The following is a 1,036,487-nucleotide window of genomic DNA, read 5'->3' on the forward strand; positions in this document are numbered from 1 at the left end:
ATTGTGATCAATCATGTTATTTTGCAATACACTTGTATTTCTTTTTTCTTTAAGCCAACAACTAGACCTCTCATTCTTTTTTTTGGGTTTATTTATTGTTATAATTTTTTTTTATTCTTTTAATTCACAGAAAAGTTGAGAGAAATTTTCAAACTAGTACAAATTGTTACACTATTTGGCAGTTGGCACAACTATTTGGAAAACGCTACAAAATTGCCCATAGAATGAGAGGATTATGAAATTAAAATACCCCCCACCCACACTGGTGAGAATTATTTACACACATTTTACATACATAATTAATTATTTACCCTGGATGAGGAGACCATCTTTTTTTTCTAATCTCTCTTCAACACAAGTCGTATAGTTTACACAGCTCAGAAATTTTGTGGAAATCATCCTAATGCCTATGTTTATGTGACTTTCAAAACTGGATAAGATATCAAGTTATCTACATATACACACATATTATATAGACATTTATTGAGTGAAATAAGCCAATGCTAATTTCTTCTTTGTCAATCATATTTTGATGATCTGTGTGACACAACAACCACATAGCTGTAAACAGACAGGACCATTGACAAAAGAAAGAAGAAGAGGGCAGGACCAGAGCCTACGTAAATTTCTTTTGCTAACAAACGTTACACATATACAACAGAGGGAAAGAGAGGTGTGATTTAATATCTTTTAGTTGCAGAAAATCAGAAATGGAAAAAGCTTATCCTTTTGAGACAAACAAACAACATGTGAAATTGCAGTGCAAGTGGTCAAACATACATAGTGGGAGACTTGGGACCCCAAGAGAAAACTCAAAACCAAAGCAAAGTCTTTCTTTTTCTACCAACAGATAGGGCTTAAGGGTTTAGAGCCAATAAACATGTTCTTGGTCCTTAGGTTGCGTTTGAGAGAGCGATTTTGACAAATTCGTGTGTTTTAAGGTGAACCTTTTCATCTTTTAAGGTATTATTCTTAATAGCAAATCCCAAATATTAAACAAGAACATACCAAAAGAAATGTTTTAGGATAAGTACTGATAAAAGATTCTTAATTTTACATCCCAATCAGAATTGCATTTCAGATTGCACTCCTGAAATGGGACTTCAAGAAGTTTTGATGGTTTGAGGCATTTCCTCTTGTGCAGCTCAGATATGAATATGATCAAACCATTATATAGAACTTTTTTTTAGAAAAAAAACTTACAGTAAACGAGCTGGGGACTCTAGCTATAATGTCCTTGACCTTCTTTTGAGTGCACCAGTTTGATTCCATGCCTCCCCACCACGCACAAGTTGCCCACGTCCTGCAATACCAATGCAAAGAGGTGTTTTCAGCAAACTGTTTCTCACCTGAACCGATACAATGCTCCTCAATTGAGTTTGAAAATTCCTTACGTATACGAGAGTTAACAGAGTCCTCTCTCTGCCATCCCAGATTCGCAACACTTTTAAGATGTTTGATAATAGGCTGTGGTTGCATCCGCTGTTTGAGGGTAATAAGACTGATTCACCGCATTCCAATCTCCTGTTGCAGAATATGCCTGGTTTGCAGCATTCCAATCAGCTGTCCCGGGAGCCCCTGGTACAGAACCTTGCATCACACCTTGTTGATTGTATACAACAGTTTGAGGATGGTATTGCGGCATGTAACCAACAGCTTGAGCATGTGGTTGCGTTGTGTATTCAGCAGCTTGAGCATGTGGTTGTAGAGCATACCCAGCTGCCGGTTGCTGAGAATACCCGGTTGATGCCGCATGGTGTTGCTGAGTGTACCCGGCTGTGGCAGCACGGGGTTGCTGAAAGTACTCGGTTGCTGTAGCATGGGGTTGCTGAGGGTACCCATTTACTGTAACATGAGGTTGCTGGGCGTACCCAATTTCATGGGGGTTTTGAACATATCCAGTTCCACCAGCATAGAGTTGAGTAGTATGCCCCATAGCTGCATAATATTGCTGCTGCGGATAACTCATTGTTCCAGCATACGATTGAGTACTTTCTTCCACATTCCCAGCCTGTATATGCTTGGTATAGTTACCCGCTACACTTTGAGGTTGGTGTGTGAAAGCAATTGCTCCAGCAGCTGGTTGTGAAGCTTCACCATGTGCCGGTGTAGGATAGCCAGCTGTCTCAGTATGAGATTGAGAAGCACTAACTGCCTGCATATCTGGTTGCATGGACACTGTAGTATTTGAAACTGTAGATGCTTCTGGGTGGTAGTAGGTCCTAGCCGGGATTTCATGCTGCTGACTAGCTTCCCCTTCCTTTTGTGATGGTGAAGTATAGAACTCACTTCTATACACACTCCCATTAGCTGTAGGTGCAGAAGGATGCTCATTCCCAGATAACGTCGACGGGTGATATTTATTATCAGAATAAGGTGACGCAAACTGGTCCTTCTCTGATGGTGTTGCCGGAATATATTCACTTTCTGACGCCAAGCAATCTGAAGCAGTTCCGTATCTGTCATAGCAAATAAACCCAAGACCTATGGTTACACATTCACATATAGGTAACTGCAAAACCAGAAAATAGGAACAATGTAAACATCTGCAGAGTGGAGGTCCTGGAGTCTAGCAGAGTTCTCAGATTCACATATAGCTATGGTTTTAAACGTCTGATGGCTACAAATATCAGTTCTTTAGTGAGTTATGATCGACATATTTGGCATAAGATAAAAGTTCAAGTTGGAACTGAAATAGGGTAATAAATCAACAAAGTAATTGGCTAAAGGAATACCAAAACCCCCTACAACCATAGTTACCTCCGAATATTAGATAAAATGGTAAGGTATTTAAGTTGAGGGTCCTGTATAGATGACCGCGGAGGGTCTGACCGAGGAGGGTCTGACCGAGGAGGATCTGACTGAGGAGGGTCTCCGAGCAACCGTTGCTGCCGAGCTTCTGTAGGATAATAAGGCTGATTCAAATTTGACAGACTATCTCTAGGTGGGGTTGTGTAGTCGTCTTGTCTGGAGTAACTATGTTGGAGCAGAGATGTGCGGGGAGCAGACTGATGGGCCATAAGAGAGCCAGGTCGTGGTTCTGCATGACGAGCAGACAGAGGATCTAAAACAGATGAAGCATTTCTAAGTTGTGTAGCAGCTATGAACCTTTCCTCAAAAGATAGAGTCCTTGGTGCTGGAGCTCTAGAAGCCAATCTCTGAGGTAACAGATCGATCTCTGGAGCAGTAAATGGACGGAACAATGATAACAAAGACATAACCTGCAATCCATGGAACAATTATCATTACTAAAAAGTCAAGCAGGTAAGCATGGAACTTAAAAAAACCTGTGCTGTAAAAAAAAGCAAGAAAAAGTGTATTACTTGGTGAGGAGCAAGTTCTTGATTAAATTTGGGCCCCTTGTAATTTTCATAGATAGCAGACTTGAAAGCGTTTTCTGGCAAGGGATAACAGTTCATGAGGATTCTAAATCCAACCTGCCAAAATCAAGTAAAAGAGAAAAAGAACAATCTTAGACACATTCAGATGATGATTTATCTAAACGAAAGCATATGTGTGTGTGTGTTCACAGGAGGCTTACCTGAGCAGGATATTGCATGTCAAAAGCTTCAGGTTCAATATCCAACCTGCCACCAGTAGTAGCTTCATAGACACCATACAAAAGTCTCTTCTCAAAGTCATAAAGGAAAAGCTTCATCCCTGGTTTGATACTCTCAACAACGTCTCTTCTTCCTCTTGGAACGCCGAAAACACGGTAACGGTAGCAATCATTTTTCGTCCTCGCATTACACATAAAGATATAACCAGGTAGCAGCTGCTCATGATGAACCTGAGGTCTCCTTTGTATCACTTTCTCTAATCCAGTGGGTGAGTTCCCATAAGCAGCCAAAAGGTTTCTGTTATACATAGCAGAAGCAGAGTTTTGGGAAGCAGCAACATATGCATTATTAGCATTCGTTTGTTCACCATCAGATAACTCCATCTCCGTCTCCATCGCTTCGGCCATCTCTTTAAACTGTAAACAAGTACGCGAATATGTCACTGGAATTACAAAAACAAATGTGGGATCAAGAAATAGTAATAAATACGTCACACGATCTGGGTTTTGAGAATCAAACGGAAAAAAAAAATCAAAGAGAGAGATGAAAATGACAAAAAGTGACTTACCGGAATTTGAAACCCTAGGACTGAAATTGAGAAATCAGGAAGATTGAATAAGAGAGGTAATATCAGATCAGGTCATAATTAGGTGTTGATTTTTGTATTTAAGATTAGGATCAACGTGCGAATCTGAATTGATAGAAGAAGTTGGATTCTGTTCTCTATATAAGTATGTTTTTGGTTCATGAAGGTGTCGCGGAGAAGATGACTTTCACAGAGAATCACGTGACAGACGTGTAAGGCTAAATATTTAAATGGGCCAATAACTATCTATTGGGCCTTTATTAAGACCCAAATCTTTAAACAAAACTAATTTACCCATCGTAAAAATAACAACAATTACAGAGAGTTGGAACTTTCTGACACAAGCCGAGACCAGACCAGAGAGTTGGTGTCTTTGATTTGAGAGTTGTGAAATCGATCTCTAGTCTTTGAGTTGATTTAGAGATCAGCTTTTCAGAACATAAAAGCCCTGTAGTTGCCTCTTCCGGAGATCAATCTCTATTTGTGAATTTCAGGTTCGTCGAATTGTGATACGGATGATACTAGGGTTTCTTAGAATTGGTTTGTCTCCTTAGTTTAAGGTTCGTCCAATTCCTGGGTTTCTTCTAGCTCGTGCCAAGATAGGAACCTAGGGTTTGTTCTGTGCTTTCTTCGATTACTGAATCTCATTAGCTTTCTTGATTTTTAATCTTTAAGTTCTATGTTTTGAGTGGAGGTCATCTTTTTTTCTTCTGTAGAATGTCTTCAAGGGAGAGGATAGGTTCAAAGCATCATAGCAGAGTGAGCCAAGGCATGTCAACTAGTGGGTCATCATTATCAAGGCACCATGAGACCATCTCTTCGGCTTCGGATCCGCGTCATCTTCGAGACCAACGGATCTCTCTTCCCGATATTCTAGAGAACAAGATTGCAGCTCAAGCTGCTGAGATAGACCGGCTCTCAAGTGACAACCGGAAACTAGCTTCAAGCTACGTAGCTCTCAAGGAAGACTTAACCGTGGCTGACCGTGAAGTCCAGGGGCTAAGAGCTCACATCAGAAAGACGGAAACAGACACCGAGATTCAGATCCGGGCGACTCTTGAGAAAATAGCTAAAATGGAGGGTATGATCAAGAACAGAGAGAATATAAGGAGGGAGGTGCAATTAGCTCACATTGAAGCTCATCGGTTGGCCAGAGAACGCGAAGAGCTTGCTTCACAGGTGAAGTTGGTGGTAAAGGAGTTGAAGAAGGTTTGTCTTGAGGCAGAGGGTTTAGAGGCGTCGAGCCAAGAGCTTGAGCGGTTGAAAGAGGAGCACCAGAGATTACGGTAAAAAGAAGAGTCTTTTACATGTCAAGTAACTGTTAACTATTGATCACCAGTTGTTTTAACCATTTGGTTTTTATGTAACAGGAAAGATTTTGAGGAAGAGAAGAGTGGGAACGTAGAGAAACTTGAGCAATTGAAAGAGATGGAGAGGAAAATAATCGGAGCTGTTAAAACGATTGAGAAGCTGCGAAGTGAAATCGCAACCGCAAGGAGCAAAGACGTCTGAGAATTGAATGTGTTTTAGATTTGAGACCAAAGAGGCCGAGGCTGGGGCTCCTCTATTTAGGAAGGGATTACAAGAACCACAATTGTGTTCTCATCTTTCCTAATATATATATATATATATATATATATGAGCTTTCCTTTTTTTCAAATCAACCTGTTCCTTTCTGAGAAAATGAGTTAGAGAAGTGTTCAAATGGTCGATCACAACATCTGCTGAGAATATTCTACCACAGAAACAAACAAGTGTACTCTTAAGCATTCATTACACAAATCCCCAATACTTAAGAAGAGGTCAAGCGACTAGATCGACCTCATCGCGTTGAGGGTAAACCACATCAAGCCTCATCATACTCTTGTACTGATCAGGTACCGGTGCACCACCTTGAACACACATCTCCACAACCGCAGGAGCCTTGCCGTAGAACCTCGTCAAGCTATTATCAAGAACAGAACCATCAGTAGGATCCCTAACATGCCACACATAGTTTGGACCAACCACATCATCAATAGTAGCTTCTTGCCACGCATGCATTCCGTCTCGCATCTGATGCTTTGTCGCTTTACACATCCTCACTTTGTGTCCCTTTGGACCAACCTGAATCTCTGGACAATACCCACAAGTCCACACTTTGTATCTCTCCATCAGTTTCCTGACCCCCAAAACCATTTCAAACCATGACTCCATCGTCTCAATGCTTAATTCCTTCAAGCTCTTCTTCTCCTCAACCTTGCAACGATCATCTTCTTGTAAAAGCTCAACAGTAGAAGTAACTGCAGTCTCTATATTTCCATCACTGACTTTCTCAAAATCTACAATCCGTCCTTCGATGCTGTACACAGGTTTCGATCTTCGCTTTGATGGGAACTTCTCAAGGTCTACACCAGCCTGTATACATAGCTCGAGAACCGCAGAGATCTTAGGGACGGTAAATCTCTCGTCGTGTATAACTCTCGGTTTGACAGCACGGTCATAAAGGTGAAAACTTTTTGGGAACAAGACAACATCGCTCACTCTTCCTCTTTTCCAGACATGAGTCGCACTTCTTGAACCACTACCAGGACCTGTACAAGTCCTGATTTCATGACCTTCCTTGCCAATATGAACCTCAGAGCAGCATCTGAACAAAAACAACACAAGTTCTCAAATATATAAGCAAATCAAAAGAGAGAAGGGAGAGGAATAGTAATGTAACCTGCAGCGATGAACAGGAACATGGTGAATGATTTTAGAGAGGCCGGAGAGCAAAGAGTTGCGGCATCGGTGAACAGAATGAGCCACGTGGACAAGTTCCGGAACAAGTAAACCGTTATCCGGCGGATCTTCCAGAACTCGACATGGTTGTAGTTTTCTCAGTTGCTTCTCTTCTTTCGCGCGACGAATCAACTCTTTCATCGGAGTCGGATACGGCTTCCTCTCTGATTTATCCTTCCGTGGCTTGGGTACGTCGGCGTAGAGAGGATCGTCATCATCAACAACGACAACTGGAACGTCGTGATTGGTGGTTAGAGATTTAACGGGAGTTGAATAATGAGATTTTCTGATTACGGAGACTGAGATTTGCATTAGCTTTCTTCTCTGCATTTTTGCTCCCAAATGCACATAAGGTGTTCGATAGAATTCCCCAATGGTGAAAAATTGGGTTTTCTCAGTTTTTTTTTTTTTTTTTTCACATGCCTTGTCACGTGGCTCCCACGTGTACCTTGCTGTTACTTTTGGTTGAGACTCCCGCTTGCCCTCTACTCTGCTTCTTCTTCTCGCAAATCAGATTTTGTCTCTCCGAAGCTTTGAAAAAACCCTAGAGAACAAGAAAGCGAAAAGAATCGTTTGCTATGGAGCCTTCTTTCAAGGATGATGAAGAGGGCGCACAACTCTACAGAGATGTTACACGTCACTTCCGTGAAGGAAACTACATCAAGGCATTGGAGATCATTGACGATTTGATTTTAGTCCATGGGGAAGATAAAGACGCATGGCATCTTCGTCTCAAAGAAGGTCACGTATTCTTGGGACTAGCGCAAAAAGCAGAGAGCCCTGACGTGAAAGTCGCATTCTTGTTAGGTTCTGTAGAGTGTCTTTCGGAAGATGATGGGTTATCACCACTTTGTGCGAATTCACTCCACATGTTGGGCAAAAAGCTTGGGTCAGTATTGTATCTCAAGAAGGCTGTGGAGAAAGCAAAACATGGTTTAACTCTTACTTGGGCAGAGAACCCAGCTGAACATGGTCCACTGAGTTTGGAAGATCAAAAAGTACTCGACGAAAAGAATAATGGATTGTTGGAAGTAATCAGAGATGCAGAGTCTCGTATCGCTTCTTCCAAGACTCTTGTTGGTTCTACTATGAAAAACTCTGAACAAAGAGTTTGGGAGTCAAAGAAGAGTCCAGACCCGCGTGAGGATACATTTAAAAGATTGAGGTTATACTGGGTGGGATTGGATGTTAGGATCAAAAGGGACTTTTTGAAAGTAAGCGTTGCAAAGCTTACAAATTTTGTTGTGGGATTAGGATATTACAAAGCGGAGGGACGAGATGCTTTGGAGCAAGTTCTCGCTTCTGCAAAGAAAGACAGAAAATGGTCATTCTGGATATGCCGCACTTTGTGTTCCAAGAAGTTCTCCAGTGCTGAAGAATGTAAGAATCATCTTGAACAACAACACGCTGTAGATTTTAAACTTTCTTCAGAAAAGGATATGGTCAAGAGGATTGGAAAAGACTGGGCTCGTAAGATATCTGTTGGAAGTTGGGAACCAGTAGACGCAGTAGCTGCCGTTGAAATGATCAATAACCGGCTCGCAGATGTGAAAGCTTTTGCATCTAAGAATGGATGGTCCAAAGAATGGCCTATAGCTGTGGATGAAGAGCGGAGTAAGTTACTCAAGGAAATCAAATTGCTCCTTGTCTCGTTTTGCGACAAGAAAATTCTCTCCGGTAGCCTTCGTGACTGGATGATGCGTTTTCCGGTTAAGCATCTAGTGAAACTTGAAGTTTCCCAACAGAGTATTGTTGATTTGCGTTTAGTAGAAACACCTCAGAGTATCTGTTTTCTAGAAAGTCATGAGCTCAGTCAAATCCTAGACTTCCTAAACAACATCAAGTGTGAAAGGAATGATGGTACAGATGCAATTTGCAGAGCAGTGGACAGTTTCCTGGGTCGTACTCGAGTTAAAGAAAAGATCGATTTCGACCCTGGGTTTTCATATCTGCTACTGGATAAAAGACTACTGAAAAGCAATACTGATCCTGCTCCATTCGATGATGAAGGGACTATCAGTGTTTTTGATCCCAGTGCTCACTACGCCAAGGCACCAGCTCATGGAGATGATATCATATCCTGGTTAACTGACTACAACTCAGTAGACAAGACCTTTCCCAGACCTATCAGAGAACACAATCTTGATATCTGGTTGGCTGTTCTGAAAGCTGTTCAGTTCACATGTAAGACTTTGGGAACCAAATATGCAAAGAAAGTGCAGGTCTTAGATTATGATGCAGCTCTTACTATCATCAAGAACATGTGTATAAGTGAAGATAAAAGGAGAAGGAATCTTCAGGAAGATCAATGGAACAGATATGCATCGCTTCTATGCGATAGGTGTGAAGAGGAATTCCCCGGAAATTCTACAAAATTATTCTTGTGTGCAGTACGAGATGTTCTCGAAGGAGCACTGCGTCCAACATTTGATTTTCCCGATTTAGAAGATGGCATGAATCTTATACGTGATCGTAAAAGTCTCAGCGATGATAGAGTGTTGAAATCAATAGACCTTCTGAAATCAGTGGTCACCCACAAGGTTCATTCTTAATTATAATATTCATCAACGTTAGAACTTGAAATTTCCCATCTAATAGTTTGTACATGACTTGCAGGTTTTACTAATCGATTCGAAGATTTTACTGATTGATAATTCAAGGATTAGTTTGCTGAATAACCTCACCAGGCTTTCTATTTTTGACAACCGCACTTATATGCTTCAACTGCTGAAACCTTTCTTGCTGGTTGGTTTGACACATTTGATATACAGAGAGCTTTCATTTTCTGTCTGATTTGGCCTTAAAATTGTTGTTCATATCTTATTATGTCTCTTCTCAACTAGAGTGAAATTGTAACTATGGAATCCAAAGCGAAGTCAGATGCAGCAGAAGCAGAACTTTTACTCGAGGAGGAGAAGAAGCCACAATCAGTGAAGAAGAATAGAAGCAATAAGGTCTTTAAAGTTCTAAACTCGATCTCTTTTGCTTTTCTGATTTTTCTGTTAATTGGTTGTAAGGGTGAGTGGTCTTCATGGTGCAACAGAAAACATCAACGAGCAAGTCTAGACCACGTGATAAGACCGTTGAACAGTAAGTACCTTAGGAGTCATTTTTGGCATGCTATAAACTGTTTTTGAATTTTTTTTCTGAGCCAAGCGTCTTCTTACATGTAGTAAACCTTCTGTCAACCTTGAACATGAGAGTACATCTTCATCACTAAAAACGGTGGCAGAAGATTCTATGGAACCAGAAGATGCTCTAGCAAATGAAATTCAAGAGGGAGAGCATCACCAGCTAGAAGAGAATTATTCTGTGCAAAATAATGATGACCCTGGTTAGTAAAAAGCTTCTCAATTGACCAATAATTTAAATAATTTTGTTTGGGATTCATAATTTTCTTTTGTTCGCCATCTTCAAGATTTGCAAAACCCTGGAGAAGATTCATTGTTGGAACATTTGGAGCCAGCAGCTGCAGAAGCTACAACCAGATACAATTCAGCTTTTGACGTGACGCTGAAGGTAAGGCAATTACCAACCAGGAAACCAACACAAGATTCAATACCTAAACTCTCATCTTCTGATTCAGCACGTTCCATATCTCTTTACTTCCTTATTTTCTTTGATAAATACACAAAAACATACTGTATCGCAGGCCCTCTTGAACATTAAGATTTTCAAAGAAGATTTGATGCGCAATAGGCAACCATTTCATGACCACCTGGAAGAACAAGTTCCTTCCGCGCTACAAAAATTCTTTGACGCTGTTGTGTCAGAGGTGATAAAAAATGATGAGGGAATCTACAGTTCCTTGTTGAGCAACTTACTTGCTTACCTAGAAGAGGTTCATTCCATGGTTCGTACGGAGACGATAAGCTTCTTTGCATGGTATAGTTCTTATTTGCTTCAATAAGATCAACTGTTATCTTAAAGTTATTCTATTTTCTGTCTTTTCAGTCAAGTAAAGCTGCTGAGGTACTTGTAGCCATATTTGAGTTTTGGCATGGCTGGAAAAATCAAGAAAGAGAAAGCTTGGTAACTCGCCTTTTCACGTTGGAGGAAAATGAAAGAATGAGTTGCACCAGATGCAGAAGGAAGTCAAATTATCCAGAGCAACGTTCTTATGGCATTGTTATGGCTGCAGATTCAATCAGGGATCTGAAGGTATGTTTCATTTGTTTTCCTCTTTGTCCTACAGAACTGGTACTTCCCCTTAATAGCATCTATAACGTCGTTCTTTGCTTATAAATATGCAGTGTTCTCTTGGGAATATGGAGTTTGTGGATATCATTAAGGTGATCCGCATGGAATTTAAAATGTTCTGTGACCTTAAAACAGGGGGATGTGGAAAGACAAACTTTGTTCATCACATTATAAGTAAACGCCCACCTATCTTCATAATCGGTAAGTTGGACCACCATGATTTCTATCTTATTTACTCATTTCATTGATTACGCTTTTTATATAGCAATATTGGTGTTTTGTGGGTTTGCAACACTAGTTTTGGAATGGGAGAAGAGCGAAACTGAGAAAGAAGTATTTGAAACAACAAAGGCTTTGGAGTGGGAAATAGACATCAGCAGGCTATATGAAGGCGTAGAACCAAACACCAACTACCGGCTTGTGTCAATGGTAAAATCTGAAACAAGGTCACAAATATTTGTCCTATCGTTCTTCATTATGTCTCTGTTACAGTCTCAACGTATGTGACGCAGGTTGGTTGTGGTGAAGAAGAAGAAGAGCACATTTGCATAGTTTATGAAAAGAACCGGTGGGTCAAACTCAGACGCACTGCTTTTGAAGGAGAGGTAAAAGACGAAACTGCTTGTCTTGCTTGAGTTGAATAATGAATTTAGATAGGCGAGAGAGAGGTGATGGAAATGTGTGCGGTGAAATGACATATAGGTTGTTGGTAACTGGAAGAATGTGGTCAGATACTGTGGAGAAAGGAAGGTACGGCCAGAGATTCTGTTTTATGAAGCTGTCTCATGGATTGCCTAACAATTGACAGTATTGTATCAATGTGGAGAGGTCCAGCATTGATGTATAAAACAATGACATGTTCCAAGTAAAAAAAAAAAAGTTGTGTTCATTTGTTTATCTACATAGAGTCCTTATCATGTACACAACAAGAACGACAAGAGCATTTCGCATAATGGTTCATCTTCCAAAAAGGAAGAGGCTGAGCTCAACATCTTAAAACGAGTAACGAACGACTTCCTGAAACGACACCGGTTAACATCAATCGAAAGAACCACTTAACCGGCTCGGTTATCTTTCTGGTCATTTTAATTGCTCTAAAACCCAAAAACACTCCGAACCGATTAGAGTCTCTCTCTCTCTCTCTCTCTCTACAGTCTTTTTTTTTTAATTTATTAAAGTATTAAACTAATTAATTAATTTGACCGTCATTGTTACTAGACACGTGTCAGTATCTCGTGCTAATTGATTTGTGAGTTACTACTATGATTAACTTCAACATCAACGTCTCCTCTAAAAAATTTCGAACTTTTTTCTTGTGTCGTCGTCGTCGTCTCTACAAATTATTGATTTTTCAAGTCTAAACATTTTCACGACATTTTTGTTCATCATCAACATGAAGACAGTTGTACATTTTAACCCAAATTCTAAAGGACTCACTCAGCTTCTGGGTCATGTTTTTTTTTATTTCTTACTTCGTGGAAATCCCAAACGAATGATGCACAAGGTGTTCGACACAATTCCCCCAATGCCCAAAAATGGGGTTCTCTGTTTGCTTTTATGAAGCCTTTTTGTGTCGTCACGTGGCTCTCACGTGATAAAGAGCCAGCCTCTTCGAGAACCTTGCGGTTTTATATACGGTTGTTCTTGTTCCCGCCTCTACTCTCTCTCTCTCTCTCTCTCTCTCTCACAAATATCTCTGAATCGTTAAAGAAGAGAAAGAAAGAAAACTTGGGAGACCAAGAAAACGCAAAAAAAAAAAAAAAGAAAAAAAAACTTGAAGAATCGTGTTACTATGGAGTCTTCTTTCATGAAGGATGCTAAGGTGGCAAGACTCTACAAAGATGCTGGAGGTCTCATCGCTCATGGAAACCACATCAAGGCCTTGGAGATACTTGAAGATGTGCTTTCACTCCATTGGCAAGCCAATGACGCATGGCGTCTTCATCTCGAACAAGGTAAGATATTCATAGAACTAGCGGAGAAAGCAGAGGATAATGACACGGAAATCGCATACTTGTTGGGTTGTGTAGCATGCCATTCGCAAAATTCAGACATCAGGATCGTGTGCACAGTTTCTCAACTTCTTGGCCAAAGATCTTGGGTCAGTGATGTATTACAAGAAATGCGTTGTCAAAGCAAGAGAGGCTTTATCTCAACCTATCCCAGACAACCTGAGTTCAGTTACTTCTCTGAGATTCCAAAATTTAGTAATCGTAAACCGGGAAGAACTGGAGCGTTTAATCTCTGCTGTTGAGTTAAAGATCGCTGCTTCCAAGACTTCTCCTTTAACTCCTGAGACAAAAGTTCGGGAATCAAAGATAAGTACAGAGCCTTCTGAGGATAAGTAAAAGGGGTGGAGGTCGTATTGGCTGGGATTGGATGTTAAGATCAAAAGAGACTTTCTGAAAGTAAACATTGCAAAGCTTTCAAGTTTTGTCGAGGGAGTACATAAAAAAAAGGGACTAGGTGCTTTCAAGCAAATTATCGCTTCTGCCAGGAAAGACTGTAAATGGACTTTCTGGATGTGTAGAGCTTTATGTTCCAAGAAGTTCTCTAGTGCTGAAGACTGTAAGAATCATTTTGAACAAGAACATGCTGCTGATTTTAAACTGTCTTCAGAAAACGCTATGGTCAAGAGGATAGGAAAGGACTGGACTCGTAAGATATCAGCTGGAAGTTGGAAACCAGTGGATGCACTAGCTGCAGTTGAAATGATCAAGAATCATCCCGAAGATGTGAAAGCGTTTGCATCTAAATCGAAGAGTGGATGGTCTGAAGAATGGCCTTTAGCTGCGGATGAAGAGCGCGGTAAGTTACTCAAGGAAATCAAATTGCTCCTTGTGTCGCTTTGTGAACAGAAAGTTCTCTCATGTAGCATTCGAGACTGGTTGATGCTTTTTCCAGCTACATATCTTAGAAAACTTGAAGTTTCAGGACCGGATTTTGACTATTCTCACCTAGCTGAAACACCTCAGAGTATCTGTTTTCTGGAATGTCATGAACTCAATCAAATCCTAGACTTTCTAAAAACCATCAAGCGTAAAAGGAATGATGGTACAGATGTGGTTTGCAGAGCAGTCGACAGTGTTTTAAGTCGTAGTCGAGTCAAAGAAAATATCGACTTTGACTCTGAGTTTTCGTATCTTCTTCTGGATAGAAGGCTGCTAAAAAGGAATGATGCTCCATTTGATGATGAAGGAACATTCAACGTTTATAATCCAAGTGTTTACTACGCCAAGGCACATGCTCATGGAGATGATATCAAATAAGGTTAACTGACTACAATCCAGTGGATAAGACCTTTCCCAAACCTATCAAGGAACACAATTTTAGTATCTGGCTGGTTGTTTTGAAAGCTGTTCAGTTCACATGTCGGATTCTGGGAACCAAATATGCAAAGGACGGGCAGACCTTTAAATATAATGCAGCTTGTCGAGAACATCTGTATGAGTGAAGATGAAAGGAGAAGACATCTGCCGGAAGATCAGTGGAGATTATATGCATCTCTTCTATGAGATCGTTGTGAAGAGGGAGTTCCTGAAAATTCCCTCCTTACAAAATTATTGTTGTGTGCAGTACGAGATGTCCTGGAAGGAGCATCGCATCCGATGTTTGATTCCCCTGATATAGAAGATTGCTTGAATCTTATACGTGAGCGTAAAAGTCTTAGTGACAACAAAGTGTTGAAGTCCATAGGCCTTCTCAAATCAGTGGTCTACCAAAAGGTTTATCCATGATTTTAATATTCATGAACAACACATTAACATAAATTGTCCATCTAAAAGTATCTTCATGACCTGCAGGTTCTTCTAAAGGAATAAAAAATTCTGCTGATTGATAATGCAAGGATTAGTTTGCTAAACAGCCTCGAAAGGCTTTCTGCTTTTGGCAACCGCACTTATATCCTTCAACTGCTGAAACCTTTCTTGCTGGTTGGTTGAAACTTCGGTTATATACAGAGATATTTCATTATCCGTCTAGTTTTGGCTTTGAATTGTTTCTTATATGTTATTATGTCTCTTCTCATCTAGAATGAAATCGTGAATATGGATCACAAAACCAAGTCAGATGCAGCAGAAGCAGATCTTTTAATCGAGGAGGTGAAGAAGACCCCACAATCAAAAAAGAAAAATAATAAAAGCAAAAAGGTCATTGAAGTTCCAAACTCTCTATTTTCTTTCTGATTTGACCTTTAAATTGTTTCTAATATCTTATTATTTCTCTACTCAACTAGAATGAAATTATAAACATGGAATCCAAAGCAAAAACAGATGCAGCAGAAGCAGATCTTTTACTCGAAGAGGAGAAGAAGCCACAATCAAAGAAGAAAAATAAGGTCTCTGAAGTTCTAAACTCTCTATTTGCTTCTCTGACTTTTTGGTTAATCAGTTGTAAGGATGAGTGGTCTTCATGGTGCAACAGAAAAATTCAACGAGCAAGTCTAGACCGCGTGATAAGACTGTTGAACAGTAAGTACCTTAGTAGTCATTTTCCGCATGCTTTAAATTGTTTTTTGGGTTCCCTCTGAGCAAAGCATCTTCTTACATGTAGCAGTAAACCTTCTGTCAACCTTGAACCGGAAGGTACATCTTCATCACTAAAAACGATGGAAGAAGATTTTATGGAACCAGGAGATGCTCTAGCAAATGAAAATCAAGAGGAAGAGTTTCACCAACTAGACCCTGGTTATTAAAAAGCTTCTCAAATGACCAATAATTTAAATAATTTTGTTTGGGATTCATAATTCTTATTTCTTTTGTTCGCCATCTTCAAGATTTGCAAAACCTTGGAGAAAATTCACTGTTGGAACATTTTGAGCCAGCAGCTGCAGAAGCTACAACCAGATACAATTCAGCTTTTGACGTGACGCTGAAGGTAAAGCAATTAACAACCACGCAACCAACACAAGATCCAATACCTAAACTCTCATCTTCTGGTTCAGCACGTTCCATATCTCTTTGCTTCCTTATCGCAGGCCCTCTTGAACATTAAGATTTTCAAAGAAGATTTGATGCGCAATAGGCAACCATTTCATGACCACCTGGAAGAACAAGTTCCTCCTGCGCTACAAAAATTCTTTGACGCTTTTGTGTCAGAGGTGATAAAAAATGATGAGGGAATCTACAGTTGCCTGTTTAGCGGCTTACTTGCTTACCTAGAAGAGGTTCATTACATGGTACGTGCGGAGAAGATAAGCTTCTTAGCATGGTATTGTTATTATTTGTTTCAATAACTTTAACTGTTCTTTTAAAGTTATTCTATTTTTACTCTTATCAGTCAAGTAAAGCTGCTGAGGTACTTGTAGCCATCCTTGAGTTTTGGCATTGCTGGAAAAATCCAGAAAGAGAAAGCTTGGTAACTCGCCTTTTCACGTTGGAGGAAAATGAAAAAATGAGTTGTACCAGATGCAGAAGGAAGTCAAATTATCCAGAGCAAAGTTCTTATGGCATTGTTATGGCTGCAGAGTCAGTCAGAGACCTGAAGGTATGTTTCATTTGTTTTCCTCTTTGTCCTACAGAACTGGTACTTTCCCCTTAATAGCTTCTATAACGTCGTTCTTTGCTTATAAATATGCAGTGTTCTCTTGGGAATATGGAGTTTGTGGATATCATTAAGGTGATCCGCATGGAATTTAAATTGTTCTGTGACCTTAAAGCAGGAGGATGTGGAAAGACAAACTTTGTTCATCACATTATAAGTAAATGCCCACCTATCTTCATAATCGGTAAGTTGGACCACCATGATTTCTATCTTATTTACTCATTTCATTTATTACGCTTTTTATATAGCAATATTGGTGTTTTGTGGGTTTGCAACACTAGTTTTGGAATGGGAGAAGAGCGAAACTGAGAAAGAAGTATTTGAAACAACAAAGGCTTTGGAGTGGGAAATAGACATCAGCAGGCTATATGAAGGCGTAGAACCAAACACTAAGAACCGGCTTGTGTCTATGGTAAAATCTGAAACAAGGTCAGATATATTTGTCCTATCGTTCTTCATTATGTCTCTGTTACAGTCTCAACGTATGTGACGCAGGTTGGTTGTGGTGAAGAAGAAGAAGAGCACATTTGCATAGTCTATGAAAAGAACCGGTGGGTCAAACTCAGACGCACTGCTTTTGAAGGAGAGGTAAAAGACGAGACTGGTAGTCTTGCTTGAGTTGAATAATGAATTTAGATAGGCGAGAGACGTGATGGAGATATGTGTGGTGAAAATGACATATAGGTTGTTGGTAACTGGAAGAGTGTGGCTAAATACTGTGGAGAAAGGAAGGTCCGGCCAGATATTCTGTTTTATGAAGCTGTCCCATCAATAATGGCCTAACAAGTGTGTAACAAATTTAGAAAACCAAACATTGATGTATCCCAAAATCATCAGAAGTTGTTGTATAGTACAGTACTCTCTTTTTTTCAGAATAAGTAAACCGGCTTCCTTTATCCGGTTTACACATTGTAATTTATATGGTTTACTTCTGTATAAATACCAAAACCTTGTCACACATTTTCCAATTAATGAGAAGAAACCATTATTTACTTGTTTCTCTAATCTTTTGTCTTTGGAACCTATAATGTACCCAACTAGCAACACGACACGAGAGTCTTCCGCACAATTGGTTCAGCAACCAAACAAACCAAAAGACGCATCAACCAACCAGAGTCATTGTGTACAGACACGTGTCAATCTGTCGTGCTTCTTCACTTGTCTTTTTTTTTTTTTTTTTGCTTACAAAATATAGAAGAAGCTCTTGTGTCGTCGTCGTCGTCGTCGTCTACGAATTGTTGATCGTTTCAAGTCCAAATATTGTCACGAAATTTATTCTTCTATCATCAACATGAAGAGCATTCGCCATATTCAAAGAGCTACACAGCTTTTGGGTTTTCTTTTTTTCTTACTTTTTTACCGAAAAAATCGCAAACGAATAATGCACACAAGGTGTTCGACAGAAATCCTCAATGTAGAGCCTTGTGGCGTCACGTGCCTCTCACGAGCCAGCGGTTATTATAGTTCCCGCCTCTCTCTCTCTCTCTAGCGTCTCACAAATCTCTCTGAATCTAATCACGTTGGAGTGGAGTGGAGACCAAGAAAACAAACACAAGATTCTTGAGAAATCGTTACTATGGAGTCTTCTTCTTCTTTCAAGGATTTTGATGAGACCGCAAAACTCTACGACGATGCTACAAATCTCGTCGATAATGGAAACCACGTCAAGGCCTTGGAGATACTTGAAGATTTGATTTTTGTCCATAAGCAAGCCGAGGACTCAAGTACTCTTCATAACGATCAAGGTTATATACTCTTAGCACTAGCGAAAAGAGAAGAGAACCCTCACTTGAAGTTCGCATATAGGTTGGGTTCCGTGGAATGCTTTGAAAACGCTGGGATATCACCACTCTGAGCAAAGCGAGAGAAGGTTTACAGTTGACTAACTCAAGCTACTCGGATATGAAAGAAAGGGACGGCAAGGTCAAAGAAATTATGACTTTAATCGATATAGCAGAGTGCATCATCGCTCAGTCGAAGACTTCTTCTACAAAGAAGTGCGAGCTAATAACTGATTTGGAGTCAAAGAAGAGTCTAGAGCCGCCGCTTAAGGATGAGTATAAAGGACTGAGGTCGTATTGGTTACGTTTGGATGTTAAGATCAAAAGGGACTTTATGAAAGTAAGCATTGCAAATCTCTTACGTTTTGTCGAGGGAGTAGAACATTACAAAGCGGAGGGACGAGATGCTTTGGACCAAGTTCTCGCTTCTGCAAGGGAAGACGGTAAATGGACTTTCTGGATGTGTAGAACTAAATGTTTGAAGAAGTTCTCTAGTGCTGAAGAATGTAAGAATCATTTTGAACAACAACATGCTGCAGATTTTAAAATTTCATCAGAAAAAGGTAAGGTCAGGAGGATAGGAAAAGATTGGGCTCGTAAGATATCTGTTGGAAGTTGGGAACCAGTAGACGCAGTAGCTGCCGTTGAAACGATCAAGAACCGGCTCGCAGATGTGAAAGCGTTTGCATCTAAGAACGGATGGTCCAAAGAATGGCCTAAAGCTGTGGATGAAGAGCGGAGTAAGTTACTTAAGGAAATCAAATCGCTCCTTGTCTCGTTTTGTGACCTTAAAATTCTCTCATGTAGCATCCGAGACTGGGTGATGCGTTATCCACTTAAGCATCTTGGAAAACTTGAAGTTTCTGAACAGAATCTTGTCGATTATCACCTAGTGGAAACACCTCAGAGTATATGTTTTCTAGAATGCCATGAACTCAATCAAATCCTAGGCTTTCTTAAAACCATCAAGTGTGAAAGGGATGATGGTACAGATCTGGTTTGCAGAGCAGTGGACAGCGTCTTGGCTCGTACTCAAGTTAAAGAAAAGATCGACTTTGATCCTCAGTATTCGTATCTGCTTCTGGATAGAAGACTGCTGAAAAGCAACAACACTCCATTTGATGATGAAGTGGCAATCAATGTTTTTGATCCCAATGTTCACTACTCCAAGGCACCTGCTCATGGAGATGATATCATATCCTGGTTAACTGACTACAATTCAGTGGATAAGACCTTTCCCAGACCTATCAGGGAACACAATTTTGGTATCTGGGTGGCTGTTCTGAAAGCTGTTCAGTTCACATGTAGGACTCTGGGAACCAAATATGCAAAGAAAACGCAGTTCTTGATTTTTGATGCAGCTCTTAATGTTGTTGAGAAATTTTGTACGCTTGAAGATGAAAGGAGAAGAAATCTGCCGGAAGACCAGTGGAGCTTATATTCATCTCTTGTATGTGATTTTTGTGAAAAGGAAGTTCCTGAAGATTCCCTCCCTACAAAATTGTTGTTCTTGTGTGCAATACGAGATGTCCTGGAAGGAGCATTGCATCCGACGTTTGATTCCCCTGATATAGAAGATTGCTTGAATCTTATACGTGAGCGTAAAACTCTCAGTGACAATAAAGTGTTGAAGTCCGTAGGCCTTCTCAAATCAGTGGTCACCCAAAAGGTTCATCCATGGTTTTAAACTTTTAATATTCATGAACAACATAATAACAGAAAATTGTCCATCTAAAAGTATCTACATGACTTGCAGATTCTTCTAATGGATTCAAAATTTTTGCTGATTGATAATTCAAGGATTAGATTGCTAAACAGCCTCACAAGGCTTTCTGCTTTTGACAACCGCACTTATATCCTTCAACTCCTAAAACCTTTCTTGCTGGTTGGTTTGAAACTTCGGTTATATTAAGAGAGATTTCATTAGCCGTCTAGTTTTGCCTTTGAATTGTTTCTTATATGTTATTATGTCTCTTCTCATCTAGAATGAAATCGTGAATATGGAATACAAAGCCAAGTCAGATGCAGCAGAAGCAGATCTTTTAATCAAGGAGGAGAAGAAGACGCCACAATCAAAAAAGACAAATAATAAAAGCAAAAAGGTCTTTGAAGTTCCAAACTCTCTATTTTCTATCTGATTTGACCTTTAAATTGTTTCTAATATCTTATTATTTCTCTACTCAACTAGGATGAAATTGAAAACATGGAATCCAAAGCAAAAACAGATGCAGCAGAAGCAGATCTTTTACTCGAAGAGGAGAAGAAGCCACAATCAAAGAAGAAAAATAAGGTCTCTGAAGTTCTAAACTCTCTATTTGCTTCTCTGACTTTTTGGTTAATCAGTTGTAAGGATGAATGGTCTTCATGGTGCAACAGAAAAATTCAACGAGCAAGTCTAGACCGCGTGATAAGACTGTTGAACAGTAAGTACCTTAGTAGTCATTTTCCGCATGCTTTAAATTGTTTTTTGGGTTCCCTCTGAGCAAAGCATCTTCTTACATGTAGCAGTAAACCTTCTGTCAACCTTGAACCGGAAGGTACATCTTCATCACTAAAAACGATGGAAGAAGATTCACAAAACCTTGGAGAAGATTCAGAGCCAGCAGCTGCAGAAGCTACAACCAGATACAATTCAGCTTTTGACGTGACGCTAAAGGTAAAGCAATTACCAACCAGGCAACCAACACAAGATTCAATACCTAAACTCCCATCTTCTGATTCAGCTCGTTCCATACCTCTTTACTTCCTTATTTTCTTTGATAAGTACACAAAAACATACTGTATCGCAGGCCCTCTTGAACATTAAGATTTTCAAAGAAGATTTGATGCGCAATAGGCAACCATTTCATGACCACCTGGAAGAACAAGTTCCTTCCGCGCTACAAAAATTCTTTGACGCTGTTGTGTCAGAGGTGATAAAAAATGATGAGGGAATCTACAGTTCCTTGTTGAGCGACTTACTTGCTTACCTAGAAGAGGTTCATTCCATGGTTCGTACGGAGACGATAAGCTTCTTTGCATGGTATAGTTCTTATTTGTTTCAATAAGATCAACTGTTATCTTAAAGTTATTCTATTTTCTGTCTTTTCAGTCAAGTAAAGCTGCTGAGGTACTTGTAGCCATATTTGAGTTTTGGCATGGCTGGAAAAATCAAGAAAGAGAAAGCTTGGTAACTCGCCTTTTCACGTTGGAGGAAAATGAAAGAATGAGTTGCACCAGATGCAGAAGGAAGTCAAATTATCCAGAGCAACGTTCTTATGGCATTGTTATGGCTGCAGATTCAATCAGGGATCTGAAGGTATGTTTCATTTGTTTTCCTCTTTGTCCTACAGAACTGGTACTTCCCCTTAATAGCATCTATAACGTCGTTCTTTGCTTATAAATATGCAGTGTTCTCTTGGGAATATGGAGTTTGTGGATATCATTAAGGTGATCCGCATGGAATTTAAAATGTTCTGTGACCTTAAAACAGGGGGATGTGGAAAGACAAACTTTGTTCATCACATTATAAGTAAACGCCCACCTATCTTCATAATCGGTAAGTTGGACCACCATGATTTCTATCTTATTTACTCATTTCATTGATTACGCTTTTTATATAGCAATATTGGTGTTTTGTGGGTTTGCAACACTAGTTTTGGAATGGGAGAAGAGCGAAACTGAGAAAGAAGTATTTGAAACAACAAAGGCTTTGGAGTGGGAAATAGACATCAGCAGGCTATATGAAGGCGTAGAACCAAACACCAACTACCGGCTTGTGTCAATGGTAAAATCTGAAACAAGGTCACAAATATTTGTCCTATCGTTCTTCATTATGTCTCTGTTACAGTCTCAACGTATGTGACGCAGGTTGGTTGTGGTGAAGAAGAAGAAGAGCACATTTGCATAGTTTATGAAAAGAACCGGTGGGTCAAACTCAGACGCACTGCTTTTGAAGGAGAGGTAAAAGACGAAACTGCTTGTCTTGCTTGAGTTGAATAATGAATTTAGATAGGCGAGAGAGAGGTGATGGAGATATGTGTGGTGAAAATGACATATAGGTTGTTGGTAACTGGAAGAATGTGGTCAGATACTGTGGAGAAAGGAAGGTCCGGCCAGAGATTCTGTTTTATGAAGCTGTCCCATCAATGGCCTAACAAGTGTGCATCAAATTTAGAAAACCAAAATCATCAGAAGTTGTTGTATACTCTCTTTAACTTGAGAATACGATTCTTTCTTTGTCTTCGGAAACTATGAATTTTTTTCGTCTTCCTTATCAAAATGTACCCAACAAGCAACGGCACAAACCAAAAGACGCATCAACCAAACACATGTATATAGACACGTGTCAATCTCTCGTTCTTCTTGACTTGTCATTTTTTTTTTTTTCTTACAAAATATAGAAGAAGCTCTTTTTTTGTTTTTTGTTTTTGGTAAACAAAATATAGAAGAAGCTCTTGTGTCGTCGTCCTCTACGAATTGTTGATCATCAACATGAAGACCATTCGCCATATAGGCATTAACGCAAATTCAAAGAGCTACACAGCTTTTGGGTTTATATTTTTTTCTTACATTTTTCCCGAAAAAATCGCAAACGAATAATGCACACAAGGTGTTCGACAGAAATCCTCAAGGTCAAATTGGGTTTCTTTGTTTTTTTTTTTAATGAAGCCTTGCGGTTTATAAACGGTTATTATAGTTCCCGCCTCTCTCTCTCTCTCGAGCCTCTCACAAATCTATCTGAATCATATAATCACGTTGGAGTGGAGACCAAGAAACACACAAGAATCTTGAGATATCGTTACTAATGGAGTCTTCTTCTTCTTCTTCTTCTTCTTTCAAGGTTCTTGATGAGATGGCAAAACTCTACGAAGAAGCTAAAAATCTCGTCGCTAATGGAAACCACATCAAGGCGTTGGAGATATTTGAAGATTTGATTTTTGTCCATAAGCAAGCCAAGGACTCAATTACTCTTCATCACGATCAAGGTCACTTATTCGTAGCACTAGCGAAAAGAGCAGAGAACCCTAACTTGACGTTCGCATATAGGTTGGGTTCCGTGGAATGCTTTGAAAACGCTGGAATGTCACCACTCTCTGCATGTTCTCTCTACCTTTTAGCCCAACAGCTTGGGTCAGTGATGTATGCCAAGAAATGCGTAAGCAAAGCGAGAGAAGGTATAAAATTTTGTAGCAACTCGGATTTGAAAGAAATGGAGGGCAAGGATAAAGGAATGATGACTTTAATCGGTAAAGCAGCGTTCATCATCGCTGAGTCCAAGACTTCTTCTACAAACAAGTGCGAGCTAATAACTGATTTGGAGTCAAAGAAGAGTCCAGAGCCGCCGCTTAAGGATGAGTATAAAGGACTGAGGTCGTATTGGTTAGGTTTGGATGTTAAGATCAAAAGGGACTTTATGAAAGTAAGCATTGCAAATCTTTTAAGTTTTGTCGAGGGAGTAGAACATTACAAAGCGGAGGGACGAGATGCTTTGGAGCAAGTTCTCGCTTCTGCAAGGGAAGACGGTAAATGGACTTTCTGGATGTGTAGAACTAAATGTTTGAAGAAGTTCTCTAGTGCTGAAGAATGTAAGAATCATCTTGAACAAGAACATGCTGCTGATTTTAAAATTTCTTCAGAAAAGGATACGGTCAAGAGGATTGGAAAAGACTGGGCTCGTAAGATATCTGTTGGAAGTTGGGAACCAGTAGACGCAGTAGCTGCCGTTGAAATGATCAAGAACCGGCTCGCAGATGTGAAAGCGTTTGCATCTAAGAATGGATGGTCCAAAGAATGGCCTATAGCTGTGGATGAAGAGCGGAGTAAGTTACTTAAGGAAATCAAATCGCTCCTTGTCTCGTTTTGTGACCTTAAAATTCTCTCATGTAGCATCCGAGACTGGGTGATGCGTTATCCACTTAAGCATCTTGGAAAACTTGAAGTGTCTGAACAGAATCTTGTCGATTATCACCTAGTGGAAACACCTCAGAGTATATGTTTTCTAGAATGCCATGAACTCAATCAAATCCTAGGCTTTCTTAAAACCATCAAGTGTGAAAGGGATGATGGTACAGATCTGGTTTGCAGAGCAGTGGACAGCGTCTTGGCTCGTACTCAAGTTAAAGAAAAGATCGACTTTGATCCTCAGTATTCATATCTGCTTTTGGATAGAAGACTGCTGAAAAGCAACAACACTCCATTTGATGATGAAGTGGCAATCAATGTTTTTGATCCCAATGTTCACTACTCCAAGGCACCTGCTCATGGAGATGATATCATATCCTGGTTAACTGACTACAATTCAGTGGATAAGACCTTTCCCAGACCTATCAGGGAACACAATTTTGGTATCTGGGTGGCTGTTCTGAAAGCTGTTCAGTTCACATGTAGGACTCTGGGGACCAAATATGCAAAGAAAGTGCAGTTCTTGATTTTTGATGCAGCTCTTAATGTTGTTGAGAAAATTTGTACGCGTGAAGATGAAAGGAGAAGGAATCTGCCGGAAGACCAGTGGAGCTTATATTCATCTCTTGTATGTGATTGTTGTGAAGAAAGAGTTCCTGAAGATTCCCTCCCTACAAAATTGTTGTTCTTGTGTGCAGTACGAGATGTCCTGGAAGGAGCATTGCATCCGACGTTTGATTCCCCTGATATCGAAGATTGCTTGAATCTTATACGTGAGCGTAAAACTCTCAGTGACAATCAAGTGTTGAAGTCCAGAGGCCTTCTCAAATCAGTGGTCACCCAAAAGGTTCTAACATGGTTTTACCCTTTTAATATTCATTAACAACATAATAACATTAAATTGTCCATCTAAAAGTATCTACATGACTTGCAGATTCTTCTAATGGAATCAAAAATTTTGCTGATTGATAATTCAAGGATTAGATTGCTAAACAACCTCACAAGGCTTTCTGCTTTTGACAACCGCACTTATATCCTTCAACTCCTGAAACCTTTCTTGCTGGTTGGTTTAAAACTTCGGTTATATTCAGAGAGATTTCATTATCCGTCTAGTTTTTCCTTTGAATTGATTCTTATACGTTGTTTTGTCTCTTCTAATCTAGAATGAAATTGTGAATATGGAGTCCAAAGCCAAGGCAGATGCAGCAGAAGCAGATCTTTTAATCGAGGTGGAGAAGAAGAAGCCACAACCAAAGAAGATGAATAATAAAAGCAAAAAGGTCTTTGAAGTTCTAAATTTCTTATATATCTGTTAACCTATTAGTAATATCGGTTTAAAGTCTGAAGTCTGAACAAGTCAATAACGTGTTCCTATCTTCTAGGGATATCATATCTTCTATTTAGATTTCGTTTCCTTACTTGTAGGATTCCATTTCTCTGGTTTGTGTATAATAACCTGTTTACTATTCAATTCAAGAAAATTATTCTCCACAAATTGGTTGTAAGATTGATTGATCTTCTTGGTGCGACAGAAAACTTCAACTAGAATGCCTAGTCCCCTTAAGAAGACTGTTGAACGGTAAGTACCTTTAGAGTCATTTTCACATGTTAATAAATTGTTTTCGGGTTTTCTCTGAGCAAAACGTGTTCTTACATGTACAGTAAAACTTCTCTCAATCTTGAACCGGAGAGTACATCTGCGTCACTAAGAACGATTGAAGAAGATTGTATTGAACCAGAAAAGGGTCAATTGGAAATTTCATCCGAAACTGAAATTCAAGTGGAAGTTACTAGAGAAGACCCTGGTTGTTAAAAGCTTTTCAATTGACCAATAGTTAGAATTCTTTTGTTCTGAGATGCACATAATTCTTATTTCTTTCATTTGCCATTTTCAAGATATGCACAACAGGCCGGGAGAAGAAGATTCACAGTCAGCGCCTGGAGAAACTGCAGCTAGATATAATTCAGTTCATGACATGACACTGAAGGTAAAGCAGTTACCAACCCATCACAAGATTTAGTAACTAAACTATCATCTTCTGAATTCCAATATCTGTTTGCTTCCTTAATGTTTTTAATAAGTTCATAAAAACTTGTGTTTTTGCAGGCCCTCTTGAACATTAAGGTTCTCAAAGAAGATTTGATGAACCAACCATTGCACGACCACCTGGAAGAACAAGTTCCTCTTTCACTACGAAATTTATTTGCTGCTTTTGTTTCAGAAGAAATCAAACATGAGGGAGTCTACAGTTGCCTCTTGAGCGACTTACTTGCTTCCCAAGAAGAAGTTATTTCTATGGTTCGTGTGGAGATACGCTTCTAAGCTTTATATATAAAATGTCTGCCAATAAGCTTAATTGTTGTTCTGAAGGTATTCAAATTTTTACTAATTTGCAGTCGAGTGATGCTGCTAAGGTAGTTGTAGCCATCCTTGATTTTTGGCGTTGCTGGAAACATCCAGAAAGAGAAAGCTTGGTAACTCGCCTTTTTACGGTGCCGGATAATAAAAGAATGAGCTGTAGAAAATGCAGAAGGACTACAAATTATCCAGAGCAAAGCTCTTATGGCATAACAATGCCTGCTGATACAATCAGAGAACTGAAGGTACGATTTTATTTATTATCCCTTTATCTTTTAACAGAAACTGCAGGTGCTTACCCTTATAAAGCTGTTCTGTGCTTAAAATGCAGTGTGCTTTTGGGAATATTAAGTTTGTGGATATCCTAAAGGTGATACGCATGGGATATAAAATGGTATGTGACAGTGAAACAGGAGGTTGCGGAAAGACGAACTATGTTCATCACATTATAAGTAGATGCCCGCCTATCTTCACAATCGGTAAGGTTTGACCCCATGATTGTGATCTGTTGTGCTCATTTCGTATATTATGCTTATCATAAAGCTACCACAACATCAGTGTTGGAATGGGAGAAGAGTGCAACTGAAAACGAGATATCTGAAACAACGAAGGCTCTGGACTGGGAGATAATATCAGCAGGCTGTACGAAGAAGGCTTAGAACCAAACACTAACTACCGGCTTGTGTCAATGGTAAAAACATCTGAAACAGGTTCATATATTTGTGATATTGTTCTTCTGTATTTCTTTGTAAAAGTGTCAGAATATCTGGGATGTGATGCAGGTTGGTTGCAGTGGAGTAGGAGAACACATATGCTTGGCTTATGAAAAGAACCGGTGGGTCAACCTCAGACGTGAGTGTTTAGCAGGAGAGGTAAGACGAAACAGTTACCCTTTGTCTTCTTTGAGTTGGATACTGATGAATTTGAGGTAGACATGATTGATATGTGTGGGTGGTGGTGTCATAGGATGTTGGTGACTGGAAGGATATGGTCAAATTCTGCGGAGAGAGGAAGGTTCAGCCAGAGATTCTGTTTTATGAAGCTGCCTGATTGACGACCTAACAAGTGACAGTATTGTATCAATGTGGTGAAGTCCAGCATTGATGTATAAACAGTGACTTGTTACAAACTTACAATTCAAAAGTTGTGTTTTCACGGCTTGGGTTCCCTTGGAAACTGCATTTGTTCATCTACAGTGTCCTTCTATATACCAGCTCAATGCAAACAAAAACAAAATATGTTTCCGCTACCAAAAAGACACTTTTGTATCTTTACTTTCAGCACGAAAGGCTACTCCTTCTTCCATGTTTTTTTGGCCTTTTATTGGCATTGTTGTTGTCTTCTCTCGAAGAAGTAGCTTTGCCACATTTTCTAGCATCTCATGATTGTGGCTCTTGTACCTCTTACAACAGCACACAATGCTTTGAATAACTTTTGGTTACGAAACTTCGGAATTAAAATTGTTTCATGTCACACCATATACTAAATTCCAGGCTTTCCAGCGAAAATCACTGAAAACCTTGTATCATCATACTCAATGAGACCCATGGAATCAGTGCTATTTGTAGAATTCAACTGCTTCATTATATAATAAGGTCTTGCGACTGATCAAAAATTAAGAAAAATAATATTTTATATCCAAAAAGAGAAGCGTTCAAAAAAACCTCCCAAAAGAGTACAACATGGAATAGCTACAAATAGCCAGCAAAAGAAGGATGAGTGTAATCCAAGGCTGTTATACATTGATAGCGAGAACCAAAACTCCTTGAATATAACCCAAAAACCCAAAAGAAAGAAAAAAAATAAGAAAGAACAACAAAAAAAACCTGCAATATTTTCTCTGGGGATTTTGATAATACATTACAACAAAACTGGTGAAGCAACAACAACCTGGGTAAAAGTTTGTGGTCAACAAAGTTTTTCATCTCTCCAAAAAATTTCTTCACTGCAAAATGAGTTTTGTCAGGGTAAATCTAACACCCCCGATTTACAGAACTCTAGGGTGTGTGGATGATATATTATGTAATAAAATATATTTATATGTAACCTTTTGTTATCTTTAGGCCTCCATTTTTTTCTTCGTTTACCGTTTTTACCTCTGCTTGTGTTTGCTCATTGGTTAGTTCTCCTTCAAGAACAGATCAGTGCCATTAGGAGGTTCTTCTCGGTTTTCAGAAACGGAAGAGATGCTAAAGCTGTTGTAGTTATCAATGCTACTGGTTCGTGGCTTGCCTGGTCTTGACCGTATGTTGCTTCCCATTGGAAATGGTTCCTGTGGTATATAACAACAAAGGGAGATAATATGAATCTCTATTCATTAACTACGACTCTCTCTATCTACAACTGCGCATAACCAGATCTAATGAATATAATGAAATCACATCTGAATACTGGCAACCAAATGGAGACCGAATACGAGCCGCAAGCAAGGAAATGAATATGATGGATTAGAATGATATAAGGGGAACCAAACCAGACGAAATTTTATCATTGAAGCTTTAATGATTTACCTGATCACCAGCATTTGGACCATCGGTGTGGAAGAGAATAGGCCGGCATCGTTTGTCTTCGTTCATTAAGCTTGAATTCTGGAAATGGGCAATAAGAGCTGTTTTCCCTTGGATACGAGCATACGTAAGCGTTGCCACCTTTTCGCTATTGAACTTTTCCCACTTTTTGCCATTAAATGCCTGTGGTTGTTGTTTTTGAAGCCTTTAACCAATGCTCTCCCAAAAGAATAAAAGCGATAAGGAAAAGCAGCAATACAAGACTGTACCTTATAAAATGGGACAATCTTTTCAGGTTCAATAAGGTTGATGAAAGCATATCCCACGTTGCATTTGTTCTGAAATGAGAGAGCGAGATTAGATATTCTTATATACCAAAAGCTCAGGTCTGCTAAATAAGACTTTCTTATATAAAATGGTAGGACGCCTGCTTGCCTTAAAGTCAATTGGCAAATAAAGGAAATCATATGTTCCTTTACAGTGCTCGTCAATGGCAGATAGAAGCATCTTAGAAGTATACCTAAACCATAGCAGGATTTTTTATTAAAAAAGAATCGGATGAAAACAGATTACATCTTAATCAAAGACAATCAAAATTCACTTACTTATTAGGAATGTTTTTAATCATCAACGTTGTCCTCCTGTCGTCCCCATGTAATATACGGTCAACGTCAAGCTCATACAGTTTCTTATCCGCATTACTAGAGCTAGATTCGCTTCTACGGTGAGAGAGATTCCTGTATCGTTCATTTGGCGAGTCAAAGGACCCTGGCATGGAACCCATTGGACTCCTTCCAGGAAAGAGATGAGACAACTGTTGAGGAGATCGCAGTACAGCATTTTGGGAATTTATATCCATGCGACTCCCACCAACATGGGAGAAAGTCTTATGAGAACCAATTTCCATTGGATGTGAGGGTGAAGATCCAGGAAGCCCCATGCTACCATGAGAACCTATGTGAAAGCCAGATGATTCTAGAGATTCACCTACATAGGCTTGTCGTCTGTCCCAGAAAGGCGAGTTTAATACCGGCGCAGATCCAATGTGGTGGTGCACAGGGGAAGATGCCATATTCACCATTATCGGAGGTGCTCTAGAGAATACAGTAACAGGTGGGCGCTGAGTAGGAATGCTGTTGATGTGAGATGGCGAGTTAGGCCACATCATGCTACTTGACGGATTATGTTGCTGAGGGTTAGAGTTGCTCCATAAATTAGGGTTAGGGCGGCGGGAGCTTTGATGCATGGGAGATCCTATGCCTACAGTCAAAAGATCAGATCAGAACAGCTAAATGTGAGGAAAGAAAATATATTGTATGGCAGTTAAAAAAAAATTCATCACAATCTTCCATATCAAATTTAATAGTATTCAGTAATTGTACAACTCTGTTGATATACACAATTAAGTTTCATCCCCTTTTCCTATTCAAAATCCCCGCCTGATCTGGTTAGATTACTGAAATTAAGAACTTGATGCTTATACTATTTTCCCCAGAATGACGAGTTTTACACCAAGAATGTCTAACGGTGCCTAAAGGTAGCATCGCTGTAGCTTTTCACAGTCTACTAAAATTGTAAGGACCATTTCAAGATTGTGCTCTGATAGTGTGCTACAGTAAGCTTATCAAAACCGTAGCAATTTAAAGATAGAGAACTTACCCCCTCCATTAAAGCCATCCACTCCACGAACATTGTGTATCATAAAGCCTTCATTTGCTTTTGAGCCATCACTGACCATTTCAGAAAATGCAGAGGACTTATATGGACTACCATTTGCAAAGTTGTCGACATACTCTGAAAAGGAATGAGGATGAAGATTTGGCATGCTTTGGATCCCCATATTTGAATTATCAAAAGTGTGGCCATGCTCCTGAAGTCCGACAGGCTTGCTGGCTGAGATGGCGTTTGCCGAAGGTGGGAATCCAATAGGAATGCTGACACTTCGATGACGTTCAATAAAGGAATTCACAGGTGATCCGACAGAATTGTGAATAACACGGATAGATCCACCATCAATGGAGGTTGAAGGAATCATTCCTGGGAAATGTCTCCCTGAAACAGAGATATGTAAGTGCAGTGATTTGTGTCCCAAGATGACATGATTGAAGAAAAAAAATTATTAATCGTGAATGCAGGCATACCTATGTGTCCCGATGATGTAGTACTATAAGACATTTTAGGTAGACACCCTTCAGCATCATGTGACTTGTATCTGAACAAAAAGAAAAAGAAAATCAATCCTACAAGCTTATACAGTTGGCGTCCATGTAAAGACTTAACAGGAAATCATGTGTTCAAATCAGTTTGATCAGCATATGTATCAGTTCACGGCCCACAAAGGAAGATAAAACAGGAAATAAAAACCAATCACCACCTTGTACCCTCTGGACAGGTTGGCACAAGTTGAAGCTGCTTCCCAGCAACCTCAAGTCCATTTAGTCCACTAAGAGCCGCTTCTGCAGCTCGAACATCAAAGAACTCTAAGTATATCTGTGGGTTATCATGCATGGTTCTACGAATCTGCAAACAACAGATATAGCATAAGTATCAATCCCAAAAAGTAAATACAGGGAGAAACCCAGTATATCAACCTCTTTGATTTCTCCATATGATTTGACCAGTCGATTGAGCTCTTGATTCGAAATAGAAGAATCGAGATTATTAACCAGCAAGGCTCCTTTACTTGTATGGTTTTCTGAAGGATTTTCCTGATAACAAGAAAAATTGTAAGCACACATCAACACAAGTCACAAGTGCAATCCACATAGCAAAGATAATATCTTCCTTCAGAACAGTGAATAACACCTTAGAGATAGAATAACGAATGTCAAGTTTTGTCCCTCTTAACGGCTTATTATGGAGTGTTCTTGCCGCATTCTGAGCAGCCCTTATATCATAGTACGATACCATGATAAAGCCACGATTCTTGCCAGCTGTATGAAGAGGCTGGATGTCTCCAAATTGCTGAAGAAGTAAATTTATCCTCAGTACAAAGTAAGAAATTCCAATACTTCGAGAAACCATACATTTCGTAAGTAAAGAATCCATGGGAACCAAAAACGCTGCTAAAAAAAGGTACCTGAAAAAGGGCCTTCAGCTCACACTCTTCGACATTACTACTGATATTTCCGACCAAAAGAGTTCTGGATGGAATTTCCACTCGACGATGTTCGCCAACAGAATTATTGCCACCTCTCTCCCCATTTCTGTGACTCACAGAAGAAAAAATATCTCCCTCCAGTTCCATGCCACCAACACTGCTGAAGAGGTCAAATTCATCCAAATCATCTCCAGCATTGGCACGAGATTTACGCCCAACCTCACCCATCACTTCCGCGAAAAGATCATCTTCATCTGGGAGAAGATTTCCAATAGTTTGTGCCTCAATTTCTTCTAAAGATTCAGAAGGTTCTTCCTCACGGTGGCTAACAACTGTGTTTGCAGACATAGGGGATAGCATATCACTTCCCTGTAGCCGCACTGCAAAAACCAGCAAGTTTGGCAACACGCTCAATTAGTTAAAGTACAATACACAAGTAACAAACTTTCATCATCACATACTTATTTAACAAACCATGTTGGTTACCATAGAGGTTTGTAGATTTAGGAAGCTGATTAAAAAATTGAGCACGATAAATTAAAAAAATCATAAAGGTGAACCAGAAGCTTACGTTTTCTACTAAACAAGTCAGACATTGAGCTTGAAAATAAACTGCTTTCCCACTGACTACCATTTGTAGTGGTTTTTGCGTTAGGGATAAGAGAAGGGTGCGACCCAGAAAAACTAGATTGTGGCTTCAGCTGGTAACTTTCATTAGCCCAGGAACTCTTTGGCAGGTTTGAAAGTCTATCACGACCACCTTGGTTTTCAGGCATCAGGTCTGATTTCATAAACCCAAATTGCCTCTGCCGAACAAAACAACAAGTAACAGTTAAGAAAAACAGTTGAAGACATCATACATAAACACTAGTGGCAGATAGATAATGTCATATGAGACAAATATGGTACCAGCAATTCTAGAGCTACACAGTCTAAACCCCCAAAAAAAAAAAAACAATATAACCAAGAGTTACCTCTGAAGTAATATGAATATCTTCACGAAAGTGAGAAGGTGATGAAACACCTCTCTGTTCCATTATATCAGACGGCATCTTCCAAAAAATTAACTAACTAAAAACCGAAATCAAAATCTTTTTGAACTTTTTAAAAATTTCGTCAACGAACCATTTCACTTCCCCTGAAAAAAAAGGTGAACAAAAAAAGTGTTAATTTAAAAGCCAGAACAAAATGCACTTCTCAATTGCGAAGAAGATCTAGCAAGAATGACAAACAGATGAGCTCAATTACTCACGCAAAAAAAAAAAACAAAAAGGATCAAAGAACTTCACAAATAGAGAAAACAGAAGACTTCTAAATTACAAATTCAAGCCAACTGATACCCAAAAAAAAAAACCCAAGGATAAAACAAAGTTAGCAAGTAGAAGCAAATATATATCATACTCTGTGCAAATTAAGATCGCTGCATTTGAAAGCTCATTGAAAGGTAAAAAGAAAAAAATATAAGGAAGAGACGATTAGGTTATTAAGAAGCAATATAAGACTACAATTCGCCTAATTCCGGATCCCTTGCGCAGCTCATTATAATCAAACAGCGAACCAACTCTTACCTAATTCACAAATTCGGCACGGAATTATTAAAAACCAATTTCAATTATATAAAAAAAAAATTCTTATCAAAAAAAAAAAAAAAAAAACCCTAATCACCACCAGCTACCAAAATTCAACTTAAACCACCAAAAAAAAAAAAAAAGTTACCTAATCACAAACAAACACAATTATGCTTTCTTCCCCTCCCCCTCAAAACAAATTCAAACAGTGCTGATGGAATTAATGGATCTCGTAAACCTTACCTCCTCCTCCTTCCAGAGAGTATCACACGATCCTTGAAGAAGAAGAAAAAAAAACACACACACAGCGATGTAGACAGAGAGATGAAAGAGGAAGAGAATAATTCGTCTTCTCTCTTTTATCTTCCTCCTTTCCTTTTTGTTTCCTTCTATCCAATCGCATCCATCAGAGAATATTTAATTCCTCAAAAAATAAAAATAATACTATATAAAAATAAAAAAAAGTGAATCGGCGTTTTCAATTTTTTTCTTTTTTTTTTCTCCTCTTCTCTCACGACGCGTTTGTTTTACAACGAATAATTCGTGCGACCGGCGATGATTTAAGCTTTTCCGACGATACTCTTCCCGCCGACGCGTGACTCCGGCCCTCTCTGAAAGAGAGAGAAACGGAGAGGGAGAGAGAGAGAGAGATTTTTTTTTTTTTTTTTTTTTTTGCGGTTAGTTGGTTTAGGGGAAAAAAAAGAATGAGTGGGATGGGAAAAAAAAAACAAAAGAGGAAACCAAAAAAAAAATATACTAGATGGGAGGGAGAGAGAGAGAAGGACTCTGCTACGTTTGTATGTACCATGGGTCTAGTTAGTGGTATGGTAATGAGCTCGAATCTGGACCGTTAGATTATCATTACAAAACCTCAATACTTTTTATTTGCTTTTTTTTTTTAATTAAATAATTAACGGACTCACACACGAGAGTCTCGAGTCTCGACGACAGCAAGTTTGAAGAGTCCGGCTAATAATAAATAATAACCCAAAGGAGCCGGCTATTACACATTGGATCATTCACTTACACCATCTTGAATCTTGATAATACTATTATACGAACGAAAAAAATTTGTTTTAATGTTATTGATATAAATTAACAATATGCTATTATTTAGTTGAAAGACTTTTTGGTTTATGTTTTAGTTTCGTACATACATGAATTTAAATGCAATACACAAGTACCATAAATATACTATTATTAGAGTTTAAATGTTAGTATATGTACGTGTTTTAAAGCTTTCTACTCTTTGTTAAAAGAAATAGTATTAATGGAATAGCTAGTATTATAAGTCTATGATTTCGCCATTGTTTGAGATATAAATATATAAGCTACTGAGAAATGAATCTTTATCTGGTCATTGTAATCTTTGAAGATAATGTTTGGTTGGTCGGCTCGAGATTATATCATAAAACGCTATTTTCGTTCGTTAACGAGTTTCTAATTAACACACGCTCTTTTATCATTCTTGTTTTGTTTTTATTCTTGCTTTGTTGTTTTCCTACTTCTCAAGTCAAGTCTCGCTTTAATATTTCTTACAACTTTGTAGTACAGTTCATTTCCCAATGAATGTCATAACCAAAAAAAAAAAAAAAAAAACTTATAAATCCCTAAAAATAATCAGCATCTAGTAAAAGACTTCGAGTGAAGTTTATTGGTTAGATGGTTAATCTCACCATGTTATCAATTTACCATGACTAGGTTCGAACTACCAAATGGAAATAACAAAAGATGATGTAGATATTAAAAACCAGTAACCACTAGACTAGAAAAAGATAGGTATCCAACATTATTTAGTGTCTTGTCTGACGATAAAATACAAATTAGAAAGGAAAAAAAACAAAAAAAGAAGAAGGAATCAATCAAAATGCAAGTCACGTAGCTTATCGGCCGTGAAATGTGTGGCCGAAGGTGAGTGTCGTGTACGATATCTCGTCTGTGAATGTATTTACAAAATACTGCACTTCTAATCTATGATTATGAATTAATTTTATGAGACTCTTACTATTTATGTATATATATAAATAAAAGTTTAGCTTAAAGATTCATCAAGTGTTTTTGTATTGGGATCTCCGTCGGACATTTCAATCTTTTGATTTCTTTGAATACAAAATAGTATACCCTTTTTTATTGGTTGGTTGAAACAAAAACCATTTTGAAATTATCAAATACTAATTAAATAGAGTTTATGAATATTTTCCCCCAACACATAGATATGTTTTCATGAGCAAACGTGTCATATATGTCTCCCTGCAGTGAAGGTTTTATCTCACCAGTTCAAGTCGGTTTAATGCGGTTTAAAATGATTGGTTAAGTTTGTAGGACTAAACTGTGCTATAATAATTAGCCTTTTGTTAGTAGAGAGTGTCACGCTGAACTCAAATTGTGCTAACAAAAAGAATCGAAGGTCGAAACTGAATTGAAATATACTAGATATTATATACTAACAAATGCTTAAATGTTAAAACCCAATTGTGTCAAAATTAAACAAAATAGGAAGAATATATCCAACTAGTTGCAGCATTCATATTTTAAACTTCAAAGTGTTTTTGGCGATATGACATTACATAACTGGTGGTCTAGTGGCAGATCATGTTCATTATAAAAAACATTGTAATCCTAATTTGATCTTTAGTTGAGAATATATTAACCAAATTTTGATCATGTCAATAAAATGTATAGATTCCGCTTTGTAGATTGAATAGTGTGACATTTAACTAATTATCTTAAACATAGGTTTAATTTTGTAGTTATGAGATTGGAGAGATTAAAACGAATTGCGTAGCATATGATTCTCTTAAACATACATTAATTTTGTAGTATTGAGAGATTGGAAAGATTAAGATTGTAGAGTCTGTAGACTCAAAACTTATTAAGGTACAAGTGGTCTGATAGTTTTAAAACCTAAAAAATTTTAAATATTGACAACGAACAACATAAGTTACAAGTGGTCCGATTCTTTTTTTTTTTAGTTCTTAAAATATGTTAGAATTATAAAAGAAAATTTCTATTCTGGTATTTGCCGGCCAAGCCAAGCCAAAGCGAAGGCTGAGTGAGCGGCTGACCAAAATACTAAAGCCGAGCGAGTGGAGTGAGTGGCGTGAGAGAGAGGGTCACTGTCCACTATTTTAAATGCTGGCCGCTGCGTGAAGGATTAGAAAAGCATTTATTCTTAAAGATGCTATTCTCCAAACCTATCCACGTGTCAATTTTTCATTAGTTTCCACATCAAAAGCTGACCAACAAATCCCAGGGGTGGGCTGTGATCATCTGCGTACTTCCTCATCTAACACCTCTGTGCACCCTTTCTCGTACGACCCCGTTGGTTACATCCAAATTACGCGTGCAACACTCACGGTAAAGAAGACGTTAAAACCGAACCTAACCGGTGTAGAACCGTCATCCAGTTTTGCTAATCAACGAGCGAAATTTGATTATACATAAATTAGTAGCATTTAACAATTAATAATAAGACTTTTTGTTAAGTATAGACTTAGTAGAGTGTCACGCTGGTCTCACATGCCTACATCCTTGGAAGTTTCAAACCAGTGCGGCTCTTTAATTAATTAATTTATGATACTTAAGTTAACATCTAAAGATATTCAAAACTTGAGGTGAGATCATTGGCAAGAAGAATCATTTCTTTTGTGAAATGCTAACTCTCTGCTATATATATAATTTATTTTGTAATTCTTTCAAATTCATACAATGCTTTCTAATTCACCCTAACTTTGTTTTCAGAAATACACACACACAAAATATATTGGAAATTTTTGCTACACTGGTGATTTAACGTGCATGGAAGATCAAAGCTAATACTTTTTTGTTCTTTTGGTTCAAACGATCTAAACCAATACTATATATGAAAAATAAATAGTAGTATAAGGCTATAGACTTCACGTGCTAAATCTTGAAGAACACGATTGGACAGAACAGCAAGACAGCATCAATAAGCCAATAACCAATGGGAATTATGGAACATCATATAATTTTATTTTTTTAAAAATAGATATCATTGGATAATTAAAACTAAATAAATATTATTAATCATTTTTAAATTATTTGGTTGTTAATATGGTCCACGCAGTCTCTTCTCCAGATCTCGTTATCTATAAAGATCCCGTTATTATTTCGTGTTAGTATTTTCTAATTTCTGTCAGCAATTTACATCCATCTGTGTATCTAAAACGTTTATATTAATTCTAAATACATCTTTAATTTGAGGCACCAAAATCTAAAGAAATGCTGCAATAAAACTAGTGTTGTTTTACTTTTTTTACACATCAGCCTCAACATTAAAGTTGGTATTAACACTTTAAAAAAAATTAGCAGCCTATCAAATAATTAATACAGGGCAGTAGCCTACCGAAGTTGGGTTTGAAATGTTTTGTTAATGAGAAGTGTTAATGGATAGTATGATTGGTCAAAACCCAAATAAAGAAGTGTGTTGAGTTAGTTATAATAACTTCTATTTTGTTGTATAACACATATGCAAATTTTGGAATGAGATATGCGGCTCATCAAGTAAAATTATAGCTATAAATTTTTTTTCTAAAGATATGGTAATTAAAAGAGTTGTTAGGCATAATCTGGATCCTCTCAAGATAATTTGTTGAATCAATGTAAATTTCTTGAATAAAGAAAATATAAATTTGAAGTAAAAGTAAAATTTTCTAGAGAGGGGAGTTGTTTTCTTTGGACAACATAATCATTTTTATTATAACAGATTTTATCTTTAAACTTATTTGGTTGTTTATATAATCATTATCCCAGTTATTATATTATCAATATGATATTTACACAAAGAAAATCATATTTTTTTCAAAAATCTCTATACAAAACAAATAACTCAAACCAACATAATATATATATATATATATATATATATATATATATAGAACTTACATTGCTAACAAGTTTATCAACCACGACATGCATATAGTTCTGTATTTTGTCCTTAGCAAAACCATGATTACATTCATCTGTTCCCAAAAAGTAATCTCTTGTCTTCCATAACAGGAAGACATGAATCCCACAGTCTCAAGATATCTTCAATTTTGTGATGTAGAACATCAAGAATTCTCTTTATCGTGTTAACGAAAGTTCCAAGCTGCAATCAACAAGAGATAGTGATGCTCATCACAAGATTCGAGTAACAAGTCACGAAAACTTGTTCTAAACATGATTGGTGTTTGGCTTTTACTTGAGTTGGAACAGAATACAGAACCAATGGGAATTATGGAACATCATATAATTTTATTTTTATATAATAGTTATCATTGGATAATTAAAACTAAATAATGTTATAATGATTTTTGAATTATTTGCTTGTTAATATGGTCCACACAGTCTCTTCTCCAGATCCCCTTATCTATAAAGATTACAGTCGGTCTATATGTTCTAGTATTAATCTATTAATTAATTACTTAATACCTTTGAATAAATTATTATTTCGTGATAGTACTTGACTATTTTTTCTAATTTATAATTTACATTGGTATGTGAATCTAAAAAGTGTATATTAACTCTATGTACATATCTAATTTACGGCGCCAAAATCCAAAAAAATGCATTGCCTTAACTATTGTTTTTCATTTTGACTTTTTATAATGATAATTGATAACAAGTACTGACCGTTTAAATTAAAGCTGACTTTTATAAAGTCAAATATATAAGGTTTACTAACCACTTTATCTATATTTGTTGAAAATGAATCTACGGGCTTGTGCACGTTTTTGGTATTATATTTGTAGTTTTAAGATGACTGCATAAGTTTATCTAGTTTAACTGTTTAACTAAGATCAGAATCAGTTAATCAATGAAAGCTGTTAAAAAAAAATTTTCATCTACAATAAAACCTCTATAAATTAATAAGGTCGGAACCACGAAATTTTATTAATTTATAGAAGTTATTAATTTATCGATAAAATAATAAAATATTAATTTATGAATATATTTTTTCATTTTCATATTTTTGAACAGTTTTTTATTAAAAATAAGATATTTTTGTTATAATTCACACTTTTATTAAATTCTCTTAATTTATAATTTTGGCTATCGTAATATGATGGATGTCAATAGTTTACTTGATTATCCATGTGAAAATGATAAATGTTTAGAAGTTTAATGTTTAGAATAAATCGCTGTTTACTATCCTTTATGATGAACTCCAAGAAGATATTGCGGTATCCTTAGAACCAATGATTTGTAAGGAAACAACTATCGCGTCTAGTATGATCCACAATTTTTTGATGCAATGAGAAAGATTATAGATGAGATCAAACAAGAACGCAAATTCAAGAATAAGCAAACAACAATAGAGTCATATTTCATTAAATTTTCTTAGATATATATATATATATATATATATTTAGTTTATATCATTATTAATTTATAATATTTATGGGACCATATTTTTACATAGGATTTCAAAAAAAAGTATTATCTTATTATTTTATCGAATTGTGTCATTTTTTACATCGATCCAACTCGGGATCAGAAAATTTTATTAATTTATAGTGAATATTAATTTAAAGAATATTAATTAATAGAGATTCTATCGGTAGTATAAAACTGATTGATATACGATAGTATAATAACTTTATTTAATTTGAACAATATTGTATACTTTCTTTTTTTTGGTCGGAACAATATTGTATACTTTTTTTTTTTTTTGGTCGGACAATATTGTATACTTTCTAATTCTAACTTCCAATTAGTTCTAAACCATCTTTCCAAAAAATAAGTATCCCAAATTAAATTCGTTGATATAATAATTGAGAGGGGTTAACTAGCCATAAGGCCAGACATTACATGGGTCTGGGCCTTTAGGCCCGATTATTCTCGGATTAAACTGGACTTGCTTTACCAAAAAAAAAAAACCCCCCAAATTTCACCCACTCGTTTCGTTGCTAGTCGTCATCTCTACTTTGCTTGAGATTCAATCGAAAACTGAAATTTGCACGCCTCCGCTCCTCGCCGTCGCCACATCGGAATATTCCATTAGCACTACCGAGAAATCATCTCATCAGATCAAAAAGTATTGAACTCGTTGAGCTGATTTTTTCTTTTTTATTTGCGTGCGTTTGCGTTTTTTTTTTTTTGTTATGAACCCCTCAATTTACATATTGCGTGGTGTTTTGGTGGATTTGTTCAGCAGGGTTTTAACTAGGATTGTGTGAATTCATGGGGAAAAAGGAAAGCGAGATGTCTGCAATGGAGATCGACGATCCGAACTCCGGAAGCTCTGACCAGATCCTTCCTAAGTTCTCGATCAATGGTTAGTTTTTGTTTTTCCAATCAATGCAAAATATACCCAAATGCTTCTTTTGAGGTTTAAAAATTTAGGGGGGTGATGGCAATATACATGATTAAGTATCTGCATGTTTGGGAATTTTGCTTAGGGGAATCTCGAATTTGGCCACTCTTTTAATTCCTTCAAACGTAATTTTTACGAGGGCATGGCTGTGTAAATTTTATATCAAACCATATAAGTCTTCTAGGTTTTTGAATCTTTGCCACATTGCATTTGGCTTTTCAGTTCTGCAGCTGATGAAATCTTCTCAAGCGCAGCATGGTTTGCGTCATGGTGACTATGCTCGCTATCGGTATTAATTTGGAACCCTAATCTCATTGGTCTACTTGCAATTTTCATCGATTTTGGTCATTTTTCTGTAATCTGGGTTATTTTGTTGTGTAGGAGGTATTGCTCAGCACGGTTGAGGAGGTTATACAAGTCCTTGAAATTCACTCATGGCCGTGGTAAATACACTCGACGAGCCATACTTGAATCAACTGTCACTGATGTTAGGTATTTATCTTGCTCTCATTCTTATTTTTCCCAAGCTAAAGATTTTGTTGGCTCAGTGTTATTTTTTATTGCGTTTAGCTGAACAGTATAGGAAGAATGTGAAGGCTCAGTTGTTACTTACACTAGAAATGAATTAAGTTATTTTGCCATGCTCTTAATGTTATGTCTTTATTTGAAATAGGTTCCTTCATGTGGTTTTCTATATGGCGGAAAGAGCATGGAGCCATGCAATGGAAAAAAGACAGCTACCAGATGGGCCTAATGCGCGGCAGCGGATATATTTGATTGGTAGGCTGAGGAAGGCAGTCAAATGGGCTTCTCTTTTCTCAAGTTTGTGTTCCATTAAGACTGATTCCAGGACATCTCTGGAAGCTGAGGTAGTTCCGTGACCCCAGGTGTTGCGGTATTCATAATTTACATATAACATATCTACTGCTTTAGGAAAGATGAGCATACCTCAGTTTTAGGCTTTTAGCTTAGTTGTTTCATGTAAAACAAAACATTTGTTTACTCTATAAATGCTTGACATGAGTCGTCATACTTTATCTTACTGTTTTATAGGCATATGCATCCTATATGAAAGGTACCCTGTTGTTTGAGCAAGATCAAAATTGGGAAACTGGGTTGGCATGTTTCAAAAACGCCAGGTTTGTCTTTTGTCAATATCGTCATTTTGCAATTTAGTAGATATTGTTTCTGAATTTCCTGTTGCAGAGCTGTTTATGAGGAACTTGGTAAATATGGAGATCTAGAGAACCAAGTTCTTTGCCGGGAACGGGTTGAGGAGCTTGAGCCTAGTATTCGATACTGCCTACACAAAATTGGCAAGTCAAACTTGCAGACATCTGAACTTCTTCAAATTGGTGAGATGGAAGGCCCTGCATTGGATCTTTTCAAAGCAAAAATAGAGGTATGTATATTATAATACGATCATAAATATCATTTTTCTGTAAGCGTCCACCAAGAGTTTTGTGATGAATATTTTCTCAGCTCCCTCACACATTTGGTCTAGAAATATAATGTAATACTCATTGTTACGTAGGCTGCTATGGAAGAGGCCAGATCTCAACAAGCTGCATCTCTTACAGAGTTTAATTGGCTTGGCTACAGATTTCCAGTTTCGAACCCAAAATCTCGGGTTTCTATTCTAAAAGGTTCGGCTAACTTTTTCCTTATCCACTCTTTTTGAATTACTTAATTATGCTGAAAAAATTGTGTCTAATAGCATAGTCCTAGCTATGGGAAAAGTTTGGTTTACCTTTACAATGGTGTTACTGTTATGTGTTACCCTGAGGTATTCTTTATTCCTTGTTCAGCCCAGGAACTTGAGAAGGAGCTACAGGGTCCGACAGCAGAATCCCTCCCTGCAGAGAAAAAGCTAACCATTTTTGATAAATTATTCACTGCATATAATGATGCCAGGAACACCATACGCAGTGACTTGGTGAGTGAATTTACAAGACATCTTCTGATTTATTGATTGGGTTCACAGAAAATGAACACCTTTTAAAAGATTTTTGAAAGTGTAGACAAGTTTGTTAACCCCAAAGAGTAAGAGCGTCTGTTTTTTTTGTTGCATTACTGTTTCTGTGATTGATTTTACTGAGGAGAATACTATTTTTTAGGTAAGTGCAGGAAATGCTGAATCTGTTAAAGATGACCTAAATGGTTTGGACAAAGCTGTTGGAGCTGTGCTAGGACAAAGAACCATTGAACGGAACCAGCTGTTGGTTAAAACAGCAAAGAGTAAACTGAACAGGAAACGTGATGATAAAAGTGAAAAGGTTACTAGGCCGGAAGAGCTTGTTCGATTATACGACCTTCTATTACAGGTAACCAATGTTCACGTCTTTATTTCTTCAGAAGCAGATTTTGTTTGTTATACCAGCGGGAGACGTCACCTTTGTTTCTTTTTCTCAGAATGTCGCTGATCTTTCTGATCTCATTAGCTCTGGAAGAGACAGGAAACCTGAAGAGATTGCCTTTGAAGAAGAGTGTCAGCGCAAAAGCTTGGCGTACCGTGCTGAAAGGTTTAATGCTGTTACATTATTGTATTATTTAGAGGGGTTGCTATTGAGTTGTGGACTTCCTTTACAATTCACATGATTTTAGCATTGTTGGTAAGAGTTGGGCTCCTTAGTAAAATTTATTCATTAAATTAGGAATCTGTTTCCTGGTTAGTCACCCTATTTTCCTACTTTTTGGTCCATATACTCACGTGGTTCTTTCCGTAAATGTACTGATATGATTTATGTTTTCATTGCCCTTGACTGAATTTACTAATGATATATTCCCAAATCTCTATCAGGTGCTTCTACTTGGCGAAGTCTTATAGTCTAGCAGGAAAGAGGGCTGAAGCATTCGCCCTGTATTGTCGTGCTCGATCTCTTGCTGAAGATGCCCTGAACAAGTTTCAAAGCGTAGCTAAGAAAGATGAGGTATCGAGCTCATTATTTGTTGGTCACTTCATACATGGATTCCATAGTCATATTTGAATAGCAGTGTAGTATGTTACCTCATGTCGACTGAATATCGTGAATATTCTTTTCACTGAACAAATATGAATTTTGACTAAAATTTTCAAATAATGCTACTCAGGGAACAATCCAGGAACTGAAGACACTGATCAAAGAATGCAGAGCTAACAGTTGCATAGAGCATGCGACCGGGATTATGGAAGAAGAGAGGGCTCCAGAGAATCTATCAAGGAGAGTTTCAACTATATCACTAGACGATTCAGCTGCAAAGGTACAATCTCACTATCCTGTTTTCTTGAGTATAAAAATTAACCCCTCACCTTATTTCTATGCCTAGTTTATTGCTTCTACCATAGAAATTTACTCTTGGTGTCCGAAACTTGTCGATGTGATTAGCGAAGTAATTTCTGATGATATATGCTTTGTTCTGCACATCCTCCTCCTGAGCGATTTTAACCTAAAATTATCATGACAAGTCTTCCATTGTGGGTTCCGGATTTTGAGGTTTTATGTAGTCTTGCAAAGTCTCTAATCATATTACTTGTAGTCTAATGGTTTTTAATTTCCCCTAACCAGGTGGATAAATACTTGTTGGACAACCTGGATGTGTATGAATCTGCAGTTGGAGATGGAAACACGAAAAGCACCGCAAAGATAGAACGATTCCCACCGGCATTCCAATCTATACCGCGAAATCCAATTGTTCTAGACCTTGCGGACGGCTGCATCGTCTTCCCAGATATTGAAAACAGGATGAAGAAGAAAAGCATATACAGCCGTTTCTTTAGATTTACTACTTAAAAGAATCTCTGATTCAGTCTCCCACCTTATTTTACCCAGACTCTGAGCCCACCTGTTGCTCTTAAGCTTCCGAAACAAAAATGCATGAGATTTTTTGTTTTGTCGAATTTTTCAGAGAATTACAGTCTAGACGTTTTTGTTCTTTCTTTCTTTTTTAGCGTCACTTGAAAATTTTGGAAATACAGACAATTTTACGTTTTTTATTTCCAATACTATTAGTTACAAAGTTGAGCATTGTGGGAAAGATAGGAAAAGGCCGCGGTCTAAACACTTTTACTCATGAAAGGATGTCACATTCTTAAAACATTCGATAAGGATGTTTTTGTCTAATAACTAAAATGTAATTTGTTAGTGGTTGGGAAACTAATATACTAGTATTTTTTTTTTGTTAAGTTTCTCACACGTTTAGGAACTTGTCATCAAATTGATTAAAGTCAACCACTACTACTACTAGTAGTTTGGATTTTCATATTCCTATAAATTAATGAGTTAGTAAAATAAATATATAGATTACTCTCTCTGTGTTCAATTAATTGGACTGACGAATCTATGAATGCCTTAATTAATCGATATCCCTACCATGCCTAATCACTCGATCAATTTGAAATTAAGTGTTTTTTTTTTACCTTATCGTAGAAGAAAAATTAACATAAAAAAAAAAAAAAAACATCCCGTATATCAAAAAGTATCATCTTCTTATGTTTGTGGATTTTTTTCTCTTAAATTATTGAAGAAAAGGTAATTATTCCGTCAGAGAGAGAGAGAGAGAGAGAGACAGAGAGTGGTGGGGGTTAAGCTTAATTTAATGGGTGATTTGGGCTTAATAAAGCTTTTCCTTAATTTTTTTGGATTGTTTAAATTAATTATATATATATATATATTTTTCATTAAAAAAGAAAAAGAAAAATGACAGCCATGGGAAGGTTTTCAAGGTTTGCACACGATCACGATCAACCACATGAACAAGGACAAAGAGGTTGACGAGATTTCCCTTCTTTTTTTATTTTTTTGTTTGGTTGGGTCTCTCGATCGCACGATCTTTCCCACAATTTCCGCACATTTTCCCATTTCTCTCAACCAACCCTGAAATCCCCAAAACCAGCAAAATAAGCTTTTCTGATTTCCCCCAACACATAAAAGAAAGACACAAAACATTTTACGTTTTTTTTTTCTTTTTTTTTTTTTTTTATTATTAAAGAGAAAACGCACACAGAGACCGTGTAATTAGCTCTATCCACGTCTCCAGTAATCGGAATTAAAATTTCCAACAACAACGACGAACAAGAAGAAGAAGAATACGGAGGAGGAGGAAGAGCTTCGTCGTCGTTCTGTGTCTCTTGAGGAAAATATGCATTTCTCAAAGCTCGATGATTCTCCCATGTTTCGCCAACAGGTTTGCGTTTTCCATCATCCGTCTCTCTGGTTTCCTCCTAGCTTCTTCCTCAGATTCCCCATTGCTCTCTACGCTGCCCTGCATTCTCTGATCATATAAGATTTTTTTTTTTTTCAAATTGGGGCCTGTCTGTCTTTTCAGATACATTTCAATGATTCATTGATTGTGAAGCTACTCTTTTTTTTCTTTTTTTTTTGAATGCATTGTTGGTTTTGTCTCTATAATGTCAAAATTTTATGAGTTGACTTCTCAAACTAATAATAAATCCTGAATTCGAATTTTGTTATTACTGTTCATCTTATCATTCCTCCCGATGCACCAAATGTTTACTGATTAAAAGTCTTTCTTTTGTTTGTGAAAACAGATGCAATCTATGGAAGAGAGTGCTGAGTTGCTGCGAATGCGATGCTTAAAGTTCTATAAAGGTTGCAGAAAATACACGTACGTGCAAGCTCATCTCTATTGACAACCATTGATGATAAGAGCCTTAAAACTTAATCATTTTATCCAAATTCTGTATTTTTGATCTTTCTTTTATTTAGGGAGGGGCTTGGAGAAGGGTATGATGCAGATATTGGCTTTGTTAATGCTCTTGAATCTTTCGGAGGAGGTCATAATGATCCCATCTGTGTTGCCTTTGGAGGTATGCTTTTACTCTTCCCTCTATTTCGCAATTTTATCTGAGAATTCTGCATCATTTCCCTTTTGTTCCTCTTTCTTTGGACTCGTTTCTCAAGATAATTTATGTTCTTTGCTCAGGTCCCGTTATGACTAAATTCACCATTGCTCTACGAGAAATCGGGACATACAAGGAAGTTCTTCGTTCCCAGGTACTGAAGTGATACTACCCATTCTTAATTTATCGCTGTATGTTGATATCATGATAGTGAAGTGATGCATAGCTTAACTACATGATATCTTCTCAACACTTTTCAGGTAGAACACATGCTGAATGATCGGTTGCTTCAATTTGTGAATGGTGATGTCCACGAAGTTAAGGTATATTCCTCCTATTTTTTCACCACATGAAAATATTGAGTTCAGTATTTTCTCTGCATTGCTTTGACTTATATCCATCTTTTATTACTCTCATGCAGGAAGCTCGTAAACGGTTTGACAAAGCTACCATTATATATGACCAGGTGCGTTGAATGACTTCAGAATATGTCAATTGATGGGTATAATTATGGTTTCCCGGCTTGTTACCGTAAACATTCTGCATGTTTGGAAAACTATATCTTTAATTATGTGCATCCACATGAACAGGCGCGAGAGAAATATCTTTCATTAAGGAAGAGTACGCGATTGGATGTGGCTGCCACAATTGAGGAGGTATGTTAGAAAAATTATTATTTTTTTGAAGTCTTGTTTCAGAAAATATTCACTTTTCTTAAGCAAAAACTAACTTGATAGAGAGACATTTCAGGACCTACATAGTGCAAGAACGACGTTCGAGCAAGCCCGATTTCATCTGGTAATCGCTTTATATTCAAGATGCTACAAATATTTTACAAGATGTTCTCTCATATAACCGTACATAATGATTTCTTACTTCTTCCTGGCCAGGTTAGTGCACTCTCTAATGCGGAGGCTAAAAAGAGATTTGAATTTTTGGAAGCAGTAAGCGGGACTATGGATGCTCATCTCCGTTTCTTCAAACAGGCAAGCTTTTTCCTTAAAAATAATTTTCAGAAGCAAGACGACAAATAACTCTTTTTCCTTGGAGTCAATCAGCTTGGTTTTACAAGGAAAACTATCATACAATGGGCTCTATTCCTGTTTTCTGATATGAAGCACTCAATTCGATTTCTCACGAATGATTCCTTCTTTCAGGGTTATGAGCTACTACATCAAATGGAGCCTTTTATTAATCAGGTCTGGTATTCCTTGCAACATGTTTCTTTTGTCTTGTTTTTTTTAAAGATTTCTCTGTAGCGAATCCTTTTTTATCCAAGCAATAGTACAAGGTATATATATTTGTGTGTTTAATTGAAATTTTATGGCAGGTGTTGGCTTATGCACATCAGTCTAGAGAATGTGCAAACTATGAGATGGCATCCCTTACTGAAAGGATGCAGGAGTACCAAAGGCAAGTTGATCGTGAAACTAGAAACTCAAATGGTTCTCCAACAGGGGATGGCATGAGACATAACTCAAGAAACTCACAGAAAGTCATAGAGGCCGTCATGCAATCTGCTGCAAAAGGAAAGGTAAGAATATATCTTTTGTACTGATGGCTTACTCCTGCTCTCACATCTTTATACTGTTTTGTTTTATATTAATCTGTTGATATTACTGTCCTTCAGGTTCAGACTATCAGACAAGGGTATTTGTCAAAACGTTCCTCAAACTTGAGAGGTGACTGGAAAAGAAGATTCTTTATCCTTGATAGCCGTGGGATGCTATATTATTACCGCAAGCCATGGAATTGGTCTTCAGTAAGTTGCAAAACCAAAACAATTGTGTTTTTAATCCTTCCTTCAGAAGACATATAGATAACATTTGTGATGTACCATATCTCTACTGAATCTTTGAAGCTCTATGTATCAGGGAAATGGTAGTCGCTCTGTTGTTCATAGGAATATTACTTCAGAAAACAGTCCTGGGCTGCTAAGTCGGTGGCTGTCTTCTCATTATCACGGCGGTGTGCATGATGAAAAACCAGTTGCACGTCACACCGTTAATCTGCTGACCTCAACGATCAAAGTTGATGCAGACCAGACCGATCTAAGATTCTGCTTTCGAATAATTTCACCAACAAAAGTTTATACATTGCAGGTATATTTGCAAGTAAAATGATCTTCAGTTGTTTTTTCTCCTATTGTAACTTAATGAAACTCCTATCAGGATTCCGGACAATTTTTTCATTTGGTGTTCTTTTCGTTATTGATGTAGGCAGAGAATGCGCAGGATCAGATGGACTGGATCGAAAAAATAACTGGAGTAATTGCTTCTTTGTTGAGTTTCCAGACACCTGAAAGAGCAATCATGGTTAGATCTTATATGGTATTACTGCTGATTATTTTTTTGTCTGGCCCATTTTAATTGTTGACTAACATATCATTTACCTGAAACTCAACCAGCGTCTTTCTACTGTGGATGGAGGTGATACCTTCTCTGCAAGTGATTCTGGTTCTTTAGCAGATCCATATGATATCGAACAAGCAGAAAGTGGAGAATCCACAGTGGAAAATCCCATGACTGGAGGAAATCGTTCGAGGTTTTCGGGGTGCTTGCAGCAACATGATATGGTAAAGACTGAAAAGCCAATTGATGTCTTGACAAGAGTCTTAGGGAATGAGAAATGTGCAGACTGTGGTGCTCCTGAACCTGATTGGGCATCTTTGAACCTTGGTGTCCTTATTTGTATTGAGTGTTCTGGTATCCATCGTAACCTTGGTGTTCACATTTCAAAGGTTTGCCATCAAACCTATGCGTCCAGCAAATATTTTTTTCATTCTTTTCACAAAGATGAACGCGTGAAGTAGCATGTTTCCATTTTTAAGTAGCTCTATAAATTTAGTATAAATTAATCAATCCTGTCGTGCAGGTCAGATCGCTCACTCTTGATGTTAAAGTATGGGAACCATCAGTCTTGACACTATTCCAATCGTTAGGTAACGTGTATGTAAACTCAGTTTGGGAAGAGCAGTTGAACTCGGAGAGTAGATCTTCCAGTGCTAGTAGGTCTTCGGGGTAAGTGACTTGAAATTACTTGTGATTAGGAGAAGAACGAAACTCTGTCTTACATGTATTTACAGTCTAAAATCTATTTATCAGCACTCCCAAGTCAGAACGACCTAGAAAGTTGGTTGTAAGGAAGCCTGGTTTCAATGACCCCATTTCTGTGAAAGAGTTGTTCATCCACGCTAAGGTATATGTTACTCTGTTAGTTAATAAGCAAAGCTTTTGAAGGTATCATGTCCATTCATTTCTAATATGATGACTAATTACAGTACTCAGAGAGGATTTTTGTCCGCAAAGCAATAGATAGTCAGCATTTCCAGGCACCTTTCCAAGAGTTATGGGAGAATGTCCGTGCCAACGACAAGAAATCAGTTTACAGGCACATTGTCTGCTCTGAAGCAGATGTGAATGCTCTGCGTGGACAAGCATCGTACACTGTGTCTATGCCCTTAGCAAAGATGATGCAACTGGAAGCTAAGGAGGAAACCCTTGAAGCCAAATTCAAGAGCATTGAAAAGGAATTTCAAGAGAATCCAGAGGGATATTCTCAGTCAAGTAGGACCGGGGAGAGTATGGTCAGAGAAGAAACTTCAAATGACTGTTCTTTGCTTCACCTTGCTTGTCTTTCTGCGGATATCGGTATGGTGGAACTATTGCTTCAGTATGGCGCAAAAATAAATGCAATAGATTCAAAAGGTCGGACTCCACTTCATCATTGTATCATCAGCAGGAGATATGCAATTGCAAGGTTGCTACTTATGAGGTAAACTCCAGATACTACATCTTGAGATTTCTTAGTACAGGTCTTATCAACCATAGATTTGAATTAGAAGTCTGATACGATGACTCAATTGCAGGGGAGGAGATCCAAATGCTGTGGATAAAGAGAATAACATACCGGTCAAATATGCTTCTGAAACAGACCTCAATGATAACGAACTGATTGCTTTATTAACAGACTCCAAAAGATGATATTTTACTGATGAATCGAATTTGACCATTTCATTTGCTTATCACAGTGCAAGCAGAATGGTATAGCACTAGAAGAGTGTTGCTCGACTGAAGTCTTTTCGCGTTTTTCCGCCTTTAGTTGGTTTCATATTCTTTTTTTGCCCATATAATCGGCGATTTGTTCATGAAGAGCGTAGAGAATACATGTAGATTTTGGTTTTTTTGATTGTTAGGTTGATATACTTGTTTATACTCTGGTGTACATAAGGTCTTTTATGGGGTCGTATGTTCTGTAAGATGAAAACCTCTGTTTTGGTTTCACTATGAGATCTTTTTTTTTTTTTTAATGAAAGACAAAGACACCAATTGTGTTCTTTTGTTCAGCTTTATGTTGTCAGACAGAACCTGTGGTTTTTCCCATTGGAGAACTTGCTTTGAATAACAAGACAGATTTTCTGATTCATCAATATGTCAAATCAAATCCTCAAATCCCTTTTTTTTTGACATCTGCATTATCATCTTTTGAAACTGATGGAACAAATAACTTTATATAATTTGATCAATAACATTCAGTACATAAATCTATTACAAAACTGAAATGCAGATTGACTGACGCTAGATATGAATGATCAGGAGGACTGAGTTACCACAACACTGCCATCTCTGTTTCTTAAACTGGGTAATTTCTAGCCTACAAAAATCGAGGCAATTGCAGAATCAACAGCTCAGATGCGTCTCCCATTCATCGTCAATCCCTGAATGTAGTTATCGTGATGGAAATTGCTGCCAAGTAAATCAATGGAATCCAACATGTCTAGCTGAAGGCAAATCCGTTCTGACGTAAATGAATTGGTCCAGAAGAGTTTATGAGCAAACACAAGCTATACCAGGAACAGCAATTGCATATTCTTAACGCTAATAAATAAACAATGACATATCAGAAAAACTGAGACCGAGTAGAGAGCGTCAAAAGTGGGAGGATGAAGCTTTTAGATTACAGGTCAGGTTAGGATCAATGTTACCGTTTGCCACGATTGCAAACCGTCAGCAATTTGCAGGCAGGCAAAGTAATTGGCCGTAAACCAAACTCGAGTCAGCAGACTCCTTTTTAGCCACAAAGAAAAGAAGGAAGCTTATTTGCTTTCGGCTTTCTGTCGTAAATCTATGGAGCGGCATCAGCTTCCATTCTTTGGTTTGAGGAAATGCAACTTTCATTGATTAACTCAATAACAGTCGAAGAATCAGGAATATAATTGAGTCGAACCATGTTCTCCATAACCTTCTGAGCTGCATCCATTTCTCCCACTTTAGCAAAACCAGAGAGTAAAGCCCGACATGTTGAAATACTTAGCTTACACCCATCATCAACAGCGTTCTTAGCAAACATTTGATCCACAAGCACAAGTGCTTTCGTCGTCATCCCTTCTTTCAGGAAAGCATTGATGATGACACTATACATTATGTTGTCTGGTTCAATTCCCGCAGCAATCACGTCATCAAATACAGAAAACATTTCAGATCTTCTACCCATTTTATCATACCCGTTTAGAAGAGATGTGTAAGTTATAACAGTAGGTTTCAGATTAGCTTTCTGCATGCGGTGAAAGAGCTCCTTGGCAGCTTCCAAGTTTCCTTCCTTACATAGATAATCAATCAAAATGTTATATGTTACATCATTGGATTTGCCAAACCTATCAAACGACCCATTCATTAGACGATTTGTCACTTCTGTTCTTAATTCTGGTTTTCCAAACTTAAAAACCCAACTGATCAAAGCATTGAAAGGGGCGGTACTGAAAGCACAAGCCATCTCGTTTGTCTCAAAGATGCTTACAGCTCTTTCCACATCGTTCAATCTGCAACACCCATCCACGAGTGTTGTGTACACAAAACTATCAGGAACTAAGCCCTTTAGTTTCATCTCATCAACTAACCGAAAAGCCTCAGCTAGATCCCCAGATTTGCAATATCCATCTATAATTGTGCAGTAAGTCACTGTGTTCGGGGGAAAACCTTTACCAGACATTTCATCAAGCAGTTCCTTAGCTTTTTCAATTTCACCAGATCTGCAGAAGCCACCGAGCAACATGTTGTATATGATAACATTAGGAGTCAGACCTTCTTGAACCATCTCATCAAAAATACTAGAAGCCTTTTGCATATTTCCCAACTTAGAAAATCCATCAATGAGAGTACCATAAGAGAATACATCAGGTGCAATACCCTTTCCACGCATTTCGTGGAGAATCTCCTCGGCATAATTTACTTTTCCATTTTTAACAAGACCATTCATAAGAACAGTGTATGTTTTAGCATCCCCCAGGATCCCTTGTTCAACCATAGATCTGAATGCTGAACATGCCTCTATTACTTTCCCCTTTTTGCAATACTCATTGATCAAACCCGTGCAAAGAACCTTATTTGGAATTACGCCACATTCCAGCATCTCTTTCACATACTTATCTGCAGATGAAAACTCCCCTGCCTCTATATATCCACTGATAAATGCCCCATAGGTAAAAGCATCTGGCTTTAATCCGTTCTCGACCATTTCAACCAGAAAAGACCTTGCTTCATCCATTCTTCTAGCCTTTGAAAGACCAATGATAAGGGAATTGTAGCAAAAAGTGTCTGGTGTGATTCCTTGCTCTTTCATTTCTTTTAACACCCTCACTGCATCTCCAAACCTACTGTTCTGGAGAAAAGTTTTGATCAATGTAGTATATATAACCACATTGGGTCTGCAACCACTAGCACCCATTTCCTTCACAATGTTATAAGCTCCATCGAGATCACCAGAAGAACACATGCCTTTCACCACTGTACCATAAGTATATGGAGATATGACAATGTTCCTCTTTTTCATTTCAACAAGTAAATCATAACCCTTAAGAACATTCTTTACTCGAAAGTATCCGTCGATCAAACTAGCATAAGCCCGAACACCTGGTGTCACTCCAGATGCAATCATCCCATCAAATAGAGCCTTTGCCTTCTCCATCGCCCCTTCCTTAGACATCACACAGATAAAAAAATCATACATCTTAGGATCGATGTTAATTCCAAGTGAAACCATCTCATGAACCAGTCCGTTTGCGGCATCTGCACCTCTGCCCTTTAGTAAACCACCAATCAGTGTACTATACGAAACATTATCAGGATACACACCAACACTATCCATCTCTACCAGCAACGATTTAGCATCTTCTAGACGCTGCCGCTTACACAACCCATCTACAAGTATATTGTACGATTGCTTCCATACCACCAATCCTTTGCAAACCATCACCTTCTTCAGCTCGAGAGCTTCATCAAAATCTCCCTTTTGACACAACACTTCCAACAGATGGTTACATCGTGCCGAACTAGGAACCAATCCCAAATCCATAGTGCTACGAATCACAAACACAGCTTCATCAAACAACATTTTCTCAATGTACACATCAATCAAGATCCCAAATACAGCTCCGTCATCACTCTTTCCCGCAAACTCTCTCGAACACCTCACAATCGAGCTCAAAACCTCAGATACAGGCCATTTCCTCTCAATCATATGGTTCACAACACTATGAGCTTTCTCAAAACTACCGAAACTACACAGAAACAAAGCGAGAAACGAAAACGAATCCAATTTATGCTCCCCAACTTTTTGAGAATCGACCCAATTGAAGAAACTGAAAAGCTTAGCGGGATCATCGACGCGTCTGGATCGTAAAACGGAGAGAACCACGTCTGGGTTGATCTCGGTGGAAAGATTCGAAGATACAAGAGTGTCAAGCCAGTTCACCTCGTTGAGTATTCCCGCTATTTCAGCTGATGCGTCGGAGATTTTCTCAATGTTAACGGAAAACGATCGGAAAAGTAAACAGTTCGCTCTTAGCACCAAACATCTTCTCCTGAGCAACGTTGATCCCATGATTTCCGGTATCGGAGATTCAACAACCTCGTCGGAGAAGAGGATTTAATCAACAAAATAAAATAAGACTTTCAAAACAAAAACAAAATAACCATTATTCTAAAGGCCCATTATTGTTTGGGCTTTTGAGCCCAAACACTTACGTACTCCTTGCATTTTTCAGATGGTTTCTACACAAGCTAGTAAGGGCAAATTAAAAAAAAAATAGAATTAGTAGATTTGTATGAATTACACGTGATTTACGAGTTTTAAAGATAATTTTATGTTATTTTGTAATCTAGAAAGTGGTATGGTATGTTATAGTATAGTGTATTCATAGAGGTTGAATTTAAATACTATATTTATAATATGGAGAGAGGGGGTTATGTATGGCCTTATGGGAGAAGATATGATGAAGATACTATATTTATAATATGGAGAGAGGGGGTTATGTATGGCCTTATGGGAGAAGATATGATGAAGATCCTCACTAAAGTTGAATTTCAAATGGTGCATGAATGTGTTTACCCACAATCCATAGTGTGTGAAATGCATGGTTTGACCAAATTTTCTTTCCTGTTTTGTTTTGACATGAGATATCTTTTTTGAGAAAAGTCGACGGACGGGTATGGGGGGTAGTAAACATTAACTAACACTAATAAGTAATAATTAAAAAAATCACTTGTTTAAAATTATAAAACGTGTTTTAGTTAGTTCCAAAACATGTGGGTGTATACATTCACATGTAGTCTAATAATATTTCTTTGTATCAAAATACTTGAGGGTTAAGTTAAATCATGAAAATTTAGTTATTGATATTTTTGAACTATAAATAAAGTCACCTAATAAACCTCGGAAAAAAAATCAAGTGTCTAAAAATTTCCAAGCCTAAGATTTTAAGATAGCTTTTCGAAATCACTAGTTGCACAAAAAGAAAAATATTAATGATCCAATAAGCATCCCTGAAATAGTCTCTTTAACCATTATGACTCTAGACTTAATACGATTGGATGTTAGATTTTTATACCATCGACGAAACTTCCCAAGTTGTAGATCTTAATTATGATAACATCATTTGTATGATCTACTTTGGATGCAAATCCAAGTTAAAAAAATACTAAGCATAGTGACTAAATGTTATCATCATAAGAATAAAATAGTCTATAGGGTAAAGATACATTTTATTAATTATTAAATGTTGCTATTTAGAATTGTTACACTGTTCCAAGTTGATTAATCTTTGAACAGAAAAATAATAATAATAATAAATAATTGGTGTTGGAAGCAAGGAAGCAGTGAGTAAAGAAAACAAGTTAATCAAGCTGACGACTAAATATCATCTTAGACGCTTTCATCGTCATTAGATACAATTAATTATTAGTATTGTTTATGACCCATCGACCCAAGTTGGCTCCAAAAACTAGTGCATTCTATTTTTTAAAACCATTATGTTTTTTTTTCCTATAAATTAATCTCTTTTTTTTTTTTGTGTTGTTCTATGATGGTCAAAGAAAAAAGTTAAAAAAGTATTTGATTTTCATAAAGTGATGTTTAGTCAGAAATAGTATTTTTTCATTGAGATAGGGAAGTTTTCCAAATTCTATTAGCAAACAACTATGTTTTGCGAAAAAGATAATTTACCTTGTCTAACCAAAAGAATTACTAATATCAACTCATAAACCTACTTTTAACTAAAACAATTTTAAATCAAAGAGATCGTGTATTTGTATTTCTTAATTCTTTTAACTCAAAAGTTCAAGTTCCTATACGGACGATTTTTATAAATAAAATGGCATAAGCCGACAACATTGAAGCACTGTCGGTGGGGGAGAGTCTGTATTTAAGATTGAAACAGATAATTATGAAATTTTATTTTATTTTTGGCCGTATTTTTCTTCATAATTTGACCCGATCAACTTATATGAAAACTATTGTTAATTAGACGAACCAAATCACGAGGACAGGAGGCTTGACACGTCACACGTGGGCAAAATTTTGTATAAAATCCGACTAAATGAAACCAAAAAAACAATTACTCATAACTAATCAAATTGCTAATTTTATAATCAGAAGAGAAAATAATACTAAGATTGATGATTAGCCGTTGGAAAATGTATACATATTGGGGGATAAAAGACGGTCCATAATGTCTACCACACAAACGTATTCCATGCAAGTCTTGACAACTTGCCACAAGCTTTTAATTATTTTAATCAAAACGTTAAATGATTATGGCTTATAATACATAATCAAAAGTATGTTATCTCTAATTGACTTGAAAGTGGTGGAGGCTATCTTCTAACTCTATGGTGGAACCATGCGATTATAATTATTTATTTAATCTATCCTGTGATTTTAGATAAAATTGACGTACATGGGCGGCTACAGTTGTGTGTGTAATGGTATTAATGGGTTCTGTTTGTTTTTATTTGGATTTTATTTTGGTTTCCGAGTTTTTTTTTTTTTTTTATTATATTGAAATAGTGTGATTAATTCTAAGTTCTAATCACACTATTCCAATATAAATAATAAAAAAAATTTTGATTAATTTGTGATTTCATCTTTGTTTTCACTTTTTTTTTTTTTTAAATGAGAACTATTTTATAGGTTATATACCTAAATATTCCCATTTTTAGCAAAAAAAAAGAATTATTACAAGTGTGGAAAATAAGTGATCAAATCGATTTGATGTTTTTTTTAGCCATATCTCAAGCTCTTCGAATAGTAAATTTAATAAGACGTAACTACATATGTTGTCAAAATAAATCAAATATCATAATTCGACTTGATATAATTCGATTCATTAAATCTAATGGCATTACTTTTGGATTTAACTGAATTACTATTAGTCTATTAGAATGAAATAAAAACAAATTGGAATTGGTTGGAAACGATAATACATGTGATTAAAGAAGCAGGTAGGTAGGCTGCTTTATATGGCTGGACCGTTTTAAAAGTTCGTCTTCTGTTTTTTTTTTTTTATTAATATTATTATTTTCCAGCTTTAAGATATGAAAAATAAAGTCTAATATTCTCTAGGTTTCAAAATATATGATGTTTTAGCTAAAGTACGCAGATTAAAGTTTTTATTTTTAACAAGTTTAACTAATCAGAAACAATACTACATAATAAAAAAATATTAAACTAATTTAAAAGTTGTATAAAAACTTAAAAAATTATCTAAAACATCTTGTAATTTGAAACAGAATGAGTAAAAAATAACAACATATAGAAATGACGTCAGCATCTGTAGTCTATCCTAACCCGTTTCTTCACCTAAACGACTGTCACGCAACGTGCGTGAGACTAGACGTAACCGAACTCCATTGGAACTAACCCTTTTTTTTCTTCTAATAAAACCAAAAAAGAAAAAACGAGTAATTCGTTCTGGCTTTTACCTGCGAGACCCACGCGCGTTGGAAAGGGAGACTGCTATTTACGTGGCGCGTGTCAAATCGTTTCCTGGATAACCGTCTAGTCACTCAAGCGTTACCCTTTTAGCAATTTGACCCGGACGGAATCAACTTGTTTGAATGGAATGGCTCGAGTCCGCCAATCAGATTCCACGAGCCATCTTTTTTTTTTTTGGGTTGTGTAAACTGACCACCACTGACTGAGTCCCTCCCTCTCTTATTACTATATGTAATCAAAACCTCTTTTGTAAACCCGATTGAATAATTCCGCTTGGAATCCGTCACGGTCGCGTGTGTCTCACTCCCTTGATATGTAGAAGTGCGATTATGACGTGGCATGTTGGGATAAAGACCCAAAGACCAGAATATATTTATCTATATCTATAAGTATTAAAAAAAAATTATTTTCTTCACTAATTATAAAACAAATGATTTTGAAATTTAAGTTTCACTGTACACTTTTGTTAATATGACATGATGTAGCGAAATAATTTTTTTATCACCTTTCGAATTAAAACCAAAACTACGTTTTTCAGATTTTGGTTTTTAATTATTGTAATGGAAAGTAGGGTTTGGTCTGTAGGTTAGGGTTCAAAGAGGGAAGAGATTAGGAGAAAGGAAGCATGAAGGCATGACCCATTTCTTGTATTAGTGCTCCTTAATTTGGTGACACGTGTAGGTCCCACGTGTAATCACTTCACATTATTATTTTATTTATTTAGTTTTTTTTTCAATAAGTAAAAAACAAAACTTAGTCCATCATTTCAATAGTAGTTCTTTTTTCTTTTCTTGTTGCAAATTGTTTAAGCTCGCTCTCACAATCTTTTACTATGTAATTCAACTCCACTCTAATTTTTATTGTTATTGTATTAAAAATCCCTTTTACCCGGAAACAATCTATCATGGGTTGGTAATGACACACATTAACACAGTGTTAGAGAATGATTCCTTTTTCTTTTCTTACCAACAGAAAAAAAACAAATCTACAGTAAAGTGTTAGGTGATCTTATATCATATAAGTATATCACATAGGAAATAATACTCAAATTATGTCTTATAATTTCGATAATGGACGAATGTGGTTATAAATAGTTATGGATACCAAACAAGATTTCTTAACTAGAAAGAAAAAAAAAATAATAATATTGGAGCACATTTTGCTCGTTTTCCATCAACCCTATTTCTCCAAAAATTTGTTCACATCATGGACCGATCATCAAGAATATAGAACATATATACTATATGTATATGGCTATATATATAGATAGATATCAGCCCTATCTAGCTATAATTATAATGAAAAATTGACAATAAAGGGGACATTCACGTGTGTGAGCATGTACTACTCTACAGTCTACACACATGTCGACAGTTATTATATACGTTGATAATATCAATAATATTTGTTACTAAAATATAAAATGAAATTTAAATACTAGTAATATTTTGTTATACTTATCTTTTTAAAAACAATACTGTAGTATTTTGATAGTGTACTATTTAAGTCTATTCTCTGTTCCTTTGCCAATCTAAGGGCAATTCCAATGGGAAGATATATTTTTGGGCCTCTTAAGATTGTTTATTAATAGATTAAGAATTTTGTGATTATTAATTAAAAATTTTCCCCTAATGATAGGTTCTTATTTTGAGTCTTTTTTTTTTTTTTTGAAAAATAAAAATTTAAATTAGAATATGAAATTAATGCATTTGAGATATATGTTTATAAAATTATTGCATTTCATAAAATTTTAAACATAGGAAACATTAAAACATAATAAAAGATAAATAAAATTCATAAAAAGAGAAAATGCTTAATGGTATTCTCCAAATTTTGCCCAAATATTCTCAACCAAATCATCTTGTAACTGTTTATGTTTATCTCGATCACGAACACGCAAACGAATGTTCATCATAGTGGAGACACATGAAGGCCTGGTTGTTGGTATGCCGAAGTCCACTTCTGAAGTTCGGTTGGACTCCATGTGTGTGAATTCGGATTGATCAAACAGAGTGTATCCATTTCGTTCGTTTTCTACGATCATATTGTGCAGTATGATACATGCTATCATTATATTTCCAATTTTATTCTTATCCCAAAGAAGAGCCGGATTTTTGACTATGGCAAATCGAGCCTGCAAAACTCCAAAAGCACGCTCGACATCTTTACGTGCAAGCAAAGAAACAGTCTTTTGGAGTTTGCGGTAGTGGAATAGATTGGATAAAAGTAGACCATTTTGGATAAATACCATCTATGAGATAGTAAGCCATCTTGTACTGGTGTCCGTTGACATTGTATTTAACTTTTGGAGCTCGACCGTTTAAAATATCATCAAAAACAGGAGAACGATCAAGAATATTTATATCGTTTAATGTACCTGGAGGTCCGAAAAAAGCATGCCAGATCCAGAGATCTTGTGATGCTACAGCTTCTAAAACGATTGTCGGCTTGCCAGAACCACGTGTATATTGACATTTCCATGCGGTTGGACAATTCTTCCACTCCCAATGCATACAATCAATGCTTCCTATCATCCCCGGAAATCCGCGGAACTCTCCAATATCGAGTAGACGTTGAAGATCTTCTGGTGTTGGTCTTCGTAAGTACTCACCTCCAAAACAATTTATGATGGCATCAACAAAATGATCCAAGTATGAGAACGATGTGGTTTCAGCAAGTCGAAGGTATTCGTCACAAGCATCAGCTGTCGTACCATATGCCATCATACGAATTGTTGCTGTACACTTTTGTAGTGTTGATAGCCCCAACCTTCCTGTAGCATCTCTTCGTTGTTGAAAGAATGGAATTTCCGTTCCTAGTCTTTCAACGATACGCATGAACAAGAGCTTGTTCATTCGAAATCTGCGTCGAAACATTCTAGGAGGGTATGTTGGATCTTCACTGAAATAATCGTTCCACAAGTGGGCATGGCCGACTTCACGATTTCTTTCAATAAAAGTTCGCTTCTTCTTTGGTTTGGGTGGTGGTTGATGTTGAACAGATGGAGTGAGAAGAGATTGCCAAACTTGATTGGAAATTTGGTCACAAACTTGATTTAAGGTTTCATCAATGGTGTCATCAAAATTATTGTGTGAAGAAGATGCCATTGTTGATGAATGGTGAAAGAAAAGCTAGAGAGTGTTTGATATTTGGTGAGTGTTTGATATTTTTTGAGTGTTTGATTTTTTTGGTGAATTGGTAGTGTTTGATAGATCACGAACACTCTTTGTTATATAGACTTCTACAAGCAACAAGTTGTGGTGTGAAATCGAATTAAATTTGTGGAGAAGGAAGAAAAAAACAAAAAATGGACTTGTACAAACTTGTGGTGTATGACACAAAAAAAACAAACAATTGGTACTATATTATAATGAAAGATTCGACATCTTGTGGTGTACTATAGAGCTGTTTGATCACGGGAGACACTTGTGAGGTGTTGTTTCATCACGGGAAACGCTTGTGTGGTGGTTGAAGCTCACAGGATATGCTTGTGCCCTTTTGGTTGAACATGACGTGAACCTCTAGTGTGGTCAAGATCAACAGTCACCATCCTTGTAACCAAGAATCCTGAAATAATGTACACAACACCAAACAATTAGTTCTTGTAACCAAAAAACACAAGTACAATTAATAAGGAACATTGACAACACTAAACAAGTAATTCCATCCGATTATATACTCCCATTTAGTTGTAACCAAACTAAAACCAAATACATTAATTCAAACCGATTACATAGTAGAACAAACAAAAACAAAGTACATTAAGTGAATCCAAATAAGGATTCAAGCCAATTACAACCACAACCAAACAAAAACCGAATACATTAAGTGAATCCAAATAAGGAACAAACTAAAACCGATTACAATAAAACAACCACCAACCTAGTACATAAAACAACCACTAACCTAGTACATAAAACCGATTCAAACTGATGACAACATTTCATCAATTAGTTTGTCTTTTAAAGCCTTTTCCGATTCACTAAGTGAATCTTTGTTTGCAATAAGATTTTCAAGCATCATATGCTTGCTATGCTTCTCTTTCATAGCAAACTCCATCTCTTTCAAAGCAAAGTCTTTCTGCTTCATCTCATACATCTTCCCAACCTCTTGCATCTGAAACTCCAACAAAGCTTTAGGATCCCCCTCTACATTCGCTTGAGTGTTGATGTGTTTCTTACCCTTTCCTCTCAACAACTTCGCAACCTTAATACCAGTAAGACGTTGCATAGGTCCATCCTCGAGATCAATGGGAGCTTCGGAGGCAGAACCATCCTCACGTGTCCTTTTATTTCCATGATCTTTAGGAGATGTGGAATCACACCACTTTTGGTCATATCGAAGCTCTAGCCATGCATGCTCCACGGTGAATTTGACCTTGTGATCATTAAAAAAAATCTGGTATGCTAGCTTCAGAACATCATCTTCATTATGCCCACTAGATTTCTCCCTTGTAGCAGCTTCATAGCAGCCAACGAACTTGCACACAGTGTCGTTGATCTTACGCCCCCACTGCTTACAATGATTATCCAACCTCTTTGGTCGACCAACAGCATTCGGACATTTGCCTACATAATCTGCTATCCTTCCCCAAAAGGCTCCACGTCTCTGCTAGTTTGATGTTATCGGGTCCTTGCTTGTGTTTAACCAAGCAGAGACAAACATCACATCATCTGCTGGTAACCAAGCATGCCTTGCTCGTCGGTTACCAACAGGTGATGGAGCTGCAGGTGGGACGTCAGTACATTGACTCTCATTAGGAGAGTCAATGTGGTTGCTGGAATCATGTTGACTTTGTAGGAAATCGTAGAAGCTAGCAGAGAAATGATATGGATTCAAGGAGTCCTCTGAACCCATAGTTGCTGCTTCGTGTGTGTGTTAGAAGGAGAAGGAACGATTGTTGTGGTTTTGTTTTTTGTGTTTGGTGTTTATGTTTTGTGTTTTGTGTTTTGTGTTTTACTTATCAATTACCCCTTTTATTTACAATCTGATTTTAGTAGTTTACTTTTTAAACTAGTGTGTTAAAGTTTTCAATTTAAGTCTACCCGTTGCCACAACAACCACAACAACCAACAAACCCTAAACCATCACACAATAAGTCTGATGTCGACCACCCTAGACCCTAACCAAGTACTAATGGTATTTATCACAACCAACAAACAACAAGCATCCATCATGACTGACTCGACACTTAACTACACTCAAACCAAATAAATGAATAATACCAATAATAAAAAAAAAGAGAAAAGATCATATGAATACTAAACCTAATCCCTCCTAACCGGTAATAAACAGAGTTCAAAATTCTAACCTTGTGTTATGCTTGAGAACACTAAAAGATGATCAATGAAACTAAAACTGATTGTTAAAAGCATCATCAAAAACCTTAAATAACAAAAAAGACAAGTAAACATCAATGTGTCATCAAGAATGAAGTGTTATAGGAATAGAGTTAAAAAGAGAAATCAACTACAAGAGTAACGTGATTACCCTGGCAATAGCCTAGCGGGAGCAAGAGATGCAGCCAATGTTTGGTATACTCTATAAATGTTTGGTATCTAATTAAGATGCAGCAAAGCAGAGACCATAGATTGGCATGTGATGAACGAGCTACAACCAAACCGAAAACTAAGCCAAGATACAGTTTTCACATCAGAAGTCAACAACAAACCAAACTCTACTCTGCTAGAAATCACACTACCACGTAGATAAGAGATATAGGGCAAGAGACCAGTTAGTTACCTGATGTTTCTCTCTTCAAACCCTCCCACACATTAATCCTTGTACCTCGACTGTCTGCATCAAAGAGACAAAGGTATTTAATTTCACTTATATAGAAAGACAGAAAAAATGGGTTAAGAGAAAGAACACTACCTGAAGATGTAGGGCAGAGAAGAAAACGATCCATCAGAACCATCACCGACCAGAAAGCATCTTCCAAGAGATAAGAATCAAATGAACCAAAGTAAAAATTCAGAAACAAACAAATGATAACAACCAACCCTAATCCTAAATTTAAGAACAAAATCGATTAAACCTAATCCCTCCTAACTATTCGCGAATTCAACCTACTAAACAGAGAATTCAACTTACCCTTGCTTCCAATTGCTGCAATCTCATCGAATAAACCCTAATCCCTCCTCCGATTCGCCTCCGAGCTTATATCCCTTTCGCTTCCCCTTTCTTCTCCACAATCGCCCCTGATTCCGTAGCTGTAAGATATCCAGATCCTTCCTTTTATCAAGAATGGACTTCGATCGAGAGATAATCACCGAGAGAGAGAGAGAGATCGAGAGAGTCAGAGATCGAGAGAGAAAAAGTTTCTCTCGACAAATGTTTTTTTTTTGGGTCGAAGAAACAAATGCTTTTTTTGGTTCTTCTATTTTTTTTTCACCCAACAAACACTCGACACGTACGAGCTCTTAAAACATAATCGAGTATGTTATATTAGAACCTCTCTTACTTTTTTTTGTTATTTCTGATTTTTTTTTCCTTCTTCCTTAAAACCTGCCTTAGAACCCCCCATTGGGGTTAAACTAAGTATTTAATACTATTGTACTATTAGTAGCCCTGAGATCTATTATCCGAGATCCGAGATCCACTCCTATCCGCTTCAAAAAACTGGATATCCGGGTGGGTGGATCCGGATCCAGATAATATAAAATTTTATAACCGGATATCCGGATCCGTATATATAGACATATAAATATATTAATGTTGGGCTTTTATACTTATATATATTATGTTGGGCCTGTTAGTAAAGCCCACATACTAAAAACTATAAATTGAAGAAACAAAATAAGAGTCCAATTGATATATTAATGTTTTTTAGATATTAGGGTTTCACGCCTTCACCCTCACCTCGCCGATCTGTATTTTTTTCTTCTTCTTCTTCTCTTTTTTGCCATTAACAACCACTTCTTCATCTTCCGATGACCAATTTTGGCGATGCAAATGACGAAAACGTAAGTCATGAAGAACTGTCTGACGATGCTTTTGCTGTGAAGAATGAAAGAGACAAAGAAATTCTTTTTCCCTCGGATCCGGATATCCGTCGAATTTTCTGGTTTTAAACGGATCTCCAAAAACCGGATATCTGAGTAGACGGATCCGGATACAGATATCAAAACTACAAATCCGACCGGATACGGATCGGAGCCGGATACACTCAATTTTGCCGGATATCCGGCTCCGTCTCAGGGCTAACTATTAGTTTCAATTATAGCTATATCACTATGAATATGTCCGAATAATGGTCTAATATAATTTATATTATCCGAGATATATGAAAATTATTATTAACAAACGATCGAGCTGTAGAGAAGAGAAATGCTTTTACAAAAAAAGCCTATGTCTACTTTATGTTATGTGTGTTTCTGATTATTAAAATTGCAAAAGGGTACACAGTAGGCCTGGACACTAATACTCGTTACCCGTATTCGACCCATTATTCGGCTCGTACACGTCCCAAAAAAGGGTACCTGAAGCTTTAGGGTCGAGTAAAGGGTATTATAATTATATTACCCGTGAGTAAGGGACGAGTATAGGGTATTAGTTTAGTTTTCAATACCCGTCTCGTTATTCATTCCTTTACCCGTTTTGTTACCCGACCCGTAAATACCCTTTAATATTTTATATCATTATTCTTTATTATTAATTTATAAATATATTATAGAGTTAAAGTTAAAGCCTAGGTTCAACTTAGTCCAACTGAAATAATGATATATGACGCCCAATTGAATTAATATTTTATTTTTATTTTTAAAGTTTGTAATTTTCTAATTTTTGGACATATATGTTGCATACATTTATGAATTTTTTTTTTTTGGATTTTGGTATACGAAATTATTATTGCGATTATTGACAATTTTTTTTATCGGATATTCATTTTCCGGAGAAGGGTAAAGGGTCAATATTTAAAGGGTCAACTATTTTTTTCCGGGTATCCGTTTTTACGGGTAACCATTATTTAAGGGTCGAATACGAGTAATTTTTTTATTACCCGTTAGAATTAGGTCGGATAAAGGGTACGAGAAAATTCAAAGGTACTAGTCTCATGTCCAGTCATACTACACAATATAGAAAATGTTCGTAGGCTTTGAGAATACCAAAATTTAAATTAATTATTTAAATGGTGATGGGTAAATTAATTAGGGTAAAGAAAAGCAGATGATTATACAATTTTTTAAAAAGGGTATTTTATTGTATTTTGATTATAGTATTTGGTATGTCTCGTAAAGATTGATATTTAGAAGTTTTACACTTTTAAAAAAAACAATGATTAATAAGTTTAAATAAATCTTTTTCTTTGACTAAAGAGACATTATTTACTTTTAAATTAATAACAATTTAAAATTTTAAATATTTTCAATAATTACTTTTTAAAATTTACAAAACATTAATATAATAAAAAAATATTCCAAAACTTCCATCTTTACAAGAGGGAGTATATGTTAAATTAAACGGACAAAGATTCCTACAAAGGGGTTTGCTTTTTAGACCACATACAAATGCTACACAGTACTCTATGGGTCCCACACCCCTTAGCAAGTGCGTTACCAACACGTGATTTCCTCCCTCTCCTCTCCTATCTACTACTAGTACTTACTTACTATTATCTCTCTCGTATCGTATTGTATCGTTTCCCTCTAGTTCATCATATCTCGCGTGTGACGTGTTAATGTTGAACACAGTCTTCTTCTTCTTCTTTGGCAATCTTTTATCCAAAGGATTGTTTTCTTTTCTTTTCCCAAACGTTTTTATGATTCATGCCATGCGTTTGTAATTTTGTATATTCGTTTGTTAAGTGATGTTAAATTGTCTTGTTTGAGATCGGTTATTCTTTTCGTTTATCGATTTTAAAGATATTGGTTTGGTTATAAATAATAAGTAATTTGACTGACAATGTCAATAATAGGTTATTTTTGGATTGTACCTGCTACCTAGCTAATAGTATTCTTGTCTATATTAATTGTGAGTGTTAGGAAAAAAAATTGTGATGGTTACAGATTTCTATGAACTTATCAGAAGAAATTCAGCTCATATTTAAATTTAACTAATTTTTTTTAGTTCCATGTAATAAATTTAATATTGTAGATTTTTCTCCTATTAAAAATATACTACATAAATATTTTTAGTATGAAATTTACAGTTCAATACTTCAATTCACACAACTCTAATGTGACAGTAGTTGGACTAATCTTTTTTTCTTTAGAAAAACTAATTACACTGTAATCTTATTTTGCCAGCTGTGTGAGTGGTTACAATCAAAAACAACGCATCTATATATAAAAACCAGATAATTTTGTTTTCCTTTAAACGCTTCCACATAGGCAGCATATATTTATGACGGGGATGTACGGAATCTAGTCTCTGAATCACTACTAATTAATTTAAATCTCGTTTGCCAGCTGTATATCAGTGGTAATCCAAGATAATTTGGAACTTAATTTTAGATAATCGACTACTTAGAGTTTTCCAATTTTGTTAGTCCATCAAAATATTACATTTTTTAATACTTCCGGTTTTACAATATTCGACAATATTTTCTTTCCTTTTTTTTGTTTACGAGTAATTTGATATTATCTGAGTTGTAAACTGAATTAAGAGGAAATTAAAAGAAAAAAAAAAAAAACAATAATGAAACGTCTTTGTTTTTCCATAAAAAGGAAAACAGGGTAAAATTAAATACGAGAGATTCACGAGACGAAAATTCCCAAAAAAAGAGCGCACGTTAGCCTAAAAAAGACTGTGGAAAGTGACAATGGAAATATCTTTACATTTGCTAGAATACGCCGCTTTTTTTTTTTTTTTTTTTTTTGGTTCCGAGAAGAGTCTTGCCTGTTCACAGCACGACAAAGCCATTTCCCAATAAAAACACAACACCTTTCCCATTGACGCTCTTTCACAAACACCGTTATCTTCTTTATCCAACCAAAACCCGACGCTTGTTCTTAGACGTGTTGACGCCGTTAGTCCCATCTTATAAAGTAAAGCAGCAGCAGCCTTTATTACTTCCTGCTAATCTATCAATAATTACTATCCTCTCTAGACATTTTAATTTACTTTTCTCACCCCTAATTTCTCTAAACCACATCATGGGTTAATAATTTTCAACTCACGGTAAATAAATAATACTACCGCTAGATAGAAGAACCTTAGGTTTCTTATTTATAATAATCCAAATTCACTTTTCTTGTTTTTGGTCAACAATTTAAAGATGACTAAAATTGCTATATTTCTGGGGATATACGACTTGGAAATGTATGCAAAAAATGGGTCTTTTCTTCAAATTTTATCTTCTTAATATTTTTTTTTATATAGAAAAAAATTAAATATTAGAAAAGGATATGACAATATATTTTTAGGAAAAAAAGGCTTTTAAATTAAAAAAAATGTGAAAATAATAAGTCGAGGAAAGAAAGAAAGAAAATAATTTCGTCACTTGTCTTTCGCTTTGTGAGGTCGCGCAGACCCTGGTCCCCCGGAAATGGTTACAACCGGTTATAGCCGGTGCGAAAAAAGGAATGGTAACCGGTAAATGCCGGTCATTGGTATGGGTTAGAGAAGTTCACCCCGCGGTTGAAATGATTGAAGCCGAGTTTTGACTACTACTACTCTCTTGGTTTAGCCCTTTGGTCGCCTCGTACCCAGAAAAACAAAAGATAGGAAAGACCAAAGAAAAAAAAAAAAAAGATATAGAGATAGAGAGAGATAAAGAGAGAGAGAGAGAAAAAAAAACCTCTGAGAGACCACAGAAGAAGAAGAAGAGGAAATTGCTTGCCGTCGATGTTTCGAGCTTCTGCGACTCCGGTGTAAAGCCACAAGCGAGGAGAAAAGAGGAAAGCGAGAGAGAGAGAGAGAGCTTGGAGTCTGAATCGGAGACAATTTTGAGGTGAAATTTGGTGGTTTTCTCGTTTGATTTTAGGGTTTATATTATCTGATAGTTGTATCGAGTAATGTAAAGGAGCTAAAAACAGTGGTGATTGTGTTTGTCAGAGAGATAAGAGACCAAAGAAAGGAATCAAGTGGAGTTACCGAGGCGAGCTTTGAGCTTTTTTTTTTTCTGAGGTGGATTTGGTGGATATCGTCTGCTTTGAGTCTTATTTGGTATCAGATGAAACAGATCTGAAGGTATGGCGAGTTCGGAGGTTTCAATGAAAGGTAATCGTGGAGGAGAGAACTTTTCCTCCTCCGCTTTTACTGACCCAAAGGAGTCTAGAAATGTCTCCGTCCCCGGCGAGGGGCAAAACTGTCATTCTACCCGATCTGAGCGTGCTGGTATGTCTCCGTTTCCCAGTTTTTTTTTTTTCCCTCTTTTTGGTTTTTGCTTGGTTTTGGTTACAGACTGAGTTGATCTAACTAACCTTTTCTTAAATTTTCTTCATAGTCGACCCTGAAGCTGCTCTTTACAGAGAGCTATGGCACGCTTGTGCTGGTCCGCTTGTGACGGTTCCTAGACAAGATGACCGAGTCTTCTATTTCCCTCAAGGACATATCGAGCAGGTAAAGATTTTCATCTCTTGAGCTTTTACTATTTTAGGCTAAATCTTTGAGTTTACCCTTCTTTGATTCCTATCTGTATCTGTTGAGATATTTTTCTAATGATATTTGTCGGTTTCCATTGTGGATGCGGGGGTTAGGTGGAGGCATCGACGAACCAGGCAGCAGAACAGCAGATGCCTCTCTATGATCTTCCGTCAAAGCTTCTTTGTCGAGTTATTAATGTAGATTTAAAGGTAAGCTTTTTTTTTTTTTTTTTTTTTTTTTTTACTTCATTGGAAAAAGTTTGTTTATGAGTCTTGAATTGTCTGCTAACAAGAGTTTTTTTGTATATGATTTTACAGGCAGAGGCAGATACAGATGAAGTTTATGCGCAGATTACTCTTCTTCCTGAGGCTAACGTAAGTTGTGTTTTCTGATTTTATTGGTTTCAGGGTTGTTGGATGTTCTTATTCTTCAAGATACTGAAATGTATTTTTTGTTCTTTTCAACACAGCAAGACGAGAATGCAATTGAGAAGGAAGCGCCTCCTCCTCCACCCCCTAGGTTCCAGGTCCACTCGTTCTGCAAAACCTTGACGGCATCTGACACTAGTACGCACGGTGGATTTTCTGTTCTTAGGCGCCATGCGGATGAATGTCTCCCACCTCTGGTTGGTGTTTCATTTGCTTCTTCTTGTATACATTCGTTCGCTTATGTTTTCTTGAATTGTTCTACGTTTGCCTTCGATTCATTTTTTTGTTACTTCTTTCAGGATATGTCTCGACAACCACCAACTCAAGAGTTAGTTGCTAAGGATTTGCATGCAAATGAGTGGCGATTCAGGCATATATTCCGAGGTATAGGAATTTGTATGAGTAGCATATTATCACTTTTTTTGTTTTACTTTATGTTCCTCAAACTTATGTGGTTGTTGATGTCTCCGATAATGACCAGGTCAACCACGGAGGCATTTGCTTCAAAGTGGATGGAGTGTGTTTGTTAGCTCCAAAAGGCTAGTTGCAGGCGATGCGTTTATATTTCTAAGGTTTGTGGATTTCTTAGTTTCTTATTTTCTTGAGCTGTATCTGTTTTTTTCTATAATTTGAAATATCTGATTCTTCTACAGGGGAGAGAATGGAGAATTAAGAGTGGGTGTAAGGCGTGCGATGCGACAACAGGGAAATGTGCCATCTTCGGTTATATCTAGCCATAGCATGCATCTTGGAGTACTGGCTACCGCATGGCATGCCATTTCAACTGGGACTATGTTTACAGTCTACTACAAACCAAGGTTTGTCTTGGTATTAGCTCACAAAACAGCATTCAGTTTTGAGCTCTTTGCTGTTTGTGTCTCTATTTGTCTGATGCTTGGCAGTAAATTACTCTACTAAATGTTCCCACACTGTTGTTTTGTTTGATACAGGACGAGCCCATCTGAGTTTATTGTTCCGTTTGATCAGTATATGGAGTCTGTGAAGAATAACTACTCCATAGGCATGAGATTTAAAATGAGATTTGAAGGCGAAGAGGCTCCTGAGCAGAGGTAAAAACTCTCTTCTGCTTTTTAGATATTTTAGCTCTCAGCCTTTTTCCTTGCTGAATTATGAACCTAACATGTTTTATTGATTTATATTAGGTTTACGGGCACAATCGTTGGGACTGAAGACTCTGACCCCACTAGGTGGCCAAAATCAAAGTGGAGATCCCTCAAGGTATGACCTAGTTCCTAGAGAGGATTAAGACTATTGTTGAATAGAATGGATACTGATTGTTTAATTGTCATTCAGGTGAGATGGGATGAGACTTCTAGTATTCCTCGACCTGATAGAGTATCTCCGTGGAAAATAGAGCCAGCTCTTGCTCCTCCTGCTTTGAGTCCTGTTCCAATGCCTAGGCCTAAGAGGCCCAGATCTAACATAGCACCCTCATCTCCTGACTCTTCGATTCTTACTAGAGAAGGTAATGTTCCCTTCTTCCACTGTAGTAGTTCATATAGTAGTGTGTCTTAATATTATATTGAACTTGTCAGTTAACAATACAGGCACAGCTAAAGCGAACATGGACCCTTTACCAGCAAGCGGACTTTCAAGGGTCTTGCAAGGTCAAGAATACTCGACCTTGAGGACGAAACATACTGAGAGTGTAGAGTGTGATGCTCCTGAGAATTCTGTTGTGTGGCAATCCTCAGCGGATGATGATAAGGTTGACGTGGTTTCTGGTTCTAGAAGATATGGATCTGAAAACTGGATGTCCTCAGCCAGGCATGAACATACTTACACAGATTTGCTTTCCGGCTTTGGGACTACTAACATAGATCCACCCCATGGTCAGCGGATACCTTTTTATGACCATTCATCGTCACCTTCTATGCCTGCAAAGAAAATATCAAGTGATCCAGAGGGCAAGTTTGATTATCTTGCTAACCAGTGGCAGATGATGCACTCTGGTCTTTCTCTGAAGTTACATGAATCTCCCAAGGTACCTTCCGCAAGTGATACCTCTTTCCAAGGGCGAGGCAATGGTAAATACAGCGAATATCCGGTGCTTAATGGTCTATCGACCGAAAATACTGGTGGTAACTGGCCGATACGTCCACGTGCTTTGAATTATTTTGAGGAAGTGGTTCAGGCTCAGGCACAAGCTCAGGCTAGGGAGCAAGTAACGAAACAATCTATGACGATACAAGAGGAGACAGCGAAGTCAAGAGATGGGAACTGCAGGCTTTTTGGCATTCCTCTGAACAACAACATGAATGGGACAGATTCTTCCTTGTATCAGAGAAACAATTTGAATGATGCTGCGGGGCTTACCCAGATAGCATCACCAAAGGTTCAAGATCTTTCTGATCAGTCAAAAGGGTCAAAATCGACAAACGAACATCGCGAACAGGGAAGACCATTCCAGACTAATTATCCTCATCCAAAGGATGCTCATGCAAAAACCAGCTCAAGTAGGAGTTGCACGAAGGTACTTTTTACTATTATTAACCACAAAGAATATTTGGTGTTTGAAACTTCGAATACTTTGTTGACTAACACATGACACATTGGTTTATAGGTTCACAAGCAGGGAATCGCACTAGGCCGTTCAGTGGATCTTTCAAAGTTCCAAAACTATGAGGAAACAATCGCTGAGCTGGACAGGCTGTTTGAGTTCAATGGAGAGTTGATGGCTCCTAAGAAAGATTGGTTGATAGTTTACACAGATGATGAGAATGATATGATGCTGGTTGGAGACGATCCTTGGCAGTAAGTTATTGCAGTTTTTCCACCTACACTACCTTAATTTAGATCTATGTTAATGTGTGTTTTAAAACACTGACATAATGATGTTTCAAAGGGAGTTTTGTTGCATGGTTCGCAAAATCTTCATATACACTAAAGAGGAAGTGAGGAAGATGAACCCAGGGACTCTAAGCTGTAGGAGCGAGGAAGAAGCAGTCGTTGGGGAAGGATCAGATGCAAAGGACGCCAAGTCTGCATCAAATCCTTCATTGTCCAGCGCCGGGAACTCTTAAACAGAAAAAACCAGCCAGCCCTTTTGCTACAAGCCGAGGTATGAAAAAGCTATAGAAATAATGATAGACACGACCAAGTTTATTTCCTTACATACAACTTATGTTTGCTTTTTTTTTTTTTTGTAAAATCAGGAGGGTCATTTTGGTGGAGACTGGAGAGCAAAATGGGATGATGGGTTTATAAGATATGATATTAAAAATGCAATTTTTGAAGTATTTTGTTGGCCACTTAGATTATTAGCATCTCCCACCACCCCCTATTATATCTAATAATAATCTATATATATATATTATAAAGTAAACATAAAAAGGTTACAGGTATTATATAGTAGAATATGAAAGGCTCTTTTATTAAGTAGAAATGTGGTGTGGAGTTGTGTAGATGGAGGCTGCTATCGGTTCTTGTTTTATGTATTTTTTTTCTTCTTTCATCCAAAGATCTTTTTAAGTCTTCTATTGTTTATATATATTAAATCCAATGTACATAAGTTTTTTATGCTCTGCCTTTTTTAGAATAGTAGTCGTTTTAACGGTTTTAATGTCTAGTTAGCATTTTGTAGCATTTCGTATTCGACATGATTATATGCACGAAATTGTGAGACGTCTAGCAATCTGTTCCATTTCGAAACCTTACAGTTTAGCTTTTGTGATGTTTGTTCCATTCCATGTACAGTCTAAATAGTTAAGCACTCAATGAGCAAACTACGAAACCTCTTTTAAACAGTGAAAAAATTGTGGAAATGGACAGGGCTTTTTTTTGGCTTATATCTATGACCTCAAAGTCCATAAACTAAGCCATTAGAATCAGGAAAATTACACAAAAGCAAACTTGCATTTAGCTAAGACTCATTCGAGTTAAACCATATAAGGAACCCGCAGTCAACAATAGCACACTACCGCCTTAAGCCAGCCGACAATCTCAATCGTCACATAAAACCCCGAATAGTCGAATACGGTATCTTTATCTTGCTGAGTTGAAAGAAAAAAAAAAGAAAAAACCTTCAGTGTTGTTAAAACTGTTGCCCATTATTTTACAAACGATAAATAAAAAGTAAAAAACTGCAGAGTTCAATAAGTGTTTGTTGTCTCCTTCTCTTGCAATTTGTAAGTCTACCATGGATCCACATAAGCATATGGTGTGATGGTCTGAAGACTCTGAACCGATGACACATCAAATGAAAGCAGACAATGTTACAATAATTAAATTTACCAAAAAAAAATTCCAAATAAAACAATAAGATAAACTAACACTGTTAGACCCCACCACTTGGGTGGGCACACTATATGAGGGAATAAACACGCAACTCCATAGGAAGTTTCTTGAAGCCTAAAATATTACGCAGCTTCTCGATCTTTTTTATTTTTTTTTTAAAAACCATTTTTACATAACACAATCAATAATACTACTACTACTATTCTTTCTTTCTTTCGTTACTTTCAGGGGACACTTTGTTCTACTTAACAATTTTTTTTTTTTTAAAAGAAATCAATGAATTCTCCACCGGTGGACGCCATGACGACCGGAGAATCATTATCTCAGAGATCTATTCCGACGCCGTTTCTGACAAAAACATATAACCTTGTAGAAGATAGTTCAATCAACGACGTAATCTCATGGAACGAAGATGGTTCCTCTTTCATCGTATGGAATCCTACAGATTTCGCTAAAGATTTGCTTCCTAAACACTTCAAACACAACAATTTCTCAAGCTTCGTTCGTCAGCTCAACACTTACGTACGTTTTCTCATCTTCCATCGATTTCTTCTTTTATTCCATCGTTCTGTTTTATAATCTGTCTTTTTGTTTTGTTTCCTCAACAGGGGTTCAAAAAAGTAGTACCGGATCGATGGGAGTTTTCAAACGATTACTTCAAGAGAGGAGAGAAACGTCTTCTCCGTGAGATCCAACGTCGGAAAATAACAACGTCTCATCAAGCAGCAGCAGCTGTTACTACTCCTCCTTCCTCTTCGGAACAGAGACTCCAAACGACTCTTGTTGTGTCACCGTCCAACTCAGGGGAAGATCGTAACAATAATAACACACAGGTGATGTCGTCTTCTCCTCCGTCGTCTTGGTATGTTCAGACAACGACGGGGAACAATGGTGCAGGCTTATCAGTTGAGTTATTAGAAGAGAACGAGAAGCTTCGGAATCAGAACATTCAGCTTAACCGTGAGCTTACTCAGATGAAATCTGTTTGCGATAATATCTTTACTCTCATGTCTAGTTACGTCGGATCTCACCCTGATCGGAGTTATTCTCCGGGAGGGGGAGGTAGCAGTAGTCATCAACCGGTTGAGTTTTTACCGGCCAAGAAGCGGTTTTGTGATGTTGACGGTGAAGAAGAAGAAGAAGAAGCGAGTCCGAGACTGTTTGGTGTTCCGATAGGACTGAAACGTACGAGAAGTGAAGGACTTCATCAGGTGAAGACGGTTTCCACGACGACGGCGCCGGTTGGGGAGAAGAAGTCCGAGGAGGAGCCGCCGTGGTTGAGATATTATAATTATAATCGAACCAATCAGAGAGTTTGTAATTAAAAAAAAAAAAAAAAAGAAGCCAACGGTTGAGATTTGGTGTGTAGATATGTGCCGCGAAGTTGAGGATTAAAGCTTTTTTTTTTTGTTAAGACAAATCAGAGAAGCTCGTGTCCCATCTGTGTGTTTCAAGAAGTTTCATCAATCTTGACATCTTCTTTAACACTTTGTGTTTTACTATTTTTATTTAAATGAATAATTTTTTTTTTCTTTCTTGAAAAATAGTTAGGCTGTTTCTAGGCTTTCCTTTTTTGACATTTTCTTAAAATTCTTCTCATCTTTTTGTGTTTTTGTTTTTATAAGAAAATGAAAAAGACGTAAGAGATTAAATTATTAATGATGAAAATTGAAATTTGTAATGAAGCATCTGGAATCTCTCTCGTTTGGTGGGCGCGATTCAGGGAACGTGTTGTGGACCTAGCTTCCTCGATTATGATTATCACAAAGTAGATTTTCCAATTTTCTCATAATTGACTTAATGATTTATTATTATTACACGTTAAAATCTTGGTTTCTCAAAAATGATAAGAGTTCAATAGGTTAATATATAAACAATATTAGCTACATGTATCATAATATGTTTGATTGAATGTGTTATTGGGGATTTTATAGATTTTCTGTATCGTACTAGATTACAGATTGACTTAATGACTTGTTACACATTAAAATCTTGGTTTCTCAAAAATGTCAAGAGTTCAATTGGTTAGTATAAACAATATTACCAACATTATCATAATATGTTTGATTGAATGTGTTATTGGGGATTTTATAGATAGAGAAGGTTACGTGAAATTTTTTGCTCACTCAAATGATTTCGTTGAGATTTCACCGTCACTTGCAATGTGAAAATCGAAACGCATAACTTGCAAGGAAAGTGAGACATCAGCATCTAAACATTTTGAGTTTTTCGTCTTTTTTACCAATAACTACTTTTCAAAGAAAAAAAAATATTAGTATCTTGAAAAGTTATGAACACGATTGTGAGTTTGTAGAGAGGGTCCTTAGAAAACTCTCAAAGCAATACTATTTTCTAGAGTAAGAACCAGAACCAAGGAACTCACCGGAGTGAGGAGCATTAGCAGAAGCAAAGCCATGGTAAGGGTCAAAAGTTTAAACTTGATTTAATACTACTATTATAGACTCATTTATATGTAACATATCTGCAATTTTGTCCATCAATTGACTCTTGATCGTATAATTTGTCAATGTTGAGTTGTTGACAATAACTTATGTGTGATGTGTCTATGCATTTTGTTCACATACAACAACAACACATTTAAATTATAGTGAATTGTCTTCTTTCCCCAAATAATGTTGTCTCTAGTTTGCTACATTAGCCACACAAAAAAAAAAAAAAAAGAACACCAAACTAACATAGGCTCTGAATGAAAAAAAAATAGATTTCCTAAAATTTAAGAAAACAATATTTTGAAGGATTTGAGCAATTACTTCGTAAAATCTAAAAACCATATTTTGTAGGTTTTTCAGCGTGAGTTTTTTTTCTAATATATATATATATATATATATTTTAATTTACTTAAATTCCAAAACAAACTAAGGCCTTGAATGGTGATGATGATAATAATTTTGCAATAATGTGTTTTCTATATGTAATAAATGTATGTTTTTTTGCATCATTGTATTTTTTTATCATTTAATAAAAATTCATAATCATTATTTTACTATTTAAAAATAAATATTATACATAAAAACTAAAAACTAATCAAATTACCTTTTAAGATTTTGCAAAAACTAAAATCTACACCAAAAATAAAAAAAAACTAAAATAATCAAAAACCAAAAGCTAACTAAAATCTAAAAAGCACCTATTCATGGCCATAGTTTAAACTGTAGATAACCGGTTAACTAACCGGTTAAAGTTATAAAATAAAGTGAATTTGGTTTATGACACTGGTTAGACCCTAAACCCATTCATTGACTTGTTTGGTCACTCTCTTCTCTCTCTCCGCCGCGCTCTCTTCTCTCTGGATCGAGCAAAATCGGAACCTATTCGATTGTTTTCATCTTCTTCGTCAAGGTTTGTGTTTGATTTCAACGTATACTGATTCAAAGACCTAACTTTTTTCCCCTTCGATTAGATTAGGAAAGGAATCAAATTTTTGTTTAACCTAAGCTGTGGAATATATATATGAAAAAATCGTTAACTTTTTTTTTTGTTTGTTTGTGGTGGTGAATTTAGGATCTTATGAATCTCTATTCTCTTATGTAGCAGGCCAAAGTATGGAGCTTTCTGATGTAAACAACGGCAAGAGCACAAGACCAAAGCAGCCTCCAAAACGTTTCATCAAGAACCAAATCCCTGAATCAATCCTCAACGATGCGTCTCTCAACGCTGCTATCTCAATCCTACCTTCAATTTACCAGTTTGAGGTACACAAGTGCGTTTGGCGGATCAAATCGTTGAAAGCTAAACGCATAGCTCTGCAGCTTCCTGAGGGTCTTCTTATGTACGCACTCACACTCTCTGACATCTTCACATCTTTTGCTGGAGCTTCTCACTGTTTTGTACTCGGTGATGTCACTTATGGAGCTTGCTGTGTTGATGATTTCTCTGCGGTTGCTCTTGGTGCTGACTTGCTTATTCACTATGGACATAGTTGTCTTGTCCCTATTGACTCTACCAAAATCCCTTGCCTTTATGTTTTTGTCGATATACAGATCGATGTTAAATGCTTGTTGAACACCATCCATCTCAATCTCTCGAATGATGCCAAGAACATCATTCTTGCAGGCACGATTCAGTTTACTTCGGCTATTAGAGCTGTGAAGCCTGATTTAGAGAAGCTAGGTTTCAATGTTTTGATCCCTCAGTCAAAGCCTTTATCAGCTGGTGAAGTCCTTGGCTGTACAGCTCCAAAGATTAAGATGGTTGAGGGTTGTGAAGACCAAGTACTTGTGTTTGTAGCTGACGGGAGGTTCCATCTTGAAGCAATGATGATAGCCAATCCAAATATCAAGGCGTTTAGGTACGATCCATATCTTGGAAAGCTGTTTTTAGAGGAGTATGATCATAAGGGAATGAGGGCGACGAGAAGGAGAGCAATTGCAAGGGCCATGGATGCAAAAACTTGGGGGATTGTGTTGGGGACATTGGGAAGGCAAGGGAATCCTAAGATTCTTGAGATGTTAGAGAAGAAAATGAAGGAGAATGGGATAGATAGCACAGTTGTTTTAATGTCAGAACTTAGCCCTACAAGAGTAGCACTATTTGAAGATTCGGTGGATGCTTGGGTTCAAATAGCATGCCCAAGGCTTTCTATTGATTGGGGTGAGGCCTTTCTTAAACCGCTTCTAACAACTTATGAAGCTGAGATTGCTCTAGGATACCTCAGCGGTTGGTGGAAGAAGGATACTTCGAGCAGAGGAGATTCTTTGGCTGGCTGTTGCAAAGAGAAGAACGAAACAAGTTGTGCGTGTAGTAGTAATGAGTACGTGGAAAATGATAAGAAAGAGGATGATGATGGGGCACTCGATGGAGACTATCCAATGGATTATTACGCACAAGAAGGTGGAGAATGGAACTCTTCATATCTCAAGAAGTCATCTCGTCCCATTCGAAGAAACCCTTTACCTTCTTCTATAGTTTCCCACAGAGTAGCTGATATAACCCAAGTCGGCGAATGTGTTGTTGATTATTAGCTTGGGGAAGTCTTGAAGTGAAACTGTCGACTCTGTATGAGTTGTTGACAGAAGTTGAAGAGTGAAGACTCATATGCAGTTTTTCTATACAAGCCGTGAGGATTAAAGGGCTGTTTGTAGAGAGGCTACAACACTTGTTTCTCTCGTTTACTGAGATTTTGTCTGCTCACTTTTTGTTTTGATAAAACAAAATGGTGATAGAAGTGAAAAATATAGGCCCTGCAGTAAAAAATACTGATGATGTTTATTGCAGATCTGATTAGGTTGAAGTTTTGGTTTAGCCTTGTTTTGATCCGGCCTCATGTTTTTTATTATTATAATTCTACATAAATGAACTCCAGAATCTGATTTTCTACAACATTAAAACAACTACAACAAAAATCCTAAACTATAATTACAGACAAACCAATCACCTACTGTATAACAGATTAAAAACTTGTGCTCCACCATTTAATCTTTTTCTGTTCTAAACTTATGATATACTTCCTCTCTATTAGAATAGATGATTTTTTGAGATTTTCACATAAATTAAGAAAATATTTAATGTTTAGCAATAAATACATTATTATTCATAATAACATATTTTTATAATTATTAACCAATAGTAATTCATCAAAGTTTTAAATTCTCAATCAATGATTCTTGAAATTTGTAATTTTCTAGTAATAATTGATAAAAATATACAGAAAATCATCTATTGTGATACAAGAAAAAAATTCTAAAAAAACCATGTATTGTGATACATAGGGAGTATTTTTTTTTTGGTAAGAAAACTTTTTAGCTGTTATACCCACACAAAAAAAAAACACTTTAATTGTAATGCATAAAAGAGCTGATTGGTAAAAGCTAGTTATATCATAATAAGCCACTCTTTGTGATTTTCTGTTCATCATAATGGAATCTTCATTATAAATCATTAAATCTATATATGTACACATTTGAGATGAAATAGCCGAAGTACATATATTTTTACACAGCTTGAAACTACACCGACTAATTAATAGTTTAATACCATCATCAGTAATTTGAAACTTCATAAATTCCACAAACAGATTATTTCACTTTTATAAGGATTCAACTTCAAATATAGAGATCAACCACTTATTTCTTTTAATTAGATTTAATTTTTGAAAACACAATAGAGTTAATTATTCTTGCAGTTTGAGCTGACTATATTAATGTGAATGAATTTATGAGTTTAATCGATTTACACTGAATATCAAAATGGAGAAATATATATGGTTGGTTGTATACTTGTAGTACACTGACAAAAAAGAAAGAAAGAAAGATATGGTCGCACACTAGTGTTTTTGGACCTTACGTCAAAGTAGAAGAAGGGATAAGAAATTAGGGTCGCACACCACTTGGGCGTCATTTATTTATTTGTTTCGTTGAAAAATCATATGTCCCAATTCCACCACTTCACTGTCTCCTGCCCCTCTTTCTTTGCAATCTAATATACCTGTTATCTTTTTCTTCCCCTTCTTTTTTATATGCCAAACAACGTTAATACACTGTAGGTTATCTTTGTAATAAGTGGTTATTTGTGTATTCTAATTCATATGTCCCAATACCACCATAATTCTTTGTGTATAAAAAGTAAGTCAAACAAATTTACTCTATTCTACAAATTTATAGGCTTGACAAAGAAATCAACAATAAAATTATTTTTTAAAATTTGCTTTCAGTACTTGACATATGTCACTTCTGAAATTGAAATTGACACCTGTCTATCAAAAAAAACTTTAATCCTCATTTTTGGCTTACTACATCATTGCAATAACCAATTTGGCTTCGACATTTAAGGAAGCTCTAACTGATTGCCACGTAGTACATGTATAACTCACCTATCTTCTTTTTCTTCCCTTTTTTTTCTCATGCTAAACAAGGTCAATGGATTGTGTGTTATATTTGTAATAAGTGGTTATTGTGTATGTAAAAAAAATCAAACAAATTTATCCTCTTCTATAAATTTATCGACTTCTTCCCCAAAATAATAACGTCAAAAGAATCTACAAAAAAGTTTCCTTTTAAGACTTGCTTTCAGATTTTGACACGTGACACTTTGGAGTTGACATTTGTATATGAATGAAAAAAACTTTAATCATCATTTTTTGCTTACTGCATTATTGCAATAACCAATTTTCACAAATAGGCAAAAACCAGATTCCAAACATGGGTCATACTCGTACATGAAGCCCACATTTATACATGTTCATTTTTATTTTAATTTAAAACCATATATTTTCCTCTATTTTAAACCTAAAATGTCAAACAATTAAAATACATCACCTTAAATTTGGTGTATTCCTAATTCTATTAAAGAGGCATTAATTCCATTCGATACAATGCTATAAATTGGAAACGCAAAATGTTTCCTTATATGAAAATATTTTATTAAAACCAGTATCTAATATAATTGTTTGGAACAAAAACTGAAGCCCTTCCTCATATCCTGCAGAAATTTTCAACTCATTCAAAATATATAGGCTCTCCAGTTATGCTCTTACAAAACATGAATAAAAAAGAAGGACTTTGCAATGAACCAAATTAGTTGTCACATGTTTGGGTGCTAGAGTCATTGAAGCAAATATCTTAATTGGTACAACAGTTGGAAACAAGGTTGTCATCGCAAGGATAATACTCTCTCCACCCAATTCTAAGTGGTTGTTCAAATTAAAAAGACGTCAGTTCCCCCTTCGTTTGACCTATGCAATGACTATTAATAAAAACCAAAGAAAAAGCTTAGAAAAAGTTGGTTTATATATTTTCCAAAACCATATTTCAGGCATGGACAATTTTATGTCGCGTTATCTAGAATAACATCAAAAGCAAGTTTGAAGGTTCTGAACATGGTGAACATAGACGAGGAGAGATATTCAGTTACACAGAAGTATTCAACTATGTCACAAAGTCTATGTAAAAGAAGGTAATCTCTCAATTAAATATTAAATAGGATCGATCATAATCTCTACAACTTACTTGCATACAAAAAAAAAAAACTCTACAACTTACTAACAACGATAAGAAGACGTTAATTCCCCTTGTGTTAGAGCTACACAATATAATGAGTATTAATAAAAGCCAAGGAATAATCTTAGAAAAAGTTGGTTATATATTTCCCAAAACCAGATTTCAGTCATGGACAATTGTATGTCGCATTATCTAGAGTAACATCAGAAGCAGGTTTGAAGGTTCTGAACATGGTGAACATGGACGAGGAGAGACATACAGTTACACAGAAATATTCAACAATGTCACCAAGTTTACGTTAAAGAAGGTATTCTCTCAATTTAATATTAAATAGGAGCAGATCATAAACTCTATAACTTACTTGCATACAAAAGAACAAAAACCCTACATACTTGGTTATATATGAGATTACAAATTCAGAATAACTTGGCTATATATGAGATTACAAATTCAGAATAACTTGGACCAATTCATACATATGCGAGAGACGACTTATAGTAAGAAAGGGCTCTCTCTTCATTCATTTTTAAATTAATAAATCAGTATCTAATCAATATTGTAATAATCTGTAGGTAAAATATCCCCATATAAACAATGCTGGATGTAATTTCCGATATCATTAACTGAATGTTGAGAGGTTTGTGTCTCCCCAGACGTAGCAGTGAACTGGGTAAATAATATTTATCCGTCTTTGCTGCTTTAATTAGATAGAATTAGAGAGAACTCAGATAAGTTCACAAGAACCAAATAAAACATTTTACCAAAAACATACACGAGACTCTACATTTAAAAGAATACAACTACTTTTAAAATTGGTAACCAAGAAAAACCCCAAATGGGACAACTAAAGCATGAATTATTTTATAATTTTGACGTAACACTTTGACTATTTACAATCAAACTACGTAACTTACTTAGCTTTTATAGAAAATTGTTTAGATTACAAAATGATAAAAGAATAATGACCAATAAATATATACAAATATGTAACAATTCATAAGTCTGACGGCTACAAGAATAATCACACAACAACAATGAAATACAAAAAATAATGACAATTAAATGGAAAAAATTTGCAAAGCAATACCAACATATGTCCGAATATATACATAGCAATTCCAACACCATCAACAAACAATCACTCAAACCCCCAAAAACACCATCATTTTTAAAAAAAAGTTCTGTAATATAAGTAAGCTCTATACAATGTAGTATGAAATAAGCTTAACAGCAACACAATCACACAACCAACTCATTCTCAAAATTAAAAGATCACATGAATACGAAATCAACATCAGCTACAAAATCTCATATTCTCCAACAAGTAGATACTAGAATCAAATAATACAAAAATAAACTAATTACCATTTATGGTAAACAAAAAAAATATGTATATAGAAATAACCTGGTGTAACGCACGAGACTATTCCTAGTAATAAATAATGCAAACTTCATTTATTCATTTCATTGTATATATAAAGAAATGTACATTAAAAAATGAATACCATAATTAATTTTTTTTGTTGTGACATAAATTAATTTTTCTTGATCCAAATGTTTAATATTGTATAGAGAGGCCAAACTTGCCAAATAGTATACATAAAAAGAAAGAACATACTGACTACTGTAGCATGAATTTTCACTACAAGAAAACACGCGTTTTGCGAGGACGACTTGCGACGGAATACAGCTCTCGCAAATTTGTGGTGGATTTGCGAAGACAGTACGAGAAAAGAAAATTCCATAGCACATCCCTCGCAAAATTGCGAGGAAGCCAGTCGTCGCAATTCCGCTGCTCATTTGCGAGGCATTTACGACAAATTCGCAGGAAAGGTCACCCTCCTCTCAAATCAATCGCAATATTGCGACGCATTTGTGAAAATAGTATCCATAGCAAGATTGCTATGGACGTGCGAGTGAATTGCGATAGCCATAGCAAATCCATTGCAAAATTAGGAATTTTTTTTTTTTGATAAATATTACAAAACTTAATATAATTATTCTGAAATATATTTCAATATGTTCATAAGGTGAATTATTCTGAAATTCATTACTAATATATTACTATTAATGATTAAAAAGATGATTGGAAAGAAGATGATGAGACCTTGGACCTTATAATATACTTGAAAGTTAATTTTACTAACTTTTAAAATTATTTTGATGGTTTTTATAAATTAAATATACTAGGTTTGCGACATATTTGCAACAGATTTGCTAGATATATAGCAAATGCGTCGCAAATCCATCGCAAAACATTAATCGTCGCTATTCCCTCGCAAATGAAAACTTCAAACCCTAACCCCTAAACCCTAAACCCTAAAGACTAATAACATTACTATTAATGATTAAAAAGATGAATCCAACACTTATAATCATAGATAGGGCAGTGCAACACAAAATTGTTGGAGAATTATAAAATTTTGGAATATTTGTCTAAATGTAATGAACATGTATATGATATAGTGTAAAAGATAGTTAATGATTGGAGGAATATGCAAAATTGGACAATTTTGGAAGTTTGATGATAGAGAAGAGTATGATGAGCTTATAGGACCTTATAATATACTTGCAAGTTCATTTGACTAATTTTTTTAAATTATTTTGATGGTTTTTGTAAATTAGGTATTCAAGGATTGCGACAAATTTGCGAGTAATCCGCTAGATGCATAGCAAATGCGTCGCAAATCCATTGCAAAAAAACTTAAACCATAGCAATTCCCTCGCAAATGACAACATTAAACCCTTGATCCTGAACCCCTTATAACTAATTACAATACTTTTAATGATTAAAAAGGTGAATCCAAGATTTATAATCAAAGATATGACACAAATGTCATTTTCAAAACCTAAACCCTAAATTAGTCGCAAATCCATCGCAAATTGCTCAAATAGTAGCAATTCCCTCGCAAATGACACTTCAAAACCTAAACCCAAAAGACTTTACGAGGGATTTGCTACGGTCTCTCGTAATTCTCTCGCAAAGTCTAGAAATATTAATTATATATTTTAATATGGTTGCTAGGGATTTGCGAGGGACCATAGCTAATCCCTAGCAATATTTGCGTGGGATTTGCGACGCAGTATTTTTCTATATAAGTAAAAAACCTAGTTTGAGGGAAGCTCAAACCTCGACTAATCCGCAGCCAAAAAAACCCTAGTTCCCTAATCCTTCTCTTCTCTGATTTCCTCTTTCTTCTCCGATCTCTTCTGTCTTTTCCGGTGAGTCTCTTCTCCGGTTAACCCTTCTCGAACCCTTCTCCTCCTCTCCTCATCTCCTCTTCTATCTTCTTCTCAAACCCTTCTCGAACCCTTCTCCTCCTCTTCTCGAAGGTCCGATAAGTCTCCTCCTCTCCTATTCTATCTCTTTGTTTGGGGTTTTGATTTGGGGTTTAGGGTTTCGATTCGATTTTAGGGTTTCGAATTTGGGGATTCAATTGGAGGTTTAGGGTTATGATTCGATTTGGGTTTTAATTCGATTTTAGGGTTTCGAATTTGGGGATTCAATTGGGGATTTAGGGTTATGATTCGATTTGAGGTTTAATTCGATTTTAGGGTTTCGACTTTGGGGATTCAATTTGGGGTTTAGGGATTCAATTTAGGGTTTCGAATTTAGGTTCTAATGATTTTGGGGGTTTTGATTGAATTTGATTTGGGGGGGTTAATTCTAACCAGATTTTTGTTCTGCTTTCAGATGTCGACTAATGAGCAACACGGTTCTGTAAACCAAAACGTTTACAGAAGATTCATCTCTTATCAAGGTTTAACTCCTCCCGTCACTACTCGAAGGACAACTTCTGCTTCTGCTCATCCCCAAAGGTTACCTTCTCCCGCTTCTTCTCAAGGTACATCACCGGCGATGCAGGATAATCTACATGGAAGCTCTCCGGCGATGTCTAATGATCCTCCTCAGCAATCAACTTCTCGTATGTCTCCACAACATTCATTTTTTATTTTGGAAGAGTTACTTGCAAGTCCCGGACGTGCTTTCTTACCAAAACTAGATCCTAAGCGTCCTCCGGGTACCCTCTGGTAATTATCTTCTCCTGTCTAATTTTTTTTTTTGTTGTTTCATAGTACCTCATTCGATTTATCCTTTGCTTTGTAGGTTTGACCAGGACCCTTATGTGGCTGCTACTGTCCTGGCCATTTTTGAAAGAGATTTCAAGCATGCTCATGCCAATTGGACCCAAACACCAGGTCCGGTTGTAAATCGGTGCTTTGAAACTTTTGCGGTAAGTCTACTTTGTGTTTTATGTGTTTTAAATATAGTTTTTGTGTTTTAATTACTAATGCATGTGATGTTTGTTGAAGCAAACATGTAACTGGGACCCGTCCATCAACGAAAGAGTCAGAACTGAGTTTGAAACCAAGTTGAAGACTCGGATGAGTGATCAAGTGTCTCGGTGGAAGGGTAAGTGGAAGCGAAAAGGTGATGAAGCAATGCCGCGGTGGCTTGATCCTACAGTATGGGAAGGCTTGGTCAAGTTTTGGCTTGAACCAAAGTCAGAAGCAAAGAGTATCAACAGTCGTAATGCTCGTTACAGTGATCCTGATGGCCCCGGAATACACAAACACCGATCTGGTCAGACATCTTTTAAAGCCCGAGCACGAAAGCATGTAAGTATTTTTCTTAAAGTTATTTAGTTAAGACTTGTTTATTCACTGTTTATGAGCATTGATCACTGTCTAACTCTTGTGTTAGTCTGAGAAGACCAGTGATCCACTACCTGATTTCCTGCTTGCCCTAGAAGAGACTCATAGGAAACCTGATGGGTCTTTCGTTGATGGAATGTCTGAGAAAGTCTACCATCAAGTGTCATCGAGGATAGCTGAAGCTGAATCTTTGCTACTCTCTAGGGATAATGTGGAGAGCAGTGCTTCCGGCGGGTTATCTCTTACCGCAAAGAACCAAATATATGCTGAGGTAATTGTTGGTGTGTTTATATGTTGCTTACTTTTTGCAAGTTTCTCTTCTTGCAAGTTCATTGTTTATGTTGGTGTGTTATAGTTTCTCTTTTTATCAATGTCTAAATGTCTAACGGTTGTTTATGTTGGTGTGTCTCTCTTATGTTGGCAGGTTGCTCCAAAGAAAAAGAACCGGATATATGGGGTTGGGAACTTGCAAGCAGAAGCATCATCAACTCACATTAGACAACCGCCTCCTCCTACTGAAGATACAAATGATCTAGCTGGAAAGCTTGCTGCTGCCGAAGCTACCCTCGTAAGTCAGGCGACTCAGTTGGAGAAGATGCATAGTTATGATGCTTACTTTGATTATCTTGCAGAGAAAGATCCAGAGTTTGCTGCAAGGTTTCGCCGAGAGGATCCAGCTGCCGGAAACACAACCACCGATGAGGCAACTGGCGGAGAAGCTACCTGCGGCCAAGCAACCTGACTCCCTCTCTTTCTCTTAATGTGTAATGTGTAATGTGTACTGTTTAGCTTAGAACACTTGATCTCCCTTCTAATGTTTAATGTTTAATTTGTAATGAACACTTGATCTCCCTTGTAATGTGTAATGTTTAATTTGCATAACTTATAAAGTTTAATTCTAATTGCAGGTTTAATCTTAATTACAAATTTAATTCAAATTGCCGGTTAGATCCTAATTAAGCTAACTGGCAATTAAAATTTTAATTTTTTTTATACCATTATTATTATTTGCGACGGAAAAAATAATTGCAAAAGCATCGCAAATTTGCGAGAGAGTTACTAGATACCACATTTGCGAGGAAATTGCTTTTTAAATATGTCCTCACAATTTGCGATTAGTATGCGAGAGAATATTTTCCCTCGCAAAAGTTGCGAGAGATTTGCGACACTGGCCGATTTGCGAAAAGCGACGCTTTTGTCGTTTTGCGAGGGATTCGCTACATATTCTTCCATCGCAAAATGCGTGTTTTTTTGTAGTGTTTTAACAATGCCACCTTTCTTAATATTTGAAATATCGTCAAGCAACTATTGCTTCTTCAGAGATTCACATGCAAAAAGATAAGAGTGCGTCCCTAGAATTATAGTTTTGCCTAATATGGTCGAGGCTCAAATTCGAACACCATTTGACATTTTCTATGCTCTATCTAAAATTTGGTTCAGTTCAATATTATAAATTTTATGATCCTATATTGCCATCCGTACGTGTGTTCCAAGTCAAATCACATGTTAGTGATTTACTCATAGTTTTGACTCCAAATATGTCCACGATATAATATAAAAAGTTTGTATTTGCTTTATAAATGTTCTAACGACACGAAGAAACATTTCCTTAATACTGTTTTGAGTTAGGCTAAAAGCTAGAATATGTTACTATGTCAGCACCAATCAAATCATCAACGTGTTAGATTCCATGCAGACAAAATTTTTAGTTGTGGTTTATGTCGTCAACTAGAATCTATGTGTGCACTTGGTTATTATGTTATCATTATATTCATAAATTTAGTCAAAAATTATTGAAATCTATGTGCAGTTGGTTATTATGTTATCAATTTGATCAGCCTCAAAAAGAATACTGGAATTTATTATTTTATATAAAAAACTACTGGTATAGAGATATATACGATATGATTGTTACAGAACAAACACACTAAAATATGTCTCTATTCAACGATAATAGTTACAAGATTTATTGACAAAAATGGCTACAGAAACAAGCATATACATAAAATTAAGGTGGCATTGTGTTTGGGCCACGTATTGGATTTGAGCATCTAAATATATGATGAGAAACGAAACTCTCCATGTGGATTCTATGACTAGAAACTAGAAAGTGTCCAATTAGATTCTTTGTCTTTATAAAGCAGATTCTTTTCTTTTTGAATTGTATTGTTGTTTTATCAAATTATCTCTTCAGTTCTTGTTAAATTATTTGGAATATCTACAAATCAATTCATAAGCCAATAATATCTACAAATCAATTCATAAGCCAATCATCACAGTATCTGGTTTTCATTTTGCATCGACACGCAGGCGTATTCTTTTCTCCATTTGGTCGATCGAATATTCTGATTGTAATGGGTACGAAAATTATTTACTGTTTTTATTATAAAAAAAAAACAAAACAAAACGTGAAGATAATTTTGAATTTCTGTCTTGATGTTTGTATTTATATTTTTTTTAAAATTAGTTGATAAATAAATCTTATGTTGACAGCCAAATGCATTTACAAAAATTATTTCTTCTTGTGTTGAAATTATTATCCTTGTTTAAAATAGATTTTTTTCTTAAATAGTTAAACAATTATGGTAAGAAGAAATTGTAGCTTAACCAATTATAAGAATGTAAGTACAATATGGTTAGAAATTACACGTAAGATATTTTACAATGTCTAATGATGATGACAATGTCAAATAGTAAAATAATAGAGCTTATATGGAAAACTATCTATCTAAATTAATCTAGTAGATATACACACAAAATCCCCTTTTATCTTCCTATTTGTGCCAAGTCTCGAGATTCTTTTGTTAGCCTATAAAAAGCTGTCACATATTGGTTCATTCTCAAGAAACCATCATCATCACAAACACAAACACATTGGAAGCAAAAGAGAAAATGTCAAGAGAAATAGAACCACTAGTAGTGGGAAGAGTTATAGGAGATGTTCTAGAAATGTTCAATCCAAGCGTGACAATGAGAGTCACTTTCAGTTCCAACACAATCGTCTCTAACGGTCACGAGCTCGCGCCTTCTCTTCTCCAATCTAAGCCTCGCGTTGAGGTCGGTGGCCAAGATCTACGTTCATTCTTCACCTTAGTACGTAATCATCTTTCTTCTAAAACTAAAGTATCTATGTTAATTGTACTTACGTAGTCCTCTATTCTAACGTTAATCTTTTGCTTTTCTTTTTCACTCGAAAGATCATGATAGACCCCGATGCCCCTAGTCCTACTAATCCTTATATGCGTGAATATCTTCATTGGTAGGTCGGTTAGATATATAGCATATTTCTTTTCGTATATAACAACGTACAATGTATAATATTTACTTTAATGTTCATCAAATTCAGGATGGTGACAGACATTCCCGGGACAACTGATGCTTCCTTCGGTAAGAATAAATCACATCATAACACATGCATGTACATAGACTTTTGATTCACATCAACATCTTTGGTCAAAAACTCAAAATACATCCTCAAGCAAACACATTTTTGGACTAAGAGAGGACAAGTAATGATGTATGTATGTTGATGAATGGTTTGATTGATTTGCAGGGAGAGAGATAGTGAGATTCGAATCACCTAAACCGGTGGCGGGAATACACAGATACGTCTTTGTGCTGTTCAAACAGAGCGGAAGGCAAACAGTGAAGGCAGCACCGGAAACAAGAGAGTGCTTCAACACAAATGCGTTCTCTTCTTACTTTGGTCTTTCTCTACCTGTTGCTGCTGTTTACTTCAACGCCCAACGTGAAACTGCTCCTCGACGACGTTCTTCTTATTAATCCACTAATACAATATAAATATACCCTATATTCAATAAAGTTCAATATACCTACAAAGATTATGGATGGTTGTTGACAAACAAAAAAAAAAAGTTATGGATGGTCAGTTAGAATAAATCTAACCACTTCCAATATTGTTCAAAACTATCCAATTTATTTCAGGTTTCGTTGTTGTTTACTTAACAAGATTATTAAAAGAGTGCCTGTTATTCAACAAAATGTTTCTGTAAGAAACAGTATTATATTCTCTATTTGATCAAAACAAAACAATATCATCGTTCCAAACAACACATAATTTTCCAGCTTTTCAGCTCTCATGATAAAAATCTCTGTGTGTAGCTAGTAACAGTATGCACCACTTTTTGAATCGAAAATCTTCGTTAAATTTTTCTCTTAGCAAAAAATAGTATGCACCACTTTGGATCGAACACCTCTTCTTGCTGCTGTAAGCTGTTCTTCTTCCTTCCCTTTACTTGGCTTTCCAAAGCCTTGAGCTTCTTACTTACAGGACTCAACGTAAGAAGCTGGCGATGTTGCCCTCGATCGGGTTTACAGCTGGCGAAGTGGCAGTGTCTGGTTCTGCGTCATGGCTTTCATTTTCTTCAGAGCTGAAAACAGGTCAAATGATGGTTGTTGACCTGGAGGACTTGGGAGGACTTGGGAGGCAGTTCAGGTATGCGCAACATCTTCTTCACTTGAGGACGCTTAATCACTGTCATTGATCACCCCACATAAACGCCATTTTAGTAAAAAGTCTGACAAATGTCCAAGATTTCAACATTGTTATTTAAGTTAGCAGTAACGGTACCTCAACGGTTATCAAGAATGTCAGTCCTGTTATAACCGGCAAGATGTATAAGCTGTCGGGAGTTGTTAGATCGGTAAACCACAATGCCCCTCCTGTTTGGAATGCTCTGCCATATTTAGAATCTAGGAAAAAAATTAACTCATTTGAGACAAACAACGTAGCCCAACAAGCATCTTCAAGATTAAAAGGTCTTACAGCAAGAAAAAAGCAGAGGAACAGAGGTCCCTGAATAAGCATCCCTTTCATTGGAGTGACACCATATCTGTAAACTATAAAAAACAAACACTGTATGGTTAGTTGGACATATTAACAAACAAAAAACTCAAAATGTCAGGACACTACACCAACTCAACAGCCTGCAGAAAAGACGAGCTATAATATCACATATAGCGCACTTGCTTCCCAACTATGATCAACGAGGGGTAATTTTAACATACACTCCAAAATTTTAATAACTAGTCCAGAATTCTTGATTATCACTCCAAAGAGATGTTTAAATTTTAAAGCAGCTTACTCTTTAAAAAAATTCTTCATCTTTTTATTACCTTCTGCCATCGTAACGGAGTCCATGCCCTGAACGCAAATAAGGGGGAAAGATATTGAGATTTTTTTTTGTAGATAAAGAAATCAAGTGCAAAAGCTATTGGTAGAGTAGCAAAAAAGATGTTTGGCTGTAATAACAACAAAGTTAACATACCTTGTTTTGCATTTCCTCCTGGATGGACTCCAACCGTGGCTTCATCAGCTGCATATAATAGAATAGACTACTGAAGGATGCAGTATACGGCACAAATATAGAGAACCAAGTTTAAAGGCCAAAAAATATAAGTTAAAGTTCATTGACTTATGCTTTCCTTTTATATGTCAAAATTTGTTTCAGAACCTGAGTATGTAAACACACAAGCAAGACAAAAAATGTAATGGTTGAAAGAACTTACAGCTTCTGTTGCCTTCTCTACAAAAGCACATCTCCCATTAGGAACTTACAGCTTCTGTTGCCATTCATAGAATTCGTTCAGCCATTCGATCAGAATAAAAGGGTTCAGGATCCTACATTCGCTCTCCACATCTTACCAGTACAATCGGTTTCCCCGATGCCTATTGACACCCAATTAAGAGTAAGCGATCAACATAAAACGTTAATTAAGTAACTTTCTATGACATAGTTGATCAAAGAAGAATAACACAAACCTCGACACTCAAAGCTGTACCACCACCTCTTGACTCACCATATAGCGGGACGAGAAAGTCAACAATTTTCATTATGATAGGAAACAAGAAAAATACACACGATTTTGCTCTCTCCAGTCATGCTAAACTCATCAAGATCTCATCAAGGGCAAGAGAGTGGCCATATATAAGCACTCCATCCGCAAGAACCTAAACATATATTTTAATTTCGATTAGGCACATGGTATTATGGACAAAAATAAAATGAAAAGGATAGAACAGACCACCTACCTGCTTTCCAATGTTGAGAGGTATGACATCACCCACCACAATGTGTCATAGATTGAAATATCCACTCGTCTTCCACCTCTTGTCACCTGCAGCAATCAACACAGGTGTAGTGTAACTAAGGAGGGAACAAGAAAAAGATTATTGAGGGAGGAAAAATTACATTGGTGCAAATCTATACCTCTAGATGTATGTTTCTCTTTTCATCACTCAAGTTTTGAAAATGGAGATGCTGTTTGTAGTCACTGACAGCTGCAGAAGAGACAAAAAGCATCAGAACAACACAAAGAGTCATTATCAAAATTTCACATATTAAGTGTAACAAGTTAACATTACTTGTGACAAGAATCACTGGAAACGCAATGCTTCCTCCATCATACCAACCTTCTTGGATACCCTGTCGATATTAGTTTGATCTACAAGCAGCTTCCTTGGCCTTTGAGTTTGATCTTCAAGCAGCCTCCTCCAGTCCACTAGTCAACTGAACAAACACTCTGAAATTGTAATTTCAAAAAGCTAGACACAAACATGAACTGTATAAATAGGCACCTCTGAGCAAGAAACGTTATGATTGGTAATCCTTTAAGAATTATAAAAAGCTGTTGAAACTGATAAGTTGGGACCAATGTAAAAATGGTAAAAAGATTCATGTACCTGACCACCGCAACAGTTTTCCGTGTGACAAAGACTTCTCCTGCAGCTTTCTGGTAGCTATTTGGAGCATATATAGCTGCAACATAGAACAGAGGAAAGATCAAAGTTAGAATTGATACAAATACCACTTTGTACGAATAGCTGTTTTGATAGGCTCGGCTCGCACCTGAGTTACTGCTTCATCAACTTCAGCAAATTTAATGAGAGGTTCTCCACTTAGAGGATCTAAATGCGTGTAATGATTAGAAGATCCAATCCACTTTACCTGCACTATAAATACAACACGGAAGAAAAGTTCATCCGCAACTTAAGTAAGAAGCTTTTAAGTACCAAATACATAATTCAATCTCAGAAGTAAACACACACACCAAAGCTTTGTATTTCAGCAGGATGAGCACCAGATAGCTCCTTGGCATCTACGTTAGCAAAAGGTATGAAATGACTCAATCTGCAAAAACAAAAATACAAAAATTAAGTCAAATGAAGACACTCTTTTAAATGGATCACATTCAGACATCAATTTGGTAATCAGAATGGAAACTTAGATAGATTTTGTGTTACCTTAGTAAGGCGAGCATATGAGCTGGTCTTTGGCAAGATATCTCCATAGTACCTTCTGTATAAAAACATGAACATAAGTTTCGTATCTTCATATGTATAACAAACTGAGAAATAATAACTCAACAAGAAGAAATTGATAGAGAATTCACCAAGGCCCAAGCAAACCATATGATACCTCTCTGGAGATTTGAAAGGGTTATGGAGGCTGAGGGCACTGGGAGAAGCTGTCCACATATATAAAGGCTGCAACATAGAAAAGAGGAAAAATAAAAGTTAGAATTTGAGACGGATACAAATTGGCAGTACGAAGTAGAACGGTTTTGGTAGGCTAGTACCTGAGTTCCTGTTTCATCCACTTTAATATTGAAAGATTCTCTCCATTTCAGAGGATCCGAAAGCATGATATGCTGGAAGATCCAATCCACTTTCCCTGCACTATAAACATAACACAGGAAAGTAAAAAATCTCAGATACCAAACACAATAGCACCTTAGTAAGAAGCTTACCAAATTACAAAATTCAATCCGAGAAGTAAAGACACACAAACCAAAGCTCTGTAGTATTTGAGCAGGATGAGCACCAGATAGCTCCTCCTCGGCATCTAGCTAGGGTAAATAGCCAAAAAAGGTATGGAATGGTTCAATCTGCAAAAAAAAACAAAACACAAAAAGTTAAGTCAAAGGTTGAATTCTGAGAGTAGAGAGAAGGTGATAAGATACATAACATAAAAGAGTATAAAGTGGGTAATATATAAAAATGAGTAACAAGAGAACCAGTTTGATGTTGTTACTGTAAGGTGAAGTTCATCTTTTGTTTCGGTTCTGAATCTTCTTCGTCAAATCTTCAAACCCTAGCATATCACCGATCTGCACACAAAAAGAAATATAGAATTAGAAAAGCTTCGTCAATTTTTTATATATTTCTTTTAAAGTTCTGACATAAAGGGAAGGGAGAACTGTAACATAAACATACATACCTTCAAAATCAGTTTGATGATGTTACTGTATGAAAGCCGGCGACCGTGTTCTACCAGATATTAGAAAACTACCCAACTGAGATCAAAACGAAAAGACGCACATAAGCAAAATTGGAAGCCAAACCGTGGAGGAGAGAGAGGCGCAGAAATGCTGGTAGTCCGGTGAGTACAAGGAAGTGTAGCTCAGACACTTCTCCTCCGCCCATCAATTTGACTAGCTCATCATGTACAATCTGCAACATATCAATGATCAGTACTATTGAAACCAAAAATAATAAGAGCGAAACAGCTATAAAAACCCATTATGCATGTAAAAATATGGCGAACGACTAAGGACTAAGGAGATGAAACAGAAACAAAAAAAAAATACCTTCGCCAACTGCTGATCTAGTCCCATCAGTCAAAGCCATCACTGAATGATAAAAGCATCATCCAAAACCTGAAATGATAAAAACGACAAGTATATATTAACATGTAATGAGAAGAAAAAGAAGACCATAGAACCAAAGTGAATATTCAGAGACAAATAAAAGAGATAAGTTTAGAGCAAAGGAACCCATGAGAACGCTTGAGGAAGATCAGTCAAAGCCATCACTGGTTGATAAAAGCATCCAAAACCTGAAATAACAAACACGAAAAGTAAAGAGAACCAAAGTGAAAATTAAGAAGTGAACATGTAACTTTGTTCCAACAATATCAGAAACTAAACCTTGTAGAGTCGTATACATCATACATAGACAATTCCATCTCTAGCGTCAACCTTAGTAAGTAGCATCACAAAGCATCATAGAGACAGTACTTATCCCATTCCTTCAATTCTTCCTGAAAAAAAAAAAAACACAAGCACATAGTAAGTTACCTTATTAAAAACCCTAAAAACCATCCATATTCAATGTTTGAAAAAGGATGAATCAAAGCCATACAATTATCATAGCATCTTCTACAAAGATTAAATCAACGAGAATTAAATAACAATGTAAATTCAATTTTAGAAAGACAAAAGTGAAAGTATCAGAAGCTATAACGAAAGCAGAGTAAACGACATTCAGAAAACAAAAAGAGAGAGCAAAACAGCGATCAATCATAGATAGCACCATCCACCACCACAATCTACAAAAACAACAGAAGGACAAGTAATTAAAATTAAGATTTAGAAATCAAACCGTAGGAGGAGGGAGCGAGCGATGATGATCGGATCATAAATTGGCTTCCAAAAAACCTGCATAAGACGAAGAAGAAGAAGAAACCTAATTAATCAGATTAAGAAGAAGAAGAATAAAGAAACAAAAAATACCTTCTAACAATTGGGAGGCTCACCTGTTAGCAAAACCGCCAAGAGAATCCTAATTTGAGCTCAAGGGCAATAAAAAAGAGAAAGAGAAGGAAAAAAAATCAAACCTTGGCCTTTGAGCTCAAGGGCAAGCGGCCTCCTCAACCGAACAAACATCTTGGCTCTTAACTTGGCTCCTTCCGTAATGCAACTTTCATGGCCACCTACCAAACTCCATATCTTCGATTTCAACCAGCTCCATATCTCTCGCCTCGCTACTCAACACAGGACATCACAAAGAAAGAGAAATATGAGAACTGCAAACAAGAAGAAGAAGAAGAAGGAGGATGAAAAGAGAGGAAGTGAGATCAGAGAGTACCAAATGTAATTGTATCCGAAGAGGTCTTTTCAAGGGACTCGTTGTCTAACAAGAATGTGGGAATACAAGAATGACATCTAACGCACCCATTCTGCAAAGGTATTGGCATCATGCTCCTCATGGCCTAAAGAACCTGGCATGCTTTTGCTGCAGGTAAAATACCTATAAACCAAAACAATTAGAAGGTTAATGTTCATTCATGTTCAAGCACTAGGAAAAGTGTAAAATTTATTCCTCTAACCTGCTGTGAAATTATGATTCTAGAAGCATAGGCAATAATAGCTTACCCGACATCTGAGTAAATCCCGAGCTTAAGGCCCTTGCTGTGAACATAATCCGTAGGTGCTTTTTATACCAGAAGGGAAAGTTGACTTCTTCGGCACCAGACTTCCCTGGAAAACAGAGTTGAGGAATATAACATCAAGTAAAACTACAGAACAAGAAATGAAACCAGGAATCACAAACAAGTGTTTGATACCTTATTGTCATGAGCACTTTCAGCCCACCAATCATCTGAAGAACAAAATCGAGATTTCAGTACTGTGAGTAACAATATAACTCATAAATCAGATAGAAATGTTATATCATATTACCTTGGCGTCATCAAACTTATGCCATGTCTGAGGAGCTGAATTGGAAGCCAAACAGTGTAGGAGAGAGAGAGAAGCTGAATTGCTGGTCACCCGGTGAATGCAGCTCCGAGTATATGGAAGTGTAGCTCAGATACTTCTCCTCCACCCATCAATTTGACTAGCTCAATCTGCATCAAATCCATGATAGGCAACACGTTCGTACTATTCAAACCAAAATGATAGAGTGAAACAACTATAAAAACCATTAGGCTTATGAAAAAATATGTGGAAGGACTAAGGAGATGAAACAGAAACAAAAGATACCTTGGTCAATTGCTGATCTGGTCTGACTCGACGAATGACTCCCATCCCAACGGCTTGGTTACTACCAGACTGAACAAACCTTCTTACATATTAGCAAAACCGCCAAGAGAATCCTACATTGAGCTCAAGTATTAAAAAACAAAAAAAAAAGAGAAAAAAAATCGAACCTTGGCCTTTGAGTTTGGTCTGCAAGCAGCATCCTCGAGTCCACCAGTCAACAGAACAAACATCTTGGCTTTTCACTTGGCTCCTTCTGTAATGTATCTTCCATGGCCAACAGTCATCGATTTCAACTACCTCCATATCTCTCGTCTCAAAGAAGACAAATAACCAAAAACAAAAAACTTAGAAAACCACTCAATTGAGATCAAAACGGAAAAAGGAACATAAGCAAAATTGGAAGCCAAACCATGGAGAGAGAGGACCTGAAATGCTGGTAGCCCGGTGAATGCAGCTCTGAGTACAAGAAAATGTAGCTCAGATACTTTCTCATCCACCCACCAATTTCAGTAGCTCATCAAGTACAATCTGCAGCATATCAAAGAAAAGCCACACTTCAGTACTATTCAAACCAAAATGATAGAGTGAAACAACTATAGAACCATTATGCTAAGGACTAAGGAATAAGGAGACGAAACAGAAACAAAAAAATACCTTGACCAACTGCTGATCTGGTCTGACTCCACGAATGACTCCCCATCCCAACGGATTGGTCACTAATAGAACTGAAGAAACCTTCTAACATCTGGGAGACTCATTTATTAGTAAAACCACCAAGAGAATCCCAAAACTGAGCTCAAGGGTAGAAAAAGCAGAGAAAAAAACTGAACATACATCTGAGCTCTTCACTTGGCTCCTTGTGTAATGTACCTTCCATAGCCAACAGTCTTCGATTTCAATCAGCCCCATATCTCTGGCCTCGCTACTCGACACAGAACATCACAAAGAAAGAGAGAAATATGAGAATTGCAAACAAAGAGCCAACTGAGAGTAGAGAGTACCAAGTCTAATTGTAAACAAAGAAACATGAGAAGGAGGATGAAAAGAGAGAAAGTGAGAGTACCAAATGTAATTGTATCCGAAGAGGTCTTTTCAAGGGACTCGTTGTCTTTTGCTTCCTCTTTAGATCAGAGAGTACCAAATACTTCTCCTCCGCCCAGCAATCTCACTAGCTCATCAAGAGTACAATCTGCAACAAAGCCATGATAAGTCACAGTTCAGTCAAGGCTCATCATGTACTACCAAAGCTAATTCGCTAATGCGTAAAATAAACAAAAAACAAAAAAAAAAAACAGAGAATGAAGAAGGGAACCTTGGCCATTGAGTTTGGCTCTCTGCAAGCAGCATCCTTCCTCCAGTCAAGTGAACAAACATTTGGGATCTTATTCACTTGGCTCCTTGTGTATCGTCAATGGCCAAAATGCACCTACCAAAAAGAGACAAGGTGTAAAAAGAGAGTACATTAGCACTTGTTTGAATGAAGATTCAGAGAAGCAGACCTTGGCAACAATCATGTGTACAAGTTATGAGCACTTTTTTGAGTCCTTACGGCGTAGCAAAGTGCACGGAAGCCACCAAAACTCTGTAGGAAAAAAAAAAGAGACAAACAAGAAATTAAATGACAAGGAGAGTGACTAAATTAGACAATAACACAAGGAGAGTGATGTCTCAGCTACTCAACAACACATAAAACCACAAATTGGGAAGACAAAACCGTGGAGTAGAGAAGATGAATTGCTGCTGGTACCGTTACACAGCTGCGTGCAAAGATGAATGCACAGTGCTCTCTTTCTCTCTCTATTTACGCCTTCACGGACCTGAGAAATTTTAATTGCCCTGAGACTGAGAAAGGCAAAATAAATAAACATAAAAAAAACTCTTCAAAATATAATAATATTTTTCTAAATTATTAATTAAAAAAACAGAAGGGCTGAAAAATTCACCTGGGCATGTCTTGTTTGATGGGCTGAAGTTATTGTTATTGAGCCTTTGTAGGCCTGCTGAACACACACACGAACAAACATGATCAATCACCTTCGTGTCTCTAATCGCCTGAATAAAACGAATCTCTCCGATGATGATCCCTCTCAATTTATCGCCTCCCTAAATTTAGTTTTAAAATCTCAAAATAAAACGTGTAATATCAAGAAGAAGGATCGAACCTTGGCCTTTTTTAGTTTGCTCTCTGCAAACAGCAGCCTCAAGTCCACCAGTCAACTGAACAAACATCTCGGCTCTTCACCAGTCAACAGTCTTCCATTTCACCCAAATCCAAAGCTCCATTACAATGATTACCTAGCCAAGTAAAATTGTATTATTTCAAACAGAGATGGAACCAATACAATTAGGAAGTGACTATTATTCAATGTGAAGAAATAATTAACATGCGTACTACCTTGGTTTGTTAATTACCGATTTGTAGGGGAAAAATGTCATTTAAACCATGAACTTTCAAATTGTGGCCATTTAAACCATGAACTTTGTTGTAGGCCATTTAAAACATCAACTTTCGTTGATTAACTCTTTTAAACATTAAGTTTTGTTGACCAAGCCAAAAAAACATGATGTTAAATCCGATAACCGAACAACTAACAGACATTACTCTACCATTGACACTCTCCGTTAGTGACAAAACGACATCGTTTTGATAAAAAATTTAGTTTGAGAAAAATACCATTTAAACCATAAACTTTTAAACTGAGGCCATTTAAACCATAAACTTTCAAATTTAGGTCATTTAAACCATGAACTTTGTTTTAAGCCATTTAAAACATCAACTTTCAATGAATGAGACTTTTTAGACATTAAGTTTCGTTGACTAATCTAAACACGATATGACATTAATTATGCTAACAAAATACGTGATATATTTATTAGGATGTCACATTGGAGTTTGAAAGATTGATCACCTTATTTTTATTTCACAGAATTAATCAATCTATTTAAGATTCTAGGTTTTCGATGCGTTATTTTACCTCATCTTTGTTGTGCTTTTGTTTGTGACCCTTATGATGTTTTTGTGCTCGTGATCTTGATCCTTGTATTCGCCCTTGTGATCGACTGAAGTAAGACATGTTAGCAAACTTAATAGTTTGACTTGATGTCTAAAAAATCTTGTCAATGAAAGTTGATGTTTTAAATGGCCTACAACAAAGTTCATAGTTTAAATGGCCTATATTTGAAAATTCATGGTTTATAAGGCCTCAATTTAAAAAATCATGGTTTAAATAACATTTTTCTCGAACTAAAATTTTCATCAAAACGATGTCGTTTTGTCACTAACGGAGAGTGTTAACGAACATCTGTTAGTTACCTGGTTATCGGATTTAACGATATGTATTTTTTGGCTTGGTCAACAAAACTTAATGTTTAAAAGAACTAGTCAACAAAAGTTGATGTTTTAAATGGCCTACAACAAAGTCCATGGTTTAAATGACCACAATTTGAAAGTTCATGATTTAAATGTCATTTTTCCCATTATAATGGCCCCCATTGGTTGAAGTAGTGGCATCTCCAGCGGGAAATTAAATGGTCTAACCATTGTTACCTGCATCACACAGATCTATGGATAAAAAAAAGGCACAAAACAGAGTTATCACCAAATACAAACATATAGAACGAATGTGTTACCTTAGGTACGGTGAGCATATGAGCTGCCTTTGTCGAGATATATCTCCATCTCCTTACAAGAGGTATCTGTACAAAAAAACATGACCTTCGTTCTATATAGAACAAACCAGTGGAGATTTGAAAGGGTTATGGAGACCAAATGCATGGGGGCCGTGGGAGAAGAAGCTTTCCACCAATATAAATGGCTACAACATAGAACAGAGTAGTTAGAATTGAGAGTAATACAACTTTGCAGTAACAATAAAGATTTTCTGATAGGCTAGTCGTACCTGAGAGTTCCATGTTTCATCCACTTGAGCAACTTTAACATTGAAGGGGTTCTCTCCAATCAGAGATCCAAAAGCGTGTTATGATTGGAAGATCCAACCAAATCCACTTTCCCGGCTGCACTTTAAACCTAACACACAAGAAAGTAAAAAAGCTCAGAAACCAAATACAAGAGAAACTTTAGTAATAGTAAGCTTACCAAATTACATATTCCAACAAGTAAAGACACACACCAAACAAGAGAGCTCTGTCGTACTTCAGGAGGAGCAGGATGAGCACCAGAGAGCTAGCTCGTCGGCATCTAGGGTAGCAAAAGGTATGGGATGGTTCAATCTGCGAGAAACAAAACACAAGAAAATTAAGTCAACGGTTGGATTCTGATGAGAGTAGAGACAAGATAATACGATACATAACATAAAAAGAGTATAAGGTGGATAATCGTAAAACAGAACATAAAAGAGAACAAATTTGATGTTGTTACTGTTAAGGGGGAAGTAGTGTTGTTTCTGAATCTTCTTCGTCAACTCTTCAAACCCTAGCGTAGCGACCGTGTTCTGAATCTACTTCGTCGCTTCAAAAGAAAGAAAAAATAACCAATCAACAGAGATCAAAAACGAAAAAGAAGAAGAAGCAAAAACAAACCATGGAGGAGGAGGAGGAGGACAGAGAGAGAGGAGTTGAATTGGTGGGTGAGGAATTAGCAAGAACATGGTAGCAGACACACAATCTCTCCTCCTTAGTTCTGGCGGCTTCATACATACATACACGTCTCGATGATGGCTTCGCAATCTTCTTTAAAAAAACCTTAAAAACAAAAATCAGACAAGTATTAGAATTGAAAAGAAGAAGAAGAAGGATGGAAAAAGAGAGATCAGAGAGTACCAAACAAGAAGAAGAAGAAGGGGCTCGTCGTCGTTGTCGTCATTGCTAATTCCTCTTTAGAAATTGGCCCGTTCGTGCTTTGGATTGAAACATCTCCCTCCCGCTGTTAGACAAAGACAAGACCTAGCAACAACAACATGTGTAAAATTAGATGTTAGAATTTTAGAAATCCATTCATCTCAAAGATGAAAGAAACTAAGGCAGAGAGAGAGAGAGTAGGGAAGCTCAGAGACCAAACACAAGAGCAACTTTAGTAACAAGCTTACCAAATTACAAAATTCAAAGTCTGAGAAAGTGAGAAGTAAAGACACACACAAGACCAGAGAGCTCTGTAGCCATAGCAGTTAGGATATCTTCACCAATCACCAATCCAAGAGCGTGTTAGATCTAAATCCACTTTCCCTGCAATATAAACATAACACACATGAAAGTAAAAAAAAAAGAAGCTCAGAGACCAAACACAAGAGCAACTTTAGTAATAATAAGCATACCAAATTACAAAATTCAAAGTCTGACAAGTAAAGACACACACACCAGAGAGCTCTATAGTGCTTTAGGAGGAGCAGGATGAGCACCAGAGAGCTGGCTCGTCGGCATCTAGGGTAGCAAAAGGAAGTGGGATGGTTCAATCTGCAAAAAAAAAAAACCAAAACACAAAATTAAATTAAGTTAATATGGTTGGATTCTGATCATATATAGCACGAACATCCACCACCACCACAATCTACTAGAACAAGATAAAGACAAGTAATAACAATTAAGATTTAGAAATCAACCCGTAGGAGGGGGAGGGGGAGGGGAAGCGATGATGAGCCATCAGTGATTGATAAAGGCACCATCCAAAACCTGAAATAAAAAAATACGACAAATAAAACATTAAGTAGTAACATGTAAATCATAGAGAAGCAAAGTGAAAATTAAGAAGTGAACATGTAACTTTGTTTCAACAATATTAGAAACTAAACCTTCAAGAGTCGCGCGTATACATCAAACATAGACAATTCCATCTATAGCATCACAAAGCATCAAAGAGACAGTACCGATCCCATTCCTGAAAAACACACAAAGTAAGTTACCTGATAAAAAAACCATCCATAATTCAAAGGATCAATCAAAGCCATACAATTATCATAGCATCCTCCACAAATATTAAATCAACTTGAAGTAAATAACAATGTAAATTCAATTTTAGAAACCTAAAAGTGAAAGTATCAGAAGCTATAACGAAAGCAGAGCAAACGAGTTTCAGAAAACAAAAAGAGAGATCAACCATAGATAGCACCAATGCACCACCACACTCTACAAAAACAACAGAAGAAAAAGTAATTAAAATTAAGATATAGAAACCAAACCGTAGGAGGAGGGAGCGAGCGAGTGAGCGATGATGATCGATCGGGTCATAAGTGTAGCTCATATACTTTCTCCTCCACCCATCAGTTTCAGTAGCTCATCAAGTACAATCTGCAACATATCCATGGTAAGCCACACTTCATACTAGTCAAACCAAAACGAGAGAGTGAAACAGTTATAGAAAACATTATGCTAATGAAACAATATGGGGAAGGACTAAGGAGACGAAACAGAAACAAAAAAAAAATACCTTGACCAGTTGCTGATCTGGTCTGACTCCACGAATGACTCCCATCCCAACGGCTTGGTCACTAACAGACTGAGCATAACCTTCTAACACCTGGGAGACTCGCCTGTTAGCAAAACCTCCAAGTGAATCCAAATTTGAGCTCAAGGGTAAAAAAAACAGAGGAAAAAAAAAATCGAACCTTGGCCTTTGAGTTTGCTCTGCAAGCAGCAGCCTCGAGTCCACCAGTCAACTGGACAAACATCTCGGCTCTTGACTTGGCTCCTTGTCTATCTTCCATTGCCAACAGTCTTCGATTTCACCCAACTCCATAGCTTTATTACAATGCTTACATAGCCAAGTAAACATTGTATTACTTCAAACAGATGGAACCAATACAATTAGGAAGAGACTATATTCAATGTGAATTAATAATTAACAACGTACCTTGCTGTCCACTACGTACCTGAGAATTGCTGTTTTCACCCACTTTAATATTGAAAGGGTTCTCTCCATTGAGAGGATCCAAAAGCGTGTAATGATTGAGAGGATCCAATCCAATTTTCCCTGCACTATAAACATACCAAAGGAAAGTTAAAAAGCTCAGAGACCAAACAAAAGAGAAACTTTAGCAACAAGCTTAAACATAACAAAGGACAGTAAAAAAAGCTCAGAGACCAAACACAAGAGCAACTTTAGTAATAATAAAATTCAAAGTCTGAGAAGGTAAAGACACACACAAGACCAGAGAGCTCTGTAGCCATAGCAGTTAGGATATCTTCACCAATCACCAATCCAAGAGCGTGTTAGATCCAAATCCACTTTCCCTGCACTATAAAAACATAACACACATGAAAGTCTGAAAATTATCATAGCATCCTCCAAAAATATAAAATCAACTTGAAGTAAATAACAATGTAAATTCAATTTTAGAAACCCAAAAGTGAAAGTATCAGAAGCTATAAAAAAAAAAAGAGAGAGAGCAAAACAGAGATCAACCATAGATAGCACCAATGCACCACCACAATCTACAAAAACAACAGAAGGAAAAGTAATTAAAATTAAGATATAGAAACCAAACCGTAGGAGGAGGGAGCGAGCGAGCGAGCGATGATGATCGATCGGGTCATAAATTTTTTCTTCCAAAAAAAACTGCAAAAGACGAAGAAGAAGCAACTTAATTATTCAGAGACGCATTGATTAAGAAGAGAGCGAAGAGTAAAAACATGAAATTGATCAGAGAGAGAGAGAGATACAGAGACCAAACCCTAGGGCTAGAAGAAGAAGAAGAGCGATAAGATTTAGAAATCAAACCCTAGGAGGGAGCGATGATGATAGGATCATAATAAATTTGCTTCCAACAAAACCAAAACCTGCAAGACGAAGAAGAAGAAACTTACTTAATCAGATTAAGAAGAAGAAGAATTAACAGAGTGAAGAAGAGTAAGGATATTGAGGGAGACAGAGAGACCCAACCCTAGAAGAAGAAGAAGAAGAAGAAGAAGAAGAAGAAGAAGAAGAATTCACGAACGAGATGAGATGATCGGCTTTCAAACAACCAAAATCAGAGAGACGCGCATCGCATCGGTTTTACACCACAGACACCAGCCGCCCGTATATACACTGAAGATGAAGAAGGTCTATGATGTTTTAGTGTAGTATTATTATTTATAGATATAAAAAAAAAAAAAAAAAAAAGTATATGACGGTGAGGATTTTTTGATCTTCGGCTTTTCCTTTTCTCTGTTTGAACCGTTAGATTTATCTTTAGTTATTTCCCTTTCCTATTTCCCTATTGATTCATCCCAAAATAAAATTTTTTTGATTATGCTGACTGTACAATATTGTTGTCGTTCAAAGAAAAGCTAATTTGATCATTTTGAAAATAGCATGAAAGAGTATTTAAAATAAAAACATGGAAAATGAAATATTTTTGAAAATGACCATTTTAAAAAAGGTACGGAAAAAGAGTCCCATTTTCTTTTTCTATATTTCCTTTTCCCTAATTTCTTTTTTCACTATTATTTTAAGTATTCTTTTCTATTTCCTTTTGCTTCTTCTTCTCGGCCGATGATCGTCACCATTAAATTGTGTTGGGCCGAACTGTGGGCTTTTTGATCTTACCCAAATTTAGGTTCTGAAATTAAGGGAAGGAAGAACTGTACCTTCAAAATCAGTTTGATGCCGATGGAACAATGTCCAGAAGGTTTGACATAAGGTGTAAGGCCATTTGGTATTCGAGATAAGTTAAAAAGGACTAGAATTATGTCTAAAATGTCCATGTGATTAATATATAGCTAGAGTTTCTTGTTTTAGTCTTCCATAATAGTTTCGAAACTTGTTTTATTTATTCTTCTTCTGATCGACATGAATACGGAATACCATAGAACAAAAGAAGTATATTATTACTAATTCTTAGCAAATGCTAATTTCAACAACATTTTGGCATTGTTTATTTCATGGTGCAACTTAGCGAACCGGGCATGGAGTGACTTTCTTACCGCATCTGAGATCCGGCCCCGGACTGACATCTTTACCGGACCCGCGAAGGGGCTGGCGCAACTATTCTCGACGCTATAACCCTCAGCCGAAATGGCACAGACTTCAGCGTTGTTTCCGTGAAACAAGCATTCGATCAAACTGGTACAATGCACCATCTCTTGGAGTTCTTGGACAGTACATTCCACATCTGTAGTGTACTTCGTTGGTTGGCAGTCCGCAAGGGTTCAGAACTGGCTTTTCGTCAGGTGTGAGAGGAAGAGCTTCGTGGACAGCGCTTGGTTCAGACTCACGGCGATAGTTGTATCCACGAGGCGTCGAGGGCTTGTGTTGATCGTACTGGCGTAGACCGAGAGAGTTTCAACGCACAGGGATTGGTACGTTGTGGATTTGCAAGAGGATTGAACGAAGCTTAGTGCTTTTGCAGAAGTTCCGGCCGGGCTGACTTTGGCAGCTGTGAGCTCCCAAGAGAAAAGGTAGGAGATGGAGAAGAGTAGAAAGAGAGCTTGGTATTGTTTTGCCATTGCTGTTTTTTTTGAGGTTGAGTGAATTAAGTATGAATAGGGAATAGTTGGGGTTCAGATATTTATAGTACTGGCTACCTTTTTGGAGTGCACTACTACTTAATTGGCACTAATCACCATGATTATTTTGGTTATTTGGTTCATATTAAAATCACGTATCTTCCACTCACTTTCGTTCCAAACCTAAGTCGTTTAATATAGTAATTACAATCACGTAACCAGATCCGATCGGATCGTTACACACATATAATATATATATATATATATATATATATATATATTTATATATGTTGACAGCCCATTGCAGAAAAGTTTATATGTCCTACCAAAAAATAATATATAAAATGACTTGAAATTTGTATATAGGAATGTGCGGTTGACTGAGTGACAAAACATTATAGTTTCGTTTTGGGAGATGCGAAAAATGAAAAGTAACCAGATCTCAATTAATTCATCCGATCCAATGAAAGAAAAAAATGTATCCTATACTAATTGTGTTCTATATAGAAGAAAGAGGCAACCTAGTTTTCGTCTTGGTAGTGACGTACAAGACCAGTCTGACGAATTCCTCCACCCTGTGTGCATATTTGGCTACTTAGCGCGGGTCCTTGGCTTTTTCAACAAGAAAACAATTTGTTCACAGAAGAAAAGTTGGAATAATAGCTTTACGAAAGGTTCAAACTTTTGTACGCTAAGAGGAATTAAGAACTAACTAGTGTATACTAAAGATACTTCATATTCGTGTATTGTACTAAAACAGCTTAGAATGTTAACAATTTTGACAAAAATGTGTCCAAAGATGAAAATATTTGTCAAATGAGTAAAGAACATTAATTGTTGTTATTAGTAAACATGATTATCCAACCCAAAAGTTTTGGGGCAAAATCAATTGGCAATGAATGGAGGGATCCATGTACTATTTATATTGGCCCACAAATCTTATTTCTCTTATGTGGGATATTGTCTAATAGTTGTTTTCGTTGATCCTTTTATCCCGGATGTATCAAGATTAGCAAGTCTTATATATTAACTAAAATTCAGAAAGGTTGGTTTTGATAAATAACGCTAGAAAATATATTGAGAAAATGGTAAGCTTTAATTTTGTCTTCGTGATGTGTTAAATATGTCACATACGTACCAAAACTCTTTGACAGAATACTATTACTACGTGCGATATGTCAATGGACTTGTACGATCTTCATGAACAGAAGAAACCAGTATATTAAAACATAAGCAAGAGTGCAAGCCATTTTCCATTTTTCTTTTTTGGTAATTTATCTTCAATAATATAGATGTTCACATATGTAAGACCAAATTGGTATTCCAGAGGTAATTTTAGATTATGTTAAAACCTCGATGTGTTTTATAGCTAAGGTTTCTTGTTTTCTTTCTTTTTCGTTTGGAAAGAGTTTTTTTTTTTTTTTTTTTTTTAATTGTTATTCGGATGAACTGATACTACATGAATACCATACAACAAAAGAAGTCTATTATTACTAATTCCTAGCAAAGGCTTTGAACAACATTTTGGCATTGTTTATTTCATGGTGCAACTTAGCGAACCGGGCATGGAGTGACTTTCTTACAGCATCTGAGATCCGGCCCCGAACTGACATCTTTACCGGACCAGCGTACGGGCTGGAGCAAGTGTTCTCGACGCTATGACTCTCAGCCGAAATGGCACATACTTCAGCATTGTTTACGTGAAACAAGCATTCGGTCCAACTGGTACAATGCACCACCTCTTGGATGTTTAATAAAATATTTTTCAATTAGAAAATAGCATTATTTCAGTTTATTAAAACTTCTTTAGAGAAGTCTCCATGTTCTTTTTCTCTACTTCAAGATTTTATTTACAAAGTCTGATTTTCTTGTCATGATCAAAACGCAAGCAGCATGATCTTTTATTGTTTCCTTAAAATCATGTGGATAAACATAAGAAATTCGTTTGACAAAAAAAAAATATATATATATACATAAGAAATTCTAAAGAGCCAATTAATAGAAGCTTTGAAATCAGAGAAACAAGAAATATTTTATTCACATATATGAACATATATATATGTGTATTATTTATGTATAGTTGGTAAGAGTAGATGACAGTGTATAGTAGTACTACGTCAAAGTAATTTAATAAATTCGCAGCTAAATAATAATAAAATGCATCGTATTATAATATACACATTAGTTAACAACCGTAACCACAAAAAACATCACATAAGTTCCAAGAAAATTTCGGATTGAGTTTTCTATCCTGACTGTGAAATACATTAATTAATTGTGTGAACAATGATAATTATTATTAATTAAATCTTAAGCATCCAAAAAAGAAGGGCAAGAAACTCCATACGTGTGTTTTATTATATATAGTTAGTTAGTTGAGATAAACTTGGTTACCACTTTTGTGTTGTTTTTATTTTTTTTTTTCTTTTTTCTTTTCCATTTTCCATTTCTCGACCCCTAAGAGTCTAGCTAATTACTTTCACGATTTTCAAATATACAATAACAAAATTTTATTTGATGGAACGTTTTGAAAACCATATATGATTATGGGTGGTCGTAAACCATGTTGTGATGAGGTTGGATTAAGAAAGGGACCTTGGACAGTGGAAGAAGATGGGAAGCTAGTTGATTTCTTAAGGATACGTGGCAGCGGTGGTGGATGGTGCTGGAGGGACGTGCCGAAACTGGCGGGACTAAGACGGTGCGGTAAAAGCTGCCGTCTCCGGTGGACTAATTATCTCCGGCCAGATCTCAAGAGAGGTCTTTTTAGTGAAGAAGAGATCCAACTCATCATTGATCTTCATGCTCGTCTTGGCAACAGGTTTGATGTTATTTTATTTTCAACTTTAGATATATATGTGATTTTTTACTTGTAATATGAAATATTCTAATGCCGTTATGTATATAAAATGGTTATAGATGGTCGAAGATTGCAGTAGAGTTACCGGGAAGAACAGACAACGATATTAAAAACTATTGGAACACTCATATAAAGAGGAAGCTTATAAGAATGGGTATTGACCCAAACACACATCGTCGGTTTGACCAACAAAAAGTCAACGAGGAGGAGAAGGTGTTAAAGGTCAACAGTCCAAAGCCTCCGAGTCAGCCAGAGGTAGTAGTACCTGTGGTTTTGCAGAATGACACGTCAGCTGGAAATCTAAACGAGTTGGCTGACGTGGACGGTGATGATCAGCCTTGGAGCTTTTTAATGGAAAATGACGGTGGTGGCGCCGGAGAGCTTACGATGCTATTGTCCGGCAACATTACGTCATCATGTTCTTCTTCGTCATCGTTGTGGTTGAAGTATGGAGATTTGGGGTACGAAGATTTAGAACTTGGTTGTTTCGATGATTAGTGAGATTAAAGTATGTTTTATTAGGCCGTAGGTTGATTAATCCACATAAGGTTCGTTGACATCATTCTATAACCATAGATTCACGTAGTTTGAACCAATATAACGAATAAAACAATAGTAATTTCCAAATTCCTTAATCAACTACTATATTACGTGCTTTGCACTTTTCATGTCACTCATAGTTATTGATAGCCTCCACTGATTTCATCTGGAACTAACAGATAAATTTTAGAGCTTACGTTGGAAATATAATAAAACAGAGTACAGGTTACACATATTGTATACAGATTCAAGATTTTTTTATATTTAATTTAAAAAAAATCTTGTAATTCAATATGTGTATCATGTAATTACATAAATTAATATATCATATTCAAATCTCTGTAGCTCTTTTGCTTCCTAGCTATGCTATGCTTCCAAGTTATTATTACTTTAGGAACCAATCAGCGCTTCTTCAAGTTAGATATGATGATCCATACATGTTAGTCATCATGTTTCGGGTCGATGGGCTGATTGGTTCGAAGCTTCTGTTGATTCCTTAGCGTTCTTTAAAACAAGATCGTAGTTGATCGAAGCGAGTTGTGAGAGGTTCTGATAACACAATACCATTGTTCAAAGATTTAAGCATTTCTTAAGGGATAAATATTTCAAAACAAATAAATCTTGGGGATTAACTAACTGACCTTGAACGAAAAATTGCTGAAGGAATACTTCACAGCAAGGTTTGGTCCATTTCCAAATTCTGCTAAGCTACTACACTCATCACCCTGTTTTACAACATAAACGTTTTTTTTTTTAATTCTGTGAGCATTCAGATGATAACTCTAAAAACGAATGTGAGAGGAAAAAAAAGCTAAGAGAAAGAGTGAAAAAAAGCCATACATCTTCGTCCTGTGTGTTGAAGGAACTACTGCTGCATGTGTCTGTAAGGTCATCAAAATCACTACCTCCATGAACGTTTTCATCTTCCGGGTTCCATATATACCGGCTCATGAAGTAACTAGTGTCTTGTGGTTCAGCTGCTGGCACAAACATAGCCTGTAACAATAGATAAGTTAATGTTAGTAAGAGATTTGATTTTGTAAAGGAACTTAATTTAGGTTCTAAATATGGAAAGAACCTTTTGGCGGGCAAGCGTGTCCCAGTTAATATCTTTGAAAAAATGATGTTGTTTCACCTGTAAGGAGATATTCAGAGACCCGAGGACTTGAGAAAAGTTAGCTAGTAGGGTTGAATTATTAGAGCTTTACCTCTCCAGCTCCCGTTGCACCTAGCCTTTGAACAGGATTTTCAGTTAACAGCCTAAAAGAAGACATAAGTAGATAAGGTTACCACAATCAAAGATGTTCTGTTTTCACTTTGATATCAATCAAAGGCGTGTAGAAGAATAAAAATGACAAAATTACAGAAAACATGGGAAAGAGATGAAGTTTCTGAGATATATATCCAAAAAGTGTGTGATCTTACTTGTTGATTAGATCATGTGCTTCATAAGATATCTCCTCTGGCACATTGGGCCATGGTATATCTCTGTTGATTATATTTTCAAAAATTTGCTGCAAACCCATATATGAAAAGATAAAGTAAAGGCCTTAACATGATGTCTACTTCTGATATCTAATAAATTCACCTTGAAAATCTACCTGTGGGGTTTCTGCATTGAAAGGAGGTATACCCACGAGAAGCTCAAAAAGAATAACACCGACTGACCACCAATCAGCAGTTTTACCTGTAATGAGTAGTGATGATAAGTCTATGTACAAAAAAGATGATGGCATATAATGAAAGGAAAATGAAATACTAACCATGACCCATTCCAAGAAGTATTTCAGGTGCAAGATAATCAGGAGTTCCAACAACTGCATGTTTCTTACGACTATCTTTTCCTTGTGAATGTTGACCTTTTGTTCCATCTTCTGCAAAAAATCCACTGTTTCCCAGTGATGCATCACCTGACAAGTCATCTGTGCTGTTGATAAGTCCAACCTTGGAAAGCCCGAAATCTGTCAACTGTAATTACATGGGTATATTTTGTGAGACGAGTCACGAGTGGTCTCGATGTCAATTTCATAATGCATAACACAATATTGACCTTGATGTGACCGTCCTGATTGATCAACAAATTGTCTGGCTTTAGGTCTCTGTGAATGATATTTACAGAATGCAAATACTCTAGAGCAAGAACCTGAAAAAGTATTTGATTGAATTCAGTTTCTATCATGTGGAGAGTTAACTCTTAATCCGGACATTCACACAATTGAGCCAATCTTGAGAAGTTACAAAAGGCCTTACAACTTCTGCAATATAAATGCGGGCCATGTCTTCATCCAAGCAGCCAAGATTTCTCAACAAGGAGAAGAGATCTCCACCATTCAAGTACTCCATAACCAAATAAAGATTCTCCCGGCATGTGAAAGAATAGAAAAACCGAACCTGCACAGCTAAAAGAAGCATTAGAGAAAGCACCACAGTTTTCACAAATATAATCATGAGGGCAGCTATACATTGCTTGTATTACATACCACGAATGGGTTACGAACTGATATAAGGATGTTACGCTCAGCTAGGATACTCTCAACAGCATTCTTACGGATCATATCAGCCTTCTTTAAAACCTGTACGATGGTTTTGACAACATTGAGTTATGCTAAGAACAAATTTCTAGAGCCAAACTGAAATAGTATTATGTTTGTAACATCAACCTTTATGGCAAACAAATCACCGGTGGCTCTCTTTTTGGCAAGAAATACTCTTCCAAATGCACCACGGCTAATTGGTTTTATAATTTCAAAATCTTCTATTGATGTTCGATCTTTAGCACGTGGATTAAGTGGACTTGCCCGTAAGCTTCGCACTGTATCCTCATCTGCTGAGCTTTCTTCATCCACCACGGCATTAGACGAGTCTACTTTTTCATCATCTATCAATCCACAAAGTTCAATGTACTTTTCCCTGGATTTGAGAAACAATAAACCAGCATGAATGAAGTTGCAGTTATGAGCCAAAAGCAGTATAAGTGAGAATGATTACTGTAGTAGCTTCTCTATGCGTCTTCCAAACGTTTCTACCACGAGGGCGTCTGCCTTCCTATCCTGAATGACGTACTTTAGCTCATCCAACTGCTCAATCATGAAATCCAATGAACTGTATCCACATACATTCACATTTGCCACGGAGCGAGCAATCTCTAGCAACTTGTTTATCTGTCAACAAAGCAGAATATAAAAGTTAGGGAGAAGTTGAATAGTCAGCTGAAATAAAGAAATAAAGAAAGAAATAAATGAGATTTTCTGCATAAATTTATAGGGGAAAGATGAATAGAATGTAAACATTTACCTGCTGATAATTCTCAAGCTCTGATATTGTTTTTCGACCACTTAGTAGTAAATCGACTTGGCTTGTCCTCGGTGTTGCTGGTGATGGTGGTGTCAAGCTTCCTGCTGACGAGTCCTTTGTTCCATTGGCCATAGAAGCTTCATTCAAGACAGTCAGGTCATCCAAAGAAAATGTATTCTCTGAACGAGGAACGCAATGAAGCATATCAACTGAACATCTCTGAGTTATTTCATCCAGATCTTCATGTCTAATGGATGTTGATAATTTCGCACTGTCGGCAACTGCTCTTGGAGTTATGCTGTTCTTTGGCGTCCATGACTCCAATATTTTCTCAAGACTTTCAGCTACTCTTTCAAGTCTTAAGTTTACATTAATTCCCTTCAAGTCACATCTATCAGCGATTGTGCATATTCGAGAGTGCTCTTCTACATGTACGACTGGTATTTCAACTTCACAGATACGACAAATCATGGAATTATCGTATGTCACACATTGATGGTCCGCCCAGAAACCCCACAAAGCACTTCTGTCTGCAGATGCAGGCTGGCCTGACGGGCTATGCAAGTTTTCAGCGTTTTCATCACCATAAACTTTTGGTTGGATTTTGCTCTCCCCCTTAGCCTTGGGAGTGTTATTAGCACTACGATTTTTCTCAGCAGCTGATGGAAGCTTCTTCCAAGATGACATCCGGATACTTGAAGCTGAATCAGTACTCCTAGCAGTATTTACTTCCACCCCATCAGCTCCGCTGCTAGAGTTCTGATCAAGATTATCTTCTTTGCCAGCTAGAGTTTGCTTTTCATTAATCTTTTGGATTTCTTTCTCTCGAAGAAGGTCTTGTTGTCGCGAGATTTCTACCATCTGTTCTGGATAAACACCGAGATCACTTAGCTGATGCATTCCCAGAATGTGTTCTTCAACGTAACCACTCTCTTTACGAAATTGGACAAGCCTATTGCAACGAGTAAGGATAAAAAGAAGACGGTTATGAGCCTGTTTAAGACCTCCCATTGGTAGCTCCTGACGTTTATCATCTAGCTTCTGAACAATACCTTCACATTTAAGCCAAAACTCACTAGCTGGCATGGTTGCACATTGCCGAGCCTCAACTAACAGATCCTCTAACCCAACTCTTAACTCTTTGTTAGATTCTGGTGTGCTCTCTAGAGTGGTCACTAAGTAGCCAGCAAAAACTCCTAAATCAGCATCAACATCTTCCTTTTGTTTATCAAACTTTGTTCTGATCGCCGCCATTACCTCCTTAAAAAAAAAAACCATTCCAGAAGTGGCATTAATAAAACGAAGCTGAAGAACTCAAACTCATTAAAACTACAAAAGGAATCAGTAAATACTAACCTCCATGTGACCAACAGCTCGCGATCTCCAAACGGGAAAAGGTCGGACACCTTTAGAATTGAGTTCGTGAGAGAAGCTCTTGATGTCATGAGGTTTCTTCTTCCTTCCACTCGTCACACGCAATATGGCTTGGAAACGTGGAGACTGTGTTTCTTTAGCAAGACCTACATGAGAACTCTGCAATTGAGATAAGAACAACAAAAACAGAATTAGCAATGTGAAATTCTCAAGAAACTGAAAACCACATACAAAGAAGACACTCACCTCTAAGCCTGGATTGGGATTTGCAGGTACCCGTTGAGATTTTGATTGGCTCCACTGAACTTTTTTCCCTAAGAGACATAACAACAAACACCTCATGATCATTACGAATCATCATCATCGGAGTTGGATTTTGAAAATTTCATAAATCCTAAAAAATCGAATCAACGAGAAAACAAACCTTGATCGGGTTGATGAGGAGGAATCGGCCATCTGGCACGAGCATCAGCGCGAGCATCAACAATTCCAACCTTAGGTTTCTCCTTGGTGACGACGACGACGACGTCCTTATCATCTTGACCCGAGGAAAACCTTAGAGGAGACGGCGCCGGAGACGATTTCGTTCTGATATGATTCAAACCTAAGGAAGAAGGAGCAAGAATCTCCGGCGAATCGTGACTCGTAGAACCTGATTCCGGCGTAACCTTCTCCTCCGCCGCCGGTTCATTCTCCGGATGACGGGAAGGAATCGCAGGGATCTTATTCAGTTGTTTCGCGTTGGTGGAGGTCGGTTGTGGATCCTGATCGTTCTCACGCGACGGTTCCGTCGTAGACATCGGCGACGTTTGTTAATGATAGGAAATTACCTCAGAGAATTAATTGAAATTTCCATATTTGACACTCCTTTTTTTTTTTTTTTTTTTCCTCTGTTTGATTGTTTTCCTGATTTTATCAAATCAGAACGTTTACACAGAAGCGGTTGCAAGAGAGAGAGAGAAAGGACATAGAAGGAAACAACAAGACTTGAGGTTTTCGCGGGAACTGGGGGGGACTCAGTTTTTCATCATCAGTGATAATTTCTGACTTTTTTTTTTCTTTTCTTTGGATTAAAATTTGGATATAATTTTAGTTAATTCTTTAGGACACCTAAATAAATAAAGAATGATGTATATATATTGTATAGTTTTCTACAGACTATAAAATATTCATGTGGAGGGTGTCCAAAATGAAACTACGTGCTTCCAACAAAATGCATGTCTTCCCCATTTCCTAGAAACAACTCCAAATCCTTTTTTGCTAAATTTATATAATTAAGAAGTTAATGATGTTTTCTTCTTAGTTGACCCAAAAAAAAGAGGGTAAATTATATGCAGTAGACATGAGATGAGTTTTTTATTCACTTTAGGTCAAAGTGAAAAGTACTTTTCATGTATCAGTTATCTCCATAATTTTTGACAACTAAACCCTTGAAACAAACAAATCAAATGAAGTCTTTAGTTAAGTCAGTTAGGATTATTCCCATTTTTGCGACTAAATGGAATAAAATCCTTTTGCTACAGTAAAAAAAAGTTAAATATAAAATAAATAAAATTAGTCGCATAGTACGATGTGTCAACGGACTAATGTACGATGTGTTTTGCTAGTATTGTGTTTTGATGTACGGTTCTTTGCAACTGTGTACGTACACAAGTCACTAATATTGTGTACGTACATATACAATGTTATTGGAAATGTTATTATACTGTTGATTATAAATAACATTCAAAATTATAATTATTCAGAAATAGTACAAACATTCTAAACATTCAGAATTATAAATAAACATTCAAAAAAAACATATATGATGTTTAAGGTTCCATTTTTTCTTTTTGAGTTCCTAAGCTCTCCCCTTCATGCTCCATCACATGATTTATATGGAAACGTCCAGCAAATTCAGAAGGGGAGTGGTGATGATGTGGCGTGGAGGAGGAGGGGAAGCTCTGTTGGTGGTGAGGTGTTGCTCCTTCCTCAGATTTTGTCCTTAATCCAAGGTAAGTGGTTGATGCTAGGCTTATCTAGGATTTTGGGATGATTGGGGTGGATTTTTCATGGGTAAGATGGATTGAGAAGAATCCATGGGTTGTTTTTATGGTTGTTGTTATTGTGAATACGTTGGGTATGTGCTTAATCGTTGGGGAAAAAGTATTGGTCGTGGAGTTAGATTTTGGTGGCCGAGAGGTGCTTAAAATCGACTATGGGTCGTGTTTCAGGTGTTATGTCGACCGACACCACTACCAACATACGAACAATGTAAATTACTGGTCCAGGATGGCTACTTCGAGGCTGGGCTGAAATTTAATGGGGAGCTTCGTGGTGCTACAAGCTCCATATCCAACGGTGAGTTTTTGAAAGGAACAGTTGGTTTTTGATTTAATCAAATGTTTGTATTGTGGTCTGACATAGACGGTTTTGTGGTAAGGTTGGGGTGTCGAGCAACACCAAGATGGTGTCGGTTGACACTAGCATGTTGTTGTGTGTTTGGGTCCTAGGAGGACAGCTTGAGTAAGGTTTGGATGAGGCGAGATCGACATAAGTGATGCCGTGGGCGAAGGTGTCAACCGACACTAGGAGAGTGTCGTTCAAAACCATGAGTATTGGTTCACAAGTGGTGCGATTGGTGACGTTCGACACTAGGTGGAGGTGCCTTTCGACACTAAAGAAGTTGATAGCGAATTGGAGTATTCGTGGGGAAGTGTTGTCCGTGGCTGGACGGAATCAAATATTCCAGCCCACCTCTATTTTTGCTCGGTCGCTAGGGATGGTTGGTTGTGCGACTCAGTAAATAGATGAGGTGAGGTTGGTGTATTTGTGGGAGTTTTTTTTAAGGAGTGATATCTACGCGGGTTGTCTCGTATGAATTATGGAGTTCTGATGAGATCGTTTCCCGTGGATCCTATATGAGGATTGGGAATCTGGGTGCGGTCATTTCAATCGTTAATATGGTTTTTAAGCAATTTCAATGTACGTACACGAGTACTTTATAAAATCCAGAAAGCTTGTAAATCGTTAATACGGTTTTTAACCAACAAAAATGAATTAAAAATCATGATTATGTTTAGCAAGAATTTGGATAATTTTTCATAGTGTACATTTTCTATTAGATTCTTAGAAATAACATAAAACTAACAGAAATATATTTTCTTTTCTTTTTTACCTTTTCTCTTTATAAAATTTTATGATTATCTTTTTTATTGTGCATTATAATTCTTTTTTTTAATTATACTATATTTTACACTTTAATTTAATATATTTTTTTTTAATTTTGAATCATGTTCTTAAAAATAGTTTCATATTAATATAACCACGTATGTACATGTACGTACACAATATTAATTTATTAGTGTACGTCTGTACTCAGTAATGTTATTTTGTTTAATGTACGTAATAGTTTGGTGTACGTCCATTATGTTCTTTTGTTTAATGTGTACGTCCATAAGTCTGTTTTTAATAGAGGATAAAATTGTATTTTTGCACTCTTCTTCAACATTGGTATCTTCTGCAACCCTAATATTGCAGCCATTATTCACAGCTCCTCTTGAACCTTGTTTTTTTCTTTACAGATTAATGTAATTTACACCTAAACCTTGTAGATCTAACATATAGTAGCATATTTTAAATTAAAAAAAAAAACAAAAATTTTGAGTTTTTGAAGTGTTTGGAAAATCCAATGAAGCAAATCAGAATCATTCTTCTTTTCTTCTACTCGTCGGACTTCTACACAGTAAATCAAAATATTTATCCTCCTCTTTTTCTTCTTCTTCTTGCTGGAGTGCTAAACACAATTTTGTTTCACCGGAATTTATTACTCTCAGTTTCCAGTTTTTTATGTGAAGGAAGAAGAACCAAATACTTAAGATTATTTTCAATTATATTTTTATTTTTTAATTAACCAAACAGGACACGTTTGAATAATGATACCAAATTATAATTGTCTAGTTACAGGATATTTTTGTCCCTTTTTTTAGGGTGGCTATTCTGTGAAAAATGAGATTGACTTTATCAATTCATAAGAGAAAATATTTTTTTGGTGTGATTTGTGAAAATTTCATTAAAAAAAAAACACGGTGCTTAAGATATTTTTAGTTATCTTCTAGAAAATAAAAAATTGGTTTTTAATTACAGAACGTTTGTATATAAATTTTAAGAGTTAAATAATCATATAATAAATTTGTATTTTAATTCAATTATTAAAAAGATAAATAGGTTTTTCAATTAATTAGACCAAGAATAATACAGAAGCTCCCTAAAGTTATTGGGCTGAATAAAGCCCATATAACATTTTAGGTTTTTTCTTCGACGTCTCTTTTATATTGGGATTAGGTCAAAACAGTAGAAGGGCTTAAGTTTTGGATAATGTGTTTCGGAACCATCCATTAGTTCATTTACTTGTTAAAAACTAATAAGTATTTTAGTAGTCTTAGAACATGTGATTGTGCTCAATATTGCTCTCTAATCTGTCACTGCAAGTGTTTCTTCACATTGTCGTCTAAGACTCTTTTTAACTATTGATGTTGTGTAACAGGAACCAATGCATGGGACAGATTCGAACTTAGGGTTCACGAACGAGTGATTGATATCTGATCAGCTCTCCTGATGTGGTCAAGCAAATCACTTCCATCACCCATGTTTTGTAGCTTAATTAGTTCTTGTGTTTTCTTAGTCGAGGAGATTTTGCCTTATTGAGTTTTTACATTAGTTCTCCTGATGTGTTTACAGCTATCAAGATGAGACCATAATTACGTTCTCTACTCTCAGTTTAAAATCCTCTTTGATGCTAATATACTAGATGCAAACAACTCTGTTTTCGCTTTACATAAAAGTAAACAAAATATGTTGTGGCCCTTTAGTCTCACTTGCACAAATACAACTTAAACATAAGAGTAAACATTTTGTTGTTGTTGTTGTGGTTCATTGAGTATTGTGTTATTTTCAGTAGATTTTTGATTTCTATATGATTAATTGGTATTTTTTGTTTGCTTGGAGTCTCTTGGCACTTTTTGTTGTCATAGTGAGAACCCCTAGTGAGAAACTGAATTCAAAAAATAACGTAAGATTGGTTTGGTGTGGCTGACGTGGGGAAGAACGAGGACCCGCGTGCCATCTTTTACCAGGTTGTAAATCCCACCGAAAAGATTCTCTTGTCGACGTAATAATTCACACGTTTCACGGTCAAAAATCTCTCTCAAACACCCGGGTTATCTTCAATATCCGCCTCATCTATTCATCTAACCGAACCGGTTAGCCCTAACAAAACCAATTTACACGTCGAATAAAGAATGTTCCTAACCAAAATATCACGCCATTAATGAAATAAAATATAACACTAGCATTCAATTGCTAGCCTAATAATAGTAAGCTTAGTAAATAATCAAATCAAGGCATGGAAATAACCAAACCAGAATTTCGTTAAATGTCAAATTTACCCATATAAGGCCCACCAGTTTCTGACCGTTCTTAGCTTTTTTTTGTTGTTGTCAATCTCATCGTTATACGCAAGAGTTTGTCTTCTTCTTTTTCGCCTTTAATGAATTTGTCAAAAGAAAAAAATTAAAAAGCTTCATTCATATATTCTCGTAAGTCCATCATTCTTCATCACTACCAATCCAAAAGAGCTTTTTATTATTACACTGTCAAAGCTTAAAAACTCGTGACCTGATTCGTTGAGTTCACAAACAAAACCATGAGTTGGTTCCATAGACTCGATCTCATCGACCCGTACACGTGTTCACCACTCACCACCATTGTTGAACCTTCCTCATTGTTTTTAGGGTTTCCTTCCTTCGTAGACGACGATGTTGAGGATCTACTCCATTTCTCATCCCCTAGTCCACTCGATCTATTCGAGACAGTGACGGATCTGGTTCAGATTGAGAAGTCTCCGTCTTCTTGCAAGTACAAGGTGATTCGTCGGAGGCTAGAGCCAGAGTATCCTCTCAAGTATCTTTGTGATCGTGTTTCTGATCTGGAATCAAAGTTTGATACGTTGGTTAGTCCTAAGAGCCGTGACTGTGATAGGAAGTATACATTGACCAAAGAGATTAAGGGAAGTGGTGAGAAGAAGTATAAATGGGAAGCGGAGATTCAAGGACCACCGGGGAGGAAGTACAAGGTGGAGGCGGAGATGGATGGGGAGAAGGAGAGCAAGTATAAGTGGGAAGCTGAGTTTAAAGGTCCTGGAGAGAGGAAGTATAAATGGACGACTGAGGTTAAAGGAGGGAAGAAGGATGAAGAAAGTTTAAAGCTTGTTGCTTTGAAGAAGGAGAAGGCTAAGGCGAAAGCCAAAGCCGTTGCTGCTGCTGCTGAAGCGGAGAAGGAGAAGGAGAAGAAGAAGAAGAAGAAGAAAAGTTACAATTGGACGACGGAGGTGAAGAGTGAGAGGGAGAATGGAGAGGTTTCGCATACTTACATCATCAAGGCTTCTACTGGATGCGATAAAAAGAAGCATGAGGAGAAGAAGGAGAAGAAGAGCAAGAAGAAGGAGAAAACTCGTGTTGTAGCCATCGAAGAAGACGAGGAAGAAGAAGAAGATGAGTCGCAAGAACATGGAGCTATCGTCCTCAGGAAGGTAAATTGAATATAGTTTTTTTTACTCTGCTTTAGTCATTGTCATGAAGTTGGTTTGGAACAGTAGTTCTATTTTGATGGTGATAGGTATGACTTTTGAACTGAGGTTGAGTTTTGTGTTTCAAAAGTAGAAACCTTTATGTAGTTTGAGTGGTGGTAATAAGCTCAGCAAAACAGAGTGATTATAAAGAGTTTTATACATAGACATAAGACTTAGTGAGACATATCTTAGGATGTGATTTTTAACGGAAGCTTGATGTACTTACTACGTTGTTTCTATTAATGTTTGTGGTTTTAAAGGCGTTTTCGAGAAGAAATGGAGCTGTTAGGGCTAAGAAGGGGAAGAACAAGGAAATGCCACCTGACTATGCGGCTGCGATGATCCAGAGGGCCTTCAGAGCTTATTTGATTCGTCGTTCAAAATCATTGCGTGCTCTTCGTGATCTAGCTATTGCAAAGACTAAACTGAAGGAGCTAAGAGCTTCATTCCACAACTTCAGCTACCGTCGCTTGATTGCTTGTGATGCTGAGGAGCGCCAGAAATTCTCAGAAAAAATCATTGTACTCCTCCTCACTGTTGATGCCATAGAGGTATGTGTCATAGTCTCCATCTGGTTAATTACACTCTTAAAAAACATCTATTCCAGCTCTCCAATGGGATAAATTGTGAGCCCTTACGGTAAAGAAAATGCCTTTGGTTTTGCAAATCATATGATACATAGAAATAGATTAAGCTAAATAGGTTTCAAGGCACTGAGTGTTAAGAACAAAACTTGTGTTTGTTTGGTATCAGGGAGTTGATGTAATGGTTCGAGGAGCAAAGAGATCCATGGTGGATGAGCTAGAAGCAATGTTGGATGTGGTAGATCCGCAACCACAGGGCGGGAAATCATTGTCGATGAGAAGAAGGACATTCGATATGCCAGACAGTTTGATCCGCAAAGAAATCGCAGACGGAGTGACTCAGATCGTCCAGATGCTTGAAACAGAAGAAGAGTGATGGAACTGTGTGTTTGTGACTTGGGGGCTGTTTTGTTGTGTCTGTGACTGGGAATAATTTAACTAGCCTCTTTAGTTTGCTTACTGTTCTGAATGTTTTCTAATTATGCAGACAAAAATAATAATGAGAGTGGCTGGAATAAGAGAGTAGTGTCTCTTATCAGTGTCATGATGACACTGTCATCTCTCAAATCTTGTCTATTGTGTCTTCTTAGTGTGTTTGTGTTTATCAGGTTATGTAATCCTTTTGTGTTCCCAAACTGGTACTCTGTTTTGTCAATTTGCTTATGTGTTGGTTTTGCTTATGTCTACTGTTTACTAGATACTATAACAAGAAAAAAAAAATGGCTTGCCAAGCAATGAAGCCCACAAATGGCTGGTTTGGAAGAGCCATTTGTGCAGAGTCACAAGATCATGATTACAATCTCCTCCAAGAATGTGAAGAACCTCCAAAAAGGTTTTAGTTCTTTTCGTTTTGGTTTTGATATCTAACCTTTCTGATGCCAAAAGACTATATTGTGACAACTCTGTTTTAGCTTACATAAGTGAACAAAAAAGTAACCCGTTGTCTCTCACTTTCACAAAAACTCTCTAGTCTCTCTTCATAGATTATGTATGTGAGAGTGCTCTTCTACATTTATTACTTGTGAGCCTCTCTGAAGCCTCCCATTGGTAGCTCATGACGTTTATCATCTAGCTTCCGAACAATACCTTCACATTTTGCAATATTGTCAAGTCTCAAAGTAACAGATCCTCCAAATCTGGCATCGACATGACAACTAACTCTGTTCTGTATTAGTTATTGGGCCGTATATAGATTGGGCCCAATAAGTCCATAAAAATTAGGGTTTTTTTTTTTCATATGCCATAAAACGTCTCTTAGGTTAAACTTTCGGGTCCTTCCTTCCTTGCAGCAAAAAAAGCAGCAATACGCCGTCGAGCTTCGTTCGTCTCCTTAGGTTTCTTCACTTACTCCAAATTTGAATTTTTACATGTTTACCTGAGTATCTCGGTTAATGTGATCCATCGGTTTCGTATGTCTGTGATTGTACAGAAGAAGCTGAGCTGAAAATATGGCTTACCAAGCAATGAAGCCAACTAAGGCTGGTTTGGAAGAACCACTTGAGCAAATTCACAAGATCAGGATCACACTCTCCTCCAAGAATGTTAAGAACTTAGAAAAAGGTATCTTTGATCTCAGTAGTCTAAATCATTTCGATTTTAGCAATTCAGTTTTGAGCTCTCTCAGAAACCATATATCATTTTGAGGGTAGCATATAGAAGATGTAAGATTCAGTGTATTGGAACCATTCCAAAATAGGTCTTTGATTTGCTTCAGTGATGATTTGAATCGATTGAAAGTTGGAATTTTTGAATTTTGATGATTTTGGATCAGATACTGAATCATTGTTTTATGTTATGTTGCTGCAAATGATATGTAGTGTGCACTGATTTGGTTCGTGGAGCTAAGGACAAGAGACTGAGAGTTAAGGGACCAGTGAGAATGCCCACCAAGGTTCTTAAAATCACTACCCGAAAAGCTCCTTGTGGTGAAGGTATAATAATTATGCTCACCTCATCTTTTATGTCTTGAGAATCACTAGAAGAGCTTGAGTTTTGGATTTCTTGTTTTCGGAACCATCCCTTAGTTCATCATTTGCTTGATTAAACTAAGGATTTAGTCTTAGAACATGTGATTGTGCTCAATATTGTACTCTACTCTGTCACTACAAGTGTCTCTTCACATTGGCTGAGACACCTTTTAACTATCAGTTGTTGTGTAACAGGAACCAATACATGGGATAGATTTGAGCTTAGGGTTCACAAGCGTGTGATTGATCTCTTCAGCTCTCCTGATGTTGTCAAGCAGATCACTTCCATCACTATTGAACCTGGTGTTGAGGTTGAGGTCACCATCGCCGACTCGTAGATCAACCCTACTTCTTGTTTTTTGCTTTCTCTTTTGGAATTCTCTTTAAGAAACACCCTTCTTTCCTCGGTTCGTAACTACACATGCGTCTCTCCTGTTGAGTTGGATAAAGGAATGTTTTGTTGTAGTGAAACCTAAGTTCTTGTTTTCAATTGAATAGATTTTGAAGATTGATATTATAATTACCTTGTCTACTCTCAATTTAAGATCTTTCGACCTTTCTGATTTTATGAAGACTTCATTAGGTTGCCAACTTTTACTTGATCTATTGTCTTACGAGGAAGATTAGAATTACAGAAGCGCTAGTTTTTGAAAAGTAGTAGAACATAACAATTTTATCGTTTAACAAAATACAACTCATTCATTGCTAAAATATAGTTAAAATAAGACACAATATGTTTTCAGAGTACATTTGTCAACAGTCTAGTGATGATCCTTTGTCTCACTTTCATGAATCATCTCTTCAGCATCCTCAAACCTCTGATCATTGATTTGGAGCTGCAGGGTGAATGCAAAAAGTCAATGAAACCAGCTAATCTTTTTATAAACAAATAAAAGGAAGAATTGTTTTTTTTTTATTACCTCAAGCATAGGCTGAGCAAGACCTTCATCTCCATTGGAATGACCAATTACACTTGTCGGACTCTGAGATATTTGCCATTCTGCATCTTCATCTGCAGATAAACATCACATTTTCTTTCATACCATTGAAAGATGTATACATTAACACACTCTTAAATTCAATCTCGTTTTATGAAATCATTACCTCCTCCACGAACATCCATCTGATCAGCACTGAACACCCAATTATGCACTTCTTCTTCTTCTTCTTCTGAAAAAATATAATGAAACAATACAGTAAATGGCTACGTAACCCAAAAAAAAAATTGCATTATAAATGATAGTTAGTAAAGCTGTATTCTTGTGTTGTTTACCTTCAACAGGTTCAGGATTCAGCTCGGCACACTCGCAGAATACATCAAACATCGTCTCCACTTTCAACACACAAAGACAAAAGGATATATCAGCTTAACATCCAAGACTGTTATATAGTGATTCAAATAGCTCTAAACAAAATAAACTCACACTGGGTAGAGTCAGAAGGAACAAGCCTCATCTCTCTGATCTTTGATAAGTCCAAAACCTCAGTGGATTCTGTATCAGAGTCATCATCATCCTCATCTTCTTCAACTTCAATCTTCAATAATAAAACCATAAACTTAGATCCATTTAACAATTCTTCTCAAATTCCAACAAGAAGCACTCACAACATATCACACAAGCACTAAAAATCATCGAAAGCTCCTTTTGTTTTTTCCCCTAAGAACTAATCACAATGAATAAGAACAACATAGTTCCCCTTATTTAGCTAGCAAGTCTAAAATCAATACCTGAGCATATATACAAGGAGATGAGTAAGCCTCAGGATCTCTAGAAACAGCGTGAAGCGATATCGATAAGAAATCAACAGCATAACCTTTAGCCATGTCTACATCGCTCAGCCAAATTAATTTCCTGCAAACCAAAAATAATAAATTTCCAAATTAAGCTACCAAGCACTTATATATCTCCGATCGAGAAGGGAGTAGAGATTTTTGAGTAAATAAATTATTCACCTGGAAGTGATGTAGAGAGTACCGGGAGACTCAACGGGACGGTTTCCGAGAGCGACGGCGACGGAAGGCTGAACGTGCATAAGTTCCTCGCCGTTAGATTCGTCAAGTACCGGCTTTCCGGAGCCATCTCCGGACCTAAGTGCGAACTCTCTTAGACCAGCCACCATGTTTTCCGATCACGAAGAAAACAGTTGTTTACTTCGTCAGGGTTTTTCTTTTAGAGGAGAATCAATTTTGTTCTCTGTTTAGTGAGTGTGATGATGAAGAAGATCATTAATGGGCTTTTAAAAAAATGGGAATCGGTATAAAGGCCCATTAGTAAATGGGTTACAGATTAAGTCCTAACACTAAGGTTTTTTTTGAGTGGTCCAATTTCACAAAAATAAATGTTTTTTGAAAAAGTAAATCTCACATATTGTTCGTTTTTCTTTTCACTAAAGGTCGTTTTGATGTCTGATTGGTTAATGAAATATTTTTTTTGTGTATTTTTGTATGCAACTATGTATAGTGAAAATATGTCATTTTAGAGAGTAATGAGGTGTGGGGATGATGGATAAGGAAGAGATGGGGGTGGTCATGGGGGATATAGTATATATAGGGGAAGGTAATGGGTCATATGCAGATCGTGACAATGCATACGTTAATGAACGGATCATTGTCAACAACGACTCTTCTCTTCAAATTGTTATGTACTAAGTACTAACTCTAACATAATTCATAACGTAGATGTCGATTGATACAAATATAAAAACAATTCGTGCCTCTAATTAGCTTTGTGTACAAGCCTAGTTGAATTCCATGACTTATCAAATGTAGACTGATGATAATTAATTTGGATGTCGTCATGTGTACAAGTGATTTTTTTTTTTTTTAGCTTTAAAAACTGATGGACTTAATTAGTAGGTCATATATCTAAATTTTCGATTCCAATCCGACACTCAAATTGTATTTGCGAATGTTATTTTATTTTTAAAGTTTGTATTGATGAAATTAACTATAAGAAAAATAAATACGATAAAAAACAAAAAAAAGTTTTGGCATGGTTGTTGGTTTTTTTTTAATAATGTTAACAAAGAAAATTAGACTACGCCTCAATAATATATATGCGTCTACATCTATTTTGACAATATTGTACAAGACAGCTAAATACATACGCTTACTTTAATCAATTAATATTCTCCGTTTCATATTATAATTAGTTTCAGATGCCATCTTCGTAAGCATGCATGTGCATCTTTGAATAGTTTATTTGCTAAACATCCAGAATCTGAAGAATAACAATGCGTGCACATATGCCCAAGAAAGAACAAAAAAAAAAAGATCCAAAATCAGAAATAAATTTAAAACAAAACAACATTTCATATTTACACTTACAAGTTACAAACAAAAAAAGTCATTCACTTGAAGAAATCACTTTTCTCACCACATAAAACACTCCAATTAATACCAATCAAAACTTTCTTAATTACTTATACATGATAACTAATCTTCTTACTACTTTCACTCGTCTGAACCATCACAGAGGTGATCTTTGCTCTAAAGTATTCAGCAATATATATATATATATATTATATATATATTATATATATAAGTTTTGATCGTTTGAATTTAAGCTTCTATAATGGCTTCTCCTCGTGGAACCCTAACCCTAAACACATGTTCCTCTCCAGTGCACTTATCAACCTTCACTACCCACCGACTCTTCCTCGCATGGTCACGATGATGATCGTTCATCATCACCATCTTCTGATTGTCGTTGACCCTCGTCACAAGCAACCCTTCTCCTATAGGCAAAAACTGCGTCTTCCTCCCATCGCTAAACCTCCATGAGCCTCTCGAAAACGCGTTATAACCAACCACAACCGCCACACCACTACCACCGCCGGTTCTTGCGTTTTCTTCATGGTGATTAAGGATCTTTGTAACGATCTCTTGGTGGTTCTCTAGGTTACAATCGACGAGGACGAAATCGGCTTCTCCAAAATGATCATTGATTAAAGTGTCGTCGTTAGACTCTCCGACTACGAATTGTATCTGATGAATCTCTGATGGTTCCAACATTTTCTTGGATATGATTAGCTCTTCGATGCCACGTAAAACGCAAACAACTTGACCGCGTGTTTGGTTAGCTGCTGCGATTAGGGCAACGAGTATGTCGGCATTTGCTGCTCCGGCGCAAGCCACGGCTATCTTTCTAGCACTATTTCCGGCAGCTAGAGCTGATATGAATTCGGCAACATTCGGTTCTTTTGTCCTTTGATCCTGAAAATTCAGATAGAGATATGTCAAAATGTGACATTATCAAGAAAAAAAACTAGATTGTCATTAAATTTGGTTAAGACATTGAGACATGTAATTTTTACGAACATATAAAAAGAAATAAACTCTTACCGTTTTCAATGTACTAAGATAGGCTTTAGTAGCATTCTCAGCAGACCAAAAAGCCATTTTTCTTTTAAAATAATTTGAGGGACTTATAGAAGGAATATAGGATTTCTCTCAGTACTCTCTTGCTTAGAAAGTTTTGAAGTTGTTAATGATGGTTTTGGTTTTAGGGGTGAAGGTTCTTTATTTATATATTGGGAGATTTGTGGATGGGACAAGATTCAAACAGGCTGGTCCAGTATCAATGAATAGTTTCTTATTGATTTAAAGAGACGACGGAGAAATTTAATAAATAGTGGTCAAGTTGTAATAGTATTCAACATACGTTAATACAATTTGGTATATATTTTAAAAGCGGGTTGTCTCATTGTCGAGAGACCTTAGCTATTGTCACTGTTAATGTTCCTTTTCCTTATGAACTTTAAATTGAATTAGACTATGTTCAAGGGTTCTTCTTAGTGGCATTTAATAATTAATGTCCACTTTGGAAATGTGCATCCCAATTCTTAATCACAAATTCACAACTAAAAATATATTTATGTTGGCAAAACATACGTGTAGCTTAACAAGGTAATAATATTTTTAATGATTTCGAAATGTTTGTTGTCAAATATGTTTCAAACATGCATTAGTGTATGGCGATGAGTGTTCTTCTAGGTAGGTAAATAGTATATATAAACACGTACGTGTTTACTTGTAAAAAATGGTGACTTTTATATACAAACATAAATACAATGTAAAAACAATCACGCTTCAAAGTTAGTCAATATATAATCTGGATGTTGGAACATGTATACATGCATACTTACTACTTAGGAGTTAGGACAAAAAAAATTAAAGCTTATATATAACTTATATTGATACCTATAGATAATAGTCAGAGTTTCAACTACATATATGAAATACCCTATTATGATTAATTAGTTTAAACTAATAATAAAGAAAAATAATTAAATATTGCATTATAAGGGAAAAATGAGCTGTAATGTCAAGTGCAGCAGGGGCAATGGAGATCTCAATGAGATTAAAAATAGAAAATATAAGTTAATATAAAATGGTGCAACGAAGAAGTGAATTGAGATTGATACACATCTTAGGGACATAGAGAACATGGGTCCATGTTTGCTCTGACAACAAGCTTACAGTTTTTCTTACAAGATTAGATTCTCGATTTCACAAAATTAATTAGTTATAAACGTACGGTTTAGATGAATCATCAGAATGGATAGTATATACATTACGGTCTTTGATTGTACAATCTAGTGACCGTCCTATCTCGTACGGGTTTCCATGAAGCTTCATATACACTTAAACTAATTGTGCATTAATCATTGTGCTAACCAAGACTCAAAAATTTATAATGTTAAGCGTATGTTGAAACATATCCATTCTATAATATCATATACTTTAAATCGCTATATATCTTCATTTATATAGGATCTGATTCTGAAATAGATGTGTTTTGGTGAACTGTCCGACTAATTCATATATCTTGTTATTTGTTTTATGTGAATTAATTCATTTTTTTAAAGAAACCAGGAATCAAATTCTATGATTAATTAAAGTAGATGCAGTTACCAAAAGAAAAAATTGTGAAGGATGCGTTGAATCCAAAGGCACAAAGAGCCACAGTGTCCCATGCTGATAGATATGATTCAGAAAAAAAATGTTTTGAATTTGTTTTGGGTTTATTGAGACATGTTCTTCCAATTGATGAAGATATATCAGTGCACGATGTTTTTTCCACTTGAACTAGTTTCATGCATCTGTCACTATTATTGTTTTTAAAACCCTATCAAGATAAGGGGAGGGGATATTGAAGGTTAATTTGGCCAGACGGGACTGGTCCAACGGTCCGAAAAGATTTTGATATGGTTAAGTTTTAATTTAGTATGAGATATTGTGGTCCAGTTAAGGTGCAACTCCAAACAGTTTCTATTGGTTCATTTAAAATTGTAGATCATGAATAAAAATACAAAGAGATATATATCAATGTATCAATTTTTTACAGATTCTAAGAATAAGAAAATTGTATCAAATGTTTTTTTTTAAAAAAATAAAATAGGAAAATCCACGAACTTGCTAAAGTCTAATAGGATCCAAAACGGATAGGTCTTCGACTTTTTCTTTTTTTTTTTTCAAATTTCGTAAAAGAAATGATGGTGAATTGGTGATCATGTAATATCTCGAACGTGTAAAGCAATTTGTCTTGGTCTGACGTTCAAAATGCCTTGGAAATATTAAGATCGTAAAATATCATAAATAGCATAAAACTTTAAAATGCATATACGTATCATGAGAGTTTGATGCATGCACTACACAAACATTATAAGACGTAGCTAGACTCTCAATAGTCTTTATCGTCGCGACATATTTCAGAAAAGTCTTAAAAGATATATTGGTAACGAATTAAAAAATCGCGATAAAAATGGATGTATTCAATGATTTATGGTCGACGAAATAATAAAAATCCAAATTAAAATATAAAAAATAAAGCGAACGTGGGATTGGGATAATGTTGAGGAGGAGACAACGATACAAAGAACAGTGAGTGGCTACAGATTCTGCTTCGACCATTCCAGGAGACATCAGCTTTTAATATAGTGTTTTTTTTTATATATAAATAATATCATATGTATTAATTTTTTCCTTTCTTTTTTGTCGCATATTTTTTCCTTTTATTTATTTGTTTCTTTGAATGTAAAAAATTTAAATAATAGAAAATACCAAAAAAATAAAATGCTTATTATAGCAACTAAGGTAAGTTGGGCCACAAAACAAATTATAACCCCAACTTTATAATTGTAAGCCCGTCAGACAACTTTGGTGAGAGTCTTATAATTAAATATAATAAATGAACAGAGAAAGTTACCCTAATTTCTGGGCCGACAAGCTTCCTTCTCTATTATATGGATGTAGCTCTTCTTGTTGTTCCTCAGATTTAGAATGGATATAGGTTTTGTTGATCTCTGGTGTTTGTTGAGAATTGAAGTTGATATTTTACTGTTAAGGTTCCATTTCCTTTTTTATCAGTTTGATCTTAAAACACCTATCTGAGCTAGTATGATCTGATCTGATCCAAGCTTATGTTCACAAAAGGGTTGGTTTGATCGTTTTGTATTAGCTTGTTTTGGATCAATTTAGTGTTATTAGGAACTGATATTGGATAGACTAGGCCCTCACATTTGCATATTTGAATTCAATGAATCAAGAAAAATCTCAGTTGTTATTTTTTTTTGTAAATGGTGATCTAAGTTTGTGATCATTTTTAGTATGTAGAGTACGAAGAATCTGAGTCTTTCTTGCTTTCTGTCAATCTTTTTTTTAGATCATCAGGATGTCTCCAACTTCAAGCTTATTTATCTGCTCAACGGCTTCTTGTTCATTTTAACTTTGGGTCATCTTTGTTATGAATATAGCAAGGAATTGTAAGATAGGCGTTTTTTCTTTTATAGCTCTGTGAGTAACATGTGCTTATAAGCAGCACTACCTTGACTGTAGTGAAAGTTTAGAACTATTCTATGCTCGTATATGTAGTATAATGAAGGTTCTGTGACTATTTTCTTGCTCAGTTTCAATTGGAACGGTTATGTGAGTTTTCTATGTAGCTGATCATAGAATTACAGTGGCTGACAAGAAAAATGATAGGAAATTAGTTGTTCTCATCTATATATTAAAACTTAATGGGTTTTTTTTTTTTTTTCCTTATATTTTTCTTGTTTCAAATGCAGTGTAGTAGCAGCATCATCAAAATACAACATAAGCAACTGCGAAGATTTTGTATGGGTTATAACCAAAGACGACCTTTTGGAATTCTTTCCTGAGCAAGCTGAATTCTTCAATAAGATGATCATTAGCTGAGTCACTCTCACCAGAATATTACTATTTTAATCCTTTCTGGGATCAAGAGCAGGAAGAAGAGGCAAGACAACCATGGTTAAGGATCCACTAGTGGGAGGAGAAAAATTAATAACAAGTTAGTGAGGGTCTTGAGATTTAAAATAATATTAATTAAAACTTAAAGACATCATCAAAGTAAAACTAATGTGGATGCTCAATGGTAGTTGACTTGTATTATCGTCTTTTGAAAAATATAGCACAACGTCTCCAAATCAGAGTCGTATGCTTTTCACCACGCTTCCAAACGTCTCATATTGGGAATCACGTTGGAATGTTGTGCTCTATACAGTAGACGCGCCTCTCCTTCCGCCAATTCTTATGTATAGCGCTCCGCTTCTGGTTCCGGGGCGAGAAACGCATATTCACCCGCGATACCATGCTCCCTAGACAAAAATAAACCAACCATACTTTTTATTTAGCTTTGCTTTAAACGGTACCACACACAACTTTTAATAGAAATTCACAACAAATAGGCAAAGCTTCTCTATACCCATCTTTTTAATTATTTTCAAACGATCAAGGAACCTTCTTAGACATTGTTTTGGTACTAATAGAGAATTACAATTATTCTATTAAAAACAAGAATGGGTCTTAAGATTATTTGAACCTCACTGATAAAGTTAGAGAGAGCTAAACGGAAAACAAAAGCTACCGCAAAGCAAAATCAAACAAAAACACACAGGAGACATAACACTCCCATCCTGATATAACAATCGATGGAGTCTGGTTCTAGTAAAATCAAGGGAGGATCTTACGGCGACGAAGAGGTGTTTCGCGTTTAACATAAATCTTCTCCACTTCGTTGAGGGGTCGGCTTGATCCATCTGGAAGACTCATAAACTTCCAGCCACCTCCGGATCCACGTTTGCCCTTAGCACCCAATTTCTCAACTGTGATGTTCCATCCTTCTGATGAACGCCTCCTACTGTACTTGTGGCACTTCACTTCTCCTCTCCACTGGTTTAGAGACAAAAACGAAATATGTGTACGTTTTGTTATCACCAAGGAGAAATAACTAAAGAACATCTAACAACTCAATAAAAACTTAGGCAGGATAGCTGATAATACATATCAAACAGATGGTGTGGATCTATCAAACCAATAATCTCGTAATCAATCCACAAACAAGCAGCATTATCATTATTACTTTCAATCTCCCTAACGCAGTTTCCCGAGAAAGTTTAGCTCTGCCTTTCAATGCTAATCTCACAAACTACCCAATTTAGAGTAGAGGGTTCCAAACTTGCATCTAGTCTTAAGCTTTCACTCTAAATTGCAAACAGGTCAATAGACCAAATGTAGTATTGGTTTACTAAGTCAATGCATACTCAAGTGGGCAAAAGAAGGAACTTACTTTCATTTTGTTGAACTCAAACCTTCGGACAAATTCTTCGTAAAGCATGTCATCCTCTTTCTTCGAGATCTCATAATGGACTTCATCCATATCTTTGATTGTACCATCCCATCCTTCTGGCATGACCTTGAAGTCGGGCTTGTAATTAAGCGAGGCCACATGAAATTCCCGGTCATGTGAAATGAAGAATCTGCATGAGTTACAAAGGGTTTGCGTCATGATATTTCACTAACAATGCTACTGGCAACACAAACTACAATAACAATAATCAAATATATGGAGAAAACGGCAAAACAGAAAAATTATTTGGCCATAGAGAAGACAAAATAAAGTGAGCACATTTCAATTCATGTAAAACTGAAGTAGCATTATACCAAATTATGAACAGAAAAAATAGTTTCCATGTGAAGTAACTTACTCAGGATACTCATCAAGCAAACGCTCAACAGAATCATCCAAGGGACGACCAAGCTTCTTCTCCTCTTCCTCTTCATCTTCTTTAAGAAAAAGAATGGCGTGAACACGCTGCCTCATAATCCTATAATCCTTAGCAAGCCTCTCAACGGTATAAACCTCAGGATTCTCTTTGTGCAATCTATACATCTCAGTCTTCTCAGAGTCTTTAAGATACGACCCTCTAGCTCCAGGCTCTTTCACTTGCTTCAACAACACACTGATCTCCATCATTCTCTGTTTAATCCCATCAACAAAAGCCCTGCCTTGCTTATTATCTTGATCAATCTCTTTAATCATATCATCATACTCATTCATTTCATTAACCAAAGCTACTTCCTTTGGACCTAACTTGCTCATTACATCTCCCGAATCAGAAGCCGTGCTATCAGAAGAAGGATTCGCCGCGTTGTTGTTCTTCTGACGACCAACTGAGACACCATCAAAATGCTCCTTGGTTAAACCAGTAGACCACATAGATTTATTGTCCCAGTCAAGATCATCAGATCCTGTACCACCAAATGACCCTCCCGTTGCAATATCCCAACCGTTATCATCACCTCCAACTCCATCAGATCCTGATTTTGCAGAGAATGCTCGGTTCACAGCACATTGAATGAGCTTTGATGAAGCAGAAGCGTTTTCAATCAGAAACCCAGATGCTCTCGTGCTAGGGTTAAGTGAAACCGAGGAGAAACGAGAAACAAGCCTACTCAGGTTATACATTCTCTAGTGATTCTCAAAACCCAACGTTTGAATCGCACAGAGAACGCTGAAACAAAAGCAAGAGAGAAGATCTCGTAACTAAACACACATAAAACAACTAGAATCACACACAAACAAAAAGTTCGAGTTTTGATTATCTGAAGATACAACAGAGTGAGATTTGTTATTACCCAAGGAAGATGAGAAAGTGGGAACTCCGATTAATCGGAATAAATGGCGTGAAGAGTGTCACGATGAAGACCCAACGGAGGCCAATAGTAGCGACTGCGACAAAGGAAAGGGAAGGGTTTTGAGAATTAACGAAGAGTTTGTTTTTATGATTTAGCCCCCTGTATTGTCCTGGTTATTATAAATTTTACCCAATTGTTTTCTTTTTAATTTTTGCTCCGTTCTTCAAGTCTATTGAACTTTTCATTTGTTACAATTTAAACCCTGAAAACGATTTAGTGTTTGCGTACGTGAAATCTAATTGATAATGGACTTTTACAATTGCACAAGATCTTAACATAGACAGATAGGAGTTTGAGTTTAGTCTTAATTTTTGTCCTACAGTTTTAAATTTTTTGGTTTGTTAATGAGTCTAATGATGACGATCTTGTACGAATATGAACCATATCACAAAAGTTTCAAGTAAATAATATTAATCCCAATGACCTCAACAATAAGAACATCGTTTAATCGATGATTTGGACATAATTAGATCTAAACCGATCACAAAGAAGAAAACCAAAAAAAAACTCTAGAAATTAGAAAACACACAAAATAATAAGAAGAAAAAAGAGCTCACACAACTAAAACAAACCTCTCTAAACAAGCAAAGAAAAAGCTGAATCCCTTCATTCCTTTCTACACAAGAAATCTTTCTGACTTTGAACCGAGAGAATTGCTCAACCACTATGAGATTGGCTCCTAGTATCGCCTGAATCATCATCACCACCATCTTCATCATCCTCATCTTCTTCTTTGTTAGGACCCGTGTTCATATTACCGTAACCATGATAGGGAGTTGTGAAATTGTTCATAGCTGAATTGTCGTTGTGGAAAGAAGAAGGCATTTGAGCCATTGGTCTCACTATACCACCACTACCGTAGGGTTGTTGTTTCGGCTCCTCTACTGTGGCCATCACTGGAGGAGTTGAATTCACGGTTGTAATGGTGAAAGTAGGAGGCTGCTGTTGCGGTTGTTGTGGACCTTGTGGTGGAGCATAAGCCTCTATAATACGAGGTTTCTTCTTCTGATTTTGTTGTTCTTGATGCATCACAATGAAACTTCCCATTACCACCTGTCACAAATTATAAAAGACCTTTAGTGAATCTCTGCAAAACAAAAACCAACTCTGAATCTGTATATATATATATAATCAAACATATGTCGTCACCTGAACAGGACCGGCTGCTATAAGCATACCAGCGAGGCCACCGCCCACGATTTTGCCATTTGGTCCGGCTAAAGAAATGCTCATCCCACCGGACCTACCTTTTGTTCCTCCGTTTTCAGTAGGCATAAAGGAACCCGACAGCGACAGTATCTCAAATCGACCCTAAGAAAATACAAAAAAAATGACTCAAGAAACGCCAAGAAACCCATTAAGAACCTCATAAGCGAAATTAAGTTTGGTTACCTCATATGTAAGAGTGCCACCTGAAGAAGTAGGCTGACGAAGAGTGACATTAGAGATGGAACCAGTTGCAGAGAGAATGCAGATAGCTCGAGATCCTTGTTGCGAATACGGCATAATCTTCATTGTTATATCCTGATATAAACCAAAATAAAAATTAAAAAAAAAACACTCAATACAAAGACTGATTATGACAATAATCCAATATATCAAAGCTTCAGTTAGAAGAACAGGGATGAATTTTATTACCTCACCGGCATTGACAGTAAACTGATGGGTCATAAAATTTGCACCCACATAGAATGAGAGCCCAGTTGGAGTAGGAGCAACTACTGCATTTAAACAATCAGGTAATTTAATTCAAATCCTAATCCTCAAGCAATCAACTCAATCAGTGTACCCAAAAAGCGGCAACTTTAATCCACCAGAGGTAGAAGAAACAAAACAGATTAAACAAGATAAATGAGAAATCTGCTGAACAACTTAAACACACTTATCTTCTAAGATAGAAGGAAGAGACAGAGATTATACTGTCTTTTTTTGCTTTTTTTTTTTTTTAAATCAACTTTATATTTCTGTATTTGTTTGGTCAGCATCAACAGATTCGCTTTCTCTGTCTCTAACTGGTCTGATAAGTACTAAGCTTCTTCAGACAATATCCAGTTAAGTTGGTCCCACTTCCCAACATCTCAAAATCCACACTCATCAAATTATCACTCACTCACTCACTCAACAGATAACCCAAGACCCAGATCGGATCAGATCAGATCAGAACAGATCTTATATATAACTCACTGAGACCAATGCAAACAGTACAAAAGATTTGGACTTTTTTACCTGGGGTTACATACTGAGATTTCTTGACGAACTCAACAGGCTGATGCTGCTGCTGAGCTCTGCCTTGTTTCCAGTTAGAGTGATGATAATCTCCAGACAATGGAATCGAAGATGAGATTGGAGTTGGAGACAGAGTTGGTCTTGAAAACCTAGGGTTCAGACTTCCATCTGGTGCGTACTTCCTCGGTCTCCCTCTCTTCTTCTTCGTTGGATCTGATCCGGTCGACGCCGCTGCTGAGCCAGGAGTCACGGTGGCTGAAGCAGGATCCGGAGTCGGAACTGGAGCCGGAGTTGGTTGAGGAGATACCACCGTCGTGGGACTCACGAATTGGAGAAAGCTAGGGTTTTGTTGTTGGAACTCTGTTCTTGAAACCAAAGCTTCATCTCCCTTAACTGTAACGACCCCACTTGGACTTATTCCACCTTTCTCTTCCATTTATTTTTTCTTATTAAACCCACAAAATTCTCCTAATTTTTCCTCTGCTCCTCAAATTCACCAAACTCTGATTCTTGAGAAGAAAATAAAAAAAAAAAGCTTTTTTTAGAAGATGAAGAAGCAAAGGTTTCTTTTTTTTTTTTTCTTCTATGTATTAACCAAGAACTATATGAAGAAGAAAAAAAAGATATAACAAGTTGGATTAGAGACAAGAAGAGATGAAATAGCTCAAAAGAATCAAAGATCAAAGAAGAGAAATTTGATTTTACAGTTTTTTAGATTTGCTTTTTTTGCCCCCAAACAATTCTGCAGCTGAAGCACAACACTGTAGCAGAGAAATGCCAAAGCTTTTTTCAATGGAGATTAAAACCTCAAAAAAAAAATCCCCAAAAATTTTACATGCAAATATCCCCAAACAAAAAAAAAATCACAAAGAAAAGAAGATAATTTTTCTCTCTTAGACGAATGAATTTTAGGGTTTTTGCAAAAGGGAACCTAAATAAATAAAATGGAAAATTTGGAAAGAAAATATGATAATATATAGTAGTAATAAAAAAATATCATTTAAGACAGTTGTATTATCTAATACGAATATTAAGGATTTAATTAGTTTAAAAATCGATATAATAATTACTAAAATCAAAGTATTGATTTTGGTTTAGGGAAAGATCCACGTCCGTCTTGGAAATTTAATATTTCTAATTAAATAATTGGAAACACGAAGAAAAAATAAAGTAAAATTTCGAAAAGAAAAGGAAATTTAATTAAAATAAAATAAAGAATACCAAACTTCTGACAATCTCCTTTGTCTTTTTTTTCTTCCAGTTAAATCACTTTTGAAGTAAGGTTGACCAAATAAAATTGCTTTGAATACCTTACTTAGACCAATTTAATCTTTCTAGATTAGCTAAGATTTAGATTTTATTTCTCATCCAAGTTTTTGTATACAAAATCGACTTAAAAGTATTTCTTTAGTTTTAGTACAGATCATCATCATCATAAGGAGATCACCAAACTTTTAAAGAGATGTTAGGACAAAATTTGACATTGTTATTTTTGTAGCAAGTACATTGGTCGGTCAAAGTCAAACTAATCTTTCTGCAACACAATCAGTGCACACACACACTTGGATCTGACTGATGATGAGTTTGACAAATTTACAATTGATCCAAGAATCCCTATGAGACCCTCTCTCTAAATCAGCAGGTTCTTTGCAATTTCAAGAATCTGTTTTTTTTTTGCTCAATTTTTGTCAGCCATGGCGTGATTGAGGAGTAGTAATAGATTTTGCTGACAGAGGCGAATCAGTTCGAGGGGTTTGAGGCGATGAGACAAATCTCTTGTTAGTTGATACTTTAAGACCCTTTTTAGCGCTTTGAGGCTTCGTAACACTTGCTTTATCTTGCTCTGATGTCATTTGACCCTGAAGTTTCTTCAGATCCTACAAATCCAACAAGCATTGTTCTTGGTGATTTTTGGAACAATACATATAAGATTGAATGAAAAAGATCGTTTTCAGGTAAAACTAATACCCTCTTTCTACGGCGTTCTTGTTCTTTCTCTTCTCTGAGTTCTGTATAATCTTCTAGCATCAAAAGTAGGCGATTCTGAATGAAGAAATTTAGATTAAATGGATCAATTGAAAGTATGTAAATAAAAAAAAAATAAGTAGAGAGGTAAGAAGATAAGTCCATACACCATCAAAGAGAAACTCAGTTTCTTTCTCTGATTCCCATATTGTAATCTTGGAAGCTAATGCTTCAACCATAGCTAAGAAGATTGAAAGAGTTTTTCTAGTTAGATATAAGCATTCACACAAAGATAACAACAATGTGTTGGGATCATTTACTATATAGAAACCTGGAAGTTTATTAACAAGTGCACGAGCTTTCTCTGCGCGTTTGAGTATTATATGAGATCCTTTTCCAGCATTGTATCGGTTTCCATCCTACACAAGAATCATACTTAAGTAGCCACAAGATGGAACAATTGAATCCTTTAATGATCAAAGATGAGACTATAACCTGATTATATTCTTCAAGCCAGTTCTCTTCCTCACAAGCATTCAACCATTTCTCAGCTTTTTCAACAATCTCTTTTCTGCTTAGAGCTTCCTCTTTCACTTTTCCAGCTCGATACTCGATCTGTTCTAGTATATACTCAGGGTTCACATCTCCTGATTCAATGGCTTTGATTACATTCTCAACCGCTATATCTTCTTCTTCAAGAACAATGTGTGTTCTTCTGCATATATCTTCAAGCTCTGACCTCTTCTTTAGAACAAGTTCTTTCATTTTGCTCCACTTCAACTCCTCCAACCGACACAGCTCATCTTTAACCTTTTAAACATTTAAGCTAATCCATCGGCGGAAAACAAATCTCATATAAAAGAATTGATTCATAGTTGTAGTGAAAGGTTACCTCCTGAAGCAAATCTATAGAAAGACTATTAGGTTTGGTTATTTCAGAAACGGTAGCAGCTATATTGCATGAAACATTCATGAACTTTTGTTGCTCTTCTGCTGGTGTATCCATTAAATTCCAAAACTCAAGCATCGTCATCACAAGATCTTGAAGCTGCAAAATCAATAAAAGAGCTTATAAGAAACAAAGAAAAGAGTTAAAGTAATATGTTAAAATAATTAGTTTAAAACATTGAACTGACTTCTTGCATTCTCTGTATCTTTGTCTCATGCCACTGTTTTACTAATGAAGCTAACTTGTTAAGTGTTTCATTACTTATACTTCTTGACCCTTCAGATTCTACTAAACTTGGGTGAACCTTGGTGACAGTTTCTCGGAAATTCAAACCGAGAACAGAACAAAGCGATTCGAGAGTTCTTAAATGATCTTGAATCTGTTTCACCCGGTTTCTCTGTGCCAAAAAAGCAAATAAAATATTAGTAGTTAATTACATTTGATAAATGAAATCAAAATTATGGTAATATGTGGATACCTTCAGTTCTTGAAGTGTGTAAAGCTCTCTATGTAACTCTTCAAGCTTCCTAAGAGATAAATCAGATTCATCTACCGAAAGATCAGATGAGAAAGTCTCATCAGAATCACCATTAATCTCATATCTAACACATCTTATATCTTCAATAACTTGAATAAACTGAATCTTCCTCTCTGATTTTCTCTTTTCCATATCTTCAAGTTTCTGAAGAATCTTTACCATCTCCTCTTTCAAGCTTCTCCCACTTTGATCAGAATGTTGTCTTCCAAGAACCGGTGGCTCTTCCATAACAGAACATATAGCAACAACTCTTGCTTCTGAATCAGCAATCTCTTGTCTTATCCGAACCCTATCTTCTTTAACCTTTTCGATTTTCTTACCATACACTTTTCTGCATTCGTCTTCGATCTCAATCAAAATCTTCTCTCTTTCTGCTGTAGTTTCTCCAACCTCTTCCCATATAATCTACATCAGAATCAAAAACAGAAACTCATCCAATTTGAAAACGGTTTCTTTGTAATAATGATTAAGTAAACCCTTTTCCTTGGAATTGAAGCAATCACAAACCTCAAGTTCTTGTAGAAGAGATGCACAAGCTGATTCGATATGAGTTTTGGACATTATTATCTCCAAACTCTGCAAATACATTTAACAACATTCGTTATCTTATTCAATCCTATGAAGATAGTCTTTTTTTCTCCTCAATAGATAATTTCTTTTTAATTTCTCCGGTTAAGCCCTCAAAACGATAACAAATTACATTCATTTTTTTTCAGAACACAAATGAATTTGAACATGTTATGTCAAGAATCAATGTAAATGTCTGAAACCAGAAACCATAATTTCTTTTGAATTTTCATGGACAAGAGATGAGACTTTTTACCTGGATTGAAGGACACAGGCCGTTTCTTTTTCCTAGAAAATATTTAGGATAGAAATCAGAAAAAAAAACATCCAAGTCAAAAAAAAAAAAATTAAAGGTAAGTCGTTAAAGATAAAAGAAAAAACAAAGAAAATTACAGGCAGAGAGAGAGACTGCTGTTAAAGGACCGTTGAGCGAACGCTTTTTCGTATATTTATTTTCTCCCCCCTAATCTTTTGATTTGTGTAATTTTCACCCCTAAAATCAACTTTTCATCTTTTTTTGCAGAAGCATATACATATCTTCTTTAATTAATAATAGGAATATCCAGAATGAAAACCCAAATTAATATACTGGTCAAATATATCTTATTATTTAAGTACTTATGATTATTGAAATCACATTAAAAAAAAAAAGTATTAGCCTAGATGATAAGCTTTTAAAAAACTTCCAGTTACCAAGAAATTACCATAACTTAGTTCATAAATTAATTAATAACATGTTCTATTTTTTTTTTTGGTAAACTAAAATGTTTTATTTATGATTTAAAAATAGAGTAACTAAAATTTTTGTCAAAACCAAGAAGTGAAGGATGTTTTTAAAATTCTTTTTTTGTAAGATTGTGTATATTTCTATTAGTAATCATTGCTTTGTTTATAATTTTTTTTTTTTTTTTGTCAAAGAAACACAAAAGCTTTAGATGAAAACACTGGTGTTATGGTAAGAAGAAAAATAAAAGTTGGGTCTATTTGGTGATTTTCCAAAACTAAAGAACCAAATCAAAAATAGGTTAAAAATGTGAGCTGTAATTACACAAAGGCAAATATCGATACTGCGCCAACTGAATTAGAACCGTTACCTTAATCTCTCTTCTCCATAGAAAAAATTAGAGCTTTCATCTCTCATCTCATCTCTCTCTCTCTCTCTCTCTCCTTCGCTCTAATTTTCCTAGAGATTCGAGGAGGAAGGAGAGAGGGAGAAGAACAACAAAATCGCATTGATTTATGCGAAACTCTCCTACTCGATTCCTTCTTCGGAGAATCGGAATTTGAGTATGGTTCCTGAATCAACAAGATTTAGTTTATCTGGAGAAGATTTCGAATTCGATATTGATTTCGAATTCGATGCACCTCGGTTCTACGATTTCTCTAGATCTGAGCTTTATTCCGAAACCGAAGAAATCGAAACTTGGTTTCAGTACTCTGGAAACTATCCTCCTTCACGTATGACACACGCAAAGACTTGCTTTTGTGTTTTTTTTTTTTTTTTAATTATGTTTTCTCTTCAATTGTATTGAATCTTTTTTTATGTTTTGTCTCAGCTTTTAGCCCAAAGTTCAATTGGAAATTTGAACCACTTGAGCAAGTTACAAGCATCGTCGCAGAATCTAAGCCTGTCGAGGTCACAATCGAATCTTTGGATACCGCCTGTCTGAATCGCAATGAGAAATTCAACGGTAATGTTTCTGAAATCTTGGTTTAGACACAAATATAATGATGCGTCAATGCAGTTTTTGAGACCCTTAATTTGTTTATTTTGTTGTTGTTGTTGTTGTCAGGGTTCATATATTACAACCAAACAGTTAAAGATGTCTCCAAGAAAAAAGGTTCCAAATCTAAAACCAAATCAAGTATCTCTACTTTAACAAGACCTACGGCTTCTTTGCTTGCAAGGCAGAACAAACCATTAGACATTTACTCTGTTCAGCTTCTGACTAGGTAAATACCAATGAGGAAGACCATTGTGTGGATTTGATTTTTACTTGCCTTCAATATAACTGTTTTTTTTTTCTATGTTTTAGATGTCAGAGGTCATTAGCCAAGTTTGGTGATAACGTATCTCCGAATTTAGTCTCTAAGTTACAAAACCAAGACACCAAAAAGCAAAAACCGGAAGCTAAGGTGTGTAATAGGTTCACGTCTTATAGGAGTTTGAATCTTTGTGCTGATAGGTTCCATGAGTGATTGTAAACACTTTTGTCTCTTTCTAGGTGGCTCATGTTGGCAGAAGATCCAAACTCACTATTCCAAGGGAGCCGAATCTCAGAACTGCAGAAAGATCTGAAAGACACAGGTAAAAGGACTCTGAGTTCACAAAGTTTGTTTGCCTTTTGCAAACATGTTTTAAAGTGATCCTTATAGGCTTTTTCTCTGGAGAATTTCAGGTCTAAGGTTAGCTCAGAAACCGAGAAGAAGAATGCGAAATCAAGTTCTAAAAGACAAACTAGGAACAAAAGTGTACTTATTCTCTTTTGTGTTCATTCATTACCAAATAGCTTTAGTTTCTTCATTACCACATAGTTTATGTTTAGGATTCCTTGCAGATAAACCTGCAGGAACCTTCTTTAACATCTTTGCCCACAACTAAAACGCCACGGTGCCTAGATCTTCAGGTATAATGTATTTACAACTAGAAAGTTCATTTATCGTTCCTCATCAATTAACAGAATTTTTCTGCGTTAGGCATTTCGTTTATGAACATCACTGAGAGCAAAAGAACGCTCTTCAAATGTAAGTCATAAATCCAACATAAGCAACAACTTGAAAAATCTTTGTTCTCATTGTTGAATGTTGATTGATTCTATGTGTTCACATTTACTTAAATGATGACTCATATTGCAGGCTAAAACTGATGCCATACAAGAGAATGATGCTACCAAGTCCAGAACGTTAGTGAAATTACTTTGAAACTCCATGAATAAACCTTTCCTAAAACGTTCTCACACACACACACACTTTCTACAGGCTTAAGCGCACTGATTCCTCAAAAAGTAGGATAGCCAAAGAAAACCACAGCAGAAAGATAAATTCCCCTCTAGACCCAAAGGTAATTCAACTTTCTTCCAAAAACTTATGGAATTGTCCCTTTGTAAATATATTAACAAGTCCAACATCTTCCTTTTCTTGACAGAGATCAAGCAAAGAAGAACCCGGTGAGGCAATCCACTTAGAATATGGAAACCAGAGCTCCTGCAGGACAGATAGTAACAGGTAACTAAAAGCTAATCCTACTTTAATCTTTTTAAAGCTCCTATAGTTCAAAACAAAACAGGCCATGATAGATATCAGACAGACAGACACCATTGATGATATAATTTGAACAGGAGCCTGGATTTATGCCGGAAATTCGATTCACAGGTTGTTGCAAGAAACCTGATCACTGCATAATCTTCAGCTTGAAGATGTTCTTATCATGTTTATACATGTAATACACATACACGCATTGCTATGTCTATATATATGTAAACGTGTATACTTGTTTAAATATATGCATAGAGAAAGAGATTTTCTATTTTTGTTGTTGTGGGGACAATACTTATATAAGCTTTTAAATCAGAAGACCAAAGACTTTAACGAACTCGTGAACATGTTCTTGGGAGAAAACAAACATTAACTTCACATATCCTTTTCTTTCACATAACCTTTGTTCTTGTCTTAAATGCTTCCCATACCTTCTTTTCCCTTACCCAAAATACCCCTTGTACTACCCTAAATTCACTGTAAAAAAGCCATTCCCCCTTCCAATCAGCAATACTAACTTACTTAGGACACAAGAAACTAAACAAAGCCCTAGAATGTTTTTCAAGCTGAAATCTTATATGCTACTGTTGGAGATAACTTCACGGAACTGAACAAACCATTGTGATGCCTCCGCCTCACGGTTCCTAACTTCGCTCTCATGCTGCGGCGTTTTGGTTGATGGATCAAGAGAGGGCAGCTTCTTTGCCACTTGCAGAGATGGAAGAAGAGAGAGCAGGACCCTAGAGACTTCAAGCATTGTTGGTCTCTCTAAAGGGTTTCGCTTTGTGCATAAGAGAGCCAGCTGAAATGTCTTCCTGATATGTCCTAAGTCCATACAAGTCACAGTAACCTCTGGATCAACCGCTTCCATCACAGTATTATCATCAGCCTTTGACAATATCTGCAACAAAAGAAACACAATTTTTTAACTCTCTAATGCTTCAAAGATCATATATCAGTGTTTCTTCAGAGTGTTTCTTGATTCATATTACCAGTTGGTGCAAGTTGGCCTCATTATCCACTGCTTTCTTCCCGGTAAGAAGCTCAAGAAGAACAATCCCGAAGCTATAGATATCAGATTTCTCGTTGAGACGCGAAGTACGAGCATACTCTGGGTCTATGTAACCAATTGTTCCCAAAACATAAGTTGACGCATGAGTTTTGCTAGCTGGTATGCTTTTAGCAATCCCAAAATCCGATAAATGTGCTTCGAAATTCTCATCAAGAAGTATGTTCGATGACTTGATATCACGGTGAATGATCCGCGGAGTACAATCATGGTGAAGATAGGCGAGTCCTTGTGCAGCTCCAACCGCTATCTTCAACCTCGTCTCCCAATCAAGCTTCACTTTCTTCAAGGATCCTACTGCAAGGAAAAATGTTTCTTTCTTAGATGTTATCTGCAAAATCATTCATTCACAAAATGAACCACAAAGGTTTTAGAAACTAACCATGAAGAAGGTCCCAAAGAGAACCATTTTCCATGTAGTCATAGAAAAGAAGGTTGCCAACAGGAGACAAGGCGTATCCATGCAAGCTGACAATGTTTCTGTGCCTGATGTTCCCTATGGTCTCGAGTTCTGTCTCAAATTCCCGCAAGCTATGCGGATACTGATTGTAGATTCGCTTAATGGCAATAGGTCGGGAAGTTTTCAATGCGCATTTGTATACTGTGCTAGAAGCACCGTATCCAATTATAAACTTTTCACTAAGATTCTCGGTTGCTCTCATTATATCATCAAATGAGTGAATTGCCATGTCCATGTGCAGAATCACTAGCTTCGTTGAGCCTGAGAAACGAATCGAAGTGGTATTAACAACTAATAAACAGAAGTCATATTAAGAAAAACTGTGTAAGCCCACATCATTACCTTCAGGTTGTTTTAAGGGACCATTTAGGATCTTCTTCTGCTGCTTTGATTTGTAAATTGCAATGAAAACCATACATATGAGAGTGATAACGCCAAGAACAATGCAAACCACAGCACCTCTTGAAAATGCTGAAAATAAAGTCAAGTAAGCCCAAAAAAACAAGAATACGCATCTACTACTGAAGACAATGCTTAAAGGATAAATCTAGTAGATACCTCGGGATTTTGGTAAAGGACAGCAAATAGATCCAACCCAGTTTCCGCAAAGATATGGATTTCCGACAAAGCTAAACGAAGGAATTGAATCAGGTTTACATTGGAAGGTTATGAGTCATGATCATAATGATAGAATACTGAGAGTAGCTTCATACCTGGCTGGAGCAAAACATGAGAAGTTTTTCATTGGTGGGATTGTCCCGGACAGATTATTGAAGGAGAGATTCCTAAAACGTTTAGAAGAAGTTAGAACAAAATGTTGGATTCAAAACGTTTGGATTCACAAATGTCTGATCACAAGTGAATGTCTCTAGCAAAAGAACTTACAGATTGACAAGAGTAAAGCAGTTCGTAAGCTGATCTGGAATTTTCCCATGAAGCTTGTTGTTGTTCAATATTCTGCACATAAACATAATGATCCATACTTCTATTTTGTATATAATGCAAAGGATAAGATCATATGATTAACTTACAAAGAGTTTAGATTCTGTAATTGGCCAAGTTCAGAGGGAATAACTCCGGAGAGCAGATTAAGTGATACATCACTGCAAGAAAAACAACAAGCCAAGTCAGTAAAAGAGATATGTTTGATCATTGATGTAACCAAAAGAAGCAACTTTGACCCTTACATCATTTGAATGCTTCGAAGGTTCCCAAACTCTGCAGGCAATTGTCCACTTAGATGGTTTCTGCTAAGATTTCTGTTCAATAAAGCAAAAAAATCAAAGTTCACAAACAATTTACCCCGAAAACATTAAAAATTTACAACTTAGAGTTAAAAACTTACAATATGAGAAGGTGTTCAAGATCACCAAGGGTTAATGGTATAGACCCTGAGAAGTTATTGCCAGACAGATCTCTGGAAACCAGAAACATATGATGAGTTTGGGGCAAATCTAAACAACACATAAACAGAGGATGTAACAGAGTTGAGAAGACATACAGTTTGTCAAGATTGATTATATGTCCAAGCTCGGTTGGTATTTTCCCCTTGAAATTGTTTGACGAAAGATTTCTGTATTGGCAAGATTAAATGATCACTAAAATGTTAAGAGGAATGCAATGTTACTGCATTATATTGGATGTAAAGCTCACAGATAAGTTAAGCTCCCCAGATTGCGAAAGGTCAGTGGTATAGATCCATTCAAGAAGTTCCCATGAACATTACTGAAAGCAAACAAAGCAGAATTTAGGTTTGAGAATAAGATAGAGGAAAAGCATAGTTTCAGAAGATTATCTCATAGCTTACAATTGATTTAAGGCTGCACATGAACTAATGTTGGATGGTATGGGCCCTTCCAAACGGTTATTGGCAAGATTTCTTTCATGTTGAACAATGGAGCATTTAAAAAAAGGTTAAAATGTAACGTCTCAGCAAATAATGTGAAACAACTTAAGACTAAAGAGCAAAAACAAATAAACTCACAGCTCAAACAATTTCTCTAGCTTCCCAAGCTCAGGTGGGATAGTTCCCACCAGTTTGTTGTCGTTTAGTTGCCTGTGAAATCGTAATAAGGAAACCGAAACATAAGTATAGGTAATGCAAAAGCTATGTAAACAAACTTGAAGTTGTAAAAAGCTTACAAATAGCTGAGACGTGACATATTTCCAAGCTCAGATGGGATTGGACCAGTTAGCTTATTTCCATGGAGATACCTAATCGAATATGAAGAGGGTATTTATGAAAATACAAAGAGCTGAACATATGGAGCCTACAATATATGGAACAAAGGAGACTCACAACTTTCCGGTAAATGAGAGATTGCCAAGAATCGGTGGGATAGGACCAACGAGCTCATTGTCACTCAAATCCCTGTGAATATAACAGAATTCACAAAGTCAGATGAGCCTAATTCGATATATAATTTGACGTTGCTTTTCTGAGTGAATTGAACTTACAAAACAGCAAGAGCCTGCATTAGACCAATAACTTCTGGAATTCTACCCGTCAGTCTGTTTCCTTGAAGTGACCTAGAAGAAAGATAATACACAATGTTAGTAACCGCATGTTTACGTTCATCAATCATACTAAAGTTGAAGAGTCTCAATACTCACAGAGTGGCGACTTGGAGAAAGCCAATATTGTAAGGAATCTCTCCGGTTATCTGATTATAAGATATGTCCCTGTTGTATCAGAAGAGATGAGTCCACAATACAGTTAAATGTTGGAAAACTGAAGTTTTGTTAAAAAGACACATACAGGATTTGAAAGCTTGTGCAATTTCCAATGCTCTCTGGGATAGTTCCAGTTAGATTATTGCCTCTCACATCACTAGAAACAACAAAACACAAAGTTAAGAAAACTCAGACTTGCAGGAAACAAAGAATGACCAGGAGCTACACGGAACTCAAAAGATGGCAGAGAGTCGGATCAACTTACAAATACCACAAACCGGTTAGCTGACACATATCAGAAGACAACGTTCCAGTCAACATATTCCCACGTAAACCACTGAAGAAAGAGTGCATTAGAGAAGAAGGGGAAACACTTCTTTTATGGTGTAAAGAGGTTTGGAGAAAATGAGCTTACAGGTACTGCAGAACTTCATTCCAGTAAAGCAATCTCGATATCTCACCCGTTAGATGATTGCCTGCAAGATCACTGCAACAACATGATTACAAATTAATAATGACAACGAGTAAAATCAACTTCCAAATATTGATTAATGAGTAACATGATGTAACTACAGAACTCACAGTATCTTAAGGTTTGGAATCTGAGTTAAGGTTGCTGGTACTGGGCCTGTAAGCTGATTGTTCTTTAGGTTCCTGATATATAAAATTTGTTTAAAAAATGATACAATAAAGTAATGGAACTTGTAATTTTAGAAACAAAAAACGAAAAGTTAACAGTATAACACATACAGGGTATCAAGCTGCTTGAGTTTAGAGATTGAGAAGGGTATGTCTCCATATAACAGATTATCAGTCAAATCCCTGTATAAAAAGAGTATATTGAAGTCAAATCTATGACTTGAATTATTGAAAACTCTAGACACATGTTTGGAAAGGCTTACAGGTGAACAAGAGAAACACAGTTTCCAATCTCATCTGGAATTTGACCAGCCAATTTATTTCCTACCAAGTCTCTGCAAATTGGAGAACCTTTAGAAACACAATTTTAAACACTTCTCAAACATGCAAATTCCACAGAGAAAGAAAAAAAAAAACATTTACATTGATTTCAAATTCCTTAGATCTCCAATAGCTGGAGATATCTCCCCTCCAAGATTCAGATTGGACAGATTCCTTCACAAAAGCAAAGAACGGAAATTTACAAGACCTGAGAAGTGAGACAATCCGACAAAGAAAAGACTTTTATTGAACTCAAATAAGATTCTTACAGAGAGACAACGGAGAAGGTAACGTTGTCACAGAAGACACCTCGCCAAGAACAGAAGTCAGTGTTGTGAACATCGTCCCAATCCAAAAGCATATTCACCAAGTTACTGAAGGAGCCTTTTATCGCCATCAGAGCTTTCCCTGTAGATTTTTAGAACGTTTGAAATGAGAAACATCAGTCAACTATATAGAAACCATTAGATAAACCCCAACTGGGGGATTTCTTTAAATTTCATATCTTTCTCTCCAGGACACAAACTAGGGACTAAAGCTTCGATTTTTTCTCTATAGGACACAAATTAGAGACTAAAGCTTCGATTTTTTTCCTCGGGAAGAAACAGAGAAAGCTTGGAAAAAATACAAACTTTCCAGTGTCCTGGAACAGGCATTCTAATCATGATCAAATTTCTTGGAAAATGGATAAAAAATATTGGGTTTTTATATGCATTAGATGAAGCACAAGCCAGAGCTAAGTATTGGGTAGTGTAGAAAAAAGTTTTCGACTTTAACTCTCTTTCTCGGGGAAACCAAATGTTTAATAGAAGCCCAAAGATTTGAGTTTCGATCTCTTCTAACCAAAAACGATTTTGGATTCGAAATTTCAGGGAAAAAATTAGAAAATCAAACAAGGGGTTTAAAGGGTAAAGCGCCTAAACCCTAATTTTTGAAACAAAAATCAAATTTTTAACAAAGCAAGAGGAGTTAGAAAGAAACCTTCATTGTTCATAGAAGAAGCAACACCAAGAAGCATAGAAACCACAACTGCTAAACATAAAACCACTCGCTGCATCTTCATCTCCTTCCTTTTTGTTCTTCTTTCCTTTTGGGGTAATAAGCCAAAAAGCTGGTTCAAGTTTTTTTTTGATTCAAACCAACAAAGCAGAGGACAACAAAACACAAAAGAACGAAAGTTCAGGCTTGTTCTGCCATTGTTGTAGAGAGAGAAAGGGGAACTAAGACAAGCGATTAGCGTGAACTGCAAGAAATGCAGAGCCAGCCAGAGATGAGATGTTAAAGAAGAGAAGAGAGAGAGAGAAAAAAAAAGAGATATGGAGAGTGAGATAATGTACTACAGTCCTATATAACTAGAGAGCTGAGCAACATGAAAGAGAATACTAAGACCACGACAAATCTGTCAGTGTGAGAGAGTATGTATGTATGTACACATGTATATATCTCTATCAATTTATGCTTAAGACTCTTTTATCGAACGTTAACTTTGATGTTAATGTCACGTTAAAAACATTAAACCACTTCAAAATTAGTACTAAGATCTCTCTCACTCACACTGTCACACACACGGAATATGCATTAACGTTTTGTAATTAACGGAGATGTAACGGCGTTAAGAATTTATAGACTAGCTGATTGACGGCGACAAGACCCGCCGTCTGTTGTAGACGCCATTTTCCAATGCTGGGGGAAACATAACACTGTGGATTAATCCCGTTAGCACGGTAGATATTTGAATCGAGCGGTGGATAATTCGCGCGCACGGTTAATAGGGTGAGACGCGATGTACAGAAACTGAACTATGCTTTTCTTGTGAAAGTTAGTTAATGCTGTGACAGTGATCGGGGAAACCGGTTGGACCGGTTTAGTTTTGTGGTTTTCCTTTTTTCGACCGTTCCTTTTTTTTAGGGAATAGGATTAAGTTTTTTTCACTATCTCTTATAAGAGACCATGTCACATGTTGGTTTTTTTGGATTTGATTTCACAATTAAAGTTGTACCATTGAGACGTAAAAATTTGGTGGAATTGTACCTCGCGATAATTACAAATAAAGAGTCATATTGGTCTAAAGATAACTCTAATCGTTCGACTAGGCTAATATTGATTGTCTCATAAGTAGAACAATTTATGATTAATGTTGTGTTATATGGAAATGTATTTGAGAATCTATATAGTTGTCTTAAGATTAAATTGGTCCGACCGTATCTTTTTCTTTTGCATTGGTTTGGATCTTGAAGGCACCACAGCCCCTTTACTTGTACAGTTGTACTATACGGCTAAACCCCTCTATCGGTCAAACTTGGTGTTTTTTTTACCTAAGATGTTCACCACTAATAATATTGATGTTTTGGGATAATTTTTTATCTTGATGTTTTCTAAACTTCAAAAAGTAATCATTGAAAATATTTAAAATTTTGAATTATTATTGGTTTAAAATTAAATAGTATATTTTTAGTCAAAGAAAAAAATATAATTATTATTTTCTTAAAATGTGTAAAATTTTCTAAACATCAATCTTTACAAGATAAAGAGAGTAATAAGTAATCATGATTCTAGTTTTAGTCGTTCTAATAAATGTTGGAGGAATTTTTGTGTCCACGAGAACAAAAGTTAGTAATAAATGAATGAATAAGTATAACCAACCAAAAACTAATAAGTAAAAGAGTGGTGTAGTAGTAGGTTCAGCTATAAGCGTCTCTAGTGTTCTATAGACTGTAAAGATGCATGGGTTAAGCTATGGCCTATATGAGAATCATGACCACACTTTTACTGAACATTAGACATGTGTTGCATCTTAATCAGTAGGATTCATACTAATCTTTTTATATAGTTACGGTTTTGCATTTGATTACTTATGTAATTTACTTACCCAATTGATATATGATTTTTTTGTTGTTGTTGTTGTTGTTGAGCTGTAAAACAATAAAGGTCGTAGGGCTTCCAGCTATATGTATACAAATGCAACATACCTCTAGATCGTGGGCATACCTTGTTGATGTTATAAACATTTTAGGCAATTAGTTTTCTACTTTTTTACAAATAAGGTAAAATTGGTTCACGTTCCACTTTAGAAAAGAAAGCAACATATTACAACTTTTTTTTTTATATAAAGAAAATTGTGATATCGAAAAACTTTAAAACTAGTGTTACCTCTTGTTTTTATTCGAAACGAAATAATACCAAAACGAAATAATGAGAAATAAAAGACTGTTAAGAGAGATCTATAAACAGAAGCCTACGAGGGAGGAGCCAATTAGAGAAGAGAATAGTGGGCAGATGGCAAGATGTGAGACGCCAATACCAATGTATGCTTCATTAGTAAAAAGCTGAGACAAAAAAGCTGAGACGATGGTTGTAGCAGTAAGTAGTAACTGATTTGGTCTTTCGCTTTGTAATCCCTAGGGAAACTTACGATTCGATCCCAGCCGTTCAAACTAAAAGCACTGTTCGTTCCAGGTTTCCCAATCTAGTCTTCTGTTTACATTACTATTTTCATTAAAAAAATTGGTTTGAAATTTTGTAAGTTTTCTTTTTTTAGTTTGGTTAGGTTTTGAACTACGGACCATTTGTTTCCTTAATGATAGGAAGTTGTACGATTTGGGAATGTTTGATCATTAATGCGTAGTTGGTTTTTGTTTTGTCTGGTTTCAAATTTGACTTTCTTGTATAATTCTTACCAACTATATACTACATGTTAAATACATACCCAAATCTTACAACTTTGTCTTTATCAAGTCCACACAACAGCAAACCTTGCAAATTGCTTTGTTCCTCCTACCTCATTAAACCATATAAGTCAGGCCCAAGATAGTTATAACAAACAAAGCCGTTACAATGTGAATATTGTGTTTGATGGGCCATTGGACTCTTAATTCCATTCTCCACAAAAGTTGAACCCTCAGTCCCTCGATTAGAACAATTGGGCTACATGACCATATTTATACTGAGGTTTCCTTTAGAGGACATCCCATGATCCAAAATGCATACATTACATTTTTTCCTTAAACCAAATCGGACAACATCAAATTGGCGCAATACACATTTTGCATGCAAAAACTTTATGCTATCAGCCAATTATAGGATTTCCGATTAATCTTAGAGGTAAACTAGTCCGACCGGAAAAAAACTAGTCAGACCAGATTTTCAATTGAGAGACTGAGGGTTCAACTTAATGCAAAGATAGAAGGGTTCAACCCCAAATACATACAATTATAATCAGTCTCGGTGTTGATTGGCTGATAGGAACACATTCGTTTGATTTCATAAACAGTGAACTAAAAACCACTACCCGCGTTTCTTTATATGTTGGTGTACTTTTAAACTATGGAAATCTACTACAACTTTTAGTACAAAAACTTATGAGCTTTGTTACTCTGCTGCTCTCAGTGCTTTTTGCCACTGTCCTTGGTACAATACTAATCATTAAAGGTCTTGTAACTTTATCCACCAAGTTAATCCACTTTTTGGTTGTTAAGCACTCTTTTCAACTTAATATTTATATGATTACATTATTAGTCCAGACATAATAAAATAGTAACTATACTAACGCATTAAAGATTGCTTATGTCTTAGGTTTAACTTTATTTTTTTTTGGTGCAACATGCTTTAAAGTTTTAAACAAGCCATTGATATTATTGATGATTGAATAGATTCGTTCCGGTAAGAGTCGTGACTCGTGTGGTGTGTGTCAGCTGATTATCTCCACCAAGGCCGCCGCGTTTGGTAACCCACGCGCTTTTCATTACTTCAAAATAAAATTAAATAATTAATGATGATCATTGATCAAATTAAGGGCTCACCGCAATTACATACACCCACACTTTCATCGTTTATTAATATTTTTATCGGTAGTTTGTTCATTTTTTGTCAACTTATCATAAAAATTGTGTTTCCACGCGAGTTCATCGTTAATACGTTTTTTTTTGTGTGGTTTTTGTTAATTATAATTATATCCTACTTACGAGTCTATTTAGTTACAATTGAGAACTAAATAGATGTGTATTTTGTTTTTGTTTACCTTATTACTATTTGATCGCTCTCAGTTGAACTAAATAATTAGTCTCCCGTACATTATGATGCTATTCTGACTTTAGTACTAGTATTAGACTAAATATTTAGTTCTACCGTACATTATACATGGAACGGCTATAGGTTCATGAATCATAATGACGTTCCGATTTAACGAAAACTGCACATTGTTCGAAGTCAAAGGCATCGAACCCGAATCATGCGAGACATGATCACTATATTTTCCATATTTTAAAAACGTCGACTCGAAAGCTCGTCCGGTTCGGGGTAAATTAATTGTAACTTTGCTTTTGAGTTGGATCCATGTATTTTGACGATACTATTTTAATTCGTTTTTTTACCAGCTAAACGACGTTATTGGTTTATTGAGTATCATATTTTAGTGTTTAATCAAAATGTATTAATTTGTGCAAGTATTTAATCAAATTACCATTTGAATGAAACCATTTTTCAAACAGTTTTTCGATTAAAAGATCATCAAACTATTCATTCATTGTACGGAATAATACTTTTCAATAAATAACCGTTAACTAAGAAAAAGTTAGGTGATAATGCTCTTTGCTATTTTATAAACAAAGGACAGTGAGTGACCTAGTGTGCATTATATAACGTTACATTATTATTTTTCATTATTAAGTTCTCTTTTCTATAGTTTTCTTAATTATCACTTTCGTGAAAGCTTGACCGACAAATCTAAAATAAACTAGTATTAGACTTTGACCCATAAAATAAACGCTTGTTCTAATTAGTTACTAATAATTATTTGAAGTTAATGTTATTAGATAAATAAATAAAAACCAAACAAACAGTCAATATGCTTTTCAATAGAGATGGTCCAGTATGGAACCAAATAAAAGTAAAGAGTCTATCAACTTTTAGTTCGCTACGTTCTTGGGTTTTATAGTAAAATTTGATAAAACCACCAACCACTCGAACCAAAATCAGTTGCCATTATATCCGGTTTTAGTTCCGGGTTAGTTATATATATGCCATTAAAATCTAAAGTAAACTAGTACAAAGAAATCAAATTAGTGTCATCAGCAAAAACAAAATCTGTCGGCAAAACCTTGGAGTAATTGACACGTCAAGCGGCATGACTCGTGGGTTAAAGAGGCATGGCCACAAATGCTCACATGGCTTTGATGGCCCTGATGAGTTAATTCTCTCAACATCAAACCCAGTTCACTCTACTCTGTCAACTACACGTAAACGTCACCGTTTCGGCGCATTCCCCGCCTTTGTAGCCCCTTTGCATTTCTGACCTTTTAATTTTGCCACTTGTTTCATATGCACGATCTTCGTATTTCCATTTTTCATAGGTTTTATTTATTTATTGTTAAATAATTCGAAAGTTGTAACGTCTATATATATATTTGTACAAGTTCTAATTACCAATTCAATTATATACTCCAAATCCGGTGATTATTTTAAGCAAACTATATATTTTTTAAGTTCAGATTTTATTATTTTTTTCTCAGATATTGGATGGAAAACGTGATTGAAAGCCAAATAATAGTCTTCCTTTATCTCATAAAGATTGTTGATGTTTTGGAATATTTTTTGTCCCATAAAAATTGATGTTTTGTAAACTTCAAGAATTAATCATTGAAAATATTTAAAAGTTTGAATTATTATTGGTTTAAAATTAAATAATATTCTATCTATCTCACATAATTTGATGTTTTAGAGAATAATCGTTGTCTTTCAAAGATTGATGTTCTGAATAATTTCTGAATATTTTTAATAAATTTTTGTTTTAATAATTACTGATGTTGTAGAATATACGGAATAAGAAAGCGAGAAAATGAAAAAATATCAGAAAAATAAATCATAGGAAATCATAAATAAAATAAAAAAATTATCAAAAAACAAAATTAATTATATATTCCTTTGTCTCAATGTGTGTAAAATCTTACAGAATGACACAAATTCTGAAACCAAAAAAAAAAAGAAATAAAAATCTATGATAATAGTTTCTGCTTCTACAAGGACACGTTGTCAATTACACTAAGTTCCAAGTGTTCACTACTCACCGGCTGCTGTGGTCTTCCTTTGTCGGTTGCCGGCACAGACGGTCAATGACATAGGCACGTGTCCGTTTCTTTCAGCTCCGTAATGTCTCCGACGCCTTTGATAACATTAAACAATTTCAATGTACTAATCAGGACCCCTATCTTGGTAATCTTTCCGTATTGTTCCCAAAGTTTTAATTTATTCTATTTACACCCAATATACCAATGAAATTTAACTTATTTATTTATGTCCCTCTCCTGTCTAGAACGTACTAAACTTTTTTTTTTTTGGTTATGACATTTATTATGTTAGGATTGTTGAAGATGCAACAATTTATAGGTAGTTTCGGAAATCTAGAAAAGTTTGGGGACAAAACCGTGAACTTTCATTTAGTTAGCTGGGAGAAAAAAAAGCAAATTAAAATATAGTTTCCAATTTCATTACAAAACAAACAAAGGAAAAAGAAACAGAATCTCCCCGTTTCTCGAGCACTCCTCTTAAGTTCTCCCTCTCTCTCTCACAGAGTTAAGCTTTACGTCTTTAACGAGAACCACACAACAAGGCAAACTAACCCAAACGCTTATTTTTCTTTCTTTTTCCTCCCTCCGGAGATTTTAGCTCCGTCGTCGTAACGGACCCAAAATTACCGGCGACGGAATCGAATCTCTCATCTTCAGCATAAACTATGCTACCTGTCTCAAATCCATCCAGTCCTGAACGTCTCCTCAAAAAAACAAGAACCCCAGACACCACCACCGCCATTGATCGTAAAAGCTCCTTCAACTCGCTTAACTCTGCCGGAAACCGCTCTACCTACATCGCCGCTTCTCGTAGCCACTGTACATGGCTTATCCTCTCTCTTCTCTCTCTCCAACTCATCCTCTTCCTCACTCTCCGATCCATCCCTTTCCCTCACCGTCACATCCCTCTTAACTTCCCTTCACCCGCCGCCGTCTCCGTCTCCGTCTCCGCCATCACCACCACTACCACTACCACCACGGTTATCTCTACCTCCTCCTCCGATCCCCCTCTCTCCTCCACGTCCTCAGACTCACGATGCGATTCAGGTCGAGTCTTCGTCTACGACATGCCAAAGATCTTCAACCAAGTGATCCTACAACAGTGCGATAACCTCAACCCGTGGAGCTCTCGCTGCGACGCCCTCTCCAACGACGGTTTCGGTAAAGAAGCGACGTCGTTGCGCAACGTGATCCCTGAAGATTTGGTTCAATCTTGGTTCTGGACTGACCAGTTCGTAACCGAAATCATCTTCCATAACCGGATTTTAAACCACCGGTGTCGGACTCTGGATCCGGAATCAGCTACGGCCTTTTACATCCCGTTCTACGCTGGACTCGCGGTCGGTCAATATCTATGGTCAAACTACGCAGCGGCTGATCGTGACCGTCATTGTAAGATGATGACACAGTGGGTCAAAGATCAACCTTATTGGAATAGATCCAACGGTTGGGATCATTTCATTACCATGGGACGCATCACATGGGATTTTCGCAGGTCTAAAGACGAAGATTGGGGATCTAACTGTATCTACACCCCCGGTATGCGTAACATCACGCGCCTCCTTATCGAGCGTAACTCTTGGGATCATTTTGACGTCGGTGTGCCGTACCCTACCGGATTCCACCCTAGAACGGACTCCGACGTCGTGAGATGGCAGGATTTCGTACGTAACCGCCGTCGTGAGACGTTGTTCTGTTTCGCCGGAGCTCCACGCGCCGGGATTCAGAACGATTTCAGGGGATTGCTTCTTCGTCACTGCGAGGAATCGCGCGGGGCTTGCCGGACGGTGGATTGTACCGTCGGGAAATGCTCGAACGGCTCGTCGGCGATCTTGGAGACGTTTCTCGGGTCAGATTTTTGTCTCCAGCCTCGAGGCGACAGCTTCACGCGCCGGTCGATTTTTGACTGTATGTTAGCCGGTTCGATTCCGGTTTTCTTTTGGAGACGGACCGCGTACATGCAGTACCAGTGGTTTTTACCGGATAAACCGGATAGTTATTCGGTTTTTATAGACCGGAACGAGGTTAAAAACGGTACGACGTCTATAAAGGAAGTGTTGGAACGGTACAGTAAAGAAGATGTGAGGAAGATGAGAGAAAGAGTGATCCATTTGATACCGAACTTAGTGTACGCGAAGTCTCCGAATGGTTTAGAGAGTTTCAAAGATGCTTTTGATGTTGCTATAGATGGAGTTTTTAGAAGATTCAAGGAGCAAGAAAATTGGTACAAATGGTGATGAAGATGATGATGATGATTATTTATTTTTTATTATTAATAAGGAATTTTCAGATTTTAGTAGAGCTTCAGTAAAAGTTATGATTATACTGTAAATTTAAGATTTTTGTTTGAGAAGATGAAATAAGTTGGTTAGTTGAACTTTTTGTTTATTACAAAAACACTTGATGGAGTAGTCAAGGAAGTGGTTCTAATCTTGGGCATTCGGATTTTCGGTTTGGATTGGATTGGATTTTTCGGATTTCAGATTTTTCGGATTGGGGTATATAAAATCCGTTTAGAATCCGGTTGTTTATCGGATCGGATTTGTTCGGTTTCGGATCGGTTTTCAATTTTTTTTTTAAATCTGAATTTGAAAACCAAAACCTTTATATATGTCATTTGGAAAGTAAAATCAATAAATCGGAATAGTTCAGATGGTTATAGAGTGTGTTCTTTAACCTCAAGGTCACCGGTTTGATTCTTCCTTCTGGTGATTTGACTTTAAATTTTTTATAAGCGATCCATTTATAGTTAATGGGCTTCTAACAGGCCCGAAAATAACACTAATTAAATTTAAATATATAGAAAAACTAAATATGTATTCGGTTTAGCGGATAACCGATTAGATTTCGGTTCAGATCGGTTTATATCCGAAATCCGAATCACGATCAAGACAGAAACCGATCGGTTTTTACACAGTATCCAAATCCGATCAAAATCGGTTTTTTCAAATCGGTTTGAATCGGTTTAATTAGATTCGATTTATTTGTCCAGGGCTAAGTGGTTCTATGGGTTTGTAGAGTTCTCATTTTTATATATTCTCTTTTGGAGGCATGTCAGTATAGTTTAATATTTTAATCTCGTTCGATGCAGATAGTTCATGACTTCATGTTTCTGTAATGTTTGGGTTACTTAGTTAGGTGGGAATTTAAAAAAAGGACCAGAGGTCCACATCTTCGCACGTAAAAGGGTTTAGTTCCATTAAAATAAGTTGTACGATGATAGAAACTGAGGAGGTAGGTAGAATTTGATTTTGGGGTTTAGGTTTGATACTTTGATGTTGAAGCTTTGTATATGGATTGAGAAATATGTTAATGTCCAAGAAATCCAATATCAGTAAACGAGAACAGAAGCTGGGTCTGCTTTTCTAGTTTATTTGATTGTGTTTGTCTGTCTTCTTGCCAATGTAAAATACTAAATACGACACCATAAACTTTAACAACAACAACAAAAAGAATACGACATTATAACTAATGGGGTTTACTTAGTTTTTTTATTTACTTAAATCTAAATGAAAATGTGTTTGGTAAAACATATTTTCCCCCTTTATATTTGACTTTTTTTTTTTTTTTTTGGCAAACAACCCCCTTTATATTTGACTTAAACATGTTTTTAATATAGTTTTGATGGTTGGGTCTTATGATACAAAGATTAAAGATCATATATGAAAGTCTTTTGCAGGTAAATGTAACTGTGTAATCAAGTTTGTGTACAAATGATTCTTCCAAAATTATAATCCTTTTAAGAATTGATTGGAGTTATTTGTGCTTCATATCCATATTGGTTAACATCAATGACAAGCTGTATAGGTTGTGCTAGCTTCTTTTATGTTCATAATATCTTAGGCGAAAAGAAATGTTTATTTTATAACCATCATATATGAAACTTATATATATAGATTGAGTTGTTAAGTAACAGGAGTTGTGAGACTGAGATGAATCATGAAAATTATAAACACACGCGTTTTACCATGTACTATCGAGACAATATTTTCATTGAGATATATATAATACCAAGAATGTCTCAGCATAGACAAATAACTTTTTTCCTTACTTAACTTAGAACTAATATAAGCCGAAATTGATCTCTACAAAACAAACAGAACGATGTAAGAATTATTACAGTAAAACAAAAATTATTACAGTATTACATGTGCCGCCTCCAGTTGACGAAGCTCGTCTCGAGTATCTCTCTATAAGTATATCTAACGAGGTTGAGAAAACAGAGTTTCAGATTTCACAATTTGAAAGACTGAGCCAAGTGGTGACAAATTCGAGTGTTAGTAGTGTCTTCACACAAAATTGAACATTCTGCAAAAATCATGTTCGTTCTTTTTAGTGAAAATTATTAATAAGTTTGTATGAGTGGTTTCCTTTTCCTAATTGATAATTTTAAGTATTTCCTTTTCTTGCGTCCAATCATATAAATGGAAAAACTTAACCTTTCCTTCTGTTTTTCTTTTATAAAAATAAATTTCCTTTCCTTGAAAAACTTAACGGTCATAACTCATAACCTTTCCCTTACAATCACAATAATCATCTCTTCTTAGTTAATATAAGTTGTACGAAGATAGAAACTGAGGTGGTAGGTAGGAGAAGTAGTAGAATTTGATTTTGTGGGTTAGGTTTAGTATTCGTGTAATACTCGTGTGACTTTGATGATTGTAGATATATATTGAGAAATATGTTAATTCCCAAGAAATCCAATATCCGTAACGAGAAAAGAAGCTAAATCAGTTTAAACTTTATATGGTTTCGTTAGTTGTGGCTATTATGTTTTTATTATTATTATTTGGATACCAAATGTAAAGAACAAGTCTACACCAAAATTGGTTACAATGAACGGGATATAAGTTCACCCAAATAACATGGCCTTAGAAAATCGGAGAGTTGGTGTATAATATATATAATCTATGCTTCGGAAGTAATACAATATCACTTTTTTACTTAGATGGAATAAAGTTCATTCATAACTCAAATGTAATAGTAATAATGAAGAAAAGAGTCCACCTACTCAAACTCAACTCTCACTTTTTCAGTAAAGATATTTTGCTTGTTGGTTAAGTAGCTCAATATGCTCCGTTTGTGGATTGTAGTGTGCCAAGTGTAACTGTTTAAGTAAGCAGGTAACATTAGTCATCTTCTATATAACAACTTCTCAAGTTCTCTTTTTAACTCTCATCGCCCCATCTCTCTCTTTCTCAAGAAGACAACAAATGGACTTCTTCTCTCTTTCACTCATCTTCCTTCTCCTTGTCCTCTGCTTCAATAACCCCGTTCTCTCCCTAACTGATGATCAGCCATTGATCTCTTCTCTCAAACTTCATGAAAAAGAGAGCTGCCCTTACACTGTGATTGTCACCACAAGCTGTTTATCTCCTGATTGGTCTAAGGATCAGATCACTATCGCTTTAAGTGACGCCAACGGTAACCAGGTTTGGTACAAATTACGACAAACTTTGGGATTTTTTTCTTTTCCTTTTTGTGGATCGAAATCTTTTTTTTTGTTTGTGCTTTGTATTAATTTGAAACTTTATTCCATCTAAGTTTGATATGTTGGAATCATGTAAGAACTGTATTAATTAAATCGGTTAAACCAAAGCTATTCAAACCAAAATGCAACTTCATTTGATTTGTTGTTTTTTTGCTTTTAGTTGTAGACGAAAAGACAAATTAAAATATGAACTAAACCAATAATGTTAACTCTTATATATCTAAGAGTTATATACTTGGAAACTATGAGCTCTCTAGTATAATAATAGTTTGTGTTAATATTGCTACTAGGTGGTCGCACCGAGGCTAAACGAACCGTTAAGTGGAGGACGAGGAGGTTTCGAGAAATGTTCGTCGGACACATTCCAAATCAAAGGTGAATGTCTCAACACTATCTGCTCCGTCTACATCTACCGTTCCGGTCTCGACGGCTGGATCCCTGAAACCGTCGAGATATTCAAGGAAGGTTCCAAATCCGTGAAATTCGATTTCAATGAAAACGTCCCTGAGAACATTTGGTCCGGCAACAACAACTGCAACAACACCAGTTTGTCACCTTCTTCGCCGTATATCCCGCCGTTGTCCCCTACCGTCCCACCGCCTTCTTTTCCTCCGGAACCACCTTTTATCCCGCCACCGCCACCACGGCCATCTGCTGCCTTTGGACGTAGAGGTGGTGCGTGTTTGGTTGTTGCGTTCGCTGCGATTGCGTTTGCCTTTGCGGCAGTGGTTGTTTGAGTTATTAGTGAACCTATAATAAGTACATGGTGTAAGACCTTTGTAGTTGGATATTGTGGAAACATTAATTAGTTAATGTATGAGTTAGAGACTCTAACTTAAGAGTTGTGAAGTATCCAACATGAACTCTCCATCAATGTTTTGTATGTGATATATTATGAATTCCTTGTTGAATATGAGATTTAATCTACTTAACACATATACCACGAAAATACAATTTCATCAAGAACATCTCCATAAGTGAGAGAGATTCTATAATATAAAAAACAAAAACAAAAAAATTTTCAAAAAGTAAGAAAGAAAGTGGAGAATTTGAGAGATTCATAAGAATTCCATAAAACACTTGTTTCTTATCTATCATTTTAATTGGGGAGATTCAATTTTATTTGTGTTTGAAAAACGAAAACTTAAAGGGATAATTCATTGATAGAGAGATGCTCTAACGACATATCTCTACCAATTTAATGAGTAAACACTATTGAATATCTAAATTTTCTAAAGTAAAGCTTTAGAGTTAAAAAAAACTTACTGTAAATTGTTGATTCGAGTTTATAGAAATTCGAGTATAACAATGAAGAGTCATCATTTTCTCATTTTTGTAGTGGTATTTATTTGTATATATGATCACATTCAGTATTTTTTTTTTCCGTGTGGATGGTAGAATAGTGTTACAAGACAAAAATATGAAATACAGAAATAGTAAAAATTATCTATCAGTTTGCAAGTTTGGTTTTCAAATGTAAAATTATTTTATCAAAGCTTAAATTCGTATCTTGACTAAAAGACATACATACGTGTCTCACTCTAAAACACAAAACAGTAATTAGTTAATTACATTTTCTACTCTTACCATAATGACATAGACATGAGATGTGTGGCCTGTAGCTTGGGCAGCGTTGCAATTTAATTCGGTTCTTATACCGAAATCCAATTTGATCTGGTCTATTCCGGTTCAACTCGAACTGGTTCGATACTTTTATCTTTTATCTCTCAATCACTGTTTCGATTTCTCTTTCGTTCGTATCTGCGAAGCAAATTTCTGGGAAGCACGAAAATGGCGTCGGTACGACTCTTCTTCACTCTCCTCTGCTTCGTCTTCCTTATATCTATCTCTGTTTCCGAATCAAACGAATTAGAGCCTCACGTCGCTGAATCTTTCAATGTCAGCCTCATCCAGGTTCGTTCTCTTTCCCCGTTTTGAACTCTCCTCCGGATATTTTTTTTTTCTCGTCTTCTTGTGCACGATTTTTCTCGAGAAACTTATGATTCTCAACTGTATCGTTGTAAATTTCCATCGATGATGCAGAGATTGGGGAATACTTGTTCGTACACGGTGATCATCTCCACGAGCTGTTCGTCGACTAGGTACACGCGCGATCAGATAAGCGTCGCTTTCGGCGATGGATATGGGAACCAGGTTAGGTTTCTTCCCGCTTCAGAACATTTGATTTTGAAATTGGTATGACTTTTGATTTTTAGGGTTCCAATTTGAATGTTTCTTCCCAGAAGCTAAGTTAGTTTAGTACAATTTGTTGATCTGATTCTTTGTAATTGAGCTTAGTTATAGTAGACTTTTTCAGATTTCGAGCTCATCTTTGGTTTCATTAGATTTTTTCTAGTATGGTCAGGTTAGTTCTTGATGGCTAGTTTAGCTACCTGATATGCAGAACATTATCACTGGTATGGAAGACACCTAGCAACCAAAATTTGTCAAATTCTTCTATTGCTCTGGCTTATCTGGAGTACAAGCTTCGTGTTTTACACACAGGGCTACAAAAATATCGATGCCAAATTGATCGTTTATGTGGAGTTTTAGAGATGAAAGTGTCAATGGATTGGTTTTGGTTGTAATTTAACTTTAATTTCTTATTGTATCTGTCACTAATATAGACCGTAAAGATGAATGGTCAGTTTTTAGCTTTGGTTTCGATGAAATTCATAGCTGGAGTTTTGTTTTCTTGTATCAGATATATGCACCAAGGCTTGACGATCCATCTACAAAAACGTTTGAGCAATGTTCATCAGATACATTTGAGATAAACGGACCATGCACATACCAGATATGCTATGTGTATCTCTACAGGTCAGGTCCAGATGGTTGGATTCCAGAGAGTGTAAAGATATATAGCCATGGCTCCAAAGCGGTCACCTTCTCATATAACACGCACGTACCTGAGAGTGTATGGTATGGTTTCAACTACTGCAACAGCGCCTCGGATTCTAATGTCTTAGCCATTGGTCTCAGAAGGATCGTTATCATACTCATAGGGTTTATTGTCGCCGGTACAACATTGCTCTTGTAAGCTGTTGTTATGGTCTCGGTTTTTTTACTGTCGGGTTTTTGTATGAACATAATTTAGGACTTGTGAAGAATAAATAAATGTGTACCGTTCTTGGGTCTCACTCAGATCATGTATTAACCATAAAAAGCTACGATGAAATTTCCTACTCCTAAATTACAGAGTGTGTGTATCCCATTAGAAATTTGTGGCAACCCATCCATCAAACTCTATGTATGAGATTCCGTTTTAAACCAAATGTTATTGTGAATAAACAACATTTGTTTTTGGGTCACAAAATTAGCAACTTTCCATTTTTATCGGAAAGTGATAATTATATAAAAAGAAAGAAGATATTTTGAGTCTTTTGTGACCTAGTTGACATGTGGACAAAAAACCGACACGCATTCTCGTTCTATAATATAAAAACGGCAAAAGCAAAAATAAAACTCATCAACGGACCAGATTGCACGGTTAAAAGGCGCTAACTAGGGTTTTGGAATTGGAACAAAGGAGCCTCCAAAATCTAAAACCTATATAAAGTAGCGTAAACCCTAAATATTTGTCCTCCTCTTCGTCTCTCTGCCTGCTTCCGTGTTTTAAATCGCCTCAATCTCTATAAAAGCAGGAGAGATTCGATTCGATTCTCAAATATTCTTCAACCTCCCCCAAATTAAACCTAAATGCCTTCACTAATGTTATCCGACAAGAAAGAGGAGAAGAAGATGAAGAAGAAGATAGCCTTGGAAACCCCAGAGCTTGACTCTAAGAAGGGGAAGAAGGAGGCGAAGCTGAAGTTTTCCTCTTCGGATGAAGAAGACTCGGAGAAGAAGAAGAGTAAGAGGAAGGAGAAGAAGCGTAAGGCTGCGGAGGATGATGAGGAAGAAGGGAAGAGCGATTCGAGCTCTGAGAAGAAGAAGAAGAAGAAGAGCAGCAAGAAGGTTAAGTTGGGTATTGAAGATGTTGAAGTTGATAACCCTAACGCTGTTTCCAAGTTTAGGATCTCGGCTCCGTTGAGGGAGATGCTTAAGAAGAATGGTATTGAAGCTCTTTTCCCTATTCAAGCTACAACGTTTGATATGGTTCTCGATGGTGCTGATTTAGTTGGACGGGCTCGTACTGGTCAGGTAAATTGGTTACTGTTTATTTTTTGAATTTTGTGGTTTTAATGCTTTGTTGTTCTATGTAATTACTCAAGTTCCGTGCTTTGGATATGTGGAAGGTTTGGTAATTAATATTTGCTTAAATTGCTATATACTTTGAGACCTGGGGTACTCTGATATTGTAAATGTATTGTCTGTTTGGAGTGAGATTTTTAAAGTTAGGGGCTTTTTTGTTGATCACATATGGTGTGTGATGCAGGGTAAAACACTGGCCTTTGTGTTGCCTATATTGGAATCATTGATCAATGGACCTGCGAAGAGCAAAAAGAAGAATGGGTATGGCAGGCCACCAAGTGTTTTGGTCCTTTTACCCACCAGAGAATTGGCCAAGCAGGTAAATATTTTTAGCTTGTTGTTACGGTTTTTGTTGCATATTCGTTTTTTTGGCTCTCTAGGTTTTACTGATGTTATCGTTTTCTTTGTTAGGTGAATGCTGACTTTGAAACATACGGATTAGCACTTGGGTTAACTTCTTGCTGTGTCTATGGAGGTGAAGGTTATTCTGCCCAGCAGAATAGTTTAAGGAAAGGTGTTGACATTGTGGTTGGAACCCCTGGTCGTGTTAAGGTACGTCTCTCTCTCTCTCTCTTGGTTGCCCCTGGATTCAAATCATCGTTGATCTGTTGACCTTGTAGTTGACATTCATTGCAGGATTTTATTAATAACGAAAAAATTGATCTGAGCTATCTACAATTCCGTGTGCTTGATGAAGCTGATGAAATGTTGAGGATGGGGTTTGTTGAGGATGTTGAATTTATATTAGGTATGGAATGTGGTTTCTGTTTTTCTTTATATAAAGCTTTTTCATAGTATCTTATATCTTCTTTCAATAACTTCAGGGAAAGTGGAAGATGCTACTAAAGTCCAGACTCTTCTCTTCAGTGCTACTCTGCCACAATGGGTTCAAAATGTGCGTCCCTTTCAAATATTTCCCCTTGCTATTTTTCACTGGTTAAGATTAATATATATTGCTTCTCTGTTCGTATTCTCTCTATTTGTGGCTGAGACCTTTCTTGTTACTACCAGATCTCTCTCAAGTTTCTTAAAAAAGACCTGAAGACTATTGATCTTGTTGGTAATGATAAAATGAAGGCCAGTAATAGTGTACGACACATTGCTATTCCCTGTAATAAGGCAGCTATGCCTCGGTTGATTCCTGATATTATCAGTTGCTATAGCAGGTATCCTTTAGCTCTTCAACTATGTTACTGCTTTTTCATAACATTTGTTCGTCTCGAGTGAAAGTGCTCAAGACTCAACCAATTTTGTTGTCACAATCTAGTGGAGGCCAAACCATTATTTTCGCTGAGAAAAAAGAGGAAGCGAACGAGCTTTCTGGTTTGTTGGCTGGGTCAAGAACTTTGCATGGAGACATACAGCAATCACAACGCGAGGTATATTATTAAATTTTATTTCAAGCTTTCTTGCATATGTGAATTTAAGTGTGGAGAATATGATCTTTCTCCGGTTGAATTGCTTAAACACAGGAGTATCAGCTTGCTAACTATGAGTCCTGTGATTATAGGTTACTCTTGCTGGATTTAGGAAGGGCAAGTTTTCGACATTGGTGGCTACTAACGTTGCTGCTCGTGGTCTAGATATCAATGATGTGCAGTTAATTATACAGGTTAGTGGCAGCCCACGCGTACTAATCATTCTGGGTTAATGCCTTGTTGGTGTTCTAATGTCATACCTTTTGTTTAAATGTGTTGCAGTGTGAGCCTCCACGTGAGGTTGAATCATATATTCATCGTTCAGGCCGAACAGGAAGAGCTGGTAAAAAGCATAGACATTATTTGGACGACTCTTATCATATATGTGCAGTTCCTAGTTATTATAATCTTTATTTTCTTTCTGTTGCAGGCAACACTGGAGTTGCAGTTACACTTTACGAATCTAGAAAGTCAAGTATATCCAGAATCGAAAGAGAAGCAGGTATAAAATTTGAGTACTTGTCTGCACCTCAGCCTAATGATATTGCCAGAGCTGGTGGTATGGATGCTGCTGAGAAAATTAAACAAGTTTGCGACAGGTATGCTTACAGTTGCACCTCCATGTTCTATAAAATCTACTAAATAACTGGGAAATGGTATATTTATCTACGAATGTATTTAAATGCAGTGTGGTTCCTGCATTCTTGGAAGCTGCGAAGAAATTATTAGAAAATTCTGGTTTATCAGCTGAAGTACTCCTCGCAAAAGCTCTTGCAAAAACAGCGGTAAGTCTCTTGGAAAAATTTCCTTTAAATTTTTTTATTTTCTCTATCAAAACAAGTACTTAGTTTCTGATCACTACAGGGCTTCACTGAGATTAAGAAAAGGTCACTTCTTACATCAATGGAGAACCATGTAACACTACATCTTGAAGCAGGAAGACCAATACAGTCGCCGTCGTAAGTTCCTCTTTTCTCCCTATACTCAGCTTTTGTAGTAGTCTTGGTTAACATCAAAAGCAAGTACTAAAATGATTTATTGCAACAGATATGTTTATGGAATGCTAAGAAGAGTTTTACCAGAAGACAAGGTGGAGCGTATTGAAGGGTTGAGTCTAACAGCGGATAAAAGCGGAGCAGTGTTTGACATTGTGCAATCGGATCTAGACTTATTCCTTGCAGCTGGGCAAAAGAATCCTGGAAGTATGAGCTTGGAAGTGGTTAAGGAGATGCCTAAACTTCAGGAGAGAGAACCATTGCCACAAAGAAGATTTGGTCGCGGCGGTAGCCGGTTCGGCAATGGTGGTGGAAGGTTCGGCAGTGGTGGCGGTGGAAGCCGGTTCGGCGGTGGTGGCGGCAGAGGAGGAAGAGGTGGCGGCAGAGGAGGAGGTAGGTGGTAGAGGCCAGAAATATTGAAGACTCAAACCCTACGTCGTCCCCTTTTGATAAAAAGAGAAAAGAAAAACTAAACTCTCCTCTTATAATATCTTTATTCTCTCTTCTTCCCTGATGACTTCTTCTACATTATAGGTGTTTTTGAATGTTTTTCCCCTTGTTTTTTTTTGGCTGTGAACAAACTTAAGAAGGAGGCTCTCTTGTATCCTCTTATCAATTTTGTGTAATTTGGGTGATAATGATGATTAATTATTACTTCATACCTCGCAATATATTCATATTGCTAACATTTTCGTGTAGCTACTAATTACTGTAAAAGAAAAAAAAAAGCGATTCACTAGTGAAATGTATGGTGTTAATCAACTCAATAATTGTCAAAACGTAAAATTAGTTTTGGCCTTCTCAACAAGTCACCAGCAACTTCTAGATGATCATCATATATGGAAAAAGATGTGCTAGCGACTTGTAAACCAAGACGGGTCTCTCGTTTTAATGCATATATAAAAAGAGAGAAAATCAAAGAGCGTTGTCAAAAAAAAAAAAAAAAAAAAGAAAAGAGAGAAAATCGAAGAGCACTTCTGTTACTACTGTCATTGTCATTATGTTGTGTGGTTTTAATCTTTTCTTTCTCCACTTGCCTCAGCTAACCATTGTTGATTCTTTTTTTTCTCTTTTTGGTGGTTCTTTGAATGCAAAGAGATACTAGTATTCATTTTTTATTTTTCAAAAGAGAGATACTACAACTATTCATTAAAAATAAAAGGCAAGATCTTCAATTTTAAAACAATTTATCCCACGAATTAGTAGTCTCTATTATATATAGACTAGCATGTTCGAGTTCCTAACATACAAAGTACAAAAACACACATTAAAATCAAAAAAGACCGAACCTTCTCAAAAAAAAAGAAGAAAAAAAATGTCGGAACAAACACCAATCTCTGATCCTTACGCTTATCTTAACATGGTAAAGAATCCAGATGGTTCAATCACTCGCCTCCCCAGCAACCGCCCATGCACCGCAGCCACACCTGATCCTTCCCCTCAAAACCCCGCCGTTTCAAAAGATCTTCCCGTGAACCACTCAAAGTCGACGTGGCTCCGTCTCTACGTCCCCACCTCCGCCGTAACCGACGGCGTTGTTTCGTCTCAGAAGCTCCCCGTCGTTGTGTATTACCACGGCGGAGGATTCGTCATGTGCAGCGTAGACTTTCTATGCTTCCACGAATTCTGCTCCGAGATGGCGCGTGATCTCAACGCCATCGTCGTTTCTCCTTCTTACCGTTTAGCTCCGGAGCACAGATTACCGGCGGCGTACGAAGACGGTACCGAGGCGCTGGAGTGGATCAAAAAATCCGACGACGAGTGGATCAAATCACACGCCGATCTCTCAAACGTGTTTCTCATGGGAACAAGCGCCGGTGGGAACTTGGCCTACAACGTCGGGTTAAGATCCGCCGATTCCGTCTCCGATCTGAGTCCGTTACAGATCCGTGGACTGATCCTGCACCACCCGTTCTTCGGCGCGAAAGAGCGGTGCGGGTCTGAGATCAGGCTCGAGAACGACCAAATCTGCCCTCCCGTAGTCACCGACGTAATGTGGGATCTGTCTCTTCCCGTCGGCGTTGATCGGGATCACGAGTATTCGAATCCGACGGTGGGAGATGGATCTGAGAATCTGGAGAAAATCGGACGGTTGGGATGGAAAGTGATGGTGATTGGAGGAGAACTAGATCCGATGGTAGATTGGCAGAGAGATGTGGCGAAGCTGATGAAGAAGAAGAGAGTTGAAGTGGTGGAGCAATTTAACGGCGACGATGGTCACGGTGCTGAGATCATGGATCCTTCTAAGCGTAAAGCTCTGTTTGTTTCCATCGGAAGTTTCGTTTCCTCCTCCTCTGCTCCGTAACCGTTTCTTTACTTTTTTTCCTTTTTTAATTTCCATAGAATATAATAGTAAGTAATATCAAAGGCCCAATTGATGATTACCTTACAAATTAGTAAAACAAAGAGCCCAATATATGTAAGCCCATAAAATTTTATGTACCCATACTAAAAAAGATTATCACTAAAAAATCGAGTTCTACCAGTCACACTTCAACAACTTTCCTAATTTCTCAAAATCCTTAATTAAAAACAAAAATATATCAAAAACTTAACTAAATAATAAAAAAGTCACAATCAAATTTTTTTTTTTTAAAGTAAGATTACAAATTTACAAAAACAACCAACATAAATGTTTAGGTTCCCTGTTTAGGTTCCCCAGCAGCCCCATAAAACGTCTGTCAGTTTGTCGGCCAAGGCATATAAATGCTGAAGACTGTGTTTGTTTCGCACCACTGTCAGCCAAAACGTAGCACGTGAAGGTTACTTACATTGGTTAAAGTCAGCCCTCGCCACAAACCAAGGCCCAATGATGGCCCATCACATGCAATTGCATCTTTATGTACACTTAATTTATTTTATTTAAATTGATTGAAAATTGTAATTAGTTTTGGACTTTTAGTTACTTCTTTAGATACTTTTTTCTACTTGTTGGTTGTTCATGGAACTGTTCATTGATAACACTAGATGATGGCGCAGTACTATAAAAGAGCACGTTTATAGTCAAGTTATACTAAAAAGGTTTATAATTGCTTCATTTTAATATTTTATTCAATAAACTGTTCATGATAACACTAGCTACATGTACTCACATTATAAGAAGACAACACAAACACATTTATCGAGCTTTAATGGGGATATATGGCGGAATGAACAACTACTGTTCATGTGGAGTCACTACAGAAAATTATTTAGATGGGCCATACTTTTTGTTTTATATACATTGTGTTTCTCTTTGTCTTTACCCTTTAATACAAAACCAGCACCCGGTCATATACAATGCATTAGAAATGTTCTTAGCAAAAAAAAGAAATGCATTAGAAATGTGTACTACTATGCGAGGATATAACTTATTAAGAACTTCAAATGTTATATAATGAAAGATGATTAAAGTGGTGTATAACTAATCTAACGATAACTTAGCTGAGATGGTTAGAGCTTAAAGGCACGTTTAATGTTAATAACTACGTGAAGTTATGTTGTTTTATTTCTGAACTACTAAAATGTACATTTTAAATAAATTGATCAAATCAGTTGATATAAGGATGAAAATTTTGATATTTGAAAATATAATTTGATAACACAAAGGAACATAACATAACATAAAGGGGTCTGTAGTCATGTTAACTCATATAGGGCCACTGCCTTCGTGCCGCGGGTATATGCAACATAAATGTATAAGATTGTTTCTCAGCTCTCTAGCTCTCTTGTCACGGTCTTAGACATGCCTTTTATTGCTGTAACGATATCTCCCACTTATTGTCAATGACTGTCAGAATCTTATCTTCAAAGACGATAAGACCTAGCTAAAAATATCTATGGTTTGATGTATCAGCATAGCTACCAATGTGCAACTCTTGTCTCCAATATGATGTTTGAATTTGAAACTTTTGTAGAGCATGTTAATTGTGTTTACGTGATTTTTGCAATGAGTGACAATAAAAACCATTTATATTAGGAGAACGGCCACATAAACTCGAAAATAGAAAGTTGTGTACGTATTTGGATTGGAGAGAAGACCTGACAAACGTGGGCTTTTTCTGATATTCCGTCTGGTGGTGTTTTCCCGGCCTCAACATCAGGTTTACATGAATTTAGTTTATTTGTCCTGCAGAATTCTTGATGATGGTATATGTACAAGATTCGGTGTTCAATATATTACCATTTAATTGCATTAATGTTGTGGTTCCAATGGAAATTAAGAAACGATGTTGATAGGGTTTTTAATGGGGTTGGTTAATGTTGAGCTGTAGAGTCTCATCTTTTGTATCTGATGTGTGATCCTATGTCCGAATATAACAAATTTTACTTGAAAAAATTTCATTAAAGAGTCTTTCGATATTTAAAGCATATATATGCATGAATGTGGATAGCTTTTTGAACAAAATTGGAATTGTATTTGACTGATTGTAAGGCTCGTATATATGTCTGGTTTTTGTTAATTACTTTGTTTTCCGGTCCGGTTGATCAAACGACTTATTTAAATAAAATGATTCACGTTGACACAAAATAATCAAAAGCCTTTAATTTGTTTTCTAATTAAGCTCTCTCGCTCTCTTCTAACTTTGTTCGACAAGTTTGTTGCTGAAAAATTTATTTTGTTTTTGGTTTAAATGACACTGTTGCTGACAACTTGTTTGTTCTTAAGCCGGTCTGAGAACTCTTGAAGAGTGTTTTTGTCAGATCTGTACTGCTTCTGCGTGAATTCAAGAAACATGGACCATGTAAAGTTAGGGTACACTCTTTGACCGAAGGCTTCTAGTAGCTTCTTTGGTGGCTCCACCACTTTGTCCTTTTGTGGACATAAGAAAAATGCTATCGACTTCCTTTCCCTCTCGCTGTTTACCACAGCCCGGTGCAGACAACTTTTGTATATTCCATTCGTCAACGCCTGTATATATATATACATAAACAAACTTGAAATTAAAAACAAACAATAACTGTCAATATTAGTTATTACAAAGTTTCTTGTATCACGGAAAAGCATTTTATACGTATAATAACTCGATCTGTTTCTACCGTCGATACCTTTCTACATTATATCTTCTATGTGTGTATGTTATGTTTATATACATGTCACGCTCCAATCATCCTATCTATTGCGACCCACATCTCAAACACTAAAGATGACAAAGATGATGGTGATCTTGCATGTAAGTTAAAAATCAAGTATGTCCAATGATGTTTCAGCAGAAATATCCCCAAACCAAATGCATTAAAGTGATATATAAATCACTTCTCCATATGTTCTACTACATAATATCTAATAAAGGTGATATAGGTAGGATTTCTTTTATATATTCAAACACATGAAAATGCGCAAATATATAACCCTCCCACCATCCCACGGCAACCGACGTATTAAACACTAAATATGTGTTTTTTTTTGTCTTTAGTCGCATGGTACATATACCACTCTCATCATCATGAAACTTTTCTGGATATATCAAACAAGCTTAGCTAGCTATGATGAATCTAATTAAATAATTTTTCATAAAAGTTAAATGCTTAAGGTGATCTAGATAAGTTGTCAGTATACCCTACCATATTGTCATATAGAACAAGATATTACAGTATATAATATTTTTTTTTTTTGGTTTGTGACAAATTTGTATATACATGTTCCCTATGTAAGAAAAAAGTTAGTTTTACCATGAAGGTGTCGCCGATGTTAACGACGAATGATCTAGGCTTTGGAGCGATGGATCTCCATTGATTCTCCACGAAAACCTGAAGACCACCAACTTGGTCCTGATCAAGTATGGTTAGAGAGGTCGGGTCGTTGTGAGGACCTGTCCCTAATGTTAGATTTGGCTGCTTGCAGGGCGGATAATAATTCAGCCTGAGTATTGAATCGTTATCTTCGTAAAACTCTTTGAAATAGCGTCTGTCGATCCCTAGACTAATTCCAAGAAACTCCATGATCTTTAACGAGAGAGTGTTCATCACCTCTGCGTATTCTTGAAATGCAGTTCTGCATGGCATAATCCCAATAGTTTTTGTTGTCTATTATTATTTGGATCAATTAATCATACATATGTACTATACATGAATACTCGTGGAATCTCATTAATGTATTAACTATTATACACTGAAAACAAAAATCACTGTCACTTACTTTGATTTGTGCCTTTCGACATCACTATATTTTTGTCATTTTTAAATAATTACTTTATATCCAATACTATAATTTAACCTACACTCCACCTATACTCCATCTATCTCATTATAATATCAGTTTTTTTCCAATAATGCATACTAAAAAGTAACAACCTAATAAGAACTATTAAAATTTCTATAGCCGTTATTAATATTTTATATAATTTCTATATGTAATTAATAAGCAAACGTAAAAATGATAGAACTGGAGAATCTCTTAAAAATCTGAATTGAAATTAATTCAAAACAAAATTTATTATAATATAGTATGATACTACGTACTCCCTCTGTTTCAGTGCAAATAATTGATAAAACTTCTAATTTTATCCCTTAACAATATTTTTTTAAAGAAACAAAAAAATTTTAATTTTTAATATATTGAATTTGTGTTAAAGAACTTTGAACCACACTTATAATGAAAGGACCAATATATATATTTTACTCATTAGTCAATATGATTAGTCTATTATTGTTAAGAAAGGAAGGGAATATTACCCAAACTCTTCGTTTAAGTCACCCATTGACCTAGAGATGTAATCTTTAACAGTTTCGGTGCCATTTTTGAGCTTCTCCTCGGCGGAGAACCTAAACGAGAGCGTTTCTTTCCAAGGAAGCTCTGAGTAGAATCTTCCAAAAAAGCTATCGGCATAACCGGAGATCTCACCCCACTCCCTCTTCACCTTCTGTTTCTCGGAAGCCGGCAAGTTGAAAAACATGTCCATACACTTGTAGGCACGTGACAAAATCCCCTCGTGAACCCCATGGTTTGTGACGATGAAGAACCCGTGCATCTTTGCAGCTTCGGACACGAGCCTAGAAGCTCGAGACGCCAAGATCTGGTTGTCTTGGCCGGAGAGGAAACTAGAGATGTCGATGATAGGGACTTGGAGCTCTTTGACGTCGGTGGAGGGTTGCTTTTTGTCGGGCCATATGAATTCTATTGGTATGTTGTTTGGTTGCTGATTTATGACCTTTGCATCGAAACCTATATGAGGAAGATTTGAGATGGATTTCATATAGCTGGTTGCTTATATAATTTTTGGTGGAATTAAATTGGAAATGTTGGTAATAACTATTACATTTTGAAGGCTTTCTCTTGACTCTTGAGTCGTCTTATTATATAAGTTGAGAAGACATTTATAGGTTTATAGGAGTGGGGATGGAGAGCGAAGTTAAGATGGAATTTAGAGAAGATATTTTGTGTTATGCCCTTTTAGTTTTGTTTATTTAAAAAGTTATTTACAACATTAACTCCTAAAAAGTTTCTAAAACTAATATTACTCCAGATTTTGTTTCCTAAATATTTTAAATTTCATTCCAACTAAAAATAATGCAATCAATTTGGAAATAAAAACTATCAAATATTTAACCACACATTCTGTTGTGTTTTGAATCTGAATCCTTCGCAAACAAAGAAAACAACAATTTGATTCTCATTTCGTTTTCCAAAACCTGTGAGTTTTGATTCTTAATGTAAGCAAAACTTCGATTGATATTTATTTAAATATTATAATTAACATATATATAAACTTAATAAAAAAATAATTATTACGAATATGTAAAATTAAAAAAAAAATATTATATAATGTGGTTATATAGTAGATGAGTTATAAAGAGGACATATTAAAATTAATAAAATTTTATTAAATTTGTGTTAACACAGGTTAAATCCTCATTTAATTATTTATCAACACTTAGAATATTATAATATTTGACATAAAATCAAGCTGATTTAACTAAGATTGTGTTAAATAATTAAATCATTAGGAAAAATGTGACGTAATCATAACGTATAAATTACTTATTATGTATTTATTTCCCTTATTTTTTTGTTATAATAATTAAAAATCAAAATAGAATCTCTAACACTAAACAAAATAAAAATATAACAAGCAAATGGTCATGATGTATTGCAGATTAAAAAACAATATAAATATTTAGCCGCACAACAACCGGAAAATTTAGTTATTCTTATATTTACAAAACTTATAATATTTAACAAATAAATACAACCTAAAATCTAAATTATAATAAAAATTATATGTTTGCGATGGACTGCGGGTTAAAGTCTAGTATTATATAAGATATGTGACATGTATTATTTCTATTATCTATACAAAAGTGAAAAACTAATCAAATAAATAATACTTTTTGTAATCAAAATATGTAACATGATTTTTATGCTTGTCAGTTTATCGTCATAGTGTTACTATTGATATTCAAACCAATATAATAATTCCTTGTTGGTTGACGAATTAAAAAAGTAAATGAACTGTCTCGATCGAGCATTTCTAGCTAATTGCTTCGTTCGCACTATACGTTCATTTTGATTTAACTAAGCTCCATATTTGGATTGGATTCATGTATGTTTTAGTTTAAATTAACGAAAAATTAATATTTTATTTTGAATCCAATGAACTCCAAATTTCAAATCAAATTTTTCTCTTTCAAGGATCCAAAAAAACAAAAATCTTAAACAAGAAAAAACCTCTTTTACCTCCTAGTATCTTTTTTTCTTTATCTCTCAGTTTTTTGTTGTATAAAATCTCTAAATAATTATTTACACTATACAATTTTGAAATTTAAAATTTTCACATGAACTATACACTTCGCCCCTTTTGAAATTAATAAGACACAAATTACAAAAACATATATCATTAAACACAAACTTTTGTATATGAAATCTACTACACAATATTTCAACTCTACCCACTCGATTTTTTTTTTTTTTAAAACAAGAACTTATATCCGATTAAAAGTATTTCAACATATATCTTTATTAACTTTATTTTCTTACAAAATTGTTCTGGTTATATATTTATGCGTACAATTCCTGTATGGTCTCAAGCATCTCATTCTGAGCAGTAATTACCTGTCTGTCACAAAGGAGGAAAATGTCATATGCATCAAGATATTTTTAAGAAAATAAGGTAAAACTTATATTAAAAATCACATGTTACCTTCTTCATTGTTTAAATCTCACATTTCATTCCCTTCACAGACTCCACCATTTCCTTATGGGAAGCAATAGTCTGTCATAAAAGTAACATGTCACATAACATACTGTTAAGAATGTTTAAGAAATAGAAAAAAAGAAACTTATATTAAGAATTAACATGTCATCTTGAGGGTTTAGTGAATCTTTTGTGCGTTGACTCAAGCCAACTCCATTCTCAAAAGACTTACATATTGAATTAGAGAAAACTGAACGAAAACAAAAAAATACATGCGATACGCGAAATTTGAGAAATGAAATTATGTAAACAAAAACAAAAAATGGGCTTTATCATCTTATGGGCCTACTTAATATTTGGGTCCAGTATAACAGAAGTTGTAATTGTAATTTTGAAGCACTTGTTTTTTTTTTTTTTTTTAACAATTACGTTGTTGTCTCATAAAAACAATTTCCCTGGAAAGGGGGATCATTACTGCCGTCTGCCGTTTATGTCTCCAGAACTTAAGTGTAAGTCATGTATCTTTCAAAGACCTAATACTACTATTAACTCCATACATTGGAACGTTTTATGGAATTCTACCAATGTCGATCTAACCAAGTTCTTAAAACTTGTAACGATTCTCCAACGTATAGCAATTTCACTATCTTTAATATTAAGTTTGAGTTAAAACAATGCCAAATGCTTTTAATTGTTTTAAGGTATTACCTATGGCGTTCTAACCAAATCTTGAAATAAATTAAATTCCTCGGTACTGATTTGGAAGAAACAGCTTGTGTGCACAACAATTAAGACACAGACTCAAAGAGGAGACATTTACATGAAATATATTCAATTTTGCAAGAGTTATGTTTCATTATTAGAATATGGACCTACTCTTTGATCCGAAAAAAAAAAAAGGACCTACTCCTTATATAGAAGCTACTCTGTTGATTTAGCACATTAATGTTGCCACTCTGCAATACGGAAAAAATATATGATACAATAACATTAATTCCTCTTTGAACTTTTCTTTCTACTCTGCAAATTATGATGTTCTTACGATTCGCTCACTCGGCATTTAATTGTAAATACGGTATCGCAAACAATCATTGCATGTGTTTTCAAAACCAAACAATCAGAATTCCAAACTAGTAATTCACCGTTGGATTTTTATAAGATAAGAAAATAACAAATATATAAATTGATGTGATTTGAATTGGTGATTACCACTAGGAAGGAATCTTGGCGAAAACATATCTAAAATGGTCCATATATAGAAGTTGTGGTCCCTTTTTTTTTTATAGATGATAGCAATATTGCAGGATGTTGCAATGATGCATGTTTATAGCTAGAGACTGGAAAAATCCAGGAACGTAAACTGAGATCTTACCTAATTAGTATGAGACTGGAGAGACAACTGATCTCATTGGCTCTTTCCTCCTCTTCTTCGTCTTGTTTGCTTTAAGCACAATCTTTTGAAAAAAATTCAGTCCTTTTCTCTGTTCTTTTGTTTTTAGTTTTGTTTTAATTACAAGGACAACTCTAACGTGGGACGTACAATGACCATACCTAGCTATTAAAAAAAAATTCATGTGATTCGTATTGGCTACATTCACTTAAATAATACCATGTTATGGTCCAGTCTACTCTCCCTTTATTAATATTCATTGTACACAATGTATCATTCTTTAGTAGTACATGCGCACTACATATATGGGCTGTTTTTGTTTTTACTTTCACTGCTAGCTGAAGTTATTTTACTGTTTATACATACAATCTAAGGACGAATAAATATATATATATATATATATATATATGTATCAATCAGTATGAATAGAACTGTCGCAAATTAAAATAGATACGAGTGATGACCAAACAACGGTCATTTGGGTCAATGTGAATAAGTAGTAGTAGCTAGTCGTACTATATAGTGATACCATCTAAGTACTGATTTTTTTCACATCACATTTATTGATGGATAAGATCATATTGTACTTGTTTAATGATCACTGGGTATTAAATTATGAGAAATCAAGTCAAAATGAATTTAAGGATAAAATTTGAAAGGGAGGAGGAAGAAGACGTCATGGTTTGAAACATAAGGGTCACGATTGAAGATCCCCTCGCTGTTTGTTTGGTAACACCGCCATGGAGTTTGTGTACGAATCTTATTGTAGTTTGAGCTTTTTAATAAATTAATGTTCGTGGATTCTTTTATAAAACAGTGGTGGTGTAGTTGCGAGAGTCTGACATTGTTTTGTGTAAGTTGTAACTAAACATATGCATATTATTATTTTCTTTTTACAGGATTAAGAAACTATATATAAACTCCGAAATATGCAAGTTATTGTAGAATATGGTCCATTTCTTTTTTTCTTTTTTATAATTGCTACTTGTGAGTGATATAGACTAACAGCCTGCAAGTAATGAACTAACAGCGAAAGATATATTTATGATCGGTAAGACTGCTAACAAAAATACAAACAAAACTGTGTCACTGTCGTTGTCGAAATAAAAACGAACACACATTTTGAAAATTTAAGTATAACGCGGTTCAAGCTGCATGTAATTATATATTGCACTACTCGTGTCATGGTGGAGCTAGAGATGTAATTTATAGTCTTCCAACAAAATATATACATCATGTGATACCGACGGAATACTAAACATTTACGTATATTTCAAAGACGCCAAAACCTGCAGGGCCCCTACTTGCCTTTTATAACTAAAAACATTTTTCTTATTTTCATTAGAAATAGCCTTTTCTTCATCTTCCTTTCTTTATTTTTTATTTTTCAAAATTTTAATTGATTTTTCATTTGACAAATCTCTCCTAATTAAAACTCTACGAAAATATAGTTGACGAAAAAAAAAAGCCTATGAAAAATATTACGTATTTATTTATACGGTCATGGATCCACTTTCTCTCAGCTATATTTTTTTCTTTATTCTTATAAAACCAATTCCTCCACACTTATTCATATTTTTCTACTTCTTCCTCCTCAAGTCACACACAAAACCAATTCAACAACTCTCAGAGACTCTCATTCTTAAAACGGTAAAAAAAAAAAACAAGAAATGGGAAGAGACTGGTCCTGGCTCGGCGGAGGGAAGAAGAAATCCTCAAGCAAGTCAAAGAAAGAAGAAATCAAAACGCCACCACCGCCGCCACCATCGTCGTCTCTCGCCGAGAATACTGGAACGGCGGCTGGTTGTATGAGTGCTGTATTCAACATTTTCGATCTTCAACATTTACAGTTTCCTATTAACCACCACCATCTTCATCTTCCTAAAGGTACCAACCATCTTCTTCTTCTTCTTCTTCTTTTTTTTCCTCATTACTTCTTCTTCAATCTCTTTTACATTACATTATCCGATTCTCTGTTATTATAAATCAAATTCAGGTGTAGATGCGCCAAGAAACAGCTTTGAATCAACGGAAGAGGAGACTACATCTTCATCAACCAGAAAAGATGGAAATCTAAATATCTCTGTAAGTGAATAATAAAAAATTTAACTATCCAACTCTGTTTTTCATAAAAATTATAATAAGTCTTGGGTTACTAAAAAGTTTCTTGCTTTTGACCATAAACTTAATTTTGATAGATGGGTATCAAAATCAAGACCAAACCACAAGCAAGATCATCTCTTACAGCTACTGAATCTTATTCTCCGAGCATAAAGACACCAACTTTGGTTGCTAGACTCATGGGTCTTGATCTTGTTCCTGACAATTACAGATCATCTCCTACTCCATCTTCTTCATCTTCTTCTAACTTAATCGATCTCAAGACACCAACAAGATCTTCTTACACCAAGAAACACAGACATTACTCTCTCCAGAGAAACTCTGTAGACGGAGGCACACGTTCTCTTCCGGAGACACCGAGGATTTCACTCGGGAGAAGATCCGTTGACGTCAACTGTTCCTACGAACACCAACGTTCTTCATTTCATCACAGAGACAACAACAACAACAACGCGTTGTCTGGTATTAACAATGTCAAGCTCACGAGGGTCAAAGAGATGAAGATACACGAAGACAAAGAGAATCGGAGTCCACGTGAGTACGCTAGACAGATAGTGATGCAGTTGAAGGAGAACGTGAGCCGACGGAGAAGAATGGGAACTGATATTACCAACAAAGAACAACAATCAAGAGAAGAGACTCATGACTCCAAGAAAGCATCATCTAAGATCACAATCATCACTCATGATTCATCCCCGAGAGTGGGACTAACGGAGATCCCCAAAACCAAACAAACCTCACTTCAGAAAAATAATGTCGCTTCCAAGAATCTGGAAACAACAACAGTGAAGGTTCAGGACAAGAACAGGCTACCAACAGTGCAAGAAGAGCTAAAAGGAACAGAGCAAGAAAAACAGAGGAAGTCTACAAAGAAATGCAAGAAACCAGAGAATTTCAAGTCGAGATTAGTGAAGCCGCCACAGACAATGCAAGAAGAGCCGTTTGTTCGACCACCAGCAACAACAAGTAACAACAACAATGGTCTTCTTCTCATTCAAGGAGACAAATCTTCCAACAAAAAAACACCTTTATCCATTAATCATCTCATCAACTTCACTAGTGTTCCAACCATCAAGAAGAAAGATTCATCACCTCATCACAAATCGGTATTAAACACATACTCTCTCTTCGAAATTAAAACGCTTCCCTTATCCAAAGTTTAAGTATTTATTCTTTTCTTTTTTTTTTTTGGCAGTCAAACGTAAAGGTCAGAGAAACACAAACACCAAGAAACAGAGCATCGTCAACAGAGTTGCCTAGTTTTGCGAGCCAATCACAACCCCACATTGCACCAACCGCCGGCGGCGAGTTAGAGTACATAACAAGAACACTAAGAAGAACAGGGATCGACAGAGACACACCAATCTCATACGCTAAATGGTTCTCTCCTTCACACCCACTTGATCCATCAATCTTCTACTTCCTCGAACATTTCGCTGTTACATCAACCAGACCTAGCAGAAGCAGCTCACCGGAAAACCTCGCTCTCCGATGCAACAGAAAGCTACTCTTCCACTTAGCCGACGAGATCCTCGCCGATATCTTAAAACCACACATCAACCTGAAACCTTGGCTGTGTCGTTACTCTACTCAATCTCAGAGGAATCTGAAAGGTTCAGAGCTCATCGACGAGTTATCTCGGAGAATCGAGCGGTTCCCTTTAGCAAAGTGTTTGGTTTTAGAAGACATCGACGCTCTAGTCGCCGGAGACTTCCCGGAGACCGAGTCGGCGTTTGAAGAGGACGGCGAAGGAATCGTCACGGAGATCGAGAGAGGAATCTTTGAAACACTCGTGACCGAAACGACGGCGGATTACTTTACCACGTGGATGACCAAAACGGCGCCGCTGAAGCGTAACGATGATGTCAGTGGCACGTGGGGAGTTCACGTGACGAGATACTCTTCAAATGTGGGGTCCCACCACGACTCGTTCTCAAGGAGATTGAGACTTCCACGTGGATAAAAGAAGTATTCCACATGGCAGACATTTACTGGTTCTTCTTTGTATAGATCTCTTTTTTTTTTTTTAAGACTATTTACTTATATTAATTTTCAAATACTTTTGTAGCCGTTATATAAATAAATAAAATTAAATTAAACTTTATATATTCTTTTTTGAAAAAGTGGAGAGTGGTGTGGACCGTAATGGAGCTTTTTGGTAGAGATAGATGTGTCAATCTCACAGATGTTTTTGTCCCCCGTCTATTCCAACATCCCATGGGTTTTGCATATGCTATGTAGACTAAAGAATAGTATTCATATTCATGAGCCTTTTCATTTTTAATATCTTTTTTGAATGATCATTTGATGTTGTTGTTGGCAGGCTGTTTATGGTTTCTTTGTAACGACTATTTTAAGATAAAGATGTGTCAATACAAGTGTTTTTTTATATTTCACCCACTTGATGACACTGAATCAACAGTCAAAACTGAATTATGGGGGTCTATTGGATATATTTTGAAATCACATAGTTGTATATCTAGGTTTGAATACAATACACACAAACTAGAGAAGCATACACTATTTTAGGGGTCATAGGATAAGAGAAGAAAAATAATTTTGGGCCTAAGACATTTTGTTTGTTTGAATTTTTGTTTTTTGCCATATTAGCCTTACTCTACATATGTTGTCTTTGTGTGAATTTTCAACTTTTTTTTGTTTACAGTTCGCACGAATTTTGGATTATATCTTAGAATTGTTTAGTGTTTAAATAAAGACCATAATGGTTTGATTACCAGATAATATATTTTATTTTGTGAATCGTGAATGCATATTCATATGTCGGTGTGGTGCAGAGTCTTCTTCATCGGAGTACTTTATAAGTAAAGGTGTTTGTGAAGAGTGTGACGAGTGTTATGCTCTCATGTGTATTTGTCATACGACCAAACAAGGCAACAAAATTAACTATTTTGGACAATAGCATCCAAGCTTTGAGAAAAAAAATATATATATTATGCAATGATTCCATACACTTTAATTTCTTAAATCTATATGAAACTGTCATACATAAACATAATATAGTTTTTCAGAATACCAAATACGTTACGTACCTTCTCTGACGATGTGACACACATCACACATTTTTGCAGAAAGAATTATTCACTCCAAATGGAATATGACACTATAGTTATGGGGATGTGACAGACATGTTTCAATTTTTCTAAAATTAATTGAACACACATGACACTTATATAGTTATTGAACCACCTTGAAAAATATTAAATCAGCGATAAGGCGATAAGCCTAATTGTACGTACTCTAATGATCAACTGATTGATTATGATATCTGATGTGACGAATGATGATCTATTATTAACTGCTTTATAATGTATGTCATAATTTCCCTGGCATACATAATTCATACATGTTTAATTGCTAGTCTATTAGTGTGGACTGTCATTTTTTTCTCAACCTCATGTTTTCTTAATATGCTAAACGTATCGAAACAATCGTAAAACCAAGATTGTGAAGTTATATTAAAAAGAATACTATACAAACACAACAAATTTTCAAAAGCATTTGACGATTATGACGTTGACGATGGGTACAAAAAAACGTACGTAAATTTCAAGAGGAATCTTATTTATGTATCTTTGTTCTTATTATCATGTCATGAGAGTTTGTGCATCTCAGAGAGGTTAAATAATTCTGACGATTGTCCAAAATAATTATAGTAACGGAGTGTAAGAGAAGAATATAAGAAAAAGAAAAAGAAGAGAAAAGTAATTAAAAAGGTGAAGGGAACCTTGTAAAGTAGTAAAAAGACAATACGAAAGATAGATTTTGCATGGACCCGAGACATTTACGTGAAGATTAAAGCTACATCTGTCGTAATGAAGACACCATTCATGCAATTTAGAATCCATATAATACTTAGTTTGTTGAAATTATATTGCATGACAAGGAAACTACTGTTTTGTTTTGTGTTTGGATACGGACTTACGGTAGCCGAGATTGTAAATTAAATCTACTTGTATTGGACATACAAACTTAATCATTATAGAATTCATTTGACAGTAACAAACTCACACTATCAACATAAATTTCAGCATTGAGAATCTCATCAATTACCTCTCAAATTATATTGAAACGTTTTCTCATTTATTACTTTTGACGAAGTTCTGAATATCTTATATATAAGAATAAAATCTAATTCACAGCATACATATAGTTCCAGCACACAACAGATATAACTAATTAAATTTTTGATATAAAAAGATTGTTATTTACAGCCAACAAAATCAAGACATATGACTCAACTTATAACAAGCTGGGATAAGTTTTCCAAAAAAAAAAAAAACAGGCTGGTATATATATCCAAAATTCACATTTATAATCTAGTATAAAAATAAGCTGTGGATCGAGTATCGTCAGATTTCCACAGTTAAATGTCTGTTGTATGCGTGTGTATAGACGTTATCATATGATCATATTATATTTGTCGTAGCTTAGGTGTCCAACTAATCTGTCGACCGTTGAGCGGGAGATTCAAAAATAAGCAGCCAAAATTATAAGATCAGAGCCAAAGTCACATGGGTGATGATTTTTTTTATGTATGATCTTCTTTTACTAACCGTTCTTGATAGGGTTGACCAACATCTATATTAATTGATGTTCATATTAATTAGTTCATCTCTTTGCATCTTTTCTTGCGAATATTAATTGATTACCCAGTTTGTTGGAATTTAAATGTTATGTTGGTAAATCTGTGAACATATTCGAGATATACTTATTAAATAACATAAAATACTATACCGTTGGATTATTTTATATTTAGCATATATGTTTTCGAGAATGTGTATATGCATTGTGTAAATTTGAAGTGTCCTAGAGTACTCTTTCCGGGTACGGTGTTTTCGGATAATGTTAAATTAATAAACGAAATCAAGAAAACGTGAAGAAATGTTTTCCTAAGGAGAAATGTTATCCACAGTATATGAGTTTGAAGAATGGTTGTCCAAAAAAAAAAAAAAAATGAGTTTGAAGAATCAGAAATTGAGATTTTGAAAGCTGATTATTTTTAAGTCCTACACATGTTTCAATATGAAATGTATAATGTGGGTATAACTAGAAGAGAAAAAACATTCTTCCTTTATTCGAACACAACCACATACCCAATGATAAAATTTGGCTAAAAAACTGAAGTTACGTTATGTAGGGCGTAGCAAAACTAGTATTCCAATTCTATTAATTTTACCGTTACAATGGATTTGTGGAAAAATATTGACATGAATTTACTATAACTTGTTCATGAAAATGGACTATTTCTTACTGGCATTTTTTAAATAATTACTATATATTAAAAACTTTTTTTCAGATATTAAAACCTTTTTTTTTTGAACAACTAATCCCTCCTATTAAAACTTAAGAGTTTCGTTTTATTTATGTTTAAATGAAAGGTTCTGTATATATATAGTGGCATATTTGTTGTAATGAAGATCTTTGATTAGGAAGGAAAAGTATTTAATTAATAAACATCTAAAAAAGTATAGATATAGTAGTACTATGTCTAGGATTCAATTAATAAAATTTACTACTGGAAAAAAATGCTAAATTTAAAGTACTTACAGTTAACCTTTTGATAATATTTTCCGATTACAAAAGTTAGATTTTACGTTTCTCTTAGATATTTTTATATCCTTTCGTATTATTAGGAAGGGAAATTGCAGTTAGGCGACCCTTTTGAGAAAAGAGAATAATTTACCTTTGTTCCTCCAATTTACACTTTTCTTTTTCTGGTAATAAAAAAGATTAAGTGTTCAGTGCCTATTACACATTGGGTTTATATATATATATATAATAGTCCAAGAGAAAACTGAAAAGGATTTACAGAAGATCAGGAAAAAGTGTAAAGTTAGAAAGCATACTATGTTAAGTCCTAGAACGACTATAAAAACGAATCAGTCATATGCAAATGCATGGCTCCTCTAACCTATGTACGGTACGAGAATGTAATTTTTAAACACTTCGATATATCCTCCTCATATACACTAATACAAAAGTATAACAATGAAATAATTAATACATGTAATTAATTTCGTAATCGATAAATTTTTCTTTTTGTCTTGAAGGTAAATTTACCGTTCTTGAGAAGAAAAATTAAAGAACTACATACATATCGTCAGAGCTGTGGAATACGATAATCCCAAACCTACGGTTGCAATAATATGTTCTCCACATACATATATATATATATATATATATATTAATATATATCTAATTATAATTAAAGAGCATCTAATGAATAAAGTATTCTTACAGAATTCAACGGTCGAAGTTAGTGGATTTCAAAATTCAAATACAGCAGAATAAGTAGCTAACCGTGACCTGATGCATTTATCTTCTATACATGTAAGAGTATTAATATAATGAAATGAAGTAATATAACCCTATGTAATATACTACTAATATGCATGTCTATGTTTATCAGATCCCCAAAACGAGTTAGCTGAAACAAAGACGGGTGGCCGGGTGGGTGGTCAGTGAGTGGTTGGCTGTGTATCAGATCCGGCCAGAAAATAGTATTAATTTAATCCATTAGATACTTATTGGGCCGCTTGGAGCCCAAACTTGATGAACAAGAAAGCTTTAAAGTTGAGACAATGAGCAGTAAAAGTAGTTTAGAAAAGAATGGCATAATTCAGCCTTTTTCATTGTTTAGTTGACAAAAGTTAACAAAAAAAGTGTCTCACCTATGTTAACAAGTACGAATAGTTGAGCTGTTAATAAAAACCTTCGGCCTAATAGAATTAGTTTTGGTCTTTTGGATCTTGGATGATGACCAGAGACATTCCAAGTACGTATATGAGCTTCGAGTAATAATATCATACCTCACAATTAGCTGAAGGATTTTTTGAATGTAGATACATACTACTCTCTTTAATTATATGTAAGGACTAGAATTACAACAACTATGCTAAAGAGAGATGTTATCCCAAATCATTACGGGCACAATTTATTGAATGATTTTGCAAATTTCATGATAAATAAATAAACATAAAAATATAATGTTACTAGCAGTTTCTATCTGGCAAACCGATGAACAAATCTGTTTGAACATCCAAATTCAGATCTATAACTCTGTATTTCTCTTGGTGTTCATTCGATCCTCTCCATGTATCTACAACATTCTGTTCATAAACATAGATTGCAATTTCATCAACCACAAAATATATAATTTTATGATTTTTATCAGTAGGAAAAAGGATAAAATGACATCTAGATTATATGCGTACTGTTTTTTTTTAAATTCCAATTGTAAACGAACCAAGTGAAAAAAAAAAACTTACTTTGAAATCGGTAAAACTAATGATCTAAATTTCATAAGAAAAAACTACAACTTGAACTAGATCCAAATTTTAACTAACAAACCCATGTAATCTTGATCTATTTTTTTTTCTGGACAAATATATGCTTCATTCCATTAAAATAGAACACAACATACAACAAAGAGATCAAAGTTTAAGGAACTATCAATCATAATTTAAACTATCAATCAGTAAACCCAATAAGAAGTCTTTTGAACTAGTATCCGTATATATATATATATATATATATATATATATATATATATATATTTCTAATTATGTGAGTATAAAGGTATATATAAAATATGTAAAATAGAAAGAAAGATGGATCACCTTTTGATGTAATTTGACGTTCTCTTCTAACAATTGTTTCTCCTGAAATATTAAAACCGACAGTCTCTCGCCATTTTATACAAAGCTAATTAAACATATACATGTATACCATGCATATACTAGATGTTAAACTTTAAAAAAGTATATCATACCTTTGCTTTTAGATTCTCCACCTGCTCCTTGAACAACTGAGCCTACATAAAACATTTTTACAACCTTTTCTCAGTACCATGATAACAACACTAATATATAAAATACACACATGTCTTGGTCAATGTTATCGTATATTAATTGTCACTTAATCGTTCAAAAATTCGTTTTTAGGTTCTTATCTCTTTGAACAAAAAAAAAAAAAAAAAAGAAGGTTCTTATCTAAATGAGTACTATACATAACTAGATGATTGAGATGGATATTATAATTATTGTCATCACGTATATTGCATATTTACCTTATATCATCTTAGTAATATATAGTGATGTAGTATATACCTTTCTTGCTCGCACCTTGCCCAGACTTTTTTGGAGTTGACTATCGATTTCCTGAAGGTCTTCTAGAGAACAAGAAGCAATTCCTTGTCCCAACAGCTTCCTATTAATAATAAATTTTGGTCAAAAAGTTTAAGTTTGTATAATTAAGGGTTTAGATAAAACACAAATTTAAACGGAAATTTTTTAAGAGAATAATAGTCTTTTTTTTTTTGGACGAAAAATAGTCAAGATTTATAATAGCAACAAAAAGAAAAGAAAAACAAAGTCTATAAGACATGATATATACCGTTTTTGAAACTCAAGGAGGTCAATCTTTGTTATCATGTGGCTTGCTTCTTGCTTTAATTGCTACATTTCGCCCACAATTGAAATGATATGACGCAAAAGAGAAGTAAAATAGATCAATACGTAATCTTTGTATATATTGCCATTATAAACTGCTGAACAGTCTATGTGACCATCGATTCTAATAGACTTTAATTTGAACAGATTATATAAAACCGCATCATTTATTTTGTAGTGTGTAGTTTTGATCTCTAGGACTTGGTTTAGTAGGGAATGAGAAGTCAACGAATCAACAGCTTGGTTTAAGTATGATATTACTTTTACCAAGTAAAAAAACAAATAGTTTGGTGACAAACCTGTAAGTAAATTTCTGAGTCGTGATTGCTGGTTTCATGATCTTTTGTGTACTTGCGGTAGCGTTCGATCGTCTTCTTCATACTGATCAAACATATAGACATACATCTCTTTTCAGATTCGAATACATGTACTTATCTTCGTAATTTCTTTGTTGAATCTCTAACTAAAATTATTATATTAAAATAAGAGGTACATTTTACAGCGACAAGATATGAAAAGTTTACATGATTGAATAAAATTTACAAGTTACTTGACTTAAATAGTCCGAAAATGTACTACAATATCTTTTAGCTGTTGGTTAATATCTCTATAGGTAACTATTTAAACCCATGCCCTATGAATTAACATAGCTTTTTCTCCGTTTGTTTTTGTTTTGGCAAATTCATTTGCCTAACATCAAATAATTGAATCTAGTACCATTAATCCAATTGCAAAACCAACGATATATACAATTAGTACATAAATAATTATAGCTACGCCGATCCAACATTGACTATAGCACCAGCTTAAAGATGTAAATGTGTTAAACATTAAGTGGGATGCGTTTTATGATCTTAGATTGGCTTCTTTTTTTTGATAAAAATAGATTACTGTATATAATTGATTAGTAAGGCATATATATATATATATATAGACAGGGTTCTATGTATGCAGTGCACACCTGAATCAACGAAGAAACAGCAAATATAATTACTATTGGCTACAAAAGTAGTGCCCAAATAAAGACATAGCGAAAACCAAAAACGATAGTACACAACATAACTAGGGGCACGAAAAAGTAAAAAAAATTTTAAAATCTTATCTCCAAATAAATTGGTAAAAATATGTGCAACTTGGTACGGATCACACTAAATAATCATCTAAATGATAGTATAATTAAGTCCTATTTAGAGCTAGTTCCGATGTTGTTTTCTGTTAATACTTTTAAGAATTTGGAAACCCTAGACACACATATATCAACATATAACTCTCACTATTTAGTTTGGATGGAAAGTTCAGGTATATCAGAGTTTGTCTAGATTTTTAACCAATTAATTATGAAGTAATACTATATTATAGAATTGAAATTATACTAATAGGGGGAAGAGAAGAAAGAAATCTTTAGGATTAAGACAAGGATCGAATCTCTCAAGTACCAAAATCTAAGAGGGTTGCTTTAGTCAATTATGATTCAGAAAAAAAAATCAGACCAGACACAAACACATGACCTAAAAGCCTAATTAATCTCCAAAAAAAAAAAAAGAATAAAAAGAATCAAGAAGAAATTGGAGAAGACATACTCAGAGCTAGAGAATTCATAAAGCCTTCCTCTCTGAGAGAAGATGATGAGGGAGACTTGAGCATCACAGAGCACTGAGAGCTCATAAGCTTTCTTCAACAAACCATTTCTTCTTTTTGAGAAAGTCACTTGTCTACTCGTCGCGTTTTCTATTTTCTTCATCTCTATCTTTCCCCTCACCATTTTTTCTTCTTTTTTGACCTTTTTCTGCCACAAGATCTGTAAAGATTGATACCCTAAATCAGCCGGTGACCGGTCAACATAACCAGAGTCATAAAAGAGAAATTAATAGAGAGAGATCTCACCAGAAAGGGGAGAGTAATTAAATGTCGGCAGAGAAAATTGAAGAAGAGATAAGCTCGTTTGTGAAGAGAGGGTTCAAGTTTTAAATCATGAACTTCTTAATTAATTAGGAAAATATCATTGCGAGAGATTTTTGGACGGATTACACAAAGAAGAGACTTTGGGTTGAGAGGAGAAGAAAGAGCTGAACTTCTACAAAAATGGAAAGAGAAAAAGGTATTTGGTTTTTTTGTCAGGAACCCTAGAATGATCTGTGAGAGAAGGAAGGGGCAAGTTTTTATTTCTTTTCTTTTTGTCATGGGTCACACAATAAAATGATGCCATTCTCCTTTTTTTAATTTTTGTTCTTGATAATAATAAAAATTTCTGTATAGAATATTTCTAATTTGTGTCCATATCTGCTCCTCGCCACACACATAAGGATAATTAGATGCCAAAACAAGAAACAGGATATTTCTTATTTTTATTTCATTTATGTCTGAACTCCAAATTGGAGTATATTAATTGATATGTTTGTCAGCAAAAATGAAATGATATTAACCATTTTTAACTTATAAACTTTATTCATTACTTCTGTCCCGTTATACTACATTTGTAAACAATTTTCCTCCAAACTACTGTAGTTCTTTTTAGCTAATCGTTTAATGTTGTTGATAAAAATAAAAAAACTTTATTCATTACCTCACAATGTTTACAAGAAGATATAATTAGGAAAAAAAAACGAAGTTACACGAAACTGCTTAGTGACTGTTTTTTTCTAACATATAGTTAATTAAGAAATCTGTTTTTTTTTTTGGTTAATCGTCTTCAAAGTATAACCTATATGGTTCATCATTATCAATTTATCATTGTCATTGTGAGGAATGTTTGCTATGGAACTATGGAACGGTTATGAGAAGATCATCTGTTCTTTCGAAATTCTTTTTATAACCACAGTATGGGGACACCAAAATCTCGATAGAACTGAGATTGACCCCCGGAGATTATGAGTCCTAGACTCCTAGTTTAGGATATTGTCTTAATTAGATATTATTGAATGCATTATGTTTCTTGTTTATCTATATGTACCAAATTTCAACAAAAGATTGTGACTACATTACTAGTATAAAAGTAATTGAAGGAAATCGTTACACTACATTAGTTAAAAGGGTCTTTTTATTCGATATTTCGCCCTCAAGCTACTAAACATAAATATGAACATTAATATTCGGCGCTCAGAACGACGGGAGAAAAGAGCAAATAATTGTACTGGTGAACCGATTATAGTTTTTTTTTTTGTTGGGACAACTGGTGAACCGATTATAGTATTTCAACTTTTTGATAAATAATTGAGAAAAGGATAATCGTGGCAGGTTCAAAATGTTGCATTTTAATAATGGCCGTACGAGATATAACTTAAAAAAATATAAAAAGATATTAAGCATTAGGAAAGGATTACGAATAAACATATTCTTTGCCCTGTTTTGGCAAAATGAACTAGGAAAGAAATAAATACAAATTTTGGAAAGTCTCCACAAAAATAGGAATTTTGGGAGAGAGAAAGAGCGATGGAGTATGGACTATGTAAGCAATATGAATAAACTAATTCTTTGGGTTTGAACTTCTAACAATGTCGTCATTACAAGAGAAATGTATACTTATATGGTTAGTGGAAATTAATTAAAATTTTAAAATAGAGTATATTTGAAAATTTTAGTGATCATTGAACAAAAATGTAGAGAATTATTAATAACAAACCCATTTATCGACAAAGCTCATAGCGAAAATATGTTGCTGGTCTAGTTTTCTATCATACATATTTTTTTTCTTTTTCAAAAATATGTTGTAAGCATTAAAGCATATAAAACCAATGTTTCTAAATTTTAGATCGACATTGATCATGACAACTTATGTTAAAACTGCGTGGGAAGACATGCCAGCCGGAAAACAATAAAAAAGAAGGAAATATGGTTTTAAGCATCATGATGAAGCTGGAAGGTTTTGCTGTTATCATCATCATGCTGATACTAATTTGGATCATGGCCATTAAGAGCAAAATCTTTTAGGGATTTTTCCAGGTATACAGAGGCAACACAAGTTGAAGTTGTAAGAATGCAAATAGTTTGGATATATTCCTATGAACTTCAAATTTGAAATTCTTGACCACGGTATGAGACTCAGACTGTATTGAGACTAGTAGTATTTCCTACTCCTAGTAGTGAACATAGTCATTAACAGAGAAGAAACAAAGTAATATATTGGAGGAACTGGAGAGTCTGATACGTGTCAATATCTTAATGTATTGATGGTTTTTTTTTTGTCAAACAACTTGCGATTCATTACTCAAAACAGATAAGGTTTCTACAAGCATTGTTTAAGCTACAAGATAGAAGGGCATTCCCCAATGCCAAAACAACAATAAGATAAAGCAGAGATAGAAATAATCGACAAAGGATTCTTGAGAGCTTTGAGCCAATTTCTTAGGAGAACTTGGTACATATGAGGTCAAGATTGCCGACAGGCTCTTCCATGAACAAAGCAGTGGATGAGGAGATAGCCACAATCATGAGACAATTTGGCGTTTTAGAAGGTGTCAAAGCTTGGCTTCTTACCGGTTGGAATACACGGATGAGGAGCTTGACGATAGGTCGAGAGTGGTTGGAAGTTCTCTGGAGCTTGCAGGTAGATGCAAGAGTTGCCACATGATGAAGACTGGCCTTGGGCGGAACAAAGCCGTAACCAAATAGGCCACTAATCAGGATCCATATGTCAGCCATCATCCAGCAAAAGGGTTCAATAGACCAAGCCAGACGAGATACAAATGCCATGATTCTTACAAAAATTGAAGCGAAGCCAAAGCAACAATGATGAATTACTCCTCAAATGGATTCCATAGAGTGTGTAATCTTGATCACACATTGGCTAAAATATGGCTTCAACACATGGAACAAAGGATCATATGTGGACTTACAAGGATTTAGATATGGAGCAGCAGTTGAGTGGAGGGTATTCCCGAGGTTAATAGATTGGACATGACAATGCTTGGTGATCACATGGCATGGAGAAAGGGGATTGTGGAAGTATCGGTAACCACCATTTCCTTTGGTGTGACTAGAGACTAAAACCGGAGGTCCCGAAAGCATTGAGCTTTGATGAACAAAATTCTTCGTGGACTTAAACCGGACCAGGATTTGCAGTTGATAGTAATTAACCCAAGACAGGGGTATCGATAAAAGATGCAATTTATGTCGAACATTATTACATCCATCTCTAAAGAAACTTGAAATCGGGTTTAGTCGAAGTTCAAAAAATTTGTACCTAGGTTTATAGGTTGAGGGCTTTGCGTTTGAAAAGCTTAACGGGCCGATAGCTGAGATAAGGCCCACCCGAGTAAACCCTAGTTTCACAAACGGAGACCAGGGAGAAAGATGAAAGCGGCGGCTGACCGTACAAGGCAGAGAACTTTGCGGGGCAGGGAGCTCCTCCGTGGAGTGACAGATCGAAAGGAACAACCGGTGGTCGTGGTTTGATTCAGGGTTTGAATCTAGGTCCATTGGGGAAAACCCTAGATTCATAACCGCTTGCCAAAGTGAGGACTGAAGAAGATGTCTACCCGAGCCTGTCAGAGAGATTTGCGGTGCAAGAATCATCTCATGTGCTTGAGGGATCATCGAAACTAGACAGTGGCCGTGAATTGAATCAATTTGGAAAACTAGGTTCACTGGAGAAAACCTTAGTATCTCAATCAAATGCCAAGGTGAGGAAGGGTTGTAGTGGAGTTTCTCCGGTGAAAGACAGATCAGCGGGAGCTTATATTGGTTAGGTTTTGGGTCGGAGGCAGAGGCGAAAGAAGTCAGAAAAGAATTAAGCAAAAATAAAAATTGGGAAAAAAACTTGCAAAAGAGAGCACTAAAATGAATATATCGAAGACAATAAAAAGAGATGAGTCAGTGGAATCCTGACGCCAGCGAGCAGCAGCTCCACCGACGTTGGAAGGCTTGGTTAAATTGAGCTCTTTGGAAATCGTGTGTGGGAAAGTTTTTGTTCCTTTTGTTTTTTTTATGTGCATGAATTTTTTAAAATTGCAAATCATGTATTGATGGTTATGATTTAAGAAAATAACACTTTTGTGTGCTCTGTTTCTATTTTTTTTTGGGTGGTCAAAATCCATATTCTTTTTTCTATTAGTAATGGAGAAAACAGTATCGAAAAAGTGGAAAGCCAAAAAGGAAACAGTATTGAAATTGGCATCGACATCATCGTACAATACATGTCAGTGGCTTTCTCACGTGTCTTGTATTGATTCGTTTCACTTGCTCCATTAATACTATTCCCAACAGAATTATAATTTCGTTGAGCGATAAGTCATACTTTAGTACTGACTAACTCTACACATCTTGAAATTTCGTTTCGAAATATATTGTAAATTATTCGCTGTTCTATTATTTTTTATAAGAAATCTGAAATTTTTCATTAGCTTTTAATATGTAAGTGAGACGCTCAACAAGACAACAAGTTGTATAGTATTTAAATTAACGTTTTTTTTTTCCATTATCTTACTAAAGTTGCTATGAAATTTAAATTCCTCTTCAATCCGAACAAAGCATCACAAAAAAATTGCTTGTATCATTAAGCATACTTCTTTATCGTCGTTGATAATGTTACTTGATTTCTTTGTATTATATAAATATGTATGATCTCTTTCAAGTTTCAACATTTTTATAACCTCTTTGTAAACAATTTCTTCTAAGCCGTAACAAAAAAAAAAACATTCAGCCCATTTAGATAAAAGATTGTAAAACCCATTTAGATTAAAAGCATTGTGACAAAGGCCCAAAAGATCTTTCTAAGAGAGTTTCCCCAACTAAACGTAACCCTTCTGTTTAAGTTTAACGTTTACGCTTCAAACTAATTAAACTGCTGATCGGAGACATTCACTGATTCACCAGTTCATGTTCGTCTCAGTTTACATCTGGTACGTCCTTGGAACTATTAATAGAATTTCTGCGCTAAAGAAACAAGATAGATCAAAACAATCATAATCGAAATTGGAGTTTCAACTTCATAAAAAAATCAATGGTTTAGATCCTTGATGAATGTGCAAAACAAATGCTATAATTATAAACATACAATTGCGAGAGCCACGAGTTTTAGACTAGAGAGAACAACCATCTGTGTATGTTTTCTATGATCTTCTGGAAATTTCTGTGATTACGTACGTTACATTTACCGGGAAGAACAAGAAATGCAAAGTGTTTTAATATGTAAAGCATAAAAACAAAATGAAAACTTACTCTGATAGATTCATCAATCTCTGTTTCGGATTTGTTTGTTTAAGCGGAAGCAGTGACAGGGCAACTCTCCTTTGGCAAGTGACATAGCCAATAGCCAAAAGAACAATGCAAAAAAAAAGAGAGGCAAATCGACAGAGTCGCCTGCCAATAGAAAGATGCCCTATTACTTCTCCGCTTATTGTAATAACTTCTCCTTCTCCATCTTGTGTTTTGCGATTGAGAGAAGGTTGGTTGGGTTATTTATGGACTCATGGCTCAGTTTATATATATATATACAAGTTTTGATAATAAAGGTGACTTTTTGACATTTGAGTGATTTTGAGAAAAAAGAAGAAGATGCTTTAATGGGGTTATTCCCATGGATATCCATCTCCATTTTTCTTTCTTTTTCAAGTGTTGCCTTTTGATGATGATGCTTCTCTTATTCTCTCATTATTTTGCTTCATAATGAAGCCATTCAAGGATGTGTTTTCTTTTTTAAACCCACCCAGGTTCAAAAGCATGTATGTCTCTACTAATGAAGCATTTTACTTTGCATATGTATTATACGCACACATTCATGTTTTCATATGCGGCGAGCACTAGAATGGTTTTTTTCCATGAAAAAGCAACGAATCTAGGCCTTTTAATTGTCTCAATATAATTAAAATGTAGACTGCTTATGGAAGTGGAAGAAACAAATCAAAGATGTTTTTTTTACCCACCCAAGTTCAAAGGCATGTCTCTACTAACGAAGCATTTTACTTTCCTTTCATATGTCTATCTACTCATGAGTGCTAAAATGATATTTTCATAACGAAAAATAAAAGAATCTAGATAAGCTTTTTTCTTTTCTTTTTTGTCTCAAGATAATTAAAATGTAGACTGGTGATTACGGAAGTGGAAGAATTGGAATAAAAACTTGTAAAATGGCATATCCTGTATGAAGGGGTTATACCATGAATATCCAGAAGATGAAAACGGATCGTTTTGATGAGAATTTGATCTCTTGGTTTATGCTTTTATGAAGGGCCATAGTTGTGACTTTGTGAGGGTCATATTCATTACAAAATTATCCAATTTTTGAGTAGCTTGTTGACAAATCTCTTTCTTACTACCAGTTTTTGCAGGTTGTGGAGTGATTTGCTTTTGTCCCACAAAATGGTTAAAGTTTTCGCTCTACTTTATGAGGCATCATTAGGCTTAGGATTTTATTTATTTTACATTCTAATAATCCTCATAACTTACTCAAGAGAGCGCAATCAGGAGCTGATAGCATCTTGCCACGAATTGACTGATTTTTATATCAAAATCCAAATACTATTTATTTGTTCTAAAAAAAATCTCAAAAATCTATGAAAAAAACACATAAAACTTATTCAAGCCCACAAAGCTATAAGCGACATCAAACCAGCACCAACAACAAGAGATAAGCTACAAAATAATTGTATCTTCAAACTACTCTGAACTTTGTGGTTCATGAAAAGTGGAGCTACCAAATCAACAAGGGCCATGTAAATCAAGATTCCAGCAGCTGCAGCGTTAAGGAAACCAGAAACTTTTAGGGCCATTGGGCTATTCTCATTGTAAATCTCTGACACTCCAATACCAATTCCGATCCCTACTGGTGCCGTGAGTGAGAAGAACAACAACATAACCCAAATTTTCTTTGCTTCAAACTTTGCCTGCACACACAGAAATATGTAAGTTTTATCTCCTCAACTGATATAATCATATGAAAGTAAGAAATAATGATTGTAAGATTACCTCAGAGATGCAACCACCAAGACCAAAACCTTCAAACAATTGATGGAAGGTAATTGCAGCTATGAGAGGCTTTATTGTGCTTACACTTGGAGATACTCCCAGAGATACTCCTATTATCACTGAGTGAACCACAATACCTAATTCCAATATCTATCACCATAAGAAAAAACAGAGTCAATACTATTTTTTAAAACATATTCAAGAATTTAATTAACAGAAGAAAAAAAAACAAAAGGTTTGGATTTTGGAAATTGGGTTTTTGTGTGTTTTCACTTACTTGAGTTACAATCTTTTTCCTAATATCAGTGTGATCATCTTGGGGAACAAGAAGAGAGCCATGGGAATGTCCTTGTGAGGCATGAGTATGAGCAGAGGCAGCATGAGAATGTTCCTCCGTATCTCCTCCTGTACTCACCGGCAAAGTCTTACCCTCCATCTCCAACCGAGATCTGTTGAAATAACCTGAAGCAAAGGACTCAATCAACATTGTCAAGATCGAAGCAGACATAGCCACAAGCCCCGTCATCGGAAAATCACCCCACGGTGGCTCTTCTCCAAGGCACGGACTAGTGAGACTCTCGGTAGCATCGGGAAGAATGTGGACAAAACCAGTGGCTAGGATTACTCCCGCGGCGAATGCTTTTACATACATGAAGAAATCGCTCTCTGACTTGAGGCCATAAATAGGTAAACAGACTCCAATTACTCCGGCAAATAGGATGGAGAAAAAGGCTACGATCTTGAAATTACGAACTGATGCTTTTGCCGCAGCAGAGTCACCACCTTTGGATCCGCCACATTCGCTTTCTTCCTCTGCCGCTGAGACTAGAAGAGGTAGAATAAACAAGTAGAGAAGGAAAGCAGAAATTAGGGTTTTTTGGAATATACCCATCGTTGGCTTTTGGATAAAAGTTAGGGTTTGTTTTTTTCTTTGTTTCTTCCTCGGTGGCTTTGATTTATGAGTTTGTAACAGTGAACAACTCACGTTGCTTATATACAAGAGATTCTCGTTTACACAGGGTTTTGGAGATATTGAATTTTCGTTTGATAGGTTTAAAGCGTTTGACCCTCAAGATATGTAATTTGTGTAATTCTCTGGCAATAATGTCGACATGCACAGTAATAATATTTTTTTTACTTCTAATTTTGATAATGATGTTGTAAATGAGAAGCAGTGGTTTTTGGAGATGACGACATAATTAGTCTAGATGTGTAGTTTATTAGTTTCTGCAAACTAAAATTATTTGCAAAACGTAGACAAAAAGGAGAACAAAAATAATTTTGGGTAATTCCGTATTTAATGCAAATATAAAAAATTTGACTATTGACTATTGAGAAAGATAATTTTTTATGACACGCAAATTTCTATGTTTGTAACGGAGTTTGACGAATGAGGCAACGTTGAGATATTAATTACTATATAGTTGAGATACTAATACATATATAGATTGTGTGATAGATCTGTATACCTTAAGTTGGGATGTCAAATTCGTTAGTTTTCGAATTATAGTCATATTCTATAAACTTACACAGAAGTGTCTCATCTGTATTTCACACACACACACAAAAAAAGTATGTTTCCCTTCAGAGTTCAGACTTCAGCCACCGATAAATCAAGCAAATAGCACAATGACATGGTTCAATCATTGGGCATGCATTTGCCAGACACCATCAACTCTAAGTATAATTAATTGTATGTGGTCAAAAGTTATTGTTTTAAGGACTTCAACTATGCGATTCACAAATCCCAGTTTATCCAGAGATGGAATGCGCATGTTGAATCTTAAAAGCTTGGAAACATGTTCAAGTTCGGGGTTTACGCCATAACTAAGTACGGTCCACATCACAAGTAAGTGAAACTATGGCTTAGGGGGCTGGAAAGGTAATCGAAGTTCAGCTGATGGATTGGGAATGGGCATTTTGTGCATGGATTTGAGAAACTTTTCATCGAGTTTTTGTTTAAACCCTTTGCTTTCAAATATGTACATAGAGCTCGTACACAACTTATTTTATCAAACGGAGCTCTCTTCTTGTTAATTTGTGCTACTCTTCCGTTCTTGGCCAATTAGAGAATTATCATTTTAACATTCGTACAGAATAAATCAAAATCATATCCTTTGTTTGATTCGAGATTTCTTAGGCGTAAAATTCACATATCACAGTTTATCAAATAATCAAAGATACTCTTTTGAAATTACGGTAGTCCAAAGTCGTTTGCCTTTTTCTAACTTGGCGTTTCGTTATACTTTTTTTTTTTTTGAATGAAACTTGGCGTTTCGTTATTGCATTAATTTCAGCAACTAAGTTTTATCTTATACTATCATTTTTTTCATCGCAAAGCGTGAAACATATCCATAGTCCATACTACTTACTTTGTATACCTAAAACAAATACTCTGTTTTGGCTCTGTTTCTTTGAAAACTCTGTATTTATTATGGAATCCTTTAGTATATGTACATAACTACATATTTTACATAGGAAAAAGTATGCTTAAAACAAAATTAAAAGAGAAAAAAAAAAAAAAAAAAACCTTTTTGTTCTTTGGTATATGTCTTACAATTTTCTGGAGAAGTAATAAGGTGCGATTTTGAGGACAAGACCGGGAAAGACATCATCCGGATCATGGATATGAGGGTTTCGCTCCACTATAAACGGGTCGCCGCATTTATCTCCGATGGTGTGAAGCGTCTCACCTTCTCCGACGACGTAAATCTCCTCGCAAGGTTTCGCTGAGAACTGAGACCCTCTGATCGAGTTAGAAGCGTTGTTCTCACGAACAGATAACAGAAGTATTAAAGACAGCAACACAACAGCAGAACACCAAGCGCTCATGTCTGAAGAACCTGTTCTTGAACCTCTCATCATGCCTTTTAATTTCTATATTAAAGACAAAGTATAAAACGCTTCGAGTTTTCCTCTCTTTCGATAAGGAATAGGAAATTGAGTTATATTTTTTTGACATGCGTTTGAGTTGTTTTATATTGGTAAGAGAAGTGAGGGTAGTTTTGTCCTTTTGTCTAGGGGTGTTGTGTTGTGTTGGTTGGGTTAGAGACTTGGTCTCCTGTGGTGCAGGTCAACGGTTGTGACTCACTAAAGCCTAAGGGAGATGTTAGCACTTTCTTTTAACCTATTCCTCCAAGTCATATCATCCTTATCACTGATTTAAATAATATATATACTTATATATTAATAATGGATTGTTATGTCATTGTATAAAATTAAATGTATCTCATTAAAAACCTATATAGGTGGCTTTTTAAAACTAAACAGCTTGACATGTAGCCTATAGCAATTTTCTAAAATACTAAAAAAAAAAGTTAAGCTACGAAAATTGAAAAAGTAGATTGGAAATTTAGATAATATATAGGGAATAACATTTTATATGCCAAAAAATTTAGCAAAAAAAGGGAGAAAGAAAAAATATACTCCTTCTTTATCATAATAGATGTTGTTTAGAATTTTTACATGAATTAAAAAAACATTTAATGTTTAGCAATAAGTGTAATATTTATTTATAATAAAATATTTTATAATTATTAAGTAATAATATTTCATTAAACTTTTAAATTCTCATTTAATGGTTCTTGAAATTTACAATTTCTTAACATTAATTGATAAAAGTATACAAAAAATCATTTTTTGTGATATAAGAAAAAATAATAGAAAATCATTTTTTATGATATAAAGGAAGTAGAATATTAAAAACTATATATAAAATCTTAACAAGTGTAACAAAATTAATGGTATAGTCGCAGAGATGACAAGGTGACATGTAATGAATTTTTTTAGATTCGAGTAATTTTAAGAATATCTCTGAACTTCTCTTTTAGTAAAAGTTAAGTTATTGAAAATGTTTATTTGTTTATTTTAGATATTTAATAGTTGACCAATCAATTTAATTATAATATCTCTACACCAAATCTATAATTTCAATTAAAGTACCACAAATATAAAAATAAGATACTTCATACTTTTCAGAGTAATGAAGAATGTGGTTAAAAGAAACGTAGCCTTGGAGAGTAGCTAGCCAGCCGCCATTTAAAGACACGTAAGTTACTATAGTTACACAAAAGCCAACGCTCCAAATACGTTTTATTATTGGGTAAAAAGCTAAAAAATACATCATCTATTTTTTATTTAGACATTTAATATCTGGTCTTTTTTTGTTAGAAAAATAATATCTAAATTAATAAAAACGTGTCATTTAATACCTCAAAAATTAAATGTTGTCATTTTCCTACTTACGATTTCTTAATAAACAATAAAGTACAGTTTTTTTTTTTTTGTCAACCATTGGACCACAACTGGCCGGTCCAGTAGCCAAATTCCTACATTCGTAGGAGCCGGGACTCGATCCCGGGTGTGATGGTGCCTTCTACAAATGGACTTACCTTCTGCCACTGCACTAAGGTCACTTCACAATAAAGTACAGTTTTACCCCGATTCATTTCTATTATTTATTAATTTATAAATAACATTAATCTTGTTAAGACATTTAATTCTTGAGACAACTGGAAAATGAACAACATTAAATTTTTGAGGTATTAAATTACACAGTTTTATTATCCAAATAAAAATATATGAGATATTTTTTTGCTTTTTCCTTTTTATTATTACTTAACTATTAACCTTAGATATTATGTACGATTTCTTATAATTCTCAATTACAAAATACTCTAATTCGTTATAAAAAGTGGTTCACCAGTATTATCATTTTTTTTGTTTCTTTTGTCAACGTGTTGTCGATCGATTCTATTATTCTTATGTTTTGGATAAAAAAATTTGTACCAGTTGTCATCATATCGGTTGTCCTGTCGTGAATATACCATACCATAACCTGGTGAAGCAGTCATAAGTCGTAACATTTGATGAAAGTCGATGATTTGATATAACGGATTAAATTGTTCAACTAGCTTTTTTTATTTTACTTAGTACATGAAATCTAAATTTTATTATGAATCATTGAAGATAGGTACTGAGCAAACCAAGTAAACTACAATACGTTTTGATAAGTTTGAAGACAGATGCATCCCTCCTCTCCCATAGCATCTAACTGAATTTTCCATACAGAGATAAATGCGTAGCAAAGTCTTTTATTCCTATTACTGATCCTATTTCAGCAATAACGTAAGAAGTACGTTTAAAAACCTTACAAAAACAAAAGTGAAAAAGAAACATCTACCCAAATTTATACATAGCAGATGGTGGGTACTGACACATGTAATCAAATAACTCGATGAAATGTATTTTAAAGGATATGATCATTTTAAATTTAGCATTCCAAAACTGTGTGAAAGCACATCACTATATTTTTAATTTAAAACTAAAATTTTATCTTTGAATGCGTTTCCTTTTTGAATTAGATACTCGATTAGTATACATCGTATTGATGTACATTTTGATTAGGGAATATGGTGTTAGTGAAGGTAATATATATGGCTGAGATTAGACAAATTTGACGACGAAAAATAATGGGAATCTTTATTGTTAATGGCGTGCGGAAGATGAGTAAACACGAAATGAGGATCAACGGTTAGAATGAAATTTGACAAAGTCAGATCGGTCCACATTCTATAAAAGCAGTCCCAATTCTATAGGTTTATATATTTTCCACAACGGCCGAAAGTCTTACCTGTTATTATAAGCATCCATTAAGTGTTTCATATGCACATATTTGCGCACGAAAGGTTTATAAAACTATCAATTATCGAATATATGACTTTTTAGAAAATTAAGTTAATAATGTCCAACCATCGCAATGATTCCATCATATTGGCTTTCATTACTATACAAATTGGTGTTTTGTTTAGCAGGGGAAAATCTGAATGATACAATACAAATTATACAAACACATACAAGTCAATAATTTATTTTGGTTATCTGCCAATTTCGGGAAAAAGTCCATGCGTCTATGTGGGCTGGAGACTAAATTTGTTTCCTCCCAAAGAAAAACTCGAATACTAGCGTCCGAAGTTTTCCTCATTCAGATCTCAGAAGTCAATCAACAACCAAGTGAGCTACCTACTCTTAATAAGAGAGAGAGAGAGAGAGAGAGAGAGAGAGAGAGAGAGAGAGAGAGAGAGAGTCAATTTCTTGGTTAACATGAGAAACAAGATTTAGATATCAAAGGAGAATAATCAATATGATTGATATAGTTTTACACATGTTTCTTGTCTTTTGCGTCTTTGTAACTTATATCTTAGTGTTTTCTTTTTAAAACATAACTTGGTGCTTATATGTTAAGTGGATGCTGGATAGTGGAGACACTTAAAAACATGTCTTCCATGACCAAAATAGATGGGCCTTGTTGGCAAAAAACAGATGGGCCTTCTGTCCAAGTCCTCCGTTGGTGTGTCAAGATGATTGTGGCCCAAACGCAAAGTTTATAACAATATTTAAGGAAATTAAACTATTCAAAAATTGTGATATCTTTAATTCACAGCTATGTCAGCAAATACTTGATTTTCTATCACTGTTTTTGCAAATCTCTATCTTTGCTATTCCAGGTCCAGTATAGTACAATAAAAACAAACGGGCTAAAAGAAGGATTATACTTTGCTATACTTGTAGTATAATCATCCTTCTTTTAGCCCGTTTGTTTTTGTTGTATTATGATGAACACATTGGTGTTATAACTAGCCACATATCTGTCGTACTACTACCACACAATCAAAAGTGACGATAAGATTTATGCTTTCTTCGATCAAATTGATGATTCAAGCAACAAAAAAAAAAAAAAAAAAAAGACATCATAAACAATAAACGAGTGTTAATAGTAGTAGACTAGTAGTGAGTGAGAGCCATGGCTTCAACGAAAATAAACGCATTAACAACAATCTACAAATCCCCAAGAAGATACATTAACCACAAATCCCAAAACCAAATCAAACTTGTGATTTCGAATTCACTAAAACCAAAACCCAACACAACACAGCTCCCTAATAATCTCTACAGTGTCAGCTTCAAAACCGTTGGAACAGGTAAGCTTGGCATCTCCAGATATCCCGATTTCGAATACTCTCCTCAAGGCGGCTCTGGCACCGGAACTGCTCAAAAGATCGACGAAAACAGAGCATCGAACTCTGGATTGTTGTCTGTTTGTTTCAATGTGGCTACTCTCTATATCCCTCCTCTCACTAGCCAAACCACGAAGTTTCTCGGCTTTCCATTGCCACCGTTTCTAAAAATTGATATCTCACCGGAGGTTTTCCAAGGAACTATCGAACCTGAAACCGGAAAGGTAACAAATTTCGTAAAATCCTCTGTTTTTTATATAAATCCTCTGTTTTCATTTTTTGAACTTTTTGTTTGATTCGTTTGATATGAAAGGTGGAACTGGAGTTTACGGCGAAGTTCTTTTTCACGGCGGGAGGAGGGATATACAGAGCACCAGCGTTGGTGGTGAAAACGGTGTTGACGACAGAGGAGTCAAGAGGAGAGAGGAAGAGTGGGAGAGGGGAGAGAATGGATAAAGAAGGGAAGTGTAGACTCGTAGGCGTGGCTAAAGTTGAGACCGTCGACGATTGGTTTATGAACACGTTCCTATCTCTTCCGGAGGAGTGTCTCGCCGATCTACAAGCTGTTATTTCAGTCTCTGATTCTTGATCTTGATCTTGATGATAAGCTATAATTTGTTTTGAGTTTTGAAGTTAAAAAGGTTGTTTTTTTTTTGTTACAAACTTGTATTAGTATGTTTTTATTGTTTTTTCATAGAGAGTCTTGGATGATTGTGGAAGAATTGAATACAATTAAAATTGTAATGGTTGCGTGACACCCCTAGGCATAGAAAAGAAAAGGAGAAATGATGGGCTTGAGAGCATGGAAAAAAAACAAATTACAGCTTGAAGAAGTGAATGCGATTGACACATATCTTAACACTTGTTCGTTTGTGGAAATGTGATCTACCAAAAATATATATTATCTTTGTGATTTATCTGACCGACCTTGTATTTGATGATACTACTTTTGTTTGAAAATTTGATTGATTACTGTACTGTACATGACTTGTCATGAAAAGTTCGATATGACTTATTCCAGAAAACAATTAGTGTTTTTTTTTTTTTTTTTAAGTTAGTTAGTTATAAACAAAAAGTTATATTTGAGATTATTTTGTCCCTTTTTCATACTGTAGAAAAGCAACATTATTATTGTAATTTTTTTGGGTTTCTTCTTCTTGCAAAATTATTTGCCTTCAGGGTTTCAACTTGGTTGCCGTGTTTTACGCACATAAAATTGGTTGAACAATAAAAAAAGAACTCGTGTAAATTTTAGTTAAAGAAAAGATATGAGTTTGGGAAAATGGAATAAAATCTTCCTCGTACTCAGAAATCAACAAAACTCTCTGTCCAAACACTAATTACCACGTGCAACCATAATAATATCATTGCGTTGATCTTCTTTTACTACGTTTCAAGAAAATATTTCCTTCTCTTGTAGCTGTAGGATTGTAGTAATCAATAAGTACTACAATGATAATAATGGTTTTTGTATGTGTGTGTACTGTTTCGTATCAGTCGATGCTTTAAAAAGATACACTTGACTGGTGTAGTTTTTAAGGACAGTTTAACTAGTACATTAGTAATAATAACTAGTACAAGAAAAACAAAAACAAAGGCAGTTCATCGATTGGAAATTTCCTCCCAAAATTTTGGGGACCAGTTCTCACATTCACACGCGCAAGACTTGAAACGTGAGGCTGGTGAAATCATCGTGTTGTCAATGTATTCGCCCAACGCACGTATTTTTATTTGGTTTCACGTTAAACTAGAGTTATTTGATTCGTTTTTCTTCTTATTTAGAATCTAAAGTCTAAACCCAAGCCAAAGACTAATTCCTCTTGAAAGTTAAAAAAAACACTTTTGTCAACTAAAGAAAGTAACAGAAGTTATTGAAGTCAAGACTAATTATTCCTAAGACTTCTTGAAGATTAGTTTACTAGTGATGATGAATGACTTAGATAAAAATTTAGATTCAAATTAACTGAATGCAAAGTGATTTTGGTGGATAATGACATTTATAAATAATGGCGAGAAACTTGACTTGGTCGGCTAGTTTTTCTGCAATATGTCACATATGAGAAAAGCATATATGCTTAGTGTGTGAATGATGATGATGATGATGGTGTGACAACAATATCATCTAATGTTCATCAAAACTTAGTTGTACATTAGTGATTTGATGATTTTGATTATCTGGATGGATACGATATTACCATTCATATTACAGTAGATATATATAGCTCACAGCTAAAAATGTTGGTGTGACGGACCCATATAGATGAATAAAATAAAATATCTGGAAAAAAAAAAAAAGTCTACTCAAATAAATAAAGAAGTAAAAAGAAGACAAGAAAAGAAACACACACAAGTGACGGGAAGAAGAAATAGAGGGTGAATCGACGTCTGTGAGGCACTGCTCTTCACACGCGTCTCTCTCTCTCTTTCGCCACGCGCTTCTCTTCTTCCTCTTTCACGCCTCACTCCTCTCTCTCACGGGTTCTCTCTCTCTCTCACGGGTTCTCTCTCTCTTGTTCTCTCTATGAAGCATCCACCTGTCTCCGCGATTTGATGGACAAGAAGAAACTGCCACACCGAAACCTATTCAATTTACTCCGATCATCCCACCGACTTACTCACTCACTCCTCTAGATAACAATTAAAGTTTTAAGCTTTTCTTTATTCCTCCTCTCTTTCGTTTTCACTTCTTCTTCTTCTTCTTCTCTGTCTCTCTCTTCTTTTGTCCCGCTTTTTGGGGTAAATCGGATGGCGCGAAATCAGCGATGGGTTCTGCTTATTGTTGTGGTCTCGTTGTCTCTTGTTTCAGCACTTGAAGCTAGTGATGGAGATTCTGATCCTCTTTACAAGTAATAAAGTCTCCTTCTTTGTCTTGGATCGATTTTGTTTCCAATTCAGAACTCTCCCCTGCTTTCATATCTGATATATGTCGTTGGAGATGTAAAGATACAGTCTTTTATATCTTAATTAGTTTTCTGTTATCGCTAACCGGACGAAGCTATTTACATTCATTGATTGCTGCATTGATACAGTCTAGGGAATTTAATTACTGTCAGAGTCGACCGTTAATTCATTGATTGCATAACTTGGCAGCTAGGATGATTCTCATTGTTGTCTAAAACTCTGGGTTTTATTACTAAATTTTGTTCCTTTTAGGATGCAAGTACATGTTTTTTCTTTTTCATTGTTAAGGTTATGGATGAGTTTCACAGGTTTTGGTTGGAAATTAGAGCCACAAACAATGGAGTGATTAGGAGAAGGAGGTGGTGGGGAAGGGCTCAACTATGAGCTTACAAACTAAAACTATCAACTCTGTTGGTTGACTTTTCCAAGTCTTTTTTTCTTTTCAAAGTCTTGTGGGTGAGAGTTGGGACACGTTAGAGATGAGATCTTTGTGTGCTTCCACAAGCCCTTTCATTTTAACTGTCGGGTCATTTGCTTTTGTTGGAAAGATTATAAAGCCAAGATACTAGAAAGTGACTTGTGCGCTGCAAGTGGTTTTAACGAGTTTGGTGTTTTTTTTTTGTTTTTTTTGTTTTTTTTAACTTAGTGGAAGCTTGTCTTTCTCCCTGTCTCTCTTGTTTGCTTTCTAGGCCATCTTCTAAGTTAGGAGGATGGTATCGTCTAAGTTCACTCTGTTTGCTGATAACCTTGGTTAAAGTTTGGTTGTTAGTTTGCTCTCTCTGTTGGGATCAAAGATGCTGCTTTATCCTTGTGGCTATTACTCAGTTTAAAGAACAAACCTGTGTTCATATGCTGATTGGTTTGGTTTACAGGTCATGTGTTGAGCAATGCCAGAAAACAGGATGTGTGGGGGATACTTGCTTCCAGAACTGTAAATTCTCAGCTGATGGAAAAGTCATTGACGGTCCATGGTACATGCAAGAGCCACTTTACCTGAGATGGAAACAATGGGATTGCCAAAGTGATTGTCAGTACGAATGCATGATGACAAGAGAAGAAGAAAGAAGAAGAAATGGGGAGAGACCTACCAAGTATTTCGGTAAATGGCCACTCAAACATGTCTATGGAATTCAGGTAACTCGTCTTCTTTTGCAATTCTGTATATTTCAGCAACCCTTCAGCAGCTGATATATCTATGTATATATCTTCAGGAACCTGTCTCTGTTGCATTCTCTGCTCTAGACCTTGCGATGCAATTCCAAGGATGGGTCTCATATTTCATCCTCGTTTACTATAAACTGCCTCTCCAGCCAAATCGAAAAACGTACTACGAGTACAACGGATTGATGCATATCTATGCCATCATCGTAATGAATTCACTCTTCTGGAGTGGTATTTGTCATAGCAGGTAACTAACAAACATATCCAATTTCTATACACAAGATTTTCAATCAAGGAATCCTCTCTTTATTTATATCTTTGAATTATTTCTATATATAGAGATGTTGAGCTGACAGAGAGGCTAGATTACTCTTCAGCTACTGTATTAGCCGCATTTACTCTTATTCTAGCAACACTCCGGTCTTTCAGTATTCACGATCAATCTGTCAAAATCATGGTTACTGCACCTATTCTCGCTGTTGCAGCTACTCATATTCTCTACCTCAATTTCTACAACCTCGACGAAGGTATGATCTTTTCTTAGGGATATATAGTTTACATTATGAAATGCATCTCTGATCTCTCTCACTTGCTCTATAATGTTAACAGGGCTTCACAGGAAAGTTATATTCGGGATTGGAGGAATAGAGATAGTAGTGTGGGGAATATGGGCTGCTTTAACGTCACATCCATCAAAGTGGAAGCTAAGATCTTTCTTAGTGTTGAGCATACTCACAATGTGTTTTAGAATGCTAGATTTCCCACCATACAAAGGCTACATAGATGCTCACGCTCTTTGGCGCGCCGCAGGGATCCCTCTCTCTTACCTTTGGTGGAGTTTTGTCTGCGATGACGCTGTTTTCAGAACCACCGTGCATCTCAAGAAATCCAAGTGAATGGATTAAAAAAAAAAGTCTTTTTTTTGTTATGTTTTATTTTTTCCGGCGAGTTTCTCCGGTGTCCAGAAGTTGTTTTAGGGTGTGTTTTCGCAGAAGAAGCTAGCAATGCTTTTGGTTCTTCTGTGGTGAATTTGCTTTCGCTTTTTCAGGTCTTCCTCTCTATATTTTCTTGTTTTCTTTTTTTGTTTTTTTGTGTTTTGTTTTTGCTCTCTAGGCTCGTCGGCCGGAGAGTTTTTACCGTCGAGAGAGGAATCGACCTTTAGGATCACCAGTTTCATTTTCCCGCTCTTTGACTCACAAAAATCCTTTCCAATTTTCTCATTGTAAAAAAAAAAAAGAACATGTTTTATTATATTTTTATCTGTTTCTTTTTTTTTTTTTTTTTTTTTTCCTCATATACTTATGGATAGACTTACGATTAGTTCAAATGTTTAATATATGTATTGTGTATATAAACTATATAACTAGGGACCAATTAGTTCAAAGTCGGTCTTGATTTTAGAGGTTCCAAAACTAAGCTTCAATGCAACAACGTAGACGTTGTAATCACCGATTATCATCATCATATATATATGCCTGGTTTGAACTACGCTTTAGGGTCAATAATGCAACAACATATATGTGTTATAATCACCGATTAGCATGTCTCAACTACGCTTAGAGGTCAATGTAAGTATGTAACAACATAGACGTTGTAGACATGTAATCACAGATTATCATATGCCTAGTTTGTTCACCTATTAAAAAAAAAAAAAGATAATGGATGAAAAATTTGGGATGTGCCTGTTATTTGGAAAGTGCATTTTTTCCTCTTTTTGATAATTTTTTTATTCTACTTTTGTCTTTCAAAAAAAAGTAATTGAAAAATGCTATATATGTAATTATTATTATATAAAATTGAGGATTTGCTGTCAAACAAATTTTTCCTTGGATAAGTGATAAGCGATGATAAAGAAAACAGGATTACTATTGGTCGCACAGATTTTCAATTAATCTTGTTATCATGTAGAAACCACTAATTTTGCTTGTGGTTATTTTATAATATTTTGTAAATCTTAGTTGTCAAAAATTAGCTGTGCATTTTAACATTTTAGGGATATTTTCATAGCATAAATGGGATTACTTTTTTTTTCTTTATAAAGTGGACCTGCCTGTAATAAAACCGGTAATATTCAAAAGGGAACAAAAAGTTTCTCATTTTTATTTTCTCTTTTTGAAACAATAAAATGTTGAATAGAATAATACAGGTCATACACAGCTAAGCTATTGCACCTAAGAGTATAGTGTCATATATAAGAACATAGTGAGACAAGAAAATCTACTCCTCAAGCAAGAAAAATCTCAGGTCAGTGTAGAAGAAGAAAAATAGCACTAGAACAAAAGATTTCTTAATGCAGTGTTTATTCTTTAGATCCTTAATTTGATGATGCTAACGATTTTTTATATGATTATAATACAGTGATATCTGCGGATAAGGACTTGGGGACGAAGCTCTATCGTCCGATCCAGTGGAGCTTTTTGCTTCACGTGACCTCAACGTCGTGTGTTAACAGTCCAAGCTCTTAGCGTTAAAATGAACGGTAAATCTAAACTATATATGTGACCAATGAATTAACAACCTTATTGCTTAGTCTTGTTTCCACTAATGAGAATTTTATGTTGTGTCTTGATACAATAACCCAAATCTACATATATATAGGAGAAACCAATTCAGCTAATGGTTCGAATGAAAACGGGATGATAGCATCAACCATCAATTCAGATGGTGGCAATTCTCATGGGCGGGCTCCAAAGAAGGTTAAGCTCAGATGGAAAGATGAGCTTCAACAAAAATTTCTTGAAGCCATTGACCACATCGGTCTTCGCAGTAAGTATCAAAAGTTCTCTTTACCTACTACAACGACAAATAAAAAATCTAGCATCAGTTTATTAGAATTGAAGTCTATCGTTAATATCTATTTGGTTATTTGCTGGGTTAATTATTAAGTTAGGGCTAGGTGTTCATCGTGTTCGTGTACATTTAAATAAATATCTTATTTGCAAAAGGTATTAGTTTTCAAATGTTTTTAGGTTGTATGTTTTATTACACATTGAGATGCCATAGATTTAAAGGGAATGTTGTATTATAATTTTAAAGCCATGATATGTCGACGTATATATATATATATATATATATTCTTTTAGGTCTTGATTGTTTATAGTTTTTAGAACTGTGGATTTTGGATTTAGCTTCTCAAAACTCATATTTTTTACACAATCAAAAATTTTGTCAAAATAGATTCTCTAAAAAATAGGGAATCTGTTTTTTGGAATTTTCACCAATTTTCATTAAAAATCCAAAAACTAAATATTTGTGTTTTTCATTTTTTTCAAATGGAGATTAATACAATTTTTTTTCTATTTAGTTTTTCTTCTTTTTCTTTTTACAAAATCTAAAAACTAAAAACCAAAATCTAAAAATCATAAACTATAATCTAATAAAACTCACTTAAAAACCATTAAACATTCATGGCTTTAGTTTGCTTTTTTTTTTTTTTTTTGGTTATATAGGGCTGACGTATAACTCAATAAATTTTTAGACTGAGTTATTCGTCGGTTCTTGATTTTAACTTATCCAGTAAATGAAAAAATACAATGAAATGCGTCAGCCCTAACTTGCAAAAGTTTTTTTTTTTAAATATCAATGATTTTGCAAATAAAGAACCAGTACTTTGAAGAGAATGATATATTATAACCGCTCAGCCAAATTAAAATATAGTAACGACATATTATTAATGTCGATATATATATATATATACATATTTGTAATTTTAGGGCTGACGATGTATTACCGGATAAGTAAATCCATGATCTATTTTTAGTTGCTTATTCATATGAAAAAATTATGGTAACATTATTATAGTTATCAAGTGTTGTTATAAGTTTTGATCTTTTGATTCATTTTAAGGTAGATTAAATACGTTAAGCTATTATAAGAACTTAAGAAGTTTCAGGTCGTTCTGTCGAGCATGCTTCATAATTTATTTTACTTTTCATATGTCAAATTATTGGGACATATATATTTAATACCCAAACTAATGATCTATCTTTTGCTTATTGGTGATTGATATCATTATGTAGAGGCTATGCCCAAGACGATCCAAGAATTCATGAACGTGAAAGGCATAACAAGAACTCACATTGCCAGCCATTTGCAGGTTCGAACCTCTATAACATTGCTTAAAGTCATAATCATATATAAGCCAGTTAATCATATTTCAAAGAACATAATCAATGCTATTTGTTGGACGTAATATCCTATATCAACATAAAAGATATGACTAATGTTGGAGTTGTTTACGTTGTACAGAAGTACAGAAGACACTTGAAAAAGATTAAGCAAAAGACCAAGAGAGCCGAAATCGCAAAAAGAATAAATAGGGAACTCACCAGGTCTGCATCATCCGGCTTACTTACCCTACAAGGCTCCTACAAATGCACACAACTGAGCATGGAAAATCTGTTCAAATCCCAGCTCGGCCATAGTGGTGGTCAGTCGAGCCTTATTCTGAACAAGAGTGCCTCTAGAAACTACATGATGCAACAAACAAGATCCAACTTGTTGCCTGTGGGAGGAGGTCGCGTGTTGCCTTTGAACAACGAAATGAGAAGCTTTTCGGCAACACCTCAAGTGTCTCGAGTTCCTGGGCTTGGACAATATGGTACACCAAATGGTTCTTTGGGTATGCAAAGCAACTACACTGGGATGAATGTAGATGCAAATGGAAATCTACTTGGAGCTGATGGAGCCGGCCGAGTTGATGGTAATGCTTATGGCTCTCCTGGTGCCATGAACTTGGATGTCAATAACAATCCGATTCTTCCTTCTAAATTTGGAAAGTCTTTATCCAACGGTGGTCAGACGCAGAGCAATTTGCTTGCACAAATGGGTGCTTGGGCTTCTAGAAGCACCTTGGGGACATCTCAAGCTCCTCGAATTGGGCAATATGGTACAAGAAATGATGTTTACAACGCTGGGATCAATACAAATGAATGTATAGATTTGACTGGACTTGGTGGAGCAAGATCTAATGGCACTCCTGGTGAAAATGTGGGCACAATGAACAATAACATGACGAACCATGGAAGTTCAACTTCGAGGCTTTCTTCCCCATTTTCATCCTTTTTTGCCAGCGAGGATCGGCTACAAAGAAATTTGAATGCGCAACTGGATGGTCTGATACCTATACTAGAGAGTATGAGCGTGAACAATGATGACATTGGCAATACAGTTAACTCCCAGTTTGATCAGAATCAGGTAGAGTAACTTATAACCGTATTAACTAATTTAACCTTCTTTAATATTATTTTACATAAATGAAGCTAATGTTGTGATTTATATGTGATGGTTTGAGTAGCATAAAGGTCAAGTGAGTGCTGGAAACTCTGGATTGTCCAATGATGTTTCTGAAGGAAGTGCAACTAGCAATTCGAAATTTGATCACGTAAGTGCATGATTTTATATTTTTTAAAATTGTATATATACGTATACATATGAGTGTGTGTGTGTGATTCATATGTGATGATTTGAGCAGCATCAAGAGCAAGTGGGTGTTGAAGATTCTGAATCGTCCAACGATGCTCTTCTTGAGAATATAATTAATAATTGGAGTAATTTCGATAATGTAAGTCAATTTTTATATTACTCTATTTAATTTATGTTTCTTTTGTTATAGTATTTTAGTGGTATATATATGTTTGATTCATATGTGATTATTTGACCAGTATCAAGGTCAAGTGAGTGCTGGAAATCATGAACTGTCCAACACTGCTCTTCTTCAGAAGTTTACAAGCTGGAGCTTTAATAACGTAAGTCATGTTTATATTCCTTTTATCTACTGGCATGAATATGTGATTATTTGACTAGCATTATGGTGATCAAGTGAGTGCTGAAAATTCTAAATTGAACGATATTTTTCTTGAAAAGTATGTGATTAATTGTAGCTTTGATAACGTAAGCCATGATTATATTACTTTCTTTTAGTAGCATATATAAGCCGTTTATATGAGATGATGTATGCCGCATCAAGGTCAAGTTGAAAGCAATGCACTTAATAATTGGAGTTTAGTAACATATAAGCCATGTCTATATTACTTATTATTAGTGGTATTTATATATGTGATTATTTGACCAGCATCAAGATCAAGTGGGTGCTGGAAATCCTGAACTGTTCAACAATGTTCTTCTGGAAGGGAATGCCATTAATAATTACGTAAGTCATAATTAATTATAAAACTTTTTTATTCTTTCTAATGGCATAAATATGTGATTTATATGTGTGATTATTTAAGCAGCATCAAGGTCAAGTGAGTGCTGGAAATCCTAATTTGCCCAATGGTATTGCTCTTGGAGAGAATGTGATTAATAATAACTGGAGCTATGATAACGTAAGCCATGTTTATACTAATACATACTTTCTCTTTACGTAGCATATCTATTATATATATAGTGTGATCTATATATGATGATTTGAATAGCATCAGGGTCAAGTGAGTGCTGGAAATTTTGGACTGTCCAACGATATTCTTCTTGAAGGAAATGCAATTAACAATTGGAGCTTTAATAACGTAAGTCATATTTATATATTTTACTCTTAGTATCATATACTATATATATATATATATATATATATATGAATGATATATATGTGATGATTTGCGCTTGCAGTATCAAAGTCAAGTGAATGTTGGAAATTATGAATTGGCCAATGGTGTTTTTCAAAATGCATTTGGTGATGGGAGCTTTGATACTGTAAGTCATGTAAATATAACTTTTAAAATTAATTTTTATATAGTTATATATGTAGTGATATATGTGATGATTTAATTAAGCAGCCTCAAGGTCAAATGAATGCTGGATATCCTGAATTCGCCAACAATGTTCTTTTTGAAAGGAGCAATTGGAACGTAAGTCATGTTTATTTTTAACCTTTCTTTTTAGTAGCATATGTAACTGTGTACATTGTATTTCTATTTGGAGAGAAAACTTATGAATCATATATACATAATCTATGATTTAGTTGAATGACACCCCTACTGAGGAAACATTCAACTCTGTCGATGCTAATTCGAAAATGTTCATTCCTAATCCCGGCATGAACACAATAACCCAGGTAACTATACATATATCTTATTATTTTTACCTTACAATGACATGACAAACCATTGATATTTAAACAATTATTGCATCCATAGGAGGAACAAAGTAGGAATGAACAAGCATTGAGCTATCTTGCTCTTAATTCGGAGATGTATCTTCCTACTCCAAATATGATCGCTATCAATCAGGTAGCTATGAATATATTTTTTCCTTGAATCACTTTCATGCAAATTATTTTAACGTGACAAATAATTTGATATTTGAACATTAATTGCATAGGAACAAGGTAGCGATGAATCAACATTGAACTCTATCGCTGCTAGTTCGGAGATGCGTATTCCTAGTCATACTCCCGACATGAGCACTCTCAATCTGGTAACTATAAATATCTTTTATTTTGAATTATTTTCATGTGAAATGGCATGACAAATAATTGATATTTAAACATTAAATTGCATAGGAAAAAGGAGTTGTTTTGGCGGAAGTTCCATTGCCACCAATCGATCAGCTGGTAAAATGCTTTAAACCTTTTGAACCCCATTTTGTTTCAATTTAAATTTTGGTTATAGTTCTTTTCGAATTTTGTTGAATTCTACACTATGTACACTTTGAAGGGGGAAAAAAGCTAATTATATACCAATACCTTATTCTCATTTTTATATCAATATTAGGCATATATATAAGGAGTATGTTTATACTTATAGTTTAGGAATGTCACGTGTGAACTACATTCGAACTTCTCATATCAAATTAACTGACTGGTTTGTTTATGTTTTCTAATATAGGATTGGACTACCGAAGGAGACTGCATGAACTTTATGATCGATATTGATGACTTGTTCTAAAAGAGGCCCTCTCTATTTCGCTTTCAATGAAAGTATCTGATTAATATCTGATAACTTGGTTATGTCGTTCTTTAAGACTATATTTAAATTTCGGATATTGTTTTGGTTTAAGACTATTTAAATTTGGGATATTGTTCTGGTTTGAGATTATATTTAAGTTTTGGATATTTGTTTTGGTTTTGACATTATATTTATATTTTGGATATTTTTTTTAATCGTCATATTAATTTGGATGCTGTTTTCTGAAGTTAATAGATTATATATATTCAGTAGTTGTAGTTGTAGATCTATGCTTAGAATTTAGAACAGTATAATTTATAATTTGTGAAAGTATTCAAATGGAATTTTAGTTTATATATAGCTTATACTTTGATACGTGTAAAGAAGTTCGTCTCTTCACATTTTAAACACAAGCTTCTAATGCAGGAGTCTAGCTAATAGCCTCAAAACTCTTTTTTTTTTTTTTTTGGGAAAATCGCCTCAAAACTTTTAATACTCTTTTTGTTTTTATTTTAATTCGTCTCCATTTTTGTAATCCATTTTAATACTAAAGCCGATTGTTTTAGTCTGTAATTTTTTAGGATTCATTTTGTAAAATCATCTCTAGGCTTTGTTCTGTCGTTTGGAACCGTTTGTGTACTCTTAAATTTGTTGGTATACGAAAAAAAATGTTTGCCAAAAACCATTCAGACTTCAGAAATAAAGCAACGAAATTAGAAATATATATGAGCGAATATTATTTTTCCCTACATCAGGTTTACAACGACTGCTTGGAAGTTTATGGTTTGTCTCTATATATATATATATTCTTGAACTGCTATGGATCTTTTCGCATCTGAACAGTCATTGTTACACCACCACTACCGACTACGCTACAGTGACTACTTATTACTCTACTATATATGGGTGTGGCAATTCATAAGCTCATTATTGTTCAACACTTGTTTTAATGTTCAACACTTGTTTAAATGTATGCGATTCCATATTACCAATAATAAGGATGAGTTTAACGAAAATCATGTAGATACAGAAAACATATATATATATACACGATAATGATAAACATCAGTGTTCGTTGAAGCTCTCTTGATATAAAGCATAAGCAACATACGACAACAAAATTAGATAATGTAACCGAAAAGACTAATCACAACTAGACACACAAAAAAACGAGAGTCACATATGTTACAAGAAATCTGGGAGCAAAATATTTAATATGTAAAGTATAGTGTATCTATATATGTATCTTAATTGAATTTATGATTTGGTTGAACCGGTTTAACTGTTTGTGCCGTGGCCGCAGAAGTAGAATGGGAATCAAAGGTTTCCCATCTCGTAGTTATGATCACCGAAGGACTTGATGAGGAGGCTATCGGTTTCCTTGGCACTTGCTCATCAAATGTCAGCAAACCCTGTTTCTTGTATTGCGGTTGTGTTTGTGGTTTTGGCTGCATTTGCGGTTGCGGTTGTGTCGAGTTTTTGATCTTCAACAAGTCGAGTACCTCAACATACTTCTGTAATCTTTCCTCCTTCCAACATTTTCAAATCCAATCATTAGAAAACAGTGTTTTCAAAACACATTAGACTATATATATTTATAGAATGGTTCCGAAAATATTAATAAGAGTTATGTCATTCCATAGAATTTCTAAGTTTGATTAGTAACACGAAATCATTATTAACTACAAAGAAAAGATCTTAAAGTTAAAGTACCTGTATCTTCTTCTTCAATTTAAAGTCTCCATCTCCTGAGATAGAATCGAGTTTAACCAGTTGATTCATCAACATGTCCATCAAATTCTCCAGATTCTTCTCTTCAACGTTTCCTCCTTTACCAATCACTGTATCAAACGCCGACAGCTAAAATCCAAAAATAAAATAAAATAAAATCAAAAACAAATAGTATATTATAAACTTCAATTTACGAGACCAAACAAGAAAGTGTTAATTAATTGATCGGAGAATTAGGAATTTATAAAAAAATCGTTGTTATACTTGGCCGGCGAGTTTTTGGACTTGGAAGGTAATGTCGGAGAATGCTCTAGTAGATTTGTCATGGAGTGAGATTTTCCTCAACTCGAGGAGACGTTTCTCCTGAGAAATCGGATCATCTTTGAGAACAAGTTTGGAACGATCTTTAACACCGGAAAGATCAAGAAACATCTTTGGATCTCTTTCTTTGTCTTTGTATATGATCTTCATGTCTTGATGATGCACTCCTGTCGCACCAGACAATTTCTTCTTTAACTCCCCTAACCATTTATAATCGAACAAGAACAACAAAAAAAAACAATCAAATTCAGAAGAAGAAAAAAACAGAGCATATGAGATAGTAATAAATTGTATAATTTGTTACCAAAACTAGATTGAGAGTTGATACTGATCTCGTGGTGAACCGACCCGTATTTGACCCGAACCCGAATAACACGTGACACGTTGGAGCTTTGATCCGTTCGTTTCTGTACAACCATTCCTCCAGGTCGGAGCTCTAAATCACCGTCGCCGGAAGTCTTCCCCGTTGTTCCAATTTGAATTTTCATCATTTTTTAAAAAGTTTTTTTGGGGTGGTTTAATCTTCTGATCAAAAATAGTGAAAAAGAGAAGAGAGAAATGATGAGATGAACTTGACGTCTGAACACGATCAAGAAGAAGAATAAAGAAACGTCTCTCAACTAAACAAATATACATTTGTTTTTTAATAAATTAATATTTCCGTTTCTACACAGAACCCGTGTACGAAGTAGAACATAGAAGAAGTAGAAAAGATCAAAGAATCATTAAAAACAAAAAAAAAAAAAGAAGAAAGAGTGACAGCTAATGTCATTGTTGTTATGTCTCATTATCAGTCAGTCATAACAGAGACACATAATTATATAAAAATATTTACTACTATGTTGTATCCCCCCCCCCCCCCCCCCCCCCCACAATATTTATTTCTCATGATAAATAATGACGATATTTATATCCCCTACATTTATCATCTCTGATCTCTGTTCTGTTATTATAAGTCTTGTTCTACATTTATAAGTTACAAGTAATCTATTGAATACAGGAACTTGCGTTACACGTCATCGCTTTTAACCCGACAAAATACTCTGCAAACTGTAATTAATCTCTCTCTTGCGCAGATCCAAATTGTCTCGAATTACCGTCGGTGTGGTGTGTCTTCTTGCTAAATTTTGGACCTGATAACATACAGACCACACGAAAGCTTTCTTTAATCCTTTCTTGAAACAAGTTAGTGGTTTAGACAGACAGAGACACGGTTGGGTTTTGACATCAAAAGACTGTCCCAGAACAGAGCTTTCCACTGTTGGAGAACAGAGTTTTTTTTGTAAACTATTTATTTCTGGTATTTTATTAATGGGTCTAATAATGGGTACAGAGTTTAATAAATGGGCCTAATAATGGGTATAGAGTTTAATAAATGGGCCTGTTGCAAATTGGAAAGCTAGGGCTTATGTTTTTTTTTTTTTTATCTAATTCAAGTTACAATATTTTGTTCTGTTTCGCAAGATTCTTTATCTTCTGTTCTGTAGGTGAAGTACTCGCAAGAACCTAATCTAGGGCTTATGCTTTTAGTTTGGTAAGGTGTGTGATTGACAAAAGCCTAATTTAGATTTTTGGGCTAAGATTATGGTTGGTGAAACCACTTAACAATCTTGATATATGGGTCTTAACTCCGAAAAAATACTCTGCCATCTTTAGTCAAAGAAAAAATTATATTTAAACTCAATAATCATTCTTTGTTAAAATATATAAAAACTTTTAAACATTAATATTTTTTATTTTTTATGAGAGAGAGGGAGTATTATTGTGTTGGTGGAATTGTCAAAGTGAGTAATATTGGGGTCAATAAGTAATCATGCAAAACAAAAGGGGATATTTGTCGTAGCCCACTCATTTACAGCTGCAATCATTGGTACAGTTATTTACCCAAAAATAATAAAAATAAAACAAATTAGTACTCCCTCGTCAATCAACTTCAATCTACACGCGTCGCACACGATCAGCACTCTCAATCGGACGATCCAAAAATACAGTTAACTTTATCGGTATAGGGTCACGATTACGCCACGCTATCAGAACGTCTAAAGCTTAACCAATCGATCAAACGATACTTGTTTCGATGAATCCGACACGTGTCGGTATTGACTAAAGGGTAATAAAAAGCACTTGCGAGAAACCCACAAGGCGATGGTCACCGGCTCGTCCGGTCAGATTTAGTTCATTACGATTTCAACTAGGTTTATTAACAACATTAGGCGCGTCAAGTGCATTGTTCCTCCAGCTCTCTCCAGGATTTTTTTTTTCCATTTATATTCTAACTTAAAAGAAAAAAAAAGGATTTATTTATCGTAGCTTTTTAATCTTTATATATATATTACAAAGCTTAAAACTTTTTTTTTTTGTTTTCTCTATTTTACTTTATTAATTCTCTTCCTCGTCTTTGGTTTCGATTCAGTTGGGGTTTTTTTGTTTCTGCTAGTTGTGGTTTCAGCTTTTGTTCTATGTTGATCGAAGCTTCACTTCACAGTTCTTGGTATGTTGGTCTCTTCTGTGGTCTTCTGAATTATTATAATTTTTTATTTTTCCTTTTGTAATTTATATAGTTTTATGTTGCTTTTAAAGTATCCAATTTCAAGATTTTTAAGGGATGAAATCTATTATTTTTGTTGTGGGATTTGGTTAGTTTCTCGGTTAATTATGTAAAGTAACGAACTTTAGAAAAAAAAAAATTAGGGTTTTGATTTTGGGGGTTACAGATGTCAGTTCAATGTTAGAGGAGTACCAGATTCGAGTTTAGGTTTCGATAGAAGACAATGTTATTGATCTGATTTATATAAGTGGTGAAATATGTATTTTTGTTTGTCCTTGTAGGTATCCGCAGTAAAAAGGTGGGACATTTGTTGTCGCATTGGGGAAGAAGAAACACTTGGCTTTTGAGACCCTACCTTTAATGGCTTCTTCAGCCTCTGGGATTTTCTTTCAAGGAGATGATGAATCCCAAAGTTTCATCAACTCTCACTTGACTTCCTCCTATGGGAATTCGTCTAACTCTGTACTTGGATGTGGTGGACCTACTGGTGGCTATCACAATCTCAGTATGGTTTCTGGGGATATTCACAATCCGGTTATGATGAGTGTTTCTACCCCTGGTCCAAGCGCTGGAGCTAGTTCCATGGTGACTGATGCTAATTCAGGGCTTTCTGGAGGTGGTCCTCATTTGCAGCGTAGTGCTAGCATCAATAACGAGTCCTATATGCGTTTGCCTGCGTCTCCAATGTCCTTCTCTTCAAACAATATCAGCATCTCTGGGTCATCAGTTGTTGATGGGTCTACTGTGGTACAAAGACATGATCCAAGTGTTCAGCTTGGTGGCTCCAGTGCTACATCGCTGCCTACATCACAAACTAATCAAATCCCGCTTTCGATGGCTCGGCGTGCTTCTGAATCCTTCTTTCAAGACCCAAACAACTTGAGCCAAGCACGGAAAAAGCCTAGGTTGGATTCAAAGCAGGATGATGCTCTGCAGCAGCAGATTTTGCGTCAATGGCTTCAGAGACAGGATATGTTGCAGCAGCAGCAACAACAACAACAACAAGGCCAAAACCCGCAGTTCCAACTTTTGCTTCAGCAACAAAAGCTGAGGCAACAGCAACAATATCTCCAGTCCCTTCCACCATTGCAACGGGTTCAGCTGCAGCAACAGCAACAAGTGCAGCAACAACAACAGTTGCAGCAGCAGCATCAACAGCAGCAGCAACAGTTGCAGCAAGGAATGCAACTGCAGTTAACCAATGGGCCAAGATCTTATGAAAATAGCGTCTGCGCTCGAAGATTGATGCAGTACTTATATCATCAGCGACAAAGGCCTTCTGTGAGTGTGCTCATAATCTTCAGAATTATTTGTTTTATGTGTATTCTAGAAAAAAAGCTCTTGACAGATACCAGTCGTGTCATTACTGATTTTGTAGGAGAGCAGTATTGTTTATTGGAGGAAATTTGTCACGGAGTATTTTTCTCCTCGCGCAAAGAAAAGATGGTGTCTTTCTCATTATGATAATGTGGGGCATAGCGCACTTGGCGTTTCTCCTCAGGCAGCCACGGTTTGTCTCCTCTCTTTCTCTTGATCATTTGAGCTTATCATATGCTTGTCTTACGGTGGAGTTGCACATAGGTTACTTATTCCTGTTGTTTGTATATTTGCTATTTGTAGGATGAATGGCAGTGTGATCTTTGTGGTTCTAAATCAGGAAGAGGATTTGGTAAGTTCTAGTTTACCCTGATGAAGAAGATGAAAAAATCAAAAATGTTTATGGTAGCAAAACATCTTCTCTTAGTAAGTTTTTTCTTATGAATTATGCAGAAGCAACTTTTGATGTCCTGCCAAGGCTTAACGAAATCAAATTTGCAAGTGGTGTCCTTGACGAGCTTCTTTATCTGGGCGTACCATCTGAACGCAGATATGGTTCTGGAATTATGGTGTTAGAGTACGGGAAAGCAGTTCAGGAGAGTGTGTATGAACAGATCCGTGTTGTTCGCGAAGGCCATCTTCGGATTATATTCTCCCAAGAGCTGAAGGTTTAAAGAGCTTTTGTTTTCTAAGTACGTTCAATCATTTATGTATTAGAGTGGTTTAGTTTATCATTTTGCTTTTTTTCCAGATTCTCTCATGGGAGTTCTGTACTCGCCGACATGAAGAGCTACTTCCTCGTCGCCTAGTAGCTCCACAGGTAACATTAATGATTCGTACAACCTTTGTAGCTTTGAAATACCTGGTCCTGAGACTTTGGAATGTCTGTTTCCTTGGGTCGTGCAGGTGAACCAGCTACTTCAGGTTGCAGAGAAATGTCAGAGCACAATTGATCAAAGTGGATCAGATGGGATTCATCAGCAGGATTTGCAAGCGAATAGCAATATGTGAGTCGATGAGTCTTGTCAATTTTAACCTTTCTTTCATCTCTATTTCTTTCAGTCAGTTCAATTTCACTATTTCTTGCATTTTCTTGAGTAATGAGGTAAAAAAAATCTTCTTGCACTGACGCAAAGAAGATAAAAGCTAATTTCGCTTGATAGTACAATATTATATGCTGATGCTAAGTCTTTTGTTCCAGGGTCATGGCTGCTGGACGTCAACTAGCAAAAAGCTTGGAGTCACATTCACTCAATGACTTAGGCTTCTCCAAACGATATGTTCGGTGTTTGCAGGTATCTCTATGCTTACTTTCTTAAGTCAGTAATTTCCTAATTTCTCTACACTTTCTCATTGCTTGTCTCCTTTTTTTATGTTTAACTCTTTGTCTTCTTTTTTTAACAGATTTCTGAGGTTGTCAGCAGCATGAAAGATATGATTGACTTCTGCCGTGACCAAAAAGTGGGTCCAATCGGTAAGTTGATACAGAAACCTTAGAGTTTCCCTGAGATTCATCAAAACGCATTTGTGTTCTATTTCTTTGTGCTTATAGAAAGCTTGCTGCCTTTTTACATCTGCAGAGGCTTTGAAGAGCTATCCATATCGAATGAAGGCTGGTAAATCGCAGATGCAGGAGATGGAGCAACTAGCAACTGCTGCTCGAGGACTTCCACCTGATAGGAACAGTCTCAACAAACTGATGGCCTTACGAAATTCCGGGATTAACATACCGATGAACAGTATGACCGGTCAAGGTGCTCTTCCTGGCTCTGCACAAGCCGCTGCCTTTGCGCTTACCAATTACCAGACCATGCTCATGAAACAAAACCATCTGAATTCAGACCAAAACAACACCACGATCCAACAAGAGCCATCAAGAAACCGGAGTGCATCCCCGAGCTATCAAGGAACTAGTCCTTTGTTGCCTGGTTTTGTGCATAGCCCATCTATAAGCGGTGTTTCTTCCCATCTGTCTCCTCAGCGGCAAATGCCAAGCTCCAGTTATAATAATAGCTCAACCCAGCAATACCACCAACAACCACCTTCCTGTAGTAGTGGTAACCAAACATTGGAACAACAAATGATTCACCAAATATGGCAACAGATGGCAAACAGCAATGGAGGCTCCGGTCAACAACAACAACAGCAGTCACTATCTGGTCAGAACATGATGAATTGCAATGCCAACATGGGAAGAAACAGAACAGATTATGTTCCTACAGTGGAAACACCAAGCACCTCCAACAGATTCAGAGGTATTAAGGGGTTAGAGCAGGGCCAAAACCAGGACGGTATGGTCACTAATACATCTCTCAACTTTGCGAATAACGGGTTCTTTAGCAATGAGGTTGATGAAAACATGGGATATTCTTGGAAGGCATGAGAGGTCTTTTGAGATTTGATAGTTAGTTGCGATGTTGTCTTTGTAAAGAACTGAGTTAAAGACTAACTTTCTTAGGTATATGAATCTCATGAGGGGGTTTCATTGTTAACGTGTCTACGGTGTTGTTGTTCTTTCTTCTTCTTAGATTAAGCTTCTCTTTTCGTAAGAGGTTTTTCTGGAAAGTGTTACTAATTCTGGAAAAGAAGACTGTTATTTAAGAATTCATCGCTTTATCAATCAATATGTGCTTTTTTCGTCTATATGAGCTTTTTATTTAAAAGCTGATAGGTACAATTACAAACCAAGCTAAACACTGATGTCTTTAGTTTAACACTTTGGATCTCTGATTACGATTACATCAATATATTCAAACCTCCAAATCAGCTGAAAGGTTCAGTATTTATTACTGGCTGGGTAAGGTCAATTCCATTTTACAGATGCTGTAAACTCTAGCTATATGTAGTAGCATAGAGCCATAGACTATAGAGAGCAATAAAGAGACTCGATAACGAAATTTGAAAAGTAAACATTAAGTATATTATATGACTCGAACCCATTAAAGTGTTGGCGCGAATCTGTTTGAAGTAGTCTAAGCATCTCTGTGTTTGAATAATTAGACGTGCTCAGTCACAGTCAAAGACCGATTGTTACGGTCAAGTTTGTTGCACTTCTTCCACTTTCCAATGTCCGTAGTTGTAGGAGCAGAGTCTCCACGTTTTTCATCTTTCTGTTATGTATAAGGCTATTTAAAGCCTAGTAGAACTAATGAATAAACACAGTTCTCGCATCCAAGTCTGAAAGAGCATTTGATCATTACAAATTGGTATCAGAGCTCTGTTGGACTTTTGAGAACCTAAAAGAAACCGCAGTTTCTAGAGAGAGAAAACACAGAGAGAAACAAAGATGAGTGATGATAAGATGAAGCTGCCACAGTTCGACGGGCACTGGGACCATTGGAGTGAAGTCATGGAGAATTTCCTCAGAGCGAAAGGATTGTGGAGCTCGATCGAGATCGGGCTCGAGGAACCGGTAATCACAAACCATTGATAGGGTAACGATTGAGCAGATACGGGACATGAGGTCCTCCAAAATCATTTGGGAGTCCATGAAGAAGAAGTTCGGAGGAAACGAACGAGTGAAGAAGTCTCTACTGCAGAAACTGAGAAGAGACTTTGAGATATTGGAGATGATGGAGTCAGAAAAGGTGGAAGAGTACTTCAAGCGTGTTCTTGCAATCACCAACCAGATGAGAAGCAATGGAGAAGACTTACCTGAATCAAAGGTGGTGGAGAAGGTCCTTCGCACTCTCAGTGAAAAGTTCATGTACATGGTCGTATCCATAGAGGAGTCTAAGGACATTGAGACCATCACGTTAGATGAACTACAAAGCTCGTTGGTGGTGCATGAGCAGAAATTCAAAAGATCAGATCAAGATGACACCCAAGCATTGAAGGTGACATATGGAAGAGGAGCGGGGACCAGAGGAAGAGGCAGAGGACGTGGCAGGGGCAGAATGCCTCTAGATAAAAGCATTATCGAATGCTACAAGTGTCACAAGCTCGGACATTTCAAACATGAATGTCCCAGGTGGAATGAAGAAGCCAACTATGCCAACTTTGAGGAGAAAGAGGAGATGTTGCTGATGGCTTACATCGAAGAAACACCTCAAGTTAAGTTGCAAGATGCAGAAAAGCTTCTCATGACACACACGGAGAAGGAAGGAGACTTGAGAAAGAGAGCATGGTTCCTTGAGTCTGGTTGCTCAAATCACATGAGTGGTGATCAAAGTCTGTTTTCATCGATGAATGAAGACTTCAAGCATTCTGTCAAGCTGGGGAATGACAAACGCATGGAGGTAGTTGGGAAGGGAAGCGTCAAGCTGATCCTGAATGATGCTGCATACACTATAAGTGATGTGTACTATGTACCAGAACTTAGAAACAATCTACTAAGCCTCGGTCAACTTCAAGAGAAGGGTCTAACCATCATCATACGGAGGGGAGAATGCAAAATCTATCATGATGAAAGAGGCTTAATAGCAGAAAGCAAGATGAGCAGAAACAGAATGTTCATGATCCTGGATCAAGGCAATGGAGCAAACCAACAACACTGCCTACAAGCCACATCAGAGGAGATGGGGAAGCTGTGGCACGAACGTTATGGACACCTAAGCCATCACGGAATGAAGACACTGCAGAGCAATAACATGGTACGTGGTTTACCAAGTTTTGAAATGCAAACATTCACCTGTTCAGATTGCCTGGTGGGAAAACAGTCAAGAAACCCTATCCCAAAGACAAGCACGTGGAGAGCTAAAGGAGTGTTGGAGTTGATACACTCAGACATATGTGGTCCAATAAGCCCGATGTCATCTAGTGGAAAGAGATATATCTTGTGCTTCATAGATGACTACAGCAGGAAGGCATGGGTGTACTTCTTAAAGGAGCTGAAGCATTCGTTCAGTTCAAAGTGTTTAAACAAAAAGTGGAGACAGAAACCGGTAGGAGCATCAAATGCTTAAGAACTTACCGGGGAGGGGAATACACATCACATGAGTTCACCGATTACTGCAAGAAGGAAGGAATCAGAAGGCAACTCACAACCGCTTATACCCCACAGCAAAACGGCGTTGCAGAGAGGAAGAACCGGACAGTAATGAACATGGTCAGGTCCATGATGACGTCTCACAAGGTACCAAAAATCCTCTGGGCTGAAGCAGTGAATTGGACTTTCTATGTCCTAAACAGATGTCCCACTCATGCTGTAAAGGCTGTAACACCACAAGAAGCTTGGAGTGGTGTGAAACCGAGTGTAGGACATTTCCGTGTGTGGGGATGTGTATCTCACATGCATGTTTCTGATGAGAAACGAGGCAAACTAAATGATAAGAGCATCGCCTGCACCCTACTTGGTGTCTCAGAGGAATCAAAGGGATACCGACTGTATGTTCCAAACACAAAGAAGGTCGTTGTCAGCAGAGATGTAGTGTTTGAAGAGTCAAAGCACTGGAACTGGGAAGGAGACAACAACCACATCGATGCAGAGCTAACCTGGAATGATGACGACATGATATGGGAAGAAAGTGGTGATGAAAATGACGAAGAGGGGTCAGAGAATGCAACACAAGAGCCTGCTGCAGATCCGGAAGAAGTTCAAAACGATCAACCTGTCCAAGCTAGGGAGGGACGTGTATCCAGACCGCCACGTTATCTCGATGATTATGTTACGGGAGACGAAGTCGAAGATGAGGAGCTGATAAACATGGTTGTGGTGAATTCAACTGATCCGACAACCTTTGAAGAAGCAGAGAAAAGTCAGAAATGGAGAGAAGCTATGAATGCAGAGATAGACTCCATTGAGAAGAACAAGACGTGGGAGCTCTCACAACTACCAAAAGGTGTGAAGAGTATTGGAGTTAAATGGCTTTACAAAACCAAACTAAACGAGCAAGGAGAGGTGAGCAAGTACAAGGCTCGTTTAGTGGCAAAGGGCTATTCTCAGGAACACGGGATTGATTACACAGAGGTGTATGCTCCGGTTGCTAGAATGGACACTATCAGAACCATCATCTCCACAGCTGCTCAGAGAGGTTGGAAAATTTTTCAGTTAGATGTAAAATCAGCCTTCTTACATGGTGTTCTAGAAGAAGAGGTCTATGTGCAGCAGCCAAAAGGATATGAAGTAGAAGGTGAAGAGGACAAGGTTTACAAGCTTCACAAAGCCTTGTATGGGTTAAAACAGGCACCTAGAGCCTGGTTTAGCCGAGTTGAAGAATACTTCTCAAATGAGGGATTCGAGAAGTCTCCAAATGAAGAAACCCTGTTCCGCAAGATCAACAAACACGGTAACATTCTGATTGTTAGTGTTTATGTCGATGACTTAATCTATACTGGTGATAATAAAGTCATGATGAAGGAGTTTAAGTTATCTATGTAGGAGGAGTTCAACATGTCTGATCTTAGGAAGATGAGATACTTCTTGGGAATTGAGGTGTTCCAAACTCCACAAGGGATTCACATCTCACAAGCTAAGTATGCTTTGGAAGTCCTAAGACGCTTTGAAATGGAGAATAGCAGAGCTGTACGCAGTCCAATAGTGCCAGGAAGCAAATTCGACATGGATAAAGCTGGTGAACGAGTTGATGAAACTCTCTACAAGCAGATCATCGGAAGTCTGATGTATCTCAACACAACGAGACCAGACCTGCAGTTTGCAGTAAGCTTGCTAAGCCGCTACATGTCTGAACCTACGACTCTGCATTTACAAGGAGCTAAGAGGGTCTTGAGGTACGTAAGAGGAACTGTGAATTTTGGGATTTGGTACAAAGGAGGAGGAGCAGGAGAGTTATCAGTTTACACTGATAGTGACTTTGCGGGAGATATCAACAGTAGAAAGAGCACCTCTGGGTATGCATTTTTGATGGACAACGCAGCAGTGGCATGGTTGTCCAAGAAGCAGCCGATCGTAACTCTTTCTACTACAGAAGCAGAGTATGTTGCAGCATCCGTGTGTGCCAGTCAAGTCATATGGTTCAAGAGAATCTTGGAAGAATTGGGTCATGAAGCTGAGGAGAGCACTGCAATTATGTGCGATAACACATCAACAATCAAGCTCTCGAAAAACCCTGTTTTTCATGGGAGGTGTAAACACATTGGAGTAAGGTTTCACTTCCTACGAGACTTAGTTAAGGATGGTGTGATACATTTGGTGCATTGCGGATCACAGGAGCAGGTTGCAGACATTTTTACCAAGCCGTTGAACCAGGAGACATTTGAAAGGTTGAGGAGCAAGCTTGGAGTCTGTTCAGTCACGGATAAGCTAAGCTAAGTTTCACTGAGCTTAGTTTAGGGAGGGTTTGTTGGCGCGAGTCTGTTTGAAGTAGTCTAAGCATCTCTGTGTTTGAATAATTAGACGTGCTCAGTCACAGTCAAAGACCGATTGTTACGGTCAAGTTTGTTGCACTTCTTCCACTTTCCAATGTCCGTAGTTGTAGGAGCAGAGTCTCCACGTTTTTCATCTTTCTGTTATGTATAAGGCTATTTAAAGCCTAGTAGAACTAATGAATAAACACAGTTCTCGCATCCAAGTCTGAAAGAGCATTTGATCATTACAGTAGTTAGATGATATATATTGTTCTCAATAAATAAGTAAATGACTTTTTCTGCATACTACTAAACAGAACACTGATCTTTGGAGCCGTAGAGGATTACAAGCTTTATGATTTAAGTATGCGTAAGCATTGAGCAAGGCAAAACTTTGTTACTTTTATCTCCGAGCATAAGCGGTATATCATTCATCGTAGGTAACACTTGGCCACTGTCCCTAAACATCAGCTTCTGTTTTCAAGTCGAATGATAACATTATTATAGGCTGGATATATGTAGTCTGCTAATTCTGACTCTGAAATAGTGAAATTGTGATGAAATATCTCTATGCATTTTTAAAAAAATATAGTATGCAAGGTTTAATTAAAAATTATACAAAAAAAAAAAAAAAAAACTTGAAAAACATATACTTTTCATTTTCCATATACCAACCATCCTACTAAATCCACCCCACAATATAGAAGAGACTCAAGCTAATTAATCAACTCTTTGTATAGATACTATAGTTATTTCTATAAGATAACTGAGTACATGTATAAATGCACTCAGCGTGAATTTAATTTATGAAAAAAAAATACAAACTAAAAATGGAACAGTTATGATATTCATTAATTTAGTTTTTTTTCGCATGTTAATCTTATGAACCAACCAGACCATGTGGCCAAACGTCTCCGCGCATCTTTATCTAATTAATATCTCAAGTCTCAAAATATATACACTCGTAACATTATATAAATATTCATATATTGCTGTGAGGTCCTAATTAAATCATATAGATAGAACTACATCAGATATACATATAGAAACAAACTTATCTATGGCATCGTTAAAGTATTTGGCAGCCGTTCTCAGTGTCCTTTTTCTAGCCATGGCTGCTATACTGATGGTTCAAGCCCAAGAATGTGGCAACGATCTAGGAAATGTGCAGGTGTGTGCCGCCATGGTGCTGCCGGGTTCAGGCAGACCGAATTCAGAATGTTGCGCCGCACTTCAATCAACTAACAGAGATTGTCTATGCAACGCTCTCCGCGCAGCCACCTCTCTTCCTGCGCTTTGTAACCTTCCTCCAGTGGATTGCGGTACTGATTTATTCACTTTTAACCGATAAGTTTGGAAAATTTGGTTCGTTCCAAGATGAGCATGAACAGAACAAATCTCATACATAGTTGAGTTTGGATACGCGCGGTAGCTTTGTACCAACATCTATACGATTTTATAAAATGATACAATAAAAAATTGTTGGGCTAAAAAAATTAGCCACATTTTAAAAAGTAGATTAAGTAGGATTGAACCTCATATATCAACTCTAGGCTGACTCTAGCTAACTCGACTAGTGTTCTTTTATGATGTATAGTAGGACTCGTATTTCATAACTCTTTCTGAGTTTTTCTTTTTTTTTCTTCTTTTGGTTTGTGTTGTGCAGGTATAAGTGCTTAGTTTAGCTACGAATCAATTCTCTGAAATGATCGAGGGAAATGGGAAAAATAAAGAATAATGAGAAATATTCTATTTTTATGTCTTTTTTTCTCGCTTCTGCCTTTTTTTTCTTTCGATACTTGTAATAAAGTTCTGATAAGTTTTGCTTGGAAATTTATGTACTAGTGTAATAAGGCTTTGCTAATTATGAGGATAAAACTTTCCTGTACGAAAATAAATGCTTTTAATCATGTACGAAAGTCTAGTTATCGGAAATAAATACTCCTAGATTAGTTGTAGGTTGTTTAATATATGCATGGAAAAATCATGCAAGTTGTTTTGTTGGTCAAGCTAAAAAGTGGAGTATGTGTGTTTAAGAAGCTAGAAAGTCTACAAATACCTGACCCCTAGTTGCTGATTGCTGAATAAGACTTGAGGATAGTATATTTATTGGGGGCTTCTAGTCTAGACGATCGTTATCATGTACATCACAGCTATTTGTATTTTCGAATATTCCCTATTATTTGCCTTTTCATATAGACTTACTGAGTTACTTCTAAACTGCATCCTCATAATGAGTAGAAAATAAACGACAACGAATAATAAGTGACTTGGAAGGAATTATAAAGCTTTCAAATTGGGTTAAAAATTTATGGGTAACATATCTTTAGTGTTGCAATAAAGAGTATTAACCCTTTCATTGTTATGGAAACTGTTAAAATTAGTTATTGAAGTACAAGACTTCGGATTATATGCCACCACAATAAACAACATATGTAACATTATGTGGTCTGGATACAAGATAAACCACCTATCCAGTATCATCCACACAACAACAACAACAACAACAACAAAAAATCTGATTTAAAAAAAAAATATATTCCCTACACAAATTGTAAAGTTTTGCAGTCATTGGAACAAAGAAAGAAAAAAAGCTGCAGTATGCAGAAGTCGCAGACACTTGACTCCAGTGAAAGTATGGGCTTCAAAGAATGACACGTCCTCCCAATTATTCTCTCTTTTATTTTTACAAAATGAAAATTTTATTTTCCATTTTCTCAACATACATAATTCAAATATCTAATATTCATCAGTCATCACTTCACAATTTCACATCCCATTTCACATTACACACATACTAAAAAAGAAAAGAGAAAAAAGAACACATAAAAGTGACGTATGTTATATAATAAATGGGTTTGAAACCGAAACACAAAGAACAGATGTGGTACGGTTGGTAGGAGTAGTCAGGCCCATTGACTTTAACCGACGCTTTTTTTTTTTTTACTTATTAAATAAAGTCAAGCTTTAAGCCTTTCAAAAAATACGCGTGTAACTAACGTGTTACATGTTGGCGCGTGGATGCGTACTCTGTAATCTGTCTGAATGTGTAATATATATAAGCCGTTTAAGCTCTCTCTCCATAACCAAAACGTTTTCTGTTTTCTTTTTTCTTTTTTCTTTGTAACTTAATAAAATAAATAAATAAATAAAGTCTCAGCAACTACATGATATGAAATGAAGAGTGTAGTAGATTAACCGGCTCAGATAAACACTCTCCGGCGAGTTTTCGACGATGAACGATGGGCTTTTTCGGGAGACTTTTCGGGGGGAGTAAAAAAAAGTCTGATAAATCAGATAATAAACGGAGGTGGAGCTTCACCACCACCAGATCTTCTAATTCAAGCAAGAAAGCTCCGTCCAAGTCATCTGTGGTGGTTGAGGAGAATGGTTTGGATGCCGACAAACATGCCATAGCCGTTGCGGCTGCGACTGCTGCTGTGGCCGAAGCTGCTCTTACTGCTGCTCATGCGGCTGCGGAAGTCGTCAGACTCACTAGCGGAAACGGCGGCGGGAGAAACGGTGGCGGTGGAGGAAACTCGTCGGTGTTTCAAATCGGAAGAAGTAACCGTCGGTGGGCTCAGGAGAATCTCGCGGCTATGAAGATTCAATCGTCTTTTCGTGGTTATCTGGTTAGTTTACTCATTTTCTTGAAACTTGAAAACTCTCTCTGTTCTTCCTCAGTTAGTCAGTTAATCTTTTAATCTATTAAGGAAACTTTACTAAAATTCTTTAACGTAGTGTGAACTAGCTGTCTGAAAATTCGGGTTTTTTGTTTCGTTTAATCATTCCCAAAATTCAAAATTTTGAAAAATGGAAACAATGGGTAAAATTTGTATTTTCTTGTGTGGGGTTATGGTCCGAAAGAAACTGACTATAGAAGAAGAAGAAGAAGAAGACAAACAAATGTGAATCAAAGAAGTTTCGTTGAAACTTGTTACATTCTGCCGACACTATTTTTAGTGGTTATGAATTACAGAGTACTTATAAAAAATATATATTTCTTCTTCTTCTGTTTTATTTCTTTAGCCACTCAAGAAAATTTGATGAAAGATCTGATAAGATTTTTTTAGATGAACTTAGATTATTGTTGGTGTGAATCATTTGGTTTTTTTAGTTGTGTGATGGGCCAAGTTCTTTTTTTTTTTTTTCTTTCTTTCCACGTTATTTTCTGCTTTTTTTTTTGAGTTCTGAACTTTATGGAAATAAATAAGACTAATTAGTATTTTACAGATGGGTTCTTTTTTTTTTTTCTCTCTTTTTCATTAGGAAACAGAAACTTTAAAGTTGAAATCTTTAGCCAAAAACTTTTGCAAGTTGCCTGTTTTATCTTCACTTTTAGCTAATAAAGTTTCATTTTTTAACCATGTTTTTTCCAACTCTTTTTCAAGTTCTTATGGATGAATTAATTGTTTATTAGTAATAAAAAGGTTCAAAACACGGAATTTGGAGATCTAGTATGTGTGTTAAATTATGTTATTTCCAAGATCTAGTATGTGTGTTCTCACATCTTGACCAATGTGAAAAGAAGAACTCGTGTGTGTGTGTATTTGGCCTTGCGACATAATACTTACGAGAATGGTGGGCTCTGTGATTACTATATCTAGTTTTTGGTACCAAGTGGAAGTGGTTGGGAAACTAAAAGCAAGATAGAATAATTTCACAAACCACTAATCCCTTTAGCGGTGTTCAAAATTAACGATGATTGTGTCTTTAACAAATGATTAAACTCGTCTTGTCCTTGTTATCATTCCCTTTCAAGCAAACTCAACTTCGATTATTTGTGGTGGAGCCAATTTTTACTTCAAGTTTATGTTATATGAAGTCAATATTTATATTTATATCAAAAAATTATAAACTTTATACATTGGCGTCGGAAGTACATGCAAACGAGTGAAACTTGGGTCTTGTTGCATTTATTGTCTGCTTTGAAGTTTTTTTTTTTGGTTCTATTTTGGCTAATGTGTTACACATTTCAGGCGAGGAGGGCATTAAGAGCACTAAAGGCATTAGTGAAGCTTCAAGCATTAGTGAGAGGACACATAGTGAGAAAACAAACCGCAGATATGCTTAGAAGGATGCAGACTCTGGTTCGTCTCCAATCTCAAGCTCGTGCTCGAGCCTCTCGTTCTTCTCACTCCTCTGTCTCTTTCCACTCTTCAACCGCTCTATTGTTCCCATCTTCCTCTTCTTCTCCACGTTCTCTCCACACTCGCTGCGTTTCAAACGCTGAAGTCATCTCTATGGACCACCGTGGTGGCTCTAAGCGGTTAGATTGGCAAGCCGAGGAAGTCCAAGACGAAGACAAGATCCTAGAAGTGGATACTTGGAAGCCTCAATTTCATCCCAAACCGCTACGTTCAGAGAGAAACAATGAGTCTCCGAGGAAAAGACAACAATCTTTGTTGGGTCCAAGAAGTACAGAGAACAGTCCTCAAGTTGGGTCTAGTGGATCAAGACGAAGAACTCCATTTACGCCGACATCAAGAAGCGAGTATTCTTGGGGATGTAATAACTATTACTACTCGGGTTATCACCCGAATTACATGGCTAACACAGAGTCTTATAAAGCTAAAGTCCGGTCACAGAGCGCGCCGAAACAGAGATCTGAGGTCTCTAATGATACCAGTGGCTACAAGAGATCTGTTCAGGGACAGTATTACTACTACACGGCGGTTGCAGAAGAGAGTACGGATGTTGGAAGCCCCGGTTACTACGGAGGAGGACTTTCTGATCGATTGAATCGTAACCAAAGCGCGAAATCGAGGATGCATTCTTCGTTTCTTGTTTAGATTATGATTCTCTTTTCTTTACTTTTTTTGTTCCTTTTTTTTTGTGGTTTGAGTTTGGTAATTTTTCAGGAGCTAAAAGGTGTTAACACTGGGGGATGTGTAAATTGTTTTTAACAAGTTTCGATTGCTTGCAAAAGAAGGAACATAGCTCTGTTCTCTCTTACCTTTGTTGATTAGTGCTCAATCACAGATTAATCAAACTGCTTATATCCAACTTATACCGGTTTAAACTGTGTCAAAAACGGAATGTTGAAATGACTAAAATGATTAGATTATTTAGATATTAGAAAAACTGAAACTAAACAAAACCTAACTGATGTAACTATTTTTCCAAGACAACAACAATGAGTTTAATACATCTTTGTTTAGGATATAACCAAACCCTCCTCAGTCAGATTTAAACACATAATTCGTGAGTGGTACGACATCGTTCTGAATCCACTGAGCCTTGAAAGATTTTAGTGCCTTCACTGAATGCTAGAAAAAAGCATATAAATTAATCAAATTTGATAGTTTAGATGATATAAGAATATATATACAAAGAGGAAAGGTTTAGTAGTAAGTTACAAGTTGCAATCGGTGTTAGGGTCGATGGTGAAACCCAAAACAACACCGCAGAAACCAGATAACGTAGAAATGGCGGTGGCGTTAGAGTTATAGACATTGATGAGTTCCATGAAGCAATTACAGAGCCACTTTCTCTTATCCGACGAATCAGAGTAGGTCCCGATCACCGTCATCGCATCGCAGCAGCTCGACCCTGGTATCGGATCCGGGTAACCGTAGTTTACAAACTTCGTGCACGACGAGACCAGCGTTCCCACCGCCGCACAATCCGCAGCGTTTTGCACCGTCGCTGAACATGTAGCCGACAATAGTAATAAGAAGAGAGACATCACCGGATAGAATGATTTCATCATATATATCTTTATAAGAGAATGATGAATCTTTATTTGACCAAAACTAGCTAGCTAGCTAGAACGTTTTTGCTTGTTATACAAGCTATGGTTTATAGACAAGACAGGAAAAAAATGAGCGTTTCTGTGTGTGTGTTTGGAGTTGGTTTCCAACAGAGGTTGTGTGATATTTCGGATTATATGTTCACATCTAAAAACAAGTCATTTCATGCGAATGATGATTCATGGTGCACAATAGTGTGGATTGATTGACGTGCACGTTAGCATTTCTTAACCAATGTTAGTAGTGAAGTCGTGCAAAGTAAAAGGTGAATAAGCTCATAGAGATAATTAAGAGAGTCACTCTCAATGAAAAAAAAAAAAATATGTTGGAAAATTTAACACTATAATACAAACACATTGTATTCTCCACATGATATGGAATACCCCATATATAAATAAGTTGATTGCGCTTTCTTTCCTCCGCACTAGTACCTTGGATAATGGATTCCAACGAGTCTCATACCATCTCGTCGATTAGGATCAAAATAGACAACTGATACCATGTCAGGAAAGATGACCATCTTATTGACGAAAACGATCTCACCAGTTCCAGTGGGGCTATTTACTATTGTAACCTTGGACCATTCTTGTTTCTTAACATCCTCCATAACCCAAATTTCCACGCCGGCCTCCCTGTTGTAAAGCGATCGGATTCGGTTCAAGGTTAAAAAAGTCAAAAAGTCAAAAGCGATCGGATTCGGTTCGGTTTTTAAACCAAACACAAACACAAACCAGTTCGGTTTAACTAAAATCCCTAATTTGCCGTACCAATCTGAATCTCGTACGTTCCATTAGTGATGTCGTGAAAAAAAAAAAACTTGGGCCGTTCTAAAACCCCTTTATCATCGTCGTCAATTTTTCGCCGTAGCTGTCTCATCTCACCGCCACCGTATTCTTCTTCCATTTCCAGGTTTCACTATTTCTTCAGATTCTCTCTGTTCAAGATTGGTTTTGTTCCTCTGCTGCTATTGATCGTTACTCTGTTTGTGGTTTTTTAAATGCTTGATTCTACCATATGGTTAGCTTAGATTTGGATATTGTATGTTTAAGTCTCTGATTTGATTGGTGCTGCTATTGAAATCTCTCTGCTTTCAAATCTGCTCTGTTTCTTTCATATGTGACAGTTCAATCTATAGTATGACTCTTCTAAGGATCTTGTTAGTAAGATCGAGGATGACAAAAAGCTTTGCTCTTTGATCTAAAAATCACATATTTATTAATTCGTCTGTGACCAAAATTACAGCTTTTCACCAATTTAGTAATTTGTCCTTTTTACTACTTGCAGGATCTTGTTTAGATTCTGAAAATGGCTTTCAGGCGAACCTTATCTATAAGGTCCACACTTTTCGCTCGTCGGAATCAACCAGTTTATCATATTGTCCCTCGTGTAAATGATCATGAAGGGGAATCATTTTGTCAAGAAACATCTCAAAGAAGTTACCATAGCTTTCTTCACCAAAGATCCGTTAACAACAGCTTTGATTTCTCCAAAATCCCGGGAAGAGGAGGAGGAAGCTTACATTTGCCTCTGGCTCCTGCTTCTGGTTTTGCTTTCTATCGTTACATGTCAAGTGCACAAGGTGTCGGTTCGGAAAATATTGGCGTCATGTCCGATATCGCAGAAGTCATAAGCGAATCAACATTGCAAGATGCTCCAGCTCAGGCTGCCGCTGCAGTCAGTGAAGTTACACTTGCAGCTGCTGACTCTTTCTTCCCTATTGCGGCCCTTCAGCATTGCATTGATATGGTGCATTCATTCACTGGCTTTGAGTGGTAAGGAACTTGATTTTTTTTTTTTCTTTCTGTTTTTGAGTCGTATTTCACTTTGATTAATCTGCCTGGAGTTGATCTTAATTACATCACACGTTAGCTAAATACTCCTGGATATATATGAGTTAAATTCTGGACATAGCATATGTTTAAGATATTACCATTTCCTCATATCCTAACAGGTGGGCGTCCATTGTTGTGGCAACCATATTGATCCGGTCATCAACAGTTCCTCTCTTGATCAAACAAATGAAAGACACGACAAAGTTGGCGGTATGTGTCTCCCTTTTTCCTCTTTTTTTCACTTTGCAGACCATTTAGGATAGTGCCTATATAAAGTCATTTCAAATATGGAGATTGTCTGTATTTAGAGAATTAGACATGCTTTTTCGATTTTGAAATTATTAAACATTACATGTGGAATATGGACTCTCAATAGAATAGGAAATGAGATTCACATCACTGTAGTCAATGACACAAGTCTCCAATAAATCATAAAGGAAGTACTTGTAAATTTCATGCGGATCTTCTACTTTTCAACCATTACATTTTCGTCTTGCTTCTGTGTTTACGTACTCATGTTCTGAAACAAAATTTAAGTTATAAAAGAAAAGCATAAATAAGTCGATGAACTTTAACTTATATTTTCTGGCATTTATACTTGGTTCTCTATATTTCTGCCGTTTGCTGCATCCATCAGTAGTGTATTCTATGATCCTATGCAGCTGATGAAGCCACGGTTGGAGTCCATCCGGGAGGAAATGCAAAACAAGGTATGTTAACTTTTCCATTACAGCCATACATCATGCGATTCCTCCTCACTTTTGCTACTCTGCCAATAGCTTTTGTACTGACTATATGTCCACTCAGCTTTAGCCCCGAATTTCCTTATCTACATCTTTCTTTAATTTTTCTCTATATTTTCCGTTCAGGGCATGGACGCCGTTACGATGGCAGAAGGTCAAAAGAAGATGAAGAATTTGTTTAAAGAGTAAGCTGCTTTTAGATTTAAACTTCTTTTGACCAGAAATCAATTTGAAACATCTCTTTTGGAGTGTTGGACTTCTTTTGGTCTGCTAATCAAGAATTCTAGACTAATTATTAAGATTTGGAGTTCATGTCAAAATTACCCCTCGTTGATCATAGTTGGGAAGCAAGTGCGCTATCCTATGTCATATTATAGCTCGTCTGCTGCTGGCTATTGAGTTGGTGTAGTCTCCTGACATTTTGAGCTATTTTGGTTGATATGTCCAAATAACCATACAGTGTTTGTTTATAATTTACAGATATGGTGTCACTCCATTCACTCCAATGAAAGGGATGCTTATTCAGGGACCTCTGTTCATCTGCTTTTTTCTTGCTGTAAGACCTTTTAATCTTTAAGATGCTTGTTGGGATATGTTGTTTGTCATGAGGCTTTTTGTCTCAAAATGAGTTAAATTTGTTTCCCCAGATTCGAAATATGGCAGAGAAGGTACCTTCATTCCAAACAGGAGGGGCATTATGGTTTACCGATCTAACAACTCCCGACAGCTTATACATCTTGCCGGTTATAACAGGATTGACATTCTTGATAACCGTTGAGGTACCGTTTCTGCTAACTTAAATAACAATGTTGACATCTTCAACATTTGTCAGACTTACAAACTTAAGCTTGAATTGTTGTCACCTCCCAGTGTAATGCACAAGAAGGCATGGAAGGGAATCCGATGGCTGGCACAATAAAAAATGTTTTCCGGGGGTTCGCTCTCCTCACGGTGCCCATGACAATGAGTTTTCCGCAGGTTATTATTATTACCGGTAATAACAACCCCAAAGACTTTGTGATATGGATTTTCTAATGTCTCTGCGAAAATTTATTTGCAGGCTATATTTTGTTACTGGATTACATCCAACATCTTCTCCCTCATGTATGGACTTGGTGAGTGAGTGTGTGTAATCAAGATTCCTAACTAATTGCAGCATATTCTTTGGTTTGAAACAATAACAAGGAATGGTTTATGTGGTGATTAATGACAGTGATTAAGCGTCCTCAAGTGAAGAAGATGTTACGCATACCAGAACTGCCTCCAACTCCTCCAGGTCAACAACCTTCATTTGACCTGTTTTCAGCTCTCAAGAAAATGAAAGCCATGACGCAGGACCATTCACAGAACCAGACACTACCAGCTTCGCCAGTAAACCCGAGGGCCTCTTCAACATCGTTGAGTCCTGTTAGTAAGAGGCTCAAGGCTTTGGAGAGCCAAGTCAAGGGAAGGAAGAAGAACAGCAGCAAGAAGAGGTGATCGATCCAAAGTGGTGCATACTATTTTTGTTAGACGGGCAAAGGAAAACTTAATAAAGCTTTTGACTCAAAAGTGAACTAGTTACTACCTTACACAGATTTTTCTCATTATTGATGGAGGCAGCTACTAGTGAAATTATATGTTTTCTTTGATTATTTTATGGAACGATATTGTAAGTTTGTTTTGACCGGTTAGAGAATAGAATACTGTTTTTATAGAAACATTTTAAATAACATACACTCTTTTATATTGTTAAGTAACAAAACCTGAACAAAATTGGATATATTTGAACATATAGGGAGTGGTTTGATTTAGTCTGATAAACCATCCATAATCTTTGTAGGTTTATTGAGCTTTATTGTTTATAAGGTAGAGGTTATATTATATAAGTGGATTAATAAAAGAAGGACGTCGTCGAGGAGCAGTTTCACGTTGGGCGTTGAAGTAAACAGTATAGAAAGACGACCAAAGTAAGAAGAGAACGCATTTTTGTGTTGAAACACTCTTGTTTCCGGCGCTGCCATCACCGTTTGCCTCCCACACTGTTTGAACAGCACGAAGACGGATCTGTGTATTCCCGCCACCAGTTTAGGCGTTTCGTATCTCACTATCTCTTTGTCTGCAAACAGTCAAATCATTCATCTTATACTCATCAACATACGTACATAAGGATCTGCTTGAGGATGTGTTTTGACCAAATTAAGAGGTTGGAGGTGAATCAAAAGTCTATTATTGTACTGTACATGTGTGATTTATTCTTACCAAAGGAATTAAGCATCAGTTGTCCTAAATTTGATGAATGCTATATCTAACCGACGTACCAATGAAGATATTCACGGATATAAGGCTCATGATCTTTCGAGTTAATAAGAAAACAAAAAGATTAACGTTAGAAGAGAGGACTAGGTAAGTACTTAACATAGATACTAAAAAGTGTATGAGAAAGTGCTTAACATAGATACTAAAGTTTTCCTTTTAATGTGTATGTGTTTGTGTTTGTTGTGATTGATGATGATGGTTTTTTTTAGAATGAACCGATATGTGATAGTTTTTTTTTTTTTTTTTTCAAAAGTACCAATTTTAGATTTACTTTCCAAATACCATTAAACTGAGTTTTTTTTCCAAAAACCACAAAATTAAAATAAAGTTTTAATATTAAAAATTAAATCTTAAATCCTAAATCTAAACCATACCCCCTACAAACTATACACTAAATCTAAAATTGTCAATCCAAACTAAGAAAAATAAATTTTACATCCTTAAAATTCCTTTTTTTGTGTTCGTGGTACTTTTGAAAAAAACTTTTGTGGTACTTTTAGAAGAAAAAAAAACTTAAAATATGGTATTTTGAGGAATTAATCTTTTTATATAGGTTAACAAAAGATGAAAGTGAAGTTATTATTATTAATTCTTTTTTTTTTTTATCTTACCGTTGTGATCTGATCGATTTCCTTTTGTTTCCAAGAAACAGGAAAAATTAATCCGAAAAAAGGAAGGAAATAAATATGCAAAGACGAAGGAAAAGGAAAAAAAACAAGTTTTCCTATTTCTCTTTGGTGTAAAGTGTAAACCCTAAAAATCTTATAAATACTCTCTCTTCACTCGTCTCTTTTGTTGGAAAAATAAAAAAAATCATCTTTTCTTCTTTGTTGCTCTCTCTGCGACTGAGAGCGAAGCAGCTCTGCGAATTGTCTTGGTGGGAAAAGATCGCCGCCGGTGGTGTCTCGGGACTGTGATGAAGAAGCCGATGGATGGAGATCCCATTGTTCGATTCCAACATAATTAAGTAAGTTTCTCTCTCTCTCTCTCTCCCTCTCTCTGCCTTTTCCTTCATCTCTGATTAATGGATTCTGACTTGAGTATTACACTAGTTAGGTCTTAATTGTCTTGGCCGGAGAAGCAAAATCAGCGGAATCCGAGAGCGATGGAGGATAGGAATAGGATCAAAGCAAAGACGACGAGCCCTTCTTCGTGGTCTCTTCTTCTTTGGTACTCTCTGATCTCGCTTTCTTCTCTTTCCATCCTTCTTCTTCTTCTTCTTGTTTGTTATTCTCTTACTTCTCTGTCTTTTTTTTTGTTTCTAGGGTTTTTTTTAGACAAGATTGCAAAACCATGATCGAGACGTGTATGTATGTCTGAAGCCAGAACTAAGGGGGGAGATTGCAAAACCATCATCGAGATTGCTTTTTTTCTAGGGTTCTTGCTTCCTCCTCATTCCTCAACCACCAATTCATCAATTCCTCTTCTCTCCTCCACGGTTTGGCTTCCAGTTTTGCTTCTTTCTTTCGTTTGATCTCTGTTGAATTGCTTCTCTAATTAAGATTTGTTTTTTTTTTTTTTGAAGCTAAGCGACGAAGTAGATTCAGAACACGGTCGTCGGCGTTCCTACCGTAACAGCATCCGTCGATCTGTTTTTGAAGGTATCTTTGTTACAGTTTTCATTCCCTTACATATAACAATTGATGAAGCTAAAATTGCTGTTGTGTCTTCACTTCTCAGATTTTGAGTGTTGTAATTTGGTAAGCTTCTTACTTTCCTGTGTTTTGGTTTCTTTTTGCAGATTGAACCATTCCATACCTTTTTCTACCCTAGATGCCGAGGAGCTCTCTGGTTCTCATCCTGCTCAAGTACTACGGAGCTTTGGTGTGTGTGTGTCTCTCTTTACTTCTCAGATTTTATGGTAAGCTTCTTACCAAAGTTTCTGTTGTGTTTGGTCTCTGAGCTTTTTTTACTTTCCTGTGTTAATGTTTATAGTGCAGGTAAAGTGGATTGGATCTTCCACGCTTTTTGGATCCTCTGATTGGAGAGAACCTTTCGTATGTTGTCATGTTTTATACAGATACCTTTTTGTATGGAGATATCTCGACAAAGGCTGCGCATATGCTCGCCTTACTTAAGGTAACACATTCTTCCTATATGTTTGTATTTGGTGCCAACTCTGTCATGTGCTTTGTTTTGAAATCACAGATTTGTGTTTGATGCAGGTAACGATTGTTACACCATTTAGTTTTCCGCTGGAGATTCCACATTGGGTGTCTGCTACTCTGTATTTCCTTCCTCAATCCTCACCCACCAATTCAACTCATCTCTCTCTCTCTTCTCCTCCCCCACGGTTTGTCTTCCCAATTTTTGCTTATCTTTTTCTTTTTCTTTTTTTTTTTGATCTCTGATGATTGGTTTTATTCTTTTTCTTTCGAAGCGACGAAGTAAATTCAGAACACGGTCGCTATGCTAGGGTTTGGAGAATTGTCGAAGAAGATTCAGAACAAACACTAAGAAGAACTACTTCCCCCGTACAGTAATAACATTAAACTGGTTCCCTTTTATGTTCTGTTTTACTATTATCCACCCTTGTACACTCCTTTTTTTTTTTGTTATGTATCTTATCAGAATCCAACCATATTGACTTAAATTTTTTTGTGTTTTGGTTTTTTGCAGATTTTTTATCCCATTACCTTTTGGTACCCTAAATGCCGACGAGCCAGCTCTCTTGTGCTCATCCTGCTCCTCATGAAGCACTACAGAGCTCTCTGGTGTGTGTGTCTTTACTTGTCAGACTTTGAATTTTGTAATTTGGTAAGCTTATTATTACTAAAGTTGCTCTTGTGTTTGGTCTCTGAGCTTGTTTTTACTTTCATGTGTATTATGTTTATAGTGCAGGGAAAGTGGATTTGGATCTAACACGCTCTTGGATTGGTGATTGGTGAAGATATCCTAACTGCTATGGCTACAGAGATCTCTGGTCTTGTGTGTGTCTTTACTTCTCAGACTTTGAATTTTGTAATTTGGTAAGCTTGTTACTAATGTTGCTCTTGTGTTTGGTCTCTGAGCATTTTTACTTTCCTTTGTTATGTTTAAGCTTGTTACTAAAGTTTCTCTTTTGTTTGGTCTCTGAGCTTCTTAACTTTCCTTTGGTATGTTTATAGTGCAGGGAAAATTGGATTGTATCCTCTCAATCATAACACGCTTTTGGATCCTCTCAACGGAGAGAACCCTTTCAATATTAAAGTGGGTGAAAACAGCAATTCTCAGGTACGTAGTGGACAACAAGGTACGGTATCTTCACATTGAATATAGTCTCTTCCTAATTGTATTGGTTCCATCTGTTTGAAGTAATACAATGTTTACTTGGCTATGTAAGAATTGTAATGGAGCTATGGAGTTGGGTGAAATCGAAGACTGTTGGCAATGGAAGATAGACAAGGAGCCAAGTGAGGAGCCGAGATGTTTGTTCAGTTGACTGGTGGACTCGAGGCTGCTGCTTGCAGAGCAAACTCAAAGGCCAAGGTTCGATTTTGTTTTTCTTGATTTGTCCTTTGTTACTCTCTTTTATGTTTTGTTTTAATATGTTATCCACCTTAATTATACTCTTTTTTTCTTTTTATTTGTTTGTTATGTATCGTATCACCTTGACATAATTTTTTCTGTGTTTTGTTTTGTTTTTGCAGATTGAACCCTAGATGCCGACGAGCTAGCTTTCTGGTGCTCCTCCTGAAGTACGACAGAGCTCTCTGGTTTGGTGTGTGTCTTTACGCGTCAGACTTTGAATTTTGTAATTTGGTAAGCTTACTATTACTAAAGTTTATCTTGTATTTGGTATCTGAGCTTTTTTTTTTTTTTTTTTTTTTACTTTCCTGTGTGTTAGGTTTATAATAGTGCAGCCGGGAAAGTGGATTTGGATCTTCCAATCATAACACGCTTTTGGATCCTCTGATTGGAGAGAACCCCTTCAATGTTAAAGTTGATTAAGTGGATGAAACATAGAACTCTCTGGTACTACTAGCCTATCAAAAAACCTTTATTGCTACTGCGAAGTTGTTTTACTTTCAATTCTAACTTCTCTGTTCTATGTTGCAGCCATTTATATTGGTGGACAGCTTCTTCTCCCACGGCCCCCATGCATTTGGTCTCCATAACACTTTCAAGTCTCCAATGGTTTGTTCTTATTCTGTTTATTATTTTCTCAGTTTTGTTCTATATTCGAATAACTAAAGTTATGGTCTATGTTTTTGTTCTTACAGGTACCTCTTGTATGGAGATATATCTCGATAAAGGCAGATCATATGCTCGCCTTACCTAAGGTAACACATTCTTCCTAGATGTCTGTATTTGGTGACAACTCTGTTTTGTGCCTTGTTTTGAAACCATAGATTTGTGTGTGATGCAGGTAAAAATTGTTAGACCATTTAATTTCCCACTGGAGATGCCACTACTTCAACTGATGGGGGGCCATTATAATATACACATGGGTAATTAACAAACCTTTTCTTAGAGTGGACAGCAAGGTATTAATTATTCTTCACATTGAATAATAGTCTCTTCCTAATTGTATTGTTTCCATCTCTGTTTGAGATAATACAATGTTACTTGGCTAGGTAAGCATTGTAATGGAGCTATGGAGTTGGGTGAAATGGAAGACTGTTGGCAAGGGAAGATACACAAGGAGCCAAGTGAAGAGCCGAGATGTTTGTTCAGTTGACTGGTGGAATTGAGGAGGCTGCTTACTTGCAGACCAAAGTCAAACCCAAAGGCCAAGGTTTGATTTTTTTTTCTCTCTTTCTCTATTTTTTGTTCCTTAGTGTTGTTGTTTCATCTAATGCAAGGCTTCTAATGGTCTTCTTTGTTTTTCTCCCTCAGGTTGGTGATAACCCATTGTAGACATCAATCCAAGTAAGTAAACTACTCAATTGGTCAAGGTATATTTGGTTTCTGTTTCATCTCCTTTTTCCTTCCACATATTGTTTCATTAGAATAATGGTTTTGATAGCTGTTTCACGCTATCATTTTGGTTTCAATAGTACTGAAGTGTGGCTCATTATGGATTTGTTGCAGATTGTACATGATGAGCTACTGAAATTGATGGGTGGAGGAGAAAGTATCTGAGCTACCAGCATTTCAGCTTCTCTCTCTCCACGGTTTTGCCCATGTTGAGTTATTATGTTCTCAGTTTGTTGAGTTATTATTTCTCAGTTTGTTTGTTCTCAGACAAATCCCTTTTGTATGGAGATATCTCGACAAAGACCAGCTTTAAAGTCATATGCTCTCAATGGAGAACTCAGGTACTAGCCTACCATAACCTTTATTGCTACTGCGAAGTTGTATCCGTCTCAATTCTAACTTTTATTTTCCTATGTTGGCCATTTATATTTGTGGACAACTTCTCCAAGTGCCCCCATGCATGGTTCTCCATAACCCTTTCAAATCTCCACAGAGGTATCATATGGTTTGTTCTTGTTGGGTTAATACTTTCTCAGTTTCTTTCTGTATACGAAGATACTAAATTTATGGTCATGTTTTTCTTTTTACAGATACCTCTTGGATGAAGATATCTCGACGAATGCAGCTCATATGCTCGCTTAACCTAAGGTTACACATTCTTCCTAGATGTTTGTATTTGGTGACAACTCTGTTTTGTGCTTTGTTTTGAAATCATAGATTTGTGTTTGATGCAGGTAAGGATTATTACACCATTTAATTTTGTGTTCCGTAGATGCCAAGGAGGGTGCTCATCCTGCTGAAGTTCAGAGCTTTGGTGCGTGTGTTTACTTCTTACTTAAGTTGCTGAGGTGGAGTCTCTGTGCTTTACTTTCCTGTTATGTTTATAGTGCAGGTAAAGTGATTGGATCTTTCTAATCAGAGCACGCTTTTAGATCCTCTAAATGGAGAACCTCTCATTCAAGTTGATGAAACAGTAACTCAGGTGCAAGCCTATCAAAACAGTTATTCGTACAAAGTTGTATTCGTCTCAATTCTAACTTTTATTTTTCCTCTGTTCTATGTTGCAGCCATATATGCTCTAAATAGCTCCAGCAAGCCGCAGGAGAAGTCTTTGTCACACGGAAATTTTTAGAGAACTGTTGCGGTGGTCAGGTACTGAATCTGTTCACCATTTTTACATTGGTTCCAACTTATCAGTTTCAACAGCTTTTTATTATTCTGAAAGGATTATCAACCATAACGTTTTATGCTCAGAGGTGCCTATTTATTCACTTCATGTCTGTGCCTAGCTCTCCGAAATTCGAACTTCAGAGTGTTTGCTCAGTTGACTAGTGTACTCTAGGAGGCTGCTTGTAGATCAAACTCAAAGGCCAAGGTTCGATTGTTTTTTCTCTTTGTATTTTTTTCCCCCCTTAAGCTCAAATTAGGATTCTCTTGGCGGTTTTGCTAACATGTGAGTCTTGCAGTTGTTAGAAGGTTTGTTCAGTCTCTAAGTGACCATGCCGTTGGTATGGGAGTCATTCGTGGATTCAGACCAGATCAGTAGTTGGTGAAGGTATTTTTGTGTGTGTGTTGTTGTTTCATATGCGAATGCTTGGTTTCTAAGGTCGTCACTGTTTTCTCTGGCTGGTGAATATTTTGGAACTACTCCTAAACAGCTTGTCATAATGTTGTCAAAGGATGGATCACAACAAGCAGAAAGTGGGTAAGTTTGCACTCATGAGATGTGCTTATATATGTCTGGTTATTTTTATCTCTTGTCTCTAGTTAACTTTGTTGGTATTCTTGTTTATTTGTTGCATTAGCCTCTTGGCAGTTTTGCTAACAGGTGAGTCTTTCCAGGTATTATAAGGTTTGTTTAAATATGTTAGTCTCCTAGACGTTGGGATGGGAGTCATTCGTGGAGTCGGACCAAATCAGCAGTTGGTCAAGGTAATTTTGTTTCTGTTTCATCCCCTTAGTCCTTAGTCCTTCCCCATATTTTTTCATTAGCGTAATGGTTTTGTTTTACTCTATCATTTTAATTTTAATAGTACTGAAGTGTGGCTAATCATGGCTATGTTGCAGATTCTACATGATGAGCTAGTGAAATTTATGGGTGGAGGGGAAGTATATGTGCTATAGTTTACTTAATCAGGTCCTACAGTAATATTGTTGGCTGGGCTCCAAGGAGTTTGAAAGATAGCTTGTTACCTAAAAAAGTACCAGGTATGCTTTTTCAAAATACAGTGGAGATGTTTATGGGATATTTGTTACTCTCTATCAAATTACACTTGACATTTATGATATCTACATGCTTATTTCTGGAGATGTATCCCGACCTGCTGCCATCAATCAACTTGTCATTTTAGCTGAATAGGTATTGACATTTTTACTTTTGGAGCATCTGTGCATTCGTAGAAATGGCTTAAGAGAACCTGTGTGTGAACATATGATGATATTCGTTTCTGTAAATCAATACTCCCTTATGCCCTCTTTGTTTCAGGTTTGTGCCGGTTTATACAGCAGGGACTGATGTAAAACCTGCAGATCTAGCCAATAAGCAAGGTCTAAAAGAAGCTCAAAAGAATAATGTCTATGTAGTTATCATGGGTACTGCAGCGAGCCTTCAAGGTAATCTTTCGTCTTTGAGAGTCATTGTATCATAAATCTATTGCAGCTTTAGTCATGAAATTGGCTCTTTTGTGACAGATAAAAAAGGCATGATGAACGATTTAAAAGACGTGAAGAAATTTTTGTATCCCACAGCAGTGCTACTACTTGTTGATGCCATGACTGGACAAGAAGCTCCAGGTATGCCCTTTGTATTGTACTTGGCCTTACAGTAACAACATCAAACTGGTTACTCTTTATGTTAATATATCAACCAGAATCCAACTCTCAGAATCCAACCAGTGACTTAATATTTTGTGTTTTGGTTTATGCAGATTGAACCATTCAATGCATTTTTGCTACCCTAGATGCCGAGGAAGAGCTATCTGGTGCTCATCCTGCTGAAGTACAGAGCTTTGGTGGTGTGTCTTTACTTCTCAGATTGAATTTTGTATTTGGCTCTGAACTTTTTTACTTTCATGTGCAGGGAAACTGGATTGGATCTTCTAAACGTAACACGCTTTTGGATTCTCTGATTGGCAGGAGCAGTAACCAAGATTCCCAAGTAAGTGACCTTTTGGTTCCATAATACAATCTTGAGATTTCCATGTCTTAGCATCCTAACAGGTTTTTATTTTGTTTCTTCAAGTCAGTATCCCCAGTTTCTAAACTGACTTGAAGGCTATAACAGGCAGTCCTGAGTCACAGATCTAAAGGCCGAAGCTCTCTTCCTCTGGCTTGTAGTACTGAAACTCTTGAGACAAAGAGTTTTGAGCAAAAAGCATTGTAACTCCCAAGCCAAAGCGCCTCTTCATCTGATAAACCTTCCCTTCCTAATAAGTCAAACCACTTAGATATTCTCTGGTAATTATACAGTTTAACATCATATCGAGTATATTAACACTTCTTAAACTGAGTAAGGATAAAGCAGCATCTATGATCCCAACAGAGAGAGTACACGAACAACAAAACTTTAACCAAGGTAATCAACAAACTAAGTGAACTTAGACGATACCATCCTCCTAATTTCTCGAACTACGCCATTGCCAATATAGTTAGCACTACCCTAACAAGCCCATAAGACATTCTTTCAACTACTTAGGCAACATCAACTGGTGTAGCTCAATCGTAGTAAGACTGCCCTGATACTAAATTCTGAGATTTTTTTTTTTTTTTTTTTTTTTTTTTTTTTTTTTTTTTTTAATTTTCTGGTAATTACAATTGACCATATAAACAGCCTGGCCTATAAACAAACTAGTAGAGAGTATGATCTTCAGAACAACTTGTGTGGAAATTGGAATAATCCCAGTTAGTTAATCTTCACTTCTGCTAAACAAATGAGTAGTATGTTTTTCATCACAATATATAATCCCTCTTATGATGCAAAGGTTGAGCTCTCCTTGAAATTGGTCAGTTAAATTAACCGCCTAATTCCAGTTATTTGTTGTAATTTACCTGTATTATCCATTGTGACGCATAACATAACTTGTAATTTATTCCAACTTTCCAAGCATCAATAGCCAAGAGACTGACGGTTACAATAGAATCTTTAAAGGGTCAGATACACTTATGCTGTTATATTCTAGTATAAAACCAACATTATGATGTTATATTCTAGCCTATATATATATAGGAGGTCCCTTGAGTAGTCCCCCGAACAGCTCTCCCGGATCTTAGTAAATCTCAATCTCCACTGCTACGAGCGATTCATCAACCTGTAGAGAACCTCTAGAAGTGAATCTTGATGCTAGTGTTGGACACTAATGAAGTCTGGAGGGTGACCGTACCTCTACTGAACATGTCCTGCATGTTCAAGGACAGATTTATACTAATCTCCCTCTCCCCTAGTTAGTAGCCATAGTAGGTCCAAGAGAAGCTGGGAAGAATCCTCTCTAAATGAGTAGCTTAAATCTTGTCCATTCCCTCAGTTTCAATAGCAGCGTGCTGCACAGCCTCTGCCAAAGAACATCAAAATGCTGTAGACAACGACATGAGTTGAATGGAGAAAAATGAGTAGTTTCTTAAAATGCAAACATGGATTGGCTACATGAAAAAGAAGATATATATAAGAAGAAGGACCAAGTATACGAGAGAAGGAAGCTTGTATTATACCTATCCCAAGATCTGGATGTATTAAGGCGATGTTCATCTTTGAAGCTTCTTTCTTTATTTCCACGTTTGTTTTTTTGTTTTGCGGGGGTTTCATGTCCGGGTTATTTGATCTCGAACCGATTAAAATAATAATAAATTTGGGTAAAGATAAAGCCCACAGTTCAGGCCCAACACAATTAAATTGTCACAATCATCGGCCAAGAAGAAGGAAATAGAAAATAATCTAAAAATAATAATAGAAAAAATGAAAAATAGGAAAAGGAAAATAGCTAAAGATGAATCTGAACGGTTGAAATAGAGAAAAGGAAATAGGATAGATCAAATCCTGACCGTTAATATAACTTTTTTCCTCTATAAATAATACTTCACTAAATACATCATATACACCTTTCATCTTCGTCGCTAGTTACAGTGGAGCGTTGTTACGGGCGGCTGGTGTCTGTGGTGTAAAACCGATGCGATGCGCGTCTCTCTGATTTTGGTTGTTTGAAAGCCGATCATCTCATCTCGTTCGTGAATTCTTCTTCTTCTTCTTCTTCTTCTTCTTCTTCTTCTTCTTCTTCTAGGGTTGGGTCTCTCTGTCTCCCTCAATATCCTTACTCTTCTTCACTCTGTTAATTCTTCTTCTTCTTAATCTGATTAAGTAAGTTTCTTCTTCTTCGTCTTGCAGGTTTTGGTTTTGTTGGAAGCAAATTTATTATGATCCTATCATCATCGCTCCCTCCTAGGGTTTGATTTCTAAATCTTATCGCTCTTCTTCTTCTTCTAGCCCTAGGGTTTGGTCTCTGTATCTCTCTCTCTCTCTGATCAATTTCATGTTTTTACTCTTCGCTCTCTTCTTAATCAATGCGTCTCTGAATAATTAAGTTGCTTCTTCTTCGTCTTTTGCAGTTTTTTTTGGAAGAAAAAATTTATGACCCGATCGATCATCATCGCTCGCTCGCTCGCTCCCTCCTCCTACGGTTTGGTTTCTATATCTTAATTTTAATTACTTTTCCTTCTGTTGTTTTTGTAGATTGTGGTGGTGCATTGGTGCTATCTATGGTTGATCTCTGTTTTGCTCTCTCTCTTTTTTTTTTTATAGCTTCTGATACTTTCACTTTTGGGTTTCTAAAATTGAATTTACATTGTTATTTACTTCAAGTTGATTTTATATTTTTGGAGGATGCTATGATAATTTTCAGACTTTCATGTGTGTTATGTTTTTATAGTGCAGGGAAAGTGGATTTGGATCTAACACGCTCTTGGATTGGTGATTGGTGAAGATATCCTAACTGCTATGGCTACAGAGCTCTCTGGTCTTGTGTGTGTCTTTACCTTCTCAGACTTTGAATTTTATTATTACTAAAGTTGCTCTTGTGTTTGGTCTCTGAGCTTTTTTTACTGTCCTTTGTTATGTTTAAGCTTGTTGCTAAAGTTTCTCTTTTGTTTGGTCTCTGAGCTTTTTAACTTTCCTTTGGTATGTTTATAGTGCAGGGAAAATTGGATTGGATCCTCTCAATCATTACACGCTTTTGGATCCTCTCAATGGAGAGAACCCTTTCAATATTAAAGTGGGTGAAAACAGCAATTCTCAGGTACGTAGTGGACAGCAAGGTACGTTGTTAATTATTAATTCACATTGAATATAGTCTCTTCCTAATTGTATTGGTTCCATCTGTTTGAAGTAATACAATGTTTACTTGGCTATGTAAGCATTGTAATAAAGCTATGGAGTTGGGTGAAATCGAAGACTGTTGGCAATGGAAGATAGACAAGGAGCCAAGTCAAGAGCCGAGATGTTTGTCCAGTTGACTGGTGGACTCGAGGCTGCTGCTTGCAGAGCAAACTCAAAGGCCAAGGTTCGATTTTTTTTTTCCTCTGTTTTTTTTACCCTTGAGCTCAAATTTGGATTCACTTGGAGGTTTTGCTAACAGGCGAGTCTCCCAGGTGTTAGAAGGTTATGCTCAGTCTGTTAGTGACCAAGCCGTTGGGATGGGAGTCATTCGTGGAGTCAGACCAGATCAGCAACTGGTCAAGGTATTTTTTTTTTGTTTCTGTTTCGTCTCCTTAGTCCTTCCCCATATTGTTTCATTAGCATAATGTTTTCTATAACTGTTTCACTCTCTCGTTTTGGTTTGACTAGTATGAAGTGTGGCTTACCATGGATATGTTGCAGATTGTACTTGATGAGCTACTGAAACTGATGGGTGGAGGAGAAAGTATATGAGCTACACTTATGACCCGATCGATCATCATCGCTCACTCGCTCGCTCCCTCCCTCCTCCTACGGTTTGGTTTCTATATCTTAATTTTAATTACTTTTTCTTCTGTTGTTTTTGTAGAGTGTGGTGGTGCATTGGTGCTATCTATGGTTGATCTCTCTTTTTGTTTTCTGAAACTCGTTTGCTCTGCTTTCGTTATAGCTTCTGATACTTTCACTTTTAGGTTTCTAAAATTGAATTTACATTGTTATTTACTTCAAGTTGATTTAATATTTGTGGAGGATGCTATGATAATTGTATGGCTTTGATTGATCCTTTGAATTATGGATGGTTTTTTTATCAGGTAACTTACTTTGTGTGTTTTTCAGGAATGGGATCGGTACTGTCTCTTTGATGCTTTGTGATGCTATAGATGGAATTGTCTATGTTTGATGTATACGCGCGACTCTTGAAGGTTTAGTTTCTAATATTGTTGAAACAAAGTTACATGTTCACTTCTTAATTTTCACTTTGCTTCTCTATGATTTACATGTTACTACTTAATGTTTTATTTGTCGTATTTTTTTATTTCAGGTTTTGGATGGTGCCTTTATCAATCACTGATGGCTCATCATCGCTTCCCCTCCCCCTCCCCCTCCTACGGGTTGATTTCTAAATCTTAATTGTTATTACTTGTCTTTATCTTGTTCTAGTAGATTGTGGTGGTGGTGGATGTTCGTGCTATATATGATCAGAATCCAACCATATTAACTTAATTTAATTTTGTGTTTTGGTTTTTTTTTTTTGCAGATTGAACCATCCCACTTCCTTTTGCTACCCTAGATGCCGACGAGCCAGCTCTCTGGTGCTCATCCTGCTCCTCCTAAAGCACTATAGAGCTCTCTGGTGTGTGTGTCTTTACTTGTCAGACTTTGAATTTTGTAATTTGGTATGCTTATTATTACTAAAGTTGCTCTTGTGTTTGGTCTCTGAGCTTCTTTTTTTTTTACTTTCATGTGTGTTATGTTTATATTGCAGGGAAAGTGGATTTAGATCTAACACGCTCTTGGATTGGTGATTGGTGAAGATATCCTAACTGCTATGGCTACAGAGCTCTCTGGTCTTGTGTGTGTCTTTACCTTCTCAGACTTTGAATTTTATTATTACTAAAGTTGCTCTTGTGTTTGGTCTCTGAGCTTTTTTTACTGTCCTTTGTTATGTTTAAGCTTGTTGCTAAAGTTTCTCTTTTGTTTGGTCTCTGAGCTTTTTAACTTTCCTTTGGTATGTTTATAGTGCAGGGAAAATTGGATTGGATCCTCTCAATGGAGAGACCTTTCAATAATAAAGTAGGTGAAAACAACAATTCTCAGGTACGTAGTGGACAGCAAGGTACGGTATTAATTATTCTTCACACTGAATATAGTCTCTTCCTAATTGTATTGGTTCCATCTGTTTGAAGTAATACGATGTTTACTTGGCTAGGTAAGCATTGTAATGGAGCAAATGATGTGACCGCTCCATTATTTTAAATTTGCTTTTGTTCCTTTTTTTGTTTTGATCTCTGTTGGCTGGTTTTGTAAGATCTTTCTTTGGGTTATTTTGTCTTCTTTGTGATGTTCTGTGTTCAGTGAGCTATGGAGTTGGGTGGAATCGAAGACTTTTAGCAATGGAAGATACACAAGGAGCCAAGTGAAGAGCCGAGATGTTTGTTCAGTTGACTGGTGGACCTTCAAATTAGTATTCTTTTGGCGGTTTTGCTAACAGGCGAGTCTCCCAGGTGTTAGAAGGTATGCTCAGTCTATTAGTGACCAAGCCGTTGGGATGGGAGTCATTCCTGGAGTCTAACCAGATCAGCAACTGGTCAAGGTATTTTTTTTTTTATGTTTATGTTTCGTCTCCTTAGTCCTTCCCCATATTGTTTCATCAGCAGAATGTTTTTTATAACTGTTTCACTCTCTCATTTTGGTTTGAATAGTACTGAAGTGTGGCTTACCATGGATATGTTGCAGATTTTGGAGGAGAAAGTATATGGCTACACATCCTTGTACTCTGAGCTGCATTCACCGGGCTACCAGCATTTCAGCTTTCCCTCTCTATGGTTTGGCTTATGTTCCTTATTTCGTTTTGATCTCGGTTGAGTGGTTTTCTAACTTTTTTTTGTTTTGGTTGTTTTCTTTTTCTGTGATGCTCTGTGTTGAGTAGCGAGACGAGAGGTATGGAGCTGGTTGAAATCGAAGATTGTTGGCCATGGAAGATACATTACAGAAGGAGCCAAGTGAAGTGCCGAGATGTTTGTTCAGTTTACTGGTGGACTCGAGTAGGCTGCTTGCAGAGAAAACTCAAAGATAAAGGTTCGATGTTTTTCTCTGTTTTTTTTTTTACCCTTGAGCTCAAATTAGGATTCTCTTGGCGGTTTTGCTAACATGTGAGCAGGCTTGTTCAGTCTGTTAGTGACCAAGCCGTTGGGATGGGAGTCATTCGTGGAGGTGGAATCATACCAGATCAGCATTTCGTGAAGGTATTTTTTTGTTTATGTTTCATCTCCTTTGTCATTCCCCATATTGTTTCATTACCATAATGGTTTTTATAGCTGCTTCACTCTTATAATTTTGGTTTCAATAGCACTGAAGTGTGGCTTATCATTGATATGTTGCAGATTGTACTTGATGAGCTAGTGAAGATGATACGCGGAGGAGAAGTATCTGAGCCTACACTTCCTTGTACTCAGAGCTGCATTCACCGGGGTACCAGCAATTCAGCTCCTCTCTCTCCTCCACGGTTTGGCTTCCAATTTTGCTTAAGTTCCTTTCTTCGTTTTGATCTCAGTTGAGTGGTTTTTTAAGATTCTTCTTTGGGTTATTTTGTCTTCATTGTCATGTTCTGTGTTCAGTACCGAGACAAGAGCTATGGAGTTCGGTTAAATCGAAGACTGTTTGCAATGGAAGATGCACAAGGAGCCAAGTGAAGAGCCGAGATCTCTGTTCAGTTGGCCGGTGGACTCGAGGCTACTGCTTAAATTAGGATTCTCTTGGCGGTTAGTCTCCCAGGTGTTAGAAGGTGTTAGTGACCAAGCCGTTGGGATGGGAGTCATTCGTGGAGTCAAGACCAGATCAGCAGTTGGTCAAGGTATATTTGGTTTCTGTTTCATCTTTGTCCTTCCACATATTGTTTCATTAGCATAATGGTTTTGATAGCTGTTTCACGCTATCATTTTGGTTTCAATAGTATTGAAGTGTGGCTTATCATGGATTTGTTGCAGATTGTACTTGATGAGCTAGTCAAACTGATTAGCGGAGGACAAGTATCCAAGCTACACTTCCTTGTACTCAGAGCTGCATTCACCGGGATACCAGAAATTCAGCTCCTCACTCTCCTACACGGTTTGGCTTCCAATTTTGCTTATGTTCTTTTTTTCGTTTTAATCTCAGTTGGGTGGTTTTCTAAGTTTTTATTTTGTCTTTGTGATTTTCTGTGTTGAGTAGCGAGACGAGAGCTATGGATTTGGGTGAGATCGAACTGTTGTTGGCCATGGAAGATACACTTCAGAAGGAGCCAAGTGAAGAGCCGAGATGTTTCTCCAGTTGACTGGTGGAATCGAGGAGGCTGCTTACAGAGCAAACTCAAAGGCCAAGGTTCTATTTTGTTTTCTCTGTTATATATTATCCACATATACTGTACCCTCAGAATCCAACCATTGACTAATTTTAATGTGTTTGTTTTTTTGCATATTGAACCACTCCATACCTTTTGCTACCCTAGATGCCGAGAATCTATCTGGTGCTCATCCTGCTCAAGTACTACAGCGCAAGACCATTTATTGTTATTTTTCCTGCGCTGCTTAGGTTTTCCCTGCTCACTTTCTCATTAGGCGTGTTTTTTTTTTTTTCTCATCACAAAGGTTTCTTTCGGATGCTTGCCATGATCTCCCTTTGATGGCTGCTGCGGTAGTGTTTTTAGCACTTGGGATAAAGAAACAGAGGTTTGTAGTGAAAACAGTTTAATTAGAATCTGGCTCTTTCCACTTTGACAAGTGTAACGTCAACTGCAATTTAACCTTGGTCTGACATAATTTTTCCTATTTGGAAACTAGTATCGACAGGGTATCAAAGAAGGTTGGTATGATGGAGGTAGCATTGCAATTCCAGTGAGTCTATAGCATGACTGGAGAGAGCAAAATCGTGTGTTTTTCTTTCCTATCATAATAAAAATTGTTGAGTTGACTTTCAAGAGGTGGTGGTGCTGCTTTGAGTTTCAAGGAGGTTTGTGTTCTTCTTCTTTGAACAATTATGTCATAGAAAGTTACTTAGTTAACGTTTGATGTTGATCGTTTACTCTTAATTGGGTGTCAATAGGTATCGGGGAAACCGATTAAACTGGTAAGATGTGGGGAGCGAATGGAGGATCTTGAACCCTTTTATCCTGATCGAATGTGGCTGAACGAATTCTATGAATGGCAACAGAAGCTGTAAGTTCCGAATGGGAGATGTGCTTTTGTAGAGAAAGCAACAGAAGCTGTAAGTTCTTTCAACCATTACATTTTTTGTCTTGCTTGTGTGTTTACATACGCAGGTTCTGAAACAAATTTTGACAGACAAAAGGAAAGCATAAGTCTATGCACTTATATTTTCTGGCATTTATACTTGGTTCTCTTTTTGCTGCTGTATGCTGATGAAGCCACGGTTGGAGTCCATCCGGGAGGAAATGCAAAACAAGGTATGTTAACTTTGTTATTACAGCCAAACAATCATGGGTTTCCTCCTCACTTTTGCTAAATTGCCAATAGCTTTTGCACTGGATTTCTTTATCTACATTTTTTTTAAATATAAAAATTCTCAATATTTTTCCCCCTTTTTTGCGTTCAAGGCATGGACTCTGTTAAATTTAAACATTTCTTAGGAGTGTAACACTTCTTTTGGTTTGATAATCAAGAATTCTAGACTAGTTATTAAAATTTGGAGTTTTTTTTAAATTACCCCTTGTTTATCATAGTTGGGAAGCAAGTGCGCTATATGTGATATTATAGCTCATCTGCTCTGCAGGCTGTTGAGTTGGTGTAGTCTCCTGACATTTTGAGTTATTTTGGTTGATATGTCCAAATAACCATATGGTATCACTGTTCGTTTATAATTTACATATATTCTATCACTCCATTCACTCCAATGAAAGGGATGCTCATTCAGAGACCTTTGTTCATCTGCATTTTTTCTTGCTGTAAGTCCTTTTAATCTCTAAGATGCTTGTTGGGCTATGTTGTTTCCCCAGATTCGAAATATGGCAGAGAATGTACCTTCATTCCAAACAGGAGGAGCATTATGGTTTACCGATCGAACAACTCCCGACAGCTTATACATCTTGATCTTAACGGTTATAACAGGATTGACATTCTTGATAACCGTTGAGGTACCGTTTCTGCTAACTTAAATAATAATGTTGACATCTTCGAAAATTGTCAGACTTACTAACTTAAGCTTGAGAATTGTTATTTCCCAGTGTAATGCACAAAAAGGAATGGAAGGGAATCCGATGGCTGGCACAATAATAAAAAAAATGTTTTCCGGGGGTTTGCTCACCTTACGGTGCCCATGACAATGAGTTTGAAGTTATTTAGGGTTTGTTCTTAATAGTGTGGATTTAGTAGCTATGTGACATATTTAACATATCATGAAGTTATTTTTAAATGCAACAAACCAACCTTTTTGAATATTTTTCAACAAGTAAGACTTTTTTTTATTCAATCGGAAACTTTTTTGTTTGTGGGATGTTTTCCCACTCCTTTTTCTCCAACATGCTCTGATCAAGTCCACACTATTTATTGAAAATAAGCATATAATCTTATATTCTCTATATATTAATAGAGAAACACTCCAAAAAAAGAGCACGTTTACAAAACTCATGTACATTTTTTAATAAATATATTTATTTTTTATTATTATTTACAGAAATATACCACTGAAATATTATAAGCCAATGTTTTTTTATTAATTTTTAAAAATGAAAGATTTAATCAACTATTAAATCTGAAAATATATTTAATTATCATTTTCATAATCTATTTACTTATTAAAAGTAATTACATTTCACAAAAAAAAAATTATTCATTTATTTACCATTTTTATCATTTTTCTTATTGCATTTTTAAATTTAAGATTAATTTAAATGAAATCAATTAGTTTAAAATATTGTTTTATCTATTTAATGGTATAGTGATATAGAAAATAATGTAAAACATAAAATATGTGAATTTGATTTTTAGAAACACAAAAGGACATCAAAACTTTCTACACCACCTTGAAATTATTTTTCAAATTCAAATATTTCACGGGTAAAACGTATTTATAAACGCAGATTTAAATAAACGAAAAAAACTTTACTTACATTTTTTGTTTTAAACAGATAAATCTTAAATCTTAAATTTTAAATAATAATTTTACTCATAATATTTTATTTAAATCAATTTATTTTACACCTAGTGCGGATTGATACCTAGTTATAATTTATAAAGGAAGAGGTGATTCTTTAATTCCACGATTGCCTAAAAACGTAGAACATTAAATAAGGGGATGATATCAAATATTATATGACCCTTACGCGGAGAAGAAGGTATGGCGGTGCTTTTGACCAAGTAATTTATGGATCACGTTCACATGCCCGTTATTATTGTTGTGTTTGTTTGCATTTTATTATCCCTTATTTGTGGTATTTTTACAAAATTTTGAATTTTTCGTAGTGATCAACCATCCATCCTCTTTCCTCAATTATTTTTCTTCATCTTACTATTGGACCAAAGCTTTTAATTATATACACGACAGTAAAGGACCCATCCAAAACAATATGATTAGTTTCCAACTTTTCAAGAAGATATTTGAGTGAAAAAACAAAAATATACATATATATATAAAACCACAGAGGCCAACTACACTCTGAATGATCCGTACCGCAGTGGAAACAACAGTCACGTCATGTCGGTAAGCCACTACTTTCCATTCTAGGTTACTTTTATTTACTATAACCTAATTTTGATTTACTACCTTAAGTTAAGATTCATTTGAACATTAATCAGAAAGACATTTGCCAATTTGATTGGATAGAGATATTAATGACCGAATCTGATGTTCGATTTGACAATGATATAAGAGATGTCCAAATCTAATTATATCCTTGTATTATATTGCGGCTTGATTGGTGCAATTTCTTTCTCGCTCTTTCTGGTTTCTTTCTTGTTTCAAATAAAACGACAAATGCTTATCTCTCTACTCGTATCCGATTATGTTTTATATATAAATTATGCATTGATATTTGATATTTCACGTTATGATCTGGACCGACGTCGAGTGTGGACCCTCTCCTGATTTTTATATGAGCCAACAAAAGAATAACAAACACACCAATTAATATTAATCAATCCCTGCCTATATTGAAATCAGGTTTTCGAATCAAATTTTTGTTTCCATGTCTTTCTTGTTTTTTTGGCTTTGAGCAAATTCATACTTCATAGTATAGTAATAGTAATCAAACCAAGCATATGAAAGAAAACTAAACATAATCTATCATTAATATGTACCGTTTCAGTTGTGTTTCTATTGTAATCAAAACTATTTAGGCATAACATTATTTTGGTTTCGTTCAGATTCTATTTAGTTTCATTATTTAGGGATAACATTATTTTGGTCTCGTTCAGATTCTATTTTAGTTTCAAACTCATTTAAAGATTAGTTTGGTTTCAAATTTGATTTAATTAATTAACTAAAATGAACATATCCCTGGATACTAAATTTCACCCAAAAAAAAATATATATATCCCTGGATACTAAAAGTCTAATCCACTATTAATCTTATGTTTGCCGACCTCTCTAATCCACTATTTTCTTTTTCCGTTTCCACTGATTTTCAATATCCCACCGTGTTGTAAGTAACATGAATAAAGTGTAAATTTTCAATATTCCACCGTGTCCGTGTGTAAGTAAACATGAATAAAGTGAAAAGTTTTAATATTGCACCGCATGTTACCACTAGTAGCATTAAACCCTTAAACAAAAATTGTACCGACTATAAATATTCAACTCCAACTCTTTCATCTCCACACACTCAATTATCTCTCCAACACTAAATAAACATATTGTACCCACTCTCTCTCTCTCTCTCTCACACACACAAAAGAATCAGCAATGGCGAAACAATATCTCTTTCTAATCCTCACAATCTCCTACCTCCTCTCGCTGGAGCTCACCGCGGCCACAACAGCCTCATCAGCCGGAGCTTCCAAAAAGGCCATAAACTTCATCCAGTCCTCTTGCAAAACCACAACATACCCAGCCTTATGCGTCCAATCACTCTCCGTCTACGCAAACGACATCCAAACAAGCCCTAAACGTTTAGCCGAGACCGCTATAGCCGTGACATTGAGCCGAGCTCAATCCACGAAGCTCTTTGTCTCGCGTCTGACACGTATGAAGGGCCTTAAGAAGCGCGAGGTCGAAGCCGTCCATGATTGCGTCGAGGAGATCAACGATACCGTTGACCGTCTGACCAAGTCGGTCCAAGAACTGAAGCTGTGTGGTAGTGCCAAAAATCAAGAACAGTTTGCGTACCACATGAGTAATGCTCAGACTTGGACTAGTGCGGCTCTGACCGACGAGAACACTTGCTCCGATGGGTTCTCGGGTCGGGTTATGGATGGTCGGATCAAGAACTCGGTTCGGGCTAGAATCGTGAACGTGGGCCACGAAACCAGCAACGCCTTGTCCTTGATTAATGCTTTTGCTAAAACTTACTAATTTTAAAAACTATAGTTTAAGAAATATTGTGTACTGTAAAATATATGTTGAGATAATGTAATGTCTTGCTACTAGTATGTCACGTGATATATTTTTCCGATTTTGCTAGTTTCTTTTTGTGTTGTATGTGGTTTATAATAGTATTCGTGTGTGTATTTTGAGCTTTTTGTATCCTGAAAAAAAAAAGGCTAATTAATTATATAATTTGGACAAGTTGGCACATATATATTTGACAATTCTCTCTTTCACAACCGTTTAGTTTCATTGTGGCAAGTTGGGCACACATTTTTATGGTTTGCATCAACCTTTATTTCAAAGAGAGAGAAGAAAAAGAGTACAATTGTAGATATCAGCAACGAAATTTCTACATTGCTATTTGAAAACGGTGACAAGAAAACAGTATCATTTGAATCATGGTGGTCTTGGCTTTAGAATATCCTTGGTTTCAAATGTATTGTGCATGGACCATGTGGTTGTTTGGTCTTCGATTTAGTTCATGTGACAAGTTTTGCAAGATTTTTTTTTTTGCCAAAAATATGTGTTCATTGACAAGATTGATCAGATTATTTGGCGAAAAAACTTAATATCTTGTATTTAAGTAAATATAATAGAAAGGACAATATTGTTTTGAAATAATATTTTATTTTCTAGCCTGAAAAAAAGAAGTGGATTTGATAATTTGATGTTAGATATTCGTCGTTTCAACCACGTGTGATGTCTCATGTGATGATAAAACATTTTCAAAAACAGCGTGCTGCACATATTTTAATCTCGTCATTGCTTGGCTTTGTCCATTGATTTTTCTTTTGTTTTTATGAAGGCTTCCATTATTTTTGTTAGGTTATGGCTTTAATTTTCTTGTCTCTACCAATCAATCGTACATACGATAAACACACATTACATACATACACGTTCGGCAGCCTCTCGTATGTGATATGATATTACTCGAGCTAACTCTCTCCACAAACGGCTTTTGGGCCTCTAAGCCCATTTTTATATCTGTTCTCACTTCTCAGCATTATTGATATATTCATCTTTTTTTTTTTCCAGCAATAGCCAAGAGCCAAGATATATAGTATATCTGAATAATAATGGTGAAGATAGACGACAGTGTACGCAAAATCTACAAATCATGTCTTTACAAGACCTCTTAACATTTACGGGGATAAATGAGTCTCATTACTCTTCTGTTATTGAACCAACCACTAAAATGACCAAACTAACAAGACATTTTTTTTTTTCTTTTATACAGAAAATGAGACATGCACAACTTAATTTCCTTTCACAATACAACTTGACACTTCACATCGTGTACGTCTGTATTTGATATCAAGATTAGGATAAATATGAATATTTGGGGGGCAGACGCAATGTTTTTTGCCAAATTGGAAATCTTGAAGATGACCGTAGGCCACATGCAGCTGCATTGATTACAAGGAGGACGATAACTTTAAATGTTTTTTGGCTTTCGGTTTCCACGGTCGACATATTTTAAATTTCAGTTAACAATATTTTAGTGATAATAAATTTAATATATATTTTTTCCCTTTTCAAAACAAACTACAACATTTTCTAGCAGAAGATGATATTTTAGCATGGAATTTATTTTGTGTTCCATATTTGCGACCAAAAGTTGTAAGAAACATATTTCACATATAATTAACATTGTAAACATGATAAAAATCCATATGTATATATACATGAGACAATCGTTCAAATAAAATCCATCATTTATTATGTAATCAATAACAGTAATTGTTATTCATGATCACAATCAGTAATCGTTGTTGTTTGATCGTTATCACAAGCAACTGTTAAACGAATAGGACCCTAGCTAGTAGCCGACTCTCCATTTGCATATGAAAAAGATCAAAAACTTCCACTGGAATGGTCTATTAACCAATCAGATATATCATTCTAAATGTAGTTAATACCTAATTAAACAAATGATTATGTTTGTCTTAAATCCACAAATTCCTTACCCTACATCCAGTGTCTTTTCCGTGTTGCTTTCATATGTTAGATTTTTTTTTTGTTTTCTTCCCCCTTTTTTTTGGTGTGTAAAATATCTTCATTATGCAAATCCCATATTGCAACTTGCCTATTATATCTGATCTTAAAGTTTATTTTTTAAAAAGAAAAATCAGATAATTTCTCTCTATATATATATGTAACCCCCATCACATGAAAATATATACTACAAACCTATAGTCATCATCATCACTAAAGCTCATAATACACATAACAAAATGGGTGAAACTTATAGATTCAATCGTCATCACTTCCTCACATCTCTTCTTATAATCACAGCCATGCTCAAATCAGTCCATACAATAACAACAAACACCGAGTTCGTAAAATCATCATGCACTTTCACAACCTACCCAAGACTCTGTTTCACTTCACTCTCAACTCAAGCCAGTCTCATCCAAACAAGCCCCAAGCTCATGGCTCACGCGGCTCTCAACATCACATTAGCCTCGGCTAAAGCCACTTCAGCAATGATGGTACGTCTCTCGAGTAGTCGGCTCAAGCCGAGAGAAGCAGCGGCCATGAGAGACTGCGTCGAGGAGTTAGCTGACACGTTAGATGAGCTTAGGAAATCGATTGGTGAGATGTGTCGGCTAAGTAGCTCGAACTATGAGGTCTACATGAGCGATATGCAGACTTGGGTAAGTGCGGCTTTGACAGATGAGAACACATGTACGGAGGGATTTGATAGAGATGAGATGAACGGAAAGACTAAGGTTTTGGTGAGAGGGAAGATTTTGGTTGTTGCTCATTTAACGAGTAATGCCTTGGCTTTGATTAATCACTTTGCTTCTATTCACGGCTAAAGAGAGTTGTGATAGTTATTTTTAGTTTGCTTTTATTAATTTTCTTATGATTTTCTGTGTATAAGATGTAGTGATAATGTACTGTATGCATGTTCGTCATTAAGATTCCAGAATCAATATGTAACAAAAAAAAAGTATTTCATAATATTTGATTATAAAAATATTTTCCAAGAAAACATTTATTTTATTTTTCGTACCTAATAATTATGCATGCATCTATCATTTTCTCACTTTAAAAAACTTTCCAAAAAAAAAATCTCTTCAATAATAATGAATCGAAACTAATTCAATTTCAATAAATATCTTCAATTAATATTCTTTAAAGTTTGCATTCTGTTCACTTTAATTAATTTTATTCAAAAATAATATTAATATATATGCTTGATGTGATAATTTTTTTAAAAAAGATAAGTCACGTGAAGAAAAGCTGTCTTTTCTACCACTTTTGTTTGAGTAATGGCGGACAAAACAGCTTACAGTTGATAGATTTCACACATGGTATCTATCTTAATACTGTTTTTTTTAAGGATTACATATATATATATGAGGAAAAAATAAATGTAATTCAGTATTCTACTACATAACATTTACATTATGTAAAATAAGAACAAGAAGAAAAAAAACTAAAGTTGTTGATTCTGGTTAAGCATTCTCAATAATCCCGGTTTAGTACAATTTAATAAAGATCGTCCAGACTGAACCATTATAGCAAACAAAGCACGAGCCTCTCTCAACTTCTTCTCTTCACACAAAATATAAATCAACCAAGTGTGGCTTATCGGACGGGGCCAGAAATCAAGAGCAGCCATGTCTTTAACCACCTTAACCGCTTCCATGGTCAATCTATAGTAACAGAGACACTGAAGCAGCTTATCAAAAGAGTGTTCATTTGGATTAATCCCTTGCTTCTGCATTTCTAACATCAGAGCCAAAGCATCAAGAGGTCTTTTACTTTCACAGAGACCCTTAAGCAGAGTGCTGTACATAACTTGATCCGGCTCGCAATCTGACACCTCATACAAATCTATAGCAGATTCCATCTCCCCTGCTTCGATATGATATTTCATCAGAATAGTGTAAGTAACCTGATTTGGAACAATGCCTCCCTTTTGCATTGATTCTAGATGGTTATAAGCTTCGTCCAGCCTCCCAGCAGCGCAATATCCAGTCATAATGACGTTGTGGAGGTATAGATTGGGGACTATAGACTTTTTCACTTTCCCAATCACTTCCATTGCAAAGCTTTTTGATCCGTAGTTGCACAAAGAAGAGGAGACTGATACTAATGACTTTGTGTGAAGAAGACGTCGAAGAAGCTTCTCTTTCCCTGGCTCAACACTAACCTGCCTCTTCTTCTTTCGTGCCATAGCTCTCCATAAACCGCTAAGCAGTGTGATGTACGCGACATGATCGTGTTTAATCTCGTTTTCTCCCATCAAACCAAACAATGTAAAAGAAAACTTAAAATCTCCCTTCTTGAGGAAATGACCGATGAGCGAAGTATACAGCACCGCGTTTGGAGATAAACCGTCTTCAAGCATCTTATCGAGATACTGACATCCTTTCTCCATCATACCCATCTTCACAAACCCGCTGATCAATACCGTGTAGGTAAAAGAGCTAGGCCTAACGAAATGTTTCACGACTTCTTCAACTAACTCATTTGCTTCATTGATTCTTGCGTTTCTAGCATAAGCATTGATCATAATCATGTAAGCAATCTCATCAGGTTGAATCCCAGACTCAAGCATCTTGGCAAACGTCTCTTCCGCTTCAACAACTCTTCCCTGTCTGCCAAGAGAACCAATAATTGAGCTGTAAATAGCTACGGTAGGTCTCAGCCCAACCGCTTCCATTACATCTATAACAGCAAATGCAGCGTCTCTGTCATTATTCTTGCATAACTCATTCACCACTATCAAATACGTATCAAGATCCGGGACAAAGTCCAGTTTTTGAATAAGATTGACTAAAGAACCAAAATCCTCGATGACACCTTCCTGAAATAGACATTTGATCACTGAATTGTATGAGAATGGCAAGGGTGTGCATCCCAGGTTGACCATTTTTTCGATACGAGATAAAGCAGCGGTATATTTTCTTTGCGAACACAAAGCAGTTGTGACAACAGCAAGTCCCACAGCAGCAAGATTCACATCTTTTCTAGCAATCTTCTCAAGCAAAGACTCAATCTTTCCCTCAGTGTTTCCAGGACCATCAATAACTGGTGGATCAATCCCACATCCGTTATCAAAAATTGCTTGTAAGATAACCATAGCATACTTAAGCTCGTGGCATTTTGGAAGCATCTTCAAGAGAACAAAGTAAGTAATATGGTCCGGGACAATCCCGTTTTCTAACATCCTCATCAACAAGTCAACAGCTTTATCCAATCCTCCCTTTTTGTAAAACCCATATATAAGATTTGTATAACAATGCACGTTTCGGGATATATCTTCAACACCCTGGTTGTTCTCAAAGAGCTTCAATGCATAATCAACATTACCTTCCTTGCAGTAGCTACCAATCATTATATGGTATGTGAAAACATTCAACTGCACACCTTTTTTAATCATTTGACTAAACAGTAGCCTCCCTTTATCAAGCATACCCAACTTCATGAACCCATGAATCAAAGTGTTGAAAATACAAGGATCAACCTCACAACTTTTCTCAACCATCCGCAAGTAAAGCTGCATTGCCATTGTCATATTGTTGTCCTTGCAATATTCTTTCATCAACCAAGTGTACATGACCTTATCCACAACGTAACCATCAGCTTCCATATGATCAAACAAAGCCTCTGCTTCAGCAGCACATCCTCTTTTACAAAACCCGTAAAAGAGAGACTTATATAGATTCATAGGCAGAGGCATTCTCGTCATCTCACAGAGAGTATCCAACATCCCAACTGCTTCATCCAAGTGTCCTTGATCGCACAAACCCTTAAACAATCTCTTACAACACCAAAGCCATAAACCACTGCCTCCCTTTTTCACTTGTTCAAAGCAATGAAACCCCTCGAGAAATCGATCTTGATTACAAAGCTCATCAATTACTAAACTAGAAGCGTCTCTACTAGGAACATAACCAGAAGCTATACTGCTATCTAAATGAGCTCTAGCTTCATCGAACCTCCTTAACTTAACTAGACAAAACACCATTGAATCTAAAACCGACGAATCAGGAACCATACCATTTCCAATTACACGATCGTTGTAGAAAGTTTCAGCCAATCCAGGCTGACCCATCTCCGTCAGCTTCCTTATCAATGCGCCACAGCAACACGAATCGAGTTCTATTCCATTGTTGCCCGCGAAATCAACAACTAAAGCCGCCTCTGAAATAGAAGAAGAACCATCGATAACACGGCGAATCACTTCCCGAGCAGAGTCTACAAGACCTCTCCGACCAAGTTTGACTATCAAAGACAAACATCGAGACCGGTGGTCACCATAAGCGGCGGAGACGGCGGCTACTGAAGGGGAGGGAGATGGTTCAGAGGGAAGAGCACAAGAAGTAGCTTTTCTTGATTTCACTAAACGATAACATAAAGCCTTGGCCTTTAACATCATCTACAAACCACAACCCCAAATCTCAGGGCTTCTCAATTGAAAGCCTCTTCAGGTTCTTCGATTTCACGATTTCCCCAGTAGCAGAATCGAGATAAAGCATCGTACTTTACAACAAACAGATACTAAAACAAGTAAAGATTTTGAAGACAGTTAACGCCGACAAATAGAAGTGCTGATTGAAGTAGAACTAGTACGACGATGAGTGGCAAAGCGCGGGGTTTGTTACAAAATCCTCACAAAACCCTTGTCGTCGCCGTGTCGTCTCAGTCCAATTCGCGTGTGTTTGGTTTAAGTGTATGAACCGGTAAATTTGGTCGAATCAGATTTATAAATCTAAACCAGAATTTGCTGACGCAAAATTAAACCGATGGTTAAACTGTTGCTATAACTTAGCCCAACCCATGAAACATTAGTAGGCCCAACTACAATATATTTTCAAATATTCTTTGTTTTTTAACAGCTTTCATTCATTGACTAAACCTCATGAAAGATGTTTATAAGACAAGAAGGAACATAGAAGTAAGAGATAAAAGTTTGATTATTCATGGGTTCTCTCACTAATCGACCTGCAGCGTTGTTATTGCATCTTCTTGTCCAAACAAATTTTGCCTTTGTGAACTTTTGCTTCCAATGAATGACTTCTCTTGTCCAGTTATGAGCCGTGAAGTTGAGTACTTCTTCCCATGCCAATCTATTAACTAGCTGATTATCTCCTTCAAAGATGACTTGTGTATAGCCTCGGATCCACATCTGGTGCATTGTTGCAACAAGGCTTTGTAGTTCCGCTTCCAAGACTGTTGAACATTTTCAAATATTCTTTTCTTTTTATCAACGTTAATAATTTACAATTCTTCCTATATCATCGACCATAACACATTTACAAAAATATGAACTCAAGTTATATAACTCTGCCACACCAATATTATAAACTACACTAGTAGACTACTTAATTCTTGTATAATACTGTATATAAACAAATTGTATGATTTTCTTTTAAAGATACCTGATAAATGACATGAACATGAAATACAATCATTCTTGTCCTTTATTTGTTCTAATTTCGTAGTCATATGATTAATACATCTATAGTTCTCATTATTATTTACCATATGAGGTGACTTTAGAAACAATATTAAATAAGAGAATTATAAGAAAATGAAGGATTTCTCCCTTCATAATTTAGCATTAGGTGGGAACGTTGACAATTTGTGGAGGAAACGTGTTCACAAAGTGCAAATATATTTAGCACTAAAAAAGACATGATTATTTGTTTCATGTAATTATTTACACTTGAGCTTATTTTTCAAATAATTATATTACTTACGTCCATTGTGCACGGGTGATTTTTAATACTTTAATTTTTGTTTCTATTCTCTTGTACTTAAAGACATAAGCTTTGATTGGTTTGAAGCTCACAAATAAAAGAAGAACATATCACCGTTACAAAAATGTTGCAATTGTTTCCTTTGTAATTATGCTAGTTTATGCATGTCAATAATATGATTATTGAAGAAAAAAGAATAAGTAATATCATGCCAACATTGCATTAAAAAAAAAGGTAATCAATACACTAGAATAAAAGGTCAATCATTCCTAATCTAACATACTTGAAGATCTAATTTTTTATTATATAATATCTTGTAAGTTGCTTTTTAATAAGACAAAACTAAACTCTAAAAAAGGTCTTATTATATACAAATCGTAATTTTTCGGTCCCTGTGATTTGTATATACTGTAAATGATTATAATGTTCCCTATGATTTGTATTTTTTTTTGGTCGTCATATCCTTATAGGCTTATATGACCATGAATACATCGTGGTGGAGGAATGATCTCCGCAACTCCACAATCAACCAATCATTTTCAAGAAAACATTATTCAAATTTACACCTCACATAACATTTTCTCTTCATCTTTTGATTTGTTTTCTTTCAAAGAATGTAATTATAATTGTTTGCTAATAATTCAACTAGTTTACACTACAAAGTACAAACTAAGTGAAAATCAATTCTCTAGTTTCACACTTCCACTCTTCTTGTCTTCTCATATATACGCGTGTGTTTAAACGACTTCATCAAACAATATACTTAATATAACCAATCCTTTCGTTCTTGATTGCTGCATTCTAAATACATACATGTGTAAGTGATATGAGTGAGATATGTATAGCCCAATGAAATATGGATTGGTGTACATTATATAGAGAAAGAGGTAGATTAATACACACACTCACGCACGAGCTTCACGTGTAGCCCCCATTACTTTTGGACCCCACATAATGATAACGGGCCCCCCGTAAGGCCCACTTATTAGACCGGAAAGAACGGTGGTTCGTTGGCAATGGCTGACTTGACAGTGGCTAGGAGGACCACGCCGGGCTCACGACTCCAATCATATAATTTCTTCTACTGGGACCAACTTAGCGGCTTCAGCCACAAGATGTACTGGTGCTTACCTTTACCGTTTAAGATCCAATCGAACCAACTTAAACCGGTTGCTCACTTGGGTAAAGAAAACGTGTGGTATGATTGGTTTGGATAACTGTCACTCTCTCAGTGTTTCCGAAGACCTATCAATGTACTCAAAACCGTCGGTTTGTCGGTCCCATCATCTAATACTGTATATGAAACAGATGAAAATTTGGTTTTTTCGAAATTTAAAGTGGCATTCTCACAACTCTACATATATATTATATACATACATGATACACCTCATCCATCTCTTTATAGTACGTACATATTACTCACGAAACTAGATGCGTGCAATATTTATATATATCTTTATAAAGACCATACTAAAATGATATATAGAATTTGCAAGTATAATCATAGTGGTTCCAAGTGGAGAAATTGGAGATAGAAGCGTACTGCTTAAGAACCACCTTTTTTATTTTATTTTTATATATATTAATAGCAATATCAGAGAGACACTGATATAAGGGGAAAAAGAGAGAAAAGAGACACACTCTGCCGTCAAAACTAAAAAAATAAGGTCTAGCATTAGGTCATGATATTTACTACATAATCTAATGATCCTTATGATCTCTAATTTCTCTGAACTTTGCTTTTGTTCAAGAAGAAATTTATAAATATAACCTAAAAATTTTAACATGGTTGAAAACAACAATAGCTTAAAATTATAGTTAGACTGACAAACCCACAAATCGATACTTATCAAATAAAAATATAACTAACGTGGTATATATTCATGTGAATTTGATGTATGACCACAACAATTAAACGAGTGAACAGAAACAAATAAAGAAATAAACGAAAATAACAAAAATTATTTTGATTGAACTTACGGATCAAGTTTTTGTTGAAAAAAATGCCAATGTGGACCATATGGTATGAGTATAGAATTTCAATCGGTCATAAAAAAATTCGATTACCTTAAGAAGTAAATACCACATATGTTTCTCTAAGTTATCAATCTTGTATCACCTACGTATGAGTATGACAATCAAATTTTCAAAGTAGTTACGTTGTATTAACTTTTTTATTCATAGAAATATACGTTCGCCTATCTTCATATATGTGATCATGCATATTCAAAACTCTAAGCCTACTTTAAAGAAAACATGAAAACGTATGTTTTCTTGACATTCGAGAATTTATTATAATGTCTAGAAATATGAATCAAATGGAGGATTTGGATGTAAGTTTAAAAGGGTTGAGAAGAACTGAAGAAGGAAGAACTCAACAAGTGAGAAGTTTGGTGGGGACAAAAAGGAAGTGAAGTGGGGACAGCACCGAAGGCGATAAGGAGCTTTTTTCTCGGCGATGATGTTCCCTGTGTTATTACGTAACCACTCATGTCACGCCACGTTATTTTATTACTGTTTTTTTTTAATAAATTATTCTACTGTTATCTTCTGTTTTTAATAGTTCACTTGTTTGTTTCTTACAATATTTACATTTACTCAAAAGAAAAGAAAAACCGTCTATTTAATTACAATAAAATAAAACACTTCATATAAGTAGTACAAAAACTTGACAAAATATTAATATACTTTTTGGTGATTTGTTTCTCTAGTTTGAGTACTCGTTGGTATCTTAATTATAAACACTAGAAAGAGACAAAAAAAATATATTTATTTAAATCTGTGTATAAATAACTGGTAATTTTAATTTTTAAGCAATCATCACAATCAAACTTTATAAGAAAATTGTCTTATCTTTGTTCATGGCTGAATCATCTTAGAGTTTTATATGGATATGTATAGTTTAATTCCCAATTTACAACTTTTAAGTTGGAATTCATATAATCTGTTTTTTCATATCAAAACACATTCAAACTTTACGTAAAGTAAGATCCAATGGGTTCAAACCTTACAATTCTAAAAAATCTGCACAGATTATAACTGCGGAAAAGTATCCTATCAACTTGTAGAAGTTCTCTCTTTCTTTCGGTTCGTTATAATTGTTCATTAGTTAAATTGTAAAGCTAAAATATATGTATATATATATATATATAAGTTTTTCTGAACCTTTTCCATGGCTAACTATCGATCAACTATGTCACACTAATTAAAAAAACATTGTTTTCTTATTCAAAAAGAACATACGTATCCATTTCACCAAACGAATCTAATAAATAACTCGACTATATAGGATATTATATATATTGCTAGTTGACGATCAACGTACGGTCAATTAAAAAACTAGGGATTTTATAGTTTAATCTAACTATCTAAAGTGTCGTACATATTTGAGACTTCGAGTAACATCAACGCGGGAGAATAAACGCAGGCGGATAAAGGTGTGAAATGGTTAAAATTTCAACAATTTTTGTTGATGGCTAAGACGTCTAAAAGAGTACTCCATTTCTTTTTCTATCTAGTTTTAATAAACGCGATCTCTATTGTATGTTACCAAGAGTTTTTTTAATGTTTCAAGTTTATAAAAATCTTGATATGTACAATTTGGTTTTAAATATTTTTTTAGCTTACAAAAATTTAATCCTTTTAGCGGTATGAACACCAATCCACAAAACGTGAACAATTGCAGCCACGACCGCACCAACTGAAACGCTTAATTAGTATTTGTCAAATATATAACTAAAGGGAAGTAGTTTATTTGAAAAACGTCTCATTCAATGGTTGGTAGAGAGATAGTTCTAAAAGATCACATTACTTCTCTATCACACACAGTGTAGAAAGTGAAAACTTATGCAACACTTCAGGTAGAGAGAGAAAGACAGTGATAGCTTAGTTATAATTAAAGACCCCCAAAATCCAAATAGAATCTTCCCTTAATAAAGTATTAAACAAAATAAATTACAAAAAAATTATAATATAAAGCACAATTCCTTTTCCATCACGAGAGCTTTTTGTCTCTGTTTACATTGATGTGCCTATATATATGTGTATATATAAGCCTAGAGAATCCGCCATAATCGGAACACTCGAAGTCTTTAGTGTTCTCAACATAAACAACTAAAACAAGACAAAACGCTTTTGTCTCTTTCTCCAAATCTACGAGGAACCAAGAGAAGACAAAAAAAAAATCGAATACTTACTAAGCTTGCATATATATAAGAAGAAGATTCAAGTAAGTTTCTTTCAGTACAGAGAACAATGTATGTTTCTGATTTTCGGTCTTCAATATGTTACAAAATCGCATATATATATATATTCACAAATATACTCACTTTCGTTCACGAGAAGTCGAGAACAACTATGTTTCCATAATATTACATTTTTGATTTTATTCTCCTTGGAAACTATGTACGTTAACTTAATTTATCTGACGTATGTATATATGTGGTTCATATATGTGGTTCATATATATACATACGTCAGATAGATTAATGGGAGAATGGGAAGATTAAAAGATATGGGGCGTATAATTAATAATAATATGTTCATTTAACGACTGTGGAAAGTGAATTACTACTTTGAAACCATGCATAAAAGTAATTACTTTTGTTTTTGTCGACTAAGTAATTTTGTTTTTAGTATCATTTTATGTGTATAAAGTTTTGTTCAATGGAATCATTATGAGTAATCAAAGTATCAAATTTAACTTTTTCATAATGAAATGGATCAAATATACTTTAATCATAATTACTTTTACATTTTTATTATAGGCATACTTGAATTCTTAATTTCACATCAGTTCCATGCATATCTTTCTATGTACCGATGATAAAGTATGTGTTACAAATTGCCATATTGCAGAACATATAAAAAATTAGTAGATCATAATGGAGAGTCTCTCGCACATTCCTCCCGGTTATCGATTCCATCCGACCGATGAAGAACTTGTTGACTATTATCTCAAGAACAAAGTTGCATTCCCGGGAATGCAAGTTGATGTAATCAAAGATGTCGATCTCTACAAAATCGAGCCATGGGACATCCAAGGTATGTATGCATTCCAACGTTCCATTTTGATTTCATTAGTTAAATCGTAATATATACTACATAAACTAGGTTTTGAAACTTCTAATTCAAAATCAAGATCTTGTATTTTTTTTTTTTTTTAAATTAAAATGTTATTTTTTTGGGCTATATAGAGTTATGTGGACGAGGGACGGGAGAAGAGAGGGAATGGTATTTCTTTAGCCACAAGGACAAGAAATATCCAACTGGGACACGAACCAATAGAGCAACGGGCTCCGGATTTTGGAAAGCAACAGGTCGAGACAAGGCCATATACTCAAAGCAAGAGCTTGTTGGGATGAGGAAGACTCTTGTGTTTTACAAAGGTAGGGCCCCGAATGGTCAGAAATCCGATTGGATAATGCATGAATACCGTCTTGAGACCGATGAAAATGGACCACCTCATGAGGAAGGATGGGTGGTTTGTCGCGCTTTCAAGAAGAAACTAACCACGATGAATTACAACAATCCAAGAACAATGATGGGATCATCATCAGGCCAAGAATCTAATTGGTTCACGCAACAAATGGATGTTGCTAATGGTAATTACTACCATCTCCCTGATCTAGAGAGTCCAAGAATGTTTCAAGGCTCATCATCATTACATCAGAATGATCAAGACCCTTATGGTGTTGTACTAAGCACTATTAACGCAAACCCAACCACGATAATGCAACGAGACGATGGTCCTGTTATTACCAATGATGATAATCATATGATCATGATGAACACAAGTAATGGTGGTCATCATCAATCAGGATTACTAGTCAATGATGATCATAATGATCAAGTGATGGATTGGCAAACGCTTGACAAGTTTGTTGCTTCTCAGCTAATCATGGGCCAAGAAGAGGAAGAAGTAAATAAAGATCCATCAGATAACTCTTCGAATGAAACATTTCATCATCTCTCTGAAGAGCAAGCAACAATGGTTTCTATGAATGCCTCTTCCACTTCTTCTCCTTGTTCCTTCTACTCTTGGGCTCAAAATACACACACGTAAGATCAATCCTTAAAACGTGTGTGTAAATCCGCACGCCTATATATAATTAATTGAGGTTCATGCTTATTGATTACATATCATACATATGTCTTAACGACTACTGATTATTATTTTACACAAAAATTGTTTATTTATTGTGTTGTAACTTTATAGTTTTATAAGATCCCATATATAAATATAAAGATCATATTATTTTGTTTCTACTAGTATCTGGTAAACAGTAGACATAATCAAAACCAACACATAAGCTAATTGACAAAACAGATCGTCTACCAGTTTAGGAACACAACATCGCACTATTGACACAAGAGACAAGATTTTTGAGTGATGACATTAATCATATAGAAAGCCAAAATATACTGAAAATATATAACACAATAGTCATTGTAACTTGATTACTCTCATCGTAATCAATGAACCACAAGAGCAACAAATTGTTACGAAAATTAAGTAGGAGTGAGAATGATGGTCTTCTCGTTCGTTTGATCACAAAGATAACCATAGAAACTAACCATACTCGCAACAAAACCAACTAAACCAAAACTAACCAAACCCCTAAACCGCTTCGTCTTCATCCTCTCGGTTTTTCTCTTCGTCAACTTCTCCTCTAACGACGCATCGTCTTTATATTCTTCGTGCAACGTTTCAACCAACGAGCGAACCAAACCGGTCTCATCATCAACATTGACACCACCACCACTTTCCAAACTCTGCATGTCCGGTTCGTTAATTGGACCGGTCAACTCCTTGAAAGCCTCTTCAAGTTCGGTTAACCTCTTAGCCATGCAACGAAGTTTCATCATTCTTCTGCTCCTTCTTCACATTCCTTAACCGACGTTATCTCCGCAGTTAAAAGGGTATGCGTGAAAAGAAACCGGTCTTTGAATTCCCGGTATGCTATAGTATGATCACCATTACCAGAACCGATTACTTCTAGCAAACACTCAAGTTCTTCGAGTTTCTTCTCCAAGATTGGGTTTGCTTTCGCCGCCGCCGTCGTCGTCGTCTTCATCCTTTTTTTAACCATTTGGTTATTTTTTTTACTCCCATTTACGAAAGATTTTTAAAATAAAACAACTTCTCGTATTCTCTCGTAGTGGGTTGCGACGACGGTTTTTGTGAAATTACATTACACGTGTTATATAACCGTCTGAGGCCAAATTTACGTGGCCATACTAAAATCCACGTCGGCACTCAAGTTTTTAACTCCCTCGACGATATCGATATATTTCTTTGTAGGAATCTGCTTCATATCCATTGGTCCAACATGAAATTTATGTATTAACAAACATATAAAACCATGCATTAATCATTCATAAAAGGTACGAACCATTGTGGGAGTTTCATATTACATTGTTACATTAATATGGAACCTTCTAAACGGTGTCGAAGGTTTCGGGAAAATTCAATTTCCCGCTCCTCTGTTCCCAAATCCAGATGCCTCGTTTTCAAAATCCCAAATCGACTCCTAAATCCTAATTATTAAAAATCTTCTGCCAATTAAAAAAAAAAAAGAAAAATTACACTTCAGATTCGACTTGTGCTTCTTTTGCAACGTTTCAATTTCGTGTACCTTCGATCTAAAATTTCCAATTTTTGAAATCGGGTTTCTGGGGTTTTCCGATTTAAGCTACTCTACTCGCTCTATCTAGGGTTTGCTTTTACAGTCAGTGAGGGAAATTTGGGGGAAGAAGATGCATATAAAAGAGATATGCTTAGAGGGTTTCAAATCGTATGCGACGAGGACGGTTGTTTCTGGTTTCGATCAACACTTCAATGCGATAACGGGTCTTAATGGGTCGGGCAAATCCAATATCCTCGATTCGATCTGTTTCGTTCTGGGTATCACTAATCTCCAGCAGGTTCGAGCTGCTAATCTGCAGGAGCTTGTCTATAAGCAAGGACAAGCTGGGATTACTAAAGCGACTGTCTCGGTTACATTTGACAATTCCGAGAGACACAGGAGCCCTCTAGGCTATGAGGAGCACCCGGAGATTACTGTCACTAGACAAGTATGTTCTTTGTTTCTCCTTTCCTTCTACTTATCGTTGAGATATCAATTCATGGGTTTGTCAAAATTTGAGACTTTAACTTGGAATTGTGAATCTTTTTTGCCAAAGAGCATGTCTTGTTTTAGTTAGGATTACAGTTGGGCTTCAGAAAAGTAGCAAAATTTGTGATGTATAAAGAATAAAGCTTAGGGGTTTTGAGTTTAGCTTCTTAACTAATGCTGTAATGTTATGGTGAAATGGGTCTTCTATTTGCTTTAAGTGACCATTTCGTTTTGTATCTTTTGGTGTTTCAAGATTGTAGTTGGTGGTAGGAACAAGTATTTGATAAATGGGAAGCTAGCACAACCAAGTCAAGTTCAGAATCTTTTCCACTCGGTGCAGCTTAATGTCAACAACCCACATTTTCTCATTATGCAAGGGCGTATCACCAAAGTTCTAAACATGAAACCTCCCGAGATTTTATCCATGCTTGAAGAAGCTGCTGGAACAAGAATGTATGAAAACAAGAAAGAAGCTGCACTCAAAACGCTTGAGAAGAAGCAAACCAAGGTTGATGAGATTAATAAGCTCCTTGATCATGAAATTTTGCCGGCTCTGGAGAAGTTGAGGAAAGAAAAATCACAATACATGCAGTGGGCTAATGGTAACGCCGAACTGGATCGACTAAGGAGATTCTGTATTGCCTTTGAATATGTTCAAGCAGAGAAGATTAGAGACAATGCTGTTTTTGGAGTTGGAGAAATGAAGACCAAACTCACTAAGATCGACGAGGATACAGAAAAGACGCAGGGAGATATACAGGAAATTGAGAAACAGATAAAAACTCTGACTCGGGCAAAGGAAGCCAGCATGGGGGGAGAAGTTAAAACTCTGTCAGAAAAAGTGGATTCACTGTCTCAAGAAATGACACGTGAGTCATCTAAGCTTAACAACAAGGAGGACACCCTTTTGGGAGAAAAAGAGAATGCTGAAAAGGTTAGAGACAGGACCAAATTGTTATGTTATCTGTTACTAGAAGTGTTATAGATTCTCAGCTATTTCTGGCGTTCATGACTTCCTACTTGGTTTTGACAGATTGTTCACAATATTGAAGATTTAAAGAATTCCGTAAAAGAGAGAGCTGCTGCTGTGAAGAAGTCTGAGGAAGGAGCGGCAGATCTAAAACAAAGATTCCAGGAACTCTCCACCACATTGGAAGAGTGTGAAAAGGAACACCAGGTAGTACCACTAAATAACGTCGCTCTATTCCGTGCCAAAAAATATCCATTCTGTTTTATGTTAATTGGGTTTATGTCCCTTGATTTTTAGGGCGTACTAGCTGGTAAGAGTAGTGGAGATGAAGAGAAATGCTTAGAAGATCAACTACGGGATGCAAAGATTGCTGTTGGAACAGTTGGAACAGAGTTGAAACAGCTGAAAACCAAAATAGAACACTGTTCAAAGGAGCTAAATGAGAGAAAATCTCAGTTAATGTCAAAACGTGAAGAAGCCGTTGAAGTGGAGAATGAACTTGGAGCCAGGAAAAATGATGTGGAACGTGTAAAAAAGACACTTGAATCTATTCCTTATAATGAGGGTCAGATGGAAGCTTTGGAGAAGGTTAGCATGGTCACTTAAGTTAATTTTGTCTACTTCTATATAAAGTATCCATCTCTGACTGAGATAATTGTTTAGGACCGCGGAGCCGAACTTGAAGTTGTACAAAGGCTGGAAGATAAAGTGCGTGGGTTATCAGCTCAATTAGCAAATGTTCAGTTTACATACCGCGATCCTGAGAGGAACTTTGACCGTTCTAAGGTGAAAGGTGTGGTCGCAAAACTAATAAAAGTAAAAGATAGGTCCTCAATGACAGCGTTGGAGGTAGACTATATATCTTATCATTTCATAGTACACATTGTTGGATCTAATTGCCTGAAGTTACTTTGCTTTTCTATTTTCAGGTGACTGCTGGTGGGAAGTTGTATAATGTTGTTGTTGACTCAGAAGATACTGGAAAGCAGCTCCTTCAGAACGGTGCTCTTAGGAGAAGAGTTACAATTATACCTCTGAACAAAATCCAATCCTACGTTGTTCAGCCTAGAGTGCAGCAAGCGACTGCTAGATTGGTATGTAGTTATATTGTTTGGTACTTTCAAAATTAATCTCTTTGTTTTCATTTTCTTTGCTAATTTTCTATTATATTTCAGGTAGGAAAAGATAATGCTGAACTGGCACTTTCCTTAGTCGGTTACAGCGATGAACTAAAGGTACCCACCTGCATATAGTAACCTCCATCGCTGAGAATTTTTATCTCACGCATGTTTCTTTTAAGTGTTGAATTTTCAAGTTCAACTTCATATTTGTGTGATATATGTATTTTGCAGAATGCCATGGAGTATGTTTTTGGCTCCACTTTTGTTTGCAAAACTACTGATGCAGCCAAGGAAGTAAGTATTTCCCAAGCATTAATATTAATTACATGTGGCTAGCGCGTTCAGCTTCTTTTCTTGTAAGAAGATGTTAACTTATGTATGACTCTATACGTAGAATATGTGGTGTGCACATTTTTTCCATTGAGCTCCTTTTTAGTAACTCTTGACGAATCACATCTGATAATGCTATTATAAAGTTTATCAATGTTGTGGGTTATAGGTGCAACATCTACCATGATTTTATTCCGACTGTCTTCCTACTATTTTATTTATTTATTGCTTCTGCCTCTAGAGTTCAGTCTTTGATTTTTCCCTCATTGCTTCTTTTGCAGGTTGCTTTCAATCGAGATATTCGGACTCCAAGTGTCACGCTTGAAGGTGATATTTTCCAGCCAAGTGGTCTTCTTACTGGTGGGAGTCGCAAGTATGTCTTTCTTTCTTGAACGCTTAGATCTCTAGTTAGGGTCATCTCCTTGATTTTTTACGGGTGTGGTTCAGAAATGCCTAAAACTCAAAAATAAAAGTTTGTTGGTCATATTTTTTCCTTTGCCTTAGGGGTGGAGGTGATCTCCTCAGGCAACTTCATGACCTGGCAGAAGCTGAATCAAAATTACAAGGACACCAAAAAAGGTTGGCTGACATTGAAGCGCAGGTAAACCCTTAAGCGATTCTTACGAGATAGGTCTAAATATTTTGGATTTTGACAGATACTAGCCATATTTCGAAATTACAGTAAAACCTCTATAAATTAATAATATTGGGACCATGAAATTCTATTAATTTATCGAGGTTTTAATTTCTCGATAAATTAATAATTATTAATTTATAAAGAGACTTTCCTAATTTGGTAAAAAAAGTTTAAAAATAAAATTTAATCATTATGATTAATATTTTTATAAAACCAATTAAAATGAAAATAGCAATTATCATGTTTTGAAGAAAGTACTCAAATTTTTTTTTTACAGTTAAATATTAAAAATGAACTCTAATAAAAATTATATACATATATTTATATAATTTTATGTAATTATTAATTTATATTATTGATGGAACCATATATTTACAAAGAATTTTCAAAAAAAATATTATCTTATTATATTATCGAATTATGTCCTAAATTACACTAGTCCCAACTTGGGACCGAATAAATTTATTAATTTATAGAGATTATTAATTTAACGAATATTAATTTATAGAGGTTCTACTGTACTAAGAAACTGATAAAGTAGTAGCGTACTAATGCTCTAATTGCTCTCTATAGACTCCTCATGCCACACAGAGTTAAAGTGCTTTCAGTATTTTAAACGTATACTGCTGGTTTATCTTGATATCACAGATCAGAGAGCTTCAGCCTCTTCAAAAGAAATTCACAGATGTTAATGCACAGTTGGAGCTAAAAACGTATGACTTGTCCTTATTTTTGAAGAGGGCTGAACAGAATGAGCACCACAAGGTTTATATCTCCATCTTCTATCTATATCTTTTAAGCTAAATTGTTAGTTTCGTTGGGTTTTTTCTTGATACTTGAAGAACATGGGTTTATACTTTCCATCATTTGTCATATACACAGCTTGGTGAAGCAGTAAAAAAACTTGAAGAAGAGCTTGAAGAAGCGAGATCCCAAATCAAAGAGAAGGAACTTGCTTACAAAAATTGTGTGGATACTGTTTCCAAACTAGAGAATTCCATTAAAGACCATGACAAAAACAGAGAGGGAAGACTCAAGGACTTGGAAAAAACTATTAAGACCATCAAATCTCAGATGCAGGCAGCTTCCAAAGATTTAAAGGTATTAAATATTTTTAGTCAATTACTTACATGTCATTAAACTTCATGAATCCACTTTATAATTCCTTGTCCTGAGTTATCCAGTTTTATCATGAAATATTGCCTTCTTTTCAATTCGCTTTAACATTGTCTCTGGTTCGTCATGCTCATAGAGTCATGAAAATGAAAAAGAGAAGCTTGTGATGGAGGAAGAAGCAATGGTGCAAGAACATTCGTCCTTGGAGAGCCAGTTAGCTTCATTGAAAACCCAAATTAGCACTCTGACTTCGGAAGTAGACGAGCAGCGAGCCAAGGTAACTGTAATTTTTTCTACTCTTGGTGAAATTTGTTGAAAATGAAGAAATTTATCATATTAAAATATGATTCTTCTGCAGGTTGATGCCTTACAGAAGATTCATGATGAGTCTCTTGCTGAGCTCAAGTTGATACATGCAAAGATGAAGGAATGTGATACACAGATAAGTGGTCTGGTCAATGACCAGGAAAAGTTTCTGCAGAAGCTTAGTGAGATGAAGCTTGAGAGAAAGAAATTGGAAAATGAGGTACTTTCTGTTTTGTCTTCTTGCTGTTTTTAGGTTTTGCAAAGCAGCCTTGCTTGTTTCTTTCTTACTACCAGTCTGATTATGTTTCTCTTGCACTCTGTATAAAAATGTTACTTGTCGTATTCACTATTCTTGCCTGTTAAGAGTTTCTGCCTTGGGTTTCTTTAAAATTTTTAAAGTTCAAACGTCTCAATGGGTAACATACAGCTGTTGGGGATGGCAAGTGAACTTGAACTGGATATAGAGTCAAGACTTTCTTGTAACTTGGTTGTGATATAAAATTAGAGAAGTTAGTACTTTCTGAAATTTTTGCATGTCAAGGAATATACTTTTCGTGACAACTGTTTCTTCCAATTTATTTATAGGTCGTAAGGATGGAAACAGATCACAAGGATTGTTCCGCGAAGGTAGACAAACTTGTTGAAAAGCATACATGGATAGCATCTGAAAAGCAACTTTTTGGAAAAGGAGGGACAGATTATGATTTTGAATCTTGTGATCCGTATGTAGCTAGAGAAAAACTTGAAAAACTTCAGGCAGATCAATCAGGGTATGTTAATGCAACCTATATTGTCTTCACATTCTTGAAGTGCAATATCAAAATAACAGGCATTCTTCTTCTTTTCCTGGTTTTTTATTTCCCTCATGAAGCTTGGAAAAAAGAGTGAACAAGAAGGTTATGGCTATGTTTGAGAAAGCAGAAGATGAATACAATGCTCTGATATCGAAGAAAAATACTATCGAGGTCAGTTGCAGAAGGCAGAGAGCGCCTTTACAATGTATTTCAATAGCTTCGTGTGCCATCATCACTAATGCAGTTTTTTGGTTTTTTTTCCTAGAATGACAAATCAAAAATCACAAAAGTGATTGAGGAGCTTGATGAGAAGAAAAAAGAAACCCTGAAAGTTACGTGGGTTAAAGTTAACCAGTGAGTATCTATCTTTTCTCCAACAATGAGTTTTTCTTTGCTCTTAGGCTCATGATCTCGTTCCTCCATGTCTGAAATGAAAATATGATATATCAACTTATGTTAAATCCTTCTTTTTTAGGGATTTTGGATCTATCTTTTCAACTCTACTACCTGGCACCATGGCAAAACTAGAACCTCCTGAAAGCGGTAATTTCCTTGATGGTCTTGAGGTGCGTGTTGCCTTTGGAAAAGTTTGGAAACAGTCTTTATCAGAACTCAGTGGAGGGCAAAGATCACTTCTTGCGCTATCACTAATATTGGCATTGCTTCTCTTCAAACCAGCTCCTCTTTATATATTAGATGAGGTACAGCTCTGCTTCTCAATTTCAGATTTCTCAGTTCCCAATTGATATTTCAAATTACAATAGAAGATCTAAAGGGTCTGTTTATGTTTCTGATGTGGAACACTGGTATTCAATAACAATTGGTGAGTGAAAAGAGAAATACTCATGATTTTGATTTATTCAGGTTGATGCAGCTCTTGATCTTAGTCACACACAGAACATAGGAAGAATGATAAAAGCTCATTTCCCTCACTCGCAGGTCTAAATCTCTATTTCAAGCCTTACTAATATACTCTTATGTGTGTTTACTTAAATCCAATTTTGGCCTCACAACCTTCTCTGCTTTTGAAACTCTATTCTCAACAGTTTATCGTGGTCTCGCTGAAAGAAGGAATGTTCAACAACGCCAACGTTCTTTTCCGAACAAAGTTCGTTGATGGAGTTTCAACAGTCCAAAGGACAATAACAAAGCAGACCAAGTGATACGTCTTATACGTCATTAATTAAGATCAAGAATGTATTCCAAACACTATTCATCACTATGCAGATTTGCAATCCCATTTAGAATTTTACAGCTTAATGTTTTACTTTGTATGTCTATATTTTTAAGCTAAAAAACTTACTTGGGAGCAATTTGGCAGTTCCTTGTAGCACTCTCTTTGCATTGAAAATCAAGATCTTTTGTATAGAATATGACTGCTTTAGGCAATGTACTGCACTAGTAATCAAGATCATCATGTTCCTGAAAGAGTTGCACAAGGTGATTTAAAGTGCACTCAAAGAGTGAGCTTGATTAACTGAACCAACCTTGAGACTTCGACATTTCACTTTACTCTCTTGAGCTACGATTTGGTATAATAATTCCGCACAAGTGGTATTACTCCGCCGTAAAACAAGGCAAGAAAGGTCATGATAGCCTTACCTAAGCAATACTCAAACGTATTTGCTTCAAAAGCACACCCTAGAAACGTTCCAACGAAATTACCAAACAATAGTGTTTTGCTTCGCGTAAAAAAATATTTTGGGCATCAATTTTTGTTTTGCTTTATGCATTAAATTACTTTGGACCGGCTCTCCACAAAGGCAATGGTTTGCGCAGAGACTCAGAGCTCGAGAACAGAAACGATGGTTAGTTAAAACGTTAGTGAACTTTTTTTCTTTGTTTTTGTTTCTTTAGTTTCAGCGGTAACTCAGCCTTATATAGATCATTTAATTTTAGTGGGTCACTGGGTTGGACTGGTATGAGCTTTTAGTAATTAACTGCTTTAAGACGCGTGATGAAGTGAGCTTTTTTCCCACCGTCTTTTAGAATTACAAAATAATCTTGGGGGATTTTCAAAAATATCATTTTTCCTATATGTCATTTTTAAAAAATACGTTTTCATGTTATCTATTTTTAAAAATATCAATTTTTTATAGATAAAATGACTAAGTGAAGTTATTAGTTTGAGATTGGAATAGAGTTTTAATGAATTAAAAATATCCTGTCCATAATCTTTAACAATCTTTCACTTATTCACTTTTAATGATTTTGTTAGAACTCTTTAAAAATCTTCGTAAATTAGAATCCAATATCACCCCCTAAATTCTAAGCCCTAAGTTCAAAAGCAAAAAAAATTCTAAAAATAAATTTAACATATTGTAATTGTGTAAAAGAGAGTAAAACTGAAAATGTTTTTTAAAAATATATTTTTAAAAAGTATATCTAAAAATGATATTTATAACAAATTCTCAATAATTTTTAGTAGTTAACCAAAAAAAAAAATCAATAGCAGTTTATGATTATTCCTCGTTCATTTTTTTTAATAATGAGATTCAATCAATTAGCTTTAAGTTTAATGTTAGTGCAAATCAATTATTTCGGATAGAGTGATGGCCCAATGGGCAGTAAAGCTGGTTAAGTTTGGTTCCGTTCTTTTTGTTTGTAGGATTTGTATCTATCGAGATTTCCGGGTTCTGAAAAATGTTAATGTTTTCCTTTTATTTGAAGACTTTTTTCTTTCTTTAATTCAAAACCATTACTAAAAAAAACCACCATAACGTTCAAAATGATGGTTTACCGAGGTTCCTATAGATTGTGGATTCCAAACGCTCAAACCAAGACGCAAATTTAAGAAGCTTCAGTTCTAAGATCTTTTGTTTACGGATTTCGTCAATGGTCTACTAATTGAGTGCTTGCATGCGCTACTAAATGCAAGATTAGGCTAAAGAAAGTCAACAATATGCAGTAATACCAAGCATAATTTCTTTAAATATAGAACAATAACTTAATGTACAATTCGTTTTCATCATATAGGAGTTTAGTATTAGAGATAACTATGAAATAAAAACAATAGTTCTGTTTATGTAAAAGATTCGGAATTCAAACTATCACAATGCATTTTGTCATGATGATTTATTTGTTTCAACCGCCACAACTTTAATAAAGACCAACAGAAAGATACATTTGATCTAATTTGCTTCGTTTTATTTTTAAAGAATATTATTCAACTTCTTGCATGAGTCACGAAAAGGTTGATAGACAGAGAATATATAATCACAATGGTAGGAGAAAGATACATTTAAAGAAATTAGAAAACAGAGAATCATTTTCGTTATCGAATTTATAAAATATGAGAGGTCAAAATATAAATGAAAAAATTATTAAAATTAAAGTAGGAGTAAGCGGTAGTTGACATTTAATTCTAGTTTACAATACTAAATAGGACTGCAAATTCCCAAATGACTAAGAAAATAATAAATCACATGGAAAAAAGATTTGTGAAATCTTTTGGCGGTGCACTAGAAAGGCAGGAACATGACTGTCTTATGTTGTAAAATACTACATGACCCAACATTACATTTAATTTTATTATTTTAATTATGAAGTTTTATCCTTTCAAGAGATTAGAAAATTAATTCAATTGTCAACGCTTAATTCATAGTATGTAATTTGGTTAGTAAGCCAACGGTCGTTTGCATGCAATCACATTCTATTTGACTTCCACTCTCTTTGAAAATTTTATTCAAATCAAATCCTTGACAAGTAATCATATGTCAAACCGCCCTTTCAAACATCTTATTAATTAGTATAATACAATTATTAAAACTGATACTTCAAAATATTTTAATCCTAACAAACGCCTCTTCGAATGTGGATGTGATTCAATAATATTTTATTCATTCATACTATAAAATCAATAGTCTATTCCTGATGATTCTTAATATTTGTAGTGTTATTGTCTATCTTTGATTGTTAATTTATCATCAATAACAATAAAACCATTTTGTGGAGATAAAATTAAACAAATAAACATTTTTTTTTTTTTTTTATAAATGTAAAAAATACTTTGATTTCTCACATGTTGGAGATTAGTGTTGAGATCGGATTAAACAGAACAAAAGAAAACATGCATGGTATTTTGTGAAACGATAAAATACTTATTAGTGGTCATTTGTTATGGAAGATAATGCTTAGACCATTACTTCAATTAAAAGTTAAATGAGTAGAGATTCTTTTAACAGTTGACAAAACAAGTAACTAGCGTGAACAATTCCAGTGGAATATGATCAAGTTGCAAAATATAAAAAATGCAAGAGCAACCATATTTTGGAAACACTCAAAACACTAATGAGGAAATTTATTGAGAGAAGATATATTCATCTTGAGGTTTGAGAGATGAGGATTTGGGTAGGCTAAGAAAATCCCAGAAGACATGGGAAACTCTCGTGCTTCGATACCTCCACATTCCTAACCTTATTATATTTCAAAAAAAATTCTAAAAACATTAAGTATCATAATATTCCATAAATAGGTCATATATTTCTTACATACTCCATGATATTTGATGTCACAACGAAATTGTTGTATAAAGAAACGAAAAAAGTCAAGCTCATTGACCTTTTAATGGCCTATATATACATATCATAGACGCAACAGAGAGTAGAAAGAAACTCACACTAAGATTGGAGAGAGAGAATAAAAGAGACAAGAAAGAGAGAAGATGAGGAGTGACATGGCACGTCTCAGGTGTGGGAAGACGATTCCATTACTTGGAATGGGAACTTATTGTCCTCAGAAAAACCAAGAGAGCACCATCTCAGCCGTCCATCAGGCTATCAAGGTTCATTTTCATCTATTTATTTTTGATTATATATAACACAAAAAAAAAACTTTATCAAATGATTATATAATATATAGGTTTATCATTTTTTCACCATTCCCATAAGCTTATAAGATTTTTCCATTGGAATGAAAGCAGATAGGGTATAGACATTTTGACACAGCAAAGATATATGGATCAGAAGAAGCTCTAGGCACTGCACTGGGACAAGCTATCTCCTATGGAACTGTCCAAAGAGACGATATCTTTGTCACTTCCAAGTTATGGTCTAGTGATCACCATGACCCTATCTCTGCCCTCATACAAACTCTCAAGTAAGATTCTCTCCCCAAACACTCACCTACGGATGAAGATCGAGAGTTCGATCTCATGATCACATTTTTTTTATGACCTATAGGACAATGGGTCTAGAGTATCTAGACAATTACTTGGTGCATTGGCCAATAAAGCTAAAGCCAGGAGTGAGTGAGCCAATACCAAAGGAAGATGAGTTTGAGAAAGATTTGGGTATTGAAGAAACTTGGCAAAGCATGGAGAGATGCTTGGAGATGGGTTTATGCAAATCTATTGGTGTTAGCAACTTCTCTTCTAAAAAGATCTTTGATCTCCTCGATTTCGCTTCTGTCCCTCCTTCGGTTAACCAGGTTTGATACCAACATTATTACCAAGATTTCTTGTTGGAAAATTCAAGAAATGCTGAGATGGTGCTCTCTTGGTTTGATGGACGGCTGAGATGGTGCTCTCTTGGTTTAAATTGTATAGGTGGAGATGCATCCTTTGTGGAGACAAAGAAAGCTAAGAAAAGTGTGTGAAGAGAACAATATCCATGTAAGTGGATATTCCCCAATTGGCGGGCCAGGGAATATTTGGGGATCAACGGCTGTGATTGAACACCCTATCATCAAATCCATTGCTCTCAAGCATAATGCCACTCCTGCTCAGGTAACTCCAGAACTGAGTCCATTCCTCTTTGTAGTTTAGGAGACTTGGTTTGGTTGACTTCTAACTAATAATTTATTTACATATCTGTAAATGAAGGTGGCTCTAAGATGGGGAATGTCAAAAGGGGCAAGCGTGATAGTGAAGAGTTTTAATGGAGCAAGAATGAGAGAGAACAAGAGAGCCTTAGAAATTAAACTGGATGATCAAGACTTGTTACTCATAGACCATTTGGAGGAATGGAAGCTCATGAGAGGAGAGTTCCTTGTTAACCAAACCACAAGCCCGTACAAATCTATCCAACAACTTTGGGATGGTGAGATTTAGTTGACTAGGGTTTCACACACATCATTCACTTCAAAATGTAATTTCATCTTCACATTCTCTTTGCATATGATCTTTTCATATTTGTGGTATATATATCAAGTCATTACAACATGAAAGAACGTCCTCTTTGTTGATTTTGATTCAATCCTTTTCAACGAACTAAATCAAGTTCTGAGAGTCCTCTGCTAGAGCTAGAGGATCAAAATCATTGTCGCCGGCAAGACCGTTTTCCAACCTAACAAAACAATTTTTTGATTAGCTAAACCGGTACCGGCTCAACTTGGTCTAATTATAATATTTTTGGTCTTATTATAATTTCCAACTAAATTAATTGGTATTGGGTAGTTGGTATTGTTATGTTAAACCGGTAATTATAAATTAATCTGATCATCCGGTAATTATAAATTATTATCTTCTTGAATTGCGACGACCCGACCCGATCGATTATCCGGTTCTTGAGGGAGAATTCACTTGAAAGTGGGCCTTAACCTATGGGCCTCAGTAAAGTCAGTTTGGAGTAAAATAAGAATGCAGCTATGAACAGTATTTACCGTCGATCAATTTCAACTCATCGGTCATCGGATTTCAAACTATAATTTTAATCTAGAGCCTTCTACAGCCGATTTTAATTAAACAGCTTTTTGTAGCCAAGGCAAGTTAGACCACTTTGCCATTTGGATTTGTGTCAAAAAAAACTTTTTCTGTATAATTTTATTATCTTGATGCAAAAACTCGAAACTCGAGTGGATTCAACAGAGGCCTCATCATACAGAGAAAAAGAAGTTTGTCACATACAGTTTTTATTTATACAAAACAAAAAAAAAGTGAAATAAAAATGAAAGAAAAGTAGACAACGTTGCAAAAGGAAAAGTCTCACATAGAAAGTGAATAAAAAGGAAAACTTTGGGTGAGTCGACTTCCACACGATTGGCTTCCTCTAAGAATATGACACATGTATGTAACCCATCCACTTCGACGACCGGACGAGGCACTAGTCCTCCGTGTAAAAATCGAGAAAAAGAGACAACTTTTTGTCTTCTGCCATAAATTAAGTAATTCCTTCTTAAAAGCAATTGATACACCTTAGTTTTTTTCTTTATAGCATATTCCATGTTAAAATATAACTCGTTAAGCAAAAAAACTATATTATCTTATGTAAATGATTAGTTGGTTAGTGATCACTAAGTATTGTATTATATATATTAGCTAGCCATCCTGCATAAAATAATAATTCACAACTATGACAATACATATGAATTTAATTTATATATAGACTAATGACTGATGATAGATTTAGCAGTTATTTATATAACCGCAATATGTGTTTATCTTTTCGTTCGGAAAGATAAAGGCACGAAAGAAGACATGAAAAAGATATTGAGAATTTTTTTTCTTCAAAAAAGTGAAAAAGAGAGTAAAAGAGTGGCACCATCCTTCTTTTACGAGCGGACGAATAAAAGCGCATAGAAGCTAAAGCCACTTTCGCATTACCATTAAGCACTATTACTGCAGCAGGACTAGTACTAGATAATAAGATACTAGTAAACTACTAAAATACAAATCTGAAAATGAGTCTATAAGTTATATAGACTCTAATAAATAATACTATTTTTTCAAAATGAATATATATTGTAAGTTATAGATATAGATATAACTATTTGGAAGTCATTTGAAGTATGAGTTCAGGAATGTTTTATCTTCCATCCATCAACTTTTAGATCACGAAGCTAGTATGTTGGAATATAAAACACTCTTGTTCTGTCATCTGTGTATACTATATATAGACTCTTGGAAAACAAAACAAAATAAGTATTGAATTATTATTTTTTTAAAAGAGAAAGAATGCATGATGGTCATCTACTGAGAAGCTCCAGACTTATGAAATTTTAATATTTTTGGGTCGGAAAGATACTACTGTCTGTATCACAAATTCACAATAGTATAAAGGCAAAACAGCAACGTGTTGTGCTTTTACTTTCAGCGTTAATAAAGAAAATAGTCTGTCCCACATTAAGAATGGAGTATAAAAGGAATTAAAAAATGGTTTAGGATAAATCACATTTGTGGCTAATATTAGTTGAGCTGTCCAAAAATATCTAAGTTGCAAAAGCTATAAAGCCTCGTGTAAGCCACGAGGAAAGAAGGAAAAAGACAGATCTAACCACATCTACTCATACATGACATATACGTATATGTATATATCGTATGTATACATATACAATCACATCTGTTCATGGAAACTGAGTGATCTTGATAACGCAGCTGGGTTTGCACAAAGAACAAGAGAAGTCTCTGTTTCTTCTTTGCTAATATTCTTAACCTCTTTCTTCGAATCAAACCCTTTGAACAGAACGTCGTTCTTGATTCCAAGTGTTGTCCATATAGAACTCTTTGCAGCTTCATTAGGATCATCGATTCTCAAAGTCTTAGGAACCAATACAGATCCATTCTTCTGCTTTGGCTTCATCGTCTCGTCTTCGTCTCTCAAATGCTTACCAAGTGTAGAGTTAGGACTAGAATTAACCGGAGATGGCAATGTTGGAATGTTCCAATAAGGGTAAACCGGGTAAAAACCGGGATTCCACGCGTACGGCCATGAAAGTCCCGGAAAGCAATTATCCAAACCGTTCGAAGTGCTGTTATTAGAGCACTCGTCACTGTTCTGTATCCTAGACACTAGCTTTGGACTCCTGAACATATGATTCGAGACCTTTTGATCGTCTCCGAGGCTGAAACTAAGGACTGGACCGTTTGTTTCGGAGATGGTCACGTGGTGGTAATGTGAAGGTGATGACGTTGAGTTATTCTTGCTCTTACGTCGTCCGGCTCCGATTGGAACACTTCTCATGGTCCCACCAGAGGTCCAATATCTCTGACAAGCTTTACAGAAATGGCGGGGTTGGTTTACGTTGTAGTTGTTGTAATAACAGAACTTTGTCTCCATGCTATTGCATCTCGGACATGGAAGAATCTTGGTCGGTTTTTTTAGGGTTTTGTCTTTCTCCGATTGATCGGTTAATGCCTCGTTTTGGTTCTGATGCAAGAAATAAAGAAGGAATAATCTTGTTACGCATATTATAATTATAAGGATTTCAGAGAGTAATGAATTTAAAATTGTAGTATATTGTTATTATGAGTATGATTCTCAAGAAGAAGGTTCTAGAGAAATTTTGGTAGAGGAAAAAGTCTTTTAAAAGAACACGCTTTACCAAAAAAAAACCTAAAATTCTCTCACCTTTATTGATTTGAATAAACGGAAAAAGCAATATTTTCAAACTAAAATAAGATTACTTTTAAGGAGAAAACGAATTTGCTTTTTCGTTTCATGAAAAGTCATCAAACTAAACTGCAGCCTCTGGTTTACCAAAACTCTCAGAACAGAGAGAACAACGCAGAGGTTTTTTCTAAGTGTAAGAAATCTATAAACTTTTAACAATTCATCAAAAACTCTGATTAAAATGGAATACACAACAACCTTTGAGCTTTGCCTTTTATGGACAAAACATAAAAAGTTAAAAAAAAAAACACTTTTCAGTTTAACTTAAGTTATCAGATACTAACTGAGACATATAGGTCCAATTATACACCAAAACTAAATTACTCGAAAGTTGTATGTAACAAAAGAATAATCAGCTATATAGTACCTTTGCTTCTTCATCAGCTACCTCTAAAACCGTCGGAAAAGGGATTTTCATACCGAAGAGCTTAATCGCGGGGTCTTTACTTTCCAGCATTATTTCTTCTTTCCTTGAATTTGTTCTTCTTTTTTTTTTTTTTCTCGTAGGTTTCTCTTCGAAGCTCTTTTTTTTTTTTTTGAGGTATGGGTTTTAGATTGGAATTTTTTTGGTTTGGAAATCGTAAGATTTGGGATTTGATACGTTTTAAAAAGTGAAGTGGATTCCATGTCAGCATTTTCGTTTCATTCTCAACCACAAGTTTATGTGGCCTCTGATATTTTACTTTTCTTCCACAAAACCCATATAGCATATAATCTTTTAGTTATTTTCTTTAAACTTTTGTTAAAATTATTCCAATCTTTGTAAGAATATCATTTTTGATATATACTTAGTTTGAAGACTTTCACTAAAATTCCGTTGAACAAAAAACTCACAATACTTGGATGAAAGGCCTAACATACGAAAGAACGAAGTGTTACTAATTAAGAGCATGAAGTCAACTAGTCAAGGTCTATAAACACGCTTTATTATATGGTATTAGATTGGTTTTATAATTATAACATATCTTAAACAGTGATCTACTCTATTTGTTCGTTTGAATTGGAATAAATAAACTAATGTAAACTGTTTACGAACTTTTGGGTAGGTAAATGTCAGCATCGAGGGGATGGCTTTGGTGCAGCTCACACGAGAGCTGTCTTGTTACGTGCAATTTCTTTATTGGCTGGTTGGAGAATTAATATTCCTCATTTGAAAACGATCCACACTTTTGGGTTAGAAAGAAAGAACCATCTTTTTATTTATTTTTCCAATCGTTTTTTCGTTAAAGAACCCTTCTTTTGTTAGAACTTAGAAGGTATATTTTACCGAAGATTTAATAATATGAATCTTTGTTCTGTTTAAGTAGGAAGACAAATGCAACAAGGATTTCAACATTTTCAATTCAATTTTTTTGACAGATTTATTTAAAAAAAAAATCACAACCATATAACATCCGTATACGAATTTACATTATGTGAACCGTTGTAGTTGTACGTTAAGATAAGAAGTCTGCAGAAGAAGGTAGGATAATACATATGAGGTGCTCTCTCATTGGATATAACCAAAAAGGTCTTTTAAAGTCTCTGCCACATTGTATGATTTACCAAACTCTTTGAGTCTTTCGGATTGATTTACATGAGGATCTAACCAGACTCTGCCTTTCCACGTCAACTTCTACATGTGGGTCCGTTACTCACCTGCACCTCTTGGTCAGATCATAGATTTCACAAACTGATTGCATGCAGTCTGACCCGTAGCTACTTAAGAAGCTTCCTTAACAAAACAAAATAGAAAAGAAGTGTTGTACCTTCAAAAGACAATGCGTTTGTGTTTGTGATATTTTAGAATATTCATCCGAATACCGAATATCAGATAACATTTCTTCATAATTCATAATTGTTTGAAATAAACCATTATTCCAATCCAAGATTGTGCGTTTAAATAAAAAGAAGTTGAACAATTGATTTGTTTATGTCCAACCAGTGGTATCACTCCATGTAATCTTCTTTTACAATATAGTTCATCGTCAAGTCCTGATACTATATAGTATTTATTTAGTAAGAGGCTAAGGCCTAAGACAGCTTTAGTTTAAGGCTTTGAGCCTTGACTCTCTCTTAGCAGGGCTCGTAAACAATGGTTATTTCACTTGTTACTCTCTGTTTTTTTTTTTGTTTTTTTTTTTGTCAACACTCTCTGTTAGATACCAGACAAATTGAAAATTCTTTCTTATTTTCCCAATAAACATGTTTTGTTTCTAAAACGTAGTTTAGCTAAATACTATTTCTATGATGAATTTTTTTTTGTATCACGGTTTATAGTGATTTTAAATTGGAAATAATGTACTTATACTGTCAAATTCAGAGCATCAAACCTAAATTAACATATATACGTTCTAAGTATATGATCTGAAGTTTATAAAAGAAGTGAGTAACAAAAACCAGTCATTCATATGCACTGATTGCAAGACAATGAAATACTGCCTCGGTTTCAAAATATATGATATTTGAGTTAAAACACGCATATTAAAAAATAATTAATTTTAAAAGTTTAACCAATCATAAACAATATTGCATAATATAAAATATAAAATTAATCTAAAAAATACTTATCTAAATATCCTATATTATGAAATAGAGGGTGTACTATATAACTCTCTCCTAATAACAGAGTACACGAATATGCAAGTATGGATAAATGATGTTGAATGAGAGACGATTATCCAGACTCCCCCAATGCTTATCATTAATTACGCTATCAAAAGGTGTTTAATCTGGACTTTAGTCTAGTACTATATGTCTATATTAGATTGGTTTGATATACGGCTTCAGTTTCTGATTAGTTTCAGTTCTTCTTCGGGTGTCTAAGACGTTTTGAAAACATACCAGAATTTAAGCGTCTTGGGTTTTTGTTCTGAATTTAATTTATTGAAGCGTCTTGTGTTTTCTTCTGATGTTGTGAAAAAAAGAGACAAGATTCGTCATCTAAGATGACTCATCTTCTTCTTCAGCAATAATTATAAGTCATATAACTGACAATTTTTCTCGAACAAAATACAAATAGCATTCGACAAGATCATAACTTCCATGTTTTTAACTAAATCTGAAAATTTCAAAATTTTCTTCTAAAACAAGGCGGCATCAAAGATCCAGCAAAATTATCTTCTGAATCTTCCGCCTCTACCACCACCCCGGCCGCCTCTTCTTCCTCCACCTCCGCCACGGCCACCACCGCCATGTCCATTGCCGTTAGCTCCAGGAGCCTTCATGTTTTCAGGCAATGGGAGGATTTGGTCAACACACTTCCTGAAGCTGAAATCGTCTGCAGTATCGTCTTCCCTAACCAGAAAGAAGCATCGGCTTTTCCACATCGGGTGGGTTCTGACTTGGAAGGTTTTGACTCCTCCTCCAATCTTCTTTTCAGGCTCAGAATGTCCCTTCTTGATCAGATCTAGCAGCACCATGTACTCATACTGAAAACGTAAAGTCAAGAACAAAATTCAGTACAACGAGTTAGAATCTCAAAACAAACTGCAAAACTGTAATATTTACACACGAGTATGTAATGTTTTATCAGTTATCTATGCTTGACGCCAACTCTGTGCCCTCAAAAATTTGACGTCATCCCATTCTTCTAACCATTAAGACAACACAAAAGTTCCAAAATTCAAACAAAAATCCACAATCATATATAATCAATGAAGAAACACAAAACATTTGCCAAGAACTTTTGAGTGGCAATAGCTGCCAAAGAACCTAATCACTAAGATGTCTAAACTTTACAATCAAACATGATGTTGTACATATACCTCAATTTATCCTCTTAAACACATTGCATAATCCAATATCCACAATCATTCTAAACAATCAATAATTCCAAAGAAGAAATATCTAACTCCAAACTCAATCCAGAGACACAATACACTAGCTAAGAACTGAGCAGTGATCATAGCCAAAATAACAGCAACAAAGCAGAACCAATCCCAAAGTTGTCAACTACAGAGCAAGAATGTGAACATATTCATTGAAAAACACATCAGAAAAAAATAATATCCCTAATCAGAGCTTCTTGTTCGCTTCAAAACAATGGTGACCAAATCTACTTCTAAGATTAGGACTCAAAACACATGAATGAACTTTTGTTAAAAATTGAAACTTTCGCAATCAAGAAAGGCAAAAAAACAAAGAAGAAGAAGTTTATTACCTTATTAACATCGAGATCAGTTGGCCAAAAGTGCATAAACTTGACAAAGTAATCGAACATCGCTACAGAGGTAACAAACTCCTTGGGACCCAGTTTGACCGGACCTGACTTCTCTTCATCTCCAACCTTCTGCTTCTTCGATTCACCTCCGTTCTTGTCCTCCCCTGTCTCCTCTCTCTCACGTTTCTCATCCACCTTCTCGGCTTTTGGGGCCGCGGCTTCGACTTCCATATCCACTTTCGTGTCTGGGTTCACTTGAGCCGGCACTGAATCGATGATCTCTTGTTGCTCAGCCATTGTGTAAAGCTTCCGCCTTTTTTTTTGTTTTCTCCCCCTTTCTGTTTCTACGATTTCTAGGGTTTAAGGCCTTTAAGGGATTAGGGTGAGTGACTCCTACTAAAAAAGCGGCTAAGCGGTATGTATATATATATATGGTTTCGGTTTCTGATTGAACCGAACCGGTTCAGTCTATTTGGTTTTTGGCATTTTTTTTTTTTAACGTCAATTTTTGGAATCTTCTTATACATTAAAAAAAAATAAAAACCCAGAATTTTCACTGTTGTAACTTGTAATTTTTTACTATTATCTTTAGTAGTATTTTATTTTGTTCTTTTACGTCTATTAATTTTTTGTTTTTAAAATAGAAGTTATTTACAGTTTGTTTTTGTTTAATAAAATTTGGATTATGATCAGTGGACCAAGTAAACATGACTGAAAAACTCATAAAATATATCATAATTTACGAATTAAGTCTTTCGACCACTTCCATCATAAGTTACTTATTGGATGCTATTTAAAAATGGTCTGGTTTATATAAACATTAAAAATACATACGACAAGAATAATTTTGGAATCGAAAAAGACTTTATAATAAAGAGAACGTTTTGGAGTGTTCATCTTGTCGGATGGAGATACCTTGGGAGACTTTGGACGTCCTCACTTCTTTTTGGTTCAATCTCAATTTTTGCCAAAGAGGAAAATGTCAAAGTCAAACTAAATCTCTTGAAATTAATGAAACTTCTTAATTTCTCAATATTTGACAATTGAAATTTTATTTTTGCTTTGCTTGAAAAAAAAACACACTAAAAATTCTCGAAGTAAAAAATAGATCATATAATGGTGCATCTCTAACTCTAGTCAATCTTGCCATATTATCAACAGTCAAACACCTCAATCTTTGAATTTCTAAAAATATTTAAAATTCTTTTATTGAATTTAGGTAAAGATATGGTTGTATTATCTAAAAATCTCAGAAGAACCAAGAAGACAGATACAAAGTAAAAAAACAAATAAAAGAAAATTGGGAAAATCTGATAATCACGTTACCGTGTCAAACCGTCAACCTCCATAGTTCCGGTTTGTGTATTTTGTTTTGTATAGGTGTACTATGTATAGATGTATTTCTGTAGTATATACTGTACACGCGCTTCAAGATTTTTAATTACTTTATCTGAAAAAAATTTCAGACCGAACACCAAACAAGAAAAACACATTTGTCTGATTGAGAGAGCTCTGCCCCCCTTCAAGAAATCGAAAGAGTGCTTCTTTCCCTCAATTTCCTGCGATTCTGAATATTTATTTCTTCTGTAGGTAAATCATATTCTTTTTTTCTTAGGGGTTAATGGTTGTTTGATTCTGGGATTGGGGGAATTTCGATTTTGTGATTTTAGGGTTTCGATTCCTAATAGATTGTGATCGAATCGAATGGTATCTCTCTCTCTTTCGTTTTCATGGTTGAAATTGGTTTCTCAAGTTTGGGGCTTTCCCATTAGGTTTTTGTGTGTGGAAAATTTGAGACCAAGACTTTGTATAACTCAGATCCTAATCTTTTCCATTGAGTTTGTTTCTCTGAGCTGATTTTGTGATGTTTGGTTTCAGAGGAATGGTTTTATTTTTCTTGAAAACGAAACATTTGTGGTCATTTTGCTTCTATGATTTATGAGAACCTTCGTTTGAATGTTGGAGTTTTTCTTGGTTTTTTTGAACAGGTCAACGTTCTTTTTTTACGCATTGAGGCTAAGAAGTGTTAGAGAAGAGATGGCTGATCATCTGAGTTCATGTACCGACCGTCTCGTAACACCTGAAACGTTAAATCCAGAGAGAAGATCCTCCAATGAAACAATTGAATCTTCTGGAGAGAGTTCTAGAGCTCAAGGCAGCACAAGCCTGTCTACTGCTATGGATCTTAAGACCAAGGAAGTAGAAGCAACGGAACAGCACGATGTGGACGAGGAAGAGGAACCGCTTATCCAATCTGTTGAATGTCGTATTTGCCAAGAGGAAGATTCCGTTAAGAACCTTGAGTCACCTTGTTCTTGTAGTGGCAGTTTGAAGGTGAATCTCATATCTCTTTGTTTTTGTTGGTATATTTCCCTTTTAAAATAAGTTCTCATGAATTTGTTTTTCTTGTGTGTGTATAGTATGCACATCGGAAGTGTGTTCAACGTTGGTGTAATGAGAAAGGCGACATAACCTGTGAAATATGCCATAAGGTAAATTCAAAATCACTAACATCAATCTCTTGGTTACAAGTTTACTAATTTGCTAATGTATTTGGATATATTAGTTTGTTTGCCTGAATCCAAGTTTATAACTGTTTTTTTTCTTCTTGATGGAAACAGTCTTATCAACCTGGATACACTGCTCCACCGCCTCCTCCTGCTGATGATACCGTTATTGATATCGGGTAAAGTTTTTTTTCTGAATCTAAGTAGCTGGACTATAGATTCTCTATTACGCTAAAAGCCTAAAAGACATAGCTATATCTCATCATATTCAATGAAGCCACATTACTCATGCTACTGTTTTTGTTGTTGTTGTGTCTGTGTTATGCAGTGAAGATTGGGCTAATGGTGTTCCATTAGATTTGAACGACCCGCGCATTTTTGCAATGGCAGCTGCAGAACGCCATTTCTTTGACGCGGACTATGATGAATACGCTGATTCTAACTCAAGCGGAGCTGCGTTTTGTCGCTCTGCTGCTCTTATAGTAAGCCCACCACATTTATCTTTTATTCATTAATTTCTTACTTTGAAACAGAAACTTACTGGCAGTTAAAAAATGGCAGTTGATGGCGCTTTTACTGTTACGACACGCGCTGAACCTATCAAACAACAACTCAGACGATGAAGAAGATGACCCGTCAGCTTTCTTCTTTGTACGTAAACCCTCTCTTATTCGCAGTGCTGTTACCTTTTTAGCTTTCTTGTGATAACACATTTTTTTGTTTTGGTTTTTGCCAGCTTTTCATGCTTCGTGCTGCCGGTTTTCTCCTTCCGTGTTACATCATGGCTTGGGCTATCAGTATATTACAACGTCGCAGACAAAGACAGGTATATAAAATCTTTGTGAAAAAAAAACACAAACACTTATGTAGTATCTTAAAAAGTCATGTTTGTAAATGATTTTCTTGTTTGTTTGCTTTTTTTTTTGTTGCGAAAATCAGGAAGCGGCTGCTCTGGCTGCTGCAGAAGTAGCGTTTATGTTACATAGCGGTGGGGGCGGTGGAGGACAACGACACTTTGCTGTAGCACCTGAGCTTATATCTAATCCACACCACCAACCTGAAGCTTCGCCTCAATGAGTATATATTCCAAATCACCGGTATGAGATTTGTGTCTTTGTCTGTCTGTATAGTAGCTCTTGTGTGTTTGTTTGTGTAACTTACCGGTCTTGCTCCAATCAAACACACACAACTGAGATTTTTAAAAAAGGACCAGAGAAGTTTCTCTTTGTCTATCTTTTTACAGACGAGAAAAAAAAAATTGTTCACATATTTAAATTTATGTTTATGCTTTTAATTCGTTTAATTTATCTTGTTAATTTTTGTTTAATATACATAAGAAAATGGAAAATAGTAGTAAATACGGTAATTATCGAAATTTCGCGCAATTGGATAAAAGATACGATGGGCTATGCCCCATTTTGTCTTGTTATGGACCGAGTGGACCCATTTGGAGGCCCAAATATGAAAAGTCTTTTCTTTTTCCTCTTTGACAAAGTCTTTCTTTACTCTGTTTAATCCCAACCAAGCAAGCAGAGAAGGAAGAGTCGTCGTCGACTAGTTGAACTCCTTTATGCCAGCAGAGAGGATTTTGACATCAGACACCCAAAAAAATAAGTTTTATGAGAATATTAGTTAACTACGATAAGGCATGAAAGAAAGAAAAAAACAAAAATCAATCTCGAGAGATTCAATGGGAAAATCATAAGAAGATAAAAAGTGAAAAGCTGACATGAATTGAGTTTGAACACTTTCAAGATTCGATGTTCCTCAAGTCTTACTCACAGAGACGACGACACTGCACCGAAATATAACTGACATATGAGCTGAAGAATGAATGAGTCCAGTTTTGAAATCAAATAACAAACAAGTCAACGATTGAAGAGTGTGTGAAAATTAATTAATTAGAATCAGAAAAGGAGTTTTCGGTGGCTAATAATAATACTCGTATAGTCATAATAACTCATAACGTATAGTAGCTCACTGTGCTTCACAGGCACAACGAGTCAAGCTCTTCACATGTTAGCATTTAATACTCTTTTTAATTTTTTTTTTGGTTAAATTTTGTTGTTATATTTTTCAGAATTCGTTTCCACCACTAGATTTTGCCTCCTTTCTATTTATTGTACGCCTGTGTGTGTATCGTTTACGTATACAGATATATATCTCTGCGGCTCCATACGTTGTTATACTTTTCATTTATCCAATTAACACTTTTATTTCACACATCATAGGTTGGAATTACGGATGCCTTATTTTGTTTAGAGGGATACGCCAAACATAATATCATGATATGCATTATTATACTAACTAATATTGCTCATAAAAAAAATGTTAAAATGTCTTATCTTTATGTTATACAGTAGTATATATTATTCATTACCATTAAAACAATTCAAAAATAGTACTCCTAAAAACTCTACTACTTATTTCAGATTCAAGAGCTTTTCGAAATGCTTCTAAGAATTTTGTGAAATTTGCTTTTCCTAAAATTGTTGTATTTTTAGAAAAACAATACTGTAATAATAACTAGAACTAAAAAAATAAGTTTGACAACTCTGCTATCTTTATGTGAAATATATAGAATAAAATATCACAAATAATCTGGCAAGATATTATATTAATTTTGGCATTATTGGCTTATTGGCTTATCACAATTAATATTAAATAGCTAAAATAATTAAATGTATTAATGTTGGAATTAAGTAAGTAGGTGGAATCTTAAATGGCATTTTTCTTCCGGGATTATGATTGATTTGAAAGGACAAAATTAAAGATCGATAAGTGAAATGTTTTACTGTTTTCAATATTTAGAACCAATACAACTGAATCTAAACCAAACATTTTTTACTGTTTTCAATACAACATTGATGGAACTAAGATCGAACTATTGAATATGAACATATCTTGATTTAATATCGGATCTTAATCAAACCAATCGATATTAGATCAGTTTTGTATCATTTACTAAACCTAACTTACAATGACGAATTTTGTGTGTTCAAGTATATATATATAAGATTTGAATAATCAGAAACATTATAAGACATTTGTATAATCATAATGAGCCAGAAAGTGCAACACATTACATTTATAAAGATGATGAACCCTTTGTGTTACGTTCTGCTACATACAATTTTTAATATATAGAAAACGAGAAAGATTATATCACCAAAAGGGAAAAAGAGTGTTGTAGAGCTAAAAAGCTAGCTACTAAAGACTCTAAAACCCTAATGCAATAATAAACATATACTAGATTATTGGTTATAACTCTATATTATTTGTCATAACCCATGACTAATTAAGCCCTCAATTTAAAAGATCCCACTTTGCATAATTCTAGTCTTCTAGAACATCGCAGCTTGTCCTTCTAGTGACATACCAACCATGTCGTGGCTTTGCTCATCAAATAACCATTTCTCCAACAAAGACAAAGACCCTTGTGATATTAAACCATGATCTTGGTCCATTGTTATTTCCGGCTTGATCTCTTGATCATGGAAGAACCTTGTCTCCTGAGTCAAATTTTGAGTTTCTTCCATTGAATTGAAGCTGAAGAAAGTTTGTTCAAACCCTTCTCCACCTTCTTCCGATACTGCACCAGCGAGTGGTCCGGTCTCTGAAACCGGAGATGAGGATGATAGAGTTAAAGCCTTTGGTGTGTCTTTCATGAAATCTTGAAGCAATCGAGCGATGTTCTCAGCACTTGACGCATATACACCTGATGGGTATGGATTAGTGGCGTTGCTTGTAGTGATTGTTGTGGTTGTGGTAGAGGAAGAAGAAGAGGGTGGATCATAACAACGATCAAGCAAAGCTGATGAGAAGGTAGGGGTGTTTTGTGGTGTGATTACTGGTGTCGGCAATGATGATGATGATGATGGAGAAAGACTTGATGATGGTTTGTCCAAAGACAAGGCTTCACTAAGAGCTTGTTTCGCCATGTTGATATCTGTCTGAAGTCTTCTCTCCCATTGACCTTTGTTAGTGCTTTGATTATGCTTTTGTGAACTAGTGTTTGACGAAGAGAAACCATCATTATCTTCTTCACCAGATTCATTAATCTTCTTGAGCTTCTTCTTCAAGTGGGTGTTCCAATAGTTCTTTATATCATTGTCTGTCCTTTCAGGAAGGTATGATGCTATGGCTGCCCATCTATACACGAAAAAAAAACATATTTAGATCTTATATTCTTATGATAAGAATCTTTATCATATACATAAAAATACCCAAGAAAGGAAACATTTTGGACAAAAACATGTACATTAAAATATACCTGTTGCCTAAAAGGGCTTGAAGATGAACAATCGTCTTCTCTTCGTGCTCAGTGAAATTTCCACGCTTAATACCGGGTCGAAGATAATTAGTCCATCTCAATCTGCAGCTCTTGCTACATCTCCTCAGTCCTAAAACACCAATGAACAAATATTAATTTTAACCCCAAATAATTTAAGGAAGAAGGGATTAAATGGTAACTAGAGATGTGTGGACGAAAGAGTTGGTGACATAACTTATAGGCTATTTATTACACTAGTATTAAATGTTCATACCAACCAAGCCAGAGAACAAAAAAATCACAACCCCTAGTAAAAAGTACAAGAAAAAATACTACATAAAAAAGGTTTTTTAAGAGGTAGATCAAAAGTTTATTTTCTAATTTACTAGTTAATCTGATCAAGAAACGAAGACAAACCTGTGTTAGTAGGGACAGATCTCCAGTTTCCAGGACCGTGTTCTTGAATGTAAGAAACCAAGATGATGTCTTCCTCTGGTGTCCATGGCCCTTTCTTCACTCCAATCTTTTCACAGCAAGGTGGTCTTCCCATTTTTTCCTCCTTCTATTGATAAATTTTTGATAAGATTTTAAGATAGAAGCTAATTTTTGTGGCTTTGTTGGAGAAACCTTTGGAAAAATTAGGGTTAAGACAAAGAAAGTCCAAATGGGTTTGGTTTTTTTGTCTGCAGAAGTGGAGAGAAATGTTGGTTATATTTATAGCAAAAGTGAGTAAGATAAGATGAGAGAGAGAAAGAGAGAGGAAAAAAAAAAAGTTAAGTTAATTACTCGTAAGTAATTTAATAAGATAATGGAATGAAAAGCAACAATAATGAAGAGGCTGGCTTTGGGTTTGCTTTCAAAGAGTCAACATGGACAGCAAAATGCATTTACTCTCTTTCTCTCCAAAGTCAGCCTTCTTCTTCTATCTCTCTCTCTCCTTCTTTGGAGTACTACACGGTTTCAGACACAAATATTTGTTTTTTCTAATAACAAATCTTTTGTTTTGACGTTTGTGTTTAGTAATTAAAAAATCTAAGACATATAATGATACTTTTGGTGTTTTTATTTAAAAGTAACAAACACAACACAAAACGCGAATATATCTCTCTTTCCAGTTATGCTTTTGCGTTTTTGTCTCTATTTCATTATCATCCCTCGCACGATATTTTAAGCTTGAATCCGAATTATTACACAACAGTAGCTAGACTACAAGTCTTGGTTCTTTTTACATGTGTCAAACGCAAACATACAAACACGTAAAAGAACAATCGGATTCGTATTAACTTATAACAATAACAATTGCAAACACTTGCTACCATGATTTTATTTTAATGCATCAACCTTGTCAACGAAAAAAGAAAAAATGCTTCGACTCATATACGTGTTGATCATATCTATCATCTCAATCTCAAAGATTGGGTAAAAATTTCTCTAATGAATATGGTTTAACTGTTTTGTTTAAACCATCGAGTTTTAAATCAGTTACACACGTACACTTATATTACAGCGAATCTGCGGAGTTTTGACAAAATAAACATAATAAATAAATATATATACACGATATGCATGAGTTCATGTATGGGTGAATAATATTCACTGAATATATCTCAGTTCGGACATTCAAAACCGTGTGGTGCTGATAAATGCAAGATGTGTGAGAGAAGAGAGGTGGCACCGAAAGAAGACAAAATATAAGGAGCGAAAAGGCTAATATTTCGATTTTCTTGTGATCTTTTTATTTATCAGATAAATATCTTATAATAGCGAATGTGCTTTTTTAGAAGTTTTTTTTTATTTAAGAGAAAGTATTTTATGTATTTACACTGCTGTGAATCCATTTATGCAGCAGCGCCTGCCCGAATTAATATACACAAGAGTATTTGATTTTTCTTGGCGTGAAGTATTCTTATTAATCCGGTTTACATAAGTGCTAATTCCATCTAACCTTTTTTGTTGGAATCTTATTAAAATAGATAGTTATCTTAAATCTAAATAAAATATTTTGATACTAATATTTAAATTATCTTTTTGGGGTGCTTGTCTGCGTGATACAATTACCGCTTTCAAATTTCACTTTGCACTTGAATACCGCATTGATTAAGAAAAGAAAAAAAAACACTGCCCAAAGAGTTTTAGCTTTAACTGTGAACTGTCTCGGCAATTCGGCATTCGGCAAGATCTTCTAACAAGCATAAGAGAGTACGTATATACTGATATGAATATAGTAAGAAAATATAATAAATTCATCGATTTCCAAATTTTTAGCAACTTACATCACGCAGCCCTAATTTAATGTCACCTCCATTTTTGTGAATACATCCATTGAATTGTTTGACCCCTCAAAAGTCCATAGATTATGGGGTAATATGGAGCATCTTTTTATTTATTAGTTTAATTAGTGTATGTCCCTTTATTAAATGCCCACTAGCAAAAATTAAAACCACGGAGCAAACTTCAAATACTCTATTCATTTTTTATTTTGAATATTATTTCAAAATAAATATTGTTTTGTATTTTTTTATATATATGTTTGGTAAAATTTTCCGTTTTATCCCTACTAATTAAATATATTGACAAAAAAATTTGTATAATATATTACTAGAAAATAAAGCTTACCATTATAATTATTTTTTAATATACATAAAGAAAAAATTATATAATTACTATTCACTATTTGACTTTTTATGGTCATAGGCTCGTATTAACTCTCACAGTAAAATTTTACGGAAACTAATTCCTCTTTATATTTAATCCAATTAGAAAACTAAATAATTCACAAAATTTTCGCGCGGCTATAGTCTACAGTCTACAGTAAAAATACGGTAAACTTCCACTCACATATTACCCAATAAACCTTTCGATTAAATCAGTAATTTTGTGTTTTTTTTTTGATTTATTAGTATGCGGATTATACATTTTGCTACATAAAAAGCTTAAAACTCAGATAATTTGAGTTTACTAAATGTTTTGATAAATCAGATCTTGTGCAAGAAACAAGAGGAATGTTGCGAAGCACGTCGTGGCTGTGTGCATTGAGCTTCTAAAATTATTATTTCTTCGACGTGCAATGAGCTTCTAAAATAAATGAAAATACTTTATATTTTTATATATGCACTTTCGTACTATATCATGATGACTACATAAATTAGTATGATTTTCCACAACTAGTTAAAGTTTCATGGAGAAAAAATAATTTCGGTCCTTTGGGAGGCATCGCCCATAACTATTTACTTATCATCCGCATCACATATTAACTTTACATTGACCATCGAGGCCTACTTATATAGTACTTATTTGAAACATATATTGAGTATTTTATAGAACTGTACAAATTTTAAAAACTTTGCTATGTGAAACAAAAAAAAATGAAGTATTTGATAAAACAGTGCTAATTATAAATGCATATGTTTTTTCAAAAAAACTAATGGAAACTATTATTTAATTTTCCCTATTTAAAACATGGTTTTACTGCCCGAACATTCTAATTTACATGCGAGGAAGAGGATACTAAACCTACTTTTCCACTGTTTTAAGTGTAATTTAAAGTTTTGTGATAAAAAATAAAAAAGTTTAAGTCAAAACTCACTATAGTTGCCTTTAGGGGAGAAAAGGTTAAGCATTGTACGATTTTGAAACTATCAATATAACGGGAAAAAAGGTACGGGCGACCAAAATGATAGTTATACAGTACTAATTATTTATTTATTTTGAATAACAGTACTAATTATTTATGCGTATCATTTTTTTAAATTAACTTAACTTTAATTTATAATTTAATCAGTTTCCGATAGTAATAAATGATAAACTAATCTTCGATCGAGCTCCTAATTTTGTTGTTTTCTACAGTCAATTTGAAAGCTCCTATGATGCTTCCTATAGTTTCCAGAAGATTAATATGGGACGAGACAAGTCAACGACTATGGTCCTCTTTTGGATGTAGACGAACTTTCGATCATATCTTATTTTATACGCTATGTAATTAAATAATTGCTAGGTTAACCTAGGGTTTAATTATAATATCAATAACAAAACTTAGGGTTTAATATTTTAAACCCCCAAAATAAGGGTTTTATGTGACTGTAGCGACACGTGCCAGCATCCATAGAGTAAAGTCAGGAGCCATTTTTATTTTTATGAACTAATTACAGTTACATAGATTATTGTACCCATTTGACCCAAAAAAAAAGATTATTGTACCCATCGTCTAATGATGCAAGTCCAACTATTATTTGACGTACTGTGTGATCTTGCCGGTGCTTTTTCGCCACATTAAAGTTTCAAGAGTATTTTTTTTCTTTCTCCCTTCCTAACTTTCTATATGCAAATTTTTAGGATACATTTAGACTGTTCAACATTTAAACCTTATCAAATTATTTAACGTTAACCTTAACATCTCCCTATAAAAAACAATTTTACCCATGCATCCATCAATCAAATAGCCAATAAGAGAACAACAACTCTTACATAAGCATAAGCAATACTAAAGCATGGTAGTGTACGTGGTAATAGTGTACTTCGGATAAGTAACTACAAACTGGGTGTTCTCTTATTGGCTATCCGTACCTTAACCGGTCGAACTTAGAGACACACTGTAGGTAAGTTGGGCCAAGTCTTGGGATTGAATATCTAATGCGGAGAGGAGACAACTTTAACATGTTTTTGCCTTCGGTACGAATAGGCATATGAGTTTCTCAAATTTACAAAGAAAAAATAGAAAGAAAACTACATTATAGATAGTATATATCTAATAAAGACTTAAAGTTTAATTATATGCTTAACTTCTTAAATAATTTTTACTCAATTTATGGATTTGTTACATGTTATCTTTTGTAAAAAAAAGTGTATATACCGCCTATATTGCGCATGCGAGCTGGAAATATTGTTTAAACTACTCATTTAGACATTTACTACATGCGACAATTATTTTGACCTATTCAAAGTGTACAATCACAATCGGAATCCTATGAAAGTAAGAAACTTTCCCGTTCCACTTGTTGCATCCTCTGATTTTTAAAAGTCACGGATCTCCTGTTTTAAGATAGCACAAGTCAAACATTAAAAGCTTTGATAATTTTGGCAATTTGGAGTAATTAGTCTGCTTAAACTAATATACATAGAACTAGATTCGATATTTTTATCAAGAAATACTTTAGTTTATATTAGTATGTTATAATGAAGGGTTTCAAATTGCGGGTTAATTAAAGATAGGTAAACACATTAACTCCAACAAGAGTTTTATTACATTGTGATTGGAGACTTCATAATTACTATTTTCTTCCGGAATTTCTGATGCTTGCAGTCACTTGCATATATTATATGCACAGTGTCTGATTTTACTGGACCCAAATCTTAATATACTGGTTTTGGCCGGCCATACGATACTTTTTTGGATTTTATACTTAATTTCTTTGTTTTCTAAAAGCAAATTTTACAAACCATCACACTCTTCTAATAAACAAAATAAAATCTTAACGCAGCATATGTTGCAAAACAGAGAGGAAAATATATCCCAAAAAATGAATTGATAGTCAGTGACTCAGTGTGAAACACTGGAATATCACATCGACATTTTATCCAATGTACCAACTCGTTGAGCCTATATATTATTAACCACAACTTTTTTTTTATCTAGTTCCGGTTATTGAGTCCCCAAGGCTTATTTGAAATGTAAATAGAATGTTTTCATCAAAAATGTATGTTCGTTTTGTAAAATACGTTTTGTAATATACATATATTACGGTATTCCTCTGTAAAGTTTTTTAAAAAATATTGGGGTGTGATGAGTACGTATAATTGTGAATCTATACACATGGGTTTCTAACTATTGGGTTCAGCTAAGCCACTAAGCCTATGCCAACATAAACTTATTCATTTAAAGAAAACTCGACGAATCGTAATCTGATTTTCCAAATCTTATGATCAAACCTAAACATTTTGACTTAAACGTGTCTAAACTACTTTTATAGCATATATGTTGTCCTCTCCGGAGGGTATATATGGTATATTAGAATCATCACTTTCAAAGTTTCAATGTCGGCTTGTGAAGATTGACCACGTCAATAGTAAGAGTTAACGTTGTTAATTTAAATAACTAAAAATTTGATGAGAAAATTATTGGTACGTACGCATTTTAAGGAAGGATCTATATATGCAACGAAGCAGATTGGTTGGTTAGATTTTGAATAAATTTTCGAACTATATGATATTGTAAAGTAAACACACACACACGCATATATATATATATATATATATATGTGTATATGTGAAAAAAACGGCATTTTCCTGGTATATATTCGTCTGAATACCAAACACCAATGTCCATTTCGTATCAGTAAAATTAACCAGTTTTGCATTACTTCGAATTTAACAAGGTAAAACAAATCATGCCACTTCTCAAATTAATATTTAACCGTTTGAAAATGACGTACTAGTTCATACTTCATACTATCTACACTTTTTTTTTTTTGGTCAGAGCACACTTCTTACTGTTTACATTTCTTAAAAGTGGCCCAGGTCAAATAGATTAACCATTGTAATCCAAACAAATGTTACCGGCCGGGCGTAGAAACTTATGATGAAGGATCTAGCTATTTTAAAAACAGTCACTTGCATAATTTGAAATCTTCTCTGATCTATATCGAATATATACACTTGCATAAATTGTTTTTACACAACCGTAATTATATCTTGGAAAATTTAGAATCAATGGTCGGATTTTGGATTTGCTAGCTTGCTTAGTTCTATTACTATACCAATCTTTCCATCTTATTTACATGAATTGTTTTTTTTTGCCCCTTCACAAAAGAACAAAACATTAATAAATTAGCATGATGTTGTTTGTAAAACTCTAAAAAATTCGATTTCACATGTATGACAACTGTTTGTCTTAATCTATTCGTGTGTGAACAAAAACATATCAGAATTTGCCTTCCGAATTTTTTTTCCAGTCAGCATACCAAAGAACACATGATATGATACAAACTAAAAAATCAATGACGAACATAGTAAACAATACATTCTTCTATAGTTCTATCATTTTTTCGGGGGTAATTAAATTCTTCTATCATTTTTCTTGAAACTTCGAATTCATGATTCAGGCCACCAATTTATACACAGATGCAATGTTTCAATTCCCACGTAATCTACTGACATGGAAGAATTACACGTTGTACGGTAGAGATCAAACCACCTTGCCTTCTCCGGATATGGAAAGCGAGGATCTAGGACAGGACATATCAAAAGCCACACAAGACGACAGAAGAAAAATTCTCAAAAAGGAATTAGGTATGTCGCAGGTCCCACCTTAAAAGCAATATTTTATCGTATTACAACGTTGTGGTCTCCACTTATATAATTAGATCTCTGCCACACGTCTTCATCTTGGTGCTCAAACGATATGATTTGCGAACGCTTTACGCTTCTACGCTTCTTGTACAAGGTCCGTGGACGTCTACACGTGGTTACCGGCTATTGAATATCACAACAATAATCTCTAAGGTACGAAATCTTTCAATTCCAGTTTACTTGATACATACTGGGCGGTGTATTATTTAATTGTATTTTCCAGATTTAGTTTGATATTACTATATGCATATTTTCCAGAGAGTATAACAAATTATTGGCGATTGAGTCATTTTATAATTATTATGGGGAGGCATTTTGTGCGGGACCATATAGTATCGACATAAGTCATACGCGATAGAATTTTGAACGTGGCATGATCGTAGAGGGGTTCATAGTTGACTATTTTTTTGCAGTTATGAGCTCGATGAATACGTATAAGTCAATTCTCATTTGAATTTGTTCACATTATGGTATGGAGATAGTAGGGCCTGGATATATATTTCAAGTTCCGACAAGAGAGAGGGTTATCGCGGTTAATACTTTTCATCGCGGTTAATTAGGGTTTTGTTTCAAATTAATTAAAATACATAGAGTAATCTGCGATTTTTGTAGGTTTAATTAGCGTGTTAATACTTTTTAATGTAAATTTCGTTATAGATATATATATACCCACTAACTAAATATGATAATGTTTTGGCTCATCAAGAAAATTAGGTAATTAAAGTTTGTTTTCGAGTTAGCTTATATTTTGGTTGAGCTCGTAGTCAAAAACCTTAGGTAAAGTAAGCGTCAAATATAAATCGAAATTGGATTCGCAAACAACAAATTTAAAGAATGAAACTCTCAAATCCATCAAAATAAGAATTTGAAATATACCAGAAAATGTAAAACAGATGAACTCTATAAATTTTATCAGCTAGTAAAGAGTAACGAGATTAAGATAAGAAAACTAAGAAAAGAAAAGAAAAAAACCTCTGAAGAGATAAAACAATAAAAAAATTCAAAATATTAAGAGAATTAGAACTATATTAATGAAAATCAAATGATTAAACTCCTGCACCACCAACTCTACTACTATGCAATTCTTTTTTTCATAATGGGAAAAACTATATTGGGGCCTAAATTTTAAAAAATTAACAAGTGATGAGTATAGTGTTTTAGTACGTGATTCATATAAACAACATGATATCATATAAACATCGTGTTACTTTTGTTAAAACACAGGCAAAACATCCTTTTTAGCAAAAAAAAAAAAAAAAAAACTTTGTATAATTTGCAAATCTGCTTTGTACACCGGCAAAATATGTTGCAAAACATCTTTTTATATGATATCATATGTACAATTTAAAGCTTTTAGCACAATATCTTCGATGAAACTAATTTGATTTGCGCTAGCTGATCTTCCTAGAACCAAGTTACCTAACAAGTTTTCGAAATTGTTGAGCTGAATTTCAAACATCCAAAAATATAAAATTAATTACATATTTTATTTGCTCAAACTTGAAAATATATTGTTCTAGTTGGACTCAAAATCTGTATCCAACTACCAAACACATAAAATTGGGCCTTATTACACAACAAAGTCTATAAATATAGGCTCCTAAATTTGTAGGCCCAATAGTAATTAGTACATTGTAACTAATCCAAAACAGAGTTTAACATATGAAAACAGAGGATTTAGCATCAAGCAATCCATAACTTTTGACTGAGAAATTGAAGTTAGGGACGGGAGAGAGAGATCTGCCTGAAAATCCTAAGAATTTCAAGGACTTGTTCATAAGGAGTATCACATTGTTCTCAATTTCTTCATCCATTTTCTCCTTCTTCTTCTTCTTCTTCTTCTTTGGACTTGAGTACTGCTTGAATCATGTGACTTTTTATACATTAGACCAAGCTGGGGGATAAAGGGGGAAGTGTTAATAGTTTGGTCAAACAACCTTGTTCATCAATCTCATACTTGCTTGGAGAAGAGTCTTCTTAAGGATGTTCAATTGTTAGCTCTAGTATAATCATTTGAACTTTGTTACCCAAACTTAACAATCGTCACAAAACCAAAATAAATTACTTCTGTGTCATTATCTGCCGAGTAGCCGAGCTTAGTGGGTAATGCACTGGAGTAAGTTTAAATTGATTTAGTTTTATTTATATAATAAACACTTTTGTTAGCACAAAGGTGACAGGACTGACTACTGAGAATTGAGAAATAGAGAAATGTGAGATTGATGATCGAACGGTCAGGAAACTACCACCAGCTTCACTTATTCAGCTTGCAGATCAAGCCACGTGGCTAAATTGCGCTTTGACTCCTGTCATAGTTACGGACACGTGTTCCCAAGCCCTACTCACTTCATATACTTTAGTCTGCGTCCAAAAGCACAAACAGAGAAAGCTAAGAAAACTCAAAAGGCGGTGGTGAGAGAGTGATAAAAAGATAAGAAAAGAAAGAAAAAAATTCGACGGCAGCAAAGATGAGTTCCGGTATCGGAAGTTTAGTGAAAGTCATCTTTAAGAACTTCGATGTCATCGCTGGGTATCTTATAATAAGTTATATTTAGCCTCTTTATGAAGTTTTCTCGTTTTATTTTTGTCCCTTAAGTTGTTCTTTCTTGTTGTGCTGCAGACCTGTGATTAGCTTGGTTTATCCTCTGTAAGTCTCATACAGATATCTTTAGTTTATTTATCTGAGAATCTGTCAAGTCTTATACCCTTCTTCTTATTGATATTTTGGTTTATTATACAGATACGCGTCAGTGAAAGCAATAGAGTCGAGGACTCATGGAGACGACAAGCAATGGTTGACGTATTGGGCTCTCTATTCACTTATCAAACTCTTTGAGCTCACTTTCTACGGACTCATCGATTGGTAAATTTAAAACACAATCTAAAGCTTACTTGATGTGCAAGCTTCCACTTGTGTAAACAGAGTCGGGTTGTATATATGTTTGTCTCTAATCGGTGTATAGCGTGGGGGTCTTAAAACATGTGATATATCATCGTGTCTTGGATTCGTCAACCGATATTATTCCATGTAAGATGCTTTGAAGTTGCTTCAGGTTTCGAGCTAACTAAAGTTTATGGTATGATCAGGATCCCACTATATCCTTACGCTAAGCTAGCCCTAACAAGTTGGTTGGTCTTACCGGGCTTGAGCGGCGCTGCTTATCTCTACGAGCACTATGTGCGTTCATTCCTTTTAAGCCCACATACTGTTAATGTATGGTACGTGCCAGCCAAGAAGGATGACGGTGACTTAGGAGCAGCTGCTGGCAGATTTACTCCGGCAAATGATTCCGGTGCGCCTCAAGAGAAGATTGTGAGCTCGGTATGACCTCTTAACTCTTTCAAAACCCCTGTTTGAGACCTGAATGTTTGATCACCGAGACTCAGTTTGTTGATATTGTTTCATTTTTCAGGTGGATACATCAGCAAAATACGTTGGTCACTCGGCCTTTGATGACACCTATAGCTACTAGTTCATGCTGGTTGTATCTTGAATATCGTGACTAGTGTGTATCGTTTACTTTTTTTTTCTTTCTCCTTTTTAGTTTCCGAGTCTTATGAAGTTTGTTGCAACTATTGAGGAGAGTATTAATATCAAAATAAAAGTTTCTGCGCAGATAATTTATATATATTCGTGTAGTAATAAGATCAGAGAACATATATATATATGGCGGAGCCAGGTCGCCATGAAACTGAGTCATGGGTCTCAATAAAATTTCAGAGGGGTGTCAATAAAACAATATGTTTTTTGAAGGGTAAATTATTTATTTTAACAAAAGCTAATATGAAAAAGAAAAAAAATTCATGGATGTCATATGACATACATGATCCTTCTCTCTCCGCCAGTGTAATATATTAGAAAACTAAAATATCTCTGGACTAGTTAAATGTAACTCAATTAATTAGAACAACTATGGCAGTAAGCTAACTATTTTATCCGATAAATATGATCAGAAATGATGTGTTGGTATCGTAGCTCACGGGCACAACGGATTTATATATTTTTTTGAGTAATTATGCCGTGCCAAGCTCCATATATTTATACTAATGATCATGAGTCCACTTCGAATAAATATAGTTCATAGAAGTGAGAGGGTCTTTGAAACAAGCAGAAATGGTAAAGCCAAAATGACATAGAGCTGTAAAGAGAAAATAAGAATCGACTAGTTGCAGTAGCTAAGATTTATTCGTGTTTCTATCCACGTTACCATAGCTTATTTAATTCTCTTACATGTGAAGCCCTGTCACGGAAATAAATACAATGGTTACTTTTTCATCCTCACAAAACAAAAAAAATGTATAATTTGATGTCGAATTCTTTTGTCATATTAAAACGGTTTTCTTTTCTATTTGTTGACAAAAGAAATTGATTTTCTACCTTACATATTATATCGTACTAAAATTAGACATTTAATTTTATGCAGCACACAACTCCAAAAAAAAAACATAAAAGTAACAAAAAAGAAAGAAAGTAGTGTTATATGTTTCCTTAAAAATGAATATAATACCATGTTATTACTTACTAGTAGTAAACTAGTAAGTAAAAAGACAAGCCCCCACGCTTTGCCCAAAAAAAAAAAAAAAAAAAAAAGACAAGCCCCCACGTGAGAAGGCGTTACATATTAGTACTACATACAGTCCAAATCAGCAGCATTCGTTATAAATTGTGACATTAGCTGTAACCGAAACGAGCCAAGAAGAAAGTTAATGCATCCTTTTCCTACATTTAAAAATCGTTTCTTTCTTTAGTTCTTTTTTAAAAATATTTCACAGCTTAAGTTAAAAAGTCTTAAACCCATGCTTAGTCTAATACTAGTAAAGTTTTTTTTTTTTGCTTTTTCAACAAAGAATCTAAAATAAGTTTAATTAACTTAAAAAATAAACTTAAACTTGGTGAAGAAGGTGTCTTTCTCAATTGATCGGTCAGTTTTTGCAACATATCGACATTTGGATTGATAGAAAGGAGTTTTTTTTTATATATACTTAATTTATGTTTTTCGTAATGTTAATGTACGAACGAATTTTTTAGCATGCCAAGCGCGGGTATCTCCACATCATGTTTTGTTTATAGATAATTTTACTCCTAATTGGCTCGTCTCCTTCATTTGTTGCAAAAAAAAAAAAAAAAAAAAAAACTTAAAAAAAATAAATAAATTAATTGTCTTTTGCACTTGTTTCTCTATCTTTAAGACCTTTGCTTCTCCGTCGTTTTCTCTGCTTCAGTTTCTTTCTCTTCCAAAGAAGCAACAAAACCCAAAACAGATCGAATCAATTTTTTTTCTTAAAAAGAAATTTTTTTTTTCTTAATTAATTTTTTGTGGGGGTTTTCAATTTCACCTAACCTAATTGATTCTCTCTTTTCCCCTTTTAATCTCTCCATTGCGTTGCATCTGAGTTTCCCAATTGAAAGAAACACCAACCAACAAAAAAAAAAAAAAAGAGAGGATTTTTTTTTTTTTTTTAATTGTTCCTAGAGAGAAGGATTCAAGAAAATGACGACGAACATTGGAATGATGGATAGTGCTTACTTTGTTGGAAGGAATGAGATTCTGAGTTGGATCAATGACAGGCTTCATCTCAATCTCTCTCGTATCGAAGAGGTTTCTTTCTTTCTTCTTCTTCTTCTTGTTCTTCTTTTTTGATTGGTTTGGATTTTGTCTATCGTATCTCTGCATGTGTGTGATTTCTTTCATTGTGTAGCATTGTCCATGAATTGATTCATAACGTGCCTTTTGGTTTAAAAAGGGTCTTCTTTTGATAATGTCGGTGGCTTAAGACCATTGATTTATGACAAGATATGCAGTGTTGTTGTTGTTGATCTGGTGTGCTATTTGGGGGGGGGGGGGGAGGGGGGGGAAATTTAGGATTTGATTTGTGTTTCTCAAGATTTTTTGTCGGTGAGCTGCTCTCACTCTAAATTTTTGAATTGAGATTTCTGGTTCCATACAAACCAGTGAGCTATTTGACAGTCTAAAAAAGAATTCTTTTTGTTTGAGTTTCTCGTATATATCTGAAAATGGTTCTGTTTGATGGGTGTGTTAAGATTGAACTACATTGATGATCAATGCTTCAGCTATTGGAAGCAACACCTTTGTCTAGTTGTTGATCGGTTTATTTTTCTTTTGTTTCAAGTTTTTGGCTTTCAGAAGAGTATGTTGTATATATATCCACATTTGTCAGTTGTGTTATTGGAAAGGCTTCAATGTTCCTATAAGATGATTATGAAATGTGTTGGGGGCAGTTTCTTTACTTTAGATATTGCTTTTAATCAGGACTTTTTTTTTTAGTTTATAGTGTTGCAAACAAGCATTTAAAACTGTTTGATTTTGTCTTGCTTGTGAGACTGTTTGTTTTACCTAAGTGGCTATGGTGTGGGTTTTGATAGGCTGCATCCGGTGCTGTGCAATGTCAAATGTTGGACATGACCTTCCCAGGAGTTGTGCCAATGCACAAGGTGATTTTTTCACTCGGCATATCTTCGTTGTTTCTTGCAATCGTTTTTGTTTCTTTGCAGAGCGATCTAAATCTCTCACGTTTAGGTTAATTTTGAAGCAAAGAACGAGTACGAGATGATACAAAACTACAAGGTCATGCAAGAAGTCTTCACCAAATTGAAGATTACAAAGGTAATTTCTGACCTTTGCTTGAGATAAAGATTCTGTGTGTGCTATTATTGCCTTCAAAATATGTATATCATTCACAATGTTGTTTGTCTTAATGGGGGGAATACATCAGCCACTGGAGGTCAACAGGCTTGTAAAAGGCCGGCCACTAGACAACTTGGAGTTTCTACAATGGCTGAAGCGTTTTTGCGATTCTATAAACGGCGGCATTATGAATGAGTATGATGGACTTCTCTACCTTCCTTGTTGACATTGGATTAATAACTAAAAGTCTTTTTAACGGCACTCCAATGGCTTCATCGTTATAGGAATTATAATCCAGTTGAACGAAGATCAAGAGGTGGCAGAGAGAAAAGTGTAAAGGGATCTAGTAAGATCTCAAAGTCATTGCAAACAAACAATATGCATCACCCTCCTGTGACTACTTCCAACAAACCATCTGGTCAGTCATTTGATTTAAGCTTCTCTTATCCTATTGCTTGCCTATCCAATTATGAAATTTCTCATCGTTGTTGAACATTATAACACCTAGGTCCCAAGCAAGCAAAATCACATGCAATTGGAGGGGGGAGCAACTCATCAGCCGAAGTGCAAGCTCTGTCAAAGGAGGTAATCAGCATCTAATCATCTATTCATCCCTTTTAACTGTTCGGTTTCATTCTTTTAATGTTAATGAAAACAAATATGTAATGAAACTTTCTTTCACAATGCCAGATAGAAGATCTCAAGGTCTCAGTCGATCTCTTGGAAAAAGAAAGAGATTTTTACTTCTCTAAGCTCCGGGACACAGAGATACTCTGCCAGACTCCTGAACTCGAGGATCTTCCCGTAAATGCAATATCAATACCTTCTTTTTTGATGTCTTTGTTTCTCTTTGTTTGAACTCAAATCATTGAGAATCTGAACAATATATGTAATGTTGAAACCACACAATATGTGCAGATAGTGGTAGCAGTTAAGAAGATATTATATGCAACCGATGCAAATGAATCTGCACTAGAAGAAGCTCAAGAGTGCCTAAACCAGTCTCTGGGACTTGAGGCTGATGAAGAAGAAGGAAAGGAAGAGGAAGAAGAAGAAGAAGCAGCAGCAACAGAGTCCCAAACTTAAAAGTTGTTGATAAATAAAAGTAGAGAACAACGATGGTCCATTGCCTTGTCTTAGAAGATAGATCACTTGGAGTCGGAGAGAGTGTTTTTCACAATATTACCGTAACCGGTTATTTTGTTTAAAAGTGAACCGAACCGAATTTTTTCCGTCCTAAATTTGAAAGATTTATCTGATGGGTTTTATTTGTATCACAATGTTTTTACTAAATGTGTTCTGATAAGTAAAATTAAAATTACATAATATAGTTACAGTATATAGTTCCAAGTAAATTTAAGCTTCCAAGTGCATGATGCTTTCTCTCCTACCCATCAACATGATATGCATGTACGTCTTACTATCCCATGTTCCTCTGATTTCAACCTTCCTCAAATCATTCTTTTGCATATCATAATAGAGAAGTAATAAGGGGAAGACATCGGTTTGGGAGCTAAGATTACCTCCCCGATTTGAGTTGCACCTACCACCCTAAGACATCGGTTTGAGTTCGGTTGGTTCGGTTTGGTTCTGTTTACTAGTCTTACTACACCTATAGTCCTATTGTTGCTAGTTGATTAACTTTATTTTTTGCTTATACACTCAAAGGTACCTTTTGTAAATTACAACCGGGTACAAATACTACAGTGTTTATGTTTGTTAACAATTGTATGTACCAACTGGGAGTTCAATTCTCTAAAACCTCATGATACCTAAAGAAAAAAAAAACATGCTAAAAATCACTATGTTTCATTGTATCATTAATATATTAAAAAACAGATATCTAGCTTGGTAATTTTATAATAAATAGTTTCACTGTATAATTATAAGGCAAAAACAATTAAATGTTGATAAATCATTTGGACCCATGAAGAAAAAAAACAAGTAATGGCATTCAAATTTCCAAGTGCATGATGCTTTCATAATTATCCAGCGTGGCATAAATGTACCACTTACGAAACCAGCAGCAGTCCCGTATTCCTCCGACTTGAACCTTTCTGAGATGATAATTTTGCACATCATAATAGAGAAGGTAATAAGGGGAAAACCACGGTTTGGGTGACATGATAACCTCGCCCTTTGGAGTTGTACCTTCTACATAAATGTCATCAACTAAATGCATCTGACAAAGCTGCAAACCCAGAGATTTCCTCAACCATTTCCCAGCAGCATCTTCCAAGATCCATAAATCTAACAAACCCTTTTCTTTGAAATAGGTATGATCAATAATAGTTGGTTTTCCACAATACTCTATAATGCCCATAAACGTCACTGACCCACCAAATTTATGCAACACATCAGTTACTTGGATCATATTGAACTCTTCAGACCTAACGTCAAAACTGAAAACGATATGGTCATATATATCAGTAGAAGCCAAATAATATATAACTCCGTTGATGCACGGTGGTTCAAATATTGTAGGTTTATGATGTTGATCAAACTGAATTCTTTGCCAGAAACCTTGGGACTCTAGTACGAAGACCCAATGCTCCGAAGTTAACCTCTCAAAATCGTCTGAGAATATCACAACCGTGCAGACTACTTTGTATTGATCAAGGACGGGATCGTATCCCAAAAAGTAGCTGATCTCCTTACGTAAACCTCCTTGAGCAAACATGTTGTAACTGACGGCCGGTAAGGTTACGCTTTGTCTGGTGGTGGGATTATAGATGCACGCTTTTGCGCAAACGGTGTATAAAATCAAGCCGCGAAGAGCCACCAAGTAGTGTCCTCCCACCCCTAGCATTGTCAAATCTAGGTCGAAAGACTCATCACTACTAGACGATGATGATTGAGAATGGTAGCAGTACAGACTCCTCATCATACTTGTCCACGAAACTTATGTATAGACGAGGTGGTCGCGGTTGGGATGCCACCGTAACATAACGATTGCTTAAATATCGAGAACGGATAAGAGTAGACCATTGCTTTGAGACGCACTTGAACCTCATCAGCGATTTAGCAGGCAATCTAGGCAGGATCTCGATCAAAAGATCCAAAGGAACCCTCGGCGCGACCACATCGTCTCCACGTGATCGTATTCTTCTTCTTCGTTCTCGCTTCATCGCCTTTAACGACCTCTTCTTCCATTGAAGATACAGAGCCAGAGGTATAGATATATGCATAGCTCTTATTACAATATCTAAGGATTCACAAGCCCCACAAACTTTTATGTATCTAAAACCTTATTCATTAATCATATACGAGCAGGGAATTTAAAGAGTTAGGCGACGTTTCTATATATAAACCCTATAACTTAGCGAGGCGGTTGGGTCGTTCAGTACTAATACATATTTGTTTGCGAGCTTTTTCCTCAAGACCGGCCCATCTGATGTCTTTTTTTTTCTTTTTTCTTTAACTGGCTAAATCCCAGTGGTTACGTTTCAGAACCAACACTTTAAAATGCATTAATTCTTGTAAGATGGTAAATATAGCAACAACAATTAATTGTCTAGTAGGGTTAATCCAGAATTCTTGTAAATTTTGACTATCTTATTAATCTTAATTCTAAAGTTTAAACCTTCTAACAAATCGTGAGATATGTCACAAATGTAATTAATAAGATAATCGGCATGTTATTAATTAATTGATTATATTAAGATATGTATATCCATTAAGATTGCCAATTAACAAACGTCAATCCCTACTCTTCTTAATCATTTAGGAACAGGAAACTTTAATAAATTTACATTTTTTCATGGTAAAAAAAGGCTTCTTTTTTTTTTTTGTTGGGTGTAAATTAGCATTAATGGTTATTAAGCAAAATTTCGAAAATATATAAACGCGAAACGAAAAAACTATATATTTTGAAAAGATCGTTTCTCCAAGAAGCAAAACAGGAGGTTCATGTTTTCATGTACAATATATATAGTGAGACACCACATTATGCATTGAAAGTAGTTTCTACAATAATTAAAATTAATCTGAGTTTTGGCTTAAATTACCCAATTATGAAAAAGATTCATTGTCTTACTAGCTATGACACACACTCCTATTGTTGTTTTTAGTCGATTAACTTTCTGTTTTGCTTATACACTCAAAGATACGTCTTATAAATTACAACCGGGTACAAATATTACTTTGTTTATGTTTGTATAACGATCGCATGTAACCAACTGGAAGTCCAATTCTCTAAAACGGCATGATAAAAAGACCTTTAAAGAGAACAAAAACCAGAATAAAAGTCACTAAAATTTATAAAATACTCCCTCCCATTGAAAAGACAGGATGTTTTAATTTAAAACACACTGATAAAATTTTTTTTATTTTAACCATTCATAAATAAAACTGCATAATATAAGAAACTTAAATAAATATATAATTTGCATAGAAACTTAAAAAAATCTTATAATAAAAAATGAAAAGAGTATGAAATAAATTGTTTCATTGTATTACTAATAAAAAAACAGATATCTTTGGATTTTTTAATTTAATAATTCATTGTAATATTAAAGATGCAAAAACAATTAAATGTTGATAAATCATTTAGATTGGAAGAAGAAAAAAACAAGTAATGGCATTCAAATTTCCAAGTGCATGATGCTTTCATAATTATCCATCACGACATAACTGTACGAGTTACGAAACCAGCCGCAGTCCCGTATTCCTCCAATTTGAACCTTTCTGAGATGATTCTTTTGCAGATCGTAATAGAGAGGGTGATAAGGGGAACACCACGGTATGGGTGACATGATAACCTCGCCCTTTGGAGTTGTACCTTCTACATCAATTTCGTCAACTAAATGCATCTGACAAGGCTGCAAACCCAGAGGTTTCCTCGACCAATATCCAGCATCTTCCAAGATCCATAAATCCAACAAACCCTTTTCTTTAAAATCGGCAATATTAGAAATAGCTGGTTTTCCACCGTACTCTATAAAATACAATGACCCACCAAATTTATGCAACACATCAGGTACTTGGATCATATTGAACACTTCAGACCTAACGTCAAAACTGAAAACGATACGGTTAGATATATCAGTAGAAGCCAAATAATATATAACTCCGTTGATGCACGGGCCGGATATTGTAGGTTTATGATGTTGTACATCAAAATGAATTCTTTTCCAGAAACCTCCCGCTTCTAGTACGAAAACCCAATGCTCCGAAGTTAACCTCTAAAAATCGTCTGAGTATATCACAACCGTGAAGACTACTTTGTATTGATCAAGGACGGGATCGTATCCCAAAGAGTAGTAGGTTTCCTTAGTTAAACCTTCTTCAGCAAACATAAACATGTTATGATATTTGACGGCCGGTAAGGTTACGCTTTGTCTGGTGGTGGGATTATAGATGCACGCTTTTGCGCAAGCGGTGTATAAAATCAAGCCGCGAAGAGCCACCATGTAGTGTCCTCCCACCCCTAGCATTAATTGTCAAATCTAGGTCGAAAGACTCATCACTACTAGACGATGATGAGAATGAGAATGATAGCAGTACTGACTCATCATCATCCTCGTCCATGAAACTTATGTATAGACGAGTGTTATACCCACGATCTGTCATCTCGGGCAATAGGCAAAGGGCCTAGGCCGGGCACGTCTAATGGGCCAAGAGCGTATTACTGATCGGCCCATCAGGCCCGGAGAAAAGAAGAGAGCACGAAGATGCTTCGCGTTGGTCAGCTCGAAGCTCGGGCTTGGTCAAAGATTCCCACATTCAAGACGATTAATTAGGATACGCAAATCGTGCCATATTAATTATGCATTAATTAGGTAATAAATTGGTCGTTATAAATATGTAAGGGGGAAGTCTTTTGTAAGAGGGGTAAAAAACATTTTCCAAAAGAGGCAATACAATATACTCTCAAAAATCCCTCGAATTCAGTTCGGAACTTCTAAACGGTGATAAGCTCCTCCACATTTAAACCACTTCGGAAGGAGAAAGTCGATTTCAGTTCTCACAACGAGGTGGTCGCGGTTGGGATGCCACCGTATCATAACGATTGCTAAAATATCGAGAACGGATAAGAGTAGACCATTGCTTGGAGACGCACTTGAACCTCATCAACGATTTAGCAGGCAATCTAGTCATGATCTCGATCAAAAGATCCAAAGGAACCCTTGGCGCGACCAAATCGTCTCCACGTGATCGTATTCTTCTTCTTCGTCCTCGTCTCATCGCCTTTAATGACCTCTTCTTCCATTGAGATTACAGAGTCAGAGCTGTAGATATAGTCATAACTATTATTACAATGTCTAATGATTTACAAGCGCCCACAAACTTTTATATAATTTATAAAACCCTATTCATTAATTTAATCAATCATATAAGAGCAGCGAATTTAAAGAGCTAGGCGACTTTATATATCTAAAACCCTATAACTTAGAGAGGCGGTTGGGTCGTTCAGTGATAACTAAAATAGTACAGTATTTGTTTGTGAGCTTTTTCCTCAAGACCGGCCCTTCTAGTGTTTTCTTTTTGTTTCTATTTGCTTTAACGGGCCAAATTCCCTTCTAATATATGATTTAGTTATGGACATATTGGATTTCTAAATTAAATAAACACTGACCTAATAACTCGATTTAAGAAAATAAAATACAAAATTGTTACGTATAAAAACGTGTGCCGGCCGTGGCCTCTGTAAGAAGACCTAATAATCGACACACTCTCAATTCGAGAAGCAAACGGATATATTCTAAGGGTGTGACAAGTTTAGAAGTAGAGGACAATGACGGTCTAGTAGATATAGATCACTTTGGAGAGGGTGATCACAGCAATTTTACTATTATGTAATAATTAACTGGGCCTATATCGTTAATGAAATGAAAAGTATGACCCACTATCAAATTATCAATGGTTTATTTATGGGCTTCTGAGTCATGATTCTGATACATCATATACATATATATATATAGGTGTAAACATGTTAATAACAACTTAGAGAGATATTGATTGCGATGATGCAAGTCTTCGTTGCACAGATATTGATTAGGTGAGTAAACTATTAATCTAATTTAATCCCTCCCACAATATTAATTTGTAGATCACATTCACATTGTTTATCGATTAATTAATTTAGTTATGAACGTATGAAATTCTAAGTTTCTAACTATATTAAAATATTGACCTATAAAATATCATTTAAGAAATTGATAATGGTTACGTATAAAACGTGTTACGTGTGTCGGTGTTGGCCTCTCGAATAAGACTCAACAAATACACACATTCTCAACGTCCACAAGCAAACGGAGAGTATTATTCAAAGGTGTATCATTTCGTCATTTCACCACACCACTTGGTTCAAAGGCTAGTTTCGTCTTTTCACATAAGCCAAGCCAACCCAACCAACTTAACGAACTCCAACACGGAATAGACCCATCAAAGGAAACAATAAAGAAGAGAAAAAAAAAAAAAAAAAAACAGCTCGCGGCCGCAACTTACCACAAAAAAATGTAATTTAATGTGTTTACGTCTTCTCCACGGAGAAAAAGACAAGAGAACTTGTGAGTATTTTATTTTTATTAATTCAAGAATTGCGAAAACCGACGGTAATAACAGAAACAAAAGGCGGTTCTTTTTTCCATTTCTGTAATTATTTTCTTTCTTTATATATATGCACTTTTGGATTTGGATTGGAGCTCAAGTTCTTCTTGTGTTCTCTCTCTCAAGAAAACAAAAATCAAACTTTTCAAAAGAGCTTGAAGATATTTTTCTTTTTCAATCAATGGATTATTACGTAAGAACCGAAGTTGTTGAAGCTGGTTTTAATGATGATTCAGAGCAAGAAGTATCAACGATCTCTGAATCTTCTGGAAGCTGTGATGATTCGTATTCTGCTGTTGATGATCCACGCCGACCACCGTCATCATCATCTTTTGCTGACGAGCTCGGGCTAATGGAGTTGCTTGAAGGAGATAAAGCTCATGATCTTATCTTTCGTAATTGTAAATCTGGTCTCGGTGATCAATGCCAGATTCTCTCTGTTCTCCGTAACGGATTCAGAACCGTTGGATCTCGTGCCAAGTTCAAGACTTTTCAGATTTTTCAAGAGGCGGTGCACACGAAACACGCCGGAGAAGACGGAGGAGGAGGAGCTAAGGTGAAGTACGGCTGGTGCGCCGTCGCGAAACAAGAGCTGAAAACGATTTTGGAGTATGGGTTTAGCCAGCCGCCGTCAAACGATGGTTCTTATGGCCGTGGATTGTATCTTTCCCCTGATAACTCTCCTCTTGATTGGTAATTTTCTAAGTTCTGACGAAAAGCTTTGATTTTTTTTTTCTTTCTTTTTTGGGGACTCAATCTCATGTTTGGGTGCTTGTTTGTTTGTTTGTTTGTTTAGTTTGAAGGAATCAGCTGCAGAATCAGAAGATGGGATGAGATTCTTGTTGCTTTGTAGAGTTCTACTTGGCAAATCAGAGATTGTTACTCAAGGCTCGATCCAGTCATGTCCGAGTTCACCAGAGTTTGATTCTGGTATTGATGATTTAGCTTCTCCGAAGAAGTACATTGTGTGGAGTACACATATGAACACACACGTCTTGCCTGAGTTTCTTGTTTGCATCAAGGCTCCCTTTAACTTAACTCGTAAGCAAAACCTCAAAAAAATCTTGAATTTTTCTTTGTTCTTCTTGATTCTGGTTTTTGACATTATTATTATTACTGTTTTGCAGGTAGTTCAAAGAGATTGAGATCGCCATGGATGGCATTTCCTGTATTGATCAAAGCATTGTCAAAGTTTCTATCTCCTTCTCAGATACTTGTCATTCAGAAACACTACAAAGATCAACAAGTAAGTGCTTTTTGTTGTTTATTTCTACTTCCATTATCTGTTCTGGTGATTTCACATTCTAATTGTTGTTTTTCCTTTGGATCTAACAGAACAGGAGAATCTCGCGGAGCGAACTGATACAAAGAGTCAGAAGTATAACTGGAGACAAATTACTAGTTCACATCATCAAAGCTTTCGGACACAAAGTACAACGCTAGAAGCTCCATTGCAGATCACTTTGGTTTTTCTTGTTTCAAGGACACAATCGCCATGGTTGTCTTTGTCTGTTTTACAAACACCAGAAGGATCGGGACTGGTGAACAAATGGTCATCTTTGGAGTCTCCAAAATCATAGAGTAGTCTTTTTTTCTTTTCCCCATGATAGTGATGAAAAAAATTTGTTCAATAGAGATCAGATTAGGGTCTTGATACATTATTAATGAAGAACATTAACAACAAGTTACAATCTTAGTTTTCTTTTCACTCTTGTTTCAAAATCATTTGTATCATTGTCTATTTTGCTGACTTGAGCTGAACAAAAATAAATATTATATAACCAGAGATTCTGGAGGACTTATGATAGTTCCTCTTGAGTTTCACAATAGATATCTCTCTGTCTTAATCCCTCAACCCCTTGACTAAGTCAACCCCGTTGAAAACTTCATGTTTCAATCTCTTATTCCCTCCCACTGAAACTACTAGTAGAGATAACTACAAAACTCATTTTTATTCGAAGCAACAGCAAACTACGGGATTACTTTATTATTAGTTGATACACCACTCCTAAGTAGATGGAGGAAGTTCCCAACCTTGTGGAACTGGACCATAGTCATAGATGACCTCTCTGTGGCATGACCAGACCAGCTTTATCGCCTCAGGTGTCCCTATCCCGGCCCCTCTCGGGTCCCCCGCAGGTCCGAACCTGTTTTGTGTAATATATTAGCTTTTTTCACAAACAAAAAGGAAGAGTTGTTAATTTGGGATTGTTTTTATTTCTCTTACCAGTGATTCTGAGGAGCTCCAGTTGTTCTTCCTCTGAGTCCAGCGTATGTAGTCCCATTCACCGAGTTCCCTATTACTTCCTGCACGGATTTGTTACATCAATATCAAACGGAAAGAGACAAAGAGATTGATTGATGATGATGGTGAAAGGATTTGCCTGAAGAAAGATGGGATCGTTTGAAACAACAGCTGCAGTTAGATGAGCGTGCATCCTCTCCAAAGCTTCCAACACTAGAGGAAGTTGATCCTTTTTGTATTCCGTTACAATCTAGATATCATATACAGAAACAAAGCTACGTATTTTAGTTAGGAAACATAGATCATTCAGATAAAGCAAATGATATACGCGGTTTAACCTGAAACGGTCCAAAGATTTCTTTGGTGACGAGTTCGTAGGTTTTACTATCCTTCAAGATTTCTTCAATGGGAACATAAACTGCAGTGGGCTCCAAAGCTCCATAGACAGAAGGAATCGAGTGATTCTTCAATTCCTTGCCACCGAAGAGTAGCTTTGAGCCAGGAATCTGAAGCAGGTTCTCCATGTGCTCCAACATTGCCTCAGTTGTGAACTTGAAATAATAATGAAAGAATAAGTTTTAATGATACAATCTCATCAATAACAGATGGAGAAATTATGAAACTTACTGTGAGGACAGGACCAATGGTTAAGTCTTCCAGTTTGCGTCTTCCCGCTAGTTCTTTTAATTTGGAAACAAGAGGTGTTTTTGACCAGTTCTGCTCAGATTTTTTTCAAAAAAAAAAACAGAAAACACAATGAGAACAAAAAATGACAGAAGATATTGGAAGTAATCAAAAGGATCCAAAGGTAGTTTCAGCATAAAATTTAAGATCAAACCAACCTCGTGAACAAAAAGCATAGACTGTGCAGAACACTTCTGTCCACTGCACGCGTATGCATCTTGATCACATTGCCATGCAACGTAATCAACCTGACATTAGAGACCGAAACAAAGGTTACAATTACATCTAAAAAGACTTGTGGAAATATAAGAAGGGAAGGTTATAATAAGAAACCTCCTGAACATCTGGTCCTAATACTTTCCAGTCAAATCCAGCATCTTCCAATCTGATCCGACCCTTAAGGTCAAGTGCCAACTTTTCGGCTACTCTAGAACTACCAGTGAAGAGGGTCATCCGTGGATTCGCCTAAAAAGAGTTACAAGTAGACAAGACAGTAAATTAGCTCAACTAAAAAAACTCTGGAGACAATAGACTTGTCAATTCCTGACCAAATACCTCTAACAATATCTTGTTCATTGTCTTCCCATCAGAATTTATAAAGTCCACATCTTCTGCAGGCAAACCACAATAATGGAGCAAACGCATCATTTGCTCCATCACAATGCTCACCTATCCAAATAACATTATATTATTTCAAACAGATAGAACCAATACAATTAGGAAGACAATATCAATGTGAAGTATAATTAATACCTTGCTGTCCACTTTGAGGAGAGGTTTGTTACCCATGTATAATGCCCCCATCAACTGAAGTAGTGGAATCTCAAGCGGAAAATTAAATGGTGTAACAATCGTTACCTGCATCACAAATCTATGATTTCAAACAAAGCACAAAACAGAGTTGTCACCAATTACAAACATCTAGGAAGAATGCCTTACAGGACCATAAGGCCATCGGTAACCATGACTTTGCTGCCCAAGATGATTTCCAGGGATTGCAAAAGACCGTGCCAGGAACCGCACCTGATAAAAAGAAAGTGTGGTAAATCATTAAACAAACATCCTAAAGTTGTAATTTCGGAAAGCTAGGCACAGACATAAAATGTACAAATAGGCTCAACATAAAAACGGTGAAGAGATTAGAATACCTGATCACCGCAAAAGTTCTCCAAAAATTTCCGTGTGACAAAGACTTCTCCAGCAGCTTGTTGGTAACTCTTTGGAGCAACCCTTTGAATTAACCTCGCGAAGAAATCAGCTACCTAATAGTGCATACACGCATAAGATAACAAATAACCAGTAGCTCAGTATGCATGTTATTTGGGAAACCAAAGTTTTTAATTCAATACTCGAGATTCTAAAAAAAAGTAAGTGTTACCTTTGGTAAGGCGAGCATATGAGCTGCCTTTGTCGAGATATCTCCATACAAAAGGTATCTGTATATAACATGACAACATAAGTTAAGTTCAGTATCCAACAAGAGGAAGTGGATAAGATTCATCAATCCCCAAGCAAAATATACCTCTCCGGAGATTTGAAAGGGTTATGGAGACCATGCTTGGGGCACTGGGATAAGCTGTCCACAAATAGCTGCAGCATAGAACAAAGTGAAAATAAAAAGTTAAAATTGAGACGAATACCACTTTGCAGTAGGAATAAAGGTTTTGAGAGGCTCGAACCTTAGTGTCTGATTCATCCACTTCAGCAACTTTAATGAAAGGTTCTCCATTTAGAGGATCTAAAAGCGTGTTGTGATTATAAGATCCAATCCACGTTCCCTGCACTATAGAACATAACAGGAAAGTAAAAAAGCTCAGATACTCCACAACAGCACTTTAGAGATAAGTACCAAATTCAAAAATTCAATCTGAGGAGTAAACACAAACCAAAGCTCTGTACTTGAGCAGGATGAGCACCAGATAGCTCCTCGGCGTCAACGGTAGCAAAAGGTATCGAATGATTCAATCTGCAGAAAAACAAAAAGTCAAAATGAAGAAACACTCCTTCAAATGGATCACATTCAGACAGCAATTTGGTAATCAGAAAGAGAACTTTTACAAACAAACCATTTCAACATCTAATAAACTAAAACTTTCTTCAGTAGTCTCATAGACACTGGCAGATGCGGCAACTCGATCATCCAAATCTTAGATTTTTAAAACACCAACTTGCTAAAGTTTTTTGTCTTTTTTTATATAACTCAAATAATTTATGCAAAAACATGCAATCCCAAAAGGTGAAGAACAATATTAAATAAAAAATGGCGAGATGAAGAAAAGAAAAGATTAGAAGACCTGGAGAGAGTCAAAGAAGCAAGGGAGGTGGAAGATTTGTGAGAGAGAGACGAAGCTCTGAGTGCTCGGCTCGCCAAAACTCTATACATTGCGTAAGATCCAGAAGAGACGGAGAAAAGATGAACCAAATCAGACAATGGGCGGAGAGGATTCGAGTGAGATCGGTAATAAAAATGGTGAATTCTTCGAAGTGATGTGTGTTGGTTTTTTATAAAAGGAGTAATTTTTGTGTTTCCCCTGTTTGACGAGAGAGAGAGAGATTACATAAATGATTTTTTAGATATTTACATATATTTCGCCTTAATTTATGTTTATATCTTTTTTAACCCATAATATTTTATTTGCTATTTTACAAACCCTGATGACTCATGAGGATTAATTACATAGTAATTTATTTTCAAGACTAAATTAGTAAAAGATAAGAGATTTAGGATGTTATTATTTACTTTTTACTCTTTCAAATTTAAAATTGGAAACAAAAAATCAATAGTTTTTATTTAGTGATCTTGAACATATAAAATTCAGGGGTCAAAAAAGGGAATTTGAAAGATAAACAAAAATGTAAAAGATAATTAAAAATTAAAAAGAAAAAAAATTTAAGAATGGTGAGAGCTAAATAATGCTGAGTCACGTCCGTTTAGGCCAATTGAGTCAGTTGACGTGTACGTTTGGCTTTACGCTAACCGACAAACAAATTTCCTCAAAATAACATTAAAATTTTATTAAATACATAAAAATCTTTCTATGTTTTTTCATTTTTGGAAGAAAATATATCTTTATTTATTTTTCTTTCTTCCTTACTCTTATTTTTTTGGTGAAGAAGCAAAGGCAAAAAAAAATCTCAACTTTGATTCTCTCTCTCTCTCTCTCTCTCTCTCTCTCTCTTTCTTCTCTACTTTAGCTATTCTCCACTCATAGTTTCATATCATCTCTTTCGCTCTGTCTTCATCGAGTTTTATCGATCGAAGGTTTTTGAATATTGATAAACCCTAATTCCTCGATTGGTTCTTTGTTCATTGCAGCTTTTGAGTTCAAGGTAAGCTTTATTTTTTCGTTTGATTCTCGTTATTGGAAGATGGAATCTTTCATGCATGAATGTAGAATCTGATGGAATCTTATATCTTCATTCACAATTGGGGTTTGGTTTTTTTTTACTCAGCCACTAGTATCCCTGAATCAGACTTGATTTGCTTGTTAAAATATTCAAGCCTCAAGCTTTCTTGTTTACAAGTTTGGGTGGTTATTCTTGTTTGCTTTGGTTGAAATTTTCTTTGACCTTTGGGGTTTTTTTTGTGGTTGTTGAAGCTTTAGGTCTTTAGGTTACAGAAATGTAGATCTTGGTTTCTGCTTCTACTTCTCTAGGGATTCAAGAAAAGTTGAAACTTTTAATCATGAATTAGGTCCTTCTTTGTTCATGTGAAAGGGCTATTACGCTTTACCATATACTTGTGAGAAGAGTTCATACGAGTTCGTATGTTTGATGCAGTTTAAGGTTTGTAGGTTGCAACAATGACAAGTCCAGCGAGAAAGAGATTACTGTGGGATTTCAAGAGACTGCAGAAAGATCCTCCTGTGGGAATAAGTGGAGCTCCTCTGGATAACAATATCATGCATTGGAATGCTGTCATCTTTGGGTACTACATCTTTTTTTATGTGTTTCTGTATCTTTGTTTTGTCTTCTTTTTTTTTTTTTGACAATCTTTGTTTTGTCTTCTTTATATGCTTCAAATCCTTGTCTGCGTATACTACTGATTAACAATCATTGACTTTGCAGGCCTGATGACACTCCATGGGATGGAGGTAACATCTTTCAATACATCAGGCCAACATATATTCATCATGTGTTATTAAGTGATAGCTAAGACTAATCATTCTGTTGTGTTCATCAGGTACTTTCAAGATGACCCTTCAGTTCACCGAGGATTACCCGAACAAACCCCCAGTTGTTCGGTTTGTTTCACGGATGTTTCACCCGAACAGTAAGCTCAAGCATTCAATTAACAAACAAAGACCATATACGAATTTCCACTTTGATATTTGATACTCGAACTTTGGTGCAGTTTATGCAGATGGAAGCATTTGCTTGGATATCTTACAAAACCAATGGAGCCCCATCTACGACGTTGCTGCTGTACTCACATCAATTCAGGTTTTGACTTCTGAGTTCTCCTTTTCTCATCTTTTGCATTGTTAGGGTCGTTGCATAAACTAACCAAGACCTTTTATTTACACAGTCTTTGCTTTGTGACCCGAACCCTGATTCACCAGCGAACGCAGAGGCTGCAAGGTTGTTCAGTGATAATGTACGAGAATATAACAGGAAAGTAAGAGAGATCGTGGAGTTGAGCTATGTGTAATATATGATTTAGTTTGTTGTATTGACTATTTGAGTAATTGGAGCTTGAGTAGTAGCAGTTATCTTCCTAACTCCTAAGACTTTTCTGCTCCTCTGTAACCTCATTTTTATCTAAAATATATTATATATGATAACTATGAATCATCTTTTGCCTAAAAACAAAAAAACGATGAATCATCAAAGTTTCACAGATAACAGTAAAAAGAAGACATTAAATGAAGAAACATTGAAATAAAACTTAACACACTTACAAACAAGCAAATAAAATACTATTTGTTTTGTCTTTCAAACCAAACTTAAAAAAAAAAACTTGCAAAAGTTATTTAATTTAAACTATGTACTTTGAACAAATCATTCAAACCAAAAGAAAAAAGAGTGATTGAGATATGTTGAAGAAATAGAAATGCCTCTTTGTTCTTCATTTAAACCTGGATTTCTTCTCCTGCACCAACATTAACCTGCAAAGAGAAAGCTTGTGTTAATCTCTTTATGTACAGAAACGATTCGATCCTGTGAACTAACCAAAGTCTTTATACTCACAGTGTTTTCCTTGTCCTCCATTTTCTTCTTTTGCTTCAGAGATGTAACTTCACCACCTACACAAAATAACAGTAACACAACAATCAGCAACAAAATTTATTGCAATCACTGATCTTGGAGAAAGATCGTTTAAACGCTTTTCAAGGACATTGTATGACTTTTCTTTTTTACCTTGTTTAGCTGTAGATTTCTTAGTTGACTTCTTTATCTCTTCTTGAACTTTCTTAGTCCTGGGTTTAGTGACCTTTTCAGACTTCTTCTGAGATTTATCATCCTTGCTGATTCTTGAATTAGCAGAGTTGGTTGCTAGTGATTTCTTTGTCCTCGCGGGCTCGTTGTTCTTCGGAACAGACTCCTTTCTTGCACGTTTCTTGTCTACAGGTTGAACAACAGTCACGACTGGAACACCATCTTGTGATGAACGAGACCCTTCTTCCAATCCCTGAACAACCTCTTGATTCACATTGATTTCGTCCAAAGAACTTCTAATGCTCTCTTGTGGGATAGTTTCCGAGGCCTCTTCATCCTTGGATGTTTCTGTAACAGCTGAATCCTTCAAAGCATCATCCTTCGTGACCTCTGATGTGATGTTTGAATTACCAGGAGTGGAGAGGGAATTCCGGACATCATTATCATTGTTCAGAGACACAGCTGTTTCTTCAGCTACAACAGAACTGGCCTCAGAGACCTGTATCTGCTTGGATTCTTCTGAGATATTATACAGTTCAGATAGTTCCTTCATAGCATCAGCAAGCCCATCCATGTTATTGCGACGAGCGTACGATTTCAGCTCTTCTTTCATCTTGTCAAGTGGCTAGATTCCAAAAACACAAATCTCAGTGAGTTTAAGAAAATAAAAAGAAATCAAGACTTTATTCCAAATCAAAGCTTTCATTGTTTACCTCACACCCAGCATGAAGAGCAAGTTTAAAGAAACCAAGAGAGATTGAATGTTTGGCCACTGATTCAGCTAGCTTGATATGAGTCAGCCAATAAGTAGAGGAAGACAGATCTTCAGGTTTCCTCCGAGTCACTGACGATCTCAGATTACTAGAGACAGGTGTTGTCTCATTGAAGATCCTGGAAACAATGCCTGATCTTTTTGGCTTGGTTTCCGAAAGAGAAGTGACGCTGCTGCTCACTGATCTAACAGAAGAATTGCTGGTGGACTTGTTAGGAATCGAAAGTCTTCTTGGTGGTAGCTTGGTGCGATCAACAACACTCTTCTTCCCAGACAAATCAAGAACTGTAGTACTCTGACTAACAGCAGAAGCAACTCGTCCCCTGAGATTGTCATCAAACCGCACATCTATATACTATTATTACTAATTTATAGAAACCAAGATTGCTAAACTCAAACAAGACGATTTGTTCCTAAAAGATCTAGAGATCAGATCTAGAATCGTTTATTGCATTAATCAAAATTTGACTATGTGACAATAATACCTTCTGGGGACTGAAGAAGCAGAGAAATCAGGAACAGGAGGCTTCCCTTCCTTGGATCTAAGAGCCGATCTGAGAGGATACCTTAGGAGCTTCGAGTTGATTGAGTTACCTAATAAGAAGTTTTCGATTGAGATCAGAATCAGAACAGAGAAATATACGAAAACTGAAACGGGAAAGTGGTAAATCACTAATCAGAGAGATCAAACAAGAAGGTAATTATGTTACCAGAAGCAGCAGAGCTCATGCTTTTCTCCATTGATTTCTCCATCGATTAACTTAGAAACCTCTTTTACGTTTTGGAGTGGGTGAAGGGAAAAAAAAAAAAAAGGAAACTGAAGATCTCAATTTGAAAAAAAATGTGAGAGCGGAGAAATCTCTGACTTATAACAAAAAAACCATAAAAAGAACAGACCTCGCGGATGATGACCCCTATACTATTTTGATATTTCTCTTATAGCCTCATTATTTCAAATTAACCAATTCCGACCCTTTTTAACTTTGGCAATAAAGGTATTTGATGCTTGATTTGCGGTTGAATTGGTTAAACTAGGGGTGTCAAACGGGCATGCCCGCGCCCAAACGGACCGCCCGTGATGGGCCCGTATTTTCAGTGAACCGCCGCGGACAAGTCCGCTGCGGGCGGCGGGCGACGTATCAGTGCCCATGCCCGCTCCGCCTATCTTTGTGGACTAATGGGCATGCCCGCGGGCGTCTTCTAACTATGGCACAACTCTGAGTCTCTGACTCGTTAGAGAAGATGACGACGCGAGTACTTACGGTTTGGCCTTTGCTGCTTGTGAACAAATTTATGTCTAACACACAGTCACACACACATCATCGAGTCATTGACTAATGTCGGTTATTAACCGGTTATGACATCGTCCACGGTTTTGTGATCGATGGTTCTTGTATTATTTATAGCATGATTTCTTATGACAAAACAAGTACGTGATTGTTTAATAAGAAACCGAAATGTGCACTTAGCTTTTAATTGTGATAATGGAGCTAACAATGCCATAACCAATACAGAAACGCAAACGCATAATGAATATGTTTAAACTGAAATTTAAATTAGATAAATAGTAAACTGAAACAATAAACCAAAGTATTAAACTGAAACATTAAACCAAAGTATTAAACTGAAATGGAAAGCTGAAAACAAAAATCTCAAGGTCAAGATGTCTCTTCAACCAAATCAAGCTTGACAATTGATTGGAAAGAAAGTAGTGTCTCATCTTCATCAAATTCTTCATCCTTCTCTACATATGGTAAAGTAATAGAAGAAGGTCAAGGTAATTATATATCACTTAAAAGTTACACAATCAATACCAAAATGTGAAAATTGTTTGCTTACCATTTTCATAGGCTTCAAAACCTTTTAACCAATTGCGGCAGCATATTAGTGCTTGAACATTCTTTGGGAGAAGACGGCTTCTGTACTTGTTCAAAACTCGAGCTCCAATACTAAAAGAAGATTCAGATGCTACTGTTGTGATTGGTATACTAAGGAGGTCGCAAGCCATTGACGCCAGTTCTCCATACCGCTGAGAGTTATCTTTCCAATATTTTAAAATATCCAAACTCTCATACTCTATCATGTCTATCGGCGGATCATCTAGATACATTTCCAAAGAAGACTTTCCACTAGTAACAACAGTTTGTTTGCGAAAGTTAATAAAATCCTGTAAATATATAAAACTAATCTTAGTATTCAAACAAAAAAAATTAACAAGACATGAACATTTTTAAAAAAATCTGCACATTTCTCAAACAACTTAAGACATAATTAAAACAAACCAAACTGCACCTAAACCACAAAAAAAGTGTACGTAAATAAAGTTTCAAACCGAAGAGAGTGAGATCATAACTAAAGTACGTAACCAAAGTTTCAAAAAGTGTACGTAACTAAAGTTTCATAGCCTACGTAAAAGATTTCATAGCCTAAGAGAGTGAGAATTTGAATACTTACATCATAGTTGCCAAAACTCCCTTTTTTTCCTTCATTCTCATCAGTTTGATGATTAGTTTCACGTGTCTCTGTAGAAGATGATGTGAAAATGGACTTATTCTCATAAGATTCAAAAAGAGTAGCAAGCTTACCACGCAAATGTTTAATCTTTATCTCAGCAGAACCCTTGTCGTTCTTTCCAAAACAATAATTGACCAGTGTTAGCTTCAACCTTGGATCAAACACTGTTGTCATTGCAAAGACATCACTAACCTCTTCCCAATACTTATCAAACCTTTCTCTCATTGGAACAATCATACTTCTGATGACTTCATCTTGATTCTGTGAATTCGATATCAACCAATTGTTAATCTTCCAAACTTGCATGAAATACAAGTTTGAAGTTGGATATGTTGAACCTGAGATCAGATTAGTGATTTCATCAAAAGGCTCCAAAAACTCACAAATCTGCTTCAATCGGTGCCATTCAGCTTCTGTAGGGTGAAACTTGTAGTTTCTCCCATCAATGACTTTGAGATTACCAAAGGCAGCTCGATACTTGAGAGCCCTATCAAGCATCTTGTATGTTGAGTTCCATCTAGTTTTCACATCCATAATCAAGCCCGCTTTCAACTGTAGACCAACTGCTTCAACACACTTTGCAAACAATACCTCACGTTTTCCAGAAGCTTGTACATATCTAATACTCTCTCTGATCTTTTCCAATGTATCACCTATATCTTTCAGGTCAATCTGAACAATGATGTTGAGAATATGTGCTGCGCATCGCACATGAAAATACTCTCCTCCACACAACAAATCATTCCGCAACATAAGCTGAGATTTCAGAATATCTTGTGATGTGTCATTGTTAGTAGCATTGTCTAACGTGATGGAAAACACTTTTTTCTCAATTCCCCAATCCTTCCACTTCTCTAGAATTTCCATTGCTATGTTCATACCTGAATGTGGATGGCGGAAAAGCATAGAAAGCAAGAATCTTGCTGTTTAATTTCCAGTTCCTGTCAACATAATGTGCTGTTAGACACATGTAGCCCTCATGAGTGATTGCAGTCCACAAATCAGAAGTGAAGCTAATCCTCCCTGGAAGGTGAGCTAATTCTCTCTTTAAATTCTCTGTCTCGTTCTCATAGAACTTGTAAACATCTGCTGCAGCTGTGTTCCGACTAATAAACTTCACATCTGCGTTCAAATACTTCCAAACTGATCTAACTCTCTCATATTCAACATAGGCAAATGGCAGATCATGCTGAATGATACACTTAGCTACCATTTCGCGAAAAACCATATGATCTATCTTCCTAGCTTGTAACTTTGCTTCAAAGTTGAGCATCACCTTACTAATATCAACTTTACTAAGCCGAACCTTACAAGTTTCCATATGACGATTGTAAGAATGTGTACCGTTCTTGTGTGAATTGTAGGCATAGTCCCTCTTGCAATAATTGCATTCGGCTCTGTCTTGAAGTTTTCCATTAATAGTCTTCTTAACCACTGTAAAATGCTCCCAGCAATCTGCATACTGCTTTCTCTTTGTCGGTTCTGTTGTTGTAGCTTTCCCTTTTCCTTTATCTCCTACGACATTGTCATGTAGATCATCATCATCATCATCGATATCAATTGCTGCCCTTTTACCAGATTTTTCTCCATCAAACTTATTCTGCTTTCTCTTCTTCGGTACTGATGATGTTGTCTTTCCTTTGTCCTTTTCAACATCATCTACATCAATATGAATTGCTGCTCTCTTACGACTTGTAGATGGCTCTGCTCCATCAAACATATTCTGTTCTTCTTCAGCGTTTGCAGTATCAATTACTCTTTGAGACTCTAAGTCTATTGATCTCAGATCATACGAATCACTTGAATCCTTTACAAAAAAAAAAAAACCAACTGAGATATCATATCACAAGAGTTTATAGGATTGGGGTTTTGACAATAGACAAAAAGGAACAATATAGCTTACCATCACGATAGACTTTGAGGACTGGAGTCGTGTGTCACAGCTCACAGGGTTTGGTGTGTCTCGATGAAGTCTCGATGAAGTCTCGATGAAGTCTCGATGAAGTCGTGTGTTTTGGCATAAACTATTTAGGGTTTTCAGCTTTTATACAAACTCTCGACGACTAAATCTTCTAATATCTAGTTAGTATTTACTAATTACTAAATATTTTTTTTTAATTATCTTTCAAAGCACCGATAGAAAAAACAATATAAGCCAGCTAACCAAAGCTCAATCAAAAGATATGTGAGCAAACCATCATCGGTAGCAAGGAATTAGTAGTCAATAAAACAGACCTGGAAAGGCTTTTCTTCCTCAGTCTCTTGTGAAATCTCCATCTTCTATTTGCTACAATGGTGCTGGTCTTAGATTGTCTACAATAAGTGACTGCAGACTGCAGACTGATCATATATAGTCTGCAGAAACGGAAAGTGTTAGATCCAAAGATTTCAGTTGCTATATATTTATGAAGAGTAGTAGTCTCAAAAAGCCAAAAACTGAAACTTTACTTTTTTGCTTTGTCAATGGTCTTTGATACCAGATCGAAGTCCATAGAGAAGAAAGCAAGTTGCAATGTATAGAATACCAAGTCCATCTTTTGCCCCACAGCGACAGTTTTCCCCCGTGAGTTTTAGCTGCTCCAAAGCTTTCTCCTATAGTATTAGTGTATTACACAACCAACAAACTTTTAATTGCCAAGGAAGTTTCTCTTTAAGTGCGTAACTAACTATTAACTTTGACATGCTCACATACCTTATCACTGATCCTGATGAAATACAGAGCCTTAGCAAGATGAGCTTCACCGTGAAGCCTTCACGTACTTCACTTTCACCCAAATTTTCTTATGCATCTGCAATCCTAAAACAAAAAAAAGAAGGAAAAGAATATGTAAGAGAAACTCAACAAGAGTCAGTAGTGAAATTGTTTGACTGATGATGACATGCTGGATCACAAGTGCTTGTTAGATTCTATCTATGCGGGCCAATGATAGTGCACAACATTAGATAATGGTTATCTCCATGTGAATTACTAAGACATCATGCTACAGTAAACAAACCCTCTACCACATCTTAAACTCGGTCACTCGAAATCTTTACATAAGCAGCCACACAGTACACACAGAGAGATTCCCATAAGGCAAAAAAGGATTTATGCAAAACACAATTCTGAAACGACACCCAGTTAATCCAAATGCTACACTTCTTTATCTATTACTCTAAAGTCTAAACCAAAAGTCCAATAATACGACCTTCAAGGAACTGCCGAGATTATATCCACATGCAAGTTGTAATATTTTGAATCGGCAGTGGAAATTCCACTGTGAATTTTAAATCAGAAACTAGTGGTATATTATGAATCAATAAAACTTACTTCTCATCGAGCTTTTTAAGCTCCTCTTCGTTATCGGGACTGTCAAGAACAGAAGAAGGAGAACATGATTACCCAATGTTCCATCGGTAGAGATGTCAAGAAGAAGATGAAATCATCTAAGATCTGACCATAAATAATCAGTTGTAAATCTTTACCGATAGAACATCCTTCATCTTCTTCTTCTCTGCTTCGTCTTCGTCTCCACTCTCCACAGATCGATGGACCATCGGGTAATCCGCAGAACCGCAATCCGCGACGGGCATGCCCGCTTGAATCCGCCGACCAAACGGGTCATGTCCACTATGCCCGCAAAATTTTGGGCTTCAATGAATAAGCCCATGCCCGCTCCGCTTTGCCTCTTATTGGGCTATGCCCGCGGGCATCTGGCCCGTTTGACACCCCTAGGTTAAACAAACAAATTCAAGTTTAATATATCTGTAAAATAATTATACATTCACTTCTTATTAATTTGAGAACAGTGTTAAAAGATAAAAACATTAGTATGGGGTTAAAAAATAAAGATTTCTAAAGTAGAAGGATTCATCGTAACCTAAATTTCTGTTGCAGTTTAGCCTTGAGAGCGGGAAAGTCTCTTTGAGTTATGGGGGAGTGATGATAGAGAAAGAGACTCAATGTGAACCGTCCGATTGGGGAATCTAAGGAACCTCTTTTTCCCAAACGCTCCGTTGTGTGTGTGTGGGGTCTTCTTTTTTTTGTTTTGTTTCGTTTCTGTGTAGTTTAGTTTTCGAAATTTCAAAATTCAAATAACGCGCCGTCGAATAAATAACTGTTTGTTTTAACGGTTAATATTGTGGGGCTTTTTGATAATGTTTTCTCAATAATGGGCTTAGTTTGGGCTTGATCCCATATAGTGTTAGACCCAAGCCTATTTTGGTGTCTGCTGCGTTTTCAGTCATCATTGGTGATATCGATCGGCCACAGTCAGCAGCAATGGTCATTACTTAGTAGAGTGGTGTTGTTCGTTTCATTGTTATTAGAGATCAATAACAAACGATAACAACTACTGGATCCATTGTAACGTCCTTCTCCTCATTCTAGAAAATCTAATTAACACATGTTTAGACACAATTGAATTGATCCCATGGTTAGAAGAAGAAAATGGCAATCGACAGTCGACAGATAAGATCAAAGATCTACGTACCAAACCAAGGTTGTGTGGGTGGGTGGAAGACGACCATACGATCGCATAGCTCCATTTTTTACGCCGAGGGGAAAAAAAGGAATGAACATGACAACCTTATGAATTGAGAAAGAGGTTGACGTTTGGCGAGTTTTAAACGTCATGTAAATGGATGATGATCTTGACCATATCAAACGAAGAAGGATGTCAATAAACTACACATTTATATAATCTTTGCTCCTTTTGTTGTTACTACCAAAATCATCTACTTAAAATTAATTATAAACAATGGTGTTCTACTTGATGAACCTAAAAACATAATTTCATCAATAGTCAATATTTAAAATGGTGATATAAGAAACCATCCCAGTTGTTCTAATTGTCTTTGTACACATGTAATTAAATTCAATGGGTTGGCTAAACAAAAGACATTCAAAGCAGAACAAAACATATCTTAGTGCATTACTGCATTACAAAAAAAAACATACTATCTTAGTGGATGTCATGTTCATGTTTTTTTTTTTAATCTAATCGATACTGTCGCTCAATTCCGACTTTATCTCACTAGAAACAATATAAGTATTTGTTTTCACTTATCACTAGTATTAAAGAACAATTATCAAGAGTATTTTATATATTTAAATATTTTCTTGTTTTCTGAGTATGTAACACGCCTTACCCGTCGTCTGTCACCGGTGTGTGCAAGTTTTGGTGTGTCACCATATTATCATATGGTGTGTGCATTGCTCAGTCCCTACCTTTTCTTTTTGTCAGTTACGTTCAATAAATCTATCCGACCTTGATAAAATTAAAATTCAAAAAACCTATTTGGAGCGGGTATTAAACTTTGACTTTTAAGTATTTTGTAGGATTTTAATATTTTAGAATTTTGAAATATTTGAATGAGATTTTAAAAGATTTAGTTATATTTAGATATTAAAAAAGAAAGAATATGAAATGTTATCCTATAAGATTTTATTCCATGAAGTTTCTGTAATTTCTTGATATATGTAGTTAAAATTAAAATTTAGACTGTTTATTATGGTGATTATCAGGTGTCCATCATCACCTTTACAATATTAATTATCAAAAAGTAAACCAAGAGACAATGTCGAAAAAGTCAGAGTTGTTACCATCAACGTTACCAATTCCGTATTGTTGTTTATAATCTCCCTTGATTTTGGTTATATATTAAAACAAAACTAAAATATCAACTTGATTAGGATTTCCGGTTTAATCTATCTTAATTTAGTTCCGGTTTAATCATCAAAAACCCCTTTTGGACTGGATCAAAGACTAAAACATTTCGAGCTTTTTTTAGCTCGTAGCAGCTTCTTCTTCTTCTTCTTCTTCTTCTTCTTCTTCCTCCTCCTCTCAAAAAAAACCTAATAATATTTCTCCGATGGGTGGAAACAAGCAGAGATGGTTCTCTTTCCACCAAAGATCCTCTTCAGCCACAGCTACAACTTTACCACAACACAAACACGACGAGACTCCACCGGAGTTTCTTTGTCCCATCACCGGGTTCCTCATGTCTGACCCCGTCGTCGTCTCCTCAGGTCAAACCTTCGAGCGTCTCTCCGTTCAAGTCTGTCGTAACTTAGGATACATACCGGATCTTTTAGACGGTACCCGACCCGATTTCTCCACCGTCATCCCCAATCTCGCCATGAAATCCACCATTTTCAGCTGGTGTGACCGGAAAAAAATCGACCACCCTCGTCCTCCTGATTCCGCTTACGTCGAAGGCGTGGTTCGTGCCCGAATCGATAAAGATCCGAACCCGAGTCCGAGTCCGAAAGCGTCGGAGCCTGAGACTCTCCCTCCTGTTGAAGAGAATTCACCATCGGATTCGGATTACGACGCTGTGATGGAAGCGATTAGAGCTCGATCCAAGAGCTCAATGTCACCGACGACGTCTCTCGAGTCGGTTACGATTGGTCAGAGTCCGTACCACCCGGTTCGTGCCGTCAGTATGTACTCCTTTTCTTCAACTACTTCTTCTTCCTCTGGTGTCTTCGCTGGAGCTGACAGTCCATTTCGTAACGCTATCTCTTTCTCTTCCTCCGATCACTCTTCCTCTCCGATGTCGCCGGAAGAGGAAGAGATCTTCAACAAATTGAGAGGTGTCGACATTTTCGACCACGAGCAAGGTTTGATTCTTCTTAGGAAGATGACGAGATCTAGCGAGGATCTTAGGGTTTCGCTTTGTACAGATCGGATTCTCTCGTTTCTCCGGTCACTGCTTGTTTCGCGGTACAATCTCGTACAGACTAACGCCGCAGCGTCTTTGGTTAATCTCTCGCTTGAGAAACAGAACAAAGTGAAGATCGTACGGTCAGGATTTGTTCCTTTGTTGATCGATGTTTTGAAATCGGGAACGACGGAGGCGCAGGAACATGTTGCCGGAGCTTTGTTTAGTTTGGCGCTTGAAGATGAGAATAAGATGGTGATCGGAGTTCTCGGTGCGGTTGAGCCGCTTCTTCACGCGCTTCGTTCTTCTGAGAGCGAGAGAACTCGTCAAGATGCAGCGCTTGCGCTTTATCATTTGTCGTTGATTCCGAGCAATAGAACCAGGCTGGTTAGAGCTGGTGCGGTGCCGACTCTGCTTTCGATGGTTAGATCCGGCGATTCGACTAGCCGGATTTTGTTAGTTCTGTGTAACCTTGCTGCTTGTCCAGACGGAAAAGGCGCGATGTTGGATGGTAACGCGGTGGCTATTTTGGTAGGGAGGCTCAGAGAAGTCGGAGGTGGTGATTCCGAGGCGGCGCGTGAGAATTGTGTGGCGGTTCTGTTGACGTTGTGTCAAGGGAATTTGAGGTTTAGGGGATTGGCGAGCGAGGCGGGAGCAGAGGAAGTGTTGATGGAAGTGGAAGAGAACGGGAACGGACGTGTGAAGGAGAAGGCGGCGAAGATTTTGCAGGCGATGAGAGGAGGAGGTGACGGGAGAGAGAGTGAGTTTGGGGAAAATGCGGAGGCGCGTGAGTGGAACCGTATGCTTGAAGCGACTGCGTTAAGTCGGAATCAGTTTCAAGGAGGGCAAAGTGGGGGTTTTGCTTGCTCCTCCCAGTTCTAGCTTCTTCTTTTTGTTATTTAATCCTTTTTTTTTTTGGGTATCTCTTTGGTACTTTACCTTTTTTGGTAAAATGTTATCATATTTTGCCTTTTTTGTTTGATATAATTTTAATATGGGTGTAAATTATTAATTTTGTGTGAATTGTAATTTTTGATTATTTGTTTTTTTTTTTCTTTTCCAATCAAATGACAAAAGTGAAATGTCCATTTGTGTTTGTAAAGAAATGTCTAATGTTTTTTATCCGATTGTCTCCTCTCTTTTTATTTTCTTTTGTTGATAAAACGTTATCTTATTTTTTTGCTTTCATGTTTGATATCAATGGCTGTGTACAATATTTAATTTTGAGTGGAGTATGTATGAGAGATAATGTGACGATTTTATTTGTAAAGAGATGTCTTATTTTTTTTAAATTAATTTCAGTTTTATGTGATTGATTTATTTCAGACAGTTAAAATCAATTTGTAAATTAAAGAGATGCGTGGATGAGAGAGAGGACGGACACAATCAAACTTAGAGACAACAAGCGTACGTGTGATGGAGAATTAACAAAGGAGAAGTGGGAGGAGTTTAAGCATTTGGTCAAAGTCCAGTTCGTGTGAAGATGTCAGAGCGACAACATAACTCTGAATTATTCTACAGAACATTCCGTCTGATACCCATGAGATCCAATAACAAAATTTAGTTTAACCAATCCTGATTTATTGCCAAATTAAATTACATCAAGAGGCATGCAAAATACTTATATATATATAAAAAAATTATTGTTTAATTTTGGTGTGTCCTAACTCCTAATACGTAGTGAATATATTTCTTAAAAATATTTAGTTGAATATATCAGGTCGGATTTGAATAGATCCTCGGTCCTGAGCAGTTCAAGAACTGGTCTTGTAGGATATAAATTTATGACCCATGATTAAACGATGATTTATATCTAATTTAAGAAAAATTACGATATCTTCAATGGGAGGAAGCATGTTGAGCAACCAACTCCAGCAACTAACCTCATCACTTGGCAGGATAAGCAAGTTCGGAATAAACTTTTAGTCATTCAAAGAAAAATTGATAGATTGTACGAAGCAAGCTTGATTTGCAAATAAAGGTAGAAAATTTATGTATCTTTAATCTCTATAAACTTTTATCAATTTTTAATGTAACCAAGCATTATTTTTTTCTTAAATGAATTTAACATTATATTATAAAAAGAAATTACAATATCTAGCTTCTACTTAACTAGTGCCACATTATATGTACAGTACAATGAATGTCACTGAAGTCTGTGCTTAGAAAATGTGATTCAGGTGTTTGTGAGCGGCTGAACGCAACTAGTATGTTTCAAAATATGTTTAGTGGAGGATGGGCTGTGATTGTCCCTAGACTGCATTCTTTCAGTCTCCGAATCACGCGTCTATGTTTATGATTTTGGTTGGAAGTGAGAATGGATAGGTCAGCATTATTGTTGAATATGTGTATGATTGGTGTTGAATAAGCGTTTCTGTATATGTCACAAAACGAATCATATCATTTTGCCGATATGATTTTATCAGTAGATGATAAACTTTTAAACTGAGTTAAAAACATATAGGGGTCAAAACTGAAAAAAAAAAAAAAAAACATTTTCATATCTGCTAGTTGGCACAGAAGTGAATAATTGAAAAAGACATTAAAATGTTTTATTTTGTTTGTCGACCCACTTGGAAAGAACAATCCTAGCTAGGACAAGCCCTTATGGCTGGGGCAGATGTTAATGTTATCCTCCAATAGAGTTGTTTTGTTGACCTAGCTACTTGATTCATATCCATGTGAGATTAAGAACAAGGTTGAATTATGGATGATTGCTGTTTCCGCATGCTTGATCATTTGGTCCAGCAGCCCTGATAATTCTTCCCCAAAAAAAAAAAAAAAAAAAATCCTCGTTTTAATCCCAAATTCGTATGAACAGAAACCAAAAATCTTCAAGGATAAAATCATAATAGTTTTTTTTCTTTTCATAATACTCTTCCTCTACGACCTACGCAATACTGTACGTACATGCTTCTTAGAACATTGAAATTTGATGAATGCACTTATTAATCCGAGAATTAGGAGGACTTAAAAAAACGATGATTAGATAAAAGAGATTGGTCAAAACATACTACTATATTACTCTTTTTTTTGTTTTGGTTTAAGTTAGTAAATAAGTTACGAAATAATAAATTTAAGGGATCCTCGTCACTGACGCGGTTTCAAATGGGTCCCACACACCCAACACTGAGAAAGAAAGCTTCACAACACACCATTCTTCTCCGTGGTTCTGTCTCTATCTGCTTCTTACCACCAAAGAATTTGCAAAATCCCTTCTTTTTTTTTTGTTTGTTCAACTCCGTTGCGACAGAGCTTTTGAATAAGAACTGGTGGGGGAAGCGTTAAGATTAGATAATTCCAAGATACGGGTCTTTCTCGTTTTTTATTTTGGAGATCAGATTCATTTTTTTCACGATAATTCCGTTACTCTCTTTGGTTATATATATTATCTCTTTCCCGGAAATTTCGGTTATTTTTGTTTGTACAAAAACACACAAAACGGAAAAACAAAACGGTTCTGTAAATGGTTGAAATTCTCTGGGGATTTCACCGGCTCTTGTGGGTATACGAAAGATGTCGCAGAAGAGAGAGTTTGAAGACGGGAAACCTCGAGTCGAAGGCGGCTCATCAGATGATAAGCGTCGAAGATTCAAAAGGTGTTATCTTGTTTCAGTTTCTAGGGTTTATTAATGATCATGTTGTTAGTAGGTGGAATCAATTAAACAATAAGCATATCAGTCTTCTTCGATTCAATCTTTCAATTGGGTTTGTTTATCAGCTTATAAGGATGAATCATAGTCTAAAAAAGTTGTCATCTTTCTATTGGAACAAGCAGAGTGAAGTGATTAGAATACGAGTTAGATTTTAGAGGAGACTAGTTGATCATCGTGTTCTTGGCTTGGAAGCTATAAGAAGGTTTTGGTTTTGTCTGTATATAAAGAGTGGTACTTTTAAGATGATATCTTGGATTGAAACTCATGAGTACTCATACTAGTTACTAGTAGCATCTATGACATCGTGAAATCACTGTAGTTGTCAGTGGAGGTCCTTGATAAAAAGCTTTGTTTTTCCCAGTCACTTGCTTTTGACAAAGCAGCAATGCTTATTGTAAAGTTACATTTTCTGAAATGGGTTCTTAGTGTTAATGAGAATTCTCACATATGACTTTTGGATACAAATTTTAGTGTGGTTCAGGAGGTTATGAGGTTGCAAACTGTCAAACATTTTCTCGAACCTGTTCTCGAGCCTTTGATTCGTAAAGTGGTACGTATCTTTTTGTCTTCGGATTGCGTGTTTTATATTAGCTATTTATTTATGAATGTATCCCTTGGAACAGGTCAAAGAAGAAGTTGAACTTGCTCTTGGAAAGCACCTAGCAGGCTTCAAGTGGTAAACTACTTTTCAAGATAAATATTATATTTTTTCAGACTTCTCTCTGGTATGAATATTTTCTTCCCATGTTCAGGATTTGTGAGCAAGAGATTCATCCTTTGGAATCAAGGAACTTACAGCTAAAGTTCTTGAACAATCTATCGCTTCCTGTGTTTACTTCAGCTCGAGTAGAAGGAGATGAAGGCCAAGCTATAAGAGTTGGATTAATCGATCCTTCAACTGGCGAAATTGTCTCTTCTGGTCCCGCATCATCTGCAAAGCTCGAGTTTTTTGTTGTTGAGGGTTATTTTGACAAAGATAGTGACTGGACAGCTGAGGATATCAGGAATAACATTGTAAGAGAGAGAGCAGGAAAGAAACCTCTACTCAGTGGGAATGTATTTGCTCTTCTTAATGATGGCATCGGTGTTATGGATGAAATGTCATTTACAGATAACTCTAGCTGGACTAGGAGCAGGAAGTTCAGACTTGGGGTACGGATGGTGGATCAGTTTGATTTTGTCAACATTAGAGAGGCGGTAACAGAGTCCTTTGTCGTAAGAGATCATCGAGGAGAGTGTAAGTATGGCTTGTTATGTATAGTTTACTCTCTCACATTATGTATCATTGAACCAATTTTGAAGTATCTTCTGCCTTTTTCTCTCTCATTTGTAGTGTACAGAAAGCATCATCCTCCTTCTCTATTCGATGAAGTATGGAGATTGGAAAAGATAGGGAAAGATGGAGCATTTCACAAACGACTTCATTGGTCAGATATAAACACTGTCAAGGACTTCCTCACACATTTCCATTTAAACTCTTCAAAACTCCGGCAAGTAAGATTCGTCTTCCTTTGTGGTTAAGTACCTAAGGCTTCTATGTGTGCTTATGTTGTTTTGTGTTATGTGTACTTGAATCTTTTGTTTGGTCAGTGATAGTTTCTAATCTCTCCCGGCGGTTTAAGGTTCTTTATAGCTAAAGATGATTGATGTTCTTGCAGATTCTTGGTACGGGCATGTCTTCAAAGATGTGGGAAATTACTTTGGAACATGCTCGGTCATGTGTTCTGGATAGTAGCGTCCATGTGTACCAAGCTCCTGGATTTCAGAAGAAAACTGCTGTTGTCTTCAATGTCGTAGCTCAAGTGCTTGGACTGCTCGTGGATTTTCAGTATATTCCTGCTGAAAAGTTATCTGAGATTGAAAAGGCACTGGTCCTCTCTTTCTCTCTACAGTTTTGACTTGATTTATCGTCTGTATACTACTGTCAGGTCTTCATAATTGGTGTTTTCTGATTCAGGCTCAAGCCGAGGAGATGGTAACTGTTGCATTGAGTCACCTACATGAAGTAAGGTCGTATGATGATGAGATATCGATGATGAGGAACTTTCTCAATGTCCCTGCTTCACAAACCGGTGTCGGGATTGATTATTCCGGTCTGAGTTTGACTAGTTTGGACGGCTACGGTCTCGTGTCAAGCCTTCGCAACACAGCAGAATGTAGTGGCCAGTATAGTGATGATGCTGACATGGAAGTGATTCCACAAGGTTTATATGAAGACGACGACAATCTCTGGAGTTGCTCTCAGATTCTAGGCTTAGAAGAACCGCAATCTGATTTGCAGAGTGCGGTTGACGAGTTCATTTCACAGAACAATGCTGCTTCAGTCGGTAAGGCTCACAGCAGAAGATGGACAAAGCTGTTCAGTGTCACGAAATGGCTCTCTGTTTTCAAGAACGTTACAGTTAGGAAAAATCTGAAATGAGTTAGTAGTTACACACGATAATAAAAACGACTCGCCCTGGACAGATTCATGTATATAATATACTCGAGGGAAAGCTTGTGAATCTCGGGGTTTCTGATAATCCAGAGGCGTTCAAAAGTGTTTTTTTTTTTTTTTTTTTTTCTTCTTCTTACATTTGTTATCTCCATCTTTTGTGTTAAAGATGTGAATATGATTTTGGACAGCTTCATTTTTGTTGAAAGCTTAGATAAACACAGGTCTTTTAAGTGAGTGTAATCCGGTTCGGTGCAGCCAACCACTATTTAGGGGCCTTTCTTTGGGCCTAATTCGGTTCAAACCGGTGTAGACCAGATCTCAAACCGAAATCTGATTTGACACCCTTTAAAATTCAATCTAAATGCGAGTCAACAAGAACATATCCACCACTGACCACACGTTTTTCACAAACCATGCAAGTTAAATATAATGAGTAATCTTGAATAAAAAGCGAAATGGGGCGTAGCCAAGCGGTAAGGCAACAGGGTTTTGGTCCCGCTATTCGGAGGTTCGAATCCTTCCGTCCCAGAGTATAGTCATTACCGAATCAATCTTCTATTGCCTTTGTACACCATCTTTCTCTTTCTGTTTAAAAATCCAATCTTTTTTAAGAATAAAATATTGAAATGAAAAGAAGAATAAACTTATTTTTCATTATTTTAACCGAATTCAAAAAAAAATCTATATTTATAGATATAAACATAGATATAAATATAGATTTCTATTCAAACTAATATGGGATTCATTTGAATTCTGACTGAACCTTTACGCGTAAATTCACTATTCCATTCATAGGCTACTTAATAAAAACAAGAACAAAGAGCTATCAAGCTCCTTATTTGATAATATTGGTTCACCAAAGATGTAATAGAAAATGTCTAGAATATTAGCTGAGCTTATCAAAATAACAACTTGCAACTTTTTTTTCTGATGGTAATATGAATTACGGAATCACGATATACTCGGACATCCCGGATTGTGTTTATCTCGTGTGTTGCTTATTTTTATCATTTTTTTTTCTTTCAGGGTGTTGCTATGAGATCTTTGTCAAAGCTGCCATGAGAAAAGAAGCTTTGGCTACAAGAAAAAGGTCATGAGTCTTACTTGTCTTTCTATGCCTTTACACATTCGATATCTTTCTAATAATAGCACACAATAATGTTTGTTTACTCAATGAGAATAGCATCTAAAATAAAGTAGACAAAAAGAAAAAGACAGTGTCCAGTGAAACCAAGCTCTGTTTTTTTTCTGCCGTTTTGTGGAATCTCTGCTTTTCCTTCTTTTTAAATATTCCTTAGCTTATTTGTACTTTTGTTTTATAGATTGTACTTTGTCTAACCCAACGATTAATATCATGTTCATGGATTAGGTTACCTCATTGTGAATAATCAATCACACGGAATGAGTCAATAGTTTTACATGAAATTACCTCGAAACGAGTTGCAGAGTGAGTGTTCGGTGCAGCCTACCTCTATATTGGTCTTTCTCTGGCCCAATTCGGTTCAAACCGGTGTTGACCGGTTCTCAAACCGAAATCTAATTTGACAACATTTAATTTTCAACCTACTGTAATTGTGACTCAACAATAACACATATCCACCACTGACCACAGGTTTTTCATAAACCATGCGAGTTAATCTGATACTTAATAAAAACAAGTAGAAAGAGATTTCATGGTCTTATTTGATAATACTGGTTCACCCACCAAAGATGTAATAAAAAATGTCTAGAATATTAGATTGTCAAAAAAAAAAAAAAATGTCTAGAATATTAGTTGAACCACCTTGGGGAACGTATAACAAAGAAGTCCAACAAATGAAGTTACTTTTTGCTTGATTTGCACATATTGATGTTTGGAAGCTACAATTCATATGTTATAAATTATCAACATTCTTACTCATAGTTGGATGTGTTGTCCAAATTCTATCAATTTATATGATCTTGATAGGTATAGCAATTTCGTAAAAGAAACTCTAATGACTAAACCCATAAGATTTATTACTTTAATGACCAACGTAAAGTTATACAAATCATGTTACATCAAGTAGGAGTGCAGTCTTGCAGAACAATCAGATTATCTTGATAAATATATCATCCTAAACACCAAACCTTAAATTTAAAGAGATCATCATTAATAAACAAGTTAATACTATAAATTATAAAATACCATATCCCACACTTAAACATCGTATAAACCCATCATTCAAAGATTAGTTGATCTACCATTATCCATTATCGGTGTGACTCCATAACTCATAAGGTCTATTAATTTTTACAAACTACTTATCTAGTCAAAAGGTTAAGAAACACGCACTACAATGTTTGTTTAATTGTATTTATTAACCCTTTTAACATTTTTATCAGCGTAATGTACTACTACTAGTTAGGTTTGTTTCTACAATTCCCAATAAAAAAGGAAATTTCCAAAAATAATAATTTTAGGAAAACGAAGCGTGATACTTCTAATTCTTATTCCCAACATCATGACATGTTCCCGTGGCGTGATTATTTTTGCAGACACCTCAAGAAACGGCGTCGTTTTCAGGTCATCATCTCTACCACTAGTGTTTTGCAATCCTCATCATATATTTATAGTAAGACGGTTATAAAAATCACAGAGCTACACACAGACGATTAAAGCTCTTATAAAGTGAGTCACAACCGACCGACCACCGTCTAAGTTGTGATTTTACACTAATGCCACTGCCAATTCTTATTCCCCCAGATCCACCACCGTCTCCGCCGCATCACTGATCCAATAACCGTCACCGGAAAACAAAAAAAAATCGATTAGAAAATGCCGACGACGAAGAACTCAAAGCAGAACATGTCCGTGTTACTTACAAAGCTCGGAGATCGAGATACTTTCACAATGGCGGCTCGAGAGCTCGATTTAATGGCTAGACAGATTGATCCTTCCTCCTCCTCCGGGAATCTCCAGTCGTTTATCTCCGTTATACTCTCCGCCGACACCGGAGATAAACCGGCGGTTCGTAAGCATTGTATCCACTTGCTCGCCGTTTTATCGGTTTCTCTTCCTGTGAATTCTCTGTCTCCTTTCCTCTCTAAGATACTCACTCGCATCACCAGACGTCTCCGTGATCCTGACTCTTCGATTCGGTCCACCTGCGTCGCGGCTGTGTCGGCGATCTCTTCCCGCACGACGAAGCCTCCGTTTTATTCGGCGTTTATGAAGCCGTTGGCGGACACGCTTTTCACTGAGCAGGAGGTTAATGCGCAGATCGGAGCCGCGCTTTGTCTCGCCGCTGCGATTGATTCGGCGTCTGATCCGGATCCGGTTAGGTTAGGGCAGACGCTTTTGCCGAGGTTGGAAAAGCTTGTCAAGTGTAACGCGTTTAAGGCCAAATCGGCGGGGGTTGTTGTGATCGGAAGTGTGATTGGTGCTGGTGGTTTGTCTGGAGCCACTGTGAGCTCCGGTGGGTTGAGAGGTTTAGTTGATTGCTTGTTGAGCTTTTTGGTTAGTGAAGATTGGGCTGCGAGGAAAGCAGCTGCTGAAGCCTTGGGGAAGTTAGCTACGATGGAGAGGAACGAGTTAGGTGAGTTCAAGTCTAAATGCTTGAAGATCTTTGAAACCAGGAAATACGATAAGGTTTGGTTTTCTTCATCTTGAATTCTCAATTTGAATGTAAGGTTTGGCTTTAAAACATTGGTCACAGATTTCAGTTTTGATATATTGTTTTAGGTGAAAGCTGTGAGAGAGGTGATGAGTCAGATGATAGAGGCATGGAAACAGGTTCCAGATTTGTCAGAGGAGGTTTCTCCACCCAGATCTAATGCTTCTTCTAAAGGTATCTTCCCTTCACCATTTGATCTTTAGCCGAATCAGGAAACTTTTTTCTTGTTTGGTACAATACTTTAGAACCTTTTGTGTCTATTTGACCAGTTGCTTACTTGTCCTGTTTTCTTGATTCTAGGTGATGCAAGTGATGGAAGATACCCTTCAGGGTCTAGAGTTGTTTCAACGCCTGCTAAATCAAGAACTCATCTGGTTAACAGATCGACTCCACCCGGGAGTTCACTAGCCACCACGGCTAAGAAACAGGCTAACAGAAAAAGCATTGATCAGAAGAAAACCAGTCTAACAGCATCACAGACAAAACCAAATGTAAGGAGACGATTGGACTGGAAAGCTGGAGGAGGAGCTAGTTTTCCTACTAATGTGTCACTTGAAGACGAACGACATTGTGATCATAACGAGAACGTAAATGAAACGAGTCATTCTAGTCACGATAGGATGCAGAAGCTAGGAGGTGTGTCCAGTTCTCTGATTGGCAATGTACCACCACCCGGTGCTACAATGGTAACAGGACATCATGTCTTGTCTGAAAACCCAAATAGTAGTAACTGCAAAGGGCTTGAAGATATATCTCTGATCCGTAATCAGCTTGTTCAGATTGAACAACAGCAAGCCAATCTAATGGATCTTCTTCAGGTTTGTTCCAAATCATGATGATGATCATTCCTACGTTACAAACATCCAGATTGCTTTCACTTCCTCTGTTCCTGAAACTCATTCTGTGTTCTTGTTTTTGGTCATTTCATTAGAGATTTGTCGGGAGCTCACAACAAGGAATGCATGCTCTGGAGACACGAGTTCAGGGATTAGAACTTGCGCTGGATGAGATTTCTTATGACTTAGCGGTTTCAAATGGGAGAATGAGTAACGGTTCAAGCAAAAACAACTGTTGTCTCCTCCCTCCTGGAAGTTTCATCAGATCCAAGTTCTGGAAGAAAGACGATTCCAAGTATTCAGCATCGAGGCTGTCCACTTATAGGAACAGAAGTGCAGAAACCACTCGGATACAAAACTCGAGACATCGATTTAATGGCTCTCCTGGATTTATAGTCAACCCATTAGCTGAAATTCGACCAGATAATGGATCTGCAGGTAAATAAATTGATTTATGTCGATACGATTCAGTGTTCTTTCTTGTGTTTGATCAATAACATAATTAACAGTATAGTTCTATGATTTTTGTTTTTGCAGGTATGTCTCACAATTGAGGGATAAAGAGAGACAAAACCTTCAAAGCTTCTGAGACATCACAAAACCACTATGTGTGAATGTGGTGATTCATACTGATTTGCTAAGTTATATACTATATTACTACCCTACGCTCTCAACCGTTTTAGTATTCTTGATTCCTTGAAAGTAAATTCTACTAGTTAGATCGAGATCAAAGATATCTTCAATGAGTTCTTTGCTGAAATTTCTTGTGTTGCTTTTGTTTTTTTTCTTTCTCTCATGGTGAGTTTGCGTTATGAGGTAAATGAGTTTCAATTTTCATGTAATATATATCACAAACGATGAATCGTTAAAATCTGTAAGTATTTTTCAGTTCTTGTGTGGGTTCAAAAATATAATTACAAAATCATTAAAAAGTTGATTAAAGTTGCTGGCTTCTAATAAATTCACGGACTAAATAATGGAAGTAGTTGGCAACTGTTTTCTGGATTTTTATATATCTAGTCGTTGAATTAATTAGTGCTTAAAACTGTGTTTGAGTGTCACATGTGACTTCATGGGCAATTAAACAGTTTAGTAGGTCTCAAAAGTTTTTTAAAAAGAGAACTTTACATAGCACTGATTAAAAATTATTATAAAATTACATAATTGAGTATGGGCAACTACAAACCTGAAAAAAAGCAATACGAATAATAATTAATTTTCTGTCAGGAATCAGAGAACAACATGAAATCTAAATTAGAAAAGAGGTATCCGAGGCTGAATTCAACAAAACAGAGCCAAACATAATGCTCAATCAGTGGTGTTATAGAGTAAAATTTAAAGTGAAAGTGATTATCACCAATATGTGTTAATTGAGCAAGAGACAAGACATAGTAATTGAGTGAAAAGTGCAGACACAAAAATGCATACTTGTTGCAAAGTTAAGTATACATAAAGTAAATAAAAAACGAATCATGTGAAAAATGCTAAAACAGAAAGAAGAAAAAACACATTACCGGTTGTGATTAAGCTACCTGATAAATTCTCCGAACAAGAGTTGATCTTGTAACAAAGTTGGAGCACTTAATATTTGATTTGATCATAAAACTTGATACTCTGCAAGATGAAACAGAAAATAATCGATGCTTTTTGTATATGATCCCACTCAAAATCATACCGATCCTTGAAGGGTCAAGGATCCCTTGTGTATCTCATCACCCGGTTTAAATTTTAAATAGAAGATTTTGGTTCTTCGCACTGGAAATAAACCGGCCAAACAATGGAACAAACGGCTCACACCAGAAGAGAATAAAGGGGGAAAAAAAATCTTTATGAACAGCTAAAACAGTTAAAAAAATGCACAAAAACATCAAATCTCTCATCTTCTGAAACCATCAAAGAGAGGTCTATGCAAAAATTGACCTTCTTTAATGGCTCTTCTCACTCTTCTTTCTTTTTTCTTTCTTTGTTTGTTTTTCCATCATCTCTATGATACAGGAGCAGCAGCCAGATTCAACTCAAGAGGCTTCAAAGCTGCCTGAACAAGATCTTGAACAGTACGGTTACGGCGACAAACATCTGAGAGTTCCTCAACATGTCCTATCAGAGAATTCACATCTGCTCCATAAGCAACATCGGACAACGCTTGTAAGAACTTGGTAGATTCAGTCTCTGTCAAGGCTGTTCGAGGTATCAGGCTAACACTTTCCTTAGCCCAACCCACTGCTTGTAGCCTGTATGTTCTTGTCAGAGCTAGCAGCGAATATGTTACCTAACCAATACCCAAAAACAAAACAAAAACAGTTCTCAATGGCCAAAAACATCACTCAAAATGCAGCAAAAAGATAGGTTTCCTAAATTTACCGTATCTAGCCGAGAACTGGGAAGTGCTCCAGCTAATGAGGCTATTAAAATTCTGGTGATTGTAGCTCCCCGAGGAATAATGATATTGTCCCTGATTCGTACGAACTGTTCTTCATTCACAGATTTCTCGAGGTCAAAAATGTCGGATAAAAAGGTCAATATCGAGTGGCAGGCTTCTCTGGAAAAGGAGTTCAAAAGATAAAATTTACATCATTTCAAAACTTTTGAGGAAAAGCAGCTTGTGACTTTAGATAGAGAGAGAGGGTAAACCTGTGCTGCACTGTGATTCCAATCATTGCGCAATCTACAAGAGGTGGAAATATAGGAGACGGAATGAATAAATGTGGACAGTAGCGAAGACATCTAGAAGCTAACAAAAAGCAGTCATCAGCTATATCTGGTCTCGCAGTGACTTCCTGTAAGAATAAACAGAGAATCAGACACCATATAGAATATTAAAACTAAAAACTTGACGATAGCATACTCTTAAGTGAAATCATCAACCTTGATACTTGTCATCAGACATGTTGTATGTGCAAAGAGGGTTTCAATCAGGTTCTTCAAGTAGTCAGCACAAGATGGGTCAGAACCAAATATCTGCAGATCCCATAAAGATTAGTTTCTCAATAGCTTTTCAGTAAGCATTCCACTGAATGAAAAGGACACATATTATTACCTTTATAACTTCACTGGATAAGTATAGAAAACATGGCTGATGATGCTGCTGATAATGGAATTGAATTTTTGCCAGCATTTCTCCAATTGTATTAATAATGTATCTTCCAGAAGTACGTACCTACAAACATATTCCAAACATTGTCTTCTTTTAGTGAAGTATCCTTTATCAAAATTTGTCATCCGAAAAATAGTTTTTAGATTTTCTCTTATGTTTAGGAACAAGAACAAGACAGGTAAAAAAAAGACTTTAAAAACAATGGTGGTCAGGAATGTCCATGGAGCAAGTAGGGAAAGAAAAAGGAAATGAAACTCACAGCATATTTGCATGCTCTGCATAGAGATTCCATAGTCCTCATGTCCCATGGACGACTGCAGTAAAAACCATTTCAATGTAAGAGGCTACATAAAAAGCAAACTGGAAGAGAACATGCTAATTATCATGTGTCTAGATTCACTTACGCATCAAATATAACTCTGAAAATAGCCCAATGCTTATTAATCTCAGCAGCCACCGCTTCAGGATGGTTCACATACCTAATGTGGTAGAATCTGTTAGCAAGACTAAACTAAACACGCGTAGATACATCGTATTGTTGAGATATTACACTAACCTGAAGAGGAAGGCAAAGCGGTCAATATGAACAGTTAATTCACGTGCATGCTTCTTGTCCAAATCTTCTTTCGCCGCTTCCTGATTCACAGATTTACAGTTCCCATCATTTTAATTCCTGACTAATATGTCAAACAACCATGCAAATAGTCAAGATGGCAAACCTCTAGAGGAGAGGCGGCTGAAAAGCATAATTTTTCAAGTGCACCCTTGGCCTGATCTAAAGGAAGTTCGGTAACAACCATACTGCATAATCAAATTTTAGAGATGTCAATAACACACAAATGAGATCTATCCATCATTCAGTTTGAGTCCATACCCTAAAGCTTCAACGAGATTTAGTGAATCCTCAGCAGAGACTTTATAACCACCACCGCCATTGATAGCCATACAATAGATAGCAAACAAATCTTCAAAATACCCACAAAGATTTTTACGGCAATCTACAATGAAACATTATTTAAACAGGCATCAGATGTTTACAAACCAAAATAGTAATATTTTGAATCCTATAAAAGAAAACACCAAATATAATATATGCGTATATCAGTATTAACACAAAAACACCTTCATGTATCTCTCATAATGAGGAGAAGAGGAAAAATTAAATTGATCAACAACAAGCAATCACATTTAGAGAGCATTAGATGTTAGATAGCTACAAGCTTTTATTTAAAATCAGTATGGAAAACAGATTTCAGTCCAAGGAGAGCATTCAACAAAATTCCAAATACTTGCCAGCATTGCAATGCACCCTATATGCTAGCAATTCAGTAGAGTCGAAGTCAGATCCGTTAGCGTAGGTTCCAGTCAGACCTTTCGACTAGCTGCCATCTTTGAAGCATGTCAGTATGCACAATTCAATGGAATTTTACAAATGTGAGAACTTCATATCTCCTAAGAATAAAACTAACAACCAAAATTTACTTTCGTTTGCAAGTGAAAGAGTTATAACTACAAACTAATTTCCTGAAAAGTGAAAGAGTCCATGAAACTACTTAGCATTATTCTGCCAGGAGAAACCAAGAAGAGAAACATTCTACAGCAACCCTGAAAGAACGCTTTTAATAAAAGGGGAGCTGCTTAATCTTATGTAACCATCAGATTGTTGTTTTAAATCAAATATCTTTGTCATGGTCTCATTCGGGAAACAAAAAAACAAAAAAAAGATAGCCAGATTTGTAGTATATGTATACTTGTCATAATGTCAATGTTATGCTCATAAAAGAAGACGAAGAGGTCAAGTTTGTAGGAGCAGATACAATACCGTCACAGATATGTCTAAAAGCCAAAGCTGCAGCTGCTGCGCAATCTTCAGATGTGCCCATTCCACTCATAAGAATTCTAATGATTGATGGTAATATTGAAACACTAGCTGGTGCAGCATTAAGCCATTTTGAATATGCCCCAACAAGTAAGCATGCTGAAATCAAATAGGGAACCACATTTCTTGCATTAAAGAAAATACTTCAGACGCATTTGCCATTATATTAGGATAGTTAAGCATAACTTGGAAGGTGTCTTCAGCATACGCTAGTGGTTTCCACCAAGCAGCTATTTCACCTTCAACAAATAAAACTTAGGAAGAAAACCTATTCACCTGTCTGAAGTAGTTGCGCTTGCTGAGGAAGATTTTGAAGCAACGCCATCACCTGAAAGCAGAATTTAAGAGAATGAAAATGACAAAGGCAAACCCATATATAGTAGGCAGTGAGAAAACAAAATATATATATTAGGCAGCAGTAGCTTGGAGTAACTATGTATAATAAATACAAACCTGGGGCATCACTTCAGCTTCAACAACCGACACATAATTTGATATTGCCCATATACAGAACAAAATAGCTTCTGCTGGACGCCATTCTTGAAAATCATTTCCTGTCTGAGCATTGGCCTAAGTACATACGTCACAAATATCAAAGATGCTGAATTCCAAATGATGGAAAAAACTGCAACTGTTTGGTACTGACACTGATAATCCTAATTGTGTTATATATTGATCGTATTTGACCTTTTCAGTATATAAAAATGCTGATTCAATATCTCCATTGCTTATTTTTATTTAATGATAGAACAGATAGCATGCGTGGAAATCCAAAGCACAAACCTCGAGAAGCTTCATATAGAGAATCCGAAGAGTAGTATCCCCTCCCAGGATTAACGCTGCGTCTATTAATACGTCTGCAACGGCTGAAAAATGTCACAAACTTTATCAGTCAAATTGGATTGACAGAGCATGAGGCAATTGGTCTCATCGGAGATGACTGAGAGCACAATTAGTAGTTACATATCAACATATGTAAGAGGAATAAATCCATCGAAAGAGACATTACAAGATACAGCACCCTACCAAAGCTAAGTGACTAAAACAACCAAATAACCTCAAATACTTTATCTGCTTCAAGAAACAAGTCTAAAGGATGGCAACAAAGGGAGAACAACAGCGCTGAGCAGTCAAATTAAGAAAATCCAAGGTCAGGCTGATCTATTTAGAAAGCTCTGAGGGCTACTCTTCTTCCTTAACACCCTTATCTCGAGAGGTTTTGATCTATTGTAATGTTGAGAAAAAGCCATACACAGCCTTTATTACCATATCTAGTCTGCTTGAATTCCTTAAGGTCCTCATATGATAAGCCTTGATAATCTTCAGGATACTGAACTCTGAAGCCAACCTGTGAAGGGGAACCAGTGTATAGGTGACATAAACTGCAGAGCATACAATAACCCATATATATAGTTCCACCAAACGATAATCAATCAAATAAAAGTTAAAACATCCAGCATTTTTCAGAAGAGCAATATAAGTTTAAACATAAGTCACCATGCATGAAATATTATTTTGTCTCTGGATTAGCAAACAAATAGAAACAGCCTAGTATGGTTAAACAACAAGCTCCAAATATTCTTTTTCACTAAAACTATAGAGTGGATAACAAAACGAATTTGAGTGGTATTTTGATGACTCACTCACCAAAGATACAAGGCTTTGATAGGCTGGCTGAAAGATATGCAGTCTTCGGTTTCTCTCAGCTTCAATGGATGCTTCACTACCCAAGGAACTATAAGAATCCCTGATAGATTAAAAATCACCCTCTTAGAATATGACCATAGGAACACCCAACAAACATAGACAAGGCTGGAAGTTACCTCTTTGTCAACATAAGTTGAAGACTGTGCCAAAAGTTGAAGGTCATCGAGGCTATATCAAATTCTGGGTGTGAAGTAACTTCCAGCAGGGTATGCACAATAACCATTGATTCATCTGAACCTAGAAGCCAGAAATAGTACCTTCGAATATATTAGATTACCAACTAAAGCATTTTGCGCACCCAACGCAATCAAGGGACGTGAAACACAACACGTAAAAAAACAAGGCAGAGTAGCAGAAATGAGGCTCTATACCAGTAGCTATCAGTTCAACATATGAATCGCCTACGTCAGCGAATAATCGACCAATGGCTTTGACATCTTCTTCATCCTGTAAGTGAAATAATTATTAAGAGTCAAAAGAAAAATTTATAAGCACATGCCAAAATTACAACTAATTATGAGGGACATTGTTAGCCACATATCCAAGTCATATAACCAGAAAACCACCCTTTTAGCGCTACAGTTTCAAAGTTAAACAAGTAAAGGTGATTAGCTTCCTACTATTCGATGCATCTGATAACCTTTTCTCTTAATAGAGTCCAGGCGCAACAGAATCACAATCATAGCCGTTCAAGCCGCAGACCAGTGAAACAGAAAATTGGTAAAATAATGAAACTTAACATTAAGCAGATTCAGCTATCAACTTGTATCAATAAAAAAAAGTTAAACAGTACCTTTGAAGAATCCCTTAGATGGATCTTAAGACTTAAAATCTGAGGCACAATAACTTGAATCAAGGGTGTTTGTGCAGAAATACCACCAGAACTTGGTGATGCTGTGTGATGTATCAATTCAGAGATAACTGCGAAGTTGAAAATGACGTTTATCTATTAAACTCTAATGTTGAATTCTATAATGAACACGCATCAAACACTAATTTCCACAATTCAATAAGAAAAGCTTAAGCCCTATGTATATATCAGTCTTTCCAACGAGAATACCATTCACAGATGCCTCTGAGAGTGGATCACAGTTCAAACTTGAGAGAGCTGAATGCACCAATGGATGACAGGCAAGCACTGCTCCAGGAATCCTGAAAAAGACCACCACAAAGTTAATAAGCATACAGTTCAGTCAGCATCATCTTTGCTAAGTTGGATTGGTGAAAATAGTGAAGGCTAGCTAGTAGAAACCAAATTTTGCCCAAAAATAAAGATAAAAAACCTAGTAGAAACCAATAGCAATGATTCTGATAACCTTAGCTATGTGTCTAAGAAAATTCAGTATAGGAAATGATTTGTGACTCGTATCAATACAATTTACAATCTGATGAACTCGCAATGAGTATTTCTAATCTAGAAGAGCTTTTGTTCTAAATAAAAACTGGAGATAGAAAAGCAAAAGAAAAGAGCATACCCATGCCTAAGACGAAGCCAAGAAGCAAATGCCTCGAGAACCTGAAAAATCAAAGTTACAGAGCACAATTGACAATAAGTAATTTCTTGCAACACCAAATACACTAGCTGATCCAGCACACATGAACAATGGACATTATTCAGAAGCTAACAATAATTTTACAAGGCAAACATAGACTCTTGACTGGTAAAGCAAGAAAAAATCAGTGTAAAGTAAGAAAACACATAAATGCATTAGAAACATAAAAAGGTTATCATTAGAAACATAAAAAGGTTATTTCAAAGTGATATACAGAGGGATCATGGAAAGTGAATAACAAACAATTTATTGAACTATGTCATAATACTATATTGAAGATCAGCTCTGACCTGTTCCTTAAGTTCGATTATACTTAAACATGCCGTTAAGATACTAAGTGCAGCTTCCATTTGAGAAGTAAGCTCTTTTTCGAACTGACGTCGCCGATCCGGACGAGCAGCTATTTTGTAGTTAAACGTTTCCTGGCCATAGCAAGAAGGACAAGAAAAAATCAAGACATCATATAACCATCTAGATTAAAGTCAAACATTCCTAACGGGAATCAGGATAATAACAGGGAAAGGTGAAAAGATACGGCAGAGTTTGGGGAAAAAAGTACAGAATCTTCATTTGATTACAAATAAACTACCATCACTTTTTGCAAAGGGGACCATGCAAAATAGCAAGGTCTTGTCCAGCCAATACTCAAGGGATTGAAATAACACTTACAGATTAACATAGAATGCTACTCAAACAAAGATAAACTAACAGTAAAAAGGTACATATATTTTTACCAAATAGGTCTACCCAATTTGAGGTCAGCAATACTAGAATAACTAGACGGAAGCAGATCCAAGTCAGACAAATACAAGGCCTTTCACACCCATATAGCCGGAGACATGGATTCACTTTAATTTCTGAGTGAGAGGAACACGAAAACAAAGGGTTGAAAAATACCCTACCTCGGGCAAAACTGTCAAGAGTTCCAGAAAACCAGGCACATATTCAGGATGCATATTCATCTCATCCCTAAGCCAGCTAACTATACCACCATCTCCCCAATCTGCTGCAGGAACATGCACCGCCAAGGCAGCAACAGCAATACTAATCTACAATACAAAATGCTTAAATAAGATAACTCGACACAAAGTAATGACTTTAAACGCACATCAGAAAATTCCCACATATGCATAATGGAGAATGAATTATGAAGCTTACCTGGGTCCTAACTTTTGGGGGGCCTTTGTGGAACTTTTTTAACAATGTCTGCATTTCAGAAAACAATGACAGTCAAGTTTTTCCGGGAACACTAAGGAAGTACTTGTCCAATACCAATGATGATACATAATAGGCCACAAAAATGAAATCATAGTAAAACCTAGCCAGAATACAGTAGGCAAATCACTAGTTCAACTGAGTTTTCCTATTACGTTATTGTTGAAAGGAACATACATACATAAATATTCAGAAACCCTACAACTCATGCTAAACTAGTTAACGGAACAAAGACTTACAGTTAATGATTCCCTTAGCTTCTGAAAAGCCCCAGGTGGTAGTTCTTCAAAATCTCGTTGAACCTTCGAGTAAGACAGACTAGATGTCAACAGAGCGGCGCAGTCTCAAAGATTGTGAAAAATAAAATAACGATTTACAGAAAATTTCCAAGTGCATTTTACCTTGCTTCGAAGGGTCTGAGAACAGAATATTAAAGTTTCCAAATTGCTAGAAGAATCATGAAGTAAATTATCCGCAACCTAGTAGAATACATAAAACAGTAGAGTAAGAAACATTGTAAAACTGCTCCACCAAACCAAACCTTCATCTTCTCCGCAACAACAATCATGGGTCTAAAAAGACTATATTGGTAGAGCTCATAAAACCTAGCAAATCGTTTAGGTAACAAGATAGATCTATTCATACGCCCTACACATACTTCTTCAAACCAGCTACAGAAGAATGCAAAATTGAACTTAGATGTACAGAAAATTCCAGACTCCTAGGGTATATGACCTTAACGAGCGAATCGATAATACAAATTGACTAAAGGATGAAACTTTATGCCACCTACATAGTCTAAAGTAGCTGGGAATCGGAAATTAAAACTCTAGCACAAGTGTTACAAAACAAGGAAGAACAAATCGAACCCAGATTAAAATACCTAGTGATAAAATTAAAAGATTGAAATCGAAAACTAAAAAAAAATAAAAACTCGCCTGCCAAGCATCGAGAGTTCCTTGGAAGGTCTGGAGAAAGCGATCAGCTTGCACACGCACTGTATCATCCGGGTGATGATACAGTGCGTTTAGGGCTTCTTTGACCGCGTTCTGATGCTCCATAGCTTAAAATCCTTATGCGTTTTTTTTTATTTATTTTACGGCCACACCAAATCACGACTCAGAGAGAAAGACCCAGATTGATAAAAAGAAGAAATTGCCCAACTCAAATTCGGGATTTTGTCAAATCGATTTCGCCCAAATAAAAATAAAAACTTTTTTTTTCCCTCTTTGTCAAAAAGGGTTTTTTTTTTTTTTTTTGGCGCCCCTCAACTTGAGTGAGAGAGAAAGAGATCGGAAAAATTTCGGAATTTTTAATCTGAAAAAGGGGATGAAGAAGAAATAATCTCAGCCGTTAGATTTAATTACTTTGACTTAAAGTCAAATCCTTCTTCTTATAGAAGTTGATTACTTTTTTATCAGTTTGTTGCACAATAAATTAAAAGAATTAAAACGTATCATTGATTCATCATAACTTAAAAAAGATTGTACAAAGGACAAGATTTGAGAGCAACATATGATATGAGAGATCTCTTGTGTCACTGAATCAATTGTTACAAGTTATAACAGGACAATACAACCAATGTCTTATCAAGTGTTAATCTGGTCTCTCTCTCTGGTCTCTCTCAGATCTATCTTATGATTTTTAAACAGCAAAATGATACACGCGTAGTAAAAAAAAATAAAGGGTTGCATTCATTTTTACTGCCTACAAAACACATCCATCAATCAAAGAAAGCTTTTTTTTTTTCTTTTCTTTATGTCGTTCGGTTATAGTTTCCATCAACCTGCATATGTAGCCACTCCGGTTGAGTCCCTCGGGCTTCGTTAGCTTCTTGTTGCTCGTATATAGTTCGATGAACGTCTATTGGTAAAGTCCCAAGCTGACACACACAACCACCAAGTGCTTTTAGCTATAATAGTTTGATTAAAGAGAGAGATTAGATCTTTTTACATGCTTTTACTAGATTTGGGACTTACATCTCCGGAAGGAAAAACTCCTATTGTCGGACCAGTACTTGCACCTGAGTTAACAACTTCTAGCTTCATTGACAGAAACTGTAGACCAAATTCCATGTTTAGGCATGTAACATTGCAACATATAACAGACAAGAGTTAAACGACTTTTACCTCAACTTGCCGCTGCAATGACTGAATATAATTGATAATCTCATCGAGCACAAGAGCCTTTCCAATAATCTGAATCAGCAGAAATAGCTCGTTGAGTGTTCAAAGGCTATAAGAAGAATAACGAACAGAACAACATTCACAAGATCACCAAAAAGAACATCGCGTACCTTATTACATCCCGGAATTATATCTTGAAGAGCCGTCATCTTCTCACTAATCTTTTCTCTTCTAGCCTGTCAAAGACAAAATTGTCACTGTAATAAAGGTAACATCTTTGAGAATAACACATTGGTGATTAAGCAGAAAAGTTAATTACTCGCTCTGCTAGACTATGCCGGTCAGTAGCTTGTCCTCTTCTTGCTCTAACATGGATATAATCCTTAGGTGGCTCAGGTTTATTCTTCTGTTCAGTTGCTTTGCTTCCACCACCCGAACTAGTTTCGCCTTCAGGTCTCATCGAACAATCCCCGTTACCGCTTTCAGATCCACATAGTTTTCTCTTCTTATCCCCTGATTCTTTCTATTCAAAATGTAACAACCATTCCATTATTACTTTGGATATCAATCAAGGACTTAAGATCCTAAATCAAATTCTCGATCTAAGATAAGTAAAGTGATAAATACATACTAAGAAACAAAGAGCGTTGACTGCTCCAAAACATCTAATAAGGTCTTGAAGCTCAACCCAACTCAGTCATTAAAAAGTCAATGGATAAGAGTCATCATCACTAATCTATAAACTAATCCATGATCCCTAAATCAAAGACTTACGCTTTGACTCATTGAGTTGTTTTTTAGATCATCACCGAGCTGAGCTGAGGATCTAGATTCAAACTAAAACTTACAGATTCAAAGACTTAAACCAAAATCAGATCAAATACTAATAATAATCATGGTAAAGTCTAAAATCAGAGCTTTTCAAATCTCACCAATTCATTACCACTGCTGCTGGAAGAAACCATCTTCGAAGAATCGTCCTCAGAGTTCAAATCTTTAGTCTTTCTACCTCCCCAGCCAGCAGTCAGATCGGTGACAGTAGATTCCTCCGCCGCCGATAAGTCTTTATGTTCGGAGCGAGTGAAGACTCGACCAGAATTAACAGCTAAACGGAGACCAGAGCGAACGGCGTCGTTTACAGGGAAAGGCCAAATCTCGGAGAGAGTGTAGGAAGAAGGATTAGCTGCGGAGAAGGAGGAATCGTTCACTAGTGGAGGGTCCATTTTTCCCGACGATCGTAAAAAAAAGGGTTGACCCAGATTTAGGACCCGGATCCGAGAAGTGAGGAACTTGATAGTTATAAAAAAGAAAGGAAAAAAAGATTTGAGCTTTGTGAGGTCTTGTCTTGTTTATAGGGTTGTGTGTGAGGTGGACAAAGCTAGAGAGAGAGATCGGACAAGAGAGATGAGTGGAGTGATGTTGCGCACTTAAGCTACTGTAATTGAGGAACAATTAATTATTATTACACTTAATATTACCATTTTGTTAATATAAATTACAACTATAAAAATTGTCAAAAAAAAACAAAAAATACAACTACAAAATTTGTGTTTGGAGAAAACATTATGGACAAACAAAAAACTGTATATAAAAAAATATAAAAAAATATATGAAAGAAGTAGTTCAAAATATAACCAGAATAATTTCCGAATATTACATTTACATATTAGTAACTAAATTTGTTTTATTTGTTTGTTTTGTTTTTCGATTAGAGTTCAAGTTTTGTTTCTGAACCACTTCTTAAGTTTCGTGAACCACTCTTTTTTGTTTAGATTATGTTAGTGTCCATGATTCAGAAGTGTTTAGTGAGATCTCTCATAACTTCAAAGGTCAACGAAAAAACATCTAAAAATATTTACTAGAAGTGTTATCATCTTTGGTTCCACCGTCGTCGGTGTTGGAGTCTTCTAATTACAATTCTTGTTGAAGTTGAAGACTTTGGTTCTGATAAAAGTCTTCTTTTGTTCCTCACTTCCTCAGCCAAGTCGAAACCTTCTTAACGACAAAAACTCATAGTTTTGTTGAAAATCATTTAGCAAAAATTAATTTAAATATTAACTGTTTTTCTCTTTTTAATATATTTATCATACATATATTCAGTAGAAAGTCTCAAATATGCCATATGTTGCATTGAATTTATTAAATTTCTTTTAATTTATATTTTTAAAAATATTCAATATAAAGTCTTCAAATATTACATATACATAAGTGGGCACCATTTGACTAATTCTATTCAATCTACACTGGTGTAATCAGATAGACTGTAATGGCACAACCATACATTCTCATTTTCACCACTCTTATATCATCTCCCTCCCTTTTTTTCAGTCCTTGCTCTTTCTCGATTAAATATAGAATAAGCCAAATGTCCAATTATGTGGGTATACTAAATACTTGATGGATTGTATCTAGTGTGATTACAAGATGATGAGCTTAAACAACGGCTTTATAGAAGCAGCAAAGAAATTACAAAGATTGTCCAGAGATTTAGAAGAAACTTAAGTACGTCCAACCATCAACAAACATGCGTCGCCCTGTCAAGATCATTGAAGTCCAGTATATTTCTTCTAAAATTCTCTTCTGGAGCCTATTCATGTATATTAACTTTTATATATACGCAAACATATTGTTGGTAGTGAGTTAGTGACGCACATCATTTATTACTGTTCATGCATGTATGATGGAGAATATAAACGGAGAGAAGTACGACTGTGTCTATAAAACAATCAGCATTTGGTCATCTTATATACCTCGATCTTATTATCACTAACAACTTATAATTGGATTGAGTATAGTGCATCAACATTGTTATGGGGTTTGTACATGTATCCAACTCTTATCTTGATTGATATCATCGATCTAGTCTCTAACGTAACACAACATCAATACTCAATATTGTTAGCATTTAGCAAAGATTTACAATACATATATATACATGAGCAATTAATATCCACAACATGGGGTCAAATTTTAACTTCGATGTAAAATTAGATGTATAGTTTTTTTTTTTTAAGATTAATTTACAGCATGAGCAAAATACAAGAATATGTTCGTCTTCAGTGTCTTTTTTTGTTCTTTACTAAAATATGTACTGTTGTTAGCTCTTGAGCACGTACGATCAAGTAGTGGTACCAGTTTGTTCTGGCATGACTGAACGTCTGAACCGTGAACAGCTTAACAACACAGAATGCATATATCTCTTTATAATCACCAACAGCTTATGTTAATTAATTAGCCCAGTAGGAAATTAATGCATGCTAACAAACAGTGTTAGTTAGGTTTCATTCTGCTATTTAAGAAAGAAAAGTCTATGTTTAGATTATAAATCACAAAGTTTGACAAAAAAAAAAAGAAAAAAAAAAGATTATAAATCATAATAAGTCGGCTATATTTCAATAATGAATAATATGCGCGAATCACCGGTTGGTTTCTTCATTCTTGTAACTGTAGTTTCTTTTACAATTAATGGTTAGTGCTTATATTAGTAGGTCTCCTACTTAATAATATAGTCGTATCTTTTATGAAAGTTATAGATGTATAGTAAAAAATTACACGTTGATATGATAAAGTGGAGGGAACCACACGCCGGTACCGGTACGTAGGATACGAGGATGTGACAATGGGCCACGAAAAAAAAATGCTTAAACACAAAAGACAAATTCCAGCTACTTATTAATGTTGAAGGTTGGATACATGGATGATACATGCTTTAGTTTTTTTGTTTGTTTGTCAATGTTCTCAATGTTAATTGTTTTAAACTCCGGAAGCTTAAATATAATCTACTACCAAATGCATATGAAGGTAGGTGCAAACAAAATATAGCAAAGAGCCAAGAGGATAATTAATCGTTTCGATGATTTCAACCTTGCTTAACAAGTGATCACCTTGTTATCTAGTAGTACATATTAATATTATTTCCCGTTCCGAACATGAACTTGTGAGTGTTCTTTCTATCTTAAAATTTCGTATTTTCTAAATTATATAAGAAAAATATACTACATTCTAAGTTAATTTTAAACAAAAGAAGACGCTCAAACGCTATTTATTGAATAAAAAAAAAGTCAATTAGATAGCATTGAATCCATCGTTTGAATGCTCCTCTAAAGCGTAGAACGAAAAATTCGACTGATATTTAAGACCCGAAATAATAGAAATTGTGAAATTCTTTAGGCCAACTTTATTTATTTTCAGGTTCCAATTTTTTTTTGATAAACCAAACAACTTATAATTCCTTGTATATGATATATCTTACAATAAATTATTGATGATATATAAAGAGGCGAATAAAGGTTAATGGAGTATTTATCTTTTTCGTTTTTATTTTATTATTGGTCAGAAGGATTTTATCTTTTTCATTTTTTGATGAATAATATATGTTAAATAGTTTAAATTGAGGAGAAAGTGAATAAAGGTGGAAAAGACAAGTGGAGAAAGAGAAGACACCTGGATGCAGAGGTGTCACACATGAAGCCCAATTCAATTCTTCTGTTTCCATTTTCCCATGAAAGCCTTCGGTACCCTTTTATTATTCTTCAAGATTCCTCCAATTCTTCTCTTTTTTTAAAAAAAAAAAAAAAAAAAAACAAGAAACACTAATTTAATTATCAAGTTCTGCTAATTTAAGTTTTGTTTTAAATATGAATGATCTTTTAGAACAAAGAGAATTATAGAAAGAAAAGTCAAAAATAACATGAGAATAAAGGAGTCATTGCTGATGCAATCAGTAGTAATACGCAAATACACAGTTGGCCTATTTAACACCGACTAAATAATAGTCATTAATCAATCAATTAGAATTCCAAAAAAATACAAAAAAATAAGAATCGTATCTACTAAAATCAAATACAGTATGATGATGATTCAATATTATCAAACCTAATATTTTTTTTTTATTTGTCTCGGTTAATCAAGAAAGCTTTTGATTGCACTTAGCCTCAAAATCTTAAATATTTAAATTCTGATTTTTCAGTTTAATTAAAAATTCGACCAAAAAATAACCAACGTTTTACTCGTCCTTTTATTCTATTGGTGGATGGTCATGGAACTACATAATGTACATTACTTACCCTAGAATACAATTAAAAAAATAATCAAAGATCGTAAAGATAAATCCAAAGAATCTAATAACATAAATCGGAAACTAAAATTAAATAAAGGAAAAAAGAAGATTTAAAAAGCGAAGAAAAAAGAAAGATTCGAAAAAAAGGAAGAGAGATGGACCAAAACGGCGGTTTATTCAGACGTCAGCAGCACTAACTAAGAAAGAAGAGAGAGAGAGAGAGAGAGAGAGGACGCCCCCTTTAACGCCTACTCCTTCTCTTCTTCCCTTTGCTTCCTTCTTCAAATCCTCCTGACCCGTTTCTGTGTTCATCTTACGTTTTACACGTCTCTCTCTCTCTCTTTAAGAAGTTTAAATTTTTCTTCTTTTTTTAGCGTTTCTTCTGGGTTTTGAATTTTCTACAACCCCAAAGATTTTTCTTTTTTACAAGGAAAGTTCTTGAATTTTCAATTCAAACCCTTTTTTATATAGTAACCCATCAATCTACTGATTGTTTCCGTTCATCGTGGTTCTTCAAGATTTGATTTTTATTTTTTAAAATTTTTTTGAATTTTTGGAGATTTCTCTGTTTCTCTTTGATCATCATCATCACCACTAGGGTTTTAGGAATGAGGAAGCCGAAGTTATCAAAACTCGAAAAATTCGATATGTTCGTCTCTCTAAGCAAGCAGAGATCGGTTCAGATACTAATGGCGGTTGGGTTACTCTACATGCTCCTCATCACTTTCGAAATCCCTTTCGTCTTCAAAACCGGTCTCAGTTCTTTATCTCAGGATCCGTTAACCCGACCCGAGAAGCACAATAGCCAGCGAGAATTACAAGAGAGACGAGCTCCCAGTCGACCTTTCAAGAGTCTGCTTTACCAGGATTCACAATCGGAAGCACCGGGTCAGGTTTTAAGGAGGAGGAGTACGACTCAGAAGATCCTATCTAGTTTGAGATTCGACCCGGAGACCTTTAACCCGAGTAGTAAAGATGGGTCAGTGGAGCTTCACAAGTCTGCTAAGGTGGCTTGGGAGGTTGGTAGAAAGCTATGGGAAGAGCTTGAGTCTGGCAAAATGTTGAAAGACTTGGACAAGGAGAAGAAGAAGAAGACTGAGGAGCATAGCTCTTGCTCTCTCTCTGTTTCCTTGACTGGCTCTGATCTTTCGAAACGTGGCAATCTCATGGAGCTTCCATGTGGTTTAACTCTCGGGTCACACATTACAGTTGTTGGGAAGCCACGAGCTGCTCATTCGGAGAAGGACCCCAAGATATCAATGTTAAAGGAAGGAGATGAAGCTGTTAAGGTTTCGCAGTTTAAGTTGGAGCTTCAGGGTTTGAAAGCAGTGGAAAGAGAAGATCCACCTCGAATCCTCCACTTGAACCCAAGGCTTAAGGGTGACTGGAGTGGTAAGCCTGTCATTGAGCAGAACACTTGTTATAGAATGCAATGGGGCTCAGCACAAAGGTGTGAAGGATGGAGATCTAGGGATGATGAAGAGACTGGTTAGTATATATATATGTTCAAAAGCATTTATATTTCATCTTTTGTTTTGCTTGCTTTTTTTTGTGTGTGTTTTGGGGATACTACTAATCAGTGATAATGGTTGTAGTTGATGGTCAGGTTAAGTGCGAGAAATGGGCTCGTGATGATAGCATTACATCTAAAGAAGAGTCTAGCAAGGCGGCTTCATGGTGGCTTAGTCGATTAATAGGTCGGAGCAAGAAAGTAACTGTTGAATGGCCATTTCCATTCACAGTTGATAAGCTTTTCGTGCTTACACTTAGTGCTGGATTGGAAGGCTATCATGTTAGTGTCGATGGGAAGCACGTCACTTCCTTCCCATACCGAACTGTAAGTAATGTTTTGCGTTGGCTTAAACTTGTTGTGGTTTGATTAGTAATTGACGTGAACTGATGATTGTCTATGTGGGTGTTTTCTTGGCTATGTATGAAGGGATTCACGCTTGAGGATGCTACTGGTCTAACCATTAACGGGGACATAGATGTTCACTCGGTTTTCGCTGGCTCTCTCCCAACCTCTCATCCTAGTTTTGCTCCTCAGAGGCACCTTGAGCTCTCTAGCAATTGGCAAGCCCCATCACTTCCTGATGAGCAAGTTGATATGTTCATTGGCATCCTTTCTGCTGGTAACCATTTTGCTGAGCGGATGGCTGTGAGGAGGTCATGGATGCAACATGAACTCGTTAAATCTTCCAAAGTAGTGGCTCGGTTCTTTGTTGCACTGGTAAGTTTAGACTAGTTGACATGTGGTCTGATCTGGTCTGATATTGGTCTTCTAGGTTAAATATAAGAGCTTTACATATGGAATTGCAAGCTTAACTCGGGTGTTTATTTGGCAGCACTCGAGGAAGGAAGTGAATGTGGAGCTAAAGAAGGAAGCTGAATTCTTTGGGGACATAGTTATAGTCCCATACATGGACAGTTATGACCTTGTCGTCCTCAAAACCGTTGCAATTTGCGAGTACGGGGTGAGTCCCGCTCAACACTTGATGCTGTGTGTTTCAATGATTCAATATAGGTAAAGAGTCTCTATTCTCTGTTTTGCAGGCTCATCAACTTGCTGCTAAATTCATCATGAAGTGTGATGATGATACATTTGTACAAGTGGATGCGGTTCTTAGTGAAGCAAAGAGAACACCCGCGGATAGAAGTCTATACATTGGCAACATCAACTATTATCACAAACCGCTCCGCCAGGGTAAATGGGCTGTTACGCATGAGGTACAAAGTTATAATCTTAAAGAATCATTTGTATCTGTTCTTTTTCTCATTGAATCCAAAAGTTAATGTTAAATTATCCGTTTTTCCAGGAATGGCCAGAGGAAGACTATCCACCTTATGCTAATGGCCCGGGATACATATTATCAAACGATATCTCTCGCTTCATAGTGAAAGAGTTTGAGAAACACAAATTAAGGGTATGTATGCTGCAACTGAATTTACCAGCAAACATTACCTCCTAATCTATTCGAAACAGAACATATACAATTATGTAACTTTTGTCTTTTTTTTTTTTTTTTTTTCCTCCTCCTCATTCTTGGTAATACAGATGTTCAAAATGGAAGATGTGAGTGTGGGAATGTGGGTAGAACAATTCAACAATGGTACAAAACCGGTGGACTACATTCACAGCCTCAGGTTTTGTCAGTTTGGTTGCATAGAGAATTACTTGACGGCGCATTATCAGTCACCGAGACAGATGATTTGCTTGTGGGATAAGTTGGTGTTGACAGGGAAACCTCAGTGCTGCAACATGAGATGACACAAACCAAATTCTCTGTTTCTCTTTGGTTTGTAAGAGGAAATAGAAATCCAAAGAGCTTTTTGGTTTTGTATTTTTTTGATAGCATATTATATAGGCTTTGGTTGTATAATATCTCCTCTTGATCTTGAGGAACGAATCTAAATTGGATGTTTTTTTTCTAACCTTCCTATTAATATTCATTCTTTCCTCTTGATCTTGATCTTGCGATTTGATGAAGATGAACTCAATATAACCTTGACAGTATAAATTAAATAGACGTCATGCTTGCTTTTGGTACTCTTCGAAAAACAAACCTTGATCGAATTAGCTAAACTTAAATACATTTGTAAATATAAAAAGTATATTATATAAACAAATGTTCCAAACCTCTTTGATAACATACATTGTTTTTATTTTATATGTCTAAAAATGTTTATTATTCTTTAAAATCGAAATTTTCATTAATAAGTCTTAAGGTATTTTAGGTTAACTATTCATGTTGACCCAACGTTATCTAAATTTTGTTGACTTAACTAAACTAACATAAATTCCACAAATCTATTTTTTTCTGTGTAAACTTATCGGTTTTCCATGTAAGCTTTATCGGTTTTAAACTCGTTTTTTTAGATAGAAAGATTACTTTTGACGATTTAATAGAATTGAGTATTTGATGTAAAAGTGACTCAACATTGAATTAATATATAGCATCAAGCCACACTGGATTAGTTGTCAATTTGGATGGATTCTTAAATTGTGATTATGATTTTTATGGTGCAAAAAGATTGTGATGATTATTTAAAGGAGAAATACATACCCAACTATTTGCTATCAATATTTCTTTTACAGAAAATTCATCAGTTATAGTTCAATAATAATATTTGTCCAAAAACAAAATAGTTCATTTAATATTGATTTGTCCAAAACTATTCATTTATGACCTAATAATTCCTATCTGTAGTCTCCTTTCTTTTCTTTTATGGACGATTATCAAGAGAAATTGCTTTGCTATAAATTTTCTTGTATTAAAAAATTGATTTGCTATAATTTTTTTTATCAATTAATGTTAATAAATTGTAAATTTTTAAGAATCATTAATTAAGAATTTTTTAATTTGGTGAATTACTATTGATTAATCATTATGAGAAATGGTTTAGTATAAATAAATAATGCATTTATAACTAAACATTAAATATATTTTTTAATTTGTACAAAAGCTCTACAAAATCAATCTTTTTGATACATAGATGGATTATCGGAAAATCTTGATGATGCATGACTTAAAATTAAGCCTACATCTTTATAATATTAAAAGAGAGGTACAAAATAAATAATTTCAAAAATTATGGCTCTTATTCAATTGCTACTAATTATTGCTATTAGATTTTTTCAATTTAATAAGGTTAATTTGGTATTGATGAAAAATTTAGTTGGATCATCTAATTAGAATATCCAAGATCCATGGGTGCTTAATATGATATCTTACCAAAAAAACAATCATTAATAACTAATTAAGGAAAATCTAAATTCATTATGAAAATTTTAAATATATATCTAATTTCGTAATTAGGGTATAGTTTAAAAAATTACGAAATTGCAAAATAATATTTCTTTTGTAATTTAAAATAAATACATAGATAATGTTAATTATAATTTATCTACGCAATCAAATAAATATCATTTACTCATTGTCAAAAAAGAAGATAAATTTAATTTTATAACCCATCAAAATAAGAGATTGTAAAAATAGAGATTTATACAACATTTTGTTTTAAAATACAATTACATATTGATACATGATTCTAAATTCTCTATTTTATCTGATAAATTCAAATAATTAGAGATTTTTGTAGTGTAATTAAAACCTTATAAATTATAGTTTATCTACATTATCATGTTGCAAACAAACACTCGTTAATTAAATACATTTCTTCTTCTTTTGTTTTAATATTATAATTGGATTAGTTATCAATATTAAATATATATGGATGAATTTTTGGAAAATGATGATGAGTAATGGGTTATAAACTTATAATAACTAGGCCATCGTTGTACAATTGACGGTGAAATTAGCTGAAGTTTGTGAAGGATCCGAAGTTTTAATGAAGAAGTTCACCCCTAGGATGAAGAAGTTCAATTTAAGCACAAATGATCTATTTGAGATGAAATATTTTGGTTTAGGGTTTAAGGTTCACATTATTTTTTTAATTGTTTTTTTTCTATGTTTGTTATAAAATGTAGGCTATATTCATAAGGAAAAATATTTGGTTCAAGTTAATTCGGTTCCGGTTTTCCGAAATTTCGGTTAACTAAATAAACTATATCAAAATAGTCAGTGTATATATCTTGATGATTGAATACTATGAGATAAAATTGGGTTTGTTTTGTATCTACAGGTACTATCTCTATTGGTCATACCTCGGTCATCGGTGACTGACACTAGGTGAGCAGATCTACGAGGAGGAAGCATAATACAGACCCGGGGAAAATGGGCTTGACACAAGAGCAGAAAAAAAAGTTTTGAAAGGGGGGAAAATAAGAAGATAAACAAGAAAGGTGACGGTGGTACGAAGCAGATGGCGGATTAGAACACACGGTTTGATTGGTATCAATCCTTTTAATAATGACTGACATTACAGTAACATGTTCTTTGAATAATTGGTTGATACGTTTATATTTGGTAAACAGTGAAAACTTTTTTTTACTTAAAAAATGTTGAAAAACAGAGTTATCACGGAAATTGGTTTATATTCCTTTCTTCATTTTTCTGTTAAAACGTTTTTAGTGTAGTCAGTCAAAAGATAAAAGCTAACGTAATTAACATCAAACTTCTAGTAACCAAGAAATTACCATAACTTAGTTCATAAATTCATGTTCTCTTTTTTTTTTTCTTTTTTTTGTAAACTAAAATGTTTTATTTAAGATTTAAATATAGAGTAACTAAAAATCTCGTCAAAAACCAAGAAGTGAAGGATGTGTTTAAAATTATTTTTTGTAAGATTGTTTATATTTATATTAGTAATCATCAATAAATAGATACATTGTGTATAAATTATTTTAAACAAGCAAACAAACAAAAAGTCTTTAGATGAAAACATTGGTGTTATGGTAAAAAGAAAAATAAAAGTTGGGTCTATTTGGTGATTGATATTCCAAAACTAAAGAACCAAATCAAGAATAGTTTAAAAATGGGAGCTGTAATTACACAAAGAGAATATCGATACTGCGCCAACTGAATTAGAACCGTTACCTTAATCTCTCTGTCTCTCTTCTCCATAGAAAAAATCAGAGCTCTCATCTCTCATCTCTCATCTCTCTCTCCGATTCTCCGACTCAACAGGAGAACATCACTGAGAAGAGAAGATTTCTTGGCTTGAATAACTGTTTTTTTCTATGTTTTAGATGTCAGAGGTCTGAAAGACACAGGTAAAAGGACTTTTGGATTTGGCTTTTGCATACATGTTTTAAAGTGATCCTTATAGGCTTTTTCACTGGAGAGTTTCAGCCTTTCAGGTCTAAGGTTAACTCAGAAACCGAGAAGAAGAATGCGAAATCAAGTTCTAAAATACAAACTAGGAACAAAAGTGTACTTATTCTCTTTTGTGTTCATCCATTACCAAATAGCTTTAGTTTCTTCATTACCACATAGTTTATGTTTTGGATTCCTTGCAGATAAAACTGGAACCTTCTTTAACATCTTTGCCCACAACTAAAACGCCACGGTGCCTAGATCTTAATGTATTTACAACTAGAAAGTTTATTTATTGTTCCTCATCAATTAACAGAATTTTCTGCGTTAGGCATTTCGTTTAAGAACATCACTGAGAGCAAAAGAACGCTCTTCAAATTTAAGTCTTAAATCCAACATAAGCAACAACTTGAAAAATCTTTGTTCTTCACATTTACTTAAATGATGTCTCATATTGCAGGCTAAAAACGATGCCATACAAGAGAATGATGCTACTAGCAAGTCCAGAACGTTAGTGAAATTGCTTTGAAACTCCATGAATAAACCTTTCCTAGCTAAAACGTTCTCACACACACTTTCTACAGGCTTAAGCGAACTGATTCCTCAAAAAGTAGGATAGCCAAAGAAAACCACAGCAGAAAGAAAAATTTCCCTCTAGACCCAAAGGTAATTCAACTTTCTTCCAAAAAACTTATCGAATTGTCCCTACTATGTATCATATTAACCAACTCCAAAATCTTCCTTTTCTTGACAGAGAGATCAAGCAAAAGAAGAACTCGGTGAGGCAACCCACTTAGACTATGGAAACCAGAGCTCCTGCAGGACAGATAGTAACAGGTACCTAAAAGCCAATCCTACTTTTAATCTTTTCAAAGCTCCAATAGTTCAAAACAAAACAGGCCATAATAGATATCAGACAGACAGACACCATTTTTTTTTTTTTTTTTTTAATAAAATGTAAAATTTATTCGAAAAAACTGTTTTACATCAAGTGCAGCCTAGATTTAAATGTTTGATAGTATGTCTGATTTTACATTTGAGAGACTAATTAAAACAAAAGGGCCTGACTCAATGCGTTGCTAGCCATAGTTCCATGCATCCAACGACTCTGTTGTCGTCTTGAAGGGATAGGAGGCGATTCCGAATTTGCCTATCCAGTCTTTTGACGAGGAGAGCTGGGGATATATCCAGTTCTCCATGTCGACGGTTGTTTCTTTCCCTCCAAATAGAATACAATGAAGCTTGAAATGTGTAGCGGACCAGAAACAGAGCAGCTTTCCCCCAAAGTGTTGTCTGTGAGCAGAGTCTGAATGGTGTCCCAGTCTGTGGTGAATTTTGTTCCTAGAAGTTTTGATGCGAGACCAGTCCAAACTTCAGCCGAAACCGAGCATGTAAAAAATAGGTGATTACGCGTTTCTTGTGACAGACAGACACCATTGATGATATAATTTCAACAGGAACCTGGATTTATGCCGGAAATTCGATTCACAGGTTGTTGCAAGAAACCTGATCAGTGATCACTGCATAATCTTCACCTTGAAGGTGTTCTTATCATGTTTATACATGTAATACACATACGCATTCCTATGTCTATATATATGTAAACGTGTATACTTGTTTAAATATATGCATAGAGAAAGAGATTTTCTATTTTTTTTTTGTTGTAGGGACAATACTTATATAAGCTTTTAAATCAGAAGACCAAAGACTTTAACGAACTCGTGAACATGTTCTTGGGAGAAAACAAACATTAACTTCACATATCCCTCCTTTTCTTTCATATAACCTTTGTTCTTGTCTTAAATGCTTCCCATACCTTCTTTTCCCTTACCCAAAATACCTTCTTGTACTACCCTAAATTCACAGTAAAAAAACCATCATCCCTTCCAGAGTGTAACCTTACCAGCAGTCGATTCCAACATCTTTGCTCAAGAATACTACCGTAAGACTGTCCTCTACTTTTTTGGACACGATCCTGTTCTTGATCAATACAAAGTAGTTTGCACTGTTGTAGTATCCCCAAAAAGATTTAGGATATTAACCTCAGAGCATTGGGTCTAATTCGTACTAGAACCTGGAAGTTCCTGGAAACGAATTGAGTTTGGCCAACCTCATCATCTTCCTACAAGAATAGGACTGTGCATCGATGGAGTTGTATATTATTTGGCTTCTACTTCTAAGGGTGGCGATATCGTTGTCAGTTTTGACGTTAGGTCTGAAAAGTTCAGTATAATCAAAGCACCTCCTCCTGTGGTGTCTTCATATGGTCAGTCTGTGGGATTTATAGAGTATGATGGAAAACCAGCTGTTTTTGATCATACCAATCTATCACAAAAGGGTTTGGTGGACTTATGGGTCTTGGAAGTTGCTGGAAGATGGTCGAGAACATCTTTGGTTTTGAAGCCTTGTCAGTTGCATTTGGTCAGTTGTAACAACATTGATTTTTTTACGGTAGAAGGTACAACTCAAGACGGAAAGGTTATCTTGTCACCATTCCTTTGATTTCCCCTTAGTACATTATTTATTATGATCTACAAAAGACTGATTTGAGCAAGGTTTGGATTAGAGGTATACCGGAACACTGGTTTCGTAAGCTTGTTAAGACCAGCTTATATTTATTTTTCCAGCATATGGATAAGTGTGAAAGCATACTGCACTTGGAAACTTGAATGCCAAGATCTTTTGAAGCTTATGATTAGAGTGAAAAGCATACTCGACTTGGAAACAATGCCAATATTATTATTTTCTTCCTAGCTTGATTATCAAGATTTAATTGTTGTTAACTTCAATAATAGTGTGTAATACAATGAAACTATTTTTTTTAATAATTTTATTTTACTTATGTTACCAGAAAAAGAATTAATCGTTGAATATATGTCCTCTTATTGTAATATTATGCTTAGATTACGTTGTCAATCTTGGATGGATTCTTATTGGAAATTTTGATGAGTAATATTATATATGATCTCTTATAATATTATATATAAGCAATCAGTTTTTGAACAATATCAATAAGAACTGTTACAAAACAGAGTCTGAAACAATCATCGTACTAATCTAACACTGTTAGAAACAGCAAAAAGAACGACGACAATAACAAAAACACAGAGAAACAGAGCTTTCTTGCGGAAGAAGGTAAAAGCTGAGGAGATGGAGCAGCAGGGCTCTGTTTTCCAGCAGAAGCGGTAGTGTTTTCCTTGGAGCAAGCTAAGTTACAACGACTAGGACGGACAATTCGGTACACACCAGAGCTCGTGAGCAAATGTATGTCCTTGTTATTGTCTTGTCCAAAAGAGTAGATGTAACCAAGAGCAGGTCCTGAGCTAGCACCTCCTGGAGCCGCGGTACACTTCATAGGCGAATCCTTGCTGCAACTAAACGGTATTAGAGAGTCCGTGAAGTTTCCACTATCTTTTGGTGATTCGATCGCTGCCCACATTGCGTTTGCATAAAGATCTGCATACAAGTACCTGGAACAAAAGGGTTTGAGGATTTAGTGATTTAGGGCTTCAGATTTAGTGTTTATATATGGTTTAGTTTTTTGACTTACGTTCCATAAGAGCAAGGATCAGTGTTGGATCGATAGAAGTAACCTCCAATTATGGAAGCTGATCCTTCATGCTTGTTCACTTCAGAGTGGTTGTAACCGAGAATTGGGAATGTCAGGTTTGAGTCCGAGGAAACATTTCTTCCGAAAGGCGATAACGGTGAGAAAACATAAGGGCCTTCGTAAGTTCTCCAGCCATAGTTTCCACCCATTGTTATGATATCAACTTCTTCATATGTATCCTGTTACATTTTTTACACACAGCAATCTATTCATGAGAAACTCTGCATCATCACAGAGTTGGATGCGTGAGCCCTAAGAAAAGAAAAACAAACCTTTCCAACATCGGCGCACAAGAAGTAATCTGGTCTTTCGGAATCAAAGCTGCAACGCCATGGATTTCGTAGCCCTAAAGCCCAAATCTCAGGCTGCTCATTTTCATTTCCTTGGAAAGGATTGTTCTTTGGGATAGAGTAGTTTCCCCATAAACCAAGCTTAGAGATTTCAGATACGCCTGCAGAGTATTAATCACACAATAAATAAGAGTTAAAAAGACCAAATCAAAACTCCCAAATACAATGCTTTAGAGATCGATATCGCCACTTAACTTGGCATAACATCAACATCAAGCCTCAAGATTTTGCCAAGCAACGACTTCTTGTTCTGTGCAAAGTTGTGAGTATCTGAAACTCCTCCTCCGTCACCAGTCATGAGATACAAATAACCATCAGGTCCAAAGAGAATCTGACCACCGTGAGATGAAGAATACGGAAGTCCCATAGTGAAAATCCTCCTCACTGCAGAGGCTTTACCAATCTTTGCCTACACAATCATAAAAAGCAACAATCTCTTTTAGAATCTTGATCTCCAAGAAACTCAGGTTTTTTGTTGAAATCAAATCTTGAATATGTTTTAGGGTTTTGAAACTTACCGTTGGACTCGAGGAAGTACCGTTAGCAGTATACTCAGCCACAACGGTCTGATGACGACAAGGCTGCGCGCCATCGTCTTTAGGTAGCTTAGAAGGATCACAATTTACATCAGAATTGCAAGCACAACGACCAGAGCATCCAGGAGATTTAACCTTATCGCAGTTAAAAGACGCGAAAAACCTCCCGTTCTCTGCGAACTTAGGATGAAACGCCATCCCCATCATACCAAACTGCGTATCGAAACTGACTTGATCGGTAATATCAACAAAAGGACTCGATTCGTCAATTTCCATCGGTTTACCTGAATCTTGATCCGGTATTGTTCCTAACCAAATCTTACCAGGTTGGTTAGAGAAAAAGGCCCGGTTCGAACCATCAGGATGAGCAACCATGTTTAAGTAAGACCCGGTTGCTATCTTCTCAAGACATATTCCTTTAGGTGGCTTTACATCATCGCCAGTGTCTTTGTTAACCGGTTTACCATTGAAGCATTTGGTTATGTTGGTTTGAGATGATGATCCACCAAAGGCGGTACAGAATTCGGTTTGGGATTTCCAAAGATCGGTTAACGTCGATGAATTAGAGGAAGATGGAGGCGAAGTACCACCACCTAGTAGAGTGGGACTAAAGGGAGAAGAGACAATGGAGATGTTCTGACATGAATCCCATAGTTTTGAGCATAAGTCTTGTGAAGTTGAGTCGCATAGAATTGGGATTTCAGAATTATCATCAAACAGTTGTCCTGAGGACTGATCACATTTCTAAGGAAAAAAAAAAATAACACTCAAGAAGTTCAGAATCAATAGCTTCAACCAGATCAATACTAGAGTGGATTTGATTTAGACTTACAGCACAGAGGATGGATTTGAGAAGGGAGGAACAGTTTGAATCGTCAGAGATGTTCATTGAGTTGAAGCGATTCTGCAATTGAAGATCATCTTTGGAAGTGCAGCAAGAACGTCCTGTGTAGGAATCGCAGAACTGGAGTGTCTCGTTGTTGTTGACTGGAGTCTCTGACAAGAAGACGAAAAAAAAAAAAAACCCATCAAAACGACATAAATAGACTCAAAACGACATTAAGACAGAGGACAGTACTTACTTGAATCAGAGCAAAGAGGATGAGAAGTTGTTGCAGAGAGTAGAATCAGAAGAAGGGAACAGAAGATAGTGATGGATTGATTCGTCTTTGCCATTATTGGAACTATACAACAACACAATTCTCTCTCTCTCTCTCTCTCTCTCTCTCTCTCTCTCTCTCTCTCTCTCTCAAAAGAGGAGACTCAAAGCTATATATGTGTGTGTAGGAGGACCATAGGAACATAGTTGTGTCTAAATACGAAATAGAAGTTGAAATTTTTTTTTGTCAAAATATTAAAGAAAGCATATACATTAGGAGTGAAAAGAATTAATTCTTGGATAGGGTGAAACGGTTACGCTAATTTGTCTATCTCAAAATTATTAAAGTCGATTGGTTATATGAATTTGTCAACCCCCAATCCTTCTCGAAGTTTTGATTTTCGAAAATACTTTTGAATTTTGTATTTTTTTTTATAATAATTTAAAAGAAATATGACATAGTTTTCTAACTTATTTTATGATGGAAACTATATGAAGAAAACTACAAGCAATAAATCCATTAACAATCATATACATATATGTGCGAGTTTCTCTCTACTCTCTCTACTCTACTAGTAGTTCTCTCGATCAACTCAATTAATTGTTTTTTCTAGTTAAATGATTTTTTAAGCAACTCAGCCAAGCTCTTCTTATCAAAACCAGTAATAGGGTGTCGAGTCCGGGATGAGTTGGCGTTTATAGAATTCTCTAAACGCAAATATTTTCGTATACTAGTAAAGAGACCAAGGCTTAGACATTCAATCATTTAGATAGCCAACAGAGAACAATTTATGTCTTGTATTCGTATTTAAGTATGTTCTACGATCTTCTTTTTTTCCTTCATATCATGTCTATTGTATTGTATGATCTATTTCTTCTAGATTTGGGTATAAATGACTATATGACAGACTTAATTAATTAAATAATGGCCGTCCCCTTACGTATGTTAACCATGTTAATACTTTAGCATTACCTAACATGAACATTGGGGTCAATTTCGACATCCATGTGAACATTAATTTTACATCTTTTTACCTGATCACCAAATATTTATATCTTTTGTTAGGTTGCTTCGCATTTCCCCTTTTCTCACACGCTTTACAAAGTTTCTATTTATTTAAATGTCATACAAGACTCAACATTCCTTTTTCTATATTTCAAAAATCGCTTGTCATCTCTATTCTAGACGTCCAGTGATAAATAATTCTTAAGAGTGCTTTTTGCTAAATCGGATACATTGACCAGTTAGAAAATTTTATAATAGCAGATGAGAAAAACTGATTAAGTTTTGTCTGCCGACTTAAAAAATCTATAGTAATAAGGCATATACAATAGATACAAACGTACCAAAAGCTTTAAAAGTGAGATGATCGAACCATGAAAGACAACCGAATAACTTGAACAACCCACTACGACTATTATACTAAATAATTCATCGTTAACTTAGAGAGCCAACTATAAAGCTATAGTCTGAATATCAAAGCGGGCCATGTCGGAGCAGATTAAATCATGGTCCACAAATTTTAATTCTAATTTGCAGTCTCACTAGTTTTCTTGTTTTCTTAAAGATGATCTAGATGGGGGTAAATACTTAAGTATCCTGGAGCAAAATAAAAATGCAAATAAATGCCAACTGCCAATTGGATCTACTTGACGACATTTTCTCTTAATTACATTTCCTACTTCTCACTTACTTTATGAAAATTGAGTTTATTCAACGGCATGGACTTTAATTTCATTAATGAACCCATTTGACTTCTGAAACAGTCCACTTCTTTATCATGAATGAATGTATATATGTTAATTAGGTTACGATGAATTTCTAGAAGGTAAAAATGAGTTCCACTTGCTTTCTAGACAGTCTGAGGAAAATTAATCAGTTTATGTGAGTTTTAATGTGATCTATGTAATGCAAATCTTTCTTTATCTTCAATCAACAGTGATAGAATTACTGGACTACAATGCACTCATCAACCATGTCATTAGATAGGATAAATGATATGATCCATGCAGATGATGGAATAAAATGTTTAGTAAGAACAAGATAAAGTTTGTATGTTGTAATATTTTATAAAGGGGTTAACTCTCTAACAAAAACTTGTAAGGTTTTCATATTCATTTGTAAGTTCGTTGAGAAAAAATCGGCACCACTTTGGTTTATTAGAGATATTGATAGTTGCTTCCATGTGGATTTGCACATAGTGATTCCTCTCGTTCGGCGGCCAAAGTAAAACAAGACTTTTATATATATTAAATAGTGTAATGCGTTCTCAATGCATACATGTATGAATAAGAAAATAATGCAAAATGAAAGCACACATTTATGGTGTTAGGTGTTGAGATATTCCATATCAACTTTAACCTAGATAGAATCGTGTGGTTATATTCACACACTATTTATATATATCACTATCAAATGCAGATAAGATTTTGCTTTTTTCCTTTTTGACTAAAGGATACAATTTTTTAACTTTATTTTTTAAAAATACACAAACTCGACCACTTCCAAATTTTTGTCTCTCAACTGAAAAGTCTTTGTTGACCTAGGAAAAAAAAAATCGTACATCATCCATGACATGCTCATCCCGATTAGACTTTGTACATGTGTGTCTCAAAGTACAGGTTAAGGTATTGTCTGAAAACTGTAGTCAACAATAATAAAGCAAAATCTATGAGTATTATTTAGTTCTTTGGATAATTGGTTTCTTCTAAACCAAAAGATCTCGTAAATCTTATTGCCGCAGTGACAAGGAAGTAGGTTACACTAATTTTCAACCCAAAAACAGAAAAAGGTTGCACTAAATTCCAATGGCAAAATTCTAATGACAAAATAACAAAAACTCGAAACACAACGCACTAGTGTCCAAGAGTACCCTCCGAAAGGGGGAATTCGAATTCCATCAAATTATTGGTAAGAAATTTCAACCAATGGTCTCTTATTCCTTAAAATATGCCATAGCCTTTTCTACTTTAGAAAATGCTTTTCAACAATGTATTGCTCTAAACTCAAAAATATGCGTTATTTTTTCTTTTCTTTGTAACCGGTAATGTAGACAACTGTTAGCGAGTTAAGTTCATATAACAATCTTTTTACTTCTCCAAGATTCTTAATCCAACAACACCAAAATAACTTTGTTTGAAGACAAATAATAAGACCATTAAGTTTATCCATCAAGTGCTCCAAGAGCTTTCATGTCCTCTAAGAAAGCTGTGTAAGAATCATCAATGCTCTGTGGCTTTGAAGCTGCAGATGTCTTGGCTGACTCTACCTTCACAGGTGCAGCAGACGCAATAGCTCTTGGTCTAAAACCCAAGCTCGTGGTCATCGATGTCTTTGGCTTTGGTTTAGTCACAGCTAATGATTCTCTTTTGACTCGAACGGACGCAGGAACCTGCACAACAACAACAACAAATAAAGTATTTGATTTGATACAGAGAGTTCAAATGACACATACCAAAACGGTGTGGCCAATTCATGTAACTCACCATTGATGTAAGCTCAGGTGTGTGTTGGGCGAGTGGTCTCCGGACAACAGTAGGAGCAGCAGATTTCACATAAGATGGCTTGTTTGGTACATATGGTCTGATCATTGCTTGACCGTCTTGATAACTAGACGGCGGTGGTCCTGGTGGAAGCGGTGGTCTCACCATTGTAGGAGGTCCAGGCGGTGGGCCAAACGGTGGCCTTGGGATATGATGGATATGATGACCACCCAACATTCCAGGATGCATATCGAGCGGAGGCGGTGGAGGTGGAAAACGCATTCCTGGAGGCAGATGAACATCAGTTTGAAAACTAGTGAGTGAAGGAGCACCTCCTGCAAATGTTGATTGATGTTGCTGATGTAATGGTGGTGGTGGGGGTGGTGCAACCATCTTAGCATTTTGGAAACTACTCTCATTACATTCTGAAGGAACACTCTCTGATTCGTTGCTTGGAGGACCTGATGGAAGGCCAGGTGGTGGGGGAGGAGGGACTGAAGTTATATTAGCGTTCTGCACAATAAATACGAAAAAAATGTAATCAAATTTCAATCTTTTATCCATCTGATACACGAAAACACGTACATTGCACCAATTTAAGACAGCTATCAATAACAGAATGAGGTGTTACCTTGCGATTGTTGAAGGTTAGATCGGATGATTCAGGGAATCTACCATCATCTTCATTTCCACTTAGACCAGGAGGAAGAGGAGGACGAACCAAATCCTGCTCTTTTGGCGGTGGCCCCGGAGGTGGGGGTGGAAATAGTGGATGTGGCAAAGTAACGCCCGTAGTTGGTGGCAAAGAAGCAGCTAAAGTATTATTCCCATCCGGTAGAGGAGGGAGTGGGGGAAGCGGAGGAGGAGCAACTAGGACTGAATCTTCTGAATCGGTAATAGAAGACAATGCAGCACCACTAGATGAAGCAGCACCATCTGAGGAGATACTAGTCCCTGAACAACGTTTTAAAAAATCCTTTTTACGATTAAATAAAAGGAAGTAGGAAAAAGGAGTGTTTTGATTTGTAAGAAGCAGCATTAACAAAAGACATACCTATTGATGAATTATACATTGGTGGCTTTCCAGGGGGTGGTGCACCAGTTGGGTTCAACGTAGGGTGATAGTAAACAGAGTCCTGTCATAATATGCAGAAAAGTGAGAAGAGGTTTTTGAAATCAAGCAGGGGGAACAGAAAGAAAACAAACTAAGTACATCTGGTTTTAAGTCCTCTTCGCCGGTTGCTCTTCGTTGAGGGGGTAGATGACTGCATAGAAGAGACAAACAGGTTATACATATATCTAACAGAAAGCCGATGACATCTTAACAATCAATATTTACAGAAAATGAAACTAACATGATAGAACAAGTAATTACCTGAACATAACAGAGGTTGTGGCCTCACCTTGCTCCTTCTTTTTCTCATCATATTCCTGTGAAAACAAAAGATACAAAAGAATAAGAAGACAACAAATACCAATAAGCTGGGAGTACGTGTAAGGGCCAAGGAAAAAAAAGCTAACTCTAGTAGAGAAATACCTTTCTCTTCTTGACCACCATTTTGAGAGTATCTTCAAGCTGTCTCTTTTTATGTTTTCTTGCTTTGTCCAAAGCACCTTCAGCCTCTACACCAATCAAAATATCAACTCTGTATTAGTTTGTATAGAGGCTACAATACTGGAAAAAGAAACTGTAAATTTCTTTTGGGGCTGTAGAGATACACACACGTGAAACCTGTAAGCCGAAAATTACTACGAAACTAAAAAAGACATAATTAATTCGAAGCTTGATCAAAACCCTCAACAGTAGCAACACAGAGCATATATAAAGTGAGATTTTTTTATAGAAGGAGAGCAAAAACTTACTTGACATATCAAGTTTCCTGATCTGTTCCTTGATCTGTTCAGGATCTTTCTTCAAAATTCCAACTTCTCTTACCTTCTGTCTCTCTTTCTTGTTCTGTAACCAAAAGATAAGTGTCAAATGGTAAGAACATAAGCCATAAATAGACACATACCAAACGAGTCTGAAATTTTGCTACTATCTTAGCTACAGCAAAGCTATTGACCTAAACGAGTCTGAGCATCCAAATATTAATTTCTCTAATGCTTAAACAACCAAAAAAAAAAGTCTAATTTAGGGTATAGAGTCCTCCATTTGAACAAAATGTTAAAATCACCAAAACAAGCTATAAACCTGAACCTAATCGAAACGAAGAAAACAGAGCAATTTAAGCTGAATCTAAAACTCACACAGCTACAAAAAAAAAAAAAAAAACAATTAATCCCAATTCGATTTCGTCAATAAGCCCCAACAAAAACAAAAAATGGGGGCAAACTCAAAAATGGAGAAAACAAAAAAAAAGAAGCACTTACACGTTTAATTTCTCTCTTGCGTTGCTCCTTGCGAAAAGCATCAGTAGGGTTCATCACTTTCCCTCCTTTCGTCGTCTTCATATTTTGCCGCTTACCGTTCTTCAATCAATCTCCCACCGATTTAGAGATTTTGCTCTCACTAATTTCACAACACAGATCTTGTGCTAGGTTTATCTGAGTTTCTCTCCCACAAACTTAATTTGAAATTTCGTATCCACAAGACACAGATTCTAGTATTTTTCTTTCCTCCTCCTCGGCTCCTTCGTTTCCTCGATCTATTTCTATCTCGTCGATACGCTCTCAAACCAATCATTTCGTTTATTTTATTAACGATTTTATTTTGGTCGTTAATTCAATCTTGGGCCATTGTTGGATCTTTTACTTTATACTGAAAAAGCCCATTATTAACCAATCACATAGAACCAAATTGGAATTTAGACAACATATAATTTATACAACAAAATAGTAACTAGGCTTGCACAATTCATACAAAGTGTATGTTATATGACCCTCTAGGATATGCTTCGTTACTGGTCATCATCACCTCGACGTGACAACCGAGCGGAACCAGGTTTAGCCAAACCCGAGTAGTAATCTCCAACGTTTGCAACAAACAGAGGATCTCTCTCTTCAATCTTTAGCGGGTCATAACGTTTTGAACCATGATCGTTCCCTTCATCTGATTGCTCCAAGTCTTCTGTTAAATCTTCCATTGTTTTCTTCAGATTTGCCTTGCTCATCTGTGCTGCTTCTCCTGTTGAAATCCCTACCATTGTTATCTTTGGTAGGAAAGGACTTTCCAGCATTTCTCTATCTCTAGATTCCATATCCCTGTAAACCAAAACAATGCATGTTTTAAGATTATTACACTCTTCAGCAACGTTTTGAGAGCAATTTCTAGTACCTTTGATCTGATGAGCCCTTATGATGAGCGTGATCTTTTTTCGACACAGAGTGATTAAGCCAATCCCCAAAAGGAAACCAGAGATTTTGCTCTCTTTTTTCGTCTTCCCTTAGACTATCACCTTCTTCTACTCTTAGCAGTGATGCGGAAGTATCTGTTTCTACTGAATCACCAAGACATCTATTTGTTGATCCTGACGACGCTCTTTGGATAGAGAATGCACTCCTGAGAGCAACGAGAGAATAACTTTTAGTGTTGGTCTCTGTAAATCACATCAATTAGCACAGAACTATCGCAAAATTCTTTTATGTCAATCCTCAAATAACTTTCACTTTGAGACCATACACAACTGAAATTCTATGTCAAATGTCCAAACTTCACATTCTGCTTGAGCAAATTTCACAGTTTTTGGTGTCAATGTGACATAAAAATGCTTTTACTATGCATCTCGGAGACCAAATTACTAACATCTTTCATTAAACGACTTTAAAAATTATGAAACATGCAAGAGCATACCTTCTTTCAAAAGAATCAACCAAATAAGGTAACTTTGGCTGGATCCCCGTTGCTTTTCGAAACCATCTACTACCTAGAAGTACTCTGTCAACCGCATATAAGAGCTGAATCTCTGCAGCCTTTGCCACAACACTCAAAGGAATTCCGGAAGTGCCAATCTCCTCCATGGCTTCTTGAACCTACAGTTTGATTAACACGAGAACAAATACCATAAGTTTCTAGAACTCCAATACCAACCCCAAGAGATAACCCAAGAATAGCCATGATCAATACTTTCGTCTGCTAAAAACGACAAGCTACCAGGGATAAAGAAACATGATCTCTACCCACAGGAACCCAGCAGGATAATAGGCATAGCAACTGACAAATTCTACTCCGATTTTATCATAACAACTAACAAGAATCAATTGCGTTGACAAAAAAAAAAAAAAATGGAATCACTTGTGTACCTCTGGTGGCTCTAGCATGCTATCTCCCATCTCTTCCATAACCTCTGATGCTAAGCTATCATCAACAACATCCCGTCGTCGTTGCACATGCCGGGTTTGTATTAAAGTATGGAAATGTTGATCTACGGACTCTTCAAGAATGTTATCTAGCACAGCTTTATCAAAGAAGTAAGGGGTATACCTGGTAAAGGTTAATAGAATTAGATACTAAAAACAATCCCAGGATTTTTCATGTAGAAGAAATTTTTTGCACAACTATCATATTAAACTGCAGCCAAGTCTACAAGAAAACTTAAAGGCCATGTGTTCAAATAGTACGACTTGGAGGGAGTTAATAAAACGGAGAGGATGCCAAATTCACATTGTTTTGCACTACTAAAAGCTCACCACTTAATCCCATCTGCAGTTGCAACAGCGATGTCCAAATTTTGAGCACCGAAAACAGGAACGCCATCCACCTTTTGTTTCCCACCATTTTGTGGCATAGACTTGAGAAGTTTATTGGCAGCCTTCACCTGCAAATCAGAAACCATTTGAGTTAGAAGTAGGTTACTAAATGGGAGCAAAGAAATGCCAGAAATGCATATCACACTAACGTGATTTACTGATTTTACCTGTCTCTCATTTGGAACAAACTGAAATAAGTGAGGCTTCTCCTGAGGAAAATGAAACAAAATTGATTCATTCAATCATACAATTCAGATGTAGACTATGTAGTATAAAACAGCATACTAGTTGCAATAGAGGCCTACCTTGAAATGCTCATATGCCAAATCAAGCCGACAAGCCCCAACTACTCCGCTTGGAATATTTAGTTTTTTAACATATGAAACTGAGAAAACAAACATCACGTCAGGAAAAGATCCAAACCCAAAATATCAAGTAGACAAACAAAATTTGAAGTTGTAGGCAATGACAGTGTTTTTAAATGCCTTCAGAATATTACAGCCTAATTCAGAACCAGAAAGCTCTAAAAGAATATACAGGCAAGTAGCACCTAGACTTTGTTACTGGATAAAAAACATAAAAAGCTTACAAAGAGAAGTGTCAATGCACCTGCATCACCAAGATCCATGAAAAAACGGAACACAGGGCCTTTCCTCTCGCTCTTAGTGATAGTTGAAAACATTTTCTTTAGCCACTCAGGTGTTCTGTATATGAGAAGAAAAACAAAATCAGAGTCTACAGATTAGTTCCACAAAATGGATGGATGTATTGACCTATCCCTGAATCATCAATATCTTGAAGCCACTGATTCAATCTAATAAACAAACAGTACATAGACCTAGAAAACTTGAGGTAATACTTGGAACCATGGTAAAGTACAAGAAAGGAACAATCTTAGCTCATGGGAACTGAATCGAACTTGAAATTTCGAGAGTGAGAGAAACAAATGGACGAAGAGGAAGAGTAATATAATAAACCTCTTGGAGATGAAAGGAATATCGAAGTGAGTAGAAACAGCCATAAGACCAGTCCCAGTAAGGTCACACATACTGAAGACCTGACCGACGAAGGCAGGTCCACCGCGTTTCCCGTCTGAGCTCAGAGACGATATCCTAACCGTTGAATTAAGGCCTGAGGATGATGTGCTCTTGACCGTCGATTCGAAAGAGGAGACATCGTCTGATACCGTGAATCTTAGTGGGAGGCATACACGAGACGGCGCCGTTTTGGGAGGGAAGAGAGGAATGATGGAGGAAGAGATTGAACTAACGGTGTTTTGGAGAAATTCGGCGGCGATGTTGCGGCGATTTTGTGTATCCGGCGAACCCATAGAAGTAATCCGATTGTTCGGTTCGGGCAGCTCTTTGCCTTGCCTTGTGCGCAGAAGAACGCAGAAGACTTTGTACTTTGTAGAAATAAAAACCAAAGTTTAAATTAAAAACGACAAATCTGTAATATCATCATCCAATCTAATCTAACCAGTGGATCCGTGAATACTATTTCGTGGGTTTTTATGCAAAAGCCCATCTTAAACGGCCCATAAATAACATCAGCCAGCGTTTAACGTATCTTTTTGGGACATCAAGCAACTTTACTTATTCAAAAAAACTCGATCATGTTCAATATTGAAAACATTTTTCTCTAGTTTTTCGTAATTTATTTTTTTACTTAAAAAGTTGTAACGTTTTATAGTTTTATTTACAATGTGACGTGAAAAATAGTTTCTTCTTTGTCCATAGAAACAATCTGTATTAACTTATTTTCACTTGAAGAACCACCATGTTGGGTCCTCCCATCGATGGAATTGTCAAATCTTGGTCGAAAGAGAGCACAACTACTAGACAATGACAGCAGTAAAGACTCACGGGGGTTGTGGCAAAGATCCATTGAATTACACGCCAAGTGGTCCACCAAACTCATCACTCATGTATAGACGAGGACCAGGTGATGGATGTGGAGATGCGACCGTAAGATAACGTTATGATTGCTAAAATATCGAGAACGGATATATAAGAGAAGACCATGCATAACTTTGAAACGCACTTGTACCTCATCAGCGATTTATCAGGCAATCTAGCAAGAATCTCTATCAAAAGATCCAAGGGAATCCCGGAAAAATATTATCCTTTAATTTTTTGTCTTCTTGTTGCCTTTGACGACCTCTTCTTCTTCCCTTACATAAGCGCAATCAGAGCTAGAGACATGACCATATCTAGTAATTCACAAGTGCCCCTACGGCCCTACAAACTTATGCATATCAAAATCCATATCCACCGTCTTTTAATCATTTAAGAAAAGGTCAAATAGCTATATATAGGAACTTTTGAATCTTTACATATACAATAGTTTTGATCATACAAAATACAAATGATATACACTACAAGCCAACTCATTATTGTTACCCCTAGAAGCAACTAGCAAGATATATTTTTCCCCCTTATATATACGGCAGTATATTGATGTAAGATTTTGATAATTAAAATAACACAACGATAAAAGCTAAAAGTAGGTACTGTATACTTTGATAAGTATGGATCTCTCCTAGTCAAATTTCCATTATCGAAAGACGAATTTCAAAAAGACTTGAAAAGGCAAAAAAAAGGAGACTTGAAAAGGCATGAAATTATCAATCGAAACTAAGTAATGCGTTAGAAGTTGCAAAAGAAAAAGGAGACGTCTAGGAAAAAGCTTATGTAGCGGGGAAAAAAGAAACTCTCGATCTTATTCTTACGGACGGGTACCGTACGGAACATGGTGTACTTTATTTTTTTTTTGTCTAGGAAAATAAAAAAAAAACACAACTTTATCTCGAAAAGAAAAGAAAAAAGGTCTGAGTCACGTGGGTTGTGTTGTAAATTGTGAACTGTGTTGTTGTTTTTTTTCTCATGGACACGTGTCGGTTTTACAAAGCTAGCATCAGAGCTCTTCGCATATGGCCACCATTTTTTTTTATTTTTTTTGATGCACATGGCTGCTTTTTTTAATTTATTACAGTACAATGTAATGATGCACTATTTAATTTTTATGAAAATCCCAACGGTCATCGACGCCTACAACAACAACAAATGCAAAACCTTAACTATGAAACCCCACTGTTTTTTTTTTTAAAATACGGCAACTCACCTTGCTTTAGGTTGATGATATAAGTTATATATCATATAACGCTTTAGTTAAGGAAAAAAAAAAGATAATCTTTTGATCCCAAGAGACGGTATGGAACGCTCGTATAGAACCCCATCCAATAGAACAAGATTTGTTATCAGAAAAAAAAGGAAAAAAAACAGATAGTCAGATAATAAATACAAAATATTTACAGCTGTAATTTGCCTGTAAATACAAAAAAATAGAAAGATATTTAAGATAGTCAGATAAGTAGAGAATATTTCAGATTGTAATAGTTAATCAAGTAATTAATTTCCTAATCGAGTTAAGAAGGTCGACTAAATCTTTGACGCAGGGAGAAAAAAGGTTGAAAAAGCAAGTAAGAAAAAAGATACCTAAAACAAGACTCAGAGTATATACTAATTTAAATAAAATAAAAAAGGAGAGATATAATCGTGGGGCGAGGGAGAGAGAGAGAGGTCGGAGTGTGTTGTGTGTGTTAGCTTCCCATACTGCCACTAACCTTTAGCGGTTTTCTCATCCTCTCTTCTCTCTGACACCCACCAAAAAAAAAAACATAATAACAAGGAGATAAGGATTTCAACCTCAAGAAACAGGTTTCTGTTTCTCTGTTTCTCGATATTTTCGAAGCTTTTTGGTGGTGTTTCGCATGGCGAATTTGTAATAATTTGTCTTTTTTTTTTTTTTTTTTTTGTTGTTGTGTAGTTTGGAGGTCGCAGGAGAATATGGGTGACAAGGAAGAAGTCCTTCAGGCTGTTTTGAAAGAAACGGTGGATCTGGTAACAGATCTACTCAAAAGTTTGGATTTTTATTTTTGGTTTTGTTTGTCTGATGTTATATTTATCTGGGAAGAGAAAGAGTCTAAAGCAATTTTGTTTTACCAGGAGAATGTGCCTATTGAAGAAGTTTTTGAGAGTCTGAGATGTAGCAGAGAAGGTCTCACTACTGAAGCCGCTGATGAGAGGCTTGCTCTCTTTGGCCATAACAAGCTCGAAGAGAAGAAGGTTCCCTTCCCTTCCCTTCTCTTCTCTTGTTTTCTGGAATTTAGGGTTCTAGAGTTTAGCTCTATAAGCTCCAAAGGATTATAATTTCGATGTTCTGAAGCAAAAGTTTCTTTCTTTTTTTGTTTTTTTTTTGCAGGAAAGCAAATTCCTGAAATTTCTTGGTTTCATGTGGAATCCTCTTTCTTGGGTGATGGAAGCTGCTGCTATCATGGCTATTGCTCTTGCTAATGGAGGAGTGAGCATCTTCTAGACTCTTTTACCTTTTAAAGTTTACTTCTTTTGATTTGGTCTGTGTTCTTAACAATGCTTTGCTTACCAGGGGAAACCTCCTGACTGGCAAGACTTTGTTGGTATTATTACTCTTCTTGTGATAAACTCCACCATCAGTTTCATTGAGGAGAACAACGCTGGGAATGCTGCTGCTGCTCTTATGGCACGTCTTGCCCCTAAAGCAAAGGTTTGATCTTTTTGCTTCTTTGCTTTCAGGTTGTTGCTCTGAATTTGTTTTAATATATGTCAGTTTTCCGGTTTGGTTCTTAGCTACTCATTTATGGTACCAATTGCTTAATGTATTTTGTGAAGGTTCTTCGAGATGGAAGGTGGGGTGAGCAGGATGCTGCAAATCTTGTTCCGGGTGACATAATCAGCATCAAGCTTGGGGATATCGTTCCAGCTGATGCTCGCCTTCTCGAGGGTGATCCCCTTAAGATCGATCAGGTTTGACCCATATTGTTTCTGCACATAGCTTCAATCAATCATTAGCCACTTGATGTTTAGATGTTATACTGCTAAGTTTTTCAAATTAAGAATTTGTACTGAAGCTGTTTTGAACCCTTTGTTCTGTAGTCTTCTCTTACCGGCGAATCTCTACCAGTAACCAAAGGTCCAGGCGATGGTGTGTATTCTGGCTCCACTTGCAAACAGGGAGAGCTTGAAGCAGTTGTCATTGCAACGGGAGTCCATACTTTCTTTGGAAAGGCTGCGCATCTTGTAGATACGACCAACCAAGTTGGTCATTTCCAACAGGCATGACTCTTTTACATGTTTTGAGAATTCTCATTGTTGGGATCTTATGTGGTGTATCGTTGTTTCCTTTTCGAGTTGGTTCAAACTCTATTAATATTTATATCTGTTTTGTTTCAGGTCTTAACTGCTATTGGGAATTTCTGCATTTGCTCTATTGCAGTGGGGATGATCATTGAGATTGTCGTGATGTATCCCATTCAACACCGAGCCTATCGTCCTGGAATTGATAATCTTCTTGTGCTTCTCATTGGTGGTATCCCAATCGCCATGCCTACAGTTCTGTCTGTGACCATGGCCATTGGCTCTCATAGATTATCTCAGCAGGTTAGCCAGATCCACATTAGTTCTGTCTGTTTTGTATTTTGTTGTCTTTTAATTTCTTAAAGGATTTTGTTTTGAATGAACTTGCTTGAAATTTCTGCGTTTTAATGGCTGTATGATCTTATTCTGATATATATCACAGGGAGCAATAACAAAGAGGATGACAGCGATTGAGGAAATGGCTGGCATGGATGTGCTTTGCAGTGACAAGACTGGAACTTTAACATTGAATAAACTTACTGTTGACAAAAATCTTATCGAGGTAATGTGGGCTTGGTTAAATAAATGCATCTTTCCAGGATTCAGGATCACGGTAGCTGTTTCTGAATGAGTGCAAGTTTTATTTATATAGGTTTTCACGAAAGGAGTGGATGCGGATACAGTAGTCCTGATGGCAGCTCAAGCGTCTAGACTGGAAAACCAGGATGCCATCGATGCTGCTATAGTTGGGATGCTTGCTGATCCTAAAGAGGTAATACTGGTTTTGCTACAGAAGCATTTTTTAATGTTAATTGCTACAGAACTACACTGTTAGTCTAAATCTTCCTCAATATCGCTTTCTGTAGGCACGAGCTGGTGTTCGAGAGGTTCACTTTCTTCCATTCAATCCCACTGATAAGAGGACGGCTCTTACATATATTGACAGTGATGGTAAAATGCATAGGGTCAGCAAAGGTGCACCTGAGCAAGTAAGCAGTCGGTTGCCATATATGTTCTTTTCAAAAAGTTTGGTGTTGTGCATAGTCTTATTAGCTCCTATTTCCGATGTTTCAGATCCTAAATCTTGCGCACAATAGAGCAGAGATTGAGCGTAGAGTTCATGCTGTAATAGACAAGTTCGCTGAACGGGGTTTGCGATCCCTTGCCGTGGCATACCAGGTAACTGGAGACCAGATCCTCAAGTTTCCCAGGATATATTAGTGTAAGTTGATACAAGATTCAAGGTTGGAAGTGTTTGGCCTTCTGCAGGAAGTTCCGGAAGGGACGAAGGAAAGTGCTGGAGGCCCTTGGCAATTTATTGGTCTCATGCCTCTTTTTGACCCACCTAGGCATGACAGTGCTGAGACAATTAGAAGGGCTTTAAATCTTGGGGTGAATGTGAAAATGATCACAGGTGAATTTTTTGTTCTACTCGGAACTTGAGTAGTCTCCCTTAAAAGTCAACATGTCTTTTTTCTTTTCCTTCCATATACATTTGTTATCTATGATGCTTTTCCATGTAATATCCTTATTCTAATTTTCACACCTAAATCAGGGCAGTCTTCTCATTCTTTGCAATGTTGTTGAGTTATGCCTCTTCGTTTCTGTATTTGTTTGTCTTTGCTAAAGGTTTGTTGTATTCTATAGGGGATCAGTTGGCTATAGGAAAAGAGACTGGACGCCGTTTAGGGATGGGAACCAACATGTACCCTTCATCTGCTTTGCTTGGACAGCGCAAGGATGAGTCTATAGGTGCTTTACCCATCGATGATCTCATAGAAAAGGCCGATGGCTTTGCTGGCGTTTTTCCTGGTAAATTTTTTTTCCTGTTTCTCCAAAAACTTAATCAAGCATAGTTCATCTCAGGATTTTAACCAAATTAGTCATAAAAACTGTTTGCAGAGCATAAATATGAGATAGTTAAGCGACTACAAGCGAGGAAGCATATCTGTGGGATGACAGGTGATGGAGTAAATGATGCTCCTGCTCTTAAAAAAGCTGATATTGGCATTGCAGTTGCTGATGCAACTGACGCAGCACGCAGTGCTTCAGATATCGTTCTTACTGAACCTGGTCTCAGTGTTATCATCAGCGCTGTCTTGACCAGTCGTGCTATCTTCCAGAGAATGAAAAATTATACAGTGAGTGTTGCATTTATTTTCACTCTCCATCATATTTTTTCAACTTTCTCTAATGTATCATCATACAGACAATATCCTTTAGTTGTATATAATTTGCAAGTCAATATCATTGGTTCTTATGTTTCGTAAACAAATAACTTGAGCTGGCCTTTTATTTTTCTGGACAGATATATGCGGTCTCCATCACTATCCGTATTGTCGTAAGTTGGCATCACTATCGGTTCTCCTACTCGTTTCTTTCCCATGTTCCCATTACAACTTGTTTTTTCATGTGTATGATACTCCTTGTGATTTCCTTTTCTACAATCTATGTTAATTCAGCTTGGCTTCATGCTACTTGCTCTCATATGGAAGTTTGACTTTCCACCGTTCATGGTTCTTATCATCGCCATCCTGAATGATGGTTCGTTCATTGATACTAATTTTATGGTTCAAGGATTTCAGCATATCTATACTTTTTGCTGATTTTACATTGTTTTCTTAGAGTTCTGCTATATCAACTAACTCTTGCGGCACTGACTTTGTAGGCACAATTATGACGATATCGAAAGACAGAGTGAAACCTTCCCCTCTTCCAGATAGCTGGAAACTGTCAGAGATTTTTGCAACTGGCGTTGTGTTTGGGAGCTACATGGCTATGATGACAGTTATATTTTTCTGGGTTGCATATAAAACCGACTTCTTCCCGGTATAATCTCCCTCTTCAGTAAAATGTGCTCCATTCACACCTCAGAAGTTGTTTTCAACTTTGTCTTTTAGATAAAATCATGAACCAGAGTGTCAAATTCCTGTTTTATGTGTCTTATTGACCAGATTTTATTATCTGATGATTTCAGCGAACTTTTGGAGTTTCAACACTTGAGAAAACAGCACATGATGATTTCCGGAAGCTTGCCTCAGCAATATACCTACAAGTCAGCATCATAAGTCAGGCGCTTATCTTTGTGACCCGATCACGGAGTTGGTCTTATGTAGAACGTCCTGGCATGTGGCTTGTGATAGCATTTATCCTCGCACAATTGGTCAGTATGGCATTTCACTATCTGTGGTTAGCAACTCTAGTCAGAGTTATATTATAAACCGCTGTTTCATTTTTTGATATTTTTTCTTCCAAAACAGGTGGCTACTCTAATTGCAGTTTATGCAAATTGGAGCTTTGCTGCAATAGAAGGTATCGGGTGGGGATGGGCCGGGGTCATATGGCTTTACAATATTGTATTCTATATTCCTCTCGATATCATCAAGTTCTTGATTCGTTATGCCCTTAGCGGCAGAGCCTGGGATCTTGTTATCGAACAAAGGGTATGCATCAAAGAGCAATATTTTTTTGTTTCATTTGTCCTCTTTCCATTTGCCTTATCTGTACTTGATCTTGGAGTGTGACTCAAATGGATTCTGTTTATGTTCCATTAGGTTGCATTCACAAGGCAGAAAGATTTCGGGAAAGAACAAAGGGAGCTACAATGGGCGCATGCACAGAGAACCCTGCACGGCTTGCAAGCACCAGATGCTAAGATGTTCCCAGAGCGAACCCATTTCAATGAGCTTTCCCAAATGGCTGAAGAAGCTAAGAGAAGAGCCGAGATCGCCAGGTAAAAATCATCAATGCTTTTTTCTTCCTGAGAAGGAACACTTTTTGAATATTGAGGACAAAACCAGATCATTTTGTTATTGTCTGATTCTTTCTTAAACTTTGATAGGTTGCGGGAGCTTCACACACTCAAGGGTCATGTTGAATCAGTTGTGAGATTAAAAGGTCTCGACATTGAAACCATTCAACAAGCTTACACCGTCTGAAAGAAGCATAGAGAGAGCCCAAGAACCGTCTCAAAATCATTCAAGAAGGTCAATATCGCTGTTAGAAACTTCAATACAAATTATGCATATAAGTATCAGTTTCTTAGTAGTCTTTTTGTTTGTTTATTTTTAATTTCTTCTTCTGAGTGTTAAAGATTTGTTCTGTTATTATGATGAAATATGACAGAAGATAGAAACAGAGTCGTCAAAATGCAAGACAAATTTTTATTTTGCAATACATCTGATGTTATAAATCTCTCTTTTTGTCCACAATGATAGAAAGAAAGAGATGTGATCTAGCACATGAACCAGAAAAGAAAAGAAAAAAAAAAGCCAGAACAACTATATGATTACTTCATTTCTCTAAGGCTTATTCCAAGAAAATGTACGAGGATTGAAGCTGACCAAAAACGAAGTCTTAACAGCTTCCAGAAGATGAGAGAAACACATAATCATCAGGCAACGTTCTTATCCTGCTGTTTGATGATATCTTCATTGGTTTCATATGTTGTCACTTCATCATCACTTCCTTTGTACCTATACCATCTTGACATCACCAAGAAATAAACGAAGTTTACTGCCAACATTCCGGCTATCATGAAATAGAAGAGATCCAATCTTCCTTTGTTCAGATCCTCAGCTAACCAGTTACCCCCGGACGAGGTCTGCGTCGTCCTGTGAACTGTTGCAATCAAGAAGCTACCAAGGTAACTCGAAACCCCTCCTCCTACGTAAAATATGGATCCTGCAAAACTCCTCATGTTTTCAGGGAACTGCTTGTAGTAAAACTCCATTTGTCCAATCGCTGCAAATGCCTCGGCTATACCCGCCAGTGAGAGCTGCGGGACCAGCCACATAGCTGACATTGAGGAGATCTCTCCTCTTCGTGGCGCCATACCAAGTGTAGGTTTAGTCAGAGCGAATGTTCTCCTTCGTTCCTCGACAAATCCTGAGACTATTAAGCTTGCGGTAGCGAAGAAAATGCCAGTTCCGATTCTCTGCAAGAGCGTTATCCCTGTGTCTAGACCAGTGATTCTTCTCATGGTAGGCACGAGCACACGGTCGTAGACTACGATGAAGATTGTCATTCCGGTCATCAAGAAAACAACGTAGGTGGCAGCAGGAATCACAAATCCTCCTGATCCTAAGCGACGGTCGCTCTGAAGGGCTTGGAAGACGGGATAAGTCATTTGTTGAGTTATGGTCAAGTAGTAGATTGATGAAGCAAACCATATAGGAAGCACTCTAACAATGCACTTCACTTCTTCAACTTGTTGCATTGTACAGAGCATCCACGGATCAGCAGGCTTACCATCTAACTCCAACTTGTCTTTAGGAGTCATGATGGCCGCTTTATCTAGAAATCTGCCAAATACAAGAAAGCATTTTCAGTAAACATAAAACATATAAAGAAAGTGACAATATATTTTGGTGTGTGTGAGTGTTTTTACCTGAATTGGTCGGTGTATTTAAGCTTGGAGTTTGCGTATTTTGGTGGGTAGTAATTGTAAAGGTTAAGCCAAGGCTGTTGCACGGGCTTTAATCCACGTTTCTTGATCGCAACCGCTATAACTTGAGCTATACCGGCCAATGGACTACCAGAGGCTTTGATTTTTACATACAACTTATCTCCCGCAAAGAAAATCAAGCAGGCCAAGAACATTAGAACGGCCGGGATGGTTAAACCGATCGTCCAACTTACATTAGACTGAATGTACACGACTAGAGTCAGCGACAAGATCTGCGCGAATGTGAAGGTAAAGAAGTACCAATTGAAGAAACTGTCAATCCCTCTTTTCCCTGATTCGCTCTTCGGGTTAAACTGATCAGCACCAAAAGCTAAATTACACGGTCTGATCCCACCTGCTCCAACAACAAGGAACCCGAGGCCCATCAGTAGAAACGCTATCTGGCCTCCAGTTGGCCCGTTACACACGCTATCTGCCGCTGTTCCACATGCAGCTGGATGCAGTTTTGGCACTGCTGCAGTCAATAGTATCACAAACGATCCCTACAAAAACCCCAATTCACTGATCAGATTTTTATGACTTTAAAACCTTCTAAAGATTAAAAAAAGAGGAAGGATCATTACAAGAAAACAGGCGATGACCGCGACACTTAGAGTCTTGTATCGACCAAAGTAAGTGTCACAGAGGAAAGCAGCTACGAAAGTTCCAAAGTTGATTGTGCCACTAAAGGCATTAATGATAGTTGCAGCTGTGATACTCTTCATGTTGAAGACTGCAGTTAAATAAACCAGAAGGTTTGATAGTGTTCCAATGATCCCAAGCTTCTCAAATGTCTCATTTCCTGATTATAACAACAACAAAGAACCAATAGCGTAAGACTTTTTGATCCAACATACAGGTTTGTGATAAACTTTCTAAATATTGCTTTTGGTTGAATCAGAAACCAAACCAAGAATCAAGAATTATATGATATCTGTGTCTTTTAATTAATTTGTAACCAAGAATCAAGAATTATAATATGTTTACTATAAAATCTCAAACAAAACTCGATCTCCTCTTTTTTTTTTGGTCTTAAACTACCGTTGACTAAGTCAAAGTTTAAGACAACACAGAGAATCTGACAAAACAAAAACAACTCTCCTCGTCACAAATCAAACTAACAAGTCTTCGAGCAAGACTGATGTTTTTCTTCTTCTTTTCTTTTTTAAGGATAGATTTTTTTTTGAAAAACAGTTTCCTGAATTTATCACAAAACTCCATAGAACCAAAAATAATAATAATAAAGGTTTAAAATTAGAAGAAGGAAAAAAATGGATAAATGATTCATAAATATTTGTGTTACCAATAATAAAAGGCATGACTTTCCAGCCTCTAAAAACGAGTTTCTTCTGATTCTGAACATCTTCATCAACAGAGTCAACAGCCGTAGCAGAGCCACCGTACACGGCGGAGGAAGGGTTTTGGTCCTTGGACTCAACTTCAAGATGTTTTCTCTCCATTTTGTTGCTCTAAGTAAATTATTACAACAACAAATTAAAAAGAAGAAAATAGTCGTATATATATTTTTGTAGTTTCTTTTATCTTATTGTTTGTGTTTTGTTATGTCTCTCAAAAGCAAATGATGACTGTTTTCTTCATCTTAGAGACCTCTCTATTTATAGTGGTAAGAAGAAAGAGGATGGTGGAGAAGTAGAGTTGTAGGAATCTAGACAAAGTAGTAATTTGTGTATTTGGCCGTGAAGGAGAGCTCTGTTAGTGATTATAATATTCATAAAAAAAAAATCGAACATTAAAAATTGTTTACTCTGTAAAAAACTATTTCAGAAAAAATAGTGAAAATGTAGATTCCATTAATAAGTGGTGTGGCCCCATCAGAACACTCCCTCTCAATAACGGCACGTTCTTTTAAGCTCTCCGTCCATTTTCTTTTATACTACTAGTTTTTTATATTTCTTCTTCTTCTTCATACAATTTAATTGTTTATACTATACGGTAGCTTTACTTATACTATTAATAGTATATACAATTAAATTGTATGAAGAAGAAGAAGAAATATAAAGTTTATATAAAGTTGTCTGCTTCATACAATTTAATTACTTATACTATTATAAACAATTAAACAGTTAATACGTATTTTATTTCTTCTTCATACAATTTAACCAATTTTATTTCTTCTTCATACAATTTAACCAATTTTATTTCTTCTTCATACAATTTAATTACTTATACTATTAATATTTCTTCTCGAGATCGAGTATATAAAGTTTTCCCACGCATTTTAATATCATAGAGTGGGATAGTTAAAATATCCTTATAATACATTTATCATTCCCCACAAGTTACACCATTATATATGAATGTATTTGAAAATGATATCTATATACTTTTTCTTTGTGCAGGAAAATGATATATATATATATATATACATGTGCATAGAAGAATTATATGAATATGATCACTATATATGAAATAAAATATGTACTATAGTACTATGTTTTTAAGTGGTTAGTTAACTTGTTATGAAGCTTCCAAGACCATCATATTTGTTATTTCAAAATCTGTATTAAGAAAACATTTGTTCTTTTCGTTTAAAATGTGTGTCACCAATAAATAATTTACTTACACGCACACGCACACGCACTGACACATACCCACGAGAAAGTGGGATGTATGTTTTTTGTTTCGATCGATTTAACAAAATTTCGACCACTGGTTATGTTTTTACCGTTGTTGGTTAAGTTAGTAGTATGAAACCTTTTAGATACTAACTAGCTAGTATTCGTTCATAGTATTGGATTGACAGAAATAAAGTTAGTTACAAATCGTTTTCATTACAACCTTTCAGCGTGGTCTACTTCTGCTCTTTAGTTTTTTTTTTCCTTTTCAAAAATAAAAACAATATATATGTTGAATGGCACGATAAGAAACAAGAGCACGTTGACTCTTTTTCTCATAAAAACTGTAGGTTTCTGATTCCCGCTTATATAAAAAGTTTGTTTTCGATAATGTAATGAAATGGGATTTTTTAATATAAACAAGTTAGTTGGAAATCATCTAAAAGCTATTTCTTACAAATGTAAACAAAGGTAATACTGTTAAGCAAAACTTGATATTATTTAAGCATTTCGTTTGATTAGATTTGAAAGTGAAAACTTTGCGATAAGTTTTTTTTTTTTGTGTGGTCTTTTATAGAATTAATTGGCACATTTGTATTAAAATTTATAAATTTTCATTTATGTTTCATTATCTTATTTCCCTGTATGCATGGAAATTTATTCACATATACATATATATATATATATATATATATGTCGTTAGAAAACGTTGGATTTTGGTGATCTGAAAAATTGGAGTGGATAAAACTCCATCAGCGATGTCTTGCCTCAATCTGTATTCGGAATATATGCGAAGCGCCTGACATGGTAATATGTAAATGCATCTATTTCTAGTCGTGGCATGTTTGAGTACTGACTACCATAAGGCAAATTAATATGATCCTAAGACAAGATTAAGGTGAAGATAATCTACAACGAATAAAATATGTTGAAAAAATATATTTTTGGTCGAAGAGTCAAGAAAACGAAGAATCTAATGGTTAGTTGTGATGAAATTCTCGACATGAAGTGATATGTTACTCGTTTTCATTAGTTAGTTTAGTGAGCTCAAAAAAGGATTTAAGGAATAAAAAAACGACTAAAAAGATTGTAGCATCTATGAGAGGAGGCATACTCCAGCTATATAAAACATAATGTGTGTGCGCATAAAAATTTTATGATGTTTACTAAGACCAATTAATTGGTGGTTTAGTGGTACTAAAAGATAATCTTTTTTGTTGAATGAAAAGAAGGGGATCAAATCCCACCATATGGTTTTTCATTGCTTCTTTCCTCCTTCATCGTTACAAACGTTGAAGTAGAAAAAAAAAATGACATTCTAGTTTCAACATGTTTCGAGAACTAGTCTAATTTAAAATATATATATATATATATTATCATGGTTATCAAGAAAAAAATCGATGATGCTCATCTTGGTTAAATATACAAGCAGAAATTATAGCTTAATAAATAAATAAATAAATATTGATGTAAATATTTCCTTATTCATTAGTAATAAGTTTGTCCAAAAAAAAAAATCATTACTAATAAATGTTTATCCTAGACAATTAGTATCTAATAAGATGATAGTGATACTAATTGGAGATGACACCAAAAAGGATGGGTACCTTTTCAATTTCATCAACTTGAGCTTTCAATTCAACAATAATCCCTTTCATTTTACAACTTTGGTCCACAACAAAAACCCTCAAGCATATGTTTTGCCATAATTATTTGCTTGTAGTTGTCAAAGAATTTACGATCAACAATTTATTTAAAGAATTAATGCCTCTAGTCCAAGATTCATAGTACTGGCAGTCTACGTCTCTATGAAGTCATACAAAGAAAAAACTTCATAATCATATGGTGATTGTAAGTTTGGGAAACTAATTTAGCATTATGGCACACCGGTGTATAAAACCATATCAAATCCATCTTAAAACAAGATCATTATAAAAAAAACTATGATATATTTATGTAAATTATAAGATACTGTATAACTAATGGTAGTTTCGATTTAAAATATTAAAATGACAATGATCGGAAATTTTACTGCGTGACTTGTTTGTGCTGAATTACTGAAAATGCGATACTTAGTAACTTTCCACATATTGTCAATATATTTATACCGAAAACTTTAAAACCTTTTATAAGTAGAGAAGAAATAACTATGCTTTAACATTTGTTGGGGTTTAGACTATTAATGTGATGGTGAGTGATGTTAGGCATATCTTTTGTGATCATTCTGTAAGCGACCAGGTCTCTTATCCAAAAAGTCTAGTGGCACATGTATTGTACTTGCAGAAAGTATTGCATTCGACAAACCCAATAATTAACAAACAAAACAAATAATGTCATATGTACAATTTAACAATTTATTGTTTGGTTATGTTTTATGTCTATTTTTACGTTTATTTCATTACAGTTTATTAACAACTTATTTACGTTGTTCCGTATACGTACCATCTCAACCGTAAACATAGTTCAACTAAACTAGGTAGTCAATGATAGGCCGTAATACTTAATCTTTTGGAACTATACGGATAAGTCAAAATTTTCCATAATAAATAAATGAAAAAAATCTGATTACTTCAACAACCAAAACGCCAATTATTGTGTCTTGTAAAACAACCGAGTGGGTGACATTAATTCCGGTTGGATTCATTACAGTAAAAAAGAATCTAACAGAATTCAATTCCTCGCTCGGTTTATATTCTTGGAATCGGTTACGTAACACAATTTACAAGCTTTTGAGTATATTAGTATTTCTATTTCTATTTTCATACGCCTGTAATAAAATTCGAATTGGGGGAGAACAAAAAAGACTAAGAAAAGTGTATTTCGGTTTCACCAAAAAAAAAAACAAAAAAGTGTATTTCGAAGGCGGATTAAAAACCACAAAGTCGAACACATACGTATAAATGTGAGAAATATACGTGTAGGCAACTATGCATGCGTTAAATATGAATAGGACAACCGCAAGCGTTGACAACCTTAACTCACATTTTTCCCCCCCAAAACCTCACTCACTTAAAAGGCTCATAAATCATAATAATCGTAATTTATTGTCATATTAGTGTCTTGTTGCGAAATTACTTTAGAGACGATTTCTAGGAAAATAATTGAGCTGAATGATTGAAAATTTGGTCCCGATTCTTGCAGTTTACGCGACAATAATTTATGGAATTATTATGTACTCACCTTGTCACCCAGGCCTCCAACTTACTCGTAGATGAATGTCATTGAAATGTATTTTCCTTATTTTCGAAGAATAATCGTAATTCATTTCAGTACTGTTTCACGTTTTATAGTTTGAAAACTCGGAAATTATATTATTCTCCGAAAATATAATTTCAGTAAATATTATTTTTAAACATATTATCTGTTTTGTACTCCAATCGACTCTTTTGATTTATAATATACTCCTATCCTATGTACGGAACTTTTATAAGATTGCATGTGTAACATGGAAAACGAAATTATACATACATATTTTTGAAACCGTATATAAGATAATACTTGAATTAACGAAACAATCGTTTCGGCTCTGACGTTGTTACAGTAAGCTAAACAGATACCAAAATCGTAAAAGCAAATCCACGAGAGTCAACCTTCATGCTCATTGCCTTCACATAACTGCCCTGCCCAGACCTTTTTCGTCTAGGACCATTTTCACGTGTCAATGATGAAAAAGTGTATGCATTATAGTCCTTGTATAGACTATAGTACTATATTTAGTGTTTTGTTAAATGATTAGCTAGTTGAACGAGTTTTATCTGTAGATGTAGAAATCACTATAAAAATGAGTACACACCCAGCGACAAACTTGTTTTTAGGCTAATCATTGTACATAAAAGTTAGATCTTGCATTCTTGATATCCTTGAAATTGTTTTATGAGCAAGAATACAAACAAAAAGTATTATTTTAACAAAAAAAAAATGAGATTATTAATGTATGCAAATAAAAAACAAACTCATTCAAGATATCCGTTGTTTGTTTTTTATAAGCAAAAGAGATAAGGGTTGGATTTTTTTTTCTAAGCAAAATATGTTTCATAATCATATGAATACCTCTCTTTGAGTGTATATATATATAGTTTACTGTACCAGTAAACTAAATGCAGAGTTGTCTTCCAATTCGGAAATGTGTATTGTTAAGTTTTAATTATCTGGCCGACAAGGAATGTAGAATCTTAGTTGTGGAAATCTTAATCTATATACAATCATACAAACCAAAATATTCTTCACAATCGTTCACTTATTTCTAGACACATAGTGCAGTTAATGATGAAATTTTATTCCAATAGAAACGAAATCACCCTTTTAGCTATTTCTTTTTAATCATTAGTCCTTTTGTTGGAAATGGTAATCATTAATCTTGTGGTTTCTTCCCAACTCTATAGGGCTATTTTAGACAGTAAAAAAGCAGTTCTGACATAATTAGCAACATTATATGTGTACACCTTTGTTATAAATAAAAATATTCATAAGAGCAAGTGTTACACTTGTTTTAAAAAGAGACTAGATAACAACCCGCACGTATAAAATAATTATTAAATGTTTTTACTGTAATTTTTATTTATGAAATCTATTATATTTATCGATAATTGAAAAAACTAAAATTTGATTGTGTAGTATATATTTATAAAAAAAATTGTATAATAACTAAAATTTAACCCGTGAGATTTATTATAATATCAATTTTATATTATTATATCATATGAACAAAGAGTTTTTAAAATTTTTATGAAAATATAATTAAAGGATATAATTAAGTTAGAAAGAGAATATAAGATTTAATCTTGGGTGTTAATTGTATTTTTAGAAAAATACAATGGTAAATAAATGTAATTATTATTAAAAGTTGATGACAAATAAATGAAATAATGCCAAGAGCTCTATGAATGCGACATATCAGCATTTTCTGTGATAATGCTTCTCTTTTAATATATAAAAGATTTTTAGAAAAATACAATGGTAAATAAATGTAAATATTATTAAAAGCCGATGAAAAATAAAGGAAATAATGTCAAGAGCTATATGAATGCGACACATCAGCATTTTCTGTGAGAATGCTTCTCTTTTAATATATAAAGGATATAGATTATGAAAATAGGTTTCGGGTTGGAGCTCTGAGATATTATCTAACCTAATTCGAATACATCTAGATGTAGTAATTCAATAAGAGGTATATAGAGAAGCATTCTCACAAACATCTACTCCATCCAGAAAGAGAGATAGTAAAAATTATGATCGTGACGATAAAAAGGCAAATAAAATGTTGTCAGCTTTTTGTAATGCACACCACGGATCCGATCAGTAATGTTTTAGGTATGATTTATAATGTTAGCTTTTGATATTTTTGGTCGGTCGATTGGGGAAGTGCAGCACACTCGACCCCGTATGACTTGTCCGATGATGTTCTTGCCCATATTTTGGTACTACTATCCCCAACCACAATTATATTTGCCGTACATGAAACGATAACAAATGAGCATCCAGCCACCAACCAAAAGCGGTAGGCGGTCGTTGCAAATAGATTTTTTTTTTGTTTTCTTTTCATCTTGTTTTTTCATTACTTTTAAATTTTAATATGTAGTGGTTAGATCAACACATTGGTTCGCTATATTGTATTTTCTTGGACCGAAATAAGTTTTCCTACCTAATATATTACATCGTCGATTAAAAAATTAATAACTAATATCACATTGTTTTCCAATTATTTAGTTTGATTTGTGGAAATTGTTTTTTATTTTTTTTATCAACCCATAGAAATTGTTAAATGAGTGAATTCTGCTTAAGTCAATTTCGCCATCTATTGTATGTTGCTTTCACCTGCCATTTAAAACATCATTAATTCACTCTACTATTCGGTCTTTACCACTACCACTAGTTCACCAAGTTTTTTATTTGGATTTTTACTTTCGGTCAATCATAGAATTCATTAAGGTTAACACACAACAAAAAAACGCACTACACATTCTTATGTAAGAAATGTAAGTTATTAGTTTCAAAGACTTGCAAATTGCATAAGAATGATCTGATTCTCATTAGCTCTAATGTCGTTTTATAAAGATACAACAAAACTGAAACAGAACCGAAAAGATAGGACATGACGCAACTAGCTCAACTAGTTCCACTAACAAAGGGAAAGTAGTAGAACAAACTTTGACACATTATAACCAGAAGAATAGGTCTCTTATTGACTTAAGCTTACTCAACAAACCCTCCCTTGAACTAAACTCACTAAGAATTTTAGTTCACAATGCGCATCCCAAACGCCTCTCTGATCCACTGAAACGATGCAAGCTTTAATGGCTTCGTCATTACGTCTGCCAATTGCTCCTCTGTGTTGCAATGAACCAACTTAACCACACCTTCCTTGGTTAATTCTCTCAGAAAGTGATATCGAACCCTTATGTGCTTAGCCTTCCCGTGCATAACAGCATTTTTGGACAGCTTGATTGCAGATGTGTTATCACATAACAGAATCATCTCACCATCTTGTTTGTGACCAATGTCTCTCAATATTCTTCTCATCCAAATAGCTTGACAAGCACACCCAGCTGCTGCAACATACTCTGCTTCAGTCGATGACATAGTCACAATAGGCTGTTTCTTTGAGGACCATGCTACATCTCCTCCACTCAACAAGAAGACATAACTTGAAGTGCTTCTGCTGTCATCCTTATCCCCCGCATAGTTACTGTCAGTGTAGCCTATAAGCTCGCTGTGACCTTCACGTTTATACCATATCCCATAGCCCAAAGTTCCTTTCAAGTACCGCATGATTCTTTTTGCAGTAGCAAAATGCAGCTTAGTAGGATTTGACATGAAACGACTTATGAGACTTACCACAAACATCAAGTCGGGTCGTGTTGTTGTGAGATACATTAATCTCCCCACCATTTGCTTGTACCTCGTTGAGTCGACCTTCACACCAGCTGCATCACGACCAACCTTCTGTCCAGGAACTATTGGATTACAAACTGGATTCCAATTTTGCATTCCAAATCTCTCGATCAGCTCAGCAGCATACTTTCTTTGATAGATAAAAATGCCATCAGTCTTCTGGATTACTTCAATACCCAGAAAGTATCTCATCTTTCCCAAATCAGTCATATCAAATTCATCTTTCATAGAGCGCTTGAACTCATTCAATAACTCCTCATCATCACTAGTGAACAAAAGATCATCAACATAAATGCTCACAATCAATGTTTTACCTCCCTTTCGTCTGATGAACAAAGTTTGTTCACTAGAGCTGCTCACAAATCCCTCTTTGACAAAGTAAGCTTCAATGCGACTGAACCAGGCTCTTGGTGCTTGTTTCAGTCCATAGAGAGTTTTATGCAGCTTGTAGACCATATGCTCCTTTCCTGAGACTTCATAGCCTTGAGGTTGCTCTACAAATACGTCTTCTTGCAGCTCACCATGGAGAAAAGCGGATTTGACATCCAGTTGATAGATTCCCCATCCTCTTTGAGCTGCTAAAGCAATGATCATCCTCACAATATCCAACCGAGCCACTGGTGCAAAAACCTCTGTGTAGTCTACACCATTCTCTTGAGCATAACCTTTTACAACCATTCGAGCTTTGAACTTATCCACCTCTCCAAGCTCATTGAGTTTAGTCTTGTAGATCCACTTAACCCCAATAGCTTTAGCTCCATCGGGAAGAGTAGTCAATGACCAGGTCTGCTTTTTCTCAATGGACTGTATCTCTGCATCCATTGCTATCCTCCATTTCTGATCTTGTGCAGCTTCTTGAAAATTGGTAGGATCTGTAATTACCATAAAAACCAAGTGCTCAACTGTTGTCATGTTTGCTTCTTCTTCAGAATCTGACAACTCCTCTCCTGTTGTATAATCGGCAGCCCAGACTGGTGGTTTTCTTGCTCTTCCCCCCATTGTTGTATCGCTTTGAGTCGCATCATTTGGTGTAGGAACATGAACAGTGTGAACTCTTTCTTCTTCCTCTGCTTCTTCTGCCTCTGCTTCTACTTCTTCCCCAGTTTCAGTATCTTCGTATTCCTCTTCCCACTCAAGCTCTGTATTCTGTTCACTTGAGTACCCAACAGGTTCCCAATCCCACTTCTTATCATCCTCAAATATCACATCTCTGCTGATCTGAATCTTTCTTTCCACTGGATCAAACATTTTCCAGGCCTTGGATTCACTACTGAAACCTAACAGAACGCACTTTATGCTTTTTTCATCCAGTTTAGTTATGTTGACATCAGACACATGAACATACCCGATACAGCCAAAGATTCTGAAATGCTCAATTGATGGTTTCCTGCCACTCCATGCCTCCTCCGGAGTCATGTCTTGAACGATCACTGTAGGAGATCTGTTGAGAACGTGATTCACCCATTGAACAGCATCCGGCCAAAACTCTTTTGGTACTTCCTTTTCCCAAAGAGCTGCTCTCACCATATTCATGATGGTTCGGTTCTTGCGTTCAGCAATGCCGTTTTTCTGCGGAGTGTAGGATGTCGTCAATTGTCTTCTGATGCCATACTCTCTACAGAACTCCTTGAACTCATTTGAGTTGTATTCTCCTCCTCTATCAGTTCTCAAACACTTGATAGATAATCCAGTTTGCTTATCCACAAACGCCTTAAATATCTTGAACTGATTTTTCTAACACAAAGTATATCCATGCTTTTCTAGAAAAATCGTCAATGAAACTTATTAGGTACCTCCTTTGACTGTTTGATGGTGGGCTGATCGGACCGCAAAGATTAGAGTGAATGAGCTGCAGTTTTTCAGTCGCTCTCCACTTGCTTTGTTTTTGAAATGGAACACGATGATGTTTCCCTTTGATGCAGGCCTCACACATGATCTTTACATCTTCGAGGCTAGGTAGACCCTCCACCATTTCTTTGCTGCATAGCGTGTGAAGACCCTTGTAGCCCAGTTGACCAAATCTGTGATGCCACAGCTCTGCTTTGTCTGTGATATCAACCTGCAGACATTTCACCTCTTCCGTCTTGTTACTCGTTTCTCCTAGCAGGATGAACATACGATTGGCACTCATGACAGATTCTGCAATTTTTCCTCTCGAATGATGAAATATGCTGCATGTTTTGCGTTCTCCTCCTTTGAATAGTACATCCAAACCCTTCTCTTGGAGCTGCCCAACACTCAACAGACTGTTCTTCAATTTTGGGACATAGTACACGTCACTTATCACATAGCTTACTCCATTAAACGTTATTTTCACCACTCCTTTCCCACACACCATTAGCTTGTGATTGTTCCCCAGTTTGACGTTATGTGTGAAGTTAACATCCAGACTGGAGAACAAATCTTTTTCTCCACACATATGCTTTGAGCATCCAGAATCCACAAACCAAACATCTCCTCTGCTGGTTCTTTACAACTTAACATATGCCATAAGCAGAACTTCATCCTCTTTCTCAATTTCAGCAAATTGTGCATTGAAGTTGTTGTTCCCGTTGGACATTCATATTGGAAATGGCCAAGTTTGTGACATTTGTAGCACTCGATCACTCTCGAATTAAAGGAGCGTCCTCTGCCTCGGCCTTGACCTCTGTAGAATCCCTTGCCTCTACCTCTGACATTAAGAGCTTGATCATCTTCTTCATGGATGCTCTTCTGAAACTTCTTCTCATGAACAGACGGGGAACTCTGTAGTTCATCAATCGTCATGCTCCTTGTATCCTTGGACTCTTCAATGGACACCACCACACAAGTGAATTTATCGGTTAAAGTTCGAAGTATCTTTTCAACTATCTTTGAATCTGGCATGTCTTCACCATTGCTTCGCATCTTGTTGGAAACTGACATTACTCTCCCAAAGTAATCATCAATTTTCTCATCATTCTTCATTGTAAGAACCTCAAAGTCTCTTCTCAGGGTTTGGAGAAGAGATCGCTTCACCCTTTCATTGCCTCCAAACTTTCTCTTCATCAAATTCCAGATGATCTTAGATGTTTTACGATCCAAAATCTGCTCAAACACAACCCGATCAAGTGCCTGGAACAGGTAATGCTTCACTTGATGGTCCTTCATCTTGAGCTCCTCAACCTGCTTCTGCTGCACTGCAGTTGCTTCGATTCCCTCTGGTAGCTCAATGTAACCTTCTTCTACCATACTCCACAATCCTTTAGCACGCAAGAGATTCTCCATCAGCTCACTCCAATGATCGTAATTACCATCAAAATGAGGGATTTTGGTGAGTGTTTTGTCGTCGCTCATTTTCTCTGTTTTCTCTCTCTCTCTCTTAGATCACTTTGTTCGTAAGCTCTGATACCGATTGTAAGTTACTAGTTTCAAAGACTTGCAAATTGCATCAGAATGATCTAATTCTCATTAGCTCTAATGCGGTTTTATAAAGATACAACAAAACTGAAACAGAACCGAAAAGATAGGACATGACGCAACTAGCTCAACTAGTTCCACTAACAACGGGAAAGTAGTAAAACAAACTTTGACACATTATAACGAGAAGAATAGGTCTCTTATTGACTTAAGCTTACTCAACAAGAAAACTTAGTGAAGGCAAATAGAATAAGAAATCAAACAGATTTATTTATATTTGTATTTACAAGAAATCACGTGAATCATGTCGTACATGCAATACATGCTCGTAGGTTTAGATGTGGATGCTGCATAGGTTTAGACTTTAGATGTGAATGCATTTGAGTCCATTCAATTTACCTAAAGAGTTAATTATGATTTACGGAAGCAAATTATATAATTGGGTTATGTTAAAACGGAAAGTGGGAGGAAGAGGATCGAAATGCGTCACGTTTTGGCAAATTACAAATGGAATGGGAGAGAAGAAGTGCGTGTCGTTTTCACCAATCCACTTAAAATGATTCCAAGTCAAAATTAGTACTATATAAATTCCAAAAGGGAGTACGATTGCAATCTTCAATCCAACGCCCAACGCGTTGCTGTTACCTTTTCCCTTTTCTCTTCTTCTCTCTTTTATTTTCTCAAATCTTTGTTTTGGTTAAACTTTTTGTTTCGATAATTTCATATTGTGTATAAAACAATTTGTCAATAACTTGCTAGAACAATTTTATAACACTGTTGTATATAGATATATACATACTAGCCAAACGATAAATTTTGTTGTATAACAAGGTGGAAATTTAACTTTAAAAATTATGTATAGGCAAACAATAAATTAATTTTTTCATATATAGTTATTTATATATGCGTGCCGTGTATTTATGATAACAAGTTGGGAACTTTTTCTAAATACCGAAAACAATTGACTTGGGAAAGAAATGGTGAGCGGTTAAATACTAATTTCGGTGACAATAAATGATAAGGTTTACTGTATTATTTATGGCAAAAAGTAATCGAACCTTCCGACATGTGCTTCTCTGCTACCTTTAACAAAAAAAAATGTGCTTCTCTGCAACTTTATTATATAAAGTTGTTATTTCAACAGTATGGTTCATAAATACTCCAATCAGGCATTCACTCTTTGGTTTTTTTTTTTCTTTTCTTTCTATAAACTATAAACTTTGCTGTTCGTTTTTTAGGCCTTTCTATTTGTAGTTATATTGAATTACTTATATGTCAAGTAGAAATAAGAACAAAACACATAAATGGTATTGCAACCGAAAGTGAATATCAAGTATTCAAGTACATATATCAAGCCACTAATTTTTTTTAATTATAAATATAAATTTAGCCAAAAACGATAATAGGTCCAATGAAATTTCGAATAAACGCATAAAGTAAAGTGATATTTCTCATATGCAATATAGAAGAGATAATGAGGCATTTATAGTAAACAACTAAACACAAAAGACTGGCTCTCAAGAAAAGAGATGGGGCGAATTAGGTAAGCACAACATCATGCTTACACATTACCATCATGCTACACATTACCATCATGCCTCGTATTCGTGGATAAGTAATATTGTATCAATACGGCCACGGTACACTGTGGAGATTGTTTAATCGGAGGAGTAATGTTTTTCCCAAAATGATTGAATGTATTGGTATTAAATGAACTCAAAATACATCGAATGGGTCAACGTAAATTGCACAAACCTAGGACTTGATTTACACGACCACTAGACCCAAAATAGTGAATATGTATAAAATTTTGGACTGTATATATATAGTTATATATCTATGAGATAATTCTGTTACAAAAAATTGATATCCTCATAATATGTCATATCACCAATTAAAAGGGTAAATAATTTTAGGTTAGGTCCATTATGATCCGGTCTAATCGGACCAAAGAAAAGAATCCCAAAATTTAAGGTTGTAAGAGATCTCCTAGAAATTTTTTGATAACGAACTTGGAGTCTAGAGATAATGCTGAGAGCTAGGGCCTAGGGAGACTAGATTGGTCCATGTCTTGATTGATACTCTTGTATATGAAAATGCCAAAATGAATTAGAGAGGGGATGGATATTGTATAAAGTGGAGATACAGTCTTAATCTGACTTTTACAGAATTGCTTGAGAGATATATGAAGATAATATTCGAGTTAGCAAAAATAGTTCTAAACACTCGACCATATCAATAATACAAAAATCCACTACCCTTCGATAGATTCCTTTGTGCGAAATGTTAAATTTTAATATTTATTTTCATCACTGACCATATTTACATCTATTGGCTGAATTATGATCAATTTTATTCGAGAACATGTTATAATGTATGTACTACTATGCATCTAACTATCGACGAATAATATATTTGAAAGTAGGTAACTAAGAGATATCATAAAAATTATCACTGTAGGTAAACATATAAAGACAAAAATAATGTGTTGGATAAAACATTATATTGTTTAAAATTGTATATCACCAATTTCACGAGTTGAAACATTGTAAAACTAGTCATCTTAGTAGTCATTAACTATTAAACGATGAGTTTTACATTTTACTATTATAAAATGTATCATCATTATATATTAAAGATTATATTGTTATGTCAGTACTGCCTTGGTTTAGTAAAAACAAAAAGAAACCAAACGAACATGTTCTTGATTCTCGAAGTGATGGATGATATCTGTTCCCCTTCAGTCTTTTATGGAATCACTTCATCTTTCACTTCTAATGGTTTTTAGTATCTCGAGTTGTTCTTTTTGACAGTCGAAAAGCTCCTTCAATTTTCTTTTCCCTTTCGATTATTAGAATAAAGTAACTGATCACGCTAATATTTTTCATTTTTCATATAAAATGTTCTGATTCTCTTACTCTATGTTGCCCTTCTGGAAAATCAAGGACCACAGGGAATTACATCACTTTTCAATTATCTTATTGGTGTTTTCTTTAAAGATTAAGCCACATGTCGAGTTTTGATAATTATAATGATATTGCATAGTGCCCACTCAATTAAAATCTGGTCCAACTCTATGCTTCGTTGCCTTCGTTGGTCCAACTTGTTTGAAGCAGAACAAATTCTTGGACGACTATATATAATTATTATCCTAACAAATCGATTATGCAAAAGTAAACTTTGTTTAATCACAACGAAAGCAATATAGCCCATAGACAATTTAGACATGCGTATAACTTTCACGGGTAAGCACTTTCAGAGGTCCAAAATAACTTGCAGCACAAATGACATCGAAGGAGCATATAATATTTTTGATTTTGAACTCGTTTTTCTAGGTTTGTTTCTTTATACCTTAGCTTTGAATTTGTTCCAGTCGAAAATGTGGTCGTTGTCTTGTAAATAAAAATGTAGTCTTTTTTAATATATATCACGAAAATGATGTTTTAATAAATCTCGTACTTGTGTGTCAAAAAGAACGTATATATCTTGTACTTGTTAGAAGAAAGTCCGATGTTTTGTCCTTCAATTTTGAATATATGCTACTCATGTGTTTGTAAAGTAATAAAGAAATTGTGTTTGCAATATCAATTTGGTAGAAAAGTACGCGACTAATTTGAATCATAATTTAATGGAGACAACATGTTTTAAGGTAACAAAAAGAAATCGAGAATATACATGAAATATGGGACGTTACAACTTACAAAGTTGGTTCATCTTACTCTTAATCTTACCTTTTGATTTTGTAAACCCTAGGCCATCTAGTATTGTTATTTATGGAAGATCTATAAAGATCAAATTGTGTATATATAATTTTCTCTGACAAAAAAACGAATGAAGAAAAGTCTAGAATACTTCAACTTGTACAAGTAAGAGAATACTTTGACCAAAAAAAAAAAAAAAGTACAAGTAAGAGAATACTAAATGGCATGTCGTTGTTATTATCAATAACTTTAGATTAACGCAAAGTGTTGGAACAAAGAACCAAAAATAGTAAATAAAGATGCGGTAATAGAAGTGCACACCATTTAGTAAAAAAAACATAGTAATAGAATATGCTTGAAAACGGATAATAGCGAATATAAAGATAGAACACGAAGGGAGTTAAGAGTTAGCTAGTAGTGGTAGAGTAGCATAGCAGCATCAGAAAGGTCCGAGTCGAAATCATTTTAGCAAACAAAGTCATCGTAATGAATTGCATACATTTTCTCATAGGCGTAATTCGTTTCCATTAATTTCAGATTCCAAAGATTTTCTTTAGAATAATATATAATTATATAATAAGATTAAAAGATGAGAAAGGATTACGAATAAGTATGGGAAATTCTGAACCCATTGTTTCTGAGTGGGGAATTTTTCTATAAATAATAATTGACATCAAATCTCAATACGATTTTTCTTGTATTTTTCCTTATAGTATATAAAAATACGGATTTAGAAAACTTTTGGTACGAATAATAAAGCCAATCATCGGATAAAAAACCATTTGGTCGGAATATTTCAAATTTAAGATAATTCGGCAGATATAATACGTACGTAATATAACAAAACTGTATACTATTACACACGTTTTTGCGTGCGAAACTTGATGTAGTTTTAAAATCATTGTTGGAAGCTATTAATGTTTTTAGTCTCTTGAAAGTACTTTGATGATTTGATTTACTGTTATCTATGCAGCACAGACAACCAGAGTGTTGATAGAGCCTATAGAATTGGGCAGACAAAGGATGTTGTGGTGTATAGGTTAATGACCTCACCAACTGTTGAAGAAAATATATACAGGAAACAGGTCTGTGACATATTTTTGTTCCTCATTAAATGATATAGCCGAGTGATTTTGATATATATGATCATTTGTATGATATAATACCCTCGGTATATGCTTTTTTAGTTTTTTAGGTACACAAGGGAGGATTGTTTAAAACTGCGACTGAGCATAAAGAACAAATTCGTTACTTCAGCCAGTAGGTGAATTATGCTGTAAATGGCAGTCTAAATGCTTTCAAGATTGCATTAATATCCTTCATTGAAAAAATCCGTTAAGATTGCATTTATGGTTTAATGAGGGATATTAATTTTGATGTTTGTCTGTTTGAATGAAATTCTTTGTACATTGTTACTCTGAGAAATTTAATTTAATTCCAGAAAGGCATCATGTTCTAATCTTCTCCTAAACATGCAAGATGCTTAATCTCATTTAGGATTTACTTAAATTATGGAATTACTTAAATTATTCTTGATAAAGTTGATTTAATTCTCAAACTATAGAAATTACTGAATTATTCTCGACAAAGTTGATTTTGATAAGATTATTGAAAACTAGTATATTTAATATTTTCTTAACAACGACAACCAAATATCTAATTAATAAATCTACGATTTTCTACCGTTTTTTCCGTTAAGGTTATTTTTGGTAACAATTTGTTGAAAAGTAGTATATTTAATAGTATTCAAAAATTGTAAAACATCTAGTTACCACATACAATTTTGTTTTTGTATTTTGGTAAGAATTGGTTGGAAATTATTATATTAAGGTTGATTTTGGTAAGAATTGGTTAAAAATTATTAAATATAATAAATTTCAACAACTATTATCGTTAAATATATATTAAGAAAATCATTTCAAAAAAACAAATTTCAAAAATGTTAAATGTACTAATTATTATTCTCGTTAAGATTGATTTTGGTAATAATTGGTTGAAAACTAATACATTTAACATTTTAAAACAATGAGAGCCAAACATCTTATTAATAAAATCTATCACTACAATTTTGTTCTCGTTAAAATTATTTTTTGGTAATTATTTGTTGTGATTTTCAGTCAAAATCAGCTTTGCTGAATTAATAACAATGTAGTAAATTGCTTGTAGTTGTTATATCTTGAACGAAGTACGGAGGTCTAACCATTTCTTTAATATACCATAAAATGGTTGATATACTTACAAACTTCCATTATAGTTACGTTTTTTGAATAATGGTAGGGGTATGCGTTCGGTTTTTCGGTTTGGTTTTTTTGGTTTTATAAAAATAGAACCATAAAGAAACATATGTAATTCGGTTTGGTTACGGTTCGGTTTTTTCGGTTTATAGTTTTTTTCGGTTTCATCAAAAATAAAACCATATAAAAACCATATATATCACAGTTTGGTTCGGTTTCGGTTCTTAATGGTTATTCCATGCTTTTAAAGCAGTTCCAGACATTTGACCGGCAACCACTTTGTTTTTTTACCGTTGGAGAAGGATCATCAATATCAGTTGCTTTCCTTTTTTCAGCGGAATTACAGTCTTGACTTGAATCTGCCATCTGCGATTATTTTTATAATAGATGATCAGTTGATAAGTTTATTAATAACATACAAAAAACAAAAAGAACAAAAAATAAACCTTTGGTAGTTTGAGTTGCAGACTTGCACGGGAGGAGACGCATGTAAGAGGAACAAATACAATGACAACAAATAATTATGAATATATATAGGTTAGGGAATAGAGACTTAGAGTTAGAATTTTGTAATTCCATAGATTAATAGGAGATCAATAACTATAAGCACAATAAAGAAAAAAATTATTGATATTGTTATACAATATAAAATTATAAGCTTGATAAACTAATTATTCTAATTTTTTTATAAAAAACCACAAAAATCATTCGGTTTTACAGTTTTTAACCAAACCAAACCTAAACCAAATGGTTAATTAAAATAAAAACCAAACAGATTTTTAGATTTAACTATAACCAAACCAAACCAAACCATTTATTACGGTTTGATTTTTCGGATTTTGGTTTTTTTGCCCACCCATGGTATGTTTGATAACTATATTACTCAAAATATTTTACTTAAAAAGGATAAAACAGTTTTCTCGGAAAGCCATTATTTAGATTATTCATTTTTGTTAAAACGTTTTTTAATAAGCCTAGCTTAGTTAAGTCACATGATAAATGTTGATTCGGCTACAATTATCATCAGTTCCAAGTTCCAACCAATTAAATTTTGGGTCAGATAATTGATAATAGGCTTTTAGGTAGTACCAGTTGGGCCCAACTTTCAAGTCAAATTTGAAACCCAAACACTTTAGATTAAACAAAAGAGCTTCATCTGATTGTCAGTATTTAACTAATTATTGAAAGGAAAATACGATATATATGGTTAAGCAATTTTGACATTTTTATATAGTTATAAAATGTTCACTCATAAACACATCAACACATATCTTTTGTATTGTCTTACTTCATTTTTATCAACTATTGATGCTATATATATATATATATATATAAAGCCATTGTCATTGTAATCTTACGAAGGAAAATAGGATTTCTTACTTACTTATTTAAATTACCACCATCATCGATTCAACAAACATAAATAGTTTTGGATAAAGTGAAATTCGTCTTTTTAGCAAACAACACGTTCTCTTCCCTTTGTAAACAAGCAAATCAACATGTGCTCTTCCATTAAATATATGTATCTGTATGGGCCCAAAAAGCCTGCCAAAAACATGTGCCCAAAATTTATAAACACTATTATAGAATTACAAAAAAAAAAGTATTTTATTTTTTAATATCCTGTCAAAAAATCACAAAATTCGTATTTTCGAATTTGAAATAATAATGTTGAAAATTTTGGTAAGTTACAGAAGAGAAAGAAACGGACCATTTTCAAATTTTGAAATTTCGGAAAAAAACAAAATCGGCGCCTCTTAGAGATAGAGATAATTAATAATGGGGGAAAAAAAAAGAGAATTAAAAAAAAAAAAACGCAGAGAGCAATAATAAAAAGACCTTCACACTCACTCACACTACTTGCATTTCTTCAAAAGAACCCTAAAAAGCTCTCTCTCTCTCTCTCTCTTCTCTCCAAATCTCTCTTGTCCGTTTCCACTCTCATTCAACCGAAGATGCGTGAGATTCTTCACATCCAGGGTGGTCAGTGCGGTAACCAGATCGGTGCCAAGTTCTGGGAAGTCGTTTGCGCCGAGCACGGCATAGATCCAACCGGTAGGTACACTGGTGACTCAGATCTACAGCTTGAGCGCATCAACGTTTACTACAACGAGGCTAGCTGTGGTCGATTCGTTCCTCGTGCTGTGCTCATGGATTTGGAGCCTGGGACTATGGATAGTCTCAGATCTGGACCTTACGGTCAGACCTTTCGCCCTGATAACTTCGTTTTTGGCCAATCTGGTGCTGGTAACAACTGGGCTAAGGGTCATTACACTGAGGGAGCTGAGCTTATCGATTCGGTGCTCGATGTTGTTCGCAAGGAGGCCGAGAACTGCGACTGCCTCCAAGGTAATCCTTCTTCTTCTTCTTCTTCTTTTTCTAGATCTGTTCGATTTTAGGGTTTACTATGGCTGTACGAGTGTTCTGAACTGTGGTATTTGCTTTTGTAGGGTTCCAGGTGTGTCATTCGTTGGGAGGAGGAACTGGATCTGGGATGGGAACGCTTTTGATTTCCAAGATCCGTGAAGAGTACCCAGATCGGATGATGCTCACGTTCTCGGTGTTCCCTTCGCCTAAGGTCTCTGATACTGTTGTTGAGCCTTACAACGCTACTTTGTCTGTTCATCAGCTTGTTGAGAATGCAGATGAGTGCATGGTTCTTGATAATGAGGCCTTGTACGATATCTGCTTCAGGACTCTCAAACTCACTACTCCTAGCTGTAAGATTCACTATCCTATTTTGCTTTAGTCTTTCACAAATGCTAAAATTAGTTGTTCTTTGTTTATATATGCGTTTGTCTAGATAGTGATTCTGTCATTGTAATTTCTGATCTGCAAGTCTCTATCGTTTTGGTACTGTTTCCAGTGGCATTTGCTATTTGTTTTGTTACTGTTTCCAGTGGCATTTGCTATTGTGCTCTTCGCAAATGCTAAGATTAGTTGTTCCTTGTTTATATATGCGTTGTCTAGATGGTGATTTTGTTATTATATATGCAGTTGGTGATTTGAATCACTTGATCTCTGCGACCATGTCTGGTGTCACTTGCTGTCTGAGGTTCCCTGGTCAGCTGAACTCTGACCTCCGTAAGCTTGCTGTGAATCTCATCCCATTCCCTCGTCTTCACTTCTTCATGGTGGGATTTGCTCCTCTCACATCAAGAGGTTCTCAGCAGTACCGTTCCCTCACAGTTCCTGAACTCACCCAGCAAATGTGGGACTCCAAGAACATGATGTGTGCTGCAGACCCTAGACATGGACGCTACCTCACTGCCTCTGCTATGTTCCGTGGCAAGATGAGCACTAAGGAAGTTGATGAGCAGATGCTGAACGTGCAGAACAAAAACTCGTCCTACTTTGTCGAGTGGATCCCCAACAATGTTAAGTCAACCGTCTGTGACATCCCACCTACTGGTCTGAAGATGGCTTCCACTTTCATTGGTAACTCAACATCGATCCAAGAGATGTTCAGGCGTGTGAGTGAGCAGTTCACAGCTATGTTCAGGAGGAAGGCTTTCTTGCATTGGTACACTGGTGAGGGAATGGATGAGATGGAATTCACAGAAGCAGAGAGCAACATGAACGATTTGGTTTCAGAGTACCAGCAATACCAAGATGCAACTGCCGATGAAGAAGGTGAGTACGAGGACGAGGAAGAAGGTGAATACCAACAACAGGAGGAAGAGTACTGAGAGTAATTTAGTTTAAACCCGCCTTAAAAAAACAATTTAGTCGTTTGCTATTTTAACCTCAACTACCAGTTGCAGGTTTTTTTTTTCTGCTTGTATTTGACATGTCTGGATCTTTTTATGTACTTTGTTCCTAAATTTGGTTCGTTATTTCGTTAAGCTTTTTTTGTATGAGTCCTAATATTCCTCTCTATGCACTTAGGATTGCCTTTGAAGTATTCAGTACTATTTTAAAGATCTGCATTGTCTCCACGCTTTGGTCTTTGTATCTGCACTTGCATGTTACTGCTATCTCTCTTGGTAATCTCTTAAGGAATTCGGGTTTGATCTGCTGGCTCAGCTCCATGTCTGACACCAAATCAAATTATTAATATTGAACGTTACACCGTTTCCATTTCTGTTATACCAACAGCGCCATTAATGTGACACCTCTTTGTTATAACAAAACAGTAACAACAGCGCCTATAACTTTCTTCATTTGAATGTTAACACCGTTTTCATTTCTGTTATTGTTGTTAGTCGGAAGTCGGAATCAACTATGAAATATGAACGAATTGGAATGTTATAAGTTGTATAACCACTTAAACTGCCAAAAGGCCCAATACCATTCCAACTCCTATTTTGGTTCAATCAGTTTGCAAAGTTAATGATACCCCAATTAGTCAGTTTAGGGTGACCGGTTGATATATCTATGTGTCCTATGATTAAAAAATCTAAAATCTTATTAAAACTACCAAGGAAATTACATTAATGAAATAAACAAATACTATACTATACTATAACTTAGGCTGGAAGCCTGACTAAGCCTTTGGGCTTTGGATTACTTCATTTCTTTTATATGAGCTCGGCCCATTTTGGTTGCAGTCAACTGCTGCGCCTCAACGCATTTCGGGGAGAACCAACTAGCTCTGGGTTCGAGTGGCATTTCACCCCTAACCACAACTCATCCGCTGATTTTTCAACATTTTTGATTCGTCTATGATTCATCAATAATCCCAAAGTCGACGAGAAAAAAAAAAAAACTAAAAAACGACACAGTTTCAGATAGCTTTCACTCGCGTCTCAAGTACAATCTCTAAAATCACTTGCTTTCACTTGCATCAAAATCTCTAAATATGATTTTGATGCAAATAAATAATGATGGTACGAAAATTATTATTCCCTCTGTCTCATAAAGATTGATGTTTTTGAGATATTTTTTTGTCCCACAAAGATTGATGTTTTGTAAACTTCAAGAAGTAATCATTGAAAATATTTAAAATTTTGAATTGTTATTGGTTTAAAATTAAATAACACTCCCTCCGTTTCAAAATATATGATGTTTTAACTAAAACATGTAGATTAAGAAATCTTTACTTTTAACAAGTTCAACCAATCAAAAACAATACCGTATAATATAAAATACTAAACTAATCTAAAAGTTGCATAGAAACTTGAAAATATCATATATTATGAAACAAAAAAACTTCTCTAAAACATTTTATATTTTGAAACGCAAAGAGCATCTCTTTAATCAAAAGAAAAAATATATTTAAATTCAGTAATTATTATTTTCTTAAAATGTGTAAAAGCTTCCAAACATCAGACAGACGGAGTATTAGTTACACAGTGGAAAATAATTCAGACGACATTAGTGTTTAATACTCTTCGTCAGATTACACATTTTTTTTTCCATTGCAGCAGATCTCTCTCTCATCAGACTCAGACAAAGTAAATTACATACAAGTCGACGAAAAAAAAAACTAAAAAACGACACAGTTTCAGATAGCTTTCACTCGCGTCTCAAGTACAATCTCTAAAATCACTCGCTTTACATGAAGAACACGTGTCCTTTTCGATCACGATAGCGAGTAGTTTTTGCAAAATTATACTTGCGAGTGTGATGATAAAAGAGAGAAATTTTGAATAAATGTTTCATCACAACGGGTCTTTGACTCTCTCTCCTCTGCACAGCTCTACAGGTGAGAGAGAGTCCTACTACACTACACACCTACAGATTTTCAAAAAATCTCTCAAAAGAAGAGGGAAAAATAAAAAATAAATAAATAAAAGAAGAATTCTTTTTAGGAAAAACAAAAAGTAATATTTTTCATCATGAGTCTTCTTCCTCTTCCTCCTTCTCACTCATTCCCAATCACTAGCCTCTCTCGAAGTAGGGATTGGGGGAATTAATAAAAAAAAAAAAAAATCTCATCTTTTCTTTGATTTTGTTCTCTACTGTTTCGTATCGAAGCCTAAAAACAAGTTTCTCTTTTTTGGAATCTGTGGGATTTTAAGGGAAGATGGGTATCTCGAATTGGGTTTTCTTATTAGTGATTTCTTCTACAGCTACCCTTTTGGTTTCTTGCTCTCTTGCCCTCACTCTTGATGGTTAGTCAAATACACTTTTATTACTACTCTCAAGTCCTTTGCTTTTTTTTTTGGTTGGTTGGTGAGAAATCTGAGATTTGATCATCAAGAAGTTCTTTCTAACTATTTTGATCTTTGTAGGGTTTGCTCTTTTGGAATTGAAGAGTGGATTTAATGATACGAGGAACTCTTTAGAGAACTGGAAAGATTCAGATGAGACACCTTGTTCTTGGACTGGCGTCTCCTGTAATTCTCAAGACCAAAGAGTTGTTTCTATGTAAGAGAGAATCTCTTCTTCTTTCTTCTTTTTTACCACATTCTCTCTCCACTTTCAACTTCTTTCTTTTACCTGAATCGTGGTTTTGATTTTGTAACTCCTGGATTGTGCAGAAACTTACCTTACATGCAACTAGGTGGGATTATATCTCCTAGCATTGGGAAGCTTAGTAGATTGCAGAGACTGTGAGTTATTTATTATTGTAGAGTTGTTCTCTATGCTAAAATTTAGTATCTTTTTTAAGTAGTTTGTTTTAATTCGAATTCGGTTGGAGTTATGTAGGGCACTTCATCAGAACAGCTTACATGGAACAATTCCTAATGAAATCACCAATTGCACTGAGCTCAGAGCTATGTAAGTCAGTAAAAAATTTGATTAGTGGTGTTGGAGTTTTCTCTTACTATTGGGAATATATCAAACCTTTAGTTAGTGTTGAGCCATGACCATTGTTATCTGTTTAAACATGTTTTCAGGTATTTGAGAGCAAATTTTTTTCAAGGAGGGATCCCACCGGATATTGGCAACCTTACATTTCTTACTATATTGTAAGATTCAAATTTTGTGGTTGTATTTTGCTTTCTTTAATTTTCTTCAAATCTGATCATTTTAAAGAATTTGTGATGCTTTGGGATATTTTTCAGGGATCTATCAAGCAATACACTGAAAGGTTCTATTCCTTCTTCAATTAGTCGATTGAATCGACTACGCTCCTTGTAAGTTACAATCAGAATCTTGTGTGTTAGATATGTTAACTATGCAAGATTTTGTATGTTTACTTTTCTTCTTCTTGAACTCTCTGTTTGATTCAGGAACTTGTCAACCAACTTTTTCTCTGGCGAGATCCCAGATATAGGAGTTCTCAGCAGATTTGGTGTTGAAACGTGAGCTTTCTCGTCTGTAAAACTCTTGGTTTCAAAAATCTTATGTGCTAATGTTAGACTAGAATGTTATTTCTGACTGTGGTTTTGTGTGTTTATGGTTAGATTTACCGGTAATTTGGATCTTTGTGGCCGGCAAATTCACAAGCCATGTAGATCATCAATGGGTTTCCCTGTTGTTCTTCCTCATGCAGAAACTGATGATGAATCAGGCAAGTTCCTATTAAATAACTAATTCATCGGTTCTTGAGACCTCCTTTAGCTATTTTCTGATTCTTGATATATCTTTTGAAATCCTCACAGAGACTCCAAAGCGGTCTTCACGCTTGATTAAAGGAATTTTGATAGGAGCAATGTCTACAATGGCTCTTGCATTCATTGTGATCTTTGTGTTCCTATGGATTTGGATGCTCTCAAAGAAAGAAATAACAGTAAAGAAGTACACCGAAGTCAAGAAACAAAAGGAACCATCCGAAACGAGTAAGATCCACATAAAAGAGACAAAACTAGTTTACTGATTTCTTTTCTTGCTGCTAATCCATTTGCTAAATTGTCTTTTAAAAAGGTAAGAAGCTAATTACTTTCCATGGAGATCTTCCATACTCCTCGACTGAGCTGATCGAGAAGCTAGAGTCTCTTGATGAGGAAGACATTGTGGGTTCGGGAGGATTTGGCACGGTTTATCGAATGGTAATGAACGATCTTGGAACCTTTGCGGTTAAGAAAATAGATAGGAGTCGACAAGGATCAGACCGAGTTTTTGAGCGAGAGGTTGAGATTTTGGGAAGTGTCAAACACATCAATCTAGTGAACCTACGTGGATACTGCCGCTTACCATCTTCAAGACTTCTCATCTATGATTATCTTACCGTGGGGAGCTTAGACGATCTTCTCCATGGTAATAAATGCACTTCTACATATCTTCTTATCTTTCATTGTTGGTCTTGCAATGTGTATTGATCTTGTTCTGTTTTTTTTTTTTGGTTTCTTATCTCTGAAGAACGAGCTCAAGAAGATGGTTTGTTGAATTGGAACGCTCGGTTGAAAATAGCACTAGGTTCTGCGAGGGGTCTAGCGTATCTACACCATGATTGTAGTCCTAAAATAGTTCACCGTGATATCAAATCAAGCAATATTCTACTCAATGATAAACTAGAACCTCGAGTCTCGGACTTTGGTCTTGCAAAGCTTCTTGTTGATGAAGACGCACATGTTACCACCGTGGTAGCTGGCACCTTTGGCTATCTTGCTCCAGGTTCTGTTCTTTGCCAACTTCCTTTTTGAATCTTAGACTTCAATAGTTTCTAACTTTTTTTGTTGTATGATGAAATCTTGGAAACAGAGTATCTACAAAATGGGAGAGCGACAGAGAAGTCTGATGTCTACAGCTTTGGAGTTCTTCTCCTTGAGCTTGTTACTGGAAAAAGACCAACGGATCCAATATTCGTTAAACGAGGCTTGAATGTTGTTGGATGGGTAAGAAAACACCTCTCTGACAAGAACCGTTCTGTTTTTAACATTCATAAGATTTGTTTTCTAAGAAAATGTGACTTGTTATATCAGATGAACACTGTGTTGAAAGAGAATCGATTGGAGGATGTGATGGACAAGAGATGCACCGATGTAGACGAAGACTCTGTTGAGGCATTGCTCGAGATAGCGGCGAGGTGTACAGACGCTAACCCTGAGGACAGGCCAGCTATGAACCAGGTGGCTCAGTTGCTTGACCAAGAAGTCATGTCACCTTCTGCGATCGATTACTACGATGATTCTCAGTCTGATTACTGTTAGGGGGACGCTTGCTTATGCATGGCTAAAAGTAACCGGTAAATCTCAATCCCACGACGGTTTCGTTGTTGTTGTTGTTGCTGTTATGAATGTTGTAGTTTGGGATGGAGGGGTTTTGTATGTAAATTAGATATGAAGGTGGAGTGTAAGATTATTGAGGTTCATTGTTCTTGTGCACTTTTTTTAATGTTTTTGTAAACGTAAACGATCCATTCTCTTGTATTTTCAATATTCAAAGCAGAGGACACTTGAGAGCTCTGTTATTTATTTATTGTTTTTGTTCTGTTTTACCTGTCTCTCTCTCTATATATAGTGTAGATTGTTGACAAAAAAAATATATATATAGTGTAGATTAAAATTATCAATTGGATTCGGATTATGTTTTTTTTTTTTTTTTTTTTTTTTTTTTTGTTATTCTTGCAAATTCGGAAATATTAGAACAAAACACTGTCTTTGGATCTAGTTAATGGTCGACTAAAAATAGTTTAAACTTTTTCTTAAGAAAATGGTACTTTTCAGCAAATCTTATAACTTTGAAATGATATCCAGAAATGCTGAGATTTTACAAAGAAGCTGTGTTTAGAGACTTGAGAGAGTTGATAATTTCTTGATTTTTTTTCCCCTCGAATTTTTTAAAATATCTTCTGAATAAGCAGATGACCTTTCGTTAAATGGAAGAGACTTCGTACATCTCCAAGCCCCATCCACCTCTTAAAAGGCCAATGTTTTTTTTTTGCCCTATATGCTTTTGCTATCTACGCGTACAAATATTGATATAAAAGTTATTCTTCAAATATTTATGTTAATACACTCATAAATTTGTACATGAATATGTTATATCAGTTGATTAAATATAATACAAGAGACCAATGAGATATCGTCAATTAGAACCTTTTGAAAATTACTCGTAACTCTTGGAAAATTTGATTTTCATACATAAGTAGTTTATAACTAAGCAATCAGATATTGGTTTTCAGTTTGGCCATTATAAACTGACATAGTGAATCAATAACTACAGATTTTGGAGATTAATTAGTTTTTTTGGTCTATTTTTCCGCTTACATAAAAAAACTGTATATATAACCTAATTGTTCAAAAAAATAAAGAAGGAAAAATATGAACTATAACCTAATTCCGAATCAATTAATTGCAAAACTAATACTATATATTAGTTATTAAAAATATGCTATTGTCTTATAACCTAATTCCGATTTATTTAATTCCGATTTCTGTTGGTAAATGATTTACCAAAAAAAAAAAAAGGTATATGCTAATCTACGCTATAAGCACATATTTGCGTGAGCGTATATAAATACATGCAAACATGTATCACTTGTCTCTCTCCTATTGGTTAAGATAACAGAGAGAAACGGTATTTTTAGACTTTGCTAAAGAGATATTTAGAGAGATCAAAGAATAATCCCACTTTTTGAGTGGTCTTATCTTTATTCTCCACCTCAAAGAACCATTTTGTCATGGCTTCTGTTGCCGTGAAGCCACTACCTCTTCTTGGCCGGAGACTCACTTCTACGGCGGCTTCAAAATCAACGCCAATGTTGGCCAACGTTTCTAGCCGGCATTTTCTCGGGATCTCTACGTATAACGACTTCTTGAGGCAAAGAAGAGCTCCGGCAACTTTTAATCACCGCCGACAAATAAGCACGGTGGTGGCTTCGGCAGGAAACTTGACAACGTCGTCGTGGGACTCGTGGAAGCCAGATAAGACGGCGGCGGCTACGGCTCTATTGCTGAGTGATGTCATTTGGCCTGCAGCTGGTTAGTCATTGAAAACAAATTATATACTAATTACTAGTATTTAACATCATACTTTTTAATAGTATTTTTTTTTTCCTTGTCAAATTTGAGATCATAAGTCTTTTACTAATGTTTTCTCAATCTTCAAAAATTGATGTACTTTGGTTCTTAAATCAGAAGAACTACAAGAAGTGTGATTAGGGTATAAAAGTAGCAAACGAAAACAAATAAAAGGAAGAGAGGAAAGGTGGACACACAAACAATATAAAATTAGAAAATTAATTTCTGACTCAGAGAGATTGAGAATGTGTCTCTTCCTAAGGCCAAATGGTCATTTTATGTGAACCTAAGTTCGAGTTTGATTAATTTATCGTTTTGTTATAGTGTATAAACAATATAGGTATTTGACTATAGAACGTGTGGTGGTGAAAAAAAAGAAAAAAAAAAAAGAGAGAGAGAAAAGTTGTGGTTTTTAGGAATGATGTTAAGCAAATTAGTGTTAGAAGTTTAAATAAATTGAAAAAAACATTATTAACTGGAAAAAATATGGCAAATAGTTTTATGAATATCGACTAATCGTTTTTGGATCGTGGCATGTAATATTTGATTATGTTTGTAAAGTAACTTAATGCTGGGAAATATACATGTAGTCAAAGAAATTAATTTGTTTTTGAGAATCTTAGTTTGCGTATAGTCAAACCCTATGCTGACGCCTGACAGAGAGCTTATATTAATCAAGGTTTATAGCTGACTTTTCTACTAAATATGAAATTATATTCATGTGTGGCAGCTATAATTACCATCTCTCTATGGTCTGAAGTCTGAACTTAATCTGAATTTCAACGGAAATTAACTCAAAATTCCTCATTTAACTATTTTTATAACGTCATGACTGAAGATTCGAATAAAACAAATTGATAATCGATTAAACCAATGTAGTACGTAGGTTAGAAATAAGCGTATATACAGTAAAACCTTTATAAATTAATACTCTATAAATTAATATATTATAAATTAATAAATTTTGCTAGTCCAAAGTCGGGACACTATAAAAAATAACAAAATTTGATAAGATAATAAGATAATAATTTTTTTGAAATCCCTATATAAAATATGGTCCTAATAATATCATAAATTAATAATCATATAAATTTACATATATATATATATACACTGATATAGTAAAGTATGTTTCTCTTAACCTCGTATCTATAAAACAATTGTTATGTTGTATATTCAAACTATATATAATGATATAAAATATTCTATAACATTTCATAAAACGGCTAAAACTTTTTAAAGTTATCAATTTCTAAATATGCATCATTTACATTTTGATAGACTATTAAAATATGATAATTGATATTCTTATATGTGTATAAGTGAATTTGTCTATAATATTTGTAATTCATTGTCAATAATATTTTTTAATTATTTTAAATTCAATTCTAATACCATAAAATTTATAACATCCAAAGTTCTAATCTTATTTTGCAAAAATAGTCTCAATTCTTAATTTTTTAAAAAATAAAATTTTAAAAATATATCTATAAATTAATAATTATTAATTTACACTATAAAATAATTATTATTAATTTATAGATAATTTAATATCACTATAAATTAATAAAATATATTGGTCCCAACATTATTAATTTATAGAGGTTTTACTGTATTCCTATATACTAAAAAAAACTTAGACAATTAGCTAATGGAAATTGCAAAACATATGTTGTTTTGTTATAGATTTTTCATTTTTGTGACTAACGCATGTTATCATGTACTAATATTTATGGATTCATTTCTGTTAAAAATATATAGATATATATATATATATATATGTTAGACCCTTAGAAAAAACGAGAGTTGTGATAATACAATTTGTTTTGGTTTCTTAATTATAAAATTTATAATAAATATTGTTTGTGAGTAGGAGCGTTTGCGGCAATGGCGATATTGGGAAGAATTGATCAAATGCTATCTCCAAAAGGGATTTCAATGTCGGTTGCACCACTTGGTGCTGTCTCCGCCATTCTTTTCACCACTCCTTCTGCTCCTACTGCTCGGGTATATCTCTAGTTTCAACCACTGGTTATGTATAATAGCGATCTATTATATTATTATTTTCGGTTGAACGCAACAAAAGACAACGCAATTACCAAAAGTGAGTTGTTAGGATTTGAATGGTGTAACAACAAACATAGAGGAATTAAATAGTTAATATTAGAAAGTAGTACTAGTTAGACGAAATATTTTCCCACTAACTTCTATATCCATCCATAAACTAGTTGAAGATTTTCTTCTAATTTTGTTCTTGTGAGCTTTCACTTTTTCTATGGAATAAAGAGGTCCACTATTTTCTTGTTGCTTTATCATGTCCTTGGATAGATTAGTCACAGCCTATTTAAGCCATCAAATCATGTTAAAGTAGGAAGTATTAGATGCTATATAATTTGACCCAAAAAACAAAAAAAATATGCTATTTAATATTGGTAATTTTGTCATTATATCAGTTATTTAACAAATTAATTGAGGAGTACTGTGTGTGTGTTTTGTGTTTCTTATATTTTCAGAAATACAATCTGTTTATAGCTCAAATAGGTTGTGCTGCGATTGGTGTGGTAGCCTTCTCCCTCTTCGGGCCAGGTTGGCTCGCCCGTAGCGTTGCCCTCGCCGCTTCCATCGCATTCATGGTCGTTGCTCGTGCCAATCACCCTCCTGGTAATTTTTTTTTTTTTTTTTTTTCATTTTTCTTTTACATATATCCGAAAGAAAATAAAAATCTCGATTAATATAACGAAGAAGTATATATATAATCAAATCAAATAGAACCAAAATATACAAACACCAATTAGTTAATTATAGAAGTATTTAATGATGTGATTGAATGGAATTATAATTCAATTTTTTTCACTGTAATATTATTAAAAAGAAAATTATGCAAATATTTAAATAGCATCTGAGTTTTATTACCCATGTTGCTAAAGATCTGAATCAAAAAGCCCATAAAGAAAATAACTACACTACCGCTGACAAAGAACAACCTGAAACTCTTAGTCGGTGTCCCCTTCATTTTACTCTTTAACATTTTTCTGTCCTTTTTATTTTAATTTTCTTCATCCATTTGTTTCTCATCAATTGATTTAAGTCTTGTGAGAGTTAATTTGGTTTATCATGTTTAATTAGCGGCGAGTTTACCACTATTGTTCATTGATGGAGCAAAGTTCCATCACTTGAATTTCTGGTACGCATTGTTCCCAGGTGCAGCTGCTTGTGTCATCCTCTGCCTTCTCGTAAGTCTTGGTGAATAGTTTACGTTTAAGGTTTTAACGTGATTTAAGTGTACTGATATAATTCAATATTTGCTCTCTTTGCAGCAATCGGTCGTATGTTACTTGAAGGAAAACATAAAATTTTGATGATACATCAAGCGACACACGTACGATGGAATGATGATATATAATACAGACATATTGATGCAAATCTTGTAAAAATATTTGATTCATGTATAAACTTGAACGTATGTAAATGACTATATAAATACGTTCATTCAATATATGTAGTTCTCTTTTTATAGAACGTTGTCTTCTCCGTGTGCTCATTATCAGTTTTTTTTCTTCTTCTTATACTAGGATTGTGCGAGTTAATTGACACTATTTTGCACCATAACAACCGAACATGTATAATATATATATTGAAACGTATTTAAGAGTTAAGTTGATAAAAATGGACTGTTTAGCACGTGTTTGGACGGTTGTCGTGGTGAGGTTGAGTTTCCAAATAAGGATATACAGAACCTAATTTGTTGGGGTAAATATATACTACTATACTTATTCACATTTAATTATTTTCATTTTCTGTGTGTTCCACTAAGTAATTTATCCACATTCACCGTATGAGTAAAAATAATTTCTGCTATATATATCTGCATTTTATATGTGTAATCATCAATAATGTGAAATTTAAAATATTTTGTCTTCCATTTTACTGCCAAAATGTTATACTGCTTTGTTAAGAATATGTATTATTATTTATCTGTATACTAATAAAATCCAATTAAAAAATCTCAAAACTTTCTCAACCAAAACCGGGAATATTCCGGTTTAGAGCGTTGTAGACTTGTAGTAACGTCTAGATGATAGGATTCAATAATGGGGTTAAAAGAAGGTGGGGGCCTATCGTAAATTGCGGGAAGAACTAGGCAACCACCCAAATTGGATGATTGTAGAACATGGTCACTATTATATTATCGTACCGACGGATAAAATTTGCACCTGACAAAATTTTATCATCCACAGAAAGCGTTTTGTACAGAATGTAGTGTGGTTGTTGCAGTGGTGCTGGTGGCCCAAAGATGATTTACCCAATCTCATGGGGGAATCATTTACCCAAAGCATAAAACCTTGTCTTATATATGAATTGCACATATCATGATTGATCATGCATGAATAAACTGGGTTTGGTGTAGTTTGACTCCGACCAGTTAAACCGGCTGCTGATTGAAGCTATTCTTTCCGAAACGTTGGTTTATCTAACACATCCTCATATACAAAGTTACGAATGATGCGGTGCATAAATATTAAATTAGGTTAAAACTTGCGCGTGACAATGAAAACAAGAATATCGTTATCATAAGAGTTAAATGTTGTAGACAACTTGCATATGAAATATTCATATCAATTGTTCTTTCAGTATTTATGATAGTAGATCCAATTCTCTCTAATTTGCGTATGAACCAATAAGATTTGAGAGATGAATCGAGTCCTTCTCACCGCCTCTTCTACAATACGATCGTTCACTATCAAACCGATAAAGCATTAAACCGGTTTTAAATTTAGTTTTCTCCAAATTACTTCAAAACGATCGACGATATTATTATTCTCCCAAGATATTTTTGTTTATCACTTGTGATAGATCAGCAAAGGGCATACAAGGTGGGGACATATAAAACTGTTTAAGCAATCCAATTTATATCTAAACCAGAATAACCGTCTTAACATGTGTGGACCGTACGTACTTTGTCTCAAACTAACGACGATAAAATTTGTCTTACCAACGGCATATTTCCCATAGTGCCACTAAATAAACGCACGTCCGTTAGACTCTTGATTATACAATAGTGGTTTATTTACGTGGACAACATTATAGCTTTTATTAGAATTATGAATTTTCTAATTCAAAATCACTTGGTAATGGAACAATTTGGTCGATATCGATCCTTATTTATACTATATACTAGAATATTCTGTAACATAGTCGATTGATTACGATTAACGAGCGAAGAAGTAATTAGTTGCGTCTTTTATTCAGTTTACGTAAATTTCATAAACCAAAAATAGCAAAGAACAAGCTACTTAAACTTCTAGGAGTATGCAGTTATGCACGGACGGTGCCTTGTTAACGAGGAAAGAAACAGAGGAAATACAAAAACAGAGTCAACATCAAAGACAGTAACATTTCTTTGTGTTTTTTTTTTGAAGTTGTACGTTTAGTCTCTAGAGTTTTCGCTCGTTTGCAATAACCACACACCAAATTTTTTCCCCTCTTGTCCACTCTCTCTCTCTCCCTCTCTATATAAATGTCCACACACTATTGCTATTAATCATATACTACTTCACTTTCATTCTCAAAACAGCTGTTTCTTGATGATAATGTCTCAGGCGTTTGACCATATGGTGAGTTTCAATTCTCTCTCCAACTTTCTCAAATCCAAGTTCAGACTAATACAAGCTAAGAGTTGCAATGATTAATGATAATTATACAACATTCTGTGTAGGATGAAGCAAACAGGTTAAGCGTGTGGAATGGTTACGTAGACTGGAGAAATAGACGGGCATTGCGTGGCCGCCATGGCGGTATGCTTGCGGCATCTTTTGTCTTGGGTGAGTCTTTAGTACTTAAACTATCTATCTCTTGAACATGTATAGGCCAATTTTTTTTTTTGTGTGGAAAAAGGTACTCTTAATTTTTAAAAATGGAGTAATAATTGGTAGTGTATTCCTAAACACACGTTTTTAGGTGTGGAAGTGTTGGAGAACCTTGCGTTCTTAGCAAACGCCAGCAATCTAGTGCTGTATTTGTCAACAAAGATGGGATTTTCACCGTCTGGAGCCGCAAACGCAGTAACCGCTTTTATGGGAACAGCATTTTTCTTGGCCCTTTTAGGAGGGTTCTTGGCAGATGCTTTCTTCACCACTTTCCATATCTATTTAGTCAGCGCCGCCATTGAATTCTTGGTAAGCATCTCATAGCAAATCAAATCTGCAGTATAAGCTAAATGGTACTTACGGTCCCAGCTCACACTCTTTTCTGGAACATACAGGGCTTAATGGTACTTACGGTCCAAGCCCACGAGCACTCTACCGAGCCATGGTCTCGTGTAGTTCTGTTCGTGGGTCTATACTTAGTAGCTCTCGGTGTAGGAGGAATAAAAGGCTCGTTGCCACCGCACGGAGCGGAACAATTCGACAATGAAACACCGAGTGGGAGGAGACAAAGATCCTTCTTCTTCAACTACTTCATATTTAGCCTCTCGTGCGGTGCCTTGGTAGCTGTCACGGTCGTGGTCTGGCTCGAAGACAACAAAGGTTGGTCTTATGGCTTTGGTGTCTCCACGGCCGCGATCTTGATCTCGGTCCCGGTTTTCTTGGCTGGTTCTCGCTTTTATCGCCTTAAGGTTCCTAGCGGAAGTCCAATCACGACTCTATTCAAGGTCTTGACCGCTGCTTGCTACGCTAAGTGCAAGAGAAGAAGAACTTCAAGCAACGCTGTTACGTGTCATACAAGAAACGATGGTGATGACAACGAAAACAAGCGAAACAGCGATGGAGATGAAGGAATTCTCGGATCGTTCCTTGATGAAGTTGTGAGAGCACGCGAATCGCTACCTCAACCACTCTGGTGCACGGAGGAACAACTCGAAGACGTGAAGATAGTCATTAAGATTTTACCTATTTTCATGTCTACCATTATGCTAAATTGCTGTCTAGCTCAACTATCGACCTTTTCTGTCCAACAAGCTTCGACGATGAACACCAAGCTTGGGTCATTTACCGTCCCACCCGCGGCATTACCTGTCTTCCCGGTAGTCTTCACAATGATCTTAGCTCCAACTTACAACCACTTCCTTCTTCCCCTAGCTCAAAAAGCAACAAAAACTGAAACCGGCATAACTCATCTTCAACGCATCGGAACAGGGCTCATCCTTTCCATAGTCGCAATGGTGGTCGCAGCCTTAGTCGAAACCAAACGCAAACACGTCCTTCTTTCTTGCTGTTCAAGCAACAACTCCTCTTCTTATTCTTCTTCGCCGCTTCCTATAACGTTTCTTTGGGTGGCTATACAATATGTGTTTCTTGGATCAGCCGATCTATTCACGTTAGCCGGTATGATGGAGTTTTTCTTCACCGAAGCTCCTTCTACAATGCGTTCCCTTGCAACCTCTCTTTCTTGGGCGTCTCTTGCGATGGGATATTACTTGAGCTCTGTTCTCGTCTCGGCCGTTAATTTCGTAACAGGCTTAAACCAGCACAATCCATGGCTTTCGGGGAAGAATCTGAATCAATATCATCTCGAGAAATTTTACTGGCTCATGTGTGTGCTTAGTGGGATCAACTTCTTGCATTATCTCTTTTGGGCTAGCCGTTATGTGTACCGGTCAAACCAAGGGTAGATATATATTGATGAATCTTTCGTGGTAATTAAGTGTATTGTATTGAGCTTATTGTAGGGTATTACTTATTAGAAGATGTGTAGGGCTAGGGTTATAAGTATCAATGCATCAATGCTATGCTCTCCCATGGATATGTCATTAATTATTAATATAAATTATAAAGACATATTATCAATCTTATTAAAAGTATTATTCCATAAAATTTAACTTAGGTTCTTCTGATCATGGCAGCAGATATGCTCATATAGTCATGCTCTTCTTCTGATTACGTTTGGATCGGGTCAAGAGCAAGAGCGTGTGAAATAAATGTGACAGTACCGTTTAAGACATATATATATAAACCAATTAAAATTCAGGTCCATTTGACAAGAGTTCAAACCAAAGAAACCAAATTGAAACTTTGGTTTGACGCAATTTCTTGTTTGGTTCGTTTTATTTTATTTTGTTATGATTATAATTTTAAGGACGATAATCTCAAGTAGATTTAATTCTGTATTAGGATTTAGGATAATAACAGAAAGAAATTGAAAAGTCCATCTAACCGACTCACCAAACCATCTATTACTTATTTTGTCTAATCCTCTTAATTTAGACCCGATGTTTATATTTATCACATACAACAACAAAAGAAAAAACAGTTATATTTCTCCTAATAAAAAAAAAAAGTTATTTTCTTAAAATTCAATGTTTGTTTCTATTTTTGATTATCAGAATACAATAGATAGTTGTTATCTCTTCAAAACTATCTGGGCTTTTCCTACAAAATTAAAACATATAGGGACAATATATAAACAATAATAAATAAAGGGTAACAAATCGAAATAGTTGAAACTTTGCGAGGTCTTCTCTATAAACACCGTCACCTCTCTCTGCCCACTGAAATATCTATTTCTATCAAACTACAGAGAGAGAGCTCCTCACCAAATCGTTGTTGCTTTTTTTTTCCTCTGCTTCAAAATCTCTACGAAAAGAAGACAACTTTTGGTAAACCCTAGAATTTTATTCTTATCGTCTTCCTGGGTTTTAGGTTTCTCGTTCTACTTTCATGTTTTTGAACGAACCCTGTTTTTGGTTTTAACAAAAGTTCGTTCGTCTGAATTCTCGACTCTAACGTGAAATATGTGTGATTCTTATGTGTTTAAAGCATAGTTTTGCTAAGGGATTGAAAGACTTTTTACATAGATATGTGTGTTATTGTGATCTGTGAGATTATTTTGTTTCTGGGCTTTTGTGAGATTAGATCGATAGGTTAACAAAAAGCTCGAAAGCGCTCTTCTATGTTATATGGGTTCTGTGTACAATCAATTACTAATTTAATGTGTATTCATTAGCTTTGAGAGCTGAGTGTTTTATCTTAGTGCTCTTGATCTTCAAAAATTTTTGATAAAAATTTGATTTTTTTTGGTTGGTTGGTTTATATAACTCTGTTTTGTTTTGAGTGTATTAGATTTGTGAAGAAGAAGATGGGAAATTTGTTTTGTTGCGCTCAAGTGGATCAGTCAACTGTGGCGATCAAAGAGACTTTTGGGAAATTCGAAGATGTTCTTGAACCTGGTTGCCACTTTCTTCCATGGTGTCTTGGTAGTCAAGTTGCTGGCTACCTCTCTTTGAGGGTTCAGCAGTTAGATGTTCGTTGCGAGACTAAGACAAAGGTTTATTATGATTCATCTCTTAACATTCTCTTTTATGAAAATTAATGTGTTGAGTAGTACTAATCATTGTTTCTTCTTTGGTTTATGTTTATTTGTACAGGACAATGTGTTTGTTAATGTTGTTGCATCGATTCAGTACCGTGCCTTGGCTAATAAGGCGAATGATGCGTTCTACAAACTCAGTAACACTAGGAGTCAGATTCAGGCCTATGTGTTTGATGGTAAGTCTCATTCTTAAGAAAAGCAAAAACATGTTCTACTAAAAAAAGCTGATCATTCTGAGTCTTTGTTTTTTTTTTCTTCCAGTTATTAGAGCTAGTGTCCCAAAGTTGCTTCTTGATGATGTCTTTGAGCAGAAGAATGACATTGCTAAAGCTGTTGAAGAAGAACTCGAGAAGGTATTATATAATCTTTTTTTGTTTTGGTCTCTTTTCGCTGCTTTGTGAAGTTGTGATGAGTGTTCATTTTGTTTCTCTGTTACTTGTGTAGGCAATGTCGGCTTACGGTTATGAGATTGTGCAAACTCTCATTGTTGATATCGAGCCTGATGAACATGTCAAACGAGCCATGAACGAAATCAATGCTGGTAACTAACAAAACTTCCCATCAATTATATAACTCTTTGAGTTGTTCCTCTTTCTTGTAACTTGTCGAATCTGAGTTTTCTGGTTCTTGTTTTATAGCTGCAAGGATGAGACTTGCTGCAAACGAAAAGGCAGAGGCCGAGAAAATCCTGCAGATTAAGCGAGCTGAAGGTGAAGCTGAGTCCAAGTACCTCTCAGGTATGGGTATCGCCCGTCAGAGACAAGCTATTGTAGACGGATTACGCGATAGTGTGTTGGGTTTCGCTGTGAATGTGCCCGGGACAACTGCTAAAGATGTGATGGACATGGTGCTTGTTACACAGTACTTTGACACAATGAAGGAGATTGGTGCTAGCTCCAAATCCTCTGCTGTGTTCATACCGCATGGACCAGGAGCTGTTCGTGATGTGGCTGCTCAGATCAGAGATGGCCTTCTTCAGGGCTCGTCCACCAACATGTGAAGTGGATGGGACTGATTATGTCCTCTTTTATTCGACCAAGCTTATGGTGTGATTATTTTGGAGGATAGTGAAACTACAGCATCTTATTTTGAGGGGTATTTTTTTCTTTTTTTTTTTGGTTTTTTAATTTCTCGTTGTATAGACATATTTGGGCGGTTTATAATTAGTCTTTATAACTAAATCGTATTATTATCCTCCATGGTTATGGTGATAAAATCAAACTTACGAAGACTAGCTCAGAAAATTACTGTGCTCCACAACAATTGAGTAGAACATTAACATAGTATTCACGTGTTAATAATAAGAGTGACTTAATCTCATGTGTTTAGTTGTATATTATTAACAAGTACATTATCATCAGTTGCAGAAACGTAAAAACTTGATAGATGTTGTGGTTGGCAGAAACAATAACGGAAGAATCAGTGAAGACGTATACTATACATTTGTAAGAAATCAAAGACTTAAATAAATAGGCTCTCTCAACTTTCTTAGTTCAAGATTAATACTAGTTTTTAAGAATGTTTTTAATTTTTGTTACACATTCAACTAATTATTATTACTTAAGGGGGAGGGAAATTTCGCAGGAAACTTCCTACACCAGCACGAAGTTATTGCAATTCTCTTTATAGGCAAACCAGACGATGACATTGGGCTTGTTTGTTTGGTTGAGGCAGGCGGCTGCGGCAGCAGCAGCGGCTGCATTTACGTCTTTAACCGCTGAATCGAAACAACGTTTAAAAATATTAAACGCAGGTCTTAGCGTTTGCCGCAGGGTGTTAACGCAAGTACTTGCGTCAAGCAAACGAACAAACGTACTTGCGTTTGCTGCAGCCGCAGGTACCTGCGTCAACCAAACGAACAAGCCCATTGTCATAAATTTTTGCAGGGAATTTTTTCACATTTTAGGATCAATAATTCATCTCAGAGAGACAAAGCTTTCACATGGTAATACTTAGGATAGTGATGTATGAACTTGGCACGGTGCTTCTTTCTATACTTAAAAAAAGAAAACCCTAGTTAGCAGTAATTACTAGAAGAAGATAGTTCAGCTTTTTTGGGTTATTAGACATTGCAGAGTGTTCGTGTTTCCACTTTCATGGTGGACGAATCAAATTACCAGATTACCCTCAGTTGTCTTTAGTATTTCAACCCAATGCCACTCTACTGTTGACTTTACATGTGATATTTTGGTTGACATGTTTTCATTGTTTACCTTTTTTTACATCATTTTCAGAAGCTACTAAAATGTGTTATACGTCAGTTCCATGAAAATCAAATCAGTCTTCTGTCTTCACAATTTTGTAGTTTACTGGTACTTGTAGAATTCTTTTTACACCAACCAAAGTTAGAATGTACAATATTATATATATTTGATCAATGCAAAATCCAATCAACCAAACACCAAAACACGTAATGACAAATATTAATTGGATTTGGAAGGTCTGATTATTTGTGTTAACAGATCCAATAATAAGAAAAATAATCAGACCATTGACGTTGTTAAAGAAATGATGTTATCTTAGAGGTGGGTTCATTATATTTTAATATCAGTTTAACCCATTTGAACGTGGTCTTAAATTATTAGATCAAAAATCTGAATTTTTTAATCCTTTCAATGTGGTATAGATAGATTAGAATTATATATACAAAGCTGAAAAGTCTTATATTCGAAACATATAGTTGTTGTACAATTTACAACACATATTTAACAAGCAAATTAAACTCTCATTGGTATCAAACAAAACAAAATTAAAACCTATATAGCACGCCAAGGTATTCTGATATTGACATTCATCAGAATTTGTTATTAATTAACTTATTGTATATTTTGTGTTTGGAATCAGTTTAGTTAGTTGGTGGTGGTGCATCTACAGCAGCAGTACTAGGCTTAGCTTGTTCAGCCTCATGAATAAGCTTCAGAATCTCATCTTTCTTTAAGACCATAGCTTGAATCTTGTCTTCAATCTTCTGAAGCTTCGTCTTCAACTTCTGAGGATCTTTCTTATCTTCAGGGTTCTTCTCTTTCTTCGCCTTCTTATCTTTCTTCTTGCTCTTCTTCTCTTGGTCTTCTCCTTCTTCTCCTCCGCCATTTTTATCGTCCTCGTGCTTATCCTTCTTATCTTTATCCTTCTTCTCCTTCTTCTCTGTTTTCTCAACTTTGTTGTGTTCCTCTTCTTTATTATCACCATGGTTCTTCACTTTCTCTTCTGTTTCTCCCATTATTCTTTATGAGATTTTGGGTTTGACTTTGTTTTCTTAGAGAATGCTTAGATCTAAATCGTTTATTACATATTTTCTTGTGAAACTAAGAATTACCCTTTTATTTCAAAGGATCTTCAGCTAATTTTGGACCTAAAATGATCACATCCGTAGAAATCACTTCTCTTATAACGAGAATTATGGAGTTTCGTATGTTGCCCTCAAGAGTTTCTATCTTTAGAATTTAGTTTTGTGGATTGATCAATCTTTTAAACTCATCCATAGAGATAGTTCCCCTTATAAGTAGTTATATATGTTATACATGTGAAGAGGTAGGTTTTCACAATGGTACGATTTCAAGACTATCACTTAGATATATTTAAAACTCATGCAGCAATCATCAGTGAAGCTGAAGCCTATGCTTTACGTTGTTTGTTGCTTTCTCTTTCACGGAGAGTATTCCAGTAAACTTGGTGCCATTGGTAGTTTTAGTTGTAAATATCAACTTGGTACGAACATAGCATTTTAATTTAGAATTTGTAGAAAACAAAATTCAATAATTCAATATCATACAAGCATACACAAATAAAAATCATTAAAAATTATAATCTCTAAAATAAATGTTTATTTTTTTCTAAATTAATGTTATACATGTACACAAATAAAAGTTGGAAGAATTCATGATCCCAAAATCACAATTATAAAAGCATAACAGAATAATGAAATTACTTTCTTTTCCCAAGTTTCTGAATTTTATTGCTCGATATGTGAATGGAAAAGTGGGAACTGAACAATGTCGTATATCAGGCCATATAATAATTGATTTCTCAGAGAAAAATCATACACTTAATCGTCGTCCTTTGTAACGATTCGTACACGTCTCTTGTCAAAAACAGCTTTGAAAGACTCACGTTCTGCTCTAAGCTGATCCTGGAAAATTACTCTTACCTTTGCTTTTCCAATAGCATCAGCTAATGCAAGCCTCTCTTTTTCCGACAGAGGATTCGTTTTCAAGTTGTATCCTGACCCGGGGCCTATAACTAAAGATGGCATGTTCATATTCCTTGTCGCAACAATTGAAAAACCCGCGTCTCCACCCTATCCGTAGATATAAAACAGCATGAATGATCAGATATTTTCCAGAGGATAAAAACATGTTTTCAAAAAAGCTAACAGAACTTCTAGAGTTAAATGAACAAGCAAAGATGTGTATGTTTAAATACCTTATCTCCCCACCAAACAGATTTGTCTTTCCGCTTGCGTTCTTGGTTTGACTTAGAAAGAGATTTTGATTTTCGTCTCACACTCTCAGAGTTCTCTGTTTCATCTTCTTCTACATTTGACCATTTACTTCTGCTTAGTTCTTTCACTTCTTCTGTACGGGAGCATGATTCTGCTTCCCATTTACTCTCCATTTTGTAAGAGCCTGAGATGATATCAACCAAAAGAAAGACTCAGCTAAGTGTTTTCGGTTTTTCATAGTGAAAATAAGAAGACAATATAAAGAAAGCATTCAAATTTACCCTCTGTTGCACCCTTTTCTTCTGACTGGGTACTATTATCGGATTTTCTTTCTGGCAGTCCAAAATCATCTTCCATGTCCATATCCACCTATAGAAATTATATGAGAAGTAACAAAGTTGGTTCATATAATGAAGGCCAGGGTTCAAACAGCGGTCAAAACAAGGAATTTACTAATCCCTGTCCACCATTGACAGAGAGGTATATATAAGAACTTATTTCTATTACCTCTTGGATTCCATTCTCCTTCAGGTCATGCGTAAAAGACTATTACAGAAAAAGAAGATCATAAGATATTGTGAGAAAATACAAGCCCATCATCATACATGAAGGCATTATTTGGCATCTTCTTCCCGTTAATCAAAAACTGAGATCAATGATGGAAACAAAAGAACGGCATACGAACCTTCATATCCAGTTGCATATACAATGATGGAGCTTCTTCCCATTGTTGTGCCATCTGCTGTACTTGATCTAGAGTGATGCCATGCACGTTTCTTGCTGCACAGCCCTGTAATTTCACACACGCTTAGACCAACAAAAATGTGAATGAAATTCTGTTCAAATATGATTGTGATCTTAGTGTGCTCCTATTTATATAGGTTAAATAAGGAAAACTACAACTGAAATGCAAATTCTAAGTTACTGAAGAGTAAAAAGTTTGTCAAGAACTCACAGTCGGGTCCTTGTATGTTGCTTCTAATATGTAAGCTTCATATCCAGATCTCTGCAAAAGAAACAGAATGTCAAGGAAACTTCCAAGAATTTAATACTGGAGAACGGCCATGTTTTAGTTGAACTGGTCTTGTAACATTTCAAGATTCATCATTTACAACAAGCATCCAATCATACACAGAAAAGAGAGTCTTGGTATCGACATTTCAGGTAAATAGAATGAAGAAACTGGTCACTATGCAAAATCGAGAGGCAAAAGAGGATTGAATCGAACTGAAATTCACCAAAAGAAGAATAGGTGAATTTTTCCATTCACGTTTCTTGTATAAATGATATTAACTTAAATCTGGTCAAAAAGCCATCTAAAATTCCTCAACTTTCATTTTCATGGAAACATAGACAAACAAGAAAACTAATGAGCATGGTGGCAAAAAACAAAAAAGGAGATGAGAAGTAGTGCATACATTGCCCAAAGCAGCCAGTATCACTACTCGGTTATAAATTAATTGGAAACGACTATTATTAGTCATTTCAGAGTTACAGAACTTAAAGAATGGCAACCTAGCATTATGGTTAGCAAACAATGTGAAGCAAGCAGACAAATCATAATAACTCCAACTAGCAGGAACATACCCCTATAAATAATACATACAGTCATTAACGTGAATCATTCTATAAAGAGAGGGAATTAGCAATATAAAGGAGAAATGACTTAAACGAACATGCAAGTTTCACCACGCCAATGTTCTCTTTAATGATAAATACACAACCAAGAAAGTTTTAGAGGGGAGAGAGAGAGAGTATAGGCATATCTTTGAAAGACCATCGTCAGTTCCTTGGTTCAGCTGTAAGGAAGTAAGACACTAACTAATATACAGGAGTAACTTTGGAGAAAGGAAAACAGTTTTCAAAAAACATTTTGAAGACGCTGAGGAAAAGAAGACTCGTAATCTCAAATCTAGGGAAATGCAAGGTGAGTTTAAACTCATTATGCTATTTTTTGAGAAGGTTGAGATAAAATACCAAAACATTGTCAGAACTCAGAACTGTAAACTTGCTAGAAAACAAAATGAGTTCAAAACAATGTTGGAGTTCACTAAAGTTCAGTGCAGATGAAATTATCTTACGCTTGAGAAACCAAGGATAAGTAAGCACTAAAGACGCTAGTTGACTTCACAAATCATTGTGAGTCTTCTATAGAATCTGCAAACAACATCCAATCTCCACAAGGTAATATAGCAAGAAGTGAGGATATACCTTTGCTGTTGCCCAAAACTGAGCAAAATCAGCTACCCGCAGATTGCGGTCATCCACTAAGATGAGCGACATATACCAGCAAGAAACGGTCAATTCCAGAAAACAAACTGCATCCGTGGTTAGAGAAAACGAAAGACCTGCTAGGACATTGCACCACCTAGTTCCCAGCTAAACTAGATGAATAGAATCTCTAACAAAGATCTTACATGTTGTAATATACACCAATCCCTATACCTTGAGCAGACAAGAGGGATGCTGGGAGGATATTAAGTTCTTTAAACTAAGAAACTAAAGAAACCATATAAGATGAAATATTTTCTCAAAAGAAGGAAAGTAGTAGCCACCATGTCAACATCAACAAACCAAAAGAGATAATGTCATCAGATCACAAATACCAATTACGTCTTGCAGGGAAATAAAAATTCCAAATGATAAATGTCATACAATCTAGTATGCAGTTATGAGAAAAGTTATTACCGATTACAAAGCTGAAGGTCCCATCTTCAAGGGTCCTCTTAAAAGCCTTCAGCATACTTGAACGATAGGCCTGGAAATTCAAGAGTGCCAGGAAACTTAACAAAACAAACCATCGTGGTTTATATTCATGTTTCATTTATCTCAAAATATATGTTCTGAAAAGATACCTCTTCCATCTCAGGTTCGTAGCAGTATTCCATGACCATCTTCACACTAGGTCTTTTGCTTCTACCAGAGCTTGAAGAAGTTGAATCACTCTCCTCCACCTTTTACATTGACAAAGCAACACAACTTTTTAGAGTCTGTTGATGGTCCTGAGTAAAGAGAACCTTTTTTAAAAAGGTCTTTAGAATTACGAGGATTTAATTAACCTTCTCAACTTCCGTCATGAAATAATCATCCATAGAATGGATTCGTGGAGCACTACCACCATTTTCTATCTCAATGTCACGCAACAACTTGGCTAAGTAACTCTTCCCGCTACCTGAATACAAGAGCCAATGAGAAAAAGGAAACCAGGAAGCAAGAGCCTAAGCAAGAACTGAAACCATGCAAAGAGAAGGCTCGGAAAAACAACCTGGTAGCCCTCGAAGGATAATTACAAAGTGATCAGGACGAGTAGATCGATGAGGAGGCGTCAGCAAATGGGACACATCAATCACTTTAGACTGAGTTGGTGCTAATTGTACAGAAGATGGCTACCAAAACAATTTACAAATCATCAGTTCAAACTACAGTCTACAGAACAACAAGATATCACAGGGTAACAACGAAATCACTAAAAAGCTACATTACCGAAGCATTTGGCATTCGAGGATATGATGATGATGATAAAGTGACCGCTGCAGATGAATTAGTAGTAACAGGAAACAATGAAGAAGGCTGAGAGGGCGGATGAGATGGAGGCAAAGGCGGTGGTGGAGAAGCCGGAAGAGGAGGCTGACCATTATGACCGCCGAAATAAGGGGGATGATGAGGCGGAGGAGTAGGAGGAGCTACACCATTAAACTGCTGAACTCCATTCCTATAATCACTCCTCCCATAGTGATGATTCATCCCCATATCGGAACCACCTGGATTTCCCTGAGAATGCGGAGTAAAACCGTAACCATGATCACGAACCATCTTCAATCTCCGCTCATTCTCCCATGAGATTTGAGGACTCTCAGAAACAACACCGTAACCAGGAGAACCACCGCCGATGGCATCAATCCGAGCTCTCTTAAAGCTCCGGTCAGCTTCCATATCACCATCAACGGCAAAAGGTCGCAATTGATTACCGTGGTGAGGAGGTTGCCACGGCGGATAGTGACTTTGCGGTCGAACCGGAGGTCCAGGGCTAGGTGAATTGAAGTGAGGAGGAAAGCTAGGGTTGTGCGGGAAGGAAGATGGAGGAGGATACGGTGGACAGAAAGGGAAGTGCGGCGCTGTACAAATCGGGCATATGTTTGGCTGTGTTGGTGCTGGACGCCATTGCTGTTGATGCTGATAGTTGTAATTATTATCCATTGTTTTGAGTATTATTTTAAAAGCTTGGATTGAGATTTTTAAAGTGTGTGTTCAGAGGAACCCTAAAATCTAAAAATTAGGGTTTTATGTGGTGAAATTGACGAACAAGAAGAGAAGCAAAAACTAGTTATGATGTTTCTGAGAAGCTGAAGCTCTTCGAATGGTGCTTTGAGTTTGTGATCTGAATAAATATATTTCAAGATAAAATAAAAAAAATATATATATATATATATATATATATATATATATTTCAAGTTGCTGCTGCTAATTAATCAAACAGTGATCTGAATAATTTTACCACTATGAAGACATAGCACATAATTCTGGTGGAGGCCCATTTGAACTAAGTCCAATAATGTGAACCAAAGGCCCAACTAAAACTTTTCCTTTTTTCTTTCCCCCACCCCCACCTAAAAAAACTTGTAGGAGTTAGGAACTTAGGATTGGCTTAACATTTTTTCTTTAATGTCCCATTTATCATAATTATCGTGGTAACTGAAGCACTGTATTAATGTTTTGCATTCACATACTTATAAAAAAAAATTGATAAAAAATTGATATTTATCATAATTGTGTTTCAATAATTGATAAAAAAAATTTGTGTTGATTAGAACAAAACTTTAGATGCGCGGTAGTAGAAACCAATTTTTATTATGAGACAACACATCACGACAACTAGTACAGCCTACAAGATTAACACAACAGTAAATGAACATGGAATCAACGGCTACTATATCTTTAATCATAAACCACATTTCCATAAACCTAAGTGTGTACATACATACGTCATTTTTGTGACATCATTTTAACATTTGCATATTCCAATTTATAACAGAAGAAAAATAATAACTAAACAGATTAAGTTCACGCACCTCGGTGATGTGATTGTCATTGTCTGATTAAACGTGACATCTAAGAAGATAAGTAACAACATTTTCTTTTCTTTCCATTTGTATGTACTATATATATATATATATAAATCCCAAAGATATATTCTTGACCGATACTATATATTTTTTTTCTTAAGTGGAAGACTTATCTTGTTTTATTTTCCTTTGTCAAACCAAGTTCATGGCTTATGTTCCTGAGTCCTGACCGATTTACCAATTCTCAAAAATATTAGTAGTTTTAAGAGTTAATTACGCTCTCTTGTTAGATTATGAATAATTAAATTAAAATAAAGTTAGATTTTTCTTTTGGCTCCTGATTTAAACAAACAAATTAATCTTCGTAATGTAATCATTTCAATTTGTTTCTTCTCCGTTAATTTCCATATATAAATATTCCAACGGGGACCCAACTTTATTTTCTTTCTCAGCGTACCATCATCTCTCCCTCTCTCTCTCTCTCTCTCTCTCTCTCTCTCTCAAAAACGTTCGAGGAGAAAACAAAACTGTGTTTTTGTTGTAACTAGTTTACAAATGCAGACGAGTCGGTTACTATCTTTTTCCTCTAACTCTCCGAGTTTCGGCAGCTTCTCCTCCACCGTTGACCTCGCCGCGATCGCCGCTCGAGTCGTCGAAGAATTCAGAGATCAAGAAGATACACCACGACCCTCCGACTCTCCCGAAGACAACGAAGACGATGATAACTCAGAATTCGCCTTCGACTGTCCCAGCCACGTGTGTTCTCAACCTCTCGCCACCGCCGACGAGATTTTCTTTAACGGTCAGATCCGTCCTTTGAACCCGTACGGTAGTAATGCTCCGGCGAAATCTCAGCCGACGCCGCGTCATCGTAGACCGGCGCTGAGGAAACTGATGAGCGAGGAATTACGAGATCCGACGGCGGCTTCGAATTCGTCGTCGGAAGCTGAAGAGGATCTAAACGGTGTTCCGCCGGAGACGTACTGTGTATGGACACCGAAACAACCGAGTTCAGGAGACGATGGTGATGATCTCAAAGGACTCTCGTCTTCTCCGTCGCAGAGCAAGATCAAAAGCAACTCAGCTGGATTCTCGAAACGTTGGAAGCTGAGGAATCTTTTGTACGTTAGAAGTAGCAGTGAAGGAAACGAGAAGCTCGTGTTCCCGGCGCCGGTTAAGAAAATCGATGAGAAAGAAGAAGAAGAGGAAGAGGAAGTGTCGTCAAAGGTGGTGGCCGGAGAAGGTGGAAGGGAAAGGGAGGAGACGAAACGACAGACGAATTTGCCGTATAGGAAGGATATGATTGGAATATTAAGAAATGTTAATGGGCTAAGTCGTCATTTACGTCCTTTTTGATGCTGACGTGGCTCTCCTTAGACGCGGACTTTGGGTGGGCTTCCGTTTCTTTCTTTCTTTTTCTCACTTACTTTTCTCTCTTTTTACTTTTTTTTTTTTTTTTTTTTTTCTCTCAACCTTTTTCTTTTATTAGTTTCCGAGAAAATCTGGAGTGTTGGGCGAGAAAGTAAATATTTATTTTATAATGTGTCGGTTTTGGATTAGATTTGTACAAGTTTTGGTGGTTTGATTATTGGAATGGAGACTAATGGCTTTTTTATTGAAATAAAACTTGTTCATAGTCATTATGTTGAACATAATTTACTTAAATTTATGTGAGTGTATGAATTTGGATAAGTGTTACAATGTTTAGACACAAAGAAAGTGCTGTGGTCCATTAACGTGTGGAGTCTCTCGATCGTAATACCTTTTTAAGAAAAAGTTAAGAGATGGAATTGTTAATTTGGATTTATAAGTTTTAGGTGGATTTGTAGGAATGTTTGGTTTGCCTTGAGATCTTCTTGTTCAAATTTTTCCTATAAACAGATATGTGTTCACACTATTTGGTTGAGGTGACTTGAGTCATCCTAAACCTACATAATATGAATAGTGTATTCAAAAAAAGATTGTATATTTAATTTTATAGTTAGTATTCGTTGATTCATTCATCTTTTATAGATTAAAACTTGAAACTTCATCTTTGGTGTCTTGTCTTGTCCACCACGTTTTTAAATGTGTTTAGTGGAATCAGCAAAAAACTCAAATGAGTTGGATTACAAATCTATGTATACTGGTAATTTTTGTTAAATTATTCCTATTTCCTTGTGATTAATAAGTGAAACGACTAATTGAAATGGGACTAGCTGGAGTAAAACGTACGGTGCAACTTTTCCTATCACATACTATGTCATAGATCAGAACCAATATATTTTGTTGTCCGATTTCATTACAAAAGCATAAAAAATAAACGTCTTAGCAGCCATATTAATACAAAGGTAAGGTTTTTTTTTTCAGTATTAACAACCGTTATTGCTTAATATGAAATCTAAATACAATCTAAAGTATCATTATAAGCTACAAGTTGTACATGTGTCTTTTAGAGGAAACGAAGTACTGGCTCAAATAAACTGATAACACTAGATAATAAGGTTAAATTATGAAAAAGAATGACTTGCAAGTTACGATTTATGATAACTTAGGAACCCTTTTTATAACCCGACCAATTGTTTTCCTAGTAAATTTATCTCAAAAACATAATAATTACAAAATAATGAGTCGACAAAATCAACATTGTTGTTGGTTCGAAATAGCTTTTGCCAAACAATTAATTAAATCTAGTGTGAAGGTGTTTCATATATGACTTACAAGTTAAAATTGTTCCTAATGATTTTAGCGGTGGGAGTAGGTTGGTTTACAAGATTGCATTCTCTGTCTTTGTCCCTACTCTAATATGAATACGATCCATGCCTAATTTTTCAAAATCCAAGTTTTCTTCCAAGGATTATAAACATAAAAGTTTTATTTCATGTAATAGTATTTAGCAATCTAGTTCATACACGCATATTAGAATAGCCATGTTTATAAACCACGTTAGAAATATTTTAATCAATCAATATTTTCAATACAATTTATTTATAAACAAGCGAGTGCCAATTCCCAAGCAACAAGCCAAAAAAGTAGCACAAGTGATAATGCAGAGAGGCTTTTCAAGAAACATATGAGGGCGACAACAGGAGATGCAAAACTTTACTGATGAAGCCTCAGAGGCTTTTCAAGAACCCTCATTAGGCTTTTGTTTTTACCATTCAAGCATTTTTACTTTAAACGGAAGGCTTTGGTAAAAATGGTTTCAAATTATTGGTTTGGCTAGTTTGGATCACAGATACATTAGTTACACAATCGATAATCCTCCCAAAAAACGCTATTAAGTACTAACCCATTCTCTAGACTAATCTTGTTCCCACATTTTTTTTTTCAAATCACTTTCACTAATGTTCTTCCAACAACCAATTTGTCAGGCATGAATTGGCCTCGCCCCAGAAGAAGAAAGCTGCACCATCGCCGCGTATTCACGCGCCCACGAGTCATAGTGAACAATCTCTTCAAGAGAAGGTGATGTTACCAACTCGTTACGATGTTTATCGCAAGTTAATTCCACAACCTTGAAGATATCCAAATAGCTTATCCTGTAAACAAAAATGAGAATATAAAAGTCATTCTTGATTCATTTCAAGAGTTTCGTTTGAGATGCCTAAAGAGAAAACAAAAGTCTTACTTTTCATCAATGAACATTTCAACGGCTTTCTCATTGGCGGCGCTGAGAACTCCAGTCATTGTGCCTCCAGCTCGTCCAGCAGCATAAGCAAGATCCATGGATGGGTATTTCACATTGTCAGGTTTCTTGAAAGTCAACGAACCGAGTCTGCCAAAATCCACAATTGTAATCAATCAACTTTTGATTTTAGGTGCTGAATGCTGATAGATAGGGGTGTCTAATGATCCAAACCAAAACAGTAGCCAAATAACCAATTGCAAAACCAAACGGAAGACCGGTTGGGGAATCTTCAACTAAGCTTAGCTTCACACTTGATTAACAGAGAGTATATATATGTGGTTTGCTTACTTGCAAAGGTCAAGTCTTGGCCAAGTTACTTCAGAACAAGGAACCCTATCGGGCCATGACATGGTGTAGAGAATTGGTAAACGCATATCAGGCCAACCCAATTGAGCAAGTACAGATGAATCCTGTGGAACAAAACAAAATACATGTTATACACATTGAAACCGGAAGACAAAAAATGCAGTTATTTAGTTGTCAGGCAAGACCTGTGTTTCAATCATGGAGTGTATGATACTTTGAGGATGAATGACAATCTCTATATCGTCATACTCAGCTCCAAACAAATAATGTGCTTCGATGACTTCAAGACCCTGTTTCAAGAAATCAAGAATTTATCTACCTTGATCAAAAGGTACTTTTAAAAATCAGAGTTTAACTTGATGAGAAAATGATCTTAACCTTGTTGAAAAGTGTAGCTGAGTCCACAGTGATTTTCTTTCCCATGTTCCAGTTTGGATGCTTCAACGCATCCGCTACTTTAACATCCTTCAGCTTTTCAACAGGCCAATCCCTATTTCAAAATCCAATGAACATTTTCCATTAAGCAAATGAGAATTGAGAATTGAGAAAAAAGTCTATTGCAGAGAGAAGAATATTGAAACAAACCTAAAAGCTCCACCAGATGCAGTCAAAATTATCTTGCGCAGAGCGCCTTCAGGCAAACCTTGAATACACTAGAGACCATAAAAGAAGAGTTTTCACTCAAATTGCCAGAGGTAGAAATTGCATCAAGACCAATACTTAAAACTCAATATGAAAGTTGAGGTACTTAAATTCTAATGTGAATTATGATACCTGAAATATAGCAGAATGTTCAGAATCTGCCGGAAGAATCTTAACATTATGTTTGTTGGCAAGGGGAAGCACGAATGGACCACCTGCGATTAATGTCTCCTTGTTTGCAAGAGCAATGTCCTTTCCGGCTTCAATTGCAGCAACCGTAGGCTGCAGTAAAAACAAACAACACGTTTTATCACTTTACTTTCTTTTTCCTATTCTCTCAATACGGTTTTAGTAACAAAAAACTAGAGAATATACCTTTAGTCCTGCACAACCTACTATTCCGGTAACAACAGTGACAGCTTCAGGGTGTCGAGCAACCTGTTGATGAACATAAGTAAGAAATCGATGAGGATATAAACTTTGTGAAAATCTACACTACAATCAAAACTAACAAATGCACTAACTTCAATCACTCCTTGCTCCCCTGGAATAATCTCAGGTTTGTAGTCCAAATCCACTAATGCCTCTTTAAGCTCATTGATCAATGACTCGTTTCTAACAGCAACCAACGCAGGTTTAAATCTCCTTACCTGCCATCATTCAAAAGAGAGTAAAAGAACCATAAGTGGTCTGAACGTGGAATTGGAGCTGTAAGTTATGACCACATGAGTCAAAAATATACCTGATCAGCAAGGAGAGTAACATTGGAACCAGCAGCTAGAGCCACAACTCTAAATTTGTCAGGATTCTCAGCCACAATATCCAATGTCTGCAAAAGGAAAGTTCTTATCCATAAAAATGATCGTATAAAAACTCATTCTTCTTCGTGCATTAGTCATCAAAACAGAAATTATAGTCTGGTCCTACTCAAAAACTGGACAATAATGCCTTAATCTAAAAACTAAACTCATCTGGCAAAGAGTAAGAAGAAACCAAAGAAACAGATTAAAAAAAAAAAAAAAAAACCTGAGTGCCAATAGAACCAGTAGATCCAACGATAGAGATAGGTTTTGGTCCATCCCAAGATTGACGAGGCGCCTCAGGAACAGCTCTCCCAGGCCATGCTGGAGGAGGAGAAGATTGCTGCTGCACTTTCACTGAACACTTGATTCCTTTTCCAAACCCTATCCCTTGATTCCTCTTCCTCAAACTAAACCCACCTGTCAAACAATCAAATTTAAACTCTCGAAGCTAAAGCAACCCCATAAATTCATAAATTGAAGAAATTTACAAAGAACTGGGTGTTCCAGCCAACTGGATACGGATCATTCAACACCCAGATGGAAAAATTCAGACGAGCCTAAGTAAAACTAATGAAAGTTTGAAACTTTAATCGAAAAGAGAGTTGACCAAGGAAGAGAGGAAGAAGAAGAAGAAGAAGAGACCTGGGAGTTTAGGGATTAGATTGAACCTGGAGGTATCCAAGAAAGAAATAGCAATGGATTCAGCTGGAGATAATGAGTTAAGAGTCATCATCAGATCAGTCTCTATTAAAAGATCGAATATTTTCCAGAGAACCGCACTACTCTCGATTATCAAAGAAAGAAGAAAAGGAATCAAAGATATAAACAGTGTTGAGAATGAGAGAGATGAATCAGATAAGAAAAGAATATGGATTGGTAGAGGGATCCTAGTAATTTGAATGGTACCAAACAGACTTTGACATTATTTTTTTTTAAAGGATTTTGTTGAGCATATTAATGTATTCCACTTTTTTACAAAGAGCTACCATTGTTAAGGTAACGACAAGTTGTAATTGGTAACATATCCGGTCTTCACATTGTTCCTATCTATTTTATTTCTTGTTAATATTAGTTACTTTAATATAGTAGTTAATAATATGCATTTAAAGTGTTAACGATATTTCTCTTAAAACGCAACAAACGTGTGGGTAATTTGATAAAATGTCTATATTGACAATAGTTTTTGAATTTTTTTGATAGGGATATCTTATTATATGAAATTAAATATGTTTGACTAACATGTTACATGCTGTAACAAAATTACAAATACACATGTCAAAATCTTAGTTTATTTATCTTGACATGTAATTATTTTAGTTTAGATCTTGACATGTCTTAGAAGTAGATATGGTTGACTAACATTTTACATGTTGTACTAGATTTTAATCCGCGGTACACCGCGGGACAATTTTTTTAAACATAATATATTTAATTTTTTTTGTTTAATTAATTTTGTTTGGATTGTTAATTATTAGAACAATAATAAGGGAATCAAATACATAAATATGTAATTTATAAGCTATTGTCTCGTTAAGTCACAATACTACTAATAATTTAATTGTTTTACAAAATTTTAGTTAAATTACCTGATTTAATATTTTTCATAATCTAATATTAGTAATATTGGCTAAATAATTAAATGAGGATTTAACTCGTGTTTCAAGAACAAATTAATAATATTTTATATTTATACTAATGTTAATTCAAACCATCATGTATATATAAATATTCCGTTTCTAAATAAAATATATACTGAATTAAATGTATGTCCTCTTGCTAAAGTTAAATATTGGTGAATATTGGTTTTCTAATCATTCTAAAATTGGATTTTAGGTTTAAAAAATTTATTAATGTTAATATAATTATGGAGATTATAACATTTTTTGACAAATCTGTTGTATATCATTTAAATTTGAGAGATTCTAGCATCCATAAAAATAGTTTTCGAGATTTAATGGGTAGAGTTAGTTGTTTTTTGAAAAATCATAATATATAGATGTTCTTAAGATTTTTTGGCAATAAATATAACAAATGTTGGTCAATTTAAGAAAGTTTAGTATTTGAGTTTATCTGCAATGTTATTTATGGAATTGTTTTAGGGGTTAATAATGTAAGAAAAAAATTAAATAAGTAAAACTAAAAGGGCATAAACCAAAATGTACTTCAAAAATAATAATATAATTAAAAAAATTACAATCCACATGTCAAATTTAATTCGATCTTGATATGCATATAATATTTTGTTATAATTTTATTGAAAAGTACTTCGATTCTTTACGAACAAAAATAGTATAAGCATTTTATCAAGAAAAAAAAGAAGATAATAGTATAAGAATTTTCTATATTTCTGATTAGAGTCATGTATGTTCGATTGTTTGATTAAAAATCTTGTTGTATACTATTAAGATCACCCGTTGAAGAAGATTCTATTGCATTGTATTTTGCTTGAATGGTGCTTTATTTTCTTCTTTTTTTTTCGAAGAAAATAATGATTTACCCCATAAAAAGGAGAAAATAAATGTGTATTACAAGAAAATAAAAAGAAGATAATATAATTTACTTCACTTAAGTGGGTAAGCGACTAAGGGGGAGGTATTGGTTTAGGATTTAGAAAGAATTTTAATGACTTTATGTTCTTGCTGATTGTTAGAATCATAGAAAATTGAAAGTTAAAAATGAAGGATTCTAAGAGATTGTTTAGGAAGTTTTTTAAAATCTTGATGATTTGTTTTTTCTAATCTTGTAAAATCTTTCTATTTGATGAAAGAGTTTTCATGACTTTTGTTATGAAGGAAATGATATAAAATCTTAAACCAATAACATAAAATTTGAATTCATTAACAATCCAAGATTCTTTTGTTTTACTTGAATAACATAAAACTTTTAATGACTTTATAAATCTCTTAATCCAATAACACTAAATTTATCAAGATTTTAGATAACTTTTTATAAATCCACAACCAATAACACCAAATTTTTAAAAAGTTTTTAAAAGTCTTGATTGAATAACAACATATTTTACTTAACTTTTAAAGTCATTAAAATTTTTTCTAAATCTTAAACCAATACCTCCCCGTAAGCGTTGTTTAATGTTTATGATGATGACTCTCTCTCTCACATTATAGTAGTGTTTCGTGGATACAGAGATAAGATAAAGCCATAATGGTAGATGAGTCAGTAATCAGTAGTGCTAATTAATGGTCAGTCTGAGTAGACCAAGTGTTACGTTAACTTGGCAAAACAGGAAAGGAAGAACGTAATATTTATTGGGTTTTTTACTTATGGTTAACTTGTTTCATCCCATCAAACTCTTCGAATTCCTTCCCAAATCATGATGTATGCATGTAACTTTTTCTTCACACTCTTCGGAAATCGGAGACTGAATAATTGCGTTAACTATTGGGAAGACAAAAACACACACATAATTAGGGTTTACTCATCTCTTCTATATATATATATATGTGAAGACTGACTAGTAAATGTAAATCCAAAAAAAAATATATATTGTGAAGACTAGTAAACCTAATTTTATTACCTTATAATCGATAATGGTTGGTAAAAACATTCTCTCGCAAAAGAGGCAACGTACCGAGAATGAAACACGATCGGCCAAGTTGTCGGATCTTGATGTTCTTGATTGTCCGGTTTGCTTCGAGCCGCTCACAGTACCTACCTTCCAGGTTATGTTTCCAATCGTGCATTTGATTTTGTTTCATGTGGTATTTTGATTTCCTTTTGTTGGGTATTAATTCTAATACCGAATAAGGTTTTAATTTTTAATTTGATTGTAAAATCTTTTTTTTTTTTTTTGCATGTCAGTGTGATGATGGACATCTAGTTTGCAGTTTATGCTTAGCCAAAGTGAGTAACAAGTGCCCTGGTCCTGGGTGTGATTTACCCATTGGTAATAAGCGATGCTTCCCAATGGAGAAGGTTCTTGAAGCAGCCTTTGTTCCTTGTCGAAATGCTGAGTTTGGTTGCCCAAATACTTTCTCTTATGGGAAAGTGTCAAGTCATGAAAAGGAATGCAGCTACTCTCAATGCTTTTGCCCTAACCTCGATTGCAATTACATTGGCTCATACACCAGCATCTACAGTCACTATATTTCTAGCCATCTTTACGAAAACATGACTTGTTCCTTTCGTTCGTCTGCCCTTGTTCGGATAAACATTAACGAAAAGGTTTTAGTTCTTTATGAAGATATGGAGAAACTATTATTTGTGTTTCAGTGTTTCAGGGAGAGACATGGTGTTTATGTTACTCTTCGAAGTATTGCATCATCAACTCCAAAAGAGAAGATTTCGTACTGGCTTTCCTGTAGTGCTGATGGACACACACTTGCTTACAAATCACCAGAAATGAAGAGGTTTCTTGAAGTGAGTTCTCATCAAATCCCCGAAGAGAGTTACATATTTTTCCCTAACAGATTTTTGTGTGGTGAAATGTTGGAGATGAGTCTTTCCATCGTGATTTTCGACGGAGAGTGGCTCTAGATATTATTTGGTTTGCCGTTGAGACTAAAGAGACTATAATTATTTGGTTTGTAGTAGTAGTAGTACAGTATTGTACCGTACCTCCACTCTTTGATTTATGGATAGAAATATAAATCAGACGACGCCATTACCTCCTCTTCGTTTGATCTCACACAGGAGATGCAAAACTTTACTGATGAAGCCTCCGAGGCTTTTCAAGAACCCACATTAGGCTTTGGTAAAAATGGTTTCAAATTATTGGTTTGGCTTTTCCGGATCACAGATACATTATTTTTACACAATCCATAATCCTCCCAAAAGCGCTATTAAGTAATATTAACCTATTCTATACACTAATATATATATATACACACCCATTCTATACACTAATCTTGTTCCCCCACCTTTTTTCAAATCACTTCCACTGATGTTCTTCCAACAACCAATTTGTCAGGCATGAACTGAACCCGCACTAGAAGAAAGCTGCACCATCGCCGCGTATTCACGCGCCCACGAGTCATAGTGAAGAATCTCTTCAAGAGAAGGTGATGTTACCAACTCGTTACGATGTTTATCGCAAGTTAATTCCACAACCTTGAAGATATCCAAATAGCTTATCCTGTACACAAAAGTGAGAATTTAAACATTCTTGATTCAATTCAAGAATTTCGTTTGAGATGCCCGAAGAGAATACAAAAGTCTTACTTTTCATCAATGAACATTTCAACGGCTTTCTCATTGGCGGCGCTGAGAACTCCAGTCATTGTGCCTCCAGCTCGTCCAGCAGCATAAGCAATATCCATGGATGGGTATTTCACATTGTCTGGTTTCTTGAAAGTCAACGAACCAAGTCTGCCAAAACCGATTCAGTTTCAGTTCAATTTATCTAAACAAACTAAAACCAAACTGAACTAGATTAGGGAATTTTTCTTGGTGGTGATTAAAATCTCCAACTAAGCTTAGCTCCACACTTCGGAGAGTATATATATATATATATATATGTGTGTGTGTGTGTGTGGTTTGCTTACTTGCAAAAGTCAAGTCTTGGATAAGAACAAGGAACTCTTTCGGGCCATGACATGGTGTAGAGAATCGGTATACGCATATCAGGCCAACCCAATTGAGCAATTACAGATGAATCCTGTGGAACAAGACAAAACACATGCGAGACAGATTTTTACCGGAAAGACAAAAAATGCAGTTATTTAGTTATCAGGCAAGACCTGTGTTTCAATCATGGAGTGTATGATACTTTGAGGGTGAATGACAATCTCTATATCGTCATACTCAGCTCCAAACAAATAATGTGCTTCGATGACCTCAAGACCCTGTTTCAAGAAATCAAGAATTTATGTACCTTGATCAAAAAGGTACTTTTAGAATCAGGGTTTAACATTGAGGAGAAAATGATCTTAACCTTGTTGAAAAGCGTAGCTGAGTCTATAGTGACTTTCTTTCCCATGCTCGTCCAGATTGGATGATTCAACGCTTCAGCTACTGTAACTTCCTTCAGCTTTTCAACAGGCCAATCCCTATTTCAAAACCCAGTTAACGTTTTCCATTAAGCAAATGAGAACTAAGAGAAAAAATATATGCAGAGAGAAGAATATTGAAACAAACCTAAAAGATCCACCAGATGCAGTCAAGATTATCTTGCGCAGACCGCCTTCAGGCAAGCCTTGAATACACTAGAGAACATAAAAGAAGAATTTTTACTTAAACTTCCAGATGTAGAAATTGTATCAAGACCAAAACTTATGTCAATATGAAAGTAGAGGTGCCTAAATTGTTTATGTTAATTATGATACCTGAAATATAGCAGAATGTTCTGAATCTGCCGGAAGAATCTTAACTTTATGTTTGTTGGCAAGCGGAAGCACGAATGGACCACCTGCGATTAATGTCTCCTTGTTTGCAAGAGCAATGTCCTTTCCTGCTTCAATTGCAGCAACCGTAGGCTGCAGTAAAAACAAACAACACGTTTTATCACTACACTATCTCTTTCCTATTCTCTCAATCCAGTTTTAGTAACAAAGAACTAGAGAATATACCTTAAGTCCTGCACAACCAACTATTCCGGTAACAAGAGTTACAGCTTCAGGGTGTCGAGCAACCTGTTGATGAACATAAGTAAGAACTCAGTGATGATAGAAACTTTGTAAAAAATCTACACTAAAATCAAAAGAAATGCACTAACCTCAATCACTCCTTGCTCCCCTGGAATAATCTCAGGTTTGTAGTCCAAATCCGCTAATGCCTCTTTAAGCTCCTTGATCAATGACTCGTTTCTAAGAGCAACCAACGCAGGTTTAAATCTCCTTACCTGCCACCATTCAAAAGAGGGTCAAAGAAACATAATGTAGACTTTTTCTCGAGATCACTGACGAGGCATAAAGCTAAGCAAGAACCTGATTTCTCTGGACTGATTTGCTATACTATTAGTTTACAGTATATTATTATATATGCTACTATCATTGAATTGAGAAATAATACAGATTACCAAGTGGTCTGAACGAGGAATTGGAGCTGTAAGTTACCACATGAGTCAAAAATTTACCTGATCAGCAAGGAGAGTAACATTGGAACCAGCAGCTAGAGCCACAACTCTAAATTTGTCAGGATTCTCAGCCACGATACCCAATGTCTGCAAAAATGAAAGTTCTTATCCCCATAAAAATGATGCAACAAATAACTCAGTAACATGCTGATCCAATGATGTAAAAACCTGAGTGCCAATAGAACCAGTAGATCCAACGATGGAGATGGGTTTTGGTCCATCCCAAGATTGACGAGGTGCCTCAGGAACAGCTCTCCCAGGCCAGGCTGGAGGAGGAGAAGATTGCTGCTGCACTTTCACTGAACACTTGACTCCTTTTCCAAACCCTCTCCCTTGATTCCTCCTCCTCGAACTAAACCCACCTGTGAAACACTCCAAAGATGTAAACTTTAAAACTCTCGAAGCTAACTGGATACGGATCATTCAATACTCAATACTCAGACGAGCCAAAGTAAAACTAATGAAAGTATGAAACTTTAATCGATTTGAGAGTTGACGAAAGTACCGAGAGTAGAGGAGAGGAAGAAACCTGGGAGTACTTTGAACCTGGAGGTATCCAAGAAAGAAAGAGCAACGGATTCAGCGGGAGGTATTGAGTTAAGAGTCATCATCATATCAGTAGTCTCTATTAAAAAATCGAATATTTTCTAGAGAACCGCGCTACTCTCGATTATGAGAGAGAGAGAAAAGAAAAAGGAATCAGAGATTTTATAGTGAGCCGAGAGAGAGGATAAATCACATAAAATAAAATAATATCTTATGTGATTCGTAATTTATATGGTACCAAATTACCAATAGACTTTCACATTATCTTTTAAAGATTTCGTGGAGCATATTATTTTTATTTTTATTTTTCTTTTTCTTTTGGGCTAATCAAATATTAATTTATGGAAGAGAATTTTTTGCTTTCATAATTTTCAAAATTTACATTTAAGTGTGGTAGTTGATAAAATGTCTATATTGACAATAGTTGTTTTCATCACAATTTTGTGATTTTTTCCGTTGGTGATAAGCGATGCTTGCCAATGGAGAAGGTTCTTGAAGCAGCCGTCGTTCCATGTGGATTAATGCTGAGTTAGGTTGCAAGGAGAGTTTCTCATATGGAAAAGTCTCAGTCAAGTCATGAAAGGGAATGCAACTTTTGTCTATGCCCTTGCCCTAACCTCGAATGCGATTACACTGGCCCATACAACAGCTTCTATACACACTTTATTTGTAGTCATGAATCATGATCACAAAGGCGGAATATGTAGAAATTTAGGTGCTCCTATTGGGATAAAACATGAGCGAAAAGGTTCTACTTCTTTGGGATGTTTGTGGTACAGTGTTTCATGGAGCGACATGGAGTTTATGTTAACGAGTATTGCAAAATCTGCTCCATCGCGTACTAGCTTACTTACCTTATTGACGGGAAACAAGATTACATACTCAATCACACCACAAGTGAAGAGGTATGTTGAAGTGTATTCTCAAATCCCCGAAGACACTTTCATTTTTTGTGCCTAACATTATATTGCGTGATGATGAAACGGTGGACGTGCACATTGGCACATTGTATTGATTATTAAACTTCCGTGGTATGCGCAGGCTTATGCAAGGTTTTAAAAAATTTTGTATTAATTTTTTTTATGTAGAGTTTATCTTTGTTTTCTTTTAATTGTGGTAATCTTGAAAAATATAATTTGAGATTGATTGTTTTAATATTTCACATATATTTTTTTATTTTATTAAATACATGCATGAACAATTTTCTTTTGAGAGATTTAAATATTCTACAATTCTTGTCTAAAACTTCATAAGAAAATATTTCAAATGAAAACTTGATCTAAGGATGCATATTTTGTAACAAAAAGTTTTTTGGTTGAATAAATTTTATATTCATTCCAAAAAAAAAACTTAAGTATTTAGATATATTCATACTTAAGCTTCTCAATTAAATACTATGAAACACTAACATTTTCTTTTATCAATAATTGCAGCTTGGCTAACTCTTTTAATAGATATAATTAAGATAGACATTTTCCTTTCATGTTACCTCTTCAATTTTTTGAATATAACTCTAGAATTTGGTTTTTACTAAGAATTTTATTCAGTTTTCTTTTTGACAACTTCTAAATATTAGAATATGAAAACTAACAGTCATGAATTTATCCAAATATCTTCTTCTTTGTCTATGTATTTTTCTAAACTAATATTCTACAGTTTTATTCAACTATCTTCCATTTGATAGTGAACAAAACCCCAATTTTCTTTATATATAAAAATTTATTTCTTTTGGGACAAACTTTCATGAATTTCTCTATAATATTAACTAATATCTCTATCACTGCTGCAACTCTTCAAACTATTGTAAAAATTGTAATGCCTAAACCATATGCCCATACATTCATGGTTTACCCCATGTAGAAGAAGTGGCGTTTTGATTCACTCCCGATGCTTTTTTGTCTTTTGACTTTTGGTGATCTATCTATTTTCTTCGAACATGTTCTAAACCTCTTTAAATTTCTTATATAAATATTGAAACTTTTTGTGATATAAAAAAAGAATAAAATATATGAAACATGTTTTATGTTCCTTTAAATTTAGGTGTGTTTGTTTTTAATAAGGATAGATATATGTGATTCTTCCCACTATTGACGTGTCAATCCAATGGAGAGAGTGACCATATTTTATAGTATAGATTAGGAAGAGTAACTAAATTAAATTAATCCACTCGTCTTGTATGTTATGGATGTTGATGATGTTTGTTACAATTTTAGTATTTCTTGAAAACAATGGGCCCTTTAAGGCCCAAAATGATAGAGATTAGAGCACAAAAAAAAAAAAAAAAATCAGACGACGACATTATTATCTCTTCTTCGTGTGACCACCACACAGTCACCAAAACACGAAAAAGAAAAAAAGTCTGCGCCTCGATTTGAGCAAAACCTGATTTACTCTCTCATCATCTTCATCGTTCTCTCTCTCGAACGATTTTTTCTTTTTTTTTTTTCCCCTCATCTATAGTCCCTTTTGCCGCTTGGATTATTCCAAGGTTGGTGAGCTGCTATGGCAACTCATCAGCAACCACCAGCTCCTTCCGACTTTCCCGCTCCCGCCGATGATAAATCCCAGATTTCAGGTTCAATTTTATTTCCTTAGGTCTCAGGGAACAAATTCTCAGTGGTTTTTTGCATTACGATTGCATAGTTATGGGTTTAATTGATTTAGTTAGCTCGAAGTTGATGAGTAATTGGATTCCATTATCTAGTGATTGATTTTTACTAATGTTCTTGTTGATAAATGTGTTGTTGTTTACGTACAGAGGCTACAACAAAGCCTGCTAATGAGGTTCAGCAAGCTACTACTATAGCTCAGGAAACTTTTAAGCAAGATCCTCCAACATCTGTGTTTAAAAATTCTGAACCAATACGGGAAGATCAAATTCAGAACGCTATCAAGTTCCTTTCGCACCCGAGAGTTAGGGGGTCTCCTGTTATTCATAGAAGATCTTTTCTTGAGAGGAAAGGTCTCACTAAAGAAGAGATTGACGAAGCTTTCCGCCGTGTTCCTGTAAACCCTTTCTCCTTTCCTTGCTTCTTTTTTTTTAGGAACTCTCATTCCTCTCCTAGTTTCAAAAGCTTACATCTGTGATTTATTTGTTTTTATAGGATCCACCACCAAGCTCGCAGACTACTGTTACAAGTCAAGGTAAACTAAGCGAGGACATGTATTTGTTTGGTTGTTCCTATGATGATTACTATACTGGAAGCTTATTTTTATGTTTCTTACAAGCAGATGGACAGCAAGCTGTGTCAACTGTTCAGCCACAAGCTATGCAGCCTGTGGTAGCTGCTCCTGCTTCACTCGTTGTCACTCCACAGGCAGCTTTTCTCTCTCGGTTTCGCTGGTACCATGCTATTCTTGCTGTTGGTGTACTAGCAGCTTCTGGTGCCGGAACAGCTGTTTTTATAAAGGTATCGTCAACCTTTCCCCCATTATATGCAGTTTGTTATGCTATGCATCGAGTAAATTGCTGCTGATGGTTAGGCCATTAATCAAATGGAAGCAGACTGTATAGAGTTCATTGTTCTTAGCTTAGGTAATGAATTGCATAACTCTCACACTCTCTGTTTCAACTAGACCACCAGAATATAGTTGCCAAAAACTTTGATGAAAACAATGCAGTAAGAGTTTGTTAGGGTGTCAGAAACTTGTTACTGTACCTTTATTACTGATTGCTAGACGTGTTTTAACGCTATGCAACTTTATAGTATGAGTCTCCTTCTACACAATCAAAATCTTTATATTGAAGTGACATTTGTTTGTTTCAGAAATCTCTCATACCCAGATTTAAATCCTGGGTCCAAAGAATTATGTTGGAAGAAGAAGCTGACCCTCTGAAGAAAGCTGATGCTAAACCTAGCTTAGCTGAAGAAGCAGTAGCTGCAGCCAAAGCTGCTTCTGCCGCTGCTTCTGATGTAGCCAGGGTTAGTCAGGAGATGATGATAACAAAGAATGAAGGTAGATGTATTTCTGCAGTTTATAATGTAGTCAGAGTATCTCTCTTTTTCTGTGACCATTTCTGGACTTTTCTTGCATGTTCCTTCTTATCCTCTAAATTCAAATCTGTACATTGCTTCTTTCTCAGAGAGGAAATATTTTGAGGACTTAACACACCTGTTAGGTGTCCAAGTACAAGAAATGAAGTCCTTGAGCAACAATATCCGTAAGCTCGAAGGTAAGTATTAAGTCTCAGTATTCATACAATTTAAGTTTGAACAACTCTTATCAAGATTCATTGAGGGTCTAGTTACCTAATGTTTGGTTGATCGTAAGAACCGTTGTTAAAGCTTCTTGATCTAAAGAGGATTCTACTATTTCTCTTTTTTTTACTTTCAGGACAATCCAGCAACATTCCAAAGATTTATTCAGCTGATCAAGAGGTTTATAATGCTTCAGTCACTGCAGCAAGGGTGAGTCTTAAAGTTTTGGTTTGTTAAAACTTTGATTCATAGATTAGGGGATGACAACCACAAAGAAAACCCAAAAGCACCCCAAAGAGAACAGTTTTACTTCCTCCCTGATTGCTGATAGATCTAAATTGTCTGATGTATACCCCATGGAAAACCGCACAACTTGAACTTGATAATTAACTAATAGAATTACGTATCATAATGCTTTTTGTAACATTAGGAACGTTGATATGTGATGCAGAAACCGTATACAAATGGCAGCAATGTTGATTATGACACACGTTCAGGTTCTCTCTCTTACTCTCTCTGGATCAATCTGCATTACGGTTTATTGTTTTTGGTTAGATTAATCTTTCTAACTAATGGATGATACAGCACGATCTGCATCTCCTCCTGCGCCTCCAGCTGATTCTTCTGGGCCCCCTCATCCAAAGTCATACATGGATGTAATGTTCTGAAACCTCCTAAGTTCGCTGCATAATCATGGATTTATAATGAATCTTATCCTTTGAATTCCTTGTAATCTTTGTAACATTTAGTTGAATATTGCTGATGGTGCAGATAATGTCTATGATCCAGAGAGGAGAGAAGCCTTCAAACATTCGGGTAAGCTGACAACTACAATCCCTTCTGGCACCTTTTTTGGACTAACCGTAATTATTTGTTATGACAAACGTATTGCACTTTAAAATCTACAGGAGATTAATGACATGCCGCCCAATCCGAACCAACCACTATCAAATCCACGCATCGCTCCCAAATCTAAGGTACAAACTGAAGATGTCCCTGAATGTTAATTTAAAGAGAATCTTGGCCAAATGTGTGGAACTGAACTTATTATCAAGATTTCTTAAACTCGTCTTTTCTCTTGTTAACAGCCATGGGACAATGGTCAAGCACAGCAAGACGAGAGTTCAAATGGTCAATGGTGGCAACAGAAAAACCCTAGATCCACGGATTTCGGCTACGAGACAACAACAGCGGCACGTTTCACCACTAACCAGAATGAAACAAGTACAATGGAACCAGCAGCTTTCCAGAGGCAACGGTCATGGGTACCTCCACAACCACCTCCAGTTGTCATGCCAGAAGCAGCTGAGGCCATTCGCCGTCCTAAACCACTAGCTAAGATAGACCAAGAAGCAGCTGCTAGTGATGACCAGACAGGTGTGAGCGATGAGTTACAGAAGATCACTAAGTTCTCTGAATCTGGTGGTGATGGATCAGAAAGTATCCAGATCACAGAGATACAAGAAGAACCAGAACAGCAACATATCATCCCAGAAGGAAATTAAAAACAATATAATTAGCTTCTCTTGATACTTTCTATACATTTAGGTCTTGGGATTTATTACCACCTAGTCACCTACCTTCTATTAAATAATATATATCTTGCTACACAAGTAAACTCAGTCATTCGATGTGTGCTTGCCTTTATTTTCATATATATTAAAACTTGTAATCTTGTATCACACATTACCATTCTAAGCTATAAGAGAGACTGTACATAGACGATATAGAGTAACATTTGGTTCCAGGCACGGCAACACAACAACTAGGAGGAAGCGTGAGTGAAGAGCCTGTAAGAAGAAATCAAAGCGCTGACGGCAAACGCTCCAAAAGCTAAAAAAGAAACAGCGATGGAAGCGGTTGCCATCTGAGTAAACTCGTCTTTGCCCCAATTAGAAACCCAATCATCAACTCGAGTCGCAGCACACGAAGACGCCGACATTAAAAGATATGCAACAAGCTATAAATCATCAGAACAAGAAACGTCATTAGAAATAGCCTTAAAACAAATTGCTAAATGTTTAAAAAGCAAAACACTCACTTGATCCATGGAGAAAACAAATAAGTCGTGGAATCCACAGTTTATCATATAACTCTCTTTGGCGACGTAGCAAGCAGCGTCACAAGCTTCAAACGCAGAGTAAACGAATCCTATAACGTTCACAGCCAAACAATACCTGCAAAAAAAGAACAAGGTTTGTGTTGATTCATGATCTGATTCATGATCTCAATTCTGAAAAGCTGTGAAGAAGAACAGAGAGAGAGAGAGAGAGAGAGAGAGAGACCTGTACTCTTTGTAGCGATCATAAGAATCGCCGCTCCAACCTTGAGTTTTATCAGCAGCCATGATCGAAAACGAAATCACACACAAGATTACTTCGGTAATTCTAAACCCTAGCGCCGTCACACTAACTAACTCGTCTCTCCTCGCTCTGTTCACCGTCGTCGCCGTCGTCGTTCCCAATTCTCCGCCGTCAACCTTCCTCGTCGTAGTCTGTGTACCATTATCTTCTCTCACCCAGCGATTAAACACTACCATAGACGACGGAGACTTATCAGAAGAAGAATTAATCGGAGCTCTCGCATTCCTCTGATGTTGTCGTCGCGGCGGCGGATACTGAGGAGGAGGAGGAGGCGGAATTGGAGAAGGAAGAGGCGAGAATTGATTGAGCTTGTTACCGTCGGATACCGTCGCCGCCGACTTAGGATTGTCGATTTTGAACGGAGATCCTTCAGGAGAAACGTAACGGCTTTCCGGTAAATCTCCGGCATCTGATAACGGAGAATGAAATCGAAGAGGAGAGTGTGGTGACTCGTTGTAACTATGCGCTTCCGAGTTCGATGACACGGTTCGCTTCATCTTCATCGCCGATTCGGTTCGATTCGAGTTCTCCGATCTCGGAATTTGAAATTATTTTTTTTTGCAGAGAGCTTTAGTGTTTGTTATGGGAGGTAGTGTGAGAGAGAAAGTGAAGGGAAGAGGAAAAACAGAAACTTTAATTTCTTTTGTTTTTCCCGGCAATATAAAAGAGAGAAGAGAGACACTCACTTTTAGATTTCTTCGTGGAGAATTAAAACCCCAGAATGATCCAGTGTGACGCATGTCTATTTGTACCTGCACCTAGATATTGTTTAACCATTTATATTACGACACGTCAGCTTATAACGCAAATTGAATGTTCCAGTATGACGCATGTTCTTGTGCACCTAGGTGTTACCAACCAATGATGTTGTACCGCGTATAGTTTATGACGTGATCATAAGATGTTTTTGATTTTTTTTGTTTTTGTTTTTAAGTGCATGTGTTTGTTTGATTTTTATTTGCTATTTTCACCATCCATAGATAGGTTACATTTTCTGCTTTTCTTTTCTTATCAATATTTATATATACATATATATATATATATATTGCGAAGTTTTTATGATTTCATTTTTTTTGGGGGTATAATTTACAAATCAAAAACACAAGCCGATAGTACTTTGAATAAAAATGAGCACAAAAGTTAAAGGTAGTCTAAGAAAAACACATAAAGAAATAAGAGAATATACACCAAGACGAAGACGAAGCTTAAAGTAAAGCATCATTGATCATCACTATCAGTTTTGTATTTTCATTTCAATCGTGTCAAATCTTTTATAGTTTTTTGAGCATTCCCTTTTTGAATCAAATGTCTTCTATCTTTAGATTTAAAATAGTTAAATAAAAGTAAAAAACATATCAAAAGCATTTTTTTGCCTTTTGTTCTTTGTTTAAAGCACAAAGCAACCCACCCACTCCTATTTATTTTACCTTTTTTTTTTTTTTTTTTTTTTAAATGTCTTTACCAAATGATTCTTTCAAAATCCATCGTCACAACACTTTCTTAGATTACTTACTTTTCCTTCCGATATAAACGATCCTGAAAATAACTAAATAAAACTTCGTGAGTTTTGAGGGAAGATAAGATTTTTAGAAGAGAGAAATTGTGGTTGTTTGCGCGCGTCTTGGACTTGTTGATGTAAACTCTAAGCTTGGGAACCACTTAAATAAGAAATTTATAGTAAACTACGCTTGTTAAGATTTTTTGTTTCTTAGTAATTGTTTTGTTCGTAAAAGTGTATGTAATTGTTTCTTAGTATATTCCACTGCAGATATCTTTGCCGCAATGTATCCTTAATTGTTTTATTCTACTAACAAGTGTATATTGACTTGTAGAACCAATAGAACCAAACTTACATTAGTCACAGTTTGGTGGGTTTGTGCATTTATATACAGCAGAAGCAGGTTGCTTATAGACAGGAACGCTGTTTGCGTCTAACAATCTTACTTCTCCTGGTCCAAAATACAACTCCGAGTGCCTTCGTAGGTCAAGGCCTTGAATACCAGCTTGTAACACAGATAAGTTGTCTGAATCAGGCGAAACAATGACGATGGTGTCCTCTGAGTATTGAGTCTCGAGAATGGACATAAGCTGCGTCACACGCACGAATACATCTGCTACACTCTCGTTGGGCGTACCGTCGCTTATAGGAGGAGGCTTTGTCTTCATCGATATCGAGTCCAATGCATACACCTGCAGAGAAGATGAAACCTTAATATTCTTCAACCCTAGCTAGGCTTATGTTTCTTATAGTCTCAATTACATGTTTAAATGTGATGAAATTGTTGAATCTTTACTTCTGAAATGGAATCTAGCTTCTTGCCTTCGTAAGCTCCTAATCCACGAGCATCGAGGAAGCTATATTCTGGAATGTACCATCACAAAGATTAGATTCCATAGTTATAACCTCACTTGAAAAAGAGTAACAGGACTAATGGAACTATATTACCTGCGACTAATCCCATTGATGGAGGCGATGATTTCAGCAGCCTGATAAGCTCTCTGTGTAATGGAAGGCCAAAGCCAACAGTTTCGATCACAAGCTCCCATTGCCTTCAACTGTAACGCAGCTCTCACAGTCTGCTTCTTACCTTTATCTGATAATCCGCTATCAACCGATGTTTTGGCCACCGGGTTTGTGTTGATGATCCCTAAGCTTTCGTAATCAGATTCCCCAGCCCTCACAAGGTAATAACTTGAGTCAAGAAAAAAACATACATTGTTTATTATTAGCTCACAAGGATTAGATAGATATGATTCAAATCAGTGTCAGTTAGATCTTCTCTAGAAACAAAATCAAGAGCTTTGTAAAGTCATAGATCAACTCTTCACTGTTCAATTTGAAAACAAATTTGGAATCTGACCAAAACACAACACCTTCAAAGCTAATTACACTTCCAAAACTTAAATCTATCAAACTTAACTTAGTGCTAAGCAAAATAGCGAAGATACAAAATACACATTGTTGTATACACAGAAACTCAAAATTAGGGTTTTCGAAAAAAGTGAATTACCGATTAGAGAGACGGAGAGGCGGCATTTGAAAGAGGCCGCGTGCGTTGGCTGGTGCGACGGTGAGTGATGGTGTGGCAATACATACGGAGAGAGTCTTGAACAGGTCTCGGCGGGTAATAATCTGCGGCAAGGATAGTAAACTCAGAGGAATTTGATACCTTTCCGACGACGGAGGAGGATGTGCGGCGGTGGTAACCGCCGGCGATGATGATAACATAATTCAGTCGTCATCTCAAACGGTATCTCTGGTCCTCCGCGTTTTAAGGGATACAAAAAAAAAAACTACAATTGTGAACCGCACATTCCGGTTTTGATAATTTGGTTCGTTTCTAAATTTGAATCGAGTAAACCGGTAACTAACCACATTGTAATAGACTCGGAAGTAAATGACACATTTAACCCCTGATATCAGGTTTATTCATATCAGGTTCAGTTTTACTAAACAAAAACAAGAGAAGAGAAGCTCTGTTTATTACTCTGTTCTTATTAACATCAAATCGTCTTACAGTTTCGAGAAACAATGTTATAAAGTAAATCTATTAAACTTTGAATTAAAACTAAAACTGTAACAAATTACATATACAGTCGTTTCAATTAAAAAGTTACAATCATGTTTCCACTAGTTCATTTTTTTTTCTTAATAGGTTTCCTTCCACATAATTGTAATAAGAACTTTACCTCACTTTTGATTCTATCTTTTTAACCTATCGATGAAGCACCAGTGGACAAGGAAATAGCTGATGCAATTGTTAAGCCTGGCTAAGTTCGATTCCATCGTTGGAATAACGCTTTTCATGATCATCTTCATCGTTCCAGTTAGTTGTTTTATAGTAAGTTGCGTATAATATAAGTTGGATTATTCCTGATAGCGCTCCAAGACTATTTGGAACCTGTTTTCATGGAAGATAATTTAGCTCATACAGTACATGGATTTGAGTTTTTTCTTAGAAAATATGATGAGGGTTGAAATGAAGTTTTGTACCAAGATATAGGGGTCGAATTTAAGACATGCATAAATGACCCAAACGACACCGTTCGTGAGGTTGGCTAATGAAAGGAAGAAGGGCATGTACTTCACGCTCTTTGTCTTTATCACAAGTTTCTGCTCCACATTAACTAAATGTAAGTAATTCACGAGAGACAAAGAGAACATACTAAAAATAGTTGATGATAGTAGTAGTAGTAGCGTATCCAATTTTTTGCGTTTCCGTGATTGATGAACTAAATTAGTCTAGCTAGAAACAGCATACCATGACGGTGAGAGGAGCAGCATACATGATGACGTTGAAAACAATACACATGATCCCAATTAGCATAGATCTCTGTTTTGTTGTATGCAAAAAATACAATGTGCAGAAGATCACCACCGTCATGAATATCACCTCGATCACCATAGCTATTGTGATCTTTCTCTGTTCCATATATATTCACAACTTCCACATATCAAAAACTATCCCAATCAAAGTATAATTATAGAAGGACCTAGCTATACGTTGTATCATGCGTGTGACATAAATTGAGGAGTTAAAAAGGCTTACGCGGATAGGCGAGGTAGCGAAGATGAAGAAGATGGTGACGTAAACGAGTTCCATGAAAAGACCAGTTCCATTAATGGTGATGACGAGGAGACTGTCGGGTTGGACGAAAGGAAGTCCGTAAAATGTCCACATCATGCAGTTTAAAACCGTAGCTACGTATGGATCTGGCTTAAACTCCGACACCGATTTCATCTTACATATCTTCACAATCGTTGGTCTGCATATAATTTCACATATTGTTCATTGCATGCATTAGCTTAACATCGTAGTTCATGCAACAACAAAAAGATTTTATGTATCATGTGCTTACATTGGAGCGCAGAACAAGCCGAAAGATATCACGTTTCCTATAAACATATAACAGACAAAAAATCAAGAAATTATTAAGTTTTAATTTGTTTTGTTGATGAACTAAAATGTTGCATGTGTTTGATTAAAATTTTGTGGAGGACTTACCGATGATTCCGACGACCGTCCGGGCTGTATGGGCGTCCGTCATTTTTTCCTTTTGTTACTACGAAAGAAGATTTCTTTTATCTTCTACAAATTTTTCCAAAGAACTAATATATATATTTGGGAAAATAAAAGGAGAAGAAAACCAAAAAAATATTATAAGATGATTTGGATTCTTCTTTTCGATCGATGATGCTTGTATATATATTTCTTTAGTGCCTTTAGTTTTTTAGTTTCTGATTTGTGATGAGTTTGTTTTGTTTTTGTTTGATGAAATAGCTTCTTTAGTTTATTTTTTTGTGTGGATTTCTGGGTTCTGTTTTTGTTCTTGTTTTTTTGTTTTTTGGTATATGGATTTTTTTTTGGTTTCTGTTTTATGAAGAAGAAAAAAGAAAAAAAAAATGGAATTTAATAGCAGTCTGTGAAACAGCAGAATCTGGGTAGAGTAACAAACGCAAGACACGTGGTTTCAAATTTGAACCATGAAGCCGTTGACTCCGCTCGTACCCCATGCATGAGAAACACCCGGCTCTTCACTCACATTTAATACCTCTCTCTCTCAAACTAAATTACTAAATTACTATCTTTATTATTTCATCAAACTTATGAAACATTCGATTTACATCATAATGAAATCAAGTGCATACTTCTTTCATTATAACACGACGGCCACATGACTAATAGAGCTGCAAACGAATTGAATCAAGAGTCAAGCCGAAGAGAAACAGAACACACAAGCCTCAAATTTTCAATGTGAGGCGCATCTATAGTCGATAGATTTGCTGACTCGAAAATTCTAAAGTGATCTCTCATATATAATATTGTTGATTCAATAAATTTCCTTTTATATACGTAAGTTGGGATTTTAATATCTAAAAGCTATGGGCCGTAAAACAGGGCTGCTCGTAAACTCTCTTTTTTGTTTTTTCATTATATATTGCGGTTAATAGAACGAACATAGCCGAGAACAAAAAAATTAGTCATAAACCCTAGTTAATTAGGTTTATCTTCGACTACGTATTATGTAAAGTGTTATGCTTCGTTCAAGATTCATAAAATAGAAAACCGACACCATGAAGAGAGGAAGCCAAGAGAAGAAGACCTCACGATCTCCAAAACGACAACGTCACAGCAAAATCTCCCACATAGAAAAGTCAAACGGTATCCATATCCCCTTCGAATAACCGATATGCTCTCGAAACTCCCAATTAAGTCACTTGTGAGGTTCCAGTGCGTATCGAAGCTGTGGTCATCTCTTATCACAGTCTCGATCATGACTCGTTCATTATTCTCGCCCTCTACTTATCCGACGAATGATATAGCATTCATATACCCAGAAAAAGACAGTAGGTATACATTAAATCGTGGGCTAAGTTGTGATTTTGAGTATCCATATATCCGAGGAGTATTATGTAGTTGGTCAAGCTCGAATTATGACGATACCACCAAGAGAGAAACGATTTTATTACCGGAGGTAAAAAAAGACTTTAAAATGGAGCAGCTCATGTGATGGATTGTTTGGGTATGATCCAGTTGAGAGACAAGTTTTCACATTAGTGGGAGGTCCAATGAAGCAGCGATGGAAGAGACTTGACATCCAAGGCATTTGGAATCGCTCTCCAGAAGCAAGGAGTACTGGTTTATGCATCAATGAGTTTATCTATTACATTGCACATGTAGAAAAGAATGATGCGGAGTTCTATGAATTAGTGAGGTTCGACCTTAGACTCGAAACGTTTGTTCATATCCAGATGCCCATAACTGTGCAGATGAATCAGCTCAATGAGGTGAGTTTCGATGAATTGGCTTTGGTAAACTACCAAGGGAAATTAGGATGCATACGTTACAAAAAAGGTAGTGCAGAGATTTGGACTATGGAAGATCATATCGAGAAACAAGAATGGTCATCTAAGATTATATTATCCAATCGCTTATTAGAAGATGGTGACTGCATCGGTGGAGTCACTCCTAATGGTGAGATTGTGATAATGCCAAAGACACTTGTATCTGGTCGACGATGGGGCGCCTGCTGTTATGATCCGAAGCAAAAGAAGAGTTATCATCCTTATCCTATTGGAAAGGAGGAATCAAATTAAATCTCAGATGTGAGTTTTTACGCCCGGATCACATTGTTCAACTCGTTCCCTTAGTTTATATAGTCTTTATAATTAATATACCTTTTTTTTAATCACATTTTGTTTTATAAAAAAATATTTATTTGCACCAGCCTAAGGAATTGTATGACAGTTTTTTATGATTCTCAATCCTACATGTATAAGGGAGGTTTCCCCTTCATTACCGAAAATTTGTCTTAAAGATTAAAATATTGATCTTTAAATTTTAATCATAATTATGCTAACATATAAATTAAAGAGTGGCATGTAAACTCGATTGATGGTTATAGTGTATATTTTTTTAAACTGATGGAACGTTTGTTGTGTTATCTCAGAAACAAGTTATTAATTGATCATATCACTTAAAATCTAAAATGCATGTAACTGAAAGATAACAAAGAACCATAGAAGACAATAAATTGAAAAACAAGGTAACAAAGAAAGACACTAGCTAGATCGAGAAACAAAGTAACAAAGAGGCGAAAACAAAGTAGTGAAGGCAGCATCCTTAAACCCGCCTACAAGTAGTTAATTTTCTCTATCTATAATATCATCTTCGCCCAGCACTTCCCCATTGAGGCACGCCTTCCAATAGTCTCTAGCCCTATAAGTATAGCATAAGACAATAATAAATCGAGAGTCAAACAAGAAGAATAAAATAAGCCATAATTGTATAATATAGAAAGTGGAATCTTGAGGATGTTTACTTACCAGATACTGCGGACATTATCGAACTCTTGTTTGTATTCTTCCAATTTCGTGGAAAGAAGAACAACGAAATTTGCAGGAGTTGATATTGATGATACAAAAATCCGGTAAAGATGATCATCTTCTTGGCACATAGATTTTATGTGGTTTTTGATTTCTCCGCGAAAACTTGGAGCGTCAGCGTCGAATACCATGGGTGGAAGCATCCACAAGCATGCCAACAACCTTACCGTCTCTGTTCTTTTCACCGAGATGACCGAATTCATCTTTTTACGAAGGTGTCGCATCTTTTGATAAAACTTACTGGAAAGTGTGGTTAGCACGGTAACTATTGTGGTTAGGAGCTCGTTATCTGAGTCTTCGACGACACTCTTGGAACCGACCGCACTGATCAGTAGGAGGAAGAGGATTAGGGAAAGGTTCGTCTCCAATGCTTGCAACCATAGTCTTGAAACCTTCATCAATCTCCCTTACCGAGCTTGAAAAGTTACCGATCATCGAAACTGCTACATTAAGTCTCGCATTTATAAATCGTTCATGAGCTGCACAACCACTTAAGCACCTTCTTAAATGCTTCAGAAAATCCGCTCTAAGAACATCACCATCCCAAACAAGTTTGTCTATGACCATATCGTGTGAGAACATGTAATAGACAATCCAGCCGAATAGAAGATCAACGCCGATCAAATCAGATCTCGTATCTTCAGGATAACAAAACAAGAGTTATTATCCTTATTATATTGGAAATAAGGAACTAAAATCTCGAATGTGATGAGTTTGTACGCCCGGATAACATTTGTTCAACTCGTTCCCCTCAAGTTAATAGTTTTTATAATAATTAAACTTTACTTTATTATATGAAAGAACAATTCTTAGGTTCAATTCTAACCTGAACCTCTTTGTTCACTTCTACTTATTTTAGCCAATGAAAATCTGACATGTCATAATATATTTAAGAAGATATTCATTCATCTCCTTAGGGCATTCCCATCGGTCAACTTATCAAAAATTGAGATCTTATATTAATTTTATTAATATTTTAATATAATACTATTATTTAATTTAATTGACCAAACAGACGATGACATATCAGCAAAAAAGAGTCATACTAGTGTCTCAATACCTCTGAGACATGCAATCTCTCTCCTCACTTTTTTATATTAAAAAGACAGACATCATCAAATGTGGGGTGAACTTGCTCTTATAAAATAAGGAAACAAAATCTGTATATATTATTATAAAATTAAAAACTTAAATCGTTTATTTATAAACTCAAACCGATATATAATTTCATTATAATTGTAAAATCTAAAACCTAACCATCTCATTTGTAAACTCAAACCAACATATAATTTCATTCTAATTGTAAAATCTAAACCCTAACCATCTCATTTGTAAACTCAAATCGACATATAATTTCATTCTAATTGTAAAATCTAAACCCTAACCATCTCATTTGTAAATCCAAACCGACATATAATTTCATTTTAATTGTAAAATCTAAACCCTAACCACTTTATTTGTAAACCCAAACAACATAAAATTTCGTTTAATTGTAAAATCTAAACCCTAGCCATTTCATTTGTAAATCCAAACCGACATATAATTTTGTTTGAATTTTAAAATCTAAACCCTAATCACTTTATTTGTAAACCCAAACCAATACATCGTTTCATTCTATAGAAGATTTTGATTGGTTGAAAAAGAAGAAGTGAATAAAAAGTTTCACTAAGTATTTTTCTTTATAAAAACTGTTTGACTATAATTAAGCAGAACACCGATTTTGGATGATTCTTAAGTTTTCACATTGAGAGATGATCCAAAGTAGCAATGGAGAAACATCGAAGACTTAATATCTCCAGTAGTCTCCACAAAATTCCAAAACCAAAGGTAATGTTGACTTGGTTTGAGTCTCGACGTCGTCCAGATACCGAATCAGTCACGAGACATTATTGACAGAGAAAAAATTGTTCTTCGATCATATCCTTGTTTCTCCGTTTGATTTTTCCATGCATGATCCACAATCTCTACACTTTCGTCACTGTACCTGTTCGTCCCAAAATGAAAAAATGAAGAACAAAATCCAAAATCCAAAGTATTTGTTAAAAAAACATTCCAATAAATTTAAGTATACGTATCTGTATAAATATTAAAATCTAATAATTGAGGTTTATGTTACCATGTCTTTTTCTAAACGCTATTTGTATCAATCCTTACCAGGAATATTTTTCATTATAACAATTCTAGTGCTGTGTTTTATATCAAATTGTAACATATATATCCTTAATTAATAAAAATGCCATGGTACATAAATTCAATACAATTGCTTTTTTTTTTTTAATGAAAGAGAAGTTGACTTTTATAAGTACAAACAATAATCTCACAAAAATTTCATGGATTTTCCAGAAATTAACAAAAATCTATATAACGTAATAAATGTTTTTTTTTTAACAAGTGTATATTTAAACAGAGACAGAGCCAATCATATTCATTTACAGAGAGGCTAAAACATTTCTTGACCCAAAAAAAAAAAAAAAACATCTCTCAATGGAAGTTGCGCAATCGGATCCAACCCGGGATCCAGATACCCGGTACGATCGACTTTGCTGCTCGTGTTTTCCCAGCTTCCGATCAAGAAGCGTTGGATACTCTTCCTGGGGAAGAATTCGAACCGTCGATGACAATACTCACACTCACAGCGGCGGCGACGAGCCACGGTGGTGGATCCGAGCAAGCTTGAAGATCCGAGAGTGGTCTGAAATCGCAGCTGGTCCACGTTGGAAGACTTTCATACGACGATTCAATCGCGATCCAAGACGCGGACGCGATTGGGACGCAAGCGAGAAGTTTCAATACGATCCTTTGAGTTACTCTTTGAACTTTGACGGAGACGACGACGAGGACGAGTACGTCGGATTGGGTGGGATGCGTAGCTTCTCCACTCGATTCGCTTCTGTTCCGGTTTACTCAGGTAAAGCTCCGGCGAATTCTCCTCCGTCTTTGCCTGCGTTGACGCCGCCGCGTGATGAGATAATTGAAAGTTAGTGGGGCGCGTGTGAGAAACGCGTTTGCGTGCGTTTCTGGCGGCGGCGGCGAAAAAGGCTGTCAAAATGGGTTGACTGGTTGGTTTACATCTTTTTGGGGGGGGGGTCTGTCGCGGCGGTTTCCTTGTTATTATTTTTAATTTTTTAATTCTGTTTATATAAATTAAAAGACTATCAACTTCGAATTATTATTATTATTAATTATTATTAATTCCCACTTTGATTTATTTATTTTATGAACAAAAATTTCTGTTTCTTGAAAAAGAAGCAATATTTTTGGAGATATCAAAAAAGGGTTGTAACTAATATAATTATGTAAGTTAGCTGTATAGCATATGTGGGAGTAATGATTAAGTTAATCATATGATTTAATGGACAAATTATTTATTATGTATTAGTTGCTTGACATGATTTCTGTATTTTTTTATTCTATAATCTTTTTTTTTATAATCCAACTCCAACAAAAATTACGGGGTGTATTGAAATAATGATTTTGGAAGATTTGATGAGATTTAGAAAATTTGGAATTTTGATAGATTTTAGGGAAGTTGATATGATTTATAGTAAAATTCTTTTAAATCCCACCTAAAACCATGAGATTTGTATTTCTGTATTTTTAACTAAATAAATCCTCCAAAATCCTCCAGAATCCTTAAAACTTATTAAAATTCAAATACACAAACTGTTTTGAATAACAGTGGATTTCAAAATAGATTTTTAAATCATCAGTTGAATAACAGTGGATTTCATTAGACTTTTTAAAATTCATGATTGAATAACATAGGATTTAGGATTTGTAACTTTTACACAAATCACTTAAAATGTCTAGTTCAATACACCCCTATTTGTTTCAAAAGTTTAGTGTATTAAATCATTAAACTCGACTAAGAACGTTCCTTTTGAGGAACGTGGGAGGATTGTGAATATATATGGTGGATTGATTAAGGATAAGAAATAAGTGAAAATTGTTAATTGTTGAGTGTTATATTCCCTAAAATATAAGATACTATTATTAACTACAAGATCAAAAATTAACATAACAGCAAATCATGACCGATAGGAACAAGAGGGGAAACACGTGTGGACCGGGCAATGAACTTTTATCACGCAGGGGTCGATTCGTTTCGGATGCGGCCCATATATTAAGTATTCGGGCCCGTTGCATTAGTTTTTATTTTTATTTTTAAGTTTTATATATTTTCAGAAAAAAACAAAAAAAACTATGATCTTCTATAAATAAAATTGTATTTAGTTGTTAAGTCTTTAAGAATGGCGTTTCAAGTTTCAACGTTAACCCAACTGAAATCCATTCAGTTCACCATATTTCTCATGTTTTGCTTTGAACCGCAATCATCAAGCACATCAAGTGATTTTTAGTTTTTGGGTTATTGTTGTTAGGTTTTCCACTTCCTTCATTTGTTTGGATTGCTTTGCGGGAAACGTATATATATATATATATATATATTTATCGTTTTGTTCTTGTTTCTTTTCAATGACGTTATCCTTCCAACAGCACTACATATGCTGTAGACTCTAGTTATATATATCTCTCTCTACTAATCTCCCTTAGAGACCAATGTTATGAATACACTTATACATACATATGTACTTGATTTAATGATAACTACTTTTGTTTAGTTATTCCAATCGTATTGTTTAATCAGCTACTTTTTAATATAGTATATATTGGAGGTTCTTGGTGGGAATAACTTGCAAAAGAAACCTAAATTAATACAGCTTTGGAATAGAGAGCAATTCGTCCCCGTGGTCCTCCTTGTGAACACCTCTCTAATTTAACATATCTTAGCATTTTCATATTTATATGGTGGTTGAGTCGCCGTCGAGATAGCGGTTAGTATTACTCCATAATAATTATTAACTTATCTAATTATAGAACTAATTAATCTGTATCTTTAATCATTTTATCTACGGCTTTTGGTAGAAGTCCACACAAAGTTTAGCTCCAACATCCACCTATAACTCAATTATTTAAACAAATGTCAAAATATTATTACACACACTTTTTTACTTTCTAAACCAGGACTGTCAATTAATTATATCCATCCATTAAATTCAATTTTTTAATAACAGTACTAAAAGTTGCTATGATACTTTTGTGAATCTTGGGAATTTATATTGCTGGTTGTTGCCAACGAAACTCTTGTTGGCCAATTTTACATTATTGAGTGAATTAGATGATATATATATATATATATATGCATATTTTTTAAATGTAGGTCCAAGTAAAAAACCAATTTATCCAAGTAATAATAAAATGAATATCCTAAAACAAAAAAAAATTACAATTTGAGAAATTAGTTTTACACTTGAGGAATTGCACTCTATAACCAACAAAAAAATTATAATTCAACGACTAAACTATTCTAACGATGACAAGTTAATATACACTATACAGTAAAAACTCTATAAATTAATACTCTATAAATTAATAATCACTATAAATTAATAAATTTTACTGGTCCCAAGTCGGGCCAGTGTAAAAATTAACAATATTCGATAAGATAATAAGATAATAATTTTTTTGAAATCTCAATGTAAAATATGGTCCCAATAATATCATAAATTAATAATCATATAAATTTATATATATATATATATATATACTGATATAATAGTGTATGTTTCTCCTAAAACTCATTTCTATAGAACATTTGTAATGTTGTATTTTCAAACTATAATGATATCTCTAAAATATTTTATAACATGTCATACAAATAATTAAATTTTAAAGTTTTAATTTTTAGATATGCATCATTTACAATTTGATAATTAGACAAATTATTAAAATATGAGAATTAATATTATTATTATTCATAAATTTGAATTTATGTATGTCATGTGTATAAGTCAATTTGTTTATAGTATTTGTAATTTATTGTCAATAATGCTTTATAAATATTACAAGTTCAATTTCTAAACTATAAAATTTATAACATCCGAAAGTTTAATCTTATTTTGCTATAATTATTCCAATTCATAATTTAAAAAAAATAAACAATTAAAAATATATCTATAAATTAATAATTATTAATTTACAGTGTAAATTAATAATTATTAATTTATAGATAAATTAATATCACTATAAATTAATAAAATGTCTTGATCCCAATAAAATTAATTTATAGAGGTTTTACTGTATATACTATATCATTCTTGCCACCGCCACCATCCCCAACCCCAACCCCTACCACCACCATCCCCACCCCCTACCACCACCCCACCCCCTAAAACCACACTCCCCATCTCCTACAACCACTTTCGGCGGCCACCACCACCACCTTTGGCGACTACTACCTTTTCCGGCCACACTCATCGGATCCTCACCGAATCACCATTGGACAACCGCCTGATCATCACCGGACCACCACCAGACTACCATACACCATCACCACCGGCCACCCATCCATCATTACTCCTAAATTATTAAACCCAAAAAAGTAATTTACTTTACCTTTATTCCTAAATATCTAATTTTTTTCAAATTAATGGTTATATTATTTGTTAGTTTTTTTCTTTCCTCACTCACCTAATTCACCCTCTACACTTTGTAGTTTCAATCTGGATAGAAAATAAAACAAAAATAGCGAAACATATATTCGACAGTACATGTTAATGTATGCATAATGATATAATTTAAGCCATCTTGACTTGTCACTGTGTGGGTGTGGTTCAACATGACTATATGTAATATTAACAGTATTCGATTCGTAAAGCCGTACCAGATAATACAACACATCATTTCAATTTCTTAGTGTAATAATGTAAACAGAAGTAACTAAAAGTAAAGATTGAATCACCATTAATTTGGTTAAACAAATTCCAATACTACAAATATTGCTGTGGTTAGGAGAGGAGTAGTAGTAGTAATGAATGAAGTAAGAATTTGGAAAAAAGGAAAGAGAGGGAAGATGGATCATGTGAGTGTCACCGCTCCATCTCTATCTATCTTCAAGTTCAAACCAAAGAAACAAGCTACCAAATACCAAATACCAAAATACAAATTTCTTTTTATTATTGGAAATATTGAAAAGATCAACCAGAAGAAAAGTAAAATAAAAAATTGGAAAAAGGAACAGAGAAAATAAAGTAAAATAAGAAAAGGCATAATAAATTTGTGCAACAAACAAACAAATAAACAAACCCTACCTTCGTCTATGTTCTTCTTTTGTGAGGAGTTTAATTCATTTTTTACTCCTCTTTTTAAGTAAATCACTTCATTTATCTCTCTCTCTATTTGTTTTTTTTTTTTTAGCTTCTCTCTTCTTCCTTTTAGTTGTTTTTGGCTTTCTCTCATGTTTGTTTGAGATCAATCAATCAAAATGGCTTCAAGTGCTTCAAAGTTCATCAAATGTGTGACTGTTGGTGATGGTGCCGTTGGTAAAACCTGTATGCTCATCTGCTACACCAGCCAATAAATTCCCTACTGTAAGTTTTTTTTTTTTTTTTGTCCTTATAAAATAACCTTTTCTTTCTCTCTAAGATTTTGATCAAGACTCTCATCTGGGTTTCTCAGATTTAGCTCAAATTTCCGATCTTTATCATCCGGGTATCTTCAATTTACTCAAAATCTATCTGGGTATTTCAAAGTTAGCTCCTTTTTCTAGGGATTGTGCATGTTACAAAGATCAATTTTTTTTTGAGAATTTTGAACTTTTTTTTACTTCCCTTTTTGACGTATTTGTGGCGCATCTGGGGGGGGGGGGGGGGGGGGGTTGCAGCTTTTGTGTATAGACTATAGTCCAGCTTTATGTTATTTCTTTCTCTTGATATCCCCTCTGGATTAGTCAGACTTTTTCTTCATGGTATTATTATATTAAGTACATATGTTACCCTCTCGTTGATTTGATACTGTGGATTGATTTGATGAATTGTCTTTGACAGGACTACATACCAACAGTTTTTGACAACTTTAGTGCAAATGTTGTAGTTGAAGGCACCACTGTGAATTTAGGCCTATGGGACACTGCTGGTATGAGCACGCACTCTTTCCCCAATTCATATATCCAATTCTGAGAACTATCTTGAATTCTTTTTGGAACGTCATTATTAGTTAACTTCTTCGATTTGGTTGATTGTTGGATCCTTTAGTGGTTTAGAACGTTATTATTGGTCAAGTTCTTTGATTTTGGTTTATTGTTGTTGGATAGGCGAAATCCATTTCATGTTTTGGGGGAATTTGTATTTTTTGAGTTTACATATATTTCCTTTGTTTGCAGGACAAGAAGACTATAACAGATTAAGGCCATTAAGTTACAGAGGAGCAGATGTTTTCGTCTTGTCTTTCTCATTAGTCAGCCGAGCTAGCTACGAGAATGTTTTTAAAAAGGTTTGTATTATTGGAATAATGGATCCATCCTCCTTTTCTCTTATGTTGAAAACGAAAGACGCTAGAATGTCACTAGTAATTGAATCATTTCTGATGTTGTATGACTGTTGTTTTTGAGTCAGTGGATCCCTGAACTCCAACACTTTGCTCCAGGAGTTCCCCTAGTCCTTGTCGGTACCAAATTAGGTAAGAAACCGATGAGCATTTAGTTTACCAACAGATTCCTCTAAAACGTTTAGATACATAACATAGTTAATGATTCTTACAACATCGGTGTAGATCTCCGTGAAGATAAGCATTATTTGGCTGATCATCCTGGACTATCCCCTGTAACTACTGCACAGGTTTGGTTTTATAGCCTTTTTTCTTTGCCGTAGATTTCATGTGGATTCCATTTTATGGCTTGATGGTATTAAATTAAGCTTTACTATGTGATAGGGAGAGGAACTGCGTAAGCTAATTGGCGCGACATATTACATTGAATGTAGCTCAAAAACTCAGCAGGTACATATCCCTTTCGTTGAATTGGCCTTCAAATATTACTTACTATTGGGCAGTTCTTTTCTTCATATTAACAGAGCCTCAAAAGTTCATTTTTGCAGAATGTGAAAGCAGTTTTTGATTCCGCGATAAAGGAAGTGATCAAACCGCTGGTTAAACAAAAGGAGAAGACGAAGAAGAAGAAGAAGCAAAAGACGAGTCACGGCTGTTTATCGTGAGTAATATAATATTTATCCAAATCTTGTCACAAACTCTGCATTTAGAATCCCAGAGGATACTGATTTCCTTTGTTTTTTTTATTTTCTTGTGCAGAAACGTTCTGTGTGGGAGGATAGTGACTCGGCATTAATGATGATAACCCAACTCAAGTCTGATGATATTAAACTCTACTTTTTAGATTGTGTGATATAATGGGAGACTTATATATATATATATATATATAGATTGAATCATGTAAGAGATTATTAGCCTCTAATCAATCAATAGTTACCTTGAATTCAGAAAGAGAGAGTGAGACAGAGTGGGGAAGAGGGAGGTAGAGAGCTTATTATGATAAACTCAAGAATGTTTATTTGTTTCAAACCTGTGTTATTGCAATATATTAGCCATTTTGATGCAACTCAAGTATGAATAAAAGATACTAGAAAATATGATCCACTTGTTCACTCATTAGTAGCATGAGTAGAGAATAGAGTAATCTGCAAAAGAGTGAGTCAGAAGATCATATACAAAACCGTCAAAGGAGTGAAACATATTTTCATTAAATGATCTCCAGGCTTAGAATCATTCACATTAGCTTAAAAAAAAAAAAAAAAAAAAAAAGCCTCCAAACTGCTCGCCGTCATTACTAGTGAGTGATATGTTGTTGGTCATTTTTACCAACCATAGCATGGGATCTTATTGGGCTATAATATTTGATGATACCTCTATTGGGCTCTAGAATACCCAATAAGTGAAGGGTGTTTTATTTAATTCTTTCTTTAGCGTCAAGCTTCGGTTTGATCTCCACAGAGAAAGAGGCACAAACCGTACTAAATCAAGTAACCTTTTGGTTTCCTCTTACACTTACTAAAGTCCCCAATATCCAAGAAAATTAACAAAAAAAACAAAAAATCGCACCTGATTTTAATACTTGCTGATCGTTATGGATTCCAATTTCGAGTGTGATTATGTTGTATAGGAGGACGGGAACGGCGCAGATGACGGCATTAATAATGAAATCATTCCTGACACGTACGCTGAAAGCAAAAGATCTTGATGATTTCCTTCCTTCTTAATAGAAAAAATGATGACTGAATCTGAAGCTGCACTTTCTGGGTTTGCTGATGTTGTTAGGATGATACCAAACAACCCTAAGTGGTAAAGAAAATATATATAGTAAAACCAATCTTGTTGTGGCCGACTTCAACGTGACATAAATGACAAAAAAAAATTGTTTTCAAAGAGGAGGTGTTAATTAGTTCTTTAAAATAGTTCAAACATGATTTATATATGAGAGATTGATAAACTAAATTGGCTGTCTAGATTGATAAACTAAATTGGCTGTCTAGATTTCTACTAATACTACTGCTACAAGAGTACAAAAAATGTGCATCCAGCAAAATAATTTTTATGCTTTCTTGAATACTACAATCATGAATCTATAGGTTTTCATAGTTGGTGACAAAGGGTATTTTATCCGCCCTTTCGATCTATTTCTTTTTTCTTTGATATTTACTGTAGTTTTTCATATGTATATGTCGTCTTAATTGAATTGTTTGTTTGATTTCACTACAAGTTCCGTTAACTTGTATAATTGTTGTGATAGGTGTCTCCTCCACTACAAGTTCCGTTAGCTTGTGTAATTGAATGAAGAAAGAAGTGGTGCTATTTGGGATTTGGAGAGAAGAATTTAAGTTAATTTGTCACACGATATTGGAGTGTTCGGTTGATGAGAGACTATTATTTTTATTAGATTTCATGACACTTTTAGAGTATTAGACCATTTCCAATGGTTGCCTTTATATTTTACTCTAAATATAGAGATCTCTAAAAATAGAGTAGAGCTTTACTTCAATGGTTGCTCTATTTCTTACTCTAAAACAAGTATTTTATGTTTTATTATATATTTTTATTTTGTTCTTTATTTCTAAGATAACCCTTTAATTTCAAAATCTACAAATTATGTCTACTTATTTTATTTTGACAAAAAATCAATAAAATTAAAATATTATTAAAATTAAACTTGTGGCACTAGTTATATATTTTATATTTATCGTTTGTTATGTCATCATATTTTCGAAATTAAATACTCCATTGTTGTATTTTGAATTTTCAATCAATCCAATAGTTTTCTTTTTAATATAAAATTATATCAGTGTAAATTTTTGTTACATAACTTTTGTTTAGGTATAAAATGGTAAGATATAACAACAATTGAGGGATTACTTTGTTTTGTAAAGAAAAAAGCTCTACTCTAAAAATAGAGAAATGAATAGTGTTACTCCAAATATAGAGTACCATTGGAGATGTTTTTACTCTAAATATAGAGTTTGTAGTAAGATATAGAATACCATTGGAAATGCTCTTAGGAGTTATTACTGAACTTAGTGCATATCCTAAAATACGATTGTGCATATGCTATTTTAGGATATTTCTCTGCCTGAGATGTCTGATATTTTGGAACCCCTTTTATGTGTGTATTGGCTTTCTAACATTTGCATTGACTCATTTTAGGAAAGTCTTTGAACTTTTTGATCTAGAATTTGAAAAGGAACCATAAGATGTCATATGGCATCACATCGTTTGTTTATGATGCAACTCACGTCTAGAATTCTATGTTTGGGATTTATAGGCACTATGGTTACAGTCTCAAGTATCTCCATAGTATCAAGGATAATCTGCTGCTGGACATCTACATGTTTACACATGTTGAGATGTTACTTGATCGATCTAAAGCCTTGTTGGAATATGCACAACCATTTGCATCTCTCAGTCTACACAGCATGGCACATGAATTCAACACCAGTATCTGTGATTTGGAGAATGAACTTATTGTGTTGGGCACAGACAACAAGCTAAAGGTACCTTTCTCTTCTGTAACATCTATTTTAAATATTTCAAAGCTTTAAAATTAAAATTCAAGCTCTCTATTTTTTTTTTATCCTGCACAGGCGCAGATTGATTCCCACAGCAAAGTCCTTAAAATGAAGATGCGAAGTTCAGACTCTCCAATGAAGAAAACCTTGGATTTTTTTGTTTCTTTTTCTTTTGGAGGCTTTTCTCTCTTTCCTCATTACATTTCAATTAAGAAAGATTTTGTTGGTTCGGTTTGCTTTTAAACAATTTAATTCGGTTCAGATTTGATTATGTTTATGACAAAAAATATCTATCCAATTTGATCGTCTAAAAAAAGTTTTTGGACATTAAATCACTTGATCCTCATATTGCAATATTTTAGACACCAAATTGTTTAACGGTTCTAGACCTGTTACTGCAATATATTAGCGATTTCGATGCAAGAGAGAAAGATATGGATCACTTCTTCAACCATAACTTGCACAAAGTAGAATAATAATAGTTATTATAATAATCTACAATCGAGGGATTGATAGATGCTGACTTCATAATACAAACCATGGCAAGATTTATCTCTCAACCTCATACCCATTATGCTTTTAAGAGCATCACCATTTACTTCCTTTTTTTACAGCAGAACTGTTTTAAAAAAAATTACATAAGCTAAACTCTCTTTTTCTTGCCTTTTTTTGGACTGGAAACATATAGATGTTAGAGAAGACGAGCCAAAGAGAGACACAACAAGTGTGTTGTTTTTTAAAAAAGTTCACCTGTCAAAACTCTCTAATCTCTCTGTATGGGGGACAGAGAGCAAATAAACAAAGTGATGATGATGGTCTTGGTTTCACTGAGAGTTTTTCACGCCACGCCTGTGAAAATCTGAAACTGTTGGAGGTATCTACATGATGATGGTAAGACGTAGGGGTCAGATTTTGTCTAAAAAGCCGTGCTCAAGATTATATGAACAAAACGATCCAATGTCGTCTTCACCAGCCCGATAGACGAACACTTTGTGGCAGTTGCATCTGCTTTTATCTCCAAATTAACTAACCAAACAAAGAGGAATGTGAAACACAAGTCAGACAGAGAGAGCTGGAGAAATAAATAATATCTTTTTTAAAACGTCAAAGAAGAAAGGAGGTGAGAAATATATTTCAAGACGCTTACATGCTTAGTGCGGTAGCCTACAAAGAGATTCTGAGGTTTGTTATTGCCATGAGGATTGCTTATATCCATCCCATCCACCGTCTGGTTCCTTCCTCTTGAGAGAACCACCTGACATTTGATACATTCTTGCTTGATCATCTTTCAAAGGTAATTGCCTTTGCACTAGTGTTGCTTCATCTCTCCCATCAGTTTCATGCCCTCCTGGCCCGGAATTTAAGTCAAGACCTGATCTAAACCACTGGGCACTGTTGTTATCTGACACTCCACCATTGCTACTACCATTTGGGAGGTTTACGACATAAGGCCTTGGATAATTAGACGGGATGGCAACTCCTGGACCCAATATTTGAGAGTTGACAGGAGGGAAACAAAGCCTGCCACTTGATGAAGAGTCCATGTATGGTGTTGAAGCACCTGAAAAATTTGTTGAGGCTAGAGGAAAACTAGTTCCAAAAGGAAACCCGGGATACTGATACGCTGTGGGCGGAAATGAAACTGCCGGAGAAGATAGCAAAACTGGGCCTCTAAACATTTCCGGTGTAAATGAGGAAACTCCGGATGTTGGACCCACCATCCTCTGCGGTCCATTGCTGGTAATAACTGGAAAAGGCTGATCACCTCGATCAGGCAAGACTTGAGGAATGCCCATTGCTGAATAATTGTTAGCAGCAGGAAACCAAGATGAGAAGCCAGCTGCCATATTATCACTATTCATTCTTATTCCAGAGATCATTGGCTGTGATGTCAAGCTACTTCGGGACTGTTGAGAAAAAGCAATAGATGACTCCACGTTCAACTCATCAACAGCGGGTCCATCGTTTAAATCAAAATCTCTACGACCACCAGAAGATAAGTTAGCCTGCTTAAAAGACGAGTCTACCTGACGATCACTGCTTATTGTGTAATTATTCATATCAGTTGAATCATCAAGTTTATTTAGATCAAGATCCAGCCCACCAGAGGAATTTGTGGGATTGGTAGATCTTTGGGAAGCCAGATCTTCAAGAACTCTCTCATCAGGTACATTTAGGTCAAAGTCTAAGAACATCTTCGTTTGCTTGCCAGCAGTTGTAGAGGCATCAGTCGAAGACACATTATTCAAGCCTAGTGGCACCACCTCCTGCACTTTTCTTGGCTCAGCTGGCCTGAAGGCACTAGTGGCAGCAGATCCTCTCCAGCCAACAGTTGCTTTGTTTCTCAATAAATCGTCACGAGGAACAAACGCACCCTTTGCAGCAGCAGCAACAGTAATGGATGCAGGAAGTCGACTGGGTTGTAAAGGAATAGGCGTCATAGACAAAGATCCAGAGAAACTATTTATATTCCCATTTCGTGTATCATCCCCATTGAAACCTTCATTTAGGTCAAATTCAACTCTGACTTCCATCTCTGACCTTGCTGAAACTGAAGGAACATCTTTGGCAACAGATGTACATTCCTCCGCTTCATCTCCATCAGCTCCACTCATTCTAGACCCATTTGGTCTCCGACTATCTTCTGCAATTTTAGGTGAGACTACTTGCTGATCCAACGCCGCACTGCACCGTTTATCTACTTCAATACTCTTTTGAGACGCCACTTCATGCTCAACTTCACTGTTAGTTTCAGATGAGTCCAGACGAGCTGTCACACGATTGTTCTTCTTTATATCTGATTGGTCAATATGATTAACCCCCATATCATTGATTTTTTCAGTTACCAATCTATCAACGTATGCAGTCATCCCCCTGGAGAACCCAGAAGAGACTGGTATATCAGAACTCAACACTACCTGGGGTTTCTGCTCTTTCTTGTTCTCACCTACGACATCCAAAGGAGTAGTGGCAACAGCCAGAGAATCTACTTTAGGACATAAGTCGACAGCTTTACATTCAGCTGGCTCAGAGGTTTCCACCATTTCAGCTGTATCTGAAATGCGATTTGCCACTGATGTAATATCAGCCTTCTGGTCGTCAACAACCCCACAATCATTATCAGACACTTTTCTATCAACATTTGCAGTACCCATATCCTTGACAACCTCTGAAATATCTGATACACCTTCTCCCATTTTGTAAGATAGCTCAGAACTCAATATCACCTTTGGTTTCTCTTCTGTCCTACTATCACCAACAACGTTCGAGTGTGGTTGCTCAGCAGCCAAATAATCTGCATTTTGACTTCCCCCAATGGCTTTACATGCACTTACAATAGAGTTTCCTGTCCTCTTCGTTGTATCTGCCACTCTTTCTGTCTCTGATGTAAAATCAGTCTTTAGGTTACTAACTACACCACTATCACTATCATCAGACATGTTTTCTCCAACGGCTGTTGTGGGCAAAGCACTTGGAGCAACAACATCATCTGAATTTTCATTGCTCTCTAGGCACTGATCCACCAACCTTTGCAATTCTTCGATTTCTGAGTCGGAGTTCTCATCAAGATCTCCTGGCTTAGAATCATTCACATTCTCTAAAACCGCGAACTGCTCACCACTAGGTCCACTACTACTGACATGCTGCTCATTATCAATCATGGGATTCTTGGCAAATGGTTCAGCTTGATCGCGAGGTAAGCCATCCAAAGAATTTGTGATTCGTGGTGTATGGTTCTCTGCAATGGAGCTATCATTCATCTTGGAATCTGAAACCCTGGATACCGAGGGTGATGCGACAGGGGATTTGGACATTTCATCAGTAGCTACAGTAGCTAGAAGATTCATTCCAACATCATCCGCACCAGCCATACATGCATTTGTCTCGGAGTCCCTGACACAACTTTCAATCAACGCATTCATTGAGCTATGTGATCCACAATGCCTTTTCCCAGTTTTAGCGTCATCTCCCAACGTGGGAGAAGTGGGTTTGGCAGTTCCTGCTACTTTACCAGAATCATTAACAGCCTTTCCATGCTCATCACCAGCATTAACAGAAGGGGAACCAGCAATCTCATCTGAAACTGTTGATAGATTTTTAAGATCATTGTTCTGCGAAGACTCGGTATTAGTATCAGGGCTAAAATTAGCTCGATATGTATCATTCATTTCTTTCATGTTTCGGTCAAACTGATCATACTTCTCTGAAGGAACAGGTGACGGAGCTCTGCTATTACCCACTGCAGGATCCTCAAAGGAACCTCCACTAACACTCTGTGCTGGACTACGGCCACGTTTAGGCAGCTTCACGATCAACTTGTTACTGCAACCTTCGGCCATCGGTACTTCACAAGTTTTTTCAGGTGCAGTTCTTTGTGATGAGAAACTCCTGCTCAGCCCAGTATTTCTTTGCTGCCCGTCATTAACAACAGCTACACCTGTTCCAGGTGATGGGGCTGATCTAGTTGAACTTGGAGATGTAGTTGCAGACTTCATGCTGTTCTCTGACGGTATTTTGACGGACACAGACTTAGACGGATGAAAATGTGATGATGAAGTCTTGGTTGCATCAGCGGATACACCTGAATGTCTACCTCCATGAGAGGCTTCAGAATGACGAGGTCTTCCAGGCCAAGATGCACCCTGATTGGATCCAGACTTTGCATCCATTTCTGCCTCAACACGTTTCTTCCATGTATCAACCAAGCTCCTTGCCTTTTTCCCAATTTCTGAATTCTTATGTGATCGCAAATGATTAACAGACTTTCCAATGTTACAAGTCTGGAGAGCATTGAGATTCACAGGTAGCTTATCAAGAGCACGAAGTAAGATCAAGAGAAAATCGTCCACTGATCTATCATTGTCTTTGGGACTGCTCGCATCCCCAGTTTTCCCTTTATGAATTTCCTGTAGCCACTCATCAAAAACAGGCAATCCCCTGAGCTGGACAAAACGACTGAGGCAATCAAACTTGTCTGTTGCCGCTACAACGCCTGCAAGAATTGATCGGCCAACCAAGTCTATCTTCTTCTCATTCCTCTCAGGCAGCATGAGCTGCACCAAACTCTCAACCCCTTCAGAGTCCACTAGCCCACCTTTTTCCGTAATTTTAGCAATTTCAGATTTCAAACTGCTTTCTGTTCTTAAGAAACCAGAAACACTATCATCAACCCGACTGGGACGTTCCCTTTTCACAGACTCGGAACCCTGATCAGCACGCTCTCTCTTCCTTCCCTTACCTTGCGAAGAAAAGGAGTTATTGTTCTGCATGCCATCAGAACCAGATTTCACTTGCGTTGTTTTCGGACTATTCATCCTAGGAGAACGACCACCCTGGAGTGTCGTATGCATCTCGGAACGAGTCTTACACAGTAACTTATCTACTTCTTGTTGCCGTTCCTGCAAAAGGAGAAAAAACGTGTCAGCTAATAATACCAAGGAAAAAATAGATTGAAATCAGAAAGAGAACAATAGGAAGTAATGTAAAATCTCTCACATCTATATAATTTTGATCAGTAAGCCACCAAATGCAATCGTTCATAACATCATAAACTCGCCAGCAAACAAAGGAAGAGATTCGAGATGGCAATCCAACGCCTTTAGGAAGAAAGGTAACTTTACAAGGATGGAGTAAGGAAGCAGCCGGTATCTCATCCTCGTGAAAAGAATAAAAGATTTCGTTAGGCTGAGCCTCCAAAAGGATGCCTTTGCCAAGCTTCAATTCAGCGGGTCTATAAAGCCAATTCACACGCAGCTTAAACTTGCCTTCCTCTTTCTCAGGAATAACCAAACGAATCAAACCAATGAAAGGTGGGCAATCCTGTGGTGGCTTAAAGAGTGCACAGTCACCAACACTAATTCTCCGTCCGTCCTGCATATACCCACCCAACATACAAAAACACACATCAGCCACACAACACACTCATCAATAAAACAATTAGCGAAAAAAACAATCAATTCCACAAATTTGAACCCTCATCGATTGAATTGGGCACAACAACAAAAGGCATAAAAAAAAAAAAGAAAGGAGCAGCCTTTATGATTGGAATTACCTTAGAGAAGGAAGAGGAAGAGGAAAGAGAGAGAGAGACGAAGAACAAGACGAAGAAGCGTCGACGCTAGAAATTAGACGGGGAGGAGCTCTAAACATAAGCCGACGACGATGATTCTTCCTCTCAACAACATCACAAAGCCTCCCATGCATAGCCTTCTCTCATCTTCTTCTTCTCTTTCGAACAACAACATTTAAAAATTAACACACCAACTCTTCACAATTCTTCCTTCACCATCATCATCAATTGAGAAACCCTAATTCCGCTTACGAATTCGAAGAAGAAATCCTCTTTAGGGTTTTTTGTTTTGTTTGTATGAATAGCGCCTCAGAGAGATCCAACCAAACCGCGAAGATCCCACAAACGAGAAGACCGAAAAATCCGTAAAAGACCCCAAAAAAAAAAAAAAAAAAAAAAAACACAAATCGATCTTCTGGAAGAGATGTTTTTATCAAAATAATCCCCAAAAAAAAAAATTAAAAGAGAGAGAAACGGGGCAAAAGGGGAAACTTCTTTGGAAGGAGTCGGGCAGATCGGGCAGCTTTTTTATTTTATTTTTGTAATAAAAATTTGTTTGTTTCAGGTGTGACATGGAGAGAACAAAGAGAGAGATTGTTGTGGTTTAGGTTTTTTTTTAGCCTAGCTTCCCCTGTTAATAGCTCTTCTTTTTTTTTTTTGCTCAACCTCTACTATTTATTAACCAAGAGTTACATAACAATGTCCAAATCAACATTGGTTCTTAACCAGTTGGGCACAATAGAATAGAGTCTGGGATCATAAGACATAAAAGAAATAGATTCTCGCGCTATCCTATCAGCCGCTCTATTCGCCTCTCTCGGAGTGTACACAAAATTAATCTCCTCAAAATGATGCACTCTTCCCCGAATGTCTTGTAGACCTGGGGAGATACTTGGCCATTCTTCGTGTGTCTTCAGAATGTCTATGAGAGATTTGGCATCAGACTCGAAGATTACCTTCGTGTATCGGAGGTTGCTGATCATCGATACCGCCCATCTCATAGCTTCCAGTTCAGCCTCAAGGACAGTCTTCACCCTTGGTAATGCTCGAGCTCCTGACCAGATCATGTGACCTTGATCGTTACGAAGTATCCAACCAATGCCACAACTTTGTCCGTCTGCAGTCCAGGAAGCATCTGTGTTACATTTGACCCACTCCGAAGGTGTCCACTTTTGACTCATTTGACTCTCTCTCTCTTTCTCTATTTTGTTGTGCTAATTTCAGTGATTCTAGGCGTATTATATTATTTCAGTTTGGTTTTTAAGTTGATTAATTATTTATTCAGTTCATTTAAAATAGAAAATCTCGTTTTTTTAAAATCGGAACAGAATTAGGAAACAACATTATTACAGCATTACCAACAACAGCAACAACAAAAACTCTGTTTTTGGGTTTTAGTAGTGAATGAATACACAATTCTGAATTGACCCCGGTTCAATCCGGTCGAACGAATGTGCCTGCCCTACATAAACAATTTATAAGTCATTTATATATGTGATCTCTCTTGTCGTTACATTGTCCAGTGTCAAATCACTGTCTTCAAAGTACAACTGACCAAACTTTGTCTCTCTTGACATAGACATTAAACTTTTTACATAAGAAGAGACTCTCATATATTATTAGTTACACTAGTTTTTTAGTCACAGGGAAAAAACAATGACACATTGTCTTACAAGGTTGCAGAATCATTTCAAGATTTTGAGAAACCAGTTCCAAAGGTTCCACTTTCCAGCTTTAACCTGACAAGGAAAAAAAAAAAAGAGAGAGAGATGAGATTACCACTTTTTATCAGAGCTAAACATTGTTTAGTTTTTAAACTGGTTTTACACTTTTTATCAGAGCTAAACTGGCTTTACAGCTAGCTAAACAGATCCATACTCCTCCTAATTAATCCTATCCGAAAGGTCGATAAGAAAGATAAGACAAGAAACTGAAACACACACAACGTATCTATCTATGTCTCCATTTATTGATTTGTTTCTTAAAAAGCATAGACACGTTGCATAAGATATACCATAGATATGGTTTCATGATGTAACTTATTATGTTTCGATTTCCGACACCCCGCTTTTACACAATTTATGTTAATGGAAACTCTTGTGACCGTATGGCTCTTGCCACATACAGATGCTTACAAGTTACAAGCCTTGTCACATGATGCATGAGTGAGTAACATATTCTATTTTTCATATGCAATGAGTTACTCAAAGTGCCTAGCAACATCGCACGAGTGATAGACCCGTACTTAAAAACATCATCACGAACAGAGAGAGCTACAATCACCAGAACACAAACAAGTTTTCTCTCCAATGCCTGAGCCATGATAATATATTAATTGCATTAATTTGACGCTAATAAGAGTGTTCCCATATGTTTTCTTCAATGCTTGGAACCATAAATGTAATGAATTGTAATTGATGCAAACAAAGAGTAAATAATTAACTTGCTAATCTAAGTTACAAAATGATCTGATCTGGAGGTTGAGTAAGTGAAGGTGTTTTACATAGTAAGCTAGTTATTTTTTCTCCATTTTAAGAGATTGCTTAATAGTCTTTGAACTGATTCATCACTCCTTGTTTTCCATTGGTTTCTATTTTTGGGTAAACAAACTATTTTTTACATGTTTTAGATCGGAAGTAAAATCACACAACTAGGTTCTGCTGTAATGTCCAACAACTTTATTGTTAGTGCAAATCCTATCCTACACACAAGAATCATGAGCAAACTGTGGGATAAAATTCAGACAGAACAAAAACATGAACCACCCTGCTAGATCAAGAATCAATTATACTGACGACAGATGAAGTCAGCGATACGGTGAAAGTTCTTAGATCAACAACACACAACAATATGGAAAAAAAACAAAACAATCAATCAAGTGTTAATCAAATTTAGTTTGTTCTTGAATTTTTTCGTTCATAATCCATTTATCAGATTCATGGCGAGTGACGGATTAAGAGATACCTAGAGTACGGAGCGATTAACCCGAGAAACGATGAAAGGGACGAGCTCAGTGGAAGAAAATTCCGATGAGAAACGGCTCGTGTCAGAACCACTCTGGAACCGGTGAGTGGGTGACCAATGAGTGACGATGGGGTTGAGGGGTCAAAATACCAAAACGCAGAGTTTCGTCTGAACATAGCGGCTCGTGTCAGAACCACTCTAGAACCGGTGAGTGTCCCAAAGGCAATGACCAATAAGTGACGATGGGGTTGAGGGGTCAAAATACCAAAACGCAGAGTTTCGTCTGAACATAATAAATCGTGCAAATTCCAATGGGTCGGAGAGGCGGTTAGAGCATAGTTGGGCCTAACACCGACCCAAACTAAGTGTACCTCTTTCTGTTTTTTTGGCTCTTTTTGAAAAAGCAACTTTGTTTTTTTCTTTGACGTGAAAGCAGCAGCTTTATGATAGGCTGATAAAGGATATTTTTTCATAAAGGATTGTAAAAGGAAAAAAAATATATAAGCGGACAAAGTTGAAAGATAAACAAAGCGACACTTATACATCACGTCATAATTTAGAAACAACAACTACATACATACATGATTACTTATTTATTTTTGAGCTGGTGAGATCGGAGTTACAACAACAACACAAACTTTTTGATTGGGTATGGGGAAACGAGAAAGACAGGAAGAGGCAGGGCTCGTAGATCTAAACCAACCATGAGCCGACTTTTTCTTTCTTCTTTCCCTCATCAAAATTTGTCATTCCTTAGAGCAAGTTGAATGGTGAAGTGTTAAAAAAGGATTTTAAACAGGTTTTTAATTATAATAATTAGAAATAATGAAGTTAGAAACATTTTAAAAAAACTGTAAAATGGTAAGTTCTAATGATAAGATTCTAATTTTGGGTTCTTAAATTTTAAAAACAAATAATTTATAAATTAAAATATGACAAGTACAATTTGGTTGGTTAAAATTTATAAGCAATTTTTAAAACATAAATTATTGCATTTCATAAAATTTAAAGTTACATGAATTAAAAGTATATTAAAAAAATAACAAAAACGATTAATTATAATCTTGATTTGTGCCGAAATTTTGCCATATATTCTCAACCAAATCAGCTTTCAATCGTTGATGTCTTTTTCTATCACGAATATCATTTCGAGTGATCATCATATCGGCGAAGTTTGAAGGTTCCACAAAATATGTGGCATCCACTTGTGAAGTTCTGTCAGATTGTTCTTGTGAGAATTCTAACACATTAAACTCGGTGTATCCTGAGTATCCATCTCGTTCGTCTTCTACTATCATATTGTGCAGTATGATACACGCTCTCATTATCTTTCCAATTTTTGCCTTATCCCAAAAAAGAGCAGGGTATCTGACTATGGCAAATCGAGCTTGCAATACTCCAAAAGCACGCTCGACATCTTTACATACAAATTTTTGATGTAAAGCAAATAAGGATGCTTTTTGATCTTGTGGAAGTGGAATAGATTTGACAAAAGTAGCCCATTCTGGATAAATACCATCTGTGAGATAGTAAGCCATATGATACTCGTGGCCGTTGACACTATATTTCACTTTAGTAGCTTGACCGTGTAATATATCATCAAAACAGGTGAGTGATCAAGAACATTGATATCGTTTAATGTACCTGGAGGTCCGAAAAACGCATGTCATATCCAGAGATCTTGTGAAGCTACAGCCTCTAAAACAATTGTTGGCTTTCCAGACCCACGTGTATATTGACCTTTCTATGCGGTCGGGAAATTCTTCCACTCCCAATGCATACAGTCGATGCTTCCTATCATCCCAGGAAATCCCCGAAACTCTCCAATATCAAGTAGTCGTTGCAAATCTTCCGGTGTGGGTCTCTTTAGATACTCATCTCCAAATAAATCATTGATTCCTTCAACAAAATGTTCCAAGCATGAAAGCGTCGTGCTTGGAGCAAGCCGGAGGTATTCGTCAACCGCATCAGCTGGACATCCATATGCCATTATACCAATTGCTGCTGTAATCTTTTGTAGTGTCGAGAGACCGAACCTTCCGGTAGCATCTCGCCTTTGTTGAAAGAATGGAAAGGCAGTGGAGAGTCGTTCAACAATACGCATGAACAATCCCATGTTCATTCTATAACAGCGTCGAAAAAATTGACGAGAATATACGGGATCTTCACTAAAATAATCGTTCCATAACCGGATATGCTCTTCTTCACGTTTTCTTTCAATGTGGATTCTTTTTTCTTTGGATTGGTTGCTTCTTCAAGATCACCATGCTGATTAACTTGACTATCCAAAGCTTGATCGAAAGCATTATCAAAAGTATTATCAAAATATTCATCCATCATTTTTGAAAAACTAGGACGAGAAGAAGATGCCATCTTAGAATAAATAAGAAAAGGAAAATGTTTGTGGACTTGAGACTTTCGTGGAAGAAATAAAATAGAAATGTTTATGTGAAAGAAGATGTTTGAGATAACTTGGTATTCCTATCGAAGTGTTTATATAAGAAAATATGTCTCATGCTTGTGGTGTTTATTGTTTGCGAAGCATGTGGCTTACATTGTTTGCCAAACTTGTGGTGATCCTATCAAATTATATATCACATGCAATTTCTACTATACAAAGGTACAAATGCACATGAATCATAAAATTGAAATGTCACGCTCAACCCCCAATATGTGGTTCTGAATATCACACCATGTCATTGTCCTGTTCTTGTCTTATTGCCTTATTGTATTCTTCCTCTTGTCTTCTTATTTTTCTTCCGAATACACACAATTGAAAGGCAGCAAAACATAATGCGTATGAGAGAAACTTACTTGTGTATGGGTCTGAAACTAACTTGGTGAGGTCATCTCCAAGACAGCAAAAAACAAAGACTAGTTAACAGGTCTATCAAACACACATTCACCTGCAAAAACAAAAAAAACAGCTTAAGATAACAGAAACTGGTTAAAGAAGAGGGCAAAGTGTGCAAAGCTCAAGCTATTTCTTATAACTTTTCCCGTATCAGTCGATCATGTGAAAGCAAGCTGCAAGAAAAAGATCACTATAACAGAAGTTTAGTTTCTTATAGAAGTTAAGAGCAAGAAAACTGATATCTCTACCTTGTCTACTTCCATGTGACTCACGAGGGAAGCCCACCAGGAGGAAGACCCGCCTTTCATAAATTTCAAGATCCGACTCATAGCAACAATAATGGAAAATAGAAAATGAAAAGAGAATCTATCTCATGATCTTACTTCAAGTAATCTTTAACAACAAACAAAAGCGACATTTGCATAATGTAGTTCCAAAACACACAATAAAAGGATTTGGAAAGACTCATGAACCTGAAACTGCTTTTTATGAATGTATTTACAGCCATGACAGATTTTGTTGAGCAATGCAGCAATCTCCTTGAGGAAATATGGATTAAGTATCGCCAAAACCAGATTCTTTACTATACCTTCGCAAACTTTTCGATCTTTGCTGCCACAGGTTCTGCAGATAGCATCCGGATTTGGTAGCCCTAGCCAAGAATCAGTCACTTGATTCGCTGATTCAACCGGTAAAACACACATCAAAGCTAAATTTCAACACTATAATTAAGAAGACACACATCAAAGCTAAATCATTGAACCATCAACTCATCAAATTCTCAAGCTGCTAACAACGGTAAACACTAATTTTCCTAACATCAATACCCAATTGAAAGAACCCTAATTTTACTAATCAATTACCAAATCAGAATACTCTATTTTCTAATATCTATTCTCAATTCAGACGATATCAAAGATCTACACTTCAAATCAAAGATATGTGTACCCATAGGACAAGATTTGAGCGTCCTTGAACCACACTCAGATATTTCAATAATTTTCAGGTTTGGTGTTTGAGTTTGAGGAACCATATATCAGCCGAAGTTGTCACCGGCGTCGCTTGGATGGTGATAACGCCGGATTAGAAACCCATTTCCGACTCATCCTTCTCTCAATTCAACAGACTCTCAATTCGATGGATTGAGGCTTGAGACAAAAATTCACCAATTATCGGCTCTAAAGAGATGAAAGAGAGAGGAGAAAAAATGTTCGGTCGATTTTTTTTTTCTTTTTCTTTTGTTAATTTCACCAACCAATGACAGACCGACACATATAAAATCCTAAAGGATTCTAAAAATGTTTAACTTAGAATCGATTTTAACGTTTATCATGTATTTTGATTTATTTTTAATCTTAAACATCTCTTAAAAACTCCTAAAAAACCACCGTTGAGTTTGCTCTTACTACAATTACTCGAGATTATACTATTACTACTATTTATAAAAATTAAGTAGACTCGGTTCATAAAAAAGTGCTGTAAGAAGAAAATAACACTATCAACGACAACGCGTGTAAAGAAGAAAAGTTACACTTTAGAACCCCTATTTTTTAGCCATTGTCAAATTTTAATATTTCCAAACCATGTTATTGGTTTATTCTAAGGTAAGAAAAAAGAAATCTGAATGTACATATAACTTTAGATAATTACGAACATATCACATTCTTCACTAATTGCATTGCAACTCCAACAAACCATTTTATGAGCTCTAGTTAAGTACTTTTGAATTTCAACTATGAGTGGATCTAGAGGATTCGATTCTTGGTAAAGAGTAAAAATGGACTTTTATTCATCAAAAAAAAATACAAAGAGTAAAAATGGAATTTATCTAATTAACTTATATAGCCAATGTTTGAAGATTAAATATCGGGTGTATCATGCATGTGACTCTATTACTTATACACCCTACATCTCGCCCTCTCTATTCAACCACAAATATGGTAGATTTTTTTAATTTCTTCAACAATTTTTACTTTAATTTCTTTCAATTTTTTTTCTTAGAGTCAAAACAAATTCAGTTTTTTTGTTTGCAAATTTGTGATCTTCTTTGCATAAACGAGAATCATTAATAATATTAGCAATAAAAGTGAATCTGCATGCATGTCTTTATTCGAGTCTTATTTAACTATGAATCTGACGAAAAGGAACATCATTGGCGGAACTAAATGGAGATCAGAAGTGTTAAAAGAATAGAAAGAGTAGAGACCCAACGACATGACTATATATGAAAACCATCACACAAAAAAAATTGTTCTTCCTTACTGTCCTGTTGATATATCTTTTTGTTATCAATCATCGTGTTGTTGTTGTTGTTACTTGTTAGCCATTAAACTTAGGATGATATTGTAAATCTAATAAGGGGGGCAAAGTAGAGAGAAAGGCACATGAGAGAGTTGTGGTGTTGTTTTGTTGTAATTCTCCAAAGTACGCCAGAAAGCTTTTTTCTCTCATCCCATGTGCTTACTCTCCCCCAGTCCCCACTTTTCTATAAATTAATTTCCATTTCATTCATTTTTTATGGTCGGCTTTTAATTTTTTTATAACATTTTTAAAAAAAGTTCTATATCACACTTTTTATGCCGGTTTTGACTGGGTTCACACTTCAGAGTTACAATAATAAGCCAATAATACTCCCAATTCATCGGACTACAATAATACAGTCGACATTTTTGTTTAACTATTTTGTTTTACAACAGTAGAACTTCGAAACAAATTAAAACCATACCTTATCGAATTTTTGGTTAACATCAAACCATGATGGCTGATAGTTAAAGACAAAAGTAAAAGTCCTTAACACAATAATACAAAAAGTTTTCAGAATATTGCGTCATTATCAACTCGACACCCAACTTGTGAGTCTCCAATCTCAATGATTATGTGGTCATTATCGGTATTTTCATATAAAAATACTATGAAAACTACTCCCTCTCACAAATGTTGAGTGGCTCACAGATTTGATCACTAGCTAATCAGTGGTTTAGTCCTACTACTATCATGTTTCAAGCCGGATCCTTCATCACGTGCAAAAATTCCTTCAAAAACAAATTAGCTGGCTAACCATCAATTATTTACAATTTTTTCGTATCCACGTGTCGGATATTTCAAACTTTTTAATCATGTGTGTATTTGTATTTAATAATATAGGATGACTGACGTAAATTATAAATAACGTATAATGCATAACTCGTTTCAAAGTTCTGTTTGCGTTAAGGGCATCATTAATGGGAGAACTTTTTTTTGTATTCTTAGATTAAATATATAGTGAAAATAATGTTAGATTTAAGATCATAGGTAAAAAAAATGAGAAAACTAATTATGGTGTTTTTAGAATAAAGATATAGTGAAATAATGTAAGATGTAAACTTCCCTTCTATTAAATCATTCTTCTGTTTAACATAAGAAACTAAAAAAAAAATCAAACATTGTCTATTTACTTCTCTGCAAGACGACTACAATCTTCATAGTTTTTGAACAATGTTTTCAAACTAAGTGGTTGGTACAATCGAAGTCATAAAACAATTAACTTTTTGAGTAATGTGAAATTCACATGATAGTTATGGCCTAAGAATGAACCATTGATCTTCGGATCGGACCCAAATCAAATGCAAGAATTATATAGAGGGTCAAAGAAATCAAGAAATATATGACATTTTGATTTCGAGTTCTTAAAGAAGAAAATGGCACAAAAAGAAAAGTAAAAAACGAGTTCGAGAATCAAGAGGGAAACAAAAAGAAAGCAAGAAGATGCTCACTATGTGAAACTCTCCAAAAAACCCATTTTATAATCATTCGATGATAGCCTGAATAACTCCCGCACCAACAGTCTTACCTCCTTCTCTGATAGCAAACCTCGTACCTTGTTCACAAGCAACCGGCACAATAAGCTCAACAACAATCTTGACTCGATCACCGGGCATAACCATCTTCGACTCCTCGTCTTTGTCGTTCATAATCTTTGTCACTTTACCCGTAACATCAGTCGTCCTCATGTAGAACTGAGGCCTATAACCTGCAAAGAACGGGGAATGCCTCCCACCTTCTTCTTTCTTCAACACATACACAATCGCTTCAAACTTGGTATGTGGAGTAATGGATCCAGGCTTAGCTAAAACCATACCTCTCTGAATATCAGCTTTCTGAATACCCCTAAGCAACAACCCTACATTGTCACCAGCTAAAGCCTCATCAAGAATCTTCTGAAACATTTCGACCCCAGTGACAGTGTAGTTCCTAGTCTCCCTCAAACCCACTAAATCTACAGTCTCTCCTACCTTAATCGTACCTCTCTCAACACGCCCTGTAGCCACGGTACCACGTCCGGTGATAGAGAACACATCTTCAACAGCTAACAAGAAAGGCAACTCAGTTTGTCTCTGAGGGATTGGGATGTAACTATCAACAGAATCCATAAGTTCGTAAATCTTATCTACCCATTTGTTATCACCTCTCTTCACATTAGGATTCTGAGTGAGTGTCTCTACAGCTAACAAAGCAGAGCCAGATACAATCAGAATATCATCACCGTTAAATTCATAAGACGAGAGAAGTTCACGAACCTCAAGCTCAACGAGCTCTAGCTACTCCGCATCATCTACTTGATCCTCTTTGTTAAGGAACACAACCATATCAGGAACACCAACCTGCTTAGCCAAAAGGATATGCTCTTTAGTCTGAGGCATAGGACCATCAGCGCCGGAGACAACGAGGATAGCTCCGTCCATCTGAGTAGTAGTAGTAGTGGTCAAGGAGTAAGAAGGGAGGAAATAGGAAGAGAGGGTTAGGGTTTTGAGCTTACCAGAGGTGGAAATGGCGGAAACAGGTGCGGGGTAAAGAGATGGAGAAGGAGAAGAGTAGGAACAGAGGAGTCTAGAGGAAGAAGAAGAGCAAGCGGTTGGAGCCGATATCGCCATGGAAGACGGATTTGGAGGAGAAATCGAGAATCCTAGGGTTTTGATTGGGGGAGACGAAGAAGAAGAAGATTTGGGGATAGAGTGAGGTTTGTATAGATTTCGACAAAGGCTCAGCTTGAATTTGTGAGATTTTCAATTGCCGGAAAACTGACCTTTGACGGTGAAGGGAAGAAATGAAAATTTTTCTTTCTTTCCAAAACATCTCGACCAATGACGTGAAGCCACGACACATGAGAACTAGGCTTGGATCAGTTCTCATTTAAGATCAGAAAATTTGATCTAAGCCCACTATTCACTTTTTTATTGATTTTTTTGGGCTTAGAACACACCATGTATTCCTCCGTTAATGATGGCCTAAAGGTTTAGCATGGAGAATGTGTGTGTATGACTTTTAAGAAGATTTGAAGAGATCCATTCAACAAAACATGCATGATATTTTGAATATAGTACTATATTGTTTTTAAAAGACTTTTGAATAATCTTTAGAGGATATTTCATTATTTTGGGTCGAAACAGGTAACCGTACGTGTTGCAACATTTGCAACTGTCCATCTATAATGTGAAAAGTATCAAATTAATTTAACATGACTGTTTAAAATTAAATTCGGAAGAAAAAAAAAAGATGGAAAAATATTGGGAATTGTCGGCAAAAGATAAAATTGAAGAAGGTGAAATTAGGTCAAAAAATAGTTATATGTACAATAGTTATTACCGAAACTATAATAAATTTGAAAACGATGCATCACTGGTTTTGACAAAAACGTCGAATTAGAACAAACATGACTCAAACGTATAGAAGAATCAAAATATACGCATCTACTATCCGAATAGTAAACTTAATAGCTTTGTTTATCTTACTGCAAATCTTATCTTAAGAAGTTTGGTGACGGGATTAAATCTTGAGAGACCTATCTAATCAGCCCACTAGAATAATAATATAATATTGTCCCACTAAATTCGATAACAAATCATCTTTTAACGTTAAAGCATCTTTTTTTATAAATTGTTTCATTAGATTGTTTTATATATGGATCACGGGACTACAAGAAATAAAAAGTGGACGTGACATTTATATTTTCTGTTTTTTGTTTGCTCCGTTATCTCTAGTTTTATGCGTATGTTATACGATTTGGACAATACCATATTAAAAGTATATAATAAGGTTCTCTTCTCCTATAGAAGAATAACATCCGTGTCAATACAAATCACAAGGAAATTATTTTATCTAATACACTTCAGTTTTATCTCAACAGTGTATGTTAGATATTTACCTTTTTAATGGAAGAATTTTCAGATTACACATTCAACCTTGTGAAACTTCTTTGTTTTGTAACTTGAAAAAAGAAAAAAAGTGTATACAATAGGAGTTTTGGAAGTCAAGCTGTTAAAAGGAAAAATCCCTAAACAACCGTGTTTGATAAGTCGTATAATACAAAGTAAGAAAGTTGTTAATCCATTTTAGCTGCAATTAACCCGACAATTAGAAATGTGCTCTTTTTTTTTGAAAAAGTGAAGCAAGAACAAAATTCAACGAAAGAATTATTGAAAGTTTTACTTATTTGACAAATCTCACTTTTCGTGTTTTGTTTTCAATCTGATTGAAAAGAGAGATAGGTTTAAAAAAAACTTTACTTAACGAGGAAAAAAAAAAGACAAAATGACTTTACAAAAAATGCAAATAAATAGCTTTAAAGGAAGAAAAGATTCCTCTCGTCTCTTCCTTTGTTCACATCCCTTTCGTCTTTATTTATTTTTTTCCTTTTCTTCTCTTTTATTAATTAATCATTTATTACTGCTCCTCCCTCCCTCAATTCTTTCAAAAACTATACTCCTACATAATTTTTAATTTATACTATACAGCAAAAAAACAAAACTCATACGGCGCTATTTTCAGCACCGCTATTTCTAATTGATTCCTTGCGTCTAATTCAAAATCCATGATTACTATTATTGACCACCTAAAAAAAATAAAGAAAAATAAATCTATACTCTTTGAAATTCTATACAATGTAGACAAAAGGAATATTATAAAAAAAAAAAATCTGTATCCATTAGGTGTCTATAACTTAATTACCAAATCAAGAACAGCGTTGAAAATAAATTGTTCATTAAAAGAAGGATCCCTTTATATTTGCTAACAACAATATTTGTTGTCCCATTACATTCATAAATTTTTTTGACTCCAACAATTAATACGGTAGTACAGTAGTATTTTGTATCAGACCTCGAGTTTTGTAGAGAAATTAAATAAAGTTGTTACTTTCCATTTTTTTCACCTTCCCTCTCTCTCTCTCTCTCTCTCTCTTCCTTCCTTCTTTCTCTGTGTAGCTTTACCTTTTGTACCTAAACCTCTCTCTCTCTCTCACACACTCTCTCGCTTGGTTGCTGTTTCCTGTTGTTACTCTCTTTATTTCTTCTTCGTTCGTCTTCTTCTTCCTCTCTCTCTTTCCCAGAAGCTGCCACTGATGTGAGTTTCTCTATCTCCCTTCCGATTTGTCAATTTTTTTTTTCTCTTTTTTTTTTTTTTTGGCACTGATTTGTGCTTAGCTTACACATTGCAGCTAGATTCCCCGATCTGTGGGGAGAGAACTTTTCTCTTACTCTGTGTTCATTGTTTATTGCAGAGATAGAGAGAGAAAGAGAGAGGTTAAGAGAGAAACATGGCAGGGGGTGGAGCTCCAGCACCCAAAGCAGATGAACCTCAACCTCATCCTCCTAAAGATCAACTTCCCAACATTTCTTACTGCATCACCAGTCCTCCCCCTTGGCGTAAGCTTCCCTCTTCTCTCTTCTCCCCCCCCCCCCTTCTTCTAGATTCCAAGTTTAAAAAGCTTCTTCTTTATCGGTGGGGGGTTTTTTTTTGTCACTTTATTCGGCGTTCTTCTTTTGAACAATGTCTCGACGACGACCTTTAAGACTACAAACTCTTGTTTTACTTGTTCGATTCTCGTTAGATTTGTCTTTTTCTTCTTCTTCTTCACTGTTCTTAGTCTTACCTAATCTGTTGCTAAATTTGTGGGGTTTGTCTTCTTTTATTATCATTCTCTGGGTAATGTTGGAATGATAACGAGTTACTATTTAATCTCTTCCATATGTTCATTCACACATCTAGACTTGGTGGATTAATCGGTTTAAACCCCAAATCCAGACACTGTGTTGCAATGAGTTGGTTTTGGTATTCGTTAGTTTCCATTAATACTTAACTTATCTTCTTCATGTTTGTGTTTCAGCTGAAGCTATTCTTCTCGGATTTCAACATTACCTTGTGATGCTTGGCACAACAGTGCTCATACCTACTGCTCTTGTTCCCCAGATGGGAGGTGGATACGTAAGTCCTCCACAGCGTTTACTTATAAAATTATAATAACGAGCAAGGCAAATCAATTGGTGTCACTGATTGTAAATGATTTTTGCTTTGATTTTGATTTTTCTGTAATTTTCAGGAAGAGAAGGCAAAGGTGATCCAGACTATTCTCTTTGTTGCTGGAATCAACACATTGCTCCAAACGCTGTTCGGGACTAGGTTGCCTGCTGTTATTGGAGCTTCCTACACCTTTGTACCGACAACAATTTCCATCATCCTCTCTGGCAGATTCAGTGATACCTCTAATCCTATTGAGGTATGATTTTATGACTTCCTCTTTATTTTATAATGTTTGATTTCATCATCTCTATGACCCTTTCTTGGTGCTATATATTATAACAACAAAGAATATGTTTTGCTTTCTTTAGAGATTTGAGAGGATAATGCGGGCAACCCAAGGCGCCTTGATTGTTGCTTCTACCCTGCAGATGATTCTTGGTTTCAGTGGTCTCTGGCGTAATGTTGTTAGGTTAGTCTGAACAAAAATATGGTCTTAGATGTCACAGCATTAGCTTTCTCAGACTTGTCTTCAGCATTACATTAACGACGAGGCGATGCTAATTTCTTTTGTATATCATTTACAGGTTCTTAAGTCCTATTTCAGCTGTTCCCCTGGTGGGTCTCGTTGGTTTTGGGCTGTATGAGTTTGGTTTCCCGGGGGTAAGTCTACTCTAAATACACTGAAACACAAAACAGTTTTAATGAGCCAGACCAGAAACTCTTAATTTCTTCGGTTGTTAATATCCCTTTTTACATTTCAGGTTGCTAAATGCATAGAGATTGGACTGCCTGAGCTTCTTATTCTAGTATTCGTTTCACAGGTAACTCACTAACAGATTAAACCTGTCTAACTCCCAAAATCAAAAGCTATAATTATTACGGTTACCTGATTTCATGTGTTCATGTTTCCTGTTGCAGTACCTGCCTCATGTGATCAAATCAGGGAAAAATGTGTTTGACCGATTTGCTGTGATATTCGCGGTGGTGATTGTGTGGATCTATGCTCATCTTCTTACAGTTGGTGGGGCTTACAATGGTGCTGCACCAACTACACAAACAAGTTGCAGGACAGATCGTGCTGGAATCATAGGTGCTGCCCCATGGTAAGTGATTACTAATGACATTTCCACTAGAATTTTGCAGTTTAAGCAGAACAAAAGAGCATCAAGAAATAGAGTATCAAAAGATAAATGTGATTCATAATTGTGATCTCATTGGATTCGTTGATTTTTAAAACTCAGGATAAGAGTTCCATGGCCTTTCCAGTGGGGTGCCCCGTCGTTTGATGCTGGAGAAGCTTTTGCAATGATGATGGCTTCTTTTGTTGCTCTAGTTGAGGTCTGTGATTATCTTCTTCATGTTTTAATCTTTCGAAATACAATGATTGTGCTCTGTTATTCTGTTCATTCATTCTTGTTTCTTGTTTCTTCTGTGTCTGGCTGAACTTTAAAGTCAACCGGTGCTTTTGTCTCTGTCTCGAGATACGCAAGTGCAACGATGTTACCACCATCTATTCTCAGCCGCGGTGTTGGCTGGCAGGTAACTCAGCTACATTTTGAAGTTATGATGTTGCTGAATCTATGTTGATCGAATTCTGAAGTGTTTATGCTATGTTTTGTGGAACAGGGAGTTGCGATTCTAATATCAGGGTTGTTTGGTACTGGAGCTGGTTCCTCTGTCTCTGTGTAAGCATCTCAGAGATGATAAATGATCTGATATTATTAATTTCTCTAGATATTTTGGTATGAAAGTTGGTTTTCTCCCTCTTTCCTGCAGAGAAAATGCGGGGTTATTGGCCTTGACTCGAGTTGGCAGTCGAAGGGTTGTCCAGATAGCTGCAGGCTTCATGATATTCTTCTCTATTCTTGGTTAGCTGCAAATCTATATCAACAAATGAAAGAACAATCTTTTGCTTGAAATCTATTCTGTACTGATGATCCATCATATGCTAATGCAGGAAAATTTGGAGCTGTGTTTGCTTCAATTCCCGCACCCATCATTGCTGCTTTATACTGTCTCTTCTTTGCGTACGTGGGAGCTGGAGGTTTGAGTTTCCTTCAGTTCTGCAACTTAAACAGCTTCAGGACCAAGTTCATCTTAGGCTTCTCTGTCTTCCTTGGCTTGTCCATCCCTCAATATTTCAATGAGTACACCGCAATCAAAGGATATGGTCCAGTCCACACTGGGGCTCGTTGGGTATGTAGTAACCAATTCACTGTTCTCTTTCCATTGAAATTGGTTTTTGGTAGAATAATCCACAAATGCCTAAAACTCCACCCATCTTTTGATCCAATAGCAAAGAATTGAGTTTAGCTTGGCCTGAGCTAATGAAACTCTTATTCTCTTTACATATTTGGCAGTTCAACGATATGGTGAATGTTCCGTTCTCCTCAGAGCCTTTTGTTGCTGGAAGCGTCGCCTTCTTCTTGGACAACACATTGCACAAGAAAGACTCTTCGATAAGGAAAGACCGAGGAAAGCACTGGTGGGACAAGTTTAGATCTTTCAAAGGTGACACAAGAAGTGAAGAGTTCTACTCTCTTCCTTTTAATCTCAACAAGTATTTCCCATCTGTCTGAAAGGGGAAGAAGAGAAGAGCAAAGATATAACTGGAAACAAAAGTGGTGAAAACTCAAGAGTTTCACCATTTTTGCCTTGAGTTTTTAAGCCTCTGTGTCTCGGTTCTTTTTACAACTTTGGAAACTTTAAATATCTCTCACATTTCTAGTCTTATTTACAAGAATGATGATGAATCTTAAGAGCATTGTTGTTTACTCTCTCTCTAATTGTCTTTGTAAATCCGAGGGAACACTACTTTGTGATTTTGATTAGTTTCTAAACAAATTTTTAGCTGAATTTTGCTAAACGTCTTGATTTTAAAGTTTAACTAAGATAATTGATTGATTATGTCGAAACTTTAAATAAAATTTGGTGAATAATTTATGAGCACAAGATTAAGATAATAGGGCGACCTTTCACTCTTGCGTGAGGTGCTTGTTCTCTGTTAAATAAAATATAGAGGCATTAAGGCAACTTTTGTATGTTATCTTAATTAGTGGACAAGCAAAAGGTTAAGATTACTTTGTTTTGTAAGGCTGATCGATTAACACAGTAATTAATTAGAAATGTTCAATAATTAAAGTTTAATACGACACAGGCTTTCAGGAGATCGAGATAAAGTGTACAGTAAGCATGTGAATAGGGTTGATTGCACGAGGGGAATATTATTACTTCATTTTTGGTTGTCATTTTCGTTATTTTAATTTCCACAAAAAGATCATCATTGCCTTTAAAAAAAAAGATTTATAAAAAGTTTGTTTTTTTTAGTTGACAAAACAAAATTGTTTATTTTTGTTGTTCCGCAAACTATTTATCTTTTTTTCGTATTGAATTCGCATTTCTGAATTATATAACTATTATTACTAATTTAAGTAGTAGATTTAATTATCTTTTATTAAACGCCATGTCTACTGTGAATATTATTATATACACTTATCTAAATTCAATATTTTTTTATGGCAGCAATTCAAATGTTTTTTTTTTATTGAAAATTGAGTTGTAGTAATCGAAAAAAAACCTTAACTTATGTGGTTAAAACGTTTAAAACAATTGTATAGATAAGAATCTTAGAATAATTTGGTTATAAATTATAAACAGCAGCCAAATTTGTTTTCTACAACGTTAGTTGTAGAAATTATTTTAACAAAATTAAAACTAGGATAAAAAAACAGAATATAATAAAGAAGGAAATTAAAATTTGGTGAAAGTATTTTCTAAAATAGTGGTCCAGTAGTAGTTACTAGTTGATATATATATATATACTCTTTAACTTTTGAGATGCATGTAGTAGAGTGATTATCTTACAAAAGTTAGTGATTAACTTCTTCTGTTCTGACTTGTGAATTAGTAATTTACTCTGCATAGGTTGAACTGAGCTAAGCTAAGTGATATTACTATTACTAGCAAACTAGCATATACAAGAATTAAAATGGTTAATAGATTCGTAGTATCAAAGGCTTTACAGATTTAATTAAAAAGCTTACTTGGAATCTACTTTTTCTTGAAAGATTCCAGCCAAGCAAAACACTTGGGGGGGGGGGGGGGGGGGGGGGGGGCTCTGTACGGACAGTCCAAAACATAATAATCAATTGAGCAATTACGATCATTATTCTATACCTCTCTATTTAGAGACTCTTTCTAATAATAATACTCTCCCATCTAAGTGTTGATCGAATATTAGAGATACTCAACTACATAATTATTACCACCTCATTCGTACTACTTTTTTTATATCATTAAAATTGAAAATAATAAATAATTGATGACAAAATGGATGAATAATACAGTATGAAATAAAAGGGTGAGTATTATTGTATAAAGGGAATAACGTAAGAAGAAGCTATTCTCAATCAGTACAGACGACCCCTCCCTCTACCTAGCTACGCTTACTCCCTCACTCTTCTCTCTCCTACTTTTCTCCGCCGTGAGAGAGAGAGAGAGAGAGAGAGAAATGGGGAACTGTCAAGCGGCGGAGGCGGCAACGACGGTGATACAACGACCAGACGGTAAATCGGTGAGATTTTACTGTACAGTAAACGCTAGCGAAGTGCTTAAGTCTCATCCCGGTCACCATGTAGCTCTCCTTCTTTCCTCCGCCGTACCTCACGGCGGTTCTCTCCGCGTCACTCGTATCAAACTTCTACGTCCTTCCGATAATCTTTTGCTCGGCCATGTCTATAGGCTCATCTCTTCGGAAGGTATTAAATATATCACTCAGTCTCTCTTGCATAAATCACACATAAAATGTATTTTAGTTTTGAAGTCAGGAACAAGAAACGAAAAATAAAAACCTAACGTAACTCTTAGGGCTTTGTTCAGTTTGTTTCTTCTGCTCCACGTTCAATTACAATCATCACTGATGAAGTGTATAAAATTGTTAGGATTACTTTCTTCAATTATAAAGTAAGTTTTTTCTTGATTAATAGAGGTGATGAAAGGATTAAGAGCCAAGAAATCTGAAAAGATGAAGAAGATCCATGGAGAGTTTTCTGTAGCAGAAGAGGAGATTAACCCACTAACCCTAAGATCTGAATCTGCTTCTGACAAAGACACTCAGGTATTATTTATTATATATTACCTAACCACAATTGCTCTGTATCAGATTTGAGTTTTAATTCTCTGATTGAAACAATTAAGTGTTAACAAAGAATAACAGAGTTAGAGGTTTTTGATAAACAGAGAAGGATACATGAAAAGCAGAGAGGGGTGAACACAGGAGGAGCTACCAATAAAGTTAGAGCTTGGCAGCCTTCTCTTCAAAGCATATCAGAATCTACAAGCTAAACACTTCAATTTAATTTTTATTTGTTTTTTCTATCCTTTTTCTTTTACTTTTGACTTTTTTTTGTTATCATTTTGATTTCTCTTTGTATTGATGTTTTTCCCAATCAAATTGTAAAGAAAAAAAAACACCATTTGATTGTGGTAGAAGAAGCTTTCTTTTTTGTTTTAACTTAATAAAAACTGAAGAAAAAGATCCAAAGGATTTAATTTTTCTTCATTTTCTAGATTTTCTTTCACATTTTTTTTACTAATTATTATATCATTTATCGAGTTTCCAATTTTTACGTATTAAAATATGTGACTAATGTCAAATTTGTTGACCAAAAAACATTTATTTCATTAACTAAAACTAAATATTCAACACCTAATGCATCAATCATTACTTAATAACCAAAAAACTTATTATAAAAAGAACGATACAACCTAAACAAAATAATTATAGTTTTTATTCGTTTGCTTGATGCGAAAATTTGTTTATTGCACAAAAAAAATCTTTGTAATGAGAAAACAAAATCATTTACACAGCTTTTTTTAACTCACAATATTGACAACAAGCTTGCAAAATTGCATATAATCATCTCAAAATAAAAGTCTTCATCAAAGATCTTTTGAGAATACCAAAAAGGTAAATCTGTATGTACATCTTATTTTCCATATTAACCCCTTGTATACGGCATCGTTTACATCGCACGTGCGCACTCACCGACTTACAAAAGATTCCACACGAATAAGTAGGGGTATTAAAGTCATTTCAGCATCGAGCGAAATTGTCTGAGCGGAGAAGAGGAGTTTCCGTTATCCCTTTATATCATCTCTTCTCTTTGATTTTTTTATTAAATTAAAACATTAAAAGAGAAAATAAAATAAAATAATATAAAAATCTTCACGTTTCTTCTCTCCCTATCTCTCCCTCTCGAGTCTCTCAAGCGACCAAATCTGAATTTAGGGTTTTTGAGAATCTTCATCTTCGATTTCGAATTCTTCCAATTCTTTTTAATAACCCTTTACCACTGTTGTAATCTTTACTCCGTCACAGGAATCAATCAACGAATCATGATTTCAGATTCGATCACCAACGCTTCTGCTACTGCGGCTCCTCCTAGCACCTCGAGAGATTGTGGAAAGAAGAAGAGGGTAACGTTATCTCTTCCACATCTCTTTCGTCGTTTCTCCTTAAATCTCATCCCTTTCTCTCCAATTTGATTCAAAGTTTTGATTTTTTTTTTTATTTGGCATTGTGTTTTTGCAGAACAATAAGTCTGCTAAGATAAAGCAGAACAAGCTTGGTCTCCGTCGTGAGCAATGGCTTTCTCAAGGTATGTTTTAATTGTTGTGTGTTTTTGCCTTCTTTCTATTGGTTTGGTTAGATTTGGTGTATGTATTGATTCTGTGTGTTTGATTTTACTATTGTTAGTTGCGGTGAGCAATAAGGGAGGAGGTAAAGAGGAGAGTAGTGTTAATCGCAGTGGGAAGCCTGATCGGAGAAGTAACCAACCACCAGTGGTGGAGAGTTTAGATGGGGTGCGTAGAGAAGAGGATAATACTAACGGTGGGAATACTAATCTTCATCATGAGAGTTTTATGGAGTCACCTTCGAATAGCTCTATGGGAGGTACAGATATAAGTACTAACTACAGTGGGAGGAGTAGCAGGAGTAGTAGTAGCAGCAGTGGCTTTTGCTCCGGTAACATAACAGAAGAGGATAATGCAGAGGATGATGATGATGATGATGATGATGGGTGTGTGGATGATTGGGAAGCTGTTGCTGATGCATTAGCGGCTGAGGAAGAGAATGAGAAAGAGAATCATCTCCGTGAGTCTGCCAAAGTGCAAGAGAGTCTTGGACAATCATCTTCTAATGTGGGTGATTCGGTTGGTGGTGCATCAGGTGCTGTGTGTGTTGAAGATGTAAAGCAGGATTGCTCGAGAGTGCCATCAAGGAAGCAGAAGAGTAATAGAGCTTGGAGGCCTGATGATGACCTTCGCCCACAGGGGTTACCTAATTTGGCTAAGCAGCTTAGTTTTCCGGAGCTGGACAAGCGTTATAGCTCTGTGGTGATTCCATCTTCATGTCCCATCTGCTACGAAGACTTGGACTTGACGGATTCGAATTTCCTGCCTTGTCCTTGCGGATTCCGGCTCTGTCTGTTCTGCCACAAGACAATTTGCGATGGAGATGGACGTTGTCCAGGGTGCAGGAAACCCTATGAACGGATAGCAGTCAAGGCTGAGACTAGTATTCAAGGTGGTGGTGGCCTAACAATTCGGCTGGCTCGTTCGTCTAGCATGTTTTGCAAGTTTTAAAAGGGAGAGGTGCGGATTTCGCAAACCATGTTCTGTTCGATTGCTCTATTTTTTTGCTTCAGTCTTTTGACTCTCTGGTTCTTTTCTAGCTTAGAAGATGATAATGTGGGTATAGTATTGTCTTTTGGCACTCGAGAACTTGAGCTTTGTTTTCTATGTCATCGATGGTTCTTAAGTCTGAAACACTGTGGTGATGATGTAGAGTGTGATGTGTGAATACATAAAAGGTGGTACAGAAAATTCAAATACATTTTAGATAGTTTCAATAATGATATGCTATGTTCTCTTTCTAATTCCAACTTTACAGTATTAAGGTGTTTGGTATGCATTTATTCCTTCCTTGTCAAACATTATTGAAGGTTGAAGAGTTATTCTGTTGCCATGGTGAATCTTCTTTATAAGTTCCTCATCACCAAAGCTTCTCTTTTAGAGTCACCATTCAGAGAGAGATGTACTCTCATGAGTACATGATCTTTTGGACTTGATTCTTATAGAAAACTTGTGCTTGATTCTTAACAATTTTCAGTAAACCAGCTTACAAATCTCTTGTAAGGAAAAAAACTAAGATTACTCTAATGAATATAATATACTTTTGCTCCTCTCTATACCATTTACATTACTACTATGTGATTGAACTCACTGAAGTCAATCAGCAAAAAAAACCGTAAGGGCTGGAAAATTGTATAGGTCATTGAGCTGGAGAGAATCATCATCAGTCATTAAGCTCTGAGATGCAGACGTGGAATTTGCATCGGAAAGCTCAGATCTTTGTGCGTTTGAGCTGTGATTGAACAGGTGAATCAAAAGAGTAGACATTCTCGGTTTCTAGCTCTCTCTTCTGAATACTCTTTGTGAAAGATAAATCTTCAACTTTCATTAGAGAATCTCTTAATCTTTTTACATCAGAGAGTTTTACAGGCTTCAGTAAGAAATCTTCAGCCCCTTCTTCAAGACATCTGAATGACAACAAAAAAAAATCACAAGAAAGATCAGTTTTAAGTAAACTCCAATCTCAATAAAGTTTGATAGCTTTGGATCAATAAGTTTTTTGTTTTTGTAGTGTATGTAGCAAACAATCATAAGATGGCCAGGTCATAATTGAGTTGGCCATTGTGCGTACACTAAACATATTCCTTTTTTAAAAAAAATATATTAAATCTGGCCTCTAGAGGTTTCCAAATATGCGAAGTGAATAAAAAAGCATGTGAGGTGGCTTTCACAATACCCTACCACAAGATTAGGCAAAGCAAAAGATCATATAATTATTATTTATTGTATAATACTATATCACATCACCAAAAACAGAATCAAATCCCAAAGTAGAGATTTTGCTGGTTAGAAACATCTTTATACACAAAATCATCTTGGGACCCATAAAAGATCACCAAAATCTCAACTTTTGATTAACTATGCAATCACCACCAAGAATGGTTTATTAGAAATCAACTTTTAAAACCATATGAGCATGATCTTTTTACTTTGGGATCTAATCCTTTTTTTTTTTTATTTTGTTTGTCAACCAAGAATTCCAAACAAAAATATTCACCAAATAAAATAAAGTTTGACTAATAATAACACCATCATTAAGATCGATCATAATATAAATATACCTACCTATCAATACGAGGCAAAATGTTCTCGGAGGACATAATCACCACCGGTACTTCTCTAAAAGCTGATGATTCCTGTTGAAAATTTACCAAAAAAGGATTAGATAAGCACATAATATTTATGAATTTTAACTCAACTAATTAAATCAGTGGAAATGTTTTGCTTACTTTGATCTTCTTCAAGAGTTCATATCCAGTCATACCGGGCATTGAGTAATCCGTCATTATTAAGTTAACCTTCAAATCCTGAAAACAAAACAAAGCAAAATCACCATTAGGTCATTTGCTTGATAGTTACGGCAAAAGTTTCATATTCTCTTGTAAATAATGATTTACCTCAAATCCCACGGATTTGACCTCAACATCCAATCCAAGGTATTGGAGAGCTCTTGTCGCACTATCGACAACAGTTACTGAAGAACACAAAAAAACAGAGGTTTTTATTCAGTTAACCTGTCTGAATTTGTAATAGAGTATTATAAATGGATGAGTTCTTGAAAAAAGAAAGATGTGTGTTTTTTTACCTTTGCAAGAAGAGACTCTGAGCAAACGCTCGATGAATTTCCGATCAACGTGACTGTCGTCGACGGCAAGAACATGAAGAAGATCCGGTGATCCAAACTTTGAAGGATCGTTGGCCATCTCCATCTTCCTTGGTAGCAAAACTTCAGCCATTTAATTTTATATTTGGATCGAAGAATGAGACAAATCTTTTGTAATAAATTGAAAGGAGTTGGAAGAATAGAGAGGAAGAGAAATATTGTATGATGTTGTGAAACAGTGGAGCTGGTTGGGTGATATATATACATATTAATAAGTTAAGAAAGAAATAAAAATAATTATAGAAAAAAAGAGGGAAAAAAATATGAATGAAATCGAGAGATTTTGCATATCTTCAAGATTTTGTTGTCAATTTGCTTTCAAAATCTTTATTTATTTATCTGTTTTTATTTTCTTTTTTTCTTTTTCTTTAAAATAATAGTTCGGTGGATTTATAAATAAGTCAAAACCAACTTTAAAGTCAAACCGGTTCAAGTTAAAACAAACCAGATGAATTTAGTAAAATGGGGATGTGAGTTTTAACCAACCCAAACCGCTACGTTATACCCGGTTCGATTATAAATTTAGCCGGATTAATGGGTTTACCAAAGAGAACCTATCTACAGTATTATTTTGTTTGAGTAACGTAATTTTGGGGAACTTGAATTCATGCGCATACTCAAGTGATTGAGTCGTCCAGGTTTCTTATAAAAGTCACAATATATGGAACAAGTATTTGGCTGAGATCAATATATGGAACAAGTTCAGATATTTGTATTTGGCTGAGATCAATATATGGAACAAGTATTTGGCTGAGATCAATATATGAGATAGAGGGAGTAATACATTGAGACAAGGAATTTTTTGTTTCGTTCCTCCCACGTCCCAAGTCCCAACAACCAATTATAACCATCTCACACGTTTGTAATTAAAGATCAACAATATCTGAACTCAGCTCATAAGACCTCACTTTTGCGATTTTGAAAACCAATTTATTCTTACGCAAACAAACTTGCAACCAACCAATAATCTCTCAAATTCACGTTCTCGTAGTGACTTTCTTGTACCAAATTTATATAAACTGATGATGGGTCTTAGTAGGGGCTAGCTAGGTCTATCTTTATTTTGTGAACCAAGCTAAGGAGTGATGGGGTAGACGTAGACTGCCTGAAAATCGATTTTTTTTTGCTTTTATTTTGGGAGTCATACATGTTGTAATTTTGAAAGGTGGTGTTATATGTTGCATATCCCAATTTCAAACCATGACAATCATATTCCTCAGGGAATGGCTCTGACAGTGACATCAAGAGTGTAGCAACCAGTTAACCTGCTAAACATTAGGGAGAACATGTAATCAGTGAATTCTACGCATGCATACATACAAATACAAGGAGCCAAAATATCTATATGAAAACCTTGAGAGCTAAAGACTAAAGCCACATCCCATCTTACCATCTATAATCTATCAGAGTATAATGATGGAACACATTAGTGGAAGGAAGAAGCTACGTACGCTATTAGCTGAGAAATCCATGAGATTAGAAAGAAAAGTGGATCGTCAAAGATTTAGTAGAGAGCGATTAATATAACAATCGGTAACCACCTAGCCGTCTAGCTTCTACTTTGGGTCCATCACAGAGATTATACTGCCAGTGCCAACAATCTTAATATCATGTATTTAGAATTATGAACATATCAACTGAGAAAAAGAGTCACACCCCACTAATTATCCCACTTTTAATTTCTAAAAACAAATCTTCAAGCAGAGTACGCTTTTGGGCATTTTTGTCACTAAATTATGTTACAACTTTTTTTTTTTAAGTATATATATTACAATTAAAATCACTAATCTAACATGAAGTAATAATAATTAGTCTTGTTTAACCAAGTAGTTTATTTTGAAATAAATTATTTATAAATAAATAAATTATATATTTGATCATACTTCCATATTAGCCATCCATTAAATATGTTTACACACAACCTTACTATTGGGGCTATTTATAGAAATCGATCATACTTATAAGTCGGCCGCAGTTATATACCGCCAAAACAAATTACAAAGAAGAAAGGGTTTTGAGTGAAATCGCAGCTGACCTGTCACGAGAGTTAGTTACAAAAACTCATCAACGAGTCTTTTTTTCTTTCTTGTCATCCTCTTTCATATATCATTTATCAGTATTTAAGTTAATATGTTTATATTAATTTATTATGAATTGTAAATAGATATAGGTTAGGTTTTGGTCTCACTTATAGTAATGGTATAATTGAATCATTTATATAAGTTAGGTTTTGGTCTCACTTATAGTACTAGTATAATTGAATCATTTTCCATATGATTTTTATATATGATTTCATCAATTATATCGAAAAAAACATTTTTAGTTTTCGATTAATCATCTCAAATAATATTTATTTTCATAATGAATTTAAATAATATAATAAATAATAAATAAGTTTTCTTGCATTTGTTGGATAGTGGAAAAACTATTGAATGAACTAAGAAAGCTATAAAAACATATTTGAGTGAATTTTTGTACAAGTTTTGGAAGATACTTATTTAATTTATGTAATATAATATTAAATAATTAATTTATCCAATAATTTACTAAACTACTTTAAAATTATATAATTATATTTTGTTATATTAATTTCCCACTAGGATTTACCTCGTGGTACACCACGGGTCTATTCGTTTTCATAAATCATTTAAATATAGGTTAGTATATTAATATAATCAGGTTTTTTAGTTAGTTAATATAAATATTAGACTATTATATATAATATGTTATATTTGCAAAATTTACCCCATATTAAATTTCTTTGTTTTGTAATATCAATGCACCGTTTATAAAAATTCAAATCACATCATATGCTGAAAAAAATCTAATATTTTTTTTTTAACTTTATGTATTCAATAGTAATTTAAATAATTAAAGATAAGATTAAATAAAAGTGAAAGGAGAATTATATTTTAATCTAACATATTGTTTTAAATTAGGTAGATAGATTTTAGAAAATTTGAAATTAATATTATCAAATAAGGAAATGATTGTGTTTGGTTGTAAGGATTGTAGAGAATTTAATTGAGACTTGTTTGGATACAAAGATAGAAAAAAATGACACAAAAATGTACTCCAAAAATGTTAGAATAGATTATCTAATTTAGTATATAATCTAGTATATAATTAGTATTATACGTGCGGGGTTATGTTTATAAACCAATTTATTTTAGTATTTATAATCAAACTCATACTAATTGAGATTCTAGTTTGATTTTTGGTTTAGTTTATTAATGTTTGAAAATTTGTTAATTTAGTATATAATACAGTCTTTTCCTGTTTTGTGTTCTGCATTCAATAACATTACACGTTTTGTGCTTGTGGTTTAGTCCGTCTTTTAACGATAATAACCTTATCTTTTCCAGAATGGAAGATGATCAACTTAATAGAATGGATGAGAACATACTAATAAACACCAGCATATTCAGACTAGTTTGTGTTATCAATCTTCTCGCAGTGATGGATGACATAACAACTACACAAAAGAAGATTGCGGCTTACCTCTTTGCTTGCGTTGTCCTAACTTCCGTTGTCTCGACAAGCAACATAAGAAGGAGATCATTGAAGCAATCTGTCAATGATGCTCTATTGGGCGGATATGTTTTAGCAATCACCATGCGTATAGATATAAAAATGGTTACAAACGTTGGTGAATGAGTTATTTACAATTTAGTTATGATGTGGCGCTTGTAAAATATGCATAGATTAACCTGGAAAAACATAACATGATCATATATAAAGAGTGATTTTTAGTTTTTTTAGGTTTTTTTTTTGTTTTGTTTTTTTTTAAATTATGGTTAGTTCCTTAATATATATATATATATATATATATATTTTAAGGTTATTTTTGCAAATTTTGCTTCTTATATTACCCCCCCTCTCTTTAATCAGGCCCAGTCCATATGGATCGGCCCAGAAGCGACTGGTATTTCTAATAATCTCCGGTTTAATGAGTAAACCGGAGGGAGACAGAGATGAGGCCGGAGATAGTTCTGTTCGGCGATTCGATAACGGCGCAGTCTTTCAGATCCGGCGGTTGGGGATCTGCTCTTACCGACGCTTACTCTCGCAAGGCTGATGTTTTGGTTCGCGGCTACGGCGGCTACAACACCCGATGGGCTCTCTTCTTGCTTCATCACATTTTCCCTCTCGTCAGTACTCTTTCTCTCTCTATCTCGAGTCTACAATGTTGAATTGAGATTGCATCTATCTACTCTCGAATTTGGTAGTCATTGGATTGATTTCTTCAAGATCTGCTGTAGTGATTGTGAATTTGTGATTATGACTTTGAGTACCTCTGGATCATGTGTTTCTCTAAGTACATGGCACAACAGTTTATTTTGCTTAGTACTAGTCTGGATTCAGTTCTGAATGTTTTGATATAAGTTTAGGATGTGTTGGTTGATGACATTTTCATGGATGATCAGTGTTCTCTGAAATGAAAGAACTGGTTCAAGTATGATAATATTTAGATTTGAGATGATGAGAACTCTTCTTTGTCAGTGGAGTTGTTTTGGTCTGTGCCTATATCTCAGTGTGTTTTCTACTCTCTTTGCTTAGGGATCTTCGTCTCCTCCGGTTGCTACGACTATATTCTTTGGTGCAAACGATGCAGCTCTTAAAGGAAGAACCAGTGATAGGCAACATGTGCCGGTGGAAGAGTATAAAGATAATGTCAGAAGAATCGTTCAGCATTTGAAGGTTTCTTTTTTATATGCCTTCTATGATCCTCTCTCACTTGCATTGTCTTTTCTTGACAATGTCTTCCTTATGTGAATGGTTCTGAAGCATTAATGACTCTGTTTTGTAGAAATGTTCACCTACAATGCTAATTGTGCTTATAACTCCACCACCAATTGATGAAGCTGGTCGTCAAAGTTATGCAGAGTAAGGCTTCCTTTTGATCATTATCTTCGATGCATTTTTTTTTGTTTCTCAAAACATTTGTAGTCCGATACATCTTATAAACGAGGCAGTGATTGTGTAATTACATCAGATCATTATATGGTGAGAAAGCTATGAAAGAGCCTGAGAGGACGAACGAAACAACGGGAATCTACGCACGACATTGTGTCGCATTAGCCGAGGAACTCGGTCTGCGATGTGTCAACTTATGGTCTAAGATGCAGGAAACCAATGATTGGCAGAAAAAGTACCTAAGGTCTGTGTCTAAATCTGACCCCAAAATGTTGTTTGTTTTCAAAAACACTCATCTCCTGAATGAATCTTTTTTGCTGTTCAATGTTGTTGGCTATAAGCAGTGATGGATTGCATCTCACGCCTGAAGGCAATGGAGTAGTTTTTGAGGAAGTCTCGAGAGTTTTTAGAGAAGCTTGGCTCTCTCCTGAAGAAATGCCGCTCGATTTCCCTCATCATTCGCATATCGATGGTGAAAACCCGTCGAAAGCTTTCGAAGAGCGCTGCTTATAAGATAAATCGATCATCCCCAAATTCATGAACAGGTTGATCTTTTGATTTAAATTCATGAACACATTCCAATCTTGAGATTTGGAAAACTCTCGATGTTAATAAATACCTAAAAACTGCATCACTAGAGATCTTTTTCAAGAGTAATGAACTTATGATGTACTTAGTATATGTTGTGGAACACTTATGTGCCTGCAGTATCTTTCTATCTTTAAATGTCTTCTTACGATATATTCCAATCTAAAAATTTCTTATCTTCTTTATAATGCTAAATATTCATTTCACAGTCATATAATTTGATTGCTTCTCTACTAGTTGATGACAATAAGAATATATGTTAACTTGTTTGGTAATTAATTTGATGTCGTATGAAGCTAAGTTATTAAAGGTAAAATGGGCAAATAGTATATATAAAGTAGCATTACACCTCAACCACACGAACACATACAAACCGATATATCTCTCGGAATACTCTAATCAAGATTACTCTCGTAATTAGCGATGATAGTTACGAAAGTAACTAAGTACGACTGTCTAAGCAAACAAACCGGTACATAAATTTAATTGCTTCTCTACCACTACTACTACTACTCATTACTGACGACAAGAGAAAAACGTTTCTGATTAATTTATCAAACCAAGGAGTTTGTTTTAGTGGAGGATCCATAACCATTCATCAAACCGTTCCACGATGAACCTAAACCGTTGATATAGCCACCTCCACCGTAGCCACCACCGTCAGATTTTCCTACGCCTCCGTTACCACCACCATTGGAGTAGCATTGATCTTGCTGCCAATCAAGCGATAACAACTTCGGATTTGGCTTCACATCCGTTATTGTTGTCACCCTTTGATGATCTTCTTGATGGTTATAATGTTGGTGATCATAACTAGATAGCATAAGTCTTTGGCATGCCGAAATATCCATGAGACCACCACCATTTCCATTGCTTCCCGGAGATATCCCATTAAATCCACCATTGTTGTTATTAAGACCTAACCCGTGATGCAGACCCATGTGATGATGATGATGATGATAATCTCTGTTACTTCCATGATCAACCATGACCAGGTTGTCATTATTCACTCCCATGAGATCAAACTTACTGTCGAGGAAATCAATAGGTCTAGGGCTCTGCGGAACTAAACCCCCATACTTGCTCTCCAAGAAACCAACGTTACTGTGCTCCGGAGTTGAGTAAGACCCCATCATTCCACCAAAATGTGAAAATCCTAGAGGTGAATTTTGGTAAGTCTGTGCTAAAGCCATAAGATCAGTGGTATTAGTGGCAACGATGTTGGATGGCTTTTTTCCGGAAGAAGTGGAGGAGGAGGAATTAGGGGAAGATGGTTTCTTGTTTTTCCGGCATCCACCACCAACTGGAATATTCCTTAGAGTGCCGCCTTTGGTCCAGTAACGGCGACAAGTCTTGCAGAAGTAACGAGGCTGAGCGAGGCTATAGTTATTGTAGTAACAGAACTTAGTGTGTGTTGACTCGCAACGAGGACACTTTTGAGGATGGTCATGAGGTGGACGCAACCTCCTTCCGCCGTCCATCAGAGCCGCGGCAGCTACAGCCACGGCCGAGGCTTGTGGTCTAGTGCTGCAAGCAGCGAGTATGTCGGCTGCTGATGGAGAATTCGTCGAGGAGTCTAACATGCTTCCTCCTGATGACTCAGCTTCCTAACATCACAATGCACAGAACCTTATCAAAATGTGGAATTTCCCTATATATATAATCGAAGTTGTATGATAATGCACGACAAAAACGATGGTTCAAGATGAATAAGATAAATTGTACCAATCCTGATATATGCTTTTGCATTTGTACTTACATGTGACAAAACAAATTCATTAAAAATATAATAATTCACATATTTAATAAAATAGCCCAAATATGTTCAAATTTTTTAATAAGTACGTATAAAACACAAACAGATCTTCCATAGTATTTGTCATTTTTATCTTTGTAGTTAACAGATTTTAGCTTGAAATGGTTGAAGTCCTATATATCTTCATTTGGAAAAAGAGACAATATATACGAAAACAATGGAGGTCTGAGGGAAAGTACCTGAAGCCAGTCAGAATCCATGCAAACTTGAAGAGAAGTGAGACCCATTTTGTGTTTTGTTTGCTTGTTTAGTTTGGGGGAGAGTGAGACTTTTAAGAGAAGTCGTTGAACAAAATAAAGAGAGAGAGAGAGAGGGAGAAGGAGGAGAAGAGAAATGAGATGAGAAGGCAAGGAAGAGTTTGGGGGTTGGGATGTGAATAAGAAGGAAGCGAGAAGAGGACCCTTCTTCTCCTCGGGATTGCTGTCTCCACTCAAAGCTACTTCTACTGCTTACTTAAGTTATTATTAGTTCACACTTATTTGTTTTTTACTTTATTTTTTTTTCCAAGTTTAATTCTATTTTAAAATATTACTATAACTCGTATCATATCAATGAAATATTATTTCAAAAAAAAATGCTTAATGTATCTCTCTGAAATTTAATTATTGATTTTGATCTTGGATAACTCAGGTGATCTTGTTTAAAAGCGACAATGTAATATATATAAATTCTGGATATAATTATTAGTTTGGTTTACATTTATTGAGAAGTTTAATATTAATATATGGACACCAAAACGAGAACTATGGAGCTTCCTTTGAATTTTCTATTTTTAGAAATAATATAGGGTACGGTGAGTAATTTCTCAGTATCTGTGTATTTTTACTATTTCTTTAATTTCATGATATGTAGATATTATTTAATCAATATGTTCTGTTTCGAGGTACAAAGATTTGTTTTTATTCAAAATTTAGATTTTTGAAAAGTTAATACGGCCTCACTTTGGTGTGATCATGATAAAAGTTAAAAACTTTGATTTCGAGTGATTTGGTATTTATTAATAAATGTCTCTATAAGTGTATAGATACGGATGTGGCGGAGGATGAGGAAAAAGAAAGCGTCGGTGGTTCCAAAATCCTCGGACCCACACTCTTAGGGTGGGTCTACGTCAACTTGACCAAATCATCTTTATCAAATCCAACGGTTTAGATTAAAGCCATGGGACCTAAACAAACAAGGTGAGCCGTCGGATGGGTTTAGAAATAGCGGCTTGATCGTCACACAACAGAGACAAAAGTGAGAGAGAATAATATCTTTATCGTAAGTTTTGTCTGTGTTTTGAGACTTACGATAAAGAAGGACAGAAGAAGGGATTGAGAGTTTGAGAACTTATGGTGGGACACTACTGGGACTACTGGACTAGTAATGGGATGGGTTCCACTCGCTCGCTCCTCTCAAGCAAAGTATCTATTCTCTTGCCACATGTCACTTTTCTTACATGTGTTGTTTTATAATATGATTCAAAGTTTTTGGTTTTTTCTGACTTCCCTGAATCATTAGTAAATTATTCAAAGAGTTAAAACCACTTTTGATATTCTGTCTATATTTAAAAGTTTTTACATATTTTAAAAAAACAATAATTATTTAATTTAAATATATTTTTTTTAATTAAAGAAATATTATTATTTTAAATCAATAACAATTCAAACTTTTAAAATATTTTTAATATTTATTTTTTGATGTTTATAAAACATCAATCTTTGTGAGATAAAAATTATCTCAAAACATCAATTTGTATGAGACTAAAGGGAATATTTTCTTATTATTGGATTTCGAAATAAAAGTTAAAGAGTTTAATCCGATGATAAAAAAGAGACAAAAGTTTGAGAACAGTGCTTTTCGATAAACAGATTTTTCCTTTTTAGATTTTTAGTGTATATATAGTTTATTATCTGTAATCATCTTCTCTTTTTTTTAAGTTTAAGTGTTTTTTTTGTTTTTCTTTCAGATACAAATCGGAACTAATATAATATATGTGGCTGTTCTATTACACGAAAATAGATAATCTTGTAAACATAATTTCACATTCAAAATTCGAATAAAGAAACGAAAACATATCAATTATGTCGATCTTTTATTTTGTGTGTGTTAAATCGTCATGTTGATTTTGATTTTTGATTCTTTTGGCAGCCATGTTCATTTAGATGGAGTAAGCATTACGTTTGTAAATTAAAAATAATAGGGGATTTTACCCGACGGTAGGATTATAAAAATAGTCTGAAGTTATGAATTTGTTTTTCTTTTCAAAGTTTACTAATTAAAATATAAAATACTATCTTGAAAAATGTTAAATGTGGTTGACGACGATGCACATTAATTAATCTTGTTAGGAAAGTATTTTCCTTGACTGATTATTGAAGAAAAGAGGTTTTTTTTTTTGGCCAGCTTCGAGGGATAAAGAATAACCTTGTAAGCTCAAACTTCAAATTAGACTTTGCCAGACTATCAAGTATCAACATTGAGTGTATCTAGGATAGTTCGGTTTAGAAACAGGTTAATTATGAAATCAAAGCGAGTTTGAGATCGTATATTTTGTGGTGGGATACATATAGATTAGCCCTTGCGATCACAACATTTCAATAAGAACAAATAAAAGAGAAAATACAAGATAATAAGAAGTTTGCCAAACTAAACAATAAAACGATACATAAGAGAGTTAGGTTTTCATGTTTTTTGAATGTACAACAGTCTTTTGATATTTAAGAAAAATGGAAAAACCTGTTTTGGTGTATTGTCTTGTCGCAAATTACACATTACAAAATGCATATTCTCAAATCTCTCATATATTTTCTAGATTCTAGATCGTCATGAAGCGTACTTATATTTTCACCCTACAGACAATAATACAATATATTTTAGGATTGGTCGTCAAAAAGAGAAAAAAATATTATGACTAATTAAATATTTGGTGGGTTGATGATGGTGGGATTTCAAATGGAATTTCCGCCGGAGGCACCTGCCATTGTATTGCGACACATGCTATGGAGTATGGACTATGGACTATGAACTATAACTAAAATATTGATAAGTGAAGGACGACCAAGGCTATGTAAGAACGCAGTATAGATGACGTTCGATTTAAATTCTTTACTGATGATTTAAAGATCACGATAAAAAAAAAAAAAAAAAAAAAAAAAAAAAAAAAAAAAAAAAAAAAAACCACTTTTGTCAAAATACCGTGAACAAAGCTCAGACCTAGGTAGTAGATTAACTCAAATACAACAAACTTCATTAGACCGACATAGTTACTACATTCACTCACGATTATTATAGAATACGTTTTTGATGACATTACATATTGTAATCATCTAATCGTATCATACAATTTGTAAAAAAATTAAGTGATCCGAAAATATAAATAACTTTAAAGAGAAAGCTTCGTAACCATATGAGACAAGTGGGAAACTGAAGATTGTAAGGATCTAGGGAGAATACTTCATAGTTGGTTCACATGATTTTTTGTAAATAACAGAACAAAACTATAAACTAATAATACTAAAAAGAAAGGAAAGAGGAATAAAAGGGCATCGAGAATGGTGCGAAGAGAGAATAAATCACACAAGATAAGCTAAGCGTGACGAAGACAATTTCTTTGGCACATTTATATATATATCTCCACAATTTAGCTGGTGAGACCCACTTTTCAAAGATAACAAAAGTATATCTATCCCGCCCGCGTATCTTTTGTTCCATTGCATCGCTCGTTATTTGTTCGTTGCATCATCATATCATCATGAAATTATGAGTCTTAACGATAACATATGATGTTGATATACAATGTAACATTTGAAAAAAATAGAGTAACTAGTAATATACTAACGTTAGGCAAATGGAGTACTAGTAATTAGTAAAACGAGTATTCTTAAGGAATTTACAATTTCTTAAGTACTAATTAAGGAAGGCAGTAGAATCATATAAAAAATTAACGAGTATTCTAACTTACTATCAACTTGATTCTTAAGCCAAACCAACGTAACTGATCAAACACGTACAATACTACAAAAGTATTCATTTACAGTGATGAGATCATGACCAGTGAACCATCACATTAATGAACCGAACCCATGTCTAATCAAGATCACAAACCAACAAAATAGTATTATATTCACATTTTATTGAAACCATGTATTTCTTCATAAATGTTCATCAACACCATGATCCGAATACGTACGTGTCTAATATACGAAAATTCTGATTATGTCTAAGTATATACTAGTCCAACTCAACCATATGTATACGAATTTTGAATATTTCTATACCCTCGCTGAAATTATCCGTGAAAATGGAATGGATTACATATGCTTTCAAAAAGGTTGAGAATTGAGATACCTATTTTGTTATATGTCAAGATGTCAACCTTATGCTTATCCAAGGAAAATTTGAAATAATATTCGACAAGAAAAGTATATTAAATAAGGTCTTATATTCCCTTTTTTTTTTTTTCTTAGTATAATTGTAGAATATATTCCTCTCTACTTTAGTGGGTCGTACCTCAATGTTTTTGTGAAATCACGAAAGTAATGGACCTAATCTCTACATGGTGCACAATTTAGTTTTACGGATTTTGATTACGATAGAATATGAAACCAAAATTAAATCATCTCTAACTCAACCTAGTTTAGTACAATTTCAGTTTCTTTTGAAGCTAGATTACTTAAAAATATATATTTTAAAACTTCATTTGCATGCTACGAGTGTTCACCGTTGTCTGTTTCTTCTTCGGCAGTAGCGTTCGGGTGTTCACCGTTGTCTGTTTCTTCTTCGTCATTAGCGTTAGGGGTTTCAGTTTCAGTAGTAGGCAGAGGCGGTAGCAAATCCTTCACAAGCTCTAATATCCCATCTGTGTCGATTACTCGGTCTTCCTGTCCCTCGGGGGCCTTCTCTATGATCTACAAGAGAGATATGTTTATATACAAGAAAAATAAAACTATTAAATGCAATGGTAGATATTGTTCATGACATCAGAAACAAGAACAAGGAAAAAAAACACAAACCGGATCCAATTCGACAATAGAAGAAGGCCGGAGATTGATGATGTTGAGAATCTCAGCTTTGGCGACTTTGAAATCTTTGCACTTATCTGCGAATTTGTTAACGCTCTCTCGTGTTTGAGTGGAAGCAGCAGTCTCCAACAAATAATCATAGACCTATAAAAAGAAAGATAGTTCGAATTATATTAGCAAAAGCACTACTAAGTCTTACTTCTAAGGCCAAAATCAGACCAGAAAAGGAAGGCAAGAAGAACCTTTACCTTGTATTCTGATCTAGCAATTGGAGTTATAACTCTAGTAGTATCTTTTGATGCACCTCTTGAGTTTAGGAAGTCAAGCACCTCGAAATTGGTAAGTGCTCCTGCATTTGCCTTAACTCTGCCAACACCCACACACACAAATTTTTTTTAATACAAAACCCAATAAGGAATCAAGCACATACATCATCATTATGAGATACCAAAAGAGAAAAATAAGAACATACACTTTCATCTCTTATGCTGAGCAGAGACGTTAACCACCCAGAAGCTCCAAATTCAGAGAGGAGAAGAAGATAAAAGAGAGGTTGTGCTCCTGAAATAAAATTCAATGGGAACATCAACATCAAGAAACAAAGTGGAGTGTTGCTCCCAAAATCAGTTGTGTCACGTTCACAAATCAATGTTCATTGGGAACATCTTACAAAAACTTCAATCACGTTTACAGAATCAGTTTACTAACTTAGAACCTTCAAATTCAATCACGTTTACAGTATGTTAGCACCCTATGGAACCAAAGCTTAAAGTGAAACCCTTCGAAACCCAATTAACAGAGAGACAACGCAGAGGAAGAACTCTTAAATTGCGATAGTATTGATTGGAAGAATCACGAAATTATAAAAAAAGTATTCGATTCGATCAAACATAATGACTTTGTTTTCAATGGAATAAGTAACATACTTACTTGTCTTCTTTGACGGAAAGGATTCGAGAAGCTCCTTCTTCGAGGTATGTATGATTCAGGCGGAGATGGAGACTTACACGGTGGTTTGGTTTCGGTCGCGTCGGATCTGCTCTTGGAGACTAATCAGTATCTTAAACGGCGTCGTCGAAAACCCTAGTCCAAACAAACCAAAAAAAAAAACTTATGCTGGGCCTGTTTATGCCATAAGAACATTTGTATATGTTATTGCTTCCACGGCCTGTCTCTTCAGCTTCGTGGGCTTTAAACCCAAATACATGTCCCAATAGATTCTTTTTTTTTTGGGGGTAAACTGTCACAATAGATTACATTTATATTTAAATTAATCTATGCAAACGCTTCGATCGTGCATTAGAAATTTAAAAATGTTATAATTTTCGAAAAAATTAAAAATAGTTTTTAAAAATACTTCACACGTAAACTATACACACAATCTTTTTAAGAAGTAACCTAAAAAATAACTAAGATGAATTAAATGATTTTAATCATAAATTTACATTTTTAATTTTTGGAAATTTATTATTAGAAAAATTTACATTGCCCCCAAATTTTTTTAAAGAAGAGTCTATTTAGATTTTTGAGAAAATAGATTTTTCTATATTGTATGCGGCGTCTCGATTAAACCTAAACGGTTCGTTTTCTTAAAAAAAAAAATGGTTTTTATGTGATTTTAAGCAAATTGAAGGAATTAGGACACATGATTCTTGCTTTGGAGAAACAAAGCACTTGAAACATGCAAGCTAAGCTAACTAACTGCCTTTCGTAAAACCCCAATTTGGCAAGGCTCCTCTCATTGCCTTTAAAGCTCCTCATGCTTTCCACCCTCTCTATTAAATCTCAAATTACAATATTACATATATGTATTTTCTTACACATTTCAATTTTTTTTTTGGTTTGTTATATAAACATCATCTATTTCGCTTGTTCCAACATTTTTTTTTCTTTCTTTTTCTTTGGGTGTTTCTTTCCTTTTTTCCTCTATTGCAAGCAATTTGTGAATCCATGACAGGTACCAATCTCTTTCCCTTTTGTAAATTTCTTAGTTAGTACATTTGCTCTCGTGGAACCACGTACGAATGAGCTTTTTTCTAATCAGTCTCCTGAATGTTATTATTCTCAATGCAATTTAGAAATATCTCTAATTATGTTTTAAGTCTTATTTATCACTGCAACTACACACATTTATTGAGATAGATAAATGAAAAACAAACGTTCTGTGTTTACTTTTACTTCATAGGATTTATACGGTGGGATAAAAATAAAGAAAATAATGTATACAGTATTATATTATTTAAAATTCACATTGTGATTCTGAAGTGAACCTTGTGAGTTTGTTCATTAAAACAATAGATGAAAAAAAATCTAAGAAGTGTGTGTTGTCGAATTGAAAAATGGAATGTTAGTTTAGTAGTAGTAACGTGAAGAGAACAGCAGTTTTGTTGCAAACGCGTTTACTTAGCGGCCAAGACGCGTCGCTGTCTGTCTTCTCTTGCACGCTCTTTTTGCTTCGTTTGTAACAGCTGTCTCTCTGTCACACATGAATCCTCTTCTTAACCTACGTGACCGACCTGTAGCCTCACCTGTTACATACGATGACAATAAAATTTCAAATTTTAGATATAGACAAATTTATCTAGTTTCTTTCTTTTTTCTTTTTCTTTTGTTTTAGCACTACTAGTTACATTTTTTTTTTTTGAACCATACTAGTTACATTTTCTTTTTGGCCAATTTTCTCTCAAAATATCTATTGTTACACAAACAAATCCAAGTCTAGATTCTAATTTGGAAACTCCTTTTGGAGTTAAAAGGAAAATTTAATTACATATTAACATTTCTAAGTTGAGATTATGAGTATATGAGTCTTTTTAACTTTAATGACAAATGTAAGAAAAATACAAAAATGACGAAATAAAAAAGACTGCCGACAGAATTTGTTCCTTCACAACTCACAAATAATTTTGAGGACAAAAACACTTCGTTTTTTTCCCTTCTATTCTTGTCCTTCGCTAATGGTTACAACTCAATTTGAGAAAAAAAAGTTTTCTTTAACAAAGCCATGAAAGCCGCTAATTTGTTAGATTTTAAACAGGGGCAAAAAGATTTGATTAATTGACTCGATGATGTATGATACACCCATACAGTATTTGGTGAATGTAATAGTCATTATATTATCTCATTTTAAAGGTCTATTGATTTCCTTTAAAAGAAAATATATGCGTAAATAGCATTGGCTGTTGTAATGACAAGAGACAAAAGTCTTACAACATTAGGCATCAAAATCTTTTGGAATTACCAATAAGCATTTCCCCACGTTGGTCCACTAGTATCGTATGTTTTGGTTTATGTATTTAATATTACAAAGATTTTGTTTTCTTGTTTCTTTGGATTTACCAATAAGCATTCCTTATGATTATGGCCCATTAAGAATATTTTGTTAATATAAATCGTACTTTGTTTTCTTCTTATGAATGAATATTTTTATCGTATGCAACAAGCCATGCATTATCATCGACAAGAAAATCTAAAAACAAGCAAAACCCCACCAGAAATAGGCATATAGCTACCGACTTAATTCAACAACAAAAAAAAACACACATATCCCAAACAAATAATAGAACAATCCGTTCTGTTCTCTGATTCACATTTCAACATTATGATGACTCTTGTGTTTATTTCGCGACAACTATAGTAGTAATCACGCTACATACACTAGCCACATTTACTTCAATTGTTCCTCGTCTATGTACACCACGTGATCCAACTAGTTTCACGAGCTAGCTTACCATCGAAGATTCAAACTCGAAAACATTTGTTCTCTTCTCGAACATATATATAGAGGTTTTTTAGAATGTACAAAGCATTTAATATCTTCGAAAACTCAGAAGAAGAATGAGAGAAGGACCCCACAGACTGTGGTCTTTGCATGTAATCTCTGGAACCTCTTTAAAGTCGTCGGTTTGGGTTTGGTTGGTCCCATTCTTTCACGCAGTCTCTGCCTTTGACCAAAAGCAACCTATCATTACATTTTTTTAATTTGCATATATTAATAGGCCACAACAAAAGCTGTTCCTTCATAGTATAATTTTCTCATTTGTCATTGACACGTCAGTATCTTTCAAAATCCAACGGTTCACATTATCTTTAGAAAGCTCCCAAACATTTCCTTTGCACATAATTATTTTTCTTTTTTGCTTGGATTACATTATTAACTATATTTATTCCCTTTTTGAGTGGTGGAACCATATAACCTAACTAAACACAAACCAATTCTGATTTATGTACTCCTCCCCCACATGGAATCTCCCAATTTATACGTATATCCATGTATGTGTCTATATGTATATACGTAGCATTATAGTGAAAGAGAAACCACGCATAAACAATGCATACGTCTCAGTGGGTATTTGCAAAAAGATTGAGACTCCACATAGAGATGCCTTAATATTTTATTCACATCTTTATAGATTCTCTCTATCCTTTGATCATCTATAAAATAATACAGTATTCAACCACTTATCCACGTCTACGTGTATAATATCTATTCTCATGTATCAATGCATCAAATTTGAGTATATGCCAAAAAGAAAATTTAAAACACATATCTTCCTTTCAAGACATAAATCCTCACCCGATTGCCTCGAATCCATTACTCTTTTTTTAAATATACGTGGGATTTTTCAACTTCTAACTGTAAAAAATTCAGTAGTGAAAATTATGCTACATTATTCATGCATGTTTTTAACACCATTATTTATTTATTTATAGTTATTAAATATGAACATTTGATTACTTATCTCTCTCTCTCTCTCTCTCTCTCTCTCTCTCTCTCTCTCTCTCTCTCTCTCTCTCTCTCTTTCTCGATATAATATGATGAAATATGTTAACTAAAAATACTTGTCTTTCCTAAAGCAAAGAAGCAAAGAATCGTGTCCTCTCTTACACAGTCACAGGCTTTTTACATTTTTTTTGCAAGGATAATTTATTTTCTTGGCTTCGAATTCAGCTCCCTCTTCTTCATCTTTATTCACTTTCTTTCTCCTTTTCCATTTATTTAATTATTTACATATATATTTTTAATAAAAAAATCTGATCAGATATATATATATATTGTCTATATGGTTCCTTCTTCTTTATGCGCAAGAAGAACACATGGTTTAAAGCTTCGAATCTCTCTCCCTTTGCTTCATCACGTATCTAAAATCACCCCACTCAAGATTTCAAATTCCCTAAACCTTTCGTTTTTGTTTTTTTTATAAATGCTTTCCTAATTTTATTCTCACATATTATTGAATCCTCCTAATAAAATTAAAACCACACCGTCTTTACTCTGTTTTTTCGTTTCTTCTCTCTACTCTGTTTTCTTTCTTCAAAGATTGAACCCCCAAAGACTGAAACTTTATCATAATGGCTTCATCATCATCATCTTCGTCACTGTTATCTCCATCTTCGTATACAGAGTTAAAAGATGCTTGGCATCCATCAACAACAGCGGCGAACACAACTGAATCAAGCTACTGGTTTAATTGGAGGGTAATGATCTGCTGTGTATGGATGGCTATAGCGACTGTGATCACTGCTTTTCTTATATTCAAATACGAAGGCTATCGCCGGAAACGTAGCGGTGACGGTGACGTCGACGGAGGAGAGAAAGAGTGGTCGGGGAATGTATATGAAGACGAGACTTGGAGGCCTTGTCTTCGTAATATTCATCCAGCTTGGCTTCTTGCTTTTCGAGTCGTTGCCTTCTTCGTTCTTCTTATTATGTTGATTGTTATTGGCCTTGTCGATGGACCGACCATCTTCTTCTACTACACACAGTAAGCTCTCTCTCTCTCATTAGATTTCTTTTGAGTCTTTTTAGGAGAGAAAAAAAAAATCGATACTTTTCTTGAATCGTTTTGTGGTTGGCTAAAGATTTTGTAGGTTCACAAACATAGAAGTAAAGAATGTGACATTCTTGATTAAGTTTTTGGGTGGGTTTTAGGAAACAAATCGAAACTTTCTTGAATTTTTATCAGGGAACTTAAAGATTCTGCAGGTTCACAAGCATAGCATTGATACAAGAATGTGATTTTCTTGATTAAGAGTCAGATTGTCACGTTCTTAGTTTAAGATTTTGCAGCTTCACAAGCATATATATAGGAGCAATAATGTACATTATATTCTTGATTATGATTGAGGGTAGCAACTGTCTTGAATCCGTTCTCTAGACAATAGATAGTATAGATACTAAACCAATGTCTATGTAATTGTCTCTAATCGGTTTTTCCTGGTGTTTATTGTTTTGATTTGCAGGTGGACTTTTGCTCTGATCACTCTCTATTTTGGAGTAATGTTCTGTCTCAAAACCTGATTACTTTGCTTATTATTAGCCTTGTTTGTGGCATTGATCAAGTTTCTTACATTATAATCTGATATCTTTGAACAGCTAGGATCGCTTCTTTCGCTCCACGGATGTTACCAATACAACAAAAGAGCAGCTGGTGACAGAGTAGATAGCATTGAAGCCATAGACTCAGAGAGAGCAAGATCCAAAGGAGCTGATAATACTATTCAACAGAGCCAATACTCTAGTAATCCAGCTGGTTTTTGGGGATATGTTTTCCAAATAATCTTTCAGGTATCATCAAGATCAAAAATTCTTAATCATGCGACACAATTCTATCGAGTTTTTATGAGTTCTTAATTTGGGATATCTCGCTTAAAACAGATGAATGCAGGTGCAGTTTTGCTCACTGACTGTGTCTTCTGGTTCATCATTGTTCCTTTCCTTGAGATCCATGATTATAGCCTCAACGTTGTAAGTAACTTAATAAGCTACATAGAATTATTGACTCATTATATAAAAAGCATTTGTTGATCAGTTTATATATGATTAATACTGCAGCTGGTGATCAACATGCACTCTCTAAATGCCATTTTCTTGCTTGGTGATGCTGCACTGAATTCTCTGGTAATATCTCAGATTCTAATAAATGAAATATGTATTTGATATGCATAATCTCTGATTGATCCTTATTTGATTTTTTGAATTTTCATAATTACAGAGCTTTCCATGCTTCAGAATTGCTTACTTCTTCTTCTGGACAATAGCTTATGTTATCTTTCAATGGGCCCTCCACTCTCTAGTCCATATATGGTAAATAATGTCATACAAATTCTACTGATTAGTTTCTTTACAGTAATGGTTCTTAACTTTGACAGTATTGTTTATTAACAGGTGGCCTTACCCATTCCTGGACTTGGCATCACACTATGCTCCACTATGGTAACTTGAAAGCTTTTATAATAATGTTTTTTAATGCCTCCTTAATTTGTTTCATTGGAAAATTTTAGGGCTGATGACATTTAAATAATGGGGCATTTTTTTTTACAGGTATTTCTCAGTTGCAGTGATGCATTTGCCATGCTACGGAGCCTTTGCCTTGTTGGTGAAGCTAAAACATCGGCTATTACAAAGATGGTTTCCTGAATCTTACCAGAGTCCTCGGTAGTAGTAGCTTGCAACGCAAGAGCAAGCAAAAGCATTCGATTGGAAGTTTTTTTTTTTCAAGTAGAAAGAATGATTTTTGAAAGATACAGAATGAAAAAAAAAGTGTGGAGCAACAAAACTCATGCTTATAAATATAATTAATTCTTTGCAGTAATTTTATTTAGCTGTTTAATTTATAAGGAGAATAAAATGAATAATGTGCATCGAAATTGCATCAGAACAGACTTCGGTTTATTCAATTCAATTCCTCTAGGACCTCTATACCTGATGAGCCTACCTCCCCCATCAAATGCAAATTCCATGACAGAAACTTTTCAGAATTAAAACTGTATTGAAGAAAAGCCTGATGACTCAATGGACTTGATCATTGTTGTACAGCAAAAGTTAGGCTGATGTTCTGTGGTTTTAAATAAAGAACACTTCAGTAACAGAAAGCTTGAAGCCGTCGCAAGTAACTTGTATGCAGTATATTGATTTTAGCCCCAATGATTTAGATAATTTAATTGCACTCAACACATACTACTAGGTACTAAACAGTTACTATTAATTATGGCATATAATATTCAGTAAATTTGAAAAACAACGTTTAATTTAAAAGTACTAATATATATAAACATTACTCTTTCTTGGAGGTTTGAAAAATACAATAGTGCTTCAATTTGAAACATAAAGACTACTTTAACAAAACAAAAAAAAAGAAAAAAAAAAAGACTACAAACGAAAAATTACAGCTTCCAGCCTTCCAGGACTCATAGTCATAGTGATGACATTGACAACTTGGTAACAATTTCACTACTCTTTCTTGTAGGTTTGAGATTTTCGTCGATCATGAAACATGAGCATTTGGAAAAGTGAAAACATGAGACTTTCAGGTTTAATTTAAAATTACTATATATGTCTATAAACATTACTCTTTCTTGCAGGTTTGAGATTTTGGTCGAGGTCTACTACGTCCACGATTAGTAAGACGTAAACGAAGAGGAAAAATCGTCCGGAATGCTTTCCTCCTACGTTCTTCCTACAACATTGTATATCAAATAATGAAACATGAGCATTTGGTTAAATATGAGACTTTGATTTATTTATTTATTTATCCCAGTCCCTACTGCTGAATCTAGAAGCACACTTTCTTTTTTCTCAATGTTTTAGGGCCTTTGTAGCAACAAAACAGAGTCAGTAGACCACTTTCATGCTTTCTATTTCACATTTGGGGACCACCAACTGTTTTATGAGAAAATCGCATCTATCTGTTGAAAATATTTAGTTTTCACTAAGAAAAACTTGCCTGTCGGAGCCAATGCCCTCGATCGTACTCGACTGACTTAGTTTGCTTCTTCAGCTTACGTCTCATCTCGTGTACCTACAACATTGTATATGAATGAAACATGAGCTTTTGGAAACATGGGACTTTTTTTCTTTCTTTCGTTACTCTCTGTCTCTACGACTGAATCAAGAAGCACACTTTCTTCTTTCAATTACTGTTTTAGGGCCTTTTAGCAACAAATCTTCAGTTAACATTAAGAAAAACTTGCTTCTCGCCAAGCCTGTGGATCGTACTCGGCCGAATGAACCTTCTCCCTAGGTTGAAAATATTAGAGCAAGCCACAAAGCCCAATAGTATGATCCATTACTAGTCTTAAAGCCCATGTAACTAGGGTTTCCCAAGTGAGATAAGTTTCATATATATATGTGTAATGACTCTAAGAAATGTAACCTTGAGAGTTGTATTGAGACAACTCTTCTTCTTCCCATTTATGAAATATAAATCTACAATCACTTTGTTTTTGAAGACAACCTAAAGCTTCTCTCATTCTCTTTGTTCTTTACATTTGAATAAAGCTCCAATGAGCTATTGTATTTTCAGTTTTAGATTTCTCTTTCAATAAGCTCTTTAAGAGCATTATCTATCTTGTTTGAGATTGCTTTCATGGTATCAGAGCCATGGATGGATTCATGGATCTCTACTCATCTCCTTCCTTACACATCTCAAATTGTGTCACTATCAAGCTCACTGAGCAAAACTACATAATCTGGAAATCACAATTTGAGTCCTTTCTGCGAACACAAGCTTTACTAGGCTTCGTCAATGGCGCCTGCAAACCACCACGTGCGACAATCCCTATCCGCAACAAAGCTAATGATGAGACTGAAGAAGTCATCAATCCAGACTTTGAGAGCTGGTCAAGATCTGACCAAGTTGTCAAAGCTTGGTTGCTTGGATCCATGAGTGAAAATGTCCTGCGGATGGTAGTAGGAGCCACAACCGCTCAAGAAGTATGGGAAACTCTCATTTCTCACTTCAACCGGACCTCCTCCTCTAGATTGTTCGAGCTGCAAAGACGTCTGCAAAACGCTGAGAAGCTAGACAACAACATGTCAGACTATCTCAGGAGTATCAAAGACATTTGCGACCAACTTGCCTCTATTGGAGACCCTGTAAGTGAGAAAATGAAGATCTTTGCTGCCTTGAGAGGTTTAAGCCGTGAGTACGAACCAATCATCACAGTCATTGAAGACTCCATGGATCGCAGTCCTGAACCTACCTATGAGAATGTTATCTCTCGCTTAACTGGCTACGATGATCGTCTTCAAGGATACTCAACTTCCTCAGAGGTATCACCTCACCTTGCATTCAACACTGCAAGATCTTCGAGCTACCAGAACAGGGGTCGTGGTAACAGAGGCAGAGGACGTGGAAACTACTCAACCAGAGGACGCGGCTTTCACCAACAGTTCATGTCCAACACAACCTCTCGAAACAGTGAGTTGCCAATATGTCAGATTTGTAACAAAAAGGGTCACAATGCTATTGACTGTTGGTTCCGCTTTGATGAAGAGTATCAACAAAAACCTACTCCCGTAGCTGCTGCTTTCTCTGCCCTACACATGACCGATGTCACTGACGATGGTGGTTGGTACCCTGATTCAGGAGCAACGGCTCACATCACCAATAACACTCAGCGACTTCAGAAAGCTCAACCCTATCACGATAACGACACTGTGATGGCCAGTGACGGTAATTTCCTTCCCATCACTCATATCGGATCAGCTAATCTACCATCAACGTCAGGTAATCTACCTTTAAAGGATGTGTTAGTTTGTCCTGACATAGCGAAATCTCTATTGTCAGTCTCAAAGTTATGTAAAGATTATCCTTGTGCTGTTACATTCGATTCTGATGATGTTGTGATTAAGGACAAGGAAACTTACAAGCTTCTGACAAAGGGAAAGGAAAATGATGGTCTCTATAAGCTGGAGGATCAAAAGTACAAGCTGTTCTATTCAACGAGACAAATTAAGACATCTGATGAAGTTTGGCATCGAAGATTAGGACATCCTAATGCTCAAGTCCTCCAACTTTTATCTACTAATAAGGCGATTCAGATAAATAAAAGTACCAGCAAGATGTGTGAGTCATGTCGGCTAGGGAAGATTTCAAAGTTGCCATTTACTTCCTCTGTTTTTCATGCTTCTAGACCTTTAGAGAGAGTTCACTGTGATCTCTGGGGTCCCTCTCCTGTTTCCTCTGTTCAAGGATTCAGGTTCTATGTAGTCTTTATAGACAATTTCTCAAGACATTGTTGGTTCTATCCCCTAAAGAGAAAGTCTGATTTCTGCTCCATATTCATCAAGTACAAGCTTCTAGTAGAAAATCTCTTACAAAACAAAATTGGTACCTTCCAATCAGATGGTGGAGGCGAGTTCATAAGTCAAAATTTTTTAACAGTCTTACAAGATTCTGGCATTCAACACTATATCTCTTGTCCTCACACACCAGAACAGAACGGCTTGGCTGAAAGGAAGCATCGGCAACTAACTGAAATGGCACTCACTCTCTTATTTCAGAGCAAGACGCCTCAGAGTCATTGGGTGGAGGCTTACTTCACTGCTAATTTCCTCTGTAATCTACTACCAACAACCTCTCTTGACACCAACAAAAGTCCTTTTGAGGTTTTAAATGGTAAAGCTCCTGAGTACTCAGCTCTTCGAACATTCGGATGTGCTTGTTACCCTACTCTCCGCTCTTATGCTCAAAATAAATTTGATCCTCGCTCTCTCAAATGCATCTTCCTTGGCTATACAGAAAAGTACAAAGGTTACAGATGCTTTTATCCCCCCACTGGTCGTGTCTACTTGAGCAGGCATGTGCTCTTTGATGAAAGCTCATTCCCTTTTGCTGACACATATGCTTCATCACAAAAGTTTGTTCCCACACCACTCTATACCGCTTGGCTCAAAGGATCTCCTGTCGAGTCTTCTGCTCAAACCATGCCTGCAACTGCTTATACGGTTTTCAGTGATGATGAGACTCCCGCGCTCACTGCTGATTCTGTGGTTCCAATCCCACTTCCTCCAGCTGAAATTCATGTTTCGTCAAACGATTCTGATAACCCTGCAATACCGGTTCCAGTTTCTGATACCCTTGCAAGTTCTGACATCGTTTTTCCGGTTGAAACTGCATCCCCTGTTTCTTTGGTTGTTGATGATGAGGAATGTACTGGGTGTACGGCAAGCTTAGACCTTGTTCCTATAGGCAACAACATTCTCTCATCACCAATTCAACCATTTACAACAGATTCTGCAGTCTCAAATGAACAACCAACTGACTCTGCTCACCCTATGATCACACGTTCAAAGGCAGGTATCAGCAAACCAAATCAAAGGTATGCGCTTCTTTCTCATAAAGTATCCTATCCGATGCCTAGAACAGTAACTGAAGCTCTACAAGATGAGAGATGGACGGATGCTATGGGTGAGGAAATGAGCAACTGTAAAGTAACAGGTACATGGTCTCTTGTTCCTCATACACCCGATATGCATGTGTTAGGCTCCAAATGGGTATTTCGTGTCAAGCTTCATGCTGATGGTAGTCTCGACAAATTTAAAGCTCGATTAGTAGCACAAGGCTATAATCAAGAAGAGGGCATCGATTACCTCGAGACCTATAGCCCAGTGGTCCGTACTCCGACCGTTCGAGCAGTTCTCCATGTAGCCACTATTTTGAACTGGGAACTCAAACAAATGGATGTTCGAAATGCATTCCTTCACGGAGACCTTACTGAGACAGTTTATATGAGACAACCAGCAGGTTTCATTGACAAAGATCATCCTGATCATGTCTGCTTATTACACAAATCACTGTATGGGCTCAAACAAGCTCCGAGAGCTTGGTTTGATAAATTTAGCAGCTTCTTGCTTGAGTTTGGGTTCTTCTGCAGCATTCCAGATCCTTCCCTCTTCATATGCATTAAGAACAATGATGTCATCTTTCTGCTCCTGTACGTTGACGATATGGTAATCACGGGGAACCCTTCTGCTCTCCTTACAAGCCTTCTCGACGAACTCAACAAACAGTTTCGCATGAAAGATTTGGGTCCACTGCACTATTTTCTCGGGATTCAGGCTCATTTTCATCCTGATGGTCTGTTTCTTTCTCAACAAAAGTATGCTGAGGATCTTCTCCTCACAGCAGCAATGTCTACCTGTTCTCCTGTTGCAACTCCTCTACCGCAACAACTAAGCAAAGCCCCAAATCAGCACAAGTTTTTTGAAAATCCGAAGTACTTCCGAAGTCTTGCTGGGAAGCTTCAATACCTGACTCTCACAAGACCTGATATACAGTTCTCGGTTAACTATGTGTGTCAAAAAATGCATGCCCCCACTGTCTCTGATTTTCACCTCCTCAAACGCATCCTTCGCTACATAAGAGGCACCACCACAATGGGTATATCTCTCAGCAACAAGACAAACTGCAAGTTGAGAGCTTACAGTGACAGTGATTACAGTGGCTGTCCAAGCAGCAGTCGATCCACATGTGGTTTTTGTACTTTTCTCGGCAACAACCTCATCTCATGGTCTTCCCGCAAACAACCCACTGTCTCCAAAAGCTCGACAGAGGCAGAATACAGAGCCATGTCTGAAGCTACATCTGAGATCACTTGGCTTGTGAATTTGCTTAGAAGCCTTGGCGTCCCTCAGTTTTCCACACCAGAGTTGTTTTGTGACAATCTTTCTGCCGTCTACTTGACCGCCAATCCAAGCTTTCATTCTCGTACCAAACATTTTGCTACTCACTATCACTATGTTCGAGAGCAAGTGGCTTTTGGAAATCTAATTGTCAATCACATACCTGCTGAATACCAGCTCGCTGATATCTTCACAAAATCGCTTCCGCCACACGCCTTTGACCATCTCCGAACCAAACTTGGTGTCGTTGTTCCACCTACTCCAAGTTTGCGGGGGAGTATCAACACCAGAGCCTCAAACGACAGCGTTCTGCATTCAGACTCAAACAAATTGAAGCCCAGCTCAAACCCATCAGCACCCAAGCCCATGTCACATAAACGGAAACCTGCAACAACAGAAACAACAGAACAGAGTCTTACACAACCTGCAACAATTACAACAAGTGATAAAAGTAAGACTCTTACACAACCTGCAACAAGAGACAAACGGAATACTAAAGACACGGAGCTGATCACGCAAAACAGGTTCCAGCTCCTTGAATCATGCGACACAGACCATAGGTGAAAGAAAAGACAATCGAATATTCCAGACACTAGGTTAAGCCAGGTTAAGCCGTTTTGTATCACTATAAAAGAGAAAGACCCTTGTAACAAGAAGATGATCGATTGGGAAAACAGAAATAAAACACCTTTCAAATATTCTTTCATGGTATCAGAGCAATACGGTTCATGGGTTTGCCGGTTCTACTAGTTCCAAAGTCAGACCAGCAGTGACGTTTTCTAATCGTCTCGTCTATTGCTAGGGATCCATCAAGGTCACGAGCTAAGAGGAAGTCAACTAAGAGAAGATAATGATTTCTTCAACCGTTGAAGCTTAAAGCAAAAACAGAACATGGAGCTTGAGAAAGGGGAAGAAACGGTTTAGAGTTATAGGCTTGGAATTTTGCTGGTTGTCGTTTCTATGGTGGTTTGTGCTGGCTAGTTTAGATTATAAGATTGAACTCATGAAGTTAGAATGCAAACAGATGGGTTTATGGCTGAATTTTTTTCTGGTTTGTTGAGAGCACACAATGTGTTTGTTAAAATGTCAAAGAGAAAGACATTGATTTTATGCAAATTGTGGTTGGTAAATGGATGAGAAGCAGATAGCAAGTAGGATTTAAGTAGTTGTGGAAGCGAATTCTTCTTTTTCATAGACGGCTTAGGAGAGTTAAACGAGGTAAAGAAAACCCGAACTCTTTGTGAGACAAATAATAGGTCAAAAGAACCTGAAAAGTTCTCACACTACTGACTGGTTTTATGGTGAAGAGATGCTGCTATCTACATCACAACAATCTTGCTTCGACGACGCATTCTCATGTCAAAGCCATTGCATTTGCGGTTTCAAACTTGTCATGTTGCTTTCACACCACGCCAAGTTTGCGGGGGAGTATTAGAGCAAGCCACAAAGCCCAATAGTATGATCCATTACTAGTCTTAAAGCCCATGTAACTAGGGTTTCCCAAGTGAGATAAGTTTCATATATATATGTGTAACGACTCTAAGAAATGTAACCTTGAGAGTTGTATTGAGACAACTCTTCTTCTTCCCATTTATGAAATATAAATCTACAATCACTTTGTTTTTGAAGACAACCTAAAGCTTCTCTCATTCTCTTTGTTCTTTACATTTGAATAAAGCTCCAATGAGCTATTGTATTTTCAGTTTTAGATTTCTCTTTCAATAAGCTCTTTAAGAGCATTATCTATCTTGTTTGAGATTGCTTTCAGAAAATACCCAATAACACGACCCTGCTGCTTGACGACGAGAGTGGAAACAGTTAAACAGGTTAATGCTCAAATGGTTAGACAATGAAATTATGATACAAGGAGACAGAGAGAGGGATACTTACTCGTCGCGTATGTTCTTTACTTGAGAGATGCGTCCTGAAATCATCAAGGCTTTCGTAATAACAGAAGCACATTTTGCAACAAAATACTGAGTTAGATTCACTTTCACTTTTACTGAACTTGTGAAAAACGTGGCTTCCTGCCATTGAACGAACGTGTACTCTGGTCTCTGAAACTGTGCAAAAAATTTCACTTTTACCGCAATTACGAAGGTGTTTTCTTGCCTCTGAAAGAGTGGAAAAACTTTCACTTGTACTGCACTTGTGAGGAACGTGTTTTCTTGCCTCTGCAACTGTGGAAAAACTTTCACTTGTACTGCACTTGTCAAGAACGTGTTTTCTTGTCTCTGAAACTGTGGAAAAGAAATTATCGTAATTAGTTTAATGGTTATGTCAAACAGTACTGGATGATCGATGAGAGGACAGACAAACAAACAAACACCTGCAAGTAAGCTTTCCCAGAGCCACTCGGCAGAAGTGAGCAGGGCACACATTTTGAGAGGCCTACATGAATAAGCCAGAAAAAGCTTGTGTTTGTGCACTTGTAGTAGCTTGACAAGACAAATTGAATCGACTGGTTCCAAAGTATCCGTTATGACCATTATAGTAGCCGGAGGAGGATTAGAATCTACCCAAATCTCGATATCTTCATAAATTACAGTGCATGTGTTAGCTGTTTCAACAAAGGAAAGTATTGATCAGTAGGCATAGACGATGAATATTTTTAAACCGCCCTAAATTCCAAAGATGGATAGCCAAATGGACTAACCGTAACAGGAATGCACAACATTGATTCCAGTGGAAGAGAGCCCTCGCAGGAGGTGATCAGGGATACGGTTTAGGTCGCCAAAGGCAGTGATGGAGACAGGACCAGAGTAGCCAAGATTCTTGAATGCCGCTTCTAAACTCGGCTGGACCCGACGAGCATCATATCCCTTGGGGATCGGACATTGAAACAAGTTCCACCACACCGCTATTTGAGCTGTCGCGTATTCAGGCGTCGCTGGGTAGTCCCTTGCCCACTCCTCTGTTACACAGTCAACTACTGTCTCCGTAGGGTCTATAGCCTCCTGCTTGACAGAGAGTGGAAACAGAGGTAGTTGCTCAAAATAGGTAGTAGACAATGAAACAATTGATATACAAGCAGAGAGAGAGAGAGAGAGGATACGTACTTCTCGTTTATGCTTATAACTCGAGAGATGCTTCCTGAAATTTTGAGGGCTTTGGGAATCGAAGTTGCAAGATTTGCAGTAAAGCGTGACAGATGATAACTCGCCCGTGTCACTGCACTTCTCCTGAACAAGTGTTGGGCTTCTGTTCTCACCATCCGCGTACCATAGTAATTTTTCCCAAAACCACTCTCTACAAGTACTCAGGAATGTCAAAAACCCATACTCGATTGAATAAACCAGAAAAAGGTTGTATAGCGTTCGTTGTTGTAGCCGGGCCAGATCCCAAGCGAAGACAGTGTGCACCTGATTGGATATGATCATCATTGAAGCCGGAGCAGGATTTTGACCTCGCCATTCCACCATATCCGAATACATGACTGAGTTTGTGCTTTCTGTTCCACTACAGAGCAAAAAAACACAAAAAGTGAGGTTAAATGTGTAGTTTTGTATGTATATATACTACCGAACCCGTTCACGTAACAGTGCTATACTTCAAGTAGGGTAAGGATAGTAGAAATTTAAACTCTAAACTCCAGAGATCAATAAAATTTGGACTAACCGTAACAGGAATGCACAACATTGATTCCAGTGGAAGAGAGCACTCGCAGGAGGTGATCAGGGGTTTGTGTTTGGTCGCCATAGGCAGTGATGGAGACAGGACCAGAGTAGCCAGCATTCAACTGATGCAGAAGTTTAAAATTTTACCCCTCTCTAAACCAATAATTTAATCAATTTACTAGTAATTTAGGATCTTTTATGCTAGTATGTTTAAAGATTAGGTCCACAGGCCAAACCTAAATTTATATCCAACCTTTATTTAATTTACCTCATTCTCTCTTTTATTTCACAATCGCATCGTCCAATTCTTTTGACTTCTGTTCCAAGGGTTTTGACAAATTGAATATTTCCTTAGGCTTTGTTCTGTTCCTCTGTTTTTATAATTCTCTGCTTTTGGTTGATGTTTTTCTTCTGCGTGGGTCAAAAAAACAAAACTCTAGTCTCTTAAATTACGGCTGGGGGTTTTGTTTTTGATATGGACAAGTTCACTGGATTCTCTGATGATGAATTGCTCGTGAAGATCTTATCGTTTCTTCCGACAAAATTTGCTATAACAACGAGTGTTTTGTCGAAGCAATGGAAGTTTCTTTGGATGCGGGTGCCAAAACTTGAGTACGATGAGATGAGCATGTTTTCTTCAGAATTTTACCTTCGATATGTGTTCCCTGAGGAGGGTTACAGCGAAACATATTCTACAGAGTTGGAAAGATGCCAGAGGATGCGGTGTTTTATTGACAAGAATCTGCCATTACATAGCTCTCCGGTCATAAAGAGCTTGAATCTCACGTTTCACAATGAAATTTTTCAACCTGAAGCTATCAAACTGTGGGTTGAAATTGCAATCTCTCGTTGTGTTGAGGAGCTAAGCGTTGCATTTTCTAGTTTAAAGGGAAAACTTAATGCAGTAATGCCGAGTAGCTTGTATATTTGCAAATCACTTGTGACGTTGAAACTAACCAACGACATTTACGTGGATGTTCCTCATGTTTTCTGCCTCCCCTCCTTGAAAACTTTGCACCTTCGACGTGTGATATACGCAGATGAAGAATCTCTACAACGGCTTTTATTTAATTCCTATGTTCTGGAAGATCTTGCTCTGGAACTATCTCCTCGTGACAATGTGAGAAATTTTGCTGTAATCATCCCGTCATTGCTTAGTTTATCCTTTAGGATATCTGATATGTGTGAAGAGTTTAGGATAGATACTCCTTCTTTGAAGTATTTCACAGTTTTCTGTAAAAGTTCATTCGGCTTGATTGAGAGTATGCCTAAGCTGGAGAAGGCAGATATCACTGCTAGTCACAATATCAAGAAGCTTCTTGAGCTTGTCACATCTGTCAAGCGTCTTTCATTGACAATCATAGAAGACAGCGGCACAGAGGTAATTTAAATCTATTTGATAATATTCAATTCTTCAATCTCACTAATATCTCTTTAGATTACTAAAACCGTCCTTTGTACAGGCTCTCACTGCTGTATATGGCGAGGATATTGTCTTTAAGGAGCTTGAGCATCTGAAGTTTCGTATCCATGACGCATATTGGTCGAAGGTACTACACTGGTTGCTCATAGCTTCACCCAAACTACGAAAATTAGAGTTCGATGTAAGTTTCTTCGATATAGGCTATTATTTTGGTTCAAATTCAATGTATCGCGTCGCGTGCGGCCTTTATCTTCTAACTCTTTCTTCTTTAATCCAAAGGAACATTTTTCACGTGATGGTATGGACACATTGGTGTGCTGGAAGCAACTGAAAAGTGTTCCTCAATGTTTCTTGTCGAGTCTCCAAACTTTCAAGTGGACATGTTACGAGATCTCTGTAGAATGTAAAGATCTGGTGAAATTCTTGCCAGTTAAAGACTGCAACAATTGTGTTTGGACTAGGGTTGGATCCACAAAAGAAGCTTGAGATAGAGACGGAGGTAAAATTTTGTTTCCGTGCTTCACCCATCGTAATTCTTTCGACGGCTGAGGAGTCTTGCGAATCAAGATTACTGACAGCTTTGAATTTTCTCTATTAGAGTTTTTGTTGCATTTCGTTTAAATATTTATATGTGTTTGTTAAAGTCATTAAGTGTTTTTAAGTTAATATTCAAAAAGATTCTGGATACATATGTCGTTTAATAAAATTTAAGACACCCACTAACTAAAATTTCAGACGTGGTTGAAGTCTATATTCCACCATATTAACAAAGAGATACGTTGTGCAGTTACACTGCGTGAAAGAAAAATAAAACCGAAACCCTATGGATGAGCCTTAAATTTGGTTAAGAACAAGCAACGAGCTAATGTTTTCTTTTTTTTTTGAATTGAATGTAAAATTTTATTCAACCAAAAAACCTTTTTACAATGAATGCTTCAGTTTGTGAGTAAGTGATTTGAGATACACGTAGAAATTGCAGATTTTTTTTTAAAAAATCTAATAGAAGTTATTGCCGAGGAGGTTGGTGAGTGGAGAACCAAAGCTGCAGGCCTTCCTCATAGCGTTGGTCTCCCATCAATGCTATCGAACTGAGACGATTTCTGATATTCTTGTCAATGTGTTTGATGAGAAGAGCTTGCGGACTGGAGGGTTCACCATGTCGACGAGCATTTCGTTCTCGCCATAGGTGGTACAAAGTGGATTGAAACAGGTAGCGAAACAGAAAGAGGTGGAGCCGTGGGACTGCCGAACTAGTGAGCAGAGCAATCAGTTGATTCCAATCTACCGAATAAGTCGTGGTTAGGAGCGGTTGGGCGAGTCTCCTCCATACTCCCGCAGCAAATGGACACGAGAAGAAAAGGTGGTTCCTGGATTCTTCTGCGTTGTTGCAGAAACTGCAGGTCACCTGCTGGCCCGAGTATGGTGTTTAAAGGTCTCTTATAACCTCTTAAGCTCCTGAAATTAATTTAATGGTATTGTTTCAAGTTGGAGTATATCTATATATATATTCTAGATGGAAATTTACTAATGTTCCATAACAAAAGCATAAAGCTCCTGTAGTTACTTAAGTTTCTTACATCACAAGTCTCTAACCCTCGGATGGGAAAGGAATTTGATAGCGTTCTAAATTTGATCCTCCCGTATTGGTTCTGAGTTCTTAAACACATATGTTGGAGAATCCAGAGCTATGGTACCTTGCTGAACCTCATCTAGAGGGATTTACCAATGTACCTTGCCTCTTATTTGGTTTTTGAATTTTCATAATTACAGAGCTTTCCATGCTTCAGAATTCCTTACTTCTTCTTCTGGACAATATAGCTTATGTTATATTCCAATGGGCTCTCCACTCCCTAGTCCATATATGGTTTAATCCTTTCTCCACTTCCTTTATCTTCTAACCCTTTCTTCTTTAATCCAAGGAACATTTGTCACGTGATGGTATGGACACATTGGTGTGCTGGAAGCAACTGAAAAAAAGTGTTCCTCAATGTTTGTTGTCGAGTCTCCAAACTCAAGTGGACAGGTTACGGGATCTCTGTAGAAGGGAAAGATCTGGTGAAATATATCTTAAGAAAGTCTTGCCAGTTAAAGACTGCAACAATTGTGTTTGGACAAGAGTTTGATCCACAAAAGAAGCTTGAGATGGAGACGGAGGTGGAATTTTGTTTCCGTGCTTCACCCATCGTAATTCTTTCGATGACGGATGAGGAGTCTTGCGAATCAAGATTAATGCCAGCTTTGGATTTTCTCTATTAGAGTTTTTGTTGCATTTTGTTTAGATCATTTAGATGTGTTTTTTTAAAGTTATTATTAAGTGTTTTTAAGTTAATGTTCAAAAAGATTCTGGATACATATGTCGTTTAATAAAATTTAAGACACCCACTAAAGACGTGGTTGAAGTCTTGATTCCACCAAATTATATAACAAAGAGATACATTGTGCAGTTACACTGCGTGAAAACAAAAAAGAAAACCGCAACCCTACGGATGAGCCTTAAATTTGGTTAATTAAGATGGTTGGAATATGCTTGCACTTGGACTTATCAAGTGCTTTCTCAAGTGCCTTGAAATCCTCATGGTAAACCGCACACCGAACCACTCCACCACCGCCGCATGAGCAGTTGTTTTTGAGGTTCGATGATTTCTTGCGGCGTTTGTTTTCCACGTCCTCGAGAATTAGATCCCGACGTTCATCTATAAGGTCCGGTAATATGCCAATGAGATAAACCAAAAACAAACCGATCAGTATAAGGGCGCTTACCAAATCCGCTGTATCCACCGTCAACGCCATTAATTACTCCCCTTGCTTCACACACACAACAAATTAAATCTAGCTAGCTAGGGTTAATTTATTAGAAAAATATTTCGAGAAACAAAAAAAATAGAATTACCTAAGAAACTTGGACATGCAGTTAGTTATATATAAATTACTAAGATTTGGATGTCTTCGAACTTCCGACGTGATATTGTTTTGGATTTAGTTTCCTGAATATTTAAAATACAATCCTATCCCCACTCCATATTAAAACCAAACTCTTATCGAAAATAATGCAAGTAATTAAGATTTGGATGACTTCGAATATCTTTTGGTATAATATAATGCTGTTTTGGATTTAGTTTCCTAAGTTAAGTTACAATCCTACCCACACTCTCATTAAACAAAACCTTTTTGAAAATTACATTTACACACGATCATAAAACTCATGGACGACTAAAATATACTTTTTCATAAAAAAATTAAGTTATACAAAAAAAAAATATTTACAAAACCTCAGTTTATATAACCAAAAAAAAGCAAAAGAAAAACATTAAAAAAGATGTTTCTTCCAAATCTCGAAAACTAGTAGATTATCTAGTCAATCTTTTAAGTTGGGAAAACATGGAACGAATAGTGTCGCACTTTGATAGACGTATAATATCGGAGAAAGCTCTCACATCTTTCATGACAGATGCGGCAACAATGATCATCATCTCCAAGTTCAATGTCACCATCATCATCATTATCTTCGTCTTCGTCTTCTTCTTTCCAAAAATACGGTGAACAGGTATCAACAAGGAGGTAGATATAAAAAACTGCTCCGAAGAAAAGAAAGTAAGATGTAACCAGATTATCCACTGTCACCATCTTTTCAATCCACTACAATATTGTGTAGCAACAAAATATAGGCAAAACCGATGCTGATTCAGAAACTAATGATCTAAAAGTCTCGGGTATTAAAAAAAAAAAAATCTACGGTTTACCAAAGGAATGCATTTTTATTTTATAGGTATCCGATTTTTTTTTTTTTTCCTGAGTTTGGTTTATAACGCCTTTTTATTGATTTTAGTTGGGCTTGAAAGTGGCCCACCAAGCCTAAAAACATTACAAAATGTTGTTGGTTTTGTCGATGGAATGGAAATATCAAAGTCGTCGTCGGTGCTCACTTAAGTCGCAATCTTGTTTCTTCTTCTTCTTCCTTAGTCTCTGGCGCCGCTTTGTCTCAGTCGCAATCTCGTAAGCTTCCTCACTCTTCTCTTTAGTTCAATCACTAAAACGTAATACGTTTTCGTTCAATTTGATCGATGTGATGTAGAAACTTAAATTTCTCGGGTCCTGATGACGAAATAGGGAGTCGGAAGAACACGATCGTTGACTTTTATTAGTGTTTATGGAGAGATTCAATTAAATGAAAAAGACTGTCCAGTAGAGTTTCTGTATTGAAAAAAAAAAAAAAAAACACTTTTCATTAGTTTGTCTGAAAAATAATGTATTTTTTGAAGTCTTCTGTTACGTTCTTGCTACCATCATTGACTAGTGAGCAAGTTTTGTATGTTTGCCAAGTTGTAAACTATCACAAAATACATAGAAGTACTTAAAGACTGTATAAGCTGATTATTAGTTGTTGTTTATTTTGTAACAGAACGATATGGAGAAAGACATGGCATTGAATTTGATGATGGGGGACAAACTGGTACTGAGAGGTTTGAAATTTTACGGTTTCCATGGAGCGATTCCTGAAGAGAAGACGCTTGGCCAGATGTTTATGCTTGACATAGATGTTTGGATGTGTCTTAAAAAGGCTGGTCTATCTGACAACTTAGATGATTCCATCAGCTATGTCGACATTTACAAGTTCGTTTTTCTTTTTCTTTAACTCTTATCACATGGATATGAAATGATTTGTCTCTAGATTGAGTATTTGGATAGTAACTACGCTTTGCATATGCTTGCTGTATGTTTATAATCAATCTAATGTGGAATGGAATTGAATTAATTTTCAGCTTGGCAAAGGAAGTTGTACAAGGGTCATCAAGAAACCTTCTGGAGGCAGTAGCTGAACTTATAACGTCCAAAACTCTGGAATCATTCCCTCAGGTCAAAGCTGTTCGACTGAAGCTATGGAAGCCAAATGTTCCTCTTATCCAAAGCGCTATCGATTGTTTAGGTGTCGAGATTTTCAGAAACCGCTCTACTGAATAAACCACTACTACTACTTCTACTACTTTGAATTCTGTTGTTTGTTTCAGTTTGTATCCTTGAAATTTTCATTTTCATATCCAAAAATACTTATAACATCAAGAGATTTGGGGGGGGGGGGGGGGGGGGGAATAAATGTATTTTATGTACTTGATGCGTACACGATCCCACCAGTTATGTTTCATAAGATTGTGTCAGCTTCACTTGTGTTTATTTTCGCAATTTTAATATGTGCGGGGTCAATTCTTTAACCAAAAGTAAAGATGAGGACCTCTATTGCAAAATGTTGAAGCATTGTTTCAGATGCTAAAATCTTATTTTTTTTAATCCATAAATTGTTCATCTTTATTGTTCTTCTGCAATTTACACAAAAGGTATAGAAGTTTTTCAAACCCATGAATCTCTCTGTCCATGTGTGCTTGTTGTTATGTCGATTCTGCAATTGGCAAGTTTAGACCCTGAGATCTATCATCTTCTAATAGTTGCACACCATGTGTTTGTGTAAATGCCTAAGAGAATTGCTTGCTTCTGAGTTTCCTATTTTCTATTAGCTTTTTTGGTTTTGTGGATGACAGTTAGATAGTTTGGTATTTAAATTTTGATCCTTTCTTTGATTTTTGTTTAGGAAATCATGACATTCTGAGAGATCGGTAGATGATGGCGCTTACTCAACTGGTTCCTTCTACTTCAGACAAGCTTTTCTTTTTCTCCAGCTTCCTCCACCCTTCAACCCCTCTGGAGATTCGCAGATGTAACATAAGAAGTACTCAAACCCATTCCAAGAAACTCGGAAGTCTGTCTTTAAACATCTCATGTGCAGCTCACAAGATTGTTCGGAGTCCATCTTTAGACAGACATGTAGTGAAGCAGAACAGAGTTCGGTTTGTGCAGAAGTTGAAGACTTTACTTCTCTCCAAACCAAAGCATTACATACCAATTCAGATCCTCTACAAGTGCCGTTCTTACCTCGGCATCGAGAACCCTCGTGCAATTATCTCCATGATCCGTCGGTATCCCACAATCTTCCAGCTTTTTACAACACCTACACCACATTTGCCTATGAATGCCACTAAGCCTTTATCTCAACTCTGTGTCCGTATGACATCGGCTGCATCCTCCCTTGCAATGCAAGAATTGAATCTCAAGTCTGAGATTTCTGATAAATTGGCTACTAAGCTCCAGAAGCTGCTAATGTTGTCATCTCACCGCAGGTTGCTTTTGTCTAAACTGGTTCACATTGGACCAGATTTTGGCTTCCCTCCTAATTTCAGGTCCAGGCTCTGCAATGACTATCCGGACAAGTTCAAGACTGTGGATACATCCTACGGAAGAGCGCTTGAGCTTGTCTCGTGGGATCCAGAGTTGGCGAACCAAATGCCATGTCCTGAAGTTGATAGGGGTTTGATTGTTGATCGTCCTTTGAAGTTCAAGCGTTTGAATCTTCGTAAAGGTTTAAACTTGAAGAGGCGGCACCAAGATTTCTTGGTAAGATTCAGAGAATCGCCTGATGTGTGTCCTTACAAAATGTCATCTGAGTGTCTGGCAAGCGAGTCAATCGAGGCCGAGAAGCGAGCCTGCGCAGTTGTAAGAGAGGTGTTGGGGTTAACGGTTGAGAAAAGGACGCTCATTGACCATTTGACACATTTCAGGAATGAGTTTTCTTTACCAAACAAGCTAAGAGCGTTGATAGTGAGGCATCCGGAGCTATTCTATGTGAGTGTAAAAGGCACGAGAGACTCTGTGTTTCTAGTCGAAGCATACAGCGACAATGGTGATCTTCTAGAGAAAGATGATACATTGGTGATCAGAGAACGTTTGGTAGATCTTATTCAAGAAGGTAAGAGAAATAGACGTGAACGGAGAAGAAAAGGCGCTATACTTGGTGATAAAAACACAGAAGACTATATCAATGATAATGACAGAGATGAAACTAGTAGTGATCTGGATGATGATGAATATGAAGATGTGTTTGAGAATTTGTTTGATTCAGAAGATTCAGGTGTGGAATATCATTTCGACGAAGAAGATGATGACGAGGCGTGGGTTAATAATGGTGAAAGTGTAGAGTATTGGAGTAGAAAGCTTTCTTCTTCTTCTGGTAGTAACAGTGATGAAGCAAAGAGTGGTGTAGAATCATGGTGAGAGTAGGAAAAACACATCGATGTTCTGATATTGTAGACTCAGAAAATTGTACGCAATTACACAATAACATAACGTTTCTGTCGTTATCTTAGTGCTATTGGCTTTATACAAGATTGAAAAGTGAATTAAGCGTGTTCTTTTCTTATTTCACAACTGTAGTTGGTCGAGTCTCGCAATGCCTTCACCAATGTGTCTCTATTGCTAGCGACAGCGTTTGCTTTCTCCATGAGCTTCAGTTGTAACTAAACTGTCAAAACCAATACCGTTTTCACTTTTGATTTTAGCCAATGTTAACATTGTCTAAGTTAACACTGTCTCTCCTAATCTTATAGTCTTATATGGTAAGAAATGTAATGGCAAGTGGTAAATAAATTAGTTAATTACCAAACTATTTGAATCTCGATTTGTTTCTACAAAGATAATCATATTTGAAATTGTTCCACAAATAGGGAGATCATATAAATTTAAAATATTTGAATGGGCTTACGATGAATGAAAGGGAGAAAGCCTTCTAAATAGGCCCATTAAGGATGTTACCATTGTTAAAAAATCCCACATCGCTCAGGTGAAGAGAAGAAGCTGTGTTTATATATCGGTAGAGTCGACTAAGTGATTGTCCCTTCGGGGACATCCGATAAAATTGGAACGATACAGAGAAGATTAGCATGGCCCCTGCGCAAGGATGACACGCACAAATCGAGAAATGGTCCAAATTTTTTTTTGCCAAAATTTTTCCAGATCGATTCTTCGAGAGTTTAACGTTTCTTGTAGAACCCTAAAATTTTACTTAATAACTGGAACTTTTGTATAAGCTAAGACAATATGATTGGTTCGTGGTTGCAGAGTTCTAATGGTCGGAGAGATTTTCTGTCCCTGTCTGTTTCGAGGCGGCGACACAACCAATTCGTTTTTGTTAACCAGATTACGGTTACGAATTGTATTGAACGAGATTTTGGTTAGGTAACAAAACCAACGGATTCGACCTTTGCCATTACCATCTAGGCGGTGAGAGGCCTTCAGGATAAGTAATGTGTGTGTGTAAGAATCTGAAGGAAGAGTTTTTTGGGTAGGTATTATTCTGGTTGACTCCGACAAGGTACAAATAGCTGCGAAGTTTAGTGGAAAACGTTAAGAGAGTAGAAAAATCATCAACCTTTTGACATTCATATATTCGAAAATTGTTGATTACACAAGAACACAAGTTGCTACTGTTTGTTATCTTATTCTCATTGGCTTAAGAAGAGCGAATTAGCATACAAAACTGTGCGCGTGTTCCCTGTCTTATTTTCTCAACTGTTGTTCGAGTCTCTCAATGGCTGCGCCAACACCACTTGTTACCTCGCCGTGGTGGCTTGTGCCCTCGTTATTGCCTTCGTTTGCTTTCTGCATGAGCTTCACTTGTAACCACCCTGTAGAATCAATGTGGTTTTCACTTAGTTCTACCCAACTTTCCAATACATACTCCTGGATGCTTCTCTATCATTCTCTAATATGGTAATAACTTGTAAGACATGTTTATGCAAGACGCAAAGTGATTACCAAGAGGGAAGCAGACTGTGGCTCCAAGAACTGAACCAAGCAACACATTCCGCGCACGCCAAGCAAGAGACCCCGGCACTGCCATATTTGAAGAAAGATAATGATACGTTAGCGACACAAAAAGTTTGCATCTTCTTAAATCTAAAAAGCCACAAGTCCAAAAGAGGATGCAAAGAGAGTGGGATGTATCAGTACTGATTAGGCCAAATACTGCAGCAGTAGCAGAACCAGCTCCAACGACATTGAAAACATCATGGACTCCTCGCGTCTCAGCTAAAAAGTTTTGCAGACTGAAGAAAGAGGCAGTGAACATCCCAAGACGCATCCCTCCAATGAGAGAACCACGAGTTACTCGGATGAATCTTTTCTCCATAGCATCTCGCATCAACCTGTGTTGTTCACGCTTGTCCTGTGTACTACCCATCTTCAACATCACTTCTGCATCTTTACTCTGTTTCAAACCACAGACACTGATATTAGCATGGGAGATCAAATTCAGCTAAAAAGTCTTAACCCATGTTATGATTTCAGTTCAGTTACTAATACTAGCATACACAAAGATAGTGGAATCTCAGATCGTCTAAATCTATCTAGTGCCTCCCTGAAAGTAACCAACTTGAATCCGAAAAATGGAATGCAAACATACCACAGAAGCAGAAGCCTCTTTGCTGCCTCCATAAAGCAATCCTGCAAAGACCCCAACAACAGTTGCTGTTCCCCAGTTTGGATTCCCAGCTAATCTTGAAGAATTCTGATTCATATATAACACAACTTTAAAAACCTGAACTTTCCATAATGACAATCAGAACAACAAATTCAAAATCAACGAATTTGCCAATGCGTAACATCGAAAAAGAATCATGCCAATTCAAAATATCCTGATCAATGCATTTGAGAGATAAAACCCTAAACCCGTTTCTAGCGTAAGGAATCGTAATAAGAGAGAGAGAGCAAAAGAATCTCACGCCTGGGATGGGTTCTTCAGAATTTTCTACCGCTTCCATTGATCTAACAGTGTCGAAGTCGCCAAAGTAAACGAGAAATATGAATTTCGAATCTCCCCCTCCGCCGTAATCGCTTTCTCCTTCAGTCCTTCTATAGGTAGAAGACGACCAGAACATTTTCCTTAATCGTCGGCGATCAAACTTTAACCGATAATTTTTTTCTAAACCGACCGAATCTGTCTTAACCGGTCGATTAGACCAATTCTTTGTTTTTCTTAAACTCCAAAACGACGTCGTTACTGTCTTCCTTTCGCTTTGTTCTTCTCTGTTTTGTTTTTTAGCCGCCGGGGAAAAAATTGTTCGCCATGGACGCAGCACATTGCTATCTCGAAGGAAACGCCGACGCTGTAGAGTTCTGTCCTCACGAGCCTTACTCAAACTTGCTTGCAGCTTCTACTTACACACTCCAAGAAGGAGATTCTCCCTCTCGATCTGGGTCTGTGTATCTATTTGACGTCGGAGATGGGGAAGATGTTGGTTTGAATCTTCTTCAGAAGATTGATACTGCCGGAGTTTTCGATATCCGTTGGAGTCACAGCAACGATGGAGGCGGAAACGTGGCGCTTGCTCAGGCTGATGCTGATGGATGCTTGAGAGTTTACAAGATCGATGACACTGAAGTTAAAGGTAATGTTTTTAAAATCTTGTAACTCATTATAGTAGATGAACATGGTAACTTAAGGTTAAAACTTCTTCTTTTGATGCTGCTGATGAGTAGTCTATTGAAACAAGATTGAAGCTTTCAATGCAATTGGATCAATTGTTTAATGTGCATCTAAGTTCTGTTTTGTTAGCTTGTTTGTGATATGAGTAAAGTTTTATCCTTTGAAACAGGCTCTGAGAGAAGTCGCTGGTGAAAAGATAAGCTCATCAATGTGTCTTTGTTTGGATTGGGATCCATCATCAACATCAATCGTAGTTGGTTTATCAGATGGCTCTGCTTCAGTTGTGTCATTCACTGATTCTAATCTAGAAACAGTCCAACAATGGAAAGGGCATGACTTTGAGGTTTGGACGGCCTCATTTGATCTCAACAATCCTAATTTGGTCTATACTGGATCAGATGATTGCAAGTTCAGCTGTTGGGATATCAGAGGTAATCCGGCAGACAATCGTGTTTTTCAGAATTCCAAAGTTCATACAATGGGTGTTTGCTGTATTTCCCCAAGTCCAAGTGATCCTTACTCTATATTCACTGGAAGCTATGATGAAACACTAAGAGTTTGGGACACGAGGTCTGTTACGAGACCTGTGAACGAAACATCGTTGTCTTTAGGCGGAGGAGTGTGGAGAATCAAGCATCATCCTTCTCTGAGCGGTGTTGTATTGACGGCTTGTGTGCACAACGGTTTTGCTGTAGCGAAGGTTAGTGATGGGAAAGGTGAAGTGTTGGAGAGTTATAACAAGCATGATTCTCTTGCTTATGGAGCAGATTGGTACAGAGGGAAAAATCAGAAGCAAAGCGTTGTGGCAACTTGTTCGTTCTATGATCGGCTTCTTCGGTTATGGATGCCAGAAAACTGCATTTGAGCTCTGAAGTTCGGATATCACATTGCTATTGTATTATTGTTGTTGCCTAGATTGTCAAATTTCGAATCACTGAGTTTTCAATAAGAGCTTCATGATTGGATTTGGTTAAGTCAGCACATAGTCCTTAATTTGCGTAGTTGAATACAGAAGCAAAATTCTTGCTATAACAACTCCGCCAATGTCGTCCAGTGTGGTTCAGCAAAGGAGAGTACAACAGTTAGCCCAAATCTTTATTTCATTAACCTAACCAAACTTTCGGATGTTTTGCCTAAACAGAGTTAACAAAGAAAAAGGATAGTTCTTTTATTTGGGTTAATTGACAAATACATTTTCATGATCTAAACATAACAATGAGAAGTCCCCATACACCACACCGGTTACATCAAAGCTTGGAAGGGATATTGGCAAGAGCACCAGCTTTAGTAAGGAGAGGCACAAGCTTGCCTTGCTTGTAAGTCTCCATCACTTCTGCAAAAAACAGAGCAACCAAAAAATGAATGACCAGTTTAATTTTTCAGCTTTGATTTTCGACCATAGTCTAAATTAAGGTGCAGAGAAAGAGAGGTTGTCTAAAATGTTCTCTTACTATCGCTTCCACCGATATGTTTCGCTTTGATGAAGACGCTTGGAACAGTGCTCTGGCCAGTCCACTCTAACAAAGCTGATTGGATCTCACTTCCATCGCCTGTTTTAAAGAAGAACAAGCAATAGCATCAATATGATTCAGGTTTGTCGATAAATAGCTTCATTATTGTTAGAAATTTTGTTTCTTACTTATCTCATCGAGCTCAAGTACTTTAAAACTTGCTCCAAGTTGTGTAAGCAGCTGCTTCACCCTCTGGCAATAACGACAGTAAGTCTTGCTGCGAAAGAGAAAATATAGTTCAAAACTTAAGACTTCACAGTTCACACTTCACAAGTGACATTAAGACCAACTCAAAAAGTGGGAAAAGAGTCAACAACATAAGCTAATGAAACTTTTTGAAGTTGAGAATTGAAACCCAGAATTAACCAGAGTGAATCGATGATAATTGCAAAAAGAACAAGATATGACGATCCAACGGATTGGTAAATGAAAACCTCAGAAACAACAAAAGCATATATAACCTGAAGACAACGACCGGGTACGAGGAGACAATCTCTTTGGTCTTGTTCATCGCCGTCTCCATCTCTTCCTTGCTCATCCGTTTTTTCACTTAGAACCCAATCAATTCTAGCTAGAGAGTAAAGACTATACCTTTTTAAGGATCTAACAGAATTCAGTCAAAAGCAAACTCTTACAGGTGTTTCTTGCCAATCATACTGATAAAAACAAGAAATTGAATTGAATCAAGCTCGAAGAACTGTTGGATCAAAGCTGTTGTTTACTTTTTTCTTTTCTGGTTGAATCGAGTCAAATTGCTTCGAGATTGGATTTTAGTTAAATTAGCACATCTGTACGAAGTCAACTTGAGAAGTTAAAAAGTCTTGCTATAATAATAACACAAAGCCAATGTCCAGTGGTCTAGAAACTTCCAACAGCTTTTTTACTCGGGATCAAGTTTCCCATTAACCAAACACCAGCAACGTGAAGAGCACACTTTTGATGTTATTGTTACTCTCCATCACTCGTGTAAAATACAGAGCAACCACAAATGACCAGTTTCATTTTTCAGCTTTGATTTTCGACCATAGTCTAAATTAAGGTGCAGAGATGTCTAAAATTTTCGCTTACTATCGCTTCCACCGATATGTTTTCCTTTGATGAAGACGCTTGGAACAGCACTCTGGCCAGTCCACTATGATCAAGCAAATAGCATCGATATGATTCAGGTTTGTCGAGAAATATCATCATTATTATTAGATTTTATTTCTTACTTGTCTCATCGAGCTCAAGTATAATATGACATATAACGCACTTGCTCCCAACTATGATCAACGAGGGGTAATTTTGACATAAACTCCAAATCTTAATGACCAAAAGAAGTTTAACACTCCGAAGAGAAACTGATTTCTGGTCAAAAGAAGTTTAAATTTTAAAGCAGCTTACTCTATAAATGAATTCTTCATCTTTTTTTTTTGACCTTCTGCCATCGTAACGGCGACCATGCCCTGAACGGAAATAGGGGGGAAGATATGGAGAAAATTAGATAAGGAAATTCGGAGCTAAAGCTGAGTAGACATGTAGTCAGTGCAAATCGATTAGCAAAAGTGAACATAAAGCTATTGGCAGAGTAGCAAAAGTGAGGAGGAATCACATGATGTATGGCTGTAATGGAAAAGTTTACATACCTTGTTTTGTATTTCCTCCGGGATGGTCTCCAACCGTGGCTTCATCAGTTGCATATGATCATAGAATAGACTACTGAAGGATGCAGCATACGGCAGAAAAAAAGAGGGAACCAAGCAAAAATGCCACAAAATATAAGTTTAAGTTCATGGACTTATCCGTTTGTATGTAAAAATTTGTTTCAGAACCTGAGTATGTGTAAACACACAAGCAAGACAAAATTGTAATGGTTGAAAGAACTTACAGCTTCTGTTGCCATTCATCAAAGAATTCGTTCAGCCATTCGATCAGGATAAAAGGGTTCAAGATCCTCCATTCGCTCTCCACATCTTACCCGTTTAATCGTCTTCCCCGATACCTATTGACACCCAATTAAGAGTGAACGATCAACATCAAACGTTAATTAAGTAACTTTCTATGACATAGTTGATCAAAGAAGAAGAACACAAACCTCCTTTGACACTCAAAGCAGCACCACCACCTCTTGAATCACCAAAAAGCGGGACGAGAAAGTCAACAAGTTTTATTTTATTATGATAGGAAAAAAAACACACGATTTTGCTCTCTCCAGTCATGCTATAGACTTATCAAGGACAAGGGAGTGGCCAGATAACATTTTAATTTCGATTAGACACATGGACAAAAACAAATTGAAAAGGAGAGAACAGATCACCTACCTGATTTCCCATGTTGAGACTTGAGAGGTATGACATTGGTGCAAATCTTTACCTCTGGATGTATGTTTCTCTTTTCATCACTCAAGTTTTGAAAATGGAGAGGCTGTTTGTAGTCACTGACAGCTGCAGAGGAGACAAAATGCATCAGAACAACACTAAGAGTCATTATAAAAGATTCACATATTAAGTGAAAGAAGTTAACATTACCTGTGACAAGAATCACTGGAAATGCAATGCTTTCTCCATCATACCAACCTGCTTTGATACCCTGTCGATAATAGTTTCCAAATAGGCAAAATTATGTCAGACCAAAGTTAAATTGCAGTTGACGTTACACTTGTCAAAGTGGAAAGAGCCAGATTCTAATTAAACTGTTTTCACTACAAACCTCTGTTTTTTTATCCATCAAAGAGAGATCATGGCAAGCTTCCGAAGGAAACCTCTGTGATGAGAAAAAAAAAACACAACACGCCTAATGAGAAAGTGAGCAGAGAAAACTTAAGCAACACAGGAAAAAAAACAAATGTGCATCTTCATACCAGAAACAATAAAATGGTCTTGCGCAGTAGCAAGTCATGATCATGTCCATGTCATGTGTAAGGAAATGACATCACATAAGAGGAGTAATGACCCAAGACGCTCCACAATGGCATAAAGATGGTATTTTGTAGAAACCTGAAGAAACAAAATGATAACCAGTTAGGATGTTAGGATTATTTGATAAAACTAAAAGGTCACTTCCTTGGGAACTGGAAGCCAAACCGTGTAGGAGAGAGAGAAGCTGAGATGCTGGTAGCCCGGTGAATCCTGCTCTGAGTACAAGGAAGTGTAGCTTAGATTCTTCTCCTCCACCCATCAATTTGACTTGCTCATCATGTACAATCTGCAACATAACCATGATAAGCCACACGTTAGTACTATTGAAACCAAAACGATAAAGTGACACAGCTATACAAAACCATTATGCTAATGAAAAATATGTGGAAGGACGAAGGAGATGAAACAGAAACCAAAAATACCTTCACCAACTGCTGATCTGGTCTGACTCCACGAATGATTCCCATCCCAATGGCTTGGTCACTAACACCTTCTAACAACTGCGAGACTCACCTGTTAGCAAAACCACCAAGAGAAATCAAGTTTTGAGCTCAAGGGCAAAAACAAAAAACAAAAACAAAGAAAAAAGTTGAACCTTGGCCTTTGAGTTTGCTTTGCAAGAAGCCTCCTTAACCCAGGGAGTAAAGAAAACGCCAAATGTATGAACAAAACTGGTAATCAGAAACACATTCAGACATCAATTTGGTAATCAGAAAAAGAACTTAAATAAAATTTGTGTTACCTTAGGTAAGGCGAGCATATGAGCGGGTCTTTGTCGAGATATCTCCATACAAAAGGTATCTGTATGAAAACAAGAACATGAGTTTAGTATCTGCAACATAGAACAGAGGAAAAATTCAAGTCAGAATTGAGACGGATACAAATTGGCAGTACGAAGAACGGTTTTGGTAGGCTAGTACCTGTTGCATCCACTTTAAGATTGAAAGGTTCTCTCCAATCAGAGGATCCAAAAAGCGTGTTACGATTCGAAGATCCAATCCACTTCCCCTGGAGAACCATGCATGGGGGCACTGGGAGAAGCTGTCCACAAATATAAATATGGCTGCAACACAGAACAGAAAAGTTAGAATTTAGACGAATACAATTTCGCAGTAGCAATAAAGGATTTGGTAGGTTAGTACCTGATTTCCTGTTTCATTGATTTTAATGAAAGGTTGTCCACTGAGAGGATCCAAAAGCGTTTTATGATTCGAAGATCCAATCCGGTTTCCCTGCACTACAAACATAACACAGGAAAGTTAGAATTGAGACGGATAGAACTTTGCAGTAGCAATAAAGGTTTTGGTAGGATAGTACCTGATTTCCTGTTTCAGTGACTTAAATGAAAGGTTGTCCATTGAGAGGGTCCAAAAGCGTGTTATGATTCGAAGATCCAATCCGGTTTCCCTGCACTACAAACATAACATAGGAAAATAAAAGCTCAGAGACCAAACACAACAGCACTTTAGTAGGAAGCTTACCAAATACAAAATTCAATCTGAGAAGTAAACACACACACCAAACCTCCGTAGTACTTGAACCAGATAGCTCCTCGGCATCTACAGTAGCAAAAAGGTTTGGAATGATTCAATCTGCAAAAACAAAAACACAAACATTAAGTCAAATGAAGACACTCTTTTAATCAGAACAAGAACTTAAATAAAATTTGTGTGCGTTTACCTTAATAAGGCGAGCATATGAGCTGGTCTTTGTCGAGATATCTCCATACAAAAGGTATCTGTATGAGAACATGAACATGAGTTTAGTATCATCATATGTAGAACAAACAAACTAAGAAATAATAACTCAACAAGAAGAAATGGATAGAGAATTCACCAAGCCCCAAGCAAAGCCATATGATACCTCTAGGGAGATTTGAAAGGGTTATGGAGACCAGATGCATGGGGGCACTGGGAGAAGCTGTCCACAAATATAAAGGCTGCAACATAGAACAGAGGAAAAATAAAAGTTAGAACTGAGACGGATACAAATATTGAAAGCACAAAGAACGGTTTTGGTAGGCTAGTACCTGAGTTCATGTTGCATCACATTAATATTGAAAGGTTCTCCAATCAGGGAATCCAAAAGCGTGTTATGATTAGAAGGATCCAATCCAGTTTCCCTGCACTATAAAAATGACACATGAAAGTAAAAAAAGCTCAGAGACCAAACACAACAGCACTTTAGTAAGAAGCTTACCAAATACAAAATTCAATCTGAGAAGTAAGGACACACACACCAAAGCTCTGTACTTCAGCAAGATGAGCACCAGATAGCTCTTCCTCGGCATCTGGGTAGCAAAAGGTATGGAATGGTTTAATCTGCACAAACCAAAACACAAAATATATACTAAGTCAAGGATTCTGAGAGTAGAGAGAGGGTGATAAGTTATATAACATAAAGAGTATAAGGTGATAGTATATAACATAACATAAAGAGTAACCAGTTTGAAGTTGTTACTGTAAGGCGAAGTTAATCTTTGTGTTGGTTCTGAATCTTTTCATTCATTCTTCAAACCATAGCATATCTCCGATCTGCACACAAAAAAATAAAGAATTAGAAGAAGCTCCGTCAATTTTTTTTATATATTTCTTTAAAAGTTCTGACATTAAGTGAAGGGAGAACTGTACATACATACCTTCAAAATCAGTTTGATGCTGTTACTGTAGGAACGCCGGCGACCATGTTCTGAATCTACTTCATCGCTTCAAAATATATATTAGAAACTCACTCAAATGAGACCAAAACGAAAAAAAAGAAGTAAAATTGGAAGCCAAACCGTGGAGGAGATAGAAGCTGAAATGCTGGTAGCCCGGTGAATGCAGCTCTGAGTACAAGGAAGTGTAGCTCAGATACTTTCTCCTCCGCCCAACAATTTCAGTAGCTCATAATGTACAATCTGCAACATATCCATGATAAGCCGCACTTCAGTACCAAAATGATAAGAGTGAAACAGCTATAAAAACCATTATGCTAATGAAAAAATATGGGGAAGGACTAAGGAGATGAAACAGAAACAAAAAATACCTTGACCAGTTGCTGATCTGGTCTGACTCCACGAATGACTCCCATGACAACGGCTTGGTCACTAACAGACTGAACAAACCTTCTCACATGTTAGCAAAACCGCCCCTAAATTGAGCTCAATGGTAAATAAAAAACAGAAAAAAATCGAACCTTTACCTTTGAGAATTCTCTGCAAGCAGGCTCCTTGAGTCCACCAGTCAACTGAACAGACATCTCGGCACTTCACTTGGCTCCTTCTGTAATGTATCTTCCATGGCCAAAAGTCTTCGATTTCAACCAACTCCATATCTCTCGTCTCGCTACTCAACACAGAACATCACAAAAAGACAAAACAACCAAACAAAAATCTTAGAAAACCACTCAACAGAGATCAAAACGAAGAAAGGAACTTGAGCAAAATTGGAAGCAAAACCATGGTGGAGAGAGAGGAGCTGAATTGCTGGTAGCCCGGTGAATGCAGCTCTGAGTACAAGGAAGTGTAGCTCAGATACTTGTCCTTCGCCCATCAATTTCAGTAGCTCATCATGTACAATCTGCAACATATCAATGATAAGCCACACTTGAGTACTATTGAAACCAAAAACAATAGAGTGAAACAACTATAAAAAGCATTATGCTAATGGAAAAAAGTATGGGGGAAGGATTAAGGACAAATGAGATGAAACAGAAACAAAATATACCTTCACCAACTGCTGATCTGGTCTGATGAGTCAAAGCCATCACCGATTTATAAAAGCATCATCCAAACTCTGAAATAACAAAAAACAACAAGTAAATATAATGACATGTAATGAGAAGAAGAAAAAACCATAGAACCAAAGTGAATATTAAGAAACAAATAATAGAGATGTGTTTTAGAGCAAGGAACCCATGAGAACGCCTGAGGAAGATCAGTCAAAGCCAACACTGATAGATAAAAGCATCATCAAAAACCTGAAACAACAAAAACGATAAGTAAACATTAACATGTAGTTAGAAGAAAAGAAAAAACCAGAGAACCAAAGTGAAAATTCTTAAGTGAACATGTAACTTTGTTCCAACAATTTCACAAACTAAACATGCTACAGTCGTATACACAATTCAATCCAACCCTACGGTACATGTTGTAGAATGAAGTACATTGGATTAGAGTTAAAAAAAACATTAATCTCTGTACTGCATCTTTATCAAAATATATGAGGTTACCATGTTTAGCATCATAGAAAATTCCATCTTTAGCGTCAACCTTAGCATGACCAAGCATCAAGAGACACGGATCCCATTCCTCCTGAAAACACACACACAAAGAAGTTACCCGATAAAAACCCTTCCATTCAAAGCCCATATCACCGATCAATCATAGCACCTTCCAAAAATTTAAATCAACAAAACAAACCCGAAAATTAAATAAATAAACCCGAAGTGAAAATTCAGAAGCTATAATGAAGCAGAGGAAACGAGTGACAAAATTTCAAAAAAAAAAAGAAGAGAGCAAACCAGCTATCAATCACCAAAATCTACAAAAACAGAAGGACAAGTAAAAATAAGATTTAGAAATCAAACCCTAGGAGGGAGGGGGAGGGGGCAGCGATGATGATCGGGTAAACACACGCACCAAAGCTCTGAACTTCAGCTGGATGAGCACCCTCCTTGGCATCTACGGAACACAAAATTAAAAGGTGTAATAATCCTTACCTGCATCAAACACAAATCTATGATTTCAAAACAAAGCACAAAACAGAGTTGTCACCAAATACAAACATCTAGGAAGAATGTGTTACCTTAGGTAAGGCGAGCATATGAGCTGCATTCGTCGAGATATATCCATACAAGAGGTATCTGTAAAAAAGAAAAACATGACCATAAATTTAGTATCTTCGTATACAGAAACAAACTGAGAAAGTAATAACACAACAAGAACAAACCATATGATACCTCTGTGGAGCTTTGAAAGGGTTATGGAGAACCATGCATGGGGGCACTGGGAGAAGTTGTCCACAAATATAAAATGGCCAACATAGGAAAAGAAAAGTTAAAATTGAGACGGATACAACTTCGCAGTAGCAATAAAGGTTTTGGTAGGCTAGTACCTGAGTTCTCCATTGAGAGGATCCAAAAGCGTGTTATGATTCGAAGATTTTTATCCGCTTTCCCTGCATTACAAACATAACACAGAAGTAAAAAGCTCAGAGACCAAACACAACAGCACTTTAGTAAGAAGCTTACCAAATACAAAATTCAATCTCAGAAGTAAACACACACACCAAACCTCCGTAGTACTTGAACCAGATAGCTCCTCGGCATCTACAGTAGCAAAAAGGTTTGGAATGATTCAATCTACAAAAACAAAAACACAAAAATTAAGTCAAATGAAGACACTCTTTTAAATGGATCACATTCAGACATCAATTTGGTAATCAGAACAAGAACTTAAATAAAATTTGTGTGTGTTACGTTAGTAAGGCGAGCATATGAGCTGGTCTTTTTCGAGATATCTCCATACAAAAGGGATTTGTCTGAGAACAAACAATTTGAGAAATAATAACTCAACAAACTGAGATCATAATAACTCAACATGGGCAAAACTGGAAGCCAAACCGTGGAGAGAGAGAGAGAAGCTGAAATGCTGGTAGCTCAGATACTTTCTCCTCCACCCATCAATTTCAGTAGCTCATCATGTACAATCTGCAACAAATCCATAATAAGCCACACTTCAGTACTATTGAAACCAAAATGATAGAGTGAAACAGCAATCAAAACCATTATGCTAATGAAACAATATGTGGAAGGACAAAGGAGATGAAACAGAAACCAAATATACCTTGACCAATTGAGTAGTTTACTTACTTGGATTGATGTCTAGCATGTGTTTTCACCAACCTGAGAGAAAAAAACAAAGAAGACCGTTAAAAGCCTTGCATTCACAAATGAAACAACAACACACAAGAAGCGAAAAACGAATCTAGGTCAAACAACAACACTAAGGAGATGACGCAGAAACAAAAAAAATACCTTCTAACAACAATTGGGAGGCTTACCTGTTAGCAAAACCGCCAAGAGAATCCTAATTTGAGCTCAGTGGAAAAAAAAAAGAGAAAGAGAAAAAAAAAAAAACAAACCTTGGCTTTGAGTTTGACTTTGGTCTGCAAGCAAGCAGCCTCCTCAAGTCCACCAGTCAACTGAACAAACATCTCGGCTCTTCACTTGGCTCCTTATGTATCTTCTCTTGCCAACTGTCTTCGATTTCACCCAACTCCATAGCTCACTGAACACAGAACATCACAAACAAGACAAAATAACCCAAAAAAAACATCTTACAAAACCAGCCAACAGAGATCGAAACGTAAAAAAGGAACAAAAGCAAAATTAGAATAATGGAGCGATCTCATCATTTGCGCCATCTACATGGATCCAGAATAATTTTCGTAATGAGGTAGATTATGTGCTTTTCAGACCTTGAGACAAGGAAGGAAACTATAATGAGGAAAAAGGTGAATTTGAGCAAACCTTGACAACTGAAGCGAAGTTGTCATCCAAGATGATGATATCCGAACTCTCCTTAGCCACTTCGGTTCCTCCTATTCCCATAGAACGACCAATATCTGCCTGCAAATCTATTCAAAAAGTTCCACACGAATGAGAAACTGATCGGCTGTCTAATGAAATACTCGGGAAAGAGAAACGTATCTATACCTCGTGTAATGCAGGGGCATCATTTATCCCATCTCCTGTCACATCAACAACATGCCCTTGTCTTCTTCTCATAGTAGGCTCAGAGGCATATGCATCTGAAGTTAATATTCCACACTCCTAAGCAAGATCCCTAGCAGTTTGGATATTGTCACGAATCACCACCATACGGACCTGAACATCAACATATATCATCAAGTGTTAAAAACAAAATAAACAATAAATTTTCGTCATTGGCCTTTCTGGCCTACAAAATATAATCGAACAAAAGAAGCACCTTGACACTGATGAACTGAATCTTTGACTCCTGGTCTACATGGATCATGTGCACATCTAAAAAAATCAATCTGCAAGGGAGTGTACTATAAGGTGAGCAGCGAAAACATAAGCAACAAAGGACAAATAGCAAATGGGCATCTTCATACCAGAAACAATATAATGGTCTTGCGCTGTAGCAAGTCATCATCATGTCCAGTGATACCTTTCTTTAGGTAGTTCTCCTGAGGAAATTTGAACAAGAGATAAAAATAACCAGACATATATAAGCACGCCTCATGAGTGCAACTATGCAAACTTACCCCTCCATCCTTGGACACAACATTATGACAAGCTGTTCAGGAGTAAATCCATAATATCCTCAGCCGGAAGCTGTTGAGTATTCACCAACCTGAGAGAAAAAAGCGTAGAAGACCATTAGAAACCAAGCATTTACAAAAATACCTTCGCCAACGGAGACTCATTTATTAGTAAAGCCACCAAGAGAATCCCAAAATTGAGCTCAAGGGTAGAAAAAGCAGAGAGAAAAAAACTGAACATAAAGTGTAATGTACCTTCCATGGCCAACAGTCTTCGATTTTAACCAGCCCCACCATATCCCTGGCCTCGCTACTCAACACAGAACATCACAAAGAAAGAGAGAAATATGGGAATTGCAAACAAAGAGCCAACTGAGAGTAGAGAGTACCAAATCTAATTGTAAACAAAGAAAGAATTGCAAACAAAGAAATATGAGAAGGAGGATGAAAAGAGAGAAAAGATTACAAGATGCAGAAAAACCAAAGGAAAATCAGAATTCTGGTAGGACATGAATGATAATGTAAATAGTAGTCCTAACCTTTCCCAAGCTCGGTTAAAATTGACCCAAAATAGAGTGACTGAATTTAGACAATACAAAGACAAATAAAAAAATTACCTGACCCAAACTAGTCCATAGCTCTCGTCTCAGCCACTCTACACATAACCATGGAGGAGAGAAGATGAATTGCTGCTGGTACCGTTACACCAGTACGGCGGTGAATGCTCAGTGCTCTCTCTCACTCTCTATTCACGCCTTCGCGGACCTGAGAAATTTTTAAATGATTATAAAAATTAAAAAAAAAATAGAAGGGCTGAAAAATTCACCTGGGCATGTCTTGTTTGATGGGCTGAAGTTGTTGTTATTGGGCCTTTGTCGGCCTGCTGAACACACACACGAAATAAGACGATCAATCCACACACGAAATAAATCTCAAAAATCAAGAAGAAGGATCGAACCTTGGCCTTTTTTGAGTTTGCAGCCTCCTCAACTCCACCCAGTCAACTGAACAAACATCACTTGGCTCTCCTTCTGTAGATTTATCTTCCATTCCACCCAACTCCATAGCTCCATTACAATGCTTACCTAGCCAAGTAACATTGTATTATTTCAAACAGAGATACAATTAGGTAAGAGACTATATTCAATGTGAAGAATAATTAATACCGTACCTTGCTGTCCACTCTAAGAAGAGGTTTGTTTATAATGCCCCCCATCAGTTGAAGTAGTGGTGGCATCTCCAGCGGGAAATTAAATGCTCTAACAATTGTTACCTGCATCACACACAAATCTATGGTTTCAAAACAAGGCACAAAACAGAGTTGTCATCAAAATTATCAAATACAAACATCTAGGAAGAATGTGTTACCTTAGGTAAAGCGAGCAAATGATCTGCCTTTGTCGAGATATCTCCATCTCCATACAAGAGGTATCTGTACAAAAAAAACATGACCATAAGTATTTTCGAATATAGAACAAACCAGTGGAGATTTCAACGGGTTATGGAGACCAAATTCATGGGGGACGTGGGAGAAGAAGCAGTCCACCAATATATAATGGATGCAACATAGAACAGAGAAGTTAGACTTGAGAGTAATACAACTTCGCAGTAGCAATAAAGGTTTTTTGATAGGCTACTAGTACGTGAGAGTTCTATGTTTCATCCACTTGAGCAACTTTAACATTGAAGGGGTTCTCTCCAGTCAGATGATCCAAAAGCGTGTTATGATTGGAAGATCCAAATCCACTTTCCCGGCTGCACTATAAACCTATCACACAGGAAAGTAAAAAAGCTCAGATACGAAATACAAGAGAAACTTAAGTAATAGTAAGCTTACCAAATTACAAAATTCAAAGTCTGACAAGTAAAGACACACACCAGACCAGAGAGCTCTGTCGTAGTACTTCAAGAGCAGGATGAGCACCAGAGAGCTAGCTCGTCGGCATCTAGGGTTCAATCTGCAAAACAAAACAAAACACAGAAAAAAATTAAGTCAATGGTTGGATTCTGATGAGAGTAGAGACAAGGTGATACGATACATAACAAACAAAGAAAAAAAAAAAAGAGTATAAGGGTGGCTAATATATGAAAACAGAACATAAAAGAGAGTAACAAGAGGAACCAGTTTGTTTGATGTTGTTATTGTAAGGCATCTCAATGTTGGTTCTGAATCTTCTTCGTCAGTTCTTCAAACCCTAGCATAGCGACCGTGTTCTGAATCTACTTTCGTCGCTTCACAAGAAAAAAAGAAAAAAAACCAATCAACAGAAATCAAAAACGAAGAAAAGGAACAAGAAGCACAAATTGGGAAGACAAACCGTGGGGGAGGAGAAGAGAAAGAGATCTAGACGAGTTGAATTGGTGGGTGAGGATTGAGGAAGCAAGAATAGATTAGCAGACACGCAATCTCTCCTACACGTCTCAGCTGATGATAGTTTTGCAATCTTCTCCAAAAAAAAAAACCTAAAAACAAAAATCAGAGAGAGACAAGTATGAGAATTGCAAAACAAAAAGAAGAAGAAGAACAGAGAGAAAGAGAGATATCAGAGAGTACCAAACATGAAGAAGAAGAAGGAGAAGACGGGCTCGTGTCGTCGTCGTATTTGCTAATTCCTTTTCAGAAATTGGCCCGTTCAATACCTAACAAGTAACAACATGTGTAAAAAGCTTACCAAACTACAAAACTCAAAATCTGAGAAGTAAAGAGAGACACACACACCAAAGCTTCGTAGTACATGAGCAGGATGGGCACCAGAGAGCTCCTCGGCATCTAGGGTAGCAAAAGGTATGGAATGGTTCAATCTGCAAAAAGAAACAAAACACAAGAAAGTAAGAAGCTTACCAAATTAGAAAACTCAAAATCTGAGAAGTAAAGACACAACAGCAATTTAGCTTCATCAATTGTTTATATGTAAGGGAATGAAAACTGTAACATAGGTACCTTCAAAATCAGATCGATTGATGCTGGTACGGTAGGAACGCCGGCGACCGTGTTCTGAATCTACTTGGTCGCTGGCTTAAAAAAAAAAAACAAATCTTAATTAGAGAAACAATTCAACAGAGATGAAAACGAAAGAAATAAGCAAAATTGGAAGCCAAACCGTGGAGGAGTTGATGAATTGGTGGTTGAGGAGGAAGCAAGAACATGTAGCAGACACAATCTCTCCCCTTAGTTCTGGCTTCAGACATAAATACACGTCTCGATCATGGTTTTGCAATCTTGTCTAAAAAAAACCCTAGAAAAAAAAAGACAGAGAAGTATGAGAATTTGCAAACAAGAAGAAGAATTATGGAAAGAGAAGAAAGCGAGATCAGAGAGTACCAAAGAAGAAGAAGAAGGGCTCGTCGTCTTTTCTTTGATCCGATCCTCCATCGCTCTCGGAATCCGCTGATTTTGCTTCTCCGCCCAAGACAATTAAGACCTAACAAGTGTAATACTCATTTAGAATCCATTAATCAGAGACGAAGGAAAAGGCCAGAGAGAGAGAGAGAGAGAAGCTTACTTAAATTTAGTTGGAATCGAACAATGGGATCTTCATTCATCGGCTTCTTCATCATAGTCCCGAGACACCACCGGCGGCGATGTTCTCCCACTAAGACAATTCGCAGAGCGCTTGTTCGCTCTCAGTCGCAGAGAGCAACAAAGAAGAAAGATGAGTTTTTTTTTTTTTTTTTTGCCACCGAGAGATGAATGAATGATGAGTGATAGATGATGAGAGTATTTATAAGATTTTTTAGGGTTTCACACTTTACATCAAATAGAAATAGGAAAACTTGTTTTTGTTTTGTTTTCTTTTTCCTATTTTTTTAATTTGATTAAATTTTCCTCTTTTTAGGATTAAATTTTCCTTTTCTTGGATTAAATTTTCCTATTTTGCAAACAAGAAAAATGGCAATCGATCAGATCACAACGGTAAGATGAAAAATAATTAAGAACAATATTAAATCCACTTTTATCTTTTGTTTAGCGAGCTATCTCTTACATATTGGTTCATTCTAAATAAACCATCATCATCAATCACAAACACATTAAGCGAAAGGAAAAAAAATGTCAAACCACAACGGTAAATCCGAAGAAATCAAATCAAAGTATCAAACCACTCCCAGTATTGTTCGAAACTATCCAATTTATTGTCAAGAAACTACACCAAAACTCAATAGCCAACAGAGCAGACGAGACAGTAAGTCTTGCTGCAAAAGTGAAAAAAAAAAAGTTCAAAACTTAAGACCAACTCAAAAAGTGGGAAAAGAGTCAACTATAATAAGCTAATGGAGCTTTGGTCTTGTTCATCGCCAACTCTACCTCTTCCTTGCTCACCCGGTTTTTTCACTGAACAGAGAACCCAATCAATTTTAGCTAAAGACTATACCTTTTTAAGGATCTAGCAGAAATCAGTCAAATCATCTCTTTAAGACTTTTCTTCTTCTGGTTGAATCGAGTCAAATTGCTTCGAGATTGGATTTTAATTAAATTAGCCCTTTTGTACGAAGTCAACTTCAGAAGTAAAAAAGTCTTGCAATAATAATAACACAAAGCAACGTCCAGTGGTCTAGAAACTACCAACAGCTTTTTACTCGAATCAATTTTCCCATTAACCAAACACCAGCAACGTGAAGAGCACACTTTCGATGTTACTGTATAAAACAGAGTTAAACAAGGACAAGGATCCTTCTTTATTTGGTTACATCACACATAAGTTTCTCATGATTTCAAACATGACATTCTTCTTCACATACTTTATCTTTGAAGTCCTAAGTAAGACCCTAGTTTCGAGTTTCATCAAAGCTGGGCAGAGTTATTAGCTATCGCACCAGCTTCAGTAAGTAAAGACACAAGCTTGCCTTGCTTGTTACTCTCCATCACCTCTGCAAAACCCAAATGAACAGTTACTTTAGATATTTTGACTTGAAAACTAAATTAAGGTGTAGAGAGATTTTCTAGTTTTCTCTTACTATCGCATCCACCGATATGTTTTTCTTTGATGAATACGTTTGGAACTGTGCTCTGACCAGTCCACTCTGTCAAAGCTGATTGGATCTCACCTCCATCACCTGTTGAGTCAGATACCACAAACCACAGTGTTAGAGATTCTCTCAGTAAGTCTAAAATGAAACAGAGCACTTCGGCATGAGAAACTAGAAACGAGATATCATTACTACAGGTATTGAGGTTGACAGGGTGGGTTTGGTTTCTTACTCATCTCATCGAGCTCAAATACTTTAAAACTTGCTCCTAGCTGTGTCAGCAACTGTTTCACCCTCTGGCAATAACCACAGTAAGTCTTGCTGCGAAAGAGATCCATGGATCAAAACTAAAAGACTCAAAAAAGCTGAAAGAGTGAAGCGCAAACGGAAAACTCTGAAACCCCTTTAGTAGCTTGCACGTATCCATTCTATTCATAGAAGCTTAACCGTTAACAGCACTTAACTAAGACCCTTAGTAAAAAAAACACTTAGTCAACTAATCAACAATGAGAATTGATCCCTAGCTAAACTAAGAGTAGGAGCACCAGGGAGATTTTAAAAGAATTCGACAAATTAGTCAACTAGTGATGATGCATAGCTTCCCAAAGTTGAGAATTGGATCCAATACTGTTGTCTTCTACAGCTGCATCTAACTACTTTCAAAGTTGAGTTGAGAACTGGCTTTTCTTAGATACATGGTAAAAGAATCCAGCTTTCGATAATAATACTAAACCTCAGAGACATCTTAAGAAGATGGACAATAACATCTTCAACAATACCCAAATTATCAACAAATACACAATCAATTGAGAAAACTTAAGAAAAACCTGAAGACAACGACAGGGTACGAGGAGACGATCTCTTTGGCTTTGTTCATGCTGACCTCCATCTCTTCCTTGCTCAATCGGTTTGCACTGAACATAGAACCCATTTCTTCTCTTTGCGAAAGATTTATATCTTTTTAAGGATCCACCAGAAATCGGACAGAGCGACAACACCTACAAACAGATGTCTTCAGCTCGTGTTTCGTGCCAATCTTTGCTGGCTTAAACCAAGGAATTGAAGAAACGAATCGAATTCGGAAATTGTCGTTTACTTTTTTTTTTTTTTTTCAAAAGGAACAAAACCAGAAGTAGAAGAATTGATCGCGACGGCGAGGAGAATATGGATTTAGTCAAACCACAAATCGACCGGTTCCTTCCGGTTATTCATACGTGATTTATCCGGTTTAGTTCAGATTAGAGGCTGACTGACTTCAGAATCAAACCCGGACCGGATTCTGACCGGGTCCAAGTTTAAAGAAATTGATTTGACCCTGTGAAGTAGAACACAAGAGAGAAGAAACCTAGACAGGTCTGTGTAAGATGGAGATTTGTTCAAATGAATAATACATACTTCCAACAATCCCTGAGCTAAGCCCAAGCCATTGCTCTCCTCACTTTCCCCAAATAGCCTTTCTCTTTAATTTCTCGGAAAGTTTTCAAATTTTTTTTTACTCTGCTTCTCTTCCGTAGCGGAGAAAAGATTTGATTTTTGTCTTTGTGGCAAACTTGAGGAATTCGTGTTTATCTGTATTACGGGGTTTTGCCCGTTTATGTGATAAATAGAATAGATCAGAACCCTTGTTGCTCGGCTAGGGTTTTAAGTGGCATCAACTGTGTATTGCTTTCACCGGTCATGGCTGCTAAACTGGTGTCCTCCTCGGCTTCTTCTGTGATTCCATCCTTTTTCTCACCTTTTCAACCTCGCAATTCCTTTCAGGTAACACACTTTTGTAATCAATCTTTCTTGGATTTTCTTCTACGCTGCATCTGTGTTTCTTGCTCCCAATGTATTGTCTGGATAGATGTTTCTTGTACTGTTCGTTTAGATAATGTGGCTTGAGAGAGTGAGAACCAATTTTGTTATTCAAAATTTTATGTGATCTAGCTAGGAACTGTTTGAACTATCAGTGAGTTTGAAGTGAAGTTAAAGAGCAATTCGAACTTAAGGGGGTTGATTCGGACAATGCAATCTCTATTCTCTCTACATTATCTGAACTTAATGTGATCAATATTTAGTAGTTTATAGTGGAATGTAATATAGTGTTTGTTGTTGTTGTTATGTGGTTTTTACCTGCTGTTGTTCTCATTCTTCTGAACGTCATGTTTATGGATATTTGCTGACTTTCACCTTTTCAAAACTCCAGTTTCGTTCATCAAGGCATCAACCTGCTCATCTCCATTATTACCATCCTCTGCACCTTAAACGTGATAAAAGTAAGCTCCTTTTGGTTTTTTACCGCTTTCAGGTATGAGTTATATGACTTGTGAGTAAGATTTTTGATCGTGTTTCATTCATTATGAGCAGTTAGTTCTCTTCACATTTCCTTCAGAGACCAAAAACCAAGAGACATCTCCCAAAAGAGAGCTTATTTGCCTCTTGCTACTTCAGAAGACCAGTTCCAATACACTGACCAACCACCAGACGATCCAGAAACAGTAAGTCACCAAACTCGCCCTGAAGCTGCGCCTCAAGAAAGTAGTTCCTCTATCCAATACAATGGAGACGGCAAACCGGGTTTCATTTCGTTTTATAATCAACGGAATAAAACCGAGAATAATATCATTGTCCCTCTTGAAGCGAAAAGCACATGGGGAAGCCTTCTCTGGCTCATTGGTCCTGCTGTCTTAGTTTCATCTTTCATTTTATCTCCGGTTTACTTAAGAAGAATAGTCTCAGCAGTTTTTGAAGACTCTTTGCTCACAGGTTAATTCTTGCTTCTCCCTATTTCGATTTACTTGTGTACTGCTCTTCGAAAATTGCAGAGACAAAGTCATTGAAATTTTTCTTCCTCTATGTGCAGACTTCCTCATACTGTTCTTCACTGAGGCTCTCTTCTACTGTGGAGTTGCTGCTTTTCTTCTGATAATAGACCGTTCAAGAAAATCATCCGGATTTATTCCTCAGAACCGAACCAATCCTTCTCAGCTAGGACAAAGAATCTCCTCTGTAGCAACATTAGTGCTTAGTCTTATGATTCCAATGGTGACCATGGGATTCGTCTGGCCATGGACTGGACCTGCAGCATCTGCTACTCTTGCACCGTACCTTGTTGGTATCGTTGTTCAATTTGCATTTGAACAGTATGCTAGATACCGCAATTCTCCATCATCTCCTGTCATCCCCATCATCTTTCAGGTATGTAAATCACTCTCTTTAAAACCAAACACTTCTAAAATATCTCACTTTAACACATTTTTTGAAGGAACCTTTTTTGGTTTTGTAGGTATACAGACTACATCAGCTGAACAGAGCGGCACAATTAGTAACAGCATTGTCATTTACGGTTAAAGGAGCAGAGTCAACAGTTAATAATCTGGCAATCAAGAAATCGCTGGGTACACTTTTGAATGTGATACAGGTCTTAGGTGTGATTTCAATTTGGTCTATATCAAGTTTCCTCATGTGGTTATCATCACCTTCCCAAAACCAGTCTTGATGACTGATGTATTAAACACAGCTTTCTTGCTTTTACAGTCCAGGTCAAATTTTTACAGAGAAATATATAACACATCTGTTTCAAGTTCTTTAAGTGTAGAGAAACTCACTGTTGAAAGAAAAATTTTATGCTTCAAGAGGTTCCAATGTGACCAACACATTTTCTTGGAATCATAGTAATTTGAAAAGTGTCCAAAACTTTTCTGTTAATGGCAACTGGATCTTCTTCCTGAAAATAGTAATGGTATCTTACTTTTAGGGGAATGTGAATATATTGTCTGAAAAAAGTCCATTATTGTTTTGTTCAAATTGCTTTATTTTTAGGGTTTAGTTGCATAAACTTCATCCGAACATTCAACTTCCCAAAGTCATCCTTTAATCCTCATTGTTCAAGTAATCAAGTCCTCGGCATATTGTTTATACAAATATTAAGGCCAAGGGAAGTGTTATTAGTCATTTGCACTTCAAACTTTTCCACGTAGCACCACCGCACTGGACACAATCATCGCTAAAGAAAGGTACCGTAGTAAGATTTTTTTTTTTTTAAAGGTTAAAAACATAGGATAGTAATGTATGCCATTAGGTAAAAAATCGATTTCAATATTACCGAAAAGATATTGAAATAGCGATCTTTTACACACCGAAGGGTCAAACATGAAAAAAGGCACTTTATATAAATCAATCTATGCAAAAGATGGCCGCTCTGCCTACGAAAGAGTCATGACATGCGGATGGAAGATTTTTGCACATATCTAATTCAAAAGATTACTATCTTGACTAAGAAAGATATAAAACTGTAGCTACTATTGGAATGGACAAGTATGAATCAACCAAACTAGCAAAAGCTAATATTTTGAACAGAAAGAACTATAGAACAAAAAAAAAAAAAAAAAAAAAAGAACTATAGAACGCACCAACAAAACAAAACTTGTGACAATTTTCTAAGCATAAGATTCAGATCTGTTCTCCAACTACTAAAGAATACTATCCTATGACAAATATCAATAAACGTGTAAGAGACAAACAAAACGTATATAGTAGGCGAAAACCTAAAAAGAAAAAGATAGAAAGACATAGGAATCGAATAAGGAGGAGACACAAAAGAGGCTTCTAAAGTTTATGAGAGGATAATATGCAAAAGGAGGTTTGGTTTATATAGAAGAAGGCTTGGGAAATTAGGTCAATGGTGTCTTTTAGTCGGTTGAAATATAAATATAAATGGAAATAGTATAAAAATGGAAATTTATTTTCGAAGAAAAGAAGGACATCTGTTTGGTCAGCGGGCAGATGGCATCTTCTTTCAAAGGAAATTGGGATATTTTGGGCAGCTGCTGCCCGGTCAATTAAACAATTCAGCAACTTGATGTTCCCGGTTCATTTTGGTTTACGAATCTAATTGTTTTCTTTTCCAATTTCGATTTTGGTTAGATTGGTTTGATTTGTGTTTCCTCTCAAGTTTTGTAAGCTGTACAATACAACAAAGTCGATTTGTAATTGTAAGGTCCCTCCCTTAGCTTTTTTTTTTTTTTGGACGAAGGTCCCTCCCTTAGCTTAAAAGAGGAGTTTCACGCAAGTGTTTTCATCAGGTGAAGCTGCATTGGGGCTGTGAATAAGCAATAAAGAAGTTTGAAAGTAAGTAAACTGTGTATGTTCAATCCAACTTTTTACTTTTACTTATACAAGATGTTGATACTTATACTACTTAAAGAACATTCTAGATCCTTGATACAATGTAGGATCTTATGACATCTGTCAATCATCTAGCCCCTTGCTTCTATAGGACCAAAACGGTTTGATAGTACCATGTTCAGGGAATCCGCAGGTTTGATCAGTTGTTCCTTTTGTGTAACATGCACATTTGTCTTCTTGTGTTGCAGAGAAGGTTGCAGTGACTTGTCGCACTCTTGAGGGGTTTTAAACCGTTGACCTTTGTGTGAGACTTGGGCTGTTTCTTGTTGTTGGACCTGAGCTTGTTGTTGGGCTTGTGGCTTGACATTAACAGCCCCCCGCAAACTGAGTGTGGGGGGAAGATGCACATTCAGTTTGTGTCGTAAGCGCTGAAAGGATGGTCGGGGAAGGGACTTGGTGAAGATATCAGCAAGTTGCAGTTCGGCTGGAATGTGTTGGACCTCAAGGAGACCAAGAGCTACTTGTTCACGGACATAATGATAATCGACATCAAAGTGTTTGGAACGATTGTGAAGAACAAGATTTGCAGACAAGTGGACTGCAGAAAGATTATCACAATGGAGAAGGGCAACATACGAGTGAGAGATACCAAAATCACGTAGAACTGAAGCAGTCCATGTGAGTTCAGAAGCAGTGAAAGCGAGAGCACGGTACTCAGCTTCTGTGGAGGACCGAGACATTGTAGGTTGACGCTTTGCAGACCAGGACACAATATTAGTGCCCAATAAAACACAAAACCCAGAAGTAGATCGACGAGTATCCTTACACCCCACATAGTCACTATCACTGTAGGAAACAAGATGTAGAGGACTGTTCTTGTAGAGATGCAAACCCATTTTCGAAGTGCCACGGAGATAGCGAAGAATCCGTTTGAGGAGACCAAAATCTGACTCAGTGGGAGAGTGCATTCGTTGACAAATGAAGTTGACAGCAAACTGAATATCAGGACGAGTAATGGTCAAGTATTGAAGCTTCCCAGCAAGACTTCTGAAGTAAGAGAGCTCAGAAAATGGCTTAGCATCCTGGAAAACATGATCAAGGCGCAGCGGAGTGTGAACAGAGTTGCAAGTGGACATATTAGCATGGTGCAGGATCTCTTCAATATATTTTTCTTGATGGAGAAACAGACCATGGGGAAGAGCATGTGCTTGAATACCCAGGAAGTAGTGTATATTCCCTAAGTCTTTCATTGCAAACCGAGAACTAAGCTCAACAATCAGGGATTTAAATAGTGTAGGATTCAAACCTGTCAGCAAAATGTCATCCACATACAACAGGAGGACCATCTTGTCTCCATTTCGACGATAAGTGAACAATGAGGGATCAACTTTGCTACACACAAACCCAAATTCCAGAAGATAGTTACTGAATTTATCAAACCAGGCCCTGGGAGCCTGTTTTAAACCGTAAAGAGCCTTGCGTAGGGAACAAACATGAGTCGGTTTGTTAACATCTTCGAAACCTGGAGGTTGGATCATATAGACATTTTCTTGTAAATAGCCATGCAGAAAAGCATTCTTCACATCCAACTGAGTGACATCCCAACTCTTAGTAGTGGCAACAGAGAGCACAATTCGAATGGTAGACGTCCTCACAACCGGACTATAGGTCTCATTAAAGTCCACACCAGCCTCTTGATTAAACCCCTTGGCCACAAGGCGAGCTTTCAACTTGTTGACAGTGCCATCTGCATTGAGCTTAACAGTAAAGACCCATCGGCACCCCATTATGTTCATCGCTTCTGTCGGAGGGATCAATTTCCAAGTGTGATTCTCATAGATGGAATTGAGTTCATTCAACATAGCCTGCCGCCAACCAGGATGGTTTAACGCCTCGACAACGGTTTGAGGAAGAGAAGGAATGGTTTTGCTAGCTACAAGAGCATACCGTGGATTTGGACGATGAATACCAGCTTTTGACCTTGTTGTCATGGGATAAACAGACTGAGTAGAGGATGCAGGCAGTACAGGAACATAAACATAATCGGGAGAACTAAGGACATCATTAGTCACGATAGACTGATCCGGTGAGGAAGCTGCACTTGGTGACAAGAAGGCATCCGGCTCAGCAATTGTACACGGAGTAGCACAACCAGGAGCCTCCTGAGGATATTCCACAACATATTCAAGCCACTGGGAATCTTGATGAGAATTGGTTATGTAAGTTGGGATAGTAGGCAAGACTTGGATCAAAGTAGAGGAATCAACGGCTTGCCAAGCACCAAGAGTACCAGTCGTATGTTGTGTTACCAAGCCCTTGTATCGATCGGTGAAGGGAAAACAATCCTCATCAAAAATAACATGACGACTAATATATACTCGTCCATTAGGAGGATAAAGACACCTATAACCTTTATATTGTGCGTTGTAACCAAGAAACACACACTGGAGTGATCGTGGCTCAAGCTTATGTAGAGTAACAGAACGCAGACAAGGATAACATGTAGAGCCAAACACACGGAGAAAGGAATAATCCGGTTTTTGCTTAAACAATAGTTCATGAGGACTTTGCTGACCAAGGGATGGTGAGGGAAGCAAGTTGCTGATGAAATTAGCCGAATAAAACGCTTCAACCCAAAACTTAAGTGGAGTTTTACTCTAAAATAACATTGACAATCTAAGCTCAGTAAGATGTCGATGTTTCCTCTAAGCCATTTCGTTTCGCTCTGGAGTTGATGGACAAGAGAGCAAATGTTGGATCCCATGATTTTGGAGATGAGATTTAAATCGAGTACTTATAAACTCACCACCACCATCACTCTGAAATACTTTAATCTTCCTACCCAACTGATTTTCAATTTGCTTTTGAAACCCCACAAACACATCACAAAAATCATATTTGGACTTGAGAGGAAACATCCAAGAATAACGAGTAAATTCATCCAAAATGACTGCATAATATTTGAAACATTGAACATATACAACTGGTGATGGACCCCATCGATCACAGCGTAATCGATCAAGTGGTTCCTTAACAAACAAACTAGATGAAGAAAAAGGAAGCTTAGTGTTCTTTCCTATTTGGCAAGGTTCACAAACGGAAGTAGTGCTGCTCTTATTAACGGAGATTGCCTTGCTGGATTGTAAGAGTTGAAGAATCTGGAAGTTAGCATGTCCCAACCGCTGATGCCACACTATATCACTAGTTGCAACCTGGCGATTTGAGTAGAAGGCTGCAAACTCCACATTCTTCAACACATAAAGCCCTTCAAGACGTGGTCCCTTTGTCACAACCCTCTGAGTTGGTAGGTTAATAACATATACACAATTAGAGTCAAAGAAAACACCACATGGATAGTCATCACACAACTTGGATACCGAGATTTATCCATGGTCGGACAGACAAGAACATCATAAAGAGGAATACTACTTGTTGGGGTTGTAAGTGTAGTGGAACCAACGTGTGTGATGGGTTGGAAAGTCCCATCTGCCACCATTACATTCTCAGGGCCATTATATGGCGTCGAAGTCTGAAGGGACTCAGTAGCAGAGGTGATATGGGCTGTAGCTCCAGAATCAGTGACCCATTCTCGACTACTGGGATCGGCAAGTCGAAGAGTAGCAAGGGCTTGTGGAACATCATCACTTTGATAAGAGTTGTCAAACCGATTCCAGCATTTGAGAGCAACATGACCAGTACGACCACAAATCTGACAAACAGGACGAGAGGAGTTACCAGATTGATTCCAACCGGAGGAGCTGACTTGTTGAGAGAAACCTCTCCCACAAGTGGAATATCCACCCCTTCCACGACCAGAGCCACGACCCCTCTGTCTGAAGCGAGAGTATCCACCTCGTTGGGTATGAAAGGCAAGATGAGGTGAAACATCGGAGTGAGCTTCATATGCTTGTAACTTCGAGTCGTAGCCAGAGACATCTAAAACGACATCGTCGAACGTCGGGGTCGGAGTGCGAGACATAGAGCTTTGAAGGACAGTTGTTATTGGATCATATTCACGGTCCAACCCGTTAAGAAAGGTGAAAATCTTCATATTTTCATCCACCGGTTTACCAATAGAACTCAGATTATCACACACAGCTCGAAACTCATGGCAGTAGTCGGTAAAAGTTTTACCTTTGATGTTCAGAAGTTGAAGTCGACGACGGAGATCGAACTCTCGAGCAGTGGCGCTTTTGTTAAAGTTGCCAGCAAGGGCGAGCCAAACATCTTGAGATGTGGTCAGGGTGTGAACAAGGCCGAGCACTTCCTCAGTGAGAGTACCAAAGATCCAGGACTTGATTAGCTCATCCGTGCAGATCCATTCTTCATATGCCGGACTGGGAGCTTCAATGGCGTGATTTTTGGTGTTGGTGACTGTAACCGCTGCTGGTTGTGGGATTGACCCATTGACGAACCCGAGAAGCTTCTGACACCGAAGCAACGACTCAAATTGGGTTTTCCAGAGAAGATAATTTCTATCACTCAGTTTAATGTTAACTGAGCTACCAACATGAAGAGTGGAAGGAAAAGGATAGGAACCAGGATTCTCTGCCATTACAGCACCGATTAAGGTTTGAGAAGCTCTGATACCATGTGAATAAGCAATAAAGAAGTTTGAAAGTAGGTAAATTGTGTATGTTCAATCCAACTTTTTACTTTTGCTTATACAAGATGTTGATACTTATACTACCTAAAAAACATTCTAGATCCTTGATACAATGTAGGATCTTGTGACATCTGTCAATCATCTAGCCCCTTGCTTCTATAGGACCAAAACGGTTTGATAGTACAATGTTCAGGAAATCCGCAGGTTTGATCAGTTGTTCCTTTTGTGTAACATGCACATTTGTCTTCTTGTGTTGCAGAGAAGGTTGCAGTGACTTATCGCACTCTTGAGGGGTTTTAAACCGTTGACCTTTGTGTGAGACTTGGGCTGTTTCTTGTTGTTGGACCTGAGCTTGTTGTTGGGCTTGTGGCTTGACATTAACAAGGGCAAAATCTATATACTCCAAATAAGAAAATGCCTGGTAAATTTATTTCATGCTAATTTGAAATCAATCCCAAAGCATGAAGAGTTGTCATATACTTCTTTTCCAACTTGATAACCATCCGACCACACCTTGTTGAATTGATAGGTTCTCTTTGGTTCATTACAAAAGTTTTTTAAAATCCAAAAAGAATGAAAAGAAAATTCAAAAATTTTAAAACTATTTTAAAAATCAAATTAAAATTTTGAATGCTAAATCTACATGATGATGTGAAAACAAGTTGGATTTATGTAATCTCTAACGATCTAAGGCTGGATCCAAAATCCGGTTAGTAATTACACAATTTTGTAAGTTCAACAAAGAAAAACAAAATTCAAACTGAAAAATAAAATCCAAAAAGAAAGAAGAAGAAAATCAAATTTTAAAAACTATCCTTAAAAAATCAAATTAAAATCTTGAATGCTAAATCTACATAATAATAAGAAAACAAGTTGAATATATGTAATCTCTAACAATCTGAGATTGAATCCAAAATTCGGTTAGTAATCAACTATTTTTGTAAATTTATAGCCGAAGAAGAATCATAAGCTTAGTTTGTGTTGTGGCATGAAGCTATAAGGGTGTGACAATTGTGACAATTGATAGATAGATAGTTAGACACCAACAACACAAGTCATATGGATTTGATTACTTTACTTCAATGTTCTAAAATACGCTAGGCGCTAGTCGGACAGTGCACCACCGTTTAGCGTATAGCTGTATACGCGGCTGTATATACGGTAAATATATTTTACCAAAAATATATATAGATATGAAAAATTATAAATATATTATATATAAAAAAATAAATATATATAATAAAAGTTAAAATCTCTGCAAAAATACTCATGAAATTGTCAAACCAATAGTATATCAACCTTAAATTGTCAAAAATACTTATGAAATTGTCAAACCAAGTAGTCTAAAACTCAATAATTGAAATAGCAAAACGTAAACAGAAAAATAAACCAATTTTAATCTTCAAGTTCTTCTTCTCCGTCGACTTGTAGTATCAAAATTCAAAACTCAAACCTAGTTTAACGATATTAAGTATTATAGTCCTATAATCAACAAGACAACAACGATATTATAGACATGATAAAGCCAAAAAAAGAAAGATCATATAATCAAAACAAGAGAAAAGGAGTAAAGAAAACTTGAAGACTCTCTGAATATAGAATGAAGTTTGAGAAAAGTGTCACGACAGTAGAAAACGAATAAAGCTTAGGATTTCTTCAATTTATAGGTTCGTTTTATAGCTTGATTGAAGGTTTAAAAAAACAAAATACGGACGTATATGCGCTAACCGTATAATCGTCCGTATATACGCCATATAATTAAACGAATTAGACCAACCCGTATATATTAAAACGCTTAGACTATAAACGGTACAGTGGGTCACCGTTTACTGTATACTCACCGTATATACGGCCGCATAGTCCGTATTTTAGAACATTGCTTTACTTAATTATACAGTATCAACCAGGGTTTCAGTACAATGTTGATTCATTAAGTGAAAGTGAAACTATGACTTTAGAGATTCAAGTTTCGGTTCCTTACTTTCTTTCCTTCATTAGAAAAAAAAATTCAAGTTTAAAAACATTATCCCATTATTTTCATGTTGAAAATATAATTAGAAGAAACAAAAATATCATAAACTATTTGTGGAAATTATATTATATTTAAATGATTTCGTTATGATTATTTTTTTGACTATTCAAAATGGAAAATCAATTTGTGACTTACTGGAGAAGAAAAAATAATAAAAAAAAAAAATAATAGCACGTGAAACGACGCCGTTTAAAAGGTGTTTGGTATAAGGAAAAAAAAACCTTTGATTAGATTAAAGCGCTTTAGCCTGCTGAAATTAATCTTCCTCTTCCTATCTCTTCCAATCCCTTCTTCTCTTTTTCTCTCTATCATCTCTATCCGCTTCCCCCTTTCTTCCTTCCCTCTCAAACTCCAATCTTTCTCATTGCTTTTTTTTTTTTGGGATTTGATTCAAGATTTTCAATAGGGTTCTCTTACCCTTTTGCTTGTTCCTAACTTCTCTGCGACAAATTCTCTTCCTTTCTCACTTATTTCTCACGGACGAAGAGCTCCATGATTGAGGTCGGTTCTTTTGCTCCCCTTTCTCACTCTATTTCTCCGCAGCTGTATTCTATCTCTTTTATGGATTTTGGGTATTTTTTTTTTCTTGGTCGATATGTTTCGTTTGTTAAGGGAACAAAACCCAGATGATTTTTCCAGGTTTATTGTGATTACGCTTTAGATTTATGCTCTAGTGTAATCTAATCTGATTTTGGAGAATAAATTGTTGGATAAGGGTGTTGTATAGGTGAGAGGATTGAAAATTTGGAAAATTTATGAATTTTGAGTTCGCTAACGAGGTTATCTTATTTCGGGTTTTTTTTGCTCTGCTTCGTTCAAGTTAAGTAATATGGAATTGCATTTTGCTACTTGTGATTTGATCATTTTTGGAGGTTACACTCATCTATTTCAATCCTTGTCGTTGCCTCCAATCCAATTCTCTTTCTGGATAGTTTCATAGATTTTGGCCTGTTATTGTGGCCTACCTATGATTTCGTATGTCATTGGTTTCGAGTTCTGCACACTTGGTTTTTTTTTTTTTTTTTTTTTAGTCCCGCTTATTAAGTAATTAGTGTTGTTTGTTTGTAAATGATGGACAGATTGTGACCTTTGAGTAAATGATTCACTGCTCAGCTAGAGACAATGGTGTTGGTAACCCATAAATTGCAGGTATGGCATCAATCTTAAAAGTCCTAAATTCCATGTGTCTTTGTATCTCTGTAATGGTCATGTTTGCAAACGGTTGTGTCTTCGGTTTCACTCTTGTAAAGCCTTTTTTTTACTTGCCACTCTAGAAATATAGATGTTTACAATCCCCATGTTATCTCATGTAGGGTTCACATGTCTTGTCTCCTTGGAGTTCACCAACATGGACCAGAGGCTTGAGTTTAAGGAGACCTGTTACGACAGTGCACTTTGTTGACAGGAAAGACAAGCATTTACGATTGAAGCAAACATGTTGTTTTAGGTGAGAATCCCACATAACAAGTTCCCTGCTTAGGTACTGCTTAGTTTGAGACTCACACTCTCTAAGTACTCTTGGAAGGTAGATACTTGGAATAGTTTGGATGGAAATCTGCCTCGTTATAGGCTTAGACCTAACTGTTAGCTAACAGATTCCTTGTTAGATACTGAGATACGGTTACTGCATAGGATATGGTGTACTCCATAATAGACTTAGGATCACTTAGGAAGGAAACCATATAGATATTACGTTATACCTCATATATAATCCCCTTTGCAATTGATCCTCGGAATCATAAAATTTTGTAACAACTCTTTTTGCAGTTTAGGGTCCCCTTGCAATGGTGGATTGAAAGCAAAAGCTTTCAGAGTTACATCTTTCAAAGGTGGCATCCAAAATAATGAATCAGGAGGAAGTGAGGGTGGGAAGAAAGTTACAAATAACTCAGTCAAGCTATCTTACCGCTCAGATGATGACGAAAATAATGTGAACGGCGCTCCAAAGGCACAAAACACTTCGTTTTCATATACCTCAGAAACAGAAGATTCAGTCACAGGGCAACCTGCTATCCAGAAACTGTTTAAGAAATGGTTAACAATGCTGCGCACACAATCACCTATTCAAGTGATTGACGAGGCTCTGGGAGGAGAACAGGTTCCACAAACGACGAAGCCAGAAACTGAATCAGAAATCCGGAAAGCAGAAAGCCTCCAGAGTACAAAGAATACAGTTTGGTCCTGGTTTTGGAGTCTAGATGCAGCTATCAAGATTCCGCTACTGTTATTGTAAGTACCAGCATCATAGCATCTTTTCCTTTGTTCGATGTGGTAACATATAGATTTAGTAGTAGAAAATCAACTAGATGTAAACTTCTGATCTAAAACTGTCCTAATGAAGATTCAAGAGAGTCACAGCCACCTTTTAATCCAAATCCTTCTATGTGTATTACTTATACTATTTTACCTTGACCATTTTGCAGTGTTCCAGCTTTCCTAGCTGTTAACGCGATCTATGGAACTGAAGTTACAAAGGAGTTATCCCCAATGTGGGTGGCCGGACCCTTGATTGTTGCACTTTATATCAAAATGTTCCAAGGACTATGTGCCCTATACGCCTTTTGCTTCAACCAAACCATCAAGATGATAAGAAACTTACCATCTTATTACCTTGTAGCATACCATTACATTGCCCATGGAAAGCTCAAAGACGACGTGAAAGCTCTAGTGTTTCGACCAGTGGTGGCCATCAAGAACACAGACTACAAAGAGCTCACTCGCACCAAACTGAAACAGTTTCAAGAATGGATCATTGAGAAATACCTTGATTTTGTTGAATCTGTATGGCCTTATTACTGCAGAACTATCAGATTTCTGAAGAGGGCTAACCTGATTTGAAGCTCTGCAACATAGAACCTCTCAAATTCTGACTTCTCAGGGCTTCTCTATGATCTATCTCTGTGTTTTGTTTACCCTTTTTCATTCTTAATTTTAGGAGGCTTTTCATGTTTATGCTGTTGTCTCTATGTATACTGTTACCTTTTTTTGAGGTTTTACAACTGAGTTATTTTACTATCAAGGTTCCCTTTAATTCAACTTAGAATCAATAATCTAAACACATTTATATCGACATATCTAGAGACACGACCAAAGAAGAAACAACTAGTGTTTGAAGGTCTCTTATAACCACTTTAGCTCCCGAAGTTTGATGGTAATGTTTCTTCAGTGAAATACTCCTTTCTCACAGTCTCTGCGGAGCAAAACTTGACCTTCACATAAAGAAAACTAGATAAATCCATCTAGTATAACAGATCCTCTGAGCAAACCCATAAATCAAACAGGACTTGAGCTTAACCGGAAATAACAACCCAGTGAGCTTAAAAGCTAGTAATGCTACCACAACAAGGATTTTGAAGATAATAGTTAGAAATGACACATCAAAACTTAAGTGATTTGGAATGGAAGTTACCAGAGAAGCGTATTGCTTCACCAACGGTTTGGTGAATTGCCAAATTGGCTGGAATATGAATGGAGCATCTACGAAAAGGACTTCATCCAATCGGCTTGGATAGTAATAGTAAAATACGTCAAACTGCGAGAAGAAAACAGTAAGATCAAAGAATTGTCTTTTTCTCTCATTCACTAGATACCAAACCATTTACACTGTAAGAAGATAGGAATACCAGGAAAGTTAAGAACTTAAGATCCGCGTTCTGAGATCCGAATCCACGGAGATCAAATATCCCAAGTATCTTGTCTTGTCCTGCTGGTAACTTACTCAAAGCCTTTTCAAGTAAGTACACACAAAGCTTTTCATCTTCTATTGGATCAAGCAGCTGCAAAAACGCCAGACATTTCAGAGTTATCCTAAAACTGCATTACTGGCTTAAACATAGTATATTTTTTTTTATAAAAATGGTGTCTAACTTACCCCGGGGACGTGCTTTGCAGGAGCTACAATTACCACAGGTCGACCTTTAACATCTAGAAAACCATGCACATATGCTTTTCCTGTGTCAGTAGCTGCTTTGATAGAATCTTCAGATAGCTCATCTACCTTAAACTCGTGACGCCATTTCTAAGCTTTCAGGTAAAGGATCACGTAGAAACTAACCTTATCAAATACTACCAAAACAAAAAGCAACGCGTGATTTGATTCCACATAAAAGTGATATCTATGGAAAATTTTCTAGATTAAAGTGAAGATAGTACTACAAGGAAAAAGGATACGATAGCTTTAGTTAGCTTTCCAATGGCTTCATCAACAGAAAATCTCCGATCTTTCAGAAACCAGAGAATCATCTCCTCATCATCTCTTCCGTTTTTACCAATTGGAAGACTAGTACAATCTTTGGCAAGCCGTTCTTTAACTTCCAAAACTAGCTGCACCACAAATTTCACAACACAAAAAAAAAATCATCACACAATTCTTCCCATTCTATAAGTCTAAACAATCAATGTAATGGTTCTAAAATGATATCTTCAAATAACATAACACTTCCAAACTCCAAAAGGAAGTTAATCTTGAAATGCTGCTAGGAAATGTCGAATCTTGCTATATTAGTTAGCCTAAGACCACTTAAGCCAAAGGCTAAGTCTTTTTTTTTTTTTGGCCTTCAGACAGAGCTACAAAAAAACAGAGGACAACTTGCAAAACATATCATCAGACAATAACAACACACAAAGAAAGCAGAAAGGCAGATACGGAGAAGAAACCCATTGCGTAAGAAATGAAAAACAAGTAAAGTCTTCTTCGTAAGTAACATTCATCCAATTTCCATGACTCTCTCTCTATCTACCTTGTGAGCATGTTGGGATTCAGACACGCAACTTCGGACAGAGAATCTGCAGTTTCGAGATCGATTACTGCTTAAATTCGTCGAATTTTTGAAATTGACTGAAGCAGCAACGAGGGTTGAGCCGAAACGGATCGACATTGATGGGAAAAAAAAAAAGGAACTTTTACTCTTTGGAATTTTGAGCTTCAGAAATTGGATTGAACAAGTTTAAAAAAAAATCTGGGCTTTGCTCACCACAGAGTGAAGAATTCAGAATTTGGAATCTTGCGGATTTATAGAGAAGCAAAAGAGTTAAAGAGAGGCATACGGTTTTTGCTTCACAGCCTTTTATAGAAGACTCTTGTTTCTTATACACACGGATACGGGTCTTTATCAGGTCTCGGATCCCCGTTCGGATCCGGTTCGGTTCAACATCTCGATTTACTAGACCGACCCTAGAGTGGTTATGTACTCCGTTAAAATCATAGAAAAATCAAGATTTAACAGATGAAATCGCAACGTTCATAGATAATTTTCGATTTTGATTTGACTGTGTAGTTTTATGGTATGATTTAATTTAGGAATAAATTAGGTAATATTTGATTTTATACTATTTTTTATATTGAATATTATTTTGACTTAAGTATAATTGATTTTGCTTATTTATATATTTTTTAAAAAAATTATTATTCAGATTAAAATAAATTTTTGATAATAAATTGTATTGACCATATGTATAACAAACAAAGTAATAATTTAATTTTCATCATAAAAATATTTTAAGATTTATAATATAGAAAGAAAGTTGGTACTTTTAAACTATGTGTGATCTTTGAATATTAAATAATATTTTGACTTAACTTGTTGAAGCAATACAAAGATTTGACATTTTCTTCTATATATATATATAAAGAGTTTCTATCAAAAAAATATACATATCTTTAAGCAAAAGAAATTGATTAAGGAAGAGAGAGATATATGGAGAACAAGTGGAGTGGTATGATGGTTTTGGTTTTGGTGGTGATGGCTGCCATTGGAGGAGAAGCAATGACGACTCCATGTGAACAGCAGTGTTTAACACACTGCCGCCGTGTCGTCCCCACAGTTCCGACCTGCTTTCAAATCTGTTATAACAAGCTATGCAAGCATCCTCCACCGAGTAGTAGTACCTTTCAATCTACTTCGCATTCGCAGTAACCTCTCTCTCTCTTTCTATATATATATATAGATATAGACTTGTGTGTATAATACTATAGTGATGTTAATGCAGGATGAAGACTAAAGGGATGGAAGAAATGCATGCATAGAGATAGGGTACTCTCAATTGTTTCATGCTTGACTTATTTTTATTTTCTTTTATTTCTATATGTAAAATAAAATACTATATAATAAGATCAATATAAATTTTTCCATATAATTTCATGCATTAAATTTAAGGGTGGACGCAAAGTTGATGTTCTGAATTTTGTGGTATTTGTGATCCTTTCGATCTGTTTCGTACAAATCGTTACCTTTTGTTATGTATCCGTTCAGCAACTGACCATGTATACAGTAAAACCTCTATAAATTAATAATGTTGGGACCAATATATTTTATTAATTTATAGTGATATTAATTTATCTATAAATTAATAATTATTATTTTATAGTGTAAATTAATAATTATTAATTTATAGGTATATTTTTAATTGTTTAATTTTTTAAAATTATGAATTGAGACAATCTTTGCAAAATAAGATTATAAAATTAAAAATATTATAGAAAATTTTTAAAAATAAATTACAAATATTATAAATTAAAGAATATTGTAAATTTATGGTATTGGAATTGAATTTCAAATAATTAAAAATTATTATAGAAAAGAAATTACAAATATTATAGACAAATTCACTTGTACACATGACATAAATATTCATATTTATGAATAAAATTATCAATTATTGTATTTTAATAGTCTATCAAACTATCAAAATGTAAATGATGCATATGTAGAAATTGAAAACTTTAAAATGTTTTAGCTGTTTTATGAAATGTTATAGAATATTTTATACCAGTATAGTTTGAAGATACAATATAACTATTATTTTATAGATATGAGGTTTAAGAGAAACATATTTTACTATATCAACATATATATATATATATATATATGTAAATTTACATGATTATTAATTTATGATATTATTGGGACCATATTTTATATGGGGATTTCAAAAAAATTATTATCTTATTATCTTATCAAATTTTGTTATTTTTTACACTGTCCCGACTTGGGACTATTAAAATTTATTAATTTATAGTGTTTATTAATTTATATAGTATTAATTTATAGAGGTTTTACTGTATATCCTTTAAAATCTAGTAAATTTTATAAGATTTTTAAAAGTAACTTTAAAAATAGAGAATAATCAAAATATAGAAAAAATCAAAATTTAACAAATGAAATTGCAATATTCATAGATAATTTTTTATTTTGATTTGACTGTAATTTATGGTATGATTTAACTTAGGTATACTAAATATATATACATTTTTAGAGATATTTATGAAATAAATCTTGAACTTCAAAACTATTTATAAGCATGCCATTGACATTAATTATTAATTTGTTTTTTGTTTAATTAATTAATATTGAGTTTCGAATTTTGGACACACGATTTCCTATCCTAATAAAACTTCCAAAACAATCGGAACCACTCCCTTTAAGATTAGGTATTAAATTTATAATTAATTTAATTAATATTAAGTTTCCAATTTTACAAAACAATATTTTCTCCATATAGACATTTCCTAAACAATCAGCCTAATCAATAAACGAATTGATTTTCAATCTTGGAGGAGGATTTGTGGCCAAATTTTTTGATCTCAACGCATTGATATCCAATTATTTTCCCCTAATATATATGTTCAAAACAAATAAAGTTTAAATGCTAAGATATATCATATCCCAAGAATATTCCAAAAATAAAACAGATTACACCTAATTTTTCCTCAATAAGTTGCTTAATCGAATATTTTTTGCGTGCACAAGTTTGTTTAGTCGACCTAAATGATCAGTATATAAATAATCTACACCCAAACCCTGATTATACATCGACAATCACAATTACACAAAGCTTACCAGAAAACTTAAAAATTATTTCGTGTTCTAGATATGCCAAAAATCGAAACTTAATAATGATGTCTCCTATTTTTTCATCTGAAAACTTAAACACTCTTTCGTAGACGAATTATGACAAATAAGAATGATGAAATCGATTGACTAAAAATTAAGATGGGCGGAGATGTCGCAATGGACGGGATAAAACAAAGACGAAGAAGATGATATATTTTTTTTGTCAGATAAAAACAAGAAAAATTGTGTCGATCTAGACAAAACAAAAGAAAAACCAATATCAGTTTACTTTTTTTTTAAAAAAAGTCATTTACGTAATATATAATTTGTAAGTAATTAGTATACTGAATTAGTTTTTTTTTGTTCAAATAGTTATTTTTCCATTTCTAACAAATTATATACACACATCTTGGATCTATTTTAATAATCAAAGTTTATTAAAAGAAAAACAATGTGGAATCATGTCAAACAAATAACTGTTAACAACTTTTATTTGCATTTTACTACAAAATTATATATACTAAAGTTAACTGATTCTTTATATATAAAACATACAAAACTACAATAAAAAATTATTCTGTACATATCTTTAAAAATTTTAAATAATAAATATACTACTTTCTGTAAATAAATAAAAACACACACAGTATATTCCTTCTATAAGTCACTACTTACTTAATTGTATGTTATACGATAATATAAAACAATAAACTTCTAACAAAATACTTTCTAATTTCCATACTAACTAATATATTTATATTTGTAAGGTTGTACATTTAAATATACAAATTAACATTAATTATATATATAGTTAATTTATAAAATAAATTACATTTTTTAATAAAAGAAAGCTCCCGCGGTGAACCGCGGGTGAATATCTTAGTTCTGTATTATTTTGTATACTAAATATCACTTTGAAAATATAATTGATTCGCTTATCTATATTTGTTTTGATTATACAATTCAAACTAAAACAAGTTGTTGATAATAAACTGTATTGACTATTGACCATATTTAAAATCAACAAAGTAATAATTTAATTTAAATCATAAAAATATTATATATAGAAATAAAGTTGGTAATTTTTAAATTGTTTGATCTTTGAATATTGAATAATATTTTGACTTAAAAGGATAATTGGTTTTGCTTGTTGAAATAATAGTGTTTTATTTGACTAATTAAACATATTTTTTAACTATAATGAGTGTGCTGACTATATATATATGTAGATGCTATGACAGTTTTCAATGGAAATACATATATATTTCTAAGGGTAGACATAGATTAAGAAGAAAAATGGAGAACAAATGGAGTGTGGTGATGATGGTGTTCGTTTTGGTGGTGATGGCTGCCATTGGAGGAGAATCAGCAGATCTTTCATGTGAAACAAAATGTGCAATCACCTGCAAAGATTCAATGTTTCATCAGATATGCTTAGACAGGTGTTTGAAAAGTTGTAGATCTCATCCACCACCTTTGCTACTTCACACTCGCAGTAATATATCTCTCCTTTTCTCTCTTTTTTTTAAAAAAAAATTAATAATAAAATGGCAGCTTACGTGACTATGATATAGTTAAATTATTTTCTCACAGATTAAAAAAAATTAGTCTTAAGTTATTTTTCTTAAAATTATTTGGTTCAAATTTCAGAAAATTAAATATTAAAACGAAATATAATAATTAATAATAATAATAATAAAATAATAATGAGATGGCATTCTATTTATTGAGAAATGCATATTTTGGTATTGTATATATGTGATATGATGGTTTTCATTGAATATATATACACCTATAAACCTATAATGTCAATCAAGCCAAATAAATTGAGTAAGAAGAAAAATGTTGTGGCGCTGATGGTGCTCGTTTTTGTAGCGGTGGCTGCCAGAGCCAGTACTAGAGAAGAAGAAGAAGCAGCGAGTCTTGGATGTGCATTCAAATGTGAATTTCAATGCAAACTGATCTTCACTACAGGTTGCTACGACCGGTGCTATAGAGAGAAATGCCTGCATCTTCCACCTAAAAGTACCTTTCACGTATCTCCTTCACACTCGCCGTAAATCTACCTCTCTCCCTCTCTCATGTATGTACTTGTGTTTGTGTGTATGTCAGTAGTGTGAAATTGACATGGTTTCGATGGTAACAATTAATGCAGGACGAAGACTTCTGGAGGGCTGAAGAAATAAGAGGCGCTAGAGATAATATTTGAAGTTGTTGTGATTGAATTTTTTACTTTTTGTCTTCTAGATATGTCAAAGAAAATCTATAAACGATGAATACTAATAATAATAACAAGTTCTTATCATCATTTGAAACAATGGGGATGAAGAAGAAATATTATAATTATATCATTTCAACAAAGTAATATAAGTTTTAAAACATCTACAGCAGTGATCTAATGGTATGCAAAACAAATCGATTACTTGTAGTGAAACTTTTGTGTTATAAGTAGAGATGGTCGTCTTGCTTCATAGTCATTGTACTCAATTCGCTTCATAGCTTTGAGTTTTATTTAAAGCTGTAAGAGATATTCTAAAGAAGAGAAGATAGAAATCACAAAGCAGAAACAAATAAGGTCCCAAAAGAAAAGAATAAGAGAGTAAACATCTCTTTAAATTGAAAATAAAAAACAGAGCTGTTGCTTCATCACCTAAGAGGAATAAACCTAGTGGACCGACGGAAACAACCACAACCACAAATACGTGGTCTAGAGTGATTAACCTTCTTGCAAGTCATCGAAAACTCGGCAAGGTAATGACCAATCATCTCAGGCTTAATCACGACTTCGTTAAAGTTCTTGCCATTATGAACTCCGACAACACTTCCAATCATCTCAGGGACAATGATCATGTTCCTTAGATGTGTTTTCACCGCTTCAGGCTTCTTCTTGTTCTCCTCACTTGCTTCTTTTTTCGCCTTACGCAGCTTCTTGATCAGAATCAGAGGTCTCTTCTTTAATCCCCTGTAGAACCTCCTGCGAACACGAGCGTTGAAGAGCTTAGCGAGATCAAAGTTTGACATCTTGAGAAGAGCATCAACGTTGAATCCTCTGAATGAGAATTTCTTGAATGTTCTCTCCTTTGTCGCCACCGCCACGGCTGTGGCAAACTCTGGTTCGTTGAACGCCATTGTTGAAGCTTGGATTTTTCTGCAAGAAGATAGAATATGCCATTAGAGAGAGATTGGTGTTGTGAGGATTCCTTAGTTTGCTTCACTAATATTTATACAATAGTGTTGGGGGGACTTTGGAGATATCGTAAATCTGGAGGATCGACGGGAATATCGGAAACTAACCAAGTTACCAAAATACTAAAGATTGACCGAGTAAATGTAATACTTTTGAAATATCATCAAAATTAATTAATATTCCCTAATCTTGTAATCTATTTATGGATATTGCCATCTACTAAACATGTCAAGATATGAAAATAATAACAATTATTGGTTTTATTCTTAACATAGCATATTTTAGTTTGATCTTCAGATTTTGTAATAGATATATAATAATTTCAATTTGATCCACATATGTTAATTACTTTCTTAAGTTTAAACTTTAAATTCATATATTATAAAGAAAAAAAAAACACAATATGATGTGAACGAATTTGATTAGAACACTTGTTACGAGGATAAAATTAATTACAATTCAGTTTTTATCACTACGATTATGAAAATAAATATTTGGTTTTAATACCCTAAAAACTCGGATACAACAAAAGCATGAATTATACAGATTAGCCAGTTCGGTCTGATCCGGTTATTATCACTCTTGTGTTGTGGGTCTTGTGGCCATAATTTGCTGTAAACTGAAAGTGACAACTAAAGTCCAATTACATTCATCAAGTTTGGGCTCAAAACGGTTTGGCCCACGAGTCAAAGAATTTTGCTATTGTTATATATATATATATGGGTTCGTATTAATGGTGACTGTATTCAATACTTTTTAACGTTGACTAACTTAATGCCATAAACATTGTTCCTATATGACAATGTGTTTTTTTTTTTTTTTTATAAGCAGTGGATATGTGCGTTAATTTGGTGGATTTTCAAAGTGTTCTATAGTAGTCTTGGTAATCACGCGTCAGGTTTGTGTAATTATCCTGTATCTATATTTTAGATTTTCAGTTTCTGTTCTAATATTTGCATCAGTTTACAAATATATAGATGACAGCTAAACAAAATTTACTCTATATGATTTATCTATGTTTAGTGATTTATGTTTTTTAACAGTGAGTAAACAATAACCTTGTTTTAACTTTAGTATATTGAATAGAAAAACATATATAAAATGATAGTGATTAATTTATTATTAAATTGAAAATGGCTTATAGAGGGAGCCTTATTAGAAATTTAGAGGAAAACGTGGTGTAACTCATTAGGAAAGAAAAGTGCAGAAAACATAAATCACCATCGGGACAACTTGTTGGTCTTACTTCTTTTCAACCTTGATTTGAACCCCCTTGATTTGAACCCCCTTGATGTCAACCACCTTTCCAACATTAGTATCTTTCATCTTGCACATAGGGGTCTTCATAGTCTTAGAAGCCTCAATACCCTCTTCCATTTCCTTCTCTCCAAATTCAAGTGTTGACACCTTATAATCAAACTTCTTGATTGGGCCTCCTACTCCATTGGATTCAGCACACACCTTCTTTGAAGAGGATGATCGTCCAGGTGTATCAGAATTGGATGCGTAGACACGTTTAGAGGAGGGAGCAGTTGATTCAGAAGTCTCCTGACTATAAGTCAAAGCAAGGTGTGCCTAGCCACATTTATGTGAGAAAGAGTTAGTATCTTTGCTTGTAAGACAAATGGGTCACTTTAGGTAATTAAATATGCATAATACTCTTACATGATCACCGGAGACAACTGAAGATGGGTTCACAATTTCATTTGATTCCTCAGTGATTTGCTCGGCTAAAAGTCCGTCTTTGGAAAGGCTTTTGGTTACCCTGTAGGAATCCTTTCCATCCCAAATGTTTTCTCGTTCCACACAAACCAGGAACACAAATGTTTTCCCAATCACGTTCTTGATAGCGTCAGGCAAATCTTCAGGATTTGTGATCTTAAAGCGAGAATCACATAGCATTTAATTAAAAAGTAGTGTAAACTGAATGTTTATAGATCTATGAACATGTTGATTATCTCATCCAATGAACCACCAAGAATAGCAGCTGCAGATTCTCCAATAACCTCAAAAGCAATGCTGTCAAATAATAGGAATTTGGACTCTCCAGTATTGTCCATGACTTTAACGTAAATCATGTATCTGCAATGCCATTCACAGAAGGAATTGTAGACTAAAATCTAGAAAGTTAAAATATATTTTAACGGTTTATCTGTTTGCAATCTTACCTTGCAATGACATTGGTCACAGGTGACCTGCAAACATCACACCAAAACTTTGGTTTTTGTGGCTTACTCTCAAATTGGTAAAATCCAGTGCGTATATGGGTCACTTTTTTATTCCAGGCACGACAACTAAAATAATACCAAGCCCAGTCGGTATCAATTGCGTAGATGGTGCTCATTACTCTTACTTTCCCGACCTGAAATTAGTGATATAGCATTCAAATACCATTCCTTAGGTCGGTCGTTTGATTCATATGTAAATGATATTTTCTAGAAAGAATATATATACCAACCTCAACTGAATCAATAAGTTCCCCAATGGTTTTCCTTGAATACTGACTGGTGTCTTCTGATGTGACAGCCACAATCTGCAACTTTGGGACAGATTCACGGAAAGCGAGAGACAAACCATCATTTGGAAGGCTGTAAGAGATAAGATGCAAAGTGTTATATAGGTCTGTAAAAGTTTTATCATATATCAGTTTTATTCTTATGATAGAAGTACATACGATTTGATGAAATTATCAACTTCTACCCAAGCAGGATTGATATGCACTTGTGATGCATCATAGGAATTAGATAGGTATCTACTACCTGTTACATCTTTGTTCTTAATATTTGATATAAAAACAAATATATTTTCATATATATTTGTTTTATTTAGGAAGATGCAAGCCGAATATTACCTTTGTATGTTTTCACTTTAACAAACCGGAGGATGCAAACCACAATGACACCATTTGATGCCTGGCAGCCTCCAAAAACTTTGTCAGCGAATGAGCCCCACAAGGTACACGATAGCCTCTCGTCCCTGTCAATAAAAATCAGCTTTTAGTTCATGTTTTTTTGAATAGAGGCTTAGAATTAGGCAGATTAATGTAACCTTTCGTCCCGCATCTCAAACACGAGTTTATGTGTTGGCTTGTTGTTAAATTCAACTGTCTCCATATCACCAATGTTCACCACTTGACCGATCACGTCTGATAATGTTGTATCACAAATATAAACCATAAGAGGACTTTAATGTTTTGAAATCATAGATACTTTAAGAATATAATAAAAAAAAACAATGAAATTTACCAATCAACATGTTAGTGTTAAGGTCTGGATCCTCAACTCTTGCAAACTTTGTCAAGCTTAGGAAGTTTGAGTCGGACTTAGGATCACTAACAACAACATAGGTCCCGTTGACAAAACTGAGTTTGTACAAATGAGTGGTAGGACGAAACTGACCAACCGCATGAGTGATTGAGAAGGTCTCGATGAACCTCCATGAGCCAATGGTCAGGTGGTTGACGTAACGGTTGACCAAGTCTTTTTTCGTGGACCCGTGTATTTTCATTCCCTATAATATAGAATATAAAGTAGTGAGGGCAGAGAAAGTTATGAAAAGAATAGACTAAATGAAAATGATACTCACAATCTCGTCAGCCAAAATGAGTTCAAGTGTTTCTCCTGTGGCAGCTGTACACTGGCGCCAATTATGAAGGACTTTGACCTGGATTCTCCATGCAGTCTTGTACGGACGAATGTCGCGGAGGAAAGCAAAAGAAGCCGCCATTGTTTTAGGTATGAATTTATTTAGCTTTGTTTGTTTGATTCGATGATTGGTGAGACTGTGTTTATATAGTCTGCAATTAGGGATTGTTATGATTGCGTATAAAGAAGGCTGAATATACGGGTTTGTCTATCGTTGGGAAGTTTAGATTTTTCTGGTGATAGAATTAAACGATATGATTGAAGATTGATATGAAAATAATATATATTGATATAGATTGGTTGTTGAATTTGTAGGAAATTAGGCGTTGAAGTCGAAGGGAGTTAAGAGATAATATAGTTTCCATCTTCTCGGCCAGCAGCTTATTAATTTTTATTATTTTATTTATATTAATTAGAATTCTCTCTAAATACCTTTGAACTCTAAGGCTTCTACTCAAAAATGCTGTGAAATTAATAATATAGATTAACTTGACCATTGAATACATAAAATAAGGCCACACAGAAGAAAGAAGAGATATGGAGAGGAGGAACGTGGTGGTGATGATGATGATTTTGGTGGTGATGGTATTAGTAGCCATGGAAGTAGAGGCAGACGACGGATCATGTGAATCGAACTGTGTGATCCACTGCAGCGAAAATTTCAAGGTACTCCAGAAAGATCTGCCATAATCAGTGTCTGGTCGAGAAATGCAACTATCCACCTGAAACCACCAAACCGACATTCTCTGACTATGTGTACGCACATCTACTCGTGATTGTGTCTGTGTGTGTTTGTGCATATGTAGGTTCATATCTCTATATGTAGCGAAATGGATAAGGTTTATAATATTGAAATACAAGTTATCTGGGAGAATGAAATAAATCAGGGTGGTTGTTCAAGGATTGTCTATCATGTAACTCTTTTTTTATTATATATGTAACAGAAGTTAAAATCCAATAAGATCAATTAACAGGCTATAGCCAAATGCTTTACTCAACTTCATGGGATGAACAAGTATTATATATATGATCTTATATCAACTCAAGTCTTCTCAAGAACAAATCTACTACTTTTTATTGAAAATCTAGTGTTGTATATATACATGTGTTGTAATAGCTATTGGGCAACCTCGGATTGTTTGTTTGCATTTACTTTTGATTGAAAACTAATGAAATGAGTATATGCTGATCGTTTTCTATCTCTGTGTGGATAATTAATTTTGCTGATCGTTTTCTAGCTCTATGTGTATAATTTTGGGAGATGGATTGTTTGGTGGCATTTATATTTAGGGTGTTGTACTTTATAAAAGATGTCAACCACATTAAAAAGAAAAATCTTTTGCTAATTTAAACACATATAATAATCGTAAATAGAAGGAAAATATTCTGTTTATTTGGCGGCAAAACTATTTTAACATAACTTCAAAATGTCGTTGTACTTTGCAAAACTTTTTTTCCAAAACAGGAAATGTTTTATGCTTCGGAAATGTAAACTTTTATTTGATTTTGTTTCCCACGAAGATATAATATTCACTTCAATGATTTTTATTTTTATATTCATCAAAATTTTAACTTAAATAGTAAAACAACAAAATAATTAGATAACTGAATTAAAAGTTTACTATAATCAAATTAATAGTTCTAACAAATTTTGATGATAAGATTGTAAAAATGAACCTAGTTAACAAATTCCGGATTGATTTTGGACATATTTTTTTTGAAAAAAAAACTCATTAAAAATCAATTATATATTTTTTTTGACATTTTGTTTTTTGTCACAGGGTTTTTAATAAAATATGATTGTTTGCGTAAAAAAAATCTTTTACTAATTTAAACACATATAATAATCGTAAATAGAAGGAAAATATTCTGTTTTGTTTGCGATAAAACTATTTTAACAACATTTCAAAATATCGTTGTACTTGGCAAAAAAAAAAAAAAAAAATCGGAAAACTTGAAATGTTTTATGGTTCGTAGAAGAGTCAAGAGTCTTTGATTGTTTGCATATGAAATAATCCCAACTTTCTACGAAATAACTTAGCTACTTCATTCGATAGATATATCACTCAAAATTCAACTTCAATTTATGTCTAGCTATACCATTTCACAAATATATGAATTAGTCCAACATGAGATATGCAAAAACAAATGACTTGCCATAAATATGCGTGTACCATCAATAAAGGTTTGGTCAAGTTATATATATAGACACATGTATAATTAACGTCCATTGAATACATAAAATAAGGCCAAAGAAGAAACAAGAGATATGGAGAGGAATTTGGTGATGATGATGATGATGATTTTGGTGGTGATGGTAGCCATGGAAGTAGAGGCAGACGACGGATCATGTGAATCGAACTGTGTGATTAACTGTAGCGACATTTTAAGGTACTACAGAAAGATCTGCCATAAGCTGTGTCTGATCGAGAAATGCAACTATCCACCTGAAACCACCCTACCGATATTATATGAATATATGTATGCAAATCTAGTCTTGATTGTGTCTGTGTGTTTTTGTATATATCTTAAGTTCATATCTCTACATGTAGCGAAATGGACAAGGTTTATAATATTGAAATACAAGTTATTTGGGGGATATAGAGAATGAAATAAATCAGGGTGGTTCAAGGCTTGTCATCATGTAACTCTTTTTCTTTTTATAAAAGAAAATTCAATAAGATCAATTAACAGGCTATAGCTCAAATGGTTTCTCAAATTCATGGGATGAACAAGTATTACATATGATCTTATATCAACTCAACAAGGTATTCTGAAGAACAAATCTACCACTTTTGATTGAAAATCTAGTGTTATATATGTGTGTGTTGTAATAACTAATGGGCAACCTTGGATTGTATGTTTGCATTCTCTTTGATTGAAAACTAGTGAAATGAGTATATCCTAGCTCTGAGTGAATAATATTGGGAGATGGATTGTTTGTTCGCTAATGTAAACACATATGCTAAACGTAAATAGATGGAAAATATTCCGTTTATTTCGTGGTAAAACTATTTTAACAAAAATTCAAAATGTTGTAGCACTTGACAATTTTTTTTTACAAAAACTCAAAATGTTTTAATGTTTCAAAAATGTAAAGTTTTATTTGATTTTGTTTCCCACAAAAATGTAATATTCACTTCAATGATTTTATATATATATATATTCATAAAAATTAATATAAATAGAACAACAAAATAGTTAGATAGTTGAATTGATAGTTTATTATAAACCTTTACTATAATCAAATTAATAGTTTAACAATTTTGATGGTTAGATTGTAAGAAATGAATCTAGTTAAAAATTCTGGAGATTGATCATATTAAAAAAAATCTCATAGAAAATAATCAATTATATTTTATTTTGTTTTTTGTCACAGGGTTTATAAAAGTTTTAGATTGAAAAATTATTGTCGACTTACCTTTTGATTTTATTACAAAATAGAATAATAAAATTAGTCAATTTACTACTTTATATATAGTTCATCTTTTGCTTAGTTCCGTATATGCAAATTCGAATAGCCAAGTTTGAACATCGCATAAAAAATAGTAATCAAGGAATAGACCTCATAAATCAAAAGAAACAAACAAATATTACTCATTCCATTGAATGTGTGTAGAAACACAAAAATGTGAAGGCCAAAGAAGAAAAAGAAGATATGGAGACAAGTAAGTGAAAGTGATGATGATATATATATTTATTTCTTCTTCTTTTTTTGTTCTCAGTTCATATTCACAATTTTATGCTAAGAGATGGGAGAAAAAAGTATTATGATGATTTATAATTTCAACAAGATATTTCGGAGAACATATTTGCATCTTTGGATCTGCAAAACCACTGAGTTTTTGTAATAACTCTTTCGAAGAGAGTACCTGATCCTCTTCCTCCATGTGAACCATTGCATAAGTTCTTCCCATGTCTCTGACCAAACTGAGAAACTGTGGATTCTCTAGTGTTTCTCGCATGTCCAGATGCACTTCTTTTGCAGTTACGCCGCCCGCAGATATCATCATCAGCATGGTTTTCTTTATAGTTGAGAGATTCAATAACATATTCTGTGCCATTGCTGAGGAACACGACTTCGGGGTTTTGTGTTTGTCAGAGTAAGACTGCAGGAGAACCATGTTGCCCAAAGAGAACAGTGACATGAAGAGGAAAAAGTCATTCAAATTCATTCCTGTAGATGATAATAGAAGAGACGGTGTCAAAATAAGGATGTTCATGTTCATATATCCAAAACTCTTAAGGGTTTTCTTGAATCTATTGTTCAATTATACATTCATAAGAATACATTCAGTCAACCAAAAGAGTCACTTATTATCTACTGCACTGTGAGTTCTCCAAACACCCTACACAGATAGCTGTAATCTCTGCATTCAATTCCTCAAACATATTCAAAATTTTCACTCGAAAGATCTCAGAAAGAAATGTAGAGCTTCAACTACCAATCAAATTACGAAAAGGAGATAAATTGGGAAGAATATAAGGACACGGATCTGTCGAATTGAGATAAGTCACGCATGAACCTGTGTTGGCAGCAAGATTACGCTGGCAAATAGCTTCAAAATCATCACATATGTCTCTGACGTCTTCTATTGACTCTTCAGTGTCCTTGTAGTCCTTCCACAGTAGATCCCACTGAAACTCAACCAAACATGACTACTTCCTATTTTAGTTCAGTTTCATATTTCCTTATATAGAAAATTAGAAACACAAGTCGAGAAGTCATTACCACCCAGGATAGGTTGTATGCGTTAAGCCAATTGTGGTTTATAGATATCGTGTCTTCCTGTATAAAACATATTGGAGAAGATTCAAGAAAACAATGTTGGTGTACATACATTGAGAGGGAAAGAGAAAGGGGGAGAGAGATACCAAGTTATATACTTGATGATGCCACCCACTGGGAACAAAGATAACTTCACCGGGTTCTTGAATGCATTCAAGCCAGGTGGTCTGAATGCAAACCACAAAATGTGAATAAACACGTGGTGAAAGACGAGCTTACAGATTGAAGGTAAGACCAGCTGATTTTTACCTTATTAAAACCGGGGAATTTAGTTTCATTCACCTCTTCAAAGATGTTATAAACACAATTCTTCATGTACCTGAAAAAATCATCTAACTATAAGGCTAACACATGAGTGAAGAAATGTGGATCACAGACAATTCACAGAAAAGTTACATAACCAATAGGATAAAAAAAACACTTTCCTGTCATAAACAAGATGACTTTGAGAAGGAGGAAGAAAAAGCCATCTTTTTTTACCACAAACATTAGCTGACCAACTATAAGATCTAAATACATCAGCGTGTAGAGGTGTCCAAGATCCTGCAAGCAAGAGTTCAGAAATTATCAGCTTTCTCCAAAGGCCAAAACACTCAAAAAGACAACAACACAAACAGTTTGTTTGATCTTTTTACTCAGACCTTTTCCACCCATATAAACAAACCGATAATCAGAGCAGCTAATTTGATCATACTTCTGTACATTATCTCTATCCTCATGCATATGGTAATTGTCTAGATAGATATTAAGCCAATCATCAGAAAACAGCAGCGGCGTTTGGTAGGCTGTATAGTCTGGATACTCCTGCATTCAGCACAATCAACTCTCACTATAAAGCAATCTCTTTGCTTCACTTAAGCTAAAGAGAAAGTAACCTCAGATATGCACCTTGAAAAAGTGCCAATCTTTCAGATACAAGACAGATTCCTTGATAGAATCATTTGCCCATTGCTCCACAAAGGCACTAACAGACATTTCTAATCTTTTCTGATCTGTGAATTCTCTCGTATCACAATCTGCAACCTGTAGATAACCAACACCACCAAGTCAATGAACAAACAATTCATTCCCAAAACCAAAAAAGATTCAATCTTTGTTATATCCTTTTAACGAATTTGGCATATGGGAGCTAAAGCTAACCAAAGCTACTAATAGTCTTATGAAAGCATGAACCTTTTTACCTGAACTTTGGATTTTCCGAAGTGAGTGGCAATGAAGTGGAGATTAGGGCGTCCATTCTTACAAACCCAATCTTCCCGAGCTCTCCAATCGTCAGTGAGACCGGAGATTACTACTGGCTGGTTCTTGGCTAAGTATCTCTCCGCAAAAGCGTCGTAACTCAAATCTTTACCATTGATTTTCTCAATTTGACCTATAATCTCTATTCCCATTTCCCCCAACTCTCAGAACTTTTCGTCGCTACCACCGGTGAAGAACCTTCGATCAAAGTCGCCGGTAAAGTTGATAACGACAGGTGAAGAACCAAAGAGACTCTCTAACTCACTTCCTCAGATAAAACGCGGTGTTTCGGTTAAATTATTCTAACACGCTGCGGTTAATGAATTGGTACGGCCCATTTATTGGCCCAATATGTAATGGCTCACTGTAGATTAAACGGTGACGTGTTGAATTCCGGAACCAGATGGGTTTCCTTTCTTATATGGTTATTATTGGTCGTCATAACTCTAGATTGGCAAAACGGGGAGGGGAGCAACAACGGTAAGCAGCTGAAGTAGGGACGGGGAGCAGGGAACTGTGAGCGGGGGCAGGGAGGAAGACCTAATTTTTTTTAATAAATAAAAATGCTTGAAAAAAAAATTTATTTATCACTAATTTTATTAAAAAACAAAATTATAAAAAACATCTCGTTCAGAAACAAATAACAAAAGCAAAAAAAAAAAATCATCTACGAGCTCTCCATATATGCTCCATAAAGGAATATTGAAACCATATTCGAGTATATTGTTGATTATTTGGACTCAAGTTAAATATTTTTTTACCAGAATATTTTTGTTTCAAAATTAATATATTTTAAGTGATAATTATTTAAAAATAATATCCCAAACTCTCTCAAATCCAGCGTCATAACGCTTTACTTTTTATAGCAGTTATCATTTTTTGTAACACGTGTGAAAGAGATAAAATTATTTTTGATTGGCGTTGAACATGGGCGTTTGACACATAACGCTTGCAAAAACGCTTTGCCAATCTAGCTAATAGTCTCTCTTTGAAATAGCCAGTCAAAAAATTGTCAGTTCCATATGCGATTTTGAGAGTTCTACAGTCAATTTTCAAAGTTACCATTTTAATGGCTTGACTGACATATATAGAAAGTTACCAGAATAAAGATAAAGGGTTGGTGATTTTATCTTTATATATAGAGAAAACTTGTTTCCACTGATCAGTAAATATAAACATTATATATCATATTATATACATAAAGTTTTCAAATTAAGAAGAGAAATGGAGAAGAAATTGAGTGTGGTGGTGATGATGATGATGATCGTTTTGGCTGTAATTGGAACAGAAGCAATAAATCATTTGTGTACATTCAAATGTGAAATCACATGTCGCGATCCAGAGTTCACGTCAATCTGCTTTAAAGAGTGTATGGCCAAATGCATCCATCCTTCATCTACAAATACTTTTCACTCAACTTCACACTCGCAGTAAATCTCTTTCTCTTTAAACTGTTTCTTTGAATGTAAATATGCATGTATGTATGAGTGTGTGTATCAGTGTATGTGTGTGTGTCTTGTGTAATAGTAAAATTGACATGGTTTGTAATATATGGTGACAAATAATGCAGGATGAAGACTAAAGGGTTGGAAGAAATGCGAGTGCAGACATAATTCAAAAATTCTAGTTATGGATACTTTACGTTTTCTTTTCTTTTTTTCTTATACATGTAAACGGATATCTATATAATAAGATGAATATTAATAATAATATTAAGTTTCTTTAGATTCATGTGAAAATGGGATCGATGAACAAATATTTTAAGTGATATTATCATATTTCAATTTTAAACAAAGTATTTTTGGAGAAACAGTGGTGGTGGTGTGGTTGCCGCCACATGGTTTCACTCTTCATGTCCACATGTTCGACTATACTGGCTCTCTTTCAGATGAAGTCTTAATTTTCGTAGCCAAGAAGAATCTCGGCTCGGTTGTCTTTGTTGTGATCGATCTCGGAGAAGAAGCCCATCATCAGGTCATTCTTTTTGTGGTACTAGCTAGTATCACTATATATCGGTATAACACTGGTATACCAAAAAAAAAAAAAAATTATTGCTGAGTTTGTTTAGTTAGGTTTGACAATGACACCAAATTATGTTGATATCCCCAATTTTGGGATTTTTGGGATTTAGTCGTACTCTTTTATAAAGTGTGAACCTTTTTATTTGATACTGGTCTACTCTTTAACTATTTTTGCTCAAAAGTTAATATCATATAATGAAGGTTTACATGTTACAAAAAAATTACAACATAACATGTGAACTCTGCCAAAAAAAATGAAAAAACAGAGCATCACTGTTGAGAAACCAATCTCTTGTAGGATAAAAGATGACCTGAAGTTTAGATCCAAGAAAGCATCAGATTATGGAAATTCTTCCTAGTACTCCTTGCTGAAATAGAGTTGATGATTTGCCTAACAATGTGCTTGAAGATGGTGAGAGGCGGAATGATGACTTGGTTGTGAAGAAGATTATTTTGCTGTCTCCAAACATTGTACACAATCGAATGAACAAGCAGCAGGCGTATAGTACGTGGTGAAGAGTCGTTGCTTCCCTTTGCCCAGTTTAACATAGAGGACCAAGTTGCAAAATGGACGTTCTGCTGTCTAATCCTTTGCAGTGCTGCTTCCCAGATAACTTTAGAGAAAGAGCAATGAAGGAATAGATGATCTCTAGTCTCACTTGCTGAAGAGCATAGACAACAGTTTACTGAGACTTGCATGCCCCAAGAGGCAAGTCGAGTAAACGTTGGAAGCCTGTCCATATTTGCTATCCAGAAATTGAGTAGCGCCTTTGAACCACACAAGATCAGCCCAGCTTTTGTTCTCCTCTCTCGGTCTTAAAATCTTCCAAGTTTTGCTTGAAGAGTAATTTCCAATAGGTTTATCCTCAATTAACCACTCAAAAGAGTCCTCAAGCTTAGAGGAAGAGGGAAGATCAATGGAGGATAGGTGAATTGAAAGAGAAAGTGCCTGATCAGACCTTGGATTTGGTAACCTCCACCCATCCCGGTTGCAGGCATCCCGAACCTTTGCATTTCTGGGGACTCGCAGGAGTCGAGGTCCATCTTCTCCCAAGTAGTGTATCAAAGGGCCCAAATTTGTCCATTTGTCATGCCAGAACCAGGCCGTAGCTCCATTGCGCACAGTATAACCGATAAAATTTTTGGCTAGGTCACTGAGCTTAAGTAGATCTTTCCATAGCCACGAATCAGAACTTCTAGCCTGAATATCCCAGAACTCTTTAACTATTGGATTTATTGTTATTTTTCATGCATGGGATCGTAAGCACCCCTTATAGGTTCATTGTTTTTAAGCTTTAACTAATAGAACGAGACGACAAAGAACAAGGCAAAATCAGGTGATCAGTATAATCTTGTTATTACTCTCATTCTAAGTGAAAATGAAAGGATGCATGATAATCCGGTGAGTTTAAAGGATAAACGGTGCAATTATATTTACAATAAATGACTTTTATCAATAATAACAATCAGTAAATGGTATATATATGGGATTTGGATATATTACAAAACAATAAATTGATAATAGTATAAAATATTGTTTGTGATCATGCATTTGCTGTAACAGACAGAAGAAGACATATAAATTATTTTGCATTATGCAAAATTTAGTATGCATGATGCATGATCATGCATGTGCTGTAACAGACATATAAATTTGAGTAGCTTACAAAATGCAAAATAATAGTTTTATGTTTCCATATGCATTTTGTAAGCTACTCAAAGTTTGAACGCTTCACAAATAAATGACTTGCTATAATTAAGGCTCGTCATAGAAATTACATGACATGTAACGGAAACAATACAAAAGATTTGGTCATTCCATCTTTATATTGTATATATACATCGACTGAGAGCTTTCCATCATATATATACGAATAAATTTTGAAGCAAAATAAAAAATAAGAAGAGAAAAATGGAGAACAAGTGGAGTACTGTTGTGATGATGTTGGTTTTGGTAGTAGTGATGGTTGCCATTGGAGGAAAAGCAGAAGATATTACATGTGAATTGAATTGTCGATCATCATGCGCTATACCCTCCATGCCAGGATGCTACAAACTATGTGTAGAAAGGGAATGCGAGATCCCATGTGAAGAGGAATGTAGATCTTTCTGCAATAGTGGTCATCATTACTTTTACTTTCGGGAATGCTATACGGACTGTGTACGAAGGAAATGCTTTCCACCTGCTAATACCTTTCACTCTACTTCCCCATTCGCAGTAACTCTCTCTCTCTCTCTCTTCTATATATATAGCATTCGTGTGTGACTATGACAATATATATGTGTGTATATAATGATTAATGAAATTAATTGCATGGTTTTTATGGTGATGATGCAGGATGAAGACTAGAGTGATTGAAGAATCAAAGCATCGAGAAAGTTTTCCAAATTTTTCATGATTGAATCTTTCACTTACTTTTTTTTTTGACAGCAATCTATCACACTTACTTTTTTTTCTGTATGTTTAAGAAAACATATATATATATATATATATATAACAAGATTTAATAATAAAAAAAAACAAGATTTCTCATATTCATGCGAAAATTATATGGGATGAACAAGTATTATAAATTCGGAGAACATAGCGACATCTACTGATTTGCAAAAAAAAAAAAATGATTTGTCGTAAACTTGTAAATCAGTAGATGACAAACACAGATATTTTTTTCTCTAACTTATTACTATTATTTTACAAATTTAAAGAGTTACACATTAGTTGGACCGTTGGCAAACATAGATAATTAGATATGCATCTAAGCAACAGAGTTAGAAAAAAAAATTAAAATAAAAAATAAGTCTCGTCAATTTTCATTCAGATTGCACTACGGATCGGAGATGAATAAAATATTTATGAAGGAAATTCTAACACCAAACTTGTATGTGACTTCTCTGAGTTGTACACTCGGAAAATCTTTATCAGAAAATCTTTAAATTCGAGGAACGCGAACACAAGCATGTTTGGTTCACAGAACAAGGAATCCAAGGTTTTTTGCAAATTACAAAATCAGCAACACGATAGAGGATCATGACGTAGAGAGTAGTATTTCACAGATCCTAGCTATCGCCTTAAGGACGTTACCAATATAATAAGTATCTCAGCTTAGCTTCTTCGAACAATGTAAGTTCCTGTATGATTTGATCGTTGTTTGTGAGTGTATATATATAGTTTAATGTCATGTTGAACTCTTGTAAGAGTTTATAACATTGCTCAACCTACTTGTTGGCTAAGCGATTAAGGTGCTTTCTGTTTACTTTCGTAATGGTTCAAGCAGATGTTAATTTAAAGACTTCTGACAACAACTTGTTGTTAGGTTTCTTTCATCTAACTTTTTTCTAATATTCACACTGAATTACTATTTTGTAATATTTAATTTCCTTTGAATCAGTTTGGTGTTAGTAATTATTTTTTTGGGGCAAAAGTAATTAATTTTTAAATTCACAATATCTACATAAAACGTTCAGAATTTAATTCAGAGACGTTTTTTTTCTAATTAATATCGTTTCTTTAGTTCTTTTTTTTTTTGGTAACCTCATTCCTTTATTTTAGTTTATCAAAACCCAAAAGTAACATAATTTTATTTTAAATTTTCTAACAAACTACCAAACAAAAAATGTTTAGACCCCCCGGCTTGGTTCGTAAATGTTTCAGAACCGTTTTCAAAATAATTTCAGATCCTTTCTAAACATTTTTGCTTTGGCATAAAAGTCTTAACATCAACATCAGCCTAAAGATCCATTCTTATAAACCCAATCTTCCCGAGCTCTCCAATCGTCGTGAGACCGGAGATTACTACTGACTGGTTCTTGGCTAAGTATCTCTCCGCAAAAGCGTCGTAACTCAAATCGTTACCATTGATTTTCTCAATTTGACCTATAATCTCTATTCTCATTTCCCCCAACTCTCAGAAAATTTCGTAGCTACCACCGGTGAAGAACCTCCGATCAAAGCGCCGGTACAGTTGATAACGACAGGTGAAGAACCAAAGAGACTCTCTAACTCACTTAGACCATCATTAAGGGTGGAATTCACGAGCGTTGCTCAAAAAAAAAGTATTTTAATTGAAATAAGCGTAAACCAATAATAAGTGGACAGTTGTATAAACAGTATAAGAATCCTTGCTTCCCACAGCAATGTGAGAAACGATTTCTCTTCTCACTCTTATCTTATAAATATTTTCTATTTTTTATGCATTAAAATTTTGGTAAAGCAACCAGAGAGCAACAACCACTAATGACGCTCTTACAAACTTCCTCACATAAAACGTGGTGTTTGGGTTATATTATTCTAAAATGCTGCGGCTAATGAATTGGTACGGCTCATTTATTGGCCCAATATGTAATGGCTTACTGTAGATCAAACGGTGACGTGTTGAATTCTGGAACAGGATGGGTCAATTTTATACGTAACTAAAATCTTCTAATGTTATTTTCTACTTTAAATGGTGTGTTACATAATACATATGGTTATTATTGGTCAGAGTCTCTCTTTGAAATAGCCAATAAAAAATTTTGCATATGCGATTGTTAAGAGTTCTACAGTCAATTTTCCAAGTTACCATTTTAATGGCTTGACTAACATATATATAAAGTTAACAGAATGAAGTTAAAGGGTTGGTTACTGGATTCTAATTTATAAAAAAATTTGAAGAGTTCAACAAAATCATTAAAAGTGAATAAGTGAAAAATTGTTAAAGATCACTAGAGAGTTTTGTTGATTAGTTTTCTAAAATCTTGTAAAGTGTTCCAAACAATCCATGTATTTTTGTGACATTTTTCATGACTTTATTTTGTAAAGAAAGTGTCTAAAATCATGAACCAATAACATAATAATTGAATTCATTAACAATTCTAGATTCTTTTATTTTATTCATTGAATAATAAAAAACTTTTAATGACTTTATAAAAGTCGGAATCCAATAACCCAAGTTTGTTAGATTTTAAATGACTTTTTACAAATCACAAACTAATAACACTAAACTTTAACAGAGTTTAGCAAAATCTTAATCCAATAACAACAGATTCTACATAACATTTAAAATCTTTAAAACTCTATATAAATCTCAAACTAATAACCCCCACCGAGGATTGGTGATTTTTTCTTTATAAATAGACAAAACTTCGTTCCCACTGAGTAAATATAGGCATTCTATATCATATTATATACATATTTTCAAATTAAGGAGAGAAATGGAAAAGAAATTGGCTGTGGTGGTGGTGATCATGATGATCGTTTTGGCTGTAATTGGAACAGAAACAGTAGATCATTTGTGTATATTCAAATGTGAAATCACATGCAGCGATCCAGAGTTCACGTCAAACTGCTTTAAAGAGTGTATGGCCAATGCGAGCATCCTTCATCTACATATACCTTTCACTCAACTTCACACTCGCAGTAAATCTCTTTCTCTTTAAACTATTTCTTTAAATGTATATATGCATGTATGTATGTGTGTGTGTTGTGTAATAGTATAATTGACAGGGTTTGTAATATATGGTGATAAATAATGCAGGATGAAGACTAAAGGGATGGAAGAAATGCGAGTGTAGATATAATTCAAAAATTCTAGTTATGGATATTTCCTTTTTTTCTTATACATGTTAACTGATATCTATAATAAGATGAATATTAATAATAATAATAATAATAAGTTTCTTTAGATTCATGTGAAAATGGGATCGATGAACAAATATTTTAAGTGATATTTCAATTTTAAACCAAGTTTTTTTGGAGAAACAGTGGTGGTGTGGTTGCCGCCACATGGTTTCACTCTTCATGTCCACATGTTCGACTATATTGGCTCTCTTTCAGATTGTAACAAATTTCTATGCGGAAGTGTGAAACCGGAAACGTACCTTGGCCGGTTTAGTGACGAATATAGCATGAAATCTTCTAAGAATTGATGCAGAAATCAGAGTTGAAATCACAAATGGAAATCAACCATAAGCCACCGTTCAAATGTTCTTTTCGTTGCTCTCTCGAAGCTTTCTCTCTCTATGACGTTTTACTCTCTCTCTCTACGTCAATGGACACAAGTGTTGTCCAAGTTATTTTCATGTCTATGCGTAATTCTCCTTTTATATACAAGGCAAGAGACTTCACGAACAGCCACAAACGAGTTTCGCATTTTTTGAAAAACAACTTCTTAATTACCCCGGTTCAATTAAACCGGTTTGGTATGCTGCCAAATCATGGGCATAAACCGACCACAAACCAACACAGATGAAGTCTTAATTTGCGTAGTCAATAAGAATCTCGGCTCGCTTGTGTTCGGCCACTTGTATTCTTCTATGTTTGTTTAAAATTTGTATAATTTAGTTTGTATCTACATATGGTTGTCTTCGTTGTGATCCATTTCGGAGACGAAGCCCATTCATCAGGTCATTCTTTTTTGGTACTTGCTAGTATCACTATCGGTATGACACCGGAAAGATAAAAATAGATTGCTGAGTTTGTTTAGTCAGGTTTGACAATGACACTAAATTATGATATCCCCAATTTTGGGATTTTTGGGATTTAGTCGTACTCTTTATATATAAGTGTGAGCCTTTTTATTTGAGACTGGTCTACTCTTTATTGGATTTAATGTTATCTTTCATGCATGGGAGCGTATGTTTGGTTCATAGAAAAAGGAATCCAAGGTTTTTGGCAAATTATATAAATCAGCTACACGACAGAGGAACATTTCGACGTAGAGAGTAGTAATTCACAGATCCTAGCTATCGCCCTAAGGACGTTACCAATATAATAAGTATCTCAGCTTAGCTTCTTCGAACAATGTAAGTTCCTGTCTGATTTGATTGTTGTTTGTGAGTGTATATATATAGTTTAATGTTATAGAACTCTTTTAAGAGTTTATAACATTCCTCAACCTACTTGTTGGCTAAGCGATTATGGTGAAAGCTTTCTGCTTACTTCCGTAATGGTTCAAGCAGATGTTAATTTACAGACTTTGACAACAATTTGTTGTGAGTTTTCTTTCATCCAATTTTTTTTTTCTAATATTAGCACTGATTTACTATTTTGTAAAATTTCTAGACAGTTAGAAACTAATTTCCTTTGAATCAGTTTGGCGTTAGTAATTATTTCTTTTCAGAAAAAGTAATTATTTTTTTCTGGCAAAAGTAATTAGTTTTTAAATTCCCAAGATTTACATAAAAAGTAAAGAATTTAATTCAGAGATGATTTCTATAAGAGAAATACCCTAAAATAGCACTAAAACAAGTTTTATGGACAATTATAGCACACATTCCATAAATTTCAAAAAAGCACTATTTAACACATTAAAATATTTAAAATTAATTTTTAGAATTTTGTTTTTTAGGTTTGGGTTCTCAATTTCACATTTACGGTATAGTTTTGAGGGGTACGGTTTAGTATTTTAAATTTAGGATTTAATTTTAAAAGATTAATTGGTGTTATTTTTGGAATTTTAGAGATATTGTGCTAAGTTTGGAAAAAACTTATTTTGGTGCTATTTTTGAGAATCTCCCTTTTTATAATTAATATCATTTTTTTAATTTTTATTTTTTGAGAATTTGTTAGAAAAGCTTTTTTTAGGATATCCCTTTTGAAAAATATAAGTTTTTTAATAATTTAATTTTTTTCTTCTTTTATACAATTACAATATGTTAAATTAATTTTTAGAATTTTTTTTGGTTTGGGTTATCTATTTTACATTTAGGGTATAATTTTGAGGGGATATAATTAAGTATTTGGAGTTTAGTACTTAGAATTTAATAATTTTATACATAGAAAATGGGTATTTTTAAAAATTGATAATATAAAAAAATATTTTTGAAAAATGACATATGAAAAGGGGTATTTTTAGAAAATATCCCTTATTTTTTTTGTAACATCATATTCCTTTATTTTAGTTTATCAAAATCCAAAAGTACCGCTAATTTTATTTTAAATTTTTCTAACAAACCACAAAAAAAAAAAAAAATGTTGAGCCCCCCCCCCCCCCCCCGGCTTGGTTCGTAAATGTTTCAGAACCGTTTTCAAAATAATTTCAGATCTTTTTCTAAACATTTTTGCTTTGGCATAAAAGTCTTAACATCAACATCAGCCTAATTTTTAATTCCATGTGGATTTCGTCAAGTGTGTCGGTTGGATTCAGTAATGCAACTCAACTGAGAATATTTGCCTTTTCATTAGTATAATTCAGTCAAAAGATTAGTCAAACAAAACTCTATTAATCGATGAACATTATCATCTCTCCTTTCTGCTTAAGACAAAGAAACTGCTAATCAAATTGAAATTATTTTATATGGAAACACACTTCACATATTCTTTTTCAGAAATCTAACTGGACCTCTTTCAAATCCTCAGATTCTCGTATGTATCCATCTATCAATCAATCATTTTTGTGGTTCTGTTCAATGCATGCGGCTTTAACAATCATGATTATTATTATATTTTCCATTTTTAGTATAATCTATTCGTATGACACGATGGCTGAAATAGTTGGGAATTCAGATCTTATGAATCCTGAATAGTGCTTATGATTGACAAAAGAGTTCTCAATAATTGTTGCCATGATTTCCTTTCAAAGGCATGCATATAAATAGCAACAACAACAACAATGCATTAGTGGACTAAGTAAGTGGAGTAATGTTATTTTAATATACCAATATATAGTTGCTCTAAATAACTGATAAAGAACACATATATTAACATTTTCATGCACCAGGTTAGTGTTAGCAGTTGTTGATACCGACTTTTGTTTGATACTATAAATCGTCTGATAACTCTTTCAGGTATTTCACAAAAATTATTTATCAAATTAAAAATTAACACTTGAGTGAGCATTTATTTTAGTTATCAGTTTACCAAAGTTTTACGTATTTTTGTGAACAGTCAAACTACAGAAAGGAGTATGTATGTATGTATGCCTTCACATTCTCATATATTTCCTTAGTTTAGTTGTGTCAAATTCTCAAACAAAACTTAATGTCAAAGAACTTACTGATCTGACATCCACTACTAAGTATGGAATATATATAAAGCAAATAATAGTCTCAAGTATGTCGTCCAGAAATCTATATGGAAAGAAAATACCAGTTTATATATAGTCTTAACAACTTTCTTTTTTTGGAACAATCACTCTTAACATTTTGTTTAATCAGTCTTAAATCTAGAAATATAAATTATGATTGTGAAAGAATTATACTAGATAAAGTGGAACAAAAAGGAGGCATATTCCAAATCCAAATCTCAACCCACTATTATTAGAATTTATCGAGACAATGGTCGGCGGTTATAACGTTATTAATTTATTGTTCTATCATTATTGAATCCTAATATTCTTGCAAACCAATCATTGGAAGATTAAAGATCATTCTTTATTTATTTTCTTTTTTTATAAAAAGACTAAAGATCATATATATATATATCATCAAATACACCAACTATTTCCAAATGCACACTAAAAAACATGGAAGCTCATCTATATATGTTATTTCTCGTGAAAATTATACAACTAATATATATATATATATATGATACAACTATTTTCGTATTTTTAATAACTGAAAGGACTAATCTGAAAACCATTGGGTATGAAAAGATTGATTTAATCCTCGGACTTCGAATTTTTTTGACTCTAGTCGAAACTAAATTTCTACTTGTTTTTAGATATATGTGTATATATGTACAGATATATGTATATATTAAGTTTTTGATGAATTATAATTGTAAAAAGTAGCAAAGGATCGGACCCGCATTAATGCACAATGGAAAAAGAAAATGTCTTGTTGGGTTTTTGTAGTTTAGCTCAAAGGCAGAAACTCAGAGTTTGCTTCCTTTTCACGTCTTTAAAGACATCGACTGATTGATGGGTTTGATGGATTCTCGATGAGTTCCTATTATTTTCTCCGCAACAATATCCAAAAGTCCTTTTCCAACATTTAAATAATACATATATTTATACATAATTTATCTATCTGATACAATAACATATGCACTCTTCCGTTGTCAGATAAATTTTTATCTTCTTCTTTTTTTTTTGGTCCAAATATAAGAGCGTGAACCTTTATTCTGATGATACATAGTCCTCGTTGCAGCCAAAAAAAAAATATTTACTTCCCATGGGCTATGCTATTCTTTTTTTCTTTTTTTTTAAGCACATTTTTTCCTTTTTATTTAACTTGTCTTTGTTAGATGTTTAACGAGTATATCTATCTCTAGAGATACCTTCAAAACTGTATGCCTTTCAAATTAGCATATCACCTCAAATTCTAAAACTAATTGAAAACTTACAGAATATATAAATGAATGGGGTTGAAAAAGAAATGGCAAAGAGTTGTTTTAATTTTGGATATGATGATGTATTTGTTTGGGCCTAGATAAAAAGAGTGGTAATTATGGGCTTATATAGAATTACTTGTTAAACTACGCTTGTTAAATTAACTAGATTTGGCAGAAGAAACAGATGTTACTGTCTTTCGACAAATTAATTAAAAAAAATTTTGGGGGGAAAAATAATGCTACTTATACCACTAAGTGCTATTTATTGCAATTCACAAGCTTCGATAGTATATATATATATATATACACCAAACTTTCGACTTTAATTATAGTATAAGGTTTGCCTTATGTAGTTATGTACGTATAGACCAAAAATTAGGCATCCAAGTAGGTTTACGAAACAAAAAATGAATGTATGCAGGATACGATATATGTATATTATATAACATCATTTTTACAAACTTTATATGAATATGAAACTTTATACAAACTGTATTCATATTATATGAATATGATGTTATACGATATGTATAAAGTTTCATATTCATATAAAGTTTGTATTTGCAATACAAGAAAGTGAGCATTTTGGAACCACCATATTCTAGTTACATACAGTATATTATAAAACATCATTTTTAGTTCCAAAATGCTCACTTTCTTGTATTGCAAATAAAACAAAATGTTGACAAAAAAAAAAAGGGACTATGTGACAAACATACTTTTGTTTTTGTACGGAATTTAAATCCCAAAATTGTCCCTTTTTGTATAAATTGCTACTTCAATTTCACTACTCATGACTTGGACTATATTTGGCATATAAAAAAATTCATATGATGACTCCATAATCAGATTAAAAAAGGAAGAAGAAGAATTCAATAGTAATTACTATCAATATTTTCATGCATTAACACTATGACGATCATATTTTATATGACAGAAAGGCTGCACCCACAATAATATACTAATAACCTAGACTATATTTTTTGTTTGTCAACAACTTTATAACCAAAACTATATACAGTATTGTTATTATATTTTTTGACAGCCCAAAACTATATCTTTATTTGTAAAGAGAAAGGAAATTTCGTAATCCACATGCCTAGCCGTCGTCGCTCTACCCGCTAAATTTTTTTTAATACATAACTGATAATATATATATACACACACTGCACACATATACACATACAGTCATACACACACTTGAATAGATATATATATATATATATATATATATCAGGTAAACAATCATACCATTAGTACCACTTCTATATATCATTCACAAACTTCTTTTTTTTTAACGATATATAGTTAAAGAAGTTAAGCTAATATATATAGTAAAACAGTATCCCTCAATTATTAGCACCCTTAACGTCTCTCAAACATGCATCCACGCACAACTACCATCCTAGTTTAGGTATTGAACCCACCAAGGCAATAACAATCAGCACCATATTATTTATAAATGTTGATGAAATACTAATATAATTCATCAAAGCCACTAGAAAAGCTCTTTTCCGTTTCATGATAAATAAATATCTTGTTTCATAATGAACAAAATTCTAGATATTCATGTAATATTAAAAAACCAAAATACAAAACTAGTAAATATTAACCTTAATATTTATAAAACAGTAATTAGAATGAAAGGGGTAGAATAACATCTTAGGTACCTATAATATTACAAAATCAAAAGAAAAGAAGTATTTCTGTATATAGCTTACAAAATCAAAATCAACTTTTAATCATTTAACATAACTACATCCTAGCTTAGATGTTGTATAAGACCAAACGAATAATAATAATAAACAATAATGTATATAGCATATCATAAATAAATAAGAACAGTCCATGCATTTATACTTCGACAGGAAATTCATCCCGCCCATAAATAAAACATTCGTACCACACAGTCCATGCATTGAAAAAATAATATAGTAGTATTCGTACCACACTCATAAATATATAGAAAGAGAGAGATGAGAGGATGAGTACACATAAGTTATAAACACTCACATGTTACCTCCTTGCTGATCATGACCATTGTTCCAAGGAAGAAAAGTCCCATACGACCCTCCGGTGCCACGTGGCAGCTGATTCATCACCGGATTCACCCCTGAAAGTCGATAAACAGGATTCAGCGGAGGTGGTTGCTGCGACTGAAGCGGCTGAGGCTGGAAAACCAAGTCCACGACGTTGCCCGGTGTTCCGCCGGCTGACGTAGACAAACCATAATGTGCCAAGTCAGCATTAGCAGCGTCGAGCTCCTTCTGAAGCCTATGGACTTGTCTCTGGAGATAAGAGATGGCTCCAACGCAGCCATAGACAGGGTCACGGACACGTGCCTCGGCTTCGTAGGCTAAAGAGTTGACTGCATCTTCACGTTGGTGAGGGAGGAGCTCATTGAGGAGCTTCGTGACGTTGCTTGCTCCGAAGATTTTGTGGACGTTGGCGAATTTGTGTGGCTCCTCCGGTGGAAAATATGGCGCGAATATGCATCCCGGCATGCATTTCCGGCGAAGAAACTTGCACGCCGCGCATGGTGAGTTGTATGAGTTTGATGACGACGCCATTTGTGTTTTTTTCTTTGGTTTCTTACACCTAATATATATTAAGTTAAAAAAACATTTAGCATGACAAAAAGAAGTTAAATACGCATTTATACAGTCACAAACACATATATATATATATATATAAGCTGAATTTGCTAAACTCCAAGGTTGTGTTTCTTTTCATATAACTCATCTTCTTTAAACTTAAATTAGAATGGTTATATTGTTCCTTTTAAAAAAAAAATATTTCTAAGTCTTTTTAACAAAAAAAAATGTCCAACATTCAATCTAAGGAAACGAAAATCATGCATACTATATATATTTACAAAAACCTAAATCCAAATTGAAGATTTAATGAACATGTTAAGAACACGAGATTCTCCAGGACATGCTGGAAACTATTAGTTACTTTGGTTTTACATAATGTGTTTTCCCAATGAACTAAGCTATCATTTAAAAGGTTAAAATTAAAATTCTAGTCTCTGAATATTTTTCTTACTAAACCTTATTGACAAAAATTATATTTGCTAGCTATAATTTTTCAAAATATATAAATAATTTAGGAATCCTGGTCTGAAGCTATATATATATATATAGCTTCTTAAGTTCCCTCCAGAAATAAGGAGACAATGATTTAAAGTAGAATCCAGAAAATTTAGCTAAATTATCAAAATTTGCGTTACATAGTACGTACCCACACACACTTTTATTTCTAACGTATATAAGACGACATACATGTGGATCAGTTGAAGACTAAATTCAAACTATATGAGAGTGAAATGTTTGTACCGAAACTCCCTGGACAAAAAAAAAGTCAAATTAGTTTTTTTTAAATGTCAGATTCAGATGATTGTGTATCCCTCTAGTATTTATATTAATGCTACATATAATTTTTTTTTGTTATATATATATATATATATATAGATATATATACGACATATATTACCCAAATCAAACATTTTTTCATTCTAATTAAATTGTGCATGCCCTTATGTGCTTTATCATCTTCTTCATCTTCCGATCTCTCTCTTCAACCCTAGCTTTGTTAAAAAGAAACTAATTAACTTAAGAAAGGTAATTCATTGTTTAAATTCTATTTGTATGCCCCAAAATTAAACTTGGTCATGGGAATTTCAAAGTTGTCTTTAGTAAATCAGTTATTAAAATCTGTCCCTCTCCTTCTCTTTCCCTTCTATCCCTCCTTTCCCTTGTGGAGATGAAGCAATTCCACTGACCTTAAGTCTATATATACTAATTTGGATATATGTATATAAACTTTAGAGTTCCAATTCAAAGAGATAACATATTATGATGAAGGTTTGTTACACATGTGTTTACATATCTTTGTCTCATGTGCTACAATTAGATCACCTTTTTAAGTCTTTATTAGAGTAGAAATTCAAAAGAAAGTGACAGAACGATGAAAGTGAAAATGCGTGGATACACACATATATATAAGCAATAGCACGTAGAACATAGAAAATAAAAACATAGATTAGAAATTGACTACGTCTTTGATGAAAGGAAGCTATGCATAAATCTAGGATTTATTTAGATAAATACATCAAATTAAAGCGTATATGTATAGATTTATATATATACCTGCCTTTAGATCTTTATGTTCTTTGAGGATCTTGTATCTTTCTTCCTCTTTCAAGGGCTTTTTTTCTTAGCCTTTGAATTTCGCTTCCAAAGTAGATAGAGTAGGCTTAACTCTTTAGTCAAAGAGAGAGATATTAGGGTTTTAGCCCTCTCAAAGAAAGGGAAACCCTAATTTCAAGAAGAATTGAGAAAGATTTGTATAGAAGATCAGAATTTAAAGAAACCAAACAAACAAATAAAAAGGGAAAAAATAGAGAAAAATTTTAGTGGAGAAGAAGAAGAAAGAGCAAAAGACAAAGTGTAATAATAACAAATGAACAATTAATAAACAGGAAGAGGAGGAGAGGGTATGTCCCTTAAAGAATGACTATGACATTTCATCTCAAGAATAATAGTAATATCATTTCACTGTGCTCACTTTTGTCTCCCATTAGATTAATTTGTTTAACTTTAGCTTTTGTGATTTTTCTTCATGCATTCAATGATAACAATATTCCCTAACAGTCCCAAAATCAACCCTAAGCTAACTAATCAAGCATCAATTTGTGTATATATCCCTCTGATCTCTCTATATATACCTGTCATCACACTGATGGCCGGAGCCTCAACAAACCCTAAACATCTCTATCAATCTCGACTTTAATTGAATATTACAACAAACCCTGATTTGGAATATGATGATTAAATAAATAATTGTTAATAGTAATTTTGTGGATGTAGTACTTGTTATGTTCACCGTGTTCATACATCGTGACCACAAAAAAAAAAAAAAAAAAAAAAAAAACTTCACATCTTAAAATCGACAGCAGTTAATTGCAAAAATAATTCTGAAGTTTGATTAAATCGATCAAAAAAACTAATATGAACTAGAATAAACTCTTGAGACCACACAGTAGCAAAGTAGAGACAGGAAGATCAGTAAAAGTCAAGCGATTTCATGTGAACTCAAGTCAAGTTTAAATAGGTTTTGTAAAATGAGAACTTATGTAATGGAAAAAAAACTATGAGGGGGTCCAAAGATTTTTGAAGCTATAGCTAGGGTTAGTATCATACCAACAGTTACTTGTGTTAGAGTATTTATTATTGGAAGTGACAACCGATTGAGACATTTGGAATAGTGTCTTCTTCTTACTTAGTTTTCGCACCAATTTGAATAACAAATAGTTTTGCCGGAATCAATAATATTATCAGACGATTTCTATATTATCTCTGCTGTGAGTAGATTCTTGGTCTAAGAACTCAAATTGGTTCGATACGTACATAATTTAATTCAGACTAATGTTGTATTTTCTTATCTTAGGCTACTAGTTGGGGGTTGTCCAAAAAAAAAAAAAAAAAAAAGGATACTAGTTGGGGCTGACTCGTACTCTCTTGGAACGCTTTTAATTTTCACGGTGAATTATATTAGACTGTCGAAAAATTCATATGCAATTGTAAATGATAAATAATAAGAAAAATGATTCTTGTGGTAATATCAACCTTTGGAATGCTTTCAACATTCCTTAGATTTATTATGTTTTGGTCCAAGTTATGATGGCGGTTAGTGGTGGGAATTTAGTAATTTACTAAAGTGAAGCATCTAGGCTTTATCACCAAACAAAGTTCTTCATATTTAAATAAAAAAATATAATGTTATGACGACCCTAATATCGGGATTAGGGTTCGAAAATAGAGGTCCTATTCTTTTCCAAAAGAGGAAACTAGTCTCGATCGTACTTGGAATGTGTATAGTTCTGGCTGATTATTCAACGTTTTCAATGTTATTGATCTCGGCATTCTGATAGCTAAAAATCGATCATGTTTGAAAGTTGTTTGAAGAGCAATGATCTTATGATTTGGTGGATTTGTTTTTAAGTCCAACATGTATCTTGAAATCAAAAGATCCGCATAAATTAAAGTTTGTATCTCGAGACATTAAATTCATCACTAAACCAACAAATCTTAAGAATAGAGAAAAAAAACATAAGAATTTTTACCATCAATAGCTTTAAGTAATCGATTAGAGTGGGTATTGATCTATATATATAGAGGTTTGCATATAGGGATGTAAAAAAGCAATGTTTTCACGCCCGGTCCGGACCGGCCGATCCGACCGGTTAATCCGCGATCTGGAGACTTTATCGGTTCGGGTATAGTGCTAATAACCGGTAGTAATAAAACCGGCAAAACCCAGAAAAAACCGATATTAACCTATGACCTGGTGAACCGGTTGATCCGGCCGGTTAGTGGTTCAAAAAAATCTACTTGATTTTTGAAAAAATGTATAGAGATTCACAGTTTTAATTACTTTTAGAACCTTTTATTCGTTTAGAGATTAGATGGTGGCACATGACTCAAGACACATCTCTCGTCTTCAATTTCTTTATCATCTCTCGAACTTTGCGTAAGAACAGTTGGTTATTTTTGAAGATGTTTTACTAGTGTTCTTTATTTTTTTATTTGGATTTAAAAATTTTAATCATTTTATTATTATTATTAAACTTTATACTTTGTTATATTTTTTTTATGATATTTTAAAAAATATTTATTTTATATAAATACATTAAACATATTTTACTCAATTGACCCGTGGTCGAATCCGGTTGACCTGATAATCCAGTGACCTGAGAGCTAGTCTGGTTCACAATTCGGGTTGGGTTTCAAAACATTGTAAAAAAGATACAATAGAGAGAGGTGGGGGTATGAAGTGTTATAAAGGGTTTGCAGAGTGAGAGAGAGAGAAAGAGAGAATATGGGTCCTCCTCACACATATGATCTACTAAAACTAGACTAGTACTACTTTGTCCCTCGCATTTTATTTTTCTTCTTGTAATTTAATTTAATCCATGTGACTCTAAGAATCTCTAGAAACCACATTTTATATATATGGTCTCATATGAAACAACACACACATAAGATAATGTTTAATTAATAAATCTGCATGTGCTGATTATATATGGAAGGTAAAGTTAGAGATATATTATGAGAGGTCAATGATGCAACTTGGAGGAATAGTTTTGTGAATATATCCTTTTGTTTTCTCCTTTGTTTGTATGCAGAACCGAATAAAAAGAAAATTATAATCATGAATATGAAACACACAGGACACATAGCAAGGAAAGGTTTAGAAGATATAGAATTAACTAATATCACTTTATTAAGTTAAGTTTAATAGAGATTCATCAACCTACATATTTGTATATACTTATATCTTATGCATTAAAATTATTTATTTTATGACTTAAACATATATAGATTTCGTTCTTCAAAATTAAACTTACATTTCAATTTTATGTGAAAACACATCAGGGTAACTAAAAAGCATTAAATTATAAATACTAGCTCATTTGATTAACATGATAAAATAAAATTCTTAAATTTAAGTATTTTGCTGGAACTAGAGTTACAAGTTGTAATATACATCCTTACTAATATGGAATTTATTAGTAATTCTCTACAGAAACTAAAAATGAATCAGTTAAAGAGAATTGGATAGAGATTTTATTCTCCCTCGGGATTGCTTATAGCTGCAGTAACCACATGTTGAGTCAAACAACGTCAGCCTCCCTTACAGTAATTGTAACATTCGCTTATTATGAATATGAATGAAAATGTCGTATTGATGCTATACAAGTGTTAATTTCTAAGCCTACCCAATTTAGTTCACAGTTTATATCTCAATAGTTGCCCTATCAAGTATTATAAGAGTGATAGATCAAATAGGCTTGGAATATAGAGATTTGAAAATTTTAATTTCTGACTTTCAGTCTTCTATAATAATATATTATAAATGTATATAACTTAAAATAGTGAAAAAGATGATTAGAAAATAAGCCTACTGTGGTTTGTTCAAACAAAAAAAAAAAACAAGCCTACTGTGTTTATTAACTCTAATGACACTATGCAAACTAATTGGAATTTGTATCCTATGGGAAAAAGCCTAGGGTAAGAAAGAAGCATGCGTTTGATTTAATATCTCTAGCTAATAGTAACTTTTATTATCTGTAATTATACACCAACTTTTGATAGCATGTTAAATGGTGATGTAGGGACTATGGTCTATATCTTACATATGTAAAATACTCCCTCCGTTTCAAAATATAAGATGTTTTACACAAGTTTTTTGTTTCATAATATAAGATGTTATCAAGTTTCTATGCAACTTTTAGATTACTTTAGTATTTTATATTATGCAGTATTGTTTTTGATTGGTTGAACTTGTTAAAAGTAAAAACTTCTTAATCTGCGTGCTTTAGTTAAAACATCCTATATTTTGAAACATATCGATTACCAGGCTCAGATCAAGAACTTGCACTTAAGATGTATCTCTTCAAAAAAAAATATAGCTTGAGATGATAGAATGAACTTGAAATTTTGATTATTCGCTTATGCATTAAGTATGAAATTATTCAGATGAATCCATTAATCATCTTAATGAAACAAAAATTGTTAAAAGTATAAACACAAACTGATTTTTGTCTATTGGGGGGTTTTGGTTTTTGCATTTACTTATTGCGTTCGAAAGCTAAATATGATGATGTCGAAGAACAAATGAGACTGTAATGCTCTGTAATGCTTTTTGCCTTGTGATAAAGCTTCAATCGCGGCTTTTATCCACTATACAGATCTTCTCCTCCAGACTATATAAACTGCAAAAGCTTCATACTTTCGATTTTGCTTAAACAGAGTGATACGAAGATCTTTGTCGAATTTAGCTTCAAAGTACTAGAACGAATCATACTTAACATTAGTGAGTAAATCTCAATCCCCGGGAAAGAATAGTCAGCAACAATAAAAGACACCAATGGTCAGGTCAATAATTTGTACACTTAGAAACACTCTCTGAAACAGAACAAGTTTTGTGTACGTATTAGCTTAATCAAGGTTCATCATAGCATCACAAAAAATGAGATATTGCAGCATCCATCACAAAAACTAAACTGCTTACTAACCAAAATACCATTAAAGACTAATAATATCACAAGCTGAATTCTCTAAAAGGTATCCACATATCAACATAGCTTCTCAGTTCACTACGCGGCAATCTCTTCTTCCACGCATCAAGATCAGGTAAATCACCTGTTAAAGCCACCGAGCTATCATTCCCATTGCCAAGCGTTAGCACAAAGAGCTTATCACCAAAAACCTGACTCATGGCTTTCAACGTTTCCTCCATAACCAAACCTCCATCTCTCTCTGAATCCTCAGCTTCCACACATTTGCCACCAACATTCACCATAATCCTCCCTCTCCTCCTCAACCTAGTTTTCAAATCCTCCCACACTTTTGTGTCTTGAAGCTCTTTGATCACACTCCCTTTACTAAACAAATCAACTAAAATACCCGAAAACCCGGTTTTCATACTAGCGTTTAAAGCATCACCAATGTTGATAAAAATCCTATCTTTATGATCTCTTTCGAGCTTAGAGAGACCAAAGAACTCTCTACCGACATCAATCACAGAAGGGTCAAGCTCCCATCCATGGACGGTGAACTCAGGAGGGTAAAGCTCGAGAATCAATCGAGCAGTTGAACCAGCTCCGAACCCGAGAATACCGATGGGTCCTGGAGGTATGATCGGAGGCAGAGTAGCGAAAACGTCGAAGTAACTATCTGTTAAGGTTTTGAGAAGGAAAGAGATGCTGTGGATGTTACCGGGGTTGTCGAGGAGGAGGAGACGAGAACCGGCGAGTGGGTGATTGGTCTTTCGTGAAACTTCGATGACTCTGATGTAGTTGTGGCGGGATTTGAATTTGGCGATGGTTTTGACCTCGTCGGCTGGGATTCCGCCGTCGTCGTGGGAAGTTTTGTTTCGGTGAGAGGTGGTTCGGATAAAGATTGGGTTTTGCGGTGGTTTACGGCGGAGATTGAGAGTTGAAGAAGGAGAAGAGAGGCTAAGGAATCGACGAGAGAAGTGAAGTGGTGGTGGTCGGAGATATTGGAGAGAAATAAGCTCTTTGGCCATGGCTCTCCTTCAATTATTCGGCAGTTTACCCAATTTTGTCGATGATGATAATTCTAGTCTTCAGTGGTTTATTGCTTATTGCAATCTGTTTCTGTTCGGTTTTGATAACCAGAAAAATGGTAAAAGTAAAACCGTAATAAACCAAAACAAAAAAGAAAAAAAAAAGTTTCTTTGCATTTTTCACATCTTCTGATTTTTCTAACTTGGGACTGGAAGGCGAAAATACTAGTCACTCACTGTTCTATCAATGCAGCGTTTTCACAGTACTCAAAAGGGTGCTGAAGAAAACATCAAAGAATCAATTACCCTAACTTTTAGTATCTTAAATCTCCCGACATTATCATATGCAAAAGACACACCACCCACCCGCCCCCCCCCCATCGAAGCTGGTTTTAAGACGATGGAGGAGTCACATCCGGCTCTGGGTTATCATCGTCTTCCATTTCATCTTCACCTGTAGAGTCCCTGGAGATTTAAGAGATATCAATTAAATTCTAAAAATCACTTGTTACAATGAGAGAGTAGGTTGGAGTAACTAGGATGAAGCGTTTTTTTTTACCTGTCCATACTTGGGCCATCAAGACCTGAGAAACCATGAAGAGGTTTATCGTCATCGTCACTGTCTGATTCATAAGCTGCAGTTCCACTCCAGATGCGAGGCTTTGGTCTCGTCTCCATGTCATCTTCCGGCTAAAGATTTTCATTCAGATAAACAGATTTTGAGTCAGTCCCAATAAAATATGACGAAACTAAAACAGCAGAGTGAGATACACAGCAACAGATTATTGAAAATTACCTCGTCCAAAACTCGATTTACTGGTGGTGTATGCTGAAACTGCACGCTAGGTGCATGCATTAGTCCCGAAAGTTGTTCCAGCAACGTGTTCCTGAAATTTTAACAACTCATTTCTCTAAGGTCAAATGACCTCATCGACAAAGCCACTTATATTCAGTAGTTAAAAGCTATGGGCATGTGAAACTTTTGTGAACTAGTGGAACCAGCTTAAAGATAAAATCATATGTTCTATAACGATTTACTATCTGAGGGAGCATCACTAGCATCTTTAAAAAAAAAAAAGTGGATGGGTAGAGTTCGCTGGCAGCCAAAAGTACAATGACCATAAAAGGGGAAGTAGGAGATCTTACCTTATTTTCTCCATATCTTTTGGTGTGTTTAAATTCTCCATTGGACCTGGGTCGACATGAAGCGTATAATCTGGGCCGAAATACTCAAAATACTCATTGAATGGGAGATTGTTGTCCGGCTCTACTCCAACCGCTACTGCAGTCTGCAACGAGGCAACAGAAACAAACCTTTCAAGAACAAAAACTTATAAAATTATCTCAAAAAACATAGAAGAAGTGCAAAAGAGATGAAAAGACCTCATAACACCAGCAACGGGCAACATTTCGTATAGTATACCCTCCACCACCCAAGACCATGAGAGGAATGTTGTAAGATCTTAAGAACCGGAGGCAATCAGCATGACCCTTGACTGATAAGTTGAAGCAACCCAACCGATCACCGCTTAAGGAGTCAGCCCCACACTGAAGAACAACTGCTTCTGGCTGATACACCTCCATAACCTTCTGGATAAGAGGTCTAAACAAGCTGCGGAAACTCTCATCGTCCATACCATCGTTTAATGGAACATTTAGAGCGTAGTACTTCCCATTTTCTGCGCCGACGTCTCTTATGTGACCAGTTCCTGGGAAAAAGTCCCCAAATTTGTGGAAAGAAACAGTCATAACTCTATCAGTGGTGTAAAACGCTTCTTCCACTCCATCTCCATGATGGACATCGATGTCTACGTAGAGAACCCGCTGCAAACAAAATTGGATGAAAGCACTAAGATGTAAGCAATGGAAACATTGTTGCATGCTCAACATTATGAAGGATGCTATCAGATTACAATATCACAGGAACGGAATCCAAAATTAGAAAAATTTAAAGAATCAGATGATGGTAAACAAAGAGGAACATCTCTTGTTCTAATGCTCTGATGCACTTGACCTAATGCAAGATCCTAAAGGTAATATGCAATTAAGGAACATGACAGAATCAAAATAATCACACAATGCTTCTCGGTTTCAGGTGAATTAATAGAAAAACCACTCAACACGATAAGCTTTAAACCCTAAAATTTACAGAAGAGCAACTACGAACAAGGCTAAGAGATGAGATAATAACAAAGAATCGAGAATTTACCCTAAACATCTTGAGCAACTCAAGAATCCCAAGCACGATGTCATTAACATAGCAAAACCCAGAGGCCTCGCTTTTCTTGGCATGGTGAAGCCCACCGCCCCAATTGATAGCGATATCAGCGTCCTGCCTATTTAATTTGACGGCGGCGCCAATGGAACCACCGGCGGAAGCACGGCAAAAATCAAAAAGCCCGTCGAAGACAGGACAGTCCTCGCCGACATTGAATCGCCTTAGGTTTCGTGCAGAGGAAGGATCGCCCATAGATTCCGGCGAAACGGAAGCGAGGAAATCAACGTAATCGGGAGAATGAAAGCGGCCGATATCGGAGGCGTCGGCGAGGTTAGGACGGCTGATTTCTAAGCGACGGTGGAGGTGATAGTGGATGATTAGGCTATGAGCCATACGGATCCGGTGAGGTTTCATCGGATGTCCTTGACCGTAGTAGTAGTCACCGATCGTGGGCTCGTAGAAGTAACTGACTCGCCGCTTACGACCGTCGGGTCCCGACGGCAAGGAGATACCGCTTTCGTCTGCCTCCATGGTTCCTTCCTCTCTCTCTCTCTCTCTCTCTCTCTCACTCCGACTCAGAGTCTCTCTATTCCCAAGTTTTTTATTAACTCGGAGCAAAATTTGTCTAAGTAAAAGCCTGAGAAAAACTCATTAACAGGAATTGTTAGCGAGGCTTATTTATATACACGCACATTAAAAATTAGTTACATTATATAGAGAATCCATATTATCTTACACTTAACATATTATTATACATTCGATTCCTGAATTAGCATATTTTCCTAATTTTAATTTGGTTTTCCTAATGGTAGCCGGTAGACATTGTTTGACAAATAAATGTCAGTATTTTTTAGATAAGTTACACGTGAGGTGAATTTACCAATTTTTACGAAAAGCCATACTTAGAATATGTTGTTATTCTTTTTATTTTGTTCTTATCCAAGTTTTCAAAAGAAAACGATAAAAGAAGGCGATAAAAAGGCGATAAAAGAAGAACGTCCTAAGAATCCATCAACACTGTCGGTTGGCCTCACGCCGCCGACGAGAATCTCTCCTTTCTCCCTCCTCTTTCTTTCTACCCCCAGATAACCTCAATGTCACAATCTGAGCCACCATATCCGAAGGAATTAACCTGCAAAGGACCAACCTCGATTCCAGATCTAAACAAGGAGTCTTCGGACCATTTCAGATCTGGAGCAAGCTTACCCTTGTCTCCTCCACCTCCACCTCCTCCTCCATCCTTGTTGATTGAGAATGGTAATGTATCCCCTGACTCTTCACCTCCAATTTCTGAATCTTTACCTCTTCCTCCTCCTGCGATTAAAACTCCACCGGTAATAGAAGATATTGAGCTAATCTGGGCAGAAAGGTTTGACACTAGTCTTAGGAATCTCACAAAGGCTGCTAAACCATCTTACACAGAGGATGGTACTCCGAGAGTTCGTGCTCCTGCTGCAGTGATACTTAAAGCTTCAGATACTTGGAAAGACCACATAGTGGCCCATTTCCATGGCAATCCTCCACCTCCTGGAAAAATATTTGTTGATCTTAATCCTATCTGGGGTAAAAATGGTCGTATAAACATTCGTTGTCTAGCGAATGGACTTGTGCTCATTTATATTCCATCTGAAGCTACTCAGAAATGGGTTCTAGAGGTAGGATGTTGGCAAGCAGGGAACTGCCTTTTCACTGTCACTGCCTGGTCTCCGACTACTTCACTCACACCAGTTAAGCTCATATCACTCCCAATATGGGTTATTCTTAAAGACGTGCCTCCTCAGCTATATTCTCTCCCAGGTCTAAGTACAATTGCTTCTGGAATAGGAGAACCTCTCCATACAGAGAAGTTTCAGTTGCCTCCTCTGACTGCGGACACTAGAATCAAAGTCGAGATACTTCTCAAAAAGGAGCTCCCTCATTCAGTACTGGTGGAGGATGATGATGGAAACGAGATCAGAATTTGAGTTGAATATCCTCGGCTTCCGCCAAAGTGTGATTACTGTAGTGAGTTTGGTCATCTCTACCACCGTTGTCCTTCTGCACCAGCTATTACCGTATCAATATCAGCTCCTCCTATACCTACAGGGAACACTGATGATAGAACTTCGGCTGATGCTTCTAAGGTTACTGCAATCGCACCTCTGGCTAATGTTGCAACTCCTGCTATCAACTTAGGAAATCCTTCGGTGCAAGAGTTCAGACCTAAACCAACCCATCGATACATTGAATCTCCTCCTGCAGACTCTCCATCGGAATGGACGGTGGTCAAGCGTAGATCGAACTCACCTAAGAAAACTGATACTACGAACAAGGACAAAGCTGTTATAATACAGGAAAATAGCACTGTAGTTATTGGTGAAACTTCTAATTCTAAGTCTCAGGTGCTAGTGGGATCGACAGATTTGTCAAAGAATCAGAACACAGGAAGTTCTGTTCAGAGAGTTGGATTGACACAAGGGAAACAAGTGCATCCCGAAGGATCTAATAGGAGGACAAGGGCTATTGGATCCTCATTGTCAGCCAATCCTAACAAGTCTAAGAAAGGGACTCAGAAGAGTGTTAAGAACTCCATCAGTGGACGCCCAGGGAAGGGTCGTCCCCATCATCACGCTTGAAAGCTTAGCTTTCAACACCTTTTGTCCATTGATGATGAAGATACAACTTTTTTGTTATAATATAAGGGGGTTAAATACCTCTAATAGACAGCAGGAGCTTAAGAGATGGATTCAGTCTCAAAGACCTCATATAGGAGGCATTTTGGAAACTCATGTGAATCAGGAGAGTGCTGACTCTATTTTGACTAATACCTTCCCAGGGTGGAGATGGGATTCTAGCTACTCATCTCAAGCAAGTAATGGAAGAATCTGGGTAGTGTGGGATCCTTCCCTTAGAGTGTTCATCTACAAAAAAACTGATCAGGTAATTGCTTGTGGCGTATTTGATACTTCAACGAATCAGTCTTGCTCAATCACCTTTGTGTATGGCCGGAACTGTATGATAGCTCGACGTGATCTATGGTTAACGCTTGAAGAGTTGCATCATTATAGAAGTCAACGTGATTTACCTTGGCTCATCCTCGGTGACTTCAACCAAATTCTACAGGCACAGGACCATTACTCTATGCTTTCCTATCCGCTTCCTCTGCGTGGTATGGAGGAATTCCAAGAGTGTATAGACAATTGCGAGTTGATGGATATGCCTGGTCGAGGATCTTCTCACACTTGGTACAATGGACAAGAGCTGAATCCAATGACAAGGAAACTGGACAGAGCGATGATAAATGAAGCTTGGTTGGATACTTATCCTCAGTCAATTGCCCTTTTTGATGCTCCAGGTGGTTTTGACCATTCTCCTATACTAGTCACAACCTCCACTGAAGTCGAGAGAAGGAAGGTACCTTTCAAGTTTTATAACTTCTTCTCTACTCATCCTGACTATGCAAGTATGCTTGAATCCGCTTGGAACAGACCAATTTTGAGAGGTACATTGATGTATGGACTTTGTCAGAAGCTTAAGGAAGTTAAGATCGGTTGTAAGGCACTAAATCGAAACAACTTCAGCAATATTCAGGCTAGAACAACAGAAGCACATGAAGCACTATTAAGGATTCAGTCTCAAGTCCTTAGCAGTCCATCTCAACAATTATTTTGTGAGGAGAAGGAACTAAAGAAAAAATGGTTGTTCTTGTCTTCGGCTGAAGAGTCATTCCTTAAGCAAAAATCGAGAATAAGATGGTACTCACAGGGTGATTCCAATACGAGATTCTTTCACAAGTTAGTCAAGGCTCATCAGGAAAGGAACAGAATTTGCTCCCTTCTCACTGATGATGATCACAGGATTTCAGAGGCGGTTCAGCTAAAGGAATTAATAGCAGACTACTACCAGAATTTGCTTGGAGTCAGGAATGATGCGGTACAACCGTTGTCTGTTCAGGAAATCAAAGATCTCACTCCATTCATGTGCAACAATGAATTGGCAACCAAACTCCAACTTATTCCAACTCTTGAGGAAGTAACAAGCACGTTATTTTTCCTTCCTCGTAATAAGGCGTCTAGACCAGATGGATTCACTGCGGATTTCTTTGTTAACTCATGGGGATTAGTTGGTCCTGATGTCATTGCTGCAGTCACTGAATTCTTCACAACTGGGAAGCTACTAAAGCAGACAAATGCTACCATTCTGGCGCTCATACCGAAGACTCTAACTTCAGAAAGACTGAACGAGTTCGGACCCGTTTCTTGCTGTAACACGATATACAAGATAATCTCAAGGTTGCTAGCAAGAAGACTAAAGCTCTTCACAAATCAAGCGGTTCAACGTAACCATGTTACATTCATCAAAGGGAGGCTTCTATGTGAGAATGTTCTCCTGGCTGCCGAATTGGTTGCAGACTTCAATAAGGAAGGACCTACCACCAGAGGATGCTTACAAATTGATATATCCAAGGCGTTTGATAATGTGGACTGGAACTTCTTGATCAACATTCTCAAGGCTTATGAATTGCCTCTAGTTTTGATCAAATGGTTGGTTACATGCTTTACGACTCCATCTTTTTCAGTGGCTTTTAATGGTGAACTCATAGGATACTTCTCGGGGCAAAAAGGGCTAAGGCAAGGTGACTCGATATCAGCTCCTCTATTCACTATGGTCATGGACATTCTATCAAGGAAGCTTGACTTGGCTACTACACAAGATTTGATCAGGCCTCATCCGATGTGTATTGATCCTCTCATCACCCGCTTAAGTTTCGCGGATGATCTTCTTGTGTTCTTTGATGGGTCGGAGGCATCCCTCACTGCAATTGTACAAGTTCTGGATCAGTTCAATCAAGCTTCGGGTTTGGGAATCAATCTGGCAAAGTCTTGCCTCTTCCTGGATGGCAACAATAGAGAGGAAACTCGGAGAATGGCATTATCTCTCAACCTAGTCCATGGATCTCTACCAGTCAGGTATCTCGGTGTTCCACTGATCACTCAGAAGCTCACTCCTTCAGACTACAGACCTTTAACTGATAAGGTCAAGGCTCGTATCTCGGGTTGGACACATCGCCACCTCTCCTTTGCGGGACGACTTCAGCTTCTACAATCAGTTATCAACAGTACCTTCAATTTCTGGGCCTCCATTTTTATTCTTCCAAACAAATGTATTGAGGAACTTGAACAAATTTGTAGTGCCTTCCTCTGGAAGGGAGTCACAAACTCTGCTCGTGGCGCAAAAGTCTCTTGGGAAGTTGTATGCGCACCAAAAACTGCAGGAGGTCTAGGGCTTAGAAGGCTCATGGATTGGAACCATATTTTTGGTTTGAAGCTAATTTGGTTAATCTTCTCCCAAGCTGGTTCTCTCTGAGTTTCATGGGTTAGGAAGCAACTTATTCAAGGAAGAAGCTTTTGGAATGCAGATTTCAGATCCTCAGGAAGTTGGATTTGGAGGAGGCTTGTTAAATTACGTCATTTGGCAAGACCCTTCATTTCATGTGAAATAGTATCTGGCAATGAAGCCTTGTTCTGGCATGATAACTGGACAGGACTGGGGCCTCTCATTGATGTCATTGGAGATTCTGGTCCGAGAGTTTCTGGTATAGGACTACTCTCAAAGGTCTCCCAAGCCGTGAGGAATGGGGGTTGGTCTATTACCCGAGGAAGGAATCCCCAAGTCCAACTACTGCGTGAATGTTTGCAGAATCATCATCCCCCGTTGGCTCGAACTGGTGGTGATGAGTTTTCTTGGAACCTAACTCCTGATCAATCCCGAGGTACGTTCCCCTCTCTTAAAACTTGGAGGCACTTGCATCCGCCTGGTGATACGGTTAGTTGGCACGCTCAGATATAGTTCAAGGAGAGAATCCCAAAGATGGCGTTTATGGCCTGGCTTACGGTTTTAAATAGGCTAACCACAAGAGACAGGCTGCGGAGATGGAATCTTCAAGTCCCTTCCAACTGTCTACTTTGTCATTCAGGGGAGGAGTCTCGAGACCATTTCTTTTTCCAGTGTTCGTATTCAAAGGTTCTGTGGCTCGATTTTTTTTGCTCCGTTTATACCATCTCAATCATCTACCTTCATGGGAACTCTGAGTTGGATCAAGAATCCTACCTCGAATAGGAAGCTCAATTTCATTTGCAAGATCGTCTACCAAGCTCTTATTTATTTCATCTGGACAGAACGCAACAGCAGACTACACTCACCCTCTTTCAAGTCCACGGATCAAATCAAGAAGGAGATACAACTATTGGTGAGGAGAAGAATCATCGGACTTGATAGCTCAAACATTTTTACCCCAGCAATTACTCCACAGGACACTTATCTGTATCTATGGTTCCATCACTTCCAGAATTACTAATATATTTAAGCTAGCACTCTTCTTATTTATATCGCTATTTTTTGTGAAGCTCCGGTGTAGAAACACTTAATCATATATAAAAAAAAAAAAAAAAAAAAAAAAAAAAAAAAAAAAAAAAAGAGAAGATGTTGTTAGAAAGAAAAAAAAGAATAGAAAACATTTTCTAGTTTTGCATGCCAACATTTGTCTAATTTCTTTTAGAATTTACTTGTGCCTCTCAAACTAACCCACAAAGGCACAAACAATTTTATTGAAGTAGTTTCAATACAATGTTACTTGAGAGAATTAAGAAATAGGCAAATGTGTTCTAATTTATATTTTAAAGGCAAATATGTTAAGATAACTTAAAGAATAAGAAGAATTGAGATCAGGTTAATTAAAAAGTGAATGTTTGCTCTCTACAACAGATTGTAGTAAACTTCAACTCGAAAAATAAACACTGATCATAAAGTGTTATCATAAATAATTAAAGCTTAATCTAATGACAAAACGAGAGAATCAATCACGTGAGTGATTCTCTCTACCAAGTCCTCTTTCCACCGTGAGGTACAAAGTTCGACGTTGATCTCGACCGTTTATCTCCAAACCCACCACCACCACCACCACGTCCTCCTCCTCTTGACCGGAAGTTTCGTCCACCACCAGAACCTGAAAAGTCAACAAAAATTGAATCAGATAGTAAGACCCACTAAGCGAAAGACTGGTTAGACTAAGATGAAATAAGAGAAACGAGTTTTCACCTCCGTAACCAGATGATCGCACTAGTGCGGACAGAGTAGGAGGTACAACTTGACCAGCTTCTTGAAGTATCTTTATAAGCTCTCTTGCAAACTTAGCATTGTCATGTGTAAAGAATGTAAAGGCCATTCCTTTAGCTCCTGCACGCCCTGTTCGACCAATCCTATGGATGTAATCCTCCAAGGTGTTTGGGAAATCATAGTTAACCACGCACTTTATGTCCTTCACATCTGCAAAAGAAAGAAGAAACACACAGTTGAGAGAGATGTAGATCATAGACTGATATGAAATGCAGGAAATGAACAGAAAACTATTTGTGTAAATGAGTTTGGTGTTTTAAAGCCTAGGAGGATGAACAGAACCCCTTATCCCTACATCTGCAGATCTGAAAAGATCAAGAAACTAAGAGCAACACATTTTTCCAAGTAAATGTGCCCACCTTAACTTGCAGGGATAAGGAGTGTGTGTGACTGTCGTTAAAACACTATTTATGCAATCGGGTGTCAGTCGCCCAGGCTGCTCAAAAACCAATCAGCTCCATTCCCGGGAGATGGATGCGGGAAACAAATTCTTCAAAGAAACTCCCTTTTCCTTTTCTTTCTAGTACCAGAGGAAACTGTGGAAAGCGGCAGCCAGGCGACATTTTTTTTTTTAATCTTTTAACCCCAAGAAAACGAAATGGTCTAAACTCTAATCCTCTCTAATGTAACACGGTTAATCCTACCAAGTCCCCTTGCTGCTACATCAGTGGCAGTCATTATCGGGCTTCGTCCACTCTTAAATTCTGCCAAAACTCGGTCTCTTTCCGACTGGTTCTTGTCACCATGTATGGCAAGAGCTGGCCATCCGTCCATTCTCAATTGTCTAGTCACTTGATCACACCCTCTCTTTGTCTCCACAAATATTAGAATTTTACTCCCATCCATTAACTGTTTAAGCAGTGCAAGGAGCCTATCAAACGAGAAAAAGCATAAGCACAAAAATCATAAAAGGAAGGAAAAGAAAGATTACATCTCTAGTTAAAGCAAAGTTAAGAACCTGTTGTATTTCTCTGGCGTTGGTACAATCTCGATTACTTGGTTGATAGACTGATTAGCTTTTAGATCTGTTGATCCAATAATGGCCTACAAAATACAATTGGTTTCAGTGAACAACATAAACATCCACTACTTTATTCAACGACAGTATACTCAATCCTAATTAAGTTAAACAGAATGTCAAGTAAACCTTATATGGATCTCGTAGAAACTGCCTGGCAAGAGATTCAACCTCTCGTGGCCATGTTGCACTCCAAAGAAGTGTCTGTCTATCAGGTCGAATCTGTGAACAAAAAGGTACAATTTCAACAAAAGCTGTATTGTTTCTTATCTAACTACTAGGACGGAACAAAAATTTGAGTAGAGAAGACCGAGCAATAAAATCTCATCGGTCAACACACCCTTTTCTTAATGACACTACAAGATAGGAAATACAAGCATACCTGAGATACAATCTTTCTAATTTGGGGTTCAAATCCCATGTCCAACATTCTGTCAGCCTCATCCAGCACAAGGTAAGTCACTCTCCTCAAATTAGTGTGTTGGCACTCCAGCATATCGGTCAAACGACCAGGTGTAGCAATTACAATCTCAACACCTGACAAGATAATGAATCATAAAGTTTTATGCTCCATCCAAGAACCAGACATGGAAAATGCTACAAAATTGAGATGAAAATAAAGTACCTCTTCTAAGATCGCGAATCTGTGGTCCTTTAGGAGCACCACCATAGATACAAGTACTTCTAACACCAGACCGCAACCCGAACCTCCTTGATTCCTCTTGTATCTGGACAGCTAATTCCCTCGTAGGGGCTAATATTAACACTATGGGTCCATCATCTTGACCTATAAACACCGAAACGATACACATAAGTAAACATGTGCCCTAAAAAAAAGAACGCAGCTAAAATCGGATTCTACTGATAAAGAGTTATAATAATACTCACCCAATCGAGGTTGTGCACTTACGTGAACCAAAGCTGGTAACAAGTAAGCCAATGTCTTACCAGAGCCAGTCTCAGCAATACCAATCAAATCCCTACCCTTTAAAGCCATTGGCCATCCCTGAGCTTGTATAGGTGTTGGCTCAGTAAATCCCAGTTTAGCAATTGCTTCGAGAATATTATCTAACCATTGAACCAAGAACCCAAATTAGATAAAAAAATTACCAAAATTTCCTCAACTCAGATCACATCCCCAACCAAAGGAAGAAAAAAAACACACTTTGAGCAATCAAATGAAATACCTGGGAAATTAGCATCTTGGAACAACTTAATAGGCTTAGGAACATCACGACCTTCAACAGAGATATCCCTCTCGGTTCTGTACATGGCAACATCTTGCTCCGTCATGGCCTGCACAGAAGGACTCTCAACGTAAAAGTTCTTCTCGAAATGTACAAGATTCCCAAAATTCTGCTTGGGAAGAGAAACGCTATCTAGCTCTCTATTACTCGATCCACCACGTCCTCCCCAATTCCCTCCGCCGTTTCTATCCCCGTATTGACCGTATCCACCTCTTCCGCCACCACCACCGCGACCAACAGAGAAACCACTAGTGGGTGGGTGGAAAGATGGGTACCGATTATTATAACCGGAATTGTCACCTGCCATTACATGAGACGGCCCATATCCTCCTCCACCACCGCCACCACTGTAACGTGGGTTGTATGGTGCGGCGGAAGGATCCATTGGCTGAGACGAACCAACTGGGGCGCTAAAGTAACACAGATAATTATAAAGGTTAACAGATCGAAGGAAACCAAAACGAAGAAATTGGTCGATTGATTGATTGATTGATTGATTTCACTTACCCAGAGCGTTGGCGATACGAATTTGGATCAGCAAATCTACGATCATAGGAGCTCATCGTGACTTAAGAAGAGATTGCTAGTGTTCTTGTTCTTGTTGTCTCTCTCTCTCTCTCTCTCTGTCGCTTAAGTTCTTCAACAGCGTAGTAACCTTAGATTCGAATTTGAGTGCTGGAAGACGACGAAAAGCCGCAAAACGGAACAAAAAAAGATAAAAAGCTTAGATATTTTTTTATGATTCGTTTTTTGGACAGTAATATTCCCAATTTAGTAACCCTAATTTCCAATTTTATTTTTGTTCTTTTTTTGTTTCCTCTAATTTGTTGTGGCAATATGATAGATATGGGCCATGGCCCATGAGTAACCCACTTAATGGGCTATACACCACTGGACTATCGTTTTTGTCTTCTCTCTTCTTTTTTTTGGGTCCTCTTACGAAAGTAGGTTTTTGAGAAGAGTGATGGGATTTTCAGACTTGCCATCTACACCGTTCTTTTTTTTTGGAATATAATATACCATGTATGCTTCTTCTTCTTTCTTTTTTTTTTACAGTTGAAATAAGTATTATCTTTGACTTGACCCTTAACATGTGACAATATTACATGGACTAAGGTCTAAGGTATTACTTAACTAACATGTTTATAATTTTCAAACCTAATAAATGTCCTTGTAGCAAAAACATAAAAAGAAAAGGGAAAAATAAAGGCATAAATAAAGTCAACATTCAAAACTAATAACATTAACATTTGAAGAGACCACTAATAAGATGTTACGAATCAGCATTCAATACTTGATTATTTCTATGACTAATTTCTTTTGTTTGATGATCAATAGAAGAATCAGTCTACAATAAATGACCCTCTCTACTTTGTTGAAGAGGAAAAAAAAGATATCTTTCTTAAATGGAATCAATTAAAATAAAAGAATATTCCGTTATTGGAATACTAACAGAATTGTCCAAAATGCCCCATACAAGGTCCATACGCGGAAGGATCCCATCCCACTCCCCTTCCTATAAAAACCCATACACCTGCAACCTTTCTTCTCGGTTTAAAACACCAAACAACCAAAAACAATTTATAAACTTCCCTCTTCTTCTTCTTCTTCTTCTTCTTATATCGTAACAAAAATTCAAAAAAAAAAAAACAATGGTGGCGGTTGAATATAACGAGAAGAACAACAGTGGAAGTAATCTAAAATTTCTCTGCAGTTACGGTGGCAGAATCCTCCCTCGTTCCACCGACGGCAACCTCCGTTACGTTGGAGGTCACACCAGAGTCCTATCCGTCGATCGTTCTATCTCTTTCTCAGGTTCATCTCCCACTCCACTCCACTTCAATTTCGTATCCTCGACTTCCGATTTTTCCCCAATCAGCTGAGATTGATTTTTTTTTTTTTTTTTTAATTTTGATTTCGTTTCTCTACAGAGCTGATGAAGAAACTATTTGAATTCTGCGGTTACTCCGTTGATCTAAGATGTCAATTACCAAACGGAGATCTCGAGACACTAATCTCAGTCAAATCAGAAGAAGAACTATCAAACATCGTCGAAGAGTACGACCGCCTCACCGGATCCAAGATCCGAGCCGTTTTATCGCCTCCGAGATCTTCGCATAAACGCGAATCGTCATCGTCGTCGTCTCCGTCACCGTATTCAAGCGGAGATCGATCACCGAAATCACCGTTCTCCGTCACGCCTTCACCGCCGAACTCACCGTCGCCGGCGTACGGAAGATATCTACAGTCTCGGTATTGTTTACCTCCCACGGATCATCTTGTTCCTAGAAGATTCAATCATAGATCGGAAGAGTCTCATTGCTGCTGCTATGCGTGTCGTGTACACAAAGACTCCAGGCTCATCTGGCATTGAATTCGAGGAGATTTGGACAATTTTTGAAAGAAAAAAAATTCGAATATACGCCATAGATACGAATGAATACTTTGATGATGAAAAAACGAAAAAAAAACTTGGGATTTTAAATTTAGATTCTTCGATTTTTTTTTTTTTACGGTGTGTTTTGTGAAGAGAAAAATTAAAATTTTCCTATACAAATTTCCGGTAGAGGATGTAACCGGCGGAGTTAATTGAATTTTGACGGAGAATATAACCGGCCGGTAAGACGTGTTTGCACGTACGACGTTCTTTTCTTGGTTATATACGGTTGATACGTGGCGAATACTGAGAGAACCATATCGTGTCAATGTCGGGGATGTGGACACGTGTGTAGTCTGGTTGATTAGTTATCTCAACACGTGTCAGCTTTTCACACGAAACGAGGTTCTTTGTTTTTTTGCTTTTTCTTGTTTGATTAAGTAAATATTTTGTTTTAACATTCGCTTTTCTTTGTTTGCTTGTCTCATCAGGATTAGAGAAGGACACACTCACACGGAGTTCTTTTGTTTATTCCATCCATATTACGTATAAGAGTCCCACTTGGCGAAAAAATGGGGGGAAAAAGGACCATCAGATATATTGAAACTGAAAAAATACGAAAGGAAAATAAATAGTTAGTCGGCCTATTTTAGTTGACTTCCAAATTGTGCGCAACTTGTGAATGAGACAGACTGAGGAAGACTAAAGAAATGGGGAATTTGGTGAGCAACTTGTCCCATTCTTTGTTAATTTTAAAAACTTGGGAGTCCACAAAAAAAGAGAAAAACTATTAGAAGTTGTTCAATGATTATACTAATACATAAATCCACTTTTGGAGTAGTAGCACCACATAATGTTATTTGTTTCCTACTTAAAATATCACAAATTCAAATTTTGTTGAACAAATCAATCAGCAGTACACGTAAATGGTTTCTTTTAACCATTTTTTTAATTTATAAATATTACAATTTTTTTTCTTTTTAAAATTCATAAAAACCAAACATCTTTTATTATCCCTTCTTTTTTTTTTACCAAAGCAAGCAAAGTTTATTCATTTTAAACCTCAGTATATGCTATTATTTAAAAGTCATCACTTTTGAACTAATTGCTTACCCATCCATAGATGGCATATATTCCGGTTTAAATTTAGGAAAATGTGATCATCATTAACAATAGTTTCTAAAAACCACCAAAACTACACACAGCAAAACCATTCCACATGTTTTATTCTCAATGTACAAACTAAAGACCATGAGATTTGAGACATATGAAAACTACGGATCATCGGAAAAAAACAAAACAAAAAGAAATGGCTTGGAAAGTCAGAATCACAGTGGTTTTAGCACAAGAAGGTTCAGATTAATACGCAGCCTTTAAAAGTTCAATCTTAATTCCATCAATTATGAACCTTGTGTGTTTTCCAGCCTCAAGATTTTTTTTTATCCGGTTTCTTGCTCAAACTCTTCACCATCTGATTCCTCTGCATTGTCTGCATCATCATCCTCTGCTTCATTATCATCCTCTTCTTGTTGGTTGTCAACTACTGGTTTTCCAATTACCGGCAAAGCAGGACTCATCTTTCTGATCTCATTGCACTGCACCAAACCGAAGACAAACAAGAATTACTTAAACTTGTCTTGACATTCATCACAACAACATTGATATTGAAAATTAGTCCCACTGATCTCTCTCCTTTCAGGACGCCCATATCTATATAATCACATAATCTAATAAATGTGTGAAACTATACAAATATGAAGCGCATACAATTAAAGGAGAAGCCAAAAACATCACATGACAAGGAGACAGGTGGTGAGGTTAAGCTTCTAGTAAAATAATGTTTGAGAACAGATTAATCTTGTCTAAAGTTCACAATGGCTGATTCCAAATCAGTAACTAAAACATTCCTCTTTGCTTATTACCTTACTCTTTGTTTTAATGATTCAGGACAACGGAACTAGATTTGAAACACTGAAATGGTAGTCAAATGTACAGGTAGACTCAAATTCTTTTTCCAAACTTAATCTAGGAACCATACCATACTAAACTTCTAGATCATCCACAGATCTTCTCGTCTACTCTACATGTTTGTGGGTCTAACCAAAACTATACAAATGATAGTCAAATGAACAAAAATACCTATATCCGTGGACTCCACATTGGAAACGCACAACACTAGAATCACAATTCAGCATTGGAATCCACTAAAAGTTCTAAAATTTTTGATCAATAAACAATAGTTCATCGGTTAGAGCATCATGGTGTCAATGTATAACCACGGATCGAAAAAAAAGTTTGATAATTAGCATCCGGTTATCATCAAATTAAGGGTTCACAATCAAAATCAGCTCTATTCACATAAAATTAAAAGAGTTAAGATTGAAACAAGTATGCTTCAGTAACTACTCGAATACTGAAATCAGCAGATTCCGAAAGAAGAGAGAAGATGCCTTTTCTTCGAACTCAGCTTCTTCCATGGCGAGAAGCATCTCCTCGTTCTGCGGTTGAGGCCACTGTAAAGGAAGCAAATAAGACGCCGGTATTTCCTTCGTCGACGACGGGAACTGACTCATCAACGTCGGAAACTGTAACATTTTCTTCTTCTTCTCCCTTTCTTACTTTTCTCGTGGAGGAGGAGGACGACAAAATCAATCGCGGAAGCAGATATATCAAAACACTGCGTTTTTGTTACTGGGCTTTGATCCATGTTTAATATTGGATAATCGTAAAACAGTGAAAGTAATCTTTGTCTTATGCATTTTAGTTACTGTTTTCTTAAAAAGTTAAAAGCATTTACTCTAGTGCTATGTCTAGTGAGCCCTTTACTTTAGATATTGTAAGGAGAAGTGTTTCTTACGCGTAGGCCCATTGGGCCACAACCTACCTTCCCGCGCGTGACTTGCTCTTGAAACCTATATAGAAAATAAAAATAAATTCGAACAAAAAATATACAGTCAACTATACAAGTGCACCTGATCTTCGATAGGTAAAATACAAATATTTGCTAACCTATAGTACTATAAAACATCGAAGATCTTGCGAAATACATATATCACATTCACTAGCTAGCTAATTTAACTTGGATGTCATTCACTGTCACTGTTGTTTATATACAGTACTCTCTAATCATAATTTCAAGAAGCCAGTTATAGATAAAATATTGACTATCAATCTTGCAAATAAATGTTGTGTGAATAGTTGTAAAGGCTGTACATTGCGTAAAAAAACTTAGGGTAAAACGAAAAAGCTATCACATTGTTATTTTAAAAAGGCCAAACACACCTTTATAAAGGTTAACTCTTTATATTTTTTTTTCCCCACACCCATTTCCTGTGAGAAAGAAACCTCGCATGCGGGAATATAACAATACGGCTTTGCTTCTCGAAACAACGACACAAAACCTCTCTTTATATTACTTCCACACACATATATTGATATATATGTACGTCTACTAGACTACTACAAGTCTTGAAGTCTCTGAGTTTGTGTATGTCTACATTACGATATATATAGCTTGATAGCGATATAGATTTAGAAAGCATATACATAATGTTCCTTGCTTCAGGTCTTTATCACCAGAAGCTTGTGTTCTTGATCGTGATTTACCTCACTGAGATTGATGCTGATGATGATGATGGTGGAAGGTATTGTTCTGGCTAATAAGTCACCTTGAAGCGCTCGATTCCACTGGCGATGAAGCTAAATGGGGGAATAAGCATTCCTGGTCCGATCCATTTCAATGGTTATTATATATCTTATTATATTTTAAAATAACTCGATAATGTTTCAAGTTTGTATTCGATGTTTTAATCACTTTTACGTATGTAAAATTCTCATAAAATGTATTGGTAGCTATAGCATTAAAAATTCCAAGTCAATCAACGACTTTTATTTTAAAAGGAATGCTTTTTTTTCGTTCTTTTTTAAGTGATTACTCGGAAATTTTCGTTACGTCCTAAGACCTAAACCCACGAATACGTTAGTGCCTTTTTTCTTTCTTTTAGTACTTTCGAAAATTTTCGTTACCTCCTAAACCCACGAATACGTAAAAGTGCTTCCAAACGAAAGCACGAAGACAAGCCATATTTTCTTGATGTTAAACATTTGAGACAATATGCGAATTTAAAAAACAACCATATAATAAAAACCAATTAATAAATCAACTACAAGTCTCATGTTAGTCATGTATAGAATAGATAGAGTAAGAGACCGCCGGAGAAACCTTAAATGTAATCTACATAATGACTCTGAATGGAGGAGTTATGTTTGTGTTAAAAGAAAAATATGGTTGGTACTTGGTAGTTGTGTGTCATTAACTCCTAATTAATTATCAAGCCAATATAAATTAACTAGGCGATTCTTTTTTTTTTTTTTTTTTTCTTCAAGTGTTTAAACCTCTTTGAAAAGTAAAACAAGATTTTTAAAAACATTCCTTGTCAAATTGTCAATTGTTCTTACTTTCGTTTTGGATTCTTCCGGACACACTTGCTCAAACATTTCCACACTGTGAGACACGACCATAAAAAGCCCGCTTAATCGTCTTTCTTTGGTACCAAAAACAATGGCGGACAATCGAAGAAAGATAAGCTTACTCGTCTCCTTTCTCTTCTCTGTTTCTTTGTCATGTCTCTGTTTATCTCCGATTCCAGCATCAGCTCGTCGTCGGGAACTCAGGTTCGGTGCGAACGGCGAGTTCAAGATACTTCAGGTTGCTGATATGCACTTCGCAAACGGTGCCACAACCCCGTGTCTAGCAGTTCTTCCTAGCCAGAAAGCTCACTGTTCTGACCTTAACACCACCGTCTTCATGTCACGAGTCATCGCCGCCGAGAAGCCTGATCTCATCGTCTTCACCGGTAAAAAAATCCCAAATTTTTAATAAATCCCTAATCTTTTTCCTGTCGATTACTCAATTCACTAATCTAAATTTATACTTTTAGAAAAAAATCTGAACTTTATGGTTTTGTTGCATAAACCCTGATTTTGAATTTAATGTTTGATGATTACATTTATGGCAATTTATTATCTTTGTGGGGTTTTGGTTTCCTTTCAGGTGATAATATTTTTGGGTCTGATGCTAAAGATGCTGTGAAGTCTCTAAACGCTGCGTTTGCTCCTGCTATTGAGTCTAAGATCCCATGGGTTGCTGTTTTGGGAAACCATGATCAAGAATCTACCTTGTCAAGACAAGGACTCATGAATCACATTGTGAAGCTTCCAAACACTTTATCTCAAGTGAATCCTCCTGAAGCTGCTCATTATATTGATGGTTTTGGTAATTACAATCTCCAAGTCCATGGAGCTGCTGATTCCAATCTACAGAACAAGTCTGCTCTTAATCTTTATTTTCTCGATAGTGGAGATTACTCTAGTGTTCCTTACATGAAAAGTAAATATGATTGGGTCAAAACTTCTCAGCAGTTTTGGTTCGACCGCACTTCAAAACGTCTCCAGGTATATATAATTATATTAATGATGAGATGAAACAATCTTGTTTGTTGATATTGACATTGTTGTTTTGACTTGTTATTGCAGAAAGAGTACAATGCTAAGCCTAATCCTCAACAAGGTAAAGCACCAGGACTAGCTTACTTCCACATTCCATTACCGGAGTTTTGGAGTTTCGATTCAAAGAACGCTACAAAAGGAGTGAGACAAGAAGCTACATACGCGGCTTCTACAAACTCTGGTTTCTTCACGACATTGGTAGCTAGAGGAGATGTGAAATCTGTGTTTGTGGGTCACGACCATGTCAACGACTTCTGCGGTGAACTAAAAGGGTTGAATCTATGCTATGGTGGTGGATTTGGGTATCATGCTTATGGTAAAGCTGGATGGGAGAGAAGAGCAAGAGTTGTGGTTGTTGATTTGAACAAGAAGAGGAAAGGCACTTGGGGAGATGTAAAATCAATTAGGACATGGAAGAGGCTTGATGACAAGCATCTCTCTGTTATTGACACTCAGGTTCTTTGGAACAGTTCTGCAAACGGTTTAGTTGCTCCTCGTTTATGAGTTTATTCATGTCATGTGGTTATGTTTTGATCTGTCTACTTTAAAAATGTTCCGTGTTTGGTTCTATAGATACGGTTAAACCAAATAAATAAAATAAACAGTTTCTCATTGAGTTAGTTGAAGCTCGGTTTGATGTAATTGACCTTCAAAAACATATACATATGATGAATTTTGATTACAGCATTTGTAATCTACATACTAGTATAAATAAATTTCGGTAACATTTGATCAGCAACTTTTGGTTTTGATTCAATTATCTGATTATGATTATGATTATGATTAATATGCTTATCAGACATATTTAACTTATGATATATATATAAGATGTGGGTTTTAGTAAACAAGTAGCCCGTATAGCTCAGTGGTAGAGCGTCAGTCTTGTAAACTGAAGGTCCGTAGTTCGATCCTGCGTGTGGGCACTTTTTTGGTTTTATTTCCCTCATGAAAAAACGACGTCGTTATCATTGAAACGATGTCGTTTAAGCCAAAAGACCCAAAACTGAAAAACCCCTGACGTTGTCGTTCATCTTCATCCGTCGTCACTCTCTCTTGTTTGACGAGTTTTTGTGGTTTCTTATTAGGGTTTTTTTTGGGATCCGCAATGGCGAATCTAATGCATAGGTTCATCAAGAGCAAGTCCTGCTTCAATTCAATCCAGAGGCTTACTAGTACTCCTTCTCTCTTCACATACCAGAAGCCCTTCTTCATCAACAACATCGAGTCTGCTTTTGAGAAGCCCGATCCAGTTTCTCTTGTTAACCCAGTGATTACAGTCTCCCCGAATGAATTCGAGAACCAACCTATGCGGTTTTACCCTAGTTTCTCTATGGGGTTATGCTTGAATCCCAATAATAAGATCCAAGTTCTGGATCTAGCTGAAGCAACATCATTGGAGGAGGTCGAGGAGGAGAAAGAAGCGAAAGAGATTGTGATTTACGCTGATAGTGTGAAAAAGAAGAGGAAGAAGAAGATGAACAAGCACAAGTATAGGAAACTCAGGAAACAGCTTGGTCGCAAGTCGTAGAATTTGCTGCTCCTTTTTTTTTTATTTGGTGAGAAATTTCACTCCTTTCGTTTCTTCTGAATATGTCTGGGATTCAAAGGATGAACCTTTTTTTTCTTGAATTTAGAACAAAGAGTTTCTAAATTTCTTTTGAATAGCTTTGAGATTCCCATATTACAGATTACAACATTGCATTGTCATTAGTCGTCTGTGTTCTTCTTTTGTTTTGCCAACACATTTCTAATAAGAAAAACTGGGCATTTCGCATACATGTGTAGTGTGTTATGTCTTTATTATAACGTCAATTGTTTTGAGTTATTCTGGATTCACAATTTGCATTGTTATTGCTGAGATTTGGAGTAATGGAAGATGGCATTTTTTTAAGTGTCTTAAGTTTGTTTGTTAGTTGGATGTTCCAAGTTTGTGTCTTTTTCTGTAAGCTTTTAACTGGAATACTCTGACTCACATGGCAATCTTGTGGAATCTTAGGCGATTCATAGGGTGAAAAGTTCCATTGGGTCATCCAAGTATTGGTTTACCTTTCGTATTTTAGAAAGTCAATGTTTATATCGGTTGTTGCGTATGGGTCGTATCCTCAGATTGTTTGGTATTTGATCACTAGCTGATGACCAGTCTGATGGATCTTCGACTTCTTTACCAGCTTTATGTCTTGGAGTTAGATAGAGAGGATACCCATTTTCGTCTTTATTTGTGTAGCTAGAAATGGTTTGACATTTTCAAGACTCCCATATGCAGAGTTTGCAGACATAGTTAGCGAGTCATGGTAGTTTCTCTGTGTGGGCATTTAAAGACTTGCAATTGCAACTTGTAGTAGTTCACATCAGAAGAATGACACTAACCATTCCAAGTATGAAAGTTTATGTTTCTCTGCTTTCCCTGCGTCAATAGGGTTGTTGTTCCAACTCTGAAGTTTAACTGCACCGTTCTTTTTTTTTTTTTTTTTTTTTTTTTTTTTTTTTTTTGACATTCTCGTTTGTTGGATATGGCTCATTTGCCAAGGCTGCAACCTTAGAGAATAATGGGTTATGACCTTGAACCTACTTATTGGCATTGTTCAAAGCCTTTGATTATCTGTTCTTTCTCGATGAACTGAGGATTTTCCTCTGATTACTGTTCCAAGATGATTGGTTATATTCTTAGTTCATCTTTTGATTCTCTATCTGATTTTTACCTTTTTCTTGTTCTTCTCTCTTCTTTTAGCTTGGGGTTTAGATGCGTGAATGGTTTAGGAATAACTTTAAATTTATAGGGTTAGATAGAATCATAGAAATATGACTTTAGAAACGTATCCAAAATTTTAAGTTTCATGTGTTTTTAAACTCATGTTTAAGTTTTGTGTGTTCAGAGCGACAAACAAGAATGTCATCAGTGCAATTAAAATTATAAATCAGACACTATTAACAAACTCAAATATCATACAATATAAAACTAATCATAATAATATTTTAGCCGTTTCCTTTTCTTTTTTTTGTATGTTTTAGTTTTCTCTTTAGTTCATATACCTGGTTGAATATCTGCTCACTTGTATTTTATCATGATACGGAATCATTATTGTCGTCTAGTATGAAAACATCGGTGGCTGCATGGCTCCACTACTCGAAAGCTTGACGGGTTGTCAATTTGTCACTCACATGGACATGGTACTTATTTCATGTTGTTTTTCTCTTTATATATGTAATTAAAAAAAAAAACGGATCTTAGACTATGTTTCATGTATAATAGAGTTTCATCAATAAAATTTACACTTGAGAAAAAAAATAAAAACTAAGTTTTAATTTATGTAAAAGAGAATATATTAAAATCTTGATTGATAGTATTTGTTTAAGAGTGCTAATAATTGAAAGTAAATTTAGTGATTGAAATTACCCTATTTTTTCCTAATCTCTTTCTCAATTTTTTTTGTTATAACATGGTTTAGGGTTTAAAAAGAATGACAAGAATTTGATTGTGAATATGATACGAATATTTTCAAGTAAAATGCATTCATCTGGTAGTTAAGCAGTATGAGTAGAAATGTAAGACACGAAACCACAATGCGTGGTTCATCTGTTCCCCACGCGTCTTTCCTTTTTTACCAGTCGACGAAAGAATGATTAAAGAAATATCTTTGTTTTAAACTTATATACTTAAGCACATGTTAGTTTCTAATAATTTGCCTTGTTTCCTTTCGAATCCTCCTCAATTATGATCAACCTTTCCACTACACCAGTGACTACGACCGCTTGGTCAATTTTGATCTCCTAAATTTAATTTCTATTTCTTCCCCTCCAAATTCTCGTTTTGTGATCATGCAAAGTTGATACTATTGTGATTGATTAGACCGATCTAACTTGAATATCATTTAGATCTTTTAATGATTCATATGCAATCAGGTTTATGCATATAATTTAGCAGACCAATCAGCGACAAAAGAATGATGGTCTGTGATACATCATGATACATATTGTCAAAAATGAATTATACCAACCCAAACTTAACTTAAACTCAGAAATTATTCAGACTCGATAATCCTTTAAATCCCATGTGTACTGTTGTTAGCGCGTTTTAACCGGATTCAACAATTCTGTATATATATATTTTTTACCACAAATTCTCCAAAAACTAGTTATACTATGTTGTAACCTTTAACCAATAACACATTTATATATAAATCTGACCAAACAAAGATCGGTTGAAAGGGTTACTCATCGACAAATTTAACCCAATCAACCGGTCCAAAAGACAAATTACAAACAAACAAAACCTCCAACTCTAATAATGGCTTCTAACAAACACTCATTCTAAATGCCATATATCTTACAATATTCATATTAACTTGTTCCGGATTCTAATGAAATCTTCTTCTTCTTCTTTAAATAACACTTCACTTTTGTTCTTCTTTGATTGGGATAACGAAGACATGGCTTTCGCGGACGCAACTCTTCTCACCAGAACCTTCCACTTCGTCTCCTCAACCATTTTCTTGTCCTTTTCACCTCTTTTTTTAAATTGCCTATTCCAATCACCAAAATAGAAAAAAAAAAGTTGACAACTATATCAGATTTTTATGCTTTCAAAAATATCTTTTTACAAATATCTTTTGATTAAAAAAAAAAAAATACAAATATCTTTTAACAATTTCAACAAAACAAAATATTTCCAGCCGTCCGATATATCACGACTCATCATCTAATAAGTAGGCTACCACCACAACACATATAATAATTATAATTGGCGCCGAAAGTTTTAAAAAAGAAAAGAAAAAATTCAAGTGAGATTTACCATCAAAAAGTGAAAACTTTAATCATTAGAAACATTAAACATGTGGTTTTGATTAAGGATTCTAAAATGTCGGTAATTTTACCTGCAAAGAGGGACACGGCAAGATTCAGATTGGTCGTCGCAGACGGAAGAATGGAGTCTAAGGAGTTGAATCATTCTCTTGCAACGGACACAACCTTTGCCATCTACTCGTTTCTTGCATACTGCAAAGTGACGTATCAGAAGTTGGAGACCGTAACAAGTCGAGAAGGCACTGCACGGACCGGTTTTGACTTGAGATGTTGACTTGTTGTTGTCTAAGTTGCAAGATGGTCCGACCAGTGTGCAACCTTCGGTACATATATGTTCGATACATTCCATGGCTTCACTCAATTGCATATACAGATTCTGTTCTCGTCTGTGTCTCCGTCTTCTTTTCTTCCTCTGCAAGAAATTTACCCAAAACTATGATTAGAAGCTAATTCGGATCTAGTAATCAAAATATTGATTCGATTACGGATTTGTAATACTATCGAACCGTGAGGAGCAAACAATAAAACAGAGTTTTTTAAAAAACCTAGCAAAGAAAAAAAAAAGGGGGTGTTGTGATATGAGTAAAAATTACCGATTCAGCCTCGTCGATGAATTGGAGAATGTCGAGTTCAAGAAAAGGATCGTGTTCTTGAAGAAACTTCCAACCTTCGGTCTGTTCAACGGTCTTGAACTTGGACTGAATGAGACGCATGCACTTGAGAAAGAGGTCAGGTGCGTCGCAGAGCCGAGCCAGCTGGAGAACATCGACCACGTTTTCGGTGGTTACTGACTCACCCACGCCTTTAGTGCATCGCTGTTTTAACTGAGTCACCATGTACACGTGTGATAAAGCCAGTAGATGGATCCCATACGTTTCCATCTCCTTCTCGGTGAGACTACTAAACAAAGACAAGTCAGGGTGTTTTAGTCATTTTATGTATTTTTCTAATAATTAAAAGATCCCATTTGATCTTTTCAATTTTGGTTCTAGCTAGGTTGTTTCGTCTACCTATGTGTGTTGTGTTTCACACGTTTTAAACAAAATCAATCGCAATCTGGACATCTGGTTGTGAGGTACTACTTTTTAAATTTATTAAACATTCAATAAGTTGAAAGTTCGAACTTGGTAGAATAAAACGAACCTTGGTGAATAGAGGAATCTGACGAAAACTGAAACGGCGTCGCATGGAACACCTAGAATCTTGATAACTCTCTTCGATGATCCGCCGTGGATTTTCCTCGGCTTCTCCATGATGTTCGTTAGTACTGGTGACGCTGAAGCCTGCATTTTTTTTTTCAGTTTTTAAACCAAACCAAAGTTTAACAAACCAAACCCTAAAAAAAAAAGTTTGATCATATGAAGAACTTAAAAAGTTTCATCGGGGAAAAAGAAAACTTACGAGGATACCGGAGTGTGCAGGAATACGACGACGACCAGAGGTGATGATCTCAACATCAGTTTCCACAAGATCGTGTGAAACCTTATCAGCGTTTAACGAAACGTCGCCGCCGTTTGTAGTAGCGGTTATAGCCATCGTTTTGCGTTTGAGAGAAAGAGAGAGTAATGGGGTGTTGTTTTTAAAAAAAAAAATTGGGTGGAGGAGTTCTTAATTGAATGATGGAGAAGCATAGAGGCATGCTTCTCTGTGTTTTATAGACAGCTCAACGAAGCCTTTGGTCCTTTTTCTGATTACACGTGGCTTTCTTTATAGATAAAATATCTTCTTCTTTTTTTGTTTGGTTTCTGTTTATTTTGTACACACACTCGTTCTCGTGTATCTGATTCTCTGTATTTTGTTGTTATTCTGAATAAATTGGTTACAATATATATTAGTGAACTGTATTATCAAGAGTTTAAGGCTCTCAGATCTGTATTGTATGTACGTTAGATAAGTCTCGTGAGTCACGATAAATAATTTGCGGCTGTCTTTTAACTGTATCAATTTTATTATAAGTCATTATGATATATAAACCCCAGATTCAAATAATAGGTTATGGTTTTGTTTTCCCCATTTTAATGTCTTTTGATCATACAGATAATACCCATAATAATTAGCTTGGCTATTTTATGTTGTTATTGTTACTTAAAAAAAAAATATGTACCAAACAGAAAATATATAAAAAAATTATGTACCAAACAGAAAATAGAATAGTGTTGTAAAAAAAAACTAATCATTGTAAACAAACCCAACAACAACAAAAAAAGAAGCCCATGTGGACTTATGTCGTTTACGCTTATTAACTGACTAATAAAATATACAAATCACAGATTCTATATATAAAATAAATAAAAAAAATCTTAGCCTTACAAAATTATCATTTGTGTCAGTCGGCAAAGTTTGAAAATGTACAATATTTTTAAACAAACTTTATTTTCTTCAATCAGAACTAACATCATATCTGAAACTCTTGATATGTTACATTGATTTAACTATGGTTACATATGTATAAAGTGTTTTGTAATATATCTTGTTATAAAATTCACAAGCATTAATACGTCTCAAGCATTGTCAAATAGCCGCAGTACCTCCTAACAAATATTTTCTTATTCCCAACCTGATTATACCAACAGGATCTAACCTATAGATCATTATGATCATTATATTAGTGTTTAATTAGACCTTTCGATACACCAGTATTGTCGACTCTATTATATTCCCAACATTACACCCATATACTATTATTTTCTTACTTTCCACTAAAAAGTACATATAATGTTTGGGATGACAACAAAACAAGTATTACTTTTGGTACCATGTAGGATAGTTTGTCCCCATGAAGTCATGAATGTATATGTTTTTGATCCTACGTGGGCAAAAGTGATAAAACCGGTCAAAAAATATTTGCCTTGTAATGTTGAAAAAGTGTTGATATATGGTTATTTTATAGTTGAGAAAGGCCGGTTATTGAAAGTAAACCGACCTTTGCCTCTTCCCAAGAGCCACCTCCTTGTCTACGTGTCTGGTTGATCCTCATCCACTCTCAAGCCCTCTTGTCTGGCTACTTGTCATTCTCTGATTTATCCATTCATGCCACTAAATTTTCTTTATTCTGGTCTATTAAATTGTCACAACATCAAAGAAGTTGGAAGAATTGTATATCGTGGGAGGAAATAAAGTGCATCGTGAATACGTTAGCAGATTTGGTGGTCTACGCCAATCATAACAGTCAAGCTTAGCCATTGAGATGATGACACGTGATAAAAATGGAAAATTTATAGACTTTTATGTTGCGCGTACGGCGTATCTATATTAATTATCTGACATGGACAAATATGAATCGAAACCAATTTAACGAATTATGACTTTAAACCATTAGGGCATGTGCAAGCGTGTATATGCTTTGTCCTTCATAATAAAACGATTTAATTTAAATCGAAATGAGACATTTTGCCAAGGAACGTTCCTTTAAAGAGGACATTTATTTCCCTGTCCTTCGTTACACGAGGCATGTTCTGAGTTGTTTGTGTTGTTTGGGTAGGGGATAGAAAAAAATCGAAGCATCGACTTCTCTTTTTTATCTCTGACTCTCTCTCTCTTGTTTCTATCTCTCTCGACGGCGACTTGTTTTGCCGGCGAAAGCATCCGAATCGATCTGCGGTATCATCTAGAAGATTATCCGCCGGTATCAATTGAAAGGAGGTTAGTGTTCTACTCGTGTTCGATTTTATGGTTTGTTATATTGTTTCTGGGATTCAATATTGTTTCTCGATTTAGGGTTCTCGATTTAGTCTCTGATTTGTTATTAGAGTTCGATTTAGGGTTATGGGTTTCGATTATTTATCCTGAATTTAATCTCTCGATTTAGGGTTCTGTGATTAGTTTAGGGTTTTCGATTTAGTAATTTTGATGTATTTTCGATTTTTTTCTCTGATTCGGTACGTCTGGTCTTTGATTGTTTAGTCTCTGGTTCGATTGTTCTCGATAATAGTTTTATCTTTGGGTTTACGCTGCAAATGTCTCTGATTTTTGTTTTGATTTAGGGTTTTGGATTATGTTTTGTTTTTCGATAGTTGAGTGTCTCAGTTTTGGTTCGAATTAGGTTTTTAGATTATGTCTCTGGGGTTAGCTGGATGAGTGTATGAGTTTCTGGCTTTGTCTCTAAGATTGTTGTTATTTTGTTTGGATAATGTTGATTCTTTTATGTTAAACTGACTATACCTTGCATATTGTTTGCTGTTCATGAGTTTCCTCAGCGTCACTTGAAGATAGCAACACATCACGGGAAATCACAGAAGAAGCAGTTGACAATCATTGAGTCAGAGGTAAATACTTTTTTTTGTTAATGCTTTGGTTCTTGAATAGTTGTTCTTTGTATTGGTCTCATTAATTGATTTGGTAAACAAATTTATATGATAGGTTCTTAATCATAAATTGTTTTGGTTGGTGTAGAGTTGGTCTCATTCATTGCTTTGCTTGTAATAGTGATCTATTTAAAGAAATCTGTTAAAAGTTATGAGAATATATATTATTAGTGGTGATGATCTCTGCTAATTGTGATCTAACTTAATTGTGATCAAACTTATATATTAAAACCGTAAATATTTTGTCTTAAACCATCTCCTCTATCAATTTAATGGGATACTAGAATGCTTTGTAGTTGTGTAGTGGTGTAGTTGTGTAAGTTGTGTATTGGTGTAGTTGTGTACGAGTATGGTTTGTAGTTGTCATAAATTGTGATTAGACTTAGGTTGTTGAAAGATATGTCATTATGAATGGTAACTTATTACTTGATACCTTTTCACATTTTAAACACCAAAACCGCCTTCAATCTTTCTCCATCTTCTTCTATCTCTCTTCTTTGTTAAACCAACAACATTTCCGAATCCTCATCATCTAAAACTCTTCTGCTATGAGTTCTTACAATCCATTCTGTCAGTCTTCTAGTTATTTAGAGCTTCTCAACAGTCAAGGAGAGTCACTTAACCAAGAAAACTCTCCTTATGAGAGTTTTCCATCACCTGGCGACAATGTTGCTTACGAAGTACCTCCTTACTCGTCTCAAGAATCTCATGATGTACCTCTTTCTCAAGAGACACCTGTCAGGAAGAACAGGAAGAAATGGAATCCGGCCGATGATGAAATTCTTATCAGTGTGTGGCTGAACACTTCAAAGGACCCGATAATTGCAAATCAATAGAAGGGAGGAAGATTTTGGCAAAGGGTTAACAAATACTATGCGGAGACTCCTCATGCTGTAGCCAATGGTGAACAGGGGATGAACATAAACTGTAAGCAGAGGTGGTTTAGAATCAATGAGTGCACAAATAAGTTTTGCGGGGCTTATGCAGCTGCAGAGAGACTAAACAGTAGTGGACACTCTGAGAACGATGTGGTAAAGATGGCTCATGACATCTACTTCGCTGAACAAAAGACGAAGTTTACAATGGAACATTGCTGGTGTTTGTTAAGGTTTGAGCAGAAATGGATGAATCTTAACGCTATTAACAACATTTCAACTTCAGTCAGAACAAAGAGGAAACCTGTTGCAAAGGCAGCTTCACAATCCGAGGCAGCTTCACAATCCGAGCCAGCTTCACAATCTGAGTCAACCCACAGTGAGCAAGTCTTTGAGGAAAGGCCTCAAGATATCAAGGCTGCAAAGGCCAGGAGGAACAATTCTCAGGGGAAGGCTCTTGCTGACTATAAGAGCATGTGGGAAGTAAAGAAGGTGGATATGGCTGAAAAGGAGAAGCTACAGAAGCTTGGCATACTAGACACACTTCTCGCCAAACCAGAACCACTTAGTGAAGTTGATCAACTTATCAAGGATAAGATAGTGGCTCAGTATTTCTGAGATTGTTGTTACTTTTTATGATTTTCTTAGTAGCTAAGTTCGAATTTCTGTTTTAGTTCTGACTGTGTCAAACTGTTCTTGTATGATTAATCTATTATCCTTGCGTTTCTGACTGTGTCAATCTATTCTCTGTGTGTATATGTTTCAAATAAATAAGATGGGCCAAGACTACAGCTACTCTCAACCTGATTCGTCAGATCAATATGATAGATACTCTGACGACACTGTGGACAGTGAGATAGAAGCTTTGATTCGGATGGATGAGGCTGAGAGTAGCTTCATGAATGCTCAGGCGACTCAATACCCTCCTCAACCTGAGGTTGAGTTCGGATTCCCGAAGGTATGCTATTGTTGTGGTCAGCCCCTCTTATCTACAAGTTACAACAGACAGTATGCTACAGCCCCTCTTATCTTCATATTGCTATGTTTAACTGATTATTAAGTGATTTGCTAATTATATATGTTAATGCAGGTTCTTCACATGTGGGAATGTTGATGATGGAGAGATGCATATTCACAAGTGGTGGGATGAAGCTGTTATGGAGGAGATGAGAGAGATGGGCAGACAATGTGAAGTCCTGTCTCAGAAGGTAGATAACCTTCCAATCTCGACTAATTATGAGACAGCGCAGACAATAGACCGGTTAGAGAAGGAAATATTTGAGCTACGGAAGACCAGAAATAGGATTAGAAATAGTTTTGTATTGATGGTTTTGGTATTGATGATTTTTGTATTGATGGTTTTGTATTGATGATTTTGTATTGATGGTTTTGTATTGATGGTTTTGGTAATTGCTTTTGTGGTATCCTTGTTATATGCTTGAAGTCACGGATCATTATTGTGGTAGTCACAAGATTTTGTCACAAGCTTTTGTTTTTATTGCTTTTGTCATATTGCTTGAAGTCACGGATCATCACGGATTGAGTAATACAAAATCATTTGCTATATATATGTTTCTTTTGTAACACAAAACCAAACAAATGAGCTAGGCAAGATCTCCACTTCTCTTTTTCTTTATTACTCGATTTCTCCTCAATAAGATAACAAGATCTACACTTCTCTTTTTTTTTCTAAATGGCATCTTCATCATACCATTATCACTACCAAAGAGATGGTATGGATGATGATTTTGATGCATATTTTGATAATTATGCCGAAAATTCTAATCTCATTCAAGAACCAACAGAGCCGCACAAACGGATTTTTATCCCAAGAAACCGAGAAGAAGGCCACAATAATATTTGGAATGATTATTTCAGTGATACTCCAACATACCCGGACTATTTATTTCGGCGACGGTTTCGCATGCACAAGCCATTGTTCATGCGTATTGTGCAACGTCTCTCTACAGAAGTCGAGTATTTTCGTCAATCCCAGGATGCAACCGGTCGGGCTAGTCTGTCACCTATACAAAAATGTACTGCAGCAATTCGCCAATTGGCATATGGTACTACCGCCGACACAGTTGACGAGTATGTACGAATTGGTGGTTCAACCGCTCGGAAATGTTTGCACGAGTTTACCGCCGCAATAATCCTGTTGTTTGGCGATGAATACCTAAGACGTCCCAGACCGGACGACCTAGAAAGACTACTCTATGAAAATGAAAAACGTGGATTTCCCGGGATGGTTGGGAGCATTGACTGTATGCATTGGGGGTGGAAGAATTGTCCAACAGCTTGGAAAGGGATGTATTCACGATCAACCGGAAAACCTACAATCATGCTGGAGGTGGTAGCTTCGTACGACCTCTGGATATGGCATGCTTTTTTTGGAGCTCCAGGTACTATGAACGATCTTAATATTCTAGATCGATCAAATGTTTTTGATGACATTCTTAACGGTAAAGCTCCGGAGGTCAACTACTTTGTCAACGGAAGGGAGTACAATTTGGCGTACTATCTCACGGATGGTATTTATCCCAAATGGGCCACTTTTATACAATCTATCCGGCTTCCACAAGGTATGAAAAATTCTCTCTTCTCTAAAAAACAAGAAGTTGTGCGGAAAGATGTTGAGCGTGCATTTGGAGTCTTGCAAGCTAGATTCGCCGTTATTAAAAATCCATCTCGTTTATGGGATAAAAACAAAATAGCAAATGTTATGAGAGCATGCATAATACTCTATAATATGATTGTCGAGGATGAACGAGGAACATACAGTTACCGAAACATTGTTTCTGAATTTCAACACGGAGAAGATGTGGATCAAACATATACCGTCGGTGCCGCCAGTTTGAGTTCAAATATGAGCACTACGATTACTCGTCTTACAGAAATTCGGGATAAAAAAGTCCATGAACGGTTAAAAAAAGATTTGATTGAGCATATTTGGACTAACTTTGGACATAAGATTAATTAAAAAAAATTCTATGAATTGAATAAAATGTTTGTTTTTATCTTTGATGTTTGTATGGTTTATGTTTTTTTATCTTTCATATTTTAATTGTATATTTTGTTTTTTTCAAGTTTTTGTAACTTTTTTTTTTTTTTTATGTTTTTAATGTCAATGTTATATGTTTTATTTAAATTAAAACTTTAATATGTTTTTATTTATTAATTTAAATAATTAATTTTTTAAATTAAAAATACTATTATTTTTTCCAGGAGACCAACTCTCAGGGACACCAATGCTCGTACTAAACTTAAGAAACTCTCAAAATAAGATTAATATATTTGAAGGACCAAAAATTGTCCTAAATGCACATGCTCTTACATATGTTCTGAACATGTGTTGACCATAACTAGTTTAGACAAGCTGACAAGGCCATGATGACTATTCTAACTTACACATTGCAAAATTTGTTTTAAGCCTTGAGAGTTGTTGTAGTTTATGTACACTTTTCTAGTTTTATAATATTTACATATTTTATTATAAGCTGTTGGGGGGTTGTTATCCTTTTATTAAGTCTACAAGTATGTATATGTTGGATAAATTACTCATGTTGTTGTTATAACCTTTAAGTATTCACAAATGGCTCTTTAAGAAAACGAAACATCAAAATCCAAAACTTGTGGATAAGTTTCCACGGAAGACAAAAGTGAAAAGTGTTAATAAACTAATGGATTTGATGATTTCATGTAACAAGATTTTTTTTTTTTTACAACAAAAGAAATCAGCTCAAGTGAGCCAATTTGGGGGAAAATTGTTTACAAACAAAACATGATGCGGAGATAGGCGCGCTTGGCGTGCCAAAGAATCCGCTTTTACATTTGCATTACGTGAAATATGAAATAAAGACAAAAAAGAGAACTCCTCTCGATCAGTCTTGATACCATCCAAATATGTTGCGAAAGCCGGCCAGTCGTTAGGGGAAGACACCATCTTCACCAAATCCGCATTGTCAGTAATAAAACCACATCTCGAAAATCGTAGCCAATCATACACCGCATTGCCCAAATGAAAGCTTCCACCTCGGCATGTAACAGAGAGAGACTTCGCCGGTAATTAGTAGCGCCAAGAAGGGGTGACGTCATGTGGAAGGAAGTACCGACCCATCCTGCACCTGCAAAATCATTAGACTCTTTCCAAGAGCCATCCACAAAGCACCTATACCCAGAATAAACCAGAGAAAGAGGAGGGGTTCGCCCGCACAATCGAAGAGAAGGGACCACGGGGGAGAAGGAATCCTCCTCAACCACATCTTCCACTTGTGCTTGCAACCAGGAGGAAGCTTCCCCCTGCGCCACTCTCACAATATCGTCTGGTCGTTCCGTTTGATTCTCAAACACCTGAGCATTCCTAGCTTTCCAAATATACCACATCAGCCAAGGGAAAACCTCAACCTGGGAACCCGGATTCGAAGGCCCAAGAAAGTGATCAACATTAGCATAAATGGATTCTGTCGGGAAAAGCAAGGGACCCACAGGTACATGGGCCAAAGCCCATGCTTGCCGGACTGGCGGACACACAAAAATAGCATGATTTATGGTTTCCACATCCGCCCCACACCTCGTGCAGCCAACGTCACACTTTATACCCCGCTTACTCAGATTAGCAGAGACCGAGACACAACCCGTTAATACTTGCCACATGAAAGCCACATGAAATGCTTTATTTTGGGGGGACAGCGAACCTGCCAAACCCTAGCAAGAAGAGAGGTAATCTCTGGACCACACCCAATGGCCTGAAAAGTATTAGAGATATCCTGCTGTACCATTTCATACCCTGATTTAACCGTGTATTTCTTGGATTTTGTAAAATGCCACCCGAAAAAGTCTGCCATCGGAAGACTACTAAAAGGAATAGCCTCTATCAAGGAAATATCCACAAGATCGAAATGCTCAAAGAGCCGATCCCTACACCAGGTATTGGATTGAGGATCCATAGACAAGATTCTTCCTAACAGATTTTAGCACTTGGGGATTAAAATATTACTGAACACTTTCTAATTCTAAACTGTTTATATTCCACTTGATCACTCTTTGAAGCACTGGACATTGATGTGTATGTTATAGACTTATAGTACTCCGATCTTATCCTTAGAGTTTGGACTTTTGGATATATATTTTATATTTGCAAAGTATCATGAATGCACTTAACCCTAATAAAAATGGTAGAAATCTACTAAATATTTGTAGTGACAGTCTGTATATGTGTATTTCCTATTAATTTTTGAAAAAAAAAACGTTCAAACAAAAAAGGAAAATAAAAAGATGCTTAACACATAAATAGGATGGTTGACCAATTCACAAACCAGGGTGACCGTTGACCTGACCACCCCTCCCTTGGTCTTCGGAGCCAAAATCGTCGACGAGGCGCTGACTCCTTACTATTTGGAAACTTTTTTTTCTTTTCTTTCTTCTAAACTTTTATGCTAATCGGATATGTTTATATTTTTATAATTGAAAATACCACAAAATAAATAAACTAAAGTAGAATAAAATAAAAGATAATTGGATGATCACAAATTCTAGCCTTTTAAAGTCAATTATCTAACAAATTTGGCTGATCACAATTATCTAACAAAGAAGGAAAAAAAAACAAATTTGTGGGCTTCATTTATGATTAGATAACACTTTACTTTGTCGAAGCTGTGTGTAATTTACAAGTAAGCTCCGTAGGAATTGGGTCTAACCCTTTCAATAGGGCCCAAAATTTGAAGAAAATATTTAAAAGGCATGGGACTTGGAGTATGAAAACAACGATTGTATATCTATAGTTCTATACATAGAGAAAACAGGATAAGCAATATTTAACACTTAAAAAAAAAAAGAAGAAATATTTTATATACACAATACACATAAATAGAATAACTGTTGTTTAAATGTTGACAACAATTTAGATAATTGTCGAATAGACGAAGAGACCCAAATCAAGCGAAGCTTTGTTGGATTTGTTGGATAATCGGAGGAATAATAGTCTGATAAGCCCTCTCCGAAGGATGTCCAATGTCCCAAAACACATGACGAGATGCATCCAAGCATGGCACAGGAGCCGCCGGAGCACAACAGCAAGGCCTAGTTGGCGAGGTAAATCCTAAAAGAAACCAAAAGTTTTTTTACACTCTATAAAACCTACCAAAAAACAGGTTACACTTTTGTACTATGTTTTTGGTCTCTCTCTTTCGCTTCATATAGCTTAACCATTCATATACAGCTTTAATATTAAAAAAAAAAAATTGTTTAAGATTTTGGTGATTTAAAAAGTCTACCTGATTTTAGAGGGTTTTTCACGAGTTCAAGAAGAGGATTATACATGTCGACGTAGATCGAACGAGAACCTGGGAGCAACGTATTGAGGCTGTTGACTTCGTTAGCTAGCTTCTGGTTAAAAAGTCTAGCCACTGCGTTTGTGGGTTCTAGACATAACCCTCCAAGAGCATTACTTGCTCCTGGCAAGCAACCCAATGGTAATGTTCCCATAATTGCAAATTTTCTTGCTCCCAAATTATATAATTCCTATATCAATACATATATTTTTTTTCATATGATCAAAAAATTATAAAATTTTATGTCAAATTATGTAAATTCGGAATTAACTCTCGCAAAAGTATTAGACCTTTATGAATGATTGAGTCCATGAAATCATCAAGTCAGTGTATGAGAAGATAGTGTATCGAATGTTTCTTGCTGGATTTGTAAAATATGTGATGGCAATATCGTTATTTCCAGCGGAAATAACAAATACCGCATTCGATATGATTGATCTTGTTTTCTCTTCATCTCCTGTGATGCCATTTAGCTTTGCTATGTAAGCTTTGAAGTCATTTAACTGGTCTGGCACCCAAATCACTCCCTATTTTATTTTATTTTTATAATAAATATGAAATTATTAGTCAACATAGATTATTAGATGAAAAAAGCTAATCACATCATATCTTAATTAGTTTAAAACCTGAATTCTGGCGGTCATTGGATCTAAACCGGAACCACCAGAAGCAAAACTAACACCGGTTAAGATATCATTGGGTTGAAGGAATGGGCTACGATAAGCTGGTACAATATTCTTTATTCCCAAACCTTCGGCTGCATTCATATTTCACCCCAAAAAACAAAATTTGAATGATGAATTCACTTCTTAATAAAAAAAAATGGTGAAAATATTATTTTTCCTTATTGCAAAAGAAATTACCAATTAAATCTGTAGGAATCCTTCCATTGCCAAATCTTCCTGTGGGTATCCGAGTTACAAAATCTCTTCCATACGGATAGAAATTAACCTTAGTTAGAGTGAAGAGATTATTGTTGTTGCCCGTATCGAGTATCGAATCTCCGAACGCTATAACCGCGGTAATATTTCCGGCATGGACGATAGAAACTGATATAACATAGACTAATACTATTATGGTGTGAATAGCTATATAATTCATTTTTATTGTATGCGTTGATATATTCTGCTTGCCTCTCAATTCAATATATGTTTTAGAAAGGCTTGTGCTTATTTGTACACCCGATAACTTATTAACGAACCATAGTTGTTAATTGTTATGGTTAGTATTTCTGTTACTAAATAAACTAATTTTTAAGAGGTGAACCGAATCGAATTTATCCGGTGATTTGTTTTACCCTTCTTGTGTTTTTCTATATAATTATGTTATCATGTTGGATATTAGATGTGGGCTGTTTGATTCGGTTCACACGACTTAATGCTAAACATCATAGTTTTTCCTTAATGGACGTAATTCCATATGTATTATCATATTGAGAAATATGTAACATGCATATATATATGTGAGTTAATTAACAAGTCGTTTTAAATACATCATCTATTTTATGAAAGTGTCTTTTTAACTCATTTCAAACATCTTCAGATTCTTCTTACGTTCAGAAAGTTCCAAACATATCCCTTTTTAATACTATACCACTAATTAAATCATATTAATAACTTAAATGCATATGTTCTTAGTTTTAAATAAGGGATATAATTGGAATTTAGTTTGAAAAGTCACATAATTATAAATGTAATTTTTTCAAACACTAACTCTAGAACGACATACCTTTTGAAACGAGAGTATTAGTTAAAAAAAAAAATAGTATACACAGTTTATAAGTGTGTTGAGCTATATATAGTTCTAAGTTTTACCGAGTGAAATAAGTCTTCTGCCGACACAACGATAAAATGTAATAAGCACTTTTGTCACTTTGCCATCAAGATTATTACATACTTAGCTTTCAAGTGCTGGATCGGATTTCAATAATTATATGTATGTATATATACACACGCTCACGGGGCACACATACACGTTGGTGGGCTATGATCAGCAGCGGGAACCCCTTTTGCAGCTGAGTGCACCCGAAGCTACAGTTATTTCACCAACATGAGAGGATGGTCTCGCGGCTAGGCTTGAAGCTTTTGAATAGCTTGACGATTTAGTTGGTCCAGCGCCAGAATACGTGAAAAATGCACCGTTAAGCATTAGATCTCCTTCGGATCTCCAATTCCAGCTTTGCCATTCGCTTTCGGGCGCATCTTCGTGTTTTGTTACCTCTTTGCTATCAGAGTCATCAGGAGCAAGAAAACGGTTGCCTTGAGAGTTGATGGTAGGATTAGCACTTCCTCCAATTGCATACATTTCCCAATGTGTATAGTCATTGTTCACCACATGGAAATATCCATGTCTACACCTATATTCACAAAACTTCACATTAATTAGTTTGTTAAAATTAATTTTCATGTTCTACTTATAGACTATAGAGTAACTTATCTATCTGATACTGATCTACATATAAGGTTAAAATTATTAGCTCAACTAACCCCAACTGTTTTTCAATTGATTTAGACAGCATACTTATTTCGGTTGATCTATCTTAGATCTAGATAAAGGAAAAACGTATTAAAGTTTAGTTTTGTTGTATTTTTTGGCTTTGCTATTTCTTTTAAGAGTATGTCCAACCGACAATATATACTTGACTTTTTATAGTTGGTTACACATATATCCACATATATAAGTATACTAAATATAAAAATTCTATTTTCGATAAAATACCTTGGCATTCTTTGGACGAGGCCTTCTCCGAAATGGTTAAAAGCGATAGTGACTTGCATATTCTTGTCTTGTTCATACGTATCGCTATGTCCCAATAGCATAACCTTGTTGTGATGCGTCAAATAATTGTTAGAGATCGTTATAGCCGTTGATCCACGAATCGCATCAATCAACCCATCGTTGCAATTCGAGAGCGAGCAATGATCAACCCACACGTGGCTCCCTCCGAAGATGGACACACCATCACCGTCTGATATCGTTCTCCACCCGTAATGCTCTGGTGAGTCACGTACGTACGTATTCCCTCCTTGCTTGCAATCATGTATGTGTAAACCATGGATGATGATGTTGGTCACATATTGTATGGTTATACACGGCCCACCAGAGATGTGTACGGAGGCTCCTCGTCCGTCTAAGGTTTTGAAAGAATTCATTATGAGTTCTTCTTTTAGTTGGATCGTCATGTCTCGGTTAAAAATGATCCAGAGCGGTTCATCTCGAATGACCGCGTATCTTAGTGTTCCCGGTTTAGGGTTTACTGGATCGTCGTTTCCTGGATCAGTCACCACGTAGATTTCACCATCACGACCACCAACTGCGTTTTTGCCAAAACCGATTCCGCAATCGGCCAACCGTTTTCGGTTTTTCTCCCAATCCTTGTCGCATCGCCAACAATCATCGATTGGATTACCTGTCCCGCAAGAGAAGAACCCTAGCTTCCTTCTTGACATCGACTCATTTACTTTCCTTAAGAATTAATTAACCAACAGATAATTTATTAGCATTAATTGTTCTGGACGTACGTAATTAGGCGCACTCATAATTAGTGGTCACAGCTATTAATGCATCAATAGAGTAACAACAAGTCAGTTTGTGATGAAGATCGTAATTAGCCTTCAACAAAAAGAGCATGGAAACAATATCTCAAGCGAAACATTGGAGTAAATACCAACGTACGTGTTACATTTTTTTGTAACAGTACCTGTGTACTTCCTCGACAACGAGCTCAGGGTCGGAAACGGGCAAAGACGAAGCGAGCATGGAGAACAAAATGCAGCATAAGAAAAAGACAAGAAGTGTGAAGGATATATATGAAGAAGAATGTAGCATTGCGTTTATTGGCTATTTGTTGTTGATAAGTTTTTTTTAAGGTACAGGAAGAAGAGTTGGGACGAAACATATGAGTGAAGGAAGAAAGACAAAGCAAAGCTAGAGGCTATATAGCATATAAAACACTTCGGGTGATTTATTGCGCATGCAACTTGATGTTTAATTGGACCCACCCTTGCTTTTAGCTTTTTCCTCTTCTTATTTGGTTTAGCGTGTGAGAATGGAATCAACCTAAGTCATTTAGAGAAGAAGAAATAGGGCTCATTACGCATCACTATGTAACAATTAACATGCAGGTTAACAGTTAGCGCAATTGTCACGTAGCTTGGAGAAAGAAACAGAACTCGATCGTTATTAAATCTCAACGAACTTAAAGATAAATGTTGGTGAACACTTATGTAGGGTGAAGCAAAAGTCAACAGTGTGTTAGTGTACTTTTAGTAATACGGTTTAGTTTTGTACATTTATTATAACTTTACCGTTGAACTATAATTAATAGCCTAACAGTTAGCTCATACTGTATTCTTTTTCTTAAAGTTAAAAGATTAGCTGATCATCATATAACCCATAATAACACTAGCTTTTAAAAATGTGTGAATTACTTGTATTACTTAAGATAAACTTTAGAAAAACACAGATATAGGGTTGATGGCAGCTTATCCTCTTGACCGGGCGTGGCTACCACAGGATACAAGTATCTTATTGTTACAATAAGATGAAATATTTGATAAATTTATCTTTAGAGTGTTAGTTTTTTTTTTCTTTCAGTGATTTATTTTTGTGTCTCAAAAATATTTTGTTGTTTGCAGGAAAAGTATATAAAAGAAAAAAGAAGACCCACCAAAAACAATGGAATAGAAGAACTGAGCTGACACTGGCCCATAGAGGTTTGATTTTGGGACCACCGAACCATGTGCTTCGACTTCGAGTCCAATCTTTCAATAAATTACGCTCATATAATAATTTCATAAAAATATTTATAACCATTTAATAAGAAATTGTATATTCATGTCCAACAATCAGACTTGTTTTGATTTTTTTTGGCTGGTTTAAAAATTTTGTATTGATGACAATCAATGCACATGGGAAGTACTTGCATCAGCATCACTATATATATCTTCCACACTTTTTAATAACTTATACAATTATATGAGTCACCGACATTTTATCTCCTATAGTCGATCATGAGTTTTAGTCAAGTGATTTTATCATACATTTAAGCAAAATCTGTGTATTTCGTACATCAATTGCAGAAATCAATCAATAGCAAATTTTTGTATCTTCTAAAATTTTAGAAAGTTTTGGACATTCATTCGATTAGTAGTAAATGATTATGTTTCTCGTACGTGACAAAGATCGAGAACCGACATTAATGTTCTTGTTTTTTTTTGGTTGTATCAGAATGTTCTCAAAGCTGAAATGCTAAAATATATACTTATAACTATAAGTCTATAACATATCTTTTTTTTTTACTATGTTTCACATGATTAATAAAGTACAAAAAGATCGCATTAGACTAAGCAGCAAGTTCAGTAATCATTGAGTATGATCGATCATATCTAATTCAACCATATATTAAATTGAGTTTTACATTAGCTTAGGTATTCTCATCGTCAAAACGAAGCTTTATCATTTGGATTATCAAAGTAATCCAAATGACTGTTTCGAACAAATGCTCACCCTCAAAAGTCTTCTCTTCCATATGCCATCAATTCAGATTTCATTTTTTTCCTTGCGAAAATTGACTTGTCTTGTTTCAGAAAACAAGAAAAAAAATAAGCGAGATCAGAGAATTGACATTTCTATAAACCACTAGAGACGTTCGATTTTAATTTAAGGTGGTAGATGTAAAAGGAACCGTCGGATCAGAAAAACAGAGACTTAATCCAGACAGAAGGCATGTGACCGGTTTTGCTTGAAAACTACTTGCCAACTTCTTCTACTCATTCATCAGTGTTCTAACATATAATTTCCATACATTACATTCACTAAAATAACGAAACAAAATTAAAGTTTATCAATCGAATCATAATCTTCAAAACGGATTAAGTTCTTAAAAAAAAATCTATAATAAAATTATCCATATCTCTCTTTTAAAGACTATATGTACATGATGCCATAATGACGTGATGTAAATCATTCCATGCAAGCTTACAACTTTTTATATTCAGCCCAAAATATCTAATTAAATGGGCTGAATATATCCAACACGGCCCATTGTTGTGGATAAACAAAAATTAGAAAAAAGGAAATATCTAAGCCCTCCACGTACATCGTTGATGACGTGTCTCATCATATATAAACAAAGAGAACACTAAGCTTTATTTTATTGTTTTGTGTGATTTTTTTTTGGGTGATCCTAATCCAAATCCTCTCTCGTCGTTGTCTAAGGAATCGGTGACTTTTTTGAATCTTTGCGATTCGATTGATCGTTCGTTATCTTCTACTCTCGATTTGTTTACTTGACGTTGATACTTTTCCGGTCGTTTTCTTTTTTGGTTACCGGTGCTGGAGATCCGATTACTTGTCTTTCCTGTCTTGGCTCGATATTTCCTGTCTTGACTTTGTTTCACGATTTGGAATTGTATTCTTGCGATCACAGGCATGAAAGATTAGATTTTGTTGTTTTTATAGTTGAAACTTGTAGACATACGTCTTTGTGGTGTTTTGTTTACTTCAATCGATTTATTCTTTTTGAACAGTTCTTTAAGGTCTCTCGTGTAGAATCTTGGAAATATCACTTGTGTGTGTTCTTGTGATTTGACAGTTTATGGGTTTGTTGTTCTTGGTTTTATCAGTGTTGTTTACTGATAAAGGGATGAAATTTCGTAGCGATACCTCATGTTCTTGCTGATCGTTATAAGGGGTTTGGGGGAAATAGTCAATTTTTCTCTTTGGTTTTCAGTGATTATGAGTTTTTTTTTTGTTTGTTTGAGATCTTTGGTGTATGAGTTAATGATCGTTTTATTGTTACAGATGGCATCGAGTGAGGGAATTTTGACTGATGGACAATGGAAAAAGCTTGAAATAGCAACTCAGAATGCTGAAAGTTTGTCATCATCGCCGAAATCCCATACTCTGTTTGCTGATTTGAACATTAAGTCACCCACTGGTGGTAAAGGGCCAGTAGCTGGGATTCCATTGAGGCATGTGCGAAGGACACACTCCGGGAAGCATATTCGTGTCAAGAAGGGTAAAAAAACTTGAACTTTTTTGAACCTTGTTCTTGGCAAATATATGCTTTGTAGTGAGGGAGATGACTATTTATCAGTTCCCTTTCATGAATGAAAGCAGTTTCTAGACTTAAGTTTTCAGTAAAAGAGTTCAGGTGTGTAGGTGTTATGGTTTACTTATGTGGTCTTGATATCTGCAGATGGTGCTGGTGGAAAAGGAACTTGGGGAAGCTTCTTGACACTGATGACGGTGACTGCTGTATTGATAAGAATGATCCAAATTACGATAGTGGAGAGGTACTTACTTTACGCCTTTATTTTGTGTTGGATACTTTTCTTGTTTGTTAGGAATTTTATATTTAGCATTAGCTGATCCAAATATACTCTTCTAGTAGTTTGACTTATGCGTTTGTGATTCATATACACAATTTAACAGGACGCATATGATGGACTTGTTGATTCACCTGTCTCAGACCCGTTGGATGATTACAAAAAGGCTGTAGTTTCCATCATTGAGGAATACTTTAGCACCGGGGATGTGAAAGTGGCGGCATCTGACCTCAGGGAACTTGGTTCAAGTGAATATCATCCTTACTTTACCAAGCGACTTGTTTCTATGGCCATGGACAGGCACGATAAGGAGAAGGAAATGGCTTCAGTGCTACTCTCTGCATTGTATGTTGATGTCATTTTACCTGATCAAATTAGGGATGGGTTTATTAGACTTCTCAGATCTGTGGATGACCTAGCAGTGGACATTCTTGATGCTGTTAATGTCCTTGCATTGTTTATTGCACGGGCTATCGTTGACGAAATTCTCCCTCCGGTTTTTCTGACTAGATGTAAGAAAATTCTTCCAGAATCTTCCAAAGGGTTTCAGGTAATTGTGACTGCAGAGAAGAGCTATCTCTCAGCTCCTCACCATGCAGAACTACTGGAGAAGAAGTGGGGAGGTAGTACTCACACTACAGTAGAAGAAACGAAGAAAAAGATATCTGAAATCTTACAGGAATACGTGGAAAACGGAGACACTTACGAAGCTTGTAGATGCATCAGGGAATTAGGCGTCTCATTTTTCCATCACGAGGTCGCGAAGAGGGGTTTGGTTCTTGCTATGGAATCTCAAACCGCTGAGTCACTTATACTAAAGCTGTTGAACGAAGCTGCTGAAGAAGGTCTGATCAGTTCGAGTCAAATGGTGAAGGGATTCTACCGAGTAGCAGAGAGTCTTGATGACCTTGCTCTAGATATCCCATCTGCCAAAAAGCTGTTTAATTCTATCGTTCCAAAGGCTATTTCTGGAGGCTGGCTTGATGATTCATTTAAGGTAACCTCTGATCAAGATGAAAGGAAATCAAGTGAAGACGGAAAGCTAAAAGAGTACAAGAAGGATACAGTGAACATAATTCAGGAATATTTCTTATCTGATGACATTCCTGAGCTAATCCGCAGTCTTCAAGATTTAGGGACACCTGAATATAACCCAGTGTTTCTGAAGAGGCTCATAAATCTTGCTCTAGATAGGAAAAACAGAGAAAAGGAAATGGCTTCGGTTCTTCTTTCTGCTCTTCACATGGAGTTATTTTCAACCGAAGATTTCATAAACGGTTTCATTATGCTCCTGCAATCCGCAGAAGACACAGCTTTAGACATCATGGACGCATCAAACGAACTTGCCCTGTTTTTAGCTAGAGCTGTGATTGACGACGTCTTAGTTCCACTTAACCTTGAAGAGATCTCAACCAAGCTACCTCCAAAATCAACCGGAAGCGAAACAGTCCGCTCAGCCAGGTCTCTTATCTCAGCCCGACACGCAGGAGAGAGACTCCTGAGAAGCTGGGGTGGTGGAACCGGATGGATAGTGGAAGATGCAAAGGACAAAATCTTGAAACTTTTAGAAGAATACGAAACAGGAGGAGTAACGTCAGAAGCTTGTCAATGTATCCGCGATCTAGGGATGCCGTTTTTTAACCACGAAGTAGTGAAGAAAGCTTTGGTGATGGCAATGGAGAAGAAGAATGATCGGTTGCTGAATCTGCTTGAGGAATGTTTTGGTGAAGGGTTGATTACAACTAACCAAATGACGAAAGGGTTTGGTCGTGTTAAAGACAGCCTGGATGACTTGTCGCTTGATATACCGAATGCGAAAGAGAAGTTTGAGTTGTATGCTAGCCGTGCCATGGACAATGGCTGGATCCTTCCTGAGTTTGGGATTTCTGCAACTGAGTGAGAGTGATGATGAATGATTCCCTTGTCAGTTTCTTATGTTTGTGTAAGCTCTTACTATATACTTTCCTCACTTTCTTTATATATTATGGTAATTAATATCATCATATATATAAATTGTATGGATTGGGTTTGGTAGATAAACATGAGATGTTTATATTTTCATGTGTTTCTTTCTTGTTATTGTGTTTTTGTCTTTTGTACTAATATCTTTTTTCTTTTTAGTGTGTTCTAATTTCTGATGTATTTTCGTTACATTGTTAAAGACCTTGAAGTCTCTTCTTCTTGGTCTTTGTTCTTGTTTGGCTTTGGACGACGAAAAGAAGTTAACAAGTGATAAAATATTGTTAATCTGTTATACCAAAAAATACAATGAATAGAGAAACCTTGTGAATCTATAAATTACTAACAAACAAAGTTATAAAAAAAATTAATTGCTATATTGAGAGTTGTAAAAAAAAAAAAAAAAGAGAACTTTTTGAGTGGGTGTCGTGAGATTAGGGTAGTGCAAGCAGAGGACAGACCAATCATCGTTGCCAAACACATCCCTTGTCAAATGTTTTTCTTTTGATTTTTATTTATATTTTGGCTCAACTTAACTTTCCGGCGCACTAAGTCAGAAAGAACATCGATGGACCGGTCGGAGACGATTGCCGTCAAACACGAACCCATGACCGTTGACTCTTCTGCATCTTCTTCCGCTATCAAAAGGCCTCCTCTTGCTCGACCTCCAAAGCTTGTAGTCTTAGCTGACCTCAATTTCAATCCTCCTGAGGCTGATGATATTGACTCATCCATTCAAATCCCTACTCCTCCCATCGCTAGGTATCTGTCTTCTGCTTCTACAGAGTTGTGTTTGTTTCAGCTGAACCTTTCTTTCTGTTGCTTTTGACTAACTATTTTTTTTGCTGAGATGATTCTTTTGTTTCCTCTCTGTTCGGAAGAAAACTTATTTCTGAGAGACATTTCTTGTTTTTGAGTTTAGAAAAAATGATGTCTTCTTATGCCGTAATGCTAAAAATGGAGACTTTGGATATCGTTCAGTAGGAGTCTGGCTCCAGAAATGGGGGATTTTATGTTTTTGGATAAGTAGGGTTTGATTCTTAATGCTTTGTTGGGTAGACGAAGCTCAGAGAGATTATAAGGAGGTTGTAGGTTGACTTGACACTGTGTGTTTGTAGGTTGAATAACGAGGAAAATTTTCAAGAGGGAGGTACATTAACATGCAAGGAGGTGGAACCAGGAGAAGTAGATGCCAAAAAGAGCAGCAAGGTGGGGAAGTGCCGCTCGAGAAGTAAGATTGAGGGTTCCTCTGACTGTGGAGTTGATGCAGATGGTGATCAGTCTAATCAAGGGGTCCCTGCATCCCGGGAAGAAAAAATCAGTAACCTCAAAATGGTGAGTTTTATCGACTCATGGTATGATGATGGTGCTCATGATTTTATAACTCATCCCCAGTTGGTTGTTGGTCTAATGTTTCATGATGATGATGCTTTGTTTAGATTCTGCTAACCCTGCTCTCTTTATAGGGTCTGATTCATGTTGCAAGGAAGATGCCCAAAAATGCTCATGCCCATTTTATTCTTGGTCTAATGTTCCAACGTTTGGGCCAATCTCAAAAGGTAGGCTTGAGCTGCGGCTACACTGATATATCTTAGCATAATTATCATTTTATTGAGTTTAACTGCTAGAGGGTTTTAGGCGATACCAGAATATGAGAAAGCTGAAGAGATCTTACTGGGTTGCGAGCCAGAAATTGCTCGACCAGAACTACTCTTGTTAGTTCAAATTCACCATGGACAGGTGATGATCTGATCTATGTGTCTGAATCAGTGTATTGAAGTCTTGTATTTGCGTTTGCGAGCTCCGTATACAAAGGTTAATATTTCACTTTTGTAAACACTGTAGTGTATTCTTTTGGATGGTTTTGGGGATACAGACTCTTTTAAAGAGCTTGAGGGAGACGAACTTGAGGAAATTCTATCAAAATTAAAGGATTCTATAAAGTTAGATGTTCGACAGGCTGCCGTGTGGAATACCCTTGGCTTAATGCTTCTCAAAGCTGGTTGTTTGATGGTAATATTCTTCACCATGTTTTCTGAATATTAATGTGATTCCTTGTGTGATATAGTTCTGCTTTGTTGATTTGTAGAGTGCCATATCGGTTTTGTCATCTTTGTTGGCGCTTGTCCCTGACAATTATGATTGCCTTGCAAACCTTGGAGTTGCTTATCTTCAAAGGTGAGGAGTTTGCTTCCCCTCAATTTTCTAACTTATCGTGATACTTCTCTCTAATGAACAAGTCTTCCAGTGGCGACATGGTGCTTGCAGCAAAATGTTTTCAAGATTTGGTACTGAAAGACCATAACCATCCTGCCGCTTTGATTAATTATGCTGCTGAGCTTCTCTGCAAACACAGTTCAGCTGTCGCTGGTTTGTTTCTTATCAAAGAACCTTTAATTTTTCTTCTCAACCTGCCTAAGCAAAGTACACATGCAAAAGTAGAGGGAAATATTCTTATGTAATACTGTCTTTCCACTTGTAACTTGTAAATGTTTTTTCAATTGATGTCAGGTGCCGGGGCTAATGGTGGTACTGGTGCTTCTGAAGATCAGAAGGCATGTATGAATGTCGCAAAGGAATGTCTCTTAGCTGCTCTAAGATCAGATCCAAAGTCTGCCCATACGTGGGTGAATCTTGCTAATTCATATTATATGATGGGTGATCACAGAAGTTCTAGCAAATGTTTGGAGAAGGTGCTTTTGGCTCACTTCTTTGTTTTGAGGTTGTTCATTGTTTTCCTTATCTTAGACAGACAGGTTTCTTTTACTTGATTTCCGTTTCACTTTTTCTCAAGACATATTTGGAACTTAGTGAAAGTAATGCAATATAAGTACCCGAAAGTCCTGCATACGTACCCAATCTTTATACATTTACTTGGGAGGATTAGGGTGGACGCTGTTCCTCTGAATGGGTTGGGCATATTAGCATCTTATCTGATGAAATATAAGATAACCTTGGTTTGAATATTCTTGTTTTTACCGAACATTTGCTTGTGGTTCTGTGTCCATATTCTTCGGCCTCGATTGCAATAGGCATAGATTCAACTAGACGGAGGAAGAGACTTATGTAGCTTAATCATACCTTGTCCAAGTGAGCCATTCGACCTTGATGGCGGGTGTTCAAAATGTATTCCTGATTGTGTGATAATAAGATTCTGGTTGTAAACTCTTTGGCTTACACAGCAGTCTTGGTTATGGTTGATTGAATTTACTTGTTTTTATTTTTCAGGCAGCCAAGCTTGATCCCAACTGTATGGCTACTAGATTTGCTGTTGCTGTCCAACGAATCAAAGATGCGGAAAGGTCTCAGGATGCAAGCGACCAGCTTTCATGGGCTGGCAACGAGATGGCTTCAGTGATAAGAGAAGGAGAATCTGTTCCAATTGACCCTCCAATTGCTTGGGCAGGGCTTGCCATGGCTCACAAAGCACAGCATGAAATTGCAGCTGCTTTTGTTACTGACCGAAATGACTTAACGGAGATGGAAGAGCGGGCTGTGTACAGCTTAAAGCAGGTATGCTCTTACTCTGTTGCGATACTTATGAAGTCAGTTTCAGATGTTGGGTAGAATAGGAGGAAAACGGGAGAGTTGACTATTTTAGAGATAAAAGACTGATTTCCTTAAATAAGTCATTGGCACTTCTTCTGGTTTGGTCACAAGTAAAGACACACATAGATAATGAAGAGATATTGTCGCATTGAGAAATTTATTTAATCTCATTATTCTCTTCTTATTTACATTAGGCTATAACAGAAGATCCTGAAGATGCTGTCCGGTGGCACCAGCTCGGTCTTCATAGTCTTTGTTCTCAACAATATAAGGTCTCCCAAAAATACCTCAAGGCAGCAGTGGTTCGATCTAGAGAATGTAGCTATGTGTGGTCAAATCTCGGTAACACCCTCTTCAAATCGATGCTTGCATTGCTCTTAAGTTCATTGCATAACTCTTATGTGAGCTTCATGTGTTGGCTTTTAGGTATCTCACTACATTTATCAGACGAACATTCAGAAGCCGAGGAAGTATACAAGCGAGCCTTGGCTGTGTCAACAGAGGATCAAGCTCACACGATATTCTCTAACCTTGGGAACCTCTATCGACAAAAAAAGCAGTACGAAGTCTCCAAAGCAATGTTCTCAAAGGCGTTGGAACTCAAACCGGGTTATGCACCTGCATACAACAACCTTGGACTTGTGTTTGTGGCTGAACGGAGGTGGGAAGAAGCTAAGTCCTGTTTCGAGAAATCCCTTGAAGCTGATTCATTGCTTGATGCAGCACAATCTAACTTGCTTAAAGCCACAACCATGTCAAGGCTCTGTACTTGCTTCTCTTCTTCAACTGTTGTTCGAGATTCTTGACGTTCTGTAATACTTATTTTGTCGTTTTGTGGGTTCACAATTTATCTGTCTTGAATAGTTACTGCAAGAGGCTTTGAATCTAAAGAAACATTTGCCTACTAGTCTCCCCATTCCATAGTGTCTGGAATTTAGTTTGACAAATGGTGGTAATGTTAAATTGAATTCAATTTCATTTATCCTGAAATGTAGTGAAGACGAACAAAAATTGTATAATGTTACAAGAACAAAACTCTTTCACCCACTTGAGGAAAAGAGAAATAACTTATGATCTGGAGAATTCTCCAGAGCTATCCATTATTTGTACATTGCCAAGTAAACAAATCACAAAGGATTTTTTTTTTTCTATTTTGAAAACGAGTATTCTTGTCTCTTTTATCATCTTCCTCAGCCCATCATCTACACAGAACAAACAGAGTTTCAATGGTTTAAGCAAAGTAACATCAAGATATGAGATATATTAAGGATTTAGTTTACCTTGAAGATGTCTCCAAACATCCCTTGCAAAGGATTCTTACGCTGCACACCGTAAAACCTCTCTGCAATCTCGTCCAGCAACTTCAAAATATAACACAATTTCCGGGTTTCATCAAAAGTGAAGGAGATATATATGGAATCAACAAGGATTATAACATGCAGAGACCAAAGAAAAGAGTTGCATTTTGTTGAAGAACTTAGAACCAGTAACTAGTATACCTCGTTAAGCAGCTGATCTCTATCTATGCTTGACTTATATTTTACTCTTAACATATTGAAAAGAGGCAATGCATCCCTCTGCAACCTGTATTGAGTAACGAATTTCTTTAGGTAAACAACAACGAGCAGAAAAGACTAAAGGAAGAAGAAGATCCTAGTAGGTAACTAACGTTTCCAGAAGATATGAGATAAATTGGATAAGGTTTGATTCCGAAAGCTCGGGATTTTTTGTCTCTGCTTGTCTCTTAATCTCATCCATCATAAAGTTTGCATCTTTCATGTTACCCATAGATAAATACCTATCATGCAAGAAAAAAAAAATCAATACACTTTCTTTAGTTCCCCGCAAACTCTGCCATCTATGTATCCAGTTATAAAGCATGGACTTACATGAGAACTGCTCGTGCAATTGCGAGGTCATCTTCTCCGGGATAACACTGTAAAGTAATATTCAATTACGAGATGTTACATTGAAATCCAGACAATTCTTGAATTTTCTATCCCAGTGCAAAAACTACTGTACTCTAAAACTTAAGACTACTAATATAGAAACCAAGAGATGAGAAAAATTTGAAAGGAAGAGACTGACCCTTCCCATAAAATTGACCAGCATAGACGCAAACTTCTCAGGGTCCTCAGCTCTAACAAAATGTCGAGATATCCGGACCATGTCCTGCAGGAAACATATTAAAAATTGATTCATCAATAAAGATGAAAATGTATTGACTTTATAATAAGAAATGGGTACAAGAGGATTACAAGTTCGGGACACTCAGTGTAGAGATAATCACCCAGCATAGCATGCAACTCAGGATAGCCAGTACTTGGGGCCCCAAACTCTGCAGACCATCTAAAAGAAAGAAGAAACAGCAAAATATGATATAACTGATACATGTTCACACCAAACAACGATGGACAGTGCCAGTTGAATAAGCAAAAAATAATACACATGGCTCTGGCTTACTTAATAGCAGCTCTCAAGAAGGAAGTCAAGTTGTCAACACGTGATCTGGCTTCCCCAAGAGATTCTTGAAGATTTTGGACATCTTCATCGTCGCTCACGTCTACCAAATGAGGTGGTACGGGAACCCGAGGAAACAATTTGTACATACCCCTGATACGATCTGACGGAAAAATATATATTCAGTATACCCGAAAACTGAAATAGGTTAAAAAGCAATTATATATTGGATGGAACTAACCAAGAGTTTCATCATTGCAAGGAGACTTGGCTTTAACTAGTGTGTCCACAAACAAAATAGCGAGGTCCGCTCCACAATTCACCTGAGAATTTACCTTTTGTAATAAGAAACAAGTGCAGGAGACAGAAACAAAGATGTTGTCTTTATTTGTGATAAACAAACATGTCCCCCTCAAAGTTTCAAGTACAAAATAGATATATATATATATATATATATATACCAGGCCGTGTTCAAGTTCAATACATGCCCCTGAAAAGAGGATATCAAGAGCTTCAGAGAATCTCTGAGCCGTAACATATCTGCAAACCAAGAAAAAAGCTTATCTTTTTATCAAATCCAATCACAAAACCAAATAAGAATGAAGACATAATCAGCCAATTCATGAAAACAGCTCTACCTGAATCCAACCAGAATTCCAGAAAAAGGGTCAATGCAGAATCAACAAGTTAAAAAGCAAATTGGGTAATTAGAAGGAATTAGAGCAAAGAACGAACCTGGCACTGATAGATTTATACATCTGCAATGCTCCATAGTAGTTGCCTTCCTCTACCACTTTCCGCAATTTATCAATATGCTATTATATAATACGAATTTTTTATCAAAAGAAAAAACATCAAATTTAAGAAGGATCTATCTATGTTATCTCCTTAAATCAATTGGTAACAGAAAACAGAGTGGAATGAACCAAATAAGGACAAGAATTGGAGAGAGTGAATCGAAAAATCGAATGGGAGCAGATCTCCGAGTAGTAGAAGAAGGGGTACCTCTTGAACGGGAGGTAACTCACGTTTGGTCCTCTCTCTCGTCGACATGGATCTTATCGATGGTTTCGTCCTCAAAAAATCTATGTTCTTCTTTTGGTTAAATCAATTTTCGCAGAGAGACAGATCCCCAAGTACGGAAGCTAAACAGATATTTGTCAGCTTCGTGCGTCTTTCTAGATATTTTACTTTTAATTTTACCCTAATTATAATATTTAAAAAAAAAAAAAAAAACTCAAATTTGAGTTAAACAAAACAAAAATAAAATAAAAAGGAAACACACAAAATTCCCAATTTTATGGAATTTATTTAGTTAACTTATTACATTACATATATCTTCAAACTAAAAGTTGATGCCTTGGAAAAAAAAAAAAGTAAAAAGTAAAAGTTATGAAAATCTTCCCTGTACCATTTTTTTATTTTTATTTTTGTTGATGAGTATTTTGTATATCATAATTGCGTGAGTAAAATAAAATAAAATCTATTTAGTTATTTTAAAATAAATTTAATAATAGTTAACAATAATATTGTTACCAAATTTAAATATTTATGTGAGCGGCAGACTATGAGGTTCAAATGAAGAATTTGTCTTGCTATTTATAAAAAGAAATTATGATATCAATATATCATTAGGATTATAGAAGGTTTTCAATTTCTTTTTTGGTAAACATTTTTTTTTTTTGACAACCGGATACAAGATTGACTCAAACAAACCAATACAAAGGAATAATATTTACATAGGTAACTAAGTGCGGAACTGAACGAACATGTCGCGCTAGATTATCCGCTTTACCATTCCGAGAGCGATGAACGTAGAGTAATGAAAAAGAAACAAACTCTTCTTTGTCCGCCTGTATGTTCTCCAGATAAGGCGTAAAAGCTAGCCACTCGGAAGGCGAAGACACCATCTTCACCAAGTCGGAGCAGTCGGTGAGAAAGACGATATATTGGTTTTCTGCCACAATCATGCAACGCATGGCCCAGATAAGGGCTTCAATCTCGGCATGAAGAGGTGAAAGACTACGGCGAAAATTGGCTACTCCCATATTAGGGTCGTCACCCCTAGGTGACGTACAAAACCATCCTCTACCAGCATATCGATCTGTCGCTTTCCAAGAACCATCTACAAACATCATGAGAACTAGTTATGGTTATATTTCAAGACTAAATATGCCATATATTTTCTTTGTGTGTTTTTTCTTATTTTTTGTAGAATAAATTGTATGGAATTAATATATTAAAATGTATGAATATGTTGAAAGTTTTATTTTTATTTTTTTAAAAATCATGGGAATTACATAAAACTTATAAAGTATGTGTCTTTTTTAAAGCCATCATATTTAGCATATAATTTTATTGCATAATGTTTTATCCAAAAAAAACTTTGTAAAACAATAACATAAATTCTATTTTATATAAAAATTACAACATAAATAAAATGAATTTTAACTTGTGCTCTACACATGTCTTAATCTAATATTCATACTAGTTGCTTTGTCATGCTTGACATGTTTCAACAATAATTAACACTATTCCACTACCATCTCATATTTTCATGTCTTCCGTCTTCACCACATTAAAGAAAAAGGCATCATCACTACAAAAATTTGAATCGTATATCCTTTTTTTATGAAACCTTAATTATATTATGTATCTTTAGTTTGGGGATACAACAATACGAAGATAAAGCGATGAGTACGTTAAGCACTTTTCATATAATATTTTAAAAAAGAAAAACTTCTTCAAGTGTAGTAGACACATGAACCGTGACTTGGGTCGACAAAAACAAAACAGCCCGTTTTGGCGAACTTGCAAGCACTTTCGATACGACCATGACTATGATAGTAAGCGTTCATGGCATACGACGCATGGTCTCGTACATTATTAGGTTCATAGCAACTTCCACCGGGCTGAATCGGTGTACAGTCAACATTCTGGCCACCACAAACATAATCTATATTAGCTTGTAACTGTTTGTCTGTCGCAGTTGGTAACGGCATACACCATTGTCTGTAGCTAGTCACGACAGGAATCGCCACAGCAGATAGAAGGAGAAAGAACGTCAACAGCTGCGATGACATTTGGAACAAAAAAAAAAAGATCAAGAATTTTTGTAATGCATGTGTATTATATTTTGTAAGAATGTAATGCTGTGCGTATATCATTTCAGTGTGATTACGGGGTTCTTATATAGAGATGCATGGAGAATTAATCAATGAGTTTATGACGGAAGACAAATTAGGGATTTGGAATCACAATGATATGGAAATTACATATGGAGTAAGTTTCCGTTAATGGTACGTTTTTGCAACTACATGGAAATATATACTAAAGACTTTTCAAGATGGAAATATATACTAAAGAATTTTTCAAACAAGACTGATTCTTGGGAAGAGAGATTCAATACACCAATTCTTTATAAATGGTTCCATTTCAAAAATATATATTTCCGATTAGAAATTACCATATCTCGGTTTGTTCAAAACATGGAAAACACGAATTCAAATATTATGTTCCAAATTTATAGAATTTATATTATGTTTTACTTTTCTGAAGTAGAAGCTGCATGAATCATGATGTCCAAAAAAAGAGAGTAAAAGTGATAAGATTTTCCCTGCACCAAAATGTTAAAAGATATAGAATAACAGAGTGTAATTAGTCTATCATTAAATTTCATTTCATTTTTGTTTTGACTCATAAATAAAATCTTAAAAGATATTAGAGAAGTTTGATGCTTATATAATATTTTATAAATTATTTGGAGCTTCGGCTTTAACAAGTTCAACATGCATGCATATGTTAATAAGATACGTAAACGCAAGCACCATGGCTTGGGTCGGTATGAACTTCAGTGCCAGTACCGCTGAATGTGCATTGCTTTTTGGTGCTACCAAGTTCCTGGTCATACGAGTTCATTACATATGACGCGTGGTCTCTTAGTGTATTTGGTTCATAACAATCACGGAATCCTCCTGCGTCGCTGCAACACCAGTCTATAGTGTCTTGTAGCTGCTGATCTGTTGCTTTATTATTCGCCACGCACTATACTCCATTGTTTTCAGCTGCCCGCGAGAAGTTTCTTAGTGCTGAGGTCACGGAGACTGTAGATACGATGAACAACAAGAGAAGCGTCAATGATAGAGACCTTAATGTTTTTGTTTGTGTTACCATTATTGATTTGTAGAACCTTACTTTTTATTATACAAGAATTATATAAGATAAGAAAAAGTTGTTTTGGTTAGGTATTATTTACTTGTTCAGTTCAAAGGAAAGTAATCAATACGTCGTGCCACTTATTCGTTTGTATGTGTATATCACAATTAGTAGAATACACCTCAACGTGTGTTATAATCCTACTTCATTGCATATTGATATTTGACGTAATATATGTTATTGATTAAAAAGAATAAAAAGAGTTGATCTATTAATTAAATGACTGTTTATTATAACCAAATTATACACAAATTAAATATAAGAAACTTCATGTTAAGAGTATTGTGAATATAGGAAATTTACAAATGAAAGATGGTAAGAGATATCTACAACCACTCAGAGTTTAGATATCAGAGATGAAATACTAAATTCCTGAGAAATTCAAAAGTGTTGTAAATTCAGGAATTAAAAACGCTAGGTCTAGGGAATTTATTTTGTCTCCACCTGGTATATGTGGCAAATACTAAACAAAGAATTTAGAAATGTGATTTGCTTGTATACATTTTCTGAGATGTGCTTAGACAAGTTTGAATCGAACCCACCTTGACTTTGATCAATTCAGCCAAAGAGATAAGACAATCTATGCAGCATTCCAAATATAATCTACACTGTTGTTGTCTCCAGTGGTCACTATATAATCAAGACTTATTTCACCCTATAAATAGATTGTTTATGCTTCTTAAGCTTCATAGTAGTCTTATATGTTATCATCCCTCTTGCCCATGTAGGATCTTACTATATGTGGATTTTTCCTTTGATTACAAGTATCTAATCTTCTTCTGTTCACAGGTTGCTGATGATTCAATTTTCACTAGGGATGGCCCAAATATTTATGTGGATGCTAACATTAGCTTTACACAAGTAAGCACACTCGTGACTCCTAATTTTGGGTTATAAGCAGAGCAATACCTTCTATGTTTTCCCTGCATTGAGACACTTTGTGGTCAAAAGCCTTAAACCACTAGCTGATAAAGCTATGCGATAAACTTAATTTTGATAAAAGTTATCAGCAGTCTACCTGAAAATTAGTGAGTTTTGTTCTATTCAGCTGGTTTATGTGCCAAAATGTTATATTCAGCATTCAATAAAACCAATACAATTTTTTTTTTTTGAAAGATCAAATTATTTTAGGATAAAATAAAAGAACTTATAGCTATATAATATGGTCTTAGAATTGAAAATTCCGAATAAAATAAAGAAAACATAAAATGTAATTTAAATTAAACATAGTGCATGTAGTCCATGAAACGGTAGATTTTCTTGTATATTTAGGAATAAAAAGGCTTTCTCTTCTCAATCTTCTCACGTCTTCCTGGCTAATGTTGTAAAGCAAAGACATTTGGGTCGAAGAAATTAAAATTAAGTGATTAATGTATGATATATGATTATACACTAATCATGTAGACTTTTTTTAAAGAAAGCATGTTTAATGGAACATGACTTTAGAGTTCAGATTATATATGATTAATTTTTTTTAAATGAAATTCTTTTAATTTAAATTAGAATTCAAGCAAAATTATATTTTTCAATAATTTAATATATCTAATACAGTTATAAAAAGTATCCCGCACCGTAGCGTGGGTTTAACCTAGTAGAGTTTAAATAATAGAGTTTAATGAATCTATCATTAAATTTTTCATTTCTTTTTGTTTTGACTCCTAAATAAAAACTGAAAAATATATAATATAATTTAGTGGATCATTTAAGAAGTCTGACTTTTTTTTAATAGGATCTCATTCTGATAAAAGAGATGCTTTATCACATAGGGCACTATTTGTAAACACTGCAAATTCAAGTACCGAATATCAAAATTCTATAATATGTGCGAGCCATGAGACAACTTCAGGGTGTTAATTGCAATTTTGAATAAAATATATATGTGCGTTTTAAAACTTAAGAAGTATCAGGTTATTACACGATAGATACATAATTTCACTCTAATTCTCACTTGTGTAGCTTTATAAAAAAGGACGACCTAACCCCCATAAAGCCAAAAACGCGATTGAAAAAAAAAAAAAAAATTCAAACTTTGATTGTTTTTTTTTTTTTTTTTTTTAAAAAGGCTTTCAATTTATAAACATATATAAGACCCATACAATTATCTCTTTAGGGTCTAGTCTAATTACACCAAACCAAACCAGATAACAAATACCAAAATTGACCTAGATATAAACCAATCTAGACCAATAGCTAACCGGTATGAACCAGAAACCTTAATCTGCAATGGAGAACCCTATCGCAGCCGCCTTCCCACTAAGCTGCGGATACTCGTCGGACTAGGACCACCGGCGAGCCAGGAAGACGAGAGTCAAACAGAGAAGGTGACACAAAACCATCACCATCCCGCCACCATAGAGATGTGAAGAGAAGGAAGAAGAAACCGATCTAGAAATCCAGAAGCCATAATTCAGTCTGATAGAGATAGAGCAGTAGGGAGTAGATCTAAATAGCCATCGACGGTGGCTTAGCCTTGCCTTTCCGATGGTAGACCTCCCCCGTCAAACCACCAGCCGTGACAAAACCTCTTGCGTCTCCAGCCGTTCAGATCTAACCGCCGTATCTTTCTCATTCCTTGTCGAGAACTACCTTCTTCTAACCGCATAGCCACGCCGCCGGTAGAGCTCTTACCGGAAGTTTCCTGCGGAAACTTCTCCTCGCCACAAACTCCCTTGATTTCGATCTGGTGACCTCGCCGGTAGGTGCAATGGACTACAGATGAAGCGCCATGGACCAGTAGTTCCTCTTCAACGCCGGAATCGTCGGAGGAACCCTTCACTCGGTGCACGAAGTCGTGATCAGAAGAAGAGAAAGGAAGAGAGAGGAGAGAGCCGCGAGTAGATCTCACGTGTTCACCTCTCTATGTTTTAATGATTTGATTGTTTCTTCTTCTTCTTGGGGTCTTCGTTTTGTTTCTTTACCCTTTTTGATTTGATCTTCTCTTCTCGGTTGTAAATTTTAGAGATTTCTGTAAAAATTGTAATGCGATTTCGAGTTAAGCATGAGAAAACCTGAAGAAATTTCCGACTCAATTCAAACCGGACCGGATCCAAAACCACCGTCTCGATCTTCTTCCGATGAGGTCACCGTCACCATCGCCGATCGGGATCGTTCTGATCAAAATCAGGTTCCTGAGGAGCTAAGTGATCAATTTAGAAATGTGGGTTTGGATGATGATTCTAAAAATGTGATATAATATAAAATTTACTATGATATGTAAGAAGGTTCACAAAAAGTACATTTATTAATAGAACTATAAATATATGATAGGAATTTCAACCTAATAAAATTAATATGATAGTTACAAAATATGTGATATAATCTGAAATTTAATAAAATATGTGAGAAGGTTCATAAATAAATATTTATATTATTGTTTCAAATATAAATAGTTACTATGACTACTAATATATGATAGAAATTTCAAGCAAAACAGATTATAATTATATATATATATATATATATATATATTCATTTATCTCTTTAAAAGACATATACTTTAGTTCTTTCTCTCTAAATATTTATAATCAATATATATATATATATAGATATTTAAATTTAATTTAGTTTGTTTTAGTTAGAATCAAATTGAAAAATAATGTAATAATCATATCATGTTAATTATTTCTATTAAAGTTAAGAAATAAAAGAGAAAATCATTATTTTGGACAATATGCTACACAAATTAAGGAATAAATTGAACATCTTAATAATGTATAATATCAAATTATATCTTATCCTTTTTTTTTCTTAAATATAAATATAGATAATATAATATATATTATATTAAGCTAATTGAAAAAAATATACTAAAAATATTAAAGAAAAAATAACACATGTTAAAAGAAGAGAAATGCCAAATGACAATTTTTTAGAGCTTATTAAAAGAGAACCTTACTTTTTATTATACAAGAATTATATAAGATAAGAAAAAGTTGTTTTGGTTAGGTATTATTTACTTGTTCAGTTCAAAGGAAAGTAATCAATACGTCGTGCCACTTATGCGTTTGTATGTGTATATCACAATTAGTAGAATACACCTCAACGTGTGTTATAATCCTACTTCATTGCATATTGATATTTGACGTAATATATGTTATTGATTAAAAAGAATAAAAAGAATTGATCTATTAATTAAATGACTGTTTATTATAACCAAATTATAAACAAATTAAATATAAGAAACTTCATGTTAAGAGTATTGTGAATATAGGAAATTTACAAATGAAAGATGGTAAGAGATATCTACAACCACTCAGAGTTTAGATATCAGAGATGAAAACCAATTTTGTAAGAATACAATTTCTTCTTGGCATCAATATTCATACTAGTAGCTTTGTCATGCTTGACATGTTTCAACAATAATTGACATTATTCCACTACCATCTCATATTTTCATGTCTTCACCACATTAAAGAAAAATGCATCATCGCTACAAAATTTGAATCCTATTTTTTAAAAGAATACCTCAAATCAATTATATTATTTATCTTTAGTTTGGGAATACAACAATCCGAAGATAAAGCGATGAGTACGTTAAGCACTCTTCGTATAATATTAAAAAAAGAAAAACTTCTTCAAGTGTAGTAGACACATGAACCGTAACTTGGGTCGACAAAAACAAAACAGCCCGAACGGTTGAACTTGCAAGAACTATCGACACGACCATGACTTTGATAATAAGCGTTCATGGCATACGACGCATGGTTTAGTAAAGTATTAGGTTCATAGCAACTTCCACCGGGCTGGATCGGACTACAGTCAACATTCTGGCCACCACAAACAAAATCGATATTAGCTTGTAACTGTTCGGCTGTCGCAGTGTACATTGCTATACACCATTGTCTGTTGCTAGTCACGACAGGAATCGCCACAGCAGATAGAAGGAGAAAGAACGTTAACAGCTGCGATGACATTTGGAAAAAAAAAACAAAAAAAAAGATCAAGAATTTTTGTAATGTGTATTATATTTTGTAAGAATGTGATATAATGCTGTGCGTATATCATTTCTGTGTGATTACGAGGTACTTATATAGAGATGCAATGGAGAATTAATCAATGAGTTTATGACGGAAGACAAATTACGGATTTGGAATCACAATGATATGGAAATTACATATGGAGTAAGTTTCCGTTAATGGTACGTTTTTGCAAGTACATGGAAATATATACTAAAGACTTTTCAAGATGGAAAATATACAAAAGACTTTTTCAAACAAGACTGATTCTTCGGAAGAGAGACTCAAAAGGAATTGATATGATTTATTGTAAAAAAAAATTTAAATTCCACCTAAAACTATGAGATTTGGATTAATCAAATCCTCCAGAATCACTAAAAATCATTAAAATCCAAATTCACAAACTGTTTTGAATAACAATATATTTTAAATTTGATTTTTAAATAATCAGTTTAATAACAATGGATTTTAATAAACTTTTTAAAATATATGATTGAATAACATAGAATTTGTAAATTTTACACACGTCAATTAAAATTTTAAGTTGAATACACCCCCTCCAAGATTCAATACACCAATTCTTTATAAATTGTTCCATTTCAAAAATATATATTTTCGATTAAAAATTACCATATCTCGGTTTGTTTAAACATGGAAAACACGAATTCAAATATTATGTTCCAAATTTATAGAGTTTCTATTATTTTTGACTTTTCTTAAGTAGAAGCTGCATGAATCACGATCTCCAAAAAAAGAGAGTAAAAGTAATGAAGATTTTCCGTGCACCAAAATGTCAAAAGATATATAATAACAGAGTGTAATGAGTCTATCATTCAAATTTCATTTCATTTTTGTTTTGAATCATATATAAAATCTTAAAAGATATAGAATAACAGAGTGTAATGAGTCTATCATTAAAATTTCATTTCATTTTTGTTTTTAATCATTTAAGAAATCTGACTTTTTTTAATAGGATCTCATCTTGATAAAATCAAAAACATGAGAGTAAACCGCAGTCATTACTAGTAGCCATGGGTATATTATCTGGACTCAATCCTGAACCTGACCCAAAGTAGATGGTTCGGTTCGGGTATTGTATAGAACCTGATCAGGTTAAGTACCTCTGAGATTCGGATACCTGAACCCACCCAAACTAAATGTAAAAATATGCATCTAAAGGGATTTGAACCGAGAACCTTGAGCATTTAAGAGTGCATCTTTAACCATTTCGCCATCTTAGTTTCTCTATCCTAACATGGAACGTTAAAGTATTCTAAAATTTATAAAAAAAAAATAGTTTTGTTTGTTCATGGGTTTGTTTGAGTTTGGGTATATCCCAATTACCCAAACCCGACCGGGTAATACCCGAACCCGACCCGATAGTATAAAAAACCCGAATGGATTATATATGTATAAACCCAAAAACCAGAACTCAATCAGGTTCGAGAACCCGAATGCCTAGAGCTAATTACTAGTATAAAAGTTCATTGTTTTTCTCCACAACTGGGCTTTTTCACTTAATGTTTGACATCAATAGCCTATCAAATTATAACAACTAATACATATATTTTTTTTTTTACAAGGTGGATACATGGATTTCTTTCTTTTTTTTCTTCTTTCACTATGACCTCAAACCCTAGCTAGGTGCCTAGGTTCGTAATGATCTAGGAGAAGCCACGTACGATTAAACCGGAGTCTGGGGATTTGAAAATTTCTGGAAGGTTTACGAGTCCTTCTAATCACCGTCGACTATCACCGTAGTTCATACGATTGGGCACTGTCTAGGTGAGGTGACGACGTCGGGTCTTGATATTCTGGTCTAGGCATGATCCAACTATGAGTTGCAAGGGTATCAGAATTTTGTTCTTTTATGAGTTATGAGTTTTGGTGAGTCAGGAAGATTTCTTGATTTTGGGATACAACAGAATAACTTATGTAGATATTAGAGAAGTTTGATGATGCCAGCTTATATAATATTTTATAAATTATTTGGAGCTTCGGCTTTAATTAACAAGTTCCAACACACATATATATATATATATATATACATGCATATGCATGTTAATAAGATACGTAAACGCAAGCACCATGGCTTGGGTCGGTACGAACTTCAGTGCCAGTACCACTGAAAGTGCATTGCTTTTTGGTGCTACCAAGTTCCTGGTAATACGAGTTCATTACATACGACGCGTGGTCTCTTAGTGTATTTGGTTCATAGCAAACTCCACCGGGATTGATCGGTCTACAATCACGGAATCCTCCTGCGTCGCTGCAACACCAGTCTATAGTGTCTTGTAGCTGCTGATCAGTTGCTTTATTATTCGCCACGCACCATACTCCTTTGTTTTCAGCTGCCCGCGAGAGGTTTCTTAGTGCTGAGGTCACGGAGACTGTAGATACGAGGATCAACAAGAGAAGTGCTAATGATAGAGACCTTAATGTTTTTGTTTTTGTGCCCATTATTGGTTTGTAGATGGTCGATCTCGATGATTCAATTGATATTTCTTCACAAGTGATTTATATTGGATATGATAAGAGTTTAAATAATAGTGTTTAATGAATCTATCATTAAATTTTCATTTATTTTTATTTTTGACTCATAAATAAAATCTGAAAAATATGTAAATATAATTTAGTGGATCATTTAAGAAGTTTGATTTTTTTTTTTAATAGGATCCCATCTTGATAAAAGAGAGGCTTTATCACATAGGGCACTATTTGTAAACACTGCAAATTCAAGTACCGAATATCAAAATTCTGTAATATTATGTGCGAGCCATGAGATGAGACAACTTCAGGGTGTTAATTGCAATTTTGAATAAAAAATATATGCGCGTTTTAAACTTAAGAAGTATCAGGTTATTACATGGTAGGTACATAATTTCACTCTAATTCTCACTTGTGTCGCTTTATAAAAAAGGACGAAACTAACCCCCATAAAGCCAAAAACGCGATTGAAAAAGAAAAAATTAAAATTGAAACTTTGATTGTTTCTTCTTATTCTTCTTCTTCGGGTCTTCGTTTTGTTTCTTTACCCTTTTTTTGATTTGATCTTCTCTTCTCGGTTGAAAATTTTAGGGGATTTTTTTTAAAATTGTAATGTGATTTCGAGTAAATCATGAGCAAGCCTGAAGAAATTTCCGACCCGAATCCAACCGGACCGGATCCGAAACAACCGTCTCGATCTTCCTCCGATGAGGTCACCGTCACCGTCGCCGATCGGGATCGTTCTGATCAAAATCAGGTGACTGAGGAGCTAAGTGATCAATTCAGGAATGTGGGTTTGGATGATGATTCTGCGAATGAGCGGAGTGTGCCAATTAGTGGTTATGAGGAGGGTAATGTAGAAACGGAGTCGAGGGCGTTAGGCAGCGATCAGAAGGAGGAGGAAGAAGAAGAAGATAGGAGCGAGCGTGAGAGTAACGTTGAGAAGAGAATGATTGTGTATCCAGTGAGACCTGATGCAGAGGATTGTTCGTTTTATATGAGAACTGGGAGTTGCAAATATGGATCAAGTTGCAAGTTCAATCACCCTGTTCGAAGGAGACTTCAAGTATTTCTCTTTTACTTGATCATCTTTGCATGTTTATTATATATTCAAATTGTGATAGAAAATTTCAGATTTTGTTTGCTCTCCTGAGATGAAACTGATTCTTAATTGGGGGGCTTTCTCTGTTGAACTTAGGCAAAGGAGAATAATAAGAAATTATGCATGTGGCGTATCATCAGTCTCATGTTTTGTTCATTTGTCTACTTTATTGTTGGACCAAAAGGGGAAAGCTTGATTGTAGGATTGATGTTCTAGTTACTCGATCGGAACCAATTTATGTTCTAGTTTTGATTTGAATTCTCTAGGGAGAGTATAAGAACGAGAAAGGGAAAAGGAGTTAGTTTAAACGAACAATGATCTTCTTATATCCCGTTTTAGCTATTCTAATGTTTTGTTTATTGGAAGATTGGTAGGGAGAAAGTAAGGGAAAGGGAAGAGGATGTGGATAGTCTGAAGTTGATGGAGTGCAAGGTTAAATTTCTTTCCTTTACTCTGTAATGGCGCAGTCTTTTTCTTGTATCCTTTATGGTACTATGCTGACACTTCCTTCAAACATCTTACACTTGTATGCTAGTCGGGTTATGTTATTGTCTTATACTGTGTTTACAAAAGCGTTCTCAGCTAAGAGAATTGTGTATCTGCCAGACAGTGAACAATTGAGTTTTCTGGTGTGGTTATTCTTTTGTACATGGCAAATTCTTTTATGCTTTAGGTGCTCTTGGTTTGTCAAAGGTGGATCATAAGTAGTTGTCTTTTATCTTAAATCCAAATTAATGTATGATCATGGTTTATGGAAATAGTATATCAGTATCTCAATTTCTATGGGAAGTGCACTCTTTAACCTCTCTTGATTCTGTTTTTTCTATCCTTGTATTCCCCTTTTTTACTTTTTAAATTCTGTCTTCTGATATCCTACATATGCCCCTTAATTCCGAGGTTTGCAGTACTACTTCAGGACTGGAGGGTGCAAATATGGAGAGTCTTGCAGATTCAGCCACATGAAAGAACAGGCTTCTCTGGCCTCACGACCAGAGCTTAACTTCCTTGGCCTTCCTATCCGACCGGTATTCCATTAATTAGTTTAGACGTTCTAGAATTCTGTTTACAACAGCTTTACGGATAAGCTATAATAGTGTAAGCTATTGACAGGGAGAGAAAGAGTGTCCTTTCTACATGCGCAATGGCTCCTGCAAGTTTGGATCTGACTGCAAATTTAACCATCCTGATCCTACTGCAATTGGAGGAGTTGATTCTCCCATGTTCCGTGGTAATAACGGTGGATCCGTTGGATCATTTTCCCCGAAGGCCCCACTACCCCAAGTCAGTTCAACTTCTTGGTCTTCATCGAGACATATGAACGGTACTGGTACTGCTCCTTTTATTCCAGCCATGTTCCCTCAAAATCGTGGAGTTTCTTCACCTCAAGCTTCAGAGTGGAATGGGTATCAGGTAGTTAACACCAGCTCTGCCTTTGCATTACTTATTTCAATGCATTTTTTCGCTTTATGTTGATAAACAACTATAGTACTTTACTTTTAAAGTTAATAATTTTTATCTGTGTAGGCGTCTTCTCCCTATCCACCAGAAAGGAGTGTGCTTCCTCCATCCACATACTCGATGAACAATTCAATAGCTGAAACAGGTTCATTCTCTCAATACCAACAGCAGAACTCTGTTGAAGAATTCCCAGAACGTCCGGATCAACCAGAGTGCACTTATTATCTTAAAACTGGGGACTGTAAGTTCAAATATAAATGCAAATACCATCATCCAAAAAATAGGTTGCCGAAGCAAGCTCCATCCTCTTTCAATGACAAGGGCTTGCCTCTAAGACCTGTGAGTTTTTTTTCTTCCGTCCATGCTGTTCATGTATGCTAATATTAGGAAGCCACTGAGAAATTTTGTTCGTAAAATAGAATTTCTTCCCTCCTTGCTGACGCTACATAACATGATCTTTCTGGTGAAGTTGTTTCAAGACAAGCGTTATGATCAATCACTCACTTCAGTTATTCACACTCTAAACCCTTTTTCCTTTATTTCTTTATACTTTCAGGATCAGAGCATGTGCACACACTACAGCCGATATGGTATATGCAAATTTGGTCCAGCTTGTAGATTTGATCATTCCATACCGCCTACATTCTCGTCTAGCAGCTCCCTAACCGTAGAAGGTCCTCAAGCTGGCGCCAATGGAAATGAAGATGACAGCTGGCATTAACATCACATGAACAGAAGCCTGCGTAGGGGAGATACTTTTTTCTTTACCATCATAGGCTTTCCAGTTCTTAGGATCAATTTCTTCTTTTGGGTTTGGAGTTTATGAGAAACATTTAGGTAAATTATAGTCTCCAAACTATATCTATCTGTGGCAAATCAATGCTTGTTTACAGGATTCTCACCGAATAATTTTTGTTCTCTCCGTCTCTTTAACTGTAACTATCTACTCTTTCACTCTAAGGTTCAGTCTAATGGAAGCATGACCTGTTAATGTTATATGTTTTGTACTTCTTACGTGATGTTGATGCCTCTCCTCTGAAGTAATTTTGCCTGGTTTTGTTCATATCTAAATCTCAGAAATCTTGCTAGAATGGAGAACCAAACAACTACATTATATTTTACTTAGATTGCTATGTCTGCTTCTATGTCAGGACACATGTTTCTGCTATGATTGTTTGGTGCAGTGTCTTTAGCCTCTTAATAATTGTGATCCCAGTTTTCAGAGATTTTGTTTTCAGCATCTTTTTGACTGCAGAGGTGTCAGCTCTGAAACCGCAATCTAACCTTATAGAGTTAAGCTTGCGACCTCCTCTCATAAAACTTGAATGTTAATTTTGTTAGGGTCAGGGGAAATTGAATCTATTGGAAGGCTGTACAGATGGCTTATTACAATCTTGTTTCATTGGTATGAAGAATATCATTATATGTCTGAGAAGGACTATTGTCTCAAAATCTTATTTCCATCAGAAACGAAGTTTTTAGATGGAGTCAGAAGATACAATTTATATCCATTGTGGGGACAAATGTTGGCAAGGCAAATTAAAAAGAAAGGAACAAAAAAGTATACTGAACAAGTATAATATTAATATCAGCAGAAGACAGAAGAAGAAAGCTGAGATGTAAATGGTCTTTAACCCTTTTGTTTCACTTTGTTTGAGATCATCTCTCTGCTAACTTGTTCAGCTTAGCTACGCCTTCTCGGATTCTTCAGAAGATGGCTGGATTTAACGGAAGCAAAACCATTTATTCTGCGCAGAAAACATACATCAGGTAAGCAATCTGAGTTCTTTTGGAAATAGAAACATAAAAGTTTACAATGTGAAGAGGAAAAAGTAAACTACCTTAGCTTTTGGGTTTTGGGAATCATTGTGATTGTTTTGATCAGAGTTTTGGTTTCTCTGAGGTGTAGCCATACTGTTAGGGCCAGCGCCGGATGCTTTCTTGGTCTTCTTCTCGTCACTAGCTTTGCTGAAAATGACTGTGAATCCTTCTGCTGATGCGGGATTGTTCACATCCCATTCACCAAACTTTGGCAATGGCTTCCCTTTATTCTCCTGCACCACGCAAGAACAGAGTATATATTCACTAGAGATAAAGAAAAGCTAGAGACTTTATAGGAGAATGATCATCATATATGATGCACAAAAAAAGAGAGATCATTGTTGTTCTTACCGTCGCCATTGTTGAGATAAAAAAAACAAGGAGGAAAATATCAAGATCTAGAGACGACAGAGATAGAAATGTGGGAGTAGAGAAAAGGGAAATGAAGTTGTAATATATATAGAGAGAGAGAGAGGAAGGGAGAAACATAAGAGGGGAACACGTCGTCGTCGTCTCGTCGTTGACAACAGCATTAACCAAATCAAACCTTTTTATTAATTTATACATTACATATCCTCTTCTTTCCCGCGTAATTTACCTCAACCGTACTACCTAAATAAATTATCTTCAAACAAAACTTTTAAAAAGTGTCAACAAGCATCCCTACACAACACATCAATCAATACAATAAAAGTTGGATGTGTTTCTCTCCAGTGTTGACACTTTTTGGTTAAAGGAGGAATTGACACATCAGTTAAAATAGTTAGCCAATTAAATTATAAGGATTAATACAACTCAATATTTTTGTTCAATAATAATCTTTCTCCATTCCACATCATTCATTCTGCTTTCTGTTAAAGGCTCAGTCCAATTACAATAGTGTCCAAGAAAAAACTGTAAAAGAACTCAAATTAACCTGTGTATGATAACTGAGGAAGTTGACGAGCAATGCACACTCAACACCAGAGGAAAGAAAAAAAACATTGAAATCCTAATTGGAGGTCATCCAAAGAAAAGAACAATAGTCTCAAACCATTCTTGAAACAAGTGAAGGCTGCAAGTCTCTCATATTTGATGCTATGTTTCAGATTTGGCTGCCAAATTGAACTTTAATATTCCACTCTTTTTTTTTGTGTAGAAATTTCCGGTCTTTTCTTAATTCTAAAACGCAAAGGAATATTTAGATTAGAGGAAGCTCCCAAAAAATCCAACGAGTCAACGACGATCCAACTTAGTCCCATAGTCCACTAACGAAGTGTGTGTTCAAACTCATTAGACGAGATCTGATCCTTGTCGCCATCAGAACATTGGAGGAGAAAATTCTTGAGATTTGAATGCTAGATTCTGCAGCATAGTGCTGCTTTTTCTAGAAAAACAAAACTATAAAAACATGTTTTACCATAATTTTCCTATAAATTATGATTTTAAAAAATACAAAACAAAAAAAGTTATTAAAAAAAATTATAAAAATAAACTCGCGGCGTAGCGCGGGTACTAACCTAGTACATAATAACGTGCGTTGAAACAATACCAATATAAACGTGGTATTATTTGAGAAAGTCTTTTTAAGCTGATTTGCTAATGGTTTAGCTAAGAAGGTCAATATCTTTTCCCATTTTTTTAGAAGGCAAAATTGTTTTTGATATATTGTCAAGAAATGTTTGGTGAATATTAGTAAAATGTAAACGTGGTATTATTGAGAAAGATGAGAGGGGAAAAAAAAGAGTACTTTATCAATAATTAATTAATTCTGTAGAAGTTAACAAAAGATTGATGATTTTTTTCAATAAATGCAGACTTTGTGATTTAAATCAACGAAAATGCTAATTTCAAGATTTTAACGACATTTTTCCCGAAAAAAAGAAGTATTTTATCAGTAATTAATTCTGTAGTTTTACATTAGGAGGACTCTTGGATTAAAAAAAAAAAAAAGACGAAAGAAGAGGCGTAGTGAGAGCCCAAGAGCGTGTTGTTGGGCTTGGGCCTGGTAGAGTGTCTCGAAATCTCTGTGTTTGGATGCATTGATCTCTCTCCATTACCAAAGGAACAACACAAAATCGAAATATTTGCAGAGAGAGAGAGAGAGATTTTATTAATTTCCCGGCACATCAAAATAACTTTATCGCTACTAAGTTCGATGGGAAGACTTTGGGAATCATTCCCCGTGACTCTTCTACTCTCTACTCTTCTTCTTCTTCTTCACCAATCACTCGCTCAGGTATTTGAAGATCTCACCTGATTCTATCATTATCTTTTATTCATTGATTCAGCGATTTTTCCAGTCTTTTTAACGCTTCTTCTGATCTCTTATTTGTAGGGATTCGAAGAATCTGAATCTAATAGGTCAGTCTCTCTCACAAATCCCACTCGATTCAACTCTTGTCTCTGTTACTTTATAAAAAAAAAACAGAAACTTTCAACTACTCTTGCTGTTGATTAGGTTTGTGTAAGATTTATTTTGCAGCTGCTAATAATATTGTTATGTCTTGTAATGGAATGATAGATTGGTTAACGAAGAAGTTGCTCCAGAAATACATTGTTCCCGAGAAAGAAGTCGAGCTGCTTGGCAGATTATTCAAGATGTAATTTAGACTTTTCACAAAATATTTTTGAGTTTTGGTTGAATCTTTTCTCCTTAGTTTCTATAGTTTGGTTGTTCTTTTTGATTGCAGTATTTGACTCCGTTTGTGGAACGGGAAAGATATCAAATTCCAAAGACATGTAGGCTACATCCTGATAATGATTTATACAGAGATCAGGAACTGCACAAGATTCATGTCGATATCTTCGAATGGAAATGTGGTTACTGCAAGAAAAGTTTCAATGAAGAGAAGTTCATTGACAAGCATTTTGCCACTAGACATTATAATCTTTTGAATACGGTTTGTCGATTTTGTTTACCTTTGGTCTGGCTTATGTGTTTTCAAAGGCACTCGCTTTTGAGACTGATTTACTAGATTACTTATTTGAATGTTTCAGACTGATACAAAGTGTTTGGCCGACCTGTGTGGTGCATTGCATTGTGACTTTGTATTGAGCTCTAAGAAACCCAAGACCAAGTGCAACCCTGCAGCTGTTGCCAAAAACCGTCATCTCTGCGAGGTTGCGTTCTTGGGCTCTCCTTCAATATTCTTTGCTTTTTCTGCTCTGGATCCATCCATGACATCTTGATACTCTACTTTGATACTAAATATACTTGTCTCTTCCCTCTTTTGTTTATCTAGAGCGTTGCCAATAATTGTTTCCCAGTCAGTCAAGGTTCCTCAGCTAGCCGTCTTCATGGTACGTTTCCTTCCTTACTGTGAGGCCTTCCAAGTGAATCTTTACTTATTGAATACTATATGTTACTCAAATAAGTTCTTTGAAGTGTGCCCCAAATCACCCTCTTTGGTTTTGATTTTCCATGATTGAAGAACACTTTTTGCGCCAATTCTGTGATGCTCATACATGCACTGGAAAAGATAAACCGTTTCCTAGAGGAGGCAAGGTAAGATCTGTTAAACCGATGAAGTCACTTATGTGTGCTTAACGAGCTTTTTAGTGATTTCTTAAAGCAAATCTGTTTTAATTTTTGCTTCTTTTGCCATACTTGACCAGTAAAATAATTATATTAGTTTACCATTAACATCTGAGTATGCTAATGCGTGCAGAAGAGATCAGGTGTCTTCTACCTCGCCATTTCAATTCTGACTTTGATGCTTCTCCCACTCTTTTATCTTCTAGTCTTCTTACATCAAAGGTACCCGTATCATGTTACTTGTTTTTATTTTCCATCATTGCTCTGTTCTTCAGAAGTCTTTGCTCACTTTGTTGTTTCTATTGTCTTTAACAGAGAAAAGAGAAGCGGAACACAAGAGTTGCGTCGGATTATAAGAAGTGGAAAGAAACCAAAACCATCATAAGATTGGTAATCCACTCAAACATTGGCTTATTACATATGTCATTCTCTAGACATCCTGAGAACCTTGCTGAGCTAAAGTCTACTATTTCTCTTTCTGTAACATTGGCTTAGCATATCGAATCATTTTAAGTTCCCAAAGTCTACTCTTTCTCTTTCTTTAACATTGGCTTAGCAGATCGAATTATGTATTTTCAGTTCCTAAAGTCTACTCTTTCTCTTTCTTTACCATTTTGTCAGGTGAGCTTCAGACTGCTCATGGGAGAGCAAAAAAGGTGTTCAAATTCGATATTGGTTTTGGTGAATGGTGACTCACAAATCTTCCACATTACTTCTCCATTTCAAGCCAAATACTTGCGGGTTCCCAAAAGAGAGTGTTTATTTGTGGTTATGAAGTTAGTTGCTATGGATATCAGATGGATTACATAGACAAATGATTTCTCTGTAAGCTTGTAGAAACAGATGTAGGATTAGTGATTAAATCCTCTGTAATTTTACCGAATCTTCATACATATCAATGAAAACATCCAATTTGAAACCCAATCTATAATAATAAGGATGTATAAAAACAACCTTTCTTTGTTAGTAGCTTCAAAGTTTAAGGAGCTACCACGCCAAATGCTAGAGATATCAACTCATTAGAGAGAAGGAAACCATCTGGATCTTTAAGCCTAAGGTACCTCACATGATCCTCAATCTTCACCTCATCATTTGAACCTAAGGTTTTGACTTCATCACTCGTGACTTCTCTTCTCATATCATCCAAACAAACAATGTGCCCACTCTCCACATAAGGCTCATACACTTTACAGATCGAGTTCACCACCTCACTGCCAAAAGCTTCTCCAAACTCCTTAAGATCAAGCCCCTTAGATGTTCTGAAAGATAGCATTACGATGTCTGTCGCAACATCCTTGAGATCAACATCACCGTTTCCACACCAGTTTGCTGCACCATTCTCCAAGTCAGCCACGTAGTTTGTGTATTCCTTAAGCCTCTTTGGCCTCGAAAACCTCAACCCTCCAACATAACTCGCTGAACCTAAACCGAAAGCATAGAACGGTTTGTTCTTCCAGTATATTAAGTTGTGTTTGCACTTGAAATCACCTTTTGAGTAACTGCTGACTTCATAATGCTCATAACCTGCACCACGAAGCATTGATGATGCCGTCTTATAAAACTCTGCAGATTGTGTTTCTGAAGGAAGAGGGGATTGTCCTGGAGTGTACCTAGACAAGTTCATGAAACCCAATTGGTCTCTGTTAAGATTACAATCAAAATCTAAAGCATCAGTAAGCATAATTTGGATTAAACACTTACAAATTTCCAAACTTTGTGCCTTGTTCCACTTGGAGATCATATACAGAAACATGATTGGGCTGTGAATCAATAGCTAATCTCAAACTCTCTTCCCACATCCCCAACGTCTGGTGAGGCAGAGAAGATATAAGATCCATACTCCAATTCTCAACTCCACACTCTTTAACAAACTCTATTGCCTCGTACACTTGAGAGACACCATGAGCTCTCCCACAAGCTTTCAAAAGCTCATCTTGAAATGCTTGAACTCCTAAAGACACTCTGTTAACTCCTAACTCCATCAACTCCTTCAGTTTCCCACCATCAAACGTGCCTGGATCCATCTCCATTGATATCTCAGCATCTGGACTCAACCCGAAATTCAAACTCAATGTATCCAGAACCAAAGAAACAAGCTTGGGAGGAACAAGAGAAGGCGTCCCACCTCCGAAAAACACAGTCTCTAGATTCGGGTTAGCATCAAAATCCGTTCTTGTCGCTTCAATCTCTCTAACGAGGAGATTCACATAGTTTGTGATACGTGGGTCATCTTCTTTTCCTTGCTCGTAGACATTAGAAGAAGAGCCTAGAGCTAAGATTGGGAAGTCGCAATAATGGCAGCGTTTACGACAAAACGGAAGATGAACGTAGGCAGAGGTTGGTGGACCTTGGTGTAAAGTGGTAAGGTTGGTTGACGCATTTCGTCGAACACTTGGTGTAGTAGTATCATCTTGAACAACAACCTTATTAAAAGCTTGAAAAATAAACCTCGATGTCTTGGGTTTACCTCTAAACGATGAAAAAATCGGAGAAATCGTCGTTTTCAACATAATTTACCAAAACAAACCAGAGAACAAAAACAAAGAGATACAGAGATGAGAGAAGCTTCAAAGATCAAAGTTCACTGGTCTCGTTTATATGTACTTAGAACGTCGTCGTTTTAGTCTGAAACCAAATTAGTAGACTCACTTAAGACTTAAACCACTCTGCTTTAGTAAACTAATTACTACAATTTAACATAAGAATGAAAGGAGTAATTCACTTTATTCAGACAAGGGGAAAAAAAAAATGGCGCTAGAATCGATAGCTTCTATCTCCGACCTCCTCTCGTCTCTTCTCTCGTCGAAACCACCACCGTCTCCGTTGAGTCTAAAACCTATTATCGCGCTTCTTCCGTCTTCCGTGTCCGCGAGATCATCATCATTGCAGTGCTCGTCGATGACGACGAGGGTTTTAACGGCCGGTAACGATGACGTCAGCAACCGCGTGGCGTACCCTTCGCTGGCGAACGCGAATCTCGTTTTCTTCAAGTCCGGCTACTACAATGTCGAGGTGGTGCCTAAAGAAGGCGAATCGGAGGAGCAGCTGGTGAACGATTTCAAGAGGTCGTGTTTCAGAGCCGGTGTGTTGCAGGAATCTCGAAGACGACGGTTCTTCGAGAGCTCTCAGGAGAAGAAGAAGCGTAAGACTAAAGAAGCTGCTAAGAAGTATCGGAAAAGGTCAGTTTTTTTTTTCTTTCTCCGAACACAATTGAAGAAGAAGTTTGAGTCAATAGATTTTGATTTGACAGGAGACCAATTCCTAAACCAAAGCCACAATCAACTTCAGAAACTCACAAGAGCAGGAATGTATCCAGAGAAGATGATGAAGACGATCACTGGGAACTTCCTCCTGAGGATATTGAGATTCCATATACCAACCGGTCTTAGAAGTAGTACAGTGATGTGAACAACCTTATGCACTATTGTAAAGCAACTCTCTTGTCTTGTAGGTCTGCACATCCCTTCTTTTGATGTTCTTAGTAAATTGCTCAGTGTAGGAGTGAAGATGAATGATTTTGGAGATGTTTCTGTAACGTTGAACTAAATGCAGATGAATCTATAACTCGAGATAACAGAGAATCAAATGCTTATAAATCTATAACTCAACTGGATTACATAAGTGATCACTTAAGATAAGCCATAAACTGGCAGTTATTACATTGCCGCCAAAATCAAGAACAAAAAGACCAAAGCTCATTCTCAGTGACAAGAAAGGAGTAAAAGAAATTTTAGACCATTATAATTGAATCTGTTTTCCCAATGATTCACTCCCTTAGCCATGAAGCTAGAGCTGAATCCCACTCGCATAGCTCGCCTTCTTTGAACCACAGAGCTACACCAAAGCCACAAGAGCCAAAAAATGTCAGGAGATGAAAACCACGAGTTTAGCAAAGAAAGGAATGAGAATACTTAGCCAAACTAAGACAATCGTTCTACCATCGTTCTTCATAGTTATATACACATTTAGCGAATCTAAACACAATGTGTAGTGAAGTATTATCTAATTGTGCTATGTGTTCAGTTTATTTGAAGAACGAATATGGACCACGTTGGTTTGCATACTAAACCAAATTCTATTAAAGCCAATAAATTAGCGTACTCAATGTCTCAATGATGAAAGATGGGTGATCGATGTTTAAGAAACAAGAAATCTCACCAATCTCACGCTTGCCGTTATCAGGACTGTCACTACCATGCACTATGTTCCTGCAAATTGCATAATGTAATATATACACCATGAGAATCATCTTAAGTGCTTACTACTTTCAACAATTTTTAAAGATAAATAAGAGTCCAACCTTCCAGTTTGTACAGCAAGATCTCCCCTTATAGTACCAGGTTCAGCTTGGAGAGGATCTGTTTTCCCTATCAGCTTCCTGGCTGAAGCAACAACACCAACACCTTCCCAAGCCTTTACAAGGTTTAAAACATCTCAAGCAATTAAATAATCTAATTGAAAATCCGAGAAAAAAAAATCAAATAGGAGTATATTGATAAGCCGTACCATACACACAACTGGGCCTGAAGTTATGTACTCAATAAGGCTAGGAAAGAACGATTTAGCACTAAGATCCTTGTAATGTTCCTGCCAACATAAGATTATTCTGTCAATCAAATTAAATTGTAAGTCTTGATCTAGTCAAATCACCTAGAGAAGCATCTAGTAACCTCGTTGAACTACTGATGTCATGATCAATTACATAAGTGAGTAATGAGAGTATCAAACCTCAGCCAATTCTTTTGGGCACTGAAACATCTTAAGTCCAATTAGTTTAAATCCCTTCTTCTCAAAACGAGAGATGATTTCTCCAACCTAAGAACATCAATACAGAACTGTAAGCCTAAAATACCTATCACATTCAAACTCTCCATACAGAATTTGCCTAAAAAAAACGCGAAGCAAAATAGCTTACAAGGCCTCGTTGTATACCATCAGGTTTAACCATGATATAAGTCTCCTCAACTTCCTGCTGAAACAATACAGAACAACGACGTAATAAGCATCACAATCCCAGTAAATTGCAATGAGATTCATCAAATTTGAATCCTAAGTTCCTGATTTCGTAGTTCAAAAATCATTACACGGGTGAATTTGAATACAAATACACACCTAAACACAAAAACTAAAAATACTTAGAAGTAGTTTGAATTAGTCAATGTAAAGCGCTACCATAGAAGCGACAAGGTGAGGGAGGAAGATTCCGGAGTCGGCGGAGCTGGAAGCGCGAAGACGGCGGCGAGACGATGAATCGCGCGAGAAGAGACGGAACTGAGGACGAAATGCGGCTAGCTCAGTGCGTAGGTTAACAACCTTGGCCGGAGAGCAGTGTGGATTGAGACTTGCCGTGTTTCTCGCCGGCGGCGAAGAAGACAACGACGACGAAGCGACACAGAGAGTCCATTTACTTACCACAGCAGCGACTCCCACCATTTTCTCGCTCGCTTTGTTTCAGCTTCTCTCGCTGCCCTTTGCTTCATCTAATAAGAAGATCGACTAAAATGACATACTTACCCTTTATCCAGAATCGTAGAGGATTTTGGGTTCAGTTGATCAATCAAAAAGTATAGGGGCCAGAAAATAAATGTGACTAAACAAAGAGAAGAGAGAGTCTCGTTTTAATAATGGAAACGGTATTTTCATGTACAATTGCTTCTAAAGAGTTAATAACTTTACACATCTCTAAATCACAATTTGCTGCTTTAATATCAAACTCAGCTTTTCGCCATCATCTTTCTTACAGCAAAATTGGTTTTTTTTTTTCTTTCTATGTTGTTCTTCATCAATTAAGGCCTTGAATGTTTACTAGATTTTAAGTAGTTTTTGGATTCTGATTCTTTGAAAATCTATTTTTTTACCACTCAAGATTTTCAAAAAATAGATTCCCTTGAATTTAGAGAAACTTGTTTTTGGGTGGTTTCTTGCAATTTCAAAGAAAAACTAACAACCATAATTTGTGGTTTTTGTAAAAAATAATTATTTTCAACGAGAACATTTTTAATTTTTGAATTTTTGATTTTTTATTTATTAATTTCAAATTCAATAGCAAAAACTAAAAATTAAGAAATCAGAAACCAAAATTCAAAATCTAAAATCTAAAAACCAAAAACCATCTAAAAACTAATTACCATTCATGGCCTAAGAATCATTGTCAACAGAGTCACGTTGAAAAATAGGCAAAACAGACTCATCTTCTGTCTTGTATAGTGATGTCAATACGAAGAGTCTTCTAAGATGTCTGTGGCTTTCCCTTTCTTTTGCTTGCTTTTAGCCCATTTCACCACGCCACATCACATATGATATATAAAGGATTCAACGCGCAACATCCCCTTCCCCACTTTTTTTATTTTCTTCTTGTTGCTTTTAACAAGACCCGATCAAAAGAATTATCAGTCAATTTCTACGTCCACATCTTCTGTTTCTTCCTCTTCCTTGTCCACAAGGTCAGTTTCTTTCTCTGCTGCCTTGTCGACAACATCAGTTTCCTGCTCTCCGACAAGGTCAGTTTCATCATCCTCCCCATTGTCGACAACTTCAGTTTCTTTCCGTCCCTTCTCCACAACTTCATTTCCTTGCACTCCCGTGTCAACATCTTCATTTTCTTCAATCCCCTTTTCTATAACTTCGCTTTTCTGCTCTCCCATGTCGACAACTTCAGTTTCTTGATCTTCCTTTCCAGTAACTCTGCTTTCTTGCTCTGGCGCATTCGCCACTTGTTCTCTTTCATTTTGGTTGATGGGGTTTTCATATTCTTCATTCTCATTATCTGTCTTCTGGCTTCCCAGTTCTTCATTTCCACTAACGAGTTGGTCCTCAACCTCTCCTCTGTGGGAACTAAGTATTTGTCCTTCTTTTCTGTCAAGCCGAAGTTCTTTTTCTACTCCCTTGTCAACAACTTCATTTTCTTGTTCTCCCATCTCGACAACTTTAGTTTCTCGATCTCCCTTGTCATCAACTCTACTTTCTTGCTCTAGCACATTCTCCACTAATTCTTCTTTCTCGCTATGATTGATGAATTTTTCCTCTTTTTGGTTACCATAATCTTGTACCTTTTCGCTTACCGATTCTTCATTTCCGCTAACGAGTTGGTCCACTCCCTCTTTTCTGTCAGGACTTAGTGTGCGTCCTTGACTTCTTTCAAAAGAATGTTCTTCTTCCACTCCCATGTCAACAACTTCGTTTTTCTGCTCTCTCATGTCGACATCGTCAGTTTCTTGCTCTTCCTTGTCAACGACTCTACTTTCTTGTTCTGGCACATTCCCCACTTGATCTTCTCTTTCATTTGGGTTGATGGGTTTTTCATCTTCTTGGCCCTTATTATCATGTACCTTTTCGCTTACCGGTTCTTCATTTCCGCTAACAAGTTGGTCCTCTCTCTCTACTCTGTGAGGACTAAGTTCCTGTTTTTCACTTCTGTCAGTGAGATGGTCTTCTACTTCTCTTTGGCTAAAGTGTGGCGGGTCTTCTTCTTCATCCTCATCCTCATCCATTTTCATATACAAACCTAGATGTGCCAATGGATTACTGCCTTCAATCTTGAAACTACCCAACATATCCTCACTACACTTGGGACTCATCTCGTCCATGGAAGTCGGTAATTGATCACCCTCGGAACCTGTAGCTCTAAACATCTGGAGGTCTTCCATAAACCGTATACCTTCGTTTATCTCCACTGTCTTTTCCATCTGCAACCAACCAGTAAAATCATTTATCAATATCATCATTCTATACCTTTTGTAATAATGATAGAAGAGAAACTTGAAAAGATAGGACGCTGAATAATAGAAGAGAAACTTGAAAAGTCTTTTATACCTTTTGTAAAGCTTGACGTGCAGCTTCTCTTTCTTGCTCTCTTTCCCTCCTCACTTTTTCTGCAGCTTCTGCTTTGGCTTTTCTCCTAACCTCCTCAGCTGCTTTGGCCTCGGCTTGTAACCGTACTTTTTCTAATCAAGACAAAATCGCAAGAATTAACAAGCAATTTGGTTAGAAATTATGAGGTACATGACCACACTTGATGCAAAAATTCAACCTTCTCTTAGCCTTTTTTCAAACTTTTCTCTTTCTATCCTCAATTTTTCAGGATCACCTTTTTCACCCTGAAATTTGATGCATCAAAATTTTTTATTAAGCCCTTCCACATTACGAAGAGCTATTTCGTCATAGTAGATCAGGCACTTAAAATTTAACCTTGGTAAGAGCCTTCTCTCGAGCTTTCATAATGGTATCAGCAAAACGATTCTTCAACAAAGCTTGGCGGTAGCGCTTATCTGGAGAAATTTGCCTCTCAGGTGGAGCTGTTTCCTCTATAATACCAAAGCACGACAGGAAAAATCATGATCTGTAAATAAACAGCCTTTACCATCTCCAACTTCCTTAACTTTCATTTCTTACCATCTGGAACAACTAGCGCATCCATGGCGGTCGACTTTTCCCCACCAGCATGCCCAAGTTGACCCAATTCATTCAAAGAATCTACAGAGAATAAAGAATGAAATTCGGGAAGACTTATCTATCCGAGCATTCTAACTTGCATACATCAATTGGATAGAAACTAACCATTTACAACTATCTTCTCACTGTTGCAATTGTCCTCCTTTCTGTTTATACCAACTCCTGGTTCCTTTTTATCCTAAATTAAAGAGGAGACTATACTTATTCTTCTGTAGTAAATTTCACTTATATGATTGCAAATAGTTCATGGAAATCTTGCTGAGGGTAAATTAAAAATCTTGCAGAGAAAAATTAGAGCAATAACCAACACAGTGACTCTATAACATAATTTATTCCACCATTAAATATACCTCTCTACTTGTAGGTTTTGAAGCTTTATTAGAATCTGTTTCACTCCCAGAGGAACTACTAGATCCAGAATCTGAAAGATAATCACAGAAAACATCAGTATAAAAAGTTCTTCCTAAGGGGGAAAAATAAGCAAAGGAATCGATTCTACAGTTTTGCAAAACCACAGTAAGAACTTAATTTCTTCGTCATAAACGATAAACCACAGAAACTAACTAAACTATCCTCTATAGCAAGAGGATGACCACAATTAGTAGAGCAGAGAAAAAGTATCAAACAGATAATACGGGATGGGACACAGGCTCAAATTACAAAACAAGACTCAGGAGTCCACTACTAATCATTCGAACAGAAAAGTTACTTTATTTCCAATCTTAGCTATTCTTACATACTGTACAAATCAGTGCACTATTTAAGGAGAAAAAATGATTATGCTAAGGAATTAGAAGAAGGCTCGCATAAACACGAACCACTTGATGAAGAGCCTGATTCACTACTAGAGCTACTCGAACTGCTGCTTTCATTATTTCTACATGCAGCATCTTTTTCTATCTTAGGAGGAGGATGGCTTGAAACAGAGGGGTCATTCCCACCAACTATGTCAACATCCTCGTCAATTTGCAGATCACCTGTGATAAAGGAATGCATCAGATTACTGAAGGAAACCATTTTTGAAATCGAATTAAAAGGCAAAAATTTACCTTTACTAGGCTGCAGAGGGGAATTACTGAATCCAGAGTCATGAACGATCTGTAACAGAGAAATTAAACCAAAAGTCAAATGTCAAGATTTACTAGAGCTCACAAACAATTAGTAAAAATAATCAGAGAGATTATTTACCTCTATCTCACAAGGTTCACTCTTTTCCAACGATTTCTTTTTCTCGCTTAAATAGTCATCCAGGAGTTTTCGAACCTTGAACAAGGTTTCATCAGAAAGCGATTCTATATCAATCTCAATCTCAACTTCTCCAGATTGACCATCATTGCCACTTTGCTCTCTCAGGAGATCAACAATGTTTTGAGGGAAATCTTCTTCTAATGCCACCAAATCTTGGCTTATTTTTTTCTTCTCATCATCTGTCATGACCAACTTAGCAGGTGCCACCCTCTGCTTGTTCTCGTTCATTGTAGCTGCTTTCTTTCTCAATGGTACAACTTCAAAAGGGATTTCAGAGTCTAGAGAAGCAGAACTGGTTACTGGAACGACTGGTGGTTTTGTCACAGGTATTTTTTTCTCTATACTTTTCCATCCCGATTCAAAATATTTACTGATACCTTGAGCCATAGCATGATACTGATTCCCTGGTGGATTGTAAGCTATAGAATTTGAAAATGTAAGACGCACATCTGCTGCGAAGTCCAGAGGACTAGAATATTCACCTTTACGCAGCCTGCTCCGGATCGTTCCAAGATCCATTGGATGCTTAATCACAGTAAAATAGTCTGGAATATTCAACATAACTGGATCAACTGGAGTACGAAACGCCCACCCCAACTTATGTGACCACAAACGATTGAGTAACGTTTCACACTCCTTCATCACTGAAGCAAGGGTAGAATTTGTTGGGACATCCAATCGAGATGGTCCTTTCTTAGTCCGCTGCTTGTCAATGCGCACAGCAGGACGCTTTTTCCCCTGTGACCCAGGAAATGTAGCAAAGTTTTCAGGTGGCATCCTCCTAGGGCCATCACTGCAGCTTTGAATATCGTTGTATGGTGACAAAAGCACAGTGTCTGAACTGAAACATGCAATCTTCTTACTAAGGTCCCTGACCTGTTGAAGCTCCATCTTCAACTTGTGAACTAAATTCTTTCTCTCAGACCTCGACAAGTTGGCCAAAGAGAAAACCTCTTTAGGAACACCATAGCTATCTCCATTCAAACCAAAACGTCTCCTTTTCAATGGAGGAGTCTCCTCTAAATGTTTCATCTGAGAATCGATTCTGCCTGAGTAAGCAAAGTCATCAGGCTCAACCGCCGTTTGCAAGTAATCAGGAACAAATCCCGATGATTTAACTCTAGGGTGTTTCCGTGCTTTACCCATCATTCACTATAAGCCATTCAAATTTCAGGATTTTAAAGACTCGAATTAGAGAATACAGAACTAACTTCAAAAAAAAAAAAATCAAGCAAAGTATGCTTTTCTTGCTTCTGCTTCAACAATGAATCTATTGGTAACCCCTTTGGCGAGGTTCAATGAAATTTGCAGTAACCAATCAACCCTCCTTGCTATCGAGCCAATACCACAATTCGCCGAATAAAAGAATCACAAAGATGCGATTACCAAATCAACCCGATGATGGTATTCGTATGAATTGCACAACGTATACTTACCAAAATCAAATTCGCAAATTGGTCTAAGTTTCCTTCCTTCTCTCCCTCAGATCAAAAATCAAATTCAAAATCACCGAGTGAGAGATATCTTCCTCAACGGCAATTGGGGGGAAGAAAGCTAAATCGAAACCCTAGAAAAACCCTCGACTGAGTAGAGAGGAAGAAAAAAAAAAACTACCAAAATCGATTTGGAAAACCCTAGATCGAGAGCTTCGCGATATATCGCTTCCAATGCCAAAAAAAAAAAGAACAAATTCGAAATAACGAAAGAGGTGAGAGGAGAGAGAGAGACTTACGGAGAATAACGAACCAATTTGCTTCTCTACTTATAGATCTCAAGAGATGATCAGCCCGCCGCCTTTAACCTAATCTAAGCCATTCATTACACAGCCAACCAAAATCTAAACGGCTGAAAATAACCGTTCGTTTTCTACCGTCGGTATTAAGATCTAACGGCTGTGAGGTGTACGAGCGCAATCTAGTGAATCCTGGATCTCTAATTTATTTGAGAAAGATATCTTAAATTTTCCATATTGCAAAGTGGTAATTAAAAAGACACGTGTTACTTAGCGCGTGAAATAGACGCGGCTACCGACCGACATTGTCTCTACCATTTTGACTATTTTATCCACTTAACGCGCCTTATAAAAAGGCGTTTGAATAACACGTGCCAGTGAATCTTTTTTGAGTTTGAGGCCCTTACAATATTTCTCAAGGCCCATTAATGAATACAATAAGCCTGCCCATTAGTGAAATACTATAATTGTCATATAATGTCGTGTTTAACATAATAATGTATGAAAACGAATAATGTGGAAAATGAAAACAAAACCTATAAAAAGGCTTACATATATACTTCATTACAACTTTCTTTAAGTTTTAACTTTAAAACTTAAACTTCAGATTATCATTTCATAACTCAAGAGAGAAAACAAAAGAGCATTTTATAAACAATAATCCTAACCAAAGGAAACAAAATTTAAAAAAAAAAAAAAACAGAAACATATGTTCAAGGTGAAAATTAAATAAAACCAAAGCTCACTAGCACTTGCTATTTTTAGTTCTACGAAGGCCATGTATATAATACGATCGGGACCGTTCATCAATTTTCACAATTAATGTGAATATCCAACGGCGGGTATCGAAAGAACGTCGTCACAGGCACAGAGCTGCCGTAACGTCAAGCCTCCACGCAAAACCTCCGCCGTCCATTCTCCAAACGTCACAAGGCACCGTGACAGATCCTCTTTCTCGATCTTGACACGTGTACTGTAATCTCACTCTGCATGTGAACGCCGGGTACGTTAGCATCGGTCTCTCCTTCATCACCAACCGTACGATCACGTGAAAATCGTGATTAATCTCCGGTACACCAGTTTCCTCCATCGGAATATTAATATCTTCTCTAGCCATCTTCCTGTACGCCTCATTGGTCCACGTGACTCTCCCTAAACCGTCCGATGTAAAACCAGGACACGTGTCTTTCACAAGATTCATCTTCCTCTCATCATCTGTCTTCCCTAATCCATAACCGTCGATCCAAGCGTCAGTCACACGCTCAACCGTCACACACGACGAAACAACCACCGTCCTTCGCGATATCTCCGCCGTCTTGTACGGAGCTAACACCTCACTACAGCCGTTGAAACTCAGCCACAATGGACCGTTTCGCTTCTGCTTATTCTCCACCGGGAAAGCATTCAGATCCGGAAAAACACGTATCTCAGGCGTCTCTGGTAAAAGAGACAACGTAACCGCCGTAGTAGTAGCAGCGTCTGCGCCGAGATCTCTCTTTTTCTTATTGCACCTCCGGGAGTTACCGGCGGAACTCTCTTTCCGATACTTCCTCTTCCCTCTCCCAGATTTACCAGAAACATCGGAGCTTCCGCCGCTGGTAGTTGCGGTGGATCCATGCTTGGTGGTGATGGGAGAGAGACTTCCTCCGTCGCCGGCCGGTTTAGGAGCAATGGGACGAAACCGAAGCATGATTCGATCAGCTTTGGAGAGACCGTAACGACCACCGTAACCGCCATATCTGGCTATGCAACAACCTCCTCTACCGTCCATCTCCCTCTATATATCTTTCTCTTATAAGAAATGATTAATTTAGGTTTTAATGTGAGCTTTTGGAGAATACTGAAGACTGAAGAGAGGTGAGAAGGGTTTATATAGGGACTGTGAGGGTGACAAGTGTTTGGTTGATACGCGTGTCTCTGTCTAGAATACGCTTATCACCGTTGCACTTGCACATGGTCTTCTTTTTCTTCTATTTAAAGACATGAAAGTTACGTATTATTCAAAAATGGCGTGAGATCATTGATATATAATATTCTTTTTTTTTACATTGTATTTAATTATTAGGCTAGTATTTATTTAAAATGAAGAAGTTCCATATTTGATTTGTCAGACTGGCCATTCTAAGCCTACCGTTTTCTTGATCTTCGATTTTTTTAATTCGCGTGAAGATAATATAATGTTAGCACCAAATCGGATTCGAGATTTTTATGATTAATTAGGTCTATACAAGGAAGGGTATTGTCGTATTGAACTCAGAATCTGCGCTTAAAAGTATTATATTAGTAGCTGATGATTTACGTTAATTATCACTATGACCCTTGTGGCCTTGTGTTTACTATATACTTTCGTACTCGATCGAACTGATTTGTTTGGCCTAGAAAAAAACAGATATTTTGTTCATAAATTGTTTAAATTAAAAAGTATGTTATATATTAGGTTACGGATTCGCATTGTAAATATAAAATTTCTAGAGTTTAATTTTTTAAATAGTAAATGACATTGTCAAAAGGAAAAGAAACCAATGTTTGAACATATTTTCATGATGTGCATGTGGATTCTGGTTATAATGTTTTTGTACACAATAGCAACCAGAAAGAAACTCATAAGAATATATATATATATATATATATATATATATATATATATATATATATATATATAAACATTATATGAAATTATTGATATATATCCTAATATGCTCAGAATTTATTAAAGAAAAAAAAATAATAGCTAACATTTTACTGACTGTTTCCGAATTTTCGACGTTCCAACATGTAGTTTTAGGTTAAAAAGAAAAACTAAAAGTCGTATGTGGTTTCAAACTTTCAATCATGAATAAATGCCAAAAAATTAGGTTAAAATATAGTATATCGATGATAGGAAGAAAAGAAAGGTAAAGTTAGGCATGGTCCAAGAGATGAGGGTTCACTCATACATTATCATTGACCAATTCTGAATTTAATTTAGTGGAATCTTAATTAACTAAAGGTGATCGCGACTCTAGATCTCAAATCTTGATTAAGGGGACAAGATCGATGATCTCATGTCTAAAGACGAATTTTGTGCCAATGGAGTTAGGTCACCTCTTTTCAGGAAAAGAAGAACATTGAACGGCGTATAAATACATGAAATATGCAATGTTTCTTTTATTCTTATAAAAAACTAACAACTTATAATACATTAAACATTTACTACTCAGGAATGGACACATGGAACATATATATTTGTGCAAACTCCATAAATTCATTCAATTCTTTAATCACTTTATAAAAAATTAGTAATAATTGTAATATATACATTTTGTGATGATCTTTGGTGAAAGTGTGAAAAAAAATATGTTTCTTCTTTCTAATTAGGGTCTACGTTCAAGTCTAGAAAACAAAAACATTAGGAGTAATTTGGTAGTAGTGGTAATTGTAATATTGGAATATTAGCAAACAGACTAAATACATCGTGGTGGTTCTATCCCCATACCCCATTGGGAAAAATTATGGACAAAAGAGTGAAAATGTTATAAAAATAAACAAAAGATTAAAGTAGATTCGGTAGGGAGTTCCCAGGAGCGATGGCATCAAGAAATATCTGATGGGGTTTGTGTTGCGTTGTACTTTGCATGGTAACACGGAAGAGGACACGTAGAGACATGTAATTAGCTTACCAATTGACTATAATTAATCCAAACACCTCATTAGTTAATTAACCAGGCTTAATAAATAGTCTATCCTAGAATTTTCCAACGTGAAAGTGGGACGAAACTGATGACTGATGTTGAGACTTGGGAGTTAGGTTTGATTCTTTAACATCCGATCTCATCTTTCATTTTCTCATTATTATAAATACTTTTAACAATGAGCACACATTTATAAATCCAAAAATGAAATTAACTAGGGAAGCCATATATGGTCGTTTCGTGTCCGGTTGTCCCTCGATTGAGTAGTAAAAAGGAAATATTAAACATACAGTTCAATTCTTAATTACACTTGAGTATAGATGATTTGAGCTAGTGGTTCCACTTTACGTCCCTATAGATAGGTAGTAAATGCAATTATAAAAAAAAACATTTTATACTTTCTAAAAAAAGAAGGATATGATGCACACATATACAATCTTTAAGGGTTGGATGAGGTCAATTATATATGGCTTAAAAGACACTGATACATACGTAATTACGTATATACTAAATTAATTAATTAAAACATTGGTCACATAATCATTGGCTCTCACCCTCAGTTCTCATCTGCTGATTCTATTCATGTAGCTAATTGATTATATAATGATGCTAGCCAACAGTTTCACATAAACCACCTTACCAGTTACCACCATCGAAAATTAACTTTTTTCAACCAATTCCTTTGGAAGTCATGCATTTTACATAGTTTATTTATTCTTGCAATATTTTGTTTCTCAAGAAATCCTCTGATGACTAGTTTATTGATCTAATTAAGAACACTAATTTCCCAGTGAAATTTAGGTGGTATATTTTAAGAATTAAACAAAGTAACTGAAATTAATATTTATCTACAATTTTATCATATGCGATAATAGTTGACGGAACTGGCAAATTAACATGCTGTGCCGTGTTCATTAAATAATAAATTTTGATTATTATAAAAAGTATGATTCATCCAACGATTTAATATGCAGATGGGGACAAAGCAATCTTATCCGTTAAGAACTAAACTAATACTATAATTATTTGAACAAAAGCCATAATTAATCTCAAAATGATATTAAAATTCGACTATTCATTCATTCAAAATAAGAATAAATATTAATAATTAATTTAACGGTTTTTTTTTACTATATATAACGTGTACATGTAAGCTCCTTTTTTCGATATCGTAGAACTCTTGTTGGTATTATTGGTTTTTACCTTTTGTAATAGAACATAGTATCTGTTAATAATATACGGAGTGTTTTTTAGAAAAAAAAAAAGTAACTTGCAAAAATTGGCACAAAAGACAAAAGAAAAAAAATTGCGGACAATATGTTGGCATATGTTTGATATGAAGTAACCAATGAAAAAACATCGTTTGCTGATAAATTCAATATTAAATATTAGTATTAAAGAAAAATATATAAACCTTAATTTTGTTTGGTTCAAAAAACCTCCGAATTAAAATGCTCACCATATAATTTGGCTAGTATATAATTTTATATAAAATAAAAAAGTAAGACCAAAGTACTATATATATTATAAAAAATAAGCAATGAATTTGGTCATGTTCAGCGAATGAAAATCTGACAGAGCGCAAGAAAGATATGAAAATACTAAAAGTAGAGACGCTCGAAAACACAAGTAAAAAGGTTGTCCGAATCACCTCAAAACCACGATCAAGAACCCTAATTGGGGAAAGTGGCTAAATGAATTGTCGCCACGTGTGGATCTGATGGTGTCAGAGTCAGTAAAAAAGTTAAAAAGCTAATGTGTGATGTCTCGATATGGGCGTTGAAACTGGTCATTTTGTCTGGACACTTGTACAGTTATGGAAAGGAGGACCCATGACTAAAGCACTCTTTACTTTATTTTATCCTATATCTGAAATTCTGAATAATTATTACTCCATTAGCAGTATCATTCTTGCTTTCTATAATTCTGTGTAAGTTGATATTTATCAAGAGAAATCAGATGATGTGGCAATCATTCTATTTTATTTCTATGTTCTCCTTCAATCGACCATCACACATTAACATTAAAATTTAAAACAAATACTCCAAGATAATGATATTAGGTTCTTTTTACAATTAGTTATCTCACTTGAATGAGGCTTTGTGACAGGGTAACAGATAGCTGAAACTGCATAATTACATATTGGTAACGATCAGAAACTGGGAGCAGACACCAAGACAAAAGAAGCTTTTCTCATAATGATCAATCACTCTTGTGAAACTGTCCTTTATTTTCATGGTATTAAGTAACAAAGATGACTGAAACTGTCCTTTATTCGTCATTGAATCGATTAACTTGGTTGTTTACAAAAAAAAAAGTTAACAAGAAAGGAGGAAAAAGGGTTTTAGCGTTGAGGACATTTTTTAATTTTTATTTGACTCGAGCATCGTTCAAAAGCTGATATCCCAAAACCATTCATATGTTAACGCATGTGCACTACGAATTATCTTCTTCTCTCTGCCAACAGACCAAACACGAACTCAAAGACAAAGTGACATCGAACAGACAAACAAACTAGCTTTTTAAATAGAGCGTAGTAAATAAAAGTAACCAAAATAAACTTACTGATGTCAACAACTTCCTTTTCCACGTTTGTGAAAAAACTCTTTGCATTTACCTCGTGAATAAAAACAAAAACAATGCACAAAGAAATATGAGGACATAAATCATAACCAAGCTGCTTTTCATAACAATAACTCATCCCATTAGGGTTCTAAACGAAAAGAGAGAAACACACCTTTCACGGAACACTCATATTTACACATGAATCCGTATAAATCGTACAGTAGTATGTCCTGAATCTCCAGGCAACAAGGCAAATCACAGAGTTAAAGAAATAGATGAAACAATTCTTTTTGGAGTATGAAAAAAAGAAAATAAACCAAAATAAGACCAGTCGACTTCCCTGTGTGCCGCCCATGTTGACATCCTCTCCTCCAAATAATAATAGTTTCCCTCAGCACCGCTTTGGAGGATATGTCGGCATGAAATCTTTCGATTTTGGGAGAGGGACTTCGTGGAACCAACCATGGTTAAGAGCCTCTTCCACTGTTAGACGTTTCTCAGGGTCCAAAGTTAAAAGACTGTTCAGCAAATCAAATCCACGTTCAGAAAGAATTTGACCACCTACAAATGAAATAGCTGGAAACTTCTTACGCAACATATTGTACGGTTGTGAAGGAAACTTGGCTTTAGCATTTGGAAACGATGAGAATCCAGGCCAGTTTGCCTCGTTTGGTGTTCCAAGGACTGAAAAGATCTTTTGAAGCTGATCAAGTTCACTCTTGCCCGGGAACAAAGGCTTTTGAGACAACAGTTCAGCCATAATGCAACCAACTGACCACATATCAACTGCTGTAGAGTACTCTTTTGCTCCTAGAAGAAGTTCAGGTGGCCTGTACCACTGAGTAATAACCATCTGGGTGTACGGCTTGATAGGGCTTCCATATTGGCGCGCCATCCCAAAATCACATATTTTTAACTCCCCACTATTGTTCATCAGGAGATTAGATGGCTTCAGATCCCTGTGGATAATCCAATTCGTGTGGAGGTAACTCAAACCTTCCAACAGCTGCATCATCAAGCACTTGACCTCGCTAGTGCTAAAAGGTTCCTTCTTTCTATCCATTACGCCCCTCAAGTCGTGTTCTAAGTGTTCCATGACCATATAAACATCATTATCATTTTTTCCTCCAACCACAACCTCCCTCACGTTCACAATTGAAGGGTGATTGCATGACAAAAGTATGTTAATTTCCCTCAACGATGTCAAAGGGAACCCATACTCTTCTTCGAACCGATCTTCCTTCATCTTGATCTTTTTAAGTGCCACAATCTCCTTTGTTTTCTCATCCCTTGCTCTGTAAACAATTCCATACGTTCCTTCGTTTATCTTGTTAAGCTTCTGAAAGTTATTCACAGACCTGCTCCCAAGCATCATGTTCATCCCTTCCTGATCTAAAGAAGCTGGAGCTTCATTTTCTACCTCAACATGATCAGAACTACAACACTCGCGATCAGAATACTCATCCGCGCTAAGCTTCTCTACGCTGTGATATCCACTACCAGATCCAGATGAATGATGTTCTTCAGACACCATTACTTCCCCGCACTCCGGAGTCAAACTGCTCCTATTCCATCTGCTTGTCCTGTAAATATTATCAGCATGAGAAACCAACTCCTCCTTAGGGGACCCCCACCTAGATTTCATAGGTTGTTCATGCATCACTTGTTCTTCCTCCAAGAAACCCTCTTTTACAGATTCCTGCATCACCTGATCTTCCTCCAACTGACCCTCCTCCAAATCATCAACAGGATTCTTCTCAGACAACCGGGCTTCTAACGGCTGTACAGGTGACACATAACCAGGCTCCGGTGACATCACAACACTGACTTGATCCTTTAAAGAAGAAGTCTTTCCAGTAGCAGCTACATCAACACCCTGATTGGATATCAAATTTGCAGTTGGAACAGGGAACGGGGACTTGGTCTTCTCACAAGACGGAGCTTTGTTCCACAGAATAGGTGAAAACTTCCTCTTTTTCTCAAGAGGTCTCTGAACCTCCGGTTCCTCTCGAACTTGCCCTTTCTCATAAGCCAACCGCGATCGATGACGCCCATCATTCCTCCCGACATAATGGTCGTTAGGCCGTTTGACATGACGCCTCTCAGCATCTCTACCACCACTCTGTCGAACATATAAATCACGAGAACCATTCCTATAAAATTCGTAGTCTTTTTTGGCAGCAACAGAGCTTCTAGAGACATCAACTCCCCCTGCCGCCATCGTATTTCTTCCCAATGAGAAAAATTGAATCGTATATAGAAATAACAAAAAAGGATGACAAAGAACACACAAAACCCTAGAAATAACCCAATTAACGAAACCCCAGAAATCAAATCACGATTAAGCAGATTCGATAGCTGTTTAATTACTTTTTTTCAACGAAATCAAAATCACGACCGATGGAAACAAAAAAAAAACGAAACCCTAGAAACTCAATTCCCAGGAAACGCGATAATAATTTTCCCCTTTTCTCTTCTCCGATTCACAAGTACCGGAAGGTCTTACCGGACGGCGAATTAGAAAACGGGTGACGGGATTGAGTAGATGGATCTACGAGCCCGATGAGATCGCGAGGCAATATCGTCAAGCTTTTTCTCGGAGATGCAAAGACGCGTTTTTTAATTTTGTCTCTCTCTGTAGTTTAACCTTTTTAGTTATAAAAAGCCCCAAAGGTCGGCGGCTCCAATAATTTCCTTTTTCTTTTAATTCCCTACAAATTATATAATGTTTGCGAGTGTACTAAAATAACATGAGCTACGACTTTTACATCGTTGGATCTCTCATCTATGAATCCAAAGTCGGTTAACACAACCGTTCGATTCATTCAATATTTGTTTAACAGTGACAATTGACGATGCTATTTATTAGTCCATTCATGTTAATACTACTATTATATTATAATTAAATCTTGTATAGTTTAAGTTTGTAACAAAAAAAAAACTTTAATACCAATTTTTCATTTACTTTTTAATTCTCTCATTTACTTACTTATTTTTTGGCAATTGCTAAGAATGTGCAATAAATTGTAAGTCAAATTTGAGATTTCAAGGATTATTAATTACCAACTTTAAAGAAGAAATATTATATTTGAGTAGTTCAAAATTGTATATATTATGTATTATGTTTTGGTTTTGTTGCCCATAAACCACATAAATAGTTCTAAGTATTTGTGTAAATAGAAAAACTACCTATAGAATTTAGTGAGGGTATTAAACTAAAAATATGAATTCACATTTGAGGTTATATTGTTTCATATTTACTTTTCAACTTTGGAATTTGGGAAAAAAATTCAATCGGTAAACTTTGTCTATCTATTTCAATCGGTAAGTTGTTTCCAAATTTCTAACAACATAAATCAAATAATTTATTCTATCCAATTTAAAACAAACAAACGATGTAAAATCATCTTATTAGGCCAGGTGTATGAGTCCGGCTTGTCTCGTATGATTGATAGACCTAAGACCCCAAACCAAGATTCCTGCTGGAACGCGATAAGACTGATTAAGGGAGTGAATCTAATGCGGTACCATGCAAAATAGAGAAGAGTACCAATCCCAGCGCAAACGAAAAGCTCTTGGTTGACATGCATGTTGTTCTCCTTGAATCAGTAAGAAATTAATTACCCCAAAAAGAAAAAGAAAACACAGAGAAATTCGATTGCGATACAAAATCTTGTACCTGATTTCTTTTTTTTGGTAAGGAAACGGGCGACCAAAGCCTCCCGTGTATTATTAAAGAGAAATTAAAAAACTACAAACGTACTCTTCTAGAGCGTGAGTGCCCAAGAAGATCTTCTCGAAATACAAACTCAACTATATCAGGGACATACTCAAAAGTATGCAAACCTAATGATAATGAAAACGCATAGTTAGCTAATCCATCCGCCAGACAGTTAGCTTCCCTATAAACATGTGAAACACGGACTATCCAGTCCCTTGAGAGAAAGCCATGGCACAACCGTACCATGAAAGACAGCGGATGATACTCACTTATCCATGTCTTCAAGAAACTCACCACCATCTCTGAGTCAATCTCCAATTCCACACGACTCACTTGATGTTTCCATGCTAAGCACAACCCATAGTAGGCACCCCATAACTCAGCCAAAGGAGCAGAGCATCGCCCAATATTAAGCGCAAAACCACCCCTCCATTCTCCCAACTCATTTCGCAAAACTCCACCTGCCGTCGCGAGAACCGGATTACCATGAGAGGCACCATCAGTATTCACTTTCAACCACCCCGTTTCTGGCACTACCCAAGCTATCATCCGTTCTACTCGCTCTACCGGCTGTCTTCCTCCACAGAGGACCGATATACTGTGGCCACTTCCTGCGCAAGGTCCTTCAGAAACCTTACTCGATCCTTACACTTACCTTGTTCTCCAAAAACGTTACCACACCTCCATTTCCAACCCCACCAAGCAGTCATGGCAAACAAAGTAGACCATGGACAGGCTTCCACTCCTCGACTTAAACTCAAATTATCAAACAGCCATTCAAACAATGTCTGAGTAAAAAACACAGTCCGCTTAGCAGGTGGAACCAACCGCAACCATACACCCAACATGGAGAATAGACTCCACTCCACCCTTGCAAACCATACAAATGTTAGTATCACACAAATGCCTACGGAATCTTTCAGCATTCACCATAAAAGCCTGGTTCCCCACAAGCCACAGAAAAGTACGAACTCTCTCAGGCACCTGAACTCCCCATATTCGACCAAAGAAAGCGGCCATACTTGGCCTAGGAGCATCATTACGTGTTAATAAGTGATAGGCAGACCGGACAGTGAACTTACCAGTCGAAGTAAAGCCCCAGGACAAACGATCCTTCGCACCCGTAAACCTGTCCAGAGCTACTGACAACAGCTCAAGCTTCTTCGCTTCTGGAAGATGAATCGCAATACGAGACATATCCCAGCCAACTCCATCAATTCATAAGTCTTTCGCCAATAACTCTGCATCCCCGAACAAATTGTTATCAATACAACTCTCCTTTAAAGCCTTATTTGATAACCATTTATCAGTCCAAAATTTAATAGTTCTTCCGTCTCCAATAACCCAACTGTGACGAGGAACAATAACCTCCCGTAACCCTGTCCCAATGCTCCTCCAGGTTGAAGACCAGTTACTTTTAACTCCAGTCCATGTCGTATCATGAAGTTGTACCTGATTTCTTGGTATTAACAGTTATGGATATAACTTTTACTTTATTATTCTTTTTTCAAAGTTCTTAGCATAAATAAAAATATCTATTTCAAATAAAATCATAATATATAAAATATAATTCACTCAATAATGTCGTTATAATATTTCACTAAAATATAGATATTTGTTTTACTAAGTTAGTTTTTATATATTTGTATTCCAATAATTTCTTTTAGTATCTAATCAAAATGTAGAGATCTTTTCAATTAAAATTATTTCAGAAACATTTTTACCTCTAATGAAAAAAAATATAATGTCTTCACCTTTAAAAAGGTACTAATTACTTTATTTTAAGTGTATCTTCATGGAAGAAATAGGGAGTAAACATTTATAAAAATGGAAATTAAGTTTCGGGCTTATTTATGATAACAAGAAAATTAGCAAGGGATACGTTTGTTTCCCTTTTTCTTACCAAAAAAATAAAATTAGCAGACTGATAGTTATAAAATAAAATATTAAAATTTGTATCACTTCAAGTTTCTGAGTCATCGATCTGGCATAACCTTTTTCGGTTCTGAGAAGAACTCGAAATGAAGCAAAAATACACAACGATAGAGAATTTTGTCTGAGTAAGTTGTTCTCATATTCACTAAGAACCGATACAATTAGATTTGAACCGGTCCGATTATCTCAAAGCTTAGACGCATTACCCTCCACAGCGATTTTAGTAAGCTCCCGACGCAGAATCTTGCCAGCAGGATTTTTTGGGATTGCGTTTATGAAAGCAACTCGTCTTACCTTCTTGTACGGAGCAACCTACACAAGAAGCAAACCAAAGAACATCAACTCTCTAAGTGTTTTGTTCTTTTTACATATATAGCAAGAAGAAGAACAATACTACTACGGAATAAAGAAAATATAATATAACCAAACAACATTCTAGAGCAATGAGCGCATTACTTGTTTAGCTACGAAATCAATGACTTGGGCCTCGTTGAGACTGCTTCCTGGTTTTCTCACTATGAAAGCCATTGGAATCTCTCCTGCATCCTCGTCAGGGAACCTTTGAATTGATATGACATGTCAGTATCAGAAAAGACATTTCAACAAGTTACAATTTTGAAAAAGTCTTAAAAGACTCACGGAACAACTGCAGCATCAACCACATCTGGATTCGAGTGAAGAATCTGCTCCAACTCTACTGGTGGAACCTATAAGATGATGATGCTTTTGATTAATATTAAAACTCCAACTCCAGATACTCTCTTCTTCTAACTAGTATACTTCACCTGATAAGCCTTGTATTTGATTAGCTCCTTTAGCCTATCAACAATATATAGAAAACCTTCCGAATCAAAATAACAGAGATCGCCAGTCTTTAACCACCCTTCTTCATCTACTGTCTCCGCACTCGCTTTCTCGATTCCCACATAACCTGTGCCCATCAATCACCCAACGTAAACCAACAAGCTTTAAAGTCACAAGAATGATCAAAATCTTGATGAAGACATTAGACTCCAAAAATCATGAAATCATGAATGAGTACTAGACTATTGCATGTTCCTCAACTATTGCATATGTATACAGTATACCTTTCATGATGATTGGTCCTCGGATCCAGAGTTCACCGTTTTTTCCCGGTGGCAAGGCTTCTCCTGTAGATGGATCAACAATTTTGGCTTCTAAATTCTCAGAGATGCGACCAACAGAGCCATATTTGACCGTCTCTTCAGGTCCAAACGTAGATGCGACTGGCCCCGTGCTCTCTGTCAAGCCATAACCCTGTGAGACATCACCGGAACCAGAAAGTTAAAAACTCATATTAAATCTTGATGGCAAAACTAGATTCCAAGAATCATAAAAATCCGATTCGTATATGCAAAGTCATGAATGTAGCTTTAATACTAGTCACCTGTACAATTTCAACGTCTGGGAATTTCTTGTTGAACCTCTCTGCAACGTCTTTACCAAGGGGAGCACCACCGCAGCCAAGGGAACGCAATGACCGAAGATCGTACTTGTTCGTTAGATCCGATTTGACCAACGTTACAATCAACGGCGGAGATACAGGTATACCAGTAACCTTATACTTCTCCACCGCCTTTAACATAGCCTCAAGCTTGAATCTGCCTAGAAGCACCAATGTCTCTCCAAGAGAGATGGCCCGAACCATCATCATGAACCCGAACACGTGGAAGAGCGGAAGCGAGAACAGTCCAACGCGATCGTAATCAACCGGATCTTGGAGAGCCCGTTGGTGAGACACGGCGGTCGAGGCGATTAGGTTACGGTGAGTGAGCATAACGCCTTTGACTCGTCCGGTTGTTCCGGACGAAAAGAGGATTGCTGCAGGATCCGATTGGTTGACCCGAACCTGAATCGGGTTAACGGAAGAAGAATCCGACCGGTTTAACCAGGAGAGAAACTCAGGAGAGTCCATCAGAACGATTCCGAGAGGGAACGAAGAAGAAGGCAACTTGTCCACCGTCTGCGATGTCGCGAACGCAATCACTGGCTTGCTGACTTGGACTTGATGACTCACCTCCAACTCAGATCCAATTGAATTCGACGGTGACATCACGACACCGATCGACATTAAAGCCAAGTAAAGCACCGGCACGTGCAACGAAGGCGGAGAGAGGATAAAAGCGACATCTCTAGAGGAAAGAGAAGGAAATCGTTCCCGGAGAGATACAGCGAGAGAACGAACTCCACGAAGAAGCTCTCCGTAAGTGAGGTTATCACCAGAGCTTGAGTTAACTAGGTAGCTTAGGGATTCAATGTTTCTTCCGGCTGTGGCTGGTGGTGAGGATTTAAGGAGGAGAGAAAGCACGAATTCGGTTGTGGAGAGAGGTTGATCTATAGGAGGTAGTGAAAGATAAGGACGAAGGCTGTGATAAATCCCTGTCCGTTTATCATAGCCGGAGCTCCGGTCAATCGAACGGCTGCCGTCGTTTTTTCCCGTCTGCATTTTTCGAATGCTGTCAGAGATAATATTTTTTCGTCGGCGGTGAATGTGCCGTTCTCATACGATTAGCGATATTTTCAATTTTATGAGAAGTCCCCATAAACTCATGTATTACGTGGCAATAATTCAACCAACCATATTTGACTATTAAAGAAAAAAAATACAAAAAACGTTCATCAAAATAAGCCATGAAGTAGTAGTTTACACGTGTCTCGTTTAATCATTGTTCGCACGAGTCACTTTTATTTACAAAAGAAAGAATGAATGAAGTTTTCAATTATGTATGTTCTACTGTAGAGTTATATGTACACGTGTCTAACAACGAGTGGATGCAGCTGGACATTTCTGTGACAGGTGTGGCCTTGAGGAGCAAGGTACCTGAGCTAGACGAAGAAACCAACGGACCTAACCTATGTTTTGTGACAGTTACTACTTACTAGTAAGCCTTGAGAAGCGCGACGAGCCTGACTTAACGAGGAAACCTATAAAACAGACCTGTGTTTTCCATGGCGGCACATACACTCCGGGACGGGATAAGCTATCACGTCACGATCTCTCCTTCCTCTCCGTGACTCAGGATGGCCTTGACTTTTACGGTGAAGCTTCCTCATTACAAGACTGAACTCAGATTCCGAAACCGAAGAATTTTCCATCAAAGGAAGCATCGCTCTCTTATTAGGCATTATAAACTTCCTGTGTCCTGCATAAGCTCTGTTTCCCTGTAAGAAAAGAACAGATATTAACAAAACTTTAGAAAATCAAATCCATCAACCATAATCTCCAAAGATCTATACTTTTTTTTCTTTCTTGTGTGTGTTACCTGCATAGCTTTTGCCATGTTTCCTCCATGGGAAGGAAGAAAAACATCGCTGCTAAGTGATACAATGTAGTCAATAGCTGCTAATGCTGAGGATCTGTTGGTGTAAGGCAAGAGCTCGCCTTTATGAGCTAATGTTTCCTTTGTCACCAAATTAGAGAACTCTTTAGAGAGCGGCTCTAATGCTCTTGCGCCACCAAATGGCTCTCCTCCTGCAATATATATCGATGCGTTCCTAGGTGCTCCCAAGGCCTTCAATAACCTTTCAACCAAAAAAAAAGACTCAAGCTTATAAGTTCCCATCAAACCATATTATATACAATTTGTCAAAAGTCAGGGTTTTATGTCCGATTTCTTCCTTTCAAGTTACCTTGCAATCTCATATGCATTGAGAGGACAAAAACCAGCAAGTCTACGCTCTGTATAGGTCATGTTTAGTCTACCAGTGAGGTATCGAGGCTGAGTCATTCGGGTCTCTGCTATGATTCGATCGAATTCTGAGCCTAAACCAGTCAGACAACCAGTTCTTACCCACACATCTTTCTCTAGCCTTACATGGAGAGCTATATATGGACCTTCAATCCACATTCTTCTCGCGAGCTTGTTCCCGAGATCCTCAATCGGTGCTGCGAATCTCAGTGCATTGAAAGCAACCTATAAAAGAAACAAATCAAACCATCACTTTCCTCATTTGGAAACTGATAAGAAAGGGCTGTTTTGGAAAAAATTGTACCTTGCATCGAAGTTTCTGAAGATCAGGAGGGAGATTCTTAGCAAGCCTTGAGTCTAAGCCTTTCAACACCAAAAGCCCTTCCTCATTCAACTACATTTAGTTTAACATCCAAAATCCAAGAGTCAGAGAAAAACATAAAAGTGAGTTAAACAGCAGCAGAATCAAACCTGTTTGAAGTATTTAGCACGGATCCAAACCGGAGAAACATCCCAAGGGATCTGATTCTCAATTGTTTGTCTAGACATAAGATGCGTTGAAGGTAGAGAAGAAACAATACGCACATCAGATCTCAGCGTCTTCTTGAAATGCTCTACATCGAATATATCTGAGAACTCACTGAGAAGAAAAAACAAAAGCTATTGAATCAGTAACTCAAATAAAAAAACCCCACGAATAAACAAAAAAAGATCAAAACTTTTCTGTTTTACCTTTCGTCTCCCCAAACTCGATTCACCTGCAAAACAGGAACAACAAGAACAGCTTCAAGAATCATAGCGATGACAACAGCATCAACGATTTGATTCCGTTGCTGATTAAGTCCACCAGAGACAACAACAACAAGGAATCGTTTCTTCTCTTTAGAAACCCTAAACGATTTCTTCCTGTAATCCAAACTAAAATCCAAACAAGGCTTGTATCCTTCACCATTGGGCTGTTTCCAAAACTCTCTCTCTTCCTTCGTCATATTCCCGGAGTGTCCTCCTCTCGACGGTAACGGAATTAATGCGGAAGCTCCGGAGACGGCGAGTGAAGTCAACATCTGATGGTGGTCGTCGACGTCGGAGATGAAGTATTTGAGAGAGGAAGTGGAAGATGAAGAGACGCAAGTTGACGACGCATGGTCTAAGGAAGATGTTGTGAGGAACGAGATTCCCGAGAAAACGAGAGAAAGTGAGATGAGAAGAAGGAAGAACTGTGGAGGTGGGCACCGAGTTTGGTGATGGTGGTTTAGGTATCGGGGACTTGATTTCTTCGGGGGAGTGAAGAAGAGGAGAGAGAAATGGAGGAACGGAGATGGCGGATGTGATGTAAAGAAAGGGTTTTTGAGAGTTCTCATCGATTTCGCCATTGATGCAGCTCACTGTGCAAAGAGAAGAGAGAGCGATTCAGTTACAGAGAGACTTCTGATTCTTCTTTTCCCGGGAAAATAAAGAGGCAGTACTAACGGAATCGAGTTTATAATTTTCAAAAAGCTCCCTGTATATATTATTTTATCAAAAATAAAGGCCGTAATTCTATTTACCAGAATTAACCCCTTCAAAGTTCAAACAATTGCTGAAGTCGTCTCAACTTTCCAAGTGTATAGCAGCAAAAAGTTATTATCACATTAACAAGTAAGCTGCGAGTTTGTAACCAATCATCGTTTTGGTTAAAATTAGCGCAGTCTGGTATGTTGATTAGCTCTGATTATCTCATATCGTCTATTTACAAACCTTGTTAAGTACCAGCACTAATCAATATCAGATTCGGAGTAAAAAAAACGATTAGACAAATTACTTATTTTGTAAAGAGACTGCGAAAATGCCGGAAAAAAACTCCTGTCTCAGACAAGAGACAACAGATTAATATTCAGGAGTAAAAATTCTACTCCAGATTTTGAATATTAGTCGAAAAGGCAAAGTGCAAGTACTAAAAGAAGAAAATAAACTGTCATTCCGCAGATGAGTGGATATATAGATGTGTCTCTCTCTTGTAGTAAGGAAAAGAATGGATTCTAACCAGAGGACATGCTTTGCTTGAAAATTTTTTGATCATGAAGACAATGCTTTTTTAACCTCTGATGTAACTTCCTGGGGAGCCTTCTCGGCCTGGATGTTTGTGAGAACAGCCTTCTTTGCGTAGTAATTAATCACCTGTGAGCAAGGGAAAAAAGAACATGAACATGAATGCAAAAGATACAGCTTTCCATTTTAATAAGCCTGGAGATACATGAAGTAGGAAATAATACCGGTTCAGTTTGACTGTGAAAAGCTGCTAGCCTCGACCTTAGAACTTCAGCGTTATCATCTTTGCGTTGGATCAGAGGCTCCCCGGTAATCTTCAATATCAAATAATGAAGAGAAGCAGTTGGTTAACATATCTTTGGGAGGGGGTTTGAATAACCAGATGAAAGATATCTAGAGTTATTGTAAGTCTTACATCATCAACTCCAGGGGTTTTGGGAGGCGCGAATTTTGTGTGGTAACTCCTGCCACTCGATGGGTGGATCCATCGCCCTGTTATTCTTTCCTCCAAGACCGAGTCATCAATGGCAAAGTTGAGAACTTTGTCGATTTCAGTTCCTCGCCTCTTAAGCATCTCATCGAGCTACAAACAAAAGACAAACCACCATAGTTAGGAATTGGTTACAATAATAACCAAAAGAACAAAGGAGAAATTGAGTTTTGTATTAAGCAGCACCTTCTCTGCCTGAGTAACAGTTCTGGGAAAGCCATCAAGGATAAACCCTTTTTGACATTTTGGCTTGTTCATGGCTTCATCAATTATACCAACAACCAAATCATCAGAGACGAGCTCTCCCTGAAATAAACAAAGAACAACTATCAAATAAACAAACTAACTAAAGGAAAGTGGAAACGAACACCAAATAGCATAACTATCTCAAAGAAAAATAAAAGGAGCTTACTTTTTCCATAGCTTCTTTCGCCTTCACACCAAGAGGGGTTTTAGAAGCAACAGCAGCTCTTAACATGTCACCAGTGGATAAGTGACACAAACAATACTCATCCTTAACTACTGGAGACTGTGTACCTTTCCCTGACCCTGGAGGTCCTGCAAAAATTAACAGTAACAAAGCATACTCAACATCCCATTCAAGCAATCACACAGGTTCAGACTTGATTCCCACAAAGAAAGATTCAAACTTCAGAACACAGCACAAGAACCATATACATCACAATGCCATGGTTGTAAACTCAGGAAACAGAACAAAAAAGTATAATCGTAGATCTGCAAAGTCTCAAGTCTATAAAACAAAGCAGACACAATCGAAAAGAAACGCTAATAATTCCAATGATACGAAGCATAACTAGACTTCAAGCTCACTGATACAATCTCTCAGATCTAAACTTACCCACCCAAAAGTTTCGAAATTTCACCATAGACAAAGTACAATTCTCCACAGGAAACAACGAAGATCATGGATCTACCATTGCCACAACGAAGCGTATGCGAATTTAGTCGTATCCGAGAAAGTACCGATTTAGTGAGATGACTAACCTATGAAGATGAGGCGCTTGTCAGGCTTTTGCGAACATTTCAAACGGCGTAGAAGCTCCGACATGAGATCCACCGTCTGAATATCTTCCAAATCCGCCGCAGCACCACCGGACGCCATAGCTGATCTAGTTTCGCTCGTTGCTCTTGTTTAGCTCACAAAAAAGTCTTCGTTTTTCTCGTCAAAAGGGTTTTGCTTCTCACAAGTCAAAAAGGATATAACAGTTACCGGGTCGGGTTTTAAAAACTCGGGTCGGGCCTTTTGATCTTGTAAAGGGAGTAGTACTAAACAAACCCTTAAACTCACATTATTTTACATTTATTGCCATTCATGTGACTTGTCCAAAAACAAAAAGTTAATGTTATTTATTTCCTTTTCTTGAATGGTTACATAAATAATAGTGGACTTTCATACACACAATACCCGAATCTAGTTTAAAGCATATAAAAGTTTTTTTCTTTTCTAAAAGTGAAGAAGCTATGGATAATAATATTAACACTGGTCACCATCTGAAGCAGCTTGCAACTGAGAAGCATATTGTAAATTCCACAAGATATCTTCGAAGGATGGTCGGCTTAAAGACTCCGGGGAAACACATTTGTTCATCAGAGTTATCACTCTTACTAAAGAATCGTTGCGACAAGTGGCTTGTACTGTAGGATTCACCATTCTTCTCCTCCCTTCCTCGCTCTCCAACGATGCCTTATGAATTTAGTAAAACTTGTTAGTTAGTAGAAAAAAGACCAAATCTTGTTTTGTGACTACGATCTTTGCGAGATACGTACCAGTTCGTCTTGTAGAAATGCTTCTTCTCTAGCTGAGACAGATGGTCCAACGATTGATTGTAGAAGAATCAATCCAAAGCTGTAAACGTCATCTTCTAGCCTTGACATTTGCCATGATTTTGCTATTTCCTGATTGAGAAAATGTGTTACCATGAGAGTGATCAGTGTTTGCCCTTGTTTTGCCATCAATCATCAATGTTAGGATCAGAACATTAAAAGAGACGAGCTTAACTGTGTTATGTCTGGTTGCTTCAGAGACAATGGACAAACCATAATCACTCAGCTTGGCAAATCGGTGTTGGTTAAGCAAGACATTGTTAGTCTTGAGTCTATTGCTGAAGAATCCAGGAATTACTCCAGTGTGAAGAAAATGAACAGCCTTTGCAACACCTGTCAGAACATTTAGCCTCTCTGACCAATTCATACCCTTACCTGAACTATCATCTGCCGCAAAAACGAAAATTTTAGTATTCTTTTTGTTAAAAAGACTGCAAAAGATTTTAAAGTTTTAAACAAGATTTTGAACCTGAGAGACAAGATTGAAAGTTTCCATTTGGAATGTATTCATAAATCAAGAAGACTTTTTCGACGCTGTAATCATCTTTTCCTCCACAATCTATGCAATGACCCAACAAGCAAACAAGATTCGGATGTCTAAGCTTTGCAAGCAAATCCAACCTCAGTTTTAGGTTTCTTATCGAGTATTTCTTCGATGAGGGTAAGCATCTTATAGCCACTTTTGTTCCATTCTCAAGGTTTCCTTTGTAAAGCTGAAAAAGACATGAAGCAACAAATCTCAGAATCTATCTAAAGAAGGTTGATGACACTGAAATTAAAAATGGTTTCAATGAACTTTATACCGTGCCATATAATGAGCTTTCACCGAGTATCATGGTCTTATCGAAGTTCTTTGTAGCTTTGACTATCTCTTCTACGCTAAACTGTCTACATACCGGTAAATCCTCTGAACCAAACTTAGATGTTTCAGAAACGTACCCTAATCACAATCACAATCACAAAAGTATTGTAAGTCAAATCATTATTCTCAATATTCAAGAACTGCGAGTTTTTAAGAAGAGAAAAACCTTACTTGCATTTGAGAGTATCTCAGAGGAAAATCCAATAGAAGGATGATTATCATGTACTGTCTTATGGTGAGAATGCTTCTTCGTTACTCCTTTTCTTCTAAGCAAGATGAATACACAGCAGATTACAACCAATATCGCCATTGATATACCAACTACCAAACCTACTTTAGCTCCTTTCTTCCATTTTCTTTTTCCTGATCCATTTTCAGCTTCTGCTACAGCTTCAGCTTCTTCCTCCGCACGAACTTCTTTAACACAAAAAGATTGTGGATGCTGCTGTTTCTGTAGAGATAAACAGTTTCCATTGAACCTCAGCGTCATATCTTTCTTGCTACTTAAGCAACGAGGAACTTTTCCGGTTAACTTATTGTCGGAAATGTCGATAAACCAGAGTTTGCTTCCGCATCTCAGATCATCAGGAAGTGAACCACTCAGAGAATTCGCTCTCAGATCGATATACTCAATTGTAGACAACGAGAGTAATGAAGGATGTAGCTCTCCTGATAGCTTATTACTCTTAAAGCTAAGAACTTTGAGATACCAATACGAATCAAACCAACTAGGTAATGTGCCGTTAAAGAAGTTATGATCAAACCTGAAAGTTTCAAGCTTTACCATTGTAGACAGCTTAGGTGGTACTGATCCAAACAGAAAGTTATTACTCAAATCCAAATACTCAAGTGAAGATAAACGATGAAGTTTATCAGGGAGATGACCCCAAATCCCTAGAGAAGCTAGAGTAAGAACCCTAAGAGATTTTAGTCTTGACAGTGTCGTGACAAATGATTCAATTGAGAATCTATCAGATAAAGTGACGTTAGAGATAGGAAAACCCTCAAAGGTTTTGGCTTTTTCTGATGATTTGTCACCGAAGATGTTTAGCTCTGAGACTGAATTAGAGAAACAAGTGATGTTCATCGACGGTGTTGCTTGTAAGTAGCAGAAACTGGTCTTGTGATCATACCAAGATTCTAGCTGTTGTGGGTATTCTAAGTGTTTTTTCAGCTGGAGAAGAACTTGTGCTTGTGAAGCTTGTAGCTGGGATAAGCCTAAACTGTAGAAACTCCATAGGAGAGATAACAAGAAGATGAATTTAAAGAAATCCATTTGTCAGATTTTCAACTTAATTTTATCAGACAAGATCTGAGTATTTTGATGAACCTGCAATACAAAAGAAACAGAGATGAGTCACTTCAACATTAGAACTTTTGTGATTCGAAACAAACCCAATAGTATCCAAAAAAAAAAACAGAGTAATCTTAAAAACAAGTTTGAAAAAACAGAGTAATCTTGAAAACAAGTTTGAAAAACAGAGTAATCTTGAAAGCAGAGTAGTAGTAGTACCTTAAATTTTAAAAGTTTCAAACACTTACTTCTTTAAACATTAAGACTGGAACATATCGATAAATCAGAGGCAAAAGAGAACAAATTCTTTCAGTCACCGACACATATCAGTGGTCGTGTAAGCAGAAGAAACAAAGCAAAGAATCTTCAACGCGTGAAAGAGATTAAAAAAAAAAGAGCTCTTTTTGTTTGTTCACTTCAGGGTTTTTGTTAGTGAGAATAGATAGAATAGGTAAGTGAGAGAGTAGTAGTAACACAGTAGTGTTTAAATACAAGAATCTTTCTTTTCGATATGCATGAGTTAAATTTTGTGGGGTTAAAACACTCATACCTATAGAAAGTGACTTTATTTTATGTTCATCACTATCTTTATAACTAAAAAGACAAAGCTTTCTGCATAATGTATACAATTATTAAACAAGTACTACTTATTAATAGTGATAATTTTTTTTTTATTCCATATACTACGACATTATTGTGTGGAAGCTTTTGTATTTGTATGCATATAATTTGGGACCAAGTGATTCCGGAAGAAAACAAAGGAGAAGGTGTTAAATGTTGTGTCGTGATAATAGGAGTAGTCATCATATGTAGTTGAATAATAATGACAGTGCGTATTATTGTGATTTAACAACGATGGAGAACATATAAAACAATACCTATGGAAATAACAAACACGATAATAATTAGAGAAAAAATAATTTAAAAATGGAATGTTGAATTATTTGTCATAAATCATGCTAATAAACAAAACACATATTCACCAAACGAAAAACAAAATAGATGGTTCTACCATGTAATTTAAGTATTATGAGATATTGAAATGTCTAGGTTTTTTTTGTGTGTAGCATATTAATTTTTATATAATATTCTATGTATGGGTTATCTAATTATTTTACATATGGGATAATGGGCATAGAATATTGTCATTTAGTAATAATCAATCTTAGTGCTTATTATATTTAGTAAAGAACCATTAAGCTTATTCAGAAGCTAAAAAAGTGGTGGACCGGTGGGTGAAGTTTTAAATGAAGATGGTTGGTTGAGGCTTCGGGAATTGAGAGTTTATTTTATTACTTGGTACACGAGGCCTCCATCATTAAGTCACACAGCCTGTCCCTTCTGCTGCTTCTATATCGAGTGTTTTAAAGAGTCAAAGATGTGTACCTTATGTTATTGACTCTTCAATTCACACTTGATTTTTTATAAACTACTACTAGAACTCAAAATACTTACATTAACAAGCCATTTTAAGTGAGAATATGAATAAGTTTGGCTATATTATTGTGGTGTGTGTCTCTGTGATTAAGTCTTTTGATTTATAATATAAAAAATAGGTATTTAGTTTGAATGTATTTCATACCATGCACTGTTGATTGTGTTAATATAACAATAGAACAGGGACGCTATATATATATATATATCTCTTTTTAAAATCAATTTCCTAATCATTGAGTTCTGATAGAATAACTTTATGTACATTTATTTTTATACTATAGTATACTTTGAGGACCAAAGAAGAATAAAATCAACGTTAGTTATTTAACAAAAATATGTATATGAATGTCGAAAGTGATGGTGTATATAGTATATATAAATATGTATGTAAATAGCTTCTGCGTATTAATGAGGTAGATGTGATAGCTTTGCTGTCTTCCAAATTTCATAATGAGTCAATAATCAATATATATAAACAAACACCAAAATTAGAGTGATGATATATATTCTGAAAAGAATCTTAAGATAGACTCGTATTTTAATTCCCAAGTCAAACAACTCTTACGTATAATAATAGTAATGTACCTTTGACAATCTTTGCGTTCACAACTACAAGTAGTTTGAGTGTTTGACGATCAAAGAGTCACTTGGAATTGTACGTTTACTAATTGATTATTACCGAAAACGCAAAAAAAAAAAAAAAAAAAAAAAAAAAAAAAAAAAAAATAGATCTCTATAGTAATACTACGGATGCATGGGTTTCGGATTTTGTTGTAAGCTCTTTTGGAAACCGAATTTATTTTGGTATCATTTATGATAATTGTCTTTTATGAATAGTGTATGTTTGATTTTTATGATTTCATTTCAGGATAATGAATATATTTGATTTAATTTCAGGATAATGAATATGATAATTTATTTTGGTATCTATATATACATTTCGAGACATGTATGAAAATACTAGAGTTGGAACTTATTTAAAATCATGCCATTAACATTAATTTTACAATTATTTTTTTATTTTAAATAATATCAAATTTAAAATCTAACTTAAGAAGATTTTCTCCAATTCAAATTTCCAAAAGTATTGGACCAACACCCATTAGCATTAAATATTTTATATTTAATTAATTTATTTTCTAAAAAAAACTTATTTTCATGTGTTTGAAAGCCAAGTGATTAAACTGTTGATAATAACTTTAATTCTTTTAAAAATTTTGGGGCCCAAACTAACACAAATTGTTAAAAAAAAAAAAAATTCACTGAAGTGTTTTTCAGTAGCTAATAAATTAATAGATTTTTGATCCATACTAATAAGAAACAATTGATATAAATCAAACTTTACAAAAAAAACACTCTACTATTTTAATCGACTTGCACAACTATAAATACAAAAGTGTTAAATGATACAAAGATAAAATAACCAAAATTACAAAGTCAAATTATAGTATACTCATATAATTATAAAAATATAATATATTATGTAATACTATTATCTCTACATTGTAAATGAAAAAAAAATCACAAAAAGTATATTTGTTGACTAAACTAAATTTAATGAAAAATAAGGATATCCTAACTTGTATATAATAAAACACTACATGTAGACAATATAAATTATACACTACATAATGTATTGATGTAAAACTATTGTAGATTAAAAAATACAAAATATATTATATACATATATAATTAAAATAATAAAGAAATTTTATTTTGTATTTCTAAACAAAAAATATATTCCCGCGGTGTACCGCAATAAATATCTAGTCATTTATGATAATTGTCTTTTTTTATGATAAATCAAACATATCATTTTATGATAATTGTCTTTTATGAATATGTTTGATTTCAAATTTCTAAATCATATAATGAATCTGTTTGATTTTATTTTAGGACCAAGAGGAAGAGTGACGATGGATGATCAAGCTACCAATCTGCGTCTTAAAAATGAGTTAGATTGTTTCCTTAAAAATAGCTCTCATAGTCGTTATATACACAATCAACTTTCCATCTCAGCAAACACTGGATTTAAAGTTGAAGAAATTCATAGAAGTTGGATATATTGTAATGAATGTTATAGATGGTAGAATGAAAATACACCAATAGGCGGCAGTTTTCGTCAGTATCACCGATGAGTCAATACATATTGTTGCTAAGGATGCTGATGATGTCCATCAACTAATATGCAGAGTAATAAAAATATTGGTTCATTTAATAATAAGTTTTGTTTTATTTAATTAGTTAACAGAGTTTTGTTTTTTTCTTAGACTTAGATCATCGTTGGATAAGACTACATTCAAATAACTCTCAAACAACAACAAATAGAGAGTGGTGCTCAGTGGCGGATCTAAAAATTAAATTTATGTGAGATAATAATATTAAATTAATTTTATTTAAGATTTTTTTAATATCTTAACGTAAATGATAAAATTTTGTTTGATTAATCGAATATGGACTTGTTAAGTTATTGTATTTGTATGATAATGATATTTTAATATTATATACAAAACAAAACATGTATTTAAGAAAAAACAAAATTAATGGGGGAATAATTAAAAACTAATGTAAAATAACACTAATCTAATGGAGAATGAAATAGTTAGAGAGGTATATGTCGTGGTGGTAAATGCCATAAACTGAGGCAAATTATGTAATCTGCTGTGATGAAAAAAAACAAACAAACAAAGTTTGTTCATTCCAATTGATTTTCAATTCAATGGTCCGTCCGGTTCAAATAAACCGGTTAACAAAGAACCGGTTTTCAATTTTTATTGAAGGTTTATCGTCTCTCCTATGAGAGATAAGAGAGAAAGGTTTATGTCGTCACAGATAATAGTTTTCTTCCTCTCTCACTCATCTCTCTCCAATTCCCGCTTCCATTCGATGAAACCTGCATCTTTGCAAGGTTTCTCGTCGTCCTTGAACTATTCCGATGTTCGCAGACCAGCGAAAATGGCTGCTTTTAGTGCCCTCTCCCTTTGTCCTCACACTTTCAACTTCCGGCCAAACTCTCGAATTAAGTGTTCCGTCACTTCTGCTCCTGCTTCTGGTATGTTGTTTCATTTCTCCTCTTCCTTTTCCTATTGAGTTCCTGGGTTTTTTTATACAGTTTTAAGTTTTCCACTACTACTCTAATGGCTTTCAAGTATATTGAATTGGTACAAGAATAAAAAAAATTGAAACTTTATGGGATTTTAGGTTGATAGTGGCGATTTATATATAGTTTCTTTGGAGATTATCACTCTGATTGTGCGAGTATAGTCTCTGAATTTGGTGTGTTATGTAATGGACCATAGAAGACTGATTAATCAAGTGGTTGTTTTGTGTATTGAGTTGCTTTTGTTCTTATATAATTGTTGATTCCGGTTTTCTTGTTTCTATGTATCAGGCACATCTTCTTCCCCTAAGACACAGCGTAGAAGATCAGGTCGACCAGAAGGAGTTGGTAAAAGCATGGAGGACTCTGTCAAACGTAAAATGGAACAGTTTTATGAAGGAACCGATGGACCGCCTCTCCGTGTTCTTCCCATTGGTGGCCTTGGTGAAATTGGAATGAATTGTATGCTTGTTGGAAACTATGATCGTTACATTTTAATCGATGCTGGTATAATGTTCCCTGAGTAAGTCCCGAGACATATGTATCTTGTTTATATTGGCGAGATCCTTCGTTTTTCTTTTCTTCTTCCTATGTGTGGTGTTAACTTTCTATGGAATACAGCTACGATGAGCCTGGTGTCCAGAAAATAATGCCAGACACAGGGTTTATCAGACGGTGGAAACACAAAATTGAAGCTGTTGTTATAACTCATGGTCATGAAGATCACATTGGTGCGTTGCCTTGGGTAAAGTCTTCTTCCACTCCTTGAAAAAGCCTTCTTGATTGAGTAGGTTTTGTTTTTCAGTTAACAGTTTAGCCTCATGGGTACTAATGCAGTTCTTTTCCTCTATCCATTGTTGGCTTCAGTCCTTTTTCTTAACTATACTCTTTTTCATGAGCAGGTTATCCCAGCATTGGACCCTAATACACCAATATTCGCATCATCCTTCACCATGGAGGTGATTTACACCTTGATTCTTGACATTTACTTTTCTCTTTCAATAAGTCTTCTTTATCTTAACAGCTACTAAGCTTAGATGTATAGCTTCAGTTCAAAATGTATCAGTTAGAACTGTCATTTTAGTTGCCTATGTCATATCATGCTTAATCTTCTCTTGCATTTTCACTCACAATTTTTTTTGTTTGTCTGTGCAATAGCTTATAAAGAAGCGCTTGAAGGAGCACGGAATCTTTGTTCAATCTAGACTTAAGACATTTAGCACTCGAAGGAGATTTATGGCTGGACCATTTGAGATAGAGCCCATTACAGTTACACATTCTATTCCTGATTGTAGTGGTTTATTCCTCCGCTGCGCTGATGGTAATATTCTTCACACTGGAGATTGGAAGGTAGAGTAAACCCCTTCATAAATTATTTCCTGTCCCTTTGTAGTTATTAAGCTGCATGAGATAAATTTGATTATTAACAGATTGATGAGGCGCCATTGGATGGAAAAGTCTTTGATCGTGAAGCTTTGGAGGAACTCTCAAAGGAAGGAGTCACGTTGGTAAGGATTCTGCAGAGACATACTCTTGTATCTGTTGAAAGCATATAAAATAAGGTTGAAATGGTCATACTGACTACTATAGGTGATAACTATGGAACAATTTTCCATCTCTTACACAGATGATGAGTGACTCAACAAATGTGTTGTCACCCGGAAGGACAATTAGTGAAAAGGTGGTTGCAGATGCTCTGGTAAGGAATGTTATGGCGGCCAAGGGAAGAGTAATCACAACTCAGTTTGCCTCTAATATTCACCGTTTGGGAAGTATCAAAGCTGCTGCTGATTTAACTGGTCGAAAGTTGGTATGTCTTTCCTCTTACATTTTAGCTTTGTCTATGTTTTGTCTATTTTCCATCTGAGATTCTAGTTAATATTCCAGCTTCCGCCATTCTATGTCATGTCCTCAAATTATGCAGCATCAATTTTCATTAGAGAAGCTAAAAGAACAAAATTTCATTTTTTTTATCTTTTACCTAGGTCTTTGTTGGCATGTCGTTGAGGACATATCTAGAGGCAGCTTGGAGGGATGGAAAGGCTCCAATTGACCCGTCAAGTCTGGTATAAGATCTGCCATATGTTGGTTTGATGATTATATAACAAGTTCTGCTTTCTATATCAGTTTATCCTTTATCCTTTTCTAATGTTTACGCAGGTGAAAGTCGAAGACATTGAAGCATATGCTCCTAAGGACTTGCTGATTGTCACCACTGGATCACAAGTAAGTTGATCTTGTCAACTTGTGGAGTGGTTGTTTTAATTCGACTTCATAGCTAATTTACTTGTTACCCTTATTTGAAATGACTCTGATTAGGCAGAACCACGCGCTGCCCTGAATCTTGCATCATATGGGAGTAGCCATGCATTCAAACTTACAAAAGAAGACATCATTCTTTACTCAGCGAAGGTATTGGATAGATATTATATGAAAATGTAAATGCTTATGCTCTGAGCATCTAGGCTGGGATCGCTGATATCTATTCTCGGTCTAATGTTTTACTCAAGGTAATCCCAGGCAATGAATCACGAGTAATGAAAATGATGAATCGGATAGCAGATATAGGGCCAAATATTATCATGGGTAAGAATGAGATGCTGCACACATCTGGTCATGCCTACCGTGGAGAATTGGTAAGCGACTGCTTTCCTCCTAAGGTTTCTTGATACATACAAGTTTTTTTGCCAGCTTTGCCTTTCTTTCTCTTTTCACTTCAGCAAAATTAGGCTTTTAGCGCATATGTAGAGGAATAAAGGCAATATTTTGTTCCATTTTGATTATATATTTGCAAAGTGATGAATGTCTAGGGGAGAACTTTGTTTCTAATGATTTTAAATTTTTCTTGTTTTGAAGGAAGAGGTTCTTAAAATAGTTAAACCGCAACATTTTCTACCTATACATGGAGAACTTTTGTTTCTTAAGGAGCATGAGTTGCTTGGGAAGTCTACTGGGATTAGACACACTACTGTAAGTCTTTCACCAAAGATTTATATACTCATGGTAGGTAGATAGCATACATCATCATTAGGAGTTTGATGAAATAGGTTCAAATTTCATCTGGTAACAAAGTGCTTCGACCATGAAAACAGAATTTCTGAGACATGATCAACTTTAAACATAATTTTCGTGGAAGATTCAGTTTATTATCTCTGAAATATAAAATAAATAAACACTTCGGAATGTTCCACTTTTGCGGAATGTTCCACTTTTTTGCGGAATGTTCCACTTTTTTTTCTTAACTTCCTCCAACTTCAGGTTATTAAAAATGGAGAAATGCTTGGAGTTTCTCACTTGAGAAATAGAAGGGTTTTGTCCAATGGATTTAGCTCTCTTGGGAGGGAGAGTTTGCAGGTCGGTTTTATTGTCACCGTTGTGTTCTGTTTTGATGGGGTAAATGACTTGAAAAGATATTGAATAATCCTAGCCTTGCTGCAGTTGATGTACAGTGATGGTGATAAAGCATTTGGCACATCAAGCGAACTATGCATTGATGAACGACTCAGAATTTCTTCTGATGGCATTATAGTTCTGAGGTAAATCTGAATTGTTAAAGTTCACTGCAAATGCATTACCTATAGATAATTACTCATTTCTTTGTATGATTTTCTATAATCCAGCATGGAAATCATGCGTCCGGGAGTCTCAGAAAACACCTTGAAAGGAAAAATAAGAATCACAACGCGGTGCATGTGGCTTGACAAAGGAAGACTTTTAGATGCACTTCACAAAGCTGCTCATGCTGCTCTGTCAAGTTGTCCTGTGAATTGTCCCTTGTCTCACATGGAAAGAACGGTCTCCGAAGTGTTGAGGAAGATTGTGAGGAAGTACAGCGGAAAGAGACCAGAAGTCATTGCTATAGCCACTGAAAATCCAATGGCAGTCCGAGCTGATGAGGTCAGCGCAAGGCTGTCTGGTGATCCAAGTGTTGGTTCTGGAGTTGCAGCTTTAAGGAAAGTTGTTGACGGGAACAACAAAAGAAGTCGACCAAAGAAAACACCTTCACAAGAAGATGCCCCAAAAGAAGTAGATCGGACTTTGGAAGGTAATGTCTCACTTACGCATTTGTAGATGCATATTCGGGTTTTAGTTATGTAATCCAACATGCTTCACTCATGCAGATGATATTATTGATAGTGCAAGACTTCTGGCTGAAGAAGAAACTGCGGCATTAACGTACACAGAAGAAGTTGACATGCCCGTGGGAAGTTCCTCAGAAGAGTCTGACGATTTTTGGAAATCATTCGTCAATCCATCATCATCACCTTCACCGGGTGAAACCGACAATGTGAACAAGGTAACTGATACGGAGCCTAAAACAGAGGATAAAGAAAGCAGCAGAGACGACAATGATCTATCTGATACTTCAGATTCTGAAACTAAGTCACCATCAAAACGTGTGAGGAAGAATAAATGGAAACCGGAGGAGATAAAGAAGGTAATCAGAATGCGTGGAGAGCTGCACAGTAGATTTCAAGTGGTGAAAGGTAGAATGGTATTGTGGGAAGAGATCTCTTCAAATCTATCAGCTGAAGGATTCAACCGAAGCCCGGGGCAATGCAAGTCTCTCTGGGCGTCACTTATTCAAAAATACGAGGTTCGTCTCTTGAACATATGAATCTGTAGCTTCGAGATTCATGTTTAAAAGATAAAAAAGCTCTAAAATTGGCAACTATAAGATTGATCTACACATTTCTTTTTGGCAGGAGTGCAAGGCTGAGGAAAGAAGCAAGACGAGTTGGCCACATTTTGAGGATATGAACAACATTTTGTCAGAGTTAGGCACACCTGCATCTTAAGTAATGCATGACATTACATTATCTGCCCAAAAAGAATCATCTTCAAGTTTCTTAAATTGAACAGAGGGCATTTGATTATATTATATGTATGTAACATGTAAGATGATTTTGTTCTGTAGAAGCTATCAAAGCAGAATCCAAATCCCCGTAGAAGAAAACCTTTAGACAAGTCTTTTTGGTTTAGTTTTACATTCGGTTTGGCTTACAACACATTTATAAACCGGATTTTGTTCAATTTTGGATGGTAATGTGGGTTTTTATTGGTTCTGGTCTGTTTGATTTCATTATCCAAACACTAATTCTTGATTAGTTCCAAATTAATGTATGATTTTAACGCAGCTTCTTTAACCTGTATGGGCCTAATTTGTTGAGCCCATTAATGATTTTTAATTGCAAATTATTGGCCCATAAATAGTGTCTACGAACTTATATAATTTGGCGGAAAGGTGAAAATTAAAAGCAAACATGGTCATACTGACTACAATAGGTGATAACTGATAACTATGAAACAAATTTCCCATCTCTTACACAAATGATGAGTGACTCAACAAATGTGTTTTCACCTGGAAGGACGATTAGTGAAAAGGTGGTAGCAGATGCTCTGGTAAGGAATGTAATGGCTGCCAAGGGAAGAGTAATCACAACTCAGTTTGCCTCTAATATTCACCGTTTGGGGAAGTATCAAAGCTGCTGCTGATTTAACTGGTCGAAAGTTGGTATGTGTCTTTCCTCTCATATTTTAGCTTTGACTATGTTTTGTATAGTTTACCAACTCCTGGTAGCAATTTTTTCCCCCATAGCCATTCTATGTCATGTCGTCACTCGTCAAAGTTTCCTCAAATATGCAGCATCAATTTTCATTTAGGAAGTTAAAAGAACCAAATTTCATTTGTTTTTATTTTACCTAGGTCTTTTGTTGGCATGTCGTTGAGGACATATCTAGAGGCAGCTTGGTTGGATGGAAAGGCTCCAATTGACACGTCAAGTCTTGTATAAGACCTTTCTCTTGTATAACGATTTTTTTTTTTTTACATACAAAGCGGCAACACATGCCATATGTATAATTAGTAACTAAAATATAATTAGAATTAATTAAATAAATTTGTAAAATTTACATACAAAGCGCCAACAATCAAACGGAATATAACACATGCCATGTTTAATTAAATAAATTTGTATAATTCGGATATTCACTTAATGTATTCCGTCTGGTACTTAATTATAAAATTTTATTTACTTATATGTCTGGATCAAGTAAAATTGTTCCTAATCATATTTCTCTAATCTTTTTTTTTTTTTTTTTTTTTTACATACAAAGCGCCAACACATGCCATATTTTAGAAAGCCTTTTTTCAAAAAAAAAAAACATGCCATATTTAATTAAATAAATTTGTATAATTCGGATATTCACTTAATGTATTCCGTTTGGTACTTAATTATAAAATTTTATTTACTTATATGTCTGGATCAAGTTAAGAAAAATATGATTAGGATTCTCCTTCAACAATTCACCTTCTCATTAACTACAAATTTCATTATGTGTTAGCCCATTTAAAATAAAATAGCAGTTAAAAATACAATAACAATATTAATTTGTTAATCTTCACCTCTCATTTTTATATATGAGTCTATTTTGTGAAACAAATAAATTATCATATATTTTATTATAATTAAAAAATATTTTTATTTCCAGATATACCATAAGTTGAACTTTTAAAAACAAATATAAATGATTCAATCTATAAAATATTCAAATTTTATTAATATTATTCTTTAAAAATAATATCTAATTAATTTTTTTTACTTAGTAACGGGTCAAAATTTGAATATTTAAATTCAATTTCATACTTTTTGTTGAATTTTATAATTTTATATAATACAATAAACTTTAAATAATTTATTTTGAAATATTTTTAAAATATTGAAACTTGATATTAAAGTTAGAAATTATAAACACTCTAAATTTGTTTGTTATAGCAATGTCAATAATATGTCACTACAATATGAAAGAATTTAAAAAAACCAAGTATATTAAAACAAAAAGTATAATAATATATTAAATTACTCATAATATAATAATTCGTTTTTTAAAAACCAAATTCACAAAATTATGTCTTATAACTAGGTAACAACCCGCACGATGTGCGGGATAAATCGATTTAAAGAAAATTATTATTCGATAACCAATATTTGTTTGTGTCAAACATAATATGTAACTACAGTTTTTTATTTATTTATTCAAAACTGCGTTTTTCGTGTAAAAAATACGTTTTACCCGTGAAATCTTTAAATGTGTAAGAGAAAATATTGATAAAATGTTACTATTTATTGCAACATATCTTTTGTGTGGTTTAAAAATCAAATTCATATCTCTTATGTTTTATTTTGTAATCATAACAATTTTGCGTGTTTCTTATGTAACCATAACAACATATACTAAATTACTCGGTAGTTTAATTAATTAATTTTATTATATGTTAGTAACAATCAGATTCTAAACTAAATTTTTTTGAAGATAATCTAATTTGTTGATTTAATATTTGTGATTAGGCTATTTAAATCTTTTGAGTTAGTCGTTTGTTTATATTTTCTATAAATAACGGATTATTACCAAAAAACCCATTATGAAAAAATGAATGAAATTTCAAAATCAATGTATTCGTGTGAGAATACATTTCACCCGTGAATTATGTGAACATGGTCAAGAAAATATATATAAAATGTTACAATTTATGGAAATATATATTTTTGTGTGCTTTAAAAATCAAATTTTTTATTTTTATGGTTAATCGAGTAACTATAACAATTTTTCGTAATCTAATAATCACTCATTTTTTTTTTTGGGTACTAAGTTTATTTATAATGATAAGGGTTATTGTCTCATTCCTTTTTAATAGCACATTGATTAATGTACAATTAAAAAGTATATTCTTATTCGGTTATCAATATTTCTATTATCTTATGAATAATCACACTAAATGTTGAGATTAATTAGTTTACATACTTAGATATATATATATATATATATATATATAAATAATCACACATCATGTTATCCTCTAATTTGTTGTCATTTTTATATTTATTTATGAATATCTGTAAATCTATATTTATTGGGAATTAAGTTTCCTTTAATAAGTCTGAGATAATTCAGGGGTTATATATTTCTTTTTATAATCAATTATAATAACTATTGAAAGTTTGTTATTTAAATTATTATGGTAATAATACTAACATAAAAAATAACATTTTTAATATGATTTTGTTAATAAGTTATATGTTCTTTATTTTTATTAACTTTATATGCTTTTATAGCCTTTTTAGAATATTTTACTTATATTGATTTCTTAAAAATAATAAAACTTTGACTTGTATATTTGTAAGTAAATTTTAGTGAAATTTTGACTTAAAATAGTATGTAATTATTTAATTAGTTTTAATATGTGATATTTAAATTTGTGTGAGAATTGATGAAATATCTAATTATTATTCAGTTAATTGTTTTTCTTTTTTGAAAATATAATGGCATGTTAATGTAATTAAGTAGAAAATTTAAGGGTTTTTTGGCTAAATGTGTCTTGAGCTCTCTGGCGGCGACACATCAGTTTTTTCAAGAGTGTGCTTCTCTTTTAATACATAGGGGATGACATTCAAGTCATTAGGTAGAATATACATTGTTGAACTAACTTCACATACATAAACTAATACACCATATTAAAATTTTATTTTAAAATAGAAAATATACAAAATTTGGTATAAAATAAAATTTAACAAGTGTTATAGCACGGGTGCTTATTTAGAATCATTAACAATATAAAACTTACAAAATAAGTGTATTTTTCAAATCATCTTATTTAGCATATGATTTTATTGCATAATATTTTATCAAAAAAACTTTTAAAAACAGTCACATAAATTATATTTTATACAAAAATTACAATACAAATAAAATGAATTTCAATCCGTGCTCTAGCACGGGTCTTAATATAGTTAATTATATATTGTGAAACTATTCGCCACTATTGTAATGTGAGAGTTTGAAACTTAAATGAGATTGTAGGTTGATAGTGGCCAATTTGGATAGACTTTCTTTGAAGATTTCCAGTCTGATTTTGTGAGTATTATTTTTGAATTTGATTTGTTATATGTCGTTTATTCATTTTATAATATTTAGTAACTATGATTTTTAATAACTATTATGATTTTAGTATAAATTTATTTAAGTATAATTATTAATTATATAAATTTATATAGCTGTAAAATGATAAGAAATCAAAATTGAGAGAGCATTTTGTAAATAAGAAAGTGTTGCTCCAAATTTGAAGTAATACTACTCAACTCATATCTCTATATTTGGAGCAACATTTGAAGTACTATTGGTGTTAGTTTTAGTTTTGCACCAATATTGACTATTAGAGTTGGTCTAATTGATTTTAATTTGATGGGTACATCGGTCCGTCCGGTTCAAAATCATCCGGTTAACGAAGAACCGGTTTTTCAATTTTAATTATGTCATCCTGTTAACGAAGACATTCAGGACCATTTGAGATAGAGCCTATTAGAAACTCTATTCCTGATTGTAGTGGATTATTCCTCCGCTGCGCTGATGGTAATATTCTTCACACTGGAGATTGGAAGGTAGAGTAAACCCCTTCATAAATTATATCCTGTCCCTTTGTATAGTCATCAAGCTGCATGAGATAAATTTGATTAGTAACAGATTGATGAGGCACCATTGGATGGAAAAGTCTTTGTTGATGTATGAAATCGACAATATAAATGATAAGAATATAAATGGGATGAATCGGATCTGGTTCTTTTATTTAACGAAGAATTCAACAGAAAGTTTTATAGAAAATGACAATTAGGGAGTTAAGCGTTTAATACGAGAATAATAGCTCTTCTCTCTCTAATTGCCCAAGAAAACGTCGATCCTCTGATGTGACAATGACATCATGTATTTATAGTGGGCCATTGACCTAGGGTTTCTTCTGTTTTTCTGTAAAATGACGGTTTTGCCCTTGCGGCCTGTTGGGCCAAATCCAAGACTTCAGGCTCTAAATCTCTTGAGAATCTTCTGTTTGGGCTTTAGGAATGTTGGGGGCAAAGCCCATATCCAACAGTCTTTGATCGTGAAGCTTTAGAGGAACTCTCAAAGGAAGGAGTCACGTTGGTAAGGATTTCTGTACAGAATCATACTCTTATTATCTGTTGAAAGTAGATGACTAAGGTTGAGAATGGCTATACTGACTACTGAATACTAGGTGAGAAATTTAAAACAATTTTCCATCTCTTACACAGATGATGAGTGACTCAACAAATGTGTTGTCACCCGGAAGGACAATTAGTGAAAAAGTGGTAGCAGATGCTCTGGTAAGAAATGTGATGGCGGCCAAGGGAAGAGTAATCACAACTCGGTTTGCCTCTAATATTCACCGTTTGGGAAGTATAATAAAAAGCTGCGGCTGATTTAACTGGTCGAAAGTTGGTATGGCTTTCCTTTCACATTTTAGCTTTGTCTATGTTTTGCATAGTTTACCAACTCCCCATAGCCATTCTATGTCATGTCGTCAAAGTTTCCTCAAATTATGCAGCATCAATTTGCAGTAAAGAAGTTAAAAGAACAAAATTTCATTTGTTTTTCTTTTACCTAGGTCTTTGTTGGCATGTCGTTGAGGACATATCTAGAGGCAGCTTGGAGGGATGGAAAGACTCCAATTGACCCGTCAAGTCTGGTATAAGACCTTTCTCTTGTATAACGAAATTTTTTTTACATTCAAAGCGCCAACACCTGCAAAGTCATTTAGGCCCATTTAGTTTGGTGTATATAAAAAGAAAGAAACCCTACTACGGATCGAGGACTTGTGTCTGTTATTTTTTTGGTAAGAAGGACTTGTGTCTGTTATTTGATTTTTAGGTTTAGAGGGATGAGTAGTCTCGTCTCAAGGTGGTGGGAGGAACCGGCGAAGGCTGCTAAAATATCGGTGTGGTGGGACATGAAGGACTGTCCGATACCCGAGGGTTATGATGCTCGTCTCTTCCGTCCGAGTTTAGAAGCGGCATTCAAGAGTGTTGGCTACTCTGGTCCTGTCTCTATCACTGCCTATGGCGACCAAACACAAACCCCTGATCACCTCCTGCGAGTGCTCTCTTCCACTGGAGTCGCTGTTGCACATACCAGACCCGGTTAGTCCAAATTTTATTGATCTCTTGAGTTTAGAGTTTACATTTCCACTATCCTTACCCTACTGGAAGTAGCAATGTTACGTGAACGGGTTCGGTAGCAGCGACTTAACCTCACTTTTTGTGTTTTTTGCTCTGTTTTGGTTAATTAGCTAAACTAATCCTTTTCTCCTTGGTACTGGAACAGAAAACTAATCCTTTTCTCCTCTGTACTGGAACAGAAAGCACAAACTCACTCATGTATGCGGATATGGTGGAATGGCGAGGTAAAAATCCTGCTCCGGCTTCAATGATGATCATATCCAATCAGGTGCACACTGTCTTCGCTTGGGATCTGGCCCGGCTACAACAACGGACGCTATACAACCTTTTTCTGGTTTACTCAATCGAGTATCAGTTTATGACAATCCTGACTACTTGTAGAGAGTGGGTTTGGGAAAGATTACTAGGGTACGCGGATGATGAGACCAGAAGCGCACCACTTGTTCAGGAGAAGCGCAGTGACACGGGCGAGTTATCATCTGCCACGCTTTACTGCAAATCTTGCAACTTCGATTCCCAAAGCCCTGAAAATTTCAGGAAGCATCTCTCGAGTTACAAGCATAAACGAGAAGTATACATCCTCTCTCTCTCTCTATACTTGTATATGAATTGTTTCATTGTCTACTACCTATTTTGAGCAACAACCTTTGTTTCCACTCTCTGTCAAGCAGGAGGCTATAGACCCTACGGAGACAGTAGTTGACTGTGTAACAGAGAAGTGGGCAAGGGACTACCCGGCGACGCCTGAATACGCGACAGCTCAGATACGGGACTTGTTTGAATGTCCGATCCCCAAGGGATATGATGCTCGTCGGGTCCGGCCGAGTTTAGAAGCGGCATTCAAGAATCTTGGCTACTCTGGTCCTGTCTCCATCACTGCCTTTGGCGACCTAAACCGTATCCCTGATCACCTCCTTGGAGGGCTCTCTTCCACTGGAGTCAATGTTGTGCATACCGGTTACGGTTAGTCCATTTGGTTATCCATCTTTGGAATTTAGGGCGGTTTAAAAATATTCATCTATGCCTACTGATCAATGGCTGCTTTCCTTTGTTGAGACAGCTTACAAAGAAACTCTAATTTATGAAGATATTGAGATTTGGGTAGATTCTAATCCTCCTCCGGCTACTATTATGGTCATAGCGAATAGGTTGGAACCGGTCTATCCAGTTTCTCTTGTCAAGCTACTACAAGTGCAAAAACACAAGCTTTTTCTGGCTTATTTATGTAGGCCTCGCAAAATGTCTGCCCTGCTCACTTCTGCCGAGTGGCTCTGGGAAAGCTTACTTGCAGGTGTTTGTTTGTCTGTCTGTTCTCTCATCGGTCATCCAGTACTGTTTGACGTAACCATTAAACTAATTACGATAATTTCTTTTCCACAGTTTCAGAGACAAGAAAACACGTTCTTCACAAGTGCAGTACAAGTGAAAGTTTTTCCACAGTTTCAGATACAAGTGGACACGTTCCTCGCAAGTGCAGTAAAATTGAAAGTTTTTTCACTCTTTCAGAGGCAAGAGAACACCTTCATAATTGCAGTAAAAGTGAAATTTTTTGCACAGTTTCGAAAACTAGAGTACACGTTTTTTCCTCTAATCTAGAGGCAAGAAGCCACGCTATTCAGAAGTTCAGTAAAAGTAAAAGTGAATCTGCCTCAGTATTTTATTGCGAAATGTGTCTCTGTTATTACGAAAGCCTTGATGATTTCAGGACGCATTTCTCAACTGAAGAACATACACAACAAGTAAGTATCCCTCTCTCTCTCTCTCTCTCTCTCTGTCTCTCTCCTTGTATCATAATTAACATTTTTTCATTGTCTAACCATTTGAGCATTAACCTGTTTAACTGTTTCCACTCTCGTCGTCATGCAGGAGGGTTATATTAATGGACTTCCAATCAAACAAACACTGTTGCTTGCTCTTGCGTTGCAAGCTACTACTACCATCTTTGTAACATCCGATGTTTTAGCTTCACCAACAAGGCAAAGGCTCCGTAGCATGGCAAAATGCATCACTGCAGCTGAGAAATACCTGTGGAAATCAATTATTTAAATGTCATCAGCCCTACGTTTTCCAATGAAACAAATTAAGGAGGCATTGAAAAACATTATTATAAAAAGCTTTCAAGTTACCATCTGTGGTTTAAATGGCGAGAGGCAAGGTGAGGCGACAGAGGGTAGGTTTGGCACCCTGCGCCTAGGCGAGATTCGCCCCACGCCTTTGGTGTATGAGGCGCAACTGCAAAAAACAGACATAAGGTTAGTCATAAATAACCGATTCCTTACCATGTAAGCACAACCTGAGTCTAAAACCAATAGCTTATCATTTGAAATTGAAACATAGAGAAAGATTTGAAAACAAAGAAAAAGCCAATCATGAGCCTGAAACAGAGAAATGAAAACAAAGTAGAAGCAAATCCAACGAAAGTTTAAAACTTAAACACAAAGCCTAAAAATCCATCTCATCATCATCAAACTCGTCATCTTCGACATAGACTTCAGTATCATCATCTCCTCCCATGAAAGTAGAGACTTAGATCAGAGAGGAAAAACTATCGTGAAACTACGAAGCTAATAGTGAAGTTTGACTTTATATGCAAAAAATGTTTAGGGCTTCTAGCAATAAATTCACGGCAATCAACAAAATCATTCTAGAAACATTTTAAGTAAGCAAATATTGAGAAAATATTGAGAAAATATTGAGGTTTAACCATATATTGCCTCCTACTATTGCAGGCGCTAAGCGAGATGAGGCGGGCTCCATGGCAAGGCATCCCGAAGCGAGCGCCTTTGGTCTACCGCCTGGCCTCATCTACTAGAAGCGTTACACCCTTATAATCACCTCGCCTCTCGCCCAGGCGCGCCTAGGCGACGCTTTTTTAAACAGAGGTTACCATAGTGGAGCATAGTGTAAGTTACCATAGTGGAGCATAGTGTTATGATGATAAGTCCAGGAATGGGTAAGACAACCTGTTAATAAACACATAGTGTCAAAGTTGCGATTGATTACTGTAAAAATATTTTCTATTTTTTATTCATCAAAATTTTTTGTAAAACAGTTAAAGTAGCATGCAAAGGTAATTTTATTTCAAATAACTTTTTTAATTTATAAAATAATTGTGGATAATAATAATCTTTTTGTGTGGGCAGGATGAAAACTCTTATATACCTAGAAGCATGAGACAAGTAGGTAGAGAAGTTGAATTGATGGTGGAATTCGAAATACACAACCAGACGACAATTTTCGTTAGTATAACCGATGAGTCAATATGGATTACGGCTAAAGATGATGCTGATTTCCGTCAACTAATATTGTAATAATTGTTTATTTGATAAATACGATCTCGATGGCATTAAATAATTTTTATAAATTTATATTTATCCTAATGAAAAATAGCTTTTTATTTCCGTACTTGTTATACACAATCTTACCTAATAAAGTAAGATTTCTTCAAATTCATGCTCTAATAAACTAACAAATGGTGGTCTATTATTTTGACATGTATTATTCCTCTAAAATTTAAATATATTATTTTTTATATTCAATAAATTTAATTATTAAAAAAGTCATATCAGTTTTTTAACATCCATTTAAATATTCTATATTTTCTGATGAGGTATCATTTATCAATATTTTATATAGCTACCATAATATTATCATTTGTTAGGAAGGAAGTAAATACTACAATATAAATAAAAAATTTACACCAAAAGATAAATTAATTTCATTCTAAAATAATATCAAGATATGAAAAATATGAAAAATTATAATATTTCTTTGTTGTAAAATATTTTCCAATATTTAGTTAACAATTTTAGAAAATATTTATTTTAATTTATCTTTTGAAAATATTAGAAAATCTTGATTTTAAAATAAGATCAATTAATTTCATTCTAAAATAATATCAAGATATGAAAATATAAAAAAAATGTAATATTTCTTTGTTGTAAAATATTTTCTAATATTTAGTTCTCAATTTAAAATCAATATTTTAAAATATTTTCTAGTATTTTCCAATATTTAGTTCACAATTTTAAAAAATATTTATTTTTATAATGTTTTTTAATTGGTTCTGCTCGGTTTGATTCAAATCCAAACACTAATTCTTGATTAAATCCGGTTAAGATTCAACCGGATAAATCTAATAAAGATACGGTTGTACATTGAACCAAAAGTTAAAAGTCCGAAGTGACGGTTTCACCCTTAAGGCAGAGTTCGGTGTTCCACCGTCGATCTATTATAGGGTCGCCGCCGTGGCAATGTAAAGAGATTATTTTTGCAAAGTGAGAGCTGAGTTTTCACATCTTGGATCGACGAACTTTGAAGAAGAAGAAGAAGAGAGATGCCGAAGAGAACGACACATACGTATTCGAGCGAGGACGCGGCGCCGGACGGACCCGACTCTGATCTCTTCGTTTATTACTGCAAACACTGTGGTTCTCATGTCCTCATCACCGGTTCGTTTCTACTATTTCCACCTGCTTCCTAATTATCCGATTTATGAGGGTTTAGTTGCTTGAACTTAGAGTGGAACCCTACTTGCTCACATCGAATTGGCGTTTGTGTGGAATGATTTGCTTGATTGTATTTTTTTTTGGGTTTCCAGATACATTGAGTTCGAATTATGATTGAAAGTTTCAATCTTTGATTGGCCATTGTAGTTTACTGTTTTAAAGTGGTAGACTTGTTGGTTTAGTGCTTTAGTTAAGGTTAACAACAAAGTACGTTTAGGTTCAAAGACTCCAACACAGATATCTTTACATGGTTTCAGTTTAGATTATGGATTTTTGTTTCAGGTAGCAGTAGCACCTATGGTAATATTGATATTCGTTTATGAACTAAAAAGTTGGAATGTGTTAAGACTTGTCTCTTTCTCTCTATGGTCTTCTTTTGGCAGCTCATTGCATGTTTCATGTAATTCTGTACATCTACTTATTTCCTGAATCTTTCTTATTGGTTTGGTACTCCTTGAGTTTAGATTAAGAGTGTGTAACATGCAAAGTTGTGGTGATTGAAATATGTATATGGTGACCTTGTATAGTGTTTGTATACTAATTTAGATTCTTTACAAGATACCCAGTTGCAGAAGATGCCCAAGAGGAAGACCGACAGATCGAATGTACTTGACAAGAAGAAGCACCTTGCTAGGTTAAATGTCAGCGAGGGAGGAAAAGTTCTATTGAAACGGTAAGTTTTTATATGGGGGTAGTGGATCCAGTCTTTAAGCTTCATATTTTGGATGTGGTAGTTTATTTTCTTTATGTTTTGGTTTGTTACCAGCGGTGAAGGGAAAATGGAGAGACAGTTTAGAATGAACTGTATTGGTTGTGAGCTTTTTGTTTGTTATCGTGCTGAAGAGTCTCTGGAAACAACGTCTTTCATTTACATTGTTGATGGAGCACTTAGTGCTGTTGCTGCAGAAACTAACCCACAGGTACAATTGGTTTTTTATTAATAATTATTCTATTGCAAGATGAAAAATTAGATAATTAATCTGTTATGGCGGCACACAGGATGCACCTGTACCTCCCTGCATTTCACAACTGGACGGTGGACTTGTTCAGGTTGCAATAGAAGTGGAAGACCGTGCACAACGTTCAGCAATCACAAGTAAAACATAGTCATATGACACAGAATCTCTTTTCTAACTCACTTGACATGGACCTTCGATTTAACAGTTTGATTGGTCCATGCTTTTTCTCTATGCAGGGGTAAATGCTGATGATGTTCGTGTGACGGTTGCTGCACCAGCAGCTCGTGGAGAAGCAAACAACGAGCTTCTGGAATTCATGGGAAGGGTATAATTCAATCCTTTATTAACCATTTATTAAAGATTTATTCTCTAATCACAAAGTTTCTTATGTCGTATGTGAATGAGGTTTTTTGACCAACGCTAGACCTCTGTGTTTTTGCTCTTTCAGGTTCTTGGTTTAAGGTTGAGCCAAATGACTCTCCAAAGAGGTTGGAATAGCAAATCAAAACTTCTTGTGGTACGTTGATCCTACCTTCGTGTCTCTTAAGAAGTCTTTGTGAAGATTTATCTTTAAAAAAAGCTTATTGGTTTTCTTAGCTCTAGATGATAAGGTTTTGGCTTTATTTACTAATGGCACAAGGACCTCTAGGAATGGTGATAATAAAAATAGGTTACGTAAAATACAACCTATGAGAACATCTATGAGAACAGTTACGTAAAATATAAGCTTATTGATTTTCTTAGCTCTAGAGTCTAGATAATAAGGTTTTTTGCTTTATACTTATGGCACAAGGACCTCTAGGAATGGTGATAATAAAAATAGGTTGTGGGATTGAATGAATTTACCCATTCTTGATTTATGTTCCCCTTAATCAGGTCGAGGATTTATCTGCTAGACAAGTGTATGAGAAGCTTCTTGAGGCTGTTATACCGTAAAATCTGCGGTTTGTGGTTGGTGAACGACATTAACTGAAAGCTGAGGAGACCTAGCTACTCTTCTTTTGTTTTCATGCTTATCCGAACACTACTTTTTTTACAATCCCTTATTATTATGATGAAAGTTATTATAATTGTCTTAAAGATTCCTCAGAAGTTGTTTATTTATTGAACTAATATTGAACTAAAAAAACAAAAAAATCACAAAATTTAAATAATCGTTGTCACGTTAGTTGTTTTCTTTGGGTCAAATTTGTGTGTACCTAATAATTAAACAAAACCTTGCAAAGGACCTACATTGATGTGTATCTCATTTCCAAACCAAATCTCCCCTCTCACTTTGTTTTTGGTGTTTTGGAATTTGGACAACCAATCAAAATCTTTTCTGTTGCAATATCGTAATCATTGTTTATAAAAACTACTATGTGATATTTTCAAATAAAGGTTCACGTTTAGAGTTTAATTTATAACGTGTTATATATAATATACATCTTCGACAAAAATTGAACTCGCAATAATTGGAGATGTTGGATACATATGAATTAGAAGTAGAACACCTATATAATAAGAACATACAATATGATATGTCTCCAGCTCATTATCAAACGTGTATAAACTAAGAAGGAAGATATGATCACGTTTCTTTGGCCGTTTTTAGAACTTTATAAATTCGGCTCGTTAGGTTGAGAGAGAAGACATTAGCATAATATTTCTTGTTGTGGTGTTTGCTATATAAAGTGGTCGGTGACAATGAGTGTTCTAGTGTGTAACTTGTGTTATTCCGATTATACAAAGTCTTGTATGATAATTGTTAGGTGATTTTTCGGTGAAAATTTGAATATCTGTAAACTATCGTTACTGTACTCAGTTTGTAAATTGTTTAATATACATATTTTTTGTAACCTATGTCTCTATCAAACTGATTAATATATCGCATTCACCTCGATAGGACCATTTATATCATTATCTATTCACAAGTACACTGTGAATCAGACACATATATTTATTTGATTTAATACATAAACCACACATTTTACATATTAGTTGGATATTTTTATACGGACATGACATGATCAACTAAGAAATTATTATTATATACATCGATCGAATTACAGTTGCGCTCTCCTCTTGATCTTCACCTTTAGCCCACCAGCCATGTGAGCCGTTAACAGAGGAACAAAAACCGGCCGGTTATTGCGAACTGGTACAATTTCAAACCGACTCAAAACTGAACCAACCACGTATTTCATTTGTGTGAAAGCCATGTCTTTCCCTATGCACACCCTTGGTCCGGCTTGGAAAACCGGAAACTTGAACGAACTCACACTTTTCAAAACCGGTTTAGTACCGTAATTTGGTTCTTCCTCAAACCACCGGTTCGGTTTAAACTCTTCCCAGTCTTGCCCCCACACCTTCTCCATCCTTCCCATACCGTAAGGGAAATAAGTAACTTTGTCTCCTTTTCTAACAAGTGTTCCGTCCGGCAAAACGTCGTCGTTCTCTGCATGCTTTGAGTCCCAAGCCACTGGTGGGTAAAGCCTCATTGCTTCACAGAGACTTGCTTTCGTGTAACTCATCTCTCTCAAATCCTCGAACCCTAACCCTAAAGATCCTTTGCCTCTCACTTCTTCAAGTATCTTTTTCTCTACGTCATCGTTTTGACTCAACAACCAAAACAGCCACGTCATCGCCGCCGACGTGGTATCCCTTCCCGCCATAATAAAGCTTATGACACTATCCCTCACGGCTTCTTCCCCGTGGCCGGAGGCGAGAAACCTCGACAAGAGGTCTTGCTTGTCCGATACGTCACCACCGATATCTAGGCTTTTCTTTTTGGCACGGATGATCTCGGAGACGGATGCGTGTACGGTCATGATCGCTTCTCTCAGCCTCCTCTCGCTCCCTATGTTCAACAAACGCTTCAGCTTCCACACGGCGTAAACCGGCTCCGTGGCGCGGCGAGCGCTGATCTCCGCCGCTACATCGAAAGCCTTAACAAGATCCGGAACGGGTCGAGTCAAATCCAAACAATCTGGATCCCAACCCAACGAAACTTTACAAACAACATCGAAGGCAAAGCGCTTCAAAACCTCCTGAAGATCAACCGTACCTCCACCGTCCGCGGCGGAGGAAAGCACCGGAATGAGGCGGTTTTGAACTTCCTCACGGAGGATTTCGAAAGTGAATTCCCTAAGAGAACGCATAGTAAACTCGTGGCTCGCAAGTTTACGTTGAGAGCTCCATAACTCGCCGTCAGAATTAAAGATTCCGCCGCCGAGTAGATCTCCGAGTAGCTCGGTGAAAGGTTTGCCTTTAGGGAAGTTACAAAAATTTGTTTTGAGAATGTGCTCGACATTTTCTGGGTTCGCAGTGATAATAGTCCGACGACGGAAGAGGAGATCGAAGGTGATAGTTTGAGAAGGAGAGAGACGGAGGAGATCGGTGTACCACGGGAGAAGACGGTGTCGGTTTTTGTTAAAGGAGAGAATAGAGCCGATGAGTGGATACGACGTCGGTTTAGAGGATGATGTGGTTAGGGTTTTGTTGTTTGAAAATGATGAGAAGATGATGAATATGTACCCTAAGATTGGAAACAGGATGAAAAATAATGCATAAAACATTTCCATTTCGGAATTCTTTGGTTTCTTGTTTGGGTAAGTTAATTATGTTTGTTTTGGTACATGTTCTTGGTCTGTAAAGGAACTATTTTATTTATATAGGCGAATGAAAACAGAATGAAAAGTTGTGGCTCTCCGACCATATGACTTCGGTACAGAACACGACATAATTAAATAAAATTATTGGCCTTGAATGGTAACAAGTTTTTAAGTGGATTTTGGTTTTTGATTTTTTTTAAATCTACTTTTTTATCATTCAAGATTTTAAAAAATTGGATTTCCTAAATATTAGGGAAACTAGTTTCTAAGTGGGTTTTTCAAAATTTTAAAGAGAAACTAAAAACCATAATTTTGAGATTTTGTGCAAAACTTTTTTTTCAGAGTAAGTTTTTATTTTTGACTTTTTGATTTATTAATTTTTAAATATACAGCAAAAACCAAAAACCAAAAATTTTAAAACCAAAATCCAAAAACTAAAAACCAATGAAAAACCTATTGATATTCATAGCCATTATCTTTTTCATTTTTTTCATTATTGTTTACTCTTTTTTATTTTATTTGCTCAGTGATTGTCTCAACCCTAATTTTGATCAACGAAAACAAAGTTGTTTTAGGTAGAATGGTAGATGAAATTTTTTCTTCTTTTTCTTTTTCTTACAAATGTAAAAATGTCATTTTCATAAATTACAAAAAAGAAATGGAAAACGGAAATATGTGTAGCGCTCGTTTTTTTTGTCACACATCTATGCTACTTTTAGAAAATCTATGCTACTTTTAGAAAGAAGTTATCAAACATATGTTGGACTGTTTGACCATTATAAATTAGACTTTCAAGGATTTTGCTTTTTATTATAACTAGAAAAATTGATATTCTCTTTGATATAAACAAAGTAAAAAATTGGTGTTTAATCTATCTTAAAAAATAGTTTAACTTGATCAACAAAGTTGTTTTTGCTTGAAAAGATGGAGGAAGTAAACTGTAGTGTCAAACTGATAAAAATGTAAAACGTTTTTTAAAACAAACTTTTATTAAATGTCGACGCAACGCAACATGGCAATCACACAGGGACCAAAAAAATGAAGATTAATTTGGAAAGCTAGTACCACCCCGCACTGGTGGGCAAGTCTCCGGCCAAAATTTAATAATGTCACTACAAGAAAAATGTAGACACGGTTCAGACGCTGAAAAGGTTAAACATTTTGTGATGTTACGTTTTTTTCTACTATGTTTTGGTTTGATACGTAAGTAATTCAAATTATTATTGATTGAGATTAACTTATAATATAGATCTCTAATGTGATGTACGTAGAGTTGTTTATTGTAGTCTGTATGCATAAATTTTGTGATGCGCGGAATTGAACCATCTGTTGTAAAATTGTTTGTATAGATATATGTCAATTTTAAAAATACTAATACAGAGAGATAGCTAGATTTGCTTTTCATCAATGTTAAAACCATTATATACAAAAAAAAATTTGAAACCATCTGCTACTGACGCCAACAAAAAAAAAATGTACGCATTTTGATTGTAAGGTTGTTGGTTGGCATACAATTACAAGCAACACGTAAATAAGAATATAATCAAATCAAAATTAGCTTTAGAAAACAGGCTAACGACCACTGTGGTAATAGTCGCTAAATAGTCATTAAAATAAATTATACGATTATTTAGCGACTATCTACTGTTGTAGTTAAAATTTTGTCGCTAATTCATATAGTCGTTATTTAGCAACTATTTATCGACGATATACTGTTGTCGTTTATTCGTCGTCGTATTGTCGCTATTTCGTCACCCCAATTGGTGACAATTTGCCGACAATTGAACGACTATTTAAGCCTTAGTTGTTGATTGGTCGCTAAATTTAGCGACTAATCTGCGACAAAGTTGCGACTTTTTACTTGAATAAAAAACTTGCAATACTTTAATCTGAAATTAGTCGTTGTATTTAACGACTATTTAACGACATTTTGGTGTCAAAATGACGACTATGTGGCGACTACTTTGATTTACAAAATAATGAAATTAACTGGCTTTTATTGTTTTGTAATCATTTTTATTGTTTGTAATCCTGATTTTAATACTGATTTATTAAATGATTATAAACATAAACATAATTCTGAAAGCAGTTCATACAAATGTCCAAAATAGAAATCAAACCAAAAGCAATGAAAGAAAAAGTTTATGACACATAAAAACTGAAGAAGAGAACTTAGTTCATGAGTTAAGAAACAATTGAGTTGATCATGGAGTTGTTGATGGAAGATTGTCCTCATCAGCTGATTGAGAGGCTATAAACTCCAGGTAGGCTGGATTAGTGTGGCGCATAAACTTTGCCATCATCGTCAACTCCTGCTTTTGCTCAGCCACAAGGAGAGCAGTCTCTTTTTCTCGAGCAGCAGCTTCAACTTTGAGAGTTGCCTGAATTTCAGCTTGAACTTCAATCTGACGTTGAGCTTCCTTCAGTTGCTCTTGCAATGATAAAAAGGCTTCGGTTTGTGATGGTTGATTGCCCTTTACCTTGCCAAGAGTATCTTTGAGGCTTCCAACACCATAAGGTGTTCCTCATGAATCCTTCTCAGTGCACTGTTTTAAGAAAAAGAAAAACTGTAAGTAAAGAGCAAAAGAAATGCATGATCGAGTAGAAATGCTACTTTACCTTAAGAAAGATGGCAATACATTCATCGTTGGTGAGCTCCCGACGGTGTGAAGTACCATCTGAAATAGTTAAATCTGCCTTGAGCTCAGCCATCTTCTCTTGCAACTTCTGCTGATAAGCTTGATGTATTTTCTCTGCCTTGCCATCAACATAAGAACCATCCGGCTTTGTATGTGTTTTGAAAAAAACTTCACCCATACTGACCTCTCTTCCCAACTCCTCTTCATGCGATGTTAGAAATTAAAGAATGGTTAGTACCAGATAAAAGAGAAATGTTGATAAATGTAACTAACAAAGTAGAAATGACTTATTACCAGATCATCTTGGATTTCCCTATATGACTTAGGGCCTTATAAGTGGATGTGAGGACCGAGACCATTACGTTCAGACATACGACACTTGGAATAGGTGCTACTCCTTTGATGTTGTTCTTCAGTATCCCAATTTGCAACCATATCTTTACAGAGTTCACCTTCTATCCATGAAGGTTTAACTCGAGACGTCCTTGCATCGCTAACCATGCCCTTCATCCGGCAGTTACAAATGCTGTTGAAATGTTCTTGAACGACACCTGTTATCAATGGATCCCAGGTGTGAGTTTTCTACATAACAAAGAACATTAGAAAGAAATATGTCAGTGAAAACAAGCAACAAACAAAAGTAGAAAACAGGTTACAGAGAACACCGCAAACTCCATGAAGTATCTCTCTTTTCTATTGGGAGGCACACAAGTCCAAGTATAATATGGACCATCGAATTTGTTTGTAAAAATCTTGGTAACCTTCCTAACAAGTTGGCCTTTTTGTCCCGATCAAACCTCCACACACACATGTAAACAATGATAGTTAGAAAGCAACAAGAATCAAAGACAAACAAGTACCAAACATATTGTCGAACCAAAGACAAACATTACCAATTTGTCTTCTCCCTAAGACAAACATATTGTCCAACCAAAGACAAACATTACCAATTGCTACAGACTTAAAACAAACTAAAGCCACAAACATTACCAATTTGCTACAAACGAGAATTAAAACAAAGCAAAGCCACAAACATTACCAAGTTGTATTCGGCCTAAGACAAACATATTGTCGAACCAAAGACAAACATTCCCTTATGCTACAGACGAGAGTTAAAACAAACCAAAGCCACAAACATTACCAATTTGCTACAAACAAGAATTAAAACAAACCAAAGCCACAAACATTACCAAGTTGTATTCGGCCTAAGACAAACATTCCCTTATGCTACAGACGAGAGTTAAAACAAACCAAAGCCACAAACATTACCAATTTGCTACAAACGAGAATTAAAACATGTTTTAGCCACAAACATTACCAAGTTGTATTCGACAACGGTGTGGGAGAGAGAACAGTCGTAAACTTCTCACGGCCAGGCATCGTAAGCAGAGCAGTAAGAGATTGCAAAGTGTCATCCTGGAGTTGAGGCTCAGCATCGTATGCATCGACTCCGGTAGACCACAACTCTTTTAACTCATCAATAAGAGGTTGGAGAAAGACATCAAGACTAGCTCGCGGATGGTTTGGACCAGAATTCAGAATTGTAAGAAACAAGTACTCAACATCCATGCACATACCAGGGGGTAGATTATATGGCGTCAATATCATTGGCCATAATGAATGGTGACGAGACATCCCAAATGGATTGAACCCATCAATACACAATCCCAAATACACATTATGTGGTTCTTCAGCAAATTGAAGATTTTGTTCTTGAAAATACTTCCACTCCACTGCATTAGACGGATGACTCATTTCTCCCACCTTTGCTTGGTGCTCGGCATGCCATCGCATTGCTGCTGCAGTCTTGTGACTCTGATACATTCTCTTCAGTCTATCACCAATGGGTAAGTACCACATACGACTATATGGTATTTTGGTTCTGCGTCGGTCATTCTTAGTCTTCCATTTTGGTGCATCACAAAACAAACATTTTTCTTCCTTTTTGGCATCTTTCCAGAATAACATACAATTGTTTATACAAACATCAATTGTATGATATGGGAGTCCTAAATTGCGCATCAATTTCTCTGTCTCTTAATGAGAACCCGTAGTCTGGTTTCCCTCTAGTAAATAATCACTCAACATTTCACATACTGAATCCACTAACTTTTCACTCATATTATAATCTGCCTTATTTTGCATAACTCTAGCAGCTAAAGATAATTGTGTCTGACCTTCACGACAACCATCATATATTGGATTTTTTGCACTTTCTAACAAGTCATAGAATTTTTTTGAATGGTTAAGTATTGGTTCTTCTACACTCTGATAACCCCCATCCCATTGATAGTTATCATCATAACCCACATTAGAAGGAAATGCATCATTCACCATATCCACATATCTATCTTCTACTACATTACCCACTTCCTCACTCCCACTAATAAATGTCGAATCAACAGTACTCGTTCCTATATCCATATTAATTTCTTCCCATGCTTATACCAAACATAATAATCTGGTATAAACCCATAACTAAAAAGATGATTCCAAATTCTAGTCCCTAGAAAACGCTTCCCGTTTTTGCACCTACTACAAGGGCAAAAAAACTTTCCCCCGTTTTTTTGTGCAAAAGGCTGGCTATTTGCAAATTGCATGAACTGCTCCATCCCGGCTCTGAACTCTTCTGTAAAAGTTTCCGTCACCTCATCGATTCTCTTGCACATCCACTCTCAGAAATTACTATAATTGTAACTTCCTGACATTATTATAAATCTCTATGATCTCGTTTTTTTTGTGTTGCTTTGTGTTTCTGTGAGTGAGAAAAACGATTGGTGAGCTCAGTTTATATAGACATATTTAGCGACTAAAAAGTGACTATATTACGTAGTCACCAAATATAGGTACACCTACTCCGAATGCTAAAAACGTGTTTTAAACCAACTTTTAGTGACTATTTTGTGACCCGCCGAAAATGTCGCAAAATAGTCGCCAAATTTACGACTACACCAGCAACTACTTTTTAGTCGCTAAATTAGCGACAATTTTGTGACAAATTTTTGCGATCCGCTGAAAATGTCGCAAAATAGTCGCCATTTAGCGACTAAAATATTTAGTCGCAAATTAGCGACTAAATAGTGACTATGTAAGAATAGTCATAAAACAGTCGTAAATTAGTGGGTAATTGGTCGCTAAATTTAACGACTACGAATATAGTCGCCAATTATAGTCGGAAAATCGGTGATTTTTTGTAGTGTTAGTGGAATATTACACATAGCCACATAGGTTTTTTTAGAATCTTTCACTTAATTAGTAGATCTATTAGTACAAACGCTATTAGTATTCTAATAATTAAATATAAGTTCCAGCACGTGATGACATAAGTGGGGTTTATTGAATAATGAACTTTGATTCTTGGGGGTTCTCGAAGATATTTTGAATCAAAAGGAATATCGAATAATATACGAAATATTATATGCAATAAACAACATTTGTAAAGCATCTTAAGGATTTGGTCCGTATATATGCCGGCCAGAGACCAAGATAAAAAGTGTCGATAAGAAGAGATGCGAAGAGTCTCTTATTCAGGCTAAATCCGAATTCTGATCTAAACCCATAAAATATTGCGGTTTTCTCGATCTACATATATTTCGAAGCATAAACTATATAGTAGTATGTTTTTAGCCATTTTTCATTGTTGTAAAACTCGATTTTTACAAATAAAAACATCGCCGATAGAACTACTTACAAATTTTTACCATATGTATTGTTGATAAATAATGGTGAACTATCAAGATTATTGTGTCCCATATGATTGCACGTATGTTGGTTCTAAACTTCTAATTATATTAATTGAATCAAAGCTCAATACAAGTCTAATGATTTGTTCAATACAAGTCTAATGAGTTGTAGCTAGGTAGATAAATAATTTCATTACATGATGAGGACAAAGTATTTGGTTGGAGAATCCGCCAATAGAGAGACATGTGTCGGATAAGATCGAACACGTTGATGAAATCCTTGAGCCGAAATCTAAAACAAATAGATGAATGCACGATTCTTATTAACTCACTGTATGTCGAAAAAACAAATAAATATACACTTTTTGTGACGACTAGTTCAAGTTGGATCTTTATCAGTTTTTGAGCACGTGGTTCTCGTGGTTTGAAACTTGAGTTTTCTTTCTTCTCATAATGTAAAAATCTGATTACTCTTTGTTCCATTGACTTTTTTTTTTGTTCAAGCTCCTGCTTCCTGAAATTCATCCACAGTTTTCTTTTTCTAAAGTACACGTTTACTTAGTTTTATGTAACAAAATATTTTTTATATTTAATAGATTGATGTTTTGAGTTGCTCTTTCCAATGTATAGTTTGTTAATAAATTTATGATTTTATATGGGGAAAATGTATGTGTATGGAGCCACTCACGTTGTGACCAGAAAACGGCGCCGCTTGGAGAACGTGGGTCCACTTTAGGACAAAAGTTCAGAACCATTAACTGCGAGTTTCCCCTTTTACTGTTTTAGAAACTGTCCACAAGTGTCTCATTCTTGCCTTCATTTAACACATTCATAGGTCATAGCAACAGATACAAGAAAAAGATTGCCTGCTTTTTTCTTTTTGATGTGTAGATACTGCTAGTGCTATCTCTTTTATATTTTCGTTCTCACGTTTTCATTCTCACCGTCCAAAGAGAGACCTCGTGGGTTTGAGTCCAGCACACAGATTTTTATGATGCTAAAAAATGGAACTCATTTTAATATCAGCATAAAATGTGATCTGGAAAGTAAACTAAATCTATATAACCAACCAAATATATAGAACTGTTAAAGTTATTTGGTAGGTGAAATGGAATTTTGAAATACTTTTATGTCTCACTTGCGGGTCAAATCTTAGTTGTTTTGCGTTGCCTACTTCTCCTCTGATTATTTTAGTTAAAACAGTCCAAAAAAATCACATTTGGTTTCAGCACGACCGTCTGGTTTTGGTTTGGTTCGGTTCTTCTATCAAAAAGATGAAATCCATGTTACAAAAAGGCAAATCAAACCAGGTTCATAAATCAAAAAGTGTGTACCATCATTCCTGATAATCAGAAGAGATCCAAAGGATATGTTTTTGATCAAGAAGAACAACAATTTTTCATATGACAAATTCCTCCTATTTGGAAACCTCTAAACGATACATATATTCACCAGGGAGTTTTCTCAAGCTTATTGATCCCTCTGTAACTTCAGTTGGCACTCTTCAGCCGGGCAATGAGCTCATCCTGCAAGACCAGTCAAGTTACATGAGAGCCTAGATAAACAAACCAGATTGAGGAGCTCCAAAAAGTTTTAACAGGGATTTCAATTAAAAAGATGGACTTGCCTTTCTTCCTTTAGTTGGGAGGCCTTTCTCCTTGAGAAGGGTACGGAGCTTCTCTACAGTCAAAGACTGGAAGTCTTTTTCGCCAGTGCGACTGCTTGATCCTTCTGTGCAGATCAAAACATATTCTATTTTAATCCAAGTAACATGTGATCTTCTTGAATATTAAATCAGATGCGATTGAAGAACAGAAGAGGTGACCTTGTCTAGATACATTAGCAGCTCTCTTAGCTGGGTTTCTGTCGTCCAGAGCCCTATTTGCAGCCCTAAGATTAAGAGAAATTAAAAGATGAACAAACCATTTTGGTGTAGCCATTAGGAGGAATAGACACAATTCTCATAACAGTGTAGAAGTTTCAGAATTTGTAGTTAGTATTCTCATAAGAACAAATGGAGATGAGATGTGATTAGTAACCTCTTTTTAGGACCATCTTCAGCGGTTCCTTTGGCCTCTTTCGAGCTTGATTCGCCTTTTTGTTTCTTTAACAAGAGAGATCTGATAAGTATATTCTGCAGGTTTGTTTTGACATCTTGTCCTTCTGTATATATGACCAAATGACAAAGTAAGATTACTTTTATCAGACAAGAGTTAAAAAAAGCAAAATTTTCTGAAGGAAACAAGTTACTGAAATGCATCTGATAATCCGGCAACTCCTAATTACTTATTACACTGTATCCAATTTCTCAACCAGAGAGAAAATGAAAAAGGAATTACTTTAAGAAGAGATTGCTGCAAGAAACTGTGTCTAAGAAAACAATGCAAAAAAAAAAAACAAAATGGGAGCTTTTGGATAAGTAAAATACCTGGGGGAGATGTGTCATGCTCACAAATGTAGACCCGTAAGCTTCCCTGAAACCCTTACACAAAAGAAAGTTACTAACTAAATGTATCAATTCAGCATCAACAGCGATGAAACAATTTCATGAAAAGATTCACTCGCCGGGCAAGCTACCAAAAATCTAAGATTATGCCAAGTAAACTGCATTCACAGGAAAGATAGGAAGGATCTATCAACAACGAAATTGTCAAACTAGAGAGTGTAATCAAAGTGCAATATAACGGATTAAAAAAAAAAACCAAAAGCATTTCATTCCGAGTCCAACTTTTTATGGCAGCACATCGATACAGACTCAAAGACATCTCTGTTTTCAACTTTAGTGAAGTACAGTTAAACAAGATAAGATCGATACTCAAGAACTGAAGCAGTCAATTCATATCATCATCATCATCATCATCATCATCATTACACAATTCGATTACAAAATCTCAAAGCTTTTAAAGCAACACAAATCTTCATGGCACTGGCAAAATCCAAAGAAAAAGCAGAAACTTTTGAGCATACTACAAGCATAATAAAGTGTGGGAACCTTAACTCAAAATCTTCACAATAACCCATCAGACTGATTACATTCTACCCAAAAAAAAAGAAAACAAAAAGATCTGGGAACTAGAATCGAGTGAGCAAGATCTGAATCATCAGTACCAATGATTTATTTTATTATTTATTTATTTTTTTTTCAAAACCAAATTTGAATAAGCATAATAACAAAAGCCAATCACTTTCTTCAATCCAAAAATCCAGAATAAAAAAAAAGTAGGTCTTAAACTAGTAACAACAACAAAAATTGGCGGAAAAGAGTTAGTTAGTTAATTCGAAGTAAATATTACCGGATTGGATGAGACCACTGTAGAAGAAGACAAGAAACCGCGTGAAGGAAGGTCAGTCAGAAACTTTGAAGCAGTTTCATCAGAAGCTTCAGGTGGCTGCGACGATGACGCTTCCATTGCCAAAATCCACTGATAAAACCCCTACCCCAGGCTTGATGATTATGAACCGAGAAAGAGAGAAGGACGAAGAGCAGAGAGAGCGAATCCGCTAAGACAAATTACAGCGAGAGAGACAGAGAGTCGCCGTGCCGAATAATACCGCGATTGCGTCTATTCGACAGAGATATGGGCCTTACTGGGCCTTAAAAATGTTTAACTACCGATACAAGGTTTCTTTTTCTTTTGAAGTGTTTGTTAGTTAGTCGCCTAGCTGCTTGTTAAATCCGATTGATTACAGATTATACTATCATTTTGATCTATACAACAAAAGGTAAATCTTTGAGTTTGCATGAGATTTTCAATCTCTACAAACCTATCATCTTGGTGAACCCTTAAAAAAAAACATATTTCTCTCTGTAAAATTACCATATTCGTAGCAAGACTCCAACAAAAAAAATTCGCCATAACATAAATTAGAATATGCTGCACATTAGATTATATATATATAGTTAAGCAAGTCTGCAGTTTTGTTTGCTGCAATAACTTATAAGTTAAACAGGAAGAACAAAAAGAGACTTTTTGTTTGTTTGTTCTCTCTCTCTCTCTCGCTCTCTCTTTCCAAGTAAGCCATTAAATCACAAACAGGCTATATAAGAACCAGACACTTGCAAAATTCAACGCAGGGTCGATGATGATTATATCTCTCAGCTTCTGGTTCCATAGCTCAACTGCACAGCATTGTACACAGGTATTGCAAATGTGTTAAGAGTCAAAAAAATTGTGCAAAGTTTTTGTTTATGAGTCTCAAGAAATGAGACAGAGGATATAGTAATTGAGAAACAATATATACACTAGCATTAGTAATTTAGCATATTTGATGAAGATAGCTTGGATTGATGAAGCTGATACATAACTCTAGAACAATCAATCAAAGCAAGCTCATGAAGAATCTTAAAAAATCCTAGATACTCTAATTCAACAAGCTACATTGCTGCAACTATGCAACAACAAGCTACATTGGTACAATTCCTCTTAAGACTAATCAAAGCAAGCTCATGAAGAATAATCCTAAGAACCCTAGATAACCGAATTCAACAAGCTACATTGCTTTCAAATTATAAAATTGGCTTACCCCTGGCTATCGAGATTTCCATGGCCGCTACTTCCTCCACTTCCATAAGACACATCATCACCGCCACCGCCACCAGCTGAGTTCTGCCAAACGCTTTGCCATGCCTGAGAAGGAGGCTGAGCATAAACACCGCTAGGATCCATCGCCGGTCTTCCAATCATCATACCTCCAGGAACAGCCGGTTGTCCCATCGGCGGATAATAATACGGAACACCACTCGCGGCTTGAGGCACCATACCTCCTCCGAGAGCCGCCGCAGAAGCAGCATCTTCATCCTCCTTGATCTCTTCCCTAGGAACAATATCAACAAGGAAATCGAAGATATCGGTTCTAGTAATCGCAGCAGCGATATCATTCTTCTGAAGCGTACGGCGTTTGTTCTCCTCAGCGTGAAGCCAAGATCTAATCGTTAGCTCAAGGATGAAAAGCTCACATGCTTTAGCGAATAGAATCGGCGCTTCCGCGGAGATCATACGCACATCTTCGTCAGCTTTCATGATTTTTTTGATCCGAGCTAGAGGAAGCTGATGGTTTTTGAAATCGTTCACCTGCTCGATCTCTTGTCTCTGGTAAGTCCAGAACATTTGAAGCTGTTGTTGTTGTTGTTGCTGGAGGAGGTGGTGGTACGTCGCTCCTCCTCCTCCTCCTCCGGCGATGATTGATGTGGATCCAGATGGAGGAGGAGGGATTACGGTCGTGACGGCGGAGTTAGGAGGATACGCGGAGGTTGGTGGTGGTGGTTGGTTGTTGTTGTTGTTGTCCATTGGATCTATGCGATGTGATTGGATCAAAAAGATCAAAAGAGCGTTTTAGATTGTTTTCGTCAAATGGATTGGAGTAATAGTGGATAAGGTAGACAGCGATGTAGCTGATTTGTTTTTCTATTTTTATTACTCTTTAAAACTATATATTATATAGTTTCATATAACGACATCGTATCAATAAGTTCCATAAAACGTCGCCGTAATAAAGCGTGTTCGCTGCGATGGAGGAGAAGCAGGACTCGACGACGACGATGACGACACAGGAGCTGGCGATGGAAGGAGAAAAGCATTTGGAAGAAACGATTGAAGCGGCGTTTCAGATAGTTTCAGCTATGAATGATGAGCTTTGCAATCCTTCCTTGTGGTCTACATCAGCTACATCAAGTTCCGCCATGACGACGACGACGGGTTCTAATGGCACGGCTCTTGTTTCCGCCGATGCGGCTGCGAGTGATGAAACATCGCATCATTCGGAATCTGGTGGTGGTGGTGGAGGAAGTGGGAATAGTGCTCTGGATGAGGCGAGTCTTCGATATAAGAACTCAGTGACTTCGCTTCGTGCTGTTCTTACTGCGATTCCCAATTCTCAGAAGGTATTATTGAATACTGAAAAAGCGGAGATCTTCAAATCAATGATAATGTGATGTTACAAACTATTTTGAGAAGTATCTTGTTCTGAGATTTGTTGCTGGACTGAGGAAATTGGAATTTCTAGGGCTTGTTTGTAATCAGTAGAGTAATCTAACACCGTCCTGCTCCAATCATAAGTGCTAGTAACAATGTTATGATTAGAGTATCTTCTTCTTCGTTTGTTGTGAACTTCCCTACACCTATGAATGAGAGCTTTTTTCAGGTTGGTAATCATAATTTTGTTCAATCTATTACAGGCAAAAACATCTGAAATGGAAAATGGTTTAGGATCTCCTGAAAGTGAAAATGAAATTGAAAATCTGGAGGAGCAAGCCTTAAGTCTCAGAAAGGTATTTCTACACCTCTTTCACTATTCTCTCATAGTGTTAGTTTGTTGCTAGTGCCATATTGGTATTGGTTTCTGTACATTGCAACTTACATAGCATTGAACTTGATTCATATTCTGTACTGTAGTACTAACTACTAAGTGTTCTTTTTTCCACGTTGTAGTATATAAGTGTAAGCATCATTAGCTTAAGCAGTTCTAGAACCCTGGAGATGTTAATAATTTCTTGAATACCTTTTAGTCATCTGTTAGTTTGATTTCTATGTTAATAACCTATGAAAATACCGAAACTTTTGTGAATGCAGGAAATTGCAAAGAAGAATGTCCATGTCAAAGAACTAATCGATAAATTTCGGGAGCTCATAGCAGATATCTCGACATGGCAAAGCCCTTGTTCTGTTTAAGTTTACTTTTTTTGTTGACAATAGTGAGATCAGTTTAGATAAGATTCGAAGCCTTGTTCTTGAATCCTTCATTGATGTATTAGTTATCGGAGTTATTTTGCTATTTTGTTTTCAAGAAACCAGAAAATCTCAATGTTACTTCGTATATAAAATATTTCAGACAAAATCTTCAAAACCTGCGTCTGTATTTCCGGTTTTGTTTGTATTGATCTGTTAAAGAAACACTTTTTGTAGTGTTTTTGAGAAGTTAACTTCCGAATCTTTTAAGATATGCCATAAAACCAAGACCAGCTACTAACGCTGCACCAGCCGCAACTCCACTATAAGCAGTAGCCCAAGCGTCTGACTCTACGTACTCCATTGATTCTGCTGATACTGCTGCTCTTCTCCTTCTTCCTTTGCCTTCTCTTGAATCATCCAAATGTAATCTCAGACTCTACAATTTACAACGATCCAATCATCAATTCAGCAAGCAAAAGGTGTTAATGTTCTTCATTTATATCAAACATAGGTGATAGGTTTTAAAGCAGGAGGAAAGCTTTTTTTATTTACCTTCCAGCCAATTGATTTTGCATGTTCTATGGCTGCTTGAAGGTCACTATCTGAAGCCAACAACACTTTATCGTTGTCTTCATCTTCATACTGCAGATAACCATCATTATAACATTTAGGAACTGGCAAGAGAAGACTTAGAAAATGATTGCGTCATTGTCTTAACAACAAATGTTTACATACCAAAATTTGGGGTAAATTATCTGGATCGATATCATCCCCTACCCTCTGAATGATCGCGGTTATCACTTCTGTCAAACTCCGAGTGTCTGCAATTTAAGAACCAATCCAATTGAGTAAACGCAAGATTATAACAGTTTGATTGACGAACAAGAACCAAGATTATGTGTACCGCTTATGAATCTGTGTTTTCTGTGCCTTTTTTCTTCAATCTTGAAAGAAAATGTATTTGCAAATGGGAAAGATTTCCCTGTCTCAGTTTCCGAAGCAACTTTCATGGAGCTCTCACTGAAACAAATTGTTTTCCAGTCAGTAAAACCACGGTTTTGTTTGAAAAGATACTCGATTAATAGTGTTTAAGCAAGACTAGATAATAACCTCCTTGAGTCCTCGTCGTCCTCATTAGGAGACAACGCCATTGCTGAATCCCAAAACTTTTGCATCATTGTGTTTGTTGCCTCATTATCTATTCCGGCAGTAGTTCCAGCCTGTACACGTCAAAAAACATGTTTCTAGAAAACAGTGGCTTTGCTTTAAACGAAATAATTTACAGAAGTTTCAAGAAGCGGGAGTTACCGTGGCAACAGCAGCGTGAGTGACATGGATTACATCGACAACTGCAACTACATCTCCTTCTGCAATCAGAAACCCTTGTTATTTACATATGTTAGCCTTTTTAGTTTTCGCAAGACTTTACAATGAAAACGCTTCAGAATCTTAACCTTTGTCTGTAACGGGAAGATGTAAGAATTTTCCCTCGTGCATGATGTGCAGCGCTTCAACAATTGGTGTGTCAACTATCGTAGATTCTGGATTCTCAGTCATAACCTGTGCATTAGTGAATGAGAACAAACTAAGCTCAAGAAATTGAAAATTGCTCCATCACTAAACTGGAAATAGGTATCTAAGAGTTAGAAAATTGATTCAAAACTTAAAACTAGAAACTTCAATAAAACAAGCCAGTGAGTGTGACAAGGAGAATTGTCTTTAAGCATACCTTTTCAACTAGAGTCTCAGATGGAGGTAAATTTTCAGCCACGACCCGCATCAGTATATCCTTGGAACTAGATAAATGGAAAACAAAACTCTTTGAAAGTTAGTGATAAGCATCCAAAACAAAGACAGAAGAGTTTAGCCAACGCATAATCTTAGTTCAGGACTGCGAATAAATAGGAGCCTAAACAGTTCTGTTCGGTATCAAGGAATCTAATTTGGTACATGTGGTTTGGTTGAGTTGGGATTTTCTTGCTGTTCCAGTAGGGGTATACGAGATGCCTATCACTTGGCTTATATTATATAGTGTCTGATTGGAAGTTAGTACAAACACTTGAACCGGGAAATGGGATGAATGTAACGCTTTCAGAATCTATAGGCTAAAGGATACAACTTCAAAAGCTTTCAGAGAGAAGGAGAACTCACGTAAATATTCCTCGAAGCTTGTCCTCAATCATTACAACTGCACAACTTGACTGAAATTCAACCATCTTTTTAGCTACTGTCAACACTGTATCGGTCGGTGAGACTTTCAAAACCCTGAACAAAAACCAGTGTTAAGTTAAAAAGCACATAATTGATGGGAAAGAAAACAATACAACCACTCAAGATCGTAATAAGAATCTAATTAAAAAAAGTAGAGATTACCTACTTTGTATCATCTGGTATAATTGTGGATAAAGAAGGTCTAAACATCCGGTCTCGTAGCGTTTCAATGAAGGTGTTGGGAACTACATGAAAAAATCAACATACTAGACGTTCACAATCTGATAAAACAAGAAGCAAAAGAGAAAATGAGATGACTGCAGGACAGGGTTCAGCTCCTTGCCCACCTGAAGTGTTTGTTCCCCAGCTTTTTTCAACACCTTCAACAGCAGCAGCTATTGCCTTACCTTTCTCAGCGGCCCTCTCCATACGAGCAATTGCATCATACAGACACTTTGCTATATCTAATAAAGCAATAACTTCACCATTTTCAACAACAGGCAGATGTCTGAATTTTCCTGTAGTAGATATAGCCTCATTAAGGATCCATACACAGGGATCAAATGAACATCAGGTTTCTCTAACTTAAAAACAATGAGACAAACCTTGGACCATCTTTTGGAGGGCTTCAACAGCAAGTGTTTCTGATAGAACAAACATAGGGTTCTTCGTCATAACCTTGGAGACAGGTGTTTCCTCGACATTAAGTTCCTGTGAAATCACTCTTGTAGCTATGTCCTGAAAAATGCCAGGGCAAGATGATAAAGTCACCATTTCCTTCCAATGTGTTATATTTTTAATAACTTTTTACAACGCTTGGAGGCAGTCACAGTTAGTGAGATACCTTATCAGTAAGAATCCCACAAAGCATTTCATTAGAGTCAGTTAACAACAAGGCATCAACTCGTCGTGAAGCCATCCTTTTACAAGCTTCATATATAGTCGTAGTTGCTGGAACTGTAAGAGCTTTGGATAGCCTTAACCGTTTAACAGTTCGCTCGCCTCCTGTTAAACCCCTGATCACAAACCCCCCAAAGGCATCAAACATTTAAAGAAGATCACCAAAATCAAGGCCTAGAAACCAACATCACAAGCTAAACGTTCTGGGTTAATTGCAGTATATAAACACGAGACTTACAAAGGGGAACGAGAAACAGTGAGAGATCTGCGGCCAGTGTCGGGAAGTCGTTCGCCAATATCCATGGATTTCTTCTTTCCGTGCAATGAAGCAGCAGTCGTAACAGATAAGCTCCGTCTTGATGACCCGCCTTGGTTTGCCATTTTCTTCTACTGTATAGAAAATTCAAACCCTCGGAATCGTCAACGCTTACCGAAATCGATTTTGATTAAATTAAATGTCAAATGATTGACAAATTCGAATAAGGAAAGTTCTGTGAAAACGCAACGATTCAAGCAAAAAAAAAAACACTAATAAGAAATCACAATTTACCAGGCGAATTCGTCGGGGTCAATTAGTGGATTGTTCTGGGATTTCTTATCAAAAAAAATTGAGCTGAAACGAAGTTGGGAATCCTAGTTGCGTTTCGTAGATGCTCTCTCTCCTTTCTCTCAAATGTTCGTGAGAAAGATAACGGCAAGAAGGAAAACGACGATTTCCGAGAGAGAAAAAGGATTCTCCCGGGAAAGTGATGGGAAAATGAAAAGGAGAAAGATGATTTTTTTTCTTCTTCTTCTCTGTAAAAACGTGTTTTTTTATTTATTTTAATTTTGTGCTTTGCCCCCAATCGGATTCTTTTGATTTCGATGCTCTCTCTAAACTTGGAGTTGGACGACGCTACCTTTTTTTTCTTTTTTCTTTTTTTTTTTTTTTTAATTTGGTATTTTGCTTCTTATTTTGGCAATATATTGATGTTAAATTATTGATTTATTGACAATTCTATCCTCTGTTTATAAACTAATGGCAAGTAGATCAGAGATTTGTTTCTCATTTGGCAAGGGGTGGTATAGTCATTTATCTATTTATGGTCATTATTACACACGAGTTGATTTGATACTTTCTTTATTTTCTTTTAGTAATTACTAATTGGATTTGTCTTTACTCTTTCTTTTTAGTATTTGGATTTTTTTTGTCTACGACAGTAAATTCAAACTGATTTTTTCTTAAATAAAACAGATAAATTTTAATTAGAGGATTAAAGAAACTATATTCTATCTGGATAAAAACGTGTAGATTAAAAACAAAATGAAAATCAAACTATATCCACTCTGTCTGTCTCATTTTTTTTTAACTGTATCTAAACTTTCAAAAAAAAAAATATTTGGAGTCTTATAGACCAAAACAAAAGAAAACAAATAAATTCCACAACAATTTTGACCAAAAAAAAAGAAAGAAAATAATTAATGTCACAACAATAACCAAAGATTTGTTTTAATTAAAATTAAATAAAATAAAATAACAATAAACAAGCTTTGATAGCTAAGATAGTATACTGGGCCGAAAACTTAGAAGCCCAGCCATACCAAACACACCCAGCTATAAGATTCACGATGTTCGTAATATTCTCCCTCTAAATAAATTAATATTCAACTAGACCTAATGTAAGTCCACGTGGACACCAACAATTGGTTCACCAGACCATTAGCTATCACATCACACGAGAAGCTTCGTCTCTAAACAAAACACCAAAAAAAAACTCCAGCTCCTTCCCCACTCTCTCTCTCTCTCTCCAAATTTTTGCGTTTAATCTCTCTCTTCTCTCTCTAGAGCAAGAAGTTATGGCGGATTGGGGACCAGTGTTGATCGCCGTGATCCTCTTCGTAGTTCTATCGCCGGGACTACTTTTCCAGATTCCGGCGGGAGGTCGAGTTGTCGAATTCGGGAATATGCAGACCAGTGGCGCCTCCATTCTTGTTCACGCCATCATCTTCTTTGGTCTCATCACTATCTTCACCATCGCCATTAACGTCCACATCTATTCCGGTTAAACTTTGTAGCCAGAACTAAACCGGTTCTGTTTGGGTTTAATTTTGATTGTATGATCTGGATTCGTTTGTAACATTCTCGGATTTGTGAATATAATCAAAAGTTTCTTATGATATACAAATCCACTATTATTTTTTTGGGATCTTGTATCAATTTGTGTGGAGTTTGTTTGTGATCTGGTTTAGTTTTTAACTGCTACTTGACTTGACACAATAATAATTACGAAAAGCTGATAAGGCTTAGTAAAACGACGACGTTTGTATAACCTAATTGGGCTTATAGAGCATTGGCCCGTTAAGAAGCCCAATTTGTATCACGTTCAATTTCAGGTGAATCTTTCGACGACCACTCTCTCTCTTTCTCTCTTTGCAAATCCTTGAAGAAATCCAAAATCCATAGCAATGGCGACTTCAATAGCTCGACTTTCTCGGAGAGGAGTAGCTTCTAACCTGATCCGTCGTTGCTTCGCTGCGGAGGCGGCGTTGGAGAAGAAGACGGAGGTGCCTAAACCGCAATTGACGGTGTCGCCGTCGCCGGATCGGGTGAAATGGGACTACAGAGGCCAGCGACAGATCATTCCTTTGGGACAGTGGCTCCCGAAGGTAGCCGTTGACGCTTACGTGGCGCCGAACGTTGTGTTGGCCGGTCAGGTCACAGTCTGGGACGGCTCTTCTGTTTGGAACGGTGCCGTTTTGCGCGGCGATCTTAACAAAATCACCGTCGGGTTCTGCTCGAATGTTCAGGAACGGTGTGTTGTTCATGCCGCGTGGTCCTCCCCAACAGGTTTATTGCTCTCTCTTCTCTCCATATTTTTCGAAATTTGTGTTCTGAAAATATAATTTCTCGTATGGAATCAAAGACAATGTTGATTGGGATTTAGGGTTTTCTTATTCAGTTATCAAATGCTTATAAAAAGGGTGTGAAAAACTTATACGAGTATGTATGTAAATGCGTAGTTCTTTAGGTGATTAGTGCTACAGGAATCAAGAAACTGGACTGATGATTGAGCTTAATAACGTGAGTTGAATAGATTAGCACGGTAGGTACTACCACAAATGATCACCTTGTGTAGTAGCACTAGGAAGTTTCCTAGCAAAAAAATTATTGAAAACAATGTCTCAGTGTGGTTCTCTAGTTACTCGTGACTGAAAATGGGATTTTGTGATGATGATGTGAGCTTGTTTTCGATTTTATGATGATTAAGCCTGTGAGCTTCTCTTTGCTCCAAGGTTGAAGCGAGGGTTCATGTCAAAGTTTTGAATAGAGAGACCATCCTTGTTTGACTAGGCTCTGCAGAATTCTCTACGAGGACACGAACAGTATCTATTCAATTATGTTTCTGGTCACGTTGATGAAACTACTTGTTTATCATTTGAGGCTAGAGTATTTCTTGATTTTGCTTTACAAATTGCACTGAATCTTGACTCTTTTCTGCAGTTCTTACTTGTGATATGATAAATTACATATTTTGATAAATTATAAATTACTTGTGATATGATAAGTTACTGTATCTACTTTAACTTTTCAGGATTACCAGCAGCAACAATTATCGACAGGTACGTGACAGTGGGTGCATACAGTCTTCTGAGATCATGTACCATCGAACCAGAGTGCATCATCGGGCAACACTCAATACTAATGGAAGGATCTCTGGTCGAGACTCGGTCAATCCTGGAAGCGGGATCAGTTGTGCCGCCAGGAAGAAGGATCCCGTCAGGTGAACTATGGGGAGGCAATCCAGCAAGATTCATAAGAACCTTAACCAACGAAGAAACCCTAGAGATCCCAAAACTCGCTGTGGCCATCAACCACTTAAGCGGAGATTACTTCTCTGAGTTCCTACCTTACTCAACTGTCTACTTAGAGGTAGAGAAGTTCAAGAAGTCCCTTGGAATCGCCGTTTAGAAGCTTCTGTCGTCTTTTTCGGGTTTCACTTTCGTGTGCTTATCTATCGTATCATGAGGCTCTCTCTCTCTCTCTGCATATTGCAATAAGTAGCTGAAGAACATCAAAACAAGTCCGGCTCTATTTCTTTTTGGTTATCAAATGTTTGTTTGTCTTCTCGTTTGTTTTGGGTTCTTTGTAAAATTCCATTTACAAATTGATTTTGGCTGGATATTGTCTGAATGATAATGGCGACCACTTCCGGTTATGTTGTATGTGAGCATAGCAAAGATTTGCTGAGATACATAACTATAAATACATAAACAAAACAAATAAATGAACTAAATTGTTTTTACTTATTTGGGTTAGATCATTGAAAGGAACACTTGAAACGTTTTGACATTTCAGTTTGACAGAATGAAGAACTTAGGGTCAAACTTATGTAATAGATTTTTTACTCAACATGAGTTACTTTTTGAAAACCATTTAACATTCTTCTTCCGTTGCCTATAGGGTTATAAACATATAACTCTTCTCTAATTAATTACGTAAATTAACACCTGTTTGTTCTCACTCTATAAATTCTAAGATTCTCCACATAACCAAATCATCCAAGCATCAAAGTGAAAAGAAGCAAGACCAATAAAAGAAAGAAAGATATAAGATTTGATTAGAGAGATGGAAAGCAAAGCAAGAGTTATGGCCTCCTTAGTCCTAGTTGTAGTCGTATGTGCCTTGGTTTTGATCACTCCAGGAGTAGTAGCTCATGATCAGAAACCGCCGCAACCAAAATCTCCACCGAGTTCTCCTATCGATTTAGAGAAATGTTGGTCATCTCTCTTCAACGTCAATGGATGCGTCCTCGAGCTCTTCAAGTCAGTTTTCAGTGGCAAATTTGGAAATGTTGGAGTTGCGTGTTGCAAGGCATATTCGGCAATTGATGCCAACTGTTGGACTCATATGTTTCCGTTGAACCCGTTCTTCCCACCTCTTCTTAAAGACAATTGTGCACACATCGTTCCCAATTTGCCCGCACACAAGTGAAATCGATAAGAAAGTGGATCATCATTAGCTTAAAAATTAATATTTGTATTCATGTTCTAAGTCTTATTATGTCATGTCAACCCCAATACTTTTTTATATATAGAATCTATTGATTGAGCTAGCTTTTACTTGGACAACTAAACTCTATCTTGAACCTACAAACTTCGATTACCATAAGAAAAATAAAGTAAACCTAACAAAGTGAAAATTATACTTTGCAGCATTGAAGTTTATAACCAACGTACACGTGATGGGGGAAGTTTGTGAAGTTAATTAGAGAGGCAAATTCATATGAATTTACGTTTGAATTAATCTGCAGCTGTAAGCCTGTAATTGTATCTAGTGATCACTAGAGACAGTAATAAAATTAGGTTTTTTTGGGTACTATTGACATTATCATTAGTTACCGTGGAAAAGATTTTTTTCGCATTTTTCCTTACCTTACGATGACGATTCGACGTACAATCAGATAACTCATAAGAATTTCACTTTTAAATCGGTCTAGCTAACTTAGCCTCATATACCTATCATATTCTATCCAGCACATAAACTTGGGACCTCCTTTAGCTACCTTAACCGGGTTTGGAACTAAACTCCTAAACCAGAAAGAGGTTACGTGTGTAATACAATAAATCTATAGAGTAACTGATTCATATATATCTAATTAGTCAGTAATTAGTGATGTAGTTCTCACGTTTGAAAACTGAAACAAGAACACACATTATACTACAGGTTAGTCAATTTAACTCAACTTTACTTTTATGTAATAGTTTAATTCATTAAATCCAAACATAAGTTGCATCTTGAAACGGGAATTATATTAATAGTGATTCGTAACTCTTCTATTTATTGCAATAAAAAACTTTTTTCAAGAACCTATAAATTCCAAGTTTTTTCGTAAATCCAAATCCATCCAAGCATCTAAAAGTCTAAAGGAAACCAAAACAAAACTAGAAAAGAGAAAATAAGTCTTAAATTAAAGGACTAATAAGAAAATGGGAAGCAAAACCATTGTCTCGATAATCTTGGTTGTATGCCTTTGTGCTGCTTTTTTTGTCGTTCAAGGAGTAGCTCAAGTGCAACTGCCTTCATTGAGTCCCGGGCTTTTCCCTCCCGGTTCACCTATTGATCTGGTGAAATGTTGGTCGTCTCTTTTTAACGTTCAAGGGTGTGTGCTCGAGATCTCCAAATCAATTTTCTCTGGCAAGTTTGAAAACGTTGAAGGTGCATGTTGCAAAGCGTTCTCGACTTTAGACGCAAATTGTTGGCCTCACATGTTTCCCTTGAATCCGTTCTTCCCACCTCTCCTCAAGGACAACTGTGCACGCATCAACTCCAACTTACCTACACACAATTGAAAGCAAGAATGGTTCTTAGTCTCTACGCTTATAGTTTAGCCGTTGGCCTCGAAGTCTGATAAGTTTAAATGTTATTTATTTCTCTGGCGAAGTGTGAGGTCATTAAGAGAGGTCTCTAATTAAAAGGTTTTTTCTCAAAAAAAGTATTCGAAATTTTTCTTATTTATATCTCTTATGAGTATGACCTTGATCACAAATTGATTAGTATAACCAACTTGGTGAAAACAGTGACAACTGTTAATCCAGTTCATATTGTTATATATCAAGAGTTTAATTGGTAACCACATTTTAAAAAGGAGGTCAAATTTGAAGAAAGTAATGTTACCAATTAAACCTAAGATCAGTCAAAGATGATGAAGGGTTTTTACTAGTCAACTAAAAGATGAGGTTAAAAATAGAAGTTAAGAATTTGTGTTGACCAAAAAAATTGCTATGACACAATAATCGGCCACGCATTATATACTAATTCCAAAATTTGGGAAAATTATATATCCTTCCTTTCAAATATCTATTAGATTAGTCAAAGTAACAATGCAGGTAATCCCCTTAATATAAAAAGGAGAGTCCGAGCTCTCTAGATCATCACTTACAATCTAAATCATTTGTAAACAAGTGACAACAACAACAACAACACAAATTATTGAGAAGAAACAAAAAATGACTCACAAGCTTGTCTTCGTAGTCGCCCTTATTGCACTTTGTATGCATTTCTCTTCCCTTTTCTTTTATTACTTTTGAGTTTTACTTTCTAGTAACCAAAAGTAATCATACCTCTCGCATCATCATTTTTGTTTTTGTTCACACTCAACGCCGTTGTAAGATCATCATTGTAATGTGTTGAGACTTGAGAGTTATGGTCATTTAAATTTGGTTTCGTTACTGAAATTGTTGTGTTTGCTTTGTTTTGGAAAGGTTTTGCTTTACGTGATGCAAGAGAGATGCCTAATGAGGCAACGGTGCCGTCGGAACCTGGTTATCCCCCGCCTGGTCATGGGGGTCCTTCGCAGCTTGGTCATGAGGAGCCGTCGCTACCACCAGTACAGGATGATAAGACAGAGATACACAAGGGGAACCGGCCGTCGCCTCCACCACAAATGATGTAAAAGAATTGACAAAAGTAAACTGATTCGTCAAATGTCTTCCAGGAAATTATCTGTATCACTTGAAATAAAAAGAGTTACGTAGTTAAACTTATCAATCTCTTAGCAAACAGACACCTTAACTAAAAAGTATACGAGACAATAAGATATACTGAACTATAAACGTGAAGACATCTTCTGATGCTCACTTCTTTCTTTTCCTCTCCATCCTCTACGAATAAGCTGCGTCCGATCTCACTGTTGCAGAATATACCACCAAATGGTAACTCCGGGAAATTCTCCAAAAACGGTGAGCAGTCTGCATTTTGACGACCAAAGAAGGAGTCACCGCGTCTGCTACCAACAAAAACAAAACCTCCAACGACTTCAGGCTTATTCGGCTTAGACTTGAGATTTCTAAGATGAGAAGATACAGCATTTAGTGATGCTTCAGCCACATTGAGATCAGGGAGGTATACTTGGAAATAGTCACCGGTTCTGATTTCAGCACCATTGACTAAAAGATCCTGCTCGTCAGCTCTGAGTAAACAAACAAAAATAAAAACTTAGATGGGTCAAAAGGAACTGATTCATGTTATGAAACTTGTGAATCTTATTACCCAGTTACTTGATGATATACAAGTGAGGCCATGATCTTTGGCTTTTCCTCCAAACCAACTGAATATTTTCTTCGTTTTATTACTCCGAGATATGGATCATTCTCCCATATCTGGTTTCCTAACTGTAATTTAAAGTCAGTTTTAGTAACCAAATTCTAGAATAAATAAGAGATTGGATTCAGATGCTTACAAAATCATTTATGTCATCTAAAATTTGATCGCCATTAAGAACCTCTGCTTCTCCTCCTCTTTTGGCAGTCAGAAGCGTAGAAGGACATCTAGGACGGCGACTAACACGGACATTAGCCGCCTTGTACCTCAGATCAACTGATGACATTGCTCTTGATATTGCAGCGTCAAAGTGAATTTTTCCAGCCTCTGCTTCATTTAGTTCAACAAATGCATAAAGACTTGGGTAAAATGAAAAGACCAAATTTCAGTCGGAAACACATAACAAGCACAGCTTGAAAGAAAGATGCACAAACTTACGAGCGGTTCTGTGTTTATCTCTAGCAAAGATTAAACCTGCGAGAACTCTGCTATCATCTTTGTGCAACTGAACATTTCTTGGTTCATTACCACATTTGTGTAGAAACTCGCCAATTTGATCACCCACTATAATAGTTTCTGCAGGCATGGCATAATCTGCAATGCAAACAAGCTTCATTAACAAGTTTCCAAGCACAGCAATATCTATATATTACCACCATCGTAGTTCTCATTTTCAGAGTCTAGCCAGAGCAAAAGAAGTGAAGAAAGTAGGTAGGTAACCAACCAACACAAAAGAATGAAATGTTTCAAGAAATAGTTAGTTTGGCCTTTAATAGATTACACTTGTCATGAAGTAACATTGAAATGATGTACCATAGCAGTATTCATACAGTTGCACAAAAGATATACACATACCCAGTTTATGAAGAATAGGTTCTGTGGCATGAGTATCCTCCTACAAATTCACCAACGCAGCATGAAACCACAAAAAAAAATAGCCATGAAACTGAATAAAATCCACAAGTATAACAGAAACGGAAGCTAGAAAAGTATAGTTCACCCCAAAGAGTATAAGACAGGCTGGTGCAGCATGACCTGAAACCACGGATACATAATTTCTGATATCCATCACAAATTTGTCTCCTATATCCGCTTCAGATTCCTGCAAAAAAAAACATCAACAATCTCAGTCTACCTATTAACATGTCAACTAAACAAGACGTTCACTTAATTGTAATTTTTGTTATATATGTGAAACTATGACTTCCTTTATTTGCTTCATATAACCAAATGAAGCAAATTCATTGGAGACTAAAATAACTTAGCCAGAGAACACAAGCTCTATGGAAAACACTGTTTAGAGTTAGAACATTTCAAGAAATTACCCTTTTTGCTTGAATTACAGGAACAACTTCGACTTTGATTCCTGGTAAGTATCCAATCGTCAACAGTATAGCGAAATTTGCAACAACGGACAAGCCATCATCAGTTGTAACATGATTTTTAACCTGTAAACGTGATAGAAGTTGAACATAAGCTAAAAATTTACAAAACAAAACCACGCAATACAAAATGATAAGAAAACAATAAAACCTCTCCAGGATTGTCATTGCATGCTTCTTTTCCTAAGATTCCAGCAACAACAGATACAATAATAGGAACCCTTGATCCCACTCTTTCAGTTATCTACACCATGCGCATTATGAACAACATTAGAACGAGTCAAAAGAAAATCAAAACTGGACCTTATTGAAATGATACAACAGAGGTCAGAGGTGGAATGGGGAAGAAGGGAAACAAACAAACCAGTGTCAAAGCTTCTTCCATGTTCCCATATGTAATGTTTGCGATCACAAAATCTGGTCTAATTGGCTCAGACAAAACCTTATCAAGTACTTCTTCTCCAGCCCTCTGCATACCAAATCAAACCGTGTCATTCTTTGTTCTCTTTAAGTAAGAAATGTCACCTTCTCAGGTTGCTAACAAAAGTAACAATCTTTTTCAATTTGTCACATTACACTTTTCCTATATTCCAATTAAAACTTTGTGAAGACTTATCAAGAGCTCTAAGAACAAACCATGAAAAAGTTTGAATTTTTACAATCAAAATTTAATTAAAAGACAATATTACGAAAGAAGAAACTTACAGTTTGATTAGGATTACGTGAGAAAGCAGAGACCATTTTGGGGCGAGAGAGGATTCTATTGCAGACGCTGTTCCAGGATCGGTTGACACAAGAAGCGAAAGCAAACGATTTCGCCGGCAACCTCAAGAGAATGTTATGAAGAAGGTCATCGTTCAGGGAAGTGATTAAAACCATATCTATCTTCTTTTCACTCGTTCCCTTTATCATCTTCTTCTTCTTCTTCTTCGTTGAGACACTGTCTTCCGCCGTGAGATACAAAATTTTCTTCCTCCGGCGAGTTTATTTGGGCTTTTTGTTTGTTATAATAAAAGTCCATTGGGCTTTAATAAAAAGGCCAATATTCCAAAACGAATAATGTACGGTAAATATGAACTTGTAATGGGAAGTTATTCGGACATCGATCATTTGACAAAGCAAAACAAAACAAAACAAGAGAAGAAACCCACAAACTTGAGATAAGAAATCTTATCTTTAAATGTGTCACACACTGTACTAGTTTTGGATACAGACACAAAGTATCTTTTTTTTTGTTCATTATCTTTTTTCTTTCCCTGAAAAACAGAAGAATCTTTTCCAGTCTCTCAAAATTTGTTTGATTGTTTCATTGATATGTGTTATTGTATTTTATTTATTTTCTTATAATTGTGTATTTGATTATTTTCTAAAAAGTGTTATGATGAAATAAAGCGACCGCCCTCGTTACTCATTTAGGAGTACATGTTGGATGGTAGTATTTCATTGTATAAGTCTCCGCTGACCTAAGTTATACTGTCACAAACAAAACAAAAAGATCACGTGTAAAATATATGCTATGCTAATCTTTAGTTTAATGTCATCACCTACCTTCACCAATATGGTAAACAAGATTGTTTGAGATTTTTCGTTTATGACTTGGGAAAGTAAATTTTGAGTCTGGTTATAGACCTCTCCAACATACATTCTCATTAATGTTTTGAGCAAATTTTTCTATTTTATGGATTAGCTAAGTTGGTTGATCACTTGTTTTTTGATATTGACGACACCATTAGAGATTTTTACTTCTCTTACTGAAATATATATAGACAGAGGACCTTTGAACATAGTGTTGTTCTATTTTTGATCTCAACACAAAAGTTAGCCCGGCATTTCTTTTTCACTTGTTTTTTATATTGACGACACCATTAGAGATTTTTACTTCTCTTACTGAAATATATATATACAGAGGACCTTTGAAAATAGTGTTGTTCTATTTTTGATCTCAACACAAAAGTTAGCCCAGCATTTCTTTTTCTTTCTTTCGTACTTAGTGAGTAGCTTTGCAAAAGTTTGAACTTTCAATATTTCCACGACATAATGTATAAAAGGTTTTTTATCGACATGTGGTTGCCATATCGTAATTAGAACCTAAGAGGGTTTTATAACAACTACCTTTTAGACCAACAAACATTTCTTTATCGCATTATAGAGAAAGAACTGAAGTAGAGTATAATTAAACACATGTTGAGCAAATGCAAATCACCATGTGATTCTACAGTTTTCATGCTACTTGAAAGACAAAATGGTAAAAAGTTTCTGGTACAGTTAAAAATTGATGTAACGCCAAGCCAACAACTTACTCCGTTAACTTCGAGGTGGGCACAACAAAAACGGCCGTTATATATATGACGTGTCGTCGTCGACTCTTGGATTCGTTTGCCTCTCTGTTACAAAAGCATTTAAAGTTTTTACCAGATCCATCATCATTTAGTTCACTCTCTGCCATTAAAAGGAGACAAACCAAAATTGATATTGTACCAGCAGAAACGACTTTATATCTATTTTCTTTCATTATCTAACCGGATATGTTTTAGAAAAAGAAGAGTATATACCGGTTCTACTCGTACCAGTTTACCAATTGTGTCTGTTGTTTCGGTTTGACTTCCTCTTTTGATTTTTTTAACACCTATATAATATACCGAATTATATAAGTAGATAATCTAAATAGTATTAGCACTTGCGTCATTGTTTATTCTCTGTACATTTCACGTGAGTTCTGTTCTGTAATTTATAGTGTAACTGGATTATAGAAGAAAATAAATTCATAAGATGTAGAGGAAAAAAAAAACGAATGTAATTAAGTCTTAAGACTTAAGAGATACTCTTTTATTATACTGTATGTAAATGTAAGTCGAGAAAAAGAGAGAAGAATCCAAGTCGGCAAAGTCCATGTGTAAGCCTCGGGAATGCAAATACTTGTCCCACAGTGCGATCCAAAGTTCCTGCTCCACACGTGTGAAGTCCTACTCAGCGCCACGTCAGTATTCATTGCATGGGGAAATTTTGGAGGTGATGATATATGATCTGATTAAATGGATGATTTATCTTCGATTGCTTGGAGAAGTCACTCGAGGTTACACTGTCAAAATTTTGAGGATGTAATTATTAGAGTTTTTATCTACCACTAGCTAGCTAGTGTGTCTCACTCAATTTGGAGATGACCCAAAACTTTAAAAACCAAACTTATAATAAGTATATGATCTACTCGGCGCCACGTCAGTAGGGGAAAATGTTGAGGTGATGATATGATCTAATAAAATGATAATTATCATTCGATTGCTTGGAGAAGTCACTCGAGGTTACACTGTCAAAATTTGAGGATGTAATTATTAGAGAAAAAAACAAAAATTATTAGAGTTTTATCTACCACTAGCTAGTGTGTCTCACTCATTTTGGAGATAGACCAAACTATTAGAACTAAACTATAAGTATGTCAAAACTTTTTTTTACTGGACTAGATTCAAGTTTCGAATTTTTGAGAACCACATAAATTAATCGCACTTGGTTCATCCAAAATATACATTTGATTAACTTTGACCCCAGCGAAATAAAAGAAAAACGAAGACTAGAGAGTGTATTCAATTTGACATTTTAAGTGATTTGTATAAAATTTACAAATCATATGTTATTCAATCATAGATTTTAAAAAGTCTCCTGAAATTCACTGTTATTGAATTGATGATTTAAAAATTTACTTTAAAATTCACTGTTATTCAAAACAGTTTATAGATTTGGATTTTAATAAGTTTTTGGGATTCTGGGGGATTTGAAAGAATTTGGTTAGTTAAAAATAGAGAAATCCAAATCTCATAGTTTTAGGTGGAATTTGAAATTTTTTTACTATAAATCATATCAAATTCCCTAAAATCTATCAAAATTCCAAATTTTTTAAATTCCATCAAATCCTCCAAAATCATGGTTTCAATACAGCTCTAATTGATAACCAATGAACTCGCATCGCTTACTCTAATGTAACGGAAATTTACTTTTAAGTTGCTCATTTCGACACGCACTAAATATTATTTTCAAATACAATCAAGAAAGCCATATGTTTCAAAATAGCTAACTTTCATGCATGTAGAATAAAATTTGATAGAAACATATATCCATACACTAGTTTTCTCGGTTCGGAATCTTTCAATTTAAGAGAAAATTAACCATATGTTTAAACTTAAAAGCAGTATTTGATAGGTATACGTATATACTAGTATATATGTTGTATATACAATAAAACGCAGTATTCGTGTGTATATATATATGTAATAAAAGTATACACTATATAAATACATATATATGCATTAAAAGATGTGCTTTTATGAATGAGGGGAAAGTATGTGAAATTATGTCACCATTGTTCTTCCCTTTTGAGGGTGAATTTTAAAACAAACGCTCGTTGGTACTTTAGGTTTAGCCACAGCAAATAGCCCATAGGTATTAGTTGTTAACTTGTTATCAAGAATGCCGTGTTCACTTCATCATGAACATCTCATGTTTTAACAACATGCATTTTATTCCACCAATCAAATTGTATACTACATGATTATTTATTTATATTTCTGAAAAGAGAGTAAACAAATGTGCTACTATTACATTTACTTTTGTATTTTACATTATTAGATGGATCACAGATTCACAGATGTAACATTGGTTATCTTATCTTTACTTTTTTACCTCCATTGGTTATCTTACTGCTAATCCGATACAAATTATAATTTGCATATAAAAGTTAAAAAGTAGTATTCCTTAAGGTAAAGATCCATTGTTTCCAAATATTTGTGATTGAACACTTGCGATGAGATTCTAAAATCAAAACTTTTTTTTCTTAATTGTTCTTTATATTTTAGACTTTTTTTTTACTTTTAATTATTTTACTTACTTCGGTTTTCACTTTGGTAACGTTCGGTTTGACTAGATTTATAAAATGTAATGAAGATGAAAATACATGATTGGAACACTCCACTAACTGTCAATCTCGAGAATTAGAATTGTGCTTTGACAGTTTTAACTATATATAGAGAAACAAAAATCGCGTGAGTATTAGGTTTATTTTTGACTGATAAACTACTAAACGAAATATTAAATAAAAGTACTAAAACAAAAAATCAATTAAATAATATGAGATTCACGTATAAGTCATGTTAAAAAGGGATAAAACAAAATAATTTACATTTCTTTTCAGATCTTGAGGTCCACAGTTCCACCTTCGTACCAACACACCAAGTGGTTCTTTAGAGAGAGAGAGAGAGAGCGTGAGGGAGAGATTTATAAGCCTCTCTTTGGGTGCATTACCATTTTTTTTTTGTGAACATAGAAACACTCAAAACATCAAAAACCAAAAACAAACAAATATGGGAGAGGTTCAAGAAAATCCCAAACTCTTATATCATCTTTTTCAAATCTCCATGATTTTTCTTCTGATTAAGACTCTAATATTTTTGTTTTTGTTTTGTTTTGGGTTTTCATCAGGAAGAGAAGAAACCAGAAGCAGTAGAAGAGAAGAAAATGGAGGAGAAGAAACCAGAAGAGGAGAAAAAAGAAGTAGAAGAAAAGAAAGCGGAGGAGGTAGCTGAGAAAAAAGGAGATGATTCTGAGAAGAAACCTCAAGAAGGAGGAGAACCTAACAAAGATTCCAAAGAAGATTCTCCTCCGCCGGCGCCTGAGGCTCCAGCACCGCCTCCTCCTCCGCAAGAGGTTGTCCTTAAGGTTTACATGCACTGTGAAGGATGTGCTAGAAAAGTCCGCCGTTCCCTCAAAGGCTTCCAAGGTATGTATGTATGTGTATAAAATACATACTGTATATATGAAAATATTAATAAATATTCTTAAAAATATATACATATGATTTTTGCGTATACATAAGTATATCTACTTTATTGCATTTTGAAATATAAAACATTTCGTTTTTTCATAGAATAGTTCGGAAAATCTATTTTTTTAATTAGGAGTGGAAGATGTGATGACTGATTGTAAAACGGGGAAAGTGGTGGTGAAAGGTGAGAAAGCTGATCCACTGAAAGTATTAGCCAGGGTTCAGAGGAAGACCCACCGTCAAGTTGAGCTTATATCTCCGATTCCTCCACCGTCTCCGCCCCCGGAGAAGAAAGCAGAGGAGGAGAAACCTAAAGTGGAAGAGAAGAAAGTGGAGGTAACATTTTTTGGTCTAAAGGCTTTCAATTTCTTTATTGTAAAAAGCATATATATTTTTGTTTGTTTCATAAATTGGACATACAACTTTTTGGATATTCATTTGTTCTCTTTATCCTTTTATATATATTTTTTGGGTAGGATAAATTAATTTATTTTCAATTAGAAAGGGAATATTCTCTTTTCAGTGATTTCACATGGGAGAGTATTGGTAGGATTTTGTATATTTTAGTTTGATGGGTTTATGATATAAAATAGAATTCTTTATGTAAAAAATCTTACTATATGAATTGGAAAATACAAATATGAAATTAATTTTAAAATGTGTAAAAAATTACAATAAATTGTTATTAAAAAAACTTAATTAAGATTAATTAAATAATTAAATAAATATAATTAATTAAAAAACGAAAATCGATGACACATCAAATAAAATAAATTATAGAAAAGTAAAAAAAAATCTATTAGAATTCAAACTAATTTGTACTTAAAAAGAAAAATTAACAGCTAAGATTGTAAAAATCTAATCGTATAAAATCTATATAATTACAAATTTTATCAAAAAAAATTTGCAGCACGTAATCAAATAAAATATATAATAGTTTTATTTAATGGTTTAGATTTAAAAAAATAAATAAAAAATTAAAGATATAAATATAGTATCTTATCATTTTCTTCTTTAATTTTCTCTATTTTTATTTTATTTGTTTGAATTACTCATTTTCAAATACAGAGAGAAAAGAAGATAAATAAATAATAGACTTTAGTCATTATATGCAAATGTTTTATTGATAGTTTTTCAATAAACATTTAAAAATATAAAATTTATAATATAAACAAACCGATTCTTTAATCACAAACCATTATAAATAACATAATAACGAAATAAATTATTACAAATTTCTATAAAAAAAAAATGTTCAGTTCGCGGTTTTTCACGGGTTAGTACCTAGTATTATGTATGTGAAATTTGGTGTTAACTTATCATTTTTATATTAATGGTCCGGCGTAATTTTTGATCAGCCTCCGGTAGTGTTGACGGTGGTACTGAAGGTTCATATGCACTGCGAAGCTTGTGCGACGGAGATAAAAAAACGGATCATGAGAATGAAAGGTTAGTTTTAAAGTTCCCTTGAGATAATCTTTAATTAGAACTGGATTAGTTAAAAAAAACTTATGTCAAAAATATATTTTTTTTTGTATGTCAAAAAATATATATTTTTTTGTATGTCAAAAAATATTAAATTATAGAAAAAATTGCTTTTTTTTTTTTTGCGAAGAGCAGCTCTTTATTCTTTTTAAGGAAATTTACTAATAAAGGTAATCATTAAAATGAAATAAAACTAAAGTTATTTTTGGATCTTAGTTTATTTTTCTCTGTCCAATTTATTATCGGTAGATAAAACGTTTCAATATCTTGCAAAATCATGCACTTCTTTACTTCTTTTCACCAAACTTTATACTATTATCTTTCGTTAGTTGCATCAAATTTGGTCCATTCAATTTCAAAACAAGATGATATTGCTTCCACTTTAAAACACATACATACGTACGTGTTATCTATTTTTCTTTTTCATAATTATCTTATTTGCTGACAGCATGTATATGTAATGTACTTGTTGACCAAAAAAAAAGTATATGTAATGTACATATGATTTTGTTCCAAAATTATACGTAGTGGGGTCAAAGTGTATTTGGTCCTTCACTTTGATAGTGCAATTTCTTATAAAGTTTTGTTTTAAATAAATAACTTTTAGGAGTGGAATCTGCTGAATCCGACTTGAAGGGTTCTCAAGTGTCTGTGAAAGGAGTGTTCGAACCTCAAAAGCTCGTAGAATACGTTTATAAGCGGACTGGTAAACATGCAGCGATCATGAAAATCGACCCGCCACCTCCACCGCCACCCGAAGAGGCAGCAGCGGAAGCAGAGAAGAAGGAAGAAGGAAAGGGAGAAAACGGTGGGGGAGAATCCAAAGGCGAAGAAGGGAAGAAGAACGAAAATGCGAAGACGGACGAAGAAAAGAAAGAAGCAGATGGCGGTAAAGAAGAAGGCAAAGCGGCAGAAAGCGGTGGAGGCGGTGAAAGTGGCGGTGGCGGTGAGGAGGGAGAAAAAATTGTGGAGGTGAGGAAGATAGAGAATCCTTATTACTACTACTATTACCAACCGCCGCGTGTGGCGGTTCCACCTATGGAAATGCCGCATGCTTATCCGCCTCAATTATTCAGCGACGAGAATCCAAACGCATGTACCGTAATGTAACAAAGAAAACGCAAATGCTATAAATGGGTATAATCTATAATGGGGAATATTTTGAACAATTTTGATGAAGTGGGGTTCGTCGTGGCATTTGCTGTCTCTCTTAGCACGTGGGTTTCTTCTTAATGTGTTTGTGCAGCTCTTTTTTCTTTAAAGTGTAATTTACATTAAGAACAACTCTGGAATTGTGAGTTATTTTTAATGGCTATAAGCAATAAAATAAATAAATATACCACCACTAGAAATTCATTTTTACTATAGGTTGCTGCGTAGCTAAAATTTTAGTACCAACATGGCCTTTTTCTTAAAAATCTAGAGAAGCAACCTTAATGAAATGGAAATTTTTGACCAGCACCAAATTTGATACTATCATAAAAAAGCTAGAGAAGCAACTTTAATGAAATGGAAATTTTTGGCCAGCACCAAATTTGATACTATCATCTCACCCATTTTGTTAAAAGTAGCTAGTATCTTTCACACATTAAATATGATAATCTAAACATTGGTGTAACTCGTTTTGAAGTGTTAACTACTAAAAGTTAGGTAAATAACTCGCATAGTTCCAAGACACCATTGAACTGCAGTCTTTGTGTGGCAACAACTACACCAAAATCTAAATGCATTTACCAGACTGTTCAGTACATTTGGTATCATGAGTAGCATAATTTACTCCACTCCAATAATGTGAAGTCAATATGGTTATACATTTGGGTTACTGGACATGAGAATTATTTATAAATAACCTAAATAGTGTAACCTAGTATAAACCTCTTTCAACACTTTTCCCCCATAAAAAGAAAAAAACGTTATTAAGAGTTAGGTGAAACACTATTTTCTTGCCGCTGTACAAAATGGTTGGTCCATTTATTGAATGAATATATATATATTTTTTAAACGAAAATGCTGCCCCTTATCTTAAACAACACATGCAATTGGTGTTTTGTCAATCGTGTTATGATTATTTCATTTTTTTTTTGTTTTTGGATATAAAGTGTATGATTATTCCTTGTGAATTAATTTGTTGTCCATCATGCGTTGTTAGAAAATTTAATGGTGGCACGTAGTATCAATCAGTCATCTAAAATAATTTAATCACGAATCCTATGTTTTAATTTTTCTTTCGTTTTAAGAAAATGCTACTAAAATACAACACTTCAGTAGGAAAAGTATATGTAAATTTTTATTATTTTTTGGAATTTCAAGAAGAAAAAAAAAGAAGTAAAATTAATTTTTTCTGACATACAGTTTCTTTAAAACCACAAAAAGAAACCAGTGGCTAACAGTTCGCCGCGCGTAAATGACACGTGCAACCTGGTCGTGACGTCTTGGCATCGTAAGCGGGAAGAACATTCTATTCCCACCGGAACGTAGACTCCAGAAATCACACGCGCCTAGAGTAGCGCGTGGAGCGTGAAGGTAATATGAGAGAGAGAGAGCCGTGATGTGACGGTGTTAAACACACGTAGAGCCCACGTGATGGGTCCGTGCCATCTCTGAGGACGTACAGGCTTTTTTTTTTGGTTGTATGAATGAATGAGAGAGCCCACGTGACCCGCCACCACTTCCTCTATTCCTGTGCTTTCGTACTCAACTTTTGTCGCTTCTTTTATTCGTTCGACTCACCGTTTTTTTTTTTTTGGTATATAAATTATTTACTCGATTCCTCTTTGAAACAAAACAAGAAAATTAAAGAAAAAAAAGTAGGTTACTCTTTTACTTTTCTTTTAGCCAGCCAGTAGCCATAGTAAAAATTAACCAGCTTTTTTTGTGTGTTCTATAATAACTATCTACTAGTAAAATATTCTTTCACTTAGGACAAACTTTTATGAAAACGGTAAATAAATATAAGCAGAAAAGGAATTGAGTGGGAAGTTATGATTCAATGATGACTTAAAATGCTACAATATCATATGTCGCCATGTCGGTAGCTCAATTCATTTAAGGAAGTTGAAAATGTGGCGGTAACTGTTAAATTTATTGGTCAGTGCCTCTGTAAAGAAGTAAGAACCAATTCAAGACAATCAAATCAAAACAAAACGAATTTTCTAATAGCTCACGAGATGTTCTCCTTACTGATGGTAATGGTACTTGACTACTTGTCTAATCTTATGTATTTTTTTTTTGTTTTAGTGAATAAATTGATTGCTCAGATTTTTGTCGTGGCTTATTAATGATCTTTTACAACGTTATCTATTTTAAGTTTTCTTACAAGTTTATTCAAGTTGCATATATCCTGCTAAAGTTTTATTTTAGAAAAGAAGAAGTCTAGTTTTATTTCTTCTAGGGGAAAAAGAGGAAAAACGGTGTGGATGGGTTATAGCATTTATTAATTTTGTTGGTCTTTTTCTTCTTTCTTTCTTTCTGTTAACCTTTGGGACCATACATTCATTCAACAACAATGTCGAAATCATGTTGACACGCAGAGACATACCAAAGATACATATACGTTACAAGTAACGTTCTTGTTTGCATGTACGTATTACGTATACGTATAAACGTAGACATAATTAATCGTTTTATGTATACGTTACCTAAACAATACTAACAAAAAAATGGTCGACCAGGCATGCTTCGGTTATTTTTTTTTAAGAACACTTGTTGCAATAAAGATATAACTTCTTTGAAAAAACGACATTTCGAATTAAGCATTGATCGCTATATAGTTACAACAATAGCATTCTTAAATGTGTTTATATTCAAAACTGTTACTAGCTCTCTAAATGTAGGCAGTTTAGCCGATTCAGAAATATATGTGTATCATCGTTGTCAAACTATTATTCTGAGTTTTAATCTGGAAACTGGTAAAGGTACTTTTGTATTTTTAAACAAATCCGTTTTGATCGCATATCCAAATAAATATACAGACAAAAAAAGTACGTTACATTTTTTTCTTGGGTTGTAGAAAAAGAAGGATAATAACAACGTTGTTAATTGTTATCATATTGAGACACTTGACCGGTTTTCATTAAACTAGTTTAGGTTTGATTGCGACCGAACCGTATTTGAATCGACCATTTAACCCAATCACTAAAAGTGTTGGGTCCATCAACATCTTTTTGATACACTTACCTGAGTTTCATACAACTCTAAAAACTAGTTATTAGATCCATCCATATTACCAATAATTTGTTTCAATTATCTTTCGACTTTTTATTTTGGCGCCGAGTGGTGCTAAGCAAAATAATATATTCTCCTTTCGTTGTCATGTTATACGTATACCGATTCTCCTTTCGTTGCCATGTTATACGTATACCGATTTATCTTCAATTTATTTTATTTATTGACAACGGTTGCATTATTATATATTTGATTTCTTGGCATTGTTTTCTCTAATTTGTTTGAAAAAAAGCTGTTGATAACGAGCCATTCAACTCACGAATCATAATACTATCGAAATCTAGTTTATAGATTAGGCATTAAGCCAACCTTTAGACCTTGACTTCTAAACGTATATATTCCAGTTTCAGAGCTAAAATCTTAAAATTTTAAAATATATTAAAATGAAGACGTATGGAAGCGAGCACAATATTGTTCACTTTCTAGATTTAAAATACATTAAGAAACACGATTTCTTTCGTATACAATACGGTTTCTTTCTATTCCTCTACTTTTGTATTTGTGTTTTTACGTATATAAAAACTTGGAATGAGTTTGATAAATAAAAATGAATAGATAATTCGAAAGCCTACACCCACAAAGAAAGATGTAGGCCCATAATATAGAAAAAATAGAAGATCATGTTGCTCAACTGTTTTGTTAAAAAGTCCACTAGTTAACGAGTTCCATATGTGAATACTATTAAAACACAGCACTTGTGTTACACAATAATGAAGAAATGTGTAGGTCTTGTGACAGAAGAAAACAAATCATATAAATTCATCTGTCGAAATTGATAACATGATTTCGATCGATTTTTATCAAAGAATTTTGTTGAGATATAGACATGAGCCAAAAATCTTTAGAACAATCATTAATATAATACTTTTAAAAGAAAGTAAACTTTTCTAACAAAAGAAATGTTGATAAGAAAAAAAATTGAAAGGTCTTTAAATCCCATCACTTAGTGGGTGTAAAAGCAAAGGAGCATAGATGGATGGATGAAGATGACCTATATTGTTGTGTGCTACGTTGTAGCATTACATCTATTATAGTGGCTAATTTCGTTATTCTTTTGATTCGTTTCAAATTTCAAATTGTTTCTTTTACGTCTAATGACACTCTAAATGGCTTCTTTATGTAGATGTAACCTGACTCTGGAAGAAAAACAACTATTTTTTAAAAAATAGCTAGGCATCATCAAAACGTTTGGAGTAGATTAATCGAAGAATCATGATCTTTATATTAATATCCCATTTTGACATATTCATTGACCGATTTGATTCATCGGGACCCCCCAATATGATTTTGGCTACCTTACCCTAGCTAGACCAATATATAAAATCCGAAACGATTGTTTTTTCTTATTAGAACAGAAGAGAAAAACGAATAAAAGACTTTGGTGTATATTCAAAAGGAAACTACCGAAAGAACATAACACTGTGTTTTTTTCTCGAACAAGAGTCAGAGTTAAATTCGGCCAAAAAAGAAGAAAAGACTCGACCTTCAAATCAAACAAAACTTATCAATCCCCGATTCTTGTTTTTTCCCATAATGGACAATCGTTGAATATGCGTCACCAAATCATATAAGAAAATCTATTGGCAGGAAACAAAAACCGGAAAACTTTTGCAAAAAGTTTAAATTGATCACAATGGGTGATGAATGATGATTGAGGTGAGAATGAGATGTTTATCTACTCAAAGTTGTTAGTGCCTGTAAAACATAGATCATAAAATAGTAATATTGCTATTATCTGTATAATAGTAATATTCTTTCAACGCCATATCAAGATCACCAAATGACAATAAATTCATAACAATCTGCCATATATATAAACCTTTGTTTTATCCTCTAAAACATACAAGTTCATTAAAAAAATTTACACACCTAAGTCTACTTGTTTGAAAAGAAAAAAGAACTACTTGTTTTCTATAGATTTATCTTTAAAAGAGCAGAACTGGAATCAGGGAAGTATACTACCCGCCGGATTCAATTTAATTACCCAGAATGATATACCCGGTTTAGTTGAACCAGGAAGTCATTCCTAAGCAGAGCTATAAAGGAAGTCAAGTCACCAAAAGCTCTCACTGTTTCACAAGCTTTTAGTTGACTACTAGATCAAGACTCAAGGGGATAGAACAAGAACTGGATTTAAGTTTGAGGATGATTTGATTCTTTCAAAGAGTAACCGAGCATCAGTTAACGAACATCCCTGATTCATTTCAATTGCTACCGGATATTGCGACGATCTGTTCATTTCTACCACCATTATTCCCTGCAGTAACATAAAAATGAACAATTTATAAAAACATGTCTTCCTAAGCGTAGCTTGGTTTGTCTCTGATTGGGTCTTCACACTCAGTCCTAATGAGCTTGTATATAAACTAGTCTTCTATATACAACTTATGTTTGATGTATCTGATCATAGAACAAATTCTATATACAACTTATGTTTGATGTATCTGATCATAGAACAAAGACAGTCTAAAACTGATATGTTAGCAGGTTTACCTCGAAGTCAGCGAGAAAAAACTGGAAGCGTTTCAGTTTCTCTTTCATCATGGCATTTACTGATGTTGGTGCTGAAGAGGAAAGAGCAGCTGTGACTTCCATGGATGAATGACCTATCCTGTTTTGTACAACCTGCAGAGGGAATACCATGGACAAGATGGGTGATCTTAATTCTAATTCGTCAAAAGTTTTGCGAAATGAGGGATAGGACTCACGTCGTTATGGAGCAAGATCTCACAGATGAGACTACCATCATCGACGTAACATAGAAGCTCATACGTAGATTGTTGCTTGAACTGGAATTTCTTCACTCCGGTTAGGAAGCACTGCAAGAAAATAGATACTTTAGTTACAAAGATTGAAATCCTGATGGATAGAAGACTGAGTTTGAGAGTATTTTGATAAGTGGTGTTAGTACTTTGATCCTTCCTTGAACAGAATGCATGGTATCTTTCATTACTGCCCATTTTTGAGACAACTCGGCTAAGTAAGTGAAAGGCTTCTCTGTATTTGTAAGCACAGAAGGTCCTTCCAAATCGATAACCATATTACTGACTTCTACATCTGCTAGACCGCCTGAACCTGAACCATGTACATGAGACGTTGTGTCCCTTACACGACCAGTCTCAATATGCATTTCTTCAACAAATGAAGTCACGTTAGATGTTTGTTGATCCAATGTATTTCCACCAACGCTGTTGGAAAAAGATCTTGTACCACTGCAACTAGTACCAGCTGTGGATGATGCCCGGTGAATGTTACTAGAAGTTGAGTGTACATCAGAAAACGTTCTTTCCCCGTGCGCAGAAGCAGTATCAATCTGCATATGCTCAACCCTTGACACAGTAGCTTCCACATTGGTAGAAGCAGGAGGCTCATCCATTCTCCGTGAACTATTGTGAGTTCCCGTTACATTTACGGGTACGCCTGCCATAAGTGTTTTGGTTAAAAGAGAGTCAATAGCCACTAATAGTCTCAAAATAAAGTGGTTGTCTCATGTTACTAAAACTACGAACTATGCTTGTGCTCTAGATATAAACGAGAAAATGGGAAAAGTCTGTTTCCTTTGATTCAAAACTGTCGTTTATCCACTTTCTTGTGATGGAACAAATAATTACTCTAGTTCAGGGTTGACAGTAATGAACACTTTGGCAGGGTTGACAGTAATGAACAATAATTACTCTCGTTTTGTGAACTCTAGTTTTGAAACATGCAGCTATTTTCTTGTTGACATGCCGTTGTTTTTCTGAACAAGAAGATTAATGTAGAAAAAATCCTACCTTGAACATTGGCCTGAGCCTGACTAGCATTGCCTGAGGTAGAACTATTTACATGATTGCCAGTATCATTGCCATTTAGCGACCACGCCGCTAGAGTTGCTCTGGTTGCCAATGAAGGAACCACTCCTCTCGTTGTTCTGCAAAAGTTGAAATCAGGTAAGAACTTTGACAAGAAGGGTAAAATTTACAACTGCAATTAGAAAAGACAGTTGGTAGTGTGTAATAAGCCGTGTTTTAACTTATATCATGCATCTTGTTTCCACAGAATTAACTTAAACTAGTAAATCGTAAGGCATACTCAGAGAAATACATCATGACACAACTTTCGAATATGAATATGAAGTGAACGAGGGAAAATAAGCTGGAGAAAAGTCGAGTTCTAAACAAAGTAAACCATTCTTTGAATAAATCTACCTTTTCCCTCGTGGAGGTTTGTTTACTTCAACAACCAGACGCTTTCTTGCTTCTTCAAGTTCTTCAACCATCCCTCCTAAAACTTCTACAATTTCAGGTACTAGCATTAAAAGTCCATGCCGAACTTGTACACTAGATACAACAATCTGCATTGAACTGTTCTTATCAGTGCTTTAACTAAAAACACTGACATGTTTAAGGATGTACTAGTTTTCATCCCAAAAGATAATCTACCATTTTAACAACTACAATTCCCAAAAAGAAACACACACCTTTAAACCAGCAGGAGACAAGACTTGAAGATCTTTAATAGGCCTGTATTCCATACCAAAAACGCGTTGAACACCATCTGTCATGGACAGCTTAAGGCACCTCTTAAGCCCTGCATTAGCGTTTTCATACCTTCCTTTGAGTGGACATCCAATGTTAACAATCTCATCAACCTAAATTAAAACAGAAATGTTCAGCCAAAATCACACATTGTGCATTAAATATATATATATATATATAAGCAGTTCCAACAAAACAATCAAATAACCTGAAGAACAAACGGACCAGGGAGTTCTATAAGATTCATAGACGCAACATTCCGAGGAAGAACCCCACCTCCGCATATATTCATATCGGAAAACATGAACTGCTCAAAGCAATGCTTAGCTTTCGCTGCAACATCGAGGCGGGAAAATTGCGGAATCGAAATTTCAAGTCCTGAAAGACAAGAGACCCACCACTCTCTCTTCAATTTAATCCCTAATCGAGAAAGAATCTCACTGATCGGCGATTCATAGTTATTACCGCTCACAAAATCCGACTCTGTCTCCGACAAATCAACCGGATACGGAGTAGGAATACTAGAATCCGGCGGTGTGGGAGGCGGATTACCAAAGACGTCGATAATCTCAACTTCCGATACATCAATTGCTTCGCCGGGATTAGGGTTAGAATTCGAAGCTACTGAGGTTTCCGGTTGTAGTACAGCTGAGGCTATACCACCGCTCCGAGCAGAATCACCAATTCCGCTTGTTCCAGTTTCATCTTCGTCTTCTTCTTCTTCGTCGGAGGAGTATCGGAGTTGCAGCCGTCGTCTACGCATTTCGCCGGTGAAATTTAGGGATTTTTTTTGGTTTTCCCTCCAAATTCAATTAAGTGCGGAACTTAATTGGGCTCGTTAGGAATAAAATTGGGCCAGTTATAAAACTGGGCCGAATATGTTCTTTGCAAGTATATATGATGTGTATGTATATAAAATGGGTTAGTTTTGCCGCGAGCTTGATTTTGGTGAAAGTTTTGGGGGTTGACGAAAGAGCCCGCCTTTGTGTTCCTGAAAATTTTGAAAAAAAATCCCCAAATTTTTTTATTCTTCTTTTTGTGTTTCTTCTCTTCTTCATAATCTTTGAATTAGGGTTTTCTAGTTTCCCAAATCTGATATTTTTTTCTCTTTTACCCTTTTTTTCCTCATCTTGATTTGGGTCTAACATGGCGACTGAAACCCTAGAAGACAAGAAGATACCGGAAGTGGAATCTCCGGCGAAGGATGAGGATACTGTTGCTGCCAAGGAAGCAAAAGCGGATTCGCCGATAAAGGATGAGGCGGAGAAGAAAGAGGGAGAATTGGAGGAGAAGGATAAAGAAGACGATGTAGAAAGTGAAGAGGAGGAGGAAGAAGAAGAAGAAGAAGGAAGTGGAAGTAAGAAATCGTCGGAGAAAGAAACGGTGACTCCGACTAGTGACAGACCAACGAGGGAGAGAAAGAAGGTTGAGCGTTTCTCCTTGTCTACTCCTATGCGAGCTACACCCAGCAAGTCTGTTTCAATTGGAAAGGTTTGATCTTTTATGTAAAAAATTTGATATTTTTTCTTTCGTATTTGTTAGAATTGGAATCAATTAGTTATGGGTTTCTGTCTCTCTGTGTTTAATTTTGTAGGGTCGTGGAACACCTCTCAGGGAAATTCCCAATGGTACGTATACGATTCAGTTCTGTTTGTGATTGTTTTGATTCTTGTGATGTGTAGATCTGATTGTTGTGAGGCAGAATAATGAACAATCTGGGCTGGTTTGGCAAATCTTAGATCTAGAAGATTATGAGATAGCTGCTGTGAGATTGTTTGTCTTCATTGCTATGCTTGTAGTAGATAGAACCATTTCATTATAAAAGCTTGGGCTTTTGGTTTCCTTTATTATATTCTGACGTTCTGGTAGCCTATAACTTACTGTCCATGATTTGGTTATACTTGGGTAAGTTTCAGTTTGGTTTTTCTTTTTGGTAGCGAACTGCTCTGTGGTTGATGAGAAGATGATAAAATGTTTGGTTTTTCTTTCTTTCTTTCTTTCTAACTTGAGGGTGAGAATTTTGGTTCTTTTAGTGGAGTCTTGATTACATTTATTTACAATTAGAAAGCTTTCTGATAACGTTGGCTGTTTCAGTGGCTCATAAACTATCCAAGAGAAAAGCTGATGACAACCTGATGTTACTACACACCATTCTGTATGGGAAGAAAGCAAAGGTGCTTTAAATGTTGCTCACATTTGATATGTAGATTTCACTTTCAAGCTTTTTGTCTCTGTTAATATGGATGTTGTCTTGGAATTTTCGCTTTGCCAGAGTGCATAGATACTTAAAGCGTTTCGTGAAAAATTTCTCTGCAGGCACAGATGGTTAAGAGAAACATTGGTCAATTTTCTGGCTTTGCATGGTCAGAGAATGAGGTATAACCCATTTCAAGTTTATTCTGTTACAGGGATGTGTTTGCTGTTTTGCCTTCTGGTAAAATCTCGTATTTTAATGTTTATCAGGAGGAGAAGCAGAGAGCAAAAATAAAAGAGAAGATTGACAAATGCATAAAAGAAAAATTGATAGTTTTTTGTGATGTGCTTGATATACCTATAAACAGAAGCAACATGAAAAAAGTAAGTGATAACATGATGTGGTCTATCTATTTATTGTACCTTGTTCTATATTCTAAAAAATCCACTATCCTGATACTTCCAGGAAGAACTAGCTGTCAAAGTGCTTGAATTTTTGGAATCTCCCAAGGAAACAAGAGATGTTATTATAGCTGATCAAGAAAAGGTACTGTTGGATTCTGTACATTATTGTTCTACATGTTCATTCCCAATGAGAGCATTGAGTTCATTTTTAGCAGGCCAAAAAGCGCAAGAGTACACCAAAAAAGGGGAAATCTGGAGAATCTTCAGACACCCCAGCCAAGGTTTGTACTTTGTTGATCATCTTAATTATCTAATTTGTATTCCTTGCCTGCTATTGGCGCCTTTTTAGCTTGTTTTCTTAGACTTTCTGCATATGAGTGATGTAAAATTTTGATTTTTAATGTGTATGGTCGGATTATAATGATTTGCATGAATAGTTATATGCTTTTTCATCTATGTGACTTGATTAAGCTGTTGATCACGGGTTGTACTGATATCCTTTCTTTGTGTATGTTTTGTCTCTACGCAGAGAAAAAGGCAAACAAAAAAGCGAGATCAGCCATCTGACACGGAAGAAGGCAAGGATGAGGGAGATGCTGATTCTGAAGGAACTAATAATCCTCATGAAGAAGATGATGCGGCGCCAGAGGAAGAAAGTGACCATGAAAAGACTGACACTGAAGATGAAAAAGAAAAAGCAGAGGATGAGAAACCATCCAAAAGGAGAAGCTCATCGAAAAAGACTGTAGAGGAGAGCTCAGGGTCGAAAGGTAAGGATAAGCAAGCTTCTGCTAAAGGTTCCGCAAAATCTGGTGAAAAGTCCTCCAAACAAATTGCTAAGTCAGCCTCGTCCCCGGCTAAGAAGCAAAAAGTTGATCCTGTCGAGCCTTCTAAAGAGAAAAGCAAGAAACAGCCGAGTAAGCCACAGGCTAAGGGATCTAAAGAGAAAGGTTACAACCATTCTCAGCTGCTTCTGATGCTTAGACTCGTTTGATTTATGTTTTTAAAGAAATTATTCCATCTGATTCCTTTATTATTTGTTATCTTCTATCATGGATTGGATACAGGAAAAGCCACTAAGAAAGGCAAAGCCAAAGAAGAGCCTACCAGAGAAGAGATGCTTGAAGTGGTGTCCAAAATTCTGAAGGAAGTAGACTTCAATACGGTAAGATGGTTTGATTTTCCCAAATTTGAATACAATGGAATGGTCTAAAAACCTTGAATAGTTGTTCTCACACAATTTGTTTTTCTTAATAACAGGCAACACTATCAGATATTCTGCAGAAGCTAAGTATGTTCTTGGTTTTTGGTTTTATTATTTATTTCGCAATTTGTGTTTTTACTTTCCAAATGTTCAGGATCTTTTTGCTAACATATGCTGTTTGTGATAACGTCAGGCGAACATTTCGGTGTGGAACTGTCACATAGAAAACCAGAGGTGAAGGATGTGATCACAAATGCCATAAATGCAATGACTGATGATGAAGAAGATGATGAAGAGGAAAAAGCTGAGGCTGGAAGTGACAAAGAGAAGGAAGAAGAAAAAGGAGAGGGAGACGAGGCTGAAAGTGACGAAGAGAAGGAAGAAGAAGAGAAAAAGGATTAAGGTTGGGAGTTTGGATCCTCTTCTCTCAAAATCTGATGTGAAGGAAAGCAGCAATTGTGACACAACTTTTGTGTGAATCAGAGGTAAAATTTAGAGTGTGTCGAATCTGTACTTTGTGTAATCTCTATAGTCTGACTCTCATTATGTAGTTTAAGTGTCTTTTTCTTCTTGTGTAGCTGTTACCTGTTAGGTTTATTAATCCTTGTTTTATTTGATAGCCAGATACTGTGGGGAATTTTACTTCTTTGTTTTACCGATTTGTGGCTTGGTGTATCATGAACGGAATGGTGAACTTGAAACTTTTGTAGGTTAAAAAAAAAGAATTACCTGATGAAGTTTTGGATTTGATGGAGAAGTAAATTCAGTTTTTCTTGACGCCAAGTTACATTCAATAAACAAAACTATAGCCTATAGGGATGGTACAACTAATGCTATTTATTTATACAATATTCTACTAATGCTACTAAATCACAATATATCGAAAGAATCGTTACATTTAAAGAAAAGCTATTATCCAAATGCGACCTTGTTTGTGAACTGAACGTAATCAACAGAATAGACCCCTTTACATAGACTTCTCACTTCTGCGGTTTTAACAAAATTGCACTAGATAATATTTTGAGTTTTTGAAATAGCGGCATCACATCCGCCCAATTTTAGATGGGATCAGTCTGGTAAAAAAAAAAAAACGAATCATACTCTTTCAACCTATCATTTTTAACAGTGACTTTAGTAATGCATGCAAGATTATTTTGAACCAAGCTTAATTACATAGTCAGTTCTATTTGACCGATCTAACTGGTCACAACACCTCTAATCATACCAGATTTTAAAAGTATTCAAGTCGTCAGATTAACATGTGTTCCTCAAGACGTCTTTCGCTCGCTCTCTTTTTTCTTTCTTCTACCATTTGCTGAAATCTTTGCTTGTACCATAATTAACCTCAAACCCTGGCCTCTACTTAACCCCTTTCATAAAATCCTCCTAGAAAATTAAATCTATCCTCAATTCTCCAAAACTACATCTTTAGAGTTTTCTTTACCGAAGATATATACCCTGATTCCTTGAAAAATGGCCGACTCATTCGAGCTCATTGTAACCCGAAAGGAACCTGTTCTTGTCTCTCCAGCCTCTGAAACTCCGAAAGGTCTCCATTATCTCTCGATCAAAACATCGCCATCATCGTCAAAACTTTCTACTACTTCAAATCAAACTCAAGATCCAACGAGGAATCCTATGAAGTTATCAAGAAGTCACTCTCCGAGGTTCTTGTTCACTACTATCCTGCCGCCGGGAGACTCACGATCAGACCCGAAGGAAAGATCGCTGTGAATTGCACTGGAGACGGAGTTGTCGTGGTGGAAGCTGATGCCAATTGTGGGATAGAAAAGATAAAGAAGGCTATGTCGGAGATTGATCAACCAGAGACTCTTGAAAAGCTGGTTTACGACGTTCCCGGTACTCGGAATATTCTTGAGATCCCTCCCGTGGTTGTTCAGGTGAGGAGTTGATTACTATTTTTGGTTGCTGTTTTTGTGTGAGTGAACGAACATGACCTATACTAGGTTGGTCCGATATTGGTTTCAAATAAGTATATTATATAGTAGGAGTGTTAAATATTGATTCATTATCATGCATATGCATAAATACGCTAATTAATAATAAGAAAGAAAACCCATGATATTATTCCCACTAACAAATACATAATTTTTTAGTCAAATCCGAATTGACGATTTAGAAGATTATTGTGAATCTGTGAATTGTGAATGTCGACCAAATAATTTATCAGGATTATTATTTGCCAATATGTAAATCAACATATAATGTTTGGATATACTCTTGTTTTCTTGGGGCAGAACATTCGTTAATACGACTGAATTAATCATTTTTAGTTGATCGCATATATTGTATACTATGCTTCCATACAACTTAATTTTGTTTGGTTTGTTAGGTAACAAATTTCAAACGTGGACTAGGCATGAACCACAATATGTTCGATGGTATCGCAGGCCGCAGCCATGGAGTTCCTCAACTCTTGGGCCGAGACTGCTCGTGGCCTTCCTCTCTCTCTTCCACCTTTCTTGGACCGCACACTTCTCCGACCACAAACTCCACCAAAGATCGATTTCCCACACAACGAGTTCGAGGACCTACAAGACATATCCGGCACGGGAAAACTCTACTCCGACGAGAAACTCGTCTACAAATCCTTCCTCTTCGGACCCGAAAAACTGGAGAGGCTCAAGATCATGGCAGAAACAAGATCCACCACTTTTCAAACCCTAACCGGATTTCTATGGAGAGCTCGTTGTCAAGCTCTAGGGCTTAAACCTTATCAACGGATAAAACTTCTCTTTGCTGCAGACGGACGGTCGAGATTCGTTCCGGAACTTCTTAAAGGATACTCCGGAAACGGGATTGTGTTCACTTATTGCGTTACAAAGGCAGGTGAAGTAACCTCAAACCCTCTTTCTCATTCTGTGGGTTTGTTAAAAGCGCCGTTGAAATGGTCAACGACGGTTTCATGACGTCAGCGATTGATTACTTCAAGGAGACTCGAGCTAGGCCGAGCCTAACGGCTACGCTTCTTATCACCTATCACGTCGTGGTCAAAAGCTGTCGTTTCATACAAAGGATTTCGGTTGGGGTGAACCGGTTGTGTCTGGACCGGTTGGTTTACCTGAGAAGGAAGTGATTCTGTTCCTCCCATGTGGCAGTGACACAAAGAGTATCAATGTGTTGCTTGGACTTCCTAGTTCGGCTATGAAAGTGTTCCAAGGACTTATGGATGAATAAATCTTATTCATGCATTGTATGTAGTCTTTGAACTGATCATAATCTTTTTAAAACAAATAATGATGAACGATGACGTGTTTTGTGATATTACAAATACTTGTCGTATGTAGTAAAGCTCAAATTTTAAATTTCCAATTCAATTAAAATACCAGAGATATGAAATAAATTAAAATATTGTTCAAAAATAAAATAAATTAAAATAAATGATTTGAGAGACTTGGGTAACCCGACCCGGTAAATATAAAAACCCGGTGGGTGGGCATCGCCTTATCTTGTTGACTCTTCTTCTTCTTCTTCCTCTGAAAATAAAGAAAAGCCCCACCCGCTACATTGGATTCCCAACAACTCCGACCGCGACTTTCAGAGCAAAGATGTCGGCGACGCTTACAGGATCGGGAACTGCTTTAGGGTTTTCGTGCTCCTCGAAGAAAGCTTCTTCTTCTTCTTTTAACCGATGCTGCATCAAGATGTCTGTTTCCGTCGACGAGAAGAAGAAAAGTTTCACTCTTCAGAAATCAGAGGAAGCTTTCAATGCTGCCAAGGTATATTGATTTCGCCCTTTTCATTTGATTGATTCTAAATCATTGATTTCGTGAATTATAGTCTCGCCAGAATGATCAATCCTTAGTTCAGGAATGCAAAGTTGTCTCTTTTCGAATCTTCGTGATATGAATGTGTGTTACCTTATATAATCCCTGACTAATGGAAAAAATTGATCTTTTCTTGTTAATCTCATGAAAAGAATCTAATGCCTGGAGGTGTGAATTCCCCTGTTCGAGCCTTCAAATCCGTTGGTGGTCAACCAGTTTTGATCGATTCAGTTAAAGGCTGTAAGATGTGGGACATTGATGGAAATGAGTACATTGACTACGTTGGATCTTGGGGACCAGCTATTATTGGTCATGCCGATGATGAGGTACTCGCGGCTTTAGGTGAGACGATGAAGAAAGGAACAAGCTTTGGTGCTCCTTGTCTCTTAGAGAATGTTCTAGCTGAGATGGTTATATCAGCTGTTCCAAGCATTGAAATGGTTCGCTTTGTCAACTCTGGTACTGAAGCCTGTATGGGTGTGCTACGTCTCGCCAGAGCCTTCACTAACAAAGAGAAGTTCATCAAGTTTGAAGGGTGTTACCACGGTCACGCCAACGCCTTCCTTGTTAAAGCTGGTAGTGGTGTTGCTACTTTAGGGCTACCGGACTCACCTGGTGTCCCTAAAGCAGCTACTTCAGATACCTTAACAGCTCCTTACAACGATCTTGAAGCTGTTGAGAAGCTCTTTGCTGCGCATAAAGGCGAGATCTCTGCGGTTATTCTTGAACCTGTTGTTGGTAACTCTGGATTCATCCCTCCTACACCGGAATTCATCAACGGTTTACGCCAGCTGACTAAGGACAACGGTGTTCTTCTCATCTTCGATGAAGTCATGACAGGCTTTCGTTTAGCTTATGGTGGTGCCCAAGAATACTTTGGGATCACGCCTGATCTGACAACTCTTGGAAAAATCATTGGTGGTGGTCTTCCCGTGGGAGCATACGGTGGGAGACGTGATATTATGGAGATGGTGAGATCTGGCTCTATACTTAGAAGAAGCTTTGAAACTTGGTGGTGGCCGTTCTGTTTTATGGTTTTCAAAACTATATATAAACAATGTTTTGTGTTCTTTTCTTTGTAGGTTGCGCCTGCAGGACCGATGTACCAAGCTGGGACTCTTAGTGGTAATCCACTGGCAATGACCGCAGGGATTCACACTCTGAAGCGGCTACAGCAGCCAGGAACATACGAGTATTTGGACAAGATCACAAAGGAGCTAACCAACGGAATCTTAGAAGCCGGAAAGAAAACACGGCATCCAATGTGCGGTGGTTACATAAGCGGTATGTTCGGTTTCTTTTTCGCAGAAGGACCGGTCTACAACTTTGAAGATGCAAAGAAGAGCGACACCGAGAAGTTTGGTAGGTTTTTCAGGGGAATGTTGGAAGAAGGTGTTTACTTTGCACCGTCTCAGTTCGAGGCCGGGTTTACAAGCTTGGCTCACAGTCCCAAGGATATAGAGTTCACTATTGCTGCGGCCGAGAGGGTCCTCAGTAGGATCTAGAATGTTCTATATAACCCAACCCTGAGTCTAGTTTCATAATCTTCTATTTTGGGGACATTGTTTAGTGAGATGAATTTTGTTTATCTTTTGTTTCATCGGTAGAGCTTGGGAATTTTCTTTTGTTTCCTGTTAATGTAATGATTTATTGAGTTGTATACTGATATGTATAATAATCATTTTAAACGGGGGAAAAAGACTTTCTAAAATCATTAGCCTGATGACACAAACAACGTTTTCTTGTTGGAGACTTGTAGTTTTTGATTTGATATATAAAGGATTTGCGCAAGGTAGTAGGTGACTGATTAGTGATCATTAGGTAGTAAAGTGAATGTTTTGTGTACTGAAATATCATAAATAAACGAAAATTGCATAAGTTAGTAGATGATTAGGTAATGTAGTGAATACTTTTGTGCATAAACAAATAATATTGTATTATTCAAACAATAGGCGTGACAAATAAAACAAACAAATAAGGTTGAAAAACCGTACTTGCCTGTGCTACTCATCACAAACTTTCACAAATTCAAACTTATAATATACCTCTCACCTCCCCATTATTTTCAGCAACAATAATGGAGATCGAGAGAGACAAACACACGTCTCTTCTGGCCGAGACGATCCCAATAGTCGATCTAAGCAACCTTGACGAAGAGCAAGTGTCTCGTGCGGTGGTGAAAGCGAGCGAAGAGTGGGGGATCTTTCACGTGGTTAATCATGGAATCCCGATGGATCTGATAGGGCGGTTGAAGGAGGTTGGTGCACAGTTCTTTGATCTCCCGGAGACAGAGAAGAATGCCGTAGCCAAACAAGCTGGCTCCAAAGACTTCGAAGGTTACACCACGAATCTCAAGTATGTCAAAGGAGAAGTTTGGACCGAGAATCTTTTTCACAGAATCTGGCCACCCTCGTGTATCAATCTTAGTTACTGGCCCAAAAATCCTCCTCAATACAGGTACTAACTAATCTTTGGCTACAAATAAATTGTATAGCTAGTTAGGGAACCAATATCATAGGCTAAAGTATTTTAAGATCTAACTGTTTTACGTTGAATTTTGAAAGAAATAATTATACTGCATGTAAAATGAATAGTTACTGAATGATTTAATTAGTAAAAAGTAAAAAACATGAAAACATTAGAAAATAAAATAAAAACTTTTCATCACCATTATTATTTCGTTTTCGTATCCAATTCATTCTGTTGATACGTTTCCATGTTAACCATTTATCATCCGTTTGATTGTTGGGACATGGCAATTCTAATTTCTAGGGAAGTGATTGAGGAGTACACAAAGGAGACTAAGAAGCTATCAGAGAGGGTTTTGGGGTATTTATCAGAGGGATTAGGGTTACCACGTGAGGCCTTGATACAAGGTCTTGGCGGCGACTCGACCGAGTATGTAATGAGGATCAACAACTATCCTCCTGACCCCAAACCGGATTTGACTCTGGGAGTACCAGAGCACACTGATATCATCGGGATCGCAATCATCGTCACCAATGAAGTTTCAGGGCTCCAAATTTTCAAGGACGATCGCTGGTTCGATGTTCACTACATTCCCACTGCCATAACCATCAACATTGGCGATCAGATTCTGGTTTGTTTCTCTTAATGATAAACATAGTTCTATCAGTTGATTTTTAAAATAATCAATTTAATTTTGTGGAATTTGTAGAGGCTGAGCAATGGCAAGTACAAGAATGTGTTGCATAGAGCAATTGTGGATAAGGAAAAGAAGAGGATGTCATGGCCGATTTTTGTGGATGCTAATCCTGATGTGGTCATCGGACCGTTGCCGGAGCTAATTACCGGCGATAACCCCGCTAAGTTCAAGCCTATTACATGCAAGGACTTTAAGTACCGTAGACTCCTTAAACTTCCAGTCGAGTGAACTCAAATATAATTATGAGTCTTGTCTCTTGTGTGTTTACTTTTTTTTTTTTTTGCTAAATCGTTAATATCATATATATGAAAGATTCGGTATTACAAATGATATAAGACCTGCAGGTTGGTCCTTGGCAAAAAAAAATAAAAACAAGAATCAACTAAGATTCAAACTCAGAAGCACAAATTTTGATCTCTTATCTGAACCACAATGTGAAGAGATTCCTAAACTTCCTCCTTCCCTTTCGGGCTGCAATAGTGTTTGTGATTTGGCGGTCAATATCCTTGAAGAGATTGAGCGGCGGTATGGTTGTTTGGTTGTGAATGCGATTGTTTTTCTCTCTCCATACAGTATAGACTATTGTCTGGGTTAAGAGAAGTCGAAGGGTGGATGGTGAAGTAGGACTTCTCCCTTTTGCCCAAGATAGGAGTGAACTCCAAGTGGAGAAATGAGAGCTTTGCTGACTTAGTCTTCGCAGACCCAAAGTCCAAATAACTTGAGTGAACACGTGCAGTGAAGGAACAAATGATCTCTAGTCTCTGCAGCTGCAGAACAGAGGGAGCAGGTGTCCGAAACTTGTAATCCCCAAGAAACAAGTCTTGCCATCGTTGGAAGCCTATCCAGGTTTGTCACCCAGAAATTGAAAGCATGTTTAGGCGTTGATCCTTTGAACCACACGAGCTCTGCCAAATCTTTCTCTACATCTCGTGGTCTTAAGACCTCCCAGGTTTTTCTAACAGAGAATTTCTGAGTTGATTGTCCATCTATCACCCACTCATAGGAGTCTTCTAGTGTAGAGTGACTTGGTATATCAATAGTCGATAGATAGATTTGCAGAGAAACATCAAAATCTGAGCGTGGGTTTGCAAGTACCCAGCCCTCCATGTTACATGCATCTCGTACTCTTGAGTTCAGAAGAATTCTCAGTCAGTGAGGGCCCTCTGCACCTAGACAATCAAATAAGGGACCCAAAGGTGTCTAATTATCAAACCAGAACCAAGCCGTTGAGCCGTTTCCAATGTTGCAAGAGATGAAACGTTTTGCCAAGCTTCTAAGCTTAAGTAAAGCTTTCCAGAGCCAAGAGTCATTCTGCTTTTCTTTGATCTCCCAGAAACTGCAGGCATCGAGCCTATGGTGATGGTGCTGCCAAGCCACCCAGAGAGACCCGCTGTTTGAGAAAAGCAACCAAACTAACCTCAGGCATAGAGTGGTGTTCCAAACAGAAAGTCTTCGCATCCCTAACCCTCCTTCCTTCTTTGGTAGACAAACTGTAGACCAAGCAACTTTTGTTTTGATGTGGTTTTCTATATTACCTGACCATAGGAACCTTTGGCAAAGTGATTCAATTTTCCTTATGCAGCCTTTGGGAAGCATGAAGGTTGAAATCCAGAAATTTATTGTCCCATAGATGACTGATGAAAGCAGTTGGGCTCTTCCTACAAAGGAAAGAGATTTTACTGCCCAAACTTTGAACTTTGAAACGAGCTTATCCAGAAGGGGAGAATATTCATTTATTCTAAGCTTCCTGGTCATTAAGGGCAACCCGAGGTATCTAACTGGAAAGGAGCCAAAAGGAAACCCATAATCTGCAGTTGCTGAGAGATCCAAAGTAGAAAGTCCTGCATGGAAAAGGACAGTCTTATCTCTGTTCATAACTAGACCAGACCAGCCTGCAAAGTCTTCGAGAGTCTCATAAATTCCATAGAAAGAAGAGCTGCTTCCATCGTAGAAAATCATCACATCATCAGCAAACATCAAGTGAGAGATTTTCAGGTTTTTTGTTTGAGGATGATAGGATATGTAGCCCGAATCAAACCTTGATGAGATCAGCTTTGAGAACACTTCACTTGTGTGTTTACTTATATTGTTTAAATTTTTAAATAATGGGCATGTAAAAGATAATACTATTACTAGACGCATACCCGCATTAATACACTCAAAAGTATTTTTATACATACTTTTAAATATCATTGAATCTAGAAATATATTGAGTATTGTGTTTTATATTCTTTTCGAAAATCCACACGTGACGAGTAGTAGTAGTAGACAAAATAAACAATAAATCAACGCAGAACAAATAATGCGGTTAAAACGTTACAATTCAAATTTGATTATATTAAAATGTACAACACACAACATACACAAAACAAAATGCTGTAAATTGATTATTAGAGGAAGACGTCAACACTCATTATTAAAATAGACGCAATATATAACCCAAGAAAGAACCAATACTTTGGACAATACATCGTAACTTATTGAGGGATTCTTTGTTAATGGGTTTTCAGAAGAGTGGATTCTTTATTATATAGCTTGTCGAGCGCCCAGTTTTGCATCGTCTTGTGCAAATAGTCTTGATAAACTAAAGTCTCGAATTTTGGAGGATTCTCGTCTCCGGTAAGCTCCGGCAAAGGTCCGACCAACAAATCATGCCTAGGCGAAACAAAAACCGGCCAAGAAATCCTCAATCTTTCCTTATCCGACTTCGCTCTGTGAAGCACGTTCTTGAACCTCCCGTTGGTTATCCTCTACAATTTATTTGAATCCACACATCAACCCCTAAACGTTCTCAAATCTAACCTAATATATATTTATATTTATCATAAAAACTAAGAAAAAAAAAACAGAATCAATAAGAGTACCATGAGTTGATCGCCGATGAAAACAACCATAGCGGAGTCGATATACTTAACGTCAAACCATTGTTCGTTTTTGAAGACTTGAAGTCCAGGAACCTCATTGGGGATGAGAAGTGTGATTGCCCCTAGATCGGTGTGCGCCGCCGAACCTCCTATTGCTTTTGGAGACGGCGGATAGTAGTTAACCCTAATCAAATACTCTGCCTTTTCCCCACCTAAACTTTGTGTCAACGCAACACGAGGTAACCCTAATCCCTCTGATAACAAACCAAGAATTTTCTCTGTTAGCTTCTTCACATGCCTTGTGTACTCCTCATTAACCTCCCTGAAACCCCCACGTCCCAATATATCAACCAAATAAAATCCAACTTTTGACTTTGTGATTTTGTTAGGAAATAAATTATAACCTAAAAACATAAGTTCTCTATTCATTACCAATTGGTTCGGAAGTACTAACTCGTACTATTATTATATTAGGAAAAGTACGTACCTGTATTGGGGAGGATTCATAGGCCAATACTTATAGTTGATGATTGAGGGTGGGGAGAGTTTGTGAAGCAGATGTTCGTCCCAAGACTTACCACCTTCTAGATAGTTCTTCTTGTATCCTTCAATGCCTTCATCTTTCGCCACTGCTTCCTTTTCTGCCTCCGGGAGGTCGTAAAACTGCTTCCCAACCACTTGCAGCTGCCGCATCAGCTCAGTTGGAATTCCGTGGTTAACCACCTGAAAAATTCCCCACTCTTCACTCGCTTTCGTCACCTCATGCACCAGGAACTCTTCATCAGAAACATTTAGATCAACGACGGGAATGTCCAGTTCCATGCTTCCCCCAAAAGTTGGTCTCACCAATTGCTTACGCAAAGACGGGAGAGACGAAGAAGATGTGTTGAGGTTTCTCTCGTCTTCCATGGCTTCACTCTAGTGTCCAAGTTGGTTTTTCTTATATGTGATAGATGTGAGAAGGAGAAGAGAAGGCTAAAAAAGGGGATTAAATTAAAAGGAGAAGATAATGTTTTTGGAACGAGAATGTGTTGTGGTTTCTCTCGTCTCTAATATGTCAAAGGGGAAGTTAATTTGGACCGATAAATTTTTGTGGAAATTTGTAGAGGCTGACCAATGAGAAGTACAAGAATGTGTTGCGTAGAGCAATAGTAGATAAGGAAAAGCAGAGGATGTCATAGCCTGTTTTTGTGGATGCTAATTCGGATGTGGTCATCATCAGACCATTGCTGGAGCAAGTTGTTGGAGATATATAATCCTGCTAAGTTCAGGCCTATATTACATATTTACATGCAAAGACTTAAGTGCCGTAGGCCCCTTAAACTTCCATTCGAGTGAACTCCAATATTATCAGTCTTGTATGTTTACTACATATTTCTAAAATTCTGAATAACAGGCATATAAAAATATATATATTATTAGAAAAATGCCCCATTCCGCTCAAAAATATTTTTTTAAATATCATTGAATCTAGAAATTAAGTAATATTGTATTGTAGCTATACATGATTAAACAAAAAAACGATGATCTCGACGATTAATTTCTGTCTACAAGGAAAATTAAAAAGTGGCTTCTCTTGTTTTGTCACTTTGTTTGGTAATATTACTGTGTTGTCAAATAGGTTGATAAGATGATGACAAAAAATATTTGTAAGCAAGCATTAATGGATAAGTATGGTAAGATTTTGTTGGGCTGAAGATGATTCGAAGTTCGGAAGCTGATGGCTAGATATTAAGATCTGAAAGCACCATGCACCATGTGACATTTGGATTATGTGATAATGGCCCAACAAAAAAATCTTGTAACTACAATAGTTGTAATAGCGTAAAGATGAGAATTCGATTCTCAACAACTCTTTCTCCCACATTTTATAATTTTTTTCTGATAAATTATTTTCACATATTAACTGGTTTTTTTTTTAAAAAAAAATAAAAAATAAATTACATTATATATTGAAATAATATATTTGACAGATTTTGAAAAACAAAAAAAAACATTTGTAAGCAATTATTAGTTCGTTGGGCTAAAAAGTAATATTGATTCTTGAAACGCTGATGGCAAATGAAAGCCCCACCCACTGATATTTGGCCTATGTGATAATGGTCTGACAATAAAAAGTTGTAACTACACCATTTATACTAGCGCCTAACTTTATTGGTGGTCGTAACCATCTAAATTATCGTGTATCTCTTGCAAGTTGCAAGTGACAGAGTTCTGCCAACCAAACAATCCAAACATTGGTTTGCCTTGGTAAATCATTAGAAGCTCTGGAATTATAACTTATATTGTAGATTTGTAGTTCTGGAAATGAATTATACCAAGATTATGTAAAAATGTTGTGCTTTGACACCAACCAAGATAATTATATATATATATGTAAAATGAGATTCGCTATGATGTTTCATCTCACTCAGCAGTCCAAGTATAAAGAAGATTACCAACCAAAAAAAATCACTTTTTTCTTTTATATACTATCATTCTTCTATAAAGGATCCTGTCCGAGACCGAGGAAAAATGGCTTTTTCATACCTGGACAAAGCCCATATGTTCGATTTATACGTCGGACTATGGCATGTGCGTTAAAATACATTGACTTTAGAAAATAAGAACTACATATCTCAACTATTGTTTTTGTGCTAACATATACAAAAACGTGATTAATTAGTAACTCTGTTAATTTTTCCGTTAAGCCAATCTGACGTGGAATCCACGTGTGAAGGTAGAAGCAAACGACGTCGTTTTGGTTTATTTGAGAGTGTTAATTTTTGTCCAAAACAACGTCGTTTCTCATTTGTCCCTAAATCTATCTCTCTTCCTCGAATCGATCTCTCTCGCAAAAGAACCCTAGCGTTTGGGGATTTCGGAGTTTCCGGTTAATCGGAAAAAATAGGAGCGGCGGAAGTTAATTGCGATGAATCTCGATGTTACCGATGAGACGAGAGTCGAAGAGCCAGTTCCTAGAAAGTAAATTTCTCCTTTTAACATTTCTGAATTTTGTTATTGTTGACCGTTTTTGCGTTTTAATGGTAGATGTCGATAGATAGTTTGAGTATTTGTTGTATATAGTTGCATAGAGTGATTGATTATTAATGGGTCTGTTGGGGATACAAAAAATCTCGGTTCTTTATTGTTCCACCCCAAAAATTCACACAATTTTCTTTATTTTTTCAGCCCTGATGCTGATGATGATGCTACTTTCCAGATTTACCATGGTGGAAAGTTTGTCAATGCAGAAGGTAATGTGGCTATATATGTTGGAGGTGAGAGTCACACTCTTGAATGCAAGTCGGAAGCAGTTTTTACAAATATGTTGGAGTCTCTTGGGGTGTCTTTGTTTGGTCATAGGATCTGGTACAAACTTCCATTTGAATCTTGGAGAGAGTTGAAGCTGCTGTATAATGGGAATTTTCAGAAGATGTGTCTAGCTGCTATGTTTACAAAATCCGTTGAGCTATATGTGGAAAAGGATGAGATATCTAAAGCAGATAATGGGGATAGAGGTCGTGATGATGATAATGGGGATAGAGGCCGTGATGATGATAATGGGGATAGAGGTCGTGATGATGATAATGGGGATAGAGGCCGTGATGATGATAATGGGGATAGAGGTCGTGATGATGATAATGGGGATAGAGGCCGTGATGATGATAATGGGGATATAGGTCGTGAAGCAGTCAACGAGGAAAGAACTTGTGATGGTGAAGATGATGTTAGGCCAGGTTATGTTAGAGGCGGTGATGATGATGAGGAAGATGATGTTCGAAATGGTGATGATGAAGAGGAGAGTTGCGATTCAGAGTCAACTCCAATGAATTCAGATGATGAGGATGATGGCCAAAAAAGTATTAGATACAAAAAAAGAAGTGGCGAGATAAGATTGGGGCAGGTATTTGACAGCATACCGCTATTCAAAGAAGATGTGGTTGATTATTCTCTTTAAACAGGAAATAATGTGAAGTACACAAGATGGGGATCCGAGAAATCTGAAGTGAGATGCGCTCTTGGTGGTGGTTGCAACTTCCGAATCTACTGTTCTTTTCAGAAACTCAACAACATGTACCAAGTCATGACTTGTGATGATGAACATTCTTTTGTCCCTAACAAGTTTAGCAAGATAGTGAAGGATGGAGTCATTAGGAGAAATCCTAATTACAAGCCAAAGGCGTTACAAGAAACATTTGAGGACCGTTACAACTTGGTGGTGACAAATGATCAGTGTAGAAAGGCGAAGGCTAAAGCAATAAAAGCCATACAAGATGAACATGATCAGCAATTTGCTCGACTGAAAGACTACCATCTAGAGCTCATAAAGTAAGCTCATGTCCTATTGTAACTTTTGGAACTTGTTGTAGTTTGACTGTTTAATATTAACTTTGTTTCTTGTTTTTGACAGTTCTAACCCGGGATCAACTGTGGAGGTGGGGACAGTCCGAACTGATGATGGTATTGAGAAGTTTGACACATTCTACGTATGCTTGGCAGGACTCCGAAAGACATTTAATGCTCATTGTCGACCCATAATTGGGATAGATGGTTGTTTCTTGAAGAACAATGTCAAAGGTCAGCTGTTGGCAGCTATTGGAAGAGATGCCAATAACCAGTTCTATCTAGTTGCATGGGGTATTGTGCCTATTGAAAATACAGAGAGTTGGATTTGGTTTATTAAACTTCTTAAAGCAGACTTGAATCTGGGTGATGGAGAAGGATTTAGTCTCATCTCAGACCGACAGAAGGTATGTTAACTTATCTAGTTGTAATGCAATATATAATATGAGTTTAACATCTAATTGTAATGCTATGATATAATTTTTTATAGGGTTTGCTTATTGCTGTGGAACAAGAGTTGCCCAAAAGTAGAACATCGCATGTGTGCTCGCCACATATATGGGAATCTAAGGAGAGCATACCCAGGAAAAGAATTGCCTAAACACCTATTTTGGACTGTTGCGAAAAGTTTCAATGAGGCAGACTATAACAAAACCATGGAAGAGTTGAAGCAGTTTCATCATGCTGTTTATGAGGCAGTGATGAATAAGAATCCTAAGAATTGTAGCCGTTCTTTCTTCAAGTGCACATCACTGTGCGAAGATGTGTCGAACAACTTCTCTGAGTCGTACAACAACACTATCAACCAAGCAAGAGAGATGCCATTGGTAGCAATGTTAGAGACGATAAGAAGACAATGCTTGATCAGGAATGATATGAGAAGAAAGAAGACTGCAAAGCATAAGGGAAAATACAGTTTGAAAGTGGCCAAAACCATAAAAGAAGAGCAGAGACACTTGAAGTATTGTCAGGTAATCCCTTGTGGCAATGGGCATTATGAAGTGGCTGAACATGTTCATCATGGTTTCAGGGTAGATATGAATGCAAAAACATGTGCTTGTAGAAGGTGGAGTATGACAGGGATACCTTGTCGTCATGTTTTGCGAGTAATTGGGTTGAAGAAGAATCAGAAGCCTGAAGATTTTGTTACATGTGACTGGTTATTGACATCAAGATGGGTTGCTCAGTACAATGAACAACTGATGGGAGTTAATGGTATGTACTTTTGGGAGAAATCCGGTGAACAAGAGCTTCAGCCACCACCTAGAGAGAAAACTAAAGGGCGTATAAAGAAGCAGAAACGAATCAAGGGGAAGAATGAGTCTCCAAAGAAAAAGAGAAAGCAAGGAAAGGAAGTAGAAGAAGAGGCTCCTCCAAAGAAGGTGAAAATAACTAGAGAAGGAATCACTTTGCATGGTTCTCAATGTAGCAAGACTGGAAGAAGCTGTCAAAATCATGGGGTTCAAGGTAAGCAAGCTCAGCCAAGAAAGCGTCAAGGGGAAGGAGGTCCAAGTCAACCAAGTCAAGCCTCACAAGCATCTCAGATTTCACTTGGTGATTAATTGTTTTCTATCTTATGATGTTTAAAATTGTAGGATGATATTTTTTGGATGTTTATGATTCAGTTAGGATTATGGTTTTTTTGGATGTTTCAGTTTAGTAAGGTTAATGATGATGGTGTAAGGTTAAGGATGACTCCGTTAGGATGATGGTGTGATGGTGGTTTTTTTTTTGTCACCTATTTCGGATTCGGATGAAGTATATAAGCCTCAAGATTAAGGATGTTTAACTCCATTGCATTGCATAACTTAAGTCATACAAACTTGTCATACTTAAAAGAAGAAGGCGTACACAACAAACATCACTACACTACACACAATCAAATTTTTGACACAACGTAGAGATTGAATCTCTTTCTCACAACAAGCAATCACAGCTTTAAGTTCTCCAATCTCCTTCTCACATCCTTCTGCAACAGCTTTGATGGCTTGAATTTCATTTCCGTAGCTGTTCGATACGGCCTCACATGTGCGTGTCTCCATTGCTAAACTCTCCATCTCAGCTTCCACATCATATAACCCTTTCTCTAACCTTCCCACATCTCCTTTCAACTTCTCAACAACAATCTCAACCTCTTCCATCTCTTCCACCATGGATATATCGGTCCATTTGAACAAATGTCCATTATTTTCCTTTGAGCCGTAAGGACAACAATGAAAAATTCTCCCTGGATTCTTCAATGTTTATGAAGTCTTGATTATAGACGATGCACCACATCTACTTTTTTTAGGTATTCCTCTTTCTGGTCCACGATGTGTGAAGCTCAATTCTAAGCCAAATTCCCACATAAAAATTCTGCATCTATATTTTCGAAATTGAACAATTGAAATTAAACCAAACACAAAACCAAACTTACCCGAACTAGATGACGAAGACATTGGATCCTATTTTTTCCGATTAACTGGAAACCCCGAAATCCCCAAACGCTAGGGTTCTTTTGCGAGAGAGATCGATTCGAGGAAGAGAGATAGATTTAGGGACAAATGAGAAACGACGTCGTTTTGGGCAAAAATTAACACTCTCAAATAAACCAAAAAGACGTCGTTTGCTTCTACCTTCACACGTGGATTTCACGTCAGATTGGCTTAACAGAGAAATTAACAGAGTTACTAATTAATCACGTTTTTGTATATGTTAGCACAAAAACAATAGTTGAGGTATGTAGTTTTTATTTTCTAAAGTCAATGTATTTTAACGCACAAGTCATAGTCCGATGTATGAATCGAATACATGGACTTTGTCCAAGTATGAAAAAGCTGTTTTTCCCGGAGACCGACATGATTTGGTTTATGAATTGAGAAGAAAAAACTCACAAGACTTGGTTTAAATTTCAAGACTAATCCCACGTGGAAATTTAAATTTAGCAAAAATTAAAATCCACGTAAAGTCCATGAAATATTGGCTAATCAAAGAAAGACAGCAAAATTTTTGTCTCAAATAATTGGATAAAAGGAAACGTGAAAGAGTTTGTGCAAAAAAAAAAAAAAAAAGGAAACGTGAAAGCTATCGAATAACACTTACCTGAGAGCTAAAAAACAAAATAGTAACCGAGAGATCAACGTAGATAAAATAATGCGATTAAAACGTTACAATCCAAATTTGATTATTTTAAAATACGTACAACACACCACATACACAATGCTAAGCTTGATAAATAATATAGAAAAATAACTTCAACACTCGTTATCAAAGCAGACGCAATAACCCAATAAAGAAACAATTGGTCATGATCTGACCTCATCTGTTTTTGGTTATGAGATTTTCTTCTCAGTCAAGAGTAAGCCAATTAAGCTTACGAAATTTGTAATCTTTATAGACATAAGACTTAAATTTGGGAGCACCATCGTCGCCGGAAATTAGCTCCGGCAAAGGTCCGTAGACATGATCAAGGTTAGATTCCACAAAAACCGGCCACGAGATTCTCGTCTTCTCCTTATCCCTCGTCGCTCTATGCTGCACACTCTTATACTTCCCATTGCTCATCCTCTGCAAAATCCACAATTCCAAGAATAATATGGAACGTCTTTAAAAAACCATGCATGGACTTTTATCACATGAAACCTATGGAAATACACATAATGGCTAACTAACTAACTATGGTCTCTCAAATTCATAAACGTCTTACTAGAAATTGATCACCAATGATGACGATGATCCCAGAAGTGGTATACTTTGCATCTATCCAGTGGTCATCTTTGAACACCTGGAGTCCTAAGGGCTCATTAGCGACCAAGAGCGTGATACCATTGATATCGGAGTGACCAGGAACTCCAAGAACCAAATCCATATCCGGACACGGCGGATAGTAATTGATCTTCATCAGATACTCCACCGTTTCGCCCCCTAGACCTTCCTTCAACGCCTCACGCTGTAACCCTAACCCTTCTGATAACCATTCCATGATTTTCTCTGCTAGCTTCTTCATGTGACTTGCGTACTCCTCATTCACCTCCCTGTCATAACCCGCGCGTGGTAAAAAAAAAAATTGTTTTTGAGGATTAAGTCTAAGTTTTTATAAACATGTAATGTAACTTAATTAAGACCGATATATATATAATGTATTAGCAATGAGTGGATCGATCTTATACCTGTATTCAGGAGGGTTTTTAGGCCAGAATCTGTAGTTAACTTTCGAAGGTGGCCAGATCCTGTGAAAGAGATGATCGACCCATGCGTTTCTAGCTGCATCCTCGTACTTGGTCATGTATCCTTCTATGTCCATGGAGTCCTCTGGCTTTGCTACAGCTTCCTTCTCCGACTCCGGAAGCTCAAAGAAGTGGGATCCCACGTCTTGCAACCGCCCTATCAGCTCCGTTGGGATTCCGTGGTTAACCACCTGAAAAATCCCCCACTCTTCGCTCGCTTTTACAACCGCACGTGCCACAAGCTTTTCCTCCTGGTTACTTAGGTCAATGACGGGGATGTCCGCCGAAGAAATGTCTTGGTTTGTATATACCTCCATTGTGGTTTTCAGTATTATTAATCTCTTCTCCTTTGTTTTCGTTGGAAATAATGGCGGATTTGGATCGTACTATAACTTAGTGGTTTAGAGACTTAAGTGATCAGAGAGAGAAGTTGCGGTATGAATTTTACATAGGGGAGGTGACGTATGATTGGGGTCGCCTGTTGTTCGTGTGGGACACTGCTTGCGCTAACTTAACTTTGATTGACAACGTAAGAACTAATACATCGAGTTCAACTGAATAAGTAAGTATATTAGGTAACCTAATAAGTAAGTATATTATATATTATATTTGAATGCAACATCAATCAGATGTTTTCACTTCTAAATAATTGGTTATTTCCCTCAATATTGAATTCCTGCCGACTTTCTAAGAATTGAAAAGAAAATAATATGAAAATTAATATTGAATAGAAAGAATTATTTAGGTCACACGCTGGGTATTGTTACTATTTTTTCTAGAAGATTATTCTATACAGTGTAACATCGTGTATCTCGTTCTTGATCGTGCATTAATCACTAACTAAATAGTTATCTACACAATGTGAATGAATGACATCAATTTTTTAAATTATTGAGAACTATAACTGAGAGAGTCAGTACTGAGTTAATTTTGATTTTAATTTTATGTTTTTTATACGTAAACAACAAATACCCTTAAATAGTATTAAAATGGACAAATTATGTGTTAAGTGTGAGAATTATCATTTATTATGTGTAAAAAACACTTTAAGACAAAATTAAAAACAATAATCATTTGAACATAACTTGCAGAAAAACAACATAAATTGGATACGAAAGACTTGGACAGTAGTTCATCATAATAATTTATTGAAGGATTCTTGTTAATATGGGTAATTATCAATATTATAGACGATTCTTTATGAACTGTATAGCTTGTCGAGCGCCCATTTTTCAAAGGTCTGGTGCAGATAGTCTTGATAAACCAAAGTCTCGAATTTTGGAGGATTCTCGTCTCCGGTAAGCTCCGGCAAAGGTCCGACTAACAAATCATGCCTAGGCGCAACAAAAACCGGCCACGACATCCTCACATTCTCCTTATCCAACTTTGCTCTGTGAAGCACGTTCTTGTACCTCCCGTTGCTCATCCTCTGCAATATATTTTAATCCACAAATCAATTCCCAAACATTTCCAACTCAATAAAACAATATATATTTTATCATAATATATAACTAAATTAAGGACAAACAGAAAGAAAAAAAAATAACAGTCAACGAGACCATGAGTTGATCGCCAATGAAGACAACCACAGCTGAGTTGATATACTCAACGTCAAGCCATTGTTCTTCCTTGAAGACTTGAAGTCCAGGAACCTCGTTGGGGATGAGGAGTGTGATTGCCCCTACATCCGTGTGCACAGCGGCTCCTATGGCTAAGTCCGATTTTGGAGACGGCTGATAGTAATTGACCCTGATCACATACTCTGCCATTTCGCCACCTAAATTTTGCAACAACGCCACTGAAGGTAACCCTAGTCCCTCTGATAACCAACCAAGAATTTTCTCTGTTAGCTTCTTCATATGCCTCGTGTACTCCTCATTCACCTCCCTGAAACGGCCATGCCCCAATATATCAGCAAAGATCCAACTTTTGAATTTGAGATTTTGTTAGGCGAAATAAAGTATAACGTAAAAACATGCATTAGTCACTCTACGTACCAAGTGGTTTTTGAATTACTATTTAATATGATTATATTAGAAACGTACCTGTACTGGGGAGGATTCTTAGGCCAATATTTATAATTGATAACAGAGGCTGGGGAGAGTCTGTGACTCAGATGTTCGTCCCAAGCCTTAATACCTTCTAGATAGTTCCTCTTGTATCCTTCAATGTCTTCTTCTTTCGCCACCGCTTCCTTTTCTGCCTCCGGGAGGTCGAAGAATTGTTTTCCAACCACTTGCAGCTGCCGGATCAGATCCGTTGGAATCCCATGGTTAACCACCTGAAAAATTCCCCACTCTTCACTCGATTTCGTCACCTCACGCATCAGGAACTTTTCATCAGAAACGCTTAGATCAACGACGGGAATGTCCAGTTCCAGGCTTCCCCGATGAGTTGAGCTCGCCGATTGCTTACACAGAGACGGGAGGGACGAAGAAGATGTGTTGTGGTTTCTCTCGTCATCCATGGCCTCACTCTAGTGTCTAAGTTGATTTTTCTTATATGTGATAGGCCACCTATCAAAGGCAGGCGTGAGCAAAAAGAGGAGATGGCTAGAGGGGCTTAAATATTTGAGCTAGATTTTTTTTTTAACCCTATAAACATGTTCGATAAATAGATTACAGCACACTCATTTTAAATGTAAATTACATTAATTTGAATGTAACATCAATCATATATTTTTTAAACTTCTAAATAATTTGTTATTTCCCTCAATATTATATTCTTACCAACTCTCCAAGAAATGAAAAGAGAATAATATGGTATCATCGTCATAAAATTATAGTCACCACAATAATAATATTGCATTAGGTACACTGAAATTATATAAAAATAGATATTGGACTATTTTAGCTTGACGACGAATTAGAAAGAATTATCCTTCAAATATTTTTAACAGGAATTATTTAGGTTATAAGCTAGCTATTTTGTATTATTACATTTTTCTACAAATATTATTGCGTCTACTTTAATAATGAGTGTACTAGTAGATAACACTTCAATTATTAAAGTAGACGCAATAAACCAAATAAAGAAACAAATTTAAATGTTTTACTCATTTATATCGTGTACGTATAAATAATGGTTTAGAGACGTTGATCGGAGGGTAAGTTGCGATAAGATTTGGTATTAATAGGGTTGTAGATGGTGATGCCCTTGATACATAAACATTATCAAATCTAAGTTTGCCCTTCTCGTGGATTTAACATTTTTTTTTTCAGTAACAATTTGCTTTTTGTCTCATTAAAAAAACACTTTATAAATTTTCAACAATAAAAAATCACTTCAACGCTTACTGCCATACTCTCTTGGAGTTGGAGTAGAAGAGCATTTCATAAGTATGGCCTTTGCTTTACGTCTATTGATGACAATGTAAGGTAGAGCATCACAATCGTGAGTCTCTAAAAATACGGTTTTCTAGAAGTTGATATATAAATCAGTGAAAGAGTACTTCAGATATCCAATTTCAATTTACCGATACAAGTGTTCTAATACAACAAGTTAAACTCATCTTTATTAAGGTTAATTAATAGGTATTGAACTATTTAAGTTGATGACAAAAAAAAAGAAAATAAATTATTTAGGGTAGTCTTAACAAAAAATAAAAGTATTTAGGGTAGTTTGTAATATTGCGATTTGATAACAGATAATGCGGTTAAAACATTACAATCCAAATTTAATCATATTAAATTACGAAAACGATACGACATACATGACACACACACACAATGCTGTAATTTGATTATTACATAACACTTCAACACTTATTATTGAAGAAGACGCAATAAACCCAATAAAGAAACAAGTCTTACATGATCATGAGCAACTCATCTCTGTTTCTCTGTTATGAGATTTTCATCTCAGTCGAGACTAAGCTTCTTCAGCTTACGAAATTTGAAGTCTTTGTAGACATAAGGCTTAAACTTGGGAGCACTATCCTCGCCGGAAATTAGCTCCGGCAAAGGTCCGAAAACGTGATCAAGGCTAGATTCCACAAAAACCGGCCACGAGATTCTCGTCTTCTCCTTATCCCTCGTCGCTCTATGCTGCACACTCTTATACTTTCCATTGCTTATCCTCTGCAAGATCCACAATATATATAATCCCAAGAAAAAATTAATTAACCTAAAATTTTATATGATACTTCTTTAAAAACCCATGCATGCATGGTTCTACGAAACCTATGGAAACACACATAATGACTAACTAACTATGGTCTCTCAAATTCATAAACTTCTTACTAGGATTTGGTCACCAATGATGGCGATGATCCCAGAAGGGTTGCACTTTGCGTCGATCCAGAGGTCATCTTTGAGCGCCTGAAGTCCTAAAGCCTCATTAGCGACTAAGAGTGTGATTCCATTGACATCAGTGTGATCCGGAGCTCCCACGACCAGATCAGGATCTGCACACGGCGGATAGTAATTAATCTTCATTAGATACTCCACCGTCTCGCCGCCTAGACCTTCCTTCAATGCCTCACGCCTTAACCCTAATCCCTCTGATAACCATTCCATGATTTTCTCGGATAGCTTCTTTAAGTGACTTGCGTACTCTTCATTCACTTCCAAGTATTTGGATGATTAATGCTAAGTTCGAATGAGTGGATTGTTTCTTACATGTATTCTCGTGGGTTCTTAGGCCAAAATCTGTAAGTGACTCTGGACGGGGGCCAGATACGGTGAAAGAGATGATCAACCCATGCGTCCCTACCTTCTAGATCTTTCTGGTACATGGTTCTGTATCCTTCTGTGTCCATGGAGTCCTTTGGCTTCGAGACGGCCTCCTTCTCTGTCTCGGGCAGCTCGAAAAACTTCTTCCCCACTTCTTGCAACCGCCGTATCAGCTCCGGCGGGATTCCGTGATTGACCACCTGAAAAATCCCCCACTCTTCGCTCGCTTTGACCACCGCACGTGCCACAAGCTCTTCATCCTGGTTACTTAGATCAATGACAGGGATATCCAGCGAAGCATTCTCTTGATTTGTATTTGTCTCCATGGTGGTTTTTTTTTAGTACTTTTAATCTCATCTAGCTATGGGCGGATTTGGTTCGTAATATAGCTAGCTTAATGGTTTAGAGACGTACGTAACGTTGATTGGAAAGAGAAGGTATGAATTTTAGATAGGATATTGATTCTGGTTGTCTGTTACACTGCTTGCGATACTATAATTTTAAAATCGATAAAGAAATAAACATTATATATATTTAAGTTTTTGAGAATTGGTTTCATTGTTTTTTTTTAAATCATGTGTTATAATGTGCACTGAGTAAAATAATGAAAGATTTTCATTTTTATCTATAAAGAGAGCATTTTGTTATATTTTGATATAATATATAACCTACACGTAAACTAATACAGCAAGTTAAAATGTATTTATCTTTTAGGTTAAACAAAGTAAATTACATTTGAATGTAACATCAATCAGATATTTTTTAACGTTAAAATATATAATTGGTTTTTCCCTCAATATTAAATTTTAACCAACTTTCCAAAAAAAATAAAACTAAAATAATATGCAAAACGATAATCTATAATAATAAAAAGTAGGAGCTATAAGTTCCTAAGGGTGTCCATCTAGGATTTTAAACAATCAATAGAAATTTGACATATCACTTATTAACATTTTATACAATTTTCAGAATTTTTTATATTAAGAATTATTTTAAACAACCTATCATGATTTGACATGTTATTCATTAACATTTTTTAAATTTACAGAATTTTTTAGAAAAAGGAAAATTTTAAATTTATGGAAATCAAAGTACTAAGCACAATATCCCACACCGGCTATAAAGTTTTTAGACAATGGTTCGGAACCAGTATAAATAAGATTAATATGCTTCCAACAACAAATGAGCATGAAAGCTTGATTTATCAGACGTCCAAATTTAAAAGTTTTATTTGGTTTGATCTGGTTTTTTATTTGATCAAATTAAAACTTTAAACAGTTTCAAAAAAATATTATAATATTTAAAAATTTTAAAAGTTTAAATATTATAAATACTGAAACTTTTAAAAGTTCTTAGCTTTTAAAAAGTTTTTATATATTATAAGTTTTAAATTTTAAAAGTTTAAAATATTATAAATATTGAAAGTTTTTAAAAGGTTCAAATTTTATATTTCGAAACCTTTTAAAAGTTTAAAATATTATAAATATTGATGCAAAACATAAATTATCTTATTTATCTATATTTGTGCTTTTTATTTCTTATGAGTTGTAAAACATATTTTTGTGTATGATTTTATAGATGAGTTGATATTTTTTCATTAATTTTTTTATTTGTGGGTCTAAGGAAGAAAGATTGACATCGCTTGAGCTTAATTTGATGTTTGAGTCAAATTTTGAGGTTTAAAGAAGAAAGATGGACGACAAACACACATGTTTTATTAGCTATGCATAGGCATGACCAGGGTTACGGTTGTCACAGTTAAGGTTTATTAACCATCAGTTATGGTTAGAAATTTTGTAACCTTAACCAGAACCGTTTAACAAACGGTTAAACGGTTACGTTTAAATACGGTTATGGTTCAAGCGGTTATTGTTATATACGGTTACGACTATTTGATAATATGATATGGTTGATATTATTTGATGATATAATATAATTGATATTATTTATTTATAATTAATATGTTCTTATAGTGTACTTATATCTCTAAATATCATATGATTCATATTAAATATATATTTATTAGTATATTTTATTATGTTTTTAAAATATTATAAACCAAGTAAGGATTTTGGTTTGAGAAGTTTCTAAACGCATGGATCTAAAACCAAATAAGTATATGGATAAAATTGTCAATAATTGGGTGTATGTGTTGACTATGCTCGTAATCATGAATTTCACAAATTTTATGAGAAAAGAAATGATTTTGTTCATGGAGTTTGATGGGTTAACAAGTTGTGTGGTAGTCTAAAAAAAGGTTTCTCAGTGGAAGAATGTGAAGAAGTTGACGAGAAAGAAGAAGAAAAAGAGTATAACGAATAACCAAACGGTAAAAGTTGCGATGACAATTAACACAAAATTTGACAATGAAAATGACAAGAAAGAATATAAAAAATAAAAAAATATTGAAAAAAAAACACGAAAACATAGGTGGTAGCGATCAATTAAATATGAAAACGAGTTAATTTCATGATTATAAAATTGTTTCGTTTTTCTGGTGGTCAAAGAAAATGGTTTAGAATATGTGAGGTCATCAGTTTGATTTGCCTCGCCTGGACATCAAGTAAAATTTATGATTTTTTTTATCAGATTTGATTTTATAACACAACTGATTTTTATATTTTTAAAAATTGCGTATCTGAAATTTAATTTTTTTCCTTAGTACTAATTTTAATTTTTTATGAGATAATATTTTATTACCGTAACCAATCATATATAATTTTTATCAGAATATATCAAATAAACTCATGCGTAGAGTGGGTTCAAAACCTAGTAATGGTAATATCGTCATAGAATTATAGTGCATTTAGGTACACCAAAATTATATAAAAATAGATATTGAACTATTTTAGCTTAACGCCAAAACAAAGAAAAAATTACTCTTTTCTAGAAGATTTATTCTCTAGATCGTGTATCTCGTTTTCGTGAAAATCACGAACTAAATAATTTCATCTACACAATGTGTGTGACCAATCATTTTTCGTCGTTGAAGTCCAGGAACCTCATTGGGGATGAGGAGTGTGATTGCCCCTATATCGGTGTGCGCCGCGCCTCCAAAGGCTAATTTCGATTTTGGAGACGGTGGATTGTAATTGTAACTAATCAAATACTCTGCCGTTTCGCCACCTAAACTTTGCAACACCACCACGGGGGATAACCCTAGTCCTTCTGATAACCAACCAAGAATTTTCTCTGTTAGCTTCTTTATATGCCTTGTGTACTCCTCATTCACTTCCCTGAAATCGCCACGTCCCTATTAATAATCAAGTTCCTGCAGTTCAAACAGAAGCCTAGTCTTCTCTGCTTTTGAATCCAAGGTCTTAGAAGATATGGGCTGTAATCAGAAAAGCAAGCCCAACAATAATTTGTCCTCACTCTGCAATGGTAACAGAGCGATTGCGACAACAAGAGTGATTGCGACAACAAGATTGATTGCGACAACACCCGAGACAAACCGTGGGACTGAGACAAGTCGTACGTCCTTACCAACTCATCAACGTACGGGGTTCACAGTCCAACAACTCTCTCTGCATAACAGATTTGATACCCTTGGCTCCCCATCAATGATGTATGTGTAGTGATGTTTACCCTAGGCTCCTTCGTAATCGCTATGTTACCGTTGCAGAATGAGGACAAATTATTGTTGGGCTTGCTTTTCTGATTACAGCCCATATCTTCTAAGGCCTTGGACTCAAAAGCAGAAGACTGGGCTTCTGTTTGAACTGCAGGAACTTGATTATTAATAGTCCCAATATATCATCAAATTAAAATTTGATAATTTCTTAATGAAGCAAAGTTTAACATATATAAACATGAGTCAGTCCACCTTATTGCTGATTGGTTTTTAAATAATAACTCATACGGGTACGTACGTTACCTGTATTGGGGAGGATTCTTAGGCCAGTATTCATATTTGACGATTGAGGGTGGGGAGATTCTGTGAAAGAGATGTTCGTCCCAAGCCTCAATACCTTGTAGATAGTTCCTCCTGTATCCTTCGAAGTCCTCCCCTTTCGCCATAGCTTCCTTTTCTGCCTCCGGGAGGTCGAAAAACTGCTTCCCAACCACTTGCAGCTGCTGCATCAGCTCCGTTGGAATCCCGTGGTTGACCACCTGAAAAACTCCCCATTCTTGGCTCGCTTCCGTCACCTCACGCACCAAAAGCTCTTCATCAGAAACGCTTAGATCAACCACGGGAACGTCCAGTCACAGAACACCCCCAAGAGTTGAGCTCGCCAATTTCTTACACAAAGACGGGAGAGACGAAGAAGATGTGTTGTGGTTTTTTTCGTCTTCCATGGCTTCACTCTAGTGTCCAAGTTAGTCTTTCTTACTGTGAAAGGTGTGTGAAACGGAGAAGAGAAGCCTTTATATCAGATTTAATATGATAATATTAAACTGCATGCTGTATATAATAATAAATATACCTAATTTTTGTTTTTTTGATAAATATCTTATGTCGTATCTCGATCATAGATAGAGCCATTACTCGGACGTCACTTATAAATATCAACAAACAAGTAGACAACTAGTAGTTGGTAAACGCTGCCACAGCCTAATAATTGTTCTCTGCCATGTAAAACGTAGTGGGTCCATCGTATAATTGAGATAAGATCAAATGTCTACATCACATTGGACGAAATTACAATAGACTTGCATGTTGCAATCAAACAGAGAGTGCAAGAATTAGTCTAGAACACAGTTTAGGCAGCTGTAAAATATTACCGCGTTGACTTACCAAGATCAACACATGCACAGATTAATCTTCTTAAACCTAGTGTGTGACTAGCTCCCACGATGCCTAAGCATAATAACAGTTTAATTCTGTGGCTACTGCATCGATAAAAACTTCATCTCTACCCAGTCAGAAAGCTGTTTTGTAACTTCGACATTTCTCATTAATTAGTTTATTTTTTTGGTCCACATTTTCTCATGAGTCTATATTATATATACAATATTACTACCAAAAAATATTCTATATACAATTAATATTATATTGTCAATTGATGATGGTAGGTAAACAAAGACAAAAACTTGATTTTTAAAATATTACATTCGTTAAAATTGATTACTGCATATAGCTGGTAGATAAGCGTTTTTATATGTAAATAAGCTTGAATATATTAAAAATACGCTACGCATGTATCATGTATGAGTTTAATATTAAGCTAAAGAAAAACCAAGTTTCATAAAACGTAAAAAATATATTTCCAAAACTGTATTCATAATTACCTTCTCACTCCATAGGTGGTGGGTGATAAACTAATAAGCAAATAGATTTTGTAATATTATATATCCCTCCTCTTGGCAAATCTCCTATTTACTATTTTTTTTTGAAAAATTATGTTAAGAGAAATGATGTTCTTAATGAGGAGGCAGAAAATTTAGTTATAAGGTCGTATATATATTTTTTTCGATAACTTAGAAGTGATCCTAAAGGATTTTTAGACCCAAAGATTAATCTTCTGCAACGGGAAAAACCATATTAAATTTTAAATTTCCATGGCCAATGCTATTCGAACCCAGGTGACGAGAGTTTTATACTTTTATAAACTATGCAAAAGTATTGAAAAAATAGTAAAATATCATTACAAATGATCGTTTAAAAGAATATCATCCATTGGTTGGGTGGCTACAAATGCGTTCCGTCCCGGCAGAGGAGCCTTTCGGAAATAATGCTTGTGAAGCCGTGATCCGCTTTAGCTGAACATATCCAGCATTTTGGGTAGTAGATTATACGCAGGACTTTTTTGATTCAGGTGAAAGCGAGTGAAGAGTGAAGACTAACACTTTGTAATATTGTAAAATCTATTATATATTGATCAAACCAAACCCAAACGAACTACTTCAGTTTAACCATAAAAATTAATAAACACTTAAATTTTCCACGATTGTATATATTTTTTCTGTTCCCGAAATAGTTTAATGCACCATATATAGGAGAAAACCTCAAAGAAGAAATTAACGAACACGGATTTATAGAAGAAACCGGCCTCAAACCATATTAATATTTTTTATTTGTTACCATTTACCAATACCATGCATATTAGCATATATATATAAACTCCGAAAGAAGAAAGAACAATTATCAACAAACACTTGTCTGTAAATAAGAACGTAACTCGAAAACGAAACGGGAAGAAACTCTTGAACACTTTGATAGGATCACTTAGAAACAATTCATCATCACTTATTATGATATATATTGTTGGATGATACTCAATTTGTTTCTTGGTTTTGAGGATTTTCAGTAGACTGGAAGATCTTCAAGCGCCCAACCTTTTATCTTCTGGTCAATATAGTCTTTATATATTAGAGTCTCGAACTTGGGAGGATTCTCGTCTCCGGTAAGCTCCGGCAAAGGTCCGACGGACATATCATCCCTAGGCGCAACAAAAACAGGCCAAGAAATCCTCAATCTTTCCCTATCCGTCTTTGCTCTGTGAAACACGTTCTTGAACCTCCCGTTGGTCATCCTCTGCAATTAATATGAATCTACAAATCAAACCACAAAAACATTTTCAAACCTTAAAAAAAAAAAAAAAAAAAGTCAACCATACCATGAGTTGATCGCCAATGATAACAACAATGGCAGAGTTGATATAGTTAAGGTCAAACCATTGTTCGTCCTTGAAGGCTTGAAGTCCCGGAACCTCATTGGGGAGAAGGAGTGCGATTGCACCCATATCACTATGCGCCGCAGCTCCTATGGTTAATTCGGAATGTTGAGTTGGCGGATAGAAATTGATCCTCAGCACATACTCTGCCGTATCGCCACCTATACTTTGACTCAACGTCACACGCGGTAACCCTAGTCCCTCTGATAGCCAACCGAGAATCTTCTCCGTTAGCCTCTTCATATGCTTTGTATACTCCTCAGTCACCTCCCTGATACCACCATGTTCCAATATATTAATATGGACGAAAATCCAACATTTAAATTTTGACAATTTATTTTTAACGTAAAACATGAGAGTCAATCAACTTGGTTTTGAATTAATGACGTAAAACGTACGTACCTGTATTGGGGAGGATTCTTAGGCCAATATTTATAGTTGATGATTGAGGGTGGGGAGAGTCTATGAAACAGATGTTCGTCCCAATTGTTTATACCTCCCAGATACTTCCTCTTGTATCCTTCGAAGTCTTCCTCTTTCGCCACAGCGTCCTTTTCTGTCTCCGGGAGGTCGAAGAACTGTTTCCCAGCCAGTTGTAGCTGCTGCATCAGCTCCATCGGAATCCCATGGTTAACCACCTGAAAGACTCCCCACTCTTCACTCGCTTTCACCAAATCACGCACCAGAAAACCTTCATCAGAAAAGCTTAGGTCAACGACGGGAACGTCCGCGCTTCCTCCAAGATTTGTGTCTGCCAATTGCTTGTTCAAAGATGGGAGAGATGAAGAAGATGTATCTTGGTCTCTCTCGTCTACCATTGCTCCACTCTAATATCCAACTTTGTTGCCGTTATGGTGTGGTGTGAGAAAGAGAAAAAGGCTTAGAGGGGCTTTAAATAAGGTAAGTTCGTGATGATGTGGCATACATGAAAATTAATAACCATTTTTATATAAAAATATGTTCATTGTTAGTATTAATTTTCATGTATACCATTTTTGTAAACCACGAGGTCTAATTAATAAACGTATTTTTATATATAAAGAGCTCAAATTATAAAACTAACATAGATATGAATATTTCGTACCTCGATTATCAATGGAAGCATTATTAATTAAGCTGTAGAATTATACTACTTTATCATCGAAATTAGAGAGGCGATAATATATAAGTAGCAACAAACGTATGGATTATTCACGTTACAATTAATCCAGCCTAATAATGATTATTCTATGGCATTAAAAAGTCGTGGATTCTTCGTCTATCTATTATAATTTTTTAAATACTACACTGGACATTTATATATTTAACTAAAAGAAAATTAAAAAAGAAATTGATTGCAATTAGCAAATGTTTACGAAAAATATACGGCGTTGACTTACAAAGATCAACACATGACACATATTAATCTTCTTAAACCTAGTTATGTCTTTACCATAAGTAAAAATGCTGTTTGTGACTAGCTCCCACAACGCATAATAACAGTTTCTATGGCTACTGGATTGATAAAAACTTCATCTCCACCCAGTCAGAAAACTGTTTTGTGACTTCGACGATGCAGAATAACAGTTCCAAGTTGTGTAACTTATTTATGGTGGGAGCTTTTTGCAGACTAAAACTTCGTCCTTCTTTTATTTGTATTTATGCCGAAAGATGCATGTGACTCTTTTCCTGTCTTCTGGAATTTAATAATAAAACATTTCTCAATAGTTTATTTTTTTGGTCAACATTTCTCATTAGTTAATTCTTTTTGGTCCACATTTTCTCATTAGTCTATAATATTATATATATACAATATTTACATTGTAAATTGATGATGGTAGGTAAACAAAGACAAAAACTTCATTTTTTAATTATTACATTTGTTATAATTTATTACCCCATAGCTGGTAGATAAGCGTTATGTGAATAAACTTGTACGTTAAATACGCTATGCATGTAGGAGTTTAATATTAAGCCGTAGAAAAAAATAATTGCACGAAAAATATCTTTAGTTAAATAGTTATATCACTATTTCTGTAATCGATTTTTCTGGAATTCAATTTCATTAAATCGTGTTATTCTGCGTAATAAAAATTATATGGATTGGATTTTGCCGATTCAATAATGATAAAAAAAAAAAAAAAAAAAAAAACACAACTGTCGGCAACGGAGGTGGTTTTATATCTATGATTGACGATCTACACCATACTCATTAGTTATATTCTAATGGGTAATATTAAAATTAATACTACTAACTTAATCTAAAACTTCCACTAGTCTTTTATTATTTTGTTTCCCTCCATTTGAGATCCTTAAATATGGATGTCTAAAAAAATAAAAATAAAAATTATATAAAAAATGTCTTTCTAATATAATTTATAATGTTACAAATGTCTGTTACAATTTATGCAAAATTAGAAAATAAAACCAAATCCACCAAAATCTTTGGAGTACCTCTATTGTTTGTTTTTCTTAGTATTAATCATCTTGAAGAAACTTGCTTAGTATATATCTCTGTTTTGTGTTTACTTGACAGAGATTTAGTACAACTAGAGAGTAAAAGAAAAACTCATACATTGCTTCATAAACGAATCCAAATTAAAACCACATATTACAAGTCTTATCTGATCTGATGCATAGTCTACAAGAGCATATCACTTTGTCTACAAGAGCATATCACTTTGCAAGTCTTTCAATCAAATTCATTATGATACAACTGAAAAATCACTAAAATCAGTAATGACTCATTCATTAAAATTTCAGAGTAACCAAACGAGCTCAGAATTAGCTACCATAACATTAAAACAAGCAAGAAGACTATGCATCAGATCAAATCATGTAAACGAATCGAATAGAAACCACGTAATACAAAAAACACAAAATTTAAAACTTTGCAAGTCTTTCTATCAAACTTTGGTGCTAGGGACCTTATGCATCTATGGATTTGAATAGACACCTTTGCCTTGATGTAACAAAATTTGACACATCTTCTTCTTGATTAGTCAAACCTAGTTTTTGACTTCAGGTATGACAGAGTAACACTTTGTAATATTATAAAAACTATAATCAAACCAAACCCAAACAAACTACTTAATAAACACTTAACTTTTCCACATATATTTCTTTCTTTCTTCCCCTAAATAGTTTAATGCACTGTATATAGAAGAAACCCTCAAAGAAGAAATTAACGAACACGATTCATAGAAGAAACCCTCAAACCATATTATATTTTTTTTATATGAAACAATACCATGCATAAATAGAAACTCCAAAAGAAGAAAGAACAATTATCAACAAACACTTGTCTGTAAATAAAAACGTAATTACTCGAAAATGAAACGGGAAGAAAAACTCTCGAACTCTTTAATTTGATAGGATCACTTGAAACAATTCATCATCATTTATTATGATATTGTTGAATGATACTCAAATTGTTTCTTAGTTAGATAGTTTTAGGGGTTTTCAGTAGACTGTGGAGCCCTTCGAGCGCCCAACCTTTTATCTTCTTGTCAATATAGTCTTTATATAATAGAGTCTCAAATTTAGGAGGATTATCGTCTCCGGTAAGCTCCGGCAAAGGTCCGATGGACATATCATCCCTAGGCGCAACAAAAATAGGCCAAGAAATCCTCACTCTTTCTCTATCCGACTTCGCTCTGTGAAACACGTTCTTAAACCTCCCGTTGGTTATTCTCTGCAAATTAGTTTGAATCTATAAATCAAACCACAAAAACATTTTCAAATCCGAAAAAAGAAAGAAAAAAAAATAAAAAAAATGTCAACCATACCATGAGTTGATCGCCGAGGATAACAACAACGGCAGAGTTGATATAGTTAAGGTCAAACCATTGTTCGTCCTTGAAGGCTTGAAGTCCAGGAACCTCATTGGGGACAAGGAGTGCGATTGCACCCATATCACTATGCGCCGCAGCTCCTATGGTCAATTCCGAATGTTTAGTTGGCGGATAGAAGTTGATCCTAAGGGCATACTCTGCCGTATCGTCACCTATACTTTGCGTCAACGCCACACGCGGCAAATCTAGTCCCTCTGATAGCCAACCAAGAATCATCTCCGTTAGCCTCTTTATATGCTTTGTGTACTCCTCAGTCACTTCCCTGAATGATACCACCATGTTCCAAAATCATATGTATATATATATGGACGAAAATCCAACATTTAAATTTGACAATTTATTTTTAACGTAAAACATGAGAGTCAATCCACTTGGTTTTGAATCAATAACGTAAAACGCACGTACCTGTATTGGGGAGGATTCTTAGGCCAATATTTATAGTTTATGATTGAGGGTGGGGAGAGTCTGTGAAACAGATGTTCGTCCCAATTGTCTATACCTCCTAGATAGTTCCTTTTGTATCCTTCGAAGCCTCCCTCTTTCGCCACAGCTTCCTTTTCTGTCTCCGGGAGGTCAAAGAACTGTTTCCCAGCCACTTGGAGCTGCTGCATCAGCTCCGTTGGAATCCCATGGTTAACCACCTGAAAGATTCCCCACTCTTCACTCGCTTTCACCACCTCACGCACCAGGAACTCTTCATCAGAAACGCTTAGGTCAACTACGGGAACGTTTGCGCTTCCTCCAAGAGTTGTGCCTGCCAATTGCTTGCTCAAAGATGGAAGAGATGAAGATGATGTATCTTGGTCTCTCTCGTCTACCATAGCTCCACTCTAATATCCAACTTTGTTGCCGTTATGGTGTGAGAAAGAGAAGAAGGCTTAGAGGGGCTTAAAATAGGGCCGGATAAGTTCGTGATGATGTGGCACAACGTACGACTCCGTAACTGTTCGAGGTTATATAGCACATTTTTGTAAATTATCGCGGTCTAATTAATGAACGTTTTATATATATATATATATATAGAGCTCAAATTATGAAATTAACATAGATATGAAAAATTTCTACCTCGATTATGAATGGAACCATTATTATTATATTTTTTATCGAACAATGGAACCATTATTAGGCTGGATCTTTTAGAATTATATTATACTAATTTATCCACGAAATTATAGAGCGACGCAATTAGTAGCAAACGTAACTCACGTTATAGTCCAGCCTAATAATAATGATTATTCTATGGCATGAAAAGTCGTTGATTCGTCGTCTATCTAGCTGGTACAAATTTTTAAAACATCACACTGGACATATATTTAACTAATTAGATAGTTAAATAAGTAAAAAACTCATTAGGAGCAAGTTGTTTACGTAAAATATACCGCGTTGACTTACCAATATTAATCTTCTTAAACCTAGTTTGTGACTAGCTTAGCTCCCACGATGCATAAGCATAATAACAGTTTCTATGAGACTATGACTACCGGATCAATAAAAACTTCATCTCTACACAGTCAGAAAGCTGTTTTGTAACTTCGACGTTGGAGAATAACAGTTACAAGTTGTGGTTCTTTTATTTGTATTTATGCGTATGCCAAAAGAAGCACGTAACTCTCTTTTTCTTTCTTCTAAAATTTAATAACAAAACATTTCTTATTACGTAGTTTATTTTTTTGGTCCACATTTTCTCATTAGTCTATATTTACTTTAATATTGTTTATATAGTCCATTGATGATGGTAGGTAAACAAAGACAAAAACTTGATTTTTAAAGTATTACATTGTTATAATTTATTACTGCATAGCTGGGTAGATAAGCGTTTTATATGTAAATAAGCTTGAATACATTAACATGCTGAAGATAAAGAACAATTGTGTCGTTGACACAAAAAAAAAAAAAAAAAAAAAAAAAAAAAAAAAAAAAAAACACCAACTATGTTGGGCGAAGTGGTTGTAGGTCTTTGATTTGAAGATCTACAATCGTATAGTATTAGATTCTAATGTATGTAGGTGGGTAAATAGATATTATCAGAGAAACGTTGTCTGGTCACACTGGTGATAGACTGGCACTGGCGTATAAAGAAAAACAAGTTTTAATATTTACTATCTCACTCCGTAGGTGGTGCGATAAGCAAATAGATATATTTTTTTGCTCTGGCAAATTTCCTATATACTATTATTTGAGAAATGATGTTAAGAGAAATGATGCTCTAATTAACAAACACTTGAGAGGATATGTTTTTACAAAAACTACAGAATCCAATCCATCCATATGAATATAGCAACACACCACATGCTGCATTACAATCTAACTCTACTCTATAAAGCAAATCGCAACGCTTTCTTCTGTCGCAAACACACAGAATCTAAACCCACCCGAGTTTGATGATATCGACTTCACCTTATAAAAATCATTAGAGGCGTCTGGTTTTGTTAGGAGGTGCGTAACCTGACATACCCATTCCAGGATCCTTCCTTCTTAGCTGTTGCTGCTGGTGCGGTTGAGCCATCCCACGCTGCTGCTGCAGCGGAACACTCGGGTTCATCCCCGCTTGCGCTGGGAAATTATAAGCCATCATGCCTTGAGGTTGCATCCTCTGCATGTTATGTGCCACCATTGGTCTTGGCATCGATCTATTGCCCATTCCATGAGCTCCAGCCATGTTCCCTGCTACGTTTCCTGCTGCTACTGCTTGAGGAGGATTGATGCTCGTCGTGCCTTCGAAATCCGTGTTTGTGTCGACTGGACGAGTTGGGTAATTCACGTTCTTCTCCATCGGTTGGGTGGCTACAAATGCGTTACGTCCTGGCAGAGGATCCATTCGGAAATACTCATGTTCTAGTGCTTGTGAAGCCGTGATCCGCTTGAGCGGGTCATATTCAAGCATTTTGGATAGGAGATCATACGCAGGACTTTTCTGATTCAGGTGTACCACGTTGTGGAGACCAACGCTGTCGTATTTGTGAGCTTGAATGTGTTGAACATCGTTATGCCAGTGCGGGAGGTTAACTAGCGTTGGCCATTTATCCATCGTCGGGTGGCCTAAGATCTTAAATATCTTGTCGAGTTGATCTAACTGGAAAGGGGTTTGAGCCGACTTCGCTTCTGCTCCTTGGAACAACGGTTTCAGAGTAAGTAACTCCGCGAATATACATCCAACAGCCCACATATCGACGGCGCTTGTATAGTGCTTCGAGCCAAGAAGCAGCTCTGGTGCTCTGTACCAGATTGTGACCACAACTCCGTTATCTGATAGCGGTTTCAACGGAGCTTGATATATCCTTGCAAGCCCGAAGTCGGCTATTTTCACTATTCCGTGTTCTTCTCCATCCCCCATAACCAAGATATTCGAGGGTTTCAAGTCTCTGTGTATAATCCAATTACTGTGAAGATAGTTCAACCCGTTGAGAAGCTGCCAGAGCAAAGACTTAACTGTGTATGTGTTTATCGAATGGCCTACTTTGTCTCTGTGGTGCCTGATGATTTCGTAGAGATCGTACTCGGCATAATCAAAGGCAAGATACAGAGACATGTCTGCAAAATTGATGTGGACATTCACAAGCTTCACGACGTTCTCATGGGAAATCTCTCTGAGCAACATGATCTCGCGGATAGCAGTTGGGGAAACTCCATCTCCGTCTTTTGACTGCTTAAACTTCTTGATGGCAATTGGTCTTTTAGGCGGGGTCTTGGTTCTAGCCAAGAAAACAAGACCATAGGTTCCTTCACCAATCTTACCAACGAGATTGTACTGTTGCAGCCACTCTGGTTTCTCATTGCTGCTGTTCGAGCTGTTGGATCTAGTGGAACTCCCATCTCCCATTGCTTTTAGTAGTATTCTCTACCTCAATGTCCTTACCATGTGAATCGGAAAAAAGAGTAGAGTCTATCTAACAAAACGAAACCATCTAGGTTTTACACTTTGTAGTTTTCCTGAAATTTGAACAAAATCAGCCAAAAAAAGATGAGTCTCTGGAACCGTACATGTAATCTAATCTATCAACAAAAAGAGCAAAACAAGTTATACAATTCCATTTACAAATACTTACGAGACTCTTTAAGTGATCCAAAATTACTTACAAGCAAAAAACTTCACAGAATAAGATCTAGGACTCCTCATAGAACCTACCTACACAAAACCAAAAGTCTAAAAGAAACGTTTCAGAATTAGCTGACAATACAATTCACATCCCTATGAACAAATTCAGACCCAAAGACTCCAAATTTTTCACCAATTGACGTCTAATCAAATCTCATCTAGACCCAGAAACGAAAAAACGAGACTTTAACAACAAAGCTGAAATTATCAAGCTCCAGAGAGACCAATAACCAAAGGGAAAACCTTAAAATTCAATACCCAGAGCAACGTTGCCCTAACCTAATCAAAAGACCTAAAATTTCGAAACCAATTTCAAATTCCAATTAAAAAAAAAAAAAAAAGGGTCGAGACCTATACGATCTATTTTTATTTTATAAATCAACGATCAGGGAAATAGAAGATACGTAAAAGGATCTGACCGGGTAAGGCGAGCAGATAAATGTTGGGAGGAGGAGGAGCTGAAGCTTGGAGAACGTCGGAGGAGACGGAGACAAAAAAAAAAAAGCGAGAGAATTCCGGTGAGACGGAAGGGAGTAGATTGAGTTTACCAAAAACGGTGACGTTATGAAGCCGCAGCCGACGCCGAGAATGGAAACTAGATTTGTAATTTTAGCCACTTGGTCCAACAACACACAACATGATTATTATTATTTATCTTTTACTCTTTTTAAAAAAAAAAAAAAAAAAAAAAAGGTTTATTCAATCAAATATGGATTTAAAACCAATTGACAATTGGAAAGAATTTGATATACTGTATCTTAGTTATTTAAAAACAGTTTAGAAACACAATAACTGAATTACCAAAAACAAAAAATAATAACTGTTGAAAATAAATTAATACAGTAAAATTATGAATTTTAATGTCTAGCTACTACAGTTTTTTTTCTTCTTGTAACTGTCTAGTAACTGTATTTTTTTTACCAGTATGTATGATAACTCAAAACTATATTTTTTTTTATTACTCTGCCACTCTCTGAATATTCTCAAGTCTTCTTCGACTATTTTGGTATCCAAAAAAAAAAATTCTAATTGATTACATATAGAGGCTATAATCTTCATGTTAAGGCTATATCATGTGTTATCATATTGATCTCATTATTTAAGCTATAGAGCAAGAAGAATCTAGTTGAAAAAACACGTACATGCTTCTTTATTGATTATCAAGAGACAAGAACAATGTTCAAAAAGACATTGCTAATTTGCTATGCACAATGAAGCAAACAAGTAAGAACTTGTCTGAAGATTGTAGCAGCTAGCAACTAACAAAAAAGACCTTAGTGAATCAAGTCATTATACCAAACAAGAACCAGATAGCTATTTATTGTTATAGTATCTCAACAACACCTCGGCTAACGATTTTGCCTTCGTTGAGATCTTGAAATGCTTTTCCTGCATCTTCAAACTTGTATTTACTTGAAACTGCGTTTGTTAGATTGAAGATCCCTGACTCTGCCAGTTTCACTACTTTAGGAAGATCCTGTCTTGCTCTTCCTCCATATGACCCTATAACTTTTATCTTCACAAAATTTGGAGAAAAACAAAAAAAAACAAAACAGAGATTCAACATCATGGTCAGGACCAGTAAAATAGGCCAAGAAAGTTAGAACCCAAACCTTCCTACGAACAAGTCGGTTTATGTCAATTTCTCCAACAGAACCAGCTTTTGAGAGTCCAATCATCACAGCTTTTCCACCATCTTTCACACTTAGTGTGCACTGCATGAAAGTTTGGGGCCTTCCCAGGGCTTCAACAGCAACATCAACACCCATCCCACCGGTTATTTCCTACGAGAGAAGAAACAGTTTTTCATATTGATATCAATCAAAGGTTTATCTCCACAAGAAAGAGGCCTTAATTAACCATACTCTTATCCTTTCAACAGCATCTTCTTTAGCACCGTTGACAATATGAGTAGCACCAAGTGTCTTGGCCTTCTGCAATTTATCATCCTGAACATCCACAGCAATTATATCCGAGGCTCCAAATGCCCTCGCTATCTGCAAACAACTGAAGCAACAACTCAAAGATGGTTATGGTCATACAAGAAGCAATTAAAACCTCAGGTTTAAACTATCCTCAAAAATCAGATGCTCAATGACAATGCCACACATTTAGCATACTTGGAACCAACACCACCAATTCCAATAACTGCAATAGAATCTCCAGGACGGATCTCAGCAGCATGAGCCATAGCACCATATGCTGTAAAAACAGCACACCCTAGAATCGCAGATTCAGTGAAGGGTAAAGAATCTGGTAGAGGAGCTAACCCGTGAGCTGGTGTGACACAGTACTCAGCCATCCCTCCCATACTGTACATATACACTGGTGAATCTGCAGAGAAAATGTAATTAGGTAAAACAGTCATGTTTCTCCTAACATGCCACCTGCTGTTGAAAAAGCCTAATCAAGATTCAAAATTTACCATCATGTCTTAAAAAGAGACGAGTTTCGCCATCGTAAAGAGTTCCCTTAGCTCTGTTGTAAGCAAAGAAGTCTTCACACAGATCATCATGGCCCTGTATCCAAGTAAAAGTATCAGCTAAAACGTTTCAGTTCTCAGGTTAAAGAATCTAATGAAAGCAACTACAGTTTCGACCTCACCTTAGCACAATAAGAACAGGTTCCACAAGGCATAATGAAAGCTCCAACTACACGAGACCCAACTGGAAATCTGAACATAAAGTTGAGACATTCAGAATTTATAAACAAAACATATGATTCCATTATAGTGTTGAGATGGAAAAAAAGAAAGAACCTTTTAATGATCTTGTGATCAGTAAGAGGACCGTGCTCAACAACTTCACCAGTGATCTCATGACCAATAACACAAGGACTAGAGAATGGTATCTCTCCTTTCATCACATGAAGATCAGAGTGACAAACCCCACAAGCTGCCCACAAAAAGAAAAGAATTCAACTTTCAACATTCGAATCCTCCAGATTGATTCAGCCCAAATCCTTAGAACATGGAGAAGAATTGTATTACCTTTGGTTTTGATGAGAATTTCATTGACTTTAGGCCGAGGGATATGAAACTCTTCGATGGTTAGAGGCTGATTGGGCTCGCGATACACGGCTCCACGCATGAATCCGCCGGAGCTCACGTGATACCCACCCATGGATTGAGAATCATCGCCGGTGGCTCCGGTTTGCAGAGACCTGGAGGAGAATGAAGAGCCCACGGCGAGTCTAGCTAATGATATGAGGTTCTTGGCCGCGGAGGCCCGGCGGAGAATCGGAGCAAACGCCATGCAAACACGACGGAGGAGTTGATCGGAGTGTTGGACAACGAAAGAGACACTTGACACCAATAGAGAGAGAGAGAGAGAGAGAGAGAGATTAGTCAGTGTTTTGCACTTTCGATTGATATACTCCACGCGCTTAGCTGGTATTGACGAACTGAGTTTCTGAAGGTGTTTGTTACTCACGCGCCGATGGTGCGTAGGTGCTTTGATTTGTCACTCCAGTTCTGGGGTCAACATCCACGTGTATATCTTATCTACGAAATTAGGATACTAAACACCTTTTTAACCAAAGAATCCGATAATTAATCAAAAAGATTTTTTTTTTTTTTTTTTTTTTTTTTTGTAAAACAGCAAAAAATGATGCAAGCAAAGCATTAGTAGAGAGATCTGGAAAAAAAAATGACGTCTATGAATAATCATATTCATAATGGAGTGGAGACAGTTCCTATGTATACATGATGGCAGTATATCTTATCTGAAGAGGAAGACCACTAAACCATTAATAATCATATTCATAATGCAAACAAAGCAAAGCAGGAACATATATGAATAACCTTTAAGAAGTTTGAGTGCGACTTATACTTCGTACCAGAATATTGTTACAACTTACAAAGTTCTTAATTTCACATATTCTGATAGCGTTGTCATGTTCTAATTAGTCATGCGTAGGAGCTATTTTATGATGATCGGACTACATTAGCCTGTAAATTATGTTTGCATTGCCTACTACTAAATAAACCGAATTCAAATTCATTCAGAAAGACTGTCGGATACTTGTTAATACAAAATCTAAGAAAAAAGTTGTACATGATCTTCGATTTATAAACATTAACAAGGAGATAAACGAATCCACACCAATAGGAAACGAATCAAAAATATTGAATCTCCAAACATCGATTTCAATGAAGAACACGGATTTGAAATAAAACGTACTTTTATTATTGAAAATGAAAAGGGTACATATGAAAAAAGCATAAACGAATAGATAAATTAGGTTGACAAAAAAAACGAAAAAAGAAGCATAGATAATTAAGAGCAGATAGTGATGACATCGACATATCGTACGTCCCTTCTCACTTCTCAGTCTGATTCTGAATCTTCTACATATTCTGGCTTCTCCAGTGGAGGATGGACTGACTTGAGTAGTTCTAAATCGTTAAGATTAAGATCCTCTACGTGGTTTACAAAGGTGCGAACACTACAAGGTTTCTTAAACGCAAAACCTTGGATTTCAACACGTTGGAGAGTCTTCGTTTCGGGATTGAAGTAGAAAACATAAAACGGTTGTTTAGATTTATACTTGTTCATCGAAAACACTATTTCACCTGAAGCAGTCGCACCAGCGATGGAAACCTGACGGCGGAAGAATCTATCATCGGTCCAAGTGTATTCATATTTCGACCATTCCTGCTTCTCAACATCCTCTAAAACCCACACACGCAACTCATTAGTGGCATCAACATCGAGATTTTCCTCCAAATACTCATCAATATCTTTCCCATAAAAACACTCTTTATAAATGTCTTCATCATCCTCCCAATAGATCACAGCTAATTTGCCCTTATAGTTAATCAATCGACAAAACCTTTCTACATCAATGAAGGTGAACTTTTCACACCTAACATCAAAGCACACTATGATATAATCAGACGTCACAACATGAGCATCATTACAACAATCTGACGTATCACCCAAGTAATACAAAACCCCGTTGATGCATACCCCATCACTCTTAATATCATGTCGTATGGGACATTTGATCCTTCTCCACGTCAAATCTCCATCTTCAAGTGTGAGAATTTTATTACGGCCAGGACCACAGTAATAAGCCATGGACAATGCCTTGTATTGCTTCTCTATGGGGTCAAACCCGAAAAAGCTATAAGCCTTTCTGTAAGTATACCTATAAGGTAAGATTGCATACCGTCCCGTGATGGGGTTACATATCACTAGGTTGCACTGAAACGGATACGGGAACAGGAAACGGGTACGGAAACGGGGACGGAAAACGGTGAAGTAAAAATTTATAGATACGGGTACGGTATGAGTACTTCAATAAACATATAAGAAAATATATCCATACCTTGAATAAGAGGGGATTAGTAAAGCTAATGGGAAAAGGAGAGAAGGGAAAAGAGTTTAGAAAGTAGAAAAACATGAAGAAATGAAAATATGCTTATGATAAGAGTGTTTTGAATGCAATGAAATGGATGCAAATATAAAAAAAATTCGATGTTATCTTCCCCTAAAGCATCTAAGGCGTCCCCATAGAATCCCCGTAGAGTTTCCATCCCCAACATGTCCCCGGTACGGGGACGACTACCAAATAGACGTACCCGTGTCTGATATGATATCAGAGGTCTAGCCTGGTATCGATTACCATAGATATAGAACAAGCCAGAGACGTAGCCACATGAACAATATCTTAGGTCATAATCATGATTGATCAGTAGATTGTTTGGAGAGAATCTCACATGGAATTCGGCCGCTGCTACAAGATTCGTGGACGATGATCTCTCATATGGATTCTCAAGCTGAGGTGACGAGAAGAAGCTCCACACACCGCAGGCTTTTGCGTTTACGTAGCCGTTTTGTACGATGGCGAATAGGAGGCGCGGCTTAGCCAAGGAACTGGTCAACGATGTGGGAGATGACATGATTTGCCGATTCAACAGAGAAAAAGATATGTTAAAAACTAGAGATATTGGGTAACCTAGCAAGTAGTAGCAATATATATACACTTCGATTTTTCCGATTTTAGTCGGTTAACAAAAGATGGGCTAATTCAACGTCCTAGTGGGCCGCCAGCTTTTATTTACAAAATAAATATGATGAACTAAAGAATATTTAAATAAAAAAAAGAATTTCATACAAAGTCAAAACAACATACAAAAAGATACTATAGAATAATTCTTCTACTTGGCTCTAAGACCAGGAACATTTTTGAGACCCATCTTACCAAGGATAAGTTTTGGTATAGCTGGAGGATTGTCAAGTCCCATACTTCGACTAAACTCGTTTGCCAACTCCACAAGCCTGTCTTTGTCTCTTCCAATCATCTTCTGTGAGTTATAGTAACCCAACCAAGCCTGATACGCTGCCTCCTTGTTCCTCATCTCCACATGGCAAAGAGCCTTTTGCACCTGTTTGTGTTCCAATTGCAAAGTTTCTCATACATATCAGCTAATCAAGCTAAGAGATTGGTATTGGTATATTCTTGATGTGGTCTCATTAAAAAGGCTTTTTGCCAATATCAGTGTGATTTGGTGATGAAAAGGGCTAACCTTTTTCACAGTTTCGGGGTCTATTGCTGGCAGAGAAGACTTAGTGATGGGTAAGTCTTTAAGAGATGATAGAAAGCATTCCTCCCATGGTGCCAACAACAGTATGCCTTCTCCTTCCTTTCCTTTTCTCCCTGTTCTACCGAGTCTGTGTATATATTGTTCTCTGTCTTTTGGCAACCCCACCTGGTAGATATAAACAAATGTATACAATTTCTGTTAAACTCCAAGAAAAAACAGTTTTTAGTTGAAGTTTAGGTAAGAATATTATAATATTGTATGATAGACTTTACCTGTAAAACAAGGGTCACATCAGGGTAATCAACCCCTCGAGCAGATACATCAGAAGTTACCAGAATCAAACCCTTTGATTTTCGGAACTCATTAGAAACCCTTGTCCTGTAACTCTGTGGTTTCCTAGAATGTATCTCTCTCACATTTAAGTTTAACTCACCAAGTAGATCAGCCACTAATTTTGTAACCATAGCAGTTGTACAGAAGACAATGACCTTCAGGAACAAAAGTTGGTCAGAAAGGGAAAACAATAGTCATCAGGGTCTGCAATAGGCACTGGTTTTACCTTATAGTCCACATTATCCATTATGTGTTCGCGAAGAAGTGTGTACAGAAGAGAGAAATGTCTGTCCAGAGATGCAATCATGTGCGTTTGTCTGACCTGTTGATGTGTCTCACCTGTGCCTTCGTGAACACAGTTGACAAACTCGTGATCCCGCCTCAGAGCAACAAGGCATATTTGGCGGACCTTTACATCAGAGAAACACAAATCAAGACCCATGACAACAAGGTACTATCGCAACAAAAACCAAAACCAAACTAATTATGCAAGAAAATGAGACAGACCTCTTCAGGTACTGTGGCGGAAAATAGAAAAGTTTGTCTCTCCTTAGGAACAGCTGAAATTATCCTCTCAATGTCCTTGCGGAAACCCATGTCTAAAAGATGGTCAGCTTCATCAAGAACAAGGACTTTCACACCCTTTAACCTTGTCGCAAATCCTGGCGTGTTCTCGATATGGTCTTTGAGCCTTCCAGGTGTAGCCACTAAAATCTGAAAGTTTCAAATTACAGTTACGATATTGGAGGAACTTTAAAAAAATTCTCCAAAGATGAGCCTCAACTATATAAACCAAAGGAAACAATACTCACCTGACACGGATTAGTTTGCATACGCTTTTGCTCTAAACCAAGTCTTGTGCCTCCAATCACAACTTGAACACCTATAGTTGGATGATACTTTAACAAGGTGTTTGCTTCTGTAGCAGCTTGATTGGCAAGTTCTCTAGTTGGACATATCAAAAGCGCAAGAATTGGGGGTCGCTTATTATCCGGGCTTGTAGGAGGAGATTTGACAACTACTTCAATTGATGGAAGCTTAAAAATAAACATCAGCAAAATAAGCACAAATCCCAAATACAGGTTCAATCCATTACCAAATGGCCAACTTAGTGTATGGTATGTCTCACCAAAAACGCGACAGTTTTCCCAGTTCCTGTTTTGGCCTTAGCTAGGACATCTTTACCTAGAAAAAGATAGAAATGCCAGCGAAACCAAGGGATTAAAGAAAAATATAAAAGATAATTATAAGGGAAGTCCTTGTATAATTGAGAAATCCCACATATTCTACCTCAAGAAAGGTTCACAAAGTTTGTAAGCTTTTCTTTCTACTACTGGATTGCTAGGGTGAAACAGGTCGTGATCATATAAAGCATGGTAGAATCACAATTTCCTAAATCATGGTGTTATTTTTTTTCTGCATCATTGATCCAATAAGCACCATTTGAAAAATTATAAGAGAAACACATACCTTTGAGAATTACAGTAAGAGTAGCTTCCTGCACAACAGTCATTGTCTCGTATCCAGCTTCCTTGATTGCTTTTAGCGATAAGGGAGACAATGGACACTGATCGAATCTGTTAAAGAAACATTTTACCAAGTGATCAGAGTAAGAAGTAATGAAAACTTTTGCAGCAACCTAACTCTTGTCTTCTAAACAATTCAACAGCACACAAAAGAAACTAGATTTACAACAACGTTACCTTGTCTTAGTCAAATAAGAATTATCAGCATTCTCCTTAGCAAACCCAAAAGCAGAAACAGCTTTCTTCTTAAGAAATTCATAATCTTCGTCCTCTTCCTCATCTTCTTCACTAAGCAAATCCCCAATACCTCCCATTGCTAAACTCTTCACATCCTCATCACTGCTTTCGTCTTCAAGAAGACGATCATCCCGCTTCCCTAAACTCTTGTAATCTTCTCTACCTCTATCTCTCCTAAAACTTGTCTCGTTCCTCTTACGAAAAGACGCTTCACTACTCTTCCCCTGAATCCGACCATTCAATCCACTTCCACCATACCGCTTATTATCATCTCTAAAGGAATCAACTTGGTTGCGAATTCCCCTTCTGTCTTGGTTTCTCCCTCTGCTACGATCCTCCACGTTTGGACCCGAATCGTGATCGTAACTCTCGACAAGTCCGCGCGACGATCGCTAACCCATTTGCTGAGCTCTTCTTCGTCTTCGATCAAGCTCTTTGACGAGCCTCCATCTCGACTTCGCCGTTCAAATTCGGGTTGGTCTCTGTTCGGACGGGTTGAGAAGTTGATGCGAGAACCGAATTCGAAGTAATTCAATCTAGATGAGAATATCCGGAAGAGCAAAGGGACGGAGCTTGAGGGATTATAAGAGAGATGGGTACCCGGAAGAGGATGAGTGAAGAATCGTATTCGGAGAGGGAACTTCAAAGGCATGACTTTAACTTGTAATAACGGAGTTTCGCCGTCGCCGGTGACCGGGGAAAAAAACTAGAGGCAAGTGAAAGGAAGGGTTCAGTGAAATGTTTGAGAGTTTCAGTGTAAAAAAATCCTAGAAAACGACGACGTATACTGCTATGCTTAAAAGAAATATGAAAACGGCAGGTCGTTCTTTTATTCGTATTGTTGGAAGAAAGGAATCCCAAAACGACGAGGTATCGTTGTGTTCTGGAATGTGGAAACGACAGATCGTTTTTTTTTTCCATTAACGCTTTGAATTGTTGGACCATAAATTATGGTTAATTATTGTTCTAGATGATTTATTATGATCTAACTCATTTTACCATGTTTATAACCCACCTAACCATTCACTCGACTCAACTGCAATTCTTGTAATCATTCACAACTTCAATAATCAATACTGTAGTAGTATTTGTTACTCAATCTCAATTTCTCCACTTTTTTATTCTTCAGTTTTTTGCCGAACTATATGGAAATCTTTACTTGTTGATTAATATATATATATATATATATATAGAAATCTTTACAGTATAGTTTTTTCCTAACAGACTTTGTTTGTTTTCACTTAAAAAGTCTACTTAATTATAGTTTGATAGAAGGTGGGATTAAGACAGAATCAATATTGTCACCGGATATAAATGATAAAAACAGATTATCTGTATCTCAGTTATTTATTAATGTTTTAATTTATAATGAAAATGCATATTATTTTCCAATACAAATAACGAAAATGCATATGCATACAAAACATAAATCGGTTTCTTATATTCATCTAACTTTAGTGGATTTTGTCTAAAACCATTATACAATATGTAAAACTAATTTAATATCTTTTGGAATATTTCACACATTATACTTCATTATGAATGGGAAAAAAAATGAGGCTGTTTGAGATGAGCAAAATGTTGTGTTTATGAACAAATTACAAATAATTTTGGCCCTTAGTATTTGATCTTACGTATTGTCAAATCCATTTTTCCTTAATTTGTGTGTAATAACATAAGTTTATACATCCATTAGTTATTTCTAATATGACCAAATCAGTACAATGACACATGAGCTTGATTTGTAGTGTGATTATTGGCAACAAACAAGCAAACCACAAAACAATTCAGTTATACATGACCAATTCACGATTAAACAAAGAATAACATAATTGATACGTATTTGTGCAATTAATTTGATTGCGATAGCATACACTACTAGGTTCCATATTTTGTATAATTTCCGGTCTTGGAAACAAGTGTATCGTCAACAAACTTTGATGCAACTAGAAACAATATCAAGAGAAACTGATACGGGAGGTATGACAGAAATGATGGTCACAAAACCATAAACAATATCAAAAGAGGTCGATACGAGAGATACGACAGAAATGATGGTCGAAGAACCAGAAACAGTATCAAAAGAGACTGATACGGAAGATTTGACAAAAGCAATGGTCACATACAGTCGAAAAGAAAAAGTGAGTTTTTGTGTTTTTTTCCTTCTTATGCTTAAGATCAAGATACTGTTCCTTTTAGGCTTATCGTATCATAGTTTTTATGGTTTGCAGGATGTCATCTAAAACTAATCTGGATTTGAAATTTTTTCCCTTGCGGTTATATTCACTTGGTGGTGAGCCAATCTTTGTTAAAAGCATCAACTACCATAGCAAGATTAAATTTCTCCAAGAGGTGAAAAATGCTGTTGAAACAAATATTTGGAACCACATTTGTAATTCGCCTTTGGGGATAATTGTGCGGTTTGTGGATAAATAATTTCAAATAGTCGTCGAAGATTGTTGAAAACCTGCTTGTGAAGCAACTGGCTTGCAAAAATAATTACGAGATATGGCGCTTGTTTGGTAGTACACCGGCTCTGTTTTCCCTATTAGAGTTTGAAAACATAACGAGTCTAAATTGTGCACATTTTTTGGAAATGACGAGATTTATGTGATGAAAGATAAGGCTAAAATTTGTGGAAATTGACGAAAGTGAAGGAACTAGAAACAACCATGATCATGAAATGGCTGATTAACTTGAGACACACTTATCGATGTCAGTTATTTATTAATGTATTAATTTATAATGAAAATGCATATTGTTTTCCAATACAAATGACGAAAATTCATATGTATACAAAACATAAATCAGTTTTTTAGATTCACCTAAACTTTGTGGGTTTTGTCTAATACCATTATACAATACACAAAACAGATTTAATATCTTTTGGAATATCTCACACATTATAATTCATTATGATTGAAAAAATGAGGTTATTTGAGATAAGAGCAAAGTGTGGTTTTTATGAACAAATTACGAATAGTTTTGGATCCTTACGTATTGTCAAATCTATTTTACCGTAGTTTGTGTAATAACATAAATTTATACATCCATTAGTTATTCCTAATATGACCCAAAGCAGTACAATGACACATGAGCTTGATTTGTAATGTGATTATTGACAACAAACAAACAAACAAACCACAAAACAATTCAGTTATGCATGACCAATTCACAATTAAACAAAGAATAATATAATTAATATGTATTTATGCAATTAATTTGATTGATATAGCATACACTATTAGGTTCCATATTTTCTATCATTTCCAGTCTTGGAAACATGTTTATCGTCATCCTAAATCAAAGATTTGGAAAAAGTGGAAAGATTGTGGATGAAGTTGAGAAAATATTGGGTTCAAACTAAAAATATATTTTATGGAGAAAATGTTATTTGGAATGGAAAAAAACTTGTTAAATTCATTATTGGTTTCAATCTCAAATACATAGTACACATCTACGTGAATGTTTAATTGAAAAATATGTTATTTTACATAATGATGATAGATATTAAAGACGAGCAATACACAACACATTAGAAGTTTATATTGAAATTGGTGAAGATTGTAAGAAAAGGTATGGTGATTCGCTCAATACCATCACGTAAGATAATTTTCGTATGAGTATAAATTGTATCAAAATACTCTAGATATTAATCAATTATAAATTAAAATCACTTATGAAGAGATTACTAATAATTGTGGACAATGGTATTTTATATTATATAAATATCAAATTTATTTTCTCTAATTAATAAATTCAATCTTGGTAGTTAAGAGTTTTTAAAGTCGGCTAACTACATCGGTTTTGTTTTTACCAAAAAGAATTATAGGTAGATAATTATTTTTAAATGAATTTGATATGTATATGGAATTTACCGGTATTGAATTATTTTTAAAAACATGTTGTTGAGAAAATATAATTTTGGCAAACATAATATAATATCAAAGTAAGAGATTTCAGAAAATGAAGAATTACAAAAATGATTGCATCCTTTTTTTTTTTTTTTGGGTAGAAATTAACAGATATTAAATGTTACCGGACATCTATTGGATACAAATGAAAATCACGGGCCATTCGTGAAAAGTAAAAAAGTTGTTCTCCGAGAGAGATTTGTTTGTTTATGGGATGTGGTAATAAAAAGGGAGAATAACACGTGGCAGTCGACCAGGCTGTCAGGTAAAAGCAGAGAAGCGCGTGACTTTAATATACTATCTCTTTTCCCCGCGCCAAACAACACTTTACCAAGACAGATCCCTCAGCTGCTTCAGCCTTTGATTTTTCCTTTTTTTTTTTTTTTTTTTTTTTTTACCTTTTTTTCTTTTAATAAATAAAAATCAATTAACTGTAAGATTATACTAATCTAATCTCTAATTAAAAAAGGTAAGCAGTACAAAGAAAAAACACTGTTTTTTTTACGATTAATTTAAAAGGAAATTAATTAAATCGGTGAAAGAAGGAAGAAGAGGCGCAACAAAGGCTTCGTCTTTCATTTTTTCTTTTCTTTTTTGCCGTGTCACACCGATCTGGCTCTGTCTTCTTCTTCGTCTTCTTTACGTCTCTTTGAAATGCTCAAAGCTGATTAGGGTTTATCAAACTCTTACTTAACTTTCTTGTTATATCTCCCTTTAGTTATCCTCTCCGTCGTCTTCTCAGGTGAGTCAGGGTTTGTTTCACTCTTATCGTTATCCACTTGATTGTTCCGTTTCATACGTTTGCTTCTGATTTTTTAAGATCTATTTTTGGGCTCTGATTGTTTCCCACAGCTAGATTTTATTCTATTTATTTGGATCAAATTGTCCGTTTTATTTTATATAAATGTATTCCGTCTTCTTCGTGATCCGGGATTGTGTGTCTCTTTCCTAGATTTGGGTATGTGTTGTTGTGATCAACAAGGATGAACCTTTATCGTTTTTAGTGATCTCTTCGATATAGAGAGACACTAAAAATAGGGAAAAATGTCAACTTTTTCTTTTTATCGGAAGGGGAGGAGGTCCAGCTTCTTATTTGTTTTATCTGTCTCGTGTGGTTTAATTCATTATTATTGTCCTCTTACACATTTGTTCTTGGTTTTGAGATTGACTGATTTCTGAACGTTTCAAGCTTGAGGAAGTGTAAGTTGAAAGCTTCTCTTAGCTCTCTAGTTGCCAAGTGGTGTTTTGTGTTGTCTTCTTTTTTTAACTATCCCTAATTAGGGATGCTCATGGCTCTATGGGGTTTTTTAAATTGAAGTAGAGGGAATAAAAGAGAGAGGGAGAAGGAGCTTAGGCTTTGTCTAGACATGTGTCCTGACATGATCTCATTGATTGCAGCTTAGCAGCTATTGTGCATTCAAACTATACTTGGAAGCAAAACTCATTTAACAGTCAAATGTAGGTCCCCTTACCGATCTAGCTCCCAATCAATGCATAAAAGCTTCAATAACCGAGAGAAAAAAGCCTGTTATATGATCTGTTGAACCTTTATGTTCTGTTCGACCACCCTTTTTTGGCTGCTCTTCATGTTCTTGTTTAGCATAGCTATATAACACATCTTTTCTCTTTGCTGTTCTTTTGCTTAGCATGAACTAAGTATCTGATCTTGAAATCAGCAATATGTGTCTTGGTTGGTCATGCTGAGAATCTTTAGGTGCTAATTATCTCTGTCTCATGCAGATAACAAAAAAAATGGCTGCGGAGCTTGTAAGTTCTGCGACAAGTGAGAAGCTTGCTGATGTGGACTGGGCCAAAAACATTGAGATCTGTGAACTAGCTGCTCGAGATGAAAGGTATGACGAGCCAGGGTTTTTCCAATTTTCTAATACAATTAGGACACTAATGCATAATATATAGCTTACACCAAACCAGACTGCTTTTCTTTCTGTAAAAGTGATATTTTTGCTGGTGATTAAATTGTTGTTGGTATTATGTTTAATCATCCTCAATGATTGAGATAAATAAATGCTTTACTTTTGCATTGTCTTGGACACACTTTTACTTTATTTCTTCTGATAACGAGTCTTCTATTGTAAACAGGCAAGCAAAAGATGTTATTAAGGCTATCAAAAAACGCTTGGGAAGCAAGAACCCAAATACTCAATTATATGCTGTCCAGGTAGGTTCCTGGTCCAGATCTATCTTATATTTGCAGAATTATGCTTTATGAAAATGCCAATACTTCTGAACGCTTTTGTAACATAACCTGTTGTTTTCTTTGTTCTTGCAGTTGCTGGAGATGTTGATGAATAATATTGGAGAAAGTATTCATAAGCAGGTTATAGATACAGGTGTACTCCCTACACTTGTGAAGATAGTAAAGAAAAAAGTATGTCCATTTCTGTTTCTGGATGTTACTTTTCTACCAATTTGAGAGTTAAGCTGCTTATTTTAGTTTGCAAATTGTTTGGTTGGCATTTTTCGAACACCTTCTAGTCGGATTTGCCTGTAAGAGAGAGGATTTTTCTTCTTCTTGATGCAACTCAAACCTCCCTTGGTGGCGCTTCAGGAAAATTCCCTCAGTATTATACAGCATACTGTGATTTAGTGGTGAGTTTAAAAAATGAAGATTCAAATTCTGTGAGTCTGTTGTTGATGAATCGAAGTTAGATATGACTGAGAGCTTTTCTTTTTGTTATCTTCTGTTACCTCCAGCACGCAGGAGTTAAATTTACTCAGAGACCTAATGCTACACCAGTCGTGGTCACTGCTCAAGCTATTCCAAGAAATACGCTCAATGAACAACTTGCATCTGCTAGAAATGAGGTGCCTGCTACTACTCAGCAGCGAGAATCTCAAACTGTCTCGCCTTCGAGGTAACTTCTTCCCCACATGTCAGTTATCAATTTTTAGTTAATTATAAGAGATTTATGCTGTTTTATCTCTTTTGTTATAGCATTTTACAAAAGGCTAGTACTGCATTAGAAGTTTTGAAGGAAGTGCTTGACGCAGTCGATTCTCAAAATCCTGAGGTATATAATATCCTCTTGACTTTGTATAGTTACCTCCAATAAACAGACATTCTTAAGCTACCTTTCTAGTCTCTCAACCTAAGAATGACTCCAGTTTGATCCACTTTTGTTCATCCAGGGGGCGAAAGATGAGTTTACTCTTGATCTTGTTGAGCAATGTTCGTTTCAGAAAGAGCGTGTAATGCACCTCGTCATGACATCAAGGCAAATCTCCTTTCTCTCTTGGTTTAGAGGGCATGTTAATAGAATTTGTCTTTCAAGTATGTCAACCAGTTTTGTTTATGCAGGGATGAAAAAGCAGTTTCTAAAGCAATTGAATTGAATGAGCAACTTCAGAGAATTCTCAACAGACATGAAGATTTGCTGTCTGGTAGAATCACAGTTCCTAGCAGGTCTACTACATCCAATGGATATAATTCCAATCTCGAACCTGTCCATCCTATCTTAAATGGTCACCAGAAACCCGAGCTAAAGGCTTCTAATGCAAAAACCGAATCAAGCAGCTCCATTTCTAACCAAGCCCATCTTAAGCTTGAGGAAGAAGATGAGGAAGAAGAGCCTGAGCAGTTATTCAGAAGGTCTGTCCCCTCAAATTACTTAATCTCGAATTGGAAATTACAAAGTTGATTGCCTCATAAATTCTTGTAATAAAAGATGGTTATACATGGTGCGAAGACTAAGGATCCATGTGAATATATGCTTTCAGATTGCGAAAAGGGAAAGCTAGAGCAATGCCTGAGGATGAAGAAGAGCCATCACCTCCACAAGGCTTACCTGGATCAGCAATCCATAACGAAAGACTTAACCGTCCACTTATTCGTCCATTACCATCAGAGGAGGCATCACGTGGTGGTGATAGTCGTTCGCAATCCGGTGATAGCCATTCGCAATCCCCACCTGTTGTAATTCCACCACCACCTGCAAAACACGTTGAGAGGGAAAAATTCTTCAAGGAGAAGAAAGTTGACGGTGCCTCCGGTTTACCAGGTCATATGAGAGGCCTTTCTTTGCATAGCCGCGATGGCAGCAGCTCACGTAGTGGAAGCATAGACTTCAGTGACTGAAACAACCAAAGCTCTCATCATCCATCATATATATGTATTCTTTCACGCTCGTTTCTTTAGGTAATTTACAGATGGAAAAAGTTTGTGTTGTGTGTACTTCTCCTTCTCTCCTTCTCTAGTGTTGTGAATTTAGAATATAGCACGAACGACGAGATCTGGTTATGTATACGAGTAAAGTACTTCCTTCCACTTCACACTTGTGTTACTGTTCCTGCTCATATGAAGCCGAATGTTCAAATGTTGCCTTTATGTTGTACGGTAACTGATTTAGTCAATTGCGTAGATAAATTTTGAAACTTTGAATTCACATTAAGGTAAAGATAAGAGACTGAATAGTAAAAAATTAAAACAACAGAGTGAGACATTTATTAAGCTTTGGGAGGCTCTTGGCAAGAATGCGCCTCTTTGGCATGCTTCTCGTATTCATCTTCTTCCTCTTCCTCTTCTTCCTCCTCCTCTTCCTCTTCTTCTTCAACCTCTTCCTCCACATCTTCTTCATCTTCATCAAAGCCATTGACAGCATTAGACGACGGAGCTGGACTCCTTGCTTCTCCAACGATCTTCATTATGTCCTCTACGCTTTGGAGGGAAAAGCTCGGGGTTTCTCTCTTGTAGTACGTTGCTTGAGCAGACTCTGTAAGCTCCTTTGGCAAGTTCTTTAAATACCATGGATGCTTCTTGATCTCTTTAAGCGTGATTCTCTGCAGAATTTTAAGACATCTCATCAAAAGATCGAAACATAGAAAAGACAGCTTAAACTCAGAAAAAATGAGAATGTACCTTAGCTGAATTAGTGACAAATATGCGAGAGAGAAGGTGCTTGCACTCCTGCGATATGTGAACGTAATCTGGGATCTTGTACTGGACAGCCATTATACGCTGCAGAACATTTTCACAACATCATAAAACACTTAGTAGAAGAACTGAAGTGAAAAGGATGCTATGAGGAATTAATTTGAGGAGTTGGTTAATACTTGGATTGTTTTCCTGAAGTTTCTCGGATCATCAGGGTCTTCAAACGGATAACCTCCAACCAACATCACATAAAGAGTCACACCACAAGACCAAACATCCGCATGCTACATAACACAAACACGAAACACCAAAGAGTTCCATTAACAAGTGACAATTAAGGATCAAACCATTGAAGAAGACATAAGTAACATTACCTTTCCGTCATATTCTCTTCGGGAAAGAACTTCAGGTGCGATGTAAGCTGGAGTACCAACAGTTGATTTAGGTCTAGAGTGAAGCAGAGATGACTGCACAAGAAGAAATAGAAACTTATGAGATCAAAATGATGGGAAGCAGAACTGATACAAAAGAAGAAATAGAGACTGATGAATGAATGACCTTGGAGTAACCAAAATCACAAATTTTCAAAAGTGGCGCAGGACTACCATCAAGCAGTGTGTTCTCAAGCTTCAGATCTCTATGACAGATTTGCTACAGAAACAAATAAAAAGATTATACAAAACGAAGCAAAGATCTCTCCTTTCACATTCATTGAGATTTGGGATGTATAAATACCAAGGAGTGACAGTAATCCACGCCACAAATCAGCTGCTGAAAGAAGTATCTAGCCTGAGGAAAATAGCAAGATGGAGATTCATAAATCAAGAATCAGAGAATTTTAGAGAAAGAAAATGACAATATCACACCTCAGCTTCACTGAATCTACCAGCATTACAGATTCGTTCAAAGAGCTCTCCACCAGAAGCATACTCCATCACAATAGCAAGATGAGTTGGAGTCAGAACCACCTACCAAAAATTACTCCGTTTTTAAAGTTCTTTAATCACAGTAAAAAGTAATAAGAGACTATACACACAAATATCAACAAACCTCCTTAAATCTGATGATATTTGGATGCCTAAGTGATCTGTGATTGATAATCTCTCTGGCCACATTCTCATCTATCTGCAACCCAACGTATTACAATCAAAAATGTCAAATCATAATCTCTCAATCATCCCAAAATTTCACCTGATCAAAGTTAACTTCAAGTCTAAAAAGGCAAAACCTTTGATGATTATAAAGGAAGAAGGAAATAAAGATCAAACCTTGCGACCTCTCTCGATGTATTTCATGGCAACGAGTTGTTTGGTCTCTTTGTGTCTAAGAAGACGAGCCACACCAAAATTCCCAGCTCCCAAATCCTTCACAACCTCATACTTGTCCATCTCTTCCTTCTCCAAAGTTGTGTATGTGACTGTGTGTTGTGTAGGAGCACGATCTCGTTGAGAATGTGTCACTCACACTTGGAGTTGGGTTCGTTTTTAGAAAATGGTTCATCTTCTTATAAAGCGTTAGTTTCATAGGGATCTGAGAGTGCTCCCACACCTGCGCGTATACTTACACTCATGGTGTATGTAACGGTGTGTATGTATTTGGGTGTAAGTATCGATGATGGAGGAGTGAACGGAGGAGATGGGTATGGAAGTGAGGCACGTGAAGAGGGTTTGCTAGTTCCGATGACCAGCTTCAGTTTAATCTGACGGTCACTAATCAATCATTCTCTGTAATTGTATTTTAATAATTATCTAATTGTATACTAATAAACTAGTCTGCCTTGTATCTTACTTTACTCGTTAGATTTATGCCAATAAATTACAATTATTTAATATATAACGTTCAAAACATTTATATGAATTGTTTAGTTCTGATTTGAATTAAAAAAATCTAACAGTGTGTAGGTACACACAAAAACAAAAGTATGAATATAATTGATTTTTTTTTTTTGGATTAGTAAATAAATAGTAAGTGGAATGTGTTATTTTGTTGATAGTTTTTTTTTCAACAACTATGAATGATTGAATTTTGTTGATAGTTGTTAACACGAAATCAAAATATTCTCTATAATAAAGAAATTAGATCCGAAATTATATTTCAGCTGTTTACAGAGATGGATGCTAATAATATTTGTTTAATCTTCTTCTTGTGTTGGTCGCATGGTCGAGGTCGGTTTAAAAGAGACAAACCCCATTGATTACTTGGATTAGTCAATAGTGTCATAAATTACTAAGTATACGTTACTACTAATTTACATTATTTTATAACTACGAGTTTACTTACACTTGGAGCAGTCAAGCCGGCCATCACATGACAAAGACTTATTGATTCATAACCACCCTTCATGTTGTAATAAATATAACATGGTTCAATTGTCAAACCTTGTATTATATAATAAGGTTTTTTTTTTTTTGAAAAACATATTATATAATAAGGTTTTGATGAAAAAATATGTATGACCCCATAATAATAAAAAGATACATCTCATCATCATGTGAAGTTGTTTTCCGTAACTATGGGCCAATCTATTGACAACCACGTGGGGTTGGTTGCTCTACATACACTTTCTCATACGTAAATAAATTCAAAAGAATGGTGATCAATAATTTTACTTGTTGTGGATAATATTGTTTTGTATTCTTTTCGAAAGAACTCTTTGAATTTGTAATGTAGCTTAATTCTTGTAGATTACAGATACAAATGAAACTATTTTTTTTTTAAATGGTGAGATCTATATTTGTTGTAGTTGGTATAGTACACGCATCATTATTTAAAGAGTATATCTGCAAACTGTAATCAATCATGGCTCGTAACGCATCAAGTAGGAAATTAGTTGTTTCGACAGTTGTATTTTTGTGTTTGTTTTTGTTTACATATAATCACATTCAATAAGAATAATTTGCTAAAATAAAAACGCAAAACCTATGAGGCTATGACATACATATTGACATGTAACATAATGGTTTATACATTATACTACAGTAAGAAAATTGTTGCATCATCATTGGAGTTCAAATGTGAATAAATGCCAGAAAGTTTAAGATTATTTGTTGAACAGAAGTTGATTTTTTTTCCTCTTTTTATTATTATTGTTGTCCTGCCTACGTCAAGGGCCGAAATTGAGTTTCTTTGGTGGTATCACTGTATGTATATTTCACATAGTATGGGCTTTTGTAACGTTTCATCTCTCTATAGCCGGCTTAAGGCCCATATATTTGTCTGGCCTGATATAGTAAGTAAATAATGTTGTTAGTCACGTGACTAGTGACTAGTGACTAGCAAAGTGTGCGTATGGGTGAGCGGGTGAGAGTCTCACCGTGAGACTGTGAGTGGTAAACTCTGCAGTTCAGTTCCCACTGTCCAGTAGAGACAAAGCACGTGACTGGTCCTATCCTTGAACCATTCCCCCATAAGAAAGTTCAAGTTTTCTTTACTTGTGTTAAATTGTTGCTATTCGCCGACCATTGTCCTCTAGCCAATCTTAAGTTCACAATGTTTAATGGAAGTATATTTGATAAACATTTCTTTTTTTGCAATTTGTTTTGTTTTATTGCGTGTATGCAATTCATCGTTTATCCCATTCCCACGCATATTCATAGCATCGAACCAATAAACATATAGTACTACAATGAGTGGCGGATGCAGAAACTTATTTAATATGGGGCACAAAATAATTAATTAAAATATAATAATAATATTATTAAAAAATAAAAACCAAAATAATAAAACGTTAAAAAATAGTCATAACAAAAACATATTAAGAAGTCCTACAAAACTATTTTACAATCTTTCATATCTTGAAATCTTTTTATCACTATCTCATTTTTCATTTTATCTAAGTGCTCTTTTTCAATAAAATAAACCATACAATTATTTAAAAATTGATCATCCATTCGGTTTCGTGTGGTAGTCTTAACAATTTTCATCTCAGGAAACAATCAAAAATAGAAGAAGAAGAATTTTATCTCTCTATAGTGCGGTTGTATTGCTGTCATTGAACTCATGAAAACTAGGTATATGTCCCCATAAAAGAAACAGTTGATAGACTTTGAGTTTTAGACTTTTAGTTAGTTGGACTTTAATCATTAGTAGTTTTAAAATAGTTGGGCTTAACCTATATTAGCTTAATATATGTATATTGTATAGCTTAAATTATGATACAGTTTACATTTAATTTTAGTTTATATTATAAAAAGAACTTCCGTCACACTTCAGTGTGGCACAATAATTAAGTATTATTATTTTCTGAACTATGATAACTAAAATCCCATTGAAAAATGTTTTTTTCAGGATTTCGCATGTGGCACGTGTCACACAAACTAAAGTGTACGTCCGCCCCTGACTACAGTTTTCTATTTGTTTCAAATGTCATATGGACATTTTTTTAAGTCCAAACTAATAAACACATGAAATATTTTTATTATACTTTCATAGTTAACTCTTCGAAGTTCTATTCAATTTTACATTTTTTTTGTTAATATTAAAAATAGATAGACTAGCTACTTTCTTATAAATCGAATAAACGATGTTCATTAATTAAACAAAGTTATATTAATGGTTTGTTGCTTTGAAACGGAAAGAATAAGTTGTAAGTAACTAGATCAACAAATTGGTTAACACTCGATGTTTAGGTGATTTTAATACAAATCGTCAAAATATATTTGTTAATAAAATAACCTTACCTACACTAAGTAACCAAACAAAACAAAAAATCCTAACCAAACTAGATTAGAAACTCTACTATATATATGGAGTCATGGAGAGGTAGCTCTTGCTCAATTTACCACTTACGTTTTCAACATATACAAGAAAAAAAGAAGAAGAAGATCCTCAAACATCATAGGATTTTAAATGGAGAACAAGTTTTTGGCAACCTTCTTCTTGCTTCTCGTCCTCTTCTCATCTCGTAAGTTTTCTTTTTGCGTAAATAAAATAAACCTTTGTAACTCATATTCTTTGCTGTGTAACCGAGCCACAAACCAAATATAGATGTTTTCAAATCAGTACGTAAAACTTACAATGCACAGAGTGTTTATAACATATATGTTGCATTTGATATATCCATTAATTTTGATTGATTAATTAGAGGAGATTGGGATTGAGGGAAGGATGTGCCAATCAAAGAGCCATCACTTCAAGCGTATGTGTTGGAGCGACCACAACTGTGCCATGATTTGTCGTACCGAGGGCTTTTCTGGTGGTCACTGTCATGGCTTTCATCGCCGCTGCTACTGCACTCGTCTTTGCTAACTTTTGTTTCTTATTAATCCAATAAATGTATCTTTTTCTTTCTTTTTCCATTTCGAATATTGATAATAATAATAATAATAATAACGTTTCTCTTTATGTTAATCTAGATGAACAAAATTTATGATTATGTTGATCTAGAAACAAGCAATTAATTATTTGTTTTTTTTTTTGGATTAAGTTGATTGAAATTTAAAAACTGGAACTAATGTTAATAACCAGAGCATGATTGACCACCAGCTTATCATCTCCCACAAGTGTTTGCTTCCGGGAAAAATTCATCTCTGAATCCATCTGGAACAAGCACCATCTCTTAGCTTAAATCTAGATATACTCTTGACGTGAAGCATCATAGAGAGTAGTTCAGACTTCACCGTTGGTTTACATAACATACCTTCCCCCCATATTCATAACATGCCTCACATAACAATAAAACTACAATGTTTGTTTAATTTATGACATCCTTAATTTTATCAATAAATATTAATTAGTCCCAATTCATGACAAATTTTGGATGTTATATTTATACTTACTACTTAAATCATGTTTTATAGTTGTGGTATTAGTAAAAACTTTTGAGCCAACACCACATCGCATATCCATTAAACTAATTGACTAATAACCATAAGTGTCAATATTGATTAAAAGAAAATAGTAAGTGTTTTAGAGAAAAAAACACTTTATATTATGATTAAAATTAAATTTCTGTTGTGATAATTTGGATTTTTAAAGAGAAAAAAATATGATTTAGATTTGAGCGTTTCTATTTTGGAGCAGTCTTAACTTCCCAATAAAAGGGATTTGATTATCTTGCTCTTAGAGCAGCAATTGTTTGAGAAGCACGATGAAGGAAAGTGGGAGAGTGCTCAACAGATTCTTGAAGACAAAATCATTCCTCTTGGTATCAACACAAAGAAGAAGAATGACTTACAAATGGTAGTTAACATAGACAATCAAAAGTTTGCAGCTTCAAAGCCCGCCATTGTGGAAAAGGTCAAAAGCTTGCTTCCTCCTCCTTCAGTCATCCCAAAAAGGAGGCTGGAGTTCATGTTAGAAAGGACAATAGTACATGATCGGGAAAATTGTCACTTTCATAATGTTGATGATCGTGAGATGTCCGTATACTGTGATCATGATTGTGAGCTGATTGATGATTCATCGTTCGGAGATTGTACAGGTAATATGACTATGCACTCATCGAGTAATGTTACTTTTGATCTCTTTGATGAGGGTTGTGGTTTAGTCTGTGATTTTCAATGACTTTACTTATATACTTATACCACATCCATTAAGTTGTTTCTATATATGAATGTTTCAAAGATTGGAGGAACATTATGAAATCATCGTTAGTGTATCTTTATTAGAATCTGAACGAGCTCTCCCTTCAAGCTCATTCTTGAGCTTCTTTTCAAAACCAAGAGGCAAAAAAAAATTCTTGACTCCTTTAGCATCTGTAATATTTTCCATCTTGAAAAATTCATAGATTTTTTTTGCTCTAGTATCAAAATTTAACAGCCGTTTCATCGAAAGAGACTTAACAAAGAAGATACATAGAATTAGCGATGAGATTAAACATGCAAACCATCACAAGTAATGATAATGATCAATCAAACCAAAAATCAGTAACACTTGTTGATGAGTTTGGTAACGAGTGTTGATTAATGCATGGTTAATGTGATATTAAAAGCCCATAAATAAAAGCCCAAATACGGCCCAATTACTGGAAAATGGAAAAGACTCCTCTCCTCTGTCTTCGTTTTTATTAAAAGACTTGGGAAGAACTGAAGAAGAAACTGGGGGATTTGGGAAGAGAGATCGAGAGAGGTAAGTGATTGTGAAAAACAAGCGATAATGGGAAGCGCACCAGCTCAAATTCCGACTAGTTTCGGCCATGAGCTTAGGGCTTGTCTTCGTTGCCGACTTGTCAAGACCTATGACCAGGTTTTTTTCTTCTACTCTTTTCACTCTTTCTTCTATTTTATTAGGGTTTTGCTTTTCTTTCTTTCTTTCTTTCTTTAATAAGCTATATGGTGTTTGATAAGCTGTTTTGATTTTGGTTTAAACAGTTCAGAGACGCTGGTTGCGAGAACTGTCCTTTCTTCAAGATGGAAGAGGATCACGAACGTATCGTGGAGGTCACTACCCCTAATTTCAATGGGTATTTCATGGATTTTAAACCTTTACTTTACTTTTTCTTCCCTAGGCAAAAGTCTTTGCGTTGATGGGTACTGTTTCAAATTTCAGTTCACTTCTTCTAGGGTTTCAAAAGATTTGCTTTAATGTATGTAGTATAGTTGTGGAAAAGTTCTCGACTTTGGAGTGATTCTGCTTAAGGATGAACTTAGACTACTTTCTGAATCACAGATTGCTGCTTTTTTTGTTTCTGAGCTCAGTTTGAATTCAAATTCCTGTTGAATGTTGAATTAGTTATTCAATTGTTACATAGTTAGTGGCAAATATCCCAAAGCTTGCTGCTTTAAGAGTTGTATTAAGAAATTGAAGTGAGAGAATAAGTGGGTTGTGTCTCTTTGTCTAAGTTGATGTTTTCATAATTCTAGCTACTGATGTTAAGATTGTTTTGCAGTATAATCTCTGTGATGGATCCAAGTAGAAGCTGGGCGGCTAGGTGGTTAAGAATCGGTAAGAATGTTTATCCCCCTCTCTTTAACTATTCCTGTTTGAGCTCACCAAAACAATCCGTAGCTTCTTCTTTCCATTATTAATGTGCTCTTATTCTCCAATTATTAATACTCTGGTAGATTATAGATGGTTAGATTACTATTACATTCATCAGCACATCTTTTCTTTTTATTTTGTGTTAAGAAATTGACCATGAGATATCCAATGAGTGATGACGTAATGTGTAATGTGTCTCCTGTTTATTGGAATATGGACTATAGATCTAAAGAGATTCAAGACATTTTGGCTCCTTGTTTGATTTGCTGATTGTAGGAGGTTGCTAAATTTTGACAGGGAAGTTTGCTCCTGGTTGCTACACTCTTGCGGTGTCAGAGCCACTCCCTGAGGAAATGCAGGTAAACGATTTGAAACTAGACTTGGCAACAAATTAGCAGCTTTAATTTATGTTTGATTTCTGTTTTTTTTTTTTTTTTTTTTTCACACTGTGCGTTGTGTTGATTCACTGGCAGATCCTATGCCAAGAAGAGCATGTACAATATGTTCTGCCGAAACGCATGTGAAGCAAATCCATCAAGAAGAAGGCAAGAATACAAGACCAAGTAGTGCTCTTTCTCATTTTAAGCTTCTATGTACACATTGATAAGGTGCTACGTTATTTTGAATCTATCTTCTTCAAGTCAAGACTCCTCCTACAAGTCAAGACTCCTTTAGGCTTCTTCCTTGTAAGTCTTAAAAAAAAAAAAAAAATCTTCTAATGAGAGAACTGAAAGAAGAAATTTGTGTAGTCAAGATCTGGAGAAGACAAGCCTAAATCTAAAAAAAGGTTGCGTTACACATGAAAAGCTTAGACCTTCTCGAAAGAGTACACAACTCTTTAGAATTTAGATCCAAAAGCATATTCTTCTTGTTAGAATAATGGCATTTATAATCCTATTATGACTCATAGGCATGTTCGTTCGACAATTCTGTAACTAATTTTCAACGATTTACAAAAAAAAAAAAAAAAAATAGATATACAAAATTACAAACAACAAAATAAACGAACAAGTCCGCGATACATTTTTTTTTTAATAAGTAAATAAAAATTTCTAATTGGGTCTCACTCAGTTTAATAAATTCCACGTGGCAGTTATAGCACGCCGTTATAAACTCGGCTTGGTTTAACAACAAAATTCAGAGTCTCCGGCGGCTTTCACACTCTAAACAAAAACCACAAAAGCTCTGCGTTTTCAGTATATCTGTTTCGCAATTCTTTAGATCCAGTCTCTAAACCGATCAGATCACTGGTAAGAACATTCATTTCATTCGTCTGAATCTATAAAAATCCCGTCTTTTACGCTAGTTTGGTGGACTTTTTTGATCAGTTATGATCACTTTTTGCGATGAATCGATGTAAAGTCTGGTTTTTTTTTTTTTTTTTTTTTTTTTTTTTTTTTTTTGGGTTTTGTCACTTCTCTATTAAGATGGATCATGATCTTAGGTTTTAGATTCTTTTATCGAAGATTTTGGATTGATGGGTATATTATGATGATCCAAATGTTCATAGGAGGAGTCTGATTAGTCTTTTTGTTGTGTAGAGTAACGCAAAAATGTCCAACATAGACATAGAAGGGATACTCAAGGAGCTACCTAATGATGGGAGGACTCCAAAGACTAAGATCGTTTGTACGTTAGGACCTGCGTCTCGGTCTGTGACAATGATTGAGAAGCTTCTAAGAGCCGGCATGAATGTTGCTCGTTTCAATTTCTCTCATGGAAGCCATGACTATCATCAAGAGACTCTTGACAATCTCCGCACCGCTATGCTTAATACCGGCATTCTCGCTGCTGCTATGCTTGATACTAAGGTTTCTCTCTTTCTCTTCTCTTCTTTTCTTCGTAGACTTGTTTCTTTACAAGTTTGTAGTAAACCTTGAATTGTGTTCATCTCACTTATGAACTAGGATCTAGATTGTGTTTTGTTACGATTTTGCTCTAGACTGTTTACACTCTTTGTAGTTGAGCTGTGAATTTTCAGTAGAGAGAAAGAAAGTTATCTTATGATAACGGAAGTTAAGAAGACGACTCAGCACATTTTTGATCTTAAGAGTGTCTTTGTTTGCTGTTTGAGCACTAGGCATTTAGTGTTTCCAGTTTGCTTATTATTGTTTTTGATCTCAGTGAAACAGATGTTTATTGATGACGTTGGCTCAAAATAGCAACTTCTAGATCTTTTGTGTTACTTAGAGAAACATTAGGTAGTTGGAGTCTATGTCTGTGTTAGAACCATTTCAGTAAATAATATGAGTGCTACATCACAGGGGCCTGAGATTCGTACCGGTTTCTTGAAAGATGGGAACCCTATACAACTAAAGGAAGGTCAGGAGATCACAATCACCACTGATTATGACATCAAGGGTGATGAAAAAACGATTTCCATGAGCTACAAAAAGTTGCCAGTGGATGTGAAGCCGGGAAATACCATACTATGTGCAGATGGAAGCATAAGTCTTGCTGTGGTCTCATGTGATCCAAAGTCTGGGACTGTTGTATGTCGATGTGAAAATACAGCGATGCTAGGTGAAAGAAAGAATGTGAATCTCCCTGGTGTTGTTGTTGATCTCCCAACATTGACTGACAAGGATGTAGAAGATATTCTTAAATGGGGTGTTCCAAACAACATCGATATGATTGCTCTTTCGTTTGTTCGCAAAGGTTCAGATCTTGTTAACGTCCGGAAAGTACTTGGATCACATTCTAAGAGTATCATGTTGATGTCGAAGGTACAAAGTTACACTTTATTTCATCTGTGGCTAAAAGTTGTTTTAAAGGTAGGCTTGTGATTAAAAAATTTAAATCTTATTTAAGGTTGAGAACCAAGAAGGAGTGCTGAATTTTGATGAGATCTTGCGTGAAACCGATGCATTCATGGTTGCTCGTGGTGATCTTGGGATGGAGATTCCAATCGAGAAGATCTTCTTGGCTCAAAAGATGATGATCTACAAGTGTAACCTAGCGGGTAAACCAGTGGTCACAGCCACTCAAATGCTCGAGTCTATGATCAAATCACCACGACCTACACGAGCTGAAGCCACTGATGTAGCAAACGCGGTTCTCGATGGCACTGACTGTGTGATGCTTAGCGGAGAAAGTGCTGCAGGGGCTTACCCTGAAATAGCAGTGAAAACAATGGCTAAAATCTGCATCGAGGCAGAATCATCGCTTGACTACAACACAATCTTCAAGGAGATGATAAGAGCAACTCCACTTCCAATGAGCACACTTGAGAGTCTTGCATCATCAGCTGTACGAACTGCAAACAAAGCCAAAGCCAAACTCATTATCGTGTTGACCCGAGGAGGTACAACGGCAAAACTGGTGGCTAAGTACAGACCAGCTGTTCCAATCCTATCAGTGGTTGTTCCAGTTTTCACCAGCGATACCTTTAACTGGAGTTGCAGCGATGAGTCGCCAGCGAGGCATAGTTTGATATATAGAGGTCTGATTCCGGTTTTGGCTGAAGGATCTGCAAAAGCCACTGATAGTGAATCTACAGAGGAGATTATTGAGTCAGCTTTGAAGTCAGCGACGGAGAAAGGACTGTGTAACCATGGTGATGCTGTGGTGGCTCTGCACCGTATTGGAGCTGCTTCGGTTATCAAGATCTGCGTGGTGAAGTGATATCTTGAATTTTATTTTTGGTTAGTTTTTCTTGATGAAATAAAGAACAGGGAATAGGTTCCTGAAAAGTGTTTTCATTTCTGCTCTTTCCTTTGCTGTTTTAGCTTATAAGATTATGAATTCATGTACTTATGACATTAATTAATCATAGTGGGTTGTTTTAAGAAATTGAAGTGAGACAGATCAACCATTATGTTATGAACCACTTTATTGCTTGAGAATTAAGAAAGATGTAAAAGCTTAGCTCCCTCTTAACCCTAATTCTCTCTTAGAGATTAAGGTTAATTCTTGGGGGCTTCATATTCTCATTAGAATAAGGAGTCCTTTTATAGACCCTAGTACTACCGACCTAAACCTTAATAAGTAAATATTCCAAAGCCTTAATCTAATTATGTAAAGGAAACCTAATAATTTAATAATAAGTTAAGGCTTCATGGTTCCGTATCACATTATCTGGAACGTCTGTAATCTAGCTATATCTACATATTTCAGCTCAAGTTTAGTTTAGTTGCTGATTCAATAAAAAATGTTTTATCAAGGTTGATTCAGAGATTTTTTCCCCAAGCGTATACTTTTGGGGCATGAGGAGGCTGTAATGATGGCTTTCTGGAGTCCTGACGATACAAAACTTATCTCATGTGGGGAAGAGGAAGTTATAAAGCAATGGGATGCGGAATCAGGACAATGTGTCCACACTTATGAAAGAAGTGTCGGATCTGTTTCATGTGGCTGGTTTAACGATGGTTTAGGCATTATAGGTGTCATGGCAAACAATGAAATACTGTTGTGGTATCTAACTCGAAGGGAGTCGCGGTCTTCTAAGGGAACTGACCTAGATGTTGAGCTAAATCTAAATGAAGGAAAGGATCCAAAGCTTTCTGATGTAGCCATGACGGCTAATGGGAAACAGTATTTCGTTGTTTGCCATGACACCTATAATGCCTAAACCATCGTTAAACCAGCCACATGAAACAGATCCGCATCTAATTGCTTTATAACTTCCTCTTCCCCACATGAGATAAGTTTTGTATCGTGAGGACTCCAGAAAGCCATCATTACAACCTCTTCATGCCCTAAAAGTGTACGCTTGGGGGAAAAAATCTCTGAATCAACCTTGATAATACAAATTTTATTGAATCAGCAACTAAACTAAACTTGAGCTGAAATATGTAGATATAGCTAGATTACAGACCTTCCAGATAATGGTTGATGTGTCTCACTTCAATTTCTTAATACAACCCACTATGATTAATTAATCTATCTTAACATTTTTGAAGTACATTTTTGTGTCATCCTCTCTGTGTATCCAAACAAGTCTCAATTAAATTCTCTACAATCCTTGCAACCAAACACAATCATTTTCTTATTTAATAATATTAATTTCCTAAAAACTATCTACCTAATTTAAATCAGTATGTTAGATTAAAATATAATTCTCCTTGCACTTTAATCATATATTTAATTATTTTAATTACTATTTAATACATTAAATTAATATAATTTTAGATTTTTTTTCATCATATGATGTGATTTGAATTTTTATAAACGGATATATATTTTAAAATTTTTCTTAGGACATTTATAACCAAACAAGTATATCCACATATAGAGCTCAAAATACATTTTTAAAGTACAATAGGGTATAATCACTTTTTGGCTTTTTGCCAACTTCAGGTCAGATTTTTAACTAAAATTATAACCGATTCAATTATCCGGATCCTCCTTAAGATTACCGAATATTTTGAGCCGGTTTTTAATCCATAGCGTACTTATTTACATCCAATTAATGTCCATTGTATCTTAGGATATATCTAATTTACATGCCAAATTTTTAGTGTTGAGTTTGACAAAAAGAATTGATAACACAAATTCTGTAATCACATCCTATAATATATCAACTAATTTAAGATGAATACATCTTAAGAAATATATAATTTGTATTTAATAAACGATTACATATTTGCTAAGTTCTTATTAACTTTAAATGTACACTATTAATCCAATAATATCAATTGAGAATCAAAATAAGAATATGTCATATCATTCATTCCTAAATCATAACTAACCAAATCATAAAATGTATATTCTCAACTTGCGAATCAATAGTTTATACAAAACTTATCTACAACCATTAACAATATATATATAGATGCAATTCACCATTGAGTACAATCACCGCTAAACTATTACAATATCATATCAACAAAATAATATACCCGTGATGTACCACGCGGTAAAACCTAGTGTCATAAGTACATGAATTCATAATCTTATAAGCTAAAAGAGCAAACGAACGAGCAGAAATGAAAACACTTTTCAGGAACGTATTCCCTGTTCTTTATTTCATCAAGAAACACTAACCAAAAATAAAATTCAAGATATCACTACACCACGCAGATCTTGATAACCGAAGCAGCTCCAATACGGTGCAGAGCCACCACAGCATCACCATGGTTACACAGTCCTTTCTCCGTCGCTGACTTCAAAGCTGACTCAATAATCTCCTCTGTAGATTCACTATCAGTGGCTTTGTACAGGCTCTTTTATATCGTTTTACAAATCTTAATTAAATAAATCAAGAAGGTCTCTCAAGGCAAAGGAGGGAAGAAACGGGAATAAGCTGAAACGACGGCGCTCTGAATATAGCGTTTGGGATTCTCAGGATCAGGAATCCATTGGATCTCGCTAATGTTTGGCGTTTCGACAAACGCAACCGTGAACTCTTGTCCATCTTCCCATGCTTCCCAGCTCTGAGGATGAGCCCACTGTTCCTCACGTATGAGCTTCACGATATCTCCTGCCTCGAACTCCTCGCACTCATCTCCCCACAGCTGTATGTGAACCGCAGCCGTCTCATCCGCAGCCAACGCGATACTGTTCTTCCCGTTGTTGTTCTGCACCGCGGGAACTATGTCCTTGAGTAACAACAGGACCATCTTTGTTTGGCTAAAATCACCCTGACATAAAAATATTGAAGGATTCATAAGCTTTAAGCATCACCCACTTGAAACTTCTACCACAAGCAAAAGCATAACCATATGATAACAACTCAGGAAAAGCTAACTTGCTAAAGTTGGTCAATCCTGGGTACACAGGATAAATATATTAGGTTGTTAGGGAAGTACTTATATTAATAAAGACTTCACACCTATCGTCACAAATAAATTTTGAGTTTCTAGTACTCATATTAATCTTAACACACTTTCAGGCTGAAGAACGAAGATAGAATGGCATTTACGAGTAGTATAATAGTAATGTTCCACTAAAATCAACACCTACCTGAAGTGTACATTTTCAAACTCAATGCTTCCACCTTTCAGAACAAGAGGCTTTGCGTCATGTATATTTGTGATGTCAGATTTCTCCTCAAGCAGTAAGAGAATACCAGATAATCAATTATTACATCCCATGACTCCATACTAAAAAGCATGCATTTAAATATCACTTCTAAATTGAAAGCATTAGCATAAAAAAAAAGGTATTGAAGGAGCTTAACCAATAGTAGAGTTTAAGTAACAAATATAACATCTCCATATACCTCTAGCAACTGGAACATTGATTTCATGTCCACAAGACTCTGAATGGTTTCACGGTAAACACTACCCAAAAAGTTTCACGGAGATTTTCTAAGTTATTTCATGAATATGATCTGTTCTACTGTTTTGTTCTTTGATCAAAGCTTGAATTGGTTTGTGTTATGTTCTGTTCTGTTCTTTGATCCGTTTATGTTCTGTTATGTTTTTTGATGAAAGCTTGGATCGGTTTGTGTTATGTTCTATTTTAGATCATGTAATATTTGCTTTGTTCAGATGATCTAAAAAAGAAGAAGAAGAGGACAACAAAACGAAGAAAACATCAAATGTTAACTCTTGGCTGAGATCAAAATCGCTTGTAGATCTGCCTTTGTTGCCAACAAATCCACTTTCCTTTGAATTGACTTTGAATTTATGTATATGTGTTGATAGATAGAGCTTGAAGGAACATGGTACAAAAGCTATTGTATAGTATATATACAAAGCAAGTCAATATGTGTTGAGTAAATGGCAAAACAGAATCAGTGAAGACTTTGAGTTCTTCTTATTTCATTTGCAGGCTGCATATTTTGGTGAGGAAGTCTTGAATGTGTTTTATAAACATTTGTATAGGCTAAAAGTGTTTACCATTGAACGATATCATTTTAATTAACCTTATAAAAGGTTCTTATTTTTAAAAAAGTACAAAATTTATCATAAAAAAATTATAAGAGTCTAAAAATAACAAATCTCCATTGGAGATGATCTAAGATTATGAATTCATGTACTTATTATTATAGTTTTAAGTTTAGCCAATAACAGGTTGGCTAATTCCTCGATAGATCAAGGTCACCAAAAAAGTCCTTCACCATAGTTCCGCTGTTCAGTGAATACGAAGTTGCATGTGGGTGAACCACGGAAACCAAATGTCACCTTCGTCTCCAACTCTCGCTCGACCGAGATTGTTGCAGTCTTCAATAAGCAAGAATTTCTCAAGATATATGTCGCCAGATCTTTCCCTTCTACGGATCTATGGTAACCTAACCACTTGAAAGTCTGGAGACTCGACAATAAACATTGAGGAACACTATGCAGTGGCTTCCAGCAAACCGATGCACCCATAATACCATCATATGTAAGAAGATCATCCTTGGGAGTTTTTAAAAATAAAAAGAATGAGAGTTAGATCAAACGATACTGTGAATTAGACCCAAAACAAATAAAAATTTATCGAAGAAACTTACATTGAAAGTGAAGCCTCGTAGTTTGGGAGAAGCATTGAGCAATTGGAATAGTAACTTGGACCAAAATGTCCCACAGGCACGAAAATACAGATGCTCAAGCCTATTAAAGACAAAATCATCACCATATACAGCCTGTACAAAGGACGATATTTAGTATTAATCTAATATATATAGCGAGATTGTTGAAGACTAGAATAATATGATTATCAATGGATAAAAATGACCACCTCTGCAGTACTGTTGTTGTCTTTTACCCACAGTGAAAGACGCTTAACAGATGTGACAGGTTGAAGAAGCATCTTGATATTTTTACCAGTACGTACCTGTGCCTCCTCCAGCTTAGGCATATTCTTCACTATAACACATGTGGAAGTAGAAGTAGTTTCACTTCTATCAATAGCTTTGAAATACTTCAGAGAAGGAGTATCTATGATATACCCATCAGAAGTACACTCAGAAGATATTTCAAAGGATAAACTAAGCAATGACGGGATGATAACAGCAAACTTTCTCACTTTGTCACCATGACATAGTTGCAGAACAAGATCTTCCAAAACAGAGGAATTAGATAAAAGCCGTTGAAGAGATTCTTCATCTGCGTACATCACACGTCGAAGGTGCAAAGTTTTCAAGGAGGGGAGGCTACAAACATGAGGAACATCCACGAAAATGTCGTTCTTTAGTTTCAACGTCACAAGTGATTTGCAAATATACAAGCTACTCGGTGCTACTGCATTAAGTTTTCCGTTTAAAACTTTAACGCTTAGCTCCTCAACACAACGAGAGATTGCAATTTCAACCCACAGTTTGATATCTTTAGGTTGAAAAACTTTATTGTGAAACGTGAGTTTCAAGCTCTTTATGACGGGAGAGCTATGTAATGGCAGATTCTTGTCAATAAAACACTGCATCCTGTGGCATTTTGCCGAAGCTATAGAATAGGTTTCGCAGTCACCGATCTTAGGGTTCTGATATCGAGAGTAAAATTCTGAAAAATACATGCTTTTTTCAACGAAGTCAAGTTTTGGCACCCGCATCCAAAGAAACTTCCATGGCTTCGACAAAATGCTTGTGCTTACGGCATCTTTAGTTGGAAGAAACGATAAGATCTTCACGAGCAATTCATCATCAGAAAACCCAATGATCTTGTCCATATCTTCTTATTCAAACCCCCCTAGCTCACCAGTCACCAGTAGTGCCGAGACTAAACCCTAAGCCCTAGAAAATCTTCACTTTGTCAAAACCTAGCCAAACGGATATCAAAGGAATCGGATAATGACTACTCTGTTTCTATATATAAGGGGATTGAGTTTTGAAAAACTTAACCTTTTTCCAAAAGAAATATTGAATTATCCTTAATTAGTACAGAAGTAAATAAAAAGTTATCGTCTACAAATCTTAATTAAAATAAATCAAGAAGATCTCTAAGGCAAAGGAGGGAAGATACGGGAATAAGCTGAAACGACGGCGCTCTGAATATAGCGTTTGGGATTCTCAGGATCAGGAATCCATTGGATCTCGCTAATGTTTGGCGTTTCGACAAACGCAACAGTGAACTCTCCCATCTTCTCCATCTTCCCACGCTTCCCAGCTCTGAGGATGAGCCCACTGTTCCTCACGTATGAGAATATCCCATTCGTGAGCTTCACGATATCTCCTGCCTCGAACTCCTCGCACTCATCTCCCCACAGCTGTATGTGAACCGCAGCCGTCTCATCCGCCGCCAACGCGATACAGTTCTCCCCGTTCTTGGCTGCTGCTGGAGATCTTGCTTTGTCGAGGATGATGAAACGCGTGTTTATGTTGTTCTGTGCCGCGGGAACTATGTCCTTGAGTAACAACAAGACCATCTTTCTTTTGTTTTGGCTAAAATCACCCTGACAATCTGACATTGAAATATCTAAGGATTCATAAGCTTTAGGATAAAGAATCAGATGAAACATACATTACCCACTTGAAACTTGTACCACAAGCAAAAGCTTAACCATATGTCAAAAGTTCATTTAGACATTTTGTCGAACACCTGATCTGCAATATTTATTGGATCTTCATCTATTGAAACATAAGCTCATGAATCCATCACGATTTCGACTAGGGTTTTTTTTTTAAAATCAGTTTCCGAATCCAAATCAGTGAATCACCCATAATTTTATTAATCATCTCAAACCCCAAGCCTTTGTTTTTAAACTTAAATCACAGAAACGGAACTCACCGATTACGTATGAATGAGGCTACGACGGTGACGAAGAAGAAGACGAAAGTGACTGATGAAACAACGGTGACGAAGATGAATGACAAAGGTCCGACCGAAGAACTTTGTCAATACAAAGCAATGTGATTTTTAAAAAACAGATAGGAAATATTTTAGGGTTTTCAAAGCTTGGCACTTTAAGTAGCCTCCTCCTCTTGTTTCCCAACAAGGCAACTCTTAAAAGAGCACAACATGTCACTAGGCATATACATTAGTACATTACATGAACATGAAACATCCCATGTCACTTTGATGCTACTACATACATGACCATCATATAAAAACATAGTTAGCTACATGTTTCTGTCTGCAAAAGCGCCTACCAAGTTCCAAAAAGAGCTTCACCAAACATATTAGCCGAGTTTCTTAAGTTTTCTAATGGAAGAGAAGAGAAAACTTCCATTCAACCGATAAAGGACAAAAAGATGTACAACTGTCAGCATTGATCTTTCTTCCTTGTGAAGATGCTCTGAATAATCTTTGGTTAGTCGATAGCTATCACCACCGCCTCATGAGTCAGACCACTGATATCCCCTTGGTTGCTGCTATCTGGTTCTTGTTTTATCTCGATGTAGTCTTCAATGATCTTCGGAGTTTCTCTTAATAATCTCTCCTGCTCTGAAGGTTTTTCGAGAACTTCTCTCTGCTCCAGATACTCCTCTAATGTAGAATCAGTCCAACAAAAGGTAAAGAGTTAAGGTGTTTCAAAATGTCGTCGTGATGTAAAATTATATGAAACTGGGTTAAAGATAACTGTTTCTCTTTATTGAATCTTAAAAAAGGATATTCTCTTCTCCATCCTTTCTCATTGGCAGAGTTGATGCGTCTCTGCAGAATGTTAAGCTGCCTTGCAATCCACTGATTTTTCAAAGATATTTACACAAGAACGTGTCAGATGCAGCACCAAAACACAGAGTCTGTAACATTTGTTAACTGTCGTGTCGTATATAACTTATGTGTTTTCAGAGGTACTCACATGTTTTGTTATATCATCATGGAGAGCCTTTGCCTTCTGCTCCATCTCCACCTGTCATAAAAAAAAATGTTGGTGAGTTTTAGCTCCTGAAAGACAGGAACGTGATTTGGGTTTGAGAATGCAAATATGCTAAACGAGTTTTAGCTCTCTGTCTTACCCGAGGATTCAACAATGTTAATAAAGACAATGTTTTATAAACAGAGAAATAAATCTTGTGATATACAAAAGTTTAGATTCCTTTAAGAACTTACAACAGTTGGCTGTCTAAAAAGGCCATCCATCACTTTTTGCTTCAAATCTTTAATCTCTTCCTGAAAGGGAAAGTGGGGAAGTATAGTTTTTAGCTCTTAGGAAGCTTTTGAAAACCAGATAGAAACAAACAATAGTCATCTAGGAGGAATATTATAAAGATACTTTCTCAGTACTTGCAGCAGATTTGTCAAAAAAAGATTCCCAATATGCGGAAGAGAGCAAAATCAAATTGAAGGAAATATAATGGTAAGGTATGTATTAAGTTCAGAGATGATTCACCTGGCTTATGTCAGAATCGTCCAACTTGGAAATGCTAACGCCACTTGCCATACCAGCAACATGAAGAAGCAGACCCTCACTCTGGTCATCAGCAGTCTTAATGCCTACAGAAACGGAAAATAACATCAGGTGTGACAGTAATTGTGATGCAGTGATCATGACGTGAATGAGAGAAATTTCAGAGAAAGTCTAGAAGATAGAAAGAACAAACAGCAAAGCCTACAACAGAAAGCAAATACTAATCAGCGTGAATTGGTTACCTGTAACCTGCAAGATCTGGTACGCTATAAAGTCCCTAGGGTCATTCTTCACTTTCACAAAGCTTCCCACCACTTTATCGCCAAAGCTCTCATACTGCTTCAGTAACTCTACGACTAAGCTCTTACGTAGATAAACAAGCTTTATATTATCTACACTGATCGTTGCGAAACCAGTTGCCCGCAATTGAGGTTCCACTTCCTTTTCATAAGTTTCCTCATCGGACTTTTCTGTTTTTTGCTTCTTGCACGGCAATAAAACCTTTTCATTCTTTTCACTGGAATGCTTTCCACTGAAGCCATGTTCCAAAGGTAGGAAATCCTCAACCTGATCTTCAAGGTTTTCTATCAAGTGAGTCTTTAAAAGTGTATAAATCCTTTTCTGATTTACAGACTTTTTCCTGAAGATAGAGTACAGCTTTTCATCACAATGAACTTTCTTCTTCTTCTCACGGTCAAGCAGGTTTTTCTCACGAATGTACCTGCGGATAACTGACTCCACACTATGTTGTGACATGGCGTTTCTGGTGTCTTCCCCTATGGACGTTAGGAAATCAATCAGGGGCTTTGAACCCCCTCTGATATACTTCATTTTCTTTTTATTGCCCACTGTTTTATAATTTTCTGCATCCTCAACCGCATGGTCAGAAAGTGAAAATTTGGGATCATCTTTGTGCTTCAGCTTGACACCTTTCTTTCTCGACTTTGAAGTCTGGACATCACCAGGTAAAAATTTGGGATCATCTTTGTACTTTGACTTGACACCTTTCTTTCGTGGCTTTGAAGCACAGGCATCGCGGACATCGTCAAAGGTTATATCTTCTTTCGTTTTTGTTATTTCCCAATACTCAAGAAACAGACACTCAATTGTTTCCGGATCTGTCAAGTTAAGCTTATCCTGCCAAGCAGCAAAGAAATGTTCAGCACAGAAAATAACAACAAAACTCCCTAAATCTCCTGGTGCATTATAATAAAAAGACAGCAAGCAATGATTTATAGACAAGCTCTAGAGATGGACATATAAGTAGTTAATATTCGTGTATAATTTTTTTTTATTTGAGAAAAACTGTAAAAGTAAGTAATACTACTATCCAAAATTTCAATGAGACTACTATCCAAAATAGGGTAAAAAGGAAATAATAAGACATTATATTGATACGTTTATGGCCGTTTGAAACATACCCCAGCAGCAGGAGCATATTCTTGAACTTCCGCCAAAATTTCGACTAACTCCTTGCATTCATTGCATAACCCTTTATTCTCTTTAAGTTGAATGAACTCAGCATGAGTAACACAGCCTTCACATACAGCATGTGGGCAACAAAGGCACCATAGCTTTGGTGTCTTCGGACACAAGTAGCAACTGTGCCACTCTGAAAATTAAAAGTTTACAATTTAACATTAGTCCCTCCAGAAAGCAAGTATGACAAATACAGTAGCCTTCTGACTGCAAATATGAAAGTTCAAACGTATGTTCCCTCTACTGTGTTCGGAAATTCTAACAGGCACAAGGGCCTAGCAACTTAGTACATAAGTTTTCGAATATATGGACTCGATAGTGTACGCTAATAAGTGATAGAATTATTGATCTAAAGCTTGTACTTTGAGTTTCAGAGGCTTAAGAAACAATGTACCTACAGAGACAGGGGGATATCTTACGCAATGATTAAAAAAAAGAAGCACAAACTCTATACTTGTTAGATGCTAATGGGTATCTACAAAACAACCGGAAACAGAAATCAAGGAATCCAGAAACCAATTTCTCTCATTTCCAGACATAAAGACATTCAAGTAAATTAAGAGGAGACCACTGACAGAAGCTAAGTCACAATCCAAAGAAAGCATGTATGCTACTTCAAAATGATAATAATAGTGTATATAAAGGGGAACATTAGCACTTACTACAGATGAACGAGTCTCCAATCTTGCTTGCTGGGCTATCCTTTCCAATGCAACTTTCATGATAAACTTTTGGACAGTCCCTGAAATAAGCAAGCACAATGAGGTGCAGCATTAGATGCATACATGTCACAAGACTCACAACTAACAAATGCTTCAAACATTCATCTTGACGATCTTTTTTCATAATAAGATTGTTAATTTTCATGCAAAATCTTACAATAGCAAACTGAAAAAGACAATTTGGTAACTAATTAAGCTCCTAATCAATAAACCTAAAGAAGACAAAGGAAACACCTTTGTACATTTAATAACGGAATGATACACAATTGTCTCTCTACTTGAGTGCATTCACATGAAAGAATCATCAGAAAAGGAAAAAGAAAACAAAGTTGATTGAAAAAAGAAGAACTTTCCAAGTGAAAGAACACAACACAAACACCCTTTGTCACCAGATAACATAAAAACAAGAACATGCAAAGAAGAAACAAAAATCCTCAAACGAAAACAGCAGCAGCATTGTAATATCCTTCATCGGAGTTTAAGTAAGTGCTAAATCCGGTAATGGGAAAGAGAGAAAGAGAGAGACTCACTTGAAGTCACAGAGCATTAGGCTTCCTCCGTCTTTGCAGACGAAACACCAGTCCTCGCACTCCTTGTCTTCTTCCTCGTCCTCCTCCTCAACAATCTCCACTACATCCATATCTCTCGCCATCCCTCTCTCTCTCTCTCTCTCTCTCTCTCTCTCTCTCTCTCGATTCGCTCTACCTCTACTTGAGGTGTGAGGTGACGAGTCTTCTTAATCTTGTCAGCCCTTTTTACTCAAGACCCAAAGCAATTTCCATTCTTCTTTTCCTTAAATAAAAACAAAAACAAAAAAAATATTAGTGAAAGACCTTTTAACCCTTTATAATTGGAGTTATTTATAGACCCAACCACTCTTTAACCCGGTTCGCTCCCACCCAAACCAATTAAATCTCTGAGATCAACAAATCAAATATCAACACATTATTAAAAGGAATCTCTTATTAAAATTAATCTACTAATTAATCTTTTATGACAAAATCACTGATAAATTTCATTTACGTGTTACATTAGATTTTTATTATTAAGATAAAGCTACTACTATGTTGGTTGTTTTTTAGATGTTACAACTTATATATATATATATATATATTTTTTTTTTTCCTGGATAAAAAATAGAAATTATACCGGATTTTTTTTTTTTTTGTGTGTGTGAATGTTGATAAAATTTCACTTTATAAAAATATATGTTCCAGATTGCGATATGATGATCAGATCTTTTTACACATCGAACAAACAAAAGTCCAATGTGGTGAAAGAATCGTATGAGTAAGAGAACATGTCCAAATTCCAGCAGTATATTTTCTTTAGTGATATCATTATGCCGTATTAATATTCTTAGTCTGCTTCTTCCTCACACTATGTTTTTTTTTCTTCGCCTAATTTTCTTTGAAATATCTATATTATTTTTTTTACAAAGTTTGTTTTACGAATGAAAAAAATCTTAGAATAAATGATATTTTTCGTCTTTCAGAAACTAAATTTTTTATTACTATTATTATTCTGAAGAGAGAAAAAAAAAAGCTTTCTATAAGATCAATCATGTACATTTTACATGTCAAAAAAGTAAACTTCTCAACGTTTGAAATTATCATTTACTTAATAAGTAAATGGGTAGTTACGATATAGCGCCTATAGCTACTTTTCAAGTGTTGCACCATTGTGTTTCAATCATAAATTTTCAACGATCTTAAAAGCTTTTAGATATCTCTACCCTAAGCTCTAAAGAACAAAACGTACGTTTTAGGAATTTCTATCAATCAAACTAAACAAATTTCTCTGTTTCTCTTTTACAAAAACATATCGTTCAAATATATTTGAGTTTGTATATAATATCTATTTTTTTTGTTTGTTCCTTTCGATGAAAGGAATATATACAAAAACGCACTTTTGCATTGCTATCATCCAGAGATTGGTGGAATATAATCCTGAAACAAGTGGAACCTTCTTACACATGCTTCTGTCTCTTCCTAAAGCATAAGCCATTTTCCCAAACATAATCAAGTACATAATGAAGTCATTGGCTTCTTTTCATTAACTGATTCATTCAAATCACTTATTTATTATTTTATGTTTATTTTAGGTTCATCTATATCCTTTTTTGTTAAAATTTATATCCTTTTTGCCCCAATCACATCCCAAGTCCCACACTTGCTAAAGAGATCACCCAAAATAAAGAAGAAGCAAAAGAAGAACAAAAAAAACATCTCCATTAAGAAATCAAAGATGTTTCAACTTAGTGGGATTCTCTTTCCCTCAAAGCAGCATTTTTATTTCTTCTTCGTCTTCTTCTTCGTCTTTTACATCAGAGAGATAAAAAAAATATATATGAAAAATACCTTTTGTGGGTCCATTAAAGGCACTAACTTGTAAAAGAGTCATCTTTCTTTAAGATGATTTTTAGTTTTTTACATTATTGTTTGCTTTTATTGGCTTCATTATTATACAAATCCTCCATTTCTCTCTTCATCCTTTTGCTCTCTTTGTGTGTTTAGAGTGTTTCCAGTTTCTCTATGGCTCGTTCAGGTACTACTTAAAAGCTTTGTTTTTGCTTGCACTTTAATATATGATTTTCTCCACTATATATATAAATCAAGTGTGTTTTTATGTAGTTTATATTAAACTTTTATTGCTTCTTTTAGTTTCTTCAAGCTACAAATATATTTGGTACATATTTGGGTGAAACATAGAGAGGTTTTTGAGAGGGTATCTAATCACAAAAAACAAATAGTCAAAGACACGATTATAAAATTTGTTGCTCCTTGTTGCTTATTAAAGCTTTCATTTTTTTATGTTTTCGGGTTCGAATGAGCTCTGATGGAGAAGTTATGCATTGATCTGACAATGTTTCACATCAAAAACAATCCACGCTGTTAGTTCGAAGACATATAGAATTAGACCCACGAATCTGTTTTTTTTTCTTGTATTTGCTTACTTATGTTTAGTTAACATTTGATCACAAGGGTTATGTGTTTCTTGTAAAATAAGTTAACTTTTCTTATGTTTGATGCAATTTGGAGTATATAGATTCTACAGCAGAAAAGAAGTGAGTTTGATTGAAAGATTCTTATAATATCCTATAAACTGCAGGGTACGGTGAAAGTTTTCGAAATTCTCTTAGAACTCGAAGAGGATTCATTCAAAAAAATTGCTTTTGGAACAATCAGAAATTGATCTTACAATGCTTTGTGGCCTTAGCTTTTGTGGGAGTCACTTTTTCAACAACTCAACCAGACATCGAAGGTATACTTATATATCAGCCTTTGGTTTATCAATCAAATGATCTTAAGGTACTGGTATAATTAATTACTTCTTGTTTCATTTGCTAGGAGGAGCTTTGTTGCAGCTCAGAGATTCACTCAATGATTCGAGCAACCGTCTAAAATGGACACGCGATTTTGTGAGCCCTTGCTATAGTTGGTCTTATGTCACCTGCAGAGGCCAAAGTGTTGTGGCTCTGTAAGTAGTACTCCTAAGATCACTTCTCAACTTTTAGTTACCAAGATTTCGCATTATGTTGAAAACTTGTTTTGTATCAATCTGTAGAAGTCTTGCCTCAAACGGATTCACAGGAACACTCTCTCCAGCCATTAGGAAACTGAAGTTCTTGGTTACCTTGTAAGAGATCACAAACCATTTCCAATACAACAAGATATATTATTTTTAGGGTTCCATTAATCATAACACCGTTGTTGATGCCAATTCAAATGCAGAGAGCTACAGAACAATAGTTTATATGGTGGTTTACCAGATGATCTTGGGAAAATGGTTAATCTGCAGACTTTAAATCTATCTATGAACAGTTTCAGCGGTTCTATACCCGCGAGCTGGAGTCAGCTCTCGAATCTAAAGCACTTGTAAGTCCATGCAAAACTCTCTCTATGAACCATCTTTGACATGTGACTCTTTTGAGATCTTTTGGCTAAGATCAAACAATGTAATTTGTATCACAGGGATCTCTCATACAATAATTTAACAGGGAGCATCCCAACACAGTTCTTCTCAATCCCAACATTCGAGTATAAAATCTACTTTTTTCACCTGAATCTACTTAAGTTTAGTCACAGTGACTTCTCAATACTAAAACTACCTTTGTGATTTTTTCTTCAGTTTTTCAGGAACTAATCTCATATGTGGTAAAAACTTGAATCAGCCTTGTTCCACAAGTTCTCGTCTTCCAGGTTCTTAATTCTGTCTTCTTCGTCCAACTCACATACAAACAGAACATACATAACTTAGTATCTTTATGTGCAGTCACATCCTCCAAGAAGAAGCTAAGAGACATCACTTTAACTGCAAGTTGTGTTGCTTCTATAATCCTATTCCTTGGAGCCATTGTTATGTACCATCATCATCGCCTCCGTAGAACCAAATACGACATCTTTTTCGACGTAGCTGGTAAAAAAACTACATATACTTATTCAGTTATACTCAAACATCTTTTTTTTTTTTTTTTTTTTTGAATAAAATGTAAAATCAAACATCTCATTAGATCATTATGAACTCTTAAGCCAAAATCCTTTTCCTTTGAAAAATGCAGGTGAAGATGACAGGAAGATTTCGTTTGGACAGCTTAGAAGATTCTCTTTACGTGAAATCCAGCTCGCAACAGATAGTTTCAACGAGAGCAATTTGATAGGACAAGGAGGATTTGGTAAAGTCTATAGAGGTTTGCTTCCAGACAAAACAAAAGTTGCAGTGAAACGCCTTGCGGATTACTTCAGTCCTGGAGGAGAAGCTGCTTTCCAAAGAGAGATTCAGCTCATAAGTGTTGCTGTTCATAAGAATCTCTTACGCCTTATTGGCTTCTGCACAACTTCCTCTGAGAGAATCCTTGTTTATCCATACATGGAAAATCTTAGTGTTGCATATCGACTAAGAGGTATGTACTTTCATACTTTGTTTCTATATAACTCTTCAACCAAATAACATAATTGTGTAATGCGTTTTGTGCATGTGACATTGTATAGATTTGAAAGCCGGAGAAGAAGGGTTAGACTGGCCAACAAGGAAGCGTGTAGCTTTTGGTTCAGCTCACGGTTTAGAGTATCTACACGAACATTGTAACCCTAAGATCATACACCGTGATCTCAAGGCTGCAAACATACTTTTAGACAACAATTTTGAGCCTGTTCTTGGAGATTTCGGTTTAGCTAAGCTTGTGGACACATCACTGACTCATGTCACAACTCAAGTCCGTGGCACAATGGGTCACATCGCACCAGAGTATCTCTGCACAGGAAAATCATCTGAAAAAACTGATGTTTTTGGTTACGGTATAACACTTCTTGAGCTCGTTACTGGTCAGCGAGCAATCGATTTCTCACGCTTGGAAGAAGAGGAAAATATTCTCTTGCTTGATCATGTAAGACTTTTGACTACTCTTATAAAAAGGTTCCTTCTGTATAAAAAGACTGAAACTAAGCTTTTTGTATGAAAACAGATAAAGAAGTTGCTTAGAGAACAGAGACTTAGAGACATTGTCGATAGCAACTTGACTACATATGATTCAAAAGAAGTTGAAACCATAGTTCAAGTGGCTCTTCTCTGCACACAAGGAGCACCAGAAGATAGACCAGCGATGTCTGAAGTAGTCAAAATGCTTCAAGGGAATGGTGGTTTGGCTGAGAAATGGACTGAATGGGAACAACTTGAAGAAGTTAGGAACAAAGAAGCGTTATTGCTTCCGACTTTGCCTGCTACTTGGGATGAAGAAGAAACCACCGTTGATCAAGAATCTATCCGACTATCGACAGCAAGATGAAGGAGAAACAGAGAGAGATCCTTGAAAACAAACTTTGCATTATAGAATATAAACGTATAAAGTATTTTAAGCTGCTAATTGTATTGAACAGGTGGGGAAAAAGAAGAAAAACATAACCTTAATTTGTGTAATAGATCGTGTGATTAGACATAGTATATAACAAATAGTTGTGTTTTGTATATATATATGAATTGGTTACTGTAGTAAAATAATGTTGATCATTGTTGTAATGTTGTTTCGTTATGGTGACAGTGCATTATAAATTCGCTCTGTTTTTAGAGCTTACGCTGTTTTTGCAAAAATAATATTACGTCGTCGTTTCATGTAAAGTTAAGTAACAATTATAGAATTGTCACTCCAGTCCTCTAGATTTGGTTCATTTCTCAATTTTAGCGTCAAATTTTTATTTATACATATTTCCCCAAAGTATGGCATTGCTTAATATCAAAAAAGGCTAAAAAGTAATAAACTAACAAAAAAAAAAAAAATCGTGTTTATTAGGCTAAATAATGTTTGATTGTAAAATAATGAATGGTGTATTTTTATTTCCACTTTCTCATGTAATAATAGCCTAGTGATTTTTTTGGAAGGGATAATAGTAATTAAATACAGTGTGACAGGACAAAAGAAAACAAATCTATCTCTGGCTTACATTTTTTCTTATGACATGGATTCAGAATTCAAAAGTTTATAACAACAGAACTTTCATGGATTAGGACTTATTCTTGAACTCTGATGTTAGAAAAAAAAAACAAAAAAAAAACACAAATTCAAAAGGAAAATATATAGAAAAGTGTTGGTGTTTGTACTTGTACCTTTGTGTGCGTTTAATGAAGAAGGTGGTGGTGGAGAGGCAAGAACTGGGGACCGGAGAAAACAGACGTAAGCAGTCAGTGAAAAAGAGAGTACCTTTTTCCTTTCTAAAGTCCCTCGTAAACCGGGCTGTTTTTCTCGGTTCTTGGTGCTTGGTTTCCGCTGACACCGACATGTCCGGTTCCCAGGTGGTAACTTTGCTTTCCACCGTCCGATTCATCTATAAACCAACGTTCCAGATCTTGATTTCCTTTTTTATCTCTTTGGTTTCTTGTGACGTGTTCTTCAGTATTTCTCCTGAGCCTCTCAGACGTACCCTAAATAAACCCAATTGGGAGAAAATTACAGTCAAATTTTTAAATAAGCAATCAATATTCAATAGGGAGAAAAACGTTACAAGCTATATGTGTGTCTACCATATATGATTTGCATATTTACATGTTGAAAATATTGCAAGCATTATATGATTAAACATGATTCAAAATAATAAAAAAGAGTAAATAAACATGATTTAACACAATCTTGTAACTAATGACAACCTATATATATGATCGCAAAGACATTTATACCACCACCAGTATACATGAATTGGTCAAAGAACCTCAGAAACGTAAAAGAAAACAACTACTATGAATGTACATAATTTTTTTTGTCTTTGTAACTAAAAAAGACAAAATTTAGTAAGGTTGTTGAGATGTAGCCAAAAGTAATAATAAGGTAATAATAAATCGGAACCAAGGTACTTGTCTTGCATTCAATACTATGAATGTATATGCACATTTTTACCGTTATGTATGTGTATAAATATGCACATTAAAGTTCAGAAAATACCAGTATTTTATAAAAAAAAAGATCCTATAGCTATATAACATGTAACTTTGATTTGATCTAGAAATTACAACAAAATTAGTCAAAGCCATTACTTTGTAATATGGTAAGAACAAATTACTACATGCTCCTCAAGATTGATATAAATATATTACAACATGTGCAGATATGGTTTTGGAGACTTGACAGAGATTTTAAATAAGAGGAAGATTGTTGTTGGCCTCGGAAATGACTGATATTAAATATACACAAGAAACAATTAAAGACAATTTTAGATTTGTAGATATATTTTTTGAAAAAAGGAGATTGAATCAAGTCATGGAAATGGTTTGAACTTTGGATGTACTAACTCGGAGTATGTCGGATTTTACCACTCTGGATTACACTGTAAATTTCTATTTTAGGTAACCGTACACAAACCAAATAAAGACAATAACCAAAATTAACCAAAAACAGTTAAACCAAAATTACTAAATCAATGTAAGAAAATGCAAAAGAAAAATCTAGGGCTTAGATCTTTTGTCCTCTCTATAAATAGAAGAAACCACTTCTCTTCTGTCACATGCTTCTTTCTTCTTCTTCTCCCTAGATAAAGTTGCTCAGTCTTTTCTTCTTCAGCTTTTTCTTATTGTTAAGCGATTTAGGGTTTAGAGGAATGTTGTTTGGCTCGAGGTCATGGAGAGTTGTTCTTTAACGAAACACCAAAACTCTAAATGATTCTCGGACCAGGCTTCATTCCCCTCAACCTATTTTATCGCATTTTGCTTCAAAATATTTTCCCATTTTTCAGAAGCTTTTATTGACCATGCTACAGAGTTTATATAGCTAGAATTATGTCGTACACTAGAATATGCACTAGTATTGATTTCCTCTAAGTTTCACTGTTTCCTTTTTTATTTACTTTCGAACCTTTTTTTTTTTGTTTGTACGCAGATTTTTGTGTAGCCGTTCTTTATACTGGAAAACAAAAACAAAAGAAATCTGGATCTATGCATGCGCAAATCTTGTTTTTACACAGTTCCAGTCCCAGAGGTGTTTTATTTTACTTCTTTCTAACTTCTGATATATATGTATTAACTTTGGAAACAACAATCTGTTTAGGCATCTTGGAGTTGGAGGATATATAGGTAAGATTGAGGGAGTACTATGTACCTGTGGATTCACGACTTGTTCGCTTTTCACATCTTTGAGTTCGGTTTATGATTTTATTATCTAACATTTTTATCAGTACGGCCATTGACCTATATATTATTTATATAATTGAGGTGAAAAAGGAAGAGAAAAACAAGGGTTAAACCAATTGAGCAAGAGAAACCTTTGCACGTGAATGATATGGAAAGGATGATTTTCTCAAAAATTTAATAAAAGTCTCGTCAAGTTGAAATGCTATTACACACGTAACTGGAAACCAATCATTTTGGGGTGTTACATATTATACATATCAATTTGAAAAATGAAAAAAAAAAAAAAAGCAAAGTTTTAATTCACAGATTGTGATTGATTGTTATTTTTCATGAAAAGAGCATGTAAGAAAGAGAGGGCGAGATTGGACGTGATTTGCGAGGGTATATGAAATAGTGCTATATATTTTCTTCATCAGGATGTGTTAAATAGTTTTAGATAGACTCGAGCAGTCAATTAGAGTTTCGAAAAGTTGGTAAGCTTTTCTGTATGAGAGCAAAGCTTAGCTTAAATTGTATGATTAGAAATATTAAAGTAAATTTTTGAGTTATTTTTCTCATGAAGACTTTTTGTTTTTTTAGGTCAAAGGTTTTTGTTTTTTTTTTTTTTGGTAAAAAAGGTTTTTGTTCATGAAGACTTGTAATAGTTATTTTTAACATCCCATGAAGCTTAATTAAAAGAACAATATCAGTTAGAAGATACTATAATAAGAATGGAAATCTTTGTTTTTCTTCTAGAAGCAATCTCTTTGTCTTAAATAGTCGTAGCCGAATCAGACAGAAATTGTAACGCGAAGCAGAGCCTATCATGATTATTTTCATTTCTCAGATTAAGATCCCTAAATCTCCTCTGATTCTATGCAGATTGCAGGAAAAAAAATGAGCGGCCGACAAATCAGGAAATTGATTATAAGAATCTAAATTTATATAAATAACCTCAACTTATATATAAGGAAAATAAAATGGAGTATACAAAAAGTCAAAAACGTTGTTTACGTAAACGGTGTCGTTGTTAGATTTCCGACGAACCAACGTTGCTTTTTAGACACGAAAGCAAAAAATATTATATGCAATCAGTTGGTTACTTATTTCGTTCGACTCCATTACTCGTATCTCTTCACTTCTTCTTCACTCTATCTGCAAATCATCTTCTCCTTCTTTTTCTTGTTCGTTTTTTTTCCGGAATCACAATTTGATGGAGCCCGATAACGTAGAGCGTAATCTTCAATCTCTGAGAAGATTGTACAGTCTTCTCGAATCAAATGCAAGGAATGGATACGTTCCCGAGTCATATAAGGTAAAGTTTACTTTCTCATCAATATCTCATCTTCAACATCAGAATCATATTTCTATATCATCGAGTAAATCTAACATTATGGTTATTCTTCAATTCGCAGATAGATGAGAACACTCAGTTTCTGTTAAAGAGGTTGCTCGATTTTGCCTCCCATGAACTTTTAGTTACACAATCACAGGCAAGTAACCGTCACTTTTTATATCGAGTAAAATTTTCACATGTGTTATGAACTTACTTTTTTTTATCCTTGTTTCTCAGTTTTGGTTACTTTTTGTTACAGATACTTCCAACAGAACTAATTTTGTTTCCCAGAATGGATATTGACGGTCTAAGACCGCTGAATGTGGCGCCACCTGCGATGTCGTCGTCTCAGATCAACGGTTCTCACATTATGCCAAGTGGTAAACTATTGGAGACGAAAGGATCGTTTAAGCGAGATCCGAGAGTTAATCAGATTCAAAGCAGTCCTAGTAAGGATGGACTAACAAAAGAAGTCGCTAATACAATCGAACAAATCGATATACAGCTTTCAGCTTTAAGTTTTGTTACTGGCCGTGTGGGTTCTGATGATAGAACAGGGTCTTGCAAGTCCTCTGTAACTCCTCCCATTGAAGATCGGAGACATAACTTTCAATCTCTTACGTCTGGTGTAAGAAGCAATAATTACATGCCAATGAGTCCAGAAGAGGTAACAGTTGGAAGCCATGATGATCTAACTTTGCCTTCTAATGATCAGTTTGTTCGGCTCACGTCACAACCACAGCCGTTAACGCCTCTTGTTGTGAGTTCCATTGATTTCAAGAAGCCAAGTCAAAGTAACAGAACGTCGCAAAAGATGCCTAGTATGAAACCAACGTTGATGGATCAAGAAACTGAAACGTTGGACGATGATTCGTTTGAAACAGATGATGAACAAACAACGTCTGGGACAAGTTTTGAGTGGGAAGACGAAGAAGTTTCAAATGATCAAGAATCAGATGGGGAGACAGGGTCAAGATCTGGATCAAACTGGGAAACTCAAGCAGAGAGTGACACTGAGTCTGAGTCAGAATCACTATATCCATCACAGAGTGATGAATCTGACTCTGAAGCCAGCGCTTCTCCTCCGGATAGAAACAGAGATACTTCAAAAAAGAGGAGAAGTGCAATGGGGATGCTGAAAAGATTAAAGAATACGATAGGAAAAGTAATCCACCATCATCACCATCACCACCATCATCATCATCACCACGACAAGAATAAGCCATCAGCTTCGAAGAGTACATTTCACCAAAAGCACGTAGAGAAATCAGATGAGAAGACAGGGACGACGTCAAAATCTAGAGGTCTTCTTACTACACATACGCATCATAAAGGACTTACTACACATACGCTAATGGAAGTATGGAAGAGACACAGAAAGAACTCGAAGAAACAAAAGCATGATACGCTGCAGGGTCATGCCAAGAAAACACAGTGGTTGAAAAACTTGAAGAAGCGTCACGGCGGTGGTGTGAGGATTCCCAAAAGAGGACGTGTGAAGTTTGGAAAAACACATTATTTGACCAAAAATATTCAAGAACATGATGAAAAATAGTAGCGGTTATTACATAGCAAAACAGTTGTAAATCATATAAGTTGATAGTTTCATGTATCCTAAATGTTTTGTTTTGTCTTTAAGGAATCTTGTTTAGGGAAAAATCACTTAGCTCTTCCACAAGAGAGGAAATATCGTCACTGCACATCTCACACTCCGTAGCAATCCAAGTGTTCCCATAGGTGCAGCGATCACAATACCAGAAAGGTCCAGCCCCGCCGTTGTAAGACATCACCTTCACATCGACCAAACCATCTTGCAAAGTTTTGATGAAATGATAAAAGTAGTTACCAATGTTGCTTGTGGCTGTGGGTATGGTATGCCTGAAGAAGCTACACTCTTCATAAGTAGTTGAAGTGAGGACAACATTTTTTTGCTCTTGTAAAGTGTTTGAATAATTCTGAAGAGCCACGGTTGCATTTTCTTGAAGGTATTGTAGATACTCCTTCTTCGAGTTCTCATACTCTGTGTGGAAATAGTCATACACACAACACCATTTCAGCACTCGTCTGCATTGAACAATCAGCATCAGTCCTTCTCTTATAATCATAATGTCTTGCTCCTTCAAGTCACTTGGGTTCTTGGTGTTGGATTCCTCAAAAGCTTCGAGATCAGATTTGGCTTGCTCCAGTAAATTCTGACACACGCCCCAGCGTTCCTCACATGAAATCCCCACGTCTCTTTCAACACAGGATCCAAATTTGTGGTCTTCCTTTGACCGCAAACACCTCGAACAGAAACTAAGCCTAATAAAAAGCAAAATAACACAAAAAAAAAAAAAGAGAGTAAGATGATAGAACAAAATCTAATTCTACGTAATTTGCAACAAAAATATAAATGTTTCATTAGGTGAAACCTGCAGATACAAGTCAAGAACTGTGGCGTTATTGTAGACTCCACAGGACAAAGGCAGTGAGGGCAAGTCATTATCTTGGTATTGATATTGATGGAGGGAAGGCTAAATGATTCATCTGATAGATTCGTTGTGTCCCTACACAACCAATCAGAGGCGTTGTTGCATGTCACTGGTCTGTGTGACTCAAGCTTGCATCTCCAACAAAAGATATGACCACAGAGACACACCACGTTTAAGCTATACTCATCATTATCATCATAATTCTCCTGATGAAACTCAATGACGTAATTGCAATCCGTTGCAGGACACTCTTTGATCATCAAGACCTTGTTTCCTTCAATGTAAGATCTCAGAACGTACCTCTCGTACATCTCTTGATCACGTTGAGTTAGTTTCTCGATCGTGTCCGGTCCAACCGCAGATCGACAGTTTTCATCAGGACAAGAGATAGCAGTTTGGACAGTCTCCACAGAGTAAAAGTTCTTCTCAAGATACTCTGTCCAATATGTTGTGCCGAACTTGTGAGAACAAAAAGGCGTGGAGATTAGATCACCATCATCATCGTTATTATCATCATCATCAGCATCATCATCCTCAAACTCATAAACATCAGTCTCAAAGCTAATCTCGCTACATGAATCTAGGTTAGTATCAATTACATCTGGTTTCAGACCTGAATCCACCAACGATTTCTCCTTGTTTTCACTCAAACGCTCTGAAACACGAAGCAAGTCCCATCGGAGAGACATAAGGAGTACGGTCGCATCGGACTTTGATACCAAGAAGATTTCGGAGATGTCATTGATCTGTTTCTTCATCTTCTCGCTAACTTCATCTCTCGTTAGAACAGAGTAGGGAATCTCTCGATCGTAATCCATATGTTTTCTAGAAAAAACAAATAACAAAAATCAGAAAGACAAAATCGACAAAGATAAACTTGAAAGGAAAAGGGTTAGAGAGGCTTACGAGTAGCTTGCGACTGAAACAACAAAATATAATCAAAGGTGAGGAGAAGAGTTATCGTCCTTTACTGTCTCTCTAGGTTTTTGCCTCTTGTCTCCTTTGGGAATATCGGAGTTATACTGTGTTTTTTTTTTTTTTTTTTTTTTTTTGCTAATTAAGATTTTTAATTCAGACATTTGGCCCATTGGACCTTAATCTTGCTTTAAAAAGATGGTAATCTATATTTTAATTACAATATCTAAAAAGGTTATATTTGGGTCTATATATTGATTTTTTCTTTTCTTTTTTTGGAATAACATAAATAAGTTTATTATTAACATTTTTTTTGGGCAAAAGAAATAAGTTGAATTAATCCTAATTTAGGGTGTTACATAATGTTGAATTAATCCTAATTTAGGGTGTTACATAATCAAGTACAGTATGATCAATATCATTTAGGCATTTACTAAATAGTTTTGTATCACCGAATAGACATTTGGCGTGAAATTTAGTTTTTAGTATATATATTTGAAAATTATTTCTTAACATTAAATTTCTACAAAGAACAAAGAATCAATTTATTTATGGTGTTTTAGAAGTTAAAAACTTATCATAGTATTGGAAGATCAAATTTCTAGATTTTATTCTACAATTTGTTTAATCATACGTTTGGGAGCAAAAAAAATTATATGTACTTGAAAATTATTTAGTAACATTGAATTAACTTATGATTTTTAGTGGTTAAAATCTTGTTATCGGATCAAAAACCCCAAATTTCTAGTATACTTTCTACTATTTCAATCATGATTTTGATTCGAAATTAAAACTTTAAACACAAAATGATGAGTAATAAATATTTGGCGCGAATTTAGTTTTTACATACATAGAAGTTATTTAGTAACATTAATCTTTAAAAAGTTAAAGGAACCAGTTTATATATGATCGAAAACTTCTCATGACATTAATAAACTATATATTTGTATTATTTATACGATTTTAATGACGATGCCTAACTAGAAATGTTTTCAATGTCAAGAACATGATGTTTCATAAGTTTTGAACATTAAGCTTACTCTTCAGCTTGAAATCCTCGCTTATTATTAAAAAATTAGACTTAATGCATTTAATAAAAGAACAACTTATTCTTTAGTAAATTCAGATAGGGTCAATGGTCTAATTACAATCAGGCGCATCAAATTGTTTGTTCTCGAGATAAGATCTCAGAAGATAATTCTTGTACATCTCTTGATCATATACTCCTAGTTTCTCAACCGTTTGTTGTCCAACCGCAGCTCTACAATCTTGATCAGGACATGAGATTGTGGTTAGATTTTCCTCTATAGAGTAGTAATTTTTCTCAAGATATTCTCTCCAACAAGTTTTGCAGAATTTGTGAGAACAAAAAGGCGTGGAGACGAAAGGATAATCATTATATTCATCTTCGACATGTTCAACTCTACCATCACCCTCACCCTCGCCATCGCCCTCACCTTTGACATCTTCAACATCAACCTGATCACTCTCACCTTCGACATCTTCAACATCACCATCACCTTCACCCTCACCTTCACCCTCACCCTCACCTTCACCCTCATCCTCAACCTCACCCTTGCTTTCGGCTTCTCCCGCACCCTCGTCCTCGCCCTCACCCTCATCCTCAACCTCACCCTTGCCCTCGGCTTCTCCCGCACCCTCATCCTCGCCCTTACCCTCACTTTCGAAATCTACAACATTACTATCACCCTCACCCTCGTCCTTACCATCTTCCTTACTCTCGTCATCGTCATCGTCATCATCATCATCATCACTATCATCATCATCGTCATCACTATACAGATTAAATTCATCTTCCGTCTTAGAACAAATACCACAAGATGAAACAGAGAAATCTTGATTTGAATCAATCAAAGTTGGTTCCAAACCAATTTCCACATAGAATTCATTCCCTTTTTGAACCAAACCCTCTATAACACGTTCTGACTTCCATCCGTGATGCATGAGGATTACGGTCGGTTCTTTTTGCCGTAAGCATAAGGGGTAGGAGATGGCATCGATTAGGTTCTCCATCTCTTCCTTAATTTCATCTGTCAAATAAGGTCTTTGTTGATCGTACTCCATTGGTTGCTTGACAATAACAAAAATCAAAAAGAGAAATCAATAAATTAAAAAAAAATAAAAATAAAAATAAAAGAGAAAGATAAAATTATAAAGAATAGGAATAAGGCTTACTAGTAGCTTGCACCTAATACAACAAAATTGAATCGAAGGTAAAGAAGATCTCCAACTCTCTTCTTATGGGGATATTGAGTTACAAACTTCATATGTTTGCACTACTATTTATAGTTTGATAACCCAATGTTTTATTAGGAAAGTGGTCCCATTAAACCTTTATCTTGCTAGAAAATGGTGATTTATTATATTAACTACAATATCTAAGAACTTTTATGTTTTAGGTTTTAGATTGATTTTGTTTTTTAGGACAACCTATTAAAAGTTTATTTAATTCAACATTATGTTTCCCAACAGTTGTTGCAAATTAAATTTGGAAAAAGACATTATTTTCCAAAAATAGTCAAGAACATATAAAAACTAGTCTCAAAAGGTAGATGTATACTATATGTTACAAATAGTCAATATAAATTAGTAGAGGAAAATAATTGTAATAAAGACATAACACCTTTAAAGAAAATAATTATAAAAAACTTAGGTTGCAAGTGTTAAGTTTCCTAAATCTTTTATTTTATATATATACATATATATATATATATATATATATATATTTAAGAAACTTAAGGAGGTGTGAATTCGACTAAGTATTTTAAAATAGCTCATTCTTTTTGTCAAATCTCTTATTGTTGGATTCATTATATAATTTTGTCTTTTCAAATTTATTCTTATTGAATTTAGAATCTACTTCATATATTCATATTAATTCAAAATCTGATATATTGAATAAAAAAACTTAGAAAGTATATAATTAGATGATAATCGGCCATGTGTGCACAATATAAAAGAGACATTTGTGAATTTATTCAAAACAGGATTAGTTACATTTGTGAAAAATAATTATTTTTCTTAGATGAGTTTATATTGAAATTAGAAGATTATGGATATATATATATATAGGGATTTATAATCTAATTTATAAATGTAACATTTTTACATGTAATGATTTTGGTAGTTTTTTTTAAAAAAAACATAAACAATGGTTGTATTGTCTATTTGATTTCTTAAAGATAAATTAGGTGATGACTTGAGCTATACACGGGGTAAACCATTGCTGCTAACTTGTTATGGCATGGTAAAAGAAAATATCAAAATTTTGAACCTTAGTCTTCGACAAATTCGAATTGAAATGAGAGAGAAAATAAATTAAACTCTCCTACTCAGGTTCATATGGTCCTCTCAATTTTTGTTTAAACTCCCACGCACTTCTCTGCGATATCTTCCGACCAATTTCATAGTTTTACGAATTTGCTGTGAATACTATGGTCCAGATGTACGTTGTTAGGAGAAGTTTCAACGAGTTATGTGTGATTGATTCTGGAGATTCTAAACTAGATTAAGTATATAAAAAAGTGAGAACAATTCGATAACGTCTTGAGAGGTGAGACCATACCAATTAGCAATTACTAGAATATCTATCAAACTAATTAAAAAAAAAAAATACACCACTTGAAACTAAAATTAAAGTCAAGCAAAACACCAATTCGGAAATCTTAAAACCAACAAAACAGTTAAAGTTGTAGCTTATTTCATTACAGCTCCCATAGATAAATCACTTAGCTCCGGAGGAGCCGCGGTATCGTCACAACACACCTGACACTTCTTATGGAACCAAGTGTTCCCATAAGTGCAGCGATCGCAGAACCAAAAAAGACCACCGTAGTCGTCGTAGGCCTTCACCTTCACTTCGTCCAAACCCTCTTGTAAAGTCTTGATGAAATGGTAAAAGTAGTTACCAAGGTCGCCTGTCTCGACGGATACCTTATGTTTCACGCAACAAAACTCTTCACAAATATCTGACAAGGCTCTTTCTTTTTCCTCCTTTAGAGTATTTGAGTAACTGTCGACAAGTGAGGTCGCGTTTGCTTGCAGAAATCGTAGGTACTCCCTCTTAGAGGTCTCATACTCCGCGTGGTAATAATCGTACACACAGCTCCACTGAATGACTTGCCTACATTGAAGAACCAGCATCAGCCCTTCTCTTATAATCGTAATGTCTTTCTCGGTCAAGTAACTCGGTTTCTTGATGATGGATTCCTCAAAATCTTTTAGATCGGATTTAGCTTTCTCCACTAAAACCTCACACGCCTTCCAGTGTTCCACACAAGAATCCTCCACTTCTGCTTCTCTCTCGACTGTCCTCTGTAAATTACAGAAATTATATAACCCTGTTGCCCCTTTGTGGTCTTCCTCTGACTCCATACACCTCCAGCAGAAACGACCCCTAATAAAAAAAAAACACAGATTAGTAAGATAAATACTTCAAAACAGAGAAATCTGATTAACTGCGATTAGGAAAATAGGAGTTTTTACCCGCAGGTACAAGTCACGAACAGGAAGTACTCTTTACCAGACAGGTCCACAGAACGAAGACAATGAGGGCAGCAAGTCTTTCTGATGGTTCTGCTGGTCGAGGAGGGAGACGAGGAGGGAGAGAGAACCACATTTTTCCTGGTTGGCATCGAGGAGGGCTCCGATGACTTATCTAATACCTTCGATAAGATCTTCAAATCTTTATACAACCAATCCGAAGCATTGTTGCAGGTCACTGGTCTGTGCGAATCACGCATGCATCTCCAGCAAAAGATATGACCACCACGTTTAAGCTACAATCTTCTTCATCACCATCATTGTTCTCCTTCTGAAACGCAATGAGGTATCTGCAAGCCCATGCAGGGCACTTTTTGATATCCAATACCTTGTTTCCCTCACGGTAAGATTTTAGAATATACTTCTTGTACATATCTTGATCAGGTGCGGGTAGTTTCTCAATGGTGTCCGGTCCAACAGCAGCTCGACAAGCTTGACGAGGACAAGAGATAGCAGTTTGGTTGTTTTTCTCAGCAGGATAGTAAAACTTCTTAAGATGGTTATTCCAACAAGCTGTACAAAACTTGTGAGAACAAAAGGGCGTGGAGACTAGATCACCATCAAACTCATTCGGAGTCTTGAAGCAAACCCCACAGTGAACAAGAGATAATTCTCCATTGGGATCAGGGACAACTGATCTCAAACCTGATTCCCACAAAGCTTTCTCCTTGTTTTCAACCAAACAATCTGAAACCTTCATCGAGTCCCATCGGTGATACTTGAGAAGTACGATAGCATCGGATTCTGATCGAGAAGACTCCAGAAATATCATCGATCTGTTTCTTCATCTTTTCCCTAACTTCATCTTTCGTCAGAACATGATACGGACTCTTTTGACCCTTCTCCATGGTTTGCCTGTTGACAAAAATTATTAGAAACACAAATCAGTGACTTAACAAAGAGAGAGGAATAAAATTTATAAAGAGGAATAGAGTTCAAAGGCTTACTGGTGGTAGCTTGCGCCTCAATCAACAAAAGAATCGAAAGTGATCAGAGTTATCGTTCTTCGCTTTCTCTCTAATCGTCTCTAGATGGTATCTGCTTCGACTTTTTAGGGTTTTCTTTACTTTTTTCACTCGCCTATAGAGAATATATATATATCGAATTGTAAAACTACCAAAAATACTCTGTTTTTCCTAAACCGTCTTATAATTCAGCTTTTTTCCTTTTTTTAATTAGAAATTAGGCCCATTGGACCTTAATCTTGCTAAAAATTTGTGATATATACAAATTAAAATTTTGCTCCTATAAAAAATCAAACCTCTAATAAAGTAGATGTTGTAATTTGGTGAGACTTCAAATACCGTAACACGTTCCTACAAGAAAAAGTAAAATTGCATAAACCACCGTCTCAAATCAGCCGATCTCAAATCTGCATATAAACATTGAAGCTCCCCCACGTATTTGAGCTGCTTTAGAATCTTTCCTTTTATCTCGGTTTACTGATAAATCTCATTTTTTTAAAAAAATAGCCATGTTTTCACGTTTCACCTTAAAGACATGGATTATGGGATAGATCATGGCACCAAGAGCGAGTTCTTTGTCTCCATAAACCAATCGTCTTAAATTTTTTTATGAAATCCCTTGCTTGATGTTTTCTACTACACAGCTTTGGTTGTATCTCGACTGTGTAGATTAAAAAAGGCAAAGGGACTTTAATCTCTATAATGATCCAAAATTTAATCAAGAGCGTGTAAATGAAAAGATCAGTGTGATTCTGATGAGTAATGAGGATATGAAAAAAACTATGTATTAACAAATCTTCTTTATCAGTTACAAGAAATTAGGGATCTGCATCGGCATAAATGAAGATGTGAGCTCATTACTGTGTCTTTAGACCCTAAGAAAAAACTGAAACTCTGCACACTTCCTGCAAGTGTTTTTCCCTTAGAGCTTCCTCCAAAGACTACCTTTTGATACACACTAGCTAATAAAACCAAAATTGCATAGTGTACTTGTCTTCTAAATGCAGTTTGAGATGAATCTGATACTATGCTGAGAATGCATAACACTAAAGACCTTCTTTACGTATATAATAAACTTACGACACTTCCCCCTGCAATTTCCTGCATATGTCTTCCTCAGTTTCTCTTTAGACAATCCACTGTTTCCTTTAATAAACCCTTCATTTCAAGCCACATTTCTGACTGAGCTATCAGAACCAGCAACCTGATCTCTTTCTCTGCATCAGTATATATGAGGATGTGATCTCACTGGTCATTCTCACTGGTCATGCAAATTCACGGCACTTCTTTTCTTCTATTTTTGTCAAGTTCGGTTTATACAAGTATCTTCATGGCTTTCGGTTGTTGATAAAGCAACTACTAGAGCGAGATAAAAGACAACAACAGAACCACATTTTATCTTCTGCAGTTTGAGAACATAAGAGGGCATAAAGGTAGAAAGAACATTGCTTATCACAAAGCATTGTAACAGTGAACTATGAAGAAAGAAAAAACAAAATCAATTTCGACTTTAAAATTTGGTAGTCCAATACAAAAACCTCCTAAAACAGAACGCAAGAAAGACAAAAAAGAATCATAAGAACTTAAATTGCAATGTTCTTCCTCTCTCCTAAAATCTTTTGTTTATCTTTCAGAAACCTAATGAAGAGACGAATCACTTAGCTCGTCCGCATTAGATGCAGGATCATCACAGGACACATCAGATGCAGTATCATCACAGGACATATCAGCTGCAGGCGGATCACAGGATAGGATCAATGCACATCATACACTTCTTGATGAACCAAGAGTTCCCATATGTGCAGCGATCACACAACCAATAAGGACCACCATAGTTGTCGTAGGACTTGGCCTTCACCTCGACCAAACCATCTCGCAAAGTGTTGACGAAATGGTAAAAGTAGTTCCCAATGTTGCTTATGTCAGTGGATAACTTGACCCTCTCGCAACCAAGAGTTTTGGCCCTTTCTGCTTCCTTCTTTATAGTCTCTGAGAAACTCTGGACAAGTGTAGCCGCGTGTTCTTTCAGGAATCGCAGGTACTCTCTCTTGGCCATATCACAATCTGTGGGGAGATAGTCGTACACACAGATCCATTTAAGGAATTGTCTGCACTGAACAATCAACATGAGTCCTTGTTTTATCACCTTAATGTCTTGCTCCTCCTTCAAGTCAGTCGGTTCGAAAGCTTCTAGCTCGGATTTAGCTAGCGCAAGTGAAATCTGACTCGCATCCCAGAGATCCAAACACGAACTCACTGGTTTTGCTGCTATCCTCTCAAGACTCGGAGCAACACAGTTTCCAAATACGTGACCTTCAGATGGCCCCAAACACCTCCAACAGAATTGACCACTAAAAATCAAGAAAAAAAAAAACACAAATTAGTATGATCAAATACTTATAGATAGAGAAATCTAACTTATGTGCGAATTGCAAAATTTAGGGTGAAATTAACCTGCAGGCACAAGTTACGAAATTGCTCCATCCAAAACTATCAAACTGCACATGCCGAAAGCAATGAGGGCAAGTCTTCGTGTTCTTGTCCACCCAGGAGAGGCTCGATGATATGTAGGAATCTTCTAATAAGTTCTTCAAGTCTCTAGACAACCAATCATTAGCGTTGTTGCAGGTCACTGGTCTGTGTGACTCAAGCATGCATCTCCAACAGAAGACATGACCACAGAGACACACCACGTTTAAGCTATGCTCGTCATCTTCTTTCTCCCGATCAAACTCAATCTCGAAACCGCAATTCAGTGTAGGACACTGTTTGATCTTCAATTCCCGGTTCTCCTCACGGTAAGACCTCAGAACATACTTCTTGTACATATCTTGATCACGTACGGTCAGTTTCTCAACTGTGTCTGGTCCAACCACAGACCGACAATCTCGATGAGGACAAGGGATAGCAGTTTTGTTTTCCTCCAAAGAGAAGAAGTTCTTCTCGAGATACTCGCTCCAGCAAGTTTTGCAGAACGTGTGAGCACAAAAGGGCGTGGAGATCAAATCAACATCAACATCATCAACTTTACCCTGACCAGAAAACTCACCACCAATCTTAGAGCAAATCCCACAAGAGACAACATCATCATCAGATGAATCTAGATTCGAATCAAATACAACTGATTTCAAACCTGATTCAGTCAATAGTTTCTCCTTGTCTTCATCCAAACGCTCTGAAGCACGAAGCGAGTCCCATCGGAGACGCATGAGGAGTACGGTCGCATCGGACTTTGACACCAAGAAGATTCCAGAGATATCATCGATCTGTTTCTTCATCTTTTCTTCAACTCCATCTCTCGTTAGAACAGAGTACGGTCTCTCTCCATCGTTCTCCATCGTTTGCTTTTGAAAAGGACACAAAAAAAATTAATCAATGGATTAACAAAAGAAAAAAAACAAGAAAAACTGAAAAAGTTATAAAGGATTCAGAAATAGGGTTAAGGCTTTACTATTGATGATGATAGCTTTCGCCGTAAGCAACAACAAAACTTGAAGCCAAAGGTAAAAAAGAGAATATTGTCTATTGCGTTCTGTAACTGTGAGAGAGATTTCTTATATCTAAATCTCTAGGGTTTTCCTTTTTTCCTTTGGAGATATCGATTGTATATTACTTTTACATATTTTTCTAATTATCAGCTTTTTTTTTTAATCAATAAAGTTGGCCTGCAAAATTTATAAAAATTGTAATATATATTTAATTAAAAATAGCCAAGAATGGTGCTCGTTGATTTTTTCTTTCTTTTTTGCAGCTTAATACAAATTCAACATTATGATTCTTTATTATTTTTTTTATGTGATTTATCAATTCAATAACATAAATGATTAAGTTTGTTAAAAGTAGATATTATTAAAAGCAAAATAACTAACCAAATCTAAAAAAAGTCAGTCATTAAAGAAAAGAAGATCCAACTCCATTCAATAAGCCCACTAAAACAAAACATAAGACCTAAAAAATATGTAAAAAATTACTAATATTTGACTTCAAAATTAAAATTTGTTTTTTTATTTATTTTGACTTGATGAACAATCTTATAATGCATGTGGTGCGTGCTATTAGACTTTTTTTTTTTTATATATATATGTACAGTCATAAAACAAAGTAATGCGATTGGTTGGTTTAACATGCAAGTGACGTCATCAGATTTGACCAAAAGGGGTAGAATGGTAAAAGCAAAAGAAGCACAATGGCATGAGAAGAGCCGACGAACCCGTGGCTCGCACGTCGTGAGGGCACTAGTAGTGTTGCAACTTGCAGCAGTGTGGTGCAGCGAGGAAAGGCGCGTTTTGTTGCGTGTTTTAGCCCAAATCCCGCCTTTTGCTTTTCACCTTTCGTTATAAAAAGTGGTTTGTGTTGTTTCCTCTCTCTCTCTCTCTCTTTCTCTTTTTTTTCTCCTCTCTCTCTCTCGCTGTCTCTTGAGGACGAGAAAAAAAAAAAAATGGAGAAATAAATAATTTACTGGTTCTCGGAGATTCTAGGGTTTTTTTTCTTTCTCAATCCGCCTTGCTGATTCTAGGGTTCGTATTTTTTTCAATTCGATTTCGATTCTCACCTGGTACGGATTTTGAAATTTTAAACTCTTTGGTTAGGATTCGGCGTCAGATCTGCGATTTTTTGGTTTTTCGATCTCGATTCCTATGATGACCTGTTCTGTGTATCTCCTAATTGCTTGATCTCGTTTAGTTTTTGGTTTTTTTTTTATAGACGAATTCTAGATTAGACTGTTCAATGTGGAATTGAGAACAGAACTAAAGTTGAATTGACACGAATCGTTCAATATCTTCTTACGGAGTTTTGTGTTGTGGTAATCTCTGGCAGGTTTCTTGAAGGCCTAAAAAGCTCATAAGTTATTAAAAAAAAAAAAAAAAGTAGGAATGTCATATTAGATTTTGCAATGATGGAAGCGGGGTTCTCTCTGATTCAGTGGTTGATCCGTTCTGGTGCTGACAGTCCTTTCATATTTGGATGGCTTGTTACTGGATCTTTTGGGCTTCTAGCAGTGATCTACACATTTCTTAAATGGCAAAAAAACTCTTCTTTAAACTGGGTTAAAGCTGCTGCTAGAGAGAAGAAGAAGGTTTGGAAAAGACTGAGAGTTCCACTTTCTCATCATCAATGGACTGATGATTATGGTTATGGTCCTCAGCCTTCCACTTGCTGTGTTTGTCTCTACTCCCTTGTTCCTGCTCAGAACGTTTCTAACAAGGCAGCTCTGACTATCCCCGTCCACCGTTGTGCTGTTTGCGGTGTTGCTGCTCATTTTTATTGCTCTGGCTCTGCTGCGAAAGACTGCAAATGTGTTGCACAGGCTGGATCTGACCATGTTCGACATCACTGGTCCGAGCGATGGGTTAATATGGATGATACTGCTGACATGACCGCTTTCTGCTTCTATTGTGATGAACCGTGTGGTATTCCTTTCATTGAAGCTTCCCCAATGTGGCACTGTCTTTGGTGCCAGCGCCTCATTCATGTTAAGTGTCACATGATTATGTCCAAGGAATCTGGTGACGCTTGTGATCTTGGCTGTCTCAGAAGGGTTATCCTTTCTCCAGTACATGTAAAAGTCAACGAAGCAAATGGTGTAGATGGAGTTCTGAGTACTATTAGAAACGAGTTGGCATCTATACGAGGGCAGGTGCGAAGAAAACGCCACAGGGGAAAAAATGGGAATGGCCAATCTTTAAACGGTAAGCTATTGGAGGATTCAGCCAGCAATCCAGTGAAAACTGTAGTTAATGGGATTGTAGTGAAGAAACTACGCAGGGATAGGAGCATAGATTGCTTAAAGAAGGTCTCGGGCATGCCTAATGCTAATGGATTGCAAAATGGTTTAGGTGGGCACAAACAAAATAAACCTGCTGCTTTTAATCTAATGAAGAAGTTTTCCTTGGTTGATATGCCCCCAGATGCAAGACCGCTTTTGGTCTTTATTAACGCCAAAAGCGGAGGTCAACTCGGTCCTTTTCTTCATAGGAGACTTAACATGCTATTGAATCCAGTCCAGGTACCAAATTAATTGTTTTTCGGAAATCCACTATAGATATTGTACAAAGTATGTCAGTAGCTAGTGATGGCTTTGATATTTTTAAAGTGCCTTCCAATTTTATCTTCTTGTGTTGTTAATGACGTTTACAAGATTGTTTACTTTTGAACATATTGAACCTATTGGGTATAATATCAGTAAGTGATCATTGCTTCGTGAATTACAGGTCTTTGAACTTGGCTCTTGTCAAGGGCCAGACGCCGGTTTAGACCTATATAGCAGAGTGAAGTACTTTAGAGTTTTGGTGTGTGGGGGTGATGGAACAGTTGCTTGGGTGCTTGATGCCATCGAGAGGCGCAATTTCGAATCCCCTCCACCTGTTGCTATTCTTCCTTTAGGCACTGGAAATGATTTATCTAGAGTTTTGCAGTGGGGAAGAGGTATTTCAGTAGTTGATGGACAAGGAAGTCTAAGAACGTTTTTGCAAGACATTGATCATGCTGCAGTTACAATGTTGGATCGATGGAGTGTTAAAATTGCAGAAGAGGGTACAGAAAAATTTCCAGCAAGAGAAGGCCACAAGTATATGATGAATTACTTAGGTACATTACTGAAGCATTCTATGTTTTTGGTCCCTCTCATGGATCATGAGAAATAGCTGACCTTTCCTTTGTTTAGGTATCGGGTGCGACGCCAAAGTTGCATATGAATTTCATATGATGCGTCAAGAAAGTCCTGAGAAGTTTTGTAGTCAGGTACTGCTATTGTGTTTTTTTACCTGGAACATATATTGAGTGTCATTATCTTTTGTGGTGTCGGAAATGTGGCTTAACCGGATAAGCAACTTATTTCAATGAAAGATATGTCTGATATATTTATCTTGTTTATTATGCAGTTTGTAAATAAATTACGATATGCTAAAGAAGGTGCGAGGGATATCATGGATCGAGCATGTGCCGATCTACCATGGCAAGTTTGGCTTGAAGTTGATGGAGAAGATATTGAGATTCCTAAGGTATCTTATTCAAAGGGAATTAGTCCTTCATTCCCTCTCTCGTGTGCCCATTACTACTCATTAAGCAGGAAATATAGATTTTGATTTTTTGGTTTTGGGATAGTCATTATCGGCTAACATTATTGTTGCTTCCTTTGTTGTTTCCTTTAGAAACTGATGTGACTACTTTGTTATCCTTTCAGGATTCAGAGGGTCTAATAGTACTAAACATTGGAAGCTATATGGGCGGAGTGGATCTTTGGCAAAATGATTACGAACACGATGATAATTTTACCATTCAGTGTATGCATGACAAAACGCTAGAGGTGGTATGTGTCCGTGGAGCATGGCACCTTGGCAAACTACAGGTCTAGTCTCAATTCGAGTTGCTCCTACTCTTTTTTATGATACTTTTTCAAACCCGCAAATGTATTACAAGTAATTTCTATTCAACGTGAGGCTAAAAGAGTTATTTGAATTGTGTCAATAACTTTTGAACGTTTTGATTGTTCCTTACAGGTTGGCCTGTCTCAGGCTAGAAGGTTAGCACAGGGAAAAGTCATAAGAATACATGTTTCTAGTCCTTTCCCTGTTCAAATAGATGGAGAACCGTTTATTCAGCAACCTGGCTGCTTGGAGATAACTCACCACGGTCAGGTATATCCTTTCGCTCTCACAATCATATGGCAAAACCTTAAGAGTTAAGATTGTACACAGGAAAAACTTGTTTTGAAAACATAAACCAGAAATTGTAATGGTATTACCATTTTTTCATGTAGTAGTAGCTAGTAGGGATAAACACTTGTTTTCCTTTTGGAAATGATGATGAGGATTATCTAAAGGGCTGGGTTTGTGTGCAGGTGTTTATGCTAAGAAGAGCATCAGATGAACCACGAGGGCATGCTGCAGCCATAATGAATGAGGTGTTACTCGATGCAGAATGCAAAGGAGTTATAAATGCATCTCAAAAGAAAGTACTTCTACAGCAAATGGCTCTCCATCTCTCCTAGAAAGAAAAAAAATACAAATCAACCTCTCACCAAATTTTGCTAACAAGAAGAAGAGTTAACTTATAATCTTGTCTTACCCACTAGAAAGCCAGCCACGGGTAAGAGATTTTTTGTCTTTTTAGCCTTAATTTTTGTTTTTTTTTTTTCCTTTGGTGTTTGTGAAGAGTGTCAATTGTATAGAGTGTGCCCATACCAAAGCCACTGAGATTGGCGTCAAAATGTGTTAGCTAGAGAAAAAAACTTGGATTATATATACATACACTGGTTAGTTCTAGGGTAATACAAAAGCCACTGAAGAAAGAATACAAAGGCTTTATTTACCTATCTCCATTTCTCTGATATGAGGTTTTTGTTATTAACATTAATACGCTCCATGTGTTATATTCGATTCAAGTACGTGCATTTCTAGACCCACCGCCTAAAATGCAGACCCTTGGCCTACATTACATTGTCACATTGTTTCTCTTTCTCAATCAAAGGAAAATTTTACTTTTTAACTATAAACGTATTATTACTTAAGGTTGCTATTTATGAATTAGCATGTTCTATTTTTGAAAACATGTTACACCAAACACGGAATAAAGTGTTTGGGGGAATCAATGGTATTTTTTCGCCAAAACTTGCTAAAATTTATCTTCCATTTAACTATCGCAGATATTGGGCAGGCTTATCTAGTGCAATTAACATAATTGGGTGCAATACTAAAAATATCTTAGGAATAGGTGGTAGGCATCCATCATCTTACTGTTATTAGCCTTTAACACACAAATACGTAAGGATCTGATGCGTTAATGCTAGTACAATTGCAATGCACTTAGTGTAATTTATCATATTTCATATATTCTGAAAATTGAAGAAATAAAACAGCTCATTTTCTTTCAAAGAAAAAGAAAACAAAAATATATCTACAGAAAGAAACAAAATGATTTTTAAAATTTCAGAGCAAAAAAAAAAAAAATAATAACAAGAAAAAATAAGAGCCAAAAAGAGACATGTCATTTAATTTACAATATTATCCGGATAGCAGGGGTTTTTGATTTACAGAATAAAAATGTATAAAATGCTTGGATCTGTTATTTTTAGGAAAGTAATCAAATGTTTTTTAAAAAAAATTCTTGCTAGATTATATGAACTCTTTTTTAGTCAACAAAATTATAATCTTATCAATTTGAATAAGAAGAATAAAATTTGCTTATTATTTCAGTTTTCACTTTTCAACTATTTGAAAAAAAAATGAAAAATAAAAACGGCTATATCTTCTACATGAAGTCAAGATTTTTTTCCCCCAAAATCAACTAAGCCATAAATTCAAAAAAATAAAAAAAAATTCAATCCAAAATTTATTAGTTTATCATTATCTTTTTCCTTTGCTTCTCTTTTTAATAGTAAGTATGTGAAAAAATCTGGACAGTTTTTATTTCTTTCGTCTTTATAAATAAAAAACGTTATTGTATAGTGCAAAAAAAAAAAAAAAAAAAAAAAAAGAATCTAAAACCACTCAGCTCTCCGCACCATGTGAAAGGTTGGTGTAGTGGCAAGAACTCCTTTCGAATCTGAACAACGCTTAAGCTCTCATCAGATACATACATACATACGAGCATTTTTTTTCAGATAAAATTCACCCAATACCTAAATTCCCATTAGTCGAGCAACCCAGAGATAATGAAGAGAGATTGCGTTTTCTAAAAGTCTCTAACTTTTCTCAAATCCTCCAGATTTTTTTTTTTCTGAGGTTTGTTTACTCTTCTAAACCCTTTTAGATTCAATGTTTTTTTTCCAGAATGTTCAAATCTTGCTTCAGATTCGCACTTGCTTGAGATCTCTCATTTTACAGATCTTTTTACTCTTGTTTTGATCTCGTGACTTTGTTCTTCTCTGTTTTAGTCGGTGACCCATGAGTTCATGAGAGAACAAAAATTTTGTCCTTTTTTCGTTTGAGTTGCTGTTCATTCAAATCAGTGGTGTGAATTTGGTGGAGAGCTTATAAATAAAAATTTGATTTAATGGTTGCTTAATTTTGCTTCTGTTAAAAAAAAATTAGATTAATGGCTGCTTTAATCTTCTTATGGTTAAAAAATTTGGAGTGAGGGCTGCTCAATGCTGCTTGTGGTTAAATATTAGTGTTATGGTGTGGCTGCTTAAAATCTGCTTCTGGTTAAAAAAATTAGTGTAATGGCTGCTTTAATCTGCTTATGTATTTTTTGTATATTTTTTATACACTTACTAGTGGTTTCTTGTGTTTGGCTTTGGTGCTATCTTTCCTGCTCAGTTACAACCTGAAGCATGATGTTATTGCTTTCAGACATCATTTTGTCATTTGTTTTGTTCACTTTCTTTTTGTTTTTCGATTTGATCTCAGCATGTTTTGACTCTTCTGACATCGAAAGGTTGAGTGGATCCATGATCTAATTGATTATATATGATGCTTTCTTTTCACATTCCTACTATAAAAGCCTTATATTTACTTGACCACCACTATATCAGTATCTATCTAGCGCTGCTTCAGTTTATATATTGTCCCTTTTACATGTAAGCTTTGGTTTCATTTATATACATATATATATATATATATATATTGTTTGTTTAAAGTCATATGTTCCGTAAGCTTGTTCCTACTTTCATGTTGAGAATCTGATGTTTTATGTTTATGAAATCTTTTTTATTTATGTTCTCGCTGCAGGAGCTCGTTTGAAAGAATGCAAAGTAGACCATCTCTCTCTTTGTTGTCTTACAGATTGTTTCACTTTCAACGTGATATTAGAGTACAATACTAGATTAAGTGAGGTCCTTTGCTTTATTGGATCTTGAGTTATCTTGTCTAAATGGGAAGACCTTTCTATTGTCAATAAATTGAACGTATAATTTTCATCTAGTGAATTTCCTTGGTCTTTTGTGAAGAAACAGAACTTTTTTTTTTTCGGGTTTGATGGGTAAAGAGAATCAGTTGGAGACAACAAATTGTGGAGTCAATGATCACGATTGTCCACCCGTCAAGAACGAAGAACCAGCCGCTGAGGCGCGTTACAGTACAGACAGTGACTCGGGTTTACCAGCTTGTCGTGTATGCCATTCTGCAGAATCTGACAGACGAGGAGATGCTGCGTTAGGGTTTCTAGGGATTACACCTCCGGTTCCAGAAGCTCGTAAAAGCAATGCAGAAGAAACCGCTGATGATGTCAGCAAAGCTACAGAAGCTGAGCTGAAGAATTCTGTCGTCAAAAGCAACGGAGTGGAATCAGGCTTCGTCGAAATAACGAGTCCAGATGGGGAAGTTTTCATTTGCACAAATGATATAGAAATGGGAATCCAGCAGCATCAGGATGCACTGCTTGAGCTTGGATGTTCCTGCAAAAACGAGCTTGCTTTGGTACACTATGCTTGTGCACTCAAATGGTTTCTCAACCATGGATCCACCGTGTGTGAAATCTGTGGACATCCTGCAGAGAATATAAAGACTGCTGATTTCAACAAAGTGGTCATTGCCTTGAGAGATTACACGGCACCAGACCTTCTGTTACCTGTGAATACAGATTCAACCATAGATTCAGATGAAGTTGCTACCATTCGAAGGCAACGACTTAGTGAGATATCATCATGGTTTGGTCCCCATTCCCTGAACAACAACAACAACAATAGTTCTGTTGTAGCTTCTCAGGTTATGCCCGAACAACCTTTAGGTGTTGTCAACTTTGATATCTTGCCTACGGAAAGCCGTGCAACTAAATGGGCTGTGGAAGGTACCGGGATCCTACTTGCTACAGGGTTACTCACTGTTACTTTGGTCTGGCTCATTGCCCCTCGTGTTGGAAAGGTATGCAATCTATCTAAACGTGTGTCTTTGACTGGTAGTGTTTATTGGTTAACGGTACTTTATTTGTTATTTGACGCAGAAAACTGCTAGGAGCGGACTTCACATCCTTCTTGGTGGTCTCTGTGCTTTAACAATAGTCATCTTCTTCAGATTTGTAAGTAAAATCTCTTGAGTAATGTTCTTCACTCTGATAGAATTGTAATTCCTACGTCATACTAATCCAAACACACAACAAAACCTTGAAAACAGGTTGTGCTCACTAGAATCAGGTATGGTCCTGCACGCTATTGGGCAATCCTATTCATCTTCTGGTTTCTTGTGTTTGGTATTTGGGCTTCTCGTGCGAATGCTTCTCACAGTAGCCCTTGAATTCATCATCATTATCTTCTTCTTCCTCTCTGTCTCTCCATGCGTTAGTCTGTGTACTTCTCTTGGAGAAAAAAATGTACATTGCTTCATATATAAGAAAAACAAGCTCATGCTTCATTGAATATGATGAATATATTCATTATGGTTACAATGACTACTTTTACAGTTCCTCTGTACCTACTTTGTCATAATATCTTTAGACAGTTGAACAAAACAACAGAAACTAAACCAAAAAAATCGAAACTTGCTGATGAGAGTGTGATTCACCCACCAGTGGAAACCCCTCCCCAATTACCCAGAATCTGTTAAGTTGGTTAAGTCTCTGAAATCCAACAACCCGATTCCGTAATTGTATGACCCGATTTGGTATTCCGGGTCAGGAATCCGACACGGCGCGGTGGTCGTCGAATAGAATACTCTGAAAAAAGCTTCAATTTTTTTTTTTCTTCCAGATTTCAGAACTCTCAGCCCTGAGGAGGAGGAGCAAAACTCATCCAATTCAAGAACGGTTTTTGCTCCGGCGAGTCGTCCTGAAACGGAGCGGCGAAATCGGAACTGTACGGAAACTGAGGGACAAAAGCGTCATTTTGCAACAACTCTATGGAGCCGCCGCCAGTACCACCACCACCAAACATGGACTTATCATCAAAGGCGTCTAACGCATCGTCGAGCTCAAACCACTTGGGCTCGCTCTGAACTTCCCAGTGATCGGAACACGTGACATCCGGTGAAATCACGTGACTTGAACACCTCGAGTCCGACGTAGTCATCATCATCGCCGTCGGTTTCTCATCCGCCGGTAAATACTTCTCCATTGACCCCTTCTTATTGTAAATCCGACATAAAACCCAATCATCAAGCTGCAAATACAAATTCAACATCAATAAATCAATCAACCATCATCATCATCATCATCAATTCAAAAGGGATCGAAAAAAAGCTTACTCGCAAGTTGTTGTTGTTCTTGTTGGTAGTAGAAGAAGCAGATCGATCAACATTAGCGAGACGATACTCGTGCATAATCCAATTCGTTTTGATTCCTTTAGGAGCTTTCCCCGCGTAAAAGACGAGTGCTTTCTTAATCCCTAACGTCTTCGGTTTACCGATCGGTTTATCAGCTCCGGTAGCTTTCCAATAACCGGTTCCAGCTGCCCGGTTTGGTCTCGAACCGTTTGGGTATTTCCGGTCTCTATGTGAGAAAAAGTACCACTCTTTCTCACCGTACAACGCCATTCCTGCAAAATCAACAAAATCAAAGTCAAAAACCACACAGATCAAAATCTCAAATTCTCGTTGGTGTGGATTGGAGATTATTATTATTAACCTGGAAGCTCCCATGGGTTGAATTTGTAAAGATCAATCTCTGCGATAACCGGAACGTTAATCGGCTCCGATGCACATCTCCGGCAAAGATAGAACTTAACTAGCTCTTCATCCGTCGGATGAAATCGGAATCCCGCCGGTAAATTCAACTCCGCCCTCATTTTTTTGTTTTTTTTTGTTTTTAAATTATAAACCTTTGATCGGATGTTTTTGTGGTTTTATCTCGAAGATTGAAATCGAGGAGAAGAGAGCAAAGTCTATGGAGCTTTTATAAAACGAGAAGAGAGAGGTTCATGAACCACACGTGTGTAGTCTTCCTTCAGACACGTGTTGATATTAACCCGAGCCGTTTTGTTTTTTCAACGTTGACCGCGCAGCCAGCTGAGATGTACACGTGGTTTTTATTTATTGGCTGATCGACATACAGAGTATGGTGATGTCATTGCTTCCGTCATCTTGCACGAACCTTTTTGTGGTTGTGATCTGGTGCTTCTCGGTGTAGCGCAGCTTGTTCTCTTGGCTCTCTGGCTAATGTGTGGAAGTGTGACTTGTGTGAGTGGACTATGAGTCTGTGAGAAGAGTAAATTACTGTGAGCTTATCCACAGATGATTTTTTTTCGTCTCTTTCAAGTAATTGCGTACGTCACTCAAAATTGATGACGTCAACTTAGTCGCACGACGGCTTATGTAAAAAGATGCGATAATCGACCGTCTCTCGTGGACCAACATTTGACAATTCCTTCCACAGTTTTAAATATTTATTTATAAGAAAAACTATGTAAGTTCAATGGAAGAAATAAATAATGTTTACCAAAAATCATGTAAGATACATTCATGCTAATATATATGTGGTTTTCTTGAATTTAAAAGGTGAAGATATTTATGCATATATATAATATATATGTTTTTAAAAAAAATTATATATGTTAATAAAAAAAACAAAAGTGTAGAGAGATATTTATGAACTAGAAAAAAAAAAACAAAAAACAAAAAAAGGTAATGCTTCAAGATGTTGGCAAATGGAGTCGAACTCAAAATAGAAATTTTATCGAAAAAATATTAAATCATCTATAAAATCATTCACAAAAACATGTTTTACAGCTCATAAGAGTTATAAAACACAAATGAAGATAAGTAAGATATTTTAAAAATGTTAAAAAATAAACATTTAATATTTAATAATACTTAAACTTTTAAATTATTAATGGAGTTTAATTATAATATTTTAAACTTTAGATGTAGTATAAATATTTTTTTTTTCTTTGATGTAGTATAAATATTTATATTTTCAAAAATATTAATTAGTGAAATGGCTAATCCATATTGGTTGTTTTAAATCCATAAAAGGAGCTTATAGCTTCTACTTTTATTTAGTATAGAAAACTGCTATATTTTCAAAAATATTAATTATTGAAATGGCTAATCCATATTGGTTGTTTTAAATCTTATGTGGCTTAAGGAGCTTATAGCTTTTACTTTTATTTAGTATAGATTTTACTGTTTCCTTTTCCTAAAAAATCTAAATAATATAGAAAACTACTATATTTTCAAAAATGTTAATTAGTGAGATAACTAATCCCTATCCGTTGTTTTAACTTTTATGTGTACAGCTTAATGAGCTTATAACTTCTACTTTTATTTAATATAGAAAACTTTGATATTTTCAAAAATGTTAATTTGTGAGATGATTAATCTTTGTTGGTGGACAATTTAAGTAGCTTATACCTTCTACTTTTATTTGGTATAGACTAGGTTTTGAAATATTTTGATGAAAACTATATATGATTGATGATGGTAGTAAAATATTATCTTATAAAAAATTTAAATTAGTATTAAGGAAAAAGTTAAATTTACAGATACACAATTTTTTGAAATATAAAAATCAGTTGTGTTATAAAATCAAATCTGATAAAAAAAATCATGAATTTAACTCGACATCCAGGCGAGGCGAATTAAACTGATGATCTCAAATATCCTAAACCATTTCTTTGACCACCAGAAAAACAAAACAATTTTATCATCATGAATTTAACTCGTTTTCATATTTAATTGATCGCTACCACCTATGTTTTTGTGTTTTTTATTTAATATTTTATTATTTTTCATATTCTTTCTTGTCATTTATATTGTCAAATTTTGTGGTGATAGTCATCATTACTTTTACCGTCTGGTTCTTCACTATACTCTTTTTCTTCTTCATCCTCGTCAACTTCTTCACTTTTTTCAACTAAAAAACCTTTTTTTAGACTACCACACAACTTGTTAATCAATCAAACTCCAAGAACAAAATCATTTATTTTCTCATAAAAATAAAAAATAAGATAAAAAATAAAAAATGAATGAAAAATATCAACTTATCTATAAAATCATACACAAAAATATATTTTACAGCTCATAAGAAATAAAAAGCACAAACGTCGATAAATAAGATAATTTGTGTTTTACATAAATATTTATAATATTTTAAACTTTTAAAAGATTTCGAAATATAAATTTTGAACCTTTTAAAAAGTTTCAATATTTATAATATTTTAAACTTTAAAATTTAAAAAATTTAATATTTAAAAACTTTTTAAAAGCTAAGAACTTTTAAAAGTTTAAAATATTATAAATATTGAAACTTTTTAAAAGTTTAAATATTATAAATATTGAAACTTTTAAAATTTAAAAAATATAATATTTAAAAACTTTTTAAAAGCTAAGAACTTTTAAAAGTTTCAATATTTATAATATTAAAACTTTTAAAATTTTTAAAGATTATAATTTAATTTTTTGAAACTTTTTAAAGTTTTAATTTGATCAATTAAAAAACTGGATCAAACTGAATATACTTTTAAACTTGGACGGCTGATAAATCAAGATTTCCTGCTTATTCGTTGTTGGAAGCATATTAATCTTATTTATACTGGTTCTGAACCATTGTCTAAAAATTTTCTAGCCGATGTGGGATATTGTGTATAGTTCTTTTATTTCCATAAATTTAAAATTTTCCTTTTTCTAAAAAATTCTGGAAATTTAAAAAATGTTAATGAATGACATGTCAAATCCTGATTGGTTGTTTATAGAAAATTCTGGAGATTTTGAAAATGTTAGTTAGTGAAGTGTCTAATCACAATTGGAGGTTTAAAATCATATGTGGACGTCTTTAGGAGCTTATAGCTCCTACTTTTTACTTGTATAGATTTGGGAAGTTGTACACACATTTTTTATTTCTATAGATATTACTGTTTCTTTTTCCTAAAAAATCTTAAAATAATATTAAAAACTTTTTTATTCTCATAATTATTAATTAGTGAGATGACTAATCCCTATTTATTGTTTTAAATCTTATGTGACAACTTAAGGAGGTTATAGCTTCTATTTTTATTTAATATATAGAAAACTACTATATTTTCAAAAATGTTAATTAGTAAGATGACTAATCCATATTAGTTATTTAAAATCTTATGTGGATAGCTTAAAAAGTAGCTTCTACATTTATTTAGTAATTTATTTAGTATAGATTGTATATGTTAACAACAAAAACAAAAGTGTAGAGAGATATTTATGAACTAGAAAAAGAGAAAAAAACAAAAAAAAGGTAATGCAATCAAGACTTAAAAGCCCATATGAGCCGTAGCGATATATATCTTACAACCCAATAGAAGACCCATTTTATCTTAACGTGAAGGCTGTTCTCTTGGGTCCAAGTCTTGTCTTCCAAGTTCCAAATTTCAATGTCGTATACGCTTTAGTTTAAACCTCAATCATTACCTTTGTTTCGACTTTTTTCCAAATTTTAATTTAACTTTCAGAGATTTTCAATTCGAATAGGTAACTTTTTTCTTTAACAATTATTTTCTTTTCTAGTAGTGTATGTTATTTAACATATTTTTTTTAGAAAAAAATGAATTTTTGGAAATTAAATCTTGTACTGTAAAACAAATATAGATTTGAGAAAAAAATTAAAATTGAATTCAACTTACTCATTTTAGCGTCCAATTAGATTCAACATTATTCATCCACTTTATCAAAACTAGTAAGTTGATGATCTTTTTATTAACTTATAGTAAGTTCATATATATAGCTAAAACTCCAATATAGAAAGGGCATTTTAGTAAATGAGTAAGTTCGTAGAATCGTAAGACAAAGGCGAAAAGGCATGATGCCATTTTTTACAGGCTTATAAAAACCCCTCAACAGAGGATCCAATATTTTCCCAATTATTGCGAAAGTCAATCGATTCGTGTATATTTATTAAAAAGCTAGCTCCCACATCTCAAACTCAAATCAACGCCTTCGTATTTAAGTCACACTTGTATTCAAATCATAAATCTCTCTTGGCTTTTATATAATGCACCAATAGGTACACCCACATGCTTGATGTGTGTATATATATCACACACACACACACACACACACATTCGAACATTACTATCATCAGTAAGAGAGAGGAAGATGGAGTTGGGTCGAGTCTTGGGGTTTTGTTTGATTCTTCTGGGTACGATTCTTGTATTCTCCGGCGGTGCTACGGCGGCGAAAGGAGTAACGTACGATGGACGGTCTTTGATTATCGATGGACAGAGGAAACTTCTCTTCTCTGGTTCCATTCACTATCCTCGCAGCACACCCGAGGTAAATGTTTCCATCATTACATTAACTAGATACATGTGATTAGTTAATGTGATATGTTTGTCTAATGAACATTTCTGGCAAACCTTTAACCCAGAGAAAAAACATTTTAGGCAAATATGGTTGGACCATAACCTTTGTGTCATATCATCATCATCTATTGATGTAATATGACAAAACTTCTCTATCAAAAGAAAACTACTATATACATATGTGACACAAACCGTAGTTTAATTTTGGATATATATGAAAGCAGTGTTTTGTTGATAATCTCTCAAACCATAACCATATAAAGATATGAAATCGTGGCTTTTTTTGTAGTATATTACTAACTTTGTAACCGAATTCTGTTTTCACGAGTTTCTTTAAATTAATGAGAATTTGGTTTCACTTTTTTGTCATGTACTTTTTATTGCGTGAGAAACTCTTATTTTCGCTATATTACAAACTTCTTTCTTTCGTGAAAATTAAGAAATGTCTTTTTCTTTTTTTTGGCTATATATATATACATTGGTTTATTTTCTTTATTAAAGCGAGACTAATTTTGTTAGCAAGGATTGGTTTTATTAACTAATCACAAGTTCACAACGTGTGATATTCTATTAGCACACATTCATGATTTCATGTTTTGTTTACTTCATTCCTTCAAAATTTTGATTTATTTGAGCATTTTTAAACACCAGGCCAATTTTTATTTCTTACATCTTACACGTCGCTATTTCGTTCTTAAAAATTGTTGATTCATAATGGCATCATTTATTTTAATCAGTAATTGCATTATTTAAATTCTCTAATTTTATGAAAATGAAAAAAAATTATATATATTATCCAAAACGAAAAAGACATGCATTACGCAATGAAAACGGAATTGATCTGTCAAATATTAATTTTTAAATAGGTTAAATTTTTTTTGGTTCACAAGATTTGTTATAACTTCACTTTCAAGATTAAGACAGAGATATCATCCAAACACATCATCTTTGACTCCCTTGACTCTACCGATGAGGAAAACAGTCACGGGTCTCAAAACGACACAGTTTTTGGTTCTTTTTATGTTTTCTTTCTAATTTTGTCAGTGATGTCTACTTCCTTAACACTCCTATAAAGTTACCGATTCCTTTATCATGTAATTAAACACTACTATTAAATCAAAATACATCAATTAATAAAAACGTATTCATTCATTTTTCTGATCTAAAACTGATAACTAGACACAGATCCGTCGTATGTGCTTCATTTAATGTTCTTCTCATGGTTTCGATAAAATAAAATTAAAAAACGAATAATTAAGTGAATAAATTATGCTAGTATCAAATAAAAAGTCAAAATGTCAAAAAAAAAAAAAAAAAAACAATTGAAACTAAGCCAAATAAAAATATTTTAATTAAATTACATGTGATGATGATCAGTGATTATGTATTTATGTGTCTTAGTACTAGTTACTATCATTTGGTCTTTGACAACTTTAACACAATCACGTGAACAAATCTCGTTAGATTAAAAATCTCTAATCAATGAGATCCAAAGACAGCTAATTCTTATTATCATTACAAAACGCATTATCATTCAATTATATGAAAAAATATATATATATGAATAACGCGTTTTAATAAATAAAAATGTAAATTTTGTATTTTCTTATGCAGATGTGGCCATCTCTGATAAAAAAGACAAAGGAAGGAGGCATCGATGTGATCCAGACGTACGTTTTCTGGAACCTCCATGAGCCTAAGTTCGGTCAGGTCGGTTTCATTTTTTTTTTCTTTCTCAATACAAATTTTCATTTTCTTTTTCTATCATATGTGGAATTATAACATATCATTTTTTTTGGGGGGGGGGATTAAATGAATATTTGCAGTATGATTTTAGCGGAAGAAACGATTTGGTGAAGTTTATTAAAGAGATAAGATCGCAAGGTCTCTATGTCTGTCTACGTATTGGACCCTTCATCGAAGCCGAGTGGAACTACGGGTACTACTAATCGACTGACAATTATTATTGGTCTTTTTTATATTTTATGCTATAGTCAACGTATATGATTAATTACCGGTTTGTTTTTCTAGAGGATTGCCATTTTGGTTACGGGATGTACCCGGTATGGTATATCGAACCGACAACGAGCCCTTCAAGTTCCATATGCAAAAGTTCACCACTAAGATCGTGAATTTGATGAAATCTGAGGGCTTATATGCTTCTCAAGGTGGTCCAATTATTCTTTCCCAGGTAACTTTCCCAGGGTGGTCACATTAAACCGACTAATGCTTAGAAATACAACCCAATCACGGCTTCAAAACCAGTGATTTTGAGCCGGTTCAATTGAGACACTTTACCAAGTAAAATTACAATCTAATAATGAATTTAGTAGGCCGCTAATCAAATCTTTCAAGGAAGGTATCGTGTCTAATCAATCAATTACCATGGTTGATTAGTCGGTGATTAGATGATAATTATTTGAACATTAGGTAGGGAATAAATTGATTTTCTGTCAACTAATATTTTAACCGGGTTGGTTAGAATGAGACGTCCTTGTGGATTTGATTTGGCCATCGATAAGAAATTACGAGGGGTTTAGAAATTCGGTTAAAGTTTGTGAACTCAAATCAAAGCTTGTTAATGATGTGAATATGTTTGGGTTCTTTGTGGTTTCTTAATCGTATAGATCGAAAACGAGTACAAAAACGTGGAGGCGGCTTTTCATGAGAAAGGAGAAGCGTACGTCAAGTGGGCAGCACAAATGGCGGTCGGAATCAAGACTGGAGTCCCATGGATCATGTGCAAGCAGCCTGATGCTCCTGATCCCGTCGTTAGTACCATACCCGTTTACTTAATTATCTAAGATCACTGTTTCTTAAATCTTAAAGATCGATGTTTTTACTTTTGTAGATCAATACATGCAACGGAATGACATGCGGCGAGACGTTTCCGAGACCAAACTCACCCAATAAGCCGAAGATGTGGACTGAGGACTGGACATCCTTGTAAGGGTTTAACCTAAATTGTCTATTTTGATTTGTTTCCTTGTGCAAAAAGTTAACTATTATCTTTTTGTGTGATGAAAAAAAAGCTTTCAGGTTTATGGAGCAGAGCCTTATATTAGATCTGCTGAGGATATTGCTTTCCATGCCGCTCTTTTCATCGCCAAAAACGGAAGCTACGTCAACTATTACATGGTAAATGATAAGATCTTTATTAAATAATCACAATAGTAGAATCAAGAACTCACAATCATGTTTCAATACAGTACCATGGTGGAACAAACTTTGGAAGGACTTCATCTTCATATTTCGTTACAGGATACTACGATCAAGCTCCTCTCGACGAATACGGTTTGATCTTAAAGCTCTTAAACATGTTCTATGCTGAAAAGAACCCGATAATTTGATATTTCTGATATTGTTTCGTGTCTTTCAGGTCTTTTAAGACAGCCTAAGTATGGTCATTTGAAGGAACTTCATGCTGCGATAAAAGCCTCTGCAAATCCTCTGCTTCAAGGGAAGCAAACGATTCTCTCCCTAGGACCATTGCAACAGGCTTATGTCTTTGAAGATGCGAGAAGTGGATGCGTTGCGTTTCTCGTGAACAACGACGCGGCTAAAGTCAGTCAAGTACAATTCAGAAACAATGCGTATAGCTTGAGTCCCAAGTCAATTGGTATTCTTCAGAACTGCAAAAACCTAATTTACCAAACAGCAAAAGTAAGTCTATCTTTTCTATTCTTCTTTGCAAACTTTCAGATCATCCTAGTAGTAATTACCAACTTACTAAGCACATAAACCGCTTAATGAATAAAAGGTGAATGTGCCCAAAAATGTGAGATTTACGACGCCAGTTCAAGTATTCAACGTTCCCGACAAATGGGAAGTGTTTAGAGAAACAATCCCAGCATTCACAGGCACAGCTTTGAAGACAAATGCTTTGTTGGAACACACCAATTTGACTAAGGACAAAACTGATTATCTTTGGTACACTTCAAGGTAAAAATATAATAAGAGATTTTAATTCAAATTCTAATGTTTATTTATCTTTTCTAACGCAAGTTTGGCTCTTCTGATGTAAGCTTTAAGCCGGATTCACCCTGCTCAAACCCGTCTATCTACATTGAATCATCAGGACATGTTGTTCACGTTTACGTCAACAGTGCACTAGCAGGTACATTAGTATTGAAAGTAACTTGGGAAGAAAAATTAATGGGTTACAAACTTTTCATCGCCTGATGTTGATTTGCCGGTCCATTGTACTTATTAGTTTACAAGATACACATATTTCACTCTCTAGTACTATATAGCTTGATTACCCAAGTTCAATATTCATATATATGAACATATTATATATAAGTTTGCTGTTGTAGGATCTGGACATGGAAGCAGAGACATAAGGGTAGTTAAACTCCAAGTTCCGGTTAGCTTAACCAATGGACAAAACAGTATATCGATCCTCAGCGGCATGGTTGGTCTACCGGTAAGCCGTTTGCTTAATTCAGAACCCGGTTTATTATTTTCTTTTAACACACAAATGAGTAGTACATAATCATAACACTTATTTCTCAATCCTATGATTAAAAGGACTCTGGAGCTTACATGGAGAGGAAATCTTATGGACTAACCAAAGTACAAATTAGCTGTGGCGGGACAAAAACCATCGATTTGAGTAGATCTCAATGGGGTTACTCGGTAATACATTAATAAGCCTTCATTCTATGAGTCATGAACTGATTGACGATTGTGTTGATATATATTATATATGTGTTGTGAAGGTGGGTTTGCTTGGAGAAAAAGTTAGGTTACATCAATGGAAGAATTTAAACAGAGTGAAGTGGAGTATGAGTAATGCTGGACTCATTAATAATCACCCTCTCGCTTGGTACAAGGTATGCCTAGCCAGACATATTTGTAAAAAAAAAGTACTATGTAATTTATGAATATGTATAGGTGACAAATGTGAAATGTGCATTTGTAGACGATGTTTGATGGGCCGAGTGGAGATGGTCCAGTGGGACTAAACATGTCGAGTATGGGTAAAGGAGAAATATGGGTGAATGGTGTAAGCATTGGTCGTTATTGGGTCTCATTTCTCACTCCTGCTGGACGTCCTTCTCAATCTATGTAAGTTTCACATACCTAGAAACACAAAATTATATTTGATTATGTTTAACTGAACTTTACTTTTTGTTGTTGTTTGTTGTTTGATCTGGACTTGGATTTGGTTAATGCACATATCATATCCCACGGTCGTTTTTGAAACCATCTGGAAATTTATTGATGGTATTGGAAGAGGAAGGTGGTGATCCTCTTGGGATATCTTTGAATACAATATCGGTTACTGGTTCGAACCGAGCTCAGTCTCAACTATCCTGAATATTCTTTTCAATGTTCTTTGGTATCAAACCACATTGAACAATAATATTTATTGAGTGATTCAATATACAAGTTGTGTATACGTGTTGATATGACATTTTCACACACGTTTATAGTTGTATCATTGATATAATAAATCTAGTTGAATACACAGGCCGTACCAAATTAATATACAGGTTTTTCATCTAGGTGTAGTTTTTTAAAATAATATATTATTTATCAGAATATATTAACATCAGTTTCACGAATTTCTTATACCTGATAGTTAGACAGTACGTCTTCCACAATGCTCATACCATATTTTACATATTCTGGTCCAATATATACCTTCTTTATGTCTTAAACCATACGTTATAGACTTATAGTTGTCTTTAATCATTTTTTTGGGGCCAAAACTGATAGACGGCTATTGAAAGTACTGAAACTGAAAAGTTTGAAATATTCAAAAGAATCAACTATCAGTTTCGTTTCAAATTAAGTAAATACTTATCCATAGAAGATAAACTATGGTGACAACTTACAAGCTAAAATTAGGTTATATTTTTGTGGAGATGAAAAAAGAAAAAAAAAAAAAAAAAAAAAGAGAGATCCACCGATCACGGTCGTATCCCAAGTATGTACAGAAAGGTTCCAGCCTAGAGAGCCTGAGACTTTGTTGGTTCGGCGAATCTAGAAGTTGTCTCTTCACCGACACCAAGATTCTCAACAAACGTTTACGCGTCGTTTAACTGTTGAAACGCCACCGAACGTTGTAAAACACGAGCGTCCATGAGAAAGTGTCATTCACGCTCCACAAGTTTGGTGGTTTAACAAGAAGAAGCAGAGTACTTCGGTAACTGTGGGGCCTGTAAAATTTAAGATTTCAACCCTTTCGGCAATTGTAGTATTTATTTATTTGTTTGGGGTTAGGGAAAAATAAAAAAAAAGACGACCTACATTTTAACTACGATCTAACTCCAACAAATAAAAAGTTAACATATGTTTTGACCAGAAAAAAAGAAGTTAAAACATAGTATGTCTTTGGAAAAAGAAGAAGATTTTTCCTTATTGATTAGGCAGAAACGGTAGTGGTAATAATTAGAACCAGAGAGAAAAATATATATTTACAGTATCAAAAACACAAGAAAATTGGTTGGTTGGTTAAATATAGAGAGAAAAGAAAGGTAACGTGGAGACACGAATGTACCAGAAAACGTGGAGTGCAGCGTTTTTATGAAAATCTCTGTCGATTAAAAAAAAATATATGCCGTATCAAATTATCAAATCTTGCTTCATTTAATTTTGGTTTGTTATGTGCATGTGCTGTGTTTCCTTTTATGATAACGTAATACATCTACCTTACAAATCAAATAACCAAATATAAAAATTGTAAATGATTAAAAGAAAAAGAAAAAAAACAATGTTTTGATGTTCAGGATCGTTAGATGCAAGCGTAAAGCTTATTGTCTTTTTCTTTCGACGATGACGATCTTTAATTTTACGTGGCGAAAGGATGGAGAAAGGGTTTAGATCTTTTATTAGTAGGAAAGTCAGATTTGGTTACAAAAAAGTAAAAGACTTCACTTTCTCTATGTCTTTTTCTTGCTTGAAGTTGGCTTTACTTCTTCGCTAATCTAATGAACCATGGTCCATGATGATGCGCCACGCCATAGATCATCACATCGTGTTTCTCAATTATTTTTTCTTTGTGTGTGTATGTGTGTAAAAAGGGTATTTGTTATTTTTATTACTGAAATAAAAAAAAACTCAAAACTATACGTTTATATCAAGACGACCTAGATCATATGTGAATTATACGGTATCGACTAGCGAATAAAAAGACTACATTTCAAAAGATTAGGGAATGTGTCTTAGGCAGAATTTAACTATTAATTATCAACAAAATTAGCTTCAACTGCATACCTCTAGGCTCTAGTACCAAGTATAAATGTATAGTCTATACTATATAAGTATATAAGTATATAGTATATATACTAATAGCAAAAAAAATAGCTTATACTAAAAAAATAAGAGACAATATTATTATAAAAAATAAATAAATAAAAAATAGTGATAAAATCCACAACACTCTGAAGAGTGTGATTTGGTCACACACTCTCTCTCTCTCTCTTGTACACTCCCACACAAACCAAGAAAATATATTTATGGATGCCCTTAAAGGATAAATCTTTGTGTTTCCCTCCTAATTGAAAGAAGTGAGGGTTTTAGTCACTTTGAGAGAAGAACACTCTCAAGCCAAGAACGAAGAAATATGAAGCGGGTTACAGGAAGCATTGCTTCTTCCGCGATTCTAGTGGCTATGGTGTTTCTCTTGTCTTGGAGAGCCATCGATTCGGCCAATGTAACCTACGACCACCGTTCTCTCTCCATCGGCAATCGCCGTCAGCTCATTATCTCCGCCGCCATTCACTATCCCAGAAGCGTTCCAGCTGTTAGTAGTGACTTCTTCTTCTTCCTTTTTTTTTTTTCCTCCTGTCTTTGATATATCCGCTTAGTGAATGTTAAAGTTCGAAGCTTTTTTGGATTTCTGATCTTTGCTCGCATTGAATCGAATAAAGTTTCGAGCTTGTGAGGGTTGAAAAAAATCTCAGAGGGAGATTCTAGAATCCGTCTCTAACAGACATTGGGTGTGAATCTGGTTAATTTTGGAATCTTCTTGAGGATTAAATTGAATTGTATTGCAGATGTGGCCATCGCTTGTTCAAACAGCAAAAGAAGGAGGCTGCAACGCAATCGAGTCTTATGTGTTTTGGAATGGCCATGAACCATCTCCTGGAAAGGTTGGTATTGTCTTTTCAGTTATTACTCTCTCAGATGTTTGTTGAGTTTAGAGTCCCATCAGTAATTAGTTTGCTGTTGGTTTTGTAGTATTACTTTGGTGGCCGGTATAATCTAGTCAAGTTCATCAAGATTGTTCAGGAAGCTGGAATGCATATGATTCTACGAATTGGTCCTTTTGTTGCGGCCGAGTGGAATTATGGGTGATGCCCTCTCTATATAATCCCTTCTTTGTCTGTCCTTCTTTTGAAGTTTTTGTAATTGAATCTTGTGGGGTTATAGGGGAGTCCCGGTTTGGCTGCATTACGTCCCAGGAACTGTCTTCAGGGCGGATAATGAGCCATGGAAGGTTAGAAAGGATAATATTTCGGAATTTGTTTTTTTTTTTTTTTGTCTTTCTTTTCTCTGTTACTTAAACTTCTTTGCTCTGTGAATTTTTCGTTTCAGCATTACATGGAGAGTTTCACGACTTATATAGTGAACTTGTTGAAAAAAGAGAAGCTTTTTGCACCACAGGGCGGTCCAATAATCTTGTCTCAGGCAAGACAAATGACAACATATACAACAATTTCAATATTGTTTTGTTTCATTTTTAGAATGTTTATATTAATATTTGTGATTCATTAGGTGGAAAACGAGTACGGGTATTATGAGAAAGATTACGGAGAAGGAGGGAAAAGGTATGCTCAATGGTCTGCTTCTATGGCTGTCTCACAGAACATTGGAGTTCTATGGATGATGTGCCAGCAATGGGATGCTCCTTCGACTGTGGTAAGTCTTTATCGAATCTGAAACACAAGATCTATACGTACCTTCATCTTTTTGATTCATTGCATAGTTTCTTGTAACGTCAGGTTAGCTGATGGAGTGAAAATTCTTTCAACTTGTGCAAGGTTATGATGGATTTTTCTTATTTTCTTTTGCAGATTAGTACCTGCAATGGCTTTTACTGTGACCAGTTCACACCTAATACACCAGATAAACCCAAGATTTGGACTGAGAACTGGCCTGGATGGTAAGTAGATTGATATTTGGTTTTACTAACATTTCTTTGAATTCTGTTTCATACAAAGTTGGAGTCTTTTGGAGCTTCTTGTTCATTAGCAAGTGAATCTGTTTTTCGCGGTCTGAAAAGAGTTTTTCTTTTCTTCTAGGTTTAAAACATTTGGAGGCAGAGACCCTCACAGACCAGCAGAGGATGTAGCTTACTCTGTTGCTCGGTTTTTCGGGAAAGGTGGAAGTGTGCACAACTACTACATGGTAATATTTCTTAATTTATTCAATACAAGGAAGTTAGTAAGCTCTGTTTGTAATCTTATTGGAATTTGGTTGTATGTTTTGTCTGCAATTTGGTGTAGTATCACGGAGGAACGAATTTTGGACGTACTTCAGGAGGACCTTTCATCACTACGAGCTATGACTATGAAGCTCCGATTGATGAGTATGGTGAGTTTGTACTTTGTAACAAAGAAGATCACTATGTAGTGAGATAACTAATGTTTATGTCCTGTTCCTTTGTCAGGATTGCCTAGATTACCAAAATGGGGACACCTTAAGGATCTCCACAAGGCTATAATGCTCTCTGAAAACTTGCTGATCAGTGGCGAGCATAAAAATATTACATTAGGCCATTCACTCGAGGTGCACTTTCTGTTTTAAAACCCCACGAGAGACTTCTGTTTCTGTCAGAATGTTCTTTCTGATGATTTCTTTCCGATATTCAGGCTGATGTGTACACAAACTCTTCGGGAACTTGTGCTGCGTTTCTGTCAAACTTGGATGATAAAAGTGACAAGACGGTGATGTTTCGTAACACGTCATACCACTTGCCTGCTTGGTCAGTTAGCATTCTACCTGACTGCAAGAACGAGGTTTTCAACACAGCAAAGGTAACAACAATAACTGGTTTGGACAATGACATAACACGAAAACACAACTTAGCAAAAGGCTGAAGTTACATTTTGTTACAGGTAACTTCGAAGTCCTCCAAGGTTGAAATGTTACCTGAAGATTTGAAATCTTCATCTGGTCTTAAATGGGAAGTGTTCTCTGAGAAACCGGGTATTTGGGGAGAAGCAGATTTTGTGAAAAATGAACTTGTTGACCACATCAACACCACAAAGGACACAACTGACTATCTTTGGTACACAACAAGGTCAGTACCTGAATGATATTACTGTTAAATTATTTGAATTCATCGAGAAAGAACCTTAAGCAAATGTATTCAATCTGCTGCAGTATAAATGTCAGTGGCAAAGAAGAGTTCTTGAACAAGGGTAACCGCCCGGTTCTGTTTATAGAATCAAAGGGGCATACTCTTCATGTTTTCATCAACAAAGAGTACCTAGGTACTTACTTTCTAACTCTTGCGGCCATTTTATTATTTCTTGAACTTGGTTTTCTAATTGATTGTGCGTAAACGTGACTCCTGGTTTCTAGGAACTGCGACAGGGAATGGGACTCACGTGCCTTTCAAACTCAAGAAATCAGTTTCTCTCAAAGCGGGCGATAATAATATTGATTTGCTTAGCATGACCGTTGGTCTTTCGGTAATCATTGCAGTTTTGCTTCATCATCCGAACTCATACATTGCGTAACTTCCTCTACTACAGAATGCAGGATCCTTTTACGAATGGGTTGGAGCTGGGCTTACAAGTGTCTCAATCAAAGGTTTCAACAAGGGCACATTGAATTTGACAAATAGCAAATGGTCCTACAAGGTTATATATAATTCTCTGCCTAGAAACCTGTCATGTGCTCCAAGTGATTCTCTCTTTTCAATGAGTCTCTCAACACCATACCCATGAAATCTTGCAGCTCGGCGTACAAGGAGAGCATCTAGAACTGTCCAAGCCAGGCAACTCCGGCGCAGTGAAATGGACGGTGACTACAAAACCTCCCAAGAAACAGCCTTTGACTTGGTATAAGGTAATATAACTTCTTGGACAAGAACCAAGATCGTAGAAGATAAAGTTCTGTCTTCCTCTCTAAAAATCTGATCTTTTTGGTAGGTTGTCATAGACCAACCTTCTGGGAGTGAGCCGGTTGGGCTTGATATGATCAGCATGGGGAAAGGCATGGCATGGTTAAACGGAGAAGAGATTGGTAGATATTGGCCCAGGATTGCTAGAAAGAACACCCCGAATGACGAATGCGTTAAAGAATGCGATTACAGAGGCAAATTCATGCCGGATAAATGCTTAACTGGATGTGGAGAGGCATCTCAGAGATGGTAAGAGTTGTCATCATCTTTGTGTTTTTTTTTTCATTACATCTCTCTTTGTTCAAACAAGTTTGGTTTTTTTCTTTCTTTTTTTTGGCGTAGGTATCATGTACCACGATCATGGTTTAAGGCTTCCGGGAATGAGCTGGTGATCTTTGAGGAGAAAGGCGGCAATCCCATGAAGATAAAGTTATCGAAAAGGAAAGTTTCGGCGGTGCAATAAGCTACGCAAGAAGAAGTTAAAGATGATGCAAAACGTTTAGCTGCAAAGTTGAAGATGTGGGTGGGATTCATAAGCTATCAAAGGAAGATAAATTTTTTGTTTGTTTGTATTTCTTTGTTACAACTCAGAAAACAATAAACAAAAAAAATTTCCACTGATTAACTTAACTCGGTTTTCACTTTTCATCATGAAGCTATAAACTACATTGATATATATATATATATATATCTCGAAATTTTCATAATGAACGAAGCTTACAAATCATCGGATAACTGTGATATCGGAATTGGAATTAGGTCATATCTCTCTTATAAATTTATATATAATAACAATCCAAATAAATGCGACCAATAATTGTGTTTTTTCAATCGCACCATTTAGATATTTTCTGAAAAGTCGTGATGGTTCACTAAAACGGTTATTTATGAAAAATTACAATTGTTCACTGTACAATTGTGTTTATTGGAACATTCGTATCTTTTGAAATCTCTATATATTTGTCTTTTTGAACTGTTTTCATTTTTTTCCCATGACACAAAATAATATAAATTTTTAATCTCAACAGTTTTTACTGCTTTCTAAATTATTCTCTAGCATTTATTTTTTTAAAGTAAAAAAATTCCTCCAGTTCTTGATTTAACAAAAGACTTTTGGAATGATGAATCTAATTTACAACTTTTAGTTAATTTTAAATATAAAAATTTAATAAAAATACATGGATTCTTCGTTCCAAAAATCTTTTGTAATTTGAATTTGACATTTTCAATATGGTAATAAAGATGTCTTCTATTTAAAAGCAGTTTATATGCATTATTAGGTATATTCAAGTGCAGACAGTTGCAACTTTTCAATATGGTGCAGTTGCGATTTTTCAATATTAGGTATATTCAAATGCAGACAGTTACCTTTTCAATATGACATTTTCAATAGTTAATTCTAGATTCATCAATTCAAAAATATTTTTGGAATGATGAATCTAATCTACTTTTAGTTAGATGGATTATATAGTGAGTTTTTGAATTTGACATTTTCAATATGGTAATAAAGATGTTTTCTATTTAAAAGTAGTTTATATGGATTATTAGGTATATTAGATACCTTTTAGTAAAATTTTTGTTTTTATTTATTTTTTTAAAAAGAAATTCAAACAGTTGTATCTGTTTATTGTAGAGTTGTGTCTTTTCACTATATTTTATTCATATTTTTTCATCACAATTTTTTGTTCTAATAGGTGTATCTATTTAAATAGTCATGTCTTTTGAACTTTCTCTGTAATTGTCTCTTCATCAATAACTAACAAATTATAATTCATTGAAACAAATTTTCCGTTTTATGTTGAATTTAAATAATTTGAATATTAATATCTAATATTCAATGTTATTCTATAATCTAACTAAAATTTTAGAAATGGTTATACCAATATAGAAATTTAATAAAACTTATTATAGAATTTACAGTTGCATCTATTTATCATAACTTTTCGTTAAAAACTATTTAAATATTTAAAAATTATTTTCTCAAGTTTTTGAAAGTTTTGTATTTTAATTTCAATTTTTCTTTGATATAGTTTCACTCATTATTAAATACATTTTTAATTATAATTATTTAATAAAAATTATATTTACTCATTACAACTATTAGTTCAATATTCTCACTTAAGATCACTTTGTCATTATGACTTTTAAGAAAAATACTTAGGTTCACTCCTAGGATGAACCTTCTTGTTCACTTCTTCCTTTTCAACCAATTAGAATCTTCTATACATTATCTTGTTTGAAAAAATAAATCAAAATTAAATTAAAAAATAATACATGTTAAGGAAACAAATTCAGTATAATTTTTTTAAGGAAAGTTAAATATTGGCTTGGTTTAGATTTTACATTAGAATGAAATGATGTATCAGTTTGGGTTTACAAATAAGGTGATTAAGATTTAGATTTTACATTTCAAACAAAATTATATATCGGTTTGGGTGTACAAATGAAATACTTAGTGTTTAGATTTTACAATTAAAATGAAATTATATGTCGGTTTGGGTTTACAAATGAAGTGGTTATGGTTTAGATTTTACCAATTAAAACAAAATTATATGTCGGTTTGGTTTTACAAATGAGATGATTAAGGTTTAGATTTTACAATTAGAACGAAACTATATGTCGGTTTGGATTTACAAATGAGATGGTTAGGGTTTAGATTTTACAATTAGAATAAAATTATATTTTGGTTTGGATTTACAAATGAGATGGTTAGGGTTTAGATTTTAAAATTAGAATGAAATTATATATCGGTTTGATTTTATAAATAATCGGTTTAAGTTTTTAATTTTATAATAATATATACAGATTTTGTTTCCTTATTTTATTAGGAGGTCAATAAATAAGTTCTTAAATGTATTATGACATATCAGATTATCATTAGAGAAGTAAACAAATGGGTTCACCTTAGAAGTGAATCCAATAATTGTTTTTTTTTAATTGTAACTCTTTACCATAATTCTTCATTAAATATTTTATATATTTATAATTCTTTAAATATTGTATATAATATTTTTTGTTTATAAGTTTTTATTTTGATGGTTATATTTTTAATAACAATTTATTTAATATTATTATTTTATTACATTCAAATGAATTTATAATCTAGTAATTTTAAATTTTAAATTTATTTACTTTTCTTCTAAAATACTTCCGCGGGATATTGCGGGGCTCCGAGTCATAGCGGATATAATATTAATACTAATAAATAAAAAATGTCAGATAAATTTATTTTAGAAGAGAACCAAAAAAAAAAAAAGTCTCCGGTGTGCTCTCCGACGTCGTCCGTCCTTACCCTTTTCTCCTCGTCTGATTACGTGCCGCCAAAAATGTCTCTCGCGTCGGACGCCACCGTGCCAACTGTTTCCACGGTCACCGTATCTTACTCGGAGCTCAAGGTAAAGATTGATCCCGAACTTCTTGTCTTCATTTTTGTCTTCTCTGTGTTCTGTTTTTGTCTTCTTAACTTTTCTTTTTATCTTTCAATTTTATAGCAGAGCAACATAGATTTGTCTGAGAGGATTGTACAAGGATTTGGACCTAACGGACTTGGAATACTCTCGGTTAAAGATGTATGTATCACTTCTTTACAGCAACTATCATTGTTTCTTTGTTCTTAATTGGTTAAAGATTTATAAAATACATAAGCTTTTTTTGAATTTTTGCATGTAACTTAGTGTTTTATAGTTATATGTCATCTCAATTGTGTTGATTTATGAGTACAGATTTCAAATTTGAGGTTGAAGTTTGTGTTTTTAGGTTCCAGGGTATCCAGCTTTACGAAAGAATCTACTTCAGCTTGCACCTAGGTGAATGATTCTCTTTTTTTTTTTGTGTGTAGCTGATTAGTTCAATTAAAGGTTAGATTTTTATGTTTTGGAAATATCTAACAAGGGTTTATGTGATTCCGCTGTAAAGGTTAGCTGGTCTTCCTGAAGAGGTGAAGAGAGAGCTTGAAGATGCTCATAGTAGGTGAATTATTCGATTCTTTTGTTTAACTTGGTTTTAGTTATGATCTTCTATTTCATTTTTTTCCAATAACTACTCTCTTTGCTTTGTTTCTTCTTAGATACAATTTTGGTTGGAGTCATGGCAAAGAGAAACTTGAATCTGGGAAGCTTGGTGAGCTTATACAAACTTTTCTTTTATTGCTTCAGAACGAGATGAAATTTCCCAGTCTATGTCTAATTACAAAACGAGATTTCGTAGTTGCAGATAGTTGGCTAAGTAAAGCTTTTCGTTTAATATCTTGTTTGGTTCGGTTACATATTGCTAGATAACTGCAAGAACTTATTTAGATATATCTTATATTCGCTCCTTGTATAGAAGAAGTTGAAATGTAATTTTTGTGACTGTATTATATCTCTGGCCTGCTCTGATGAAAGTACTAAAAGAAAGTTTGTTTATTGTTTGTGCAGACGTGTTGAAGGGTTCCTACTATGCTAATCCTCTACAAGATGTACCAACAAGTAATCCATATGAAATACAGCGGTAAATAACATCATTTTTATGTTTGGAAAGTCTTTGGCTTATGTAGCATTCTTGTAATGTGTTGAAATATGGAATGCCCGACTGAACTCTTGTGATTCCCAGATTCTCTAGTGTAAAATTACTTGTATTCTGTAGTGTTATGTTTACATGAACTATGTGTTCTGGCAAATGTAACAGACTACTTCTCTTTTATGATTCGTTATTTCATATTCATATCATTTTGCTTACATCATGATGTAGGTATCCATCATATTGTGGATCAAACATATGGCCAAGGAATTCTTTATCGGAGCTCGAAGGAGGTAACTCGGTGATACTTGCTTTACTTTCGGGTGTCGTTAGTTTGTGTAATCGGTAATAAAGTTTTGGTGTCTCAGCTTTGAGAATGCATAGCTATTTTTATCATACATGGCATTTAGCAGTGTCATAAAGTTTGAGAATTTCTGGTATAGCTTGTTTTTTCTCAATTTTTTCCTCAAGTTTAATATTTTCCTCCAATTATCAGAGTGTTTTCCTTTCATGACATGACAGCTTTCAAAGCTCTTGGTAGTCTGATGTTCGAAGTTGGGCTTATGGTAGCTTACCACTGTGATCAATATGGTAATTACTTTTATTGGGTTTATTGAATACATATCCTTAAGACGTTGAAGCTCTATTGCAAAGATAGTTTTGGAATTGATTAGAAAGCAGAAGCTCTCTTATGAAATGTCATCCAATAAGCAGAAATTTTCACTGTATTATTATTCGGTAAAACACGATACATTATGTGACTGTGTCTGAATAAATTTATAATAAAGACATACCATATATATATGTGTGTTAAAACCATAGTATTGTAATATAAGTTGAGTAATAATATCTGAGAGATTTTTAGGGCTTGGAGGAGATGGAGGTCATGCGGGTAAGTGAATTCGGGAGGCTTGAAATCTCAAAAGCAGCAACGGAAAGGAAAAAAGAGAAAAAGTTAAGGGCTTGGAGTAAGAAATATTCCCATCTGGCCTATGTATGTAAATCCTCTTCCCTCATGTTTGTTTGTGCAATTGATTTTAATATCTTAGGTTTCGTTCTCGTCTCATGGATACTACTTTACTTCTCCATCACTCCATCAGGGATGGTTTCGATTTTCCAGGGTTTTTTTTTTTGGTTCTGATTTTGATTTTGATTTTTCCAGGGTTTTGATTATGGAGGCTCTGATTTTAGGTTAAGGAAGCCTGATGTTGGTGACTATGATTATCATCTCACCCTTTACGCTAGGCTTGCACTCTACTGCTACAATTTTGAAAAGGTAACTCTCCGATCCCTCTCTTTCATGTCTTGTAAGAAGAACCCTGCCTTGAGTTTTGTTTTGATTTTGTTTGTCAGGGAACAAACTTTAAGTTTGTGCGCTGGGTAAAGTATAATTCTATGTGCACTGCTTGCGTCGACTTCTACTTAACTTTTGAGGCCATGGATCCAGCCTGCGACTCTGTCTTCTCCTCTTTTCAGACTGTGTTCAGTAATGCTGGATATGCGGGGAGGATCTTGGCCTGCAGACCCACATGTACGTAAAGATTTTTATTTACCGCATCTTCTTAATTATATCACTGTCTATTCTTTCTTTAGAGGACTAACAGTTTCTAGAGATCACTTTTTAAAAGGTAACAAGCGTGTGAATGAATATTGGGACCGGAATGAGGATGCTATAGATCAATTCTACACAGGTGAAATGCCCAAATGGTTGTCTGATGAGGCCTTTTCCAGTGACAACAAAAAGTATTACGTGGTAATTAAGATATATGTCCAGAGAGTGGAGTTTAATCTTGTTGATGCCAGTTAAATGTAGATAAATGCATTTTTGTTTGTGCATCATCGATCACAGGTGCAAGAATCAGAGCTGCATGATAATGACTGGCTGCATCTATTCATTGAAATCATATTCTTTAAAGCAATATATCCTGTAAGTCGTTGAATTTGCAATCATTCTCTGCCACACTTGTTATCTGTTTCCTCTTACACTTGCCAATGTGACGACTCCAGGTATTGGTGGCTTCCCCTCCCTTGGAGATCAACAAGGTAGTTGTAGAAACTAAAGAAGATTACATGACTGAGGCTCGTGAGAAGCTCCACGCAGAGAATGCAATCTTCTACATAGGTTACAAATATAGAGGTGTTTCTTCAAGTGGTATCGCTGTTGATCACAAAACTATCATAAGGAAAACCATGGATGGGGAACCAGAACACATGAGTCTTGAAATTGCTTATGAACAAGAAGCGGAGTAGACAGACACTTCCTGTATGCATCTGGTCTGTTGCAATCAATTTATTAATCGCTATTTCCTTGTAACTTTAATCATGTTATATGTCTACAACTCTAGGGACTAAAACGAGTGGGATCAACATATGTATATTAATCTTCGCTAAATGCTAGCTATCTGTTTGCAACGCGTAATAGTAATTTGTATGAGAACCAATAACGCAAACTGTACTTAAACCATGGAGGTGAGTTGACTACTGACCTAAATATCTTAGGATATGTTCAGTATGGGAGTGAGCCGGTTGGGCTTGATACGGTCAGTATGGGGAAAAGCATGGCATGGTTAAACGGTGAAGAGATTGGAAGATATTGGCCTAGGATTGCTAGAAAGAACACCCCGACTGCGATTACATAGGCAAATTCATGCCTAACTGGATGTGGAGAGCCATCTCAGAGATGGTAAACTAGAGGGAAGCCCTTATTAGAGTTCTCAAATTTGATCATGGTTTTTTGGCTAAGGTATCTGTTAAATTTGGGTTTATCGTGGGCTTCTAACTAAAAACCAATTGGCAATTAGTGGATTGACGCTAAACCCTTTATATATTAATGATAGTCTTTTTAAACATCAGATGTGAGACTTGTTTTGTATCCCAACAATATCATGTTCCAGGTAGGGATCATGAATATTTGGGATTCATATGCAAACCTTACATTATCAATTAGGAGCAACACCACAAGATATTCATTCATTTGTTAACAAACCTTACATAATCAAAGCTATAACATTAGAACTCTCATTCTATCTCCTCAATCACCACGCCACCGCCTTTTCGGAACTGATCTGTTTTCTTCATTTTCGGAACCCCATTTAGCTCAACCACCGAGTTCTTCTCTGCCCTTACAGATGATTCCAGAGCTTGCCATACTTCACAACTCTGCTCATTGACCCAACACATCATGAAGAACACTTTCCTCTCTGCAAGCTTTAGTCTCTTCTTCAAATCACGACCTGACGATGATTTTACTTCCAGTATTGCACCATGAATCAGCCTCTGGAGATCGCAGAGCAAGCACACAATAGCTCCAGAGCCAAGAAAAAGCAAACAAATCACATCATCGACCAGGTTCAACCCGAACTTGAGACCGCCACCAAGGTTTTTATAAGCCGAAGAGCAAGTCTGTTCCAAGCAAAAGGACAAGACTTCCTTAATGGTCTCAGGTTGTGCATTGTGACCCAAAACAGATGAAACAGTCAAGACCATTGTAGCTGAACCTAAAGAATCGGATTGCCACTCTCCATTGTAGATACGGAGAGTAAAGCAATAACTGTATACAATGTCAATCAAATGGATTGGTAAGAGTGGAGATGGATTCGTTGAGCTAAGCTTGCTTAGTGAGATCAAAGGTGTATCAGGCCCTCTCGGGATCTCACTCACAACTCTGGCCTCTTCCTCCTCCTCTTCTTCAACACACTGAACGAGTTGTGTACCTCCGCGTCCAAGAGAGATCGTTCGAGCTGAAGCACGTAACCACCAAGGATCCCATGGTTCGATCATTTTGCTTAATTCTCCAGACGCTAAGGCTCTTTGGAACCCTTTTCTCTCTTCTAAGCTCAAATCATCAAGACTGACTTCATCTCCGTTCATAATCCTCTGCATAATCTCCTCCGGTAAGATTGAACCTTCATCATCGTCATCCGTGATGCTATCAATTCCCCCATCTTCTTCGTGAAACCTTTTCAAAATCTCGAGCATCTTCGTTTTGGTTTGATCATCAGATCGAACTTGCTTCAACTCATCGTTTACATTGTCTCTCATGAATGATTCAGTACACTGGACGCTGTGGGATTTGTAACAAGGAAGGGAACAGTAGCGGAAGTTGCATCGAGGACAAGTGTACTGCGAGAACTGCTTATTACATACATGGCATATAATCCGCGAAGACGAAGGGTTCAACGGAGACGAATTTGAACTCTCCGACGTAATAATCGTCTTCTCCGGCATCGTCTTCTCTTCCACGATTCCAATTTCCAAAATTAGGGTTTTGCTTGAAGAAGACAGATCTAGAAACTTACATACCCGGAATTTGGGCCGCGTTTGGGCCCTAAGGGCCTTAATAGTGATAAGCAGGTCGGGTTAGTCCGATCCGACCCGGAAAGATCATCTTCCTCAAGAGTTTTGTGTGTTTCCTTCCTCATTACTTGATTTACTCACTCTTAAGGATTTCCATGAACGAGGAGCCAAAATGAGATCTCTTCTCTTTGTAATATCACTCATTTGCTTCTGCTCACAAACAGCTCTTTCATGGAAGAAGGAGGAGTTTCGCAGCTGTGACCAAACTCCGTTCTGTAAACGCGCTCGATCCCGTACTCCCGGCGCGTGTTCCCTAATCGTCGGCGATGTTTCCATCACCGATGGAGATCTCGTAGCGAAGCTTCTACCGAAAACCCCTAATCAAGACGATGGTGATCAGATCAAGCCGTTGGTTCTATCTCTCTCGGTTTATAGGGATGGGATCGTGCGATTCAGAGTCGATGAGGACCATTCGCTGAACCCGCCGAAGAAGAGGTTCAGAGTTCCTGATGTGGTAGTGTCTGAGTTCGAGGAGAAGAAGATCTGGCTTCAGAAAGTAGCCACGGAGACGATCTCCGGAGACACTAGTCCGTCTTCAGTAGTCTATGTATCCGACGGCTACGAGGCGGTGGTGCGGCACGATCCGTTTGAAGTGTATGTGCGTGAGAAATCAGGTGATCGTCGTCGCGTCGTGTCATTGAATTCTCATGGATTGTTTGATTTTGAGCAGTTGGGGAAGAAAACTGAAGGAGATAACTGGGAAGAGAAATTTAGGACTCATACAGACTCAAGACCATTTGGTCCTCAATCTATTAGCTTTGACGTTTCGTTTTATGATTCCAGTTTCGTTTATGGAATCCCTGAACACGCCACTAGCTTCGCCTTGAAGCCTACCAAGGGTCCTGGAGTTGAGGAATCTGAACCATATAGGCTGTTTAATCTAGATGTTTTTGAATACGATCATGAATCACCGTTTGGTCTTTACGGGTCGATTCCGTTCATGGTTTCACATGGGAAATCTGGTAAAACTTGTGGATTTTTCTGGTTGAATGCTGCGGAAATGCAGATTGATGTGTTGGCTAATGGATGGGATGCAGAGAGTGGTATTTCTTTGCCTTCCGGTCAGAGTAGGATCGACACATTATGGATGAGTGAGGCAGGGATCGTGGATACATTCTTTTTCGTTGGGCCTGAGCCAAAGGATGTTGTAAAGCAGTATGCAAGTGTGACAGGTACGTCAGCCATGCCCCAGTTGTTTGCCACTGGTTATCACCAATGTAGGTGGAACTACAAAGATGAGGAGGATGTGGCACAGGTGGACTCGAAATTCGATGAGCATGATATTCCTTATGATGTTCTCTGGCTTGACATCGAGCATACAGATGGGAAGAGATACTTTACATGGGATAGTGTCTTGTTTCCTCATCCAGAGGAGATGCAAAAGAAGTTGGCTGCGAAGGGTAGGAAGATGGTCACCATTGTGGATCCTCATATCAAGAGGGATGACTCGTACTTCCTACATAAGGAGGCTACTCAGATGGGACACTATGTTAAGGATTCATCTGGAAAAGACTTTGATGGTTGGTGTTGGCCTGGTTCATCATCTTACATTGATATGCTGAGTCCAGAGATTAGAGAATGGTGGGGTGGAAGGTTCTCGTATAAGAATTATGCTGGTTCAACTCCTTCATTATACATCTGGAATGACATGAATGAGCCTTCTGTATTCAATGGTCCAGAGGTATAACTTTCTATCTGATTGCTTCTTTGTTTGATCTATAGAGCAATTATGGATAAGTTTGAACTCTGGTTGGGTATTTTATACATCACTCATCTTACATGATCTGACACCTTTTATCAAATTTTTCACTAAAGCAAGTATTTTAAGATCAAGAGTGGAGTGTAAGCTATGATTGCTTATGTTAACCTATGTTGGTTTATGTAGAGAAGTTTCCTTATTTCCCCACATTTAACACTTATTTATGTAAATAGTATCGTTTTGATGAATACTGACTGAATTTTTGTTTTAAGTAGGTTACTATGCCAAGAGATGCATTACATGTTGGTGGTGTTGAACACAGGGAAGTTCATAATGCTTATGGATATTACTTTCACATGGCGACTTCCGATGGGCTTGTTATGCGTGGAGAAGGAAAGGATAGGCCTTTTGTATTGTCAAGAGCAATCTTTCCTGGCACTCAAAGATACGGAGCAATATGGACTGGGGATAACACAGCCGAATGGGAACACCTTAGAGTTTCCATTCCAATGATATTAACTCTTGGTCTTACTGGAATTACATTCTCGGGTACAAGAAATTTTTGTGTTCAAATCCTGCTAAAGTTCTTTTATTCTCAAATCTAATGTAAGCTTTCTTTTCTTTTGCAGGAGCTGATATTGGTGGGTTCTTTGGAAATCCTGAACCAGAACTATTAGTTAGGTGGTACCAAGTGGGTGCTTACTATCCATTTTTCAGGGGCCATGCTCATCATGACACCAAAAGACGAGAGCCTTGGTTGTTTGGGTAAGATGTGATACCGTACTTATCTTTTTCTTGTCAAGACGTATTATTTGAGTATAATAGCTCCAGGTCTCTGGTCTATGAATTTGTTTAATGGATGAAAAAACAGACAAAAGGATATTATTTTATTAAGCAGACAGACAGGCAGGGATCATGCAACTGAACTGACAAGTGAATAAGATAGCGGATATTAGAACCTGGTGTTGCACTCTAGTTTCTAGTCAGTTGATCTTATCAATAGTTAACAGATTAATTACATCAAGTACGCATTTCAATGGTTGTCTATAGGTTTCTCTGCCTTTGATTTGCGGCCTCATTAATTTTGCACTTTCTCATTCGAATCAAATTAATGTTATCTTGTTTCAGTGAACGGAACACAGAACTTATGAGAGATGCCATACACACTCGTTACATGCTGCTCCCATACTTCTACACATTGTTCAGAGAAGCAAACCTTACGGGTGTTCCCGTTGTACGCCCATTATGGATGGAATTCCCGCAAGATGAAGCTACTTTTAGCAACGATGAAGCTTTCATGGTTGGTGATGGTCTACTGGTTCAAGGAGTTTACACTAAGGTACTTGAGCGCTTGAGTACAACTTCCTATTGAATTCTATCTTTGCCGTGGTGTCTCTATACTTAATTATCATCTCCAGAGAAATAATCAAACCTGCCCCATTCCTTCTTGTCGTTATTTATGCAAAATCAGGGAACAACACATGCTTCCGTGTATTTGCCTGGAAAAGAATCATGGTTTGACCTGAGAAACGGTAAGACTTACGTTGGAGGCAAGACTCACAAGATGGACGCTCCAGAAGAAAGCATTCCTGCGTTTCAAAAGGCAGGAACTATCATCCCAAGGAAGGACCGGTTTCGGCGAAGTTCTTCTCAAATGGACAATAATCCTTACACTTTGGTACGTATCACAATGTTATATCATATGCTATCAGCACAATGAACAAAGTAAATCGCTCGGTACTGGAAGATGAAATCCATATGATAAAACTATGTGATCTAACATCTAAATTCCTTCAGGTAGTAGCGTTGAACAGTTCTCAAGAAGCAGCTGGTGAACTCTACATCGACGACGGCAAAAGCTTTGAATTCAGGCGAGGCGCTTACATCCATCGCCGCTTCGTCTTCTCGAATGGTGTCCTTACATCAACAAACTTAGCTCCTCCACAAGCTCGTCTCTCTTCCCAATGCTTGATCGACAGAATAATCCTCTTGGGGCACAGCTCGGGTCCGAAATCTGCATTTGTCGAACCATTGAATCAGAAGGCAGAGATTGAGATGGGACCACTGCGAATGGGCGGGCTTGTAGCTTCCTCGGGTACAAAGGTGCTGACCATCCGCAAACCGGGTGTTCGAGTGGACCAAGACTGGACCGTAAAGATTCTGTGATTGAACCATTCTCGCTCTTGGCGGTTAGAGTGGTCGAGTATCCACTTTTCCGACGACGGAATTGCACACTTCTTTAAATATATTTTCGGAATTTTAGACTTAAATAGTTGTAAGAGCTAACAGTTTCGATCGAAGTCACTCGGATTGTTGGTTATCTTTGATATAAAAAAAAGTTTAGGGGGAGGTATTGATTTAGGATTTAGAAAGAATTTTAATGATTTTAAAAGTTAGGTAAAATATATTGTTATACAATCAAGACTTTTAAAAACTCTTTAAAAATTTGGTGTTATTGGTTGTGGATTTGTAAAAAGTTATCTAAAATCTTGATAAATCTAGTGTTATTGGATTAAGAGTTTTATAAAGTCATTAAAAGTTTTATGTTATTCAAGTAAAACAAAAGAATCTTGGATTGTTAATGAATTCAAATTTTATGTTATTGGTTTAGGATTTTATATCATTTCCTTCATAACAAAAATCATGAAAACTCTTTTATCAAATAGAAAGATTTTACAAGATTAGAAAAAACAAATCATCAAGATTTTAAAAAACTTCCTAAACAATCTCTTAGAATCCTTCATTTTTAACTTTCAATTTTCTATGATTATAACAATCAGCAAAAACATAAAATCATTAAAATTCTTTCTAAATCCTAAACCAATACCTCCTCCTTAGATTTTGATAATTTCAGAATGCCTGGTATCATCATCATTCACAATCCATTAAATTCTGGTTATGTCGAAAGAATTTAGTTTATAGTCAGACCGGCCGGTCTAGCCAACCATACCGTTTTGCTCAAAATATCTTTATCTACACTTGCAAATAATGTTATCTTTAATTGCCGCCTAATTATTTTCAAATCCTTTACTTTTTACCTAATCAACCCATTTGAAATCTAAGATTACATTTTAGGTTTTACTAATGAGAAGATTCGCACGCTTTTTACAGTCATGCATATTAAAAATCAATCAGATCAGATTCTGTGGGATCGATCTGATTTTTCAGACAACTTTTAAACATTTAACTTGTTGTTGTTTACTGTTTTAGAAACTCAAGTATGTAATCTAAAGTACATATGTCGGTATTAAATAATGTTAGATCCGTGTAGGTGAAATAAGATGCCAAAGTTCCGTGTAAAAATAAGAAGAGTCACGTAACTTCTTAACCTAATTCTTGTAGTATTGTAGGTAAAAGATATACTCGAATTCTCGAAACAATTTTCCGTTCATGAATCTCGAAATTAGAAAGAAAATAATCTAGTGAATATAAGAAGAAAAAAAAAAACAAAAGAATCTTGGAATTCAAAAGGAGGATTTTTATAAAGTATTCAAAGATACTCTTAAAAAAATAGTAATGGTGGATAATTAATAGCAACTTGCATGACAAATTCGATTCTCTCTTCTCTATACATATCATATCATGCATTTTTAGCTTTACATATTGTTCGTCTAAACTAAGAATATTTGTGGCCGAAATCAACAATTGACAACTTATAACCTTTTCTTTATTGTCGATCGGAACTTAAAGTCTCGTACAACTAATAGTACATATTAATCAAGTATCAAACACACTTTTTCTTTTTTTTTGTAACATTAATTAAGTTTTACCTTAATTACGAATCATTCTTCTAAAACCAAAAAAAAAAAAAAAAAAAAAAAATCATTAGCAAAATTATCCCGATCGAAATCCATGATAAATACTCTGGACCTCTATCAAATCATTCTAAGTTTTTTTAAAAAGGAAATATATCGCCCTCTCTTCATGAACCGTATGATTTACAATACATTATGCATATATGTTCGAAGATATTTCAGACCATACTAATTTGAAATCGATGAATACTGGTAATGAATCAAAATTATAATGCGGTAATGCAGAATATATTCCTTATTTAATAAAAAAAACAAAATAAACCTAGTTTAGCTGATGTCCTAATATATAAATGTTCATTAATACTTAATATAACCTAGGGTTCGGAAGCATTTGAATTAAGAATGAATTTTGTTCATTATTAATTAATACGAGTGATTAGATCGAATCCAAAAGGTATGGAGGCGTAAACACAAGCATTTGATATATTTTTTACGTATCTTTCACTAAAAAATAGAGAAAACAAAAGCATTTGGAAAAATATTCTCAATACATATTGAACGTTTAGCCAAAGAGTGAATATTAATACCCACTCTAAAATCCCACATCATAAAAACAATGAAATAAAAGTGTATGGCTTATGTGGCCGAATTTTACAAATCTGATATGTATATAAAGTATTATTTATAAGAAAAAAAAAAAAAGATTCCCCACTTTTGATGGCTTATAAAAGGTGATGAACCAAAAACAATCAAAAATGCAGCAGCAACTGCTCTCTCCTTTATTTCTCTCTTCTCTGTATTTCTTTCTTATTCTGCATAGCATTTTTTTTGTGTGGGTTAAGTTTTGTGCATAGCCCTAGTCTTAAAGCTTAGTCTCCATAAGAGAAGGTACTAAGTCGTATATATAACAACTACTCTCTCTCTCTCTCTCTCTCTCTCGAAGTTGTTTTATTTTTGTATATATAAAAACTATATAACCGCCAATAGTCGTTAGTCAACTAACAGTATTTCAAAACTAGTGAGACCTCTGATGATAACTTTGATTTCATACCTACAAAACCTGCAGATGGATGTTCCACGGCCAGCTTTCAAATGTTTCGATGACGATGGCCGGCTTAAACGTTCAGGGACGGTTTGGACCGCGAGTGCGCATATTATAACGGCGGTGATTGGATCTGGTGTTCTATCGCTTGCATGGGCCATTGGTCAACTCGGTTGGATCGCAGGTCCTGCTGTGATGTTCTTGTTCTCTTTTGTCACTTACTACTCTTCCACTCTTCTTAGCGACTGCTACAGAACTGGAGATCCTGTCTCCGGGAAGAGAAACTATACTTACATGGATGCTGTCCGATCAATCCTAGGTATCTACAACATTCATTTCTCTCTGTTTTCCTATGTGCATGCTCTGTTTTTGCTCTGTTTTGTTGTTCTGAAATGCTCTGTTCCTGTCAGGTGGGTTTAGGTTCAAGATCTGTGGGCTTATTCAGTATTTGAATCTCTTCGGTATCACGATAGGTTACACAATCGCAGCATCTATAAGTATGATGTGAGTCTCTTTTTCTCATTCTGTTGGCACTAAAAATAATGATTCAAAAAGCCTTAAAAACTTGGTGAGCTTTGCAGGGCGATCAAGAGGTCCAACTGTTTCCACGAGAGCGGTGGGAAGAACCCGTGTCACATGTCGAGCAATCCATACATGATCATGTTTGGTGTTACCGAGATCTTGCTCTCTCAGATCAAAGATTTTGACCAGATTTGGTGGCTCTCCATTGTTGCTACGATCATGTCCTTCACATACTCTGCAATCGGTTTAGCGCTCGGAATCATTCAAGTCGCAGGTAAAATAAATGAAAACTCTTTAAGACTCTTCGCAAGAATCAACAAGACATTAACTAACTCTTATGGGTTTCAGCAAATGGGGTCGTCAAGGGAAGTCTCACAGGGATTAGCATAGGGGCAGTGACTCAGACACAGAAGATATGGAGAACCTTTCAAGCACTTGGAGACATTGCCTTTGCTTACTCATACTCTGCTGTACTTATCGAGATTCAGGTAAGATAAAGTGAAATAGTATAAAGAGTCTGACTATAAGATTTTTACAAAAAAAAATTGACATATCTTGTGGGGGTGGTGTGGTGTTTTCGAGTAGGACACTGTAAGATCTCCTCCAGCGGAATCAAAAACGATGAAGAACGCCACAAGAATCAGCATCACCGTTACAACGACGTTTTACCTGCTATGTGGTTGTATGGGCTATGCCGCTTTTGGAGATGCAGCACCGGGAAACCTTTTAACCGGTTTTGGTTTCTACAATCCGTTTTGGCTTCTCGACGTGGCCAACGTTGCCATTGTAGTCCACCTCGTAGGAGCTTACCAAGTCTTTGCTCAGCCCATTTTCGCCTTTATTGAGAAACAAGCTGCGGCTAGGTTTCCCGACAGTGACTTGGTCACCAAGGAACACGAAATCCGAATCCCCGGTTTGAAATCACCGTACAAGGTCAACGTTTTCAGAACGGTTTACCGGAGCGGGTTTGTGGTTTTGACCACCGTGATATCGATGCTTATGCCGTTTTTCAACGACGTCGTCGGTATTTTAGGAGCGTTAGGGTTTTGGCCTTTGACGGTTTATTTTCCGGTGGAGATGTATATAAAACAAAGGAAGGTTGAGAGATGGAGTATGAAGTGGGTTTGTTTGCAGATGTTGAGCGCTGGTTGTTTGATGGTCACGTTGGTCGCAGGAGTTGGTTCCATCGCCGGAGTAATGCTTGACCTTAAGGTTTACAAGCCGTTCAAGTCTACTTATTAAACAACACCATGATGAAGTTCAAGTACTTGAAGAAGAAGGTGTTGGAGGACAACAGACAAAGATACAAATTTGGTGGCTAATTTTAATATATATTTCATTTGGGGAAATGTGAATAATGTAAAAGTTTCTTCGTTTCGTATAATTTTTATCTTGCGTTAATTTATATACATATATATCATGTGTTCTGAAGGTAAAATTAATATGTTGTTTACTTAAAAAAAAAAAAAAATTGTGAACCAAATATGGATTTCAAGAAAAACAAACTAGTGAGACTTTATAAATAAAATTATGTATCAGATAAATTATATATTAATAACTCAGATTTGATGTCATTTGTTTTTTAAAAAAACATCTGAACATTCTATTGATATACATGAATTGTGGTCACATAGTTGCAACACAACACCTTATTCGAACCAAACCATTAAATTAAAAAGGGAATTTGGCTAAGAATGCCATTTTGCAGAAATTTTTTTTTAGAAATGTCAGTTTAGTTTAGGGCTTGTTCAAAATGCCAGTTTCTATGTTTAAATATGGAGGAAATGACGAAAGTACCCCTGCATTAAAAGAGGAGAATATAAGCGAAGATATGTCTTCTCATTTAATGTGGTAGTTTGCGAAAAAACATGTCCTCGCATTTAATATGATCAATTCCGAAAGAATGATGTTTGTGGGTAGGGGGCGAAAAAGCTAGAATTGCATTAATTGGGGTTAAAAATGTTTTCCATGTTGCTGGAAAATGTCCACCGGTTGTAGACCATCCCTAGTGCGGGCGTCTTCAGCAGACCTACAAAGTATGAGAATGGACCAAACAAGTCACATAATAATTGATCAACCAAATGCATACTTGCAGGAGTTGGAGGTGGACAAGAACCTTGAATTTGGGTTGTGGTCCATCATGTGAGAAGACCTGCAGGGTGGACAACGTTGCATTCTTAGAACCCGACAACAAGACAGAAAAGTGATAAGAGATGTAAACACGGCAGACAAGATTATGGGATTTAGGATCTGGTCCATCGGGCAACCACTTGATTTGATAGAAATGGTTATAAAGCAAGGACGGAAAATGTAGTTTAGGTGGACAAGTATGTGGGTTTTGGTATGTGGTCCATCTGCTGAGATGACCACATAGAGTGGATAAACAAGAACGAAAGAATAAAGTATGGTTGGACATACATTGACTGTTGTAAGTTGTGTAACAGAGGTGGGACAGTTGCAGTGACTGCATCGTCGTCAGATCTGCAACATGACAGACATGTTTATGGTGGAAGGCGATAGAGAAGTAGGCGTCTCTTCAATCGGATTGTCGATGATAGAGATTAGAGAAGAAGAAGCGATAGAGAAGAAGATGAAAAGACGATAGAGATGAAGAAGCAAAGAATTCTGCGGAGAGAGAGGAGAGAGAGTTTGCAGTTTACGAAACCATACATTGGTTTCTTTTTTTTTCAATGATATATATATTTTTTTAAACAGTAAGATGAATGAAAGGTTTTTTTGTCTTCTTGCAATTGCTTTGTGGCAGACGGAAAAAGAAAATATCAACAATGGCATTCTTTAAAATATTTGCCACTGTTCATAGCATAATCAGCAAAATTCTCATTTAAAAATGTGACATTCAAAAAGTCAATGGAAGATACATGCTAAGGGGAGCACTAAACAGCAGAGGACAAAAGTCTCTCAGATTTAAAGAGCTCATGCAACCAAACCGGGAAACCCATCGCCATATAAGATTGAACACGAGAGTCCCTAGAAGCAGTTTGAACTATGAGAGAAGCTCTTATGTTTGCACCAGCACCTTGATGTTCACTCATCAACATTCTCCAATCTAAGATGTTATATCCAATGCCAACTTCATTTAAGAATAATATTGATAGGAGAAATAAGGGCCAAGCTTTTGGTCATGCATCCCTAATAATAAATAACTAGATTAGGACCCGCGGTGTACCGCGGGACAAATTATTTATAACTAAAACATTTAAATTATAAGTTGTATTTATAAGTTTAAACCATATAATACTGAAATACCATTTATTTTTTATATAATATTTATTAATCAATTTAATTAGATATGTCTATTCTCGGAAACTGATAGTGTTAACAAAATAATGAAATGATGTTTTACTCGTTTAACACCAACTTAATGATATTTTAAATTTATATAAATATCAATAAAACCCGTCCCGCTATATAACTCCGTTCCAAGATATTTTAACTCGCAGTACTATATAATCTTAATTTTTAATATTTATTGTTTTGTATTGTAAATATTAGATTGAGTTGATATGTTATTTATTAAGGTTGTAACCATTTACATTTTATAAGATTGATGCTTCTTATAAAGTTTAAATATTTATATTACTTAGAATTCTTAAAACGGTTGAGTATTTCTAATATTTGAATTTTCTTAAAAGTTTAAATATATTATTATTATTTTAAAGGTCTTCTGACCTTTTTTAAAAGTTGAAATATTTGTAATATTTATATTACTTATAAAGTTTTTTAAACTTTATAAAGTTGAAATATTATTAATATTTTTAACATTTTATAAAGTTTAACTTTCTGAAAAACATAAATATTTATAATATTTATACTTTTTATAAAATATAAATATTTATAATATTTAACTTTTTAAAAGTTCTAAATATTTATAATATTTAACTTTTAAAAAATCTTTAAAATAAAGAACCGGAATATACCAAATAAAAGTCTTTTAAGTTTGAATGTCTGATATATCAAGCTTTCTACTCATTTGTATTATGAATCTTTTTGGTCTCTTTTATAGCATGACTCTGAACTATTGCCCAATTTTTTTAGGCGATGTAGGATATTATACCCGTATTTTTTATTCATCTATTGAGTAATTATGTAATAGATGTCCATTTTTAAAAATTTGTATTACATCACATGCATGAAAAAATCACAATTTTTATTAACTAAATATATTATAGAATAATTCAAAATAATTTAAATATAACTTTAAATAAAAATGAAAGGGAATCATTGAATGAAGTACAAAGATTTCCTTTTTTTTTTAAATCTTACTTATAATTAACTTTGAATTTTTGGTAACTAATATTAAAGTTCATACATTAAATGTAAAAAAATTTCCAAAAAGTATTTTTGAGCAAAAACTGCTGCAAAAATACTAGTATAGATCTATTACGAAAATTGAGGGGAAATAAAGCAAGAAAATGTTGGGAATGGAAAACTCGTGGAGGAGACATGACGAATCATTAGAAAGTTTAGAAGATGCGACTTGGAACTGAAAAATGGTAATAGCATGGAATCGAATCTAAATGACATATCGATTTCGAATAATTAAGAAAGTAACCCGACACATAAAGAGAAACACTAAAAGAGCAATTTGGATGGTTTTGCTTCAAAGAGGAGAATCACCCAACTAATCAACCAATAGAATTTTTCTTCACTAACGACAAAAAAAAATACTACTAGGTTGGCGGATAATATAATGTAGGATCTTCTATTTTTTTGTTTGACTTCGGATTTTGAAGTATTACCGTTACTATTACATAAAAATACATAACTTTAATTTTCTTTTTCGTTTCCCTTTCACTCATACATAATTTTTTTTAAAATAAAGTTAATACTGTTACTATTATCTTATTTAGTTTTGATACTCATTTAAAATATTTAATTATATAAACACTCAACGAATATTGAATTTTTTCTTCAATTTTCACATATTTTTAGAATACTCGTAACACTAACTATCTCAAACATACGAAACAAAAAAAAAAAACATCTTTTGAAAAAAAACAGAAGCTTTAAGAATTGAAAAACAGAGAACCAGAAGAAGACATTATTGTGGTGAAGGAAAAAAAAGTACCGACACTAGAGACTAGTACACGGTTTACAGTTTATAACTCCCCAATGTAATAAAAAGAGTCAATATAAGGAAGCATTACAAGTTACAAACTAAAAAACAACAACAAAAAGCCAATCCCAAACTAGATAGACATACTTTAGACCAAACCTCAACCCAAAAGAAATCATTTGAAAAACCTTCGAACCCAACCGAAGTAAAAGAGAACCGAGAAAAAAAGAAAAGGAATTGTTTCAAACTCAAATTCGTACACGCTTGACATCAGTTTGTGGGACACTGATATCACCTCCATTCCCTTTGTTTGAACCATCGGTTAGACCCTAACAAACAAAACCACAAACAATCACTTATATACTTACTTAATCATTGAAAACAATCCAAGATCTTGAAAGGCTTGCTTTCATCTGGTTAAACTTTATTAGAAACAAAAGAAAAAAAGAAGCTTACAGTTTCATCAGGCACAACCGCATATCTCTCTGAAGGTGACACCCAGCTTTTCCCTGGCAACAAGCCCATGGAAGAATTGAAACATTAGATCACTTGTTGTATTGTTTGACGAATAGTTAAAAGTGGTGTTTCTATAAATACCTGAAGACGGATCAATATTAGAAGATTCTATATGTTGTCCCCTTGCTCCATCCACGCTCAGTGCCTCTATAATCTTTGGAAAGTTCCTATTATACACGAAACCAGATATCCATTTCCCATTATCAATGCTGGGTATTGAATGAGATAGTAAAGCAACGATTTTGGTGGAAACAACGATCTAGATGGCCAACTTTCTTATTTCAGATCATACACCATGATATGCAAATTAGAACACACAGATTTATGAGCGTCTAGATGATCACACTTTTACCTGTCAACGGACTCTCCAATGCCGAGCTGTCCATTTGTACCTCTACCCCAAGCAAACACATTATTTCTTTCAGTGACAGCCAAAGTATGTCTCCATCCACATGAGACTTGAACTACTTTCTATGAAGGTTCACAAAAATATGTGTGCATTAGAAAAGAACCAAGTTTCACAAACAATGTAACAAGCTGCTTGGTCATTGTACGACAACATACCTGATCATCGGGAAATCGCACTTGCACAGGAGAACACTGATCAAAATTATTGCCGACTCCTACTTGCCCAAACTGCAGGTTAGAAGAGAGACAATTAGATGCTTGTTTTATTCAAGATGATATACGGATTTTGTTGCTTTCTTAAATTACCATCCAACTGCATGCATAAAAGAAACTGAATGCAAATACCAGATGAATGTGTTCTGATATAAAGTCCAGATAATAACTAAAGACAAGAAATTTTGGACCTTATTCCAACCCCATCCATATAGTTTTCCATCTGAAGTCAATGCCATTGTATGTCTCCAACCTCCCGAAATCTGAAGAAGAAGAAAAGTAAAAAAAAAAAGTCCAAAAGATGTTGAACCAGACGAACACAACCAGCAGAAGCATATACAATGAGCCAAGTCTTCTTCAGCAGGCAATAACTCTCAGAAACTTTACCAACTTTATTCACACAGCTAGAATAAGAACAATTATAATCCAAACATCATTGCTATCCCATCTGTTGGATTATTCAGGTGTACAAATATGTATTTCAGGACGGCTATATAGAGTCTAAGTGAAACCTGGGAGATAAAACTGTTGCCCAGTGCTTCCAGTTTGTGAGGAACAAGGTGATCCTCCAAGTCTCCATGTCCTAGCTGTCCATATTTGCTCCATCCATACGTGTATAATGCTCCAGAGTAGGAAACTGATATTGTGTGCCGCCATCCACAAGCAACCATGGACATCTTCTCACCCTAAAGTTGTAGAGCATCAGAAAAAGTTTCAAAGTAAAAAGGCGACGATGAATGAACTATACTTGATGTCTCCCACTGTTCAGATTCTGAATATCGAATGCCTGATAATACACAATATAAGTTTTTCTTTGATCAAAGGATTCTAAAAGTCTTATGGTCCCTTCCCTGAGACCCAGCAAGTGAAACTAGATGGCATATATTTGTGACCTCATCTATCTATACAGCTAAACCAGCATAGCGTAGTGCATTGTCTAGGGCAAGGCTCGTTTATACAATCTTAAGTTTATTTGATGTATACTGAATCTCAAACGAAAGATTAAAACAAGTGGCAGGTACTGAAAACAAATAAAGAATCAGAGTCAGATAGCTTACAGCAGCAGATGTAACTCTTTCAGGAACCAAGCGGTCATTCCGGTCACCTAATCCCAAATTTCCATATCTACCCCATCCCCATCCATAAAGATCACCATCTTCTGTAACCGCAGCAGTGTGTTCTGCACCAGCAGCAACCATTTTGATTCGTATTCCCTGCACCCATTACAAGTTTGAAGTGTTGGATGTAACATAAAGGATTAACCAAACTAACTACATAAACTCACGGTCTCCGATCACTACATCTTCTAACTTACCTAGTCAGAGCAATTATAAATAGATCATGTCCTACCTTCTATCTGTGTTTGCAGATAGTAAAAGGCATAGTTGCAGCTATTTATTAGACGGCCAATAGTTACCACTTTTACATTCGGTAACTTGATTTTTATGATGTTGAAGACATCTCCACCAAATGTGGACCCTTAATTAGTAAATAGTAACAGTCATATTTTTTATCAAGTTGCATAAATGGACCCAAAATTCTGAAGACAATATACTAGTAAGTTCAGGAAACTACAACGACAAAAAAGATGTGAACATTACGGTAGTAGAAGAATATATAGCGACACAAACCTCAAAGGCTTGAATCTTCCGAGGTACTAGAGAATCTTCTGTGTCCCCCAGACCAAGTTGACCATTCTGGTTGCGCCCCCAACTTTATAGACGGAAAAAAAAGTGTCAAAGGCAATGTACACTATAACTTAAATATACTTGAAGTACTTGAAATGAGATGGCTGAGCTGCAATGAAGAAGAAGAAGAAGAAGAAGAGAAAAATAGAAATACCTCTGGACCTCTCCGTCCATTGTCACAGCCAAACAATGACTATCCCCACAAGCAATCTGCTTTATGCGAATACCGTGTAAAGCTTTGATTGGCAAAGGAGTAAACAAGTCGCTAGAGTTACCATGGCCTAATCTCCCAAAATCACCCCTGCAGAAACAAAACAGATGGGAGGGAGGTAAAGAACATACGAAGGAAACAAAAGCATAGTAGTGAATGAAGAAGAGAAAGGAAACAAACCATCCCCAACTGTAGACCTCCAAGCCAGATTGAGAATAAGCAACAGTGTGATCAGCACCACAGGTAACGGAAACAATTTGGTGACCATCTAAGGCACTAAGCTGCGTTGGAGAAGGTCGATCCTCTGCATCTCCGTGACCTAACTGCCCATCCTCTCCTCGACCCCAAGAGCAAACAATGTCACCAGCTACAAAATCAAAAAACAAGTGGCTTCGTCTAAATTAAAAAGAAACACAAGAGAATCTGAGTTAGGGGAAAAAAAGGTCAGTCAGATCAAGAGAAATCGAGAAGAACACAGCCGTGTGATCAAGAGAAATCAGTAACCGACAAATCAGCGAAGAGGTAGAGAGAGAGAGAGAGAGAGACGTACAGAGGAGAGCGACGGAGTGGCTAGCACCAGCGGAGATGATAAGAACCTTACGAGGAGGAGCCGTAACTTCATCAGCCACCATCTCCTCCGCCATCGATCACAAACAGTTACAAACTCAATCGAGCAGATGAAGAAGAAGAAGATTTTATAATTTTTGTTTGTTTGAAAAAAGAAAAAAAAAAGTATGAAATTTCTAATTTTTTTTTTTGATAAATTGGGAAATTTTGTAGCTTCTCTTTCACTATCCTCTTAAGAAAGAAGAAGAAGAGAGGAGAGAGAAGTGACGACTGACGAGTGAGCGGTAGATAGTAATAAAGGCGCGATGGAGATTTGCACCTGTCACTATTTTTTGACCTTTTTTTTTACCGTATTTGTGGTGAATTTGTTTTTTTTTTTTTTTTTTTTACTATTTGTCGTACAGGCTTTTAACAAAAGGGGGTCCCTTCTTCATATAATAAATCCAAATACGGACCTCACCTGTAACGTTTATTAAATATATATATACTTTTTAAAAGGAGAAAAAATTTAATTGAGAACCGTTTCATTTACATTCGCATTAACTATATATTTTCTTGTTGATTCATTTACTCTTCTCTTTGAATTTTAACGTTAAAGAGAGAAAATTATGCCATAATAAGATAACTTATGTTTTAATTGTCTCACTGATGATGAGATTCTGCATTCAGTTGATTTTTGTTGTACGGGATACAAATTTAATTTATCAAACGTAACTGATCATCAGAGTCGATCGGCCCTTACGCACAAGCACATCATGCATGCATCGTAACTACATGCAATGGACACATACTTTACATCACATATATATATCGTTATTAACTTTGAGTTTTGAAGTGTGTTTTTTTACCCATTCGCACGTACGTGTAACGCGAATAGATCATATAATCACAATCATATGAACCTAGTCATGTACACGTGTGGAAGTATAGAGAAACTGCTCGATCAAAATATTGTTTTCTTGAAAAATCATCATCCAAATGTGACATATTCAATTTTGTCTTTTCTCTATATATTCAAAGTGAACATACTCTATATGTAATGTTGTAGCCTTGTTTTTATTCTCTTTTTTGCCAAGGTTACTTTATGTAAAGTGCTCTCTTGTAATTTCTCTTCAACATTTCATTTCTAATGATATTTACATTCTTTGCAAAAAAAAAAAAAAATAGTATATATATTATATCCAAAATGCATATATACATATTAAAAATACACAAACATACGGATGAAGTTAAAATATGGAAGAATATGTTATGAATGAATTTCTTGTTTCATCCGAATTAACTAGACCCAATTTCATCACCCTATATGAACTGAAATAAAACCAACATTATATATGCTTGTCAGTGACAAGTTGTAACATCTTTAGTAAGAAAATTAAATGAATGAAGATATTTTTGCGCATTGCCTAATACATGCATCATATGTATTGTCCTATTTTGGCATTTAAGTCAACGAGACAAAACTCTTGATCGAGATAGTCTCTAATGTTGACATTTGTTTGTGACCTCTTTCAAATGGCTTCGACTCATCTCTCTCACACTGTCACACACACACACACACATATTTGTTGCATTATCTTTTAAAATTATAATCATATGAAATAAACGTCATTATTCAGTTTTGTGGAAAAATTAAAGTGGAGATTACATGCGAAATCATCTACAATTCAAAGCACGGGACTCAAACAGTTAGAAAGGTTTTACTAAAGAGACAAGATTAGACACCTACAATAATTTAGGCTAGACATGAAGTGCTACAATTACTGTTTATAGACTTTTTATGCACATAAAAATAGAAAAAACATTGTGGTGAGTTCATGTCGATGATTGTCGATGAACAAAGTACACAATAGGAAAAAACCAGCACCCACCCACATGGGTTGTGCATGGTTCTCTACAACATTCCGATACAAGGGTCAAGGTTAGATAACATTTCAGGTATTTGCAGAAAATGTTGTAACCATATCGGTGATGAAATGGGGAAGATCATGTGATGAAACTATTTGGTTGACAGGACAGTTAACTTTAAGCTTTATTAATTACTTGAGATGCCCCGTGACAGACCCTTGGAGCGAATCATCCATAAGATACTAGAGGTAGCTTTAATGTGTTTGAGTTTGTGCCATTTGAGAATGAAGCTGCTTCACGCTCCTGCCAGATTCGTTCTCTGTTTAGAGAAAAAAAAAACATTATTAGTTTAGCACTCGAGAAAAAAAACGAAAAAATTGCAATAAATACTTCAAAGTGCAGTGAGGAACCATACGATAGGTAGCATCAACCACCACTTCATATTGTCTTTCACAAGAAGACATACATTCATCTGAACAAATTGCTACACTATTCGGCATTTAATAAGCTTTCTTGTTACTTAGAATTTCTTAACCACAGAAATTTCTCATGGATAAGATTCCTCCAGTACTGTCAAGATCCCAAAGGAAAACTATAATGCCCACATACACATAACTTGACCCACAAACTTCCATTTGACTAATCTACCAGTCAGCACTCAGTTTTGATATCTCTACACCCTCAAGATTTAGGCTAACTTGACAAAACAGAACAAAATCTTACCGCAAGATCTTAAGTTAAAACAAAATCTTTTGGAGAACATTGCAAAGTGATTACTAGGAACCAATGTTCAAGAAAGCGCTAGGCGGTATCTGGGCGGTGACCCATTGCCTAGAACGCTTTGTCGGGACCTAGACGGTTTTTAGGCGGTTTAGGCGTTTACAACATAAAGTATTACATATATAAAATTATACAAAAATATATGTTATAAAAAAAATATATAAATTATAAACAAAAGTAAGAAAATACATTTATTTAAGTTATATTAACAACATATAAATGTTTATAAATACGTATATAGATATAAAACATAATAATTTAAATATATGTAATTTAAAAATCAAAAATAAATATTAAAATTAAATTTATATAATCTTAAACGGTTTAGGCGGTTATCTAGACGTCTGCTGAATGCCTAGCGCTTAGACGGCGGCTAGACGGGTGTCTAAACCGCTTTCTTAAACACTGCTAGGAACATACAATAAAATAGAGGAAGTCAAATGGTCTGCACCGCATTTACTCCAGTGATAAGCAATAGTCCCATCAATGGCCGTGTTCTTTGAGGCATCCCTTCGGCTCTGTGTTTATTTTCAAATGTCAAATCAATCAATACTGATTCTGTTATCCAATCACCTTATCAAAACCGAAGCACAAACATTCCATTTTCAAATCGAAACAGAGTAATCTCACCACTAATTAGGTTTTATCAAACCGGCTTAAAGGCGGTTTACTTTGGTTTTGATTTGAATTTTCGGTTTAAATAATACGTTTAAGAACTAAAAAAATAGGAACTAAATGAAACTGAAGCTGGTTAGTATTTCTTCATCTTCCATCCATAACTTGAATAAATAAATGTCAATCCTACAAATGATTTTCTTCATTTCTTTTCTCTACATTTGCTTCCATGGTCCTTTCTGCAAATAATAATGATTAATCACAACAACTGTTAAAAAAAACTTCATTTCAAGATTCTTCTTTTCAGCTATTTCCAAGACTGGTCAGCAATTCGGTTGTTCGTCATTGGCATCCATAGCCGACTTATCCATTTCATCATCAGAATCAATCACATTTTCAAAGTCATAATACGGATGCGCCTGCAAATTTAAAAACCGAATGTATTTATCAAAAAAACACAAAGAAAAAAACTCACACCGGTTCATTACAAGAATGGTGAAAATTTTAGTTACCTTTGGTCGCGGTTTAACAGCTTCGAAACTATGAAACTGAGGATCAGAGAAATCAGGAGCCTGCAATATAATATATGCTCCTTTGTTTTTGTACCTCTCTTCTGTTGCCTACACAACACACAAAGAAACAAAAGATTAACTTGATCTGCATCTTATGATTTTTAGAAAATACAAATTGCGAAAGGTGTAAAATACATACTTGGAATTGTGGATAGTCTGGTGCACTGAAAATAGTGATAAGCTTTCCAGATTCGACAGTGTGATCTATTGTATATCCTTTGTCCATTCCACCAAGACCAGTTCTCTTCTCTCTAGCATCTGGACCTTCATGTGATCTGATGATTAACTGCATCAACAATAAGTAAAACATTTGATCCAAAATCAGTATTTGGGAAACAAACCAGTATCAATATTTTTTAGTTTGGTTTCACCTTTAGTTCGTATTTCTTCAAAAAATCCTCTGTGCAATCAGGACCCCAAAGAAGACCAATGCCTCTCTGTTCATTTGGGGAAAGGCCATGAGTCATTGAAGGGTCAGACCATAAAACATCCCCAGGAATCAAGTTTGAACCTTCCCAAGGAGGATCAAGAACTGATCTTCGAGCTTGCATTAACTCATCTAAAGTACCGAGTTTCAAGGAGCTCGGCTCAGGTTCTAGAAGAACTACCCGACGGTTCTTTTTCCCCTTAGTTCTCTTAGGCAAGAGTGGGCTTCGGAAAAGCCCTCCATGTGCTGTATAAACACGTCCTGCAATTATGGAAGCCAAAGGGAGACCTTCAAAGCAACCTAAACATTTGCGGTACACATGTTTTCCCTTGTCACCGTATTTTGTAAGCACTTCCCTTTCAAAACCGTACATGGATGTACAATACTTTGATTCATGATTACCACGGAGAAGGTAGACTCTATCCGGCATTAAAACCTAAACAAACCAAAAACAAATAAGCTTTTAGGAAAGAACTAAGATTTGAACCATTAGCAAAATAGATAATTAAGTTTAAGAGTTAACCTTCCAGGACAAGAGGACAAGGAAGGTCTCGAGTCCCCAAGCACCACGATCCACATAATCTCCGTTGAAAACATAAACCCGGTTTTGACAAGGAAAGCCAGTATCTTTCAATAGGAAGAGAAGGTCATGGAGCTGACCATGAATGTCACCAACGACAACAACATTGGATTCAGAATCAAGATCATTGATATGAACACAGTTACGCTCTTTGTGGAGGATTTTGGAAGCGGTGAGGACGAGAGAATCAAAGACGTTGACTGGCAATAGTGAAGGTAACTGGGAAGGAGGTAGATTCCATGAAGACCATTCGAAAGACGACATAAGCCCATGTACCCACTCGTTCGTGAGTCCACCTCCATTTGGCCATATAATGGGAGATGGTGGAACAGGTTCCATTGAAACTAAAATGGAAAGCTAAAACTGTAAAACACAATTCATAAGGATTGGTAACGGCAAGTATTTAATACCAATATATATATATATATATATATATATATATATATATATAAAATCAATTCAAACCACAGATCACAGTATTGATTAAACTAAAGAAACAAGCAAAAAGGAAGGTGATCAAAGACATAATTAAAGTTTGAACTTTTTTAGCGATCAAAACATGATTAAAGTTTGAACTTTTTTTTAGCGATCAAAGACAGCAGAAGATAGCTAACTGAAGAGCTAGAATATAAAAAAAATCGAAACAAAGCAACAACCTTTAATCGTTCAATCCATGAGAAGATAAATTGGATCTTGATATATATATATTCGTACATCTTTAAACTCAAGAGAAGAGCAATCGAATCATGCCAAAGTAGTGTTATCAATACTAAAAACCGAAAGACCAAACACAACAAAGAACAATTCGGAATAGAGTGAGACTCACAGGGTTAAGATGTGGAGACAATTCTACAAGATTCCAAGCTTCGATCTTGGACCTAGCTGTCCTTGAGTTCCGTTCCGTCGTCGAGAACAAGATTTAGGATCTGTCTGGCTTTAGATTTCACTACATGCTCTCAAACGATGACGTTTTCGAGCCAGCCAAAGTAATCAAATCAGACTCATCCCAAACCGGCCGGTTTTATTATACTTTAACCTAACCTAGATAGATAGATAGATTTATTATAAAACGCTTACTTCGATTTCGGTTTTTGATTTTTCAGTGTGGATGAAATCAATCCGGTTCAGTCGGTTCGATCTCAAATTAGATAGTCTCGGTCCGGTTTGTGTATTTCGTCTTCAACTGATTTTGATTACTTTGGACAAAACTGAAAAGGGGAGAGAGAGAGGAAACAACAAAAATTGGACTTGGTTTGAAATTGGAGAGAAGCAATTTTGGGAATTTAAGAACTTAATCGATTTCGTCTGGATCTTGCTAAATCTGCTCGTCGAATTGTTTGATTGTGTTAAATTGTTGGAGTCGACGGATAAGTGAAGAAAGAAAGATGGGGAATTTGTTCGTGAAGAAACCACAGATCACGGAGGTTGATCGAGCGACTCTATCTCTCAAAACCCAAAGACGCAAGCTTGGTCAATATCAGCAAAAGGTCTTTTTTTTTTTTTTTTTTTTAATTCTCTCTCACTTGTTAATTTCGAATTTTACTTCTTCTCTTGTTTTGGAATCTGAGATCAAATGGATTGTCATCATCTTGTTTTGTTTTGTTTCATTCAAAATATCCTAATTGTTGTCCAATGGATGATTTTGATTGTGTGTGTTTTTAGTAGTAGTGATTGAAAAAGCCTCCAGCTTTTGACTTGTTTTGGTTCATCTCTTTGGTTTAACCAACCTCCATCTTCTCAAATTTGGCTACTTTTAGCTTGAGAAAGTGATTGAAGCGGAAAAGGAAGCTGCAAGAGACTTAATCCGAGAAAAGAGAAAGGACAGGGCTTTGTTAGCTTTGAGGAAGAAACGAACTCAGGAAGATTTATTGAAGCAAGTTGATCAGTGGGTCATCAATGTTGAACAACAAGTAACTCTTTCCCCCCCCCCCCTTTTCTGTTTGTATCCAGCATCATCTCTTTGTGATGCTTCATTATGGCTTTTCAAAGAGACGTATTTCTCAAACTTTCTTGTGAATTATTTCAGTTGGCAGATATTGAACTTACGAGCAAACAAAAGGCAGTGTTTGAGAGCTTAAAACAGGGTAATAGTGCTATTAAGGCCATTCAAAGCGAGTTGGACCTTGATGATGTTCAAAAACTAATGGATGATACTGCTGATGCTAAAGCTTATCAAGATGTGAGTCAAAAACTTTTGGAATCTTATCATTTAATGTGTTGCGTTTATGATTCAGTATTATGTTATCCGCTTTGTTAGAATTTGAATATCTTCATTGTTGATTCCCTGGTAAACAGAGAAGTTCATTAGCAGCTTCCTACTACCTCTTTTTACATTTTGTTCTGAGCTGTCTAGATTGAGTCGTTTAGTCGAGCTTTTGTGTTTGATGATTATAACATTTTTGAATATCAGGAGCTGAATGCTATATTGGGAGAGAAACTATCAGAAGAGGATGAAGAAGATATATTAGCTGAATTTGACAACCTAGAAAGTCAGGTATGTTTTGTTTCATGGCTTTTTTTATAAACAAACTTGTTTATTATTCTCTTTACTAGATAGAGAGACTCATTGGTGATGCATGTTTTGCTTAAAGCTTATCGTCGATGAGATGCCTGAAGTGCCTACAAAGGAGTCCGAAGAATCTGAGAAGCTGGATCTTCCGGATGTGCCAACAAAAACACCTGTCGCTTCCAATGCGGAAATCAAACCAGCTGAATCCGTCACTAAATCAAAAGGTATATCCTTTGGTCTTCTTCTTCTTCTCCTAGTTAGGACTTGTAAGGACTAGAGTCAAGACATAATTTGTTTGGTCTGTTTCTTTCCCGTGCAGTTCTTGAAGAACCTTCGCCAGCTTGAGCTAGAAGAAACTGATCAGCAAGACGGAGGATTTTATCATTCTTTTAGCACTTTCTTTTGTGTGTCTTTATTGCTCTTGAAGTCACTGTCAAATTTGTATATTTGGAATCCTATTGTGTTTTAATCGAAAGTCAACATTCACTAAATACTTCCCAGGCCTTCATCTGTCAAAGACTGTACAGTCATATCTGAACATTCTCGCAAATCCCTTATGTTGTAAGAAGGTGGTTAAATAATGAAAAACTAGATTATGGTAAGAGTTTCCGAACATCTCTTATTTTATTATCAACCAATCTTAGGGAACCAAATATGTTCACACAATACAAAAACCAGTTTTGCCTCGTTTGTCTGAATCTGAATCTCAATTTGTTTGGAAAAGCTGTTTGGCTTCGATATCCTTGAGTCTGAGAGTGACGGCTCTCTTGTGTGCATCTAAACCTTCGATTTCAGCCATAGTCGCCACGTAAGGACCAAGGTTTCTCAGACCTTCCTCTGTCAAAGATTGTACAGTCATGAACTTCAGGAAAGAGTCGAGAGAGACGCCACTATACATTCTTGCATATCCGTATGTTGGAAGAACGTGGTTTGTCCCACTCGCATAATCACCAACGCTCTCTGGAGTCCATGGTCCTATGAAAACAGAACCTGCGTTCTCGATCAGTCCCTCCCATTTCTCAGCGTCTTTGACATTGATGATCAAATGTTCGGGTGCATACAGATTTGAGAAAGATATTGCCTGCAGAATTGAAGAGCAAACAATGATGTTACAGATGTTGTTTTGAGATAGTAAACAGTAAGGGTGAATCGTAAACGGAGGGGTACCTCAATCATATCTCGAGCAAATACTGTGAAACTGTGACTTAGTGCTTTCGAAGCAAACTCTCCTCTAGGAAGGCTTTTACACTGCTTGGCAATTTCTTCTTCAATGGCTTTGAGATCTACACCATCGCCTACAACAACAAGAACAACTTGACTATCTGGACCATGCTCGGCCTGGAGAAACCAAAAAGGAAATGTATAAGTTAGCCGCTCCTTGTAGGTCTGAAGAAAACAAATAAGGTGGAGACAAACTCATCTATCGAAATTTGCAACTTCTTTCACGGAAGTACCTGAGAAAGTAAGTCTGCTGCAATGTAAACTGGACTAGCATGTTCGTCAGCGATAACTAGAACTTCTGAAGGACCAGCAGGCATATCAATGGAAACCATTGCTTCGCTGTTCTGCAGTAACAGGAAAGAAAAAAAAAGTCAAAGAGTAGTCCAACAAATTAGGACCATTAGCAACTGAGGGAAGATATCTGTACTTGAAGAATCATCTTAGCCGCTGTAACATATTGATTCCCAGGACCAAAGATCTTCTCAACCTGCCATAATAATTAAAGCAAATTCATGTGTGGTTAGTTCGCAGAATGTTTGATGTAACCCACCGAAGCACATTAATCCTTGTTTTTTACCTTAGGACAAGAATCTGTTCCCCAGGCCATGGCAGCTATAGCCTGCAAATCGAAATTGAAATTTCTACAATCTTTAGAGAGAATAACAATCACCAGCATATAAACATAGGCGGAAAAGACCAACACAAACATACCTGTGCTCCACCAGCTTTGAGTATGTGAGTTACACCAGCCTTCTTGGCACAATACAGAACTTCCTGGAACAACACAATAAACTCATAAGCTAAGTAACAAGATCGCTAATTAAAAAAAAAAGTGAGTAATATCGAGTACTACCTTGCATATGCTACCATCCTTAGATGGTGGAGTTGCAAGGACAACTGTTTTACATCCAGCAATCTGAGCAGGCTGAGAGAGAGAAGATAAAGTAAGAAAGACCAGATTATCACAAAAAATAACAAGGAACAATGAACAAGTAAAAAGTAATAAACATGAGAGCTTACAATTGCAAGCATCAAAGCAGTTGATGGCAAAACAGCTGTTCCACCAGGCACATAAAGACCTACAGACCCAATAGATCTTGAAACCCTCTTACATCTGACACCCTAACAAAGTTAACAAGTGAAGAAGATTAATACATCATGTTCATGTGTGAAGAAGACTTAAAAACGTAATGAGTAAAAACTGAATTGACTTACTTTCATATTCTCAACGCTTTTCTCAGTTGACTTTTGGGCAAAGTGAAACGCATAAATGTTGTCATACGCAACATCAAACGCTTCTTTTACGTTGGAATCAAGCTGGAAACAAAAGGGCATCGATAGATACAGAGAAAGGAACATCATTTTCAGATATTCCAAATGAAACCTGGTTTTGGAAACTTGTATAAACAAAGTTAATCTACTACCTCAGGAATAGAAAGCTCGGACACATCTTCAACCACGTTGTTCAACTGAACTTTGTCAAATTTTTCAGTATATCTGAAACGTGTTGGCATAGAAGCAAATGAAGAAGAATGAAATGGAAAGACAGAGAGTAACTTCAAAAATAAAGAATTGAGTCACGCTTCACTTACTCTTTGACAGCAGCATCCCCTTTGCTACGAACAGCATCAATAATAGGGTTCACCTAATAACAACACAAGACGAGCGAGCTCATTGTCACCGGGTAAGAGAAGTCTCAACCAAGAGGAAGGAAGAAGTTGAAAAAAGTTTACAGTGGTGAAAATAGATGAGAAGTCAATGCGAGGGCGTGACTTCAAACTCTCAACTTGTGAATAACTAAGTTCAGATAATCTATACGACTTCATCGACGAGCATCTAACGTATCCTGTACACGCAACTCGAGAATTATAATTCGTTTATCTAAATAAACCCCAAAAATCAAAAATTGAATCTTGTAATCGAATCACCAAATCAATTAGCTTTCAAGAAAAAACCCCAGATGAACAAAACGTCGAAATCAGTATGAAAAAAGGAAATCAAATTGGAAAACGAGAGTGACCTTTCTGAGAAGCGTGAGTTGAAATTGAGATACGGGGGGACGAGAGAAGTGAAATACGAGACAGATTGAGTGACATCTAGATTTGTTTCACCGGATTGCTCCGTGTTTCGATTCAGTGTCGCCGGCGATTGAGTCTAATTTTTTTTCAGACGAGTTTGACTTTTTAGGGTTTAGTTACTTAACACACGTGTATTTTTATAATTTTGCTTTTATTATTTGGGCATATTTTAAAAATTGTTTAAAATTCTATAATATGTAAATTGGAAAATTTCCTTTTTTTTTTTTTTTTTTTCTTCTTGAACCTTATTTATATATATATATCAGTTCGCTCTCTAACCCTAGGAGATTGTTGTGTATCCTCTCGGATGTCATATGATGGATTCGTGTAATATTGTTCCGATGGAAGCAGAGCTGAGTCCAGGATCAATGGAGCAGTGGCTTTCGATGATAAAGGATGGAAATAACTGCGATAAAGGCAAACGAGAACGACGATCGGAATTGTCGATGAAGGTTAAGAAACATCTCTCGGCTCTTGGTTGGGTTTTCTCTTACTATCTCAAAGGGAATAAGCCAGAGCTGCGTTTAAAGTCTCCCAATGGAAGGTGGTTTTACTCTTTAGTCAAGGCTTGTGTCCACCAACACTCTCAACAACAACAGCAAATCGTTCCCAAACATGATGATGACTTGTCTTGCTCTCCAAGAAAACCTTCCTGTTTTGATGTATTGAGCCAGAAACGGAAGCAGAACAAGAAAAGGTCTAGGGTTGAGGATCTCGATATCGATACCACAGTTCCGGATAAAGAGAAACATTCGTCTGGTGAATTGATCAAAACCGCTCCAGATTTTGATGTATCCAAATCCAACCAACAACAGAAGAAGAAGAAGAAGAAGAAGAAGAAGAAGAAGATAATGAATAATAGAGTGGAGGATTGTGATACGGCTGCGTTTAATGGGGAGCAAGAGAAGATCAGACCCGTTGTCAATGTTGATGTGTTAAACCAACAACAGAAGAAGAGAAGGAAGACAGCGAGTGAAGAGATAAGGAGGCCGAGGGTTGAGAAATCTCTAAAGAAGATCTTACAAGTGATGGAAAAGAAGCAGCAGAAGAACAAACTTGACAAAGAGTCTCTAAGATTCTGTAGAAAAGATCGTGACCCGGACATGAACTGTGATGTGTGTTGTGTTTGCCACTGGGGTGGAGATTTGCTTCTCTGTGATGGTTGTCCTTCAGCTTTTCACCAAACTTGCCTCGGTATGTCCAGTCTCCCCGAGGAAGACATGTGGTTCTGTCCTTGTTGCTGCTGCGATATATGTGGATCAATGGAATCACCTGCGAACAGTAAGTTGATGACTTGTGAGCAGTGCCAAAGAAGATTCCATCTCAAGTGTTTGAAAGAAAAGCCTTGCTTTGTTTCCTGTAAAGGCTGGTTCTGTAGTAGTCAGTGCAACAGAGTCTTTTCCGCGCTTCAGAATCTCCTAGGATGCAAAATTGCAGTAGGCGACAATGGTGATTTGGTCTGGACATTGATGAGAGCTCCAAACGATGATGAACACTATGATTATGAGCAAATGTCCAAGCTAGAATCTGCTGTCGAGATACTTCACCAAGGGTTTGAGCCTACCAAAGATCATTTCTCTGGGAGAGACCTTGTTGAGGAACTGATATTCAGGAAAGACCGAAATGGCGTGGGCCGAGGATTTTACACGGTCTTGATAGAGAGAAAGAACGAGCCTGTCACAGTGGCTGCAATGAGGGTGGATAAAGATGTAGCCGAGATCCCTTTGGTGGCGACATTGTCTAACTACAGGAGAAGTGGGATGTGCAGATTGCTTATGGATGAGTTGGAGAAGCAAATGTCTCAGATGGGAGTTTGTAGACTGGTCTTACCGGCTGCACAAGGTGTTGTGACCACTTGGACTCAGCGTTTTGGTTTCTCGGTAATGGAAAGTTCGGAGAGGCTGGAGCTTGTGAAACATGGGATGCTTGATTTTGTTGGTACTGTCATGTGTGGTAAGTTTCTTCAGAAGGAAAGAAGAGAAGATGATTCAGCACAAGAGTCAAGCCTCACAGAATAACAAGTCTCCTGGTCTTTTTCTCATGCACTGTATGTAAGACTGGTATCAAGTAATGCGGAGAAAAATGTGTAGTAACAACAACTCTTGATGTCCATATATATAACTTGGCACATCTTTGTCTTTAGTAACATGTGTGAGTCTATTTCTTAATTAGACATGTGGGTATATCAAAATCTATTTCAAATGATTTAAATCCAACGATTGTATACAAAATCTTTAGAGAAACCAAGAAAATGTACTACAAAGAGTATTGTCTCGATGATGCTGACTCTCTACTTAAGCTTGCTCAATCTGAGGTATAAAAACATAAACATGTCCCCAAAAACACAAAGATCCATCATTGAACTAAAAAGCGTCTCAGACATTCCCACAAACCACAAAAGCATAAATGAATCTTACATGCCCCCGAAACTAAAGCTATCAGCTCATTTGACTCACAAAGCTCACAATAAAACAGAGAGATGATCTTAACATTGTACTCTGTTTTTTTCGTTTATTGCAAATTCATAAGATAGCAAGATGAACAAGGAAGAAAATAAGCCTTCCCATTCACATTAAAAAGTCTTGCAAATATTAAAGAGCACACAATTTACAATGGATCAATCTCACAATTCGATTCCTTTTTGAAACCAGGACTTCATAGTTACGTCATTTGCCACTGCAAATTCATAGCAAAGGAAAAGCTAAATAAGCAAACTTTAACTTGACGATACATAATGATAAATTGAGGAAAGTAAGAGAAACCTTAAGAACAGGCTCTCCTTTGTTAGTATTTGCAGACTGTTTGGCCATTTGCTGTAATTGAGCCTGTGCTGCTCTTCCAGCTGCAGACTTATCAAACTGCTCTTTCCTGCGTTACAAAATCAAACATCAAAAATTTAAGATTTTTGAGGAATTTAAGATTCTAAATCTCCTAAAGGATCAATTTTTCAATAGAGGGGATTCGAAATCAGAAGAGAGAAGAGATTTAAAAAAAAAAAACCGTCGCTGTGCAGCTTCGGCGGCTCTGGCGCGAGCTTCAGCGGAGGCTTGTCTCTCTTCTTCCTTACGCTGTTGCTTTTGGGTTCCGTCGAAGCAACTGAAGCAACCCATCTTCCCCGATCGAATCTAATTTGACCTCTTCTTCTTCGCTCCTGATTTCTTACCAAAGAAGAAGAAGAAGAAGACGCGTCTGCTCCTGAAAAAATGGGCTTTTTACAGGATTCTGTATATTATATTCTTAAATAAATATGATACATTTTTGATAATAAATATGATACATTGATTATAGGAATTTATTATCAAACCAATTTATTGAAATGCCCAATTATATTAAATAATAATAAAATGATGTGTCATTAGGGGATTGGATTAAGCGATGTTGCTTCCTCTGTTGTTGTCGTAATAAAAAGATACCTAACTTCCTCTGTTTTTGTATGCGTGAATCTGTTAATTCAAGAACTGAAAACAAACGACGCTTAAGTTACAGTTTTTACAGCTATACACAACATCATTTTCTTCTTCAAAGAGCACAATCAAACTTGCTTATAAGTCCGGGTGCAGACCAGCACTACAGCTTCTTTTGTCCGAGGAAGATGATGATTCCTTTGGCATAAATCTGGATATTATGAGTCTGGCAATGTTCTCACCAGCCACTGCACTTGTCTCCATTGTGCTCGCTGCGTTTTCAAAAGCATTCACATAGTACAAGTGATGATCGTCTAATATGAACGGTGCAAATACTTCAGGCGCGTGGTACTTGGGATATGCACCCCAGTCTATTCGAATGGTTTCGGTTCTCGTACTGTTTGAGGACAGAAGAAAAACAAGTTTCAATAAAACTGAAGAGATCTAAGTTCGTAATGAATCTGACAGAGGTTGTGTTGTTGTAACTACCTGAAGAGCTCATCAAGTAATGAATCTGATGCAGGTTGCCGCGTAAATATCTTGTATGTCATATCTGTGTCACTATATTTCCTTAGAATTGAGATGCATGAGAATGGAATTAGAGGATCTTCAAGGGTTCCCACCAAAGCTGGAACATCAGAAACTGATTTCATACCAAAATATCCCTTTTGAGAGAGAAAACAATCACAAATTAGTTGGAAATCAGAATCATGATCAGGTTAGAGTAAAAAGTCCACTATGAATGATACTTACTGGATTTAAAAGTCCTCTCACGAATGTTGCGTGCGTGTGTTGTAATTCCCTCTTTGGAATTGAGATCGCGGGTGAGAACTGTATATCCACTTCGTCTAATGGTGTGGCAACTACCGTGACATCGCACTTGAAGCTGTTTCCTTTTGTGGACTTAAGCTCGTAATAATTACCGAGATGTGAAATGGATTCAATTTTCTCGTTCAGGTGTAATGTAACATCTGAATGATTAATCAGCTTTGCAGCCATCTGCCAGTTTCCGCCTTCAACAGACCATAAACCACCACCTGAACCCGCCATGGAGACTGCACCAGCTAGTCCACTGATGAGTACACTCTGTCCATAGTTTATCCTTGTAATAACCTGGAGTCAAGCAGAACAACTGTAGTATGAGAAAATTTGACAATAGCAATAAGGGATAAAAATGGTTTCAAAAAAACTCATTAAGCTGAAATCGTGAGAAAGCTTACTGTAACCAGCTCGTTGACTAGTAAAGGAGAAAGCTGAGCTTCAGCTAATTTATCTTGTAGAGTGAGCTTTGTGAGATTGTACAAGCCTGACCATTTAAGCATCCCTTCAACATTGTCGAAGATAGGTCTTGACTCTAGGCTTCCATAGTACTTCAAGAAATTATCAACTGTATTCTACATACACATAAAAATCCACATCAGTCAACATACAAAAGGATCCACTAACACACACACACCTAGACGCAAATCAAGTCAAACGTAAACATCTTCAAAATCACACAGAACTAAACAAATCATTCCCAAGTAAATCACTTTACAACAACTAATTCAGATTCAGCATCCCTGTATTCATGATAGCCAAAATCTGAAATCAAAGGTCCGAGATTTAAATACCTCAATGAAGCTGCTCATTCTCAACAGTGAGAACCCATAACGCAAGAACAAGTAGAGATCATTCACCCAAGAGACGATCGTATCCAAAAACGGGAATTTGATAGGGGAACCGAAGGTTTTGACAATGAAACTCTTCCCATCCCAGATTCCAATCGCTGAAGATTCTTCAATCGGCGTCGGCAATCGAACCGTCAGATTAAACCTCTCGACGAAATCCTTAACGTGATAGTTCTTCGGATGCAGAATCGAACCACCGGCCTCGAAAACATCACCGGAGACAGTAACTGTTCTCATACGTCCACCGACTATCTCGTGACGCTCAAACATCAGGATCTTGGCTCGATTTAAGCCGGTGGAAACAGAGTAGTTACGGAGAAAGTGAGCTACGGATGAGCCTCCGATCCCACTACCGACGATACATATGGTCGGCGGAGATTCATCCTCGATGCCACCGGTGAATTCGCCGGAGCAACGTAGAAGAACCGGCGATATAAAAGTGAGGAGAAGGGAGAAAGCTATCGGAGAACTTTTCATCTTTACTTAACTCGTTGACTTTATTTCTCTCTCTCACCGGTTTTGTAAATCATCAATAAGGCCGTATTGGGCCTTATCAGGCCCTATCTTATGAGACGAGTAATGTGCATAAACATTATTTTAGTTTTCATTTTGCAAGTGTGCTTAGAAATTGAAATATTGGGCCGGGCCACTAAACAAATATAGCAGAAATGTGGATCTACTTGTAATTCCTCAATACTTTACTTTACACAACAGTTCGGTCGAAGTGACACCATTAGAGAAGCTAGGCTACCCACAAGAGCGGGAAAATTCGCCTACTGAAAAAAATCGAAATAACGAACCGTTAGGGTTTTGTTTTCTTCCGGCGATGTCGCGACGAGGCGGTGGCCCCGTGACGGTGTTGAACGTGGCGGAGAAGCCGTCTGTGGCGAAGTCAGTGGCGGGGATTTTGTCAAATGGAAGTTTCCGGACTCGAGAGGGTAGGTCTCGCTACAACAAAATCTTCGAGTTCGATTACGCCATTAATGGCCAGCCATGTCGTATGCTAATGACTTCCGTCATCGGTCACCTGATGGAGCTTGAGTTTTCCGATCGCTACCGCAAATGGCACTCCTGCGACCCGGCAGATCTATACCAAGCTCCGGTCATGAAACACGTTCCCGAGGTTTGTGATGTCCTGTGTATGTGCGTGCACGCGTGATTGTGTAATTTTGGGTAGTTGATTTGGTCATTGATTCTCGAACTAGGAATTGTTGCCTGGGTCTGATTTGTTTTGGTAATCGCAACTGTAGAAATTGGGGAATTCTGGTTTATAATTAAGTTGGGGTTTTCTGATTTCCAAGTTTTGTTTAATTTTGGTTTTGAGCGATTTAGGACAAAAAGGATATCAAGAAGACACTGGAGGAGGAAGCAAGGAAAAGTGACTGGCTTGTGCTGTGGCTTGATTGTGATAGGGAAGGTGAAAACATTGCATTTGAAGTTGTTGATGTTTGCAGAGCTGTCAAACATAATCTTTTTATACGGAGGGCTCATTTCTCTGCGTTAATTGCCAGGTAGAGATTGCTGAACACTTTATTTGTTTCATATATCTTCTACTGATCACTCTATCTCAAACGATTCTACCAACTCTAATGATGCGCTGGCATTGGAATTGCTAGGGAAATTCACGAAGCAGTTCAGAATCTTAGAGATCCTAATCAACTGTTTGCTGAGGCTGTAGATGCTAGACAAGTGAGTTTCTCCTGAAATCCCTGTTGTGTGTATATGCGTTGGTATTTTCTAGAAATTTGTGTTAGCTAATATTCATTTTTGAATACTTTAGGAAATAGACCTACGCATTGGTGCTTCTTTCACTAGATTTCAGACTATGTTGCTGAGAGATAGGTTTGCTATTGACTCCACGGGTGAGGAGAGGAGTCGTGTTATAAGTTATGGTCCTTGTCAGGTAATGCAAAACCAGTATCGATGAATTTCAGAAATCAGTCCCATTTTACATATCAGAGCCATTTAATGCAGCTAGGTTTAATTATTTCTCTGCTTCAACTGCAGTTTCCTACACTTGGCTTTATTGTAGAGCGATACTGGGAGATCCAGGCACATGAACCAGAAGAGTTCTGGACAATCAACTGTTCTCACCAATCAGAAGAAGGCATTGCCACCTTTAATTGGATGTACTATGATCAACTGCAGTGCTTATTTTTGTTCCCGATCTATTCTTCTTAAACGTGACATTGATAGAATTTCTATTGCAGGCGTGGTCATCTCTTCGATTATGCTTCAGCTGTCATATTATATGAGATGTGTGTTGAAGAACCTACTGCCACCGTGAGTTAAAAAGGAAAACATTTTATCAGAGGGAATTTTATCATCCGATACTGCATCTTATAGTTAAATTGTGTAATTTTCCTAATAATCTCCATCCAGGTAATGAATGTCCCACATCCAAGGGAACGATTCAAATATCCTCCTTATCCTTTGAACACCATTGAACTTGAAAAACGTGCTTCAAGATACTTCCGCCTGAGTTCAGAGCACACCATGAAGGTCCGAATGAGTATATTAGCCTGGTTCAGATAAATTTCCTATGATTCTTTGGCTAGTAGGACTCCATTTTTGGAAAGTAATCTAAATTTTATTGTATCTTGGTAGATTTTTGTGCTGCTTGTAGGCTGATAGGTCTTTGAGTTACAACTACATCTCACTTTTTAATAACATCAGAAATGTGTGGATAGGTGGCAGAAGAATTATATCAGGCTGGTTTCATCAGCTATCCTCGTACAGAGACTGATTCTTTTTCGAGCAGGACAGATCTACGTGTGAGTAACTTTTTCTCATGAGCAAGTATGGTTGATTTGGAGTTTATGATTTCCTTAGATAGTCTCTTAGGATCTCGAGTTGTGTCTAGGCTATGGTGGAGGAACAAACAAGACATCCTGCATGGGGTTCATATGCACAAAGACTACTGGAACCTGAGGGGGGGGGGGGGGGGGGGGGGCTCTGGAGAAACCCTGGTAATGGTGGTCATGATGACAAGGCTCACCCACCCATTCACCCAACAAAGTTTTCTAGCGGAGAGTCTAACTGGAGCAGAGATCACCTTGTAAGTGTTGGTTTGGTTAACATACCCAAGCATAGGTTTTATCTTGTTTTTCTCCGTTGGAACCAACGTTTTTTCCCACTATTTCAGAATGTTTATGAGCTAGTTGTTCGCCATTACCTAGCATGTGTTTCCCAGCCAGCAGTTGCTGCTGAAACTACCGTCGAAATTGATATTTCTGGTGAGCGCTTTTCTGCATCTGGGAGAGCAATATTAGCTGTAAGACTCTTCTCTCACTACCTTTTAGTTGTAATTTCAGTGGAATAAAATATGAAGCTACTTTGCCTGTTAAGATGTTTCCTGTTTCGGTAATAAAATAAATGTAAAGCTGCTGTTTGTTGGAAGTATATATATTGCCTACTTGTCCTTTTACTAATTAATTTGATACTGACCTCAATTTTCTTTCTGTGACTAGAAAAATTACCTGGAGGTGTACCGCTTTGAGTCATGGGGAGGTTCAGTGATTCCCGTGTATGAAAAAGGGCAGCAGGTTGTTTATTTCTGTATCTCAGCTAAGTTTCTTTTGAATAAACTACTTTGTCCTTGCTTGTAAGTTACCTTCCTTAGCTAGTAAACTATAATGCAATTGAACGGCATACTTTGCATTGTAGTTTCTAGTTCAAAGTGAACTGGTGTCATTGTTATTATAAAAGTGGCCCAAGTAATTGCTAGAAATGTGGAGAAGCAAACTGTGTTTGCTTTATCTAATGAGCGAGGCTGCTTGTTTATTGGCATAAAACTGTGTCCAGGGAGCTAATTTTCTAGTCATATCTTGACTGTCTTCTATATTTAAATTTACTAGACTCTTCCTCAGACAGACATAATGGAGTTTCTATCAGTGGCTTACATTTTTCCCCAAAACTGGAGGCTGTCTTACTGCTGGAATTTCTGATTAACATTCACTTTCTGGATTAGTTTTGCTTAACCCTGTCCTACTGCTTAGTACTTACAGCCTGGACTATTAATGACGTCTCTGAATTTCTTGGTAATATGCAGTTTATCCCAACAACGTTGACTCTTGATTCAGCTGTAACAAGGCCACCACCGCTATTGTGTGAAGCTGACTTACTGTGTTGTATGGACAAGGTGATTAAAAAATTGGCTTGTTTTTGCTTACCTAGGTGGTGTTTGCATATTCTTGTTTACCTATCCCTAAAATTCTTATCCGATCATGTTTGTAACTCTTTGTTATCCTACCTTCTTGTGAATGTTAGGCTGGCATTGGCACCGATGCGACAATGCACGACCACATAAAGAAACTTCTTGATCGGGGTTATGCTACAAAAGATGCTAATACACGGTTTTCTCCAACCCACCTGGTAGGTGATATGATAGTCAAAACTTTCTGAATCTATCCTGTATTATTATGGCAGCATGTAGTCTAGGGCTGCAACTGCTTTTGGGTGTTGATAAACGTCTACACGTTAGAATCAGGAACTGCTGGTGACCAGATATAAGTCTGTTTACTAGACCAACATTATACCTATAAGTTCCTAGGATCACTCATAGCTCAAGGTTGAAAACATATAATTCTTGGAAAATATACCTTTATCTCCAACTTCAGCCTATACAGTTTGCAGATAGTGGTACTGTTGTCTGGACTTTAAATTATATAAAACATCTTGATGATCTTTATTTGGTTATAGCAAAACTATGTATCTATATATAGTGGTAGTACTGTCTGAACTCTACAGCATATAAAACATCTGAAGTAACTTTATTTGTTGGAGTAATAGCAAGACTTCTCTCCTTGGCATAATTTATATATATATGTTTCTAGCCCTTTATATTCTGTTCAACGTTTCTGAAGTTAGCTTACTGTACTGATTTCATTTCAGGGTGAGGCGCTTGTGATGGGATATGATGACATGGGGTATGTATAAGTCTGCTTGTGATGTAACAACAAATTTTCTACCTTCCAAACAACTTGGAGGCTCCTTTGTATATCATTATAATTTGTGGCTTTCAGTCATATTTCCTTCTATTAAATATCTATTTGGAGAGACATGATTTGTATCAAGCCCCTGTTGAAGAGCCACTTAGAGTTTGATGTGTGTCAATCTTCTTATTGCCAACCTTTTGATGTTTTTCTGCAGGTATGAACTTTGGAAACCAAATCTCAGAGCTGTCATGGAACATGATATGAATGAAGTTAGTGTTGGGAGGAAGACTAAAGCTGAAGTTCTTGAAACATGTTTGCAGCAAATGAAAGCTTGTTTCTTAGATGTGAGTCAATTGTTTTTAACAGATTTTTTGCCTTCTCTCTATGGCCTAATCTATTACTTCTGAACCTGTTGCTAACAGTAGGCTGAAACTGAATGATTAATTCTCGCAGGCAAGAGTAAAAAAATCAAAGCTCCTAGAAGCAATGACAATTTTCTTTGAAAGGTGGTCTCATTACCTTGTCAATACTGTGTTTCTAAAGTCCGTTTTGTCGTAATTATAATATGATACTGCATGTGCAGATCTAATAACACTGATGAAGGTGAAAATCAGACAGCTGGTGAAGTTGTCCGACGATGCAATCTCTGCAATGAATCAGATATGGCACTCAGGAAGAACCGGGTAATATATATTTTGTCCGAACAATATATTCTATGTGGAATATGAATTGTTCTTCTTCCTCTTGTTAATGGGAACCACAGGTTAAAAATTCTATGCTCTGTCTTTGCAGGATGGCAATTTCATGGTTGGATGCATGAATTATCCTCAGGTCAGAATTTCACAGCTCTTTACCACATGATTTGTTGCAGATTTATACTTTTTGCTCTCTGTATTGTAACCTTATTTCTGAAAATTATGATCTAATCATTTGACATTTCAGTATTTCTTCGTTTCTGCTTCTTTGCTTGCATCTATCAAATAGTTTAACATATTTGCTTCTCTTCAGTGTCGAAATGCAGTCTGGCTTCCTGGACCGACACTGGAAGCATCTGTCACTACTAATGCTTGTCAATCCTGTGGTCCAGGTATGGCGGCAGATTCGTTAGTATTAGTGAATTGAAATCCAAGAACTATATTACACTTGAATGACACAGCATTTATATGTGAAAGATTTGTCTTTATTACTAAATGGTTCCATTTCTGTAGGCCCAGTCTACAATATACTTTTCAAGTTCCGTCAAATTGGAATTCCACCAGGCTTTGATGTTAATCACTTGGGTAAAACATTTGCAACCAATTTGTTGCCTTATTTTTTAATGCCTCACCGTGTCATCGTGATCTTCTTCTAAATGGTCATATGGTAATTTTGTGATCAGGTTGTGTCGGTGGCTGTGATGACATTCTTAAACAGTTGATAGACATATGTGGAACTGGATCCCGTTCTCAAGGTTAGTGCTTTGTAGTTAGACAATACAAATACTTTTGTATTAGAGATCATACAAAGCTTCTTTCATCATCATTTGTCCTAAATGAGAATGCAAGAACTTAAGTAGAGTGTCTTGCGAATAAAGAACATTTAGGCTAAAAAGAATCAATGATTTATTGTTGCAGCAAGGAGAGCTCCAGATACTGTACCTCCAAACAATATCCGAGGAAGCAATACAAGACAGAGTAATGTCTGCGTACATTGTCAGCAACGAGGACATGCTTCTGCTAATTGTCCCTCACGGGCTTCAGCATCTCGAAATTCTCGTCGTACTGGAACAAATCCGATAAATGGTACTGATCCTTATATAATATTTTAGGAGATAAATGTCATCAATTAGGTAATTTCAAGCCAATTGTCCAGATCAAGTCTTCCTTATTGACACGTAATTGCATTCGAATATCGTTCGTCATAATGCAGATGAGAGTACAGTATCATGTAACACTTGTGGAGCACCATGTGTTCTTCGTACAGCCAGCACAGAAGCTAACAGGGGAAGAAAATTCTTCTCTTGTCAGACACAGGGCTGCAGTTTCTTTGCGTAAGAGTCGGGATTTACCACAAATTCTTAGCATAAATCCGTTTTTGCTTTTTGCATCACTCAAATATTTTCCATTGTATGCACTGCTTTTTAACAGATGGGAAGATAGCATCAGCAACAGTAGTGGGAATGCAACAACATGGTCTAATAGCAGTGGAAGCGGTAGACGTGGCAGCCGTGGTCGTGGCCGTGGAGGTAGAGGTGGCCAAAGTGGTGGAGGACGACGCGGCAGTGGAACAAGCTTCGTCTCGGCAACTGGAGAGCCAGTGAGTGGTATAAGGTGCTTCTCATGTGGGGATCCTTCACATTTTGCTAACGCTTGTCCTAATCGTAACTCTTAACGGTAACTTTTTCTAAGCCCACGTACTATGTATTTAGTTAATTACTTGATTTGGGCTTATAATTTTGTATTTTATTTACTCACCACAAAAATAATATATCGCCCCTTTTGCTCTGGAATTCGTAATTTTGCGTAGATCACTGTACTGTTAGCTGGATTTATCAAATATAATATTTCACGTGCTATTCTGAATCCGTGAATCGTGCCCACCAATTTTACATCTAATCTCTAATAGTTATGTTGTAGACTTGTAGTGAGTTAATGTGGATCCATTTTTCTTCAATTTTATTAAGTTAATGTGATTACATGAAAGAGTGAAGCTTTAGTCATACGGTCATACCAATCTTTGGCATAAGCCAAGAACAGTTCTTTGGTTTCTTTCTGTGAATGGTGAAGTGGGTTCCTCTTAGTACGTAGTCTCATACAGGAGTAAGTTTGATCTCAAATTGACAAGCTTTCGAAGCATTTGTTCTTGGACTATAGTTTATAGTCGAGCTTGTTGTCCCTTCTCCACTGTTGTTCTTGGTTGTTGTTTTATCTCTTTATCAGGTGATTCTGTATGTATATAGAATTATAGATTGAAAGTTGAAACAACTGTTTTGCTTGGACTACAATTGATAATTTACAATAGAATAATGCATGAGAATGAGATCGTGAGAGAAGAAGGAAAGCCAAGTTCTCATGCCGTGTCGGCCATCTCTATCATCTTGATTTAAGTACTTGAGTTACATATACCTTCAATTTTACAAAAAGGTCAATCATTTTGAGCCTTCTGGTTTTCACTTTGACTAATTCATATATTATTGGCTTTCTTTTTTCTGTTGCTTCAAGGACAAAACGAATATTTAGTTTCTTTTTTACTTGAAATTAACAAAAGCAAAGCTGATATAGGCTTCTAAACTAATATTAAAAGACAGGCCAGTACGAATAGAGGCTTTTTTTAATGAGCAAATTTCAAACTTCAAAGCTTTCAATGATCAAAAAAAACTAATCATAGCTTGACCATTTCCTTTAAATATTATTTTCCTGGAAAGGAGAAAAAAAGGTCTGCACCTCTTCTATTTCTCTTTTTCCTTTCCTGAAACCAGTTTCAAAGGTTGTTTCCGTTTCGTAGAATCTCCAGAGGTATGTGTCTTGAATTCAGATCCATGGTTTAAGGTCTGTGTTCTTTCTTTCAAATATGCTTGTCATGCCAGATGATTTGAATTTTTTTGGATGGTCGTATGGTATCTAATCTTTAAGAGATATACAAAGAGAGGTTTTTGCAGACATATTTACATCTTAGTTGATGTCTTCGAAGGAAGGTTTAAGGGATTCTGTGTATGAATGAATGGTAACGGAAATGATGAGGCTTGCTGTTTTTTTCATATATCTTCTTCTTATTGTTTTGATCTCTGAGACAAGAGGGTTGAACTTAGAAGGTCAATATCTTCTTGACATCAAGAGCAAGTTTGTGGATGATATGCAGAATTTGAGAAACTGGAATTCAAGTGATTCTGTACCATGTGGATGGACTGGCGTGAGCTGCAGTAATTACTCGAGTGATCCAGAGGTTTTGTCACTGAATTTGTCGTCGATGGTTCTCTCGGGTAAGCTATCACCGAGCATAGGTGGATTGGTTCATCTGAAGCAACTGGATCTATCATATAATGAGTTGTCTGGGAATATTCCTAAGGAAATTGGGAACTGTTCAAGCTTGGAGATTCTCAAACTAAACAATAACGAGCTTGAAGGTGAGATACCTGTGGAAATAGGAAAGCTTGTTTCTTTGGAGAATCTGATTATATACAACAACAGGATCTCAGGCTCTCTTCCTGTGGAGATTGGTAACCTTTTGTCTCTCTCTCAACTGGTGACTTACAGCAACAACATCAGTGGACAATTGCCGCGTTCCATCGGCAACCTCAAGAGACTGACAAGCTTCCGAGCCGGTCAGAACATGATCTCTGGAAGTTTGCCTTCTGAGATTGGTGGATGTGAGAGCTTGGTTATGCTTGGTCTTGCACAGAACCAGTTGAGTGGTGAATTACCAAAAGAGATAGGAATGCTCAAGAACCTTTCACAGGTGATTCTTTGGGAAAATGAGTTCACAGGGTTTATCCCCAGGGAGATTAGCAACTGCACAAGTTTAGAAACTCTTGCTCTATACAAGAACCAGCTTGTTGGGCCAATCCCGAAAGAGCTCGGGGACCTTGTGTCACTGGAGTATCTCTACCTTTACAGAAATAAGTTGAATGGAACGATTCCTAGAGAGATTGGTAATCTCTTAAATGCAATTGAGATAGATTTCTCAGAGAACGCTTTGACCGGAGAGATACCTTTGGAGTTAGGGAACATAGAGGGGCTTGAGCTTCTTCATCTTTTTGAGAACCAACTCACAGGTACCATCCCTGTGGAGCTTACTACTTTGAAGAATCTAGCAAAGCTTGATCTCTCCATCAATGCTTTAACGGGTCCTATTCCCCTGGGGTTTCAGTACCTAAGAGGACTCTACATGCTGCAGCTGTTTCAGAACTCCCTTAGCGGGACCATACCTCCAAAGCTTGGCTGGTATAGTGACCTCTGGGTGCTTGATCTGTCCGATAACCATCTCAGTGGAAGAATTCCAAGCTACCTCTGCCTGCATTCCAATATGATCATCTTGAACTTGGGTGCAAACAATCTCTCTGGTAACGTTCCTACTGGAATCACTACTTGCAAAACTCTAGCCCAACTTCGTCTAGCCAGAAACAACCTCGTTGGTCGGTTCCCATCCAACCTTTGTAAACTGGTTAATCTGACAGCCATTGAGTTGGGACAAAACAGATTCCGTGGCTCCATCCCCAGGGAGGTCGGGGACTGCAGTGCCCTGCAAAGGTTACAGCTAGCAGACAATGGTTTCACGGGCGAGCTTCCCAGAGAGATTGGCACACTTTCACAGCTCGGTACCTTGAATATCTCGTCCAATAAGCTTACTGGAGAGGTCCCCTCTGAAATCTTCAACTGCAAGATGCTTCAACGACTAGACATGTGCTGCAACAATTTCTCTGGAACCTTACCAAGTAAAGTAGGTTCCCTCTACCAGCTTGAGCTTCTGAAGCTCTCAAACAATAATCTTTCGGGTACAATACCTGTGGCTCTAGGGAATTTATCTCGCTTGACCGAGCTACAAATGGGCGGAAACTTGTTCAGCGGTAGCATTCCACGGGAGTTGGGCAGTCTGACCGGTTTGCAAATAGCATTGAACCTCAGTTACAACAAGCTTACCGGAGAAATACCACCTGAACTCAGTAATCTTGTTATGCTTGAGTTCCTCCTCCTCAACAACAACAATTTGTCAGGGGAAATACCAAGCTCTTTTGCTAATCTCTCTAGCTTGCTTGGTTGCAACTTTTCATACAACAGCTTGACTGGTCCTATTCCACTTCTCCGTAACATATCCATTTCTAGCTTCATCGGTAATGAAGGGCTTTGCGGCCCGCCGCTCAACCAGTGTATCCAAACACAGCCTTCTGCACCTTCTCAGTCAACTGGGAAACCCGGAGGAATGCGTACCAGTAAAATCATAGCCATCACTGCAGCTGCGATTGGCGGGGTCTCTCTCATGCTGATTGCTCTCATTGTTTACCTCATGAGACGCCCGGTGAGGACAGTGGCTTCTTCTGCTCAAGATGGCCAACCGTCGGAAATGTCTTTGGACATATACTTCCCTCCAAAGGAAGGATTCACGTTCCAAGATTTAGTTGCAGCCACCGATAATTTCGATGAGAGCTTTGTAGTTGGGAGAGGAGCTTGCGGAACTGTCTACAAGGCTGTTCTTCCGGCCGGATACACTCTAGCTGTCAAGAAGCTGGCATCAAACCATGAAGGAGGAAACAACAACAATGTGGATAATAGCTTTAGAGCAGAGATTTTAACTCTTGGGAATATCAGGCACCGTAACATCGTCAAGCTACATGGATTCTGTAATCATCAAGGATCAAATCTGCTTCTGTACGAGTACATGCCCAAGGGAAGCCTCGGAGAAATACTCCATGATCCTTCAGGGGACTTGGATTGGTCTAAGAGATTTAAAATTGCTCTAGGTGCAGCTCAGGGTCTCGCTTATTTGCACCATGATTGCAAGCCAAGAATCTTCCACCGGGACATAAAATCAAATAATATCCTGCTTGACGACAAGTTTGAAGCTCATGTGGGAGATTTTGGACTAGCAAAAGTTATTGACATGCCACATTCAAAATCCATGTCTGCCATTGCTGGCTCCTATGGCTACATTGCCCCAGGTAAAAGTTTTTTTTTTTTTTTTACTTTTGTTTGTGCAGTTTGGTATCGAGAGAGGGGATTAAACTGTTTAACAATTTTGCAGAATATGCATACACCATGAAAGTGACAGAGAAGTCTGACATCTATAGCTACGGGGTGGTTCTGTTGGAGCTGCTAACAGGAAAAGCACCAGTTCAACCAATAGATCAAGGAGGAGATGTGGTGAATTGGGTAAGAAGTTACATAAGAAGAGATGCATTGTCTTCTGGAGTTCTTGATGCTAGGTTAAATCTAGAAGACGAGAAAATCGTCTCGCATATGCTCACTGTGTTGAAGATTGCACTGCTTTGCACGAGTGTGTCTCCTGTAGCGAGACCATCGATGCGACAAGTTGTTCTCATGCTGAACGAGTCTGAGAGATCGGAAGGAGAAGAACAATTGGATACAGAACTGACGCACACTAGTACTACGCCATGACTCCAGTACATTGTTGTTGTATCTTGCCTTTTTCCCCCGAGATTATTCTTCTATGTAACCATATGGCGAATAATTATTGTAAATTCTATACGCAGCAGCTATATCAAAAGATATATATAACCCTTTTTTCCTGGCTCCTAAATACATATGTAGATGAGGACATGCTTCTGCGACTTGTCCAACACAGGTTTCAAGTTCTCGAAAATTTCGTCCTACAAAGAACAAATCCGCGAAACGGTAATGATCCTTTTATCACTTTGTTTGCAAACAAAGACCATCTCAGTTGGGTATATATTAGCTTCTGCTATTATATCTATTAGTCAAACTTCAAGCAAATCTTTCATATCGACATTAGTATATCATTGTCATAATGCAAGCTTCGGTGATCCATCACATTATGCTAACTTTAACGGTAACTTTTACTAACCCTACCCTACCAAAATTTAGTATAATCAATTACTAGCTAGTGTTATTCCAATCAATTCATACATAGACTCAAACGGTAAGACCATGTTTAGTGTAACCATTAAGGCATTAACCAACCTTTTCTAATGCAGTTGTCAAACACTAATTGATATCTCTTTTACCAGTGGATTTTATTTTTTTTGGGTCAACACATTAGATGATTTAATTGGGATATTGTTTTAAAATGATAAATTCAATGCAAAGTGATGGAATGTATTGTTTAATTACTTTTTATTTTCCATAGTGATTAGGTCTAGAATTATACTAATATAATGAAGAGACCAATAATAAACAGTCACTTTTGCTCTGTAAAATCATAATTAGCGTGGATCACGGTTAGCTGGATTTCTTAAATATAATATTTCACGTGCTATTCTGAATCGTGCCCACCAAAATTATATCTAATCTCTAATTTTGGAGTAGTTTTTAATTTTAAGTTATGTTGTAGTGAGTTAATGTGGATCTGTATTTTCTTCAATTTTTGTTATAAATTATAGTCATCTTGGTCTTCGCTTCTGTATGATGGATATGATTTTAAAATCAAACTAAAGATTCGAGTCGCATATTAAGACTTATTCGTAACACCACGAAAGTTTTAAAGGTATTACTTCTATTTTTTTTTTTTTTTATTCAAACTGAAAATTCAAAATAAAAGATAGAATATGTTAATTAAGAAGATCATCTTTAAGACGCCTAATTTTATTTTTTTCTGATTATAATATGAGTCATTGTGCGAGAGTAAATTTGGTAAATATATTAGCGATAAATCATAATTTATCATGATGGCCCAATCTTTTAACATGCGTGTGTTATCTTGCGATCTTATTAGTGGTCGGGTGATAATAGTACAGTATATATTTTGGTACCTAAACTTTTAATGAAATTAATGATTTTAAAAGACGATATATCTAGAGAATGATTTGAGTTTCTGTGGATCCCAAATCCCAATGTAGTTACATGAGATATTTATCAACGTCATACTCTAATCTAATATAATCCCGTGATCGTCTTTTTTATTGGCATGTCTATTAAGTTCCCTATTTTTCTCCATAAAGTAATGTAGTGTGTTGGTAAGTTATGTATCAAAGTATTTTAAGGAAAACAAAAAAAAATGCAAATTAAACCATATACTATATAACAAAGAAACATTACGTCTCTTTGCAATTTTTTCTTTTTTTGGTTAAAAAATTAGGTCTCTTCACCGACGGATCTATTTTGTCCTCTACTTTTTCAGCTATTCTTTTTTTTTTTTTAATATATATATAAAAAGTGCGAGTTAGCTACACTTTATTGAAAATGAAACATGCATGATAGTATTTTTATTTTATTTTGGGATGAGAAATATATGATAGTGACATTGAATTACAGTACTACTTATATAAAAAAAGAAAAATAAATCAGGCCATAATAAATAAGAATCCAAAGAGAAGAAGAAAAAAATATATATAAAGAGAAGAAGAGATTCTTTTTTCATTTTTTGTCTATTAAAAAAAAAGAGAGAGAGAGAATTGCATATGATGGCGATGTTCTCCATTGCCCCGCCCCCCCCCCCCCCATTCATTATTATTCTCTCCTCGTGCTTAATATTATTAATTTTATTTATCTTTTCCCATTAAAAATTTACTAAAGAATTATCACAAAAAAAAAAAAACAATTAAAATAGTAAGAATCGGATCATTAGGGGTAAAAATCAACGGCTGACATTCATTCAAACCAGAGGACACAAAAACATCTCTTCTCTCTCCCACTTTTCTCCCGGAGACAGTTAACGTGATTCGCTCTTTCCTCTTTGCCCCAAGAGCTACACGACAATACCACCACACACACACGAGACGACACAGAGAGAGAGAGAGAGAGAGAGATCTACTACTACTTACTGAGATTATAGAAGACACTTTGATTTATAGACAGAGAGAGAGAGAGAGAGAGTGTTTAATCGTGGTGGAGGAATCGTCTTTGCTTTAGATGAAACCGACCGGAGAAGGAGGAGGAGGAGGAGGCGAAGTCGCCGGAATCGAAGCTACGGTGGCGGAAGGTTCCGCTTTGTTAATCGTTGGTGTTAAGCCAGATGAATGGAGTCGAGAAGTGCTTACATGGTCTTTGGTTAATGTTGCCCGTCCTGGAGATCGAATCGTTGCTCTTCACGTTCTAGATTACTCTCTAGGTTTGTTTTAAACCCTAGCTTTTTTCCCTTTTCGATCTGAGATTTTTTTTTTAGTTTGTTACTAATTTTTGATTATTATTTTTGATTATTTTTTTTTTTTTGGGTTTTGTGCAGAAGGCTCAACGTCGCTTATATCGTTGGTTAGGAGTTTTGATACTATGCTTGGTGTTTATGAAAGCTTCTGTAACTTAAAACAGGTTTAAAGTCTTTTAATTTAAGCTAATTTGTGACGGTTTTTAAGTTAAATTCCATGTTTCTTTTATAAGTGAAATCGATGGATGATGTTGTGGTGTAAACAGGTAGATTTGAAGCTAAAGGTTTTCAGAGGGAAGTCAGCTAGGAAAGTTCTTGTTCAAGAAGTTAAATCGTGTGGAGCAACAAGTTTAATCGTTGGTTCCTCTAGGAGACATCACACCATCCGTTCTTCAGCTTCTTTAGCCAAGTATTGTGCTAGGAATCTTTCCAAGGATGTCTCTGTTTTTGCTGTTAAGAGTGGCAAAATTATGTTCCGTAGAGTACCTAATACCAATGGTATGTTTCTGATATTAATGGTGGTTGGTTTCAGGTTGTTTGGTTTGTTCTCTGTTAGTTCTAAAGTAAAAGGTTTGGGCTTTGTAGGTGCAGATGGTGGTCCACACATGAATCTTCCCTCTTTAGTTTGTGGCTCACCGGACATTGTTGCTATTGAAGCGGCAAAGATTGGAAACAATTTTAGTCCTGCAAGAACGAGCTCACGCTGGACAAGAACTAGTCGTAGTTCCTCATTGCAGTCTCCTGATAGCTTAGGTGTAGACAATTCGTTGGCTTTAGTGCCTGTAAACGCAAATGAGGCTGATTCAGGTTCCCTTGATTCAGGACCAGGTTGGCATTTTCTTCGCGGGCTTTACGGTCATCGTAAAAGCTGGACCAAAGTTTCTGCTAAAAAGGCTGTACTTCAGTGGGTTTCGAAGCTGCGAGGTCGGCATTCAGAAGCTGTAATCTATCTGGATAGGAAACGGAGTGACTCTGGTTGTGATGAAGATTGCTCTTCTAGTATTGATGGTGAAGATACTTCCGTTTCACGATTTGGTTCTGAGCTTACGCAGTCTCCTTTCTCTCCCTGTATTGGATCAAACATCATTCCGGAAGAGCTGGAGGGTCTACATGAAAAGTACTCTTCCACATGTAGATTATTCACATACGAGGAAGTTTTGACAATTACCTCAAACTTTTCATCCGGTATGTCCCTTTTTATGTTCCAACGTGTGTTTGATTTTGGTCTGACTTGATTTTCACCCTTTGCTTACGGATACATCTTTTTTATGTTCCCAGAGAACTTGATTGGAGAAGGTGGTAATAGCTTTGTTTATAGAGGAGACCTACCAGATGGGAGGGAATTAGCTGTCAAAATATTGAAGCCTTGTCTGGATGTGTTGAAGGAATTTATACTGGAAATTGAAGTCATTACAAGTGTACATCACAAGAATATAGTATCTCTCTTTGGTTTCGGTTTTGAGAATAATAATTTGATGCTGGTGTACGACTATCTACCACGAGGAAGTCTTGAAGAGAACCTTCATGGTAAATAAACTACATTTGATATTCCCTCTGGATTCTCATATCGTCTTACTAGAGAGATATCTATCTTGATTGTTCTCATTTCTTGATTCAGGTAGTAGAAAGGATGCAAAAAAATTTGGCTGGCTGGAGAGGTATAAAGTGGCAGTGGGTGTTGCTGAGGCACTAGACTATCTACATAATACTCATGATCCAGAAGTCATTCACCGGGATGTGAAATCTTCTAATGTTCTTTTGGCAGATGATTTTGAGCCACAGGTACTGCTACATCTCAATCTTAATCTGAGTTCATTTATATGATTTTACAAAAGATTCCTGATTGACATTGAATTACACTTGTTCAGCTATCAGATTTCGGATTTGCCAGTCTGGCTTCAAGTGCTTCACAGCACGTGTCCGGTGGGGATATTGCCGGTACATTTGGGTATCTACTTACTTCTTTACACGATTACACCTTCCTTTAAAACCATTACCATTCTATCAATCTTCCTCTTATATCTCCTTCTTTGACAGTTATCTAGCACCAGAGTACTTCATGCACGGTAAAGTAACGGACAAGATTGATGTCTATGCTTTTGGCGTTGTATTGCTCGAGCTCCTATCGGGTAGAAAACCTATCTGCATCGACCAGTCTAAAGGCCAGGAGAGCCTTGTCTTGTGGGTAAGCTTTATTTGTCCACAATGCCACATGTTTCTACTTCATACCATAAGTTTGTCAATTTGCCGTTGCAATGTAACTCTCTCATGTGTGTATATGAAATGATTAAGTTGTACCTCTTTCCCAGGCAAACCCAATTTTGGAGAGTGGAAAGTTTGCTCAGCTACTGGATCCAAGTCTAGAAAATGATAACAGTAACGATCTAATCGAGAAACTTTTGTTAGCTGCCACGCTATGCATCAAACGCACGCCTTATGACCGTCCACAAATTGGCCTCGTAAGTTATACAGACCATTTTATCTCATTTGATTTGCTATAGATCCTTTACTCTTTATCCTCATTGTTCTCTCTCTCTTTTGTGGTATTGTTCTTTTTAAACACAGGTCTTAAAGATCTTACAAGGGGACGAAGAAGCAACAGAGTGGGGAAAGCAACAAGTGAGAACCTCTGAAGAAGAAAACGCTTATTTGACGAACATAGAATCACATAGAAACCTTGCATTGCTAGATTTGGAAGATGATGCAGCTTCTGATAGTAGCCCTGAAGCTAGTAGTATCTCTGTTGAAGAATACTTGAAAGGGAGATGGAGTCGCACTGCTAGCTTCAACTTCAACTAATATTTTTACTAGTTTAACCCCCGAAAAAAATCCCAAGAATTTGACTATTGTAAGTTGTGTAAATTGTAATCAAATTTTCTGAGATTTTTAAGTTTTTAAGATGTGTCAATTTAGGAAAAGAGTGAAGAGCTCTTGTTGTAGAGAGGCCAAAAGTTGTTTGTGTTCTTTGTTTTAGTCACGAGTAGGAAACGTTTAAAGTATTAGTGGTGATTTTCATATTCGGTTTTAAGAGTTAAAATATTTGAGAGAGAACACAAACAATGTCTTACCAAAATAGACATGGCCCATAAACAACACAAAGCCCAACTTATAATAAAACCACCAAAGAAAAGACCGGACCATAAACAATACAAAGCCCAACTTGTTATCTTGTGTGTTTGACTTCGCTTCTTCATCTTTGTCGGTCCAGCTTGCTATATAAGGAGTACGCGTCAAGCTAGGTCTTTTTCTTTGTATTGGCTGTCAGAGCGTAACTTTTCCATAAACCAGACCTCGAACCAAAGGAAAGAACATGGTGAAGTCAGTGGATGACGATTTGGGTACTAGTACTAGTTTAGGTTCCCAAACGAAAATAATAATCTCCGATGAGGATTCTGTGCAAGTTGAGACAAATCAATTACTTACCGGAGAAGCCTCTGTTGTTAATTCGAGTGAAAAGAAAAAGAAAGAGAGGAAGAAAGAAACTCGTCTCGGTATCTCTGTAAAGAAAGATGAAGACTTTGGGAATTGGTATTCTGAGGTTTGTAGATTCGGTGAATTGTTGGAATACTACGAGCAGGTAAAGGGATGCTACATTCTCAAGCCATCAGCAATGAAGATTTGGAATGTTATACGAAGGTTCTTCGATGCTGAAATCGAGAAGATGGACGTGGAGGAATACTATTTCCCTATGTTTGTATCACGTGGTGCTCTTGAGAAGGAGAAGGATCATATTAAAGGGTTTGCTCCAGAGGTTGCTTGGGTTACAAGAGCTGGTGAATCTGATTTGGAAACTCCAATTGCTCTGCGTCCAACTAGTGAGACTGTGATCTATCCTTACTTGAGCAAGTGGATAAGAGGACACAGAGATCTCCCATTGAAGATTAACCAGTGGAATAATGTTGTTAGATGGGAGTCTAGCGACACTACGCCATTTGTCAGGAGCCGTGAGTTCCTTTGGCAAGAAGGACACACTGCTTTTGCTACCAAAGAAGAGGCAGAGCAAGAGGTATATATATATATACGCATCTGTTTAATTTATTGATCTTTATAGTTTCGAATCCATCTTTAAGCGCAGCTCTAATCTTTTCCCATTGACAGGTGCTTGATGTTTTGAACATTTACAGCCGCGTGTATGAAGAGCTTCTAGCAGTTCCTGTTATTAAAGGTATCAAGAGTGAGAATGAAAAGTTTGCTGGTGCTTTTGAAACCAAAAGCATTGAGGTATGTATCTCTCTCTCTCTCTCTTTATCTCTCTGTTGTTGTTTGGAGAGTATTAGAGACTTTGTATGAATCAATACTCTTTTAATTAATCATTGCAGGCTTTTATCCCAAGCACTGGTCGTGGTATACAAGCTGCAACGTCACATTGTTTAGGACAAAACTTTGCACAGATGTTTGACATCACCTTTGAAGATAAGAAAGGAAAGAGATCCATGGTGTGGCAGAATTCTTGGGGATTAAGTACCAGATCGGTAAGTATTGAATCTTAATCATTTGATATCTTCTGATAAGTGTTTTTGTTTTCTCTGATCATCAAACTTTGATGTATAGATTGGAGTAATGGTTATGACTCATGGAGATGACAAAGGCTTAGTATTCCCTCCAAAAGTGGCACCTGTTAAAGTTGTTGTGATCCAGGTTCCCATCAAAGGTGCTGTTGATGACCAAGTACTCTTTGATGCTTGTGAAGCTGTTGTATCCACCTTGCGCGAGGCTGGAATCCGTGCTAAATCAGATAATCGCGACAACTATTCTTGTGGCTGGAAGTATGCAGATCAAGAACTTAAGGGTGCTCCTTTGAGAATTGAAATTGGACCCAGAGATTTGGCCAATGATCAGGTCAGTTTCTTCGAACTACTAATCACCAGGTCTCATACATATATAATATGTGTGTATGCTTACGGTTTTCTTGGATTCTGAGCAGGTGAGAATAGTGAGGCGTGACACTGGAGCTAAGATGGATGTCAAGAGAGGGGACTTGATTGAACAAGCCAAGGACTTGCTCGAGAAAATCCAGAGAAACCTCTATGATGTGGCGAAGAGAAAGTTGGAAGAATGTACTCAAAAGGTTGAAACTTGGGAGGAATTTGAGGAAGCTTTGAGACAGAAGAAACTAATTTTAGCTCCATGGTGTGACGAAGTTGAAGTAGAGAAGGATGTGAGGAAGCGTAGCGGAAGTGATGAAACAGGAGGAGGAGGAGCTAAGACTTTGTGTACTCCCCTTGAGCAGCCTGAACTAAGACAAGGTTTTTATCTGACACATTCATTAATTGATCGGTTAAGTAATCTGACAAGCCTTCGTTTAGACTAATCTCTTGATTTTTTTTTATCTCTGCAGACACTCTATGCTTTGCATCAGGAAAGCCTGCAAAGAAGTGGAGCTACTGGGGAAGAAGTTACTAATTAAGCTCTCTTCTTTTAGTCTCATAAGCAAAATTGGGACTCATATATACTATCATGTAATTTTATTCTAAGTGGTTGGGTTAGTGAACCTTAAACTATAACATATCTTAAACACCAACATATCTTTGGTTTTATTCATTGATACTGTAATAGAGAGCATTGGAATCTCTACACAGTTTGTATTTGTTAAAAGGAACGAACCAAAATCAAAGACAATTTGTGCTGAAATCTTCATTTTACTGATTACACAGTTCTATGGGTTTCAGATTAAAAGATAAAATCTGGCTTAGCACACTCGTTTTTGTAGTAGCGTTGATCTTGTTTGCAGCAAGTCATAAGTAACTGACTTTTCAATTCAGCAAAACCAAATTTGATAAGAAAGAAACACAAAAAAAAAAAAACCCTAGTGTTGCCATGATGGTCCTAAGCATTCCTTGCATCTTGATTTCTGTCTTTTTCTACATCCTCTGTGCATCATCTTCTGACTTACTCCAAGTCAATAACTTGAGGCATACTGATCCCTTGTGCTACTTTCAAGTCTCCTAGTTCTCTAGTCAATTCATCAATCTGTTTCTGAATTTTTGCCCCTCCATCTGGTAACCTTGAGACCGTACTCTATAAAATGAAAAATGAAACTCTGTTTTATGACACTCAAAAACAGAGACTTAAGATAATGCTGAAGCTTTACACTGATGTCATTTACCTTGTTTTTGAGTAGCATCGATAAACGACCGAGTCTTGCTTTAATTTCGCTTTCTGACAATTCCTTGTCGTCTATTGGGGAAATATTGATTGTCTTATTCAAATTCACATCCTTTGGCTTGAAAGCATAGTCAGCCCTGCCAAAAAGTGTTTTCCAAATCGATGAGAGATTATACAAAAATAAACCAAAACAAAATTTGACAAAAGGCTGTTGGTGGTTATACCCATTGATTACGGTGTCTTGTGAAATACTTGATGATGGGTATCCCAAGAACGACGTTGTTTCTCTCCTTTTTAAGTTGAAGAACAAATCAGAAACTGGGATTTAAAGATGAAGGAAATCTGTTTATATAACTAAACAGCTGGTTTGGAGAACATGAGTTACCTTATTTCTTCTTCTTCATCTTTCTGTATAGCTTGAACAGGAGCTGTCTTGGAGAAAAGTAGGCTGTGGTGGCTAACTCCAGCTATGCCAAGAGTTTCAAGAAACTTTACATGGGATTCTAGAGTTTCATCTCTGTCAAAACAAACAAAGATGAGGGAATTCATATTCGAAAATTTCAAATCAAATAAAGCATCATGACACAGCTTTTTTCGCTAAGAATTCAGTGTTTGCTTACAGTTTGATCTGGTTATAGTGCTCTTCGTATAGTTGTTGTTGTGTAGGTGAAACATCGAAGCCTCCTTTGGGAAGACTGAAAAGTTCTCGAAGGTCCTAAGAAAGATATAATTTGGTATAAACAATTAGAAACAAATAAAAGGAATGCTAGAAAGCACTTAGACTGCCATTTACAGCAGAATTCACCTGCTGGCTGAAGTAGCGGATTTGTTCTTTATGCTCAGTTGCAGTTTTAAACAATCCTCCCTTGTATACCTAAAAGAAAGCATGTACCGAGGGTATTATATCATACAAATGATCATATATATCAAAATCACTGGGCTATTTCATTTACTGAGGAACAAAAATATGTCATATACTTGTTTTCTGTATATCTTCTCTTCAACAGTTGCTGAGGTCATTAACCTATACACGATGACATCCTTTGTCTGCCCAATTCTATATGCTCGATCAACGCTCTGGTTGTCCGTGCTGCATAGATAACAGAAAACCAAGTGATCAATTACTTTCAAGAAACTAAAAATATTAACAGCTTCCAGCACTGGTTTTAGACTACATCAAGTTTAACAGGCAAGGATAAAGCATAGAAATCAAAGCACACAAGTTTTGCATCATATACAATTAATATCCTATTACAGATCCGGCAATACGCATCTAACTAAAACAGGAAGCAAAATTGTGCTGCTTCAACAAGATAGAGATGGATTTGATAATAACAATAGATTTTTTCATAACGTTTAGACTTAGGCTGTTGAAAGAATAGTCAACAGAAATACGCACCTTGGATTCCAGGCAGGGTCAACCACAATCACACGGTCTGCCTTAGTCAGAGTAAGTCCGAGACCACCAACTTGAGAAGTCAAGAGAAATATAGGAGCCACATGACCTTCTTGAAATTCCTAGACAATATTAAGGTTTTATAGAATTGTTAGTATGAAGACAAATGAAATGTAATGTGTCGGAGGAGAGAGAAACAAAAATCCACTTCAACAGTCTTCAATCTGTCGGGGGCTTTTGTAGTGCCATCAATTCGCAAGAAACTATAACCGTTGGAGGTAAGAGAATCCTGAAAATTCAAAGCGTAACACATAAAGAAATCCTTCAATATATTCTAAAAACCGTTTTTTTTGTAGTTGGTATAGGTGAAGTTAGAAGCTAGTAGCAAAACCTGAATGAGATTAAGCATTTTTCGCGTTTGGGAGAAGATTAGAACACGATGTCCATCTGGAATTAAATTTTCCTAAGAACAATGTAGAAAGATGTCAGTCAAACAGATAAACATCAAAAATTAATATAACCATAAATGCGAGCTAACCAGTAGCGACATAATGAATGACAATTTGCAAGAGATGCTGTCATTCTTGGTCTGGAAATCATCTGTATCCACATTGTCTGCTATATGCATCGCCAATCTCTCAGCCACGCCTGCTTCTTCTTGTGTTAGTGTTGATTCCATTCCTTCTAGTACATCCTCAGCAGCCCTCTTAGTTAAGAGAAGCGGGTGGTCACATATTTTCTTCAGAATCTGTTACATAACAAACAATAATTGTAAGCTGCGAGATATGAAAAGACAAGATTTTGAACATTAAATATACGCTTGACGTATTTATAAACAGAGAGGAAGCCATTATTCCATGTAACATATATATCCTAAAGGGAATTAAGCAAAGTGTATAAAGATTTGAAACTGGTTTACATTATTTAACGAACACATGGACATACATACTAAATTAAACAAATAAACACAAGAAGAGAGCTTCAAGTTACCGTTAGAGCTGCTAGAGGCGAACCATCAAAAGCTGACAGAACAATTTCACTGTTTAAGAAAGCTTCATATAATTGCCTCTGCAACAAAGAGATATGTATCAGTAATTCCATAGGAGAAGATTAGATCAACGTCTATTTAAGAGTTTCACCTGGCAAGCGGTTAGCCGTAGCCATACAACAATTTCGTCCTTCTTTGATAGTTTCGAGGTTGCACCATCATCACCAAACACTTCACTCTTAAGGCGCCGCAAGAAGAAAGGTTGAATATGCTCCCTCAAGTTCTATTAATCAAAAAGGAGTAAACACGAAAAATATAAAAATTGTAAGATCTACAGCCTACAAACTGGAGCAACATATGTCACAAGCGAATAGATAGCTACTCAAGCATATTTGAACTAAATCCTCACCTTTGCTACTGTTGAGCCTATCCTCTGTTCTCTATCAGAAGCATTCTTGTCAGTTCCACGAATAATGTAATGCTCATAATTCTGCTTAAACCTGTTAAAGCAACGCTTAGATATACAAAGCTGGTAAACTGTGCACTGACAAATTTGTAGATAGGAGATGGTTACCAATTCTTGTCACCGAGTAGCCCAGGGCAGCAGAAGTTGAAGAGAGCCCACAGTTCCTGTAAAATATGAAGATATTATCAATAGGCAGAATTAGAATTGAAAGAATAATTAATAAATGGAAAGATATGGATCAGCCTCAAATGCCATAGACAATACCTTGAGATTGTTCTGGATTGGTGTACCACTTATTATTATACGGTGAGAACTTGGGATCTCAAGCAAACTCTTGGCCCTTTGTGTGTTGGGGTTCTTAATTAGATGTCCCTAGAAGTAAGAGAAAATACATGATACTGATATCGGTATGGAAAAAAAGTCAAAACCTACACTAGTGGTAACATCTTTGTGCTTGATAGATAATAGTGCATACACATTATACCAACTAATTAGTGCAGAGAGTTAGAGATGTTACAAATAATAAAAGATTGAAATGTGTTTACCTCGTCCAGAATCATGTAATCCCATTTGATTCCATCCTCGTCATCCTCATCAGTATAATGGTCGTCACCTTGCAAAGCCTTTGTATTGTTCCGTACGATATCATAGGTTGTTAGAAGAACACCTTTACCCTACAAAAGTTAGAGATATCCAAGTTGAAAACCCATACCATTTCTCAAAACAACCAACATTTAACTCTGTATTTATCAGTTTAATCATTTAAAAGCAATATGAAGATATGCTTGTATACAAATAGAAATGATATACTACAGGAAAGGGTAACAGAGTAACAAATCAAGTCAAATGTAAATGAATTGTAACTGCATAGTTAAAGGTATCAGTGAAATCTCTCAGATAACAATGGAAGAAAGAACATGAACCTGCAGAACGTGGTGGAGGTCATATTCCCGGGCTTTTGTCGAAGTGCCATAGTATCTGTAAAAGGGAAAGAAAGACAATCAGTATCACTATATCTATAAAAACTACTTCAGTATATCACTCAAAGAAAATCGCTCTTACTCCCTAGTCATTCGTGAAAGTCCTACAGTAGCTAGTTCTTTCATCCAGTGAGGCAGCAAGGTTTTTGGGGCCACTATCAAAGCACGCTTGATGAGTTTGGAGTTGAACAAACCAGCAAGAAAACTACAGATCTGCAATCCAAATAAACAAAAATCAAAGATACAAAATTGTTAACAAGAAAAAAGTGCAGGTTGCAGATTTCCTTACCTGCATAGTTTTACCTAACCCCATATCATCTCCAAGTATTCCACCTTTCTCTTGTGTATGCAACGACCAAAGCCACTTCAGCCCTTCCCTCTGATGTGGATATAACATTGTTGCAATCTTTCCAGGCAATGTGTAAGATAAGTTGAGGGCAGTAAAAGTGATAGACCCTTCATCCTCCAACAATCTCTCATCATAACCATGTCTTTCGGTGTTGTGAGACCGAGCTGGCTTTTTAGGCTTTCCAGGATGAATTTTCATTTCAGCTGCCTTTTCCCCAGTCAAAATGACACATTCATCATCATCATCATCCTCGTCTAAGTCTCTTAGCTTGGCGGCATTCGACTGTCCGACTGTTCTTAGCTTCGCACTTGCCTCTATATGCCTAGTAGTCTTCAGACTTTGGCCGACTTCTTTGTGTTTTCCCTTCCCACGGTCAAGATTGTATCCCTGCCTATTATCTTCAGACTTATCGTAAAAGTGCTGTCCAGAAAATGAGTTTAGCTTTCCAACATTCGAAACTCTTTCTTCCCATTCGCTCGAAAACTCATCACTTGTTTCCTCTTCCCGGATGGCAACAGCAGCATAGCCTTGCTTGTCCTTGAGACTATCAACGCCAGCATTACATGTGGTAACTACATCTGACGAGGACTTGGACAGATCTGATATAAAGGAAAACGAGGAATTGGCGTCCTCAAAATCAAGATTATCAACCTGGGTCTTATTAACTCCACCGGCATCAAAATCATTGCTCTGGTTAACTTTCTTCTTCTGAATGGACATTGTCCCAAGCTTAGAGGTGAGGTCATCCAAAATATCCATGATCTCGTTCCTTCCTCCCCCATCTTGTCTTTCCTCTTTTTGCTTCAACTGAGGTGAGGGCGAAGCGAAGTCTGTGATTATGGAAAAGTTAGGCTCCTCAGCCAGCTGTGTCTTAGCTTCCTCTGATTCATCCCAAGATGTGAAATCGTTCCCAGCTCCAGCGCTCTCGAGTGATGATGAATCCCCTTTAGCTGGTTGAAACATGATTTAAAGACAAACGGAATCGAGTAAACAAGACGCAATTTAGTAATAACAACTGTAAAAGAAGGAAAGATCAAACAAAAACCCAGATTTCGAAAAACCCTAATTTCAAATTAAAGCTAGTAGAGAACAAAATCGAAATACATCAATCGATAGGAATACTCAGTTCATTCGGTAAACGGAGAGAAACGGGTGACAAAAAAAAACCCTAAAAATCAGGTCAGTACCTGGGGAATCGTCGAAATCGACCAAATCAGGATCTTCGTCATCTAAATCAGATAAGTCTTCCTTAGGCAAGGCCTTGCAGAGACGACGTCGTCCAGCAAGCTTAATCATGGTCTTGTTCGTTTCTCCATCTGAAACCCCCAAAAAAAAAAAAACTCAAAAATCAAAATCGGAGACAGAAACGAATCAGAAACCACAGACCAAACACAATAGAGGAGAGAATAATCGTACGGGAAGAAGAGGAAAGCTGTTTAGGAGGCGCAGAAAGATCCTGTAGGATACTATAGTGTCGATCGTTCAAGCTCTGAGGTTTTCTTCTATGGCTGGCCGTATTTTCTGCCATTGCTTACAACACTGATTTGTGGAGATGAGTTTTGTGTTTTCGCAAGGATCGATCGATTCCAAATAAATCGAGAGAGACAGAAGTCTGAGAATAAGAAGAAGAAGAAGAAGACGAAGAGAATGTTTGGAATCCCGCCTTTCCTCTTATTTTTTGAAATTTGAAGATTTTCTCAGTTTCCGATACAAATGGCTCTCTCTCTCTCTCTCTCTAACCCTCTGATTTAACCTAAAAAGAAAATAATTATTTTGGTTTTTTTTTTTTTGTGAACAAAATATTAATTTATTTCCTTTTTTGTAAAACACAATATTTAAAATAAAAAATTTGTTATGGTGGTGGAATCACATCGTTTCCATTTATTTTTTGCGTTGTTGTTACAAAAGAAAAAGGGAAATTTGGTTGCTAAACGATAGGAACAAAACAAGCATAGTAGTGGTACATTTTTCCTTTTGATTTATTCAACTGATTTAAAAAATATTATAACTTGTAATTTGTAAAGAATCAATCTACGTAAAAGCTCAAAGAGAGACTTCTCAAAATTGATAGTTTGAACTTTGAAGTGGAACTCGAGGAGACCGAGTGTGTGTGGATATCTATGTGGAACAGAGGTGAGGCGTTTCCGCATTGTTCCTAATCTATTTTCAAGTTTTCATCGGTAAAGATGGCTTTGGATGATGTTGAGGTGTGATTAATCTTATCTATACCTAATAATGTTATTGCAAAAGTTTTGAGAATGGCTTTGGATGAGAGCTTCATTCCTTAATATGATGATTGAGCCTAGTACTACTAGTAATTAGTTACCATATCGAGAGCGATTTGGAGTAATACCTCCTTGGTAACAACCAATATCGATATAACAATATAGATCCGGCCTGAGAGATGATATATGCATGTTGTAATCGTGCTTTTGGCATAAAACCAAGATCCACTAATGAATGTTCGAATAGTAGACGTCCATGAGTCAATAGAAGAAATGTGTCATGATTCATCCCTAAAGGAGAGGTTAAAGACCGGATAAACAATGAATGAACAACGATTCAGTTTATATAATACGATAGAGCTCTCTGATAAGATTATCTCTATTGATCTACAATTATTCGTATTTTCTTTGAGATCAAATTTCATACGTTTTTTTGGCAAAAAAAAAAAAAAAAAAAAAAAAAAAACTTCATACATACTTTAGAAGAAGCACTTAAACATTTTGGTCATCAGATTAAATTCAAAATAATTGCGACCACAAAACAAAGTTTTTAAAAACGATTTCGTTGTCTAGGCCCTAGGGACTTGAGGAAAAAATTCCCAAATTAAAATCTTGTCACATTAAAAACATGGCGTCTCTCTCTCTCTCTCTCTCTCTAGTCTCACTCTCACAGAGCAAAACCCTTAAAACTGGCGGGAATTTTACTCACAGTAGTCTCTTTACTCTCAATTTCTTCTTCTCTCAGACCTTCGCGTGAGCTCTTACTCACACGTTCTTCTTCATCTTTTCCCGCTCACCCAAAGACATGAAAAAAGGCGGCGGCAATTCCAAAAAGCGACCGCCTCCGTCAAATCCCCCACCGGCGGTGAAGCATCGAGCCACCGGTAATTCAACACCATCTCCGGCCATCGGAACCCTAGAAGATGAATTTATGGTGGAAGAAGACGTGTTTCTGGACGAGACTCTCTTGTACGGCGAAGACGACGAAGAATCCCTAATTATCCGTGATATTGAGGAGCGTGAATCGCGTTCTTCCGCTTGGGCTCGACCTCCGCTCTCACCTGCTTATGTATCAAATTCGCAGAGTATCAGTTGAGTGTTTTCTTAATTCGTCTTTGGGTTTCTTCATCTTGTGGTTTTGCTTGCGAAATTGCTGAAACTCTTCGATTTATGTTATAGTTTTCCAACAACTGGAGATTGACTCAATAGTTTCGGAGACTCATAAGGAGCTGTTACCGGGTTCCTCAGGGCAAGCTCCAATCATTAGGATGTTTGGGGTTACCAAAGAAGGTTAGTGTTTTCAACTCGTTTTCTGCTCTTTGTTCAAAACACACTGACCTGGGAAAAACGAGTTCGTTGGATCTGAGCTTACATTTGTGGTTTGTTTTCAGGTAACAGTGTCTGTTGCTTTGTTCATGGATTTGAGCCCTACTTCTACATTGCTTGCCCTCCTGGTATGGGACCTGACGATATTTCTCAATTCCATCAGACTCTCGAGGTATTTACTGTGCAAGCCTGATAAATGTCTGAGAATTTTGTTCTTTTGATATCCCTGGTTTTGTTTTAAAGCTCATTTTGACTCATTCAGGGAAGGATGAGGGAGTCCAATAAAAATGCAAAGGTCCCGAAGTTTGTCCGTCGTATAGAAATGGTGCAGAAAAGAAGCATTATGTATTACCAACAGCAAAAATCCCAAAATTTTCTGAAGATTACAGTTGCATTGCCGACTATGGTGGCTAGCTGTCGCGGTATATGACTCCCAAATGTTTGTGCTTCATGAGTCGTCTACTATCTCCTTTACTGATTTTTGTCATTGCAATGATTTAATTGGTAGGTATCCTTGATAGAGGCTTACAAATTGATGGATTGGGTATGAAGAGTTTCCAAACATTTGAGAGCAATATTCTTTTCGTTCTACGTTTCATGGTTGATCGTGATATTGTCGGAGGAAATTGGATTGAAGTACCTACTGGGAAATATAAGAAGAACGCAAGAACTTTGTCATACTGCCAGTTGGAGTTCCATTGCCTGTATCCTCATCTGAATTTATTTCCTGGGGCAAGAATTTGTTTATCTAGTAACATATCCTATTTTATGTCGTTGCTTTCTTTAACATGGGGTTTAGGTACTCAGATCTAATCAGTCATGCTGCAGAAGGTGAATACTCAAAAATGGCTCCCTTCCGTGTACTAAGTTTTGATATTGAGTGCGCAGGTCGTAAAGGACACTTTCCTGAGGCTAAGCATGATCCTGTAATCCAGGTTAGCTGTTTTTGTTATATTATGATATCCCTATTTGTTATTTCTGTTCGCATTCCTTTTGAAACGACATTCTCTTTGCTTTTCTAGATAGCGAACCTTGTTACTCTTCAGGGAGAGGATCACCCATTTGTACGCAATGTCATGACTCTTAAGTCATGTGCTCCAATCGTAGGCGTAGATGTCATGTCTTTTGAAACAGAAAGAGAAGTCTTGCTTGCTTGGAGGGTACTGTTTTCTTTCTATCCTCTTTCATTCTGATATGTGCATTAGTTTCTCTTTATCTGTTTTTGGCACCTTCGCTTGCAAAAGTAAGTTCTATTACAGTTTCATAAATCTGGGAAGACTCCGTGAAAAAGATTTAGTAAACTTTATGTTGCCACTGCAATATTGTTGTGGGCTTAGTGAAGCATGTTTTCTGCTGATGTATAAGATGTATTGGCTGCAGGATTTGATTCGTGATGTTGATCCTGATATCATCATTGGTTATAACATCTGCAAATTCGATTTACCTTACCTGATTGAGGTACTTGAAGATTATCTTTTACTTTTATTGACAAATTATTATCACCTATGGTTAGCAGAAGCGTGCTTTTCATTCTCATAGCATTCTATATGTATTATTCCTATGCGCCGCTGTGCTGTATGGTGTATATGTGATGAATCTATTACCTATAAAATATTCTGTTTTTTGATTCTCAGAGAGCTGCAACACTGGGAATAGAGGAATTTCCTCTTCTTGGTCGTGTAAAGAACAGTAGGGTCCGGGTCAGAGACTCAACATTTTCATCGAGGTGATGTAGGAGTAACTGGTTGCTTGCTAATTTCCCTCACTTTCTTCTTTATTCTTTCTGTTATGCTTCGTACTTTTTGTGGCTCATGAGTTCTCCAACCTCGCATGTTATGATATCATATTGCTTTCCATATTAATTTGTGCCATGTTTCAGACAACAAGGGATAAGGGAAAGTAAAGAAACCACAATTGAAGGAAGATTTCAATTTGACCTTATTCAGGTTTCTGTCGTCAACAATCATTTAGGTTTAGTCATCCTTAGATTGTTTGTTTGTAACATCAACTTAACTCGTCATGTAATTATTGCAGGCAATACATAGAGACCACAAATTAAGTTCTTATTCGCTGAATTCTGTCTCAGCTCACTTTCTTTCCGAGCAGGTGAAACCGAGTAATTATGTAGAATTGCTTGTTATTTCTATTTTTCCATGTGGCTTACCTGGTTGTCTTCTTCAGAAAGAGGATGTCCATCATTCTATAATAACTGATCTCCAAAATGGGAATGCGGAAACCAGGAGGCGTCTTGCTGTTTATTGTTTGAAGGTACTTTAGTTTATTCTGGAGTATTGCTGCCTTTGTCCTGTTGCATTGCCTGTTATTACACAAATTTAAGATTTTCTAACTAGCTATCAAGCTTGTCTAACTACCTCAAATTCCTATTGCATGTTGTCCAAGTCCCGCCCTTCCTAGTGTAAAAGATGAATATCGATGTGTTTATTATTCTTTTTTACTTCTCTCTGCTTATACTTGTGTACGTGTAGCAAGAGGACCCCTTGTAGATAAGGACATAGTAAAAAGCCTTACTTAACCATTTGGGTTCAAAGAAATGGATGCCCCTACCATTCATGAGGTTTTTGAGCATTATGAATGTGATGTAGGCTGGAAGGACTTTTGGCAATTGCTAGCGATATTAGTGACACATAGAATAATGTGTTTTGAAGGAAATGTGAAAGGATGTTCAGACACTAATTTTGTTCTCTTTCTATTAATAGTCCAGCAACTGAATACTAAAAGAAGTCACCACGTTCCTCTTTGCTGTTACAGGATGCATATCTCCCTCAGAGGCTTCTGGACAAACTGATGTTTATATATAATTATGTCGAAATGGCTCGTGTAACTGGTGTCCCTATTTCCTTCCTTCTTGCTAGAGGACAGAGTATCAAGGTATTTCTCAACTAATAGTTTCTGGATATGTTTTTCAGTTTACTAAGGTGGCTTATATTTAGTGTCTCAAATATTGCTTCTAGGTTCTATCTCAGCTTCTTAGGAAAGCTAAACAGAAGAATCTGGTTCTTCCGAATGCTAAACAGTCAGGGTCCGAACAAGGAACTTATGAAGGCGCAACTGTAAGTTGGAAATTTACGGGTCTAACATTTATTTTTCGCCTGTCCTTTGTATTAGTTCAACACTTCCATTGTTCTGACATGTCTGCTGTTTTGGATGTTTCAAATGATATTCAGGTTTTAGAAGCAAGAACAGGTTTCTATGAAAAACCAATTGCAACTTTGGATTTTGCTTCACTGTACCCGTCAATTATGATGGCATATAATCTGTGCTACTGCACCTTGGTAATTCTTTTGATATTTCCGTTTTAACTGCTAGTTCTTTTATCATCTGTTGTTTATACACCTTCTTAATTTGGGAACATTCCATGTTCTTGTCTTTGAAGGTGACACCTGAAGATGTACGCAAACTGAATCTTCCACCTGAACATGTCACTAGAACTCCATCAGGGGAAACATTTGTTAAGCAGAGCTTGCAAAAGGTTGCGACATTTAGTTAAATTAACTATCCTCAAGTACCTCTAATCCTGTTGAATAATTTCTTCCAGGAAACACGACCAATTAATTAATTCAGGGACTACAACAGTTTATAAACAAAGCAAATAATCCATTTCAGGGTATACTTCCAGAAATTCTCGAAGAGCTTCTTACTGCCCGTAAAAGAGCCAAAGCAGATTTAAAGGTAACTAAACATTTGATCCTGAAGAAACTCTTGCAGTATGTGCTTACCTGTATACATGTTTCAATAACTACTATTGTAACTGGCATTTTCCATTTTAGGAGGCTAAGGATCCCCTTGCAAAGGCTGTTTTAGACGGTAGGCAGTTGGCATTGAAGGTGAACTTCTTACTGTCAATTTATATAACTTAGTCATTCAGAAAAATGATATTAATGTTCTGAAAATTTTGAACAATATTTCTCGTGTAAACTGCTCTTTTACATTTGCTTTCTATTGTTGTCTCAGATCAGTGCAAATTCTGTCTATGGGTTTACGGGAGCCACTATTGGGCAGTTACCATGCTTAGAAATATCCTCAAGTGTAACTAGCTATGGTATTTCTTTTGTAAGCACTGCAACTTTTCTAGACATGTACCCTTATAGGTTTATTCTGATTGATTTGTATCTTTCTGAAGGTCGTCAGATGATTGAACAAACGAAGAAACTTGTGGAAGATAAATTCACAACCCTAGGCGGGTATGAATACAATGCAGAGGTAAATTTTCAAATAATTACTTGTTGTATGGAAAAGACAGAGTGAAGTATATGTTTGTTCTTATATTTATTGAACTTGATGGATAATGACGTATTAGGTCATTTATGGAGACACGGATTCAGTCATGGTGCAATTTGGAGTATCGGATGTAGAAACTGCGATGAACTTGGGGAGGGAAGCTGCGGAACATATTAGCGGAGCTTTTATCAAAGTAAGTAACTTTTTTCTGCTAGGAGTATATCATAATCTTCTCCCTAATCCCTGGGGTAGAGGTACAAGATTACGTGATTTCTTGAAAACAAAATATAACAGGCTGAATCATTCTCTGTTTCTTGATTGTGTATGATGTCAATAAAGCCCATCAAATTGGAGTTTGATAAGGTTTATTTCCCATATCTGCTGATTAACAAGAAGAGGTATGCTGGTTTGCTATGGACAAATCCTCAACAGTTTGACAAAATAGACACCAAAGGTAAATCTTTGTAATTTCACAGCTTCTCTCTTATTTATTTTCTGACTAATATCTCTGGCAGGAATCGAGACAGTACGAAGAGATAATTGTTTACTGGTTAAGAACCTCGTAACTGAGAGTCTTAACAAAATACTTATTGATAGAGATGTTCCAGGCGCAGCTGAGTATGTTAAGAAAACCATTTCAGATCTTCTCATGAACCGTATTGACTTATCACTTTTGGTGATTACAAAGGTAATATGCTGTTCTTGATTTCTTCATTTGATATTTGTATTGCTTGAAAGTGTATGGTCATGATTAAAGCCATCTGTGAAAACGAAAACAAGAATCAACCTATAATGCTCCTGATGTGTTTCTCAAATCATAGGGTCTAACGAAAGCAGGGGATGACTATGAAGTTAAATCAGCTCATGGTGAACTTGCTGAGCGCATGCGTAAGGTTTGTGGTACTTTTTATCTTTTTTCATCTATCATTGACATGATAAAGCATTTTCATTATGATAACTCTTGACCGTTTCCTTTCGTCAAGAAACATGTACAAATGTGTCTAGGGAGATTTTCATTCCTTCGTTCTTTTGGTGAATATATGTACCGAGGTTTCTCTGACGCTGAGATCTATTTTACGGTGTCTGATGACCTACCATGTGAAATATGACAGTGTTTGCTTTCATATGTGACAGAGGGATGCTGCTACAGCGCCAAATGTTGGGGATCGAGTGCCATATGTTATCATAAAAGCTGCGAAAGGTGCCAAGGTAGCTTTCATGTCAACCTTATATTTATAGTTTGTCATAAAATCTTGAGGTCATTTTCTTCTACCGTGCTTATGTCATTTTGATATCAAGTAGGCTTATGAACGGTCAGAAGATCCTATCTACGTGCTACAGAATAACATCCCTATAGACCCAAATTACTACTTGGAGAATCAGATTAGCAAGGTCAGTTTGAAGTGGGGTTTGTCTATAAGTTTATTCTATACTCTCTATTCTGGTAATTGGAAGATAAAGCAGATGTTTTTTTCAGCCACTGCTTAGGATTTTTGAGCCAGTCTTGAAAAATGCTAGCAAGGAACTTCTCCACGGAAGTCACACTAGGTCAATATCAATTACTACTCCTTCAAACAGCGGCATAATGAAATTTGCTAAGAAACAACTGAGCTGTGTTGGCTGCAAAGTTCCGATCAGGTACATTGCGGTTCCTTGCCTACGTTATTGTTCATGTTCACTTTTGAAAAAAATTAGGATCCTGCAAGTTCAACGTGATCCTGGATTCTCAGTTCCTGATCTGTATTTGTTTCTATGACTTCCAAGTTCCTTATCATTTGATTGTTTGTTCTTGCAATCTTGTTTATCTGATTCCATATATGGTATCTGCTTATCAATTTTCGATTTAACTTAAAGCAGCAATGGAACACTATGCGCAAGTTGCAAGGGAAGAGAAGCCGAGTTGTACTGCAAAAACGTGTCTCAAGGTATGCTACCGTTATTCTCGTTTCTATAGACTTGATCTATCAGGAATATTTAAATACTTCGTGAAAAATCAGTGGCGGACCTAGAAGAAGTTTTTGGGAGGCTGTGGACCCAGTGCCAGGAGTGTCAAGGCTCTCTCCATCAAGATGTCTTGTGCACCAGGTTTGCTTACATATCTTTCCAATATCTATATTAATAGATTTTTTCTTTCAATAGGTAATATTACCGTCATTTCTGACTTCTGATCCAACTTTATCATTATTTCTTATTGGTCTTGACAGTCGAGATTGCCCTATATTTTACCGGAGAATGAAAGCACAAAAAGACATGGCTGTGGCGAAGCAACAACTCGAACGTTGGAGCTTCTGAATAGAAGGTTGTTTTTAGCTCTCCATTGGTTTCTTTGCTGTTAAATCTTCCTTATGGTTTAGAACTTGTAGGTCTTAATAGGCTTTGAGATGTTATAAAAAGGACCTCTTTTGCTTCTTTGTACGTAGCTTTTGATTAATACAGAGTGAGAATTCGTTGTCTTGCATATCTCCTAGTTTCGGCAGGCTAAGAATTTTGGGAATTCTTTAAATCCACAGAACCTCACGGCCACTGCAATACATACGAATTACAACTCAAGATTTAGGTATTATTATTCTTCCGGTTGGACTGTACAAGGTGCTAACAAGTATGAACATGAATCTCAAGTGCGTAACCAGTTAACCATATGGCTTCTGCCTCATCTCTAGCGTCCTTGAGTTTCCCAGAGTTTTACTGAGTCAAGTGTACAGCCTTATCCTTGTTGTTATAGGCTGTCTGCACATTGGGCATGTTGTGACAACCACGCCGCATTCCTTGCATGTCTTCATTTGAAATTGAAAGCATCAGAAATGACACAAAACCAATCTGGAAGCAGCACAGTTCATAGAACATACAAAAGTGTACTTTTTTTTTGTTTGAAAATTTCACCTACCGTATGGCCGCAGCTAAAAGCCATGTCCTTGGGATTCGTTAAGCAAATCGGGCATACCTTATTTTTAAAAATGAATGTAAATCTCAGTATCAGAGTGTGTACTCATTGACAAAAAAGAGCCAATTAAGGCAAAAAAAAAAAAGAGAAATTACCGGAGCTGTAGCAGGAGCTGTTCTGTCACTTTTCTCTGCAGTTTCTGTCATAGGATGTGGCACCGATCTAACAGCATTGTCACGCTCTATAACCTCCGGTGGTGGGGGGAGTGGCTTATGGTGCAGATAAGAACTGCGCTCTGGCTTTCTACTGTTCACAAGCACAATCGTAGGTTGGTTTGATTTGCAACTTTTCAAGAATCTAATGCAATAAGACTACATAAACAGTGATACAGAAAATTTCCTAAGGTACAAACTTCACTCCACTTACTTGAGACTTAATGTGGCCTTGTATTGAAAAGGAATCTCCATGAGAGCCGCGAGTGCAAAAGCAGCCTCCTTTTTAGCCGCATCTTTGTGCTCCGACATTATCTTTGTGAAGTTTACAAACTGTAAAACGAAACAGAGTTTTTTCACGAATCGCTATATTCGGAAAATATGCAATTTCTATTCAGGGCTCTCTTATAATTTACCTGGAAGTTATCAAACTCACGGTGAGGGATATTGTCATCGAACTGTTTCATTGTGTCCCATGGTCCATCTCCTACTCCAACCAAGACGATTGACAATGGGTAATGGCTGGAATTTTATATCGAACATTAGTATGAAAATAAATACATGATCATGAAAATCTGAGCATATTGAATAGTTAGTTACCTAGCTGCCATTATAGAGTTCATAGTAGCTTCTTCCTGTGGACTAAGTCGACCAAGCGGAACATCTGGATTCCTTGTAACCTGACCATCTGCAATGATGACGAGAACATGGTATTGCATATTGTTCTGCTCAACTATGTTGATGGCAGCATCAATAACCGGTGCAAACGAGGTAGGACCTGTGCAGCAAAAACACAGATTAATCTTTACTATAAGAAGAGTAATAAATAAATAAACAAACCCTTATGATAAATTTGTAGTAAGAGAAATTACCAGATAACTTCAAATGTGGAACAATCTTTCTATATCGTTTAACAGCGTTTTCCAATCCTTGACAGCTTTTGTTCTCGGGATAAAAGCTGAATACATACTGATCGCGTGTTGTTGCTGCGGGAAGAGGAGGAATACATTAAAGTTAACCATTAAGAACTTTTCTGAATCTACTTCGTCTTGAAAGCAAGAAGTGAGAAAACTTACCATCCCCAAAACCGAAACAAGGTATAAGATCATCTTCATCAAAGGGAGACAAAGTACGGCCAATTATAGATATTGCTTGCTCGTATGGATTCTGTCTTTTACCAATGGCATGAAGGCTTTTTCTATTGAATGAGTATCTTCCTGCATCGACCGAGATTCGTAACAATTAACTAAAACCATTAAGTCGTCTCATCAACATGTGATGTGAAGCATTTTCTTAAAAATCAAAAATTACCTGTCCACTCATTACTCTTGGTAAAGTCAATTCCTAGTATCAGATTTGAAGATTCAAGTCCAGCTTCTCTCAAAGAAGTTATCACCTAATTTAGCAAAGTGCACAACAAGACACATCTTATCCAACTCATCACTTTGAAAAAAAAGATTCAAATCAAGAAATCAAGAAATAGATGGTGAAGTTATGAGACCTGATCCAAGCTGCTGAAATGATCAGCGATGTATGAAGGTTGCTGATTACTTTTATTTCCTCTGTTCATTGCAAAAACTCTGCAGCACAAGAACCTTTTTTACAAACCCCAATCTTATTGAGAAGAAAATAAACAAAAATCAGAATTTAAAAGCCACTGTTACAAATGCCAAAGCATATATATATATTCAACCTGGAGTTTGTTGAAAACCCAAAAAGACTTCTTCTCACAGAATCTTTATTTATTTTTTTGTAAAAAGAAACTTTTTTTTTCTTCTGGAGATTATCTTCTTACAGAAGATTAGTTTATTGAAAAAGATGACACAAAAAGAGGAATATGAAGAAATATAAAAAAGGAAACACAAAGTGGGTTTTGTTGAATCTTGAAAGTTAGTGGAACGTGACCCCTTTGCTTGCGGCGGCAAATAATATTTTGCTCTCTCACACGCCATCATCAAAGCATCATCAATCTAGAATTTTTATTTGGTCTCTCTTCTGCGTCATTAATGATTTATCCAAAACCCAAAAAAACATATACAAGATTCACGTGGACTTGACCAAAGAAACAAAGATTCATGTAGACAACGTGGCAAAGCTGAAGCTTTTGTCCGAAGAAAATGATTTGGGCTTTTGATTCCCCACCAAAATAACAAACCCAGAACCACTTACTTGGGCTTTATCATAAAGCCTTTTTGTATATCTTCACCACCTATAAGTTCACCATGTTTCAATCACACCATCCACGTGCGAGTTTAGCCATTTTAGCCCAAAACTCAACAACCAATCTACGAACATCATTAAAGTTTTTGATTTTTATGATTTTCACCGTTTGTTCTTGTTCTTTCAGTTGGTACTACAGGGACCCTTAAAACCAACAGATTAATTTGGGTCTTTCTGATATATTTAAAATTTAGGGTTCCACTTAAGAGAATAAATAAATACAAGGGTGTACATGGGAAATTCAGAAAAGTAAAATAATAATTTCTCTGCAAATCAGAAAATGTGAAGACATATATTTATTTATCTTCTTGAAAAGGCGAAAAGATGTCAATAAATTGTTTTCGAATAGCCAAGGCTCCGCTTCAATCATTTGCATCAGTAAAGACGAGACCTAGAGATTCACCGAACCGTCTCGTTTCTGTATTCGGAATCAAGTCTTCTCCTCCTTCATTTGTTACTCTCAGAGTTATTTCATCATCGATGGCTTACGAGAAAGAGCTTGATGCTGCTAAGAAAGCTGCTTCACTCGCTGCTCGTCTCTGTCAGGTTAGGGTTCTTTCGTCTTTCTCAGCTTTCCCCCCCCCCCCCCCCCAAATTAATCATTACCCAGATTCTAAAGTTTGATTCTTTAGTGAACCCATTTTGTAATTTTCCTAATTTCGTTTGAAATGTTGTGTAATTGCATCTGTAATTGGGGTTAGGTTCTAGTGATATATAGTGTAATGATTCATTTGATTCTTTGCATTTCTTTGATTCTTTAACAGAATCTGACATTGTATGCTTTGGGTTTGTTTCAGAAAGTTCAAAAGGCTCTGTTGCAATCAGATGTTCAATCAAAATCTGATCAAAGTCCAGTGACCGTTGCTGATTATGGTTAGCTTATAACTGTACCTGTTTATAAAAGTTTCTCTCTTTGAATCTTACTGAGATTGTAAATGAAATTTCACATAGTTTGAGGTGGAAATATTCACGCTTTTAATATGTCTTGTGTTGAGTTTCAGGTTCACAAGCAGTTGTTAGTTTAGTGTTAGAAAAAGAGCTCAGTGCTGAACCCTTATCATTGGTGGCCGAAGAGGTGAAACAGCTTAACAACACTTTGCTTGTTTTCCCTCACATTGCTTATCTTTATGTCTTAGGAGTTAGGACTCGCATTGTCTTAAATTATCTATATAGGACTCAGGCGATCTACGCAAAGACGGTTCTCAGGATACTCTTGAGCGCATCACGAAACTCGTGAACGACACTTTGGCTACCGAGGAATCGTTTGATGGTTCTACTTTGTCCACAGATGATCTACTAAGAGCCATTGACTGTGGAACATCTGAAGGCGGTCCAAATGGTCGACACTGGGTCTTGGATCCTATTGATGGCACTAAGGGGTAAGTTTTAAAACTATCTACAACTCTTCTTATTTCAAAGAATGATTGGTAAAGTGATTGACTGTCATAGCAAATGTTATTTTCTGATACTGAGCTTGTTTGGTCATATTAGATTTCTGAGAGGAGATCAATACGCAGTAGCACTAGGATTGCTTGAGGAAGGGAAAGTAGTTTTAGGTGTGCTTGCTTGTCCAAACTTGCCATTAGCATCCATAGCTGGAGCCAACAACAACAACTCTTCATCCAATGAAATCGGATGTCTCTTCTTTGCTACGATTGGCTCAGGGACATATATGCAGCTCCTAGGTTCAAAATCTGCTCCCGTCAAAGTACAAGTCTCTAAGGTTGAGAATCCTGAAGAAGCATCGTTCTTCGAGTCATTTGAAGGAGCTCACTCTCTACACGGCTTATCCAGCTCCATTGCCAATGTAAATTGCATCTCTGTCCTGCCAAGTGATCCTAGTGAACAAACTATATAAATGTGCATCCATTTGATCGTGTTATTATCTTTTGTTATGTACAGAAACTCGGTGTCAAAGCACCACCTGTACGTATCGATAGCCAAGCAAAGTATGGAGCTTTATCTAGAGGAGATGGAGCTATATACTTACGGTTTCCTCATAAAGGATACCGTGAAAAGATTTGGGACCATGTCGCTGGTGCTATAGTTGTCACAGGTAACATAAAAATATTTTACTATATGTTACAACACCGATATGAGAATGTGATTTGATAATGAATGCAATTTTTGTTTGCGTGCGCAGAGGCGGGTGGGATTGTGACGGATGCAGGGGGAAAGCCACTGGATTTCTCGAAAGGGAAGTATCTAGATTTGGACACAGGCATAATCGTTGCTAATGAGAAGCTTATGCCACTGCTTTTGAAAGCAGTTCGTGAGTCCATAGCTGAGCAAGAGAAAGCGTCAGCTCTCTGATGATCCTTTCTTCTGTCCTTCTTTGTTTTCTTTACCAGTAGTAACTGTTGTTTTCACTTCCTTTCCAACCAAAACGAAACATGATGATAGTTTCGCGTTACACAAGTGAGAATTCTTCGATCTCTTGTTTTGGGCTAAGTATAATGGGCAGAAGAATGTTCTATAGTGTGGGGCAATAATATGGGCCGGAAAAGGCCTTTTAAGGTTTAAATGCACCGACGTGTCTAGAGCGCGTAGACTACTTTTCATCTAAATACCGAAGTAAGTAGAATCTTTCCATATATATAATAAATAATTTAAGTGTTTGGTGACATATAAAATACTTTTAATCCAAAAGAATAAAAAGCTGAAATTCGAGATTTTATTCCCAAGTAATATACCCATTCACGATGAAGGAGAAAGTAAATTATTTCATTATCTGGTCTAGTCAAACTAAAAAAAAAAAAAAAATGGACGATTACAAATCTCAAATCTACACTAACTGCATATAATTTCATTTTAAATCTCATCAAAGATATTTTTATGTTAATGATATTTTTGTGTAACATGTTTGTTTTCAGCTTAAAGGTTTGACGAGACGGAGCCACACAAAAGTTCTCACGTCATTTACAATTATCTTAAAAAGCATATAAAAGAGGGAGAACCTATTCTCCTATCGGTCTTTAAAAGCATATAAAAAAAGTTTGTTTTAAAGTTAAACAAATACAACGAACCCAAAAATAATCATTTTGGTGATATGTAGAAATGAAAAGTAACAATCATAAACTATACTTACTCTGTTTTACAAAAAAATGTCTTTTAGAGAAAAAAAATTGTTTCACAAAGAATATCATTTTATATTTTTAATGTGTCTTTTAATGATAAATTTTCTAATTTAGTCCTAAAACCAAAACTTATTTCATTAAAATTAAATCATTAACTACTTATTAAATAAAAGCAAACATGAATGATTCAACAGTTAGCTTTTTAATTTTTGTGGAATGTGTCAAATGACATTCTTTGTAAAACATAGAGAGTATTTTGTAAGAATTTCACCTCCAAAAAAGAAGCAAATATTACAATATTTACTACTGAAAAATATCTAAAAATAATAATAATATATATCTTTAAAAAAAATATAAAGAAAAATATCTCTCTTTGAAAGGAAAAATATCTTCCTATTGGCCCAAAATTCATTCTTGGATTGTTTATCTATTTATGTTTTTCATCTTTTGGATTTTATAACTTACTAAGATAAAAAAGACAATCTGCAGAATACAATAAAATTATACTAAATTTATAGAAAAAAAAGTAAGAATAATAATAATCTTACTTTTTTGGGTGAATGAAACTTTCATTTGTCTCTCTCTCTTAACGGTAGGAGACTACTATAGCCTTACTTTTCCACAACGGTAGAGAGATTGGAACAACATCTTTATTATTTTATTATATAACCTTACCAAAAAAAACTAAAAATTCAATAAAAAATTATTATTATCTATACGTACTATATAAATAAACCAAGAAACAATATTAATACAAAAAAAAAAAAAAAAAAAAAAAAACAAACAAATTGAGAAGAAGAAGAAGAAGAAGAAGAAGTTGCTTCAGAGTCGCGAGAGAGGTTTTATCAAATAAATCGATTCTTATAGAGAATTTTATTCATTCCTTATTTCTTCTTCAACTTCGTTCATTCAATGTCTTACGATGAAATGCTTACTGCTGCAAAGAAAGCTGTCTCTCTCGCTGCTCGTCTCAGCAACGTACGATCTCTCACCACTCCTTTTCCTCTCGATTTTTAGTTTTTTTTTTTTTTTTTTTTTTTTTTTGGCTCGTTGACATTGGAGATTGTGTGTTCGTGATAAGTTAGATGTTTTCTTTAAACTCTTTCTGTGGAGATAAATAAAATAAAGTAGAGAGTAAGAAAAATGTTGTTGTTTCTTGGAAACTGTCAACTGAGTTTGAGTATTTTTCTGATTAGGGTTTGATATCCGGAATCTGATTTTATCACAAAATGAAAATGGGGATCTGAAATTTTCAATCTTGTTGTATATCTCTGAGTTTTCAATGGGTTTTTGATTTGTGTACCTATTACTACTATTACTTCTACTAACGAACTCATCTCATAGAATTGATGAGTCAGGTTTTTTTTAATCAAAAGTGAAATGTCTTTGCTTTATGCTTGTTGTTTTTAACAGGAAGTGAGGAAATCTCTGTTGGTAACTGACGTTTGGAACAAATCTGATGATAGTCCTGTTACTGTTGCTGATTATGGTTTTTTTTCTTTTTCTTCCTCTTCTTCTTGCAATTTCATATCTGTCTCTTGGCTTATGAATGAAAACAAAGACATGTTCTTTTATTTTTCAGGCTCGCAGGCGGTGGTTAGCCTTGTACTAGAAAGGGAACTCAAGAATGAACCTGTTTCTTTAGTCGCTGAAGAGGTGCCCAAAACTAATGCAAAAAAAAAAAAACATTGCAGGTTCTTTTTTCTTGAATGAAGTTATAAGCTGATTTTGTTTATATAATTTATGTGTGTGTAGGATTCTGGTGAGCTAAGGAAGATTGCTGCTGAGAATGTTTTGGCTCGCATTACAGAGCTTGTGAAAGATACTCTTGCAAGTGATGAATCATATGCTGCTTCTCCTTTGTCTTCCGATGATGTGCTCAATGCTATAGACCGTGGTAAATCAGAAGGTGGTCCTAAGGGTCGCCATTGGATCTTGGATCCTATTGGTGGCACTAGAGGGTGAGTCCCCCCTCAATTACTCAAAATGTTACTGATATTTCCCTAACCACAATACTTTATCTCTCGTTTCATTTCAGAGACTGATCAATCTCAGAAACTGTAGTATCTTTTTTGCTTGCCTTTGTTATTCACATTACTCGTGAAATTCCAATATGTAGATTTATAAGAGGAGAACAATATGCAATAGGGTTAGCATTGTTGGTGGAAGGCAAAGTCGTACTTGGTGTAATGGCTTGTCCTAAGCTTCCTTTTTCATCAACTACTGGTAACACACTCAAATCTTCACCTGAAAAAGTTGGTTGCCTTTTCTATGGTTCGGTTGGCACCGGGACTTATGTCCAGTCTCTCAGTGTTGACTCTCTTCCTGTGAAGGTAAATCACTCAGAACCACTCTGTTTCGATGTATTACTAGCAGCAAACCTTTTCAATATGTCTTACATCAAAATATATATATTGCTAAAGAAAGGATCAATATGCGCTATTAGGTAGAGGTAAGCAGCGTAGATGATCCCGCGAAAGCGTGTTTCTTCGAGTCATACCACACACCTGTCCCCATCCATAACACCATTGCTAAGGTAAAACATCTTCCTTACAATTCTGTATATATCGTCCTGTTAATTTGGTCTGATTTTGACTCTGTTTTCTCCTGATGACAGAAACTGGGGATAAAAGACTCACCAATCAAGATAAACAGTCAGACAAAGTATGCAGCTTTATCTAGAGGAGATGGAGAGGTTTACTTGAGGTTTACTCGCAAACCAAGGCCCGAATCAATATGGAATCACGCCGCTGGCTCAATCATCGTTTCAGGTAAAGAGCTCTTCTTATCTACATAGCTTTTGATTCATGAATGAATGATCAAACTAATGCTTGTGTGAAATTGCAGAAGCGGGAGGAAAAGTGACGGATGCAGCTGGGGATCCGTTGGACTTTTCGAAAGGCAAGTATCTTGATTACAAGAGAGGAATTGTCGTAACGACGCAGAAACTGTTGCCAAGGCTTTTGAAAGCAGTAAGAGAATCAATTAAAGAAGAAGAAGAGGAAGAAGAGAAAGCTGCTTCTGTGAAACTTCACTAACACGCAACTGTAATATACTTATTATTGTTGTTGTCTTTGGGTATATATACTCTGTCTGTATCTGTGTTCTTTTCACACAGTCTATTTATTGAAAAAAAGAAAGAAATATCTCACCTATGATATATAAGAAAACACTAATTTATCTTAAGTTTTGGTGTTAAGAAAGCTCGTTGAATTACTTTATTAAAGTTTATTTTTTGAATCTATTTAGAAATGTTTTTGGTAAGAATTGTGAAACGTAGCTATTGATTGCTACGTGACTTAGTTAATTCGGCAATAGAAAAAAGATGATGCCTTTCTCTGTCGCATATAAAAAGGACAAAATGAAAAGACCTTTCTTTCTTAAAGAGTTAACACAAATTAAGAAGAAGAACACTTCACAATTATGATAATGATTTACACTCCGGTCGAATCTTCCACGAAACTTCGTCTTCTTATATAATATATCAAATAACAAATCATATATATATATATATATAGAGAGAGAGAGAGAGAGCTTATTAGTGTATTGATTAGGTATCCAATTTGTTTAGTGTTTAACGATCTATGGACTATGATGATCACTCTTGTTTTCTAACGACTATTATTATTACAATATGCAAATCGATACAAAAATCCGTGAAATATTCTACATGATAATATAGTATAATATTACGTCTACATATTCTGTAAGTTCTTATCTTTAATTTTCCTCTTTTTTAAACGTCAACTTGTTCTGGCATTACGTGGAAGACGGTTTGCAACACTAACTCCGTCTCGCACGAAACTCTATTTTATATCAGTGTTGACTACTTCTACGTTCTCCCTTGGAGTCTTGGATTATAACATCTGCCAGTGACATGCACAAATATAGAATAATAATGACTATAAATTGGCTAAATAAAACCATACTAGTATAAGCTTTTTTTATATACATACAGATACAGTCTTGAAGCTTTTCAATGTCTTATGAGAAGGAGCTAGCCGCTGCAAAGAAAGCCGTCTCTCTAGCTGCTTGTCTCAGCCAGGTAACGACGACTACTTTCTCATCCACCATTGAACTATACCATCATATACCGTAACAATTTGGACCTAGAAAATCAAAGCATGGAGCTTATATGAATCGTTGAAACTAAACAAACCTTATAATGTAATGAATCAGGAGGTGCAGAAGACTCTGCTGCAATCCCAAGTATGGAGTAAATCCGATAGAAGTCCGGTTACTCAGCTGATTACGGTTTGTACCTCGTCGTTTGCTTTACCCATTCAAATTCAAGTTTCTTGTTTGCTAGTCTCGGCTTCTCTCTAGAATCAATCAAGAAAATGTCTTCACTTCTCCCATTTATGGATGGTTTCTTCAGGCTCGCAAGCTGTTGTTAGTCTTGTATTGGAGAGGGAGCTCCAACCTGAAAAACTGTCATTAGTAGCTGAAGAGGTGAAATTACTCAGAAACACGTTTATCCAAGGTTATATAGCGTAGATGTTACTCGGGTTTTATCGTATTTATGTCTGGGAAAATTTCTTACAGGAATTTGGAGATCTGCGAAAGAAGGGAAGTGAGGAGTTCCTAGAAGTTATTACTAAGCTTGTGAAAGATACTCTAGCTTCTGAGGAATCATACGCTGGCTCTCCTCTATCCACAGATGATGTGTTAAACGCTATAGACTGCGGTAAATCAGAAGGCGGTTGTAGCGGCTGCCACTGGATTCTTGACCCTATAGATGGAACCAAAGGGTAACAAATCTCTGTAATCTGTGTGCTTTCACTATGCTTTACCTTAGAAACCGGATTAATGAATTTCTCTGCATTCTTAGATTTGTAAAAGGAGAGCAATACGCCGTGGGATTAGCCTTGCTTGTGGAAGGCAAAGTGGTGCTCGGTGTCATGGCTTGCCCAAATCTTCCCGTGGCTTCTGCGGTTTGTGAGACGGATAACTCTTCCCCTGAAGATGTTGGCTGCCTTTTCTTTGCTACAACGGGTTCAGGGACTTACGTGCAACCTCTCAAAGGAAATTCTCCGCCACAGAAGGTATCATTTACCTATCCAAAGCTCAACCATGATAAATCTGCGATTGTCTGGTAGTGTTAAAGAGAGTGAAAGCTATGTTGACAGGTGAAAGTGAGTAGCAATGAGAATCTCGAAGAAGCCAAGTTCTTGGAATCATACCATAAACCAATTCTCATCCATGGTACCATTGCAAAGGTAACATCTTTATTCTTTCTATCACAGTCTGCTCTTATGTAGGCTATAATAACCAAGTGGAATTCTTACTACTAAGACAATCTGTCTACGGTTAGAGTAGAAACTCGGGATCAAAGCATTACCTGTAAGGATCGATAGCCAAGCTAAGTATGCAGCTTTGTCCCGCGGAGACGCAGAAATATACTTGCGTTTCACGCTCAGTGGATACCGCGAGTGTATATGGGACCATGCTCCTGGTTCAATCATCACCACAGGTACCCTTTTCAATGTAAAAAAGCTGTTGGCCTGAATGCACATTACAACGCAATGGGTTGCTCGCTAGTTTACCAAGCACATAAGGGATCTAGATTTAATACCCACTTATGTCACTTTTAATGTATAATTAAAACTACGAGATGACTATTATTAATAAACAGAAGTGAACAAAATAACCTTGTGCAGAAGCTGGAAGCGTAGTGTGCGATGCTGCAGGCAAATCTCTAGACTTCTCGAAAGGAAAGTATCTTGCTCACGAGACAGGGATCATAGTTACCACCAAGGAACTCAAGCCATGGATTTTGAAGGCAGTTAGAGAATCTATGGAAGAGGAGAATCTATATTTCTGAGACACAACTGAAAACTGTATAATATTTGTATTGGTCTGAACTGGTATGTGGTGTAAATGATTAGTTCATATAATTTGATACAGCAGATATGAATGAATAAATGATACCAAGGAAGATTCAACTTTATTTCTATTTCATCTTTTAAAAATTGCTTATAGTATGTGTCCACAAGGAATCTACGTTGCCCTTACAGATTCTTTTAACAAAATCGAATCACCAAAAGAGGAGAAAAAAGGACCTGAGAAATTATCATCAGCATAAGCATACATCCCAGGCGATTCAGTGAGCAGGAACTCGTTACTAATATGGAAGTTGCATGAGATTTAAATAGGATATGATATGTATATACCTTCGGTGAGCAGGAACTCGTTTAACAGGTTTTGCTGTGTTAGCTTCTCGGGCAGATTTCTTGGCTGCAACCAAATGATACAATGATAAATACGGTGATGTTGATGATCATTGAATACATATAAGACTTTTGATTATTGTTTACATATAAGATTTTCTGGGGAAAAGAGTTGAAAATATATTACTAAATGTGGTTAAACCATGACTAACCGGGAGAGTCTTGCTGGTTATCTGTTGATGGAGCCATAACATCTAACTTTCCAGAGAAGTTATAGGTACCGTCCCTCTTATCCTGATCACAATACACATGAGATTAGTCAACCAAAGTAAGAACCGAGTACTGATGCAGTGTTAAGAACTGCTGATTAGAGAAACACCATTTAGAACTTCCAGACGAAAGATACCTTTTCATGAGTTGCTGCAGCTGACGAACTAACTTCTCCTGATTGAACAAATAAAGTGTACAAGGACAAAACATTAGAGTTAAAAACCAATTCCCTTTATTTACGGTTAACACTATCTTCCCAAACAAATCCAGCCTCGGAAGCAAAGATCCCATATTGTAGCACATGAATGGCACATTCGATAGAGTAAATAAGCGTTCTCTAATACTATGAAGAGTGACTGGTCTTTTATTCGCAAGAACAGCCAAATTACCTCATATTGTAATAATTCTTATACCTTGTAGGTGCTGCTTGCTCTTGAATGCTCTGAACAACTCGAAAGACAGATTAGCCATTGCCTCACTAGCAGCAGCAGATGAGTCCACCATCTTTGTTAGAGGTACTATTATGCGAGGCATTCCTTTGGCCTTCTGAGAAACTAATCGCGCAATCTCAACACCTACAAAATTATGTGATTGAAACACACAAAACTAAGAATACCAACACAGATAATGAATTGCAAACTATTAAACATAAGCTCAAGGAAAACAGTTACCATTAGAAACTGAATTTGGTCCAAGGAGAAGAAGCTTCACATTGTCTGATTTCAAAGAAGCTACAGTATAATCGACGAACTCAGACCACGAACCACCAATCCCAACAGTATCCCTCTGTTTTCAAATCAAAGTATGCGAAGTAAAAATTCAAGAGCAACCACTGAAATTGATCAATCAACGGTTTGTTCATCCACAGCAGAAAACAAAAGAAAGGAGTAAACGAACCATATCATCTAGCTTCGAGACGGAGAGGATCGTCGTCCAGACGCCGGAGACGAAGTCAGTGACATGGACTGTTAAGTTATACGAATCGGAAGCGTAGACGTGGAAGAGACATCGTCGGAGAAGACCCGAACCCGGATCCGATCGTTCGGGTACTACTTCTCCGAATATGGGTTCGAATTTCTCGAAACTCGCCATCTTTTTGAAAAATTCAGACGACGAATTTTTGACATAAGAGTACTAACGAGTCTTCTCTTCATCTACTCCGTAAACCGGTCCAATTTCAATAATTAATTTTAACCGTCCGAAATCGTACCGGGTTTTCAGTTAACAAAAAAAAGATTTGTTTTACTGTTTCATGTATAGAAAAAACAGATTGTTTTGTAATCATTACACATATGAATCATATATATCTGTAAAATGTATCAGTTCCAAAAACCTTCTAAAACCCCTATTTGTAAGAACTGGCTTGAACCTTTTCTTCTTCTCCCAGAAAGAATTAAAAAAATCTTTCTATAACAAAGAATCAAAACAGAGACAATCCTGTGAACTAACTTTTGTGATGTTTGGAGACTTCAAATCTGAGCAATGAAAAGTTCATTCCAAGTATCAGGGACCCCAGGTAAGCACCAATGCAAGCAATCGTTGATAACTGGAGTTGCAGTCACGTTACTACTCGCCTTCTTTGGTTTTCTGGGTTTGAGTTTTGACCCTGAGATGTGAGCTTCATCTCTTAGCTCAGAAAGTGCAGTTATGTCAAGAATCTTTAACCTAGTCCCATTCACAGCACTCTCAACTGTCGTATCTATAGATCCATCATCGTCTGTGATTTCGCCTCCTCTAGACAAAGGGACTGTGTTGTTACAGTTTCCCCCTGTATTCCAATCTCCGTTTTTAAAATGTCTCGGAGATATCGTCCTAAAGAAAGCTTTCAACCGTGGATGAAACGGAAGCTGTGCATCGAGCCACTTCACAACGCTGTGTATTGTAAAATCCTTTGCGTTTCTGATATCCTTGAGGTATTCACCTTTGACCCGTGTTCCATTTACGTGCATCACCCAATGGTTTCCTTCGATCTTACCTCTGTTCCAATGGTGACCGGTGTTTAGAACCAATACATCAAAACGGTGAAGGTAGTTTCTCATGAATGCTGGTGGGCGGTCCAAATGCATTGCAGTAAGACGAGGTGGATCAGTGTTGTTCATCGGTACCAAATCAGATAAACTAGCTGACCAGTAATACAAGATTGTCGTGTTTGTTGTCGGGAACCGATAAGCCCAACCATCAGGACGGAGAGCTCCTTTGGCTTTCACCAGACCGTACTCCCACCCTACATTTTGAACATCTGGGCTATCGTTACCACCGCTGGCCATACACATTAGGGACTGAAACTGTTGCCGTCCCAATGAGTCTCCTATAAATGCTATCGTCTTGTTCTGCATTCTGAGAAATTAACAAAAAAAAAGAGTTGCAATAAGCAATTCTGAGATATTTCTGCTCCAGTACAATACATTCATACAAAATCCAATCTAATTTTACATCACATTACAGAAAAGAAATGGTTCAAGAATGTTTATAACTTAAAAGTCACAGTGTGCTACCATACCATACCTTCTCAAGAAAGTGAATCTGTCAAAGTGTGGCATGTTGCAACCTTGAGGCTGCCACCGGTAACCCTCAAATGAAAAATCAGGTCTGCCCATAATTCTACAAGCCCACATGGTTGATAACCACTGTTTACATTCAAAACCAGAATACAATGGTCTCTTCCTGTCTTTAACCCATTTCCCCTTTGCAAAGTTACAAACTGAAACAGAAAACCAAAACAGGACTATAATATCTTAAGATAACAAGAGATCAAAAAGTTTGGAACATAATAACCAAAACTGAATACTAAGAGCTAGGAACAGCATATAAAAAAATACCTGAAGAAGAAGGTGAAAACTGACTTTTTATGTCAAAGAGAGAAGAAGTGCGAAGAGGGTTTTTCTCGGAAACAAGGAGAATCACAACAAAAAGAATGAGGATAACCAAGGCAAGTGATACACTCCCTTTGAGTATGTGACTTCTCCCACCAAACATCTTATTAGAGTGAATGCCAGAGATAACATCAACTCTCTTCTCTCAACAAAGAATTGTTATTGCAGTGTTTGTTGAAGTGACCAGTCACAAACTGTAACAACAATATCTTAGTCAGTCATTGAATCTGGCAAAAGCAAAAACAAAACAAAAAGAAGGTTTTTTTTTATCTTTAACGTAACAATCAAAATCCCTAATTTTGGCAATTGAACTTGTAACGTCGATGTGTGTTTAATGATAGTTTCTTCTTCAATCCGAAGTCATCCAAATCAGGAAACAAAACAAAATCAGGAAATTAATTTAAACTAACCCATGGAAAAGAAAAGAAAAAAAAAAAAACGCTTTTAACTCTTAAACCCAAAAAATCAAAGTCGCGGTAATGGAGCTCGTGCGTGATTTCCAAATTTTAAACGAGAAAGAAGGTAGAATGATTTACCAGAAAACGATTGATGATGATCGGATCTTTCCAAGAGAGAGAGAGAGAGAGAGCAGTGAAGTGTAGGGAGAGAGATCTGGGAATTACGAATCCACCTCCAAATTTTGGATCTTTCACATGTTCCTCAATATACAAATACATCAATTTCGCAGTACCGAGTGACTCATCGTATTATTCAACGTTTGATGTGTTTGTTCTTTTTTTTTTTTTTTTAGCTGCCCTTCTTGAATTTTCGGCGCAATAATAAAGTTGTTGTAATTAATTTTGGTGCTTCATCTTCTTTTTGTTTTTACGCTTTAAATATGTTCCCAGCAAAAAATGCAAAAGTAAATAGATACGTAAACTAAATCTACTAATCTAGATGCGTTAATTTCTGGATGGTTTAACTAGTTAACAATTAAAATAAAAATAAAAATAAATCTCATCATAACTTTAAACAATAAAACACCAATCGAATAAGGAAACAAAAAAAACAAAAGAAAGATGCTACTAGCTAAGAGAACGTACCATAATGGAACACAATGGTTCAGTACCAATCAAACAAAATGTTGAAAGGAATAGTTAAAACATATTACTGTCATCACGAAATTTTAACTATTCATCTTTGTCAATGTAAATTTTTTTTTTTTGACCTCACTTTGTCAACGTAACTAAACTTCGAAAACATAGGATATTAAAATAGTATACTACTTACTCATGTTTATACGTTTTGGAAACCTGATTCCACTATATTTCGTTATTTCATATTTGATGCATAGTTAAAACAATATTACTGTCATCGCCTAAATTTTTTTATGGTAAAACATCAGTTAGATTACGTTGACATGCTGGAAACTTCTCGGAGGCGTGGACTTTAACACCGACACTGCAACATTCATCGTTCAATTTCTTAATATCGCATTTAAGATGTTCCGGCAACACTCCCGTGAATTTTAAAAAGTAGAATAATTTTAACTAAACAAACTAGTGTATTAAATTCTTCTCAATTATATATACTAGACATGTTGTGTTCAATGTCTAAGACTGGTACTTCGTTTATTAACTTGTTTGTACATGCATGTCTCAATCATAAGCATTTTTTTGTATATTCAAGTACATCAAAAAGTTAGATGTGTTATTTAGTAGTTGACAAATGAAAACGATGGTTTTCGGTAGTTCTAACTTCTCCAACTCTCCAAGATGAGTAAAAATAGAGGAAACTAGAGGGTTTTGATTGTAATTAAAAACATTTGGTCCCTCCCATCAAGTTAAATAAATCGTTGGATTGAGATTGAAGATAGCTATAACAAGTATATGAAAGTGTAACTATTGCAAAAACAAACAAAAAAAACCATGTCGTAGTAACCACTCCTCAACAACTTGATTTATATATCATGATGATATATGCTTAATTCTAATTTCTAATTAGTAAAATAAAAATAAAATGCCAAGGTCTTAAGCAATTGACTAAAACGAATTTAATTATAATCAAAGTAATTAGAGATTTTTCGACCACTACTAAATTGACGGCTACTCCGTAGTTCTCTCCGCTTATTGTGATGATGACAAATCCCATCTAAATATAAGCCTCTTTTTTTTTTTTTTTTTTAATTTTGTCCCCTAATTCTTAAATTTAATTTTTAATTTTGTCCCCATAATTCTTAAATTTATTTGTTCATTAATTAAGAAATTTTTTTTCTTTTTATTGTGGATTAATCAAAGAAATCTTAAAAGATCAACAAATAAATTGAAATTTAATTTAACCTCTATATATGTAATTAATGTATATATATACACACACCTTTCTTTTTATCTCCTTCATCTCTCAGCATACCCCCCGTGACATTCGAATTTTCTCGAGAAAGTGAATCAAAATGGCTCCGTCCGTAGCTCGAATTTGAGATTCAGATTCTCATCCCTTTCTTTCGTCCTCTCATTGATTCTCGCCTGTATCAGGTCCGCCTTACGTACATTATCTTTTTTTTTTTTTTTTTTTTTTTTTGTTAACCTTATGTTGCTGCTTAGTGATGATCTCGATGATGTTAGAAGAATAATTGTGGTTCTACCCTAGATCTGTTCCGGATCTGTTGTTTTCTCTTCGTTAATCTGTTGATTGATTTTTTTTTTCTTTCGTTTGATGGCTCGTCTGTAATCTGGGTTAAACTTTAATGGCTAGTGTATTTAAGCAGATCTGTTGAACATTACCTTTCGTTCCCATCTGTGTAATTACATACCAAATCCGCCTTGTTAGCTTTTTGCTCTTATCCAGAACTCAAATCATAACGAGTTTGTAATTGGGATTGAAGTTAGACATAATCGAGCTCATATATGCTTGCATCTTCAAGAAATATGATCTGCTGTGTCTTTGGATATGATAGATATAGAGATCTTATTACTCGTCTAACATCCAATTTCTTTGTTTCTCTATTCGTGTAGGCGGTACACGCATTGTTATCTTCTGTTTCTCAAATCAGAAGCATGGCGCAACCGAGGTATACTAGGATAGATAACAGGAGGCCTTCGTCAAACTATTGCTCGACGGTGACAGTAGTTGTTTTCGTGGCACTATGCTTAGTCGGGATCTGGATGATGACATCATCTTCTGTTGGACCTGCTCAGAGTTTTGATGAGGTTTCTCTGGACAACAAAGATGGGATAAAGAAACAGATGACCCCACCACCTGCAGAGGAGGGCAACAATGGTCAGAAGTCTGAAGACGCATCTGGTGAAACACCGAATGAGGATAAAAAAGGAGATGGTGATGGAAGCTTGCCCAAAGAGGATGAGAGCTCAAGTAGACAAGAGAACCAGGAAGAGGAGAAGAAAGAAGAGTCTACTCCATCCGGTGAGACAAAAACTGAGACCCAAGGTGGGGAAGATAAAAAAGATGACTCCAAGTCAGAAAATGGTGATGGAGGAGGTGATTCAGATGAGAAGAAAGATTTGAAAGACAACCCAGATGAAGACAATCCTGACACAAATGAAAAGAAAACTAAACCTGAAACCGAGGATAACGAGTCGGGTGAGGATGGTGAAAACCAAAAGCAGTTTGAGTCTGATAACGGTGAGAAAAGATCCAGTGATGATGATAAAGAAACCAAAACTGGCAACGAAGATACTGAAACCAAGACTGACAAGGAAAACACTGGGACAAATGTGGATGTTCAAGTAGAGCAAGAGGGTCAACCTAAAAACGAGACCTCCGGTGATCTTTCGCCTCCTGGGGCACAATTAGAGCTACTGAATGAAACTACGACACAAAATGGTTCATTTTCAACCCAGGCAACAGAGTCCAAAAATGAGAAAGAAGCTCAGAAGGGTTCTGGGGATAAACTTGATTACAAATGGGCACTATGCAATACAACAGCTGGACCTGATTACATTCCGTGTCTCGATAATGTGAAAGCCATTAGGAGTCTTCCGAGTACTAAACATTATGAGCATCGTGAGAGGCATTGTCCAGACAGCCCACCCACCTGCCTTGTTCCTTTGCCTGAAGGATACAAGCGGCCAATTGAGTGGCCCAAAAGTCGAGAAAAGGTCTGTTGAATTTGTTCACTTTCCCATTTAGATATTTTAAACGTCAAAGAACCTTATACCACCATTTTCATTTATGCAGATCTGGTACACCAACGTTCCTCATACCAAGCTTGCTGAGTATAAGGGACATCAAAATTGGGTTAAAGTTACCGGTGAGTATCTAACTTTTCCTGGTGGAGGAACCCAATTCAAGCATGGTGCTCTTCATTACATCGATTTCATACAGGAGGTTGGTATTCAGATGTAATTCATTTGTTAGAAAGTCTGAATTGGATAGCTGCTTTCTATAATCGTTTTATAACCCATACCCATGTTTCTTTTACGCAACCACTTGTTTTCTACGCCCTTATTTTGTTAAAAAGCCTGTATTGGTTTGTACTTTGATTACTTTATGGGTAGTATTTGTACTTATGAAGTTCCCCTTTTGATGAAAATTTGCTTTCAGTCTGTCCCTGCTATTGCATGGGGTAATCGCTCTCGTGTGATCCTGGATGTTGGATGTGGTGTTGCAAGCTTTGGAGGTTTCCTCTTTGACAGAGATGTGATCACTATGTCCCTGGCACCTAAAGATGAACATGAAGCTCAAGTGCAGTTTGCTCTTGAGAGGGGTATTCCTGCCATTTCTGCAGTTATGGGCACGACAAGGCTACCTTTCCCCGGCAGAGTTTTTGACATAGTTCATTGTGCTCGCTGTAGAGTGCCATGGCACATTGAAGGTTAGCAGCATAGCCACGATAGATGTAGTCTTTGAATGGAAAACTCCTGGATCTTAAACATCTCTTTCTATTGATTCGCCAAACTTTTTGTTATCTGTTTCTAATATTTGTGTGCATAATACATGACAGGTGGTAAACTCCTTCTAGAGCTTAACCGTGTATTGAGACCTGGTGGTTTCTTTGTGTGGTCTGCTACTCCAGTTTATCAGAAGAAGACCGAAGATGTTGAAATTTGGAAAGGTTGTAAAAAAACGTTATGCTTCTTATATAATTGCATTGGAGCATGTTTTCTCACACCTCATGTTGGCGACTTTTGCAGCTATGAGTGAACTCATTAAGAAAATGTGCTGGGAACTTGTATCTATTAACAAAGACACTATCAACGGAGTAGGTGTTGCTACTTACAGAAAGCCAACTTCAAATGAGTGCTACACAAAGAGATCAGAACCGCAACCTCCAATTTGTGCCGACTCTGATGATCCAAATGCATCTTGGTATATTTCTTTTTCACTTATTTTGCAATTGTGCTTAAAAAATTGGCGGTCTACGTTTACAAATACATGTTTTGTCGTGTGGTTTTTGTAGGAAAGTGCCGCTTCAAGCATGCATGCACACCGCGCCAGAAGACAAAACGCAACGTGGATCTCAGTGGCCCGAGCAATGGCCAGCGAGATTAGAGAAACCACCGTTCTGGTTATCGAGTTCCCAAACTGGAGTTTACGGAAAAGCAGCACCAGAGGATTTCAGTGCTGATTATGAGCACTGGAAACGCGTAGTGACCAAATCATACCTTAAAGGTTTAGGAATCAACTGGGCATCTGTTAGAAATGTGATGGACATGAGAGCTGTTTATGGAGGGTTAGTAAAACATGATTTGCTTACGCTTACTGCGTTCATGCGTATCTAGATAATTTACGGGCAATCAAGAAACAGTGTATTGATGTTTCCTGCATCTTTAATGTTTGTGTTGATTCTCTTATTGCAGTTTTGCGGCTGCGCTAAGAGATTTGAAAGTGTGGGTCATGAATGTGGTTCCAATAGATTCACCAGACACACTTGCAATAATCTATGAACGAGGACTCTTCGGCATCTACCACGATTGGTGTGAATCTTTCAGTACTTACCCGAGATCATACGATCTTCTTCACGCCGACCATCTTTTCTCCAAACTCAAACAAAGGTTTGTTCTGTAAGAAAGAGAGAATCTCTGTTTCAAACAATAGAAACATAATAAACTCTTATTCGACTTTACAGGTGCAATCTAACGGCGGTGATAGCGGAAGTGGATCGGGTTTTGAGACCAGAAGGGAAACTGATAGTCCGGGACGATGCGGAAACAATACAGGAAGTGGAAGCAATGGTGAAAGCAATGAAATGGGAAGTTCGCATGACTTATTCTAAAGAAAAAGAAGGTTTGCTCGCTGTTCAAAAGTCATTTTGGCGACCCAATGAAGTAGAAACTCTCACTTACGCCATCGCTTGAGAAGACTTACTTCAAGTCCCACTCTTTTTGTACGTATAAACACACTCTTATTAACTCATTGTCATCTTTTTCTTTTTTTTGGGTCGTTTTATTAGGAAGTTTTTTGTTTTAGCGTCGAGTCTGAGTTGAGTCATTTGTTTGTACTATTTGCACATTTTTTATGTTCTCGAAGGTGAAGAACTTTGTTGAGGTTCTTTGGTAAAGTTAGATTACAGTTTTAAATGTACTACTCTTTTTGGTTTCTTCTATTTGCTTGATTGGTATTAACTTCGGGTATATTTTATTAGGAAGTTATTGTTGTAAAACACTTGTGGACTCCATGGACCGGCCCGCTCACAGTCCGTTAGGACATGGCCTTACGGCCCATTTACTGTCCGCACATGTACGACCCATCGGCCATTGCTTCGCGGCCCATGGCCTTTCTTATGTACTCTATTGCTTTATGGGCTTTAGCCCTTGTACTCTACTATATATATGTAACCTCATTCGATTATCATTAATGAGAACAAGAGATTTCGTCCCCTAAACTCTCTAGTTTCATAACACGTTATCAGCACGATAGCCTCTAAGGCCAGCTGAGAAAACCCTAACCCTAAAACCCTAAAGGCAGCCGCCGTTTCTCTCCTCCCTAAAACCCTAAAACCCTAATCGACCGCCGCCTCTATCTCTTACCCTAAAACCCTAAAAACCGCCGCCCAAATTCGGCGATCATCTTCCGTCCGTGTACGCGGCCAGTCCGGGGTAAGTTCATGTTCGAAGATCCAGTACGCGGCAAGTTCCGGCGATCAGCTTCCGTCCGTTTTGGATCCAGTACGCGGCAAGTTCCAGGGCAAAGTCCGGAGATCTCTCGGTGATAATCCAAAACTCTCGGCGATTACTTCTTGTTCGGAATCCACCATCGTCCGCGGTCCTGTTCCTGTTCGAAGATTGAGTTTTATCCGAGTTATGTTCGAGTTCGAAACCAAGGCGTGTTCCTGACGTTCGCAGTTCGCGGTTCCTGACGTTCGCAGTTCGCGGTTCCTGACGTTCGCGGTTCGCGGTTCCTGACGTTCGCAGTTCGCGGTTCCTGACGATAGCAGTTCGCGGTTCCGGCCGAGAGCGGTACGTAGGCGGTACGAGGATCTGTCCGAGAGCAGTCCGAGAGCAGTTCGAGAGTGGTACGAGGATTGGGTTGATAGCGGTTCTGATCGAGGTTCGTGAGTGAAATCTGAGGTCTTTAGCTCCCAGATCAAAACCAGTCAGACCCTAATTGGTGAAAGGTAAAATAAAGTCTAACCCTCTTAGAACCATATAATCGAATCTGAACCCTAACAGCTATTGAACCATAAAACATCCAAGTATACAAACAAACAAATCTTAAGAGTTCTATTCTTGTAAAACTTTAAAATCGGTTGCATAGAAAATCAGTACCATGGTAATTATCCTAAAATTTAAATAAAATATTTCCTAAAACTTGTCTTAATCCAAAACTGAAAAGGAAAACTTAAGAAAAGGAAATCTTATCTAGAAAAAGGAAATTATTGCATGCATGCTAGTTCCTATCTAGGTTTGTTGTTCATGCATATTAAGCCACGAAATTGAGTAGAATAAAGGCATGTTTCGGTCTCAAATACCGCATGACCTAAGTTCGAAATTATAAGTAAAGGCAAGGCATGTTTCGGTCTCAAATACCGCATGACCTAAGACTAAAATGATTCCATGGTTCGGTCTTAAACACCGCATGGCATGATCCAAATGAATTACATGGTTCGGTCTTAAAAACCGCATGATATAATCAGGTGCATGTTTTTGTAAAATCAAAGTACCTATGTGAGTGTATTAAGGATGATAATGGTTGCACTAAAAGAAGAAATGTAAGGCAATTTTGCATACACACCATCACCTTGCTGAGAGTCTCAAGGACCAAGTACCATACCATTGAGAATCTTATTGACCTTTGGACAGAGTTGAAAAACAATATGGACACCAATAGATGGTGCTCCTACCAAAGGCTCAATTCGAAAAACCTAAGGATCCAGGAATTCCAATCCATGGATGAGTATAACTCAGAGCTTTTAAGATTGTCTCAATCCTAAGGTTGTGTGGTACTGAAGTCACGGAGAGAGAGTTACTAGAGAAGACTTTGTCTACCTTTAGTACTCACAATATAGTACTTCAGCAACAGTACCATGAAAATGAGCTGTTGATGAATAGTGCTATGAGACCTCCCGGTACAACCCCATTACCGGAAAAAGAGCCCAAGGAGACCAACTACGTCCACAGAAAAAGACACTATGGCCATGGCCGTGGTGGCAGAGGACGTGGTGGTCGTTGGGGCCAGGCAAGCCGTTTTGATGGTTACGGCCGTAGACCAACTACGTCCACAGAAAAAGACACTATGGCCATGGCCGTGGTGGCAGAGGACGTGGTGGTCGTTGGGGCCAGGCAAGCCGTGGCCGCGGTGGTAGGGGCCGTGGGTCCTTTAAACCGCAAATCAAGGCTAAATCGGTTTATCACCGATGTGTAAATGAAAAGTGCAATGAAGCTCACAAGGTTGACATGACAAAGAAAAATCCTAAAGAGCCTAAAGAGCCAAAGAGACTAATGAGTCTATCTATGTCCATAGAGACAAGTATGGCCGTGGCCGAGGAAGAAGTGGGCATGGTGGTCCTGGTCGTGGGACTTACCAAAGACATAATTATGATGGTCAAGGCTATAGAAACCGATTAGGCTTCGGCCGTGGTCGGGGTAAAGGCCGCGGGTTATCTAAACCCGCAATATAAGACCAAGTCCACTTGTAATAATAATTATGGTATAGAAAACCATAAGATAGAGACATGCAAAACTCCTAAATTGGATTATGAGATTTTGATTGCCTAAAGAAAAATATTTAAACTCATGTGGTGTATTAATTTAATTTATATGCTTTGAATTTGATTGAATTATTATTTTGATTTAAATCCAATTATTTTATTTCCTTTAATATATATTAAAACATAAATTCCTGTCCATTATTGGAAATGGTTAAGGACAAGAAAATAAGTGTGGTGGATAGTGGATTAAGCCACACAAAGCCAATATTAGCAAAGATAAGCGGGTATAGCAAGCCTAAGTAAAGGCTACGGCCAGGCATATATTTTATGGCACACATTTTTGAACTAAGTGTTGCATTATAATCACCCAGCTCTAAGAGAAGCTTATTGAGCTTTAAGGACATTCATTTGAATGATTTCCATATTGAAACTAAGGGTGAAGGAAACCAAGAGTTCCTATATATATTACTAAGATCAGCCAAGGATCTAAAGAGAATCCTAGAAGTCTATACCTTGCACTAGCCACTGGTTTTTACCATGCTAAAGATTAAAATAAGACTAATTTGGCAATCCACTTTATGGCATGACCGGATTGGCCATCCGTGTTTCTAACATGATACGTATGTTGATATTAAATAAAAATGGGCACACTCCTAAGAGAGAGAAGAGTTATCCCTACAATCTCACGTGTGTAGCATGTACACAAGGGAAACTCATTTATAAGGCCATCACCAGCAAATGTAACTAAAGAAATTTTCCACTTAAGACTATAAGTCTAGATAGTGCTGGTGAATTTATATCCCAAGCGTTTAATAATAATGGTATGTCCATGGGGGGGAGTGTGGACCACCCTGTGGCACATGAACATACAGAGAATGGATTAGATGAATCCTTCATTAAACGCACTTAATAAATTGCTCGACCATTACTCATGAGGTCGAAGCTTCTTGTGTCGGCTTGGAGACACACAGTACTACATGCAACAGAACTTATACGCATCAGGCCATCTAGTGAGTATAAATATTCCCAAATGCATAACGGGTCATAAGCCAGACATATCCCATCTAAAATAATATACGGGTGTGCCGTTTATATTGCATCATCACAGAGAACAAAGATGGGACCTCAAAGGAGGATGGGAATATATATTGATATGATTCTCCCACCATTGTTAAGTATCTTGAGCCAACTATGGGTGATTTATATGTGGCCAGATACACGGATTGTCAGTTTGCTGAATCCGAATTCCCTATATAGGGTGGAGAGAAAGACAAGCTGGTCAAAGAAATATTATGGAATCAAACGTCCTTAAATTGGCAAGATCCTCGAGATTATACATTTGCAAAAGCTAGCTATTCAATTGCCAAGATTCCTTTAATGACCCAAAGAGAATTATGAAATCGTACATACCAGCTTGTAATGCACCAGTACGTATTGATGTTCAAAAAGGAACACAATAATCAAGTTGCTACAGAGTCTAAATAGACCAAAATGTTCCATAGAAAAGAACCTTCGGAAATCTAAGAAAGGTGCAAATAAAACCGAGGTTAAGGAAAAGTATAGACATGGCCGCGGCAAATCCTAAGGTACCAATAATGAGGTTTGGGACGCTAAACCTCAAGGTCCTTAAGGTATTAATAATAATAAGAGCTCGATATACTATATCATGTCTAGAATAAAATGGAACTGCAAAGATGTCGACATTAATGAAATAATTGCATGCAAGGTAGCACTTGAAGTAAATGAGGATCAGAAACTCACGTCTATATTAGAGTGCACTCAAAGTAAAGATTGGCTAAAATAGAAAGAAGCCATTGACGTGGAGTTAAACTCTTTAAAGAAGAGAAATGTGTTTGGTCCGACCTTAAGGACAACACTTGATATAAACCAGTTGGACATAAGATGGTTTTATAGCACAAGGATTCTCTCAAAGACCAGGAATAGATTATGAGGAGACTTACTCCCTGTGATGGATGCAACGACTTTAATAAGTCTGGCTATAAAAGAAAAAATGGATTTACGGTTAATGGATGTTAAAACCGTATACTTACATGGTCCACTGGAAAATGAAATGAGATTACCAGAGGGTATAGAGCTCAATTATAAGAGTGGTTCTCGAGAAAATACTGCATAAGGCTAGACAAATACCTTTATGGACTGAAACAAAGTGGGTGTATATGGTACAATAGATTAAGCAAGTACCTAGCCAAAGAAGGCTATAAAATGATCCCATCAGTCCATGTATTTATAAAGAAGTTTGCAAACAAAGGATTTGTGATAATAGCAGTCTACATGGATGGTTTAAACATCCTTGGAACCCCTGGTTAAATCGCCCAAACAAGAAAGAATTTGAAATGAAAGACCTAGGCAAAAGAAAAATTCTGTTTGGGGTTACAACTTGAGTACATAAATGATAGAATCCTTGTGCATCAAATGGCATATACAGAAAAGTACTCAAGAGTTTTAATAAGGACTAAGCTCACCCATTGACTAGCCCAATGGTTGTAAGGAGCATTGATTTGGATAAAGATCCATTGGTCCAAAGAAGGAAAATGAGAAAGTTCTCGGTCCTGAAATGCCATACCTCAGTGCTATAGGAGAATTAATCTTGGCTAGCCACACTAGACCAGAGATAAGTTTTTCCGTGAACCTCCTAGCAAGAATTAGTTCTTGACTAACCCAAAGGCACTAGAGTAAAATTAAGTATTTATTATGTTACCTACAAGGAAGGTAAGATTTGGGTTTATATTATACTAACTATAACAAAGAAGGTTTTAGTTGGTATTGTTGATGCAGGTTATAGCAAAGAAGGTTTAGTGCGTTTTGTTCGATGACTCAACATATATGGACGGATAGTGGCATGGACGACAGCAAAGAAGCAACGGTCATATATGAGGACAATTCGGCCTGCATCGCACAACTCAAGGAAGGTTACATCAAGGGAGATCGGAAGAAGCACATCTTACTGAAGTTCAAGTGGTGCAAATTCAATCATGCGACAACTCAGCCGATCTCTTCACCAAAGCATTGCCGACATCAACGTTCAAGAAGCTCACGCACAAGATTGGAATGCGGAGGCTTAAGGACTTGGAGTGATGTTTGGATCAGGGGGAGCAATGTGTGCTGTACTCTTTTTCCTTCACCAAGGTTTTGTCCCATTGGGTTTTCCTGGTAAGGTTTTAATGAGGCAGCATCCCCTAAGCACATTGCAGCGATCCCATCCAACATGGCACGGTCATCTCGTCCAAGGGGGAGTGTTGTAAAACACTTGTGGACTCCATGGACCGGCCCGCTCACAGTCCGTTAGGACATGGCCTTACGGCCCATTTACTGTCCGCACATGTACGGCCCATCGGCCATTGCTTCGCGGCCCATGGCCTTTCTTATGTACTCTATTGCTTTATGGGCTTTAGCCCTTGTACTCTACTATATATATGTAACCTCATTCGATTATCATTAATGAGAACAAGAGATTTCGTCCCCTAAACTCTCTAGTTTCATAACAGTTATATCTTTTTCTTTTTTTTGGGTCGTTTTATTAGGAAGTTTTTTGTTTTAGCGTCGAGTCTGAGTTGAGTCATTTGTTTGTACTATTTGCACATTTTTTATGTTCTCGAAGGTGAAGAACTTTGTTGAGGTTCTTTGGTAAAGTTAGATTACAGTTTTAAATGTACTACTCTTTTTGGTTTAGTCCAAATGTAACTGATGAACATTGTATGTTCAATCAGATTTTTATCTTAAGATGAACTAAAG

General features: G+C 36.0%; 215 protein-coding genes, 9 long non-coding RNA genes, 2 other non-coding genes and 25 pseudogenes across 603 annotated transcripts; 123 read left to right on the top strand and 128 right to left on the bottom strand.

Annotated features, from left to right (window-relative positions):
- Positions 1-1,005: 1,005 nt before the first annotated feature.
- On the bottom strand, positions 1,006-4,345 carry LOC104763627 (uncharacterized). Of its 2 annotated transcripts, none has more exons than XM_087497994.1 (6): positions 4,129-4,345; positions 3,542-3,976; positions 3,324-3,437; positions 2,761-3,221; positions 1,395-2,459; positions 1,006-1,303 (listed from the first exon to the last, which is right to left on the bottom strand). In XM_087497994.1, exons 2-5 carry the CDS (start codon positions 3,965-3,967, stop codon positions 1,448-1,450), a joined length of 2,013 nt encoding a protein of 670 aa, XP_087354120.1. In that variant the 5' UTR covers positions 3,968-3,976; positions 4,129-4,345; the 3' UTR covers positions 1,006-1,303; positions 1,395-1,447. The 2 variants fall into 2 exon arrangements, with proteins under 2 accessions (XP_087354120.1, XP_087354121.1); XM_087497995.1 differs by having other exon boundaries at positions 3,542-4,002; positions 4,129-4,306.
- Positions 4,346-4,453: 108 nt separating this feature from the next.
- On the top strand, positions 4,454-5,830 carry LOC104762314 (protein FLX-like 4). 3 transcript variants are annotated; one of them, XM_010485580.2, is made up of 3 exons: positions 4,454-4,640; positions 4,863-5,432; positions 5,517-5,830. In XM_010485580.2, exons 2-3 carry the CDS (start codon positions 4,864-4,866, stop codon positions 5,656-5,658), a joined length of 711 nt encoding a protein of 236 aa, XP_010483882.1. In that variant the 5' UTR covers positions 4,454-4,640; position 4,863; the 3' UTR covers positions 5,659-5,830. The 3 variants fall into 3 exon arrangements, with proteins under 3 accessions (XP_010483882.1, XP_010483884.1, XP_010483883.1); XM_010485582.3 differs by having other exon boundaries at positions 4,464-4,758; XM_010485581.2 differs by having other exon boundaries at positions 4,489-4,706.
- Positions 5,831-5,851: 21 nt separating this feature from the next.
- LOC104762313 (APO protein 3, mitochondrial) lies at positions 5,852-7,253 on the bottom strand. The gene is made up of 2 exons (XM_010485578.3): positions 6,851-7,253; positions 5,852-6,775 (listed from the first exon to the last, which is right to left on the bottom strand). Exons 1-2 carry the CDS (start codon positions 7,237-7,239, stop codon positions 5,950-5,952), a joined length of 1,215 nt encoding a protein of 404 aa, XP_010483880.1. The 5' UTR covers positions 7,240-7,253; the 3' UTR covers positions 5,852-5,949.
- Positions 6,880-12,006, top strand: LOC104762312 (uncharacterized). Of its 2 annotated transcripts, none has more exons than XM_087497993.1 (12): positions 6,880-9,449; positions 9,526-9,654; positions 9,753-9,863; positions 9,953-9,999; positions 10,083-10,243; positions 10,328-10,428; positions 10,562-10,762; positions 10,864-11,070; positions 11,163-11,310; positions 11,408-11,538; positions 11,622-11,714; positions 11,812-12,006. In XM_087497993.1, the coding sequence occupies exons 1-12, from the start codon at positions 7,488-7,490 to the stop codon at positions 11,905-11,907; spliced, it is 3,387 nt and encodes a 1,128-aa protein (XP_087354119.1). In that variant the 5' UTR covers positions 6,880-7,487; the 3' UTR covers positions 11,908-12,006. The 2 variants fall into 2 exon arrangements, 1 of the variants encoding a protein (XP_087354119.1); XR_015588323.1 differs by having other exon boundaries at positions 7,488-9,449; positions 10,562-10,794.
- Positions 12,007-12,901: 895 nt separating this feature from the next.
- Positions 12,902-17,500, top strand: LOC104763628 (uncharacterized; annotated as a pseudogene).
- Positions 17,501-18,075: 575 nt separating this feature from the next.
- Positions 18,076-22,692, top strand: LOC104762316 (uncharacterized; annotated as a pseudogene). The gene is made up of 12 exons (XR_015589339.1): positions 18,076-20,100; positions 20,188-20,316; positions 20,417-20,533; positions 20,620-20,721; positions 20,808-20,854; positions 20,937-21,087; positions 21,221-21,421; positions 21,523-21,729; positions 21,822-21,969; positions 22,067-22,197; positions 22,281-22,373; positions 22,472-22,692. The product of XR_015589339.1 is annotated as an uncharacterized LOC104762316 (transcript).
- A 405-nt stretch (positions 22,693-23,097) lies between these two features.
- LOC147923111 (uncharacterized) lies at positions 23,098-27,978 on the top strand (annotated as a pseudogene). The gene is made up of 12 exons (XR_015589340.1): positions 23,098-25,161; positions 25,249-25,377; positions 25,478-25,594; positions 25,847-25,893; positions 25,977-26,119; positions 26,211-26,302; positions 26,422-26,613; positions 26,712-26,918; positions 27,005-27,152; positions 27,232-27,364; positions 27,456-27,545; positions 27,640-27,978. The product of XR_015589340.1 is annotated as an uncharacterized LOC147923111 (transcript).
- Positions 27,979-28,288: 310 nt separating this feature from the next.
- Positions 28,289-34,953, bottom strand: LOC104762317 (protein MEI2-like 1). 6 transcript variants are annotated; one of them, XR_763439.3, is made up of 15 exons: positions 34,092-34,766; positions 33,255-33,418; positions 32,852-33,086; positions 32,260-32,660; positions 31,986-32,144; positions 31,772-31,888; positions 31,555-31,700; positions 31,322-31,392; positions 30,840-31,232; positions 29,786-30,440; positions 29,616-29,700; positions 29,450-29,518; positions 29,184-29,363; positions 28,721-28,945; positions 28,289-28,618 (listed from the first exon to the last, which is right to left on the bottom strand). XR_763439.3 is itself a non-coding variant. In XM_010485584.3 (14 exons), the coding sequence occupies exons 2-14, from the start codon at positions 33,330-33,332 to the stop codon at positions 28,793-28,795; spliced, it is 2,742 nt and encodes a 913-aa protein (XP_010483886.2). In that variant the 5' UTR covers positions 33,333-33,418; positions 34,092-34,953; the 3' UTR covers positions 28,289-28,792. The 6 variants fall into 6 exon arrangements, 3 of the variants coding, with proteins under 3 accessions (XP_010483886.2, XP_087355796.1, XP_087355795.1); XR_015589113.1 differs by having other exon boundaries at positions 33,997-34,537; XR_015589112.1 differs by lacking the exon at positions 34,092-34,766 and adding an exon at positions 33,682-33,813.
- Positions 34,954-40,648: 5,695 nt separating this feature from the next.
- On the top strand, positions 40,649-45,162 carry LOC104762318 (uncharacterized). 2 transcript variants are annotated; one of them, XM_010485587.3, is made up of 14 exons: positions 40,649-40,887; positions 41,005-41,127; positions 41,389-41,455; positions 41,548-41,658; positions 41,840-42,035; positions 42,220-42,305; positions 42,373-42,568; positions 42,701-42,812; positions 42,975-43,102; positions 43,284-43,490; positions 43,579-43,688; positions 43,967-44,096; positions 44,257-44,406; positions 44,712-45,162. In XM_010485587.3, exons 2-14 carry the CDS (start codon positions 41,034-41,036, stop codon positions 44,934-44,936), a joined length of 1,812 nt encoding a protein of 603 aa, XP_010483889.1. In that variant the 5' UTR covers positions 40,649-40,887; positions 41,005-41,033; the 3' UTR covers positions 44,937-45,162. The 2 variants fall into 2 exon arrangements, with proteins under 2 accessions (XP_010483889.1, XP_010483888.1); XM_010485586.3 differs by having other exon boundaries at positions 40,653-40,887; positions 41,008-41,127.
- A 627-nt stretch (positions 45,163-45,789) lies between these two features.
- Positions 45,790-51,350, top strand: LOC104762320 (ADP-ribosylation factor GTPase-activating protein AGD1). 8 transcript variants are annotated; one of them, XM_087497396.1, is made up of 19 exons: positions 45,790-46,329; positions 46,694-46,770; positions 46,872-46,972; positions 47,089-47,159; positions 47,266-47,328; positions 47,427-47,471; positions 47,596-47,661; positions 47,756-47,803; positions 47,896-47,991; positions 48,163-48,204; positions 48,336-48,539; positions 48,636-48,767; positions 48,880-49,107; positions 49,225-49,320; positions 49,413-49,745; positions 49,880-50,025; positions 50,110-50,203; positions 50,286-50,779; positions 50,874-51,350. In XM_087497396.1, the coding sequence occupies exons 1-19, from the start codon at positions 46,285-46,287 to the stop codon at positions 50,986-50,988; spliced, it is 2,496 nt and encodes an 831-aa protein (XP_087353522.1). In that variant the 5' UTR covers positions 45,790-46,284; the 3' UTR covers positions 50,989-51,350. The 8 variants fall into 8 exon arrangements, 5 of the variants coding, with proteins under 5 accessions (XP_087353522.1, XP_087353523.1, XP_087353524.1 ...); XR_015588054.1 differs by having other exon boundaries at positions 45,832-46,329; positions 49,947-50,025; XR_015588055.1 differs by having other exon boundaries at positions 45,832-46,329; positions 49,229-49,320.
- Positions 51,351-51,496: 146 nt separating this feature from the next.
- Positions 51,497-55,856, bottom strand: LOC104762321 (pentatricopeptide repeat-containing protein At5g61990, mitochondrial-like). The gene has a single exon (XM_010485590.3). The coding sequence runs from the start codon at positions 54,881-54,883 to the stop codon at positions 52,130-52,132; it is 2,754 nt and encodes a 917-aa protein (XP_010483892.2). The 5' UTR covers positions 54,884-55,856; the 3' UTR covers positions 51,497-52,129.
- Positions 55,857-61,475: 5,619 nt separating this feature from the next.
- LOC104763629 (uncharacterized) lies at positions 61,476-64,624 on the bottom strand. Its single transcript, XR_015588057.1, has 4 exons — positions 64,367-64,624; positions 64,148-64,207; positions 64,016-64,069; positions 61,476-61,840 (listed from the first exon to the last, which is right to left on the bottom strand). It is a non-coding gene; the product is annotated as an uncharacterized LOC104763629 (long non-coding RNA).
- Positions 64,625-68,865: 4,241 nt separating this feature from the next.
- LOC104762323 (auxin response factor 2) lies at positions 68,866-73,770 on the top strand. Of its 2 annotated transcripts, XM_087497403.1 has the most exons (17): positions 68,866-69,167; positions 69,272-69,314; positions 69,399-69,553; positions 69,663-69,778; positions 69,916-70,011; positions 70,120-70,176; positions 70,272-70,427; positions 70,530-70,614; positions 70,712-70,802; positions 70,884-71,048; positions 71,181-71,300; positions 71,394-71,469; positions 71,545-71,716; positions 71,799-72,724; positions 72,815-73,005; positions 73,097-73,312; positions 73,407-73,770. In XM_087497403.1, the coding sequence occupies exons 3-16, from the start codon at positions 69,409-69,411 to the stop codon at positions 73,272-73,274; spliced, it is 2,574 nt and encodes an 857-aa protein (XP_087353529.1). In that variant the 5' UTR covers positions 68,866-69,167; positions 69,272-69,314; positions 69,399-69,408; the 3' UTR covers positions 73,275-73,312; positions 73,407-73,770. The 2 variants fall into 2 exon arrangements, with proteins under 2 accessions (XP_087353529.1, XP_087353528.1); XM_087497402.1 differs by having other exon boundaries at positions 69,272-69,553; positions 71,787-72,724.
- Positions 73,771-74,583: 813 nt separating this feature from the next.
- On the top strand, positions 74,584-76,031 carry LOC104762324 (heat stress transcription factor B-2a). The gene is made up of 2 exons (XM_010485593.3): positions 74,584-75,009; positions 75,096-76,031. The coding sequence occupies exons 1-2, from the start codon at positions 74,764-74,766 to the stop codon at positions 75,810-75,812; spliced, it is 963 nt and encodes a 320-aa protein (XP_010483895.1). The 5' UTR covers positions 74,584-74,763; the 3' UTR covers positions 75,813-76,031.
- Positions 76,032-77,657: 1,626 nt separating this feature from the next.
- LOC104762325 (uncharacterized) lies at positions 77,658-79,827 on the top strand. 3 transcript variants are annotated; one of them, XM_087497405.1, is made up of 2 exons: positions 77,658-77,847; positions 78,040-79,827. In XM_087497405.1, exon 2 carries the CDS (start codon positions 78,051-78,053, stop codon positions 79,467-79,469), a length of 1,419 nt encoding a protein of 472 aa, XP_087353531.1. In that variant the 5' UTR covers positions 77,658-77,847; positions 78,040-78,050; the 3' UTR covers positions 79,470-79,827. The 3 variants fall into 3 exon arrangements, with proteins under 3 accessions (XP_087353531.1, XP_087353532.1, XP_087353533.1); XM_087497406.1 differs by having other exon boundaries at positions 77,710-77,847; positions 78,043-79,827; XM_087497407.1 differs by having other exon boundaries at positions 77,728-77,847; positions 78,010-79,827.
- A 10,119-nt stretch (positions 79,828-89,946) lies between these two features.
- LOC104762326 (protein BROTHER of FT and TFL 1-like) lies at positions 89,947-91,100 on the top strand. The gene is made up of 4 exons (XM_010485594.2): positions 89,947-90,191; positions 90,296-90,357; positions 90,445-90,485; positions 90,652-91,100. Exons 1-4 carry the CDS (start codon positions 89,991-89,993, stop codon positions 90,879-90,881), a joined length of 534 nt encoding a protein of 177 aa, XP_010483896.2. The 5' UTR covers positions 89,947-89,990; the 3' UTR covers positions 90,882-91,100.
- Positions 91,101-91,102: 2 nt separating this feature from the next.
- LOC104762330 (delta-1-pyrroline-5-carboxylate dehydrogenase 12A1, mitochondrial-like) lies at positions 91,103-100,414 on the bottom strand. 50 transcript variants are annotated; one of them, XM_087498945.1, is made up of 41 exons: positions 100,279-100,414; positions 100,046-100,178; positions 99,827-99,883; positions 99,631-99,725; positions 99,383-99,465; positions 99,196-99,309; positions 98,947-99,072; positions 98,718-98,805; positions 98,538-98,628; positions 98,293-98,411; positions 98,051-98,195; positions 97,884-97,952; positions 97,581-97,747; positions 97,466-97,500; positions 97,275-97,379; positions 96,988-97,149; positions 96,737-96,883; positions 96,502-96,557; positions 96,048-96,160; positions 95,709-95,956; positions 95,463-95,571; positions 95,339-95,363; positions 95,153-95,228; positions 94,910-95,006; positions 94,698-94,797; positions 94,538-94,605; positions 94,363-94,417; positions 94,170-94,249; positions 93,968-94,071; positions 93,802-93,877; positions 93,484-93,628; positions 93,329-93,399; positions 93,151-93,236; positions 92,881-93,069; positions 92,764-92,787; positions 92,628-92,681; positions 92,387-92,434; positions 92,235-92,262; positions 91,885-91,958; positions 91,690-91,795; positions 91,103-91,593 (listed from the first exon to the last, which is right to left on the bottom strand). In XM_087498945.1, exons 25-31 carry the CDS (start codon positions 94,712-94,714, stop codon positions 93,621-93,623), a joined length of 408 nt encoding a protein of 135 aa, XP_087355071.1. In that variant the 5' UTR covers positions 94,715-94,797; positions 94,910-95,006; positions 95,153-95,228; positions 95,339-95,363; positions 95,463-95,571; positions 95,709-95,956; positions 96,048-96,160; positions 96,502-96,557; positions 96,737-96,883; positions 96,988-97,149; positions 97,275-97,379; positions 97,466-97,500; positions 97,581-97,747; positions 97,884-97,952; positions 98,051-98,195; positions 98,293-98,411; positions 98,538-98,628; positions 98,718-98,805; positions 98,947-99,072; positions 99,196-99,309; positions 99,383-99,465; positions 99,631-99,725; positions 99,827-99,883; positions 100,046-100,178; positions 100,279-100,414; the 3' UTR covers positions 91,103-91,593; positions 91,690-91,795; positions 91,885-91,958; positions 92,235-92,262; positions 92,387-92,434; positions 92,628-92,681; positions 92,764-92,787; positions 92,881-93,069; positions 93,151-93,236; positions 93,329-93,399; positions 93,484-93,620. The 50 variants fall into 50 exon arrangements, with proteins under 50 accessions (XP_087355071.1, XP_087355069.1, XP_087355072.1 ...); XM_087498943.1 differs by having other exon boundaries at positions 91,690-91,811; positions 92,204-92,262; XM_087498946.1 differs by lacking the exon at positions 100,279-100,414 and having other exon boundaries at positions 92,204-92,262; positions 95,136-95,228; positions 95,709-95,777; positions 95,895-95,956; positions 100,046-100,273.
- A 691-nt stretch (positions 100,415-101,105) lies between these two features.
- Positions 101,106-105,936, bottom strand: LOC104762367 (signal recognition particle subunit SRP54, chloroplastic-like). Of its 50 annotated transcripts, none has more exons than XR_015588727.1 (19): positions 105,715-105,916; positions 105,553-105,611; positions 105,320-105,390; positions 104,979-105,070; positions 104,705-104,810; positions 104,441-104,586; positions 104,263-104,365; positions 104,015-104,123; positions 103,628-103,713; positions 103,439-103,508; positions 103,197-103,292; positions 102,929-103,064; positions 102,663-102,785; positions 102,423-102,584; positions 102,262-102,351; positions 102,014-102,113; positions 101,783-101,910; positions 101,514-101,698; positions 101,106-101,430 (listed from the first exon to the last, which is right to left on the bottom strand). XR_015588727.1 is itself a non-coding variant. In XM_087498992.1 (19 exons), exons 6-8 carry the CDS (start codon positions 104,537-104,539, stop codon positions 104,073-104,075), a joined length of 240 nt encoding a protein of 79 aa, XP_087355118.1. In that variant the 5' UTR covers positions 104,540-104,586; positions 104,686-104,810; positions 104,979-105,070; positions 105,320-105,390; positions 105,506-105,611; positions 105,770-105,936; the 3' UTR covers positions 101,106-101,430; positions 101,514-101,698; positions 101,783-101,910; positions 102,014-102,113; positions 102,262-102,340; positions 102,423-102,584; positions 102,663-102,785; positions 102,929-103,064; positions 103,197-103,292; positions 103,439-103,508; positions 103,628-103,713; positions 104,015-104,072. The 50 variants fall into 50 exon arrangements, 44 of the variants coding, with proteins under 44 accessions (XP_087355118.1, XP_087355097.1, XP_087355117.1 ...); XR_015588726.1 differs by having other exon boundaries at positions 104,441-104,614; XR_015588724.1 differs by having other exon boundaries at positions 104,686-104,810.
- Positions 105,937-106,564: 628 nt separating this feature from the next.
- LOC104762331 (pectinesterase inhibitor 11-like) lies at positions 106,565-107,277 on the bottom strand (annotated as a pseudogene).
- Positions 107,278-109,655: 2,378 nt separating this feature from the next.
- On the top strand, positions 109,656-110,766 carry LOC104762332 (transcription factor MYB20-like). Its single transcript, XM_010485597.2, has 2 exons — positions 109,656-110,082; positions 110,181-110,766. The coding sequence occupies exons 1-2, from the start codon at positions 109,802-109,804 to the stop codon at positions 110,617-110,619; spliced, it is 720 nt and encodes a 239-aa protein (XP_010483899.1). The 5' UTR covers positions 109,656-109,801; the 3' UTR covers positions 110,620-110,766.
- Positions 110,767-110,843: 77 nt separating this feature from the next.
- LOC104762334 (putative serine/threonine protein kinase IRE) lies at positions 110,844-116,400 on the bottom strand. Its single transcript, XM_010485598.3, has 17 exons — positions 115,754-116,400; positions 115,576-115,643; positions 115,312-115,488; positions 113,956-115,215; positions 113,650-113,822; positions 113,322-113,571; positions 113,142-113,234; positions 112,912-113,052; positions 112,712-112,804; positions 112,425-112,629; positions 112,263-112,348; positions 112,087-112,175; positions 111,870-111,921; positions 111,740-111,796; positions 111,502-111,657; positions 111,303-111,386; positions 110,844-111,210 (listed from the first exon to the last, which is right to left on the bottom strand). The coding sequence occupies exons 1-17, from the start codon at positions 116,127-116,129 to the stop codon at positions 111,109-111,111; spliced, it is 3,462 nt and encodes a 1,153-aa protein (XP_010483900.1). The 5' UTR covers positions 116,130-116,400; the 3' UTR covers positions 110,844-111,108.
- Positions 116,401-120,679: 4,279 nt separating this feature from the next.
- On the top strand, positions 120,680-123,200 carry LOC104762335 (BAG family molecular chaperone regulator 7). Its single transcript, XM_010485600.3, has 3 exons — positions 120,680-121,897; positions 122,197-122,487; positions 122,690-123,200. Exons 1-3 carry the CDS (start codon positions 121,013-121,015, stop codon positions 122,894-122,896), a joined length of 1,383 nt encoding a protein of 460 aa, XP_010483902.2. The 5' UTR covers positions 120,680-121,012; the 3' UTR covers positions 122,897-123,200.
- Positions 123,201-123,613: 413 nt separating this feature from the next.
- LOC104762336 (small ribosomal subunit protein uS10y) lies at positions 123,614-125,026 on the top strand. Of its 2 annotated transcripts, none has more exons than XM_010485601.3 (4): positions 123,614-123,854; positions 123,950-124,080; positions 124,338-124,451; positions 124,683-125,026. In XM_010485601.3, the coding sequence occupies exons 2-4, from the start codon at positions 123,969-123,971 to the stop codon at positions 124,823-124,825; spliced, it is 369 nt and encodes a 122-aa protein (XP_010483903.1). In that variant the 5' UTR covers positions 123,614-123,854; positions 123,950-123,968; the 3' UTR covers positions 124,826-125,026. The 2 variants fall into 2 exon arrangements, with proteins under 2 accessions (XP_010483903.1, XP_010483905.1); XM_010485603.3 differs by having other exon boundaries at positions 123,760-123,854; positions 123,953-124,080.
- Positions 125,027-125,131: 105 nt separating this feature from the next.
- Positions 125,132-127,007, bottom strand: LOC104762337 (chloride conductance regulatory protein ICln). Its single transcript, XM_010485604.3, has 7 exons — positions 126,442-127,007; positions 126,217-126,340; positions 125,912-126,023; positions 125,761-125,820; positions 125,592-125,657; positions 125,408-125,499; positions 125,132-125,323 (listed from the first exon to the last, which is right to left on the bottom strand). The coding sequence occupies exons 1-7, from the start codon at positions 126,606-126,608 to the stop codon at positions 125,249-125,251; spliced, it is 696 nt and encodes a 231-aa protein (XP_010483906.2). The 5' UTR covers positions 126,609-127,007; the 3' UTR covers positions 125,132-125,248.
- Positions 127,008-127,780: 773 nt separating this feature from the next.
- Positions 127,781-129,063, bottom strand: LOC104762338 (uncharacterized). The gene is made up of 2 exons (XM_010485605.3): positions 128,833-129,063; positions 127,781-128,703 (listed from the first exon to the last, which is right to left on the bottom strand). The coding sequence occupies exons 1-2, from the start codon at positions 128,887-128,889 to the stop codon at positions 128,050-128,052; spliced, it is 711 nt and encodes a 236-aa protein (XP_010483907.1). The 5' UTR covers positions 128,890-129,063; the 3' UTR covers positions 127,781-128,049.
- A 2,577-nt stretch (positions 129,064-131,640) lies between these two features.
- On the top strand, positions 131,641-132,961 carry LOC104762340 (uncharacterized). Its single transcript, XR_763463.3, has 2 exons — positions 131,641-131,837; positions 132,558-132,961. It is a non-coding gene; the product is annotated as an uncharacterized LOC104762340 (long non-coding RNA).
- LOC104762339 (small ribosomal subunit protein mS75) lies at positions 132,761-135,577 on the bottom strand. Of its 2 annotated transcripts, XM_087499671.1 has the most exons (5): positions 135,430-135,577; positions 134,499-135,305; positions 134,081-134,270; positions 133,482-133,683; positions 132,761-133,109 (listed from the first exon to the last, which is right to left on the bottom strand). In XM_087499671.1, the coding sequence occupies exons 2-5, from the start codon at positions 135,257-135,259 to the stop codon at positions 132,988-132,990; spliced, it is 1,275 nt and encodes a 424-aa protein (XP_087355797.1). In that variant the 5' UTR covers positions 135,260-135,305; positions 135,430-135,577; the 3' UTR covers positions 132,761-132,987. The 2 variants fall into 2 exon arrangements, with proteins under 2 accessions (XP_087355797.1, XP_087355798.1); XM_087499672.1 differs by lacking the exon at positions 132,761-133,109 and having other exon boundaries at positions 133,197-133,683.
- Positions 135,578-135,874: 297 nt separating this feature from the next.
- Positions 135,875-138,952, bottom strand: LOC104762341 (AT-hook motif nuclear-localized protein 6-like). 5 transcript variants are annotated; one of them, XM_010485608.3, is made up of 6 exons: positions 138,421-138,952; positions 137,716-138,224; positions 137,128-137,210; positions 136,882-137,013; positions 136,639-136,800; positions 135,875-136,542 (listed from the first exon to the last, which is right to left on the bottom strand). In XM_010485608.3, the coding sequence occupies exons 2-6, from the start codon at positions 138,149-138,151 to the stop codon at positions 136,147-136,149; spliced, it is 1,209 nt and encodes a 402-aa protein (XP_010483910.1). In that variant the 5' UTR covers positions 138,152-138,224; positions 138,421-138,952; the 3' UTR covers positions 135,875-136,146. The 5 variants fall into 5 exon arrangements, with proteins under 5 accessions (XP_010483910.1, XP_087356413.1, XP_087356414.1 ...); XM_087500287.1 differs by having other exon boundaries at positions 137,128-137,207; positions 138,421-138,661; XM_087500288.1 differs by having other exon boundaries at positions 137,128-137,207; positions 137,716-138,218; positions 138,421-138,648.
- Positions 138,953-139,144: 192 nt separating this feature from the next.
- On the bottom strand, positions 139,145-142,123 carry LOC104762342 (65-kDa microtubule-associated protein 9). Its single transcript, XM_087499673.1, has 10 exons — positions 141,991-142,123; positions 141,675-141,743; positions 141,108-141,572; positions 140,817-141,026; positions 140,573-140,728; positions 140,176-140,490; positions 140,012-140,099; positions 139,848-139,921; positions 139,684-139,758; positions 139,145-139,592 (listed from the first exon to the last, which is right to left on the bottom strand). The coding sequence occupies exons 2-10, from the start codon at positions 141,726-141,728 to the stop codon at positions 139,404-139,406; spliced, it is 1,626 nt and encodes a 541-aa protein (XP_087355799.1). The 5' UTR covers positions 141,729-141,743; positions 141,991-142,123; the 3' UTR covers positions 139,145-139,403.
- Positions 142,124-142,823: 700 nt separating this feature from the next.
- On the top strand, positions 142,824-145,326 carry LOC104762343 (uncharacterized). The gene is made up of 12 exons (XM_019239946.2): positions 142,824-143,192; positions 143,291-143,425; positions 143,528-143,687; positions 143,771-143,870; positions 143,960-144,042; positions 144,134-144,206; positions 144,293-144,361; positions 144,432-144,479; positions 144,591-144,637; positions 144,714-144,795; positions 144,880-144,959; positions 145,073-145,326. The coding sequence occupies exons 1-8, from the start codon at positions 143,024-143,026 to the stop codon at positions 144,444-144,446; spliced, it is 804 nt and encodes a 267-aa protein (XP_019095491.1). The 5' UTR covers positions 142,824-143,023; the 3' UTR covers positions 144,447-144,479; positions 144,591-144,637; positions 144,714-144,795; positions 144,880-144,959; positions 145,073-145,326.
- Positions 145,327-145,341: 15 nt separating this feature from the next.
- Positions 145,342-151,816, bottom strand: LOC104762344 (LRR receptor-like serine/threonine-protein kinase ERL1). Of its 2 annotated transcripts, none has more exons than XM_010485613.3 (27): positions 151,133-151,816; positions 150,421-150,559; positions 150,254-150,325; positions 150,094-150,165; positions 149,942-150,013; positions 149,774-149,845; positions 149,607-149,678; positions 149,457-149,528; positions 149,277-149,348; positions 149,132-149,200; positions 148,976-149,047; positions 148,818-148,889; positions 148,661-148,732; positions 148,503-148,574; positions 148,326-148,397; positions 148,172-148,243; positions 148,020-148,091; positions 147,864-147,935; positions 147,706-147,777; positions 147,550-147,621; positions 147,404-147,475; positions 147,232-147,303; positions 147,077-147,147; positions 146,861-146,989; positions 146,441-146,779; positions 145,982-146,355; positions 145,342-145,890 (listed from the first exon to the last, which is right to left on the bottom strand). In XM_010485613.3, exons 1-27 carry the CDS (start codon positions 151,212-151,214, stop codon positions 145,564-145,566), a joined length of 2,898 nt encoding a protein of 965 aa, XP_010483915.1. In that variant the 5' UTR covers positions 151,215-151,816; the 3' UTR covers positions 145,342-145,563. The 2 variants fall into 2 exon arrangements, with proteins under 2 accessions (XP_010483915.1, XP_010483916.1); XM_010485614.3 differs by having other exon boundaries at positions 145,982-146,352; positions 151,133-151,626.
- Positions 151,817-157,560: 5,744 nt separating this feature from the next.
- LOC104762345 (xyloglucan galactosyltransferase XLT2) lies at positions 157,561-159,589 on the top strand. The gene has a single exon (XM_010485615.3). It carries the CDS (start codon positions 157,878-157,880, stop codon positions 159,447-159,449), a length of 1,572 nt encoding a protein of 523 aa, XP_010483917.2. The 5' UTR covers positions 157,561-157,877; the 3' UTR covers positions 159,450-159,589.
- A 2,715-nt stretch (positions 159,590-162,304) lies between these two features.
- On the top strand, positions 162,305-163,619 carry LOC104762346 (embryo-specific protein ATS3B-like). Its single transcript, XM_010485616.3, has 2 exons — positions 162,305-162,644; positions 162,994-163,619. Exons 1-2 carry the CDS (start codon positions 162,426-162,428, stop codon positions 163,438-163,440), a joined length of 666 nt encoding a protein of 221 aa, XP_010483918.1. The 5' UTR covers positions 162,305-162,425; the 3' UTR covers positions 163,441-163,619.
- A 764-nt stretch (positions 163,620-164,383) lies between these two features.
- Positions 164,384-165,896, top strand: LOC104762348 (embryo-specific protein ATS3B). Its single transcript, XM_010485618.3, has 3 exons — positions 164,384-164,617; positions 164,747-164,857; positions 165,408-165,896. Exons 1-3 carry the CDS (start codon positions 164,495-164,497, stop codon positions 165,741-165,743), a joined length of 570 nt encoding a protein of 189 aa, XP_010483920.1. The 5' UTR covers positions 164,384-164,494; the 3' UTR covers positions 165,744-165,896.
- A 278-nt stretch (positions 165,897-166,174) lies between these two features.
- On the top strand, positions 166,175-169,969 carry LOC104762349 (DEAD-box ATP-dependent RNA helicase 7). The gene is made up of 13 exons (XM_010485619.3): positions 166,175-166,846; positions 167,082-167,216; positions 167,309-167,449; positions 167,534-167,645; positions 167,722-167,792; positions 167,909-168,063; positions 168,165-168,276; positions 168,408-168,509; positions 168,598-168,658; positions 168,746-168,914; positions 169,004-169,100; positions 169,180-169,274; positions 169,363-169,969. Exons 1-13 carry the CDS (start codon positions 166,403-166,405, stop codon positions 169,712-169,714), a joined length of 2,046 nt encoding a protein of 681 aa, XP_010483921.1. The 5' UTR covers positions 166,175-166,402; the 3' UTR covers positions 169,715-169,969.
- Positions 169,970-170,142: 173 nt separating this feature from the next.
- On the top strand, positions 170,143-172,317 carry LOC104762350 (carboxylesterase 20). Its single transcript, XM_010485620.3, has one exon. The coding sequence runs from the start codon at positions 170,539-170,541 to the stop codon at positions 171,613-171,615; it is 1,077 nt and encodes a 358-aa protein (XP_010483922.1). The 5' UTR covers positions 170,143-170,538; the 3' UTR covers positions 171,616-172,317.
- A 1,503-nt stretch (positions 172,318-173,820) lies between these two features.
- LOC104762351 (gibberellin 20 oxidase 3-like) lies at positions 173,821-176,669 on the bottom strand. The gene is made up of 3 exons (XM_010485622.2): positions 175,965-176,669; positions 174,963-175,284; positions 173,821-174,201 (listed from the first exon to the last, which is right to left on the bottom strand). The coding sequence occupies exons 1-3, from the start codon at positions 176,483-176,485 to the stop codon at positions 173,920-173,922; spliced, it is 1,125 nt and encodes a 374-aa protein (XP_010483924.1). The 5' UTR covers positions 176,486-176,669; the 3' UTR covers positions 173,821-173,919.
- Positions 176,670-181,002: 4,333 nt separating this feature from the next.
- LOC104762352 (uncharacterized) lies at positions 181,003-184,038 on the top strand. Its single transcript, XM_010485623.3, has 4 exons — positions 181,003-181,700; positions 181,810-181,898; positions 182,012-183,040; positions 183,130-184,038. Exons 1-4 carry the CDS (start codon positions 181,484-181,486, stop codon positions 183,895-183,897), a joined length of 2,103 nt encoding a protein of 700 aa, XP_010483925.2. The 5' UTR covers positions 181,003-181,483; the 3' UTR covers positions 183,898-184,038.
- A 4,745-nt stretch (positions 184,039-188,783) lies between these two features.
- On the bottom strand, positions 188,784-192,655 carry LOC104762353 (MADS-box protein AGL42). 3 transcript variants are annotated; one of them, XM_010485625.3, is made up of 8 exons: positions 192,290-192,655; positions 191,986-192,203; positions 190,705-190,786; positions 190,350-190,411; positions 190,064-190,163; positions 189,727-189,768; positions 189,575-189,616; positions 188,784-189,064 (listed from the first exon to the last, which is right to left on the bottom strand). In XM_010485625.3, the coding sequence occupies exons 2-8, from the start codon at positions 192,165-192,167 to the stop codon at positions 188,948-188,950; spliced, it is 627 nt and encodes a 208-aa protein (XP_010483927.1). In that variant the 5' UTR covers positions 192,168-192,203; positions 192,290-192,655; the 3' UTR covers positions 188,784-188,947. The 3 variants fall into 3 exon arrangements, 2 of the variants coding, with proteins under 2 accessions (XP_010483927.1, XP_087355800.1); XR_015589115.1 differs by lacking the exon at positions 190,350-190,411 and having other exon boundaries at positions 192,290-192,609; XM_087499674.1 differs by lacking the exons at positions 188,784-189,064; positions 189,575-189,616; positions 190,350-190,411 and having other exon boundaries at positions 189,726-189,768; positions 192,290-192,609.
- A 6,182-nt stretch (positions 192,656-198,837) lies between these two features.
- LOC104762354 (putative zinc transporter 12) lies at positions 198,838-200,371 on the bottom strand. The gene is made up of 3 exons (XM_010485626.3): positions 199,584-200,371; positions 199,307-199,456; positions 198,838-199,224 (listed from the first exon to the last, which is right to left on the bottom strand). Exons 1-3 carry the CDS (start codon positions 200,196-200,198, stop codon positions 198,919-198,921), a joined length of 1,071 nt encoding a protein of 356 aa, XP_010483928.2. The 5' UTR covers positions 200,199-200,371; the 3' UTR covers positions 198,838-198,918.
- Positions 200,372-201,715: 1,344 nt separating this feature from the next.
- LOC104762355 (uncharacterized) lies at positions 201,716-202,405 on the bottom strand. The gene has a single exon (XM_010485627.3). The coding sequence runs from the start codon at positions 202,169-202,171 to the stop codon at positions 201,860-201,862; it is 312 nt and encodes a 103-aa protein (XP_010483929.1). The 5' UTR covers positions 202,172-202,405; the 3' UTR covers positions 201,716-201,859.
- Positions 202,406-205,943: 3,538 nt separating this feature from the next.
- Positions 205,944-207,066, top strand: LOC104762356 (uncharacterized). The gene is made up of 2 exons (XM_010485628.3): positions 205,944-206,546; positions 206,636-207,066. The coding sequence occupies exons 1-2, from the start codon at positions 206,109-206,111 to the stop codon at positions 206,909-206,911; spliced, it is 714 nt and encodes a 237-aa protein (XP_010483930.1). The 5' UTR covers positions 205,944-206,108; the 3' UTR covers positions 206,912-207,066.
- Positions 207,067-208,565: 1,499 nt separating this feature from the next.
- LOC104762357 (uncharacterized) lies at positions 208,566-211,733 on the top strand. Its single transcript, XM_010485629.3, has 5 exons — positions 208,566-209,168; positions 210,096-210,357; positions 210,435-210,631; positions 210,724-210,911; positions 210,994-211,733. Exons 1-5 carry the CDS (start codon positions 209,068-209,070, stop codon positions 211,278-211,280), a joined length of 1,035 nt encoding a protein of 344 aa, XP_010483931.1. The 5' UTR covers positions 208,566-209,067; the 3' UTR covers positions 211,281-211,733.
- A 717-nt stretch (positions 211,734-212,450) lies between these two features.
- LOC104762359 (uncharacterized) lies at positions 212,451-218,434 on the top strand. 2 transcript variants are annotated; one of them, XM_019240132.2, is made up of 18 exons: positions 212,451-212,628; positions 212,743-212,863; positions 212,983-213,150; positions 214,404-214,480; positions 214,633-215,580; positions 215,681-215,767; positions 215,858-215,947; positions 216,048-216,131; positions 216,458-216,535; positions 216,618-216,710; positions 216,801-216,890; positions 216,991-217,074; positions 217,158-217,229; positions 217,343-217,435; positions 217,518-217,610; positions 217,702-217,797; positions 217,883-217,933; positions 218,208-218,434. In XM_019240132.2, exons 2-18 carry the CDS (start codon positions 212,857-212,859, stop codon positions 218,265-218,267), a joined length of 2,271 nt encoding a protein of 756 aa, XP_019095677.2. In that variant the 5' UTR covers positions 212,451-212,628; positions 212,743-212,856; the 3' UTR covers positions 218,268-218,434. The 2 variants fall into 2 exon arrangements, with proteins under 2 accessions (XP_019095677.2, XP_087356355.1); XM_087500229.1 differs by having other exon boundaries at positions 216,807-216,890.
- Positions 218,435-219,292: 858 nt separating this feature from the next.
- On the bottom strand, positions 219,293-221,111 carry LOC104762360 (BAG family molecular chaperone regulator 2-like). The gene is made up of 4 exons (XM_010485634.3): positions 220,624-221,111; positions 220,263-220,519; positions 219,981-220,127; positions 219,293-219,796 (listed from the first exon to the last, which is right to left on the bottom strand). Exons 1-4 carry the CDS (start codon positions 220,808-220,810, stop codon positions 219,515-219,517), a joined length of 873 nt encoding a protein of 290 aa, XP_010483936.1. The 5' UTR covers positions 220,811-221,111; the 3' UTR covers positions 219,293-219,514.
- Positions 221,112-222,417: 1,306 nt separating this feature from the next.
- LOC104762361 (putative transcriptional regulator SLK2) lies at positions 222,418-226,827 on the top strand. The gene is made up of 10 exons (XM_010485639.3): positions 222,418-222,810; positions 223,149-224,148; positions 224,246-224,377; positions 224,488-224,536; positions 224,638-224,852; positions 224,936-225,004; positions 225,091-225,191; positions 225,386-225,479; positions 225,589-225,658; positions 225,765-226,827. Exons 2-10 carry the CDS (start codon positions 223,228-223,230, stop codon positions 226,565-226,567), a joined length of 2,454 nt encoding a protein of 817 aa, XP_010483941.2. The 5' UTR covers positions 222,418-222,810; positions 223,149-223,227; the 3' UTR covers positions 226,568-226,827.
- A 5,623-nt stretch (positions 226,828-232,450) lies between these two features.
- Positions 232,451-233,339, top strand: LOC104762362 (tapetum-specific protein A9-like). The gene is made up of 2 exons (XM_010485640.3): positions 232,451-232,751; positions 233,096-233,339. Exons 1-2 carry the CDS (start codon positions 232,490-232,492, stop codon positions 233,107-233,109), a joined length of 276 nt encoding a protein of 91 aa, XP_010483942.1. The 5' UTR covers positions 232,451-232,489; the 3' UTR covers positions 233,110-233,339.
- Positions 233,340-234,467: 1,128 nt separating this feature from the next.
- On the top strand, positions 234,468-237,357 carry LOC104762363 (protein IQ-DOMAIN 23). The gene is made up of 2 exons (XM_010485641.3): positions 234,468-235,061; positions 236,409-237,357. The coding sequence occupies exons 1-2, from the start codon at positions 234,672-234,674 to the stop codon at positions 237,219-237,221; spliced, it is 1,203 nt and encodes a 400-aa protein (XP_010483943.1). The 5' UTR covers positions 234,468-234,671; the 3' UTR covers positions 237,222-237,357.
- A 68-nt stretch (positions 237,358-237,425) lies between these two features.
- LOC104762364 (putative non-specific lipid-transfer protein 14) lies at positions 237,426-238,273 on the bottom strand. The gene is made up of 2 exons (XM_010485642.3): positions 237,789-238,273; positions 237,426-237,698 (listed from the first exon to the last, which is right to left on the bottom strand). Exons 1-2 carry the CDS (start codon positions 238,139-238,141, stop codon positions 237,689-237,691), a joined length of 363 nt encoding a protein of 120 aa, XP_010483944.1. The 5' UTR covers positions 238,142-238,273; the 3' UTR covers positions 237,426-237,688.
- A 530-nt stretch (positions 238,274-238,803) lies between these two features.
- LOC104762366 (mitochondrial inner membrane protein OXA1) lies at positions 238,804-242,456 on the top strand. Its single transcript, XM_010485643.3, has 10 exons — positions 238,804-239,090; positions 239,466-239,953; positions 240,133-240,223; positions 240,676-240,723; positions 240,883-240,941; positions 241,237-241,312; positions 241,404-241,535; positions 241,627-241,734; positions 241,817-241,871; positions 241,970-242,456. Exons 2-10 carry the CDS (start codon positions 239,487-239,489, stop codon positions 242,233-242,235), a joined length of 1,302 nt encoding a protein of 433 aa, XP_010483945.2. The 5' UTR covers positions 238,804-239,090; positions 239,466-239,486; the 3' UTR covers positions 242,236-242,456.
- Positions 242,457-243,813: 1,357 nt separating this feature from the next.
- On the top strand, positions 243,814-251,491 carry LOC104762368 (uncharacterized). 25 transcript variants are annotated; one of them, XM_087498699.1, is made up of 35 exons: positions 243,814-244,021; positions 244,107-244,224; positions 244,320-244,492; positions 244,580-244,655; positions 244,796-244,878; positions 244,990-245,133; positions 245,220-245,347; positions 245,435-245,533; positions 245,674-245,768; positions 245,891-246,023; positions 246,162-246,286; positions 246,377-246,522; positions 246,684-246,795; positions 246,881-247,008; positions 247,093-247,170; positions 247,257-247,316; positions 247,403-247,520; positions 247,611-247,771; positions 247,873-247,905; positions 248,068-248,294; positions 248,403-248,448; positions 248,544-248,601; positions 248,688-248,767; positions 248,846-248,935; positions 249,021-249,105; positions 249,208-249,328; positions 249,420-249,508; positions 249,612-249,658; positions 249,796-249,885; positions 250,021-250,161; positions 250,439-250,566; positions 250,645-250,746; positions 250,881-250,951; positions 251,033-251,110; positions 251,195-251,491. In XM_087498699.1, exons 6-9 carry the CDS (start codon positions 245,062-245,064, stop codon positions 245,747-245,749), a joined length of 375 nt encoding a protein of 124 aa, XP_087354825.1. In that variant the 5' UTR covers positions 243,814-244,021; positions 244,107-244,224; positions 244,320-244,492; positions 244,580-244,655; positions 244,796-244,878; positions 244,990-245,061; the 3' UTR covers positions 245,750-245,768; positions 245,891-246,023; positions 246,162-246,286; positions 246,377-246,522; positions 246,684-246,795; positions 246,881-247,008; positions 247,093-247,170; positions 247,257-247,316; positions 247,403-247,520; positions 247,611-247,771; positions 247,873-247,905; positions 248,068-248,294; positions 248,403-248,448; positions 248,544-248,601; positions 248,688-248,767; positions 248,846-248,935; positions 249,021-249,105; positions 249,208-249,328; positions 249,420-249,508; positions 249,612-249,658; positions 249,796-249,885; positions 250,021-250,161; positions 250,439-250,566; positions 250,645-250,746; positions 250,881-250,951; positions 251,033-251,110; positions 251,195-251,491. The 25 variants fall into 25 exon arrangements, with proteins under 25 accessions (XP_087354825.1, XP_087354819.1, XP_087354814.1 ...); XM_087498693.1 differs by having other exon boundaries at positions 246,684-246,754; positions 248,841-248,935; XM_087498688.1 differs by having other exon boundaries at positions 243,849-244,021; positions 244,111-244,224; positions 244,796-244,915; ... (3 more) ...; positions 250,881-250,967; positions 251,199-251,491.
- Positions 251,492-253,038: 1,547 nt separating this feature from the next.
- Positions 253,039-260,575, top strand: LOC104762371 (signal recognition particle subunit SRP54, chloroplastic). Of its 50 annotated transcripts, none has more exons than XR_015588629.1 (28): positions 253,039-253,224; positions 253,328-253,386; positions 253,549-253,619; positions 253,869-253,960; positions 254,129-254,253; positions 254,353-254,498; positions 254,587-254,676; positions 254,816-254,928; positions 255,230-255,315; positions 255,435-255,504; positions 255,651-255,746; positions 255,879-255,965; positions 256,134-256,229; positions 256,469-256,706; positions 256,850-256,938; positions 257,043-257,191; positions 257,274-257,358; positions 257,497-257,618; positions 257,731-257,966; positions 258,100-258,220; positions 258,323-258,472; positions 258,600-258,634; positions 258,739-258,819; positions 258,931-259,099; positions 259,193-259,354; positions 259,432-259,553; positions 260,103-260,240; positions 260,331-260,575. It is a non-coding gene; the product is annotated as a signal recognition particle subunit SRP54, chloroplastic (long non-coding RNA). The 50 variants fall into 50 exon arrangements; XR_015588638.1 differs by having other exon boundaries at positions 257,284-257,358; XR_015588632.1 differs by having other exon boundaries at positions 256,134-256,210.
- Positions 260,576-262,781: 2,206 nt separating this feature from the next.
- LOC104762372 (pectinesterase inhibitor 11) lies at positions 262,782-263,836 on the top strand. Its single transcript, XM_010485645.3, has one exon. The coding sequence runs from the start codon at positions 263,006-263,008 to the stop codon at positions 263,612-263,614; it is 609 nt and encodes a 202-aa protein (XP_010483947.1). The 5' UTR covers positions 262,782-263,005; the 3' UTR covers positions 263,615-263,836.
- Positions 263,837-265,797: 1,961 nt separating this feature from the next.
- LOC104762373 (21 kDa protein) lies at positions 265,798-266,627 on the top strand. The gene has a single exon (XM_010485646.2). It carries the CDS (start codon positions 265,864-265,866, stop codon positions 266,449-266,451), a length of 588 nt encoding a protein of 195 aa, XP_010483948.1. The 5' UTR covers positions 265,798-265,863; the 3' UTR covers positions 266,452-266,627.
- Positions 266,628-266,995: 368 nt separating this feature from the next.
- On the bottom strand, positions 266,996-270,318 carry LOC104763632 (pentatricopeptide repeat-containing protein At5g62370 pseudogene; annotated as a pseudogene). Its single transcript, XR_015588119.1, has one exon. The product of XR_015588119.1 is annotated as a pentatricopeptide repeat-containing protein At5g62370 pseudogene (transcript).
- A 5,028-nt stretch (positions 270,319-275,346) lies between these two features.
- Positions 275,347-277,617, top strand: LOC147923112 (NAC domain-containing protein 101-like). Its single transcript, XM_087498153.1, has 3 exons — positions 275,347-275,578; positions 276,208-276,393; positions 276,546-277,617. The coding sequence occupies exons 2-3, from the start codon at positions 276,234-276,236 to the stop codon at positions 277,412-277,414; spliced, it is 1,029 nt and encodes a 342-aa protein (XP_087354279.1). The 5' UTR covers positions 275,347-275,578; positions 276,208-276,233; the 3' UTR covers positions 277,415-277,617.
- Positions 277,618-277,731: 114 nt separating this feature from the next.
- Positions 277,732-278,515, bottom strand: LOC147923113 (uncharacterized; annotated as a pseudogene).
- Positions 278,516-278,738: 223 nt separating this feature from the next.
- Positions 278,739-286,112, top strand: LOC104762376 (structural maintenance of chromosomes protein 2-1). Its single transcript, XM_010485651.3, has 20 exons — positions 278,739-279,426; positions 279,721-280,401; positions 280,501-280,644; positions 280,735-281,025; positions 281,101-281,286; positions 281,367-281,531; positions 281,613-281,672; positions 281,790-281,852; positions 282,170-282,261; positions 282,393-282,489; positions 283,174-283,290; positions 283,408-283,626; positions 283,778-283,918; positions 284,000-284,167; positions 284,533-284,717; positions 284,819-284,912; positions 285,007-285,095; positions 285,217-285,442; positions 285,606-285,680; positions 285,788-286,112. Exons 1-20 carry the CDS (start codon positions 279,109-279,111, stop codon positions 285,902-285,904), a joined length of 3,528 nt encoding a protein of 1,175 aa, XP_010483953.2. The 5' UTR covers positions 278,739-279,108; the 3' UTR covers positions 285,905-286,112.
- A 3,126-nt stretch (positions 286,113-289,238) lies between these two features.
- Positions 289,239-290,954, top strand: LOC104762377 (NADPH-dependent aldo-keto reductase, chloroplastic-like). Its single transcript, XM_010485652.3, has 5 exons — positions 289,239-289,524; positions 289,663-289,838; positions 289,922-290,168; positions 290,287-290,466; positions 290,563-290,954. The coding sequence occupies exons 1-5, from the start codon at positions 289,405-289,407 to the stop codon at positions 290,788-290,790; spliced, it is 951 nt and encodes a 316-aa protein (XP_010483954.1). The 5' UTR covers positions 289,239-289,404; the 3' UTR covers positions 290,791-290,954.
- Positions 290,955-292,834: 1,880 nt separating this feature from the next.
- Positions 292,835-294,663, bottom strand: LOC104762378 (cyclic dof factor 1). The gene is made up of 2 exons (XM_010485653.3): positions 294,435-294,663; positions 292,835-293,824 (listed from the first exon to the last, which is right to left on the bottom strand). Exons 1-2 carry the CDS (start codon positions 294,522-294,524, stop codon positions 293,012-293,014), a joined length of 903 nt encoding a protein of 300 aa, XP_010483955.1. The 5' UTR covers positions 294,525-294,663; the 3' UTR covers positions 292,835-293,011.
- A 2,297-nt stretch (positions 294,664-296,960) lies between these two features.
- Positions 296,961-298,616, bottom strand: LOC104762379 (protein EMBRYO DEFECTIVE 514). Its single transcript, XM_010485654.3, has 2 exons — positions 298,209-298,616; positions 296,961-297,477 (listed from the first exon to the last, which is right to left on the bottom strand). Exons 1-2 carry the CDS (start codon positions 298,503-298,505, stop codon positions 297,163-297,165), a joined length of 612 nt encoding a protein of 203 aa, XP_010483956.2. The 5' UTR covers positions 298,506-298,616; the 3' UTR covers positions 296,961-297,162.
- A 740-nt stretch (positions 298,617-299,356) lies between these two features.
- On the top strand, positions 299,357-302,018 carry LOC104762381 (uncharacterized). 3 transcript variants are annotated; one of them, XM_087498708.1, is made up of 9 exons: positions 299,357-299,564; positions 299,675-299,798; positions 300,197-300,542; positions 300,629-300,700; positions 300,830-300,894; positions 301,044-301,197; positions 301,277-301,366; positions 301,452-301,541; positions 301,655-302,018. In XM_087498708.1, exons 3-9 carry the CDS (start codon positions 300,246-300,248, stop codon positions 301,790-301,792), a joined length of 906 nt encoding a protein of 301 aa, XP_087354834.1. In that variant the 5' UTR covers positions 299,357-299,564; positions 299,675-299,798; positions 300,197-300,245; the 3' UTR covers positions 301,793-302,018. The 3 variants fall into 3 exon arrangements, with proteins under 3 accessions (XP_087354834.1, XP_010483957.1, XP_010483958.1); XM_010485655.2 differs by lacking the exon at positions 299,357-299,564 and having other exon boundaries at positions 299,652-299,794; XM_010485656.3 differs by lacking the exon at positions 299,357-299,564 and having other exon boundaries at positions 299,660-299,798.
- Positions 302,019-303,776: 1,758 nt separating this feature from the next.
- On the bottom strand, positions 303,777-305,810 carry LOC104762382 (transcription factor MYB96-like). Its single transcript, XM_010485657.3, has 3 exons — positions 305,406-305,810; positions 304,989-305,118; positions 303,777-304,867 (listed from the first exon to the last, which is right to left on the bottom strand). Exons 1-3 carry the CDS (start codon positions 305,536-305,538, stop codon positions 304,060-304,062), a joined length of 1,071 nt encoding a protein of 356 aa, XP_010483959.1. The 5' UTR covers positions 305,539-305,810; the 3' UTR covers positions 303,777-304,059.
- An 8,900-nt stretch (positions 305,811-314,710) lies between these two features.
- On the top strand, positions 314,711-315,959 carry LOC104762383 (HVA22-like protein b). Its single transcript, XM_010485659.3, has 5 exons — positions 314,711-314,862; positions 314,953-314,979; positions 315,073-315,195; positions 315,420-315,654; positions 315,746-315,959. The coding sequence occupies exons 1-5, from the start codon at positions 314,801-314,803 to the stop codon at positions 315,803-315,805; spliced, it is 507 nt and encodes a 168-aa protein (XP_010483961.1). The 5' UTR covers positions 314,711-314,800; the 3' UTR covers positions 315,806-315,959.
- Positions 315,960-317,367: 1,408 nt separating this feature from the next.
- Positions 317,368-320,305, top strand: LOC104762384 (microtubule-associated protein RP/EB family member 1B). 2 transcript variants are annotated; one of them, XM_087498710.1, is made up of 8 exons: positions 317,368-317,932; positions 318,718-318,786; positions 318,872-318,958; positions 319,068-319,174; positions 319,264-319,397; positions 319,488-319,564; positions 319,670-319,789; positions 319,898-320,305. In XM_087498710.1, the coding sequence occupies exons 1-8, from the start codon at positions 317,825-317,827 to the stop codon at positions 320,063-320,065; spliced, it is 870 nt and encodes a 289-aa protein (XP_087354836.1). In that variant the 5' UTR covers positions 317,368-317,824; the 3' UTR covers positions 320,066-320,305. The 2 variants fall into 2 exon arrangements, with proteins under 2 accessions (XP_087354836.1, XP_010483963.1); XM_010485661.3 differs by having other exon boundaries at positions 317,430-317,932; positions 319,670-319,783.
- Positions 320,306-320,933: 628 nt separating this feature from the next.
- On the bottom strand, positions 320,934-322,167 carry LOC104763633 (putative F-box protein At5g62660 pseudogene; annotated as a pseudogene).
- A 1,395-nt stretch (positions 322,168-323,562) lies between these two features.
- Positions 323,563-323,970, bottom strand: LOC147923114 (F-box protein At5g62510 pseudogene; annotated as a pseudogene).
- A 192-nt stretch (positions 323,971-324,162) lies between these two features.
- Positions 324,163-325,165, bottom strand: LOC109130523 (F-box protein At5g62510 pseudogene; annotated as a pseudogene).
- A 1,364-nt stretch (positions 325,166-326,529) lies between these two features.
- Positions 326,530-328,214, top strand: LOC104762387 (putative inactive poly [ADP-ribose] polymerase SRO5). The gene is made up of 4 exons (XM_010485664.3): positions 326,530-327,223; positions 327,327-327,571; positions 327,658-327,776; positions 327,866-328,214. The coding sequence occupies exons 1-4, from the start codon at positions 326,601-326,603 to the stop codon at positions 327,971-327,973; spliced, it is 1,095 nt and encodes a 364-aa protein (XP_010483966.1). The 5' UTR covers positions 326,530-326,600; the 3' UTR covers positions 327,974-328,214.
- Positions 328,215-328,287: 73 nt separating this feature from the next.
- On the bottom strand, positions 328,288-332,050 carry LOC104762385 (delta-1-pyrroline-5-carboxylate dehydrogenase 12A1, mitochondrial). Its single transcript, XM_010485663.3, has 16 exons — positions 331,754-332,050; positions 331,346-331,425; positions 331,139-331,242; positions 330,982-331,049; positions 330,838-330,895; positions 330,608-330,721; positions 330,399-330,482; positions 330,213-330,317; positions 330,015-330,128; positions 329,793-329,924; positions 329,618-329,707; positions 329,403-329,492; positions 329,114-329,326; positions 328,915-329,025; positions 328,758-328,837; positions 328,288-328,677 (listed from the first exon to the last, which is right to left on the bottom strand). The coding sequence occupies exons 1-16, from the start codon at positions 331,840-331,842 to the stop codon at positions 328,539-328,541; spliced, it is 1,671 nt and encodes a 556-aa protein (XP_010483965.1). The 5' UTR covers positions 331,843-332,050; the 3' UTR covers positions 328,288-328,538.
- Positions 332,051-332,506: 456 nt separating this feature from the next.
- LOC104762388 (ubiquitin-conjugating enzyme E2 3) lies at positions 332,507-334,250 on the top strand. 2 transcript variants are annotated; one of them, XM_010485665.3, is made up of 6 exons: positions 332,507-332,789; positions 333,254-333,387; positions 333,528-333,553; positions 333,643-333,732; positions 333,814-333,902; positions 333,988-334,250. In XM_010485665.3, the coding sequence occupies exons 2-6, from the start codon at positions 333,263-333,265 to the stop codon at positions 334,108-334,110; spliced, it is 453 nt and encodes a 150-aa protein (XP_010483967.1). In that variant the 5' UTR covers positions 332,507-332,789; positions 333,254-333,262; the 3' UTR covers positions 334,111-334,250. The 2 variants fall into 2 exon arrangements, with proteins under 2 accessions (XP_010483967.1, XP_087354845.1); XM_087498719.1 differs by having other exon boundaries at positions 332,553-332,789; positions 333,240-333,387.
- Positions 334,251-334,320: 70 nt separating this feature from the next.
- On the bottom strand, positions 334,321-342,065 carry LOC104762390 (uncharacterized). Its single transcript, XM_010485667.3, has 7 exons — positions 341,847-342,065; positions 336,321-336,641; positions 336,096-336,204; positions 335,552-335,933; positions 334,821-335,463; positions 334,650-334,705; positions 334,321-334,567 (listed from the first exon to the last, which is right to left on the bottom strand). The coding sequence occupies exons 2-7, from the start codon at positions 336,361-336,363 to the stop codon at positions 334,532-334,534; spliced, it is 1,269 nt and encodes a 422-aa protein (XP_010483969.1). The 5' UTR covers positions 336,364-336,641; positions 341,847-342,065; the 3' UTR covers positions 334,321-334,531.
- LOC147923115 (zinc finger BED domain-containing protein RICESLEEPER 2-like) lies at positions 337,269-340,401 on the bottom strand (annotated as a pseudogene).
- A 1,484-nt stretch (positions 342,066-343,549) lies between the features above and the next one.
- On the top strand, positions 343,550-345,896 carry LOC104762391 (U-box domain-containing protein 41). The gene has a single exon (XM_010485668.3). It carries the CDS (start codon positions 343,978-343,980, stop codon positions 345,649-345,651), a length of 1,674 nt encoding a protein of 557 aa, XP_010483970.1. The 5' UTR covers positions 343,550-343,977; the 3' UTR covers positions 345,652-345,896.
- A 1,983-nt stretch (positions 345,897-347,879) lies between these two features.
- Positions 347,880-351,102, top strand: LOC104762392 (calmodulin-binding protein 60 A). 4 transcript variants are annotated; one of them, XM_087498717.1, is made up of 8 exons: positions 347,880-348,368; positions 348,897-348,975; positions 349,049-349,101; positions 349,178-349,439; positions 349,537-349,662; positions 349,759-349,919; positions 350,084-350,290; positions 350,383-351,102. In XM_087498717.1, the coding sequence occupies exons 5-8, from the start codon at positions 349,584-349,586 to the stop codon at positions 350,845-350,847; spliced, it is 912 nt and encodes a 303-aa protein (XP_087354843.1). In that variant the 5' UTR covers positions 347,880-348,368; positions 348,897-348,975; positions 349,049-349,101; positions 349,178-349,439; positions 349,537-349,583; the 3' UTR covers positions 350,848-351,102. The 4 variants fall into 4 exon arrangements, with proteins under 4 accessions (XP_087354843.1, XP_010483971.2, XP_010483973.2 ...); XM_087498718.1 differs by having other exon boundaries at positions 347,961-348,368; positions 348,907-348,975; XM_010485669.3 differs by having other exon boundaries at positions 347,904-348,368; positions 349,178-349,662.
- Positions 351,103-353,352: 2,250 nt separating this feature from the next.
- On the top strand, positions 353,353-356,275 carry LOC104762393 (TORTIFOLIA1-like protein 3). Its single transcript, XM_010485672.3, has 5 exons — positions 353,353-354,472; positions 354,566-354,671; positions 354,798-355,315; positions 355,429-355,771; positions 355,871-356,275. The coding sequence occupies exons 1-5, from the start codon at positions 353,660-353,662 to the stop codon at positions 355,885-355,887; spliced, it is 1,797 nt and encodes a 598-aa protein (XP_010483974.2). The 5' UTR covers positions 353,353-353,659; the 3' UTR covers positions 355,888-356,275.
- Positions 356,276-356,955: 680 nt separating this feature from the next.
- LOC104763637 (transportin MOS14-like) lies at positions 356,956-366,112 on the bottom strand. Of its 5 annotated transcripts, none has more exons than XM_087498711.1 (27): positions 365,720-366,112; positions 365,183-365,260; positions 365,021-365,083; positions 364,725-364,772; positions 364,469-364,615; positions 363,857-363,988; positions 363,489-363,529; positions 363,074-363,165; positions 362,807-362,934; positions 362,385-362,460; positions 362,130-362,250; positions 361,954-362,053; positions 361,573-361,654; positions 361,090-361,172; positions 360,760-360,876; positions 360,583-360,634; positions 360,250-360,405; positions 359,302-359,425; positions 359,147-359,228; positions 358,984-359,063; positions 358,832-358,906; positions 358,687-358,741; positions 358,371-358,490; positions 358,199-358,291; positions 357,965-358,110; positions 357,695-357,872; positions 356,956-357,602 (listed from the first exon to the last, which is right to left on the bottom strand). In XM_087498711.1, exons 1-27 carry the CDS (start codon positions 365,840-365,842, stop codon positions 357,318-357,320), a joined length of 2,877 nt encoding a protein of 958 aa, XP_087354837.1. In that variant the 5' UTR covers positions 365,843-366,112; the 3' UTR covers positions 356,956-357,317. The 5 variants fall into 5 exon arrangements, 3 of the variants coding, with proteins under 3 accessions (XP_087354837.1, XP_087354838.1, XP_087354839.1); XM_087498712.1 differs by having other exon boundaries at positions 360,760-360,864; positions 365,720-366,100; XR_015588680.1 differs by having other exon boundaries at positions 357,281-357,602; positions 359,302-359,809; positions 365,720-366,100.
- A 170-nt stretch (positions 366,113-366,282) lies between these two features.
- Positions 366,283-368,346, bottom strand: LOC104762394 (transcription factor bHLH79). Its single transcript, XM_010485673.3, has 6 exons — positions 367,840-368,346; positions 367,227-367,430; positions 367,078-367,143; positions 366,911-366,979; positions 366,761-366,838; positions 366,283-366,663 (listed from the first exon to the last, which is right to left on the bottom strand). Exons 1-6 carry the CDS (start codon positions 368,128-368,130, stop codon positions 366,538-366,540), a joined length of 834 nt encoding a protein of 277 aa, XP_010483975.1. The 5' UTR covers positions 368,131-368,346; the 3' UTR covers positions 366,283-366,537.
- A 3,721-nt stretch (positions 368,347-372,067) lies between these two features.
- LOC104762395 (hydroxyproline O-galactosyltransferase GALT6) lies at positions 372,068-375,428 on the top strand. Its single transcript, XM_010485674.3, has 7 exons — positions 372,068-373,454; positions 373,562-373,803; positions 373,906-374,196; positions 374,312-374,440; positions 374,520-374,693; positions 374,783-374,890; positions 375,022-375,428. Exons 1-7 carry the CDS (start codon positions 372,575-372,577, stop codon positions 375,232-375,234), a joined length of 2,037 nt encoding a protein of 678 aa, XP_010483976.2. The 5' UTR covers positions 372,068-372,574; the 3' UTR covers positions 375,235-375,428.
- Positions 375,429-377,925: 2,497 nt separating this feature from the next.
- On the top strand, positions 377,926-381,351 carry LOC109130524 (F-box protein At5g62510-like; annotated as a pseudogene).
- A 326-nt stretch (positions 381,352-381,677) lies between these two features.
- Positions 381,678-384,612, bottom strand: LOC104762396 (HIPL2 protein). The gene is made up of 7 exons (XM_010485675.3): positions 384,261-384,612; positions 384,011-384,174; positions 383,161-383,922; positions 382,838-383,051; positions 382,565-382,743; positions 382,233-382,471; positions 381,678-382,152 (listed from the first exon to the last, which is right to left on the bottom strand). The coding sequence occupies exons 1-7, from the start codon at positions 384,352-384,354 to the stop codon at positions 381,735-381,737; spliced, it is 2,070 nt and encodes a 689-aa protein (XP_010483977.2). The 5' UTR covers positions 384,355-384,612; the 3' UTR covers positions 381,678-381,734.
- Positions 384,613-387,185: 2,573 nt separating this feature from the next.
- On the bottom strand, positions 387,186-390,491 carry LOC104762397 (protein EARLY FLOWERING 5). The gene is made up of 9 exons (XM_010485676.3): positions 390,134-390,491; positions 389,624-389,717; positions 389,298-389,383; positions 389,136-389,191; positions 388,974-389,025; positions 388,815-388,896; positions 388,392-388,714; positions 387,764-388,273; positions 387,186-387,669 (listed from the first exon to the last, which is right to left on the bottom strand). The coding sequence occupies exons 1-9, from the start codon at positions 390,212-390,214 to the stop codon at positions 387,442-387,444; spliced, it is 1,512 nt and encodes a 503-aa protein (XP_010483978.2). The 5' UTR covers positions 390,215-390,491; the 3' UTR covers positions 387,186-387,441.
- A 24-nt stretch (positions 390,492-390,515) lies between these two features.
- On the bottom strand, positions 390,516-393,894 carry LOC104762398 (uncharacterized). Its single transcript, XM_010485677.3, has 9 exons — positions 393,427-393,894; positions 393,059-393,153; positions 392,755-392,834; positions 392,617-392,658; positions 392,390-392,517; positions 392,003-392,183; positions 391,554-391,732; positions 391,038-391,262; positions 390,516-390,964 (listed from the first exon to the last, which is right to left on the bottom strand). Exons 1-9 carry the CDS (start codon positions 393,777-393,779, stop codon positions 390,661-390,663), a joined length of 1,587 nt encoding a protein of 528 aa, XP_010483979.2. The 5' UTR covers positions 393,780-393,894; the 3' UTR covers positions 390,516-390,660.
- A 1,886-nt stretch (positions 393,895-395,780) lies between these two features.
- LOC104762401 (ATPase 11, plasma membrane-type) lies at positions 395,781-401,817 on the top strand. The gene is made up of 22 exons (XM_087498714.1): positions 395,781-396,168; positions 396,278-396,351; positions 396,457-396,576; positions 396,713-396,811; positions 396,896-397,033; positions 397,159-397,293; positions 397,423-397,602; positions 397,720-397,926; positions 398,066-398,185; positions 398,276-398,395; positions 398,490-398,612; positions 398,698-398,802; positions 398,893-399,037; positions 399,271-399,435; positions 399,526-399,764; positions 399,932-399,964; positions 400,086-400,167; positions 400,292-400,452; positions 400,601-400,786; positions 400,884-401,066; positions 401,178-401,356; positions 401,465-401,817. Exons 2-22 carry the CDS (start codon positions 396,298-396,300, stop codon positions 401,559-401,561), a joined length of 2,871 nt encoding a protein of 956 aa, XP_087354840.1. The 5' UTR covers positions 395,781-396,168; positions 396,278-396,297; the 3' UTR covers positions 401,562-401,817.
- On the bottom strand, positions 401,764-404,929 carry LOC104762400 (protein NRT1/ PTR FAMILY 2.11). Its single transcript, XM_010485678.3, has 4 exons — positions 404,373-404,929; positions 403,654-403,871; positions 403,013-403,572; positions 401,764-402,926 (listed from the first exon to the last, which is right to left on the bottom strand). The coding sequence occupies exons 1-4, from the start codon at positions 404,527-404,529 to the stop codon at positions 402,017-402,019; spliced, it is 1,845 nt and encodes a 614-aa protein (XP_010483980.1). The 5' UTR covers positions 404,530-404,929; the 3' UTR covers positions 401,764-402,016.
- Positions 404,930-414,873: 9,944 nt separating this feature from the next.
- On the bottom strand, positions 414,874-415,851 carry LOC147923116 (uncharacterized). The gene has a single exon (XM_087497915.1). It carries the CDS (start codon positions 415,849-415,851, stop codon positions 414,874-414,876), a length of 978 nt encoding a protein of 325 aa, XP_087354041.1.
- Positions 415,852-423,539: 7,688 nt separating this feature from the next.
- On the top strand, positions 423,540-425,770 carry LOC104762402 (tubulin beta-2 chain). The gene is made up of 3 exons (XM_010485679.3): positions 423,540-424,198; positions 424,300-424,569; positions 424,847-425,770. The coding sequence occupies exons 1-3, from the start codon at positions 423,805-423,807 to the stop codon at positions 425,536-425,538; spliced, it is 1,356 nt and encodes a 451-aa protein (XP_010483981.2). The 5' UTR covers positions 423,540-423,804; the 3' UTR covers positions 425,539-425,770.
- A 1,681-nt stretch (positions 425,771-427,451) lies between these two features.
- On the top strand, positions 427,452-431,117 carry LOC104762403 (LRR receptor-like serine/threonine-protein kinase FEI 1). The gene is made up of 13 exons (XM_010485681.3): positions 427,452-427,905; positions 428,026-428,161; positions 428,275-428,346; positions 428,444-428,515; positions 428,635-428,706; positions 428,803-428,874; positions 428,971-429,042; positions 429,145-429,251; positions 429,343-429,519; positions 429,605-429,937; positions 430,040-430,294; positions 430,382-430,515; positions 430,603-431,117. Exons 1-13 carry the CDS (start codon positions 427,818-427,820, stop codon positions 430,828-430,830), a joined length of 1,818 nt encoding a protein of 605 aa, XP_010483983.1. The 5' UTR covers positions 427,452-427,817; the 3' UTR covers positions 430,831-431,117.
- Positions 431,118-432,023: 906 nt separating this feature from the next.
- Positions 432,024-436,158, top strand: LOC104762404 (uncharacterized). The gene is made up of 5 exons (XM_087498720.1): positions 432,024-432,603; positions 434,516-434,649; positions 435,156-435,303; positions 435,769-435,875; positions 435,960-436,158. Exons 1-5 carry the CDS (start codon positions 432,303-432,305, stop codon positions 435,999-436,001), a joined length of 732 nt encoding a protein of 243 aa, XP_087354846.1. The 5' UTR covers positions 432,024-432,302; the 3' UTR covers positions 436,002-436,158.
- A 1,806-nt stretch (positions 436,159-437,964) lies between these two features.
- On the top strand, positions 437,965-440,456 carry LOC104762405 (protein NRT1/ PTR FAMILY 4.7). Its single transcript, XM_010485682.3, has 4 exons — positions 437,965-438,257; positions 438,359-438,464; positions 438,601-438,818; positions 438,905-440,456. The coding sequence occupies exons 1-4, from the start codon at positions 438,228-438,230 to the stop codon at positions 440,252-440,254; spliced, it is 1,704 nt and encodes a 567-aa protein (XP_010483984.1). The 5' UTR covers positions 437,965-438,227; the 3' UTR covers positions 440,255-440,456.
- Positions 440,457-441,072: 616 nt separating this feature from the next.
- On the top strand, positions 441,073-443,132 carry LOC104726874 (hypersensitive-induced response protein 1). The gene is made up of 6 exons (XM_010485684.3): positions 441,073-441,238; positions 441,702-441,906; positions 442,007-442,127; positions 442,213-442,304; positions 442,396-442,492; positions 442,590-443,132. Exons 2-6 carry the CDS (start codon positions 441,718-441,720, stop codon positions 442,949-442,951), a joined length of 861 nt encoding a protein of 286 aa, XP_010483986.1. The 5' UTR covers positions 441,073-441,238; positions 441,702-441,717; the 3' UTR covers positions 442,952-443,132.
- A 1,370-nt stretch (positions 443,133-444,502) lies between these two features.
- On the bottom strand, positions 444,503-445,248 carry LOC104762407 (uncharacterized). Its single transcript, XM_010485685.2, has one exon. It carries the CDS (start codon positions 445,169-445,171, stop codon positions 444,797-444,799), a length of 375 nt encoding a protein of 124 aa, XP_010483987.1. The 5' UTR covers positions 445,172-445,248; the 3' UTR covers positions 444,503-444,796.
- Positions 445,249-445,755: 507 nt separating this feature from the next.
- LOC104762408 (uncharacterized) lies at positions 445,756-450,792 on the bottom strand. Of its 2 annotated transcripts, XM_010485686.3 has the most exons (12): positions 449,876-450,792; positions 449,658-449,778; positions 449,452-449,564; positions 449,248-449,346; positions 449,081-449,150; positions 448,604-448,659; positions 447,348-447,398; positions 447,078-447,182; positions 446,900-446,938; positions 446,674-446,761; positions 446,374-446,576; positions 445,756-446,248 (listed from the first exon to the last, which is right to left on the bottom strand). In XM_010485686.3, exons 1-12 carry the CDS (start codon positions 450,587-450,589, stop codon positions 445,997-445,999), a joined length of 1,911 nt encoding a protein of 636 aa, XP_010483988.1. In that variant the 5' UTR covers positions 450,590-450,792; the 3' UTR covers positions 445,756-445,996. The 2 variants fall into 2 exon arrangements, 1 of the variants encoding a protein (XP_010483988.1); XR_015589231.1 differs by lacking the exon at positions 448,604-448,659.
- An 846-nt stretch (positions 450,793-451,638) lies between these two features.
- Positions 451,639-453,081, top strand: LOC104762410 (uncharacterized). Its single transcript, XM_010485688.2, has one exon. It carries the CDS (start codon positions 452,011-452,013, stop codon positions 452,809-452,811), a length of 801 nt encoding a protein of 266 aa, XP_010483990.1. The 5' UTR covers positions 451,639-452,010; the 3' UTR covers positions 452,812-453,081.
- A 1,542-nt stretch (positions 453,082-454,623) lies between these two features.
- Positions 454,624-457,925, bottom strand: LOC104762412 (1-deoxy-D-xylulose 5-phosphate reductoisomerase, chloroplastic). The gene is made up of 12 exons (XM_010485690.3): positions 457,519-457,925; positions 457,100-457,293; positions 456,816-456,902; positions 456,598-456,723; positions 456,449-456,511; positions 456,206-456,355; positions 456,017-456,084; positions 455,810-455,921; positions 455,617-455,721; positions 455,414-455,535; positions 455,066-455,212; positions 454,624-454,976 (listed from the first exon to the last, which is right to left on the bottom strand). The coding sequence occupies exons 1-12, from the start codon at positions 457,607-457,609 to the stop codon at positions 454,805-454,807; spliced, it is 1,437 nt and encodes a 478-aa protein (XP_010483992.1). The 5' UTR covers positions 457,610-457,925; the 3' UTR covers positions 454,624-454,804.
- A 2,366-nt stretch (positions 457,926-460,291) lies between these two features.
- On the top strand, positions 460,292-461,507 carry LOC104763638 (E3 ubiquitin-protein ligase SINA-like 11). The gene is made up of 2 exons (XM_087498723.1): positions 460,292-460,556; positions 460,696-461,507. Exons 1-2 carry the CDS (start codon positions 460,425-460,427, stop codon positions 461,368-461,370), a joined length of 807 nt encoding a protein of 268 aa, XP_087354849.1. The 5' UTR covers positions 460,292-460,424; the 3' UTR covers positions 461,371-461,507.
- A 76-nt stretch (positions 461,508-461,583) lies between these two features.
- LOC104762411 (1-deoxy-D-xylulose 5-phosphate reductoisomerase, chloroplastic) lies at positions 461,584-464,717 on the bottom strand. 2 transcript variants are annotated; one of them, XM_087498722.1, is made up of 12 exons: positions 464,436-464,717; positions 464,075-464,268; positions 463,907-463,993; positions 463,547-463,672; positions 463,401-463,463; positions 463,158-463,307; positions 462,970-463,037; positions 462,767-462,881; positions 462,573-462,677; positions 462,378-462,490; positions 462,055-462,201; positions 461,584-461,968 (listed from the first exon to the last, which is right to left on the bottom strand). In XM_087498722.1, the coding sequence occupies exons 1-12, from the start codon at positions 464,518-464,520 to the stop codon at positions 461,800-461,802; spliced, it is 1,422 nt and encodes a 473-aa protein (XP_087354848.1). In that variant the 5' UTR covers positions 464,521-464,717; the 3' UTR covers positions 461,584-461,799. The 2 variants fall into 2 exon arrangements, with proteins under 2 accessions (XP_087354848.1, XP_087354847.1); XM_087498721.1 differs by having other exon boundaries at positions 464,412-464,691.
- Positions 464,718-466,691: 1,974 nt separating this feature from the next.
- LOC104762413 (peroxisomal membrane protein PEX14-like) lies at positions 466,692-470,371 on the top strand. The gene is made up of 12 exons (XM_010485692.3): positions 466,692-467,027; positions 467,211-467,458; positions 467,557-467,596; positions 467,684-467,862; positions 468,220-468,409; positions 468,537-468,626; positions 468,788-468,861; positions 469,103-469,148; positions 469,237-469,307; positions 469,423-469,467; positions 469,560-469,628; positions 469,740-470,371. The coding sequence occupies exons 1-12, from the start codon at positions 466,955-466,957 to the stop codon at positions 470,154-470,156; spliced, it is 1,542 nt and encodes a 513-aa protein (XP_010483994.2). The 5' UTR covers positions 466,692-466,954; the 3' UTR covers positions 470,157-470,371.
- Positions 470,271-471,732, bottom strand: LOC104762414 (CASP-like protein 4A2). The gene is made up of 3 exons (XM_010485693.3): positions 470,937-471,732; positions 470,693-470,828; positions 470,271-470,611 (listed from the first exon to the last, which is right to left on the bottom strand). The coding sequence occupies exons 1-3, from the start codon at positions 471,515-471,517 to the stop codon at positions 470,417-470,419; spliced, it is 912 nt and encodes a 303-aa protein (XP_010483995.1). The 5' UTR covers positions 471,518-471,732; the 3' UTR covers positions 470,271-470,416.
- Positions 471,733-472,811: 1,079 nt separating this feature from the next.
- LOC104762415 (uncharacterized) lies at positions 472,812-474,332 on the bottom strand. 3 transcript variants are annotated; one of them, XR_015588682.1, is made up of 4 exons: positions 474,026-474,325; positions 473,444-473,706; positions 473,309-473,376; positions 472,812-473,204 (listed from the first exon to the last, which is right to left on the bottom strand). XR_015588682.1 is itself a non-coding variant. In XM_087498725.1 (4 exons), exons 2-4 carry the CDS (start codon positions 473,474-473,476, stop codon positions 472,869-472,871), a joined length of 420 nt encoding a protein of 139 aa, XP_087354851.1. In that variant the 5' UTR covers positions 473,477-473,706; positions 474,026-474,332; the 3' UTR covers positions 472,812-472,868. The 3 variants fall into 3 exon arrangements, 2 of the variants coding, with proteins under 2 accessions (XP_087354851.1, XP_087354850.1); XM_087498725.1 differs by having other exon boundaries at positions 473,461-473,706; positions 474,026-474,332; XM_087498724.1 differs by having other exon boundaries at positions 473,309-473,369; positions 473,461-473,706; positions 474,026-474,287.
- Positions 474,333-474,479: 147 nt separating this feature from the next.
- On the bottom strand, positions 474,480-476,464 carry LOC104762416 (bidirectional sugar transporter SWEET5-like). The gene is made up of 6 exons (XM_010485695.2): positions 476,021-476,464; positions 475,875-475,911; positions 475,565-475,781; positions 475,277-475,438; positions 475,009-475,128; positions 474,480-474,916 (listed from the first exon to the last, which is right to left on the bottom strand). The coding sequence occupies exons 1-6, from the start codon at positions 476,061-476,063 to the stop codon at positions 474,776-474,778; spliced, it is 720 nt and encodes a 239-aa protein (XP_010483997.1). The 5' UTR covers positions 476,064-476,464; the 3' UTR covers positions 474,480-474,775.
- Positions 476,465-477,090: 626 nt separating this feature from the next.
- Positions 477,091-478,003, top strand: LOC104762417 (putative F-box protein At5g62060; annotated as a pseudogene).
- A 470-nt stretch (positions 478,004-478,473) lies between these two features.
- LOC104762418 (uncharacterized) lies at positions 478,474-479,337 on the bottom strand. The gene is made up of 2 exons (XR_015588491.1): positions 478,843-479,337; positions 478,474-478,735 (listed from the first exon to the last, which is right to left on the bottom strand). It is a non-coding gene; the product is annotated as an uncharacterized LOC104762418 (long non-coding RNA).
- Positions 479,338-481,322: 1,985 nt separating this feature from the next.
- On the top strand, positions 481,323-482,100 carry LOC104762419 (uncharacterized). Its single transcript, XM_010485697.3, has one exon. It carries the CDS (start codon positions 481,387-481,389, stop codon positions 481,882-481,884), a length of 498 nt encoding a protein of 165 aa, XP_010483999.2. The 5' UTR covers positions 481,323-481,386; the 3' UTR covers positions 481,885-482,100.
- Positions 482,101-486,098: 3,998 nt separating this feature from the next.
- LOC104762421 (rac-like GTP-binding protein ARAC10) lies at positions 486,099-488,350 on the top strand (annotated as a pseudogene). The gene is made up of 8 exons (XR_015588684.1): positions 486,099-486,329; positions 486,786-486,873; positions 487,121-487,230; positions 487,353-487,416; positions 487,510-487,574; positions 487,669-487,734; positions 487,833-487,945; positions 488,044-488,350. The product of XR_015588684.1 is annotated as a rac-like GTP-binding protein ARAC10 (transcript).
- A 3,006-nt stretch (positions 488,351-491,356) lies between these two features.
- On the bottom strand, positions 491,357-497,522 carry LOC104762422 (uncharacterized). The gene is made up of 4 exons (XM_087498726.1): positions 496,861-497,522; positions 496,305-496,679; positions 491,956-496,207; positions 491,357-491,834 (listed from the first exon to the last, which is right to left on the bottom strand). Exons 2-3 carry the CDS (start codon positions 496,347-496,349, stop codon positions 491,996-491,998), a joined length of 4,257 nt encoding a protein of 1,418 aa, XP_087354852.1. The 5' UTR covers positions 496,350-496,679; positions 496,861-497,522; the 3' UTR covers positions 491,357-491,834; positions 491,956-491,995.
- A 45-nt stretch (positions 497,523-497,567) lies between these two features.
- On the bottom strand, positions 497,568-498,059 carry LOC147923117 (uncharacterized). Its single transcript, XM_087497916.1, has one exon. It carries the CDS (start codon positions 498,057-498,059, stop codon positions 497,568-497,570), a length of 492 nt encoding a protein of 163 aa, XP_087354042.1.
- A 286-nt stretch (positions 498,060-498,345) lies between these two features.
- On the bottom strand, positions 498,346-500,173 carry LOC104762423 (uncharacterized). Its single transcript, XR_763490.3, has 2 exons — positions 499,843-500,173; positions 498,346-498,617 (listed from the first exon to the last, which is right to left on the bottom strand). It is a non-coding gene; the product is annotated as an uncharacterized LOC104762423 (long non-coding RNA).
- Positions 500,174-500,894: 721 nt separating this feature from the next.
- Positions 500,895-502,096, bottom strand: LOC104763640 (uncharacterized; annotated as a pseudogene).
- Positions 502,097-506,328: 4,232 nt separating this feature from the next.
- LOC104762424 (elongation factor Tu, chloroplastic-like) lies at positions 506,329-507,430 on the bottom strand. Its single transcript, XM_087498727.1, has one exon. It carries the CDS (start codon positions 507,103-507,105, stop codon positions 506,482-506,484), a length of 624 nt encoding a protein of 207 aa, XP_087354853.1. The 5' UTR covers positions 507,106-507,430; the 3' UTR covers positions 506,329-506,481.
- A 1,813-nt stretch (positions 507,431-509,243) lies between these two features.
- Positions 509,244-513,836, top strand: LOC104762425 (nucleobase-ascorbate transporter 6). The gene is made up of 14 exons (XM_010485700.3): positions 509,244-510,073; positions 510,231-510,375; positions 510,837-510,934; positions 511,050-511,226; positions 511,339-511,439; positions 511,555-511,630; positions 511,732-511,791; positions 511,889-512,073; positions 512,212-512,308; positions 512,423-512,509; positions 512,597-512,655; positions 512,747-512,838; positions 512,928-513,166; positions 513,331-513,836. The coding sequence occupies exons 2-14, from the start codon at positions 510,267-510,269 to the stop codon at positions 513,547-513,549; spliced, it is 1,599 nt and encodes a 532-aa protein (XP_010484002.1). The 5' UTR covers positions 509,244-510,073; positions 510,231-510,266; the 3' UTR covers positions 513,550-513,836.
- A 1,280-nt stretch (positions 513,837-515,116) lies between these two features.
- On the top strand, positions 515,117-516,537 carry LOC104762426 (uncharacterized). The gene is made up of 3 exons (XM_010485701.3): positions 515,117-515,727; positions 515,956-516,086; positions 516,209-516,537. The coding sequence occupies exons 1-3, from the start codon at positions 515,481-515,483 to the stop codon at positions 516,311-516,313; spliced, it is 483 nt and encodes a 160-aa protein (XP_010484003.1). The 5' UTR covers positions 515,117-515,480; the 3' UTR covers positions 516,314-516,537.
- Positions 516,538-517,024: 487 nt separating this feature from the next.
- On the top strand, positions 517,025-518,910 carry LOC104762427 (uncharacterized). 2 transcript variants are annotated; one of them, XM_010485703.3, is made up of 4 exons: positions 517,146-517,260; positions 517,350-517,447; positions 517,563-517,629; positions 517,728-518,910. In XM_010485703.3, exons 2-4 carry the CDS (start codon positions 517,367-517,369, stop codon positions 518,615-518,617), a joined length of 1,038 nt encoding a protein of 345 aa, XP_010484005.1. In that variant the 5' UTR covers positions 517,146-517,260; positions 517,350-517,366; the 3' UTR covers positions 518,618-518,910. The 2 variants fall into 2 exon arrangements, with proteins under 2 accessions (XP_087354854.1, XP_010484005.1); XM_087498728.1 differs by having other exon boundaries at positions 517,025-517,447.
- A 195-nt stretch (positions 518,911-519,105) lies between these two features.
- On the bottom strand, positions 519,106-521,138 carry LOC104762428 (two-component response regulator ARR6). The gene is made up of 5 exons (XM_010485704.3): positions 520,752-521,138; positions 520,564-520,640; positions 520,396-520,473; positions 520,232-520,302; positions 519,106-519,573 (listed from the first exon to the last, which is right to left on the bottom strand). Exons 1-5 carry the CDS (start codon positions 520,900-520,902, stop codon positions 519,378-519,380), a joined length of 573 nt encoding a protein of 190 aa, XP_010484006.2. The 5' UTR covers positions 520,903-521,138; the 3' UTR covers positions 519,106-519,377.
- Positions 521,139-524,723: 3,585 nt separating this feature from the next.
- LOC104762429 (GDSL esterase/lipase At5g62930) lies at positions 524,724-526,522 on the top strand. The gene is made up of 5 exons (XM_010485705.2): positions 524,724-524,980; positions 525,390-525,530; positions 525,640-525,716; positions 525,826-525,990; positions 526,091-526,522. Exons 1-5 carry the CDS (start codon positions 524,804-524,806, stop codon positions 526,257-526,259), a joined length of 729 nt encoding a protein of 242 aa, XP_010484007.1. The 5' UTR covers positions 524,724-524,803; the 3' UTR covers positions 526,260-526,522.
- A 116-nt stretch (positions 526,523-526,638) lies between these two features.
- Positions 526,639-528,582, bottom strand: LOC104762430 (dof zinc finger protein DOF5.6-like). The gene is made up of 2 exons (XM_010485706.2): positions 528,330-528,582; positions 526,639-527,941 (listed from the first exon to the last, which is right to left on the bottom strand). Exons 1-2 carry the CDS (start codon positions 528,375-528,377, stop codon positions 526,889-526,891), a joined length of 1,101 nt encoding a protein of 366 aa, XP_010484008.1. The 5' UTR covers positions 528,378-528,582; the 3' UTR covers positions 526,639-526,888.
- A 4,116-nt stretch (positions 528,583-532,698) lies between these two features.
- Positions 532,699-534,277, bottom strand: LOC104762432 (uncharacterized). Of its 2 annotated transcripts, none has more exons than XM_010485707.3 (5): positions 534,084-534,277; positions 533,626-533,714; positions 533,402-533,519; positions 533,145-533,297; positions 532,699-533,039 (listed from the first exon to the last, which is right to left on the bottom strand). In XM_010485707.3, exons 2-5 carry the CDS (start codon positions 533,631-533,633, stop codon positions 532,839-532,841), a joined length of 480 nt encoding a protein of 159 aa, XP_010484009.2. In that variant the 5' UTR covers positions 533,634-533,714; positions 534,084-534,277; the 3' UTR covers positions 532,699-532,838. The 2 variants fall into 2 exon arrangements, with proteins under 2 accessions (XP_010484009.2, XP_010484010.2); XM_010485708.3 differs by having other exon boundaries at positions 534,080-534,245.
- A 619-nt stretch (positions 534,278-534,896) lies between these two features.
- Positions 534,897-540,748, top strand: LOC104762433 (uncharacterized). Of its 2 annotated transcripts, XM_010485709.3 has the most exons (9): positions 534,897-535,110; positions 538,558-538,918; positions 539,397-539,430; positions 539,530-539,721; positions 539,812-539,901; positions 539,989-540,054; positions 540,149-540,240; positions 540,322-540,369; positions 540,478-540,748. In XM_010485709.3, exons 1-9 carry the CDS (start codon positions 534,960-534,962, stop codon positions 540,593-540,595), a joined length of 1,152 nt encoding a protein of 383 aa, XP_010484011.2. In that variant the 5' UTR covers positions 534,897-534,959; the 3' UTR covers positions 540,596-540,748. The 2 variants fall into 2 exon arrangements, with proteins under 2 accessions (XP_010484011.2, XP_010484012.1); XM_010485710.3 differs by lacking the exon at positions 534,897-535,110 and having other exon boundaries at positions 535,508-538,918.
- A 7,518-nt stretch (positions 540,749-548,266) lies between these two features.
- On the bottom strand, positions 548,267-550,012 carry LOC104763641 (uncharacterized). The gene is made up of 5 exons (XM_087497917.1): positions 549,621-550,012; positions 549,218-549,518; positions 548,891-549,121; positions 548,452-548,801; positions 548,267-548,356 (listed from the first exon to the last, which is right to left on the bottom strand). The coding sequence occupies exons 1-5, from the start codon at positions 549,993-549,995 to the stop codon at positions 548,267-548,269; spliced, it is 1,347 nt and encodes a 448-aa protein (XP_087354043.1). The 5' UTR covers positions 549,996-550,012.
- A 641-nt stretch (positions 550,013-550,653) lies between these two features.
- On the top strand, positions 550,654-553,857 carry LOC104763642 (putative F-box/FBD/LRR-repeat protein At5g62970). Its single transcript, XM_010486991.2, has 4 exons — positions 550,654-551,559; positions 551,642-551,782; positions 551,881-551,983; positions 553,625-553,857. Exons 1-4 carry the CDS (start codon positions 550,654-550,656, stop codon positions 553,855-553,857), a joined length of 1,383 nt encoding a protein of 460 aa, XP_010485293.2.
- Positions 553,858-555,454: 1,597 nt separating this feature from the next.
- On the top strand, positions 555,455-556,760 carry LOC104762434 (dihydroneopterin aldolase 2). Its single transcript, XM_010485711.2, has 3 exons — positions 555,455-555,594; positions 556,001-556,212; positions 556,362-556,760. The coding sequence occupies exons 2-3, from the start codon at positions 556,007-556,009 to the stop codon at positions 556,558-556,560; spliced, it is 405 nt and encodes a 134-aa protein (XP_010484013.1). The 5' UTR covers positions 555,455-555,594; positions 556,001-556,006; the 3' UTR covers positions 556,561-556,760.
- LOC104762435 (protein WHAT'S THIS FACTOR 1, chloroplastic) lies at positions 556,665-558,844 on the top strand. Of its 2 annotated transcripts, none has more exons than XM_010485712.3 (2): positions 556,665-556,931; positions 557,183-558,844. In XM_010485712.3, exon 2 carries the CDS (start codon positions 557,212-557,214, stop codon positions 558,697-558,699), a length of 1,488 nt encoding a protein of 495 aa, XP_010484014.2. In that variant the 5' UTR covers positions 556,665-556,931; positions 557,183-557,211; the 3' UTR covers positions 558,700-558,844. The 2 variants fall into 2 exon arrangements, with proteins under 2 accessions (XP_010484014.2, XP_087356368.1); XM_087500242.1 differs by having other exon boundaries at positions 556,923-557,058.
- Positions 558,845-559,314: 470 nt separating this feature from the next.
- Positions 559,315-559,417, top strand: LOC147923118 (U6 spliceosomal RNA). The gene has a single exon (XR_015589773.1). It is a non-coding gene; the product is annotated as a U6 spliceosomal RNA (small nuclear RNA).
- A 419-nt stretch (positions 559,418-559,836) lies between these two features.
- On the bottom strand, positions 559,837-561,378 carry LOC104762437 (uncharacterized). Its single transcript, XM_010485716.3, has 5 exons — positions 561,204-561,378; positions 560,885-560,989; positions 560,434-560,689; positions 560,239-560,316; positions 559,837-560,108 (listed from the first exon to the last, which is right to left on the bottom strand). The coding sequence occupies exons 1-5, from the start codon at positions 561,357-561,359 to the stop codon at positions 559,981-559,983; spliced, it is 723 nt and encodes a 240-aa protein (XP_010484018.2). The 5' UTR covers positions 561,360-561,378; the 3' UTR covers positions 559,837-559,980.
- A 105-nt stretch (positions 561,379-561,483) lies between these two features.
- On the top strand, positions 561,484-562,881 carry LOC104762436 (uncharacterized). Of its 2 annotated transcripts, none has more exons than XM_087498729.1 (2): positions 561,484-561,869; positions 562,077-562,881. In XM_087498729.1, exons 1-2 carry the CDS (start codon positions 561,852-561,854, stop codon positions 562,770-562,772), a joined length of 714 nt encoding a protein of 237 aa, XP_087354855.1. In that variant the 5' UTR covers positions 561,484-561,851; the 3' UTR covers positions 562,773-562,881. The 2 variants fall into 2 exon arrangements, with proteins under 2 accessions (XP_087354855.1, XP_087354856.1); XM_087498730.1 differs by having other exon boundaries at positions 561,506-561,874.
- Positions 562,882-562,989: 108 nt separating this feature from the next.
- Positions 562,990-564,218, bottom strand: LOC109124871 (glutaredoxin-C1). Its single transcript, XM_010485717.3, has 4 exons — positions 563,880-564,218; positions 563,547-563,635; positions 563,359-563,457; positions 562,990-563,240 (listed from the first exon to the last, which is right to left on the bottom strand). Exons 1-4 carry the CDS (start codon positions 563,954-563,956, stop codon positions 563,155-563,157), a joined length of 351 nt encoding a protein of 116 aa, XP_010484019.1. The 5' UTR covers positions 563,957-564,218; the 3' UTR covers positions 562,990-563,154.
- A 367-nt stretch (positions 564,219-564,585) lies between these two features.
- Positions 564,586-577,312, bottom strand: LOC104762438 (anaphase-promoting complex subunit 6-like). 50 transcript variants are annotated; one of them, XM_087498753.1, is made up of 39 exons: positions 577,090-577,312; positions 576,909-577,008; positions 576,688-576,822; positions 576,528-576,598; positions 576,306-576,388; positions 576,141-576,226; positions 575,905-576,049; positions 575,709-575,818; positions 575,465-575,544; positions 575,230-575,354; positions 574,955-575,018; positions 574,758-574,770; positions 574,545-574,671; positions 574,413-574,469; positions 574,204-574,351; positions 573,842-573,896; positions 573,590-573,678; positions 573,437-573,511; positions 573,289-573,358; positions 573,015-573,185; positions 572,829-572,927; positions 572,441-572,586; positions 572,169-572,201; positions 571,920-572,006; positions 571,776-571,837; positions 571,591-571,658; positions 571,412-571,474; positions 571,257-571,302; positions 571,103-571,160; positions 570,937-570,978; positions 570,528-570,609; positions 570,211-570,275; positions 570,023-570,091; positions 569,755-569,875; positions 569,499-569,641; positions 569,343-569,411; positions 569,095-569,214; positions 568,954-569,009; positions 568,776-568,849 (listed from the first exon to the last, which is right to left on the bottom strand). In XM_087498753.1, exons 25-32 carry the CDS (start codon positions 571,820-571,822, stop codon positions 570,268-570,270), a joined length of 414 nt encoding a protein of 137 aa, XP_087354879.1. In that variant the 5' UTR covers positions 571,823-571,837; positions 571,920-572,006; positions 572,169-572,201; positions 572,441-572,586; positions 572,829-572,927; positions 573,015-573,185; positions 573,289-573,358; positions 573,437-573,511; positions 573,590-573,678; positions 573,842-573,896; positions 574,204-574,351; positions 574,413-574,469; positions 574,545-574,671; positions 574,758-574,770; positions 574,955-575,018; positions 575,230-575,354; positions 575,465-575,544; positions 575,709-575,818; positions 575,905-576,049; positions 576,141-576,226; positions 576,306-576,388; positions 576,528-576,598; positions 576,688-576,822; positions 576,909-577,008; positions 577,090-577,312; the 3' UTR covers positions 568,776-568,849; positions 568,954-569,009; positions 569,095-569,214; positions 569,343-569,411; positions 569,499-569,641; positions 569,755-569,875; positions 570,023-570,091; positions 570,211-570,267. The 50 variants fall into 50 exon arrangements, with proteins under 50 accessions (XP_087354863.1, XP_087354857.1, XP_087354861.1 ...); XM_087498751.1 differs by having other exon boundaries at positions 574,545-574,666; positions 574,758-574,859; XM_087498780.1 differs by having other exon boundaries at positions 571,584-571,658; positions 572,143-572,201; positions 574,545-574,666; positions 574,758-574,859.
- An 842-nt stretch (positions 577,313-578,154) lies between these two features.
- On the bottom strand, positions 578,155-579,748 carry LOC104762440 (glutaredoxin-C1). Its single transcript, XM_010485720.3, has 4 exons — positions 579,379-579,748; positions 578,784-578,872; positions 578,540-578,638; positions 578,155-578,452 (listed from the first exon to the last, which is right to left on the bottom strand). The coding sequence occupies exons 1-4, from the start codon at positions 579,480-579,482 to the stop codon at positions 578,367-578,369; spliced, it is 378 nt and encodes a 125-aa protein (XP_010484022.1). The 5' UTR covers positions 579,483-579,748; the 3' UTR covers positions 578,155-578,366.
- Positions 579,749-579,836: 88 nt separating this feature from the next.
- Positions 579,837-582,168, top strand: LOC104762441 (uncharacterized). The gene is made up of 5 exons (XM_010485721.3): positions 579,837-580,312; positions 580,740-580,809; positions 580,901-581,299; positions 581,397-581,731; positions 581,820-582,168. The coding sequence occupies exons 1-5, from the start codon at positions 580,229-580,231 to the stop codon at positions 582,030-582,032; spliced, it is 1,101 nt and encodes a 366-aa protein (XP_010484023.2). The 5' UTR covers positions 579,837-580,228; the 3' UTR covers positions 582,033-582,168.
- Positions 582,169-590,517: 8,349 nt separating this feature from the next.
- LOC104762443 (uncharacterized) lies at positions 590,518-593,313 on the top strand. Its single transcript, XM_010485723.3, has 5 exons — positions 590,518-590,799; positions 591,378-591,447; positions 591,612-591,745; positions 592,066-592,527; positions 592,722-593,313. The coding sequence occupies exons 2-5, from the start codon at positions 591,421-591,423 to the stop codon at positions 593,134-593,136; spliced, it is 1,038 nt and encodes a 345-aa protein (XP_010484025.2). The 5' UTR covers positions 590,518-590,799; positions 591,378-591,420; the 3' UTR covers positions 593,137-593,313.
- LOC104762442 (uncharacterized) lies at positions 593,279-595,639 on the bottom strand. Its single transcript, XM_010485722.3, has 6 exons — positions 595,038-595,639; positions 594,469-594,621; positions 594,170-594,316; positions 593,922-594,074; positions 593,708-593,830; positions 593,279-593,507 (listed from the first exon to the last, which is right to left on the bottom strand). Exons 1-6 carry the CDS (start codon positions 595,173-595,175, stop codon positions 593,430-593,432), a joined length of 792 nt encoding a protein of 263 aa, XP_010484024.1. The 5' UTR covers positions 595,176-595,639; the 3' UTR covers positions 593,279-593,429.
- Positions 595,640-595,921: 282 nt separating this feature from the next.
- On the top strand, positions 595,922-596,433 carry LOC147923119 (uncharacterized). The gene is made up of 2 exons (XR_015589334.1): positions 595,922-596,209; positions 596,287-596,433. It is a non-coding gene; the product is annotated as an uncharacterized LOC147923119 (long non-coding RNA).
- Positions 596,434-599,382: 2,949 nt separating this feature from the next.
- On the top strand, positions 599,383-600,513 carry LOC104762444 (uncharacterized). Its single transcript, XM_010485724.2, has 3 exons — positions 599,383-599,625; positions 600,006-600,186; positions 600,286-600,513. Exons 1-3 carry the CDS (start codon positions 599,427-599,429, stop codon positions 600,314-600,316), a joined length of 411 nt encoding a protein of 136 aa, XP_010484026.1. The 5' UTR covers positions 599,383-599,426; the 3' UTR covers positions 600,317-600,513.
- A 94-nt stretch (positions 600,514-600,607) lies between these two features.
- Positions 600,608-601,340, bottom strand: LOC104762445 (small ribosomal subunit protein uS19v). Its single transcript, XM_010485725.3, has one exon. The coding sequence runs from the start codon at positions 601,257-601,259 to the stop codon at positions 600,777-600,779; it is 483 nt and encodes a 160-aa protein (XP_010484027.2). The 5' UTR covers positions 601,260-601,340; the 3' UTR covers positions 600,608-600,776.
- A 1,036-nt stretch (positions 601,341-602,376) lies between these two features.
- On the bottom strand, positions 602,377-605,073 carry LOC147923120 (replication protein A 70 kDa DNA-binding subunit D-like). Its single transcript, XM_087500258.1, has 9 exons — positions 604,903-605,073; positions 604,563-604,827; positions 604,366-604,462; positions 604,169-604,293; positions 603,992-604,076; positions 603,776-603,905; positions 603,486-603,679; positions 602,983-603,399; positions 602,377-602,892 (listed from the first exon to the last, which is right to left on the bottom strand). Exons 1-8 carry the CDS (start codon positions 605,041-605,043, stop codon positions 603,249-603,251), a joined length of 1,188 nt encoding a protein of 395 aa, XP_087356384.1. The 5' UTR covers positions 605,044-605,073; the 3' UTR covers positions 602,377-602,892; positions 602,983-603,248.
- A 3,557-nt stretch (positions 605,074-608,630) lies between these two features.
- Positions 608,631-611,301, bottom strand: LOC104762446 (arginine-specific demethylase JMJ20-like). 5 transcript variants are annotated; one of them, XM_087498785.1, is made up of 9 exons: positions 610,932-611,301; positions 610,639-610,773; positions 610,392-610,554; positions 610,172-610,293; positions 610,000-610,069; positions 609,837-609,917; positions 609,694-609,750; positions 609,488-609,599; positions 608,631-609,138 (listed from the first exon to the last, which is right to left on the bottom strand). In XM_087498785.1, the coding sequence occupies exons 3-9, from the start codon at positions 610,467-610,469 to the stop codon at positions 608,702-608,704; spliced, it is 957 nt and encodes a 318-aa protein (XP_087354911.1). In that variant the 5' UTR covers positions 610,470-610,554; positions 610,639-610,773; positions 610,932-611,301; the 3' UTR covers positions 608,631-608,701. The 5 variants fall into 5 exon arrangements, with proteins under 5 accessions (XP_087354911.1, XP_087354909.1, XP_087354908.1 ...); XM_087498783.1 differs by having other exon boundaries at positions 609,488-609,620; positions 610,932-611,298; XM_087498782.1 differs by having other exon boundaries at positions 610,000-610,068; positions 610,175-610,293; positions 610,932-611,274.
- A 2,027-nt stretch (positions 611,302-613,328) lies between these two features.
- Positions 613,329-613,751, bottom strand: LOC147923121 (uncharacterized). The gene has a single exon (XM_087497918.1). The coding sequence runs from the start codon at positions 613,749-613,751 to the stop codon at positions 613,329-613,331; it is 423 nt and encodes a 140-aa protein (XP_087354044.1).
- Positions 613,752-625,094: 11,343 nt separating this feature from the next.
- On the bottom strand, positions 625,095-627,732 carry LOC104762447 (protein LATERAL ORGAN BOUNDARIES). Of its 2 annotated transcripts, none has more exons than XM_010485729.3 (2): positions 627,414-627,732; positions 625,095-625,860 (listed from the first exon to the last, which is right to left on the bottom strand). In XM_010485729.3, the coding sequence occupies exon 2, from the start codon at positions 625,830-625,832 to the stop codon at positions 625,272-625,274; it is 561 nt and encodes a 186-aa protein (XP_010484031.1). In that variant the 5' UTR covers positions 625,833-625,860; positions 627,414-627,732; the 3' UTR covers positions 625,095-625,271. The 2 variants fall into 2 exon arrangements, with proteins under 2 accessions (XP_010484031.1, XP_010484032.1); XM_010485730.3 differs by having other exon boundaries at positions 627,418-627,708.
- Positions 627,733-633,509: 5,777 nt separating this feature from the next.
- Positions 633,510-636,261, bottom strand: LOC104762449 (histone deacetylase 6). The gene is made up of 6 exons (XM_010485732.3): positions 635,567-636,261; positions 634,741-635,181; positions 634,504-634,646; positions 634,154-634,244; positions 633,917-634,047; positions 633,510-633,822 (listed from the first exon to the last, which is right to left on the bottom strand). The coding sequence occupies exons 1-6, from the start codon at positions 636,104-636,106 to the stop codon at positions 633,750-633,752; spliced, it is 1,419 nt and encodes a 472-aa protein (XP_010484034.2). The 5' UTR covers positions 636,107-636,261; the 3' UTR covers positions 633,510-633,749.
- Positions 636,262-642,264: 6,003 nt separating this feature from the next.
- LOC104762451 (DEAD-box ATP-dependent RNA helicase 30) lies at positions 642,265-646,108 on the bottom strand. Of its 4 annotated transcripts, none has more exons than XR_015588762.1 (11): positions 645,503-645,763; positions 644,936-645,405; positions 644,637-644,816; positions 644,374-644,535; positions 644,131-644,285; positions 643,878-643,970; positions 643,689-643,774; positions 643,375-643,601; positions 643,090-643,266; positions 642,653-642,880; positions 642,265-642,560 (listed from the first exon to the last, which is right to left on the bottom strand). XR_015588762.1 is itself a non-coding variant. In XM_087499100.1 (10 exons), exons 1-10 carry the CDS (start codon positions 645,556-645,558, stop codon positions 642,433-642,435), a joined length of 1,785 nt encoding a protein of 594 aa, XP_087355226.1. In that variant the 5' UTR covers positions 645,559-646,108; the 3' UTR covers positions 642,265-642,432. The 4 variants fall into 4 exon arrangements, 2 of the variants coding, with proteins under 2 accessions (XP_087355226.1, XP_087355227.1); XR_015588763.1 differs by having other exon boundaries at positions 644,936-645,044; positions 645,503-645,751; XM_087499100.1 differs by lacking the exon at positions 643,090-643,266 and having other exon boundaries at positions 645,503-646,108.
- A 378-nt stretch (positions 646,109-646,486) lies between these two features.
- On the top strand, positions 646,487-647,552 carry LOC104762450 (protein PAL OF QUIRKY). Its single transcript, XM_010485733.3, has 2 exons — positions 646,487-646,810; positions 646,927-647,552. The coding sequence occupies exons 1-2, from the start codon at positions 646,648-646,650 to the stop codon at positions 647,367-647,369; spliced, it is 606 nt and encodes a 201-aa protein (XP_010484035.1). The 5' UTR covers positions 646,487-646,647; the 3' UTR covers positions 647,370-647,552.
- A 965-nt stretch (positions 647,553-648,517) lies between these two features.
- Positions 648,518-650,057, bottom strand: LOC104762452 (uncharacterized). The gene is made up of 2 exons (XM_010485738.3): positions 649,823-650,057; positions 648,518-648,967 (listed from the first exon to the last, which is right to left on the bottom strand). Exons 1-2 carry the CDS (start codon positions 649,964-649,966, stop codon positions 648,812-648,814), a joined length of 300 nt encoding a protein of 99 aa, XP_010484040.1. The 5' UTR covers positions 649,967-650,057; the 3' UTR covers positions 648,518-648,811.
- Positions 650,058-651,728: 1,671 nt separating this feature from the next.
- Positions 651,729-653,492, top strand: LOC104762453 (putative inactive purple acid phosphatase 29). Its single transcript, XM_087499555.1, has 3 exons — positions 651,729-652,228; positions 652,426-652,826; positions 652,908-653,492. Exons 1-3 carry the CDS (start codon positions 651,934-651,936, stop codon positions 653,382-653,384), a joined length of 1,173 nt encoding a protein of 390 aa, XP_087355681.1. The 5' UTR covers positions 651,729-651,933; the 3' UTR covers positions 653,385-653,492.
- A 239-nt stretch (positions 653,493-653,731) lies between these two features.
- Positions 653,732-653,803, top strand: TRNAT-UGU (transfer RNA threonine (anticodon UGU)). Its single transcript has one exon. It is a non-coding gene; the product is annotated as a tRNA-Thr (tRNA).
- A 92-nt stretch (positions 653,804-653,895) lies between these two features.
- On the top strand, positions 653,896-654,656 carry LOC104762454 (uncharacterized). The gene has a single exon (XM_010485740.3). The coding sequence runs from the start codon at positions 653,986-653,988 to the stop codon at positions 654,406-654,408; it is 423 nt and encodes a 140-aa protein (XP_010484042.1). The 5' UTR covers positions 653,896-653,985; the 3' UTR covers positions 654,409-654,656.
- Positions 654,657-657,031: 2,375 nt separating this feature from the next.
- LOC104762455 (BTB/POZ and TAZ domain-containing protein 1) lies at positions 657,032-659,472 on the bottom strand. 2 transcript variants are annotated; one of them, XM_019239863.2, is made up of 5 exons: positions 659,082-659,472; positions 658,824-658,963; positions 658,274-658,580; positions 657,752-658,092; positions 657,032-657,400 (listed from the first exon to the last, which is right to left on the bottom strand). In XM_019239863.2, the coding sequence occupies exons 1-5, from the start codon at positions 659,214-659,216 to the stop codon at positions 657,214-657,216; spliced, it is 1,110 nt and encodes a 369-aa protein (XP_019095408.1). In that variant the 5' UTR covers positions 659,217-659,472; the 3' UTR covers positions 657,032-657,213. The 2 variants fall into 2 exon arrangements, with proteins under 2 accessions (XP_019095408.1, XP_010484043.1); XM_010485741.3 differs by having other exon boundaries at positions 658,274-658,577; positions 659,082-659,322.
- Positions 659,473-662,532: 3,060 nt separating this feature from the next.
- Positions 662,533-663,477, top strand: LOC147923122 (uncharacterized). Its single transcript, XM_087497919.1, has 2 exons — positions 662,533-662,773; positions 662,882-663,477. The coding sequence occupies exons 1-2, from the start codon at positions 662,533-662,535 to the stop codon at positions 663,475-663,477; spliced, it is 837 nt and encodes a 278-aa protein (XP_087354045.1).
- Positions 663,478-663,634: 157 nt separating this feature from the next.
- LOC147923123 (uncharacterized) lies at positions 663,635-664,229 on the top strand. The gene is made up of 2 exons (XM_087497920.1): positions 663,635-663,867; positions 663,950-664,229. The coding sequence occupies exons 1-2, from the start codon at positions 663,635-663,637 to the stop codon at positions 664,227-664,229; spliced, it is 513 nt and encodes a 170-aa protein (XP_087354046.1).
- Positions 664,230-666,804: 2,575 nt separating this feature from the next.
- LOC147923124 (uncharacterized) lies at positions 666,805-667,805 on the bottom strand. Its single transcript, XM_087497921.1, has 2 exons — positions 667,554-667,805; positions 666,805-667,449 (listed from the first exon to the last, which is right to left on the bottom strand). The coding sequence occupies exons 1-2, from the start codon at positions 667,803-667,805 to the stop codon at positions 666,805-666,807; spliced, it is 897 nt and encodes a 298-aa protein (XP_087354047.1).
- Positions 667,806-668,611: 806 nt separating this feature from the next.
- On the bottom strand, positions 668,612-670,330 carry LOC104729048 (GDSL esterase/lipase At5g63170-like). The gene is made up of 5 exons (XM_087500114.1): positions 670,052-670,330; positions 669,815-669,945; positions 669,479-669,715; positions 669,132-669,378; positions 668,612-668,956 (listed from the first exon to the last, which is right to left on the bottom strand). The coding sequence occupies exons 1-5, from the start codon at positions 670,287-670,289 to the stop codon at positions 668,793-668,795; spliced, it is 1,017 nt and encodes a 338-aa protein (XP_087356240.1). The 5' UTR covers positions 670,290-670,330; the 3' UTR covers positions 668,612-668,792.
- A 706-nt stretch (positions 670,331-671,036) lies between these two features.
- On the bottom strand, positions 671,037-673,232 carry LOC104762456 (putative pectate lyase 22). Its single transcript, XM_010485742.3, has 3 exons — positions 672,889-673,232; positions 671,907-672,653; positions 671,037-671,544 (listed from the first exon to the last, which is right to left on the bottom strand). Exons 1-3 carry the CDS (start codon positions 673,014-673,016, stop codon positions 671,178-671,180), a joined length of 1,242 nt encoding a protein of 413 aa, XP_010484044.1. The 5' UTR covers positions 673,017-673,232; the 3' UTR covers positions 671,037-671,177.
- A 1,975-nt stretch (positions 673,233-675,207) lies between these two features.
- On the top strand, positions 675,208-678,576 carry LOC104762458 (MA3 DOMAIN-CONTAINING TRANSLATION REGULATORY FACTOR 1 pseudogene; annotated as a pseudogene). Its single transcript, XR_015589385.1, has 4 exons — positions 675,208-675,618; positions 675,993-676,209; positions 676,390-676,486; positions 676,626-678,576. The product of XR_015589385.1 is annotated as an MA3 DOMAIN-CONTAINING TRANSLATION REGULATORY FACTOR 1 pseudogene (transcript).
- A 308-nt stretch (positions 678,577-678,884) lies between these two features.
- Positions 678,885-682,934, top strand: LOC104762460 (uncharacterized). Of its 3 annotated transcripts, none has more exons than XR_015589384.1 (11): positions 678,885-679,240; positions 679,597-679,813; positions 679,945-680,037; positions 680,117-680,218; positions 680,324-680,491; positions 680,568-680,656; positions 680,727-680,848; positions 680,990-681,200; positions 681,707-681,991; positions 682,222-682,369; positions 682,454-682,934. XR_015589384.1 is itself a non-coding variant. In XM_010485744.3 (11 exons), the coding sequence occupies exons 1-11, from the start codon at positions 679,047-679,049 to the stop codon at positions 682,831-682,833; spliced, it is 1,980 nt and encodes a 659-aa protein (XP_010484046.2). In that variant the 5' UTR covers positions 678,885-679,046; the 3' UTR covers positions 682,834-682,934. The 3 variants fall into 3 exon arrangements, 2 of the variants coding, with proteins under 2 accessions (XP_010484046.2, XP_087356239.1); XM_010485744.3 differs by having other exon boundaries at positions 680,990-681,171; XM_087500113.1 differs by having other exon boundaries at positions 678,974-679,240; positions 680,127-680,218; positions 680,990-681,171.
- A 46-nt stretch (positions 682,935-682,980) lies between these two features.
- LOC104762459 (protein GET4) lies at positions 682,981-685,692 on the bottom strand. 2 transcript variants are annotated; one of them, XM_010485743.3, is made up of 12 exons: positions 685,493-685,692; positions 685,223-685,302; positions 684,949-685,027; positions 684,729-684,810; positions 684,491-684,650; positions 684,286-684,376; positions 684,116-684,199; positions 683,917-683,963; positions 683,697-683,825; positions 683,527-683,611; positions 683,308-683,388; positions 682,981-683,229 (listed from the first exon to the last, which is right to left on the bottom strand). In XM_010485743.3, exons 1-12 carry the CDS (start codon positions 685,538-685,540, stop codon positions 683,218-683,220), a joined length of 978 nt encoding a protein of 325 aa, XP_010484045.1. In that variant the 5' UTR covers positions 685,541-685,692; the 3' UTR covers positions 682,981-683,217. The 2 variants fall into 2 exon arrangements, with proteins under 2 accessions (XP_010484045.1, XP_087356241.1); XM_087500115.1 differs by having other exon boundaries at positions 683,197-683,388.
- A 501-nt stretch (positions 685,693-686,193) lies between these two features.
- LOC147923125 (uncharacterized) lies at positions 686,194-686,622 on the bottom strand. The gene has a single exon (XM_087497922.1). It carries the CDS (start codon positions 686,620-686,622, stop codon positions 686,194-686,196), a length of 429 nt encoding a protein of 142 aa, XP_087354048.1.
- A 263-nt stretch (positions 686,623-686,885) lies between these two features.
- LOC104762461 (major pollen allergen Ole e 10 pseudogene) lies at positions 686,886-687,646 on the bottom strand (annotated as a pseudogene). Its single transcript, XR_015589362.1, has one exon. The product of XR_015589362.1 is annotated as a major pollen allergen Ole e 10 pseudogene (transcript).
- A 642-nt stretch (positions 687,647-688,288) lies between these two features.
- LOC104762462 (major pollen allergen Ole e 10-like) lies at positions 688,289-688,660 on the bottom strand (annotated as a pseudogene).
- A 4,325-nt stretch (positions 688,661-692,985) lies between these two features.
- On the bottom strand, positions 692,986-693,685 carry LOC104762463 (major pollen allergen Ole e 10). The gene has a single exon (XM_010485747.2). The coding sequence runs from the start codon at positions 693,613-693,615 to the stop codon at positions 693,277-693,279; it is 339 nt and encodes a 112-aa protein (XP_010484049.1). The 5' UTR covers positions 693,616-693,685; the 3' UTR covers positions 692,986-693,276.
- Positions 693,686-695,608: 1,923 nt separating this feature from the next.
- On the bottom strand, positions 695,609-696,166 carry LOC104762464 (major pollen allergen Ole e 10 pseudogene; annotated as a pseudogene). Its single transcript, XR_015588484.1, has one exon. The product of XR_015588484.1 is annotated as a major pollen allergen Ole e 10 pseudogene (transcript).
- Positions 696,167-696,595: 429 nt separating this feature from the next.
- LOC104762465 (zinc finger CCCH domain-containing protein 67) lies at positions 696,596-699,700 on the top strand. The gene is made up of 6 exons (XM_010485749.3): positions 696,596-697,210; positions 697,613-697,678; positions 698,152-698,271; positions 698,357-698,656; positions 698,771-699,043; positions 699,261-699,700. Exons 1-6 carry the CDS (start codon positions 696,776-696,778, stop codon positions 699,423-699,425), a joined length of 1,359 nt encoding a protein of 452 aa, XP_010484051.2. The 5' UTR covers positions 696,596-696,775; the 3' UTR covers positions 699,426-699,700.
- A 445-nt stretch (positions 699,701-700,145) lies between these two features.
- LOC104762466 (RPM1-interacting protein 4-like) lies at positions 700,146-700,948 on the bottom strand. The gene is made up of 3 exons (XM_010485750.3): positions 700,877-700,948; positions 700,546-700,758; positions 700,146-700,452 (listed from the first exon to the last, which is right to left on the bottom strand). Exons 1-3 carry the CDS (start codon positions 700,883-700,885, stop codon positions 700,429-700,431), a joined length of 246 nt encoding a protein of 81 aa, XP_010484052.1. The 5' UTR covers positions 700,886-700,948; the 3' UTR covers positions 700,146-700,428.
- A 1,617-nt stretch (positions 700,949-702,565) lies between these two features.
- Positions 702,566-704,966, top strand: LOC104762470 (uncharacterized). Its single transcript, XM_010485752.3, has 10 exons — positions 702,566-702,743; positions 702,843-702,868; positions 703,029-703,107; positions 703,198-703,407; positions 703,505-703,627; positions 703,750-703,807; positions 703,939-704,012; positions 704,176-704,264; positions 704,358-704,432; positions 704,664-704,966. Exons 1-9 carry the CDS (start codon positions 702,663-702,665, stop codon positions 704,425-704,427), a joined length of 810 nt encoding a protein of 269 aa, XP_010484054.2. The 5' UTR covers positions 702,566-702,662; the 3' UTR covers positions 704,428-704,432; positions 704,664-704,966.
- On the bottom strand, positions 704,874-706,710 carry LOC104762467 (uncharacterized). Its single transcript, XM_010485751.3, has 2 exons — positions 705,744-706,710; positions 704,874-705,652 (listed from the first exon to the last, which is right to left on the bottom strand). Exons 1-2 carry the CDS (start codon positions 706,550-706,552, stop codon positions 705,022-705,024), a joined length of 1,440 nt encoding a protein of 479 aa, XP_010484053.2. The 5' UTR covers positions 706,553-706,710; the 3' UTR covers positions 704,874-705,021.
- A 13-nt stretch (positions 706,711-706,723) lies between these two features.
- Positions 706,724-707,623, top strand: LOC104762471 (uncharacterized). Its single transcript, XM_010485753.3, has 2 exons — positions 706,724-707,221; positions 707,293-707,623. The coding sequence occupies exons 1-2, from the start codon at positions 706,791-706,793 to the stop codon at positions 707,429-707,431; spliced, it is 570 nt and encodes a 189-aa protein (XP_010484055.1). The 5' UTR covers positions 706,724-706,790; the 3' UTR covers positions 707,432-707,623.
- On the bottom strand, positions 707,614-709,535 carry LOC104726939 (nucleoside diphosphate kinase II, chloroplastic). Of its 2 annotated transcripts, none has more exons than XM_010485756.3 (7): positions 709,215-709,535; positions 708,958-709,011; positions 708,771-708,857; positions 708,549-708,629; positions 708,343-708,455; positions 708,201-708,250; positions 707,614-707,876 (listed from the first exon to the last, which is right to left on the bottom strand). In XM_010485756.3, the coding sequence occupies exons 1-7, from the start codon at positions 709,473-709,475 to the stop codon at positions 707,809-707,811; spliced, it is 714 nt and encodes a 237-aa protein (XP_010484058.2). In that variant the 5' UTR covers positions 709,476-709,535; the 3' UTR covers positions 707,614-707,808. The 2 variants fall into 2 exon arrangements, with proteins under 2 accessions (XP_010484058.2, XP_010484056.2); XM_010485754.2 differs by having other exon boundaries at positions 708,958-709,014; positions 709,215-709,531.
- A 501-nt stretch (positions 709,536-710,036) lies between these two features.
- LOC104762473 (transcription factor GTE10) lies at positions 710,037-715,650 on the bottom strand. Of its 4 annotated transcripts, none has more exons than XM_010485758.3 (11): positions 715,178-715,476; positions 713,682-714,893; positions 713,543-713,591; positions 713,312-713,470; positions 712,844-712,914; positions 712,599-712,671; positions 712,434-712,514; positions 712,230-712,345; positions 712,072-712,138; positions 711,855-711,985; positions 710,037-711,727 (listed from the first exon to the last, which is right to left on the bottom strand). In XM_010485758.3, exons 2-11 carry the CDS (start codon positions 714,888-714,890, stop codon positions 710,432-710,434), a joined length of 3,252 nt encoding a protein of 1,083 aa, XP_010484060.1. In that variant the 5' UTR covers positions 714,891-714,893; positions 715,178-715,476; the 3' UTR covers positions 710,037-710,431. The 4 variants fall into 4 exon arrangements, with proteins under 4 accessions (XP_010484060.1, XP_087356242.1, XP_010484059.1 ...); XM_087500116.1 differs by having other exon boundaries at positions 713,682-715,072; positions 715,178-715,474; XM_010485757.3 differs by having other exon boundaries at positions 713,682-715,650.
- Positions 715,651-715,990: 340 nt separating this feature from the next.
- Positions 715,991-717,399, bottom strand: LOC104762474 (uncharacterized). The gene has a single exon (XM_010485761.3). The coding sequence runs from the start codon at positions 717,242-717,244 to the stop codon at positions 716,333-716,335; it is 912 nt and encodes a 303-aa protein (XP_010484063.1). The 5' UTR covers positions 717,245-717,399; the 3' UTR covers positions 715,991-716,332.
- Positions 717,400-721,399: 4,000 nt separating this feature from the next.
- Positions 721,400-724,404, bottom strand: LOC104762475 (cyclin-dependent kinase G1). Of its 21 annotated transcripts, none has more exons than XR_015589246.1 (5): positions 724,216-724,388; positions 722,301-723,920; positions 721,882-722,192; positions 721,710-721,761; positions 721,400-721,601 (listed from the first exon to the last, which is right to left on the bottom strand). XR_015589246.1 is itself a non-coding variant. In XM_087499833.1 (3 exons), the coding sequence occupies exons 2-3, from the start codon at positions 723,523-723,525 to the stop codon at positions 722,101-722,103; spliced, it is 1,317 nt and encodes a 438-aa protein (XP_087355959.1). In that variant the 5' UTR covers positions 723,526-723,920; positions 724,216-724,388; the 3' UTR covers positions 721,400-722,100. The 21 variants fall into 21 exon arrangements, 3 of the variants coding, with proteins under 3 accessions (XP_087355959.1, XP_087355960.1, XP_010484067.2); XR_015589249.1 differs by having other exon boundaries at positions 721,882-722,227; XR_015589244.1 differs by having other exon boundaries at positions 721,400-721,761.
- A 2,954-nt stretch (positions 724,405-727,358) lies between these two features.
- On the bottom strand, positions 727,359-729,993 carry LOC104762477 (4-coumarate--CoA ligase-like 9). Its single transcript, XM_010485768.2, has 6 exons — positions 728,774-729,993; positions 728,454-728,643; positions 728,151-728,296; positions 728,005-728,072; positions 727,822-727,924; positions 727,359-727,677 (listed from the first exon to the last, which is right to left on the bottom strand). The coding sequence occupies exons 1-6, from the start codon at positions 729,830-729,832 to the stop codon at positions 727,552-727,554; spliced, it is 1,692 nt and encodes a 563-aa protein (XP_010484070.2). The 5' UTR covers positions 729,833-729,993; the 3' UTR covers positions 727,359-727,551.
- LOC104763646 (O-fucosyltransferase 37-like) lies at positions 729,952-732,475 on the bottom strand. Its single transcript, XM_087499835.1, has 6 exons — positions 731,808-732,475; positions 731,547-731,715; positions 731,380-731,469; positions 731,017-731,300; positions 730,650-730,908; positions 729,952-730,548 (listed from the first exon to the last, which is right to left on the bottom strand). The coding sequence occupies exons 1-6, from the start codon at positions 732,446-732,448 to the stop codon at positions 730,312-730,314; spliced, it is 1,680 nt and encodes a 559-aa protein (XP_087355961.1). The 5' UTR covers positions 732,449-732,475; the 3' UTR covers positions 729,952-730,311.
- Positions 732,476-732,901: 426 nt separating this feature from the next.
- LOC104762478 (adenylate kinase 4) lies at positions 732,902-734,930 on the bottom strand. Its single transcript, XM_087499836.1, has 6 exons — positions 734,599-734,930; positions 734,006-734,151; positions 733,780-733,899; positions 733,519-733,686; positions 733,328-733,417; positions 732,902-733,232 (listed from the first exon to the last, which is right to left on the bottom strand). Exons 1-6 carry the CDS (start codon positions 734,714-734,716, stop codon positions 733,131-733,133), a joined length of 744 nt encoding a protein of 247 aa, XP_087355962.1. The 5' UTR covers positions 734,717-734,930; the 3' UTR covers positions 732,902-733,130.
- Positions 734,931-734,933: 3 nt separating this feature from the next.
- Positions 734,934-738,341, bottom strand: LOC104762479 (putative inactive leucine-rich repeat receptor-like protein kinase At3g03770). Of its 2 annotated transcripts, none has more exons than XM_010485772.2 (7): positions 737,843-738,341; positions 736,472-737,630; positions 736,242-736,378; positions 735,908-736,151; positions 735,614-735,825; positions 735,382-735,510; positions 734,934-735,298 (listed from the first exon to the last, which is right to left on the bottom strand). In XM_010485772.2, the coding sequence occupies exons 2-7, from the start codon at positions 737,574-737,576 to the stop codon at positions 735,089-735,091; spliced, it is 2,037 nt and encodes a 678-aa protein (XP_010484074.1). In that variant the 5' UTR covers positions 737,577-737,630; positions 737,843-738,341; the 3' UTR covers positions 734,934-735,088. The 2 variants fall into 2 exon arrangements, with proteins under 2 accessions (XP_010484074.1, XP_010484075.1); XM_010485773.2 differs by having other exon boundaries at positions 737,814-738,318.
- A 3,489-nt stretch (positions 738,342-741,830) lies between these two features.
- On the top strand, positions 741,831-747,165 carry LOC104762480 (ribonuclease J). The gene is made up of 17 exons (XM_010485774.3): positions 741,831-742,083; positions 742,423-742,654; positions 742,753-742,876; positions 743,034-743,090; positions 743,290-743,481; positions 743,562-743,639; positions 743,759-743,941; positions 744,117-744,197; positions 744,292-744,357; positions 744,451-744,543; positions 744,642-744,767; positions 744,988-745,101; positions 745,390-745,485; positions 745,570-745,667; positions 745,752-746,176; positions 746,253-746,728; positions 746,838-747,165. The coding sequence occupies exons 1-17, from the start codon at positions 741,852-741,854 to the stop codon at positions 746,928-746,930; spliced, it is 2,766 nt and encodes a 921-aa protein (XP_010484076.2). The 5' UTR covers positions 741,831-741,851; the 3' UTR covers positions 746,931-747,165.
- A 4,878-nt stretch (positions 747,166-752,043) lies between these two features.
- LOC104763647 (uncharacterized) lies at positions 752,044-755,985 on the top strand. Its single transcript, XM_087499838.1, has 9 exons — positions 752,044-752,103; positions 752,232-752,418; positions 752,585-753,116; positions 753,335-753,726; positions 753,827-754,118; positions 754,216-754,446; positions 754,536-754,894; positions 755,022-755,407; positions 755,885-755,985. The coding sequence occupies exons 3-8, from the start codon at positions 752,858-752,860 to the stop codon at positions 755,199-755,201; spliced, it is 1,713 nt and encodes a 570-aa protein (XP_087355964.1). The 5' UTR covers positions 752,044-752,103; positions 752,232-752,418; positions 752,585-752,857; the 3' UTR covers positions 755,202-755,407; positions 755,885-755,985.
- A 1,331-nt stretch (positions 755,986-757,316) lies between these two features.
- LOC104762482 (UPF0235 protein At5g63440) lies at positions 757,317-759,810 on the top strand. Of its 2 annotated transcripts, none has more exons than XM_010485777.3 (7): positions 757,317-757,606; positions 758,222-758,336; positions 758,430-758,583; positions 758,663-758,759; positions 758,859-758,947; positions 759,071-759,139; positions 759,499-759,810. In XM_010485777.3, the coding sequence occupies exons 1-7, from the start codon at positions 757,492-757,494 to the stop codon at positions 759,556-759,558; spliced, it is 699 nt and encodes a 232-aa protein (XP_010484079.1). In that variant the 5' UTR covers positions 757,317-757,491; the 3' UTR covers positions 759,559-759,810. The 2 variants fall into 2 exon arrangements, with proteins under 2 accessions (XP_010484079.1, XP_010484080.1); XM_010485778.3 differs by having other exon boundaries at positions 757,337-757,606; positions 758,230-758,336.
- Positions 759,811-760,498: 688 nt separating this feature from the next.
- On the bottom strand, positions 760,499-762,298 carry LOC104762484 (cytochrome P450 94B1 pseudogene; annotated as a pseudogene). Its single transcript, XR_015588368.1, has one exon. The product of XR_015588368.1 is annotated as a cytochrome P450 94B1 pseudogene (transcript).
- Positions 762,299-769,823: 7,525 nt separating this feature from the next.
- Positions 769,824-772,055, bottom strand: LOC104762488 (protein LOWER TEMPERATURE 1). The gene is made up of 6 exons (XM_010485788.2): positions 771,831-772,055; positions 770,966-771,011; positions 770,577-770,700; positions 770,363-770,427; positions 770,165-770,268; positions 769,824-770,063 (listed from the first exon to the last, which is right to left on the bottom strand). Exons 1-6 carry the CDS (start codon positions 771,945-771,947, stop codon positions 770,028-770,030), a joined length of 492 nt encoding a protein of 163 aa, XP_010484090.1. The 5' UTR covers positions 771,948-772,055; the 3' UTR covers positions 769,824-770,027.
- A 345-nt stretch (positions 772,056-772,400) lies between these two features.
- LOC104762487 (nuclear transcription factor Y subunit C-4) lies at positions 772,401-773,835 on the bottom strand. 2 transcript variants are annotated; one of them, XM_010485786.3, is made up of 2 exons: positions 773,062-773,835; positions 772,401-772,657 (listed from the first exon to the last, which is right to left on the bottom strand). In XM_010485786.3, the coding sequence occupies exons 1-2, from the start codon at positions 773,823-773,825 to the stop codon at positions 772,654-772,656; spliced, it is 768 nt and encodes a 255-aa protein (XP_010484088.2). In that variant the 5' UTR covers positions 773,826-773,835; the 3' UTR covers positions 772,401-772,653. The 2 variants fall into 2 exon arrangements, with proteins under 2 accessions (XP_010484088.2, XP_087355966.1); XM_087499840.1 differs by lacking the exon at positions 772,401-772,657 and having other exon boundaries at positions 773,058-773,825.
- LOC104762486 (mediator of RNA polymerase II transcription subunit 30) lies at positions 773,290-775,380 on the top strand. The gene is made up of 3 exons (XM_087499841.1): positions 773,290-774,418; positions 774,713-774,805; positions 775,107-775,380. The coding sequence occupies exons 1-3, from the start codon at positions 774,047-774,049 to the stop codon at positions 775,203-775,205; spliced, it is 564 nt and encodes a 187-aa protein (XP_087355967.1). The 5' UTR covers positions 773,290-774,046; the 3' UTR covers positions 775,206-775,380.
- On the bottom strand, positions 775,309-779,279 carry LOC104762485 (CBS domain-containing protein CBSCBSPB1). Of its 2 annotated transcripts, none has more exons than XM_010485780.3 (15): positions 778,867-779,279; positions 778,555-778,706; positions 778,261-778,432; positions 778,022-778,154; positions 777,764-777,934; positions 777,583-777,661; positions 777,357-777,470; positions 776,935-777,001; positions 776,660-776,765; positions 776,514-776,572; positions 776,316-776,425; positions 776,110-776,225; positions 775,941-776,026; positions 775,758-775,847; positions 775,309-775,641 (listed from the first exon to the last, which is right to left on the bottom strand). In XM_010485780.3, the coding sequence occupies exons 2-15, from the start codon at positions 778,695-778,697 to the stop codon at positions 775,453-775,455; spliced, it is 1,635 nt and encodes a 544-aa protein (XP_010484082.1). In that variant the 5' UTR covers positions 778,698-778,706; positions 778,867-779,279; the 3' UTR covers positions 775,309-775,452. The 2 variants fall into 2 exon arrangements, with proteins under 2 accessions (XP_010484082.1, XP_087355965.1); XM_087499839.1 differs by having other exon boundaries at positions 777,579-777,661; positions 778,867-779,186.
- Positions 779,280-780,152: 873 nt separating this feature from the next.
- LOC109130648 (uncharacterized) lies at positions 780,153-780,473 on the top strand. The gene has a single exon (XM_019240563.2). The coding sequence runs from the start codon at positions 780,153-780,155 to the stop codon at positions 780,360-780,362; it is 210 nt and encodes a 69-aa protein (XP_019096108.1). The 3' UTR covers positions 780,363-780,473.
- A 90-nt stretch (positions 780,474-780,563) lies between these two features.
- Positions 780,564-782,519, top strand: LOC104762489 (gamma carbonic anhydrase-like 1, mitochondrial). Its single transcript, XM_010485789.3, has 2 exons — positions 780,564-781,143; positions 781,889-782,519. The coding sequence occupies exons 1-2, from the start codon at positions 780,762-780,764 to the stop codon at positions 782,263-782,265; spliced, it is 759 nt and encodes a 252-aa protein (XP_010484091.1). The 5' UTR covers positions 780,564-780,761; the 3' UTR covers positions 782,266-782,519.
- Positions 782,520-782,873: 354 nt separating this feature from the next.
- On the top strand, positions 782,874-783,409 carry LOC147923126 (uncharacterized). The gene has a single exon (XM_087499842.1). It carries the CDS (start codon positions 782,923-782,925, stop codon positions 783,286-783,288), a length of 366 nt encoding a protein of 121 aa, XP_087355968.1. The 5' UTR covers positions 782,874-782,922; the 3' UTR covers positions 783,289-783,409.
- An 819-nt stretch (positions 783,410-784,228) lies between these two features.
- LOC104763650 (uncharacterized) lies at positions 784,229-784,799 on the top strand. Its single transcript, XM_019240261.2, has one exon. It carries the CDS (start codon positions 784,284-784,286, stop codon positions 784,644-784,646), a length of 363 nt encoding a protein of 120 aa, XP_019095806.1. The 5' UTR covers positions 784,229-784,283; the 3' UTR covers positions 784,647-784,799.
- A 333-nt stretch (positions 784,800-785,132) lies between these two features.
- On the top strand, positions 785,133-785,844 carry LOC147923127 (uncharacterized). The gene is made up of 2 exons (XR_015589066.1): positions 785,133-785,346; positions 785,559-785,844. It is a non-coding gene; the product is annotated as an uncharacterized LOC147923127 (long non-coding RNA).
- On the bottom strand, positions 785,770-788,893 carry LOC104762491 (F-box/LRR-repeat protein At5g63520). 4 transcript variants are annotated; one of them, XM_087499569.1, is made up of 11 exons: positions 788,484-788,827; positions 788,143-788,247; positions 787,930-788,022; positions 787,722-787,844; positions 787,397-787,498; positions 787,252-787,291; positions 786,835-786,990; positions 786,536-786,723; positions 786,346-786,467; positions 786,205-786,265; positions 785,770-786,079 (listed from the first exon to the last, which is right to left on the bottom strand). In XM_087499569.1, the coding sequence occupies exons 1-11, from the start codon at positions 788,688-788,690 to the stop codon at positions 786,071-786,073; spliced, it is 1,206 nt and encodes a 401-aa protein (XP_087355695.1). In that variant the 5' UTR covers positions 788,691-788,827; the 3' UTR covers positions 785,770-786,070. The 4 variants fall into 4 exon arrangements, with proteins under 4 accessions (XP_087355695.1, XP_087355694.1, XP_010484093.1 ...); XM_087499568.1 differs by having other exon boundaries at positions 786,536-786,726; positions 788,484-788,757; XM_010485791.3 differs by having other exon boundaries at positions 785,770-786,265; positions 788,484-788,893.
- A 3,921-nt stretch (positions 788,894-792,814) lies between these two features.
- Positions 792,815-796,417, top strand: LOC104762492 (heavy metal-associated isoprenylated plant protein 7). The gene is made up of 5 exons (XM_010485792.3): positions 792,815-793,135; positions 793,245-793,542; positions 793,721-793,923; positions 794,946-795,036; positions 795,680-796,417. The coding sequence occupies exons 1-5, from the start codon at positions 793,127-793,129 to the stop codon at positions 796,180-796,182; spliced, it is 1,104 nt and encodes a 367-aa protein (XP_010484094.2). The 5' UTR covers positions 792,815-793,126; the 3' UTR covers positions 796,183-796,417.
- A 4,660-nt stretch (positions 796,418-801,077) lies between these two features.
- Positions 801,078-804,687, bottom strand: LOC104762493 (recQ-mediated genome instability protein 1-like). Of its 2 annotated transcripts, XM_087499843.1 has the most exons (9): positions 804,279-804,676; positions 804,022-804,191; positions 803,756-803,926; positions 803,484-803,629; positions 803,070-803,206; positions 802,208-802,716; positions 802,005-802,115; positions 801,790-801,921; positions 801,078-801,553 (listed from the first exon to the last, which is right to left on the bottom strand). In XM_087499843.1, the coding sequence occupies exons 1-9, from the start codon at positions 804,574-804,576 to the stop codon at positions 801,404-801,406; spliced, it is 1,824 nt and encodes a 607-aa protein (XP_087355969.1). In that variant the 5' UTR covers positions 804,577-804,676; the 3' UTR covers positions 801,078-801,403. The 2 variants fall into 2 exon arrangements, with proteins under 2 accessions (XP_087355969.1, XP_010484096.1); XM_010485794.3 differs by having other exon boundaries at positions 804,022-804,687.
- Positions 804,535-808,360, top strand: LOC104762494 (DEK domain-containing chromatin-associated protein 2-like). Of its 2 annotated transcripts, none has more exons than XM_010485796.3 (11): positions 804,535-805,304; positions 805,408-805,441; positions 805,908-805,987; positions 806,130-806,189; positions 806,277-806,390; positions 806,473-806,553; positions 806,624-806,692; positions 806,941-807,361; positions 807,479-807,576; positions 807,672-807,702; positions 807,809-808,360. In XM_010485796.3, the coding sequence occupies exons 1-11, from the start codon at positions 804,960-804,962 to the stop codon at positions 808,015-808,017; spliced, it is 1,542 nt and encodes a 513-aa protein (XP_010484098.1). In that variant the 5' UTR covers positions 804,535-804,959; the 3' UTR covers positions 808,018-808,360. The 2 variants fall into 2 exon arrangements, with proteins under 2 accessions (XP_010484098.1, XP_010484099.1); XM_010485797.3 differs by having other exon boundaries at positions 806,627-806,692.
- Positions 808,361-808,960: 600 nt separating this feature from the next.
- LOC104763651 (fatty alcohol:caffeoyl-CoA acyltransferase-like) lies at positions 808,961-810,900 on the top strand. Its single transcript, XM_087499844.1, is given in 6 exon segments — positions 808,961-809,173; positions 809,176-809,516; positions 809,969-810,022; positions 810,024-810,501; positions 810,504-810,613; positions 810,616-810,900. Coding segments are annotated over 6 exon segments (1,266 nt in total). The 5' UTR covers positions 808,961-809,088; the 3' UTR covers positions 810,814-810,900.
- Positions 810,901-811,029: 129 nt separating this feature from the next.
- On the top strand, positions 811,030-813,114 carry LOC104762496 (glutamate-1-semialdehyde 2,1-aminomutase 1, chloroplastic). Its single transcript, XM_010485798.3, has 3 exons — positions 811,030-811,355; positions 811,556-812,374; positions 812,486-813,114. The coding sequence occupies exons 1-3, from the start codon at positions 811,185-811,187 to the stop codon at positions 812,906-812,908; spliced, it is 1,413 nt and encodes a 470-aa protein (XP_010484100.2). The 5' UTR covers positions 811,030-811,184; the 3' UTR covers positions 812,909-813,114.
- A 285-nt stretch (positions 813,115-813,399) lies between these two features.
- On the top strand, positions 813,400-814,896 carry LOC104762497 (putative inactive flavonol synthase 2). Its single transcript, XM_010485799.3, has 3 exons — positions 813,400-813,860; positions 814,176-814,503; positions 814,582-814,896. Exons 1-3 carry the CDS (start codon positions 813,481-813,483, stop codon positions 814,795-814,797), a joined length of 924 nt encoding a protein of 307 aa, XP_010484101.1. The 5' UTR covers positions 813,400-813,480; the 3' UTR covers positions 814,798-814,896.
- A 1,976-nt stretch (positions 814,897-816,872) lies between these two features.
- Positions 816,873-818,817, bottom strand: LOC104762498 (putative flavonol synthase 5). Of its 2 annotated transcripts, none has more exons than XR_015589251.1 (3): positions 817,921-818,653; positions 817,434-817,687; positions 816,873-817,319 (listed from the first exon to the last, which is right to left on the bottom strand). XR_015589251.1 is itself a non-coding variant. In XM_010485800.3 (3 exons), exons 1-3 carry the CDS (start codon positions 818,340-818,342, stop codon positions 817,065-817,067), a joined length of 999 nt encoding a protein of 332 aa, XP_010484102.1. In that variant the 5' UTR covers positions 818,343-818,817; the 3' UTR covers positions 816,873-817,064. The 2 variants fall into 2 exon arrangements, 1 of the variants encoding a protein (XP_010484102.1); XM_010485800.3 differs by having other exon boundaries at positions 817,434-817,755; positions 817,921-818,817.
- Positions 818,818-820,344: 1,527 nt separating this feature from the next.
- LOC147923128 (uncharacterized) lies at positions 820,345-822,175 on the top strand (annotated as a pseudogene).
- A 123-nt stretch (positions 822,176-822,298) lies between these two features.
- LOC147923129 (uncharacterized) lies at positions 822,299-823,321 on the top strand. The gene has a single exon (XM_087497923.1). It carries the CDS (start codon positions 822,299-822,301, stop codon positions 823,319-823,321), a length of 1,023 nt encoding a protein of 340 aa, XP_087354049.1.
- Positions 823,322-823,591: 270 nt separating this feature from the next.
- LOC147923130 (uncharacterized protein At4g04775-like) lies at positions 823,592-824,107 on the bottom strand (annotated as a pseudogene).
- Positions 824,108-824,880: 773 nt separating this feature from the next.
- LOC104762499 (flavonol synthase 3-like) lies at positions 824,881-826,537 on the bottom strand. Its single transcript, XM_010485802.3, has 3 exons — positions 825,908-826,537; positions 825,445-825,772; positions 824,881-825,305 (listed from the first exon to the last, which is right to left on the bottom strand). Exons 1-3 carry the CDS (start codon positions 826,279-826,281, stop codon positions 825,087-825,089), a joined length of 921 nt encoding a protein of 306 aa, XP_010484104.1. The 5' UTR covers positions 826,282-826,537; the 3' UTR covers positions 824,881-825,086.
- A 428-nt stretch (positions 826,538-826,965) lies between these two features.
- On the bottom strand, positions 826,966-828,762 carry LOC104762503 (putative flavonol synthase 5). Its single transcript, XM_010485803.3, has 3 exons — positions 828,010-828,762; positions 827,524-827,851; positions 826,966-827,393 (listed from the first exon to the last, which is right to left on the bottom strand). The coding sequence occupies exons 1-3, from the start codon at positions 828,429-828,431 to the stop codon at positions 827,163-827,165; spliced, it is 981 nt and encodes a 326-aa protein (XP_010484105.1). The 5' UTR covers positions 828,432-828,762; the 3' UTR covers positions 826,966-827,162.
- Positions 828,763-829,691: 929 nt separating this feature from the next.
- On the bottom strand, positions 829,692-831,095 carry LOC104762501 (flavonol synthase 3-like). The gene is made up of 3 exons (XM_010485804.3): positions 830,586-831,095; positions 830,206-830,535; positions 829,692-830,043 (listed from the first exon to the last, which is right to left on the bottom strand). The coding sequence occupies exons 1-3, from the start codon at positions 830,961-830,963 to the stop codon at positions 829,825-829,827; spliced, it is 927 nt and encodes a 308-aa protein (XP_010484106.2). The 5' UTR covers positions 830,964-831,095; the 3' UTR covers positions 829,692-829,824.
- Positions 831,096-833,394: 2,299 nt separating this feature from the next.
- On the bottom strand, positions 833,395-835,094 carry LOC104762502 (uncharacterized). 2 transcript variants are annotated; one of them, XR_015588238.1, is made up of 2 exons: positions 834,515-835,094; positions 833,395-834,368 (listed from the first exon to the last, which is right to left on the bottom strand). It is a non-coding gene; the product is annotated as an uncharacterized LOC104762502 (long non-coding RNA). The 2 variants fall into 2 exon arrangements; XR_763502.3 differs by having other exon boundaries at positions 833,395-834,418.
- Positions 835,095-836,612: 1,518 nt separating this feature from the next.
- Positions 836,613-838,216, bottom strand: LOC109130525 (putative flavonol synthase 5). The gene is made up of 3 exons (XM_087499845.1): positions 837,657-838,216; positions 837,198-837,525; positions 836,613-837,115 (listed from the first exon to the last, which is right to left on the bottom strand). The coding sequence occupies exons 1-3, from the start codon at positions 838,070-838,072 to the stop codon at positions 836,885-836,887; spliced, it is 975 nt and encodes a 324-aa protein (XP_087355971.1). The 5' UTR covers positions 838,073-838,216; the 3' UTR covers positions 836,613-836,884.
- Positions 838,217-840,434: 2,218 nt separating this feature from the next.
- Positions 840,435-842,078, bottom strand: LOC109124872 (putative flavonol synthase 5). Its single transcript, XM_010485805.3, has 3 exons — positions 841,493-842,078; positions 841,022-841,349; positions 840,435-840,927 (listed from the first exon to the last, which is right to left on the bottom strand). Exons 1-3 carry the CDS (start codon positions 841,906-841,908, stop codon positions 840,676-840,678), a joined length of 996 nt encoding a protein of 331 aa, XP_010484107.1. The 5' UTR covers positions 841,909-842,078; the 3' UTR covers positions 840,435-840,675.
- A 1,198-nt stretch (positions 842,079-843,276) lies between these two features.
- Positions 843,277-845,875, bottom strand: LOC104762505 (cyclin-dependent kinase E-1). Of its 5 annotated transcripts, none has more exons than XM_010485811.3 (3): positions 845,603-845,810; positions 845,165-845,231; positions 843,277-845,017 (listed from the first exon to the last, which is right to left on the bottom strand). In XM_010485811.3, the coding sequence occupies exon 3, from the start codon at positions 844,905-844,907 to the stop codon at positions 843,498-843,500; it is 1,410 nt and encodes a 469-aa protein (XP_010484113.1). In that variant the 5' UTR covers positions 844,908-845,017; positions 845,165-845,231; positions 845,603-845,810; the 3' UTR covers positions 843,277-843,497. The 5 variants fall into 5 exon arrangements, with proteins under 5 accessions (XP_010484113.1, XP_010484115.1, XP_087355932.1 ...); XM_010485813.3 differs by having other exon boundaries at positions 845,165-845,213; positions 845,603-845,807; XM_087499806.1 differs by having other exon boundaries at positions 845,134-845,213; positions 845,603-845,807.
- A 434-nt stretch (positions 845,876-846,309) lies between these two features.
- LOC104762506 (uncharacterized) lies at positions 846,310-848,851 on the bottom strand. 2 transcript variants are annotated; one of them, XM_010485815.3, is made up of 8 exons: positions 848,173-848,851; positions 847,942-848,077; positions 847,788-847,857; positions 847,609-847,702; positions 847,304-847,517; positions 847,049-847,190; positions 846,797-846,967; positions 846,310-846,699 (listed from the first exon to the last, which is right to left on the bottom strand). In XM_010485815.3, the coding sequence occupies exons 1-8, from the start codon at positions 848,435-848,437 to the stop codon at positions 846,508-846,510; spliced, it is 1,284 nt and encodes a 427-aa protein (XP_010484117.2). In that variant the 5' UTR covers positions 848,438-848,851; the 3' UTR covers positions 846,310-846,507. The 2 variants fall into 2 exon arrangements, with proteins under 2 accessions (XP_010484117.2, XP_019095382.2); XM_019239837.2 differs by having other exon boundaries at positions 847,454-847,517; positions 848,173-848,770.
- A 660-nt stretch (positions 848,852-849,511) lies between these two features.
- On the bottom strand, positions 849,512-851,088 carry LOC147923131 (F-box protein At2g15640 pseudogene; annotated as a pseudogene).
- A 172-nt stretch (positions 851,089-851,260) lies between these two features.
- Positions 851,261-854,598, bottom strand: LOC104763653 (DEAD-box ATP-dependent RNA helicase 31-like). 2 transcript variants are annotated; one of them, XM_087498215.1, is made up of 10 exons: positions 853,770-854,587; positions 853,537-853,643; positions 853,357-853,458; positions 853,196-853,251; positions 852,879-853,103; positions 852,574-852,780; positions 852,293-852,475; positions 852,006-852,221; positions 851,716-851,898; positions 851,261-851,574 (listed from the first exon to the last, which is right to left on the bottom strand). In XM_087498215.1, the coding sequence occupies exons 5-10, from the start codon at positions 852,897-852,899 to the stop codon at positions 851,347-851,349; spliced, it is 1,038 nt and encodes a 345-aa protein (XP_087354341.1). In that variant the 5' UTR covers positions 852,900-853,103; positions 853,196-853,251; positions 853,357-853,458; positions 853,537-853,643; positions 853,770-854,587; the 3' UTR covers positions 851,261-851,346. The 2 variants fall into 2 exon arrangements, with proteins under 2 accessions (XP_087354341.1, XP_087354340.1); XM_087498214.1 differs by lacking the exon at positions 853,357-853,458 and having other exon boundaries at positions 853,770-854,598.
- A 3,462-nt stretch (positions 854,599-858,060) lies between these two features.
- LOC104762507 (TOM1-like protein 5) lies at positions 858,061-862,033 on the top strand. 3 transcript variants are annotated; one of them, XM_010485817.3, is made up of 11 exons: positions 858,108-858,485; positions 859,142-859,201; positions 859,484-859,596; positions 859,844-859,922; positions 860,034-860,132; positions 860,240-860,353; positions 860,459-860,619; positions 860,700-860,775; positions 860,894-860,979; positions 861,063-861,353; positions 861,482-862,033. In XM_010485817.3, the coding sequence occupies exons 3-11, from the start codon at positions 859,496-859,498 to the stop codon at positions 861,837-861,839; spliced, it is 1,365 nt and encodes a 454-aa protein (XP_010484119.1). In that variant the 5' UTR covers positions 858,108-858,485; positions 859,142-859,201; positions 859,484-859,495; the 3' UTR covers positions 861,840-862,033. The 3 variants fall into 3 exon arrangements, with proteins under 3 accessions (XP_010484118.1, XP_010484119.1, XP_087354342.1); XM_087498216.1 differs by having other exon boundaries at positions 858,484-858,943; positions 859,062-859,201; XM_010485816.2 differs by lacking the exon at positions 859,142-859,201 and having other exon boundaries at positions 858,061-858,485.
- Positions 862,034-862,105: 72 nt separating this feature from the next.
- Positions 862,106-864,408, bottom strand: LOC104762508 (serine/threonine-protein kinase SRK2H-like). The gene is made up of 9 exons (XM_010485818.3): positions 863,903-864,408; positions 863,685-863,759; positions 863,501-863,602; positions 863,370-863,423; positions 863,193-863,285; positions 863,009-863,101; positions 862,814-862,918; positions 862,620-862,718; positions 862,106-862,540 (listed from the first exon to the last, which is right to left on the bottom strand). The coding sequence occupies exons 1-9, from the start codon at positions 864,020-864,022 to the stop codon at positions 862,208-862,210; spliced, it is 1,074 nt and encodes a 357-aa protein (XP_010484120.1). The 5' UTR covers positions 864,023-864,408; the 3' UTR covers positions 862,106-862,207.
- Positions 864,409-867,381: 2,973 nt separating this feature from the next.
- On the top strand, positions 867,382-867,975 carry LOC109130584 (defensin-like protein 6). The gene is made up of 2 exons (XM_019240282.2): positions 867,382-867,537; positions 867,718-867,975. Exons 1-2 carry the CDS (start codon positions 867,483-867,485, stop codon positions 867,879-867,881), a joined length of 219 nt encoding a protein of 72 aa, XP_019095827.1. The 5' UTR covers positions 867,382-867,482; the 3' UTR covers positions 867,882-867,975.
- A 1,622-nt stretch (positions 867,976-869,597) lies between these two features.
- On the top strand, positions 869,598-871,360 carry LOC104762509 (transcription elongation factor SPT4 homolog 2). The gene is made up of 5 exons (XM_019239926.2): positions 869,598-869,819; positions 869,945-870,036; positions 870,463-870,518; positions 870,852-870,913; positions 871,028-871,360. The coding sequence occupies exons 1-5, from the start codon at positions 869,730-869,732 to the stop codon at positions 871,076-871,078; spliced, it is 351 nt and encodes a 116-aa protein (XP_019095471.1). The 5' UTR covers positions 869,598-869,729; the 3' UTR covers positions 871,079-871,360.
- A 112-nt stretch (positions 871,361-871,472) lies between these two features.
- LOC104762510 (pyruvate kinase, cytosolic isozyme) lies at positions 871,473-874,346 on the top strand. The gene is made up of 4 exons (XM_010485819.3): positions 871,473-871,804; positions 872,096-872,365; positions 872,819-873,280; positions 873,366-874,346. Exons 2-4 carry the CDS (start codon positions 872,108-872,110, stop codon positions 874,176-874,178), a joined length of 1,533 nt encoding a protein of 510 aa, XP_010484121.2. The 5' UTR covers positions 871,473-871,804; positions 872,096-872,107; the 3' UTR covers positions 874,179-874,346.
- A 2,216-nt stretch (positions 874,347-876,562) lies between these two features.
- On the bottom strand, positions 876,563-877,114 carry LOC104763654 (uncharacterized). The gene is made up of 2 exons (XM_010487001.1): positions 876,790-877,114; positions 876,563-876,684 (listed from the first exon to the last, which is right to left on the bottom strand). The coding sequence occupies exons 1-2, from the start codon at positions 877,112-877,114 to the stop codon at positions 876,563-876,565; spliced, it is 447 nt and encodes a 148-aa protein (XP_010485303.1).
- Positions 877,115-878,333: 1,219 nt separating this feature from the next.
- Positions 878,334-880,165, bottom strand: LOC104763655 (putative F-box/FBD/LRR-repeat protein At5g62970). The gene is made up of 3 exons (XM_087498008.1): positions 879,162-880,165; positions 878,935-879,066; positions 878,334-878,839 (listed from the first exon to the last, which is right to left on the bottom strand). The coding sequence occupies exons 1-3, from the start codon at positions 880,086-880,088 to the stop codon at positions 878,540-878,542; spliced, it is 1,359 nt and encodes a 452-aa protein (XP_087354134.1). The 5' UTR covers positions 880,089-880,165; the 3' UTR covers positions 878,334-878,539.
- Positions 880,166-880,261: 96 nt separating this feature from the next.
- Positions 880,262-881,288, bottom strand: LOC104762511 (uncharacterized). 2 transcript variants are annotated; one of them, XM_010485821.3, is made up of 2 exons: positions 881,147-881,288; positions 880,262-880,819 (listed from the first exon to the last, which is right to left on the bottom strand). In XM_010485821.3, exon 2 carries the CDS (start codon positions 880,782-880,784, stop codon positions 880,359-880,361), a length of 426 nt encoding a protein of 141 aa, XP_010484123.1. In that variant the 5' UTR covers positions 880,785-880,819; positions 881,147-881,288; the 3' UTR covers positions 880,262-880,358. The 2 variants fall into 2 exon arrangements, with proteins under 2 accessions (XP_010484123.1, XP_010484122.1); XM_010485820.3 differs by having other exon boundaries at positions 880,262-880,834; positions 881,147-881,286.
- Positions 881,289-881,296: 8 nt separating this feature from the next.
- On the bottom strand, positions 881,297-885,737 carry LOC104762513 (uncharacterized protein At5g08430). Its single transcript, XM_010485822.3, has 9 exons — positions 885,442-885,737; positions 884,852-884,931; positions 884,132-884,322; positions 882,953-883,847; positions 882,693-882,796; positions 882,413-882,472; positions 882,162-882,212; positions 881,973-882,043; positions 881,297-881,850 (listed from the first exon to the last, which is right to left on the bottom strand). The coding sequence occupies exons 1-9, from the start codon at positions 885,561-885,563 to the stop codon at positions 881,670-881,672; spliced, it is 1,755 nt and encodes a 584-aa protein (XP_010484124.2). The 5' UTR covers positions 885,564-885,737; the 3' UTR covers positions 881,297-881,669.
- Positions 885,738-886,977: 1,240 nt separating this feature from the next.
- LOC104762514 (putative LRR receptor-like serine/threonine-protein kinase At5g63710) lies at positions 886,978-890,998 on the top strand. Its single transcript, XM_010485823.3, has 11 exons — positions 886,978-887,458; positions 888,023-888,175; positions 888,262-888,391; positions 888,479-888,550; positions 888,646-888,789; positions 888,886-888,951; positions 889,043-889,113; positions 889,187-889,330; positions 889,473-889,814; positions 889,903-890,297; positions 890,376-890,998. The coding sequence occupies exons 1-11, from the start codon at positions 887,446-887,448 to the stop codon at positions 890,694-890,696; spliced, it is 1,851 nt and encodes a 616-aa protein (XP_010484125.1). The 5' UTR covers positions 886,978-887,445; the 3' UTR covers positions 890,697-890,998.
- Positions 890,999-894,620: 3,622 nt separating this feature from the next.
- Positions 894,621-896,469, top strand: LOC104762516 (protein KOKOPELLI-like). The gene is made up of 3 exons (XM_010485826.3): positions 894,621-894,815; positions 894,916-894,993; positions 895,096-896,469. The coding sequence occupies exons 1-3, from the start codon at positions 894,714-894,716 to the stop codon at positions 896,389-896,391; spliced, it is 1,476 nt and encodes a 491-aa protein (XP_010484128.1). The 5' UTR covers positions 894,621-894,713; the 3' UTR covers positions 896,392-896,469.
- Positions 896,338-898,340, bottom strand: LOC104762515 (putative E3 ubiquitin-protein ligase ARI14). Its single transcript, XM_010485825.2, has 3 exons — positions 898,214-898,340; positions 897,248-898,132; positions 896,338-897,137 (listed from the first exon to the last, which is right to left on the bottom strand). The coding sequence occupies exons 2-3, from the start codon at positions 898,123-898,125 to the stop codon at positions 896,471-896,473; spliced, it is 1,545 nt and encodes a 514-aa protein (XP_010484127.1). The 5' UTR covers positions 898,126-898,132; positions 898,214-898,340; the 3' UTR covers positions 896,338-896,470.
- Positions 898,341-899,241: 901 nt separating this feature from the next.
- On the bottom strand, positions 899,242-900,551 carry LOC147923132 (putative E3 ubiquitin-protein ligase ARI13). The gene is made up of 2 exons (XM_087500259.1): positions 900,419-900,551; positions 899,242-900,313 (listed from the first exon to the last, which is right to left on the bottom strand). Exon 2 carries the CDS (start codon positions 900,305-900,307, stop codon positions 899,363-899,365), a length of 945 nt encoding a protein of 314 aa, XP_087356385.1. The 5' UTR covers positions 900,308-900,313; positions 900,419-900,551; the 3' UTR covers positions 899,242-899,362.
- Positions 900,552-901,939: 1,388 nt separating this feature from the next.
- On the bottom strand, positions 901,940-903,633 carry LOC104763656 (putative E3 ubiquitin-protein ligase ARI13 pseudogene; annotated as a pseudogene).
- A 1,595-nt stretch (positions 903,634-905,228) lies between these two features.
- On the bottom strand, positions 905,229-907,371 carry LOC104762517 (putative E3 ubiquitin-protein ligase ARI15). Its single transcript, XM_010485827.3, has 3 exons — positions 907,202-907,371; positions 906,205-907,094; positions 905,229-906,101 (listed from the first exon to the last, which is right to left on the bottom strand). The coding sequence occupies exons 2-3, from the start codon at positions 907,086-907,088 to the stop codon at positions 905,492-905,494; spliced, it is 1,494 nt and encodes a 497-aa protein (XP_010484129.2). The 5' UTR covers positions 907,089-907,094; positions 907,202-907,371; the 3' UTR covers positions 905,229-905,491.
- Positions 907,372-907,811: 440 nt separating this feature from the next.
- On the top strand, positions 907,812-912,064 carry LOC104762518 (diacylglycerol kinase 2-like). 3 transcript variants are annotated; one of them, XM_087499848.1, is made up of 9 exons: positions 907,812-907,922; positions 908,021-908,096; positions 908,569-909,757; positions 909,963-910,338; positions 910,415-910,491; positions 910,632-910,751; positions 910,934-911,098; positions 911,250-911,387; positions 911,591-912,064. In XM_087499848.1, the coding sequence occupies exons 3-9, from the start codon at positions 908,645-908,647 to the stop codon at positions 911,738-911,740; spliced, it is 2,139 nt and encodes a 712-aa protein (XP_087355974.1). In that variant the 5' UTR covers positions 907,812-907,922; positions 908,021-908,096; positions 908,569-908,644; the 3' UTR covers positions 911,741-912,064. The 3 variants fall into 3 exon arrangements, with proteins under 3 accessions (XP_087355974.1, XP_087355972.1, XP_087355973.1); XM_087499846.1 differs by having other exon boundaries at positions 907,854-907,922; positions 908,021-908,267; XM_087499847.1 differs by lacking the exon at positions 907,812-907,922 and having other exon boundaries at positions 908,077-908,305.
- Positions 912,065-913,131: 1,067 nt separating this feature from the next.
- LOC104762520 (uncharacterized) lies at positions 913,132-916,077 on the top strand. 2 transcript variants are annotated; one of them, XM_010485832.3, is made up of 4 exons: positions 913,132-913,472; positions 914,421-915,551; positions 915,631-915,705; positions 915,801-916,077. In XM_010485832.3, exons 2-4 carry the CDS (start codon positions 914,667-914,669, stop codon positions 915,918-915,920), a joined length of 1,080 nt encoding a protein of 359 aa, XP_010484134.1. In that variant the 5' UTR covers positions 913,132-913,472; positions 914,421-914,666; the 3' UTR covers positions 915,921-916,077. The 2 variants fall into 2 exon arrangements, with proteins under 2 accessions (XP_010484134.1, XP_087355976.1); XM_087499850.1 differs by having other exon boundaries at positions 913,266-914,269.
- LOC104762519 (NAC domain-containing protein 102) lies at positions 916,014-917,556 on the bottom strand. The gene is made up of 3 exons (XM_010485830.3): positions 917,245-917,556; positions 916,866-917,155; positions 916,014-916,780 (listed from the first exon to the last, which is right to left on the bottom strand). The coding sequence occupies exons 1-3, from the start codon at positions 917,402-917,404 to the stop codon at positions 916,385-916,387; spliced, it is 846 nt and encodes a 281-aa protein (XP_010484132.1). The 5' UTR covers positions 917,405-917,556; the 3' UTR covers positions 916,014-916,384.
- A 3,843-nt stretch (positions 917,557-921,399) lies between these two features.
- Positions 921,400-927,359, top strand: LOC104762522 (beta-galactosidase 6-like). Of its 2 annotated transcripts, none has more exons than XM_010485834.3 (16): positions 921,400-921,857; positions 923,501-923,596; positions 923,713-923,825; positions 923,918-924,077; positions 924,514-924,657; positions 924,738-924,832; positions 924,919-925,024; positions 925,096-925,180; positions 925,266-925,549; positions 925,647-925,828; positions 925,912-926,003; positions 926,203-926,312; positions 926,417-926,524; positions 926,608-926,721; positions 926,811-926,956; positions 927,126-927,359. In XM_010485834.3, exons 1-16 carry the CDS (start codon positions 921,606-921,608, stop codon positions 927,136-927,138), a joined length of 2,100 nt encoding a protein of 699 aa, XP_010484136.1. In that variant the 5' UTR covers positions 921,400-921,605; the 3' UTR covers positions 927,139-927,359. The 2 variants fall into 2 exon arrangements, with proteins under 2 accessions (XP_010484136.1, XP_010484137.1); XM_010485835.3 differs by having other exon boundaries at positions 921,403-921,857; positions 927,067-927,359.
- A 1,844-nt stretch (positions 927,360-929,203) lies between these two features.
- Positions 929,204-933,617, top strand: LOC104762523 (beta-galactosidase 10). The gene is made up of 18 exons (XM_010485836.3): positions 929,204-929,639; positions 929,893-929,988; positions 930,077-930,189; positions 930,269-930,335; positions 930,434-930,526; positions 930,614-930,757; positions 930,913-931,001; positions 931,141-931,246; positions 931,345-931,432; positions 931,509-931,627; positions 931,711-931,875; positions 931,957-932,141; positions 932,225-932,334; positions 932,426-932,535; positions 932,599-932,706; positions 932,804-932,914; positions 932,998-933,218; positions 933,312-933,617. The coding sequence occupies exons 1-18, from the start codon at positions 929,460-929,462 to the stop codon at positions 933,430-933,432; spliced, it is 2,226 nt and encodes a 741-aa protein (XP_010484138.2). The 5' UTR covers positions 929,204-929,459; the 3' UTR covers positions 933,433-933,617.
- Positions 933,618-936,185: 2,568 nt separating this feature from the next.
- On the top strand, positions 936,186-939,885 carry LOC109130547 (UPF0725 protein At5g63820). 7 transcript variants are annotated; one of them, XM_019240209.2, is made up of 14 exons: positions 936,187-936,364; positions 936,461-936,538; positions 936,726-936,775; positions 936,885-936,938; positions 937,036-937,088; positions 937,385-937,457; positions 937,698-937,759; positions 937,989-938,057; positions 938,332-938,460; positions 938,629-938,742; positions 938,820-938,997; positions 939,095-939,219; positions 939,316-939,393; positions 939,474-939,885. In XM_019240209.2, the coding sequence occupies exons 8-14, from the start codon at positions 938,055-938,057 to the stop codon at positions 939,714-939,716; spliced, it is 870 nt and encodes a 289-aa protein (XP_019095754.1). In that variant the 5' UTR covers positions 936,187-936,364; positions 936,461-936,538; positions 936,726-936,775; positions 936,885-936,938; positions 937,036-937,088; positions 937,385-937,457; positions 937,698-937,759; positions 937,989-938,054; the 3' UTR covers positions 939,717-939,885. The 7 variants fall into 7 exon arrangements, with proteins under 7 accessions (XP_087355978.1, XP_019095754.1, XP_087355983.1 ...); XM_087499857.1 differs by having other exon boundaries at positions 936,464-936,538; XM_087499852.1 differs by lacking the exon at positions 937,989-938,057 and having other exon boundaries at positions 936,186-936,364.
- A 386-nt stretch (positions 939,886-940,271) lies between these two features.
- LOC104762525 (uncharacterized) lies at positions 940,272-941,693 on the bottom strand. Its single transcript, XM_010485841.3, has one exon. The coding sequence runs from the start codon at positions 941,691-941,693 to the stop codon at positions 940,485-940,487; it is 1,209 nt and encodes a 402-aa protein (XP_010484143.2). The 3' UTR covers positions 940,272-940,484.
- LOC104762526 (putative glucan 1,3-alpha-glucosidase) lies at positions 940,480-945,874 on the top strand. The gene is made up of 6 exons (XM_087499851.1): positions 940,480-943,503; positions 943,797-944,070; positions 944,151-944,286; positions 944,650-944,860; positions 944,993-945,199; positions 945,319-945,874. Exons 1-6 carry the CDS (start codon positions 941,935-941,937, stop codon positions 945,685-945,687), a joined length of 2,766 nt encoding a protein of 921 aa, XP_087355977.1. The 5' UTR covers positions 940,480-941,934; the 3' UTR covers positions 945,688-945,874.
- Positions 945,875-947,887: 2,013 nt separating this feature from the next.
- On the top strand, positions 947,888-950,278 carry LOC104762527 (amino acid permease 4). The gene is made up of 6 exons (XM_019239874.2): positions 947,888-948,164; positions 948,343-948,637; positions 948,729-948,822; positions 948,900-949,114; positions 949,189-949,328; positions 949,426-950,278. Exons 2-6 carry the CDS (start codon positions 948,343-948,345, stop codon positions 950,080-950,082), a joined length of 1,401 nt encoding a protein of 466 aa, XP_019095419.2. The 5' UTR covers positions 947,888-948,164; the 3' UTR covers positions 950,083-950,278.
- A 3,568-nt stretch (positions 950,279-953,846) lies between these two features.
- On the bottom strand, positions 953,847-957,971 carry LOC104762532 (ultraviolet-B receptor UVR8). The gene is made up of 12 exons (XM_087499859.1): positions 957,504-957,971; positions 957,134-957,320; positions 956,897-957,043; positions 956,686-956,767; positions 956,113-956,268; positions 955,567-955,740; positions 955,246-955,317; positions 954,998-955,069; positions 954,786-954,904; positions 954,515-954,600; positions 954,374-954,426; positions 953,847-954,246 (listed from the first exon to the last, which is right to left on the bottom strand). The coding sequence occupies exons 1-12, from the start codon at positions 957,595-957,597 to the stop codon at positions 954,166-954,168; spliced, it is 1,323 nt and encodes a 440-aa protein (XP_087355985.1). The 5' UTR covers positions 957,598-957,971; the 3' UTR covers positions 953,847-954,165.
- A 1,144-nt stretch (positions 957,972-959,115) lies between these two features.
- LOC147923133 (uncharacterized) lies at positions 959,116-959,842 on the bottom strand. The gene is made up of 2 exons (XR_015588159.1): positions 959,784-959,842; positions 959,116-959,687 (listed from the first exon to the last, which is right to left on the bottom strand). It is a non-coding gene; the product is annotated as an uncharacterized LOC147923133 (long non-coding RNA).
- A 1,063-nt stretch (positions 959,843-960,905) lies between these two features.
- Positions 960,906-963,380, bottom strand: LOC104762533 (serine/threonine-protein phosphatase 7). 2 transcript variants are annotated; one of them, XM_010485847.3, is made up of 6 exons: positions 963,169-963,380; positions 962,286-962,705; positions 961,707-962,198; positions 961,475-961,621; positions 961,276-961,383; positions 960,906-961,182 (listed from the first exon to the last, which is right to left on the bottom strand). In XM_010485847.3, the coding sequence occupies exons 2-6, from the start codon at positions 962,679-962,681 to the stop codon at positions 961,087-961,089; spliced, it is 1,239 nt and encodes a 412-aa protein (XP_010484149.1). In that variant the 5' UTR covers positions 962,682-962,705; positions 963,169-963,380; the 3' UTR covers positions 960,906-961,086. The 2 variants fall into 2 exon arrangements, with proteins under 2 accessions (XP_010484149.1, XP_010484151.1); XM_010485849.3 differs by having other exon boundaries at positions 962,286-962,686; positions 963,169-963,355.
- A 66-nt stretch (positions 963,381-963,446) lies between these two features.
- On the top strand, positions 963,447-965,342 carry LOC104763657 (vacuolar protein sorting-associated protein 20 homolog 1-like). The gene is made up of 6 exons (XM_087499861.1): positions 963,447-963,829; positions 964,100-964,252; positions 964,369-964,521; positions 964,753-964,836; positions 964,934-965,075; positions 965,171-965,342. The coding sequence occupies exons 1-6, from the start codon at positions 963,728-963,730 to the stop codon at positions 965,194-965,196; spliced, it is 660 nt and encodes a 219-aa protein (XP_087355987.1). The 5' UTR covers positions 963,447-963,727; the 3' UTR covers positions 965,197-965,342.
- Positions 965,343-965,456: 114 nt separating this feature from the next.
- Positions 965,457-968,321, bottom strand: LOC104727018 (histidinol dehydrogenase, chloroplastic). The gene is made up of 13 exons (XM_087499860.1): positions 968,093-968,321; positions 967,806-967,918; positions 967,665-967,717; positions 967,497-967,569; positions 967,288-967,389; positions 967,093-967,194; positions 966,926-966,997; positions 966,784-966,846; positions 966,650-966,691; positions 966,500-966,559; positions 966,306-966,416; positions 966,019-966,189; positions 965,457-965,932 (listed from the first exon to the last, which is right to left on the bottom strand). Exons 1-13 carry the CDS (start codon positions 968,166-968,168, stop codon positions 965,558-965,560), a joined length of 1,413 nt encoding a protein of 470 aa, XP_087355986.1. The 5' UTR covers positions 968,169-968,321; the 3' UTR covers positions 965,457-965,557.
- Positions 968,322-968,467: 146 nt separating this feature from the next.
- On the top strand, positions 968,468-970,168 carry LOC104762534 (uncharacterized). Its single transcript, XM_010485850.2, has one exon. It carries the CDS (start codon positions 968,468-968,470, stop codon positions 970,166-970,168), a length of 1,701 nt encoding a protein of 566 aa, XP_010484152.2.
- A 462-nt stretch (positions 970,169-970,630) lies between these two features.
- On the bottom strand, positions 970,631-971,434 carry LOC109130582 (uncharacterized). The gene is made up of 3 exons (XM_019240277.2): positions 971,151-971,434; positions 970,913-971,018; positions 970,631-970,826 (listed from the first exon to the last, which is right to left on the bottom strand). Exons 1-3 carry the CDS (start codon positions 971,258-971,260, stop codon positions 970,812-970,814), a joined length of 231 nt encoding a protein of 76 aa, XP_019095822.1. The 5' UTR covers positions 971,261-971,434; the 3' UTR covers positions 970,631-970,811.
- Positions 971,435-971,576: 142 nt separating this feature from the next.
- Positions 971,577-973,730, bottom strand: LOC104762535 (farnesylcysteine lyase). Its single transcript, XM_010485851.3, has 5 exons — positions 973,168-973,730; positions 972,775-972,948; positions 972,308-972,667; positions 972,044-972,219; positions 971,577-971,951 (listed from the first exon to the last, which is right to left on the bottom strand). The coding sequence occupies exons 1-5, from the start codon at positions 973,699-973,701 to the stop codon at positions 971,693-971,695; spliced, it is 1,503 nt and encodes a 500-aa protein (XP_010484153.2). The 5' UTR covers positions 973,702-973,730; the 3' UTR covers positions 971,577-971,692.
- Positions 973,731-973,943: 213 nt separating this feature from the next.
- On the top strand, positions 973,944-980,649 carry LOC104762537 (DNA topoisomerase 3-alpha-like; annotated as a pseudogene). Its single transcript, XR_015589253.1, has 24 exons — positions 973,944-974,347; positions 974,557-974,735; positions 974,841-974,913; positions 975,005-975,127; positions 975,232-975,353; positions 975,435-975,507; positions 975,607-975,726; positions 975,915-975,998; positions 976,088-976,282; positions 976,370-976,498; positions 976,695-976,769; positions 977,276-977,365; positions 977,494-977,598; positions 978,118-978,152; positions 978,376-978,505; positions 978,615-978,667; positions 978,745-978,844; positions 978,954-978,992; positions 979,170-979,248; positions 979,370-979,441; positions 979,540-979,611; positions 979,775-979,942; positions 980,070-980,190; positions 980,288-980,649. The product of XR_015589253.1 is annotated as a DNA topoisomerase 3-alpha-like (transcript).
- A 796-nt stretch (positions 980,650-981,445) lies between these two features.
- On the top strand, positions 981,446-985,391 carry LOC104762538 (uncharacterized). The gene is made up of 2 exons (XM_010485854.3): positions 981,446-984,792; positions 984,876-985,391. Exons 1-2 carry the CDS (start codon positions 981,861-981,863, stop codon positions 985,247-985,249), a joined length of 3,306 nt encoding a protein of 1,101 aa, XP_010484156.2. The 5' UTR covers positions 981,446-981,860; the 3' UTR covers positions 985,250-985,391.
- Positions 985,392-987,155: 1,764 nt separating this feature from the next.
- LOC104762539 (protein kinase STUNTED) lies at positions 987,156-990,939 on the top strand. The gene is made up of 10 exons (XM_010485855.3): positions 987,156-987,878; positions 987,993-988,075; positions 988,178-988,409; positions 988,497-989,096; positions 989,190-989,438; positions 989,530-989,693; positions 989,780-989,859; positions 989,949-990,096; positions 990,221-990,370; positions 990,477-990,939. The coding sequence occupies exons 1-10, from the start codon at positions 987,680-987,682 to the stop codon at positions 990,708-990,710; spliced, it is 2,139 nt and encodes a 712-aa protein (XP_010484157.1). The 5' UTR covers positions 987,156-987,679; the 3' UTR covers positions 990,711-990,939.
- A 255-nt stretch (positions 990,940-991,194) lies between these two features.
- On the top strand, positions 991,195-993,542 carry LOC104762540 (proline--tRNA ligase, cytoplasmic-like). Its single transcript, XM_010485856.2, has 6 exons — positions 991,195-991,917; positions 992,010-992,132; positions 992,231-992,383; positions 992,463-992,750; positions 992,836-993,157; positions 993,250-993,542. The coding sequence occupies exons 1-6, from the start codon at positions 991,222-991,224 to the stop codon at positions 993,312-993,314; spliced, it is 1,647 nt and encodes a 548-aa protein (XP_010484158.1). The 5' UTR covers positions 991,195-991,221; the 3' UTR covers positions 993,315-993,542.
- Positions 993,531-999,977, bottom strand: LOC104762541 (protein CHROMATIN REMODELING 24). The gene is made up of 22 exons (XM_010485858.3): positions 999,612-999,977; positions 999,383-999,511; positions 998,136-999,145; positions 997,929-998,059; positions 997,790-997,844; positions 997,412-997,540; positions 997,131-997,238; positions 996,975-997,030; positions 996,810-996,900; positions 996,552-996,683; positions 996,403-996,480; positions 995,951-996,160; positions 995,804-995,875; positions 995,621-995,701; positions 995,416-995,534; positions 994,995-995,106; positions 994,822-994,890; positions 994,637-994,731; positions 994,402-994,533; positions 994,241-994,306; positions 994,018-994,153; positions 993,531-993,929 (listed from the first exon to the last, which is right to left on the bottom strand). Exons 1-22 carry the CDS (start codon positions 999,721-999,723, stop codon positions 993,801-993,803), a joined length of 3,252 nt encoding a protein of 1,083 aa, XP_010484160.1. The 5' UTR covers positions 999,724-999,977; the 3' UTR covers positions 993,531-993,800.
- Positions 999,978-1,000,930: 953 nt separating this feature from the next.
- Positions 1,000,931-1,009,025, top strand: LOC104763660 (DNA polymerase delta catalytic subunit). Of its 5 annotated transcripts, XM_087499864.1 has the most exons (31): positions 1,000,999-1,001,511; positions 1,001,600-1,001,710; positions 1,001,812-1,001,918; positions 1,002,009-1,002,168; positions 1,002,255-1,002,450; positions 1,002,546-1,002,681; positions 1,002,769-1,002,906; positions 1,003,127-1,003,204; positions 1,003,381-1,003,472; positions 1,003,626-1,003,692; positions 1,003,781-1,003,852; positions 1,003,928-1,004,014; positions 1,004,516-1,004,635; positions 1,004,719-1,004,817; positions 1,004,932-1,005,039; positions 1,005,141-1,005,236; positions 1,005,371-1,005,436; positions 1,005,535-1,005,591; positions 1,005,719-1,005,806; positions 1,005,888-1,005,967; positions 1,006,065-1,006,178; positions 1,006,325-1,006,439; positions 1,006,501-1,006,673; positions 1,006,807-1,006,878; positions 1,007,120-1,007,194; positions 1,007,288-1,007,377; positions 1,007,463-1,007,623; positions 1,007,843-1,007,910; positions 1,007,983-1,008,070; positions 1,008,190-1,008,284; positions 1,008,496-1,009,025. In XM_087499864.1, the coding sequence occupies exons 1-30, from the start codon at positions 1,001,226-1,001,228 to the stop codon at positions 1,008,275-1,008,277; spliced, it is 3,288 nt and encodes a 1,095-aa protein (XP_087355990.1). In that variant the 5' UTR covers positions 1,000,999-1,001,225; the 3' UTR covers positions 1,008,278-1,008,284; positions 1,008,496-1,009,025. The 5 variants fall into 5 exon arrangements, 2 of the variants coding, with proteins under 2 accessions (XP_087355989.1, XP_087355990.1); XR_015589255.1 differs by lacking the exon at positions 1,008,496-1,009,025 and having other exon boundaries at positions 1,000,931-1,001,511; positions 1,005,303-1,005,436; positions 1,008,190-1,008,443; XM_087499863.1 differs by lacking the exon at positions 1,008,496-1,009,025 and having other exon boundaries at positions 1,000,988-1,001,511; positions 1,008,190-1,008,443.
- On the bottom strand, positions 1,008,471-1,011,127 carry LOC104762543 (E3 ubiquitin-protein ligase RGLG3). Of its 5 annotated transcripts, none has more exons than XM_010485861.3 (11): positions 1,010,984-1,011,127; positions 1,010,580-1,010,658; positions 1,010,390-1,010,474; positions 1,010,155-1,010,295; positions 1,009,951-1,010,064; positions 1,009,679-1,009,856; positions 1,009,495-1,009,600; positions 1,009,293-1,009,411; positions 1,009,022-1,009,169; positions 1,008,870-1,008,926; positions 1,008,471-1,008,759 (listed from the first exon to the last, which is right to left on the bottom strand). In XM_010485861.3, the coding sequence occupies exons 1-11, from the start codon at positions 1,011,031-1,011,033 to the stop codon at positions 1,008,676-1,008,678; spliced, it is 1,161 nt and encodes a 386-aa protein (XP_010484163.2). In that variant the 5' UTR covers positions 1,011,034-1,011,127; the 3' UTR covers positions 1,008,471-1,008,675. The 5 variants fall into 5 exon arrangements, with proteins under 5 accessions (XP_010484163.2, XP_087355991.1, XP_010484164.2 ...); XM_087499865.1 differs by having other exon boundaries at positions 1,010,772-1,011,127; XM_010485862.3 differs by having other exon boundaries at positions 1,009,022-1,009,172; positions 1,010,772-1,011,127.
- Positions 1,011,128-1,011,541: 414 nt separating this feature from the next.
- LOC104762546 (3'(2'),5'-bisphosphate nucleotidase 1) lies at positions 1,011,542-1,013,776 on the top strand. The gene is made up of 7 exons (XM_010485864.3): positions 1,011,542-1,011,844; positions 1,012,096-1,012,171; positions 1,012,300-1,012,373; positions 1,012,472-1,012,677; positions 1,012,790-1,013,105; positions 1,013,201-1,013,354; positions 1,013,442-1,013,776. The coding sequence occupies exons 1-7, from the start codon at positions 1,011,623-1,011,625 to the stop codon at positions 1,013,609-1,013,611; spliced, it is 1,218 nt and encodes a 405-aa protein (XP_010484166.1). The 5' UTR covers positions 1,011,542-1,011,622; the 3' UTR covers positions 1,013,612-1,013,776.
- A 1,139-nt stretch (positions 1,013,777-1,014,915) lies between these two features.
- Positions 1,014,916-1,017,561, top strand: LOC104762547 (putative 3'(2'),5'-bisphosphate nucleotidase 3). The gene is made up of 8 exons (XM_010485866.3): positions 1,014,916-1,015,353; positions 1,015,789-1,015,864; positions 1,015,958-1,016,031; positions 1,016,131-1,016,336; positions 1,016,495-1,016,708; positions 1,016,822-1,016,911; positions 1,016,993-1,017,146; positions 1,017,223-1,017,561. The coding sequence occupies exons 1-8, from the start codon at positions 1,015,288-1,015,290 to the stop codon at positions 1,017,411-1,017,413; spliced, it is 1,071 nt and encodes a 356-aa protein (XP_010484168.1). The 5' UTR covers positions 1,014,916-1,015,287; the 3' UTR covers positions 1,017,414-1,017,561.
- A 421-nt stretch (positions 1,017,562-1,017,982) lies between these two features.
- LOC104762548 (uncharacterized) lies at positions 1,017,983-1,021,957 on the bottom strand. 22 transcript variants are annotated; one of them, XM_087499883.1, is made up of 13 exons: positions 1,021,713-1,021,957; positions 1,021,487-1,021,601; positions 1,021,229-1,021,390; positions 1,020,952-1,020,989; positions 1,020,758-1,020,839; positions 1,020,549-1,020,612; positions 1,020,027-1,020,437; positions 1,019,717-1,019,827; positions 1,019,559-1,019,637; positions 1,018,919-1,019,431; positions 1,018,638-1,018,798; positions 1,018,332-1,018,484; positions 1,017,983-1,018,241 (listed from the first exon to the last, which is right to left on the bottom strand). In XM_087499883.1, exons 1-7 carry the CDS (start codon positions 1,021,905-1,021,907, stop codon positions 1,020,413-1,020,415), a joined length of 681 nt encoding a protein of 226 aa, XP_087356009.1. In that variant the 5' UTR covers positions 1,021,908-1,021,957; the 3' UTR covers positions 1,017,983-1,018,241; positions 1,018,332-1,018,484; positions 1,018,638-1,018,798; positions 1,018,919-1,019,431; positions 1,019,559-1,019,637; positions 1,019,717-1,019,827; positions 1,020,027-1,020,412. The 22 variants fall into 22 exon arrangements, with proteins under 22 accessions (XP_087356009.1, XP_087356006.1, XP_087356007.1 ...); XM_087499880.1 differs by having other exon boundaries at positions 1,018,919-1,019,457; XM_087499881.1 differs by having other exon boundaries at positions 1,018,332-1,018,453; positions 1,018,535-1,018,798; positions 1,018,919-1,019,457.
- LOC104762549 (3',5'-bisphosphate nucleotidase 2-like) lies at positions 1,018,355-1,020,325 on the top strand (annotated as a pseudogene). The gene is made up of 8 exons (XR_015589257.1): positions 1,018,355-1,018,420; positions 1,018,555-1,018,629; positions 1,018,754-1,018,827; positions 1,018,921-1,019,126; positions 1,019,207-1,019,420; positions 1,019,505-1,019,594; positions 1,019,695-1,019,848; positions 1,020,036-1,020,325. The product of XR_015589257.1 is annotated as a 3',5'-bisphosphate nucleotidase 2-like (transcript).
- Positions 1,021,958-1,022,036: 79 nt separating the features above from the next.
- On the bottom strand, positions 1,022,037-1,024,498 carry LOC104762552 (protein trichome birefringence-like 14). The gene is made up of 4 exons (XM_087499867.1): positions 1,024,225-1,024,498; positions 1,023,635-1,023,882; positions 1,023,321-1,023,516; positions 1,022,037-1,023,152 (listed from the first exon to the last, which is right to left on the bottom strand). The coding sequence occupies exons 2-4, from the start codon at positions 1,023,789-1,023,791 to the stop codon at positions 1,022,285-1,022,287; spliced, it is 1,221 nt and encodes a 406-aa protein (XP_087355993.1). The 5' UTR covers positions 1,023,792-1,023,882; positions 1,024,225-1,024,498; the 3' UTR covers positions 1,022,037-1,022,284.
- Positions 1,024,499-1,025,752: 1,254 nt separating this feature from the next.
- On the top strand, positions 1,025,753-1,030,469 carry LOC104762553 (putative methyltransferase PMT26). Of its 2 annotated transcripts, XM_010485872.2 has the most exons (10): positions 1,025,757-1,026,159; positions 1,026,640-1,027,743; positions 1,027,823-1,027,972; positions 1,028,189-1,028,459; positions 1,028,589-1,028,699; positions 1,028,779-1,028,953; positions 1,029,045-1,029,317; positions 1,029,445-1,029,639; positions 1,029,714-1,029,971; positions 1,030,230-1,030,469. In XM_010485872.2, the coding sequence occupies exons 2-9, from the start codon at positions 1,026,682-1,026,684 to the stop codon at positions 1,029,940-1,029,942; spliced, it is 2,466 nt and encodes an 821-aa protein (XP_010484174.1). In that variant the 5' UTR covers positions 1,025,757-1,026,159; positions 1,026,640-1,026,681; the 3' UTR covers positions 1,029,943-1,029,971; positions 1,030,230-1,030,469. The 2 variants fall into 2 exon arrangements, with proteins under 2 accessions (XP_010484172.1, XP_010484174.1); XM_010485870.2 differs by lacking the exon at positions 1,030,230-1,030,469 and having other exon boundaries at positions 1,025,753-1,026,159; positions 1,029,714-1,030,164.
- Positions 1,030,470-1,036,487: the final 6,018 nt, after the last annotated feature.

Source organism: Camelina sativa, chromosome 18, assembly GCF_030686135.1.
Source record: "Camelina sativa cultivar CO46 ecotype springtype chromosome 18, ASM3068613v1".
Lineage (NCBI taxonomy): Eukaryota > Viridiplantae > Streptophyta > Magnoliopsida > Brassicales > Brassicaceae > Camelina > Camelina sativa.

What these genes read in the sequence shown, in the direction of transcription:
- LOC104763627 (XM_087497994.1), bottom strand. Translation starts at nt 3,967, where the DNA reads ATGGCCGAAGCGATGGAGACGGAGATGGAGTTATCTGATGGTGAACAA. An exon ending in ACATGCAATATCCTGCTCAG is followed by an intron (nt 3,438 to 3,541) that starts GTAAGCCTCCTG and finishes TGATTTTGGCAG; the next exon opens with GTTGGATTTAGAATCCTCAT. An exon ending in AAGAACTTGCTCCTCACCAA is followed by an intron (nt 3,222 to 3,323) that starts GTAATACACTTT and finishes CATGGATTGCAG; the next exon opens with GTTATGTCTTTGTTATCATT.
- LOC104762314 (XM_010485580.2), top strand. Translation starts at nt 4,864, where the DNA reads ATGTCTTCAAGGGAGAGGATAGGTTCAAAGCATCATAGCAGAGTGAGC. An exon ending in GAGGAGCACCAGAGATTACG is followed by an intron (nt 5,433 to 5,516) that starts GTAAAAAGAAGA and finishes TTTATGTAACAG; the next exon opens with GAAAGATTTTGAGGAAGAGA.
- LOC104762313 (XM_010485578.3), bottom strand. Translation starts at nt 7,239, where the DNA reads ATGCAGAGAAGAAAGCTAATGCAAATCTCAGTCTCCGTAATCAGAAAA. An exon ending in GTTCCTGTTCATCGCTGCAG is followed by an intron (nt 6,776 to 6,850) that starts GTTACATTACTA and finishes GTTTTTGTTCAG; the next exon opens with ATGCTGCTCTGAGGTTCATA.
- LOC104762312 (XM_087497993.1), top strand. Translation starts at nt 7,488, where the DNA reads ATGGAGCCTTCTTTCAAGGATGATGAAGAGGGCGCACAACTCTACAGA. An exon ending in ATTCAATCAGGGATCTGAAG is followed by an intron (nt 11,071 to 11,162) that starts GTATGTTTCATT and finishes ATAAATATGCAG; the next exon opens with TGTTCTCTTGGGAATATGGA. An exon ending in CCCACCTATCTTCATAATCG is followed by an intron (nt 11,311 to 11,407) that starts GTAAGTTGGACC and finishes TTGCAACACTAG; the next exon opens with TTTTGGAATGGGAGAAGAGC.
- LOC104762317 (XM_010485584.3), bottom strand. Translation starts at nt 33,332, where the DNA reads ATGCCGTCTGATATAATGGAACAGAGAGGTGTTTCATCACCTTCTCAC. An exon ending in TTCGTTATTCTATCTCTAAG is followed by an intron (nt 31,889 to 31,985) that starts GTGTTATTCACT and finishes TCTTGTTATCAG; the next exon opens with GAAAATCCTTCAGAAAACCA. An exon ending in ACCTGTCCAGAGGGTACAAG is followed by an intron (nt 31,393 to 31,554) that starts GTGGTGATTGGT and finishes CTTTTTGTTCAG; the next exon opens with ATACAAGTCACATGATGCTG.
- LOC104762318 (XM_010485587.3), top strand. Translation starts at nt 41,034, where the DNA reads ATGGGGAAAAAGGAAAGCGAGATGTCTGCAATGGAGATCGACGATCCG. An exon ending in TCAACTGTCACTGATGTTAG is followed by an intron (nt 41,659 to 41,839) that starts GTATTTATCTTG and finishes TATTTGAAATAG; the next exon opens with GTTCCTTCATGTGGTTTTCT. An exon ending in GGACATCTCTGGAAGCTGAG is followed by an intron (nt 42,036 to 42,219) that starts GTAGTTCCGTGA and finishes ACTGTTTTATAG; the next exon opens with GCATATGCATCCTATATGAA.
- LOC104762320 (XM_087497396.1), top strand. Translation starts at nt 46,285, where the DNA reads ATGCATTTCTCAAAGCTCGATGATTCTCCCATGTTTCGCCAACAG. An exon ending in CATCTGTGTTGCCTTTGGAG is followed by an intron (nt 46,973 to 47,088) that starts GTATGCTTTTAC and finishes TTCTTTGCTCAG; the next exon opens with GTCCCGTTATGACTAAATTC. An exon ending in AGGAAGTTCTTCGTTCCCAG is followed by an intron (nt 47,160 to 47,265) that starts GTACTGAAGTGA and finishes AACACTTTTCAG; the next exon opens with GTAGAACACATGCTGAATGA.
- LOC104762321 (XM_010485590.3), bottom strand. Translation starts at nt 54,883, where the DNA reads ATGGGATCAACGTTGCTCAGGAGAAGATGTTTGGTGCTAAGAGCGAAC.
- LOC104762323 (XM_087497402.1), top strand. Translation starts at nt 69,409, where the DNA reads ATGGCGAGTTCGGAGGTTTCAATGAAAGGTAATCGTGGAGGAGAGAAC. An exon ending in TACCCGATCTGAGCGTGCTG is followed by an intron (nt 69,554 to 69,662) that starts GTATGTCTCCGT and finishes TTTTCTTCATAG; the next exon opens with TCGACCCTGAAGCTGCTCTT. An exon ending in TTCGATTCTTACTAGAGAAG is followed by an intron (nt 71,717 to 71,786) that starts GTAATGTTCCCT and finishes TGAACTTGTCAG; the next exon opens with TTAACAATACAGGCACAGCT.
- LOC104762324 (XM_010485593.3), top strand. Translation starts at nt 74,764, where the DNA reads ATGAATTCTCCACCGGTGGACGCCATGACGACCGGAGAATCATTATCT. An exon ending in TTCGTCAGCTCAACACTTAC is followed by an intron (nt 75,010 to 75,095) that starts GTACGTTTTCTC and finishes TTTCCTCAACAG; the next exon opens with GGGTTCAAAAAAGTAGTACC.
- LOC104762325 (XM_087497405.1), top strand. Translation starts at nt 78,051, where the DNA reads ATGGAGCTTTCTGATGTAAACAACGGCAAGAGCACAAGACCAAAGCAG.
- LOC104762326 (XM_010485594.2), top strand. Translation starts at nt 89,991, where the DNA reads ATGTCAAGAGAAATAGAACCACTAGTAGTGGGAAGAGTTATAGGAGAT. An exon ending in ATGCGTGAATATCTTCATTG is followed by an intron (nt 90,358 to 90,444) that starts GTAGGTCGGTTA and finishes CATCAAATTCAG; the next exon opens with GATGGTGACAGACATTCCCG. An exon ending in GACAACTGATGCTTCCTTCG is followed by an intron (nt 90,486 to 90,651) that starts GTAAGAATAAAT and finishes ATTGATTTGCAG; the next exon opens with GGAGAGAGATAGTGAGATTC.
- LOC104762330 (XM_087498935.1), bottom strand. An exon ending in CCTTTCAAATCTCCAGAGAG is followed by an intron (nt 94,418 to 94,537) that starts GTATCATATGGT and finishes GTTTTTATACAG; the next exon opens with AAGGTACTATGGAGATATCT. An exon ending in TTGATGAAGCAGTAACTCAG is followed by an intron (nt 93,878 to 93,967) that starts GTGCGAGCCGAG and finishes TCTATGTTGCAG; the next exon opens with CTATATATGCTCCAAATAGC.
- LOC104762367 (XM_087498992.1), bottom strand. Translation starts at nt 104,539, where the DNA reads ATGGAAGATAGACAAGGAGCCAAGTCAAGAGCCGAGATGTTTGTCCAG. An exon ending in GAGCAAACTCAAAGGCCAAG is followed by an intron (nt 104,353 to 104,440) that starts GTTCGATTTTTT and finishes CGAGTCTCCCAG; the next exon opens with GTGTTAGAAGGTTATGCTCA. An exon ending in CAGATCAGCAACTGGTCAAG is followed by an intron (nt 104,124 to 104,262) that starts GTATTTTTTTTT and finishes GATATGTTGCAG; the next exon opens with ATTGTACTTGATGAGCTACT.
- LOC104762332 (XM_010485597.2), top strand. Translation starts at nt 109,802, where the DNA reads ATGATTATGGGTGGTCGTAAACCATGTTGTGATGAGGTTGGATTAAGA. An exon ending in CATGCTCGTCTTGGCAACAG is followed by an intron (nt 110,083 to 110,180) that starts GTTTGATGTTAT and finishes AAATGGTTATAG; the next exon opens with ATGGTCGAAGATTGCAGTAG.
- LOC104762334 (XM_010485598.3), bottom strand. Translation starts at nt 116,129, where the DNA reads ATGTCTACGACGGAACCGTCGCGTGAGAACGATCAGGATCCACAACCG. An exon ending in ATCCCAATCCAGGCTTAGAG is followed by an intron (nt 115,489 to 115,575) that starts GTGAGTGTCTTC and finishes TCTCAATTGCAG; the next exon opens with AGTTCTCATGTAGGTCTTGC. An exon ending in GCATTTATATTGCAGAAGTT is followed by an intron (nt 112,805 to 112,911) that starts GTAAGGCCTTTT and finishes ATACTTTTTCAG; the next exon opens with GTTCTTGCTCTAGAGTATTT.
- LOC104762335 (XM_010485600.3), top strand. Translation starts at nt 121,013, where the DNA reads ATGAGTTGGTTCCATAGACTCGATCTCATCGACCCGTACACGTGTTCA. An exon ending in GAGCTATCGTCCTCAGGAAG is followed by an intron (nt 121,898 to 122,196) that starts GTAAATTGAATA and finishes GTGGTTTTAAAG; the next exon opens with GCGTTTTCGAGAAGAAATGG. An exon ending in TCACTGTTGATGCCATAGAG is followed by an intron (nt 122,488 to 122,689) that starts GTATGTGTCATA and finishes GTTTGGTATCAG; the next exon opens with GGAGTTGATGTAATGGTTCG.
- LOC104762336 (XM_010485601.3), top strand. Translation starts at nt 123,969, where the DNA reads ATGGCTTACCAAGCAATGAAGCCAACTAAGGCTGGTTTGGAAGAACCA. An exon ending in TGTTAAGAACTTAGAAAAAG is followed by an intron (nt 124,081 to 124,337) that starts GTATCTTTGATC and finishes AATGATATGTAG; the next exon opens with TGTGCACTGATTTGGTTCGT. An exon ending in AAAAGCTCCTTGTGGTGAAG is followed by an intron (nt 124,452 to 124,682) that starts GTATAATAATTA and finishes GTTGTGTAACAG; the next exon opens with GAACCAATACATGGGATAGA.
- LOC104762337 (XM_010485604.3), bottom strand. Translation starts at nt 126,608, where the DNA reads ATGGTGGCTGGTCTAAGAGAGTTCGCACTTAGGTCCGGAGATGGCTCC. An exon ending in GATGGATGTTCGTGGAGGAG is followed by an intron (nt 125,500 to 125,591) that starts GTAATGATTTCA and finishes GTTTATCTGCAG; the next exon opens with ATGAAGATGCAGAATGGCAA. An exon ending in TTGCTCAGCCTATGCTTGAG is followed by an intron (nt 125,324 to 125,407) that starts GTAATAAAAAAA and finishes TTCACCCTGCAG; the next exon opens with CTCCAAATCAATGATCAGAG.
- LOC104762338 (XM_010485605.3), bottom strand. Translation starts at nt 128,889, where the DNA reads ATGGCTTTTTGGTCTGCTGAGAATGCTACTAAAGCCTATCTTAGTACA. An exon ending in ATCTTAGTACATTGAAAACG is followed by an intron (nt 128,704 to 128,832) that starts GTAAGAGTTTAT and finishes CTGAATTTTCAG; the next exon opens with GATCAAAGGACAAAAGAACC.
- LOC104762339 (XM_087499671.1), bottom strand. Translation starts at nt 135,259, where the DNA reads ATGTATAACCTGAGTAGGCTTGTTTCTCGTTTCTCCTCGGTTTCACTT. An exon ending in TTGCTTGATGAGTATCCTGA is followed by an intron (nt 134,271 to 134,498) that starts GTAAGTTACTTC and finishes TAACTCATGCAG; the next exon opens with ATTCTTCATTTCACATGACC. An exon ending in CGAAACACCTCTTCGTCGCC is followed by an intron (nt 133,110 to 133,481) that starts GTAAGATCCTCC and finishes ATTTTTGTCTAG; the next exon opens with GGAGCATGGTATCGCGGGTG.
- LOC104762341 (XM_010485608.3), bottom strand. Translation starts at nt 138,151, where the DNA reads ATGGAAGAGAAAGGTGGAATAAGTCCAAGTGGGGTCGTTACAGTTAAG. An exon ending in TTACTGTCAATGCCGGTGAG is followed by an intron (nt 137,014 to 137,127) that starts GTAATAAAATTC and finishes GGTTTATATCAG; the next exon opens with GATATAACAATGAAGATTAT. An exon ending in GTGGCACTCTTACATATGAG is followed by an intron (nt 136,801 to 136,881) that starts GTAACCAAACTT and finishes GTATTTTCTTAG; the next exon opens with GGTCGATTTGAGATACTGTC.
- LOC104762342 (XM_087499673.1), bottom strand. Translation starts at nt 141,728, where the DNA reads ATGTCCAAAACTCATATCGAATCAGCTTGTGCATCTCTTCTACAAGAA. An exon ending in CTCTTCTACAAGAACTTGAG is followed by an intron (nt 141,573 to 141,674) that starts GTTTGTGATTGC and finishes ATTCTGATGTAG; the next exon opens with ATTATATGGGAAGAGGTTGG. An exon ending in ACACACTTCAAGAACTGAAG is followed by an intron (nt 141,027 to 141,107) that starts GTATCCACATAT and finishes TTTTTGGCACAG; the next exon opens with AGAAACCGGGTGAAACAGAT.
- LOC104762343 (XM_019239946.2), top strand. Translation starts at nt 143,024, where the DNA reads ATGGTTCCTGAATCAACAAGATTTAGTTTATCTGGAGAAGATTTCGAA. An exon ending in TGGAAACTATCCTCCTTCAC is followed by an intron (nt 143,193 to 143,290) that starts GTATGACACACG and finishes GTTTTGTCTCAG; the next exon opens with CTTTTAGCCCAAAGTTCAAT. An exon ending in TCTGTTCAGCTTCTGACTAG is followed by an intron (nt 143,688 to 143,770) that starts GTAAATACCAAT and finishes TCTATGTTTTAG; the next exon opens with ATGTCAGAGGTCATTAGCCA.
- LOC104762344 (XM_010485613.3), bottom strand. Translation starts at nt 151,214, where the DNA reads ATGAAGATGCAGCGAGTGGTTTTATGTTTAGCAGTTGTGGTTTCTATG. An exon ending in TGCTTTACTCTTGTCAATCT is followed by an intron (nt 147,304 to 147,403) that starts GTAAGTTCTTTT and finishes TAAACGTTTTAG; the next exon opens with GAATCTCTCCTTCAATAATC. An exon ending in TCCTTTACCAAAATCCCGAG is followed by an intron (nt 146,990 to 147,076) that starts GTATCTACTAGA and finishes CTTTATTTTCAG; the next exon opens with CATTTTCAAGAGGTGCTGTG.
- LOC104762345 (XM_010485615.3), top strand. Translation starts at nt 157,878, where the DNA reads ATGCTACCTGTCTCAAATCCATCCAGTCCTGAACGTCTCCTCAAAAAA.
- LOC104762346 (XM_010485616.3), top strand. Translation starts at nt 162,426, where the DNA reads ATGGACTTCTTCTCTCTTTCACTCATCTTCCTTCTCCTTGTCCTCTGC. An exon ending in GTGACGCCAACGGTAACCAG is followed by an intron (nt 162,645 to 162,993) that starts GTTTGGTACAAA and finishes TATTGCTACTAG; the next exon opens with GTGGTCGCACCGAGGCTAAA.
- LOC104762348 (XM_010485618.3), top strand. Translation starts at nt 164,495, where the DNA reads ATGGCGTCGGTACGACTCTTCTTCACTCTCCTCTGCTTCGTCTTCCTT. An exon ending in TCAATGTCAGCCTCATCCAG is followed by an intron (nt 164,618 to 164,746) that starts GTTCGTTCTCTT and finishes TCGATGATGCAG; the next exon opens with AGATTGGGGAATACTTGTTC. An exon ending in GCGATGGATATGGGAACCAG is followed by an intron (nt 164,858 to 165,407) that starts GTTAGGTTTCTT and finishes TTCTTGTATCAG; the next exon opens with ATATATGCACCAAGGCTTGA.
- LOC104762349 (XM_010485619.3), top strand. Translation starts at nt 166,403, where the DNA reads ATGCCTTCACTAATGTTATCCGACAAGAAAGAGGAGAAGAAGATGAAG. An exon ending in TGCCACAATGGGTTCAAAAT is followed by an intron (nt 167,793 to 167,908) that starts GTGCGTCCCTTT and finishes TGTTACTACCAG; the next exon opens with ATCTCTCTCAAGTTTCTTAA. An exon ending in AGACCAATACAGTCGCCGTC is followed by an intron (nt 169,275 to 169,362) that starts GTAAGTTCCTCT and finishes TTATTGCAACAG; the next exon opens with ATATGTTTATGGAATGCTAA.
- LOC104762350 (XM_010485620.3), top strand. Translation starts at nt 170,539, where the DNA reads ATGTTCGAGTTCCTAACATACAAAGTACAAAAACACACATTAAAATCA.
- LOC104762351 (XM_010485622.2), bottom strand. Translation starts at nt 176,485, where the DNA reads ATGAAATCCATCTCAAATCTTCCTCATATAGGTTTCGATGCAAAGGTC. An exon ending in GACTTAAACGAAGAGTTTGG is followed by an intron (nt 175,285 to 175,964) that starts GTAATATTCCCT and finishes TATGCCATGCAG; the next exon opens with AACTGCATTTCAAGAATACG. An exon ending in ACATCGGCGACACCTTCATG is followed by an intron (nt 174,202 to 174,962) that starts GTAAAACTAACT and finishes ATATATATACAG; the next exon opens with GCGTTGACGAATGGAATATA.
- LOC104762352 (XM_010485623.3), top strand. Translation starts at nt 181,484, where the DNA reads ATGGGAAGAGACTGGTCCTGGCTCGGCGGAGGGAAGAAGAAATCCTCA. An exon ending in CCATCTTCATCTTCCTAAAG is followed by an intron (nt 181,701 to 181,809) that starts GTACCAACCATC and finishes AATCAAATTCAG; the next exon opens with GTGTAGATGCGCCAAGAAAC. An exon ending in CATCACCTCATCACAAATCG is followed by an intron (nt 183,041 to 183,129) that starts GTATTAAACACA and finishes TTTTTTTGGCAG; the next exon opens with TCAAACGTAAAGGTCAGAGA.
- LOC104762353 (XM_010485625.3), bottom strand. Translation starts at nt 192,167, where the DNA reads ATGGTGAGGGGAAAGATAGAGATGAAGAAAATAGAAAACGCGACGAGT. An exon ending in GCAAGGTGCGAGCAAGAAAG is followed by an intron (nt 189,769 to 190,063) that starts GTATATACTACA and finishes TGTTTTATGTAG; the next exon opens with GCTCAGTTGTTCAAGGAGCA. An exon ending in ACGTCAAATTACATCAAAAG is followed by an intron (nt 189,065 to 189,574) that starts GTGATCCATCTT and finishes GTTTATGAACAG; the next exon opens with AATGTTGTAGATACATGGAG.
- LOC104762354 (XM_010485626.3), bottom strand. Translation starts at nt 200,198, where the DNA reads ATGGGTATATTCCAAAAAACCCTAATTTCTGCTTTCCTTCTCTACTTG. An exon ending in GGAAAAAGATTGTAACTCAA is followed by an intron (nt 199,457 to 199,583) that starts GTAAGTGAAAAC and finishes TTATGGTGATAG; the next exon opens with ATATTGGAATTAGGTATTGT. An exon ending in TTGGTGGTTGCATCTCTGAG is followed by an intron (nt 199,225 to 199,306) that starts GTAATCTTACAA and finishes CTGTGTGTGCAG; the next exon opens with GCAAAGTTTGAAGCAAAGAA.
- LOC104762355 (XM_010485627.3), bottom strand. Translation starts at nt 202,171, where the DNA reads ATGATGAGAGGTTCAAGAACAGGTTCTTCAGACATGAGCGCTTGGTGT.
- LOC104762356 (XM_010485628.3), top strand. Translation starts at nt 206,109, where the DNA reads ATGGCTTCAACGAAAATAAACGCATTAACAACAATCTACAAATCCCCA. An exon ending in TCGAACCTGAAACCGGAAAG is followed by an intron (nt 206,547 to 206,635) that starts GTAACAAATTTC and finishes TTGATATGAAAG; the next exon opens with GTGGAACTGGAGTTTACGGC.
- LOC104762357 (XM_010485629.3), top strand. Translation starts at nt 209,068, where the DNA reads ATGGCGCGAAATCAGCGATGGGTTCTGCTTATTGTTGTGGTCTCGTTG. An exon ending in GATTCTGATCCTCTTTACAA is followed by an intron (nt 209,169 to 210,095) that starts GTAATAAAGTCT and finishes TTTGGTTTACAG; the next exon opens with GTCATGTGTTGAGCAATGCC. An exon ending in AGTGGTATTTGTCATAGCAG is followed by an intron (nt 210,632 to 210,723) that starts GTAACTAACAAA and finishes TTCTATATATAG; the next exon opens with AGATGTTGAGCTGACAGAGA.
- LOC104762359 (XM_019240132.2), top strand. An exon ending in ACATTGCCAGCCATTTGCAG is followed by an intron (nt 214,481 to 214,632) that starts GTTCGAACCTCT and finishes TACGTTGTACAG; the next exon opens with AAGTACAGAAGACACTTGAA. An exon ending in GGAATGCCATTAATAATTAC is followed by an intron (nt 216,536 to 216,617) that starts GTAAGTCATAAT and finishes TTATTTAAGCAG; the next exon opens with CATCAAGGTCAAGTGAGTGC.
- LOC104762360 (XM_010485634.3), bottom strand. Translation starts at nt 220,810, where the DNA reads ATGATGAAAATTCAAATTGGAACAACGGGGAAGACTTCCGGCGACGGT. An exon ending in CAACTCTCAATCTAGTTTTG is followed by an intron (nt 220,520 to 220,623) that starts GTAACAAATTAT and finishes ATAAATGGTTAG; the next exon opens with GGGAGTTAAAGAAGAAATTG. An exon ending in TCCAAAAACTCGCCGGCCAA is followed by an intron (nt 220,128 to 220,262) that starts GTATAACAACGA and finishes TTTGGATTTTAG; the next exon opens with CTGTCGGCGTTTGATACAGT.
- LOC104762361 (XM_010485639.3), top strand. Translation starts at nt 223,228, where the DNA reads ATGGCTTCTTCAGCCTCTGGGATTTTCTTTCAAGGAGATGATGAATCC. An exon ending in GTCGCCTAGTAGCTCCACAG is followed by an intron (nt 225,005 to 225,090) that starts GTAACATTAATG and finishes TGGGTCGTGCAG; the next exon opens with GTGAACCAGCTACTTCAGGT. An exon ending in CCAAAAAGTGGGTCCAATCG is followed by an intron (nt 225,659 to 225,764) that starts GTAAGTTGATAC and finishes TTACATCTGCAG; the next exon opens with AGGCTTTGAAGAGCTATCCA.
- LOC104762362 (XM_010485640.3), top strand. Translation starts at nt 232,490, where the DNA reads ATGGCATCGTTAAAGTATTTGGCAGCCGTTCTCAGTGTCCTTTTTCTA.
- LOC104762363 (XM_010485641.3), top strand. Translation starts at nt 234,672, where the DNA reads ATGGGCTTTTTCGGGAGACTTTTCGGGGGGAGTAAAAAAAAGTCTGAT. An exon ending in CGTCTTTTCGTGGTTATCTG is followed by an intron (nt 235,062 to 236,408) that starts GTTAGTTTACTC and finishes TACACATTTCAG; the next exon opens with GCGAGGAGGGCATTAAGAGC.
- LOC104762364 (XM_010485642.3), bottom strand. Translation starts at nt 238,141, where the DNA reads ATGATGAAATCATTCTATCCGGTGATGTCTCTCTTCTTATTACTATTG.
- LOC104762366 (XM_010485643.3), top strand. Translation starts at nt 239,487, where the DNA reads ATGGCTTTCAGGCGAACCTTATCTATAAGGTCCACACTTTTCGCTCGT. An exon ending in GGGAGGAAATGCAAAACAAG is followed by an intron (nt 240,724 to 240,882) that starts GTATGTTAACTT and finishes TTTTCCGTTCAG; the next exon opens with GGCATGGACGCCGTTACGAT. An exon ending in CTCCCTCATGTATGGACTTG is followed by an intron (nt 241,872 to 241,969) that starts GTGAGTGAGTGT and finishes GATTAATGACAG; the next exon opens with TGATTAAGCGTCCTCAAGTG.
- LOC104762368 (XM_087498699.1), top strand. Translation starts at nt 245,062, where the DNA reads ATGTTTTATACAGATACCTTTTTGTATGGAGATATCTCGACAAAGGCT. An exon ending in ATATGCTCGCCTTACTTAAG is followed by an intron (nt 245,134 to 245,219) that starts GTAACACATTCT and finishes TGTTTGATGCAG; the next exon opens with GTAACGATTGTTACACCATT. An exon ending in AGAACTACTTCCCCCGTACA is followed by an intron (nt 245,534 to 245,673) that starts GTAATAACATTA and finishes GGTTTTTTGCAG; the next exon opens with ATTTTTTATCCCATTACCTT.
- LOC104762372 (XM_010485645.3), top strand. Translation starts at nt 263,006, where the DNA reads ATGGCGAAACAATATCTCTTTCTAATCCTCACAATCTCCTACCTCCTC.
- LOC104762373 (XM_010485646.2), top strand. Translation starts at nt 265,864, where the DNA reads ATGGGTGAAACTTATAGATTCAATCGTCATCACTTCCTCACATCTCTT.
- LOC147923112 (XM_087498153.1), top strand. Translation starts at nt 276,234, where the DNA reads ATGGAGAGTCTCTCGCACATTCCTCCCGGTTATCGATTCCATCCGACC. An exon ending in CGAGCCATGGGACATCCAAG is followed by an intron (nt 276,394 to 276,545) that starts GTATGTATGCAT and finishes TGGGCTATATAG; the next exon opens with AGTTATGTGGACGAGGGACG.
- LOC104762376 (XM_010485651.3), top strand. Translation starts at nt 279,109, where the DNA reads ATGCATATAAAAGAGATATGCTTAGAGGGTTTCAAATCGTATGCGACG. An exon ending in AGATTACTGTCACTAGACAA is followed by an intron (nt 279,427 to 279,720) that starts GTATGTTCTTTG and finishes TGGTGTTTCAAG; the next exon opens with ATTGTAGTTGGTGGTAGGAA. An exon ending in CTTCAGGCAGATCAATCAGG is followed by an intron (nt 284,718 to 284,818) that starts GTATGTTAATGC and finishes TCCCTCATGAAG; the next exon opens with CTTGGAAAAAAGAGTGAACA.
- LOC104762377 (XM_010485652.3), top strand. Translation starts at nt 289,405, where the DNA reads ATGAGGAGTGACATGGCACGTCTCAGGTGTGGGAAGACGATTCCATTA. An exon ending in CCGTCCATCAGGCTATCAAG is followed by an intron (nt 289,525 to 289,662) that starts GTTCATTTTCAT and finishes GAATGAAAGCAG; the next exon opens with ATAGGGTATAGACATTTTGA. An exon ending in GCCCTCATACAAACTCTCAA is followed by an intron (nt 289,839 to 289,921) that starts GTAAGATTCTCT and finishes TATGACCTATAG; the next exon opens with GACAATGGGTCTAGAGTATC.
- LOC104762378 (XM_010485653.3), bottom strand. Translation starts at nt 294,524, where the DNA reads ATGCTGGAAAGTAAAGACCCCGCGATTAAGCTCTTCGGTATGAAAATC. An exon ending in TAGCTGATGAAGAAGCAAAG is followed by an intron (nt 293,825 to 294,434) that starts GTACTATATAGC and finishes TTCTTGCATCAG; the next exon opens with AACCAAAACGAGGCATTAAC.
- LOC104762379 (XM_010485654.3), bottom strand. Translation starts at nt 298,505, where the DNA reads ATGGCTGAGCAACAAGAGATCATCGATTCAGTGCCGGCTCAAGTGAAC. An exon ending in CTGATCTCGATGTTAATAAG is followed by an intron (nt 297,478 to 298,208) that starts GTAATAAACTTC and finishes TTACGTTTTCAG; the next exon opens with TATGAGTACATGGTGCTGCT.
- LOC104762381 (XM_087498708.1), top strand. Translation starts at nt 300,246, where the DNA reads ATGGCTGATCATCTGAGTTCATGTACCGACCGTCTCGTAACACCTGAA. An exon ending in CTTGTAGTGGCAGTTTGAAG is followed by an intron (nt 300,543 to 300,628) that starts GTGAATCTCATA and finishes GTGTGTGTATAG; the next exon opens with TATGCACATCGGAAGTGTGT. An exon ending in ACCCGTCAGCTTTCTTCTTT is followed by an intron (nt 301,367 to 301,451) that starts GTACGTAAACCC and finishes GGTTTTTGCCAG; the next exon opens with CTTTTCATGCTTCGTGCTGC.
- LOC104762382 (XM_010485657.3), bottom strand. Translation starts at nt 305,538, where the DNA reads ATGGGAAGACCACCTTGCTGTGAAAAGATTGGAGTGAAGAAAGGGCCA. An exon ending in ATCTGTCCCTACTAACACAG is followed by an intron (nt 305,119 to 305,405) that starts GTTTGTCTTCGT and finishes TTGGTGTTTTAG; the next exon opens with GACTGAGGAGATGTAGCAAG. An exon ending in CAAGCCCTTTTAGGCAACAG is followed by an intron (nt 304,868 to 304,988) that starts GTATATTTTAAT and finishes TTTCGTGTATAG; the next exon opens with ATGGGCAGCCATAGCATCAT.
- LOC104762383 (XM_010485659.3), top strand. Translation starts at nt 314,801, where the DNA reads ATGAGTTCCGGTATCGGAAGTTTAGTGAAAGTCATCTTTAAGAACTTC. An exon ending in AACTTCGATGTCATCGCTGG is followed by an intron (nt 314,863 to 314,952) that starts GTATCTTATAAT and finishes GTTGTGCTGCAG; the next exon opens with ACCTGTGATTAGCTTGGTTT. An exon ending in AAGAGAAGATTGTGAGCTCG is followed by an intron (nt 315,655 to 315,745) that starts GTATGACCTCTT and finishes TTCATTTTTCAG; the next exon opens with GTGGATACATCAGCAAAATA.
- LOC104762384 (XM_087498710.1), top strand. Translation starts at nt 317,825, where the DNA reads ATGACGACGAACATTGGAATGATGGATAGTGCTTACTTTGTTGGAAGG. An exon ending in GAGTTGTGCCAATGCACAAG is followed by an intron (nt 318,787 to 318,871) that starts GTGATTTTTTCA and finishes TCTCACGTTTAG; the next exon opens with GTTAATTTTGAAGCAAAGAA. An exon ending in TACTTCCAACAAACCATCTG is followed by an intron (nt 319,398 to 319,487) that starts GTCAGTCATTTG and finishes TATAACACCTAG; the next exon opens with GTCCCAAGCAAGCAAAATCA.
- LOC104762387 (XM_010485664.3), top strand. Translation starts at nt 326,601, where the DNA reads ATGCACTTTTGGATTTGGATTGGAGCTCAAGTTCTTCTTGTGTTCTCT. An exon ending in GATAACTCTCCTCTTGATTG is followed by an intron (nt 327,224 to 327,326) that starts GTAATTTTCTAA and finishes TTGTTTGTTTAG; the next exon opens with TTTGAAGGAATCAGCTGCAG. An exon ending in GGCTCCCTTTAACTTAACTC is followed by an intron (nt 327,572 to 327,657) that starts GTAAGCAAAACC and finishes ACTGTTTTGCAG; the next exon opens with GTAGTTCAAAGAGATTGAGA.
- LOC104762385 (XM_010485663.3), bottom strand. Translation starts at nt 331,842, where the DNA reads ATGTATAGAGTTTTGGCGAGCCGAGCACTCAGAGCTTCGTCTCTCTCT. An exon ending in TCCTCAAAGTGGACAGCAAG is followed by an intron (nt 330,129 to 330,212) that starts GTATTAATTATA and finishes TTATTTGGATAG; the next exon opens with GTGAGCATTGTGATGGAGCA. An exon ending in GGAGCTCCTCAGAATCACTG is followed by an intron (nt 328,678 to 328,757) that starts GTAAGAGAAATA and finishes TACACAAAACAG; the next exon opens with GTTCGGACCTGCGGGGGACC.
- LOC104762388 (XM_010485665.3), top strand. Translation starts at nt 333,263, where the DNA reads ATGACAAGTCCAGCGAGAAAGAGATTACTGTGGGATTTCAAGAGACTG. An exon ending in TGGAATGCTGTCATCTTTGG is followed by an intron (nt 333,388 to 333,527) that starts GTACTACATCTT and finishes TTGACTTTGCAG; the next exon opens with GCCTGATGACACTCCATGGG. An exon ending in TGACACTCCATGGGATGGAG is followed by an intron (nt 333,554 to 333,642) that starts GTAACATCTTTC and finishes TGTGTTCATCAG; the next exon opens with GTACTTTCAAGATGACCCTT.
- LOC104762390 (XM_010485667.3), bottom strand. Translation starts at nt 336,363, where the DNA reads ATGGAGAAATCAATGGAGAAAAGCATGAGCTCTGCTGCTTCTG. An exon ending in GCTTCTTCAGTCCCCAGAAG is followed by an intron (nt 335,934 to 336,095) that starts GTATTATTGTCA and finishes TGACAATCTCAG; the next exon opens with GGGACGAGTTGCTTCTGCTG. An exon ending in GAAATCTACAGCTAAACAAG is followed by an intron (nt 334,706 to 334,820) that starts GTAAAAAAGAAA and finishes TATTTTGTGTAG; the next exon opens with GTGGTGAAGTTACATCTCTG.
- LOC104762391 (XM_010485668.3), top strand. Translation starts at nt 343,978, where the DNA reads ATGGGTGGAAACAAGCAGAGATGGTTCTCTTTCCACCAAAGATCCTCT.
- LOC104762392 (XM_010485669.3), top strand. Translation starts at nt 348,286, where the DNA reads ATGTCGCAGAAGAGAGAGTTTGAAGACGGGAAACCTCGAGTCGAAGGC. An exon ending in CACCTAGCAGGCTTCAAGTG is followed by an intron (nt 349,102 to 349,177) that starts GTAAACTACTTT and finishes TCCCATGTTCAG; the next exon opens with GATTTGTGAGCAAGAGATTC. An exon ending in ACTCTTCAAAACTCCGGCAA is followed by an intron (nt 349,920 to 350,083) that starts GTAAGATTCGTC and finishes ATGTTCTTGCAG; the next exon opens with ATTCTTGGTACGGGCATGTC.
- LOC104762393 (XM_010485672.3), top strand. Translation starts at nt 353,660, where the DNA reads ATGCCGACGACGAAGAACTCAAAGCAGAACATGTCCGTGTTACTTACA. An exon ending in ATCTAATGCTTCTTCTAAAG is followed by an intron (nt 354,672 to 354,797) that starts GTATCTTCCCTT and finishes TCTTGATTCTAG; the next exon opens with GTGATGCAAGTGATGGAAGA. An exon ending in ATCTAATGGATCTTCTTCAG is followed by an intron (nt 355,316 to 355,428) that starts GTTTGTTCCAAA and finishes TCATTTCATTAG; the next exon opens with AGATTTGTCGGGAGCTCACA.
- LOC104763637 (XM_087498711.1), bottom strand. Translation starts at nt 365,842, where the DNA reads ATGGAGCATCAGAACGCGGTCAAAGAAGCCCTAAACGCACTGTATCAT. An exon ending in GAACTCTCGATGCTTGGCAG is followed by an intron (nt 365,261 to 365,719) that starts GCGAGTTTTTAT and finishes GTATTCTACTAG; the next exon opens with GTTGCGGATAATTTACTTCA. An exon ending in CAGCCGCCTCTCCTCTAGAG is followed by an intron (nt 359,064 to 359,146) that starts GTTTGCCATCTT and finishes TCTGTGAATCAG; the next exon opens with GAAGCGGCGAAAGAAGATTT.
- LOC104762394 (XM_010485673.3), bottom strand. Translation starts at nt 368,130, where the DNA reads ATGGACCCTCCACTAGTGAACGATTCCTCCTTCTCCGCAGCTAATCCT. An exon ending in GCAGCAGTGGTAATGAATTG is followed by an intron (nt 367,431 to 367,839) that starts GTGAGATTTGAA and finishes CATTTTGAATAG; the next exon opens with AAAGAATCAGGGGATAAGAA. An exon ending in CATTGCAGCGGCAAGTTGAG is followed by an intron (nt 366,839 to 366,910) that starts GTAAAAGTCGTT and finishes TTTGGTCTACAG; the next exon opens with TTTCTGTCAATGAAGCTAGA.
- LOC104762395 (XM_010485674.3), top strand. Translation starts at nt 372,575, where the DNA reads ATGAGGAAGCCGAAGTTATCAAAACTCGAAAAATTCGATATGTTCGTC. An exon ending in TTGCAATTTGCGAGTACGGG is followed by an intron (nt 374,441 to 374,519) that starts GTGAGTCCCGCT and finishes TCTGTTTTGCAG; the next exon opens with GCTCATCAACTTGCTGCTAA. An exon ending in TTGAGAAACACAAATTAAGG is followed by an intron (nt 374,891 to 375,021) that starts GTATGTATGCTG and finishes TTGGTAATACAG; the next exon opens with ATGTTCAAAATGGAAGATGT.
- LOC104762396 (XM_010485675.3), bottom strand. Translation starts at nt 384,354, where the DNA reads ATGGCAAAGACGAATCAATCCATCACTATCTTCTGTTCCCTTCTTCTG. An exon ending in GTACTTCCTCGAGTCCAACG is followed by an intron (nt 383,052 to 383,160) that starts GTAAGTTTCAAA and finishes ATGATTGTGTAG; the next exon opens with GCAAAGATTGGTAAAGCCTC. An exon ending in TGATGTTGATGTTATGCCAA is followed by an intron (nt 382,744 to 382,837) that starts GTTAAGTGGCGA and finishes AATACTCTGCAG; the next exon opens with GCGTATCTGAAATCTCTAAG.
- LOC104762397 (XM_010485676.3), bottom strand. Translation starts at nt 390,214, where the DNA reads ATGAAGACGACGAAAGGAGGGAAAGTGATGAACCCTACTGATGCTTTT. An exon ending in CAGGAAACTTGATATGTCAA is followed by an intron (nt 389,384 to 389,623) that starts GTAAGTTTTTGC and finishes TGATTGGTGTAG; the next exon opens with AGGCTGAAGGTGCTTTGGAC. An exon ending in ACAACCTCTGTTATGTTCAG is followed by an intron (nt 389,026 to 389,135) that starts GTAATTACTTGT and finishes TCTTCTATGCAG; the next exon opens with TCATCTACCCCCTCAACGAA.
- LOC104762398 (XM_010485677.3), bottom strand. Translation starts at nt 393,779, where the DNA reads ATGGGTTCGCCGGATACACAAAATCGCCGCAACATCGCCGCCGAATTT. An exon ending in GCATGCTAGAGCCACCAGAG is followed by an intron (nt 391,733 to 392,002) that starts GTACACAAGTGA and finishes ATCAAACTGTAG; the next exon opens with GTTCAAGAAGCCATGGAGGA. An exon ending in GTTGATTCTTTTGAAAGAAG is followed by an intron (nt 391,263 to 391,553) that starts GTATGCTCTTGC and finishes CGTTGCTCTCAG; the next exon opens with GAGTGCATTCTCTATCCAAA.
- LOC104762401 (XM_087498714.1), top strand. Translation starts at nt 396,298, where the DNA reads ATGGGTGACAAGGAAGAAGTCCTTCAGGCTGTTTTGAAAGAAACGGTG. An exon ending in GAATGTGAAAATGATCACAG is followed by an intron (nt 399,038 to 399,270) that starts GTGAATTTTTTG and finishes TGTATTCTATAG; the next exon opens with GGGATCAGTTGGCTATAGGA. An exon ending in CCATCACTATCCGTATTGTC is followed by an intron (nt 399,965 to 400,085) that starts GTAAGTTGGCAT and finishes ATGTTAATTCAG; the next exon opens with CTTGGCTTCATGCTACTTGC.
- LOC104762400 (XM_010485678.3), bottom strand. Translation starts at nt 404,529, where the DNA reads ATGGAGAGAAAACATCTTGAAGTTGAGTCCAAGGACCAAAACCCTTCC. An exon ending in AGTCATGCCTTTTATTATTG is followed by an intron (nt 403,872 to 404,372) that starts GTAACACAAATA and finishes TGTTATAATCAG; the next exon opens with GAAATGAGACATTTGAGAAG. An exon ending in CGGTCATCGCCTGTTTTCTT is followed by an intron (nt 403,573 to 403,653) that starts GTAATGATCCTT and finishes GGGTTTTTGTAG; the next exon opens with GGATCGTTTGTGATACTATT.
- LOC147923116 (XM_087497915.1), bottom strand. Translation starts at nt 415,851, where the DNA reads ATGAGCGACGACAAAACACTCACCAAAATCCCTCATTTTGATGGTAAT.
- LOC104762402 (XM_010485679.3), top strand. Translation starts at nt 423,805, where the DNA reads ATGCGTGAGATTCTTCACATCCAGGGTGGTCAGTGCGGTAACCAGATC. An exon ending in GAACTGCGACTGCCTCCAAG is followed by an intron (nt 424,199 to 424,299) that starts GTAATCCTTCTT and finishes TTGCTTTTGTAG; the next exon opens with GGTTCCAGGTGTGTCATTCG. An exon ending in CAAACTCACTACTCCTAGCT is followed by an intron (nt 424,570 to 424,846) that starts GTAAGATTCACT and finishes TTATATATGCAG; the next exon opens with TTGGTGATTTGAATCACTTG.
- LOC104762403 (XM_010485681.3), top strand. Translation starts at nt 427,818, where the DNA reads ATGGGTATCTCGAATTGGGTTTTCTTATTAGTGATTTCTTCTACAGCT. An exon ending in GACCAAAGAGTTGTTTCTAT is followed by an intron (nt 428,162 to 428,274) that starts GTAAGAGAGAAT and finishes TGGATTGTGCAG; the next exon opens with AAACTTACCTTACATGCAAC. An exon ending in CTTTGGCTATCTTGCTCCAG is followed by an intron (nt 430,295 to 430,381) that starts GTTCTGTTCTTT and finishes TCTTGGAAACAG; the next exon opens with AGTATCTACAAAATGGGAGA.
- LOC104762404 (XM_087498720.1), top strand. Translation starts at nt 432,303, where the DNA reads ATGGCTTCTGTTGCCGTGAAGCCACTACCTCTTCTTGGCCGGAGACTC. An exon ending in TCGTGCCAATCACCCTCCTG is followed by an intron (nt 435,304 to 435,768) that starts GTAATTTTTTTT and finishes ATGTTTAATTAG; the next exon opens with CGGCGAGTTTACCACTATTG. An exon ending in GTGTCATCCTCTGCCTTCTC is followed by an intron (nt 435,876 to 435,959) that starts GTAAGTCTTGGT and finishes CTCTCTTTGCAG; the next exon opens with CAATCGGTCGTATGTTACTT.
- LOC104762405 (XM_010485682.3), top strand. Translation starts at nt 438,228, where the DNA reads ATGATAATGTCTCAGGCGTTTGACCATATG. An exon ending in CTCAGGCGTTTGACCATATG is followed by an intron (nt 438,258 to 438,358) that starts GTGAGTTTCAAT and finishes CATTCTGTGTAG; the next exon opens with GATGAAGCAAACAGGTTAAG. An exon ending in TGCGGCATCTTTTGTCTTGG is followed by an intron (nt 438,465 to 438,600) that starts GTGAGTCTTTAG and finishes ACACGTTTTTAG; the next exon opens with GTGTGGAAGTGTTGGAGAAC.
- LOC104726874 (XM_010485684.3), top strand. Translation starts at nt 441,718, where the DNA reads ATGGGAAATTTGTTTTGTTGCGCTCAAGTGGATCAGTCAACTGTGGCG. An exon ending in GTTGCGAGACTAAGACAAAG is followed by an intron (nt 441,907 to 442,006) that starts GTTTATTATGAT and finishes TTATTTGTACAG; the next exon opens with GACAATGTGTTTGTTAATGT. An exon ending in TTGAAGAAGAACTCGAGAAG is followed by an intron (nt 442,305 to 442,395) that starts GTATTATATAAT and finishes TTACTTGTGTAG; the next exon opens with GCAATGTCGGCTTACGGTTA.
- LOC104762407 (XM_010485685.2), bottom strand. Translation starts at nt 445,171, where the DNA reads ATGGGAGAAACAGAAGAGAAAGTGAAGAACCATGGTGATAATAAAGAA.
- LOC104762408 (XM_010485686.3), bottom strand. Translation starts at nt 450,589, where the DNA reads ATGGATAATAATTACAACTATCAGCATCAACAGCAATGGCGTCCAGCA. An exon ending in AGGAGAATGGAATCCAAGAG is followed by an intron (nt 446,762 to 446,899) that starts GTAATAGAAATA and finishes TAATTTCTATAG; the next exon opens with GTGGATATGGACATGGAAGA. An exon ending in AGAAAAGGGTGCAACAGAGG is followed by an intron (nt 446,577 to 446,673) that starts GTAAATTTGAAT and finishes ATATCATCTCAG; the next exon opens with GCTCTTACAAAATGGAGAGT.
- LOC104762410 (XM_010485688.2), top strand. Translation starts at nt 452,011, where the DNA reads ATGCAGACGAGTCGGTTACTATCTTTTTCCTCTAACTCTCCGAGTTTC.
- LOC104762412 (XM_010485690.3), bottom strand. Translation starts at nt 457,609, where the DNA reads ATGATGACTCTTAACTCATTATCTCCAGCTGAATCCATTGCTATTTCT. An exon ending in TTACTCTCCTTGCTGATCAG is followed by an intron (nt 456,724 to 456,815) that starts GTATATTTTTGA and finishes GAATGATGGCAG; the next exon opens with GTAAGGAGATTTAAACCTGC. An exon ending in ACTCCATGATTGAAACACAG is followed by an intron (nt 455,536 to 455,616) that starts GTCTTGCCTGAC and finishes TTTGTTCCACAG; the next exon opens with GATTCATCTGTACTTGCTCA.
- LOC104763638 (XM_087498723.1), top strand. Translation starts at nt 460,425, where the DNA reads ATGGTTGGTAAAAACATTCTCTCGCAAAAGAGGCAACGTACCGAGAAT. An exon ending in TCACAGTACCTACCTTCCAG is followed by an intron (nt 460,557 to 460,695) that starts GTTATGTTTCCA and finishes TTTGCATGTCAG; the next exon opens with TGTGATGATGGACATCTAGT.
- LOC104762411 (XM_087498721.1), bottom strand. Translation starts at nt 464,520, where the DNA reads ATGATGATGACTCTTAACTCAATACCTCCCGCTGAATCCGTTGCTCTT. An exon ending in CTGGTTCTATTGGCACTCAG is followed by an intron (nt 463,994 to 464,074) that starts GTTTTTACATCA and finishes TCATTTTTGCAG; the next exon opens with ACATTGGGTATCGTGGCTGA. An exon ending in TTGGTTGTGCAGGACTTAAG is followed by an intron (nt 463,308 to 463,400) that starts GTATATTCTCTA and finishes TTTTTACTGCAG; the next exon opens with CCTACGGTTGCTGCAATTGA.
- LOC104762413 (XM_010485692.3), top strand. Translation starts at nt 466,955, where the DNA reads ATGGCAACTCATCAGCAACCACCAGCTCCTTCCGACTTTCCCGCTCCC. An exon ending in TGATAAATCCCAGATTTCAG is followed by an intron (nt 467,028 to 467,210) that starts GTTCAATTTTAT and finishes GTTTACGTACAG; the next exon opens with AGGCTACAACAAAGCCTGCT. An exon ending in GCATCGCTCCCAAATCTAAG is followed by an intron (nt 469,629 to 469,739) that starts GTACAAACTGAA and finishes TCTTGTTAACAG; the next exon opens with CCATGGGACAATGGTCAAGC.
- LOC104762414 (XM_010485693.3), bottom strand. Translation starts at nt 471,517, where the DNA reads ATGAAGATGAAGCGAACCGTGTCATCGAACTCGGAAGCGCATAGTTAC. An exon ending in GATCGCTACAAAGAGTACAG is followed by an intron (nt 470,829 to 470,936) that starts GTCTCTCTCTCT and finishes CTTTTTTTGCAG; the next exon opens with GTATTGTTTGGCTGTGAACG. An exon ending in TTGTTTTCTCCATGGATCAA is followed by an intron (nt 470,612 to 470,692) that starts GTGAGTGTTTTG and finishes GATGATTTATAG; the next exon opens with CTTGTTGCATATCTTTTAAT.
- LOC104762415 (XM_087498724.1), bottom strand. Translation starts at nt 474,243, where the DNA reads ATGTTATCATCATCGCCGGCGGTTACCACCGCCGCACATCCTCCTCCG. An exon ending in ATCAATGGGATTAGTCGCAG is followed by an intron (nt 473,370 to 473,460) that starts GTAATATAGTTC and finishes TCCAGAATATAG; the next exon opens with CTTCCTCGATGCTCGTGGAT. An exon ending in AGCTAGATTCCATTTCAGAA is followed by an intron (nt 473,205 to 473,308) that starts GTAAAGATTCAA and finishes TCTTCTCTGCAG; the next exon opens with GTGTATGCATTGGACTCGAT.
- LOC104762416 (XM_010485695.2), bottom strand. Translation starts at nt 476,063, where the DNA reads ATGACGGACGCCCATACAGCCCGGACGGTCGTCGGAATCATCG. An exon ending in GACGGTCGTCGGAATCATCG is followed by an intron (nt 475,912 to 476,020) that starts GTAAGTCCTCCA and finishes ATATGTTTATAG; the next exon opens with GAAACGTGATATCTTTCGGC. An exon ending in CTGCTCCTCTCACCGTCATG is followed by an intron (nt 475,129 to 475,276) that starts GTATGCTGTTTC and finishes AATGTGGAGCAG; the next exon opens with AAACTTGTGATAAAGACAAA.
- LOC104762419 (XM_010485697.3), top strand. Translation starts at nt 481,387, where the DNA reads ATGGAAGTTGCGCAATCGGATCCAACCCGGGATCCAGATACCCGGTAC.
- LOC104762422 (XM_087498726.1), bottom strand. Translation starts at nt 496,349, where the DNA reads ATGAACGATTGCATTTGGTGGCTTACTGATCAAAATTATATAGAT. An exon ending in CTGATCAAAATTATATAGAT is followed by an intron (nt 496,208 to 496,304) that starts GTGAGAGATTTT and finishes CTCCTTTTGCAG; the next exon opens with GAACGGCAACAAGAAGTAGA.
- LOC147923117 (XM_087497916.1), bottom strand. Translation starts at nt 498,059, where the DNA reads ATGAGTCAAAAGTGGACACCTTCGGAGTGGGTCAAATGTAACACAGAT.
- LOC104762424 (XM_087498727.1), bottom strand. Translation starts at nt 507,105, where the DNA reads ATGGATTCTGTTGATAGTTACATCCCAATCCCTCAGAGACAAACTGAG.
- LOC104762425 (XM_010485700.3), top strand. Translation starts at nt 510,267, where the DNA reads ATGGCAGGGGGTGGAGCTCCAGCACCCAAAGCAGATGAACCTCAACCT. An exon ending in CACCAGTCCTCCCCCTTGGC is followed by an intron (nt 510,376 to 510,836) that starts GTAAGCTTCCCT and finishes TTTGTGTTTCAG; the next exon opens with CTGAAGCTATTCTTCTCGGA. An exon ending in TTCTAGTATTCGTTTCACAG is followed by an intron (nt 511,792 to 511,888) that starts GTAACTCACTAA and finishes TTCCTGTTGCAG; the next exon opens with TACCTGCCTCATGTGATCAA.
- LOC104762426 (XM_010485701.3), top strand. Translation starts at nt 515,481, where the DNA reads ATGGGGAACTGTCAAGCGGCGGAGGCGGCAACGACGGTGATACAACGA. An exon ending in TAGGCTCATCTCTTCGGAAG is followed by an intron (nt 515,728 to 515,955) that starts GTATTAAATATA and finishes CTTGATTAATAG; the next exon opens with AGGTGATGAAAGGATTAAGA. An exon ending in CTTCTGACAAAGACACTCAG is followed by an intron (nt 516,087 to 516,208) that starts GTATTATTTATT and finishes TTTGATAAACAG; the next exon opens with AGAAGGATACATGAAAAGCA.
- LOC104762427 (XM_087498728.1), top strand. Translation starts at nt 517,367, where the DNA reads ATGATTTCAGATTCGATCACCAACGCTTCTGCTACTGCGGCTCCTCCT. An exon ending in ATTGTGGAAAGAAGAAGAGG is followed by an intron (nt 517,448 to 517,562) that starts GTAACGTTATCT and finishes GTGTTTTTGCAG; the next exon opens with AACAATAAGTCTGCTAAGAT. An exon ending in TGAGCAATGGCTTTCTCAAG is followed by an intron (nt 517,630 to 517,727) that starts GTATGTTTTAAT and finishes TACTATTGTTAG; the next exon opens with TTGCGGTGAGCAATAAGGGA.
- LOC104762428 (XM_010485704.3), bottom strand. Translation starts at nt 520,902, where the DNA reads ATGGCTGAAGTTTTGCTACCAAGGAAGATGGAGATGGCCAACGATCCT. An exon ending in CAGAGTCTCTTCTTGCAAAG is followed by an intron (nt 520,641 to 520,751) that starts GTAAAAAAACAC and finishes TGTGTTCTTCAG; the next exon opens with TAACTGTTGTCGATAGTGCG. An exon ending in ATTTTGCCTCGTATTGATAG is followed by an intron (nt 519,574 to 520,231) that starts GTAGGTATATTT and finishes GTTGTCATTCAG; the next exon opens with ATGTCTTGAAGAAGGGGCTG.
- LOC104762429 (XM_010485705.2), top strand. Translation starts at nt 524,804, where the DNA reads ATGAGGCCGGAGATAGTTCTGTTCGGCGATTCGATAACGGCGCAGTCT. An exon ending in TTCATCACATTTTCCCTCTC is followed by an intron (nt 524,981 to 525,389) that starts GTCAGTACTCTT and finishes CTCTTTGCTTAG; the next exon opens with GGATCTTCGTCTCCTCCGGT. An exon ending in TGGCAGAAAAAGTACCTAAG is followed by an intron (nt 525,991 to 526,090) that starts GTCTGTGTCTAA and finishes GGCTATAAGCAG; the next exon opens with TGATGGATTGCATCTCACGC.
- LOC104762430 (XM_010485706.2), bottom strand. Translation starts at nt 528,377, where the DNA reads ATGGGTCTCACTTCTCTTCAAGTTTGCATGGATTCTGACTGGCTTCAG. An exon ending in TGGATTCTGACTGGCTTCAG is followed by an intron (nt 527,942 to 528,329) that starts GTACTTTCCCTC and finishes TTGTGATGTTAG; the next exon opens with GAAGCTGAGTCATCAGGAGG.
- LOC104762432 (XM_010485707.3), bottom strand. An exon ending in TTGCTAGATCAGAATACAAG is followed by an intron (nt 533,298 to 533,401) that starts GTAAAGGTTCTT and finishes TTCTTTTTATAG; the next exon opens with GTCTATGATTATTTGTTGGA. An exon ending in CTATTGTCGAATTGGATCCG is followed by an intron (nt 533,040 to 533,144) that starts GTTTGTGTTTTT and finishes TCTCTCTTGTAG; the next exon opens with ATCATAGAGAAGGCCCCCGA.
- LOC104762433 (XM_010485709.3), top strand. Translation starts at nt 534,960, where the DNA reads ATGTATTTTCTTACACATTTCAATTTTTTTTTTGGTTTGTTATATAAA. An exon ending in TGATCACTCTCTATTTTGGA is followed by an intron (nt 539,431 to 539,529) that starts GTAATGTTCTGT and finishes ATCTTTGAACAG; the next exon opens with CTAGGATCGCTTCTTTCGCT. An exon ending in TTTTCCAAATAATCTTTCAG is followed by an intron (nt 539,722 to 539,811) that starts GTATCATCAAGA and finishes CGCTTAAAACAG; the next exon opens with ATGAATGCAGGTGCAGTTTT.
- LOC104763641 (XM_087497917.1), bottom strand. Translation starts at nt 549,995, where the DNA reads ATGTATTCGGATATGGTGGAATGGCGAGGTCAAAATCCTGCTCCGGCT. An exon ending in TGTTGTGCATTCCTGTTACG is followed by an intron (nt 549,122 to 549,217) that starts GTTAGTCCATTT and finishes TTGTTGAAACAG; the next exon opens with CTAACACATGCACTGTAATT. An exon ending in CTGGGAAAGCTTACTTGCAG is followed by an intron (nt 548,802 to 548,890) that starts GTGTTTGTTTGT and finishes TCTTTTCCACAG; the next exon opens with TTTCAGAGACAAGAAAACAC.
- LOC104763642 (XM_010486991.2), top strand. Translation starts at nt 550,654, where the DNA reads ATGGACAAGTTCACTGGATTCTCTGATGATGAATTGCTCGTGAAGATC. An exon ending in TAGAAGACAGCGGCACAGAG is followed by an intron (nt 551,560 to 551,641) that starts GTAATTTAAATC and finishes TCCTTTGTACAG; the next exon opens with GCTCTCACTGCTGTATATGG. An exon ending in TACGAAAATTAGAGTTCGAT is followed by an intron (nt 551,783 to 551,880) that starts GTAAGTTTCTTC and finishes TTTAATCCAAAG; the next exon opens with GAACATTTTTCACGTGATGG.
- LOC104762434 (XM_010485711.2), top strand. Translation starts at nt 556,007, where the DNA reads ATGGAGAAAGACATGGCATTGAATTTGATGATGGGGGACAAACTGGTA. An exon ending in AGCTATGTCGACATTTACAA is followed by an intron (nt 556,213 to 556,361) that starts GTTCGTTTTTCT and finishes ATTAATTTTCAG; the next exon opens with CTTGGCAAAGGAAGTTGTAC.
- LOC104762435 (XM_010485712.3), top strand. Translation starts at nt 557,212, where the DNA reads ATGATGGCGCTTACTCAACTGGTTCCTTCTACTTCAGACAAGCTTTTC.
- LOC104762437 (XM_010485716.3), bottom strand. Translation starts at nt 561,359, where the DNA reads ATGTTCTGGTCGTCTTCTACCTATAGAAGGACTGAAGGAGAAAGCGAT. An exon ending in CTGAAGAACCCATCCCAGGC is followed by an intron (nt 560,990 to 561,203) that starts GTGAGATTCTTT and finishes TATATGAATCAG; the next exon opens with AATTCTTCAAGATTAGCTGG. An exon ending in TGCAGTATTTGGCCTAATCA is followed by an intron (nt 560,317 to 560,433) that starts GTACTGATACAT and finishes CAAATATGGCAG; the next exon opens with TGCCGGGGTCTCTTGCTTGG.
- LOC104762436 (XM_087498730.1), top strand. Translation starts at nt 561,548, where the DNA reads ATGGACGCAGCACATTGCTATCTCGAAGGAAACGCCGACGCTGTAGAG. An exon ending in ACACTGAAGTTAAAGGTAAT is followed by an intron (nt 561,875 to 562,076) that starts GTTTTTAAAATC and finishes CCTTTGAAACAG; the next exon opens with GCTCTGAGAGAAGTCGCTGG.
- LOC109124871 (XM_010485717.3), bottom strand. Translation starts at nt 563,956, where the DNA reads ATGAGCAAGGAAGAGATGGAGACGGCGATGAACAAGACCAAAGAGATT. An exon ending in ACTTGAGCTCGATGAGATAA is followed by an intron (nt 563,458 to 563,546) that starts GTAAGAAACAAA and finishes TCTTTAAAACAG; the next exon opens with GCGATGGAAGTGAGATCCAA. An exon ending in ACATATCGGTGGAAGCGATA is followed by an intron (nt 563,241 to 563,358) that starts GTAAGAGAACAT and finishes TGTTTTTTGCAG; the next exon opens with AAGTGATGGAGACTTACAAG.
- LOC104762438 (XM_087498731.1), bottom strand. Translation starts at nt 568,218, where the DNA reads ATGCATCTGGTCTCCATAACCCTTTCAAATCTCCCTAGAG. An exon ending in TCTTAAAGTGGATGCAACAG is followed by an intron (nt 567,117 to 567,235) that starts GTACTAGCCTAC and finishes GTTTTCATACAG; the next exon opens with ATACCTTTTGTATGGAGATA. An exon ending in ATATGCTCGCCTTACCTAAG is followed by an intron (nt 566,944 to 567,057) that starts GTAACACAAATT and finishes CCCTGGGTTAAG; the next exon opens with GAGGCTTCTTGCAAAGCAAA.
- LOC104762440 (XM_010485720.3), bottom strand. Translation starts at nt 579,482, where the DNA reads ATGGGTTCTATGTTCAGTGCAAACCGATTGAGCAAGGAAGAGATGGAG. An exon ending in ATTTGAGCTCGATGAGATGA is followed by an intron (nt 578,639 to 578,783) that starts GTAAGAAACCAA and finishes CTGACTCAACAG; the next exon opens with GTGATGGAGGTGAGATCCAA. An exon ending in ACATATCGGTGGATGCGATA is followed by an intron (nt 578,453 to 578,539) that starts GTAAGAGAAAAC and finishes TGGGTTTTGCAG; the next exon opens with AGGTGATGGAGAGTAACAAG.
- LOC104762441 (XM_010485721.3), top strand. Translation starts at nt 580,229, where the DNA reads ATGGCTGCTAAACTGGTGTCCTCCTCGGCTTCTTCTGTGATTCCATCC. An exon ending in AACCTCGCAATTCCTTTCAG is followed by an intron (nt 580,313 to 580,739) that starts GTAACACACTTT and finishes TCAAAACTCCAG; the next exon opens with TTTCGTTCATCAAGGCATCA. An exon ending in TCATCCCCATCATCTTTCAG is followed by an intron (nt 581,732 to 581,819) that starts GTATGTAAATCA and finishes TTGGTTTTGTAG; the next exon opens with GTATACAGACTACATCAGCT.
- LOC104762443 (XM_010485723.3), top strand. Translation starts at nt 591,421, where the DNA reads ATGGTGTTGGTAACCCATAAATTGCAG. An exon ending in TGGTAACCCATAAATTGCAG is followed by an intron (nt 591,448 to 591,611) that starts GTATGGCATCAA and finishes TATCTCATGTAG; the next exon opens with GGTTCACATGTCTTGTCTCC. An exon ending in AAGATTCCGCTACTGTTATT is followed by an intron (nt 592,528 to 592,721) that starts GTAAGTACCAGC and finishes ACCATTTTGCAG; the next exon opens with TGTTCCAGCTTTCCTAGCTG.
- LOC104762442 (XM_010485722.3), bottom strand. Translation starts at nt 595,175, where the DNA reads ATGTCGATCCGTTTCGGCTCAACCCTCGTTGCTGCTTCAGTCAATTTC. An exon ending in AATCCCAACATGCTCACAAG is followed by an intron (nt 594,622 to 595,037) that starts GTAGATAGAGAG and finishes TTTGTGGTGCAG; the next exon opens with CTAGTTTTGGAAGTTAAAGA. An exon ending in TTAAGTTCTTAACTTTCCTG is followed by an intron (nt 593,831 to 593,921) that starts GTATTCCTATCT and finishes TTCTTCTCGCAG; the next exon opens with TTTGACGTATTTTACTATTA.
- LOC104762444 (XM_010485724.2), top strand. Translation starts at nt 599,427, where the DNA reads ATGGAGAACAAATGGAGTGTGGTGATGATGGTGTTCGTTTTGGTGGTG. An exon ending in TTTGCTACTTCACACTCGCA is followed by an intron (nt 599,626 to 600,005) that starts GTAATATATCTC and finishes TCGTTTTTGTAG; the next exon opens with CGGTGGCTGCCAGAGCCAGT. An exon ending in GTATCTCCTTCACACTCGCC is followed by an intron (nt 600,187 to 600,285) that starts GTAAATCTACCT and finishes CAATTAATGCAG; the next exon opens with GACGAAGACTTCTGGAGGGC.
- LOC104762445 (XM_010485725.3), bottom strand. Translation starts at nt 601,259, where the DNA reads ATGGCGTTCAACGAACCAGAGTTTGCCACAGCCGTGGCGGTGGCGACA.
- LOC147923120 (XM_087500258.1), bottom strand. Translation starts at nt 605,043, where the DNA reads ATGGCGGCTTCTTTTGCTTTCCTCCGCGACATTCGTCCGTACAAGACT. An exon ending in TAAAGTGAAAACATACAAAG is followed by an intron (nt 604,077 to 604,168) that starts GTAATATTCGGC and finishes AAGATGTAACAG; the next exon opens with GTAGTAGATACCTATCTAAT. An exon ending in GTTGATAATTTCATCAAATC is followed by an intron (nt 603,906 to 603,991) that starts GTATGTACTTCT and finishes TATCTCTTACAG; the next exon opens with CCTTCCAAATGATGGTTTGT.
- LOC104762446 (XM_087498781.1), bottom strand. Translation starts at nt 611,141, where the DNA reads ATGGGAATAGAGATTATAGGTCAAATTGAGAAAATCAATGGTAAAGAT. An exon ending in ATCATCAAGTATATAACTTG is followed by an intron (nt 609,751 to 609,836) that starts GTATCTCTCTCC and finishes TGTTTTATACAG; the next exon opens with GAAGACACGATATCTATAAA. An exon ending in CATACAACCTATCCTGGGTG is followed by an intron (nt 609,621 to 609,693) that starts GTAATGACTTCT and finishes AATAGGAAGTAG; the next exon opens with TCATGTTTGGTTGAGTTTCA.
- LOC147923121 (XM_087497918.1), bottom strand. Translation starts at nt 613,751, where the DNA reads ATGGACAGGCTTCCAACGTTTACTCGACTTGCCTCTTGGGGCATGCAA.
- LOC104762447 (XM_010485729.3), bottom strand. Translation starts at nt 625,832, where the DNA reads ATGGCGTCGTCATCAAACTCATACAACTCACCATGCGCGGCGTGCAAG.
- LOC104762449 (XM_010485732.3), bottom strand. Translation starts at nt 636,106, where the DNA reads ATGGAGGCAGACGAAAGCGGTATCTCCTTGCCGTCGGGACCCGACGGT. An exon ending in AGTTGCTCAAGATGTTTAGG is followed by an intron (nt 635,182 to 635,566) that starts GTAAATTCTCGA and finishes TTTTGTTTGCAG; the next exon opens with CGGGTTCTCTACGTAGACAT. An exon ending in AAAGATATGGAGAAAATAAG is followed by an intron (nt 634,245 to 634,503) that starts GTAAGATCTCCT and finishes TTAAAATTTCAG; the next exon opens with GAACACGTTGCTGGAACAAC.
- LOC104762451 (XM_087499100.1), bottom strand. Translation starts at nt 645,558, where the DNA reads ATGAGCTCCTATGATCGTAGATTTGCTGATCCAAATTCGTATCGCCAA. An exon ending in CCAAGATGCTAATTTCCCAG is followed by an intron (nt 644,817 to 644,935) that starts GTATTTCATTTG and finishes TTCAATGGTTAG; the next exon opens with ATAATATTCTCGAAGCAATT. An exon ending in GATTCGCGATCTTAGAAGAG is followed by an intron (nt 644,286 to 644,373) that starts GTACTTTATTTT and finishes TTATCTTGTCAG; the next exon opens with GTGTTGAGATTGTAATTGCT.
- LOC104762450 (XM_010485733.3), top strand. Translation starts at nt 646,648, where the DNA reads ATGGTGGCGGTTGAATATAACGAGAAGAACAACAGTGGAAGTAATCTA. An exon ending in TCGTTCTATCTCTTTCTCAG is followed by an intron (nt 646,811 to 646,926) that starts GTTCATCTCCCA and finishes GTTTCTCTACAG; the next exon opens with AGCTGATGAAGAAACTATTT.
- LOC104762452 (XM_010485738.3), bottom strand. Translation starts at nt 649,966, where the DNA reads ATGTTACAGTTTCCGACGTTGATGAGTCAGTTCCCGTCGTCGACGAAG. An exon ending in AAGCTGAGTTCGAAGAAAAG is followed by an intron (nt 648,968 to 649,822) that starts GCATCTTCTCTC and finishes GGTTTGGTGCAG; the next exon opens with TGCAATGAGATCAGAAAGAT.
- LOC104762453 (XM_087499555.1), top strand. Translation starts at nt 651,934, where the DNA reads ATGGCGGACAATCGAAGAAAGATAAGCTTACTCGTCTCCTTTCTCTTC. An exon ending in TGATCTCATCGTCTTCACCG is followed by an intron (nt 652,229 to 652,425) that starts GTAAAAAAATCC and finishes GTTTCCTTTCAG; the next exon opens with GTGATAATATTTTTGGGTCT. An exon ending in GCACTTCAAAACGTCTCCAG is followed by an intron (nt 652,827 to 652,907) that starts GTATATATAATT and finishes TTGTTATTGCAG; the next exon opens with AAAGAGTACAATGCTAAGCC.
- LOC104762454 (XM_010485740.3), top strand. Translation starts at nt 653,986, where the DNA reads ATGGCGAATCTAATGCATAGGTTCATCAAGAGCAAGTCCTGCTTCAAT.
- LOC104762455 (XM_019239863.2), bottom strand. Translation starts at nt 659,216, where the DNA reads ATGGCTATAACCGCTACTACAAACGGCGGCGACGTTTCGTTAAACGCT. An exon ending in CTGCACACTCCGGTATCCTC is followed by an intron (nt 658,964 to 659,081) that starts GTAAGTTTTCTT and finishes AAAAAAATGCAG; the next exon opens with GCTTCAGCGTCACCAGTACT. An exon ending in TGCCGTGTCCCTCTTTGCAG is followed by an intron (nt 657,401 to 657,751) that starts GTAAAATTACCG and finishes TGATTGGAATAG; the next exon opens with GCAATTTAAAAAAAGAGGTG.
- LOC147923122 (XM_087497919.1), top strand. Translation starts at nt 662,533, where the DNA reads ATGAGTTCTTACAATCCATTCTGTCAGTCTTCTAGTTATTTAGAGCTT. An exon ending in CGATGATGAAATTCTTATCA is followed by an intron (nt 662,774 to 662,881) that starts GTGTGTGGCTGA and finishes CTCATGCTGTAG; the next exon opens with CCAATGGTGAACAGGGGATG.
- LOC147923123 (XM_087497920.1), top strand. Translation starts at nt 663,635, where the DNA reads ATGGGCCAAGACTACAGCTACTCTCAACCTGATTCGTCAGATCAATAT. An exon ending in TCTACAAGTTACAACAGACA is followed by an intron (nt 663,868 to 663,949) that starts GTATGCTACAGC and finishes ATGTTAATGCAG; the next exon opens with GTTCTTCACATGTGGGAATG.
- LOC147923124 (XM_087497921.1), bottom strand. Translation starts at nt 667,805, where the DNA reads ATGGATCCTCAATCCAATACCTGGTGTAGGGATCGGCTCTTTGAGCAT. An exon ending in TTCTTGCTAGGGTTTGGCAG is followed by an intron (nt 667,450 to 667,553) that starts GTTCGCTGTCCC and finishes CGGGGTATAAAG; the next exon opens with TGTGACGTTGGCTGCACGAG.
- LOC104729048 (XM_087500114.1), bottom strand. Translation starts at nt 670,289, where the DNA reads ATGAATTATATAGCTATTCACACCATAATAGTATTAGTCTATGTTATA. An exon ending in GATTCCTACAGATTTAATTG is followed by an intron (nt 669,946 to 670,051) that starts GTAATTTCTTTT and finishes ATATGAATGCAG; the next exon opens with CCGAAGGTTTGGGAATAAAG. An exon ending in GAAAAACCCTCTAAAATCAG is followed by an intron (nt 668,957 to 669,131) that starts GTAGACTTTTTA and finishes GGTTTCTTTTAG; the next exon opens with GATTTACCTCGCCAACTAGG.
- LOC104762456 (XM_010485742.3), bottom strand. Translation starts at nt 673,016, where the DNA reads ATGCTACATTCTTCTTCATATATATCCTTCACACTTCTTGTCTTTTTC. An exon ending in GTTGTCGAGGAAGTACACAG is followed by an intron (nt 672,654 to 672,888) that starts GTACTGTTACAA and finishes TTAATTCTTAAG; the next exon opens with GAAAGTAAATGAGTCGATGT. An exon ending in CTCGTCCAAAGAATGCCAAG is followed by an intron (nt 671,545 to 671,906) that starts GTATTTTATCGA and finishes TTGTGAATATAG; the next exon opens with GTGTAGACATGGATATTTCC.
- LOC104762460 (XM_010485744.3), top strand. Translation starts at nt 679,047, where the DNA reads ATGGACCGGTCGGAGACGATTGCCGTCAAACACGAACCCATGACCGTT. An exon ending in AAATCAGTAACCTCAAAATG is followed by an intron (nt 679,814 to 679,944) that starts GTGAGTTTTATC and finishes CTCTCTTTATAG; the next exon opens with GGTCTGATTCATGTTGCAAG. An exon ending in GGAGTTGCTTATCTTCAAAG is followed by an intron (nt 680,657 to 680,726) that starts GTGAGGAGTTTG and finishes CAAGTCTTCCAG; the next exon opens with TGGCGACATGGTGCTTGCAG.
- LOC104762459 (XM_010485743.3), bottom strand. Translation starts at nt 685,540, where the DNA reads ATGTCGACGAGAGAGAGGACCAAACGTGAGTTACCTCCCGTTCAAGAG. An exon ending in TTGAACTTGAACACGGCCTG is followed by an intron (nt 684,811 to 684,948) that starts GTATATATATAT and finishes GTAAATTCTCAG; the next exon opens with GTGAATTGTGGAGCGGACCT. An exon ending in TGGTCAATTTTATGGGAAGG is followed by an intron (nt 683,964 to 684,115) that starts GTCAGTCTCTTC and finishes ATTACTTTACAG; the next exon opens with TGTTATCCCGGAGAAGATGA.
- LOC147923125 (XM_087497922.1), bottom strand. Translation starts at nt 686,622, where the DNA reads ATGTTTGTAGATGGTTCTTGGAAAGCGACAGATCGATATGCTGGTAGA.
- LOC104762463 (XM_010485747.2), bottom strand. Translation starts at nt 693,615, where the DNA reads ATGTCATCGCAGCTGTTAACGTTCTTTCTCCTTCTATCTGCTGTGGCG.
- LOC104762465 (XM_010485749.3), top strand. Translation starts at nt 696,776, where the DNA reads ATGAGCAAGCCTGAAGAAATTTCCGACCCGAATCCAACCGGACCGGAT. An exon ending in CTGTTCGAAGGAGACTTCAA is followed by an intron (nt 697,211 to 697,612) that starts GTATTTCTCTTT and finishes GTTTATTGGAAG; the next exon opens with ATTGGTAGGGAGAAAGTAAG. An exon ending in TGAAGTTGATGGAGTGCAAG is followed by an intron (nt 697,679 to 698,151) that starts GTTAAATTTCTT and finishes CGAGGTTTGCAG; the next exon opens with TACTACTTCAGGACTGGAGG.
- LOC104762466 (XM_010485750.3), bottom strand. An exon ending in CCCAAAACCCAAAAGCTAAG is followed by an intron (nt 700,453 to 700,545) that starts GTAGTTTACTTT and finishes TTTTCTGCGCAG; the next exon opens with AATAAATGGTTTTGCTTCCG.
- LOC104762470 (XM_010485752.3), top strand. Translation starts at nt 702,663, where the DNA reads ATGGGAAGACTTTGGGAATCATTCCCCGTGACTCTTCTACTCTCTACT. An exon ending in AAAACCGTCATCTCTGCGAG is followed by an intron (nt 703,628 to 703,749) that starts GTTGCGTTCTTG and finishes TTGTTTATCTAG; the next exon opens with AGCGTTGCCAATAATTGTTT. An exon ending in CTAGTCTTCTTACATCAAAG is followed by an intron (nt 704,265 to 704,357) that starts GTACCCGTATCA and finishes TGTCTTTAACAG; the next exon opens with AGAAAAGAGAAGCGGAACAC.
- LOC104762467 (XM_010485751.3), bottom strand. Translation starts at nt 706,552, where the DNA reads ATGTTGAAAACGACGATTTCTCCGATTTTTTCATCGTTTAGAGGTAAA. An exon ending in GGCACAAAGTTTGGAAATTT is followed by an intron (nt 705,653 to 705,743) that starts GTAAGTGTTTAA and finishes GAACTTGTCTAG; the next exon opens with GTACACTCCAGGACAATCCC.
- LOC104762471 (XM_010485753.3), top strand. Translation starts at nt 706,791, where the DNA reads ATGGCGCTAGAATCGATAGCTTCTATCTCCGACCTCCTCTCGTCTCTT. An exon ending in GCTAAGAAGTATCGGAAAAG is followed by an intron (nt 707,222 to 707,292) that starts GTCAGTTTTTTT and finishes TTGATTTGACAG; the next exon opens with GAGACCAATTCCTAAACCAA.
- LOC104726939 (XM_010485754.2), bottom strand. Translation starts at nt 709,475, where the DNA reads ATGGTGGGAGTCGCTGCTGTGGTAAGTAAATGGACTCTCTGTGTCGCT. An exon ending in CTCACCTTGTCGCTTCTATG is followed by an intron (nt 709,015 to 709,214) that starts GTAGCGCTTTAC and finishes GTATTGTTTCAG; the next exon opens with CAGGAAGTTGAGGAGACTTA. An exon ending in ATGGTATACAACGAGGCCTT is followed by an intron (nt 708,858 to 708,957) that starts GTAAGCTATTTT and finishes TGATGTTCTTAG; the next exon opens with GTTGGAGAAATCATCTCTCG.
- LOC104762473 (XM_010485757.3), bottom strand. Translation starts at nt 714,890, where the DNA reads ATGATGGGTAAAGCACGGAAACACCCTAGAGTTAAATCATCGGGATTT. An exon ending in CAAAACCTACAAGTAGAGAG is followed by an intron (nt 712,672 to 712,843) that starts GTATATTTAATG and finishes TCTTTAATTTAG; the next exon opens with GATAAAAAGGAACCAGGAGT. An exon ending in TGCGCTAGTTGTTCCAGATG is followed by an intron (nt 712,346 to 712,433) that starts GTAAGAAATGAA and finishes TTGGTATTATAG; the next exon opens with AGGAAACAGCTCCACCTGAG.
- LOC104762474 (XM_010485761.3), bottom strand. Translation starts at nt 717,244, where the DNA reads ATGGACGGTAGAGGAGGTTGTTGCATAGCCAGATATGGCGGTTACGGT.
- LOC104762475 (XM_010485765.3), bottom strand. Translation starts at nt 723,930, where the DNA reads ATGGCGGCAGGGGGAGTTGATGTCTCTAGAAGCTCTGTTGCTGCCAAA. An exon ending in ACAACCGTACAATATGTTGC is followed by an intron (nt 722,193 to 722,300) that starts GTAAGAAGTTTC and finishes AACGTCTAACAG; the next exon opens with TGGAAGAGGCTCTTAACCAT.
- LOC104762477 (XM_010485768.2), bottom strand. Translation starts at nt 729,832, where the DNA reads ATGCAGACGGGAAAAAACGACGGCAGCCGTTCGATTGACCGGAGCTCC. An exon ending in TCAAATACAAGGCTTATCAG is followed by an intron (nt 728,073 to 728,150) that starts GTGAAGTATACT and finishes ATCATCTTATAG; the next exon opens with GTTCCACCAGTAGAGTTGGA. An exon ending in GTTGATGCTGCAGTTGTTCC is followed by an intron (nt 727,925 to 728,004) that starts GTGAGTCTTTTA and finishes ATCAATTCAAAG; the next exon opens with GTTCCCTGACGAGGATGCAG.
- LOC104763646 (XM_087499835.1), bottom strand. Translation starts at nt 732,448, where the DNA reads ATGGCGAAATCGATGAGAACTCTCAAAAACCCTTTCTTTACATCACAT. An exon ending in GTGCTAAATACTTCAAACAG is followed by an intron (nt 731,470 to 731,546) that starts GTTTGATTCTGC and finishes AACTAAATGTAG; the next exon opens with TTGAATGAGGAAGGGCTTTT. An exon ending in ACATGGCAAAAGCTATGCAG is followed by an intron (nt 730,549 to 730,649) that starts GTAACACACACA and finishes CTTTTCTTACAG; the next exon opens with GGAAACAGAGCTTATGCAGG.
- LOC104762478 (XM_087499836.1), bottom strand. Translation starts at nt 734,716, where the DNA reads ATGGCGTCCGGTGGTGCTGCGGCGGATTTGGAAGATATTCAGACGGTG. An exon ending in CTGTTACTCAGGCAGAGAAG is followed by an intron (nt 733,687 to 733,779) that starts GTGCTGCTTAAT and finishes TTTTGTTTGTAG; the next exon opens with CTCGATGAGATGCTTAAGAG. An exon ending in TTCACAGTCAAACTGAACCG is followed by an intron (nt 733,233 to 733,327) that starts GTATTATTTCCT and finishes CCTTGCTCACAG; the next exon opens with GTGATTAATTACTACGCAAA.
- LOC104762479 (XM_010485772.2), bottom strand. Translation starts at nt 737,576, where the DNA reads ATGGATTTCTTTAAATTCATCTTCTTGTTATCTCTCCTATGGAGTTTC. An exon ending in TGAGATACTCTCAAATGCAA is followed by an intron (nt 736,379 to 736,471) that starts GTAAGGTTTTTC and finishes GATTGTGATTAG; the next exon opens with GGTACGTTTCTGAAACATCT. An exon ending in AAAGCTCATTATATGGCACG is followed by an intron (nt 736,152 to 736,241) that starts GTATAAAGTTCA and finishes TGTCTTTTTCAG; the next exon opens with CTTTACAAAGGAAACCTTGA.
- LOC104762480 (XM_010485774.3), top strand. Translation starts at nt 741,852, where the DNA reads ATGTCGTCACAGATAATAGTTTTCTTCCTCTCTCACTCATCTCTCTCC. An exon ending in TTCACACTGGAGATTGGAAG is followed by an intron (nt 743,482 to 743,561) that starts GTAGAGTAAACC and finishes GATTATTAACAG; the next exon opens with ATTGATGAGGCGCCATTGGA. An exon ending in CACTTATTCAAAAATACGAG is followed by an intron (nt 746,729 to 746,837) that starts GTTCGTCTCTTG and finishes TCTTTTTGGCAG; the next exon opens with GAGTGCAAGGCTGAGGAAAG.
- LOC104763647 (XM_087499838.1), top strand. Translation starts at nt 752,858, where the DNA reads ATGAGTAGTCTCGTCTCAAGGTGGTGGGAGGAACCGGCGAAGGCTGCT. An exon ending in TGTTGCACATACCAGACCCG is followed by an intron (nt 753,117 to 753,334) that starts GTTAGTCCAAAT and finishes GTACTGGAACAG; the next exon opens with AAAGCACAAACTCACTCATG. An exon ending in TGTTGTGCATACCGGTTACG is followed by an intron (nt 754,119 to 754,215) that starts GTTAGTCCATTT and finishes TTGTTGAGACAG; the next exon opens with CTTACAAAGAAACTCTAATT.
- LOC104762482 (XM_010485777.3), top strand. Translation starts at nt 757,492, where the DNA reads ATGCCGAAGAGAACGACACATACGTATTCGAGCGAGGACGCGGCGCCG. An exon ending in GGAAAAGTTCTATTGAAACG is followed by an intron (nt 758,337 to 758,429) that starts GTAAGTTTTTAT and finishes GTTTGTTACCAG; the next exon opens with CGGTGAAGGGAAAATGGAGA. An exon ending in TTCTGGAATTCATGGGAAGG is followed by an intron (nt 758,948 to 759,070) that starts GTATAATTCAAT and finishes TTGCTCTTTCAG; the next exon opens with GTTCTTGGTTTAAGGTTGAG.
- LOC104762488 (XM_010485788.2), bottom strand. Translation starts at nt 771,947, where the DNA reads ATGGAAGCGTCATCGTCGCAGCCACCTGAAGCTTCTGATGAAACTGCT. An exon ending in CAGTGGTCTCATCCAATCCG is followed by an intron (nt 771,012 to 771,830) that starts GTAATATTTACT and finishes TAAGGGTTTCAG; the next exon opens with GGAAGCTTACGGGTCTACAT. An exon ending in GCATGACACATCTCCCCCAG is followed by an intron (nt 770,701 to 770,965) that starts GTATTTTACTTA and finishes TCATATATACAG; the next exon opens with AAGGACAAGATGTCAAAACA.
- LOC104762487 (XM_010485786.3), bottom strand. Translation starts at nt 773,825, where the DNA reads ATGGACAACAACAACAACAACCAACCACCACCACCAACCTCCGCGTAT.
- LOC104762486 (XM_087499841.1), top strand. Translation starts at nt 774,047, where the DNA reads ATGGAGGAGAAGCAGGACTCGACGACGACGATGACGACACAGGAGCTG. An exon ending in CGATTCCCAATTCTCAGAAG is followed by an intron (nt 774,419 to 774,712) that starts GTATTATTGAAT and finishes AATCTATTACAG; the next exon opens with GCAAAAACATCTGAAATGGA. An exon ending in AAGCCTTAAGTCTCAGAAAG is followed by an intron (nt 774,806 to 775,106) that starts GTATTTCTACAC and finishes TTGTGAATGCAG; the next exon opens with GAAATTGCAAAGAAGAATGT.
- LOC104762485 (XM_010485780.3), bottom strand. Translation starts at nt 778,697, where the DNA reads ATGGCAAACCAAGGCGGGTCATCAAGACGGAGCTTATCTGTTACGACT. An exon ending in CTGGGGAACAAACACTTCAG is followed by an intron (nt 777,662 to 777,763) that starts GTGGGCAAGGAG and finishes TTTTTCATGTAG; the next exon opens with TTCCCAACACCTTCATTGAA. An exon ending in TCTTCCCGTTACAGACAAAG is followed by an intron (nt 776,573 to 776,659) that starts GTTAAGATTCTG and finishes TTCTGATTGCAG; the next exon opens with AAGGAGATGTAGTTGCAGTT.
- LOC109130648 (XM_019240563.2), top strand. Translation starts at nt 780,153, where the DNA reads ATGGCGGATTGGGGACCAGTGTTGATCGCCGTGATCCTCTTCGTAGTT.
- LOC104762489 (XM_010485789.3), top strand. Translation starts at nt 780,762, where the DNA reads ATGGCGACTTCAATAGCTCGACTTTCTCGGAGAGGAGTAGCTTCTAAC. An exon ending in CGCGTGGTCCTCCCCAACAG is followed by an intron (nt 781,144 to 781,888) that starts GTTTATTGCTCT and finishes TTAACTTTTCAG; the next exon opens with GATTACCAGCAGCAACAATT.
- LOC147923126 (XM_087499842.1), top strand. Translation starts at nt 782,923, where the DNA reads ATGGAAAGCAAAGCAAGAGTTATGGCCTCCTTAGTCCTAGTTGTAGTC.
- LOC104763650 (XM_019240261.2), top strand. Translation starts at nt 784,284, where the DNA reads ATGGGAAGCAAAACCATTGTCTCGATAATCTTGGTTGTATGCCTTTGT.
- LOC104762491 (XM_010485790.3), bottom strand. Translation starts at nt 788,690, where the DNA reads ATGATAAAGGGAACGAGTGAAAAGAAGATAGATATGGTTTTAATCACT. An exon ending in GCAATGACAATCCTGGAGAG is followed by an intron (nt 787,845 to 787,929) that starts GTTTTATTGTTT and finishes TCACGTTTACAG; the next exon opens with GTTAAAAATCATGTTACAAC. An exon ending in ACCTATTCTTCATAAACTGG is followed by an intron (nt 786,991 to 787,251) that starts GTATGTGTATAT and finishes TTTGCATTGCAG; the next exon opens with ATTATGCCATGCCTGCAGAA.
- LOC104762492 (XM_010485792.3), top strand. An exon ending in TTCCCTCAAAGGCTTCCAAG is followed by an intron (nt 793,543 to 793,720) that starts GTATGTATGTAT and finishes TTTTTTAATTAG; the next exon opens with GAGTGGAAGATGTGATGACT. An exon ending in ACGGATCATGAGAATGAAAG is followed by an intron (nt 795,037 to 795,679) that starts GTTAGTTTTAAA and finishes AATAACTTTTAG; the next exon opens with GAGTGGAATCTGCTGAATCC.
- LOC104762493 (XM_010485794.3), bottom strand. Translation starts at nt 804,576, where the DNA reads ATGCGTAGACGACGGCTGCAACTCCGATACTCCTCCGACGAAGAAGAA. An exon ending in AGATCTTGCTCCATAACGAC is followed by an intron (nt 801,922 to 802,004) that starts GTGAGTCCTATC and finishes TTCCCTCTGCAG; the next exon opens with GTTGTACAAAACAGGATAGG. An exon ending in TTTTTCTCGCTGACTTCGAG is followed by an intron (nt 801,554 to 801,789) that starts GTAAACCTGCTA and finishes ATGTTACTGCAG; the next exon opens with GGAATAATGGTGGTAGAAAT.
- LOC104762494 (XM_010485796.3), top strand. Translation starts at nt 804,960, where the DNA reads ATGGCGACTGAAACCCTAGAAGACAAGAAGATACCGGAAGTGGAATCT. An exon ending in TTATAGCTGATCAAGAAAAG is followed by an intron (nt 806,554 to 806,623) that starts GTACTGTTGGAT and finishes GTTCATTTTTAG; the next exon opens with CAGGCCAAAAAGCGCAAGAG. An exon ending in TAAGGGATCTAAAGAGAAAG is followed by an intron (nt 807,362 to 807,478) that starts GTTACAACCATT and finishes GATTGGATACAG; the next exon opens with GAAAAGCCACTAAGAAAGGC.
- LOC104762496 (XM_010485798.3), top strand. Translation starts at nt 811,185, where the DNA reads ATGTCGGCGACGCTTACAGGATCGGGAACTGCTTTAGGGTTTTCGTGC. An exon ending in AAGCTTTCAATGCTGCCAAG is followed by an intron (nt 811,356 to 811,555) that starts GTATATTGATTT and finishes TCTCATGAAAAG; the next exon opens with AATCTAATGCCTGGAGGTGT. An exon ending in GACGTGATATTATGGAGATG is followed by an intron (nt 812,375 to 812,485) that starts GTGAGATCTGGC and finishes TTTTCTTTGTAG; the next exon opens with GTTGCGCCTGCAGGACCGAT.
- LOC104762497 (XM_010485799.3), top strand. Translation starts at nt 813,481, where the DNA reads ATGGAGATCGAGAGAGACAAACACACGTCTCTTCTGGCCGAGACGATC. An exon ending in AAAAATCCTCCTCAATACAG is followed by an intron (nt 813,861 to 814,175) that starts GTACTAACTAAT and finishes TCTAATTTCTAG; the next exon opens with GGAAGTGATTGAGGAGTACA. An exon ending in ACATTGGCGATCAGATTCTG is followed by an intron (nt 814,504 to 814,581) that starts GTTTGTTTCTCT and finishes TGGAATTTGTAG; the next exon opens with AGGCTGAGCAATGGCAAGTA.
- LOC104762498 (XM_010485800.3), bottom strand. Translation starts at nt 818,342, where the DNA reads ATGGAAGACGAGAGAAACCTCAACACATCTTCTTCGTCTCTCCCGTCT. An exon ending in ATGAATCCTCCCCAATACAG is followed by an intron (nt 817,756 to 817,920) that starts GTACGTACTTTT and finishes TGGGGGTTTCAG; the next exon opens with GGAGGTTAATGAGGAGTACA. An exon ending in TCATCGGCGATCAACTCATG is followed by an intron (nt 817,320 to 817,433) that starts GTACTCTTATTG and finishes AATAAATTGTAG; the next exon opens with AGGATAACCAACGGGAGGTT.
- LOC147923129 (XM_087497923.1), top strand. Translation starts at nt 822,299, where the DNA reads ATGTGTGCTCGCCACATATATGGGAATCTAAGGAGAGCATACCCAGGA.
- LOC104762499 (XM_010485802.3), bottom strand. Translation starts at nt 826,281, where the DNA reads ATGGAGGTATATACAAACCAAGACATTTCTTCGGCGGACATCCCCGTC. An exon ending in AAAAACCCTCCTGAATACAG is followed by an intron (nt 825,773 to 825,907) that starts GTATAAGATCGA and finishes GGGTTATGACAG; the next exon opens with GGAGGTGAATGAGGAGTACG. An exon ending in TCATTGGTGATCAATTTCTA is followed by an intron (nt 825,306 to 825,444) that starts GTAAGACGTTTA and finishes TGGATTTTGCAG; the next exon opens with AGGATGAGCAATGGGAAGTA.
- LOC104762503 (XM_010485803.3), bottom strand. Translation starts at nt 828,431, where the DNA reads ATGGATGACGAGAGAAACCACAACACATCTTCTTCGTCCCTCCCGTCT. An exon ending in AAGAATCCTCCCCAGTACAG is followed by an intron (nt 827,852 to 828,009) that starts GTACGTTTCTAA and finishes TGGCCGTTTCAG; the next exon opens with GGAGGTGAATGAGGAGTACA. An exon ending in TCATTGGCGATCAACTCATG is followed by an intron (nt 827,394 to 827,523) that starts GTCTCGTTGACT and finishes AATATATTGCAG; the next exon opens with AGGATGAGCAACGGGAGGTA.
- LOC104762501 (XM_010485804.3), bottom strand. Translation starts at nt 830,963, where the DNA reads ATGGAGACAAATACAAATCAAGAGAATGCTTCGCTGGATATCCCTGTC. An exon ending in CTAAGAACCCACGAGAATAC is followed by an intron (nt 830,536 to 830,585) that starts ATGTAAGAAACA and finishes TCATCCAAATAC; the next exon opens with TTGGAAGTGAATGAAGAGTA. An exon ending in TCATTGGTGACCAAATCCTA is followed by an intron (nt 830,044 to 830,205) that starts GTAAGAAGTTTA and finishes TGGATCTTGCAG; the next exon opens with AGGATAAGCAATGGAAAGTA.
- LOC109130525 (XM_087499845.1), bottom strand. Translation starts at nt 838,072, where the DNA reads ATGGTAGACGAGAGAGACCAAGATACATCTTCTTCATCTCTCCCATCT. An exon ending in AAGAATCCTCCCCAATACAG is followed by an intron (nt 837,526 to 837,656) that starts GTACGTACGTTT and finishes TGGTGGTATCAG; the next exon opens with GGAGGTGACTGAGGAGTATA. An exon ending in TCATTGGCGATCAACTCATG is followed by an intron (nt 837,116 to 837,197) that starts GTATGGTTGACT and finishes TATTAATTGCAG; the next exon opens with AGGATGACCAACGGGAGGTT.
- LOC109124872 (XM_010485805.3), bottom strand. Translation starts at nt 841,908, where the DNA reads ATGGTAGACGAGAGAGACCAAGATACATCATCTTCATCTCTTCCATCT. An exon ending in AAGAATCCTCCCCAATACAG is followed by an intron (nt 841,350 to 841,492) that starts GTACGTGCGTTT and finishes GGTATCATTCAG; the next exon opens with GGAAGTGACTGAGGAGTACA. An exon ending in TCCTCGGCGATCAACTCATG is followed by an intron (nt 840,928 to 841,021) that starts GTATGGTTGACA and finishes ACTAATTTGCAG; the next exon opens with AGAATAACCAACGGGAGGTT.
- LOC104762505 (XM_010485809.3), bottom strand. Translation starts at nt 844,907, where the DNA reads ATGGGAGATGGGAGTTCCACTAGATCCAACAGCTCGAACAGCAGCAAT.
- LOC104762506 (XM_010485815.3), bottom strand. Translation starts at nt 848,437, where the DNA reads ATGGCGTTTGCTCCGATTCTCCGCCGGGCCTCCGCGGCCAAGAACCTC. An exon ending in ATGCTGTTGAAAGGATAAGA is followed by an intron (nt 846,968 to 847,048) that starts GTATGGTTAATT and finishes CTTCTCTCGTAG; the next exon opens with GAAATAACCGGTGGGATGGG. An exon ending in ACCGACTTGTTCGTAGGAAG is followed by an intron (nt 846,700 to 846,796) that starts GTTTGGGTTCTA and finishes AATTTTGTGAAG; the next exon opens with ATAAAAGTTATAGGGTCATA.
- LOC104763653 (XM_087498214.1), bottom strand. Translation starts at nt 853,906, where the DNA reads ATGGGAGGTATTGGGGATTTGCTTAGTGAAGAAGATGAGGAAGAGGAC. An exon ending in TCTTATTTGACTAAGACAAG is followed by an intron (nt 853,644 to 853,769) that starts GTAACGTTGTTG and finishes TTTCTTTAACAG; the next exon opens with ATTCGATCAGTGTCCATTGT. An exon ending in TGCAAACTAATCCGTGTCAG is followed by an intron (nt 852,781 to 852,878) that starts GTGAGTATTGTT and finishes TGAAACTTTCAG; the next exon opens with ATTTTAGTGGCTACACCTGG.
- LOC104762507 (XM_010485816.2), top strand. Translation starts at nt 859,496, where the DNA reads ATGGCTGCGGAGCTTGTAAGTTCTGCGACAAGTGAGAAGCTTGCTGAT. An exon ending in CTCAATTATATGCTGTCCAG is followed by an intron (nt 859,923 to 860,033) that starts GTAGGTTCCTGG and finishes TTGTTCTTGCAG; the next exon opens with TTGCTGGAGATGTTGATGAA. An exon ending in CCTGAGCAGTTATTCAGAAG is followed by an intron (nt 861,354 to 861,481) that starts GTCTGTCCCCTC and finishes ATATGCTTTCAG; the next exon opens with ATTGCGAAAAGGGAAAGCTA.
- LOC104762508 (XM_010485818.3), bottom strand. Translation starts at nt 864,022, where the DNA reads ATGGACAAGTATGAGGTTGTGAAGGATTTGGGAGCTGGGAATTTTGGT. An exon ending in ACTTCAGGAAAACAATCCAA is followed by an intron (nt 862,719 to 862,813) that starts GTATTAACCAAC and finishes AATGTTCTGCAG; the next exon opens with CGTATAATGGCTGTCCAGTA. An exon ending in TTGTCACTAATTCAGCTAAG is followed by an intron (nt 862,541 to 862,619) that starts GTACATTCTCAT and finishes AAAATTCTGCAG; the next exon opens with AGAATCACGCTTAAAGAGAT.
- LOC109130584 (XM_019240282.2), top strand. Translation starts at nt 867,483, where the DNA reads ATGGAGAACAAGTTTTTGGCAACCTTCTTCTTGCTTCTCGTCCTCTTC. An exon ending in TCTCGTCCTCTTCTCATCTC is followed by an intron (nt 867,538 to 867,717) that starts GTAAGTTTTCTT and finishes TTGATTAATTAG; the next exon opens with AGGAGATTGGGATTGAGGGA.
- LOC104762509 (XM_019239926.2), top strand. Translation starts at nt 869,730, where the DNA reads ATGGGAAGCGCACCAGCTCAAATTCCGACTAGTTTCGGCCATGAGCTT. An exon ending in TTGTCAAGACCTATGACCAG is followed by an intron (nt 869,820 to 869,944) that starts GTTTTTTTCTTC and finishes TGGTTTAAACAG; the next exon opens with TTCAGAGACGCTGGTTGCGA. An exon ending in CACTCCCTGAGGAAATGCAG is followed by an intron (nt 870,914 to 871,027) that starts GTAAACGATTTG and finishes ATTCACTGGCAG; the next exon opens with ATCCTATGCCAAGAAGAGCA.
- LOC104762510 (XM_010485819.3), top strand. Translation starts at nt 872,108, where the DNA reads ATGTCCAACATAGACATAGAAGGGATACTCAAGGAGCTACCTAATGAT. An exon ending in CTGCTATGCTTGATACTAAG is followed by an intron (nt 872,366 to 872,818) that starts GTTTCTCTCTTT and finishes GCTACATCACAG; the next exon opens with GGGCCTGAGATTCGTACCGG. An exon ending in GTATCATGTTGATGTCGAAG is followed by an intron (nt 873,281 to 873,365) that starts GTACAAAGTTAC and finishes ATCTTATTTAAG; the next exon opens with GTTGAGAACCAAGAAGGAGT.
- LOC104763654 (XM_010487001.1), bottom strand. Translation starts at nt 877,114, where the DNA reads ATGGTCCTGTTGTTACTCAAGGACATAGTTCCCGCGGTGCAGAACAAC. An exon ending in CGTCGTTTCAGCTTATTCCC is followed by an intron (nt 876,685 to 876,789) that starts GTTTCTTCCCTC and finishes GTGAATCTACAG; the next exon opens with AGGAGATTATTGAGTCAGCT.
- LOC104763655 (XM_087498008.1), bottom strand. Translation starts at nt 880,088, where the DNA reads ATGGACAAGATCATTGGGTTTTCTGATGATGAATTGCTCGTGAAGATC. An exon ending in ACAACAACAGTACTGCAGAG is followed by an intron (nt 879,067 to 879,161) that starts GTGGTCATTTTT and finishes TCCTTTGTACAG; the next exon opens with GCTGTATATGGTGATGATTT. An exon ending in TACGAGGCTTCACTTTCAAT is followed by an intron (nt 878,840 to 878,934) that starts GTAAGTTTCTTC and finishes AAAACTCCCAAG; the next exon opens with GATGATCTTCTTACATATGA.
- LOC104762511 (XM_010485820.3), bottom strand. Translation starts at nt 880,826, where the DNA reads ATGTCAGATTGTCAGGGTGATTTTAGCCAAAACAAAAGAAAGATGGTC.
- LOC104762513 (XM_010485822.3), bottom strand. Translation starts at nt 885,563, where the DNA reads ATGGCGAGAGATATGGATGTAGTGGAGATTGTTGAGGAGGAGGACGAG. An exon ending in TGGAGACTCGTTCATCTGTA is followed by an intron (nt 884,323 to 884,851) that starts GTAAGTGCTAAT and finishes TTTAATTTTCAG; the next exon opens with AGTGGCACAGTTGCTACTTG. An exon ending in GAGAAAGGATGGAGAAGAGA is followed by an intron (nt 881,851 to 881,972) that starts ATATCCTTTTTT and finishes GACTGATTCTAC; the next exon opens with ATTAGAGGAGTATCTGGAGC.
- LOC104762514 (XM_010485823.3), top strand. An exon ending in CTGAAGTTCTTGGTTACCTT is followed by an intron (nt 888,551 to 888,645) that starts GTAAGAGATCAC and finishes ATTCAAATGCAG; the next exon opens with AGAGCTACAGAACAATAGTT. An exon ending in TTCTCAATCCCAACATTCGA is followed by an intron (nt 888,952 to 889,042) that starts GTATAAAATCTA and finishes TTTTTTCTTCAG; the next exon opens with TTTTTCAGGAACTAATCTCA.
- LOC104762516 (XM_010485826.3), top strand. Translation starts at nt 894,714, where the DNA reads ATGGAGCCCGATAACGTAGAGCGTAATCTTCAATCTCTGAGAAGATTG. An exon ending in ACGTTCCCGAGTCATATAAG is followed by an intron (nt 894,816 to 894,915) that starts GTAAAGTTTACT and finishes TTCAATTCGCAG; the next exon opens with ATAGATGAGAACACTCAGTT. An exon ending in TTTTAGTTACACAATCACAG is followed by an intron (nt 894,994 to 895,095) that starts GCAAGTAACCGT and finishes TTTTTGTTACAG; the next exon opens with ATACTTCCAACAGAACTAAT.
- LOC104762515 (XM_010485825.2), bottom strand. Translation starts at nt 898,125, where the DNA reads ATGGATTACGATCGAGAGATTCCCTACTCTGTTCTAACGAGAGATGAA. An exon ending in TTCTTGACTTGTATCTGCAG is followed by an intron (nt 897,138 to 897,247) that starts GTTTCACCTAAT and finishes GCTTTTTATTAG; the next exon opens with GCTTAGTTTCTGTTCGAGGT.
- LOC147923132 (XM_087500259.1), bottom strand. Translation starts at nt 900,307, where the DNA reads ATGGAGTACGATCAACAAAGACCTTATTTGACAGATGAAATTAAGGAA.
- LOC104762517 (XM_010485827.3), bottom strand. Translation starts at nt 907,088, where the DNA reads ATGGAGAACGATGGAGAGAGACCGTACTCTGTTCTAACGAGAGATGGA. An exon ending in TTCGTAACTTGTGCCTGCAG is followed by an intron (nt 906,102 to 906,204) that starts GTTAATTTCACC and finishes CTTGATTTTTAG; the next exon opens with TGGTCAATTCTGTTGGAGGT.
- LOC104762518 (XM_087499848.1), top strand. Translation starts at nt 908,645, where the DNA reads ATGATGGAAGCGGGGTTCTCTCTGATTCAGTGGTTGATCCGTTCTGGT. An exon ending in GTATATGATGAATTACTTAG is followed by an intron (nt 910,339 to 910,414) that starts GTACATTACTGA and finishes TCCTTTGTTTAG; the next exon opens with GTATCGGGTGCGACGCCAAA. An exon ending in GGCACCTTGGCAAACTACAG is followed by an intron (nt 911,099 to 911,249) that starts GTCTAGTCTCAA and finishes TGTTCCTTACAG; the next exon opens with GTTGGCCTGTCTCAGGCTAG.
- LOC104762520 (XM_010485832.3), top strand. Translation starts at nt 914,667, where the DNA reads ATGGGTAAAGAGAATCAGTTGGAGACAACAAATTGTGGAGTCAATGAT. An exon ending in TTGCCCCTCGTGTTGGAAAG is followed by an intron (nt 915,552 to 915,630) that starts GTATGCAATCTA and finishes TATTTGACGCAG; the next exon opens with AAAACTGCTAGGAGCGGACT. An exon ending in TAGTCATCTTCTTCAGATTT is followed by an intron (nt 915,706 to 915,800) that starts GTAAGTAAAATC and finishes CCTTGAAAACAG; the next exon opens with GTTGTGCTCACTAGAATCAG.
- LOC104762519 (XM_010485830.3), bottom strand. Translation starts at nt 917,404, where the DNA reads ATGAGGGCGGAGTTGAATTTACCGGCGGGATTCCGATTTCATCCGACG. An exon ending in CAACCCATGGGAGCTTCCAG is followed by an intron (nt 917,156 to 917,244) that starts GTTAATAATAAT and finishes TTGATTTTGCAG; the next exon opens with GAATGGCGTTGTACGGTGAG. An exon ending in AGAACAACAACAACTTGCGA is followed by an intron (nt 916,781 to 916,865) that starts GTAAGCTTTTTT and finishes TTGTATTTGCAG; the next exon opens with CTTGATGATTGGGTTTTATG.
- LOC104762522 (XM_010485835.3), top strand. Translation starts at nt 921,606, where the DNA reads ATGTGTGTATATATATCACACACACACACACACACACACATTCGAACA. An exon ending in GCTACGTCAACTATTACATG is followed by an intron (nt 925,025 to 925,095) that starts GTAAATGATAAG and finishes GTTTCAATACAG; the next exon opens with TACCATGGTGGAACAAACTT. An exon ending in TATCTTTGGTACACTTCAAG is followed by an intron (nt 925,829 to 925,911) that starts GTAAAAATATAA and finishes TTCTGATGTAAG; the next exon opens with CTTTAAGCCGGATTCACCCT.
- LOC104762523 (XM_010485836.3), top strand. Translation starts at nt 929,460, where the DNA reads ATGAAGCGGGTTACAGGAAGCATTGCTTCTTCCGCGATTCTAGTGGCT. An exon ending in GTCCAATAATCTTGTCTCAG is followed by an intron (nt 930,527 to 930,613) that starts GCAAGACAAATG and finishes GTGATTCATTAG; the next exon opens with GTGGAAAACGAGTACGGGTA. An exon ending in ATAGCAAATGGTCCTACAAG is followed by an intron (nt 932,707 to 932,803) that starts GTTATATATAAT and finishes GAAATCTTGCAG; the next exon opens with CTCGGCGTACAAGGAGAGCA.
- LOC109130547 (XM_087499852.1), top strand. Translation starts at nt 937,406, where the DNA reads ATGCTAATCCTCTACAAGATGTACCAACAAGTAATCCATATGAAATAC. An exon ending in AATCCATATGAAATACAGCG is followed by an intron (nt 937,458 to 937,697) that starts GTAAATAACATC and finishes ATCATGATGTAG; the next exon opens with GTATCCATCATATTGTGGAT. An exon ending in CTTGGCCTGCAGACCCACAT is followed by an intron (nt 938,998 to 939,094) that starts GTACGTAAAGAT and finishes ACTTTTTAAAAG; the next exon opens with GTAACAAGCGTGTGAATGAA.
- LOC104762525 (XM_010485841.3), bottom strand. Translation starts at nt 941,693, where the DNA reads ATGCCGGAGAAGACGATTATTACGTCGGAGAGTTCAAATTCGTCTCCG.
- LOC104762526 (XM_087499851.1), top strand. Translation starts at nt 941,935, where the DNA reads ATGAGATCTCTTCTCTTTGTAATATCACTCATTTGCTTCTGCTCACAA. An exon ending in TACTGGAATTACATTCTCGG is followed by an intron (nt 944,071 to 944,150) that starts GTACAAGAAATT and finishes TTTCTTTTGCAG; the next exon opens with GAGCTGATATTGGTGGGTTC. An exon ending in ACAATAATCCTTACACTTTG is followed by an intron (nt 945,200 to 945,318) that starts GTACGTATCACA and finishes AAATTCCTTCAG; the next exon opens with GTAGTAGCGTTGAACAGTTC.
- LOC104762527 (XM_019239874.2), top strand. Translation starts at nt 948,343, where the DNA reads ATGGATGTTCCACGGCCAGCTTTCAAATGTTTCGATGACGATGGCCGG. An exon ending in CGGAATCATTCAAGTCGCAG is followed by an intron (nt 949,115 to 949,188) that starts GTAAAATAAATG and finishes TATGGGTTTCAG; the next exon opens with CAAATGGGGTCGTCAAGGGA. An exon ending in CTGTACTTATCGAGATTCAG is followed by an intron (nt 949,329 to 949,425) that starts GTAAGATAAAGT and finishes GTTTTCGAGTAG; the next exon opens with GACACTGTAAGATCTCCTCC.
- LOC104762532 (XM_087499859.1), bottom strand. Translation starts at nt 957,597, where the DNA reads ATGGCGGAGGAGATGGTGGCTGATGAAGTTACGGCTCCTCCTCGTAAG. An exon ending in ATTGGAGAGTCCGTTGACAG is followed by an intron (nt 954,601 to 954,785) that starts GTAAAAGTGTGA and finishes CGTGTATAATAG; the next exon opens with GAACTTTCCAAAGATTATAG. An exon ending in TAATATTGATCCGTCTTCAG is followed by an intron (nt 954,427 to 954,514) that starts GTATTTATAGAA and finishes GCTTGTTGCCAG; the next exon opens with GGAAAAGCTGGGTGTCACCT.
- LOC104762533 (XM_010485847.3), bottom strand. Translation starts at nt 962,681, where the DNA reads ATGGAACCTGTTCCACCATCTCCCATTATATGGCCAAATGGAGGTGGA. An exon ending in TTGTCCTCTTGTCCTGGAAG is followed by an intron (nt 962,199 to 962,285) that starts GTTAACTCTTAA and finishes TGGTTTGTTTAG; the next exon opens with GTTTTAATGCCGGATAGAGT. An exon ending in TGAAGAAATACGAACTAAAG is followed by an intron (nt 961,622 to 961,706) that starts GTGAAACCAAAC and finishes TTGTTGATGCAG; the next exon opens with TTAATCATCAGATCACATGA.
- LOC104763657 (XM_087499861.1), top strand. Translation starts at nt 963,728, where the DNA reads ATGGGGAATTTGTTCGTGAAGAAACCACAGATCACGGAGGTTGATCGA. An exon ending in TCATCAATGTTGAACAACAA is followed by an intron (nt 964,253 to 964,368) that starts GTAACTCTTTCC and finishes GAATTATTTCAG; the next exon opens with TTGGCAGATATTGAACTTAC. An exon ending in ATCCGTCACTAAATCAAAAG is followed by an intron (nt 965,076 to 965,170) that starts GTATATCCTTTG and finishes TTTCCCGTGCAG; the next exon opens with TTCTTGAAGAACCTTCGCCA.
- LOC104727018 (XM_087499860.1), bottom strand. Translation starts at nt 968,168, where the DNA reads ATGTCACTCAATCTGTCTCGTATTTCACTTCTCTCGTCCCCCCGTATC. An exon ending in AAAGCGTTGAGAATATGAAA is followed by an intron (nt 967,195 to 967,287) that starts GTAAGTCAATTC and finishes TAACTTTGTTAG; the next exon opens with GGTGTCAGATGTAAGAGGGT. An exon ending in TTGCTCGAGATATGATTGAG is followed by an intron (nt 965,933 to 966,018) that starts GTACCCCTCCGT and finishes TCAATTCTGCAG; the next exon opens with GCAATATCTTTCTCAAATCT.
- LOC104762534 (XM_010485850.2), top strand. Translation starts at nt 968,468, where the DNA reads ATGGATTCGTGTAATATTGTTCCGATGGAAGCAGAGCTGAGTCCAGGA.
- LOC109130582 (XM_019240277.2), bottom strand. Translation starts at nt 971,260, where the DNA reads ATGGGTTGCTTCAGTTGCTTCGACGGAACCCAAAAGCAACAGCGTAAG. An exon ending in GCCGAAGCTGCACAGCGACG is followed by an intron (nt 971,019 to 971,150) that starts GTTTTTTTTTTT and finishes TTTGTAACGCAG; the next exon opens with GAAAGAGCAGTTTGATAAGT.
- LOC104762535 (XM_010485851.3), bottom strand. Translation starts at nt 973,701, where the DNA reads ATGAAAAGTTCTCCGATAGCTTTCTCCCTTCTCCTCACTTTTATATCG. An exon ending in GAATGAGCAGCTTCATTGAG is followed by an intron (nt 972,949 to 973,167) that starts GTATTTAAATCT and finishes ATGTGTATGTAG; the next exon opens with AATACAGTTGATAATTTCTT. An exon ending in TAGTCAACGAGCTGGTTACA is followed by an intron (nt 972,668 to 972,774) that starts GTAAGCTTTCTC and finishes GCTTGACTCCAG; the next exon opens with GTTATTACAAGGATAAACTA.
- LOC104762538 (XM_010485854.3), top strand. Translation starts at nt 981,861, where the DNA reads ATGGTAACGGAAATGATGAGGCTTGCTGTTTTTTTCATATATCTTCTT. An exon ending in CTATGGCTACATTGCCCCAG is followed by an intron (nt 984,793 to 984,875) that starts GTAAAAGTTTTT and finishes ACAATTTTGCAG; the next exon opens with AATATGCATACACCATGAAA.
- LOC104762539 (XM_010485855.3), top strand. Translation starts at nt 987,680, where the DNA reads ATGAAACCGACCGGAGAAGGAGGAGGAGGAGGAGGCGAAGTCGCCGGA. An exon ending in GCTTCTGTAACTTAAAACAG is followed by an intron (nt 988,076 to 988,177) that starts GTTTAAAGTCTT and finishes TGGTGTAAACAG; the next exon opens with GTAGATTTGAAGCTAAAGGT. An exon ending in TAGAGTACCTAATACCAATG is followed by an intron (nt 988,410 to 988,496) that starts GTATGTTTCTGA and finishes TGGGCTTTGTAG; the next exon opens with GTGCAGATGGTGGTCCACAC.
- LOC104762540 (XM_010485856.2), top strand. Translation starts at nt 991,222, where the DNA reads ATGGTGAAGTCAGTGGATGACGATTTGGGTACTAGTACTAGTTTAGGT. An exon ending in AAGAAGAGGCAGAGCAAGAG is followed by an intron (nt 991,918 to 992,009) that starts GTATATATATAT and finishes TCCCATTGACAG; the next exon opens with GTGCTTGATGTTTTGAACAT. An exon ending in GCAGCCTGAACTAAGACAAG is followed by an intron (nt 993,158 to 993,249) that starts GTTTTTATCTGA and finishes TTATCTCTGCAG; the next exon opens with ACACTCTATGCTTTGCATCA.
- LOC104762541 (XM_010485858.3), bottom strand. Translation starts at nt 999,723, where the DNA reads ATGGCAGAAAATACGGCCAGCCATAGAAGAAAACCTCAGAGCTTGAAC. An exon ending in CGATTTCGACGATTCCCCAG is followed by an intron (nt 999,146 to 999,382) that starts GTACTGACCTGA and finishes TGTTTCAACCAG; the next exon opens with CTAAAGGGGATTCATCATCA. An exon ending in CGATGCTACTCAAAAACAAG is followed by an intron (nt 993,930 to 994,017) that starts GTAAATGACATC and finishes TTCATTTTATAG; the next exon opens with AGTACGGTCTCAAGGTTACC.
- LOC104763660 (XM_087499863.1), top strand. Translation starts at nt 1,001,226, where the DNA reads ATGAAAAAAGGCGGCGGCAATTCCAAAAAGCGACCGCCTCCGTCAAAT. An exon ending in GAGCCAAAGCAGATTTAAAG is followed by an intron (nt 1,005,437 to 1,005,534) that starts GTAACTAAACAT and finishes TTTCCATTTTAG; the next exon opens with GAGGCTAAGGATCCCCTTGC. An exon ending in CTGCAAAAACGTGTCTCAAG is followed by an intron (nt 1,007,911 to 1,007,982) that starts GTATGCTACCGT and finishes GTGAAAAATCAG; the next exon opens with TGGCGGACCTAGAAGAAGTT.
- LOC104762543 (XM_010485860.3), bottom strand. Translation starts at nt 1,011,033, where the DNA reads ATGATGGCGTGTGAGAGAGCAAAATATTATTTGCCGCCGCAAGCAAAG. An exon ending in CAAGAGTAATGAGTGGACAG is followed by an intron (nt 1,010,296 to 1,010,389) that starts GTAATTTTTGAT and finishes CGGTCGATGCAG; the next exon opens with GAAGATACTCATTCAATAGA. An exon ending in TCCACATTTGAAGTTATCTG is followed by an intron (nt 1,009,857 to 1,009,950) that starts GTAATTTCTCTT and finishes TTTGCTGCACAG; the next exon opens with GTCCTACCTCGTTTGCACCG.
- LOC104762546 (XM_010485864.3), top strand. Translation starts at nt 1,011,623, where the DNA reads ATGTCAATAAATTGTTTTCGAATAGCCAAGGCTCCGCTTCAATCATTT. An exon ending in TCGCTGCTCGTCTCTGTCAG is followed by an intron (nt 1,011,845 to 1,012,095) that starts GTTAGGGTTCTT and finishes GGTTTGTTTCAG; the next exon opens with AAAGTTCAAAAGGCTCTGTT. An exon ending in AGTGACCGTTGCTGATTATG is followed by an intron (nt 1,012,172 to 1,012,299) that starts GTTAGCTTATAA and finishes GTTGAGTTTCAG; the next exon opens with GTTCACAAGCAGTTGTTAGT.
- LOC104762547 (XM_010485866.3), top strand. Translation starts at nt 1,015,288, where the DNA reads ATGTCTTACGATGAAATGCTTACTGCTGCAAAGAAAGCTGTCTCTCTC. An exon ending in TCGCTGCTCGTCTCAGCAAC is followed by an intron (nt 1,015,354 to 1,015,788) that starts GTACGATCTCTC and finishes TGTTTTTAACAG; the next exon opens with GAAGTGAGGAAATCTCTGTT. An exon ending in TCCATAACACCATTGCTAAG is followed by an intron (nt 1,016,912 to 1,016,992) that starts GTAAAACATCTT and finishes TCCTGATGACAG; the next exon opens with AAACTGGGGATAAAAGACTC.
- LOC104762548 (XM_087499869.1), bottom strand. Translation starts at nt 1,021,907, where the DNA reads ATGGCGAGTTTCGAGAAATTCGAACCCATATTCGGAGAAGTAGTACCC. An exon ending in ACCAAATTCAGTTTCTAATG is followed by an intron (nt 1,021,391 to 1,021,486) that starts GTAACTGTTTTC and finishes ATAATTTTGTAG; the next exon opens with GTGTTGAGATTGCGCGATTA. An exon ending in CTGCAGCAACTCATGAAAAG is followed by an intron (nt 1,020,840 to 1,020,951) that starts GTATCTTTCGTC and finishes TATTGTGATCAG; the next exon opens with GATAAGAGGGACGGTACCTA.
- LOC104762552 (XM_087499867.1), bottom strand. Translation starts at nt 1,023,791, where the DNA reads ATGTTTGGTGGGAGAAGTCACATACTCAAAGGGAGTGTATCACTTGCC. An exon ending in GTTTTCACCTTCTTCTTCAG is followed by an intron (nt 1,023,517 to 1,023,634) that starts GTATTTTTTTAT and finishes TTTCTGTTTCAG; the next exon opens with TTTGTAACTTTGCAAAGGGG. An exon ending in AGATTCACTTTCTTGAGAAG is followed by an intron (nt 1,023,153 to 1,023,320) that starts GTATGGTATGGT and finishes TTAATTTCTCAG; the next exon opens with AATGCAGAACAAGACGATAG.
- LOC104762553 (XM_010485870.2), top strand. Translation starts at nt 1,026,682, where the DNA reads ATGGCGCAACCGAGGTATACTAGGATAGATAACAGGAGGCCTTCGTCA. An exon ending in ACATCGATTTCATACAGGAG is followed by an intron (nt 1,027,973 to 1,028,188) that starts GTTGGTATTCAG and finishes ATTTGCTTTCAG; the next exon opens with TCTGTCCCTGCTATTGCATG. An exon ending in ATGAGAGCTGTTTATGGAGG is followed by an intron (nt 1,029,318 to 1,029,444) that starts GTTAGTAAAACA and finishes CTCTTATTGCAG; the next exon opens with TTTTGCGGCTGCGCTAAGAG.